This window comes from Cylas formicarius, unplaced genomic scaffold (assembly GCF_029955315.1).
Source record: "Cylas formicarius isolate icCylForm1 unplaced genomic scaffold, icCylForm1.1 PGA_scaffold_8__14_contigs__length_24414737, whole genome shotgun sequence".
Classification (NCBI taxonomy): Eukaryota; Metazoa; Arthropoda; class Insecta; order Coleoptera; family Brentidae; genus Cylas; species Cylas formicarius.
In genome coordinates this window covers 20246198-21399630 of record NW_026844361.1, presented here as the reverse complement: position 1 = coordinate 21399630, position 1153433 = coordinate 20246198, and the positions used below count along the sequence as shown (strand labels likewise).

The window sequence follows — 1153433 nt, the reverse complement described above, 5'->3', positions numbered from 1 at the left end:
ATACCAACACATGGATGATAACAATCTTTTGGCTGAAGAGCAGAAGGGGTGCAGGAGGCATGCACAGGGCTGTAAGGAACAACTTGCAATTGACAACGTTGTCACCCGCAACGCAATAGCTTCCAAGAAGAATCTCTTTACTGCATATATTGATTATCGGAAGGCATTTGATAGTGCTCCGCACACTTGGCTGCTACAGTGCCTCTCTGTCTATAAAGTCGACCCCAAAATCATTAACTTTCTCACGCATGTTATGGGCCAGTGGGAGACGCAAATAATTCAGAGAGACCAGAGGACGCAAGAGAAGCCGATCAGCATAAAAATCCAACGAGGTATTTTCCAGGGCGATGCTCTGAGTGCCCTCTGGTTCTGAATAGCGTTAAACCCACTCTCCTCCGCTCTCAATAATCTCAAACAAGGATATCCACTTAATAAAGAACTTAAGCTCTCCCACTTAATGTACATGGACGACCTCAAGATATTTTCGGACACCGAGAAGGGACTAAAACGGCAGCTCAGATGCATCGAGAACTTTTCAAATGATATTCGAATGAGTTTCGGTCTGGAGAAATGTAAAGTTAGCAGACTTCATAGAGGACAGTGGCGTCAGATGGATGGCCATCAGCTTACACAACATAGTGGTGGTGGAAAAATAACGACGCTGGATAAATTTGAAACCTATGAATACCTAGGTCTTGCCCAGGCGCGAGGGATAGACTCTAAAAGTGTCAAGACGCTGCTCACGGAGAGATTTAAAGAGAGAGTCAAGCACATCTTAAAAACAGGATTGGCAGGCCGTAACATGGCGACTGCAATCAATTCCTACGCCGTCCCTGCAGTGGCGTACAGCTTCGGCATCGTCGATTGGACGCCGACAGAGCTTGATGATCTGAATAGAACCTTAAGGACAAATCTAACTAAATTCCGCGCTCACCACCCACGAGCTGGCAGAGAGAGGGTACATCTACCTCGAAACATCGGAGGCAGGGGTTTCTCGGATCTGCGAATATGCCACAAAACCCAGGTGGAGCGGCTGCAGAAATACTTCCATCAAAAAAGTGAGAGCTCAGCGCTCCACCGAGCAGTGACAGGTCTAGATAGATCACTTACACCCCTCATGTTGCAGGCCACACACTATCAGTGCGACCCTAAGTATTCAATTTTCGAGCTTGAGACCCAGTGGCGGGGAAAGGAACTACACGGCAGATACCCAAACTTGCTTGACAGTGCTGACCTTGACAAGCCCGCATCAGTTGGCTGGCTAACGAACGGCAACCTTTTCCCCGAGACTGAGGGTTTCATGTGTGCAATTCAGGATCAGGTCATACCCACTCGGTCTTATCTTAAACACATAATCAAGGACCCGACAGTAACAACAACGAACTGTCGCATATGTGGAGAGGGCCATGAGAATGTTGAGCACCTCATCAGTGGTTGTCGGATGCTGGCCCCGAAGGAGTACACCACAAGACACGACAACGTATCCAAGATAGTCCATCAGGAAATAGCCTTCAACCTTAAACTTCTAAAAGAGAAGTGTCCATACTACCGATACTCACCAGAATCCGTGCTTGAAAATGAGGGATTTAGGATATATTGGGACAGGACTGTTCAGACCGATCGCACTGTCCAGCATAACAGGCCAGATATTCTTATTTATGACAAGGCAAATAAGATGGTGACCCTCGTCGACGTTGCAATTCCCGCACCTAACAACTTGCAGAAGAAAGAACGTGAAAAAAGAGAAAAATACATACCGTTAGCGGATGACATAAAACAGACATGGCATGTCGATAGGGTTAACATTGTTCCTATAGTGATCGGTGCAATGGGAGAAATACCAAAGTCCCTCAGAACCAACCTGACAACACTCACCGTAAAACCAGGCGCCTACTTTGAAATGCAGAAGTCTGTGGTACTAGCTACCTGCAACATAATTAGAAGAGTTCTTAATCAACCTCAACTTCAATAGCGCACATTTCATGTTTTGCTACTCACCTAGCCGACATGAGAGGACTCCATCTTCCGATGAGAAAGGAAAAAATAATAATAATAATAATAATAATAATAATAATAATAATAATAATAATAATAATAATAAAAATAATAACAATAATAATAATAATAATAATGATAATAATAATAGTAATATCTAATAATAATAAAATCTTTACTCAAAATGTAATATAGAAAATAAATCGACAAGACTGCAAGTTAAGCGGATGCTTGAGATGATTTCTACAGTAATCTGTAAAAAAATGTAGTATATATTTATTCCAAAATTGAATTACCTTTCCAAACACAAAAACAAGGATAGAAATCTAGGATTATAAAAGAAATGTTGAACTATAAAAAAAGGAATATAATACATACTAGTAAAGTTAGCAAATAAGAATCTTCTTTCAGATTTTGGAAAAGGAGGAGACTGAGCTTTCCCAGAGTTACTGTATAATTTAGCTAACTCAATATATAAACGCACGCTCGAAAAGTCCTCTTCTATGACGTGGAATAGAATTTTAGCATCTTTACATAGTTAGTGGTATTATAGTAGTAGATATAGCTAATTTCTGCATCCCCTAGCATATCCGGGGGACTAAAACCTTACGATAACCTTGTACTTAGGCCTGAATAGCGGATAACCCTGTATATTTTTTTACCCTCAGCATTACGTGGCATGTTTAATATATTTATTATATCGACACGGACAGGCAGTGCAAATCGTGTTCTATTTTCCGACAATGGCCGATTCGATTGCTTTCTACTACGTCGACCGTTCTATCCATGATATATTTTTATAGCCGAAACGCCTCTATACCTGGAGTCGTAAAGCGGATTTTTATCCGACAGCCCGTTGCCGCTAGCTCCGTGGGACCTTATTGCTTTTTCATTTAGCGAAAGAACGCTAGAAGCGTTACTATAACGGGGACGCGGCGACCGAGAACCGACTATTAACGCCGGCATTATCGTTTGGGAAACGTCACGTTTTGAATTCAGAGTGTACATAAAGCGAAAGAAATTGCTGTCGGTGCAGTCAAAGGGCCGCACAGCACCCTTTGATCGTCGACGAAAAATAATGGACTCGGTCGTGGCCGACTCCCGGAAGATATCCGCGTTCCGGGCTTCCAAAGGGTTGTTGATCGTTTGAATCGGAGTTAATTTCCTGACTACATAAGCAGATTGGTGTCCACGACCAAACAGAACAGTATTCTGCTTATTTAAAATATTCTCCTTCTGGTAGCAAGTATATAGCTTTGAAATAGTTGCAACGAAACAATAGTAACTAGTTTATCTTTCAAAACCTGCTTTCATTTGAAAAAAATATTAGCTTTTTGGTCGCAAGTTATTAAGTTTTGACTCTTAGCAAGTTTGCTATTTCAAATGCGGTCTTGCTTAATTTTACAAGTTTGTATTCTACATCGAATTGTGTTTTCAAAGATGTGTCGTTTGCATTCAAAATGACTGCTCGATTGTCAATTTTGTAATAAATCAAGTCGCCTAGAAATCCCACAACAATACCAAAACAGATGTTTAAAACGGATTTTGGCAACTGGTTTCAAGTTCTTCGTTTTGATAACTTACATTTTTGATCTTATTAATTATTGGTTATTATTAATAACATATTAAAAATTGACAATTGCTCCGAGTATACGTTACTAAAACTATTCAATTCGATCATTGCTTATGCTACAAACAGGATATTGATTGATTGATTGATATTCTTTCGTTATGTTGTGTTAATTTGATTTATTAGAAAACTGTTAATAGTTAATAGATTTTTTTTAGATAAGTTCTCTAGCCATCTCTGAAAAGCTACCTTGTGGCGAAAAGAAGTCGCCAAGAAAAAGCTATGGCTAGAAAAATTCCTAGCTATTAAAATTTTATTTGTTTCGAGGATGTTAATTATTTAATATTAATTAACTAAAATAAGAAGTCGACAGTCGGGAATATTCCAACCTAAACCCATTAAAATAGACTTAATTTTACAAATTTACTATTTAAATAAATTCGAGAATTGTTTTTTAATTTGATCTATAACTAAAAACTTATTCCGGTCAAATCGAAATTATCTAATAACGATGGCCAAAAAACTACTACGCTCACCTTTAACGGGACGCCGGCGAATATGCAACGTTGCTTACGCGCACATACCACCAACAATACACCAACGCGTAGTCGACCACGTTGTCTATAATAATAAATAAATAAGAAAGCGATTATAGTTACGCCCGTCTTTTTTCTCCACCGCGATGAAATTCTCCAAAGGGGGGAGGCGAACGCGCGATCGTGGGGGGATGATTCCGACGCGACGTCCTGGAATGCACTGAAAGGGGAGACGTGCGCGAAAATTCCCATTCGGCAAGAGTTGAATCAAGGCCGTCGAAGATCGCCGGGCTTTCACCCCCGGCTTTCTAGATTAACGCTAGGATCTTTTTGACGAAGTGGAAGAAAATGGTCAAATTTTTATATAGTCGGCTCCGGAATTACAAGAGAGGATTAAAATGTTATACTAGAAATTCCAGCCATTGTCACGAACATTCCATCTTAAACGATTATTAGGGTATTATTATGGTCTTGAATAATTCGGATTCTATAATGCTTTTCTATCATCCTCTTATAATGTTGAGACGACTGCACCATCAACGTTTCAAGTGCGTTCCGTCGGCGACCATTGGGGTGCCGGCCTCCGGTAACTGGCAGTCCCCGGAAATTGTCTGGAGTAGAGTCCCGCTTCAACCCAATTTATCCCGGTTTTATTTGTTGTGTTTTGCATAACGGCAAACAACGATAATTGTTTTATATGGCGATTTACTTTGATTTTTACGAACGCTTTGTAACTTGTTGCGCTCCTATATTGTCCTCTTGACCCGGACATTTAGCTCGTTGAAGCGTCGACAAAAGTGTTACCTCAAGTATGATAATAATAATAATAATAATAATAATAATAATAATTATAATAATAATAATAAATAGCTTTTATTAAAGTAAAACAAAAAGAATATACTACAATCGAGTTGAACAGGTGGCGAGGTCTAGCAGCGCTACTCCACCTAACCACCGATACGATGTAGTAATATATTGCGAATTGACAAGAAAAAAAACTAACAAATATAAATAAATCTCTCAACACCCAAGATTCACAATTTGACAATTTTAAACAAATCAAAAGAGGATAAAAAAAAAGAAAAAAAATAGACAACGGAAAAAAGCAAATGCAATATTCAAAAATGACTAAAAGAAAAACAATAAGCAAAAAAAAACAAATATAAAAAAAGCGGTTCAGACTCTCCTTAATCTCACCAGCTCTTTTAATTTATTTTTAAATTATAAGTTTTAATAACGTTATATGTGAAAGAGCTCTGAAACGCAACCGTACTATGCTTGGGAACACAGAACAGGTTACGGTGACGAGTCGGCCTGTTATGTATATATGCACACCCCCGACCAGCCTATCATAGAGATACCGGCTCTTTTCGTAGCTAGTAATACCTTTCAGACAGATTGCCGGCGTTATTTGATCAAATTTACGCAAACCATAACTCAAGCAGGCATTTTGCAATTTTTGTAAGCTGTATTGGTCTATCCGTCTTAGAGCCGGCCAGTATACAACGTCCGCATATCCCAATGGAGAGAGTATAAGAGGCTCACACAATTTAAGTCTAATCTCAGTAGATAAGTAGTCTTTATACATGTAAAGTACTTTCAGTTTCCCGTAGGACTTCTGCAGTAGACATGAGAGAATCAAAAAGCAGCTTACTATCAAGAAAGACACCTAAGTTTTTACATTTGTCGACAAATTCAAGCGGAGTATCATTCATAGCTTCAGATCTTTGTACTCGATCATTTCTTCTTTTTTATTACTAAAAAGAACAACCTGGGTCTTGGAATCATTTAATTTTAGACCATGGGTTTTGGTGATTCTAGAAATTACTTCAAGATCCTCATTTATGCCATTGTAAGACAAACCTACATCTTCGATCACAATGATGAGTATATTTGCATATCATCTGCATACTTATGAGAACAGCATTTATTTAAATGCCTAGAAAAGTCAGAGGTGTAAATAAAGAACAATAAAGGTCCGAAAATGCTGCTCTGCGAAACTCCCCTTAGAATTGGCAGAAAGTCGGCAGACACCGCTAATCCCAACGTTACCCTCTGCCGGCGACCTTCCAAGTAACTTTTCATAAAAGCAATAGCGGTGTCGGTTAAACCGAAGAACTTTGACTTCAAAATAAGAAGACTATGATTTAAGGTATCGAAGGCTTTGCTATAGTCACACATCCTGAGCCCTAAAAAGGTCATCAGTGACATTAAGCAGTGCTGTGGTCGTACTGGGCCCGGGCCTAAACTCAGATTGGCAAGCAGGCAAAATATTCGAATCAGTAACATGATTATTAAGTTGATAATATATCCTTCTCCAATATTTTAGACATTACATAGAGTAAGCTAATTTATTAGGTAATTATATTAGTTTCCTTCCACAATGAGGGAAATTTGCTGGTAATAATACATTGGTTAATGATTAACGTCACCAAAGGTAAGAAAGTATTTTCACATCGAGGCCGTCCACACCCTTCGCCTCTGTTAGGGTTGCAAATTTAAGCTGACTAGTAATTCCATCATAAACACGACCTAAATACAACTCCGAAATCATATCTTTATTAGCCTGGTCTTCACCAGCAGGAGGCGGAACACTGTCAGTAAAAAAATGATTAAATGTGGAGAACTATCTGCATTAATGTTCAAATAGTTCGGTTTCTAACAGAAGCCTTTGGGATCTGCGGAAAATTTATAACTTAGATAAGCTTTTTTTCATTTCTGAAAGAGCAAGTATTTATATTCATTTTTTGCTGCCTCAGCCATTAATTTTTTGTACTTAGACAAGGTCTTATTTATCAGTGGTTTCACGAGTCTCAAATTATCAGTAAACCAAGGAGCTGGCGCTTTGGTTATCTTTGATGTTTTCAGGGGAGCATAAATATTGGTATGAGCAAAAGAAAGCATCTCATCAACATCAGTCATACTATAAACAATATTCCAAGGAACAACGAGCAAATCATAATTAAAGTTAATAATTAATCATGATCATAAATCGTAATTAAGGTTAGTATAGTAGCGATAAGTTCGATATGACGTTTGAAGCTTGCTCCTAACCAGGCTCAAACTGCGGCATCAAAACGGTCAGAGCATCCTCAACATCATCCAAGCAGGCAACCAAATTAGCGCTTGGGAGGCGATAGAGGGTGCCGAAACAAATACTTCTGCCGTTCACCTTACCACGAATCCAAAGCTGCTCCAATTCGTTATTACTGTACAGGTATTATTCTAAACTTGAATAAAATTCGGCTATTAGATCAAAGAAAAAAGCTTATTTAAGAACTAAGTTTTGTCATAGTAATGCCAAAGAGAAATGGAACGAACTAAGGAAACTTAATGTTGTAAAATGTAACAGGGGTACTTTGCCAAATCACTTAGATAATGTCGATCAAATTAATAATTTCTTTATAAACAGTGTGGAGAATCAAACCCCAATCAAGAACTGCTGAATTTTTATTATAATAATATGTCCACGGAAAATGAGATTCTCAACATTCTGAGTAATATAAAATCTAAAGCTGCGGGCCATGATGATATAAATATACCATTAATACTTCTTTGTTGTCTATATATTGCCCCATACATTACGCATATAATAAATGAGTCTATCTTAAAGTCGTCCTTTCCGTCAACATGGAAGCGGGCACAAGTCATCCCCTTACCACAAATAAACAATCCAAGCGAATTTAGTCACCTGTGGTCAATCAGCATATTGCCTGTTCTATCAAAGTACTTGAAAGAATTATGAACGATCAAATGGTAAACTTTTTAAATTCTAATCATATTCTACCACAGAAACAGTCCGGTTTTAGACCTAATCACAGTTGTGAGAGTAGAATGCTGCATTACTGACGACATTTTTAGAGCGACTGACGATGGAAAGATAACGGCTTTAATATTGTTGGATTTCAGTAAGGCATTGGATATGATAAATCATTCAATTCTCTTGGCCATTCTGCATTACGTTAGTTTCTCCGAAGGTGCTCGAAAAATTCTGTGCTCCTTTTTGTCAGGTCGGACACAACGGGTTGTCTACAATCATCAACAGTCAACGTTCCTAGGTGTTCGCATGGGTGTTCCACAGGGCAGCATTCTTGGTCCCTTGTTGTACACTATTTTTACTTTTAACTTCATTGGAGCCCTCCACCAATACAACTATCAATTTTTTGCGGATGACACTCAAATTTACTGCTCATTTTTTCCTCAAGAAATAGCTACCGCGGAGGATGTCATCAATACTGATTTATAAAATTTGCAACAGATCACCTCCTAAAGCTTAACCCTAATAAATCTTCAGTAATACTCTTTGGAAATGATAATCATTTTACCCATGCAAAGTATAACATAACAATTAAACTTAATTACATAAAATTGCCACTCTCACTCTTGATTCGCAGTTGGGGTTCAGAGAACATATTATTAATAAACTAAGGGTTGCCTATGCTAATTTAAAATTAATGTATGGCAATAGACATGTACTTTGTCAGGGAACTCGTAAGTTGCTGTGTGAATCACTTGTTCTGTTACAATTTAATCACTGCAGTGCTGTGTACGGACCGTGCCTGGATGCGTCCGATCGTTACCGTGTCCAGAAGGTTCAAAACTCCTGTCTAAGGCTAATTTATGGGGTAAGGAGGAGAGATCATATCTCCCCGTACCTTGCTGCGTCTGGTTGGCTTACTATGCACCTTCGAAGCAAATTACGAATGAGTTTTCTTTATTTCAACATTCTTAAAACAAAATTACCTTTTTATCTTTACAGAAAAATTACTCTTAACATATCAACACACAATTTGAATCTGTGTGGAAGATACCGACTAGTTATGCCCCGTCACCGCAAAGAATTATTTAAAAGATCATATTCCTTTAATATAGGCATTTGCATTAACTCTATTACTGATTTTAATATTAATCAGTCCAATTCAACGTTTAGGGAAAATTTCAAAAAGCAGTTGTTACGTACGCACTAATATTAAGCTCTTCTACAAAACATGTGCCCCTTTCCTTTCCTTTCCTTCCCCCTCCATTTCTCCTCTTTTATTTTCTTTAGAATTATGTGTATCTACGCTTGGCGCTTTCAAATAAATTCTATGAAATTTTTTATTATTATATTTTCGTTGTTAAATGGAGGCCTGAACAGTATCTAGAACTAGCCACGTCTCAGATAGCCCAAGCACATGAATAAAAAGAGGAATTGGTATTATTAAGTAATAGAAAATAACAGAAAAAGGAAGGAAAAAAACCGTGGCATAGTATCTTATCAGGTCTCCGATATCGAACTAAATATTTGCTCCAAGACTCTAAACCATAGTCATTTTCTCGTGACCCAGAGGCATGGAACATGGCTTTAAACATGAAGTAACTCCGATGGCGCCTTTTACTGTGGACAAAGAAAATTGCTGTTTCAAAAATGTAAAGCCATTGGAAAAAAGTCTCCGACTGGTCTAGACATCCAATTGTCCAAATACTAAATTAACATTAGGTCGATGCCGATAAATAGACGAAAGTTTAGTAGACATTTTTCACCAATCATCCTGTTGACTTCTTCAGAGCTTGATTGAAACTGTTTCAGTAAAAATATCTGCTATTAAAGTAACAACGTCGTACTTAAAGAATGTTTGACTCATAGCTTTTTAAAGTATACTCAACTATGTTGCATCTATCATTTTAAGTCACTGACCTACGTAGTGGCGCATTTGAGTGACTGCAATAGACCACGGACTAATCCCGACTTGCCAACATTGAAATCGACGAATCGGAGGTCGGTCCGGCTTCCGAATTGTCGAACCGGCAAATTTGACAGATCAGAGGCCTAATAGTGTCGCGGAAATATAGCTAAGCTGGGGAAAAATCGTCTCTACGTATCGGTCACAACTCACCCCATTACTAGAAACAGGAGGAAAAAACGCCAACGCAGAGTTTCAAAAAATTGTGAATCGAACGAGTGCAATTCCCTCTCCATATGGCTTCGAAAACATTCTTTGTAGCGGCGTAATATCAGCACGCGTCGCGGCGCTTTTGTTATTTACAAACAGTGGATATTGCGGAAAATACATACTAGGTTCGGAAAGCATATTCCCAGACGCGTAAATATTTTCATATGTATGCAAATCTTGACACATACGACTCGCAGATTGAATATCTCGCGAAACATCGTGACGCGCTATCGTCTGTCGTCGCCGTCCGATGATGAAGCGGCGACCGAATTTCATTTATTCCGCGGCGCTAAATTAAACGGCGGACAATCCGTTTTTATCGCCCGCCCGAAATCTCCATTACTCTATTAAAATACTATAAAATATTACGACGAGGCGGCGGTGCCGCCCCCCCTAAAGCCACCCCAACCCCGCCACCGTCCTCGAGCGCGGAAATTAAACGACATAACGCGAAGGGCGAGCGTTTATTTTTCCAAAACTACAGCGTCATGAATTTTATTGAATCCATTGTGGCGTTTTCCTGTCGTGCGCCATTGTGCCGTCGGGGTTGCTTTTTGCACCGCCCAGCGTCACGGCGAATCTGAAACGAAAACAAGGGTTTTTTTTTTAATCTATTTTAATATTTCATTTTTGCTTTGCAAGCCGATCGACACCTAAGGTTCTTCGCAAAAGCAAAAAACTCTCCTGCATCTATCTTGAAGCAAGACATTAATAAATGAAGGTTGCAAATGATAAAAAACCATCTTGTAGCATATACAAGTAGCACTAGACAACCGCCGCCCACTACGTGGTCATTTAAACACCTTGAGGCAAGGCTATACATCGTTAGAATCCGTGATATGTAATTCGCAAGAAGTAATAGTAGACACCGGAGACCTCCACATAGACATCGTCTTGGGTAATTGGCATGGATAACAATGAGAGGCAAGAAACTGCCTTTGCAACATGGTCCCGTAGTCACCCAGACATCTCGAAGTTATGCTTTGATATAAAATAAATGCCGCTAAAAAAAACATTGTTGTCATTTCTAGAGGTATGGTGTCCCCGACAACTTGAAACTAGAAGCTGATTAAAAATAGAGGTTACTAATGAATCAAAAACACTTTCCTAATTTGACAGATATCCCTGAAATCAACTTGTACTATATAATCCATCGACGCACCTTAGATGATGTTTTTGTCACTTTAATAGGTAGTCCTAGCCTTCTGTAGTGCTCCATCCGGGCATCTCGAGGCGAGGCTAGACATCCTAGCGAGTAGCGGCAATTTGTACGCAATAAAAGCAAAGAGCAGCAAAAAATCCGCCGCGTTGAAGCGAAAAAAGGCGAAATAAAACGCGGTTGAAATTTCCGTGAATTAATTCGTAGTCGACCCAATTCAAATCTCCTTATCAAGCGGACTCGATTTGCCAGAGCCGGCAAATATTAGTAATGGGTGTACTTAATTTTATTGGCGAGGGTTTGCTCGTCTGCAAGGGTCGTAAAACGCCTCTTTTTTTTCTCTTCATCCGTAACTTTATTATTTTAATTTAACCGTGCCGATGAAATGCCGAATGCGCAGATTTGCTGCAAATTTTATGGAAATGATAGTTTTCCTAAGGCTAAAAAATTACGGAATGGAGAGTGGGAAGTCTAAAGATAATGCTGATAATACATGCTCAGTTCAAATTCATAAATGGAGACTTTTGCTAAAACACCTCGGAACCTGACGGTGACTAGTTTTTTATATTCTGTTATACATAGAATTATTACGTCTGTTTCCATAAGCGTAATTTATTGCTCATATACCACAAAAAAACTAAACGCAATAAAAAGAGCTAGCGGATGACATCGCAGCGGAAGAATCAAAAAAGTTAGTAGACAATTATTGTTCCAGTGGATTCCATCAGAGAGGTTCTGCGCACCATGCGCTATGTAGCCGCCCCTTTAGACTTCTCAAACACCCCGCTAGGGCCACAACCAAAATGGTGTGAGTAAATAATTAAGATCGTCGTTGATAAAGACAGGACAATTGACATCTGAATAATCAACTCCAGCTTATTGCCGCTGGCGCGGTGTGTGAGACCATCAAACAAATGAAGGCTGGAAAAGCTTCAGGGCCAGATGACGTCCGTGCAAATTCCTGAAACTTCTGGACAGAGATGGGATGATGTGGCCAACAAAAATATTTAACCATATATACGATACCAGTGCAAAACAATGCAAGGATTATAGACTAATAAGTATCATGAGCCACCTTCTCAAGTTATTTCTGAAAATAATTCATAAGCCAACATATAATAAAAACGAAGAAAAATTTGTCTGACCCACACTTTGGATTCATAAAAGCTATGGGGACTAGACAGGCTTGACATTGACGCAAGGATCCACAAAGAAACTTAAAGCCTATGAGATGTAGCTCTACAGACGAATCCTTAGAATTTCCTAGATTGATCACGTTTCCAACAAGACAGTTTTCGAAAATGCTTCAGAAAGACACCGAAATAGTGGACATCATTAACACACGCAAATTAGAATATCTGGAGGAACCAAAAGAGATATGGTCTGCTTCAGTTGATACTTCAAGGAACGATGTTGAACAGGAGAGGACCTGAAAGATGTAGAATCTTCGGGTGGAAAAACTTTAGAAATTGGTTTTCCCTGTCAACACGCTTACTTACCGCCAACATCCAGAACGGATAGGCACACCAAGAGGAGAAGAAGATCTGTTAATGTTCGTAGCAGAGGGTCAATAATTTTTCAAAACACCTTAACTGAAGAATGGGGAACGGACAGAGAACTAATTAATGACACCATTATTTATACAGGGTATATCGTAAACAACTCACAGCAAATAGCAAATGCGCCCAATTTTGATGATAAATAAATAAAATGCGCAACAAAAGTAACCATTATGACCATTTACTTACCGCGAGGCATACCGTCCGCTTCCGCAAACATCCTCAACGCCCGTAATTATCGTTAACCGCAAAAAAATTAATTGCGGTGCGAGGTTTCCCGCCGCCATAAAAAAATGAAAAATAAAAGCGACGAAAATAATTATACGTACCGTAATATCCAGTACATAAAAGCCCCGAAAGGGTAAACCAAAACGAAACACGATTTTTCAGTCTTAATTTTTTCCTCCTTGTTTGTTCCTCCTGTTCGCGTCCGGGGGTGAGGCGGGAAAGTGGCGGGTCGGACAATTCGTCATTTTCTGGGGGGGCCGGCGATTCGTTACTTTTACGTGACGGCTCGGGGTCATCTGCACCGAAAAACGTACTTGATTCGTCTAATTGTGGCCCTAATTTTATGGATCACCTCCTCCTGAAACAAAGACGATGACCGATAGCGAGGGCAATACGAAAAGAGGCCAATTCACACGTTATGGAATTTTGATTTTTAATTAATTTTAACGTGCTACATTACATTCAAAATTTGTGGGTAATAAAAAAGGTGGCATTATTCGTAACCACTATTGAGTCAGTAGATATTTTAACATTTCTACCAAGTAATCTCGAGAGCGCTAAAATGACAATAAACCGTGTTTTTGGAATCCATCGCCGCTTTCAACATTTACCATTATTAATCTTCTTACGATGGTCCTTTAAGAGCTTGACGCGCAGTAGTAATATTCTTATCACATTACACTCATTAATCCACATCTCATGGAGTATTTTTTCGCCGGCAAACAACTTTATTACTCTCAAGTAAAAGGACTTTGTGGTTATGCTTTTTCCAAGCAAAATTTATATTAATAAAGGTTTTCCATAATTTCTCTAATCGTTAAAGGAATTTTCAAGCTAGGCAATTTTTAATATTGCGTATCTCCCGCCTTCATCGAGGGTTTTCGTTGGCCTTAATAAACTTTATTGTCGGATTTCCCTTGAAGCTCTGACTTTTCTTCCCGCAATATTTTAAATTATGTTTTCGATTCCAGTCATTCTGCAACATTAAAAAAAAGTTAATTTGAAAGAACTTTTCCATTTACTAATGAGCAAGAATTATTTGCAACTCCTTTTCGTTAGAATGAATATCGGTTACATATTTTAATACCAATACCAATATTAATAGCAAATACTAAAATGTTTAACAAGTTATTCTTCTTGCCTCTTCCCTCCTCAACTTTCCTTTCTGCCTTGAAATAATATTAATGTTGGTATAGCATATCCATTACCTCTCAAAATATGAGCACAATTTGATATATTTTCAACCTGAGCAGAAACGTCCAAAATGGTCATCGCTATTGCAGGCCTCCGTTATAATCTTGGAGTGTTACTCGATATTAAATTGACTTACACATTGTGTCTAAATCACTTCAGATTTTGGGCTTTATTAAGCGTTGTACAGCGGACTTCCAGAGTATTCTGTCTCTCACATTACTGTTCTGCTCCCTCGTGCGTCCACACCTGGATTATTGTTCACGTCTGTGGTCACCTTCGTATAACGTCCACATAGAGAAAGTGCAGCATCTAAGGGGCACCAAGGACTTGAGGACTTCAGGACTTGACTCTCCAGATTCGTCGTATGCATAGGGATCTCACCATTTTGTATAATCTACTGCACTCAAATTCCCATGGATTCTCCGCCAGACCAGAATAAACCACTCTTCCACTTAAAGTTCCATCGTAGTAACTATGGACAAAGTTCTTTTCTCACTAGATCAGCCGCACTGGAAAATCGCTTTTCGGACCAACTTGACTGCTTCCAGAGTGCAAAAATATTTAAAAAAGAACTAAAAGACTTCTAAGTAATATTGTATAACAATGTGCTCATGCCTCGCTACTGTTGTATGTGTTCTTAGTGTCGTATCGACTCCTATATTAATATTAATATTTTGGAAAACCAATGTTTGTCATACTAGGGTTGGGTCTTTATCTATCTATGTCATTCCATTTTATTTTCGTTGTCTTTTATTTTATTTTGTTTTTTGGTATTTTGTTTATGTAAATCTTATTTTATATTGGGCGGATGGCCCGTTGATAAATAAATAAATACATTTTATATATTTTGTAAAAGCTGTCCTGGTCCAATCTTCCCAGAGTGAAATTTTCCACTATGGGCTGAAGTGCACTGGCCAGATGTTTTTTCCAGCTTGCATACTGGCGAGTTAAAGGCGCTTGGGGAACCCCGTCCTCGTGTATCTTTGGGAGCCCTAGGGATTTTGGACAACGACTCGATTTTTCCGTCGGAATAAGTTTCTTCTTTGTATCCTCGTTTATTGATGATTCGAGAATTTTGGACTTAGTTGTTTTTTCCAAATATGTTGTAGCATTTCCTTTGTCTGTTGGCATTATTATAATATTTTCGTTTTTGTTTAGATTTGTTTAGGCTTAGTTTTTCATAAAACTTGGTGGCTGTAAAGGTCTCCTCCCCGTAAAGTTGTATGATATTTTCACGTATGATGCATTTCGGGATATCATCAGTTCAAAATATTACTAGTAGACAAGTTAAGCCGGTTCAAAATCAGCAATAACCTAAAAGCTTATGCTGCTTTGCTTATTGTCGAATTTATATATGTAATATTTCTTAAGGAAACTAATTATTTAGGTAAGTGCGTGCATGTGAGTGTTCTTGGATTTATGAGGTCACTGATTTGAAAAATTAAGACGGCACCAGACTTTGTTGACACTGTTTTGACCGTTCACACACTTTGAAAACCTAAAGTAATATGACGTCTTCTTTCATCTTTTCCGGGTTTCGTCGGATTTCATCACCTCCCAGCCACGGCATCCTTCCTCGATCCCTAGATAATAATTTATTTTGATTACCCCTCCCCTCCAACAGCTACCCTCGGAAACAAGCGGTTAACGTATATTTATCAGGCCGGTTTTTATTTATTTTTCATATTATTAGGTGATAATTATCTCATCGCCAGCATCTTTTTCGCCACCGTCATCGCCACTACCACCGCCACCGCTTATAATTAAGATTAATCGTTAACCCTCCGGGTCGAATTTTATGTCTGAAGGGGTACGCCGTCGCGTTTTAATGACGCCGAATTAGGGCGTCAAATTATTTTTAATTAAAACTCATTTTTTGCGTTTTTTGCGACGCGCGCGTGGGGACGTCGACGCAAGCGTCGCACATTTTTTTACCCCATATCATTTCGAGTGGTGATCTGATACGGTCGGGTTTTAATTAAGTCGATCGGGATAAGGGTGTACTGAAGAGGCCGCTGTGTTTCTTAAGAACGCGCTGATAACCCGAGCTCTAAGATGAATGAAAACGACACCTAACCCTTGGGGCGGTAACTGGAGTTAGTAAGTAAGGTTTAGCCGACGATAAGAAAATGAAAATTAAAATAAGAATGTAAAAAAAATTCAGCAAGATTATTGAGACAAGCGAAGACAAGAAAAATTGCTTTGGATAAAATCGTTTTTAGGTAAACCTATTGGGATTAGAAATTATTAAAAAAAGCTAAGTAAATCGGCCAAAAGGAAATACTGGAAATTCTTTTGGAGTCTCAAATATCCAACAAGGGGCGCAATTACCCATTTCCCAATAAAATTTAAAAAGTTGAAAATATTTTCCCTGATGATGATTTAGTTTTTTTTTGCCAAATTTATAGTACTGTCCGTTTTCCTAATACTGTACTTTTTAGGTACCACGGAAAAACTTTAATTGAATTTAATTTTTTCATTATTAATTATCGATAAATATCCATTCCAAATAATTTTGTAAGATTATCGAAGCAATGTTGGAAATATTGGTAACATATAAAATTTATATTAATTATTAAATTTGGTACCTTGTGTGCAGGATATATCAGCGACTTTTTAAAATGGGCTTTCCGTATGTTCTGCATTCACCGATTTTTTTCAAGTATTTGATAATATACTTGCAAAATTTTGGTGTGCACGGAATACTTTTGGATATTTCAATGACCTATCTCGATGATAGCCAGCAATGATTGTAATTCCAAAATGTCTTAGAAGTGAAGTCCCTCAAGGCTGCCGTTTAGAACCTTTATTTTTGGTATATTTCAGAGATATTTCAATTTAAAAATGTCAAATGAACATAACATATGTTCATTTGACATTTTTAACTAACATATGTTCATTTGACATTTTTAACTTCAAGTCACCTCAGCACCACAGTCCCAAGCTGTGTCAGTCATGTCGTGGGACACCCTATATATGTAGACGATTTCAAAAAAGAAAAAAAAAGGAAATTTGGTCATCTGAAGATTTTCATGGAATACAGGAATATATATATGTATGTAATTATTTCGACTCAACTTAAACCCTAATGAATAAGTGTTAAAGGGTTTTATTTAGGTATCTAAAAGAAGTGAGGAAGGATAGAAAGAGCGTAATGAAAATCCGTAACGATAATCTAGAGACGAAAGAATAAAACAAATTGTAATTTTGGATGGTGCTGTAATAGGATGGTGGTATAAGACCGTGAGACCATTGAATATCCTATATATTACATAAATAAGATAAACCAACATATATAAAAATCGGGCTCGGTTGTTTTACGTTATATTTTTTGAAAATGTACTTTTTCCTATTTCTCTAAATTTGATAATGTTATTAAGTTATTTTGAAAAAATTCAATGGGAATAACAATTATTATGATTAGTTTTAATTTTTTTTAATTAATTAAATTTAACTAGTAGATTGAGAGAATCGATAATATATTGTGATTGTTTATTGTTGAAATTACTGCAAAGGAAACTTTTACAAAAGAATTCTAGTAGTATAGTAATGACGATTTTGAGACACTTTTGGCTGAAAATTTTGAATTGCTTCCGCTACTTCCGTTTGTTCCTGCATTTTATGTCGATGTCGATAGTCTGTTTAAAATAGAATAATTATGTACAACAACAGCTTGATTTATAATAAAACCTTTAATTAACTAATCAATAAATCGATTATGAAAAATTTTAGTCAGTGTTTCAACACCATGATACATTCGTTATTTTAGAGCAAGCATGTTAACCAATAAAGACGAGTAAATACTATCGTAAGTACCAATATCGCAAAATACACACTCCAATATCTGTCGACATCCAAGCACCAGTTTTGTCACAAGAATGGACGAAAGTAACTGAAGATATCGAATATACGACAACTTTTTATTTACTCTCCGCTCGATATCATCTTATAACCCTTCTCTAGGTATCGCAAATAATAAACGAAAATATCCGGACCTTTGTGTAACTAAAAATAGTCCCGAGCAAGGTCAAATCGCCCCCGTCCATCGTGGGTGGAATAAAAGGACTCTAATGCAGACTCAATCAACGAATGTTCGTACGTAAGCAAAGTAAAAAACAAAAAGTCCCTCCATCTTTATCGTTAAGTGCGCCATTGCAACAAATTGTCGTAACTAAACAAAACGGCCGTTTAGCGACGTTAACGACGAAAATGTTAATTGGATTATTTAATTTATCATTTGAAAGCTTCGGAACGGGTGTGTCGCAGAATTAGCTGTAACACATTTAATGGCATATTAATCCTAATGCGTCGTTGTCGCCTAAACTCAAGCGTAATGGTTCACTTAGCCGACTTCAGATGAATGAACTAATTTAGATTGTTTATGAGCCGATTCCGCGTCATCGTATTACGCTATAACATTGTTTCGAGACAGCTACAAGGACGGTGAAATATCACATTAAAGATTCGTCTCCGATTAAACAACGGTAATTACTTAAACTCAACTTGAATGAACAGAAAAGTCGGCGCCCCGAACGTATTTAATTTATCATACCGTGTCTCTCCTGTAGGGAAATTCGTTGTGCCTGGCTCTGCTCTGAAATTTTACGCAAGAATTAGCATATTATCTCGCGACAGACACCGAAACGTTTCGCGAAATATGGCCGGAGAACGGCGGTATTCTAAATCACCCGCCGCTGCTAGCTGAGTGAAAACGAAATATTATAAATAAACGTGTATTTTTGCGGCACGCCTAGATAAGTGGGAATTTCATTAGACGCGACAACCCGTGTATTTCCGAGCCTGTTTCTTATTAAAATTTATATATAAAGGCGGTCGGGACCGAAAAATTTATCTCCCCAAGTAATATGGTGAGAGTTCCATCAGGAGGCTGCTCTGGTACAATATTGATCCTATCAAAATTTAAGCTTTCGTTATTTTGAAAGACAACTACGGCTTTGATAGTGAGTTGGAACTTGGAACACAGACGAACAAATGGTAGTCTGGACACAAACATAAATGTGGCTCACTTCTTTAGGCTTTCAAGGCCGGTATCGTAATGAGTTTTTGTTTTTTTTTGTGCTACCAAAGCTTTCAACTGCTCTTATGGCAGTGGACGGTAGTTTGTAGATTGTAGTCGTACGTACTTGTGTTGTAACGCTCGGACGGACGGCGGACTGCGCGGGTGTTGCCAAGGCCCGCCTCCTTGCCGCTCAGTCCTCCGTCCGTCCAACACAGGTACTGCTGAGTATGACTGCCGCAGTAGCAGTTGAAAGCTTTGTTAGCAAAACCAACAGCCCGAAAAAACTCATTAATTATAAATTTGACTCGTCAATAAAATCCATCAAATTTCACTAATTATTCCAGTTCTCCCGTTGTTGCTAACATGCTGGGCGTCCCGTATGCGCATCGGTTAATGGCAACAGCAACCGAGGACAGTATGGCTGAAGTTCTAATTTTTAAGTACATCGATAAATCCATATCTACCGACCAGAAACTAGCTTCCGTTTCAGGAGTCCTTTCAACACCCCAATAGAAATACAATTAAATAGTTTTGGTTAGTTTCTTACTCGTGAATAATTAATCAAAATATGGAATCGGAAGTACTGTAGCTTAGCTTTAATTAGAAAATGGTCGGTATTCCAATTTCCGACGAAAACGACGGGTATATAATTCGACGAATACAAGTTAACATTGTAGCGCAACCAGTCTCTCCAAGAACTCGAGACATTCTTGACCGAAGTTTCTTCGAGGAAGTCCAACAGCAAACGCGAATTTCTAGAACAAAGTTTGAGAGCGCAATTCGCAATCAAACGAGCCAATTTTAGGTTTAACAGTAAGGGCGGACGTGGCGCGTATAGTTACACTGTTCGAAACCAAAACGCCTCTACTTACTTGCATTAAACTGAAACACATCGCGATCAGCGCCATGCCCAGCATAAGATACATCGAGCAAAATACGAAGCTCAGCTCGAGAATGTTGCTCTGCTGTCCGTAAATTTTGTCTCCTGGCACCAGGTCTCCGAATCCTATCGTGCTTAACGATATGAAACAGAAATACGACGCGTCGAGGAATGACCAAGATTCCCATTTGCAGAACAAAATGGCGCCGCCGCAAATGTACCTAAAAATGTAATGTTATTGGAGGTATTTCTTTGGGTTGCTGCCGTTCAGCACTTTATTTATTTAACAACACGCCTTTAATGTTCTTTCGAAACAATTTTAAAGATGCTTAGGCAAAGAAATGTATATGGTGATTAAAAGTTTTTTTCTACTTGTGAGCAATAGGATGTTCGAATATATTTCCCACACTTTGACTTTTAACGTTTGTCAATTCTGAAGGTCATGTCAGTGAATGTATTCGTGTTGTTTTACGATAATGTACTCAAAAACTAACGGTTGTATATTGTGCAACAAGTGCGGTAAACGGCATTTGACTCACGAATTTATTTGACACGAGCGAAGCGCAGCGGAGCGAGTTTTTAATAAACGAGTGAGTTAAAAAGTTTACCGAACGTGTTGCATACTTTTCCTACCACCATTAGTTTTTGGGTACATTTTCGCAAAACACGAATGCATTCACTGACATGACCGTCAGAATTGACAAACGTCAAAATTCAAAGCGTCGGAAATATCTACGAAAACATCCGATTGCTCCCAAATCCGTGCGGTAAAATCCGCGGAAATGTCCGAAGTGGCTCGGAATCATGGGAAACGAAACTGACGTGGTAAAGTGACGCTTCCCGCACGCTAGATCGATGGGTAATTAGATATTTTACAGACGGGAGTAGAAAAACTTTTTCACTCACTCGTTTATTAAACACTCGCTCCGCTCGCGTCAACTAAACTCGTGAGTCAAATGCCGTTTACCGCACTTGTTGTATAATACACTACTGCCGCTTTATACTTAAACCCCAGCTCGTAAAGGGCAGATCTGTGTTGAGGCACAGTTAGCATATTCTCCCTAATATTTACATTGTGACTCTAAAATAAATTGTCTATTTTCAACCAAAGCAACAATTTAATTTTAGGGGGCACGTATATTTCCATAAGCCATAATAGTTGTTTTCTATTTTTTGAAGGAGTTGACGACCAAGGAGCGTTAAATATGGGTTAAACAATACGAGGCAAGTGACAATGCAGACATAATATGAGACTCACATGCTTATTACCATATAGAGTCTTACATAAAAGGTAAGTTCTTTAATTTAAATTTGAAATGTTACTATTGAGATTTGACCTTGGTAGTAAACTACAAGTGCTCCCTATTTATCTCAAGGTGCAAGTAGCTTTTCAGGAAGAGACGTCAGCAAAGACGTCAGTTTTAGCTGCTGGGTATGGTCAGCATATGACTGAGATTGGAAAAACTGCAGAGCTTTACCCAAACCAAATATATACACTTCAGCAGCTTTCGACACACCAGCTGTCGTCCTAATAACTTGTCTTTTATTTTGCAAGTAGTTGCAAAAGAAGGCTAGTGTACCGTCAGAGAGTCCAAAGTATTGCGCATACGTTACGTTACGTTAATTCACATTCGTCGCTCAGATTGTAATTTGCGTAAGCTGGAACAGACGCTGGTGACAACACGTGGAGCAAAAACGAAATTTGGACCTTTCGAAAGAACAGATTTTTCGTTTTTTTTCGATGTTCCATGAGGCGTATCCAAAAGGCGTATACTCACATTTATTTTAACAAATTTATAATGATATTTTTGATTTTTTTTTTGTATTTTCCGTCATTCGCTTCGTCATGTTACGATCGCACTAATTGACGTCGAAACGCGGAAAAAAAAGGAGTCTATCAAACTCGAAATTGCGAGCATACGGCTGACAAAGTGGAGACAATAGGACGGACGGTGGAGCGAAATCCAACAATAACCTCGGAAAATCGCGCGATAATTATGTCTAATTGTGTGAAACCATTCCGGCGTAACTTGGAAACGCTCGCCGCCGAGCGCAAATAAATGAAAAGTGAGCAAGTGGAAAATACAGGGGAATTTGTCAAAACGCTTTGTGCGATGAAACCGGGTATACTGTAATTTACCCGCCGTGACGGAGTCCGGTTGAATTTTGACGATTGTTTTGATTTGCCGATCCGCCTAATTGTATCATTTAAATTTTGTACCACAAGCAAGTATTGAAGATGTTAAATTGTCACATTAATTCGCATTAGTGTGTTTTTTATAAATCTTCCTAAAACAGTCCCTACTTGAGGTGTCCAGCGACAAAGAAGAATTATAATTTTAAATGTGTTTCTGTTTCTAAAATCGATATCTGGTTAAAGTGGATCCATAAAATTGACATTCGACCGTAAATTATTTAACTACGTGACATAGTTGCGAATGGTGTCGAAGAAAGAAAAACGCAGAAATATCGTGGGGTCCCAAAAAGTCTACTTGACATGCCCCATGCAAGAACAAGATATTTGAAAGAAATCCAAGAAATTCCTGCTCAAAACGTCCCCATCATACATTTAGATGAGACCTGGATTGATAGGCATGATACTGTCAAGAAGGGATGTGCCAGTTTCGCGAGGCATCTTTGTTACTTAGTGCAAAAGATGTCAAACAAGCAACTACCACGAGAACATGACAGCAGACATCGCCAGCTACCATTCTAGCGGAAGAATACGCTCAAAATTTGTTCATAAATGTGCCATAGAGCAAGGATGTAAAGTTGACCGTCTTCCGCCATATCACTGCAATTTTAATTCGATATGGGGCACCTGAAACCCAGTTTAAGAAGAAACAACATCATCATCGTCCGCCGAAATTTAGTTCTAAGCAATAGAATTAATTAGTAGTGAAGTAAAATAAATACATGCTTGTAGTTGGAAAAAAATTATAGAACTTGCCATCGAATGTGCGGGACGAATCCAGTGACCACAATAATAATTTTGATGTGGAATAACTTTTTTTATAAACATTATTTTAAGGCTTATTTTACTCCTTCATTTATATTTATAATAAATATTTTCACTGCGCGGACCAATAATAATCGAGGAATCTCACCGATAAAACTCTATACAAATCTGCCAGCTCTTAGCATTTGTATGCACGAAGGATCGAAGTACGGTTGGGGAACGTCATTGTGGAATTGCGAATCTATTTATTGAGTGCAATTATGATGTGAAAACGGTATATCGTTGGGCAAATTATTCGAAAAATTCGGGAGTATCAAAATCATCCATTCGGCCGTCCGTTATGCAATTAAACCGCCCTTGCCTGCGGCAGATATTTTAGCAATCGGTGCTCAGTTTTAAAAGAAAGCGGAACGTGAGCAAGATCTACAAGTAACACTTTATTTCGCTCAACAGGCATTTTTCTAAATACCATTGGAGATAGTAAGTAAATTATTTAACGTCGAATATAAGCTTTTTAACGTCGGAACATTAATTACTAAAGGGTGATTCAATAAATGTTTTCACATTAAAATAATACAAAAAAACTCAGAAGAATATGAAAATATACAAACATTTTTATTTGCCATTTTAGATTAGTGTATTACAATTAGGTATGAAAGATGATGTCATTCAAATCACTTTTTGACACAATTCAGGTTCTATGCCGACTATTTCGCGTCTAATCTCCTGTTTCAGCTCTGGAATAGTGTTTGGTTTATTTCTATACACTGTGCTTCTTAGATCCCCAAAAAAAAATATATATAGAGGAGTAAGATCACATGAACGCCGCGGCCAATTGATATCGCCGTTAGGTGAGATAATCCGACCAGGAAACTTGCCCCGCAGCAATTGCATCGTTCCTCTGGATGTGTGACAAGTGGCTAAATCCTGTTGGAGCCACAAATCTTCAATGTCCATACCTTCCAACTGCTCCCAGAAAAAATCAGATATCATGTTTCGATAGCGAACACCATTAACCGTAACAGCGTTCTCCGCATTATCCTCAAAAAAAAGGGCCAATTATTCCTCCGCACCAAACAGTCACTTTTTGAGGATGCATTGCTTTTTGCTCAATCTCTCTTGGATTTTCTAATCCCCAAATACGAGCATTGTGTTTGTTTACAAAACTACCATCGTGAAAATGTGCCTCATCGCTAAAGATGATTTTCATATTCATTCTGCAAACACGCGGCGCTGTTGATGATCTCGAGGTTTCAACTCCTGAGTTATTTGGACTTTATATGGGTGTAGATGCAAGTCTTTTGTTCAAATTCGCTGTGTGGTTGAATACGTAAGGCCCACTTGCTGCGATCGATGACGAATCGATATGTTCGATATATCGATATATCGATATATATCGATAATTTTGTTTATGTTTCGAGGTTACAAATCTCATATGATAATAAACAAATACAGTGGCGTTTCAAAAATATTTCAGATTGTAATGTGGAAACTCTTATTGAATCACCCGTTATATCCATCCTTCGCAGAATGCAATAATGCAATTTAATATCTTTAACAAACAAACAGCAAAGGATGTAATAAAAGTTACAATAGTTGATGTCGGTTTAGTAATCTGTGTACAAAAACTTATTTGGTTAGTTGTAGTTAACTTATTATTAGTTGGTTAATTTATTTTTTTTTATGAAATTTACTGAATCTGAAACTAGACAAAGCAACAGTTTCGTAAAGTCTTACCCAACTACGATCATTATGCAAATGGTGACTGGTACGGTGACGGTCTGCACGTCATACGACTCTTCCGTGTACACGGTAAAACCTTCGCTGACCACCGATCCCCTGGGCTCCATACCTTCGAGTTGCAAATTTTCCTGGAACAAGTCGTTTTTACGCCAACCTAATATCAGTCCCGACGCAATCGGGCAACGTGGCGTTTCAAAAAGATAATCTTCGTTACGTTCGTGTTCGAAAATTGTCGAATATCCCCCCGGCTCAGCACTAATTTGGTCTTTCAATAAACTCGGCAGTATCTGTGATTTTCCGCGTGTCGGGAAATCATTCGTCGTCCGGATTTTATTGAGTGAAGCGGAACGTTGTTACGCGGTGTGGAGTTTAGATTTCCCGCTTTCGGTTTACCGGTTGTGTTCCCCCTCCGGTGACGTCTATCCGGGGAGATTTTATGCACCACGTACTTAACAGTTAACGGTCTGACGAACAATGCCGGACGATAGACACGACGTCAGCTCGGCAAGTGTTACGCTTGCAACAGCTCCCCTTCCATGCTTAACTTTTACTTTTTTTAGTCACTTTTTTTTAAAATTATGTTGAGGAAATGAGATATCTAACTACACTTTCATTTTCATGATCTTATAATTATAATATAATTATTAATAATATAATTAATTAACATTTTGTTCCAGACCAGCGTCTGCACCTAAAGAAAAAGAAAGGAGACTTACTCTATTCCGTGCTACCAAAATTGAAATTGAACCTGCCCGGAAATGCCATCCATTGCAGTATTAATCTCAGTGGAAGTAAACTACGTATTCACTACTACACCTACGGACAGAATGCACTTTGATCAGTCAGTCTGGGTACCCGCTTTATAGATAATCTGAGCATTTGAGGATAAGAAGAATTTCTGTCTTCTATCCCGAGATATGGCGGTCATCATCATCCTCCAATCTCTTGCATCCACTGTTTTATGCCTTCTGCTTCCAGTTGCCCGCTATTTTTCTCAGGTCGTCTTCCCATCTTGTTGGGGGTCTGCCCCCTATTTCTTTTATTTTATCTGGGTCTCCATTCTATCAATTTTTTTGCCTTGAGTATTTTTTTGGATTGGCGGAGGTCCGCGGGTCTACTTTTGGAAGCGAATGATATAAAACATTATCGGGAAGAGTACGTCGTAGAGGTACTTCAGGACAATAGTACAGACAGAACAAACGCTCAAAAAAATTGTATGATAACATCATTGAACGATAAAAATATAATCACACTCACCAACATACCTAACAATATATATACATCAAAAAACATCCCACCAGAATGATTAACATCGACACATACCTCTACCTAAAAAGAACAATCCTAAATCAGGAAACCACTACAGATTCATAAGACTCATGAGCCACCCCTTAAAAGTCCTACTGAAAATAATCCAAAATAGATATATCCTGAGAATGCGAAGAACAATTGGATAATTCACACTGTGCTTTATAGACGATCAAAAAGTATCTGATAGAGTCCAGCAGACGTAACTCATAGATGAACTGAAGAACATTCAACTTGGTGACAATGATATAACGCTCATCAAAAAAATATACTGGAATCAAACAGCCACTGTAAAAATAGACGGAACGGAAACAAAAAGAGTACCAATCCAGCAAGGTGGTAGGCAAGGGTGCGTACTTTCACCTGCCCTCTTCGATTTATATTTACACATAATATTTCATAGCGCCCTTTGGGAAAAAGAAGATGGTATTAATATAGGAGATATAGCAATCATGCCTGAATCCCTGGAAGACCTATAATTACGGGTGAACATGCCCATAACGAAAGCATTAAAATGGTAATCGCAATGAATACCGTAAAAACTAAATCAACGTCAGCTGATGATACAAAGAAAACCCATTGAGTGTGTGGAAAAATATAAATATCTACGAACTTACGTAACTTCAGACATAGACCAAGACGAAGAAATTGCGAGGTAGTTTTTCTTAAGATTTAAAACACGATTGAGCGACAAAAATCTATGCCTTAAAAGTAAGATTAATGTTTATTGAGTGCTACGTGTGGTTGCAACTACTGTATGGAGTAGAAACTTGAATTCTCAATGTGTCTGTGTCACAGAACCTTAAAAACACCCTAGAGTGCCAGAATTACTAATGAGGAAGTGTTAAGAAGAATAGGACAAGAAGGGAAATTAATGATTACGATCAATCGAAGAAAAACAACTTATCTTGGCCATATTCTAAGAAATAATAAGTACGAACTATCATGCGGGGACGAGTAGATTAAGAAAATGGTATAGGAAGAAAGACGCTGGAAGAAGAAGAAGAAGAATTTTTTGTATGACATATATTATTTTAGTTATTGGTCTCACTAACTGTTTGGTACCAGGTTACTTCTTGTAGTTCCCAGCATTGGTTTTCCATTTTTATTTGATTTACTCTCAACTTATTTCCGGACTTTTTAGACAATGTAAGCGTTTCCGAGTCGTATGTGATCACTGGAAAAATGCATTGGTTCCAGACCTTTTTCTTTAAGGTCCATATCAGAATATAATTTGCCAAATACAGCCCAACTCAAACCTATACGGAGTTGAATTTCGCAAGGCTGACTATTTTTAATCTCACCTCCCAGATAAGTATAGCTATAAACCTGACGTATCTCGTACCAGTCTATTTTCATATTTTTACTTGGAACTATTGGTCATGTATTCAATTTTTCGAAAATTAATCTTTAGACCTACTTTTCGAGAGCACTATTTCATCGTTTTCCTTTCCTTTGTCGGTCTAGTTCTTTCGTTCTTTAAGTTTAACTTTACTGTGGCTCTCACTGCTCTATGATCACTCCCAATGCCAAATTGATTTAACACCGCCACATCTGTTACATATCTTTAGTTTTTTGTTAAGAAGAAGTATACTTCATTTTTCGGGTTCCAATTTGGGCTTGCCCATGTCCATCGTCTATGTAATGTCGACAAAAATCTTGAACTGGATCCTTCCTGAGGTAGTCAAGGCACAATTTGGTTGTGAGATCCAGAAAGCCCCAGAAGCAAAAGTGGATTCTCGGTCACGCTTATAGGAATACTGATAGGACACTCCTATCTGAGAAGACACCTCGATATCACATATGTTTAGAAGAAGAGGAAACTGCAGCTCATCTCCTAACCTAGGAAGCAGCCGATTAAGAGTGTTAGGAGCACTTTCTCGACGTTCCTATCCTGGCGACCCTGCATAGGAATGCAGCGCATATAGAATTAGAATAGAACAGAACTAATACTATTTCCAGGGCCAGTGAAAAATACATTAAACCATCCATTTCTAAAATCACCCTTAACGCGCGATAAAACTTTCCCCGGAGGAAACAACGGATCCGTAACTTTCTAAAAAAGAGTCCTTTATCATTTTACCATTATCGTCACACGTGAATTACGCGGTAACGGACTTCTAAAGCCCCGTCGCCCAATAAAACCGGCAGCCATTTAATCGCCACCGTCATTTTTCACCCGCTCTCGCATACTAAACACGATATTAATTCAATAAAAAAACGTCAAGCGTGTAATTCCGGGATAACGGGCGAATTGATGAATGGGGAGAGAGACCTGGGGCGGCCGCCGCCGCCGCCAGCCGTTGCGGTGACGGCGGTAAATAAATATCGAGAGGTATTGAGGGCCAGCAATTACTTTTTTTTTTCGTAGATGATAGCCCGGTTGACGCCGAACCGAGATAAGCTCTTTGTTACGGCTTCGTTTGGGTGATAGGGTTGGGGCGTTAATAACCTATCAAACGGCGAACGCTTTCCCTTAGATCCCCGCTAAAAAATACTTTCGTGGTGTGGGTGCTACGAGGTCTGAGGAATCAGCGATAATATGAAAACTATATATAAAATCCTAACATACTTTTATGTAAGTTAAGTGTTTAAAGTCAATTTATACATTGATGATGGACGAGCTTTACGACGATGTGAGATCGACGTTTGACCGCAAATAACACTGATTTACAAAATTAAACTTTATTTTGAAAACTGATTTTATATCACTTTAGTAGGCTGATTTCAAAAATTCTATGCAGTTATTTGCATCGCGTAAGGTTTCTTGCAAATATAATTTATTTCTTTAATCAGTAAAAAAGTGGAATCCTATTTTGAAAAAAGTGAAAAAAAAACTTTGTTCAGCGAGTGAAATCCACGTTTTTTTGCCAGAAAGTTTGTTTTTAAGTTCAAATCCCATTTTAACATCCAGCAGTAGTCCGCCATCAACTTTTTGCCCCATCTGATTTGGTATCGCCGTTCCATTTCTATAATTTCCTGGTCAAATCCCTCCCTCTGTTCCTCGCAAACTGCTCCATGATTTTCAGGTAAATAGTATGAAAACAGGAAATGCACTTTTAAACCCATTACTTCTTACAACATGAAACCCAGGCGTTTTCTCGACATTGGTTATTGGGTTTCGAAAATCCTTATCTTTGCATAATGCTCTTATCTGCGGCCCGACAAAAATACCTTTTTGCCTTTGCCTTTGCTTAACTACGACATAACTACCACAGATATCACAAAAGTTGTTTGGATTGTTCATACGCGACAAAGAAATCGCAGCAGCACGAAGACCAATACAACCAAACTGCGCATAAGCAGATTACAACGCTGTATCGACGCTTCTGCGCCAACTCTGTTGCTTTACAGAGAAATCTGCCGGTGTTGCCAAATCACATTTAATTTCATAGAAATCAATTCATTCAAAAATCGTGCCTAATATAGAACAAAGAAATGACGTGATAGAATAAAAATAAGGAGCTTTTTTTGGAAAACCTGCCCCAAAAATATGCAAAGAAGCAAACAGCTTCCAAACATCAAAATCACTGTGGACCTGTGTAATTCATCTTCTTCCAGACATATGGATAATTATTTTACTCGCTACGCTGCTTTTGAAAAAAAAAATATTAATAGCTTTCTTTTCCATCGATCGTGCTATAATTTTCTAACCATGATGTTAGGTTAACGTTGAAGGAACAGATCTACTGGTCCGGAATACAAACATGTACAATATGAATTGCTTTGTTTTCACCCTTATCCAAATAAAGCTCGTGTAATTCAATATTTGTGTGTGCAGAGAAAAAATAGACCAAAGAAATGTCCGGAAGACAAGCTATTATCTTCATTCGGGTTTAAAGGCCGTCGTCGATTGGAATTACTTCCTAACGTTTCGCTAGCACGAGTGGCGAGCTTCTTCAGAGGTCCTTCCATCTCCGATGTTGGACGTAGACTGACGATTTCTCCTGCGCAGGTTGTATTTATGCCGATTGGTGGAGGGCGGGGCTTGTTCCGCTTCGGTTGGTCTCGGGATATCGATCGGTACTGCTCGGGCGTTCCTAAGGATCGGGTTCCAGATTTGGTTGAGTCTAAGGGTCTCCTCCTTTCGGTTGAAATTGTGTGGGTGTTTTTGAATCTCAATGGCTTCCCTGACTAGTCTGTTGTGATAGCCGTTGACCGATGCTAGTAACTTACAGCTCTCAAAGTGTATCCTGTGTTCCCCGCTGCCCAGTGCGTGTTCAGCCACTGCGGACTTCTCTGTATGTCCTAGCCTGCAGCTTGCTTTATGCTCCTTAAGTCTCGTTCCCATTGATCTCTTGGTAGTTCCGATGTAGACCTTTCCGCATGAACACGGAATGCGGTAGACTCCCGCAGCTGAAAGTGAGCCCCTCTTGTCCTTCGCTGACCTGATGGTCTGCTGGATCTTCTTTGTAGGCTTAAAGATTGTTTTGATGTCGTGTCTTTTCAATACTCTGCCAATCCTGTCGGTGACACTCGGAATATACGGCAGATATGCGTGGGAGGTGGAGGGTCGTTGTTCGGTATCCCGTGATCTTGATGATCTTGAGTTCATTGATCTCTCGATCTCCCTCTTACTGTAGCCATTTGCCTCGAACGCAGTTTTTAGGTGTTCAAGTTCCATCTGGAGGTTCTCCGGTTCGCAAATCCTTCGGGCTCGTTCTGTCAGGGTTCTGATAACCCCATACTTTTGACTTGGGTGATGGTTGGATAGAGCATGCAGGTATCTGTCCGTATGGGTCGGTTTTCTGTAAACTGTGTGGCCCAGCTTGTTACCTCGCTTCCTCACTAGTACGTCCAAGAATGCAAGTTGTTGGTCATTTTCAGTCTCCATAGTAAACTGGATGCTGGGATGCTGACTGTTGAGATGCTGCAGAAAGTTGTTGAGCTTGTCCATACCATGTTTCCAAATCACGAAGGTGTCATCCACGTACCGGAACCATGTTGCTGGCTTGTACTCTGAGGACTCGATCACTTTTTCCTCAAAGTGTTCCATAAATAAGTTGGCTATAACCGGGCTTAGTGGGCTTCCCATTGCCACTCCGTCCACCTGTTGGTAGAAGTTTCCCTTCCACACGAAATAGCTACCGGTCAGACAGACTTCAAAAAGTTTGCAAATATCGACAGGAAATATCCTGTTCACCAGGTCCAAGCAACTCTTCAGAGGTACTTTGGTAAACAGTGAGACAACGTCGAAGCTCACAAGGATGTCGTTTTGTTCAATATTGATATCTTGAATCTTGCGCACGAAGTCGGTGGAGTCCTTGATGTAACTGGTGCCGTGTCCTACGTGTGGTTGAAGCAGCGATGCCAAGTGTTTAGCCAAGTAATACGTTGGTGATCCGGGTGCGCTAACTATTGGTCTTAACGGGACATCTACTTTGTGTATCTTAGGTAGTCCATAGAGCCTTGGTGGAACAGTCTCCGTCTTCACAATGCGCCTCTTGATTTCTTCTGATAGTGATGATGACTTGATGAGCCGGTTGGTAAGACGTAGTCTAACTTGCGTCGGATCCTTTTTCAGGGGTTTGTAGCTTCCCGGGTCCAAGAGTTCCTCAATCTTCCCTTCGTACTCCTCGGTCTTCAGAAGAACGGTTGCGTTTCCTTTGTCCGCTGGGAGTATGATGATACCCTCATCAGTGTTCAGGCTACGCAGTGCCAGTCCTTCACTTCTCGTCAGGTTAGTCTTGGGTGGTTCTGCCTTCCTGAGGATGTTGGCTGTCTCGATTCGTATTTCTTCGGCATCTTGGTCCGGTAGGTTCTTGATGGCTGCTTCCGTGCTGGAGATGATCTCTTCAATCGGAATGTGAATGTGAAATACAACCTGCGCAGGAGAAATCGTCAGTCTACGTCCAACATCGGAGATGGAAGGACCTCCGAAGAAGCTCGCCACTCGTGCTAGCGAAACGTTAGGAAGTAATTCCAATCGACGACGGCCTTTAAACCCGAATGAAGATAATAGCTTATCAACGGGCCGCGAAAGCCTTAACCAATTTGTCCGGAAGAAAGTTTTACTTTAGATTCTTTTGAAGGCACAATGGAAAAAAGTCGTTGGAAATATCAGTAGCCTTCCACAAAACATTTCCACATCACAATCGAATTAATTCAAATGACTCGAGGTTGTCCATTTGGTCGACATTGGAATTCCATAAACTGCTGACCTGCAGAGGTCTTAATATTTCGATTATCCGACAGCCTGTACTGGTGAAAATTAGGTACATTTAGTACGCCATCAGTATTTTGGATGCACTTTCTGAGGTGACGCGTCCGACGATGTGTTTTTTTGTTATAATTATTTGAAATCAGACAGTAACTTCTCAAGAAATTATTACAGATTAAGTCGACTTGCTGACTATTGCTGGGTGTATCAAGATACTATTTTATTTTTACGTCGGTCTTACATCTAAATTGAAGTAAAGTTAAGTTGAGTGAGAGAGAGACCCAAATCAGTTCGAGGATATCTCAAATGGTCGATCTGAGAATGACTGACTCTCAGTTTATGGTAATAATTCGTTATATTTATGTTTATTATATATTAGTTGACTTTTTATTTGGAAAACCTAGACTTTTACTAATGTAATTTTTTATTTAATTTATTAGATATATTGCATTCTCCTTAAATTTAGTAAAAAAGGCTCCATTGGAGTGGAAATCCCTTCAAATAAATTAACATTTAAAACATTTTAATGGAGGTGGCCTTTGTCGCCGATTTCTTAGGATTAAAGGAAAACCGCATTGCCGAGTGCCACGGTAAATATTTCGCATTAATTCTATTCTTACCGCAGACGACTTTGTGCTCGAGCTGTCCGCCTCGCTGTCGTAATCCTCGCTCATCTGTTGAGCCCTCCTCATTCTTCTTTCGGCTCGCCTTTTGGCAACCTGAGAAAAACCAACTATTATTATTATCCACCCAGCGTTATAACATCGATATCAGTCACAACCACCTCTTTCAAAATTACCAGCAAGCTTATCCACATCGTCGTCTTTACAGATTAACATTTTCGCTTTCGCTGGGATTAGAACGCTTACTCGGTTATTCAGACTAAGGGAAATAATGAACTATAATTTTTGTTAACAAAATACGTTTTGCAGTTCTGTGGAATACGATTTTTTCCCAAATCCTATTTATTTGCATCTCAGAAACCCTCATTTCGGCTTGAGTGATAACGGCATACATTTGTTTCAAAACTTCTTCAAAAGACTCAGAGTATACAGTGTGTCCAAGATAAGGATGCAGAGCATGGGGATCTCGGAAACTATAAGAGATACAGTGTCGGTTAAATTAGACAAAAGTTGCGCATTTTGATACCGAACAAGATCCCGTTTTACAAATTTGAAAATTCCAAGCCGTTCCGGAAATATCCGAGAAAAACCGAAATATTGCGATTTCGTTTTTATTATTTTTTTAAAGCTATTTGAAAAGATATGATAAAACGGAAAACACTTTTCCATTGGCACTTTTTAATCTCTCCAAATTGACGTTAAAAAATTTTCATTACAGCGTTTCGATTCCATGGAACCACCATCAACTTTGATTTTTCTTATGGGACGGAAAAAAAGTACACACAGTATTAGGTTGTGCTTTTCATTGCGAATTCAACGATGTACGATACAATACGGTTACTTATGTTTTTATCCAGAAAAATGGCTTTTTAATACATTTCAGCATTTAAACTCTAACTGTTCATTTAACATAACAACTAAATCCAACAAGTTAATGAAAAACAAATTCTATAACAAATGTTCGAATAAATGACCTCCATTTTCTAGGCATAAGTACGCCCGTCTCACGGTAGACTCCAAAACACGGCTTAACATTTCAGGAGTAATTTTATTAAACGCTGCTCGTACTGATTGACGTAATTGTTCCTCGTTGTCAAAACATTCTTTGAATACCTCATTTTTTATGTAGCCCCATAAGAAAAAGTCCAAGGGAGTTAAGTCCGGGGACCTTGGAGGCCAAGGTGTTTCACTGTAAGTCCCAATGTATTTTCCATCAAACCGTTCAGTTAAATATTGGCGAACTTCTCTGGAGTTATGGGCTGGGGCACCATCTTGTTGGAACCAGCAGCGTTGCACAGCGCCTAGCGGTAAATCATCTAAGGCATCTTCTAAATCGTGCCTCAAGATGTCAAGGTACCGCTCGGAAGTTAAGGAATTATTATAGAAAATAGGGCCTATAATCTTGCTACCAAAAATCCCACACCAAATATTAAACCCAAAGCGAACTTGATGTCTGGATAGTCTATTAACACGTGGATTTTGTTGCGACCAATAGTGTGTATTGCGCCTGTTATAAATACCGTTATTGGTCACCATACTTTCATCAGACCAAATCACTTTATATGGAAAATTAAAACTCTCATCACACATCCTGGTATACCACTCACAAAAATGTCTACGTCGTTCGTCGTCACCCGGTTTTAATCCTTGACATATTCTGAATTTGTAAGGCTTAAATTCATTTTTCCTTAAAATAAACTGAGCTGTAGATTTAGCTACCCCATTCTGGTCTTCAATTTCTCTGGTAGAAGTTTGTGGATTTTCGATAACAGATTGTAGAACAATGTATTGGTTTTCTTCATTGGAAGGTTTTTGTCGGGATAATGCAGGCTTCTTAAATGATCCATATTCTTTCAGATTAAAGAACAAACGCCGAAAAATACTCTTGTCAGGTTGTCTCCGCTCTGGGTATTTGTTACAATACATACGCTCGGCTTCCACACAATTTCTTTGGCATCAGATGTAGCAAGACAGCATATCACATTTTTCTTCGTTTGTAAAATTACCTCCCTCCATTGTAGAACAAAATAAATTAGAAAAAGACAACAACAATAAAAATACAAAAACAATAACTAAAGGAATAAACTTATGATCGACTGATAACAAAGACAAATAACATTAATGTGTCATTGAAATTGACTGGATGTCATTTTGTCATGGCTTACTCCATTTAAATGCTGAAATGTATTAAAAGGCCATTTTTCTGGATAAAAACATAAGTAACCATATTGTATCGTACATCGTTGAATTCGCAATGAAAAGCACAACCTAATACTGTGTGTACTTTTTTTCCGTCCCATAAGAAAAATCAAAGTTGATGGTGGTTCCATGGAATCGAAACGCTGTAATGAAAATTTGTTAACGTCAATTTGGAGAGATTAAAAAGTACCAATGGAAAAGTGTTTTCCGTTTTTTCATATCTTTTCAAATAGCTTTAAAAAATAATAAAAACGAAATCGCAATATTTCGGTTTTTCTCGGATATTTCCGGAACGGCTTGGAATTTTCAAATTTGTAAAACGGGATCTTGTTCAGTATCAAAATGCGCAACTTTTGTCTAATTTAACCGACACTGTATCTCTTATAGTTTCCGAGATCCCCATGCTGTGCATCCTTATCTTGGACACACTGTATTTTACCAATACCTACTCATGCTATATCGTCAACAAAGGTGTCGCTCAAGGTAGTATATTGGTAGTACATTCTAGCTAATGACCTCCTTTTTCCTTATTAATTCCTCATTAATAAATCCCGTTGTAAAACTTTAGTGTAAAAGAGACATATTGACCACTCTCGTTGAACTGAAGCTAGCCCACTCACGTATCTAACTTATTCTCTGCTTCCGGTGTTTATTGGCTTGCTCTTAGGCAGAAGGACTATACTTTACTTCAATTTAGGAAAATTTGATCACATATCAGATACGTTCTGTCAGTCACGTTGGCGAAGAGAGTTTTCAGTCGCAGCTCTTACTCATAGTTCACAAAACGGTTACCCTTAAGGAGCCGAAATATTTATACGCTGGACTCGTTCACTCTTCAAATATTCACACCAGGAAAACATGTTACAGAGATTATAATAATAATATAAACTTAAATCGTATATAATGCAAGTTTTCCCACGTGATTTCCCTTTCCTTTAAGTTATATTCACTCACATTAACTCCCTGCAATTTTATTTTGTTTGTTATTAAAAGAAACAGTAGTTTTTTTATAGTATTTGTAGCTTGTGAGATGTTTTCTTTTCTTAATAATGTTTAACACTGTTGAGGCTGTATTACAGCAACTTAGTTCATTTACTTAAGTGTAATCTTTTTATTATTATTATTATGTACGAATAAAAAACTTTGTCTAAAACGTCCGATAAATGTAAACAATTTCCTTTATAAAAGGTATCAAGTTGAGCAAAGTACCAATAATAATGGGAAACGTCTCATGAAGGACTATTGCTTGAAAGATATTTATAAACTTATCCTTTGAGACTATCTGCACAAATAGTTGTTAAAGCAGGTTTAATCAAACAAGAGCTTGATGAAATTTCCCTTCAAAAGCATTACGGACTTACCCCCGGACACCACCGGCACAAACAAAGGTTGGCGTAGATCCATTTGAAAGATCTCGCCATCACGTCGCCGATGTTCGATAGATAGAGAAGAAACAGTGGCATCCCGATGATCGCGTAGACTATTGAAGTAATTTTCCCTTGAGGCGTGTGTGGCCATATGTTGCCGTAACCTGCGGAAAAATCAAGATCGATTCCATAGGATAACGTTCTCCGCCATCATCGAACACCTCCAGGGGTTTCGAATTCTGTTTACGGCGGAGTCTAAAAGCATAACGGTCGATTTCGATATCGGGTTTCGGTTTTTTTTTTCGCCAACGTCGCCGGCCGTCGTCGCGTGTCTTCCAGAGCAGAGAAGGCGCTTTTTTCGGCCCCCGCTAGTAATTAAAATTAAAGTGCACTTAACGCCGCTACGCTGACATCGCGACGTTCGAGAAATCAGGTGCGGGATCAAGGTTGCGCATTTTCGTCTTGTTGCTAAAAAGCTTTGAAACATATTTATTCGCTTATTTTTGAATTTTTTTCAGTTTTCATAGTTTTTTTGTTACTTAATTTCTAAGATTTTTTTTTTGTTTCTTTTACATACCCGATGTATATTTTTTGTATATTACGATATATTTGGTTATGTCCGATTGAGATTTGTGAGAATGTAAAAAAATATTCTAAAACTTCCATTAATACGTATATCAATTTTTTACCAGCACATTTATTATTAAACCTATATTATCATTTTTTACCAGTATATTTTTTCCTGCCTCCTTTTCGTTGCTTGTTGATGTAAATATTTCTCACAACACATTTGATAATTTATTTGTAAATAATTTCTCGTATCTTTCGACCTGCTACCTAGCTAAACAATAATGCGAATACTAATTTGCATTGACAGTTAAATTTCGTTACGCGGGTAACCTAAATACCGACAAGCCCCGGCGGTGCATCTGGTCCAAAATTACCCGCTGACCCGAACAAGCTTTGTTAATCGAGAGAAACGGATAACGAAGACCACTAAGCCAGAGCTACATAGGCGATTTATTTGCGTCACTTCGGTGCAACCTCACGCTACCCCGTGACGTCACCTGGCCCGTTCCAAACAAGTTTCATGCGTTATTTGTTACGTGTTACACAGTGCTAGTTCCCGGGCTAGCCAGTATACAATAGCTATACTTCGCGGGTGGGAAGAAATATAGGCAACTGGTCACTTCCTTACACGAAGAAAGCATAAAATGGCGGCAATCTTTTTTTTGTGTGCTGAGCTTTTGAAGAAATTGAAAGTGACTTGAAAAGAAAAACCACTTCCACTCTTGGCGAGGATAGTAATCCGATAGTTATGTCTAAACGATAACAGTTACTTTCTCAACTGACCTGCTAACTCACACCATGTAAATTTCACTTTAGTTTTGGTTAGTAGTTCTATATCCCCAGGCCCCTACTGGAAATCTACAGCTTTTCATACAATAAATTCTATTACTAAAGAATAGAACTATTTTATGAAAGGAAAAAGAGGAAAGTATAAAACAACACAATATTAAAATAACGGAGTTTGTTCCTTTGGTCCGCTTAGGCAAACTCCGCACTGCTCTTTTAATGTGCGAATCTCTCGCCAAAGCTAAAATTCTACCACGCTGTAACCGACACTTATCAGCATTTGACCTATTTCGACTTACTGTTTGAGGTTAACGCGTTCCATTCAATTGGCCTCTCCCGCTCCCATCGAAGGCGTATTTTTCACCCCTTACTCGCCGATCTTACATATTTCGTATGTATTAAGAGTAGCCGCCGAAAAACAAGCCCCCCCGCTTCCATGTATCAATGTCGCGTGTTAATAAAACTGATGTCTCTTGAAAATAAATCACCCCCGTGGGTGTTTGGGGGGGCCGAGGAGGACGGCCCCCCAATCCGGCGGCACCGCGACTCACTTGTGCGAGTATCTCGCATAATTTACGGCCTGTGTGTGTCGGTTACGTGACCCAGATTGTTAATGCCCCTGTGAAGTTGAGCAATTAAAAGAGGGAACATGTTACACGGGCGTAGATACGGGCAGGGACCTTTTTACTATTTTTTTTTTCACGTCTCGTCGTCGTATCGTCCTTTTGTCATTTCGCGAGAGTCTATATTTGCATGGAACACGATCCGGCCCTTCAAAAGGGCCGGACTTTCGTTTTTTTGTTCGCTTGAACGTCGCGCGTAGCTTAAAGAAATGCGCTGTTTGGTGACGAAAAACTAGTCTCTCAAGATATCGATAAAAGAAATATTTGGAGCTCAGGTATTCACACTAGAGGAACCAACAACATTGAATGAATATTATATATTATAGTTTTATATAAAGATTAATAGTTTTGTTCAGAAAAGTAAAGAGCTCCAGGACACAATTGTATCGAATGTCCTTGAAAAGTCCAAAAGCCATTAGACGGAATATATTTTCTATCGCAAGCTTTGAAAATATCGTCCAATACATCTATTAAAGCAATTGATATACTAAGCCCTCTAGGAATCTACACTGAGTGTAGCCTCCTTTATACAAAAGAAGTTTGTTCTCCATGTGTCATTTTAAAGGAAAAACTTAGATCATTTTTATACAAATGGTTTTTTCTTTTTCTTCAAATGTCATGTCAATATTGAAGGTTGACTACTCCCATGTTCACGATGTCACTATATATTTCCCGAACTTGTGTAACATTGAATAATTCATCTACGTTAAAGCCTGTTCATTGTCTCAGATTTCTTAACTATGAAAGCCGCTTACGTCCTATCCACTTTTTTCCTGCTATTTTTTCGTTAAGGATAACTCGAAGAAAATCAAATCGAGTTCCTAGTTATTCAAGTTTTCTTTCACGTTATTCATTTCAGGTTCTTGTGGTCCAAGATATTTTACAAACTTTCTCTTGTTTTGATGTTTAGTGTATTATTTAAAACCAGCGACCTGAACTTCTGAAATGCATTTCTTGCTTGTTCTATGCGGCATATTATTTCATATGAATAAATTTTGAAACTCCCACCAACAGTTCTCCATTTAAAAGTAATAGGGTCTAGTCAACAGCTACTTTACTCACAGTCATATATTTAGTTTTATTTATGTTAATAGATAGACCCCAGTTTTAACAAGCGTCATTCACTCTGTTTTCTAAGTTTTACAGGTCTACGAGATTTGAACTGAGGTGGCTTTTACTTGATGAAAATCTATTTATCAAAATAAATAAGAACTAAAAGTTCAGATCTTCACGAAATTATATATTTTGACATGACAATTGTTTCGACAACACCGTGTCTTAATCAAACGTAATATTTACAAACTACCTGCTATTATATATACCGAAAAATGACCATAAAACCTTAATTACAACTTTTACATGTCTATATGTTTTTAAAAAAAGTATATTTTGAAGCAGTTGTTTCATATTTGAAAGTTCTTTGTGTACTGGTGTCGGTTATCGAAGTCGTAGCTGTGTTGTATCGCTCGGACGGAGGGCGGACTGAGCGCGTGTGAGTACGGCCCGCCCCCTTGGCGAGTAGTTCGTATACGGTTTCGTGGGTATTTTCTTTAAGACGTTGTGCCATATTTTATTCACTCTTAACCCTCCATCTCTCTTGTTAGAATTGTTTTATATTTGTGTATTTCGATGACCTCTCGATGTAGTCTTGCATAATGATGCTTGTCCGTGGACTATACTTCCGTGTTTTCAAATCTGATGTTGTGATGCCAACACCAGTACCGCAGTTGGATACTTTGGTGGCAAAACCACGGCTTAACAGCCTCCAAAATTAATTTATTTATTATTTAATTTTTTTGTTGGCAAGTCTAAATGCATTCTTATCTTTAAAAATAGTTATATAAAATGCAGGAAGTCCAAAATTATTTCATTAATAGTAATGTTGGATGGTTGACTAGATGTTTTACTTTTTAAAAAATATTTCATTTGCAATTTAATGTATTCGAAAGCAGACTATTGCCGGGATCGATTTACATTCGGCTTGCATACGTCAATCATGTCAATCACGTTAACGTAAGGCGTTTCGCAAAAGCCACTGGAGCTCGAAACATGACAAACACACTAATCTGTACCGCGCAGATATTGTAAAAGTTTCGGCATCAGCTTACGACTCCGGGTAACGATAATGCCTGGAGCAAACGGTCTAACTTTATCCCGGGGATTTATACCCACGAAATAATGTACACTATGGTTAAATATTAAAATAATTCCAACGTTGTTGCTTAACGTCCAAACGAACGGATCGCCAGCGTCACTATTTAAAAATGAACGATTTTCAAACGGCTAACAAACAAATTTCACGAAACTGTAACAGCTTGGTGTTCGAAAATCGTCGAAGTTCGACGGGGGTCCGTTTTGCAAAACCGAATAGGCCAATTTCGTGCAATTAGCGTTTGTTTATTTTTCATTGCACAACCAATAGACCGACGGGCATTTGGACAATACGTGCGAAAGACCAATAACCGATTTATACAGTAAATGAAGAGATCCTTGTATTTGTATTCATCGTTTGGATTTATTTTATTCCACCACTCCATTCAGAAAATGCAAACGTAAAGCTAAAGCTGGATTTGCTTACTTTATAAAAAATGAATTTAAGATTCAGGTTTTAAAAAATTTGTAATCAAGTTTTGTTAAAGTTGTTAAGTGGTATATGACGCTAAAGTTGATATTTAGTAATTTAATACTTTACTGAAAATTTCGAAGGAACATCCTCATTATACATATGTTATATTATAATTGTATATATTTTGATATTTACATATTTTATCATACCTACCCAACTAACATTGTTTAATAATGGTGACAGTTACTGTTATAAAAAAAATTGGTCTCATATAAAAGTTTTATTCCCCATTGATTTGCAACTAAGAGATTGTCGGTACCTTTATAAAGCAGAAATAAGTTTTACCGTAGCAAGCAATACATATTCCGTAAAGTCACTATAAATACTAAAAAGAACGTCCGTTTTTTCTCCTAACCTATTTCTATATCATTTATTTACAATATATTTTATTTCGTGTCTTTATGGTTGTATTTTGCTATTACTTTAAAGCATGTCGATTTCTACTTCGCCAATTATTATAAAAATGTAATATTAAATGATATTTTTGTTATTATTATTATTAATTCAAAAACACGGAAACTGTATGTAACAATTTGATATCTTACCCTTCCTAAAACCGAAACGCCCTCGTTTTGAGCACTTTAAAAAGTAAATTTTGGTAAAAGTCTGAGAGTTGTTTCATAATTTTTGTCTTCAATTAAAACACAAAAAATTCTTTAATAGTTTTTTCTTAAATATATGTTCAAGTTTCAAGAATATTGCTTAAAATGCGAATTTCTTCATTCTTTATGAAGATACTTGTGAGAATTAGGAAAAACAACAATGGCCGTCGTTTATAACAACGCCAAATATTTTAAAAATGTATAACATAGTAATATTGCCATTCAAATAAATCCTATAGTCCTATAGTCCTACCAGCTAATTATAAAAACCTTCATAATTGGTATAAAACTTAAAGTAACCGGAAAATCAACATTTCTCAGTTGTTATTTATTGTTAAACATAGTAACCTCAAATACAATACACAAATACACATGAAAAAGTATGTTTTGCAAATGTATCTGAACATATTGCCTATATAGATTAAATATGGTTGTTGTAGCTATGTTTTTTGGATTCTGTGTTCTACGGAGCTCGCTAATATAGACCGTCGTTTAACATGAAGATAATTTTTTATTTATTACTACCACTTGTAATCGCCTCTTGATGATGTGCCTGTTAAACATACAAAATACCCAACCACGTACCATATAACATCCACTTTTTTAAGATTTATAGGAATTTTTACGGAATAAGCTATAAAATCCCAGGTTTCATAAAATAATCCTGGTTTTAGGTTCAACGGAGCTACGAGCAATCTATCAACTGTGTTCCTTTCTCATTATGTTGCTCATATTTGGCGCATATTGGTCAGTTTTCGATATATCGTTTTGTTCGTAAACAATTATAAGGGCAACCGCACTAATAATAAACAAATACGTACAAGCTGTTTTTTTTTGCGAGCTAATTAACATTAATAATTATACCATTTTTGTGTAAAAAGAAATTTAATTTTAGTACGAAAGAGATTAGTGAATCAATGTGCTTTGCACTCAGGTTTAAGCACACAATTGAAGTCAATAGAACCTGGAGTTTCATGTATCCCTGCAAATGAAGGGATACGTTATTGATAATACTACTAGTTGTTCTGCAACTACTTGTAAAATATTGTAAAAAACCTGAACTTTGGGAGTACCTGAAGCAATACAATAAGAACATTCAATTTTATGAAATGATCATGACGTTTCCAGAACATACGTGGCATCCTAATATTCATTACAATATTTACATGTTGTAAAAAATCTCGTTGTCTGTTATATCTTCGTTAAATTCGTACATTTTCATGTTTTTGAATAAATAAAAATATAATGATATCAACCGGAGAGCGCTAATCAAAAATTGTGAGGTTAGAACGTTGATCAATTCAATAAATGAATTGAAATTAAGATCTATATAAAATACTGCTTATTTCACAACTTTTTGATATTGAACTGTAGTTTAACTGATCCTAAAAGTTTTATAATACGCTTGTTAAGAATGGTATAAAACCCATTAAAATAACGGAAACGCTTTGGATGCAATATTATGAAACCTTAAGTACTTTGGTATTTATTGGATGTCTTACAAAGATTGTAACACCAATGGTTTCCTAATACCACAATAAAAACTGAAACAAAAATCAAAGTTTCATATAATAAAATTGCAAAAAATGTTGGTAACATTAGGTCGAAATATGTCTTTTGGAGCCTGCTCATTTTTCATTTTAGTATAGTACGGCACAGAACCCACTTATGCATACTACTTGTAACCTAAAATCACATCTCGTCACATTGTAGCTCTTTAGACGCTCCCGCATTTTTGAAAGCCTCCATTTTAAATACGACCTCGGGAGACCGAGCAGATACTCAGGCATTGGCAAAAAAAAATTCTACGGAAGCAACAGGAGCATCTGGCCTGACCGACGAAGAAAATTAGATTCGTTCGATATGTCTGGGCTAAAAGCTTTTTTGCGAGGGAAAAGTCTAGACGGGAATTATTTCGAATTTCATAAAACGCGATTTCGCCATTTTCGCTCGAATCAAATTATCGATTACTTAAAAAAAAATGGGTGAATTTTCAGCGGACACCTCGATTATTTCGCCAAATGACCCCCCACGAGAGACGGGAAAAACAGAAAGTATATAGAGATAAAACCTTTTTCATTTGCGGCCGAAACTTGTCATAATATGGTGACAAATTGTCTTGGCGGGTCTCGACCCCCACCCCCCACAAAAAAGACAAACCTAACGCGACAGCGCCTGACGAATTACCAGCTTCGCCATCAATAATCCCTATTTGCCAAATTCGTTTATCCCTACGACCAGGGGGTTAGAGAGAGTTCAGGCGGACGATATTTCGCGGCCAAAAATCAATCTTGTCAAAATTATTTCCCGGCTCTTCACGACGCGAATTTACCAAAGCAAATACTGAACTATTTATAAACACAGCTACGAAATTTTTAAGTTCTTTGTTTGTTGCTACCAGTGGCACAATGATAGTATTGGCATCACCAGAATATTGGTATCAAGCGGAAATTAAGAACTAATTTATTTATACGCGACCTAACCATATAGTTGACGTGACTGAAGTTAGCTTGCGATTGGGATTGAAATCTGTGTCAAATTACAGCCGACCAAACAAATACTGGTCAATATTTCAAAAATCCGTATGAACCTTATTTTTGAGGCAAAATTAACAGAATTTGGTACACACGGTACAAGAAATTCTCCACCGGATGTCCTAGCACCCCCACCCCCCTGGTATGGCATCTAATCTGTTAAGTTTTAATGATACTAAAATCCATGGGTGTTTTTTTAAATGCAACTCACAAATGCAGGCAGACCGTGGCTTGTGGGACATGAATTAAAAGGTAATTAAGAATAGATTATAAAAACATATGTTTAGAGATGCCATCTGTCAAATTTACATTTTTGTTAGGTATATATTGCAAAAATGTTAATTGTTAATTGTTAAATGTTATTCCCGAATTTTGCTTGGTACAGCATGCATTAGTAAAAGTGTTTAAATAGACCAAACCACTGAGCAAACTACACAAAATTAATAAAGCTGCTTTTATTGAATTTAATTAGCGTGGCCAGTTTGTTAATTGTGCAACCCTTATCCAAATAAATGAACGTTCCACTCTGTAGACAATTGTGGGCTGCGTCAAAAATATGTGGAATAGGAAGATAATTTTGCTCTTTTTAATAAGACTAGGCAGTTTGTAATTTTTGTGCCGTCGAAGGTGTCGAAAAACACACTTTTATCAAAAAATTGATTGTTTCACCCTGTAGGCGATTTTGTGTCGCTTCGAATATATGTGGAACAAGCCGTTACTTTGCGAAAAAAATGCGAATTAACCAAAATTATAAATGTGCAATAGTATATTATGCAACAAGTGCGGTAAACGGCATTTGACTCACTAGTTTATTTGACATGAGCGGAGCGCAGCGGAGCAACTGCTTAATAAACGAGTGACTTAAAGAAGTTTACCAAACATGTTGCATACTACACTACGACCGTTACTTTTTGGGTACATTCTCGCAAAACAACACGAATACGTTCACTGACATGAGCGTCAGAATTGAGAAACTTCAAGCGGTGAGAAATATCTCCGAAAACATTCGATTGCTAGCAAACCCGTGCGGTAAAATCCCGGAAATATCCGAAGCGGATCGCATCCGTGGGAAACGAAACTGACGTGGAAAAGTGACGCTTCTCGCATGCTAGATCGGTGTGTAATTAGGCATTTTACAGATTGGAGTATAAAAAAAACGTTACTTTACCACGTGTGCTTCTTGTTTTCGTAGATTTTACCGAATTTACGAAAGGAGGCTTTGAAATGACCTATACGAGTCGTATGAGTATTAATAATTAACAACAGTAATTTTTATTAGGGGTCAAATACAATAATGATAAGCGGAAAACCTCCAAGATCCAAGAGGGAGAACGATGGGTTGAATTTTCATTTAATTGAAAATAACCACAACTATTGTGTTTAATGTAATTAATAAATATGGTGAATCTTTCAAAATTGATGTTAATTTGAATGTGTACAACTTTCGAGACCATATATTTTCACAATTTCATATAACAAAGAAATTTGATGTATGGCTGCCAGACTGTCGCAAACGAGTGATCGGAGAACGAAAAACAGAAAACATTGAACTTCGTAAAGGCAGCCAAATGTGAAAACGTCCTTGAACATGCACTTTTTCTAAGTGCATTAAAGTTATATCCATCTGGAGATTGAGAAAATTTTTATTGTAATTTGTTAAAAACCACAATATCAAGTTGTCCGTATTTTTTAAACTTTGAATGAATATCTATTAAATTGATCATTCTTTTAATACCTATTTTGTTTTGCGGGACATATATTTAGAGTTAGTTGTCGCAAATTCTCCACTTCTTTTCTATGTAAATGCCCGGTCCAATTTAACTAAGTATCTAATTTTACAGACCAGCTTCGTTATTAATTTCAATTTGTATCGATTCAATAATTTTTTTGTTTGAAAATTATATATTTAGTTTTTTTTTTGTCCAAAGTAACTTCCACAGGCTCCTATAACACAAAAACCTTCTGGATTCCTCCTGCTGGTCGTTTATAAATCGTTTTCTGACGTTTCGCCAATCATCCTATTGGCTTCTTCGGAGCTTAACTGAAGTTTCGGTTTTTGTTTTAAGTATTTCATATATTAACGTGTAATGTATTACTCTATAACAAGTCACTGTAAATCTCGAAATATCTATTTGCCACGAGTTCGAGCTCCCTTCCACATTTCACAATGTAAACCAGCACTAAATCATCAGCAAATGCAAAACACTGTACCGTCAAACCTGGATCTGTCAAATTAACAGCATACAGGGAATACACTGATCCTTAGGCAAACTATTACTTACTGAACTTACCGGGATTGGGATTATTAAATTCTCTAAGTTAAGGATACTCTGAATAGTTATTAGGTGATGCTGAATTTAGAATTTATATATTAACTCATTCGTTGACTCCATATACCAATTGTTTTCACAAAGAATATTATCAAATTTGAATCTGCCTTGCTAATTGGATGTGAATCTTTGGAATTCGGCATTCACCGTCGTCACTATTTTTTGTATTAAGCATATATTAATTTTTCACAGAGTTTAACGAGGAACTAATTTAGAAGCCGTGACTGTCATGAACCAGCAGGTTGTGAATGAATGTAACAAAGTAATGAAATCGATACCTGGTGGGCGGCTTGGAATCTGAACTGGGAATGACAATTCTACAAAATCGTCTTAATTATCAATTTTTTTTCGATTTAGACAAAAAAAAAATAAATCCAGACGCGGTAACAAATGTATCCATTCGTTGCCTTGAAAAGAAAACCCATAAATCCTCTCGAGTTTGAATGCCGCTCACTTAAATATCGCTTCATATTTATGTTTGAAAGTTAGACGGCGGGTCGAGCAACAACATCGAAAACTTAATAAGAAAAGCGTATTTTTTTTGCCCCCTCTCGGACGTCAGCGGAAAACTGAAAAGTCGCAAGCTGTCGTGGAAACTTTTGCCCACGTTAACAAAATGTTAAGGAAACGTATCGATTCCATTTGTAAATCGAACCGGTTTAAAGCAAACAAAACCGTTAATTTTATCGACTTGCCGTCGCAGTTTAATCTGCAATTCCAACAACATCGAAACAACCGGGCATTTTGTATTAAAAGGAGAAATAATCACTCGAGTTTGCATATTAATTAAATATAAATACGGTAGCGATCGGTACCCGCGTTATTCCATTTTCCGCGAAAACACTCACCTATAGTCGTTATAACTGTCAAAGAGTACAAAAACGCGCCTGCGAAACTCCACTGTCTCGTGCCGTCTTCGTCTTCGGTACCGTCGTAACCCTTTGTCGTCAAGTTCACTAATAACTGAAACGATAAATAAATAAATCATCCCTCTCATCAGGCATCTTCCTTTGAGTTAATTATAAACCTTGTCTAAATTCTCCTTATATTTTTTTTTTCAGAAACATATAGCGAGTATTTAGGGATAAAAGTTGTTTGGGTTTCTGACATATGCTGTCAAAAGTGACATTTATTTTCCAGGTTACTCTTTAATAAACGAGCCAAACGGCATATGAGGCTGCTATTCATCATCTGATCTGTATGTGGTGAGACAGCGATAGACAAACAAACTATTTTTAAAATTTGTTTTTACTTCGTTATGACATTCTTACCTATTAACCATTAAACATTATACATACCCAATTTTTTTATGTTTTCAATATTTCAATTTTTAAAAAAATATTAGTTTTCATATTTGCAAAAAAATTGGATTAGCGCCATTAGTTTTGAAGATCGCTCAAATTTGATATTAGGGTTATTCGAAGATGACATAATAGATATATGCAACTGAATTTGAGTTAGATGCTACAGGGTATTCAAAAAAAACCATACATATTTTTTTTTTTGAAAGATCTTAGAAAAACCTACAACTTTTATATTCCTATTTTTATTACTTTGCCATTCATTTTAACTTTTCTAATATTTACTCTTTTCTGTCTGAGGCTATTGCCATAATTTATATACTGGGTGAGGCGGAAAATAAAAAAACTCTATTATTCGGGATTCGGACCCTTTATGCTAAGGAACGTCCAAGTAAAGATACGAAAAAGACTAAGCATGTGTATTCATGAAAAACTGCATATTTTGACAATTTATTGCACTATAACAATAATTAAAAATAAAATAAATTCATTTCTAGTAATAGGTATTCAACATTATTTATTTTCTATGAATTTAAAACTTATCCACGGCCATGGAGGGATAAATATTGAAAAAGTTAAAATAAACAAAATAAAATAAAGAGATTTCGAAGATATTTCAGAAAAAATAATAATCTCCACGTCATCTTGGAATAATAATGATCTACAAAACTAATTTACTGCAAGTGTTAAAACTAGCATTTTTTAGAAAAATGAAAATATTGGAAAAACTATTAGGTGTGTATTTATAATTATAAGCACAATTTAAAAATAGCATTTTCCTTATTCCTCACACTTTTTTGAGCCGCCCTGTATACTATAAAATAATTTTAAATTCAGCATCCCAAGAATCGTTATAACTTTTTTATTTACCATTTTCTCTTAACCTTTGAAACCAATGAGATAATGAACTTCAATATATCTTTGACTCACCCTGTACAGTAATAATTAAACATCATCAAACTCTGGCAACAAAGTGGTTGATCTCTCAAGAACCCCAGAAAATCTAGTATTCGATCTAGCACGACCATAACAATCTTAAGCTTTGCGATACTTGACAAAACTAACGTTAGAAAATATAGTCAATTCTTGTAATGATTTTCGACCTTCAAAGCCAGGTTGGTAATTAGACATCAATCCCAAACATGTTTTGTACTCGCTTCTACGTTTTTCCTACATTATCAGCTGGAAATAACGACAGTACGCACTCACCAATTGCAACTTCGCAAGCTCTTCCATAACCGGGCCCTTGTAGTCCTCAAAATCGCTCAGCTTCGCATTGTAGTTCAGTTCCATGGTCAAGTTCCACAATCGGCTGGCGAACAACTTCCGGTTATTTTTCGCGTCGACCTTGACCTGAATTATATGACCTCGCTCGATAGCCATGAATATGAACGAACCAGCAATGGTGTACCCAACCTGAAATGCATCCACTCGCCATCAAATCGAACCAAGAGCTATCGCTTTCGATCTACCACAAGACCGATGATTCCGACATTGCTGAACATGAAGGCGACAAAGTTCCGGACATATTCTTTGCATTTCTTCAACCACGGTCTTCTGTAACGCCTGCCGGATCTTCGAATGGAACGACGACGATCCATCGTCAACCGGTGTACGATTTCATTGCCCTATACCTGAAAACAACAAACGAGAATCAAAATGGCGTTGATTACTAATTTGGCGGGAAAAAAACAAGAAATCAAACAGCAATTAGAAATGTGAAAGTTACTCTAACCTGTAAGAAATTTGGATAAACGTTTTAAGATCTTTTTATAGTGCATAATAATAATAGTAATATAATTTTGTTTTAAATTACATATATTTTGTAGTCACAAAATAAAGTTGTTTCAATAGTCTCCAACACTACTTCAAGATTAACTAAACTAACTTCAAGGTATTTTACAGAAGGGAGTACAAAACATGTTTGAGATTGATGTCCAATTACCAATCTGGCTTTGAAGGTCGAAAATCATTACAAGCATTGACTATATTTTCTGACGTTAGTTTTTTCAAATATCGCAAAGCTTAAGTTTGTTATGGTCGTGCTAGATCGAATACTAGATTTTCTGGGGTTCGTGAGAGATCGACCACTTTGTTTTATTGCCCTCTTAAGCATTCTTTAAAATTGGTAATTATTAAACAGTTCAACACACATGTAATATGGGTTAGTGGGTAAATAATATTGTAATTTCTAGTGTTGTACCTATGCAATATCAAACGTTTCTTTTTTATATTAAAGTAGTATGCAAAAATATACAATACCTAGACAGGCGCTCATAATTTTAATTACCATTCCTACCAAAAGCACCGACTCGAAATTGGCACTCCAGAAACACACACGAAAATTAGTATTCTAGAAACAAACCATAACAGATTTTACATAATTTAACACGGAGACCGACAGTGTGTTGATTATAGGATAGGCATTAATCAATAATATGACCTACAAACTTAGTTTCATATTTGTGTTCCCTAGGTTTCTATTTTCACGTCTTACAACCTGACTTCGGTGTCCGGAAAAAAAACATTTTCATTTATTATTAACTGATTCATTTTGAACCATTCATTTGTTTTCGCATTCCACACTCGCTACTGAGGAAAACGTTATCGATAGATGAACCTGCACATAATTTCTAATTGAAAAATGATTATGAACATGACTAAGACCATTAAAGAAGGTATAATAAAACTAACGAAGAACCTATATTATTTATTTTTATCTCTTGTAATTATCAAAAACTACCGTTTGCCTCTTAAAGGTAAGTTTTATTTTCTCAAAGGTGTAGAATGACAGTTGTTGAGGTGAGGTGGCTTTTACTTGATGATAGATTCTAATTATGCTACACACTTAAACACAGAAAAACACATTTTTGACGACAATTTTGATATTTTACGTACAGCCACAAAAAGTAGAAAATTAAATTTATTGGAAGCCATGGAGATTAACAAAATGAGGCATTCAAATGTATTGCTTAAGGATCAATTAGATTTAAATACATCTCCTTTACTGAACTTAAATTCTCGCAACAACATTAATTAAGGTTTTATGGTCATTTTTCGGTATATATAGTAGCAGGTAGTTTGTAGATATTACATTTGATAAAGACACGGTGTTGTCTAAACAATTGTCATGTCAAAATATATAATTTCGTGAAAAACTGAACTTTTAGTTCTTATTTATTTTGATATTTGAGAATAGCTGACATTTTTGATAAATCCTGTGAGCCTCTATAACCACTGTAAGCCTTTAAACATTTTTTAAAAGCTTGGTAAGTTCATCAGCAAAACTTGTATTTTTAAGTTTCTGAGATATATTAAAAAGTTCATTGGGCGTTATTATGAGTGATTATTATTATGTGTCATTGATAATTCACCTTTATATAGTTAATTATATTTCGTTTGAACACCCTTGGCATTATTAGCAATATAGATAACATATTATGTAACATTTTATATACAGGGTTTTTCACTTAAAACTCAGCACGCCAATAAGTCCAAAACGAAAAGAAATATTTAATTTATGTAAAAAGCAGTCAAAGTGTGGGATCAAATAGATATTTCCTAAAGTTTAAAAAATTCGACGCCTGCAAAGAGCTGGGCGTCGCGACGCGTCGAAAAATTATTCGATTGCAGAGACTTTGGAAATACGCGCATACAAAAGTACATATTATTTAAAAACTTTTTTGTTATTTACTCAAACTTATTTACTTTACCCGTTTCTAAGTTATACCGATTTAAAGTAAACATTTCTTGATTAATAAAAAATGTGATTAACGCTTATTTTTACAAGTATGCCATGAATGTTAGTTACTATGGCGACCATTGTTATCGCAGTTGTTTTAAGTGCAATTACAAACGTAAGTTGTTATTGCTGTATCAAAAAATTGTCACATTTTGTCACAAGAAATATCCAAATTTGTTCGGTTAAAAAAAACTAAGAATTATTATGTGAAAATGGTGCAATTTAGCAATGAGGAAAAAGTAGACATGTTTCTGGTGTTTGGAGAATGCAGATGCAATTGTAGAGAAGCAAAAAGAGTTTACGCACGGCGTTATCCGCATAGAAGAGTCCCCGATGCAAAAACCTTTTCAAGTTTATGTAAAAACTTAAGAGAATATGGCAGCTTCATAAAACCTAAAAGAGATAGGAACAGGACGGCTACAAATGATGAAAATACTGCTGCTGTAATTCAGTAGGTTGATAATAACCCCAAGATATCCCTATCAGAGATAAAAGAAAATACCGGTGTTACCATAAGTTCTTCGTGGAAAATTCTACATAGAAACTCTTTTCACCCGTATAAAAGTAAACTAGTTCATAAACTAGAACCAGGCGATTATGCTAGAGGAATGTATTTCTTAGCGACATTGTCCGATTTGTATAGCCAAGATGCAAATTTTCTCTCGAAAATTTCATGGAGCGACGAAAGTCGATTTCAAAATAATGGAATCGTTAATAGACACAACTGTTGTTTTTGGTCCGAAAACCATCCTCGTTGGATTACAGAAAGAGGTAACCGACGAATTTTTAGTATCAATGTTTGGTGTGGCATATTAAATGGATTCCTTATTGGACCTTACTTTTACGAAGGAACTTTAAATGCAGATCGCTATTTAAGATTTCTTCAAACTACACTTCCGGAACTATTAGAAGAAGTGCCTCTTGACACTAGAATGTGGCTACAGCAGGATGGAGCGCCTGCACATAATGCCCAAATATTAACGAGGTATTTGAACCGAGAATATCCCAATAGATGGTTTGGTACTAATGGACCGGTAAGGTGGCCGGCGAGGTCCCCGGACATTACACCACCAGATTATTTTCTTTGGAACTACCTAAAAAACGTTATCTATGAAGAACCTATCGAAGATATGGCTGATCTCATTAACAAAATTAGTGCAGCGTGTGCCGCTATCACAAGAAGGACTCTCCTACAAATGACCCAAGCTCATCTGTTAAAAGTTTTTGATAGTTGTGTTCGAGCAGATGGACATAATTTTGAACAAAATTTTTGAAATGTCTTATTATGTAGTTAATTGCAATAATAATTTTGGTTATTAACTTCAGAACTAAATCGATAAAAAATAATAAATAAAATCATACTAAAATAGTTGAAATCTATTGTTTGTAATTGCACTTAAAACAACTGCGATAACAATGGTTGCCATAGTAACAAACATTCATGGCATACTTGTAAAAATAAGCGTTAATCACATTTTTTATTAATCAAGAAATGTTTACTTTTAATCGGTATAACTTAGAAACGGGTAAAGTAAATAAGTTTGAGTAAATAACAAAAAAGTTTTTAAATAATATGTACTTTTGTATGCGCGTCTCTGCAATCGAATAATTTTTCGACGCGTCGCGACGCCCAGCTCTTTGCAGGCGTCGAATTTTTTGAACTTTAGGAAATATCTACTTGACCCCACACTTTGACTACTTTTTACATAAATTAAATATTTCTTTTCGTTTTGGACTTATTGGCGCGCGGAGTTTTAAGTGAAAAACTCTGTATAAATAAAATATTATTCATTCAAAAAATTTAAACAACTTATATCATATCTTATAGCATATCTTTATCTCTATAATTAACAAACAAAATTATGATTTTTTTGTAATTTTGGAACTATTATTAATGTATGATCATTAAATTCATTTGCCATGTTTTTAGAATCAGCAAGTTGCTTGTTGTTCGCTTTCAGTGTGCTATTGATTTCGTTGCAGATCGCGTTAGCATTACTCATGCGGATGTAAATAGATAATTTGGAATAATATGCAGGATACAACAATCGAGACTAAAGAAATAATTTCGGAAATATTTTGTCAAGTTTCAGCCTGATTATGAGGTTTGACCAGCGTAGGGTAACCGGGTCGTAAAACTCTACGTCTCGACGAGCAAAAGTCGTTGAATAATACATGAGGATCCCTCCGAGAAATTTGAAAATTGTCGTCGTCAGCTTTGACACGATTCCGGGTTTGATTTTTCCGAACTGTCTCCGGAACTCCTCACATTTCGAAACCTGGAAATTTCGCACGTCTTTTCGCGAAGGAAGAATGCCGAAGCTGGATTTATTTCCCCAACGCCAACCTATACTATTGTTTTAGTAAAAGTACCAGCTAGAATTTTTAAATTACGGTCGAAGGGTATTTCCCTCGGGGAAAAATCCAAAATTGTCTCCGCACCCAACAATTGCGTAACGCTGCGAGAGAAAAAAAATGCCGCCCTCGTTTCATATCCGACGGCGTGTTCGGCAAAGTGCAGCTCGGCACCGTTAACGCAAATATATTCTCTGGGTCTTATTTGTTTTCCTTGGCATTCCGATGTTATCCCCGCCACTTTATTGGTTGTCGTATTGGCCGGGTGAAAATGAAAAAGAAAACGCTGCAACATAAACTATTTCTACGACACGTTTTCGTCTGAATTTATGATTTAGGGTCGATATGCCGCGCGTGCCCCGGCACAGTATGGTAACGAACTGCATCGTTTATGTATTTGTTTCCCTTCGAGATAAATTTATACACTCCACCAAAAACGTGCCGAAATACTATGAAAAACTTAATTTTGATTAAATTTATCATTTTAAAGAATATCTTGCAGATTATTTTTATTTTATTTATTTTATCAAAACTCAAAACCTAATATTTACGTTGCAAGAAATAATTCCAGTTGTAACACCCGGCTATTCCTTTTAAACGGCACTAAACGCGCGCGGATGATCGTGACGTCATACCGCTGTTTTTCGATCCATACGTTACACTCAGGTTATAGTGCGAGAATTATATTATTTACCCTTATTTTTAGCTAGTATTTAATTTAACCAGTTTGTATTTGCGGAAGCATCACAAAAACAATATTACAAATCTGGCCATCGTGTTTGAGTACAACCCGCAAAATGTCAGATAAAATTTTTATTCGTCAACCCAAAAATAAAAGCCGTCGTTTTTTTAAGCATTTTTAACTCTTCGAAGTTGCACCCTTCCTATTGCAGTCTCCACATGAATGGCTCGCTGATCAACGTAAAATAAAGAACACTTTAAGTTATCAATGCCAATATACTTTAAAATCAGTATTTAGATTTCCACCACTTTTTTTTGTAGAATAATTTACACTTTGTTTGATATACCATTCGAATTTATAAGACTTGAAAACTTTAAGTTTTAAAAAAATCGACTTGGGTCACTTTCAAAACTTTCTTTCTGATACCTTACACAACATAACTAAATTTTCTATGAACATGTCTTTTAACTTTAATACCGCGAACCTCGGCAAAAGAAAAATGTTCGGTGTTTTGTGTGTAAGACGTCACCAAAAACATATCTACTAAAGGTGAAACTTTCTACTTTTTAGTTTCTACTAAACACAAGATAAAATTAAATTAATAATAATAATATATTAATAATAATTAAAAATAAAAAATTAAACTTAAAAGAAAACTAACGTGGTGTAGCTAGCTAGGTCGGTGTGTAATTAGGCATTTTACAGACGGGAATAAAAAAAAATCTTTATTATAAATATTCCTTAATTTAAATGTTGGTCTATCTGTCAAGCCCTTTATTCATGGAGGAATAAAGTGTACAGCCGAATAACTATTATTGAAGTATCCTTTCCTGTATTGCCTTCTACACGTTTTGTTTATTTTTATATTCAAATCTTCTTGTTTTATTAATTTTCTGTGTCTTACTTAGAATTAACATGAATAACACTATTTACAAAACTTCTAGATCCCTCCCGGGTCGTTTGTTCTTGAAATGAACTTGCTGACGTTTCGCCAATCATTCTGTTGACGTCAGACTTTCAGACTAACTGAAACTGTCTCACATTGTAACTGCTTACATATTGCTTGAGGGGAGCAGATGATAAGATTGTTTGGTTGCTTTTAAATTTGCATAGATTTTCGGATTTTTCGTTCTTTCAGCCTAGTTGATATTTTTCGTCTGGTCTTCTCCTGGTATCTCAAATGGAATTTTGTCTTTGACGGATCGATGATGTTGAGTGGTTTTTGGACAAGTGAGATATCTGGTTTCGACGTTATATTCTTTAAGAGCTGTTGATATGTGGTCAGTGATGTTTTGAAAGTAAGAAAGGACAACAGTGGGAAGTATGCTTTTGACATCGTTGTCTTCAGAAGTGTATTTTGTGAAAGCACGCTAATAATTGTTGGGCCGTATGGTGATGTGACAATGCATTAAGGTATCGGTCTGTGTGCGTAGGTTTTCTGTAAACAGAATGACCTAATGTTAGTTTTTCTATTGATAAGAATAGCTCTGAATGGGAGATTACTATTAATTTTTTCTTCAACAATAAAACGTATGTTAGGATGTATAGAGTTTAAATGGCTAAGAAAATCTGGTAGAGATCCTTGACCACGACAAAAGTATCATCAACGTAGCGCTTCCATAATTTTGGTTTTAGGCGAAAGTGGTGGAGGGCTTCTCGAAGGCTTCCATAAATATATTCGCGATGACTGGTTCGTTCAAAAATTTGACCGTTATATGAAAAATATGTTCCAGATAAGCATTTTTCTTTTCAATTAAGATAAAAAGATTTGGTTCCAGATTCTCGAATTTTAATATATCTGAAATAATGTTAGTTTTAGCAGAGAGCGATGCTACGTCGAAACCAACCAGAATTTCCTGTGGATCTAATGTAATGGTTTTTAAATATTCAATGGAATAAAGAGAATTAAGTAGGAAACAATCAGTTTTTCCTGTAAGGGGTTTTAATATTGAAGCTAGATATTTTATTAGAGAATATGAATAAGGTTATAATCGGTTAATTAATGTTATCCCTTCAACGTTGTCTAACGCAACAATAATAAATGAATAAGATGAACAAATTAAAAGCTTTGAACCTGTTGCTATTGCCTAATTCACTAACAGCAACAATATCTATACCTACAGATTGATATAATGGGGTATTCGATCTTGGAAAATATAATGAGCACTGTCTTGTTTCTGAAGCACTGACAAATGTCAATTTAAAAAGAAATAGTAAAGAAAAAAAAAACACAAACAATATCTTCTGAGATCATACGCGACAGTTTTTAACAGTTTTTCAGATACTGACGATAGCCGCAGAATGTGAAGGTTTTGGTTTTTGACCAACCATTTCATTGTGCTAACAACTACACTTACAGAATACCAATAGACAAGTTTACTGGTTAGTTCGGGTATCTGAAAAACAGTGGGAAGGATCTGAAATCTAGATAGATCATGAAAAAAAGCAGACAGGTTCCTATAATTTTATTTCTAGTGGTCTTCCCTATTAAGAAATAGGTTGTCCCTGGAAATTGCTTTTTTTATTGAAACAAAGTAATATTTTTTAGTTCTTTGTTACATCTGGTGTTAAAAAATAACGCCTTTAGGTGTACAAAATAAGGTGGGCAAAATTTAGAAAGAAATTATATAGAAGATAAACGAAAACTAATTTCAGTGCACAAATTTCATAAAAAACATAATATTAATTTTGCATTTTAGAGTTACAGAGCGTTAAAAAAAAACTTGAATATTGCCTTCCCAAACTTGATACTTTACTCGAACCTTCTTGAAAGAAATAGAAGTTTTGAACTTTGAACAAGTAAATAAATATACGGGTTGTCCCCTATAAAAAAAATAGCTTTATCAACCGCTACTGTCAATTTATTGAATTTGTTATCCACACAATGAGAGATAAAAGAAATGAAACGACTTGCGCACCAAATCAAACAACTTGCAGATCTGTATTTGTTCTTCAAATTTTAGCATTATTTTCAGAATATAGGCTATTTCACAAAAGTTTAGAGTAATAAATTTGGACATTCCGACCAGCTTTGCTCAATTTCGGTGTTTAATAAAATTAGGTCTTTTCAAACAATGAAATGTAAGATGCATATTTTTTTAAACTAAAATATAAAATTTTTTATGTACAACGCAATAAGCAACCATTTCATTTCATTTTCATTTTTTATTTATAAAATACCAAAGGGATTTAGTTAAATAGTAGTGTGTTCTCCCGTTCAACTATTTTAAACATTGTTACTTTGTTGATTAAAGTCGGCGTTACTGTAGGGCTTCTCTGTCCTTCAGTATATTATGGCCTCACTTGTTAATTGCGCTGTCGCCTGTTGCTGCCCTTCAGTGCGGGTGTGGTTATTTGCGACAGGATATTTAGTGTGTCTCTGCCCTTAGTATCCATTGCGCAATCAAAAGAATCAGCACTAGTGATTTTCTGGTGATATTAATTAATATTAAGTTTGTTTTGTTATTTTTAATAATCTTTGGTACTCAGGATATTTTTTTTGCTTCAGATGCGAACCGTGTCACCTCGCGGGCGGACCGATCAGCTTTCGTTTTGCCCAAAATACATTATACATTTCCAAATTAAAATTTAATTGTCATGTTTACCCTCTCTTACAGAAATTTAGTTCAATATTCATTGGGTCCACTCCCTCTCTATACCTACTATCACTCTACAGCTTTCCGATATAAACTATAACGCAAGCTGAAGCTTTAACTTCGATCTGGTGGAATACTGCACCACGCAGGACTCGGTTGCAACGCACACTATGTTAATATCACGTATATATCAAATTTATAATTTGAACTAAACTGTACCCTACGAAGCGGCCGTACAACCATATTTTCCATGTATAGCGCAAAAAAACGCGCACGTAGCGACTTAATTCGAAACTTTCCGGGCAAAAACAATAATTGGACAACGTCTGGGCGAACTAACGTCTATTACGAACATCCCCCCACCCCCCGGATGTCCCGCTTATACGGCGACCCGAATTAGGATGCCAGGCGAAACACTTCCTTTGCGGGAGGCGACACTGAGGCGATGCAAATGGAATTCTTAATTGGGGGAGAGTGCCGAGTTTCGGCGGCTTCCTAGTAGTTTGGGGATTTTTTTTGGACGGGGACAGCGATTGGATGACCCGAATTTGAAGAGAGCTGGATCGGGTTTGCAAGAAAGGCGATCGCTTTCGGCTAATGAAAATCCAGTTTATTTAAAGTCTGCACGGGACATATTAAGCTTGACTAATCGGGCGCCACCAGCCTTTCGCTAGCTAAGCAGTGACCCGACACAACTAGCTTGCCTTTTTTCCTTCTACCTTTTTTCTTAATTAGCCTATTAGTTTGTTTTCCTTTGTTTGCCATCCTCAGAAAAGATGTTACAAAAAACATTTTAATTTATAAGTTTGAGGCATGTGTCACATTCTCTTCATCTTCTTCTTCAGCTGCCTATCCACTACTATTGGATGTTGGCGATCACATTTCCGTATGCTACCCTGTCCATTGCTGTATGTACAAGGTCCCCGATATTTTTCAAGCCAGTCCATTCCCTCAGGTTTCTAAGCCATGACATTTGTTTCCTTCCTACGCCACGCTTGCCCTCTATCTTACCCTCGACGATTATCTGGAGAAGCCGATATTTTGGGTTCCTCATTATGTGTCCGAAATAGGCCGTTTTTCGTTTTTTTATGTGTAATAGAATTTCTCTGTCTCTGCCCATTTTTCTCAAAATTTCCTCGTTTGTAACCCTTTCGACCCATGATACTCTCAGCATACGGCGGTAAGTCCACATCTCAAACGCTTCTAATCTATTAATTGATGTTGTTTTGAGCGTCCATGTTTCCATATCATATAATAGAACGGACCATATATAGCACTCGACGTATCGTCCTCTTAGGTTCAGGCTTGTGTCTCTGTTGGTAAGTATATGTTTAAATTTGAGAAAATAGCTCCGGGCTATTTCTATTCTGGCTTTGATTTCTTTGTCGTTGTCCCAATCGTCATACAGCCAACTACCCAAGTATCTATATTTCTTGACTCGTTCCAAAGCCATTCCATCGACGACGAGTTGCGCATTCACATAAGGCACCCTGTCCCTACTGATTATCATAAACTTTGTTTTATTACTATTTATGTTTCGTCCATAGTTTTTACTGGCGTCGTTTAGTAGAGTAATCAGTTGTTGTAAGTCTTGGATATTATCCGCTATCAAGACAGAATCATCCGCGTACCTAATGTTATTCACATATACTCCATTTACTTTGATTCCGATGTCCTTATCTTCGAATGCTTCGCCAAAAATGGCTTCTGAGTACACGTTAAACAAAAGTGGGGACATGATGCATCCTTGTCTCACTCCTCTACGTATTTCTATATCTTGTGTTTTCAGTTCGTTTGTTGTTATATGTACAGTTTGATGCCAATATAGATTTTGAATGCAGCGAACATCTTTACCATCTACATCCATTTTTTGTAATATCTCGATTAGTTTTGTGTGCTGCACTCTATCAAAGGCCTTTTCGTAATCAATAAAACAAAGAAAGACGTCCTTTTTTACATCGCAACAATTCTGAACCAGTACGCGAATACTGAAAAGAGCCTCCCGCGTCCCCATTCCACTCCTAAACCCGAATTGTGTGTCTTTAATACTGTCCTCACATTTTCTATATAACCTGTAGTGTAAGACTTTAAGAAATATTTTTAGTGTATGGCTCATCAGACTTATTAATCGATGTTCTTTGCAGCTTTTTGCATTTCTTTTTTTAGGTAATGGAACGAAGGTAGACCTTAACCAGTCTGTGGGGTACCTGCCATTGCTATATATCGTATTGAAAACAACTTCCAATAAAGACAGGTTATCATCGTCTATTAGCTTAATGATCTCGGCTGGCACTTCATCTGGTCCGACTGCCTTGTTATTTTTTGAAAGTTGTATCGCTTTACGAATTTCCTCTTTTGTTATCGGTGGTCCACTCAACGATTCACCCACGGGGTTAATTTGGAGGTCCGTTCTCTCACTGTCTTGGAATAGTTTTCTTATGTAGTGCTCCCACATTGTTCTTCTTTCATATCATGCTCTAATTGGCTCCCACTTACTTCATGGCCTGATAAGCTGGGGCCAGGCTCCCAATGCAGCAAGAGTCTTTGGCCTGCAACGTAGATGTTAGATCTAGATGTTCGCAGCTTAAAATTCTTTTACTGTCAAGCGCTTATACACTGAAGTGATTTTTTACATGTGAATAAAGTTCACCCCTACAAAACACGGAATAGAGACCTCAGACACTTTGTAATAAAGCGGTCCTTTTACCGCTTGGAGGAGATTTTCTTTTTTCAAGATATCAATAACTATATCTAGTCAGATGATTGCACCTCTTCGACTCCCCGCTTTCGGTGAGAAGTTTCTGTGATAATCTTCGTTCAGCTTTAATGTATGTCCTCTTTTTTATGTATTCTGCTTTATTTTTTATGAATATTGTATGTTTTCAATATTATGTTGAAAAATTGTTCCATGTTATATTTTATTGCCATATACATTTTCTATGTATGACATTCTTCGGGAATCTTGTCAATTCTTTAAGGTATCTATTTTTTTTAATAAGTGAGATAAAAACAAATAATAAAAAAAAGAAAATATAGAAAAACCCAATAAATACGCTACGCACTGACTTAGACGACCAATAGTGTTGACGTAAATTTTCACAGAAAATGAAAAACATTAGTGTAAAACCCTGTGTACATGCCTAAAACTTAAATAAAAATGAAAAAATTATTTATCCACATCGAGCAAGCAGTTTATTTTGTTGCTAAGTTATAATATACGAATTTAATATTTGTATAATTATCAGTCTAGTCTCTGTTTTCTTCCATCTTGTCTTATTTTTATTCTTACTATTTGTGGTTATTATGCATTGGTACAATAAGTGTTACATAAGTTCATAGCAGATGATGCACTTAATAGAAATTGGATCACCCAATAAATATCTTTAGGAAGTAGAATAACCATTGATGACAATTTCTTAAAAATTCCATAGCGATTCTTAACATTCCGAGCTCTTGGCGATATACTGCGAATCAATCGATATCCCCTGGTGGTACATCCAGCCAGGATAACCTTCCCTTATGACCTATTGTGCATCTAGTTTAACTGACTCAACCCTCAACCAAAAAGTGAAATGAACTTTTTCGAAGAATTTTCTGGATCGGTTTAGCAATGTTGCTGGAAGTAGGCAACGCTGCAGGTTGTAACACGTTTCAGTGTAAGAGTGAGCATTGATATTTCGGTAATGCCATGTCAAGGTATGATATTTTTCTTACATTTACATGTTGTAAGGTGTAAGAATATATGAGCATACAGCGATAACACCACATTACAAAAGTTGTCTCGGTCAAAGTCGGTCCACTCCATATAAAACAGTGGACAAAACTATTTACACATCTTCTGGATTTCCACTGGGTCGGTTGATGATAAATCGAACTCGCTGACGTTCAATCAATCATCCTGTTGGTGTTTTCAGAGCTTAACGACAACTGGCTCGCATTCTATTCAGTACCTGGTTATATACTGTTTGAGGTGGACGGAGCTACAAGAGCGGTCTTAGCTTTGTTTCGAATGACTGATTCCCACATTAATGGAAGGTCTGATGATTTTATTTGTGGTAGTCTAAAGGCTCTTTTCTATAGCCTAATTAAAATGTTTCGTCCTATTATTTGGCGCATATGCATGGAATGCCGAAAACTACTGATATCTCAAACAGAATTTTGTCTTTGACGGATCAAAGATGTTGAGATATTTGGTTTGGATTTTTTGTATGTAAGTAGGATAGTAGTGGCAAGTGTGGGGTTGCTTTAGGACGCATTTTCGTTCGAAGGTCGTGGTGAAGTGTATTTTGTGATGTGTAATGTGCAAATTATTAGAGAGAAAAGCAGATATAAAGTATTTTAATTCTGGATTCAATGACTCGAGTGGAAATAGTTTTACAGCTCTGTAAACACGAGAGTCGATAACCGATGATTTTTAGTAGGGTGACAATGCATTAAGCTCTCTTTCTGTGAGCGTAGGTTTTCTGTAAACAGAATGACAATGTTAGATCTGATTTTCTATTAATATGTAAGAACGGGAGACTATTATTAGTTTCTAATTCAATGGAAAACGTATGTTAGGGTGAGGTTATGAGAAAATCTCTAAGGGATTCTTGATCATGAGGCCAAATAATAAAAGTATCATCAACGTAGCGTTTCCACAATTTTGGAAATGTGATCCGAGTGCTTTCTTGGGCCTTCTGTAGAAAACACATACCGTCTCAAAGCTCAGCGTGTTCCAATTTCTCACATAGTAAATATTCTGATTAAAACTTTACATGTTTACATAGTCAAACCTTATACAACACCAGCATGAAATTTAAATGGACTTTAAACTTGACATAAAAAGCAACCATATTAGTTAGTATGGGCTTTTTTATACCAATGTTGTTACAATCATATTTTATTGTTGATTTAACATGCTCTTCTAAAGTTTCCTCAAACAATGTATTATTATCGATAATAAAATTTCTAGTTTTGTACTATTAGAACAAGAGAAACGAGTAAAACGATGCAATATCTTGTTTTAATAGATAAAAATGTCCATTAAAATGTGGCAGTATATTTACGATTCCAAGCCGAAATATCAGCGGTATAATTTGAACCAAACTATACCGATTTATGTTGCTAAAGATCTGCAATGCAAAACTCTTTTTCTCAAACAAATTCCCGTTTAAATTTGTGATCTGGAGACGTGCACCCTGCGCTCCCCAGGCGCACTATGGTAATGAGCCGTATCGTTTATGCAAAAGCTAGACTTGTATCATTTGGAGTCGATCAATTTATTCACCGGTTTGATGTAAGCCGTTTTGCGACGGAAATAAGCAATTTTCGTTATGGAAAAAAATCTAGACACGATCATGTGGGAATGTGTCCACTTCCAAAAGTGGGCGTGTTTCCCTAAAATATGTTATGTTAGCATTCTTAAAAAAAATCTATTAAAAAAACAGGAATATTTTTATTCCCCAAGGAGAGATCGATTCTGTTGTTCATGAATAATAGAAAGATATTCTCACAGAAAATTTATTTAGACTAACAAAACCTCTTGTTTAACAAGTTATGGGTGTGGCCACTAATATTTGAAGCTAAATACTAGGTCTCTTGTTACCGGTGCGATATTGGAATGTAATAATCACACTAGCCATATAGTACAGGTTAAAACATACACATATACATCAATTCCGCAATTTCAAAAATACTGGGGGGTAAATTTTCTCCTTTTTTTAGTAACAGCTGCCCTAAATGAACTCTGTTTTTTAGTTCCGAGAGGTGGCATTTCTAGTATCGTTTTCGAACTTTGATTTTAGGCGAAATCAAGCCCATTAATTATATGAAACCCATATTCGCCCGTCTTTAACCCGAAACCGCACCTAAGAGCGCTCAAAGTTTGAATGTGTCTAGTTTTAATATGTCGCAAAGGCCTAACTCCGAAGAAACTTGTTACTTTAACCCCTTTAGGAGGCACCGGCGAATTGAAATGCAAAAGGGATGTTCCTCGTTGTAGTAAAACGCCCCGATGTGTGATATTTTGACGCAATCGCTGCCGTAGGCAGGGGCAATAAGGGGGCTCGCTAGTCTGATTTAAAGTTATCTTGTAAATTTATCTTAACACGTGACAGCGGTGGGACTAGTCGAACGCGACTCCAAGACGTGCCAGTCAAGTCGAAATAGAGTACAGGGTGTCCAATTTTCGACACTTTCACAACTGAATGCCAGCAGCAAAATTTTCGTGTCCCCCACCCGCCGTATCTCGTAAAAGACGCATTTATATAAAGCTTTTGCGTGACATCAGTGACGTAGCTATATGTTTCTTAAGTGAACAAAAAGAAGTCCAGCATATACTACAGAAGAATATTGTTGATGAAGAAGTTATGTTAAAGAAACTTTCCTGCGCAACTTCTTAAAAACTGATTGCCCTCGAAATGTAAATTATGTACGACAGTTCCAATATCTTTTATGTATCACAACGTAGGATTAAATGAACAATGTATGTGATCCTTAAATAACGCTGAATCTATATATCTTTGGTTCTATGACTCTCTTCCTAAATAATGCAATTTGCCACATGACAATTTTTTCTTTTCATTATACCTATATAGATTTAGTTCTATCAGAAAAAAAGTTTCTCTATCAATGGGATTTATTTTAATCATTCAGGACATGTAGAGAATGGTCAATTTACTGTTTGAATAAACTGATGACGTTCAGTAGTCTTGTTCGCTATAGTTGTGGTGATATCCGATTTTTTCATTTTTTTCTTCCTGAATCAAGTCTTCAGATGGTTTCCAATAGATGTTATCGATTTGTCGAAGCCACGCCGACAAATTGAGAGGAGGGGGCTGAAATGCAAATCGACGTTCACTTTTTCGAATATGAAGTTGTAAATGCCCCTCCACAAACTTTCCTCTCTCTTCTGCATATGCGAGTTAGTCCAAACATAGCCGAATACGATTTATACTGCGAATGCGGACGCCGAAGATTTTCCGCGAAAACCCGAATGAGAACACATGCGCCGACCCGAACATACCCGAAGATTCAAAATTTTCCCGCCCCAACTCGAACACACCCGAATATACCCGAGCACACCCGAACAAACGCGATTGCATCCGAATATACCCGAACACACCCGAATATACCCGAACATACCGGTACACACTCGAACAAACCCGAAGATTCAAAACCAGAACGAAAATTCAAATTTTCCCGCCAAAAGTGGCTTAGAACCGGCACTACTATACTACTGAAACCCTGTCTATTTGTAACTAGTTAAATTAGGCATCTTGTGCGCTTTCTAAGAAAGTATAATAGTATACACTCACCGGCAAAAAAAATGTCCGCTAAAACGTGATCTCAATTTCAAAATTAGTGATATATTTTTTAAATTGTCGATAACGATGCTACGTCAAAAAAATTTGTTCAGATTTGAATTTGAGCATATCGTCGCTTTCCTTTGCTTACCGGCAAAGTCGATGAATAATAATTTTTTTTCTTGTCTTTTACTTATATTAATAAACATTACGCGTTTTTCTTTTGTTTTATTAAACACCCTGGGCTGTTATTTACATCGATGTTCTTAAAAATAAATATTTATTCTAACATATTCAACTATTATTCAACTAGTTAGCAACATTGATTGACAATACATTAAAAAGCATTAAATTTCTTCATAACTGAAAAATTCATTAGGACAAAACTAGCTACGCCACTGGGTTTTACGAAAAAAAGTTCAATAAGAATGTGCTTTCGCATAATTAAAAAATTAAAAGGCAATGTAGAAATGGTAGTTTAATATTATTGTTTTTTCTTTTCTTGTTTTGAGAAATTCGAAAATAAAAAAAATAAAAAAAAAGGGGTACATTACAGGTAAGATTGATATGATGGAGCCATTCATGACTGTTTCAACCGAACCGAGTTTATTGAATTACTTTATCAAAAAGCGCTTTACAAGTATAACATGGCGCCCTGGTCTTGGTCACTTTTTTTACTGCAAGTTTCTACGATTGGGCCACTCTGTACGTAATTTTTCGACGCTTTTAAGAGCGTGACATTGCCGAACTATTTTAGTCTCAAAGCTGCTTAAAAGTTGCGGTCCGCCTTGTTGATAACTAAAAATAACGACGCCTCAGACCGCCGCCAAAGCATCGAGCACATGTTACAACTTTATTTCTGACAACGCCTGTAGTGTTGTTTTAACTGCGGATGATTAACGGATATCGAATCCGAAAACGCGAGAATCATTGGAATATTTTGTTTCATTTTACCGGAACTCTGGAAAAAAGCCACTTTATGTGGCAGATTTTAAACTGGTAAAAATATGGAATTTAGCTCTAATTACTAGGTACACTAGTTTACCAAACTGTCTATGTTATTTTAAGAAAGAAACTTTATTAATGCACATCCATGCAAATTTTAGAGAAATATGGCTCCATCGAAATACACGAACGAGCAGAATACAGAAAAAAAATTAGGTACCTTCACTTGTGGACGGGACCGATCAAAACACTATGAGAAGTGACAGAAGCTTCCATCAATATCAATAGCAAACTGACTAATCAAAATTCGTAAGTCGTTGTTTGAGCCGAAAGACGTGATACGCGAGACGAGTAGAGCATTTATCGAATGTTGTTAAAAATCTCGGGGATAGAACTTGTAAGGAACACGCATAGTAGGCCCACCTGGACGTACCATCGTAGGCCCAGACCGCTGTGTCAACGAGTTGGTACAGAGATTTTACCGCGTATAACCGTTTAAATTCTGTTTTCATCCCAACAAACTGTTCCTACCCACTTTTATAATAATAAATACCGTTTGCTTGAGTGCGGGTTGTTACTCTAACTAAGCAAGTATAACATTGGCGACCAACGGTTCTCAAACGCACCCTGGACATTTTGTGAAAGCACCGTGTACGGACCACGAAAATTCAGTATTGTGGCAAGAACTCAGAACTCTTTGTTACGAGATTTCTGGTATCTGTCGCCTGGTAACCAAGGATCGAAGTTAGTAAAGAAAAAAAAACTCGCTTATTAATCACTAGAGTTTGTCAGTGAGTGAGTTTTTTGAATCAATTGTCGTTAAAAGTGCGCTGTGTCGTCGAAAGAGGATCATTCTCATTGGCTCAGAAGCTCTTCGCGGGAAGCCCTGATCATGGCAGAGGGCAGCGTAACACTATCCAAAGAACCGTTTGAAATTTTGATTTCAAGGTTAGGAAACGCTAATCTACAATCCGGGGGCAGCTTCGCGTCGTGTCTGTCGCGATTCGATGGCAGTAAAGACAGTAGTGTTGAGGCATTTATAGATGCCGTAGAGACTTATAAACAATATGCAAACGTATCCGACGCCAATGCGTTACGCGGGTTTTCTATGTTGTTAGATGGTTTCCAAGCTACCTGATGGCAAGGTGAGAAGGACCGTATCCATACTTGGGACGAAGTTATCCTTCGGTCCAAAGAAATCTCCATATATTGGGTTGTTCGGAAAGTCATTTCGTTTTTTTTTTGGGAAACATGAAAGACAGTTTTCGTATAATGAATAAATATTTTATTAAATTATATATTGGCCATTCTGGTGCAACACCTTTTGCCATCTTTCTGGCAGTAACATAATTCCCCTCTCATAAAAGTTTTGGTCCTTGCTGGCAAAAAACTGGTTCAGGTGGTTTTTGACATCTTCATTTGAGGTAAAGGTTTTGCCATCCAAAAAATTTTGCAGGGACCGGAACAAATAGTAGTCGGAAGGCGCCAGATCTGGAGAATATGGTGGATGTTGCAGTACGTCCCATTCAAGCTGTAAAAGTTTTTGGTGAGTAACCAAACTTGTGTGAGGTCTCGCATTATCCTGGTGGAACACTACACCCTTCCTGTTGATTAATTCGGGCCTCTTCTCTTTAAGTGAATCATTCAATTTGTCCAGTTGATGACAATAGACTTCTGAATTAATCGTTGTATTGTCCCGCAAAAGCTCAAAAAAAAACGATTCCTTTGACATCCCACCAAACGGAGAGCATCACCTTTTTTTGGTGAATGTTGGCTTTTGACACGCTTTGAGCCGGTTCATCTTTTCTGCTCCATGACCTCTTGCGTTTAACATTGTTGTATACAACCCATTTTTCGTCCCCAGTAATAATCCGCTTCAAAAATAGATCATTTTCTTGACGTTTGAGGAGCCAATCACACACGTCAACGCGACGACACAAATTTCGCTCCGTAAGGACATGGGGCACCCACACATCGAGCTTCGAGGTTAAGCCCATGCCTTTCAAATGGCCATAAACAGTCGAATTCGACAAATTTAATCTCTCACCGATCTCTCGTGTGGTTATTCGCCGATTTGCATCAACTAATGCCTTTATCGCATCTTTGTCAGCTTCGACCGGCCTTCCAGACCGTGGTGCATCTTCGACATCAAAATTGCCGGATCGAAATTTTGCAAACCAGTTCTGGCACTGGCGTACTGTTAACACGCCTTCTCCATACACATCCGTCAATTTTTTTCTCGCTTGGACAGCATTTTTACCTTTTCTGAAGTAAAAAAGTAAAATATGACGAAAATGCTGCTTATTGCTCTCCATATTTAAAAGGGCACCAACCAAAAACTACTGCGTAGAATTAATAGAACTTTTTCACACACAAGCCTTGCAATATCAGCTCTCAAGACATATAATGGTTATGCGGCTTAAGTGTGAAGTTGTTTTCGAAAAAACGTAATTAAGTCTTCTGACGGGAAAAAACGAAATGACTTTCCGAACAACCTTATAAAATACACAGCTTCGTTGTCAGAACATTATCTCAACAATGAGCTTTGGAATGATTGAAATAGATGGATAATTAGAATGTCATAAACGTATTAACTTTTGAGATGAAAAATTGTAAAACCCTTTTGTATATTACCTCAAAAACGATCCTAGGTAACTGTGCCCAACAAGATTTTTCAATTGTATGAGTGGCATTTGTCCGAATACGTATCGCATATATCCCAAGAGAAATATGGTACGCCACTGAGAGCTTTTTTAAACAGAATATTTTCTTTTAATCTTCTTTCGTGTCTGCGTATTGATTGAAATAATTAAATTAAAATTGCAGGACATGCATGGAGTTTTTTTCGAAAAGTTCCAAAATTACCTCATTCAATACTGACACACCACGTGTGTTTCTAAATGTAAAACCCCATTTTAAACTCCTTTCTTTTGTTATCAGGATTTCAAAATTTTGGTTCTATATCACTTTTTTATATGTAAGATACGTATATTCAGCGTTTCGTTTTCAATTTTCTACGGGTTCTATAATAGTAAATTAATATTTTCCTAACTTTCCGTACTGTGCCTTACGCTTAAACATCCTGTATTGATAACAGGCAACCGAATAAGTAAAACGGCGAGGATGCGCGTTAAACTATAATACGGGCGCATCCCGAAACAGATTTACATTCTGATAAGGTTTTAATATTTGAAAAATCCCCAGGCGGAGTGTGTCGATTTTTCGTTCTAGCTTGAGGCGTCACCTTTGCAGCGGGGGAGCTTGAATTTTTTATTATTTAAATCTCGCTCCGCGTTTAAATATTTGCCTTTAGAAGAACGTCACTCGCAAAAAAAAATTACATTGTTTGGTCGATCCTGCGCCGAAAGGCAGTAATCGAGAATGCTCTTTTGCGCAAACGAGTTTGGTAATTTGGGTAGATCAGTGGTCAAAAAAGAAGCCGCTAATTGTACTGAAAAATAAAATTATATAATAGACATAGCGATTATTAAAGGCAATGAAGGAAAATTTAAACAAAACGGCAGAGAAAGTTTCAAACGAAAGCCAATAATAAATTTTTGTGGTTACAGATGCCGCTTGTCGAGGAGACGACTTGAATATTCAACCTCCATGGCGAGAATACGCTGCGTGTTCTACAAAATCGAGCACCTCCTCACTAACTGACCCGGTTTTCAGTAAAAAGTACCGCAACATGTAAATATCTCCAAAACTACCAGATCTGGAATGATAAAATTCAATACTTGGAGTTTTTTGAACGTGCAGAATTAAAAAATGCTAACGGCAATGTTTAGTTACCACTTTTATTTTGTTATTTTAAATAGAATGCCCTATTTATTTTTATTGCAATTTAGTAAAGTCTCATCATTTCAAAATCTTGATTCCATTAATTGCATTTTCAGTAAAAAGTACGGCCCTTAAATAATATCTTCAAAACTGTCAAAGCTAGAACGACAACATTCAATATCTAGGGGTGTTTGTACACGCAGAAATAAAAAACGTTAAAAACAGTGGGATCCAGAAAAGAATTGAAAACCATTTACCCGAAGGGCAAAACTTTTGAACCAGGGAACGCGGAAGGTCCTTTTATAAAAAATGAAATGTCCCTGGAATTTTCCTTTTTGAAGGTAAATTATTAGCGGTAAATGGAAAAACAGAAAAAATGGATCAACTTGATTTAAACAGTGATATAGGCGATATCGGGAGCGACGATTTTTTTATTTGAAGTTAGCCAAGTGCATGTTTGAAAGGCACTTTACACTTTGCGGATGCACAAAATAATTTCAGTGATTTTGCAAAAGTATCATGGTGGACCACAGTAGCACGATAGAAAAAACATGCGAAGAGGCTACTTTGAAAAAAATTGAAACGTATGGTGTCTTTACCTTGGTCTAATTTATTTTCATTCCTTTTGATGAACCTGCGCGAGTTATTAATTGAAATTGTTTAAAAATTTGGTTAGTTTGATTGAATTACAATTGAATTGAATTTAATAATGTGAAATTAAATTCTATCAGGTCACCTTCATTGCTTGGTATTGTCCATTTTCATCAACACTACAAATGGTGGGGTGGTAGGATAGAATAGGATTAGGATATTAGTAATAGATGTAAAAAAAAATTTCTAGAAGGAATTGTTTTTATGAATTTGAAGTCTTACTTCGAATTTTTATACTTTAATGCCATTTCCATGGCTGCGACTATTCAACATATTAATTCCCGTCCGCTACACGTGTCTACCATCCGAAACCGAATCCTCCCTCCCATCGGCCTACGCCCCACTCTCCTGTAATTTCATCGCTCAAAATCAAACTCCTCGCCCGCCGCAAAACTCCTTACGTTACGCGCTTACGCGGGATTCCTAAGACGTAAGGATTAAATTCCTAAATCCCCACCACCACTGCAGCCACCGGGCTAAATTACACTATAGCCCTCCGCCTTCTGGCGAGAAGAGTCGGATTTCCGAGCGGGCCTGGAAAAAAAAACGTCTCGTCATAGCGCGGATAGTTTTCCGGGGGCGAGGGGAGCACGATCGGGGACTTCATTTTCCGGCGAAAGACCCGCGAAAATCGAGCGTCTCATTTGTCACATCTCTCGCCCTCCTAGACGACGTCGTGTCTTGTTTTTACGTATATTGCGACACAATTTTTCCGGGAACGACTCTTGTATTATATACGTGACGTAATATCGCGTCCAGTGGGGGGAAAGCAGGAAACACGCCGTATATGCTCTGTCGCGTTGCCAAAAATCACTCCATCACGTTTAATGGAGTAACCTCTATGGCTGAGAATAAATTTACGAGAGAAAAACTGGCCGTCGCCATCGCACTTCCGTTTTCTTTTTGCACCATCGTAGACCAAACATCAAAAAGAGATACGCAAACATTTTGAAATAACAAGCATGAATTTTTTTTTTATATTGATGAGAATCCATCGGCCCTGATGATTTGCAGTCTCCATTTTAAATCAATTTTCAGTATTTACCAACGTAAATTAGTTGTTATCAGTTGTTTAAAATATCTGAAAATTTGTAAAGCCGCAGATCAAATCAAATTGTTTCTTTTTTTTTTCTTATTATTTTAAGTTTTGCTTTTTATGCTTTTTTTGTAATATTTTTCAATAATGGATAGAGCTAACTTGTGGAACAGTTCCACTTCAAACTAAACCAAGAAAATGTGCGATAGGGGCTTGTCAAACTTATATCAGAACTGCTAACTTTAGAGATTCTGAAAAATAAATCAGTTTTTTTGAAAAAAAGTCAGAATTTAAGTAACAATAACCAAAATTACAATGCAAGTTTGGTATGAATCAAAGGTAAGTATGACAGTTGTGGAACACCCTGTATATTGATGTTTCCATTGTCACTCTGTTATGAAAAGATTTTAGGAAATTACATACACAGCAATTCTGGCTTTCTGTCCAACACAACTTCATTAAAATGCTTCGAAATGAAGAAAAAAACAGACAGTAGTGGAATAAAAATTATAATAAAAATAATTTTACAAAATCACCCCAAAAATCTTTCCAACTCGTGGTGAATTTCAATAATTGTCACAAAAGCTTAAAAATAAAATTTAAAATTTTTCTTTGCTATAATTCTAAAAAACACAAATGTTTTAGATCAATTTGTATGCCATGTTTTCGAAATAAATAAGAACTGAAAATTCAGATTTTTACGAAATTATATATTTTATTTATTTTGATAAAGAAATGTATTTAGCTGTTTCTTTTTTAGTGATCGATAGTGCGAGTTGGAACTAGAATGTAATTTAGTCTGTAATAACGCTTCATGGTAGATATGTGTTGGTCTGTGACCGAAATTAAAAATTTCCTCGATGTCGGTAATGGGCGAGTGACCTTAGTTGACGTGCCCAACGCTGTTAAAAAGCAAAGAAGAAATAAGTGGCGCACAAAACTAAAATAATCACATCACTATTATGTGCCTATAGCGCAACTCGTCCTACATTTTAATGAAATTAAGATTTGACTTATGTAAGAGTGCCGTCTTTATCTGATTAGCTGGAATAGATGAAAAACGCTGATTATTTATTGTTTAGAATGCGTTTGCGATTGACACAGAAAACAGACAAACGAAATACTCATTTCATTTATTATTTTTTGTTTTATACTGTGTTGTTATATGTGCATTTCTTCAGTTTGTGTCATATAGAGTGAAAATGAACCAAAACTATTGCAAACACTGTGATTTATGAAATTTTGGAGCAGTATTCCACCGTTTACTTACGTATTCACGATATTTCAAGCTAACTACCAAATTAAACTGTTTGACAGATGTTTTTATTTTGAAAACTGATCTTATATAATTTTGATAGGCTGATTTCAAAAATTCTATGCGTATATTTGTATCATGCAAATATTAAAGGAAAAAAAGACGATATTCTACAATTACGTATTTTTTATTCACCCAAAAAAGTGAAATCCTAGTTTTAAAAATGTAAAAAAGAAACTTTACTCAGACTTTTTTGAGTGAAATTTTCGTCTTTTTGCCAGAAGGCTGCGTTGCACTTTGAAACTCATATTACAACCTAGACGATGAAAGTGTAACATATTTTGAACAATTCTTTCGTAATTTTGATTCTTAGGGTTCCCAAGAAACTTATCACTTACTTGTTTAAATGAAACCCAGGCGTTTTTCTCGACATTGGCCATTGTGTTTTTTGAAGATCCTTGCTTGCCTTGCTTGCCTTCTTTTATCTTGGCATCATATATGGCTGTTTAGGGCTTTAATAAACTGCTTCATCAAGTCAAGTTTGATGTGAAAACGAGGCAGACGAGCGTCAATTAAGCTATCTCTTACTACATTTTTGCTATCAGGTATAAGATTTGTTTTGGAAATTTTGTATTACCCCCTGTTATCCTAGGAGCGTGCACACCACTTCAAGGTCACCACCATTCGCTAATGTTCTTGATAGTTTATTTTTTTCAAATGTATCGAATGTGTTACAATACACTAGCGGTCCTTCCTGAGTAAAATATTGCCACAACTCTACGGTAAAAGCTTCATGTGAAGTCAAGTGCCAGAAAGTGATTGTCGCGAAGTCAGGACGCTAACAATTCGGATGCATCTTCGGAAGGTATCATTTAATTCGTTCTAATTAAACACTTCGGGCGCTCTGAAATCTGGTGTAAAATCCGGGTCGGAATTAGATTTCTCTGATTCTGACGCTAAGAGGTTTTCTAGTTCTTTTGGGACGGTAGGTACGGTACATCCATGAGAAACTGGTGGAATAGCAGAGTCCAGATTGAGATACACAATTTGTTTCTTAAATTTTCTGTCGAATCCTTGAACATTACACGAACAAAAATAACAATCATCACTGGGATTCCTAGGCTCTCGCCCATACTATACTATATACCATAGGAACACCACATTTAATTTCATAGAAATCAATTCATTTAAAAATCATCCATATATAGAGATATAGAGCGCTATTAAAAAAATGACGTGATAGAGCAAAAACATGGCGTTTTTTAGTAAAAGAGCCCCCAAAAATATAAAAATAATCAAACAACTTTAAAACATCAAAATCACTGTAGACCTGTTTTATCGTCGTATTGAAAGGGTGAAAATGTTCTCAAACTTAAACTTAAACTCAAATTCAAAATTAATTTTTTTATAGTATAAATGTTGTGACGTACGCCGCTGGCGCAGTTAATTATCGCGCCGGGTCTGCGTGCGCGGTTTAAAATTTTCACGCGATAACGGGGTAGGGGGAATCGCCAAACAAAACCGAAAAAAAAAGGCGTAAAAAAAGGGGGGGATCGGGCGCGATACACACACAACGTTTACCCGACGTTCTGGACGGCCGTCGAAAAAAAAAGGGCGCCTAATTTTTAATTAATGGCCGGCGGTCGGGCAAAAAACAAACGCCGAGATAAAGACGTAATTAATTTCACCGCGATGGGTTTTTCTAGTCGTCGATTTTTCCGGCGGTAAATAAACTTTTCCGGGGGAGCCGGAAGTTGTCGCGCGGATTTCCCATCTTGTTTTAATCGAAATTTGAGAAAGTTCGCATCGGAATTGAGGGTTTGTGGTGGGGCATTTATAGTTTTCAGCGGCGAATCGAATTAACAAAAAAAAAGAAATTTGGTTTTCATATATTTTTCTGCTTATTTCACAAATTAGTTTGGTATTTCCAATATATCAATGACTTTTAGGGGAGGGTGGGCCCCCTGTGGCAAGAAAAAATGAACCAACATTTTTTTTGTTAATATAATGATAAATTCTGGTTATTTGTACATTTTTAGCCCTTTGTATAATACCAGGGGTAAAATGGACGGCTTAAAAATTCCAAAAAAAGCGTTTCCATATTATTATAACCGAATCATAATTAATTTATTGAAATTGTTATTTTTTGGATAATTCTATGTCTATGTCAGTAACTTTTCTTTAATATGTTTTTTTAATAAATATTTATAATTATTATATATAACATTATAAATAGGGAAGAGTGGGGAACGACGGCTAGAAGCCTCCCCAAAATTTGGTTTAATTTAGTTAAAGTTAGTCAAAAATAAATCGACTTGATGGTAAAAAGCCAAATAATAAACAGCTTACGTGCCCCACCCTCCCCTAGTTTATTTACTAATACAAAAATAAAATATTGAGTAAACAAGTTCATATCAGTCTTCATATCAAGTTTCGTTAATGCTGTCAAATAATTAGAAACAAAGATAGAAAAGGAAGACAGTACAGTTTGCGCCAATTCCAATTTCAAGTGACAACCCCGTATATTCCAAAATGATAAAAATCAACGAATTAATATAGGACTATGGAAAATGTATGTTTATAAAGAAACACTTTACTAGTTTAATAGTTCTCTTTAATAGTTATCTTGGACGCTGCGACAATAACCTAAAGAAGGAATGCATACTGATGGTTGCCAAATTGTGGTTTTGGCTCTAAAGAAATTAGATTTTACTTCAAATAAATGTCAAAAAAAATCACAGGGGATCGTGTTTCATACTCGCAGGAACCACTAAGCGACATTTTTTGATTGTACTGTTTATGTATGTTAAAAGCAAAGTTTTACGAAATTAAGGAATAAAACCAGGCTGTGTCGAAATCTTCGAAGTACGACTTTAAGAGGTTGTTTTCGCTCAGGACAATATCGCGCTATAAATTCCTTGCTGGATTTTTGTGTAATGGCCGCGGTCCAGGGCCTACTTGTTGTTAAGTAGGTAAATGGTAAAAACTATGTATGTGCTATATTTTTCGAAACCTAATTTTAAATTCTATATGACATCTATGTGAGGTTTTTCGAAATTTGTATTTAATTTAATGTTAAGACCATTCGCAGCCGTTTTAGGCAAAAAAAAATAGAATTGAAATTAACATGAGAAACTTTGAAAATAATTTCTAGTTCTTCGCTTCTTTTTGGCTTTCTTTTTAAGAAGAAAGCGCTAATACCAAAATATGTGCCAAACATTTGTGTGTTTTAAAAAGAACCGAATATTATTTTTATTTTCGTACGGACTTACAATATTACGCTATGCCCTTTTGCCGCCCGTAACGCTCCGCCATCTTTTCCAAAACCACTACCGAGCGCGCGTCATACGAATAACGTCCGAGACATTCAAAGTGGAACTAAAAGTCTGCTTTTTCTCGAACCAGACGTGCCGAGTTAAAAATAAAACGCGAAAGTAAGAATGCGCCACCACAACCCACGGGCCTAAGTAAGCTAAGTTCATTTGCCGCTTAGCTGTAAAAAAAAAAAATGAAACGGGACTAAAAATATAATCGAGGCAAATTTTCCGCCCAATTTCCGTGTCTAATCGTCTATTTGACGCGGCCATAAGCGAAAACGACCGAATCGGATTCGAAGACGAATATTCTATGGGCTACTAGACGTTCATCCATATATTTTCTTTCTGTGGCGTGTAGATAATCGGGTATTTAACTTACCTACATATAGATATATAAAGTTCTCCAAAAGATATACCATTTTTACAACCTTTTATGATATTGACTTTTTTTTTTAACTTTGACACTGTTTTCGACAGGAAAGTAAATTCTTTCTGAATATTGATAATAGTAGTTCTTCTCCCGAGAGGTTTTTTGGCTCTCAGTGGTTAGATCAAACCTTCATGATGATATGATGAACAATTAATACGTAAAGTTTAACAATAGGTATACCGTTCTTACAGCCTTTTATGGTCGTTACTCTTACTGTCATTCAACTGTTTTTCAAGACTCAGTGTGAGGTACATTTTGTTACAACTTATTTATTACCAAATACTAACATTATTCAGTTCAGAAGTTGAGATTGTGGACGATGTCAAATTCAAATGGATCAAAGACTCGGACACATTTGCCGGTTGCTACCAAAATTATAATTTCTGAAATCGACAACTTGGGAGAACTGATATGAAGACAGCTGAACACAGTTTAGGAAGAAACAACACCTCGCGGAAATTTAGTTCTGGGGCAATAGATTTAATTAGAATTGAAGTAGAAAAAACATCTGCTTCTGTCTGGAAAAAACGTGTAGAATATGTTATCGAAGCAGCAAATGTTTGCAAAAGTCGACAAGTTCAGTGACGTAGAATATTTTTTTTTATAAATGTTGTTACATTGTTTTATAGCTAAATTTACTCGTTGATTTATATTTATAATAAACATTTCAAAGTAAGAATGGATTTTCATTGCATCGACTAATCATAATCGAGGAATCTCACCGATAAAACTCTACACAAATCCGTCAGGTCTCAGCATTTGTATGCACGAAGTGCCGAAGTACGGTTCTGGAACGTCATTGTGGAGTTACGAATCTAATTATTGAAGATTACAAAGAGCGACTAGGTCTGCGGTTAGACTTTCATAAAAATTTACCAAAGCTAAATACCGGACCATACCGTAAAAACGGTATATAGTTGGAAGAACTGTACCTATGAAAGGGAGCTCCAACCTAACAAGAGGTGAAAGTGATCTTGCTTTTTATACCAGTTAGAGATTGACATAAATTTGTTTGAAGGGTTACAGACTAGGAGAAATTGCTTTTCAAGAAAATACCTTCATAAGCACTTCTTTTGTCATTGTTATTTTATTTATTCATTTTAATATAACGATTATGCGCATAAAAAACTCGATAGATTAGAACTCTCTGATCTAAACTGGACAGAGCTCGGCGTGATAAAAAAATGACGCAAATTTTACAATGTTAAATGTGGATTCTTATTTTTCTCTTGCTTATTTATATAATTGGGAGAGTAGGATGTTCTTATTATTGAATTACATTGTAAAAATTAAAATTTGCAGTATTTATAACTCCACAATAATAAATCGGTATATAATAAAAGATTTATTACCAATAAATTCTTTAATTTATATCGCGAGGCGGAGTGGGATAACCGATGTTCCACTCCACAACAAGACAAGATCCGCAAGATCCGCCATATAGTATTAAATCTATAATTTACCAATTATTGACGACCAATATCCATGAAAAACATTCACCTATAGTGAAACTTGTCAGGAGTCTATACAGGATGACTTTTAAGTGAGATAGGCGAAAACTGATGCCGACTTCTGGAGCTCAATTTACATTTTAAAAAATGTAATGATAAGTATTGTTGTGAGTAGATGGATAAAGGGACTTTTAGGCGATTCTAACCTCACTTTTTATTAAACAAAGCGTTGGGACACGCGGTCGAATAACAAAATCACGCCGTGTTTTGCACTTCGAAACTCGACGGCTGGGTAACATCATCGCTTCCTCCCTGTCACCTCGACTTTGCGTCCCCGCAACGCGCCATCTGGGGGGGAGGGATATCTAACGCGGCGGTAATGTGTGTGCGACCCCCTCTCCCCCCACCAGATGGCGCGTTGCGGGGCGCGGTGTCGAGGTGACAGGGAGGAAGCGATGATGTTACCCAGCCATCGAGTTTCGAAGTGCAAAACACGGCGTGATTTTGTTATTCGACCGCGTGTCCCAACGCTTTGTTTAATAAAAAGTGAGGTTAGAATCGCCTAAAAGTCCCTTTATCCATCTACTGTTGTGTTGTTGATTATTTCCACATCCCGTATACACTGGATTCGTTAAAAAAACTAAATGTCGCCTTTCCAAAAATTTAGCATATTTGACATTTTTATAGCCGAAATACCGAGTTTTTATCAGGCTTTGCGTGGATGACCCTGCCATAATACAATAATACATAATATAATTGTATTTTGTGCAACAAGTTTGATAAACGACACTTTAGTCAAGAGTTTATGTGTGTGTTATACTATACCTTTTTCATCTAAATCGTTTTTTTAAATTTGAATGTGTTTGCGGATAATTCAAAGATTCATAATTAATCTTTAATTTAATCAATATAAATAAGAACTAAAAGTTCAGATTTTCATGTATATATATATATATATATATATATATATATATATATATATATATATATATATATATATATATATATATATATATTGACATGACAATTTTTCATCAAGTAAATGCCACGTCAGTTCAATTAATTATTCAATAAATAATTGATAATAAAACAATTAAGTAATCACCTAAATTTTTTATTTAATTAAATATTGAGAAAACAATTAAACTGCAATTAAATAAGTAATGAACATTAAATTAATCAAATTATATTTTAATTAATTATCAGTTAGATTTGTAGTCAGTAATTGGAGAATTACCAGTATTATATCCAGCAACCCGTAAGTACGTAAGCACTGTCTACTTTACACAGCACGAGTGAAAAGTTTGGGAAAACACATATAAGACAACTTATATACAGAGTAGTTCCTAACTTGGCGAGAAAAATAAAATTTAAAAAATCATATTGTTTTTTTTTAAGTGAAGCCCAGTGAGATCCAAGAGATTTCTTAATTTTTAAGGCATAAAATTTGCAAAAAAACACTATTGTGTTGCAAATGGCGGTCTGCAAGGCAATGAAAACCACAAATATTGTCAATACTATTCTTATTATGTTATTAACACAACAGCGAAACTTGGTCAGTCTTCGTCTTCGGACTCGTCTGACTCCGACTTGATAATGCCCAGCGTCTTAGCAACACTCTTCACGTTAGAGATGACCTCTTCCTGCACCAGATTGAAGCTCATCGCCAGCAGAGATATGCCAAAAAGAAGATAAAGCGAGCAGAGGGCGATACTGATAGTCGCATCGTACCCGTCTTGGCTGACCCCTTTGGCAGGTACCAGGTCCCCAAACCCTATTGTCGTCAATGTGATAAAGCAAAAATAGGCAGCGTCCAGATAATCCCATTGCTCGGATGTTTTGAAGAGGTAAGCCCCCGCCAAGATGTAACTGATCACCAAGAGCACGCACAACCAAATAGGTACGTGTTTCTTCTTCGGTTTGCCTCGCGCCTCGTAGTACTCGTAGTCATCGTAGTCGTCCGAATCGGGGTCGTCGAGGTACTTGTTCCGATGACCGTATCCCAATGGAGTCATCATTTTCGGGCTCGAGATGGCTGCGAGTGAAATTGGTCTTTTTAACAGACGCGAATGCAGTTAACTAATGTTACGAAATGTTACGAGTAAAATTGACCTATTTTTCAAATGAAGCACTTACGCATGGGGCTTCTGGAACGTGACCTAGAATTTGGTTTGATTCTGGGTCGGCTCTTCAGCGAATGTTCGTCTTCTCTGTCCGAGACGTCGTAATCTGGTGTCTCGATGCTGGGGATCTCCAAATATTTTGATGTCTTCGGCACGGACACCGCCCGCCGACCTGACGACAGAAATTACGTTTACGTGACGTGAAAATAACGTTGTTTGGAACGAAAGCAAGTCGAAAATACGCCCGATCGACGTGGTTAATCGATAAGTAACGCCCAAAATGACGTTCCGAACGGGTTAGTTGCGTGCAAACGTGATTTGCACTTTTTTGTTGTAAAATGGTATCTTTACTAGTAAAAATAATTTAAAAAATTCATAAAGGAACAAACACCCTATTTACCTTGAGGATGTCTTTTGCCTTGACCCTCTTCGGCCCTTAAGGTGATACCTACGGACAAAGGATTGCCTGACCGGCGAAAATATTTAGATGATTCTGTTTGATATGGAACCGGCTACATGAAAATAAAATTTATTGGATTCTACCAATGACCGAAATGGGACCCGCGTATTATTAATGCACCCATTTTTAAAATGCAAAGGATATCAGCAATGTTCTTATAAGGGTAGTAAAGGTATCTCAAATAAAACATTTTTTCCATAAAAAGTTTCTCTTTACACCCCATTCTGCAGCCAAAGAAATTCATGGATTTTAGTTCATAATTTTTACCGGAGGCTTAGTCCAGACATTGTGGTCTAGAAGTAACGCCATATTGGATTCTCCCATCTCGGGTGAAGCATGAATTCAACTCTTTGTGTGTGCAAAAAGTATCAAACATTTTCTTTAGGCTTCAGAACCACTTTACAAGCTCAAACAATGACGGGAATCATTAAAAACTAAGAAACGAGCATTTACCTGGCACGTTGTTGGCGATGACATCATTGCCTACGACGTATTTGTTGCACAGCACCGGCGTGTTGTCCAACAGGGCGGGATCCAGGTCGATAGCAGCGTCCCGCGGCGCCTTGCCCGACTTTTTATTATCCAACGAGCCGCCCCTGGCGCTCCGAAAGTCGCCCGGGAGAGGAACCTCGTGGTTTGCCGTCTGCGATCGTCTATTGGTCGAGAACCTATTGGGTCGAGACGGCAAACTCGAACCTCTCTTGTGCAGGGCTTTATTTTCACGCGTGTCGTTGCCGTACCTGAAATGTACAGTATCTGGTCCTTCGAGCCGGATGAGGCGCATTACTAAACGCGAAATCCGGATCTGTTTTTCGCTGCATTTCGACAGAGTGGAAATACAAACGATTTATCAAGCGGTTATGAACGGATTAGTGATGTATGAATATAAATTACGGATAAATTATTGCGATTTTCGATGTTTCGAGTCGGATTAAATATAATTGGGTTGCCAATTAAGGCGAAAACTGAATATTCAACACGGGATGATGGTGCAAATAAAAGAGCTAAAATTATAAGCTGAAAAGTGAAGTAGGCAACGAATTTTAGCTGAACTGCTCCCACGCTTGAGGGAATGGTGTGACCACAGAAGTGTGTAAGCGATCAAGTCTAGCAGATTTTTGGTCGACTGTGGCAACCCAGTATAACCATTAGTTTTTAAATTCCGGTTTATAGTAAGCTTTTAGACCACTCTGGTTATGTTAGTCTTAATTTTTACAAGATTTCCAAGGCAATGATAATTTCCTCAATAGTCAGTTTCAAAGCCATCTATCTGTCTTCGCCCGAAAGAGGCCAAGAGGCCAGTTTTTTTTTGTTAGTTGGTTTAAGACTGTTATTTTTAATTAGTTAATCAGTTCAGGATTGCCTTTTTAGAGAACTCACCTCAAGTCAGTATCAGAATGATAGCCTGGCCCCGTCTCCGAGATCCCGTACCCGCTGTCTGTAGACTTACCGGACGTCCTCATCGACCTTCGTATGGACGCGGACTTGGACCGCACGAATCTGTTACTGAAACACAGCAGCAATAAGGTCCAAAATTATATCACATTTCTGAAGTCAGTTTTCATTTCTGCCACGGACTTGAGACATACTCGCTTCTGTTGGGCTGCACCCTAATAGATCTGGCACGTTTCATCTTCTTCGGCTTCTTCTGGCATACGTAGCAGCACACGCGCCAGTACAGGAAACGGAAAGAAGTCGCCATAACGTCCCCTATGTTGGACAGACAGAGTAACATCAAAGGGATGCCGAGGATGGCGTAGAAAATGGTCACCACTTTGCCCCATGTCGTTTTCGGGGTCAGATGACCGTAGCCTAGAAAAAAACCAGACCTTATTATTTAGCTTTTTTCTACGTCCTCCACCCCAATCGCAGCAACGAAGAATTTGGAATCAACGATCATATCTGAGCTACAAACTTAAGAACTGTACACCCTTGTGAAATCTTTGTGTATGGATCGATTTGGATACATTCTTTCTTTGGATAGATGTTTTGCTTATTGCTTCAAGTTAAAGTTCAAATTAAGCAAAACCAAAACTTAGATCCCAACTACAGCAATTTCTGTACTGCACTAAAACGTTATGTTTCTTTTGGCATCAACCTAAAATCATGATGTCGAATATCGAGAAGGGCTATGAGAGATTTCTTTAAGAATAAAGCGCCAACGAATTGTTATTCAGGACCACATAAAACCCAAACTATACTATTTTCCATGAAGTTCGCTTAAGCATCGCTCCTGTAGAATGATTTTTATGGCTCAATTTTGGTAATTCTTTTTTGCTGGATACATCTTACTAAAGAGGAATGAAACGGTTTTTTCGTATAGCATAGATAGTATTCAGGACTATGTTTTACAATAATTAAATATTACAACCCTTGAAAAAAACGATTATTTTGCATCTGATTTCAAGATCTTACAAATTTTAATTATACAAATTTTAAAAATAATGATAAAGAGTTCTTAAGGAACACTTATTATTCAGTATCATCTTATTTATTATTTTCAGTATTAGGTGAGAATTAACAATGCTTTTTAATTAAAATAATACAGCCTTGTAAATTCTGTTTAGTTCATATCTAATCCTAGTTAATTTTACGAAAGTCGCTAGTGTCTTTCAGTGAAATCTATTCAACAAAAAAGAATTATCAATGTTGAGTCATAAACAAACATTTTAGGATGCGCCAGGGATAATTCGAGCACCCTGTATAAGAATTCGTAGACAATTTTTCCTTAAATAAATCCCTAACAGCCCTTCTTGATATTTGATATCAAAAATAGTCCCAGCCATGACTTCAGGTTAATGTAATAAGAAACATAAGGTTTTGATGGAATTATCAAAATTAAACCGCAATCAAAGAGTTTACTACGATGTACAGCGTAAACGATATTTCAAACATCCTGTATTGAAACTATAAAAATTGGTATAGTTCTAAGTGTTCCTGAATAAGAATTTATTATTTTTTTAATTCCGTAATAGTACTTCTCTCTTTTTTATTAAATATTCTCAGTGGGATATGACTTTAAGTTGAAGCAATAGACAAAACAAGGTTTTAGTGCATCTTCCAGAGACCCATCCAACAAAAAAAAAAGTTACAAAGATTTTACAAAGGTTCTTATGCGGGACCCACTGCATATTTGTAAGTGTAAGACATTTTGGTAGGATTTAACTATTTGAACTGAACCAACCAAGGTTTTTGCTTCCTTTATTTAGTTGGTGGAAAAATTAGGTTTTTTTCAGACATTTTATGGCAAAAAGATTGATTGGTTGGCAATGAAATCCTCCTTTAAAAAATTTTATGATAAATATAATGATTCAAATGTTTTGAATTGAAATTTGAGTTTGATCATCGATATGATTTTTTTTTATATTTCAAAAAAAAATTTTTTTTCAATTTTTTCATTGGTCAACGTTACAAAACGTAAATATACATACAAAATGAGCTTCAGAGAGTTGTAAGAGAAAGGAGGGAAGTGCCGAAGGTGATTTTTATGGTAGTAAATACGCGCATGGGCAGTATTCATTGTGACACTACAACAGTTCATTGAAAACTTGTCGTTTAATTATTTACCTTTTATATCAAATATTTTGGTAAGTTTTGCATAAAGTCCATGGATTTAAGTATTTGATGTCAATAAATATAAAATAGAAGTTTGAAAGTTGTTTTAAAAATAATTTTATGTGATTTTAGGTTACAAAATGCCACGGACTTGTGAAAATTCCTCAGATTGTTTTTGCTACATTTGTGGGGAATACATAATAAAAACACAGCGACATGTCATGACCGATCTGGTTAAAACAGCTTATAAGCTACATTTTGGATTTGCTATCGATGAGCGAGATAAAAGTTGGTTGCCAAAAGTATGCTGCGATAGCTGCTCAAGAACGTTGACAGGTTGGCTTGAAGAAAGCCACAAATCCATGCCGTTTTCAAGTCCAATGATTTGGAGTGAGCCTCAACATCATGAGAATGATTGTTATTTCTGCATGACATCTACACGAGGATTCTCGAAAAAAAATAGAGATAAGATTGTTTATCTGAACGTCCTATCTGCAAAGAGACCAATTCCTCGTGATAAATACACTCCACCTCCAGTTCCACCAGTTAATGAGGAAGCTGAAAATAAAAATATTTCTGGTCTACAATCTCAATCGAGTTTTCTTTCTGGTAGTACATCTTCATCTTCATACACTTTATCTGGATCTTTATGTCCATCTACAGAACCTCATTTACTTGAACAAGGCGACTTAAAGGATCTTGGTTAGAAACTTCGGACTTTCAAAATCTAAGGCACTGTTACTCGGACCAAGGTTAAAACAGTGGAATCTATTTACTGTAAAACTCAAGCCGCCACATTTTTTTATTTCCTTATAAAAATTTATACTTTAATAATATTGTTTTTTGATGAAATAAATATTAAATTAAAAACCTACGTGTGGTACGTTTGGTTTTTTTTTTGTTATTAATAATTGGTTAACGAATACTTTGTGAAATCGTTTATTCTTCTTTAAACTAACGATTATTTTTAACTATGACAATTTGGTGTATGTAGAATACTGCTTAATAATTTCATATGATGGCATATGGTTATAATAATGCAAGATCCCTCAAAATAAAGTTTGCTTCTATCGCCAAGTTATTCTATAAATAAAATAAATTAACATGATTATTTAAATAATGCGTGTATTAAGTTTAATGATTTAGTAGTCAGATTTTTTTTGTTTTTAAAGAAATGAATCATTATAGTTTAGATCGGTTAAGATATAACCTAGATATAATTTCATTCTATAATAGCATTTTGCAACGCCGAGCGACGTCAATATTAAACGTCTCAATATTTACAGATTTACCCACCAACAGTAACTTTTTTTTTGTTCGACCGGTATATTAAATTTATCGTAGCGCCTGGTGCCGAAACCAACTCGATTAACATGTCAAAACAATTCATTAGCATAGAAATGCACACGGCTAATAAACAGCGGCGGAAAAAGGGCAGAACGCCGTCGGCCTTGTATATAGGACAGATAATGTAACGTCGTTACGCGCCCGAGGTGCGAACTGCCGTTTTATTGGCGATTCGACCCTGAATTTTCCATTTTTCGGTGACATTAACGGGCTTATCGTGATTAATTAAAAACGGAAAAAATATCCGATGACCTCGCCGAGACAACCGCAGTACTATCGGCCATTGCTGCCAACATTTTTAGAGACCGCCATAAAGAAAACTAACAAAAAAGAGAAAATATCGGAACCGCCTTCACCAGCACCACCGTGACCCAACCAACATCGCTTTATTTCAGAAATAAGAACACAAAACGTGATAAAAATGCAAATTTGGTGGTTGGTTCCATTTGGGAGTTTTTAAATAATCATAGGACAGACCAAACCATAAATAAATACTATAACAATGGTACAGTTAAGCTGGATTACAACAACAAAGTTTTTCCAGCTTTTCTGCGAAGCAAAAACAAATATCTAACACATGTGCAGTACATTTTTGACAGTTTGAAAGTGTAGCGACTTTTGCGGCACAATGTTACGAACAGAAACGTCATAGCTATCTTGGATTTTTTACATATTGTTTTCATTTTATACACACGTTTAAACTCAAAATTGCAAGACTATTTTTGTTTTTTCGTTTTTAGAACGAAATATCGAAAAAAACGTTGTTTCAATTCTGGAGTGTCTCTAGTAAGAAAAACCTTGTAGAAGAAATATTTAAAATATAAGCCTTTACTCGTGTGCGCGATACGTATTCCGCACAGAACCGTTATTTTTTAAATAAAATTGCACTATTTGCAAGCGTTGTTCAGGCGTGAGTCTATTCATGATGAATTGCCAAACCAAACTGAGAATAAATCACTCGACAGCTGTTAAATCGGTCGCCCTCTTGAACGGTAATGCCAACTTAAAGTTATATACATCGAAAAAAAACACCCATTGTAATCGTCCCTAAGTCACTACAGTTATTACCGAAGTGTGGATGCCGGCTTTTAGCTGCCCACAGTGCGTAGGAAAACAGTATTTTTCTAATCACTGTCCTAAAATCAATACGGAGATATTTTCAGAATTATCTCGAATTATTAAAATTATTGATTGATTGATTAATGAGTTCTTCGAATGGTTTATCAGAACGAGAAATGCGAGCCATATGAGCTTTGATGCTCAGTAATACTCAGCAATTAATTGTCAAAAAGGATGCTAGAGAGGAAAAGAATTATTTCAATTTAATTCCAATACTCCCTGCTTTGTCGAAAGCTTCTTTTCTGCATTTTTTCTTTGGCGTTTAATTGGTTAATGAGTGACTTTAATTGAATAAAAATGATAAGGATAAGTACTTCAAAAGATATGAAGAACAGCTACAACCAAAATACGAACGAAACAAAAAAAACACATTATCTGACGAACACGTACAATTTTTTTTTTAATTATAAAACTCTACTTAACTTTACAAACAGAGAATTTCCAATTTACCAAAAACAAATGAACCTCCTCAAGTTCTGACAACTGTTTAAGTTCTAACTCTTGAAGTCTGATTGGGAAAGGTACATGACGCAGAATCTTTTAAGAATATTCTCTTTTAAGAAGGTTCTCTATTGAATTTAAACAATCTAAAACAGTCCTTGAATTACACTCGTTGGGTAAAATTTTGAATCTATCTATTGATTTTTTTTTATATTTCAAAATTTTGTTTTTTTTTTTAATTTTTTCATGCGTCAACGTTACAAAAAGTAAATATACATACAAAATGAGTTTCAGAGAGTTGTAAGAGAAAGTAGGGAAGTGCCGAAGGTGATTTTTATGGTAGTAAATACGCGCATGCTCAGTATTCATTGTGATACTACAACAGTTCAATGAAAACTTGTCGTTTAATTGTTTACCTTTTACATCAAATATTTTGGTAAGTTTTGCATAAAGTTCATGTTCTCTACATTGGATTTAAGTATTTGATGTGTAGTTTGAGTAGTAGAGGCAATAAATATAAAATAGAAGTTTGAAAGTTGTTTTAAAATTAATTTAATTAAAATGCCACGGACTTGTATAAATTCCTCAGATTGTTTTTGCTACATTTGTGGGGAATACATACTAAAAACACAGCGACATGTCATGACCGATCTGGTTTAAACAGCTTATAAGCTATATTTTTACTGTAAAACTCAAGCCGCCACATTTTTTTATTTCCTGATAATAATTTATACTTTAATAATATTGTTTTTTGATGAAATAAATATTAACTTAAAAACCTACGTGTGGTACTTATTTGTATGTCACATTCCGTGTTTAGAGCATCAAATAAGAGAGAAAAAAATTTTTTTTGCAGACCAGAAAACGAAGGTATCTGCTATAAATGGTGCAAACTACATTATGGATAATTGGATAATGTTTTCGAGGATTCTGCAATAATACCTTTGGAGAGAGTACATAAAATCATAAAATCTCATGATCCAGAGTGCATGATATCTGATAACCAATGTGAAGTTTTGTAATCTTCTGAGGCAGAAATCCTCACATTTATCACATTTCCTGTTTCATAACATCTGTTATCAAAGACAGCGGCATCTCCAAAATCGTGATTTCGTTTGCGCCTCCATAAAACATGCTAGTTGCGTCTGCAAGCGAGCCGATAGAATCGGAAAGGCTCGTCGGAGAAGACCGGGACGACATTGACCCCGTTTTCGTTAAACAAAAACCGATTTTTTAATTCGCCGCGCTGCCTCGGCGTATTGTCCGCCGATCACCGTCTGACTTTTTGATTAGTTCCCCCCGAACGTTGCGAAATTTTTGCGAAAATTTAATGAACGAGGCGCGCCGGGATCTGACCTCAGCGATTTCCAGTTTCCTGCGTTTAATTGGACGTTTCGGTTTTCCGCCGTCCACGGGAATACGACCAATTGATACGTATAGTTTGATTCAACTTGGGTTCACTAACGAAGCGCGGCAAACGGTTACATGACCAGTTTATCCCATAAAAAATATTTCAAAAAGGTTAACGGCAAATTGTGCGTGGTTCAGGATGTTTGTGTTTTCCTGGACCAGAAGCGACGTTCTGATTTTAAATAGAAAAAAAAATTAAACATATATTAAGACACTTTTGAATACCTCGGAAAAGTCTCATATATCATATATCATCCATATATCCTAATTCTTACCGTTTCTGGTATATTTTGAATTTGATATCAAAATTGACGTTTGAGCTCTAAATGTATCTATCGATTTCTTCTTCGAAAACCTTTGCTATATATTTAAGGTTGATTTTCTTATAGAAGGGGATACTTCAGTAGTATAAGATGATAATGATAAATGGCTTTTATTGTATCACGTATCATTAATAACAGTATATTACAATAAATTAATTACAACTCCGGCGTAGTTAGCTTAAATGAAAGCTTGTGCATATGCATTATTAGAGAATATTCCTTGATTCCTTTGATAGATATGATCTATAAAAATGAGGAATTATAACAGTTTAACTTACTATTAAGCAAACTGAGATTAATGGTGTCAAATGCCTTTGAAAAATCTCAAAATACTAATACGCTGACCATATTTTTGTCACATTAGTTAATGCAACCGAAGCACCAAAATGTTTCCTGAAGTCACACTGTACTGTCGGAATGATATTGTTTATAAAATAATCGTACATTTCAGCATACAAAACTTTCTCAAATATTTTTGAAATTGCTGGTAGATTACTGATTGTTCATAGATCATTGAGATGGTTAGGTTCACTTATCTTCGGCAGTGGTTTTCCTATTGATATTTTCGATACTTCAGAAAAGCAACTCTTCCAAACAGCAGCCTATAACATGTGTTATATATTTATCTATGAAGGGGCTACAGTATTTTAACATTAATGGTGAAACTTCAAACTTCGTCGACCCCGGTTGCATCGGATTACATTGAATTTAAAATTCGATTTATCCCAGGCAATGAAGAAGTTTATGTGATTGTTGTATTTATGTTTTTTTAATGTTGCAAAAATAAAAATTAAAAAAAAATTAAAGAATGTGCAAAAATATATAAAATTTTTAAATTTTTATATATATTTTAAACACTTTTTTTTATATTATTTTATCTGGATATTTTTCAGGTAATTTTAAAATGTTTTTAATAAAATTTATTATATTCATCTTCTTTTTACGTTTTTATTCTAAATCTGCAACTTTTATATAAACAACCTTATACAAAGTAGCCATTTCTTTAAATGCTAAATAAGATACAATTATAAAAATGGGGCGTCTATTTGAAAAAAAAACCTTTTTTTCATTTACGCTTGTAATTAGTTTTGGTTAGTTATCATCACAGACCACTAAAGTGAATCCCATCTACAAGCAAATCAACCCCAGAAAATATATCAAAAACGATAAGATTTAAGTATATGATATCATCTATGAAACGTGTCTAGACATTTCCCAGGAATTCAAAAATATACTGTTTGTTTTATAAAAAATGGGAAAGTTGTTACTTGTCTACGAAAATACAAACATCCTGTATATATAACAATATAATATTTTTAAAGCATTGTTTTGTCTTTTTTGACTTTTTTTAATATTTTTCCAGGTATTAAACGAGACACCGCGTAATAATTAAAAGTGCTACATTAGGAAGGGCATCCATCGTTATTTTTAAATCCAGTGAGCTTCACGGTTTACATCTAGCCTTAGAACAACATACTATAATTCTATACATACATATTAATTCTGGAACACAGCCTTAAGAATTCCTTTTGAGGTAGAGACCATTAAATTGTTGGAATTGTTTTTATATACTTGTTTTGACAGCACCCGCTTTTGGTAAATTGTAAAATGTCTAAAAATAACTAATTGCAACATGATGTACAATGTGATCTTATTTGTCCGGCATTATATCAATTTATAAAATGTCCAGGAAGTTTATAAGTAGCCCCCATTTACAAAGAACGTTTGGTTTTGTTTAAGGTCATCGAAAAGAGCTTGGTAATTGTATCAAATGAGTAAAGTTGCGAAAAAACCTTTCCAAGCACCCACAAGGAACATCTAAATAATAATAAAGTATTTTTAAAAAATCTCGATGTTTCTGTGATGACACACTCGACCCGTTTCCAGTTCAGTTAAGTGTAAGGTCGCGCTGACAGCTTCGCCTTGTATATGTTTTATTTACATGCTCGCTGCGAAAGTGTTTGGTTAGTTGAATTTTTAGAGGAGGGGGTTGGAGGATATTAAATTAAAAAAAAAATTTAAGAACATTTGTTTTCGGCTTTGAGTGTATCAAATGTATATTCTATTTTACTTTAACACTTTCCTTGAATACTATTCTTTTCATAGTTGTTTTTTTTTACGTTCAATATTTATCGGGTCGTAAACCAAACGAGCCCCCCCCCCCGACCATCAATACCATCAAAAACGCGAGTTTAATTAAAACGCGCGCGACGCGAGATCCGCAATCCGTATTATTATTAAATATGCGCAATCATAATCGTGAATTATTAAATTTATTTCGGCGCTTATGGATAGGAAACGCCCGGAATATTATCTAATATATTAAATGTATTCCGGTCACGATAATTATTGTTTGGGTTTCTGTGGCGGCTCGATTTGTTCGAAATTTTGATGTTACGTCGACCGCCAATAATTATCGAGATCGAACAGGGTAGCCACCATTCGCTATATCGCATGACAATTAAAAACAAAATCCAAAAGATCTTCAAAGAGAGGAGATTGAGGTTTTTTGTTAATTTTCGCGAATTGCTCTCGGACGATTTCCAAATTTTAACAAAAATAAATAAAATAAATCATAAGTTAGCAAATGATCTAGAATTTCCGTACAGTAAAAAAAACGAAACGAAGCCGATAGGTGGAACACACCAACAGGTTGGCGATATATAATCCGCTCTTTATGAGTGATGTTTTATGTTTTTTATAACTGGATTCCTCTTAGTCTTAAAATTGTACCTCCTACAACATTCCAACACTCAAAAAGGATGCTATATTTTTCTTTTTCCTGTACTTTTGTTATAAACATTATATATATATATATATATATATATATATATATTCTCACGTATTGATTCACGGATGGAAAAATGTGATGACACTATATTCCGGGATATCATCCGTTCGCTCGTTGAACTCCGACTGGAATCCTGCAAATCCTGCATCCGACTGGAATCCTGCAGACGTTTCGCCAAAATCTCACTTGGCATCTTCAATGCTCGCGCTCCGAAAACACTTCGAACACTGGGAGGTTATCGGCGGTGCGTGCGGTATTTATACTCTGCGCCGGAGATGGTAACGGTGCTGCTTGTGCGTGGGGGGAGGTGGCTCCGCCCCCTGAATTGTCGCGTTGTTAATTTCGCCCGATCGTAGTTGCGATGTCCCCGTTGGCTGCTGCGCATCGCTCTGCTGTTTGATTATCGTTCTCCACCTGTTGGATAAATGCAGAGCGTCGTCTCTCGTATTGAGGTGTCCGGACTTTTCTATTTCGATGGCCTCTCGTATAATCCTAGTCCTAAAATCAGGAATATTAGCTATTTGTTTGCAAGTGCCGAAATCAATTTTATGGCCTGTCTGATGTTGGTGCTGAAACAAAGCAGATGTTGTTTGTTTGTTTCTTATGGCTAAACGATGTTCCTCGAGCCTGGCTGAAATCCTTCTGTTGGTCTGTCCCACATACGTCAGGCTGCACGATCCGCACGCGTCACTGTATACTCCTTGGTTTTCCAGAGTAATTTTTTGTTTTGGGTTCCTTAGTATAGCTCCGATGGTATGGTCAGGGTTGTATGCCGTTGATATGTCGTGTTTCCGTAATATTCGGCCGATTTTTTCAGTAACCCCCTTGATGTATGGCAGGACAGCGATCGATCTTCGTTGGGTCTCGTCCTGCACTCTCTGCTGCGGCTGTTGTTGTTACAGTAAACAACAACAGCCGCAGCCGCATAAACAACGAAGTAGTAATGAAATCACACAAAATACGCTCAAGACAACAGAACCACAATTTGCCTTGATGAAACATGGTGCGATACACACGATACTGTATCGAAAAGATGGGTTGATTCCACTCAAAACTGAGTGTAATTGTTATAAAGTGTAATTGTTGCACAAGCTACCACAGCCATCTGCTACGCAACGCACCAGCTTCATCAAGTTCGGAAACTGAAATCCAGGAATATTTGTTAGAAAATGATATTCATTTTGAGTTCAGTTACAAAACTTTTGAAGTCCTAAGTTCATATGCAATTAAAAGACAGTGTGTTTGCATTAATTTGGCTAAACAGGGTGGGCATACATGTTTAACCCCATAGAGCATTTGTGAATCCAAGTAAAATCAAACGTCAGAGCACAAAATGTTACTCCCACTTTAATTTCCAGTGTTGTAAATATGATAAAAAATGTAATTAACATACCAATTGACAGCTGGAAAAATTCAATACAACACATTAGAAAAATTGAAAACTCGCATTTCTATACAACACAACATAAATCCTATTATAATGAGGACTCTGATAGTGAAACAGAATTAAATTTAGACATTTAGAATTTTAAAAAAATGTAATTATGTATAGATATTCCTAGCTATGAATTTATGAATTATGAATATGAAAGAAACAAAATAGAGTAACATTTTTTTATTATTTTTCAATATAATCCCCCCTAACTTCCATACACTTATTACATGTCTTTATTAACAACTCAATGAGCTCAAAATGAGCTAAAACGTAAGTCCTTTTTCAAATATCCAAACAGATACTAGTCGCTGGGCGTCATATCTGGACTATAGGGAGGATGATCTATCTGGTGGAACCCACATTCTAAAATGGCAGCTTGTGCAACACCAGCAGTATGGACAGGTGCATTATCGTACAAAAGACGCACGCCTCTGGTCAATTTTCCTCGACATTTTACACGTATGCAGTCTCGCAATTTATGTAATAATGTTGCGTAAAATTTACCATTGACAGTGGTATTAGTTTCTTTAAAATCTATCAAAAGAATTCCTTCACAATCCCAAAAGATCGTAGCCATTATTTTTTGTTGACTGGCAGACTCTGAATTTTCTTGGAGGTGCTTCACCCTTACGACGCCACTCCATTGATTCTTTTTTCGATAGAGGGTCATAATAGAGAACCATAGTTTGATCTCATGTCACAATAGTTGCTATCACAGGCTTCGGTTCCGACCCACAGAGTTCCAAACGCGCACACTCGACACAGGTGTTGTTTTTCAATAGCCGAAAGGTTTTTAGGAACCCATCTTGCACTAACCTTATGCATACCTAAATGATCATGCAGGATTCGACAGAAAGCTTACTAATTTCTGAGATTTCCTTGACCTTTAAACGTCGATCACTCAATACCACCTCCTCCACAATCGCAACAATATCTTCCGTTATGACCTCCACTGGTCGACCAGTTCTTGAATCATCTTCAAGGGTCTCCTGCCCCATTCGAAAACGAAGGAGAACTTTGGCCGTACACACCATCCAGCCTTTCCTTAATAGCTTTAGGTGCTGACCCTCCTTTTGTCAAAAACTTTATGACTGCTCTATACTCAATTTGCGTTATTTGCGTCATTTTTTCGGACTTGTTTAAAATTCTGTCAATAAAAAACTATTTGACGCAAGACTTTAATTTTTTTTTCGCAGCCTACTAAGATATATATGTAAAAGAAGACAAAGTTTTATCGTGGAGGGCAGGAAATTTTGACGCTAACGTATATATTTAATGTCATTGTTTGTTCTTAGTTTATTTTAATAAAATTATAGCCACCTAAATAAACAAAAAAAAATATATTATTACCAAAACATTTGTGAGTCCGTCCGTAATGTTCTCCCTTAAATACCTATCGGAAAAGAGTTGTATTGGCGTCGGCATGTAACTTCCATAATTGCGGGCAAAAGCCAGCACGATGAAGATTGAGACAGACTATACATGTTTGACATAGGTTCCTTCCTTTTCTGTTTTTTTCTCTTCTTGTGCATTGCTTTACCTTTTAGTGTGTGTAGTGTGCAGGTTTAACTGTTAACTATTACTAAGGAATCATACCAAATAATAAATATACTGCAATTGTATTGACCTAGATCGCCATCGCGCTGATAATTATTCACGCCTTGTCCAAATCTGAAGAAATGTTGTACAGGGTCAATGAAAAAATATGAATATATTCCACGAACAGTTCGACGAGTCACCGGGGAATTCCGCGTTTTATTTCTATTGTACCGGCAAGGAATGTACTATGCGTTTATGTTTATAAAATCTTGACAGTGACTTCAACCAACTGGTGCTATTTAAATAATTAAAACTATGTAATTATGCGATAACAACAAAAATAAAAACTGACGCGCCAAGATTTAAATTTTTTGTTTTTGCCGATTTCTCTCGAAAAGATTTTAACATATACTTGCCATATAGTTAGTAGATACTACTATGGTGATCGATGGTCGATTATAGGTGAGATTTTTATGGAGAACGGGAAATTTCAGTACCTACCTTTCGAGTCTGTTCTATCGAATTAAAATATTTTGGACAATACAATGTTGCTACTAATAATAATCATTTATTACATATAATCATCATTTTGCACTTTGCGAAAGCCCCGTATAATAGACATATCTAGGTAAATGTATATACAGTATACAGTATAAATTAGTAATGCTGACGTAACACACAGAAATGATCAAAACCTTCAAATGGGCCACCCTGTATATTAGTCGAATTTCCTTTAACCCATGGAACGGCATGTTGTTTTACAGGAATTGTTCAAATGGTGCAAAATAATCACCCATACGAATTTTTGATTAAAGTCCACTTTTGAAAATGTTAAATGAAGTCTTGGCGAAATGTCGGCGACATTGCAATCGGAATGTGAAATCATTATTGTTAAGCAACCCTGTATAATATAAAATAAAAAAAAAACAAAATTTTAGACCAAGTTAAAGTTTTAGCGATAAAAAAAGAAAAATAATTAATATATTCAAAACCGCATTAGATGAGTCAGTTTTAAGCAAAAATAATCAGAATCAGTGATTCTGAAAATGTATTGCTATTGAAGATAACGATGTTGTCATATTGTTGAAAGCGGCAACCTTGCATTATCCAATATATTTCAGTTTCGTCATTATTCTGTCAAGATATACTCAGTTTGAATTAAATTTTCAGTCAAAAAACGAATGAAGCAGAGATCGCTGTTCAGAAACAAAATGGCGCAAATTGCTTTCGTCTTGGCCGCCTATTTCCCAGTCAATACTTGTGAAAAACAAAAGGACGCGTGGACCCATTCATTCGATTCATTCACCAAGGAAAGTATAAAATGGAGGGAGCGGCAGGTCCGTCGCCTATAAGAGCCGGGCTACGAATTGCCGCCAAAATATTACGCAAAATCTCGTTTCAATTTCGCGTTGTTCGTGATTTGTTCGTAATGAGATCGAGTATGATTCTGAAATTAGGTGAGTCGTTGGCGATAACTAAAAATAAGAATTTCATGTTTTTTTTTTCAAAATCGCGGTTTCGATTAACAAACAGCAATATAATTTTTTTCCCGTGGTGAACTTCGTTGGTTTGTATATATTTCTTTAATAGGTAGAAATTAGGTGCCCTCAATAACCAAATCATATTACCGCTTTCATGTTTTTTGTGCGAAGAAACATAAAACTTCCAAATTTGAATTTTATGATTTGAGATTTGTAATTAATAATAATCCAGTTAAGCCAATTAAGAATGGTATAATACAGAACCAACCATAAGAAAAACGGCATCACTATTCAAGTGGATTGTCCCAACTTTTTTTCAATTCTTTATTTATTGCACAACATACAGGATTACATAACTCTCTAAACAGTGCAATAAGCATTAAACTCGAGGATATTCTAAATCAAAATATCTAGCAAGCAAATGTATTGCTGATAAATAATACCATCAGTAACCGAACCGTAATATTGTACAGGAACAAAATAACCAAAAATCTAACACTTAACTTAGATTTAAAAAAAGATATAAACATGGTTAAAATTATTTAAATAAAGTGTGATTTCAGCATCTGAACACATCGATCATACAAAAATGCATTTTTCGTATTTTATGGTACCTCGTTAAGCTCAGAAGAAACCCGGAAAACTAGATTACAAAGACCCCTTATTAGTTTTAGCATTTACTTTAAACATACACTGTGTTCTAGTAATATAAACGTGAATGCCCCTTGCAAAGACAAGATTTGAGTTAAATTTTTGTGATTTTTTCTCTAACTAACCGTGACACACAAAACTCTCTGTATATATTCTCCGTGCATATTAGTCTGCCTTATGAAAGGAGAATTTTGAATATTTTCTTTCCCTTCAGTTTTGCTATAGACTTCAACTTTTCATTTGGCGGTAAAATAAGTTAGAAAAAGAATTTTTTGAATGAGAAAATGGAGTTTTGATTCGCTGTTGCTTCCGGTGACTTTTGGGTCGAGAAGGGGCGGATACGTAATCAATTTTCCCGGTCTTTCGAAAGAGGAAAACCCGTTCGGGCCAAACGAACCGCGAAAAACGTTACATAAACCCGACGGAGTTGCGTAACTGATTCGTCTAATTTCTTCGCAATATCCTTAATTGGGTTTAACGTACCTACAATCGAAAAAGACGACGACAATGGTATACCAGAAGGAGCCTTTTTTTGTCTGACCTGTTTTGAAGTTTGATGCGCATAAACAAATCAAGTCAAAGTAACTTTTCGAAATATTTTTGAAAGAAATATTCATGGAAATATAAACATTTAACAATTCTCGTAAGTGTATCAGTTCATATAACCCTAACAAATACAGGGTGTTGAATTTTTACACGGTAAATTTTTTTTTCTTAGATCAAGGCAAATTGCTTTGTAGTAATTGCGCTTTCCTATTCACCAAGAGAATATTTTCTTTATTTATCGCAAAAAATCTCTTAACTCTCTGTTTTATTGCAAGACAGGAATTGTTTTATTGTGTATCAATCTAAGACACCTTTTCCTCTAGAAGGAAAATATTTGCTCATTCGAAACAAAACCTTTTGATTCTTCTTCGAAGACAAAATAATTTTCTTGACCAAAAATGAAATAATGAAAATTTCTAAAATTTTCCTTCAAGACCATATACTATTTTAGAGCAAATGGAAGTGCTTTTCGAGATAAAACAAACCTATATCTGCATTATTTTGTTTCAAGACCAATCTATTCTTCAAATGAAAAATTATACTCCTTTAAATCAAAATAAACGGAAATTTATATTATTTTCTTCTAAGATATTTTTTTTCTTAAACATATGTGCAGGGTGTCCCAAAAGTCAACGATAATGCTGAAAAGGCTGACGGAAAAAGTGATAAGCATCAAGAAAATGGCCTTAGTAAAAAATCGATGGTTTTCGATATTGCCACTTTAATTGTTCGTTTTGAGTAAAAATCCAATTTTCAAGATTAGATTTTTCTTTTTTTTTTCGCGTCGTAGCTTCCATAGAAACAAATTTTTGTTTTATGGTAAATAAATTAAGAACTCTCAATGACTTGTACGAAGAAAAATTCGTTTTGTTAAAAAATGATTTGTTTCGAAACAAAACAATTAAAGAAGAAAAATAAAGTCTCATTACAAGGTGAAACTAAAAAGAAATATTTCACTTCAAGACAAATTTCTGGGTTGTAAATGATTACAATCTCAAGGACTAAAACTAAAATAAGATTGATTGTTAAAATACGAGGGGGTACCCATAAAAACCGGAATTGAATTGCCGCGCGCAGAGCTTGTATAGTACACCTTTCTGCCGCTAGGTTGTGGATAGTACAACTTATTGCGAGTTCAACGCCACCTTCGTTTTAAATTTAACTTGTTTTGTTCACTTGCAGTGCCATTCTTTGTTAACGCGGTTTTTTTGTTATTTCGTTTTTCTCGATGGCAAGTTTAAAAGAACAACGTGCAGCTGTGAAATTTTGTTTTCTGCTCGGTAAAAGTGCTGCTGAAACTGTTTCAATGTTAAAAACAGCTTATAACGACGATGCGATGGGAAAAACTCAAGTGTACCAGTGGTTTGTTTCCTTCAAAAATGGCGACAAGTCAATTGATGACCGACCTCGTTCTGGACGTCCATCAACTGTTCGAATCGACGAAAATATTTGTTAAGTAGGGAATTTATCGATAGACAGAAAGTGAAATATATTTTAAAATTACTACGGACTGTTTTGTACAACAATCTGATACGCATTATATATGGCTATTCGTTGCCGTTAATTTGGAATCGATGTTACCAAAACTAGAGATTTAATTCGGCAGTAGTCCCCTGTTGATCAAAGTGATTAATATAATCAACAATACAACTTTAATTTTTGCATCATTGTTTCAATTAGTAAGCCTTTGTTCATTACACGCATTGTGAAATAATTACACGTTATCGTTGAATTGTTATCCATTGTTATTCTTCAATCAAAACAACAACGATAATGTTCTATTAATATTTTAAACATGGTTTTATTTTTTAATGGGTGTTTGGGTTTAATGGGTGTTGGACAGCATAATTTTTCTTGTATAAAACACACAGGGGGCCTATTAATATTTAACTCTAGTTTTAAAAATGAATTTAACTTTTGTTTTAGCCATCGAGATTATATTTTTTTTTTACAAAAATTGATGATTGATTTTTAACTCCGACAACCTGCATTTGCAATGTGCAAAATGATTGAAAAATAGATAATAAATAAGTTTTTGAAATTTTGCTGAAATCTAAATTAATATGTAATAACAATTTTTAAAGGACTATCTTTATTTTTCCCCAAAATTGTATCCAAGCTCATCTTTCTTACACAATCTTTTGCAATCGGTCACACGTGAACAAAAATTTGACGGAGTATCGCGGAGGACGAACATTTCCGGAGTTATTTTCATTCTTTCCATGTCCACCGAACGAAAAGCAAGTGTAAAAAAGCGGGGCGTGAAATTTTTAAAAGTATACCGACTATCGCGTTTAAAGCGTGGAGGGCAGTGTTGGGGGGCGGGGGAGGTTATAATTATAGCTAAATTTTAATGCTAAAAGCTTCGAAACGGTGAGATTAAAGGGCAAAAGGGTGGCGAAAAGTCGTTCGTAATCCAATTTTGACCTGGCTTTTAATTAAATAGAAAAGTTGGTCGTCTGTCCCGATGATCATTATAAAAGAGCGTGGGCGGGGAGGGGGGCACCGGGGCTTTTAAAGTTTAATACGTGGCGGCCTGTAGGTGCATTATTTACCGACCGAGTGAACACAAGAGGAAGGAGAGGCCTTGTATATTTTGATTCAAGAAAAAAATCGGAAACACATAAACAATTTTTTTAAGCATTACGCCAACTCTACTTAACCCACATTCATTTAATTTTTATGGACTATTAATTATACTACTACTACAAATTTTAAAAAATGGAAATTACTAAAAAATCTTACCTGTGGGAGGATAATAAAATAATTATTGCTCTGCAAAAATGCTACACGCTATGACATTCGCAGCAGTGTGGTCCACCTCCTCCTAGGTTCAAGATTTTGGGTCATTGAAACGCGCGTAGGATGATGTTTAGCATTTTTTATAAATGAACATCGCTTAGAGAATTGGTAAAGTATGTCTCGAAGTATATCGTCTTGACAAACGCAACCACTAATAATTTATTCTTAGTTAAGGGACCAAACAGGATCGAGTGAGGTAGATAGAAAAAGCGTTTTACAGTGTGTTCACTTGTCATAAGCAAATTGTGAAAAACGTGTATGTTAATAAGTAGAGGCTTTGTTAAACGAAAAGCTTTAAAAGAAACTTAGTTACAAAAATGCCAAGGTCCTCGATAAAGGATATTATTAACTGTGAATGAATGAATGAAACCAACGCAGAGGTTTTTAATCTCACCGTCTGAACAATAGTGAACAAGATACGATAAGAAGCAAAACATATTTCCTGTATCAAAAACAGATTGTTGCTACTTTGCATAAACCAAAAAGGGCACTGATGATTCAATATAATTATTAGCCGTGCCACAGAGTTATTCGTAAAATGTCAAGAAATAAATTAAAAAATATACATCAGAAATCATCGATGAAACTTGATTCGATACACACGATACAGTATCCAAAGAATAACATTTTAATGTAATTAATCTTAATTCCGACTAAAAGAGTTCGATTTTGAATGAAAACGTACTTATTTATGTAAATAACGGGTGATTCAATAAGAGTTTCCACATTGCAATCTGAAATATTTTTGAAACGCCACTGTAAAAATTGTGCAAGCCTATTATGAAAATGGTCGATCAAGAAAAAATGCAAATCGACCTTCTGAGAGGAGAATTTAGAACGTGGTTCAAAAATTTGAGCAAACTGGATCTGTAACTAACCTCATCGATCATCGATCGCAGCAAGTGGGCCTTACGTATTCAACCACACAGCAAATCTTAACAAAAGACTTGCATCTCCACCCATATAAAGTCCAAATAACTCAGGAGTGAATATGAAAATCATCTTTAGCGATGAGGCACATTTTCAGATCTCTCTTGGATTAGAAAATCCAAGAGAGATTGTTCAAAAAGCAATGCATCCTCAAAAAGTGACTGTTTGGTGCGCATTTTGGTGCGGAAGAATAATTTTTTTTTCGAGGATAATGCGGAGAACGCTGTTACGGTTAATGGTGTTCGCTATCGAAACATGATATCTGATTTTTTCTGGGAGCAGTTGGAAGGTATGGACATTGAAGATTTGTGGTTCCAACAGGATGGAGCCACTTGTCACACATCCAGAGAAACGATGCAATTGCTGCGGGGCAAGTAGTTTCCTGGTCGGATTATCTCACGTAACGGCGATATCAATTGGCCGCCGCGATCATATGATCTTACTCCCCTAGATTTTTTTTGGGGTATCTAAAAAGCAGAGTGTATAGAAATAAACCAAACACTATTCCAGAGCTGAAACAGGAGATTAGAGGCGAAATAGCCGGCATAGAACCTGAATTGTGTCAAAAAGTGATAGGAAATTTCAATAACAATAAATCATCTTTCATACCTAATTGTAATACACTAATTTAAAATGGCAAATAAAAATGTTTGCATATTTTTATATTCTTCCGAGTTTTTTTTATTATTTTAATGTGGAAACCCTTATTGAATCACCCTCTATAAGTAATTATAATATAAATACTTGCTCTTTTTTTATTTAAGATTAAAACATAATATATTTTACACCCAGAAGGACTAGCCTTATTGGCTATCTATTTATATATCTGATGATGGCGTTTGAAGCAAAACATTTAACCGGGCTCAACCCAGATATATGTGTTGGAGACGCGGACTTAGATTTCGAACATTGTTTTTGTACCTCCCTTATTTACAGTTTTACTGGGGGCGACCCTGTGCGCGGCCGGCAAGGACGACAAAAAATGGGTTTGGGACGAAAGCGGCCGAAACGCCAGGAGCTACGCAGACGATTCCTCTAGAAACCCGTCAGTTTATCCAGTTTGCCTCGAAATTCATAAAAATTGATTTCTTAATTACAACAATAATTACCAATCTAATGAGCAATATAATTAAGATATTAATTAATTTAATTGCTTTGATATTTTGTTCACTTAATTCAATAATTAACACATTGTATTAATCAATTTAATTTATGTAAATGATTTAATTAAAGAACAATTCATTTAATTCACCAATCAATTAATTAATTAAAAAATAATTCTCGATTCATTGTCTTAATTTAATTTTAATTAACCTTATTAAAATTAAGACTCAAATAAACCGGTGCTTTCCTCCAGAGGTTCTAGGTACAACGTCTACGAAGAACTGCAGGAAACTCGTCCGTCAGGAAACCTCTACTACCCAGGCGGAGCGACTCAGACTGCCTTCCAGCAAAATCCCTACCCAACTGTCCCCGTTTACCAATCGAGCGGACCACCATCACCAATGACGACGTTCCTACCACAACAAGGGTACGTACCGCATCGCTCTTTGTACCACAATCTCTAAACTCTTCGCAAAGCTACAGACCTGGTGGAGTTTACGCTACTGGCAATCCCCAGCCGCATTATGGGGGCGTCTACTACCCGCAGCAGCCAAATAACCCGGGAGTACTAACCGGACCGGTACCGTCGTGGGTCAAAGAGGGGCCCATCAAAAATTTTGACAAGTGCAAGTGCACCGAAAGATTCAACTGCAACTCCCCCGGGATATCATACGTAAGCGAAGTGCAGTTGCAGATGGGACACCCTGGAAACCAGCAATTTTTTAGGGTCACTGCGACGTCGGTAAGCAGTACTGCTGTTACTCCACGAAAAAAGACTTCGGAGGTCCGTTGCCGAGCAAACCGGTACACTCGATAGAGAATGGCATATTGGTGGGACCTGGGGGACCGATCGACACCGTTCCACCCATCACGGCGTATCCGAGGCCACCAAAACAGATCGGGGACTTTGCTAGACCTAGTACCGTTTTCCCGCAGCGTCCGTTGGGCGGGAACCACTACGGGAGACCTGCTGGGGTCGGCTTTGGAGGTAAACTTGAAATCCGGATGTTAGCTGGATGTAAAGTGAGAATGGAATTTAGTTTCAGGGCAAAACGAATATTCGGCTCAGAACGGTGTGTTGGTAGGCCCTGGCGGACCATTCGACAGGCCCAACGGAAACCTGGATAATTTTGGATTGGCCAGAGCCACGCAGGCCAAAAAAGTTTAACATTTTTGATTATCGCATCAAGTTATCAGGGACCAAAAACATTTTTATACAAGACTGTTTTCGTTTGGCTTCTTCTAAGCAAGAGCGAAATATTTTAGGTTAGATTTTAAGTCACAAGTGTTACGAGGTGTTATTAGTATCTGAGAATTGAAATTGGAAACAGAGAGCCATCATAAGATTTTTTCTTTATAAAAAAGTGTTTCCTATGTACCCTTACCTACAAATATAAAATTTCAAATAAAGGCCGCTTCTGTTATGTTCTCTAAATATTATTACTACTGAGGGTCATTTTTATGGTTATTGCTTTAGATGCCCTTTAAATTGGGACAACATAAAATGAACGAGTTGGGGAAGGCTCCAAGATTCGTAGAATCTACATATACGGGCGACTATAAATTTGACTTTTGCTTTGACTAATACGATGCGAATTTTCCTATGATTTGTTGACTATGTTTTGCATCAATTTTTGATCACTTTTTTTTTCATTTAGGTGCATTGCATTTGAACCGTTGCAATGTATGGCAAGTTGAAGCAATACTGACAGATACACAGAATATATTATCGAGAGACGACAATAGTATATTATGCAACAAGTGCGGTAAACGGCATTTGACTCACGAGTTTATTTGACACGAGCGGAGCGAGTGAGTTTAGAAGTTCACCGAACGTGTTGCATACTATACTTTTTCTACGACCGTTAGTTTTTGCGTACATTTTCGCAAAACACGGATACTGACATGACTGCCAGAATTGACAAACGTCAAAATTCAAAGCGTGGGAAATATCTCCGAAGACACCCGGTTGCTCCCAAACCCGTGCGGTAAAACCCCGGTAATTTCCAAAGTGGCTGGGATTCGTAGGAAACGAATCTGACGTGGTAAAGTGACGCTTTCCGCACGCTAGATCGGTGTATAATTAGGTATTTTACAGACGGGAGTAGAAAAAAAAACACGCCGCTTTCTCAGACAACACATGTCACGTGCAAACTGCCGCCATTTTGAACATTCAAATTTGAGCTCGAACGATTATAACATGCATAGGAAACATAGGAAACTACCTAAGTAGTGGGTCAAAAACTGAAGATAAAAAGTTTACTATCATATAATTAATAAAAACTAACTAACCACTAAACTAAACTCTAAAAACACTGAACTAACCAAAACTAACTTAACAAAAATGTCATTATTCTGCTCACGCGTTCATGCCGCTTGTCAAATTTCAAAACGAACAACAACAAACGACCTACCTATTGTAGTTATTACTACTATTGAATAGAACAAGGCCCCGGTGCTGGTCCACTGTACCTTCTCCTGTTCTTCGACCCCATCCCAACCGTCCTTGGTGATGGCCTTGAGGAGCGCTCCCTCGAACTCCTTGAGGTACACCAAAGCTTTCGGCGTAAAATTATCCTCCTTCAAAGCTCGCAGCTCGTACTTCGTAAAGTTCCACAGGTAGAAAGTAGTGTTTTCTCTGATTTTCCGTATGCCTTTCTTCACCTAAGGCGATTTTTCGAGACTTTTTGTCGCCGCAAATGAACAATTACCTCTCTCTCGTGATCCGCTTCGAGGGCTTCGAACGTAAACGCCCCCAGGACGCAATAAGAAACCACCATGGTGATAAGGGTTGCGTGGGAGAAGAGGCAGGTCACCGTTTTCCAACTGTAGTGGAGAAAATTGGTACAAGGGCTCGGTTTTTCCGCGTCTAGAGATTCCGGATCAGAACGATAACGCGACATAATAATGTTGACAACAAAACACGCGTAGCACTAAGCGAAACGTTTTCGAGACATGTCTAAACTGTTTTTCCCGAATACAATACGAGCAGACCGCGGAAACTAACGAATTTTCGGCAGACTATTTTCGCCGGGAATTACGAAAATAGATCATTATAAAAAAGGCGGAAGCTTTCTCGCTCTCTCTCTCTCTCTCGTTTCTGCCTCTCTCCCGAAAAACCTATTAATCGCGATTGATTTACGAGGACGGATAAAAATTTTACGACCCAATCAAACTTAAAGAGGCGGAGATTTACGCGTTTGCCTGTTTGTTTGCGCGTTTATTACGACCGTTTGTTTCCTGCGCTAACGGCAATAAGCTAATGGACCATTAACGGCACCTTAGGCTTTTTTAAAGCGACGCCTGGATGTTTCGGAATGTATGCGTGTTTAGCCGTGACGTAACTTCTGATTTGTATTCTGTCGGTCGCTTTGGGCGAGTGTCCCGCGAAAACTTGCCCGATTCCAGAGAAGTAGAAATCTTGTATAATACCCAAACTAACTTTTCGAATGTTGCTGGAAGCTAATAAATGGAAATGAATAACAAAAGAATCCTCAGTTTTGTTTAAAGAAAAAATAAAATAAAAAATGACTAAACATTGCGTGCGTGGTAAGAAAACCAACTACATTAACACTTAAAGAGCGCAACTACAACATAACTGGATATTGCTGAATGAAAACTGGATGAATTTTAGTTTATATATCAACTAGAGGACAAATTAGATTTAAAATAATTTAAAAAAATGAAATAATCAACCTTTTCTGAAGATCCAGTACAAAGCGATGCTATTTGCTGCGGTAGAAAACCCAAACTCTCATTGTTCAACATTTTTATTAATTAAATGAGGTTCCTAAAAATCACACACGATGGCGCGGTAGAGTATTGTGTTTTCGGCACGGACGACGCAAATTGAGATTGATTACGAAGAATTTTCTACAGCAACGAGGCGCGTTATTGTTATAAACAATCGCTGGTCGTTTCCGCGCGGGGGGAATTATGCGGAAAACCGATCTCTCGCGTCTTTGTTGAATAACAGATATTAAAGCTTGAAGCTTGAAAGAGAAGATAATTGGTTTTCGCTCACAGACGACGTTACGGTATAGGTGGCGATGAAAGTATTTCGCGATTGATACGGTTTTGCGTGGTTCCACGACAGATCACTTTTTTTCGCCTAAAATCATGAGGTTCAGTGTGCTCGCTGTACTGTGGTTCGGCTTTTTTGGTGTCGCACTTCCTGATGCAGTTGGCGACGCCGGCGCTATGATTTCGGAAACTCATGGTAAGTCAGATTTATTTATTTAGATCTGTTAATTGTCGGTTACCCAATTGTCTGCTTCTTTATGGTGTCTTCAAAGAGGTATAAAATTATGGGAGATAAATTTTAAAGTGCTTCAATACTTTTCGTTTAAGCAAAAATAACCAAAATATTATTCTATGATTCTAACCTTCAAATCTTTTCATGTATGTTTTTAGACGTGTTACAATCATTCAATGTAATTAGTAGTATAATTGCGAAACAGAATCGCTATTTCAGAAAGTCTCAACAATATCTATGCAAAAAAAGTGAAGGGATATAGTGCTTCATTAAGGAAAAAATCGTTGTTTATTTAAATGTCACGTGCAACACCTGCTTTACATTTTTGCGCGTGAATGGTTATTGTTCTCCCATACTTAATTAAAATTTAATTAATTCCAGCACTGAACGCGTTGGACTCGCCCATCGGCAAAACTGAAGCTCCGTATTTGGAAAAACCCTCACCGAGTGCCGTAAACGACACGTCGAGCCCCGACACGAAAGATTTTGTCAGCGGGTTGCATAACGGAGTGGATTTGAAGCATCTGCCCCAAACACTCTCCGACCTAGCGCTCCAACCCACCGACAGCGAAATCGAGACTAATGCATCAAAATTCCAACCCGAACCACCTCCATCCATCCACAAACCTCCAAAAAATGCCTCCGATTTAAACGTTATGGAGGATCTAACTTTTAAAGATCAGATTTTACCAGAAATGACGACCCAACTGGCGGTGGACAACGAAAAATACCCACATTTTAAACACTATCCAGGTATAACCGAAAATATTCCGAAATTAACAATCCCGGTTGGCTTTAGCCCGACAACGCTCAACGATTTCATTAGGCAGTTAATTCAAAACGTAACCCAAAAGAATCCCATTCGAGCGCCATCTGTACCTGACGGTCCGTACCTACTCACGGTTCCTCACACCATTCGCAACGCGCCATCACAAGAGGGCGCATTCGATTCGACCAATATTAGCAGGATCGTTGAGCCAGAATTAGTGTCACTAAACGACACAGTTACTGTGGCCGAAAATAAATTATCTGTAATTGCCTCTAGCACTCAAGCTACTAATCAGTCGAACTCAACTAACATATCGCACGAGACGCAATCTATCGGATCCAGAGGCTATTTAAGTCCCATTCTCCCATTAAATGTCACCTTGAGAGACAGGAACGAGGAAAACATACCACGGCAAGTTACCCACAAAAGAGACGTAAAGACTCCGGAAAATTCTACTGCGGTCGAAGCCCAATCCAAACCATCGAGGCCTGAAACTGTGAAGTTAGACCTTCAAGTGGAAGATGAATCTTCAAAATCGGAAAGTCAAGGTACCCAGAACTTCCCGCCTATTCCTTCGATCAGTATGTTCGCCCCTGCAAAGCTGTTTATGAATGGTTTAAAAAGTATCAAAGATTTCGCCGACAGCCAGTTCCAAACCGCGCAAAGTGCAGTTCAGGAGACAGCTCAAAATTTCGGGGATTTCGCCTCCAACGGTTTCAACGTTGCACAGAAAACCGCAGAGGACACCGCGAGAGTGGCCACTGAAGGAATGAACATTGCCAGGGATGATGTTAATAAACAAGGCGGTAACTTGGGGAGTTTGACGTATAGACAGATCGAGACTACCGGCAAGGCGTTAGGCCAAACTGTGGGTAATTTCGGCAAGTTGGTTAGCGGCGCTTTTGGTACGGCGTCGAATGATAACTCGCCTGTGGGAATGAGGTGGGAACAAGGCGGACCGATAATGAGAAGCCTAGGCGGTCTTTTTGGGGGCATCGCGGGTGGCAGAGGCGGCGGATTTTTGTTTCCGGGACCATCTTAATAGTGTATCATAGTAAAATGCAATAAAATGGACAATAAATTGAATTATAAAATTGATTGTTTAAGCTTCCTTGTGAAGCCAGGCGTGAACCAATATTTATCATATCTGTGCTTTCCGCAATATTATGATCTTGTTACGGGCAGAGAAAAATAAGCACATTTTCTTCGGTCAGGGTACGGTTGGAATGTCACCTTTTATTTCAAAAATAAACCAGAAATCAATTATTATTATTATTATTATTATTATTATTATTATTATTCATTGATAAAAACAATATTTTAATTTGAAAATTTCAACACACCTGTTTTTTTAATTACGCTTTATTTGGGTACAGCTTCATAAGGCAATTCGTCCAGCTTACAACCACGTTATAACTTATAACGATTACAACACCTCGTTGTCTTTACTGGGACATCTGGATAAAACAAAAATTATTATAATACACTATCATCACCGTCAAAAAACTTATTTAAGCTATAAAAGTCATGACGCACTAAATTATCTCTTACCAGATATCTAAATCAAACCCACAATCTCCGGCAAGTCGAGTTCGCAAGTCAAACGCGTTACTTCGGTCAAATCTATGGTTTTAATCTTCGCCAGAGCTACCAACAGTTGAAATTTTAAAACCCCGCACGTGTGCAATTGAAAAAGGTAGTTGTCTCTGCAATTGTCATTTAGTGTGTTCGTTTTGCGAAATGGCTGCTGTTTCGGACTTTTTTTCGATAGGTAGTATTGTTTGGTGCAGGACGTGTTACAATTCCGAATTCGAAGGTGAAGTACTGGCATTCGATCCCCAAACAAAAGTACTTATATTGAGTATCCTTTTTTAATGCCGTCGAGGGGTTTGGGCTTCAATGCCGTCAGGACAATAGCTTAAATTTTTACATTGTTTTCAAGTTTATTGCCGTTTCGGCCTACAAATTCTAGTTTTTTTAACGCGGTAGCGTTTACTTTACGCACGGGGAGGGGTTTTCGCGTTATTTAATTGCACTAAATACAGTTGGCATAAAGGTTTTGTGTGCTTGTTTCGTTTTCCTTAATTTGGTGTCAGAATGCGGCTCATCGAACGGCGATCCAAAACTGAACGACGTAGAATTTATAAATCTATCCCTTGTTAGCGAATTACAGGTAAAAAAAGAAGTCACTTCGGTACCAGAAGTTCCGCAATCGCTGAATTTGCAAAGGGTAACTCACCAAAATTCGCGTTTGGCCGATTAAATACCACCCGCTTTGTAGCTAAACACGCGAGTACGAAACCAAGTGGAGGAGAAACGCCGCATGTTGCAGGCGATAGCGGCGAACGTCTCATCCGAAGGTCAAAGTCTGTTCATAGCTATATCGAAAGTAATACAAGAAGTAAGGTGGAGGAATTCAGATATCATTGTTTGGAATCAGGAGGTGATTATAAGCCCCCCATATCAACCTGACAACATCAGAGGCAACACAAGTAGTAAAGGTTACAGTTTTATAAAAAAATTCGTAAGTACTCTGCTGTGGAAAAATCGTCTCTCTTGAGGTAATGTTATGGTCTCTTTCAGGTTGAAAAACACATGAACGATTTAGCGTTAAATTCCCAACATTCTGGCGTGTGTCAGAACAATCGACCTTCGCAATAATAAAACAAAAAGACACCCAGAGAGTATAAATTAAGGCGCAAGCCCCGTTAGTTTTTATCTGTTATAATATACCTCCTTATAAGATTCTGAACTGAAATATATTGTTGTCATTGTGAGTATTCGACCTGCCCGCGGGGTTCTGTTGATTTTAGTTCAAAATCCTCACCACTGGCCTTTTTTTTTTTAATTAAATCAACCCCGTTTTTTTCCTGTGGGTTTGGAACATCTGGGCCCACCAGGTTATCATCTATTTATTTTATATGAATAAAAATATTAAATTAAGCACTCGTTTTTCTTGTGTCCCACATTGAACTTTATGTTGGCAAGTTATGTCCATCATATGGTTACTAATTGTTAAGCCAATTATCTCATACAATTTAAAATATGACCTTGAGAGTTCCTAACTGGCTAATGCAAATTAAAGACAATGTGCAAGTGCACAAGCAGGTTTGTCAAAGATTTGGCAAGGATTTCGATTGTTTCCTGTTTGCTTCTAGGCTAACGCCCTTTTTAAAAAACGGGTTAATCCAAGTATCCACACCCTCACAAAATGAAAACGCAAAATTTATTAACAACATTTTTATAACTACAAATTAACGTCAGCCCCAAACCATTTGTTCCCGCAAAATTTTCGGCATGCGCGAGTCGAAGGCTGAAAGATTTTCCCGTTCGTCGCACAGCGTCACGTAAGCACCACATAACCTCACAAATTCTTCGTTAGTCAACTGAAAGGGGCGCCTGGTTGCTTCAACGTCTGCCATATCGAGCATCCGCGCGCTCAACTCGCCTCGTAACTCTTCCGGAAACAACCTCTCCACCCCTTTCACGCAATACTTCTGCCGCATGTTAAAAACTGATCGTACGACTTTTTCCACCGTCTTGAATGGAATATTCAGTAACGGCTGCCGTCTAGGTATTAACGTGACCACACCCACGTCTACGTCTGGTTTCGGGATGAACGCTTTGCCCGGTATCGTGAATTTCAGTTGCGCTTTCGCCCATATCTGGCACATTACCGACAAACGGCAACGTGACTCACTATCGGGTCGCGCCACAATTCTTTCGGCCACTTCCTGCTGGAACGTAAGCGTCATAGAAGTTCGGCCGTAGGACCACGCCGAAGTCCTTTCTGAAACCGACTTTAACCATCGTATTATCAAATTTGTTGACACGCTAAATGGAAGATTGCCTATGAGATGGATTGGGGGCTCTGCATCCTCCCACTCGTGCTTCGGCGCCCCATCAAAACCTTTCTCCATGTTATACTCGCGGATATCGTTGATCTCAATATGCATATCAGTTACGTCCCTGCTAGCCTCACGAAGCAGTTCCAGTGCAGGCAGGAACCTTGGATCCTTTTCTACCACAATAAGACGCCGCGGAGCACGTTTAATAATGGACCGCGTAATACTGCCTGGACCGGGACCCACCTCGCAGACGTAATGATCGCTGATGTTGCCCGCGTTTTTAACGATTTTGTCGGTGATGCGCTCATCCATTAAAAAATTTTGAGACAATTGTTTCAGGGCTTTTATTCTGTACAACTTAACTAAATCCCTGACGGTGGGCAAAGGTGGTAATCTTACGTGTCTAGGTAACGCTATGGCCATCGCTATTTTTCGATTATTTTGGCGGGTTCCTCGAAATCGTCCAGGAAAGTCTCCTGTTTGATGGAGAGTATGGTGTAACTGTAAATGCCCAGAACGGTCGCTCCTAGTACCCCTAGTGTTATCCAGTTATTGCGCTTGACGCGTTTGAGTCTTTCGACACGTTTAAGGTTGTCTTCTTGTGCCCGGCGTATATATTCCCTTTCAGCGGCACTAACTTTGGTAATATCGGCCTTCGGCATAGAGTCCGCCATTTTAATTAAACTGGAAAACCACAGACTACAGACCACTAACAACTCGGTCTTCTTCCTTACAAACGCGGGCCAAAAAAAAAAAAAAGGCAGTTACATTATTACATCATGAAGTTTTAATATGTTTTTATTACAATAACTATAGCAATACAATTGGTAAATCAAACTTTTACAGCTGCAATAAAATATCCTATCCTTACTGCAGATGGAACGAATTCTTTTCACCCGGGGGTCAAATTCTAAATTTTCAAAATAGTTAACAACCTCCCTGTCCTCCTTTAACTTTATTATTTCCTTGCAGGAGCGAATTAATATTTTTTCAGTTAGAAAAGGGAAGTTTTCGATTACATAGTCTGAGTATTTTGCCAAATAACCTAAAATGAAAAGGGCTATTACTCAACACTGTATACTGTTTTTAACATCACAATCACCTTCCTGTATAAACAGAAAAGTTAAAAAATTGATTTCAAAAGGTTCAAGAGTTTCATATCTGGACAGTTTTGGCAAAATAATCCCCAGCGATTCCAAATCCTCCAGGTCCCCTATATTTGTGAGTGCGTAACAAAATTTTATCTGCTTTTCTCTATATTCCCTACCTTTCTCTTCATTTACTGAGTTTTGTACAGGCTCACCTTCTTTTGTTCTTAGCAATTCATTTATTAAATCACGTTTTGTTTCATAGGGCAAAAAGTTCTTGAACACCTGCATCCCAAGGTTTAAAGAATCTAACCTGCACTGATCTTTCCCCTTAATAAATTCCAGTGATCTAACTTTGTTTCGCTGTTTTTCATTTTTCCTTTGATAAAATTCGCATAATCTGGCCGAAAAACTCGAAGGAATCAGTGTGTTAAATTCATCTGCGGCTTCCCTCGCAAATTCCTCTAAATCCACATTTTCATGGTAACTTTGCTTTTCTCTAAAGACTTCCAAAAATAGTTTATAGTCCTTTTGGCCAAAATGAACCTCCCTCGTTTCGCAAACAATATTAACAAATTTCTAAAAATTAAGACACGTTCAAAATCAAATCACAAGCACCTTTTAAAAAATACCAAGAGGTTCGTCCGCTTTGAGGTGCTACCAACAGATTTTTGCTTTAAACTATCGTAAATTGCATCGGTTAAGTTAGCGGAAATACTATCCACAGCATCCCGTTGTAACTGAGGATAATCGAAACTGTCCCGACTGTTTAATAACAGATTAAAAATAAGGTGTTCGATGTCAGATAAATTTAAATTTTGATTGTCCACCATTTTGTTAGGTTACAAATTTAAACAGTCAGAAATAACTTAAACGTAACGTCAACAGATGCCGCTGACTAAATATAACAATTAGTAAGATTAGAAATAGAATCGTTAAATAAAAGAAAAAAATGAGAAAAATTACCAGACAGACACTCTACACTTGATTCGCATGTGTTGATTGATTAATGTCAAGGGAGTAAGTGTAATAATTTACTCCTAACCCTTTGCGTACCCCATCGGTAATCGCCATTTTGGTTTGTACCGACAGGGTCAAGTCGATCATTTTCAAGTAGGTATGTCTATTTACCGATTGATATTTTCAAAATTTCGAATTTCGTGATCAAAGTGTTCAGGTTTCGACCACCGAAACTGAAATTATAATGCCCGATTTTTTAAGATCCTCTGCCCGAACGAGGAACAAACGATGGCGGAAGCGATAAGAGTGGTCAACGAAGATGTCCAATATATTTGTGGGGAGTTTGAGTCTTCCGATCAATTCGGAGACGTAAGTTTAAACTAACGGCACTGACTTGTAAACTATCGTACCGTTTTAGTTAATATTGGAAGACGGAACGCGAGCCGTCATAGTGAACGGAAACTTGTTTACATTAGATGGCCAAACTCTAGTGCTCCAAGATGACGACAGCTTGACGCAATATTGTATCGATGATTTCAAGCAACTGAGCGACGTAAACGATGAAGTTCACTGCACAGACGCGGACGACAATTCGCGGGACGTCGTTTATATACAGAACGATGACATGCAAAGGGACGAAACTTTGCAGTACCATCTGGCTGACTGTAATACCAGTGTGGATGGTCCTGTCGAGTTGAAAATGCTCAAATTAGAAGGGGATCAGGCTTTCGGCGAGATTGTCGACTTGGACGAGTTCTTAAAGTCGCAGGGGATGGAATCAGAGGCCACAGGGTATGTTTGCCATTCAAGATGCGTTTTTTGATTAACCGTTAGATATTTTCTGCTGAATTAGTGTTGAGTACACCATCGTGAGCGATTCCGAATTGGAATTCCAGCAGGGCGCTACCAAACCCAGAACAGACGAAATGTTACAATTTGACGGGGCTTGCAAAATAAATGATGGATACTTTTCTAACATCCGCGGGCGTAATCTCTTGACTGGCCAGCCTATTACGTTATCGAGGTACATGTACAAGCTGCGAGAGAGGATTACGAACGAGAAGCTGATGGTCGGGAAAAAAAAGCCTCCGCCTTCCATGGTTAACCATTCCCTTAATACCCTATTGCATAGAAAATTTACCTTGGGTCGATCGACTGATGGCAAGAAGATAGTCGGCAAAATTATTAATATAAAACGACGAGAGGAAGAGAGAAAACATCCAAAGGCGGATGAAAAAAAGGAGCGGGTGCCTATTAGCGACAAGGTTGCCAATGATTTCGCGACGACATCTGGTAAGAATAGCGCGTTTCTGCGAAAGTGTTGACGGGAAGCGGCACGCGTCGCGAGTAGTTCAAATGTACCATCGCTTTTGTATCGCCGCCGTCTTGAGTAGTTTAAATTTATCATAACGTTTGCGCCCGTGTGTGGTTGTTTTTGACCTTATCCTTTAACATATTTAAAGTGCGTTCATGCATTTTTATTGCATATTACTTTGCTATTTTTTTGACAAAGGTTTCGCAAGATATTTCACAGTTTTTACTCGTTTTACAAGACGTATAATCAATCATATGCTGTACAATTTACTTACATATTACATACAGATTAGAGAATTATCTTGTATTAGCAAATTATAACAAATGAAATTCACAATTTTGGTGCTTTAACAAGTTACCAGTTGTGGATTGTGAAAGCTGTACTAATAGAATCGAAATGCGTCGTTGTTAATTGTGAGTAGTTCAAGTATGCCTCAGCGATGCTGTGAAGTGCACGAAGCCGAGCTGTTGGTACATTCGAACTACTCGCGGACGTACCGCACAAGCCAGGCTCGATGGACGGGTTTTTTAGACCACCAATACAATAGTTGTCAGCCGGGGGATGGTATTGAGGAAATAGACGATACTCTGTCGGATACAGCGACGAGCTCAATTGCGGCACCAGGCAATATCCTGGTTCACGAGCGGGTGGTGGGGCGGGAGAGTTTTGAGACCATATCGAAGATCATGTCGGGTCTGATGAACATGGACAGCGTCAAACGGAAGCTGCTCAACAAGAACATTGTCATCAAGCTGGTGGAGAAAATTGCGAATCGAGAGAGCAAGATTTTCTACAGCAGTGGTTGTATGATGCAGGAGTACCGCTTGAGCGACATCGACGACAGATTGGCCGTCGAGACGAGCAGGTTCGTGCCGGACGCGAATACCAAGAAGGCCATCTTCGAACCCAGCACTGAACCGTGAGTCGGTCCATGCGCTGGGAGTAGCCGGATGACTATCTTGCGCTCGTCGTTTCAGCACGGCCAACGTGACCATCACGGTCACGGAGGACGAGACCGGCGCAAAGGTCACCAAGGTCAGTCTGGACCCGTCCACGGAGCATCGGTGCACCGTATGCGGGAAAAGCTTTCTCGGCGCAGTCTTCCTCAAGTTACACACCAAATCTCACTCATTCAAGTAAAAAAAAACTTTATATCTAGTTTCTTAATGCGAGAGTGCAGTAAAATGTAAATTTGAAGCGACGGGAATCAGATTAGAGTAGACAACTTAAAGGTTAATTACAATATAACTTCATTTGTAAATATTAGTCATCATATTCTGAGTAGTCAGAAGAACTATAGTCGTTGGAATCGGCAGAAATAATAAGGGGCTCCACTGTGTTTTGTAGCATGTTATTGGTTTCCCACATTATTTCTTCTATTTCATTTTATTTTTTTGTTTTTTCCTTCAATGGTTACACAATTTTACAACCTTATGTTTACTTAAACTAGGATACAATAACAAAAAGAAAACAACAAACCATGGACAGGAAAAAAACTACATATCATTCAGGTGGCAGTACTACAAATCAGTTTAGCAAAATTTATCTTAATTTAATTTTAAAGCTATTTAAAACAACACCGGTATAGTCTGAGGATGTCGAGTATTACTCAGTGCAGGGGACAAAAGGTGACGACTTCCTCCCAATTCTCTAGAAGGGACATGAAAATTAGAACTTGACAGAATACAAGGAGAATCAATAGCACCATTAATCACTCGAAAGACAGAACATAAACCACAAATTTTCTACAGTCAGTCCATGAAGCCCCCCACTTTAATTTGGCTATTTCGTAAAAAGAAGATCAGATTGTTGAACTGTAAAGCATGACAATACATCTCTAATTCTCAAAACCTCCAGACATTTTCCGCACCAGACCCAACATAAGGTTAGTCCGGCTAAAGACATCCCCAAAACGTATTGATTCATCCATAAGCACACCTAAATCCTACTTGGACTCTCTTCAACATACACTCATCCATTCTATATGAGCAATTAGCCGGATTTTTACGTCGAGAGAAAACCATACACACACACATTTTAAATTGTTCATCCTACACCACACCACTCCATTAGCGAATTAGTATCCCTTTGTAGCATTTGAATTTTTAAATCATCTGCAAAAAGTGAATAATCTGACTCCAAATGATGGGCTATATCATTCACCAGAAAAAGAAACAATTTTGTTCCCAGATGACCTTGACCTTTTAGGCACGGCCCTGGAGATACACCACTCCACTAGCGAATTAATATCGCTTTTTAGCATTTCACAATCATCAACTGACCGTATACGCCGGTGAATTTTTAAATCATCTGCAAAAAGTTAATAATTTGACTCCAAATGATATCATTCACCAGAAAAAGAAACAATTTTGCTCCCAGATGGGCTTCCTGAGGCACGCCGAATATTAAATCTGTGTTGGTCCTTGGTCCAGCAAATCAAAGGCCTTGCTGAAGTCAGTATATATGCAATGCACCTCACAGCCGTTATCCAGAGCCCCAACGACGAAGTTGGTATAAGTGAAAAAGTTCGTCACAGTAGAACGACTATTTACGAGACCATGCTGCTGCTCAACAATCCATTTCCAATACCTTAGGTATTGCTAATTGTACGCAAATAGGCCTGTAGTTGATCATATCGCAGTTATTACCATTTAAAAGTGGTTTTACAGCTTGCCACCAACCCTTTTACTTGCACGCATATCAATTCTATGGGGTTTAATTAACAGTGATATGACGGCAGGCAAAGTACCGTTATATAACTTCGTTTTGTAACGATTTCGTCGAAAATTTGCAATTTCCAGCGACTGCTTTTTCAGTATATCTTTCTAAAATTGCTATTTAAAGTAAGCCAATAATTTTTTTGGAATTCTGCCGGAAAGGAAGTATAATTCTATCACTAAGGTACAGGTAGGACTCTTGACAATCATCAGTACAGTACTACGCCTATGAAATACGGCTGTGATTTACAACTCTCTCGTATTAAGAGACAGAGCATAGTTGTTATTGCGATGCAGCCTAGTAAAAAAAAATCTTCGTTATTATTTCGAACGAAATAAATATATGGACCTCCCGAATCGACGATTTTTTTTTTAGGTTAGAAAGCGAGGCACTGTCGGCGGCTCGCAGCAGCCCACCGCACCGTCACGTCGAGGGCATGTTTGAGTGCGCGGAGTGCAACAGAAAGTTCCCGACGTCGGTAGCGCTCCGGAGACACATCAGCGCGCACTTTAACCGCGCATCAGCCTGCAAGTATTGCGACCGGTCGTGAGTATAATGTCACAGTTGCTTTGGATGCATAGTCTGATAATAAATCAGTCGGACGTATGAGATCGGTGAATTTTGGTTTGGGTAGAAAGAAACATAATAAAATATTTATGGTACCTCGATAAAAATGACAAAACAATTGAAAAACAGTAAGTTGGTAATTACTAATTACTGGGAAAACATCCATTATAAATCAATTATCTATATAAGATTTTGTATTGCTTTTCTGGCAAAATATTTTAGAATCATTATGTTAAACCTTAAATTGAAAATCGGTTTAAGATTTCTCCAGCTACCTCAAGTAAGTACTGTTAGAAGGTTTATAAAAAGTACATTAACATGAATTGAAAAGTACATTAATACGATTAATCAAAGAAACTCAGTGAGTGCACGGTACAGCTCTTGTCGGCTAACATCTTATGTAAGGCCCGGGCGTGCCGGAAAGAATGGTTTCTTCCACTTTAGAGTAGGCAGGTCTTAAACTCATTTCGAAGTCAAAACCACAACACAACAGGTTGTAAAAGCGGTATGTCGTTGGTAAAACTCCATAATCTTTATATGTTTGTTCCCATAGAGCTCTTATTTCAAAAACATCCAAAATCGATTTTTCTATATCATGTAATTCAAAAAATATGTATAATCGGTGTTTAATCCTACAACGCCAGTAAAAAAAAAACAAACAAAAATGAGTATGTGCGACTCAGCGGTCGTCAGAGAGTGCATTCAATATACGCGTAGCCGGTAGTTCAAATGTACTACGACTATTTCCGGTTTTAGGTTCGCTACTGCGCAGCAACTAAAATCGCACGTCGAGAGTCACGGCGACTATGGTCCTGAAGAAGGTGGAGCCGGACAGAGGCGCAGGTGTTTCGGTTGTTCGACGTGCGGTCGCAAATTTTCCAGACAATCGAATCTGCAGCGCCACCTCGAAATACATAGGGGCGACGGAGCGCGGTTCACGTGCAACGTGTGCGGCTGCGCGTACCACTACGCGTCGTCGCTCACGCGCCACGTCGTACAGAATCACGTGCAGGGGGTGGACGCCGCGGCCGGCGACGAATCGGAAGTCATGCACGTGGTTAATTTGGAGGAGTTTTTGCAAATACAAAACTAAATGTAAAGAAAAACGAGAAATTTGGAGTCTTTTTTTCCCCGAAAATCGCGAGTAGTTCAAATGTACCGTTGTGATATATGATGAAATGATTTTGATTAATAATGGGCGAGACCCTTGTAGTTAAGTAAAACTACCACTACCACAGAGTAAATACCCACCACCTGATTTATATTGGTTCCAACCATATAGCCACTATGGATATAGATATATACAAGAACTTATGAAGCAACTATGAAATTTTTTATGACAAGGTCCAGAAAATCTAGTTTTTAACCAATGACCTTGCGACATTTAACAACCAACTTGGCAAGTGGTAGAGTAAGTTTGAATGCGGCCTTTTTACGGTACTATGTTCTCAGAATATGCCTAGATCTCTTTAAATGTTCTACGAAAACGAGTTAAAGCAGGGCAGTGCAGGTAAATGGGTGAATATTAGAGACATGCGCGGAAAATCATTGCCCTCTCTACGAAAATATAGCTATTACATAACATACTTGTCAACGATCTGTAAGTGGCCATACTGGTTGTTGAATTTCGCAAGGCATATGCCCATGTTGAAAGGACCTTCTCTACTTTTTTTCTCATAGATGCTTCATAAGTTCCTGTATTATCAGCAGCAGGGCCCCATATCTCTAGTAGCTATATGGCTTTTATAAAGGATGCCAATTATGGACGACTAACCCTGCCAGTACTGCCTTACAAGTAGTAACAATGATTACACTCCACCGCCGGCACCTCATAAGCAAAATCGTTAGTAGTTCAAATAAACCATCACGATCTTTGAATATCAATATTTCGCTCACGCGTGAATAAAAATACTGTTTCCTTGACCACGTTATGCAGGAAGCGATCCCAAAAGAGTTATTTATTATTTTATTCCTAAGTTTAATACACATGACTGATACCAGGATGGAAATTATTTGCTAGGCGGCACCCACGCCTCGATTTTGGGCCTCGTCGTCGAATACGGCATATAGGCGCCAGAGGTAAAGGTCGGGTTCTCTGTGTGTTCCGCCATCCACTTATATTTTGGTCTGTGGGGGTCCTTGTCGGGGGTGAAATCGGTTTTATAATGCAACCACCCGAACCATTCGGCCGGCACTTGACTGCCGTCGTAATCAGTACCTGGAACCAAGCTTTAAGCAATATCTGAGCCACCTATGGGCAGGAATTTACCGTATTTAGGAGAGTATTCTACCCAGCGGTTCCTGCCGTAAAAGTATGACAAGTTTTCGTAATACTTGTTGCCGTCTTTGTCGACGCCAACTAAAGTCCCGGGACGCAAAGATTCCATTCTGAAACATGGCGCGATCGATACGCGAGCTCTATTATGAATTATGTAACCTTTACCTGTAGAGTTTGTACAGAGACATTCTGATGCCACCATGCTGCTTGATGGTCTGGATCAGTTTGTTTATCTTATCGAGTCCAAAATAGCTCATCTCCGAGCGGCACGACGCAAATAAACACTAAAAGATTATTAAATTCAAACGAATATTTTTAACATAACCTTAACTTTTCCTTGCTTCTTCCTTTTGAGCAGTTTAATGTTTACTTTATTCCGCTTCTTTGAGAAATATGAAATAAAGTAAAAGAAGAAGACTTTGGTTTTTAATCGTTAGTTTGCTAAACTTCTTGAGTTGCAGTCGTGTTTGACGAGCATTTCAAGTTCCTTTTTTCCATTCAACTTTCACAAAATATTGGAGAAAACTATTCTGTGAAATCTTACCTGAGTGCAGATAATCTTTTGTTAACCTAGTATCTGAACTTTCGATCGCACATGTAGAAATTGCAATCGCAATTGTAGAAATCGGTTGAAATTAGAGTCGTTTAAAGAAAATTTTATTTGTACATTTGTTTTCTGGAGTGATAGAGGCGTAGTGACTATAATTTCGAGAAATTGTGTTCGTTTTACGCGGATGTACACGGATTTGTGATGTGTTATTCCATGACGTATATGTTAGCACGGTTTCCGGATGTCCTGTACTCACGCTGCTAACTAGACCGGATGGGATCGGATATCCCGTATAAGAAAATTGCGAGAGTCCTATGAAGAATCGGTCATCATTTTATGACAATATTTAGAAGTTGTTCCCGTTTTTGTATATGTTAACTAACCTGGAGGATGATGGATTGGTCCAGACCCTTCTTTAAAGAAGGCATTCTTCAGGATTTTTGTATTTGTTACACTCATCGCAAGCTGGCCGAGTGACCTATTGCAGTCGTGACCAACCTAGTATCTCTTTATGCCGTGTAACTGTCATTAATTATTTGGAATTTAAATGTTGTAAGTGACTTGTCAAGTGGTTTTCAACGAATTTGCAAAAAATCGTCGGTTTTCCAAAGGTAACACATTTTAATAATTCTATAAAAATACGAAAACAATAATGTTGACTTATTACCCAAACTAGCCAACAAATTCAAGTGAAACTACGGTGCTAAGGAAAAATGAAAATACATTCTGTTTATATCACACTTTTATTTCACAGTATAGCGCGCATAGAAATAGGTAACACTTTTACGTATATGTATAAAAAGTCAGCAAGCGTCGCAGAATTAGAATCCTCGAATCTTGCCCTCAAATACTCGTAACAGGTGACATTAATTTGCTTTAGTGTCTTTGTGGTAAAATTTTATGACTAGGCAGCGTTCCTAGGCTCATATTTGCAGTAAATAAAGTCCCGAAGGTTTCTGACTTTTTTGGTGGCAGAAAAAGTTATACAAAAAACGTAATTTTTGATTTGGGTGCACCACAATCTGAGACGGATGGTGTCGACATATTAACCGGTGAATATCAAAATTACAGCGTGCAATGAATAACACAATACCGTTTTAATGAAATTTCTTAGTTATGCACGAGTGGAAATATGAGCGATCTTATTCTAGCGAATTGGGTTTTTAACCTAACTCGGACAATACGGAATCTAGATCTTCTTGTAGGCTGGCAGTCATTTCTTTTTGTTTGTTCAAATCGTCTTGCAGCCTGACAACAAAAACAATTAGTCCTGATTACGCAAGTAAATAGTTTCTCATCTTACCTCTCGGCGTTGGTCTTCAGCAGGAAATTGCCCTTCTTCAAAGCGTTCACCCTTCCCTCGTGCTTCTTAACCCTGGCTGACAAATTAGCCTTTTTCTTATCCAACGGGGCGTCTTCAGGTTCGCTCAGGCTCTTCTCGCTATCGCTGTCGCTCTCCTCACTTTCAGATTCCGACTCGTCTTCGCTGCTCTCCTCCTCCTCCGCCTCTTCTTCAACCTCTTCCTCCTTTTCCTCGTCATCCTCGTCGCCCTCCTCATCCTCGCTCACGTCTTTGAGCAGGTTCGCCATTTTGTCCACTTCTTTCTTCAGGCGGTTGTATTTCTTTTTCTCCTCCTTCATCGCCGCCTGGTTCTTCTTGATGATGTCTTTGAGCGCGATCCGTTCCTTCTTCGCGTTGTCCTCTTTATTCTTGAAACTCCTCAACTTGTTCGCCATGTGTTTGACCTCCTTCTGAAGTCGCTTCTCGCGTTTTTCCGGCGTATCTTCGCCGTCGCTTTCCTCTTCCGATTCTTCCTCGTCGAGTTCCTCCTCGTCGCCCTGGGCCACGCTGTTCTGGCGGGAGGTCGACACCTTTTTGCCTGCGTGTCACATAGAGTTCTATGCTATATATTGACGTCTACTGTGTTTTCTTAGGCTTAGAATTTAAATAAATCGAACGGTTCTCTCAAAAACGACAACCAGCTAATTTTTTAACAGTCTAAGCCTAATCGACTCCTCGCTATTTAGGCATATCGAATATACGAGCCCTAAAAACTAAATGTTCGGACGATGTAAAAAATGATAAAAAAGACATTTTTATATCTATTTAAATTTTTTTTTGACATAGCAAAATAACGGAAACATACCAAATTTGCTGACAAATAAATATTCGGACGCGAATGTTTATTGACCAAGAAATCACTGCTACTCATGCATTGATGGTAAAATGTAGTGTGCTTGGATAAATGACATGTCAGTTCTGGTTGTATCTTTCAAGTTTGTATAATAGTTGATAAGAAAATGACTCCTGGTGTCGCAACAAACAAAAAAGTGCGAGAACTTATCATATCTCAGTACTACAGAGGTAAATCAATGCAAAAAATTTCAAATGACTTGAGTATTGGAAAATCAACAGTCGGGGATATTATAAAAAAGGATGGAGTAACAGCTAGTGTTAGCGTTCGTGGTAAAAGTTCAGGCCGACCCCGTAAAATCACTGAAAGAGATCGTCGTATTCTGGTCAAGATTTGTGAAACTAGCAGACGAAGCGTCTTACGATAAATTCAAGCCCAATGGAATGGTGAGGCAAACTTAAGTGTCTCCAGAGAATGTTGTAGACAATGAATGCCTAAGTCTGGTTTGAGTTTTTGTAAGGTAAGTTTACAATTTTTCCTGTGTGTGTAGGCGATTTTCGAAAAAGGGCGATTCGTACAAAATCAAAAGCCTTTCACAAAGATTGATATGATATGGGGGTGTATGAGTGGTAAATGGGTTGGCAACTACGAGTTCATTGATGGTACTGTAAATGCAGAAGTTTGATTCCATCAATAGAACGAACTTTTGGAAATGAAAATTTTATATTTCAATAAGACGGTGCGTCCTGTCATACTGCGAAAACAACAAAAAAGTTGTTTGGGGACCACAATATGAAAGTTTTATCGTGGCCATCAAGTAGACTTGAATATTATTGAAACTTTATGGCATCGGATGAAAAAGACTTTGCTTAACAATCCTCAGCGTACAGTTCCAGCAGAATATTGCAAGACTTTGGTAGATTCCATGCCAAAACGCGTAAAAGCTGTTATTGCCGCGAAAGCTGATGTTACTTCTTATTAATGTTCGATTTAAAGTAAAAGATTTACATGCGTCCGAAGATTTATTTGTCAGCAAATTCTTTATGTTTTTGATATTTTGTTATGTAATTTATGTGAAATAAAAAAAAATTCATTACGATAGCACTTTTTGGTATAAAAGTAAGTGGGTAATTTCATTTTTTCAATCGAAAAGGCAAAAAATCAATTTAATATTTATTATTTCGTACATCGTCCGAACAATTAGTTGTTAGGGCTCGTATTCAACAATAGAATTCTATGCAACACCTTGGGTTAGTTGCTAGATTAGACGTTCGCATTGAAAAATTAGCGTTGAGGAAGGGGGGAGAGTTAGCGTCGCAAAGCATTAGAGATACCGTAGCTAGCATCTTCCGGATCAGCCTTAAGCGAAGCCCTACTGGTGGTTATGTTGATCCACGCGTAAGTCTTGGGAACTGCGCATGCGTCGCGAGCTGCAACGCGCATTATGCGTAATAGGTCAAGCGTCCGCGTCGACGATTCGTATAGCTACCGCAGAGCGCGTCGAGTAGTTTGCGTTCCAGTTCCACGTTTTTCCGCTTGTAGTCTTCGAGCTGGAGCTTGGCGGTGTCCAGCTCCTTGACCGCTTCGGTGTACTTTTTCTCCACCTGTTGCGAGTTTTTCCGCGTCTGTTCCGCCTCCCGCTTCAGTGAGTCGATCACCTTTTGGTCTGCCGAAGCTCCGCCCGCCGCCGTCTTGGCCCCACCTCCTTGCGATCTGGCCTTCTCCAATTCCGCTTCAAGATTCGCTATCCGAGCCAGGAGCCTCTTGTTTTCCATCTCGACCGCCTCCTTGTTCCTTAGCTCCAGCGCGAGCATCTGCTTGGTACTCTGCAAGTCGTCGCGCACCTTGTCGATGTCGTCCATCTCGTCGACCTCTTCGGGCGCGATCTCCTCCTACGCGTGCGCAGACGTGCGGTTGAGGGTTTGACACGAGGAACTTACTTACCGGCGGCATGCTCGCCATCGACATCGACTTTTGGATCTGCTCCTCGATCGTCATCTGCCTGCGGAACTTGCGCAAACCCTCGAGGATCGGTTTACTTCGGTCGTTGGTCGATACTTTCTTCAATTTTATGCCACCCTCGATCTGAAAACGGAGGCGGCAGATATATGGTGATGGTCTGGAGTCGATCTCGCGTCACTCACCTGTTTGAGCAGCTCGTTGTGTACGTTCGGTTTCTCGCTAGCGTAGAGGAAATGTTCCTGAGCTTTGGCCTCGGGAAGCAGCGGCTGCGACCTGTCGTTGCACTCCACGTGTCTGAGTTTCTTGCCGCCCTCGATTTCTTTGAGAGTCGCGGACCAATCGGGCCGCACCTTAGGCCTCGCCCTGGAAAAAATCCCACATTTTCATCGATTCTCCGTTTAAAATTACTCACAGTGGCTTACTTAAGCTTGTCCAGCTTCCGGCGCTGTTTGTCGGTGAGCGGCTTCTGGTTAGGATCGCCAGGCATGCCTGGTGGCGGAGGCGGCATCGGGGGCGGCGCCGGCGTCTGCGACAGTCTCCGCATCGATTCCGCGCGCACCACCGAATTCCGTTTGGCCGGCAGCTCCTGTGGGCGGTCGCACGCGGTTTCAGTTTCGCGCACGCACAGTACTACTTAACGCCCTGTATATGAGGCCTTCGTTTTTCCCCTTACCGTTTACGGCTTTAAGCAAATTTTATTTTTAATTCGGCCAATACCTTTTGCGTTTTGTGAAAAATCACGGTTTCATGGTCGATTTACGGGGTATAGAAAAAAGCCCGTCTCGTCTCGCAATACGCGCAAATATCGAACTGATCGACGTCGCTGCGCCGTCCGAAACCGATCGGGCATTCTGTACTTATAAATAGCGATGGATTCGCTCGCTAAACTTCTTGAGCCGGCGTCGCGATTCACGAGCATTTCAAGGTTCGTTTTTCCATTCAGACAACGATTTATCGAGGATTCGCGTGTAGCCGTTTCAAACTTCTATAAGTTCATTAAAACGACCAGCAACTTACCAAGAGTAATTTCGACACGTCGCTCGATTCGCATCGCGGATGTACTGTACATTAGCCGCTTAGAACGAAAGTACGGAGTAAAGTCTGTTCATAGATATAAGAAAGTGACTAACTGATACGAATTAAGGAAAGACCCGGGCAAGCTGTAAGAATGAAATATGGCCGAACAGGTCCGTACTTTGCTTAGACTTTAATTATTTGGAGTTTTGTTAGGAAATATACTAAACAGTATTATTTATTTATGTATGTATTTATGTTTAAATCTAAAATAAAATTACAAATTATTTTTATTACCTACTTAAATTAATTAAAATTATTCACATAATATATCAGTATCACTATCGCTATCATCGCCTGTTCTAATTATTATTTGTTCTATATTATTTACAATATGGATATACGATTGTTCTGCTTTTTCTATAGGTTTAACAGAATGTGCCCGACTTTGTGGAGGGATGTTAAAAACTTCTGTTTCTATAAGTTTGAGGACAGTGGAGTTAACACGGGGAAAAACATTGTTACGACGAATGGCAGATTTCAGTTAGTGCCAAACGTGTTCAATGAGATTAAATATACAGTCGTGTAAATTGAACTGAGGTGGCTTTTACTTGATGAAAATCCTTTTATCAAAATAAATAAGAACTAAAAGTTCAGATTTTCACGAAATTATATGTTATGACATGACAATTGTGTCGACAACACCGAGTCTTTATCAAAGTAGTTTTGAATTGTTGCTTTTGTGTCACATGAGGAAGGGGTTTTAGTCAACTGACTACTGTGATAACTTGAAATTTGGAATTAAACCATCTTTAGAGCCAGCATGCAAAATATTTATTCTTTTACCTCTTTTTGATGGCGCGTTTATTTTACACTTATCAGTTGAGTCAACCCAAATCTTTTCCTGGGTATCATAAGTGTCGAACCAGGTTTCATCCAAGTGAATAATTTGCCTTTGTTCTCTGTAAATCCTAATTTTTTCTAGATATTCCAGTGACCATTTCCGATTTCTAAAAGATTCCATTACAACTTGCCTTTTGTCAATTTTTTTAAATCTAAAACCCATGTGTTGAATACACTTCCATAAGGTAGTTCTGCCACATTTAACACCGGTTTCATCTTTTTCAAGCCTCCTAATTAAGATATCTAATGTAGGCACGCTTTGTTCCTCGTATAACTGGTAAATTTTACCCCGTATTATATCTTGATCACTTTCATCTACACTCGAGAAGAGGTCAGCATCGCTTCTTTTTTTCCTCGCTAAAATGGGATTATTCACAATTTTCCATACAGTTGATGTTGGAATTTTCGTCAATGTGGCCTTTTCTTCTAAAGATGCTTGCTTGCTGGCACCACGTTCAATGAGAGTCAAATAAACATTGTTTAAAACTTCCTTAGTCTCAATAAAATCGTGTTTTCTACATTTGGGCGGGAGCATCTCCCGAGATACACTAGACTCGCACATATTTTGCATAATTCGCACACGATTCAACACACGCTGTATTACACACGAAATAAGAATGATTACTAATAAACTTGAACTAAGTAGTATACCAAACCACAATTTTACCTGAATTTAAATTCCGAAACTCTAGGTAATAATCTTGTTGCATTGTATGTAAATGACCACCCTTGGATAGTCCCATCCAAAAGCAATCAGTCACTTTCTTATATCTATGAACAGACCATACCCCGCAAACTATACACTCGCAGCTTAGGACGAATGTAAAAGGGCGCTAATCGACTCTCAGGGTTAGCTATTGTAAAAACTTGCAAATGGTAGAACATATGCTGTATACTCTAAGCATAGTACGAAATTGATTGGTGATATAATCATTGTGGGTCCAATGGGCGAATTTAAGCGGCTAATAGTGATATAGTACTATAATCTGACTGCTTATCAGTACGAATGCAAAACACTCATAGCGCAGTTCGAAACTTCCAATATAAAAGGGTATAAGTGATCAATTATATATTGCATATATACTCTACATAGTATCAAGTGATATTATACCGTACACTCGCAGGAAAAAACGAATGCAAAAGCGTGCGAGTGATTGGTGGTATAATGTACTGGGCTATTCAGTATATTTTGACACCCACCTACAGAGTCAATTTTGAAAGATTGGAAAAAAGTGTAAATACAAAAGTTTGGAGATTTTTGCTCTGTTGTCTTATGCAAATGGCCGAAAAAACAAACGACGAACCCAAACCGTTTTTGACATATTTCGGTTTAAAAATAATTATCATTCGATTTCTGGACAATAGCCATATTGTTTAAAAATGGTCTGCTGTGAACAACCCAGTACATCACTCGCACGCTTTTGCGTTCTATCAGTGTACGGTATAATATCACTATTGTCCTTTTAAATTCGTTCATTGGTACTATGTAGGGTGTGCAATATATCATCTATCACTTATACCCTTTTATATTGTTTCGTATTGCGAGTGTACAGAATCAGTCGCATCTTTTTGCATTCGCACTCATAAGGAGCCAGTGTATAGTACTGTTACCGGTTTAAATTCGCACATCGGAAGTACATTGGTTATATAACCAATACCACAAGTTTTTTGCCATAGCTTTTCGTATGACCATGAGAGTCTACACTATATGATCGATTAGTTCCCTTTTACATTCGTCGTAAGCTGCGAGTGTACAGTTTGTAAAGTACTTCGTACTTTAGTTCTAACAAGCGTTTGCAGTCAATATTCAGACCAAAATTTTACAAAGCGGAAACACTTGTTGAGTGACAGTCACTAGAAAATGGTAAGCTCTATCCGTCATGATTAAATGTTCGTTTGGTCGGAGATTGTCGCGTTTATTTTTCGATTTTTCTATGGATTTACCTTATCAATTTCCATATCTTCTATCGTGCTTTCACGCCTCAGCAACGACGGTTTCCTTTCCGGGAGTTTCCTCTCGGACACGCTGTTCAGTTTGGGCAGGTCGTGGATTTTATGGTCCTGTAAAAATGAGTTGTGCGCGTTCGAGGAAGGGGGGAGAGATGAAACGCTTATTGTTTTACCTTTTTCGGTGGGGATTTCTCCCGTTGCGGCACCGGTTTGAGCTGCGGTTTTTTGAAAAAACTTTCCTTTTCCTCGCCATTCTTCTGCGGCTCCTTCGTTTGCACCGACGTTTTTCTCAGCTGAACGCCAGCTACAGGGGAAAAATATTTATCCTTGATTAAAAAAAAACAACGATAGTTTAATTAGTTAATTCCATATGTTATTTTATTTTGCCGAAATGGACAAAATGAAACGCAAAATTGTGAAAATGACAAGTGTTAGGTTTGTAGTGATGCGGTTTAGTGACAAGATAGATACGACGCGAAGCCAAAAACATTATTTACCAATTACCTAATGGATTGTTTTCTTTTTCTTTTCGAAAACTTTCCCTGTCATACGGCTCTCTCTTTCTCACCTTTCTTAATTGTATCGTTTCTGAAAAAATCAAACTTTCATTAAATGGATTCGGACGATTCGAGATGTCCGTTGCTGTTAGTTTGGCGTTTATCTCGAGACGTTAGTTACACAATTGAAGCGGTCGTTTTCTTTTTCCGTGTCTTTAATTTAGAAAAATGTTTTCTTTTAATTGGAAACTTTCGATGACGTTACCTAGGGGGTTCTCTTTGTCTTGTGAGAGATTTTCGTTTTCTTGCGGTTCTTTGGTTTGCACCTTTCGTAGCTGAACGTTGGCTGTAAATGTACAAGGCGTGTCACATTGTATGAGATGTCGGTGAAAATACAAAACGGGCGTTTTTTTTTTTTTTGTGAATGCCACTCGAGTTTCGGGATTAGAAACATAATTCTTGCAAGCATTAAGAAATAAACAAATAGATAAAGTCTAGATAAGTATTTAGAGAACCGAGAAAGATGTTATCAAATTTTTGGTACAGGAGACGATGGTTGTCATTTGAAAACCCTGTTCTCACTTTTGCAGTGTTGCCTCATCTACCTGAAATTCATAACAAATTTGGATTTTTTTATTCATGTATTCTGTTTTCAGTGATATATTTTTTTAAGTGGCATTAAATATGGCTTCAGTAACTTCAGGTTAGCAGCATACATACATCATTATAACTCGATACTTTTTGAACTGCGATATATTAATTGTTCGAATGATTAGTTATAAAAAACTGAGTCAAATTACAGTTTGGATATGTGTATACCTAAATTGAGTAGATTTCGCCGATATAGTCCTTTGGCATTTTAAAACCCTGTTGTCACTGTTGCAGTGTTGCCTCATCTACCCGAAAGTCATAACAAATTTGGATTTTTTTATTCTTGTTTCTGTTTTCAGTGATTTTTTTTTTAAAGTGTCGGTAAATATGGTTTACAAGTAAATTGAATTTGTGTTAAACAAAAACTGCTATTGAAAAAGTAACTTCAGTTTAGTGGCATATATATTTCACTATAACTCAATACTTTTTCAACTACCATATATTAATTATTTATTTTGATAAATGGATTTTCATCAAGTAAAAGCTACATCAGTTCGGTTATTAGTTGTATTTGTAGTTGTCTGTGGTACCTTTTTTTTTCACGACAACCTACTTATTTTTTTCAGAATTAGTTGTTTTTTACAATATCCGCAGAATTTGTAAGCCATGTTTATCAACAATTTTCCTTGAAATGAATTGATCACTTATAAACAGTTAGGTATTATATGTCGTACCAGTGATATATTTTATTTGAATAATTTTTATCAATATAAGAATATTAATATCATTTTATCATATTATATTATTATTATCATAAAAAAATTAAATAAAAAAAAATTAGAAATGCTGTTGTTATTTATTCGGAGGCTTTTTCTACAACTCTCAACTACTCTCAGGTACAACTCTACAACTACAACTCTGCCTAATAACATTTTTTGTTCTATTGGTTTGAGTGTATTATTGCATCGTTTTATGAATGTATTTGTGCAGTCATTATAGTTACATTTATTTCCTAGGTTTGATGGCTATTCTTATAGTACTTACGGATAGATTTTAATATTTTTTCGCTTTTACTTTGTTATTGTTATTTTAGTACTTACAATTTTTTAATACATTTTCCTGCGAGGGCGTGGCAAATAACGCGATTTATTTTAATTTTTGATTGCTTTAAATTTTAGTGAAAAATTTCTGAATTTGATATCCAGAAGTGTTCTTTCCGCGAACCCTCGAGTGATATTCAATTTGTCCGGCTTCCGCACCCAGCCAACATTCCTTATACCTATGGGGTTAGAACCGCCGTCGCCCGACGAGTCCGAGGAAGACGTGCTGTCCCGTTTTTTCGCGTTTTTCGAATTCCAGCTGTTGTTACCGGCCCCGGAAACAGTTTCCGGACCATCTTTGACCCACGGGGGTCGGAACGTCGTTCGTTGCGCGGCATTCGCTGTGCCCTTCTCTCCGGTCGGCATCTCTCATGGGAACCTGCCGGAAAAATGTACTAGAAGTGGCGGGAGAATTGAAAATACTTTTTTCGAGTGTTTTTCTATGTAGCGTAAAAGCGCGATTTTTCTAATTCCCACGTTAGTATTGACGCTGTCACGTTGCCAGATACTTAATACTACGTTTTTCTCGTGTTGGCAATCGATGACGTTGTGTCCCAAACCGTAATAGTTGTGCAACCTAACGCATTAGCGCATCAGAAATTCATCTCATTTAAGTACTTTATTGGTTTACTGGTTTGGTTAATGAGTTTAATATTCTTCAAATGCACTAAAAATAGTTAAAAAAAAACGCCGAAATTTCAAAATCCCAACAGGACAGCACCAAACTGCCGAAAAGTATTTTTCCTACTCCCGTCTGTAAAATAAATAATTACACACCGGGAAGCGTCGTTTCCCACGGATTCTAGCAACTTCGGACGTTTCCGAGATTTTACCGCACGGGTTCGGGAGCAATCGGACGTTTTCGGACATATTTCCTACGCCTTGAATTGTGACGGTCATGTCAGTGAATGTATTCGTGTTGTTATGCGAACATGTACCCAAAAACTAACGGTCGTAGATAGCATAATATACTATCTTTATCTTGTAGAGAGACAATTTTACTTTAGTATTTTTCTTGTGGTGGCCTGGAAGGACACGAGTTAATTTACCTCACTACCCTTGATTCTTTTAGTTTTCATTCATAGAAGCCTCGACGGTGACCTCTATGGTATTCTAGAACTTTGGCATATAAAAATTTGAATCGACATTTTTTTATAGGTATAGTAGTAGTAAGAGTTTCGACTTTTGTTTTGGTTTTTGTATGGAATATTTTTTGATTTGGTGCCAATGGCGACCGACGGTTTATGTTCCCGACGAAAATAGATTTTGCGATATGTTGTGTTCGGAAAAAAGTTGCGAGGGTTGAGTTTGATATTTCGGGATTGGAAATCCGAAGCCGCCTTCATATCAGAATTGTTTATCAAAATATTGCCGTCGTAATTTGTCGTTTCGCTTTGAGAGCATACAGGAAATTAAGCTCGAGGTCTTCTCTACAGGGTGTTGGTTGTTTTATTACAGTCTTATTTAATTAATCAATTATATATACCCAGATTCAAGTCGGTTCATTAAACACTGCTACTTTAGTCAAGTTGGTATTTTGACGTTCGTACTGTTTTTTTTTTTGCAAAAACCGACTCAGGAGGAATCTAGAAGTTTTATGAAAAGTAGTCGTGGATAATTTTTCAAATCGCCATCTCACGTACTAAGCAATTTGTCCGTCTTGAGGGATGATTTTTTAGGTAAAATGTGCAATTTTTGAGACGAGCGTGTTTTATAATTCGATGAGAGAAAAGATTATATTTAAAAATATTATTTTATGATATTCTTCATATGCCGTCGCTGTTCCGGGTATTCATTTTGAAAAGCGCTTGTAGTTTCTCAGCCACGAGAGACAATCGAAAAATTGGCTATTTTAAAATAGCATATTATGCAACAAGTGCGGCAAACGACTTTCGAGTTACGAGCTTATTTGGCACAAACGGAGCGAGTGTTTAATAAACGAGCGACTTAAAGAGTATAGTATGCAACACTTTTGAGTAGAAAAAATTCTGAATATACAAATAAAATGGCGTGTTTAAAGTTTAAATTCAAAGTTTGTTTTGTGTCTTCAGGATTGTCAGAACTATTTTTTTTTCGTAATTTGTATCCGTTTTAAGTTGTAATTTAAATTTTATTTTCCGAAAAATATTATCTTTCAGATATTTGGTAATACGATCCTCTTATTGTTATTATTTGTTTTTTGGTATTTTTATAATAAAATGGTTGTTTGAATATTTTAAAAATTAACGTCCTGGTTTGAACACCCAAATTGGGATTCTAAATTGTGATTTATAGTTATAAAATTTGTAGAAAATTGTAGAAAATGGGATGTTTGTGACAACATATCAATATAATAAAAAAATTTACAATTTTGGCAGCTTAAAAATATCTTAAATTTTAAATTGAACCATCATAGGAAAACAGATATACATTAAGCCCCAAAATGCCAGGTCCGTATTCAAGATTCTGATCTTTGATTTCAAATTCTACAGGCGTTATTTTATTCACCACTTTTTTAAATCGCCAATTTTTCAATTTTCCCTTGTAGGTTAGAATCTATGAGTGCTATTCAAAATGCCCTAAGCGTTTTCAGGTGCGGTTAAAGGTCAGCGGTATAGTTTGAACCAAATTATATCGGCGTTATTTTCGAGTGATCGCGTCCGTATGTGCAACGGAATTCGCCTCTAGCCCGGCAGTTATTTAAAGATTTTTATGTAAACTCAAAGGCGAACGCGCAAAGCCAAAATCCGGATTTCGACTCACGAAGAAATCCGCTACGTCTAAAATGATTTTTATCCATTGCTATGGCATATCGAAAATGGCCGCGTACCTTCTCGTTTTTGCGTCCACCTAACTAGAAAATGACCGCGAGATTCGGTTTCCTCTCGTGGACTTTCTATTTTGGTTTCTGTCGCATACATAACGCGTGCCAAAATTTATCAAAGTTTTGAATACGATATAGTCCTCTGTTCTGCTGTTATCGAAAAATGTGATGTTTTACTACATTTTGAGGCTAATTTTTAGCGACAGAGCGAGGAAATTGTTGAAAAAGTTGAGAGTAATGTTCGAAAGCTTCAAATTGCTGTGTCTTTTAATTTTTGATACCTTTCGCAGTTAAATGCGTTTCCTTCTCCTCATTAAGTGTAAATATGGAGTTGTGATTGAACTAAAACGCTATATTAAAAGCTATCTTCATGAACGTGCCAATTGGCAACATTTTTTTAACTTGTTTAAAAGGTCTATAAACCCATAAGCTTAAAACCTACCTAGACGTTCAAATTTCTGACACTATTTTGCGATATCTTATAACCCTGCTTTTGTGCATCTTTAATTGTGTAGTGGCGTTTTGATTGCAGCATTAAGTGCGTGTTTATGAAACTGTTTAAGTGTCTCAATAGCTAGATTAAAAGCTATTCACAAGTTTAAATGGATAGCCCTGCTTTTGTGCATCCTTAATTGTGTAGTGTCTCAATAGCTAGATTAAAAGCTATTCACAAGTTTAAATAGATAACCCTGCTTTTGTGCATCTTTAATTGTGTAGTGGCGTTTTGATTGCAGCATTAAGTGCGTGTTTATAAAACGATGAAACTGTTTGAGTGTGTCAATAGCTAGATTAATAGCTATTCACAAGTTTAAATGGATAACCCTGCTTTTGTGCATCCTTAATTGTGTAGTGTCTCAATAGCTAGATTAAAAGCTATTCACAAGTTTAAATGGATAACCCTGCTTTTGTGCATATTTAATTGTGTAGTGGCGTTTTGATTGCAGCATTAAGTGCGTGTTTATAAAACGATGAAACTGTTTGAGTGTGTCAATAGCTAGATTAATAGCTATTCACAAGTTTAAATGGATAACCCTGCTTTTGTGCATCTTTAATTGTGTAGTGGCGTTTTGATTGCAGCATTAAGTGGGTGTTTATAAAACGATGAAATTGTTTAAGTGTCTCAATAGCTAGATTAAAAGCTATCTTCATAAACGTGTTTATGCCCAAATTAGCTACACTTTTTAAAAGTGTTTAAACATGTTTAAAATTTTTATTTTAATGTGTGTTCACAAAACCTTTATACGCGGTTTGGCGGTGTCTTTCATGGTTTAATGGCGCTAAAACAGATTAAAGGTGTTGTTGAATTCAGAAGCTAAAGTAATTTTGATAAAGGACATTGTAGTCGCCATTTTTTAAAAAGTCATAATCTAGATTAAAAGCTATTCAGAAGTTTAAATGAATAATCCTGCTCTTTCATGGTGTAACGGTTTTGATTGCGTTTTGAGTGCCTGTTTATAAAACGATGAATCTGTTTAAGTGTCTCAATAGCTAGATTAAAAGTCTGAAAATTTATCATTTTTTGCAGTATCTTTGATGTGATGTGATAAAAAATATTTCAAAGGTATTAAAACTCGAATCGTTGTCACGCATTCTTTTAAGAATCCAGCATCTTTAGTGCTGAAGTCAGGTAGGAAGTATCCTGGTGTATGTTGTCGATAGTTTAGAGTCCTATGTACCGCATTAATGCTCTGAATTTTTGTTTCTATGGGCAAGGGCTCTCTTACAATGGGAATTTACACTGCCCCGTTATCGCTTACAATCGCAAGTCCACAAGGCAGCGTTTTGATATTTTCTTTGTATATAAGATTGTAAATAGCCTCATCGACCATGAGTTTTGTGTCAACTAAACTCTTTTTAACGCTAGCCCTTATACCCTGCGCAATCTTTCACCGGGATGGCTCGTACTTCGTTTTGTTATTTACCCTTGACGTTATTTGTTGATTATATTATGTTGTACTGCTAAATTTTATAAATTTTCTTCTTTTTTGTAACTGTATAATTGGTCTGTTGAGTATTGTAGCTCTCGCTCACTCTGATGGACGATTTTGTGTGTCGCATGTTTTGTTTTTTCTGTGGGATATGGTAAAGAATGGCAAAAAACATATACATTACTCACCTTGAACGGTACGTATTTTCCGAAAAAAAAACTTTCAATTTTGCACTAGACGCGCACTTTCTTGTTGGACGTTCACGCACCACACCTTCGGAAAAAGACGCCTTTCGTTCGCGTCGAAAACTTAAAAGAAAAAAAACCGTCGTTTTTGTATTTTCGAAAATTAGAAGCGACAACTTCAATCTGACAATTCCTCAGGTATTTTCATGCGGCTGTCGAGCGGACATTTTCTGAATGCTGCCGACTTACTGAAATAGCTGGCGTCTATTTCGGGAAACGCGCGTCGCGACGCCGTGCGTGACGCGTCGCTATTTTTTTTTTCACGGATCTTACGGATTTCTGAGATTTCGTCCGGATTAATTTTAATTTAATTAATCGACCGATTGATCAAGTAATGCATTAATTTAATTTACGTATTTATTGGTTAATTAATGTTGCATTTTTGTAGATAATATTGAAATAATAGAAATAGAATAGAAAGTAACCAATTATCCATTTGGCTAAAATAATGGAAATTTGGTGCATATCACGCCTTTATCTAAACACAGTTTGTGTATCAGAAAGACAAAGAAATAATAAAAAATATGTGGCCCCTAATTTTTCGGACGAACGTCTATGGACTGGAAGTTGACTTTTCGCAGTTAGGATGATGGTACGTCTAATTTTTGTCTCTTGTAAATTTTTTATTTAAAATAAACAACAATTTTTGTTTTATTCAATTAAATGATACCTGCACACAACTGATGCTTGAATAATGTAGGTCAATTAAACTAATTAATCGAGATCTTGGTAAATATACATTTTAATAACCTGTCCATTGAAAATAAAGCGTTCAATAAGGAAAATCCCATTCTTCAATCAGGATTCATGGATTATTGTTATATTGAATTTATATTATACAGGGTATGCGACGTACCAACAAAAATCATATTTAGTTTGCTAAAAATTATACCGAGAAAAAGGTTTTTACTTTCAAACTGTAAACTGTCATATTTTGGCGACTTCTTTATTCTTTCGACTCAAAAACATTGCCCTTTTTTGTTATTTTACCTATAATTTTGGGCATTTGAAAAAATTTTTTTTTCAGGTATAAAGGAAAAGCCGAAAGAAAAGCTAAAATTTGCAAAAGTAATTTTATTTATTATTTATTTATTTATTTATTTTAGTAATACTTTGATGTTTTGCCAAAAGCTACCTTCAGATTTCGCGCGAGCAAATGTCGGAAAATGTCTTTCTACACGCCTGTCCGTTTCGACGCAGCTCAAGAGCTCCGTTTCTTCAGTTTATTGTCTTCGTCCCACAACGGTGGTTCTTGTTCTTCTCTCACATCTGGCTTGGTCGATTCCATTCCAGTTGGATCGCTAGTAAAATGGGGCCAATTGTGGATATCGTTAAAGAGACGATCTCCTGGACACTCTGTCCCTACAATGCAGTTTAGTATAGTTTTGGTTACTTTTTAATCAAATGTTTTTATTTAATGATTATTATGCTTTGTTGCGTAATGCCACAGAGATTTTAAAACAATTGATTGATTGGTTGAAATACTTATTAATATCGTGACTATATTTTTTCGACCTTGGGTTTTTTAGATGGATGAGAAAAATATAAAAAAAGCGGTTTACCCTCTCGCACTTGCCGGTGCCCGACGAGTTTATAGTCGCGCGCTATTTTACCCTCTTTGACCCCTCTAGCGATGAGCCGCTTGACGGTGGCAAGTTGGCCCGCGGGGGGCAGCTCGTCTGCAAAAAAAAACGTCCAAAATAAGATATTTTCGGAGTTTGCGTCGGATATAATAATAATAATTTACGTCGATGATTTTCTAGATAATTTTAGATATCTGCGGCGATGAAAATTTGGCCGAATTTTCGAAAACATATGTCGCGCGCAAGGAAAATGAAAATGGCCGGATTTATATATGCAACGCCGTGGTGGCGCTGTCAGATTTTTCGGAAAAAAAATTATCCGTAGTGGATTACTAAATTATTTGCGTTTTATATATATATATATATATATATATATATATATATATATATATATATATATATATATATATATATATATATATATATATATATATATATATATATATATATATATATATATATATATATATATATATATATATATATATATAATGTTTATATATTCCAGGATGTGGTAGGCGGAGAAAAAAAATATTGTCATATTAAATTCGCGTTGTTGTTGACGATTAGATAAATAAATACGTGACAAATTTTATTTGTGGTGTGGTAATAAAAATCATTTTAGAAATTTGAATGTCTTGCTGCGATAAAACGAAAAATGAACAATTAAATTAATTAAAAGTCGAAAATAACTAAGTTTTGATGTTTACTATTTATAATTAATTTTTTACTTGACGAAAAAGAACAATGAACAATTAAATTAGCAAAATATAAAAATTCACATCATTTTGATTTATTTTTTTTTAAATAAATTGTTTTTTTGTGCAGTGTGTGCATTTTTCGTTGTTATTACGAGGTATTTCCGCGATACAAAATATGGCGTCTTCAAAACAGTCCTTGTTGGCGTTGTTTTTTAGATACAGGGGAAAGCAGAATTGATCATATTTTTTGTAAAAGATATTATTTTTAAGGCACGAGCTAAAGTTTTTTTTTAATTGAAAACACTGTATATCGTCCGGATGAGTCTTTTAAATAACCTTATATTTTGGTATTTTATATTCTATTCATGTAATACAAAACATAGTATACAAAAACTACTCAAACTGATTTCCACCCTTGCAAGATATTTTTCGAAAATGCTATCTATATTTTTGGAAAATTCGATTGAGGTTTTTATTCCCTTAAGCAACTTATGTGTTCTTCCCTGAAATTCTACAATATTTAAAAAAAAAAGGTTTTTTAAATTTAAGTTTTATTCTATAATTGATTTTTTAAAAATAATTAATTTTATAAATTTATTTAATTTATAATTTTGGTTTAGGTTTATACTTTTGCCTCCTGGTTGCCTAAAAACGATGAAAACTAAAAATTCAACCATTATATGACGACCGCCGAGGAGAACGTTGAAATTTTAAAAATAAATTAAGTTTGGACGAACTTTTTGATGATTTCCGTTTTTTTTTTCTAGGCGATCGATTAGCCTCCAGGGAAGAGGTTCACATTAAAGTCGTGCAAATAAACGCCAAGGTAAGTGAGTCTGTATAAATAAGTCTGTTGACAGAGACCTATTTTAATATTGCGCATCAATTTGGAAATTTATCTCGACCTGTTTCGCTTCCCGCTAATCGATATCTCGATCTAAATTTCATTTTTTTGAAAATCTTATCACAGTTGGTTGTGAAAAATTTGGTTGCGTTTCGAATTTCCAAAAAACTTACCACTCCAATCGCCGATGATGCACACGCCGATGCTTTTGTCATTGTAGGAGGGGGCGTGGGCCCCTACCGCGGACCACCCCCTTCCCTCGTACACCCTGTCGTCCCCGCCGACTGCAAAACTGTACCCGATATCGTTCCACGAGTTGTTGATCTGCGTTAATTATTTTTTTAAATTAATTAAATAAACTTACAATTTTTTTTTGTCGATAATTGGAATTAATGAAAAGAAAGTAAGGAAACGGTACCTGATGTAAGTCCTGCATCCATTTCATGGCCGCGATGCATTCCGAACCCGTGCTGCAAGCGGGCGGCAGGTAACTGTGATGTATGACGACGTACGGCACTGGGTTGGTCATGTTTTCCACCAGGGTTGGAGGCCTGGCGCCCCACTCGTCCCTCGTCACTATCTCGAGGCCGATCCGGCAGTTCGCTCCTAAAACGTCCGAAGAACCATTTTCGAGTAATTTTTATTTCAAAAATTTTCGGGGTGATTTATCCCAGTGGCATGGTAATATTTCGATCAGTTGAAATTAACTTGGTTTGTCTTAAAATTTTCTAATGTAGCTGCGCTGGCCCTGTGTTTAAAGAACTTATTTTCCTGTATGCGTATTTTGTCGAAAACATGTGTGTTTGTTATAAAATTCCATAACCTTTTGCAGTTCAATTATATTGATTCGTTATTGTAAATTAATAAATTTGATTTTTATGTGCGTTCAATTTTCTCTGAAGTTAATTTCCCATACAGGGTGCTTCCGTCAAGTGTCCGTCAATGTGTTTTCCACATTTTCATTGAAACTACTTTAGATATTTTATTGAATTGTTTGGTTCATCGAAATTGTTTGTTTCTAGGTTATTACGTAAGTTTTGAATTTAGTAAAAAATGATAGGGGCAGTCTAATTCAAACCCTTCACTCATTTATAGAAAATACAAAATAGACAGAAAGTGTGTTGTTAACATAAAAAATAAAATCATAATTTTTTCGCCATATTTGTAATAACATAGCTCTCCGCTTTTGACCCAAAGTTTAGGTAACAAACTACCCTTTATCTTTATCTTCATATTTCCTGGAAGCTGTTTTGTTAAATGGCTTTAAAATTAAATTAATCCTCAATCGAAAGTAGCCCATATACACTTCTAACATATATTATTAGAAAGCAGTGTGGTAAAAATTTTAATTAAATTAATTAAATCAAAAATTGCATTAACCCACTGCTTCGAAATTTATAGCCATGCTTTTGTATTTGAAAATCATCAAAATCCCAAAAATAAAAGCTGTATACCATCCACCCAAAATTAACAGCATAAAAAACGCGTAGTATTTGATAATTTTTGGCATTTGATTACCAGTTTCGAAAGATTTCAATTTTATAGCTATTTTTTTTAGAGGAAACATTTGAAAATCATGAAAGTCCCTAAATAAAAGCTTACCCAAAATCAACGGCACAAAAAACGCGTAGTATTTGATCATTTTTGGCATTTCATTACCAGTTTCGAAGCATTTCAATTTTATAGCCATTTTTTTAGAGAAAATATTTGAAAATCATGAAAGTCCCTAAATAAAAGTTTATCCAAAATTAATGGCACAAAAAACGCGTAGTATTTGATTATTGCATAAAAAAAGCTGCACATCACTTACTCAAAATTAACAGCACAAAAAACGCGTAGTATTTGATAATTTTTGGCATTTGATTACCAGTTTCGAAAGATTTCAATTTTATAGCCATTTTTTTAGAGAAAACATTTGAAAATCATGAAAGTCCCTAAATAAAAGTTTATCCAAAATTAATGGCACAAAAAACGCGTAGTATTTGATCATTTTTGGCATTTCATTACCAGTTTCGAAGCATTTCAATTTTATAGCCATTTTTTTAGAGAAAACATTTGAAAATCATGGAAGTCCCTAAATAAAAGTTTATCCAAAATTAATGGCACAAAAAACGCGTAGTATTTGATCATTTTTGGCATTTCATTACCAGTTTCGAAGCATTTCAATTTTATAGCCATTTTTTTAGAGAAAACATTTGAAAATCATGAAAGTCCCTAAATAAAAGTTTATCCAAAATTGATGGCACAAAAAACGCGTAGTATTTGATTATTGCACAAAAAAAAAGCTGCACACCACTTACCCAAAGTTAACAGCACAAAAAGCGCGTAGTATTTGATCATTTTTGGCTTGGCTTTCCGGCTACGATTTTAATGCGCCCGAATTCGTCGTTTTTCTTTATATTAATCAAAAATTCGATATCTATGTGGGGAATACCCGTGAAACCTCGTTGAGTTTGTTGTTATTTCGACGAGTTTTCGCGCGAGAGAGTACCAATATGTCATCGACACGGTGCCGTTTGTTTAAAAGTGAAAAACGGTACTTTTTGGTTAAAATTAATTGCGTGATGTCGGACTCTTGTTTAAATAAAATATCGAATAATAGCAATAATAAAAAAAACGTGGTGGGGATTTGCGTACGACATTGAGATACATCGGAAGCAATGGCGTCTCGTGTTAAGTGACGATTAGACTAAACTAACCAACTAACGTTTTTCGCGGCTTAAGGGTTAATTATAAATTAAGGGTTTTATAAGAAACCTTAGCTCTTATAAGAGTTTTTATAGTTTAGCTGTTACAAGTTTTGTAGGAAATCCAGTGAATAGTAAAGCACCTGTAACTTTTATAATATTGCCTCCAAATGGTCTCCGCCTCCTTATAAACTTATAAATCTAATAAATATTCTACAGTTACTATCAAACTCTTCTTTAGTTTGCACAATTTATTTACTTTTTATTTATTAAAAACTAAGTGCACTTCTTTCAATAACAAGTAAGTAAACTTGACACTGGCGCACTAATATTTTTCAAGTGGGTTTCCAATTACTTTCAGTTTTATAACGGATGCGAAGGTTTTATTAAATAATACCTTCTTTTTAGAATTTATTTATTGATAAGTTGATTTCCATAAGTAGTAGTAGTAGTAGGTAGTGTTAAAAATTTCCAAAAAAATTCCGGATTGGTAAAGGCGAGCACCGAGGAATATTTAAAAGTCGACGGTATACGCGCTGAGTTTGGGGTCTGTTAAAAAAAAAGATACAGGGCCACGCCAATCAGCGTAGATCCTGTTCTTCGAAAGTGAACGCGTTTTCGAAACATCTGCGGCCGTGTGAAGTACCATTCGGTGATTCCCCTGCAGCGGTCAGACCTCTCGTTGGAATCGTTACGTTTTTTTTTTTTTAACCATTGAATTATTATTGTTGGTACGTTTGGTCCCGTTACTTCCCGTTTTTTCCGAACATTTTATTTTTACCACTTTCTCAGTAAATCCCAGTGCCAGAATTACACGTACGGCAATGAATTTGATTTGCTTATGTGCGTTTATTAGCTAGGGTGTGATAAGCGGGCACGTTCAGTGATACTACACACTAGCGTAGATAAACAATATCGTAATACGCGTACAACAAAAAACTTATTAAGCAGGATAAGTCCTAAGCAAAGATGTCAATTCTGCAAGTTAACCGGAAAACATGTAATTTAAAAAATGTCCAAAATCTCCATAAAAATCAATAATTGATAAGATTATTTCATAAATATACATGTTATAAATTAGAAGTCTTTGACAATGGTATATTTTGAACTTTGCGTCTGTAGTTGTATATTCCGTCATAGAGTGTTGTTATAAATTAGTAATATCTAAAATGGAAATAAAAGATTATTGTTGATAAGTTTTTTAAATTGGTGTACTCTTATCAAGCAATAAAATTTGAGTGAATAATGAGTATTTTATGAATTAATAATTCTTACGCACAGTGATGTCCTTTTAAATTTTAAACAAAAAGTTCGCATTTATAAATTTGCCACTTTTTTATGATTTTATGATTAAATAAATACTTATAATACTAGATATTTGGTCATGACTATGAACCAGGAGGCTTACTTATAAACCCATTTTAAGTATTAAGCAAAATAACGTTAGAAACCAATATAGAATTCATCTCTTATTAATATTTTACTAATATCCCTGATTTACGAACTTATTTACTGAATATCCTTATGTGCAAGTATACAAGAAAGCTTTGGACAATATTTTATTTTTTATTCTTATTTGCATACCTAGTTATTTGTTTTACTATTAAATTAATAATACTTGATCTTTCAATACTTTGGTTACTATTTTTGCAGGTGCAAATAAAATAAAAAATGAATTTTATTTCGATTTTTATTTTGTTAACATCCTGTATAATATTCAACGTTATTATTTTAGTTATATAATCATAATTCTGAAATTCCTAACAGATGAAATTACGCATAATTGCCGGTAATAGATACGTAATTTTGAGAAATATTTTTTCCGGTCGGTTTTAAAGAGTTCACCAACACTGGCGTCGGTGTTAATCACAAACGTGACGCAAACGAGTCGTTCATGGTGTGGTGGGGTGTTATAAGGTGAAACTATGCGCCTATAAAAAGAAAAAATAATTTTCTTTGTGTTTCAGTTTTCGATGTACGGGGAGTCAAAGTTAAAAAGAATATTTTTCGTATTGTTCTGTCAAAAAGAAGGCGCAAGCTTAGTTGTAAAAACATTAAAATATATTTTGGATAAAATTATGGCAACGTTTCGATATTCGGTTCGCACCCAAAACTAGTTACGCCTCTTCTGATTCGGAGACAAATATTTCTGTTTCGTAATAAAGAATCTGTGACCTAACCTGTAAAGGAAATCGCCTGGAACCCGTGTGTTGTTTCCAGATGATGGTGGTACCGGACGAGCCGCCGAAAGCGAAGGGGCGGCATCGCGTGGACGTAGAAAACGAGATCATCCGGAGGCGGGAAAGGGAGTCCAGGCGTCACCAGACGTGGAGTACCGCGGAGCGGTACTTCAAGCACTTTGACAAGGTCAACACCAAGTACGACGCGTGGACGTCCCCCAGGTATTACGAGGACAACAATAAGATGCTCGCGACTATCGAGTCGAAACGAGCCAAAGAGGAGGCGCTTGCTCGTAGGAGGGACAAGTTGAGGAAGTTATTGGAGGAAGAGCAGAGCTCGTACGAAATCGAGGCGATGGTCAAGAAGAACCTCAGCTTGACGCGACCGACGAAACGGGACGAAGTACCCGTCGAAATCCTAAAGGACGTGACGTCGGAAACGAGACGACGGGAGGAGGAGAGGAGGAGGAAAGAGGCGGAGCTGAAACTGTACCATCAGTGGCGCATCAATAACCCCATCGTCAGACAGTACGAGAGCAAGTATCGATTCAAAGACCTGAAGCTCTCGTGGCTCGACCAGCAGATCGAGAAGAGAATGCAGGACGAGAATGAGGCGAGGGAGAACGAGAAATCGATCAGGGAGCAGGAGGAGCGACTCGCCAGGGCTAAGGAAGTCGAGCAAGAACTGCGCGAAGAAATAGAGCATAAAAAGTTGAGCTTAAAGAAGGATTTAGAGGCTCAAATGCGCGAGCTTGAAGACAGACAAAAGGTCAGCGAGGAACTAAGGCAAAGGGAGGAGCGCGACATGAAACGTAAACTGGATCTGGAAGAATTGGAGGCGAAGCAGCGGGAGGAGCACAAACGCAGATTGGATAGAGAGTGCGTCTTATACAACGTGAAGCAATACAAGAGCAGGTTAAAGTTAAAAGCGGAAGAAGTTAGAGAAAACTTGGTCAAAGATAGGGAGTTTAGCGCGAAGCTCCAGGAGCTCGAGCTCCAAGAGCTCGTGCGAAACGATATCGAGCGTAAAAAGATCAAAGACGAAATCGCGCGCTTCTTGAAGTTAGTAAAGGAACAGCAGGAGCTAGAGAAGCAACGCCAAAAGCACATGGAGTTTATATTCGATTCGGAAGCGAAGGCGATCTACGAGAAACAGTCGGAGGCGTGGCGACTGGAGGAGGCGTGCAGGAAGAAGTTGCTCGATGAGGTTTTGGATACCGTTAAGCGGCAAGTGAAGGAAAATCTGGAAAAAGATCGGGAGAGGCAGCGTCAGGTTTTGAGGGAACGCGAGGAAATGTTGACTAAGGTGGAGGAGTACGACAGAGAACTAGAGGCGTTGAAGGAGGAGGAGAAAAAACGGAAGCTGGCGAGAAAGCAAGTGCTGGACGAAGGTGCAAAGCTGAAGAAGGAGATGAAGAAGCGGGAGGAAAACGCACGGCTAAAGGAGATCGACGAGGAGCTCGAGAGAGTGAGGAAGGAGGAGGAGAGGTTACGGAAGGAAATATTGGAGATCCAAAGGAGACACGGACCGTCGAGACCGAGTGGTCGCGCGAGGCCGTTTTATTAAGTAATTTTTGAGGTGTTAAAGCTACAGTGAGGTTATTATTTGTTCGGAATTAATTATAATAATTGTAACATATTTTGTAATAAAAACATTGATTTAAGTATTTATGAGGGAATACGTTAGTTCTGAAATTTTGACCATCTGAAGTCCGGATTGAAAAACTGAATGAAAAGGCTTTAACTCATTTTAGATTTGTATTGAGTTTTTATTTGGTTTGAAAACTCCTCTTGAGTCTTGAGTCAGTTGGTCGTTTCAATGGATTCTAGTTCTTGACTTGATAAAAATGGTTATCAAGAGTTACAGAGTAAAGAAGAAAAAGTTTTCCTGGGACGAGGTCTATTTTTAAAATTACTGGTAAGTTTTTAAAAACCAACTGCTGTACCCAAGCCAAATTGTTTAATTTCATAGTTCCCGCTCATAACCTCAAATATCGCTAGTTATTTCAATAGCGCTGGTCAACTATCACAGGAAATAAAACTATAAATATAAATTTACAATTAAGAATTCGAATGTTTCGATTGTGTGATTGCTATATGGAGCAGAAGCTTGGACACTCAAACACACAAAAAGTTAGAAACACGAATTAGAAACAAGGTCACTGGTAACATGGTTAATGAAAGCTACAAACTGCAAAGCACAAAGAATCGAGCCCTTTCAAAACCACAGCACTCAACATACATTATTTGAAGGAAAACGATTCGTTTGACAAAAACTTGAAACTATGGACTTACCGTTCATGCTATTCTACAGTCGGCGTCGATGTCGCAGTAGTTAACATGGATCAATGAACGAACGCGTAATGCGAATCGGAATGTGTATTTTTTTAAAGTGTCGAATCATTCATTCATGAGGGTCCACGAAAAATCGTTTTTCCCCGCGTCTCTGTTTTCGCGTTAAACGGAATTGATTCACGTATTCTAGCATCTCGGTTTTTTTTTAATCTCACGGCGTCAATTCGAGAAGTAATAACAAAAATATTATCGGTCGCGACGGCCTTGATCGAGATCGACAGCGCGACGTTGCCGGATTGTGGAGGATATCAGCAGATCGTTTGATAGTTGTCTGTTGCGCTTGGCAATAATAACATGGAAAATGGACATGAAAGAGCTTGATTAATTCGTCAATTAATTTTATAGGGGAACAGAAAAACACAATCCCGTCGAAATGTTTATATTTTATTAAGCGCATAATTCACCGATACATACGGGGTGTCCTCCACTTACCGTGAAAAAATAACTAACCAAAACGTTCTTTTTAACGGAACTTTTATATTACAATAAAACAATAACCAACTGTTAACAACTTAAAAAGTTATAAACAATTTTTATATACACATATAATTTTAATGATTATATTTCCTATGTATAATATATAATTAGTGAAATAAATACTAAATGAACATATAGTTACAGAAGTTGGTTGGTTGGTAATGTAAAAAAACCCTTAAAAATTATTTTCGGAAAAGGGGATAGAGAATCGTATATGTGGAACACTCCGTACATTTGTTGGTTTAAAAATAAAACAAAATGTACAACGGAATACAATAGGTAAAGTCAAAAACGAACGAACTAAACTGGAACTGGACGTTTGAGAGGGAAAGGGTCAATACTGCTTCGATATCACATAACGAGGTGGGGGCTGCGTGTGAAGAAACTGCCGAAAAAATATACGGGGCGTTTCGAAACAAGGACACGTCACATGTGCGCCTGCTGGCTGACCTCGTCCAGGTGTTTTTTCATCTCTTCGAGTTTTTTCATGTCCGTTATGGATGCGTTGCACTTGTCGACCACCAGGGAGTGGTAAAAGTGCGCGGCGAACAAGACAAAAGTGATAAGCACCGGCACCACTATTACAGTTGCGGCAACGGCCGCCGTGAAGGAATAGTCCCAGAATTTTACCCAGCAGAGTATCGCCACCTCGACCATGAACAGGAACAGACCTGCAAAATGTGGTTTTTAAGTATATAGCGGATCCACCAAAACCACCAACAACTTCCAAAAGGTCGAAAATGCAGATGACATTCTTTAATGAAAGTTATATTCGAGATTGTTTTATTTTTAGATCAAATGTTATAGCTGGTTATCAAACTGTCACAGAAATACTACTAATAATAAATTATCAGTTAACATAAGAATTAAATAATACGGTGTTATTTACGGCGAATCCACCAAAGCATCAAGAATTCGCACGAGGTTTTATGACGCAGATAATTTTTTTTTAATGGAAATTACATTTGAGATTGTTTGATTTTTCGATAAAATTTTATAGCTGGTGGTGGAACTGCTTCACAAATATTAGTTATATAAATAAATCTGTTAAAATAATAATTGATACTGTGTTAGTTTCTAGAGGATCCACCGAAATTTTGGCGCTGCCCTCGTATTTATATTTTATTTTCGAACGTTTTTTTATTCTTCAATTTTTCAGTTCTTTAGAAAAGTTTCAATGGTTTTTGATGTATAATTGTAAACATTATTTTGAGAGGTCTAACTAATAAGAGTAAACTACAGTTTTGAAACTTTCTTGACACCAGCATATAGGTTGAAATAGTTCATTAGAAAATACCCTGTATATACTACATACGTCGAACTACATACTTATATACATTAGTATTTTCAATAATATCACGATTTCTTTTTTTTTAAATACCCTTATTCAGTTTCTTGAAAATTTTGAATAGCTTAAGTATTTTATTTTTTTCGCAAATATTTCGATTTGTTTTAACTTTACCCGCTTACCCAAAATGGTGGAAAACGCCCAGGCGAGCTCTATGAACCCGCGCATCCGCTCGTGGGGACTTTCGGTGATCAGCTCGCAAATCTCCAGCTTCGCTATTGACTCGATATTGGGTAAAATGTACGTCGATATCATCAACGCGAAAATGTGGACCGCGACGAGAACCGTGGTGCACACCGCGAACATCACAAACAACCACTCGGGCACGTTGGTCGGCGTGTTGATCTGAAGCTCCACCTAAAAGGGAGGGGAAATTTCCAAACTCACAAAAAAGTGTTGATATAGACGGTCGTAGGTTTTTAAGTTGCTAAATACGTTTTGTGTATGTGTGTGTCTGTCACTGGCGGAAATCAAAATGGCGCAAGATATTGCACAGTATATACCTTTTATATCTCTTTTGTTACTATTTTGAAAGAGAATTCAGAAAACTCCGTTTAAAGTAACTGTTTGAAGTCCAGTATTACTATTATAAAGGCAGCAGATTGAAAGACATTACTAGATTATTGGAAAAAATATTGTTTTAAATATTAACTATTTTGTCCCAACAACTTGGCAATGTCGCCTTAAAATTGACAAGTGACGACGGAGTAATGTACAAAAATATATAGTACATTTTAATTTTTAATTTATTTTTAAAATGTTCTTTTTTTTTCTGTAACATCTATATGTAGTTGAAGCTTATATCAAACTTCATGAAAATATATATTACTCAAAATCGGGTTGTAATTCATGCCTTTTCTTTTTAAATGGACTTTACCATACCATCGCTATCATCGCGAACCCGGACAGTAACTCTGACGTGGTCGCGGTCGCTTTCAACTTCGCCCGCGACTTGTGCAACCTCCTCCACGACAGACCCTCCCTTGTGTTGGAAACAGTTTTCCTACCGTGGCAACCCATTTCGACGTCGTAACACCTACAACAGCAACGCGCCGTACTGGCCGTGCTCTCATCGTCCTGCAGCGACTTGAACTGCAAAATCGAGTTTTTTAAGCGGCGCAGTCGGTAGGATCCGGTGCGCTCACCTTAGGTGACGGCACGTATACCGGTGGGGGAGTCGACAGTTTGAAGTTCAACGCGCCGTTCGAGACGGTGCTCGAGTTGCAGGAAAATGGCGGCGTGCGCTCACGCGATATCGAACTCAGGGGCGTATCCATGCCGGGGGTGGACAGCAGTGACAGCGGTGCGTCGTGCGCGATAAATTTCGGTTTGTTGAACGCCTCCACGATGTTGAGGGACCTCGGCCGGCTCGACAGGGGTTTCAATTGGGCCTGAAACGGGAATCTTGGAATATGCAGAACAACAACTTATCGCTTTCGAGACATTGATGGTTCGTTTTTGAAGACGCATTACCGGATTTACAATCGTCATAAATAGAAGCAGCCAACAAAGACGCAAATTTCAATACTATACTGTGCATGAACAACGAAGGTATAATACTACTTTTGGAAACGTATTTTAAATCAATTTTTTAATTACGTTTTGGAAACAAATGAAAAAAAAACGGCAAGGCAACATTCCGTGTAGTTCGTACGTGTTCAAATATATTTTTTTTAGTTTTCGAGATACGGACCTACGAAAATGGAAGAAAATAAAGAAAAAACGTACCAGATGGTGGATAAAAAATGGTTCACCAATTGTTCAAATTCGCCTTGTTAAACGGTCGCGAGAAATTTTGGCCACCGCGATTGCCAGATTTATCGACGCGCGATTTTTCTAGCCGAAACCCGAAGTTTTCGATACAGTAAGCGCAACTGCCGCGACCGCACTGAAACCGGCGAGGCGGGGTGGCGCACGAAACGCTTAATGATTGGAAATCGGCCATCAAACGTCATTTTCGGTTTTAATTGTTTATTATTATATGGAAGTCGATAGTTATTGCGGACCAGCGTTCGTGATCTAAACTGATCGTTAATTTTTTCTGCATTACATTTTTTAAATTTTTGATTGAGTTGGTATAATTTGATTCGAATTATGCGGAAATTTTTCCCTATGGGCCCACCCAGTCTGGATCTATCCCAAAAGGTAATAAATTCGGGTTATTTTATAGTCAAAGGGTTTTATGGCAACTAAAATGTAACTTAACCTATGGGTAATAGGGCCCATGAACCCATTTGACCCATAGGTATTATGGCGCAATCTATGTGTTGGTCTGTTACCTAAATTAAATACGCAAACCGGCATACTCGATTAAGTTCGATAGTTTTCCACTGATGGCATTCAGTGTTTTGCCGTGTGTATTATTAGGTCGAAATTATAAAAATTTATGGTTGAACGGCCGCGTTTTTTAGAAAAAAGGGAAGCTTAATCTCTTCATTGTTAAAGACTATTTTGAAAAACTTGAAAATGTTTTCGAAAAATATGGCTTCAAACATCAAAAAGAAAATCGAAGAAAAGAGTTGCATTGCATTGCCAAAAAAGCGAACGCATTAGGAAGTGATATTGTTTAAAGGGCAGAGGCTGAAACCAACTTTTAGTGACGGATAACCATCGGGATCTCAACCGAAGATGGTTACCATTCAAATGAAATGGTCCCAGTTCGTCCTCCAAGCAATGAAAGCAATTTGAAATGAAAACCAAGCCCGTACGCCTAATGCAGACCACCCTAAGCTGTCGTTCAACAGGAAATTTAAAGCCCAAAGCCTCCAGCTCCTTCTTGTCAGTGAATTTACCTATTAGCAGCTTGGCAAATACCGTTTAAGATGAGGACTGGTCTTGCGTTATCTGCGGTGAAAACAGAGTAGCAGATTGAGGCAATGTGGACACTGTAAATCTTGGAAGGAAAATGTTCCGAAAGCTGTTATATGTCTGGAGTGCTCCTCGGACCAGGGAGCTGCTTAGACTGACCAGGAGGGAGTGTAGAGCACTAACAGGGGCCTACACAGGACATTGCAGGCTTAGGAGGCATCTCTGCTTGCTAGGCATTGGAGACGACCCCGAGTGTAGGTGGTGCATGGAAGGGGAGGAGACCCCGTATCATCTGCTCACCGAGTGCCCTGCCTTGACATGGGCAAGATTGGGAGTCTTCGGAACGGCCCTGATCGATCCGGACTCAGTGCACGGTATTGGGCTAAAGGATTTGCTGACCTTCTACAGGAGGGGCGGCATTCTGGACGCCCTCTAGAGCGGCCTGGGGGCACAACGGGCCCATCTGCTGGCCTAAGTGCTTGGACGCCCGCGAGGGCGCCCCCCTTTAATACCAATACCAATACCAATATGTCTGGAGTGCAATGCAATGCATTGAAAACTGTTTCATATTTTGTTACATTTTATTTTTCTATGCGTTCCTACTAGAACTGTTTTAAATGAAAATATCAGTTTGATATCTATAGTCAAAATTAAAGATCATTTATTAATTTCCGCGTGAAGTTTCAGCCGCAAGGTTACTGGAAGCCACGATTCATTAACGCGACTTCGTTTAAGGTTGTCATTGACACGGTAACGGCGCGTATTCGAGTTCATACAGGGGGCCAATCAAAAGTATCCCGGGAAATTTATTATTTACGGTTTTTTCACGTATTTCAGAGGACGATTGTATCTTTGCACAATTGCACCGTGGTTCAATATTTTTCGAAAAAACTTACAAACGAGTTGCTCAGCGTGCGGAGGTGCTGAGAGTACAACAGGTCGCTTGACGTATTGTGTCTCTTCATTTTCCTGTGCTGGTTTTTACCGGCCGTAGAAAAATTGACCTGGGTCGATTCGTCGACCATTGTGTCTCCCTCGAGTATTGCTACAAGAAAAAAATGCGTTGATTATTATTTTAAATAGATCAATATTTTGGACGGCGTGGCACAGGGCAGTATTTTGGGACCGCCGTTAATTAATATTAATTAATAATTAATAAGTGACTTGGGTGTGATATTTCTAGTAAGTAAAAATAATATCATTTAATGGTAAATCATTTTTAATTTAAACCCCGGATTCTCTATTCTTTTAAGAATTTAATTTTAATTTTTTTAATTTAGATCAATCATCGTACTAACTGCATTTTACCAAATGCGTAAGCTGCATGCTTTTCATAATAAGTATCCAATACCACATACATTCTCGCAATTTGACTATGGACTTGTCGTCTGCGGTGTTGCGTCGAGATATTATTTACTGTCCTGTTAATATGTCGTCGTAAAACAAAACCGTGTCATTAAAAATGCAGGAAATAGTATTCATAGATGGAATCGGTAATTATAATAAGCGCGATGCACCATGTGACGTATATTGACGTATGCAGTAGGCGCTTAGTCATCCTGTATAGTATCTGCAGAGTCGAAGAAAATAACATCAATCAAAATAATGTTTCCTTTACAATGTTGTAAAAAAAAATATAAAGCCTTTTTTATCTTGTGGATGGATAACAATAGGGAAAACCTATAAAATGACTCAAAATCTGCACGAGAAGTTTTATTACTCTACCCTCCCGGAAACACACTTTAACCTACTAGTTTAATCTCCCTCTGCAACCCTATATTCTTGAAATACACTTTTTTTTTGTTTTCTTTTTAATTCAAAGCGGAACAACATTTTAAGCAAAGCATAAAAATGTTGTGATAAATTAAATGCTTTTACCAAGTTTTTTTTAATCTGTTAAGTAATGGATTTAAATTAATTAAGTTTTTTAATTATTAATAACAGTAAATAATTGGTGTGGCAATATAACCGTTTAATAACTATTTGTAAATTAACCGGAAATCAGTCGGGTGAAACTTATGGATACAAAACGCATAAAAAAAGATCGAGAAATGAACCGCAGTATTTATTTGTTCGTTTTATTTGGAATTAATTAATACGTAATCTCCGCGGCCCCAGGAGTTGCAAAAATAAACATGGAACTTTATCCCGGACAAGAGACGTACTGTTTCCCATACATACCGGGTGTCACACAGAACATTGGGCATTTTGGGAAAACCGGACCTTGGAGTCTTGCCATTCAAGCTATTGACTCCGCTTTAATGATTCTAGCGACCCAGCGTTGCCGCTTGTATCAAAAATTGGCAACAATTTCTGCGCAAAGGCGATGTACCCTGCTTTCATAACATTTTTATTGGCTGTAACTGTTTTGATTATAAAGATATCGAGTAACATGTAATGCACTAACAGTTTTCGTGGATCTCAATCAATTTTATATTTTTTTTTAATGAAACGAATTGTCTATTTTCTCTATATTCAATAGGACACGTTATTCTGTTTACACATTTTATATTTTATTCCATTTGTTTTCGAGATATTGGCAAAAATACATATTTTACAACTTACAAATGATTGATAATAAGACTTTCATTTTCAAATTTGCAACAATAAAAATACATTAAATGCTTTTAGTATTTTAAATGTTTGTATTTGACCACCATTTTGTTCAACACATTCAATTGCCATTGTATTTTCCGAAATTTCACGACACTATGACAAGGAGTTCTGTGCTCTTGATCTTTTATGTATGGCTGGTCAACCACGCGTTATAGATATTCTATATATAGAAGGAAAGTTTTTGAACCAGATGACATTGTCAGAAGACTTGCTGCCATATATTTTGCGTTAATATATATCGTGCCATAGTATATTGAAAGAAATGCAAATAATGATCTCTAGTTAGCGGGTTGAAAACATGTGTGTCCGTAACACCACACCACCCCGGCTGCTACCCTTGGGTTTTTATTTCATTTATTTGTTTTCGATTATTTGTTTTCTTATAGCGACGCAACTTTCATCGATTTGTTTTATTTTTTTTAATTCTGAATACGTTTGCAAATCCTGCGATTATGCTGGCGACGCGACGCTTAGCAGTTATACTTCGACCAGAAATATAGTGCTTTTACAACCGCACCTCGTTATTAACTTTGCCTACTGTTTATTACTCCAAAACCCCAGCTCCTTAGAGAACATTATAATTATAATAATAATAACTGTGCCAATAACTTATCGATAATAATCAATATCGCTTAGCTATGTCAAATATAGGAATGACTAACTGTCAGTCACAGTGCTCTATGAAATTATACGAAAATTTCTTATTTTTAATAGAATAACGCGTTTTATTGAATACCAATGAAATTCCTGAAAATACTGAGATGTCAAAAATTATTTTGTGTTCTTATTTTCCTTGATGTCTTTAAAAACAAAAAAATGTACGGTACAAAATGTTTCAAAGTACGCGATTATACTGCCTTGTGCAAAATTGTTTAAAAGTATTTGATCTGATGACCATGTATACAACTATGTAATTATATTTCCATTAGACGGATTCTGCGAAAAAATATAAAAAAATGAAAATTTCGAACGGAAACTCATTTGCCCGCGACAAAAAAAATGGTTCCTTTATCCGGGTCCCGAAAAGCGCGAGCCGGCAATTTGAATAATTATTTGAGAATAATATGCCGAAAAATTTGCGACAACGTGCTCCCCCCCCCCGCCGGGCGATTTTTCCTGCGATTAAAATTAACGACCGTAGTCGAAATAAATCGACATATTTCACGTCCTTGTACGTACACACACACACACAATCCAGATTGTACGTAATTATTATTAAATGTGTAATTTTATAAACAATTTGTAATAAATGCGGTTCGCCTGACAACAGTACAAAAAAAAAGATGAATCGTCCATCGGTATTCCGGTGATCTGCCTTCAAATATTTCGTAGCGGTGTTTGATTCGTTTAATTTTCAATTTATTTATTATTAACTGATTTTACTTATCTTCGCACCGGTTGCCTCTAAAAAAAATTTGAAAAATATGGCTTTTCTTTGCTCTAGGATGACAGAGCAAAATTGAACCGCACTTCCCCACTTTGTGTTGATTGTTTTGATTGGTTTAAAATCAAAATTTATGTACTTTGCGGGAGCGAGCGATTTTCAACATCAAAAATTAGCATTTTTTAATGGCATCGTAAAAAAACATTTTTTTTTTGAAAAATAATAAAATTATTAAAATAAATAAATAATAAAGAGACCAACATGCAAAATTTTATAATATTTATTATTAACCTTCTGAAGTTAATCATAGTCTCACGTAGAGGTCAATACTTTGATGTTTTTTTTTTGCAGTCATTCACTTTTTTTAGCATTTCAAATATATATAATAACCATTTGTATTATTTTTATTTTCTTTATTATTTCTATTTTTAGAATATTTTTCTTTTTTTTATAAGTTGAGACTATTATACTTAGCGTAAAAATCAACTTAAGTAATTAGGTTTGGGTAGTCTCTGTTTTTTTCATATTTTTCGCCAATATATTAATTGGAAAATTACAGAAAAGTTTGTTAATATTTAAAATGCATTAAAGCAAACACGAAATACAAAAACATATACTCTCAAACCCAAGGTACTGAAAAATAGATGATAATAAGATGAATACGCAGATGGAAGATGCATATATTATACCTATTACCCTATTGAAGGTAATCCCTTTTATATATCACTACGTATATAAAATATATATAGCTAAAGATATTAAATATCCCAAAACTAGCTAGGGCGTTGCATAAAAAAAATGTAATATATCTAAAACTACAAGTATGATTTACATTTGAATTCCTCAAGAACAATATTATATAACCCATTTTAGTCACGAGTTCGATTTGGACTAACGGGGCGAGTGTTTAATAAACGAGTAACGCTAGAAGTTGATCGACGTGTAATCTATTTATTTTTTCCGAATTTAATTAATTTAGTTAATTACTTTTTCGATCAGTGTATAATTATTAATTATTAATTTGAGTCACTTTATGCCAATATCGCACACATCATACAAATTTGAAAAATAGGATAATAAACTTTGTTAAACAAAAATTAAAAAAACATTACATATGAATGTTTCGAACAAATAACCCACTAAAAATAAAACTACTTACCAAGAAACAGCAAATATTTACAGTTTGAGAAAAAACATGGACATCAATCCAAATAGTCAAAAAAGTTAATTAGAGTTTATAGCAACTGTTGGTTCCTTGTATTAGCACCAGTTAGCCCCGTAAATCGTTGAGGAGGTGAAGGTATCTTCAAGCTTTAAGCTTCAGACCTTGTTGTTTGCGCATTACCTCATTGATCCTGTCATATTTTTTACTAATGCAAGAAAATGCGATTTCGTAAAAATACCACACAGTCACCTCTAAGAAACGTTCGTTGTCTAATCGTCTCCTAGGAGTAATTTCAACCGCAACAACATTAAAATCACTTGTCCATTGTATCACACATTTTTAATGCATTTTTTTATTTATTTATATCCAGATTATGTAAACATTTTTCCGCGAACCAAAGTCAGCGAAATTAATGGACTCACGACGTTGGTTCTTCATTTTTATTGCCGTTCTATTGTATCGTATTTAGTTGGTGCATTTCATTTCGCTTTTGGTTTGATGCCACTGGGTTTTTTGTGTCGTTAATTTAGGTGATTTTGTTTTTGTTTACCGGGCAATTAATTTTTATTGCCATTTTTGCAAAGGGAAATACCGAAAAAGCCTTAACAATGCCTTGAAAACTTAGGATAGAATAATTACAAGTGTCTGTCACCACAAGTCCATATCCGCATACCTAAAGAAGATATTCGGAGATTTTGTTGAGAAATCGTTCAGTGCCCTTCCGGGAGGCATTTACAGTAACAGCACGCCGGCTAGAAAATATGTTTTTCCGAAGCCGTGGCTAGTAACAACACTGGCGCTAACAGCAGTTACCAGTAATAACACGGGGGCTAGAAACAAAACTAAAACACATACCAATACAAATAGAAGCAGTGTTATATTTGAAAAAAAAATGCACAGCAGAAAGAATACATTCTTATCAAGGTAGCATAAAACATACTTACAAAAATGTAACTGAAATTGATTTTTTAAGATAGAAGAATTACATTTTTGTTACTTACCGTAAAAAAAAACAAATGAAGTGTATTTTAAACATTATCGCGACCTATGTCTATCTTATTAAAAAAAAGGTGTTAATTACTTTTTAAATTTATTTCCTCCCAGTCCCTTATTTTCTCTAACACATTTGGCAAGCGAATGCGGATTTTTTGTTTTGCTATTTGAAAGCCTTTTAGTACTTCTCCCTGCTGTTTGAGCTCTTCTTCCACACAACAATGACTTTCTTCTTGAAATGGTAGAGGGCTGCACGGGTATTTTTTTGCCATGACGCAAATTATCCGAATTTGTTATCCGAATTCTCTACAGTAATTGGATCCATCTCCATCTCCTGCTCACTGACAGTACGCTATGGCACTTTTTTGGGACACCCTGTATAATCCCTTGGGCGATTAACTATTTAAAAGCATTGGCAACCCTGAATATACCAGACAACCAAGAACCAAAAGACTTTATCCAGCAACTGATCCGTTATTTTAAGGTTAGGAAACAAATTTATTATAAAGTACTTACCTCAACATCGGCTTTGTCTTTTAATTGAAGCCTTAGAATCTTATCACTAATTATTTTAGTATTAAACGACTTAGGAAGTTTTTCCTCGTCCATATTTATATTTTTACAACAATAGTATGTATATAAAACTCACAAACAAACACCACAAAACACTCTTAACCAAAGAAAGAAGGAAGTTTCTAGAAGGCGTTCTGTTGCGCATTTTTCTCGCTAGCACGAGTGCTGTTACTGATAACAATTTCGCGGATCCGAACTTAAACGAAGTTTCTAGCCCGCGTGCCGTTACCGTAAATGCTTCCGGGAGGTATCTTAGCGAATGGTAGGTATTGTCAAAGTGGTGTAGGCCACTGGATGTGAGGTGACATGGTGACCATGCGTCGATATCGTTGGTCACCACGTTACGTCAAAACATCGTTGATAAGTGGTCATTGTTGAACCATCTGAAAAAATATTACATAAAATACTCTTTAAAATGTAATTGGTACTTAGCAGACAGCTCAGAGGAAGTGCTAAATAGAAATTTATGTTGCCAAACTTCACTTTTTTACGTGAGTTTCTCATTAGTTATCTCATATTTAGCTTTCGATATATATATATATATATATATATATATATATATATATATATATATATATATATATATATATATATATATATATATATATATATATATATATATATATATATATATATATATATATATATATATATATATATATATATATATATATATATATATATATATATATATATATATATATATATATATATATATATATATATATATATATATATATATATATATATATATATATATATATATATATATATATATATATATATATATATATATATATATATATATATATATATATATATATATATATATATATATATATATATATATATATATATATATATATATATATATATATATATATATATATATATATATATATATATATATATATATATATATATATATATATATATATATATATATATATATATATATATATATATATATATATATATATATATATATATATATATATATATATATATACAGATCTCACAACAAAGGCCAAAATATTTTTTCTTTATCGGTTATTCCATATTTGGAAATGTTACAACAGTTAAGTTGTCGGTACCAAGTATTCTGTGTCTGTTTTGCCGGCCGGTGTCGGCCATTTTATCTTTGTCGAACCCGGTGTTGGTTTTCGTTTTTACATTTATTTGTGTTCTACATAAGTTCTGTGATAGCATAATTTGTTTGGTGGTTTGACAAGAAATCCTTTTTTTAATTTACAATTCGGCATTTATTCTTCAAACCGTTTTTTTAAATATTTAACACCCCGTAATTTGGAAACTGAGCATTCACCTGGCCAAGTTTTTTGAAACACCCCGCATATGAAGTATTATCCGATTGAATAATAAAAATTATGCAACTTAAAATTTTTTTTTTCGCTTTTCCAGCAATTTTATATTTAGATTTATGAAAAAGCGAAGCAATTTTCTCGAATTTCCCGCTAATCGCGGCCCCGCATACTGACCTGCGCAAGTCATTGGAATTAATTTTGTTTTTATTTTAATTGCAGCGACGGCAAAAAAAAAATGAAAAGCATGTTAACCGTAAGTCGTTACTTTCTCAAAGCGGACTCTGATTCTGATAGTGGGGAATGCCCGTCGAAAAAGGAAGAAAAACCGATCGCACAATGCGAAAAACAATTAAAGAAAAGGCGAAAACGGAAAAAAAAAATAATCGCCGATCTCGACGTGGAAGAGACGGAAAGAAAACCGGCAAAAAGCGACAAAAATGAGAGCGAAGAAGACAAGGGGGGAAACGAAACAGAAGAAGAGGAGAAAAAAATTAAAATCGAGCAATTGGATGACCGACGAACTCGCATAGAAAAGCCGATGGATTTCGGGTCGCCCACCGATCGTTTTTGGGCCGTCAAGAAGGAGTTTTTGGTGCCCATTTGGGTACCTCCAAAGTCCCCCCACAATTTACTCGAAGAAGATCTGTACTACGACCCGTGGGCCTTGTTGGTGGCTACGATTTTTTTAAACAAGACCTCGTGCAAATCGGCAAGGCCGTACGTGTTCTGGTTCTTGGAGGAGAACCAGGACGCGTTGGCGGTTTTGGAGAAAAAACCAGGAGATTTGGAGAAGTATTTCGCGAAGTTGGGACTGCAGAAGACGAGATCCGTACAGGTAAAAATTGTATCGTCGATCATCCGATTGGTTGCCACGGGATGGTTTGCAGGTGTGGAGGATGTCTTACGATTTCGTTTATAAGCAGTGGCGGAGGGTGAAGGATTTGTACGGGGTAGGGCGGTACGGGGAAGACGCGTTCCGGATGTTTTGTTTGGGGGACTTTAGCGTCGAACCCAAGGATAGGTTTTTGAAGATATACAAGGCGTGGTACGAATTGAAGGAGAGGGAAGACGTGGCGAAAGAGATGGCCGGTCGCTGAGGCGAGGAAGTCTGTGATACGAGTTTATTTGAATCGCGCATTTTTCATTATTATTTAATTTAATTATATTATATTTTTTATACTTGAAATCGTTTTGTTTTTGACCGTTTCTCAATTTAAGTTGTCCCTTTTCGTAAAGTTCAGTGGCGCGTTCGCTATTATACAATTACGGATAAAAATAAACACCAAAAAAAATAATTCGTACCCCATACGGACAATGTTAATTCCGTTTCGAGCAGAACCTAATTTTTTTTTTCTAATTTAGCAATTATAAATATCAGCAACTATCTTAAACAAGTCGCCACAATCGTAGCGTAATTTGCGGTTTTTGTTTTAATGAGGCGTAAATGATCCGTCGACTGAAGTGCAACATGGCGACGCTTCCAAACGGGCGCCCATAAGAAAATTTGAAAAACACGGCCCGTCGCACGTGCGTCCCACGTAATTGAATCTTCATTTTGCGATGGGATAAACCGCGTTATTAAAAAAAAATCTTGCTGGTAGCCCGCGTGCCAATCAAATTGGACGAATTAATTGCACTTATGACCGCTTTTATGAGTACTTAATGTTAATAATTTTCGTTATTTGCCCGACGTTCAAATAACATCTGTAAATAATTATGAAACGATTCTACGAACGTTGGATTCGCGGTAATTTTTAAGTGCGGGATTACCGTTTTTTTTTTTTCCTTTTCGTTTGTTGTGTGCTTAATTCTGCGTATGCGGATTTAAAGCTCCTAACATCGTCGCTCAAATGGAAAACTTTAAATAATGATATGTATATAACACCGTCAATACGGTTCGTGTATTTTTGGTTACATAATCACATCGGGCACGGAACAGATAAAGAAAGGCTAACCGAAGAAAGCGTGATTCTGCAAACGTCACGTGACCCACGCGAAATAAGTTTTACGATAAAAGAAATATCGGACAAGAAATAAAAGGCATCGTACATCCAACAGAGCTGACAGCGTTGCGGGGAAGGATGTAGATAGCTCCGGGCGTGGACGCCAATGCTGTAACTGAAATTTTATTGTGAAAATTTTGCCAATACCAAAACCTTGTGTTGACTTGAGAAGTACCTATTGCCTTTTAATTGTCACTTCCGACCACAGCTACTTGCGTGCTTCCCACGGATAACCAATTCTTACAAATTATTGAAAAGTGGGGCGTAATTGCATAATGGTTTTAACCACCGGTTTTGTTCTGCGTTTATAAACATAAATCCTATTCGCATATTTTTTTCGTACAATGTAGCTATATTGCCCGGGGTTAGAGACGCGGGTATTTTGATGTGCGATGATGATTAACGAGTTCGAAAAACAAGATTCCAAACGGACGACTCGGTCTTTTGTTACGGTACCCACGCCTTCCGAACAAAAAAAACTGGTCAGACACGAATTTGGAGAGCCCGTCGTGTGCTTTAGGATGTTTGCTATATGAAGTCATGTTTATTAGTTAGAATGGAAAACAATCGAGAGCTATGTCGTCACAAATGAATGAAAAAGAATCCCCGATGCAAACCTGCTGCATCTCATTCAACACAAATGAAACGGCAATGCACGGACCACTCGTTTATACTGTGGTTTGACGTGTAATTTTTTTCGGCGTGTTCCATGAATTGACACCTACAAATCGTAATAAAATCACAAGGTTAAGTAAATATCATAATAGCTTAACAGATATTGAGAATATTTGAAGACGGGAGGGTCGAACGAATTACTTAGAAACTGCGATTTAATAATGGTACGTTTGCAAATATAGAATTTCAAATCTCGCGAGCGCAACAAACTCAAACGTCAACGTTTTGTTTTTTGTCTCTTGGAGATGGCAGAAACGAGCGCGGCCCTGCAAGAAATCATCAAGAAAGTGAGGAAACAGTTGGTTCGAGATCTGCTCTCGGTCAAACGCGGGTGTTTGTCATTGCAATTTTTTTGGCAAAGCTTGACGCGTTCGAAAAGCAAATGAGTGTCGACGCGGGCGAGCTCGATGCTCGATTGGCAAAAATTCGGGAATGCCAACAAATGTTATCGAAGGATATCGACAGGCTGCGTGCTAAGAGGGTTTTTCTCATAAAAGCGCCTAGGTAAGGACCGCGATGGAATATTTCGCGTTGATTTGCATAAATCCATTTCGTTTTTATTAAATGTCGCACAAAACAAACACCGTTCGTTGAAAATATCGCATTGACCGCCAGAAATATCAAAACCGTGCGGTTATTGTCACTTTCATTAGCATAGGCTCGCGTAAATATGCAGATGAGTAAAATTCTTTGAACATTTCTTGGTGGAAAATTTCGAAAAATGTATTTTTGCCTGGAAGGTATTTCGATGGGCGCTATCGTTTTAATGTACAGGGCCTCTCGAAACTTTTGTTCTTTCTCCTCGTAGCCCCTCTTTGGAGGTTTTGATGTTTTCCTCTTTTATCCGAACGTGTTTTTGGATTATTATTATGTGGGAAATGATACATTTGCAAACACTTGGGTCAATCACTTATCACGCTGATAATAGGAAATTCTAATCAATGAATACATTTATTTATTGGTCCTATTCTAATTAAATTGTTTTCTTTGACAATTTTTTTTATTATTTTGAGTTTTATTGGGTTTGCTTTTATGCGTTTTTCTTATAAAATTAGTTTTTTCAATAATCTATACAGCTAGCCTTTACAACTTGATGAGAGTTCCAATTAATGAACTTAATTAGACCGAATTTAAAAAGAGACTTAGAAGATCCAAAAATACTACACAGGAACTTGCTTTATTTTGCTTCGTATTTTCTTTATCATTTTCTCTAGGCAGTTTTTAAAACCGCGTTGCGATTGTCGTCCTGGTTGTTTGGATAGCATTATATTCTTTTGCCACTCTCTCCCCAGTACCACTTTTTTGTTTGTGGTAAACTGCATTCGTTTTTGAATTAATAATAATAATTAATTAATTAATAATAAACACATGAAAATATTTGCTCACCAAAGATAATAATAATAATAATAAGAGTCCAAAAATGCATTATTGATAAAATACTAATTTGTTTAGGACAGAGACTTTTGTAATTCCAATAAATGGACCTTAGTTTTTTTCCTAAATACTAGAACCGAGCTGCATTGAAAATATTTATTATAGTTATTATAAAGCTTAATGGAACTATAGCTAAAGCAGCATTAGGCATTAGAAGAGCATCGTGAATTTCATACTGACACACTTCAGGTACGTTGGTACGGCATTTAAAAAGTTAAAAAGTTTACCGAACATTTTCGTAAAACACGAATACATTCACCGATATGACTGTCAGAATTGACAAACGTCAAAATTCAAAGCGTGGAAAATATCTCCGAAAACATCCGATTGCTCCCGAACCCGTGCGGTAAAATCGCGGAAATGTCCGAAGTGGCTCGGATTCGCGGGAAACGAAACTGACGTGGTAAAGCGACGCTTCCCGCACGCTAGATCGGTGGGTAGGTCGCTAGGTATTTTGCAGACGGGAGTAGAAAAAGAATATTTCATAACCTTAAATACCACAATCGCGAGTAAAAGTTGAAACAGTTATTTAATTTTGAGCCATTTCGTCTCAAATATTTTTTCTGATATAGGATCAAACTTTCTCAGGAATAACATTACTGAGCACCTCGCTAAAACTTTTGACTAAGATCATTGCGGATAAAATCTCCTCAACAGTGCCAATAAGCGAGGAACAACAAGGATTTCGAAGAAACCGCTCCACTACCGATGCATTATTCATACTCAGGCAACTGGCTGAAAAATCTTCAGAATATAACCCTCCAGCCATCTATGCTTTATAGATTTAACAAAGGCCTTTGATAGAGTCCAACTAAAAGACATTATCACCATCTTGAAGAGCAGTAATGTCTCGAAAGAAATCACAGAACTTATCAAGGACTTAAACACAAACACAACAACCCAAATAAGAACAAACATTACCTTAATCCAACGTCCCCGAACTACAACTGGTATTCGCCAGGGCGACAGTCTCAGCCCTCCGCTATTCAACACAATCATGGACCAATTAATAAAAACCGTTAAGAATACTGGATTAGGATATCGAATGGGAATACATAAAGTAAACATATTATGCTATGTCGATGACGCAGTACTTATTGCAGAGTCAGAGGAGAAATAAAATAAATAAATAAACAAACAAAACTATTCGGCTTGGATTCCTGGAAGAAGAAGTAAGGAAACAAACCAATAAGGCTGCCTTAATATCAGGCCATCTTAAATATCCCATATGGAAAAACAAACATTTGAGTGCAGAATGTAAGTCAAGAATATACAAAACCTGCGTACGACCAGTGATGAAATATGGTGCGGAAACCAGAGCTGAAACATCAGTAACAAAGAGAATCCTACGAACTACGGAAATGAAGACCTTAAGAATGATAACTGGATACACATTGAGGGACAGACAGAGAAATGTAGACATAAGAGAAAAGTGCCAAACAAATGACGTTGTCAGATGGATAAGGCAGAGAAGAAGAGAATGGAACCAGCATGTCAGTAGAATGGGCCCCGACAGAATGGCCATAATAGTTCTGCCATAACGTACTCCATGGCAGAAGACCTACTGGACGACCACCTAAACGTTGGCGAGATAGTTGGCAGTCAACCTCGCAAGAGAGAGAAGTTTTTTGCTTCACTTGTAAATTTAAAATTCTCATTTTTCAATTGAATTTTGATATGATCACGCAAAAAATTATAGCTTCCAGGGGGAGCAAATAACATAATTTGTGTTTTTTTAGAATTTAACTTAGGATTGTGTTTTTTACTATACCGGGAAAGACTTTCAAGATCCAAACTAAGATTAGCTTCGACGTGATCATACTTAACATTTCTTTTTCTCGTTGTGATCAGTTACAGGCTCTTCTTTTCACATTATCCAGTTTTGTAATATTTTCAACGACAACGACTTCTTGCAAAGTTTCAAACTGAAGTCCGCCAACACAAAATCGCAAACCAGTAGTGCCATTATTTTTAATAGTGAATAAGAAATCGTTTTAACCGCTTGCTAATAAATTATATCAAGCCGTTAAGTTTTTATGGTAGATCGTATGACTGTCGTTAGCATAGACATGGAAAATATTCGCTTTTAGATGCAGTATATGCCGAAAATTAGTGGTCTCATTGAATTCTTGTGCGAACGTAAAGCATTAAACGAGTTTAAAAGAATAATTCAGCTTCTAAAGTCGAGTGAAAAATGTTGTCACAACGTCATAGACCACTTTCTGATGTACAGGATGTCCCGAAGGTTGTTCTCTTTTGGAAATGTTTCTTTCTAGACGCAACGGCACCTGCGTTTGCCACGGGTACCGTTATAACCGTTTGACCGATATAAACAAACGGCGTGTCCTTGAACTAGCCCGAAGATGGTTAGCAAACGCGATGGAATGTGGCCATTTCGTAACCTACGATTTACGATATTTGTCGTAAAACTTTCTCCTGCGACTACCGAATTAAGAAATAATACGTAGTGCCGCCCGGACGGGTTATTTTTAATGCGCCTTTTAGATCGCATTTAAATTATTTACTTGCCAGACTCGCACAGAAGGCCGCGGCAATTTTCGCGCAGCATGTAGACCACAGATTACCCTTAAGTGAGATGCGACGCTTCTCGCGTTAACCCGCAATTATTGAAAAATAACGTTTTCCCTTGCCAAGTGGGATATAATTCAGGAACATGGTTATGTCTAAATAATTTCCTATACGATCGCAATTGGTATTGCGAGAAACACATTTTTTGGTGGAATAATCCATCCCTAATCCATATTCGTAAGCAGGCCAGAATGCCCGAGTTGCAGGGTAAAATAAACCAGTAAATAAAAAAAAACTGAAATTGAACTGAGGAGGCTTTTACTCGATGAAAATCCATTTATCGAAATAAATAAGAACTAAAAGTTCAGATTTTCACGAAATTAAATATTATGACATGACCATTGTTTCGACAACACCGTGTCTTTATCAAATGTTAAAGTGTTAGTTCTTATTTAAAAAAAAAAACCTTTTAACATAATGTCAACAAAAAAGAACATATAAAAACTAAAAATGTAAAAAATAGCGTCACAATGACATAAGAGTGAAAGAAGTACAAAAAGTCCGTATTAAAAAGAGGTCCAGAGCGTTTGATGCACCTCGAGACGCGATTTTAATTGTGAAAAGAAAAACCCAGTAAAACTGAGGTTACAATTCAGTTTGCTGGTTGCTTCAAAATGTACGATACTGGAAAACGCAAACTACGAGGAGCTCCATTAAGTTTTTCGTGAAAAACGCTAATACACTCCGAATTGCTCTTTTGTCATTAAAAGATGCGGCAAAAATTAAAAAAAAATAGGATAATATTAAATTCATGAAAGAAAAAATTCTTAGAACGAATCAATTTTGGAGATACGTTTTAACTTTGGAATTATTATTTATTATTATAATTATATCGTTCCGCTCCATTAACCACGCCACTACCGCGGCAACTGCCGGACGTTTATTGAAATCACTCTTAAATTTTGCACTTTACACGCACTCACCTATAAAATCAGGAAATGCCGAATGATATATGTTCAAAGTCCGCGCACCAAAATCACACATCGCCAATCCAAAATCCGGGACGATGACGTATAAGTTATTTTATTTTCCGCATAATTTTTTCGCCGAAAGAGATATATACAGCGTGTGCGCGAAATCAATAGTCTACAGAAATTACAATATAGGGTTTCAAGAATTATTCTGTTTATATTCAAACTGCAGGGCTCTGTGCTCAACGTTTGTTAAACAACTGCAGGTTTACACGTTATAAATATATACACGTTCCAAAAATAATTTTTATTTAGATAACGCTAGTACTTGTTTTAATCAATATAATATTTTTTATATTATTATGTAATTGCAATTACTTTTCAAGTTTTTTTTTTAATTTGAAAACTATACAGGGTTTTCACTTAAAACTCCGCACGCCAATAAGTCCAAAACGAAAAGAAATATTTAATTTATGTAAAAAGTAGTCAAAGTGTGGGGTCAAGTAGATATTTCCTAAAGTTTAAAAAATTCGACGCCTGCAAAGAGCTGGGCGTCGCGACGCGTCGAAAAATTATTCGATTGCAGAGACTTTGGAAATACGCGCATACAAAAGTACATATTATTTAAAAACTTTTTTGTTATTTACTCAAACTTATTTACTTTACCCGTTTCTAAGTTATACCGATTTAAAGTAAACATTTCTTGATTAATAAAAAATGTGATTAACGCTTATTTTTACAAGTATGCCATGAATGTTAGTTATTATGGCAACCATTGTTATCGCAGTTGTTTTAAGTGCAATTACAAACGTAAGTTGTTATTGCTGTATCAAAAAATTGTCACATTTTGTCACAAGAAATATCCAAATTTGTTCGGTTTAAAAAAAACTAAGAATTATTATGTGAAAATGGTGCAAGTTAGCAATGAGGAAAAAGTAGACATGTTACTGGTGTTTGGAGAATGCAGATGCAATTGTAGAGAAGCAAAAAGAGTTTAGGCACGGCGTTATCCGCATAGAAGAGTCCCCGATGCAAAAACCTTTTCAAGTTTATGTAAAAACTTAAGAGAATATGGCAGCTTCATAAAACCTAAAAGAGATAAGAACAGGACGGTTACAAATGATGAAAATACTGCTGCTGTAATTCAGCAGGTTGATAATAACCCCAAGATATCCCTATCAGAGATAAAAGAAAATACCGGTGTTACCATAAGTTCTTCGTGGAGAATTCTACATAGAAACTCTTTTTACCCGTACAAAAGTAAACTAGTTCATAAACTAGAACCAGGCGATTATGCTAGAAGAATGTATTTCTTAGCAACATTGTCCGATTTGTATAGCCAAGATGCAAATATTCTCTCGAAAATTTTATGGAGCGACGAAAGTCGATTTCAAAATAATGGAATCGTTAATAGACACAACTGTCGTTTTTGGTCCAAAAACCATCCTCGTTGGATTACAGAAAGAGGTAACCAACGAATTTTTAGTATCAATGTTTGGTGCGGCATATTAAATGGATTCCTTATTGGACCTTACTTTTACGAAGGAACTTTAAATGCAGATCGCTATTTAAGATTTCTTCAAACTACACTTCCGGAACTATTAGAAGAAGTGCCTCTTGACACTAGAATGAATATGTGGCTACAGCAGGATGGAACGCCTGCACATAATGCCCAAATAGTAACGAGATATTTGAACCGAGAATATCCCAATAGATGGTTTGGTACTAATGGACCAGTAAGGTCCATTAGTACCAAAAACGTTATCTATGAAGAACCTATCACAACTGCAATAACAATGGTTGCCATAGTAACTAACATTCATGGCATACTTGTAAAAATAAGCGTTAATCACATTTTTTATTAATCAAGAAATGTTTACTTTAAATCGGTATAACTTAGAAACGGGTAAAGTAAATAAGTTTGAGTAAATAACAAAAAAGTTTTTAAATAATATGTACTTTTGTATGCGCGTATTTCCAAAATCTCTCCAATCAAATAATTTTTCGACGCGTCGCGACGCCCAGCTCTTTGCAGGCGTCGAATTTTTTAAACTTTAGGAAATATCTACTTGACCCCACACTTTGACTACTTTTTACATAAATTAAATATTTCTTTTCGTTTTGGAGTTATTGGCGTGCGGAGTTTTAAGTGAAAAACCCTGTATAAAACAAACTATTGTAATTTAATAATACATAATTATTATATTTTGTTATTTGCTGGTATTGTTTTCTTTACCTTGTGTTGAAAAAAAAAAGGCTAGCGAAGTGCTAAATAAAATGATTATAATTGTTACTTTATTTTTACACTTTGCATATGTTTTGATCGCGAGAAACTGTTTTCCTTAGTAATTTTGTGTTATTCTCGTTTTTTTTTGACAGATTGAGACTTGTTAACATAAGCCAAAAGTGGGTATAAATAAATAATATAATAATTATTTATAAAAAGGTTTTCTCACCGAACTCTCGCGGCTGATAAATAACCCTTGCATTTTCATCGATAATGTCAGCAAGTAACTGTTGTTATTGTTACAACGAAGCAGGCCTTGATTATAATAGAAAACTTTACAGGAAGACCTGAAGGCATTCGCCTAGTTGTTTAATAATAATTATATTATAAGTAATGTGTTCTTGAAAACTGCAGCGACTCTGAACCGCAAAAAATGATTTTGCGCGTTATCCACTGTCTTATGTTAATTCCAGTATTAATTAATAGTTTTTATGTTAAAGCGTATTCGCTCTCAATGGCCAAAAAAGCTTAACCTACGTATACAAAGTTTTCGCACCTTACTTTCGGCGTCAGCGTTGTTTGGCCATTTCTGCAAAATTTTCTTAACAAATGCGAAATTTACAAAATGTAATACCCGATTTCGTGAGGATAATATCCAAATGTATCTTGAAAACAAGTTATAAATAAATGTAGTCAATTGTTGATTCTTTGCCATAACATGGTTAAATTTAATCTGGATTAATTTTTAAAAAATTTGGACAGACATGTTTTTGTGAAATTCACAAATATTTACTTGAAAGAAAGATCAAAAATATTTGAATTTAAGTACGGGATGTTTCATTACAAAAAAAATAAGCCTGTAAACTTTCTTCAAATTTTCGTCCAAAAAAATATTAAGGTTCATAAATTAACACAATACCATATATATTTAGATACACTTTTTCTAGCACACCCTCTAACTGTGCTCAACTATGGTACGAAGTGAGTTGAAGCAAAAAATGTGTAGGGGTGAGTTTTTTAGGTTTTTGAGAACTCGAAATTGAAAAATAATCACCGCGTCCAATATTTTGTTTTTTTTTAATAAATACTTTTTTATCCCAGGTACCTGTGTCGGTTGCGGAATTTTTAATCTAGTTGTCGCTCTTCCAAATGTTTTTGTCACGGGTACCCACACTTCGATAAAGGTCACGCACCGCACACGTCTGTGGTGCCGCATATACCGCCGACGTATGGGAAGGTATCGATCCAACTGACTAGCTCGATGGTACCTGTGTCGGATTTTCGCCGGTACCAACAACACCGGTTTGACCGACTCTGGTACCGTCGTGGGTTGATGCGTGTGTGTACGGGCCGCGGCTCAAGACACGATTTTTCAGGAAAGCGAAGTGGTCCTCGTTTCCCAAGTCAGTTTCGCAATACTTAATTGCCGTTATTTTCTTACCTCGCCTCACTATCATATATACTATACGCGAAAAACTCGTAAACTTTGTTTACGCGCCATGGCTATTTCTTTAATTACGTTCTTTTAACACACGCATTACCCGCCGATAACGCTCGAATTATTTGCGCTTGCCGGCAAATTTGTTTGCGTTTCCAAACAATTTTTCCGTTGAAACATATGCAACCGAGCTTGCATTGATTCGATCGTTCGCCCATGGAGCGCAGCGCGTTTTAACAGTAATCTGCTTGTTCTAACTTTTGCAACCGTCCGTCAGATGGCTCGCCAACTTGTGCACTTTAGCGTCTCAAGAAGAACCGTTTGCTTTTTTTCTCATTCCGCATTATCAAGAAGGGCATTTTAGGATGTTTTTGGCCGATACTCGGCCAGGGAGATGTTTCCAATTTTGCGCAATGTTGTACCGCCGCCGCTTAAGTTTCGTGAACGTGATATCGGGAACGTATTTCTTTGATTGCGTCGGTATAATCCCAGAAACCGTCACGTATAAAACGAAGAGAGGTGACAAGGAACGGGTGTTTTCTTAACGGGACGTATTTTTTGACTGCTACGTCCTTTGAACGACCTTTGATAAATCAGTCAGGCCTGGAGTGTCAGTGCGGGTGATTTTAGTGTGTAATTTTTCGATAAAAAAAAGTAAGTACACCGCTTGTTTTGAATATAGCTGGTCGGAATAAAGAATTGACTATATGCCAGTGCAATTTTGGTAGAAAAACGGTTAACTAACGGGAATTTATTTGTCCCAATTTTTTGGACGTCATATAATCGAAAATGTTAAATAGGGGTTGCGATTCGCGCGTTTAAATTGCAGTAAGATTTAACACTTGAAAAATGCAGAATTTAACGAAATTATAAGTTTTTTATGAATTCATTTTTGCGCACAAAATCTTGATTTAATTCCGTATTTGAAATATTTAGGCATTTAATGAAAACTCATTTTTTGTTATATGTTAAATTGTTTTTTTTGTTCTCACGTTGATCGTTGTCATTTTATCTAAGAACTTTCTCCAACTATATTTTAACCTACGATTGGCAATATTCCAACCAGATTAAAATTTTCAATGTCGAAATAGATTTTTATAAAGTGCCAATCTTGTAATTAATTGCATGTCGGTGCGATTAATATTAATAGGTGAATATCATTAACCCTGAGTAAAATTTTTCGTTCTGTCTTGAGAAGAATGTGCAATTTATAGTGCGCGCCCCTAGATTTATTGCCGTCGCTCCTTTAAAAAAATGGTTATAATACATTTAGTCAGTGAATTAATGTCGATGGAGTTTCTTGCGGTTTCGCACTTTGAACCGAAACCCGATAACAAGCAGAATTAACGAGAAAATAATAGAATACTGCGGAATGGTATTTTCGATAAGATAAGTCGATTGTTTTTCAAGAAAGTTTATTTTTTATTTTTGCTGACGTAATAAAACAACCACAGAAATAACAACAAACTATTTATCAGGAAGCCCCGCGCTTATGAACGATGTTTTCTATTTCTTACTTGAAAAAACAGTGATTTAGTGCGCCCTAACCTAAACAAGGTATTCCTTGCAGCCTCGCCGTCGTTCAACCCCCCAAAATGACAACCCACTGGAACTACCCCGACGCGGCGCTCCAAGACGAGCTGCGCAAAATCGCAAACGCAATCGTAGCGCCCGGCAAGGGTATATTGGCAGCTGACGAGTCCGTCGCTACGATGGGGAAGCGGCTCGCGGACATCGGCGTCGAAAACACAGAGGAGAACAGGCGCAAGTACCGGCAACTGCTGTTCACCACATGCAACACCGTGGGCGACTACATCTCGGGCGTCATTTTGTTCCACGAGACGCTCTATCAGAAAGCGGACGACGGTACTCCGTTCCCCGAGCTGCTTAAGCAAAAGGGCATCATTCCCGGCATCAAGGTCGATACCGGCGTCGTCCCGCTGTTTGGCAGCAACGACGAGTGCACCACACAAGGTTCGTAGTGGTCTGTGACTTTTCGCATCACCGTTTTGGGTTCTGGGGTTATGTCACAAGTCGCAGCCCCTTACCGGTTGAGCTTTTGTATATCAACACCCCCTACATCTGTATAGTTCCCAAAACTATGTAGTGTCACTACCGACATTTCGGTAACCATTGCAAATTGCAAATTTAACGATAGCTTCTCTGCTTCTTCCCATCCTTCTGGCCCCAGCGAGATCTATGGGAGGTAAACTTTTTATGCTGTCGCCATCAAGGTGTATATTGACTGCATCATATAATTATAGACGACCGACAGTACCAGCAACTACAAAAAGCTAACACTCTTACAGGAGGCGCCTATATTCTTTTACCAGTATTTCTCTTTCTTTGCCATGTTCTATTTAATATAGCTTTAAGCCAACGATGCTGAAAGCATCACGTACATATACATTACGTACATATAGACACTACTACAGCCTATAAAAAGCTATCAATTTTAAAGAAGGCACCTATATTTTTTTACGAATATTTCTCTTTCTCTGCTTGTGTTCTGCTTAATACAGCAACGTCATAAGGCTATTAAAGTTGTTCTCAACGGTTTTTGGAGTTTTCCTTATGGGGATTACTAAAAGAAATAAAAAATAAAAATAAACTGTGTCTGTATATATATATATATATATATATATATATATATATATATATATATATATATATATATATATATATATATATATATATATATATATATATATATATATATATACAAAAACGTAACCTCAACTCACTGAACACCGCGCATAGGGATCTTCCGATACCATTAAAGTATCGATACCTACTCATTTCGATAGTAGTCAAATCTTTTTTCGATACTACTCAAATAAATACTCCTAAAATGTCAATACTTACTCATATCGATACTTTTAGCACCTTATTATTTTTTTTATTTATTTTAAGGAAACTAACAATGAACGTTGAAAGACAATAATTAAAACAAAATTAAGAAGGAAAAGAAAACTTTTATTATGAAGGTTTGCGTCACGTTAAGCACGTACTTTAAACAAAAAACTCCATGATAACATTGGAATAATAAGCCGATGATTACAATAAATAAAATTATTCGTAAGCAATCTCTTGTATGTTTGACAATGAAAAAAAGTAAAGCGCCGACGTCTGTCTCGCTTTTGGCTCGGGCTCGGTCGAGTGAAGTCGGATGAGTTCGGCTTGGCTGGCGCGAGACAACGCGTCACCATAGATCAGATAGAGATTGTTTGTCTGATGCCTTCGGTTTTTTTTTTTTTAAATGGTGAGGCTGATACGATTTGATTCCAAGTATTTTTTTTTCGATACCGAGTAAGTATCGCAAGATTGATTTGATGTTATAAATACTAGTATCGGAATATCCCAAGCCGCGCACAACTGTCAATTGGTGTTTCTGCTTCATGTGGGGCACTGTGTTGGGGGAGTCTCGATTTGCAACACTACGTAGTTCTGGGGGCCACGCTTTAAGTGCCATTTTCGATTAGGTCTCGACGATTTGGGCAAACGTTGCGCTCAATACAAAAAGGACGGGTGCCATTTCGCCAAATGGCGCTGCGTGTTGAAAATCAACGAGCACACGCCAAGCTACCAGTCACTGATCGAGAACGCGAACGTTTTGGCGCGGTACGCGTCCATTTGCCAGGCGAACCGCATCGTGCCGATCGTGGAACCCGAGGTGCTTCCTGACGGCGCCCACAATCTGGAACGCGCGCAAAAAGTCACCGAAACAGTGCTCGCTTTTGTCTACAAGGCGCTGCAAGACCACAATGTGTTCCTCGAGGGCACTTTGCTGAAACCGAACATGGTGACTAGCGGTCAGTCGCACGCTGTGAAATTCAGCCCGGAGGACGTCGCCAAAGCGACTGTGACCGCGTTGCAGCGAACGGTACCAGCCGCCGTGCCCGGGGTTACGTTTTTGTCCGGAGGTCAGTCCGAGGAAGAGGCTTCAGTCAATTTGGACGCAATTAATAAGTGAGAGTGGGGGATAGTTGGGGTGTTTGAGGTTAACTCGATACATTTTCCTAGGTTTCCGGGTAAGAAACCATGGGCCCTGACCTTCAGCTACGGACGCGCTTTACAAGCATCGGTGCTTCGTGCCTGGCAGGGAAAAGACGCAAATGTCAAGGCTGGGCAGGACGAGTTGTTGAAGCGGGCCAAGGTAGGTTCTGCTTTTTGGTCTTCTGAACGCTGGTATTTTATCAAATGCTTTCTTTTAGGCGAATAGCGAAGCTTCTCTCGGCAAATATGCTGCCGGAAGCGTGGTTGGGGCCGCCGCTGGGGCGGGTTTGTTTATCAAAGATCACGCCTATTAGGCAATAATTTTATCCATTTTATGCATGTAAATTTAGACGTGTAATGTAGACGCAAAAATTATTCAGTGTTAAACGCGATTTTTACTTTGGATTCCATGGAAATTATATAAAATATTTTTATTTATAAGGCGACGTGCCGAATTTGTTGTCGTTTTCAAAAAACTTATTTAAATTGAATATATAATAAATGTGTATTTAAAAATCTTTATTTTGTACCCCCCTCAAATAACCCTGTTAGACTGATATATATAGCACATAACCTATAATGACCAAAGTTGAAAAGTATCACTTGGTCCACCTATGCGCACAGTGGGGGTTTGTACAGACGTAATAGAGTCTCATTTCTTCTTCTGCTCTCCTCGTTTGCGCTTGGAAAAACACAGCCTCCCTATGATTACATTCCGGGCAGTGGTGGTCCTCAGTCCTCGGTAGGGTAGGATCCGATATCACGTCGGGTACGATATGAGTCAATTCACTTAAAAAATGAAACACGTGCAAAGAAAACCAGAGCTGGAACCATAAAACGCGTTCTTACTCGATTTCGTGCATAATTTTGTTGACGTAGATGCACTTGGAATCGGCGTGTTGTTTGTAGTCGCAATTTCGGCACGCGTACAGGAGAATTTTGTTTTCTTTGTCTTCTTTAGGATACAACATGTTGTTGCTAAAAAAACCCTATCCAAGACGGTTTAAAGAGTTCTGGGTTGCTTACCATTCCTGACAGAATCTAATGCCTACGAATCCCGGACCCTCGCTGTGGGAATCGTAACCGGTCGGTCGCGACATTTCCAGACTCGATAATCGAAAAATGTAGCTTAAAACGCAACCGAAACGCATTCAAGCAATCACTCTACCTAACATCGTTTGTTTTTATTATGTTCGCAACCACGGACCACACAAAATGATGAAATGTTCTTCTTTATGTTCGCTGTTACGGAAGCTCACTATAACCATGCGCTGTGATTCTGTGGTGAGCATTGCACATGGCGCTCCTGACAGAATCCGTTGTAATCGTCCCCAAAAAATTTGAAATCAGTTTCCACTGAGTGGATTTAGTGTTTTTAGTGTTCGTGAACGTTTTAACGTTAAAATAACCGTTGGCCCTTTCGTTTTTTTTCTGTTCTCTCCGGTATGGTGGCCGGATGGACCCGGATGGTCAGCGGGGGAGGCCTTTTTTTGCATTCGGTTAAAGACTTTTGAAATTGTTCCATTTGTTGTTTCTGTTTCCCTCGGAGGGTGATGGATCTGCCCAGGTCCTTTTAATTAATTCACCCTCCATGTTTAAAGTAAATGTTGAACAATATTCCTAAGTGGCTGAGTGATCATAGTACTCTTGGCCAATAGAAGTACTGGATGGGAGGAGGGAAGGAACCATGCTCTGTCAGCTAGGGATGAATAGAAAAACAAGAGGTATAACCTTAAATCTCGTGAATATAATATGAACCTTCTTCCCAAATCGAAAGAGCAGTTCAGCCACAAAGAATACTGGGACGACTTCTTCAGGAACCTCGCCGATAAGACATTCGAATGGTACGGAGAATACCCCGAGCTCTCGGGTCATTTGCACAAATACATTAAACCTCGCGACGACATCCTCGTTGTAGGATGCGGTAACTCGACTCTCGGCAAAGATTTGTACGACGTCGGCCACCATAGTGTGACTAATATCGATATTTCCAAAGTGGCTATAAGGCAGATGCAGTCGCAGGTCGAGAAAAACAGGCCTGGCCTTCGTTACATCCATATGGATGCGTTGCAGATGGACTTTGTCGACGAGCAGTTTAGTGTCGTGTTAGACAAGGGTACTCTCGACGCGTTAATGCCAGACGAGGGGGTCGAAACAGACGAAAAAATTGAACGGTACTTTGGGGAAATTTTAAGAGTATTACGAGTCGGCGGGCGATATGTGTGTGTGTCATTGTTACAGAGACACATTTTGAAAAAACTATTGGCGTATTTTCCGTCGCATAACTGCATGTTCCGGGCTGTCAGGTGCTTCGAACCTGAGCAAAAATCCGCAGAAAACGGCGAGAACGCTATGCCCGTCTTTCTAGTTGTGTGTTCGAAATTTAAAACGCTACCGCGTCACATTTTGGAAGTGAATCTCGGCGACGCCCAGCGAAGTTTAACGAAACTCGAAAGCGCCAGTAAAGTGATTGATCAAATAACGGATGTTCAAAGAGCTTCTTTCTTGTGTTCGCGCTTGAAAAACACCTCTCTGGCGGTAGAAGAGGAAATATCGTTCGAACTGCATCAACCCGGGTGCGACGAGACGCGATACACGATCTACGTCGTGGATATCCCGTGGCAACCTAAAAATGCCTCTTACGCGGCTTTCATTGCACCAGTTGGACGCGAGGCGGAGTGGTTGTTTTCGACCAAGACCGGCCGAAAACAATTGGCTACCGCAACCAACCACAACCGTCTCGCCGTCGTAACCACTCATCGCGGTCAAGAATACACGTCACTAGAGGGCGTCCAGGTCGAGTTGGCGGAAGTGATACGCAACTTGGCCCCGTCGACGTTCAAAGGGCGCACAATACCTTTCCTATCTCTGGGATCCGACGTAGGTAAACGCGAAATCAAATACCGGAACAGTTCAAAATGTTCAGGCGATTACGTCATAGAAGATGTCGTCACCGAAACGGGCGACCAGTATCGACGACTTTATTACCTCAACAATCAGCTGGTAATTCAGTCGGAAGCGAAATTAAAGCAGGTGAAAAATCGGAAAGGAAAACCGGCGCAAGTCGTCGACTTGTGCCGCCTGACGTGCAGACATCACGTTTACATGAGTGTGGCGGCTTACGCGGCGTGCCATGCGCAACCCAACCCCAAAATCGCAGTGTTGGGTTTGGGCGGCGGAGGATTATGTTCATTCCTGCGTAAATTCCTGCCGCGGGCTTCTATAGCAGGGGTAGAAATTGACGATGACATGGTGAAGATTGCGTCGCGTTGGTTCGGGTTCGCGCAGGATGACAAGTTGCGCGCGCACGTCCGAGACGCCCTCGAGTATATACGGGAACTGTCCGAGACTAAAGTACGTCTCGACGCCATTTTGTGCGACGTCGACTGCAAGGACGCCAGCGTAGGGATGAGTTGTCCGCCTGCGGAGTTTCTCGTTCCGCGAGTACTAAAGATGGCGGCCGAGATCGTTTCGGACGGCGGCTTGTTCATAATTAACGTAGTGTTGCGCGATCTGACGCTGAGGCCGGGGATTCTGCGCAGTTTAAAGGCTTGTTTCGCCAACACGGCTGCTTACAAATTAGATGAGGATCTTAACGAAATTTTCGTTTGCTTTAATGGAGATGTAGATGAGGAGTTCACGGGGAAACTGAAGCAAGGTTGCGAGGAGCTGCGAAAATTTTTCATTAGGAATAAGGTCGAAGAATGCGATGTCGATATCGCGGAATACTTGAATAATTTAAGAATAAACGTCTAACCTGACAAACTGTTCGTTTTTCTTTGAATTAATACGCTATTTATGTAATCGATAACTTGACGTAACGTGAGACTAGGTTCAAGACATTTAAAGCAACTAAAAGAGACCTGGGTGATGGCCGTACGTTATAGAAAACCGATTTGATTGAAATGACGACGCAGCAATCGTAATGTTGACGAAATATCTTTATTTTCAAATTCGACGAACAGAATAAAAAAATCTAGACATAATAATATCTCCCTTACGTTCTATATATTAATATCTTTACAATAATCATTCTCTCTTAATATCTCTGTTGATTGTTCACAGTTGATTTTATTAATTAAATTACGTTTGGTTAAAATTATATTTCATATAGTATATATATAATTTTAATATGACTATCTAATGGAAATAAAGGATTTTGTTCGATTTCGACCGGGGCAAAGGTGACGCGCAGTTTGCTTCTGCGACCTCGCACCCGCCAATAATCGAACAAAACTTTCGGAAACCTTTTTTACCCGTATGTGCGCGCTTGAAAGTGCAATTCATCATCTAGACTTTGCTGGAATATAGTTAACTATGTCGTATAGTTTAAATATGACAGTTCTTATTTCTCTTTCAAACTAATATTATATTACGATCGATATAGGTTTCGGCTCTGTTAACCTAAAACGACAACGGACCGAACGGGGCCTACTTTTTTTCGAGATTATGCAACGATAGCGAGTATAACCTATAATTACACCTTTCGCAGTGACACCATCAAATGACAAGCACGTCAAAAGCGCAACATTTCAACTGTCCCGAAAATCGATAATTTGATAAGGTCTGGGCAATGTATTCATTGCTTCCACTTTGATTATCACGAATTGGAATTTTGATTTGAAAGTTGGTTCCTCTTCAAAAATTATGTGACTCGTTAGCAAGACAGATCAAAAACATAATTAAATAGCATCTAAATGTACGCTACAAAATTTTCTCTCTGATTTTTCTACATTTGACATAAATATGATCTATAAACGCGTATCAAATAACCGCCTCCAGATATGAAACCAACTTTTTCTTCTCCGTTGGCTTCTTTTCAATAACTGTCACAATGTAAAACACAACCAGAGACCATAGAAATATAACCTACAAAATTTTCTCCTGATTTAAATACTAAGCTTATAGCTTTTAGTTAAATGTAAAATATATAAAAATTAAATATGTAACAAATAACCAACTTAAAATATATTATCAATTTTTCAAAACCGTGCGCTTTTCGATTGTTTTCTGTGGGCGACCGATCCTTGCGTATACGTAAACAGAGGAAGAGAATGTAGAATGAAGCGCTGTTGACTGTTTAAAGTTGTAACCAAAATGTATCGTATAATTTGCAACAAATTCAAGTTGCACTTATCCGCGTGCCTTCGCTTTACTACTACTTTCCCGGGTTTATTCTTGCGTCTTACGTAGCCTACCTCAAAACGTTACCCGCTACCCTCGACGATAGTAACAGATAAAAATTTATGCCTACATATAACGGTTACGCTATCTACCGTAAAAATGTATCCTAACATTGTCGAAAAAAACTATCGCGCGTATGAGAAACTAAATGGAAACGACTTTCCAAATGGCATAAAATCATTTAAACGGAACTAGTCGCATGATGCGAAGTGCAATGGCTATCCGACGAACAAATCGACAAAGGTACCGGACTGTACTGCATCGCATTGTAATCGTTACAGTTTAAGTACAGACGGGAACTCGTCCTATCGCATTCCGGACAGGAACGTTTCTTCTTCTTGTTACGTCGGAACAAGTCGTACGCGCATCTGTGACGAAAAAAATTATTACCGACCACAGAAATAGAAACGGTGATGGATGGAGAAAAGCTCATAATTATTTATTTGTTAATCTCCTGTCTCAAAACCAAACCGCTCTCAAACCAATAGGAACGTAAATGGTCACCTGTAAAAATGTCAATGCCGTGTTTATATAGTATATTCAAACATGTGATAGCATTTTTTAATTGTTTCACAGTCTTGACATATTATAAACATGCTTTCGAAACATCATGGCTGTGCGCATCATCTGCTCCGTACCATGCACTTCGTAGCCTACAATGTCATTACTCTGCTTCGTATTTTTTATTTTATTCTAAAATGGCGAATTGTTTCTCTATCGTGCTCCTGCCACTACGGAACTTTCGCAAAATTGATGTAATTTTATTGTGCATGCACCATGTATAATGTGTCTTTCACTTCTCACCGAACTTGAAAGTTACTGCAAACTTTGATAAATTGAAAAATTTGTACTGGTAATTGCGATTTAAGATGATATTTTTTCAAATATCTCGCGCACCCTGTATGATAAACGAAAACTGCAACTCTCCCTCTCGACGCAGCTTACGATACTGTTCAAATCAAATTATCCGATCTATGGCAGTTTTTCATTTATCGTCAATAATTTACCCACAAGAACGGAAAATTTTAGGATCTTTTAGATTGTTTGCCCATAGACGACACACCCTGTACATAGAAGTTATAGCCCTGAATCTGCCACGCTTTCGGGTATATAAATTTTTTCAATAGGGTAAATGGATATCGGAAAAATACTTATTGTTGTAATAGTAAATGACGTCATCGCGTCTAGATTGAGGACAAGAAATGGTGATTTTCATTTGGTTTTTTTCAAATATGCCGAACATCGTATGTGATAGACGAAAACCGTAAATTCAAAAATTCAAGCTCTTGATGCGGTCTATACTTCTGTTTCAAATAATTAACCATTTTTTAAAAGAGTTTTGATTTACAGTTAATAATTTATTATGAAAATGAACAATTTTCAGGATCTTTTCTATTTTTGTCCATAATTGACAAACCCTGGATATAATCGAAAAACTGCCTAAAATAGGGTTACCGTCCCGGATCGCCTGCGTCTTTTGGTTCAAGAATTTTGCCGATCGGGTTAACAGGTTTCGCGAATGAAAGCCCAAAATGACGATAAATTTTTTTTCGATTTTTTAAAAAAAATATTCACCGATGTTCGATTGCCCCTAGCTCTTACAACCTGAATGAGTGATGGACTTCTAACATCCTGCCAAATTTAAAGTTAATAGCTGCAAATTTCGGGCACTTGCTGCATTTTTCAGCATAACGCGATATATCGCGAACACCCTGTATAATATGCGAAAATCTTAAATATGAGAGCTTTAGATCTCTCTACGGCCTAAGCGCCCGCGTAAAAGAAATTGGAATTTTCAGTTTTTTGCAAATACCGACACACTCGGTATTTTTTTTTGAAAATGATCAGAAATAGAGATTTATGGCCATTGACATTTCGCATCCTCTGATTCAAGAATTTTTTTGATCCGATAAACCGTTTTCGAAAAACATTTTTTTTTTATTTTTGAAAAAATTCGATTTTTTCATTTTGAAAAATACTTTTTCACAATTTCAATACGTCCCGTCAGTGGCCCAGACTCGATACGTTTGCAAAATTTCATATCGATAGCTTCAAATTTCGGACGGTTATCGTATATCATAGCGACTTCCGAAAAACTGACGAAAATCTCGAAAACAGATGGACGCCAATTTCCGATAGCGGTCATTTCATACAAGCTTATGTGTTTCGTTGCCTGTTTAAAATGAGAATATTTTCAGCGTCCTAGCACCGACGGTTTCGAAGTTATTCAAGTTTTTATGGAGCGTCGACAGAGAACGCAGAACAGACAAAATCAAAACAGGACCTACCGTTTACGAGATAGTAGTTCCGTTGCCAAGCGGAAAATTCGATTGCGTCGACTTTCAAGTTAAATTTATCTTGATAGGAAAATTATATATAAAAAAAAATATTGATGAACCTTTAAAAATTTATGCAATAACGTTCCTTTTGCCGTAACCACTGTTTGCAGTTACTAAGCATTGTAAAAAAATATTTTAAGTAAAGTCAAATCTAACCTCAGGTTAAGTTTTTCATCTTCTTATTCGTACCAGCTTGCGGGCCAGGCGAATTCAATACAAATGCTTATTCACCGAGGCCCAAAGGTAGAGGAGGAGATGTGATCAGGTGACGAGGTGCAGTATACTTACCTCGCGTGTAATATGTGAGCGCATGGGAGCGCCTCGAGTGAGTCGGCGTCCAAACCGTAAGGGGACCCGCATCCCGCGCACTGCATGTCAAGGTCCTGCTGCAACCTCAAAGCGACCCGTTCGTGGTGTAGTTTTTGGTCCTCGTCGCCGAGGGCGTGGTAGATTTTCGAGAGGCGTAACCTGACCGCTCGGACGAGGAGCTTCGCACCCACCGAACCGGCCACTTCGAGTAATCGCGTGTTAAACTCCAGCGGTCTGCAGTTGCATATTTTGTGCTGCAGTCTCAGCGCTTCGAGGCATCTCGCGGCCCCGTCCATCGACTCCATTTGTATGACCCTGTCGCCCATGGCCGCAGCCGAGCCCATCGCCGTTTCGTACTGACGGAACGCTTTCTGAAATAAACGACGTCCTGCCCTGCCTATGCCAATAGTACATGAAGTCGTAAAGCAACTGCTCAACAAAATTTTAAAAAGGACCGTTCAATATGCGCATGCGCGAGATTCAAAAATTTGGTTTTTAACCAATGGCAGCTCTGATTGTAAATTCTGACGTCAGACCCATAAGGCCTTGCGGCTTCCAACAATCAACATGGCCGCTGACAGGTCGTCAATGTTTGGATGCTGCAATTTTGGGGCAGTATTTTCTCAAAATATGTCGAAAAAAAAAATTAAACTTTGCCGCAAGGAGGTAATCCCAGTCGAATACCATGGTCGGTACTTTAACATACCGAGTGACAATTCGTTGACAGACAACTGTCCAGAACCCTCAGACAATGAAGACTGTGATGTACACATATGAAGTTGCAATTAGTTACTACTATTTGTTTAATTATAGTCTTTTTTAAGCTTAAATACATATTCTAGAATCTGCATTGTTCATAAAAACCATTACGAACCTATGAAGTTGAAATTAATTACTAGTTTAGTATTTGTTTAAGTTAGGTATAGGCTTTTTTAATTTAAAATACGTATTCTAAAAACCACATTGTTTATAAAAATCATTATAAACTAATCTGACGCAGAATAATTGATTCTATAATCAGTACAAAAGTACTATCTGTGGACTTGGTCACTTTCTCTTGTATACTGACGGTATATTAGTTGATAAAAAAATGACGCGTGGTGTTGCGCAACAAACAAAAAAGTGCGAGAAATTATCATATCTCAGTACCGCAGAGGTAAATCAATGCAAAAAAAGTCAAATGACTTGAGTATTGCATAATCAACAGTCGGGGATATTATAAAAAAGTATGGAGAGACAGCTAGTGTTAGCGTTCGTGGTAAAAGTTCATGCCGACCCCGTAAAATCACTGAAAGAGATCGTCGTATTCTGGTCAAGATTTGTGAAACTAGCAGACGAAGCGTCTTACGACAAATTCAAGCCCGATGGAATCACGAGGCAATGTCTCCAGGGAATGTTGTGGACAATGGATGCATAAGTCTGGTTTGAGTTTTTATAAGGTAAGTTTACAATATTCTATGATCTACTTTTGTTAAAGGCAAAGAAGAAACCATTGTTAACGTCTATTCAAAAGAAAAAACGTTTGGATTGGGCAAAATCTAAAATATCCTGGACTACGGAGACGTGGAGTAACGTTAGCTTCAGCGACGAATCAAAATTTGACGTGTGTAGGCGATTTTCAAAAAAGGGTGATTCATACAAAATCAGAAGCCTTTCACAAAGACTGTCTAAAGCGCACTGTAAAATTTCCCCAGGGTGTTATGATATGGGGGTGTATGAGTGGTAAAGGGGTTGGCAACTACGAGTTCATTGATGGTACTGTAAATGCAGAAAAATACCAACAAATTTTATCAAGAAGTTCCATCAATGAACTTTTGGAAATGAAAATTTTATATTTCGACAAGTCCTGCCATACAGCGAACAAAACAAAAAAGTGGTTTGGGGACCATAATATGAAAGTTTTATCGTGACCATCAAGAAACTTTGTGGCATCGGATGAAAAAGACTTTGCGTAACAATTTATTTGTCAGCAAATTCGGTATGTTTTTGATATTTTGTTATTCAATTTATGTGAAATAAAAAGTAATTCATTACGATAGCACTTTTGGTATAAAAACAAGTGCGTGATTTAGTTTTTCAATCGAAAAGGCAAAAATATCTCATAACAATATGTGTAAAACGATACGTACGTTGATGTCTAGTTTTTTCCTGTAGATGTCGCCCATGATCCTGATGCTTCGCGCGTACGTCGCTTGGTCCCCCGACACCAGCGCCAGCCTGGTCGCTTCCTGCCCAAACAAGATGCGCTTATAAAGGCGAACATTTCTGCGTAAATCTTACCGAGCAGTAGTCGTGCGCGTCGCCCAGCTCGCCCTGTTTGCGCAACGCGGACGCCATTTGCAGGAGCGCGGCCCTGAAACTCGCCGCGAGGTCACGGACGTAAAGAAAGAAACGTAAAATCGTCGTACCTGTGGTGCCTCGAGTTTAAATCTCCCAACTGCAACGACCTCGACAGATCGTACGCTTTCGACGCGTACTTGGCGCTTTTGTCGGCGTCCTGCAACCTGCTGAACAATTCCGACAAACCAACGTACACCTGCAACGAACAACGCACAGTGTATTAACGCTAGATAAGCATTTTTTTCGGTTATATAAATTAAGGTATATACTAATTAACTCTCAAAATCTACATAAAAGTTGTTGCAAAAGTTAATCTATATATTTATTTTTTTGTAATAATTATAATTACAATATGACAAACCAGTGTCCCATTTTTTACCACTACTGTACCAATTAAGACACTTTTTTATGTAGTTTTTTTTGTAAAGTTATCAATAATTTTGAGAACCAAATTCTTATCTTGGGCTAAAAGATTCTCACCCCAATGATATGTATAGTATAATCAAAAAGTTTTCTAGAGTATAAAGGGATTTTAAAATTTCGAATTAGTCGATACGCCTAATCGTAGCGGATTTTTCTGTAAAAATACAAATTGATGTAGAACGGGAAGGGGCGCGTGGTGGCAAAAGTTTTTTGATTTTTTGAAGGAAAATAAACTAGACAAGAACATGGTGTTAATATCTAGCAGTGACAAATAGTCGCAAAAAAGTTCTACTCTGCTATACAGCAATGCTGCCGCATTTAGACTTTAATTTTCAATGTACACTTAACTGAGCGGCATAAAAACTCTTTTTCACTAAATATCATAAATATATGTAAAACGTACACTACATACCTCCAGAAATATGCGGCATTTTTTGAATGTTCTAAAACTCACAACACATTATTTCACAGAGCAATTAATACTGCAAACAAAACTCCGTGCTATTGTTAATTAGGTATCTCTAAAGGATGCTAAATGGTTAAAAAATAAATTTGAGTCATTAAGAAATTTGAATTTTGGAACTTCAGATTTGCAGTTTCCTATCGCAGTGCGACGGCGTTATTGTCCGCGCCAATTAGATGGCGGCACGGCCTTTGTGGTGTTGGCCAGCTCTCGAAAGAAAATATTTTTTTGACAGACCACAACTGGACGAAAAATAGCAAGCGGGCTAAATGTGGCAACCTGTAACTCCAATGCAGGATCGTGCACGGCTTGTGCAATTCTGTGCGCGTGCTGAAAACTGTCCAACGCCTTGTTGAAACCCGCCAGTTCTAGATAGACGGAACCCACGGTGAGGTGCACGTGACCAGCAGTTGCGCACAATTCGCACTCGTTGTAAAGCGAGTGACGGGCGTATGCCAGCGCTCTGCAACACGTGATGCGATGCGAAATCGTCTACGACATCCGAGGAATTTCGGTGCCCCAGCTTCGCACTGGCGTATAATGGTCCACCGTTAATCTTTTTTCAATAGCGAAATAATACTCGAACCGCGTTTGCGCGAAGCTTGGGCATCGCCAGTACTTCGACGTCATCGTTACCTTTCGAGTCCGCCGAGCCTTTGGTGCGCGCGCGCCAAATTCAAATACGATTCGGCCCGCATATTCGGGCTGTCTAGCTCTTCCGATATGAACAACTGACGGTGGGCGTATTCCAGCGCGTCTCTGGAAAATGCGTCGTGATAAAATAGAACGGAATAGAAATTTGCGTCAATTCGACGACAATCATCGTGAAAGGTCAAAGGTCAACCTTTTAATAACGGTTAAGATCGTGCGATTTGGTCACTTGTGTTATACGAAAACATTACCCGTTCATCCCACATCCCGGGTACTGCTAAACAGCGGACAATATGACTACAACACTCTCTCACTCTTTGACTCCAAGAGTATCTGCGTATCTTTAATTGTTACACTCGATGTTTCCTACCATAAAGAGTAGAGAGGAGAATTTTCGCCTCTACAATGGGCGGAGAGTGAATGAAGGCCTCCAGTTGGGTAGGCTTAAAAAAAAACCTTTGGACGTGGTTTGCCGGGACACGACGGCCTAATATGGACGGAGCTAGCGCACACCGCCTTATGGGCTTTTAGTATTTTTGCTCTACTTGCTTCGTTCTAGCATTCTGCATTTATCTGAAAATCATTGTTGTTTTTGTAATACATTTGACCCATTGACTTTGTTTTGATAATCGACGATCCTTCTTGGTTATATTTTAAATTCTAATTATAAGTCATTGATACGAGGTTTTAAAGGGAACACCGACCGTTGTTGATTATGGAATGTTCTGGGTACAATTATATTGGGGTGTTCATGTGGTGTGAGAGTATAGTTAATCAGTTGATAAGACAAGTCTTGATGTTTGAAAGCTCTTTGCTTATTTGTATACTTTTGGGTTCCCTTTTTCCAGAACACGCCATATTTTTGCTGTGTTTGTTTGTTACATGAATTTACATTCAGGTAAAATTGTGGTCCTTAATAGAAAATAATTTTATACCTACCTGTGTTTAATACTCTTTGTTTTGGTATACTACTTAGTTTAAGTTTATTATTTCCTGTGTAATACAGCGTGTGTTGAATCGTGTGCGAATTATGCAAAATATGTGCGAGTCTAGCGTATCTCAGGAGATGCCCGCGCCCAAATGTGGAAAACATTATTTTATTGCGATTAAGCAAGTTATAAACAATGTTTATTTGACTCTCATTGAACGTGATGCCAGCAAGCAAGCATCTTCAGAAGAAACGGCCACATTGACGAAAATTCCAACATCAACTGTATGGAAAATTGTGAGCGAGGAAAAAAAGAAGCGATGCTGACGTTTTCTCGAGTGTAGACGAAAGTGATCAAGATACGAGGAACAAAGCGTGTCTACATTAGATATCTTAATTAGGAGGCTTGAAAAAGATGAAACCGGTGTTAAATGTGGCAGAACTACCTCATGGGTTTCAGATTTAAAAAAATTGACAAAAGGCAAGTTTTAATGGAATCTTTTAGAATTCCAAAATGGCGACTGGAATATCTAGAAAAAAATAGAATTTACAGAGAACAACAAAGGCCAATTACTTGGATGAAACCTGGTTCGAAACTTATGATACCCCGGAAAAGGGTTGGGTTGCCTCTGATAAGTGTAAAACAAACGCGCCATCAAAAAGAGGTAAAAGAATAACTATTTTGCATGCTAGCTCTAGCTAGCTAGGTTGGATTGATATATTATGTGAATAATTTTAAGTAAGTTAAGTAGGTAATAAAAATAATTTATAATTTTATTTTAGACTTAAACATAAATAATTAAATTCTAAGCGAAGTACGGACCTGTTCGGCCATATTTCATTCTTACAGCTTGCCCGGGTCTTTCCTTAATTCGTATCAGTTAGTCCTACCTATTACATCTAGGCATATTTATTAGACTACAATATTAATTTCATTTTACTCTAGACTAATAAGAAGAAGATAATAAGAATCCTTCAAAACTTTTAAAATATAAACATTTGATATCAAAACCATTGCGTATATAGACAAAATTCTCTCCTCAATTTCATCTTATTTTAAGAAAAAGCAAGTGAGGATTTGTTCTAACTTTTTGTATTGTACCTACATTCTAGTCATTTAAAATGCTTAGAGAACTTCAGATAATGACAATGGCAAAGCAAGGAACCATTGTTATCAGTGCCCACAACGCAAAATTAGCTGCTGCTCTCAACGTCCTCTGGTCTTCAGAGCGCACACATTTTTTTCAGCTTTTGTTAGGATTCGAACACGTGACCCGTTCGTTCGTATCGAAGCCCGTGGACCGCGACGTTCGTTTGTTCGGCTTTAAAAATAACTTATTCGGTTTTGGAGCTCTCGTCGCGAATTGATTGGACGAGCGAGCAGTTTTCGGGAAAACGAGATATGTATCGTTAGGTTTCGTCTTTCTGCCCTTCTTCCCACGGGAACTGTAAATATGATTACGGGGGCACGTAAGGGGTAATTTGGGGGTAAATTTACAAGGAAGTTCGTCGAGTCGTAATCAGCAGTCTCGTGACGCGCGACCTCGACGCCTTTTACGGGAATTAGATTCTCCTCGGCTAAAGGTAGCGCAAGACGTCGCGATCTAAATTGAATTCGCGTCTCCGTCGGAGTTTACGAAAAAAAAAAAATAAGAACGGCTAACATCTGACCCGTAGCTTTTAGGCAGAACTGGTTAATACCAGGTCTGTGGTTGTTGTGATTTGCTTTGCCATTGCTAACCGCGATTAGATTAACTGCATTCGGTATTTTCTTGCGACCGCTTGGATTGATCATTTATTACATCTAGATGTAGGGGAAGTAAAACTGTACCATTCGGCAATTAAAATCGGGGCGATCAATTTGTGAGGTTAGATACGAAACAAACGCTTTGATTGGTCGCATTCCGCGGACGTAGCAAAGCGCTCCCGATAGGTAGCGGTAGTGATTGGGAACATGTATGTAAAGGTATCTTACTTTTGTTTGGGTGTTGTTGATTTTGAGATTTAGACTTTTTCCAAGGTATATCTTATTCAGTGTTTGTGTGTAGGGCTGCTGATTTAACATGTGTTAATAAAGGGGAACGCATCTTTGGACTCTAGTACGTACTACTAGAAATTAGTAGAAACGGAAGTTATGGATGATTTGGTTGAATATTTGAGGTTAATGAAGGTGACAGGTGTACAATACCAAAAAATCCGAAGTATTCCGAAGACTGTAAGGAGTTATGAAGGGAATTTATCCTTAGAATATTATCGAGGCCTACATTTGTAAACTTATATTAGAATTGACCATATCTAGCACGTTTTGGAGCAGCGAGACGTGTGATATGTTTGGAAGAAGTGTTAGAAGAAGAGCTACCACACCTGGCAGTAGATATTGCAGATGGTATGGAAATGAGGAGGAAACAAATTGCAGATATGCTTCTATAACAAATAAAAATATTTTTTCGAATTTTTGCTCATTTTTTTTTGTAATTCACATAATAACTGTATTTCTTTCTTCCTGGATTTTCTTGCTCCTTTCAATGGCGTATCGGAAGAGGTTAATTTCTTGTATTCGAGCTTCTACTCTTTGACTTTTTTTCTTATAACAAGAACTGCTGTTGATGTTATTAGGTTCGGGAGTTTAACTGTTTTGTCCTCCCTATGTATTTCATCAACCTTGTGATAATATTCCTAGTAAATTCTAACCCCTTGCAGTTTTCCCTATATTGTGTTTGATGTTTGATGTAAATTTTTTTTAGGTTTCTCGATTTCCTATCCAATATTTCTTCGGTTTAGTGAAAATACATTCTGCAAATAACTTAAAATTGCATCTCTATTTCATGTGAGTGTGTTCAATACACCCTAACCAAATTCCTCTTTCAAAACCAAATTCTGCCAATATCGAACACTTCGCTACCGCTACGTAGCACAAAATAAATTCGCTACTAAAAATGGCGCTCACCACACAACAGGTTAGATTTGTAGCGCATGTGCCACCGGCCGTTTCCGCTACGGCTTTGTAAATTCAAATATCGAACACGCCCAAAATCGCAATCGCTACCGCTACGTATCGGGAACCCTTTGCTACGTCCGCTGAATGCGAGCATTGTAAGGTGTTATTTTTATTTTCTCCTTTTTTTAGTAACTTTTAAACCAAAGTGAACGAGGTGGTCAATGGTAAATTAGAATATAAATCTGAAATAACAAACACGAACATTGTCTTCCATAAGACTTGATAAAATATAGGGTGTTCCCTTTAAAACAAAATGAAATTCCAATTACTTTTCTGCCGACCACTATAACAGATAAACTATTTCAATCCCTTCCACTCATTTACATATATAAAATATAAATATATGCAGAAAGTGCGTTTTTATAATAGCAATACTTTCGTAATATTTTATTGTTACCTTTATTTTCGTATTTAAGATAAAAAACTTGAAACATTATATTTCCGGCATGATTGTAGCGTGATTAGTGTTGGAACTGGACAATTGATCGTGGTCGATTGACCGTCAGTTGTCCACTTCTGAATTGACTATTTAAAAAAAAATGTTTTGAAATAACATAACAATTGTAGAGTATTATCTATCATCATTTAATAATAATATATATTTTATAACAAATTATTATGCCCAATTTACCTATAATTTGGTTTCCAGAACGACGCGACACCGACATAATGCACAATATAAATAAATATAAATAAATAAGTTCAAGCCCAATATTTTTGAAGATAATTTGCAACTGTGGGCATCGTGCATCGTATATTTTTTAACTTTGTACGGACCTGCAGTTTTGGCACTATTTCAACGAGGAATGCGACCTTGCCAAGTTAAGGAATTTATAAGTTTGAGTTTAAAGTTTACGATTAGGAAGTGGTATTTACGAACCGGGCCTCCCATTGCCTTACGAACTTGTAGTTATTCGCGAAAATCAACCCGTTTACCTACGCCTTTCGATCGCTAGCTACGTTTGCGCTACGCAGCGCTGTTCAACGTGGCGTGAATTGTTTTGCGAATGTTCCGAACTTGCCTCGGCGTCGTCGTAGCGGCTTTCCACCCCGATAACCACGGTTTATAGAAATAGTTGACGCCTAATTGTGGCTTTTTTGTCCTCTCGTTCCTCGCCTATACTGATAGGCAGAAAGGAGATTAACGATTTTTTAAGGGCAAACGCCCTAGAAACTTTCCTTTTTGATTTTTTCATGACGAACGGTAAAGAAAAAGGCCCCCCCACGAGGTTAAGCTCGAAACTGCACACAATCGGTCTGGATACCATACCCATTTATTTTTTGTAGCTTTTTTACAGACGCACAGACCTGTATTTTCCCCAGTCCATGTACGCTTGGTACAGGTAACCCAAGAGTCTGAGTTTGTCTTCCCTTTTCCTGATTGATTTCAACGCGCTCTTCCATTTCCTCACCGCCTGCGTCTGCTTGTGCTGGTTGTACAATTTCAAACCTTGTTCCACCTAGAAGCGTTCCCTTTACAGGCTACTCACTACCCGGCCACCTACCAAACGCTAACCTACCTTTCTTTTGGCAATACTGTGGTGGATTTTGGTGCGGCAGGCCTGGAAACAGCCGAAGGTAAACACGGGCGGTCTAGGAGTTCTCACCTCTGTGTAGGTGTCGCGGTGGAGACTCGAATAAGAATCGTGCCATGGCCAGGCGTGGTCTATGCCGTCCAGGGGATGTCTGGATCCGTCGGGCGAGGATAGGAGTCTTGTGGCAGATAGCTGGTGACTCACTCCGCCGCCACCGGCGAAATTGTAATTGCTAACGGGCAAAGAGGTGGTTTTTGGTTTTTGGGTTAAAAGTGGTCCCAATCGTATGTTCCATGAAGTCGTTTTAAGTAAAAATTATTTCTTGGAGACGCGTGCCCCAGTGGATTTTCAGAGACGAATAAAAAATCTTTACGTACTTTGAGTGCGGCACAGTGTTGGTAGGTAGGATTCCTTTTTAGCTCATGCATCGCGAGTCGCCCTGTACATTGACGCAAATTTACCCGACGGCGGTATCAAAGCCACACCCCCACCACAACCTCGCCGTCATCATACATGAGAGTCACATCTTTGATGAAACTTGTTGCATTAAATACGAATAATTCGACTCACCTAAACTCTCGGGAATTAAGGGACTCCCACGACATCCTATATACCCGCATGGGCCTAAACCCAATCCATTTCGAATGTCACTCTAGCCACGAACGCCGACGACATAGTTTTAACTACCGCTAAACCGCCGTACCGTCTCGGTCATTTTTTTACACATGGACAATGTCGTCGATCTCAGGGCTTTTAAAACCGCCCCGGCGGAAACGACGTCGGGCGGCGCCCCCCCGCGAACGACATACCCGCATCGTGTAACCCGGTCACTGCCTAAACACACCCCTTTTTAGCGAATTATGTCTCGTTCTCAACCCTGTTCTTCTCATCTGGACCAGAGGGTAACGAGAGCAGCGCTTCGGACGAGATCGGCTGCGGTCGGGCGTGCGCGCTCGTTCCATGCCAGATCTCGCGACGATAAAGTTGGAGGCCCGTGCCTACCGCCCGACGAAGCTACCTCCACGGTTGGAAAAGATCGGTCATGTAGGGATATCTGCGGAAAAAAAAAAGAAATCGGCAAGTGTGATACTTTAAAACAAGTTGGTAAATAAATTTTACGAGTCAATCAGAAAGCACTATCATCAATCTGAATCGAAGGGTGCTTGGTTTGACATCGGATAGAATCGTGTTTTTCTTTGATATTTTTACGTTATGATGTTATTTTTACCTTTCACACAGACTTAATTAAACATTAACATACTTTTCATAACTTATCTCTAAAGGAATTTACTTATTACTTATTTTATGATTTTTTAAGGAAGAAAATATCCACACGAAGGTTCCATATATTGTAATAATTATTACATCGTATTATTTTTTTTAATTTACCAGCCCACATAGCAATCTTAGTATGGAACATGTCCTTCGAGATTTAACCTTAAGCCTTCAGCAGACTAAATATTTTTTCAATAGGTGATGTAAATATTGCGGAATAACTTTAGATTTCGGTAGATCTTTTTAGGAAATTTAAAACTGACAGAGAACAACGAAGCGCCGAAGAAAGTTCTAAAAAAAGGAAAATTATTATTATTTACATATCTTCTGGATCCCTCCTGCTGAAACAACTAAGAAATAGTATTACAGTAGTCAGTGGGAGTTTATTTGCTTGAAGAATTATTATTTTTAGTTTTTATAACATTTTGTTAGCTTTTAAACAACTGTATACTTTCATTAACGTACATTTAATTTATTAATTTTATATTTATAAGGCACAATAGCAATAAAACCTAATTTTAAACATATATATGATTCGTAATATTACTCATTAATTCGCCCAAAAACACAAAGAAAAGTGCTATAAACACATTGTCACATTTATTTTAAATCCTCTAAATATAATAAATTAAGGTTTATTCATCAAAAATAAGAAACTAAGCGATCACAATCATTCTCCAATGGCGCAGAGACAATGCTGAAATACGTATCTGGTGACCGGTCCAGTCGGGTGCGGGCCTCGAAACGTGGTTGTTGTTCAGGTGCAGCGCGTTCGATGGCGCTTCCGCGAAATCACCCGTTAAATAAATTTTAAAAAGGCGCCAATTGGGGTCAATCCTGACTAACTGGAAAGGTCTCGTTTGAGATCGCTTGTTCTATCATCGGCTAGCGAAATTTGGTCGTGGATGTGACAACGCCGTTTGACGCGCTTGCAATTGGTTTTCTAAACGAGGAATCGTGTATAAAGGCCGAATTAACTATATGTAGATGGAAAAATTAACTTTAGGATGCAGAAACACACTTTACGGACTGTTTAAGCATGTCGGGACCCATTTCCACAACACTCTTTATTGACACTTCCTAGTATGTACATACTAAATTGTGCCACGTATGTAAAAAGTAACTCTAATCTTTATATGCCCTCAAGAAACTCAGATAGTCAGTACAGTTTAAGACCGAATCTTAACATAAAAATACCTACACATCCACTGTCTCTTACAGCAGGATTTTCTTTCTTGTGATACCTTTTAATATGTATTCGTTGTTTGTTATTGTTTATATATTTGTTATTTATCTATCAGTATTACTTGTTATTATTATTATTATATATATATATATATATATATATATATATATATATATATATATATATATATATATATATATATATATATATATATGTCGGTCTAGAACGTTCTACGCCGTTTTCCGACACCTAACCTCCACTCTTCTCTATTTAACCATAGCTGGTCTGGTAATTCTCTTTCTATTAGTTCCTTTTCTATTCCCTCCTTCCAACTTTTTCTAGGCCTTCCCCTTTTATTTTTCCCTTGCGGTGTCCACAATAGTATTTGTTTCGGGATTCGGTTTTCGGGCATGCGCTGTACGTGTCCAAACCATATAAGTTGCTTTGTTTTTATGTCGTCTACTATTGTATGTTTTATTCCCATAATCTCTCTTATCTTTTTATTTGTTAATTTTTCTTTTTTTGATCTTCCAGCCGATCTCCTCCAGAAGTCCATCTCGGTTGCTAGTAACATATTTTCTGTTTTGTTCTTTAGCTGCCATACCTCACTTCCGTATGTGATGATACTTTTTATTATTGTATTATATATGGTTTTTTTATTAGTTTTGGATATACTTTGGTCCCACAAGATCCCATTCAGCATGGCTATTGCTTTTCTTCCTTGTATTATTCTTTCTTTTATTCCCTCATCTAATCTTCCGTCCTGCGTTATTTTTAGTCCTAGATATTTATACTCCTGGCAGTCTTTTATTAGGCGTCCGTCTTCCAATGTTATATTTCCAGATGTTCCTCCTACAGTCATACTTTCAGTTTTTGTGATGTTAACTTCTAATCCCCATTTTCCATACTCTTCTACTAACTTTCGTGCCATATATTCTAGATCATCATGATCTTGTGCTAAGAGTATTTGATCATCCGCAAAGAAAAGGGTATATAATGTTGTTTCATTTAATAGTGGGATTCCCATTCCTCTGCATTTGTGCATCCATTTTTGTAAGGCTTGTTGTAGGTATATTTTGAATAATACAGGAGACAGGCAGCATCCTTGTTTGAGGCCCTTTGTAATTGGTATGGGCTCAGAAAAAGTGTCCTGTATTTTGACTTTAGCTGTTATATCTTTATATAGATTTTTGACCGCTTTTATCGCATTTGAATTAATGTTCGTTTTTTCTAAAGCCTCCCATAGTTTCTCTAGAGGTATGCTGTCATAAGCCTTTTGAAGGTCTATGTAGAGGAGATGTACCTCCTGATCTTTGGCTGTTTTTTTCTCTAAAACCTGTGTTACTGTATACAAATGGTCTACTGTTGATCTCCCAGCTCTAAATCCCGCTTGTTCCTCTATTTCTATCTCCTTATATTCAGCTTCAATTTTCTTTTTCAATATTTTACCATATACTCTACTTAGTGTGCTCATTACTGCTAGTCCTCTATAGTTTGAGCATTATTATTAATTTACTAATTATACTAAGATAATTGTTTACTTTTACATTCGTATTATGCTGACAATATCCAACACTTGAAGTCTAATCGAAATAAAGTTATCTTTATCTTTATTTTAACGTTAGGAGCTCGCAAGTAATCATCGTGCGGTACCATTGGAAGAACCACCACGCCGGAGGCGTGGCGAATGCCGAAATATCGGCGTATCGTCAATATCGAGAGGAAAAAAACTCGGTCGTCCGTACGCCGGCGGTAGCGGACTCGTAAAAAAACTCAGTTTTTCATGTGGGACGTCGGCAATTGATTGGCCCGTGTTGTTCGGAATAGGCGGGTCCGGACCGTCGGTATTTTTAGGTTTTCAATTCGTATGGTACGATCCAATCGAGAAGGCTGTGGAAATTGAAACGACATAACATTAATCGACTACGTTGGTCTGTGATAGCGCGATCATTGAAACGGTACGGAATTTGGCACTTTCATATTCTGTTGCTCGTCCTTGTTTTTCACCGCTAATTATACTTGCCCATTTCCGTGTAAGGCGAGTTGATGTACTTAAATAATATTTTACAGTTTCAAAAGAAGAGAATCCTTTCTTTGAGGAATAACATAGAAGAAGAATCACAAATAAGAGGAGTCTGTTTTTATTAATTATGAAACTATAGTTGTTGTTTATGTAATAAATTTTAATCAGAAACAAAAACATATATGTCCGCAATTACCCTTAGCTCTACCGGATAGATATTCATCATTTTCTTCATCACATTTAAAATTTCTGAAATCTTTTTGTCGTTTTTCTTTAGTGTTTTTTGGTTTCTTATTTGTAGTTTGTATGATGGTGAAATTAATAGAATCTTTTTTTTCCTAATTGTTTTGTACGAGTAGGTTTTAGAGTTGGTACTTGCCCTACGTCACTAAGTGCTACTAAGGGAGATGGACAAGTTTGACTTGACAGACGTAGGTATTGTTTCATTTAAATCGTCAAAGTTAGCTTCATTATTGGGAAGTTGCAATATTTGCTGAGACAACCTGAGATTCATTTTGTTGCTTACTTTGGCTTGAATTATTGGTATCTGATTGTATCCGTTGTTGAAGAGGAGACATTGATGCAGAAATATTACTTTTAAAGCTGTTTTAAATATATCTTGATCCATTAGACAAATTCCAGCAGTATTTACGCAAAGTTCGTAATTCCCCTATTTATAGTACCCAGTAAGGGCAATGAGGTATACTGTGCGAGATAATTGGGTCAAGAGCGAATATTGGAAATTTTTTGTTTTTTGTTTAACATTGTTTGCTCTATACCTGAAAGGAGAACGCCCTGAGGTCTTCAAATATTTCGAGAAGTAAATAATTTTCTAAAAAATTAATAAATGATAAGGCTTTGTTTACGTGCGTTACGTGGTCATAAAAATCGCCATCACAATACCTTTATCCTAACCTTAATTTTTTTTTAGAAAGCAAATCCGCTGTGCGGTTATGTCTAAATATAATTTTCTTACCCCGTATTTACTGACTTTTTCGTCCTTTAGGACAGCACTTCGCCTCGTTTTATTCCAATCAATCATATCAGACTCGTTGTGATCAATCGGTCTGTCCGTCACAACCGTGATGTCCCAGTATAGCTTAAAGTTGTCGTTGTCGAACTGGTGACGGGGTGAAGACTCTCAAGAGCTCTGCGTGGCTGCAAATCAACTGGTGTTAGGTGTTTCCTAAGTGCTGCCCGTATCTGCCGGTTTAGTCTTTCAAGGTCCGTTTTTGACCCTGTCAGAATGCGTATGTTAGCAGAGGGATGGCCTAGATGTTTAAGGCGTTGATCAAATTCCTCGCCGTCAGCTGTGTCCTCAGAATCTTGGTCATTGTTATCATAAGCTCATTTTCAGACAGTTGCTTCTTTTCTCTTTATCGGATATCATACGTTTGCTATAAACCCTTTTCATCTCACCCTCGGTAACTCGGAAGTAAGCATTTCTAAGGGTAGTGTTCATATCTACTAGGGTAGCACCGGGACAAGCCTGATCCAGTCGTAGAGGATCAGAGTAAATACTTGTTTACACACCGATTGTTAGTCAGCGTCTTTATCAGCTTAAAGAACTTTCTTCATCATCTTCCTTTTCTGATTAATCGGTTCATCAGAAAGATTTTCTTTCTCGAGTCTCGGTTTTTTTCTTCTATATGAGGCGCCAAACGGTCAACGTCTAACAAAATTACCAAGTTAAAATTTTATATTTAAATGCAGTCGTTTGCAAACAAACTGTAATTAAAAAAGAAAAAAAAATCAAAATTCAACCGAGATTTGTGATCGAAGTTTCCGATGCAGAGCCATATTACAACTATTTTGATCGAAACTTTAAGGAAGGTAAGGAATGCAATCCAATCTAGAATGAATTGGAAGTTCTCGTAGCTGGTGTATAGAAATTCGAGAGCAAACATTAAACTGGAGGTATTATTTGATACTACTGCGGATTAACTGAAAGTAAGAACCTTTCACGGTGCTGAAAGAGTAATTGCACTGATGTGTCACTTTCTTTTGTAATTTAGATTGATTAACCTAATGCCTAATCAATCAATCAATAAATAATAACTAGAAGTTCAGATTTTCACGAAATTATATATTTTGACATGACATTGATGACATTTGATAAAGACACGGTGTTGTCGAAGCAATTGTCTTGTCAAAATATATAATTTCATGAAAATTTGAACTTTTAGTTCTTATTTATTTCGAGAATCCTTTGTAGTGTTAGTAGACAAAATAATAAGAACTGTGAAACAGTTCAAAACAAACATTTTATACCAAATCATTACTTACAGATTATATTTGACACACATAGAGATTAATTCATTAAATTAAACGATGGTATTTCAATAACATATAGCATAACACGCAATATATTATTTTCTTTTAGCGACCTGCTTGTGTAACTAATATCTTTTACGCCGTTTAGTAACTACTATTTTGTCTTAACCTCTCAATTCTTTTTTTTAATTTACTTTTCAATAATAATAATAATAATAATGAAGTTTATCTATCAATTCAGTTTACATAATAAAAAGTTTAAAAGAAGAATCATACAAAGTAAACTTAAATAACTTCGAGAAAAATCTACAAATTATCATCGATGTTCAATAAAACTAAAGAAACACCTTAACTTAAGAACTCATTGTTTTTATACGCTTGGAATCCTTTTTGCAAAATTAGCTGCAACGAAAAGTCACATTTTTAAATCTCTTCCTTCCTACATAGATACTTAAGTCGAAGCGGCTGATCCACATCGTGATCCCGCCCACCGCTCACATAAAGCCCGCCCCTGCTGCGCGAGGCAACAAAGACAGAAAGTAGAGCGACCGGGAGGGTCCCCTCCAAATTAAGAATTATTTTAAATTTTAGTCCGTGTCGAACTAGGTCGGGAAGTCAGCAGATCCTGCGGGATCCTGCGATTCTTTGTCGGCGACCCGAATTTTTTCGGCCTTCGCGGCGTCCGTGATGGATGGCTTTTACCGCGATCTCTACGAAAGTTACCCCCAAAAGTGCGCCTTTAAGCGAGAAACCGGAACGCGCGCGAACTACGTTACGAACAATGACGTTTTGAAGAAGGAACGGGAAAGTGACAGCGAAGATTCGACCAAAAATTCCAGGTTAATCAGATATAATTACAAAATTGAAATTAAAAAACTTAAAAAAATACACGGTAGCAATATGGGTCTAAATATCAACGAATTAATATTATACAATACGAGGTGTGTTCAAAAAGTAAGGTGACTTTTGCAATTGGGCTACGTACATTCGATCCTCGATATTTTTTTTGTTATGTTGGTACATATGTTAACAGTTTCAGCCAGTTTGCACGTTTACTTTTTTTTGTGAGAGAAGTGTCAAACGTGTTTTGTGTTCTTGGCGATTTACTGCTTTAAAAAAAATGACACGAATGAAACAAAGAATTGGCATACATTTTTCTGTAAAAAATTTTGAGCAAAAAAAATGTTCGTAAGTTTTATAAGCGTTTCTAAAATGGTCGAGAAGATGCCGATGACTAACCTCGCTCTGGACGCCCCAACACGTCAATAACCGTTAATTTTGAACAAACGGACCGTGGTCCTGATATGCTCAAAAAGATCATAACAGGTTACGGATCGTGGGTATTTGGATATGACCAGTCGTTGCAATGGAAGAACCCAGAATCGCCAAGACCGAAAAAAGCACGTGAAATTCGATCAAATGTCAAAGTTTTGCTTACTGTTTTCTTTCTCAAGAGTTCGTACCATAAGGTAGAATTTATTCACGAACTATCTGGCCAAAAACTAAATCACAATCATACCTCAGCCACCATATTCACCGGATGTGACTCCCTGAGATTTTTTCCTGTTCCCAAAATTCAAGAAACCCACGGCAGGACGGAGGTTCGAAACGATTGAGGAGAGTGCTTATCAGTAGTGCTTCGTGGATTGGAAAAAACGTTGACACAAGTGTATTTGGGGGGGGGGGGGGAGGATTTTTTTTGAAGAAGACAACATTAATTTTGATTAAAAAATAAAAAAAACTTAAAATTCGCCTTACTTCTTGAACACACCTCGTATAAAAATACCTAAATATAACGTATTTTTAAGTAAGTTAATAAAATATGTTTTTTGTTTAATTATAGCAACATTAATTTGCGAAAATTTTGTGTATGATGTGATGGATGGATGTGATGGAACGATGTGATGTATGCAACTTTAAATTAAAAGAAAAGCATTATGAAAAGTATAGTGACTTTTATATACATAAAACAATGGTTTCACTTCTACAAAATGCTTCTTAACATAGAAAAAACTATATATATAAATTTTACTTTTAGAAACGCATCGAACTTCACTCAGTGTATATCATCAATTCGCAAACTTAAATACAATACTTCTTACTGACTTTCAAATTATACAGGAAAAACAGATGGTAAGTACTTAGAAGTATATTTTGACCATAACTTGAATTAAATTAAAACAGGTTTCTGAAGTTTACAAAACGAAGAAGTTCTAAGAAGACTATTCAGAGAGTTTTTGTATCGCAGTGAAGAACTCTTTTATTCTAACAACATACTAAAAATTTCAGGCTGTGTATCTTTAAGCAACCCTGGAACTATCCTATCCCCAAATTATGAAAATAACATCAACAATTTTTTATCAACTTTTAGAAAATTTTACCTTTATGCGAATGTGCGGGTGTCCCAGCATTGGGTAAGGGCGTATTACGTGTAGAGAAACAAATAATCGGAGAAAATTGTTTTTCTTTTTAACTCGCTCTCTCAAAAGAAATAGGTGGAAATTATTTTTTTCTGCTCCCTTCTGTATATTATGCGACAAGTGCGGTAATTAGGCATGAATCATTTCCGTTTTCGTCTCCAACAATAAATGCCTATAGAGTTTTTATTTTTAGTAAAGTTAGCAAGCTAAATAATTACTTTAATTAATAATTAATAGCCCCACTTCAAAAATTCTCTAGCCATGCGTGATAAAACGACAATTTCTGAAACGTTCTTTAAAATTGCAAATCAAAAAATAAAGCTTTTCAAACGGTTATTTTTAAATTTTTATCGCAATTTCTTAAAAAATTGCCTTACTAAACTAGAACACATATTTTATTTTTGGTTGCCTGAGGACTGAACTTTTGGGTCTGTTCCAGATCGAAAATTGACACCGGCTACGTCAGCGCCGAAAGTTCCATCGACAGCGACGACGAAAAAGAACCAAGCCACGTCCTCGAACCCCAACATACAGGTCGGTATAGCTGAACACGTGCAAACTACTGCAAAAATGCTTTAATTTAGAAGCGCCGCATGCTTGCGAAGCCCGAACGAACCTACACCGGACAATAAATTTGCAGGATGTGCGTTGAACGGGCCGCGTAAATGTCTGGCGTGGGCCTGCAAGGCGTGCAAGAAGAAGACCGTCGCGATAGACAGGCGGAAAGCGGCCACTTTGAGGGAAAGAAGAAGACTCAGGAAAGTGAGTAGGCCTTGCATCGTTTCAACGCCTACCTTGGCGAGTTCTTCTAATTTTAATCATAGGAACATAACAGCTATATTAAAGCTTAAAAGATTTCTGGGAGTTGAGAAGTTTTGAAATTATTTTGACAGCGACTTTATAGTATTGCGTCATGCTCGAATATCTGTTTCCAGGTAAACGAGGCATTCGAACTTCTGAAGCGAAGAACTTGCAACAATCCGGGTCAAAGGTTGCCCAAAGTGGAGATACTGCGGAGCGCGATAGAATATATCGAGTACTTGGAGGAGATATTGCAAGGCTCGAAGGCGACGTACCACAGCGGCACTACGGCGAGGTTGAACTCTGGGACCAGCGACTGTGGGGTGAGTAATAAGTGACTAATCACAACTATGTATCATCTTAAAAGGCTGTTTTGTCACGAGAAATATGGCAGGTCCTAAGTTAACTTTATTATATAATATAGTTGCGCAATAGATATGTTGGTGGTGACATTTTTGCGTCACTTTTTCGTAACTGGAGATAAAAAGGCCCTTGCTACGCCTAATATCAATACCGCATCAATTTTTAACGTAGTAGGCCCAATGTATGATCTAATAGCTATATGGGTGCAAGTAACATAACTATAGGGACAAATAAATAACGTCATATGTGTCACTGTATCAACATGAACCCTTTTGTGGGACGGGCCACTTGGTATCCTTAAATTCGACGACGAATCTCGCAAATAACACGCAAAGTATTTGCTGCTATGCGTCTGCTGACACACGAAACTTCTTGATGTGTCATTTGGCGTTTTTTTCTTTCTGTTTTTTAGGAGGGAACGAAAAACGGGTATTAATTTTACCGGGACACACGGTCTCGGGTTTTTAACTGGAAACATGTGGACCACATATGTAGACACGCTCTTCATGGCATTCGTTTCTTTATCAAATGCGTCGGAAAAATTACGGGTTAATTGATGATCGCAGTGATCGGGGTATTTAAAACATCTTTGCCGCCGAACGCTTTGTATAAGGGCGGTGGGGGGTGAAGAAAGAGTATCTAATTTGGTGTGGTGATTTTTAGGGATCCGTTGCACCGTAAATTTCGTAATGTGTGGGTATTAATAATTGAAAGGTGGGGGGGGGGGGAATGACAAAAGATGTAGATTAAAATTACTAAATTCACTGACCTTTCATTTTTTGTATGTTTATAAGATTAAAATAATAAGTAAAATTATGGTTGTTTGGGCCCTATTTGTCAGTCATTGTTGTCTGAAATCTTGATCCTAACGTATATATACTTATTGCTTGGTAATTTCCTCCACTTATTATACTTTTCCTACTCCTGTCTGTAAAATACCTAATTAACCACCGGTCTAGCCTGTGGGAAGCGTCACTTTACCACTTCAGTTTCGTTTCCCATAAATCCGAGTCACTTCGGACATTTCCGGGATTTTACCTCACGGATTCGGGAACAATCGGATGTTTTCGGAGATATTTCCCACGCTTTGAATTTTGACGTTTGTCAATGTATTCGTGTTTTGCGAAAATGTACCCAAAAACTAACTGTCGTAGAAAAAGTCGCTCCGCTCGTGTCAAATAAACTCGTGAGTCTACCGCATAATCCTGCATATTAATTCGGAAAAAAGGCGAAAATAAAACAGATACAGAGTGATCCATTTGAAAATGTGAGAGAGATTTGGTTTAAAGTTTGTCAACTTGGCAAGATTTTAGAAAACCCGCAGTGTGAGATATTATTTTTGTAATCGTAGGAAAACATGTTTTTTGATATTTTCGTTTTTTGTCTAACCGTTTGGCAACATCGCATTGAAATCATATATTTTTTGGAGGAACAGTAATAAGAAAATATACACGATGTTATTTCACTGACGTATAATCTAATTAACATTTGGATGTGTTAAACCAGTGGCTCTAAAATATTAACACTGAAACAAATTATTTTTTGAAGTTTGAATTTGAAACATTTTTTGGCAAGCACGACCTATTGCAGACCTTACTGCTTCAGCCGATCGCTGTTATTATTTCGTAACGCCGAAAAATCCAGTAGGACGACAAGTATTTTGCGCAATCTTTCTCTAATATCTGGCTGAAATTATAATAACCAGTATTTTTGCCATTTGTCCCTCGACCTTGAGATTCATTCCTTAAATTATAGAATGTCATTTCAAAAGCACCCTGTATATAAGACGTTACATTTGAAGATATATGTTTTATTGCCACGTATTTATGTATTTATTTATTTATTCTAGCAAAGTACCGTAACATGACGAATTAACGTCACAAACTACAAAATACATTTGTCTTAATTCAAAAGAGTAAGCAAAACTATTTCTAAACCCAAAAAAAAGAAAAACAAAAATGAAGGTAGCAATAAATTTAATTTAGTCCGAGAGAAACGCTCTTATGGCTTGATTCCTACATGAATTCAGTGACAAAGCAAAAATATCTATGTGCAAATAATAACTGTTATAATTTATTTGCAAAAGAGATAAGTTGCTTAGTCATGGATAATTTGAAAAAAATAAACTTTATTTTTGAATGCTTTCAATTCTGTTTACATACTTATAGGGTACGACCATCGACTTTAGATCTTTAAATTCTCTGCTAACCCTTGGAATAAAACCAAACCCAAGGTTCTGTAAGTCTTTGTCATTATGTTCTCAATACGAATTTCTCCGAACTCTGTTTTGTCTCTATAGTTACCCCAAGATAGAGCTATATGATTTTTTTAATTTACTGAACTTGTCAATATTTAAAAACAGTCGATTTCCTAAGCGGTTGTCATAAAATCTATCAAAATGATGTCAATCCGATCTAAGATTGTGTACACCTATAATGTGTTAATTAAGTTTTTCTACTCCCGTCGGTAAAATACTTAATTACCCACCGATCTAGCATGCGGGAAGCGTCACTTTACCGCATCAGTTTCGTTTCCCATGAATCCGTGCCATTTCGGATATTTCCGGGATTTGACCGCAGGGAGATATTTCCCACGCTTTGAATTTTGACGTTTGTCAATTCTGACGGTCATGTCAGCGAATGTATTCGTGTTGTTTTGCGAAAAAATTTAAAATATCCTAAAAATTTCCGTTTTTGTGTGTAAATTATTGGCGATAAATGAAAAACCGTTCAAGGTGGGATAATTTTATTTGAACAGTATCGTAGACCGTGCCGTGAGAGAGTTTCAGATTTCGTCAATTATACAGGGCGCTTGTCAAATAAACTCGTGAGTGACACATATCTATTAAAAAAGATTACTCTCAGTGTATAAGAATATACAGAAATGGTCAATGGTCGAAGCGAATAGAAAATTACAGGGCAGTTGACGTATGTACGATTGTTTTTATTTATGTTATGATTATTATTATCTGTGGTTTTAAGTATTTTATCGCTGCAAAGTCAATGGTTTTTTTTTTCATTGCATGGGAGTGCAACGGTATTTATTACCGTATACACTTCAAAACTAAACCGAGTCGTTTTTTCTCTTGTGCGTACATCTCGCGAAGTGCTTCGTCCGTTCGCCGAAAGAGCGGCCGACGTTTTGGCCCCGTTCCAATCGCCGTCTTCAGATCGGCCGGATTAATCGAGCAGACGACACGACCTGGTCTCCCTGTTTAAATTAAATTCCACCAGGCGAGAAGATTTATCGCAATATTAATAGCACCGAAATTTATGTTCCAGTCTCGGGGACGTATATTATAACCGCGCGGATAATTACAAGTTTAGTTCAATTCCGCGTCCGCGAGCCGAAAATAGCAAAAAAAAAAACTCTCCGGATTGTAGATATTTGGAAAGTATTAACCAGATGGCCTGCGGGAAAAAATACCACAATGAGAAATAGACTTTAAATAATGTTGAATTCAGAGCACGGCCGCTAGATGGCGCAACTATAATGCGACTAAGAAAATGGGTTTTTAAGAAAACTTTGAATGAGGAAGAGGTATTAGAATCACCATAATAAAAGATATTGGTAAAAACATTAATAAATAGCAAAAAATTAGCCCTCAACTACCTTATTTGTAACCCTTTATCCGGCTTTGGAAGCAAATGACTCTCGAACGACCAATTTAAACGTCAAAATCTGATCGGGTCAATATTTTTACGGTCCCGTCGGCGTTTTTTTTCTCATTTGATTGACTTCAAATGCCTTTATTAGTTGATGAAAGTGCCATTGCGCTTTGCTTTGCTTTGGCCATGCGGCAAGTCCTACAAGGGTTTTTGCAGAACGCAGAACCAACACGTATCGTAGCTGCGCCTTACATTAACTGTTGCATACCTCAAAAGTCGTTTTTTTCAAACGTCTAACTGTTTAAGTAAATTAATCATGTATATGCATATAACTATTATTGCAAATACCATAGATTAAAAAAAAAATGAACTTGCAGTTTTCGCAGTCTTCCGCCACCACTTTAATTTATCAGATAAGGCGAAATGATTCAAACAAAAAAAAACTAAATTTGCTGAGGATCATGACGCCATTATTTCGAATACCTTAACCTGTTCAAAGTTTTGTCAAAATAGCATTTTCTGATTCACACTAGAAGTTTGGTGATATTTAAAGCTACTTTTCTATCTCACAGAAACGCTGTCAGCAAAATACGTGTATTATTCGCCGGTTTCTTTTCTTCCTTTTAGTGGATTCTTATTTGCAGAACTTGTCCGCCAGCCAGTATATCTGTGATCGACTGCATGAAATCGGCGAGTCCAAATATTCACCCCATCACGGTAAGCGATTTTTTACCCTATTTTTGTTTATTTTTTTACTCCTCTATTTGTTCGTTTTTTTTGTGTTATTGGCCACAAGCGTCTGGATCATTCTACCATTTTAAGTTATTAAAATTTACCACCGATACTAAAGGAAGATATGAGAACATAACCTTCAATCAAAATTATTGTTATTATATTATTGTATAAATTCAGAACTCGATCTAAACTGAAATTTAAAGTAAAAAGTTTAATGGCTCTTTGGCGCCTTCAGATGACATGCAACTCCACTAAACCATCAACATTAACACTAAAAAGTTAGCCGACTTTTAACTCTTCATTAATTTCTTATAGGTGAAATCAAATCATGTGCGTCACAAATGTCAGTTTTATCTGTTGGTTTTTAAAGCCCAAGCGTATAACTGAATAATAATTTTTTGATTATTTGCTATTTTCTGTAAGAGGCCAAAAATGGAATTAGTTAGTATAAAGAAGAATAACTTGGCAAGCTGTCATTTTAATTTTAATGGTTATTGCTTACGTAAATGTAATAGGAGGTTGCTTTTTTTATTATTTCTCAGTTTTTCTGGTTGTGAAAAATGTGTATGAAACTTAAATCAGTAGAGGAGTTATTAAACAACAAGCTTTAAAAGAAACCTGCCTCGTTACAATAATAATAGTATTATTATTATAACGAGTATTATATTGTTACCAAAACCTTTGGGAAGTCCAGTCCAGTACCAGATCCGAATTTTATTGCCGCCGACAGGCAACTTCCATAATTGCGGGCAGAAGCCAGCATGATGAAGATTGAGACAGACTATAATACTTCTAAAAAGGTACATACCGTACCAATATATGTTTTTGAAACGTTAAAAAAAAAGCCAATGCGGAAAAGGTAAGTTTTCCAAGTGCATGGACTAAACAATCATCATCAACGTAGACAATTTGCATTTGAAATGACTTCTGCAGAGCGATGGTACTACTATATAAAACTCAACATCAATATGTTCAATGAATGAAAATGAAAAACAAACTATTACTGTGTAGCAGATTATCTTGTGATGACTTATGTACCTAAGGACAGATATAATTTCGATAATTATACTCTACTTGTCTACCTAGTATTAAAAATGGTGCAGGAGCTTTAGCAAAAACTGTTGCAATTTCGCGATGAATATATCCGTCGCCGTTTCCCGTTAGGTTCGGGCATAAATTAAAAGCGGCGGTGGCTTAACATATGGACCGGTCGTTGTCTTAATAGCAATGACGTGTTCCAAAATGCACTTTCGGCACGTCCGATATCAAAACAGGCGGTTAGTTTGACAAATTGGGTCGGCCGGTATTTCTGTGAGAAATTGAGGATTTAAGATCCGGTCTTGGGAATTTAAGCACCGATGGATCATCGATGGCGGATGGTGGTACTCTGGCGACGTTAATAACCAATACGTGGTGTACGAAATGTGGCAGATATTTTACGATTTCGTCCGAGATTGCTTATAGTCTAAGAGCCAGTGGGCGGCTACCTGCATGTATTTGACCAGACCTGGGCTTTTGTACATCGAGGCTACTATACCTACTATACAATTTTAAATATATTTGACCACGGCTGCCGTTTTGAAATCTTAAAATATATTGTTATTATTATCGAAAAATAATAATGGCCGACCATTAGCAAGCGGTTAACATTACGGCAGACAGTTTTGAAAATGCTCAAAAAATTAAAATTTTGGAAGAATTTGACCAGATCTGCCATTGAGATATATTATTCGTTATAGTCTTAAAAACTTACATTAATAACGGCAGACGTTTTCATTGAGTACACTCCTCAGTAGGTAACAAAATCCTTACTACTACCCGGACATACACTGCATATAGCTATCTTTTTTCTTTCTCCTATGTATTACTATTCTACTCATTCGAGCTTATAATATTTTATTTTATAGCTACTACCACTTAAAAAAATTAGGGTTTATACCTGAGATGGCTCTGTTATAATCCCAACCTAACGGTTTTTGTCAGACGTTTTCAGTATGTTTGTGAATCTCTATCCAGATGCCTCGTGTTTAGTGAATTTAATAAAATACACAATGGTGCTTTATGTTATTTTTCTTTAATTAAATTATTATTCGTTAAATATCTCTGACATTATGTCGAGTGAAAAAGAACTAGTGAAGTATGGTTTTTGTACCACAGCAGAGGCTGTTGACAAATTTGGAGGTTATAAAAACATATAAATTAAAATACAATGAAATAATTCTACCAGACGAAATTTTTGATTCTGTATATCACAGTAGTTGTTACAAAGCGTTTACGGCTTAAAAAAAAATGCAACCGATCTCAACAAAGAAGCTGTATTACAACCCACTACGTCGTCGTCTGCAACTGAGCAACCATAACCATTAGCTCAATAACTGATCATGCATTAGCACTTGATAATCTTGTAAAAGACGTAAACGTTTCTGAGACCGATGAAGTCGTAGAAAAAGATATTGGCGCTGAATTAGATCAGTTGTTGGAGAAAGGACCCTCTGTAGTACCGTGAGTAGTTACAAAGCTTCGGATGTGAACGAAAATTTTACTAAAAAATACACAATTTTGACGCAACCTCAATACTACCATGCAAGAATGAACTCTACTAACAGCTTCTGAGAGCCCATTACATTTCAACTATTTGGAAAAACGCTTACAAAAAGCAACCTTCAACCTTGGACCCATTGTAGTATGGTTGGCTTGAGCAGGACAACACATTTGTCTTTAAATGGTTCGATGGAGATATCAACTTCCATCTTTTATTAGCGACTTAATTACTAATATCCCTGGTAAGTTGATAAAAATTAATTCTTGATCAAATATATTCGGTTCAATTTACTAATTATTTATACTTTACAATTTACGGTTTATTTTTACATAGTCCGATTCAATGGACTATGAAGAAGAGTGAACCTACGACAAACATAACTACGACACCTTTCAAATTTTGTCTTAAATAAATAAAAAAAAATGAAATACAGAATTGAATTGTTTTTTGTTACTTGCATTATACCACAAAATTTCAGATTATTTCGTAATATATCTACTTCATTTATCAATCTTATAAAGTTTAGTATATAAAGTACAAAAAAAGTATTACTTTCTATACATATAGTGATAAAATTAATTATAAGTGAACTAAATTTATGTAAAACAGCGATCGTAATAGATACATAATAATACATCTGATCGGATAATAGTAAATATTTTGTTATCTAGTGAGGAGTGTACTCAATAAAAACGTTTTTAAGACCATAACGAATAATATATCTCAATGGCAGATCTGGTCAAATACTTTCAAAATTTTATTTTTTTGAGCATTTACTATTTTTGGATAATAATAGTAATATATTTTAAGATTTCAGAACGGCAGCCGTGATCAAATATATTTCAAATTCGCCAAAAATCAATAACTGTCTCACCTGCGCAGTACCTGGGTCCGCCGCTTTGGGCTTAGTGGGTCCCCACATCATGTATAGTAGGTATGGGGGCCTCAGTGTACAAAAACCCAGGTCTGGTCGAATACACGCAGGTCGCCGCCCACTGGCTCTTAGACTATTAGTTGGGCTTGCTTCGGTGATGTCCATGTTATATAGAAAATAAATTAAGAAATGGTTGAAATAGTTTACTTGAAATGTTTGATTCGACTTTACTTAAATTACCATTTATTTGTTAATATTCTTCAGTAATTAATTAAAAGTGAAATAAAAAAATATCTGCTTCTAATTAGAAAAAATGTGTAGAACACGTCATCTAAGAAGAAAATGTTTACAGAAGTCGAGTAGTGCCAAAATTAATTATTAGTGTGAGATACGAGTCCAATGACCATGTGAAAACACTAGCATTCATTTATCTTTATAATAAACATTTTAAAGTAAGAATGGATTTTTCACCGTTCACCATTATTAGTACATAATAATATTCGAGAAATTTCACCGATGCTTTCAACATTTGCATTCACAAAGTACCGAACTGCGGTTCTGTAACGCCATTGTGGAATTGCAAATATATTTCTTGAGGGTCACGAAAAGAAACCCAAGTGAGGTAGGCTTGCGGTTAGACTTTCATAAAAATTTACGAAAGTTAAATACCGGATTATGTCGTAAAATCGGTATATCGCTCGGCGAACTATATCTTACCTTATTTTCATCCACAAGTGAACGAAATTTTAATAGCATTAGTAAAGAATAAAACATTAATAAAACTAAAACAAAGTTGTAAATTTTATTCCCATAGTATGGATGGACGAAGCCAGAACGTTATAGACGACGTCAAGATCTGGACCCGGCCTGTTCGAAACATAGCGGGCCGGTCGGCTATGGCTTTCACGGGCCGCATCGTCGTCCCCCGTGTTTTGAAAATGGCCCGTCACTTAAGGAACGATATTTATGGTGTTTATGAAAACCGATTACTCGGGATATTTTGACAGCGATATGCCCGAAATAAAATTTTTGTCGCCCGCTCTCAGCCTTTTTTCTTTTATTTTCCGAATTATTTTCGGATTAACCGTTTATTTATAATCCATTTAGTTTCGTTCGATCCGTCGACGTGACGGAATGGACGCCTAATAGACCCGACGACGGATCAGTCGGGATTTTCGACGACTGAGTATTAAATTAGTTTTTACGTAATTTTTTCGAAATGTCGCGGCGTTGCCGTTTGTTCAATTTATTGTAATATAAAAAGTTGAGACTTATATTTGTCGACAATTAAAAATTGAAATATTTTAGCAAAGGCAATGTAATCAAGGTGTTTTTAAAATAGAATACTCGTTTGAACGCTTGGGATTTATTAAAATGTAAAATACAAAATATAAAACTATCGAGTTTTTAGACTAACGGAAAAAGAAATGTCTGCAGAGAGTGTTAAATGCCAACTGCCGCATCTTTCCTCTTGGGTCCTTAGCGCGCCCGACGTAACTCGACACCCACTTGATAAAACCTCCATATAGGTTTTTTTTTCCCAGGTCGATTTCGTCGAGTCTTACGAATATTGTCGATAACAGCAATAAAATGTTTATGCGCAATTATATGAAAATTGATTAAAAATGTGGTATAAAGAAAGACAGACTGAACTGATAAAAATATAGGTAATTACTCACAGATTCAACATCATTTTCAAATACTTAGTACATTATGAAACAAGATTGCTTTCGAAAAATCGTCACTGGGCGGGAAAAGGAAAGGCCATTATGTAACTTTCACAAAATCGATGTAATTTAATTGTCCTTCACATCTCGGCAAACGTCAAAGTTACAGCAAACATCGGTAAAATTATCCCATCTTTAACGGTTTTTCATTCATCGCCAATAATTTACCCACAAAAACGGAAATTTTTAGGATATTTTAAATTTTTTGCTCATAAACGACACACTCTGTATATGATACACTCATTGTTCGAAGTAGAGGTGGATTTTCCACGCGTCCTGGTTTAAGTATTTTTTGAAAATAGTAAATGCTTTTTGAGAAAATAAGTTTTTTGCTGAAACCATGGAGTGATTTCAATATGGATTTTTTTAAATATTCCGAGCAGCGTAGACGAAAACCGCAAATACAAAAATTGTAGCTCTTGATGCGGCCTATGACACCGTTTGAACCAATTAGCCATATTTTTTTACGATTTTTGGATATGCGGCTAATAATTTACTCTGTAAAAGAACAATTTTCTAGGTCTTTTTGAAATCCCTGTATATAATCGAAAAAATTCCCGCAATAAATGTTATTACACTGGAGCTTCTGAGTCTTCCGGTTATAGAATATTATGCCACAAGTGCGGTAAACGTCATTTGACTCACGTGTTTATTTGACGCGAGCGGAGCGCAGCGGAGCGAGTTTTCAATAAACGAGTGAGTTAAAAAGTATACCGAACGTGTTGCATGCTGTAGTTTTTCTACAACCGTTAGTTTTTGGGTACATTTTCGCAAAACAACACGAATACATTCGCAGTCATGACTGTCAGAATTGACAAACGTTAAAATTCAAAGTGCTTTAAAATCCCGGAAATGTCCGAAGTGACTCGGATTCGTGGGAAACGAAACTGACGTGGTAAAGTGACGCTTCCCGCACGCTAGATCGGTGGGTAATTAGATATTTTACAGACGGGACTAGAAAAAAGTTTTCTTCTACTCCCGTCTGTAAAATACCTAATTACCCACCGATCTAGTGTGCGGGAAGCGTCACTCATATTAACCATTGTTAACATGAATTCTGTTTTAAAGCGAGTGACTGAATTAGTTATTACATGTAATATTTAAACCGGGTAAGAATGAAGAAGGTATTGCAAAAAGATGTAATTAGTGATAATATCAAAGTAATAAAATAAATAACAACATTTTATTGTGATGTTAAATATCAACTGTTTTTTAGTTGTACGTTCTTTTATTCATATTTTAATTTAGGATAAATATATTGAGATACGGTTTACACAGGGTTGCTGGGCCATTATTTGGACATCTAAAATCATACATTGCATTTACTTTCTTGTCAATTTTTTTTTGCGATTATATCACGATTGATAGTCGACTACTTTATTAAAATACCAGTTTATTAAAGAACTTTAAGCATTTTGGAGTCCTGTCAGTACTTTCCTTGCAGATATAGATCAATCAACATTAAACAAAAAAGTCTAAATTTATCTCAGTCACTCTAACTATGGTTAATATTAGAATTTTTTCTAGCAAGCGAGGTTTAAAATTCAAGATAGCAATTACGCCCTCTGGTGGCAGTTTCAGCACCTAGTCATGACCGATTCATTTTTTTTTTAATTTATTGGAACATTGCCCTTACTGAGACACTCGGTATATAAAGAGGATCCGTTTTAAAGCATCTGGCAGAGATACGAACGTTACGTCTTTCCCATACCAAAACGATACCGCGAGGAGTTATATTTTGAGAGGTAGTCCGTGATTTTTTCCCAAACCTCTGGATCAGGCGTTTCCCGGGTCTCGCGCCACGCCCTTCCCCGAGAGTGTTCTATTGACATTTCTTACTGATTTCTGGGATTAGAATATTATATTTAACGCGACTAGTTTACGGGCGTCGCCGATGGAATTCTATAACCTTTTTTTTAGACAAATAAAATGCGCAACTGAAATTAGTCACGCAGCATCTTCAACTAAAAAAATAAAATAAAGCAAACATTTTCGGATTGATAAAAGCGATGTTATTAAGCTCCTTTTGTCCGAATACTACATTGTTAAATTTTCTGCTCGCATAGTTATTTGATATGAACCACATTCACGAAAATTATACGGGGTGGTTCACACACGCGCATTTCCAGTAAATTTTTCAGTTGCTCGGCAAAATAAATGTTTCATATTTCAATACTGAAGAATAAAATAGCGGGTATTTTACTAGAATCTGGTCTAGACAATTATTTAAAAAATCTACAGAAAGTTATAATTGGTAAATTATTATTGCATTTACTGGGTGTTTCGTAAAACTATCCGTTAATTTCTAGGGTCAATAAAATATTGAAAGATGAAAAAGACCACAATATTTTATTTTTCATGATTTTTGAAAGGGTTTAAAGTACCTAAATGAAATTTAGTTAATCTTTGGGTGTGCTGACATTTTGTACGGGAACGGCGTTGAAGGGGGTGGGGTGCCAATTATTTTACCACCGAAAAAAATGGCTCCTTCTTGAGCTATTTGATCGTCTGGCAAATAATACTGACCGAACTAATAAATTATTTTAAATAGTTTTCACAACGAAGTAATTGTGAACCTAACTTTTGGCAGCAGTAACTTTTACGATCCAGTCAAGGGTAGTCGCGGTCTCAATTTCATTGAGGTATCTTGAAACGTTTCAGAAATATTTTATATTTTTTGGGGCCCCTTTTATAGAACCGCATCTTCTGAATCCGGTATTGCCTGACACATGATTGTTTAACCAAATTATAAACTTTTTTTGAAACACCGTTAATGACAAGTCTCAAGTTAAATTAATTAGTGAAGAGCGATTGGTGCGAGAAAGGGTATAATTGAAAGCGAGACAAAATGATTAGCAGTGGCCCTCGTGGCATCTTCTTAGATGGTTCCTACTCCCAATGTCGACAGTGAACGCGGTGTTGCCAAATTAGTGATTTTGACTTTCCCTGAAACCTTAGAATCGATCAATTTGTTGGTATATTATCGGCGATCACTAGATTTAACGTGATCAGTAGGTAGGTAGGTATAATCTTTCTAGTTTCCTTTTTATTTTTTAATGTATTTATAAGATTTTTTTATGTTAGCAAAATAGAAATTAGAAAACACGGAGAAGACAGAAGAAACAACAACGGAAATAGAATATTGGATTGCATAATTTAATTATCGCAAATGGCTTTTATAAACATAAAGATATCCATGTTTTGAAAAACTGCTCAATTCAGAAAATAAAACGAACGACAAAAAGACAGAATACGAAGGTATAACAAACGAACAGACAGAACAAAATGAACCGCTTATAACGAGAGAAGAATTAGTTGAAACTGTTTGAGAAAACAGTTGCAAAGAGACTACGATCAAAAGTAGAACCAACTCTAACCGAAACGCAAAGTGGATTCCGGAAAGGCGGAAGCACCCAGGATCACATGTTTTCGAGAGAATTGGCAAGATCTAAAACAGTATACGTAACATTCTTAGATATGGAAAAAGCGGATAAAAGTCTGAAAAAGCCTAGAAGCCGGAAAGGCTGACAATAAGCTATTAAGAGTTATCAAATTTTTATAGGGGGTGTGTTTTTTCGATGTATAGAACTTTAAGTTGCAATAAAACAACGATGGATTATTCGATTGACATGAATTTGACTGAATGAATCTGGACGTCCAATTTTCGATTACTTTTTCCAACATTTTTGGCCGTATATCGGCAATAACACGGCAAATGTTGTCTTCCAAATGGTCAAGCGTGTGTGGATTATCCGCGTAGACCAATGACTTTACATAGCCCCACAGAAAGTATTCTAGCGGTGTTAACTCACAAGATCCTGGATGCCAATTCACAGGTCCAAAACGTGAAATTAGGTGGTCACCAAACGTGTCTTTCAATAAATCGATTGTGGCACGAGCTGTGTGACATGTTCCGCCGTCTTGTTGAAACGACATCTTCTGGACATCATGGTTATTCAATTCAGGAATGAAAGAGTTAGTCATCATAGCTCTATACCGATCACCATTGACTGTAACGTTCTGGCCATCATCGTTTTTGATTCCACCAGCCAATAAAGCGCACCAAACAGTCAGTTTTTCTGGATGTAACGGTGTTTCGACACACCCTTGAGGATTAGCTTCGCTCCAAATGCGGCAGTTTTGTTTGTTGACGTAGCCATTCAACCAGAAGTGCGCTTCATCGCTAAACAAAATTCGCTTATGAAAATCGGGAACAACGGCAATCTCGTTTTGGGAACATTCGACGAATCTACGCCTCACTTGATGATCGTTTGGCTTCAATTCTTGCACGAGTTGGATTTTGTAAGCACGTAAACCAAGATCCTTCCGCAAAATCTTCCATAAAGTGGATGGACACAGATCCAATTCCTGTGCTTGATGACGGATGGACTCATTCGAGTCTTCCTCAATGCTACGCTCTACAGCAGCAATAGCTTCCTCTGTACGCACCGGACGGCGTCTCTGGGGATGCGAGTTATCAATAAGAATAAACGTGGTGCGAAAACGTTCCATGGTTAATCGAATTAACCGCTCTGATGGACGATTTTGTCGACGATAAAATGGACGTAGTGCGCGATACCATTATTTTCGAAATAAAATTGCACTATTTGCAAGCGTTGTTCAGGCGTGAGTCTGTTCATGATGAATTGCCAAACCAAACTGAGAATAAATCACTTTACAGCTGTTAAGTCGGTCGCCATCTTGAACAGTAATGCCAACTTAAAGTTCCATACATCGAAAAAAAAAAACACCCATTACAACGAAACAAGAAATTGCGTAATAAGTAAGAACGTGAAATCAACGGGATTTATTACACAAGGAGGAGTAAGACAGGGGGTAGTCTGAGGCCTTTAGCATTCATTAATTATATGGACGATCGAATTAGAATAGCAGAACATGGATCAAAAGACACACAATAAAGCGTTTTACCACAAACCGAAACTCAATTTTACGTACTCAACGCGCGTTTCGCCAACCAAGTTGGCATCTTCAGGAGAAGATTAAAACTAAACTTAATAGAACAAATGTTCTCTATATATATACACATCGGGAAGTGGGAGGGGGGATTACGCACTGTTCACGCAACCAATCAGCGCGTATAATGGGCTAAGTGGGATTGGAGCTCTGTCCTTGTTCAGTGCCTTATTCCGTCTCTTAACAATTTGTAAGCTTTCGTAGGCATCTAATTTTCTACTATTATTTACATGTTTAACTAATTTTAAATCATTAATATCTACCTAATGTAGCAAATTTTATAAATAGTTACACCCTTACACCCTACCGTTAGAAAGGGATTAGATTATGTTATATATATTATTAATTATACATTTTTATTGATGTTTAGTATTAAGAGAATCTTTTGTGTTTTTATCATGTTTGTGTCCCAAAGAGGAAATAAATTTTGGTTAGTTTTGGTTAGAAAAATTGTCGATACTTTGGAGTTATCGAATCGTTAGCATCCCTACCCATAGGGCCTCTTTTGTTTAGTTCAAACCGGCAGACTTGCACGTCGTATTCCGGTCATACGTTATTTATATCACTCGGTATATCAAAAACAACTCGCGATTTCGCTGATGTTTTTGATAATCGTTTATTTTTGTCCGTGCGCGCTGTACGCGACATTTATTTCAAGAGTCCCGCGCGTACACGGAAAAGAAGGAAAAATCGTCTAATAAATAAACCGTCTGGGTATAACCGGGGAATATAGTAGCGGGCTTGTTAAGTGTCGGTACCTGGTGCCAAAAACAACTTCTTTGTGGTTAAGAGAAGCGGCGCTGCGTTTTTCGCTAGGATTTCCACGCTATTAAATTTGCTCGTGTGTCGCGGCCAATTTTGAGCGTCGGACTAAATTTATACCCGTCTTGGTCCTATATACAGGGCGAATCTCGACGTCCCGGCTCAGTTTTAGAAAAGGTAAAAAAAGGATGGAACATTTTTGACGAAAGTTTCTCATGTGGGCTCCAGCGAGGTCCGTTTTTCGGTGAACCTTCCGTATTTTTCCGAAATTTGGAAACCTACGTAACAACTTTACAAATTTTTCAGAAGCTGGAACCAACTAAGAAGATGGCGTCATTTATCTCGCTTTAAAATATATCCGCTCCCGACTAAAAATCGATGTGCCATTGGTGTGGTGGGCCTTTTAAGCACAGCTCTTTATAGTCTACTAGTGGTAATAGAACCAAACTTGTTTTCGTGGTTAATGATAATTTCTGTGGTAACTAGATTATACAGGTCTACAAAATTAAACTTTTAACCAGAAGCTCTAATTTTGAAAGGTGATTTTATATGATCTTTGGTAGGCTGATTTCAAAAATTCTATGTATGTATTTGTGTCACGTAAGGTTTTTTCCGCAAATATTTCGATGATCAAACGAACTTACCTGGTAAGTGAAGTTCGATCGTAATTATATGTTACACCTCTTCGTAGAAATCAATATACGCAGTCCCCCTTCTAGTCGCTAGGTGGCACCACAGCTTTAAAGCAGAGCCAAAAAACTGTGGAATAACTTACCATGGACGGTATATTCGCCATCTATGGTCTTAACCTCATTCTATTTTAAAGCCGGTTTATAATAAATTTGCCAAAGGGCATTTTAGTACTGTTCAGAACAGTAAATTGGGCGGGAATGGGTGATTTCTACGAAGAGGTGTAACATATAATTACGATCGAACTTCACTTACCAGGTAAGTTCGTTTGATCATCGAATTATATGTTACACCTCTTCTATGAAATCAATATACGTAGAATTTCAAAGGCAACTCAGCAAATTTGTTATAAAACGATTTTATTCGGCTATATAAGGAAATCCAAACCTTATGAAGTTTATGAAAGCCTCGAGTACAAATACCAAATAAATGGCTGTCCGAGAAAACAAACCTTCTGAAAAATTCTATGTCCCAAATGTGGCATTAACAAAAAAGCCTGCACCTACTGTACAAATAGGTCTATTATAAAAAAAGGGCAAAACATTTAGAGCATTCTCACCAATCTGCCGTTTTTCCAATCATATCAATTGAAACACCTTTACAAAACGCAGACGATGTCGAGGCATGTCGAGTTCTGTGAGCAGTAAAAATAGAAGTGTAGACACCACTATCTTCTAAAGTTATCTTTATTCATCTGCTTTTGTTGGGTATAGTTGCTGCCCTACAAGGCTTTTTAAATGTAATGAGTAAACGAGATTCACTGCCTCTTAAAGCACTGGTCCTCTCAATAATATATTTGAAAATACACAAAGATTTACATCTTCATATTTATGCAAAATTAAAAACGGGTCGAGTCTTATTTATAGCTGAAATCTTAATTTGATTCGTTATTCTAATTTCTAATCCATCTGGAAATGATTTTATGTTGACCAATTCTATAAGAGAGAGCGTTTGGACTCTATGTACAATCGTTAACTTCAGTAGGAAAACTAATTTAATTGTTTTAATGACAGTTAATTTCTTTAATGACAAGTCATTAGAACGTAATCCTTTTACAAAATCATGGACATAACTAGGGCCCCAAGTGCTGTTATATCTTGGTTTACTTGGCCTTAGATTACAAACACCTTAAAAAACCTAGTTAGATTTGCATTGTTAAATAATTCTGATCCAAAAATAAGGCTGTACTGCTCTGAAAGAACTCAATGAGCCATAGGACTTGCCTTGTCCAAAATGAATAGTAAGGAAATCTAATACAGCCTAGGTGAGAAGTAATAACACTCCACTCCCCTCCTTTCGTAGAAGCTCCACCAAAGTTTAGATGCATGCAGGTATTAAATGCCTCAAGGTAGCGCTCTGAACAGATGATAGAAAAATATCCAGCAAATCTTCTGGAATGCTTGCCTAACAAAATCCCTGCAGCCAGGGTAAGGAATTTCCACAAAGGGTGACTTCTCCTGTCAAAAGGAGAAGGTAATTTGTCTGGAATTAAAAACAATAAATAACTGCAAGGCCTCCCATCAAAAATAGGAAACCAATGCTGGCTGTGCCCGTAAGGGATTACTGCGATCCCTGTAGTTCAATCAGCCTTGATTTTTCGTAAAACCCGTGGCAACAAGCAAAACGGGGGGAAAACATAGAAGAAAATGTCGCTCCAAAAAACAGTAAACGCGTCCACATTAGATGCCTCCGGATCTAGAAATTAGGAAATAAACTTTCTGCATTTCTTACTTAGGCGAGAAGCAAACAGTTCGATTTATGGGAATCCCAATTTGCTTGTTATTTTAGCAAAAGCATTGTCCGAAAGGTACCATTCACCATCAAAATTCAAATTCGTAGGTTCCTTATCCCCTTCAAAATCAGAAGATCGAATGTAAGATGCTTTAACCCATAACCTCCTTTCTTCGCACCATTTAACTTCCAAAAACGCTGAAAAAAGCTGAAAACACCGACGCCGAATAAAAATGAACATGTGCCACCAAAGCACAAAAAGAGGAATGAGGTTAAGACCATAGATGGCGAATATACCGTCCATGGTAAGTTATTCCACAGTTTTTGGCTCTGCTTTAAAGCTGTGGTGCCACCTAGCGACTAGAAGGGGGACTACGTATATTGATTTCATAGAAGAGGTGTAACATATAATAAAATATATATATATATATATATATATATATATATATATATATATATATATATATATAAAAGTATATATATAAAATAATTTACTTTTTTATTCCGTAAAAAAGTGAAATCCTAGGGTAAAGAAGTGAAAAAAAAATTGCTCAGACTTTTTTGAGTGAAATCTTCGTCTTTTCGCCAGAAAACTGCGTTGTCCGAACATCCAGCTATCATCGTTATGCTCTATGTGCCTGGATATCGCCGTTGCATTTCCTTAATGTCCTGGTGAAACCTCTCTCCCTGTTCTTCACTTACAATAAAACAGATATGGCTGGAAATTCCATCAAGCCAAGTTTGATAAGAGGAGGCAGTAAAACTCTTTTGGGGTCAACTAAGCTACTTTTTAATACATTTTTGCTACCAGGTGTAAGGCTTGTTCTAAAGGGCAATTCTATCCTACTATCCTACTCACAAATAAAGCATGGACATTTTGTATAAAACCCTATTGTTCGAGGAGCAAGCACAGCACTTTAAGGTCATCAGCATCCACTGATGGTCTTGGTAGTTTATTTCAAAAGGAGTAGGACTTCTTTCTTTTAAATGTAACGGGGACTACGCTTACTTTATATACGGCTCATTTCCTAATTTTCAAACTAAGTCATGAATATTGTTGCAAGCTGTCCTTCGTATGTAAAATATTGACATAACTCTTTTTCGCGATCCCAGTAAAAGCTTGATGTGCCGTCAGGTGCCAATAAATGTTGGTCACGAAGTCTTCGGAAGGTGCAAATCTCTAATTAAATCATTTAATTCGCTATGGTTAAACACTTCTCTGAAATCTGGTGTCTGGGTCGGAATTAGATTCATCTGATTCTGAAGATATGACGTTTTCTAGTTCTTTTGGCGCGGTAGGTATTGGTACATTGGTACATCTGGTCCATGAGGGACTGGTCGAATAGCAGAATACCAAATTCATAAAAGTCAATTCATTTCAAAATCGTGCCTAACAAAAACAGACATTTTCACGTCATAGTATATTAATAAAATAATATTTTTAAGACATATACCGCTATAAAAAATGGACAAATGACCTTCAAAAATATATAAATAAGCAAGTGTTATTTAAAACTAACCTTAGTGGGGTAAATTTGCCGGATTCAGAAAAGGCCCTAAACATCGTTTCTTTTTTAAATAATTCCTATTAGTCACCCACATGAGTTTCACAGAATAAAATGTTATCGGCGGAGAGAAGGCGCTAGAAATTATTTTCCTGTTGTCAGATACGGGCGTAAGTTATGTTGACGTTTAGTTTTGGTCGTTATTTTTTCAAGTAGCTTTCTAAAAGACGTTTAAACTGCATCATGTATATGTACAGGACGGGCAAATTTGGATGATTCTTTAGAGGATCCTGACAACTAAAATAACTATGGCAAAATGGATTGTATCATTTACATCGCATTTTTTTCAATAATGAGACTAGATCTCGCTGTAGCCTTTTTTTGGGTTATGCAGGGTGACTTAAAAATATGAATTAATGACGGATTCTTTGCGAAAAATATTACGACGTAATTAATCATTTTCACGACCAGTTTCGAAAATACTGGGTATTGAACTTTAGCTAATAAATAACATTTTTATTTATAAATGTCCCAGTTTTTTACTTTAAATATTTTTTTCTCTCTTGTATATTTTTGTATTAATTAACACATTAAAACATGATCATAAGTAAACAATACTCTTTTATTTTAATTGGAAATAACAAAAAATTCTTAAGTATTTGTGTTTTAATGATAATTTTACAAATTTAATTTAAATGTTCTTCGCACTCTTATTATTAAAACACCTAATTTATATATATATATATATATATATATATATATATATATATATATATATATATATATATATATATATATATATATATATATATACCATGGTATATATATATATATATATATATATACCATTACGTACCAAAAAAAATTTCTTCTAGTAACGAAGTTACCTATTAGGTTTTGCTGTGTCCACATACTAAGTTTCAACGTTTCAAATTCTCATCTTCCCAACATAAAAAAATGGCGTCAAAGAGAAATAAAATTATAAAAATATGTTCGAAACTTTTACTTAGGACGTTGTCGGTCTCTTTTCAGGGTCCAAATTTTAGCAAATAGGACAAGACTTAAAATAGTGTCCTCACACAGTAAATTTAAAATTTTTTCAAAATAAATGTTTTTCTGGCAGAAAAAATGATGTTGCGCTGCATTTATTAAACTGGACACATTCAGAATTACAGTTTTTACACCTTTGGTTATTATAAAAACATTTGTCCGCGCCTGTCAATAAATTATTTCGACGAAACTAACGGATCAATCCAAAACTGTTCCGCAAAATTTCGCCGCTTGTCGGCCGGGGCACGGCGGTAGTAGGCGCACCGGTTGACACTCCTACCTACCGGATGTCGTAAAATCGAACCCAGCGTTTTACGCGCACTTTAATCCCCACGGGGGCACTCGCCACCCGACGTACCGTATATTATTCCCGTCCGATTCGTTTTGTTGCCAGTTTGTAGGTATTTTGAGCCCGCGCCCCATTTTCCGCCGGGCGACCCTTTGAAGTGCCCCGCAAAGGAGTCTCGAGCACTTTCGGAAGTAGAAACGCTTAACACAAATTCGGTGTCGGCACATCGCTATATGTCACGGAGCCGGAATGGCGGAGGGTGGAACGTAAACAGCGTCGCAAATTTCGCGTCGCACGGTATATAATAATAACAAATCTTGAATCTAAAATATGTCTAAAAGGGCAACATTTTACTGATCTTAAAATCCTCTTTTCGTTTTAACATATGTCGATATTGAAAAGAAAGATATATTTGTTTTTTTGTTTCATATTTATTAACCAATGCAGGTTCATTGTATTGATTCATAAAGAATCGGAAAATGTCCCCTTAGAGGGCGCTCGTTTCGGCATATTATGTGTAATGTATAAGTGTATAAGTGCTATTCTTGGTAATTGTTTGAGCATCTATGCATTAAAAATAGCAGTTTAGATAATGTTAAATAATATTGAGGTAATCCGATCGTAGTTTTCTTATTGCCGATTGTAGCGTAACTTCTTATGTTAAATTCGCTAGATAGTTTATGTTCGATTCGCATAGAGCCTTATTTATAAATGACTATGATATTAACAACAAATAAAGCCCAAATATAAATTTTTATGGCATTTATTTCTTTTCAAACGATCTACATTCTAAGGTACTCGGTCCCGTTATCGAAGTTCTCCCATGACCTGAAACAACGACGCACCTTAAAACAATCACCCTCCGCGTTCATCACCCAGAACCGAATACCTTTTCATTGCGGCCCAAATCCAAAAGCCCTCGGCCCTTGCTGTCCCTTCCAAAACCAGTTTGACAGTTGACGCTGACCCTGCGAGGTCTGTTGCAGCTGCCGCTCCTGGTTCTGAAGCTGCTGCTGCAACTGCTGAATCTGCAATTGGTTAGCCAGTTGTTGCTTTATGAGTTGGCCCTGTTGGATGCTGAGTCCCTGCTGCGCTTGCTGGTTCGGCTGGGGATCGGCCAGACCCAACTGCTCTTGGGTCACCAACTGTCTTAGTTCCTGATTGATCAGTTCTTGTTGGAAAGCGAGCTGTTGGTTTTGTCTCTGCTGCTGGCTGATTTGCCTGTAAAACGAAACCGTTAATCCGATACGATACGAATTCTCTATGTTACTCACTGCAGGGTGTTCTGGATGCCGCTTAGAATCTGTTGAGTGTTGGGGTTAGGTTGTCCCAGAGCGAAGTTGCCTGCCGCGAAGTTCTGCCGAATTTGTGCTTGCTGTAACTGAGCTACGGTCTGCTGAGCGATCTGAGCCAATTGTTGAGCTTGCTGTTGCGCGATAGGGTTCTGTTGCTGCTGGGATTGCTGGATAGCTTGATTGGCTACCTGACTGAGCTGTAACGCGAGCTGGATCTCTTGAGCGATGATCTGGGAAGCCGCGAGGTTCGAACCCGACTGCTGAGCCGTTTGCCTAGCTAGCTGTTGGAGTTCTTGAGCGGTGCGCGTCTGCAGAGCTAAGTTTTGAACCTGTCCTCCGCGGTTAACGCTCTGTTGCAATTGCTGTTGCACCTGTTGCGCCAACTGCTCGAGCTGACTCGCTTGGCCGATCTGCTGCTGAGCCTGAGCTCCCAAGAACGGACCGCCGATGTTCGATTGTTGCTGCAGGCTCGCGATAGTCTGGGCCACTTGCTGTTGCAACTGTTCGATTTGTTCGATTTGCTGGGCTTGCTCGGCTTGCTGCGGACCACCTTGGAACGCGAACGGGTTCGGTTGTTGCTGTTGTGCTTCTTGCGCTTGTCGAATGGTTTGCTGAGCCAACTGTTGCAATTGCTGGGCGATCTCTAGCCGTTGAACGTTCTGAGCTGTTTGCTGAGCCGGGGACTGACTCCACGGGTTCTGTTCCGCATTAAGTTGTCCGACGGTTTGCTGGATGAGTTGCTGCAGTTGTTGCGCTTGCTGGATTTGTCGCCACGCATTCGGATTCCCAGCTGCTGCGGTGCCTTGCAATTGCTGAACGTTCTGCTGTACCAACTGTTGTAGTTGCTGAGCGCGTTGAATCTGCTGAGCGTTCTGAATAGCCTGCGGTTTCTGAGATTCCGGGTTGGCACCGTTCAACTGCTGCTGCAGCTGTGCGAGAGTCTGTCGTTGCTGTTGTTGCAGCTGACGCGCCTCTTGAATCTGTCCTTCCGTATTGATACCGCGAGCGATTCCAACGGTCTGTTGAAGACGCAATTGCTGTTCGGCCTGTTGAGCTAGCTGTTGCAACTGCTGAGCTTGCTGGATTTGCTCGATGGCATTCAACACGAGCTTATTTTGGGGTCCGTTCTCGAGAGCCTGCTGGACCTGCTGTTGCTGGATTCTTTCATTGATGCTTTGCAATTTCTGGACTCCTTCGCCTTGTTCGAGGTTGTTGATCTGTTCCAAAGCGTCGAGGATCTGTTGGGTCTGTTGCTGAACCTGTTGTACACTTTCGAGCTGTTGCTGCTGTTGTCCTACAGCTCCTCCAATCGATCGCTGCGAGTTTTGAGCGTTCCTCAACACTTCCGCAACCACCTGGTTGACTTGACCGTTCAAAGCTGCCTGGTTGACTTCGTTCACCAACTGAGCGAACGTACCCTGGTCTATCACTCCCTGGTACTCCCTGAAGATGTTGACGAGTGTCTGGAATTGAGCGTTGGCGGAAGCTTCGTCTGAAGGCGCGACTTCTTCAACTGCTGCCCATTGTACTTGGACGTCTTTGACGATCTTCTGCTGGCCATCGACGTGGACGACCCTGGTCGATCCGGAATTGGACTTGGCAACAACGCGAACGCCGTTAGGTGAAGCACGGGTGATGACAACCCTTCCGGAAGGATTGCTGACGACTATGGTGGGTCCGGATCCGATCCTGACGTCGATTTGACCGTGGAACAAGGGCACTGCTGCAGCTAAGGCCACCAGGGCTAGGAAGATCGCAGACTTCATCTCGAATGTCGAAGTGGTCGGTCGATTGTGATTGTCGGTAGGCTCGGGGGGTCCTTTTATATACCGACGAAGTATATGCAACAGCCGATTTTTGTTGCATGTAATGCCGATTAATTTTTTATCTGCTCGACGCGCGAAAATATATTTTTTTAATTGGGACTGCACTATTAATAAGTTATCGCGGTGACCGCATGGGTCGTTGGTCGCCGCGGTGTTATCGCCAGCGCAGGGATAATTAAAGACCGTTTACCTATCGTCGGAGACGTTTCATTTGGCACGTATATGAAGATTTCTTTGCCTATAGAGGGAGCGTTTCCTTTTGAGCCCCCAAAATCGCTACGTTGTTTGCCTGATCGGGGGAATTTTCTTCGAATCTATGAACCTGGCACGTTTTTATATGAAGCTCTACAAAAAGTGATTGCTTTGAACTTTTCTTTATATAGCAATATAGCAAATGAAGTGGTATTTTTCTAAAATTCCGCAAATTAGTATATTATGCAACAAGTGCGGTAAACGGCATTTGAGTCACGAGTTTATTTGTCAAAACGTCAAAATTCAAAGGTTGGGAAATATCTCCGAAAACATCCGATTGCTTTCAAATCCGTGCTGTAAAATCCCGGGAAACGAAACTGACGTGGTAAAGTGACGCTTCCCGCACGCTAGATCGATGAGTAATTTGGTATTTTACAGACGGGAGTGGAAAAACTTAATTAACACATTATAGGTGTATACAAATTCTCAGATCGGATCGACATTATTTTGATAGGTTTTATGACAACTGCTTAGGAAATCGACTGTTTTTAAATATTGACAAGTTCAGTAAATTAAAAAATGTATTTGTTTATTGGACACGAGCGGGGTGCGGCGGAGCGGTACAATCCCGGAAATGTCTGAAGTGGCCCGGATTCGTGGGAACTGAAACGGACGCGGTAAAGTGAAGGTTCCCGCACGGATCGGTGTGTAATTAGGTATTTTACAGAAGGGAGTAGAACAAATCTATTTCCTATTTTTAAAGTATGGACATCTGTTCGAAAATAGTATATTATGCAACAAGTGCGGTAAGCGGCATTTGACTCACGAGTTTATTTGACACGAGCGAAGCGCAGAGGAGCGATTGTGACTTAAAAAGTTTACCGCACGAGTTGCATACTTGAATACTTTTTCTACTCCCGTCTGTAAAATACCTAATTACACACCGATCTAGCATGCGGGAAGCGTCACTTCGTTTTTTTTTACCACAATCGGATGTTTTCGGAGATATTTACAACGCTTTGAATTTTAAAGTTTGTCAATTCTGACGGTCATGTCGGTAAATGTATTCGTGTTATTTTGCGAAAATGTACCCAAAAACTAACGGTCGTAGAAAAAGTATAGTATGCAACACGTTTGGTAAACTTTTTAAGTCACAAATAAACTCGTGAGTCAAATACCGTTTACCACACTTGTTGCATAATATACTGTTTTTTAAACTAAATACTAGTACTAACCAATAGTACTAATACGAATTGCGGAACAAATAATAACGGAAATTTAATTAATATAAAGAAGTAATAAGAGAAATAATATCTTCCTTAGCATACAAAGCAGCAGTATTGAAAATATATAACAAATTATCTTAATCTGACTGATATAATGAAAGGTAATGTTGCAATTTGTGAGTCGTTTGATTCTAATAAATAGCTGCTGGAGTAAATTGATCGAATCGAATGTAATAATACTGGATGTGAATATTCGCTGTTCGAGAGAGTTTAAGAATTTCCAGTAATAAATTCCGACGTAATAAGACAGTAAATAAATCGCGCAAGTTGGGGGAGCATTTTATTCTTAATAAATATCATTGTTAGTTGTGATTTGCTAAAAATGTCGATAATATTTGATGAAATATTAACAATGTATCATGTATCTCCTTCTGCCATGAAAGTTGTTGAAGAAAATTATTAATCCAGTTTTTCACCCAACCGACACACATAGGCGAATTTGATCAAAATGCTGGCCAATATTATTTATCTTAAAAAAATATCTAAAAATGAACAATATGTATTATTGAAGAAATCATAAAACAGTTCTAATTTTAACCTTGAATCCATGATAATGTATATGTAATTACAAAAACAATATTACAAAAAGATAATCGTAAATATTTTAGAGAAAAGGGGTAAAAACGAAAATGAGATATTGATATTTCAGTACTTTGAGTATTAAGAATTTCGCAAGTATAATCTTATTATTTAAGGCATTAAACAAGCAGAACTTTTTATGACAAGTCTTTTTATAGACTATTGAAATTTGTACCGTTGCGTCTATGGAAATCTAGTACAAAAATATATCTCATAATTCCTGGTCTATTATATAAAAAAATCTGATTAGATACCAAATAACTTTCTGTGTCACAAAATGACACAGGGCAAACACAGGTTTTAGACTGTCATGTACGCTCAAGTACAGAAACCCTTAATTATCTCCAAAACTGCCAATATGTTTCGGGACTTTTACGCGTCAAAAGCGGTGTTGCGAAGCTTAATAATTAAAACAAAAAATTACGAGACCTTACTAAATTGGACATGCGCAATTCATGCAACAATAATGTCAAAAATGATGACGTGTCAGGTAAAAGCTGTAAATCTGGCAACATCGCGATTAGCATTTTTTAAGTTTGCATGTTCAAAAACCCTACAATAGTAAATTTTACCACAGACAGCACTTCTTGAAAAATAGATACCCATTAAGATCGCAAATTATCGCATAAATAAGAAAATATGTCTTTTTAAGGACATATTAAATAAGAGTTCTATGCTAATTTGAAGATGAGGAAAAGCGGGGAAATGTACTTTTTGTCCAAAGAAAACGAAACATTTATGTATTTTAAGAAGTGATGCCATTGTAACAATAAAACAATTAATAGATGATAATAATTGCGTAGATAATAATAATTATACGCTTGTACTTGTACCAAGGAAACTGAAACAACCCCAAAAAGCTCTTATTTCAATCAACGGGTCAATTTTTTGTTCAAGTTTTGATTTTGTTTTCGATTCTTTTTTTTTTCTCTCAATTTCAAGGCAATTGGTGTTAAGAATCTAGCGAATTCCTTTGCATGAATCCGTTTTATTCATTCTGTTTTTAAGGTTGGCATCTTTTGGATCCTACAAATTTCTGTGTTCGCGGTAGGACTAAAATACTAATTTCTTCCATACTGCAACTGCTTTCTCCACACTTTACCATCTTCAGACATAATCTTGAAAAACTTGATACTTGATATAATTGGAAATAATTTTAGAAAAAAAAATGTTTAAATTAAATTTCTTCAGCATGCTCTATCTCGCTTTATCTATAATTTAATAATAATAATTTATTATACTATACTTCTACCTACCAGTCTAACAAATTCATATCTTAATGAACAAACCCAAATGTAAGGTGAAAATAAAAAGCAAGAACCGTTTCCACTTAATTTATGTTATTATTTTTACCATCCAGGATGTCTTATCAGCAAACAAAGCACGCAAGAGCAAAATTACCTCCCGTCCTGATGGCATACCAAGTTTTACTATGAGAGACCCAAGCATTGTCTGCTTCTTTATGTCACATTTTTAACGTGATACTTGAAACGGGTTGGAAAATTGTCAAATTGTCGGTAGTTGACAACTACCGACCTACTTCGATCTTGGGCAATTTTTCCAAAATATTCGAGATTATATTAAACAAATTTATTTTTCCTAAAATTAGAAATAAACTATCTACTCAAAAAAATGGTTTTTATGCGAAAAGGTCATGCATCACCAAGCTATGCTCCCTGTCTTATGTCTGTGACTCCCTGAACAAGCAAGGTCAAGTGGACGTTATATACACTGACTTCCACAAAGCGATTGACCAGATAGATCATGACTAACTGATTGAAAAAGCATCTCAAAAATTTGGTTTCTCCGATTCTCCGAATACAGTGTTGAGGTCCTATCTGGCGAACCGTCGACAGTTCGTAGAGATTGAGGGCTTTAGTTCAGTTCCTTTTGTTCCAACTTCTGGTTTGCCTCAAGGTTCTAATCTTGGACCACTTTTGTTCAATATATCTATAGGCGATATCATATCTTTGGTCAAATGCGACAAGCTTGTCTATGTGGATGACCTAAAACTCAATGAATGCATTGAAAGCACGGACTACATCAATATTATCAGTCAGTGGTGTACTAAAAATAAATTGAATCTTAACATCAGCAAGTGTAATGTATAATGTGTGTAACACTCCTATATATGGCACTATCCTGACTAGACTTGCAACTGTGAAGGATCTGGGGATTTTATTTGACCAAACGTTCTCTTTTGTACCTCACATTACTAAAATGGTTTCCAGTGCAATGCAAATTTTAGGATTCGTAATAAGAAATTGTAGCTCAGCTTACTATGGCTCACTGGTATGGTAACCAACTGCCCCACTCAGTCCATTGAGAGTGCAGAGAAGATTACTAAATTATCTAATCTTCAGCGAGGATGCTTCCTATCCTGAGAGGGGAGTTGATCATGATCTTCTGCTGAGAAGGTTCGCTGTACTGCCTCTGAGCTTGCCCAGAGACTTGCAATCTGTTTCATTTCTCTATGAGTTAGTTCTTCTGGAACAATTACGTTTTTGTGTGCCGCGGCTGGAATCGACTTTCTTACCGCAGTTACCCAGGTCCAATATCCATTTTTAAATCCCTATTTACAATATGTGTGTTACCTTCATCAAACTATCATCGCATACTTCGGCAACTTCGATTGGAGTCGGTTTATCCGTACCGATAAGTCTTATCTTTTTCTTTCTCCTTCTTCGTGTTTTCGTGAGTTCGTGTTTGTTTTTAAAGAAAAAAATATATGACAGGATAGTGAAAAATAGTTTTTTTTTTTGAATAATGAAACTTCAATTAGACTTATTTTAAATATGTTAACGACTTTCTTCAACGTTTTCCCTCATCGATTAAGATAATCTTTCAGCAGAAACTCTCCCTGACAAAGAAATGTCTAATGCGCATTGGTATGTTTAGTCCGAAGATGCAATTGCTAATTTCTGGCTACTACTTCTGCTTCTTTAGATCAGATTGCCACTGATGTTTGGCATTGACTAAGGCAAGACATCGCACCTAAGCCGTACATACATAGTGACCATCATGATCTGAATCATTATAGTAGCTGGTCTTGCATCCCAGATAAATAAAATAAATAAATAAAATCAAACACAAAAGTTACTTTTAAATAACGAAAAATTCCTTTCACCTGTGCAACATCCAGATTCGTGGTGGCTCTTTCAATTTTTCCTGTTACCACACTGACTGCATAGGCAATATCAAGTCGGATTCAATTCCGCATTTTTCAAAAAACAAAGTAAAACATGTGTGATGATCAAATGAATCATTTAATGTCGTTCGACTTATTTAACAGGTTTAATTTTAGAATTCGAACTTTGCAACTCTATCCAAGATGGATTGATTTGGTTAATTTCATGACGTCATTCGTTTATTATCATATAGCTGTTAGATAATAAGTAACTCCACTACGCTAAATGTCATTCACTAACTGCACTTTGACGATCTGTCAGTGGCCATATTGGTTGTTGAATTCTGGCAGAATATTGGTTAAAAATGATATATTAAATCTCGCACGTGGGCCTGTTGAATGACCGTCTCAGAATTAGACAGGGCCTCTATATCTCTAGTAACTATATGGGTCTAACCAAACTGAAGTTTTCCGCTGCGCAACGACAGCTAAAGCTAAAATTATTTGAGTCTTTTGCAAACATAATTTGTTATTACGCAAGCTGAGTTCTGGTTTTTCCGACAACGTCCTGGAAAATCTACTCATCCTGGATTAATTTAATATAGTTATATTTTATCTCCCAGAAAATTTATAAACATTGGCAACGCCGCTATTCCACATTACTTTGAAATTCAACCCTATTTTATTGTAAATGAATTTGACGAAATATCTTTAATTTAGGAATTTATAACCAATGAAATGATGATATCAATGTTTGTGTCCGATGGCTTGAAGTTTTTGGTAATAGTACAAACAAGATTGTTTTCGAAAAATCGTCACTGAGCGGGACAAGTTCATCGCAAGAAGCGCGAATCAGCATCTAAAAGAAATCGCGTCGCTTTTCCTTGTCCTAGAGGGACGCATTGTTTTTCTATCGTGCTCCGGCGGACCACTATGGGACTTTCGCAAAATCGATGTAATTATATTGTGTACACACCCTATATAGACCGTCTTTTCCTTATCGCCGAATTTCAAAGTCACGACAAACTTTGATAAATATAAAAAATTGTGCAAGTAATAACGATTTCAAATTATATTATTCCAAGTATCTCGCGCACCCTGTATGAGAGACGAAACCTGAAACTCTCTCTCCCGACGCAATATTCGAGACAGTTTAAACCAAATTATTTTTTACCCATAATTGACACACCCTGTACACAATTGAAAAAATCCGCAAACGGAAGTTATAGCCCTGGATCTTCCACGATTCCTGGTCCGAGAATTTTTCCAAAATAGTAATTGGTTTTCCTGGGCTCATCTCTCTCGAAGTTGATCACTTTGTATGATGTAGTCAGTATATATATAAAACTTATGGAGGGTATCAAGAAACTTGACCTTATTTACATACTATATTACCAGTTACAGACTTATAATAGAGATGTCGAGTAGTTTTGGTTAGTTTCTTTACATTCTATTCGCCATAGGTACGTACTTAAACAATTTAAAGTAATTGAAAACACCTAATTGCGCCATAACACAACGAAATTGCTATTTGCAGTGGAAAATTGAGGTTAACTAATAATTATCCCAAAAAATAAAAAAATACATTTGTTCGTTAGACAAATTTATAATTTTTTTATTAACATATCAATTTTTATAAAAACATTTTTGTAAATATTGTTTCTAGAATACCATTGATTAATTTTGATTAAATAATGCTTTCACAGTTTTCTGACTTTTGAAAAATTATCAAACACGATTTAACCCTAATAAAAGCATAAAAACGCGGCCGTTATTGTGGCGATTAACAGAAATAGTATTCATTTTTTTTAAAATGACTTATGAAGTAAGAAAAAGCATACAAAGCGGAAAAAAAAGAATAATCGGGTGTCTATAAACTCATTAAAAATACTAAAACTCTATTTATTGTCATTTAACCATTAACCATTATCATCAAGTCTAACAAATCTCAAATTTTTTAAGACAGTTCATCAAAATCACATTTTTAGGTATACCAAACCTTCTTAATAATACCTTCACCATGAATTAAGGTTTTGCGAACTGTAGCTAACATACAGAACCAACCATATCATTTAATTTTTTTTTCAAGTTCAATACAATAACTAACAAAACTAGTTCTATTTATTTACTTTTTCCTGATGAGATAGCTGTCAGATGAACACCGGAACGAGCAATAAGATTTTCGTTGAACCCATAAATTTTAGCAGCAAATTGGTGAAACATACATATTTAGAGTTTTCGTGTATCACGCAGAATGCGCGCGATATCTGAAAAAATCGAGCTGGAAATCGCCATTACTGCCACAAATTTTCATGTTTACCATGACTTTGAAGTTTGGTCGAGTGCTTATTTGGGAGGCATTTTTTTTAAACAGCCAATGGGGAAACTTAAAAAACCTACTGAAACTTGAGCAACAACAATACTCAAGTTTTGGTAATATTTTTAATACAGTTAAATTTAAACCTCTCTAAAAACCACAAAAGATTTTTTTGTTTTCTAACAACAGTTTTCAAGGGAAGCATGACATATTCAGTTTTCCATTATCATAAAAATATATTAGCCCCATGTTCCATTGTCGTGCCCATTTGCATTGCATTTTTGCTAACATTTAATGGGCAAAATGATGCAAGCGTACCCGGTTCTAACGAGATGTTTTTCTTGGTTCTTATCGTTCAGAAAACGTCTGATGTATTATTGCATCAGCCGTAAATCGCGCCAAACTCTCGCCGTAGCGTGGATAACGTTTACCACAAAACAAAACCAACCCTACCCGAACGAAACTTTCAAGTTGAAATAACAGCCTCGATTCATTTAATTTTGGCGATTTGTTCTGCATGTCATGCCGCTTAAATAATAAATTGACACACTTATATCTGATTCAAATCTCGCGCATCTCGCAACAAAATTTACGCGTTTCGTTTTTCCTTAGCATAGCAGATCGTTAAAACGAAACAGCGCGCCTCCGAAGATATTTCTGTTCGACAGCACGTCACAAACAACGTAAAATAAACATTAAATTGCGTTATAAAACCGTTTATTAACGGCATTAAGTGCTGGGAAACGATTATGTGCGGAAAATTAACTGCCTACGCGACGTCTCAACTTGAGAGCGTTTTCTGGTCGATTTTTAATCGATATCGTTTCGATTTATTTTCAGAATACGACGCTACGAAGTCCTCGGCTTCTAGTTTGGACTGTCTGAACTTGATCGTCCAAAGCATCAACTCGAAAAAACGTACGATTAACAAATCCTGATTCCTACCTTTTTTTGTCAAGTTGTTAAGTTCATAATCTATTTATTATTAATTAAAACGATTGAATTGATTCGTGGTTTTTACTTAGCGCCCGTCCTTAGAGGAATTTTTGAATCATGAAAAGCAACTAAAAAAGTTGGTTCTCCATTATAAGGTATTCGGCATATAAAACGTATTATCATCGCAAGGCGCCGTGGCTTAGTTGGTTAAAGCGCCTGTCTAGTAAACAGGAGATCGCGAGTTCGAATCTCGCCGGGGCCTGCGGTATTGACTTTTTTTATAAAAATTTTTTCAAAAATTATGCCACAGTGAATACTTCCTTCACAACAGTACTTAACTTTTAACTGCCATTCAATTTTTTTGACAAAAAAAATGAAAAAAAAACAAAAAGCTACCTTAAACTGAAGGTCGGTAAAGTAGGAACCAACTTTTGACAACTTACTGAAAACATTGTCTTTCAAACCGCTTTGGCAATTAGAAATACGATTTCAGTATTTTGCAGGGCCTTCCTACGAGTAAATTGCAAGGCGAGAAATGACAAACAATTAGCAAATCACAATTTTTATTTACAACCACAATAAAATAAATTTTGCAGGTATAAAATGGACAAAAAATCAGTGCAGTTTCCCCAGCTCCATCTTTTTCTGTATAATTTTAATAGAATGATATAAAAAGGTATCAACTAGACCCGCCACCGTGTAAACTCCGCCGATTATTGCGCACACATTGGTGAGAAAATGTCCAAAGGAACGCTCCCGCTCGGTGTACTTTACCATCAGGGGCGAGAGCTCGTACTGGAAGAAAATCCCGGGCATTCCCGATTCGCCGCTCAATATGGACACGACTTTTTGATGTTTAGTCACCGAAAACTGATTGCTCTGTATAATTGAACCATCCCTTCTGACATAAGATGTCGGAACAATTTTTATGTGATACTGAAACATCGTGGCGCCTAAAATTTAGAAAGTTTGAAGCTTTTTATCTAAACTACTACTTTATTGTACAATTGTACCTAAGGTATGGTATGTGCACTTTTTTTGCGAATGATTTTACCTTTAAGGAAGGTATGACAGAAGACTAGGGACAATACAAAAGAAAAGGAAAAATCACACTCATACATTTATATGCAGAAATATCAAATTAACAGGTCCAAAATTCTAGAAACTCTTAGTAAGAATTATTAATATCTTCAAATTCTGAAACTGATTGTGAAGTTAATTCGATTATTTTATTTCTTTTCTACATCGGGTTAGTTTTGGTTAGGAAATATGGGTTTTTTTCTAATATTCCAAAATAATAAATATGGATTTGACATATTGAATGTCTGGGGTCTTGAAGATCAAAACTGTTTATTGCTGCATTTCCTGTATTTTGTCCATGATAAATAGTATGTTTGAACCCTATACCTACCTTCATCCGCCAAACCCACGAAATCCTTTAGTGGGTTGTGAGTGTCACTGTCTAAACTCATGCCAAAGGTAAGTCTTTTGATCCGATGAGTCATGTTAAATTCGCTGGAGGAGAAAGGTTGGACGTCGTGTACATGGACATGATTAATACCGAAACTTTTGCCCGGCGCTATGTGAAAACTCCCGCTCACCCTGTTAACGACGAGGTCGCCAAAAATTTGACAGCCCTGAGTGAAAGCGGACTTGAGTTTCTCATTAAATTTTTCGTTTTTGCACTGCTCGATATTTTCCACATTGTCCAACGCCCAACGTTTTTCTCTAAAACATAATGGCCGTTTCACGTCTGGCAAAATGCGTTAAGTTCAAAAAATACCGGTAGGCTTCTCTGACGTCCTCACAGGTATTGCAACACCTCTGTGCAGCGCCATAACAACTCCCACACTCAGTTTTATTAGCTACCATTTGTGTATCGTTTTTCGCCTTTATCGTGATGTCTTCTTTCTTTGCCTCTTCAATTTGATTGCCGTTTAAATCTAATTTTCTCTTAAAAATACTGTGTTGTATTTGCAAGTGTTGCTCGCCAGACGAGTCCATGGCGTCGAGAGCTAGAAAATCGCATGACACTCTCGCCACGGTTATGTCCAATTGAATTTCAATAGTTGGACTACGAGAAGTGTCTACGAACAGTTCTTCAGTGACGTTCGGGGTCATATAATCGTGGAATTCGATCCAGAACAAAATGCTCATTATTACCATGCTTATGACCGTAATAGCACTCCCGCCTAATGTCTGAATACGCACGTCTTCCAACGTTTTCGGATAGGCGTCGAACCGGCGGAGTTTCTTTAAATAATCCAACATTATAACCGGGCTACGTTCGATACGTTTTTGTTAAGTTGTTTAACGGTTCATTTGCTTCTGCGCCTGGTTATTTATGATAAGTGCACAACATTTCAGCGTTATTGGTAATTATTTGGAGATTCCTTCCACATCAACATGCAAACATAACCTAGAATTAAGTTATCACAGAATACTAAGGGTGCAAGTTACCATGGACAACTGACTTTCAGGCCATATTGATATTAGATAATATAGTAGAATTAATTCGCCTCAAGCGGCTATGCTTGTAATAATCCTCCGCGCATTCTTCTAAATTTCACCATCATTTTTTCTTACAACAGCGATCTCCATTTGGTCAGAACTTTTCCCAATAATTGTGTCTATTTTGAGAACATACTGCCGTAAAAATGCTACATCTAAACAGACAACCGTCGGCGTCTACATATGTCGGTTGTTGAAAGTCACTAATTCTTATCGCTTGAAAAACAAGATTTCAAATGACCGCGGATGCGCATATTAAGTAGCAAACTCGAAATTTATTTCATCTTCGCTTCAAAAATTTCTGTAAATTTATGTCCAACAAATATACGCTAGAAATTAACAGGCAACATCGGGTAAGGATAATGCAGGAAGAATAGGATTTTTTGATTTTCGCAATGAGTACAAAGACATAAGTTAAAGGAAGTTTAAAACATTTTTTTCCATCACTAAATCTTAATTGTTGTCATGTCATTGAATATCCAGAAATAACCCGAGTAGTGGGGATTAAAGACACAATAAATAAATAAAAATATTTTATTTAATACATTTAACAAAAATGGTACACAAAATTTCATACGTCTTCAGGATCCTCTTCCTCAAAATCTTTTGTTTTTACATCCAAGTCCTCCCCAAATTGTATAGCATTGTCTATGGTGATAAGGACGTCGCCTATATTTTCGTGGTTTTTTAAATTCAAAGGAATAAACCTCACCAATGAATAATCTTCAACTATCCGGCCAATGGTTTCTGTTAACCGTTTGTATTTTTCATTAAATGCAGACATCCCGGACAATTCAATGTCCCCTAGTAATGCAAAAAAATGTCATGTTTAAATTTCACGCAGTCAATAGATAAATTTTATGTATGTGACTCACCTAAAATAGCATGGCTATCTGGCTCTAAAAACCGTTCCAACCTTTTGCGAGCTGTTTTACCTAACAAGTCCATTTTTGAAAGGATGTTCACATGAGGAAGCTCCAAATTGACCATAACGCTTAGTGCAGCCATGGTTCCTGATAAAAACTTTGCCCCATCTGTCATAAACTGCACATCAACCAAAAACACGGAGCAAACGTTAAAATTCCAATCCTGCAGCTGTTTGACAAGCTTTTTCATGGCTGACAAGTGAGTATATAACTCAATTTGGCCCGGACAATCAAACAGAATATAATCTTCTTCCTGATCACCAATTTTTTCATGCAACCAATCGGAATTCTCCAACAAGTACTCAATACAAAATATCAAACCCCCTAAAAATATTGAGATCAAAATGAGAAACTAAGGAGAGGTTTAGGTCTACCATTTGGCCCAAAGTGCAATTCCTCATCTTCCATTGTGTCTTGCACTTGGATAAGTTCTCTTATGTCCACTATAGGCTGATAATCGAAATGTTCAGCAGCTGGATCCAAATTAACTACTTCTATGTTACGCTGCGAGTCCGCACCGTATTGTGCCAAAGCACTACAGTAGGTAGACTATAAATGGTTTCAATCAGTATATTCTCATTGATATTCTACCAAATTACCTTTCCGCTTCCCGCGGGACCAACAACTAACTGAGCGTAACGCATTTTTTTTATTTATGGTGTAAGAAACATTTCAAAACATATAGAACTTAGGAGAAATGGATTCTAACCTCCATTGCTTATAGCAATTTATCATCCAAAAAAAACAACTTTTTCTTTTCTATGGTTCTTCTCTTCTTCTTTCTTTTCTTCCATGGCCACGAAATCTACCCTAGTGCTAGAGTTTCTATAAAGCAATTTTCCAATATATATGTGGGAACGTCCCAAATTGGAGACTTCCGCCACTGAGGATTCGTACTTCCTGTCATGTAAGTTTAAACTTGGACTTGCAATATGGTGGGTAGGAAAAGTGAATCTGTTATTGTGGAATAAACTGTCAACGTTAAGAAGAAGAAGTCTGGTTTGACACGTCACTTTAAGGTTAATTACTGATCGTTGGGAGTGTAATGTTTATTTTTTCTAAATTGACCAACAAAACGTAAATCATGTTCAAAAAACTCAAAGATAAAATCACGGAAGAGGTCAAAAGCTCGCCGCAACGTTTCCAACAGCTTACGCAATCTGTAACAGATGCGTTGCAACAAAACAGCCAGCAGCCCGACGACAATTTTTTCTCGATCGGGGACGACGGTTCGTAGTTTGTTATCGACTCCCTCTAAATTCGACTCACGGATATATTTTAGACCCGGCATCGCCGGTGGCAAGCCCTGATAAAAACGATCGGGGGTTTTCTAGCGTCAATCTCGTATCACCTTCGGCAGAGGGTACAATGAGACGAAATTCGGTATCGTCCGTAGCCAGCGACGTTTCCTTTTTACCGAGATACGAATCGTCCAACATGTACCATTTGCAGTCCGATCTCGACATATCGGCCAGCGAGTTGGAGGACAACGCTTCCACAAGTTCCTCTCAGCTCGGCCATTTAACTAAACAGCAAATTTATTCAGCGTTTCAGAAATCCCAGATGCGGTACCACAAATACAGGGGCCGTTTCACGGATTTGGCTAGACATTACAAGGAGTTGGAGCGGGAAAATGGCAAAATGAAGGTAGAATATTGGATATGGTTTCATAACCCTTTGATTATCTAATTTTCTGGTTTGGCTTGTATACGAATAAAAAATATATGGCCCAAGACGTTAATTAAAATTTTTGTTGTCCATTGTAGCTCTCCCATCAAGCAAATGTTGTTTTCTTTGCCTCTATGGCAAGCAGGTCGATCCTAATCCTCTCCCTACAGAATCTGCAATAATGGGTTCTAAATCTTCCTTATAGGTCCGTTTTATGTTGTACTAGTTAGGTTGTATCCATCCAAAAGTCAAGTTAAATTCCTAGTACATGAAGTACATTGCTTAGTTACTGAAAAAGAATATTTTCTTTATGAATTAGGAAATGAGGGAGTGTACATAGATTACTTTTCTAATTTTATATGTAAATTTACAGTTATCTGTTTTTTGCCTGAAATTTACAAAATCAGTGATGGGACCTGGTGACCCAAAAAAATGAAAAGAGAAAAACGATTTTCTGTAATTACTGGGTTTACCCAATAATTTTTTTTTATTTAGAAATAAGCGGTTGCCTACTCTTCGAGTTTCATTTTTCAGTCGATATTGGTCGAGACGCAAGACAAAGCGATTAGACGCGTCGAGGAGCTGAAGGAACAGTGCTCCCTGGAGCAAAGGGCCAAAGCTCACCTGGAGGGGGCGCTGCGCGACGAACTCGACGAGAAACAAATCAAAATAAATACGCTCCAGACGAAAATCGACTTGCTCCAAATGAGAGACAGTGCGGAGCCGATCGGCTCCAACGTGGAGCAGTTAGAAACGTTGACCCGGTACCTGAACGAGGCGCGTGGCGAGATCGAAGCTCTAAACGCAAAAATCCAAGAGTACAAGGCAGGCGTGATCGTGTTCCAGAGCAAGGAGCTTGAGTACAAGCAGAAAATCGCTAGCCTGGAGCGCGACGCGACCGATTCTGCACAACGCGTGAAGGAGAACAACCTCAAACTTGCCGAAAACAAGATGGAGCTGCACAACGAGCTGCTGAGCAAGGATGCGGAAATTGCGCAGTTAAAACGCGACCTGGAGGCGCTTAAAGCAAACGTGGACGCGTACGAGAGCGACGCCTCCATGGGTACGTCAACAAAGCTCGAGAACTTGCAGAGCCAAAACAATAAACTGATTGAAAAAGTCGAGAGCTTAACCTCGAAGTGTAACGGACTCGAAAACGAACTGCTCAAGGTGGAGAAGTATAAGATGGAGGTCGCGGACCTTACCACGAGGTTAACTGAATCACGAACGCTCGTCGGAGGTCTAAAGGAAGGCCTGACTCGCTGTCATGACAACATAAAACAGTTGGCGGCTGAGAAACAACGTCTGACCGACGCCATTGTCGAGGAGAAGGCGCAGTACGAGCTCCAAGTGGACGCGCTCAGGGAGAGCGCGCGTAAGGGCCTGTTCACGCTCGAAAAGCAAATTTCCGATAAGCTACGAGCCAGCTACGAGCAGCGCGAGCGCCAGCTAAGGGTGGAGCTCGCGCGGCTGGCGGGCGACGGTAGGGACGTCCACGAGCTCCGCCTGGAGCTAACCGATAAGGCAAGTCTCGTCAAAGACTTGACGGAAGAGGTGCATCGCTTGCAGCGCGACCTCGAAGCAAAAGAGGAGCGCTATAGACGGCTAGAGACCGATCACCTGGAGTTGATCGAGGAGTGCGCGGCTCACAGGACGTCGGTCGCCCGTCTGGAGCAGCGCGTCGCTAGTCTCGAACAGGAGGACAACAAAACGTACCAAGAAAATGTCGCCGGTCTACAAAATCTCGTTCGAACGCTGCAAGAACAGGTGGACGCGTCGCAGAGGAATTACCATGAGAAGGAGAAGGAGAACGTGGAATTGGCCCGTAAAATTTTTGAGCTGGAGGAAGTGGGAAGGAACGTCGAGGCGAAACTTAATGTCCTGGAACGTAAGGACGAAGCACTCGCGCTAGAGAGCACCGAGTGCGACCTCCTGGAGCTCAAGGTGGAGAAATTGGAGCGCGAACGCGTCGCCTTGCTGGACAGTTTCGAGGCGGAGCGAGAAACGTTCAACCGAATGATGCGGGAAAACCGCGATCTGAAAGTCAACGAAGAGAAGGTGGATGACCTAGACAAAAGGTGCCAGACGCTCACCGCGAAGGTGCTCAAGCTCAAGAGCTTCCTGCGAGAGCGGGAGGAACGTGTGGTTGCGCTCAACGAAGAAAAATTAATGCTTGAACGGGAGATGACGAAACTAAAGGAAGACCTGCGCATCTTGGAGGAGCGGGACGAAGCCGTGGTGATGGACAAAACCGAGTGCGACCTCCTCCTGCTCAAAGTGCGGCAGCTGGAAGAGGAAAAGGCCGAATTTACGAAGTCGTTCGCGGTCGAAAGTCGGCCGGGAGATCAGCGATCCCGCCCCTTGACCCAACCGGGAGACCTGGACGTCGCGAAAGAGAACCTGGAGCTGAAAAAAACCAACTGCGAGCTTTTGGAGAAGGTCCGCGTGTTTGAAGAGCACGACCAAGCAGTCGACCTCGACCGTACAGAGACTGGTCTGTTAAAGCTAAAGCTTCAAGCGGCGGAGAACGAGCGCAAAGAGCTACTGGATAAGTTCGAGCTGGAGCGCGCCATGTTTGACAAGTTGTTGAGTGAGCACGCGGAGCTGGAGCTGTACAAGGAGAAGATTGAAGGGTTGGAGGGCAGCAACCGAGGTTTCGCGGAGAAAGTGGCACGTCTAAAACGATACCTTGACGACAGGGAGGAGAGAGTCGTGGAGTTGCAAAAGTCAAAGTTGGAGCTGGAACGCGAGGTCCACAAACTCGAGGAAAGCTTGAGAGTGGTGGAAGCTAGGATGGAAACGTTGGAGCTCGACAAATCAGAGTGCGGTTTGTTGCAGCTCAAACTGCAGGCGGCGGAAGAGGAGAAAAAGACTCTCGTGGAATCCTTCGAGGCAGAAAGGACGACGTTCGAGGACGCGTTTAGTAGGCAGGAAAACAGGGAGGAGCAGTTGGAGCATCGAATTGCGGACCTGGAGCTGGAAAAGGATCAGCTGCGAGAACGATTAGAGAAATTAGTCGAAGAAAACGCGAGGTTGGAGGGAAGGCTGAGTAAGCTGAATGAGAATGTGAAGAAATTGAGCGAGGAGAAAGTTCAGATAGAATCTCAGGCAAAAGAAGACATCAGGGCTAAGGAGAAAAAGATAGAGGGACTAACTGACTCCATGTCGAAATTGGTAGAGGAAAGGGAAGTCGCACTTGTTGAACTGAATATAGAATTGGCTAGGAGAGAAGAAAATAATGGTAAATTGAAAGAGGAAAGAGACAAGCTGCGAGAACGATTAGATAAGGCTGATGAAGAAAACGCTATGTTGAAGGAAAGATTGAGCAAGCTGGATGAAACTGTGAGAAAATTAAATCAGGACAGGGATCAAATAGAATCTCAGGCAAAGGGAGATATCGAAGGACAAAGAAAAGTTTACGAAGAGAAGATCACTAGTCTAACTGAGGCTATGTCAAAAGTTATAGAAGAAAAGGAAGCTAGAAAGATGGAACTCAAGAAACTGAATGAAGATATGGCCCGGATGAATGAAGAAAATCTTAAACTGAGTCAGGAAATCGCGGATAAAGAAGCGCGAGTTCAGGAATTATCTACAAGCACCAATGAGCTGGGTGCCAGTTTGGCGAGACAAAGGGAGGAGTTTGAGGAGTTGCTTAGTCGGAGCAAACACTTTGAGGGGGTAATGGAGCAGTTACAGTTGGAGAGAGCCGAGTGCCTCGAAAAGCATTCGACTCTGTCGTCGAAATTGATAGAGATCGAAGCCGAATTGGAAAAGAAGAATTCCCAGATCGAGGAGATGAAGAAAAGTCTCGTGAGCGTCGAAGCGGTGTGCAAAGACGAGGAGCAAAAGTTCAAGGAGGAATTGCAGAAGTCGGCAGAATTAGAGAAGGTCTTGAAGAAGAAAATCGTCGACTTAAAAGGGCAATTGAAAGAATCGAAAGACGCGGGAGACCAACGAGAAACCCTGACGCGGGAAAAGATGCAGCTAGGCGCTGAAATGAACACTCTGCTGGAGAAGGTCCAAGAACTCACCCAAGAAAACGACCGGTTGCAGTTTTTGACACCCAAAGCCAAAGAGTGTGACTATTTGAAAATGCAAAATGACGCGCTACAAAAGAAAAGTGACAAACTACAGCAAGAGGTATCTGAGCTCAAGGTGCGCGTGAATCAGCTGCTTTCAGACAATAAGAACTTGAGCGATGAGCAGGAGAGGTCGCTTAACGAGTTGGGCGAATTCAAAGCCCGTTTGGAATTTATGACAATGGAAAACGACCAGAAAACGCGACTAGAAGGCGAGAAAGGCGACTTGGAGCAGATCCAACGTGATTTTTATGAGATAAAGGGCAAGTGCGACGCCCTTTTCGAAGAAAACCGTAACCTAAAAGAGGAGTACCGGAAACTAGAGGAGCAGTGTAATAATTTCGGCAAAATCAAGACGGAAATGGAACGCCAGTACAGCGAGATGTTGCACGAGAAACAATTGCTCAAGGACGAGCTCCAGGAGTTGAAAATTTTGCCCGTTAACTCTTCAAATGCCAAACTTGATAACTTAGCAATAGTCAAACAGCACGAGGGTTTGCTGAACGGGCCTGCGGATTTATCACGCGAAATCGAAATTCTCCGCGACAAACTCACTCAGTACAAGTCGCTCGATATCACCAACAAGAGTTCAATCGAGTTCTACGAGGGCGAGCTGCACAAGATGAAGGTGAAGAATGAGAAACTGAACAGGAAACTGGACGAGACTCTGGTTACATTGAACCACTGTAGCGAGCTTTCCAATTCGACGGAGATCGAGTATTTGAAGAACGTTTTGTATAATTACATGCTGGGCAAGGAGAGTTTGGTACTCGCCAGGGTCATCGCGGCGGTTTGCAAGTTTGACGCCGGTCAGACGGAAGCAGTCTTGCAGAAGGAACAGCAGAAACAGACCTTGGTAAGTTACGCACGTTTTTACTTTCGAATTAATAATATATGAACTTGTTAATTGTTTATTCGATGGTATTGACTAGAAAACCCGCATATTTTTTCAATTTTAATGCTGGGTTTAGACGTATTTCATGTCGATTTTTATTTGTTTTTTTTTTTTCAAGCTTGGACAGTTAGGACTGCTTTAGCAGTTGGAAGTTTAGCGTAGTTCAACGCATCGCATACTACATGAATTTAACGACAACTAACTTGGAAGTCAAGCAGAATGACGCACATTTAGCGAGCGAGGAAGTCTCGTCACAAAGTGTTCACATATATTTAGCACTGGTAGCTGCCAGTAGTTTTCATACAACTTGGTATATGCAAGCCTTTTGGCACCATCAACGGGAAAACAGAGTTTTGCCTAGTTGCCTATTAGACAATTTTTGTATATATGTTTTAATTTGTAGTCAGTATTTTTGTATTATTTATTCCATGTCAACAAAACGCGACCAGTAATAATTTTGTACATAATCTTTTTTGTTAATACCTTTTAACTTTTATGTATATCGTTGCGAATAAAATATATTTTCCACATACCTGTTTTATATTTTTATACAATTTTAATCCAATAATGCCGATAAAAAATCATATACAAAAAGTAACAGCACAAATATGTACAGTATATTTAATATCTAAAAAAAGGGACTAACTTAATATGTAGTCCAATCAGCCTATCGAAAACTAATGACAGTCCTAGAATCGCTTCAGAAATTCTTCAGAAACGATCCTTGCCCGTGCATTGACCGCCAGTTTCATTTCCGATACCTCTTTGTCAATTTCCTCCATAAAGTGAATAACGAAATCCACGAGCTTGTGCTTGTACATTTGCTCCGTGTGAAAATTCGTAATCAAGAAGCTTATGTCGTACCCTTCAATAGGTTTCCGTCGGAGTACGATGAAGTTTTCCGCTCGCATCATCATGAAACGCATGAATTTCTTGCATAGAATCTTCTCGATCTCGTCCGCCTGCTTTACCGCAATACTTATCCTCACGGAATTTACCGACGTTTCTATAAAGACCTTTTCCTTCTCGTTTCGCGATATTACCACGGGAGTTAGTAACAGCTCTTTCGACGACCTAACCTCCACTTCGGGCTTGTTATGTCTTTCCACCACTTGAGAGGAGAAATTCTCCAAACACATTGCTGCTGTCAAAGTGTGTCTTACTGCCGTAAGATACGGCTTTAGCGTTGCTGACATTTTAATTCAAAATTCTTCAGCATAAACGGCCATCAAAACTAAATTACCACACCTAAAGAAGCCTTGTTGACGTTTGAGTCATGATAAATGATAAATCTTCTTCTTTTTATTTTCACAAACATTTAAGCCAAACTGCATAATAATTCCCCCATCCCGACAACCGACGAGGTATTTTTTTCTTTTTTTCACAAATCAACACGAACAGAAAGTCTAAAATTAAGAACAATTCAACTCTGGTTGCAAGAAAAGGACTGTTACCGATAGAAAAAAGCGCCATCCCCCGTTTCAAAATGGACTAACCGGGCCCGTGGAGCCGACGTGTATGACAACAACAGAGGAATCGACTCAAACAATCGCTCTCGTGAACGATTTCACGCTGGACAGACGTAACTCGTAGTAGTACTACGCGTTTAAACAGAGAGTTGCGACATAAAAATATGTTTAAATTCGATTTTGAGAATTGTATGAATAAGATGGTAGGAAAATCTGTGGAAAATATATTTATTATTGTTTCGATTAAATGGTATGTGAGCTTTTAATGTATATGCAGATTATAACACACAGTTAAAAATAAGAATACAGAACAATGTATATTTGCAATGTAAAAAAAGGCAAACAATTATTATTGGCTGGTTGATTCGCATTAAAGCCAGTTATTTTGGTGAAAAACGTCTATGTGCTGTATGCTGAGATCTCCAAGAGTATTCAAACAGGGATCTTTTAATTTATGACATATGAATCCCACCATAAGCTAACCGCTTAAAATGATGCTTATTCTACTCGACGGGTGACGTCAATCGACACCGAAGAAGCTCCGCCCACTGTGCACCATCCTATCTATTGTCAACACTGAACTCCGACACCTTAAAGATATTTAATGTTTAAATATACTTTAGAACAAAACAACGGATAACAAAATAACGGCTTACCTCCACTTCGACCGCGGACTATCCTCTATACCGGCGTGAATGGCAAAAACAGGGGAGCCGGCAATACATACAACGTTCAGTAAACTCACAATAAACCGATAAATAAAACAACACAATCTGAAAAACTGGTTGTTTAATTTTAATTACGCTTTAGGTGGCGTAATTAAAAGTAAGGCAATTCGGCCAGCCTACATCAATTTTTTTGGTGGGAATCGAACGAATGGGCTAGTTCTACCGTGAATCGGTATTAGGACGCGGAAGATAAAAAAAGAGGCAGTTATCTTAAAATAAATTTATTCTCTATAAAAATTTGCGGCGATGACACTAAACTAAACGAGAGACCAACGGGAAGAAAAAAAAAACGTTCACAACCAGGGATGCCAGGCGGGGTCCATGCGGCACAAATTATCGGGACTGCTGGCTGCGGCCACCAACGGCGCCACCTTGCCGTCGACCCCGTCGAATTGCGCCAAACTGTTGAGCCGCCCCGATATCGAATTGACCGCGCGCCCCACCATGTTAATAATTTGTTCCGCGTCGGATTTGGGATCCGACGCTTTGTCTTGCGCAGACGCGCCGTCCTCAGACTTTTTTGCACGCGATAGCAACATCTCGTCCCGCAAAATCGGTTTCAAGATGTTGAGCACCTAAATCGAACAGCTATTACTTATAAACTTACGTTAAGCATAAACAACACACACACAAATTGTTAAAAATTATTAATTACACAGAGTGGGCCAAATTGAACATTTTTTAAAGGAAACTCGCCTCCATATCAGCGCACGTGACGTCATTAATTTTCATTTCTAATCGTCGTTACCTATTTGATTTAATATGCTCGTTAGCTCGATGTTAAAATCGGCGTTCAACGTGTCAGTCGTCACGGTTTTTGAGGTTATGTTCGTCCGAAATTCCTACAACGGACCCCACAAGCAAGTGGCCACGGGACGCCGCAGCTGACCCTAAAAAGCATCGAGGCTCCCCCCTCGTGACCCCACGCGCGGTGGGGGGAGAATTGTGATTTGAAGTTCTTCATGTATCTACTAAGACGAAAATTAATGTCGGTGTCTGGAGCTCAATTTTCATAAAACACTTTCATAAAACACTCATAAAACATTTCCAAAACAACTTTTTACGCAGAATTTATTGCTTTCAATAAAAAAAATATAAAACTAATAGTTTAGCAATTATTAACTAAAAAATTATTTTCATATAGGATATCTGTATATTTTTCCAAAAATATATTTTTACGTTAGATGTGGATCCTAGAGTACGAATTTTGTTTTGATTATTTGGCTTTACAATCAAAATCACAATTTGACAACTACCTGAAAGGTAAATTATTTTTAATGATCCAATCCATATAGCGATTTTTTTAAAACACCCCGTAACTGTAACGAAATTCGAACTCCAGATGCCTACATTACTTTTCGTATATCTCTTTCAGAAAGGGCCGTCTCCTTTTAAAAGTATCCGTTTCGGCCCACCCTGTACAGTATCGCTGTTTTGTTTTCGTTTTCGATATTAAGAAAAAAACTGAAAAGCAATGTTTTGAACATGCAAGGTTGTGTAAGTGGTGCTTTTTTTCTTTTCAAATGCCATTAGGAAGTCTCAATACCTTAAAATTAGGATAGACGAAGCACCTGGCCGTGGCTATCATGCACGCCGTCAGAGGTCCGCTTACCCCCACCACCGACAAGTATTCGATTATGTTCGGGGTGAGTCTAAACGGCACCGCCCTAGTCTGGTTAAGCTCGCCGGTGCCGTCGTCCACGTCAAACTTGAAGTACGACACGCTCATCAGGCCGGAGTCCTGATGCAGGTACATCATATCGGGATTGAGCCTCGTCAAATGGAACACGTATTCGGCGAAGCAGGCGAGCGAAAGTTGCAGCGTGAACATTTTCCGAAAGTGCCAGTAGTCTGTGGCGGACGGGAATGTCCGTACCGCCCACTGTTTGAATACCGTACGCGGCACCATCTTGTCTTGCACGCTCTTGAAAATGTCGCGATAGATTTGGTGGGTCGCTGTGACGCCCCTGCTCTGCACCGCAGCAAGACGCTCGTAGTAATACTGGATAGGGTCGTCGTGGTTGATACCTGAAATGAATTACGTGCTAAATTGGAAGGAATAAGTTCCGATTTACGAATGTTTGTGTGAGGTTAAGTGAGGTTGCTTATTCCTTCCTGCAGTCCCTACGTTTCAGTCTACAAAAATAATTAAGGAACATTTTGACCTGAAAATAGTTAAAAATAGTTTTAATAAATTAAACCATTTAGCAACAGGCCTTATCAACTATGAAAAAAAAATTGAAAAACAAGTTTGAATGCGCCATTTTTACGGCAAAATATGCCCAGATCTTGTTAAATTAAATTTAGAAAAAAAAAATGGCGCAAAGCGGGTAAAATATAGAGCCATGTGCGAAATATCAATGCTATCTACGGCGCATTAATTTTTACCATCGTAGAGCAGCTATATTATCTAATAGCACAATTAAATTAGAACAATTAACGTTCAGATTTTCACAGTTATATATTAATTTATGACGGCCGTTTCGACATCACCCTGCCTTTATCAAATACAAAATAGTAGTAATAAATTTTTGAATTACCAGTGTAGGGTTATAAACTTCAATTTAACAACGGACGCACATTTAAATCCAATTGGTCATACATATTATTAACCTCCATAGCTTTTTTGCTTTTTAATTTTTTATGTAAAGTATCAAAATTATTGTCAAACGCCCTTTTATGTTCGTTAATGCGTTGCTTTAATAAATTTAGTGACATGATCCACATTTCAACTTGTAGACTTCGGATTTTTGAGTTTTTCGTAATTTAGTTTTATTGTTTATTAAAAAATGTCCTATGGTATTTTAATTTTTAAAAAACAATCTTACGACCAAATTTGGATAGATGTTTCGAAATTTTCTTACTAGGTTCTCCTACGTATTTTATTTTTTTTTATAAATTTTGGGTTCGGTGTTTAATATAGGATAGCTAGAGTTCAGAATTATTTGAAACTGCTTTTTATTAATAATCTTATCTATCAAACAAGGCTTGTAACCATTGTTAAAAGCTATTGGTTTAATAATATTTAATTCTTTTTCAAAATTTTGGTATATTAAGCAGTCTGTGGATTAAAGCATAAAAGGCAGCCATTTTGTGTGTGCCAGGTTGATTTGAGTTGAGCATTATTGTGCCCGTGTGTGAGGGTTTATGGTAAATGGCGAAATCTAATTTGTTCTGTAGTTTAGTTATAGCTTAAGTCCAGAAAGTTTATCTAGTTCCAGCTCTATGGTAAAGTTTATTCAGTGAAACAAGCAAAAACATCATCTACGTATCTATACCACCAGAGAAATCCTTTACTCAGAGAATGTTTATGTATGGCATTTTCTAAATTGCCCCGGAAAATTTCTGCAAGTAGTGGACAAAGTTTTTATTTGTTTTATTTTGTGTAATATATTCGAGAGAATCGATAGCAATGATTGTCTTTCCTTTATCTGCTCCTACTATTATATTATTTTGGGAAGCCTTATTTGTAATTGATTTTACAATAGACATATGTGAAAGATCCTGGAATTTACTGCTAGTCGTTAGTTGAGATTTTATTAAATTAGCTAATACGTGTTTGTTTACGATAATGTCGTTATGACCATTAAATGTGGATCACAAAATTTATATCGAACAATCAGGTAGAAAATTTAAGAAAAGTATGAAAAGTATAAGTTTGGTTTCCAACTTTGCCGTTCATTTAAATTCGGAAATGCACAAGTTTGATGATAATATTGATATTTTACATAATCAATCAAAAAGCAAAAAACTTAATTTATTGGAAGCTATGGAGATTAACAAAATGAGATATTATAACTTATAACCCTACACTCGTAATTAAAAATCTATTACTACCTGTATATGTATAGGTGTCGGAATATTGTCATAGTTTGCATTTGATAAAGGCAGAGTGATGCCGAAACATAAACTAATAAATAACTGTGAAAATCTGAACAACTTTCTAATTCTAATTTAATTGTGTTAAATGCATTTTCATCAAATAAAAACCAGTTACCTAATAACTATATGGATTAAACATTATTTTCAACACCTAACTTGAAAACTAATACGGGATATTAACGTTAGAAAATTGAAGGGAGTTAACGGTAGGGGAATAATAAGTCTTCGATAACGAGAAACATTGTAACTTATTAAAAGTTAGGATTAAGCCTCCGATCTTTGCGATTTAATTCGGCGATCTCAATCGATACAACTATACCTTGCTTTCCCAACTTAGCGCATCCCTTCTTAAACACGTCCAGGTACGATATGGACGCGGGATTGTCCTCGACGAGGCGGATCTGCTGCGAAACCGCCATCACCCTCGGCACGGTGAAGTGCAGAAATCTTCTCGCCGTTTCCTGTACCGAAATCGTCGGTTCATTTGAACTAATTGGGAAAAAATGGCGCGCTCACCTTCTGTTTGCCGAGGAACATGTTGAGCATGCGCAGCATCTGCAGTACGCGCTCCTCGCGTCTCGCGTCCGCCACGCCCAAATCGTTAACCACTAAGTAGGCGTACACCTTGCCGTTGTGGCCTCGGATATACAGTCGTCTCGCGACAGCGTTGTGTTTCTGCACCAGGTCCACCCTCGGCATGAACCGGGCTATCTTGACGAAGTAGTGGTTGTGTTTGGGCAACAAGAATTCACCGGGCAGCTCCACCTCCGCCGTTTTCAGGATGAAATTCGACAGGAACCGGCACTTTTCTTCGATAAGGAACGACCTACGGAACCGTGATGATTGAATACTAGCTCCGCCCCGTCAGACCTTTCGCAACGGTCTTACTGTAGCAACATCTTCGAGCGATTGTCCAATATCTTGATCCATTTCTTCAGCTTGAATATCAGCGTGTGCAGGCGCATCGAGTTCGACTGTGAAAAGTCAAAGTCCTTCTTGAACTCCTGCTCCATCTCGATAAAGACGGGATCCTGGTACGTATCCTCGGCGCGTCGCGCCAAACTCTCCGACGCGGCCGAATTGAACGTGACGTTCTCTGAGCTGGACACGCCCTTCTCGATGCCGATGCCGAACGTAGATATCAGTTTCGTGACGAACTTTAATATGTGCGGAGTGATTTTCGCTTCGTTCACCGACTCCCTGTTCTCGAACGCGATCGCGTAACACTTGGTCAGTCCTTGGCGCAGCTGACGTAGCACCTGAGGGAATGCGTATGTGTGAACTACCTCGATAGGCTGCACGGACGATATCTCTAGCACGAGAAACGCAACGAGTTCGCGTTTGGACCGTTTTAGGCATAAATTTACAAAGCTCCAAACATGATGATGCGGAAAGAACATTTTTTCAATATCATTTACTGACGAAAACATTTTTTTTGCCAGAAAGATCCAGTGCGGCCGACAAGCATTTCATACAAAAACTTATTCACTTATAAAGCATCCTTCTTAAACCTGATATAGCAAATAATAAATACAAGGTCGTTCGCGCAAGTTTTTCAAAAAGTTTTACTTGTGGGATGCTATTTTATACTATACAGTTTGTCCCAAAAGTCTCAAAAGTGTCAACGTTTTATTTTGTATATGATAGCATCATAATTATAAAAAACTTCTCATCCTAGATAGGGTGGCCAAAAATTTATTCTAATCTAACAACAACTTCAAGTGGCTATAACTTCATGAATTGTTTCATTGCATCTAGTTAGTATTTAGTAGTTTCAGTCAAGCTCTGAAGAAGACAACAGGATGATTGGCGAAACGTTAGCAAGTTCGATGAAAAAAAATTGTACAAGGGCCGTTCAATAAGTCCTGCCACCAATATGTGAATCAGTTATCCGAGACGGTGTTTATGTCCCATATTTAGCTCCGCCTCCCTTAAACAATATAAAAGCAGGTACAGAAGTTTTATCAAAAATATCAGTAGTCTGCGGATTTTTTTTTTTGAAAAATTGGGATACATTTTTGGCCACCCTACATAAGATCTGAAGTTTTTTATAATTAGAATATAAAATACGCTCTATTATTACACTCTACTTTAAATTTCGCTGACATAATTTAAATACTCCGTATTTGTAAAATAAACTAAAACTCAAATTATTTTAAAAAATCTTAAGAATCTTATAGAATCCAAAAATTCTATAATATTAAAGGGGTTCCATTAAAATAAAATACAAGTTTGATTTGTTTAACACTTGGGAACCTGCATAATATGAAAGTAATTTTAAAAAGTAACCACACCAAATTATCGCAGAAGTGAAACTTTTTGAAAACAATTTTGGTCATGATAATCCTTGGCTGCTAAGCAATGTCATTTCTACGAGACTCTGTTGCAACTGAGCTACTTTGCTGTATTTTTTTTTCGGACTCTCATGATGTAAAAACTCACCTCCTCGTACCAATTCTCCTTGAACCACTCCATCTGGTTCGCTATACCTTCCAACCCGGTCAGCACGCTCGTGTGTATATCCCTTTGCATCCACATGATCTTCGAGCAGCGCATCATCGCCGACGTCGCCTTGGCTATGATCGTCGGCACCTCGCCAGAGGGCGCTGCACTCGTCGATGCCGCGCCTTCCTGTCCCGGCCCCTCGCATCCGTTCTGAGAGTCCTGAGTCGCTTGCTGCTGCTGTATGGTGTTGGTTTTGCGCGCAGTCGCCGTCCTCAGGGTCAGGTACAGGATCCTGATCGGGAAATAGACAGCCTGAGGGAACAACCTGCCCACCTGACACAGTAGGTTCAGTATGACGTTGCCCTCGTAGTGGACGAACCAGTTGAGCAGCTGCGGCGTCCACGGCAGCCACAGGAAGGGAGGGACGCCGGCGGCGTACTGGTCGAGCGCCTCCATCAGGCTGTTGTTCTCGTCGTCGTAGTTGAGCAACCACAAGACCTTGGCCAGGTACTTGCGCGCCTTGGGCTCGTTCTGATGGCGGCACGCGTGCAAGAAACAGGCCATCGCGTTCACGCCGAAACTTATCTGTCGGAAATGGGGCCAATTAGGGTGTGAGGCTGTCGCGACCCACCAAGTGCGAACCTGTCGCGGATCCTTGATGAACACCTGTTCGAGGTAGTCGCCGTACAGAGCCCACGCTTTGATCGAGTAGTCGTGCATTTGGACTGCTGCCGAGAACGCTTTGTTAGCCTCGTCCGATTTGCCGCTCAGGTGGTACATCATGCCTTTGAGCGCGTAAAACTCGGCGGTCATTTCTTTGCCAAAGTACTGCATTTTGGTGTGGTTAATCACTTCGAGGCCTACAATAACGCGAAAAGCATTTAAGGTCGAAATGGATAGCAAAGATCATCTTCCAGCATAAATCCTCATTTCGCGCAAAATGCAAAACTAAACGCGAAAAAACAACTGTTAATAGTATCAATTGCATGAACTAATCCTTTGTACGAGGGTAGTTCAATAAGTCCTTAGAAAAACAAGGGTAGTATGGAAAATAAATTTTTGCTGTTAATATTTTAAAGAAACTTCCACAGTAATACTGTACACCAGCGGTCGCCAAACTGCCTATGGCGAGCTACCGGCAGCTCGCGAAGGCAATTCTGATAGCTCTCACAACGATTTTAATTTTAAAACTGAAGAAAAGAGAAGCTCCAAAATTCCACGAAAAAATCTAATTGCCATAATATTAAACATAAACAATTGCACAAAAAAATAATTGTCATAATATCAATAATCAAGGAATATGTTTTTACATAAGTTAAAGATAAAAATGTGTGTTCGTTATGTAATACTTCGGTCTCCGCTGCTAAACAGGGAAATATTAAAAAAATTAGTAGTCGGCAAATATAAGGCTGCAACTGAAGCATCGTACCGCGTGTCCCAGATAATTGTACAAAAAAAGAAACCTTATGAAAACGGGAAAATGATAAGACAGGCGTTTTTACAAACGAAACAGTTTCAGCTATAAAATCTATGCAACTTTCTGCTAATACAATGATGAGACGTGTAGAAGTAATGAGCAATGATATTTTTTACAGTTAAGAACTGACTTTAGATAACTGTGTTTATTTTTCACTTCAACCGGATGAATCAACAGATGTGGTTGACACTGCCCAGATGGTCGCGTTCGTCAGGATGGTTTTTAGTGATTTTACGATTAAAGATCTTTTAAAGTTTACTCCACTGAAAGGACGCACTACGGGACAGAAGTTGTCTCCTCATTTAAAAAATATTATTCCTTTCGTGAAAATGCCAATATCAAAAATGGTTGTTAGCCTGACAACCAATGACGCTCCAACGATGGTGGGTTGTGATAAGGGTCTGGGGGCGTTATGTCGTAAAGATGAAAGTTTTCCACAATTTTTCTGTTACCACTGAATTATCCATCAGCAAGTATTATGTGGAAATTTCCTGAAACCAAACAACGTTATGAAACTCGTGGTAAAAATTGTGAACAAGATTAGAGCTCATGCGTTACAAAGAGGATTATTCAAAACCTTGGCCGATGAAGTTGAGTATCAATACGGGGACTTACTCCTTCACTCTGAAGACCGATGATTAAGTAGAGAACGAGCAACGCGATGAACCGACTCCGGAACTAGAAAATTCAATCTGGCTTAGAGATTTTGGTTTTCTCGTGGACATTACAGAGAAATTAAGCGAACTCAATTTACAGCTTCAGGAGAGAGACAAAGAAATAAATGAAATGATTTCTGATATAGAAGCATTTAACACAACCTAATTAACAACGATCATAAGCATTTTCCTATTCTTTCAGAAAAGATATCTCAAAATCCATTAGAAGCCTGTGACAGCATATATCATGTATAAATAGTTCTACCCTGAAGGATAACTTCAAAAATCGTTTTATGGAAATTGATATCCAACAGTTTGCAACTTGTGTTATGCAGAACTTTGGCGAAGACATCGCTCCAAGGGAAATGGAAGTAATTGAGTTTCAAAATCATTTAGCCTTAAAATCGTTAGTCTCAACTACCAAATGTATCTGGCCTATTGTAAGTAAACACAAATATTCAGTTCTATACCGTGTTGCCTTGAAAGTAAAAGCATTATTCCGATCAACCTATTTGTGTGAATCTTCTTTTTCCAATATGAAGAACAAATATCGCGACTTACAGATAAACATTTGGATAATTGTATTCGAATGGCTGTATCAAATTATACTGCAAACATTAAAAAAATTATCGATGAGTCTGACTGTCAGCCTTCTCATTGAACTAGCTTTTTTAATTCTCAATGTTTATGTTCATGATAGTGCGTTACTTTTTTGTTGTTATTATTAACTATTTTTAAATCTTACGTGACATGCCGTTGTGGCTGGATAAAAGTTTGTGTTTATTTTTCAAACACCTTCGTTTGATAGGCAGGAATGTAGCTATGAACAAGTATGTTCTAGTAATATCAGTTTATTATTAGTACTCATGTATTATGTTAAAGTTAAATAGTAAAATAAATACATATAATAAATTAACTGAGGATTATTTAATTTACGTTGGGTTACGTGGCTTCCGTGTGGGTAGCTCCAGAAGTTTTGTTAATAGTAATTTTTGCCGTGTGAGCATTTAAGCTGTTAGCCGTATCGATCACAGTTTACTGTTGTGGTCGATTGAAAAAAACAATTTTAGTTTGTAATTTGTTTCGTGTAATTTTGTGTGTTAAATCAACGCTCAGGTGGACGGACTTCTGTGTTTGCAAGTGTTTACAATTGTGTGGTAATCCACGATATGATTTTAAATAATCAAAGTGCGCGAAATAGTTGGCGCCCCAGACTTATCGCAGGGTACAGTGGCTTCAATTTTGCATGAAAAGTTGGGTGTGAAAAAAATGTCGACAAGATGGGTGCCGCGTGACTCTCATGCCGGTTTGACGCTTTCGTCGATATTGTGATAAGTTTCTGCGTCGATATATCTGTTCTCTCTCCATTCATTACTCGTAAAAGGAAACAACGATAACAGAAAACTGTTATGCGTCATTTTTCCAACGACTGAGCAAAGAAATAGAGGAAAAATTACCTCATCTGAAAAAGAAAAATATCCTGTTTCATCAATACAATGCACGGATTTATTCTTGCGCAGATGCCACGGCCAAAATTATGGAATTAAAGTTGTAAATAATACAACATCCACTATATTCACCGCATTTGCCTATTTCTGGTTTCCACAGTGGTTTGATGGACAAAGGTTTAGGTCTAAAACCTTTGTCAACCAAACAATTTTTTCAAGTCTGGAAACCAGAAATAGGCAAATCCGGTGAATACTGGAAATACAAGATTGCTTTCGAAAAATCGTCACTGGGCGGGGCAAGTTCGCAGCGCGTAGCTCGAAGCAGCTGGTAAATATTAAAATTTACAGAAATAATAGCGTAGTCGAATGATATTTGTTCAAATATTTAGCGCCCTGTATAATTGACGGAATCTGAAACTCTCTCACGGTACGGTTTAAGATACTGTTCAAATAAAATTATCCCATCTTTAACGGTTTTTCATTTATCGAGAATAATTTACCCACAAAAACGGAAATTTTTAGAACATTTTAGATTTTTTGTCCATAAACGACACACCCTGTACATGATACAAACATTGTTCGAAGTAGGGGTTATAGCCCTGGATTTTCCACGCGTCCTGGTTCAAGAATTTTTTGAAAATAGTAAACGGTTTTCGAGAAAATAAGTTTTTTCTGAAACCATGCAGTGCGCCGTAATAATCAATGACGTCATCGCGTCTTGATAGCCCCCGAAATAACGATTCTAATATGGAGTTTTTCAAATATCTCGAGCATCGTATGTGATAAATAAAAACCGCAAAAACTTAATTAGCCATCTTGTTTACAATTTTCCATTTGCGGCTAATAAGTTACTCTGTAAAAGAACAATTTTCTAGGTCTTTTAGATTTTTGCCTATAATTTGAAAACCCTGTATATAATTGAAAAAATGCCCGAAATAAATGTCATTGCACTGGATCTTCTGCGTCTGCCGGTTAAAGAATTTTGCCAATCGGATGAACGATCATGAAGGAAAACATAATTTTCTGGAAGTTAAAATTACCAAAAAAAAATTTCAAACATTTTAAAAAAATACTTGGTAACATTTGATTGCCCCGATTTCTAACGTTTAAATGTGGACACGGACTTTTACTTCTCTGCTAAATTTGAAGTTGATATCTGCAAGTTTAGGACAAATAACACATTTCTCATTTGGCACGGAATATCGTGAACACCCTGTACATTAGGTGAAAAACTTAAATACAAAAGTTTTTGCTGTCTATGCGGGCTACATCGCCATATAAAAGAAAGTGAGATCTGAGTCATTGTCTTTCAGTTATAACCAATTTTCAGTTTTTTTGAATTTGCGGCGTACCCTGTATATTTGTGAAAAATGGTCAAGAATAAAAGTTTATAGAGCCGTATCTTCTGCTACTTCTGGTTCAAGAATTTTTTTTCTTCTCGTAAACAGTTTTTGAAAGATGATGTTTTTCGTGGACGCTTGTATCCGCGATTTTTTTATTTTTTTAGAATACTTCCCGACCCCCCAGTCCAATCTTTTAGACGATTTAAAAAATATTTTCCCACCTTTTTGCGATTATTATTATTATTACCTTCGGCCAATTCGTTTTTGTTGTTCATCGACGCCATCTGCAGGTAACACTTGACCTGTTGGCGCACCTTTTGGAAGCAGTCGACCACCGGCACGCTCGAGATGCTGTAAATCTTGTTCAGCGAGTCGAGACAGACGCCGGTCAGTTTGTGCTTACGCGCGATCTTCCCGAAGTGGATAATCGACTGCGCGGAAGCGTGCATGCCTAGCTTCGCGTTCGATGACGACGTCTTCTCGTAATGCTGCACGATGACCTGGTAATGGTGCTGACGCCACGTAAAAATTTCGCTCCAGTGTACCAGCTCATCGGCAATTACGGGCAGGCGGTTACGCCACGTTTTCACGATTGCTTTCATGTCGTGCAAAGAGTTCTGGTGAACTGTAACGAAGAAAATGAAGAGGGGACGTTTGAACTACCCGTTTCGACGCTCGTCGTACCTTGCATCAGACCCTTGTGGATCTGGTACGCCTCCTGCAGCTCCATAATCTGCTGCGCGGCCTGCAGGTACTGTAGATGGATGTGGCTTACGACGTGGGGCAGCCGTCGCCACTCGTTTAGGCAGAAAGTGCTCGCGGTTTCGACGTACCTGCAAAAATGTATGTTTGACTAGCCAAGTACAACAGCAGTGACCGACGTACCTCTCGACATATTTCAGCGGTTTGCCCTCTTCCGGCTGACAAATCAATAAGTACCCGCCGTACATGGTCACCTTCCACGCGTTCTCCCTAGGCGACGTGAACTCGATCTTGGACAGCGCCTCCTTCATGTAGTCCCAATTGGGGATGCGCCATGCGCTCTCCAGCAGCAAGTCGAAGTCGCAGTACTTCTTCGCGTACTCTACCAAAAGGTCCCACTGTTGCAGTTCCTTGCAGCACCGGATGTAACGCTGGTTCCATAGTTTCACTTCCTGATTGTAGGCGGCCGGTATGGGCCCGGAATCGGCGTCGGTTTTGTATTTGGCTATCGCGGCGTCGTACGCGCTCTGCGCTTGCTCGAAGAACCCGTGCTGCTCGTATGCAATTGCGACGCCGGTTTCCTTGTAGTGGGCGTTTTTCTGCCAGATGCCCGCCCACAGATCTTCCTCGCATAAAGTCTGATAGAGTTCGGCCAGGGAACCGAGAAGCTCCGAGCGACCCTGATCGGACTCGAGCTCGTAGGTCGGGTTGTTCGTTTTGTTCGCCATATCGCACGCGGTTTGTTCCATAGTGAGCGCCATACGGTGCCACAGGTTGTGAGTCTTCGCGAGGTACTTCATTGTGGGCGCGGACATCGGAACCGGCGGGTTGCACCTGCAATTAGACGCGAATTGTCCAATCTGCGTGAGGGTAATTTGAACTACCGCGCCTATAAGCCTCCAAAATAAAAAGTGAGTCAAGTCGAATGTTCTATTAGAAGTTCTGAAGAACTAAACAGTTTTTTTTTATCAAATTTGGAATTTGAAATATTTAGCCACGTGCAATGTTGCCGGCGGGTTGCACCTGCAATTAGACGAGAATTGTCTGATCTGGTTGAGGGCAATTTGAACTACCGCGCCGATAAGCCTCCAAAACAAAGGGGGAGGTAAGTTGAAGTCCCGAAGAACTAAATATTTGTTTTATCAAATTTGGTATTTCAAATGTTTTTACAAGTGCAACGTTGCCAATTCCAATCAAAACAGACCACCACATGGAAATTCAAGATTCAATTCAACTCACGTATATTACGTGCATTTTCTGATTTAATTTTGTTAAGATTGTCGAGGGTACAGCTGCGTGGAATTTTATGCAAGGCGACGAGATTTATTTTGGTCTTCGATTCTTAGGTAACCATTATTGCCAATCTCGTTGCTGTGATTATTGTAGTTGTGACCCCTTTTTAAATACATGCACTTATCTTTTTGCTTCTAAGTTGTGGGCAGAAACATCTCTTTGCTCTGGTGCGGTTTTCGATGAATTATCTTAGCTGTTTTCATCTATTACATGCCGTAATCACTTTTTACTGTCCGTCCAATTTTTACATTGCAAGTACGGGGATTATTTGTCTATATCACGTCACCGTGGTGTAATTAATGCCCTGTAAAAGCACCAATTGTTTTTGACCTTTGAAATTTCATCTTTTACTCTTATTACCTTGGTTATTTTTTTTTCTTCTTCCCTCTTGCTTGAATTGATAATACCTTCGGATATCTTTGATCAGATTCAAATATTGGGTTAATGATAGTTTCCTTTAATTTTATTAAATCAGTTTTCTATTGATAATTTTTGCATTGGGCCAAACATAAAATTGAGGATAGCACTGTAAATCTTGTTAGCTTTTAATATTGCAATTTGTAAGCACGAATAGGTGCACAGTTTTTTTATATTGTTAATCCAAAGTCTCCTGACACAATATAATCAGTCATCGCCTAGTCCAGTGACAAGGTCCACCAGATCAACAGCCCCAGCTACCAAGAGTATTTAGGGCAACGTCCCGTGGGAAACAAGTAAACAACGCTTTGCTTGGAAGGGTTGAGCAATTGCGGGTGGTTTTATCAAAAATTTGTTATTAAATCTTGTTAAATTAATTTTCTTGCTTTTTCTCTAGTCCCTAATTTGCCTTCGTTAGCCACCGCGGTAAAAAAACAAGAACAAGGATTTGACCTGTTTTCCAATTTCCACTATTCCACTAACAAAATTAAAATCCCTAGTCGGGAAAATCCGAAGCACGCCCTTCCCGCATTCAACTGAGCCCAAAGGTAAGAATTTTAGCGCCCAACTTTGGTCGTTTCTCATATTTGAATGAATAAAAATTGTTCTTTAAAAATCCACATAAAAAAGATTTTTCTCATAAATTATTTACTTAAATCAAATGATATCGGCAAATAGTTTAAATAAAGCACTTAGAAATAACACAAAAAATGATCCTGATATTTTAAACTTGTTCTACATTTAGGTTGGGTCCCACAAACTGACACGGAGAACCTGCAGTTGATTTAATGAATTATAGCGCTGAAAACTATGTTACATCGGCAAATAGTTTTAAGTAAATCATGACAACATAACCCAAAAAATGGAAAATTCAATTGGTCGTTCAATCAAATAAATTACCAAAGTAATGTTGACCCAAGTTACTCAAAATTTCGAGGCAAATCCGAAATCGTGCTAAATATTTCAAAAGGCACGGCACATAATTTTTTTGAAAAAAATTAATTCTCTAAAACTTGTTATAGGATACTCAGCAGTGAACATTTGAACTACTCCGGGTTACCTGAACAGCGCCTCGACGAAGGTGTTTAACGCGCTAGGCTGTCCGTCTTTCTGGATGATGTGACAGCCGGACGTGATGAAAGTAACCATCGGTTTTCTAAGCGCAGCCCTCTCATCTTCGTCGAAGATGGTCCAAAACTTCGGGAACAGACTGAGCCAAACCTGTTCCGCTAAACTGGTGTCCATGTGACACAACTGCGCGGTGGCGAGCAGGAACTGATCGGTGGTGATGTTGCGCGATACCTCGATGAACTCGTAGTGCTTGTTGATCATTTTAGTGATGGTCTCGGCCCGGGCCATCGGCTTCTGTTCCGGCGTCGTCTGCGGCAGTTTAAGATCCATGTCGAGCACTTCGTCCTTGACTTCGACCGATTCATACAGTTTCGGGTTGAGCGGTTGCGTTTTGCGCAGCTCCTCCCTCTTTTCCTCGGTATTGACGACCGACGTGATGCTGGGCAGGATGCTACTCTCGTGCGACATCTTGATACTGACGTTGGCGGTCGCGGTGACGAGCAATAGCTCGATACACTGCTTGATCCAGTAGTGCTGACCGATAGCTTCCCAATTTTGCGAGCATACGATGTAGAGGAGCCTGTCGTGGAGGCGTTTGCGCATCGACTCGTCGAACACCTTGTAGAATTTCGCGCGGATGTGAGGCTGGGGACACCGGAGTCCCGCCAAGAAGGCCGGCTCCAATTTCGACGTCAACTCGGACGTTTTCAATTGCTTATCGGTGTAGACGTAATTGACCAGCTCCAGGAACTGCGCCTGGAGCTCGTTATCGTCCGGGAACCGTTTCTCCACGTATTGCATCAGTTTCACAAGCAGGATCGACTTTTCGCGCGAACTAGGCGCCTGATTAAGAGTCACCTGCGAAAAATCGAACGTTTGAACTACCGACCCATTCGTCGGCCACTTTAGTAACACTCACCGGGTTCTTGCACTTCATCCACTCCTCGAGCATCTTGGTGACGGCCTTTATCACTTTGATGTCCGACGTCTTCTCCATCAAACCGACGAGGATGCTACCGATGAAGGTCTTCCGCATCTCCACCCCCATCACGACGATCCTAGTCTTCACGAGGTCGAGGCTGAGGATGAGCAGTTCGCTGGTGAGGGCGGCGAAGTTGGCCGCCGTGGTCTGAAGGTGTTCCTTCTGAAGGCGGTGCAGTACCCGCATAAAAGGCGTGATGATGTGATCGACATAAGAGGGATTGTTCGCACACGCCGCTTTTAGTATCATGACGGTACCAAAGAGGGCGGGAGCTTTGCATTCGTCGTACGACTCGAGACCGGCGAGGATGATACCGTTCACTTTGCCGTAGAACTGATCCAGATCGGCGAACTTGTTGACGCGTTCGAGCGGAAACGCGGCGAACAGCTTGAGCAGAAGCCCGTGCATCAGTTTGACGATTTTGTTGTTGGTCGAAGTAACGCAAGCGCCCAAACCGGTCTGAAGCTGCTTGAAATTGAGCAGGATCTGATCCTTTTTTAGTACTGTCAGCAGGAATGTGAGCAGCTCGAGGGCGGTACAGATGTTCGCGACGTTCGCGTTCGGCGTCTCGACGAGTTGCAGGATTTTATCTAGGAAGCCGAGCTTGAGGTCGACCGGTTCGGGCCACAGTTCCGGTTTGAGCGCGTTCTTCAACAGGATAACGCATCGGCGCGAAAGCGTCTCGCCCGGACTACTCGCGCCCGGATTTGCCGGATTCTGTGGCGCCATCTCATTAACCTAAAAGCAGATGAGCGCAACATTGTAACTACCGTCTGAAAATCGGCTGAATTTTTAAATTTTTCATAATAATAATAGTTTATTTCCAAATAGCACATTCAAGAGAACATTAAATAAGTAGAGATATTAATCGTCAATAAACATGGGAGAATATTAGCAAATGAATATTTCTTTGTCCGCTGATAGATAAAATCAAAAAATAAAAACATAAACATTTTAAATTTTAAGTGTGTCGTGAATAACAGACTTTCAAAAATCAGAACAAACTAACCAAAAACTTATTGAGTAGTAATAATAGAATAACTATTTTTTAAATCTACTTGTTGGTGCATGTAAGGTCTCGGCGGCTTTTTTATCTTCTTTTTATATTCATTGTAGGGTCTAAAATTTTGAATCACTTCAAGTATCAAGGCAATAATGTTTGTTACTAAATAAGAAAAGCATTTTTTCTCGCCTTATTACTCGCAGTTTTTGCTTTTAGGGTGGTCTCGAATAATCGTGCTTGAATAAATGTAAGCAGTTCCTGCGATTGCAATAATAAATGTAAATAAAATAATTGTCTAACATCTAAGATCTTTACCATTTGATAGAGTTCTTTTGTAAGATAAATCAGCATTTTATTATATATAAATTTAAGACTCTACTTTTGGGTTATTTAAATTTTCCTGTAGTAGTTATTAGTCAAACCACCCCACCCCAAGAGACCGTATGTGAGATGTGATTCAACCAATATACTATACAACACTTTTAGGTGTTTTATATCATAAAATTCACTGGCATTCTTGAATATTGGGAGAAGAGATCTCATTTTTTTAATAAGTTTATCAGTGTTATATTTCCAAGTCAAGTCCATGTACATACTAAGGTATTTAACATAATCGGGGGAAACTATATCGAAAAACTTATTCAGTTTACTCTCGATTCGAAGTTTTGTGAAATTTGGCAAGGTACGCGAATCACAGGAAAATGGGAGGAAAACAGTATAGAATCTGCAAAACTTAAAATATTCCCATTTGTTAATATTGTTAATGTACGAAACAAAGAGAAATGGGTCCTGTGGAACTCCATATTCAACCTTTCTTTCACAACTAAGCACACCCACCTGGATGTCATATTGCTTTCGGTCACTGAGATAAATTGACATTAATTTTAAGGCTACTCCCCTTAACCCCATACCCCAAAACATCAATCAACTTGCTTTCTTAATATCTAAACAAATACAAAGTGATTTCAGATTTCTGTCTAATGACAGACAGAACATGATAGACTTGTTGTCGTGTAGTAATGGCATCTTGGGTGGATTTACAGTTCTGGAACTCAAGTTGATAGTGGTGTACGATTTTAAATTTTTCGAGATAGCTAACAATTCCGTTTTATAAATATTTTTTCAAAAATGATTGCGAAGTTTGAGAGCAAGGAGATTTTCCCATAATTTGAAGGGTTTGTTTTGTTACCAACATTATACAGTGGTCGAACTATAACCTTGGGAATATCCCTTTATTAATACAGTTATTTAGAATATGAGTTAAACTTTTTGAGTGTTTCCGCCCATACGCCGTGAAGTCCAGGAGAATTTTTGGATTAGAGATTTAGCACTATGCGTCCGATTTCGCTGTCATCAATGTCATGGAGGTATATAGGGTTCGGCAGATATTCTTTTGCAAAGGTTTTCCTATTTCATCCTTGCGTTGTATTTGCTTGATCGAGAATTCCTTCTTTTTACCATTAATCTCTTGTACAGTTTTTCATAAACCAGAATTATTATTCCTATCGCTCCTAAATGCATAAAAAAACATTTTTTTGCTTTATTAATGAGTTTAGGCAGTTTGTTTTTATATGCTGTATAACGGGTTTTAAAATCATGATCATTAGGTTTTTCTAAAGCTTCATGGTACAATTTATTTCTAATATAAATCAATTTTAAAAGTCTGTTTGTGGTCCATTTTTTTCTAGCAATATCACAGGAAAAAAACATTGATTCATACATTATAATATTGTCTGTTAAGTCGGAAATAAACAGGTGGGTAGAATTTTCGGGATCTTGCTTGATATATATGTTTGTCCACATTTCTTTAGTTAGCTTTTGTGCATTGTAGTTCCACATTTCTTACTGCTTTACTTGTTCAATGTTGCAATAGAACAGGATAGTGATCTGTTACTTCTTGCTGTAAAACACATACCTGAAACCTGCTCTTTTGTTTTAACAAATAAAGGATCCATACATCACTTGGAACTTTCGCTCACACGAGTGTAATGATTTATTGCAACATGAAAGTTATGAATTTGAAGTGACGGCGAAGTATAAACACGCAGGATATGAAACAACTTACCTCCATCGGCACTCATCACAAGCTCTACGCATTTAATAGTGAAGAATAGTGAAGTTTATTTTTGTTGCAAACTATGACTTATTCAGTTGACCGTGAATATTAAAAATTACTTTGTTTAAATGTTTCTGTGAGGACAATAACATCAAAGCCTAGTTTGGTTTCGATAAAAGTACATTCATTTCATTTATTGTGAAATATTTTAAAATTTTGTTTATTATTTTTACTATTTATAGTCTTCAGAATTGTTTGATATAAATGTGATTTGAGTGGGAGAACAATTCTTCACATACGGGTCCATACTAAGAAAAGGATGCAGACTATTTTTCTTGGATTTATTTACTATATGTGTATATTAATTTGTTAAAAGGAACATATTTACTTTTAAGGGAGGTTTTACTTTTGACTTGTAGATACGGATCTGGTTTTAACTAGAATTCGGCAGTTTTTCTAATAATTTGTTCTTTTGTTGTTTGATGTTATTTTTTTTTGCTCGATTGATCTGTGAACTCCACCTGTTTTTTCAGATCGATATTTTCCTTTTTTGAAGAGATCTTATTTCTTGGGTTAGTTCTTCTACGTGCAGTAAAATTCTTACCTCACTTGCTTCTATCGCATTACGCAATTCTCTCTTCGCATAAATAATTAATGTTTACGTTTCTTGTCCTTGCGTTCTGACTCAAAAAACGATACTTCCACGACCCAGACTGTCTTTATCAGATTAAAAAGACGTTATTATAAACGTTTTTATTCCCACTTTCTATGTTAGAGAAAATACGCATACCTCAATTGGTGGTACACTACGAGAAATTCAATTTTCTTTGTATATAATTGCTACAAATTTCTGAATTACTATCGAACCATGTTTACATGACGTTTATAGCATAAAACTGGCACACCCTCAAATCGCGTTCAATGACTTTTGAAATACTATTTGGGAGTTTATCGATAACGAAACCAATCGAACGTCAAGAAAACTTCCCTCCCACCATTGAAGAGCAATAGAAAAACGAAGAATTTATCTAAAATCGTGGGACACCCTGTATAGAGTGTGTGTCTTACTTGACAGGCGAGTCGGAGCAGAAAGTTCAGCACGTTATCGGTGTGTCTCTTGTCGATGTGGTCGCCGGACGCGGTCTCTGCCTTGATCGCCACTTGCGACGAGCCGGAAGTGCCCGGCTGAACGCCCGCCATCTTTTTTCTAATAGCCTCGACGTTTTCGTCCCCGCTCGATTTCTTAACTGCGCCGCTTTCAGCACCAGACTGAGGGGAAAAACGTTCTTTTTATACATACTATTACTTGGTCGGCTAACATTTGAACTACTTCGCAAAAACCGCGTTCCCACCATTCGGAGTTCCCGCTATGGTGAAGCAATTTACAGCTCCACTTAACTTATTAACTTCCAACAACCAAATATTGCGCCAGTCTAACTTGTAGCTCCGAAACCGAGGAACCAAGTGTATTTGAACTACTGCGAACTAACGCGTTTTACCTCTGCGTTCGCCGTCTCGTCCTTGATACCATACAGCTCCCACTTAATGATAACCTCCGCCAGTTCGACGGCGAGCTTTCGATGCTCTAGCGTCGCCGTCGGGCTAAAGCCCAACCGTTGTATCGAACTGACCATGTGCTGAACTAAATCGTGGCGCACGGGATAGTAGACCTACAAAAATCGGGGGTTATAGCCGGACCGCTACACTCCCCGGGAATACTCACCTTGTAATGTTTGACTACTAGCTGCAAGATGTGAAAAAGCTGCTGCATCGAATGCCCTTCATCCATCAGGATCTTCTTGGTCCAATGGGTGAGCATCACGTAGCCCTTTTCCACTCTGAACGGCATGGAGGGCGTCAAAATTTCCAACGCTTGTCGCACCACGTTTCGAGCCTCCACCGCGTGCGCCCTCAACAAACCGTGAAATACCTGCAGGACTATCTTCGAGTGGATCGCGAACTTGTCGATGACGTGCGACAGCAGCAAGTGGCCGTGGTACCTGGTCGCCGGGTCGATGCAATGCTCGACCAGCAGGCTGGGCCATGCGAACGTCATCAGCCGTCTAACCTTGAACCCCTGCGTTTTTTTGTTGGTGTCCTGGTCGTGGATGTGAGGACTGGCCTGCTCGACGAGCAAGCAGGAGAACTGCAGGAGCGATATGCGCACGCAGTCGGCGATGGAACTCTCCGGATTAATCAGGGTGTTGATGAACACCGAGACGACGTTCTCACTGTTGTCTTGGTACGGCATGGGAGGCCCGCCGATCAGTTTGTTGGTCTCGCCGCGCTGGAAGCTCACCGCGAAGCAAGGGATGAGGATCAGCTGGAGCACCTTGGCTTTGAGCTCCTGCGACATGTCATTCTTCGAAAACAGCTCGACGAAACGGAAGAAGGCGGAGCGTTTCCATTCGACGGTGTAGTTTTGGGCGACCGTGTGTTCCAAAAAGTCTCGCAAGAACTGAAACGATCCACAGGTCCAGTACGGTCTCGCGCAAAAGTTATATATATGACACGAAAAATATTATTCAGTTATAGGATTATAAAAGCAAGACGTTAAAAGCATCCAAGTGAGATGCAAATATTTTGCTATGTTGCCAAACGTCCCCCCAGTTCCAATAATATAAGTCTCCTCCTACTGTAGTCAATTCTTCGAATCAGTCAGGGATATGTTTTTAGTATAATTTAATTCTCACGAGGAGTTGCGTCGTTCTTGGTACAGATTTCGCGCGTTTGGAATTACATTTTTTTAAACCTTTGACATATTTCTCTACAACGCTTCAAAAAATATACCTATTTATTGTTCTTTGTTTTCATATACGTTTTCGTTTGGACCAAAATAAAAACGTTGATTTTAATTTGAAAAAAAAATCATAACATATTTAACAAAATCATAGCTGTCCGCGCGACATAAAAAATAAAAAAGAAGTTCTAAAAATAAAACTAAAACTAAAAAATAACCATTTTCAGATGAGTAATATCTATTATAAAATTCTTGTCGCATTTTGGCAAGTGGTTCAGCAGTAACATTTTTGATAGCATTTGTAATTTTATTACGAAATTCCTCTAAATAATTTGCACGATCATATGTAAATAATGCTTGTGACGTAACCTCAAAGAAAAAAAATCATTTGGTGCTAGATGCCATTTGATTGTTTGATTGTTCCCTGTCCACTTATTATGAAATTGGGAAACGTGGCGTTCAGAAAATTCTTGATGGTACCAAATTTTATGGTTTTATGAACAGAGGTGTTAAAGTCTGAACAGCTGAAATTATTTGATGACGCAATGGGATGCGTTTCTCTGCTGGTAGAATTTCCTGCGTGGTCTGTAATTTGTAACACACAAATCTCTCTTTAAGTTCCCGGAAAGTTTAAATTTGTTAAAGCACAATATTCGAACTCTCGACGTTCCCTTTGGTTATTTAAGGGATTTAAATTTGTTTTATGTACAGGAATTAGCCTATTAGCCTAATTAGCCACCTATGGAGGTGGAAAGAGGGACCCAAACAGGTTCTTATTTAATCTCAAGTACATTTCTTGTGACTCTCTAACATTCGAAGAGTCTCGGTGTAACTCTGACACGTATATAAGGCTGTCCAAAATCATTTCTGATCTCACCTGAAATTCGGGAATGAATCTGTCGGTGGTGGCCCTCAGCAGCTGAAAGAGCAAATCGATGTCTGTCGGGTGGTGCCCAAAATAGTGCAGCAGGATCTTGACCAGCAACTTCGGCTCTTTCCAGTGCGTGTACTCCAGCTGATCGATGTTCTTGTGCCGCTCCTGATACGAGTCGTCGGTCCAGATTTTGCGCAGGGCCGCGATCAACTCCTGCTGGGTGGACAACCACTGCTCGTCGAACTTGATCAACAACGAGACGATCCTGATGCTCTGGTACTGCGACTCGTTGCGCTCCGCCGGCGTCATGTGGACGTCAGAGTAGTTCGAAGATACCATCGCGATCAACCGGTCGACCAGGTGGTTTTGGATGTAGTCCCTGAACGGTTTGCCCTCCTTGTGCTTGATCAGGTACTCCAGGTACCTGCTGTACTGCTTGTCTTTAATGTATGCGTCGTTCAGGAACAAGGCCAACGTTTCGGCCGGGTACCGAAGTAAAAACTTCATCAGGATGCCGCGAAATGGACTGGCCGCCTCGATCATCATCGCCCGTTCCGCTTGGAGGATCTGCTGCGTCAGCTGGGAAATAAATTTGCTCGACGCCGCCGGCGTCTGATGAAATATACTGATTATCGTCACGATCTTCTGCTCCTCTTCGGTCTTTTTCGGCAAACACGTACCACCGTTGCCGAGCACCGCGTCTGAAAGAAACGCGCCAGTTCATTAAACAGACGCCGCGCAGCAAGTATCCGCGCTTACCCGCACCCGTCGTGTGGGCGCCGGTCAAAGTCGTCAGATGTTGCTTGAGGATCTCGAGCAGCTGTTCGCAGAGGAGCATGTTAAACACGTGCGGAAACAGCTGCGTCAGGTACGACAAAACCTTCAAACCGTTCAGGGTTATGCTATTTATATTTTTCACGTTCCCCAGGGTCGTCAGTAGCGGCCGTATGGTCGTGTGCACGAGTTCCTGAAATTTAACCCGAGGTCACGCCCGGTCCTCCCACCCCAAAGAGTTGGCACCACCAACCTTGCCGACGCGGTACCCGGCTATGAACTTCTTAATGCATTCGAACGCGGTCTCCTGCAGCTCCGGTATCGGCTTCTCGAGGGCATTGTACAACACCTTGAATATTTTGTCGCGAACCTTCTCTAAGTAGTAGCAAGCGGCCAACACGCGCAGCGCGCTTTGCCGGAGCGGCGTAAAGTTCGTGATCGACTTGTAGCAGGAGAACGTATTCAGTTTCGCGTCTTCCGTGTTGCACAGCGACAACAGGTCCTCGATGAAGAGGTTGTGCTCCTTTATGTCTGTGTTGATCGTAAAGAGTCGCGGCGTGAGCGACGTGCAGAACATGTTGCCGTCGAGGAGGCCCATTTGAGCGATCGCGGGCTGATGTTTCAGCACGTGCTTTTTCGGCGGCACCATGTCTTGGAGCACCTCCTGGAACGGCTCCATAACTGCGGTCACCGTTTTGTTTTGTTCTTTGGCCAGTAGGTGGAGCGACGCCATCGACTACGGACAATCGCAAACCTATTAGGACGCTAAGTTCGAGCGTTCCGGCAGCCTATTAATGACGCTTGACGATATTTTTGAACAAATCATCTACTGCGTCGTGAAAAACGTCGCTTTAAAACCGAAGGAAAGATTTGGTTGAATTGAACCAAGGACTTGCGAGCGCACCGTGAAGAGTGTATGTAAGTATCGCCAATGCCCACCTGTTCCCTGACCATGGTATGCGGGCTGGTAACTTGGTGGACAAGTTCGCGGGTGACCGTGTTCAATGCCTTCTGCTGTAATCCGACGGTTTCGTCGTCGCTACCGTCCGGCGGCGGAGTGACCAACACCACCAACATCTTCTGAAGGTTCTCCTTGGCCATATCTAACGACCCGCTCGACACTTCGCCAGTTAAGTCGGTCATGACAAATAGCAACGCCTTAAGGAACGTGAACATGTGCTTGTAGACCCACTTGAGGGCGCACTGCTCGAACATGAACTTAATGGCCAAGCAACCGCCCAGTTTGGCGTACCACGCGCGCTCGTAGCATAACGAGCACATCTTCTCCGACAGGTACTCGATAAGAGGCAGACGGCAAGCGATCTCTTTACTACCGAGCAGTGTGCTGGCCGTGTCGACGATCAGCATCAGACCCAAGTGACCGGGTTTGCACAGTTCCCGTTCCTCGTGACCCATTATGACAGCTAGGGCATCCACCAGTACGAGCGGATCTAAATCTATTTGCTTGTTGGGTCTGGGCGAGTAGGCGAACGCGCCAGACTGCTGAGCGACCGCCACCATCGTGTAGTGACGCACGAGGGAGACGAAGGCGGGCACGGCGTGCTGTCGGAGCTCCTTGATGGCCGCGCCGATAAACATACCCGTCAGCGCCATCTGGTGAGTCTCGCGTGATACTTTGTACACCGATTTGTAGTGGCAACCCTTCGCGTTCGGTATGGACGAGGGATCCTGGAACTTCGGGTGCAGGAACAACGTGATCAGCGAGTTCTTACTGTCTTTGAGATCGCGGGACGCTGCCAGGTAACAATTGATCACTTCCCACGCCTGTTTCCGATAGAACGGGTCCGTGTTGCTCTGTTTCAACGCGTTGAACGCGGTCTCTATCACCTGGGGGTAGGAAGGATATGTTTACGAACAAAGGATACGTTTGAACTACCGCGAAGTGTCCTATGACTAATGTCTTATAATTTGATGAGTGCATCTGTACACCACCCAGATGCCGAATTGACGGTTTGTTCGCTCAAATCCGGATTTTTTCCTAGTCTTATCTGACTCAACAGGGATGAGGGTTGAGATGCACTCATGAAATTATACCTTGGTGACTGGAAACTCGATAGACTGCTCGTAACTGTCGAACTTGGCCCAGATGGCGGGCGGATCGTGCTCCGACGCGATGTAATCCAAACGCTGAGGCTCGATCATCATCTTCCTGTTGCCGCCGCCGAACTTCCCGAGAACCTTGAATGCGACCTGCGCCACCTGGTCGTTGTTGCGCAACGTCCGCCAGAGGGCTTGCATCAGTTCCGCCCTGACGGGCTGCATATGGTCGTAGAGGAAATCGTGCTGGAGGTTGTCGACGCACAACTCGAGAGTGCGCAGGCCTTGGCTGATGAGCACATGAGAGCCGTTCAATGCAGACACCAAAGGGTCCATCAGCATCGGCAGGTACGGCAGTAGAGAGCTGAGACGCACGGGCACGGTGAGACACAGCTCGACGAACAGGTCTTTCATATGCTGCTTGTGCAGACCGCTCTGGAGTCGGTTAAGACCCTCGAGCAAATTCGGTAACAGCGGCAGGAATTCCTGGTAGAGAAGATCGTGGCTGCCTCCGCCTATCGAACGGAAGAGGGCGCGCAGCAGTAGGAAATAGTTGTAGGGCTCGACGGCGCTCATCGCCAGCTCCATGGATCTAGGGTGAAAGGGGGGGGTAAAGTTTGAAAGCTACATGGTTTCGCCCCGTCTTACTTGTTGACGATGCAGTGCAGATGCGGTTTGAGCATGTTCTCGTTCTCCTGCGGGAACAGGGACACGCTGCCGAACACTAATTTGAAAAGTCTCAGGTACAAGTTGCTTCTTTCAACGTTGGAACCCATCTCCTCCATGCGCTCGAGAAGGTACTCGACGAGGACGGTGGCGAAAATGGAGCTCGTCGCGGGATTCGAGAGCAGAGTGTTCGGTATTGTCTGCAAGGTAGGGTTCTTGTAAACCCTCTCGACCAGGTACTCGATAGTCGTAGAGAATATCTCGTGGAACGTCTGCGAGTTCATCATCGAGAAAACGCCGCTACAGTGCTCGAGCACCTCCTTCTCTTCTTTGGTGCGCACGTTTTGATTCAGTCTTTGATTCGAAGGCGTCGCCTGGTGCGCGTTGCCGTTGAGGGTGTAAATGTCGAGCGCTTTCAGCGCCCACTTGACAAATCTGACGAACACGAGCGTCTCGTGGGGCTGAAAATGTTTGGTCTGATCCAGGGATTGACCGGCGACCGTCTTGCAAGCCGAACATCCCCACGTGATCGTCTTCACGCCGCAGACGAGCGTCTTCACCAGGCTGCGATAGTCCGCGACGTTGTAGTTGTTGTTCTGTGGGAAACCGAACCTCGATTTGGGTTCCTTGTCGGCCGACGCAGTCTGCCCGGCGTTAAGCACGTTTTCCAGCTGCTCCGGACTCTCGACCTTCGGTTCCACCCCGCCGCCGGTGAGCTCCTGTTTTTTTTGCTCGCCGCGGCTGACGAGTACCGGCAGCTGGATCTTGACGAACGTCTTGAACTTCAACACGAACACCTCGAGCATGCGCATCAGGAGTTCCCTGCCTTCGTTGCTGCCATATTGGAAATATTTTATTCCAGTTACGGGGATAGCGGGGCATTCTCACCTATTTTCCGCTTCCGACCTGACCCGTATGCAGTCCACCAAATTTAACAGCACTTTGCAGGACATCGTCTGTATGGTGGTCGCCAGACTGTCGTCGTGGACGTTCTTGCTGAACAGGTGAACGGCGCGGGTGAGGTCGGACAGGGGGAGCTGATGTCTGATGTGGTGAACCAAATCGGCGAGGGTAGAGTAAGCGAGAGGACGTAAGGATTCGTGGGTGGTCCAGCCGCGGCCCAGCAATACATCTTGGTCGAAAAGGCGTTCCATGTGAGGAACGAATTCTAAAATAGAAATGGCATAACGGTGACGCGTTTACATTGCGGTAGTCGTACTCACTGTTGCGCAGCTCCGTGGCGAGGATATGCCTGGCGGCGATCAGCAGCTCCCTGCGCAGGTGCGCTACCTCCTGCGGGCACAACGTCAGCAATCCCAACATGCCTTGGACCATCATTTCAGAATGATTTTGTACCTGGCGGGAAAAGCGAACGATAAGTCGGTACTATCTGAGTTAAACCAAAGACCCGCTCACCACTTCCTGATATATTTTGATGATGTACGCCAAGAACGACAAGGTCTTGATTTGAGCGCCCATAAAATCGACGAATATCACCTTGTTAAAGGTCTCCATTTGTCTCTGCTCCAACGTCGGCCGGAGCGTTATCGTGTTCATAATTAGGGGAATGAAATCGCTGACATCCTGGTGGACATTCTGTTTGTGCAGCTGGTACATTAATACTACTATGATGGGTAGCTCTTGCAGCACTTTGAGCGACAGCACGGCTTTCGGAATTAAATAGTACTGAAAACGGACGCGACGGTGAGAGGATGGGCGCTAGCAGCGACGATACGCTACTTACGGTCACCAAAGCCCCGTCCTTGTTGCTGTTTTCGGTTAAGATCTTGGTGATGGTGAAGGTTTCCTCAAGGAGGGCGTCGATGTCGAGCTCGGAGAGGTCACGAATTTTGAATTGGGGTTTGGCTTCGAAAATTTTCGCCATGTGATTCGGGAGGTTCGAGTAAATGGACTTGACGAACTGCAGGAACCGTTGTATCTCGACACTGAACTGCGGCTTGTACTGTTTGTGCAGTTCGATTATGATTTTCAGGCAGATCAGTACGTTCTCCTCGTTGTCGATTTCCAGCAATTTAAACATAAGAAGAAGGATCGGACGAAAGTAAGGCCGTAGGTGATCGTTTGTCGGCAGGCGGTAGAGCATCTCGAGTATTAGTTTTCTGATCTGTGCGAGCAATCATAAACGTTTGTCTTTTTTGTTGCAAACTGGACTCCCACCATTGAGATATCGGGAATATTGGGTTTATGTGGCGGAAAAGATTTAAATTTTCGGTTTTCGATTATATTTTTTTATTGGTTTGTTTAAAATTTTAAAAACAAACCTGTAAACATATTTTTCTTAAACTATCATTCCCACCGTCTAGGAGATCCCAATGGTGACAGCGGAATTTAAAATACCTATGTGTAAAAAATTTGAATCGGCAATTAATTAACAACCTCGTAGTTTTTTTGTTGTTAAGAATTATTGCTTCAATCAAAACTCGTTGGTATGAGTGGATGAGAAGCAATAAACCTATTATGTATTGTCTATATTTAATATAGACATAACGAAGAAACACTATTACCTGCTGCAAATTGTATTCGGCGATGAAATGGGGTCTGCCTTCTTCGAGAACTTTCAAAAATATCTTGACCGAGTGGTCCAAGAACGTCGGATAGTGGGCGGAGCTGAGAATCATCTAGAAAAAGGGTGAAGGTAGAGGATGGGGGACAGGGGCGATTAAGCGCCGAATCCTAGGCGACCCACCTCGAAATTTTTACTTATCTCCTGAATGGCCTTGAGTTTCAGCACGTTCTTGCAATTCGGATCGCCCAGCGTCCTTATGTAACTCATAAACTGATTCATCTGAGTCGTGTGGGGGTCGACGGCGACCCCCATGAGGGATGATGACGGTTGCGCTTGCATATGGCCGATGGTGTGACGCTGGGTTACTGAAAATAATTTAATAATAATTGGATAGGTACACCCTCTCTCTCACACGCACGACCACTCTTCTAACTATCCCCCCCACCCCACCCTGTCATTTATATATTATTCGGTAGGTTAGTGTTCCACGCGCGCTCGAGGTTTTCAAACCAATCGAGGAGCGCGAAAGATACAATATGGACGACAGGACAATAGATTTTATTTTTGCCGGTTCACTGGAAAGTTTGCCCCCTGTCAGTTCGAAGATAGTGAGAATTTTTACAAGCTCCACGTTCACTGGTAAGTTTTGAGTATTAAAACTTGAAGAACGCTAGTAAAGTACCTTTCTAGTACTAGTCTGAAGTTTCCGTAACACCAAAATAATTTTAAAAATATTTTATACAATCGGATAAAAATAAAATAACATTAAGAACTAATTGCATAGAAATAAATTAACAAGAAGTTATTGTGTGGTAGGGTCATTTCTTTTGAAGTAAGTAGAATATCTTTATACTTCTCAGAACCAATAATCAGAACCAAGCAAATATTTATTAACTAAAAATAATTTAAGCATGCAAGAAGAGAGCAGTGGTTACTTAACTTTTATTGACAAAAACTGAATAGACAATAGACAAAAAAAACGTCGTCTTTTTACTTAGTCTAGCATAAAATCTAGAAAATAAGGATTTACACAATAAACATATCAAAAATGGACTTTTTCGAAATTGGTTGATTGGTAACACTAATAAAAGGCAAGACAATTAGAATTATTATTTTTCCATTTGATTTCATATTAATTTAAAAGAAATACAAAAAAATATAAAATACGAAAATAAAAGAAATACGAATAAAGTCTTTTGTTCCACAAGTGAGCAATTATTGTTGACAAGATAAATCTTTTTAATGATAACCACAAAAAATATTTAAAAAATCATTTTTCAGATACCACAATGGAACGAAACACCCTAATGGCCAAATGTTATCCCAAGATCAAAGACTATTGTCGGGAAAAACACGGTCTTGAATTTCAGGTACGATATAGTTTCCAACGACAAAAAAAAACAAAAAATACACACACCACGTGAGTATCAATTTTTATTTTGCGCGTTTGTTTATTAAGAGGTTTCGAGCAGCGTCGAGAACTTTGCAAAACCCATTAAACTGAATTAAATTCTATTATCGGGAAAATAGGGAGAAAATATTGCCCTTGAACCCGGCTTGGGTCGCGGCACAGAGCGGTACAAATATTCGACCCACATTTTGGCTGCGCTCGATCGATATTGCGTCAGATACACCAAGACGATGTATTCAAAATGCATATAAACGAAAAAATTGACACTGCTTAAAAAAAGAAAAGAAAACGTAAATAAATAAATAAAATTGAAGAAAAGGAATAAATGTTTCAAAAAAAATTATCTTAGCAACAAAACACTAAAGAAAAAGAGAAACTAACATAATGAGGAAAATAACTCGAAAAGATAACTTTGAGAATAAAAAGTTAAAAAAAAAACGGCAATCAAATTGTGGCAAAAAGCATTATTTTTATTTTATTTTATTAAAATGAGAAACGTGGCATTGTTCAAAAAACACTTTAAATTTGTATTCCAACTAAATAAAAATAAAAAATGGACTTTCATTTGCGTATTTTTTTCTAAGGTGGTGGACATGAGGTGGGGGGTGCGTGACGAAGCCACCGACGACCACATGACCACCGAACTGTGCATGAAAGAAATACAGAACTGCCAACGTCTGTCAATGGGACCCAACTTTGTCGTACGAGCCGCGCTCCATCTCCTACCAACCGCCTCTGTAGCGAGGTCATACTTTCAGGTATTCCTGGGACAAAAATACGGGTACCGGCCGATCCCCACCTACGTGCTATCGTCAGAACTGCAAATGATCAGGGACGAGCTGGCAGCCACCGGCCATGATGCCGCCCTTATAGACACTTGGTACCGTAAGGACAGCAACGCGGTACCACCGATATCTGTGCTGCAGCCTATTTCGTCGATCCTGATCAATTTCAACAACAAGGTACGAAGCGTAGCGCCATCTGGTCGAAAGGCATTTAATTTTGCATAGTCCTTAACGAATTTTAATTATTGATCGACTAATGCCAATAAGGAAAGGAATGAACTGTGATGTTGATATGGCAACATTGGATTAATAAAAAAGTCTAGTGGCAATACATATTAAATATGTATTTTTAATTACTAATATAAAGAAATATACTTTAAATGGATGGTGCCAAAGGGCTCAGTGTTGGGTTATGTGCTCTATCCTAAATAAAACCCAAATGCCCGCGTCTTTTTTATATCTAAATTTAAGCAATCAATTTAAACAAACAGTCGCATTTTAAATCCCCTTGTTCCAGAGAATACCGAAACTACAGGCCGAAGACCAGGCCAAGTGGTGGGACACTCTTGGCAAGTTTCAGAAACTGTTCAGGAAGGCCGCTGCCTCGCTGAACCAGCAGGGCAAAATGGACAATGACGCGACCCATAACTACTTCATGTCAGTAACGGAACGCGAGGTCATCAACGGCGTACTGAACGTGAAAAACACGAAGAACCACTGCCTCGCGTACATCAGATACATCAACAACATCAACCTGCAGAACCTGAAGAAGGCTTCGTTGTTCGTCGATATCATTAACCGTAGCTTGGATACGGAGTCAGCCAAGTTGCTAGGCAATCTCAGAGACGAGAGGCTGCCCAACAAAATCGAGACCAGCAACATTCAGAAGTAAGAAACGTAGCGTACAGTTTAGTACAAATGTGAAAGGTTTATTTTAAAGCATTATTTTTGATTAATCATGATGGTGAGCAGGTACACGGTCGAGTGGATCGGGAGGGAAGGTCTGGACCCGGAGACCCACGAGGAGTACCTAAAACACTTCATCACGCACTTCTACAAGAACATCGTAAAGCTGGTAGACAGGGCGATGCGCAAAGAAGATTCAAGCGCGCAAGGTCAGATAGTCACTGAGATATTGCAACATTTACACGCCTGCAACAATTCAGTCAGGGTGAGATCTTTATTAGAACCTACCAAAAACAAACCACAAAAAACTGGACAAGCATTTAATGACCTCTCTCGCCAGTTTCCTCTTTTCTGTCCACGCTCCCATTCTCTCACCCTTCTACCACAGCTCAACTATCGTTATCATCTGCTCTCTCATCTATCTCTTGACTCTCTTTCCACACTTTCTCGTCATAGCTTCGCCTCCTTTTTCTCGTCTTTCCTGTTTCCGTTTACTCTTCATACCGTTTCTTATATGCATTCTTCTTTTGCGTCCCTCTGCCTCGTCCTCGGCATCTCCTCTTTCTTCTGACATCGCTTTTCCAGCAATCATACCAAACTAGCACTACACAGCGAGAAAAATAGTGTTGGGAGCTAAACTCTTGTTCAGTTTCACTTAAACGCGCCTTGATCCAAGCCAATACCAGTCAAAGCGAACCACAGCTTAACCTAAACAAGACCAAACTCGGAAAAATTCTTCGCATAGGTATTCTACGGCAGAGAAGAAAGCCTCGAACACATCCACCGGTATATGCTGGACGATTCGGACAAGCTCCTGGTCCTCTACGGGGAAGGAGGTTGCGGCAAGACTTCGTTGCTGGCAAAAGCGGCCGGCATGTCGACAAGCAACGAGTGGTTCGTAGGCGCCAAACCGATCAGCATCATCAGGTTTTTAGGCACCACGCCCGATTCGTCTGCGTTGACCCCGACCCTCATATCCATATGTCAGCAGATTTCGTACAATTTTATGCTGCCGTTCGACGGCATACCGGACGATCTCGTACCGCTGACCGCCCATTTCAAACAGCTTCTGATGCTCTCCACCAAAGAACAGCCTCTGCTCCTGTTCCTCGACTCAGTCGATCAACTAACAGCCACTGCTGATGCTAACAAGGTAAGCGGAGAGACTGAGTGGGTGGGGATTTTTGAAGCTTTGAACGGATGTTTTGTCTTTGTCACTCTTGGGTGACAGAAAAATGGGTCACGCATGAAACTGGTTCAGAAGAAAGAGAATAAGAGAGGAGTGCGAGATACAACGAGAAAAAGTACGGGGAAGAGAGAGGTGATGCAAAAACGTTAGACCACCTCAAATGTTCCACAGGTGTCCTGGTTGCCAACGCGTCTCCCGAAACACTGCAAGATAGTCGTGTCGTGTGCCTGCGAGGAGTCCAACCCAGAAGTGTCCAAAGAGTACCACATCCTACGCCGGATGATCGACGTGCCAGAGAACTTCGTTGAAGTACGAGCTCTCGGCGAAGAGCTCGCCATGCAAGTGATCAAGTAAGAGCGACAATACCGTACACCTCCCCCACTTCAATCTTCGTCACGCAGGATGTGGATGAAAACTGCGTGCCGCGACCTGACCAACTACCAGTGGCGGCTCGTGTCGAATGCAATCGACAAGTGCAGTTTGCCGATTTTCGTCAAGCTCGTGTTCGCAGAGATCTGCAGATGGCGCAGCTACACCAAGTCTCAGGATACCCATCTGGCGTCCACCGTCATGGATTCCATCATGATGCTGTTCGAACGGATCGAGAAACAACACGGGCGCATACTGGTATTCCACGCTCTAGCATACATTACGGCGGCAAAGAGCGGTCTGTCGGAGAGCGAGCTCGAAGATTTGATATCGCTCGATGACAAGGTACTCGATGATGTCTACCAATATCATTTGCCGCCGGTGAGGAGGATTCCGCCGCTGCTGTGGACGAGGATCAGGAACGACCTGCCGAACTATTTGTCGGAACGAGAGGCGGACGGAGTGAGCGTGATGAACTGGTACCACCGGCAGTTCAGGGATACGGCAAGGGAAAGGTACTTCAAAAACATGAACATGGCGACGTACTTTCACTCGATGATCGCTGATTATTTCCTTGGTATATGGGGAGGCGGTAAGCCAAAACCATTCAAATATACCGAGATCCAACGGCACCGGTTTAATTTGACGGACAAGGAGGGCATAGCGGACAGAAAAGTACCGGTTCAGCCGCTGGTATTTTATTCGAAAGACGGCAAGGTGTCGCGCTATAACCTGAGGAAGGTAGGTGGTCCACGACTCAATGATGCGAAGTATTGCAAAGAGTTTTGCAGTTCGGAGAGCTACCGTTCCATCTGGTCAGGTCGAGAAGGTTCAGAGATCTCTACGAGAACGTGTTATTCAACTACGAGTGGCTCCATGCGAAACTGTCGAGCTGCCCCCTGCAAGCAGTTCTGGCAGATTACGAGGACGCCACGCTTAATATCGATGACAATGATTCGAAAAGGTGGGGGAATAGGGGGCATCTGAAGCCAAAATTAATTCAATCAAATAACCAAAAGTGTAACTGTTTAGAGCTTTTTTAATCATCAAAATTGGTGGATGCGCAGGGAACTAATGCTGGTGGCGGATGCGCTCAGACTAGGTGGCGCTATCCTCGGCCAATATCCGAACATGCTCGCCCCCCAGCTAGTGGGCAGGCTGCTGCCTGAGATGGGCCCAAACCCGAACGTCAAAATGCTCCTGAACGACTGCGACGCTAAAGGACCGACTCACTGCGCACTCCTGCCCCTCTACCACTGTCTACACACACCTGGGGGTCCGCTGAAGTATTCCTTAGAAGGGCACCAGTTCGCCGTGTTCTCCATCTGTCTCACCTCGGATTACCGATACATCGTCTCGGTGTCCAACAGGTTCATCACGTGGGACTTGTCGACTAGCGACCTTACCCGTGACGTCAACCCCAATATCGAAGGAATAATGCAACACCTGGTGTTAAGTCCGGACAATAAATGGGCCGCTGCGTACACCAACAACAACCAGACGGTGTTGCTGAACATGCTGTCCAGCGAGTACGTCGCGGTCGAAAACCCACTACGAGAGGGCGACGCGGTAGCGGGTATTTACCTGCTTAACTACAACCTATTCATCTACGGTAGGGAGAGGTGGGTCATGTTTGACATGAGAGGAAACCGTGCGGGAGAGTTCGATGGACCGATGGTTTTGGGCGAGTGGCCCATTTTGAGTGAGTTCTAAACGTAGACCAGGGGCGCGCATGGGAACAACGGTTTGTTCCAGGTATGGAATTCGACAACGAGTCGGTGTACAGAATGGTGTTTTGGACCGGCGACCTCGACGACGGCCGCATGAAATTTTACGAGCGCGACGCGTCGGGCGGGGAGTACGCGATGTTGGATTACCACAGGTACGATGTGCCAATTTATAAATCTTGACAAGGACATGTCAGGGTTGGGGCACGATAACCGTATTAAATCGTGTCTTTCCATAGCGATTCAACGAGCTTCCTAGTGCGTTTTAGTTTGCCTAATTTGCACTTATCATCAAATAATAATCATCTACAACTAAATAATTAAAAACAAAGGTTCTAATTGTCCGCCCCTCCTAAGCGCGATGGTCTTGACATCGAAAAAAAACGCGTTGTACGCATGCACCACGGAAAGCTTCTACTGCGTCTCGAAGTACGTAAAAAACGAAGAGAAAATGATGTGGGTTAAAATGTGGGACCTGCCCAGGACTACCAACGACAACGTCGAAACAATGTTGCAACTGAAACTCGATAAGACCGAAAAATATTTATACGGTGAGCGCGTTATTATGTAATATTAATTTTAGTTGTGCGACGGTTTATTCGTGGTTTATTCATCGTGAGAATAATGTACGTTGTACTTATAAACAAGAGACTTTTATTGTCTCCAATAATTATGGGTTTTTTACACCCTTATACATTACTGGTTGCTAATTTAGATTTTTCTAAGTATTTATTTTTATATCCTTATTAGTAAAATTTACATACGTCAGTTTAAATTCAAAATGTTTCCAGGCACCACTGGCAACGGATTCGTGATATGGGACTTGGGAGAAGAGGAAAAAATCAGCAACGAAGCAATCGTACTGCCGCTGCCCTACGGCACCCGAAACATAACCACAAAAATGCTGCAATCTAATTCGATAATGCTGAGCGGGCACAAAAACTATGCCATCGCTGGCGTAAGGTAAACCAACTGTAGATCGAAGCTTAAAATTAAGCTTAAAACACCCTCGACCAACCACCACCACCATTTTATTTATATACCGGCTGATTGATGGCCGGTGGTAAATGAAAAGTTTACGCAGTTTTAAAAGTTTTATTTAATTATATACATTCAAATATATACAAACAACTAACAACTAACCAATTGGAGTTTAGATAATATAGGAAGGTTCAAAAACTAAAAATTCCAATTCGACCATTGATCACCAGGTATATAATTGTTCAAGGATTGTTTTCAGAAAAAATTTGTATGTTTGGAGCATCGAGACCAAAAAACTGGTCAAAATACTGGATGCTCACTTCGGACGGATCATCCAACTCGAGCCGCTCACGATAGGAAACTGGAACAGCATAGTGACGTCATCTATCGACCGAACCGTCAAGGTGTGGAACATCAACAACATTTTTGAACAGGTGCACGTGATCGACAGACACGAGTTACAGGTCGACTCCATAAGGTGCGCAATATGGCTTAAATGGCAAACTTTTCTCCTCCAAATTTAAGGGTACAATCTGGAGTCATCTTGCCAAATAACCCACTTACGTCACCATTTCTTGCTTTTTACAAAACTTCTGGATTCCTCCTGCGTCGGTTTTTGCTGAATCGAAATTGCTGAGAAGTTTGTAAAAAACATTACAGTAGCCTGTGGAACTTTCTTTGAAAAGTCACCATTTCTTCTTTGTTTCTTTCTGGGGCTTCTGATTTCAGAACTGGACCACTTATTGCAATTTTTTCGGATCTTCCAACTTGAAAACGTCGTAAAAGAGCTTCATCTACACCTGAACGTACAAGATTTCTATTTTTTTTAATCCTGTGCGATTTATAGTCACTTGTTGTTTCTGCCAATTTCTTTTGTCTAGCAATTTCCGCCTCACCGATGCCACTCTCAATACTTCTGATAATCTCTACCTTTTCTTTTACAGTTATGTACGTACGTCGATCCGCCATTTTAACCAAAAACTCAAAAAATCGTGCTAGCGGACAGCGCACGTTTCCGAGAAAACCTCGCAAATTCTTACTGAAAAATCCCCGATTTTTCTCGTACTTTATAATCAGAACAATAATGTACTTTATAACCGTAGTAGAATATGTACGTGATAAACGGAGTTTACTGTATATGCGTGAGAATGTTCTTGTTCTTTTTAAACATCTGTCAATAAAAATGAAACATAGGCTTGGTATACATCATTTGAAAGAAAAAAAAAGCCATTTCTTTTTACGAAACGAGATAACAGATCATTTTAGCCTCTCGGACAACTTGAGCCTCGCGGTTACGGTCACGCGGAACTGCGTGGGCGTGTGGGACCTGACCGTCGGCAAACTGGTAGCCAAATTAGCCGACAGCCCCTTGGGGGCGATAGTAACGCACGCGATCATCACACCGGACGGCAAGTAAGTGGGAGATCCATGAGGCGTTCGAAAACCGCTCCCGGTATAACCGCCTCATTCTAGATATATAATATCAGCTGAGACCGGCAACGTGCTGATATGGCTACGGCTTACCCAGAGGGTCATATTCAAGGAGGAGCAGCCCGGCGTTAAGCAACTGTCCTTGATGGAAGGGGGCGGAAAAATCTTGTCGATTTCAAAACCCAGCAACCCTCCCGGTACAGATTTCGTTCGTACTGTTGCGACGGCGTGCGTCAGAGAAGTTCCGGGAGGGGATACAGTCTACACGTTCGAGTACCCCGTCAGGAGTATCACCGGCGTTCCGTTCAGACCGGCTGTGGTGACGTGCGACAACCAGCACCTGGTCGTCTCGGGTGCCGACAAAACCAATAGGGACTGCGTCCTCGTTTACAATGCCCAAACCGGTAATCTCGTTAACAGGTACGGGATGAAATCGTACTTGTGCATTTCGAATAGGCGATCTAATAAAAATGTAACTCCCTCTGTTTATTTGCAAAGCAGACGATTTCCAGGTGAATTAAATAATTCGCACAACCCGTATGTACAGGGTGGGCCGTTTGTTATGAGATGATTCCTTATACAACCCGTAAAAAATATCAAAAAAGAGTGGTGGGAAATTATATTACAATTTTTTTTCTTTTAAATTATTATCACACCGTTTCACGCCGTATTTCAGTCACTTTGTTGGTCTAACCGATAACTTTCGATTTTTTTTTCACAACCGGCACACGCTGTACATTTTTTGAAAAAATCACCGAGAGCTGAAATTTGTTGGTCCACGTTTTGCGCATCTCCCAGCTCTTAAGTTTACTCGTATTCTACCCGTAGGATTCCGTTGAAAATGTGCGGCATCAAAGACGTCGCCGGTATCGTGGCGATGCCCCACAAGGGGCACCTTATAGCAGTGCTCGCCGCCGACAAAGCGTGCGTGATCGACATAAGAACGAAAAAATTCATGCGTTCGGTACCAAAGTGGGGCGGCAGCGTAACTAAAGACGGCAAGTACGGTCTCTACGCGCCTTCGAGGGGCGGTCTTGAGCTCATTGAACTTAAAAAAGGCCAAACCGTACGCACTTTCATCCCCAAAGTGGCCGAAGGGGTGTTTACGATCATATGCCAGTTCAACAAGACCGACGAGTACGTTCTCTACTATCACAGCGGCAAGAAAACATTGAGGGTATTCAGGTACGGATTTTTTTATACGTCAGGGGCCCACGCATGACTCGGTTCTCGTTTTAGGACAGCAGACGCTGAGATGGTGGCCAATTTTCGGGTTCAGGCTGAGCTGACGGCGGTAGAAAGCACCCCAGATGGAAACGCGCTCGTTTTGGGCACTGTTGACGGTTGCGTGTCGGTACTGGCTATTTTGGATCCGGCTAAGAGCGATGCCAACGACTACCTGGCCGCGATGCCGTCGCGAGACGAAGGGGTATAGTTTGTTTTAATATAACCTCAAAGCGCAATTCGAATTTTAAACCGTACTGCCGCCCTAAGCCACTACACTCTGTTAAATAAATTAAAAACCAGTTTCGTGCTGAACTAGAAGCCCTTTAACGGTCGTTGTACGAAAATTAGGGGATCCATTTGAATATGCCTTACAGGCCGCGGCGTAACGCGACTATTATGCAGCGTAATAAAGCATAAGTAAAATAACGTGCAAATTGGTACTTACTTAGATTTTTAAACCATTATCTTCGCAAATAAACGGCAAAAACCCCTCAAATTCACATATTCATAGTTGTTTTTAAAAACCGTGAATGCTACATTCACTGTGACTACAAACTTCAACCCCGTGTTCCTTTTGGTTGGTTGAGATACCACAGAGCAATTTCTCGTACGCATAACGCGTCAATCCTGTATATGAGTAATCCAAATCTTAAATTACTGTCAGTTTGGTTTCGAAGTTTTTCGCAGTTCGTCCGTAATTTAAATAAAATTCAACGTCGATTGAACATAAAAGTATAAAAAGAATCGTAAAACCACAAAATCAGCTTCCTTTTGGTTATTCTCTGCTGGTATAACCATAGATATAACTATGGCGTATCTTGGGACCGCGTAAATTTTTGATGTTCAATTTGTATGTTAGGTCAATGGTTCTAATTAATTTTTCAGTGGAAGAAAAAAGTGGAAAAAATGCGGGCGCAGACAAGATTCAGAGCCGTGGGAACTATTGTAAAATTGTCGACGATGTTCGCCACTGAGAAAGCCTCGCCCATGGTGAAAAACGACACAGAGTTCGCAGTTTCGCAAGAAAATTAAGGTTAAAAATAAAACGAGCAACACAGTTAAATATATTTATTTTGTACACACAATACAAGATTCGAAATTACGTTTTCAGATTTTGAAGATCGCGTTTACAAAATTATTTCGCGGGGTTTTCTTCGCTCAACAAGATTTTTCCATCGCATTTATCTACAATATTTACACGCCTAACGAGACTCTTTGCTATTTGAATGTATAGATTAAAAAGTTTTGTAGTTAATACATTTATAAGAATAAATGTTCTATTCCCCCGAAATCCTTTTGTTACTTGGATAATGTTAATAAATATAGACAGATATTTTACTAATCTCATTTTTTTGCCTTAAGGCTATGTACCTAAGATTCAACCACTCAGTCTTTTCTACTCATTCTGAAACCGACAAATATCGCCTATAAAAAAGCACACCGAGCTATTTATTTTTAACTCTAATATATTGTGGGGGTAAAGTTTCCAAAAATATAATGGGGTGTTATTTGATTGAAACATCGAATGAAACAGTCATCGTGGCTCACAGTTGTAAGCTTTTGGGAGTGACAGGTGACTTTTGAGTCGACAAATTTATTTTAAAAAAAGCACAGTTACTAAAATATTTAGCGCAAATCCACGTATTATATAGCTTACAGTTAATGGATATTTTCATTGGTAACATCGATTTTACACTTAATTATTATACCTGAGGCGGTCCATACAATCTCGCTTATCTAATAAGATCTTGATTTTGCGCAAATTAGAAACGCGAGATTACCGCGATTTTTTCCTTAAATTGTTGTTATTGGAACTACTGGCCGAGTTTTTCTTCATCAGTATCTGAGTCGCCCCTTTCACCATCAACAAAAACCAATACACCTGCGGGATCATCAGAATGCCGATGCTCACTAGGCAGTTCCTTGGTAATTTTTTCACAGCCTAAACGGACATACAATTGCAACATACATACAGGGTGGTCCTAATTATAATGGAGAACAGCGTAATCGACAGATAAAAATAAATCAAAAAAGTTCACATAAACATGTAATAAAATGTTTTATTTCGTAGAAGGAGGGTGTTAAAATATTGGGAAAAAAAACGTCTTCTAGATTTTGTTATGTAAATAAAAGCGAAATTATATTGGGCAAATTATCTTTATTTAATTTGCAAAACTCGCATATGCAAAAAATTTTTTTTGCGAAAAAACTGAGGAGAGCATTTTTGTTACGAGAAACCATTGGCATATCATTATTTTTAAATTTAAATTAATTAAAATTGTCTCTCGAACGCCACTGGTCAAACAAAGACAAGTTTATCTATTTATATGGATTCCTCCTGCGTGGGTTATTGTTGTCTCAAAAGTTCTTAAGAAATATAACGTCACAACCAAAAATCTCTCAATATCTTCGATCTGTCAAAGACAAAATTCCATTTGAGATGCCAGGGGGTTTACAGCATTCCATGCATATGCGGCAAAGAATACATTGGACAGACGAACGAAAAATATCAACTAGGCTCAAAGAACATGAAGCGGCCTTAATACTAAGACAAATAACCTCATCAAAAGTTGCCGAACACAATCATGAAGCCGGACATAAGCTCCGCCCCCTCAAAGAATATATAGTATAATTGGCAAATCGTCATCAAGAAGTTTCGTAAATAGTAGGTTTTATCTATACTATAAATTTGTTCTTAAGTGGCAATAATATCTACCAAGTCCCAAAGCAAAATCTAGGAAAGTTTTTTAACAAAAAAAATTTTTTTGCAATCCTTTAAACCAAACTCAAAACCCTTTCAAGTACGATTATTCAAACTTAAAATGCATATAGTACAAAGTTTTTTTTTCAAGATCATTCGAGGGTTCACATCTTTCACAATGGAGGCAACAAAATTCAAATTGGTACATATAAAAATTAAAAGAGACTCACCGTCAAAAAATCCGCCTGTATCGACTTGGCGTACAGACTGATGACGTAAGGGAACATGGCCACCCGAAAAACGAAAAACGTCGCGAGCATGACCAGTCCGTTGGCGACATACCAACGAGATTCTTTCAGTCCGATTTTCGATATGATGCCCCGCAACGAGACGAACGGGGTGCTCGCCTCCATCAGGTAAATGTAACCGAAAAAACAGTCCCCGAGGCCGCCTCTCAGATACTAAACAAAAGCACGGCGCCATAGGAAAATATTTACAATACAGAATAAAAAATCCTGCATCAAAATGATAATAAATTACTAAAACAGTGTTGTAAATGAGCGGAACAGTTTTTCAGACGATATTGTGACTGCACCTACCCTGAAGAGCTTGATAATTTCTGTAGATAGATAGTGAATGCTGTGTCAATATGTCACTTCTGTAAATAGTGTATATACGCACATTAAGGTGCAGTTTTACCGGCTTTGCCGCCTACTGCCTAAGAGTATAATAATAAGCCTACTTACCGTAATGACGAGAAACCCGAAAGCGCCGATAAAGATGTGATGCGCGACAATCATAAAGTTGTTTGCGATGTAGGCAGTCAGGCGGCAAGTTTTCAATATGAGTTTGTTACTGACGCCGGTCATGTCGGGTTGGGTAACCTACAAACACATAACCTGAAAAACCGTTTGAAGACACGCAAAAATATGTGGCTACTTTCGAACTCCACACTTTGTACATTGACCAGATATCGTAAGCGAAGTATGCTGCGCCGAACCAAGCGTACGCTTCCGAGATGTAGTGGGAAGTTTGGAGCATGTCGCGTGAACACGAGTATGTCGTGGAAGTTAGGCCGGTGAGGCAACAAAACAAAGCCTGAACAGCTGACACGCACCTAAAACGACGACTCTGTCAACGTTAATAGTGAAGCGACAAGCGGCTACCTACTTGTTACTTATATCGTAGACGCAACTGTTGGACAGTTTACAGGCGCGCATCATCTTCCTGCCGCTGTGCGTGTGAATGAGAGCGTTGTTTATCACCAAATACAACGAGGTGAAGAACAGCAGACCGCTCGAGAACAGCCAGAAACCTCTCTGAATAGAAACATGCTCCTCCCATTCGAGATCGCGCAGCGTGAAATATGAGACTGCCAACGAGCTAAGTATAAGGAATACGAGAGGGTAGATGATGGCCGCTTTTTTCGCCTGCAAAAGTTACAAGAGCGTAGAGCGCGGAATACGGGAATCAGTCTCTTACCTTCATGCTATAATAAAAACTAACGTAACATCATTGTTTAAACAAGGAGCCTAAATTGCGACAATTAGTTTTATCTAACAATAAACAATCGTAAAGGGATCCCGGGCATTTCATGAAACGTCGAATATGGCCATTTTTAAAGGACGCTGGGGTCCTGCAGTGTTAGGCAAAATTAAATTAAATTAAAATTCTCGATAGCGAAAAACATTAAAAACCCACTGCGGCGCCTAAATTAAGAAGTTACGTAATCAATCAAGCAATAATTGTCTCGTCACTGTTCATAATTGCGATGCACTTAAGATTGCATAAAGTTTATCACCTAATTAGATTAGAAGGTTTTGCGACATAATCGCCCCCGTTACGATCTGGGCGAATTGAAAAACGAACGTGATACCGCGCGGGGAGATCTTCGTTTTTTTCATTACATTTAAATGCACATCGTGGGATAAAAACAATTCATTCCAAGACGTACCTCATTTCTGAAATAGTTGTTGGTTACCAGTCGGGCTTTTTTATGCATCGCTATTTTGCACTGAATCGTGGTGGTGGAATTCAAATCGTTGCTCAAAAAAGGTGAACATGTTGTATTTCTTGCGACATCGCTGCTTCGCCACCCGTTTTCGATTTACTTTTCTACTGGCAGTTAGGTTAGACGTTCGGCCAGGGCGCAGTGGTTGCTGCATTTAGAGATAGGTGGCACCAGTAATTATTTTGGCAGTTTTCTTCTTTATCGAGTGTGCGGGATTGACGCATTCAATGGATAGATGTCGCAGTATTGGATAATATAGAGAAGGCGTTACATGTTTCTCTACTCCATTGTAGCCAAGTTGTGTGGTCTCTGCCGTGTACGTATTTTAAAATATTAATATTTATACGTATATCACTCTGCCTGCAATAATGGCACATATCAAACTTCTTTTAATTCTCATTGGGACAGTTCAGACATGTTTTCGAAGGAGAAAAAGATACTCCTGACACATTTTTCTATAAAACATCTATGAAACTGACTACAGAAGCAGAAGCATGAGGCAAAGAAAAATGCGTGAATTTTACATCTTTTGGAAATGTGAATTTAGACCGTGCTCATCGAGATATTATACAATTCCAAAGAAAAAGGTTGGTTAATAACTAAAAAGTAATGCCGTTAAAAAATATCACTGTTGCTATTCTAACAGCCTGAAAGGTACCAAAGACTCAAATGTCACGGTTTTTAGTTACTTTTAAAATAGTACTTTTCGTTTACTTTCCAAAAACCAAGTCAGTTGGTTGTTGCTTATAGCTTAGCTTTTTAATATTTCAAAGAAACATCCACAGGCCACTGTAATGCTTTTTACAAAACTTCTGGATTCCTCCTGCGTCGGTTTTTGCTTAGTCGAAATTGCTTCGTCAGTTTCAATCAAGCTCTGATGAAGCGAACAGGATGATTGGCGAAACGTCAGCAATTTCGACTAAGCAAAAACCGACGCAGGAGGAATCCAGAAGTTTTGTAACAGGCAGCTTAGCTTTTCTTTACGTGCCATGATAATTCTTGTTTTTTATAATTTTAACAACAGTAGCTGTCTAACAAAAACTATAGGACTACTTATCTGATAGTTGTATATTTCATTTTAGAAATAATACCTACTTCGAAATGCATCGAAAACTAAAGGTCGGTTGTTTCTTGGTTATAGCTTTTCGATGTTTTTTGTAGTTTTTGTTTACGTGCATCATCATTAACGGCGCAAAATTTAAAAACATTCAAAAAAGAACCTCAAAAAATATTTTTTGTTTTATAATATAAATTAATATAAATTGTACTGAAGTGGCTTTTACTTGATGAAAATCCATTTAAAATAGTTAAACAAGAACAAACGTTGTTCAGATTTTCACGTAAATATATTTAAAAGACAGCTGTTTCGGCAACACCGTGCCTTTATCAAATGCATTGCATTGCATGGTAGAAGAATTGATTGCATGCAATAATTTCAGTTTGTTGGAATAAGACTTGTCGTAATCTTAAGGCTCTGTCATTTTCTCTTAGCCTTGTTTTCCTACTGTTTGTCCAATAGTATTACAGTGGCCTGTGGAAATTTCTTTTAAAAATTCATTCATAATATAGCGGCAGCTAATACTCAGGGGGCTGTGACATTTTCGTAACACATTCTAAACAACGAACTTCGCACACTTAACTAGTCTTTTTCCTGAAAACTTACTGGGATCGGGATATATACTCACGAAATTCTGCCGAAAAATTGTCACATTCAAATTAAAAAATGTCGAATTGATAAACTGTCTTCAGTGTGGTTGATTGTTGAACGTCGCAAAGTCTTATTGATTCGTTTGAAATGGCATATCTAATCGGTTAAAAACGATATTTGAAATAACCGCGCATGCGCACACTGAATAAACCTAAATATTACCGTATTACCAACCTAGGCAGGATCTAGTAACATTCGAGTTCAAAATATTATTCCAATTTATTTGACACTAATATGTAGCTCTGATTTTTGGCGACACGATAATCTTTAACAAATATTTTATCTATTTTCTAAACTATTTTAGAGAAAATACTATGAATCGTGTCAATTCGCAGGAAGACAGGTTTGCAAACAATGGTTAATTCTGCTTAATACGGGGGAAAGTACCTTATCAATAAAAAAACACGGTTTCACCTGACGAGTATTTATAAACTTGTTTACGAAGATCGTCGCTATATAAAAGCCGACCCAGGATGAATTTAGAGCAACTCACAATTTCGATTCTTTTGTGCCCCAAACGTTAAAATCTGTGATCACAATGAACGCCAAAATGGCCAACAGTTTTGCAATCGCTGTATTTTTGTTTGTTCTAATCGCCAGCTCACAATCAATGCCGATGGAAGAAACAGCCATCCAAGGTATCTAGTAGGTTCCTATTATTGTACAATTTGTCTTTATATGTGGTTTTGTTAAAGTGTTTTTTTCAGTGTGATATACTTTGTGTGTTTGTACGCATCTGTTTTTAAAGTTGGTATTTTAGCGTTGTAATGTATTTTTTTTTACTTGTTGACATTATCCGATACTTTTGTTAAAAGTCAATGGAAATAAACATTATTATTATTATTAATTAATTAATTGAAATGCGTGTTTTAGGTGGTGTTTCTCTTAGGATTACTTGCACCGTGAGTTCGAGTAGTAACTATTGTGAGAAGCAGTGCAAAGCGAACGGCAAAAAAGGAGGCTACTGCAACTTCTACGGCTATTGTACGTGCATAATTTTTTAATTCTCAAATGGACTAGCACGTTATTTTATAACTGTAGTTTATAATTTTGTTTTTTTTTTATTAGGACGCGCGCCTTTATATAGCTTGTGGTTAAGTTGTTTGCGCTGTGTATACCCACTTTTTTTTTTAATAAATAACGGTTCACTAAAACGAAAAGACGATGTTTGTTTTACGGTGTCGAAATCCTAAAAATTCTTCGGAAACGAAGAGAAACTCATCTGCAAAGGGAGGGGCTCGGGTAGACAGGTACCGCACCATTCGTATTGCGTACGTTCAAAATGAAGTTATCGGGATTTTTTTGGATCTGCGTGTTCGCCATGCCGTTAATTTTTTCGCAAGTCTGCGTTGCTGGCTCGGCACCTACAGACGATACACCAACGCAAGGTATGTTGGCAATGTGAAAATACTTGGGCAGAAATTTTATACCTGTATGTGCGGTAATGATCGATGATAGTTTGGTGAATGCGCTCGCAATTACGAGGTTAGCGCCAAAATTTCCCGACGTGACATAGATGACTTTGTCTTCTTTTAGATATATATCTTAGCAGGTTGCGAAAAAAAATTGAAGTCTTGCGTCAAATAGTTTTTGATTGACAGCATTTTAAACAAGACGTGTCCGCAAAAATGTCGCAAATAACGCAAATTGAGTATAGAGCAGTAATAAAGTTTTCAACAAAAGAAGGGTTAGCACCTAAAATTATTAAATAAAGGCTGGTTGGTGTGTACGGCCAAAGTTCTCCTTCGTATTCTGTAGTGAAAGCATGGGCAAAACGTTTTCGTCAGGAGTCCCTTGAAGATGATTCAAGAACTGGTCGACCAGTGGAGGTCACAACGGAAGATATTGTTGCGATTGTGGAAGAGGTGGTGTTGAGTGATCGACATTTAAATTACTAAGCTTTCTGATGCAAGTGTTCGTCGAATACTGCATGATCATTTAGGTATGCATAAGGTTAGTGCTAAAAACCTTTCGGCTATTCAAAAACAACGCCGTGTCGAGTGTGCGCGGTCGTTTTTGGAACTCTGTGGGTCGGAACCGAAGCCTGTGATAGAAAGTATTGTGACGGGGGATGAAACTATGGTTCTCTATTATGACCCTCTATCGAAAAAAGAATCAATGGAGTGGCGTCGTAAGGGTGAAGCACCTCCAATAAAATTCAGAGTCTGCCAGTGATGGCCACGATCTTTTGGGATTGTGAAGGAATTCTTTGAATTGATATTAAAGAAACTAATACCACTGTCAATGGTAAATATTACGCAACATTATTACATATATTGCGTACATGTAAGACGTCGAGGAAAACTGACCAGAGGCGTGCGTCATATTCAGGACGGGAAATTTTGGCGCTGCCCTCGTAAAACTATTATCAGCACATTTAAATTTTTGAGAAATTCAAACTGGTTTTGATTTCAGTGGAAACCGGAGAGCCGACATCTTCGAGATTCATTTGCATCGACTTTGCTTGCAATTTGTATTGCGTCACTTTCGATAGCGGAAAAGGCCGCGGAAAGTGCAAACGCGGAAAATGCGTGTGTCGCAAACATTAAATTTTTTCGTTTTTTGTAAATAAATACTTTGTTTTTCGTTAAGTATTTTTGTCTGGATCCATATTAGCTTTTGGTTTATGAATTAATTCAAAGAGATAAGCTAGGAGGACGTGATCATAAATTCGACAAAAAATTATTATTTAGAAACTAATATAAACGTGCCCGCGACATATTCAATATGTGGAACAATTATATAAATTAGTCTTTTATCTTGATTGACATTTTTTGTACATATTATTTGTTATATTCGCAGAATATATGGATGCTTAGGATCAGTTTAATAAGTGAGGTTACCTTTTGTATTTAACTAATGGGGGACTAACGATACGTTTAAGTTTTGGTCTATAGCTACTAGAGATATAGAGGCCCGACCTGCCTATGCTGATATAGTGGCCCCACTACCTTAAAAATTAATGAGCTGCAGGCCGCATCGATATTTTCGTAGAGAAAATAACAATTTTCAACTACTGCTTTGCTTTTTTTCTCTATACAGCGATTCCCACACACTCGTTTTCTAATAATATTAAACGAGATCTATGCATATAACGAGAAAATACTGCTCTAATAACGCGGCATCCAAACTTTCAGTCAGCGGCCATATTGGTTATTGATTGCCGCAAGGTCATTGGTTAAAAACCACATTTTTAAATCTCGCGCATGCGCATGTTGAATGGACTTTCTCATTTTTTTAATAGTTGCTTCATAAGTTCCTGTATTATGGGCATAGGCAGAGCCTTTACATCTCTAGTAGCTATATGGAATCAACTACGAAAAAAATGTTGAGACGGTCCATCCAACATTGGTTAAAATCTCGTTTTTAACCAATGACCTTTAACCGACAATCAACAGGGCCGCTGACATATCAACAAATTTGGATGCGACATTTTAATTAATTTAATTAGTTAAGTGTAATCGCAGTTTAGAAAGAAAATCGCGCAAAGTGTTGGTTAGTGGATGTTCGGAAGATCATTTCCATTTCTACGAACAAACCATGGCCACAGGAGGCGCATCAAATCCCAGCGCAGTAGGGCCACTATATTATTTTATAGTTATATGAGTTATGGTTAACTTAGGGATAACCTACAGTAGACAAACCAGTCCGTAGATCAATTCAGTAACATGACAGAGTAATAACATGCCTGAAAATTCGCCGGCAATTAGTAATTCATTTCAGTAGCACAGTATGTGGCAGTTTGTAGGTAATGCCCAAATAAAAATGAATTGCGGCTTCTTGATGCTCGGGATGATGTTTTTATATTTGTGCGTCAAATCGATGGCCGTTGTCGTAAATACGCCAAAGCCAAAAAGTAAATATATAGTACAGGTATTAGTGTATAATATAGTATAATTTATATAATAATAAATAAAAATAAAATAATAATGTAGTATAATTTTTTGTAAATCCAGTTTAAAGACTTCCGAAATTAAATACCGGTATTTTCCAGTGGACGTATGCGACGGTCCCATTGGTACAGGAGACCATCTTTGCAGTGTAACGTGCCATACGGCTATGGGTTTTTGCGTAAACAATAGATGTCATTGTGTGTTTTAAATGCTGACGAAACTATATTAAACTTGTTCTAATCGATTACAGTTTTGCTTTTTATTACAACTTATTATAACTACAATAAATATGATTTTGAGCGTCCCGTCATATCTTAAGGATGACGGCGGCGTAATGTTGGTTGCCAGCACGCGAGGCGCGGAAATAATTACAAAATACCAGACACAAAAATCGGCCATTGTTTACAAACATTTCCCGTCAAATTTAACTCGTTGGGAGATTGAACCCCTGGCCGCTTTTAAACTCGAGAGACCGCTTAATTGTACTCGATTCGGAAGAGAATTCGTTCCGTTTTTTTTTTCCCTAGCCGAATTAGAAAGTTACCGTTTTTTTCGCCGTCTTCGGGAAGTCAACATGGCGCTGTCAAAATTAACGTGAAGTAAATTCCGATCGGATTCGAACGTTAACCGTAACATGGGTCATTGCAAAACGAAGTGATGTTGCAAAATAGGACTCGCCTCGTTTCTCGAGAAGAACTTTTGCGCAAAAGGTGATGCTAGGAGACGCTTGTGACTCCAACGCGGGAGTCGCGAGGAACGAAAATGATCTAGTTTCGGTTTCAGATAGCACAGACATCGAGCGGAAACAAAAACGCAGTCACGATGGCGGATAGTCAGGGGCAAACGGTGGAGTACCAGTGGGCGTACTCGATTATGGACTCGAGCCGGGTGTCAACGTTCCTCATATCCATGCTGTTGATCGTTTATGGCTCGTTTCGAAGCCTGAACATGGAGCAGGAGGCACGAGATCGGGCGCATGGTTCTACGAACTGCTTACTCAACCCGCCGCAAACCACCCCACAGGAAAACAATGTACAGACGTTGGACACAATGCACGCACTGTGTTTGCCGTTGGGCGCCAGTATATCTTTGTTGGTTATGTTTTTCTTCTTTGATTCCATGCAAATGCTGTTCGCCATTTGCACCGCAAGTGAGTAGTAATGCAGAATGACGCGTTGGTACCTGCTGTTTTCGCATCAACAATTTTGACATTCTATACTCGGTTTCTTAGTGGGAGCGAGGTATAATTCATTATTGAACTGTAAAATTCAGTGGTTTTAGCCATTTGATAGGCATAATATTGTACCTATGATGACTGTCAAAGGTCACGAGAGTGGTAGGTAGTTAGTCATAGATATATAATCAACTGAGATAGTATTGATTTTATTTTATTGTATTGCAAATATCTTTGTACTGGACATAGTCGGGGTTTTACACCATACACAGAATAATATTTTTATGTATTCAAAGCAGGGGTAAATTTGAAATTTACCTCAATATGAGGAAGTATAGGGGAGTTTTTAACCTCAATTTCACGTCTTGTACTCGGTCTTCTTTTGCTTATTTTTTGTTTTGTACTTAGTATTGTAGCTTTCAAAAAAAAAAAACACAAATCCATCAGAAGTGGTTTACACTATCTCCAATAGTATATCAAATTTTTTCAATTTTTTATATTGTTACAAAGAGGTCGCCAAAGAGAAGCGCAGGAAGAAAAAAAACTGCAATAAATGAGGTGGCTGCCATCAGAAGAATAATACTGTCAGTTTACTTTTAAAAAAATACCTATCTTGGACAAAATAATGTATAAACTTTTCGTTTGACTTCACTTTTAAACTGAAATACGAAATTTTTAAAAAGTATTGTTGCAATTTATTTGAACTTAACAATATAACTTTTTAGTTGTTGCAAATTTACTTTTTTTTTATTCTTTCATATTATAGTATAGTGTAGTATAGAAGTATAGCGATTTTATTTTGTATATATTAACTGTGTTCCAACCGCAGTAATAAACCGATTTGGAACTGTAAATTCCCGTCAGTCAACTGATTTTTCCGTAAGGCAAAAAACATTCATCATATTAAAAAATTAGTGATAGGAATTTTGCAGTCCAAACCTGTTATATCAAAGCCAATGTTAGCTTAACTGATTGTAATTGGGCGATTTCAGTAATCGCCACCGTGGCGCTGGCGTTCCTTCTGTTGCCGATGTGTCAATATATAATCAGACCATGCTCGGATGGTAACAAAATATCTTTTGGAGTGTGCGGCCGGTTCACCACCGCAGAACTGCTCTCCTTCTCGTTATCCGTCTTCATTGTATGCATTTGGGTGTTAACAGGTAAGGAAATGGGAAACGAATGTGGGTCTTTTGTAAATTTTGCGTTTTAACTAGGCCACTGGCTGCTTATGGACGCGATGGGAATGGGATTGTGTGTGGCGTTTATCGCTTTCGTCCGCCTGCCCAGTTTGAAAGTGTCGACGTTACTTTTAACCGGCTTGCTTATATACGACGTGTTTTGGGTATTTTTCTCGTCGTACATTTTCAGTGCGAACGTCATGGTAAAGGTGGCGACCAGGCCGGCCGAAAACCCGGTCGGTTTGGTCGCGCGCAAACTACACATCGGGGGCGTCGCGAAGGAAGCGCCGAAACTGAGTTTACCCGGAAAACTGGTGTTTCCCAGTATTCACAACACCGGCCATTTCAGTATGCTCGGTTTGGGCGATATCGTGATGCCCGGCCTCCTGTTATGTTTTGTCTTGCGCTACGACGCCTACAAAAAGTCGCAGGGCCTGGCCCCGGCCGGTTCCAAACTAACTTACTTCCATTGCTCGCTGTTGGGTTATTTTTTGGGTCTGCTGACGGCGACGGTAAGTTCGGAGGTGTTCAAGGCCGCGCAACCGGCCCTACTCTACCTGGTACCATTCACGTTGTTGCCGCTGCTGACCATGGCTTACCTGAAAGGTGACCTCAGACGTATGTGGTCCGAACCGTTCAAGTCGCTGAGTGTCGCGAAGCACTTGCAAGATGTGTGATACGAGAACGTTTTCGTGACTCGTTTTAGGAAAAATTTGTTAAAAAGTGTTAAATAACTTTTTTGGGGTTAAACCCCCCTATGACGAGGTAAGTGACGTTTGTCGACCGAACAAATATTCTCTGGGTTCCAAACTGCGCGTCAATTGTTTTAATTTTTAAGACTGCTAAGAAGGCAAAATATCTTTGGTCTCGATTCGCCAAAGCATTTTTACTTATTTATTACGCCGGTTTTTTTTTTACGATGACATTTATTACGAATATTAAGACTGAAGCATCCACATGACAACAAGGCTCTCATGGGCAATCTCGAAACGCGGTAAGATATTTTGCCTTTGACTGACAAGTAGGAGGCCCCGGGACACAATACAGATTGGTTAGTTTTGCGGACGTTTTTGGAGACCTCCCAACAATTTTTTAGTGGTCTGTGGCCGTTTTGCGGCGGTTAACAAGTTTAACCGTGGGGTCTTTATTTTTTAGTTTAATTTTACTTAATTAACTTAATCTCATGACCCCGTCTCAAGTCATAAGAAAGTTGTCGACTTGCGTATCCACAGTTTGATATATAAAGTCCCCCAGTCCACGCGCCGATTGCGTTCTTTGTTCAGGTTTGCGGTCTCGGCCTCTGCACTTGGAGTTTGCTGTTGTACTTGATTTAAGTGTCATATCAGGAAAACCTATTTTCTTAATTATTAGCCGATTAAATGCCTTTCATCACGTTTTATTTTTCTGTGATAGTGGAAAAATGTTCTTGTCATTAAACGAACAAATAATAATTCACCCCAACCGGCCGATAATGAAAAATGTCTGATCTGTCAAAACGGAAACAATCAAATTATGAGAATTGGTATGCGGGCGGCAGCACTGACGATTGCATGACCCACTTGAGTCGCTAAATTGAAATCGAAGGAGGGGGGGGGGGGGTGGCGATAAATATTAGTATATATAAAAAAAAACTTAAACGTAATACATTTTTTAGATTTTTTTTTGTAGGTAGTTTTCTCGATAACGCGAACAGACAAGCAATCTGAAAGTTGGTTGTTTTTTTTTGGCGTTAGTGGTTAGATCAAAAGCACTACTCACAATCTGTAAGTGTTCACTTTTATTCGTTACGGAATTTTTGTTGAAAGTTACTAATTAATTTCGTCGATAGCTCATCTTTTATCCCCTCATTGCCCGAAGACAAAAACTGTTACACCATTCACAATCATCCTATTTATGAACTCCTCATGTTCTAAGTTAAGGTTCTTCGCTTCGATTAAAATAAAAAAAAGAACAACGTGACCCTAACTATAAGTTGTGTTATTGTTTTTATATATATGAAGATAATTTAAATAAAACATGTACAAAGTCATAGTGCATTTTATTTCTTAATACAAAATAACGGCAAATCTGCAACGGTAGTGCATCGTGAAACGATCGGTAATAAAAACAAATCACTAAATACTGGAATGAAATTGAAGCCTGTGTCTAACCTAACCCGTGATCGTCGAAGAAACCTTGCGGCGTTTCTTCCTCCTGCAAAAGGTCCTGAGCAGCTATAGCTTTTAGAACATTCTTTTTGCTAGTTTCCTGAATCTCGCCGCCGAGCATTAACTCATCGAGAATAAAGTAGGCCTTTTCGAAGTTAAATATGATGTCTAATTCGCAAACGCTGCCGAAATACTTATCCAACAATTCCACATATCTGTGGATCACTTCTAGAGTGAGGAGCTCATTGTCATCTTGCTCGATTGCACAGCAAAAGTATAGGCTAGCATACCTGCAATCAAACAGGCTTTCAGGTTAAAGAATGTTCGAATATTCTACGTCGTACCTTTTGTATACGATCTTCAAATCTCTCCATTCTAAAAAGCTGCACATTTTGGGTTTCCTCGCAAGTATCGTCGTTATTAGTTCGCGAGTTATTTTCTTTTTTAACTTATCCGGATGCGCAACGTACCATTTTTGTAGCCTTAGCTTGCCTTGACGACTAAAGAGCAGCATAAACTGCATCATGTTTTTATGGGAAATTACGACCAATTTACATTTGATGACATGTTAGAGCCTTAACATAACCCAAAACATTTTTCTCTTCGTCTAAAAGTATCGTGGCCCTTTGGTGAAACTGACCACAGAATGCTTTTTTTTTCTTTACGCTTAATTGGTCTCATCTCAATTCGGATATGCACCCATTTTCCGGCACCGCCCAGGAAAATTTGACCGATATCAATTTTTTCAGTAACACAACACCCAAGGCTCCCGGTGGGAATCGAACCCACAACTTCCGGCAAGTTCGTGTTGGCAGAATGTAAGTAAGAACATGAATGGCAGTAATCTTTTTTGCTAGAAAATCCGTTACAGTAATAACCAAAAAAATTAACGAAAAATGTACTTTTAATTTGAATATCAAACTGAATAATTGGGCCCATAGATAAAAAGAAGAAAAGCAGGGTTTTTTGGAGTTGTTTAAAGTGACACGTTACGCGCAAGCGTGGCTGGTCGTCCTTTCGACATTAGATTTGGGAAGGTGAGTGTTGGCAAGAAGTTTTCGGTATAATCTGAAAATTTCTTGATCATCATTAAGTGTAATGGAGCTTAGTATGGGAACGTGAATTAACGTGGCGAAATAGAATCCGGTTTGGTTAATATTTTTATTGCGATCTTTTAGGAATAATATACCATAAATATTGATTTTTTGCCATGACCAAGTTCATTTAAAAAAAGTACTTGTTTTGCTTTTGGGTGAAATTTAGGCGATTTTTGTGATTAATTCTTTACCTTAGGATAACTTAGGATTAGTTTTTGTCCATAAGTAAAACGCTGATATAACTAAAAAGTTATAACCTTGCTTTGTTGACATTGCTCCATAAAAAATGTTTGGTTTTAGATGGCCCCTCCGGCTGCACAGAAGAAGCCCGCAGAGGGCAAAAAGGATGCGAAAAAAGTGGGAAAGCCGCGAAATTACGATTTGGGCAATGGAGTTGTACGGTTCTCCAAGACGCGGATGTTTCACAAAAAAGCTTTGTACAAATTTATAGGGAAAAAAACGGCCGCCGCCAAAAAACCAGCCAAACCCCGCGTTATTGAGAAACCGATAGGCGGAGAGAAAAATGGGGGCAAACGTTACGTTTTGGTGGAAAAACGTAGGGCTGTGTATCCCACTCAAGATAGGTTAGTTTTTGAAACTTGTTGAACATTGTTGTCATGACATTTCCTAACTTTCATGATGAGTATACTTAGGACACCTTACGATTTTCCATGATATAATAATAAAACTGAATAATCCATATTTTCGAGCAAATGTAAATAATGGAAAGAATGGAGCACTAATACAGGGATCTTTTTAAATGTAGGATCAAGAAGAGACCCGCGAAACAACTTTTCAGAGACCACAAACGTAGTTTGAGGGACACACTTACCCCTGGAACTGTCTTAATCCTTTTGGCAGGTTCACATAAGGGCAAAAGGGTCGTTCTGCTCAAGCAGCTCAAGTCAGGGCTTTTGCTTGTTACGGGTAAGGGATATTTAGACTTTACGAGCATATTTTGTTCTCTGATATGATGAGTATACTTAGGACACCTTAAGATGGACCCTGATATAACACAAATACCACTGAAATTTAACAACACTAAGCTATATTTAAGCACGTTTGAAAGTTGCGTAACACTTTTTTGTTTTGTCCCTTAAAGGTCCCTTTGAAATCAACGCGTGCCCCTTGAGGCGCATCAGTCAACGTTACGTGATCGGTACTCAAACTAAGATTGACATTAGTGGCTTGAAGCTGCCCAAAAATATTAATGATGAGTACTTCAGGAGAATCCGGCAGAAGAGACCAAAAAAAGAGGAAGGGGACATTTTCAAGGAGAAAAAAGAAGTAAGTACTTATTTGCTTTTAAAATTAGACATTTATCCTTTATAGCACATGATGAGTATACTTAAGACACCTTACGATTTACCATGATATAAATCCAATGATAGTGGGACTGAATGTAATCTAACCTGATGTGAACCCCTTGGTTGTTTCCATTATAGTATGCCTCAAGGTTCTTTTTCCGTTTAGGCATATAAAGTAAGCGATCAGAGGAAAGCCGATCAGAAGGAGGTCGACAAACAAGTTTTTGCCGCCATTAGGAAACATACTGACAGCAAAATACTGTTGGCGTACCTGTCGGCGATGTGGGGTCTGAGGTCGAGTCAGTATCCGCATCGGATGAAATTCTAACAACGTGTAAGAGAGCCACAGTTTGTCGATTTGTTGTAAATTAATTCAATAAATTGTGGATTTATTTATTGTTTTTCCTGTTATGAAAAATAATTACCCGAAATGTTGCCATCCCAACTTTTAATCTCTGGTTAAGTGGAATATAAGATCTAAGTGAAGAACAAATTACTTCTAAGCTACGAACTTTCGGCCTGCCTTAACTGGGAAAATTGCTAATTTGTAATTGATCGTGTTACTTCAGAACTGTGAAACTATGGTTACGTGAAATAAACAACGTTTATAACAATATACAAGCTTTATTCATTTATAGATAATGGCACCATAATAACGTAACTAAGCAACACAATTATTTTATTACTCTACAAGTGGAATTTCTCTTTCGACACGTGTTAAAAAAAACAGACACCTTAAAACATCACTAAAGAATATCAGACTAGTTGGAATATTTCGTATTACATAATTATACCGCTCAGGATAATATTTCGACTGCATCACAACAAAAGAAAAAAAAACTACGACCCCTCCCTGCCCCCAGTTCGCGATCGACGCGACCCGTTCGATAAAATATCTTTGGTTGGCCTAAATTAAAAAAACAGTAAAACAAGAAAATAGCTCTTACGCAACTAAGTCTCCGACAAAACTCCTAAAAAATATTGCTTCGTTCAATATATTATATTACATTATTTGTTTCGGGCTAAATTTGTGTGTGGGTGCGTGTGTATAGTTCAAAAAAACAAAAACATGACGACAAATACGTCAGACGCGGCGCGGATTGTTTGAACTACTAGCGTCCGACCAGGTACCTGCTGCCGACTTCGTAACCGGCTACGGCACGCAACATGATTTAAATAATACTTAAACACAACTATAAATAAATATTAACTACATCTTTATATAATAATCTATATATAATATATCTCTAAGAACCCGGTCGTTCCACCTGTTTTTGCGGAGTAAACTAAAATTCAACAACAATTAAAACGCGTAAATACAGGGTGTTTGGAAACGTTGGTGCAAAAGGAAGCGAATGCTACAATATAAAAATTATTGATATGCAAACGCCCTTACATTCCGCACCAACTTTCTCGAGCACCTTGCGCACCAGGCACATTCAACAACGAAAGGAAACTAACCAACAAAGTGAAAGAGAACTCAAAGTGAAAGTCCAAAATTTCAACAGTCTATAGGGTTTTTTTTGCTATATAATATACATATGGCATTACGTGGTGAATTTCTCTTTGAACCATTTTAATATGGGCGACTTTTCGGGCACCAATCGCGCACCGTTGGTTTCTGCAAAAGGAAAACCACGTGAGGGGCGGGCGAGACTGTGGGAACGTGGTGGTATGTCCGACCTACTGCGCATTCGTTCGCGATGGCCGCGCATTGCCCGTCCTCTCCCGACGACTTTTCAGATAAGGGGGTACTTTTGTCTCCGATGAACTTTTATCCAAAAAAGTGATGACAGGAGGGTAGGAGTTACCGAAGTGTATAAAAATAAGCACGTTATTTGAGCGAGTTCATACTGTTGAGAGACTAACATGGGAACGCGTGAGAAGTTTGGAGAGCGATTATTAAAAAAGTTACGAAGCGAAATATAAAAGTAGGAAAAAAACAGATCAAGGACGGCAGGAGTAAACCGCAATTGGACATTTGAACTACCGCACGCACGGAGGCGAATTCCGGGGAAATTTCGGCCAAAAATTATGATTTTTTTTTAGAAATATGTCAGTTCAAATTTCAATTTAATTGTTAGTTATGCAGGCAATTTTATTTTAATACAGTTGCAGAAATTTTCATAAAAGGTTTTTCTTCAATTCCGCGCGTGTCCGATTTCAAACTGTATGGATACTTTTATTTAACGATTCCCAAGAAAGGTTGAATTAAAAAATGATGCGGTAATTTGCGGTCGTGAATATACAAATAAAATCGATATATTTTCTTCGTCGTTTTTTTTGTGTTTATTTGTGTTTTATAATGCATCAATAATTATTTCATTTTGTCTTATTAATGAAATAAAATCATTGACTTTAATGGTGTGTAATCATTTGAAGATTTTTTAAATTTTTCATTGCAGAGTGTGCCACAGAAAAAGCCGTGAACTGCTTAGACAACTGTCAAAGAAATAAAAAAAACCGCGTGACCATTTGGCGGCAAAACTAAAATCTTTAATGAAATCTGGGATTTTGTCAAGTTTTTTTTTTTATTTACGTGTGGTGAGTTTTGAGGTCTAATTGGAATTGTGATATAGATAAATTGTAGCCATTTAATACAATCATTGCAGTATCTTTTTTTAGTTGGAAACAAAGGTCTTCACGATTCGAGGGAAATAAAATTGAAAACGTGAAAAAGTCTATGAATATTCGTTATACACATTTTATCTTTTTTTAATTCAAAAAATTGGGGCCGGTTTATAGCCGAGATTCCGAAAAAACAAGGAGAAATCCCCACGCGTCCGGGAGAGTGGCGGAGCGCGGAGGCGGGAATGAGAGAGACCGCCGCGTACGAACCACTACTGTACGGTACAAAGTTGCTTACGTAGGTCGCCGTCGCATTCGTCAAGATCTTCGCGCCGCCCCGCCCTCTCGCCGCCTTCCGTCACCGCCGTCACCTTGGGCAAGTAGGGCCGGTAGTCGAGGCCGGACCGTTCGTAAAACAAGATGTAGGCGGAGCTAGTGTCGATCTTCGGGATCTTGGCGCTGTTATACGGGCAGCGGAACCCGTTGGCGACCTCGCCGCAACCTGCCGGTGGGGGTTGAAATGCTTCGCATTCCCGCGGTGGTGATGGGCGGGTGCCTGCCGATCGACGTCTCGTTGGTACCGGTGAGAAGACGCACCGCTCCTCCCCGCCTTGCTGTTCCGTCTCCTGCGTAGCGAGAGGAGCGGCTTGGTCTGACTCGGTCGAGCCCGTACTAGGTCTGCGCGCAGGCGGCTGCTGGGTGTTCTTTCGACGCGATAGCGGCGTGCAGCCCGAAGATCCGCCTCTCGAACTGTCCAGCGACAGATTCGAACGGGACAGTTCGGGATCGGGTACCACCTCCCGGCAGGAGCTGTCGTTGTAACAGTACCAGTTGCCGTTAGGATTGCACGCGTACGAGATGTAATGGCCGCCGTTGAGCATGCCCGAGTGGCTCTACGGGATAGGAGGGGCCTTTACGAACGTTCCCCTCGAAAATCTCACGATACTCACCACGACCGCGTAGAGTTGGTACTTCAGATCGAACGGGTCTTGCCCCGGCAACAGCTTGTGCTCGTGGTAGTCCTTCAGGTGCTCGTCAATGATGGGAGTCTTCAGTAGGCTGGTCGAGATCAGACGCGACCTAGTCTGCTTGGAGCACTTCTGAGGCCGCGGCGACGTCGATGTCCTGTCGTCGCCGGCCCCGTTGTTTCGTGCCGGCGCCGCGACGCTCTCGTCGCCCTCGAGCAGTTTGGTGCTCTCCTGGACGCTGTTGCGGCCGCTCGAGTTAGGCGTCTCGCACGTGTCCTCCGGTATCGCGTCGTCGGCTAGAACCGCGATCGGACATGTGAACTACCGCAGACTTTCGCCCGTTTTACGGTACACCAAAATTTGAAGGTTTACATCAATATAGTACCCGAAACATAGGCAGGCCCGGTTATGGTGTATATGTCTTCACCCTTAATTCGTCATTTCAAGAAAAGATTTATTTCTATTTAATTTAAAATAAAACAAAACTGAGACATTAGTCATTTAATAAAACTATATAATATATCAATACTTACTTAACTTACTAATGCTTACTAAAAAGAAAATACATTGAGTACAAATTTGCACTCTATGGGGCATTCGTAGATTATGAAAAAGAATTCGACACAGTGGAACATGGAGCGGTACTGACAGCCCTGCAGAATTGCAGGATTGATAGTAGTCTAATACAAGGTACCATGTAGCTACATAGTATCTCAACCAGAATGAACAAACAATATCAGTAAATATAGAAAGAGGTGTTAAATAAGGCGACACTCAGTTGCCGTTGCAGAGTTGCACATCGAGCCCGGCAAAGTTAGTTTGAAGATGAACATTGAAAAAATCATGTAGACCGAAGGAAATGTCATAAATGTGACGTGCTTTTGAGCAATAAAATGGTTTTTTTATGAAAAAGCCTAAGCTCTTCTTGAAATGACAGATTTTTGCTAAAAGATTATGACATATTATGTTACATGGCAAACAGTAGTCATGGAAGAAACTTCCGTATTCAGTTCCGCGAAACCGGCAGTCATCGCTTACCTTGCGTTTCGCCGGTTCGTCTCTTCTCCTCCAACAGCTGCTTGTGCCTGATGATGGTCTCCTGCGGCACGGAGGCGAGATACGCGGTCGGATCGAAATCCTTGAACGGGAAATTGACCACCTTCTGCGTCTTGACCCACTTGTCGTTGACGTAATCGAACCGCTTGAGGTGGACGATCTGAAACGAAGCGGGAAGAGTCTCAAATTAAAGTTTGTTAGGGACGTCGACGACGGCTTACCAGTATTGGCGGAAGCCGCCATATCTGCAGCTTCTTTGTGGCCGGCTGCAGGTTGTTGCAGCTGCTACAGTGGTACTTCGCCTCCAGGCGCTCCTCCGAAGTGAACGCCCTCAGGCAGTAGTCCAAATCGATCGGTTCGGTATGGAGTTTGCGGCAAATAGCGACCGACTCGTGCTCTGTCCACAACTGCAACGAAAATTTTCTTATCTTTATTCGGCCCACAGGACGTCATAAAGTCAATGCGCTAAATCGTATTTTAATATAGCGACGTAACAAACATTCGAGGGTATTTTGTACAGTAAAATGGGCCATACACGCGCCTTAACAATTGTACCATTGGATAAGTGGTAAATCTGGTTTTGACGTTATACTTCTTTAGAACTTTTGATATGTGATCAGATATATTTTCAAGGTAAGTGTATTTTTTGAGATGCCAGGAGTTAACAGCATTCCAGTTTCAGTCAAGCTCTGAAGAAGCCAACGCGATGATTGGCGAAACGTCAGCAAGTTCGACTCAGCAAAAACCGACCCAGGAGGAATCCAGAAGTTTTGTAAAAAGTATTACAGCAGCCTGTGGAAGTTTCTTTGAAAAATTGACCTACCTTTTCCCTGCTGCTCTGGTAGCGCAGATGGAGCGCCGTGGGGTCCCAGTCGATCGCGATGTACGTCGTCTGGGAAGTTCCGTTGTTCCTGCCGCACCGATCAAACAGCGGCTCGTCGCTGCATGGAAGCGGGCAGCCGCGACAGAAACGCGTCCAGTTACAGACGGCACAGATCTGACCGCCGGCCAGCACCGCCTTAAGTTGGAAGGGAAACTCGTAACCTAGGGAATCATCACTGAAACCGAAAGCACAGATGTTAAAGACTGTCTCTGTGACTCGTGAAACAGTTTTGTCTCGAAATTTCAACCATAAGGAAAACTCAGGTTGGTACCTGTTTCCTGTGCCTGTCGTGAGAGTTCTCACCCTTAAAAAACACGAAATACTCACTGCAAAATGTACCTATTTGCTTAATATTTTAAAACAGTTTGTAAAAACAAATCGAAATTTTAAGTCAACAGATAGTATATAAAATATATTACTAGGAATACAAACATTATCATGGATTTTTTAAAAACTCACCAATTTTGGCTGGTTTACGCCTCTACGATCTTTTTCAAGAGTTAACATGTCTATTAAAAATTACGAAAATATCTCAAGACGTTTTAATCTAACAACACATGTTATTCTGGCCCAGAATTTCTGGATACCATGTGTTAAAATTTAGCAAGCGTTTGGTGCATCTTTTTTTTATAATCTTCTTCTTTTTTTCTTCTTTACACAGTATCCACTATTGCAACTATGCTTATTTGGGATATATTAAAATTTTAGCCAATTTTACTATACGCAGAAAAATAGATTGCTTTTGTGATTTATTTCTATTTTTCATTTGGGATAAATTTATCATATTCGGGCTATACTTAAGTGCATCAATGCGTCATTGTGCGCCAGGAAGAACTCAACCTTTTTTCTGACGATAACTCATTGGGCAATACAAAGTGGATCTGCTTGCCTAAAATACTTCCCCGCTTTTCTCACAACATGAAGTTTTTGAAGAAACATCTCATGTTCAATAAGATCACCAACACCGTTAAATAAAATCGTTTCCTTCTGCCACAAATAACATTTGTTTGTTTGTTCGAATGAATTTGTTGACCCGCGTTTACGTTTTATTTTTTTCTCAGAGCGATTTTCGGAAGAATTGTCAATAATATTGAAAACGAATTTCTGAGGATTCCAAGTAGTTCAAATGTACCCAGGCAATCGAACGCGTAAGATGATCTATGATAGGTTGCAGTAAACGGTTAGTAGTTCATTTGTACCGGTACAGGAAATAAAATGTGTATATTTAAGCTCACCAGTCTTGGGCGTGGTTAGTCTGGTCGCTCTGGGGCAACGGGCTGAGCAGCCGCGTTACCTGACCCCAAACCATATCGTAGGCGTCGCGGCAGGTGGCGCGCGGCGAGCAACCGAGTAGCAACGGCATCCCGAACAGGCTCGGCTTACTCTTCTGCTGCGAAAGGAAGTAGGTCTCCTGCAGTACGCATTTGCGGTGCACCGCGACGAGGTAAGACGGAGGCTTGAAGGCACCTGCATAGACGAGGTGGTTACGTCATTCGCTGCATGATCAAGAGGTCCGAGGGGACGCGACTCGCCCGATAAAATCACACAAAACCAAAAATTTAAAAAATAATATATGCTTTACCTGACACGGTCGAAGAGTTGACGGAATGTACGGGGGGAACGGGGCGCTTCAACGGAATGTTTTTCGACTGTGCCTGCGCATCCGACTTGCTTTTCTGCAAACGAAGAGAGAACGTCGACCGTTCTTGAGCTCGTCGTTACCATTGGGATTTATTTATTTTTAACCTTTTTAACGTTACGGAACACGTGTCGGGCTGCTGTGCAATTTAACACACCCAAAATTCTATCCGCGCGGAGCGGCGTCTCAAAACCGAATTAGTTCAAACGCATCGACAAAAACAAAATTGAACTACTCTACTACGTTACTAACCAAAACTAACCCCTCCCTACATAAGTCGATGCAAAAAAGTAAACTTCTCAGGAGAAAGATAACACAATTAAATTCAATGCATTTAAAAAAAAAAATAGAGATATAAATAATTTGTGGCGGCCCCTCCGGACTTCAAACTATGTTCGGTCGTTTTCGTCAATATGGCCATGCCGTACAGGGTCAGCTAAATAGCACAAGACGCAACGCTAACGAAAAAAAAAAATAGATCAAAACGCGGACAAAATTCTACGAAAGTAGTTCTAACGTCCCTTGTATGTTTCAGACAAATTTCACACAAAAATCACTAATTTTTGGAGCAGGAGATGTAAAAAAATACGCCAAATAAAATCAAAACGGGCGCAAAATGTGGCTACGGTAGGGCAGCCGTGCATACCTTAAAGCATAGAATGTTGGGCATGCAAATGGCCGAACCACTCCTTACCTCTGGGCTTCGGGCCAGGGGACTGTCGCTCGCTCCAGCGTCCACGTCTAAAAAATGAAAAGAAAAAAACAAACAACAAAATCAGAACACAAAAAAAAGTATAGTATATGTATAGTATTACTTAATCTCTTGGAGGAGTTCAAATTACTTCAATCCCAAAACGCATTTCCGAAAGCATTAATCTCGGTAAACAGGTAATCATTATATAGGGAAAAGTTCTGTGAGACAGAATTTATGGTTCAAAAGCCCTAAGGCTCATCAATTGATATCTTTTGAGCAGCAATTTCAAAAATTACAGCGGATTAAAATGAAGAAGGAAAATACATTATTTTAAATTCAATTTGTGTCAGCACTAACTTTTATGACTTCATATAAAAAGAATCTATCGCGGTAACCAGTAGATACGATCACTGACGTCAAATCTGACTCAATAAATACTAATTGTGCAACTATTTAGAATAGAACACCGTCTTTGGAGGTATTCAACAAACAACGATCCTCGCACCATGCCGCCATTACCTGTATCGTTATCGGCGTCGTTTTCAACGACGTCGGACGTCCTTTCGACGTCCGACGCTTCGTCGCACTCAACCGGCAACTCGTAGGCGTACAGCTCGGTCGCCGTCGCCGCGTTGATCTTCGCGTCGTCAGGCAACAGTTCTTTAACCTGCAAAGACGCGCGCGATGGATGACAGGTACACTGGCTGGAAAAGTAAACCTTTGCTTACCTGACAACTGGCCACTTCCACCAGAAGCAACCTGCTGGGATCGACGTCGCACAGTTCGCTGAGCCGTTCCTTCAGCTCGCCGTATTTAGCGTCCGAGTTCAGTCGCAGGCCGTACTTTATTGGTCCGCCCCCGTCAAGTCGGACCACTGAAAAACGCGCGGTCGCGATTTTTATTATTGTCGTCGTTATTTGCGGATCGTTTTACCCAGCACTTCGCAAAGGTTGTAGTTCTCCATCGGCAACGGCAGGCTGAGGTGGTTGAAAGGGTCGAATTTGACCGATTCGTGGCCGCACGTGCGGCAGGTTACCTGGAAAATGCGCCTTAGGAATAATTCATGATACATTTTAGAAATTTTCCCCAACAATAGCGCACAGAGTCCTAGCAACCTGCTCCAATACATTTTAAAAATTTCCAGTTATTAAAAAGTTCTTAGCCTATGCTAGGAGTGTTTCTCATCACCAATAAGAAATGTTAAAAGTAGTTAAAATGTTCCAAACAGGAATTTAACGTACAAACGAGAGGCTACAGTTTATCTCTTCAATTGACATTTATACGTTTATTATGGGCCGATAAACATGTTTACAAACTAAGAGAAATTTCTTTTAAAGAAAATACCTATATAGGCAAGTTATTTATTCATTTTAATATAACGAAATCGACTGTTTAAAATAAATTGGGGATATTTTATCATCTAAATATTGTCGATTAATCGAAACATTTTTATATTTTTTAAGTTTTCACTGAAAAAGATAAACTCAATATTTATTTTATTATTATTAAAATAGAAATAGTGTGGATTGAGGTGTAGATAAAAAGATCATAGAATACAGAGTTGCTTTTCCTGATAATACTTTATAGGTATTATTCTCATCTTCGTGCCAATTGCAACATTTTGCACGCAAGTAAGTATTTAATTTACGTGCAATGTATATTTAATTTTGTTTAATTATTAAAATGAAAAATATTGACATTGTGTAATTTAATTTTTTCACAGAAACTTCCACAAGTTACTGTAAGTATGCTGAATTTTTATCAGGTGGTATTTTGGTTTTTCCGTGCGCTTGTAGGAAAAATAAATGAATGCTTTTACCAGGACATTTAGATATTTTAAATAAACCATATTGATAGTCTGAAAATGATCCGCGATAAGTACATAAAGTTTCCGGTATAATTGAAACAATGTCCCATAGAAATAAAAAAAGAGATCACAAAAAAACTAAGAAGGATTTTCTGACTAATCACACTTCAACAACGTGACATAAACCTTCTTAATAATAAAGAAACGAGCGGATCCAAGACTTTTGACATATATGCGTTAAACGTCCTCTATCTATAATATTTTAAAAAAATCGATATATATGTTCGATATATAGCAAAGTATATCGAAAATAATATAGATATTTTTTTAACATGAACATCCCTAGGACGTTTTAACATCGGTTATGGGAATCGAGTGAGTGCGTTAAGACATAGAAACCACACATCCCTTTGCGGGCCCGATATCCCAATATCTGACATTTAGCATATTTAGCATTTAGATTTATCTTGCGTTAATAAAAAAAAAAATCGTTTCAAAATAACCTCCCGCCCACCACTGAATTGAAAAAATAAACAACGGGAGAAAATTGCCACCGATAGCTCACCTTGCTCTTGAGCTGGCCGTGAAACAAATCGGTAATGATGGAGTGCTCGCGCTTAAGGTGCTGCTGCCACGCCTCCTCCGCCACGATCTCGTCCGGTCTGCCGTCGCTGTCCCTTAACTGCGTATACTGCTTGCTCGCGACGCGGTTCAGGTCCTCGTGGAGCGCGTCGAGGAGCCACGCGAGCAATTCCTGCGAGTCGTGTTGACCGCCCCCGCTCAGTTGCGGCGCATATTTCGACACGCAGTGCCGCAGCTTGAGGGGAGCGAGGCTCCTCGTACTACCGGTCCACAGTTCGCGGCACAGTTCCGCGTAGCGTTTCGCGACGAAGCCCTTGGTGCCCTGCGGGTTCTCCGAGTTGAGTTCGAGCAGCTGCACGTCCTGCTGGAAGTACATGGTCAGCGGTCGGGTGTTGGACACCGCTTGGAGGGCGGCGTTCATGAAACAAGTGTTGCCCAAGTTCTGGAGGCCGGTAGCGCCGGGCGGCAAGCTGAGCGTCATGCGGCGCTCGATGAGCGCGTGGTCCCCACCGGCGCCAGCGGCCAGCTGGTCCAACTCCTCGGGCCACGTCAGATCCTTGTTGCGAACCTCGAGCAGAAGTTGATCGGCGTCGCGCACGCCCATATCTTGCAGCATGGCGCGGTCGTCGTCGAGCAGCGACGGCGGCTGGTGATCCCTGAGGAGCCAGAGCCGCGCGTCTTCCGGTTTGAGGTTGAGGCGCTCGCACAGGAAGTCGGTCACCTGCTGGACGGTAGCTAGGCGAGAGAACGCGGCCACGTGGACTAGGCTGCGGCGAATCTGGGAGGGCGAGGAGGCGGGCGCCAGACCAGCGGTGCTCAGCGCCGCCCCGTAGCTACACCCAGCCGGTTTCGGAAATTATTTCTCACAATTGGTTCGTCACCGGTGGTACATTACTCACCCGCCGACGACACTGCTCCACGGCGTCGATCCGTTGGTGGTCTGTGCCACCTGGTGCCTTAGAATTCGCAAGTTCAAAGGGAACAGCTCGAGTTCGACTTCCGAGCGGCCGGGCGGTTTGATCACCTGCCGTGGCAGGGGCAACGGACCCCCGTACCACAGCGACAGCGCCTTCCACAGCGAGTCCGGAACGAGTTCGAAATCGCGACGTTGCACCAGCGGCGTATCACGCTTGAGACGGCCCCCCTCCCCCGTCAACGTGGCAACTTTGAATGCGGGCTCGGCGACCAGGCAGCTGTTGTCGATCGGGCCGGGGGGAGTGACCGCCCGTTTCGACGCGGTCCCCGAGCTGCTCGACACGCCCGAGCTCGACGCTATGCTGCAACTGTGACGGAAGGGGCCGATACATTTAAAAAATCATAATATAAGTAGTAGTCTTTGACACAAATATTCAACAATTTCAACGGTAGGTGGTTGAATTATTCAGTTTTAATTTCAAATTTTGAAAAATTACGAAAACAAACCAAATAACCAATTAAAAAAATTGTAATACACTGAGCTAGAAATAAAAACAATGAGTGATATGCATAAAATTGAGTGAGAGCGTACTCCATTTTAACGTGCATAAAATTTATAACAAAAAACGGAGGACATGCTCAGCTAAAATGAAATTCTGGAGTCTGCACTTTGATTTGCGGGATTTCACGTGTCTTGATATCTCTCCAAAGTAGCACACACCCCACTTGTTTAAAGAGGATTTTTCTGAAAGTCGAACAAGAAAAAAATAAACAACGTAACGGGGTTGAATAAATAAAAGAACAGTTAGAAGGTCAATTAGAAGTGAAATATAATGAAGGGCAGATTTGAAAGGATTTAAATAGTATATTAAGCAACAAGTGTGGTAAACGGTATTCGGGTCACTAGTTTATTTGGCACGAGTTGAGCGAGTGTTTAATAAACGAGTGACTTAAAAAGTTTACCGAACGTCTTGCGAAATATACTTTTTCTGCAATCGTTAGTTTTTGGCAACATTGTTGCAAAACAACATAATAGTATATTATGTAACAAGTGAGGTAAACGGTATTTGACTCACGAGTGTGACACGAGCGGAGCGAGTTTTTAATAAACGAGTGAGTTAAAAAGTTCACCGAATGTGTTGCATACTATACTTTTTCTATGACCGTTAGTTTTTCGGTACATTTTCGCAAAACAACACAAAACATCCGATTGCTCCCAAAGCCGTGCGGTAAAATTTCGGAAATGTCCGAAGTGGCTCGGATTCGTGGGAAACGAAACTGACGTGGTAAAGTGACACTTCCCGCAGACTAGATCGGTGGGTAATTAGGTATTTTACAGACGGGGGTAGAAAAATACATTTACTGACCTGATTGTCAGAATTGACAAACTTCAAAATTCAAGTCGTGCGATAAATCTCCGAAAAAGTCCGAAGGGGCTCGGAACCGTGGAACAAGAGGTATAAAGTGACGCTTTTCGCATGCTAAATCGGTATATAATTAAGTAGTTTACAGAAGGGAGTAGAAAACCAAAAAAGCCAGTCTAAAAGCAAAGACCGACAGAAATCAATAATCCAATAAAATTGAAAGGATGGGAGCAAGAGTTGTTTAATTTCCCGGCAAGGAGGACCAAATCCCACTGTTGCCTAATAGCAAGGTTAGTTATGTATTTATTAGAATTTGATATACAGTGTGTCCGAAATGGTGATGTATGTGTTGCGATCTAGGAAACTGTTTGGGATAGAAAAACGGTTAAATAAACAAAGTTCTGTTTGTCGTTGGATGCCGCTTAGTTTGTGATTTTATCTGTTATCGTTCTTGAGATATCTTGAAAAAACTAAAATGACGCATTTTCAAAAAAAATCCTGTTTTTTCTTTATTTATAAATATCCCCGTAATCTGTAAAAACCTACTTAGAGCAACTTTTTATGTAGAAAACGCGTGTGCAATCAGATTTTGCTTGCAAGATTTCGTTGTTTTTTCATATGATGGATTTTTTCAGTTTCAAAAAGGCTCTTTTATACATTTCTATACTTGCATCACCAATTTCGATCACACTGTGTATGGGTTATAACAATTTTGTGATTTTCTTATGATTTCACATATATTTTTTATATTCATATATATATAATATATACTAATAATTGAATGTATTACATGTCAGTATGCAAAACGAGCATATTTTAAATTTTGAGTTGCTGTTTTGGCAGATTCTCCAACAAAAAACATCGAAGATGATATTTCTATAACCCGCGCATCTGTTTCTTCTGCAGCAGAAGAAACAGATATGTGCTACGACGTTGGTAACGGTTCGGGATGTCGTCCATTGATGGGCACCCACGTCGTGTGTTACGCCAATTTGGAATCGTGAGTCACCAACATAACGTAAAAAAACCCTCATCCTTTCTTCATTACTCAATGCTCCGCCCCTATATTCTTCAGTATCTCCAATGGTTGGTTAACTACTGAACATTAATTCTGATAACACCGATATTAGGCACGACAGTCTACTTCACTTGATTCCCTTAACCTTAACCTTAAACACCTATAAATAGGTCTAAATTCAGACAACACTTATGCATATCACTAATTCTTATGACGCCGAGTCTGTTACTAAGGAGCCTCGCATTTTCGAAAGCAGAAACTCAGTGGACGGAGTAGACTCTCCCATTTATGCATATAAGAATAAAAGGCGGTACTTAGTGAGCGGGTACATCCTCAAGCAAAGAGCAGGCACCCACAAGTTGGAGCTTATACCCACATTTTTTGCATATCATAAAAATGTCAGTAAAAGGTAGGCACTTAAATTTATACATATCAACAAATCTTTAAAAGACAAATGAGAATGAGGATGTATTAAAATACCTAAACGTATTATTTCCTTTATTTTCGATTATTTGAACACTTCACTATTAAAAAGATGGAAAGGTTATAAGAGAAATCATACTTGGCATCTTTAAAATAAAATTTTTCGCTTCGATCAAAAGTTGGACGTTTGCCGTTAATTCATAGTAGTATGTAGTTGTCGAGCTATCTAATTTACCTATCCAACCGGCTAAACAGCTCTCCCATCGACTCCATGCTGTTCGAGTTGCAGTCGTTGTTCGTCGACGCGTAGTCGGTCGTATTGCTAATCAAACTCTCGTCGCATATAATGCCTTCCTCGACGGTTCCGCGCCCGTCCGCCCGACACTGGCAATGATCGACGCTGGTGCGGGGCGCCGTCGTGTAGTTCACCCAGTGCTGCCACCACTCGGACGACACGAGGTACCAGAACTGGCCGACGTGGAAGCCCCGACGCTCCTCGCGTTCCAACCACCCCATCACTGTGGGCAAAAGACCAGACATTGAGTTAAGGGGTGTTCGAGCTCTCTGGCGTCGACAGCGAAAACTGACCGATCTCGTACTCGTTGTGCCGGCAGTGGGGTTTCAGCCCGAGTGACACGTGGCACACTTGGAAAAGTAGCTCGAGAAGGGGAGCGATCAGACTGTTATCCTGTACCGCCCACACGAGAAAATCCTCTTGACTGAGGCCGCCGTCGCCATCCACCTGAGCAGTTGGTCAAATTATTACCGAATCGGTATCGTCAGACCCAACTTTTTTGCTTCAAAATGGTAACGTTTCCGTTACCTCTTACATAGGAGCCATCAATTGTCCGCGAAAGCTTGTGGTTACTTTTATATCACTTAAGTGGAATGGAATAAAACTTTTACTCCCCATTTACTTATAATTAATAGGTTGTTCATAAACCATAAATAAGTTGGATAAGCGCTGATGACCTAAATTTTATTTGGCACATAAAATTTATCGAATTTTATATTTTTCCCTTCATAAAACTGAAGCGCCCTCGTTTCAAGCACCTTAAAACTTCATTTTGTTAAAAACGTGAAACTGAAAATACAGATCATTTTTAAATTTATGTCGTTGAAAAACATGTCTTCAAGTTTCAGGAATCTTTGAAAATCTTTTAAAAAGCGTCCGATCACAATATTGTTCTTGTAATAAAACCTAAAGTGATTTTGTAACACTTATAGTTTCACAAGTTACGAAAAAGGTATTTATAAAAACTTTTGTGGTCGGTATAAAACTAAAAGTAGCTGAAAAACTATTACTCTCATGCAAATAAAATGCAGATTTTTTTTAATCATATATTTTTAAAGAAATATGTCTTGAGTTTCAGTTCAGTTCATATCATTTTGCAAAAATACAACAATAGCCGTGACATCACCAGGTTCGCGATTTGAAATTCTACTTTTATATCAGCTCAAACATGTAAGCAATATAACAATATTGCTCTTGCCATAAAATCTTAAGTTAAGTTTTATAAGTTAACAAAAAAGTTTTGTAAAAGTGTAAACTATTATTGACCAAATATCAAATATCATTTATGCAACTTTTTAGTTATTTATTTTTTCTAGAAACTAAAAACGTCCATGCGACCACGCATAGAAGTTCTGCTTTTATGGTAACTGTAGAATATTTATTAGGTACTTTAAGATTTATAAGAGTTTACGCAGTAAGTTATAAAATCCCAATATTATAATAAGGTTTTTAAGAACGCTATAAATATTTTTTTTTAATTAGTAACCAACACCAGAGGTTATATAGATAAAGTAACGGAAATGTTTTGGATGCAATATTATAAAACTTATAGTATTTTGGTATTTATTGGATGTTTTACAATGCAGTTCTTACCTTAAAAACTGTTATAAAAGCTAATGATTCTTATACACCACTTATAAATATCCGTTACCTTATAATCAAACCTTAAGTTGCGAAAAATATTAATTTAGAAGATAGGCAAGCATATGGTCGAATCAAGAAATCAGAGCAAATTTTATTTGCAAATCCCTCTGCACCATCTTTTATCAACCAACGTTAGCCGCAAGCAGAAGACGCCAAACTCGAGCCCGGTACGTTTGAACTACCGTTGCGCGCCGCCGCGCTAGCGGCGTCGCGTCAAACGGATTTCACAGCCACAAAAGCAAAAAGTTAAGGACAGGACCCAACTCTATGGTTCACAACGAAAAACGCGTCACTGAATGGTACATTTAAAAGCTCACCAACTACCAAAGTTATAAGTAAGGTTCGGACCGCTACCTTATCATTCAAGACGTCCAAGGTCTTATCAAGAATGTTGTCCTTGGCGCCAGCGTCGCGATCGATGGCTGTGTGGGGCGGTTCATGGCAGTACTGTGGGGCGTAAGTTAATTTATTCTCGTTGGCTATAAATTTCAGCGTCTGTTTCATATCCTCGAGCTCCGAGGAGTTCAGGTAAAGGTCCCGATCCATGTCGAATATCTTGAAACAGACTAAAGAAACGCTCAGTAAGAATAAAACCGCAATTTATTTACAAGTTTAGTAGTTGCTCACATCGCTTTAAAAAAATGTTATTACTAAAGCCTCGAAATAAGGCACAATTTCTTAGATTTTATCAATTTTTAAAAATTAATAACTGCAGTAGCATTTTTTATAAAAACATTTTAACCATCTTTAAAAGGCTAACTAAATTTAAAAGAACTGTCTGCCTGCGAGAAGAGTTACAAAAATTTGGGAAACCGGCGTTAAAAAAATAACGGCTTAAAAAAAGCAAAATGTGAATAATTTGTTTAATCGATTTTTATTTTTAATTAAATCATTCCGACAGTTATAACTCATAAAAAGAAATCAAACAATTTAAAAAAATAAATAAAAGTCAAATTTTCGAAAATACATGAGACAAAAAAACAGACATAAAACAATATACATAATCAAGGAAGAAAAAGCAAAGAACGACTAAAATTACTTACACTTCATCCGTTCGGCCATCGGGCCTCTGCAAGCGGCCGATATCCCGCAGCACAGCTCCTTAAAGTCGACATGATCGTCCTGGTTGACGTCTAGAGCTAAAAACAGGCCCTTGCACGCCTTAATGGGCACCGGGGGACACACCAGCGACGTCAAACAGTGAAAGTCCAAATTTCCCGTCACCGATGCGCCCTGTATAGTCCAAAAGCACTTTTCCAACTCGCAGATGTCTTGCTCCTCCAGGTGGGTGACGCCAGCGAGCGTCTGGTAAAACGTCGGTGTCTCCACCTCCGAGCTCAAGGTCACGCAAGGATTTGAAAGCAGCCATTTCGATAGCACGGTCGCCTCCCTATTGTACTTGATCCACACTTTGAAATCTTCGAAGCCGACCTTGTCCTGACCGATACCGAACAAGGATTTCAGCGTGTGATCCCACGTAGGGGCGGGTCTGCCTTCAGCCTGAAGCGCGGCCTGGAACTCTGCTCGAGTTACCTGCGTACTCGAGTCGTTGCAGTAGAGCGTCCAAAGAAACCTGCGCAAATGCTCAACGGTGAGAACTGTCGTGGAATGACATCGAAAAAAATTGCCGTTCAACGAACTAACGGGCACGGTTGTGGCATCAAAACTACTACCAAAAATTCTTTTGATATGTATTATGAACTAAACTAAATTTAGAACATGGATCTAAATTCCAGTGGCATCTCCAAAAACAACCTAGGTGATATTTTTGAATCTGTATTTTTTCATATTTCTTATGCCTTTTTGTTTCTTGATTTTTTTTCTGTATTTTGTGTGTGTGAAAAAAACACTATTGAATTGAACAAATCTTCACGAGTTTCACCAAAACGGCAAAGTCTTTTAAATTACTTTGACGTACTCTTGTGGAACATAAAAAGTAATCTACACTTTTTCAATTGCTTGTATTATTTTATTTATTATTTATATAAAATTACAATTAGTATTATACAATTACAATTATTTAAAAAAGCGACGAAACCCTTTTTCGAAATAAATAAGAACTAAAAGTTCAGATTTTCACGAAATTATATACTTTGACATGAAAATTGTTTCGACAACAAAAAATGTTTATATATTATTATTTGTTTATTGCCATTTAAGGTAGTCATCCACCTTCACGAAATGTGCAATTCGCTAAGGCACAGTTAACAGCGGACAAGCTTACTTGATTTTTTCGTCTTGCGTTCCCTTGGTGAGCAGCACCAAGCCGCAAATGAGGTCGCGGAGACCGATACCCCTCTGCGTCCCGCCGCACGCGACATAGAGCCGCTGGACGATCGGGGGCGGCACCCCGTCGCCCAGCACGTGCTGAGCGAAGCACTGCTGACTAAGGAGCTGACCGCCGTTCGTCAGGCGTTTGAACGCCTCGCAGACGCGTTTGAACTCAACATCCGACACTGCAAAAACCACACATGTAGGTGATAACGCACCGTTGCCAGATCTACCCCGAAAGCAAAAGGCAACATTGGAATCTTCTAGATTATCAATTACATGCAATGACGTTATTTGAAATTTCGAAACGCTCATCTTATTTCTTTAAATATGAGGGTCACTAGAGGTAGAAATGGTTTCCATCCTATTGGGAAATGCACATGCGCAGATACGGCCAAAGTTCACTATTATTCGAAGGCCCAACTCGTCACACTTACGTCTAAACCAATTCGCCCAAAAAAATATAACAGAACAAACCGATTAACTGATCTCTGCCTCTAGGCAGGCAGTCAACGCACACAGAGCTTATCTTTGGGCATTTTAAACGGCAGTTAAATGCTTTAGAATTTTGATCCATTTTCTTTGTTTTCTATATAAGTTTGTACTCTGTTTACGTTGTTATATACTGTGCTACCTTGTAATATACTCTTGTAACATATTCTATAACGAATATCTGTTAGGTAGCCTGTCTTATAAATAAATGTGTCCGAAAAGTTATTGATTAATTATTTAAACAGAGCGTGGCTAATTTGTTCGTGATTCAAAATATGTTCGACTATTTTGGTGGATTTCAGTTTCTGTTTCTGTGATCCACTAAAGACGTTTGGACGTGTTGATTTTGATTAAATAATACCAACAATGTATTTATAACGCAATATATCTCGTTGAGAGGAAAATCGGTTTTTGATAAAAAATCTTTTTTGTTTCGTTTTTGAAACCAACTTCTCTCAACTAATTGGTTATTGTCATTTTTTATTATCACAATATTACATTTTAGTGGTGAAATTTAAATACCCACGTTTATTTTAAAAAAATTGTCCATTAATGGTCCATATCAAAAAATAGCTATTTGTAGTTAAAAAGAGAATACCAGAAATCAATATATAATTATAATGACGTATCACTAGAAATTTTGTAATAAGTAGGAGAGTTGATATGCGTTATCTGAATATTTCAATTTTTATTTTAATAAATTCTAAATATTCTCAGAACTATTATTTTGTGGATGTGCCACTGCACCCAGTGAAGTGTTCCGAAATTGACTTTCTCAGTTCTTTCAGCGATGTTAGGTTTTGGTTTTAGTAGGAAGAATATATTTGACGATGAAAAGGGGGCAGTGAATAAAACGAGATGTTTTTTCCAGCAGGAAAACACTAAAACTATTTTCCAGCGACTACACAGATGAGTTTAACCTTTTTTAGTGACCCAAAATCTGTATTCGGATCGAACAATAGGAACTAGTATTTGATTTGACGAGGACGTGTTTATTTTGATACCTAACTCGGTGTGTTTACTTTCGGCTTATCAATCACGATATCTTTGACCTTGGGAGGCGGCATTGAAATTTCCTCAAGTACGTCAGTACTTCCGTGGCGCCGACAATTTGGGACTTTTCGCGCCCAAAAAGGTTTTAATGCGCACGGTCCTTCGAACTCGTCCAGCATTTAATTGGTCGCTAGAAATGAGATAATATAGTGGCCCTACTAGGGTAAAAATTAATGCTCTCAGGTTTAATCGGATATGAACATATTTTGAGAAAATACGCATGTTGAATGGACTTTTTAAATTATTTTTTGTGGTTCCTTCCTTAAATTATCAGTATTAGCAGGGCCTCTATATCTAGTAGCGGTTTCGACAATTGGGAAATTTTTCGAGCAAACGCTGACGGAATATCAGAACGTGGCAACGCCGCTTCCGTTTCAACCGCCCGTGAAAAATGTGCACTTCCCCAAACAGGCGGCCGTTTTTCCTTGACAAACGCGACGCCATTAAAAATAACTTTGAACTTGAGACCGCGCGCCGGTAGTCTGATGCTACAGTTCGATGCTAATAATTACATTTGTTGCGATGGCAAAAACAAAGTAACGACGACGACGTTTTTACTCGTTGCACCGCCACCTGTAGAGGGAGGAAAACAAACAATAGTAAGCACGAGAAGACTTGCGTGACCTTGAAATCGAGAAAAGTCTTCGCTGCAAAAGACAGGTGCGCATAATTTGCGTCACGTTCACCATTCCCGACGGATTTCGCAAGAGTGCGATTATGCCTCGCCGTTAATTTTCGAAGCATTTAAGACCACACGGACCACAAATTCTAGGGCTAGGGCCACAGAGCATTAAAAACCGACGAGAAAAAATTCCAAATGTCAAAATTTTAAACATAAGCTTGTAAGTTATTTTCGCGTCCAATAACAATAATTGCAAAACACACAAATAATGTTCGGTGATTATTCAGCAGTATTGGTGGTTACTGAATTAATTAGCAGCGTTCGACAATTTTTTTGCGCCTTTCGACCGTAGATTTGTCGCGACTTCTGCTGGAGACCCGTTTAGACAATGGGGAGGAATAATACCAGAACAAACACGCGAGAGATTTGCGAATTAAAATCTTATCTCCCGTTGCTGGCTTGAGTACGTATGTGCAATTAATTAAAAATTAATGTCCTCTGAATGTTCAAGTGTCTATTTATCCTTCTACTGTGATTTGCACAGCTCTTGATAGCGCTTATTTGTTGAAAAAAAAAGAGAACAAATATCAATTATGCAACTTAAAATCGTCAACATTAACAATAAATAGAGTCGTGGTGATAAATTCGAACAACCAACTAGGGAATTTCCCCGTAAACTCGTTGCCGGAACAATTGAAATAAACATTTAACCATTCTATTAACAGTAAACGTTATCAATTAACTTAATAATGGAGCATTAGCAATTTGAGGCATTATAATCGGTCGATTTTACAATGTTTTATGCCGTCACCGAACTGTCCAAACGAGAAAAAAACCCACACCGGCGGGTCTTTTATCTTCCCATCACTCTCGGAGTTCTTTCGCGCTAATAATATGCATTTCGTGCATAATTGGCATAACCACATTTGCGTTTTAACATATTTATCACATGATACGTACAGCGGAAGTGGCAATTATCCGCAGAAAACTAACGATCTCGATACTCACTGCGCTTAACTGCATCCTCGTAGATCAGGCAACTCCTTTTCGAGTCTTTCGCACCCATATTTGTTAAATTTTCACGAAATCTCTGGCCATTTTTCGTATAAACAAGCGGGGATCGCACTCATTACACAACTCGGCACTATTATGACAGCAAACTATTTATTTACATTGACGTGAGGTTGTCGTTGGTCGCGGCGGCGCTGAGGTTGCGGTCGGTTGCCTACTTTCGGAAAGATGTTTTTCCCAAGAACTCAAAACTTAACGCTAACTTTCTAACTTCAATTTTCGGAAGTACCAGGTGCCTATCTGGACACGATATGCTATAGTGTTTATAATCTTTCAAGGTGAATACATTTTATCGCAATTCTCGGTAGCAAACGTCCGTCGTAGTTTAAACATTTCGGAACAGAGGGCGGATATTTCATTTTTTGCGGTCCGTGATTTGCGATAAGAAATGCTTTTTTTCATTCCACTGATAAGGTGATTTATGCACTGCTCTGCCGAAGTAAACTGATATATGAACGCTTACTGTTAGGCCCTTTTTGTGTAATACCTACAATTGTAAATAATTTCCCGTGTTTTGTTATTTACAATCGTTACCAATTGCCACAGACTACAATCACTGCGGTTTGTTTTTATGACACGCTACATAAATCTAACCTTAGTATTCTGTGACATAAATATTTAGTTAGGACGTCAAAGTCAAATCCAAGGAAAGTAACAGGAGGTTCCTGGGGGCGTTTTTTGCATTTCGCATAAATGCGAAGAAATTTCGCGTGTATTACAATATATTCGTGTCGGTCTATCTAAACCGCGTGCTTTTTTGCCGTACGATTCTCATTTTGCATAAATTTGTACTGAATCATAACAATGACCGATTCTAAGTACTTCACGACCACGAAAAAAGGCGAAATATTCGAACTAAAATCCGAACTGAATAACGATAAGAAAGAGAAGAAAAAAGAGGCCGTCAAAAAGGTACTTGCTATTTTCAGCGCACCTTACCCTTTCATGAGACCGATTTTAGGTAATCGCTTCGATGACTGTTGGCAAAGACGTGTCGGCGCTTTTCCCTGATGTCGTAAATTGTATGCAGACCGATAACCTCGAGCTAAAAAAATTGGTCTACTTGTACTTAATGAATTATGCCAAATCTCAACCTGACATGGCAATAATGGCAGTCAACACTTTTGTTAAGGTGAAATATCACTCGCGTCGCATAATTCGCGGTTTAAAAACCTCACTTTTAGGATTGCGAGGACGCTAACCCGTTGATACGGGCCCTGGCCGTCCGCACGATGGGTTGTATTCGGGTAGATAAAATAACCGAGTACTTATGTGAGCCTCTGAGAAAGTGCCTCAAAGACGAAGATCCGTACGTCAGGAAAACCGCTGCCGTGTGCGTCGCGAAACTTTACGACATTTCGTCAGGTCTAGTTGAGGATCAGGGCTTTTTAGACCAGCTTAAAGAACTGCTGAGCGATTCAAACCCAATGGTTGTTGCAAACGCCGTAGCCGCTTTATCTGAAATTAATGACAGCAGCCCTACGGGTCAACCTCTCGTTGAGCTCAGCACTTCCACCATCAACAAGCTACTGACTGCCTTGAATGAGTGCACCGAATGGGGACAAGTGTTTATTCTCGACTCGTTATCCAACTACACCCCCCGAGATGAACGGGAAGCTCAGAGTATCTGCGAGAGGATCACTCCCCGATTAGCGCACGCTAACGCGGCCGTGGTGTTGTCTGCGGTCAAGGTACTGATAAAAATGATGGAGATACTGCAAGGCGACGTCGAGTTCTGCAACACGCTGAGCAAAAAGTTGGCCCCGCCCCTTGTGACATTGCTCAGTTCTGAGCCGGAGGTGCAGTATGTCGCGTTGCGTAACATCAACCTGATAGTGCAAAAAAAACCCGACATTTTGAAACACGAGATGAAAGTGAGATCCACCCTTTGTGGTGTTTGTTGAATTTATTTTTGAATTTTCCTCGCGATAGGTGTTCTTTGTGAAGTACAACGATCCAATTTACGTCAAGCTCGAGAAGTTGGACATTATGATAAGGCTGGCATCTCAGGCGAACATCGCGCAAGTGCTCAGCGAGCTGAAGGAGTACGCCACCGAAGTTGATGTCGATTTCGTGAGGAAGGCGGTGCGAGCGATCGGCCGTTGCGCCATCAAAGTCGAGCCGTCTGCCGAACGATGTGTCTCCACGCTGCTCGATTTGATTCAGACAAAAGTGAATTACGTCGTCCAGGAAGCTATCGTCGTCATCAAGGATATTTTCAGGTGAGTTAGGCGAAAATCACAAACCTCTGGTATTTATAACTTAATCGTTGGAGAGGTATTTTTACGGGTACCCTACCTATTGAGTTGAAATAAGTGAAACAGGTTAGCTTAAGTGATCAGAGGCAGAGTTGTTGGTTGTCTGTTGAATGTGGTGCTTTTTTTGTTGCTCCATTGTGAAATTTTTGTGTTCTTGAGGGAATTGGATAGCGAGTATAGTCCTGTGTTTGGTAACGTGAAAAATATATCTCGACTATTTCGCAATGCCAATGCCAATACCAATGATGTCAGGAGGATCAAAGCTTTTTAGTTTAATGATAGACCCAGAGAAAACAATGGGCGTTAGATGATCTGTTGGCCATGACGCCAATAGTATTTGTAAAATACATAAATAAAATGAATATGAGCCTGCAGCGATGGCATTGTAGTACGCGCGTGCGTGAGGCTATATATATATATATATATATATATATATATATATATATATATATATATATATATATATATATATATATATATATATATATATATATATATATATATATATATATATTTAAATTTATAGGTTCCAAGGCTCCAAAATTATAATTTTTCACTGTTTTTAGGTAAAGATTTCTGCTTTGTTTTATGTATGTTAAATATATTTTTCAGTGGTTGACAACCACACTCGTAGACTAGTAGTAAACTAGTAGAGCCGAATCTGATTAATATTGATTTATTCGTAAATATTCACCAATTATTTGTAAACATCACCCAGTTTAATCATTTATGCCTTGTGTGGAACAGATAGAACTTTCTTTTTCGTCTAGTAAGGTTTTTTTCTAGGGAAGAAAAAGTTCGCTACTTAGTTTTATGATGTTTATTTTTGAATACGCCTTATTCAATAAGCGCTAATAAAGCAAAAATACTGTTGTGGTCTAGCGAGCAGGTTTAGTAGCTGCTGACAGCTTTACATCAATCAACTTAATTAAATATATTTTAAGCTTTCTATTACTTTACATATTCGCTCACGCTTGCTCAATAGCTTCTCTTAATACACTTTTAACAGTCTGGAACCTTATGGGATCATCTGACAATGCTACCGTCAAGTTCATAACCATAAAATCCCCCTTCAGAATAAAATGGACCCCCTTGCTTTTACAATACTCGTGCACAGTCTTGTTCCGGCCTTCCGTTCCTGCCGCAAACACTTTAAAAGGACACAAGGGGTCGCTGCGAACTTCATATCCACACTCCACTAGAAAGTCGTGTCCTTTCCGGGCCAATGTCACGAGTTGTTTTGGTTTGTCGCCAAGCATTTCGATTGATCTTATGCAAGCATATGCCAGATAGGTGGGCAAAGACGCGGAGAAAATGTACCCGCTTCCCGATAATCGTTGGTGTTCGATCGCCATGTGGGAGCCCGTGCAGAATCCCCCGATAGAACCAATAGCTGCTTCCAGGGTACAGATAATCATGTCAAGTCGACTACGCTCTATTCCATAGTGTTCGGTCAGCCCTTTACCTGTCTCGCCTAAAATACCGATTGAATAGGACTCTTCCAAAAACACCCTTATTTTGTATTCTTCGGTAACCGCAAGGAATTCGGGTAGGGGCAGGATTTTTCCCGTTTCCCACGACACTGCTTCTGCAATCAAAAATTTCCTTGCCGGTTTTTTTTCTTTCTCTTTCTTGGCGATTTTTCGCACTTCGTCGCGGAAATTAGCGGGATTGTTGTGTTTGAAGCGGACGATTTTGCTTCGCGCCGCCATCAAGCCCTGCAAGATCGACTCGTTCGCGAGTTCGTCGACGAAAACTATGTCGCTACGTTTGCAATAAGCCGCGATGGAGCTGGATACCGCCACGAAGCCGTAAGAGTATACGATAGACTCGTCCGTCCCTAGCCATTCGGCGATACGCCGCTCTAAATCGAGGTGAATGTCGGTGGTACCGTAAAATGCTCTAGGCCCGCACGTTCCCACTCCATACTCTCGAATTTTCTTTTCGCACTCCCTCTTTATCTCTTCGTTGTGTAAAACGTCGAGAAAATTGGTCTTCGCAAGATCGACGTTGTGATCGTCCTCGCGGATTGCTGAAGACTCGATTTGACTCTTGGTTTTCGTTACTTTACGCTTGACCAGCGGCTCTGGTTCGAATTGTTCAAGTCTTCTTTGTAATAATGCACCATCCATCTTCATGACGCCGTAAAGTCGGTTAATTTCCTTTCAACGATTTTCTGTTTTTTCCGTGTCACGCCCCAATTTTTCACTGCAGGGAGCTTATGTTTACCATTTACAATGACAAATTTGATAACGAAGTCTTCTTCTTTACGCCCAGGGGCCTTTCGCAAAACGCGTTTAATCACGGACCACGAATAGGAGAATCAGCGTGTGACGTATTCTGTGGTTTCAGCACCGTTTTTTTTGTTGCCTGAACATTTGAATGGTGCTATGAAATTTTTCTCGGCTTTCAGGAAATACCCGAACAAATACGAAAGTATCATCAGTACGTTGTGCGAGAATTTGGACACGCTGGACGAGCCGGAGGCACGTGCGTCGATGGTGTGGATTATCGGCGAATACGCGGAGCGTATCGATAACGCGGACGAATTGCTGGACAGCTTTTTGGAAGGTGAGGCCACAAACTGGTGACCGCACCGCTCGATTGTTAGGTTTGTTCTCGACGTTAAAGGTTTCGCGGACGAGAATGCGCAGGTGCAGCTGCAGCTACTCACCGCGGTGGTGAAGCTGTTCCTGAAACGGCCGCAGCACACACAGGGCCTCGTTCAGCACGTGCTGAGCCTCGCTACCCAGGATTCCGATAATCCAGACCTGAGGGACCGCGGGTTTATCTATTGGAGGTACCGTATTAAACCCCCTTAAATATTGAACATTAACAGATTGGTGTTTGTTTTAATGAACACCGAATTTCTTGGTAATGATATAAATCGAAAACTCCTTCTTACTTCAGCTTGCTATAGAGGGGAGCAAAATGAATAATTAGTGGCGTTGTAAAATTATGACAAAATTTGCTCATTTTAAAACAAAAAAGATTATTATAAAGAAAAAAAGTTTTTTTCATAATTTTTATAGTTTTACCTTTAGCTGCAACTTTGGTCAGAAAATTTGGCATTAAAAGACTCGTAGGTTTTGTAATTATCATTCGTTTTTAAAACTTACTGGCGTCGATGGATAAACGCGATAGGCGTGGCTAAAACTTTCAAGCACGCGCGTTCCAGATTATTAAGCACCGATCCCGCTGCCGCCAAAGAGGTCGTCCTCGCCGACAAGCCCCTGATATCCGAGGAGACGGACCTGCTCGAGCCGACGCTGCTCGACGAGCTGATCTGTCACATCTCCTCGCTGGCCAGCGTGTACCACAAACCGCCCACCGCTTTCGTGGAGGGGCGGACCGCGGGCATAAGGAAAACGTTGCCCGCACGCCAAGGTTCGGAGGAGGCGCCGCCTCCGGAAGCGACGGTCATCCCTAACCAGGAAAGTCTCATCGGCGACCTCCTGTCGATGGATCTGGGCACGACGGTGCCGGCCGCCCAGCCTGCTGCCCCGCCCCCTAGCAATGTCGACCTTTTGGGCGGCGGTCTCGATATATTGCTCGGAGGCGGAGCGCCGGAAGTGCCGGCCGTCGCCGCCCCCACGACGACTACCGGCCTGCTGGGCGACATTTTCGGTATAACTACAGCCCCGACGATGTACACGCCCCCGAAGGCAGTGTGGCTGCCCGCCGACAAGGGCAAAGGATTGGAAATTTTCGGCACTTTCTCGCGCCGATCCGGTCAGATTTTCATGGAGCTGACGCTGACCAACAAGGCAATGCAGGCGATGACAGGTTTCGCGATCCAGTTCAACAAGAATAGCTTCGGACTGACGCCCGCGGCGCCCATGTCGGTGACGGCACTGCAACCCGGTCAGAGTTTCGAGTACAGTTTGCCGCTCGCGACCAATGGGCCCGTGCAGAAGATGGAGCCACTTACCACGTTGCAGGTGGGGTTTGGGGTTTCAACCAAGTCAGGTTTCTCTAGTTTAAAAGAAAACGGCCTAGGTTCTCGGTCCATTTGAACTACTGCTTGCTCCCTGCGCTGATTTTTTTATAGCAGGTGATTTCCGAATTCAAGAGTCAACTTTCGGAGAGTTAGCAATTGGCTGGTCTGTCACTGCGATCTGAAGGATTCTTTGTGACTCTCTCCATAGGTATAGAGCCTTATCTAGGTTCGTCTCCCTCCGATTAGACTTCGACTTGGCTTCCTCGGTCAATAGTTCCTTGCCTCTAGCACACTAAACCGTACTCGCGATAGCATGTGTGTGACTGTTTCCTCCTTCGTTCAGTCTTTTCTCCCACTTAGGCACTGCCGGGATTCTCTCTCTGCATTTTATGATTCGAATTTCTTAGATTTAAGCCTGTGAGTGTCAGAAATTTTAGTCGGGATTACTCATCATAAATGATCGAGTTTGACATATTTCGGGTCGCAACATTAACGATGGCAATTTTATTTTTTAACTCCCGGGGTCATTCCAACTACTGTTGTCTCCCATAAATTACATTTTTTCAAAACTGCTCATATATGCACGATTTACGCAAGAAAATAAAACCAAGCGTGTCGGACGTTTGAACTACAGGTCGTCCAGTACCTTTTTATTCTGTTCTTTTTTTTTACAGGTTGCAATTAAAAACAACGTGGATGTGTTCTACTACGCGAGTCAGATTCCGATACAGGTGCTCTTCACCGAAGACGGTACTCTGGACAAGAGGGTGTTTTTGACCACCTGGCGAGATATACCCTCAGCGAATGAAGTAATATTTCGCACAGTAGATAATCCGACAGGTGGTGTCAAAACCATTTTTTTTCCGATAGGTTCAATATACGCTGAACGAGGTCAAAGGATCTACGGACGCGATCTCGAACAAGATGACACTGAGCAACATATTCACAATTGCGAAACGCAACGTGGAGGGTCAGGACATGCTTTATCAGTCGTTGAAGTTGACGAACAACATTTGGGTTCTGCTCGAATTGAAGCTGCAGCCGGGGGTGACGTACGCGACATTGAGTTTGAAATCGCGGTCGGTCGAGGTCGCTCCTTATATTTTTCAGGCTTACGAGGCGATTTCGAAGAATTAATATAGCGTTTTAAATGTTTCCTCGTAATTTTAGGGTACTAGAGGTCCGTTATATTATCAAACAATGTACTATGTTCGTGTCATTCCAGAATAATTGATATTTAACCAAGTAAAATGTTGAGCTTTTTAGACTTTTTATTTCATAAACGTCCTTAGTTCAATCACAGAGACCTTGCCAAAACAACTTCCCACACTCTGGTGACCTGAACTTTGACAAAAGCTTTGTGTCCACCGTTCTCGACAAACTGAAAATTGCAAGTGCCCAGTAGAATAAAATTAAACCTAGATTATTAAACGATAAAATATTTACCACAAATTTCAAGTTGTATAAATAAATTGCGCAACAATCATTTATAATATTGCTCAAATCAGAATTCGGGGTATTTAAACTTGTAAGACATGTCGCCATTCTGGACACAAATTTTTGAAGCATTGAAAATGAATTTGTAAGTCACCACTTATTTTCAGTTGTTAACAAACATTAACATTGAAATGGATAATCGATCGGGAAAAACATTTCGACTTGTAACAAATTGCGCAACACTAACGAAAATTGTAGAATGACGGTAATGAAAAAAATCTACTTACTTGTTTCGAATTTATTTAAACAAAGCTTAAATTACATCGTCATTGATTTTACGAAATATAGTTTTTAATGCTGTTTGCGTCTGAAACTGCAACCTTCCGTTAATCTAGCTTTGCCACCCGTGGACGTGCACAAAATAGTGGAGCATCCCTTGCAAGGGACGGCGCTCTGCGCGTGCGAAAAAATCGTTGAGATAGCGTAGCATCCAGGGCACTTGACGTCCATGAAATAGCTGTTTGGATGTTGCACCAACCGCTTCTTTTTGTGGGACCTCCTCTGTTTCTCGGGACTCGGGTGCAACAGATCGACCGCTAAAGGCATCTGGAAACAATAATTCGATATTAACCAACACGTCGCGCGACGGATTATTAAACAAACGATTACACGCGTTTGAAACTTACGTTGAATTTGCGATATTAGTCTCACAATTTAACAACTTTGTTTTAATCGCACGTGGTATACTCCTCTATCAACCATGTAAAGAGCGTTGACAGTTTTCCGACGTACCGGCTAGTAATAGCATGGTGACCAACATTCCGAAATTAATGGTTCCAAGAAAATTGTCGTTCTGTGAAATTCTGGTTTTGCATCGTTAGTTGTTAAGAAGAAAAGTAATCAATCTATCATTTCGTAAAATATAATTTTTGATCTAAGGTGAAACCATTGGGTTAAATTGATTAAATCGACGATGTCGCTCGCAAATTCCATTTATAACACCCTATTCAAAAGAACTTCAACGTTTGCTCTAACGTGCGTCTTCAGCGCTTTTTTCTTCGAACGAACCTTTGATTTAGCCGCCGACAAATTATTTGAAAAATACAATGAGGGGGTAGGTGTTATGTAATATTTGGCCCAAGGTAATGTTTTAATTGATTTTGTTTTCAATTCCAGAAACTGTGGAAGGATATCAAAGATAAATACCAATGAAAAAAACCTTCCTAGAAATTAGTTTAATGTAACTTTATTATTAAATTATAAAATACATGCTATGTAAAGCGGAACTGTCTCATTCTTCCACTATCTCCCAAGGCTTTTCAGGCCGTTGGCAATCCCAAGGATAAGCAGCCTTGAATTGGGGAGGTTCTGACAAACTCACACCATTTGCTTCAAGTACCTTCAAAAATTGTGCAACTTTACCATTATTAGTGCGAGGTATTATGTCGGAAGTAACGTGTATCAAACCGCACTGCAGGCACCTATGCGCTAAAACCTGAGAAACCTTTATAACCCGCTCATGATATCAGGCTTCACCTACCCTCGCCAAATTAATATATGCTGACGTATCTTTGCAACGATAAAGTTGTTTCTTTATACCCCATTCGGAAGTGCTTGCGCTTATTACTTCCCCATTTTGAAAGTGGTGTATACTTGCCTTTGCGTAGCGACCTGAGGATGTCAAAACTAACCTAAAAATATTAAGGTTTAAAATAGACTATACTAATCCAAGTTGAAACGGTCGAAATTACTTGTGCCAATACGTCTTTCCAGGACGTTCTAAGTGGTACCCGTCTGGTTTGTATCCGATACGCATTTTCTCCAAATTCCTGGGGTTTCGGTTTGTGAACATTGGGGAAATTTCGTCATTTTTTGGAAAAGTGCTGGCCGGTCGTATTTGATTCCCGGTTTTGGATAGTTTGCCAATATTTTGTAGTTTTAGCATAATATAGCAACTTGAATTCGGATTAAAAATATAGGTTATGTTCACAGAATATTTCCCTGAAATAATTGAAAGTATGAATAGGTTATTTATCCCTGAAGGGAAGTTTTTCATAAAATCATCATTATGAAAGACTCATTTTGTATAAGAAAACTGATCATAAACAAGAATTTTATTCATATACTTGGTAATGAAAACACAATAAGTATATAATTGTTTATTTAATAAAGCTAAATACAAAAAATCATGTCCCTTATGCAAAAAATGAGTTCGGCAATAAAATTCATCTCGCTTCCTCAGAACAATAAAATTGGTTTGCATCATCCATGTTCATTTGCATGTCCACATCAGCACAGCCTTTAAATTTCCTAACAAAATCACCCCACAAATATTGATTATCACATTTGGGGCACTTCCCTTCAACTGGCACATATTCTCCCTTTGCCAGAAAATATCTGGACAGGCAAATGATGTGACATGCCATAGAACACTGAGCATTAAGGCATGTCATTTTTTTATCATTTTCAATTGGTTTGGAACACCCATAACATGTCATTGCTGATCCGTTATTGGAATGAGAGGCATGGTGTGGCAATTTCTTGCTTACTACCGGTCCATAACAAATTGGCATATGCATGGGAGGAATTTTATTTATCTAATACAAAATGCACACAATGTTGAACAAGAATTGATGTATTAGTCACTTACATCAAACTCTCTAACAAATTCTTGGTTCAACCAACGAATTGTCAGCGGAAGTTTGTTCCAAGGGCCCACTTGCAACATTTCCCACAACACCCTCAAGCAAAAGTCATACAATTTTTCGCGAGCTTTCTTTTTGGGTACGTGAATAAGCCTGCGCGATGAATGAGGATGTTGCCAGGCCCACTCAAACTAAAACAGGGTACCAATTATCTGGCTACTTACAAACATATTCTTACCCGTAACGCCGATATGTCGTTTGGGAAACCATGAATTATAAGAACCATCGTCCTGGAATTAATAGACAGATTATGCGACTACTTCAACGTGTGTTAAAGTGATTACCATGGCCCTCTATTGCTTGTTCTCCACGCTCCTCCGAATTTTTTTCCTTTATTATGCTGTTTGATCCTCCTATTTGGATCAACGGTGTACCCGATGTAAGTCTTACCAGTAAATTTAGGATTCAAACAATAGAGCAAATACACACCGTAGAAATTCTGGACCGTGTGGACATCTTCCATTTATGTTTAAAAAAATAAAATAAAATAAAATAATGTGAGGTTAGTATTGAAATGACAACAGACGAATGCAAACAAACAAAAAAATATTCTTCTTATGCTTAGGTGGCCAATTGTGAATTTATCGAGTAACCAACCAATCCGATTGCAACGGTGTCTGTCAAGTCGTGTTAAATTTTCCTTTATATGAAGCCAAGATCGAAAGTGATAAATTGAAGAAAATTCGAAGTGTTTGCGACGGATATTTATTATGATACATTAGCAAATACAGATTACCTTTTTGGTGTCAGCGGAAGTGAACGCGACATTGGAGACGAGCGGTGGGCCAAAAATATCGACAAAATGGCAGCCACTAGAAGGTTACAAAAAGTGAGTATTTTTAATTGGGATTTCCTAACGTGCGTCGTCATTTTGCAAGTTTAATTGGGTCGCAGTGTCGCAGTTTTTGGGCGCAAACAGAACTTTCTGAAAATAATTCTCATTCCATAGTATCTCATCATTGTGAGTCATTGTCCAACACAAGCGTTATAAAAAACGATATTTCAGGAACTAGGTGACTTAAGGAATTCGGGTTTAAAGTCATTCCGTGATATTCAGGTGGATGAAACTAACATTCTCACTTGGCAGGGTCTCATTGTTCCAGTAAGTTTTTGGTAGCTGAGTTCGGCAGCGGGCTAGTAAAATTGTCCATTACAGGATAGTCCGCCATATAATAAGGGGGCGTTCAAAATAGAAATAAATTTTCCTGCCGAGTACCCGTTTAAACCTCCGAAAATCAATTTCAAAACTAAAATTTATCATCCCAATATTGACGAGAAGGGGCAAGTGTGTTTACCGATTATTAGCGCAGAAAATTGGAAACCTGCCACGAAAACAGATCAGGGTAAATTAATTCTAGTTGTTTTTTTTTACTATTAGTTGTAACCGTTTGACGCAATTTTCAGTTATTCAAGCATTAGTTGCTCTCGTGAACGAGCCCGAGCCGGAGCATCCCTTAAGAGCAGATTTAGCGGAAGAATATTTGAAAGATAAAAAAAAGTTTACGAAAAACGCTGAGGAATATACGAAAAAGCACAGCGAGAAGAGACCGGCAGATTAGGATTTTGTAAATTTTGGGAGAACCTAAAAATTCTGATAAATTCGCCTTATAGATGTATATTTCTACCTTTTTAGTTGAGCATTTATTTTTTTCTCTCTAAAAAAAAAAATGTTATTTTGTACCAGATTTACCGACCTTGTCTCTTGGACATACGTCTCCATGTTTTTGTATAGAACTTTTCCGTTTTTAAGGATGACACTGTTTTCCTTCAATTATTAGTTCACCATTTGCAAATTGTTGTACATTCTAATTGTTTAATAAAATCTATATGAATTTGAATATTTGCTTTTTAATACTATTTCTAAATAAACAAACGTAAGTTGTATATTATGTTTGATTTTATTAATAAAATGAGTAGAGCTTTATAAAAGTGGATATTGCACAGAGAGTTGTAGGAAACGCATAATACCGGAGATCTAAGTTACTATGTTACAGGAGGCATTAAATGGGAGGCACTGCAGAATCACAGTTAATTACATATTCCTTTGGTTCGGAGAGGCACAAATGCTTTACATCAGAGAACCAACTGTTTAAAAATTACATCTACATTTTTTGCAATTTCGGCTGACTGTAAGTCACTTCATATTGAGATCAGAAAATGAGTGTATGCAAGAAACATTTATCCCTAAGGCCAGATTATTTTGATCGCGTTAAGTTCTTACAAATATGATATATATATAACATTTTAAAAATAATTTTTGTCTTATAAATGGTTATTGCGCCCCCATTTCTTTGAGCAGATTGCCGGCAATAACCAATCGTTGTATCTCGGATGTACCTTCATATATCTCAGTGATCCTAGCATCGCGGTAATGCCTCTCCGCTGGCATATCCGAAACGTAACTGAAAAAATACAAAGTATTAGGTGTCGCTGCGATTTGAAAAAAAAAAATGGTCAACAAAGCCCTAGGATGTGACAGACATTCCTCTGGCAGAAGAACATTGTTCTGGTCACCGCAAAACTAGACCATTCTCTACAAAGTTTAAGTCGGGAAAGTCAAAAAGGTATAGTAACAAAAAACCAATCCCGTCCAAATAAACTCACCCCATGCCTCCCAATATCTGAATACACTGATGACTCAAAAACGTGGCTGCCTCGCTGGCGGCCAATTTCCCCATCGCGGCCTCTTTCGTGTAGGGCTTCTGGTTATCCTTAAGCCAAGCGGCCCTCCAAGTGAGCAATCGAGCCGCCTCCAATTGCAGCGCCATGTCGGCAAGTTTGTTTTGAATAGTTTGCAGTTTTATAAGTGGTTTGCCGAATGCCAACCTCTTGGAGGCATAATCGACAGCCACTTCCAAAGAGGCCTGCGCTATGCCCAACGCTTGGGCCGCTATCCCTATTCGGCCAGCGTCGAGCGTCATCATGGCAATCTTAAACCCCGAACCGGGTTCACCTAGTAAATTCTCTTTAGGTATTTTGCAATTGTCAAATATTAGATTGCAAGTAGAGGAGCCCCTGATCCCCAACTTGTCCTCTTTCTTCCCCAATTCTAAACCGTCAATCGGTTTGGGTACGATAAACGACGAGATGCCTTTGTGCTTTAAACTTTTATCAGTCGTGGCCATAACGACGGAGGCTTCGCTCTCGTAACCGTTGGTGATCCAAGACTTTGTTCCATTCAAAAAGTAATTGTTCGAGTCAAATTTGGCTGTCGTTGAAGCGGCCCCCGCGTCCGAACCGTTTCCGGGCTCCGAAAGCGCGAAACTGCCGACCCTATCCCCGCCGGTAAAAGGTATTATATACTTTTGTTTTTGTTCTTCATTGCCCCAGTACATTATGGGTCCCAAGTAAAGAGAGTTATTTACAGACATAATTACACCAGTGCTCGCGCATCTGCAATTTATATGCAAACCTCTCGCGTCTTTTAAACGTAGGATAAAACCAAATATACATACCCTCTTGATACCTCCTCCAAAGCGATAGCGTAGGCCAAGTAATCCAGCCCAGTGCCGCCGTATTTTTCTGGAGTAGCGATAGCCATTAGGCCCAGTTCTCCCATTTTCTTAATTTGATCCTTTGGGTATAAGTGCACGCGATCGATTTTGGCCGCGACCGGCTTCAATTCACCTTCTGCGAAGTCCCGGCATGTCTTTTGTAGCATCTGGTGAGTCTCAGGCAAGGCGGCCAAGGACGCAATGCCACGACCGTTTATCGCAGCGCTCACTACGATAAAATTACGATAATAATCGTCAGGACTAATTTGTTACGTTAATTTACCTATTTTAATTGTTCCTTTCAACATATTGCGGAGACGAAAAAAATACAGATTGAACTTTGTTCGGTAGCTGGTATTTATAAACCTCGGTAAATAATAGTAATTAAAGTATTCAAATTTATCCGCTGTTGAAGGTTCAAAGGTTGCGTGTTTTTTATTTTTGCAAAGGCAACAAAGTGTTTCACCGACATGAGTTTTGTCACGCACATTTTCGGTAAATTTTTTAAAACATGTAGCGGTATGCTGATTGACATTTAGCCAGGAAGTAAAAAGAAGATGGAAACTTTAAGATCCGCCAAAAATATCAAATTGTATAAATTTTTAACATTACAAAATTTGACTTTTTACGAACTTTCAACTAAATCTTTCAATATTTCTTTTAAAATATGTAGCGTATGTAAATTTCAACCCTGGTTTCACAGCCGTGTATATCTGGCTGCCTAAATATGAATAACTCCTAAAAGTATTTATTTCCTATTTCCAACTTGGTCTGGCAAACCACGAATTTTAAAAGCACAAATAATTATTCAGTAGACCGACATCGGAACGGCGTTCGAAACACCCAACTAAATAAGCAAGACAGGGTAACCCACATACATAAACAAATTATAAACCAATAAAGCATCTTCCTGTAACGGTACTGCGTGTTTAAAATTCCACAAACGACTCGTCTTATTTATTTTCAGCTTCGTTAGACCAAAACGCGAGATATGGACTCGAAAGACTTTTTATTACACGTCCGGGTTAATAAGTGTTTTGAACTGACATGGTTCTCTTTCACTTTGTATTAAATTTAACAGTGGACTTCTTTAATATTTCTTATTGTCTAATCAAAAGTTGTCGCTGCAGAACGTTGCTCGAAAATGTGTAGGACAGGCTTAAAATGGTTTTGTTTGATCGTGATAGTTTTAGCCATTTTGTTTAACCAGTGTGAATGCACAAAAAGAAAAACAAAAAAAAGCTCTAAAGGCATGGCGTTGAGGCAAAAGGAGACCAACATTGTCAATTTTATTCGGTGAGTTCGGATCACGGAATATTGATCCCATTTGACCGTTTTTTTTTTTAGATTGGCTGTGATGAGATTAATTTATGGTGTCGCGACTAGAGTGGGTTTGGGGGAGCAAATTTCAGAAGTCTTAAACGGGGCCTTCATCCCGCCAGGCGCTGAGGATTATGACGATTATGGAGGCGGATTGTTTAGAGAGGACGACGACGATTATGACTATTAAAATAGAGAACATCCATATATTTGTATATAATTATTGCCATATTTATTTATTTATTTCACGAAATAAAATTGCCAAGGAGTTGTATATTTGCTTGCATATAATTATCAATGGTCAGGAATCGCTGTTTACAGTTTTGACATTAAAATCTTAACAAAAAATTTCTAGAGAAAGAACAAAAAAATACACATAACACATAACAGTTTCACATAAAATCACAACACTTATGACATTTTTGAGTTCACATGTCCATTTGCTTGAGCTCCATGAGGCATGTTTACATTCTGATCAGAGTTAGAACCATTTGTTGAAGAAGTAGTCAATAGTCGACTTCTACGTCGCGTATAATGTTGCCACAACAAAATCTGTTGGTCATCTATGAATTTCGTGCATTGTGCATTGACTAATTCTCGACGAAAATGTTCATATTGCAACAGGTCCAGAAAGTATAAACACATTGGATACTTCAAGTACTTAGCGTAGTCAGGCTCCTTCCAATACAATAAATATTTTAAATAGTTGATAAACGTGGTGTCTTTAAAGTAACCTCGCTGGGCCAGAACTACAATTAAAATGTTTCCATAAGGGGACAAATCAAATTAAAGGTTATGTTAGTTACAGTTCAAGTAGTTTGGATTTCCGAGACACTGAACAAATTCCAGCTCAACTTGGAATCTAAGCCTCTGTTGGTCTTCTGTCTCGGGAACGCCTGAAACGTAATTCCAACCTATTTAGGCCACAATTCGTGGAGTTCTCTCGGCAAATTCGGAACAAACCTTTGCTTCCCAGAACAGCCATAGTGAATAAAACAACTTTTCTCTATTGAAAATTTGGAAAAAAGTATTAAAACAACATTATTTCATTGAAAAATAACCAAATTCGGAAAACGTAACCCCACGGCAGCGCGAACAAAAAACAAAACCACAGAATATTCTTCATCCTATTACCAGAGATAAAGACGTTCCGTTTTTACTATGTTGAGCTAGGTGGCTTAGGATTTTCGGCCATCCATAACTATTGATGTCATCAATTGAGAATTTAAATTATGTGCTGCTAATTTTCCGAATATGTTGAGTGAAATTATTCATTTTTGATATGAGAAATTACATATTAAGAAAATTGCGTATTTCTGAAACTCATAATCAAAAATATTTAGTTGAATTTTTTTAAGATTTATGTTTGTTAGGCGATTGCATAAATACCAACTCAGTAATGTGAATAAAATTCCATTGCAATTCTTATTTTAAATGACTTTTATTTATGTTCTGTATAAAGAATGAAAATAATAGTTAATCAGAAGCCCCTGTGGCCTAATGGATAAGGCATCTGCCTCCTAAGCAGGGGACTGTGGGTTCGAGTCCCACCAGGGGTATTTGAACTTTTTTCTATTTTTATGCAAATTATTTTTTAAATTCGCTTTTTGCAACAGTCAATTACACTTAGTTTAATGGGAATAGTTATTACAAATTCAAAAACTTCCGTGAAATGGAGGAAAAATATCGACAATAATAATTATCTCCTATATGAGTATCTAATAGTATACTATACAATAAGTTTGGAGAACCGAATTTTAGTCACGAGTTTATCTAAAAGTTGCATTCTATACTTTTTCTCCAACGATTAGTTTTTGGGGACATTTTTTGCAGAAGGGCACTAATGTATTCACTGAGTGATGGGAAACATCCGAAGTGGTTCACGAAGAATAGGAAGTACAAAACAAATCGAACTTTGGTAATACTGAAATTTAGTCGTAATTTATGCAAACCGGTTGAATAATGATAATTTTTTTTCTTATGTTAATATTTGGTAAAAATAGTGTTGGTCTCTAAAATAAATTTTCTAAAAGTCAGTAATAGTAATCTCCTATGCAAGGAAATACTTAAGGATTGGGATTTGATCCTTTGAATGATTGTAAGGCATAGTGACACCGATATAACTCTGGAAATGGTTTTAAAAGGGAGTTGTCAGAATTTAAGAATTTAATTTTTAATTCATTACGAGTATCTTACTGATTTACTGGAAGGCCGAAACATTTCAATTTTCAGTTGCTTAGTTGGAAAAAAACTAAAAAACTGAAAGTTGTCGATTTTTTCATTAACATGATGCACTCTTATAGTCCCGAAATGCTGAACGTTACCGAGGCACTTCGATAAAATCGCAGTGACTTAACAAAAACCGGCGAAGAAATGAAGCAATTACCAGTGAATTTACCCAATGCGTTATTGGTATACTACCCCACCTCGCAATAATCGACCAGGACTATGTATAGCAGTAGCCGTTTGGGTTGAAATGGTACATTGGCAGAGTTCGTCTCGAGTTGTGGTGTGTGATTTTGAGCGCACGTGTGCCTCCATCGCGAAGAGAAATACCACTTTTACTTTCCGTCGAATATACAGGTATTCCGACACGAGCGTTTGGGCACCAGGTATGTGGGGCACTTGTTATACGCGCAGCCTTTTATTAAACCGATGCAGGTGTATATTTGAAGAAAAAAAAAAAGAAAAATTCTTACTAGTTTTGTGAGGACCGAGTACTTATTTTTTAGCTTTTGCTTTTGTCTTGGTGACGTTGTATTCGAATCCCCTTTTTTTAATTTTTTCTTGGCATTTGCATTAAAAAAATTAAAGGTCTATTTTTCATTTTTTTGTTAGTTTGCTTCTCGGTATATAGTGGGACCATCATTTGCAATATGCCTATTTGAAATTCTATTTGAAAAATATTTTTTAATTCCTCATTTTTATCCCTTTTTTTGGTGATTTGTAGCCCTTTTTTCTTGTTCTAAATTACAACACCTTTATGACATTTATGGAACATTTGTAATGTTTTTAAATTTTATCTTGCATGGTATAGGTATAGTATAAATGTATTCCGAGTTTTAACAAACAACATTTTACATTGTTTTTGTATGCAATATTTCTTAGTCCTGGCGAATCTTACCCCTTGTGATCCAACCAATTTTTTTATTGATTTGAAGCTTTTTGTTTCTTGAACACTTGGGCATATGGTATAGGACAGTAGGAATTTGAACTAAAAATCATCAAGGTTTTGCAAAACCTGATTACCCACTTTTTCAAAACTTTCTTTCTTCTGGTGGTTTTAGTGTTTATGGTCCGTGCTAATTCTTTTCCTTTTAGACGAATATATAAACTATCTTTTATTTGAAATTACCTATTTTGATACTTTCGTCGTGGCAAGTATTTGAACTAAAGAAACAGAAAATTCTTCTAATTTTTACAAAAGGTATTTCTGATAGGGTTTACTCATCAACGTGATAATGTGATTCTTGGGATGGTTTTTTATATAGAGGGTGTTGAAAATATAAAAAAGGAACGCTTTAAAAAATGACTTATTTAAAAAAAAAGCCGCCGCCGCGTCCCTCTCACAAAAAACTAAAACGAATATTAAGCTTCCTTCTAAAAATAGACGTCAGCTCAAATATTAGCATTCATTTAAAAAATGCCCTGTGTGTATTAGGGTAACGACTGAGAACGTTCTCAAGTACTGGCAAATAATCGTGTAAATCGTAGTACGCCTTACGGACGTTTCACACGATCCTTCGGTAAACATCGCGAAAGAACCAGTTTTGCAATTAACAAGGAACCGAAAAAATTAAACAATATAATATCAAGAGCGTTTCTTGACTCGTTGCCGTGAACTGCAAAGTCAGACGTACAGAATGACTTGCTAATAGCTATAGATAATAAACCAATGCGACTCATCCCCTTAATCGTCTTAGCAATTTACGTCGGTCGTGATATTCGTAATTTCTGAAATAAAGAATAAAAAATGTATGAAAATGTCGCGGAAATGTAGGAAAGCCATTCGGGATACGTTGCGGTTTGCCTCTGTCGAACAACTTTAGTAGAAACATTAAAATTCGTATCTCTAAATTTTTGTTAGTTTCGGTTCCCATCCGCGTAACTTCAGAAACTTGGAAACAACTTGTATTTAAAGCTATGAAGAAAAATATAATCGCTTAAAGTATGTGATTAAAATTACAGCGATAAAAATAAATCAAACAATAACCCGTCGTACCTTACGTAAGTTTAACATTTAAATTTCCAAATAGTCGCTCGAACTAGACCCAAATCTTCTTGGTTAAGCATGTAACTAACTACGCTGTGACAAGTATGCGGGAATTATTAATATACGTTCGACGCTGACGTCTTGAAAACGGTTAATTTCGACTATTTTTACTATGGTTACGGATGAATTTATAGTCACTCTATACACAAGGAATCCTCAACTTCTTGTTAAATATATAAATTCTGGTATTGAGGCTTCATCAAGTACAAATATGAAATAGTATAGACGAACAATCTCGTACAGGATGCCGAGGAAAGGTGGCAACCAAGCCAAAATATTTGACCGTGGTCCAATGTTGCTGTCAGCTTTCTGCATTTTCATTGTGTAGAATTAAACAAATGTTTGGTTATTTTCTGTAATTCTGTTGTCGTTCGTGTTGAGCCTATACGTATTTATACTATTACTTAAGAAGTTAGTACATGGCAGTACAACTCGACAACGACGGACTCCAGTCAAACATTTAACGTCTTCTGCAATCTCAGGCGGTCGTAAGAGAATCGCGCGCAACCTTGCGGCGGCAGTACGTGTCTTCTGCCGCCATTCGGACCGAACCTGTAATTACTGACTGTTTCCTTGACACCTTACGCCTTTCTTTGTTCGCGATGGCGCGTTCTTCTTTTTTTTTCTTCGACGGCTGCTGCTGCCGAAATGGTGTTTCCGTCGTATATAAATGAATATATAAAAAAATCCTGTATTATCAACATAGGCATAGCTAATATTTAGTATTCGATTAGTAACGATAAAACAAATGAAGTTTTCAATTATTTCATTCAATTGACATATGCGGTTAAAAACAAATTCTCAAATCTCAAGTACGGGATGCTAATTTTGCAGTTATTTCCTTTAATTTTTTTCCCATTGCGTTCAAGGTAGCCTTAATCTTAATTCGTATAATTTATCTCGTCTTTAAAAAATAAAAAAACAATAATTTCGACTAATCGCTGATAAAAAGTTTTAGTAATTTGCCAGGATGTCTCAATTATTGCTGCGACAAACTCAAGGTCGACATTTTCGATCGATGGTATCTAATACTTGTATGTTCAATACCAATTGTAATCAAGGCGTGTCCTAAAAGTTTTCCGTCACTGTATTTTGGTCGAAGTTTCTTAATCCAGTATAAAACACCTTGCTCTTATGATGGGCACCGTTGCTAAAATCATTCGCCCAATCTTGCCGCCTTCAAAATTCGCAGAACATAGAAGCGCACTTGCCAGTTTTATTAATTCCTCCTTAATTCAGAAAGTCGAATTTTAAGGTTAAACGAAGAGGGATTTGCGTTGACGCTTTGTAATAACGACTATTCCAAGGACTTCCGATTTTGTTTCACCCGCAGTTTCGCAAGTTGCAAGTTTGAAGACTTCGTCGAGAGAAAATTGTATTTGAATTGCAGTACGAGGCTGGCGATACAACCCACGCGTATTTACTATCTATCTATTTCCGCGGCAGTACCGTAACGCACTAATTTTTCCTACTATTATGTTAGATTATGAATAGATGTTTATTCGAAACAAGCACTCGTGCCAACCGTGCGATATTATGTAATATTGTACTATATTTCAGCTCAGCATACTATATAGTCTAGATATATTAGGAACCATAAGAGACACGTAGATCGTTAAATTAGAAAAAAATTGCAAAATATAAAAGATAATAACGTGCTCTTGAGAAAATTTAAAAAATCCCTTCGCTTCCGAAGGTCCGCCAAAAAAAAAAACGAAATTTGTGGAATTCGATTTTATTTTTCTTAATGTTATTTAAAGAAATATATAAAATAAAGGTCATTTTCTCATTTTATCTTGATAACATTTTAATTGGCTGTAACTTTTTTGTTTTTAGAGATCGCAAGGTAAACAAAAAAACAACATGTAGGATTAGTAGGCAGGTTATTTCCAAGTGACGTATGAATTTGTCAAAAACGGGTGGACTAAAACATAAAGTGTGTTACATCATTGTAATCAGAATAAGGTATTCTATTAAACAAATGTATAATATACAGGGTCTTCCATTAAAAAAAAATATGATGTAGGCTTATATGTCAGAAAATTGATAGTGTTTTGTTTTATACGTCACTTGGAAAAGAACTAACCCTACTTTTTTTTTGTTTACATTGATATCTCTAAAAACAAAAATGTCACAGCCGATTAAAATGTTATCAAGATAAATTGAACGCACGGTACTTGTAAAACATTAATGGCTTGCTGAAACTTCTTTTGTGTAATGATGCTTATATTATTGATAGTATGTGTTTAGAGGAAAGGGAATATGGAATTTTCGAGAAAATGCTTTGCCTGAATTGCTCAAATTCTTTGCATTTTTGCTCTCTAGTCCTGCTACATCACAATGAACCTAAAATGGCGAGATCAAAGAAACAGTTCAAGTTTACAATTAATAAAAAAGGAACTTTTAATAACTATCAATTTACCAAACTCCAAAATGTTATTATATAAATATTAATTGTTATTATTATTATATTTTTATATAAATATTAAATATTTCTACAATAAGTTATATTTTTTACCATGTTATTGAGATCTAGTGCTATATTTTTTTTTGCCAATGTGCTACATTGATTTAGCCTAAAAAGTCTAAAAATGCTAGTGTGTAGTTGATAGTCGACATACCGAAATGAATAGAACCAACAATCTGGCCCGGACCTGTGGATTCGACGCTCGATAATTACTTAACGGCGTATAATTATCTTACGAAAAATTGAAAGTGGTGTGTTAAGAGATGAAGATTGCCAAACGCCGAGATTTAACGCGACTTATCTCGAAACGGTACGTGCCGGGGTGTGTAGTCGCCGCATCGTAACTAGTCGGGCGTGTCTCATTTGTACGATCGTCACACAATACCTAGACGTCTATTAAAATATATTAAACAATTTCAGGATTAATCGAATTGATTGACAGCGCGAAATTGAAAAATCCTGGCGAAAGTGATATCGACGCTTGTGCGATTGCATTTTTTGCGTGATAATTGAGCGGTAAATTTATTTACAGAGCGTTTCCACACACAGAGAGACCGACAAAAACGCTAAAACCGACGCATTTCTCTTCGCATCGCCTTTTCGCAATGTCTTAATGAATTTGGTTAAAGGAAAAAACGCGTAAAATGTTTTAGCTCTCTTAAAGTTGCGACAGCGCTTTTGTAAGCAGCGCTCGCGCTTCAGCGATTCTCTGGCAAGGCTGGGGACAATTAAAATCCTTTTCTATTCGCGAAATTTAATATGCGATTTAAAAGGTCTTAAAATTAACATTGCTTTCGAAAAATCGTTGCTGTAATGTAATGTAATTTAATTGTGCATGCACCTTGTATAAAGTGTCTTTCACATCTCGTCGAACTTCAAAGTTACAGCAAACATCGGTAAGTATTTAAATCTGCGCAAATAATAGCTTTGTGGAATGATATTTTTTCAAATATCTCGCGCCCTCTAAAATGGACGAAACCTGACACTTTCTCTCGACATAGTTTACGATACCGTTCAAATTTTTTGTAAATAGTAAATGCTTTTTGAGAAAACAAGTATTTTCTGAAACCATGTAGTGTGAAACAATGACGTCAGCGCGTCTTGACAGCCCCCGAAATAACGATTTCAATGTGGATTTTTTCAAATATCCCGGCAGCGTATGTGATAGACGAAAACCGTAAATAAAAAAATTGTAGTTCTCGATGCGACACCGTTTGAACCAATTAGCCATATTTTTTACGATTTTTCATTTGCGGCAGAGTACTAAAAAACAAGCAAGTGCGACGCTGAGATTGCAACACCCAGTGAATATAAATATGTTTTATTAGTATTTTGGAAAGTAATTGAGATAAATATAAATAATAATCGAGAACATTTTCCAATTGTTGAATTATAGTGGAGATTGAGGGTCCATGTTTGTCCAATAGAAATAAAGTGAAATGCTTCTAACTGTTATGGATTTCCAGTGTGATCATTATTGAGATCAAAACATATGTAACCGTCTATGTTTACTGGTTAATGGCCGAGGTCTTTGCGAATACTGGTTCTTTTTAAAGTCCAAGTTGCAAAGGCCGTTGAGACGTACAGGAGCCATTGCTACACAATGTAGTTGTAGTAGCGTTTCGTCATTGGTAAGCCGACTGAGATAATATTGCTATGGTTTACTATCCTATGCGCCAGAACAATATAAATATAGCCAGGCAAATACCGTGTGTTGCAATTTCTATGACGGGCTGTAATATATCTATCTATATAATTTCAATTTTTACAAAACCATTTTTTTACAAGTCGGTTAACATAATAATTAAACTTACATCCAATAAGTGACAACTAAAAGCAAGCAATCGTCAGCAAGTTCGACGCGGCAGTAATCCAGAAGATTTTGGAACGGTATTGCAGTAGTCCGTTAAAGATTTTTTCAAAAATTGCCCCATTTACAGAGGAGAAATCAAAAAGAGGAAGAGGAGCACTCTTTTGTCAAATATCACGTCAATCTAACAAACTCCTCAGCATTATTAACAATAAAACTCCTTCTGTGTTTGTTAAATACACTTAAACTAGGCGCATCTCTAATTGATTTTTTCAATTTATTTAGTACTTTTGGAACCAAATTATTTGTAAATTTTATATTGTTTTTTTTTTTAATTTAAGGCTATAATGAAAGGTCCTCTGGAGTTAACCCTAATTGCAGATGGCCTACTAATATTTTCAAATTTTTGTTTTTGTATGTGAGCAAACTGAGTGAATGTGTAGAGAATTCAACTAGCATAAATTCAGTATTAAAATATATTCTAAATGACGCATAATGGCCTGATCTACGAGGGCAGCGCCAAAATTTCCCGGCCTGAATATGAAAGAAACAAAGTAGAGTAACAATTTTTTATTATTTTTCAATATAATCTCCCTTAACTTCAATACACTTGTTACATCTCTTTATTAACAACTCAATTCCTTTAAAAAAATATTCTTTTGGTTCATCTGCACAATGAGCTAAAACAGTCTCTTTTAACTCAATTTCGTCGTTAAACCGCCGTCCACAGTCCTTTTTCAAATATCCAAACAAATAATAGTCGCTGGGGGCCATATCTGGACTATAGGGAGGATGATCTATCTGTTGGACCAGCAGTATGGACAGGTGCATTTTCGTGCAAAACAGGTCTGTTTTCCGTGACATTTTACACGTATGCAGTCTCGCAATTTATGTAATAATGTTGCGTAATATTTACCATTGACAGTGGTATTAGTTTCTTTAAAATCTATCAAAAGAATTCCTTCACAATCCCAAAAGATCGTGGCCATTATTTTTTGTTGACTGGCAGACTCTGAATTTTTTTGGAGGTGCTTCACCCTTACGACGCCACTCCATTGATTCTTTTTTCGATAAAGGGGCATAATAGAGACCCATAGTTTCATCTCCCGTCACAATAGTTTCTATCACAGTCTTCGGTTCCGACCCACAGAGTTCCAAAAAAGACCGCGCACACTCGACACAGCGTTGTTTTTGAATGGCCGAAAGGTTTTTAGGAACGTATCTTGCCCACCTTATGCATACCTAAATGATCATGCAGGATTTGTACACTTGTATCAGAAAGCTTAGTAATTTCTGAGATTTCCTTGACCTTTAAACGTCGATCACTCAATACCACCTCTTCCACAATCGCAACAATATCTTCCCTTATGACCTCTACTGGTCGACGAGTTCTTGAATCAACTTCAAGGGACTCCTGCCCTATTCGGAAACGTTTTACCCATTGTTTCACTGCAGATTACGAAGGAAAACTTTGGCCGTACACACCATCCAGCCTTTCTTTAATAATTTTGTATGCTAACCGTTCTTTTGTCAAAAACTTTCTGACTGCTCTATACTCAATTTGCGACATTTTTTCGGACACGTCTTGTTTAAAATGCTGTCAATAAAAAACTGAATTTTAGATTTTGGATATATTTTTTTTACAATTACCTAATACTAGTTAATATTTTGCAAATTATTAATTAAATTAAATAAAAAAAACTATTAAATAAAATTCACATTTGTGTTAATTTAAAACAGGCATTCAGTGTATTATTAAATATTTCTTCTTCAAAAATATGTTTGTTTTTTGTTCAATCGATGGTTCCATTATTTATGCTTCCCCAGCATGCGATCGGACATAAAGAAATGGTACGCCGGACAGAGCGTGTTCGTGACGGGCGCCACTGGCTTCATGGGCAAAGTCCTCGTCGAGAAACTGCTTAGGTCGTGTCCCGACATTTCGACCATCTACGTCCTCATCAGGCACAAGCGGGGGCGAGATTCTGCGGAGCGACTCGAAGATTTCCTCAACTGCCCGGTGAGTGAAATTCTAACTGCGCCATGTTGTTTTTTACCTAAATTTCACCGAAGGTGTTTGACGGGATCAGGGATCAGCCGCAGGGTGAACGGATCTTGAGCAAGCTGCAGTGCTGCAGCGGTGACGTCACGTACCCGAACTGTAACTTGTCAGATCAGGACCTGGTGCTGCTCCGCGATAACGTCACCACAGTTTTTCATATGGCCGCCAACGTCAGGTTCGATCAGCCTCTAAAGAGTGCCGTGTTATTAAACGTTGGTGAGTTTATTTCAGTTTTCGAAATGATCAATTTTGAGTAAAGCGTATCGTTCCAGGTGGTACTTTAAACGTCCTGGATCTGTCCTGCACATTCAAGAACTTACGAGCGTTCGTCCACGTCTCAACTTCGTACTGCCACTGCGACGAAACCGACCTCGAAGAGAAACTCTACCCTGCTCCGCACAATCCTAGGCACATCCTCGAAATGGCCAAATGGATGGACAACGAGTTGCTGAAAATGCTCACCCCTAAACTGATCCGGAACTATCCCAACACGTACGCTTTTACCAAGTGCCTGACGGAACAGTTGGTATCTGAATACAGCATCAAACTGCCCATCGCCGTGACCAGACCGTCGATAGGTAAGCTCTTGGTGCTGTGGCCGAGGATCCGGTATAACTAATCGGTTTCCAGTCATTGCCTCGTGGAAGGAACCGTTTCCAGGTTGGGTGGACAATCTCAACGGGCCTACCGGTATTCTGATAGGTGCTGGCAAGGGCGTGATTCGATCCATGCACTGTAACGGAAACTTCATTGCGGATGTTGTACCGGTGGATGTAGGGGTCAACTCTTTGATAATCGCAGGCTGGAAGACTGGGCTGGAACCCAGGAAAAACGTGGCAGAAGTCTACCACATCACAGCGGACACGGTAGGTGATAGCTGCCTGTGCATAGAGGTAAAAATAAGAAGTCGATTGTAGAACTGCGCGTTGAGTTGGTCGGAAGCTTTGGAATTGGGTAGGAAGCATTTCTACGACTACCCCTTCAGCGTATGCTTGTGGTACCCCGGAGGTAATATCAAGTCGACTTACTTCGCACACGCTGTCGCGGCCTTTTTCTTGCACATTGTCCCCGCCTACCTGGTCGATTTTCTCATGTATCTGACCAATAACAAGACATTGTAAGTATTGGGATCACTTGTTAGTAGGTGTCAAGCTTACTAGCCTCTGTGGTGTTTTCTGAATTGTTACTAAACTCGGTTTTTTAGCATGGTACGCACCCAGAAAAGAATCGAGAACGGTTTGAGCGTGTTGCAGTACTATACGACCAGACCGTGGCACTTTCATAACGAAAAACTCGCTAAAATCGCCGAGGAACTCGACGAAACAGATCGCGAAATATTTTTCACGGATCAGACGAAAATCGATTACAACGAATATATGAAGAACTACATATTGGGCGCTAGGAAATATTGCGTCCACGAGGAACCGGACACTCTGCCCCACGCCAGAAAATTACTGAAAAGGTAGACGTCAAAGTTTAAAGCTCTCGACGTTTCGGAAATTCAAAAGAAAAGAGCGAGCTGTAGGTAGTATAGTATTGTTCGAATTATGTCTAGTTGGAAGCCAATTTAACCACACCTAAACGGCGTTGCAAGTTTGCGGGGTCGTCTTGGAAACATTTATATTGATATGTTGATAATAAAAAGCCTTTTGGGTATGGTCTGTTCATAGATATAAGAAAGTGAACAGTTGCTTTTGAATGGGATTATCCAAGATTATTACCTAAAGTTTCGGAATTTAAATACAGGTAAAATTGTGGTCCGTAATAGAAAATAATATTATACCTACCTGTGTTTAATTTATCTTTGGTTTGGTATACTACTTAGTTTAAGTTTATTGGTAATCATTCTTATTTCGTGTGTAATACAACATGTGTTGAATCGTGTGCGAATTATGCAAAATATGTTTATCTCAGGAGATGCTCCCGCCAAAACGTAGAAAACACTATTCTATTGAGACTAAGGAAGTTATAAACAATGTTTATTAGACTCTCATTGGACGTGGTGCCAGCAAGCAAGCAACTTTAGAAGAAACGGTCATATTGACGAAAATTAAAACATCAACTGTATGGAAAATTGTGAATTTTCTCTAATGTAGATAAAAGTGATCAAGATATAATACGAGGAACAAAGATATCTTAATTAGGAGACTTCAAAAAGATGAAACCGGTGTTAAATGTGGCAGGAAGTGTATTCGACACATGGGTTTTAGATTTTAAAAAATTGACACAAGGCAAGTTTTAATGGAATCTTTTAGAATTCTGAAATTGGCACTGGATTATCTAGAAAAAATTAGGATTTACAGAGAGAAAAAAAAGGCCAATTATTTACTTGGATGAAACCTGGTTCGACACTTATGACACCCCGGAAAAGGGTTGGGTTGACTCAACTGATAAGTGTAAAACAAACGCGCCATCAAAAAGAGGTAAAAGAATAACTATTTTGCATGCTGGCTCTAAAGATGGTTGGATTCCGAATGGACTTTCTCTGTCTGCGAAAAATATTAAAGATTCTTCTCTGGATTACCATGAAGACACCACCGCTGATTTATTTGAAAGTTGGTTTAAAAACAAACTAGTTCCAAACATTCCTCCTAATAGCGTCATTGTAATGGACAATGCAAGTTATCACAGTAGACAGTTGACTAAAACCCCTTCCTCGTGTGACACAAAAGCAACAATCCAAAACTACATGTATAATAACGACATTTATTTTCACGAAGATTATACCAAAAAGGAATTAATTGAGGTTCTACAAAGCTTGAATCTACAAAAGGAATACTTCTGTGATAATTATGCAAAAAATCTAGGGCATACAGTTTTAAGGCTTCCACCTTACTACTGTATATTTAATCCCATTGAACATGTTTGGCACCAACTGAAATCTGCCATTCATCCTCGTTAACTCCAATGTCCTCAAACTTATAGAAACCGAAGTCTTTAACATCCCCCCACAAAGTTGGGCAAATTCTGTTAAACATATAGAAAAAGCAGAACAATCGTATATCCATATTGCAAATAATATAGAACAAATAATAATTAGAACAGGCGATGATAGCGATAGTGATACTGATATATTATGTGAATCATTTTAAATAATTTAAGTAGGTAATAGAAATAATTTGTAATTTTATTTTAGATTTAAACATAAATACATAAATAAATAAATAAATATTCGGCCATATTTCATTCTTACAGCTTGCCCGGGTCTTTCCTTAATTCGTATCAGTTAGTCACTTTCTTATATCTATGAACAGACTTCACAAAGAAGATCAATGTTCTCATATTATATATTTAGACGAACCGACGGGGTTGAAGATTGTTCTCCATTTTTCTTTTTATTAATCGTCAATTCTTCTAAATGGAGACGAAACTGCCAACTTCTTTGTTTTGAAGACACAAGATGTTAAAAGCGACGTCACCGTGCGTCTTGTCGGCAGGTTGTACTATCTGGACGTTTTCAAGAACATCCTTCTGATCGGGCTGGTTCTATGGGTGCTCTATTTTTTGGTGACGAGCTTTTACGACCAAACCGACGGTATCCAGAGGTCGTTCAATGCCACTGTCAGTCAGCAACACGTCAAACCTGTCAAAAATTATGTGATGTGGGAGGCTTGAGCTGCCCCCTTGCGTATTTGCCCGTATTTATTTAATGTATAAGTATGTTTTCTTTTTTTAAATCTAGCTTTGTATTTTGAATGTAAATAAACGCTTCGAACGGTGGCGTATTTTGCTTATCCTTGACGGAGAGTGGGAGGGGCTCAAAAGGGGAACATTTTTGGTTTTAAATAAAAAATACAAATAATGCAACAATTTTATCGTGGCATTTAGCTGTAAATAACCCTAGGAGTAGATATTTTTAAAATGCTTTGTGTTATGTCACGGCGTGCTAACGGGATTAAAATTTAAAACCTTTATTTTTCACGGTACGTCATGAACCTGGGAGGGACTGAGCAAATATAGCAAATATAAATTTCTACGTTGTTTGGTACACAGAATGAAAACGCTAATATTTTTAACGATGGTAAAAGAGGGTGCCAGTTTTTATGTTAAAAAATGAGAAAATAAATGTGATCGTTTTCTTTCAAGCATATGGTATTTCCACAAATCGACTTTTGTCTGATATCACATCGTTCTAGTAGAACTAGATCTTGGCCTATCTTTTCTCATAATAAATGCTCAAGAGCTTTCCGAGGTCAAACCTAACCAAGGCCTCAAAAGTAATAAGTCCTTTTTTACCCTTCGGGGGAAAACGTTCATACCATCTGAACCCGAAAACTAGTAAAACACACCAGGTAGAAGGAACTTGCCTTTAACCGCCCTCAAGATAATGCATACGTTTCTTTTAACAGCGGTAAACAAAATAAAATAATAAATACATTGATAAAGAACATAAGGACTTGCCTTAACAAACAAGCGGTACGGATACAAAAGCATTTACACTAATTTGAGTACAACCAACAAAATAGTTGGGAATAAAAAATAATTGATACCAAAATTGGAAGTACCTTCGGGTTCCTGAAAGTAGAATTTGTAGTCAAATTAGCACATTGCAAAATAAGGAGTTTGATTCTGAAAGTGTAAAGAGCCTACCGACGATCGAAATGATATCCGATGGGCTGTTAATTTTAGCACTGAGAAAAAGCGTGTTTTGCACAACCTGCAGTTACCGATCCTCGTACTGGACCCACTTCTCCTCATCTTAAAATAAACAAGTAAGTTAAACTATCCGTAGAGTGCCTTCGAGGAACAGAAAGTTCGATTAATTTTTTTGTTAATTGTTTTGTTAAACTCTGGCAAGAAAATGGCTACTCTTTTTGCCATTTGCATTGAAAAGCCGATTACTTCAAAAGAGTAAATATTCCTTCTCCCTAATAAATGTAAAAGCCAGTTTCAGAGGCTGCTATTACAGATTTATGTAACATAATTGTGTTTATAGCTTATTTCTTTTGACAAGAATCCAGAAAAAAGTGAGAAGGCTGTCTGGGTTAATAAATACATCATCTGATATTTGTTTGAATCATTGAAAATCACATCGTTTTTATGGAAGGATAAGTATCTTTATCCCCCCTAAAGGAGCCTCTCTGCAAGAGCCCAAGGAAGATAATACCAACAGTTCATAGATAATTTTTTTAGCTTGTCCAATCTTAAATTGGCTTCAATCTCTACTAATTCAAATATCAGGTTGTTATGGTTATAAGACCTCCCTCTCTCTCTCACAAATCTGTGTGCCATTGGGGTCAAAAGTCTTCACCAAGTAGTAAGGGCGAACCTGATTTTGTTCAAGAGCTGCGAATCTCCTTCAGCACAAAATTTCCATTTTCTCCAACCTGTCGGCTGATATTTATTCCTTACACTACGAAACATGCCGTCATTCAGAATATGCCGGAGTCTTCTGCGCCAATTTTCCGAACATTTTCCTTCATCACATATCATCTGATATGAGCAAGTGACCATTTCCAGTCAGCATCGGCTCTGTTTTCGCAATTTCGTAAACCGAGTTTCGTTCAATTGACGGTGGACATTTTAAGGCTTCTCGCATACGGATTGGTGAGGGAATAGAGAAGCCAGACGCATTAGTATTCAATGTCCTCGGGTAAAGCTTGAACGTCCGAAGTTATGTTTGTCAACACGCATATGTTGGCCATAACGGATATAATGTATTTCAAGTACGTGTTGCTGATCATAATTTTGGTTTTCCTCTATTGACGTGAGAACAAACTACTGATATAGCGAAGGTAATTTTAACTAACTCTAACTCATTGTATTACGTCCGGGACTAGTCAAAATCTGAATATTGTCGAGAAATATGATCCTGATAGGCCTGAGTCAAATGACATTAGTTTCGTAGAGCACTTAAAAGGATAATAACAGTAGAACAATGTCTATTTTCACTCGGGAAAGGTTCAAAGCTAGGTAACTTTGTGCTTGCTTGCTGTGTGTATTTATGCTTTTAATAAAACCTGCAACAAAAATGAGAAAATCAAAGAAAGGAAATTGCTTCGATGCAGCAATGGTAGTTTTATATTTTATGAACGAAAGGCTCTGAAAAGTTTCAGGATATAATATTTTTATAAACCATTAACAATTACTTAGTAAATATTTCCATCGTTTAATTATTTTATTTAAGTAATTATTTAATATTTCAGTATATCGTTTTTGCATGTGATCGCATTTTATTTTAAATTCGAAAATGGTTTAGATTAGCCAAACATTTATTACGATGAGCTAGATTTTGATTAGTTTTAGCGGAGACCTTGTGTAGACTAGTGGTAATAAAATGACAAGTAATGATCGATCCAAAAGTTAAAAATGGTTCGTATGCTGTGTTCACAATTCTAAAAGTAGCATTTCCATATCACTAGTCCACTTAATTTATTTATGTATATTTATTTATATATATTGATTTCAAAATTGATTAAAAAGCTTAAAAAACTGTTGCTGTTAGTGGTGGGATAAAAACTTTGATCGGTGAGAAAGAGGTGATGAGTCTGTTGATTATGCAGGTCTACAAAATTAAACTTTTTGACAGTTGTTTTTATTTTAAAAACTGATTTCATATAATTTTGGTAGGTTTTTCTTGCAAATGTTAAAGAAAAAAAAAAGATATTTCTAGAATAATTTTTTTTTATTCAGCAAAAAAGTGGCATCCTAGTTGAAAAAAAGCTTTACTCAGACTTTTTAAAGTGAAATCTTCGTCTTTTGCACATCTCGTTTTAACATCCAGCAGTAGTCCTCCATCATCGTTATGCTCGATCTGCCTTGGTATGGCCCTTCCATTTCCTTAATGTCCTGGTGTAACCTCTCTCCCTGTTCTTCACTAACTGCTCCAACATTTTCAGGAAAATAGTTGAAGTGTGAAAACAGGAAATTCATTGTCTGTGCGTAATGTTTTTATCTGAGAGCCAACAAAAATACCTGCAAATATTTGAAACACTGTCCATTTTTATTTAAGGTTTCAAGAAACTGCTTTATCACCGCAAGTTTGATATGAAGAGGAGGCAGTTAAACTGTTTTGTGGTTAACTAAGCTATCCGCTCAGAAATAAAACATGCCAATTTTGTATAACCCCCCTGTTGTATAAACAGGTATAAAAAAAGTTATTTGGATTGTTCACAAAATGTCTTCTAACCAACCAAACTGCGCATAGGTTACAATGCTGTATTGACGCTTCTCCGCCAACTCTGACTTTGCAGCGAAATCTAATTTAACTCAGTGTTGCCAAGTCACGTTTAATTTCGTAAAAATCAATTTATTTAAAAATCATGCCTAACATAGAACAAACATATTCATGTCATAGGTATAACGTGAGCAAAATCAAGCAAACAGTTTTCAAACATCAAACCACTGTAGACCTGTGTTATCTGTATCAATTCAAAGAAGACATAATATAAGAAAATTACCTCAACATGACTTTAAAATCATCGCAAGTGAAAATCTCGTGAAAAGTCGTAGAAATATGATTTGATAAAACCTCCGTTTTCCCCAAAAATCTAAAAAGCAAAAGCTTTGATCTTGGATACTTTTACTTTTTACTTTTACGACTTTATTTCTATTAGTGTACTGAGGGTCTCTAGCAAAAATTCAGCTCGGACGGAAATTCTGGTATTTGAAAATACCATTTTGAATAAATTATAAATTTTGTTTCTTTTAGTTTTATAAAATTTTTATTATTTTGTTATTAATCAGAACTTTGGTTACTTAAACTAATTAACTATAACAATTTTCCACAAGAAAAAAACACACGCACTCAAAATCCAAAAACGAGTGACGTTTTCAGTTTCGGCGTTCCGCTGCCGCTGCCGCCCTCGCGTCTCGCAAACCCAGCGAGGGGATGCTGGATGCTGGCCGTATCGATCACTGAAACTGTTTTCGGAGCCCGTCTGGACCGGCAGTTGTAATCGGGAAAGCGGCGGTGGCCATTTTCACCGTCGTCGCCCCCGGAAAAATGTAGTGGCAATGCGGTGGTCGGGTCAGTAGTTATGGGGTTGTTTTTGGGCTTGATTTACGGTTACCTTTGGTTCGCCAGCATTTTCGCAGGTAAACAAAACTTCTGCTCTATTGTTAAGTTTAACAAGGGCGTAGATCAGCGGCATAAGAAACTTCGTCGTGGTATACTTTAGTTCAAATTGGACAATCAATGGACACATAAAGACGATAATTATCCCTATTATCCCTAATTATTTTACAAAGGCCCTAAAGTAAAGCCTTACCAATTAAAGATCACACGAGATTACAGATATTACGGTTCACCCAATTGCGTTCAAATATTCCTTTTCCAATTACGCAGAGTTGTTCTTAAAATTCCTGTGATACTATTTACAAATCTTCTGGATTCGACCTTCATCGGTTAGGGTGAATCGAACTTGCTGACGTTTCGCCAATCATCCTGTTGGCTTCTTTAGAGCTTAACGGAAACTGGATTTTTCGTTCTAGTTGATAAATTCAGTGTCAGATACTAGAAGTTTACACCATATATATATATATATATATATATATATATATATATATATATATATATATATATATATATATATATATATATATATATGATGACACTATATTCCGGGATATCATCCGTTCGCTCGTTGAACTCCGACTGGAATCCTGCAAATCTTGCATCCGACTGGAATCCTGCAGACGTTTCGCCTGCAGGATTCCAGTCGGATGCAAGATTTGCAGGATTCCAGTCGGATGCAGGACTCCAGTCGGAGTTCAACGAGCGAACGGATGATATCCCGGAATATAGTGTCATCACATTTTTCCATCCGTGAATCAATACGTGAGAATATATATATATATATATATATATATATATATATATATATATATATATATATATATATATATATATATATATATATATATATATCTGTGTGTGTGTATATATATATTCTTCAATTTCTCTTGGGTATTCGGTCTCTCGAAAACAATTAATGTGATTCTTCTAAATCTTTATTAACGTTTCGATCGTAATTTCGATCTTTTTCAAAATATTCTTATTTTGCCCCTCATTTAGCTCTGTTACTCTCAATTGTAATATATAAATAAATAAAAATCTATTATTATTATTAATAGTACTTATGGCTTAGTTCATTTAATGCTGTGGAGGTAGACGATATAGTCATTTGCACCTGACTGTAATATATCTGGTAAAATAATTTAATGTAGTCGTTTCTAGGATACGCAGCTTTTTATTGCCCTCTGTTCCCTGTCGTTTTCCTGTCTAGTCGACTCTACAGGTGCATTTTCGATTTCGTTTTGACGTTTTGGCAGTACTATCCGACGGTAAGTATCAATTTCGGGGTGTTAACCAAATGAATCGAAAATAAGGTATTACTCCGTCCTTTTCCAGGCGCTGCTGGAATTCCTATGCCACTGCGACGTTCAGGTGACCGGGGACGCGATCCGAACCGACGAAACGTCGCTACTAGTATCCAACCACCGTACCAGGACCGACTGGAACTTCCTCTGGCCGGCGATGTACTACGCTATCGAGGGCAAACGCAAAATATGTCATTCCACCAAGTTCATTCTAAAAGACGTAATCAGGTTCATCCCCGGACCAGGATGGACGATGCAGCTGAGTGGATACCTTTTCGTCAAGAGAAATTGGAGCATCGACAAAGAAACAGTTGAAAAATATATCAATTTCGTCTCCAACATCTGTTACAAGCACGTGCTGGTCCTCTTCCCCGAAGGTACTGATTTGACGGAGAAAACGAAACGAGGCAGCGATCGTTACGCAGAGAAGAACCACCTGAAGGTGTGCCAGGTGAGAGAAGGTGGACGGTTTCACACTGAAGTTATTTTCCGTAGAAATACCAGAACGTGCTGCATCCGAGGACCACCGGGTTTGGATATATCGCAAGCAGAATGATGGCCGATGGTTGTCTGGATGCCCTGTACGATGTCACTATTGTGTACCCGGACGTAGTGCCTCAAAACGAGAAGGTTTTGTTCTCCGGAGGCTTCCCGAAGCGGGTGAAGGTTCATCTGGTGAGGTGAGGTGATATATTTTTTTATTTAAACGAGATCAAACGAACGGCAAATTTTTTTGACAGGTATCCTTCGTCATCGCTGCCCGCGACGGAGGCATCTCTCAAACTGTTTCTGGAGAACCGGTGGTCGGAAAAAGAGAAAACCATCGAGGAGTTCAAATGCACCGGTCGGTTTTTGCACGGAAAAGTTCTTAGCGATAAAAGCAACAAGTTGGAGCTTTATATCGCGCTGGTATTTTGGTCCGTTCTTCCGTACGTGGTACTGTACGTTTTGTATGTTTTCACGTTGTTCCGTCACCTCATCTTGATCGATAGTTTGCTTTTGGTGGGCTTGAATTGCGTCGGTCGAGGTTTTCCCGCCTTTGAGATCGGTCTTCATAACCTCAAAACGAGCGTATTGGATCTATTCCGAGATCGAGGTTAAAGAAGCCGGTTTATCGATGCAGACGATTAAGTTGAAGTATTTTAATAAAAGACCACAAAAAAAATTAATTAATGTTGGTTTGAAGTATTCTTTTAAGCTGGTCAGGCATTACATTATATACTGAAAGCGCTAAAGATTCACGAAGCTCGAGATTGATTATATCATAGTTTCGAATTTTAATATAATTAAGTTGTTTTTATTTTTTCCCGGATTTAATTGACAATTATGGAAAATCTATCGAGGTTAGGAAATTTTGAAATGTAATGTATTTTCCATCAGCGGATAAAAGATATTTAATTCTGAGAGTTGATAAATCGGCTTCGGTCTCGATTTGCTTGTGTGTTAAAATGAAGAAAACAATACGAGAATAGCGTAAAATCAAAATTTTTTATATATAATAATTACACGGTTTTAGAGAACGTCGCGTGATAAGTAAAAAAAACCTATTTTACTGCAACATTTTTGCATATTTTAGTAATTTTTAACATTTTTAAAGTTATCAAACACGTACATTTTTTTGATTTAAATAACCGAAACTGTTTTTTCATACGTAATGAAAACTTTAGAAATAGTAAGTATTTAATAGTTTTGTTGTAGATAAGCACGGCACTGAGCTCATTGGTATTTTTAACCGGTGCGAAACAAGAACCCCTGTAAGTGCTATATGTATAGAAACTTACAATCGGTGTTTCCAGAGATTCGAATTGGAAATAATTGCCGTCAACTTATCACTCAAATAAATCTCGAAAATATGTATCCACAAAATTTTTGAAAAAAAAAATCTTGTCGCGCGACAAGTAGTTTGTAATTATTTCCTTGTCGTTGAGTGTTTATTAGAATGTAAGAGACTTCACTTATTTTTAATTAAATTTGAGTTTTTTGTATATTTTTGGACCACTATCGGTTCTATGCGTAGAATCTATGGATACTGTGGTCCGTGAAGTGATGACGGCAGCTCTCCCGTAGACCTAAGACGTATGCGGTTAACGTGTTTCCGTATGCAACAGGGCGGCCTAAATAGCCTACTTGAGAAAACCGTTTTCGGAGAAAAATGGGAAACATGTTTAGATTTAGACGTTAGGTTAACTTTTTTTCGTATAATTTTCGATCAGTTCTTCGTTTCCGTCAAGATGGAAGACTTCTTGGCAGTTAAACAAACCAAAGATTCATAAATAGTACTATAACCGTTAGGTTTTAAGTGGAGGACGCGTGGCCGAAATATTCCTGTAAATATGCCGATATATAGAAGCTGTGCGTCCGATTTAAGATAACTTTTGTCTTGTCTGGTGTATAAAAAATTAAATTTTTGTTTGGGTTCCTATTGAGTTGTAGCGTTTTCGAGAAAGAATTGAACGTGCCAAATGAATAAGTCTCTCAAAAGAGAACGATAGCGTAGTATTGTTTTAAGTCACTATATTAAAAACTAGATTGTATTTGTTTCTGTTTACGTAAGTGTACGTTGATGTTTTAGTGTGTAATATGGATGGTGTTTATTGTCACGGCGTTTTATTTTATTCTAAACCACGACACGTAAACCTTCCGGGCACAACAGGACCAAATAAAAATGGCGATTGGATTAACGACGGTTACAAGTTTATTAAGTAAAAAAAGTATGACAAATAGAATATCACATGTATTAAGGTCAGCGCGCTATATTACACAATAACTAAGATAACAATAAGTTGAGCAATATTGATGACATAAGGTACTTAGCTGGAACAGAGCATTCGATTCGAAATGACCTGCTCCATTAAACAAATAACTAATTTTAAATTATATATATGTAAACCCCATAGAACCCCCCTTCCCACCCTAACTAACTTTGTAAACTCAGAAATCATTTGACATAAATCATTTTCCGATATTTCTATAAATTTTGAACCAAAACGCGTAAATTATAAAAAATCGTCGATGATGCTTAAACGCATTTAAAGTTTGCAGGTTCTGTACGTTTTTTGAAATTGACAATTATCCCCATTAATTTTTTTTATCCGGCTATCGGAAATTTATTTCTATTTTTTGAGTTTTACGTAGATCCAAAGACTATCCTATAAAAGTAATAAAAAAGAATCACGAAGAAACCAATTTTGACTATCCGGTCCAAGATGAAATATCTGAAACAGATGGAAAATTCCAGCTGAATTAAAAAGAAAACTATATCCATAAATTACACGGCGTGATTAATTAGATTGTATTTCTGAAAGTGTATTGGCCATTTGGTCACACGCGCTCGAAGTTCTTATTTATATTTTTATTATATTTTAATATTCATCTGCAAAGTTATAACAATATTTTTTAAGTTCGCGAAATTAAAAGTAAAACAGAGCAGGTAAAAAACTGAGAACTCTTTTGAAAACGGCCGATACATTCGGCGAAAAACGCGTCAACGCAACTACTTACATTTTCATATTCCTCTTCGCTGCTGGCAGCATATCATCTGTTTCGTGGAAAATATGCCTACGGGAATACATAACGCAGTCCCGCAAATACGCCTTCAAGTCCACACCATCCGCTTCGACCTTGTAAACTGCTTTCTCCTCTGCAGTCAGCTTCTTCCTCAAACTCAAAAAGTATTCGAGGTTAAAGTCCCACGCCTTGGTGGTGTAGTACTCGAACATTTCCTGGCCCTTGAACAACCTCTTGTTGATGTCGTACAATCTGAAACGAGACCCCGAAGTCACAAGTCATGTTGCACCTATCTAGAAGGTTTGCACGTACAAGGGTTTGTATCCCAGCACGAGAAGTAACGCGTCTATGAATACTGCCGGCATCAGTTGAAAAAGGAACACGTTGATGAGATGCCACGGTCGATTTTTAGTCATGGTACCCCCAGGGTACCACATTATATTGTTAAACGGCACCTGAGTGTTGATAACTTCTTTGCCTAGCTCGATGATCTCCTCCCAATTGACCTTGATGTCTGTCTCGGGCACGCAAGCATTGAAGACGTTCTTTTTGCCGGTGTTTAAATAGTCCCAAACGGCGACAAGCATGATGTTGATCGTGCAGTCTGCTGGGATCAGGTTGGCGTACGATTTGCTGTCCATGTACATCGAACGTATGACTCCTTTGCCAGCGCCGATGAATATACCCATAGGGCTTTGGAGGTTGTTGAAGAAGCCGGGGAGTGGGTCTTGGAAGATCGGTATCACTGAAATTATTAAAATGCCAATTACTTCCGTTCATTTTAGAACTTTTAAATTATTTTTAATTTTTCCGAAAACAGGCAACTGATTTTTTTGGCAACCAAAATGTTTTTAATCTTTTTCGGGAAAACGTAAAGAGAGAGAAAAAAGAGGAAACGGACTAAAATCCCTTTGTTTTGAAATGGTAGAATACGCTGGTCAGATTTTTTTTTTTTTAAGAGAAACATGTTTGATATCAAAATAAATAAGAACTAAAAGTTCAGATTTTCACGAAATTATATATTTTTACATGACAATTGGTTCGACAACACCGTGTCTATTTAAATGACCATAAAACCTTAATTAATGTTGTTGCGAGAATTTAAGTTCAGTAAATGAGGGGTATTTAAATCTAATTGATCGTTAACCAATACATTTGAATGTCTCATTTTGTTAATCTCCATTGCTTCCGATAAATTTAATTTTCTACTTTTTGTGGCTGTATGTAAAATATCAAAATTGTCGTCAAAAATGTGTCTTTCTGTGTTTAAGTGTGTAGCATAATTAGAATGCAGACTATTGTTTTTAATAAATGGATTTTCATCAAGTAAAAGCCACCTCGGTTCAAGACTTGATATAATTATTTTTGATTTGTTGACCTAAGAGTGTATCAACTGTTTCTACATTGATTCGCCCTGTATATTTACCGACTGCGGGTCTAACGATGATAACCGGCAACTTGCCGACTTCCTTGTTAACGAGACCTTCGGCGAGGGCCTTGGAGAACGTGTAGCTGTTGGGGATGTCGCCCAGAATTCTGTAAAAAATATATTGATTCGAAACCGGCTGGTTTTAAGCTCGAATCGCTCACTGTTTCGTCAGGTCGGCCATACTGTCTTCTCGAATCCAGTTGACACTGTTGAGGACCTCGTCTGGGTCGGCCGGAGGATCATAGGCCTTTTCGTAGAGGACATCCTCTTTGGGGAAGGCGTAGGCGGTGGAGACATGTACGAAACACTGTAAATCAGGGAGAAATTACGGTGAAACCAGATAAAGCAAGCGGGTCCTTTTTTTCGTAAGGTTTTTTACGTATATACTGTGTGTGTCCTTTCACCGCATTCTACAGGCAGCGGCGTCGCACATATATATGCTTGATTTCATTCGTTATGAATTACATGACAAACAAAATTGAAACAGGCTGAGTTAAAAATATGGAACGATTATGCAATGTCAAAAGAAAAGTTTGAAAAAATGTTGAAAACGCTTTAGCTTTTTGGCTATCGAATTAAAGGATCCGAGAATCGAAATACTCAATAAATGAAACGTTTGGACCAGCTTTTGATGCGCGTTAATTATTCTTCCAGATATATTTTTCCGGTCGCTACGCCCCTGTCCCGCCGATCTAAATTTCCGTCTCGGTTAGTTCGATACAGGTTTCGCGAAATCTAGGACAAAATTGCAGCAACTATATGCATCCTCCGTGTCAATAACAAATTTTTTTTTTGTGCAACAATGCGCGAATTATTAAAATTACTAGTTTAGTTGAACAGTGATAGAAAATTGCTTGTTTTTGTTCACTTCGCGGGGAAATTTTTATTGCCATAGTTAACGAGGTAAAAGATGAGATTTATTTGCAAGGAAAACAATCAAATGGTAATATTTTTTATAATTTTTACTACTAAATAAAATAACATAAAAAATATATATTTTCGAAGGTTTTAATAATGTATTAATGTATTAATAATTGGTAAATTATTAACTAAACCTGGTAAAGAAGCCTTTCTCCAAAGAAAATTATTTTATTGCAATTACAATTGAGAAAATTTCATGCTATTGTAAATGCATGTCCATTTGCGAAGTCTTTTGATAATAAAAAAGTGTACTGTTAATGCAAAAAGATTGATTAAATACAAAGCTTTACAGGAGACCTACCTTGTCCTGGCAATTAACTGATGTTATTTATTGTATATACTTTTTAATTGTTGAATTTTGATTCTATTAATGTGTGATGTCTTTATTTACTCCGTGATATGTCCCACAAATTGCCAATAAGGATATTTTGAATTGAATTGAATATCCTTCGGTCAGCGGCTGTTTTTGAGAAAAAATATTAAATACGTCAAAAAGAAAATAAAATAAATAGAAATAAATATATATTTAATACATTTAAAATGGGCAAATTGACAATCATTTTTGATATGATGGCTCTTGTGGGTCGATCACAACCGAGATCTATAGGAGTCATTCCAAAAAAATGTCACAGTGTACTAAACACATCCACGTGACTTCGGTTCTCTACCTTAAGCTTTTCGCACTGCTTCGCCAGGTCCAGCATGAACTTGGTGCCCCTGGTGTTCATCTGTACCGCATACTTAATTGTATCGTCAAACCTGGTGGTAGCTGCCGAGTGAAATATAAAATCCACCTCTTTGCACAACAATTGCCTATCTTCTTCCACGATACCAAGGTTAGTTTCGAGGACGTCACCGGGCACCACATGGCACTTTTTGATTGCGTCTGGACGCAGCTCGTTCAGCATCGCGAATAGCTAGAAATGAAGTTATTATGATTTTTATGTTTATTTGGTAGCCTATTTCGGTAGTGTGTGGAAAAATAGCAGGTAAAAACATTTTTTTTTAATGAGGGACGTCAGGACGTTGGCTTAGCGCTTACCGGGTGGTTAAACATGTCTTGGAGCCTGTTCTCGGGAGTTTTGCCCTTCTTCGTTCTAATTAGAAGGTGGAGCTTCTTAACGTCAGTGGTTCGCAGCAGTTTTTCGATGAGTACTTTCCCTAGGAAACCGCTAGCGCCCGATATGAACGCTATCTTGTCCCTAAACACTTCGCTTATCCTGTTGCCCTCGTCGCCCATTTTGTTGTGCACGTGTAAAATTTTACTTGAGTCTCTGGTTTATTTGCGAAAATAAAAAATCCTAAATGGTAAAGCAATTTATTTTTCAGAACTACATGGAACAGAGTATATTATGCTAATGTAATAATATTTAATCTTCAATGAAAAATAGTATATTTCGGTATTTAATTTTGATTTTTTATTTTGTCAATTCTAGACTATAAATGTTTTATTACTTGTAAAAAGACGCCAGCAGTCCCTTTCAATTAACTTAAACCATCTTGACGCCCGATATCCTTGGGTAAAGGGTTTCCATATTTTATATATAATATATTACATATTATATTTGTTATATAATATCCTATACCTAAATTTGGCCGGTTTTGGTAATGAAACTCTTTTTTTTATTTACATTTGCAGTTAGTTTTTTTATAGAAGGGAAACTATTTTAGCAATATGCGTTGATATTTAAAAAGAAAGAAATACAGGGTGATCAAAACTCACATTATAAATTTAAATAAAAAAAATGTTAAATCTTAAATATTCTAAAATACTCGATTTTTATAAATTTATGGTATTTCGACTTAAAAAAAAAGTATACAAGGTTGACCATTTAAAAAGGTTGTAGGTTGGAAAATATTAGCAAATTAAAAAGACAGTTTATTCTTTGCAACATTTAAAAAAATATATAAAAATGAGATTTCTTTAGAAAAATGTATATTATTTATATTATAATTTCTGGCCATTTGGATATTTTTCAGCAAATGTTTAAATGTTTTTGATAATTGCTTTATTTTTGGACGTTAAACAAATTTAAAAATATTTGTGTTAACTAAATTAAATTAAAATTAATTAAAGGCATAATTTATAAGAGTTACAAAAAAATGTTTTTTCTGCTGTTTCGCCGTTATCAATGCTATCTGTGACTTAGATATATGCTGTTACACACACAAATATGTATAGAAATTCAAAAATACAATATTTTAAAAGTGTAAGTGAATCCAAACAAGTTTGCTCTTTAAGTTTTTTTATATTTTTTACATATTCCATGAGGTGTCATCCCACAATAAACGGGATACTCAAATTTTCCCTCAGAAATCTAACGGAGCCATAATGGAAGGCTCTGTGATTACACAGTGGACATTGAAACGATTCATAGCCCGCGATTAGTGAGCGAACGGCCTTAATAATGGTACCCAGCGATATAATTTAAAAAAATATGCGCGAACCAAATTTTTAAGACCCATCTGACGCTGTCAGTCGACATGAAACTTCTTTTCGTTTATACGATCGTTCTCACGGTGTTGATAGTGATCAATTTCGCGTTGCACACCTACGTGTTGTCGCACAATGGAGTGCAGTACATCAAACGTCACTGCGTAAAAGAAGACGAAGACCGAAACGTACCTCCAACTCCGGAAGAGAATTAAAACCGTAGAACCACCTTGTTATATTTTGTTGCAGTGTTTTGCACGTTTTGGTCGCTTTGTGTTAAATGAGTTAAATCAATAAAATAATTACGTAAAAGGGAGAATAGGGTGAATAATTTAAAAGGAAATTATTGGCAGGACCTCTTGCATAAAACAATCCGTAAAATATTAATTTCTAACATTGCAAAATTAAATGCTCTGTTGGGGTTTTTGAATACGTATTTCATACATAATATGCGCCTATTAATCTTTATCAAAAATTAGAGGATAGGCAAAAATAAATTTTTCTTCGGTTCTCGTCGACAGGCTCAGAACATAATATGCTGACATGTTCATAGTATATATATGAGGAAAATACTCTTCGCACCTTAGCCGGACTCGATAGCATTCATGGTTATTAGTTTTTAAAATCAGTATATACAATAAAAGCGCCTGGAATTGTTTAGTCATTTAACATTGGGTCTAATGTTCTTGATATCATTACATGTGATTTTCTTATCACAGTGGCAAGTGCTCACGATCAAAACTTACCTTCAGTTATTCCATGGGGTGTGTCGGTAATAAATGAGCATCAAACGCAAATTGGAAGAAGAAGAAGTGTTTTTTTGCGATCAATACAATTGGACAATATTACACAAGAAAGTGCAACCACTCTATAACTTTTAAACGGCTTCAGATAGCCAAGAATCGTAAACCTAATAGGATTGCGAAAACTGTTTTTCTGAGTTCTCGCCACTCAAGCACATACAATTTTAAAGTATTTGTTAAAGCTAAAAAACAGTGTTTTGTTTAATTTTTTTTTACAGAAATACAGTTAACACAAGCATGGGCGTACTACTCACTAGTTTAAATTATTTTAATTGTTCAAAGAACACAAAATACGCCTTCAAATGCATTGACACAATACACAATAACCGTTAGAGGACTTCGCTTACGTCACAAGCGATCACGGGATTGGCCAATCCTATTAGGTTTACGATTCATGGAGATAGCGATTTGAAATTTGAGTGGGTAAATATAGGCCGAATGTCCGATTTTTTGACAATATGTCAATGGTTTGAGCGGACACGACAGTAACTTTAGAATTTTAAATGACATGAGCTATATTTTTGTGCATTTTTGGATTCAGGAGATCATTGTACGTAATAAAGGAAGGTTTTCCTCTTTTTTTGTTTTCGTTTTAAATTTTTATTAAATTTAGAAAATTGTGTCTAGGAGGCTGTGACCATCATAAATACTACTGACCGGGTCACTTGATCATGTGAAAAATTGTAAATGAAACTTTACTTGTCTAATGGCAAATAGCATTTAATGTAATGAAGTATTACTTTCTTATGTTAACCCAGTTTTTTTTCTTCCCGTGAGCTTATTTTTTAACGGAATTTGTAAATTTTTGGTGCCAAAAATTTACAAATTCCGTTAAAAAATAAGCTCATTGTTAATTGTCAAGTCGGTAAGATTAAAAATGCAGAAGAAACTCTCGACAAGCTCACGCAGTGGAAAGAAAGAAACAGGTTGGTATTAAAAACAAAAATAAAGGAGAGTTCCTTCTGAGATTCAACGACCAGAATTTTTTGTTGAAAGTATTTTATTATTGATGCGCTTTTGGAATACGAGGATACAGTAAAAACTAACATCAGTATTGTATGTATACGTACGTATATTTTTATAAAAGTTACTTACTGTTTACTTATCTGTTTTTTTTTAAATCAATAAAAAAGTAAAAAAAATATCCTGTCCTACGTAGAATAATCTCCTGACTCTAAAAATGCAAAAAAATATAAGTTTCCGCTCAAACTGGAAGCGCAACCAATGACTACATATTGTCAGAAAATCAAAAAATTGGACCTTCAGCCTATATTAACTCTATCAAATTTAAAAGCGCTATCTCAAGCCGTTTAAAAGTTATAGAGTGTTCCCGCTTTCTCGGGCCACCCGGTATATGTCAATCATAAAAGATTTTGACAGGTGTCAGGTCTTTTCTTCATAAGGTCAATGATAGCCTTCTTATTATATTTTTTTATGACAAACTCAAGACAAGTCACGAGTCACAAGTCTGATCAGGCTAACGGAGGCTTTAAAAAATAAATGTCAGCCGTTTAGTACCTTAATTTGACCTTAAACGAGCCAACGATTATAATAACTGCTTTTCTCGAACTCCGAACTGCGAACTAAAAAATGCGAACTCTGGAACGTTGCTTTGCGCAATTTTTTTGCTTTTTTTAATTCAAAAAGCATTTAGTAAATGGAGCGCATGGGATACGGTTCATTTAAGGAAAACCCATGCGAAAAAACTCGAATGCGACACAAACAAAAACACGAATTTCCGAATAATCTGCATTTTTTATAAATATCGAACTGCCTCGAAATGTGGCGGAATTTTTTAATTTATGCAAATTTCGAGACTGCACGACGCGTCACCGAAGAAAGATCCGTTTAACGACACCTGATCCGCAGATCAGGATTTAAATTTATCTCTCGTCAACGATTTAATGAGCCTATTAAAAAAAATTAACTCTACCAATGGTTTAACTATATCTTGTTGGCTTTGAAATTATTGCGTTTTTAATGGCCGTGCATAATGTTTTAACGACGTTTCAATTTGTCGATTGTTGCTGTGTGCAAAAAAATGCGAACATTCGTCGAATGCGCGATCAGAACGAATCGGGCCTTCCCGAATATTCGAAACCTGCCAGACGCTTCGCATGGTCAAAAATAGGGGAGAAACTCGTCTGGCAATTGAACTTTTTGAAACTGCCGATATGGGTGCCGCGTTTTAACTGGAATTAAGAACTTTTATGTCAATAATTAATTCAAAATAATAAACGACGGCTATTGTCGCGAAATAGGCACGTCCATAGGCGCTGGACATGGAAATTTGCGTTACCGATCTTTGTTTCTAGTAATTAGTTATTGAAATAACGAATTAATCTACACCACAAAAAAAGAACCAAAATTCAATTACAATTTTCAAATTTTTAAAAAAGTGGAATAAAAATGACCAAACTGAAATGTTAAAATCTTTGAAAAATAAAAGAAATTAAAATATATATATATATAAATTAGTACATTTTTTTAAGAAAGTAAATGTGTATGAAACTATATTCAATGTTCCATATTTAATGGCGTGAAATTTAATTTGCAGCATGGCGTCACAAGTGCGCATAAGTGTACAAATCGATTTTTATTTATTTGGATTTCGATAGAAGGTAATTACTATTTGCCCAGCAGTTCGGAGTAATTTTACGACCATTGGAAAATAATTGGCAAATAATGACAGCTGATGTGCATGCGTTAAGAATATGTTTGAGAACAAAAAAGGCATAACATTTTAAGTAACCAAATCGGATTCCTGTAAAATCATCGGAAAAGTCTTAAAAAATAAAGTCCTAGGTTTGATTTAAAAAAAAACTTAAAAAAATAAAAATAAATTAAAATATCTCAAAACACCTTCACTGTTTTGTATTAAATTTAAAAATTACAGACACAGAAATATACAGGGTGTACTCATGGTGCATCGAGTGTTAATATCCTGAAAATTATTGGCGGCATAAAAAAATAATTATGAAACACGCTATGTATTTCTTTACATTTGGATTATACGTTTCATTTAAAACATATTTTTAATAAGGTTTTTGGAAAATGTGGGCGTTATCGCCTTACTGCTTACGTTAATACAATCAGCGGTTCTAAAATATGATCGATAACTGAAGAAATTTCAAGTTTTTAAGATAGAATGACTTTAATTAACATTAACAACCTCAAATACAATAAATTTCAAGATATTATCAATTCGTTATATTAAGAATCGTTCAATTTCAGCGAAATCCATTTAAATCTGAATGTAACGTCCACAGTTCAGTGAGAATCAGGATTGTCAACGGAAAAAATGCTCAAGAAACTGTAAAAATAAATTTATAAAATCGAATAATAGGAAAAATACAAATAAGCGGCCTAATTTTTTTGATTTTAAAATATTACTGATCACTAGCAAAAACCAGAAAAAAATCATCAACAATCAGTACGCGGAATATTAATATAAAAATTCTACGGACAAAAAAAAAATCGCGACAAATGATTTCGGCGAATATATTGAAACGAATGACCTTTTGACACGCAACCCACGCATTTAGAAAAAAACGACTTACAGAGTTTTTGGTTCTTGGGTTTCTTTTGGTATTTAGAGATGAAAAATAACAACATGTATACTAATATAAATATATAATAAAAATACAAAAAATGAACAATTTTTTTTCACAAATGTTGGTTAGTTAACAATTAGACGCTTCGATTTAAAAATCAATACCGATGTTTGTGTAAACTGTGCGTAAAATGTGAATATGGATTCGATATATTTTTTTCCAAAATATGAATTGATAACGTGGAAAACCGCAGGATACGCATTCAAAAAATATATAAGAAGCCGTCGGTGAAACTGAGTCGAGATCCGTGACAAGAAAAATCGGCGAAATTTTTCACCCGGAAACGACAAAGAAAACTCACCCACGCAAAAAAAAAACACTGGAAGCTCCGTACTCGCGAGCGATGTGACGACACGGCTTTAGGCAGGTAGACGGTATTATCAGATCGGTTTGTGGCACTGCAATGCCAATTACCATCTGAGGCGTTTGCAACTTTCGTTGAAAACTAGTCCCCGTGCCACTGGCTCCTCCACTGCAGTCCAATTGACCAAAAGTCGTAATGATGGTCGTTTGAAGACGCCACAATTTTCTCTTGCAGTAATTATTATCGCTTTTTAATTTCGACGGTCTGGACGGGAACGGTCCAAATCGATTACCTTTCCCGGCCTTGGTAAATGAAAAATTAGGTAAATTGATCGATTAACAATAACGAACTATTTAGTTAAGACGGGTCGTCGCCCAAAATTGTCGGGGTTTTTGCGATTTTAAAACCATGGATCGATTTCGGGTAAGATTAATTACTTTCTGAGAGTTACACGTTTATTTAGATCGCACAGTAAAGTGTAACATTACTTGGGATGGAACTTGATTTTTGTAAATATTTATAATAACTTTAATAAATATTTTGAATATTTGGAAAAAAAATTAAGGTTCATTTATTGGAATTACAAAGTCTCTGTCCTAAACAAATTAGTATTTTACCCATAATGAATTTTTTAGATTCTTATTATTATTGTAGCTTATTGTTTCATTAATATTGTAATATTCGGCTAATGTTGAGTAGCTCAAGATCTTAAGCTAGACTTCTCCGTTTAAGATGTGCAATAATTTAAAATATCTCAATAAAGACTTCCGAAATAGATAAAATAATTTTATGAACTTATATAATAATCAAAATTAAACCCCTTTCTTTTCGACTATTTTTACAAGTATCTGTAGCTTTTTACAGACAGTACGTCTTTTATTTCAGTGTGTATGCTGAAGCATTGCCTATTGAAGTAGGTATACTCGAAGAAAATGCTATTGCTCTTTTCGGGAATAATTATATGTTTCATTCGTAGGTATATTTTGAAATGTCAGGGATTGATTTTATCAAAACCCAGTCAAATTCCCATTGATTTCCTTAATGAAGCTGTTAAAATATGTTTTTTTATAAATTCCAACATATTACATTGCATAATTTGAGATTCTGGTGAGTGAATAACTTTCTATGTCATTTAAGTTCAGAAGAACAGGCGAAACTTCAGCATCTGTAGCAAAAATACGATTTAAGGCTGTAAAAGCGCATGCGCTCTTTTTCGCTGTTTACGCTTTGACATTCGGTATCATATTAACGGTTGGTTTCTAGCGACGCCTACTTGCCGTGCAAACTTTTTTTCTGTTTTCCACGCAAAACCTCTTCGCGTCGACTATTGGGGTCAGGCCGTCCGCTTCATGCGCCTTAATCGGTGGTCGATTGCGCAAAACCTGACTTAAAAAGAAAATGGCGATGCCAGCGCGCTTCACGAAACGTCACGGAAAATTTTCGTCTACGAGATTTATGCGGTCTTTTCCAATGTTAGATTTAAATTTGCAGCGTTGTTTGATGGTGTTTATTCTCTTTAACTGTCAGGAACTTGAACTGAAAAGCAGACGCGACTGACCGAAGCCGGCAACGTTGTCGCGAATGATTCTCTGCTACGTTCAAACCAAAACCGTCACTGTCGCCGGCGATTCTGCGCACTGTCGATGGAACGTTGCTAACGTCAGAGAAGCAGTTTTAAATTAATCGGTTTGTGTGCTTCGGAAAAGTTTAAGTTAAGAAAAAAAAGATCAATTATCGTAATGACATCTTTGCGGAGTGTAAAAACATCTTTTTTTTTTAATGATTTAATTGTACTCGCGCTAATTGACCTATTGCATATTCATTGAACCGTTGGGCAAAATTGAACTGAGGTCGCCGTCGCCATTAATATTAATTGATTCTGATGCGCTCGTTATGGAGGCAATTTGCTCGAATTTTCTTCGATAGTTTTGCATTAAACTTACTCTTCAGCAATTTTTATAAATAGTAAATATGAATAATCGGGGCGCGAAAACACTTTATTTTAATACAGGGCGTTTAAAGAAACGTAGGCCAACAGTCAAAATTAAAAAAAAAGGTTCATTTTGCCGTAGGTTTGAAAATTATTGTTTTAAGATAAGTTAAATCATTTTTGCTCGATTTTGTTGACATTTGGCAACGTCTTTTATAATGTTAACAATTGTGAAGTCCAGTGCCGTCCCGGAAGGAATATTAACTGATAGTGTATACAAATACAAGTGGTAAATGTAAAGATTGTTTAACTCTTGAGTTGTTTTCGTATCTTGCTTCCTTTTTGTGCCAAAAATTAACAATCATGAAAATTATTTTTTTTGGATCCTACACACACACCGCGCTAATTGGAAAATAAGCATTTCCGGGCCATTTTTTTCAAAATGGTGTTGGTTTTAATGAACTTGTTTATTTTTCTTGGATGACGAATCTCCAGCGTTGAGTTTTTTGAAACACCCTATAGAAGCAAATAACCACTCTTGCCTATTAAAACTTGCCAAGACTGGGGGACATTTATTCCGCCCATTTTTCGTTATTTATAAGGTAGTAATAGTACGATAAAAAGCAGCCAATTCTTCTACATGGAAAAACAATTTCTGTCACTTAAACTTGTGGATAGGTGTGGAAAAATCCAAGAACTACTTTTTCAATTATTGTTTAATTTAACTTAATTCCCAACGAACCTTTTGGGGTTTTTATAAACGAATCAGTACACAACATCATCACAGTAGCGACCACCCTTGGGAATCCGTTTTATGAGAGTGGCCACAAACAGAGGTTTTATTGTACCACTATAATAGTCATTAAATTACTTACAAAGATTTGGAATTTTAACGTTTTCAACTTGCCGTAAATAAAACCCGTGTATGGTTTGGCCAAGGCCAGCGATACGCCTTGTTTTTTTTATTTTAAGTTTTATTTTTTAAGGAAAAGTATAAAAATAGTATATCTGACTAAAAGTAAAAGACAACATTATCGACCCCATCATCTCGACTCGTATTGCACTGGTAAAACAACAACCACTACTACAACTACAACTAAAAGAACTTGACGCTACAAGTACGCTTGCAGCACGGGACTCAGCACCTTTTTGTAGAGCAAATACAGCATGCCGACAGCGAAGAGGATTTTGCACACCTTGTCCACCAGCCACATCCTAAAACGGGGATACACGTTAATGACGTCATCGATCAAGCAACTCAGGTTATACCGAATTTTGAGATTTGACGACATATTTTTTGAATGTTCTTTTTTTTAATCAAACCAATGAACAATAATTAAACAGGCGTCGTAAACTACAAGGTGACATAGTTTCATGAACACCTTATATATTCCTCCAGGGACTGTTTTGATGACACACGACATATGATCTCTCGATCTGCTAATATCATTATTAAGACTTAAGTAAAGCGTAAGTAAAATAAAGATACTCCTTAATACAGAAGGTTTTCCAAAGTCTTTAACGAATTTTTACTTAAATTTTCTGTGATATTTGTAAATTGGACACCCTATATCTAACTACTTTTGTTAAGCGTTCCTTATACCGCTTAATACCCTGCTCTCCAAAAACTACTTTTTTGCGACTACTACATTATTTAAATTATTTACATTTAAAAATCTATCAATTTTATTTTATATTCAGGGCTCACTACTCATTTTTTTTTATTGCGAATGGGCGGCTTAGAATATATGTTTTAAAACATGTAGCAGTTTTATTTTAAACTCTACGCACAAAATTCAAACGCCTGCCTGCCTTTGTGTCAAATCTGCCATCCGAAGATGACAACATAACCTATCACAAATGACAAGAAATCCAAAAACTGAGTTAGAACGAAAAATTGATTATTTCGCCTCTGTGGATGCTATTTTAGCACAGTTAAGAAAGACTTTATTAGTGCCTTTTTAATTTTTTTTCCATGAGAGGGGCCTTGAGAGAGCTAATGTTATAACGTCCAATAGACGGCTCTGGCGTAGCATAATTTGCCTGAAATGCATTGAAAAATATTTGTTCTGCCTGCGTCCTAATTTACCGACACCCCGTCAACATTACGCCTCTCGTGGATAGGGGACACTAGTTAGTAAGTCGTTAGAGGGGGTAATAAAATTCATATTATTAAGTAATGAGGTTTAACGAGGTGTAGGACAATTTCAGATATATTTGGCTAACTAGATCCCAGTTTTGAGTATCAAATTTCTGTTTTGAATTTTAAATAGATGTTGATTTATTTATTTTAGCTTTTTATTAGAACTAAATTCAATTGGTCTCTATCTCAAAAACTAGAACTGCTAGTTTTAGAATCAGCACATTCGGTACATCTAAATTCAGTTATTAGATCTCAGGCACGATTTTTTTTTTAATATTTTGTTGGCCTGTTATTTTTTAGTTTACCTCGAAAAGCTGAATTGCGAAAACAGTGGCCAAAACAAAAACAAACAAACATGTTCATTTTCCCTTTTAAATTGTAATGAGTCACTACACTGTCACAGGGTGTTTCTTGAGTATTCTAAAATATTCAAGGAGGCGATTCTTGACAAATTTTTAAGAAAAAATTTCAATGCGCATCCCGTACGGACGCCACTAGAAGCGAAAGTAAAAAAAGCCCTTTGCATGAATACGTGAATACCAAATTTCATGAGGATAGCTTAAGCGGTATTACGAATATAATGGCAACATCTTTTTCTCTCTCTTTCTGTATCTCAAAAGTTAAGACATTTAGGACATAGGTTCATATAAAGTTTTTTTCTTAAAAATGCCCCAAGAATCGCCTCATTGAATATTTTAGATTACTTGAGAAACACCTAAAATTTACCAATTTTTAATTATTTTATATTTTATGGTGGTTCAAAAAAGAATACCTAAATAATAAGAAAAAATAAACTAACCAAATTTACCATTCCGAGTGAGTGAAGAGGTAAGAGTTGGAATGTTTGAATTTAAAAATTAAAATAAAATCAAAATAATACAATTAAAAATAAATTAAAAAAAAATAAAAACATAAATTCTCTCAGGCAAACGAAAAATGTTTATAATAATTATTTCCTTTCATATCAATTTGAAAAATAAAAAGTAACACATTTTTTATAAAAATAAAACAACGAATCTAATAATCTCACCGAGAGAAAAAATGCCAATTAATATAGTGTAATACTTTTATGACGTTGATATTCTGGTTTGACGTCATAAAATATAAAATCGAAATTTTGAGGCCATATTGTGTTTGGCATCTTGGTGTTTTGTTTGTTTTAAGTGATAATTGGCACCGTACGCCGACAAACCAGTTTTTAGTTTTAATTTCATTTTTTATTTTCAATTCATGTGAGAGTGTGTTGTCTGTTATGATGAGCATAAAATGTTCTTAATCGCATGGTTCCTCACACTGTCATATGTCTTCTGGCTGCTGGCAAGGTATCGTCAGTTTCTTTCAGTATGTACAGTCTGGCAGCGTGCACGCACTTGGTGAAATATTCGAAATAGTCTATGCCGTCCCCGTCGCACTTGTACACCAGTCTCTCTTTGGGATTAAGGGTTTCCCTGGTTCTCATCGAGTCCTCGTTATTGAAATCCCACTGGTTGTTCGCGTAGTACTCGAATACCTCGAATCCCTTCCAGATACGCTTCTGCACCCTCATCAAACTAAAAATTGTGATTGAAAATGCTGGTGACCTTATAAAGGGTTCAATGTCGCGCCTCTCCAAATACTCACACTGGTTTATATCCGAGGACTAACAATAAACAGTCAACCAGGACGGCGGGAACCAGGTGGAAGAGGAAAAAGCAGATGTAGTGCACTATTTTCGACCTCTTCATCGATCCTCCTGGGTACCACGCTACTCCGTTGAGTGGGATCCGCGTGTTGATGACCTAAAATGGCAACGCCGCATTATACGAGCTGTCTTGGGGAAAGTTGGCGCAAACGCGTACCCTACGACCGATGTTGATTATTTCCTCCATCGTTATTTTGTATTCGGCCGAGCTGGTGAGGTTGTACACCCATCTGCCGCCTCTGAAAGAGAAAAATTATCCTAAAGAGTTCGAGGGTTTATTTAGTATGTAGTTTTATGTACATAAAACAAGAAAGAAGCAAAGAGGAAGTTGTTGGGATCGAAGGGACTTTCAAAATAAAATTTTTAATTGCTTTATTAATATAGAACCTCCTTAAAAACTCAATATTGCTATCAAAAAAATGAACTTACTTCAACTCAACGTAGTCAAACACACACAGCAACATGGCGTTGACGGTGATGTCGACGGGCACATAATCTGCGTAGCTGTCCTGCTTGCAGTACATGGTCCTTATGACCCCTTTGCCGGCCCCGATGAGGAGCCCCGTAGGACCGTTGATATTGTCCGTCCACCCGGGCAGTGGCTCCTTCCATATGGGTATCACTTGAATCGAAAAAATACACGTACCATGTGTCAGACTTTAAAATTGGGAGGCGCAATACAATGCCTTTTGTTTCTCAAAATTTTTGAGTTTCTGAAGAAAAATGATCACGTTAATGGATTCTTTGTTTCCACCTCTTCGATAAAATTGCGCATAACAGAGCTACAAAATCACCCTGTATCCAGTTAAGCTCTCAAGAAGATAACAGGACGATTAGTGAAACGTCAGTAATCCAAAAGATTTGTAAATAGCATTGCGGTAGCCTCTGGAAATTTATTTAAAAAATTTACACTGTACATTGTTGACTTTTCACAGATATAGCTGCTGAGCATTTTTTTGAGAAATCTATAGGAATTAGCCTACCATAGTAAGTCCAAAATAATACATTTTAACTAACTACCAAATAATTACTTGTTAAAAAAAATCGTTAAAGTCCAAAACCATTAAAGTAAATTTTGCAGTTGACTGGACAACGGTGGCCTTTTATTCGAATATGGCGACTTATTTTTATAATAATTTCAGTAATTACGAATCAAAATAAATTACGACATTAATTTTTTTTGTTTGTTTTTAATTTAAGAAAATCCCAGGTTCATTATCTATGAATCTCTCTAGCATACCTACAGAGGGCCTCAGAATAACTACGGGCAGTCGATCTTTCTCTTCACCCACCAGGGCTTCCCCCAAAGCCTTGGTGAAGGCGTACGTGTTGGGGATGTCGCCCAGAATGCTAAAATCAATTATTGGATGATCGAATTTCGGTGCACATAACCAACTCACGTGGGGGTGATGGTATTAATCACCTCCTCGTCGAGCCATTCTACCGTTTGGATCACTTTGTGGGGATCGGCGGGGGGCGGGTAGGGCTTTTCGTAAAGTATGCGTTCATGCAGGTGGCAATAAGCGGTTGACAAGTGGGCAAAACACTGAAATTAACACCAGAATTATTTAGAGAATGTAGCGTATTGTAATAATTTAGGTGGGACTGAACTCAGCGAAAGTGTTTTCAAAACTTCAAAAATTAGAGATTGATTTCACGCATAGCCTACTACATCTACATCCGGATCTACTCAGACTTTGAATCAAAGATCATCCTCAGCATCTAACAATAACTAAAATCAACAAACCTCCAGTAGTTCAACTGGATCTAACCAATCCTCCAATTACGGTTCAAGTCAACAAAGTTCTGGACCAAATAACTCGAATCAACAAAATAATCAGCAAAGTTCAACCATATTTAATATTTTTTTCCCAAATTGCGTTTTGTAATTATTGTTGAGATACATATTTGGACAGTTAAACATATTCAATGTGTATTTTACAAAAGAATCAAGAATACAATTTTATATGAAATTTTTTTTTTAGAAAAAGCTTTCCTTTCAATCTGCCTATATTTGTTATAATATTGAATTTTAAGTAAGGATTATAAAATTTAAAATAAAAATTTAATAATATAATGCGCTTAATTGATTAACTGTAAATAGATTAATGTATGTTCTGCAAAGTTTGCACGAAACTTAAAATATTTTGCAAAAAAGAGAAATACAATATACAAGAATTTTCTGAGGCATTGAATATTTGAAAATTGTGTATACTTATTACTTGTTTTGCACATTTGTTTGACCAACTAGTCAACGCTGTAAATAGCCGGCGATATTTTATTTGTTCATGCCGGGTAAACTTACCAGCAATTTTTTACATTCCTTGGCCAGGTCCAGCATGTATTTGGTGCCTCGGGCGTTCAAAAACACCGCCTTGCTCAATGTCTCGTCGAATCTGATCGTCGCAGCGCAATGGAAGATAAATTCCACTTCCTCAGCCAGCATTTCTCTGTCTTCCTTGCAGATCCCCAAGTTGGGGAGCATCACGTCCCCTACTACGGGCGATACCTTGTTGATGATGTCCTCGCCGCGTTGTTCCTTGACCATGTCGTACAACTGGATAGAAATTATTATTACTATTTACCGGAGCTACTCAGAAACGTGTCAGAAAGAAGAGAATAAATATAGAATAAACATAAAGAGAGTTTTCGGCGTAGACTATAAATTAGTATTGAACAGAATGAACGGCATTTGACAGGTCCAAATTTCAGAAAGCCACGGCCATTTTATAACCGAAAAACCTGGCAAAAGCATTATTTATCTTTTGATAGTGTGAACATTTTTTGCTAAATAAAAATAAAATCTTAATTCTTCCCGAATTCTCCTTTAGATATCTTTCGTGACTGCTTCGCAAATTCGATAGAAAGTCGATATCCTGTGTTATGACTCAATGACTTCTGAGCCTGAGGCTTCGTTTAAAGGGATATAGAAACAAGTTATTTTGTGTTTCCAAAGTATCATAAAATCAAATCAATCAAATGATGAAGTTAAGAATTTTATTATTTTTAATTATTCATGTTTTTTGTAGGTTTGCCGGCTGACTGTATCAGAGCATATTGGCCAGAAATGTCGATGTGTGCACAATATTTTGAAGAAAAGTACATATCTAAACGCGCTCTTAACCGAGCCGTTCCTACTATTTTTCCCATGTAGGAAGAAAAAAAAAGTGAGTGTTTTTAGCAACAGGTATACTCTCTATATATTTTTTTTCTATTTGAAATATGTAAATATACAAGCCGGCATTTGCTTTATTTAAGTTGCATTGAATTTATACCACCTTGATATTCACTGATATATTAAAAATGAAAAAATACAGACTTTTGTAATATGAACTTTATATCCTAGTTCTTGTTTTTTTTAGCCCATCAGCATGGAAATAGACACATCCTTATATTCGGCTATTGCTCCTGTTCCTCCCTTACAGTTACTAATATAATTCAAAGCCAGTTATTGCAATGTAAATACATATGGCTGATTACGAATGCCAAGTGAACAATTTATAAATCATTGTCTCAAAGTTTTATGAAATCTTCATTTTTCATTTCATTCTTGAAATTTTCATTTTTTTTCCTAGATTTTAAAATTATTTATTAAGCTAATAATTTTTAATTCAATTAAATAGGCAAACAGAGATTGAAAGCAAAAAAAAAAACTGTTTCACGTGCAATTTTTTGTTTTATTTCTCATGATATCTATATTTCTGAATATTGTTTTCTGTTGACTTGCATTCGGCATTTAATTGTTTTAATTAATTATTGTGTATACAATACGGTGGGTCAAAAACGATTTTTTTTTGGATTGGACACACAAAAACTAGTTGCTAGTTACACCAGAAAACACCTACCACGTATGAACTTTTAATTTTAATGGGAAGATTATCCTCATTACAGTTTTCAATTTTTGATTTAGTATCATATACAAATAATCATATCTTATCATCAATAGATCATTACGCCAATTTTACTAATGAATTTTATAGAAAATTGAACGCTCTACACAAATGGTCTCTTATACTTTTTCGGTAAATAGAACCATTTCAAAGATATTAGGAGTCAAAGATTGAAGAATTTAATGAAAAAATACTTTTTGTTCTGAATTTTGTTATTGACTTAAAATTAATAATCATGAAATATTCTCAATTATTCTTATAAGAAATTTAATGTAGGTACTTATATTCATAGTTTTTAATAAATATTTTCAATATATTCATTGAATTAGGAAATTTTCAGATTATTTATTATCCATTGAACTGAGGTGGCTTTTACTTGATGAAAATCCATTTATCAAAATAAATAAGAACTAGAAGTTCAGATTTTCACGAAATTATATATTTTGACATGACAATTGTTTCGACAACACCGTGTCTTTATCATGTCATGTCATAATATATAATTTCGTGAAATGGCGGCGTAAATATTGCACAAGAGACATTTCCATGGTTTTGTTGATTGTTATTTGCTTGTTTACACGGTAAAATTTCTAAAGTTTTCTTTCAAGACCATATACTATTTTAGAGCAAATGGAATCTATTCTTCAAATGAAAAATTATACTCCCTTAAATCAAAATAAACGGAAATTTATATTATTTTCTTCTAAGATATTTTTTTTCTTAAACATATGTACAGGGTGTCCCAAAAGTTAACGATAATACTGAAAAGACTGACGGAAAAAGTCATAAGCATCAAGAAAAACATAAAGTGGCCTTAGTAAAAAATAGATGGTTTTCGATATTACCACTTTAATTGAATTCATTAAAATTGTAACTTGTATCAGATTTTCCTAAAAAAAAATAACTCTTTACATTCTTAGGTATTTCAGTTTAAAACCGCGGATATTTCATTGATCAAAGATCAACGTTAAAGTAAAAGTTCAAGAGAAAAATTCAAATAATCATACTTCACTTTAAAATAGATTTCTTATAAGGTTTTTAAACTTCTGCCTTAACGTTGGTCTTTGATCATTAAAATATCCGCGGTTGTAATACGGAAAAGAAGTGAAAAATGAAAAGAAATAATTTTTTTTAGGTGTGACACTCGAAAATCTGATCCATGTTTACGATTTCAATAAATTTTATTAAAGTGACAATATCGCGAAAACCATCGATTTTTTACTAAGGCCATTTTATGTTTTTCTTGATGCTTATGACTTTTTCCATCAGCCCTTTCAGTATTATCGTTGACTTTGGGGACGCCCTGTACGTATCAAAGTATTACAAATTTGTTTTCTAGAAATTGAGAACTGTCAATGACTTGTATGAAGCCAATTCGTTTTGTTAAAAAATGAATTGTTTCGAAACAAAACAATTAAAGAAGAAAAATAAAGTCCCATTACAAGGTGAAACACTGCGTTAAACTAAAAAGAAATGTTTCACTTCAAGACAAATTGTTTTAAGGCAAAACAAAATGTTCAAGAAAAAAAAAGAGTTTTCTGTGTAGGCAAAAATTTTTACCGTGTATGTTCTTCGCTACAAGCAGGTTTCTTGATATTAACATATCAAAACGAAGCAGCGCCAAAAATTCGAAAATAGTCGAAAACTAAAAGGGAATAACATAGAAAAGAACTGACGAGAGTGAAAACAACACAAAACTAAAGGAGAACAGTTGGAAGATTAAAACGCCAGTCACTTCTGAAATAAAACAACGTATCAAATAAAAAAAATAAAAATTGATAACGGAAAATTTCTAGTTCTGCCAAAAAATAGAAAAGTAATTGAAAATTATTTGGGAGATATAAACTAATTTTGAACAGAAATATATAGCAAAAAAATTTGGAATAAAAGAATGTAAGCACGGAACGATGAGGAAAGCGGCCGAAACCACAGAATACAAAAGCCAAACAAGGATCGACACCACTATTGTCGCTTGTTACACTGAAAACTAAAACTATTTGTATACTAGGGCGGGTCAAAAAAATGTTTTTTTTTGGATTTGACACACAAAAACTAGTTGCTAGTTACCTCTAGAAAGTACGTACCGCGTATGAGCTCTTATTATTAATGGGAAGACGTCACTGTCTCCCCGTCCAAAAAAATGTCGTCAGGTCAAATCAAACATCAAAACGATGCCGATTTGCTTTTTCGATATCAACGGCGTAGTTCATGCAGAGTTCGTTCCACCAGGTGAGACAGTTAATCAAGCTTTTTATCTGGAAGTTTTAAGAAGACTGCGCAACAGTATTCGACAAAAAAGACCCGATTTGTGGCGGACAGGGGACTGGTTCTTCCACCACGATAATGCCATTTCTGTTAAGCAGTTTTTGGCTAAAAATGGCATGGTTCCTCTGCCCCATGCACCTTACTCGCCTGATCTCGCTCCGTGTGACTTCTTCTTATTTCCACGTATGAAAAGAAACGTGACAACATTGAAGAGGTCAAGGAAAAAAACGAGGGATGAGCTGTCGGCCATAGCCAAAGATGAATATAAAAAATGTTTCGAACAGTGGAAGCACCGCTAGGACAAATGTATTAGTTGTAATGGAGAGTATTTTGAAGGGGAAAAATGATTCCGTTTTTTTTTTTGGTACCCTTTCGTAGTTGTCGTTTTATCAATGATACTGTTCGACTCGATATAAAAAGAAGGTAGTCGAAACTAAAAACTCGAGATGGTATAAATTCTAGGGTTAAAATTGTTTCGACAACACCGTGTCTTTATCATGTCATGTCATAATATATAATTTCGTGAAAATCTGAACTTCTAGTTCTTATTTATTTTGATTTTTATTTATCATCCATTTAAAAAAAGGGTTCTTTATATCAATCAATCGATCATTAATAGAAAAAGAATTCTGTTTCGTCATATGAAATGTTATACCTGAATACAGTGTTAACAGAAAAATATAGATCTTTTAGCAGCAAGTATTGAAACTGCTCTTCGTTTTGCGTCAAACACGGATTGTATACAACCCTATTCCACGCTCCTCTGCGTCATTCACTCTCATCTGAAGCCCACAATGCAATGTCGACATTAAGAAAATTTCAATGATTTTTGAGAAACTAAGTCACTCAAATCCTGTTCAATACTCGAATTGGTCTTCTTTTGATCGATCTCAAAATTTTAACCCTAGAATTTATACCATCTCGAGTTTTTAGTTTCGACTACCTTCTTTTTATATCGAGTCGAACAGTATCATTGATAAAACGACAACTACGAAAGGGTACCCAAAAAAAAACGGAATCATTTTTCCCCTTCAAAATACTCTCCATTGCAACTAATACATTTGTCCTAGCGGTGCTTCCACTGTTCGAAACATTTTTTATATTCATCTTTGGCTATAGCCGACAGCTCATCCCTCGTTTTTTTCCTTGACCTCTTCAATGTTGTCACGTTTCTTTTCATACGTGGAAATAAGAAGAAGTCACACGGAGCGAGATCAGGCGAGTAAGGTGCATGGGGCAGAGGAACCATGCCATTTTTAGCCAAAAACTGCTTAACAGAAATGGCATTATCGTGGTGGAAGAACCAGTCCCCTGTCCGCCACAAATCGGGTCTTTTTTGTCGAATACTGTTGCGCAATCTTAACGGTCTCACCTGGTGGAACGAACTCTGCATGAACTACGCCGTTGATATCGAAAAAGCAAATCGGCATCGTTTTGATGTTTGATTTGACCTGACGACATTTTTTTGGACGGGGAGACAGTGACGTCTTCCCATTAATAATAAGAGCTCATACGCGGTACGTACTTTCTAGAGGTAACTAGCAACTAGTTTTTGTGTGTCAAATCCAAAAAAAAACATTTTTTTGACCCGCCCTAGTATACAAATAGTTTTAGTTTTCAGTGTAACAAGCGACAATAGTGGTGTCGATCCTTGTTTGGCTTCTGTATTCTGTGGTTTCGGCCGCTTTCCTCATCGTTCCGTGCTTACATTCTTTTATTCCAAATTTTTTTGCTATATATTTCTGTTCAAAATTAGTTTATATCTCCCAAATAATTTTCAATTACTTTTCTATTTTTTGGCAGAACTAGAAATTTTCCGTTATCAATTTTTATTTTTTTTATTTGATACGTTGTTTTATTTCAGAAGTGACTGGCGTGTTAATCTTCCAACTGTTCTCCTTTAGTTTTGTGTTGTTTTCACTCTCGTCAGTTCTTTTCTATGTTATTCCCTTTTAGTTTTCGACTATTTTCGAATTTTTGGCGCTGCTTCGTTTTGATATGTTAATATCAAGAAACCTGTTTGTAGCGAAGAACATACACGGTAAAAATTTTTGCCTACACAGAAAACTCTTTTTTTTTCTTGAACATTTTGTTTTGCCTTAAAACAATTTGTCTTGAAGTGAAATATTTCTTTTTAGTTTAACGCAGTGTTTCACCTTGTAATGGGACTTTATTTTTCTTCTTTAATTGTTTTGTTTCGAAACAATTCATTTTTTAACAAAACGAATTGGCTTCATACAAGTCATTGACAGTTCTCAATTTCTAGAAAACAAATTTGTAATACTTTGATACATACAGGGCGTCCCCAAAGTCAACGATAATACTGAAAGGGCTGATGGAAAAAGTCATAACCATCAAGAAAAACATAAAATGGCCTTAGTAAAAAATCGATGGTTTTCGCGATATTGTCACTTTAATAAAATTTATTGAAATCGTAAACATGGATCAGATTTTCGAGTGTCACACCTAAAAAAAATTATTTCTTTTCATTTTTCACTTCTTTTCAGTATTACAACCGCGGATATTTTAATGATCAAAGACCAACGTTAAGGCAGAAGTTTAAAAACCTTATAAGAAATCTATTTTAAAGTGAAGTATGATTATTTGAATTTTTCTCTTGAACTTTTACTTTAACGTTGATCTTTGATCAATGAAATATCCGCGGTTTTAAACTGAAATACCTAAGAATGTAAAGAGTTATTTTTTTTTAGGAAAATCTGATACAAGTTACAATTTTAATGAATTCAATTAAAGTGGTAATATCGAAAACCATCTATTTTTTACTAAGGCCACTTTATGTTTTTCTTGATGCTTATGACTTTTTCCGTCAGTCTTTTCAGTATTATCGTTAACTTTTGGGACACCCTGTACATATGCTTAAGAAAAAAAATATCTTAGAAGAAAATAATATAAATTTCCGTTTATTTTGATTTAAGGGAGTATAATTTTTCATTTGAAGAATAGATTCCATTTGCTCTAAAATAGTATATGGTCTTGAAAGAAAACTTTAGAAATTTTACCGTGTAAACAAGCAAATAACAATCAACAAAACCATGGAAATGTCTCTTGTGCAATATTTACGCCGCCATTTCTTGCGTGACACAAACTTTTCAGAGTCGTAAACTGCAAATTTACAAATACTCAATTACTGACTACGCAACTGCCACACAACACCGATCAGGGAATTGCACTGATGCAACGCGTCAAACTTTACGACCCATCCGATTGTCTTTTTTTTTTTTTCGCTGGCGCTGGAAATCGATTTTGTAGTCACGCGGTAGTATCCCGATCGATTAATAATTAATTATGCCGACCGAACAATTATCGTTATTACTCAAGAAAGTGTACTTTGTCATTGAAAAAGGCCCCTTTCACAATCTATTGGACACCCGCGTCGCACTTGTTCGAAACGGCGGCACAATTCGGTGCTAATTGATTTATTAACATTGGCAATCGATCGAAGACTATGTGTAAGTAAGCAATTTCGATATGTAGGTACATTTAATTAAAATTTAACCATTTTATTAAATTTTGGTTAGCACAGAAGAAATTGAAAGAATATTCTTTAAAAAACAGGAGAAAAAGGACATTGACACGAAAATAAAACACAATAAATTTTGTAAAAGAGAGAAACAAATTTAGTACAAAAATGCAAATTTTATTTTTTTGATGGTTTTATGAAACTGAGTGAATTAAAATTTTAGTACCAATGTACACATATATTTTTCATTTTGTTTTAAACCCGCTTTCCATAGTTTCAGCTTCTACATCGGTGTCATACGAGGTGTACGAAAAATACTACAGAAGAGCGAATTTTAGAGTATCTTTAAATTGTCGTTCCCTCGATCTAAACTTGTGCTTTTTTTTGTAATTGAATATCTTAATATTTTGATTAGTCTCTTTGAAAGCTTGGAAAAAATGTCTTCCTAATATATTTACTTCAAGTATATTCAAGTATTTGTAATTATAATCGTAATGTCTTAAGTCCTTGTATTGGGTGGGGTAGATTTTAGGTTTTACTTAAAATTTTAGTTTTTTTTACTGTAACTCAACTCGATTACTTTTTGTTAGATGCGGAAATAAATAAAACGTGTGCGCTTCACGTTGCGCACGCACAGTTTGATTTTGACGAGCAATTGACTTTATTATCCAATAAATTATATAATTTTTGTAAAAAACTATATTTTCCATGGCGTACCCATTAAAAAAATTAAAAATTAAAAACCCTATCCAGACCAGTTTTCAATTTTTCAGTAAGTTAAAATATAAAATAGCCTTTGCGCAAGACGCTTTGTACATGGAGAATAGTAAAACCTACCGGGCTTGCGAACATATCCTTAAGGCGGTCGTTTGGGTGTTTCCATTTCTTAGTCCTGATCAGGATGTATATTTTGTTCACCTGACTGCAGGAACGCAGCAGTTTCTCGATTAGTACTTTGCCGACAAAGCCCGTACCACCGGTGATGAAGATCGTCTTATCCTTGTACATTTCCGCAACGCGGTCGGGGTAGTCGTCGACGTTGTCCGCCATTTTGATGCCCATCTGAAAAAAAAATGTCTTGGCTATTAGGGTAATCGCACCAAACGTTTAAAACTCGTATTTGGTGCGGTGCCGAGCGTGTTGGCCAATACTTGCGCTTTCTCTCATTAAGTTTTGCTTAATTAAAGCGAACATTTCGTCCGTGTGACGTCGAAATTATGAGATTTTTGGAAAAACCTGCAAAATCGTAGCGGTGCCCACATTCGCCTGTCTCCAGTCTTCGGTTTAAGGGTTTAAAGAAAAACAAAAGATTTCTTTTTCGAAATCGTCCTAGTCAAAAATACAGTGCTACTCAAAAAGTTACGGTTAATTAAATCAAGGAAGGACACTGTTGCGACGCCCTCAGAGGTTAAACAAAAAACTAAGTTAATATTTCATTTTCTCATCATAAGTACCTGAAAATTTGTCTAATTGCCAGTTTACTGTACAAAAATATAATAAAAAAACAATAAAATATTTCTTTTGGACAACCTGTACCGCAAAAATCAACCCGTTGAAGCTGCATGTTCATATGAACATTTTATCTTAAAGTTAGTCAAAGATTCACTCTTTAAAGTTAGTGAAAGTACTTAATTAATATGCAGTAGAAAAACTTATTGAATATAGTTAGTATAGTCGTTAGTATAGTTCTGTACAAATGGTTTTCATCTTGCATTGTATATTTTCAACTGCTAGCAGATATAACAGTTACTTCTTTAGCTTCCTCACGCAACCGAGATCAAAGGTCATTACATTTCTTCAAATTTAACAAAGAAATATCATGCAGAATATCAAAACGGGTTTTCTGGGTGCGTACGTGCCAAAAATCATGTAGTACCATCGACCCGTGAAGCAATGGGCATGTCCTTGTTTTTTTTTCAAGAAATTACGAAAATCGCTCTTGGCTCCAATTTAAAAAAGCTGGTAGAAATTTGAAAAAAAACAAGCTAAAGAAATCTAAAATTCTAATAACCAGTTTTCTTTATTTTTTCCTAAATTTTAACCCACACGGAAAGAAATGAGTGACTTCCATAAAATTGAAACGCTCAGTTACTTAAAAATGAAAAGAAACTGCCTTAACGAAAAAGTCAATTAATCAAAATTAATTAATCGTTAAAATCTGTTTCTATTATTTTGACATCGTTTCCGACCAAAAAGATACTAGTCTCTTAAGGTTTTATGCCAAGCATGATTTTTATAATAATTATAATCCCAGATATGTATCAGAAAAGAAGAGTAAGAAAAGCACAATTATACGAGTCAAAGATGACACTGACAATTTAAAAGCTTGTGCGGTTGGTGGGGGAGTATCATCCCCTGTACGTTACTTACTCTGTTAAACACAGCCGGAAAGAAAAACGCCACACCAAAACCCCGGTACTACCTCGAAGCTCGGTTCAGTGTTGACTCGCGGCCGGGTCTCGGGTCAGTCGCCGCGTAGCAGAAGATGGACCTCCAGAAAGCGACGACGAAGGCAAAAAAATCACCAGCAACGTCAGACCAGTTTCCCAGTACGATTCATGTTTTCGATTGCGTAGACTCGGTACGTGGTACGACCGTCGAGACTTGGACACGCGGGCACTACCAGCTTTGTGGAATTACTTTCGGTCTTGTCCGTTCAGGTGGGGGATTACCGACGGCGGCCTACTATGCTTGGTTAAGATACGACGTGCAACATTCCGACAAACGATGTCCAGAACTATGAACTTTTTTTGAACAAGTAAATTAATTATTTTTAATTAAAAAACGACAAAGCATGATATGAAAAAATGTTAAAAAAATATATTTAGAAATGGTGGTTAACGACCCCTTGGGCGCTTATTGAATAAAAAACAAGACTTAATTATCTTTTTTTTATTTTTTGATATTTTAAACAGAAACATTAAAAAGTGGTTACATTTTATGGAATTCATCAAAACATTTGTCGTGAAGTGGAATTTGACAAGTTTGATTTTACATAAAAAGCACCTTCTTCTTGGCTGTTGACAAACTATCAAGTGGTGTCCTTCCGAAGTGGTACAATATATAGAAGATCTCTTTGGCCCAGGCTTTTCGGTTTTACTCCTTATTTCTTTAAAATATACTGGGAAATTCTCTTCGAAAATGAAGATTAACTTATTAATAACCGTATGCGCGGGCTAGTTGACGCACAAATCAATCATCCAATACAGTATGGGGGTATATCATATCACTTTTTGCCCCTCAATTCGGTAGTTGGATATATTATAATCTATTTCATACACCCCCCCACCCCCATGAACGTGTTATACATTTTTATTGCACAGGGTTGGGGAACATTAACTTTCATTTTTTCTTGAACCGAAAACCTTTAAAGGCTCAATGCATTTGACAAAACACTGACAACGCTGTTGTCCTTCCATTTTATTCCCACGATACTATTGTCCTTAATTCCCCTTTTTTCCTTTTTCATTATCTTTGAGTCATTTAATTTACATTTCATCGTTCTACTTTCTCTCACTGTCCCTGTTGCCCCCAAAATCTATCTGAGTAAGTTTGTATATCATTTTAGCAGAGGTAAAAAAATTGTTCAAGTATAGTGAACAGCGCAAACCAGAATATTCTCTTTGCAGAACCTCAGCAAAGTTTAGTACAACAGATTCCCCAAGACCTTGGCTTTCACTGGCGATTTCTTTGTTTTTCCGTCCGTCGTTTGGTACTCATAACCCAAGCTTTGTATCCGAATCGGCTTGCCGCGTATAAATTGCTTGCAGCCATGTTTTCCATAGTAAGGAACCATCGACTCGTCTATTGAAATATTTGACTGCAAGGGTGCATATTGTATAAATTTTTTGTTCAAAGTGTCAATAATTTTGTCTCCTTGAGGTAAGGCGTTGTTATCAGCAGCATGAAAGAATCTACATGTTTCCGATTAAAGTTGAAAAAATTCGACAGGGTGACTATCTTTAGATAATGTTAATGGTGGTACCAGAGTACCACTCCGAGAGACATTTGCCCTATTCAAATCACCCGTCTCCTATTGAAATTTTATTTCGGGTTTACTCTTTTGCTTGCAATCGGATGTATGACCATAAACCATTGTTGTGGCAAGTGATAAAGTCTTTTAGATTCTTTAACCACTTTTATCCACTAAAACCGCTTCTTATACCAATGGTAAAGCGACGACTTGGTGGCGGTCATCGATGGCCTGGCATACGGTATAGTCGGCCCGCTAGGAGTTGGTACTCTGCGGAAGAAAATTTCGATTTCTCCGCCCAGACGTACGCGGTCTCAAAACTTACTACCGCTGGCAATGGGCCACTTTCCTTCTTAACCAATCGGAGGCACATACGCTGACCTACGAAAATACGGGCAACTATTGTTGATCCATTTTTAAGATACTAATTTGGCTACCTATGTTCTGAGCCAACAGCCTGAATATGCGCAGATCGTTGAGAAACTTGAGATAGGGCAAAAGATAGATTGATTGATTACACTTTCAATTATCCTAAGATTATAAATTCTTAAGTACAAGTCAATTCTATCATTATATATTTCCCAGTAGTTTCTTTAGAAATATTTCCTGATTTATATACTCATTGTTAATTAGGTACCTTTCCTAGTCTTCGTAAATTTATTTAATAACATTTTCTCGTGTAAATTGTTGTCAACTAATTTTCTTAATATGCATTAGGCTTAGCTGTATTCCTGATCCGTTAATTTTATTGCAAAAAACCGTTCTTTAGGAGGACTTGTTCGAAAACTGACTATCCTATGCGCCTGGAAGAGGAAAGCTGCAAGTTGTGTAGACGACAACGAAAAAAAATCTACTGTTACGAAATTTTGTACGGGCAGTGTATTTCGGGTTTATGTAGCACACGTTTGTTATATAACGGCTTGCGACATTCGTTTCGCTTATAAATGAGATAGATATGTTTAATAAGGTCCTGCAGATAACGTTGAATTTTCCCGAATTTTTTCGAAAAATCTGAAGAAAATTATTTTGGGAAACACAGAAAGGCGAAAAAATAATCGCACCGAGTTGTAACAGAGTAACTTAGATGTTTATGATAAGATATAATTTTTATATTCTATATCTTGGAAAACTTGTTATTTACTCTTTATTGCGCTCTAGATTTTGGTTAGTTTGGTCATTATTGTTATTAATTACTACTAATTATGTATTTCGGTAAACTTTGGTACTTTTTTAATGGAATCCTTGCATAATTTGTTTTACAAGGTATTCTGGAATATCCACTTAGAATGTACATTTAATTTTATATGTATATTTTAGTTTTAATGCTTCAGCCAAATTTCGAATGTTATCAGTGGAATGTTTAATTTAAATATTACATGGTTTCAGTTTAATTAAGAAACATTAACATAAACAAGCGCTTATCGAAAACTTAAAATATTCTATTTATTTTATGGCTTTTAAAATTACTGCTACGTGATTTGGCAAAAATTCAATATAGTGAAACTTGTCCGTCTTGTAAATTGCCGCCATACGCCTTCTCGGTGCCGTTTTAAGTTTAATTAAGACAAAGCGTTCTGTGTGACGATATGGTTTCATTATTGTTTTGCCGACTTAGTTTTACTTTCAAGCTTGTATCTTGCACAGGCTGCGCTGCTTTTTTTTTAAATTTATAACTGAGAACCAGAATACGTCAAACCAACGTCACAAGAGTCAAATCTTATTAATGAGGAGTAAAATTTAAACAAGCTGTTTGCTTAGGAGAAAAATGACGCATACCTAAACGCAGGTAATTCATTAAAAAAATTAAATGCGCTATAATTGATGATGAATTCAAATTAACTACATTTCACTGGAACTGTTGAGGGAAATCGCGAGTAGCAAAGTGCAATGTGCCTATAACTTCCGTCAATTAATATTATACCTGCACGTGCCCTATTCGAAAACGAGTGTTAAAAAAATTACACGTTAATCATAATTTTAATCCGTTCTTTTGCGCGATTCAGGAATGCTGTCCCCACGCGACGAGTCCACGTCAAACTTATTTGACGTCAACGCGAGTTTTATTATGACCGACACGCTCGTGCGTGACCTCACAGGCAAGCGTGAACAGTTTCGCAAAAATTTACCGGTCTGGTGCTGCATAGGTTTTCTGTTTTAAAGCGAAACAGTTCAATCCGTATTTTCCTCAAAAAAGAGGTTTGTTTTTGTATTAAAACACTTCACTTCGCTTAACCATTTCAAGTTGGAATATGAATGACGTCACGATTCCACAACAAACTTTTTTAACACCCGTAACTAAATTATGGTTGGCTGCCCTGTCTAATTTTCAATCTAGTCGCCTTTGCGCCAATGATTATTAAGTAATAACTCGACAGTTTTTGTCGTTTTTCTCATTTCGAATAAGTAAACGCGCTGAACGGGGGTTGTGTGTGTGGCTATGGGGTGCTGCAGTGAAAATTCATCGCCACAGAGCGAAGCAAATGCTTTGGGATCGAACGCGGTGAGTACTTACTACGCGCCACATTGTGAAAATGATAATTATCACGTAATCGTCCAGCTGCAAGGTGTATGCAGTTTATAATACCGCCACTTTGTCAATTTTGCTTTCAATTTACGAATTATATCTAGGCACGAACGATTTCCCAACTATCGTTGCGAATCAGTGCGTAGGTAATATAAGTACGTAACTAGCTTAGAACGGCTCGAATTACAATAATTTGCTTTGTTGTCTTTCTAACAATAGACATTTAAGACCGCTTTTGTCATTAGTATCCGTTTTATTGTCGATTAAGAACAAATAATGTCATGAAATTTTAGATAATGAAAATCGAAATTTGATGGCGTAAACACCACACCTATCGTCAGGCAACGGTACTAAATCGCGCCAGATTTCGTTTGTCACGAATAGATGGCGCGGTCCCCCGAGTGATAACGGCAATTTTAATCAAAAAGCTGTTGGCTGCACTGTAGCTGTGATCCGCGCAACTTCCTAGCCGCCTTTGCCTGGTTGACGTTTGTTGACAAGTCTTTTCCATAATATAATTTTAAGTGGCAGTTGCGACGTGTTTGGAAATACAGTGTGGCACGGTAAGGCTTTTGCGTCAGAGGGCATTAAAAGCAATCGTCTTCGTACTGAATGCTGTAAGGATGCTCGCTCCAATGCGATAAACTTAAACAATTTTACTAACGTTTTACTACAACGCGTATGCAATTCATAATACCGCGCCTTTTGGAACATGTGTTCCAAAGGAACAACGAATTAGTAGTGATTATGTCGTTATAAATTTATATTTATCTCGGGCTGGTATTTATGGAATTAAAAAAGAATAGAATTCCCGTATTACAATGCGATGTTTTTTTCTTTAGTATAATTATAGTTTTACATCGGGTTTTGTTAAAACGCTTTAATAAAGTATCGAATCTGTGGAAACGGCCATCTCTTTTTAGAAGCGGCACTGAAAATAGCGTGGAACGGGCGTTTATTTTAAAGAAATCGATATTGTTTTAAGGTTTAAAGAGAGGTTCTGTGTTATGCGGTGCCGAGGGATGGCGCTGCGATACGCATCCCACCGCCTCGATCCGATTTCGAATGTGTAAATACGGATGAAGCGCCTGGCAAAATTCGTGCCTTAAACTAAATGAGTAAGGAAAATATACGAGCCTTGGTGACGCTTGGCTTACATGCTGGCGTGAACTAGCTTTAAATTTTTGTTAGGGTACAGGTCGTCCCGTGAGTTGCCCGCATACTTTTCGCGGGTGATTTTGGTGAAGCGATCTACCCTCAAATGCTTAATTAATATAAGACTCATAAGAGGGAGGTCGACGTAGCGAATTTCTAAGTCAAGGGTGTTTTTCTTAAAATGGGTTGTAACAGTTTAGCGACTGGACTATATTTTCATATTATTTTCAGATTTTCATACAAATAATCTTTCGGATTTTAACGAAATTTGAGTTTCTTTTAGAATAATTTATATTTGGTTATTTAAATTTGTTTTCATGGCAATACTGCAATGAAAATGTAATGTTTTTACTACTTACCAATAGTATAGGTAAGTATACTACCTCACGCCAATAAGTGTCTGAAAGTATTCTGTATTCAAAATATCACTTTCGTTTAATTCTTGAAAATGGACTCGACTACAAATTTGAGGTCTTAAACAGTTTCTCAAGATTCTTCGATGCTCATTTTTGGAGTGTCTATTCCTAGAATACTTTCTAGTTCAGTTTTATTCTGATGACGTTTCGACATTAAATCTGACCAAATTTATTGTCATAATCGGTAGGTTTAAAATGCTTTCCGCTGCAGCTAAAAGCTGCTAAAATCAGTTCTTTCTCAAATGATTATCAATTGGGAAAATTAAAATAATGATTATGAATTGTTTATGGAGAACAAACTACAAGGTAACAGACCGATGGACGAATATATTTTTTAATTAGAAATATGCTAAATTATGTGATATTTTCTTTTAATTTTAGATCCAATAATTGCATTCGTTTTACAGGATATAAAAAGTTTCAGCTGATGTTTCATGGCCAAGTGTGGTTAAAAAACCGTAACCTCATTTGGAACAAATAATTTTAATTGGTACTCTAAAATTTATTTAGAAATACATCTGGAAATGCTAAGAGGAGCTTGAGAGTGGCGTTTGCATCCTTTTTCTAGTGTCAAACAACTATCATCAAGTTCAAGATTAAAAATACAATTTTGTCAAGTAAATAACTGGATTAGTGACGCATGTGGGATTAGTCTGAATTTTTGCAGATATACGCGTGTAATTTTTGCCGATAAATTTAATCTCGGAGGATTAACGTGTTTATGGGCCCTTCTAGTCCGTTTTTTAATCCAGGCTGCGTTGCTCGGCTGCAATAGTTTTGAATTAATACGTAAAGTCTACCAAACGATATACGGTTTTTACAACCTTTTATGGTCGTTTTTACTGTTATTCAATTGCCATTTTTATTGAGGTACCATATACATTTTATTACGATTTATTTATTTATTAAGAAGTTGAGTTTGTGGTCGATGTCGCCGGTTGCTGCCAAAATTATAATTTTTTATGTGTTTCTGTTTCTGAAATCGACATGTGGGGAGAACTGATATGAAGACAGCTGAAACCCAGTTTGGGAAGAAACAACACCTCGCCGAAATTTATAGGGCAATAGAATTAATTAGAATTGAAGTAGAAAAAACATCTGCTTCTGGCTGGAAAAAATGCGTAGGATATGTTCACGTTTTATAGCTAAATTTACTCGTTCATTTATATTTATAATAAACATTTTAAAGTGGGAGTGGATTTTCACTGCATCGACTAATAATAATCGAGGAATCTCACCGATGAAACTCTACACAAATCTAAAGTTAAATACCGGATTATGCGTAACGATGATATATCGCTTGGAGAACTTTAACAATCGGGATATAGCTCGTAGATGTGATGATTTACTTACCTTAATATTATTTCTAGTTTTTATACATTTACGAAAGTTCGACTGCCTTTCAAGTTTTGAGGAAATTTCCCTATAGAATGTATTGTAAGTGAAACTATTTTCTTTTTAGTGAAAATACCGGATTATGTAGTAAAAACGGTATATCGTTAGGTTACCTCTACCGATATACGTTTCTAGGAAGCTAAACTCGGTAATTTTTATTATTTACCTTTCGCGGAGTAGATGAGATCAGACTCACGTTCGCGTCCAAAAAGGATGCGCCCGATGGCAATAATTTTGGACAGACGTACGAGCGTCGGTTTCGACCCCACTCCATCAACCCTGCTACCGGTTTCTACGACATTATTATCGTTTGTTTCAACATTCAGAAAAAAAGAAAAACGTTTCGTGATGTGTATAGTAATTTCACTTTTGTAAGATTGCGCGCGTTACGTCAATATAATAATATTTTGGTCGCACTCTGGTAATCGTTATAAACAATAAGCGACGCTGACGGTGTCGTCATCGCAATACTAGAGAAAACGACTTCCTGTTGCGGCGATATTGGCGCTATTTTTAATTTTTTATGAATGCGGTTTTGAATTTCGTTCTTACGGCGTTTTGAGCAATCGACCGCGGTATTGCTGACCAGTCGGTATTGTCGGACTTTTTAAGTTTTAATAATATGAAGATTAAAAAATGTTTATATCATGTTTATTTAAGTATTATAAAATAACACTAGTACTTGTGCAAAATACGATTACACTAAATGTATACCAGTGAACAATAATGTTTCGTTCTCAGAGTGGCGATTAAGATTAATAGGGAAATTGAACATTTTTTTTTATATCTTTAATACATTTGTTTATGTGTAGGAATTACGCATACCAAATATCAAAACTCAAAATCCAATATTTAATTTGCAATAAATAATTCAAGTTGTGACACCCGAATAGGGAATAGAACGACACTAAACGCGCGAGAATGATCGTGACGTCATACCGCTGCTTTTCGATCGATACGGCGTTATTCTCGGGTTATAGGCCGAGAATTATATTATTTACATTTTTTCCTCATGTAAAGGTGTGTTTGTATTTACTCTACGCCAGTTTGTGTGCTTTACATGATAATAATGGAAGCAACACAAAAACAATATTACAAACTCTTAGTGCACTCATCCTATTGCAGTCAGAACACTATTAGTTATCAATGTCAACATACTTAAAAATAAGTATTTAGGTTTCCACTAGTGGCTAAATTTTCTATAAACATAACTTTTAGCTTTAACATCGCGATCCTGAGCAAAAGAACAATTTTCGGGGTTTTGTTTTCTGTTCAGTTAAACTATCTCATACTTACTGTTTTTTTAATAACATCTAAATGATTCTTGATGTCTTGTGCTTTTTGTAGCACCGGCTGTGATACTGTTAATATGCACCTCACGCTAAAGAAACAGAAAAGAGTTTGCATTGTTTGTAGATTTTAGGTGCCCAATAGAATCCCTAAACTACTCGCCACTATGGAATTTGCACTCTTTAGACATTAGTGTAGTATTCTGATGACTTCTTTTCGCTGACTGAGCAATAAACCTGATGCGTAGAATTGTGCTTACTACTAAAACCAAATTCCTTCCATTCTCAAGGGGAGATTTCTGCAACTTCGACTTTTTCTAATAGGGAGAGGTCACGAACAAGTGAAAAAATGTGTTTACATTGTGATCACGTTTACAATTTCGGAAGTGCTTCACGAAATGGCTGTCAAATAGCTCGTCAAGCTTTTGAACGTAATTGAGCTCACACAAAGTAATTTCTTCGAAACATTTTTATTAAATAATATATATTATGTATATTAAGCGTTGTATTGTTTATTACTTTTCATTTATTTAGCGATTCATCTCAACATATGTGGTATTTTATCTAAATGCCTTTTATTTTCCCGAAAGTTTAAACGCAGCTTTAATTGTTGGAACGGGAAAGTCGCCGACAATAAGTTAATTAATTAAACAAATAAATCTTTCCGTTCCGTCCGGAAAAAATCGTTGAATAATTAAATGCGCGGGAACGCAGTAAATCAAGTTTCGAAATAATCGGCCAGATCGATTTTTCGCAGCCACCACAATACGAAACGCCGCGATTATCGGGGTCACATTATTAATGAATTTCAATATTATTGCCGTTGTCATCTGAACTTCCGATTTAATCGTCGTGATGTCACGCGCATGCGCTTCGTTTGTATACCCGAAAGTTTTCCAAATAGTTAATGTAATACCTACAAAAAATTATTTGGAGCCATTTGCACTTTCTGGATATTTTATTTATGAAGTAAGTGTTAATTTTTTTTCGCATATTTCCCTAATAAATATTTACTTGGAACTTTTTTATTTCCTGTGAACAACATTTGTTTCAACAAAATAATTTTTGCTTCTATCAAATAAATGTATGTGCGAGGGCAGCGACAAAATTTCCCGGCCTGAATGTGAAATAAACAAAGTATAGTAACAATTTTTTATTATTTTTCAATATAATCCCCCTTAACTTCAATACACTTATTACATCTCTTCATTAACAACTCAATCCTTTTAAAAATATATTCTTTTGGTTTGTCTGCAAAATGAGCTAAAACAGCCTCTTTTAAGTCCTTTTTCAAATATCGAAACAAATAATAGTCGCTGGGGGCCATATCTGGACTACAGGGAGGATGATCTATCTGTTGGAACCCACACTCTAAAATGGCAGCTTATGCAACACCAGCAGTGTGGACAGGTGCATTATCGTGCAGAAGACGCACGCCTCTGGTCAGTTTTTCTCAATTTATGTAATAATGTTGCGTAATATTTACCATTGACATTGATATTAGTTTCTTTAAAATGTATCAAAAGAATTCCTTCACAATCCCACAAGATCGTGGCCATCACTTTTTTGTTGACTGGCAGACTCTTTTCTTGGAGGTGGTTCACCGTTACGACGCCACTCCATTGATTCTTTTTTCAGGCTTCGGTTTCGACCCACAGAGTTCCAAAAAATAGCCGAAAGGTTTTTAGAAACCCATCTTGCACCAACCTTATGCATACCTAAATGATCATTCAGGAGTAAAAGATAAAAGGATAGAGCAAATAAAATGAGTTTAAATATAAATAACGCGCCACCTGTGTAATTGTGCATTTGTTAGCGGTGTGTTGACCAAGAGGTTCTAAGTATTTTAGGTTTTTGGTGGCAAATCCGTGACAGTTATTATAGGAATGGATATATTTTTCATTAAATCTGGCGTGGGTCATTTGTGGCCTATATTTCAGGTAAAATATTTCAGTAAAACTTAAAACATTTAAATATAATATGAATTATGTAGTATTGTATGTACAGAAGCCAGCACGATGACCATTGAGACAGCTTATAATGCCTAAATTTACAGCAATTTCGTGAATGACTTATGCGGTCCCTCCGTGATGGAAAAGCAAAGTTTCGGTTACGCCCTCGTATATAGCGGCCGCAATCCCCTTCCGCGTGGGCTGCTTCTGCGCCCTATTCGCGACACGTCGGCGCGCACGCGTCCCCTTCGACAACAGAAGGAGAGGCTCCACGCGTCATCATCATCCCCCGCGTCGAAATGCCTCATGGCGGGCGGTGACGCCCGCACCACCGAAAGAACGAACACCCGTCGCTGGCAGCAAAAGCAGCAGCGGCCGCTCCGCCAAATTACCGACAATCAAACCGGGAGGTTAGACGACGTCGACGACGACGTCGCATTATCAAGGCGGCCTCCGCGCGCGTACGTTTGTCTGTGTGTGTGTGTGTAGGGTCGCGTCTCTCTCGTCGTGTGGTGCCCACCGACTCAAAAGCTTGCTAGATTCGTGGCCGTGCGGTCGTGAATAGACGGCTGAGACTGGCAGTTCCGTTCGTTTGTTTCCGCGTGTCGCTCGATTATCTTGTCGCACCGCGTCCCATCGATCCGACTTCGTCGCGTTTTTGTGCGCCCTTTTCGCACCGTCGCACTTGGGGTAAGCGACTACGGAGGGCCTACTGTGCGGTCGGTCCCGAACCGGAAGAGGGTTCGGACGACGCGCACGGACCGATACTTTTTTCAAAACTAACCAAAACTAAATTTTTAGTGACCCCCTTGAATTAGGGTGAACTTGGAAAAGTCAAAAGCCATGTTTCTTAAAAAATAAAAAAATCACAATCGACAAAAAAAAAACAAAAATTTTCAAAGTTAATGAATGATATCTTTAAGTTGCCCAACTAATAGTTTTTCATCTCTCTATGCGTTTGACGTGTTTTATTGCGTTTTTGAACTTTTTTAAAGAGAAATTAAAAAGTGCGTGTATTGTTTGTTAATATTTTTGTGATTAAAAATAGTTTAATTTAATTAGCCGGTTTTTGTTTCCAGTTATGGAAAAATGAAGTAACTGTTTGCAAATAGTTTTTTTTTTTAATTTTTCTTTGGTGTAACTCGTATTCTATTGGAAAAATTCCTCTCTTACGCCGTTTTTATTAAAGTGCGTCGAAAAATAAATATAAAATTGCGAAAATAAATATAAAATTGCGAAAATGCAAGATGGGTCATAATGTGTAAAATAAGCGACGAAAACAATGAATTAAGATAGAATAACATTATAAATCGATCGAACTTGAATAGCTTGAATTAGGGGCTGTTTATTTTGAGAATTGAAAAAAATTTTTTTTTTCGCAGATACCCGCCTCCAAGGATGAACGCCTTTCGGAATTTCCAGGTTCCGTTCTAGTGGAAACTAGGAAAAAAAACTGTACTTACTCGGGTAGCATTATTGGGTCTCAGAAAAAAAAACAGAAAAAAAATCGCGACAATGAGTTCGGTGCTGTTAGAATCCAGGCCGTTCAGGCCGTTCAAGTCGAGCGAGGAGTACCTCTACGCGATGAAAGAGGATCTCGCAGAATGGCTGCAAACCATGTACCCCTTCCTGAACATAGCGGTGGACAATTTCATGGAAAAACTAGAGACGGGGGTGGCCCTGTGCGAGGTGAGTCAAATTTTTTTCATTCGAAATTTGAAAAATTACGCATCAAACCTTTAATAATTGTGTACGTGATAGATTTCACGGAAAATTCGTGAATAAGATAAGGGTTTCATTCCGTTATTGCTCCAAAAAAAATCTCCGAAATACCTATTATAGTTATCAGTTGATTATTTTTTGATACCTTTAATCGACCATTGGCGTAGCAACAAATTTTTAGACACCTTTTAGACAAAAGAAAGAAATCGAAAATAAACAAAAATAAATGTCGACGCCATCAGGTAGAAAGAACACTTTGTTTTTTAGGCGTTATGTGCGGTTTTTCATTTCAAAAGAATAATCAAAATAACTGGTGCATGCGCCTTTTATTTGGCGTCGTGGTTCGGTATGTTTCGGGGTGCGGAACACGATTCGCATGGTTTTTCGCACGTTTAATACGGGCGACCTTTCTAAGCGAATTTAGACGAGAAAAGAGAAGAAAACGGAACCACGGCCGTCGTACTATATCAGGTGTTGCGGCGGTTCTGACTCATTCCGTAATGCCGAACGATGTCCTTACGCGTATATAAACGTCTATTGGAACAATGCAAAGTTTCACGGTCCATCTCGACGCCGTCAATAATACAATCGATAAAAATGTTTCTCAGCTAAAGAAATCCGTATATGCCCCAGAAAAAAAATGCAAATTCGTGTTGAATTTGTTGGTTTAATTCCAACGGTTCGTTTCTGAGAAAATATCATCGTCAAATGACAAAAATACACATAATATAATTATACTGTGATCTATGACATCAGCGGATGATTGCACTTGGATTTAGTGGACGAGGGCGTTAATAAGATATAACTTTTTTTCCCTCTTTCATTTTAGTCACAACTGAACAAGGTTAATTATTAGAGAAAACATATTTTTAAAATAAATTGAGTGGCGGATGAACTGGCACTTGTCAAGTGTGTCGGATATACATATTTCAATCTCTTGCGATTTTTTCCATATTTTGACGAGGAATTTGGAAATGATGGGGAGTCCTAAGTTACCTCGAAACATATTTGCCGTTTGTTTGAGACATTGGGTTGCTATCGAAATAAGCCATCTTAGGAATTACGTAATACTTAATACATAATAATCATAATACTTGGTAAAAAAATGGTAATATATATATATATATATATATATATATATATATATATATATATATATATATATATATATATATATATATATACACAAAACGGTAGTCGTGACCGGCTAGTTGAACAACAAATTTTAGTTAATTGGGGTATCGGTCCTGATGAGGGCTCAAATAAAAGGCTTTTGTGCTACACCAAGCTTTCGAAAATGTTTATTTTCTTCTTCAGGGGCTACAATATGAAAGCGGCTCTTAGTTATTTAATACTAAAGTCTTCTAGTTAAAGTACTTACTGCTACAGTGCCATTATAGGCCAACACCAAACTCATCCGGATAACAGAAAGAATCAAATACGACCGTTAATTATTATAACCGAGGGCAGCCATCTAGACGAAATTGTTGTTACATTTTATTTAAACGAATTTTACTTCAAACGCAAAACGCAAATGATGGAAAGGTTTTATTAATATGACTACCGCCAGCCGTCCAGTTTTTTTCCCTTCTTTTTTTTCCTTTTGTTACCTCCTTTTTGTTTACAAGGCACCTAATGTATAGAGGCTTGGGACTATTTTTCTAAATTATAATTACATTGTGACGACACTATTATCAGCAAACGCAATTCGATTGACGGTTGGTTGTAAAGTTAAGACATTAGAGTAGACCACACTGAGGCCATCAATGTCAGATCTTTTATTGACCGATTTCGGTTCCAAGAAGATCTCCACCATTTCCAAAATTGCTCTTTTGTTGTAGTTGCTTTCTTTATGGAGAATTTTTGTTTCAACAAAGTTAACATCGTGATCCATTTGGTTAGAGTGTGTTGCTAATGAACAGGTGTTCTTATTGAGTCTGCAATCACTCTTGTGTGACGTAATTCTATCCTTAAGTACTCGCGATGTCTGTCCTATGTATACCTGATCACACTGATTACAGGGGATGCTATAAATTACTTCTGAATTCTTTTGTACCTCATCCTTATCTTTTAGTTTGCTAAAGACACTCCCCAATGTTTTTGTTTGTTTATATGCTATCTTAATATTTGTTTGTGCTCTCAGAATTTTTGTGAGTGTGGTCGTTAATTCTTTAATGTATGGCAATGAAAAATAAAAACATCTCAGATCGTCCATTTCTGGGCTATCTGAGTGGACGACCGTGTTCCGCGGGTTTGGAGCTCTCAGTGGGGTCGTGCTATATAACAATTTTTTAGTTAACCTACTTGGGTATGAGTTGTTAATCAGCATGTCGTAAAGCTTATTAAGATTTTTTTGTCTTAGTGATGGGTGAGAAATCCTCTCTATTCGTGTCTTTAATGCTATGACCAAATTTATTTTTGTTTTCGTTGTATGGTAAGAGTGGAAATTCATATATCTCCCCGAACTGGTCGGTTTTATGTACCAATCTAATATAATTTTGTTATCGTTGTTCCGGATCACTTTAGTGTCCAGAAATGGTACGCTTTTATCAATTTCCTCCTCTACTGTAAATTGTATGTGTGCATCATAGCTGTTAAACACTGTGAGAGTTTCCCTCACGCAACTTTCAGGTATGGAAGTAATTATATCATCCACATATTTTTTCAGAAATGGTAACTGAAACGACAGCTTATCTACGCACACCTCAAGTAGGTCATCCATAACGTATTGAGCTAATATTGGAGAAATGATGGCACCCATCGGTGTACCTAATTTTTGTTTGTAAAATTCATTGTTAAATCTAAAATACGTTGTATCAAATACAAACTGAAGTATCTTTAGGAAACTAATTTGTGACAAATCAGTGTGGTTTCTAATTCTGTTCCAATGTTTTTTTATACTTTTTTCTACCAAATTATATGGAATATTACTAAATAAAGAGACGACATCCAAGCTCACAAGAACATACTTATTAGGTAATTGTTTGTCATTGATAAATGAAGAAAACTCAAATGAATCACCTGTGAAATAATCATTATTCTTATTATATGCTTTGGTTAAAACCTGAGTCAACAATGAAGCCAGTTTACTGTTCGGAGCATTAATTGATGAAATTATCGGTCTTAAGGACAATTGGGGTTTATGTATTTTGGGTAAGCCATAAAATTTAGGACAAGTTTGATTATATATATTTAAAGTTTTGGCTACCTCATTTGTTAATTGTTTTTGATCTTTTAATGATTTGACAAGTTTGTTAGCTTTTTGTTGGTAAGTAGATGTAGGATCACATCTGAGACGCTCGTAATAGGTCCGATCCATCAGAATTTCGTTTGATTTTTGAATGTATGTATCTTTAGACATAATAACTGTCACATTCCCTTTATCGGCCCTAGAAACGACCAACTCAGCGTGATCCTTAAAAAATTTTTTTGTCTTTTTTAACAAAATGTCTATATAGCTACGCTTTGCCGGTTGTTTTAAAAAATTAGTCAATACATTAGTAAACTTAGCTCTTACAGTATTTTTTGCGTTCTCTGGTACAACTTTAATTATAGTTTCTACATCAGCAATTAAACGTTTGACTGAGATTTCATTGCATCTTGGTGGCACGGAAAATTTCGAACCTAAAGAGAGAAACCTCAAGACATCATCCGGGACCTCAACCTCTGAAATATTCTTAACCCAATTATCTTGTGTTTTGATTGTTAAGTGATGCTGTTGCGACTTCAAGTTTTGAAATTTGTTTATGTTCTTTTTTTTGATGGTTTTGAATTTTTTATCACATGACCCTTGTTGTCTTTTACCAAATTCGTCAACAACATCCCCCGGAATCAATGTCAAAACTTTCTCTCTTACTTGTTTCAGTGATTTTTCTATACGATTGATAGTTGAAATAGTGAGTGATATTTCTAAATTAATTAATTTGTTATTCAACCTGGTATTGAAATCCCGAATGCGGTCCCCCATATGTCCATCGGTCAAATCCAAAAGCATGCCCAAATTTCTGGTCCCGTCTGTAATGTGTCTCGGTATGATCCCTGTCTGTCTGCATTTGAGTAAGAATATCTTCCTGTTTCCAAACGATGATAGTTTGCTGCCGAGCCTGGCCCATTGTTTGAGTAGTGAAACTGCTTCGTTTCCATATCGAGCTTTTATTGATTGGAAAAACCCCATTCCTGTAAAATACACAACATTTTGTGCTCAACAACATTGGTTATAATAATTAACGGTCGTATTTGATTCTTTCTGTTATCCGGATGAGTTTGGTGTTGGCCTATAATGGCACTGTAGCAGTAAGTACTTTAACTAGAAGACTTTAGTATTAAATAACTAAGAGCCGCTTTCATATTGTAGCCCCTGAAGAAGAAAATAAACATTTTCGAAAGCTTGGTGTAGCACAAAAGCCTTTTATTTGAGCCCTCATCAGGACCGATACCCCAATTAACTATATATATATATATATATAAATTTATATTTTTTTTATTTACTTAGTGTGTAGTTTCTATGCCATAGAACGGAATTTCAATGTACAAACTAGCGATGCACTCAACGTCATAAAAAACTTTAGAGAACATTTTATATTTTTCAAACTTTTTGCGAAAAGGCGGGATTTTTTCAGTGCTTTACATTCATAACCTGTGTATTTAAAAAAATAAAACCCTACGCCAGTGACCCATAGAACAACGATAACGTTTGGTACCACTAACCAAAATTAAGCAACTTCTTGTATGTTCCACTTCATCTGCCGTTCAGTTTATTAAAATTCCTCATTGTTAGTGGAATAGGTGAAGGTTTGGTCTGGAAGAGTCTAAAAGATATGTATTGCCGGTAGGGTACAAACAGTCGTAGCAATAATTGAGTTACAAATTAAATGGTAATAACGAATCGTATAATGAAATTAAAAAATAAATAAATAAGAACTAAAAGTTCAGATTTTTACGAAATTATATGGTTTCATATGACAATTGTTTGGACAACACCGTGTCTTTATCAAATGTAATATTTATTTACAAACTACCTGCTAATATATATACCGAAAAATGACCATAAAACCTTAATTAATGTTGTTGCGAGAATTTAAGTTCACTAAAGGAGAGGTATTTAAATCTAATTGATCGTTAAGCAATACATTTGCATGTCTCATTTTGTTAATCTCCATTGCTTCCGATAAATTTAATTTTCTACTTTTTGTGGCTGTATGTAAAATATCAAAATTGCCGTCAAAAATGTGTTTTTCTGTGTTTAAGTGTGTAGCATAATTAGAATCTAGACTATTGTTTTTAAACGCTCTTTTATGTTGGTCAATGCGTTTCCTGAAGGATCTACCCGTTTGTCCAATATAAAGTTTAGGACAAGATCCGCATTTTAACCTGATTTTTGAGATTTTGGACATTTCAATTTATTGTTTTTTAAATATTTTCTCATTGTGTTGTTAGTTCTGAAAGCTATTCTTAAACCACATTTTGACAAATGTTTTGAAACTTTTTCACTGGGTTCTCCTATGTTGTTTTAAATTGTTGGTGTTGTGTTTGGATAAATAGAGTTTACTGTTGTCTGAATTTGTTTTTTATTTATAATTTCATCGATAATGGACGGATTGTAGCCGTTGTTCAGTGCAATTTGTTTAATGATATCGAGTTCTTTGTTGTAATTATCTTTTGAGAGTGGCGTATTAAGAAGTCTGTATGTATAACAGGATGAAATGCAGCCATTTTGTGTGTACAAGGGCGATTTGAGCTGTTGTGGATGACTGTGTCCTTGTGTGAAGAATAAATAAATTAGAATCTTTTTTTATCTCTCGTTTAGTCTTCGTACGCGGGTGTTCTAATAAACAAAATTGCTAATGCAAAAATGTGTTACAAGGCCGTACGCTTTATACCACTAGAGATCTAACATTTGCAAAAATGTGTTATTATTCCGTCCGTTGCCAAAATCGGTCCTCGCGGAATAAGGTTAAGTGGTTCCTTGTGGTTCTCGACTGGGTCGAGGTCGTCGTCGCGAACGCGGGGCGAAGACGAATGGGGACGAATATTATTCGACCCGCGCCCGTCGTCGCAGGAATTTTCGCCGCTGCAGGGTTCGCTCTATTGTTAATTACCGCTATAGGTGTATCTTCTGTGTCTATATCCTCGGTCACTTTCACCGCAAACGGCCAAACGGCCGGTCGTCGTCGATTAGGCTCGACGACCTTGCCTCTTCGTAACACCTTGACGGTAATAAATTAACTATTATACAATGTGGTGTGATGCTAAAGATTTTTTTACTCCATTCGCCGGAAATAGTATATTTCCTATATGTTCCTCAAGACTTGGAATCGTTCTTTCTTCTAGAAGCGTACGGGAAAGACAAGTTAAATGACAAAGATTCAATGTTCTAGATTTGGGACAGTTATGAGATAGCTGTAGAACTTTATCCATGATTAGACTCCACAGCTTGGTCTGACCGTTGTCACTTGTTGTTATTCGCCTTAGATGCCTCCTAAGTGACTCATCATTATCTTTACCATTATTCTTATGATCTTTCTTTTGTAGCTTGTTGAGATTCCCTTTTCATGAATTTCTTCATGACTGATTCTGCAATGGGCTTAGCCACCCCACAAAAGTGTTCTGGTCAAATGATGCGTCTTGACGAATGTTCGCTGACTACTTCGTCTGCGTTTTCGTCACCTTTGTGGCCTTCGTGCTGTTACTTTTTCATTTTTATATCTCTTACACAGTATTCTAGTGCGGTAATCTCTGCTTAGAACACTGTTGTTACCTTGTTGGGTTTATATATTGCAGCTTCTACTCCCTCTTGAGTTTTTGAGCCATTTCTCTAACACATTATTTATATGTGAAAAAAAAAACGTTCATTAATTTGATGACAGCAACTATCCTACTCCATAATGTTGCAAATTGCTGATGCCAAAAGATCCTTTAAGGCAGCAGTATAGGTGACTCTTGATTTGCTGCTATGGCCCGAAATAGATCCTACCTCTTGATTTTCGGGAACGGTGACGGCAAATTTCTCGTTTGAATAAGTGGATGGAAGGGCTTTTTGGGACCCTTTTTCAAAAAACTCGTTAGCTTCATAGTAGTGTAAACGCGCACTTATTTAATTTTGCGCATAGTTTTTCGGCGATAGCAAGGATGTCTTGTTTTTTTTATTATAATAGTATAACGAATATAAAATGGAGGATGGTGTGGTACGAAAGATTATCGTAACGTTTTTAATTTGATAAGCATTGTTCGGGTTCTCCAAACGCCACGGCGAAATTAAAGCAGAAGATTGCGCGTTCTGGCTTTTCTTTTCGACTGACTGACTATTGAGCTCGGCGCTCCGCGTTTATAGAACGCAGCGTGTGTTTAGGATAGGGGTCAAAAATTCGAGTTTTGTTCCAGAGAAACGACGTCCGAGTTCTTGGAATGTAGAGAGCGTTCAATCAGAGCCGGGCTCATCCCATTTCGCTCAATCGTCACATTATTATCAAAAATATCTTGCTTTGAAAACGAAGCGGGGACTTTAGGAAGCAACGATATTATCGAAAATTAAAATAGTCACTCTTGCGCAGTAAATAATAAAAAAAAGTGCTCCGGAACGGCAAGGCAATTAACGAATGAATTCCATTTCGCCCACGTCCGAAAAACGTATCGTTCGTTATTAAGAGGGTAATCAACGTTTTCGATAGACCCGAATGCGTTTGAATATTAAAATCGATCCGGTCAATCACAATAAAAATGTTCATGTAAATCGCCGATCGTTTTGTATGAATAATTTAGTTTAAATACCTCGCGCGTAAATAAGACTCAAAATTAATCGATGCGATTAAATCCTAATCCTACGACACTTTTGCTAGAGGAAATTATTTCAAAAAATGGCTTATTAAGGTACAAGCGGGCTTTAAAACGCACGCCGTTGCATATTATACTTTTCGACACAATTTTGCAAAACAATACTAATACATTTACAGCCTAGTCCGAAGTTTCTCGCAGCCATAGGTAACGAAACTGACGTCATAAAATGACCTCTAATTAATTAATATTAATCATGAGTTTGATTTGACTACAAATGAAAGTGAAAAAATTCTAAGTAGTTCCGCATATAACAAACGAAAACCGAATTTTGGAAAAAGAAGTACAAAACAATATCAAATAATAATAATAAAAAACTAAGTTAATAAAAGATGAAAAAAAAAACAATAAAAATTCTTCCAGCCGGAAGAGTCTGACTGATAGAAAAACAATAGAAAAATGACACGTGATTATTTAAGTGGGCGTCGAAAACGCCACCCTGTAGACACCAGCAGAAGTAATCGTTGCTCGTACCAAATGGACTAGAGACACGCGAGATTTTTTTGTTTCTTTTGCAAAAAACAAAGAGTTTTACAACAACACAATCTTTGCGTGTGTGTGTTTGAATACATATTCTGCGTCTAGGCAGAAACAGTTAGGCATTAAATGCGATCGCGTACCATAACAGATCGTTGTGACTCAACGCGGACGCGCTTCAGCACCGGAGGGATTCCTTTTTCGTCGATTCCGGTGGAACTAATATTAGTCCGCGTTCTGTGTCGCGAAATTTTTAGTCCAAAGTTTCGCGATGCGGAGCCAGGATAATCTGCAGCGAATGCAAGTTATTGTATGGACGGGCGAAGTTCCGCAAGGACCTGTTTTCGGGCCTCGACTTCGTAAAATGTTGCACACGGAGATTAGAAAATTAACTCTACAATGTTCCTTGATGATCGGTAGTTTTCTTAAACGTTTTCGGTAAATTTGAACGTATTTGTGCCAATTAAAATGCATTTGTTAAGAAGCTAATAGAATTTTTATCAACAAGGTTATTATTAAAAAGCCTTCGGTTTATTTAAAAAAAAATCGCCTTTAAAGTCTGTGAAAATGTAATTAGGAATTTTAGTGGTTTTAAAATAAACAGTTTCATTTGCAATAAAATTTGGCCTTGCGTTTTCTCGAAAATGGAGCGAGGTGTGAAAAAATTACCTTATATGTGCGACACAAGGCCATATTTTCAAATTTTGTAGCGAAAATTGAGGCCCAAGCCCCTCTCTTTCTTTCCTTCGGTAATTAAACACGTTTTGAGTAGCGTTATGTTTACTCTAGGATCGTAAAAAATCGCCGAACTAATCAATATTCAAATTCTGATCGTTAAGTAATTAGAGGGCAATTAAAATCTCGACGGTCTGTTAGATTTTCCGAATAAATATCAATTTCTTAGAGAGCAAAATGTCCATCACGTAATCGATCAGATTTTCGTTACTTTCACGTCGGGCCGTTGTTGTCGCGAAGAATAAAAGTAGGAGAAGCGATCATCCGCCTTTGGCAACAGTCAAAAGGAGTCAGATCACTCCAGAAGTCAAATAATTACCAAACCGGACTATGCTGCTTCATTATGATGGCACGGAAGCCCGTAAAGAAGAACCACAATTTTATAAGGTTGTTCGGAAAGTCATTTCGTTTTTTCCCGTCAGAGGACTTAATTACGTTTTTTCGAAACCAACTTCACACTTAAGCCGCATAACCATTATATGTCTCGAGAGCTGATATTGCAAGGCTTGTGTGTGAAAAAGTTCTATTAATTCTACGCAGTAGTTTTTGGTTGGTGCCCTTTTAAATATGGAGAGCAATAAGCAACATTTTCGTCATGTTTTACTTTTTTACTTCAGAAAAGGTAAAAATGCTGTCCAAGCGAGAAAAAAATTGACGGATGTGTATGGAGAAGGCGTGTTAACAGTACGCCAGTGCCAGAACTGGTTTGCAAAATTTCGATCCGGCAATTTTGATGTCGAAGATGCACCACGGTCTGGAAGGCCGATCGCAGCTGACAAGGATGAGATAAAGGCATTAGTTGATGCAAATCGGCGAATAACCACACGAGAGATCGGTGAGAGATTAAATTTGTCGAATTCGACTGTTTATGGCCATTTGAAAGGCATGGGCTTAACCTCGAAGCTCGATGTGTGGGTGCCCCATGTCCTTACGGAGCGAAATTTGTGTCGTCGGGTTGACGTGTGTGATTCGCTCCTCAAACGTCAAGAAAATGATCCATTTTTGAAGCGGATTATTACTGGGGACGAAAAATGGGTTGTATACAACAATGTTAAACGCAAGAGGTCATGGAGCGGAAAAGATGAACCGGCTCAAAGCGTGTCAAAAGCCAACATTCACCAAAAAAAGGTGATGCTCTCCGTTTGGTGGGATGTCAAAGGAATCGTTTTTTTTGAGCTTTTGCCGGACAATACAACGATTAATTCAGAAGTCTATTGTCATCAACTGGACAAATTGAATGATTCACTTAAAGAGAAGAGGCCGGAATTAATCAACAGGAAGGGTGTAGTGTTCCACCAGGATAATGCGAGACCTCACATAAGTTTGGCCACTCGCCAAAATCTTTTACAGCTTGAATGGGACGTACTGCAACATCCACCATATTCTCCAGATCTGGCGCCTTCCGACTACTATTTGTTCCGGTCCCTGCAAAATTTTTTGGATGGCAAAACCTTTACCTCAAATGAAGATGTCAAAAACCACCTGAACCAGTTTTTTGCCAGCAAGGACCAAAACTTTTATGAGAGGGGAATTATGTTACTGCCAGAAAGATGGCAAAAGGTGTTGGACCAGAATGGCCAATATATAATTTAATAAAATATTTATTCATTATGCGAAAACTGTCTTTCATGTTCCCCAAAAAAAACGAAATGACTTTCCGAACAACCCAATAGTTAAAACGGAACAAAAACGTTGTTCGGATTTTCACAAAAATATATTTAAATGACAGCTGTTTCGGCAACACCGTGCCTTTATTAAATGCGAATATCAAACGGTAGCGATGTTTATAAATACAAAACAGGTAGGAATTACTTAATGTGAGGTATTAAATTGAGATTTAACAAGGGGGATCCATTCAAATCCAGTTGGTCATTAAGTAATATATTTGAACCTCTCATCTTATTAATCTCCATAGCTTCTAGTAAATTTAATTTTCTACTTTTTGAAACAGTGCGTAAAATATCGAAATTGTCGTCAAAATTGTGTTTTTCTAAATTTAGCAATTAGAATCTGAACTATTGTTTTTAAATGATTAAAATTTTCATTAATATGTGGCAAAGAGCTTTCCATAGCATTTGCTCACCCGGTATGTTGATGGTCGGTATTTTCGATTCAATGGGCGTACTTACAGGGCGATGGGTTATCGCCATTGCTAAGGAAAAAAAGTCATGTAATATTAATGCCATTAGAGGAGTGTGATAGTTTATTGATTGCATTAAATCTTATCTCACGACTATCAATTAGTTGGGAGGGACCTATTTGCATTTTTGGGCCAAGTTTGCCGACATATTTGCCAGCTTCCGAAGAAATTTTTGTAATAAAGAAAGGACTACTAATAAATAAATAATTCAACTTTTTATTACAAAGTCACTTGCCCATAGTTTACGTTGTCGTTCTGCATTGAGACGAACTTTTATTAAGTTATAGTCGAGGAATTTTGTATAAATATTCCGATTTCCGTTTCGATTCAAAAACATTTTTTTCGGTTAGAGAAAACAACTAGCCGAATAGTTTTCAATTTTTAACTGTAGAAAATTAGTTTATAAAGTAGTCTCGTGAGAGAGCCGCCGAATATTCGCGGATCCTGCACACGTACGCAAATATCATTGGAAGATGTGTGTGACAGTTTGGAAAAAATACGGCCGTGCCCTCTCCTGAATTTAAAAAAGCGTTTCGCCATGTGAACGACACGACGTGTATTTTTTAGCGATTACTCAACGTATGAAGAAGTCGCGAATTTTTTAATTGATGAATTTCGATGTGGGATGGGCCACAAAGGTCGTGGGTTTTGGCAATTTAAAATTGGAAATTTTTGAATATCAATAGTGTTCCTTACCGGTATTTTTTCCAGCGAATTGTTAGGATTCGATTACGCCTTTGCAATACACAAAAAGAAATATTTATTGGTTTTATTTGACAGTTTTGTGACTATTTCCAAAATTGTTTGTCACGTTTTTAATTTTATAGCAGGGACGAAAATAAACAACCCTAAAACCTCCTTGGTGACTTCTAAAAATTGTTTTTATTTTTTTATTTTATTTATAAGTAACTAATTGTGACTGCGAAACTGTAGAATCAAAAACTGTACGGATAATACATCTGTGCTGAGACAACTTTTAGAAAAACGTATGGCTAGAAGTCTCTAGACTTTGACAAGTAATCTAAATCGCAAATACGATGTTTTAAATTTTCTTAAATTGGAAACTTACTTTAACGTAGTGAACCAAAATATCCCATTATCAGTCAAAACCAATTATCAATCAATCTTGTTTCTTTAAGCACCTCCTTGGAATTTGTTTTATGCTAATAGCTAATTATCAGACCTGCTAGAGCAATATTAATTTTAGTTGTTACTTTTATACCTTGGTATTATTATTATTACCGCCTTGTAGATAATTTTTCAATTATTTTCTTTCGAGGAAAAATATCCAGCAAATTTTGGTCACCGTGGATGTTTTATATTGGCTCTGACGCCCCAACTGTCAGCGCGGTCGGATAAAGCGAAATGCAAAGGAGTGATTCACACTGCTATTTCGAACCGCGTAAATCAAAATTAAAGAATGGGCAACTGTTTGGCCGAGGGGCCACTTAACCGATAGTAAACCCAACCAATTTGCTTCAATAAACGCGTTTATTTGCTCCGTAATTAATTGTTCATAAGATTTCGGGTCCATAGGCGCGCGTGCCTCCGCCATCGTTGGAATTACAAGCAGAGAATTCCGCTCCTATGTGCAAATGTTGCGACATTGATTTTTGTTTGCCGTTGTCTTGTGTTTTGATTAGTTTTAATCGGTGCCACAGAAGCTGTGGCTTTGTTTTTTATGGTTTCTATCTGAATTAGTATTTTTTAATTGCCCCGGTCGAGTTATAAAGAAAATTTCCTACGCCCCTGGTGCGTCAGCTGTTCGCGTCTTAAACACCAAAGGTTGGCCAAAGCGCGAAAGTAACCTTGATGACTCACGGATTACCTAAAATTGTTATTACGAAATTGTTAATAAAAATCAATTGCGCATTTCGGGACGAGAATCGAATTCCGCCCAAATAACGAGACAGTGTGCCTTAAGATATGCATTAATATCCTCAGAGATTACTGGTTTTACAAGCGTTAATCTGATTATAAACGCCGTATCTAAAAATCTCTGAAAAAGTCCAATCTGTTAAACCTACGATTTCGTCATACTAATCAATTAAAAAAACATACACACTTGTAATGGCAAATATATTGTAGTTCGTAAAATGTACATTAACACAAGAAAACTCATGATTTATAGGTCTAGGTATGTTTAGGTCTGACGTTTGACTCAGAAAACGCAGAAGATAGCGTTTTCCTCACTTCTAGAAAGTTTGAAAGCAGATCCCGAACGACTTCGTGGTTGTTGAACCTCGCGAAATTTCCTCGGAAACCGTGGAAAATTTACATTCCAATAACGCGGCTTACCGAAAGACGGAGTCGTGTCCCACAGATAACACTCGCAGCTTTGGTCTTTTCCTTTAAAATGACACGAGCGATTACCATAGGTCGGACGGGTCGACGTCGACATATGTTTTACGCGTGATATCTCGATTTCCGCCTCAAGCGGCGTGGATGGCTGCACAGAGGCTGGAGATTGCATTGTCGGTAAACAATCCATTCTCGTGGCGCATGGCTAAAGAACGTATTTTCCATGATATGGTTCTATTGTCTGGTTGTGCGATGTCACCCTAAGTGTAGCTTGGCTATGAAAACTGAAGAATGATCTTACTCGTTATTCCACATAGTAAACCGCATAATACCATTTTTTTTCTCCCTTCTGTAAAAGATCTAATTATACACCGACCTAGCGTGCGGAAAATGTGACTTTACCACGTCAGTTTCGTTTTCCACGAATCCGAGCTTCTTCGGACATTTCCGGGATATTGCCGCACGGGTTTCGGAGATATTACCGCACGACTTGAATTTTGACGTTTGTCAATTCTGACGGTCATGTCGGGGAATGTATTCGTGTTGTTTTGCAAAAAATGTACCCAAAAACTAACAGTCGTAGAAAAAGTATAGTAAACTTGGTAAACTTTTAAATCACTCGTGATTTAAATGCGGTTGCATAATGTACTGTTATGGCACTTCTCAAGCCGTTAAAGTAGCACAATTGCCAATAGCGGTCAACATCTGATGGTGGGTAAAATTTTTACGGGGAGAGAATTTTCCACAGGCTTGAAGAATCGGGATGGCTTCCTATAGTTCAGCTGGATGCTCTGCATTGGCAAGTCTATTTATATGAGATTTAAATGACAATATCAACCAATCATCACGATAAACTATCATAACGTACGTAACAAAAAAGAGATTTTCTAAAAGTGTTTCTCCTGCCGGGCAGCTTTTACAATAAATAAATATAAAATAAATGACAATATAACATATGTCCATCCATTTATTTGGATCGTCACAAAACATGTTGCTCTTTCCTTCCTTTTCTTAACATTTCTCGTTTCTTTCTTTTCTCCATACTTATAATCACACAGGGATTGATTGTTGAGACTGTTGCGTCAATAATGGCATTTTTTAAACATAGTGTCCTTTGAAAGGAAGCTGCATAGTTATTCTTTCTGCACATTTGTCGTATTTCGTTGTTATTAATCATTTGGGTGGAATAGAAATAGTTCTACTTAATTCATATTTCTTTTAAATCCCAAGTTCTAACATTAATAACAGCTTCTATATTGCTGTGTTATGGGGATTTTTTTTCTCCCATCTCCAATCCTCCGATCGCCTATCTGCCAGTTGTTTTTATGTCAACCATAAGCGTAGATTACGTACGATCTTATATGCACTATTTTTTAAATTACACCTGTTTGTTTATGACGCGTTGGAATCCTGGAAAAATCTGGAACGTTTTGGTGTCTGCATTGGTACGTTAACTTTGGTTCTCACCTTACCCCAAATAACCAACTTTTTAAATATCAAAACGTATTTAGGAACCTTCCCCTTAGCGTTTCAAGTTACTTTGAGATGGATCAAGAGATTTCGAAGTTATTATTTTTTTTTTAAATATTTATTTTTATTATAACTCCGTTTTATAACTCTGTAAGTCTCTAGATAAAATATTTTTCTGAAAATTTCCGAAAATCTGGTGTAAATATATTAGAATATAAATTGTCAAAAAGAAAGTTGTCTCTATGCAATTTGTTTCCGATCTAAGTTTTGTTTAAGCGACATTACTTAACAGGAAACGCAGTAAATATAGTCTTTTATTGCCTATAATAGGGATTTTTTTTTAAATTTTAATTAGTTTCCGCCCTCCGCTCAAAAAAGTTGATATTAAAATAAAGAAAATGTTACGACCTAACTTATTGAAAGTCTATGCGTGAAAGTGCACCGGACAGTTGCAAACGGGAATTCGGCGTGGCGTGCGAATTGCAAAATGAAAAAACGGATCAAATCATTGGGGACAACCTCGGGCTGTCGTACGTATATATAGTCCATAAACAAAAACAGTATGCAGACACGCAAACAGCCGCGGATTAAGCATCGCCTTTTACGGCGAACACCTTGACAGAGCGCGGAGAGCTGCTGCTCTCCTGCACTTGTTTGCCGTTTAATTTGTTTTCGACGCCCACTAGACTTTGCGCGGTCTTCCTTTTCTTTTTCGATTCGGATGAACATTTGATCGGTATTCGATTCGTATCAGCACGCACTATATTTTTCCCGTGTTCTAAATATAAAGGACCCCGTACAATTGAAATCGTTTTAGCGTTTAACATTTAAATCCCTCGCCAAGTGGACGCGTCACACGATGATTCATTCCGGGGTACGAGGAGGCCAAAGTGCTTTGTCCTCTATCTCTACGGTGGTGCTTTGTCCCGGCTCGATCAAATCCTTTTCGGCACCTTCTTCTTGTTCGGGTATCGTGCCATCATGGTCTATGGTCTGTCAGATCTTTCCATTTCCGCCTGTCTTAAGCGGCTCTAAAACATTCTGACTGGAGATCTTCGTCTGCTAGTGAGTTTTTCCACTCCGTTTCGTTCGTTCTTTATTCTGTCCATGATATGCGCGGCATCTTTTGACATCAACACATTTTTGAAAGCATCGATAGCGCGTTTGTCTGTTTCCTTGAGTGTACAGCACTCCGATGCATAAAGGAAAACTGATACCAATGAATACCAAGGTTTTGTTTGTGGACTATGTCTCGACTCTTGCAGAACCTGGTCAACATAGCCATGGCTTCTTTGGCAACCGTTGACCGCCTTTTATTTCCAGCCGTGCACCCTCTTCAATTCGTTATGAGAGAGCCAAGATACACGAACTGTTTAACGACATCTATACCATTTAGTTTCTTGATGTTTGGCCTGTTTTTTCTTGGTCGGTCAATAATCATTATCTTCGTCTTTAATCTGTTAACGGTCAGTCCTGCCTCGCGACCAGCCGTCTCAACTCGTTGCAACAGTTCCATTAGTTCTTGCTCGTTGCTGGCAAATAAAGAGATACCTCCTTCCCAACCTTCTGTGGCTTTACGACTTATACACTCGCCATAGAGGTTAAACAAAAGCGGACTTGCCAACGCGGAAGGATTCGGCAATTTCCCATTGGCTTTGACTTTCGCTGTCAAAAGCTTTACTATAGTCTATAAAACAGATATAGGTAGCGACATTAAAATCTTGTGATTTTTTAATTATTTTCTGTGTGCGGTGCGTCCCCGTCCTTTATGGCCAGGACATTCGGACCTTTCGATTCACTATGCCAGCACGTCTGTACTGCCTCCCCTAGAACAAGTACAGTACGTCTTTTATAGAGAGACAATTCCTTGGGCTCAATGAATTCAGCTCCTAGTATTCTTAATCGGTTGCCCTCTGGTGATACGCAGCTGGTTAGGAGATGAATTGGAGTTTCCTCCTCCTCTTCTAAACACAGCCTGCATGCGCTGCCGTCGCCCACCATTTTTGAAATGTTGTTTTTAGGAAATTCGCTAAAGTAGTAATGGTCAGGAAAAAAACTTCTCTAAGAGTATGTTATGCCACGAGTTCGATGAACTGGACTCAACAATTTTAATTTATTAATTAGCTATTACACACCAAAAAAGACAATTTAACAACCTGTGCCTGAATACTGTTGTAAATCTTTTCACTACGCATTTCGTCGATTTTTTTTAATTTCAAATTTAGAGATATTAGAGGTGGGAAGTTTGAAATTGAACTCCCGTTAGGATATTTAACGTTATGTTATTCTGTTGTTGCCAACTACTTTACAGCAAACAGAGCAAGGTGATTTTAAGGGTTTTTCGCAGTCTGTTATATAATTTTTATTTTTTGTTTTGATAAAACCACGCTATGGATTTTTTTATATTGTGCGGGGAGGAGCCCCTAAACGGAAAAAAATAAGAAAAATTAACAATACCGCCGGTGGCTTTCTATTGCAAAACACCCCGTACAGCGGGACTCTGGTCGCGCAACGTTATTAATAATTACCACATCGGTTCGAAAATGACTATATTAAATCGCGGCAGGGGCGTAGGCGGTTAGATATAAAAGATTGTAAACGTTACGGCGGCAATATTCACGGACTTTGAAATATCGTTTGTCATTGTTTTCGCCGTAACTATCGAATTGAAAAAAAATCTACGGTTAAATTGGATATAATAATCGCCGCTTTTTCGTTTAGTTTATTTGAGAGGGGGCAAGTCGTGTCCCCCTCCCCTCCGACCCGTGTCGTGAGTGCAAATTTCGCGCGACCTTAAGAATTATCTGCGGCCTTGAGATATGCAAATGATGGTCGATTCGATTTTTTAACGCTTACCTATTAGCGTATGTGTGGCGCAGCAGCGAAAACCGAAATTCTGATAAATATTTATTTAGTTACATACTCGACACTGAAACGATTGCGATAAAGGATTCTTATCGATTTTATCGGATGTATCTATTAACCTGACAAACCCGAAATGTCGACGTTTTAAAATTAATCCAGAATAATGGTGTTCAAAATCTTCAAATATAGGTTCCAGTCGCGGTAGGTTCTCTTGGATACACACTGCATAAACTGGCAATTGGATTCCTTTTATCTGCCTCAGAAGGAAAGGGACAAATGAACGGAAGTACGGTACAAAAAACGCATCTGAATCTTCAGATCCAAGTAGTATCTTTTGTACATTTGCTTACATGTTTTTATTGACACTGTTGTGTCGAAGAAGCTTATTGAGTTTACCATGTGCACAATGTCGTACGTTGTTGTCGTGGCACTCCGAATTTGTAGTTTTGTCTTAGATTTAATGTGTGTACCTCCGACCGAAACGTAATTTTACCGAAAAGATACTCAGGGGATTTGTACTTATCTATTTTAAAGTAAAATGTAGCGCGATGTAGTCTAAACCTATTAAAAATGTTGAAACTTTTTCTACGACTGTTAGTTCTTTTCACTTTTCGCTGATAAATGTCAAAATTCAAGGCCTGCGGTAATATCTCCGAAAACATCCGATCGCTCCCAAATCCGTGCGGTAAATTCCTGGAAATATCCGAAATGGCTCGGATCGTGGTAAAGTGACGCCTCCCGCACGCTAGATCGGTGTATAATTGGGCATTTTACATAAGGGAGTAGAAAAAGTATTTTTTTTTTTCGTATATATAAATGTCTGTTGCTCTAGATCAGTGTTCTTAGTTTTGTTGGGGCGTGATTGCTAACACGCAACTTAGAATCGAATATCAAACATAACTTTTGCGTGTAAATATGTATGTCGTGCAGTTTTATAAGCATAATATTTTTTCCTTCAAATGTCTGGGTCTGGTCTTTAGTTTTACTAACAGGAAATGAATAATAGATCTGAGTATCACCCGAATAGAGGTGATCCCAAAAAAGGGTGCCAAAATGCTAGTACCCTGTGGTGCCCCCAGTCGAACAAAGAGCGGTTCAGAATAGCCCAAATGATTATACTGTTCGTCAAACAAAACTGGAAATATTTTATTTATTATTTTTTATTTGCTTTAATTAGTTATCTGATATCTACGTCTTTTAATAATAAACTTCGTTTCAGATTCAGTAGCTTAACATTTGCACACTATCTAAATTACTTATTACTCCCTTATTTCCAATTTCGAACTGCAGAGTCGACTTGAAAATATTTATGGTCTACTTAAGTTTAAAGTGACTTCATTAATAGTAATTTTCAGTCTAATGTTAATTCGGATTCATTTTCGAACCAATTAAATATTTACGTTTTGCCTTTTTTCACAATCTAAGTAAAAGCACTTTCACTACTTCACACAAATATATATTTTGGAGTTTTGATTGCCCAATAATTCTTTAAACAAGCAAGGAGTTTACACCTAATCTTTTTTGACACAAATTAACCTAAAGAAATTGCTGTGGTTATCATTTGTAGGGAGCTGCGATTGCATCGAATGAATAAGTAATAAGTAATTCAGGTTTTTTGCTTTTTTTTATTGTCAGTACAATAATTTATGCATTCCAAATATTAAAAAAAGAATGTACTACCAAGAAGATGAAAAACTGCAACTGGCAACTAAAATTAAGAAGTAATACTAGAGCTTCATATTGACAGAAACGTTATCAGTTAATCAGAAGCCAAAATTTTATAATCTGCTTCATATGTATATAATAACAATTAAAGCAATTAACTATGTTTTTTAAATTTAATTTGTGTTTTTAATTTTCCAATTCCAAATGTAATACAAATTTGACACGTGCAGAATTTTTAGACTTAGGTGTAAGTCAAATTGATATTGTATTTAATTGAATTGTAATATTGTAATAATAATATATTATTTGTTATTTTTGCCTTGTCGATTTTAAAATAACTGAACTGAGGGTATTGGTATTGGTATTGGTATTAAAGGGGGGCGCCCTCGCGGGCGTCCAAGCACTTAGGCCACCAGATGGGCCCGTTGTGCCCCCAGGCCGCTCTAGAGGGCGTCCAGAATGCCGCCCCTCCTGTAGAAGGTCAGCAACTCCTTTAGCCCAATACCGTGCACTGAGTCCGGATCGATCAGGGCCGTTCCGAAGACTCCTAATCTTGCCCATGTCAAGGCAGGGCACTCGGTGCGCAAATGATACGGGGTCTCCTCCCCTTCCATGCACCACCTACACTCCGGGTCGTCTCCAATGCCTAGCAAGCAGAGATGCCTCCTAAGCCTGCAATGTCCTGTGTAGGCCCCTGTTAGTGCTCTACATTCCCTCCTGGTCAGTCTAAGCAGCTCCTTGGTCCGAGGAAGGGCGGGCCCATCCATCATAAGCCTCGCCTGCCTCATTCCCGGAGCAACTCTCCAGCCCCCCGCCGCCCGGTCTCTCGCCAAGGCTTCGAGAGCTCCCCGCCTCACACACGGGGCGATCCCCAAGCGGGGCTCTGGCCCTATATGCCTATGCGAGGAGCCCTCCCTGGTTAAGGCGTCCGCTGCCTTATTGCCCCGGACACCGGTGTGACCCGGGACCCAGACCAACGTGACCTTTCTCTCCTCAGCCACCCTCCTCAGTACCCCTTTGCACTCCTTTATCAACAAGGAGCGCGTACGCACTGACTTCAGCGCCATGAGTGCAGCCCTACTATCCGAGCAGAAGAAGACTCTCCTGCTTCCGTAGTTGAGCCGAAGCACCTCTCTGGCCGCCATCAATAAAGCGAAAATTTCCGCCTGAAACACAGTGCAGTACTGACCCAGAGGGACCGACAAGCTCGATCCCGTTGTCTCGCAGTACGCTCCAGCTCCGGCCAGATCTCCCATTCCGGACCCGTCCGTGTACCAGACAAGTCCATCCCAGGAGCCGACTCTGCCCTCTCTCCAATCTTCCCTTGATGGAAAGAGAAAGGTTAATTTATCAAAGAAGGTCATCTCGGGGATCATGACGTCACTCGGCATGCCCATGACTCCGCGATCCCCGCGACAGCCCTCTAAAATGTCTGAACTGAGGGTATACGTATACGAAATCAGAATTTTAACGACAACATTCAATAACGTTGGCTAAGAAGTTAGGGCACAAATTACGTAAATACCTTCTAGTATCTAACACCGTTGATATTAAGCTTGTCCTAAGCGTATACAATGTCCTACTTTATAATTAAAATGAAGTAGACAAAACTGAGTTATCCAACCCAAATTTCTTCTATTTTTTAAGATCTATCAGTTCGATTTTGCAATATAAGTCCAAAACCCAATGTGTACGCTTTATGGGGCAAAGGAAATGGAGCAAAATAGCCAGGAGCGCGGATCAAAGTCGCGTATCGCGTTGAATAAATTGCCGACAACAAATGGCGCGTCAAAAAGAAATTTTATTGCGTTATAGTACGCTTAGCCGTGGCATTAATGTCACGTCAAGTGTCGGTTAAATGTCAGGTATCGCGTATCGGTAGTGCGATTTAAGGATTAAAAGGCGAGCAACCCATATTCTACCATTTGGTCGACGTATCGTGAGGTCCGTGGGCAATCGCGCGGCCGTTTTTTAATTAAATGAAAAATTTACCTCGAAGGGTTTTTTTTTATATAATTTTTTGAAAAGCGAAAATGGGTTGTGTCCTTGGCGTATTCAGAAATGAATTGTCATAAAGAATATAACCAAAATTGTAAATAAATCAAAGTTTATTGAAACAAATTAATTCCTATAAGCAATATGTAAAAAAAATGAGTAGAAATATATCTTATGCCTAATTTGGTTTAATGTGCTGTCTGAAAATTTCGTTTTTTTTTTTTAAATTAAAATCTGATTTTATTGTTTTTTGCGAATATTTACTTTACTCTACTTTACTTTACTTTATTTTAATTCACTTGAGTATCTAATTTTAATATTACTCTATTTTGTATTTTTTTAGATGAAATGCTATTTTATTCGAGGAGTTTATGTATAAATTTATGTATAAATAAACATCCTGCATATATGCCAGGATTCCAGTCGGAGTTCAACAAACGAATCTAATCCAGATAGGAAAACTTTTTTATTTTAACTTTGTCTTTTGCGTTTTTAGCAATTTCCTCTGTCCTTTGCGTTTTTAATAATTTCCTTTTCACTTTGCGTTTTTAATAATTTCCTGTCTTTTGCGTTTTTAATATTTTCGTTTGTCTTTTTCGTTTTTAATAATTTCCTGTCCTTTGCGTTTTTAAAAATTTCCTTTGTCTTTTGGGTTTTTAATAATTTCCTCTTTATTTTGCGTTTTTAATATTTTCGCCCGTCTTTTTCGTTTTTAATAATTTCCTGTCCTTTGCGTTTTTAATAATTTGCTCCTTATTTTGTGTTTTTAATAATTTCCACTGTCTTTTGCGTTTTTGCATTTTACTCTATATTTGCTTATATATTGTTTGAGGGGGCGTATTCCCATATCGGTGACAGGCAAAGACCAGAGTCGCTGTTAAGATAGTTAGGTTGCTTACATATTTCTATAAATTCTCGGATTTTTCGTTGGTGGAAGAATTGATGGACATGTAAGAATTTTACTTTTATCGAATCTATAAGCTACCTAACAATCTTAACCGCGTCTCAGGTCTTTACCTGTCACCACTATGGGAATCAGTCATCCGAGACGACATTTATGCCCCTCATTTAGCTGCGCCCCCTCAAACAATATATAAGCAGGTAGAAAGTAAAATGCGAGACAGTTTCAGTTAATCTCTGAAGAAGCCAACAAGATGATTGACGAAACGTCAGCAAGTTCGACTCAAAATCAATCAATCAATCTAGAAGTTTTCGAAATAGTATTACATGTATATGGCATTGAATTATTAGTCTTACGAATTACTTTTCGGAATCACCTTTTTGCCACGCTCCTAAGAAAAATGAAAAAATACTTTTGGTCGATAAAAATTCGACCCAGAATGGGCGATTTGCTATTCAGTAAATGAGCCGTCGCCGTTTTAACCGGGCGCCATGATTAATTTGCGTAACGTTAGCGTTACCGTGTCCACGTGGGCGCAAGCGCACATAGAAAAAATCAACTCGCCATAAAATATCGAATTAATTTACGATACTGCATTATAATGCATCAGCTAAAAGTAATGGCGTGTATTACGCGACGGCGAATTTATAAGTCGCTCGGGCAAAACGCGCACGCGTGGGTTTGGATTTTTCAAATGAAAATTAAAATTTATTATTGTATATGGAAAAAAAAAGAAAAAAAAATCTTGTTCAAATTCGAGATAAACAACTACGTTAAGCCCCAGTGTTAGTTATAACATAGTCATAAATAGTTCTTCAACTTAGTAATACAGTAAGTCCCCCATTATCCGTGCGCGGTTTATCCCTGCTATGATATGGGAAGCGTCACTTTACCACGTCAGTTTCCTTTCCCACGAATCCGAGCTACTTCGGACATTTCCGGGATTTTACCGCACGGATTTGGGAGTTGCATAATATACTATTTAATATAGTTAAGTACAAATCCACTGGGTATCTTTTCGATAAAATTGCGTGTCGGTCGGAGATGTATACATTAAATCTAAGACAAAACTATCCGCGACTATATTTGAAGAATTTTTGTTATATTGGTTATATAGGTAAAACCATGTTTGAATAGTATCTGGCTCTTTCAAATGTCTGAAAGTTTACTGTTTAAAAGAAGGCCTTTTGTTGGCCATGTACTATACAAGTTATTGTAATGTAAATGTATTCTTGGGTCAACAATAAATGTATTATCATTGTTATTATTATTATTATTATTATTAAACAACGAAATTGTCTTTTTGAAATTTTATGGATCACTTATAACCAGCAAGCTGCTGGATAACTTGTGATATCTTTCAAAACTAGTTCTATAAAAAGTTCTTTCCTAAAGTAAAGTCTCATTTGGAGAAAGAAATGCCTTTTCTTCTTCTGGATAATGCTCGTTTTCATCCCAATGACACACTGCCTTAGGATACAATGATAACACGAGTATAACATAACTAAGTAGTCAGGTTATCAACTCCTTAATGTCGATATTGTAGCATGTTTAGATGTATTTGATTTATTATTAGAGCGAAAACGAGGAAAATTATATGGAGGGTATCAGTTAAACCAACACCGACAAGGAACTGCGGACCTTATCAATATTTTGAACTTGCGCAAAAATGATTAAAAAAAACCGAAAATTTTTCTTTTTAGTATATACATATATAATATATGTACATACGAATGTAATAGATTATCCGAGCTTTTCAATTATCCATGCATTGTCCGTTACTGTGGACCACAGAAAATGGGGGTCCTACTGTAATTTATTAACATGTCTTCAAAAGTCTTGTTAGGCACTTAAGTCTAAAATATTCAAGAATTATTAAAATAAAATTATGTCTACTTCATACCGATAAGGAAAAATTTTAACGCAACCTTTGTTATATTTGGGAAATATGTTCGGGTAATAATCATAACACCAGGCACAAAGTCCAAAGATTCTTTTTGTACTTAAGCCCAAATATCCGTAGTGAGCTACCGATTGAAAGAGAGATCGATAATTCATTCACTACCAATGAAAAAATATGGCTTGCTTAAAAAGTACGAAAAAAAATGAATTCTCAAATGTGTCAAAGTATCCCCAACAATGATAAAAACACATAACTAAGAAAACGTATCCAGAACTAGACTAAACTGTACCTGATCATGACAAACCAATGGCTAATAAATTTAATACAATAACATTCCGAAACAAGCTTGTTATTACAATATAATTTTATCACGCCTTCGCCAATTTGTTACCGTTCTATTTTTCATTACCCCTTTGACTTTTCTAATTTCTATTGATTTTTCCATATTTAATTACGTGTATAATTTAGGTAGGTATTCGTTATCTTTCATTAAAACTCTTTACTTTCCATAATTATATAAGACCTATAAGTTTAATTAGGAAGTATTTCTTTGGTGTTATTTTAGTCTATTTACCAAATAATCGTAATTATTTTACTCCCGCTTTTACTAAATAATCTTTTGTTTTATTTTATTTTTTTAACGTTTATTTTTTTGGTTATGTATTTACGGGAATTAGTATGAATAGCGTTATATTGTAGTCGTGATATTGTGGCTTGTATTGATTGATAAATAAACTTACTATTACTTTGTCCATTTTTCCATTGTTTGTATATAAAGTGTATGTTGCTATAAAATCTGAAAATAATTTGTGTTCTGGGTCTTTACTTCACATCGTTATTATTAGTTGCGATAAAAATTTATTAGCTTTTATTGCGAAATTATTGCATCGTACGAAGGTATAGATGCCATTAGCCAAATTGGACGCTGCGTAATCGCCGTTTGAACGTCTGTTTACACAAAACGAGGTACAAATTAGTTAACTAAATACGACGTTCCGAAAGATCACTGGCAGTCCCGCCAGTTTAACACTTGTATATATGATGGGAGCGTGAGTTTTGTCATTGAAAATGTTTAATAAGTGTGTGTTAACAAACAACAAACATTTCCCTGGTTAAAATCAAGCTCACTTTTTTAAGAAATTCCTATTCCAATTTTGCATAATTTGGACAGAAATGGAGGTCATGTGTTTTTTTTTCTTCATATTTTGATTGCCCCTTTAAAAATTCTATTGTGACGCCATTGATTCAGATATTGCAACCAAAAATTAAATCACAGACTAAGGAGACTACTCAGTTTGACAGATCCGCCTCAGCGTATATAGGGTGTCTCAAATAGGTGGTGCCGTTTTGGCGAATTCCATTAACAAAATCTCAAGATTTTCAAATGGAACACCTTATATTTTTATTCATATAATTATTCTAGGATAACAAGACAAGTTTGTAATTTATCTTATATTCAAATTTTACTTACTTTTTGGAATATAGGAGGTTTAAGATAACGCCCATATAAATTCTTGTCGAATTCAAAGCTATTGGTAATAATACAGGGTGTCCATTAATACGTGGAAATTTTGAAAAAAATCGACTCTATACTACACACTACATATTTAATGAAACTTCAGAATTCATATTTAAAGAAACATTTAATAATTTAGCTTGATTGAAAATACCTAATAACAAAAGTAAATAATTAAAAATTTATATGCTTACTAAGCAAGGTTACAAATTTGAATAAATAAATCTATAAAACAAAAAAAAAAAGAAACGAATAACTAAAAAAAAAAACTTAAATATGGTGATGCTGTAATATATTTTCAATATACTGTCCATCCTCTGCAACATACATTGCATAGGGCGTTATAATGCTGGGGTCCGCATTTCTAACCGCACTCTTAGTATTTAGGGCAAGAATCTCTTGTATAATTATTTTTTTAAGGTCATCAACTGTATAGTTATTCCGCGATTTATACACGCGAACCTTTAAAGTGCTCCACGAAAAAAAAGTTCAAGACTTTTTTTCAAATTTGTTACCTCGTTTAGTTAGCCTATAAACTTTAATTTTTTTTTTTATTAGGTATTTTCTTTTCTTTTTCTTTCTTTAAATATGAATTCTGAAGTTTTATTAAATCTGTTAAAGTGTGTAGTATAGAGTCGATTTTTTTCAAAATTTGCACGTATTAATGGACACCCTGTATGTTAGCAGTAAGTTTTATTCGTATATCTAGAGTATCATATCTTTAAAAGAAGTAGTATCATGTATTTGCTATTTAAAAAATACCTAATATTGCCAACAAGTGACCTAATTTGGGCAGTTTTAAATTCACCGTCATTTTAACCAAGGATTCCAAAAATTTCGAAATATACATGGTGTTTCGTTTAAAATAACAAAGTTGATGTCTGGGGGAACACTTTTGGGACACCCTGTATCAACAAAATTATAATATTTTAAAACTTCGGGAGAGTCTAAGAAACTTTTGTTTCAAAATCGTATAGTAGATCGTTTGATTTGGCACACGATGTACGCACATAATAATGGTTGAAAGCTTCATTGTGGATATCAAAAAAGTATGCTTGCTCGCCTTCAGAGTTCTTCTGAAAACTTAAATTGGCTCAGCGTCTTTCGCGCACAAAACACGTTACAGTTCAATTTTCTATATTTCATTAGTCTCTTGTGATATGTAGTGTTGTCGAGGATGCGCGTGGGTTATAGGTATATATCGCAATCGACATTTAAATCGTAATTCGCAACAAAGACAGGAGAATCGATTTAAATAATAAATTTAACACCTGTTGAATACGTTAAAGGCGTCGACTTTTCCCGACGCTCGCTATCTTCGCACGTGCAGCGGGCAACTGACTACGTCGTGGGGGATCAGCGGGAAAAGTCGTGTTCTTGGGAAAATAAGGCGAGCGTGAATCAGAGAAAATACTCGAGCCGTGATGCACGGATATCAAATGCGCTTTTGTTCGACAACGGGCTTTTGTTTTGCAGGTGGTGTGGTTTGCGTCGGGTGCAAAAGTACAACAAAAGAGCCCGGATTCGTTTTCTAGGTTATCTCTAGAATTTCGAGGTCACGCGCCTATATATAACACACACTAGTCCCTGCTGTAAAATATCTAATCATACGGGGTGTCCAAGTAGTGCTTTAGAAAAAAAATGTTAAATACAAAAATACAATACAAATACAAAAAAAATACAAAATACAAAAGTTAAAGAAACATATTTTCAAATATAAAGGTTGCGTGGCAAACCAAACTTATATTTGTATTAGTGGATACTCAATCGCCCAATATAGAATTGTTATGGTCTATGCCGACTGTTTTCGGATGTATGGCCATTTTTTCGTCAGAAATGCCCGGTTCTTAACACTCTATATTTTTGACGCCATTTATCCTATACTTGCTTTTAAGCTAGTTTGAATCGTTTATACACAGTCAAAAAGAAAAATATTAATTTATGTGAACAAATGAAATGGAACACCCTATATATTATACTTCTATTAATTACTCCCATTAATGCTCTTATAATTTTATTAGGCATTCCCTTATTGTTTTTTGAGGTATACACGTTTTTACGAACAAAACTCCGAAAATATAAAAATAAAAATAAATGGTAAATTTTTATTTTTGTAAAAAAAAAATGCTTCGTTTTTTTCCAGTAATTCAGAAATTCTGCCTTTTTTAAAGCCCAAAATATTATGGGCGTACAAATATGTTTTGATGTGTGTCTTTTAGTGCAAATGTGAAAGTTGGCCATGCAAATCTAAGTTTGCCGTGCAAATGTAGGTTGGTCTTAAAAATGTAAGTTGCCCAGTCGTGTTAAAAAAATAAATATCATTTTTCATTTTGACTTATCTTTTATGAACGATTCGAAATAACTTCAAGACAAGTATAGGATAAACGACTCTACCACTTCATAAAATCGTATATAAAACTGTTGTTTGTTATTTTTACACATATCAATCGGAAGAACACGCTCTGGGAGAAAGACAAACAAAGAAACATTAAAAAGTGGTTCTAAAACTATGCTTTCTGATGGAACCTTCCAGTTCCGCCATTCTGGGCGCAACCTTGGTGTCTTGCTGGGTTCCAAGTTTATTAAATATTTTATTTATTTATTTTATTAAACACTTAGTGCAAAAGTCGTATATTTCTATGAAACAATAGGAACATATTAAATTTTACACAAAAAAACAATTGTGTGATTCTTTGGCCCTTTCTACTTAGAACTCCGTCGATTTTCTTTACGGTTTCTGCCTTAAATTGAACAGCACAGAGTACAAAAGATATAAAATACATCGCCTTATTTTTGAACATAGAATTAATGAACTCCAATGGATCTTTACCTTATTTATAAGTTTAAAATTAGCCTAAAAATCCGCTTATTTGAAAAAAGGACCAATCTTTCTCTTGCTATCTCTCGCAGTGTGAAACTTTATTTGTAGTGCAAGTATTTTATTAATTTCTATCTGCTTAACTAATTGACTAATTTTAATTGCTTAAATATTTTTTATGGTGTATTTATTTCAAATAAAAGTCGATTTGTCAATGTTATGTTTAAGTCAAGAATGATTAAAAATTTACTAATGATTACCTGGCGGCAATTTAGTTAAAATTTTAATTAGTTGTTTGGCCGTTAATATAAACTTTTTTATTATTTACCGGATCCGTAGAGAACATAGCTTAATAGAGAACTTAATTTGAAAAAAATATTGATTATGAAAGTAAGTTCAATAAAAAAAAATCGTAGTTCTATGTAATAAATATAAGCGATTAAAAATTGTCAAATTTATATCCTCTTTGGATCGCGCTGTCATTAGCTGTGACCTGTTGTGACGTCAATTCGCTCGTTAGACTACGCGGCAACCGGACGGTAGCATAGAGAAGCCAGCAGAGAATGACGTCTTGGTTGTTTTAATTTTAATTTTAGTCTTCATCATGCCGCTGGCTTTTGTTATCTTGTTGTTAGTATCAAAAAGAAAGTTTTTAAAATCACCGAGGCCGATTTTTTAAAAGGCCAATATAATAATTTACGTTTAGTGGATGTGTTTATGGTGGCATCTTACATGCTAAACACCGAAAGTTTTTCTTTTGCTGAGGTTTGCTGTGTTAAAGCTAAGAGCTAACATGTTCATAGAAGATTTAGCCTCTAACCAATGTAATATCGTGATCGGCTTAAAATTTTCTCATTTTTAAAATTCGATTGGTATATTAAATAAAATGTTAATTATTCAAGAAAAAAAACAAAGATTTTTTTTTAAACTGGTGGAAACCTATATACTGATTTTAATGTATATTGGTATTGATAACTTAAAGTATTCTTTATTTCATATAGATCAGGTAGCCATTAGTTATTTAATAGTTAAAAATGTTTGCAGGGTTAAGGCTAAGGTGACACGCGAACATAATGAGGGCTTTTATTCTCTGGTAGACGAATAAAATATTTCTCTGGCGACGGAACGATTTGTAATATTGTTCTTGTGTTGCTTCCATTATTATCATGTAAAGCACACTAAGCACAAATACAAACTGACGTAGATCATTACACGAACCCAAAAAAAAAACGTAAATTTTCGGCATGTCGCCGTATCGATGAAAAAGCAGCGGTATGACGTCACGATCATTCCCGCGCAATTTAGTGTCGTTGAAAAGGAATAGCCGGGTGTCACGACTTGAATTATTTTTGCAACTTAAATATTGAGCTTTGATATTTGATATGCTTTATTTCTATACACAAACAAATGCTTTAAAGAAATAAAAAAATGTTGAAGTTCCCTATTATTAGATTAGTCTGGTGTACACAGAGTTACAAAGTTGAAGGTTACCAAGTATGCAGTAAAAAAGTGAACGACAAACTTCAATATCTGTTTGGTTGATGAACATTCAGAATTCAAAAATACCGCAGCAGCGTTGTCAGATTTACCTCTTTTACGTTACACGTCATAATGTTGATATTTTAAATGAAATGCCCTATTTATTTTTACTGCAATGAATAGCGCCTTAATAAGGTCTCATAATTTCGAAATTTTTGTTTCTATTAAGTACTAAGCAACGGCAACACAATGTTGTCAGATTTCGCGATGATGGTAACATTTTACTGAAATATTGCGACAAAAATAAATGTTCAAAAACCCCGAGGTATTGAGTTTTAACGCTTCATCTTTGGTTAGTTTTGGAGATATTTAAGCATTCCCGTACTTTTTACTAACCTGTTATACGTAGTTTTAAGTGGTTATTGAGAAGGTAATCTTAAGCAATATTACATGCGGCAGCTACAAGTTAAAAGATAGAGTTGTTCTACTCTATGACCGTAGAAACGAGGCTTAAGCTATGCGGTTACTATCGAACGCTTTGCTTTATAGGACACTTAGATTATTAATTATCGCGCAATGCGTGTTTAACTCGTGTTAACTAAAGTAACTACTTAAGCGCTCGTCTGATTCCTAACAGCGTACACAGATCGGTACATGTGTAGAAAAATCTGCCGACCCAATTGCCACGCTATCATCGTCCGCTATTTGTTCGACCCAATTTTTCTGTTCGATTTTTTTTCAATGCGGCCGCTGTCGTCCGAATATGTTTTGGGCTCGTTTGAGCACTAGCGTCTTTAGAATCACAATAGAAAGTGTGGGCTCGTATATATTGTGCGCTATAGCGCCCTCAAGTCATAACGATTTCCGAGCCGATTAAATCATATCGAACACCGTTGGCTTTGAAGTTTATCGTCGGCCTGGATCGTTTTTGCTTTTTTTGTATTTGGTTAATTGAATTATTATATGGGGTAACTAAGAGTTTTTTTCTCAACTTTGAAGCAAGCAATGAACTCGTTAGTGGTATCGCGTATTCGGCGAAACTGATCACGATGCTTCGGAGAAGGTTTTGCGAAACGTATGCTATCATCGTCTCAGATTTCAGCGTTTAGATTGCCGCTTTCTCGAAATGTAATTTGATTTATATAATAATATAAAACGAATATTAAGAACTTGGACTGGAGTTACGCGTTAAGTTCCAGAGTTATAAGGGGTGTTTTTCGAAAACGTGCATTTTTAAATAAGCGCCGTAACTATTTTATTATGGAAAGTTTTCGGTTTCTATGACAACGCCTTGTATTTTTGGATCGTTGAAAGGAACCTAAAATTACCTTTCGAAAAATATGTCAAAAATATTTTGCTAAAGTTTTCTTTGAAAAAAGAACTTTGAGGATTTGGATTGTGCTCCCGTAAAAATTGTAATAATCATTGTAACGGCGCTAGGTTTTAGTTTTACCTAAATGCGTATTCGGTTACATTTTTCTAGGAACCATTTCTTGTAACTAATGTATATCTTTTTGGCCACTTCTTCTCAAACTGATTATATGAAAATATCTTTCAGGATATCCTATATTATCCCATTTATTTGACAGCTAACCAAAACTAAGTACGCAATTGCTGCCCGTATTGCGGCCGCTGCGTTTTAGTACGCTATATATGGAACGGTAATTTCAAGTACTTTCTAATAATTAAAATAATAAATAAAATATAAATGGTAAATATAAAAAATCAATTTTACGGTTCACAAAAAAATTACAGTGATTTGCTGAAAATGCACAATTTCCGAAAACATCCTATAACTCAGAATCTAAAATCATAAAAAAATAAATTTTCGAAACATATTTTTGTATTAATTTTCCTTAAAATGTCTAATTATATAAATAGAACATATATATTTTTTTGTTTTTCTTTATTGGTACCGCATGTAAGTGTTTAATATGCAATTTTTGTCGAAATTATAATTGTACATAATAATAAAATTAAAATTTGTGCCATTTAAAAAAACCTTATTTATTTAGACGTTCATTGTTTATTAACGAACGAATGCTCGCTTATCCGTATGGACAGAAACCATTTTTTTAACAATTTTATTAGCGTTGAAAATCAATAAATTTTTATAAGTTTGTTTTCGAACGAACGAACGAAAGCGATTAGTAAGACAAAGGTAAATACGTACACGTGATCGTCAATTTTAGAGTAATTTTCAGATTATTCACCGAGTGTCATCTAACGTGAATAACAGGGAATATCGCGCGTTCCCGGGAATTACTAAAAGCGTCGCGCAAATAAATAACGCGAACCGTTATCTTAAAAAATGACGTTACGTAAGCGCGCGGTACAGTTACGACCTGTGAAATTTGTCGCGGTGTGCTTCAGGGTACCTCGCCTGTAGCGCTCGATAAGCAATAAAACAATACGTAATTGTTATTAATAAGCAATGCGCTGCCAAGTGCTCATCGTGCGTCAAAACGGTGTCCATTACGATGGTTTTGTTATTATTTATTCGCCGCTTCCTTTCCGAAAGCAGCGGCGTCACATAAATTGGCGACATGTGGTGCGAAAAATTGTCATTAAAAAATCGCACGATTTTGTCTAGTTAGTGACGATTTTCCGCGTTTTGGCGTTTAGTTTGGTTGGTTTTTTTTCGCATTCTTGCAAAATTGGGTGCAAGGCGGGAAGAGAGAGAGAGAGAGAGAGAGAGAGAGAGAGAGAGAGAGTGCGGATATCGTGCGTAGCGACGAGTCGCCACTGTTATTTATTCCCGTTTAACTTCCTTCGGACGATTGCGAAGGAAAAAGCCTGCATCCGGTCGTCGTGGTTGTGCATATTATTATGCGCTTTATTAGATTATACGGCCGTTATACAGAGTGGCTCGATAATATTTAGAGAATTTTGTTTTATGTAAAACGTCGAGTAATGCAATAGAATTGATAAGTAACAAATTGTTGCAGCACAACAAATATTTGTTATGTTTTCAGTATTTAAATGTCAAATTACGATAAGTTTTTTTAAAAGAAAAAAATGGGTCCGATATAAACTCCTATAAATATATGCGAGGAACGTATGGAAATTATGTACAGTGCATTCCATTGTCATTTGACAATTGATATTTTCGAGAAGCACAAAAATATCGAAAGTTCTTTAAATTTTTAATTATTAATTTAATTTTACATTAATTTTACATGTTCCTTCGGCCTTTTAATATTTTAGCGCAGGGTGTTGTATGGAGTTAAAACAATCTCAGATTGATAGGTAAGGGTGGGTATTTAAAAAAAATCAAAATACAAAATTCGGTTTTCTCGCCATCGAAAACTCTAGTGCCTACACTGATTTTGAATTTGCCATCTTTCTTCGTTTGGATGATTTTGTAATTTTTAGAAATTTTAGTTTTGTTTCCAACCCCCTGACTTTTTTTACATTTGACGCTACGTTCATCGAACAAATATTTTATTTTGATTTATAGTGTAACCGGTATAACGATTCACGTCTTTGACCGTAAAAATGCAGTGGATGTTTTAGCGCAAAAAATTAAACTGTGCCACGGGGGCCTGCGATTTCGACCAAATATAAAAAGTACAATCGTTCGGTCGCGACGCGCGTGGTCCTTGGCTGTCCATAATCGGGTTTTCAAGATCGATTTCTTAAAATGGACAGATATCCTTCCTGCCCGAGAAAAGCGACGGTTTAACGCTTTAAATGGCGCGATTTGATTTTAATTTGAGCCGGCATACGGGACCGGCCTCTCTCTTTTTTCCGTGCTGGGGTCCAATTTCGTTTTCATTTCGGATCTTTTTTGTTTCAAGGCACAGGTAGTCTGTGTGAACAAATTTGGTTGCCGAAGTTAATCGAACAGGGTTTCGTTCTATCACCATTTCGAATCTTCGGGATTCCTACTCAGTACTGAAAGTAATACAATCGTCATGGTTCGTCCGCTAGGCTCTGGGTAAATGGCTAATTTAAAATCGAAGCATAATTAGAAGATTGGCAGTTAATATTAATTCGATTAAACTGCTGCTAGAGTAGAAGAATTCATGAACCTTTTATAATGTCCAGTGACATTTACTATCACTATGTGGTTTTGAAGCTGCTTGTATGAAATTAATTTTATATTGAAGGTTGGTTTAATTTAATAAAATATAATAAATTAATGGGAATTATTTTGTCCCGCCTTACGTCGTTACAATAGCAACCATTCATATTTAGGCAACATTCCTTTTAGTTGGGTCTGTAGATTTAGTGAAGTTGGAGAGAAAGTTGCAAAATCCGTTTTTTATTGTTTAATTTGTGTATTAATACTCTGCGACCCCTTACGTTATCGGAAGTACATAGCGACGTCGCGACTATTTCCGCGGGTACAGTCATCTTAAAAAAAATCACATTCGCGTTTACATTCATTTCCTCATAAATCCCCGATAAATCTAATAATAACGCCGATTTTTTCACGTCCTCGCCACAAAATATCGCCATTTTGCCGCTTTCGTTTCCTTACACGCCGTATACGGCGCGCCGCATATTATGATTAATTTCCCTGCAACGCGGTATAATTATCGATCGCCTCAATTTATTTATTATTTCGCTCCGGTCGGACGTTTATTATTGGCCGCGCGGCCGTGACACTGGTGGTAGTAACCGCGTGTGTGTGTGTGTGCGGTTTTTTTTTTGTGGCCGTGCGGCCCCGACCCCAAACGGACACCCGAAGGCCGCTCAAGGAAATATACCTTATAAGGAAGAGAAAAACAACTGTCCGGTCGCCGCCGTCGCCGCCGCTGGCGCCAGGCCGCACCGCGCGGCCAGAGATGTATTCAGACGCGATTTCGAAGGCGGCCCGGGACGAGAACCTCGCGGTATACCATGCGCTTGCGTAATAAGACATGCGGCAGATGACATGTGGTTCCCCCGGAGTACTAATTATTTTTATAATAATAATTATTAGGCAAGGTTTTTTTCGTCTGTTATTTTTGTTAACCTTGTTAAAGTATGTTCGTAGATATAAGAAGGTGACTAACTGATACGAATTAAGGAAAGGCCCGGGCAAGCTGTAAGAATGAAATATGGCCGAAGAGGTCCGTACTTTGCTTAAAATTTAATTATTTGGTGTTTTGTTAAGAAAGATACTAAACAATATTTATTTATTTATGTATTTATGTTTAAATCTAAAATAAAATTACGAAATATTTTTATTACCTACTTAAATTACTTAAAAATTATTCACATAATATATCAGTATCACTATCGCTATCATCGCCTGTTCTAATTATTATTTGTTCTATATTATTTGCAAAATGGATATACGATTGTTCTGCTTTTTTTTATATCTTTAATAGAATTTGCCCAACCTTATGGAGGGATGTTAAAAACTTCGGTTTTTATAAGTTTGAGGACATTGGGGTTAACACGGGGAAAAACATTGTTATGACGAATGGCAGATTTCAGTACAGACGTATTCCTTTTGTAGGTTCAATCTTATTAGAACCTTAATTAATTGTTTTTTGGTATAATCATCGTGAAAATAAATGTCGTTATTATACATGTAGTTTTGGATTGTTGCTTTCGTGTCACACGAGGGAGGGGTTTTAGTCAACTGTTTATTGTGGTAACATGCATTGTTCATTACAATTACGCTATTAGGAGGAATATTTTGAACTAGTTTGTTTTAAACCAACTTTCAAATAAATCGGCGGTGATGTCTTCGTGGTAATCCAGAGAAGAATCTTTAATATTTTTCGCAGACAGAGAAAGTCCATTTGGAATCCAACCGTCTTTAGAGCCAGCATGCAAAATAGTTATTCTTTTACCTCTTTTTGATGGCGCGTTTGTTTTACACTTATCCGTTAAGTCAACCCAACCCTTTTCCGGGGTATCATAAGGCACGCTTTGTTCCTCGTATATAGTAGTATACCAAACCAAAGAATATTAAACACAGGTAGGTATAAAATTATTTTTTATTACAAACCACAATCTTACCTGAATTTAAATTCCGAAACGCTATGTAATAATCTTGATAATGACCACCTTTGGATAATCCCATTCAAAAGCAATTAGTTACTTTCTTATATCTATGAACAGACCATACCTTAAATAGCCGTGCATCGCGATTTCCTCGTATTTTTATTTAATTTTTTCAACCCTCTAGTTTACTGCACTTTATATTACTACACTTATTTTTTAATTTTTCTTTATTTTTTTATCTACCATTATGTGAAACTAATGAGTTAAATTTTCATTGCTGAGAAGTACATCTTTAACTGTAATAATTTTGTAAATATTTTTACTAAAGCATATTTTAGTCTAATGTTGTTACAAATGTTTCTTTTTTATTCGTTTTGCAGCGGTTGGTAGGAATGACGTTATATTTTAAATGAGATTGATAACAAATAATTACTTATTATTGTATTGTACTTTTTCTGAGACCATTAGTGTTTGGGATGATTTTTGCAAAACAGCACAAACACATTTAATGTGCCAAACATGAAAACCCATCACTCACACTACTTGGTTTTGAATGAAAGGAACACCAGTCTTTGGGAAACCCCCAACTCTAATTAACTGAATTTTGAAAATTCAAGTGATCAGTCTCTTTCACTAACTAACCAAAACTAACCAATAACGATTATTTGACATTATCAGTGGATACTAGATGGATAGCGTTTTCGCATTTGTTGAATATTCGTTAATTATTTATTAAATGGTTTTATTTATTTACTCCTATACAAAAAAGCTACAGGTAGGTCAAAAACTTTGTGGTATAATCCACACGAATCTAATTTGTTTGAGCTACTGGAACTACGTCTAATTAGCTGCGACAATGTCGACAGTAGACGTTATTTATAACCGTTATTTATTGACAACGGCGTCCCTAGACGGAACAAATTGGTCTGACAGTTTTCGCAGCCCATTGTGTTTGATACAGGCGCCGTCCATAAATCGGCGACATGCAAAAATGCCCTCAAAGAGTTATTAACGCGCCCATTATAGCCGAGAAAACGAAATATTTGTTTAACTAGATACGGCCATGTCCGTACTCGATTTTGCTCGTTAAAACTGTCCGTTAATTTACTCGATACGTACAGGGTGTCAATATCTAAATATCTTGGTCTATAATTATTTGGGAGTGTTTAAAAATACGTTTTTTTTTTTAACTCTTCACTCCACTGGTATTCAAGATTTTCTATCAATTTAATATTTATTTTTTAAATGTTCTACTATACTAATTTATTATTCTCTTGTGTTTTTGAATCGTTAATAATGGTTCACACACTAATATATTATATAATAATATCTAATAATTTATATAACGTCTCTATTTATATCAGTTGCTTATTTACGTTTAGGCGTTCCGATTTATATTTTTAACTGACTGCTATAGCGACCGCGACCGCTTTTATAGAGTGCGTCAGGGACGAAACATTCGAGTAGTCTTTCTTGGAACGCGAGCATTGACATTTTCCTTATAAATTTTAAACAGATTTGAAATAAATACTACCCTATGGCAGTTCATTCTATTTCATACCTTAATGCCTTTCAGAAACTACCTTGAGATGAACACCCTGTTTGTGTACACGCGTTTCGCAGTCGTCGATACAAATCTCTCGGTTTTATTTTTCTCTCTTCTAGTTAAATTAATAATGTCGACTTTTGCTCGACACATTTTTGTTTCGGCTTTTGTTTTGGTTAGTTAGTTAGCGCGATATACATAGTAGAACACGAATCGCGCGTTTTGCGCAAGCTTTTCCTTTTTTTTCTTCTTGTTTTGCGACCAATGGTCGTATTAATTAATTTGTTATCGACGAATGTCGTTGCGTTGGTTCGGTCGCAACGAATTTCGTATTTGTCGAAAACGAGCCTATTGCAAAATTGCGACGCTCTTACGACATTCCTAATAAATTTTCCTTTCGACATAAGTTTAATTAATTCAATTTTCAATCCTAAATATACAAAAAAAAACGTAACTGCAGGGCGATTTCCTAAAATTTATTGTATTGGATTATTTATTTACCGTTTTTATTTTATTGTTAATATTCAACCGGGTGAAGACATTACTATTATTATAGGTTTTATTTATATGATAACCCAATCGTGCGATTTTTTTATCGAAGTCCTATATAAAAATGAAAATTTTCCCATTACAATAATAATTAAATCGACAAATGTTGCTGCTTAAATGTATAATTAGTTAATTCCGTCGGCACCCCATAAAGACTACATTAATGGTACGTAAAAATATTTGGATCACAATCACTCGATGTTATACAATAACCGAAATTTTGAATACTCTTTTTTATTTACCTTTTGCTGCTGAATCTTTGTCTAATGCTTAAACTGCTTTTATTCACATTGTATCGCTAAATCGTTAACCCCAATAGTTTCACAGATATCTTGATTAATTTAAGGTTATTTTGAATGTTGCGTAACTGTTGGAATATTTACGAAACTTCATTCATGGGTTCTTTGTTGTAAGCCCCTTGGTATGTTTATGTTTATATAAAAATGATGATGATAAATATGATTGTATCGATAACTAGTTTCGTTAAAACCTTCCGATTGTGTTCTTCTTAAAAGAAAGATAAATATAATATTATTTTACGTCATACCAAATTCTAAAGTTTTTTCAACGTTCCATTGATTTTGGCATGCTTTTGGTTCGTTTTGGTCCAGACTCAGATCATGTTAATTAAACTGCACTTTTGCCGTTTTTTCTTCTTAAAACAAAATTATTTCTCAACGAAAATAATATAGGGGAAAACACAGTCGGTAGATGCAGAATTATTCCGCATCTGACTATAGATATAGACAAAGAAAAATTTCAACACGAAATTCTTGTTTTCGTGTTTCGTGTTTTTTTTTTGTTTGCAGGATAAAAATCTCGCGTAAAATTTCAAGCGAGCGGACGTTTCCATATTATTATCAATAAGTTAAACAAATTAATTTCCTTTCTTCTTTAATTTTTTTTTCTGTCTCGTTTCAGCACGCCAATGCGGTCAAGGCGCAGGCGATCGAATACGTAGAAAAGAAAAGGGCTCGACAAGCAATGACGAGGTAAGTGCCGGATGCAAATTCGGGACCACAGATTATAAGGGTCGGGCAAGTTTAATGTGAACTTTAAAAGTAGATATATAAATATTTTATTTATGTACTTAAGCAAAATCTCCCTCCTATACTCCGTCATTTCCGAGATACAGTGTGTAAAAGCTCTTAAAAAAAAGGTTCTTATCATAATTTTAATATTACATTTTTTAAAAAAATTTTGCTAAAACTTTTCGCATAAAATATTCAGTTTGCACTAATTTTGAAATTTAGTAGTATTAATTAGTATTCGGAGCACGTGTACCACCTGGGGTATCAGACTCAACATTAGCTTTGGTAGGAATGAGTTGGTATTCAACGAAAGCTGTGGTTATTTCGAAAAAAGTTTCATACAAAAGTTATTAATAAACAAAATAGTTATGGCACAAAAAAAAACGTCAAAAATGGCTGTGTTTTTAAATGTTAATCGACAATAGCAGAAAAGATTGTACTAGCGAGCGTACTTTAAATTAGTTTCTATGAAAAATATTGGAAATTTTTTTTCTTAACATTTTTTGCTATAACTTTTTAGTTTATTAACTGATGCCCTCAAATCACAGCTCAGTTTCTATGTATTTTCAAGGCGTACAAAATTTGTATCAAAACAAATAGTTGGCCAAACAAAACATTGGCTACCAATTTATTGCTACCATTGTCCTCAAACTCGGTTACACTCAAATTCGGCTGACTTACTAGAGTTATTCAAACGATATACCGTTTATAGGACACAATCCGGTGTTTAACCTATGGTAAATGTTTATTAAGGTCTAATCGCAGGCCTACCTCGCTTGGGTTTTTCTTTCTAATGACGTTCCAGAACCGTACTTCGGTACTTCGTGAATACAAATGCTGAAAGCTGACGAATTGGTGTAGTGTTTCATCGGTGAGATTCCTCGATTATTATTAGAAAATGCAGTAAAATATCCATTGTTATTTTTAAATCCTACTCTTAAAATACAATAGTCCGTACGGCACAGTTCTTGTCGGTTAACAGCTTAAATACAGCCCTACAGCTTGTGGTATACGTGCTTAAAAGAATGGTCCCTTCCGCTTTACAACAGGCGGGTCATTCCGACGTCAAAATCATAAAGGGGTTAAAAAAACGGTATGTTGTTTGGATAACTCTACTACTACTCAATAATTTTTACGAGTTTAATTTCGGATTGCCTTTTCTGTGCGTTCTTTGCGGACCACCGTGTACATACATTATCAAGGAAATTCGAGACTTTTCGTCAAAATCAAACGAGCTCATTATATTCACAAACTCGCTCGACAGCTGCGCGTATAAATAAAATCAATTAACACGTTCGTTAGCTTAGGTTTTCCCCCCGGTCGTCCCCCACACTTAATGATTCGATTATAATTTATTAAAAATACGTACGGGTTCGTTATACTTATGATTCTGCTTATTCTTTTTTTTTCTCGTGGCGAGCCCAACGCGGAGGTCCATTACTCGCTAGGCGATATGGTAGCGGATTTTTCTCCCACGTGGGAGTTAAAATTGTTTAAAAAAAACCGGATCGGAATATTTTAATCCCGAAGTTATAGAAGGCGTGAACGTAATGAGTATGCCCTCCTTGGCATTTTTTTTTTAGTTAAAGGAGGGGCATTTAGAGGTAAAATGTTTCAGAAGTTTCTTTTTGGTGGGGCGGGGATGGTAGGGGAAGAGGAAATGTTTGAACACCTACAGCATTGAAGTATCTTCTTGGTAGTACATTACAGGATATTTTTTTGCATTGTACCTTGTGTAAGTGGGCAACAATAAGTGATAAACAAAATGTAAAAACTAATGTCTAATTAAAAAACATAGGTAAACCTCATTTAAAATGAAAAGTATCTAACAGTGAACAAGTTTTAGCAAATTTTGATCCTGAAAATAATAAAGAACTTTTTAAACTTTTTTATTATTTACATGTCGAAATTTACATTTTGCATAAAAAATATTAAAAACATTGTTATTTTTGAAAATAATAAAACATGTTTTTTCAGTTTCAGTTTTTCCGGACAAACTTGATTTTTTTATGCTTTTCAGCCTTGTTTTTTTTTGGTAGATCCAACCTACATGGATGAACTAGATTGAATTTAACATAGAAATCGTCAAAACTAAGTCAATATTTTATTAAGCATTTTAAAACCCAATAAAGGTTAGCTAATTTAATTGCAATTCAAAAACTTCATTTTAATTGGTGGTGACACTGTGATGATATTTTTTATTTAATATGTTGCTAATAATAATTGAAAAGAAGACATCTCGCGATACCAAACAACAAACTGAAACAAAGCAAAAATGAAGTATGTATGAAGTAATGATAAGCTTATTACGCAATTGTTGTGAAAATTCGACATTTTGGCTAAATTTTTCTCTGCATATTTTCATAAAAAAAAAAAACAAGAAAATTTCATTGGGTGACCTGAAAAGAATATGATAACGCGCAGAAAACAAACAACCGTCCGTTTTTATTAACATTAACGATGGAAATTTTTGTTTTCAGATCAGCTACCGGTTCGTTGGCCCAAGCCCAGACTTTAATCCGTATACCTGACGTCAAATATTTTACCACCGCCAAAGCGGGCACGTTTTTCGCTAGGTAAGTATAACCCGGATGGGGTGAACCGAAATTCTCAGGTGTTCGAATGATCTTGCATTCTTGAAAATTCCCCACCTTCTATCGGCTTTAAATACAGAAAATTCAGTCGGATTCACAACCATTTTGGTTTGGGTGCAAACTTTTTATTTTAAAGCGGCAAATAGAAAAAATACGTTTAAACGAAGGTATCATGAAACTAAAGTCAGATTCATAGATTGATTCGTGTAGTTCTTGACAAATACGATAAATCGTCTTTTCTGCGAGCATAGCGCCATCTATGGATAATCGAAAAGAGAACTTCCGACAAAACCTGGCGTGGGAGTGGGACGTGGGAGTTTCCATTAAAGATTTGAAAGTTACCCCCTCTCCCAACCATTTTTCCATTTTTAAAGGCACTTTCGTATTTATTGCAAAATTGTCTAATTATCTAAATATTTCACCGTTTCCATCCTTTTTTAGACACTTTAGACCTTTTGGCGTATTTTTATCATATAATACGCACAATAGGGCGAATCTGAATTTGAGGTCCTTTTTTGTAAATGACAAAAAAAAATTAAAATTGTCTATGATCGGAAAACCGTGAGACTAACTAACTATTTCTTTTCGTCTTCCTTTCACACGTTTTCCGTAGTAACTATTTCCAATTTCATACACCTTTGAAGCAAAGGAATTCGTTTTTTGAAGAGGTTCCAAAAACTAACGAACCCACCTAATTGGAAATAATTATCGTGATGTTAAACGAAAAAATAAATGTCCCTCTTAATCTCGACGTCTTGGAACATTTTACGACAAACAGCATTTCCGAAAACACATTTGGGCGTTGATATTTTTAAACGGCCGCTAAGAAGGGACCCGATCCAGATTTAGAACGCTTTTACCGACAACGAATTTGTGCCTTTTTCACGGCACTGGAAGAATTTGTTTTCTTGTAACTCATCGGACGTAACTAATGAAGCCACGGGGTGTTGGTGCATTAAGAAATATGTGCCTTGTACGTGTCAGTGACGTATACAAAAATACCCCGGACTAGTCTCGCTGGGGTTCCTGGAAAAATTCGTGGATGTTTTTTGCGATTGCAAGCGAGTTTTATTTAATTCTTAGTGTGCGTTTACTCTGGACACTAAGTTTAGTTTAGGATTTTTATTTTCAAAAATTTCCATTGATGTTTTTTAGATGCGACAGGTGGTCGAAGTAAATCGATTTTAATATTAAAAATCGTTTTTTTTTTCTAAATAAAAACTAAGATTTTTTTTTTATTTTTTGGTAGAAAAAATATCTGAATTCTAAACTAAAAATATTGCTATACTTATTGGATGTTTAAAATTAAAATATTTTTTAAAAAATTAGAAACATGTCATAACTGAAATAATGAAACTGAAGGTTTAATTAATTTTTACTAGAAAGGAATTTGTTCCATCATGCAGTCAAATTTAAGATGGCTAACATTTAATTGTTCGTTCATTCTTTTTACTGGGGCACTACTAGAGTCCCTCAAAAAATCCTTAAAAAATCGTATCGTAGTACAAATAAATATTAGCTATGTAGTAAGTAGCAATCCTAACTAGTCAGTTGTCTTCTTCTTCAGCTGCCTATCCACTACTATTGGATGTTGGCGATCACATTTCCGTATGCTACCCTGTCCATTGCTGTATGTACAAGGTCCCCGATATTTTTCAAGCCAGTTCATTCCCTTAGGTTTCTAAGTCATGACATTTGTTTCCTTCCTACGCCACGCTTGCCCTCTATCTTACCCTCGACGATTAGCTGGAGAAGCCGATATTTTGGGTTCCTCATTATGTGTCCGAAATAGGCCGTTTTTCGTTTTTTTATGTGTAATAGAATTTCTCTGTCTCTGCCCATTTTTCTCAAAATTTCCTCGTTTGTAACCCTTTCGACCCATGATACTCTCAGCATACGGCGGTAAGTCCACATCTCAAACGCTTCTAATCTATTAATTGATGTTGTTTTGAGCGTCCATGTTTCCATATCATATAATAGAACGGACCATATATAGCACTCGACGTATCGTCCTCTTAGGTTCAGGCTTGTGTCTCTGTTGGTAAGTATATGTTTAAATTTGAGAAAATAGCTCCGGGCTATTTCTATTCTGGCTTTGATTGCTTTGTCGTTGTCCCAATCGTCATATAGCCAACTACCCAAGTATCTATATTTCTTGACTCGTTCCAAAGCCATTCCATCGACGAGTTGCGCATTTACATAAGGCACCCTGTCCCTACTGATTATCATAAACTTTGTTTTATTACTATTTATGTTTAGTCCATAGTTTTTACTGGCGTCGTTTAGTAGAGTAATCAGTTGTTGTAAGTCTTGGATATTATCCGCTATCAAGACAGAATCATCCGCGTACCTAATGTTATTCACATATACTCGATTTATTTTGATTCCGATGTCCTTATCTTCGAATGCTTCGCCAAAAATGGCTTCTGAGTACACGTTAAACAAAAGTGGGGACATGATGCATCCTTGTCTCACTCCTCTACGTATTTCTATATCTTGTGTTTTCAGTTCGATTGTTGTTATATGTGCAGTTTGATGCCAATATAGATTTTGAATGCAGCGAACATCTTTACCATCTACATCCATTTTTTGTAATATCTCGATTAGTTTTGTGTGCTGCACTCTATCAAAGGCCTTTTCGTAATCAACAAAACAAAGAAAGACGTCCTTTTTTACATCGCAACAATTCTGAACCAGTACGCGAATACTGTGAATCAGTTGTGATTAAATTAATTAAATACGAGTTTTAAACAGTGATTGAAGGATTTGTGTTTGTTTGTGTGTGTACCCTTTAGATATGTAGAGTGTTCATATTGAGCTCAGCTTGTTTTACAATAATATATCGTAGTACCGTATTCATTCTTGAAGCTTTTGATGTGAATTCATCACATGGACATCCTTCACGATACTTTGGCATCACCAAGACAATAACAGAGTGTAACCAAAACAAACCAAAATTAAAAGAAATCTCATACCTCCTAGAATAACTGTAAAAGTAAAAAACAGGAAAACATCGGTTAAAGGATTGTATTTGAAAAAGTTGCTCCTTAAGAAATCAAAGGACGCCCTGTGGAAGCGTTTACCGAAATGCGAGACTTATTGGACGAACCTCGTATTAAATTTTTTACAAAACGTTTAATTTGAGACGTACAATATAAGATGTTACTTTCGAAAAATCGATGAAATCGGATTTTTCGAAAGTAGACGCGCTCGGCAACGAAACCTATAACTCGGCAACGGTTGGTCCTAGGGGACCCCCATTGGTACACAAATGATCAGCGTCGAAAAAAAAAACTTTTTTTGTGTCTGTTTGTCCGTTCTCCATTCTACGTTCTCTGCAGACCCTTCATAAAAACGCGAATAACTTCGGAAATTTTTCTGCTTTTAAACTGGTCACCAGATACATACGTCCATAGGAAATGACCGCGATTGGTAATTGGCATTTTGCGATTTTCGGCTGTTTTTCGTACATCGCTATGAAACACGATAGGTGTACGAGATTTGCAGCTATCGATTTCAAAACGTACTCAAATATAGAGTGTAGTCCTCTAACGGAACCTATTTAAACTTGAACTCGACGCGATGACGTCATTTACTATTACGACGTGGTGCTCTATTGGAAAAATTAATATACCATGAGAAATCCCGGGATATTACCTCTATTTCGAACGTTGTTTGAATTACATGCAGGGTGTGGTTTATTATCAAAAAATCTAAAAGATCGTAAAAATTTCCGTTTTTGTGGGTAAATTGTTGACTATAATTGAAAAACCGTTAAACATGGGATAATTTTAATTTTTCAAATAAACTTCCAGAATCTACTGTAATACTTTTTACAAAGCTTCTGGATTCCTCCTGCGTCGGTTTTTGCTGAGTCGAACTTGCTGACGTTTCGCCAATCATCCTGCAGGCTTCTTCATGAAACCGAACATACAATTTTATTAGATAAAACTAAAATTCTTGCATGTAATGAGTTCTTCTACTAGCGAAAAATCCGAGAGTCTATAGAAATCTAGAAACAACCTAGCAACCTACCTGTCACCGATATGGGAATCAGTCATCCGAGACGATGTTTATGCCCGTCATTTAGCTCCGCCCCCCTCAAACAATATATAAGCAAGTTCAGAGTAAAATACGAGCCGGTTTCAGTCAAGCTCTGAAGAAGCCAACGGGATGATTGGAGAAACTTCAGCAAAAACCGACGCAGGAGGATTTCAGTTTTGTAAAAAGTGTGGGATAATTTTATTTGAACAGTATCGTAAACTGGGTCGAGAGAGAGTTTCCGGTTTTATTTAGCATACAGGGTTTGCGAAATATTTGAAAAAATGTTAATATTTACCAAACTTTGCCGTAACTTTGAAGTTCCATAGTGTTCCGCAGGAGCAATTATGACAACGGATAGGCTATTACGTCACCCAAACGTTAGCGCCCCGTCGAGTTTTTAATTTGTTTATTTCCAGGGACAACGTCAGTAACTTCATCAACTGGTGCCGTTTCTCCTTGGAGATAATCGAGTGTCTGCTATTCGAATCCGACGACCTGATCATGCGCAAAAACGAGAAACACGTCATCCTGTGCTTGTTGGAGGTGGCGCGTCGCGGCGCCAGGTTCGGTATGCTCGCGCCGATGCTCGTCCAAATGGAACGACAAATCGATCGGGAGATCGCGGCGGATCAGAGGAAACTCGGGTTCGTCGTCGAAAACGGTAACCAAAACGGGTTGGACGACGATAGCGACAGCGACTTGGAGGACGAGGAGCCTGTGATGATGTACGGCCCGGTACCCCAGATCGTCACCAATGACTTGAAGAGTCTCGACGAGATGGTGAGTGCGATTTCGAACGGATTATTCTAATTTTTTGGGCCCTCCGTTTAAACCGTAAACAAATTATCTATTCGCCGCTAGTTTGGACTCGATTACCGTAATTAAAGCCGAACCATTTGATTAAATTTGCTTAGATAAATAAAGGAGCGGAAAAGGTGCACAGAAAAAAGGAAATGCGCCGATACTATTTATATGTTAATATTTCAACGCCGGGTTTCCATATCGTCACGCCGTTGTGAAAACCGTAAGTGCGATCCTATCGTAAATATTAGAATTAGGACAAAATTAACTTGTTTGGCAACGCCGCCTTGCGCGTGGACGTACAGGGGGTTGCCCGGGTATTGTACAAGTTAACTTAACCAACATTTTTCGCATTTTTAGCTTTTATTACAGTTATTGTAGTTTTGGTGTTACAATACTTTGTTTTATAATATCGTACCCATAACGTTTCGGCTACTTTATTTGTACTGATGGTTACTTCAGGCTTTTTCTGAAAGTGATAGCGTTCTAACGTAAAACTTTTACTCTAGGGATCTAATAGCTTCAAACCGTTATAAATCTTAAACCACATAATAAATATTCTACAACTAACACGAAACTTACAGAATGTTACAAAACTTGGACTCTCATGGTTCCCGACCTGCTTTTCCTGGTTGTTTGGATGGAACAATTTGGAAAAGCACGTTTTGCGAAAAGTAAACAACTGAAAAGTGAGATTCAATTGGTTTTAGATATACTTTGGTAACTTACAAAGTTGTTACTATCCCAAAATATAAAAAAACATATAAGACACCTGGTAAGTTGTAGGCGTTTAAATAGCGAACCTTGTAAACTTTATTGTTTTTTGGAATTAACACAAATACCTTCAAAAAAAAGAAGAAAATCATATTTTAAACAATATTCGCTAAATTTGAATGCATATGTTACGAAAACTACTTTTAAAATGCAAAAAACAAGGGGGCTTCGCATTTAGTACGGGAGCCAAATAAAGTTGGCGTAGGAATTTTTCGGAGTTTTTGAGTAGTTATAATATTTAATGAAACATTTTCAAAATAATGTCAACGTAAAAATCCATTGCTGTCCGTTTTGGAGTTTGTTAGGCGTTTATAAACAACATTGCGGGTAGGTTTTATAAAGATAATGAAAGTGGTATTCTTTGTAAACTTATTTATGGTTTATAAAGGTAATGGTAATGGTCTTAGTTACAAATAAATTTACATGGGATTAAAATTTAGCCACATTTATCTTTATAAGAGAGGCTCCCGTTAGGTGTAATTGCGGTTTGATGAAATAATAATAATAATATAATCTTTATTTAGCATTATGCTACATAAAAAATACAAAATACAAATTCCAAATATAAAATATAAAATTCCAGATAAACGGAGACCAAAAGCCAGACACACGAATCAGAATTTCTTGTATTGTAAGAGTGAATATCTCTGAAATAGGTCACTTTTTCACAAACATAGTTGGGAACACACTGCCGTTTAATTTTAAAAATAAATACATAGACATTAAACATTACCTTTTGTTTTACAGACAAGAAATTAAGAACACTCAACATGCTTTGAATTGGCGTATATCTGTTACACTTTAGTATATTTCTCATGGCTCTATTTTGAACAATCTGCAATTGTTCTAATTTATAATTAGGCAATTTGGGGAGCAACTAGGCTGTTATACAATAAGATTTTGGTGTCAATTGACAAATTTTTCCCCATTCTAGATATAAAATTAATATTTTTAGAAAATTTGTTCATTATGAAATCGGCATGTGTATGAAACGTCAAATTTGAGTCAAATATAACACCCAGATATTTAGTTTCGTTTACATCGAAATGTAATTTACTATATTTTTATCCCGTTTACCAAAAATACAAAATTTTGACTTGTCCGTGTTTATACAAAGGTTATTATTGCACAGCCATTCAAAAGCTTTCTTCAGATCGGCATTCATTTTTTTTTGCATTTCATCCACATTTTCACCCACAATAAAAATCATCTAAAATATTTACAATATTGTTTATATACATAAGAAACAACAATGGTCCCAAAACTGTCCCCCGAGGAACACCATGTTCTACAGTTATGGAATTTTTATATTTCGTTTTTTGTACCCTATCTGTTAAATACGAACAAAGCCATTTATACGCTGTTCCCTCAATACCCATTTTGTACAATTTTCTTAACAGTCTAGTTCTACTTATTGCTTCGAAAACACGCTTAAAATCCAAAAAAACAGCCAACACAAATTTGCCATCCTCCAAGGCCCTCAAGAAATCATCACAGACAGTAACGACGACAGATTCGCATGAATGTTTGGAGCGAAAGCCCGACTGGTTAGGCACTAAAATATAATTTACGTCACAATAGCTTTGCAGCTGCTGTTTCACCGCAACCTCAAGAACCTTCTCATAAACTGGGACGGTATTAATTGGCCTAAACTCTTGAAATAGGAACGTTTTGTACGGAAAAATTCCACTCGTGAGGGAGGTGTTCACAATGTCCAACAATCGATTTCCAACAACTGCACAGGCCTCAATCAATTCACTCTTTGAGATACCGCACTCATCACCAGTCACATTTTTCAATTCTCTTATTATTTTTTTAGGTCCTGCTTAGTTATGGTATTAAACTGATCTCTCCATAAGTTGGTATATTGGTGATATCATTCACAGCCTGAGCTGGCGGAATGCCAGTCAAAATATTTTGAACACTGTCTATAAAATACCTATTAAATTCATTAGCTATGTCTTGTTTAAGTGGCCAAACTGCAACTCATCGGGAAGTATACCTTTTTTATTTGGAAGTAGCGTTTTTAAATTTTTCCACATTTCTTTAGAGTTTGTTTTAAATTAAAACCGATGCGTGGTGAATAATTGATAAGTTCTCAGCTTTTATATTATAGCCAATCGAAATCTAACCATTACCAGTATAAAACAAAAAATGTTTGCTAAGATTAAAAGGTATACCTCCCAGTGGAGACTTTTATTTTTTTTGTAGTACTGTAAAATGTACGTTTAGTTTGATCAAAAGCAACAAGATGAATAAAACAGGTCGCTCGATCAAATGCAATTTAACCGTAACGACAATTTAGCCTTTAAGCATCGGAACGACGTTAACCACCACGTTTCGTCATTAATAATACTCGAACGGTACAGCCGTATTATCAGCCCGACGTATCTCCATGTACCTTAATACGTCACCGCAAGAGCGCGCGCGCGAAAGCGATAAATGTCAATCCGTATCCCGACTTTAGGCGTCTCATTTTTGCCGCTTAATTGTAAAGGAATATGGTTGATACAACTTCATCTGCGTCACCCCATATACGAAAAAATTATCTACTTACGCGCCTTTTTCTATTCGCCACAAATAAATAATTAACGGGAGAAATTCCTTCGGTAATTAAACACGTTTTGAGTAGCGTTATGTTTACTCTAGGATCGTAAAAAATCGCCGAACTAATCAATATTCAAATTCTGATCGTTAAGTAATTAGAGGGCAATTAAAATCTCGACGGTCTATTAGATTTTCCGAATAAATATCAATTTCTTAGAGAGCAAAATGTCCATCACGTAATCGATCAGATTTTCGTTACTTTCACGTCGGGCCGTTGTTGTCGCGAAAAATAAAAGTAGAAGAAGCGATTATCCGCCTTTGGCAACAGTCAAAAGGAGTCGGATCACTCCAGAAGTCAAATAATTACCAAACCGGACTATGCTGCTTCATTATGATGGCACGGAAGCCCGTAAAGAAGAACCACAATTTTATAAGGTTGTTCGGAAAGTCATTTCGTTTTTTCCCGTCAGAGGACTTAATTACGTTTTTCCGAAACCAACTTCACACTTAAGCCGCATAACCATTATATGTCTTGAGAGCTGATATTGCAAGGCTTGTGTGTGAAAAAGTTCTATTAATTCTACGCAGTAGTTTTTGGTTGGTGCCCTTTTAAATATGGAGAGCAATAAGCAGCATTTTCGTCATATTTTACTTTTTTACTTCAGAAAAGGTAAAAATGCTGTCCAAGCGAGAAAAAAATTGACGGATGTGTATGGAGAAGGCGTGTTAACAGTACGCCAGTGCCAGAACTGGTTTGCAAAATTTCGATCCGGCAATTTTGATGTCGAAGATGCACCACGGTCGGGAAGGCCGGTCGAAGCTGACAAAAATGCGATAAAGGCATTAGTTGATGCAAATCGGCGAATAACCACACGAGAGATCGGTGAGAGATTAAATTTGTCGAATTCGACTGTTTATGGCCATTTGAAAGGCATGGGCTTAACCTCGAAGCTCGATGTGTGGGTGCCCCATTTCCTTACGGAGCGAAATTTCTGTCGTCGCGTTGACGTGTGTGATTCGCTCCTCAAACGTCAAGAAAATGATCCATTTTTGAAGCGGATTATTACTGGTTGTATACAACAATGTTAAACGCAAGAGGTCATTGAGCGGAAAAGATGAACCGGCTCAAAGCGTGTCAAAAGCCAACATTCACCAAAAAAAGGTGATGCTCTCCGTTTGGTGGGCTGTCAAAGGAATCGTTTTTTTTGAGCTTTTGCCGGACAATACAACGATTAATTCAGAAGTCTATTGTCATCAACTGGACAAATTGAATGATTCACTTAAAGAGAAGAGGCCCGAATTAATCAACAGGAAGGGTGTAGTGTTCCACCAGGATAATGCGAGACCTCACATAAGTTTGGTCACTCGCCAAAAACTTTTACAGCTTGAATGGGACGTACTGCAACATCCACCATATTCTCCAGATCTGGCGCCTTCCGACTATTTTTTGTTCCGGTCCCTGCAAAATTTTTTGGATGGCAAAACCTTTACCTCAAATGAAGATGTCAAAAACCACCTGAACCAGTTTTTTGCCAGCAAGGACCAAAACTTTTAGGAGAGGGGAATTATGTTACTGCCAGAAAGATGGCAAAAGGTGTTGGACCAGAATGGCCAATATATAATTTAATAAAATATTTATTCATTATACGAAAACTGTCTTTCATGTTCCCCAAAAAAAACGAAATGACTTTCCGAACAACCCAATATATAGTTTCCTGGCACTTGGTAACAAATTTCGAATTTTTCTCCAGATTTCCAGTTGTTGGCTGCTAGAAAGAGACGACTAAAACTATTTATACCCAAAGGATGAGTTTTGCAAACCTCTCTATTGAGGGCAAGTGTATTGTCAAAAGGCCAATTCCTTTCTTTCCCTCTAAGAAGGGAAGAAACTCCTATTGACCTATCAAGTGCGCACCATTAAATAAAGAAGTTGGTTCTTGAGAGATACAGAGTCCATTTAAGCCCAACCGGGAGGTTTGGTAGGGTAGAATAAGAACTACCCAATAATAAATAATTACATAAAGTAAACGGGGTTAAACGACTGCATTCTGATGGCGCCATCAGAGATGATACCTAAGATATTAAATTACATACTTCCCCTATGAAGTGAACCTGCCAAACAGGGGTGGAATGGGCTCACTGGGAGGCACACTGGCGGGTCAAAAGCACGCCAATCGGCAACAAATGCAATCAAAGACTGGAGAGCAAAGGAAACTCACACATATTGGCTGCGATTATCAACGTTAGCCCATTAGAAGACAATGATAGAGCGTCCTAAAAAGAAACGCATGACAGACACCGTATTAGCGATTAGCAAATTTGAAAACTCTCTTAAGGGCACTGCAGTCTCAAATATCACACAAGATCGGCCTGACCAAAAATCAGACTTGGGATCTCAATAAGCACTTTGTAGTGAATACTTGGGATCATTAGGTCGCAGCGGACAATCGGTGATACAACAAGTCCAAAATTCTAATGACTATTTTTGAGTAATTTTTGTTAAATGCAACAAAAATTCTTATATTTACGCGTTTTCATATTGAACCGCATCCCTGCCACGCCTCGGCTAATATCCTATTGCATATAAGGTCATCGTCGAAAAATTGATGTTCCTCAAGCACACATTTCACGATTGACCAACGTTGAACGTTTACCCACGACATCATACTCGTGGTCTATTCGGTTGACATTTTGGCGGAGAGCGGAGCAACACATCGTAGGTCGCCATCGATCGTGCATCTCTCGGCATGATTATTACATCTCCGGTACGATTTGATCTATAATAACAGTACACCTGTTGCTATTTATTAACGCGGCCGCCATAATTGGAGATCGGGTTGAAATACCAAACGCAATATCTATCAATCGCCTGGTGTTGTGCTCTCGGTGCATTACCATCGAAGGTCGACCCTTTAGGGGATGCGAATTGAATAGCCGTCCCGCGATTGCGATCGTAAACAATGGCGGTTTATTTAATAACGTCAAGTAGCTGCGCACCAGCTTCGCCCACGGCCAGTGGTATCGGATAAAGATTTTTTAAAAGTAAGACAAAGAGATCGGCTCGTGTCGATAGTTTATAGCGACCAGTCGTTTAGTGTGACTAATCATCAACTTTTGATGCATCTATTGATGCCCTTGATTGATACAAACCACGGACTGGTTCTCAACTACATCAAAGGAAGGTATCTAGTGATGACGGTGAATGGCACTCAAAAATTCGTTGGCGTATTTGATCGTGACTTATTTATTGAATGATGCAAATAAAACCATTTACTAATTCACAGTTATCGTTTGACCATTTGATCATCAAGACTTTTGATTTTTGGGTTGTTGCGAGAAGTCATCGTTCTAATTCATAACTTGTGACGGTTTCATATTTCAATGGTAAAATTTAGCATTTTTAAGTGACACCGGTTTACTGAGAGGTACTAACGCAAAAAACAGAGTATTAGTTGCGCATTAGAAGGAGTCATAACCATTACCATCTGTCACCCTATGAGACTAGGGACCACATTTGCTTTTCATTGCTTCGGTATTCCTTGGCGAGCCTAGTAAACATTGTTTTGTTCCTTAACCTATTCTTCCTCGATTTTCTGTGACTGGCCGTCCGGTCGCCACCATAGATAGCGTTCGGGTAATTCGATCTCGTTGACGCAACCTCGATTCTTTGGCACGGGCCATACGGCCATCACCACAGATATAGTTCGGTTGTTCTTTCTACTGGCGGCGTACCGTCGACTAGGTTGGCAAGAGTGGCGTTTTCCCTCTAATTTTTTTGTGCCCGTTTAGCCTTTTAATAAAACTGGTTGTCTGAATCGTCCGGCATTTTGTACGCTAGCTTTTGAAGCTTGGGGTTGTGGCAGATTTTCTTTTGTGTGACCGATTTCTTTTTGAGCTGGTAGTGCTACCCCAATAAGAGGGGGATATGTGAATTGGTCACTAATTTATGATTTCCCATAATTTTGGATCTATTTGGAGCTTGGAATGGGAATCTTCCTCAACGAGGGATTTTGAAAAAAATTGTCATTGCCCCACATTTCCAGAAAACCCTCGAATCGAGGTAAGTTACCTTTTGGAACCATTTCGCCACCTAATCAATTTATGCCGATTTTATTTTAGGGTTTTTTTTTTTTAATTAGTATTGTACGTATTGTTGCTCCGTTTTCCCGCAAACCTTCCACGTGGTTTCTTCTTTCACCGGAATACCAGACCAGGCTTGGTGTCTTGCAGTGTATGCTGTCTCTTGGGTACATGTTTAGTTGTGGAGTTTCCCCTATCGAGCAGCCGGCTTTCCGGACGGACTTTGCTGGGTTAACTGAGACTGCCCACCTGCGGCTGTCCCATTGAGCCACCATTCCACCTTGGCTTGGTTCCCGGGATAGTGACAGACAGCTGTGTAACGTTCGGGACATCTTGAGGTTTGGGTAGCTTAAGTGGCCTGTTCTCTTCAAGAACGGTTTGCGGAACTTATAGCCTTAAATTATAGTGTCTTACATTCTTTTGCACCGCCAAAACTTGAAGGTGAAATTTGACACTCACACCTACCACCAGGTTGAAGGAAATAAATTATTGTTCGTGATTCACTTGTTTATTTCCTTTACGGGTTGGAACCTCGGGTTGATAAGTCTACCTTTTTCGAATCACGTGGCGCCTACCTACCACCTTCCGGGACTGATCGAGGTGCCCTTCACCGCCTTCCAACCTGGCTTTGGTTTAGTATTTTCTTTTTTTCTTTTCTACTTTATTAATTTTTCTCGGTTGTTAATGAGCTAGCCTAGGCATTGTCTTACCTCACTATTAAATTACGAATTTAATTAATTAATGCGTTTCTTTTTCACGACCCTGAGATGGAGAGGTAAGACACTTGTTGATAGATGTCAAAGAATTGCAGTCCCGTGCAAAATTATGAAGGATGTTTTTTAATTTTTAAAAAAGTACAGAAGATCGAGCGTGTGGCGAAAGCCACTAGGAAATTGCTACTGGGGTTGTTATTAAGATTGATAACCGCTTGGAAACGCCACCGACTTCACTCTGCGACCAGACCGTTTTACTGGCGCCCTATCGATCGCCATAATGCACCCAGACGCCGACGTCGCGGCGTCTGCAACGGTCACGACCAAAAATTCGGCGGTCTTGTAGAAGAGGGGTGGGGAGGCGCTATGCGGACGATTGCGTGGAAACGGATTTAAATCGGCGTTGACGGCTCGGTCATTAACGTCGTTATTTATTAAGTTACTCTCGAAACGTTGCTTTTTGAAAGCCGACGCGTCAGGATTCGTTCGGCAGAAACGTCAGGCGACGTTGAGGGTGCGAAATGAGATTTTAAAACGCGACAGCGTTGCCAATCGCCCGTCGACATAGAATTTAAAGAATACAATCTGTGAACGATGCGATAGTTAATCAAGACTATTCTATAGTCAATTCAATTGGCTCATAACACGATAGAATAGAGGGCGTCTCAAAGGGGGCGTGTTGCGCTGTATCTACGCCCTGAATGCTGTCCTTTATTTTAACCACGTCCTAAAGGGTGTATCTTTTATTTTAACCACGCCTCCCCCTTTTTTGTACCCGATTGTCCTTGGGGTGTTTTTTGTTTTAACGGATTGTTTGATGAAACAAGACTTTCTGTCGATATCCGCATGTACGCCAATGTTCATTAACACAGCGACAGGAAGAAAAATGGCGCGCGCGGTGACATATATATATAGTTAGCCTTTTGTTTCTCGTTCTCGGTGCTCGGTCGAGCGTGTTAGGGAAAAACCGCGCGCGCCATAGACAGAGACACAAAAATACACTTAATCTTTTGACGTTCCTATCTTTTGTGCAATTTGGCCTATTGTACTCGAGAAACACGACGCTGCAAGCGCGCCGCGGCCTGGGAAATGGTCCCGTATTTTGTCTCTTAACGGACAAAGAGGTGACGAAATACCGGAGGGAGTGGACGACAAAGCTCGCGATCCACCTTTGTTCCGTTTGTATTGGAAAGTGTTAAAACCGGGTCTTTTGTTAACATTCGGAAACCGTGTTATACGTTCCTCAACTAGAACCACACAAAAAAGGAAATTTGACACCAGTTGAGCCTATATATACGAGAATTGCGATAAAATCGTGGAACTGCATTTTATCAAAATTAGAAGCCAGAACGCATTAGAAGATTCGTTTATCTGTCTGATCAGACCCCACAGATTCGACAATGAATCCAAGGTGTAGGCGGATTGGTCTGCTTTGATTACGCCTTCTTCTCGTAGGAGTCAAGGCGATCATTTGTTCGGGGAAGTCATTGGATTTGTTCTTTCTAATATCAAAGATTGTCTGGATTTTACTTCTGCTCTTCTTCAGAAGTTCATCTTTGTCACGTTGAATGATACGCAAGATTCAAATTTGGGAGAGTTAGCCATTGGCCTGTCGGTCATTGCGACATAAAGGATCTATTGTGACTCCCTCCATAGTTATCTATGTCCCTCTAGGTCATTGGACTCCGCAGCTTGGATAGTAACTCCTCGGTGTGGTCGTTGCTTCCAGTTTGGTTAGTTGGCTTCGCAATCACAGTATTCAGTGCTTTTTTCCACTCTCATTAGGTTTAGATGGGTCGTCGGTAGCCCTACCATTAATCTTACCCCCTTTGTAGCTTAGCGAGAATTCTTTGGCATGTGTCTCCATCATGCTTTCGATCCATTTCGTGGTGGCCCATTTTGCAGTGGATTTTACTACCCCACAAGGGTTCTGGTAAAGTCACCTTTGTGTCCTTCCTGCCATGAATAGCGTCACTTTATTCTGACTAGCTGTGTCGTTTAATGCCATGCTAGATTGCATAGCTTTTATTGCCGCTGCAGGTCTCAATTGTTTTAATAGTAATCTTTTTCATCTTTCACAGTGTTCTGTGTTTAGAACCTAGCTTGTCTATTGGGATTGGAATTTTTGTGCCGAAATCATACATGTATGTACCCATGTATACCATATAGGATAATGTTTTCTACTATTAAGAGCGACACCGCAAACCCCGAGTTAGTTTTTGACTCCTCGGTTCTTCGAAATCGATACTATTTGCGCTCAACCACGTAGTAGTAAATACCGCCGTTTGACACGTAAAAAAATTTCGTCCCCTAAGGTGAAAGACGTGATGTTATCTGCATACATATTTCCTAACCTTTAACGAGCCGGGCAAAAACTGTGTATTTCTCAATCGAATAACGATCGCGTTTCTTATTCATGTGTGAAGTTGGAATCGCGATCGATTACCTAAACGCTCTAAAGACGTAATTACCTGGAATTACCTCGGTACTGCATATAAATTTCCAAGGGTGGAGGAAAAATTGATCCTCGGGGCGACCATTTCGAGGACATGTTCGGAACTAAACGTTTGCTTAATCCATCGTGCATCGTGGGGCGCGGGTGAAACCGGTTTTCATTTTTCTGAACATTTTTCTTATGCTTTGCTAATTTCCGGAACGTTACGTGATTTTGGCCATTATTTTATTAAAATATATTGTAGTTTTTCAACATAATCTCCATTTAACTGAATATGATAAGCAATAAACCAATTTTTTCAAGCCGTCTTCGAAGAACTTTTGCGGCATCTCCTTAATCCACCTATTTATGGCGCGTTTCCGGTTAGTTAAAGTTCCAAATTTAACACCACGTGAGTTTTGGAAGATCCGCGATTTGAGGTGGGTGTGGAAACAATTCCAATCGTAAATCCTTTAAAACATCCTTCGTTCTTCTGGTGTGTGTCTGTAGTCCCGCATTATTCTGTTGCAATTATGGATGCTTATGCAACTGTTGCAGCGGTCCGTATAAGAAATTCTAATAATATTTGGAGCTAATTGTAGTGCATATAAATAATCACTTTCCAATCATAGAATACAATAGCAACAGACGGAACTGCACGTTCCGTTCTTCACGTTCCAGAACTGAAATAGGTTCTTGAACTTGACGATTGTTAAACTTATTGAGTTTCTGTTCTGGTATCAGTAACGCCCTAACAGTCATACAATACATCATGAATCATATTCGACGCCGGTAATGTCCCAATGCCCAATGCCCAATAAACAATACTTACGGATTCTGCAGATTCACGCACAAAGAGGTTACTAAAGGTTAGTTTCTCCAACCCGTCACGTCGAGATATTCATGTGAAGTACAGTTCCTTAACGTGGATAGGGCATCATGGCATCGTCCTAGCAATTCCTACAGGTTTGGTGATTCGGTTCGTTGAGAGGTGATGATGACAACCATACTTAACCTATTGCTAATTATTCTAATTAGCAATCATACGGATGTTACGTAATTCCCACTAGAAGAAACGATTAATTGAATCGAAAGAAGTTTTACTAATTAATTATACACCGCATGGCCCGCAAATGCCTTTTTATCTACATTGACCTACACACACCTGGTTCTCTGGTATACGGTTTCTATTGCGCGCGGGCAGATAATAGATTAAAAGCAACCGAAAATGGTATTAAGAAAGTTTTCCTCGGCGCGTTATGTCACGCGCCTGCCCCGCATATCTCGGACGATCGTGGTCTTCGTCGCCCGAAAACAAAGGAAAATCGGCGAGCGGATTTTCTGCACGCGCTCTTTCTCTTTCTGACTCTCTACATATATATATAACGGCGCATTACCACAATATATCAAAGGCGGCCTCTGATTTGCCCTACTGAATTTTTAATTTTTGCAAGTCAATTGTTTACCTAATCATATGTTTTAGGCGGAAAAAGTTTGTTCATTACGTCTTCACGTCACATCCCGGTAATTAAATCGCACTGTATTTTACCAAGTACGAGGGTCGTCCAATAAGTCCTTAGAAAATCCAACAGGTGGAGGTCGTAATATATACGAACATATTGCAATTTAGATTAAATTCTTACCTGATGCTAAAATAATTGCTTCTACTTATTACCCCACACCATCAATACTTATTCAAATTTAAATCGGTCCATTTACGTTTCAAACAAAAAAGTTTCTACAAATATTCGTTACGGTCTATCTTAGGCAAAATAAATACTGTCTTGCGAAGGTCTGCGGTTAAGGTACTGTAAAATACTTGAATGAATGCACTATATTTTTGACCGTATTATACCCCCGAAATGGTTGACAAAATCCTTGATATAATTTTTTGTAATCGATCCAGTGCGCGAAATATTGAGGCCACAGGCTTATCGCAATGTGCTATCGCTGGTTACATTTCCGCACTCCACAAAACAGTCTAAACAGTGGATTTTTGATGGTGGACAGACTCCAAAGAAAGCGAAGACAGTGAAGGCCCGTAAGGTTATAGCCATAGTCTTTTGGGATGCTCGCGGAATCATCAACTTTGCAGCGGCTGAGCAAATAAGTTAAGGAAAAATTATGGAATTAAAGCTTCAATTGTTAGAACGTCCACCATACTTACCATGCAGTTGGAAAAGTGCAAAAAAAATGTTTTTTTTTACTTTTTTCTAAATCGACCCTCGTATATAAGTAGCACCCAAAGATTCGAGAACGTGCTTGTCGGTGATTAACAGTCATAGCCGAATGGATAGAACTTGGAAGGATATTATCCCCCTTCCTAATCTCTTGTCATATTCTCCATATTATTCGATCATAGAGTGACGGACTGAAACCGTTAAGTTTATTATGAAAATATCTCGTGTCTAAAAAAAAACATTCAACGGACGGCTGTCAACGCAGCGATTAAAAGCGATTAAACTATATTCAATAAATTGTCGCAAAAAGCGGAAACATTACCTACCGTACATGCGTGCCGATATGTATATACATATTCAGTTCGCGTGCTAGTGTACCGTTTTCTTATCGATCTTTGTAACGTAAGAATCTGTTCGCATATTCCCCGTATACCAGTTTCGTGGAGTTGTTGTGGAATCTTAACAGCGCTAATAAGGCTTCGAGGTCGGAGTCGTCTACATTGTATCGAGTTGGTATAGGTTAGGGAATCGCTAACGCATTCTCATTATCTAGAAGTGATGGTGGTAAACGAAATCTGGAAAAGTGGATCATTCTCAAGTATTACAGTCAAGTTTTCGGAATTTCCAACTCATAGCGACTATCTGGAGTAGTAGCCGTCGCAATAATTTCCAAACACCAACCAAAAATGTTCTCTTTAATGTTGACATTTATTAGTTACAGTTCTTGCAAAACCGAGATATTTACTGGGGTGTGTTACGCCAAGTCGGTTAGAAAGGTAAAAGTTGCAGCTTTCTTTCGTCTCTTTTCATTACTTTGTTAAGAGCGATGTTAATCTACGGATAAGGAAAATCTTTGGACGGAGTCGAAAAATAAATCAATGTTTTAAATCGTCAACCTTTTAATCTATTGCTATACATATTTGACATGCCAGAAGTTTACAGCATTCCATGGATATGCGGCAAAGAATGCAATGGAGAGACCGGACGAAAAATATCAACTAGACTGAGAGAACACGAAAGAGCCTTACGACTAAGACAAATAAAATGTTATTGGAACAAACTAAAATTCTAATACTAACCTACACACCTACACCTGGAAATCTCCGCAAGACAACTAACAAAATATAGTCAGGAACCAAATCGACTACATCTTGATAGACCACAGATATAGGAATGTAATCAAATCAGTTAAAACCTACCCAGGGGCAGATGTCTCAACGGACCATAATCCACTAATAGCCCGGTTTTTAATAACACTTAAAAAACAACGAGTAATACCAACAACAAATGGTATAGACGTATCGGGTCTAAAAATCCCAGAAACAAGACAAAGGCTACAAAATAAGATCAATGACAACCTCAGAACCCTCAAAAACAATCAAATAACAGCGGAAGAAGACACGGACAAACAATGGAAAGATTTAAAAAATGCATTAATTGAGCCGAGCAAGACCATTCTGACAAAACAGAAAATAGGGAAAAAACAGGAATGGATGACTCCAGAAATTTTGAATTTGATGAACGAACGACGTGGTGTAAAAGACAACAACGAAGCATATAAGAATATTCAGAAAGAAATCCGATCACAGATAAGAGAAGCAAAAGAGGTATTCTACAAAAGAAAATGCGACGAAATAGAATCCCTTCAAGAAAAGCACGTCCACAAGAAAGTAAAATAACTGGCAGGGTTACAGAAAAAAAGACAACCGTCAATACTCACTGACCAGAATGGCAAAATTATTATGGAAATGGAAGAAAAACTAAGAACATGGAAGAATTACTTAACAGAATTATTCGATGATGAGAGAGATATAAACAGAATAGTAACAGAACAAGAAAATAGTGGACCGAAAATGACTAAAGAAGAGGTCATCCATGCTATAAAAATCACAAAAGATGGAAAAGCTGCAGGGCCTGATGAGTTACCCTCTGAAATTTTCAAATTGATAGAAGAGGAAAACATACACAGTCTAACAGATCTGTTCAACACCATATACAAAACAGGTATTATACCCAGGGAATGGTTGCTATCAGCGTTCTTCACTATCCCAAAAAAACATAATGCAAGGCAATGCACAGACTTTCGAACAATCAGTCTAATGAGTCATACGCTAAAAATATTTCTGAAAGTGATACATCACAGGATATACAAAACATTAGAACAAGATTCAGCGAGACTCAATTCGGTTTCCGAGGTGGCTTAGGCACAAGAGAAGCAATATTTGCCTTGAACGTTCTCGCCCAACGATGTATGAATATGAATCAGGATCTTTATATATGTTTCATTGATTACAACAAAGCCTTCGATAGGGTCCGACACGAACAACTTATCCAGCTTCTGAAAGAGAAGAACTTAGACACCAGAGATATAAAAATTATTACGAATCTTAATTTTAATCAAAAAGCAGTGGTAAAAATAGAAGGGAATAACACCGAAGAAATAGAAATCCGTCGAGGCGTTAGGCAGGGGTGCGTGCTATCACCGATGTTATTTAACAAATAATGAAACGAGCATTGGACGATGAAACGAAAGGATTAAAAATTAACGGAGTGCCTATCAACAATATAATATATGCGGATGATACGATCCTGATAGCTACCAACCTAAACGAATTACAGATTGCAGTAGACAAAGTTAATAGATCGAGTGAAGAGTTCGGACTGTCACTAAACGTAAAAAAGACAAAATTTATGATAATATCAAAAACAGCAGAAAACAATTCACAAATTCATAGAAATAACCACTCCATAGAAAAAGTTGACAGTTATAAATACTTAGGTACAATTGTAAATAAAAATAACGACTGCTCTGAAGAAATCAAAACTAGAATAGGACAGGCGAGAACAACATTTGTGAAAATGAAAAGAGTGCTCTGTGGCAGCGATCTCAGCTTGGATTTAAAAATCAGGATGGTGCGATGCTATGTTTTGTCGGTACTGTACTATGGTGTAGAGGTTTGGACTCTGAAAGAAACTGGACATAAGGAAACTGGAGGCGTTCGAAATGTAGTTGTACCGTAGAATACTATGAATAAAATGGACCGATAAAGTGACCAACATGGAAATCCTGAAAAGAATAAAAAAGGAAAAAGAAATTATCATTACGGTAAAAAAGCGTAAACTTCAGTACCTTGGACACGTCATGAGAGGAGAAAAGTACCAACTACTCCAACTGATATTACAAGGAAAAATTCAAGGAAAGAGAAATGTAGGAAGAAGGCGTCGCTCATGGATGAGAAACTTACGTGACTGGTTCGGGTGCACCACAAACCAACTATTTCGGTCGGCCGTGTCGCGAATACGAATAGCACTGATGATTGCCAACCTTCGCAACGAAGACGGCACTTAAAGAAGAAGAAGAACCTAATAATAATCCGCCTAATAATCTTAACCGCGACTCAGGTCTCTACCTGTCACCAATATGGTAATCAGTCATCCGAGACGGGGTTTATGTCCCTTATTTAGCTCCGCCCCCCTCAAACAATATATAAGCAGGTACAGAGTAAAATACAAGCCACTTTCAGTAAACCTCTGAAGAAGCCAACAGGATTATTGACGAAACGTCAGCAAATTCGACTCAACAAAAACCGACGCAGGAGGAATCCAGAAGTTTTGTAAAAAGCATTACAGTAGCCTGTGGAAGTTTTTTTAATTATTAATTTGTTAACAATAATAATATAATAATATAAAACTTTGTAAACAGCAAGAAAAAAATTGTCTCCTGTCCCCTGTATCTCCTTTTATTGGACAGTGCCTACAAAATAAAATCCCAAGAGCAATAAAATGGAGAAAACGGAGGTGTGGCGAATTTCCTTTCTTTATTTTTCTATTTCGCTAATTCTACAAAACGAAACGCGTTATAATCGACTAGTGGTAATTGAATTAAACTATAACACACGCGCGCGTAACAAAACTGAACGCGACTCCAGACGGCGCCGATGGTATCATTAAATACGGCTGCACCTCATCACTTGTTCATTTCATTTTGCCGAGAGAACGATATAATATCGACAATCGCACTTAGGCAAAGAATGTAACCTTTTTAATCGATTTCAATTATCGAACGTAATTAATTAATTAATCGGAGGTCTGGCTATATGGTCCGATGAGACGTGTATATATATACTCTTGACGCCAGGGCGTCGATATTCCGTTTCGTACGCCAGATTCCGCATTATCGTTTTCAAATGTCGATTAAGCACTCGTAGATCGCTAACGGCTTCGATTTTCGCCGGGCTAACCTAAAAAATAAATAGTATGGTCACGTTAAGATGCGCGGACGGGACTCGATGGCATAAAAAGATATTGAAACGTCAACCAAAACATAGCCGAAAGCGCAGAGATTACCAGAAGAAGGCATGGTTAAAGCAAATATTGAAGGTCATTGAAGAAAATTGATAAAGTTATACAAAAGTTCGAGTCCTGAGGATAAAACCTTCTTTCAGAGCTTGTAAAAAATATTAAGACAAAAGTTGTTAATGGATTCATTTGTAACATGATGTCGTTATAAGGGGTGTTTTTTTTTTATGTATAGAACTTGAAGCTGCAACGATTGATTATTCGATTGACATGAATTTTATTTATCCGAAAGATAATCTTGTGGCATTACATTTTAAATATGATTTCTGGCATATGACTGCCACGGCCGGCGCGGATGTAGTCCGATCAGGACGTCCAATTTTCGATGACTTTTTCCAACATTTGTGGCCGTATATCGGCAAGAACACGGCCAATGTCAAATGGTCAAGCGTTTGTGGCTTATCCGCATAGACCAATGACTTTCCATAGCCCCACAGAAAGTAGTCTAGCGGTGTTAAATCACAAGATCTTCGAGGCCAATTCACAGGTCCAAAACGTGAAATTAGGCGGTCACCAAACGTGTCTTTCAATACGGCACGAGCTGTTGCGCCGTCTTGTTAAAACCACATCTCCTGGACATCATGGTTATTCAATTCAGGAATGAAAGAGTTAGTAATCATAGCTCTATACCGATCACCATTGACTGTAACGTTCTGGCCATCATCGTTTTTGAAAAAGTACGGACCAATGATGCCACCAGCCCATAAAGCGCACCAAACAGTCAGTTTTTCTGGATGTAACGGTGTTTCGACATACACTTGAGGATTAGCTTCGCTTCAGGTACGGCAGTTTTGTTTGTTGCCGTAGACATTCAACCAGAACTGCGCTTCATCGCTAAACAAAATTCGCTTATGAAAATCGGGAACACCGGCAACCTCGTTTTGGGCCCATTCGACAGATCTACGCCTTTCTTTATTATCGTTTGGCTTCAATTCTTGCACGAATTGGATTTTGTAAGCACGTAAACCAAGATCCTTCCGCAAAATCTTCCATAAAGTGGATGAACACAGATCTAATTCCTGTGCTCGATGGCGGATGGACTTATTCGGGTCTTCCTCAATGCTACGCTCTACAGCTTCTTCTGTACGCACCGTACGGCGTCTCTGGGGATGCGAGTAAACGTGGTGCGAAAATGTTTCATGGTTAATCGAATTAACTGCTCTGATGGACGATTTTGTCGACGATAAAATGGACGTAGTGCGCGATACGTATTCCGCACAGAACCATTATTTTCGAAATAAAGTTGCACTCTTTGCAAGCGTTGTTCAGGCGTGAGTCTATTCATGATGAATTGCCAAACCAAACCGAGAATAAATCACTTGACAGCTGTTAAATCGGTTGCCATTTTGAACAGTAATGCCAACTTAAAGTTCTATACATCGAAAAAAAAAACACCCATTATATACACAATATTTATTTTTTCTTGGACAAGGAGCATGTTTTAATTCCACTGAAAGTTCTAGACATATTTCGATATGAAATCCTGTATCCGGATATATTTTGAATTTTATGAGAAAGTGACTTTTGCAGGTCTAAATACATCATTTCTCCTACTAAAAGCCTTTGTTATATATTTATATAATATTTTAAAAATAAATAAATAATAAGACTGACAAAAACTAAAAACTGAAAATTTAAATGAAGAAATTGAAGTCATTTTTTTGCGTGTTTGAGAAACTTGTCAGCTACTATTTATTGTCGCTTGATCGTTAATTAACTTACTAACAAAAAATGTATAATTTGTTAATTTTTTTACATTTATTTATTAGTATTTTCTCAATTATTTATTTAATTTATTTTTTTTTGGAAAGGTATAGACATATATTTTTTTAAATAACGAGAATATAATATTATTCAAATGTAAGTGAATTTTTTAGAAACAGGTCATCCGATACATGTATGCATTATCTATGTTTTCAGCTTCAGCTAAAAACAATAGATTGTTTCAAATCGAGTATAATTATGGGGGTTGCGGGTGGTTGAATTTCCGAAGCCTTCGTGATCGGATAGTTCCACGCCCGAGGCACGAAATCGAACGTCGTGATTCGATTGTTATTGACGAAACAATGGCCGCGACCTGTCGCCGGCTGTGTTCTATCGCCAGGTCTTTAAAATAATATGACCGTTGCGTGGTTCCATTCAATTTTTTCATAGTTTCGATAACGTCGATATCAGAAATCGATATCGCAAGACGCGTCTATTGACGCGGATACGTGCGATACTTCTTTACGATCCCGAGTGAATTTCGTGAGGGAACTGAAATCGGAATTTAGAAGGCAATTAAAAACGACGAAAATTTGGGTGTGAAAGTCTCGCTAATTATATAAGAGATGTGAAGTTGATTAGCATTGTGCCTTGTTTTTAATATCTCTTCTTTCTATAACTTCCGCTTTGATACGGTGGGAAAAGAACTCGCTCCATTTTTTTATTCGGTGTGGGAAAATTCGACGAAAGTCGTAACGATTTCGTTGTAAATTATCGATATCTTTATGTAATAGTTATTTTATTATTTCGTTTTCGAATTTAAGGAATAAAGGAATCGCGGTATGTCTTGTTCAAAAATATACTTATTTTGACCAGAAAATCAAAAATAATCAGAATGAGAATAATCAAAAATTCACAAAGATATAAATTTGATATTTTTAAAACTTTTGTAAAACCTATGATCTGTGTAAATATGATAGTAACCTAAAATAGTAACCACAATAGTTCACCAGATGCAACAACCCTGCCCGGATTTTCCTTTCTTCTAATTAACAACAACGTAATTATTATTGAAAAACAATGGATCGAAATTATTTTTTCTCATCGCGAACGGAACGAGTTGAAAACGTGGAAGCGGATCTCAAATTTCACGTCGTCCATTTGAATACAATGCGATGTCGTCGGTAAATTTGCCGAATTAGGCGATAAAAACGGACAATGGCGACCGTAGAAATAAAAGAAATTACTACGGTGGCCGGCCGACACGTATCGACCATTGAATTTCCTTTTGTTGTTGCGACATTGTTTCCGGCGTCGCGATTGACTCGTTAAGAGTGTCCGTGTGTGACGAAGGGATAGTTTCTCGGCCCCGGACCGAGCCGATAGATCCTCGTCACGTTTTCGGTATATTATCGGGAAAGTCGGAACGTTTGATGGTGGACTCAGGCGAATGAAAAACGCCGACGACGTGGATCGACGTTTTTTTAGATTCACGTAACATTATCACGTTCGTTTAGATTTATGGCAGCCGATTGTCTAATTGGGTATTAATTGCTCCGCGGGTTATATTTACCGTTCGGGTATTAATGTCAGGGATCGAACCTCCATCCGCGGACGAACGAGGAGGATTTTAGATTAAAACGGTGACATTTATCCGCCGCGTGATGAGATCATCTCCACCGACGAGGACGTTTATCGATAATTTGACATTTGTTTTCAGTTGCAATAATACCGGTACATTTAAATTATTATAGACTCCATTTTTACTTAATTTAACCATCTCCAACAAGGAAAAACCCACAAAATATTTGAAAAAAAATTGTTTAGAGGTTTAGGTATATAAAAAAACAAAATATGAAAACAAATCCTGTAAAACTGTACTGATTGCTTTTAGTTTGTTGTAGTTAGGGATGTGATTATAGTTGAATTCTTTTTTTATTATCTAGTCCGTAATTAAACTGGTGAGTTTGTTAAACTGATTCATCTGACATTTCGTCCGAAACAGTGGGTAATGAAACTGAGTGCTCTGACAATTTTTCAAGATCAGTGAACATAAATCTGAGATTTGTAAAACACGTGAACATCAATCCTGGAATATGTTACTAAAATTTTACTAAAGTTGTACTCAATCACTTGTTTGCCAAATTCCTTTGCCATATAAGTAAATTAAGAACAGGGAAGATATACTTCAGAGGGAACAATGTACAAGATGAAATAAATTCCCTTCTTTTAAATAAGACGTGGTCATTAGTATCAATATTCGGGCAAGTAAGCAAGCATTACATCTTGACGGTTTTCCAAATTCATCTTTTTCAATACCAACCACATTTCTCTGATATTAAAGATAAAGATAGCTTTAATATCAGAGCAATCCAACCTAACCCAAAAATAACTTGTGACTCAAATGCCGTTTACCGCACTTGTTGTATAATATATTATTTTCTTTGAGAACGTTACAACGAATAAACGCCTACGCGAATAGAAGCGATTTTTCCACATTAATTTCACATGCGTCTGTTTTTGTTTATTTTTTGTGACTTTTTGAAATTGAAAAACATCCGAAAAAATTTCCCTAATAAATAATTATTTGAAACTTTTTTATTTCCTGTGAACAACATTTGTTTTAACAATGTAATTTTTGCTTGTATCGTTTGTTTGAAATTTAATTCTTGTATTTTTATTTGTGGTAAAACGCTTTTATTAATCCGCTTCTTTGCTTTAAATGCATTTATTAAAAGCAAATAAAATGAGTTTAAATATAAATAACTCAAGAGCAAGGACCCCCACCAACGTAACTTCCTTACCGCTCCTTAACACCAGTTACATAATATGAGTTTTACCCCATCCTGCGGCAGTCATATTTGTTTGTTCTGTTGTGTAAATTTTTACTGCTTTTAAATAAGCGGAGCAATTCAAGGAAACGTTTTTCTCCAAACTTTACACGCTTTCATGACAATATGCGAACTAACCGTTTTTTTTTCATTTTCCCACGTTCAATCAAGTAAAAATTAATTATTAACTACCCCCCAGCGTCTTAAAAACATTTTTAACCAGTTCCACACTATTTGTTATTTTAGGCTAGGCTTATTTTTTACTTATTATTTTAGAACAATTTTAAGTTGATTTTAAGTTTGTAGAAAAAAAACTCCTGCTGAGATACTTTAGATGATTAGATTAGATACTTAGACACTAGATCCAAAAATAACTATTTAAGAACAGTGCTCGATTTTTTTCCCCTAGAGATTTTCTTTCCTATATGCGTGAGTGAAGTTAAGTCTTTCGTCCCGTCTCGCCTGTATTCGCTATCCGTGTATGTACAAACTCGAATCGAAATAATAGAAATCAAACGACGATCGCTTTTTGATACGTGCTTGGAACAATTTGCTAGATAACGTGGGCCGGACCCATTCGTTCCAGACGGTGAACTGTTACCGGAATGTGGCGGGCCCCACGCCGGGGACATTCCGAAATTCGCGATTTCGCACAACCGTACGTTAAATAAATAAAATAGCTACACGCACGCGGCCGCTGCCCGTGCGACATTTTACGAATATACATTTCGTATTAATCAAATTTCGAATAGCGAAAGAATGCACGCGTGGGCAAATAACCTGTTGCTCGCAAGGACTTCTGGCATGTAATATTGCTCCGGTGCATTGTTTTTAAAACGTTTTCACTACCGGACGCGCGTGAGGCGGTGTCCCAAAACGATTCTCTAAAGGAAAAAACGTCCTTTATTTTATAACCAAAATCTAGTCTCAAAAATTGAGAATTAGTATAAAATACGGTCCTGATTTCGGACTCGGACCTCTCTAATATATTTCTATCGCCCGATAATGATGCCGCAAACTCATTTTAAAAATTAAATTACTGACCAACCGTCGCATCAAACGCATCCCTACAAAATTAAAAAATTGAATAAAAAAATTAAAAAGTGTTGGTAAAACCTCTCGGGAGCAGAGGACCGACAACCCCTTACGGGGACTAAAATAGACCACCCCGTTTCGGAGTCGTCATTATACCGTCGCTCTTGAAACTTCAGTTCAGTTGTACCTCCTCCTCCTCATTCCATTATCCTGTCCAAAGGATGTGGTGACACCATTCATATTTGATTCAGCTTTTGCAATCCTTTCGGCATCATGCAGTCTTGTATTTATTACGGGTTTTGCTTGGTCCACCCATCTGGTTGGGCCTCTTGAGTGTTTGCCTTCTACTTTCCCTTCTAGTCGTTCCTGTTGTTGTTTATGATCTAACTATATTCCCGTTCCCTGCAGACCCCTACGATATGTTCATTTTTATCTCGCCTGGTTGCTGCTTTGATCTCCCGTGCTATCTTTAATTACTTACGTTGATCCGAGCTGCAGGCTCAATTTGGTATTTTTCTATTGACGATTCTACATCAATGTTTGGTCTAGAATTGATATTAGGTGTAGCTTATTTCTTTAGTTTGTGGTCGGTTGTGGGTTTTTAGTTACACCATCTGGACTCTTCCATGTCGAGGGGCGTCTGGGATGATGCTGACACCGAGTGCTTGCGATTGTAAGCTTTTTTCCAACAGCAAAGTTTAATAGTTTCTCTCCTCCCTCATTTCGATTTCCTAGTCCGTGTTTTCGGATACTGTACTGAGAGTTTTTGAGTTGAAGTCGCCCATAACAACCAACTGGTCTTTATTTGGTACCTTTGGGCGTTTCAGAATACTGTACATCACTTCTATTTCTTGATCTGGTAATTAGTTTGTCAAGTCTAGTTGGGGTTGCGTCAGTGTAATTCTCGGTCACTGACCGCAAATCAGTTATTTGGATCAGCTGTATTAAGAATGCGCTTTGATGATCGTAAACTTCCTCACTTAAGGAAGAAAAGTATAAATTTTTTTGGTTTTTTAATAGATTTTTTTTTAAGAATACTGCATTTTAACTATTTATGGATTTCTGTTCCCTGAAATTCGAGAATAGTGAATCAGGTGTCGAGAAGATTATTATGTATAGATTGCGTGGTCAGAATTCGAATTTTCGAAATGTATTATTTGCAAACGTCGTTCTTCAAGCGTCGCACTCCTATAAGTATAATCCGTTTGTTGACGATTAGCATATAAATAGTAGTAAGTAATTTCATTTCACAACGCCGCGTGTTTGTTAACAACGAACGCGAGATGAAACGTGTCAGTTTCGTCCAATTAATTTCCATCCCATTAAGCGTAACTGAGATATTATTATACGAGGGCGCGAGCGCGCGCGAACACTCTGTATACGTATACGTTTACACGTTTTCCGAGAGAAACCCGTTTAACGCCATTAGTTTAAATAATGAAGCGGTTTCCATAATAATTATTAATAATCTCGACGTGTTATTGGGAATGCCCCGGTGCGACCGTCGTTTATAAACAAATTCTACGCGGCAGTCGTGCGTGTGCGTCGACGAGGCGGCGGGGCGGGGGCAAATTTCTGTTCGTTTATTTTTAATGGTCAGGGGTATTATTTATATCTATAAGAGATTAAACAAGTTTATTGATAAAAAGTCGACAGCCAACATAAACATTACCGGTACAAGCTATGAACGCAAATCTACTGGTCTCCCCACCCTTTTCTGAACTACGGAAGATGTAAGTGTGGACTTTAAAAATTACGTCAAAAATACAGAAAATAATCTTTAAAAAAAAAACTAAAAGAAACAACTTTTGCAAATATTCCGTTGCATTTAAACTCCATTTCTGAAGAGCATACTAGAATCGAGTTAAAAAAAAGACAGATATAAATAAAATGTACGAAATATCGAAAAAAACGTGGTTTCAATTCTGGAGTGTCTCTAGTAAGAAAAACCTTGTAGAAGAAATATTTAAAATATTTAAGTCTTTACTCGTGGTGTTATACGCCCATAACCGTTCACAAATTGCTGTACCATTCCACAGATATTATTAAACATTGTGTTGCGCCTATTGGGCAGCTCTCTGAGGAGGCCCAAGAGGCACGTCACAAAGATTGTCGGCGATATCGTGAGCATCACACCCAAAAAAATTCGCGCATTGCCACGAATGATGCGAATGTTATTAGTGTCCTCTGACCCCGTTATAGCCAGTTACCGGCAAAAAACTGTAATAAAGGCCCCAGAGCTTCGATGCCTTACAAAAAATGACTATTTTTCGGAGACCTCCGAATATGACTATGAGTGTATGGGTAGTGAGTCTGACATGTCATGACAGCGAGAATGACTAAAATTATAATTTACCTAGTGGGTTTCAGGGTTAAAAAAATTATGTTACGTTGAAAACATCTCTACCAAAAGTTTATTTATAAGCCAATTCTAAGGCTTTTTGTTATCCTTTAAGTTTTTTGTGTTTCGTATGATCTCTTGCTTGCTGTGTTGTTTTAATAAAATAATTATATATTCAATAGTATGTTTTCTGTTTCCTTAAATACAGTTAAATTATTTCACGTGACTGCAGTAGTTTTTTGAATAAAACTGTGCAGTAATTGCAAAATGTTTCCAATTTTTTTAAAAATACTAATGTGGCAACGCTGGAAAATTGAAAAAAAATTTGTATTATTATTTACCAGCAATATATAATAATAATAAATATTTTTTTAAAGTTACTAGAAAATAATCTAATTCATGCAACCTAGTTTGGGCAATGGGCCCACAGTGTGTCAGGAGCATCGACGACTGTCGCAAGTTTCAGGAGGACCTTGATAAGTTTCATGACTACCGCTTAGAAAATCGACTGTTTTTAAGTATTGACGAATGTTACTATCTTAAGTTCAGTACATTAAAAAATGATATAGCTTTTGATTATAAATTCAATGGAGTAGGTATTCAGGGATCCCGGAGTAACTATAGACACAAAACTGAGTTTTGAAATTCATATTGAAAACATTTTTTTTACAAAGGTTAGCGAATAATAATAGACCCCAAGTCGCTGGTCGCCTACGTACGGTCCCATCTTGATATAGAGTCATATTGGGGACTCTATATCATAAGTATGTAAACAGAATTAAAAGCATTAAAAAAAGTTTATTTTTTTCATGAACTTTAGATATAACCACAATCTAAAAGGCAAGCCTCGACTTCTAAAATATGTTGAAATTATCAGTTAGGCGAATAATATATAGTGACCTTTTTTGGCTCAATATTGTTAATAACAGAGTAGGCTGTCCAAAACTGTTGAAAAAATTATCCATTAATGCGGGGGTGGCAATGACTGGAACGCCTGCTTTGTTCTATGCGCCTAAGTATAGTACAAATTTCGGAAGCAACTCACCATTATTTCTTTTGTAAAAAAAATATTATAACAGTCACTTTTTGCACATAGATATTTCTGAGTGTTTCCTTTTTCTTGGGTTTAGAAATAGACTTGCTCAATTGAATTAAGGTAAATGTACTCAGTTTTAGTGTACCGTTATAAATTGTGATGTTAGTTCGTCATGTTAGGATACCTTGTTATAATAAATAAATAAAATAAATAAATCAATCAAAACACCCGCCCAGAGTTTCAAATCTGATAAAAATTAAAAATTAAAATATTGTTTAACTTGCCATAATGCAGATGCGGATAAAAACTACTATACTTTGAGAAAAATGAACGAAACCTTGTAAATGAATGACTCGGGGGGTTAATTAAAGTATAATTTTACGTTTTGTTTTTTCTAAATATTATTTCAATAAATACTGCAACTTTGTTGTGGACTCAAATTTGATTTTATATTACGGCGGTTCTAACTGTAACGTATGTGATGTATAATGTATATTTAACAACGGTTATCAATTAATGACCAAATAAATAACGCAAAGGCCCAGATTGCCGCTCGAGTACAAACTTCCATTTGGCCGCCTACGAAAATGGCGCAAAAGCGCGTAGCTTTTTTCGCGAAAGGCAATGCGACGTGATCGTTATCCACGATGGATCTAATTAAAATTTAAATTGTTGGCAAAATTTCTTAAAAAGGACGACACCAGTGGGCGGAATGTCACCGCGTGGCCGCGCGATTGCCATTTGCGAAATTTGATCTAAATTGTTTGGTATTTGTATATATATACGCAGTAATCGGCATTCACGGTTTCCTTTTAAAAGTATACCTGGACGTACGACTTAATGAAATCCCGGCCTTGGGTGCCACGGCAACCATCTGACCAAAATGGACGTGGGTGTTGCTGAAAATCGTTCGTCCGTTTAATGGGTTCGATAAAAAGAAAATGTTATCGTGATTTTTTTATTCGGCCGAACCTGAAAGGCAAATCCTGCGGTCGTAAATGTAATCGATAAAAATTCGGTTACGAGGAGCACTCGACAAGTTATTTACAAAAATGTTTAAAACTGATAGTCGGCATAAATAAAAAGGTAACTCTTTAGAAAATCATAACAGAAGGAGTTAAAAAAATATGAGAATCTAATAGAACCCTCAATTCAAATACCAATAAATTAAAAAAAAAAAGAGTTCGCTACTAGTCACTAATACGTTCTGTAACTCACTGGGGTGCCATTTCACACTTTACTTGAATAAAAATTATCAAATTTTACGAAATTTACTCTATTAAATTAATATGAGTTAAAATTAGTTTATTGATCGTCGAGTACTCTCTTTGTCCACTATTATTGATTAATTATTATTAGAAAGTAAATCTCTGCATACCGTATGGGTCGTTATTCATTCTTTCGCCACTTGTTGATAATTAAAAATGACCACTACTTGAACCAGCGGGTCTCCTGTTCACTTAACAACGAAAACCGTCCCTATTGTTTGCAAATGCCTCGTGCAGGACCGCCATGGCGGATCCGACGGCATGGAAATCCATTAGCGTCACAAGCAGGGATACAATTTTTTTGTTTGAAATTTCCCCGTATATTTTTTAGGTCAGTAGTTTATAATATTCATTGATTCGTTCGTTCATGCGTTGTACTACAACTGAGTGACATTTGCAACAACGCTCTTAGAACAGTAGTTAATGTTATGTCTCCGTTTAAGTCTATACTAGTCTCTCTTCACTGCCGCCGTTCCCTTTTGCTTGTTATTTTCGAAAGTCGATGAAATCGAATTTTTCGAAAGTAAATGGCTTCGATCCGACGCCGGCCTCCGTCTTGTTTTCGCAATTTTCTACTGTTTTTTGGACATTGGTATGAAACACGATAAGTGTTCGAAATTTGAAGCAATCGACTTCATATTTGACGTGACGGAACCTATTGAAAAAAAATGGGGGGCTGGGGGTCGGGAAGTATTAAAAAAAAATGGTTATAACTGAAAGACCATGATTCAGATGTCACTTTCTTTTACATTGCAATATAGCCCGCATAGACAGCAAAAACTTTTGTATTTGAGGTTTTCACCTCTTGTACAGGGTGTTCCCGATATTCTGTGCTAAATAAGAAATGTATTAAGTGTTCGAAATTTGCAGATATCAACAAGTAAAGATCCGTGTCCACGATTTTTTTTTAAATTGTTGTTTTTTTTTTGGTAATTTTGACTTCCAGAAAAATATGTTTTTCTCCGTAATCGTCCATCCGGTAGGCAAAATTCTTTAACCACCAGACGCGGAAGGTCCAGTTATATACCCGATTATATACCCGATTTTCAAATTGTAGGCAAAAATCTAAAAGACGTAAAAAAATATGGCTAATCAGTTCAAACAGTGTCATAGGCCGCATCAAGATCTGCAATTTTTGTATTTGAGATTTTGGTCTATCACATTTTGGTTTCAGAAAAAGCTTATTTTCTAGAAAACCATTTACTATTTTCCAAAAATTCTTGAACCAGGACGCGTGGAAAATTCAGGGCTCTTTACTTCGAACAATGATTGCATCATATACGGGGTGTATCGTTTATGGGCAAAAAATCTAAAATATCCTAAAAATTTTCGTTTTTGTGGTTAAATTATTGGCGATAAATGAAAACCCTTTCAACATGGGATAGTTTTATTTGAACAGTATCGTAAAGCGCGTCGTAAGAGAGTTTCAGGTTTCGTCAATTTTACAGGGCGCGAGATATTTGAAAAAGCAAATGAAATAATAATAATAATAAATAATAAATTTGAGAAAAAATACTACTACATGGAGAAAATCAATACCATTCAACGCGGAAAACACGCTCCATTTAAGCTCGGCTTAATAACAAATAATTACGTTCGATCGTTATATAATTGTCGACATTTTAACCCCTACGCGTGCGGCGCGAAGGGGTGAAACATTCGTGTACCGCCCATGGCTACTCCTGAAATTTGAATTAATAAACCACACGACTTAACGATCTTCACGATTTTCAGTGAAAGCAATTTTAATTTATGGAAGGTAGCGCGCGACGATGTCGTGTTATAACTTATTGCGGTTGTTAGAGGCGACCGTATGTAAATTTTCGTCGCTGTATGCCGCAGGGATACGGTTCCGGGCCCGGGGTCGACGCCACGATAACAACTCGAACGTTTTTCCTCGTTCCAGGTTCGAGATCTGGTGGAGAAATGCACGTGCCCGACCCAGTTCCCGATGATACGCGTGTCGGAGGGCAAGTACAGGATCGGAGACACCAAAGTGCTCATTTTCGTCAGGGTAAGTTCTGGGATAAGGGATAAACGACACCGGAATTATTTTTATATTTGTAATTGTTTTGAATTATTCGCGGAATTTCTCGGAATTCCTCATTAATCAATTGAAATTCCTTCGTAGCAAAAGTTATGATAACAAATTGGAAAAATTGAACTGAGGTGGCTTTTAAAATCCATTTATCAAAATAAATAAGAACTAAAAGTTCAGATTTTCACGAAATTATATATTTTGACATGACAATTGTTTTGGGCAACACCGTGTCTTTATCAAATGTAATATTTACAAACTGACCTTAATTAATGTTGTTGCGAGAATTTAAGTTCAATAAAAGAGAGGTATTTAAATCTAATTGATCGTTAAGCAATACATTTGAATGTCTCATTTTGTTAATCTCCATGGCTTCCAATAAATTACATACATAGGGGAACCTAGGTGCTGCAGCATTCGGAGAATTATCATTATTCTTATTTGTTACTTAAGTAATTGTCTGTCTGTTTTATTAAAATGCTTCAAAAAATGAAAGTACGTAGACTCTGAGGTGTATTTTTTTTAAGTGCGCGACAATATGAGGAAAAGCGCTGACGCGTGTATAGTTTCTATGTTCTACTTTTTTCAAAAAGATTGTTATTAATTTTATAACCGACAATTTAATAATAAGAATCGTTCTTTATTTATCTGATTGCTAGGATGTTATGTTATTTCATTAAAAAAGTATAAGTAAAAAGAACAGTTTTCTAATTATTTTTTTTTTTTCTAAATGACAATAGTAAACTAAAAACTTGATATTTTGTTTTAGATAGATATTTTCTTTTTCAAAAAGTGCTTGATTTCACTAGTGCAGTGGCGACGGGATCAACCAAAATATTATTTGTTCATATACAGTCAGTGGCACGCCACTGATTTCCTTAAAAAAATAATTCATTGATGAGCAGATTTAATTTTTAATCCGTTACGCGGTTTTCACTGAAAAATAAATCTAGTTTCTCTGCATCTGTCATCTGTCAGATATGAAAAAAATATATATTTTAATTTTGAAAACTTTATCACCCTGTGTCTAAAAACTTAAGACGTTTGACACAAGTTTTCTTTTATAGTTTATAACATATACATAGAGTAATGTATTTCGTCATATCAGACGTCATAAATTAGTTGAGCAAAAAATCTTTTATGTATTTTTTTATTCAAATGTTAAATTAAAGTTGAATTTAAAAATTTGCTGGACTTATACATCATGTTCCAATAGATGTCGGCACTGAAAAAAAGAAAAGATTTATTTACCGACTTTTTCTATACGTTTATTCTATTCTATACGTTTGGGGAACTTTCATACGTTTATTCACGAAGATTGGCGAAGATTTCGCAGTTGCTTTTCAATGTCGTCCATCAGATCCGCGTATACGGTTTTCTCCTGACGCGTCAAAATCACCTGTTCAACCTTCCAACACACGTACTCGACTAGAAACTCGTCTTCTTTATTGGTCGATAGGCTCAGATAATTGCCGACGAACAAAACAACCACGATAATTATTGACTATTAAAATGCCTACGTTTGCACAGCCGTCCCGACCTTGTGTGACGAACGAGATAATATAACGCGGGACGTTTTTTTTTCTTCGTATTCTTCTTCATCGTCCAGTGTCACACGCGCGGCAGCGGACTCGAAACATCGGTAATTACCACTAATTTTCTTTTTCCAACCCCGTGTGTGGTCTTCTCCTGCCGATTGCTTCATTAAGTCCGTTAGTAGGAATAAAAAGCTGGAGGGGAAACTGTAAAAGAGCGAACGAAATATTTTTTAAAAATGCTTTCGTTAAAATTGATTTCTGATAGTAAAACAACAATTTTAAGTAATGAAAAAAGGAACTAGAAATTTTCGTAATATGTAGTAGCTTCCATATTCCGTATAACAAAATTCTATGATATTCTAGTTTATAAATTGGAATTTTCCGAATAATTATAAGAAATCGGGAATAAAATTAAACAAATTAAGATATATTTCAAGTAAAAGCAGGGCTGTCGTCTGGAATGTTAGTAAATTAAAATGATTCCAAGTACCTAACTCAATTATAACTAGAACGGTTATAAAATGGTAAATGGGTTTTGGCGCAAAATAGAATAGTTATAAAATGGCCCAAGTAGTAATGGAATGATATTTATAGGGTTGTTTCCAAAGTTTTGAGAATTGTGCTATAATTAAATTAGGGAGAACTTAGGGGCATTGACATTTTTAGGTATCCATCTGGTGTAATATTCTTCAGTCTGATTTAGTTGTTCGACTGATATAGGACGCGTTTTTATAACAATGTTTTTGTAACCATGGAAGACGAAGACGCATCAAAATCTCAAAGAACAATAATTTTCTTTTTGTGAAAAGGGACTGCAAACAGTATTTGGTGTATTGGTCATCGGCGGACCGATCGTTTTGAAACCTGTGGAATATCATATCGATCGGTGGAGTACGTGCTTGTGAAAGCACGTCGGTAAATGCAAGAAATATTACTGCCGCCGCAGAAACTGCTGAAAGAGGACAGACGCACGGTTTCAGCGGGCTAGGTATCAAAGCTGTTGGGACCAGAACAGAAATTTAACAGTTCTGATACTTATTATGGTGATGAATTTTGACAAGGAATAACAACCACCGACCGAATGTGTCAATCTTGACACCAAAAGTCAAAACAAAAAATAACTGTTGCAAAGTTAATGCTTAGGATATTTTGGAATTGCGTGTTAACGCAAAATATTCGAATTTGCAACAAGCACTTGTCAAAAAAGGATATTCGATTTGCAAGTTAAACTGACGTATAATGTGCCATGTGGATCGAGAAGGCACTGGAAAAAGTGATTTGGTTAAATTAAAAAAAAAATAGAAATGCTCAGAACTTTGGAAACATTTCCCGTAACTCTCAATATAAAAACGTTGCGGAATGTTTAGAATTAGAAAATGGTCACAGATTTTTGTCATATATACAAGTGTTCGTATGTATTTAGTATGGTCTGTTCATAGATACAAGAAAGTGACCAATTGCTTTTGAATGGGATTATCCAAGGGTGGTCATTAACATACAAGATTATTACCTAAAGTTTCGGAATTTAAATTCAGGTAAAATTGAGGTCCGCAATAGAAAATTATTTTATACCTACCTGTGTTTAATATTTTTTGGTTTGGTATACTACTTAGTTTAAGTTTATTAGTAATCATTCTTATTTCGTGTGTAATACAGCGTGTGTTGAATCGTGTCCGAATTATGCAAAATATGTGCGAGTCTAGTGTATCTCAGGAGATGCTCCCGCCCAAATGTAGAAAACACTATTCTATTGAGACTAAGGAAGTTATAAACAATGTTTATTTGACTCTCATTGAACGTGGTGCCAGCAAGCAAGCATCTTTAGAAGAAACGGCCACATTGAAAATTCCAACATCAACTGTATGGAAAAATGTGAATAATCCCATTTCAGCGAGGAAAAAAAGAAGCGATGCTGACATTTTCTCGAGTGTAGACGAAAGTGATCAAGATACGAGGAACAAAGCGTGCCTACATTAGATATCTTAATTAGGAGGCTTGAAAAAGATGAAACCGGTGTTAAATGTGGCAGAACTACCTTAGGGAAGTGTATTCAACATATGGGTTTAGATTTTAAAAAAATTGACAAAAGACAAGTTTTAATGGAATCTTTTAGAATTCGGAAATGGCGACTGAAATAACTAGAAAAAATTAGGATTTATAGAGAACAACAAACCTGGTTCGACACTTAGGATACCCCGGAAAAGGGTCAGGTTGACTCAACCGATAAGTGTAAAACAAACGCGCCATCACAAAGAGGTAAAAGAATAACTATTTTGCATGCTGGCTCTCAAGATGGTTGAATTCCAAATGGACTTTCCATGTCTGCGAAAAATATTAAAGGTTCTTCTCTGGATTACCATGAATACACCACCGCTGATTTATTTGAAAGTTGGTTTAAAAACAAACTAGTTTCAAACATTCCTCCTAATAGCGTAATTGTAATGGACAATGCAAGTTATCACAGTGGACAGTTGACTAAAACCCCTTCCTCATGTCACACAAAAGCAACAGTCCAAAACTACATGTATAATAACGACATTTATTTTCACGAAGATTATACCAAAAAGCAATTAATTGAGGTTCTACAAAGCTTGAACCTACAAAAGGAATACGTCTGTGATAATTATTCAAAAAATCTTGGGCATGCAGTTTCAAGGCTTGCTCCTTACCACTGTATATTTAATCCTATTGAACATGTTTGGCACCAACTGAAATCTGCCATTCGTCATAACAATGTTTTTCCCCGTGTTAACTCCAATGTCCTCAAACTTATAGAAACCGAAGTTTTTAACATCCCTTTACAAAGTTGGACAAATTCTGTTAAACATATAGAAAAAGCAGAACAATCGTATATCCATATTTCAAATAATATAGAACAAATAATAATTAGAACAGGCGATGATAGCGATAGTGATACTGATATATTATGTGGTAATAAAAATAATTTGTAATTTTATTTTAGATTTAAACATAAATACATACATAAATAAATAAATGAATATTGTTTAGTATTTTTCCTAACAAAACCCCAAATAATTAAATTCTAAGCAAAGTACGGACCTGTTGGGCCATATTTCAGTCTTACAGCCTGCCCAGGTCTTTCCTTAATTCGTATCAGTTAGTCACTTTCTCATACCTATGAACAGACTTTACAATACATTATTCTATTATACAGGGTTTTCTAGAAGTGTTACCTTGCTTAAATCATCAATTATTTAATTTTAGGAAAGTAAATTACAATAAAATTTGGGGATAATCAAATTAAAAAATTGCTTGCAGATCCTAAGAAAACACGTAATGGTACGGGTGGGTGGGGGCTGGGATACCCTGTCCCATTACCTGGATAAACACGACCCCTGCAGGTGCAGGGTCCAGCACCGGCCTACTCAAGGGGCCCGGCTCGTTCCGGGAAGGGCGCCCGATCTTCATGGGGCTCAGGTCTTTTACGACAGGTAAATAACTAAGTACGCGGTACTTATTTAAAATAAAGTTTTAGGCATGTGTTTTAAGAAAAAAAAGTTTTCTATTCGATGGTTGTTAAAGTTTGTGGGAAATTCCGTGTCTGTCTAAGTGTATTCATAGTGTATGCATAGTAGTCTTGTCTGAGCATCTTGTTTTTTTTTTCACGCCTTTATCTCAGTTATGAAATGAAATGCGGAACATAATGTCAAACGAATAAGTTTCGCGGGTTGCGAGAGCCATTTTATAATGTCAGACGACATAGTGGAAGAATAGTATAAAATTATTTAAATAAGATGAACTAAGACTTTGAACTGACCTCCAGATACTCCAGATCTTAACCTAATATGACATTTATGGGGTCAAGTGGATAGCACAAGCTTAGAGATTAGCAACCCTCACCTGCTTCCTTGGATGATCGTTATCACGAAAATAGGAACTAATACCAATCAATCACAAATTAAAATTATATTCAATATTGAATTCTTATTTGTTTAATGTTGATAATTGTTGCCTTTGACATTAAATTCCGTATTTCATTTAATAAGTGGGATAAAGACTTGTTTAAAAAAAGAGGTGCTAAGAAAAGATGGGACAAAAAATATACATCTAAATCGAGTCAGCAGTTCGCGAAAAAATTAACTTTCAAATTGACCCGAATTTTGATGCGAAGTATATTTAATTAAGTTTGGTCGGTGCGATAGATTACCCGGAACTATCGTGTATATCAAGTATAGTGCAAACAGACTTCTTATCTAAAATTCGTAAATATTTGAACTGCGGTATCCTGTTTAATTGGAACCGCGCGTTCGCTAAAAAAAAGTCTTCGCTCAGTTAAATCATGTTTAATGAGGCAACGGCCTAGCAAATATCGTTGTCTATTTTAACAATATTCGTAATCGTTATTTAAACACGTACAAGTAAGTTTTTTTATTCCTAAAATATTTGCCTTGTCATGCGGAAAACCTGCTAAATTAAATCTGGTATAAAATATGCGAACTGTAAATATGTAATCCATCTTGGTTTGTAAATAATTCAGAAAAAAAATTTGTTGATGATTTTATGATTATTTTTAATCTAAGCATATTAGTCGTAAAAAGACGAACTGATGTAAAATTTTATAAAAATGTGAAATTTTGGTACTGAACTCCTAAGTAGGAACCCAAACACTGACTTTCGCTCGTGTACTGGAAATTCGACGAAAAAATGTTTTAATTCTTCATTAAGTTCTACATATAATTATTATATAATGTCTTTGCGAATCTGGCACCGAACGCTCATAAATGACCTTGGGAAATAATTGGCGGGAATTAGCCGAGCGCGGTCTTTTGCGGCCATTGTCTCGAGAAATAGTAATGTGAGCAAAAAACGAACAGAATCAAAATTAAAGATCAGTATTCTTTCTACTTTGATCTCACAGGGTAATGAATCCGAATTTAAACTAAAAAAAATAAAAAAATTGTGGATATCATTTTGCTCATAGATGCGCAGTATCGCCCGCATCTTTGCCGCCCACTATTAACGGCACTGCAGGTTCCCACCACACATTGGGGCCGCCGATGAACTCCCTCAATAGGTCCCGCTCGAGGTCGCCGTCGCACACGTCCTATATCGATGCCAGCAGACGCTCCGTCAGTCCTAACTTACCCAGGAAAACGCTTGCCCTACCACCTAACAGGTAAGACGTTTTTTCGACTTACAGTTTCGTCTAATTGCTGCCGATAGAAGAAAAATGGAATGATCTCTTATTATGGAACCGAACTTTTGAAAATTTCTTTCCGTTTCGCTTTAATAGGTACATGATATGATGTGTCTCAAAGTATATCGTATATAGTATAAATTCGAAAACGGATGTATAATTTGCCTAGATGATGATTGATTCGATGCAGGGTATGGGTAAAAACTGTCAGATCAGAAGTGGAATTAACTCCAAACTACTTGCTACGTAGAACATTTGTGACACCAAGTAAACTTAAATGTAATTAATAATATACCTGTTAAGAAATTACTGACAAAAGTCAATACGATATACTTTGAGACAAAGTATACAAATGTTTAAGATATATCAATTGGATCAAAAACGTAATGGACGATCTGAACACCGGGTTTACAGGTCTCGCAGCCCCACCCCCAACTTCACTTCTACCCACGTCACCAAATTGACCACGGCCACCACCCCCAACAAAAGTCCCGCGCAGAGGGGTAGCGGTCCCCAAAGTTTACCGTTCATCCCTACATCGCCCAAATCGAAACACGTTACCAGCGTACAGATACCCGTCGTAGACAGTAAGGTTATGAAATCGGAAGCGAGCCTCCACGTGAACGACACGGACCAGAGCGACACCACGTCCGAAATGTCCGACGAGGGATACAGAAGCTTGGGCGTCGTCCAGGACAAAGTCAAGCAGCGGTCGTCGGTTTATAGTCAGAATTCGGCCGAAGATGTCGAAGAGAATGGTACATTTTTTCATTTCGTATTACACGTGTTCAATAAGTGAGGCGAATTTTTTAATTGGGCGGGTACATACATTCGATCTTCGATATATTTATTTTGGTATGTGGGTACACACGCCCCTGACATAGAGTCAGTTTGTAAGTTTACCTTTTGGTTGTGAGACCCAACTGTTAGACGTGTTTTGTGTGCTCGGCAATTTTCTCTGTCAAAAAAAAAAAAAAAATTAACAAAGAATTTTACAGATCGCTCGTGCCATACATTTTTTTCCGAAGTTTTGGGCACGAAATGTGGTAGCAACAAAATTTGTTCCGAAACTGCTTAATTTTGAACAAAACGACCGGCGAAAGAGCATCGCTCAAGAGCTGTTACAAGACGTCAATGATGATCTTGTTATGCTCAAAAAAGTCATAACTGATGACCAATTATGGGTATATGCTTATGACGTCGAAACCGAAAAGCACTTTTCTTTGATTATCGTGACCTAGTACATCAAGGGTCTCCAAGGTTCGTACGGTCAATAATAAGTATTAGTTGAAGTTATGCGCCGTGTGCGATAACAAATACGAGGACAACGTCTCGAATTGTGGAAAAACAATTTATGAACTGTGCATTACAATAATGCACCGTTGCTTGTGTCTAACTTTTTGACCAAAAACAAAACCACAATCATGTGGGATATCTGTTCCCAAAACTCAAGAAACCCATGAAAGGAGGGAGGTTTGGAACGATTGAAAAAATAATGAAAAAATCTATGAAATAATTCAAGGCTATACCAGAAAGCGCTTAAAGGATTTTTAATAAGCATTTTTCACGAATAAGTAATACTTTTTGATAAAACTTATGTCACCTTACTTTTTGGACACACCTCGTATAAAGGGGTTAGCAGATTCAGTCAGTGCATCCATTATTTCCACTGACGAAGTCAATAATAAATGTGCTGAAGAGTTACCAAAAAAATTTTTCATGGTCTTCTCATAAAAAATATCAAATTAATACTTAAACTTTGTATTTCAAATAATTCTTATGCAAGGGTGTTCCATCAAAAACAACACAAGTTTAGTTTGTATATCAAAATTTGTGGCTCTGAAAAATGTTGACTGCGACCCTGTTCATGCCACATTTCATTTTATTAAAAAGTTAGCACTGCATCACGAAAGTTTTATTAATAATGACGCACTGTACATTTTATCCGCAAAATTATTTTATTTATTTGAAAAAAAATTGGGTACGCGTATTCCAGAACATCATCAAGTGTATACCGAGGACGAACTGAACGATTTCGGTCTGCGCAAAACCAGCTTCTCGCAGCGCATCTACGAAAACGAGCCGAAATTTTTGACGAGAGCGACGCCGGAACCGAAACCGATCTGCGTCGAGACGGATGCTGTTTCATTGCTGAAACCCGTACGCCCGGTCCAAATCAAAGACGAAGACGAATCGAAACCGATCCTGCGACGTTCTCTCAGCACCGACCGTCCCGAGACGTTCAAGGGCCACGGCGTGAGGAAAACGACTCCGACGACGATGTCTGTGAAGAAACCGGAGTCGAAGATCAACACCTGGAACGGGAGGTCGAAGAGCGCGAGACCCAGTTTGAGCAGCGACACGTTCACGCCCCCTCCATTTCAGAGAAACTCAACCGGTAAGTCGTCGCTGCAACCAATTTTATACTTACCCCATCAAGTTCGTGGGGCGGCATGTCCTTTAGATTCTCAAGTTTCAGAATATCAGTCCCTAATTTTGAATATTTTTACCTCCGAACCTCGACACAATATCTCGCCCTCATCATCGTGCGTCCTTGTTCTTAATATGTGATGTATTTTGGAATTACATCACATACACGTGTCAAGGAGTCGAGTGTACAAAACAATGATGATGACAGTAAACCTTAATCTTGTATGGATGTGCCGTATGAAAGGCGGAAGCATTAGAAATGTAAGTATTGAGAAGAATATTTGGTCGAAAGAAAAGAGCTGATGAGTGGCTCAGAAGGACTAATAAAGAACTCTATGGAGAACTATCCATAACGAACGTTTCAAGAGCTCAAAGATTAAGGTGGCTTTGACATGAAGCAAGACTGGGAGATAAACCTCCTTCTAAGCAGATCCTGAGCGGGCGGATAACTGGAAGAATGGGTGGAGGTAAGCCGCCGACACAATGGATTCAAAATGACCCAAAGGAAATGAAAGTGCAGGACTGGCAGGCTTTATCGAAGGATAAAACCAAACGAAGACAAATGTGTAACCAAGTACATCATCGTGTGTATTTGAGGTTGCAGTGTCTAAGGTGTGCAGAATTTTCAACTTTGCTCTGCTCATGCCTAACACGGCCTCAATGGTGCGTTTTCTTTCTTTCTTTCTGCGTAATTATCGTAGCTTCATCTACCTTCCATTTCTTGCCGATTGGCGAGAAATAGCCAACATCGGCTATGGGATAGAGCCTCTTGGAGTCCTCTTATTTTCGACGCCTTCAATCCTGCCTGACGATGCGCACGTTTAATAATGTTTCCCTGTGCGAGTTGCTTTTCTACAAGACATTCGATGGCCATGTACTGCAGGGCTCGTATTTTTGACCGCGATAGAATAGAAAAGCCAAAAGAATTGTAAGAACGAAGTTATTTTGAGGGAAGGAATTAATTAATTGTTTAATGGCGAATTTATTTTTACCTCAACAGAAATATTTTTTACTCAACTGGCGGTCATGGATTGTTTCCTTGGTATAAGTTGGCAACAATTTTCATTTTTCTTCGGCAACGGTGAAATCAATCATAACTTGTTTTGCGTGGCGATAATGGCAAGTGCTGCGCGTTCCTGTGTGTTCTTCTGTGCACAACTTGAACATTTCAGCCTGAATTTTAGAACTTTCCAAAGTCAAAAGATTGGTTTCACGCGATGGCCCGTTGGTCTTCGTATTTATCAGATGTGGACTGAAATCTGGAATTAGGAAGGGAGGTCCCAGAGCTCGGGCTCCAAGGTCCAGGTTTCCACAAACTTTCCACAAAACTCCCATCTCGGGGCCATTATTATGTAGGCCCTTTAATTTGCTCAGATATTGAAGAACAACAAAGTTGAAGGCGTAGAGATCCGGTCTAGGCTGCAATCTCAAATCCGATAGAAATCATCCACGACATTCGCATTTTGACCGATCATAAAGATCCAGATCCGACGTACCCCCAGAAATTACGCCGATTAGTTGAGACGGATACCACTCCGGGATAGCTATCTGGAGAGAAAGCATGTAAACCCTTGGGATATAATGTGAAGTCAGGTTTATGTTAAATCGGTGGGTTATTTTAAAAGTCTGCTTTAGAAGATGGATTATCGGATTGAAGTAACTGAACTAATTCTATTTTCTTTTAGCTTCTAGCTATTGAATACATGTGTGTCTGTTACTTTTGTGCACTGTTGTCATGTGCAAATCTAACCAACTTTTCTTTTATTCATGAAATGCTTAAAGCAAACTTCTTTTTGTGGTTTGTCGATTGGCCAACATTTGAAGTCTGCGACAATGCAATCGGCTTAGGGGGGAAACAAACTCTATAAAACAAAATTCTCAGCTACGTTTTGCCATGCTTCCACCGCCACAATCAACATTTGATATTCCCAAATAGGTGGAAGCGGAAATGGTTACTTGAAAGTTGCTGAGATTGTTTAAACGCTGAAGAGCAGGAAGCTCATAAAATACAGTATACGCTCCTGTAACATACGGTCAGAAAACTTTGATGATATTAAAGAGACTTAACGGAGTGTCTATAACTATCCATTTTACTTAGTAAAGTTGTCGGCCTCCTCGGATAATCAGAGCTTTGTGCCTGTATCTCAAGAATTGGCCCTTACAATGACGAGCTTACCCGTTTTGTCTTTATCGTTTTCTTATCATTTGAGATCTCAAGCTCTTGTTCTTTACGAAGCAATTCAAATTTTTCGTCGTCATACAAATGCGATGCTGACCGTAGAATTCTTTGCAGTAACGGTGAAGCTACTGTGACATTTGCGACTAAGATCCAATACGTCAGCTCTTTTCTCGCAAACTCCGACTGAGCTTTACGTAACTTATTTTTTAACTGTCTCGGATGACAGATAATTTCCACAATACCCTTCTGAAAACATTGGCATTGTTGTTGGTTGGAAAACGAGTTGGCATTGCAAACGAGATGATGCCCTTATTTGCAATGAGAAAGATGTTCGGTTGTTCTTCAATTAAAGCCAAAACTAAATGGTCTATAAACTACAAAATGAGAGAATTTGAGACCACACGACTCTAAAATCAAGCCTCACGCCTCTGAATCTGAGCCATACGCCACCAAAGCTGGGGCTAAGAAGTCGAGCCGCACTAACCAAAACGAACCAAAATTGAGTCGCATGACTCTAAACTGATCCACCAGCATCTGACATTATGCCGAAGGAGCGAACAAACTTCCAAAAGCAGGTGTACGTGATAAACGCTGCTAAATCTGCTAAATCAAACTGATCAATGAAATATATGTTGAAAGAGAAAAAGATAACGTACCTTGGAACTATCCGTTGCCTCCAAAGAAAGCAACTTGCACAGTTATCACGAAAATTACACAGCGAGAGGCTAACGCCCTAATCTCTACGGAAAATAAAAGCGCACTGATCGATTATTTCAGAGGAACAAGAGAAAAAAAACTGATATGTATCAAAAAGTGGAAGGAAAAATCGCAAACGATTTTTTTTTTTCAGCGAGAAGAAGCGTGTCGGCGGTGAGCGATAACAGAAGGACGTCGGCGTCGGCACACACGTCGCCCACCAAAAGCAGACTCAAGCAGGAGCTGCTTGACGCGGTCAAACGTGCGGACGACGATCAGACCATAGCCATGCAGGTGAGTCAGTCACCCTCAAACTTTTTGACGAAACATAAAATCTCATCGATTCTCTCAATTTTGTAAAAATATTCAAAAACGACGGAAAAAACTATGTAGCTACAAAATATAAAAAAATTTAATTCCGTTAAATAAAATTTTCACGGGCAACAGGTCCAGGAACTGCTCCGTAAATACGGCAGCCTGAGCACCCTCGACAACGAGGACGACTACGCGCAGGCCCCGACGAAATTCGTCAGGCAAACGCCGCAACGCGTGTCCTACCGGAGTCCCAGGAAGGACTCGAGACCGGAGAATAACTTGTCGAAAATACCCGCCCCCGTCTCCTTCAAAGCCTGAAGGGCAGAGAAGACGAGAGACGGATCGACTATCGATCCTCCAGTAGTAGTCGCCGGACTGTCCGTCCGGTGGCGCCAGGTGCTATTTACCGTATAGTTCGTAGGCCAGATCGCGTATATCAGTTTTTTAAAAAAATTTCAACATTCCACCAGATGGCGTGGAGTGCGAAAACGCCTTTGTAGAGGAAGAAAGACACAGGGTGTTATTAGGAAGCAATATCATAGGCCCTAAGGTAGTTTTTTTTATATAACACTTACTGTAGTGTTAGTGTAGTCTAGTCTAACCGCACTTTTTTCAACCCTAACGAGGATACGTAAACGAGACGGTCTTGCCAATAATAGGTGGGCGTGCAAAAAAAAACATGACGTCAATAATTGATTATACTCAAAGTACAAACTTTTAATGTGGCCTCCGCCCGAGTCGAGAAACATCCCGAGAAGAAAAACGTCCAGGAAGCTCCCGACATATTTTTGACAAAAAAAAAAACGCGTAATCAAAATATATCGAAATTGCGGGGGAGGGGGTCGTTTTTACGGGGGCAAACAAAGAAAAAAATGTTTTTCCTCCGCTTCATCCTCTCCTCGCGTTACTAACCGCTTATTCGCGCGTAATTTTTTACGGTTTACCCTTACCACATAGGTGCTAACATTTATCGTTAATTTTGAATTTGAAATATAATGGCGAACAATTTATCTCTCGCGACCCCGCTCGTTTTACTTCAGAAAGGGGAACGTAGGTGGGCAGTACCTCATAAAAATGGACATATAAGAGTAAAACGAGGAGGGGTGAGCCCATATTCGTATAGTGGATCAAGTATAATATTATATTGTATTTAAGGAACAAATCAAACGCGTAGAAATCGTTCAAGTTGTTAGATATTTTTAAAAATCGGAAGAAATATTTTTGAAAAGGCTCAATGTTTCTAGCGACAGACTTAGAAATCACATTCCAACTTTCGTATTAAAAATAATTATAACCCACCAGTTTTATGATTTTTTGGACGAGAACAATTGTACAACATTTTATTATCGTGTATTATTATTACTATATACCTTAACCGGACTATACAATTTTTATTGTCTTATTTATTAATTTTACCTTTTATTGTTGCAATTTTACAATAAAAAAAAATGACTAATACATCTGGGTGAGTTTTATTTCCGTAAGTCATATGGGATGGATCTGGGACATGAAGGATTGATATGATATTACAATTATTTGAAATACTCGCAATACTTTCGAAAAACCGCATCCCAATGCCATTACAAATTAAACAAACATATTTCCGCCATTTTTTTTTTTATAAAAATGATTTTCGATAAAGAATTTCATTTTTAATTTCATACGCGAACCTCGCAATTAAAATACTTAAACTTAACGCGGGCGGGCAGTTTCAGCTCATTTTTTCTACTAAAATCAACGAAGGTTTTTTTTTTTAGAAAAAAACAGTGAAAGTAGTTGAAGAGAAAAGAAACGAAACGACGAGATTCATATTTTGAATTTTTAATCTTAATCTTATCCGTTAATTGATTTTTTTTTAAATTATTTTCAGCTTTTGTTCCGATGTGAAAGGTATAAACAAAAATTTACGAAAGCCGCTGTTGCTTTAATTGCTATTGATATTTTATATATTTATTATATTATACTATGCAGAAAACCTACGACTCCAAATTTATGTTGTAAAAAAAAAAACGGAAAAATGGCAATCAAGCACATAGTTACTGTACCCCTTAAGAAATAAAACATATATCACAGACGACTTGTTGTATTTTTTTGTCCAATTAAAAAATATATAGGTATTCAACCGTACCGGGTGTTCGAGTTTAACGTCTCCGAAAAAAAAATTCGTCAAAAATTCTGCTTCCCATCGAACGCCAAGTACCATTCGCGTCGAACTTTTAATTGAGAGGTTCGTAAGTTTTAGGCATTCTTTTCCCTGGCGTTGTCCACCTCCCTAAGTTCCATCGACGTTTTGCAACCGTCGCGGAATCTCAGCACGATATTGGTTTTCAACTGAATCTCCTCGATCGATTTGTAATCGCAGTAAATGCGCATGCGCCGTATCACGTTCGCCACTATCGTCTTCATCGCCATCATCGCGTACCTCATGCCTTTAACGAAATCGTCGCGGCACTTTTTTTTTTTTTTTTACTACTACTACTAATTTTATGTAACGCTTTTTTCCATTTCCTGCACACACGCCGTTAATAAGGCATACTTACCTGCGGCGATAAGGTGAAAATGACAAGATTAAGATGAACTATATAAACTTAATGCACTTCCACCGAGTGTAAATATAACACAATGACACACTGAAAACACAATGTTGACTGATGATGATATATGCGTTCGCTCACGCGAAAATGGAAGCAATGTTATTATCCCCATCCGAGACGAGCCGTATAATGTTTATGTGACGAACATCAAAATCACACGTATACCGATGGCACATTTAAAATTTATTTATAAAGTCTGTTCATAGATATGAGAAAGTGACTAACTGATACGAATTAAGGAAAGACCCGGGCGAGCCGTAAGAATAAAATATGGCCGAAAAGGAAACATACTATACATACATAAATACATACTTATGTATGTATTTATGTTTAAATCTAAAATAACATTACAAATTATTTTTATTACCTATTTAAATTACTTAAAATTATTCACATAATACATCAGTATCACTATCGCTATCATCGCCATCGCATATATGATTTCCAATACGGTATACGATTGTTCTGCTTTTTCTATATGTTTAACACAATTTGCCCAACTTTGTGGAGGGATGTTAAAAACTTCGGTTTCTATAAGTTTAAGGACATTGGAATTAACACGGTGAAAATAGTATATTATGCAACAAGTGCGGTAAACGGCATTTGACTCACGAGCTTTTAATAAACGAGTGAGTAAAAAAGTTTACCGAACGCTTTGCATATTATACTTTTTCTACGACCGTCAGTTTTTAGATACATTTTTGCAAAACAACACGAATACATTCACTGACATGGCCGTCAGAATTGATAAACGTCAAAATTCGTGACGTAGTAAAATGACGCTTCCCGCACGCTAGATCGGTTTACGACGAATGGCAGATTTCATTTGGTGCCAATCATGTTCAATGGGATTAAATATACAGTGGTAAGGTGGAAGCCTTAAAACTGCATGCCCTAGATTTTTTAAAATAATGATCACATACGTATTCCTTTTGTAGGTTCAAGCTTTGTAGAACCTGAATTAATTGCTTTTTGGTATAATCTTCGTGAAAAAAATGTCGTTTTTGGATCGCGTGGGGCAGGGGTTTTAGTCAACTGTCTTTTGTGATAACTTGCATTGTCCATTACAATGACGCTATTAGGAGGAATGTTTGGAACCCGCTTGTTTTTAAACCAACTTTCAAATAAATCGGCGGTGGTGTCTTCATGGTAATCCAGAGAAGAATCTTCTTTAATATTTTTCGCAGATAGAGAAAGTCCATTTGGAATTCAGCCATCTTTAGAGCCAGGCATGGAAAATAGTTATTCTTTTACCTCTTTGTGATGACGTGTTTGTTTTACACTTATCAGTTGAGTCAACCCGACCCTTTTCCGGGGTATCATAAGTGTCGAACCAGATATTCCGGTCGCCATTTCCGAATTCTAGAAGATTCCATTAAAACTTGCCTTTTATCAATTTTTTGAAATATAAAACCCATGTTTTGAATACACTTGCATAAGATAGTTCTGCCACATTTAACACCGGTTTCATCTTTTTCAAGCCTCCTAAGATATCTAATGTACGCGCGCTTTGTTTGTATTATATCTCGATCACTTTCATCTACACTCGAGAAAATGTCAGCATCGCTTTTTTTTTCCTCGCTGAAATGGGATTATTCACAATTTTCCATACAGTTGATGTTGGAATTTTAGGCAATGTGGTCTTTCTTCACGTTCAATGAGAGTCAAATAAACATTGTTTTTAACTTCCTTAGTCTCAATAGAATAGTGTTTTCTACATTTGGGCGGGAGCATCTCCTGAGATACACTAGACTCGCACATATTTAGCATAATTCGCACACCATTCAACACACACTGTGTTACACACGAAATAAGAATGATTACTAATAAACTTAAACTAAGTGGTATACCAAACCAAAGAATATTAAACACAGGTAGGTATAAAATTATTTTCTATTGCGGACCACAATTTTACCTGGCAGAGAAAGGCCATTTGAAATCCAACCATCTTTAACGCCAGCATGCAAAATAATTATTATTTTACCTTTTTTTGATTGCGCAGTCTCAATAGAATAGTGTTTTCTACATTTGGGCGGGAGCATCTCTTGAGATACACTAGACTCGCACATATTTTGCATAATTCGCACATAAGAATAATTACTAATGAACTTAAACTAAGTAGTATACCAAACTAAAGAATATTAAACACAGATAGGTATTACGGACCACAATTTTACCTGAATTTAAATTCCGAAACTTTAGGTAATAATCTTGTTGCATTGTATGTTAATGACCACCCATTGAAAAACAATTGGTCACTTTCTTATATCTATGAACAGACCATATCCTTTTAAACACAAAAGCACATAATAATTTGGTGTGACGCTAAACCTTTCCTAGATCCAATTCTTCAATTTAAAATTTCATTTAAGATTTGGAGGCTGGACTTAAATATGATATAGAATCTTAATTTTAAAACTGAAAAAAAGGTATGAGGTCATGTCGAACAAAATTTGTATCCCTATATAGAAATATTTTTACTTCAACTACTGCATTAAAATCAAGATAAATTTAAACTAACAACTCTTGACACATCTGAACTATCAACTATCTTTAATAGAAAAACTTCCAACATTAGCGTGCTTTAAGGTTTTTAATAGGTTGCCTCAGAATATAAAAAACAGTATGGTTGAATACAGAAAAAAAAACGGTTCAATTAATTTAAAAAAAAAAAAACATGATATATTTGTTTGAATGTCTTATTTACGTTGATGTGAGTTAATCTTTTCCCAATATATTTTTGATATCAACTGGTTTAACCTTAGTTTATTTACAGGTTTTAAGCTTTTCATAGAATTTTCAAAATAAGGAAATGTTATATTTTAAGAGAATTCGTTAGATCAAAACTAATTTTTTATTATTGTTTGAACAATAATAAAATAAACGAATGTATGTTTGTTCTAAAATAAATATAGTCAACCGCCACTATAAACCAAAAAAGCGTTAGTAAGTTATTGTTGTAAAGAAGGCAAAGACCTTGTCCAGCCGGGACAACAATGTACAGAGTATTTGTAAATGTCAACGAAAGGTCCCTACTTGACATTAAAATATTTCCACAACTATCGGGGAGATCTGGCTCCGTTGCATTTGGCAGCTAATTTTGGTTAAATTCGTTCCTTATTCCCACAAATGCATGAATAAAGTGCTAAAAATGCAGAGGCGTGCGCGTGACATAGATGAGACGGAAACGTCACTCACCGATGCAATTCCTGGGCCCGTACGAGAAGGGTATGTACGTGCATGGGTGCCGTTTTGCGATTTCCTCGGGTAGAAACCGGTCCGGATCAAACTTTAGCGGGTCGGGCCAGTACTTGGGATTGCGATGGATGAAAACGGTACCGAAGAATGCCGACGACCCCTTAGGCATGACTATGTCGCCTACAAAAAAAAAAAAACATAGAACATTGAGAATAAAATTTTAACGAATGTTCGTTTACAGAACACTTTTGGTTAACTCTCCGTATATTATACCGCTTGTCCTCTAAGCGCTCATATGTTTTTTTTTATAATAACTATTGAAACGTGTAGAAAAAAAATACTTATTAAAATTTTCCGGAAAGTTCCGAAAACGAAGAAAGATGCCAATTGTCGAAAAAATGATCATTTTAAAAAAGAAAACTCGCCCAAATCGAGATCCTCCGTGGCGGCCCTAAGGAAAAACGCCCCTACAGGAAACAGCCTGAGGGTTTCCTTGATAACCCTCTCCGTGTACTTCATAAGTGGTAAATCCTTGTACTCGGGCAACCTATCGTGACCCATTATCTCTATCACCTCGTTGTACACTTTGCCCTGAAATTTTTATTTAGCCACTTCGCCTTTAGGCGACTTTTTTTTTTCAAAACAAAAAAAACCGACCTGGATATCCTGAAACATGCCCAAAACGGCGAGCAAGAAACTAAGCGACGAGGCCGTTGTGTCGGTGCCCTAAAATAACAACAACGATATAAAAAAAAGATACTGCCGCCACCGTTTCGGCATCGGCAAACTCACGGCAAATAGGAAGATGTTCACCTCGTCCCGTAATTCGATTGCCGAAAAATCGGAATTCTGCATGATCAGATCCAAGAACGCCAATCTCTTGGGCGCATCTGAAATATATACGGAGTGTCTCAAAATTAATGGCCATTTTCCAAAACGAAAGCGATTTTTCTCAAAGGCTTTTTCCAGTCAACAAATTTCGTCAGCCCGTCCACGATCAGATCAGATCAAACGGCATAAGGGTTAGGCACGAAGCAAAACAAGTCTATTTGATAATTATTTTTATTAATATGCGGGACTTCAAGTCCAGAGCGAAAACGCCTTATGACGTCATGTCATGTCGGCCATTGGGAAATATTAAACTAACTTAAACTCTTTTACCAATTGATTCTATGGTATTGCTGATATTGTATTTAACAAATATTTGAATTTGAGAACTTGACTGTAGTTAATTTATATGTGTTATTATTGTTATTATCAATCTGAGTTAGTGCATTTAAAAAACATTTTGCAAGTGTGTTTCAGCTCGACTCGATTGTTTCATTTTTTTTTTAATAATTATTGCAACGTCGCCGTTTCAAATAAATAAACATTTTTGTAATCTGAAGCATAACCCCAAACCCCCATTTCCTTATTCATTTTCAACATGTTTCAAAATTATTTGGGACTTTTTTTCATTCGCCAAGCTAAAAAGAACAGAAACAAGCACAAAAACGTGAGAAGAAAAAGAAAAAAATAATAACTAAAAATAAATGCTTTTCCTTTCCTTTCCTTTGCTGTTTTTTTACTTTCCCGTTTTTTTTTAAAGTTTAATCGGCTATTTTTAATTATTATAATACCTGCGTGCATAGCAATGAAAAACAATGAGAACAAAAACCCAAACTACGATATCAATATTTATGCGGGGCACTCCGAAAAGTATTATATAAAATAATGATTTTGACACACGGTATAATGAATAATTTCGAGAGACTCCGTATATAGCTAGGAGAAAATACTCGGTACCAAATGCCGTTTTACCTTCGACTTTGGCCTCGGAATTTTTCCGCCTCTTTTTCAGTTCCATTTTCTCCTCGATCACCTATAATGCAACCGTTGAAAAACACTATATCGATCAATCGCGCAAACCGTGACTCAAGTATACTCCGTACCGGCTCAAATTGTAACAGGTCGACGTTCCTCCTACGAAATTTCGCAGGTAGGTGACATCGATAATCAAAAAATAAGAAGTCCAAACAATATTTGTTTTCATTACGTGATTAAGCACTTAATTATCTGGATTATTTGGTTGTTATATTAATTTAAAGCTAGGACTTACTGAATATCTGAAATTAATACTGAATTTTTACATATAACAATTTAAAATGGAGGAAAAACCTGCAGGTACGTATTTAAAAAAATTATATTATTTAAAAAAAAAAACAAAAAACAAAAAGTTTAGTTACCTTTTTTCCTTAATTCAGGCAAGTTTACATATACTTATTCTGTTTTTGTGCTTTGCGGTGTTTTTTTGTTGCAAAAACTGGCTGCTACTTTCTGGTGAAAATATAAAAAAATTGCAGTATTACTTAATCTTTTTCCTCTTCCCTTCTGTCTTTTTCGTATCAAAAAAGTTAATTAATTAAATCTCTAATCAAACTGCGTAAACTATAATTCATTAAACAAAGTAAATTTCTTTTAAATAAAACCGTAAATTGTATAATTGTTTTGCTGAATTTATTCATATATTTCTTTCTTAGTTTTTATTATTTATTATTATTTATATAATTATTGGATGAAACATATTTAAAAACTGCAGTGTACTAAATTTGGGTTCGGTGTAGCGCTCTACTTTGAAAAGATCAACAGAGAAATTTTATCCCCAACATTCGGGCAATGAACGTGTTGACGCGTAGTAGGAAAGAAAAAAGCGCGTCCGGAACATAGAAAGAAAGAAAACTAGAAAATGCTTAAGCCGGTACAGAGTATATCCGACGACACTACGGTTTCATTTTTTACCTTCTGTGCCAGTTGGTTGAAACGCCGCAGGTATTCTTTTAGCAAACGACCGCTTCCAAGGTTCCACACGAACTCGTTGTGATTCCAGATGTGGAAAATTTTTATGAAACACAATTCCATGATTCTGAAACAATGCGGTAACTTCACGGGGAGTCGCCTATATTGATAAACGACTTACTTGTCGAACAGTATAGCGTATTCCGCATCGGTTTTCTGGATGCTCAACTGCAGGCCCATTGCCGTCTCTGGCGGGGAAAAATAATTAAAAAAAAAAACGTTACTACTAGTAATATGTTTCGATAATTCCAAAACGGTAACTCGTTTCAAATTTAATAAATTGTATTCCGCCTATGGATGTGATAGATTTAGTAGTTTTTACCCGGAAACAGGTTAACTCACTGGTGAAACAAGATTTATTAGATTGCTTAATAGTATCTTTAGATCAAAATTATTTTGAATTTAATGGACAGATTTATATCTCTAAAGAAGGTTTGATTATTTGAAACCCACTTAGTCCCTTGTTAGCCGACATTTTTATGGATAATTTGGAAAATATCATACTAGAACATCCTTTAAGTAAATTTTTTTTATGGTGGTACAGATACGTGGATGATATCTTTGCTTGCTTTGTTGGAACGGACAGACAATTGAATTTTTTTTTAAATTACATTAATTAATTACATAATCGTATAAAATTCACTATCGAGATTGAACCAACCAAAACAAATTAGATTTTTCAATATATCTTATATATATATATATATATATATATATATATATATATATATATATATATATATATATATATATATATATATATATATATATATATATATATATATATATATATATATATATATATATATATATATATATATATATATATATATATATATATATATATATATATATATATATATATATATATATATATATATAATTTTTATAATTACATTTTTTTGTACTTAGACGTGCTGTAAACATTCACTAAAATAAAACAATCTACATATCTATGAGAAAAGTTTTGCAGAAGACGGGTTTTAAACATCGCTATCGCCGGGTATATTGCCGCGTATACTTTTTATATAACGTCATCAGTCAACGTCAACGTCAACGACCAAATGACCATGGGCATCGACTACTACGGAGTACTCCAAATACCGCGGACCAGTAACGACCTGGAGATCAAACGCGCGTACCGTAAGCTGGCGCTCGAGTTCAATCCTCAGAGGGTGCGCGGGAGCGACTCGGGGCAGGTGTTCGCCATCATCGGCGAGGCCTACGAAGTCCTCGTGGATCCCGCAACCCGGGCGATTTTCGATCGATTTGGCGAAGAGGGTTTGAAGAAAAACTACCGCTACCACGGCGACCCGATCAAGACTTACCGGTGTTTCTTCGGCACAGATTCGCCGTACGCCGACCTCTTGGTGCCTGGGCACCCGGTCGAATACCGGTAATGAATTTTATATACAGGGTGTGATTTCTTAGATAATTTCAAGTCGATTTAGGTTCGTTTCTTCTCATTTTAATTGTAACTGCTTTAGATATTTTGTTTTGGTAGAGGTCAACAACAACGACATAGTTTTTTTTTTATACTTTAGTCAACGGCATGTGGGTAAGCATGGTACTCAATATTTTTATCGAAACTAATACTGAATACTGAAAATCAAGATGAAAATGTTTGGACAATCAGTAACAATACATGGAGCATATGAAATGAGCAACAATGCAACTCGAGTACAGAAAGAACTCTTTAATACGTTAAACGATATACTGGACACTATAAAGGACAAGATATCGCGTTAATTGGAGATTTTAATGGTCATGTAAGAAAGGAAGACGAAGACATAGCGGGACGATTCGGAGAAGATGAAGATAAAAATGACAATGGAAATAGAATATTGGAAATATGTCGAGAACATGACTTGTTAATAACCGATACCAAATTCCAGCATAAGAATATACATGAGCAGTGGACTCCCCCCCCCATTTAACACTTGATCATAAAAACTTGATCTATATATATTTTTTATAAGTACTTATGATGGAAATTTGATCCCCCCAAACGGTGTTTTTAAATTTGATTTTAACAACATTTTTTTTATAATGAAAATTTTAAGCACTTTTAATTAAAAAATGGATTAAAAATCAACCGTCAGACAGAAATTTATGAAATTTTCAACATCCATGTCTATATTTTAAGAATATATACATAAGTTACATATATCATAAGTTAACAAATGAAAATTTAACTAATTTCCTGATAAAAAAAATCATGTTTTTTTTATCGGTCATTTTCTTTATCCATTTAAGTTTAAGCTTCCGGAAGAAAATTTCACTGCTCGCCATTAGTTTAAACAAAATTAATTTATTTATGACAGCGCGCCGAGCGCTGCGAAAGCGAAGCGCTGCCGAGCGTCTCGAACTGCGTTGAAGGTTTTATCAGTGATAATTTAAAATAATAGTACAAAATATTATAAAACAAATTTTATTATTATTTATGTTATTTTATTGTGATTATTATTAATAAAATTTTATTTTTTTAACAATGTTATAAAGAATACTATCAATTTTTTTTATTATTTTTAACAAACAGCGTAAATTTAGAAAAAAATAATCAGCTTTAAATTTTTAAAACTGTTAAGATCTATATTTATTTTTTCCAGGTAATTTAGCAAAATATTATTTTTAAATTTACTTGTCAACACTCCATCTTTAGTTAACAAAAGAAACACCTCTCCGTTACGATTTTCATTTGTTTTTCGCGTATCCAAGTAAATAACAAAATCGTATATATAATATCATTATATTTTTTATTTATATGTATAAGAAGTGCAGAAGGATGGTCATACCGATACAAGGAAATACTTTTCGCGGATGATCAAGTTATTTTTAGCACAAGAAAAAGAGGACATGGTACATACATGATAAGAAAGCTAAAGGAAGAATACGAACTGTGGGGACTGAACATGGAACTGATATGGAACAATACACTCACTAAAGAAAACAAAAAAAGAATTTTCCAAAGCATAATACAAAATATCAAATTATAATTATAAAAATAGAACGGTCGGATTGGAATTTATGAGAAGATGTCTACAAGTCACAAGAACTGACAAAATAAGAACTGCAGAAATTTGCCAACGAATGGGAATAGAATGCTCGGTAATAAGGAAATTAGAAATCAATGGTATGGTCACGTACAAAGAATGGCAGAACACAGGTGGCCAAAACGATTACTGGAATGGGAACCTTCAGGGAGAAGATGAATAGGACGGCCGGCACCAAGATGGGAGACATACATTGGACATGCGATGATTGAGAGAGATCTAAGAGTAGGGGACCGGAATGTAAGAGAACTGTAGAGGATAAAAACGGCGAACTCGTAAAGGAAAATGCCGATGGTACGCCGTTGCTTTTTTCAAAAATAATTTACATTTTAAAAATCGCGATTTATTACTTAGTAAAAATAACCTCTTGACTTTTTGCGGTCCGACAAAAGGTTAAAAAAACTTTTATGTGCATATTGCTAACCACCAACTTACCATGTTTCCACTCTGCCAATCGATTCTAAACTGACACCAAGTAAACCCAAATAACCAAAAAAAATTATCAAGGGATAACTAACAACCAAATGAAAGTTTTAAAATGAAATCTGAAAAAAATACATAAACATGCTTCGTATAACCCAATTAGTAGGAAGGAGTGACGACTTTTGCAGCCTCCGACCCTCGAGGAAACCTTAAGATAACGAAATCACATCATCGACAGATCGCGGAACAGGTTCTAACCAAAGATTTGCCGAATCCAAACTAATGAGAGAAATTTCGCCACTCACCTACAGATGGCGATACAAAGCCAAACTAACCATCACTCACCTGTTTCAAAAAAAGGAGGGTGCAGTATTCAGCTGAATGTTTTTTACAAATAAGTATTTACGTAACGAAACAAGAAACAGATTAGCTTTAAAAGATAGACACCCGGTATAAAAAAGTAACACGCTTGATGCAAAGGTCACTTGATTAGCTTCCCGTTGATTTCCTGCTTTATTTACCAACGTACCGGAACACCGTGATCGGATTTCGTATAAAATTTTGCACTAAAACACTGACATAAAAAAAATTTACGAACGTTATACAGGGTAAATCGAAAATATGAAATCTTACATTAAATGAAGTAATAATTTTTACAAGTTCTTGAGAATTTATGTTATTAATGATAATTATTAACTTCATATAATATAAAATAATAATATAAAACATAAAAATATGCTATCACATTAAATAATTAATAATATCCTAATTTAATGAAAACATTTTCTTAGCTTTCACGTATCTGCGTCATCGCAATATAAAAATTGCACTTTTTTGCAAATTGTTTTTACAAAATCCGACCGCGGTGCGCCAAATAATAAAACAACGAAACTCCTTGTCGATCCGTTACTTCGAAATTTTTTGAATAACCGTTTAAACCACGAAACAGCTACGCGGCAAAATTACCGAAACAGCCACCCGTCACGCACCCGTTGGCGTTGACGTTGCGCGAGGTGTTCTTCGGCGGCGTGAAGAAAATGAAGATACGTCGACTGACGTACGTCGACGCGCGTCGCGACAGAACCGAACCGAGAGAGAAAATTTTAACGATACCGATCCAGCCGGGCCTGAGGGCGGGTACCGAAATAGTGTTCGCCGACGAAGGGGACGACGACCCCGCCTTTTTACCGGCCGACGTCATATTCGTAACTGAAGACAAGCCGGACGATACGTTCGCGAGACGCGGCGACGATTTGGTGATGACGGTGAAGGTGTCACTCGAAGACGCCCTAATCGGATCCGTTGTCACTATCACCACGATCGATCGTAGGGTGATCAGGGTGCCATTAACGGACGTGGTGACACCCACTTATAAGAAAATCGTGGTTGGCGAAGGATTGCCGATATTGGAACGGTATCCCGAGAGCGGAAACCTGATTCTCGAGTTTGAGGTCGAGTTCCCTGAATATTTGACTGCTGCGTCGAAGCAGATGCTCAAAGAAGCATTCGGGGCGATAAAGACAGGAACAACACTACAAAATCAAGTCAACCGAGTGGTTTTGGCGGATAAAATGAAGAGGGTGAAGGAGAGCGAACAATTACCGAGCGTAGTTTAATCCACTCATCGATGTCGTTGTTTTGGCGTCATTAAAAGTTATATATCCCAAACGCGGCATTTCATTTTATTAGTTTACCCCAAGTAGCAGACGCTCGTCAAAGTGACCTCATTTTCGAGTCATAAGTGGTAGTTACTCGTGAATGGTCCGAAAAACACGTCAAATTGACGTCAAAAAAAGGATATATTACAAAAATGACCTCAGAATGTCGCCATAAAATGAATTGATCAATTCCAGATATGGACTTTAAACTAAATAATTAACTTAAACTATTACCAAATTTTTCTATTTAAAACTATGACGTAGGAGAATGTCCAAATAGTGTGTCAAAATAATGTATCTCGTTTATTATTATTTTCAGACAAATGTTGAATACAAAAGGTATAGATGAGATTAAAAGAAACAATTTATAATTATTTTCAAATATACAGGGTGATTAATAAATGTATGGAAAATCACACTTATATATTTTCAATTGAACACCTTGTATATTATGGCACTACCTTTTATACTCAATCGCCAAATATGGGGTTCTTATGGTCTATACCGAGTGTTTTCGGATTTACACCCTGTGTTTAATAACCTATATTTTTGACGCGGTTTCCAACAACTGTAATTTTATTTTACCTATAATTTTATAAAATACTACCGTCTATATTCGTCTTGAAGTTAGTCCAAATCATTTATACAGGGTAAGTCAAAATGAAAAATACTAATTTTCGTGAAAAAATCAAATAGAAGTCCCTGATAATTATACTTCCATTACTATTTTTTTAAAAGAAAAGCTCAGCTTTATTTAATTTAATTTAATTCACTTCACTTACTTTAATTTACTCTTTTTTCCCGCGCCAAAAAGGAAAAAAAAACAATTTAAAAATCGTTACATTCTTCGGCAGTAATGACCAAAATCTCACTTTAAGTTGACGTAAAAAAGATGTCACTTAACTGACAAAAATTGAACACATTAATTGATGTAAAAAACACATCACTTAGATGATCATTAGTCAGAGACATTAGTAGGTCCATTTCACGTCCTGCTTACGTAATATATAACGTCATTTTCGTCATTTGGTGAATATTTAATGACGTCATTTTGACGTCCCTCTGTTACCTGGGAAGGGAATGGAAACTTAAAATCATAGTATCATTACAAATGCACAGGTGTTCGTATTCATTGTTTTTTAGGCGAGACCTGTACAAAATTCCGGGCATAATTTCAAAGATTTAGTCTTACCCATCTCTGTACTCACAACGTAACTTCAATATTAAAAAGGAAATTGGAAAAAGTTTGGGAGGTATAAAAACTTCTGAACCAAACAGTGAAAAAAATAAATTTATATCTTTGCGTGCGTGAACCAAAGTTTTTGGAAATAATATTTCATAGTTATTTATAAATTTTAAGAAGCCTTACGAAACTGCCTTCTCTCAAACCATTAGTACTTGGATTTATTTAATTCTAATACTGCGTGGGAGAACATTTGACAATTCAATTCTTACAGTATTCGAGACGCGTCTATATCTAAGGCTCTACGCACTGGAGTTTCTATTGACATAATAAATAAGTAGAAAATAAATGCTCTGTGATATTTAAGGTTACAGATTTTTAATTTTGTTGTCCCCTTCATATATAAATATAACATTAAAACCAAAGCATATTTGCAGAAATATTACTTTTAACATCTAATATTGATCTCGTAGGGAAGGTGCGAATATAATCAAGAAATTAAACGATCTTCTAAGTGAAGTTCAGTAGAGATAAGTAACACCCTAATAAAATTATCATCTTTTAGAAGATTAATTTCCTCCATATTTTTTTGTAAATTTGCATCTTGTGTTGGAGATCATCCAAAATTTCCTCAACGAAATCGAGAAGTTTTTGTTTGTGTGTTTTTTGGTGACTATAAATATGAAGGGATCGAATCGATACCGAAGATTTTCGATTCGAATCTTATAAAAAAAAATTGTACACTCATGTAAAATCATGGTTCAATTTTGATTTTTTTTTGTTGGATAGGTCTCTGAAACATGCACTAAAACCTTGTTTTGCTTATTGTTTCAAGTTAAAGTCATGGCCAACTGAGATTATTTAACAAAAGAGAGAGGAGAGAGTGCTATTGCGGATTAAAAAAAAATGAATAAATTCGCAGGAGTACCTAGAACTAAACTGAACCAATGTTTCAATAGAGGGTATTTGAAATATCGTTTACGTTTTTGATTACGGTTTGATTTTTTTTTTGTTGGATAGATCTCTCAAAAAAGCAATAAAACCTTATGCTTCTTGTTACATCTACCTGAAGTCAAGGCTATTAAGGATTTCTTTAAGATTAAAGTGTAAACGAATTCTTATTTAGGACTACATAAAACTTATGTTCGAATACAGGATGCTCGAAATATAGAGGGCGCCTCGCTTAAGCATTACTCCTGAAGAATGTTTGTTTATGGCTCAATTTTGATAATTCTTTTTTTTTTTAATTCTCATCTAATAACAAAAATAACAGAAACGTCAAAATTGATTGACGTCGGCATACTGTATCCTTTGTAAAACCACCACAAATTTGTAATATCTTAAATCACATACAAAATAATCGTTATTTGCAAGGGTTACAATATTTATTTTTTAAAACATTAAAAACTTTGGTCTAGTTACTTTTAGGTAGTCCTGAATACGAATCTGTTGAAATTTTCAATTTGAGAAAATCTCTAAAAGTACTTCTCGAATTTTCGCTTCAAATAACTGTATCAGTTTGACTTTAATCGATGCTCTATAAAAATCCAGCAAAAAATAATTATAAGATAGTTGGTTTTATGTGGTCCTGAATAAAAATTCGTTGACACTTTTCGATATTTGACATCAAAAATTAGGTTGATGTAAAAAGAAACATAAGGTTTTGGTGCGTTTTTGAGAGATGTTTCCAACAAAAAAAGTTATCAAAATGAAACCGCAATCAAAGATTTTACAACGATGTGCAGCCTTAAGCGGGGCGTAAATGCGTAAATGTACCCCTGAATAAGAATTCGTTGCCAATTTATTTATTTTTTTAATTTTTAAGAGGTCTATCCAACAAAAGAAATTATCGAAATTGATCCATAAACAAAAACGTCACAAGTGTGTGCAGTTCTTAAGTGGAAAACAATGTATAAAAAGACATTCTTAGAAAGATAGCTAATGATGACGTCACTAACGCGCGTCGTATTTCCAAAACCGCGTACCATATCTACTTCGAACGGGCTCCATGTACCAAGAATTCATTTATGTATTTTAAATGTTGATCGATAAAATAAAATATCCGTCCAGCCACCTCATAGTGTTTTAATTTTTGATCGACATCTTACGCAACATGCATCGGTGAGCTAAGAGAAAATTAAATAACATAATGGTCCTAGGTTTTATTGGTTTAAGGGCCTACTTCACTTACCTGCAGCACTGCAATTATATACCGTTATACCACAGAACTGTGAAAAGGACATCAACAACTGACCATAAAAGCAATTATTACATTGTAATGGATAATTTAATTGCTCCGATGGTCCAAACATTTACGGCGGGCGCAAAAGTTTTTGAAATGTATTTTCAAGACCCATAAAATATTTTATTGAAAGTTTTGAAGCGAGAGTGTGCTTACCGCAGACAATGTCGAGCGTGCATCTGGCGACCAACGTCAGAGTGTCCATTTTCTTGCCACGATGCTGCTCCAAAATGTCGGTCAACACGCGACTCTGTTCGGCGAACACCTCGACGAACGAGTCGAGGATTTTTTGATTAAAAGACGGCATTATTGCCTTACGATGCTTGCGCCACATGGGACCTGAAATATGAAGAACTTTTTTTTTCTCCACCCACCTAGTAGCGTAAAAATAAATTAGGGCATTCCTCAATTACAGATATTTATTGTTTTATAACTATGTTTCAACGTTTTTGAGATATATTTAATATTGTCTACAGGCGAGTGAAATTGGATAACTTTCTTTCTCGAAAAATGCCTTTGTAACAAATTTTAATGTAGTGGTTGAGATAAAAGTAAATGAAATTTAAAAATATACACAGAGTGATTGAAATCTTTCTTCTTTCTTCTTCAGCCTCTAGACATCCACTCCTGGACCTAGGTCTCTTCCAGTGATTTCCATGCCAACCTTTGCTGTGCGGTTTGCATCCAGTTTTTTCCAGCATGTCATCGATCCATCTCGCTTGAGGACCCGCCACACTTCTTTTCGTTCTCCTTGGACGCCACTGCATTAGTGTTTTGGTCCATTTCAGATTGTTTCTAGCAACGTGTCCTGCCCAACGCCACCTGAGACTCACTATCGACTCCACAACGTCACAGACCCCTGTTCTTCTCCTTATTTTTTCGTTTCTGATCCTCTCTCTTAGGCTTACGCCCAGCATTGCTCTCTCTATTGCTCTTTGACAGACTCGGAGTCGATTTACACTGCCCCCTGTAAGTGTCACAGTCTCGAGTCCGTATATTGTTACTGGGAGGATACACAAATTGTGACCTTCTTTTTCAAATTCACTGGTATAGTCGGGTTGCGGAAGATATAGCTAAGTTTCCCGAATGCTATCCAGGTGAGATTGATTCTTCGGGTGATCTCTGCTGTCTGATTTTCTTTCTCAAGCTGGATGTTGTGTCCTAGATATATATATCCCTTGACATTTTCTAGCTCGTGATTTTCAATGGAGAGCTTTATATTGTCAGGGCTCAGAAGTTTAGTTTTTTGGAGGTTAATTTTGGGGCCTACAGCTTGGGAAGCAGTTCTTGAATCATTGTTGTCAACTCATTTGTGTTGTTGCTGAAGAGAACGATGTCATCCGCAAATCGTAAGTGGTTGAGGCGTTTCCCGTCTATATCGATACCCTAGGATTATGAGTGCTTTTTTGAGTGTCTCTCCTCCCATTTTAAGCATCTCGCTTGTGATTTGATCCTCTCCTGGTGCCTTACAATTTTTGAGCTGTTTCAGAGCTTAAATTTCAAAGCCGCTTGTTCGCCAATAGTTTAATCAATCAAAATGATAAAAGAAAATATCTCAACTTCTTGCTTTTAACTCGGTCGTGACTTCACTACATTTTTCAATAAGTCACATTTTCATGCTATGTTATCCGCTGCGGTCGCAGTGAAATTTAGATCGAACAAACTCTACCTGATTCACAAACACTTTAATTTTCTAAATTAATAAAAAATAATTTTCTAAACAAACAAATTTTTTCACAAACTTTTTTTAACATAATTTTCATAAATAGGGCAGAAAAAGTTACGCAATTCAACAAACCTACGTATATGTGTTTTTAGACCCAGCTAGAGCCTTTGACCGTGTCAGACTGAGAGAACTGATAAAAAACAAACAAACTCACCCCACGTAGTATATAGAGACATGGAGACGGCCTAAGCGCTCTACTATCAATAATAATAGATCAAATTGTACAGAATATAAAAGATGCAGGACAAGGATACAGGCTTTTAACGAAACTGATAAAAATTTGTGTGTTGTGCAACTTTGATCTCGGACAATGAAGACCAACGGTAAAAGAGTAAAATATACACACAAAAAAACACACACAAAAAATACATTTGTAATAAATGACGAAATAATTAAGCAAGTACCAAAGTTCGAATATCTTGGGGTGGAATTTTCTAGTCACGGGTTGTCATTTGGAATAATAAAGGCTTGTGTTGTGACCTATTAGAACATATCCTTTCGGGACAATAGCCGATACAGCGGGATGGCTACAGAAATGAGATCAATAGCAAGAAAAACATCGCTTGACAGACTGCCGAGTGCTCACATAAGAGAGCCGTGCAGTGGGTAAAACAGAGAAGAAGGCAGCCAGCTGACAGAACTAAGCAAAATTGCAACTAATCAAAACTGCACTTCTTCGCTGGCACCTTAACAATAGTTTGACCCTTATTTATGAGTACGAATGCCATCTTGTTATTAACAAAGATATTTTTGTTCGTTTAATTTTATATGTCAGAACGGTTTAAAATAACCAAAAGTAAAGTAAGTCAACTGTCGTCCAATGTACCACAAAAGTATTTGTAATTTTGATAATTTAGAATATTCTCTTATTTGATAGTTTCCTTATTGTTGAATAAAAAAACTGTAATGTTTTATAAATGTAAAGTGAGAAACTACCGACGTCTTTAAGCGATGTTTGAGATGGGTACATTATAAAAAGAAATGGTCGAGTTGTCAAACATGCAATATATCAGTTTTGATCAGATAAATCTCCCAAATAGGTTTTACAGTGTATTTATGTCAATTAACGTATGTTTGCCGCAGATATGTTCCGAACATTTGGCAACGTGCGTTACTTGTTAGCCATAGATGATATGATAGGATAAGATGACCTTTTTCATTCAGCATCGGGGTGGGGCTCAAGATTTACTAATTAGATTCTATATTAGTTAAAAAGCACCGTGTATATAAAAATAGGAGAAAATTTTCTCTTATTTTCTTAACTATGTACAGTGCTGTCAAGTTAAAGTTTTAACCTGGAGCGGTCATCAATCCGTGGCCTATGCAATCGACAAGGTGTTTGTACAGGTAGTCCTTTTCGACCATTTTCGGATTATTTAGCATCTTCTCGATGTAGCTGGGCTCCTGGAGGCAATAAAGAAGACGACTACCGAACCATAGTTTGGTGACCTTAGGAAATCGGGCCTGCAACTTTGTCAATCTGCTGTAGATCTCTGAAACAATCGGAAATGTTACAGTTCTTGATTGTCCGAGAGCAGGAAACCAGAGAGGATTGTTCGTTACATTCAGGACGTGCTACCACGGTGACGTCATCCAATTTTCCATTACAGGGCATTGTATCGTGTGTCTCAAAGTATCGTACGACCGAAAATATTGTGGATTTATTGCTTTGAAGTTTCAACTACTTTACAGTACCTTAACCGCAGACCTTCGCAGGACCGTGGTAAAACCCATCCCAACAGATGTTTGCTGCGGGGTATTTTCGAATAAGTAGAAGCGTTTATTTTAACCTCAGGTGATTTGTATCGTTCTTAGGAGTTTAATCTAAATTGCAATATGTTCGTATATATTACGGAGTAATATTTATATACGTATTTATGTACCTGATTCTCGAGCTTTAACCCTGCGAGGCTGTTTCCACAGGATAGTTCAAAGGGTAAGGGTCTTACAAGTAAGTTTGGAAATAATCATTTTTGTCTTGTGTGTCTATCGATTAACAACAATTCTTCTGTATTTTTGTGTCTTATACATAGTTCATCGATTTGTATATAGACCATATTTGCTATTCGGTAGCACAACAAAAGTGACATGGAATCTTGAGATTACCCCCGTATCATTGTATATTTAAACCAATTGAGATGATTTGGAAGAAATTACACTGCACCAAAATTTAGTGAGGTAGCTAAAATATCAGTACAAAGCTGGTACAAAACTAGGCGACAACAGTAGCGATAGTGACGATTTTTTAAGTCACTGATAAATTACTATTACTATATTAATTATTTTGTATATTAATAATGAAACTATGTAGAAACGTAATAAATTGTACTAGGCGAAAAAGATTCAAAACATACTTATATCCCGCTTGCTAGTGTAGGTAGAAAAATTCCTAGGATGGTCCTGGTATGGTTACGGTTAAGGATCTGCTTGACAGGGTGCTATATAAGGGGCTGCGGTTTTGGAGTAATAACCAATAGGCAAAGTTAATCACGAGTTCGGTTGTAAAAACACAATATTTCTGGTCATGGTATATATCCGTCCGTTTCGGCTTTTGACACACCCTCCCCGAAAACTAATTACGAGATTCATATCTATTGTTACTGGGTAAGCCCAACAGCCAACAATTTGTTCTTGGGTAAGGGAGAAGACGACTGATATCAGTGGAAGTGTTGGACATCCTTTATCAAAACCAGATTGTTTCTACTTTTGATAAACTGAAGAGGAAGTTCCGTTTCTGATACTCTGTTCTACAATACCGACGCACTGTGGGCCGATTGCCCAAACTAGGTTGCATTAATTCGATTATTTTCTAGTAACTTAAATACCTTAAAAAAATTTATTATTTGGGGCTATACATTGCCGGTAAATAATAATGCAATTTTTTTCAACTTTCCAGCGTTGCCACATTAGTATTTTTCGGAGTATATTTTAAAGATATACCAAAACAAGAATAAAAAAAATTGGAAACATTTTGCAATTACTGCACAGTTCTATTCAAAAAGCTTCTACAGTCACGTGAAATAATTTAACTGTATTTATGGAAACAGAAAACGTACTAGTTAACAACTTCCAAATATATGAACTATTTATCTAAATTAAATTAACTCATTGAAAATATAACTATTTTATTAAAACAACACAGCAAGCAAGATATCATACTAAACACAAAAAACTTAAAGGATAAGACAAAGCCTTAGAATTGGCTTATAAATAAACTTTTGGTAGATATGTTTTCTACTTCACATACCTTTTTTAAACCTAAAACCCACTAGGTAAAATATAATTTTAGTCATTCTCGCTGTCATGACATGTCAGACTCACTACCCATATACTCAAAGTTATATTCGGAGGTCTCCGAAAAATAGTCATTTTTTGTAAGGCATCGAAGCTCTGGGCCTTTAAGTAGAGCCAATATATCAAATGATAGTGGTTTTTTTGATCTTACAGTTTTTTGCCGGTAACTGGCTATAACGGGGTCAGAGGACACTAATAACATTCGCATCATTCGTGGCAATGCGCGAATTTTTTTGGGTGTGATGCTCGCGATATCGCCGGCAATGTTTATGACGTGCCTCTTGGGCCTCTTCAGAGAGCTGCCCAATAGGCCCAACACAATGTTTAATAATATCTGTGGAATGGTACAGCAGTTTGTGGACGGTTATGGGCGTATAATACCACGAGTAAAGACTTAAATATTTTAAATATTTCTTCTACAAGGTTTTTCTTACTAGAGACACTTCAGAATTGAATCAATGTTTTTTTCGATATTTCGAACATTTCTAAAAACGAAAAAACAAAAGTAGTCTTGCAATTTTGAGTTTAAACGTGTGTATAAGATGAAAACAATATGCATAAAAATGATGCAATATAATTGGCTCATTGTGCATCATGCGATAAACAACTTTAAGAGCATATTAATTGTTAATATTTTTATCACTCAGAGGTTGACATTTTTAACTGGCATAAGTTTTGCTATTATTTGCGACATTTTTGGCTAAGAGCTTTTAGTAGTTTACACCCTTGCCTAATAAAAAATGTATATTTTTGCTTGGCACTCGTTGGCCTTCATATTTTTTTTCTCTATAGAATTTGAAAAATTTAATATTAACGGTACTTACCCCGTCACTTCTTGTCAAATCGCAGAAAAAATACAAACATTCTAATTGCATGTACAGGTCTAAACTAATTAACAGGACTGACATCAGTTGTCAAATACTTAAAGCGGCATTTGTTTTCAACGCCTACTAAGCCATTTAAAAAGTACGAAAACTTCGATATTTTATTGAAGCGATCGCAATGAAAATAGACTTTCTTTTAAACATCTGATATTTATAAAAAATTCTCGGTAAAATATTTTTAGAAAGCAATACTGTTTTTATATGTTTCAGTATATTCTTAATTTAACAACATTGACAAATTTTGCATTTTTAATAATGATTTATTGCAACCTAGTTTATGCATGGGGGCCACAGTGCGACGAGTCACTTGTTTTATTGCCTTTTATTTCGATATTTGCCGTCAGAAGCCGACACAGACAGATAAACCGTAACTAATATCAAATATCTGGATTGAGTGGGCCGTGGTACGTCACACTATCGTCAATAGTTTGCCTTCGCCGGGCGTATAGTGCTCTCTTACTATCCGGTCGACACATAAACAGGTAAGCGGCACCGATGATCGGCAAATTAATAGGTCCGGGCACGTTCCACGACTGGATGAACATTTTCCGTTTTCTCCACAGAAAGTTCACGTAGAAGGCAGTCAGGGTGACGAAAAAAGCGAGGAATATAATCAACTGGACGTCGCTCGCCAGCAATTTGGGATTTGGGAGCACCTTTGGTTTCGCCATTCTGTAACGTAATCATCACCGATTAAATAACTTTAATTGACCGAAAAAGAAAAGCTACGCATAAACAAAAAACAAAGAAAACGGAAATAATAAGCACGGGAATTAATATAACAAATATAATTATAAAAAGTTTTTGAACAATAATTGTTAAATTAAGATTTTCGAAAAAACGTAATATTGTTTACAACAAGATGGCGGAAAAAATAACAAAGAAAGGCGAGGGAATGTTGAATTTTGATTTTAAGTTTGTGGAAAAAATAAATAAGAAATAAGAGCTAACACTTCAGATTTTCAGGAAATTATATATTTTGACATGACAATTGTTTCGACAACACATTTGATAAAGACATTGTGTTGTCGAAACAATTGTCATGTTAAAATATATATTTTATTTTATTATTATTATTTATATTATATATTTTGACATGACAATTGTTCCGACAACACATTTGATAAAGACATTGTGCTGTCGAAACAATTGTCATGTTAAAATATATATTTTATTTTATTATTATTATTTATATTATATATTTTGACATGACAATTGTTTCGACAACACATTTGATAAAGACATTGTGTTGTCGAAACAATTGTCATGTTAAAATATATATTTTATTTTATTATTATTATTATTTATATTATATATTTTGACATGACAATTGTTTCGACAACACATTTGATAAAGACATTGTGTTGTCGAAACAATTGTCATGTTAAAATATATAATTTCGTGAAATTCTGAACTTTCAGTTCTTATTTATTTTGAAAAATGGATTTTCATCAAGTAAAAGCCACCTCAGTTCAAATTTTATACTAACTATATGGCTATATTCAAATAAATTAACGAAGACATACTAGAAATCCTGAAAATACTAAACAGTGTTAAATGCTGATTGTCTTGGGCAATACTTATGTGGCAAAATTTTCGAATAAATAATAGAAAACAACAAAACTTGAGAACGCTTAAAAAGGGTTGCGGTTATCAAACACACAATTACCAAAACTTCGGTCGAAATATAACGCGCAAATAAGAAAAAGGAAAGCAAAAAATGTCTTTCGGAGAAACCTAGTAGGATTATTTTCTTAACACAAAATTAAAATAAATGCATAAGACACAGAGCCGCTCATTTATCCACAATCTGTTCCAATTTTCTTACCGTCTATTTGTTAAAAAGAAAACCAAAAGCAAACAATAAATACATGCTACAGAAACAAATAAATATCCTTCAAAAACGTTACATTTCTTAGTTCGTTAATCATTTTACCCGTCCACCTATCACGAGATCGCGATCCCTGATGGGAGCTTAGTCGCCCCTAAAAGCGCCTCGCTCGAACGGGGTTTATAGCTTTCGTTCCGTAAATTAATTACACCTTTGACCCACATTACAATAATGCTGCTATTGTTTCGACACGAAAATCTATTGCTCGTGCTGAAATGATGCTGCTCAATGCCTATCCGGCGTTTTTATTTCAACGAACAATGTGGAATTATGTTAAGCCCTCGTAAATATATGCGTTGTCGAGACGACAATAAAATTCGAAAAATATTCATAAATTTCATCCAATTTACAACCAAGTCGTCTCGAATACAAAACTACCGAATTTTCGAGTCGAAGCTAGTTTCCGATTCAGCGAACGTTCCAAAGTTCCCACTTATTAAAAGTAGCGAAATTATCAATATTGCACACCAACGTTTAAAACAACTCGGAAAAGTTGTTCTAGAAAAAGGCGCGCCTAATTTAATTTGCGAAATCAAAAAATCCTAAAGTTTTGACTATTAGTTTTTATTAGCATTTTCTTAAATATTGTCACGCCACTGGATACCTAAATCGTTAAAAAAATAATGCAAAATTTCATAATTTTAGTGTCAATTGTAGTTTTTTGCATTGTGTCATAAATTAATTATTAATTAAATTAATTTAATTAATTTTGAGCCCAACCTCATACGAACTTCGTCAATTTTGCAACGAACGTACCAAAACTTCCAAGCATGAATTTTAATTTTTTGGTAATTTGGTAAAGATGTAAAGAACCAAATCAAACATTACTCATGAATAGACTTCTCACTCCTGCGAGTCTATGCATTTTTATGACCCAACGGCCTTTGTGTCAGAATGTGAATTAACTGTTTTTCGTTCCACGTTCGAATTCACTTGATAAATTGAAACAAACATGAAAATGTACGAAATTCGGGTTTAGTACGGTACCTGTAAAACTATATAGAAAATGCTCCACCGTAGGAAAAAAAATGGGAAACTAGGAGTCGCGATTTGTTGGTCGAATCACTACTGCCCGTCACCGCGTTCAACTGAGGTTCATATTTCACCACTGAACGTGTCAAGGTGGAGGATACCACTAGCTACAGACCCATTATATAGTTGCACCTTGTCTCCTCGCTAACACGCCCAATTACGCAAAATGGACACCCCGCCGCCCCCCTGTCCTTTGGTGTTTTCCGTAAGAAAATTGCTAAATATCGTTCGCCTAATTGTCGACGCTGGTACAGTTGTTGTTTTGTTATACGCGGCGCACACAATTAAATGAAAATTCCTGCGGCGAATACGTAAAATGTAAAGCCGGCTTCTGGGAAAACTGCGCCGTCCTGCAACGGGGCGACAAATGAAAATCGACAGGTTCGCGAAAAAAAACCCCGCGGTCTGCCAGCGAGGTATATACTTCGGTTCGAATTCTATATACCGTTCGTATGCATTGTAGCTGCCGTCAAGTGCGTTTTTTTTTTCATTTGCAAATTTCCTGGCTGGATACAAATGTGTTTTTAATCTCTCCTTTTAAAAACTTACCGAAAACTTCTTGGTTTCGGTGGAACCTTTCAAGATTCAAAATTAGCAAGTCTAATGTACATTTGGCCGACGGACTTCTCAGGAATTCTTTGGCTTGTCTTTGTCCTGGCGTATCTCGAAAAAGAATAGCGTAAGTACTCTTTTTCGTCTATAAGCAAAAACATTGGGTCTCAGAAATTCCAGACGTGCGCAAGAACTTGTGTGTCTCTTTTGCAAGAATCAATATTGGAGAGAACTCGAAGTTGGCTTCCTTTAAGAGGGATAGGGAAAAACAGGACATGTGCAAAAAAGCAACACATTTAAATTTACGAGTTTGATTTAGCACAAGCGGAGCGAGTTCTTAATAAACGAGTGACTGAAGCAGTCATCTCGGTAGATTTAATTAATGGTATCTTGAAGAATGATAAACTCCTCCAGGCTCCTTTGTTATGAAGTCTAGAACATATACGTTTAAAAACCTGCTTCTTGGAAGAGCTTTCGTCTTGGGTTATAGTTTATTGAAAAAATGGATGTAGAAATAATTTCAAAAAATCAGATTTGAAGTTGAAAATTATTGAAATGTAAGAAATCGATTCTGTTCTTGTGACCGTACGCGTAAGTATGTAAGTGCTTGGCAATATAAGAATTTTATGTTTAGAAAATTTTGACGTAACATCCCCTCTATAATTCAGTTTTGTAATTATTTTAAACCTTATTTTGTAGACCAAATGAGAGCCAGAAAAGTGCTGCCAAGATGTGGTGTTTATAACCTTAAGGCTACGCAGCAAAACAAAATATTTTTTGAGATTTTTATCTATTCTCGTCCACTTCGTCCACTATTTACTGTGTTTATATGAATAAATAGTATTTAATTTAAGCAAAAAAAATGTTTAATGCTATCTGTAGCGCATAATTTCGAGTTATATTCAAATTTACATCGACGAAATGTTGAAAAGTCACCTGCGCCACTATGAGAATCCTGGGAATACTTTGTTCTGATAACTATGAAACACCTTCCATCTGTGATACCTAACCACGAAGTTTTAAACCATCAAAAAAAAAAGGAAGGATAAAGGAACTTTTGAAGGCATTAAAGGCCATGAAGAAAATGTTGAGAAGATTCATTCATTCGTCGCATGCACGCTCATTTCAACTCTTTAACCGACAAGACTAAATCTCGCTTTCAACCGATAAGGCCGAAGACAGTTCGTATCGATCTTTCCGCCCTTATGACCTCTGTATTATATGGCAAAATGGTTGTTCGTAAAATATCTCACACCTATTGAAGTTTAAGGTTAAAACGAACCTACGATCCGCTTTTTCCGTATGGGAGAGAACGTTAGTCGAAACCTCGCACTTTGTCAAACAACGATAGGCTGAAAACATGTCAGAAAACGGGTAATGTTATTTCGTTGTTTCCATTAGGGCGTAATTTTTGAATATCTATGTCGGAATTCATCTAATTGGACCATTAACGACAACGTCGGATAGTTAACACCCGAGCAACGTTAACTGCGTGCCGGTATAGTCTCGATAACACTATTTACACTTCCGAGAAAAGTTACATCAGAAAAATCCTCGCGAAAATTCCATTAAAGACCCAAAGACTCGTTTTTTTTTCTCCTATCTTCGCGATCTTGCCGTTTTCGCTTGCTCTCATAATTTTCCCATTCTAATTATACGAGTCTAATTGCGTTACAGCTTATTTAACTTTTCGCGACGACCGACGATGCAAAATCGAAAACAGACTTTTAAAAAATTTCGCCCCTTCAACACTTCACGCCTCCCACCGTTTTATTTTGGTCGGGACTTTTTTATTTTTTAATATCCTGCGCCTCCACCGAATGACAAGAAAGGCTTGTTTGAGTACGGTGAAACTTATTTCTTTGTACACTCCCAACAGTTCAGAATAATACGATAGAAAATTAATTAATTATATATAAAAAGAAACAGTTAAATTAAAATTACAATGCATTATAAACGTTTATTATTTTGTTTTTTTTTTTCGAAAATTTCAATAAACTCATTGGTGTTGCTATAGTAACAACTTATTGCCTTTTCAAAAATATACCGGGTGTGCCAACGAAGTAAGGTACATTTTTTGCGTAAATAGATAACCAAACAAGAGCCCCACAACCCACTTAAAACCGTAGCTCAATATCTTCATATGTATAAAGATATGTTTGATAAACAATATCTTTTATTCTATCCCAAAGGTTAAAAAGTCCAGTTCAGTAAGGTCCGGAGATGTAGTAGGCCATAGAATTTAGCCCTTTACAGTGGTCTATCAAAATAGATTTCTAAAAGAACCTAATGTAATATATAATATGATAGGTAGATAGCGATCTTTTAGAATTCGGTGTATAGATGTTTTACTAATATCCAATTCTAAACTTATTCTTATTAAGCTTAAACACAGACGTGGACATAGACAAGAAAACGTTTTCTTCGTTCCGAACGCGTTGATTTCTTCTAGACACTGGATTAGGATCAACTCGGCCTGTTGCCATTCTAGTAAAACGTCTTCGATTGTGATAATTTGCTGCTTAGATTCGCTCAGCCACGCACAACATGACGTATGCTTCAGCAGTCGAATATTGTAATATGATAAGAAAACTGAAAGTTTGATAGATAAATTTGACTATTTAAAAGAGATTAGATAATTAAGAGATTTTAACAAGCATCAAATAACGACAGAAAAGATGCGGTAAGGTATATTTTCCGATTTGTCAAATTTCACAGCCTACTATGACGTATGACAATCTCGGTAATTAGGAATGAATAATTTCTTTCGTGGTTTTCTACTTACTACTTAAGACGTTATTAATTAATAAACTTAGTCTTTAACAATATTGATAAGTGACTAAAAGTATTTTTTATTAAAAAAAATATATTGAAAACATATAAAAATGTCACAACGTAGGAATAATATGTCCATATTTTTATTTTTTATTTTTTCATTTTATTTTTCAATAAAAACCTGTAGGGTGAAGATGCTTACCAAAAGTCAACTTCTGAAACAAAAATTACTAAGTAAATCGACCAAAAGAGTTCTGCAATGGCTACCAGGGGACGCGCCCGCCATCTTAACGCCCTGATGCAAGTTCAAATCTTGCCTGAAAGAAAAGTGGAGGTAACCAATTTTGGGAATCTATATAGCTTCAAAAAAGCGCATTTTCATAAACTTCAAGTCGTTTTTTGGATACTACGATTTTAATTGTGGTATGATATAATATCAGAGACTTATTAATTCTTGAAAGACAGGATATGACTATTTTTAATACATTTCTTAATAAATAAAAAACTCCACGAACCCATTGAAAACCGCAACATAACCTAACCTAACATACAAATAATATAACCTAAAACTAAAACTAAAAATAAAGTTTCTTCGCTAACATCTTTGAAGTGCACAAAATTATCTAATAGATGAAGCAAGTTCGACGGTGACGGACTTGGCTTAGGTTAAGTTAGTATTTAATTAAGTTAATTGGCATTAAATAAATATGTTCAAACAATAAAGATTATTAAAGTGTGATATAAATTATTAGATTAAATTATAATATCAATACACAAATAATTAAAATAAAAGAAAATAATAATAAATATATACAAAAAATTGTAAATATATTAAATAGCACTAAGCAATAAAAACCTAATTTAGCTATTCTTCTTTCGTATTATTCTTTTCCTTTCAATTTATTTAAAACGTTTAGAAATAATCTAAAAAAAAATGGAAATATGACATATTTAAAGACAACTTCAAAATAAAAAAATTCCGCGGTGTCGAAACTTTTAAAATGTTAACCAAACCAATAAATAGAAAAAAATTAAAAGAAAAAGCCGAAACAATAACAATAATAATGATATCCCTTCCAGTTTTTAATTAATTAATAGGTTATCACTTTAGGCACCATCCGTCTCCGAATGTAAGTTCCCGGTTGGCTTTATTTGAACACCCGGTACAATGTAGGTCCTTATTTCAGGGTATATATTAACTCATCCATTATCTGCGACGCTCATTTTTTTGTAAATTCACCTACGACCAAGGAAAACGCACAAACACAACTTTTATCCGCTGGGAAATCTGCTTATGGGGTCGCGCCCCGCCCACGCGCCCCACGACTGCCAAGTTTTGATTTCGATCGGTCAAAATCCGTACGACATGCGACATAAATAAAAGTGGATTTCAACACGAGAGCTACCTTAGATTCTCATATAAGATCGGAATCTAAAATAACATATGCGTATGCTATGTGAGTATAATATGTCCAAAATTATCGTGTAAGCAAAAAAGATGCTCAACCAGTTAGTGATAGATTCTTTGAGTGTTGGCAATTTCATTGTGCCAACTAATTACATTTAAAACACCGGGCGTTGATCCTTGTTTAAAAAATCACCTTTTTATTTATAAATGTTACCGTTTTTCGCATATTTTGAATTGCTATTAATCGAAAAACGGATTTTTCCACAAATATTGCTATCTTTTAATTCCTCGGCAGCCTTCAAAATTCCACAAGTCACTAGTAACGGCAACCGCCAGGCCAATCTAGAGATTAGGAAAAATATCGTTAAAAATGGCCATCATTCGTTTCTTCTTCAGTTGACTTATCAGAAAAAAAACATTCATTCAATATTGACACGAAATGGTTTTTCAAATATCCATTATCCTTAGTGTTGGGACCGGTCAATTGACCGTCAGTTCGCCATTTCTTAATTGACCACTTTTTAATTGGCTAGTGAAAAATGTTATAAATAATATATTGTAATTGTAGTGCGTTATCTATCATGGTTTAGTAATAATATGTGTTTTATAATAAATTATTATGCGTTTGTGATGCATGCCCAATTTACCTATAGCCCTCGAGGAATATCCGAACGCGATACTTAGCGATTCTGGGAATCCAAATAATAATATCGACTCCATTCCTTTATATTTTTTTTCCTTTGTATTTTTAAAATTATTTCGGTCAATTGACCGGCCAACATTCTGGTCAATTGACACAAAAAAAAATGACCAGTCAATTCCACAATCCTCATGTAAACGATGATCACAATTTTCATTCCATTGTCATTCGGTGACTATTTCCTTGTTGTCTCTATCTTTGTGACATTTTCTTCCGTATACATTACCATGTTCATCTTCGAACCAACCTTGTCAGACTGGGCAACTCTGTTAGCATTTCTTGCCTCACGTTATTAGCAATAAGAACTATATCGTCGGTGAATCGTAGGTTATTGAGGCGTACGCCATTGTTCGACCAGTTCAGTTCTTTGAATATATCTTCTAGGACCAGGGTGAAGAGTTTAGGTGACGGAGTGTCGACCCTTTTCCACCCTCAAGGATCATATCCGTAGTGATTCCGTCAACTCCAACTGCATTGTTTCTTTTCATGTCCTTAATTGCCTTAGCAAGTTCTTCTGGCATCACTTCTGATCCCACATTTCTTATTGATATTGGTGCTACTTTTATGTTGACCTCTTGTTCTTTTGTTCTATATAATCCTGTATAGAATTCCGCGAGCCTTTCTAGAATCTTTTCTCGATTCCATTTTTATCATTTAGTGACATCATTAGCTGGGTTTTTCTTTTGTTTTCTCTGAACTTTCTTCTAATAAGTTTATTTAGTTTTGTCTCATTATCTAGTTCTGTTCGAGTTCTGGTGATCAGTTGGAAATTGTACTATACTTTTTTTGACGTTTCCTTTTTCTGTCCAGTTCCCTGTTTATACATAGATTTTGTTCTTATAAGTCTGTGATCAGTACCCAGATCGAATTGATCCGGAACGGTTACGTCTAGGACTGTATGTTTATTATCAAATAAATTTTGAGGTCAACGTTATTCTTACCACCCGGTTTAAACACTAACAGGATTTTAATTTTCTCTTAACGCGCCTTTTCATATATGGTGATGACGTTATTGCCTTGATGAATGGAATACAAGATTTTAGTTAGCATGATTTGAAACGGCGAATTTTGGACAATATAAACAAAAACCCATAATTATTTAAAAAATTCGTTTTTCACTTATCAAAAGGTCGGGACTGTCTATTAACTTATCCAATTTGAATTTGTTGTTACTTAAAATTAAAAAAAAATGCGTTATTTATTAATGTACAATATCTAAAAAACTACAATTGTCATCAAAAATGCGCACAGCAAAATATTGTGAAACGGGAGAGGTTTATTAAACGAAATATGTCTCAAGATCATAGGCGTAGATGAAGAGAATTTGGGAGGGTGATAGGGTACAGGAAATCACTTTTTTCTGCTGGTATGCCGTTTTTGTTACAAAAGTAACCTAGCAGGACAATTATACATACCAAATTTCAGAAAACGTGGAAATTTATAAATAAAAATGTCAATTTTTAAAAAGATTGACCTATCTTTTTGAGTCACAGAATACTCAACGCGATCCGCCCTGTATACAACACCTTCCTTCGTTCCCGATCCATTTTGATACCGCAGAGTGGTTCCAGCGATCCCGTATGTCGAATCTACAGGATTTAATCCCGATGCATATACGAGATACGTTAGTTTATAATTAAATATTCTTGTAACTAATGTGGCTTTATCTATACGCTCGAACAAACAGTGCCCAATTTCGTCGTACGACCCTAAATAGCGACGATTTTTTAATTCTATGCCCGGTCTTTATATCATTAACAATTTCATTTTGCGGTTGCGTTTTCTTTTTTTTCTTTTTGTTAATTAGTGAACGCCGTATTAAACCTACGAAAACCAATATACCGACAAACTACATTCCCCGATGGATTCTATTTATTATTTGCCAACTTCCAATCCGCAAAAACAATATTTACCAAATAACGATCCCGATACGTTTCCAGGCTAGGCTAAGAACGAAGACGCAATATACAAAGGTGACTCAACAAGCCTTTAACGTTTCCAAACTGTTATTATGAAAGGTGTATCAAAAAACATACCCCAAGACTTGGCCGGAGATTCGCCATCCAAAAAATGTGTAGTCGAGTTTCCAAAAACAGCTTGTGCGTTACGTTACGACTTACAGCTTACATTATAGATTATACGCCTGCAATTATGCTCAAGCTGGACATTTAATTAATATTGTAAAAATAAGTTTATTCTGACCTAAGGGTCCAATAAATAAATGTTCATAAAAATAAGGGGCAAAATATGAAAACAATTCAAAAGTAAAATACTATTCGTTAGGATACCTCCCGGAACGCCCAAAAGCCGTTTTATAAAAATATATTTAACACCTCCGATCTTCAAAAATCATTTTCATAAAAATTGAGAACTTGAACAAAGTACACGTTTTGCTTTTTAGGTAAAAGGCTGGATAAAAGTGTTGATAATCTAAATAACTTGACCATGAATGTAAATTTCTCACCTTAAAACAACCTTTATTCAGAAATAATTGACAGAAATCGATAATAAAAGTAAATTTTCGTATTTGACGCAATTTTGCAATTTGTTTTTAACTTATTATATTTATAATGACAGAAATATAATGTCACGATCAAAAAATTAAAAAATCATTAATCATGCTAATGTTCACTGTGAGGCTTCGATCTCCGCTATAGGTGTGCCTCTGTTTAATTATGAATGGTATTTTTATTTCCCAATTAAGTTTAAAGCTTTAAATTCCAAAAATTTGGGCAAAATAATGAATGAAAGTAACATTCCCATGTCACACTTTGCTTTTGAATCGGCAAGGACAAATTGGTGGGTGAGATAAAAGAACGTTGATCTTTTCTCTCTGGATAGAATAAAGAACAGAAAACTATCAAAGCGATAGGAAAAACGTAATACCTACTACTGGAAAATATAAAGGAAGAATCAAACGTAACCAGAATCGAGGGTCTCCTAAACAGATCAAACTGCTTATATATACGGGACGTCCAGATAAGGCCGGACATATTTCGTAAACTAAATGTTTCAAGAAAAAATATCTTATGCCGAAACGAATTAAATTTGTTATAAATCATTTTTCACGCAGAAATCCACCGATCGAACATGCGAGAAGCATCTTTTTTATTCAAGAAAATTTCCAAATGTCGTCATGGGTCGCGACATGCGAGACGCTTGACCCGACGTGACGTTCGTCATCGTCCAGTGGCGGCGGATGCCCCCGCGTCAACCAAAAATTGGCAACAAAGAAACCATGCGTTGTGGAAAAATCGTCAAAAATTTTGAAAATTCGGGGCGAACAAAAAATCAGTACATACAAGGTGGGGAATTAAAGTAGCTCATTAAATAGCACATTAATGTGAATTGGAAAGTTCCCTATATATTTGAATTCTACCTTGAGTAGTGTCAATATTGTCAAAAAATATATTAATTAAACTTTGAAAAATGATGCGCGATTTGCTTTTTCATGCAGAATTGCTTGTCTTCAGTCTGTGCTTGGCTAGATTAGAAGCACAATATTAAACATTTGTAGATGATACGGTCTCAAAAAAAAATGTTACAACTGGCTGTTAAATAACAAATTAAAAATAAGCACCGAAAAAATTAAATAAATTTTATTTAAACAAGAAAAAACTTTAACGTAAATGATTTTTCTTTGAAAAGAGTTGGTAAAATAAAATATTTAGTATTTATGCTTGACGAGCGTTCATATAAAGAACAAAATAGTTCCCTTCAAAATAAATAAGAAGTAAAAGTTCAGATTTTCACGAAATTGTTTCGACAACACCGTGTCTCTATCAAATGTAATATTTACAAACTACCTGCTACTATATATACCGAAAAACGACAAAAAAACCATAAATAATGTTGTTGTACGAATTTAAGTTTTATAATGGCGAGGTATTTAAATCTAATTGGTCGTTGAAAGTCTCATTTTGTTAATCTCCATGGCTTCCAATAAATTTAATTTTCTACTTTTTGTGGCTGTATCTAATATATCAAAATTGTCGTCAAAAATGTGTTTTTCTGTATTTAAGGGTGTAGCATGATTAGAATCTAGACTATTGTTTTTAAACGCTCTTATATGTTCGTTAATGCGTTTCTTGAAGGATCTACCTGTTTGTCCAATATAAATTTTAGGTCAAGATCCACATTTCAACCTGTAGACACCTGATTTTTGGGATTTTGGACATTTCGATTTATTGTTTTTTTAAATATTTTCTCATTGTGTTGTTAGTTCTGAAAGCTATTTTTAAACCACATTTTGACAAATGTTTTGAAACTTTTTCACTAGGTTCTCCAATGGATGTAATTGTTTTAAATTGTTCGTGTTCTGTATTAGGTTTCGGATAAATAGAGTTTACTGTTGTCTGTATTTGTTTTTTATTTATAATTTTATTTATAATGGACGGATTGTAGCCGTTGTTCAGTGCAATTTGTATAATGAAATTAAGTTCGATGTAATTTTCTGTTGAGAGTGGCGTATTAAGAAGTCTGTGTATAAAAGAGTTAAATGCAGCCATTTTGTGTGTATAAGGGTGATTTGAGCTGTTATGTATGACTGTGTCCGTGCGTGAAGGTTTATGATGCAGATTAACAAAATGAGACATTCAAATGTATTGCTTAACGATCAATTATATTTAAATACCTCTCCTTTATTGAACTTCAATTCTCGTTATGGTCATTTTTCGGTATATATAGTAGCAGGGAGTTTGTAAATATTACATTTGATAAAGACACGGTGTTGTCGAAACAATTGTCATGTCAAAATATATAATTTCGTGAAAACTGTATTTGATTTAGATTACACTGAAACGAAAATTAATCCGTTTGAAATTATATTAAAATTTAAACAATCTTAAGTTATCTTTACAAATAATAAACAACAAAACTAAAAGCAACACTAAAATAACCCATACGAATGAAATACACTCGCACAACTTAATTAAGTGCGGTCTCAATCTACAACCTACTGCCTAATATCGTGAAACACGAGACTTCTTACAATATTTTTGTTAGAAAGTTAAGAAACATTTATGCAATGAAATAATACATTTAATTAGATTCTTGCAAGACTCGAACCTATTACATTAGAATATTATCAGATAATTCAGCTAAAAATGGTTTCTCGGTACCAATGCGCTGTTTAGAAAGCTATCTTAATTCATGTCCAGATGGTATTAAAAAAAAAAAAATTACAATTTTTAGCTTACTGCTTACACAATCGGTAGGCGCCGTATAGAGTTTCTCAAATATGGGAGAGTTAATACTGAAGAAAGCAGTTATGTAGTCTTTTTTCTCAGCCTGTTAGAAAAAAATGGATTTAAACATTTTAAAAATATTTCGCCCCTATATTTAAGACGTTCTGCATAGATCTGTCCGATCTATGCTAACATAAGCAGTCATTATACTTTTACTGTATTGTACTACTGTCCACAATCATGTCTAAAAGAGTTTTCAATCTTCTTTCCTTTTTTTTTTTTCAATTAATTCCACAATCCTCATCGACGAGCCGCCGCTGCGAGCGCCCGAACGATTTCTGTCCACGATAGCGAAAAGTTTCAAACGCGTAAAAGCGTATTTCAAAAACGGCATAAATTTATCGCGTTTTTTTTTTCTTCTGTTAATTTTAATCGATTACTTTTTGCCAATTAATTAGACAAATCCACGCGACCGACTCGTGCCGTATATATATATCCGCAATCGATTCTACGCAGCTTCATTGCGAAACGCCGCTATTAAATTCCTCTCATTTTTTATTTTAATTCTTTATTTCTATTTAAATTAGTATAATTCTTTTTCGCTCAAATGGATATCTTCTTCGACTATGCTTCACTACAAGCCAGTTCCAGGCGTTACAACCATTACTTAATAGTAACGGTGAATCAATGTGTTATGGCAAATTGCAATATATAGATAGGCTGTCTTTAGAGATACTAATATAAAAATTGCTAATTATAACTTAAGAACTCTCAAATCTTTTATTCCAATCTTAAAGATGCTAAACCTTCCCTACAAAAGTCGGATGTTGTTTACTGCGTGAAGTGCTCTTGTGGTTTGGTTTACATAGGTCACACCCTACAAAAGTTACAAAAAATGTTAACACTTCACAAAAGTGATTGTAAGTTGAAAACGTCCGATTGCTCCCAAACCCTTGCGGTAAAATCCCGGAAATGTCCAAAGTGGCTCGGATTCGTGGGAAACGAAACTGACGTGGTAAAGCGACGGTTCCCGCTTGCTAGATCGGTGTGTAATTAGGTATTTTACAGACGGGAGTAGAAAAATACTATTTAATGTAATCATTTTTTCTTTTGTAAATCTTAACTTTATTGAGTTATTCATAATCCATCGTGATTTTACCGTTTTTTGCTTTCTCTGGTAGGTTACATATTTGAATTCTTTTCTAGAGGACGGATCTTGCTGTGTTTTTAGTATTTCAGGTTGGCTGTGAAATTGGCGACAATGACCATTTAGTAACTAACATCTAACAATTTGTTTGACGTTTCCACACGACAATATGGCGCGCCGTTTGTAAATAGTTGTGTTTTACCTTTGAATATTGAATATGACATCGAATGTCATGTTTACATTCATAACAGACAAACGATGTTTTTGAAACAACCATTGTCGTCCCTCATAATTTTAGTGTCCTGATGAAGCCAAAAGATGAAAACAAAAGAACGCTAGAAATTCAGAATCAAAAAGGTGCCGCTACGGAATATATAATATCGTCGCAGTTATTAATTACAATCGAAATTGTAGTTGAAATAAGACACGACAATGCTGTCTCGTACTTGTTATTTCACTTTGTTTCCAATTTCCTTTAATGCCTCATTATCTCACGATACAACTTAGTAATTACAGTGTAGTCCCAGGCAATAATATAATAATACCGGAATACTATTTATGACATCGACGACCCCTCCAAATATATAGACCTATAGAACCTTGCCATTCCCCATATTTATTATTATTAAACTGTTCAAATATTAGTTATACAGACCAAAATATCGCATATTTAATTTTAAGTCATCATCTACTTTTAGTTTTTTTCCCTTAACACTTTGGTAGTTTTTAATTGTTAAATCTAGGGTTGTGGAATTGACTGGTCAATTTTTTTTTGTGTCAATTGATTCGTCAATTGATTTAAATAATTTTAAAAATACAATTGAAAAATGAAATTGATATTTATTTATTTTTCGCAAATTTGATTTTCGTCATACAGGGTGCCAAATATATGAAAAAACATTATTGGAAATCGCTATTTCTGGTACATTTTTAACAAAGTTTTCATACGTGGTTTAAGTTAGATCGGATGCTAATATGAAAAGAACTTTCCAATATAATCTATACATTGAATCTTTATACTATACGAGTAAATGCGTATGGTATACGGTACGCAAAAAAAAAACGACCAGGAAACAACAAAAAATAATTATGAATAAGTTTCAAACAAAAATTACTCATGCTTTAATGGAATGAAACATATAACGAAGGAAACGCGTGCAAAAATTCTAACGCGATAGTCATAGACCGATATTTATTTATACTAAACGCAGACGGATACGTTGACTAAAATACCGACCGCTCACGCTGCACTGACGTCAATTTCATTCATAAAAATTACCGCCGAAACGTTAGACTCGAAAAAACCAGATCGGGGCCAATTTTAAAGTCACCATATTCCGGGAACGAAATCGGTGTGTGCCGATCGACATCGTTTCGATTGAAAATCGATAACGTTTTGTATGTCGGGAACGAGTTAAAAACTTCGCACCAAAATTTGGGTCAACTTCGAAGTTAATTTTCTTTCTCTCGAACTGCTGCCTCGATTTGGATATACGTTTTTGTTTACATTTCAGTTATAGGCATATGCGGAGTGTTTTAATGAAAACCAGTTTTATATTGAATGTTAGTCAATTTTCAGTATGCATTTCCGTCAACACTTATGTGTCTATCTAAGTCAATGCAGAGCGTCATCTATTTTCAGCATCTTGTTTTCATATTCACGTCTTTATCTCAGTTAAGAAATTTAATACGGAATTTAATGTCAATCGAATAAGTTTGCAATATTATAAGAGAGGAGAATAGCATAGTAATAAATGGAGTTAATGCTGAGACTGATCTCCATGCAGTGCAGACCTTAACAAAAATTAAACTAACTGAAAACCTTCTAGCTTTCTATGTAGAAAATATATAGACATATTATTTTCGGCGTTGTTACTAGAGATATAGAGGCCATATATATGCCGATAATACAAAAATATGAAGCAATTATGGAAAAATTTTTGAGAAGGTTCAAAATGCGCATGCGCGGAGTTTACAACCTCGATTTTAACGTCAATAAGTTTGAATGCGTCTATTGTACGGCAGTATTTTCTCAAAATACGTTTACATCTCGTTAACTGTTCTTGGAAAACGAACCAACTAATCAAAACCATTTGACAACCTTTGACAATAGATATGATTGTAAAATTTACGATACGTTTAATAAATGGGATGAAAAATGAAAAACAAAGTAAATACATATTTACTCATTTATTAGTTCAACTTACAAACTGATTACCAAATAAAAATTGCAATTACCTTAAATAATTATCTGTAAAATAACTTAAACTGATTAAAATGCTTACAATATCCCTAAAAGGACAATAATAAATTAGAATAAATAAATAAAAACAATGCTTTTTCTTTTGTATTACTAAATATGTCCATTTTATTGATTATAAGTATGTCTGTTGTATTGATTATCAGTAAGAATTGTCATGACTCGGGATTTTAAGTGGTAAGGTGAACTTTTGATGTTAAAGGTGCCATACCATTTTAAAGGTGTTTTAACAAAATCGGAAGTATATTTTTAAAATTCGATCCCGAGAATAGGGAAAACAAAAGATTGAATCGAAACACAAAATAGAATTGCCACGTGGTCGAATCCATGTTCCCCTAACTACGATCACATTGCGATCGGTTCCACTCTCTTTCCCGGTATTATATCGAACTCTACAAATATTTGACTGGCGGATTATTGAGGCGCCCGCCGCAAAGATAACGACCACGGTGTTAATTATTATCAACGAAGCGACGACATAATCGCCAGGTATAGATTAGTACATTAAAGTACAAGTGGATCATCAATAAGGTTTTTGAAATAACCACGAATAGTCAATAGACAAAAACTGTAAGGGAGAATTAATAATAATATAAAATGTTGAATGACATGTAACATATATGACGCTGGTGTACGGGTGTTTCTTCGTTCCAGTTGACAATATTTAGTAAAATTTATTATTTTGAATTTTGACATTCTGTCAGGTTTGCTACTTTTGACTTTATTTTTTATCTGAAATTCAATTTGTTCGCTCTCCAAGCCGACAAATAACAAATTCATCACATGTCCTCGTTCATAATCTAGTATAATTAAACAACAGTTTCAAAATTTTATTGCGAAGCACTTGAGTAGTGTTTTAATTAGCTTTTTCTACTCCCGTCCGTGAAATACCTAATTACCCACCGATCTAGCGTGCGGGAAGCGTCACTTTACCACGTCAGTTTCGTTTCCCACGAATCCGAGCCACTTCGGACATTTTCGGGATTTTACCGCACGGCTTTGGGAGCAATCGGGTGTTTTCGTAGATATTTCGCACGCTTTGAATTTTGATGTTTGTCAATTCTGACAGTCATGTCAGTGGATGTATTCGTGTTGTTTTGCGAAAATGTAGCCAAAAACCAATGGTCGTAGAAAAAGTATAGTATGCAACACGTTTAAGTCACTCGTTTATTAATAAATAAACTCGTGAGTCAAATGCCGTTTACCGCACTTGTTGCATAATATACTATTACCACATGCTGCTCACAATGACAACAAATTTCTGAAAGATGAAAGGACAAAGGCATTATAGACAGTATTTTTCGTTTTATCAGTGAGGGAATTTATTCAACACGCTCGGACCAGTTCAATGTATTACCAATTAGAACCCCTACTTTTTATAAAACTTCTGGATTCCTCCTGTGTCAGTTTTTGTTGAGTCGAACTAGTTAACGTTTCGCCAAACATCCTGTTGACTTCTTCAGAGCTTGTCTGAAACTGCTTCGCATTTTACTCTGTACCTGCTTTTATATTGTTTGAGGGGGCGGAGCTTGGATGACTGATTGCCATATTGGAGACCTGAGTCGCGGTTAAGATTGTTAGGTACTTTGAATTTTGCTTAAATATTATAAAATTCGTTTAATCGATATTAATTTTGAGTTTGTATCAAAAATTTCTTGAAACAAAAACTAAGGTACCGTTTTTTGGAAAAAACGCCAGCTCGTTCAGGAATATTGGTTGTCGTTGTCGATTTTTGCAAGAATTTGGGTATGTCCTTTAACAGGAATTTTCGTTTCGAATCGCACCTGTTTTACTTGCTTCAGAAAAGTTATGGGAAATTAAGAACTCGCTCTCTATATTCAAAGATATTTTAAATCAAGTTAAGGTTATGCGACTCACTTGTTCTTTCCTCTCTTCAACAAAGATCAGATAAGACTACAGGAGCTGCAAAACAGTTTCGTTATAATATCACATGCATCACATTTCACCGTATTATCGCGAAGACCAAAGATTCTTTCTCCGTTTATGTACATTAATCTTTCAAATTGCGCAGTCCGAACAGCCAAAATGTCTTTTTGAAAATGATATTCATCATTCGTCTTAATTCTCTGTACATTGTCCGGCGGTACCGTAGCGCGCCCTCTACCTGTGTTCTTTCAGCTATGAGGTCACCGAATGTTTGAACTCCATTCCAGACGATGTGAAGTGCTGCTCGACGATTTGCGACTTTGGAAAACGTCCTTGCACCACCTTTGATTAACTATAAAAATGAATTTGAGTTTTTTTTGTTTGTTAAAATGGGTATAAATGTATTTTTATAACCTCTCTTTCACAGGGATACAATCAAGCTAATGCAATCAAATTAATTCATAAAATCTCGTGAGCTGAGGTGGTTAGTTTTGCTAGATCCCGCCACCCTCCTATCTTATTATTATATAAAATTAATCTTAATATACATCGGTGACTGCACTTCGCCTATGTATGTATGTTTATATTAAATAGCACGAAGGCATTTCGTGGTAGGCTTGAACGAAACTATTATAAGAATTTATTGACCGCCTGTGTGGCTTAAATGTTTTCTTAAGCGTCTTAATACTTTAAGATTTTCAGAAGAGTCAGTCGTTGAATAGAAACCTTCCGAGTGTGTTCTTTTAATTGCAGTAAATAAATACTTTTCAAGTCGCATCTGCTGTGTATACTTTTATCCCATAAACCCTTCTATAATATGTAAATTCACATCACTTTTTAGGGTGCTTATGAAACAACTCTTGTCCATAATTTTTTTCGACAAACTCTCTTGACTTCGCTATATTGCACCCAGCTAAACAAAAATAAAAATCGCTGCGCGAGAGGGGTAGGGGGCAAGCGGCCGTGGCTATTTTTATATTCGGTTTATTCAACTCCGCACGCGATACTTATCGCGTAACCAAACCAAGAACCAGGCCACGGTAAAGTCGAGGACCCTGTGTACGAAACGGTCGATTGTCTAGGGTCAGTTATGAGCTGGTTAGATCATCGCTCACGGCCGCGACACATCGTGTATACCCAGAATGTGCGGTAAACATGTTTTGAGTTGCAGGCGTTCGCCTATACGTATATACGCAGACGCACACACACGCACGCACGCATTTTGTTTACTGATGATTAACCCTGCCTTTAATATTACGATGCAATCCATTTTTATATTATTTTTAAAGTATGCATTGTACTCAAAACCTATTTCATCCAAAGGCGTTATATTTTTTTTATTCTTAATTTTATCGGAAACAAATGCACCAATGGCTCCGCTACCACGTCCTCGGAGTAAGAAAAATAAATTCGACTTGTGCACATTTTCGGTAACAGAATTAGATTATCGCAATGACAAAATTGCCTGACTAAAGAAATACAAAAGCAATACGTAGAAAAAAACTACAAAAAAAACCTTCATTAAATATCCACCCGACTGAATCTTTTTCACAGCTTCACCATTGGTGTTGGTAGTGGTATACTGCTAGAAAACCTATATCTCAGTAAAAAACATGTAGAAGGCGCTATTCTTTAAAGGTTTCGATGTTTAATAATTGCTTTTTTTCAAGATTTCTGAAGCTGAAAATATAAATATAGAAGCAGTTTGAGAACTTATAAAATCTTTGTTCGATTTTGATTTTTTTTGTTAGATAGGTCTGTGAAAAATGCAATAAAACCTTGTTTTGGTTAGTTAGTTAACAAAAGAGAGAGAAGAGAGAAGTACTATTAGGGATTTTTAAAAAAAACCCAACCCAACTATACCAATTTTTATAATGTTTCAAACAGAGGGCGTACATTGTTGTATAATCTTTGATTACGGTGTCGACAAATTCTTATTCAGGACTACAAAAACCAAACTATACTAATTTATATGAATTTCGCTTAAACATTTCTCCTGTAAAAGGTTTGTTTGTGGCTCAATTTTGATAATTCTTTTTTGCTGGATAGTTTTCACTGAAAGGCACTAACGATTTTCTTAAAATTAAATGTGATTAGCGAGGATTAGATGTGAACTTAGCAGACTTGACGACGCTATTTTTTTTTTGTTTTAAGATGATACTAAAAAATAAATGTCCCTTAAAAAGTCGTTGTTATTATTATCTTTGAAATTTTTAAAATATTATTTACAAGGTTTACGATTTTTATTTTTTTAAAACATTAAAAACTTTGGTCATACTTTTTCGTAGTCCTGAATACGAATCTGGAATACGAATCTGTCATTTTCAATTTTAAAAAATGTAGTCCTAAATAAGATTTCGTTGTACACTGTATTCTTAAAGAAATCTCTCTCGATATTTGACATCAAATTACACTCAGTTGGCCAGATTGAAAAAGAAATTGAAAAAAAAAATTATCAAAATCAAACCGTGGTCAAAGATTTTACAACAATGTAAACGATATTTCGAACACCCTGTATTGGAACATTTTAGAAATTGGTATAGTTGGCTTTTAAGTACTCCTAAATAAACAATTGAAATTGAAGCAATAAACAAAGGAAGGTTTTAGTGCATCATAACAAAATCGATCCATGAACAAAGATTTCGCAAATGACATATAGTTCTTCAGTGAGACACACTGTAGAATGTGCGCTGACCCGCGATAATAATCCAGTACTGAATTTTGACAAACTGGTTTCCATTTTTAAGTCTTTTAGGAGGCCAAAGCAGCACGTCAAAGACGGTGAAGATTATTACTGAAGTTATACTGATTTTTTTTTCGATTGAACCAAGCTAACGACTTAATACTTTATACATAAACGGGCTGGTAGTCTAAAAAACAGTTAATTAAGCCATTAAAAAACAATATCAAAATTTCCCGCTAGCGTTATACAATACGCAAATATAAGCAAATTAATTTATTTCGATGACTGCCACAGAACAATTGGTTTAATGTCCAATGTCGCGTGCGACTAATTTAATTTGCTAGCGTTATAATGTTTTTAATTATTTTATTGTGGCGACCTGATTTCGTCGAGAAAACGGCGAACGTGTGTGAAATTTCGCCCAGGTGCCGGCATATTCGGCAACCGAATAAATACAGCCGATCGAAATCAACTATACGTTTTAAACTAAACTACCGAAAAGCGAACAACCAAATAAACATTTCTCTATGTAAATAGAAGAGCATATAATTATTTCTTGTACGAAGTAAATTTGGTGTTTGTGTTTAATATTCGCGTTCGTTGGATTTCTACAAAGGTCGTCAAACTTATTGGGGCATCCGAAAATATCGCAACACATTGAGATTAAACAAACATCGAAATGACATTTTAACAAATTCGGTCGTTACAATCGAAATGATTAAACGACTGATTGCACGTATATATGTGTGTATATATATATACGTAATCGGGCGATTTTGTAGTAAACTGACCGGCAAGACAGGGCGGGATTAAGCGCCGTAGTATTATTAATGTACGTAAAATGTGACGTCTACATTTTTTATTGCGGAATAATAATAATAATAATTATTATAATAATAATAAATGCCTTTTATTGTGTCATGTATCATCAACAAGAATATACGAGCCCTAACAACTAAAAAGACTAAAAAAAGACTATAGCACAGAAAGTGCTATAGTAATGAATTATTTTTTATTTCGCATGAATCACATAGAAAAATAACGGAAATATACCTAATTTGCTGACAAATAACTATTCGGACGCGAATGTTTGTTTATTGCTTAGATAAATGAGATGTCAGTTCGGGTTGTATCTTTCAAGTTTGTATAATAGTTGATAAGAAGATGGCACGTGGTGTTGCAAGAAACAAAAAAGTGCGAGAAATTATCATATCTCTGTACTGCAGGGGTAAATCAATGCAAAAAACTGACTTGAGTATTGCAAAATCAACAGTCGGGGATATTATAAAAAAGTATGGAGAGACAGCTAGTGTTAGCGTTCGTGGTAAAAGTTCATGCCGATCCCGTAAAATCACTGAAAGAGATCGTCGTATTCTGGTCAAGATTTGTGAAACTAGCAGACGAAGCGTCTTAAGACAAATTCAAGCCCAATGGAATCACGAGGCAATGTCCCCAGGGAATGTTGTGGACAATGGATGCATAAGTCTGGTTTGAGTTTTTATAAGGTAAGTTTACAATTTTTCCTGTTTCAATATAAAAATTATTAATATTCTATGATCTACTTTTGTTAAAGGCATTATTAACGTCTATTCAGAAGAAAAAACGTTTGGATTGGGCAAAATCTAAAATATCCTGGACAACGGAGACGTGGAGTAACGTTATCTTCAGCGACGAATCAAAACTTGATGTGGGTGTAGGCGATTTTCGAAAAAGGGTGATTCGTACAAAATCAGAAACCTTTCACAAAGATTGTCTAAAGCGCACGGTAAAATTTCCCCAGCGTGTTATGATATGGGGGTGAATGAGTGGTAAAGGGGTCGGCAACTACGAGTTCATTGATGGTACTGTAAATGCAGAAAAATACCAACAAATTTAGACCGAACTTTTGGAAATGAAAATTTTATATTTCAACAAGACGGTGCATCCTGCCGTACTGCGAAAACAACAAAAAAGTGGTATAAACATGTTTTCTTATTATTTCGTACATCGTCTGAACAATTAGTTGTTACAATATTTTACAATAACTATATTACAATAACACATACAATAACACATAATCATTATTACAATTACAATTATTACGTAACATTACAATAACTTTATCACGATAACTCTGACGCAGGCTGGCTTAAAAGCAACTCTAATGAACCGGACGTTGGCAAGACATTTAACTTTAGACATTACGCAATCGAGCAATTCATAACAATAAAAATTTAACAGCTTTTTAGGGTCGGTACCTATATAAAAAAATAATACTATAAAAACCATACACAGTTTTGCAATATGAAAATATTATTGTTAGCTTGAACCGAATTTAACATAATTTTTTTATATGTGTATTTGAAAGTTTTAATATTGAGACTTAAAAAAAAAAGACGAAACATGGCGGTCCGATGGTGGGGTATTGTCAGTTTAATAGTACTTCTAATAATTAAATTATATACGTTATAACCAAATATTTTTCGCATCCATTCTAAGCCAATTTATATCGCTATAAAGATGAGAGACCTGAGTTTTGAACTCTTTGAATTCGGGTTCAACACTCATGATAATTAAAGTTAGACAAGAGAAGTGACTCACTTAAGTTTCGTCTCAAGCTTTCGCCTAGTTTTTTGAAAATAGATTTTAAATGTTCCTTTTCAACCGAAGCTGAGTATCCAATACAACCCCCAAATGCTTTGCAGTAGTTACAAATTGTAATTTAGTATCATTAACTTTAATGTTAACTCTACCTACTAAAGGCATAGTTATGTTTGTGATATAATACTTCAAAATTCTCGCAAATTCGAATATTTCAGAAAATATATAAATAAAAATGTGGTTCGACATTATTCTTAGAAATCACAGAAAGAATTGAAAATTTTTAAAAACTTCCTGAGAGAAACACAACGCGTTAGCAAACCACAAAAAAAAATAGAAAAAAGCGAGATTGAAAGTCTTAACAACATGAAAACAACAACGGTATAGGCAAAAGGTTCTACAAAGTAATGTTAGTAAGTACTTTACTGTGTAGTGGCGCTTTTGTTTATGGAAATAACATTGTGCAATCGCATACGAATTTCGCAACATCCTAAAGAAGTTGTTAAATTACACGGCTTTATTTAATCGCGATTGTTTGTGCAAGTTATATTTAACCGATAACAATGATTGTTATTGCACTTTTTCTTTTTTCGTTTCTATAATAAGTGGTTCGCAACTGGGCACGAGTTGAATTAAAATTTTAGACACGCCAATAATAAACTCGATATTTTTGCCAAATTGGCCATTTTTGCGCTACTATGTTTTAGATCGAACGCACACCTTAGACTGTCAGCCAGCCACTTCATTGTTGAGAGCGTATTAGGTTAGATATATATATATATAATGACGTTTTCCTGTTTTCTAACCCGCAGTTTGGGCAGTTTTCTTTCTAAACAGTGATCTCTACATACTTGATTCATTTTTCCCCGAACATTGAACGGGATCCGATATTTTTTAAAAAGTAAATTGGAAGTCAGAAAAGATTAGAAATTAAACGAAGAGTGTCAATTCAAAAGTCCAAGTGTCTTTTCTAGGGAACCACAAAAATTGTGAACAAATCCAGGTCCGAGAAGTATCGGTTTGTAGCGTACGAAGTAAGGGAGAATTTTAAGAATTATTGGTATTGCTGGAGAGAATACTGAATGGTTGGAACTTGTAGATATAAGAAAGTGAGTAACTGATACGAATTTAGGGAAGATCCGGGCAGCTGTAAGAATAAAATATGACCGAACAGGTCCGTACTTTGCTTAGTTTTGTTAGGAAAGATACTAAATAATATTTATTTATTTGTGTATGTATTTAAGTTTAAATCTAAAATAAAATTACAAATTATTTTTATTACCTACTTAAATTACTTAAAATTATTCATATAATATATCAGTATCACTATCGCTATCATCGCCTGTTCTAATCATTATTTGTTCTGTATTATTTGCAATATGGATATGCGATTGTTCTGCTTTTTCTATATGTTTAACAGAATTTACCCAACATTGTGGAGGGATGTTAAAAACTTTACCTTAAAACTGCATGCCCTAGATTTTTTTAAATAATGATCACATACGTATTCCTTTTGTAGGTTCAAGCTTTGTAGAACCTGAATTAATTGCTTTTTGGTATAATCTTCGTGAGAATAAATGTCGTTTCTGGGTCACATGGGGGCGGGGGTTTTAGTCAACTGTCTTCTGTGATAACTTGCATTGTCCATTACAATGACGCTATTAAGAGGAATGTTTGGAACTAGTTTGTTTTTAAACCAACTTTCAAATAAATCAGCGGTGGTGTCTTCATGGTAATCCAGAGAAGAACCTTTAATATTTTTCGCAGACATGGAAAGTCCATTTGGAATTCAACCATCTTGAGAGCCAGCATGCAAAATAGTTATTCTTTTACCTCTCTTTGATGGAGCGTTTGTTTTACACTTTTCAGTTGAGTCAACGCAACCCTTTTCCGGGGTATCATAAGTGTCGAACCAGGTTTCATCCAAGTAAAGGCCTTTGTTGTTCTCTGTAAATCCCAATTTTTTCTAGATATTCCAGTCGCCATTTCGCTTCTTTTTTCCTAGCTGAAATGGGATTATTCAAAATATAGTTGATGTTGGAATTTTCGTCAATGTGGCCGTTTCTACTAGAAATGCTTGCTTGCTGGCACCACGTTCAATGAGAGCCAAATAAACATTGTTTATAACTTGCTTAGTCTCAATAGAATAGTGTTTTCTACATTTGGGCGGGAGCATCTCCTGAGATACACTAGACTCGCACATATTTAGCATAATTCGCACACCATTCAACACACACTGTGTTACACACGAAATAAGAATGATTACTAATAAACTTAAACTAAGTAGTATATCAAACCAAAGAATATTAAACACAGGTACATATAAAATTATTTTCTATTAGGGACCACAATTTTACCTGAATTTAAATTCCGAAATTTTTATGTAATAATCTTGTTCACCTTCTTATACAGTTTAAAATAATGCCTTTAGCGTATATATAAATATTAGAAGTTAGTTTACGGGGGTATCAAACCAAAAATAACTTACAAAGAACGGAGATTTTCACGATTATAATACACGTAACAAAGACAATAAAAAAAAAGAATAGAATTTTCAAAAAAATATTTTACGAACACCAACGTTAGAGTCTACTAAAATACTAAAATACTAAAATATTTTACTTGTTAATGTTTGTTATCATCATTGTTGCTCTCTGTTATATTTTTATTATATAAATTTTTAACGTAGTTTTCTGCCTCATTTGGGACTATTAGGTTAATATTTCCTTCGTAAGAGAGAAACCTATTCCGGTGTTCGTAAAATACTAAAGAAAAAAAAGGAAACTGAGCATTTTACATCCACGAACGGTAATTTCAAATTTTTTAAACCTCCTCAGACGGTACGCAGGTGAACAGATATCGATGTTTTTTATATTTTTAATTAATTAATCGTCGCTAGCGTACATCCCCTCTCGCCCCGACATCCATAATTATTATTATTAGAAAAAATGGCTAATTATTTCTGTAGATGCATCTAATTCGAGATATACAAGAAATGCTATTTTGCTGCGTCCTAGATTATTGTGGCCGTGGTACACTGAGAGAAATAAACGACCCAATCAAAAAAAATTTCGTCGAAACTCGCCCGAGCAATGATGACGTGGGGTTCGCCCCCGTTCGGCTCCTCCGCCCGACGATGCGAACGGCCAAAAATATCGCGGATTGGGCCTTTATCTTCACGCGACCGCCAGCAAGAATTTCGCCAAATATCGCGAGACGGTCACGTGCGACGAACGCCTGTCGCCTCTGAGTCAGTCGCGCCGATAATATAATATCAATAACCATATCACAATCATATATTGAAATTAACGAAGATAGTAGTAATACGCATATGTAACGCAATATAGGTTGCGATAATTGGATATTATTCCAGATCTGGGGGATTCCTGCGGGGGTGTACCAACGTATATGCATACCTGCGCCGCATATTGTACCGACCTTTAAACAAGAGTCTGTACGTACACGTATTAATCCGATCAATTTAGATAAGCGATAAACGTCATTGTCATTAGTCAACGATCTGACAGCAGCGTAACGGGGCACAGGGAGGTATGAAACGGAGGTATGCAACAAGATTATTACCTAAAGTTTGGGAATTTAATTCAGATAAAATTATGCTCCGTAATAGAAAATAATTTTATACCTACCTGTGTTTAATATTATTTGGTTTGGTATACTACTTAGTTTAAGTTTATTAGTAATCAATTAGAAATCGTGTGCGAATTATGCAAAATATGTGCGAGTCTAGTGTATCTCAGGGGATGCGCCCGTCCAAACGTAGAAAACACTATTGTTTTGAGACTAAGGAAGTTATAAACAATGTTTATTTGACTCTCATTGAACGTGGTGCCAGCAAGCAAGCATATTTAGAAGAAACGACCACATTGACGAAAATTCCAACATCAACTGTAAGGAAAATTATGAATAATCCCATAAAAAAGAAGCGAAATGGCGACTGGAATATCTAGAAAAAATTGGGATTTACAGAGAACAACAAAGGCCAATTATTTACTTGGATGAAACCTGGTTCGACACTTATGATACCCCGGAAAAGGGTTGCGTTGACTCAACTGAAAAGTGTAAAACAAACGCTCCATCAAAGAGAGGTAAAAGAATAACTATTTTGCATGCTGGCTCTCAAGATGGTTGAATTCCAAATGGACTTTCCATGTCTGCGAAAAATATTAAAGGTTCTTCTCTGGATTACCATGAAGACACCACCGCTGATTTATTTGAAAGTTGGTTTAAAAACAAACTAGTTCCAAACATGCCTCCTAATAGCGTCATTGAAATGGAGAATGTACCTAAGCTATCACAGTAGACAGTTGACTAAAACTCCTTCCTCATGTTACACAAAAGCAACAATCCAAATCTGCATGTATAATAATGACATTTATTTCACGAAGATTATACCAAAAAGCAATTAATTGAGGTTCTACAAAAGGAATACGTCTGTGATAATTATGCAAAAAATCTAGGGCATACTGAAATCTGTGTTTTTCGCCGTGTTAACTCCAATGTCCTCAAACTTATAGAAACCGAAGTTTTTAACATCCCTCCACAAAATTGGGCAAATTCTGTTAAACATATAGAAAAAGCAGAACAATCGTATATCCATATTGCAAATAATACAGAACAAATAATAATTAGAACAGGCGATGATAGCGATAGTGATACTGATGTATTATCTGAATAATTTTAACTAATTTAAGTAGGTAATAAAAATAATTTGTTAAAATAATTTGTTATTTAGTATCTTTCCTAACAAAACCCCAAATAATTAAATTCTAAGCAAAGTACGGACCTGTTCGGCCATATTTCATTCTTACGGCTTGCCCGGGTCTTTCCTTAATTCGTATCAGTTAGTCACTTTCTTATATCTATGCACAGACCTTAAACCTTTCCATTTACCTAAATGCGGGAGGCACCCAAAATCCACCAGCCAATTGCTTGCTTTTGATCACAAAGGGGCCAAAGTTCACGAACTAGGACGTTGTTTTTAATGAAACATTACATTACGTAAGCCTCAACATGTACAGGTACAGGTAGTAATCTAAGTTTGCCATGGAACGAACAGAGGAGATCCATAACATTTCACAATACATCAAGAACCATTAATTTAATAAAAAAATCACAAAATTGCGGCAGCAATTTCGGAAAAATAAAACAAATAAAAAAGGGAAATTGGATACAAAGGAGGAAGAAATGAAAGTGTTGAAAGGTTAGACAAAAAGGCAAAATTTCCCTTGTAGTTATATGCCTTAAATAAACCTAAGCGTTTCTTAATGGGAGAGAGTTATAACCCATCATCGGACCGTCAAACTGTACCTCTCGTGATTGTAAAAGGTCACCAAGAGTGGCAAATAGACGGACAGGTAGTTGACCTATCTATGGTTTAGTTTTAACATTATAATATTTCAAGTTATTCATAGCTCTTCGCCGCGTACACTGAACATTCGGATTTGCAAAAATATTACAGTGTGTTCGAAGATAAACGCGGCCCCATCAGCACTCCAAAGAGAAGTACAGGATAAAAAGAAACTGTAATAAATGAGGATGAAAAAACTGAAAAAAAGGCTATCAGAAGAATAATTAGTGCACTCGTTCTACAAAGCCCACAAGATCATATCAAAGAGACTTGAAGTTATTGAAAAACAAAATTTGGCACCAAAATAGAAACGTTGGTGGGCGGTGAAAGATCGTCGCGCATAGCGAGGACCAAATTTTTACTTAAAAAAAAACGCTTCGGGGTTTCTTGTCCTAGAGGACCACACTATAAAAGTTTCGCAAAATCGATGTAATTTAATATTGCATGCACCCTGTATAAAATATCTTTCAGATCTCGACTAACCTCAAAGTTACGGCCCACTATTCTCAATATCAAAATTTTTTCAAATGTCTCACGCACCCTGTATTATTGACAAAAAACGAAACTCTCTATCGACACAGTTTACGATCCTGTTCAATTATCGCCAATAATTTACCCACATAAACAAAAACTAGATTTTTTGCCCTTAAACGACGGACCCTGTATATAATTTAAACAGTGTTCGAAATAGAGGTTATAGCACTGATTTTTGAGAAAATACTTGTTTTCTGAAGCCACGCAGTACGCGTCTAGAGTAGTCCGAGGAATAGCAATTTTCATATGGATAGATGTGATAGACGAAAACCGTAAATTCAAAATTTGTTTGAACCAATTCGCTATTTTTTACGAATTTCAATTTACGGCTAATTATTTATTATTATTATTTATTATATACTAGAATTTAATAAACTGACTTAATTTCATTAACGTGCTGCATAATAACTGTTTAAATGACTAAATTCGAATTTAGAAAAATCTCAAACTTTTTTTTCAAAATTGACTGCGCAATTTTGAAAAAAATTATTTCACAACATATCATCTCACAGAGTGACGAAATCCGTTTTATTTACTAATTTTTGATAAAAGGCAACGTGTTCCACATTATCTTCAATTGCGTGGTGATCGGACGGGTTTGGACAATGTTTGAAGAGAAAGAGACCGCGGCGTACGATTTGAAAATTCTCGGAACCCCAATCGAACGGTCCTCGAGGTTATTGCTTGGAGAGTCTATGACTTTTACCGGAGGTTCGACGAGGACGCTTTCTAAATGATGAACGACGACGACGTCTATTTTTGGGTACACTGTCATGGCGGGAAAAAGGACCGCGAAGAATGACGAACAAGTTGTGCAACGTCTAAGAAGAAGCGCCCCTTCCATTGTCTCGATAAAAAAAGTCGACGAATTGGTATTCTTCATTTGTTTCGCACGACAACAGTTTCTGATGGTTTAACAATATATGTTTTTTTTTATCTATTTTTTAAATATTTTTTGATATCTTATAATGGGTCTTGTCACACTGTTTACGTTCATCACTGTTAAATAATTTTTCTCCAACAATTTTCCCGTGACAGCACCTGCGTCATATTTGCCGTTTGCAGGAAACTGCAATCACGGCCTTTTAACTCACCGTTGTTTAATTTATCCGATTCAACTTTATTTTATTAGATCAATATACGTTTAATCATTGTTATTATAACTAATTATTGAATAACCATTGTAAACATTCATGCACAATTATATATACACGCTAGACTGAGTTTCCAGTGACGTAGGCATTCTAAGGAGTAATTTTTTTTCGATGTGTAGAATTTTAAGTTGCAATAAAACAACGATGGATTATTCGATTGACATGAATTTTATTTATCCGAAAGATAATCTTGTGGCATTACATTTTAACCGCCACGGCTGGCGCGGATGTAGTCCAATCTGGACATCCAATTTTGGATGACTTTTTCCAACATTTGTGGCCGTATATCGGCAATAACACGGCGAATGTTGTCTTCCAAATGGCCAAGCGTTTGTGGCTTATCCGCATAGACCACAGAAAGTAGTCTAGCGGTGTTAAATCACAAGATCTTGGAGGCCAATTCACACATCCAAAACGTGAAATTAGGCGGTCACCAAACTTGTCTTTCAATAAATCGATTGTGGCACGAGCTGTGTGACATGTTGCGCCGTCTTGTTGAAACCACATCTCCTGGACATCGTGGTTTATTCAATTCAGGAATGAAAGAGTTAGTAATCATAGCTCTATACCCATCACCATTGACTGTAACGTTCTGGCCATCATCGTTTTTGAAGAAGTACGGACCAATGATTCCACCAGCCCATAAAGCGCACCAAACAGTCAGTTTTTCTGGATGTAACGGTGTTTCGACATACACTTGAGGATTAGCTTCGCTCCAAATGTGGCAGTTTTATTTGTTGACGTAGCCATTCGACCAGAAGTGCGCTTCATCGCTAAACAAAATTCGCTTATGAAAATCGGGAACAACGGCAATCTCATTTTGGGCCCATTCGACGAATCCACGCCTTACTTGATGATCGTTTGGCTTTAATTCTTACACGAGTTGGATTTTGTAAACATGTAAACCAAGATGCTTCCGCAAAATCTTCCATAAAGTGGACTCATTCGGGTCTTCCTCAATGCTACGCTCTACAGCAGCAATAGCTTCTTCTGTACGCACCGTACGGCGTCTCTGGAGATGCGAGTTATCAATAAGAGGAAACGTGGTGCGAAAACGTTCCATGGTTAATCGAATTAACCGCTCTGATGGACGATTTTGTCGACGAAAAAATCGACGTAGTGCGCGATACGTATTCCGCACAGAACCATTATTTTCGAAATAAAATTGCACTATTTGCAAGCGTTGTTCAAGCGTGAGTCTAGTCATAATGAATTGCCAAACCAAACCGAGAATAAATCACTTGACAGCCGTTAAATCGGTCGCCATCTTGAACAGTAATGGCAACATAAAGTTCTATACAACGAAAAAAAAAACACCCATTAGAAGTGGTCGATAGAAAATCATTTGAATCATAGCATAGCATTCTCTACTAGCCTATCCATCTTCAGTATTTTCTAACATAGGGAACAAACAGGGAATGCGTATTTTCGGTAAATTACTTTACCTCTAAAACGAATTTCACATTCACATTTTACAAAATTTTATCAAAAAAAATTAGGAAAGTCTTAAAATTATGATAAAAAAATTAGAAGAGTAAATGCTGTGCTATCGACTGTTAAAAGTTTATCACGAGAAACCTAGAAATAGAAACCGCGACGCAAAAATGTGGCACAACCCGCGACTGGATTCTATTAAGTCCGAGATAAATAAATCAATTACTGACTCGACCGAGTGGGGCGCAGATTTTCCGGTCGGCGGTTTTCCGGGCGATCTTCTTTTCCGGCAGGCCGAACAGAGGCCATCAATTATTTATCATCTCTGAGCTCGTCATTACTCGCGCCACTCTATAACGTTATTGATAGCAAAATTGAGACGAAAACAAACGCCGTACGCCCGATGCACCCGCGAAAGCCTTTAAATTTTTTTTACGGAAAAATCCGACCATCATCTTTTCTTTTGTTTAACTTGTAACCGAAATCAAAGTAGAAAATTCATCGATTTTTCAATAGCGCTATCGCAGAAATATCTCGTTAGACAAAAGGTGAATTTTGAATACCAAAAAGAAAAAATGAATAGGAAAGGCCGTCTAACGCGGATTTTGTTTTATTTGGATTTAAAAAGTTCAAAATATTTAATCTGACTTTTTTCATGAATACTCAAAAGATAAAAAGGACGAGGAGCAGTAAAAACCAATATTTAACGATATACATGTCATATATCAAATATGTCACAAAGGAAATAGGAAACAGATATTCGGCTACCTCCAGAAAAATCCAAATTGTTGACTTCGATAATCCAAATGGGATGGTGTACCACCACAGTTAAATTTTTTAAACAAATTGACCTAGTACGTCGATTCCGCTGTTCACTAAACAAAATTTTAAAATTAATGTTCCGAAACTACACTCGGAAACACCAAAAGGTCGACGTTTTTTCGATTCCGGTCCGTCGAAGACCGCCAGATTTCACAAGCGCGTTCCGTGGCTGATTTAAGACTTGTTTGGGATTGAATCACCGCGCGCGGCATTTTTAATCTCGAAATAGTTCCCAACTACGTATTACGGAAACGCGTTGCAGTTCTTTCTCTGGGACTTTATATCTTAAGAAATAATTAATACCCCATGGTCTGAACGGATCTGATTTAGTGGTGGACAGAACCCAGCTCACAGAATTTACAGAATGAATTAAAATTACAGCAACCCCAAACGAGTTAATTCTTGCGAACCCGCTTCTGAAATTGATGCGAAAACTTTCCTGTTTCGGTCATTGTGGTATTCACACGATTTGAACCCTAAAAAGGTCCATTATAGTATTATAAGGACGTAAAATGTCACTCGGTTGATGATTTGTCGGCGCACAAGAAGTCGTCTTTCAAATAAACTACTGACATATTTTCAACATACAATTTGGATAACCTTAATAATCACAATTAATTACACTGGTCTGCAAAAAAAAAATTTGTTTCTCTCCTTCTTGTTTTCATTCATGAATTCATCCTATTTTATGCTCTAAGCACGGAATCTGATATACAAATAAGTACCACACGTAGGTTTTTAATTTAATATTTATTTCATCAAAAAACAATATTATTAAAGTATAAATTATAATTTATTTTTTTCGAGAATCCTCGAGTAGATGTCGTGCAGAAATAACAATCATTCTCATGATTTTGAGGCTCACTCCAAATCATTGGCACTGAAAACGGCATGGATTTGTGACTTTCTTCAAGCCAACCTCTCAACGTTCTTGAGCAGCTATCGCAGCATACTTTTGGCAACCAACTTTTATCTCGCTCATCGATAGAAAATCCAAAATATAGCTTATAAGCTGTTTTAACCAGATCGGTCATGACATGTCGCTGTGTTTTTATTATGTATTCCCCACAAATGTAGCAAAAACAATCTGAGGAATTTTCACAAGTCCGTGGCATTTTGTAACCTAAAATCACATAAAATTATTTTTAAAACAACTTTCAAACTTCTATTTTATATTTATTCACATCAAATACTTAAATCCAATGTAGAGAACATGAACTTTATGCAAAACTTACCAAAATATTTGATATAAAAGGTAAACAATTAAACGACAAGTTTTCGCTGAGCTGTTGTAGTGTCACAATGAATACTGCGCATGCGCATATTTACTACCATAAAAATCACGTTCGGCACTTCCCTCCTTTCTCTTACAACTCTCTGAAACTCATTTTGTATGTATATTTACTTTTTGTAAAGTTGACCAATGAAAAAATTGAAAAAAATTTTTTTTTTAAATATAAAAAAAAAATCATATCAATGATAGAAAAAATCGGCCAACGGGGATAAATTCAAAACATTTGAATCATTATGTTTATCATAAAATTTTTTAAAGGAGGATTTCATTGCCAACCAGTGTTATAAATATGATGGTGGAAAATATATATTTTAACAACAAAATACATAACAATGGTGTACCAAATTTAGATCTTCTAAACAAAGTAAAAATAAAACCCTTAGGAAAACAATTAATCAATGCACAACAAACAAAGCTACCAAAAAGATAAACAAAATTTTTTGACATTTCGGAATTATTATAAACTTGGCATCCTGGAAAAATAGGATTACACACAATCCTTTGTTAGTTCTAATATTGCCCTGATAAAATATTAAACATAATATTTGTATTCGAAACTTGCGTAACTGGTACTAAATATAGATAGGTAGATATATGATTAATATGATGATTCGAATTAATTTTCTCATCAATCCAAGGTATTTTATCGTTATTATCTCTTTGTTATATCAAAACAATTAATTTTAATTCAAAGAAAACTATTAAAACTGCGTAACTGGTAGTAGTATACCTAGATATATAATTCATATGATAATTGCAATTAATATTCTCATCAAAATATGTTTTTATTTTATATTATTTTATTTTAATTTTTATTCTTTATTATTTTTATATGTTTATATTTGTTTTTTTTTTAGTCACATTATAACCAGTCGTGTACAAATTCAAATCGGAATTTACTTCTAACCCTCATCATTACCGCTGTATACTAATAAAATACCATTTAAGACGTATAACAAATAAAAGTGTAGGCCACGCACCTGCATACACCATTACTCACTTGTCTCATTTCCAACGTTAAATTCCCTTATTTTAACATACTGTTGTGTGTATAATAAAAACGATCTAATAAGAGTGTATATTACCATTAAAGTAGTTTAAAAAATGTCGCAGTTAAAAAAATATTCAAAGTTTTTTGAATTTTTTAAGAAAACATAATAATAAAATAAAATATACAATTTCAAAAAGAAAAAATCAGCAAAGAGGCTGTCCCGACAACCAAGCGTTGTTGTGGAAAAAATAGCCCGACGTCACTGACAGACCGTACGCTGCAATTTCACGCACGTCCGGGTATCCCCGAATCGTCGTTTTCCGCAGACAACAAACCGAAATTACAAGTGCATTTTTTTTTCTACAAAAAGCATGCTAACCAAAGCTCTCGTCTCGCCAGATTTTGTCGTATCAGTCCCGTATCGGGGTTAAAAGGCCGTCCAAATATCTAACCGCCAGATAACGCCGTTTCTTATCGTCCGGTGGGATCCAGAGGCTATCGAGCCCGATTCCTACCAATTAAGTCAATGAAAATGCCTGCTGTGTGTTTATTTTGCTCCGTCTGGCACGTTTGGTCGCACACTTTTTACCAAATGAAACAATGCGATCCAGATGCGAGAACGTCGCTGACCATATACAGAGCGTCTCAAAATTAGAAGTCAACCTTTTAACTCCACATCTCTAACTTCAAAGTTAATTTTCTCAATTTGAATATTTGAATAAATATATTTTTTATTTGTGGCTTAAATCTTTATAATCAATATATTCAATATAAAGGGTGTTTTCTTGAATGTCAATAATTAAGCGGACTTTATATGAACATATGTCCTAAACGTCCTAACTTTCGAGATATGGGTGGTAAAGTCTTCAAAAATCATATTTTTTAATATCTGTAATACCACTTTAGATATTTTAATGAAACTTGGCACATACGTACTATGCCACAATTTTTTTTCAAATTCACCAGTGGCACGCGTACAGAATTTCACATGTCTATTTTGGCAGACACGATGGTACGCCAATGATTTTTCTTAAAATAAAAATTATTCTTACATAATTTCTAAAGACATTTTATTTCTTCATTTTCTTTTTCAAACCGACGTAACGGTTTTTCGCTTAAAAAATAAAAACCTCTTCCCTGCATCGTCATAACAATAACATTAATATGACAACATGCAAAAATTTATTATTATTATTATTTCTTACTTAAGTAATTGTCGATGTGTTTTATTAAAATACTCTAAAAAATTGAATCGTATTCAAATGAAATGTGTTATCATATGTTATTATTCTGTTGTTATTACATTAAAACTGTAAAAGTAAAAAGAACGGTCTTTTATTTTTTTTTAAGCACACTAGTTGGCAACTAAAAACTAGATATTTTGTTTTGGATAGATATTTTATTTTTCACAAAAAAAGGTTCCCGGTTTAACCAGTGCAGTGCAGTGCAGATTTATTTTAAAAAAATAATGACATTTGCATTCATATATGAGCAGATTTCATCTTTTTTTTAGTCTGTCGCACGGTTTTCACTTATAAGTAAATTTCTTTGCATGCTGTCATATTAACGATATTGTTATGACAATGCAGCAATAACCGCACATCGGATTGAAAAAATCAAGAAAATAAATTTCTTTAGAAATGATTGAAGATTGTGAGAATAATTTTTATTTTAATAGAAATCAGTGGCGTGCCACCAATGTCGTCAAAAAAAAATGAAGAGAGAGAGAATAAGTATTAGTGAAAACAAGAGAGTGTGAGGAATTGAAATAAATAGAGGATATAGGAGTTATGGAAGTTCTAAGGAAATAGATAATAGAAATGTTCGAGAGAAGAAAAGAAAAACAGAGCTTGAACAGAGAAGAGGAAGAAAAAGGGAAAAAATAAAGATATTTTTAATTTTTATATGAGTATTATCAGTTCAATATTTCGTAATGCAATTTATTAGTTTTCTTTGTAAGTAGGTATAACTATAATTTTATTTTAATTTCAATTGCTCAATTTCTTTGGCTCTATGTTCACATTATCAATAAAACTTTTTTTATATTTTTACCACTATTTTACAGGTTTTCAAAAAAAGTTGGGAATCCTCATTCGGAAAAAACTTTTATCTTTGTCGTTTAATTTCGACAACACCCTTTATACAGGGTTCTCTTTAAGTATACCGAGCAGAACATAAAATGATAAATCCCAATTCGATCAAAATTCCGATGGCGTCCCGAAATTATAGAATATCACAAAAACGGCAACGTGAAATGTGACAAACTTGACCAAAATGTTTGTAAGGAATAATAAAAAAAAATTGAAAAATCAAACCATCGATCACCCGGCATGGGTTTTATTTAAAAAAATATATTCACGTTCATCTTTTCTATTATCCCAGTGAAAAAAATGTTTAAAATATCCCATAAATGTTTGATCGATTTTCGCGTTTAGACATTTGGGTTCCCCCTTTGTCCCCACTGAAATATTTACTTGCTAAAAAAAGTTTGCAGGCACCTTAGCCGACAAAGTTTTCTAAAATCTGGGAAATGTTTCGATATAATATTACGCATCGTTTGATTTTTGAGAGTAGAAGTCAGTCAGAGTCCTCTCTCAATCGAAATGAAAGGTGATAGAAACAGAAATGTCACACCTATCTTGTATTTTTGGATATATTGTGATTTTAAAAATAGACATGTTTTGCAATTCGGTTATGAGTTAACTTATCGGAAAGATAAAAATTGGTCTAGGTAAGATCTTTTACAGTGAGGAGTCAGTTTTCTTTTGAAACGTACAAATTTTGGTATACAAACTTTTTATTAGCTTTTTAAATTATATATTGAATGTTTTATATGAACAGCCCATGGGAGCAAAGGTGTTCGTCCTAATACATTTTAGTTGTAGCAGTTTAGTTTTTCTGCCTCCTCCTCCTTCTGCTGTGGCTCATATTCATTAATTTGCGCACACACAACCGCGCGCGTTTATTTTATCTTTTTGTAATAAATTATATAATGTATGTAAAAAAAATCTGTATTTTCCTTAGCTTATTCATAAAGAAAGATATGTATATGGTTTGCATTTGAAATAGCTTTTACGTGTTATACAGGGTTATTCAACCTACATTGTTGGTTACTTATGTAAGTGAATATGAGAATATTTTTGTCCATGCGGTGTTGCCAAATATACTCTTAACGTATATCACCTGTCGTTTTTTATTTTTTTTATATTATTACATTTTTAGAATGTACGAAACTTCCTGGTGCTTTTTACGAAATTTGGCAAGAAACACGTACAGCTAAACACTAGAATTTTTGGTTGCGGTTCCCTATTAAATTGTCATAATATAGTATGAGAATTAACTTATCGCGTACAATGTATAAGTATAAGAAAATTTTCGAAACCTAAGAAGAAGGGAACGAGAAAAGCGATTTCAAAATACATTTAGTTACGACGTGTTTGATGGTGGATAATAAAATAGAATTTTTTATCTACATGGAGAATTCGAACGAGGAAAAATATCTGGATATTTTACGAACAGCAGTTAGAGATTTTTTATACAACTTGCCATTAGTGTTACATTGCGGATGTTGGTACTAACTTGATGGAGTTCCGGCTCATTGCACAAATAGAGTAAGTCAAGAAGAATTGGCCACCGGGTTCGCCAGATATTACACCGATTGAAGCCTACCTTTGGGGCGCTTTTATAGGAAGAAGATTCGGAACGCCGTGTCAGACAGGCTTTTCAACAACTTCATCCAAATGAAATTCAAAGGGCAACAGTTTCCAATGTTATGCAGCAAATCCATCGATTTCTTAAAGCAAATGGAGGTCATTTCAAGCATAATATCTAGTGGCATGTAATTAAAAATAATTCAAAACCGCTTATTAGTCTTTAACAATAGTTTTGTATATAACACTTTCCAGGAATATTAAATTTTGTGCTGTAAATTTAAATTGTACGTCCGTCCAGTTTTACTGTTACAATTACACGCTAATAACGGTATAGTAATAGTCGATCGTGATGGCCATATAGTGAGAAATCAAATAGATTTCGTCGTCATCAAGAGTCATCTAATGAAGTTTATTAAATCAGCAACAACATACCCTGGTGCAGACGTAAACAGTGACCATAACCCCGTGGTGATAAATCTACAGCTTCGTTACTTCACTAGAGTCCAACGTCCAAATAAACGTAAGCGAATCGATGTCAAAAAACTCGTTGATCCCGATATACGAGCTAAAGCAACCGAGAGTCTCGAAGCGCGTTTACAAACAATAAACAATTATAATGACGAAGACGTGGAGCCTCGGTGGACTGTTCTAAAAAAGGCTCTTTTAGACACCCAGGAGATCGACATCGGGTATGTGCAAGCCTCTAAAAAACAACAGTGGATGACGGACAAGATCCTTAAACTCATGGATGAGAGAAGAAAATACAAAACCACAGACATTAACCGATACAGGGAGCTGAATAGGGCGGTCAGATCGGAATGCCGGAAAGCAAAGGAGGGTTGGCTAGCTGAAAAGTGCAGTGAAATGGAGGCACTACAAAATAAGCACGACTCGTTTAATCTCCACAAAAAGATCAAGGAATTCACAAACACACAACGCAAACAGATCCGCGGTATTCTGAAGGACACTAACAACAAGATTTTAGTGAGCGTTGAGGAAAAGATAAAAAGATGGAAGGAATATGTTGAGACTCTCTTCAATGACGCACGACCCTATCAAGCACCTCTAGACCATGATCTCAACGAACCCAGTCCTGTTATCACGATAGAGGAAGTGAGACGTGCTATAAAAATTCAAAAAAATGACAAGGCTGTGGGACCAGACCAGATTCACGCGGAAACCTTGAGATTGATCGTCGATGCAGATGATACAGGCCTGAAACTTCTTACATCTTTATTCAACTCAATATACGAAGCTGGGAACTTACCAACGGACTGGTTGAGATCAACGTTCATCACCTTACCAAAAAAACCTAACGCTTCCCAATGCGACGACCACCGAATGATAAGCCTGATGTCTCACGTTCTCAAGGTCTTTCTCCGTATCGTCCACACTCGTATATACGCCAAGTGTGAGAGGCAGGTTGGCGGAACGCAATTTGGATTTAGGAACGGTGTGGGCACACGTGAGGCTCTCTTCTCTCTCAACGTGCTCACATAGCGATGCAGGGACATGAATGTCGATGTGTATGCCTGCTTTATTGACTATCGAAAAGCTTTCGACTGTGTCTCGCACCAGAAGCTCATCGAGATTCTCAAACACACCGGTATTGATGCCGAAGATCTGAAGATCATTACGCAGCTGTACTGGAATCAAACTGCAGAGATTAGGGTAGAGGGTGCAACATCCGAAGAAGTGGAAATTAGAAGGGGTGTTAGACAGGGGTGTGTCCTGTCCCCCCTCCTCTTTAATATATACTCGGAGGCAGTGTTCCGAGAAGCACTGGTGGACGTGAAGGAAGGCATTAAGATCAACGGCATCCTCATTAATAACATACGTTTCGCCGACGATACGGTCGTGCTCGCCGGCAGCCTACCACATCTCCAGAACATGATGGATCTCATCGTGGAACACAGCACACAGTATGGTCTGCATATGAACGTTGCCAAGACCAAGGTGGTTGTGTTCTCCAAGACACCAAAACAGGCGGTCCTCCGGATTAACAACCAGGTCGTGGAACAAGTGTCGTCCGTTAAATATCTTGGAGCCCTTGTCAACGAGACCAGTGACTCCAAAATGGAAATCAGATCAAGGATAGAACAGGCCAGAAGGACTTTCATCTCAATGAGGACCCTCTTCAGCAGTCGAGATTTGAACCTACAGCTCCGCATGCGCATACTGCGTTGCTGCATCTTCCCAGCGCTACTCTATGGCGCCGAGAGCTGGACATTCAGCCAATCAATGGAGAGTCGCATTGACGCCTTCGAAATGTATTTGTATCGCCGTATGCTGCGCATACCCTGGGTAGACGGGATAACCAACGAGGAGAATGGGTAAAGGTAGAGAACTGCTGACAACCATCAAAGAACGGAAGCTTCAATACATCGGACACGTTGTGAGGGGAGAACGTTATGACATCCTCCGAATCGTCATCGAGGGAAAAATCGACGGTAAACGATCTGTGGGTAGACGACAGAACTCGTGGCTAAAGGATCTGCGTCGATGGTTTGGACGGACATCTATAGAGATTTTCCGAGGTGCAGTTTCACGCACCATTATAGCCAGTTGGATCGCCAACCTCCGAAGGGAGACGGCGTCCTAAGAAGAAGAAGAACGGTATATTAAGCTTATTATGTCAAAGACCAATTTGTTTACAAACACCATAGCTTGGTACATTTAGATGACAATGTAACATGGATTTTTATATCTTGCCAATTGGGCCTTATCTTATGAACATCCTGTACGCGATAAGTTAGTTCTCATACTACATTATGATAGACCAACTTAATAGAAAACCAACCAAAAATTCAAGTGTTTGGCTGCACCGGCTGCGTAAAAAATTATCATTTTATATCGTTTTGTTCGTTGGAAAATTTCATTAAAAAGAATTTTTTGTCTCCGAAAATGTTCATAAAAAAAATTCAGAATGTTTCGCAGAATATAAAATTGTAATAATATAGCTGGCGATCCATTCAAAAAACGACAGTTGAAAAACGTCACGAGTATTTCTGGCAACAACGCATGGCCAAAAATATTTTACATAGGCATCTCATAAACATGTAATAGAACAATTACCGTGAATAAACCCGTATACTTTTGAAAAGCTAACAACAAACCCAACGAAATTATTAAAATATATACAGGGTGTCCCATTTAAAAAACACAAGTTTAGTCTATATGTATATCAAAATTTTTGTCAATGTCAGAATACAACTGTATACTACGCAAAAACTCTTCATCTTTTCAATAAGTCTACGCATAACGGAGTGACAAAGGGTGTGTAAAAACGCAAAATAACTTTCGAATCCACGACGTTGTTAAACAAATAAGCAATCGATTTATTTTAAGGATAAACTAACAAATTTTAAATGCGTTTTGGAAAATGATACATTCCCGGATACGTAGTTCGAGAGAAACCAGACAAACATGTCCGCCCCCAAGGGCGTTTATCCGCGAAGGTGCAACGCGCGTGACGATTTATCAAATTATTCTCCCGACCGAACTTCGGAGCGGCAACAACATTGCGAAGTTTATTTTTCCAAATGTTTCCCCAGCTCAAACGTATTACTCATCTTGGGGTTAACTTTACCATCCGTGCGGACCGTACTAAGTGGGTTTGGGAAAGACCGTTTCTGTATATGTAATATTGCAATTCTGGTAGCAATTAGGAGGAAATAAATACACAAAAACCAATCAGTGAGCAAATTTATAAATTTGTGAATTCAGTCTTTCTTTCCCAGAGCGTAACTAACATAGATTTTAAATAATAAAAAAAATAGCCAAATTTAGTCTTGTAATTTAATTTAATAAAATTGTTGCAAAATATTTGCATAAAAAAACTGAAACCCCCCATTTATTTATTTATTAAATTTAATAACCGCTTAATAAGCAAATGACTGGTGAAGAAGTTTATCGACGTGTAATAGTAATAGTAATATTTCAGCCCTTCCGATTGTCTTTTGTTTTTCTGCTCGGTATATTAGTGTATCGAAGAAAACGCTTGCGACAGTGAAATTCGTAGAAAAATTATTACTATATCCGTAAAAATGCATTTTTACGTCGTAAATTGACAGCCGTCTTGTAAAGGGAACATTCGTTTAAACCCCTTTGATATGGTAATAACGATGTACGAAAGCGCATCTGCTTCGGATTGGATAAGCCTGCAGTCCTGAATAGTTTATATTTACCTAAAAAATGGGATTTTCCACACAAAAAGTCCGAAAATGATTTTGGTGCATTGTTAAGGAATATACGTAGTTTCGTGATCAATGTCGCAGCTAATTTAATTTATTTTTTATTTACGGTTTAACCAAACAACAAACAAAACTTTTACATTCATTAAAAGCAAATATATATATATATATATATATATATATATATATATATATATATATATATATATAGGACACTATATTCCGGGATATCATCCGTTCGCTCGTTGAACTCCGGCTGGAATCCTGCAAATCCTGCATCCGACACACACACACACACACACACACACACACACACACACACACACACACACACACACACACACACAGAGAGATTTATTAACGTTTCGATTGTAATTTCGATCTTTTTCAAAATACTCTTATTTTGTATAGGTGACATATATAACAATTAATGACATTTGACGTTGTGTTAATATATTAAAAATAAAAATAATTTGTCAGCGAATATTTTATACGGATTGAAACGGCATGCAAAACAGGTACGGATGTTTTTTATTATTTTTTATTATAATGGATAATTTAATTTTGTTAGTTTAAGATTGAATGATATATTTTGTTAATTTTTTAGAATCTGTTTTGTAATTAATTAAATTTTTGTTTTTTTGGATTTCTATACTTTCATAAAGCTCTCTTTTTTTGATGTTAGGTTCTGTTAGTAGGACTTTAACTTTTTGAAAATTAACTCTGTGTTTGGTGTTTTCGCAATGGGTATGAAGAGCTGTTTTGCTTTTTGTCTTACTTATGTCCGTTGATTCTATTTTTTAAATATTGTCTTGTTTGTCCTATATATACATTGTCGCAATTAGATCATGGAATTTCATATACTATATTTCTTCTTTTTTCAAATGGAATTTTCGCTTTGAGTTTAGTGAAGAGATATGTTTTTTCTAAATTATAACTTTTGTATTCTTTGAGGATTTTGAACCCTCATACTTCTCATAAGTAGAAGCAACGTGCTTTGCAACCAAGCCAACAATATCCCGACCACAGTCGGCAACCTCGGCACCCAAATATTATTGGGATATGCACTTGACCTCCGCAAACTATTTACATGTTGCCAAAAAGATTTGGGGTCATACGCGACATCCTGATTAATCTAATCTAATGCACAAACTAAACTGTTATCTTTTCCTTTCCGCAAAATAATTTTTCGATCTCACCGATTTTACATAGTTTTTTTTTTGTGGTTTTTATAGTTTTATAATCCTAAAAATATTGGAAATTGATTGAAATTTTTGCAAAATGTTCTGTAACAATAATTAAAATTCACATCTTATATTAGGGTTTCTAGTGACTTAAGTATCGTAAATTGAAATCGTTCCGTTTTCTGAACTACAAGGGGATTAAAAGAGAAGAATTGTTTTTATTTAAAAGCAGATAAGGGTAATAAAGTTGTCATCTTAGACAAAGAAGATTATTTTCTACGAGTTGATAAACTCCTTGAAGAAACTAAATAGAAATCCATTATCGAGGATGGTACAGCAGGTAAAAAGCACATTAAATAGTTATAAAAACCTTACTACCCAAAATCTGAAAAAGAAAGTTTTTCTGTAAAAAACTTGCAAGAGTTTATTGGTAAAATCAAAGACGTAAGGCTAAATTTACATGAACTTTTAGTATCTATTGATGTCTCCTCATTATTTCCAGAAACTTTGGAATACCTCAGGAAATTAGTCGAATACAATAACTACAGTAAAGATATAATTGAAGAGCTGATCACTCCGACAAAGGTTTGCATGAGTCAAAATATTTTTCTATATAATAACATGCAGTTGCCTTTTTTGAACTTTCTCGTTATCAAAAACAGTAGTAGTACTTTAAGATACATAACCAATGATTCTAACCATGGTTTTCAACACAAAATGGCAAGTTTTAATTTTCTAGTTCATAGACTCGTCACATTTCCTTTAAATCAAGGAAGGTTTGAGGTGGAAAGAAGCATTATAAAAAAGGTGGCTAGAATCAATGGCTATGAAGATAGTTTTATCGATAAGTTAATTAGGAAATTTAGATTTAAAAATCAACGACTTTTCAAGCTGATAAGGAAAATTTAGAAGTAATCTCAAGTCCTTTCTCTCCCCAATATACAAGTGGACTTAATAGAGTCTTCAGGGCCGCAGTTCTTCGGAGTGTCTATCAGTCCGGATCAAAATTAAAAAATCTCTTGGGTAATCCCAAGGATGAACGAGATACCCTTGAAAAGTCGGGAATATATGAAATATGTTGTAACGATTGTGACAAGTCATATGTAGGGCAAACCAAAAGATCAATTAATGTTAGATTTAAGGAACATTTAGCTCATTTAAAATTTGCTAGATTATAAAAATCAAGTGTAGCCGAACATATGGGCAACAATAATGATAAGGTAGATATTAGTAATTTAAAATTAGTTAAACATGTAAATAATAGTAGAAAATTAGATGCCTACGAAAGCTTAGAAATTGTTAAGGCACTGAACAACGACAGAGGTCCAACCCCATTTAGCCCATTATACGCGCTGATTGGTTGCGTGAACTCCCACTTCCCAATCTGTATATATATATAGAGAGCATTTGTTATTAAGTTTAGTTTTAATCTTCTCCCGAAGATGCCAACTTGCTTGGCGAAACGCGCGTTGAGTACGTAACATAGTCAATTTATATTTATTTATTTATTTATTTATATTGTGAGTTACGTTGCCGTCGCATCCTTCTGGGAGCCAAATGGAGTCGATATTACTATTGGGATTCCCCGAATCTAGGTGAATTGGACATCACAAATGCATAATAATTTATTATAAAATCCATGTTATTTAGAATATTTTTTAACTAGTTAATTAGAAATGGTCAATTGACCAGTCCCAACACTAAACCTGTGGAAGTTTGTTTTAAACATCTATTTTCGTTTTCTTTTTCGTTTTTATTTGAAAACGATTAAAATTATTCTAGGACATTTTTAAAATATCGGTTGCAGTTACTAATGCGACTTGTTCTTTTATTTTATTTATCTTTTTTCTTTATTATTTTTCATTTTCCTATGGAATAATACATTTAAAAAAAAAAGAAATATATTAAGTTCTAGGAATTAAGCTACATTTTTTATTATTTTGTTAATTTTCGTCAGTATTCAATTCAACATAATATCCATAAATTTGTCTCAACCATAAACTAATTTATTCAGACCTTTTCCAAAGAACTTTTTCCGTGTCTCCTAAACCGACCAATTCATGCGACGCTTTAAGTGAGTAAAAGTGTCAAATCGAAAACCCCGTAACGGTTTTCTCAAAACTAAGAACGGGTTATAATGACTGGTTGCACTGGTGAGGAAGCAATTCGTTTTTCTTGTGGCATTTTATCTTGCATTACATTACAGTGTTCCAGATAATAAATTCCAATTATATTCCGCGTTGATTATTTGCAGATAATCCATAACAGAACATAATAACCATTGCCTTTCTAACAGAGAACATTGCAGGCGCCTGAAGTGCTTCAAGTGTTGACTTTTCGTCTCTGGATTGAAATAAAGAATCCAGGTTTCGTCAGTGGTCCATTCGTTTTCGTTGCCAACAACTCTTGAAGTTGACGACATCTATCAAATCTATTGAGTTTCTTTTCTGGTCCCGGCGCGTGGATCGTCTTCAAGTGATGTTCTACCGGTTTTAGCACTAACAAAACGGAACATATTCACCAAATACTCGAAAACGCTGAATCATTGTTGATGTGTTCACATCATCTTTCCACAAGAAGAAAATTATTGCTTTTAAAGCGCGTCTATCGTCAACCATTTAAATCAGACAGAACAAGATAGCACTAGATAGTTGTATAAAAATATAAAGATTTGCTTGCATCAATAGCCAGAACTTTTGAATCATCCATAAATAAACCGCCAAGAGTTAAATATCTTACTTTCCGTGTGCCTTTAGGTAGTCGAGAACTGAGGTGGCGGAGGCGGCGGGCGAATTTGCTCACAATTAGCCAAAATGGCCGTAACTCTAATCTAATTGCGAGAGCGTATAGCGGGAAAATCTGCGAAATTGTCGCCGACGTGAGCCCATTAATCTTGCAGGTTTAACTCATTGAAATTGCACACTTAAGACCGGCCGGCCCCCACCCCCCGCCGCCACACGGAGGCGTCATCTTCGTTTAACGGTTCTGCCAATTACGGGCACCGCGTCAAGCGATATTCGAACAAATCCTACTTTTAATCGGACTTTGATTTTCAAATTGTTATTTGTTCGGAAACATTAGACGCAAAAAAAACCATTAACAAAGTATAAAATATCTAATTCCTGTGCCATTATTGACGTTAATTAAAATCGGAAATTTCCAAGCTAAAACAAAGCACTAGAGCAAGAGGTGAATAAAATTGGCGGGAAACCTGGTGAGTAAAACATCCGTGAATCGACAGTGGGTCCGTTTTCGCGGAAATTCCAGGGATTTGATTCAGTTCGGCACGGAGGCGACTGTCGAATATCCAATTGTCACAGCTTTTTTTCATTAAAAAATAATATACTTTTAACGCTCTATATAGTAACATAGTAACAAAGCTTAGAAAACCTCGTAAAGATATTTCGACGGTATTTATTTATTTCAACCACAAACACCCCAAAAATATAGAAGTCGTGAATAAATAATCATATAAACAAACGAACTCAAGGACTGTAAGGGCATCCCTTATGTTTTACCTAGTAACCCCAGGAAACAGTTTCTAATCAAATAATTAAATGATTTAATGACTCCTGTAGCGATATTGACGGGTTCTCTCTTAGTCGCTCACAGTCGATCACATTAAATAAACATAACATAATGAATATATTGTATACTATGCTTTTACTATTATTTTGATGAAGAGAAAACAGATGCCACAATGAGGAATGAGGAGAAGAAGTTATTGAAAGCATTTCTTCCAAATTTGATCGATATTAATTTTGGACATATAAAATTTTATTAATAAAAATGATCGGTTTCGACAAGCTTTTTCCACGTGTTTTTCCACACAACGAAAATAACGGTAAACATATAAATTTAAAATTGGAAAAATTGCTAACGCCACTGCAAATATTCTGCGAAAATATCTTTCAGTGTTGACCTGGCGATTATATATGGCAATGGGCCATTATCAATCTCAATAAACGTCATACTTTGAATTAGGGGCGACGATATATTACATAATTCTTAAGATTCGGCAGGTTACTGCGGTGGAAAATCTATTGCCGGCCTCAAAACTGCAGCGTCAAAAGGGAAGATTGATTGTAATTGGTCAAGATGCGGAACCCCATACAACGATGATACTGTCTTAATAAGTCCTTTCTTAGTAAGGCAGCGTTATTTTTAAATCTCGAAGTATATTTAGGTCTTTACAGAAAAATACTAACTTGGGTTTTTATACATCTATCCTTTACCAATGTTGGCGTCGGACCTATACTACTACTCTACTACTCTAGTTCGAACCCTTATTAAAAGGGACACTCGAGGAATCCGCATACTGCGCATTGCTGTATAGTCTGGAGGGACCGTTAAGGCTAAGAGGTTATCCAAAGTCTCGTGGACGGAGCGTGCAACTAACGTAGAAATACTAAGACGTATCAATTGCCAATTCCTGAAACTCACCATTGAAGGAAAAATTGAGGGGAGACGAGGCATCGGAAAGAATAAATACTCAAAGTTCGAACACATGAGGTCTCGATGCCCATACACCGAGATGCTAAAATTGTACGGTACGTTAACAAGAAGAAATCCGGATTGTTCTATCAACCGAAAATTCTCGAAACACAATTCTTTTCGTCTCTCCTTTTTCCTATCTTAATAAGTTTGACGCGACATAAAGAATATCGCATTTTTTAAATTTTATCAGATCAGAAAAAGCCTAGAATTCTGAAGTTGAGGCTGACTTATACAACCAGTTTCTACAATAACGACTTGCCCACCCGGTTCTTCAGATCTTGGATGAATAAAAAGGGAGCATTTTTGAATTTTTATAATATTGTAGTGTATATTGTAGTATTGTACTTTTTTATACAGTATGTCTCAGTAAATTGGAACCATATTATTATTAATTTAAGGAAATAAACTTATTCTTCCAAAAAGTTCTAAATTCTAAAATAACGACAGATATCAATTTTTCCCAGTAGCGTACGAGGTTAGTCAAAAAATATTAATTTTGCTCAATTTAAAAATACCGAAAAATACTATTTAAAAGATTTGTTTAAAACTAAAAACTACTATTTGCATTGAAAAAATAGGTTTTTGCTTCACGATCAAGACGATTTCTATTTTCTCTTCACTACTTAATAATGCTACCATGTTTATGGATAAAATTCTAACGCGTTTTGACAGTTACTGTGATACCTTTGTTGCTATCAAACATCCATTAGTTTGTCAGCAGATTACACGTAACTACAGTCAAATATGGAAAATAGTACCTAGAAAAACATTTTCAAAATAAATAATTTTTTTCATTGGAAATGCAAAGTAGTTTAATATGTAATTTTAACATTACTATTTTTCGATATTGTCAAGTTTACATAAAATTCATATTTTTTGACAAACCTCTCATACTATTGCAAAATGCGTAACTTTTGATGAAAAATGCGTTTTCTCTTATTTGAATAAAGTTAATAAAAAATTTCCCATATGTTTGCAACATACTGTTGTATGTATAGAAATAGTTTTAGAAAATAAAGATACCCATTTGTCATAGATGTAATTTTAGTCAAAAAATAAATATTCAGTTCCAGTGATCCGGATACCTCGATAATCCTGCATTGGCCGGAACGATATGTATCTGAATTACTAAAGTTGGACTGTAGGAAATTATTGGTATGTTCTGTCTCAACATTAAGGACGGACTCTCAAATTTTGGTGATAATATATATATTTTTTTGTTTATTTTGGTGGATATAATCTTATTAAATTACACTTACACTTACACAACTAATTACAATAAATTCATAGCTAAAAATAGCTAGACATAATTACGTTTTTATTATAAATGTCTAAATATAATTCTGAAATATAAGAGTCCTCATTTTTTATGATGTGCTGTACTGAATTTTTCTCAATTTGCATGTCATTAATTTCATTTTTTATAAAATTTACAACGCTGGGACTTAAAGCGGGAGTAAAATTTTCTGCTCTGACCTTGCTACTTGGTTCTGCAAATGCTCCATGGAGTTAAAGCTGCAATGATATGGAGGAATGCTCTTCAGAAAAAATATCGCATACCCGTTATTGTAACTGAATCCGAAAGAAATACTATTTTCTAACAAATATTCCGGGATTTTCGTTTTCGAACTTGATAAGGCCGTTATTAGGAATATTTTTTCAACACTTGCATCCTGATCATTCATAATCTAAGCTGGACTCCTTAATATTCTTTGCAGAAAACAGTTTGGGACAAATCCATCTTCTGTGTATTATCCATTCGTGTATTATGGTGATGCGTTTTTTTTTAAGGTGCTTTCGTCTGAGTTTTGAGTGGAATCAAATCATCTTTTCGACAGTGTTGTGTGTATCGAACCATGTTTTTTTTTTTAAGGTAATTAAATCCCCGTGCGTAATCTGTGTGATTCCATTACCGCCATGAGGGGTGGCACGGCTTATATTTATATTGCTTTTATCTTCTTCTAGCTTCTTTTCAGTTTATCCAAGGTAGGAACAACTTCGCTTTGACAAAGGCAACACATTCGCCTTCCCATTAGATCCTGATCACTATTGTCTATAAGGTTAATTTGAAATTGATATTGACATTTTTGTAATTACACAGATTTTCTTTTAAAGCTTCTTGTTTAATAATGCCCCTAATTATTATTCAACACTATATATACAGCAGAAAGAAAGAAATACATCCGGTCCACCCCTGCCTCGTCACTCAAATAAGAATAAATTTTTTGTTAATGTTTGTAAATAGGCAATAACAGCGTCAAAGTTTTATTGGGGACTGTCCCGCGAAAGGCAACACGAAGAAGAAGATTGAGACAGACTATATCAGAAAAACAGCGGCGAATTGAAACAAGTAAATATATCACTAACAAATACAAAAAACTGAGTTTTATTGTCACTCTTTATCTAGAAACCGGAACCGGACCTGTGCTGTTTATATACATGGTCAGTCACAAAGTACCTCAAAGGAACACCTCTTGAAGTTCGGTGACGTACTTGAGAAGCTCTACATTTTCGAGAAATAAAATTTACATAAGATTTTGCAGATTCTAGGTTCCATCGATTATTATACCACGCAACACAATTAAAACGTATACCTAAGCAATATGCAAACATTACATAAACCATTCGGGTGACGTAGCAGATTCCGCGATTAAAATTTCATCAATGAATTCTAAGAATAGCTTGCGTGCGAAATGTAGTTACGTATTATTGCGCGATGTAAAAAAAATCCGAACCGAAATCTGGGTAACGGTACTTCTACTCGCGTTCGCGAAATACCCGAGTATCGAATTATCGAATTTCATCCCAATTATGCGTACTTGCTTAATACAAATTGGATGGAAAGGTCATCTAGGACTCGATATTAGTTATAGATATGCTTACGACAGACAATTGTGGAAAAGTATTCGCAAGAATTCTAAAAATAAATCCGCCGCTACGTTTTGTGGGCCAGTTTACATCGGCCAATTGTTCTATCCCCACAGTTTCGGAATATATAAACCTCGGAATAATTTTTGATAGTCACCTTAGATTCAAGAGCCAAACCTCGAAAATAGGTCAAAAACTCATTTACGACCCTCAGAAATTAATATAAAAACAAGGATATAGTCGGTCAGTTAATAAAAAGCAGCTATGTGAATATTTGGTTCTCCCACACTGTGATTACGCTGATATTGCGTATGGCCCATCCCTATCTCGCAGTTCAATCCAAACGTAGAGAATACGCAACCCATGCATACGTTTTATTTTTAATCTTAAAATGAGAGATCATCTATCCTGTAAGCTGAGTATTTTGACTGAAATCGTATTTAAGTTGTTTTTGCAAAATGCGTTTGAGAGTGGCACTAAAATGTGCTTATAATTACTTAAAATATTTTACATTCAGTCACCCAGTGACAAGAAACAGTGCTTTTAGGACCCGGCAAAAATAATTACGTCAACCAGAAAGTTAAAAGCACCCACAAGCCTAGCAAAAACTCATACAGGACAGTATCAGAAAAATTTAGGGTGTAAGTGCTTCCTGAAAAGTCGTGCTAAAATCTAGCATCTACGCAGCCCACATAACAATTTGGCTACTCCTGGTACGCGTTTGCTTTCTGTATTACGGTCGCACGGCGCAAAGACTACTTCCTCAAACTTCAAAACTTCTATTTTTTCAAGAAGACTTGAGCAAAATGTCAAGTTATTTTAAGTTCATCTCAAGACCCAAGAAATCTACTAAGATGTGCTATGTAAAAAACTTTTTTTTTTCTAGAAACACAAAATTTTCCATAATGTTTTCCACAAAGTTCACCGATTAGTATTCAGTTTGGACGTGGCAGCTTTTTTGATAATATTAGTTCAAAATATGCGCAGATCCAGCCGGAGTGTCTGGTGATGGCGCAAAAATGCAGATTAGCGTGCAATTTAGTGAGAAAATGTCAACTGTAGCATCTTGGTTAAGTAAAATTTCTACTGTGGACTCAAAAAAACACTGCCACCTTAACGAGGTGTATCGTTAGCCAAAGTTAGCTTAAAACAAAAGGTAGCAAAAATATTTGAATTTGAAAACCGAATCCAATTTATTTCGGAAACATTTCGGAGTCATTTCTGTCTCAAAATCTTAGAATAGTAAAGAAGTAAAGTGGGCTCTTTTTTTTTGAGACACCGGGATCGAAAACTGTTTGCTCCATTAAGCAACTTACCAAATTATTTCCATTTTACTCCCTATTTTTGGTCAGATGGGAGAGAGACGAGTCTTTTATATATAAAGTTTTTATTTAGGAAACATTTAACACCCTCTAGACCTTATCTAAAGTTCACCAAAGATTACAATGTTTTAGGTTTGGTCACCACCTATATGTAATTTTATTCGATACCCATCCCTGCCGAAGGGAATATAGATTACGCCCAAATTTCTCTTGACATATTTTTTATTGCTACCTATCATTAGAAAACCAGCTAAATCGGAAAACCGTTCGATCCCCTCTCTCCTCGTTGTATCAAAAGCCAATCAAACTGCCATTTTCCGCAGATTTCATTTTTCGCAGCAAAGCCCCCGTAGACTCGAAAAAAAATTCGCCGTTTTGCACGACACGGCGCGACCAGTGGCGTAGATACGTTCGCCGGAGATAAAGGAGTTCAGAATAAACGACCAGATAAATCATACATCAAACATGCCAAAGTTTATTTGTTAAATATGTTCGTGACTCGATTACCCAGATTACCGACGTAAATATATAACGCACATGGACCGATTTATCACGATGCCCGATTTAATATCGTGTTGGCAGAAATGAAGATACCCGATTGCAGTTCTTTTCCAAAACCCTTCGGCGCAGGACCGTAAAAGCATTATTTTGTTTTCTCCTTTATGTGATTGTTGTGCGTGTTGAATTATGAAAATAAAAAACGGCGAGCATTTAGTGAAAAATCTTTAAATTAATAATAATATTACCACGGTCAAATTTTTAATTAAAATTCATATTAACAATTATTAAAATGAATAATAAAAAGAAATAAATTTGAATTGACTTGCACGTCGTAACTCTTTCATTCAAACGCTTGTTGGCCAATAGAAATTTACGACTGGGAATTTTCTTATCAAAATTCGGTATTAATTATTGACGTAGGTTAAAATTTTAAAGTGGCTCACATTTATTTGGATCAGTTGTAACATTAAGTACACATTTAAAAATAAATAGCCTTGAGAATGTCAATATTCTCATGCGACGAAATGCCAGCTTAAATACCTCGTGAGAGCATAATGAATTGCCCCAACAAATTCAGGCTTTAATGAACATTAAAATAATAAATCAATTAATCTATAGTTTTTCTTTTTTTTTTTTAATTGAATTATAACGTTTTTTCTAAAACTTTAATTTTTCTGTTCCCTTCGAGAAAAAGAAGGGTTTGTGTCAAAAATCGTCAGTCGCCGTCTCGCTATATAAGCCTAATGAAAATGTCGATGCTGGGCCGTACCCAAAGAACGTAAATTTTAAATTATATAAGGAAGCGCTTCCCCTCATAGTGGGCGACTACATTTGCGAGTCGCTTAATTTTGTCTGTCGCTTTTTTTTACAGGCCGAAGCGAGAATGTCGAGTTAATTACATGAGCGGAAGGGTTGAGAAATTGGAAAAGCAAAGGAGTGGTTCAGTCAATATATAAAAAAAAAAGATATTTCATACCAATTGAACGTACGGAACGGTATGGGTCGAGCGAAAAATGAATTAGATGAATCGGTAGAGAATTTATTTTTCATTATCCATAAAGGATATATGGCGTGAAGCAATTTTCAAGTAGACGATCGATCTTATAATAATGATAAAAGTTGCCCAAATAGCAGATACCATCCAGCTAAAATTTTTAATAAAGAGAAAAATTGAAACAAATATTGAACTTGAGTTAATTAATAGAATATTTTTAATTTAAGACGAAAACATATAGATGTTCAATTTAAGTTACTGAGAAGAAAAGTTGATACCATTTTTCTTTATTTAAAAAGCAAAAATTCTGGACCAAAAAAAAATTATTATAATTGGGATATTTTAACTTGCCACTAAAAAGCTACATTTTCATTGAACGTTACCAAAAAAAAAGGCATTAATTTAGCTAATTATTATTCAATTTACTAAGAAAAAAAGGCACTGGGCCAAAATAATTAATGCGATATTTTAATTTGCGACAAAAATGCTTATAGACTGCCAATAAACGTTGCTGAGAAAAACAGGGCATTAGTTCAGCAATTTTTTTAATCCAAAAAGTTTAAAACTTTAGATGGAAAGAAATTATAAAACTTGTGATTATTATTGGTATATTTTAATTTGCTACGAAAAGCATTATCCAGCCAATACAATTGAAAAGGAGCTTGCAAACTTTCACAAAATGAAAACAATAATTTCCAGGAACACAAAAAAAGCTCCGTTAAATATTACAAAAAAAAATGCAGAAACGCGACGACGACCAAAATCTCTTATATCGTTACTATCGATTTCTCTCGATTGGCGAAAATCGATTGATTCACCGTAGTTTACAGGGTCGCTAGTCGCTAGTTTCGCATTGGCGGAATTGGCATCTAAGCGTAGTCCGCTTTCGCGTTTCTGCAGTGGGGGCTTAAAGAATTAAGTGAACCTTTTTTTTGCTATGGGAGAAATTTTTTATTTTCAGAAACTTTGATTTGGCTTTTCAGTAACGTTAAGTGACAATCCCAATAAAAATCTCAAATTTTAGCATTTCGACTGAAAACAATTGTCTCAATTAATGCCTTTCTTCTCATTAATTAAAAACCAATTTTCGTGGCAAATTAAAAAATTTTGACAATTAACTTAAGTTCTTTTTTTCAGTCGAGAGTTCTCCAATCGGATTAATACCATTTTTTCTCTCAGTAACATTAATTGAAAAACTACAGTTCGTCGCCATATTTTTAGTTTTTTGATTGAAACTACTTCAACGAAGTCCGTAATTTTTTTTTCGACGAGTTTGATTGTGAAACGGCAGCCGAGTTACGTGGGCTGAGTGGTAACTGCCATTTTGGGCAACATTTTTTATTCTTTCTTATCAAAACAACGAAAAAAAAATGACGTATCTACATTTTGTCGAACCCCCCCCCTCACACCTAGATATAAAAATACTTAAAATATATAAATATAAAAAATTAGAGGTTGAAGTAGTCAATCTATTCGGCAAACACCGAGACAGGTATCCCCCGACCTGATAATAATTTGCACGTAATTTCAGATAAACATAACTAAGGTTGCACAGTATTAAGTAAAAAATGCCAATAAATATAATATATTTTAAACTCAATAGCAAAAAGAAATAATACATTTATGAAAAATGCTAGATTTTTATTTAACGTTACCATTTGAAAAGGTACTTGCGGACTTTCAAAAAAAAGGTCCGCGACATTTTTAAAAATTTTCAAAAACAAGTCACGAAAACGCATACATTTTTAATTTCAGTTACTGAGAAGGCATTAATCGAGCCAATTGTTTTTCAATTGAAAAAAAAAGGCATTAGGCAAAGGCATTAGCTACGACATTAAATTCAAATTTTAAAATTTGATATTATAATTAGGATTTCTATTTGCTACTGAAACGGAAAATTTTCATTTAACGTTACAGAAAAAAAAGGTAAATAAAAAAAATCCCCTGTAGCAAGAAAAGGTAAATTAAAGTTTTAAAAAGTTTCAAAAACAAGCCACGAGAAAGCATCGATTTTTAATTTTAAGTTACTGAAAAGAAAGGCATAAGCTAAGACAATTTTTTTCCATTGAAAAGCTGAAATTTGATATTATAATGCGGATTTCATTTTAATTTTGATTTGACGTTACTGAAACGAAAGACATTGAATTTAGCCAAATCAATTGAAAAAGTACTTGGAAACTTTCAAAAAATTAAAAAAAAAATCCCCTCTAGCAAAAAAAAAGGTACGTTGAATTTTTAAAAATTTCCAAAAACAAAACAAAAATCGGCAACGAAAACTCCCGGAGAGGAGAGAGTCGCCCCGAGACGCGCCCCCACTGCGGAAACGCGACGTCGGACGACGCGTAGACGCCGACGCGAAATATAATTGCGCCGGCAACGCGAATTACCGCCATTCGAAAAACGACACTAGCAACGAACGAACACGCCGTATATTGAAACCGACGACGACTACGACTACCAAAATCTCTGATATCGTTACTATCGATTTCTCCGTTCCGTACTATCGACGGCACGTTTCCGCGAAGAACTATAAGGAAAAGTGATCCTGTGCGCGTATCAGCGCCGCGAGTGATTGAAAAAAATAAATAACGAGCCTGTGAATCGGGGTGAATCGATTTAAGAAAATCGACATGAAGATGAACGTTTCGAGACTGTTCGCGGTACTCGTCACCATCCTCGGAGTTCAGCAGATGGTAATCGCTAAGCCGTATTTCATCAGCCGGTATGTTTATTAAAAATATTTCGAAAAATGTTGCGCTGCTCCCTTTTGCGTATTTTTATTTATTTTTATTTTTTATTTAATGCGAGTTACGTTATCAATTTCGATAAATTTGCAAAATTAGTTAAAACAAAATAAACTGCGTATACGCAAAAACACAATTTATTCCGGATTTATTATTATACAGCGCGTCCCAGCGGAAACGAGACAAAGCAATTGAATGCAATTTTTTGCAATTTTAATCAATGTGACGCAATATGTGCAAAATTTTCTCTGAACATTTTCTAGTTTTGAATCTGCAAATCTACGATAAACCTTGTATATAATAGGCACACGTATATATAGGCTTTAGCTGTTAGATCATTTAAAATCAATCGAGTAGGATCCCTAAATGTTCATCAGTTTTTTTCATGGACACGGAATTTAATTTAACGACATCAAAAGCTTTGAAACATGTCAATGGGATGCATAAATACATCGAAGAGGACAACAAATGAACCCTAGAGGGACATCTTTCTTTGGCAAAGACCCTTGAAATTGCGTCATTTTTGTTTATTTTAAGAAAAACGTTTTCGAGATCAACGTAAACACTTTCTTTTCGCTTCAAACGAAAGTACTTAAATTCTCCTCCTCCGGGCCACAGCCATTCAAAGTTGCTCGAAAACAATTAATTATTTCGAACCGTTTCTAAGCTCAAAAGTATAATAATTGAAAATATATTTTTCTACTCCCTTCTGTAAAATTCTTAATTACATACCGATCTAGAATGCGGAAAGCGTCACTTTGCTACGTGACTTACTTGACCCACGAATCTGAGCCCCTTTGAAAATTTCCGGAATATTACCGCACGGGTAAGGGAGCAATCGGATATTTTCGAAGATTTTACCGCAGGGCTTGAATTTTGAAGTTTGTCAATTCTGACGGTCATGTCATTGAATGATGTATAGTATACAACAAGTGCGGTAAACTTTTTCACTCACTGGTTTTTAAACTTGTGAGTCAAATGCCGTTTACCGCACTTGTTGCATAAAATACTATTAGCGAGCCGCTCCGCTCGTGCCAAATCAAAATCGGGACTAAAATGGCGTTTATCAAACTTGTTGCATAGTATACTATTAGATACCCTAGTAAAAGTTCCGCCCAAAATCAGGGGAGGGAGGATGAAGTGATCTGATGGTTGAAGAGTTGTTAAAAAGACATTTTCTAGAAAAAGGATAACGATAATTTTTATTGAGAGGTTTAACTATAATTCGCATCCGATCGCTTCCAAACCCGTGACTAAAATACCAGAAACACCCGAACCCGTTTAGTGCTTAATGAAGTCGACTTTCTAAAGCGATATCGCCTGATTAGTGCATAATTGTGTGTTTTAGAGGAGGGAGTAAAAAATTTCCAAGATTTCGTGGTTTTTATATGTCTTTAAGCGTTTATTTTGGCGCCAAATTTCTAGGCATTTTATCGTTGCCTTGCTTTTAACTATAACGTTGTCCGGCCAATACGTCACTACCGGCAATATATGGAAAATTAACAAAAACTAATTTTAAACAATAAAACGACCACGCGCTAACGATGCGTCGGACGTATCAGCGGCGTCCCGACGAGGTTAAGCCACGCGCGCCGAAAAAACAACAAAAACAAAACCGAAGATGATCGCCAAAGTTAAATGGAAAACGCAAATTTAAATTCGCGAACGATTCGCCGTTGCGGTACGAAACCGGAACGCGTCGGGAAAACGTGCGTGAAAACTGTTCGCCAAATGCCCGCCTCACCCGGTCGGAACGGAAACGTCCTCCCCGATCTCCTCCGGCACGCCAACTCACGCTCCCCTCCGTGCGAATTACCTGCCGGTAATTTTCCCGGCAGATAGAATCCGCGTCCACTAATCGGACAATGAAAATGTACAAGGGACAGACTAAATTAAAAAAAAAAAACACACACACACACACGCACATATTTTAAAAACTGAAAGGAAAAATATTAATTTGAAAATACGGTAACACCACTAAAGTCCGCATCGTACGGAAACATCGAATATAGTAAACAAATCGATTTACGAAAGCTTTTTTTAAACAATTGCCGGTGAAAATGTTTTTTAAAGTATTTTATTGGCACAAGTTTCGATTTTCGATTTTTTTCACGTTTTTTAATAAAACGATCCACTATACGATCTGGAAATTCAATTTTCTTACAAAAGATTCTTAGACTGTCCCGAAGATTTACAATATTATAATTTTGTTGATACAGGGTGGCCCAAAAGTGTCCCCCCGACATCGACTGTCAACATCAACAACATATATCGACATTTTTGGAATCCTTGGTTGAAGTAAAGGTCACTTACTTAAGAAATTCCTACTCGAATTTTGCATAGATTGATTTTTTTGATTGTTCCATATAAAATTGTGTTGCTACGCTACTGATCCAGGAATTGCAACCAAAATTTAACCACAGACTAAGGAGATGATGCACTACTCAATCAGTTTGACAGCTTATACAGGGTGTCCCAAATCTCAAGATTTCAAATGGATTACACTATATTTTTATTCAGATATAAATTCTATCAATTTTTCTTATATTTAAATTTTACTAACTTTTTGGAATACTCGAGGTTTAAGATAACACCCATATAACTTCTTGTTGAATTTAAAGCTGCCCACATTAGGTCACTTGTTGGCAATATTAGGTATTTTTCAAATAGCAAAGACGTATTTTAAAGATATACGAATAAAACCTATTGGTAACAATACAGGATGTCCATTAATACGTGGAAATTTAGAAAAAATCGACTCTATATTACAAACTTTAACAGATTTAATAAAACTTCAGAATTCATATATAAAGAAACATTTAATAGGTAATCATCTAAGTTGACTTAAAATACGCAATAACAAAAATAAATAATCAAAATTTATAGGCTAACTAAGCGTGGTAGCAACTTTGAATAAATAAATCTATAAAACAAAAAAGAAACCAGAAACAAACAACTAAAAAAAAAACTTAAATATGGTGATACCGTAATATAATTTCAATTTATTCTCCATCCTCTGCAATACACGCGTCACTATTACTTAATGCAAGAATCTCTTGTCTAATTTTTTAAACCTCGAATATTTCAAAAAGTAAATAAAATTTAAATATAAGATAAATTACAAACTTACTTTATTTTTTGCCCTTGAATTGATATCTGAAATAAAAATATAATGTGTTCCATTTGAAAATATTGAAATTTTGTTAACTGTATTCGCCAAAACGCATCTGTCAAACTGATTGACTAGTGCATCATCTCCTTAGTGTATGGTTAAATTTTCCCTGCAATTCCTATATCAGTGGCGTCACAATACAATTTTACGTGGGGCAATCAAAATGTGAAAAAAAAAAAAAACAAATAACATCAATTTTGGCTAAACATTGCAAAATTCGAATAGGAAGAAAGTGATCTTTATTTTAACCAAGGATTCAAAAAATGTCTAAATATGTAGGGTGTTCTATTTAAAATAACAAAGTTAATGTCAGGGGGACAAAATTATAATATTATAAACCTTTAGGAGGGTGCAAGAAACTTTTGGATCGTTTTATTTGGCAAAGTGTTGCTTATATATGAATCGTCAAGTTAAAGTTAAAGATTTAAATTTATAAATGGATGTTTAAATTTAAACATCCATTTATTAAACTAACATTATATATTAAAATAAAATAAAATAAAATAAATAAAAAATAAGGAAATAAAATACCAGCATAAAATATTTAAAATTTAAAGGCAAAAATATACTTTTTTAAACCATAAAATATTTTAAAAAATATATTTTTCAAAAACTGGCCCATAATTGCTGCGAATTTAACAATAAACGTAAAGAAAATAATAAAAAAACATTTAGGAAGAGGGTACATTAAAAAATACATTTCAAATTTAGAAGCAAAATAAGTCACTTTAATGTTAAGATAATAAAAAATCTGACGAAAATTTTGCCTTTGCCAAGGTCGGTATCATTTCCGGACGTATAAGTAAGTCTTCGTAGGCGTATCGATTTTTGGCTAATAATTTTTTTTTGCGCCAGGGCGGGACGCGGGGTAACAAAGAAGGGCTTCTATCGTTCGAATGGTTAATTGTATTTTATTTAATTCTTGATTGCTTGAATTACATTTTTAATAACCGCTTCCGGTTTATTTTGCTAACAAAAAAAAAAACACCGAATCGAACTGTCAACGGTTCGGAATCCGGTTTTCCGGACGGTAAAATAGCGCCCGCATCGGCCCCAACGCCGATTAACTACCGCATCGCCATCGGGCAAACCTGCTTAGTTATTATTATTCCGTTTTGGCCGAATTGTTCACACTAGACACTCGACAAATTTCATTCACGCCGCATACGACAAAGGCCATTTTGAAAAATCAACCTGCTACTACTGTAAAAAAAATAATTTAAATGTTATTTTTATTTGATTTCATTGCGGATGAAACCAAATCCTTCTCTAATTGAAAAAGCCCCAGAAGTAAAAAAACGTTTTACCGGATCCTGACGTCTTTTTCAAAATACGATTTTCCGAACTAATTGAAGCCAAAACATGTCATCAACGGGACCGTTGTCGGACAGACTATAAAAAAAATTGAAAAAAGATCCCGGTCGCACTGATTGAATGGTACGTTTGTGGTCCACGCCCGAGAGGCAATTACAACGTCCCGACGCTCTATTAAAACACGTCAAAGAGGCGTGCGAGACCTGTTGCGCGTCCGAACAAGCTGCCGCTTCGCGACGGGACAAATTTCGAAGCCCCCCCCCCATTGTCCGTTTGACAGCGATTGCACCGGCGGATAATGAAAAATGCACTCGGATCCGGCTCTAGAGACCCTATTGAGATGGCCCGGGAACTCCGGAGCGTTAATTGCTCGCTTATAAAAGGGGGTTGGCTCGCGGAGATCCGACAGTCGACACTAATTTTCGAAAAAAAATTAAATCGATCGGGAATAACGCCGGGAATAAACCGTAAAATAGTGTAGTAAAATAAAACGATCAACTATATGATCGGGAAACCCATAAGAGATGCGAAAAAAAAGTTTCGTACAAAAGTTTGTTGATACAGGGTGTACCAAAAGTGTCCGCCCCGACATCAACTTAGTTATTGTAAATTGGTTAAAATAAAGGTCACTTTCTTAAGACATTCCTACAATTCCCAATTTAAATATCTTATATTTAAATTGGGAATTACAAACTTACCTTATTTATTGTCCTAAAATTGATAACTGAATAAAAACATGGGATGTTCCATTCGAAAATCTTGAGAATTCTGTTAATTGAATTTGCCAAAACGGTATCACCCTGTATAAGCCGAGGCGCATCTGTCAAACTGATTGAGTAGTTTAGTCTGTGGTTAAATTTGCGTTGCAATACTTGTATCAGTAGCGTCATAACACAATTTTATATGGGCCAATCAAAATATGAAAAAAAAACACACATAACCTCAATTTCTATCTAAACTATGCAAAATTCGAGTAGGAATTTCTTAAGAAAGTGACCTTTATTTTAAACAAGGATTCCAAAAATGTCGAAATACACAGGGTACCCCATTTAAAATAACAAAATTAATGTCGGGTTGGAGGACACTTTTGGGACACCCTGTACCAACAAAATTTTAATATTTTAAATATTCAAGAGAATCCGGGAAACTTTTGTACGAAACTTTTTTCGTATCTCCTATGAGCTCCCAGATCGTATAGTGAATCGTTTTATTCGACACACGGTGTACGCTAGTAAGAGACCAGTAGAAAACGTAGTTTCCCCTCGTTAAATGTAATCCACAGCGTGGTTGATGTAAAACCCCGGCAAATCAAGAATTTTGACCCGCAACACCACGTTGCGAATGAAAATGTTGCGAGTGAACATCAGTAAAAGAGTGTACATTGCATCGGTTACACAATTCCTATTTATTTTTTGCAGAGTTAAGCGAGTATCGGACCCTCACCTCGCCGATTTGGAAACCAAGTTGGCGCTCGGCAGCAAGATCAAGGGGTTCGCATTCACGCTGCCAGTGGCGGCGGGCAAGGACCTCGACAAAATGTAAGCGTGCTTTTCTCAAAACATACGCATGTGGGTGTGCAGTATTATTAAATTAACAAAATTTTCATTGTCAGTCATTTTTTTTTAAGGAGTGCCCCGTATATTTTGCGCAAAAAACGCATACAATTTTCACACCAATTAAAAAGATCGTCAACACTTTCGATTTCAAATAGAGTAACGTAGCAAAATTCACGTTCTTCAAATAAATATGCTTCGTTGATCCAGTATACCAGAAGACATTTTGCGAGTTAATTAATTTGAGACGCCCTGTATAACGTTTAACAATTCGACCAAAACTTTTAATCTTCGACCTTGCATTTTTAAAGCTTAAACAACCAAACAATAAATGTCAATTAAATAAATTAACGTACGACGCCCATGGGACCACGTACGCTCCCGATCCGCACCCGCGTGATTTTCTAATTCCGTCCACTTCGACGAACAATCTTACGAGCATTCCGAAATCGATGCCAATTAAAAAGAGGTCGCTCGACGTTGACCCCCTCACCTAAAAGCGATGCTGTTTTCTTTGCGGCGACAGACGACGACGATAACGCGGCGCGTGGGCGTGTCCCGAGGATATTAAAACAAAGGGCCAATGGGAACGGGCCGAGCCCACGCCCGCGCCTCTCTCTTACGGGTTGGGTTAAAAGAGTGGGCGTGTCACGGCGTGACGCCGACTCGCGATTGGTCGAACTTTATACGATCATTAGAGACACATATCGCAGCATGGGCCCGCGCAATCGAAAGATACGCCGCGCTTAATTCGCCACTTTTATCGCGCATCTCTCGTAGTAGCAAGAGGTCACAGGCGGCGGCGGCGCTTCTTATCGGGTTAGCGTTAAAATGTTGCCCGGCCGCCGCCATTTAAGCAAGTTCACTAACCCGTTGTAACATCGTAATCGTAACATAGTACGATTTATTTACTATGGAACGTTTTCAATTGCGTCGCAGGATCAATGGAGGTTTCTGGCGCGGAATAGAGCACACGCCATTTTGAAAACGCCTCCGTCGGTACCAAGGCGTGTGTGGGGGGGAGGGGAAACAATTGACGCGTAATATACGTATCGGATCGAAATGTATCGGTACTATTCTGCAAGTGATAATAATTCAGTCGATTGTTAATTTATTACCAAAAATAATTTAGGGAAGTCGAAATAGCAGAATAATATATCAATTTGTAGTTAATTAAAAAAACCTTGTAGTGGTTCGCTTTTCTCGAAATCAAAAACCGATTTCCCTAGAGCTTGAATTACTAATTTCTTGAATTTCTTGACAGTAGATGTTTAGTAGCAATAGGAAACATTTTGGAATTACCGAATTTATGATCTAGAAGATTTTATGGAAAAACACCTAAATATAAAACTCTATATAACAAAAAGAATATTGCAATATTATTTATATAAATATTCTATGGTCGAATTGCTTTAACATAGACCTTCCAGTTCAAGCACAAAACTAGAAACTAACCAAAACTAGAAAATTTCGGTATAAAATTTTATCATAGAATGATTGTTATTATTCTTATATTTTTGTTATATAAAAATTTTTCTAAAAATGTTCAGTAAAAGTGAAGCGAATTGCTTTCGAGATTGCAAATATAGGGTGTTTCAAAAACTTACACCAAGGCTCGGCCGAAAATTTGTTATCGGAAAAACGCGAAAATTCTTAATTTGCCATATACGAGGTGTCGAATCCTTTTTTTAAAAAACGGATCAAAATATTTGTCAATTATATTAATGTAGCCTCTTGAACAAACAAATCAGTGGCGTACGTGTGACAAATTAGTCCTTTGTCATTAAAAGATTAATTTTGTTCTTTAACTAGATATAAACTGCCAAACGTTCGCTACTGATTTGTTCGCAATTTTAATTATTTACTTTGAATAAGTCACCTTTTTACTCTGGAGTTGTTTTTTGTACAGTACCTCGTTTTCAAGCAAAAACATATAAAAACATGGAAGTTGACAGAACATATTTTTATGAACACTTATTTTTTAGACCCTTTGATCAGAACAAACAATCAAACAAGAAAAAACAATACTAATTAAAATACAAATGATGATCAGTGATGATTTATATTATGTTATATTACATATGCTCGTCAAACAATTTTAATAGCTGGGTGGCAAAAAAAAATTAAAGCAAAAAATTTTAATTGTGAACTCCGAAGGTCCTTTTGATTACTAATAATTATTTTGTTTCAGTGGGCGCAAACGTCGCTCGCAATCCCGACTGCTCGACGTCCTTTTCAACCAATCGGAAGAGGACACCGGGGAACCGTTAATGGACTACCAGGATACCCCGATCTACGCCTACAGCATTGGACTGAAGTAAAAAAAAAATCAAAAAAACCGGGGCCGGACCGACAATTTTCCCACCGGAAAATTCCCAAACCAAACGAGCCGCCAATGGAAAAAATCGTCTTGCTGTACCATAATTTTGCACGTATACCATTTTTTGTGTGTTTACGGCCCAAGTGGCGTTTGTTTTACATTTGAAAAAAAAACTAAACTAAAATGTACTTATAACCACCGATGTTTTCTTTTGTGTCGAGTCAGTTTGGAAAGGATGGTGACCCTTAGTCACATTCGTCGTTTAAACTATCAGTATTATTAGGATTGGGTTGAGTCATAATGTCTAGTCTATACATACATGAATGTATATTTTTTACTATTTATTATTTACCAGCTAGGCGGTAGGACGTGCGAATTCGTCCGCGGTCCCGACCGGGCTGGAAGTCTGCGGACGAATCTGCACGTATACGAACCCCTTTATTTTTTTCGACACGCGCAATCTACACACGTAGCATTAAAAATCACCCCCGTCAAAGAAATGTCCTTTACATGGTCGTATTTTAAACAAGCAGATCGAGGTTGTGCCAAAAAAAAATAAATGGGTTTATTTATTTGCTTATTACAATATTCAGGGTGTTTCCCAAACACCTGACCAAACATAAGGAGTGTCAAAACTCAAAATGTAGCGAAAATGACCATTTTCGGGTTAAAAGCTTTTCATTTCAATTGCTTAACGCTAAAAAAATCATATAGAAATTAAATTAGTGCCGCAAAAATATTGGATAGACCGTCTTCATGGCCGCCACTGGAATTAATAATTACTCATGTACTTACAGAAATGATCATCTCCCAAATGTTGGTCATGTAAGAAACACCCCGTATATCGATAAAATCTCGAATCGAACGATTTTTGTTGTAATTTTTGTACACACCCGTCAAGTCAAAGTTGCGTTTTGTATACCGAGCCGCTTATTATTTATTCCTATTTTTGTTATGTAAATATAATCTTGGAATTATGTGGTTGCGTTTCAGTTGCGCTGTTTACACGCAGAAATACGTATAAAAAATCGTCCAACGTGTATCTCGCGATTAGGCAATACGTTTTTAGAAAAAAAAAGTCATAACAAAAACAAAACTGACCTCAACTACGAACGCACCAACCTTTCCGACGATACACTGTCAAATGTAGATAATAAAAGCGCAAAAACAAACCATATGTGCCACCGCAAAACAATTGGGCAACGTTGTGCGTTATTTTTGTTATTATAACCAATTAATGGGTCCTCTCTATTTGCGAATGTGCAGTTGCGAAATGTTTAAACCACATGTTTACTCCAACGAGATAGTGAAATACGAGAACTCGACTAATTATTCCATGAGGTTTTGCATTTACCTCTAATCCACTCTAGAGTGATCACAGTTGGCTGTTAAACGTCAAAGTCGGCCTCAACCTCAAATCCACAATGAATCAACCGGAACCACGGTTTTCCAATCTCCAATGGTTCAAAAAATAAGACAAGCAGTGTCTAGAACATACAGCTGCTTTTTGTCGAAATCGTATGGTTACATTTAAATTTAAATTCGACCAAACGCCGCGCCATCTATTCGCCGACGGCCGAGTTCTACGTACGCGCCACCTGTCGGTTAATAGCGTGAACAAAAAAATAGCCCAAAACCGGAAAAAATAAACAAACCGGCAACGCCGCTGAGCGCCAGGAACAAAACCGATCGATCGACGATCCCGCCATACGTCACGGAGGGCAATCGCGCACGACCGCCATCGAAAGAGTGAGTGAGAGGGCCAGATGGAAAGCCGCCAGAGGGCGCGCGAGCTCGTATTCCGAGAATTCCGTGAAACGAAACGCGGCGAGCGACGTTGCCACTCGCTCCCCGTTTTCTACAGATTCCGCACAGCTCCGATAAATCGGTCGATTTTAAATTTAAAAAAAAAATCAGATAGTAATTATTTCAAACACTTAATCGTCCTGACGAACAACACCGTCGTTCTCGGCGAAAGATATACTGTGGACTAACTACGTCGCCTACGTACAGCCGAGTATTAGATAATTCTTATTTCTTATTATTTCCACTACGTCCTCTATATCTTGCAGTTACTCTCAACATACTATCTTTGATATGGTTTGCTTTCTTTGCCTGAACAATCTCCTTCCTCTCCTTTTGTTCTTACCGATACTTATTTCCTCTATTTTCATTTTTACACCTAAAACCAGCAAGAAACTACAGTTTTGTGTCGATCTCCATTACTACGTTATATTGCGGTCATTTTAATTACGCTTAGCCCCGTTTTATACGGAATGTATCGACGCAAGTTGTGAATTATTGGAAATAATAATAATTATATCTTTATTTGGACGGTACATTTTAGATCAGCTTAAAAAAACAACAATTTTACTAATGCAATTTAATGACCGTCCTGACATGGTCAAGTTTATCTCTATCTTTTGGAGAAAAAGAAAAAACGTCAAAATTCAAGCCGTGCGGTAAAATCTCCGACAACATCCGATCGCTCCTAAACCGGTGGGTAATATCCCGGAAATGTCCGAACTGGCTTGAATCCGTGGGACAAGCAACTCACTTGACAAAGTGACGCTTTCTGCCAATTTATTTGTATGTATGTATATTTATAAATAAATACACATAATTATTGATTGTTGATATTACATTAATTACATTTCATTTTCATTCAAAGCAATCGGTTTTTTGTACAAACTACGTTTTGACGCCACCTATTGAAATTTTTCTGTTATGTTCATTTGGGACACCATTATAAAAACACATTTCATTAAAGGAAAAGCCCTTTTTCTTAAATTGTTGTTCTGTGAAAGGAAGGGTTATAGTTCCTTTATACATTATATTCAACACCCTGGACGCTTTGGACACCTTGATTGCGAAATTCTATGCATTTATAAAATATATATATATATATATATATATATATATATATATATATATATATATATATTATAGGCGAGGCCATATATGCCTTCTCCCAATCTTCCCATCACTTGAATATTCATGTTACCTTTCCACTCCTCTCTAACAATATATCCTGGAGTTTTTCATTGTTTATTATGCACCCATTCTATTTCTCCTTGCTCCTTCCATTCTTTAAAATGCTCACCATCACACTGTCAGTTTTCTTTGAAATCACTTTCTCTCCCCTATTTCAATTTCTTTCATTCGTCTGTTCACTAAAAGTGTACCCTGAATAGGTACTTAAATTCCTTCACCAGCACAATTTATAAAAGTATTTTATTTTATAAATTATTACTTAATGCGAAATACTAAAAAGCTTTTTATGCATTTTCGAATAGCGCGCTTGCGCGAAATTAAGTGTGCGTATAAAAACGCTTCGTAAAGGAACCAGCAGCGGCAACGTCGCGTACAAACATGGCGCACTGACAAGCGGCGGTCCTCTGTGTATGTGTGTGTTGTCGTCGTGAGAAAAATACGTGGTGCGCCCCAAGTAAAAAAAACCTGTTTTTGCGACGACTTTTCGTCCGCCCGGGCGTCTCAGAATGTAACGCCGTGCAACCTCCATCGGCGTCGACTCCGTTTTTATTTTGCGTGTGTTCCCGTGGTCCAGGCGCGCGTCCATGTTTCTTCCCAGCGCGGCCTTCTCGATCGCGAGTGCGTGTCCCGGACAATGATGACGGAGACCGACCACGGTGGTAGTTTTTATGATGGCTTCCGGAACGGCCGTTGACGGGTGTCAAATATGAATACGGGCATCGGGTCCTGCGACACCGCTTACGATTTCGAGTCCGAAGAAAACTCGGCCAAATGGAAGGGTCTGCTTACGTCCGCTCTCAAAAAAGTAAGAGGGATATAAATCCGCATACGAAAGAACTAAAAAATGAATTAAATAAAACCCGGTGTTGACGAAAATGAAGAAGGACAATGTCACCCTCCGCGAAATATGTTTTCGAAATTTAATAGACAAACTAACCTAACATTTGCGAAACTCATTTGGCCTGCGGTCTGGCTTTCGTATTAGTTATTTGCATCTACACAGAACAAATGTTTGAATGTAACTTAACGAGGATTGCCAAATGGTGATCGCTCCTTTGTGGTACTCATTTCTACCAGTGATAAAAATATGATTAACTCTTTTGTTCTACAATGTTTGAAGATAATAATTTGGTTTTTGTTTTATTTAATCATTAATGTCAGTAAAATCGAACATCAATAAAACACAAATTAAATAAATGTAATATTCAACATTAGTACGAATACAAAACAAACAACAAACAAAACTGGAAGGTTGGGAATACTCATGTCACCCGCAGCACTGAAAAAATGGTGCTTTGAACTCGTAATTGATAAGAAGCATATAAAGAAGAAATTCTTCGGTTTTGAGTTATTTTTCAAGTTGTTAAGGTCAAATTTTCAACTAAACAACAAAGACAGTAAAAATTGTTCAAGCAAAAAATCTATGTATGTATTTAATGCCGCATAACCCCAATAACAAAATAAGTAACTTTGTTGGTAATTTCGACTGGTAATAACAGACAAAATAACCTTAAATTTGCATTTTAATTGTGATACCAATAATCTCCTTAAATAAATCTTGTGAATCGTACACAAAATAAAATAATCAACCAATCTAAACTGATCAATTTTGAAATAAAATTAACCAACTCTGATGTTCATTCCCAAAGGAAAAGGGTTGAGTTTTATACTTCTATATTCCCAAGAAATTAAATAGTACTTAGAAGTATAATTGAATAAAATCCTGTATAGAACCACATCATACCACAATGGATTTGAACCAAATTATATATGCTTAATCACACAGGTGTTGGAGCAAGTGCACCCCTCTCTGGGGGCACGAGACGAAGCCTTAGAATATGTGGAGCACTTGTGTCTCCGTCTGCTGGCTATGCTCTGCGCAAAACCCAGCCCCCACACAGTTCAGGTATAAAAAAATAACCCTTTTTGGCTCGCAGATTTTCACGTTTACTAAATTTAATCTGCAGGATGTCGAATCTAGGGTTCAAAACACATTTCCCACCCCCATCGACCGGTGGGCCCTCAAAGAAGCGCAGGAGGCGCTAGAACGCGGCAAGAAGAAATCAGTTCTACTGCTGCCCGTCGATAAAATCCATTATTTGTTACAAAAGGTACAAAATAAAAATGCGACCCCCTGGCTTTCGGGCCAGATTTGAGGTTTTCATACCGCATTTGTTTTAGGAATTGTTATCGTACAAAGTCGACTCCACGGTATCATTGTTTCTTGTCGCGGTGCTGGAGTATATATCGGCGGACATATTGAAATTGGTCGGCAATTACGCGAAAAATATAAAACACGTCGAGATTACTTACCAGGATGTGCAGATTTCTATGAAAGTTGACAAGGTAGGAATGGCGGTTTTAGTTGTTTGAAAATGTAACGGAAAGTGTGGTTAATAGATAAATATATATTGTCGATTCTATAAATCAGTTAGCAGATGAATAAATTCAACTGAAATTTTGCGGGTCTCTTGGATTTTGTCTTTTGTTTTTCAAACCGAGACACTGACTTTTTCCAGTAAAGCAGTAAAATCCTTATCTATATACGCGGTGGCGCCACGATCACGTGAATGGCTGTGTATAACTTTTTCTACACTTTATATCTTCTGCTGGAGGCGCGACATTCACAGAATCGCCACTCACTGTCAATTCAGCATAAATTGGCCCATAAAATGAAATTATACATGAGAACAGTCCCGCGATAACCGCTAATTTTCCATTTCCAAGCTTGGAAAACTGGAAAGGGTCAGAATTTGGATGGAATTCTGTTGATTTGTTATTACAACTAGGCAGCTTTTTGTTATAAATTGCTTTTTGCTTTTTCACGCTGCGTCGCAAAGCCCACATCCATGGTAGGTAGCCGTTGTATTTATTTTTTTTTTAATATCGGATAGCAAACTCGGAACACGGGAAAATTTTTAGGGACACCCTTTAGACTAGTTTCCGAATTTTCACGTAGTCGACGGTAATTTTTTTCACGCTCGACGCTTCATATTTTCACCTTAGTCTGGCTGCGACTGACGCATTTTTTTTTGCCCGAACTATCAAATACGAGAATGAAACCCTCGCGAATAGGTACTCGAATTTAGACGCCACCATTATCGTTCCCAGCTTACCTCTTTGGTTGCTTGCTCTAGACTGCATTCTTTATGATTTGTTTCGCCTCCACCACCCACTCGTGTCACACAAACACCAAGTAAAAAACGCACAAAACTTTCCGAATATGATGCACGGCATGTCCAACGTATTTTAGTGGCTTTAAGTATAACATTTTAACGACAGAACGGCCGACGCCTGTTGCCGCAAAATTAACGCAGTAAGCCGCGACGTTAAAATCACGGCGGCTCTGGAATCACGGATGATAGAAAGGCGCGTTCGCTTATTCGCCTTCGGGCGGAATTCGTTATCGATAAAGCGAATTTAAGAACACACCTGACGAAACGCAGCGTTTTCTCCGTGGTCTGCGGGACGATTTAATCGCTCGGTTTTTAGGCGTTAATGGATATGTTCTACCAAGACGAAGGAGGGGGCGGCACGTTAAGCGATCGTATGACGGAAATGCTGGTGTCCGCTGCTCCGCCTCGCACTAGCTTGACCTACGAGGAGACTGTGCGCGAACTGATTGCCTCGGAAAAGGCCTACTTGAAGGAACTGCACATGATCATCAAAGTGTTTCGGGAAGAGATAAAGAAACTGACTTCCGATCCGCGAGAAATTGAACTGATATTTTCGAACATAATGGACATCTACGAGCTGACGTACACATTGTCAGGCAGTCTCGAGGACGTTATGGAGATGGCACAGGAACAAATGCCGTACATCGGGAGTTGTTTTGAAGGTAGGTGGCGCAGCAAGTGGAGTGTTGCCTAAAAATGAATTTTTAATAAACTAGTGAGTTAAAAAGTTTACCAAACGTGTTGCATACTATACTTTTTGAGTACATTTTCGCAAAACACAAATACATTCACTGTCAGAATTGACAAACGTCAAAATTGAAAGCGTGGGAAATATCTCCGAAAACATCCGATTGCAGCCCAAATCCCTGCGGTAAAATCCCTCGGATTCTAGATCGGTAGGTAATTAGGTATTTTACAGACGGGAGTAGAAAAAAATAATTTCCTAAAAGAGCAACAAATCACTGGCGTGTGAGATTATAATGTAACCGTAGTTAAATTAAACAAGTTTGACGCATTTTTAGAAATAATGCAAACCACAGCCGATGCCCTTGATACTTTTTTGCAAACCTGCAATAGATAATACTAAGCCCAAATATGCAAAACAATAAAATAAGTGCCTCCACCCATGAAACACCTTTTCATTTCTAAAAAGTAACTTTTCTCACAAAAAATAAGCGAGTATTAACAAAACACAACTGAAATTGAGTTTTAATAACTCCTGCATTCCGGTACATACTGTCACATTAAAAAATATATCTCTTACAAACCATATTGCTATTGTTAATTAATGAATAAAAAGAAATATTTGTTATTTTGGGAATAATGTTTAACCAAATATTACCAAGACATTTTGTTAATGTATAAGTTAAATTTCTTTTTTTACCTATGCTTGTGAGTACGTAAAAATATTATGCTGTATCTAATGTATGGCCAGCACTGCCAACATTGTCTCAGTCGGTCAAGATTATATATCTATGTTCGGCGTGTTTCGCGCAGAGCTGGCCGAGGCCGCAGAGTTCGACGTCTACGTCAAGTACGCGCGTGAAGTGACGGCACCCACATGTAGGGAAACGCTGAACAATCTTCTAGCGAGGCCCGAGATGCAGGGCGCACTCCACACTGCCGGCCAAGGTATGCCGCTGGCATTAAAGTATTACTTGCCCGCCCTCCTCGTCGGTCCGATTTGGCATTTTTTCTCCTACATGGAATACATCCGGCTACTGATCGGGCTGAGCCCCGCCCTCGAAGACAAAGAGACGTTGACGCAGGTGGAGGGGCTGCTAAAGCCTTTACAGATCGAGTTGAGTAAGTGTTTGCGGCGTTGTTGCCGTGTGGGATTTTAATATCGCGTTTTGAAGATCGCTGCGTGCCGAGTCAGTCGATACCGCGGAGCTGCGCAACGCTAAACCAGGTAAAGACTAGACGGTCGACTGCCATCGTAAAAATTCAAGAGCTGGAGAGGATCGTCGAGAACTGGGACTCCAAGGACCTGGGTCAGTGTTGCAACGAATTTATCAGAGGTAAGTGGCGCGAACCATCAAAAAAGCAGATTTTGAGCGGAACTTTTGAAATGCTCAATATTCTGTGCTCTACTACCGAAGACGAGACGTGGTTTGTATCTTGCAGAAGACGTCCTGACGAAAGTCAGCCAGAAACGGTTAACCGAGAGACGAGTGTTTCTTTTCGACGGTCTGATGATACTGTGCAAGCCCATCACGTCGTCTCGTAGGCAAAGCTCAATACACCACCAGACCCACCCGGAGTGCCGTCTGAAAGAGCGGTTCTTCATGAGAAAGGTGGAAATCAAAGATCACGAAGACACTGAAGAGATGAAGCACGCATTCGAGATACTGCCGAGACAGATGCCGAGCGTCGTGCTGTGTGCCAAAAGCGTCGAGGAGAAGAACTCGTGGATGGCCGATCTAGTCATGTTAAATAACAGGTGAGTGCGAAAAAACGCTCGGTAGTTCAAATGTACTATACGGGAGCGGTCGTTTTCGCACGTGTTTCAGGTCCATGTTGGAGCGCGTGCTCGATAGCATACTATCTCGCATCGAGCAGCAACACCCCCTCAAACTACCCCCACCCGAGTTGTACAAATTCGCCGAACCCGACTCCTCAGACAACATCGTCTTGGAACAGAGGGAAAACGGCGGCGTACCACTTATAAAGGTCAGTTTTATGTTTTAAAAAAATGCATCTATTAAGCAGACGGATTAATTGTAATATTCTTCGTAAGTATTATGATTGTAAGTTGATTTTTATACGCGTCGTGTAGGGAGCGACGCTGTACAAGCTGGTCGAACGCTTGACCTACCACATCTACGCCGACCCGAAATTCGTGCGAACGTTTCTAACCACCTACCGTAGTTTTTGTTCGCCTACCGAATTATTGGAATTGCTCATAGAGAGATTTCATATTCCGGACGCCTCGCTGGTGTATGAACAAGACCCAGGGGACACTGACAAAATACAGAAAAGTAGTCAGCGGGAGGACTGGAAGAAGTACCGGAAGGAGTATGTGCAGCCAGTGCAGTTCAGGTATGTTGTATGTGTGAAGGACTACCTTCAAGTAAAAATTAAAATATTTATCATTGCTGTAGAAGCAATTATTAATAAACACCGGCTTGATTCCCCTTTCGAAAGCTTTTTCGCTGAATATTTGTTGTAAGAGATTTTTCGTTTTATTTAAACGATAACAAGGTACTCGCAGAAGATGAGAATTTCTTGTATAAAAGTATTTTATTAAGGCTACAATATATGAAGATTAAAGGTACTGGCATTATTCGAAGACTATAAAAATAAGGTCGACATGATTCTCGATAGTTGAGGTTTAACAGAATTCTAATTACTTTTTTTTGGAGTCTAAACACCCTTAAATGTGTGTTTAGAATTTCCCTATAGTGAAACTGCAGAGTGGAACAATGCAAGTGTGTTTTTCGACCTTCTAACCACGAAACGTGTAGATGCTAATTTTGGTACATAAAACATCAATATGAGCACTCTAATTAAGATTATCCTCCAAGATGACATCAAGGAGAGTGACGCTATCACCCTTAGTAAGAGATGCATTGATTAAAATTAAAAGTTTTTGTGTTTTATGATTTTTTAAAAATAAATTGTTACACGAAAACCAAGACTGAGCCTTCAGCTGAACCCCCTAAGTCGTAGTATCGTCAGAGAATAGTGAACATTCGATGAGACTGATGCATAAGGGGAAATAATGAATAAAAGTGGCCCTAGGACAGATCCTTGAGGGGCTCCATGTTTTAGATTTAAAGTAGATGAATCATACCATACAATAGTTGATAATTTCCTCATCAAAATTTAATGACTAATGCAATCAAACGCTTTCGAAATATCGTAAAGAGACAGTGACAAATGGTCGCCATCTTCCAGACCATTAACGATCACTGACACTACTTTTCGAACTGCATGTGTAGTAAATTTTCCGGGCAGTAATCCCCCCACTGTGCCTCGTAAAAAAAGGGATATAAGTCAGTAAGGGATCAGAGGTTAGTCATTCTGAAGACGTTCTTGAAACTTGTTGCATTAACACCCTACTAGCGTGGGATCCTGTTCTCGTAGGTTGTTTTTCTCGTTTATATTGACTTTAAACGAGGTATAGTATTTTGTTAGTAGATGGGAAGACCAATTTCTGTTTGAGAAACGCTGGCACTGGCGAAAAAGCTAACCAAATCTTGATTTGAAAACTTCCTATCTCTGGTTTGAGAGTAAAAGATGATGTCAAAAGTTAATGTTTTCTTCCCGTTTTTATAGTGCGTAGCTCGATTTAAAACCTGAAATTATTTTCACACACAAACGACGAACCTGAAACGTTCAAGTTGCCATGGATGAACCGCAAGAAGCAGTAGTTCAAATATACCATACTCGAGACAAACATCAAAATAGAACGTTCATTTCTCACTCGAATGGTTTTTGTAGTATTTACCGTGAATGATTGAGAATTACATTCACGTACAACTCAACTCTGAATAAGTGGCTATTTCAAATATACCGGCAGTTCAAAAATGTTTAATCGGTCGTCCAAAGAGTTTTATGGCGCGTCACCGCTGTCTTATCCCCTTCAGGGTGTTGAACGTGTTGCGGCACTGGGTGGACCAGCATTTCTACGATTTCGAACGTGACCCCGCCCTGCTCAAGAAACTTCAGTCGTTCCTTGACTCGATCAACGGCAAGAGCATGCGCAAGTGGGTGAACAGCGTGATCAAGATCGTGCAGCGAAAATTGTCGCCACAGCTCGAGACCGACAACCAGAGGCACAAGAACTTCGCGTTCGGTGAACGACCTCCACCCGTCGAATGGCATATCCACTGCAACGAAGAAGAATACGGAGTGTTGACGCTACATCCTTTGGAGGTCGCGCGTCAATTGACCGTCATCGAGTTCGACCTCTATAGGATGATCAAACCGTCCGAGTTGGTAGGCTCCGTGTGGATGAAAAAGGAAAAAGAGAAAACCAGCCCGAATCTGTTGAAAATGATCAAGCACACGACGAACGTGAGTTTCGGGAAAAAAGTTGATCCCAATTTTAATTAAATTAATTATCTTGATTAAATTTCGTCCACTAAACCATAACACTCACACACAGGGTTCCACCCACTTTTCCGGCTCTTCATTAGGAGATGAAAATAAATTTTATTTAAATAAAATTTATTGCCTTTTGATCTTCTATGTTACTGCCAGTTATTAACTCCCAATTTTCAGACACGGTTGCCACAAAACTAGAAATCCCGCAAGCCATAATCATTTAGCGCCACAGCCCTGGGTGGGTCTTTAATGACTGTACAACTTGAACTGATCACCCGGTCTTCCATCAACTGATAATAAGAAAAGTGTTCATTTTTTGTATGTCTAATTTAAATGAAACCAGCCATTACTCACATACGGTTAACGGCTAATGATATCCTCAAAGTGCTACTCAAAACTTAATGATTCATCCATAATGATACCTAAATCCTATATTACTTGCACTCTTTTCAACACACACTAATCTATTCTATGTGAGCAATTTTTGCAGGCACATTTTAAAGTATTTAATTTTAAATTGATCATCCTACACCACTCCACTAGCCCTTTGTAGCACTTCATAATCATCAACTGACCATATGCAGCGGTAAAATCATAAAGCAGCTGATCTTGACCTGTTGAACGTGGCCCTGGAGATAACTTGATAGTCACGTTAGAAACGGACCTCTAATAACAAACTTTTGAAGTTTGTTCAGTAATACTCCTTGATTCAGCAAATCAAAGGCCTTGCTGAAGTCAGTATATATGGAATGCACCTCTTACCATTTACAAACCCGTGCTGCTGCTCAACACGGAAGACTAAGGCCGGCACTGGCAAAACCATCCTTTCCAATACATTAGGTATTGCCGATTGTATGCAAATGGGCCTGTACAATTTTTGAATATACAGGCTATAAATGCCTGTTTACATCTCTCTGGACTTATTAATTAAAAACAATAATGGCTCATACAACAATACAGCTCCTTCCCTCATTTGGTGTGGTATCATATTAGGCCCAGCCCCCCTTTTTAACATTCAACGACAACAAGACATTTTACACACTGTCAAAGGTTAGATCGATCACATTTATTAGTTCAGTCAAATCATACTGTATATTCCCTTTACTAAACACTTGATCACATATCACACTCTTGGATATTTCCGTAGCTCACACAGCGTGCTTATCACCAACAAACTTCCAGAATTTCCCCACATTCTCCTATCTGTTCGACATCAGACACATATTGAGAATAACAGGCATTACTCGGCTCTTTACATTCCCTACGTAAGGAACAAACTCGGTGTAATGGCAATTAAGATCAATGTCCTCAATATCGCCTGTGCTCAATCTTTTTAGCAATAACCTCCTTAACTCTGGTGAAAACCAAAAAGGAAAGGAAAACTTTTTAGCTACATATTTTAGTACAAAGATATCCACGATATCCACAGCCTCAAATAATATATCTTCCCTTCTTTCTTTTATTCTTTTCCCAGCCTGTGAAATTTTAACATTCGTTTCCTTCTTCATACTCGACCCTGTCGACGGGCGCACGCTCCTTATCTGACTTTTTTTCCGTTTCTGTAGTTCACGAGGTGGCTCGAGAAGAACATTGTGGAGGCGGAGAATTTCGAAGAACGCGTCGCCATAGTGAACCGTATCTGCGAAATAATGATCGCACTGAATGAAATGAACAACTTCAACGGGGTGCTGGCGATCAGTTCGGCCGCTCAGTCCGCGGCAGTTCACCGGCTCAAGTTCACGTTCCAGGCGATCTCGCAACAATATCGGAAAATCTTCGACCGCGCCGACGATCACCTGAAAAAGTACCAGGAGAAACTGCGTTCGATAAACCCGCCGTGCGTTCCGTTCCTCGGCATGTACATGACCAATATTTTGCACATTGAAGAGGGCAACCCCGATTTCTTGCCCAACACGCAGCTGATCAACTTTTTCAAGCGACGAAAAGTCGCCGAGATCACTGGCGAAATACAACAGTACCAGAACCAGCCCTACTGTTTCAAGGTCGAGCCCCAGATCAGGGTAAGTCGAATCAATAGCAATACATTTTTGGAGAAGCTTTTTTTTTTTTTTTTTTTAATTCAAAATTCATAATTTTGTTTATATACTAATTGCAAAGATTCCGTTAAAGTACGGTCTAAAATCTTCACTTTCTGATGATGACCGAAGGCTAATACTTAAATCTATTATATTTATCACAAACGGCCTACAGAAGCGACCAAGCAAAGAGGATGATACGAGAATTAAAAATATCCGCCGAAAAATAATTCTAAAACAGTACTTGCTCTGAACAGTTCAAACTTCTAATAAGCAAATTGTACTAGATCAGTCCTAAAAAAATTGCGCATGCCTGACACTTCTGGGACGCTAGAGCCTCAGTACATCTTTATTCTTCTGACTGACTGCTTCTATGGTGTTCGCTTTAATAGATTGCCTTCTCGCGATGGGTGTCGAATATTCCAGTCGTCTTCCACCAGGCGACGTCTATTATCACGTTTCTAAATAAGTTTCTTTGAACGCAGACAGTGCTGGGCCCAGCTTTTTGAATAAAAAAAAAACGAATAGGCATATAGGCCTCAAAACGTACCGCGAAATTAACATAAATTAAGTAATTGTTTTTCTTTTTAATATTAGAACAAATAACAATAAAATAATGGCTAGATTAAATTAATTAAACTATCAAAAGGACATGCGAGCGTAACAAATATTCATAATTGACCAGGAACTCGCATTAACAGCCTCCGTTAATTAAAAATCACACAAAACTAAAGTAATCATATAAAAAAAAGGTGTCTTACGTAAAACTGATATAGTGTATTGCAATGGAAAATTTGGCACACCTGTTTGTCATTCCATCTACGTAATTGTTTCGCGACGTTGCCAATTTTTTTTTTCGTTGATTCAGAATTTCCTCGAGCACCTTAGCCCGTTCGGCGACCTAACAGACACGGACATCTCCAACTACCTATACCAGAAGTCGATGGAGATCGAACCGCGTGGTTGCCGCCAATTGCCGAAATTCCCCAGACGATGGCCGAACCTGACGTTGAAAAGTCCGGGAATAAAGGTGAGTTTACATACGCAGCGCGTACGTGTGGGGGCTTGGTCACGTGACGCGCGCTTATTGTAGCCGAAACGGAGCGCGACCAGCGTCGTCGCGAACGCCGTGAACACGATGAGCTCGACGATCAAAAGCGACGACAGCAAAAGCGAAGACTCGTCGTCAAAGAGCGATAACGATTTCAGCGTGTTCGCTCCAGTAAGTTTCGTTTTTTTTTTCTGTGTGCCGATTTTTCGTCGCTTCTTCCTCTAATCTGGGCTTTTTCTTTGGCATTTTTGTGTATTCACTTTTCTGCGGTATCGACATTTTTTACTCCAATTGACTTTTATTTTGTTCTTCGTTAATCGGCGCTTTTGCTTAACTTTCGTGCCTGTGTCGCTTTTTATACAATTTCCTTCGCTGTCGACAATGTTTCTTGTTTTTCGCCATCTCTTTTTACTTTTAGTTTTATCTTTATCTAAGTTATCTTTTTATCATTTGATTGCTTTCGTCGCAATGAAAGACAGATTTTCAGCTAACTAGTTGGTCCTTTTCTTTTATTATTTCCTCTACATAGTTAACTTTATCGACCAGTTATTTTCGCAAAAATCGATGAAATCGAATTTTTCGAAAGTGTACTCGCTTAGAAACGAAACTCATATCCCGGTAGGTCTATTGATCAGGATCGAAAAAAAACTTTTTTTTTCAATGTCTGTCCGTTCTCTGTTCTCTGTTGACGCTCTATAAAAATGTGAATAGTGAATAACTTCCGAGCGGTTCATACTTAGGTGTTGAAATTTAACTCCTTTTAAAAGTCCACGTGATCCTATAGGCAAGGGCTGCGATCGAACAATGACGTCCATGTTTTTTTCGCGATTTTCCTCTGTTTTTCGTACATCGCTGTGAAGTACGATAGATGTCCGAATATCGACTTCAAATTTGGCAAATTTGAAACGGGGGGGGGGGCTATTTTTAGAGGGTTCAAGAATTTTTTTTTTTCAAAAATGGTTACTAACTTAAAAAAAACCTGAACAAGAAGAATTTTTTGAAAGTGTACAGGGTACGACGGCAATTTGCAGAAAACTAAAAAATTGGTTATTTTAATGAAAATTTGTCATAACTAGAAGTCGATCAATCAGTTGTCAGTTTCTCTATTTAACGTTTTCACGTATTTTGCGGGGTGTTCGGGATATTTTATGCTATATTATAAGATTTAATAGGTGCCTTAAAGATACTAAAAATTGTTCCTTTCGGTAGTAAATTATTGACTAACTGAAAAAGTCCGTGGGAAAGTCGCTATATGTCACGCTCAATCTATACGGGAAGACGTCGTTTACCTTAACGACGTACTGCAGGGCTTCGGAAATCAAGTATTTTCTCGAAAACTATTTACGCTATTCTATAAATTTATGAGCCAGGGAACATGGGATATCCACCTTTATCTTTAGCATTTTTTGGATAATGTACAGGGTTTGTCTGTATTGGACAAGAAGAAAGAAAGGTCCTGAAAATTAGCCTTTTCGTAGATAAATTATTAGTAATAATTGAAAAACTATAAAACACAAAAAGAGAGTTTCAGGTTGCGTCTATCATACAGGTTGCGCGAAATATTTGAAAAAATATCATTGGGTACAAATTTTTATACTTAAGAAACGTTTTCGTAACTTTGAAGTTCGGCGATACGTGCAGGACACTTTATACGCGGTGTATTTAGAATAAAATTACATCGATTTTGCGATAGTCCGATAGTGGTCCGCAGAAACACGATAGAAAAACAATGCGTCCCCTTAGGACGAAAAGCCGCGAAGCGGCTTTTTTGAAAAACAAAGCCGCGCAGCGACGAGATTGCGAAAGCAATCTTGCTGTGTCCGTACTTTGCGAATGTAATTTTCTCAAATTTTAATATTTTTTCTGTTAACGTTGCATGTTGATACAATTGTGCTCAATTTTTTTTTCTATCTATCTCGCTTTTGCTTTTTTGCTTGCTTGCGTCATTTCATCGTTTATCATAACTGCGAAATATGTAGATGTTAAAAAGTGCAATATGAAAATCCGGATGTCACCACTGGTTTTGCATACAACGAAACCGGATTTTTTTATTTTATTTTGAATATTAAATGTCCTCAACTATCTTTGTTTAGTTTTTGCGTGTATTTTCGTTCGAATACCCCGTTAATCTCTCTCTTAACCGACACGCTCAGGTCCAGCTTGGCACCGGTCAGAACAGTCCCACGCTCAGCCCCAATTCGCCAGCGGCACCCTCGAACTCCATCATAAACTGGTTCAACCACACGCGGAGCCCCAGCGTCAGTTCCGTCATTTCGACAGCGTCATACCGACCCTCTCGATCGGACAATGTTGCCGCTTCTCAACACCCGTAAGTATACACTCGAACACTCTTTCGAAATACACCACCCTCGGCATTTCAGTCCCCAGCGGTACACACACTCTAGTCAAAGCTCGACGGGGGCACCGGGTAGTCCCGGACCCCACAGCCCGGCCTCTCCCGGTCCGCACTTCCCCCCGGAGCCAATAAGCCCGCGACTCCCTCCGACGCCGCCGCCGCCTCCACCGCCGCTGCCCCCGCGAAAACGGAGGGACAGTCCCGAGATCAGCAGTCCCCAACAGGTATATATGTGGGCAACCGTAGCTTTAAGTGGTCGATACTCTTTTGTTTGTTATAATTCTATCTATCTATATATATTCTATCATTCATAATAAGATTGTGGACCCAAAACATTTCGAATACTGTTCCAAGTATTTTCTCATATCTGTCTTACTGTATTCTTTCATATCCTGTCTCTTCTAGATTTTTCAGCCGCCCTTCTTCCATCTTCGTCTCTCTTAGCGTTTTCTGTGTTTTTTCTTTCAGAGGCCATACTTCAGAGTTACATGATGCTTTTAACGATTGAATTGTAAATTTTTTTTTTGTGATTTACATTTATATTTTTGTCCCATAGTTTAGCATGGAAATTGCTCTTCTTCCTGCTATTGCTTCGTCCAGAGTCCCGCCTTTGTCGAGTTTCTTCATTCCCAGATGTTTGTATTCGCCGTAGACCTGTCGTCCAAGGCACGTGTATTGATCGTCCGCGAAAGATAGAGTGTAAACTGTAAACTGGTATTCCCATATTCCTGCACTTTTGCTTCCAAAACTTCAGTACGTTTTCCAAATAAATTTTAAATCGCGTTGAAGTCATGCAACAACCTTGTTTAAGGCCTTTGGTAACCTTAAATCCTGTTAAAGCTTAAGTAGTTTTATTTAAGCACTGGGTTATGGGCATTCTTTTAATATGTCCGAGTCTAACCCTATGTCGGCATCACAACTCTCCACTCCGGGTTTCTATTTCTATTTTATCATTTTTATTATATTATCTATTATTTCTTACGATCTCTGACATATACATTAGGGGATATAATATATACGTTTTATAGGTTAAACAGGCGCCGGATGCTCCTATGCTACCGCCGCGGGACAACACGAGCCCTCCGCCACTACCCCCGCGTCGCGAGCCCGCTCCCTCGCCCGGATCCAGCGTCCATCACCATCTCGGCTTCCACTCAAACACTCTGCCGCACCCGGGAGCGTCGCACCACCACTACATCGCGCCCGCCCCTAGGTTGAACCCCACCCACACGTCGCAGCTGCACATGAGGCGCCACGCTGCCCTCCATCCGCACCATTCGGTGAGGACGAGCGGCGACGAACGCCGAGAGTCTCAGAACGGCGGGACGGGGTGAGTTTAACCGAAAAAGTCCGTTCTCAGCCTTCAAATCTCGAAATTTCTTCGTGGTTCGAGTTCAAATTTCCCTTACTGCCCTTCAAATACAGTTTTGCTACCAGAAATCTTCTCGATTGTCTAGGTTTTAATGTTGCGTAAACAATACGATTTTTTCCATGCCTTTGGGCCATGGTCTATTGGTTTGGATATTACAGCTTTTAGCTTGTACCGCCTCGGCCATATTCATTTTCCCTTATTTGACGGTGCTCGCGCCTGACAGTTTTTACTTGTATCAACCCATCCTTTGGATAGTGTATCTTGTGTTTACATTTCGTACGTGCCTCGCGGCTTGTCCTGAGAAAAGGAATACGCAATTATAACTATTGTTGTAAATTTAATCAGTTTTCCGTGATTATCTCAAAAAAGTAATTTTGACACATCCCCCTCTGGCATTTTCACTCTTCAATTATATTGGGTTAGTTTTGGTTAGTTCAGTTAGCTGCCTTGCCAGATATGTGTGCAATCTGTGCGATCCCAATTCTTTTTTTTTTTTTTCAGTATTTAGTCACATTGCAAATAACTCCATGAAAGGTAGTCCAGCTAATAATTAATAATCTTATAATTAAATATTGTTCTTATTGTCACAAAGTTTTTTGTCTTTCCTTCGATTATTATTTACATATTAATATTAATATTTCTTTTAAAGCTTCTTGTTTAATGAGTCCCTACTTATTAAATATTCATACACATTTTTCAGATATACTCGAATCAAGATTTATCTGCGTAACTTCTGTTTTGGGATCTATACTTTTTAATTCCCTGAAAGAGATTTAATGTCTAATTATTTTGCACTATTTAAATACTTATTAAACATTGATATACATTTTTCGTTTTGCGACCATTGACAAGTGATTTCGATACGACATGGCATACTCGTAAGAAGGTTTTTCGAAACGCACTGTAAAACGTCGCAATAATTGTTTAGGGGAAGATCCGTTAAAAGCCAGGACTTTAAGACACACTTCGCTGATAATTTACACCCTACTGAAGATAGCTTTGGTATAAAAAGCAACGGACCCGGCCTAACATCCCGAAAATTGTATTCATTCCCTCTTTCCACTCGAGAAACTCTTCTCTTCTCATATTCTTCAAAATATCCCTTTTAAATATCATCTGGTTGGTGTAATTTCCCAAATCCTCTTTGCTGTCCTCATCAAAAAAAAATCTCTACAAGTATCTGTTATTCTCTGATTTGTTTTGTTTGTTTATTTAGATCTGTTCATTTTGTAGAGCCTACTACGAATAATCTTCTCTTCTAACCATAAATATGAGTGAAAAAGCACTCATATTTTGAAAAGTATTCACTTTCCCGTGCAAATAAATTTTACTTGCTCATTTTAGAAAAGATTTTTTTATTTGGCTGGTACCTTTCGGGTCATAAGTTTTGATTTTGTTGTCAGTGTCCATCTGGTCGGTTCCCCGGCGAAGCCGCCGACAATATCACCGCGTTACGGGAGCAGCAGCGAGTCGAACTCGGGCCAGATAACGCCTCAGTTGCCGCCACGGCCGGCGGTTAGGTCGGCCGGCCTCACTTACGGTACCAAGTTCCATTATCCCGACACCACCACCACATAGAATTAAAAATACGCGCCTGCGCGGGAGGGCGGAGCCGTGACGCGCAAACATAGTAAACCACTGTTATTAGACCGAGGGTGAGAGGGTGGGGGAGTAGTAGTTCGAATGAACCGAGAGGCGAATTTTTTGTATTAGGAATATTTCTAAAAGAACACATGGGGAATTGTTTGATGTTTTTTAAACTGGCCATTTTTTTTATACAAAAGTAATGGAAAATAAGCGTTTTCAAGCAGATGGTGCGGTGCAATGTTCCAAGGCGGATGAAAAAGAAAAGGTATTTTAGAAAAGGAAGATTCTAGATTTCATGAAAAATATTTCCAGTAATTTAAGTCTTCAAAACAAAAAATGACAAAGAGAAAAACGCGAGTTTTGGCTAATTGTAATTGCGAAAAAAGTTTTATGCCAATCAATTTATGCCACACACAAAAATCCTTCCTATGGCGGTCTAAAATCAGTAATTTATTCGTTGTTATTAATTAAACACATAAAAATCGTAACTATTCCGAAATTCGTGTCAATTAGTTTATCGTACGCCGAAAATTCGCTCCTCGCGGTAACCATTGCGGGTGAAATCCAGAAAATAAAAGATTTCATTAGGATAACAGTTACAAGTTACTAACCATAGGTGGCGCAATCGAAAGACATTCGTTACTCTTATTGGGTAGAAAATTTCGAAGGTAGTACGTTTGCTGATCTATTATAAGTCTTTCAAAAACATTTTTGTTTCTGTTTTCGGTTAAGGCCCCAAGTAGCGCCTCGCTGGCTTTCATTTTATTTCGGGTCAGCTTTTCCAAAAAGAAATATACGCAAAAATTCGGTATTACTGTCTTTTTCCAATCTTTCTGTGTAATCCGTACGTGTGTGTATATTTATGTAACAAACAAAAAAATGCAAGAAAAAAATTGTGTGACACATTGATTCTAAATGTTTTTATTCTAAATACTGTCGAATGCGAAGCGTATAAAAAAATATGTACATAGAATAGAACAAGTGATTGGGTCGTAATATTTTCTTATCTAAGTGTTTAAAAAAAAAAACTACTAAATGTCCAAAAACACGGAAATCGATCGAATTTTTCCTCAAAAAAAAAAAAGAACATGATTTACGAACGAGAGGACAGGCCTAAACGATCATTTCCTGAAGAGCAAACAAAAGAGCGAGTGCCTAAAACCCGCAGAGCAAAAAAAAGTCCCGAACGCTAAAAACACCCTGTATATAGTGTACCATACTGTATATGTAATAATAGTTGCCAAAACGAGATGAAATTGTGTAATTAAAAAGTGTTTCTGTTGTTGAAAAAAAGAACTTCTAATAACCGTTAAGGAAGTAGGGTTAGGTCGTTTGGAGCGCCCCATTCGATCGTTAACAAAAAAAAAACAAACGAAGGAATTGTTACATGAAAAAATCTAAAATATATTTCCTTTTTTTTTTATTTTTCGAAAGGGGTCCGACGATTCCCCCCTTGGGGGCGAACCGATGGCTCCCCGCTGGGAGTTTGAGTTTTTACGGTCCCAGGGGATCCGTCGCACCTCGCGCGTTTCAAATTAATGATTTTTTAATCTGTGATAGTAGCAAAAGGACCACAAAATAATGTTTGTAAAAAGAATTAAAAGAGTATATTATATGAACTAGTTAAGAACCTACAATAAATGTATCGATGTATTAGTCTTTAATTTTCTTTGCCCCAACCAAAACATGTTACACTCTTCAATCTAAAGTTTACCAGACACTAAATGAAATCCTTCCTATAACGAAAAAGACACTTATCCAGTCAACAAATCATATTTTCACTCCCTCATAATGCAACATTTTAAGCTTCCTGCGAACTCCTCCGCCGAATCCGCCCAGCTCGCCGTTTTTCCTAATAACTCGATGACAAGGTACCAAATAAGAGATATTGTTCCGACCGACGGCGTTTGCTACCGCTCTGACGGCCTTCGGTCGTCCTATAGCACGCGCAATACTCTCGTAACTGACGGTGGTCCCTTTATCAATTTTTAACAACTCGCGCCATACCAACACGTCGAGTTCGGTTCCTTTCAAAATCGCTCTCAACTCGCGCTGGGCCGGTTCAAAATTTTCGTCCGGCTCTGCACGGGGAAACACTTGTTTGAGTTGCCTTAAACACTCGTCATCGTCGTCGTCGTAAAATTGCAAAAAACAGATTTCGCAATTGTGAAAACCGGCTATGTAGTTTCCAAACGCCGATTGTCGACGTACGTAAATCACTTTCGCGCGTTTCGCTTCCTCGCCGTTTAATATTAACGTCGACGTTATTATTCGTTCTAATAAATTCATTTTTTTTTTCAAAATATCAACAAAATTAAACGCATCCGCCATTGATCATAACAGAGGTTAGTTTTCAACATCCAACGCTCCGAATATAAAGTTAGCGGAATGGGTGGTGCGGGCAGAAGTAACTCGTCAATGTTGAGTTTTCGGTGCAATAATAAGCATACCACGAAAAACATCAAAGCGCGTAACCGGAATACAAATTATGTCTTTAAAAAGACATCTAACGTCATGACCGATCCACCGGGCCTCATTTCCGTCAAGAAGAAGCGCTAACGGTTAACGTTCTCACCGCAAAACAAAAGTCACTAGATTTGAAGACATTTAAACGAAATGACAGTTTTTCTCGTTTTTTTTTCCAGTCGATTTTTAGAATTGGGCTGCGGGGTTTACCGTGCGCGACTCGCTTTTAGTATATAGTGTTGCAACTTTAACGAAACATGGGCAAACACAAACGAAGGCGGCATCGCAAGAAGCAACAAACGCAACGGCAAGCTAGCCGAGACGTCGAGGATCCAATTAACTCCAACGTGGACGAATTGACCACACCGGTTTCGCGTTTGAATGAAGCCGATCGATTCGGCGATGTAGCTTCCCCTTTAAAAACGACCCCGGTAAACAAGAGGCGCAGTTTCGCCCGTAAGAAAGACTCCGTGAACTGGAACGTGACGAACCTAAACAGGCTCTTCGACGACGATGATATAAACTCGTCGAGGAACGAGACTTTAAAAGTTAACGCGACACCTACTTTGATCCACAAAAGTACGCAGACGAATCGGGAAGACGTCGTGATGCCGTGCGAACTGAACAACCGCAAAACCGGCGTCAAATTGACGAAATTTACGATAAACGAAGTGAACGTCAATCCGTATTTGAAGAATAAGGACTACAGGTGGCCGAGAGAAAGCAGCGCGGACGAGACGTCCTTTTTTTCACCGCAGCTGTTCGAAATGAAGTCCTCGTCGACTCCTATAGGACACAAAGTGCAAGAAAATAAACGCCTCAGCACACTCAAAGAGTCGATTTTGCGCGAAGACAATAATTCAAGCGTGGAAAAGGTGGAAAACAAGGATCGCAATGTCTTCGAAACGAGCGAAACCAAGTGCGACAGGGTGAACGTGAACGTTAACACTCCGGGCTCGGAAAAAGTGATGGATAAAAAGCGACTGTTTAATCGATCGCCGAGGACCAGAAAATTTACGGTTTATCCGAAAATGTCGCCCGTTAGTATCTCGTACTCCAGACTCAACGAGAGCAGGAGATTTTCCATGGATTCCGACAACCTCCGTTCTGTATCCTTAAGATTGGGTGTTCACCCAATATTAAAGAGGCTGGTGTCGAAGATCAAATGCTACAGCAGGACGTCGGTGAGGTGGTCGATCAAAATGGTGGAAGCGTGCGCTCAACTCGGTATCCACATAAAAAACGTCGGTGGTTTCCGAGTAAAATAACTTGGATATAGTTAATAGGGGTGTTTTCAGGGCTTGACAGCGCTGTGCAATGCGTACAATTCGCCGCAATCGGGAGGCGAAAGTGGGGACGCGAAACACGAGAGCCTCGCGAGGAGAATTGAGGCCCTCGCTTCCGATTTCGTTAATGTTAAGGGCGAAGTAAACGATTGCATCGCCAAGCAGCTGCGCGACGACGACATCGTCGCGAGGCTAAAGGAAGAGTTGACTCAGGTAAATCCCACATTTTTTCTGTGCGAAAAAATAAAAATACATGTTCCTATCACCTTTTTCTCCGCCTTCAGGGAAATTTAAGCATTGGAAATCGCCTTTTATTAAATAATTTTTAAAGTTCGTATAATATAATAATAATAATAATAATAATCTATAACATCTATTTCATTTTACGAACTGTAAACTATAACTGTAATAAGTATTCAACTATATTCACTCCAGCAAGGTAATAGTGAACCATACAATCCATCATAGTATTTCAAATTTACTGTAATTAATGTGGTAAACAGTGAACGTCTAAGACAAAGAACGCCAATATCATTGCGGAAGTCATTCAATAATTTCATCAACTGATAGAAAGGACCATTCATAAAAAAATTGGTTCTAGGAGTTACTAGGTGAAATACAGGTGATGTCCTTACAGTCCTTGAAGGACGTGAAAGTTCAGCTGACTCAGCAACTCAGGGCAATCCACTAATGAATTGCAAAATTTGTATAAAAACTGAATTGAAAGGTAGATAGAAACCATTTACATGAAAGTGAAGAAATTTCAGCAACTTTCCCTGTACGGTTTCAATTTAAGTGCCAAATATTGGTCATAACTATAGTATAATATAACATCACTATGGTATAACAGTTTTAAAATATGTTCCCTTGCAAAATCTCTCGAATTTATGACTATAAATCCCAGCATTTTGAGTGCACCTCTACAGGCTTTATCGACGTAATTTCTGAAGGAGTTTTGTGTCAAAGGTTACAGATCTTTAACATTTTCTTAATAATACGTTATCCAGATGGTAATTAAAAGTTATAGTTTTGTTTGAAAATGTCATTGCGAAACATTTAACTGTATTCAGGAATAGGTTATTAGAAGCACACCAGGAACCAATAATCTCCAAATCATTCTGCGGACACACACAATCGACCACACTATCTATCATCAGCAAACAGCAAAATTTGACTATCAATGTTAGCTACTATATCATTAATGAAAAGCAAGAATATCAATAAAATGCTACGCTGGGGAACGCCGCTACTCGCCATGACCGCAGCTCCACATACTGTATTCCGTTATGCAGATATAACTATATGAATGCCACAAGATCATCACCAAATCCAAGCGTCCTCTTTTTAGAGGGGAGTACGGCACCTTGTCAAAGGCTTTTGAAAAGTCCGTGTATAGCACATCTACCCGTCTCCCGTCGTCCAACTAACCAAAACTAACCAAAAAACATAGGAAAAGCATTAACAATCTCTTCAGGGCTGGTGTTAACTCTATTCCCTGTAGGTGAAAATCTCTGGCAATTCCAAAATAACATACAATGTTTGGTAAAACTTGTCACAAACCTCATTAACATTTTTATTACTTAGTAAATTGGAAAAATCTGGATGAAGTATGTTGTTGTAAAGTTTGTGGAAATCTGCCCTCCTGAAATTATATTCGAATTGTTGTAAGTTGGCTTGAAGGCTTCTATTTTGACAGTTGAGAGTCATACTGCATGCTAGAGGACGTTTAGTATTTTGTTTATTAGAAGTTTCTAATTCTTAAAAACCCAACATCTTTAGACAAGGGAGTTTTTTTTATCGAATTCTCGCAAAATTTAGGCTTTCGACGTCAATTTCGACAACTGCTGATCAAAATTTTAGGTTAGAAGGGAGCTCGGTTCCCTCAAGGATGAAGTCCGTGACCTAAAATGTCGCCCGCCGCTCACCCCTGCGAACCCAGTTCGCGCGCCGCCCCCGCCCCCGCCTCCTCCGCCGCCGCCGCCATCGCTATTGGTGGCACACCCGACGCCCTTACTTAAACCAACCAGGAAACCACAAGGAAAAGAAAACAGCGGCGGCGAAGGAACCAGACCCGTCATATCCCTAGATGACATTTTGAAGGTTAGACTGCGAAAACCTTCAGTGAGTGAGAATCGGTCGATTAAAAACCGAGTCCGAGGGACGAATAATAAACGATTTGCAGGATCGTAACGTGACTCCGCTGTCGCGGCGGTTGTCTCAACCGGCGGTATCGATGGAGATGTTGCGTCAAGTCAAGCTGCGTCCCCCGCATGCGCGCAGGGAAGTAACTACGACTCATAGCGAGAACGCGTCGCCCTTGTCGACGAGCCCTCATTCGAGCCTTCGCAGGTTATTAAATGGCGACAACGGCACGTGGAGGGTGAAGCGGTTGAGAAAGGTCGGGGGTTACAGTTTAGACTCTGTTCACAGGCACGAAGGAGATTACCGATCACCCACTTCCGCGTGTAAACGCGAACGACAGTGTAGCTGAAGGCGAAAGAGGTTAGGTCCATTTGTTTATCGATATTATTTATAATGATATAGTTTATTTGGAGCTATTTATTTATGAAAATTAGGCGTGACTACGTTCTTTGCAATATTGTTTTTTTGTTTACCTTTGTGAAAGACTGCGCCTCTAATATATACTCGTGTTTTGTTCTTTTTTTTAGTTTCTCTTTTATATAAAAGATATTATAGGAGTAACGATGAATGTTAGAGGTGAATTTATGTATTTTATAATCTATTTTTCGATATATATGTATATTTTTTCTAATAAATTTTTTATTTGATATTTGCTAAGTTTTTTTCACGATGCCCCCTGTATAATAATAAAATACATATCAAATTTCAATATCGGAATACATAAAGACTTATATATGTATTTGTGTGTGTTACTAATAGAAATAAAATATAAATAAATAAAAAAATCTTAGTGCAGCTTATTAAAATGAGTGAAAAATATAATACGTTAAAATAAATGCAGATCAACGGAAAAACGCAGTTGCTTCGTTGAAAGAACTCCCTGCAAACGGTCCTAAAAAGTGCATCATAGACCCATATGGTATATTATTCAAAAGAACCATTAAATCAAGAAAGGCATAAAAATAGCAAAACGTCTAAAAGATACGACCAATTTATGAGTCTTCATAAATCTCAACAAATATACGCTTTTAGGTAAATATGTATTTGTTGTGGACTAGGGTTAGTTGATCGGTATTCTTTGATGATTTAATAGTCATTTTATTAAATTTCTTTTCACAATCATCAGTGAGGTCAAAAAAGGTCACACCACCATTTCACCTTAACGTTCGAGGCCCAGACAAGGGAGAAGGAATTGAAGCTTTGTAGCTCGCTAATATTATTTACACAAGGTTACGAATTTACTATAGGGTTGCAAACTAGTATCGCTAACCTAACAGTATTTCATATGCGTTTTAAGTCTTCAAATAAAAAATACATCGAACCAATACAATTTTTTGAAACGTTAAAAATACTTAGATATTTTATATTTCCGAGTATATTTTCAATCAAATATCGTTCGATCAAAAATCCCATTACCGGTCGTTTTTGTCTATTGTAAAGTTCGCCTTGCTAATTTAAATCGAGTACACTAAAAAAACAACCGCATAATCAATTTATAAGCGTTTTCGTAACTTCATGACTTATCATGAACGTCATCACAATTCCTTAATTCTTAAAATATTTCAAATATAAACTTCAACAAAAAGTAAACACAACAATAAACGGGTTGACGTGACCATCAAATGTCAATTGTTAACAATTAAGGAAGGAAATACGTTTTAAGAATTGCGAATTGAAACTACGAAGTTGGCTAATCCCAACCATCGTCCACTATTCCTAATTGTTTGGTTAAGCAAAAGTTGATTGCACGTAACATCATTGACGCCCGATATTAAATATACCCCAAATATCGAAATATAATCGCAATTTCGTAAAATAATACATGAACGTACTTACCCGCGCAAGAAACAACTCCTTCGCACTCCTTCAACCTACACCGCCTTACCGACACTCGCGTCGCTCATTCGTCAAACAAAACACTCGAATTTCGCACCAATTCACCTCAAACCGCCATTTTATACGAAAAACAGCGCTACCAAAACAAAATATAATTTCAAGGCCCACTGCCGCAGACGACGCGAACAAACATTTTTAGGAGTGGGAGAGATCTCAAAAACGCGTTTCGTACAAAATTTTTATTATATATAATCGCTATATAAACCTTATAAAACAAAAAAAAAAGTATCTACAACTAATAATACTCCTTTTTACACGGACAAAACCAAAAAGACCGCTCAAATCATTGCACACCGATAAAGGAAATTCGACATTTTTTCGGACGAATTCGAAAACAAGGAAATAATAATTAATGGACGTTTCCGTTGAACCGAACAAATTTTTTTTTTTTGGGAGGGGGCGGTGTCACGTTTAATACACACGAAGAGAACACGCACGGAAACGAAAACTTTTTCACCCTCTGCAAGTCGCCTAATAATCACAATTTATATACACCTAATTAAAAATATACACTTTGGTTTAAGTTTAATATGAAACGAAAAGAAACGGTAATACACCTTCTGCGTAAATAATAGAAACAAAAATTAATATGTATAAAAGTATAGAGATAATTGAAAGGGTTCTTCTAACCGGGGAACTCGTAAAATTTTGATTTCTCAAAATGCACAGCGTCTAAAGGCATTTTGGTGAAAACAACGCAAAATAATATACGTTCTGTGCCGCCGTCTAGGCCGAAAAAGAAAAAAGGAAACACCCACAGTCGATCGACCGAGAAGGAAATGATTTAAACAAAACGGCGATTCGCAACATTTGGAATCACACTACACTAGGCCGGCAATTTTCGACCGTAGAGTGTCAAATACACGCTGCGGCGCCAGCGAAAAAATCGTACCATCTGCGCATAGATACCTTCGCGAGCGAAGGCGAATTCACACGATCGGAAACCCAGCAAACGCCTTTTACCGCGGAATACGCTTTACCTCTTCGGGACCAAACAAACCGATTTGACAATCAGTTTATACGGTACATTTTCATTTTCACTCCTTTTTTCATTTCCAGTTTTGATGCTTGCCGAGTAGTAATTGACAGTAGTTGCACACTATTGATTAATAATTAGAAGTCCGTTAAATCGTCTATAATTAAAAAAACCCACGAAAACTTATGTCGGTATTCTTGGATTCCAAACATTGGCAGTCACCACAATGGCCGACGGCGGTGATAAAAAGATTGGGCCAAAATACGCACTCTTTAAAAGCCGTTTGCTTGTTTTCCTCACGTATAGCCGAAGGTCTGATTTTTTCACGGTCCCGTTGCAAGGATAGCACGTAATTTAGAAACTTCACTGGGGTTTAAGGTTCTGGCGTCCTATGAGAAAGGAATTTCCCTTGAGTAAGTAATAAAAACGCCGCATTTTTTTAACGATATAACGGACCGAAGAAAGCTGCCATTCGATACAAGGTTGCCCGATAATTGGTCGGAGGGTAAACAAGAAATTGCGGGTTATTTTCGAGTTGTTGCCAGTTGTTTGGGGGCTCTAATGCAAATAGATTTATTTATTTGTCGGTACTCGGTACCCCTGAAATCACCACCATCTAGATAATAGATAGATAATAATAGGGACGCAAAAAATCTTCAATTATTTCGTTCGATCATTTAAAAAAAATATATGTAAGAAGTCAAATAAGATTTAATATCGAAGACAAAATCCGTTTTTGACGTGTCCTGTTATTTCAAAAAAACTTAATTGACTTTTTTCATTTTTTTTGCAACTAGAACGCGATTTTGGTAGAAAAGCAACTTTCAATTGTTTTTCCTTTAAAAAATCTTATTGTTTTTTACACAGATTTTCTTTCCCCCGTTTTATGCATTTAGATTTTTTCCCAACCTAAAACTGATGCGGGTTTTGTCCAGTGTGTTTTTTTTACGTTTATATTATTATTGCGTTAAATTGTAGGAGAAACCAAAAAAACTTAAGATACTGTCCGGTTCTCCTTTCTAATGGCGGAACGATCCCATAAAATAAAAAATGGTGTTAAGTTATTTAGGAAAAACAAATTATTAACCGTTATATACGGTTGCAACCGCAAGAAAAAATGCATTTTTTGAGATACTCAGACACGGGGTAACACCGCTCTAAAATTAAAACATTCATTTTATTTAAGTACGCCACTGGATAAGAAATAATAATATATAATATAATAATCTCAATCCAGTTAAAGTAGATCGATTCCGACATTAAACAAAAACATTCGAAACGAGATCCGGACTGCTATCTCATTTTTTATAACATCAACGAAGAAAAAAAAACATTGTATTGTATTTCCTTGTATTTTTTTTTTCCAATATTTTTATCCCTTTGTTTGGCCCTCTCGCGAACAATCCGCAATTTCTCACCGTCCCCGAAAAAAAAACCTTTCCCGACGCTTCATCCCCGCCGGTCTTCAAACCTCGACCTCCTCCCGATCTCCTACTTCTGCCTCACGTCTACCAACTTGATATCCCTAACCTGAAGGTCGTGTTTGCTCTTCGCGGCAAACTTGATCAGCGCCTGCGTCGATATGCTTAGGGCGTGGCGACAATCGAGCCTCACCAATCGCTCGCACTTGGCCAGGTGCTCCAGACTCGTCTCGGTCACGAGCTTCGTGTGGCTGAGATCGAGACTGACCAGCATCGCGACTGTGTTGGCCGGTTTCGTGGTCAATTGGGCGACGCCTGCGTCGGATATGCGCGGGCACATACTCAGTCCCAAGTGCTGCACTCCCGGCAGGTACTGCGTGACGTAACGCATCGCAATGTCAGTTACGTCCGTGCCCGCCATCTTCAACGTCCTCAGATTACGGAAACGTATTTTGTCGGCTGCGTGACCTGCGCGCGCGTCGTTATTCGCGCCGATGATCTCGCGCAGAGCCAGATCATTGAAGTCGGATATGAAGCTGAGGTCGAGGGTATGGAGGACGGCCGAATGGTTCGTGCGTAACGAAATGGCGGTCTTCACGTCGATACTCTGCAGGTAAAGGTGTTTCAGGTTGTTTAAACGTTGGATCAGCCAGGGAAGTTGGAAGTGATTGACGCGGCACCAGTTCAGGCTGAGCACTTCCGGCTGACGGCGAACGGTACCTTTCAGCATGTCGCTCGAGATGCGTTTGCGGTCGAACGCCATCACCTTCCAGAGTGACGGGTCGATGGAGTACGTGGCCCATGTTTTGCAGACGAGCGCGCAGTTGAGCAGGTCCGCCGGACTGAGGAACCGGAACACCTGCGCAGTGTCGTCGTTCAGGTAGGGTGTACATGCGCAGCGCGCAAAAAAGGAGAATCATAAAAGTGAAAGGACAGGAAGTGAACTAGAAACTGGTACAAAAATCTCTAGATAGTAGATAGATTCGTAATAACCAGGAAAGCAGACTAGCGAAAGTAATTAAAAATCCTGATAATCTTGAAAGCGCCTGAAAATGAATCCCACGAAAATGTTTTTTAAATCTGAGCTAGCCACTTGATCTTGAAAATATAATGGCGGCTATTGCAGAATTGTGAAGAATGAAATTCGATTTCGGTCATGGTTGGTTTGAAATGAAGGAAGTAAACGCTTGGCATTTTACTGCCTTGTTCTAACTTAGTTATAAAAAACGAATAATTACTGCATTACTAACATTTATTCTGTGTGACTGATATTTCGACTTTTCGCTGAGATGTGATGATATACTGAGGCATTAAGATACCAAAGAAGAAGATGATCCAAGTAAACCTCAAAAGACATTAAAAAAATCAGATAATTGATAGAAAACGTTTCTTTTTAAACGAGCTTCCTAAAAGGGGAAGGACTATTAAAAATGCCTATTTCAAAAAAAAGAGAGCAGAAGTGAACCAAAACACGATTGACAAAAACAAAACAAAAAACAAATTATACGCAAGTAATACCACATGCCGTTTAAACAGATTAAAAGTCGCAAATATAAATTATTAAAACCAATAAGACTCGAATATATTTGTGTGAAAACCACTTTGAAAAAATACACGAGCGGAAACCACATTTCCACTATAAACAAATATATGGGTAAAAGCGGCATTTCTCCATGCTACCAGAACCAATTATAAAGTTCGCCGACAAATATACCGTTTTTACAACCTTTTATGGTTTTCGACTTCGGAATGAGTTTTAAAACCCGCCTGTCGTAAACCATTCTTTTCAGCACGTGTACCACAAACCAGGGCCGTATTTTTACAAATCTTCCTAAAACATTCCCTACTTGAGTAACCTCGATTTCAAGTTGAATTCGGCCATTACATAAATTGATGTCCTATATTAAAAACACATTAGAAAGCTTAAACTGATTTTCAATTTAAGGATTTAAGATAATGTCTCTAAAATGTTTTCCTAGAAAAGCAATACAAAATCTTATGTAGATAATTGTTTTTTAATGAACATTTTCTTAGTTTGCTATTGGTTGATTTGTGGGGGTTGTAATTAGTATTTATCAACCTACTGTGACGCAGTTTGCCATTTTTATCGAGGTAAAGTCTGTTCATAGATATAAGAAAGTGACTAACTGATACGAATTAAGGAAAGACCCGGGCAAGCTGTAAGAATGAAATAGGGCCGAACAGGTCCGTACTTTGCTTAGAATTTAATTATTTGGGGTTTTATTAGGAAAGATACTAGAAAATATTTATTTATTTATGTATATATTTAAGTTTAAATCTAAAATAAAATTACAAATTATTTTTATTACCTACTTAAATTAGTTAAAATTAGTCACATAATATATCAATATCACTATTGCTATCATCGCCTGTTCTAATTATTAATTGTCCCTTATTATTTGCAATATGGATATACGATTGTTCTGCTTTTTCTATATGTTTAACAGAATTTGCCCAACTTTGTGGAGGGATGTTAAAAACTTTTTTCTATAAGTTTGAAGACATTGGAGTTAACACGAGGAAGAATATTATTATAACTTGCTTAGTCTCAATAGAATAGTGTTGTCTAAATTTGGGCGGGAGCATCTCCTGAGATACACCAGACTCGCACATATTTTGCATAATTCGCACACGATTCAACACACCCTGTATTACATACGAAATAAGAATGATTACTAATAAACTTCAACTAAGTAGTATGCCAAACCAAAGAATATTAAAAACACAGGTAGGTATAAAATTATTTTCTATTACGGACCACAATTTTACCTGAATTTAAATTCCGAAACTTTAGGTAATAATCTTGTATGTTAATGACCACCCTTGGATAATCCCATTCAAAATCAATAGGTCACTTTCTTATATCTATGAACAGACCATACCATATATATTTTATTACAATGTATTTCTTATCAAATACTAACATTATTCAATTTTGTTAGTCACTTGCAATTTCCAGCGTCGAAAAAGTTGATGATGAACATCCGTCAAATTCAAATAGATCAAAGACATATTTGCCGGTTGCCGCCAAAATTATAATTTTAAACGCGTGCCTGTTTCTGAAATCGACATCTGGGGAGGTGGAGCCATAAAATGAACGTCGGAGATCACTGACGTACGTACACGGCATAGTTGTGAATGATGTCCAAGAAAGAAAAACGCGGAAAGATCGTGGGCTCCCAAAAAGTCTATTTGACACGCACCATGCCGGAATAGTGAGACGGTTGATATATGAAAATGTTCACAGAAGTCCACTAGTGCCAGAATCAATTATTAATGTGGGGGACGAGTGGAATAATAATAAAATAAATAAGAACTAAAAGTTCAGATTTTCACGAAATTATATATTAGGACGTGACAATTGTTTCGACAACACCGTGTCTTTACAAATGTAATAATAAAGTAAAAGCCACCTCAGTTCAATTTACTCCTTCATTTGAATTTTGCACTGCATGGACTAATAATAATCGAGGAATCCTACCGATCAAACTATACGCAAATCTTTCAGCATTTGTACGCAAGGAGTACCGAAGTACGGTTCTGGACGTCGTTGTGGTAGCGCAAGATCTATTTATTGACGGTTGCAAAGAGGTGGAGGGAGTTAAATAACGGATTATGTCGTAAAAACGGTATATCATTGGGCGAACTTTACCGGAATATATACGAGTAAAAACCACGTCTAAACGAATGTACGCGTTTATTGATATCAATACCCACCTTTAAAACCACCCGCTTGTCGAGGGCGAGGTTGTTGGTCGGCACCACGGGGCCGGGGACGATCAACGGCGCTGGCCTCACCACCATCATCGGTTTCTTCAGCGCTTTAGCGCTGTTGCCGGCAATCTGCTGCGCGAGCTGCGTCCGCAGCGCCGTCTTCCGGATGTCGTTGCAACTCGGCGGCGGCGTCACTTTCGTCTCGATCTCCGAGTTCTCGCTCGAGCGTCGTTTCTTGATCGGCAGCAGTTCCTTGAAGTCTTTGCGGTCGTTCTCGCCCTCCGAGTCGCTACGGTCCGGCTGCAGCTTATTGTCGAACGCGCTCGAAGCGTCCGAACTGATGCTCGTACGCCGCAAAATGTCGGACGATTTTTGACGCGCGCGGAAATGTCGCGGCCTGTAGTCCGTGTTCTTGCCGAGCTTGCAGCAGAGCGGGCACTCCCACGAGTTGGGCATGTCCTCGTTTATGTAACCGGTAAAATCCGGACAAAGGCGCTGCACGCACGCCGGGTGGGCTATCTCGTAGCACACCTGAGAGGTTCCACTTATAAACGAGCAGATAGTATAGTAGCCCTACTACGGTAAAAATTGATGCGCCGCAGGAAGCTACGATATTTTCGAAAATTGAACTTGGCTTTTATTTGATGAAAATCAATTTATCAACATAAATAAGAACTAAAAGTTCAGATTTTCACGAACAACACCGTGTCTTTATTACCAATTTACCAAGTTGTCACATTGCCGTGATTTTTCTAGAAAATTGATTAATTTTTATAACGCAACATCAATGATTGAAATACGAACATAATTGGCAACGCAGAGCTAAGTAATTTCGTTTTTTAAATTGCGATGCAATAAACAATATGGCTAAACTTTCTACAAAAACGTTTTTACCCTGCACATGTTTTGTGGGTATATAAAAAACATCCCAATACTAGAAACGAAAAAAAAAAAAAAAAGAAACTATATTCATTATTGATTCTCCAAAACTAATTTGTTTTATATTAGTCTTTAATTTTCTTCGTTATGTTTTACAATACCTACAATTTTTTATACAAATTTCTATTGGCACTTGTCATTATTATGTCTTTACTAGACTTGCAGCGTATTTCGGAAACATCTAGGGATAAAACGTTTAAATTTAAATTAATTAACATGTTTCCCGAAAAATTATTTTAGTGCTAAATCTGAACTTGCTAAAAACTAACATTTTTTACATTAAACAAGAACAGTTTTTATGACAAATTAGTGAAAAAAAAATTTTTCCCCAAAAAATTAAAAACATGGCCACGAAAAAATGTTGGCGGCACAGCAAGTTGGATTTGTTTTTGCAATTAAAATACAGACCATATTTTTGTACTTTCAAGAAATAGTTGTGAAGGTTAACTCACTCATGTCAACTACGAGCGTATTAAAAGTTGAGGAAGGCTACTTCAAAGATTCCTTGGTTTTTTTCTTTTTTTTGGGGGGGGGGGGATTGATGACTTTACTGCCCAAATGGAAACCATTATAAAAATGTCTCCGGAGATTAATAACTTAAAAGAGGAACTTCTATCAGTTAAGGCTGAATGTAACTCTCTGAAATCAGAACTGGAGTAGCTGAAGCAACAGGATAGATATGTTAACTTGGGTTCCAGAGGTAAAAGGTGAAAACGTTGGAGATATTGTTACAAAAAATTGGAGAGACCCTACAAATTGAACTGCATTATGGTTAAATACCAGTCAATTTCGAAGAAAAGTGAGGTCGCACGTGCAGCAAAGAAGAGCGATTTGCAACCGATACTTAATAGCTCAACATCTGTTTACCCACAAAAACCAACATTAACGAACATCTTTCTCTGTTCCTGGAAAGTGGCCCAGATAGACCCTTTTTAAAGTCTGGTGATTCTACAGACGCCCCTAATTAATAATAATAATAGTCTATTGAGAATTGAGACACATGATATACAACACTAAATTCTCAACGAGAGAAGTCTAGCCGACTAAGTCAGCTACTCAACATTGACAACAACACAATTAATTTTGACAATAAAATTCGTAACAAGATAACCCGTAGTACATAAAAATAAAGTAAAAACAAAAGAAAATGAAAGTAAATAATAATAGGAAAAACTCTGTAATTATTTATCTAATAATGTTGGAGGCGGTCTATATATAAGAGGCCATCTGTATACGAAGGCGGTCTGTATATGGGGGCGGTCTATATATGGAGCCGGTCTGTATATGGAGGTTTAATGTTCTTCCCCAATAGTTTTAAAGATGATAAAGCAAAGAAGTGTCTTTGCCGCATTATAGGTAAACCTCCGCTCGTAAACAGCAGATCTGTGTTGGGGCACATTTAGCGTATTCTCCCTAATATTTACATCAATAGGGAGGGCTAGAAGTATATTAAAACAGCGAATAGTTTTACTCGAATGAATCGTCTATTCTCGACCGCCGAAACAATTTAATTTTAGGGGACACGCGGTCATATTTCCTTAATCCATACACGAACCTACAACAGTTGTTTTGTATTTTTTTGAAGGCGTCGACGATCAACGAGTGTTAAATAATACGAGGCAACATGGCAATAAAATATGACTCACACAGTTTTTTCATAACTTCAAAGTTTAATATATGGGTATTGGCAAAAGGTAAAGCTCTTTTACTTATGCAGGATGCAAATATCCTTTTAGGAAGTGCGAGCAAAGAGTGGCACCTGCTGCAGATCGAACTCATTATAATGGAACGGGTCAAATCCCTAACCTATCTTGTCACTTTGCCAAGGTTTTTCAGGCTGCAATTTATTCACAGTTGTTTTTTCTGGTAAAAAAATGGCATACATCCAAATCAACATGGTTTTCACAAAAAACGGTATATAGGTAACCAGTAGAACCGCTTATATTTAAACACTACATAAAAAAATAGGCACGCGTGACAGATGAGTACCGAACCGGACTCACCGAACACTCCATAAGGGAGCTGGCACCCTCGCAGCGCATCGAACCTTTCTGAAGGAGGGCCACCGGCGTTTGCATCCAGCCGTCGAGACCGCAGCGCGCGCACGCGGCCGTGACGGGCAACATCGGCTGCAGGCACTGCCGCATGTTGCACGTCTGCTTCGCCCGCCCGGGACCGCCGAACTTGACCATGTCGAGGCAGAACGAACATTCGCCGCAGTCGCTGCGCATGCACGCCGAACATTTCTTACACCTGGAACCGAAATTCGAACCAAAAAATAAATACTAGCGACCACCGGTGGTTTTAGATTAAAGTAATTTTAATTGCAAGCAGTTGGTTTGGTTTGGAACGGAACGATCAGTTCTGATCGTCCGGAAAAGATCGGAGGGTCGGAACGAGATTTTCGATTGGTGTTTTCATTTTACTTTTGGGCACCGTCCATTCTTTTGAAACAAAATTATGAACTATTTATTATAACTTCAGGTGTTTAGTAATGCTCAAAAAGACAATTTGTGCGAAAGTTATGGGGAAAATAGTCGTCGGAGCCTCAAACTTATGAATTCTCAGTAAACGTACAGAACATCCGTGACAATGTTCATGCCCCTCCTTTAGCTCCGCCAAACAAAATGTAAGCATGTACAGAGTAGAATGTGAGCCAGTTTCAGTTAAGTTCTGAAGAAGCCAACGGGGTGATTGGCGAAACGTTTGATTTATAACTCCAGAAGATTTAAATCAAACAATTATAGATTTCTATAGACTCTCGGATTTTTCATTAAATGCTGTAAACTTCTGACACCTCTATAAACAACCTAACAATCTTAATATGGGAATCAGTCATCCGAGGCGGTGTTTATATCTTTCAGTTTCAATCAAGCCCTGAATTTCATAAGATAATTTAATATATAAGAGACTTCAAATTACCTTTTTCTACTCGCGTCTGTAAAATACCTAATTATACACCCCTCAAGCGTGCTGGAAGCGTCACTTTACCACGTCTGTTTTATTTCCCACGGATCCGAGTCACTTCGGACATTTCCGGGATTTTAACCGCACGGGTTTGGGAGCAATCGGAAGATTTCGGAGATATTTCCCACGCCCTGAATTTGACGTTTGTCAATTCCATCGGCCATGTCAAATAAACTCACTTGTTGCATATATACAATTTGATCTCTTACGTTTTACCTTATATTATGGAAGTAAGTATTAAAGAAATCATTGTCAGATTTCGTGAATTTTTGTTAACTAACGAAAACTGAGGAAAAAAATGCGTCCGCTCAGGATCGAACGAGCAAGTAACGAACGCTTTATCCGTAACCCCAAATCCGCCACCAAATTGTTTGACCCCGGGAATGTCGATTATTGATATGGGCAAAATGTGGGCAGATAAAGGTGACACAACAAACCAAAACTGGCTGGATACCGTTTTGCTACGCAGGAATCCAGTGGAGTAGTAAGTAATTTTTTGAAATTCACGATTTTTTTACATGTAAACTAACTAAATTTGCATTTTTTAGATGGAACACTCTATGCATTTTAATAATTTATATTCATAATATAACACAACGCGGTAGATCTGAATATTTTATTTTATTTTTTTACGAGAAGACCATGGAAAATACAGACTATTTTAACATGTCACAAGCTACATAATTTAATATAATAAGTTATCTGCCAAGTCAAAAGAAACTTATGTGTTGGCAATAATAAATGCGCACTGATAATATAAAATAATAAAATACCAATTTCTCATAATTGTCATATTTTGGGTTGACCTGAGCCATGGCGGAAGGGGGAGGCAGAAATTATAATAATTATTATTATTAAATGTCATGACTGGCAACTAAAGTTTATTAAGAAAAAGAACACACAGATAACTGACTCCGTCACTGGATCCGATGGAAAAACCTTATTATATAACTGATTGTATACTGAACTAAAAAGGGTGTCTAAAAATGCAAAATTTTCAAAATAACCAGCTCTCTAAACTTTTATGTTAATGGAGAAATAGCCTTATTCCACGAAAGCCGGTAATTTTATTTTAACGAAACTTTAAACACTTTTACTGCTTTCTTTACACTTTTTCGCTTAAAAATTATTATGAAAGGGAAACTGTACAAGGCGTTCATTTTTTTTCTGATCCATGGATCCGTTTTAACCAAAATGTATATTATAAAAATTTCAATCAAGAAAGATCGCCTTAAAAACTGAGTTAAAATTATTTTTAATTTTCATTACGAAAATTCTACTTTTTGAGAACAATTTTCACTTAAAAAAAAACCCGAAGACCTGTTCAAAATTAGAAATACGACCCCCTCCACGCCTTGACTTGCCTAAATTAAATGTGAATTTAAAATTAAGATTTATTTAATTAATATTAATTAAAAAATATAACAATGACGAGCAAAAAACGACAGAAAAAAAAAACGAAAAATAAAATTAAAAAACGCTCTGACCTTGTCCTTCTTCTCCGAGGGCCGCCCTTGTCGCCCGGCGCCGATCCAGGCGAATTCTTCGGGCCCCTGAACGACGACGGAGGTTTCAGGGGCCTGTTGGGGTTGGTCGTTTTGTTGTACGGGCCGCGGATGTGGCCCAGCCTCTTGTGTTCCAGATCCTCGGGCACTGAGAAAACAAATTTCTATTTAAAAAGGTATTTTTCATGGCAGCGGACATACGCGAAAGTATTGGTTTTCCGGTGATCGCCAATTCCCGGTTGTCCTGCCTGTGCAGTCCGATCAATGTTCGGACGTCCTGTATTAAAGCTATCGGGTCCTTGATGAGGTCCGGCAAATTTTTTCTATTCGGCGGCAGCATGTGTAAATACTTCACTATTTCCTGGAGTAAAAACGATTTTTTTATACATATATATCTACAAATTTATCAGTCCTCGTTTGGCAATCGTATATATTATATTTTAAGGTGTTACGTAATATTTGTCCGATTTTATCCGAGGAATTAGAAGAGCAAATGCGATTTATACAGGGTGTTTCCTATCTTTTGTGACAAAAGAAAGGAAGAGAATTGTTATCTAATTTTAAAACCCCACTTAAAGCAATAAAAATGATTGCTTACTTTTAGTTAGACTATTATTTATTTTTGGCGAAATTATGGTACTCGGATCTATGGATCTCCACTAGTGAACGAAATTACAATAAAAAAACCTATCAAGTTTTATTTTTTCAACACCCACGACCTTTCGAAAATCAAGCGACATTGCAAAAAAAATTTATACCACCATTTCGTCTTGACATTAGGTTCAAATTCTTGTCTTTCCTTTGGTGTGCCATTTCTTATTTTACTTTTTTTGTTTATATTAAGAAAGATTTTTTCTTAAATTTTTACCGGTTTCTTGACTAGCTTAGGTTTTTGCAGAAAACTCATTACTCAGCATTGCTATTGTTATTCCATTTCATGGTTCGTGTAAGTATTATCAAAATTTTTAAAAAATAATTAAATTCTCGCCTACTATCTGAAGATTTTTCTTGGCGACTTCGTTTATAAAATACGATATAAAAAATATGCTGCTAAACTTTTGCATTATATTGAAATCTTGTGAATTTTTTTCCAAATTTGTAAGAGGTTGTAGTCCGTAGTTAATACGAACTTTTATTTCTATTTTAAGAGAGAGAATAAGCGGTTAAAATATTGTCGTTTAATTTCGGGACACTGTATATTCGAAATACACAATAGAATTCCAAAATAGTAAATAAGTAATGAAGAATGTCCACAGCACTGCATTCTGCGGGAAAAAATCTTGTTATGAATGTTATTTTACCTTTTTGATAAGTTTTAGGATGACGGAGACACAAGGGTCCCAAAGTTATTTTTAAAAATGACCTACATCTTAAAAACTAAAAGAGCTACGATAATGACATATTTAGTTTTGCAAAAAAGTAACAAGGGGTAAACAAGTGTAAAAAATGCGACGCCCTGTATATACATGTGTTCAAAATAAGCAAGCCATTCCAACATACGTTTTCGGTATAACCAGAAGTGCCCTGAAAATTAATGTAACCTTATTTGACTTGGAACATTTTTTTTTATTTCCTTCATACATCTGTTTATGTATAAAAATAACGCATAGTAAACATCAAAACTCAAAACCCAATACGTAAGTTGCAATAAATAATTCTAGTTGTGACACCCGACTATTCCTTTTAAACGGCGCGGGAATGATCGTGACGTCATACCGCTGCTTCTCGATCGATACGGCGATATGTTATAGGTCAGGTTACAGGCCGGGAATTATATTATTTACGTTTTGGATCGTGTTTGTATTTAATCTACGCCAGTTTGTATTTGTGCCTAGAATGCTTTACATAATAATAATGGAAGCAACACAAAAGCCCGTCTTTTTTGTTAACATTATGTTCAGGTGTCACTTAGCCTTAACCGTGAAAACACATTTAACTCTTCGAACTATTGCAGTCTCCTTGGAATGGCTTCCTGATCTATTTAAATGCAGAACACTTTACGATACCGATATATTTTAAAATCAGTATTTAGGTTTCCACTAGTTAAAAAAAATTTTTTGTTGAATAATTTACATCTTATTTAATTCCATTTGTTTTAAACTAGTAGCTAAATTTTCTATGAACCTATCTTTTAGCTTTGACACCGCGAACTTCAGCAAAAGAAAAATTTGTCAGATTAAAAAGTCGGTTTCGGTTATTTTCAAAACTTTTTGGCACTAAACACAAGATAACAAAGGCAAACGACAGGACCACGACTAAAATTAAAATCAAAACCACCAAGACGAACGCGTTGTCATTCTCTAATGAGTTCTCAACGCCACCGTCCGGCTGGGGCGTTGTCTAACGAGCGAATTGACGTCACAACCGGCCACAGCCAATAACAACGCGTTTTAAAGAGGATTTAAATTTTACAATCTTTAATTGCTTATATTTGTTACATAGAACTACGAAATTAATTTATTGGTGAACTGTGTTTTTTTTAATAGTATAAATTTAATTTTATAAGCAATATTTTTCAAATTAACATATAGAGGCGGCCCAAAACAATCGCGGTTAACCCCACCCCGCCAACCCCAAATTACCTTTAGACCGTGGAGTTCCGCCTGAGTCAAGTGTATGTGCGCCCTGTCCGGTGGTATTGGAGCGTCTTGACCTGTGGTCAGATGCGAATTGCCCAATAGGCAGTGGACGTAGCGTTCCAGCACGTACCACAGCATCTCCGTGAAGAACGGGTACCGAAATTTCTGCGGCACTTTCGTGTTGTCCTCGACCTGGGCGATTTTCAACTGTTTCTCGATACCGAACGAGTGCAGAAAGTTGCCGCCGAACACCAACGAGTCGACGGGGGTGTAGACCGCGTGGATCCACCCGGTCGGTATGAAAAACGTTTGAGCTTCGTGAAGGACGATGCGCGCGCACTTTTCTACCGTGTCGCCGAAGAAAATGTCCGACTGTTTTCCCGACAAACACCAACGTTCGTAGAGGTCGATGTTGTGCTCGGTGGGGGGGATGAGCCAGAACACTTTGCACCCTTTGAGGATGTGGTACCACACGGAGGTGCCGCCGAAATCGACGTGGAAATCGGTGTAGCAACCTTTTACGGACATCAGACAATACTTTTGCACTTTCGGGTACTTCATCTCCTCGAGAACGTTGGTCGCTTCCGTTTGGCTTTCTTTCAGGTGCCGCGGCCACACGCAATCGACCCAGTCGATTTGCCTAAAGACGGTAGGAGAAATAAATTTTTGCTGAGCTCACGGGAAAAGAACCAACTGCAACTATTTACACCCATATATAAAAAATTTAAAATTATTCTTTTTTTTTTGTAATTCTATTGGTTTTGCCCGAAATTATCGAAAAATAAATTAATGACATATTTATAATAGATACGAAGATGGTTAAATTAGATTTTTTTTTCCTGCTGATTTTTAAAATAATACAGGGTGCGGCAAAAAGGTAGGCAGGTTTTCAAATATTGGTTGTTCGGTTTGTAAAACCGGCAACACTGTGTACGCACTCGCGTTAGTATGCAATTTTCAGTTATCGACATGGCTTGGAGCGGGGTGCTTTCGTTGTCGAGGAGTTTATTAGAAATGGGGAATCTGTAATAGCGAAGCGGCGCGCCTTTCGTAATCAGTTCGATGTTGGTCGGCATGGCGCGGTTCCGGATAGAAGAACAATTCGTCGGTGGGTTTTACACTTCAGGGAAACAGGTTCTGCGCTTAACCGAAAATCTACTGGCCGACCAAGGACAGTAAGAACACCGGAAAATGTGAATGCAGCAAGAGTTTACGTACAACAGTCTCCAAGGCGTTCAGCTCGTAAGCATGCAGCTGCTTTGGGAATTCCCGAAGAATTTTACACAACTCACTCCAAACGCATCCGTACAAAATGACGGTAGTGCAGGAATTAAGCGCAAGAGATTTTGAAACGCGTACAAATTTATGCCGGGATATTCTTCAAAACATTCCCAGAGGCGCTGTATTCATGTCTAGCGATGAAGCTCACTTTCACCTCTCGGGTACCGTAAATAGGCAAAATTTCCGTTATTGGTCAGCAAATAGGCCACAGGAACTTCATGAGCGACCTCTCCACAGTCCAAAAGTCACCGTCTGGTGTGCAATCTCTGAGTTCGGCGTGTGGGGTCCTTACTTTTTCGAAGAAGATGGAATCACGGTAACAGTCAACGGAGATCGATATTTTGATATGCGTGACAATTTCCTGCGTCCAAAAGTGAACCAGTTGAACAACGATCAAAGAAAACATCTTTGGTTCCAGCAGGACGGAAATGTTCCTAAACAAAGTGGTGTCTTTACGGGGTGATCTTGGCTGGCCGCCACAATCGCCTGATTTGTCGCCTTGCGACTTTTTCTTTGAGGCTACCTGAAAGCGAGAGTTTGGAAGAATCAAAGGCAATTCCCCAAGAAATGATCCATCGGGTAATGATGCGCTTCCGCGAGAACCTACATCGACAATAATGGCCGTCATTTAAAAGACACCATTTTAAAAAAATAACGTTCCTAAATGGCATGTACATTTCAAAAATAATTTTTAAAAAATGTTTGCTTTATGTAGCTTAGTTTTTATTAACATCCCAAATAGTACCTATCATTTTGCCGCACCCTGTATATACATCGCTTTCTCGTTGCCACTATTTGAGCTCTAAAAGATATAGTTGAAAAATATTTAAGAACACTTTATTTTCTCATATTTTCCATGAATAAACTACACCACGCATTACATTACATATTTTATTACGAATACACCGATGTAGACATACATTTTTTAAATCACAAAAAAGGGTCTTTACTACAAAAAACAATTTATAAAGAATGTTCAAACAAGTGAGCATTATTTTCTAAACACAGACAACACCTTGTAACTATCAAATCTAAAACATTTCTTAATTGTAATTGTAATGTTTTGAAAGGCGTCAGTTGACCCTTATTCCGAAAACTCGCTGGTAAACATAAATTTTGCAATATCCCCATATAAAAAAATCGAGTTTAGTGAGGTCCGCCGGACGAGGGGGCCAAGAAACTGCTGAATCCATTTTTCAGGAAATATGTCCCTCATGTTGAAACCAATCGTTTCTCAATTTTGTAAGCGATAAGTAACTTATTCCGACACTTTCTGGTATATAATTCGCAAAACGTTTTTCGCCTTTACTTTCTTTATTTTTTATTAGCTTATGAATTTATTTAAACAGTTAGGTAAAAATTTGGCAGTCATTTTATACTGACCACCTAATATATGCTTATGTATGCATGTGCATCCCAACAGAATTTACAATTTTTTTTATTAACCATTTTCTCAAAACTTTTGAAAGCAGTGACATAAGGAACTCTATTCTATCGCTCACTCACGCTGTTGTACAAAGAGTTTAAAGAAAACCCTGTTTTACAATTACTTTTCACATTACGTGGGAATTTCCGTCAACACTAATAGACATCTTTTTCTATTTTTTTTTTTCAGAACTTATTAAATGAAATACGGAATGTAAAACCTAACAATTACAATTTATTACAAAAAATAAATAAATAAAACAAAATCATAAACAGGTGGGGGGTTATCTCTATCTCTGGGTTAAGGTCTGGACTGCCATGACGGTCAGTAAAAGGTCTCGTTTAAATAATTGTGTACCGACCTTGCATCTTATTTCGTTTGACATTAAATTAAAAACAAGATAGAGCTATGTATTCATTAAACATTATGTAAGGGGTGTTTTTATTTTCCGATGTATAGAACTTTAAGATGCAATAAAACAACGATGGATTATTCGATTGACATGAATTTTATTTACCCGAAAGATAATCTTGTGGCATTAAATTTTAAATATGATTTCTGGCATATGACCGCCACGGCTGGACGTCCAATTTTCGATGATTTTTTCCAACATTTGTGGCCGTATATCGGCAGTAACACGCCGAATGTTGTCTTCAAAATGGTCAAGCGTTTGTGCCTTATCCACTTTACATAGCCCCACAGAAAGTAGTCTAGCGGTGTTAAATCACAAGATCTTGGAGGCCAATTCGCAGGTCCAAAACGTGAAATTGCGCCGTCTTGTTGAAACCACATCTCCTGGACATCATGGTTATTCAATTCCGGAATGAAAGAGTTAGTAATCATAGCTCTATACCGATCACCATTGACTGTAACGTTCTGGCCATCATCGTTTTTGAAGAAGTACGGACCAATGATTCCACCAGCCCGTAAAGCGCACCAAACAGTTAATTTTTCTGGATGTAACGGTGTTTCGACATACACTTGAGGATTAGCTTCGCTTCAAATGCGACAATCTCGTTTTGGGCCCATTCGGCGGATGGACTCATTCGGGTCTTCCTCAATGCTACGCTCTACAGCAGCAATAGCTTCTTCTGTACGCCCCGTACGGCGTCTCTGAGGATGCGAGTTATCAATAAGAGTAAACCTGGTGCGAAAACGTTCCATGGTTAATCGAATTAACCGCTCCGATGGACGATTTTGTCGACGATAAAATGGACGTAGTGCGCGATACGTATTCCGCACAGAACCAATATTTTCGAAATAAAATTGCATTAATTGGAAAACGTTGTTCAGGCGTGAGTCTATTCATGATGAATTGCCAAACCAAAATGAGACTAAATCACTTGACAGCTGTTAAATCGGTCGCCATCTTGAACAGTAATGCCAACTTAAAGTTCTATACATCGAAAAAAAAAAACAGCCATTATATACCTAAAACTTAAATATACATAAAAATGTGTTTTATAACATCGTTTATTCAAATCGGATTAGTAGTTCCCAGTTCTACAGTGTTCCCTGTATTACCACCGATCACTGCACAAAATTTTATTAAACGAGCGTACTCACCTAACCAGCGTCGGCCTCTGGATATAGTTCTCCAATTTCGTGTGCGAAAACTCCAACGATATGACGTTGAGGAGTTTCTCCTTGTTCGGGTCCTCGTAATACTTCTGCCAGTCTTTCATCGTCATCTCGCTGTTCTTTTGCGTGCTGACGTCCATCACGTCGAGCACGCGACGCGACCCGACGCTCAATCGCACGTCGTTTATGGAGAAATTCGGAGGCGGCACCCGCAACCCTGCAACAGCAACGGATCCAAAAGACGGTAAAGGAGCAAGGGGAGAATCGCTCTCCCGCAACAAATTGGCAGGCTAATAGAATATGTAGAAAAAAGAGTCTAACGGAAATAAAAATATATTAACCATTTAAATTTGAAAAAAAAAATTAATATATTTATTACATCATTAATTAAAACGAATCTAAAATTTTAATTATTTTAATTAAATTAATTAAAAGGAGGTTTATAACGAATTTTAAAATTTTAATTTTTAAGAAGTTGCTTTTCAATGGGGTCGAAACAAATCAATTTACTTGATTTAATATAAATTTGTATTTATTATTATTTGAAACAAAAACGACAAAGTTGCTTTCCAGCAAGGTTTTAAGGGTTTTAAACGGCGATTAATAAAACCCGATTGAATTTAAAAACTTTAATTTATTTTAAAATAACACCACCATAAGATTGCCGCATATATTCGGTATGAAATTAATAGAGAAAAGGACGCGACTTTCTCCTGGGTAGGATTCGAAAGATTCACAACCTGATTTAATTGTAAATCTATTTTATAAATTTCAGTCAACGGAAAAAAAAAATAGAAGATGCAATTGGAAAGATTACACAGGTCTATAGTGATTTTGATGTTTATAAGCTGTTTGCTTATTTGTATATTTTTACGTATTTCTAGTGTTCTGTAAACAATGCAAATAACTTTCATGTCTGTGGTAGTAAAGCAAAGGCAAAGGTAACTTGTGAAAAATGTATACTACGCTTATTTTAGTGTAAAAATTGGCCCTGCGCTCCTCATACTGTTTGTTCCGTTTGCGTTGAAGCATTTGGTGTTCGTATGGTAGAGAACATCGGTTGATCCTTTGTGGTAGGACAACATGGGATTATACATTGGACTCAAATAGAATGGACCTCTAGAACAAGCCTTACACCTAGTAAAAGGATTTTTAAAACACAATGACCAATTTCGAGAAAAACGACTGTATTTCATTTAAAAAAGTAATTCATAAGTTTCTTTTGAACACTAAGGACGAAAACTACGAAAATATTGTTCAAAATATGTTACAACATTTTCATCGTCTAGGTTGTAATATAAGTGTGAAAGAACATTTCCTGTTGTCATACTTGAACTATTTTCCTGAAAATCTTGGAGCAGTTCGCGAGGAACAGGGAGAGGGGATTCATCAGGACATTGAAGAAATGGAACCAAGGCAGATGGAGCATAGCGATGATGGCGGACTATTACTGGATGTAAAAACGCATAGCCGAATGCCTGGACAACGCAGCTTTCTGGCAAAAATACGAAGATTTCACTCAAAAGTTCTTTTTTTTTCACTAGGATTCCATTTTTTTTACTGAATAAAAAAAATTAGAAATATCGTTTTTCCTTTTTTTAATATTTCAAAAAAAAAACTTAAGTGATACAAACAAATGCATAGAATTTTTAAAATCAGCATAACAAAAATTTTCAGTTTGTAGACCTGTGTTACCTTTTAAATTAAAGCTTAATATTTTAATTAATACAGAAAAATAGAACCAGCATGTCAAAAAAAATATTCATTTTAATACAGGATGCAGATTTTTTCTGTTGTCAGAACCGTGAGTGTTTCGACAAGAACTTCCCCATTAAAATTAAAAAAAAAGAATCATAAAAAACGTGTTGAAATAAGTCTCTTTGCACTAAAATGACAAAAAGGAAAATCATCCAAAACGTATTGAAATAGTTTTTTTTGCAGTAAGAAAATCGATAAAAGCACATTGACTTTTATGCAGGGAGACAAAAAAAAAAACTGAAACTAATACACGCATGTAGGACGAGAGCTGGCAACGCCGCACTTACACGTCACGCCCGCGCCGAAAACAAAAGCGCATCGCTCCCGACGCGGACGACATAACGGGCGGCAATCGCCGCCTAACCGCCGCACAGGACGCTATCGGAGACTAAGAAATAAATTCTATCGTCACGAATGATTCCGCGAGAGTTTTGCGGGAAAAATATGGCAACTTTGATAGTAGTGGAAGTGTTTATGAACAGCTTTAGTTGTCACGTGTCACAGGTTAGGCGTTAGTGTTGGTGAGAAAGTATACAGAAAAATTCCACATCTGTATGGAAAAACTGTTGACATCTTCTTAATAGGTGATGTTCCGTGAATGCACTTAAATTTTACACAGTAGTAGTTGTCATATTCTTCGCGTTTTTTCTTATTATCTTGACGTATTAAGTACTTGTACACAAACCTACAAGAGTCAGCTGAACTCCAACTGGGTTTGCAGCGTCTTTCAGAGAATCGTACAGTGAAATTAGTGTAAGTAAAATATCAGTTTAAGGCTTGGTTTCCAGGTAGGTTTGCATTTATTTTTATTTAACTCGCCTTTATAATTATTACAAGATATGATTCATATTGACACTGCGAATATCCGCTCCACTTTATCGCTGTTATCATGTATTTTATTATAGCGTATTACATTTAAATGATATTTGTATGACAAGCTGAGCACTACTGTCATTTTTAAGGCACATTAATTAAAATGGACACTCGCTTTCAACTTCCGGTTAGTAGGTGCTAGTCTTATAATATCCCAATCCGTTAACAAAAAGCCTAAACCAAAAAAAAAAACGAAAACCAAAAAACCCCATCGAAATGTTACGAGCGTTACGATACCAAAATAACCCAGGCGACTCGAGTGCAAATTATTGGCCTAGAGGACTTTTTCTTTTTGTGTAAGATTTTTCATATACTTTTTTTGTTGGATATAACAACTTTGGTCAACACTTGGTCAATCCTCCCTTCCAACAACTTTAACAAATATGGAAAAAACATAAACCTTGATTTTTTCCCGATGCCGCCATTTTTTAAATAATAAACAAACGTTCCGGATCCACGAGCACTCACCCAATCCGGACTTGTCCTTAAAAAGTAGCGGCGTGTTGAAGCCGTGCCTCTGGAAATACGAAACCGTCAGCTCGTCTCCCCGCATCTCGCGGACCACCCCGGCCGCGTTAAACGCGGGATCTTCCAGTTTCTCCTGTAGATTGAATGTCCTCCGCGGGTCCTCGATGTCGTCGTCGTCGCCTAGAGCCCAATCCTCCGAGTACAGTTTCTTCTGCTTCCGTTCGCGCTGAAAAGCGCGCGACTTAAATTAAATAAATAACCGCACGCCAATGGTGGTAGTAGTTAACCCCCGTCCGGATCGATTCATTACTTTTTATTTAGGTGTTAACCGACTAAATCAAATATTTAACCGATTTTTCCAGGTTTCCAGAAACACGTAAGCCGATCACAAATATTACTATTTTTTGTGCATATGTAAATAAGCTGCCTAATAACTTAATTTAATATTTAACCGATTTAATGAAACGATTTTTTCAGGTCGTTATTTAGACTATTTCATATTTTAGCGCAAGTGACACGTGACACTAAATCCATTCAATTAAGCCGTTCACAGTTATTACTATTTTTCGACTCAAAGAAACCCATAACCGATTTAATTGAATATTTAAGTGGTTTAATTAAATTTCCAGTCGTTAATACTTTAGCGACATTTTCTCCTACATTTCTTAATGAACTTTAGAGGTAGCTTGTTACATTTCATTACTCCCTATTTTTTATGGGCACATAAAATAAAAATCAACTAATGCCAAACCAAAATAAGTTAACAATACTAAGCTAATACTAAAAAAACTTCGTTCAGGTCAGATTATCCTTTTAATTAAATAACTTCTCCGATTTTTGTGGAGGAGTGTTTAATTATGCATTAACCGATTTAATTAAATCGCCATTCGGATTCGAAGAGCGGTTATTTTAATAATTAATTAAATCGGTTAAATATCTATTCAATTAAATAGATCAGAATTTTGTCCGCAGGTACGCTCAACGAAAATCCGGTTAAATTAACGACCCCCGTAAAGATGTTCCGCGCGTTTGTCTCTGCATCGATTCTACCCAGTCGAAATTTCGGCGCGGGAGGGGGCTGGGGGCGAGGGGCGGTCCGTCGTCGCGCCTGGGAAGTTGCGTAATCAACAAGTGGCCCCCCCGGTTGATATATCGTCGAAATTAACATTTTTGTCGCGAGCTCTCCGCGGGAAATTGAAACGTTCGAATGTCGGGGTTTCCCGGTACGTTTTTTTTTTTAACGGACTAGTGAATTTTCCAATTTTCCATTATCTAATTATTATTATAACCATGCTGGTAAATATAGGTAAGTAACCAATAAAAAGAGGTTTATCACAATCACACCGTTTTTTTAAATCTGTATGGGTGTGGGTTTCAAATTATGCGTGTGATTGGATTTTAAAGGGAATTTGCACATTTAGCAACATCAAGGATACCCATGGAAAACATTCCTTTTCGTATGTTTGGGGCGATATTGACTTTAGTAAAAGTGTCACTTTCAGACGACGGCTTTGTTAAATATATTTTAGTCACGGGTTCGGTTGACTGCAAATAATATTCGTGTTGTTTTTGATCAGCTTCTGCAGCCACCCGTGATTAAAGTGGCGTTTATAAAACTTGTTGCATAATAGACTATAAAAAAACAATGACACCTTTGAAAAGTTAATTGTCTTAATTGTTATGAATTAACCCTAAATATTAATTAAGTAATTTCCTTTATGTACCTTTATCATTTTTGCCTTTTTTTCTTCTTTTTTTATACGAAGCTGTTATTAAAACGATTTTTAATTGTTTTTTGCATAATAAGGTTTAATTAACTTTTCGCATCTTAATTAATAATTAAGTAATCTAATACACTGGCTTTTACTTTTTATAAAACTTCTGGATTCCTCATGCGTCGGTTTTTGTTGAGTCGAACTAGCTAACGTTTCGCCCAACTTTTTCAGAGCTTGACTGCAACTGGCTGGCATTTTACTCTGTACCTGCTTTTATATTGTTTGAGGGGGGCGGAGCTAAATAAGGGGCGATTGTTAGGTTGCTTATATATTTCTATAGACTCTCGGATTTTTCGTTGGTAGAACAGATTACATGCAAGAATTTTAGTTTCATGGAATAAAATTTTATGTCCGGTATCCTGATTGTGTTTGGCAACTGCTGATGAGTTCATTTGTCTTAGTCTTAAGGCTCTGTTTTAGCCTAGTTAATATTTTTCGTCCGATCTCTCCAGTGTATTCTTTGTCGCATATGCATGGAATGCTCCTGGCATCTCAAATGAAATTTTGTCCTCGACGAATAGAAGATCTTGAGAGATTTTTGGACAAGTGGTTAATCTGGTTTTGACGTTATATTTCTTTAGAACTGTTGATGTGTGGTCAATGATGTTTTGAATATAAGGAAGGACAACAGTGGCAAGTATGGGATTGCTTTCGGCTTCATTGCTATTGGAAGACTATGGTGAAGTGTATTTTGGGATTAAACGCTTACTTTGCCTATCACTAATATGGGAATCAGTCATCCGAGACGGTGCCCCTCATTTAGCTCCGTCCCCCTCAAAAAATATAAAAGCAGGTACAGAGTAAAATTCGAGCCAGTTTCAGTCAAGGTCTGAAAAAGCCAACAGGATGATTGGAGAAACATTAGCTGGTTCGACTTATTTATTAAAAGTATTACAGTAGCTTGTCGAAGTTTCTTTGAAAAATTACACTGCCTTTTATTTCTCAAACTGTTTCTAAACGCGAACCTTACACTGGTCCTGGTCCTTTGTTTTTATTTGACAATAATATAATAATCTTTATTGTGCTTTAATGCCATTCACACAATACAATTAACATTCCACTTAAACATTAAAATTGGCCCGCAAAGGGTGGCCACGTTTTAAAAATTTGAAAAAATTAAGAAATAACCCATCAGAAATTTCAAGTCGCTTTGTCTTCGGAACTTTGTACTACCCCAAGAAGATTTCGTGCGATTGATCGCGTAAAAAACGCAGGCAAACAATGTTATTTTTTTAGGAAATCGTAATTAACCAAAAAAACGAAAGAAGTCGACTCGATTGCAACGAAATTAATCGAATTTATGTCAGCCTGCATCGGGAATATTTGAAAAGGCAAATCGATATACAAGTTCTCCACGTATCATCGCGCATAGGTGGGCAAACGAGCGTAGACGGCGGGCGGCGATGCCGGCAGCCGTCGCAACGCGTTTTTTTTTTTTCAAAAAAAAAATCGAAAAAATTAAAAAATAACGAACGCGCACATACTAAATCGATAAGCCGGCCGACTTTACGACTCCACCACAACGCTGGGAGCCGCCCCCCCTTCCACGCAGCCAAAGTTGCCCCCTACCCCCCGGGGGGACGAAAAAAAAATGAACGACATACCATACGTGAGATGTAACTGTAACGATCTTGCATAGGGGCGAGCTTTTTCGTGTCGTGCGCCATATTGGCCATACTGAAACTGAAGCGCACCGCCGGCCCCGATAGCTGAAAGCTCGCCTGAAGAGCGGCGCCTCGATGCGCACGCAAAACCCCCCCACCACCACGACGCTGCGACGTCAAACAAATTTGTTTTCGCGGAGCGGGCAGCAATAGGAGCTCTATCGCATACCATAAAAAAAATTCGTCGAAAAAGTAAGACCAAAAGGTTTAATCCGATAGATTGTGGTCCCGAAGTAAGAAAATTTCATAAAAAATCTTTTAACTGGTCTACATCCACCTAAAAAAACGCCACACTGCTTCAACAAGCACGATTTCCTATTTAAATAACTATTTTTTGAAACACGAATTATTTTGTTTGCAGATATTATAAGACTTAAGACTTGTTCAAACTACTGGATATTAAAAATGGCACACTACAGAGTACCAATGGAAATATTTTGCTGTTGAAGTTCACTCTACTGAATTTATTAATAAAAAAAAAACCGGCATTATTTGATAAAGGAAACAAACTTTTTGCAAACCAAACAAAGGAAAACGTGCTCATTACTTCCGGAAAACGTGGGGACAGACATTTTTGCACAAACAAAACCAGAAAATTCTTTCTTTGACGAAAACATTCAAAATGAAATATTTCTTGCAAGTTATTTCTTTTTTGCGATTATGTTTGATTAAAAAAGCTCGCTATAACATTATGAAAGAAAAAAAAAAGGAAAACAAAATACAAGAAACTCTTCCACTTTTGTTTTAAAAAAAAAGTTGCATTTGTACATCTCCACACATTATAAAGTTTCATTAACAGTGTTTCCTGTGAAAGGGGGTCTTGCGTATTCCGATTTTTACTATTCGTTCGCTTTTCATACAGGGCCGTTCAAACACAATGATTGTTTCTCTCTAATTAGGTATGGCTTAGGGTATATATATATCTTTTCCTCGATCACTCAATTCTTCTGTGCAGTAAAAGAATTTTTATGATCACATCGAGTTTTTACAGAAGTCAAAAAGTTGCCAATAACTTTCCCGGAATCCACCTAAAAAGCGGCGCAAGTAACGTATTAACAACAGTGTTATCACATCGTAAAATTTCATAACAAAAAACAATTTTCATTGAAATACGTCGCAACCCTACCTAGATACTATATACTCCTATATACTCGACGTGCAATAACGAATACATCAAAAAGGCTCGGCTTGAAAAAAAACGTCCAGGGGCATCATGGCGGTCGCCAATTAAAAAAAATGCCCCCATCGCGAACCAAATGTATATAGTAGGGGACGTCCCTTGTGTGGCACCACGGCGATCGAGAACTCGGCGATCCGACGATAGTTAAATGGAAGTACCGCGAGGCGATCCGAGCACACGTCGCGGCCAGAATAAAAACCACAGACGCACACGCACTTACAAAAAAAAACTCGACGAAAACTACCCAAGGTATGGCAAATTATCGATTGCTTCGCGCCGAAAAACAACCATATACACCAGAAACGTCAAAAACTAAGCGCCCGCAGAGCCTGCTACGAAAAAGAAACACACAAGAAGGCATGGCGACTCCGAGAGTTCCACAACACCGAAATAATAGTTTACGTGATACCGGATCCGGACGCAATGGCTGCCCCTCATCGGACGCTTTTCCACACCGAAAATCGACTTACCAGTTGCCGGGCATTTTGCCTCTTCATCGCTGACGCGTTTTGCGACATTTTTCGACACCGATCCACGTAAATTTCGGCGATTTTTGCGGAAATTCGTGCGAAACGCGTGTGGCTCCAACGCCCATACAAGCGCGACTAAAACGAAATCGGGCGGACCGTCGAGCATCGACACGTACGCGTTGGTCCCGTCTCTTTCTGCGACGCGGCGGTCGGATACGACGTTTTCTTTGTCGGTCGGCGTGCGGTGTATGCGGGCTCGGTCGCACTTGCCCATTAATTTATGTGCCGTAAGCGACGTTGCCGTTATTTAGCGACGATCGCTAACGCGTGGGATTTTTGAAGACGGTCGCAGCCGAGTGACGTGTTGACGTGAAAATCGAACCTTCGTTGAAATAGGTTATATTTACGTGTCGCCCTTTGCGATACCACGAAACGTCAAACCGTAATTTCCGTGATAACGATGGCGAGTCGTTTAGCGTTTCCGAACGCGGCAACGTCGCGCGTGAGCTTTTCTTGCCACACGGAGTAGAGCAAGGTGTAAGTTTTATCCGAATAATTGGGACATCTTTTATGCTTCTGAGTCGTCCGGATTAACAAGTTTATATATATTTTTTTAATTTAATACTTCAAGACAAAAAACATTTTACGAGGAGAAGAAACTATTTGTGCAATTGGGGTGCTACAAACGACATTGAAATAGGTTTTTAAAAGCTTATGTATTTATTTAACCTAAATATACAACAGTATTGTAGTCAATATTGCAGTCTTATCTTCTACTATTCTCGTTAAAACGATGACTCACGGTAACCATTCCGCGTCAGGGTTGATCCTGTCTTTCGCCTCTTGAATTTTGTTCCTAACGGTATGAGACTCTTCCTCTGCTTTATCCGATATCTTGTGGTACACGTCTTTGGTCTTGCCAGCGATATATTCCACACCGTCGCCTAAAAAAAAACGCAAATCGTACGACAGCAGCAAGCGGCAACGTCGTACTGACAACACCACAGAACAACCCTCTTGCAAATTTGACCACGACAAGCGTTTCTAAGCTCATATTTTTGTTTCAACCTATTTCTCAGATACCATTGTAAAATGAATTACTGTCACGCGTCAATCGGCCATTTTTACCTATTTTTTCACCCGCTTTCCGGATGACTCCAGCAGCCGCTTTGGCAGAGATCGTTTCGTCGTTGATGTCGATGTTATAGCCTGCTGTTAGATTCCTGGGGCAGTCCTTTTGACTGATTATCGATAGTTCGAACGGATCGATACCGGCTGAGGCGAGCTTGTTACGGATCTGAAACACACGCACGCGGAGTTAAGCATGTTTAGCAGCCACCACTGAATAAAGCGCAAATTACTTTGTCCTGGTACATTTTGTCCAACGTTCTAGATCGGGAAAGTATGGTGGCGGATTGACGATGCGCGAACGTTAGTTTCTGACACGTGAATATGCCGAGATAGTTGCTATAATCGGTCGCGAATACGGTGAACGACGAGGAACCCGCGACGCTCAATGGAAATTTGACGGTCATTTTGGCGGGTACCGCGCCGTCCGGCACTTTGAGGGTACCTGTGTAGTGGTAACCGTGTTTGAGAGGCGTTAAAGCCAACAGGAAGTGCTGGCTGATTTCTTCAACCTTATATTCCCCAGGTTCGTCCGTTGCGGTGATGTTATACACGATACACGAACTAGCGGTGCTAGTTTTCTCGATTACGTACCAAATCCCAAGAATCTGGAAATTACGGAATATCTGAGAGAAATATTTTTTATATGGATATTGTTCATTATCCTTAGTCTTTGTTTACTGTTAGTTGGTATTAGGAAAGGCTATTTAGGCCTCCGGACGATAGGTGGCGCGTTTGAATTCTTCAAATCGTCGATAAATTAAAACGAAATGAAAAACCGGAACCCTGTTCCTTAAAAAAATATATTAGCTATTAGCCTTTCGTTACCTACCGCTCTCATGTTGAAATCTTGCTGCGGTTCGATGTTCGGACAAGCTCCGAGATGATAGGAGTGCATTTCCACGCTTTTGATCGCCAAAAGCAGGGAAAGTACCAGCAACATTTTCATATTGCGAACGTGCGTCGAGAATAGACAAAAAATCAACTAGCGCACACACACTGTCAATACACGTATTCTAATACAGCGGGCTCTCAACGAGGACGGTGGAAGTCGGGTAACTGCGTTAATTTAATAATGATAATTCCTTTTTATGTGAGCAAGCGTCAATGAAAACGAGCTGACCCATGCCGTTTATTCTAATCGGTCAGTCAGTTCTTGGAATTGTCTGTTAATACTGTTATTATTGTTGTCCGGCTTTGATAGCGGCAGCCAGTGACTCGGCCGAAGGGAACCAGTGGCAGCGCGGTAAAGGTTGTGTTTCTATTTTGTTGGTTTCGCAGTTTTACTTACGTTTCTTTATTCGTGTTGATTCTCTCTCTCGAAGTAACGTAACATAATGAAAGATAGGCAACTAGTTTAGGGAGATTAGGTTAAGCATATTTTTGGTTACTTTTCTGTCAGATTTATTTATTTCTTATTCCTAATTCATCTATGAAAGTGTAACTCCGCCTCTGGTTACTTACTTAAACAAATTCAAATTATGACTCAGTGGCTAAGAAGAGTGAATGTTGGGCCGATATATATCATTTTTGGAAATAATTTTCGCGTCATTTCGCAGTTCCCAGTTATTTTTTTTTTCAGTACTGTTCAAAATACACTAAAGGAGTCTGATAAGCGTTTTCGTGACTGGTAACAATCGATCGAATTGCAACTGTAAACATTCTAAATCTTAACTGAAACTCATATAGAGGTCGTGCCTGCTTAATAAGAAGAATCAGTGTACATTTCATGTTACGTGTCTTTTGGTTTATGTTTTGGTAAATAATAAATTCAACAAGCGAAATGATATTCGTTCAGTAATACTCATGAATGTGGTGACCGTTTTTTCACTTGCGTTTAGTAGGTTTTTGGTTAGTCTTTTGTTGGTGTTGTTGGTTCGCGCCTGGTACAGCGTTTTGTATCTCTTAGCCTTTATGTCATATGCCAGAAACATCCCTACTTATTATAAACTGAGATTTACTATCAATCACAAAATTGCCCAAATATAATCCAAACAACATATAAAGTTTATATCTGGATAGTTAGTTACCTAAAGTGGGATGTTCAAGTCAAAAGATTAAGGCCCTTTTAGGCAGATTCAAGTTTATGTCTTCGATGTTAAACGAGGCACAATTAAAACTGCTCTGACATGCACTTGTTGAAACCCATATTAGATATGGTATAACAGCCTGAGGAAGTGCATTCCTTTATCTAATGGATATTTTAGAAATATATGTATATATATATATATATATATATATATATATATATATATATATATATATATAGGTTCTCGATCCGCGTCAAATATCCTACCACAATCTGTTAATACGTCAACACAATAATAAACACACCCTTGAAAAATCCACCATAAATACAATCCAATTAACAAACTCAACAAATATAAATTGCCAGTTCTTGAGTAGACCATGGTATTGAAATGCCATATATACCTACCTTGCTTCAACTGCCTACCTGAAGATATTAAAAAATTAAATTCTTTAAATTTATTAAAAAAAAAAAGTTTGGATAACCTAAAAACCTATGCACGATTTCGCAGATTCTCTAAATATGTATTTATTAGTCAGTATATAAAAAAAATTAATAAAATAAAAGTATAAAACAATTAATTTATTCTTTAAATATCTACTATAACTTAAAACAAACTTTGTTAGTTAAGTAATAATTTTAATTCAAGTTCAAGTTCTTGAAAAATATAGTATATTAATTAACGCTGCCCACGGTGAAGAGATTTCTTTAGTGGGTTTGTTTGTATTAATATTTGCCGCATTATAAAGTAGAATAACTGTATATTATTTAATAATGTTCTGGTAAATATTATTATTATATTTTCAAGTTTAACGTAATCTAAGGATTGTTGACCCTAATATATCATATATTTTGTATTTGTATTGACCTATTTTTTGTAAGTCTTTATTAAAACGAAAGATTACAGTGAATTTAATTAGTTTAATAAAAATACAGACAAATATACGTAAAATGCAGTCTCCGCAGCCCCTATTATATCAAATCGATACAGTTTAATAATTTTATTTGCAAAAACAGCCCCATCGTCTTCCTCTTTTACGTTCTTCTTCCTTTTTTATTTCTGGTCTTAATGAAAGCAGCAATTTTGAATATGACACGGCGAGAGGAAAAAGATATTATTTCATTGGTTAAAAACGAGCCTGTGAGAGACGGAAAAAGTAGGGATAGGCAATTTATGAACACGCAACATGTTGTATATAATACTTGTATATTACGACCGAATACTGTATACATCAGTGTCTAAGTCACAAGACATAAGCTGTTTCTCTATCGAACTAGAAAAATATATTGTAGATGGCACTTTTACACATAATATACTTTACAGAGGGAGGGCGGGGCGAGGAGGTAGGGGCGGGGATTTTCAAAAACGCAAGAACCGACAAAAAAACGACACTCGGGCGCGGGACGGGTAGGATCGGAGGGTATGTGGGGTAGGGGTTGAAAAAAAAATAAGTCAGTGGCGCGCCGCGCGCCGACGCCCTGAGAACAACGGATTCCCGAGCGGAAGACTATTTATTCAGACGGGCGAGGGGGCGTCAGCGGCGCGCGCGCCTCGCTAAAACTAAAAAAATGTATATATAGGTAGAAAAAAATCACGCTAACCTAACGTTGTACACGAACGAAAAAAAAAAAAAAAAAAAAGATCGGGCTTTTGTATAAGTATAAATATAACACAGAAAATCAGACAAAAACTTTCACTAAGTCTCTTAAACGCCTAAACTCTTATGCTGAGAATATTATAAATACGAGGGGACGGGCTACCCCCGGAAGGGGACCCCATTTTTATCTCTAGACAATACGATTGTATCTGCTTTTTTTTAATATCTTTACAGGTAAAATATCTTTTCACTTCTACGGGCACCTACGCAACACGCGGTGTCTCTCTATTTAATTTAATTTTTATTTTACGCGGGCGGGGGCGGGGGGAGAACGTCTCCCCCCAAGACGCCATAAATAAAAAAATCTGTTTACTCTGTCCTGTTCGCTTTGAGGTGGGTGCGGTATATGTGTGTCTGAGTGTTTGTGAAAAAATAACTATGGCCTCCTACAAAAATAATCCGCTCTGCTATTGTTTAATGTTATCATGTTATCACTGCGGGTATGTTGGGTTCTGTGAGAGGGAGGGGGGGGGGGGGAGAGAGAAATATTTTCTCTCGCTTCGGTTTAAGTACGGGTTGAAAGTAAAAAACTGGCAAGAACACGATTGAGGGGCCACGGTCTTCCGCGCGCGGTAGTTCAAATGAACCGGAGCGAGCAAGCGGGCTAAGCGCTTAGGAAGCCTCCGTTTCCGCGAAAAACTTAAAATTACAAAAAAAAAACCAAAGACTAGTACGCGTTCTGGTACTGAGATTACGCTCGAGGGGTTTTTTCGGGTACCGCGTTACCCGTAAAAATGTACCGCTTTTCCGAGAACAGTGAGTTGTCACAACATTTGTAAATTTCTAGACTTTCCCAGGTTTTCCCTACATTTACAGACTACTTCTGATTCTGTCACAAAACAGGTTTTCTCGTGTGCAAATTTTTAAGAATATATAAAAAAAGTTCTCGCAAAATGGTTCAATAGGCTACACCTAAACCGGTACTTTTTGGATGGCCACTTTTTTTGTTAACGACCGAATCAAAAATATTCAAAGACATTGACCAAAATAAAAATTCAGGATGGCTCCTGAAATGGTAAGAAAGAGAGTTTAAAAAGGACCTTGAACAGTTAAGCAGTTTTTTCAAAAAAAATTTACGGTTAAATACTGGGACTGCACTAATGCCTTAATCCTACTAACGATTTGTTTTCTTATTGGTATATGGTAAGAAATTGGTTAGATGCGCGTGTTTATATAAGAACATTACCTTACTTTTTGATTTTTTTTAACAATTAGTAAGATTTATGAAGAATTTTTGAATTTGTTTCAGGAGTATTTGATATAAAATAGTCAAATTCATGTAGAAATTGTATTAGAAGGCCAAAAGAATTTGCAAGAAAAAATGAATTTGCTTGGTTTTTAGAATTTTTAGTTTTTGTTTTAAGTTATAGTAAAACGTTTTGTTTAATTTTGACTTGTTTATCATTTTTTATATTTTTATACAAAAATATGCTATTTTTAACATACTAGTTTTTGTTTTTAGGTTATGGTCAAATTTATGAAGAAACTTTGAATTTTTGACGAGTATTTGATATCAACATATAGCTATTACATAATATAGTGACTCTACTACCGCAAAAATTGTTTGCGCCACAGGCGGTATTGACATTTTCGTAGAGAAGGTTATGATTTTCCGCGCATGCACTTTGCGCCATTTTCAAAGCGTATTTTGAGAAAATGCTGCCATAAAAATGCTGAATCCAAACTCATTGACCGGCTATCAGCGGCCATGTCGGTTGTTGAAGGCCGCAAGGTAATGGACGTTCTCAAAAAAAAAAAGTTATTGTTGCTATATTGTGGGCATCTATGAGGAGGGCTTCTATATTCTAGTAGCTGTAAGCATATAAAAGTGGAGCATTATTCTAGTTGAATTGTTTCGTTATCCAACTTCATTAATTAGGTCATGGAGAAATTATTAGAAAATATTACGGGGCCACAGTAATTTGCAATTGCAAGAACTTCAATTTCCTGACCTTCTCGGGTAAGTTTCCCAATAACCTAGTTACGGGTCACATTTTTTTTTGCATTTTACTTATTTTAACGATAGTCTGTTAAATCTAAAAAATGTTTTTTTGTCAACCTGGAAAAATCGACGAATTTTTCAAATTAAATTTGATGGGAGCACTGCTCCCGAGAGCAGTTTTTTTTTATCTAAATTACAACCCTTCGCTCGCTGCGCTCCTGGTCGCAGTGGCGTGCGGAAGAATTCGCCCTGACGGCAGCGAAAAAAAAAAAAAAAAGGCGCAACAAAACAAAATACTGTGGGTGGCACCGAATCGCGCGGAGATCTTCGAAATAATTACGTAAAACGTAATGGTGTATAAAAAAAATGGCAAATAAATACGACGGCTAATAAGTAGTTCGCTTGGACTAAAAAAAAATAAAAAAACGTCAAAAACGCAACAAAAACCGAACGCGTTCCTCACGTCCGATCGCGGGGCCCGCACGGGGGCCCCTATTTGAGTTTGGAGACGCCGAGCGCTGGCAACTTGTAATGCACGATGTGGTAAGGGGGCCCAATGGGACTGCCGGGTGATGTATACGTGCCCGCCATCGGGAGACCGCCCATGCCCATCGTCGGGGCGCATGATCTGCCCCGTTTACGTCTTGGGAGGATACCCTGCGAAGCAGACAGTATATCTTAAGCAAACCCGACCATGATACAAAATGCAAGGTTTACAAAAACTTTGCACTTTCAAAATTACTTTCATACTATACAGGTTGACCCAAAAGTGTTAAAAATATCAAATTATATTATAGCATTTTTAAATTGTCTTAACAAAATAGCTGTGTATTTCGATAAGGTGATTAATACCGGAATCTTAAGGTTTCTTAAATAATTTGAGTTTTGTTCAAATTTAACCTAATTTTAATGTCTTAAATACAGAAGAATTATTTAAACAACTGAATTTTATATCTCCATTTTACACGGTGGCCATTTTTTAAATTATCACGGAATGTACTTTCGATCAATTCGATCGATTGAATTTGATGTTTTTCGAAGTGTTTAAAATAAAAACAAATAAAATACGAAGCATCAAAGAAAGCGATCAATGCAGTCAAAACAATTTTAAATTCACAGACCCTCCCCCCTTTACAGCAAATGCAGACCAAACTGACTACTTCAATGATTTGTCAATCATTTCTACGTTTTGACAAAATACAAACTATTTAAATAACCTTAAGGTTATTATTGCCTAAAGTAATTTTGGTCATTGAGTCCAAAAATGCTATAATGTACAGCGGATTCCACTTCACACACATTAAAAGTTTGATACTTTTAACATTTTTTTTTAAGTTAATAAAATAGGACTTTACAGATAGCGGAAGCGAATCTTTTTTCAAACTTTGTATTTAGACATTCCTTGCCGTATGGTCATGGTCTTACGTTGAGATTTATGACAATTGAAAGCAGCATTTACTTTTTTTTTACTTGTTGACGACTGCGATTTGACGCAGTGAACTCCCAACTATATAACGTGTTTGTCTAGGGATATCCGCCATTGTAGGTATTAAGCACAACGATAATGACAGTGTTGGGGGTAGATTGTTTTAACAGGAAAAAAATGGTGGAAAAAAACACATTTTTATTGGATTTCGTGTTCTGTAACACAAAGTTTTAGTGGCCAAACAAGATATAAATTTATCTAGCAATTTAACATATATCAAGATGGACGAAAAGCATGGTTGAGGCATCCAGCAAACTTTATGTCAATGAATATAAAAATTTAGTCTTATTCTAATATTAAAATAACTGTAATTTTGCCAATACTTGTAATCTAGTGAAATTAATATATTCATCCATTAGTCTGTCGCGTTTCTGAATTAAGCTTCGCTTTTTTCAACTTCCGCGGTTAATTTAATTATTTTTTAACTATCTCTGTTATTTCTTTAATTGCCTTGACCGCTAGATGCGCACCCTACTTATGTATGACTAAAAGATGCCTCATATATCCGCCATTTTGCATGACACGCACTATACGTGAATGGAAAGAAATAAAGAAGAATATTTGTGTTAAAGATCAAAGATCAAAAAAAGCTATAATATTTCGCAAATAAAAACGATTCTCAAAATGGCCGCCCTATTTTTGCTAGAAGTGACGATATCCTGTACTGAATAAATGGTTCCAAAAGCACCTCCATTAGGATGTAGTTGATATTTAGACTCTTTTGTTAAGAGGAGATACTAGACGATACTAAGTTTCTAAGCATTTATCAAATGATCAATGATGTGTGCTTACCTTGCGCGCCATGTAGAACCTTATCGTGGATATGGGTATGTTGAATTGGTCGGAGACCGTCTGGAAGGTCTGTCCTCGTGTTATGCATTCGGCGGCTCGTCTCAATTCTTCGTCCGACCTCCTGATCCTCTTGTTGGCCGAACCTAACGAGAAATCTATTGAAAACCGGTTAATTATAACGCAGGTGAAAACAAGCGCCGTAGACGCATGCGCAGTAAAAAGTTATTTAAATTATAGTAAAAAAAAACCCTTGAAATTTGAGTGGCACAATACGAAAACTATTAGCTTTGATTACCGCCATTTATCAAACACGCATTTTTTAAAAGTTCGACATACGTTATCACTAACATAAAGCATTTTCCGGCGTGTCACAAAGCCCTTTTCGACTTATTCCAAATAATCACCTTCTAAAATTTGGCGACGTACTTAAAAACATTACATTCCAATATCAGACTTACTCAAATTTCCTGGCGAGCCGTCGTACTGGCAAGAAACGTTGGCGATAGCAAATTCCGGGGTTCTGGTGCTGTCTACGCCGGTCATGACCGGACCCTCCTCCTCCATCAGCTCCTGGTCCATGAAAGACTCGCCGTCGCCCTCGAAGAACGAATCGTCCTCGCCTTCGTCGGCGTCTTCTGCGAGACGCGTGTTACTTAGTTAGACAACCGGCAATACCGTACTTGTCTTGTTGCGTCATTTATTTGACATAAATCACAATCCCCCTCGGAAGGCGGGGTGGTGTTGGATAAATATAATACGACTCTTTTATTACCCGTAAAAAATAATGGGTCCAATAAGTACGAATAAACTTAAATAAATAAATAAATTCAAGAATATATAAAAATATATAAATGATAATGATAAAAAAATATCATTTTTTTGTAACACTAATACATAGGAAGAATTATTTTATTTTAGAAATAAAATAATTTTTAGTAGGTAACTGATTAAATTTAAGAAAATAAATAAAAAAATGTTGCACCGAGGTGGCTTTTACTTGATGAAAATCTATTTATCAAAATAAATAAGAACTAACAGTTCGGATTTTCACGAAATTATATATTTTTACATGACAATTGTTTCAGCAACACCGTGTCTTTATCAAAAAAAAAAAATTATAAAGACGGTGTTGTCGAAACAATTGTCATGTAAAAATATATAATTTCTGAACTTCACATCAAGAGGAAGATTTTCTATAGCATTCCCCAATGAAAAATTGAACTAAACGACCAGCATTTAAAGATTCATCGAAGATAAAAAAGGACTCTATTATTTGGCCTAATAAGACCATAAAATTGTCTTGTAATACTCATTCTGATTGATTTTAATAACACTGTGAGCATCATTGAAAAGGGCATTTATAGAGGCTGCAAGTAGTGGATGTCTCCTGTTAACTCTGCAGCAACTTTTTCTGCTACTTTACTCAAAATTACCAAACAATCAAATTATTTCGATTATTTCGTTTAAAGTCAACGACATTTTAATCCACTGATCACTAAATAGAACTAACACAATGTAATGAAATGAAAGTTTGGTCTGATTATTACTTTGCATGGCGAATATTATCAAAATATTGAAAAAAGTAAAAATCAATTTCTGTCAGAAAATTTGGTATGTATGGTTAGAATAATAAAGCAAAATATCGAAAATTGTATGGATTTTCCGTAGGCCGCGTTTAAAATCTATTGGTCGGCAAAGATTTCCAATAGAACATACATGACAAATAACGATAACGATGGCCCCAATCTGGAGCCGTGAGGTACACCGCAATCTAGACGACCGTTTCCTGACAACGATTTATTACAGAGCCGTACCTTTGATCTGAAGCATGCCGTCGTTGGAGTCGCATTCCGATGATGAAGGGGCGTTCCCGCTCTCGGACCCCACCTCCGTGTTCACTTCCTTCTTGACCAAACCCTCGTTTTTCGGCATCACCACTTGACTCGGTTGAGGTTTGTTGTCTTGTTGGGCGGGAGACGTTTCCAGGGGTTTGGACTGCGGATGAGCCGTCGCTTTAGCGACGTTGCCAAAGTACGCGGGGTTCAGCAACTGATCGGAGCCGCACAGGCCTCTGATCTGGAGCGCTTCGGCCGACTTAAGTAGAGACGGGAGGTCGTCCTGGGTCACGTTTACCTCGCCCTTGTACATGAAGTCGACCAGCGACTGCATCTCTTGAAACTTCATGTCCTTCATGAATATGATCGGGTGCTGGCACGGATTGTCCAGCAGCAGTTTCTCGAAATAGGTCGAGCACGCGGACAGGACCACCTTGTGACACTTGAGCATCTCGTTTTCGCACGCTAGGGTGACGTCAACGAAGTGCTCCGACGTGAGGAGTTTAGGGAACGCGTTCTGCAAGTTCGATTGATAACTGTTCCACCTGAAATAGTTCACGTGCTTAAATAAACTGCAGAATTCCTGCTAAAATCTACAATTGCCTCACTTTTCCCTAACCTTTAAAATAAAATTAATTTCTACCGCAAATGACAAAAATAATCGGTTGCTTGGTGTTTCGAAAAAATTGCTACAAAAATTTCGTATGAAATACTTTACCATAAAAAACTATTTCAGTGGACTACTAACTAAAAATAACTAAAATATGCAAAATATCAGTGTCTGGGCAAGCCCTTGAGCTTTTTGTAATGCTCTCTAGATGTCGGCGTTTTGGAAATACTTATTGATAATTCACTATTTGGAACATAGATGGCGCGGCAAGTACCGTAAAACTGTACTCACCGTAACCAAAGAGTATGAGATAGAGGGGAAGGTTCAAGAATCGTAAACCTAATAGGATTGCCGAATCCCATAAGACATACGTTCGCCAAAATTAACGATAGCACGTGATCTCTTGTGACGTAAGCGAAGTCCTCTAACGGATTTTGTGTATTCTGTCAATGCATTTGAAGGCGTATTAAACCGTTGCATTTTGTGTTCTTTGAACAATAAAAATAATTTAAACTAGTGAGTAGTGCGCTTATGTTTGTGTTAATTGTATTTCTTAAAAAAAAAAAACTTAGACAAAACAGTGTTTTTAAGCCTTTTCTACTCCCGTCTGTAAAATACCTAATTACACATCGATCTAGCGTGCGGGAAGCGTCACTTTACCTGTCAGTTTCGTTTCCCACGGATGCGATCCGCTTCGGATATTTCCGGGTTGTTTTGCGAAAATGTACTCAAAAACTAACGGCCACAGAAAAAGTATAGTATGCAACACGTTCGGTAAACTTTTTAACTCACTCGTTGATTAAATACTCGCTCCGCTCGTGTCAAATAAACTCGTGAGTCAAATGCTGTTTACCGCACTTGTTGCATAATATACTATTAACAAATACTTTAAAATTGTATGTGCTTGAGTGGCGAGAACTGAGAAAAACAGTATTTTTAACCTTAAACAAAGACTTAAGCTTTTGTGTTCGTGCTGCTTATTAGCGGTGGTATTAGTTAGGAGGTAAGCACAAAACATTACACATAATAATATAGGTAAAGGTAAAAAATACATTTAATGGTAAGAAAAACATTTCTTTTACCTTTTTCAGTGGAAAAGTTACATCAACAAATAGTTAGGTATTCCTGGAACGAGATGTGCCATGTATGGGTGCAATAACAACTATTTTGATGAAAAAGCACGTTCTCGAAAATGTAGTTTTCATCGCTTTCCCAAAGGGAAAGATCTAGTATCCCGAACTATTCAGAACGAGTGGATAGTTCGATGTAGAAGAGAGGACAAACTTAATCCAGATAAAAACTATGTCTGCTCAATTAATTTTACTGAAAATGATTACGAAAGAGACTTACAAAATGAGTTATTAGTTTTTTTTATCTTAAGTAAAAAAAGATTATAAAAAAAACTGCTGTTCCCACCCTATTATTATTTAACCAGAAGCCATCAACAGAAGCAGGATTATCTAGATGACAAAGACTTTGAAAAATGCTAAAAAAGCAGCTCAGCAGGTATTGTCTGAGCTTTTAGCAACAACATCGAATGCCACAAGTGAAATTCTAGAGAAAATCCATCTCCAGAACCCATGCCAGGATCCAAACTTAGCAAAAAAATATTTAAAACAGAAAAAGAATTGAAGTTTATGTAATTTCATTTAATGCGTACCGGCATTAAATTAAATTTAAAAAATTAAATGAATATTGGAAACGATTGCCAACGATGCAGATATCAATTAATAAATTCAAGGTGACTTGTTATTGTTTTAATTGTTGTCGCGTTGACGAAACATTCGCGATCAAGGGCAGCGATTGATGAAATACAAAAAAAAACAGCTGTTTCTTATTCGCATTTTACCGCACATTAGGTGCGGACTTGGTACTAGCCTCTTATCTTAATAACAAAATACGCGAGATAATAACAGACAATGGGCGGGATCTATTACTTGGTTGATTGCGGGTAAATAAAACAAAAAAGCATTATTTCGCAAATGTAGTAGGTATAACAAGTCTTTAGATAATCAGTCCTTCCACATAAGAAATTACATAAAAATAGATAATTTAACTTAATACTACGTCCAGAATCGGTACAGTTAAATATACCAGAAGATCGATGACATTTCCAAGTTTTCTATAATATTTCATACCTTATTTCTGCACAACAAAACCCTAAATTTAGAAAACCGTTCTAACCAAAGCCTTAAGTAATATTGAAAATATAAAATAAGTAAAACCCCATCAGTTTTTTCTGGCATTATTAGCTTCTCCAAAAAAAAAAAGCAATAACTTTTAGAAGTATTAACGTCAATATAAGAATATTAAAATTCCCTTAAAAACCGGGGATAACAATTTCAACATGGATTCGGAAATTTTCTAAAATTCATACCTATTATTTTTAGAATTTTTTAGTTACATTACCATAGATTTTCTACCTATTCCGTAAAAAAATAATTCTCTGTTACACTTCCACATACTGAACAAGAATCGAAACGTCTTAAATAAAAAAATCAAATGTCTTCAAAACAGCCACTCAATTTGTCGGTCTGTTCCGGCGAAAATAGTTCGCAAAGGCACAATTCCCTTCAGGAACCTCACAGCGCCTCCACCAAAATGGCGATACCCTGGCCGCCCCCTATGCAGGCCGAGCCGATCCCGTACTTCGCCTTCCTTCTTCTCAACTCGTGAACCAAGTGAGCAGTGATTCGGCTCCCGGAAGCAGCGAGCGGGTGACCCAAGGCGATGGCACCGCCATCGACATTTAGTTTTTCGAGGTCCAACCCCAGGTCCTTGGCGCACGCCAATGTTTGGGCGCCGAAGGCCTCGTTAATTTCCACCAAATCGATGTCGTTGAGGGTTTTGCCGGAAGCGTTGAGCAAGGCCTTAATGGCGGGCGCGGGTCCGATCCCCATTATGGACGGCTCCACCCCTACTATCGAATATCCTACGATCCGCGCCAACGGTTTGAGGTTATGCGCTGTTACGGCTTCCTCGGTAGCGACGATGACGGCGCCGGCGCCGTCGCATATTCCCGACGCCGAACCGGCCGTCACCAGGCCGTCCTTTTTAAAAAGCGTCGGCAACGACTTCAACCCTTCGGCCGTTGTCTGAGGTCGCGGATGTTCGTCCGCGCTCAAACTCTGAGGCCCCTTTTTCGACTTTAGGGTCACGGGGACGAGTTCTTCCGCGAATCTGCCCGCGTCCTGCGCCTCTTTCCACTTCTTCTGCGACCTCAGGGCGAACGCGTCCACTTCGTCGCGCGTGATGCCGTATTGTTCGCCTAACTTTTCCGCAGTCAACGCCATCGGCAGTTTGCAATACGTGTCCGTCAGGCCGAGCCACAGCGAATCTTCCAGGACGGGGCTCTGACCCAAAGGCACGCCGAATCTTATATTTCTAGCGACGTGAGGGCAAGCGGACATGTTTTCGACGCCGCCGGTCAAGGAAATACGACTAAAACCGGTCAATAGGTCTTGGACTCCGTTGACGATAGACTGGAATCCGGAACCGCACAACCTGTTAACGCCCAGAGCGGGTTTTTCGAGTGGCACGCCACTGTTGAGCGCCACGTGCCTAGGCACGAATATGCCGTCGGTCGCGCTGATCGGCATCACGTTACCGATGACAACCGAGTCGATCGTCGCGGGATCGACTTTACCGGCAGCGATGGCGGCTTTCGCCGCGATCGTTTGCAATTCGGTTACGGAGACGTCTTTGAGTTTGCCACCGTAGGTACCGAACGCGGTTCTCTTGGCGCCGACTATGAATACTCCTTTGACGAGAGACATTGCCGTGTTTCTTCCGCGGGATTTCGAAACGAACTGACGAAACTGGTGGTAAACAGATGATCGAGTGTGCTGGACGGTCGCGCAGGACCGGACGAACACAGAGGCCGTAAAAGCCATTCATAAATTTGTTGTTGTCAATTTAGACAATGGGTGAGTGGGATGAAAATTGTTGCCCAAGTATGAATGATAGCTATAGTAGTCACGTAAAATGGGAGAAAATAATTCCCGAGAGGAGCATCAGATTATAATTTAATAATATTAAAATTTTCATAATTATATTATTCTTATTATTCTTTAAAAATCTACAATAGGTTGTACTAAACACCAACACACACACGTCTTTGATTTGTTTGTACACATGAAATGACATGAAGTTCTTTCCAGACCTCACATTTTTCGGCATATTCGCTGTCTTTGTAACAGTAATATCTCCAAGACCACCTTCTTTCTCACTTTCACTACTTCAGTGTGACGTTAGCACATTAAATAATAATATTTCATAGAAACCATATCGCTAATTGAAAAGTTATTTTGTTAACATATTGAGTTAAATTTTTTAATACATAAAAGTATTACAGCATATCTTTAAAAAACCACGGCTATGTCCAGCTCTGGCAACATTGTTTCAGTCCGTTAAATTATTAGGCAGTGTTTTCTACAAATCTACAAGTTTTTGTGAGGGTCTGCTAATTTTAATCATAGTTACAGCTCCGCCTCTGTTCGTTCGTTCTACAATTGCGGCACACGTCTTAAATTTCAAACCAGAAAAAGGATCTCTATCTACTTTTTTTTGACTTACCTCTTATAGCGACACAAACGTTTTGATTTTCTTGAAAAATGTGTGTTTGCTGTCAACAGGATAAAAAAACAATTGTAAAAATTCCCGAAGCCGGCTCTGTCGAGCGCTCAAAGTTCGACCTGTTCAACGAAAGTCATCAAAACAGCGGGTGCAAAGTACGATGCTTTGGTTCACAACAATGTTACGAGGCGCAATCAACAAATATTTATCTACGATCTAAAAGAGATAAACGTCATTTTACCCACTCATAACCACGTCGATAACGAGAGAAATGTTAAAAGTTAACCCTAAAATGTTTTAAAATAAAATCTCACCCAAGTGCCTTATGTAGTTGGGCACAGCGAGAGATTTGCTGAGATTTTTGCTCCACTCAAATTTATTTTATTGGCCACGAATATGTGTGTTTTTATTAGTAAAAAACTAAACCTTAACCTAACCTAACTTCTGTACTGGTATAATTTTGAGGGAGCTCTCGGGAGAATAGAAGCGATAGTTGCACACTGCAGCGTTGCCAAACTTACGTTTCACTTGAAACGGCAGGGTAGAATTCAAAGTGACAAAAGCATCTTACAATTGCTTAAAATAAAAAAAAAAATGGTAGCAGGTTAAAAATTCATGAGTTTTTTTTTAATTACGACCGCGCTTTTTCCCCACGCGTGCCTCTCGGCCACCCATAAAAATCGCAATCGCGCACCTTTCACCCGCACAGTGCGCTAAAACACGATGTCCCTCGTTAAAGGCGTGGTAATAGTCGCCGCGAAACGTACGGCGTTCGGTAAAAACGGTGGCAAACTGAAAAACGTTCCGATGGCGGACCTGCAGACGATGGCAGCTCGAGCCGCCCTCGCCTCCGCCACCATCAGCCCAGATCTCGTGGACACCGTCGTCATAGGCAACGTGCATTCGAGCAACGCCCCCGACGGTATCTTCCTCGGGCGTCACGTCCTTCTGCGGACCGGCGTGCCTACGGAGAAGACGGCGATGACGGTCAACCGTCTGTGTGGTTCAGGGTTTCAGGCGATTGTGTGCGGGGTGCAGGATTTACTGACCGGAGCGGCTCGAGTGTCACTGACCGGGGGCGTGGAAAACATGTCGGCCACTCCTTACATGGTGCGCGGTATTCGTCACGGGATCCCTCTGGGTACGAGCCCGGTCATGGACGACACCTTGTGGGTGACCTTGACCGACACGTATTGCGGCCTATCTATGGCGATGACTGGCGAAGTTCTAGGGGAGCGGTACGGCATCACACGCGACGAGGTGGACGAGTACGCTCTGACGTCGCAAAAACGTTGGAAGGCGGCGCAAGATGGCGGCAGGTTCGCGGAGGAAATGGTACCGGTGCGGGTAAACGCGGAAATGGAGCTGACGGTGGACGAACACCCGCGACCCGAAAGTACCATCGAAGGACTCAAGAAGCTGCCATCGGTGTTTAAAAAGGACGGTTTAGTAACGGCCGGTTCGGCGTCGGGGATATGCGACGGCGCCGGCGCCGTCGTCATCGCCACCGACGAAGCCGCAGTGGCGCATAACCTCAAACCGCTGGCGCGGATCGTAGGGTATTCGATAGTGGGGGTTGAGCCGTCGATAATGGGGATCGGGCCGGCGCCCGCCATCAGGACTTTGCTCAAGGCAGCCGGCAAGACGTTAGACGACATCGACCTGGTGGAAATTAACGAAGCCTTCGGCGCACAAACACTGGCGTGCGCCAAAGATTTGGGGTTGGACTTGGAGAAATTAAACGTCGACGGCGGTGCCATCGCCTTGGGGCATCCCCTCGCCGCTTCGGGGAGCCGGATCATGGCTCACTTGGTGCACGAGTTGAGGAGGAGGAAGGCCAAGTACGGGATCGGGTCGGCATGCATAGGCGGCGGGCAAGGTATCGCCCTGATGGTGGAGGCATTAAAATGAAATACTTTTAAAAAAATAAACTATGCTATTTAAAGGTCATCGAAGTGCTTCCTAATTTAAAATTCCATTTCGAAAAATTATAATGGATCACAATTTCGATTGTGCCGCGTATGCATTCCTCAAAACAACACTGTCTCGCTTCTTAATTACTTTAAGTGTGCTTCTTTTTATCGTGTAATAAATTAAAATTATTTGAAAAATTGAAACTTATTATGGTTACTCGATTATTATTGATTGCCACGCACCTCCTGATATTAACTATATATAAAAGCAACGCGAAATGCGTTTTAGAAAATGAAACAAAAATTAAATAAAATAATTATGATAAGAAAAGGGGGGAAAAGGCAAAAAAAATAAATAGATAGATAAAAATGAACTTAAAAGAAATTAATTACCCGTAGTGCTCAGAGTTCTGGAGCGATGGGAAGGTTCCACAAACAATAAACAAATATAACACTATTTAACCTTAGGGCGCCAGAAAGTAGTAGACCTTCCAGTCTCTCAGATGACCCGAAGAACCCGATGTTTATTAAATTTCAATTGGAACAATGGTTGTGTAAGTTAAGGGGAGTAAAAAAAGAAAATAATTGGTCGGTGGTGAGGGAATGGTTCAAGCTCCAATATCACGATAACACAGGAACTTCGAAGTTTGATCCTCCCAGAATATACTGCCACGGTGCTTCCAAACCACGGGCCAAAACAGTGCTCCAAGGAGAGTATGGGCGCTCCAAAGAGAGTGCAGGCGTTCCAAGGAGAATACGGGTGCTCTAAAGATCCTCGGTGGATTTTCTTGAGGTTGAAAACTTGGTGGGCAGAAGGTAAACGTCCAATTCTCTTACATAATAAGTGTGGGAAGTTCTCAAAAAAAAAAAAAAAAACGAACAGCACCAAATCGCTGCCCATCTAAGTGAATTTAATCCTAAATCCGCAAAATGATGGCTGAAGACAACGCCGGTATGTCGCTCAGGGCCAGGTGTGAGAAAGGTAAAAAGAGTACTTCCTCAGATATTTGCCCCATACTTCCAATGATACTAGCGGTCCGAATTTATTTTGCGAACGAATTATTTATTTAAAGAAAATATGTACATAATTTAGCCGCTGTCGGATTGAATTCAATTAATTGCTTATTGATAAAAGGTATATTTTTAAAAGGACCATTTATTATGAAGCGATTATTTGAAAGATTCGTAACAACTAAATAAATTAAATTAAATTAAATTACGACTTTCCTTGGCAGCACTACCGTGGACGTCCAAGCAAATCAGGTGTTTGCCAGTGAGGCAGGAAAAAAAGAAATTGTTTACTATTTAAAATGAATATACACGGAAGTACCAGATCATATTTCACTATAAAACTCTGGTCAAGTGGACATGGAATGGAATGGTTAAAATATAAGCAGTAAACCTACCAAGAAAATGTTCCAAGGAAAAATATGGGTAAGCCATAGAAATTAGTCGGTTTATCCACCGAAATGTAAGCAATATTTAAGGAAGTATTTCCCTATGATTCATCAAGTAACTAACTAATCAACCATGTAAACAATATATGTAGAATATATATGGAGGAGGCGTAATTATAACTATATGCCAAAGTTGTTAACTAAATTTCTTGAATAAAATAGATTAACTATAATACATATTATAAAAATCAGTGAATAATCAATAATTAACATTCCTTTATAATTTTAGCATGATCAAGTAATTTGATAGAATTCTGATATGTTTATGTACTTTTTGATAACATTTGGTTTATTGTTATTAGAATTAAGTATAGAAGAAATGACTCTTAATAACTGAATGAGCCCCAATTGTACTTATTATTAATTACTTAATTACGTTTTTTTTGTTTGTCCACATTTTAATTTTAATTAAATAAAGGCCAATTTGAAACACAACAACTGTTTTAGATAAAGAAATATATTGACTAAAACCCCCGATCCGCATGCCATGAGAGTGGAGAGAATTAAACCTTTTTTCTCGTGAAAGCACTATATCCCGTGACTTACCTAACACAGAACTGTTGAGGTGGCGGGGTGACCATTTTGACCGATTCCCAAGATTCCTGTCGAGTTCAGGGTCGGGGCATCGAATTCGGGTCGGTAGGCTCCAGCGAGGGCAACAGATCCGGTCGAACTTAACAAAACGATCGTTTTCGCCGAAATCTATAAACGAAATTTTCAAAAATCCCGTTCACATGCCTACAAAAATTATAACGACACTGCCCGGCGCGTCCACCATTTCACGGAACCCGGTCTAACCTGCGCGTTCACCAATTTATCGGCAAGAAACAAATCGAAACTTAAAAAAAAAACAATTTTAAGGCTATCGCGGTGAAATCGAAAAGCTACCCACGCAGAAATAATTCACTTATACAAGCACGGCATCAACGATAAAACAATATTCGGACACGCGTCTGCATACTACGACTAAAAATATTTTGCGCAAATCGCGCGCACACACACATACATATCGGCGGGCTATATAAATAAATCAAAAACAATTTAAAAATAAAATAAACCAACTGCCAAAAAAATCCACTTACGCAATATGTTGCTAACAATTTTTTAACACACACATCGACAACGGACAACGCTTCGGGCGCAACGGACCACAAAATTAAAAATAACCGATCCGTGGGTATTACAAGAATTTCCGCCAAATTATAATAAACAAAAATCAATAAGGCCGTGTACGTCTTACGTCCTTAACGCGATGCAGAACAAAAATTGCAACGCACATCTCAACCGACCAAATCGATAAAAAATTGACTCGGCGCGATTTAAAAAAAAAGACGACCATTTATTTACAACAAAATAATAACCGACGCAACAAAACTAAAAAAAGAAACAAATCTCCGCGGGAGAGCAGGTGGCGCCGTCTCTCTCTCTCCCGCTGGCGGACCGAGATAAACTCTTATCGCGTGCATAAGATTTCGTCAAAACAACCTCAAGACCGGCAAAAGAAAAAAAATCCTTCAAAACATAACCTTAACGTGGAAATCTTGAGGAAAACGGTTTCCAGGGGGCCCGTAATATTCGCGGGCGACGAACGACGTACGTTATAATTAGCCCGACGAGATTGTCGTTTGTTGAACAAATTTATCACGACGAAAATCGAAATATCCACGAAAATTATTTTTCGAGGGCACACTTTTCGCGCGACTAACGACGGAGGGTATTGGATTTCACTTAAAAATAACAATTGTTAAAATAAACATTATATAAAAAGCAAGCTTCGCCATATTGGTTAACCCCTAAATAATGGCATGGATATTTTTTCAACAAAAACAACATTCCCGGCGCCGTTAGCGTAAAATTGTTACAGAAAATCACTGCGAAACGTCATAAATACCTTCGAGAGGTGGCAAACGCCTACCGACCGCACTCACTCAACAAAAATCACACGAAAATGATCAATAAAAACTTTAATGCAAAAAGGTTCACTTAAATAATTATATTGCCTCGCCGAACCTATCCAAGACACAAGTTTGCGACAAAACACTGCCTAAGAACGTACGTTAGAAACATGTAAGACGGCTGACGTAGGTCCTCGATTGCTTCAGCTCCCCGTAATATTTACTCACGGATTCGTAAGGGATGCATCGAAATGCTGGGCGAAATATAAACAACACGGACTTTTCTCCGTTTGGTAACTTAAACGGGTTTGAAAACTTACCAGATTTTGAGTAAATCGTTTAACAAACACTTAAAAACGCCGAGAAATAGAAAATTTTGCGGTAAACTAAAAATATTGCAACAAATCTAAATATAATATTTATATATAGATCCCCGCCATTTGCAATTTGCCGGTTTGGTACAGTCGGGGAATAAACATTTACGCTATTCGTCAAATAACAAAAATCGAGCGAAAAGAAGACGAGACGGGCAGACAAAGAGATTCGGGGACGAAGTTAAATAAAATAGAATAAAAAGAAATCAAAACGGGCGAAAATTATCGCAAAGGATAGTAGGCGCGGTGAAATTAACGATCAAGGATGTTTCATGTCCGTTAATAGATGTCAGTGTTGTATATTTTTAATAATTTTGATTTAAAAACTTGATATAAATTATTTCATATTCCACAGTTCGTAGATTACAAAAATATTGCTCTGTCCTGTGCTTCCCAATTCTTATTTTATGAATGAGTGGATAATATTTGTAAAAGATAGGTTTTTTATCTATTAAATATAATTTAAACCGCATGTCTTGATACAAAACAATTGTTGCACAGATAAATACCAAAAAAAAACTATTATTTATTTTTTGTGAGATTGATTTTATTCTTTGGTTGGACCAAATTTTTTCTTTGGTTGGCGTTTACGCCACCTCCACCCCGCCAGGTTATGGCCATTGTTGACGTTAACCTAATGGATATTGGGAGTTTGTTTTTATTCCAAATATTAGGAAATTTTCGATAAACTTTGTTGTCGCGTATGTGGAGAAATACTTTTTCACATTTTCGGTTAGATATATCTCAGGTACGTATTAAAATAGGTGTTAAGTGTTAACTTCATTGTTTGGTGGGTACCCGTGTCGTTTTTATTTAGTAAATAGCAGAGTAAGGAGTGAATCTATAGAAACAGACGTACAAATCAAATCAAATTAGCAAAAAAAGTATGTAGTGTTGTGGGTTATCTCCACTATTTTTTATCGATTCAGAAAACTTTGTTGCTACTTATCAGCGCCTGCATTTTTTTAAAATGAAGATTGGTTAAAATTGAGTTTTAGTAATCGCCTAATTCGAAATTAGTTAATTTAGTCATTCAGTAACGATATAGACGGTGTGATATAAAATAGTTTATTTAATAAATATTTACATCCACTAATAGGCACTAACGCCACCCGAAAACTAACTGAAGTATCCTCCGACACGCCTGCTCTTCTTCCTAAAAAAAAAATTCTGTGATCAATGATTTTAACCCCCAACCACAACTTACCATGTGCTCGGGTTGATCTTTGATCGAAGCTACGCGTTTTTGTAAGGCGTCGTTCAAGTTATAACGTAGATTTTTGCATTCGTTGACTGCAGTGGCGCTATCTTCCAACAACGAAGTTAACAATGACAAAACATGTTCGTCACTAGGCCGCCTATCTCCGATGACGAGCGATATTAAAGCCGGCACGTACTCCAAAAACACCAAACGACCTTAAAATTTTTTGTAGGTTAGGGTTTGATCGGACTATCACTATCAACAAAAATGACGAACATGGTACATTGCCAGCTGTGGATGGGGAGCCTGGAACCCTACATGACGGAGAGTTTTATCATAAACTCGTTCCGCAAAATGGGCGAAAATCCGTTAAACGTCAAAGTGATGCGCAACAAATTCACGGGCGAACCTGCCGGTTATTGTTTCGTTCACTTCGCCAACGACGAAGAAGCTATAGACGCTATGCACAAGTTAAATTCGAAACCGATACCTGGTACCAATCCCGTGGTACGGTTCCGCCTAAATAACGCGAGCAATAACGCGGGTCGGACCCTCCTCGATCGCGAGTTTTCAGTGTGGGTGGGCGACTTGAGTCCTGACGTTGATGATTACAATTTATACCGCGTATTTAGTTCCAAATACAACACCATCAAAACGGCGAAAGTAATTTTAGACAGTAGCGGGTTTAGCAAAGGTTACGGATTTGTTAGGTTCGGTTCTGAAGATGAGATGAAAGACAGCCTCGTTACAATGAACGGGTACCTTGGTTTGGGCACGAAAGCTTTAAAAATATCAAATGCTGTGCCTAAACCGAAGGGAGCACTAGGCGACGCGCCTACTGCGCAAAGTCCAACGTTGACCACCGCGACGTCTAGCGATTATAGTCAATACTATGATCCATCTTCTTATTGGCAAAACTACGCGTCCTGGCAGACCCAAGGGTACTACGACCAAGGTCAAGGTCAAGGACAGGATCAAGTGTACGGGGTGCAGCAGGACGGCAGCAAGAAAGAGGACGAACTGGAACTGATTGATCACTCGTTACCATTGGACATCGACAAAATGAATCGCGAGAAGATCGACCAAGACTGTAACCTGTGGGATGCCATCGAGAGTTCCAAGTGGTTCCCATATGAGGTTATGGAGAGCATCGCGTAAAAATGTATTTTTGTTTGCTCTTTATCATTATAAACTTGTTAGATATTAGAAAATTAAAGTCAATTGTGAAGTAAGGTTAGGTCTTAATAGTACACAAGTTGTCCCAGAAAGTATCGGAAGTTTATTTCCCTTAAAAATAGTGGCGGACAACCTGTATAATATGAAACTACATAGTTTCAATAACCCCTTTAAGTGAGTCATTATCAAGTACTTACTTTTAAAGTCAGGCTGGGAATCGCATAAACTTTTCAACAAAAATGTGGCCTTGGTTATAAATTTGTGGCTCTCGGCCCTGCCGAGCGTTTTTAATAAAATAGCGGGGCCGTTATAGTGAATGAATTGATTGAAACCCTCCTGACAATGTCTTACAATTGCTGAAAATGATTACCACAAATAAGCCACACTCCATGATGCTCCACAAAGTAACATACCGCTTAATGCATACAAGGCTTTCAACCCCACCAGCGGATCCTCATCTTTCTCTAACATATTCAACAATTTTGGTATGAATTCATTATCAAGAACAACCTGCTGACAATAAGGGTTGTTCTGACACAGTACAGCCAGTAGTTCACATCCTCCCGCTCTAATTTTCGCATTTTTCGACTTGAGGCAGGGATATAGTACCATAAAACCTCCGATTTTGTGAAAATCTAAAATCTGATGGATGAAATGAATTTTGAGTAGAACCTTGGCCACACAAACCACAAGCAATATCTAAGTGATCAACGTGATCTAGGATAATGGCAATCGCTTCTTCGTACTTCGTGACGTCGTCTTCCGCTTCAACGTTGTCCATATCCTGCAGAATTTTAATTTGTTTTTGAAGTAGTTCGATAACGTCCACAGTCATTGACTTCAATGCCTCTTCGAGCCACTTGCGTCTGTCCTCGTCCATCGGTTGAAATTGGGAACCACTGGGGGCGTCCTCTGATTTCGTCGCTTCAACGCAAAACCGCAACAATCCCTGCAAACTTGTGGGTTGTCTTGGTTGAACTGCTCTATCATCGTTCGACTGACTTGCTGGGACCGCGCATATGGCCCCGGCTATTTCCGGCTGTTTCTCTATTCCCGGCATTGGTATGAAATCAACAGGAATACTTGGATGAACTCAAAACAATTAACGCCGTCTAAAAGCTTTCGAGTCAAACTATCCGGATCACTCTGGAAACTTCAATACAAATCTGACGCTGACAGTAAAGTGAACCAGGTCTTCTTCCTTTTTAAACTTGTCAATTGTCAAGAAAGGTGTTTATTATTTGTATATAAGCCACCTATGTTTATATTGTAACTATCATGGGTATTGACTTCGATATTTTGGAGCATTGTAAAAAAGTCAGAGCAGATCACGGTCCTCCGTACGCTTGTCCGGTCGAAAAATGCGGACGGAGCTACAAGACCGTATGCGGACTTCAGTATCACCTGAAGGTAATCGACCGCCCCAAAGCTTTTATACCGGCGGTTACTAAATAATTCACTCATAAGCGGAGGGAAATACATCGATTTAAAAATCGCATGTGCGGTTTCCGCGCATTTATTATTAAACAAAATGATTCAACTTTTGTATTTGCGGAGCAGTGCCAGTTACTGTTTCACAGGTTTAGATTTTTTTAGAGTTACAATCACGACAGTCCGACGCCGCTGTCGCCGACGACACCGGCGACCCCGAAAAACAAAAAGGGCAGGAACCGACCGAAACAGGCTAACATAATACCCGTCACAATTGCGACGCCGGAGCCTCTTACCTTCGAAGAGGCGCAGAAAATGGTACAGTTTGAGTTAAATGGGGTGACGTGTCGATGGAATATTAACGACAGTCTGCCTGTAATGGCGAAGGAGGAACCACCGCCCGAGGAGAAGCCCGAAATTAAGGAAGAGAAACCCGAAATCCCAGAACCCGTTGTCCAACTGCCGGAAGCGAGTTTTAAAGAACTTGAAGATTATAATATATGCGACGCCCCACCGAGGCCTAACGCTTATATAAGGTTTATCGAAAAGAGCACGGAAGAGTTGGATGGTGAGGTCGAGTACGATGTCGATGAGGAAGATACCGCTTGGTTGGCACTGATGAACGATAAGAGGTATAGATTTTAGGGTTGTTTAGCTTTTTTTGTTTCTTTACTAAAACACATTTTTCATATAAAATATCAGTCCCAACCTTCTCATTTAATCCTAATAGTGAAAAAACACAACTGAAGAGTAGTTCAAATGTACAGTCAATAAAATAATGTTTGTTTGGTCCTGGAAATTTTCGAAAAGATTATATTCTGTTATATATACTATAGTATAATATTCACAGATTTTAGGTTTCGCAAGTTTAATATTTATCCAACAGTCTATGAAAAAACAATTTTTTTTAATCAAAAACAAGCTTCTTCAATAAGCAAAAGGATATTGACTTCTAAGAAATTGTGTCACTTTGTAAAGTGTAATGTAATGTGTAATGTTATGTATGAAGGGAAGCGATGGGAGTTGCGCCCGTCAGCGTTGACGTTCTGGAACTGCTCATGGACAGGTTGGAAAAAGAATCATACTTTCAGGTAATTACATATGTTCCGCATAAAGCCAAATTCCGAGAATATGAGTTTCATGATTGTGTTGCATGGTTTTTATTAATATTAATAAAAAAATATTTCGTTTAGTATCATTAGTATCGCGCGTCATTGACATTAAAGGAAAAGCTTAGCGTTTTCAAATCCAGCAACAACACAAATTGATGGATGTCACGCACGAATGTAATTTTTTTTAAAACCCATCTGGGCACACTGTAGAAGGGCTGTAGCAATATATTTCCAACGTCCCTACAAACCAGCTTTACAAGTAAAGTGTATACTTGACCGTCGACAAAATTTAATTAGCCCTAAATTTCAGAATTAGTGCTTTTATTTTAATTTTTTTTTTCAGCCGCTTTCCACATTACAATTTAAATATGATAAACTTGATTTCATTGCTATTGTTGTTTTGCAAAAGTCATACACTACAGAAACTGTTATCAGAACCCAAATTCCATTCAATTCAAGTCAAAATGTCGTTTTGGTACCGTAGGGATACATTATACAATAAATAAAGACACTTAGTGGTGGGATCCAGCATAGCTGTTCATCTAACCACCCTTAAGAAAACGTAAGAATTATAATTAAACAATCGTACATCATTAAAAAAAAAAAAGAAACTTAATTGATTATTTCTATTTATAAACGACTTAGCAGGCATATCATTATAAACTTTAATAGCGTTATAAGAGAAAAATCTCTTAGATGTTGTTGTCTATTGTTGTGCCGTGTAGCACTCTGGTGGATGTTCAACGACTTAGACTGTTTTAGATAGTCAGTAATATAATACTTTAGTGTTGCTTATGAAGGAAATAATACTTTCATAGGGCCACTTTTGTTTACTTTCAGCAGCGCCACCATCGGAAAAAAAGAACACAAAAGCTGTTAATGGTCACTGGTCAGATTCGCTATTGATCCGCTATACAGTGATAACAAAAATTGTGGCTAAAGTATGTGGCTTCCACACAGTTTTTAAAAGTTTTGGTTTATGTGCTAATCTGTTTAGTAATTTTGGAATATTTGAAAAATGTAAAATGTCTGCATTAATAAGGCTTATTTTGTGTAACCCTTAAGATGTTTTTTAAATAATTTGAATTTTGTAACTGTAATACTAAATTTATAGTGAAGTTTTTTAGAACCATAGACTAAATTTTAAAAAATATGTTTTTTGGTACCATTTGCTGTTTTTTAAACAAATATTTTATTGCACCTGCAATGACATTTAGGCATGTGAGTGTTCTGAATTGCTTCTAAAACTTTACTTGGAGGCGGAAGACCTCATTTTCTGCTATTTTTAAAATGTTCCCATTTCGACTGCAGATGGCGCCGGAAGAAACTTCAGTTTCGAATAACAAACATTTAATTTCATCTGTAAGTCGGTTGCGATATTTGTTTTTAATAAACTTCATATTGGAAAAAGAAGATTCACACAAATAGAGTGAACTGAATAATGCTTTCACTTTCAAGGCAACACGGCATAGAACTGAATATTTGTCTTTACTTACAATGGGCCAGATACATTTGGTAGTTGAGACTAACGATTTTAAGGCTAAATCATTTTGAAACTCAATTACTTCCATTTCTGTTGCAGCGATGTCTTCGCAAAAGTTTTGCATAACACAAGTCTCAAACTCATTCAATTTTCATAAAGAGTGAAACAACAAACTGCGCTACTAAAGCCATTTCGTTGAAATCCTTAAAACGATTTTTGAAGTTATCCTTCAGAGTAGATACTATTTCTACATATTTGCTGTCATAGGGCTCTAATGGATTTTGGGATATCTTTTCTGAAAGAATAGGAAAATGCTTGGTATCGCTGTTAATTAGGTTTGGCTCCCAAAACTCCAGCTTTTTGATATTTCATCATTTCCGTTAGTTCTTTGTCTCTCCCCTGGAGCTGCAAATTAAGTTCGTTTAATTTCTCTGTAATGTCCACAAGAAAACCAAAATCTCTAAGCCAGATTGAATTTTCTAGTTCCGGAGTCGGTTCATCGTGTTGTTTAAATTGAACTATACCATCATTACATCATTAAAAGGTCCTCTACTTAAACATCGGACTTTAGAGTGAAGGAGTAGATCCTCGTGTTGACACTCAACTTTATCGGCCAAGGTTTTGAATAATGTCCTTTGTAATGCTTGAGCTCTAATGTTCTTCACCATTTTTACCACCACTTTCGTAACGTTGTTTAGTTTCAGAAAATTTCCACATAATGCTTGCCGATGGATAATGTAGTGGTAATAGAGAAATTGCGGAAAACCTACATTTTTACGACCAAACGCCACCAGACCCTTATCACAACCCACCATCGCTGGAGCGCCATCGGTTGTCAAGCCTACCATTTTCGGTATTGGAATTTTCCCGGAAGAAATAATATTTTTTAAATGAGAAAACAACTGCTGTCCAGTAGTGTGTCCTTTCAGTAGAATAAACTTCAAAAGATCTTCTTTAATCGTAAAATCACTAAAAACCATCCTGATTTGGACAGTGTCGACCACACCTGTTGGCTCATCTTGATGAGGTGAAAAATAAACACAGTTATCTAAGTCATTTATTAACTGTAAAAAAATATCATTGCTCATTACTTCTACACGTCTCATCATTAGCAGTCTTTATTTCTAAAGTTGGCAAATAACGAATCAGCAGCTTCTAAAAACGCCTGTTTTATCATTTCCCCGTCTTAATAAGGTTTATTTTTTGTGCAATTAACTGGGACACGACTTACATGATGTCTCTCAATATTTCCCTTTTTAGCAACAGAGGCCGATGTATTACATAACATAACCTTTAGGTTAGGTTAGGTTAGGTTAGGTTATCTTCTTACTACTGCTTGCCATAATATTATTTTTTGTTGTCCTCTACTAGCCCAACCGCTGGACGTTGATTATGCGTTCAGTTTTAAACTAAGCGCAATGTCGCCGCGCCGTGCGTATTTATCCCGTTCAAAACAATCCAGAACGCTATCGAACACTAACGCGCTGGTCCGGCTGGTCGGTTCTAGCTAATTCCTTGCGGCAGATCGCTCACCGCAACGTTGCCGCTCTTTATCTTTAATATTATGACAATTTGATTCTTTTGTGGAATTTTGAAGCTTCTCTGATTTCTGCAGTTTGTATTTTTAAAATTAACATCGTTGTGAGAGCTATCAGAAGTGGTTGGCGACCGCTGGTCTAAAGTATTTGTGGCGGACATTAGTTCGCAGCTTTTATTATCCTTGCTCCCCCTAGGCGTCGGTCAACGGACACTCCAGCGGCGCTGTCGTCGACGACGATGCCGTTTGCTGCATCTGCATGGACGGTGAGTGCCAAAACACGAACGTCATCCTCTTCTGTGACATGTGCAACCTGGCGGTACACCAGGACTGCTACGGTGTGCCCTACATCCCGGAAGGTCAGTGGCTGTGTCGGCGCTGCTTGCAATCGCCAAGCCGTGCGGTCGACTGCGATCTGTGCCCGAACCAGGGCGGAGCATTCAAACAAACCGATCGCGGCACCTGGGCTCACGTAGTCTGCGCCCTGTGGATCCCCGAGGTCCGATTCGCCAATACCGTGTTCCTCGAACCGATAGACTCGATAGAAACGATACCGGCCGCTAGATGGCGTCTCACGTGCTACGTCTGCAAGCAGAAAGGGGTGGGCGCGTGCATCCAATGTCACCGGAACAGCTGCTACTCGGCGTTCCACGTGACCTGCGCGCAACAGGCCGGCCTTTACATGAAAATGGACGCGGTTAAAGGCGCCGAAGTCGCCGGTCAACCGGTATTGGTGCAAAAGATCGCTTACTGTGACACGCACGCGCCTACCGAATCTGCCGACCTAAAGAAAGACGATCCGAGAAAGAAAATGATCCAGGCGCGGAAAGTTTTGGCGAAGAAACGTACTTCCGCGCCGGTGATACTGATGCCGATGATACCGCCCGAAAGGATCCAGGAGATCGCGTCGCTGGTGACGATTCCCAAGAGGTCGCACTTTATCCAACGCCTGATAGCGTACTGGACGCTCAAACGGCAGTACCGTAACGGGGTGCCGCTTCTCCGACGGTTGCAGAGCGCTCAGGGTGGCGCCAGAGACTCGAACACGGGCAACGTCGACATCAGGGAATTGTGCAGGCAGCTCAAATACTGGCAGTGTCTGAGGCAGGACCTGGAACGCGCGAGGTTACTCTGCGAGCTCGTGAGGAAACGGGAGAAGATGAAGCTCGAGTATACGAGAGTCAGTGAGAAAGTGCTGCGGGTAAAGTTGAAACCACTCGAGGCTAGCCTAGGGAAGGTGCTAGACGCTATCGAAGCCAAAGACACGAACGAGATCTTTACCGAGCCGGTGGACGTCGAGGAGGTGCCGGATTACACGACCGTCGTCTCGGAACCGATGGATCTCAGCACGATGAGGAGGAAGTTGCGCGACGGCCTCTACTCCGACCTAGCCGCCATGGAGAAGGATTTCGATTTGATGATTGCCAATTGTCTGGCGTACAACAACAAGGATACCGTGTTTTATCGGGCGGCGATTAAGGTGAGGACGTTTGAACTACTCGCGTTTTTTGCACATATTAATTTTTAACGAAGACATGCTGGAAAGATATAGGGAACTAGGTGTTCGGGATTGCCTAATTGTTAGGTAGGATTTTATTTGAATAAAACGCAAACAGCAAAATGATTTTTTTAAATTTTAGTTAATTGAATACTCGATGGTATATCCACTCACAGGTTTTTTTTTTAATAAGTCAGTTGATTTTGAACAGAGGCACGAGGTGCATTTGAACTACTCGCCATAGACCAACTGATTTTGGCCTGAAATTTTGGAAATCTATGCACTTACTCATTTTCAATGAAACATGTTTAAAAATTTTGCAATTAATCTCGTCATCCCTAGATGAGGGATCAGTGTGGGGTGATATTTCGCCACGCGAAAAAGGAGTTGGAAAGCGTAGGACTGCTACCTACTGATAAAAACCCGACGCCTAACGGTAACGGTATCGGCGAAGAGTCTCTCGCCTCGGACATCGACAAAGAATTAGAAGTGCTGCGCGGCAAATCAGGCGCAGACGTCGTGTCTAAGCTGGAAGAGCTACTCGCGAAGAGCCAGGCCCTCAAGCACGGTCTCGCGCGTGCCAAACGGGTCAAGTGCGTGCGCAGCGAGCTAAACAAAGCGAGGAAAAGTCTAGCCGCGGCATCGCAGAGCGAAGAAACCGACCTGACGTCACAGTCGGACGGCGAGAACGACGCGCGGAACGATTCGACCAACTCAGCAAGTAGGGGGCGTGGTCGCCGATCTCACGGGTCTGATCGGGGCGTGTTTCAGGTGTCTCCCCGAGCGGGGTTAACCGCCGCACGGCGGTTTTGTTCACGAAGAAGGCGCAAGCAGCGCTGAAAAAGGACGAGGGTAAGGAGAAGACGGAGACTGACACGCCCCCTTCGACGCCCACTAAACAGTGAGTAGTCGCACTTATGTAGAGGAGTGGGGTTTTTTGTTTTGGTCGATTACTACTTCCACTCAAGTTTTAATTTTGGTTGATTTTCACCAAAATGTCAACAGTAGTATTCATGACGCAACTTTTGAGCGCCGCATATTTTCGAAGTAGGTTTTAATTGAGAAGCGGGACTCCTTTTAGGAAAAAGGGTCGCGGGAGGCGGTCCCAGCCACGCGAGGACGCAACCACCGCCCCGGACGGAGCCAGCGCCGCTGCCAAGGACAATTCGGACATTCCGGACAGTTTCAAGGTACGTGCGCGTAAAATGTCACCGGATTAATTACCAATGTCATTCCCGTCAACCGTTACGGCCGAAAGCCACCTAAACGTCGCATTGTGTATACATAGTGTTATAAAATTGGTCTCAAATATTTTGTTGGACGATTCCTGGGCTAATGTCCGCTTTCAAAATGGCGCCCGGCTAACCCTGCCAAATCGAGTGATCCGTATTGCGTCTCGTTGTATATATAAGGTGTATCAAAAATATCACCTGCCTCAAGAGTTTGAGACTTGAGATGCCGTCTTTTTTTTTACTTGAAAAAATATGTTCACTTCTTGAAGGTTTACCGCGCCGGTAGACAGACGCTCTCTGACGACGAGAAGAGCGATGACAGCGACGCGAGCCTGTCGACTTGCTATTCGCACGATCCCAGCGAAATCGAGAGTGACGAAGAGGACGAGGACAGCGAGGTCGTGGCGCAATCGACGGACGAGGGGGCGCTACGTCCATTGCGTCTCGTTTGGGCCAAGTGCCGCGGATACCCATGGTACCCGGCGCTCATCATCGATCCCGACATGCCCAAAGGTTTCATCCATAAGGGGGTGCCGCTGCCGTCTCCGCCCCAGGAGGTGTTGGATTTGGAGTCCAAGTTTACCGAGCATGTCTACTTGGTGTTGTTCTTCGACGCGAAAAGGACCTGGCAGTGGTTGCCAGCCGAGAAGTTGGAGATTATGGGCCAGGATACCGAAAAGGACGAGCTTAAGGTGAGTTAAAGCGTGTGCGGAGGATGTTCCGTCGAAGTAACCGTCTCGTGTGGTAGGCAAACGAGCCGAGGAAACAGTCGGACAGGAAGGCAGTGAAGAAGGCGTACGAGAATGCTTTAAACTACATCCAACAAATCAGCGAGGAAGGGGCCAACGCTCAGGACGATAGCAAAGGTTGAGGAGGTTTTTTTTTTTTGATTTTGCGGCTCATTAGAAATTTACACAATTTTTTTTGTGAATTATTTGTGCCGTATTCCATGTTCTACACTAACCGCTTTTTTTTCTTTATTTAAATAAAAATGAAACAGTGTTTCCCTTGGCTTTTATTAACCCTTATTGGAAACGTCCGCGTACGTCCTATCAATTGTGGCCAATAGAAAGAGTGAAGAAGAAAAAAGAAAATAATACAGTTTGAGCCCGGTAGACACGATGCAATTTCTACATGAATTTTTTAGCAGATACGAATTTTTAAAAATTTATATATTTTTAACTGGCAATTTTTTGATGGTAGATACCGTGCAATTTTTTCGAGCAAACAGGGCTTGATTATTTTGGTGGAATTTTGTTTACCTAGTTTTGGCTAAATTTTTTGCAAGAAAGTTTTTATCGACCATATTATAGCAGAAATGAGAGAAAAGAGGATGTTTGAAGTTCTGAATAAAATTTAATATATATATTTATAATATAATATATTTAATATAAATTATATTAATTTATGTATTTTCTAAAAATAATTTCTGTGCAGTTCTCTTACATTTAGGGATAATTTAGGTTACACATACAGTAAACAAATTGTTTATTGACTTGAGTTTCAATTTTCTTGGTTTTTTCTTTTACTGGTTTATTTGGCCCTGCATATTTTTCTATTCCCGTCGGTAAAATACTTTCACATGCGGAAAGTGTCACTTTACAATCTCAGTTTCGTTTTTCATGGATTCGAGCCACTTCGGACATTTCCGGGATTTTACCGCAATCGGATGTTTTCGGAGATATTTCCCACGCTTTGAATTTTGACGTTTGTCAATTCTGACGGTCATGTCAGTGAATGTATTTGTGTTGTTTTGCCAAAATGTACCCAAAAACTAACCGTATATAGTATAGTATGCAACATGTTCGGTAAACTTTTTAATTCACTCGCTTATTAAACACTCGCTCCGCTCGTGTCAAATAAACTCGTGAGTCAAATGCCGTTTACCGCACTTGGTGCATAATATATTATTATTCCGTTGTTTATATGACATATGCAATAATACATCTCTCTCTGTCTAACGTAGACAGTTAAAAAGAGCAGAACCGATCGGAACGATAAACGAATAGGTTTAATGGCCACTAGTAAATTTGTTGTTAGAATGATATGAAATTTAGTAGTCCGATAATCTATTATTATTTTTAATTTGTTAAATTGTCATTTTTTCGTAATGGTTGTAGAAAAAAGTATAGTATGCAACACGTATGGTAAACTCTTTATCTCACTCGTTTATTAAGCACTCATACAAATTGTCCATTGGCACTTTTTATGTTCATATATTTGAGAAAAAATAGCTGGTAAATTTATCTGCCAAATTTATATTAGGTAGGTATATTAGTAAAATTAGTAGGTACATTTTATTTATATGAGTACTATGCAATACATATTGCGTTTACATTTATCTTGGCCTCATATCATTGTAAAAATTTGTGTCGCACTTTTTATGTCGTCACTACTCGCGTTAACTGACGGTTAAATCAAAAATCGTTTATTATCTTCTGGTAAAACTGCCCCCTCTCTTTGCAATATAAAATAGTGATAATAAATATAAAATATTGGAAGCGGTTGTATGGTCAGTGGTGAATTTCAATTGGCTCGCCGTGCGACTTCCCTTGTTTGGACGTGTGTACTTTGTTTCTATTTCTTTTCTCTAAAAGCGAAAATAGAGAAAATCACCTCGAGCCGATCGACCTTAGATCTACGTACCTTGAAAAATAGGCGGAATAAAATCTAAAAACGGGGGCTGAGGGAAAGGATTGGGGATGAAGGGGATAGGATTGGGTAAGCCGAAGAAGTCGCCGGGTGGCCTCTGCGGCGGCGGCGGAGGCGGCTGTTGTAGGACGGGCGGTATGTAGATAATATCTATTGGCGAGTCGCCCCCTTCTATGTAGTGGATATCAGGATCATTTGAACCGGGATTGACAACCGAACCCTGAGGCACGCCCGGATTACCATATGGTGCCTCCGAACAAATGACGTAACATCCGTCCAATCTCACTCTCTCGCTGGGGAATATTTTCTCTTTAATGTGTTTCTTGATTAATACCCTTTCTCGACGTAGCACGTGTTTTCGTTCGTTTGTCTTCGTCGGATCTATTTTTTTCGTTTTCTTGTGCGAATCCGAATTTCCTGCGGAATTTGGCTAAGCAACATTGCAGCCAACGGAAAAAAATCAGAGAACAACAAACGGTCACTTACGATAACCGTGCCGGTTCCTTTTGGTTTCTCCGCTTTCCTCGCTGCCTTCTTCATTGCTTTCGGTACTTTCCCCGCCCTCTGTGACATTTTTACTCGCTGAGGTAGTAGTTGGTGCTCTCTTGGTCGTCGTTGTGGGCTTTGGCGGCGTAGTCGCGGGTCTGCAGTTGTGGATAAAGTCTGGCGGAAGCGGATATGGCGGTTGACCGGGACATATCAGGTCGCACTTTTGGGGCGAAAGCTGCCTCTGATTTGGCGGGTGTTTGTGTCTGATGCGGGAAGCGTGATCTGCGGTGCAAACGTGAAGTCTTCGAGATAAAACGATATTTTTTTTAAAGCTTACCCGTAGTCTCTGTTTCTATCGAAACTGCGCAAAGAATGAGTAATATATTTATCATTATGTGCATTTTGCGTATAGTAAGTATATTGATAGTCAGTGTTCCGTCTCGCTGCTTTAAATATAAATTCCTTTTGCCTCGTTGAGGGCATGACGAAAGGTTCAGTTGAATATATTTTAATAATATTTAGATAAAATTCTTAAAAAAATTTCGATAAGTGGGCGGAATGCCGTACATATTTTTAACGTGTGTAACATGCACATAGCTAGTCTAATATATGGTGCCTTTTCTGACGCGTGGTGCAGTATGGTGGCTTAAATGGCATGGTGGCACTATATATGGTTGATCTATCAGAAAACAGATGCCGCTGGCAATCAATTTGTGGCGACTTACTTATGTAACGCCGTGCCAAAGTTTACAGAATTAAAATATAAGTTGCCGTACGCGCGGTAGATTGGCAGTAGGCGAGTTTTGATCAATGACCGAAGTAGGCGAGCAGAAAGTCTGTGACGTATTGTGCAGTGGGAGGTTGTGGCAATAAATTAAAACACGGACTGTCTTCTTTTCGTTATTCATTAAAGTAGCAGGGCTGTGCCCTTGGCCCAGTTCTACGCATTATGACGTAATATAATATTACTAGTTGAGAAAATTATTCACTAATGCTATAAGATAATATGTTAATTGATCTATGTATTTCCACTATTTAACTAATTACTGTTCATAATAGAAAGTATCGAATATTTAAATTTATTTTCATAAGACTTAATACAAAGCTTAATAACTCCTTTGAAAAAGATGTTTCATGCTCAATTAAGTTTAATTAAACCATTAAAAAAGAACGAGGCTTGAAGAGGGTGTTTGTAACCGACCCGCCTGTTAAGTGGTTTATGAATTTTTGTTGTCGATGCATCTTATGGCTTTGTGCTCGTGCGGTAGTATGGGCAAGGACAGGGGATGTAAGTTAGGTTAAGTTAGGCGACATGAGACCGCAGGTTAAGTGTGTGCAGCGGAAATTGATGGGGCCCCTGGTCAGTAACTGTTAGTTGGTGGTGTTTTCGTGAGTGAAGGACCGAACGATTAGCACCAAGGCTGCCGAGAGGTTAAGGTACTTTTACGTCAAGGCAATAAAGATCCCACTAGTTTGAATTCTAGTTGTTTAATGTTCCCCGAGAGAGAGGTTACACGTTTTAAATTTTCAAATCAATAGTGTTCCTATAATAAACATGGAAAAAAATCTGTTTGCAATTTACTGAGAAGGATAGAAATTTTTGATTGTCAAACCCTCCAAGCCTTGGTCTTTTTTAACGGTTTAGTTTGTCGTTCAGCTTGATAGCTTCCTTGCGGTAGAGCATGATTACATTAAATCTTATGAAAATAAATTTAAATGTTCAATATTTTTGCCCTAGAAGCGCATATATTTGTTTAATTTTTTTTTAATTTTTACAACAATTAGAGATCCCTCCTAAGTCGGTAGAATAACGAAAGACTGCACGCGTAGGGGAAGTGGCCGCGGGGAGAGAGAGAGAGAGAGTGCGACAACTTATATTTTAATTCTGCAAGTTTTGCTTTCGCTTGCATGTAATAATTTTACTAAGAAATTTTAATAGCCGTAAATTTGCACATTTTACACTGGCTCGTATAATAATATGTCTTGTGTTAGAATATTTATATTATTACGTCATATCCCACAAGAACTCGTAACACAGAGGCGCCGCTTTGTTCTTTTGCCGATTGTAAAATGTATCGGCGTCTCAGGCAAAAAAGACAGAGAGGGCAAGTTGCGGTGAGCAGATATAATTAGGGTCTTATTATGCGATGTTTTTTGGGTTTACGATAAGTTAGTCAAGACGTAGTTGTCGAACCGAGAGGATCAAATTCGATTCTGGTTCATTATGTTGTTCTATTTGATTATACTTACACTTGTTAAAATAAAAAAAATCAGCTGACTACGAATTTAAAAATTTCAGTAATGGATGTTTTATCAGTAGGACAGGAATTTTCACCAAAAAAACAAAGAAAATAATTATTTTCCCGAAAAATGTATAATATGTAATTTTCAGAAAGTGATCTAGGAACGGAAAATCCAGAGCTTTCCATTTCAAATTTCAAAGACTGTGCTACATTTTTAAGGAATCTTGAATCACTGATTTACTTCCCTTATGCCATGGTATATTCCTTGGATATGTTATTTAGGTAGAAGACACTCAAGCGGTGTAAATCCTACTTTGCAATGAACACGACAGATGGGGCCGTCTATTATTTATTATTATTTATAATTTTTTATCGCGTTAAATCAGGACCACAGGGGACTGTAAAAAAGCATGAATTTTCCAAGACATGTTTTTATTTAGCACACACTATTGGCAAGAAAAAAAAATGGTATGCACATTCTACGCTGCCTTCGCATTCAAAAATTTCGGTGGTGGTTAATCGTCGCGGCCTGGTCGAATTTACTGGTCGTGGTGGTGGTGGCTTCTGCTCTGGTGGTGCTGCTTCTCGTGTTCGCCGTGGTGACTCCTGCTTTGATGGTGTTCCTTGTCGTGGGTTCCGTGCGCACGACTCTGATGGTGGGCGCGTTTCTCTTCAACCCCCCTCAATCCACCCCAATGGACGTTGCCGTCATCGTCGACGCACTTGCACGGGCAATGCTGGATATCTAAAAAAAAGTCGCAATTACTTTCAATTTTCACTGACTATTTTCTATAAATAACACGAGTTATAGACCTATCCTATAAGTCATGATTTAAATCCTCTTTTAAACCCATTATAATAAATAAAGCGTACTTGGATCGGTGGTTCCTGTCTGGCCGCCAGTCTGGGTGGTGGGGGTACTCTCGGTTTCCGAGGTTTGGGGATCGCTTGCGGTGGATCCTTCGGTGGTGCCCGTAGTCTCGCTTGGCTCGGTGGTACCCGTAGTCACGGCGGGTTCGTCGGACGTGGTACCCGTACTTCCCGACGTTTCTGTTATGCCGCCGGTGCCGGTGGTACCGGTGTTCGAAGTGGGAGTAGCGGAGGTGTGGCCGGTACCACGGGGCGTTTCCCGGGTACCGACGGGGGTGACGGAGGGTCCTAAGGCGCAAAGGGTTTTAGGCTGTTCCGATTAATTTATTAAGGATTACTCACGTGGGGTAACGACGGTTACGGTGCCGTTGCCTCCCGTACCTATACAGTGTTGATAAAATTAAAACTTTTTTTACACTCGACAGTTGAACGTCAATTTATATAAATTAAATAACGTTATAATATATAGTCGAATATTTTGCGACAGGTAAATAGACAAAAATAAAAAAAAATACATGTTTAAACTTGGCAAAAACGCCAGTATCTGTGACTTACATTTCAAATAGCAGTGTTTGTCCAGTGCCCTAGTCTTCAACGAGTGGTGATGGTTGCCGCCTGAAAAAATCCGGCAATGATTTTCGTATTTATGAGCGCAGTGCGGTGCGGACAAAATGTTACAGGCCCGCTCAAAAAGTTACAGTTACAGTCGTCGTGTTTGAAGACGTTTTAAGATACAGATGAGCAGTTGGCGTGAATCACAACGTTATGAGAAATATTATTTTGCTAAGCTAATTAAACAAATAAATATTGCAAATCTGCTATTTACCATAAAAAAATAAGGTAAGTAATTTGTAGTAATAATTTATAGTAAGTAGTCTTCAAATTTTATATTGGTGACAAAAAGTATATCATCGACCTTAACCTTACAAATTTTGGAATTAGGATTTAACGCTGCCACTGAACGCGTTTTTTCTACAGTAAATCAAGTGTGGACATCACAAAAATTTAAAAAATGACGACAAACTACTGAAACAAATTAACTCAAATAAAAAATATGTCAAGGAATAAAATAGTATACATTTTGTTATATTTATAAATTGTAATTATGTTAAATGTCTGCTACAAAAAATTACCCTCATACCACTGTTTTTTTTTATCGGTTAACAAGGGAAAAGTCCCCAATAATAATAATTTCAATTTTTTCCTATCGAACATTATGCACAGGGACGCTATTCTCGGTTCGTATACTCACATGCTGCAGCAACCAACGCCATACAGATCGCCAATTTGAACACCATGTTTGCGCGAGAGCGATTTTCAAAGCTAACAGTCGAACGTCAGCTATATGGGAGGACCAACAGTGGCCTAGTGTACTTCCGACGGTCAATTTATACCGGCTGCAACGTTATCTAAAGAATTCTATCGTCTACGAACAGTATTATGCGTGTATGCTAAAGGAATCCGTCGATGATAACATTTCTAGCGCGCGAGGACAATCGGCGAAATTTTTCGCGTTTTGCAATGTGCATTTTTATATGCATGCGTCACACGTGCAAAATGTGGAAATTCGGTGCATCTATGGGCTTTCTACCGTCTGAAGTAGTCTGTCATCGCTCTTATCAAAAGATAGTATAGCAATTCGACGAAACTCAGTAGGCTGGCGCCTAAAAACAACGCTGCGGCGCTCCCCATTGATACTGCAAGTAAAAAAAAATGAGGTACACCACATCGGGCAGCCCTTAGTGGGAACTGTTACTCCTAAGGAGGGTCATTGGGCCCGTGGAAACCTACAAGAGTTGTACCACAGGTGCCAGCGTCCTGGGGCCGCTTTTTTGCAACTTCAGACAGGAGTTTTATTCGGCAGACTAAAGTAGTAAAATTCCTGGGCTTAAAATTTTGCACACCTTAGCTCCACACTACCATATGGTATTGCCACTTGGGATGACAGTGAGTGTGCACATATGATTGCCCAAAAAATAATCCTAATAAGCTTTTCCTGTTGAGACCTTTTCAAAAAGCTAAAGATAACTTATTGTGATATGTTTTGCATTGTCCTACTTATGTAAGAAATTTTTTTTTAACATCACTTCACAGTTAATATTACCAGATCACCTAATAAATTGCTTGTTCTACAGCATGGAGTGCCCATTAAAATTTATAACCACTTACGAGACCTACTACCAATGGAAGAAAATTTAAAAAGTTAGTAAAAAAATTATTATTGAGTAAAGCAATATACTCCTTCGAGGAGTTTTTTTTTTAGATTAACTGAGAGGGAAGTAAATTTCAAAATAGGTTTTATTGTATATTGCTTCTGTTTTGTATTTGTTTGTAGTTTTTTTTTGACAAAATATTTTTTTTTATCAATTTCATCGTCACCTTTTTTGCTTCACTGTAAATAACGGACTATGGGAGTATCCCATAACACTATACGGTCTCTATACATGTTATACACAGCTCATGTGGTTTGTATAACTGCTCTTTGTTGCACTCCATTCAAAATAATAAACGATATAGAAAAAAAGGTAGCAAGCAGTGTTGCCAAACATCTTTTGATCTTTGCTAAATATGGAAAATATGTCCTTGCGGACCCTCCTTAAGGTGCAACCTGCCTATCCAGCCGAAGCGATGACAAAAACGTCAAGTAAAAAGCGATGAATTTCAATTATTATTATGATTGTTATTAATATGGTTTGTCGTACCCACTAGATCAAGAAGGCCCATCACAACGTTGCGCTTGTAGCGTTCGGTTGGCAACCTTTCGAGAGCCAATTCGACCACCGCGTAGTCTTCGGCAATGCTGAAAGTCAAGTTAGGCTTGTTGTAATAGAAAAATTTATAAATTAAACCATATAGCTATTAGCTTAGATTGGTAAGCGGCCTTACTTGGATAAAAATTGATGCGCCACAGGCGGCATTGATATTTTCGTAGAGAATGTGATTAGTGATTTTCCGCCCATGCATCTACAATTCAGCACTACCTTGCACTGTACATCATTTTCTTTGCAAACAGCTATTTCCACACACTTAATTCGTCTTTCGAAAACATTTAACGAGATCTGGGGATATTTTGACAAAACACTGCCGCATCCAAAATAATTGACGATTTGTCAGTGGCCATATGTAGTGTAGTGGCTATATGTATAAAACACGTTAGTGACTTGTTTTCAATAACTTCGATAACTTGTAATAATGTCAAGACTACGCGAGGTCCCGCTCTATTTACTCTCTTGGATATAATTCGTCACAGTGAATTTAAAAAATGCAAAAAGAATAAAAAAGTGAGGTTATAAAGATTTTACTTTGCATTGTGCGCATAGATAAAGAACATGTTAAATTAGAGAACAAATTTAGAGTAGTTTGTACTACAACCGCTTGTCGCAATAAATGACTTAAAACTGTCTTGCGTCACCATCACGTCATTTCATTTTGAACGTTACCCACTCTTAACGTTTTTTTTTGCATTTTGGTCTTTTTTAAAGTGTCATCTGATAAGCTGACTTAAATGTTTAGATTCCACTGTTACAGTTTATGTATGTAATTAGATATTTTTGGAAATATTTATTAAATATTTATTTTTAAAAAACATGGAATTGTTTGGTGCATTGCTCGGTTTTTCTGAAGTACAGAATCCCATAGTTATTGATGGGTGCTGATATTATCAGAAATATGTTGTGAACATTGCGTCACTATTTTTATGATTTAATATCAAATTATAAAATTTTACAGGAGAGAACACAAGAGAGTTTTTTGAAATTTACCAGCAGTTTTATATCAAGCAATATGTAAAATGTCGCTTCCATTTCTTAAATGTCTACTGGTTGTCGTTAATATACACCACTCCCTGAAAATATGGAAGATTTTTTTGAAGCTTTGCAGGAATTTAACATTTGGATTGAACAAATTGGAAATTCTAAGTTAAACGTGTTACCCCCGAAAAAATTAAAACAATTAGCGCGCAGAAATAAAATAAAAATAAGGGTTGATCATTTTTTCGTTTCAGTTAAATGTCAACTCAATGTTCCCTAGAAATTAACATTTGATATTCTAAATTTTTTTTAATAAATGTGTTATGATTCTATACAATATATGTTATAACATAATAAAACGTAAAACTGCTCAACTCATATGTTATAGGTTATATAAAAAATAATTACCCAAGAATAGGAGCAATTTGTACACATAGACAAACAAACTTATAAAAGATTACACATGCTTTTCAGATGGGGCCATCTATTACGATAATAAGGACTTATTACAACTTTACTTTGATTATGACATAATAGATTACGTCACAGTTGATTTATTTAAGCCTTCGAACCTTTCTTTGTAATCACGGACCACATTTAGTTGGATTTCGGTACAGCTGGGCAAACACTCGCATACGAGTCCGACCCTGTCGGACCACGCGGGTTTCAGCACCGTTACTTCCCTGTAATGCTCGTTCAAGCAACTCAAGCCCGTGATGTTGCACCGTTTCTCGATAGCTACAACATAGAGAATTCAATACACAGTCGTGACGTCAGACTTCGGCACGTCATACGTGTGTTCGGCACGAGATGGTGCGCGCAGCCGCATTTCTCCATCTGGGCGGTTTTCTTGCACTGCAACAGGCACCCGCTGTAACTATAGTACGGTACCACTTCGAGGTAATTTTCGTCGGGGAACCGGCACTTCCTCTGGCGTATGCTCAAATCTTTTACCTGTCATAGACAATTTTTTTGAACTATTTACTTAAATACCTGTTGTTGCTCTTTGTTCCGTTTTTTTTCACCATATTAAATTGTATTTGTAGGTGATACCGCAATAGAAGAAATAATTGAATGTAAGGTTATAGTTTGTGCATACCATTCGGCCAATAACTACTTTTCAGCTTTTTGTTCTGTCTCTTTCAGCATTGTATGTGTAAGTGGCACCCTATTAGGAAACACCATCTCAAAGTGCCACAGTAAAATAAAAAAAGAAAAATTGATTGTGAGGTTGTAGTTTGTACACAGTGATATTGTAGGATTTTGTGGTTTGTGTTGTATTTGTAATTTGAAAGTTGAATTTTATTTATTAATTTATCAATGGGCCAACCGCCTAATATAAAATAAGATTCACATAAACAAACTAGTAAAAAACAAAATAAAACCGAATGAAATAGATATATAAAAATCTAACCCTAATGTGACAAAATTTGGTTGGAAGCCCAATCTTACATAACAGCTCAGGTCTATGAGAATTTGAGTGCAGTAGATTATAAAAAAAGGTGAGATCCCTATGCAGGCGACGAATCTGAAGAGTTGTAACTTGGGGCGAGATTTCCAGTTCCGAGTAATCGACGTTCTCAAGTCCTTGGTGCTCCTTAAATGCTATATACCGCAGGGATCTATGCTGCTTCTATGGACGTTATACGAAGGTGACCACACACAGGAACAATAATCCAGGTGTGGGCGCATGAGGGAGCAGAACAGTAATCTGAGAGACGGAACACTCTGAAGTCCACTGTACAACGCTTAATAAAGCCCAAAATCTGAAGTGATTTGGACACAATAAATGAAACATGGTTTGTGTAAGTCAATTTAATATCGAGTAACACTCCAAGATCCCTTATTCCGGAGGCCTGCAATAACGGTGACCCTTTTATGTTATACGTATAATACGTATAAGATCATTAGTTGGCATTTATTAATATTTACTTCAATTTCATTCAAATCGCACCATAGCGATAGGTGATCTAAATCGGATTTGAGTTTTATACAGTCATCAGTATTCTGGATTCTCATATAGAATGTTAGGTCGTCAGCAAACAATAAAAAAAATGCGCGATGAAAACATGAGACAATATTATTCACATAGACATTGAAGAGTAGTGGTCGCAGGTGTGATCCTTGCGGAACACCAGAAGGCACTTTAATTTCGGTGGATTGGGACGCTCACAATCTGCGCTCTTTCAGTAAGGTACGACGTTAACCAATCCAAAAGTTTTCCTGATTTACAAGATCAAATGCCTTTGAAAAGTCTGTGTGAATAGCATGAAAGTTAGACCCCTAATCCAATGATTCCAGCAGAAAATTGTAAATGAAAGCAAGTTTAGCTCAGTGGAGCGAGCAACCTTTCAGGTCAGCAGATAAATAGTAGCAGACTAAACTTTAGGAATACAGCTCAGGATACTGATGGGCCTATAATTGTTGACTTGCGAGTTATCGCCGGATTTTAGGATAGAGGCAATGAAGCTTGATTTCCAATAAGTTGGAAAAGTTCCCGTTTTTAAAAATTGTGAAGCTGAATGGGAGGCCATCGGGACATACATGAGACGTAGTCCCCGTCACTATACAAAATAAATGGATAATATCCTCACCCACAGAACAGGTCACGTCGCCAAAGTGCACAACCGATGGAATAAAGTTTCTCTCCTTTTTACTGTTAACAAACTTCCAAAAATTCTTAACGTTTTCTCTTAAGAAGAGATATATTTCTGGTAACACTGCACTTTAAAGAAAAGAGTAACAATAAGAGACAAAGTTTTTCAAAGCAAAACATTTTAAAAAGGTTAACTTTATGCATAATAAGCTTTTAAGTTGATCAAAACTAACAATCTGTGATGGTAAATTGAAATCTTTTTTACCTAGGGGAAGAAAAAAATCTGTTTGAGCGCTTCTACTCACTTCCGGTTGATTTTCGATATCTTTTACAGTGAAATAACGGCGAAGACGTGTATTCGGAGAAGCTTGAATCGTGTCGACGGGAGACGTCAGCAGAGACGGAATTTCTTGCTCTCCCAAAACATAGACCTAAACAAATAAGATCTTCTATTTTTAGGAAAAACCCAAAAAAAGTTAAAACATAAACGATTAATACGATTTTAAAGCTCGCGTCGTCTATGTAATCAAATAAAAACTACAATGACTCTCTCTTTCGAGTATATCCTCGCAGATGGCTCGCCAGTAAAAGAGTGAAGAATAAAGGCTTTTTTTTCTAAAACCTTACGTTGGTGGAGCCATTGATCTCCAACCGGAGCGTTCCAGGGCCTGACTTTTTATTGGACACCATTCTGTAGCCGTTGCGGTCTCTAAAATAACTAGCAAGTGACGCAAAACCGCAAAAAAAACGTTAAATCGCATTACTTCGTCTGCAAATTGTTAATCACGTAACAGTAGCCCAGATCCGTTCGCAATTCCTTAAAATAGAGGCAGCAGTCGAATTCGACGTCGTTCCACGCGCACCTGTTGAACAATTCATTGCAGGAACTCTTCAACTGAAATTTTGCGGTATTGGAAACTATCGCGCTTCGATTAAGCAAAGACCGATAATACCTCATTCGCATAGTCGCTTAAGGTCCTCTTAAAACAGTTCGGATCGGGTGGGGAATTGGGCCCGCATATTTCCAACGTAAAGAAAAACAAGCCTTTAAAAAACGCCGCCTCCTTGACGACTTCGTCGAGGTTGTAGTCGTGGGGATCACCGAATAATCTATAGATAGTCCATAATATACTGTGCTCTCGATGCCATACAAGCTGTTATTGAATCTGAGCACCCCAAATAGAATAAAAAAAAGACGATTTTATGTAATCTTATTCGAACCAAGATGAGGACTATGACCGTAACCGCAGAGTGCTAATAAGTGAGTTAAGAAATACAGTTTAATGTTATTATTTTGGAGTGCTACTTGCAGCGCAGTCTACATGCTAAAAGGAAATGCCTATTTTAGTTATTTTTTCATTACAAATATGAGTTTGTGAGAGATTTTGTTTTTGGAGACGCAACTAATAAACCTGTGAGACAATTAGAGTTTATTTGGGATTATCATGCGGTAACCACTGAACCTATATCTTGAGCCATTTTTTCCAGTCATTTCCGCACACTTAATTCGTTTTCCCAGAACATTTAAGGAGATTTAGGCATAATTTATTGGAGATCTGTCAGCGGCCATGTTGGTTGTTGAATGCAGCCATAGACAAAAATATTGGTCAGTTTAATGCCGCAGTTTCATTGGTTAAAAGCGAGATATTAAATTTGATGAAGTTAATTATATAGCGTGGTCAAAATTATGGCAAAAGTGGAGGATATTTGTTGTCCTAGATAAGACAACATTATGCTATACCTACTTGTCGGTAAACTCGGTCATACGTTTCTGATTGTCGGTTTCGCAGACCGATACCGAAGGGAACTCCGTGTCCCAGTCGAGATAGTTCGTCTCGACGACGAAACTGATCGCGTTGTTTTGAAACGAGTACCACGCAGAATTCATAAGTACGACGGAAGCGAACCAACTAAACGCGCAGCACACGACCCAGAATAATCTTTCGGTCCAGTGCAAGCGCTCTGCGCACAGAAACTTGAAACCGTGGAACGTAGTCGTCGAAAAGAAGGACCGAATTAAGGAATCCGATTTTAAAGCCATACTCAAAAAGATTGATCGCGAATCGCGTAAAACGACCCAGTCTCGCCCAAATCGAAACTGCAATTACCGTCGTAAATCTCTAATAATTAATAATGAATAATTTATTTATTACCTATTGTTGTGACGGTTCATAATGTCGAGAGACGATATATCGTTGTGTAAAATGTATACCACAAATCATCACAAACTGATTATAATCTTGCTCATGCCGTATGCGTGCAGAGAATAAAAAACTACGTCAGTTTCAATCAACATTTTTTAGGTTAGTTTTTATTTGGTGGTAAAAAAATTTGTTTTCATTACGACTTTAACCCAGTACGTCCTGTGGTGCCTACACGTTGTAATCGTTTGCGCTCAAATTGAAATGCGCTTTTGAAGTGTATGGTTGCATGAAAAGGCAAACGTTCAGTTTTGTGCCGTCTATCTTCTATGACCATCTCTTGAACAGCGGACATCGCGAGGCAATATAGAAAATTAAATGGCGTTAGTTCGAGGTAGGGATATTCCGATACTACTAAATACGAGTAGGTACTCGATACTTTTGATTCGATACCAAGTATTTATAGCATCGAATCAATCTTGCGGTATCGAAACAAAAGTACTTGGTATCAAATCGAATCAGCCTCACCGTTAAAAAAAACCGAACGCATCAGACAATCTCTTTCTGATCTATGGTGACGCGTTGTCTCGCGCCAGCCAAGCCGGACTCATCCGACTTCACTCGACCGAGCCCGAGCCAAAAGCGTGAAAGACGTCCGCCCTTCATTTTTTTTCATTGTCAACCAACATAAATTGTCAAACATAAAGAGATTGCTTACGAATAATTTTATTAATTGTAATCATCGGCTTCTTATTCCAATGTTATCATGGAGTTTATTGTTTACAGTACGTGCTTAACGTCACGCAAACCTTTATAATAAAAGTTTTCTTTTCCTTCTTAATTTTGTTTTAATTATTGTCCTTCAACGTTCATTTTTAGTTTCCTTAAAAAAAATAAAATAAAGTTCTAAAAGTATCGATATGAGTAAGTATCGATACTTTAAGAGTATTTATTTGAGTAGTATCGAAAAAAGATTTGAGTACTATCCAAATGAGTAGGTATCGATACTTTAGTGGTATCGGAACATCCCTAGTTCGAGGTCGCTGTAACAGATCGCGCCTGTGATACAATTAAAATTTCGTTGGGCAGTAGTCTTATCAATAAACATCAAAAATAAATATCAAAACAAAGCTGCTCTCAACATTTCTTTATTTCGGAACACTACTGACATACTAATTTTCAAACTTTTTCTTCGCCATCTGCATTTCCAGCGAACACATAGCTCTGATGTTAACGACTGCGTCGTCATTATCGACTTCGTCACTCTCCTCGGTTTTATTTGCGTCAGTGGTTTCCATGTCTAACCAATCGTAATCTTCATCGTCAGAAAGGTACATTCCCATGTCTTCGAAGTTCTTCTTCAAGTATTCATCGGTAATCTCTTTTACCACTTTGCCGTCGACCCTCCTCTCCGTGTTCTCGCCGACTCGCTCGCTAAACTCGTCGAACTGCTTTTGAAATTCGGCCATGCCGGCCCTTATTTTCGAAATCGCGTCGCGCACCTTCAAAGCGTTGTCCACGCCCTCGTGTTCCCCGATTAAATCAACCTTTTCGGTTTCATTCGTGTCAACAACGCCAAACTTAACCTCAAACTCGACCTCTTCTTCTTTTTCGATGGGGCGAAACGACGAATCTTCTTCTTTTCCGTCAGGAGCCGCTCGCCTTTCGATAGGTTTCAAAATTATCAAGTTTTCCTTGGGGGCCTTTATATCCCACGTCAAAAGCTCCCTGTAACTTCTGTCCTCGACGGCTTCTTCGAGCGTCAAATCGTCTGGTCTCGGCAGTTCCCTTTCAACGTCCTCCCTAGTTTTCGCATCCACCGCGAAATCCCCTTCGCCCATTTCGTCGACGGCTTCGCAGTAGGGCGCCTCCAGGGCGTCAAGCGTCTCGTAGAGGGCGCACTCTTCTTCGCACTCGTCACTGTAGTCGCTCTCCGTGTCGGTGAGGTTGCGTTGGATAGTCAACGAAGTCCGGGGGCGGCGAAAGCGGTTTCGCATTTTCGAAGACGCCGCTTTTAAGTATCGTACAATTTCTTCTTCTTCGTTTCGACTTTCTTCATTACTTATTCCTTTAATGTGCCTTATTGTCTCTTCATTAGCTTCAACGACTTTTTCTTGTAGGTTATCCATTTTCTTCACCGTTAGAGAGTCCGTCAATGCTATATCTTCATGCAGGTTGTCGGTTTTCTTCTCTACACGTTGAGGATTAATGTCTTGCTCCTCCATATGAGCGAACTCAATATATTCAACGAAATTCTTCTCTAAATGATAATTCATTTCTTCAGTCCCTTTACCTACAGGTTCTTCAATATCTTCAAGGAGGTTGTCGATTTTACTTCCTAAGTCGTGAGGATTCATTTCTTCGACATATTTAAGCGAATTTTGTTCGGTACCTTCAACATCTTGAGCTAGAATATTATTCTTTAAATGTTGACAAACACATTCATTATTAAGTTCTTCTGCCGCTATACACGACGTAGCTTCTTCATCGACGTTCTTCTTCACTAAATTCTGGGGATTCTTGTCTGCCACTAATGGTCCATTTCTCGTTTCTTCCAAGACGCCTACAGTTGGTTGCTCAGCTTCAACGGCTTCAACCAAGCCATCTTTTCCGTTTCGCGTCGGTAATAGTTCTTCAACCGAATCAATTTCTTCGATTAATATTTTCGATCTACCAAAATTCTTCACATCCCGAACATTTGTCTGCGCCTGACAAACATTCAGGCCGCTACTGCAAGGCTGCTGATCGAAGTCGTCCTCGAGCAGTCGTACTAACTGATTTGTCGAATCACCATCTGAAAATACCGGTAAGAAGTACTCATATCCGTTTAATTCTTCCGCAACATCACTGTTTTCTTCGAAGGATTGTGACGAAACGTCGCTGTTTTCTTCGCAGGAATCTATGACTTCCTCGTCGCTCTCCGAGTCCGCCATCGAGGTGCAAAAGCCACTATCCGATTTCGACGAGTCTTGTCGCCTGGCTGCCAAATTCGCGTTCCTAATCCTCGTTAAACCTAACAATAAAAAATTTTGGGCGACATCATTTTGGCAACCAACTGTCGTCTGTCAAAAATACCGCGCACGCTCTCCATAATTTTTGCACGCTCCCTGTCCACCCAACGTTGCCGCTCCGCCCTTTCTTCTGTCAATCCGCCGCGTTCCCTGCTCGACATTTTTCCAATTAAAATAAAACTTAAGGCGACATCTCTCTCAAATTCTCAGGAATCACTTAATATGAGATTTAGAAGTTAGCAAATATGGACATATTTTTGTCAATGATAGAAAAGTCGCCTTTATTATCTAACGCATTAATTTGCATATTTTAAATATTAATTAACAACTTTCATTCCTGGCGTGACTTAAAACTGTTATATGCAACACTATGCTGTGAGTCCCCATTGTTTTACTGTATAGTGTAATAGACTGATAATGTATTAAATTGATACGTTTTCTCAACAGACTGCGCGACATGTCAACACTGCGCGCATGTGTTTAAAAACGAACAAATCTTACCAAGCTTCTGCGCAGGCGCGTTCCTTGGGAAAAACTGGCCGGTCGTCTAAATATTGTAGGTTTTTCTGCAAAAAAAACTCATTGGCATTTGAGTATTGAAAATGTTGGTAAAGTATATATCGTGTTATATGTGTGTTATGGTATACATATTACGCAAGCAAGTATCGTCGTTTTCCTGTAAGCCGGAATTTTCCTGATAACCGGATTGCCCATTAGGTTGACAACCCTCAAATCGGCCATCCTGCCCAACACTTGAACTATCAAAGGGTCAGCTATGTGATTATTGGCAAGATCCAGTACAGATAGTTCTGACAACTTCTCGAGATGGACGAAATCGTCATACGATTCGACATAGTTGTGCGACAAATTCAGGGTGTGCAAAGTTTTGATGCAATCTGCAAATGACCTCGTACGGTTACCGTGCAACGACCGCATTTAATAAAAGCACCTAAATTTTCAATTTTCCTCACTTGATTGTAGGACAGATTTAATGTGTCCAACAGGCTACATTTTTCTAAATTCTCGATCCGTTTAATTAAATTATAGTGAAGAAATAGGCTTCGCAGTTCCGTTTGCTGGTCCAAACCGCTTATTTCTCTTATGCCGTTATTTTCGAGCCATAGGCATTTTAAACCTGTGTACTCTTCCAAGTTTTCGATATACGAGAACCCCTTAAAATGCAAGTATAGCACGTCGTTCAAGTGGGGCGTTTGGTACAACTTCTGCTCCTTGCATTGTTTCCTTATAAATTCTTTCGTCATACTGTAAAATGAAAGACGCGTCATTTCGCGCATTTCGAGTTAATTGTTATTACCGTGGTCCCTTGCAGATTTCGTCCAGTGCATTATACTCTTTCTTGTCGCGATTTTCTCTCACACTCGACGACATTTTCGCGGGTTATTGACAAAACAATCGGCGACAGTTGCTATAACTTCAGATTGAAATACGCGCTGCACCAGTAGTTCATTAGTCCGGTAGGTGCAATTAAACTCGTGATGGCGATTAGTTCGTTTGTCCGGTAGGTCACATGAACACCGTGCGTCCAATTAGGACCAATGAGATCACCGCTGCGCAGTTTAAATCGCCCACAACTGTCAGCGGTTTCAAATAAATTCGTTTATCTTAGTAAATCCTTTAAATTGTAGTATATGTGACTGTTCTTGAGCTTTAAACGCAGTTAACATGCCGTGCGAAATGATTACGTTGCAGTTAGGTCAATGCGGCAATCAAAGTAAGCGGTAATTGACGCGTTTTAGGTTAGGCTTTGATGTGCTTTGTTTTTAGTCGGCTTTGAGTTTTGGAAGCGGCTTTGCACCGAGCACGGTATCAATCCCGAGGGAATTCTTGAAGATTTTGCCACCGAAGGTATCGACAGGAAGGATGTCTTTTTTTACCAGGCCGACGACGAACACTATATTCCGCGGGCAGTTTTGTTGGATCTCGAGCCCAGGGTGATTAACACGATTCTCAACTCCCCTTATTCCAAGTTGTATAATCAGGAGAACGTGTTTTTGTCAAAAAACGGAGGTGGTGCGGGCAATAATTGGGCCTCGGGCTACTCGCAGGGCGAAAGGTTGAACGAGGAGATTTTCGACATTATAGATCGCGAGGCCGACGGTAGCGACAGTTTGGAAGGTTTCGTACTCTGCCATTCGATAGCCGGAGGCACGGGGTCCGGTATGGGCTCAAATATATTAGAGAAACTATCTGATAGGTTTCCAAAAAAGTTAGTGCAGACTTATAGCGTGTTTCCCAACTTAGACGAGATAAGGTAAGCATGGTGACTTACTTTGGTGTCTTCTATGCGTAAGTTTTGCAGTGATGTGGTCGTGCAGCCTTACAACTCGTTGTTGACGCTTAAACGGCTAACGAAATCGGCCGATTCTGTGGTGGTGCTCGATAACACGGCCCTGAATCGCATCGCCGCCGATCGTCTCAAAATACAAAACCCCACGTTCACCCAAATCAATAGCCTCGTCAGTACAATAATGTCCGTGTCAACGACGACGCTCCGTTACCCGTCATACATGAACAACGACCTCATGGGTCTTTTGGCCCCATTAATTCCCACACCACGTCTTCACTTTCTCATGACGGGCTACACTCCCCTTTCGACCGATACTGACGAGGTTAGCGTGAGGAAAACTACGGTGCTGGACGTGATGAGGAGACTCTTGCAGCCAAAGAACATGATGGTGTCGACAGCGCAGGACCGCAGCTCCCAGCATTGTTTCATATCGATTTTGAACATTATACAGGGAGAAGTGGACCCCACGCAGGTCCACAAGTCACTTCAGCGTATCCGGGAACGTAAACTTGCCCAGTTTATACCTTGGGGGCCGGCGAGTATTCAAGTGGCCCTGTCGAGGAAATCACCGTACGTGTCGACTGCTCACAGGGTGTCGGGTCTCATGTTGGCCAATCACACAAACATATGTTCGGTAAGAGACACTCCAATGATAAAACATAAGCAAAGACACAGCTTGGCGTTCAAATTGACATTCATTATTCTCTTTTCTTTTGTTGATGGCATAAGGTGATTGCAGCTTAAGCTGCCAGATTTAATAATTTAAAACAGAAATCTGGTCTTTAAGAAGGAAAATGCATAATGTATATCTGTCTAAACATGTGGTTGTATTTGGCCACTTATAGTCATACATTTAGGCCTTCATTGCATTCTTTAAATGACGTGTTTCAGCTATTTGAGCGCGCCTTGACACAGTATGACAAGCTGAGGAAACGGGAGGCCTTCTTGGACCAGTTCCGCAAAGAAGAGATGTTTAAGGAAAATCTAGACGAGTTGGATTCAAGTAGGGAGGTGGTGCAGGACTTGGTGGACGAGTATGTAGCCGCTACTCGAGAAGATTACTGTAACTGAATTTGTGTCGATTGGTTAAGCGTTAAATGACCTAATTTAATTTCTTTCATCGTTTATACTAGCACAATTGTCACGTTACCATGCCCGAGTAGTTCGTTTGTCCCCTCTCGATATCTCCTTTACGTCGACTTTAAAACAAATTTTAGGATGAATAAAACCTGTTGCAACTTTACTCAAACTTCGTTAGTATTATTCGTTTTTGGCTTACAGGGCCCCCTCGAGAAGACTGCATAAGTGTTCTTTTTTTTATAACCTATTAAAGTGCCATTTTTTTCGCAGATAACTCGAATAATGTAAGCCATTGTTATGTAATGAAATGTTTTGCTAATAAAAATGTTGTTTAAAAAAATTGGTTTTGATTATTCAAGGGTAAAATTGGGAAATAATAGTGCGCCAGACGAAAAGACTTGATCATACGCAAAACATACCTACCAACTCCGTTAACAACTAATAATTTCTGTATGCATAACTCTATTTTCATAACTAACCAATTTATTATCTATGGATATTTCCAGGGAGTCCCTGAGATAAGAAATTTACCGACTGGAATTTTGTATATGCATAATGCATATTTGGTAATCTACTATGCCAAAATAATCAACAGCTCCAAACTTTTAGTTTTTTAGTTTTAGTAATCCTGCAGTTTACGTACACAGCATACTAGCAAATAATTGGTATTGCATTTTCCAAGTTTCTGAAGATTAAAGTAAGGTAATTTATTTTGTAGCACAAAATGAGTCATTTTAATTCTCGCAGTTTTTAAAGGGCTATTAATTTTATTCTTAATTACATTGGTAAAGATATTAGAACCAGCTATTTCCGTTTACTATGTTGTGCAGTAAAAACCGTATATGTATGTATGTATTACATAGAAGCGATGATGAAAATTAGTATGTTATGCAACAAGTGCGGTAAACGGCATTTGACTCACGAGTTTATTGACACGAGCGGAGAGAGTTTTTAATAAACGAGTGAGTTAAAAAGTTTACCAAACGTGTTGCATACTATAATTTTTCTACGACCGTTAGTTTTTGGGTACATTTTCGCAAAACAACACGAATACATTCACTGACATAACCGTCAGAATTGACAAACGTCAAAATTCAAAGCGTGGGAAATATCTCCGAAAACATCCGATTGTCCGAAGTGTCTCGGATTTACGGGAAACGAAACTGACGTGGTAAAGTGCCCCTTCCCGCACGCTAGATCGGTGGGCAATTTAAGTATTTTACAGACGGGAGTAGAAAAAAATATTGATAGGACAGTTAATATGCGCATGCGCGATTATTTTAAATCTTGTTTTCAACGATCAACATGGCCGTGGACAGTTTGTCAGAGCGACAGGTTCCAGTTTAGATGTGCCGCTTTATGTGTACATTTTCGCAAAATAAGGCCATATCACGATTAATGTTTTGGGGAAAAGAGTTCAGTGAGGAAGATCGCTGCTTAGTGGTGCAAAGTGCGGCTAGTTTCATTATATTGTCGAATAGCTGTATGATACAAACAATAAAACAGTAACTACTTAGGGTCAATGAAGGTTGACTAAAAATTTGCGGACTGGTCTTTTTTGTATTCCATCTAGAGATTTCATTAAATTTTTGTTGATCTACACAATTAGAATGGCGGCCAAGAGGAATTAATTACACAGTACTTCTCATGCACCACTACAAATCTGTGATTTACGCCACATACGCTGAATACAGCTTTAAAATTCATATGAAGATTTTGAAGACTTAGTATTTTTTACGTTGCGCATCTAGTAGTGACTCATCAGCATTAATTCTAGGCAACTCCAATAGTGATTTTCCATAAGATCACTTCACGTTGGTTAATTTTGATGACAGAACAATTTGGTTGCGTACTTTTGTTCCTAGCGTATTTTATTTTGTTACTTAACGCTTAAATACCCTCGCCATCAAATTGCTTATTTGCTAAATATAGTCATTAAAACAAATCTTGAGTTTGTTAAGCATTATTTCCACTTGCAGCATAAGCCAAGTGCATATGTCTACCGGTAGACCTAATGTCTCAATTTGACTAGCTGTGGTTAGGGTAAACAAAAAGACGCAATTTTTTCACCTTTTATTTTTCATAGTCAAAATATAATAATCGTAACCCTTATATATCGAGAAGCAAAATGGTTGGACACACTATTATTCTGAGAGTTTTGCGAAAAATATTTAGAGGGAAAAATCACCACGACAAAGCTCGAGACGTTATAGCTGCAAAAACCGGGTAATAATAAATAAACGGAACGAAACGCGGGACCGCCGCCCCGACAGGAACGTCAAATCAACCTAACCTTAAACTAAATATTGCGAAACGAAAAATGACAAAGTGGCCGCGTTTTTTTTAGGTTTTCGCCACAACTATAGACTAACGATAAAAAAAATTAAAGTTAAACGTTTCGCTCACAGTCTTTTATACATTTATATGTTACAAAAAAACGGAAAAGTTCTTATATAATCGGAAACATTTATATATAACACATATATACAGGTAATATACAAAAAAAGAAATGTGTGGGGGGAGGGGAACTAAACTCTAACATATCGATCGGGTATTCTAAGTGCGCAGACCTTGGTCTCTGAAGAAGTCCCCCCGGGTGCTGCCCGGGGTTCCCCCGTCGATAGTGTCAATATACAAACACCTCCTGTCAAAAGGGCTAAGAATTATAAACATTATAGTACATACGGTACATTGCCTGTGAAAAACTCATCGTTCCTTCCAGTTTAAATACATAAAAAAATATCGCGGTAACACTAAGATAAAGAACAATATATTATATCCGGCCCTCTCTCCAAATTCTCATCGTCGTCCGTCAACATTATTATAGTGACTAATCTGGCTACCATTTTGTTTTCTTTTTATTTACAAAAAAAGTCTACACGGCCTTTTTGTTTCGCACTAATTTACCCATATTTAGTTCAATAATTGTTTGCGTTTGGTATACTCGGCGACTCGGTGGATGGCTTTTGCGTCGCCATGAACCGACTAATACTTTCGCCATAGCCGACTCGAAAGCATCACCAAGCCTTTGTACGTAGTGTCGTTTAACTCAGACGCGAATTTCTACAAATATAGTATCTTTCAGCGACCGTCTCTTTCTACGTTGTGACTACTCGAAATCACAGTACCTGTTCCTAGTTATTCCATCGAAAACGGGCGGGGAGGTTTAAATCCCTTTGAGGTTAGGTCGGCGCGAGATGGCTACCGTTTGTGACATTCCTGGCATCGTCTCGTCCCGAGCCAACCGCGGGAACCGCCACAAATGAAAAATAATTCACGAAAATACTTTAAACGCACTCGGCCATCGGGAAGGGCATCTTATAAAACACAGACAATTTGCATTCGGCAAGAATCGATAGACAGGTCGTTTTTCGTTGTATAGTAAAGCTCGGCGTTTGCATTAATTATTGTACGCGTCGACGGGAGTGCTTTTAAACTACTTACGTTTTTACGCGACATCTCTGGGACGCTGACCAATAATTACGCAACCAAATGAGGTTAGGATCCTTGGTCACCGATAACCTCAATTAACGGCACAACTATTTGCCCAATTTCCACCGAAGTTCGCGGCGTCACGTTTTACACTTAACCGACTAAACGTATATATACCCATTTCAAAATAAATTATATATAATTTTTTTTTATTATTAAAATTACGATAATATTAAAAAGCCAACAATTGTATCGATCACAAATAGCTCAAAATGTCCGCCGACCGCGCCCGCCGTCCCAATGATAAAATTACCTTTATTAAACATTTAAAAAATTGACTAATATTAGTGTCTAAAAAACGCGGATATATTGCACGACATTCTGCCAGAGACCGCGTTTTAGGCCAATTCGTTACATTCTAACTATATCTGCCCGCGTAAAATGGAGTAGCGACATATTTATAACTTTGCGTCAATTTCAGACCACGGAACATTTCTTATATTTAACCAGGTTATATAAACGAGGCTATGTTGATTGGTAGAGCTCTGCAGACTGGTTTTACGGTCCTTTATATGGTTTTCACTTCGGAATACCTTTATAACAATTTAGCAATGTTAAATACCGGATTTATTAATTAATTTTAATTATTGGAAACTATTTAATTTATCAATATTGCACTATGCAATTATAACTTTATAGGTATTGGGAGTATTTTATGGAAAACGAAAATATAACCTATAAACTTAAAAAAATTTGCATGTTTCCCTCTGAAATTCAGGATACCGATATTCGGACATTTAATTAATTAATTGTTACATTTTGGTATTCATTAAAGTACTCTTAACTCGTTTCATTTACAATTTTAATATGTCCGCAGCAATAGCTGAATAGTACGCCACTGATAAATAATCACGAACTCCGTTAAATAGTATCCGATAATTAGATATTACAAAAAAACTGAAACAATCTTATATACAGTGTGTCCCACTTAAGAATTATACACCCTTGTTATCTTTGTTTATGGTTCGATTTTAATATGTTTTTTTGTTGGATAGGTCTATGAAATATACACGAAAATCTTGTTTTGTAATTGCTTCAACTCACGACCAACTGAGACTATTTAACAAAAAAGAGAGAAGAGAGAAGTACTATTATGGATTTGTAAAGGAATAAATAGGCAACGAATTCTTATTCAGGGGTACTTAGAACCCAACTATACCAATTTTTATAATGTTTCAATACAGGGGGTTTGAAATATCGTTGTAAAATCGTTGATTACGGTTTCATATTGATAATTCTTTTTTTCAAAAACGCATGCTGAACTCATGGCTAACTGGGACTAATTTTTGATAACAAATATCGAGAAGGGCTATTAAGGCTACCTAAGTATACTAATTTTGGATAATTCTTTTTTGTTAGATATATTTCACTGAAAGACACTAACGATTTCCTTAAAATTAAATATGATTAGAGAGGATTAGATATAAATTAAACAGACTTAAAAAAAACCAAGTGTGCCATGGAGAACGGAATATTCGACAGTAAAATTCACTGGCTAATTTATATTTGAATATTGTTTTTTTAAAACATTAAAAACTTTGGCCATTGGTCTAGTTACTTTTAGGTATTCCTGAACACGAATCTGTTGTCATTTTCAATTTGAAAAAATCTATAAAAGTACTTCTAGATTTTGCGCTCCAAAAAACTGTGTGAGTTTTTAGTCGATGCTATACGAAACAACAGTTTCATTTCTCTTTGGTAAGATATATTTAGTAAAAAAGCAAAAACAAGCGTTCTACACGAGTAATGCTTAAGCGAACTTTATGGAAATTGGTATAGTTAAGTTTTATGTAGCCCTGAATAAGAATTCGTTGACACTTAAAAAAATCTCCAATAGCCCTTCTCGGTATTTGACATCAAAAATTGGTCGCAGTTATCCATGGCTTCGGGTTGATGTAAAAGGAAAGATAAGAAAGTTATCAACATCAAACCGTTATCAAAGACTTAAGTTGAAGCAATAAGCAAAACAACAACAACAAAAATATCAAAATCGAACCATAAACAACGATTTCACCAGTATGTACGGTTCTTAAGTGGGATATACATACTGTATGGCAAATCCGTTTTGAATCCCAAACTTGGACTGTTGACGCGTATCTGCGCGCCGGAAATTGACGGAAAACAACGATCTGGTCGTTCATATGCCGCTAATAACGAAAAATATGAGGCAATCCTTACGCATATATAGAGTTTGGTTGATGGTTGATTATACTCGAATTTACGTAATCGCAATATCTACGGTCTCGTCAGCCTTTGGAATGTTTTGCAGTATCCCGAATGCCGATATAATAATAATTAAATGGTGTCTTTCTCCATATCTTCTTCGGTACACCACCTTTCCGCTATAAAAAAAAACACGCTTAATACTCGCTCAGGGTGTGCAGGGCGGCCTTTTTTCATCATCTCACGACCAACGCGGTGCCGATTGAGAGCGCGACCATTAGAGCGGCAGGCAAGAGCACGTGGCCGGCGTTGACGTTGTCGCTTTGATCGCACGTACCTGGAAACGAATAAAACGGCAACGTCGCTTGCACTGAAGAAGGAAACTTTATCGCCATACCGTTGCTCGTAAAATTGAAGGCCCAGCTGCCCGTGATACCGGGCTTGACGTGCCTGTGACAGCTCTCTGTGACCTTGGATAGTCGCAACAGGGGTGGACCCTCGCCCTTGCCGAGCCCGCCCTCTATCACCGACTGCTGCGGCTGATTTGACAGCGTATAGATGAAGCAGAAGCGCAGAGACTCGGGCTGTTTCCTAGACACCGGCGTCGTTATAACGTAAGACACGCCATCTTCCTCCCAGCTACCGTGACACGCGTACGCTGCCGCGGGAAATAATACATAGAGGACATTTGGTATATTCGGCTTCTGTTACGTCAATAAATGTAGGGTGACATAAACAGAAATGACACAGCTACATAATGAATTTTTTGATAGATGGGATGATTGTAGTTCGGTTATGCGAAATTAGCGTGGTATATCTCCAAATAATGACAGTTTAAAAGCAAGTTCAACCGTTTTTACATGTAAATTTCCATAAGAAAATATCATATTAGCGGAAACTGAAACTGGTCCCCGTTCAAGGCCATTCGATTCCACCTTCTTAGCACCAACCACCCACCTACTCATCCGCTCTCTCAACCCTCAACCCCTGCCACAACTCTTACCCCCTCCCTTAACCTTCCCTCCACCTCAATCCTCTCGCAACCACTCAACCCATCACGTGACACATATTTTTTTTCGCGTCCACCGAGGACCGAACCTGGGAACCGCTTCAACCAAGGGGTAAATTGAGAATAATGACTCATCTTTTTTTTTGCTACAGAGGATTGAACCCGGGACCCGTCCGTTGTTGAGCGCCGACGTGAGCGCTGAGCCAATTCTTATTTCAACTTAGCTTTATGGATTACAAAAAACTTACAGCTGGACGGCTGTTCCGGACAAGCCGACCGGAACTCCATCTCGTGGGAGCCGCTGCACCCTACGGAGAGGGCGTCGTAGTCGCTCGATTCGCAGTCTGGCGCTTCGTCGACGACGAGCTTCGAGTCTCCTGAGCAAAAAACGCAGCGTGCCAAAAATAAGCGTACAAAATGGGTGGAAGTTGGGGGAGATGGGGCTCGAATTATTTACCTGGTTGTTCCCTGCGTTTTCGTTTCTCCACCATGGCGGTCGTCGTCGCGGAGATCGTGTACCGGCCGAGATGCGGACATTTCTTCGAGTGCAGCGTCGTGGCTGCGAAAGGAAAAAGGTGATCGGAGTAATAAAATGGTCCTGCGAGCCGGATCGCGCTACTTACTGACTAGCGTGACGAACGGCGTCACTGTGACATCGAAGGTCGAGCAAGCATCGTCCGGGTTCTCGACGTAGTCTTCTGAAATGTAGAAAAAGGAAAATTACATCATTCAAAATAGTCGCGGTCTCGCCGCAGGGGCTCACCGGATTGCTGCATCTCGATGACGTTCGAGTCCCTCTTATAGAACACCATGCAGACGTAGCCGCTGTCGCTGAAACATAAAAATTACCTCTATAAACATTGAACCCGATAGCAAAAGACTAGTACTACTCAAAGGTGCTTATTAAAAGTGTCGGAAGAATGGACCACGCATTTCGAAACACTTATTTTTTGCGTTCATCATTCAACGTTTTTCTTTTTTCCTTTTAGAAGTATTAACTAGCAAGAGAGAAGATAAAAAACAAATGTACTATTATACTCACCATCCGGCCGTGATGTGTGCGACGATCTGCACCTTCTTGTTTTCCTGCTGCTGCAGGATGCCGTGGCATACGAGCCGCATCTCCGAGTTCTGGCGTTTCTGATCCTGCGACTCCATGCCCAGGTCCTGAAACGCAAACTGCGGCTGCTCGAAATTCTGATGGATCCTGGTCGGCTTCAAAGTGTCGTCGTCCAGGATTTTCAAGGTCGCATTTCTTTGCGAAAACTTGAACGTCTTGTGGTGGTCGAGGCTCAGCCAGGTATGGTGATCGGTTATCCAGACTGGGAACTTGCAACGCTTGTGCTGGTCATCCACTGCGGAAATGCAAGTTTTAATACCGATGAATATGTCATACATATCTCTTAGAAGAACGAGAAACTTTATTGAAATATTAATGCAAAAAGTATGCGACGGTTTTGTTAAACTAAGCTAGTTAGTAGCGGATACTTTTTATGGACAATTAAAAAAATATAAAATTGTTTTCGTAGAAAAAAAATCGGGATCCTTCCCTTACCGATAGTCAATTTCATGGTCCTACTCCCTTCGGTAGCGCTCTGCACCCCCGAGCAGGTCGCATCACCCGACTGGGCGACGTAGTAGACCGTCTTCCCGTGTTCCGTGCCCCTCTGGTATATAAAACATCTGTACTGATCCTCGTCGGTCGTCAAACTCCTTCGGTTACCCTGCGAAATCTTCCCTATCAGATACTTGGTCGATCCTTCCTTCCAAGTCGCCAAGCACACGAGTTCCTCCACTGAAAGAGCAACATAAAATCCTCCCAATCCAAAACAATAAATTAATATAACTGTTGCCGCCAGCTGTGGTTCGACCAGCTGACGATAGCCATTTTGGAGTGCTTGCCAAACCAAAATGGCCGCCCACAAGTCCCGATAAGCGCGCAGGCGTCAAATATCTAATGATTGTAAAGGCGTACCGTTGCTTTCTGTCGAAGGTACGTCCGGGCAAGCCTGATACTTAAGCACCAGCCGCGAGTCGTCGGTACAACTTTCAGCCCTGCTAGGCGGGTTATTGCAGTCGCCGGTGCCTCGATTGTAGCTGAACGTGAACGGGGCACTTTTAAAAGGACACGGGATGGGCTTGACCTCCGGATATTTCCGGAACATGCTGTACAAAGCAGCGTCGCCCACTATCCTTGAGCAAATCTCGGAAAGCGAGTCTTTGGGCTCGCAGTAAGCTGCGAAACACGTCACAATCGACAAATTAGAATAATACACGATAACTAAGCAATGGCGCAAGCCCTTACTTTCTTTGTATTGAAGCACGCTGGGGTGTTTGACGTGGAGTACCATGCATCGGTAGCAGTCTTCGGTCCTGCAAGTCGTAGAGTGAGTTTATTTAAATGTTGACACCTTCCTTCAGAGTTAGTCGAAGCGCAAAGCTATTTAAATAAAAGTTGTAGGGCTGTTTTCTATTATGAACGTAACAAAAGAAGGAAATGAAGCGCCGCAAATTAAAAACAATCAACAACTTCTCTTTTTCTATAACTTAACATAATAAAAGTATAATTTAATAATCAACATTAACTTTTCCTTCGAAAAAGGAAAGTGTCAAGTATATCTTTAATTCCAACAACAACAATTTTGAAAAAATATATGTCTTTCTATTAAAAAAATGTGAAGTTGTTAATTTTTCAGGTCTTGACTACGGTCCCGTTTTTTAATTTGATTTCATAAATAAATTGGCCTTTAATTTAATAAATGCCAAGAAAAAAAAAACGGTTTTAGTCACTCATCATTTCTTCAGATAATTCACCCAAGAATATACAGCATGTGCAAAGAAAGAGTAGCGGAAACGCAGTTTGCTTTATGAAAGGAGTTGGTACAAGAGAAGCTTTGTTTAGTCTGCAAGTGCTAACGTATGTGTTTGCTTTATCGATTATGAGAAACCGTATGATAAGGTACAACACGAGAGGATGACGCAAGTATTGAAGAATACTAGAATGGATGACAAGGATATTAGAATCATAAGAAACTTAAACTGGAATCAAACAGCTATCATAAAGTCTGATACAGATAAACAAGTCAATGCGGTTGCTATACAACATGGCGTTAGACAGGGATGTATTCTTTCTACTTTGATACTCGGAGGAAATATTCGCTATAGCCTTGAAAAATATCGACAATGGAATTCTACTGAACGGAGGACATATTAATATATGCAGACGACACTGCTGTATTCAAAGATAGCTTGAACGGCTTGCAAGATTTAATGAACATTATAAAAGTTTATAATAATAACCAAACAAAATATAAAACAATCTAGACCTGAACATCAAAATCAGACTATTAAGATCCTACATTTTCTCGATACTCCTTTACGGGGTGGAATCGTTTACACCGACCGAGGCAACACAAAAAAAGTTGGAAGAATTTGAAGTGATAAGCACTATAAAGAGAAGAAAACTTGAGTACCTAGGCCATATAATGCGAAACGAAAGCAAATACCATCTTCTCAAACTAATACTCCAACGAAAGTTTACGGTAAGAGAGGACCTGGAAGACGAAGAGTATCATGGTTGAAGAGTTTAGTAACATGGTTTTCCAAAACAACCACTGAATTATTCAGGCAACTGAAGAAGAAAGATCAGCGCCGAAAGAAAAGTCAAATAAAAACAGTGTGGAAATGCTTTCCGCGCCATCTGTAGGCCGTCGTGTGGACCGATCGGTTCCGAGACACCGCAACAGATGACGCCACGGGATGGGAGTCGGGCGACTTTGAACACAAAAAAAAAACCCTCTACAAAAATTTGAAACTGTAACGGGGGCTGAATCCGTTACTGACGATTGAAAACGAACCCCTCGCGCCGCCGGGAAGCGTTACAATTATTAGCTACCCCACCGCCGAAGGGGGCGGCGATAACATCTTTCGCGAAATTCATACGCGTATATAGCAATAATAATAGGGAAAATTGTAAAAATCTGGTTATACCGGAGATACGAGGGTCGGGCTGCAGGGGGGCGGGCGACGAAACAGCTCTGCATGGAAATATTTCAATTTCCTTGAGCACGCGAGCCGCCCGAATACGAAGTTTCCATTTCGAGTTTAATGGAGTTGATGGAACGGAGTTTCCTCGAAGACCGACATGAATACCTCTGCGTGTAGGTATATATAACGGTTATTGGTTACGATATTATTAAAATTTGCATCGAAAATTGACTGGAAAATACATCGAGATCGACGCAAAAAGCCGACGGTTGGGTTTTTCGCGTCTCCGTACCCCGACGGAAATTATCCGGAATACTACGCGACGACGTTGTCGCAGAAGGCGGGTTAATATCAATACGGAGCGCCATCTGAAGGGAAAATAGATAAGAGGTTATTTCGCAAATGGCAAATAAACAAAAACTAAGTAAATTACGCTTCCTAAATTTAAATTACTTGTAAGTACTATTTACAAAGCTTCTGGGTTCCTCTGCGTGGGTTGTTGCTGAAACGAACTTGCTGATGTTTTTTCAATCTTTCTGTTGGCTTCTGCCCAGAATTAAAACATCTTACACCTGCTCTTCTCTCTAATAATTCCCACATTCAATAAGCAATCTTAATTGTCACTAAAACAACAACAACAACATCAACAATCGCCTGTCAACAACATGGGAGTCAGTCATCCAAGACGATGTTTATGCCCCTCATTTAGCTCCACCCCCCTCAAACAATATATAAGCAAGTACAGGTAAAGGTTAAGCTCTGAAGCAGCCAACAGGATGATAATAATGACGATGTTAACCGACGCAGGAGGAATTCAGAAGTTTTATAAATAGTATTACAGTAGTATTACAGTAGCTTGTGGAATATTCTTTAAAAAAAATTAATTACCACATTTTTACATGTTTTGACGTTTTTAAATCAACAAAAATAAGCATTTAGTTCATAGCTGTTAACTAGTTACACACTATTATTCACTACATAGATAATTTCCGTGCTGTAGGGTTTCACTTTTCGACTGACTTTCTCTGGGAGCGGTGCTTGTTTTTAAAGAACGCAGCGCTTTTCGACTTCCGACTTCTAGTCAGCATATTTAAAGATGTAGGAGATTATAGAAAAGCGAGTTTTGGCAACGTTGCATTGAAATTCAAAAACCAATTAAAGAGTTATGTGAATATATACTGGAGGAATTCTAATATGAAAAAATATGTACCCCTTAATATATTTTTAAAATTTAAAATAGCACCTACATTTTGATGGGATAAAATGAGAATGAATTTATTATTGATTTTCTTTTCCCAGCGTTAATTTTCTTTTATCATCGGGATTTCAGGAAGAAGAATAAAATTTTGTAATAGGATAAAATATCTAGTTAACAAGAATAGAATTATACGTTGTTTAAATATTTCTGAGTCGAGAAACGTGTTTCTGCTATTCTATAAATTCAGCATGTATTTCATTTAAAATAACTTTTTACCATATTTATCGATATCCTCAAAAATCAAATAAACGACGGAATTATCAATAAGGGTGGCTCACTTGTCGTAAACTAAATATTTGTCCCCCTGTTCCTCGTAGCATTCGCCTTTCGTCTCCATATGGGTATTGTTGATCAACAGGGAGTTTGGCACTCCGCTTTGAAACCAACGACCTTGCCACGACTTTTTGAACTCGCATCCGGCTGAAAAGAAATGCTTGAATTACTATCACACCCACAACAAATGGTCCTACCTAAACTAAAATGCCATTAAAAAATGGTGAGAGTGTAAAAGACAAATTTCACAAAAAGTCACGACGCTCCTTTTTAACGAAAGGACTTGGGTGATTCAGTTGTCAGTTTCTTTCATACAGCCCATATTTAAGGTTTTCAGAGCATATTGTACAGGGTGTTCGTGTGCTGTGCTATATTCAAAAATGTTCTAGATGTTTCAAATTTGTAGGTACGGACTTTAATTGCAGCAGATAAGTAATAGTCCATATCCATATTTTTTTAAAATTATTTTCGCTTTCAGAAAAAAATTGTGCTATAACTTTTATTTTAAACATTTTTCGGTTATATACAGGGTTTCTCAATTATGGACAAAATTCAAAAATTGTTCTTTTCTGGAGTAAATTAATGGCCACGAATCAAAATTCGTAAAAAAATATGGCTTTTTGGTTCAAACAGTATTATGGGTCGTATCGAGACCTACAATTTTTTTATTTACGGTTTTCGTCTATCATACACGCTTCCCGAGATATTTGAAAAAGTCCATGTGACAGTCGCTGTGTCTCGCACTAAATCTAGATGCGATGACGTCACTTACTATTACGGCGTACTGTATGATTTCAGTTTTTCTCGAAAAGTATTTACCCTATTGAAAAAAATCATATACCGGGATATGAGGGAGATCTAGGGCTATAACTTTTACTTCAGGCATTTTTTGGATTATGTACAGGGTGTGTCGATTATGGGCAAAAAAATCTAAAAGGCAAATTAGTAGCCATAAATAAAAAAGATAGAAAAACAATGCGGTCCCTCTAGGCAAGAAGCCTCAAAGCTGCTCCTTTTTAAAATACACTACGCGCTATGAACTCGCCCCGCCCAGCGACGATTTTTCGAAAGTAATCTTGTCAAATGAGTTTTCCGTCATTTAACATTTTGGTGATACCGATGGGTGAAAGAAACACCAAAATAAAAAATCCTAAAGGAATCCACGCAATTTTGACATTTACGCAACGTAAAACTTTATCTATTAGCCAAAGTTTACAGAATGAAATATTAGAACCTCTAATTAAATAGAAATTCAAATCAAAATTTACGGAATAAAATATCACAGACGACTTTCTGTAATCTTTGCTGCAATACACTGCCCGATAAAAATTTAGACGCTCCAATCATGAATGTTTGTGTCCTCATTATCGTCTCGACGATGTGATAACTTTTAGATGAAGCCAATCCGACGGATATATACGAAATATGCTATAGACAGATAATCCTGTTGTCATTGATTTTAATAGACATCTGCATAATCGGCCGGGGATTCAATTCCCACCCCAGTTTCCACTATTGTGCGTGCGTGTTTGTATTCCGAAGGTGATGTGTGTAGGGGAAATTGAAGCCGTGGGCGGCCAATTCGACCATTCCCGCGTAAACATGGATTATCTGGTGACGTACGTCGATGCGTCGTCATCCTCCAAGGGACGACCTTCCGTATTTAAACATGCAAAAAATCTGTTAAACTATTGACACGGACGTCTTATTTTAGTACGGAAAAGTGGAAGCTAGAACGGCACAAATGAAAGGAGGGACTTTCTGTACGGCTAATTTTGACTTATTTAAATGGGTGCGAATATGAAGAAATAACGTTTTCTCTTATTAATTGATAAAATTTAATGATATAATGTTTTCCCAGATGATGGTTTTCAAAGCGGTGCTACCAACAGCTAATAAAAATTTAGTTAAGTAAAAATGCATCCTTTTTATAATAGAAGATTTCCATTTTTTAAAATTTAGTCTTAATATTTCATGTAAAGTGACAAATATTGATTTTAAAAACATCGTTATGTTAGTTAGTTCTAGGGAACACATATCTACTGCCACGCGCAGCGTGTCACTAAAGAAAAAGCATTAATTTCTGGATGCCAAGTAAACAAAATTATTTACTTAATAGACGACTTAATTCTGTGAAAGGCGGAATAAGGATTGCGTTAATAAAGTTGAAAGTAAGCGGTGTTGCTCAGTACTAAGACGGAAAGTTTGCTTTCATTTCACTGCACTAAAACCGTCACCTCTTACGAGGTGTGTTCAAAAAGTAACGTGACTACATTCGATCAGTTGCCAATTTGCTCGTTAAGAGAGAAAACTTTCACAATAAGATCAGGAGGGAACCAATTACAATTGATAATTAAATTATGGCTATCATCGCAAAATATAGTGTTTCTTATAAGGCTGTGGTTAATCCCGAAATGCAATCTACTAGCACAGTAGTAGATACTCGTTACTTCTCCATCCCCCGGGAGATTTTGAGATAACGAAATTACAAATTCCTAACTAGCCAAGGAAATTAGATTTCTTACCAGAACTATATAAACATTCGCCACTCATCGACAGATGGCAGCACATTTTAACAGTTATTTATTGATTTATGACAGCTATTTCAGTCGTCCTTTATCAAATATTTATAATGTTCTAATTTAACGCTTACCTGCAGAGGCAAAACGAAACTGCAAACTCCCTATGATTCCTTTGTTCGTGGAGTTTTGGAGAAGTAAGTTATATATCTACTTATATGTTTAATAACCATAAAGCATGGAAGAAAGTGTTACTACTTTTTTCCACGGTGCAATTGGAGTTGCAATAAAAGCTGTAAGGGGTCAGTGTCAATAAGTTCCTTTTCCGAATCAGGTCTCTATTAATATTTCGAAAATAGTGCCCTTGGGGCATCCTCACCTTTATGATATTGAAAGTAACAGACTACGCAACTACGTAATTTTTAAGGCATTCAAATATACTATGCTGTATACTAGGTCAATGACCCAAACGACTATCTAACTTCGCTATTTTCATCGATCATTCTTCGAATTTAAGAGGCTCGCAATCGGCCGCGTTTCACGAGACTTCGCGGGATTTTCCTGACGAGGATAAAGATTATCCAGTTTTATCTAATACGAAAGCGGCCACGGATCCTTTTACAGCCGCGCCGCGTCGGTAACCATTTTGTTAAACGGAGTTTTCGGTTTAAAAGAAACAAGTCGGCAAAGCTGGAATCTCTCCGAACGCGATTGTTTCGATCCAGTTCGTCCCCAAAATGATTACGATTTTTTTTCGGTACTGTAACCGTTGATAATTTAATTTTTAGGTTTTCTGTACAGCGTGTTTGTTAATTGAGTTATGTCGTGAACTCTTAATTTGAACTGAGGTGGTTTTTTGTCGATGAAAATCCATTTAACAAAATATATAAGAACTAAAAGTTCAGATTTTCACGAAATTATATATTTTCACATTTGATAAAGACACGATGTTGTCGAAACAGTTGTCGTGTGAAAATATATAATTTCGTGAAAATCTGAACTTTTAGTTCTTATTTTTTTTAACTCTTAATTTTTGAGCTAGAGGGTTAAAATTTTAAGAATTAAAAAAACTTTAGGTCATACATTTTTATCACTCTACGAGCATTTTTTTATTGAATATAATAAAATAAATATTTATCTTTGTAAAACAAGATACTAAATATTTAGTACACTTGTATGTGTATATTTGTATATCTATAAACTGATCTTCCATCGAGAGTAAAAAAAGAAACATTTTTACCTGATGTAAGGAGACGATTCATGTAATATCACGAGCACTGACATAACCGAGCAATATGTTGTCCTTTGTGGCACCTCCACCCGCCTTAAGTCGCTATAAAAGTTTACAAGCTTATAAAATATATCAATTTAAAATTTGTATATATATTATTATTATATTATATTATTTATATTTTGGGTGACAAACCTCTGCCGATCATCTGCAAAAATGACCTAACTTCAGTCTTAAACTTTCAAAGGGACTGCAAGTCTTGGATGGATTTTGGATGCATATTTAAAGCTCTTATTGTATAATCATTTTCGTTATTTGTTAAATGTTCTTCCTGTAAACGTTTTGGTTGTTAGCTGCTCAAAGAATAGTTGCTTCAAATCCAAAATTTGCGTTTCAAAATACAACAAACTGCTTGAATATGTGTAGGGTTTTCTGTATAGCATTTCAGATGCTTTTGAGGAGAAAATTTAATTTTCCGTTTTCCAAAGTGACGTCCGAGTAGGAACGACTGGACAGAAATAATTATGGCACAAGTTACCTATTTTTTTCTTAAAAGTTTACCTTGTACCTCCAATATTTTCAACATACCAAGGATATATTATTTTAAATAAATAATTATTTTATAAAAAATTTTGACTCACCAATATAAGACTTAAGGAGAAATACTACACTTTTTTTTATTCGAAAAAAAAAAACAATTATATTTTGAAAAATATATGTGGTGTCCAATTAAAAGGAAAAAAAATACTGATCAATATTCAAAAAACAGGAATGTTTAGACAAAATCTGACTGCGCTATTGGGTAGCAAGTAATAAAATGATTCAGTTTTACGGCAAATTTGATAACCTAAGGCAATTGAGATATAAGGAAAACGTGGAAATTCATTAAAATATCGCCTTATAGCTCGGGAATCAAGGAGTACAGAGAAAAGGTTACACGCAGAAAAAAAAATTAAAAGAAAAGAACAAAAACGGTGAATCGAAATGCAAGACGTATTTTTTAAGTTATACACCCGGACATTGGTTTGAGGTTAAATAGAAAACTTCGTTTTGGATTTGGGGCACTTATCTCTGATAGTTCACGATATCGGTGGGGTGAAAAATTTCGGGTCAGACCGCTGGAAACTTGGACATCCCGTATACGCGGGGCGCTCTAATTTATTGATAAATCGACACCCAAAAAGCCACGTATGCTCGCCGCGCATAATACTTATTAGCGAAAAATTAATATCGGGTTATTTGCGATAGAATTTTAAAACAGGACGTACGTTTTCTTAGCCACGCCTACCGTGATCGATTTCCTATGGAGATAGTGAAATTGTTGCATCCGCATTACAAAATTTGCGTTAATATTTCAAGGCGGGGGAAGAGCGCGTGGGTAAATTGATTATTTTCAATACGTGCATATATTATACACTGCGAACCTAGAATGGCAAAAGTACTTCACATTTCGATATTGATGTAAGGTATTTAAATTCAAATACATTTTTTGCGTGTCCAACATTTTTTCGGTGTGAGACATACAATGAAGCAATTTCTAAATAGTCGTAGGAAATCGTGTTTTATGCAACAAGTGCGGAAAACGGGATTTGACTCACGAGTTCATTTGACACGAGCGGAGAGCAGCGGAGCGAGTTTTTAATAAACGACCGTTAGTTTTTGGGTATATTTTCGCAAAACAAGAATATATTTACTGACATGACCGTCAGAATTGACAAACTTCAAAATTCAAAGCGTGCGGGAAGCGTCACTTTACCACGTCAGTTTTGTTTCCCGCGAATCCGAGCCACTTCGGACATTTCCGGGATTTTACTTCCCACGCTTTGATTTTTGACGTTTGTCATTTCTGACAGTCATGTCAGTGAATGTATTCGTGTTGTTTTGCGAAAATGTACCCAAAAACTAACGGTCTTAGAAAAATTATAGTATGCAATACGTTGGGTAAACTTTTTAACTCACTCGTTTATTAAACACTCGCTCCGCTCGTGTCAAGTAAACTCGTGAGTCAAATGCCGTTTACCGCACTTGTTGCATAATATACTATTGTTCACCTACCAATTTTGGAAAAAATTGACTAACATTTTTTTAAAATATAGCAAACCATAGATATCAATTATCTGGATTATTGAGCGATTAGTAAACTAGTGTAAACCTCAAAAAGCAGCGACCAAAGGCTTGAGAATCGTGAACTTTTTGATACGTTTTCCAACTCACTAGCTTCTGTATACAAATTTATAATAAATATAACAATTTAAAATATGCATTACTACGCAAACACGACAATTATTACTCAGATACGTAGAGGTATAACACTTCCCTATGGTAATTTTTTATCACGCATTAACCAAGTGGGTTTTGTACTTTGGGGTATTGTCTTAATGGATCTTGGCCTCTATCTCAATATTAATAACATTATTAAAATAATTTGTAAACAAATTCTATTCGTGTCACAACAGTCCTAAGCGGGAAACTGATTCCACAACGCGTCGGGCTACGATCTTCATCTGTTTATTTCCCCCCGAGAGAAACGAAACGTCGAGAAAAACGAAAAGAAAAAAAGGAAGGCCACGTCCCGATATTCCGTTTTCATACACCTCAAAGCGTTCAATAAGGGCCACCGCATTCCGACGCGGAGCATCTAAAACAAACAAATGGACCATTATTAACCAGGGGTCCCCGAACCAAACATCCCTTCCAATATAGTCGACAATTTTTTTCAATACCCCGACCCTTTCGCGATATTTACAGTGGCGACACGTCCGACAAGGAAATATCGACCGCACCTAAGGCGACGCGAGCGCCACCACGTCGCGTGTTTCTCCTCCGCATACATACGTACAAATAAAAGAAAGATTTACCCCCTCCGAACGGCGTATGTAATTGTTTAAAATCCCCAAGTATACGAAGCAGTCGCAGTCGTTTCAGTTCTTTACGCCGCTTTCCTTCCGTCCGTAAAAGAGATAGGCCAGAAATATATATAATATATGGTTTTAAGATGAGGGAGGGAAGACCTTTTCAAAACTTATTTTTAATGCGATTTGCTCGTACTTCTGTCGTTCTAGAGGCTTATTTTATCGGGCCTGACGTTTAGTAACGTCAAGTTTTAAGATAGGTTTTACGTTCGGTTAGCTCTTTATGGATCGTTTGGAGGCTGGGTCGCACACTATTCTTATTCGCTTCCTTTCACTTTCACTGATATCTTCTAAATATATACCAATTAGCTGTGGCGTGTCTCAAGTTTCCGTTGCGGTTTTCTTCACAAAATTTTTATCCACCATATTAAAAGCTAAACTCATTATAATCATCTTTCTTTATTTCCATCGACGATCTCAGGTATCAATCAGGTCTCTTCATCTTACTCCTTATTAATAACTACTGTAATGTTAGGACCGTTCAATATGAAGAAAATCCAAGGTAGTATCGAAAAAAAAAATTTTCATTAAGTAGCACTCCTAGCTACTCATCTCTTGAAGTTGCAGCTGTATCCATCACATAGTTTATTTGAAGCTTTAGATTTAAGGAATAAAAGTGGGCTTTAGAGCAGTAATTAAGCAGTTTTTGTACGATAAGGTTAACGCCGAAAGTAATCAAAGAGTTGGATGAGGGTCATAGTAAAGTCCATGCTGCTACTAACCAGATTTTGTCGTCGAGGTAGCTGCAAATAGTCGCTGGGTCGAACAGTATTTTGTAGTCCAGGGAATGACAGGCTGCCAACTTCTCGAAAGGAAAAATAACAAAAAATGCACCCACTTAAACTTTCTTTTTTACTTTTTTCAAAGAATTTATGTATTTTTCCAGAACTAAGTTCTATACGTCATTTTCTAAAGGACCAGGACCTGGAAGTAACCTTAAATCTGGAAGCCTGTCGTAAACCTTGTCTGGTTTTGTTGAGCAAAATTGAAATACATGTTCCAAGTCATTGTCACTGCTCGGACAACAAATTATGTTCATAATAAGTTCCTGCTTAAATCGGCTCGATAGACTTAACGATTCTTTAGCCAAATCCTACATAACCGCGTATCTGAATACTTACCTTTTAATCGTTTTCCTTATATTCTTATGACACTTTTAAAAGAAAACTATCAACGCTTCCATTTCAATTAAATTTTTATTTATCTAAAAATGCTCCGACTATTTGCTCAATACGTATGAAATCCCCATCGAAGATTAAACGCTGTAACACGAAATGTAGCCAAAGTGCAGCTTTCGTGGAAAATCCTCAGGCCATTAGGTCAGTCCACGGAATGTCCATTAAAATGCCCTTTCAGTTGGAGGAACACAAACATATTTAAATATTAAAACCCTCCTCGACAAACAGGCCGACCGAGCGGCATGCAGTGGATTTCCTATTTCCCTGCCTTTCCCCGGTTTCACGCTCATTCGGACGGGTGGTTTCCAGAATATTCCGCGAAAGTGCTATATTAGTTAGGGGGCGACAGATGAACTTGATCCGCTCGTGATGGCGTCAACTTTGGCCATCTTGATGCTAACCCTTCACTACTAATTTTCTAACTAACTAACGAAATCCATAAAATACAAGAGAAGAGAAATCACAACATTTTAAATTTAAAATAACAAAAACAATAACTATAAGTAAACAAATAATGATTTAACTTGAGTATGGAACACATTTCTAGTAACAAAACTGTCCAAGTCATCACTGTATTGATTGATAACCCTGGCCGATTTGAGTCACAATTCATAATGACCATAATTTGTTCTCTGAGCAGTAAGAGATGAGAGTGTTTCTGCTTTGAACATGTAACCAAATTTTGCCCAGCAAGACCAGACAAGAGTAACCTAAGTGCAGAATGTTATAGAATGCTTATAGGGGTTCCAGGGCCGCCATATTTAAGATGGCTTCCAGGTCCCGAAGAAAGCCTTGAAAAATGCGGTCTACAACAACGTCTACAGATAAAACTCTCAAATAATTTGCGCATAACACTCATACTAACCGTAGTTGGTCACATGTATATTTTTTAATATTGTAGAACCATTCGCACCTAAAATTTCTACTACGCAAGTCCCACCCAACATTGGTAGTTTTTCAAGCTTGATTAAAACATCTGCAAGTGACAAAAAGAGATATATATATATATCGGTAGCGGCCGATCGTTTTTCTCCCCCGATCGCGCCCCCCCCCCAAGTCGTCGTCGTCCCACTTGGGAAATAAAAATGCCACCCTCAAGTAACTTGAAAGTGAAGCACGTTCGAGAACCTATAGCGTTTGGTCTCTACCTATTTTCTATTCTATTCTATATTTCTATGATACACCATTTTTACAGGGTTTGCAATGGGAGTATAAAAAGAAATTTATTTGGACATATGCCAAATGCTGTTCATAACGGCCAGCTAATCACTAGGTTTTATTCATTTGTTTATGTATCTACTTGCACTTCAATATAATGCAAACGTACAGAAAAACAGAACAAAGTTTCAAGTGGAGAACGAAAAGAAACAATTTATATACTCGAAACGGAAACTACACAGCTCAAGGGATACTAGACGTTATCTGCTAGATTTAACGAACATGTCCGACAAACATTTTTTTAAATATGAATAATTAAAAAATGCATTTATTTTTCGTTACTGAATATTTTACAAATATTTCGGTGGTAACATCTTGGCCGGTTCTCGAACGTTTCCCGCGGAGGCGGCGGCGGCGGCGGCAGAGCAAATGACAAAGCAATGGCAAAGGGAATCAAACAATTGAAGATCGAGTCGCGCCGATCGGGACACACTTTATTTGTGTTTTTTTTTCGGCTCCTCGGTTTTTTCTTTCCCTATTTCGCGTTTTATCGAGGACTTTTCAATGTTTACCGTTGTCATTTGTCTGTGTGCGTTTTCTATAGCGAGGGCGAATTCCAGCTTTCTTTTTATTGATAAACGATTTCTGTTTGCTTGAAATATTTTTATTTTAATATATTTTAGGCTTCTTCGAAAATGTCCTTGCGCCGTCCAGCTGCTAAGACTCGTGACCAGACTAAACAGAGGCTGTTTTGTAATAGAACCGTAAAACTTGGTTTAAAATTTGGCACGACTTTCCATAAAATCACCAATTGGGAGGAAGGCTTACTGAATATGTGACCAGCATTATTTACCCCAGACAATTGATGTTCTAATTTATAAAAGTAATATACGAGGTTGCTTCAAATTACAATAAAAAAATTTTCCACAATCCGACGAGTTACGACAGCCTCTCTGTGATTGGCCTTGCACCGTTCTTCATTTCCCCGAAGAACATCTCCCTCTCCCCACTCCTCGCGTCGCGTGATCATAACCTTGGGGAAATCCCAATAGAGTCCCCGCATTAGAGCAATTAAGGACTATTGTAGAGTCGTTTGCGGTAGTGGTGGGAGTGGGGGATCGGGTCCTTTAAGGGGGTTAAATTATAACGCACGTGTTGATGATACGATACGGGCGACCAAATTACAGGGTGGGGATACGGGGGATGCGATTTTTCCGTGTTTCGAATAACGCGGCCATTTTCGTTTTACGCGGTATTAGAATGTGGCCGGTAAACAGTAAAAATGTTTATTGCGAATTTTGACTCGAAAGCCGGTGTTCGCTTTATGGAGGCCCGTTTAAGTTGCCACGTCGCCGACGTTAAAAGCTTTCGTAAATGACCGCACGGCTATATACCGAGATGAGTGTTTTATCGTTATCGTTATCTCTTGGATGTAATTTCAAGGCAGGGCACTCGGTGAGCAGATGATACGGGGTCTCCTCCCCTTCCATGCACCACCTACACTCCGGGTCGTCTCCAATACCTAGCAAGCAAAGATGCCTCCTAAGCCTGCAATGTCCTATGTAGGCCCCTGTTAGTGCTCTACACTCCCTTCTGGTCAGTCTAAGCAGCTCCCTGGTCCGAGGGAGGGCGGGCCCATCCATCATAAGGATCGCCTGCCTCATTCCCGGAGCAACTCTCCAGCCCCCCGCGGCCCGGTCTCTCGCCCAGGTTTCGAGAGCTCCCCGCCTCACACATGGGGCGGGGCTCTGGCCCTATATATATGCCTATGCGAGGAGCCCTCTCTGGCTAAGGCGTCCGCTGCCTCATTGCCCCGGATACCGGTGTGACTCGGGACCCAGACAAACATTACCTTTCTCTCCCCAGCCACTCTCCTCAGTATCCCTTTGCACTCCTTTATCAACAAGGAGCGCGTACGCACTGACTTTAGCACCATAAGTGCAGCCCTATTATCGGAGCAGAAGAAGACCCTCCTGCTTCCGTGGTTGAGCTGCAGCACCTCTCTGGCCGCCATCAATAAAGCGAAAATTTCCGCCTGAAACACAGTGCAGTACTGACCCAGAGGGACCGACAAGCTCGATCCCGTTGTCTCGCAGTACGCTCCAGCTAAGGCCAGATCTCCCATTCCAGACCCGTCCGTGTACCAGACAACTCTATCCGAGGAGCCGACTCTGCCCTGTCTCCACTCTTCCCTTGATGGGAAGAGAAAGGTCAATTTGTCAAAGAAGGTCATCTCGGGGATCATGACGTCACTCGGCATGCCCATAACTAACAAATAATAGTCAATATTTCTCATTTTGCCAGAAAAAAATGTTGTTTTGCCACATTGTGGGTGCGTCTACGTAGAAATAATAAATAAACCTACGCCGTAACAAAACCCGAAACCTCGAGCGAAACTGTTTTTCGGCGACACCGTCGCACAAAGATGCCACGATGTCGCCTAATGGCCTAGTTTTTCGTGCCTCCTTTAGTTACTTTTTCCCTTCCGTTTCCCTTTTCGCCGTTAAAAACTTCAAAAACGACGCACATAATGAAGCAGTTTGCCATATAATCACCCCCATGGCGGCGCCGCTTCAAAGGCACTCGAGGTCGCCTCGAAAAAGTTTCGGAGCGCAAAAATTTCGTACAGGGCCGAATCCGGCCCCCGCGATTTTCGTCGATGCAGGTGCGAAACTCAATGGAATAGTTTTCTGGTACTTTTCTTATAAAATACAACATTAAAGAAGTTGCTGTTAAGTGTTGTTAAGATACTTTCTAACCTTTATGATTAATTGATGACAGATACGACTTGTTTGCTACTTCTGCTTGATACTATATTCTACTTTACTAAACTACAGTATATCCTTAAAAATTTGTTGCAAACCTTATTCGACAATAAAATTCTCACAAATATTGTGGAATTATATTATTATTAATTCCGTTTTGAGAAAAACATTTTATGGATACCAAACAAACAACAAATCTGTATTAAGTACTGGGGCATGCAGCATTAAAATGATAAATTTAAAGGACATAAACCATAAAAATCATAACGAGCAACAATCCCTTTAAAGCAAATTTTAACAAAGGCTCTAAGGGCGATTGTTATTGACAAAAAGAAAACGCTCGATTGGAGTCCAGAGCACATTTCAAATACATTAACCATGTTATCAACCATAAGGTATTTTAGTAAGACAATGCTATGTGTATCATCAGAGGTCTAAAATCTGTCTTTTACGAAGCACATCTAGAGTGTGGTTATTTTGTATTTGTATTGTTCCATTGTTTTGTAAATAAAATATTTATATATAACGTGTGTATTTTATTTAAACAAGGTTAGAAAATACTTAGAAAATACTATGAACTACCCACATACCACATTTCACATTTAAGGTTTATTATTTTATACAGCAAAATTTAGTATTTGGTGGGAACCAAAGACGAACAAAAAATAGTGACGTCACCTCCTACTAGTTATAAGGAATGAGGTGAGGGGAATCACTGTCGTCGCTGAAGCTTTTAAGAGGAGCAGAAGAGGGACTTGTTTTATGGTAAAATCAATTTAATTGCCTTGTTCAGGAAATCAGAATCCCTTACCACAAGGTGTTCAAATTTCGTTGTGAGATAAATATTAAACCAAACAGCAAATAGGGAAAAGAAAATCAATATTCAGAGACGATGTTCCGCAATATCTTAAAAAAAAACGTCTAAGGTGCAGATAAAAAAAATGTCCTCAGGTAAATTTAGTAACGTCAAAAAAATATTTTACAAATGTTAAAATAAAATTTAAAAGTCCGTATATGCCGATCCGGTCCTGCTCAAATCTCGGCGCACCGACGGACATAAGCGAGAGTCATTAGCCCTTAAGGATGTCCCTTTGTTTAGCACTTTTCTGCACATTTCCATAGAAATGACTCGCTCGCCGCTGAAGAAGGGTCTTTTATTATCGCGCTAACATTAAAAACCGAGTTTTGGACGAGCGGTACACAAATTCGTCGCACGCTGACATAATTGTACGGAGTGGCCGTCGAAAGCGGTGTTATCCCTAACCGTCAGTACGCCCTGATTAAATGAGGGCGTCAGTTAACCCATATTCTATAAAAATAAGCATTTCAAATGAAACCCTGCATATTTTGAAATTACTACGGATATAATCATCATATATATATATATATATATATATATATATATATATATATATATATATATATATATATATATATATATATATATATATATATATATATATATATATATATATATATATATATATTGGAAAATATTAATCATTTGATTTTATCAAAAAATAGCGGGGATATAATTATATGGTGGTATATAAGATAGAGAAAAGTTCTATTTATTTCTCAAGAATACTCTGTATACCCTGTTCACGCTAATATTAAGTGACTAATTCACAATTTTCCGATTTTTGCCTATCCGCGAAAATAACTCCGAGATATTTTCCGCAGAGGCGCCGCGGTGCGGCGGGAATGAGGGGCGGGGGGGCAGCCGAGACAATCAAATATTAAATCAAACAAAGTCAAACAAGGAAATCTAATTCGCGATACCGCAGATTCGTGTGCCCGAGGAAATTAAAAATTCTCTTCGGTGCTCTGAGAGAGAGAGAGAGAGAGAAAGAGAGAGATCTCTTTAAATGGAAACTTGCGAGAAGTAAGTTTGGAATTATCCAGATTCTGGGGGTAATAGACGAGAAAATGCGATTCCGCAGGTCTTACCGATCAATACCGTACCTGTATAAAGGCCGCTAGTTGTTGATAACTATACATAATACTAGGCATTAGATTTTGGTTTATGTATAAAGTACCAAAAACGTGTTCTAGCGAAAATTTTGGACGATTTAATTTTCTCCTTAAACAAATTGACTACATCACTGGATTGTTTATGTTACAGTGTTACGTGCTACTTTCTCTATGGGAACTACAATTACTGCAACTATTTGGAAACCATAATTACTGTCAATTATTATTTGTCATTGACAAATATTTAAAAGCAACACAGCACAAAATCTGATTTTAATAATAATATCCCAGATAACAATATCAATTATTGTAAACCTCCATTTCCAGTGGAACATGTTTAGTAATGAAAATAAAAAAAGACACTGTAATAAATTAATAAAAAATAATTTATATATATAAAAAATAGAGATAAACAATTAAATCTCTCTTAGCCTCTGAGTTCTAGAATTTTTTTCATCTTTTTCTTATTCAAATCTTTCAATCAACATTAGGCGTTTACTAGATTTAATGCAGTTTAAAAAATTGAATTAACCGCCATTTAGGTGGCCCATGAGCTCCAACAAACTCTGAAAATTTCACCGCGAGACTGCAGTTCACTGTGCCGAACGAACACCCCGTGTATACCAATTACTTTGCGCATATTTCAAGCAGGATTACAATCCTCCCACCCGGTGACGTTTAAAAAATAACATCCTAAGCTCCTTAAAACAGTAGAGGGAGAACGGATTTGCTTTTTTTTTTCAATTTAATGCAGCCGGAAATTAGAACTAGGGATCGGGGGGGTTACGGTCTCGATTTTTATTTGTTTGGGAGCGAGGGGGGCCATAATCGATCGCTCGGTAAACCGTCGACGTGCAGGGAGAAAGGAGTACTTCCAATTTATATAGTTATTTATTATAAAGGACAACTTCCAATATATTGCCAACCTTATACACTTGTCTACAAATATCAAAAAGCATTTATAATTATATATATATATATATATATTATATATATATATATATATATATATATATATATATATATATATATATATATATATATATATATATATATATATATATATATATATATATATATATATATATATATATATATATATATATATATATATATATATATATATATATATATATATATATATATGATGACACTATATTCCGGGATATCATCCGTTCGCTCGTTGAACTCCGACTGGAATCCTGCACATCCTGCATCCGACTGGAATCCTGCAGACGTTTCGCCAAAATCTCACTTGGCATCTTCAATGCTCGCGCTCCGAAAACACTTCGAACACACTTCGAAGTGTTTTCGGAGCGCGAGCATTGAAGATGCCAAGTGAGATTTTGGCGAAACGTCTGCAGGATTCCAGTCGGATGCAGGATTTGCAGGATTTCAGTCGGATGCAGGATATGCAGGATTCCAGTCGGATGCAGGATTCCAGTCGGAGTTCAACGAGCGAACGGATGATATATATACCATATAAGTAGAGTGGCCAATAAAGTTATGGTTCTGTAAAGCGAGTTTTTATCGAGAACTCTACCTCTGGGAACTACGCACCCTCTCAATTGAAATAAATTTAAAATTGGGTTTACTTGTATCCGCGTCAATTTTTCCTCCCTTCGTGACGGATGACCCCACTATTCGAAGATTTACACTTAGGCTACTGACGTTTAAGAAAAAAAACTGCATTATTTTCCACAGTCAAAGAGAGAGAGAGAGTGTGTGTAATGAAGGCACAGCGGTTCAATGCATCTTCGAAAGCTTCTTGCAATAGTATCTAGAGGAAGATCGTGGGGAAGCTGACATGTTTCATCAACGCAACCCCCTTACCATAAGAGCGTTGTTTCGATTACAGTAATTCAAAATTAGAGTTTGAAATTCTTGAACAATCGCTGAATATCTATACCTAGCGACTACCGAATTGAAAGGCAACGGAAAACATTTTTTCTCATCATCATCGTTATATCAAAAGTGGCAACGACCACCTCTGATGAAGACTATTTAATCGACGTATCAACAACATTAGGTACACCGATGATCAAACTGTGGCCTTAACCTCAACACAGCCAAGACCAAATGGCCAAATCATCATCAGCAAGAAACAAATACCTCCAACGGAAATCATACTACAGAACCGAATCATACGAATCTCATTCAACAATGGGAAAAAACGGTTTGCAAGTAAAATCTCAATATAATTGAAGTTGTGTCTTCTCTGTTGTATATAGTAGAGAAGTGGACAACAACACAGGGCATCCTAAACAAATATAGATATAGCTATAGATATCGTCGTATTTTTAGGATATGCTACACCGAAAGAAGTAGTTTTTATGGCAAATAAAGCGAAACACATTATACAAGTACCACATACTGCAACCTGCAATCGTCCAGGGAAAAGTCAGGAAGACACTTGCACATTCCATGCTACTGGTTTGGGCTAACTATTAAGGGACGCCGCACCATATTATGCGACTTTCGAGTCGTGGCTTTATAGCCCTAAACTGAAAACCGCTAACTAATTAATAAAATCTCCCCATGAATAAATAAATAAATTCCTGCTAACAATATATACATGAAATGAATAAATGACATATTATAAAATGAGGATTTTTATACACTGGATAATATATTTGCACATGAGTACAGAGGTAATCTTTATTGTCTGTGTGTCCGGTTCTATAGCGTCCTACGCCTTCGGTTTCCAGTTTCCATCCCTTTCGGTCTTCCCAGTCTCCCGGTTGTAAATTCCTTTCTGACATGGCTCGGCGTATTCTATTTAGCCACGTGAGCTTAGGTCTTCCCTTTTTACCTTCTCTTCCACATTATCTCTACGTGGCCATACTATATAAATTGTCGTTGCTCTATTTCGTCAAGGATGGTCTTCTGCAAGTCCATGATTGCCCTTATTCGTTGGTTGGTTACCAGATTCGTCCTTGATTTACCGGCCCCTCTGGGCCAGAATTCCATTTTTAAGGAAAACAGTCTTCTCTCCAAGGTTTTGTCTAGTTGCCATTTTCCGCATCCATAAAGGACTATGCTTCTAAATATAGTATCGTATATAAGTTTTTTCCAAAACTTCTGGATTCTTCCTGCGTCGGTTTTTGCTGAGTCGAACTTACTGACGTTTCGTCAATCATCCTGTTGGCTTCTTCAGAGCTTGACTGAAACTGGCTCGTATTTTACTCTGTATTTGCTTATATATTATTTCATTGTTTGTTATTGTTTATATGGAGGGTGTAAACATAGACTCTCGGATTTTTCATTGGTAGAAGAACCGATTACACGTAAGAATTTTAGTTTTATTGAACAAAATTTTATGTCTGGTTTCATGAGTGTGTTTGGCAACAGCTGATGAGTTTATTTGTCTCAGTTGTAAGGCTCTTTCGTGTTTTTTGAGTCTAGTTGATATTTTTCGTTCGGTCTCTCCAATGTATTCTTTGCCGCATATGCATGGAATGTTGTAAACTCCTGGCATCTCAAATGTTATTTTGTCTTTGGCGGAATAAAGATGTTGAGAGATTTTTGGACAAGTGGTAAATCTCGTTTCGACGTTATACTTCTTTAGAATTTTTGATATGTGGTGGAATTATTATTAGAGAGAAGAGCAGAGGTGTTTAATATTGGGTTCAGTGTGTTCTGTAAACAAGAGAGTTGATAACCGATGATTTTTGGGCAGGATGGTGTTGTGACCATGCATTAAGGTATCGGTCTGTGTGCGTAGGTTTTCTGTAAACACAATGACCCAATGTTAGGTCTGATTTTCTATTGATAAGAATATTTAAGAATGGAAATTTATTAGTTTCCAACTCAATAGTAAAACTTATGTTAGATTGTATAGAGTTTAAATGTCGAAGAAAATCTACTAGGGTTTCTCGACCATGAGACCAAATAACAAAAGTATCATCGACGTCGCGTTCCCATAATTTTGGTTTTAGATGAAAGGTGTCGAGAGCTTTCTTCACAAAGGCTTCCATAAAATATTCGCGATGACTCGTGAAAGTGGAGTAAAATACAAGCCAGTTTCAGTCAAGCTCTGAAGAAGCCAACAGGATGAAGAAGAAGATGTTTTGTAAAAAGTATTACAGTAGCTTGTGGAAGTTTCTTTGAAAAAAAAAGTGTTTTCTCCTTCACTATTCGGTCTTCTATTTCCTTTCTTGTTCGGCCACTCTTATCCATCTTGGTTCCCAGATAGTTGTATTCCTCACATTACGTCACCGTAACTCTCTTCCCAACTTCCAGATCCTGTTCCTCTCGGCCCACACACATGTATTTTGTTTTATTACACATTACTGTCAGCCCCCATCGTGTATATTCATCAAATAGCCTCCTTGTCATAAACTCTGGGTCTTCTTTATCCAAGGCCACTACATCTTAATCATCCGCAAAATGGAGGGTGTAAATATTCGTGTTATTTGTTAATTCTATTCCCATTCCGCTACATGCATTTCTCCATTTTTTTTTTCTTGTCTATTTCTTAAGAGATTATTATTAATATATAAATTTATTTATTTTTTATTAATGATTTATTTATATTTACGTTTTCATTGTGCCGGTTTTTTACGTTCATATTTTACACTAACAGCCTTTATTGTTGAAAACTTGAAATAAATCCAACTGTGAGTGATTCAATTTCTTCCTCAACAGCTAGCGATTCAAATCGCTGTCGGTCGTTTTTTAAAATCTACATACATAAAGCAACGGCGGAAGATCAGCAAAAGTTCAAACAAAAATCCCGCTACCTCTCCTCCCCTCCTGTCGCGCAAAAAGTTCCGCGCCGAGTCGTCGAATTTTAAAATATTCGAGAGCTCATGCATATTCAAGCGGACGTAATTTTTTAAAAGCAGCCCCCCTCCCACTTATTAGAAAAATGTCGTCGCGTCGCGGTCCGGTTATTTTTTTTTTTTGAATGTTTTCGCTGAGCGACTGAAAATTGGCGCGCCCTTTGAAAAAACACCGGGAAAGGTAACGATTTTCCCTACGGGATAGTTTTTTTTGCCGACGCTCTTTATGAATAACCAATGGAATATTCTAATTTATTCTTTAAAATGCCCAGAGTTTTATTATATGGAGTGAGTCGTGTCGAGTAGAGAAAACTCCTTCTAGTGTGATGGGAAAATCAATATCCTCAACCCTAACCCTAAATAAACCCTACTTCAAAGTCCTCAAACTAACAGCACGCGAAAGGGCGATACGGTAGATCTCGGCGTACACCAGGGTGCAGCCCTGCTTCCAATACCATTTTCTGTTTATATCAATGAGTTTCCTGACCTGTTACTGCAGATTAGGGACTGCCGATGATACTACCGTAATCGTCAAAGGTGACGATTTACCATATATGTCAAAACCGAATTGCGAATCAAAAATCACAAAACACATCAGGTCAGTCGTTAGGTTGTTATCCAAGAATCAGTTCAGGAAAATGTTCATGGTGGAAATTACCTGCAAACTAAAAATTATTTCTACAAAATTTCGGAGTAGTATGTAAACAGTAACATTTTTAATGCGTTTGCAAATAATCCTTTCAATAAAATGGAATAGTTACTTAACATGAATTGTTTAGGAGAGCATGTTCGCCATTGCGACCTAAATGTGTCGTACCTCGTTACCATAGGGCGCTTCCATCTCTTCAGCATTTTCTTCCACTCCTATTAGGCTTTTGAAGTCTCTTAAGTCGGCTGACGAGTATTGACATCCTTGACACTCTTTGTCCTAATATATACTGAGTTTGACCGACGTTTTGTGATTTCTTATGACGAATTTTCAGTTTGCTTGGCTTGACGTATTTGGAATTATTAACCTTGTTGCCTCGTTTACCTCGTAACATCTATCTAAGACACGAGTAAGGTTTAAGAGAAAACTCAAATAATTTTTTGGCAATTGTTTTTCGAGGCTGAAATGACGGAACAGAATTAGAAAAGCGCGCGGGACAACAGCCCGGCCCTGACTAAACGATCGTAGACACCGACAACGTTATACCTGGGCTTTAGGCGCGACAGCTTTGGGGTTTTACCACGGGAAAAATATTAATAATACCGACGCGCTCGGGTCGCCTCAAAATAAATTGCGTTTTAAACGGCGCAGTCGGCTAGGACCAGCTTTCCGTTTGTTTCGGGATTATCGAAATATGGTCGTTACCCCCACCGCCGACGCGAACACATTGTTGAATTTAAATGCGACGTTGCCAATTTGTTGGGAAATTTCAGGAAAAAAAATTCCTATGATCTCTTGCATCCTTCAAGATGCCGCCGTTATAATAACAAAAATAAGACTTTAGGAAATTAAATATTCAGTTTAAAGTTTAGTGAAACATTTAAGTTTTTATTTTACCTCGTGGCTTCATCATGTCGAATTAGCCCTCAATGATATTTTTTAAGGTTTCACTATATTTAATTGGTTCAAATAATAGTGGTTTGGTGAATGACGATTAAAATTCTTTTGTTTATTTGCTAAAAAAAGGCTGGCAATCCAAAAAAATTAATTAGAGATACCTTCGAAAATAGTAAATAGACTAAATATACGTCGTTAAAAATAACAATTAAATGAAATTTAAAATAAATCCAAATAAACCTCTGACCAATGCTCCAAATCTATCGCAAAGAAGCGCTGCTTTGTATAAAAGCGGAGGGCCGCTCGTTCGTCAGTCAGTCGAAATGAGAAGCCGGAGCGCGCAAATATAAATAATCGACAGAGATAGCTAGAGACGCTATATAAATTATTAGTACTATATATAGTGTAGTCCGTGAATATTAAGTGATTTTGTGATTTGGAAACAAATTTTAAGTTACGCGGAGAAATTTTTTGCCGAAAAAATATCTGACACATATTATTATTATTTATTTCAAATAATTTTATTAATATGTATCAATAATGCCAACCTAAAGGATCGTCAATAAGTTGATGTTTTTAATAATCGCCAGGATATGAAAACTACTTGACCACAAATTGCCATGTAGAACTCTATGAAGATGTAAAAAAAAAACGTATTAAAAGACCGAATTTAAGAGAGTAAAATCTTTTTTCTACTCAGGTCTGTAAAATGTCTAATTACACACCGATCTAGCGTGCGGGAAGCGTCACCTTATCGTTTCAGTTTCGTTTCCTGAGTCACTTCGGACATTTCCGGGATTTTACCGCACGGGTTTGGGAGCAATCGGATGTTTTCGGAGATATTTCCCACGCTTTGAATTTTGACGTTGACAGTGAATGTATTCGTGTTGTTTTGCGAAAATGTACCGAAAAAAAAGTATAGTATATATAATATATATTTTAGTCACGAGTGTTTGAAGTTTATCAACATTAATTGTGACGATACCATCAGAATTGACAAACGTGAAATTGGCATCAATGACTAAAGTGGCTCAGAACAGTGTTTAATGCGGTTGGCGTATTAAAGTGACATTTTGCGTACGCCTCGTGCATACTCGTCTAGTAGGCAAAATTTTGTAATAAGTGAGTAATTAATTTTCTTGGTTGCTTTTTACAAAATTTCTGGATTCCTCCTGCGTCGGTTTTTGCTTAGTCGAAATTGCTGACGTTTCGCCAATCATCCTGTTGGATTCTTCAGAGTTTGACTGAAACTGACCGACGCAGGAGGAATCCAGAAGTTTGTGGAAGTTTCTTTGAAAAATTAATTTTCTTTGTTGTCTATATATTAAATTTTTCATGGAAAAATTTTACCAATAACTTTGGGTCATCACTTTCTTACTTTTTTTTTTCATTTCAACTATTTTTTATATTATTATAAATTTTCTTTTGGGGCCAATCCACCTCTGGCGCTCGACTTCCGCAAATAAACAACGGACGGGCAAACGCAAAACAATTAAGAAACAATCCCCCCAAAACCATTACGCGAGGATAAAAACGTCAAGTTTATCCTCTGAGAGGGTGTTCCCGCGGGGACGACTATAAATGCGATTCGCTGAACTTTTTAACGTTCCGGCATGCACCTGCAGTCGTTTACTCGAGCCGCGTTAAGAATTTGACGGAGCAAACGTCTTTATCACTAGCGGCATCAACTTAATGTGTATCAGCTGTACTACCAATGCAAGGATAAAACTGTTAAGAGTTAAAAAAAACCAGCTGTTTTGTTTTTCAATTTGTACCCCAAAATATGTACATAAACGAAAGAAAGTAGGTGGGTTTAGCTGAAAGCAATGCACTAAAAAAACGAAAATATTGGAGTAAAAGAAAAGTTGCAATTCAAAGAAACTCTTTTCATACAGGATGGAGTCCCTGATGCAACCATCAATGTCCTAAAGAAAAAGTAAAAAAGCAAAACACAATAAGAGAAGAAAAGAGCAGATTTTTTTTCCATTTTGTGTCACATTTTTTTTAAACCCCACGTTAAAATGTCAACTAGCAGTAACACAATAAGTAAAGGAAATAAAATAAAAAAAAAGACTGAAGCGAAAGAAGCTGAATTTGACTAATTTTTACCAAACTGCGAGATTGCATCGTATGACGTCACATCGTTTGCCGAGACTAGTCACAAGATCTGGTCTTGGACAAACCGAAAAATGCCTCTTGATGAATTCTAACGAGAGACTGGAATACTCACAGCAAGGCAATTTTTAGTACAAGTAGATATAATACCTGCGTTCAACAGCAATTTCGGCCGTTTTTACACGTAAATTCCCATAAGAAAATTTAAGGTTCATTGTAGTTGAAATTGGTCCCGGTCAAGGTCATTCGATCCATACCCTCTTAGCACCAACTAACCGTCTCCCTCAACCCCAACCCCCTCCCGCAACCCCTCTCAAACCCTCCCACAACCGTCACCCCCCCCCCCCACCACCCCCTCAACCCTCACACCCCCATTTCACAACCCTCTCACAACCACTCAACAGATGTGTTAGTCAGGTGACTCACCTTTTTTTCGCGTCTACCGAGGATCGAACCCGGGATCCGTCGCTTGTCGACCGCAGACTTTAACGCCGAGCTAACGAGCATATTAAAACCAATGTGTAATTATGTGTTTGATCTCGAGAATGATGACTCATCTTATTCCTGCCGAAGATCGAACCCGAAATTCGTCCGTCGTTGAACGGTCACTTTAATGCCGAGCGAATTATGTACCGCCGGTTCCGTCTCGTTGCTGCTAGATGTCGTGCGTGCGCGCTCTTGACAGTATTCCTATCAGCGGCTGCGTCACCCCGGCAGGTGACGGAGACGCTAGGACGGGATGACGCGGTGATCGGGAGTATAGGATCGACGGTAAACAAGTCGAGTGAGTTATACATAGTGCCTTAATAATCAGGTACACCCGGTGTGTTCAAGTTTAATTAAAGAAAACTATATACAATAACAAATATTTATCCAGAAGGGTCTTCTTCTTCTTCTTTTGCGTCCACTTTGTCGTCCATAAACGATGTTCCTGCTGATGACGTTCTTGTTCCCGTTCTCTCAAGAAATCTATATAGGAAATACACTCCTCACCGTCTCCCTCTGTCGACCACCCACCCTGCTGGATGCGCCAACATAATGTGTGTGAAAGTTGCACACACATACCAACATTCACATTTCTACTTCTTGTCATTTAAAAGACATTAAAAACACTATATACTTCAATTTAATTTGATTATTTTTACAAGTAAAAACGCGGATTATTGTCAAACGGAGAAATCGTGTTTTTTCTAGAACAAACAAGAAACAAAATATGTATATGTCGCGTTGCCTATAAAACAGATTTTTTAAACAAAACTTTTAGTAAGTGACGTAAGTAAAGTCACATTTCTATTCCCTGTCATTTAAAGGATATTTAAAAAACACTATATATTTCAATTTAATTCGATTATTATGCAACGTAAAAAGTGGATTATTATATTGTAAAAACAGGTAGGAACTGACCAAAAAAGTGATCATTGTTTTTTTTTGTTATTCAAAAATCACTGAGAAAATTAACGAAAACTGAAACCCACAAAAACAAAACAAAAAAAAAGACTCGCACTGTATTAGGGTAAATTAAAATCATAAAACTTATCAGTTGTAGAGTCATAGGGAAATAGATACCGCACTTGACATTGCACTGAATATAGTCTACAATACACATTAAATATATTTATTCACATGTTCTCCCGTCCATGGTTAAATTAAAAATTAAAAATTGACTTAAAAATCGAAAGGCACACAAACGCATATTTGAATAAACACGCTGAACGTATGTTGTCACCAGAGAGCCATGCAGGTGGGAGTCTCAAGGTCCACGTGCTCAGACGGGAACGACTTGACGCACAACCGCCTCGGACGTGCAGTCTCCCGCATGCAATTTTAAAGCGTGTCGACTTTCACTTGACGTAATTTGGCAAAAAAAATTAACACCCAACAAAATTACTGATAGCACACGCAAATATATTTTGCGCCTTAAAAGCAAAGGCGATCCATCCGCCCACTAGGATATCACCGCACCGTAGTCTCTTATCTGCGGTTGCGAGGCATTGACATCGCAAATTGGTTCGAGATAAAGTTGAATATATTGAAAAATTGAATCCAATAGCACATTTAATCTTTAAATAAATGTCTTCTAGATTGATAAACACTTTTTCAAACTAGGCATTTTGCAAATCGGTCGTCTGTTTGCTGTTAACGGTAGACACGTACTATAGGTACTGGTTAGTTGCAAAATTAAAAACCAAATTTACAGGAGTCAAACTGTTTATTGACAGTGGAAAATATAATAAAAGTAGTTGGAGGTAATAAGCGAAAAATATTAAGGACTTCCGGTCATTTTTATTCTAAATATGCCCAAAATATAATGAAAAAGATCAAAATATTTAATGCATTTTTAAAATAAAAATTTAACGAGGCTGCCAGACGCGAACTGAGCCCTTAAGCGCACCTCATTCGATTTTTTTAGGAAAAAAACGAAATTTCAAAGCAAAACCGAAAACACATTTATAATCAAGCGGAGACAGTTTCTTCTTCCATAATCGAATAGTGACCCCACGGTAACGTTTCTACTGACGACTTTGATATGCGACGTTTATCATCGCAAGGACTTAACCCGATCTTCTTTTGGGATACTGTGTGCAACTCCAGTTTGCTCGCTCTTATTAAATTCTGCGATATGTTTTTTTCAGCGAAATTTTGCAAACAATCGACGAAATCTTCAAAAGTTATCTTAGTTTTGATGAAGGATTTTTTAACTCCTTTGATCCTCTTCGTTACACCCAAGTTTTTAAATTCACGTTCAAATGCTTCTCGATCTGTTTCTGCAGCCATCAATTCTTGTTTTGCGGACTCCTCTTCCTCCGGTGTCTTGTATAGCTTTGTGGCGTACATTTTAGCTCTAAGTCCGATAAAATGAGACATAATTCGTCCATTGTTCTCATCCTTCATCATACCCAGAACCTTTTTATTGACTGTGGGTATACCGTACGGATTATCCTCCGCATAGTCCGATGTATCAAAATACCGGAAACAATCCTTTTTTAAAATCTCGTACGGGTCGATGGATAATATCTCGTAAACAAGAGAATCCGTGTCGGTATATAAAACTCGGGAATTGGAAAATCTTTCTTGAATGTAGTTGTAGTGAAAGTCATAAATTGTTGTCTTGGCTATCTCCATAATTGACATCCCAACGTAGATAGGTTTGTTAAAATATATTTCAGATTTTTTTAATTCAATAAGAACGAGATTTTTACTAATTATAGTTGCACTTTTAAATTCGGGTCGGGCAATCAGAGCTTCCGCACCGTAGCGACCTTGCCAGTTTTTCACAAGCTTAACTTTGGAATGGTTCCGTATGTTTTCCATTGTTTTTCCAAACACAGCATTGATCATCAATTTAAACAAGTTCTTTTCAAACTCGTTTTTGGCAGCCTGACGTAGTGCAATGTTTAGGTCGATATAGGCTTTTAACCAAGGCGACTGGCTGAACGAGACGGCTCGATGTACCTTTCTTAACTTAGCTCCCAGTTGTAGCGCCTGTTTCAGATTACGATAGTGAATGACATACTCCTGTTTGTCGTATAAGGTGGTCAGTAATTTTTGATTTTCGGATCCTGGAGGGCAGCGATGTTCGGGACATGGAGGTAAATCTGCAAATTTGTCGTGCAACTCCTTGGGTATTTCCAAATCGACCTCCAAGATGTAGCCGACGTCCGACTCGTTGGATATATTTAAAATGTCAAGATTTTCGATTTGCTGTTCATCCAACCAATTAAAACCTCCGTACGGTAGGTATTGAGACATTGCCCACCCGTATTGGTTATTGACGTCGAAATACATCAAGTATTTATCAACTTTGGAGGGATCGTAGCTGTGCATATATTTGTTGTTGGCTTCCGCATATCGTTTGGAGCACTGACTAAGGCCTCCTCGCATTCCTTTCTCGATAAACAAAATCATGTCGACGTCAGTGAGTAGATCGAGTTTTTGCTTCAATTTATACAACATACAGCTCCACGCGTATCCCGGCAGTGTGTACGCATGTGCAGGATCAAGTCCATAGGTCTTATGTGACGTTTCTCGAAACCTCTCAAAAACGTCTGCCAAGAGCAGGATGTCCGTCTTCATATAAAGTTCAGAATAATCCTGCAAATTTCGACATCCAAATTTCTCCCAGACTTCCTGAGCACGTTTGTAATCTTTTTTGGTCAACGGTTTGTCATCCAATATGTTATAAAATGCCGAAATAGGAGGCAAAACAGTTTCTTTCAACGTATTCCATCCATTCATATAATCGTAGGGGAAAACGCCTTTTTGTTTCAATATATTGGCTTGCTCCTCCGACAATTCACTAAATTCGAGCTCCAGTATTGGATATTCCGTTAAATTAGCCGCCAGCTTATCCAGGCCACTCGACATAAATCGAAAACTGTCGATGAATCGGAATTTCACCAGGTTGTCATTTAGGTGCCACGTAAAGGAAATATACTTTTCCTTGTTTACAGGTAGCAAGTCGATCGACCCATCACATTTGGCTAGAGCTTTTATTATTATATTTCCGTCATACGACGAAAGATTATGAAATACTACGGGAACGGTGTGACCATCCCTAAATTGGAGATTACAATTTTCGTGTGCGGGTCCCCTGTATTTCCCAGTCAGGTGACAATGGTCTCGAACTTTTTTGTCGTCTTTTTCAAACACCTTCTCGCATATGTGACACAATTTAGACTTGTAAAATTCCATTTTTTGTCCAGCTGTTAGTTCATCCATTGATATATCACACAAGAATACCGTCTCAATGTTCTCAGCTAATTGTTCCATCTCATTGCAGAACCATTCCGCACAATCCTCTCCCGTGTACGACCGATAATATGAAAGGGAGTCGTCATATGAACATTTAAAATAATAGCCCAGAGAGTACGGAACATGGCGCTGATACTTCTCGGTGTCGGATGCTGATTTATCACATTCGGGAACCAAAAAACATTCCGTGTCGGCATAAACAATAAAAGGAACCTTCTCTTTGTACTTAAAGTCCTTGAATTGAACAAAATTCTTGCCTTCTTCGGGAACCCTCGGAATTTCCAAATTTTTGTTTCTCTTCTCACAATCATTGGCGTGCTTCGCTAGCTTGTCCTCGGAATGAAAATAATGCAAGCAACGCTCACAAAAATATTTTCTATAATGATCTTTCGAAAGTTGGGATGATAAAAGCCGAGACATACTTTTGATCCATACATAATGGTACGTAACGGACGTAAAATCGAAGGGGTCTTTTTCGGTAAAATAATGACTTTGTATCTGTAGTAGGTTAACGTGTTTGACCTTTTTATCTTTGGTCAGATAAGCAGGAACAACTTGAAACATATTTGATGATTTTTTCAGCAGCCTATAAACATTCACTGAAACATTATTTTGACCTTCGAATCTTGGAATTTGCCGCAATGTCATTGGAAACTGGACACCTTTAAGATTTAAAACAGACTGGAGAGGGGGGTAAGACGAAATCCTTTTAGCGAATTCTGATGGAGCAGGAAACAGAGCAGAAACCACGGCCCAGGCAAAGCACATTTCATCAGAATTTTGCACGTTAATACAAGCGTGTTTTCTTGCTATCGACTCCGGTAACTTCAGGTAACTTCCGGCGTGAAGTGGATTAAACTTGTTGATATTGACCATTAAATTTAGGATTTTCTTCAACGCCCATCCGGAATCTCGTTCTTGGAACTCCTCTAATTGGGTTTTAATTGGTAATACAACATTTCTGTCAAACCATCGTTGTAAATTAGTATCTTTATAGATTGCTGCGTTCGAAGTTGTAAAATATTTAATTTCCGTCTGGATTTGATCAGCCTTTTGAATTTGAAATTCTCCCCCGAAGACAGCGTTTATCTTAACGGACTGGTCCGTTTTCAGCGCGTTGTTGACACGTCGTCGAAATAGTGCGAAACAGTCTTGGAGGAAACTCTGCACGTCCTTATGTTGAAGGTTAGTTATGACGCCAGTCCTGATGCGCGATTCAAATGTTGAATTAACATCATCCCAGTGAACGCGATCTCTCGCAGTTACGGGTTTACTTCCGGAACCTCTCTTCAGCATTCCTTTAAATTGACTCCGAAACGATTTAACTTGAACCATTTGAGCTACCAGACGTTGTTTTTCTCCCACCGTTTTCGTAGTCCGCATTTCCTTTTGGATTCTTCTTATCGCTTGAGTACATTCTTTCATACCCTGAGCGACATCATCATTTTTAGGAGAAGCCAGTAAAAGAGCCAACAAAGCTCTAATGGCTCCAATAAGCGCTTCGACCACAGACATTTTTTTCACTGTGCCACACACGTACTACAACTCTAAAAGCTAGAGCACAACTGAAAATCCCAATTTGAGTGTCCTGTAAGGTAAACTTTGGACGGACGTAGCACTGAACGCTATTGTGTGGTCCGGGCCTTTGATAGAAGATTTTTTGTGAACTGTTGAGTAGTAACACGGATTCTTTAAAATAAATCGGCCCAACGACACTTGCATAAAATTTATTTACGCCAAATCGTTTATTTAAAGTATCACAAAATTTAATTTTGACAAACTAAACAAAAGTAAAAGTTTCGTTGACATCAAACGTTAATATAGCAGCATCCTATAAAGAAACCACAATAATTTTTATAGATCATTATTGCTAAACTCAAAAATGGTAAATGAATCTTGTTTTTTTACATCAGAATCCTTAATACCCAAAATAAGTCAAAACTTAAGATCAAAAGGTCAAATTAAAATTTGTAGAATATAATTTAACGTTCATAATTCCAACGAAATGTTGTATTCTAAATTTAGTGACTGGGTCAGAATGGTGATGCTTTATTTAATGTGAAATCGCATATCGGATAATTCTACGCATAAGAAAGTCCTCGATATTTTGAAAATATTTAATATTCTCAGTATTCATACCTGGGTTATTTTTTATTTAATCGTTGTGAAAGTATGAAACCATAATGAAACTGTAGGTACTTACCACTTGCTATAATAACACCAGACTTACAGTAGAAAAACGGAGATTGAAATTACTTGCGACTTGATACACACGTCCAATAACAACAGTGGCAATACGAAGACTCTGATAACGCATCCATGCCTGTCCGCGCACGGAAAATTTCTTCATGGTGGGGACGCACGTGCACGCCTTAACACATCGCGTTGGCCGTAACGAGATTGAGGTGCGACTTGCATTCTAGATGATATCGACATGGCGGCAATGAGAATTGGATCCAAGAACAGCAAAAGAAAAAACAAACATGAATATGATATTACAGGATAAGAACGAAAATGTTTACAGTTTTTTGAAATATTTCGGTTATTCATTTCCAAAAATAGTCGGTTTCTTAGTTAACAAATTAAGAGCGGAATGAATGTGGGCTTGTATGGAATGGGCAGCTACTTAGTCGAAAAAATTCTTACCCACAGAAACCATAGTGACCGCCGTCTGACGTACGAGTAAACACGCCTGTTTTCCGAAAAATAAAATGGATTTCATTTGAATATAAGCAGTTAAAAATATAATTCGCATCAATTCGTCAAGACTACTGAACCAACAAAAATACGAAAAATATATCGAAAGCTGATTTGCGTGGCAGTTTATATTCAATTTTTGTTGACGGGACTTTTCGTTGACCACATCTTGTAGATTGCAAGAGCCACGCACCCAACTGTAAATTAGCAAATAACTTACAAACAATTCCTGTTCATAAAAAGAAAACATTCATATATTTAGTAATTAATATGTCAACCCGTTCAAGAAATATAAATCGGCATACTAATAGATGTTTCTCAATATGGAGTCATTGTTAGGCATAACATAAAATGTAAACGAATGAGTTCAATGGATCCAGTGACTCCGCTCGATGGTCTCGGCATTTTTATTTTATGAAAATGATGATATGTACATATAATGTAACCAAAAGAGATCTATATTTACTAATTAAGAGTTCCACCGCACATAACCTCAAACTTTACAATCGCCCGCTTGCGTACGTAACGTACGTACGTCACGGACGACGCCCATTTAAAACACGTACATGACAACGTACTGCATCATAGGCGCCGTTGAAATAAAAATACGTACGTCATAGACGACGCTGATTTTAAAATACAAGCACCTTTTAAATCTGTGGTCGACACAGTGGGCGGGCGACTTTTCTTTTTTTTTGAGAGTACTAAGGCCACGGCAACAGGAATATCGAGGTTGCCGACCAAATAGACTGAGAAGGTAGAACAAGGAGAGGGGAGCCTATTGGATCAAAAAAAGAAAGTATATTAAGGTTCAAGTTTATTCCATTATCCGCCCGTCCCTGTCACCTCGACACCGCGCCCCACAACGCGCCATCTGGTGGGGGAGAGGGGTCGCACACACATTACCGCCGCGTTAGATACCCCCCCTCACTCCCCCTCCCAGCCAGAGGGCGCGTTGCGGTGACGCGAAGTCGAGGTGACAGGGAGGAAGCGATGATGTTACCCAGCCGTCGAGTTTCGAAGTGCAAAACACGGCGTGATTTTGTTATTCGACCGCATGTCCCAATGCTTTGTTTAAACGAGCCCAAGGAAACGGATTACTCATCGCGTTGATAATTTAATTTTTAACGCCGCTGCCGCACACCGACGACGCGGCGATCTCACCCGCTGTCACATTTGCGGTGGGCGATGATGTCACCCAGCCAGTTCAACGCGCCTCGTCGACTGAGTCATCGCGTGTCCCAACGCTTTGTTTAAAACGAGACGAAGGCGTGACTCATCGCGCTGCAATTTATATTCTTTCACATTTTACTGCTGACGCTAACAAAGGACGGACGATGCGCTCTCCCCAGACCAATGCTTCGTTGCCGGGCTACTCGTCCGCGGAGAATTTTTTTTTAATTCGGCACCGCCGGCTAACAAAGGACGGACGACGAGCTCCTCCTCCTCCACCACCGCTCAGTACGATCCAGACCACGGACGACGACGGACGGTGAGCCATTTTTAGGTTAGATCGGCGGGGCGGCCCGTGGTGGCAGGGGGCCGCCAACCACCTCCTCTCGCAGGCGAGATGGGGAGGCAATTCGCCTGCGTGGGTTTCCCGCGAGATTCCAAAAGTGAGGTTATGTCGTCTCCAACTCCTTTGTTTATGGGAGGAGGCGAATCGCCTCCCCATCTCGCCTGCGAGAGGAGGTGGTTGGCGGCCCCCTGCCACCACGGGCCGCCCCGCCGATCTAACCTAAAAATGGCTCACCGTCCGTCGTCGTCCGTGGTCTGGATCGTACTGAGCGGTGGTGGAGGAGGAGGAGCTCGTCGTCCGTCCTTTGTTAGCCGGCGGTGCCGAATTAAAAAAAAATTCTCCGCGGACGAGTAGCCCGGCAACGAAGCATTGGTCTGGGGAGAGCGCATCGTCCGTCCTTTGTTAGCGTCAGCAGTAAAATGTGAAAGAATATAAATTGCAGCGCGATGAGTCACGCCTTCGTCTCGTTTTAAACAAAGCGTTGGGACACGCGATGACTCAGTCGACGAGGCGCGTTGAACTGGCTGGGTGACATCATCGCCCACCGCAAATGTGACAGCGGGTGAGATCGCCGCGTCGTCGGTGTGCGGCAGCGGCGTTAAAAATTAAATTATCAACGCGATGAGTAATCCGTTTCCTTGGGCTCGTTTAAACAAAGCATTGGGACATGCGGTCGAATAACAAAATCACGCCGTGTTTTGCACTTCGAAACTCGACGGCTGGGTAACATCATCGCTTCCTCCCTGTCACCTCGACTTCGCGTCACCGCAACGCGCCCTCTGGCTGGGAGGGGGAGTGAGGGGGGGTATCTAACGCGGCGGTAATGTGTGTGCGACCCCTCTCCCCCACCAGATGGCGCGTTGTGGGGCGCGGTGTCGAGGTGACAGGGACGGGCGGATAATGGAATAAACTTGAACCTTAATATACTTTCTTTTTTTGATCCAATAGGCTCCCCTCTCCTTGTTCTACCTTCTCAGTCTATTTGGTCGGCAACCTCGATATTCCTGTTGCCGTGGCCTTAGTACTCTCAAAAAAAAAGAAAAGTCGCCCGCCCACTGTGTCGACCACAGATTTAAAAGGTGCTTGTATTTTAAAATCAGCGTCGTCTATGACGTACGTATTTTTATTTCAACGGCGCCTATGATGCAGTACGTTGTCATGTACGTGTTTTAAATGGGCGTCGTCCGTGACGTACGTACGTTACGTACGCAAGCGGGCGATTGTAAAGTTTGAGGTTATGTGCGGTGGAACTCTTAATTAGTAAATATAGATCTCTTTTGGTTACATTATATGTACATATCATCATTTTCATAAAATAAAAATGCCGAGACCATCGAGCGGAGTCACTGGATCCATTGAACTCATTCGTTTACATTTTATGTTATGCCTAACAATGACTCCATATTGAGAAACATCTATTAGTATGCCGATTTATATTTCTTGAACGGGTTGACATATTAATTACTAAATATATGAATGTTTTCTTTTTATGAACAGGAATTGTTTGTAAGTTATTTGCTAATTTACAGTTGGGTGCGTGGCTCTTGCAATCTACAAGATGTGGTCAACGAAAAGTCCCGTCAACAAAAATTGAATATAAACTGCCACGCAAATCAGCTTTCGATATATTTTTCGTATTTTTGTTGGTTCAGTAGTCTTGACGAATTGATGCGAATTATATTTTTAACTGCTTATATTCAAATGAAATCCATTTTATTTTTCGGAAAACAGGCGTGTTTACTCGTACGTCAGACGGCGGTCACTATGGTTTCTGTGGGTAAGAATTTTTTCGACTAAGTAGCTGCCCATTCCATACAAGCCCACATTCATTCCGCTCTTAATTTGTTAACTAAGAAACCGACTATTTTTGGAAATGAATAACCGAAATATTTCAAAAAACTGTAAACATTTTCGTTCTTATCCTGTAATATCATATTCATGTTTGTTTTTTCTTTTGCTGTTCTTGGATCCAATTCTCATTGCCGCCATGTCGATATCATCTAGAATGCAAGTCGCACCTCAATCTCGTTACGGCCAACGCGATGTGTTAAGGCGTGCACGTGCGTCCCCACCATGAAGAAATTTTCCGTGCGCGGACAGGCATGGATGCGTTATCAGAGTCTTCGTATTGCCACTGTTGTTATTGGACGTGTGTATCAAGTCGCAAGTAATTTCAATCTCCGTTTTTCTACTGTAAGTCTGGTGTTATTATAGCAAGTGGTAAGTACCTACAGTTTCATTATGGTTTCATACTTTCACAACGATTAAATAAAAAATAACCCAGGTATGAATACTGAGAATATTAAATATTTTCAAAATATCGAGGACTTTCTTATGCGTAGAATTATCCGATATGCGATTTCACATTAAATAAAGCATCACCATTCTGACCCAGTCACTAAATTTAGAATACAACATTTCGTTGGAATTATGAACGTTAAATTATATTCTACAAATTTTAATTTGACCTTTTGATCTTAAGTTTTGACTTATTTTGGGTATTAAGGATTCTGATGTAAAAAAACAAGATTCATTTACCATTTTTGAGTTTAGCAATAATGATCTATAAAAATTATTGTGGTTTCTTTATAGGATGCTGCTATATTAACGTTTGATGTCAACGAAACTTTTACTTTTGTTTAGTTTGTCAAAATTAAATTTTGTGATACTTTAAATAAACGATTTGGCGTAAATAAATTTTATGCAAGTGTCGTTGGGCCGATTTATTTTAAAGAATCCGTGTTACTACTCAACAGTTCACAAAAAATCTTCTATCAAAGGCCCGGACCACACAATAGCGTTCAGTGCTACGTCCGTCCAAAGTTTACCTTACAGGACACTCAAATTGGGATTTTCAGTTGTGCTCTAGCTTTTAGAGTTGTAGTACGTGTGTGGCACAGTGAAAAAAATGTCTGTGGTCGAAGCGCTTATTGGAGCCATTAGAGCTTTGTTGGCTCTTTTACTGGCTTCTCCTAAAAATGATGATGTCGCTCAGGGTATGAAAGAATGTACTCAAGCGATAAGAAGAATCCAAAAGGAAATGCGGACTACGAAAACGGTGGGAGAAAAACAACGTCTGGTAGCTCAAATGGTTCAAGTTAAATCGTTTCGGAGTCAATTTAAAGGAATGCTGAAGAGAGGTTCCGGAAGTAAACCCGTAACTGCGAGAGATCGCGTTCACTGGGATGATGTTAATTCAACATTTGAATCGCGCATCAGGACTGGCGTCATAACTAACCTTCAACATAAGGACGTGCAGAGTTTCCTCCAAGACTGTTTCGCACTATTTCGACGACGTGTCAACAACGCGCTGAAAACGGACCAGTCCGTTAAGATAAACGCTGTCTTCGGGGGAGAATTTCAAATTCAAAAGGCTGATCAAATCCAGACGGAAATTAAATATTTTACAACTTCGAACGCAGCAATCTATAAAGATACTAATTTACAACGATGGTTTGACAGAAATGTTGTATTACCAATTAAAACCCAATTAGAGGAGTTCCAAGAACGAGATTCCGGATGGGCGTTGAAGAAAATCCTAAATTTAATGGTCAATATCAACAAGTTTAATCCACTTCACGCCGGAAGTTACCTGAAGTTACCGGAGTCGATAGCAAGAAAACACGCTTGTATTAACGTGCAAAATTCTGATGAAATGTGCTTTGCCTGGGCCGTGGTTTCTGCTCTGTTTCCTGCTCCATCAGAATTCGCTAAAAGGATTTCGTCTTACCCCCCTCTCCAGTCTGTTTTAAATCTTAAAGGTGTCCAGTTTCCAATGACATTGCGGCAAATTCCAAGATTCGAAGGTCAAAATAATGTTTCAGTGAATGTTTATAGGCTGCTGAAAAAATCATCAAATATGTTTCAAGTTGTTCCTGCTTATCTGACCAAAGATAAAAAGGTCAAACACGTTAACCTACTACAGATACAAAGTCATTATTTTACCGAAAAAGACCCCTTCGATTTTACGTCCGTTACGTACCATTATGTATGGATCAAAAGTATGTCTCGGCTTTTATCATCCCAACTTTCGAAAGATCATTATAGAAAATATTTTTGTGAGCGTTGCTTGCATTATTTTCATTCCGAGGACAAGCTAGCGAAGCACGCCAATGATTGTGAGAAGAGAAACAAAAATTTGGAAATTCCGAGGGTTCCCGAAGAAGGCAAGAATTTTGTTCAATTCAAGGACTTTAAGTACAAAGAGAAGGTTCCTTTTATTGTTTATGCCGACACGGAATGTTTTTTGGTTCCCGAATGTGATAAATCAGCATCCGACACCGAGAAGTATCAGCGCCATGTTCCGTACTCTCTGGGCTATTATTTTAAATGTTCATATGACGACTCCCTTTCATATTATCGGTCGTACACGGGAGAGGATTGTGCGGAATGGTTCTGCAATGAGATGGAACAATTAGCTGAGAACATTGAGACGGTATTCTTGTGTGATATATCAATGGATGAACTAACAGCTGGACAAAAAATGGAATTTTACAAGTCTAAATTGTGTCACATATGCGAGAAGGTGTTTGAAAAAGACGACAAAAAAGTTCGAGACCATTGTCACCTGACTGGGAAATACAGGGGACCCGCACACGAAAATTGTAATCTCCAATTTAGGGATGGTCACACCGTTCCCGTAGTATTTCATAATCTTTCGTCGTATGACGGAAATATAATAATAAAAGCTCTAGCCAAATGTGATGGGTCGATCGACTTGCTACCTGTAAACAAGGAAAAGTATATTTCCTTTACGTGGCACCTAAATGACAACCTGGTGAAATTCCGATTCATCGACAGTTTTCGATTTATGTCGAGTGGCCTGGATAAGCTGGCGGCTAATTTAACGGAATATCCAATACTGGAGCTCGAATTTAGTGAATTGTCGGAGGAGCAAGCCAATATATTGAAACAAAAAGGCGTTTTCCCCTACGATTATATGAATGGATGGAATACGTTGAAAGAAACTGTTTTGCCTCCTATTTCGGCATTTTATAACATATTGGATGACAAACCGTTGACCAAAAAAGATTACAAACGTGCTCAGGAAGTCTGGGAGAAATTTGGATGTCGAAATTTGCAGGATTATTCTGAACTTTATATGAAGACGGACATCCTGCTCTTGGCAGACGTTTTTGAGAGGTTTCGAGAAACGTCACATAAGACCTATGGACTTGATCCTGCACATGCGTACACACTGCCGGGATACGCGTGGAGCTGTATGTTGTATAAATTGAAGCAAAAACTCGATCTACTCACTGACGTCGACATGATTTTGTTTATCGAGAAAGGAATGCGAGGAGGCCTTAGTCAGTGCTCCAAACGATATGCGGAAGCCAACAACAAATATATGCACAGCTACGATCCCTCCAAAGTTGATAAATACTTGATGTATTTCGACGTCAATAACCAATACGGGTGGGCAATGTCTCAATACCTACCGTACGGAGGTTTTAATTGGTTGGATGAACAGCAAATCGAAAATCTTGACATTTTAAATATATCCAACGAGTCGGACGTCGGCTACATCTTGGAGGTCGATTTGGAAATACCCAAGGAGTTGCACGACAAATTTGCAGATTTACCTCCATGTCCCGAACATCGCTGCCCTCCAGGATCCGAAAATCAAAAATTACTGACCACCTTATACGACAAACAGGAGTATGTCATTCACTATCGTAATCTGAAACAGGCGCTACAACTGGGAGCTAAGTTAAGAAAGGTACATCGAGCCGTCTCGTTCAGCCAGTCGCCTTGGTTAAAAGCCTATATCGACCTAAACATTGCACTACGTCAGGCTGCCAAAAACGAGTTTGAAAAGAACTTGTTTAAATTGATGATCAATGCTGTGTTTGGAAAAACAATGGAAAACATACGGAACCATTCCAAAGTTAAGCTTGTGAAAAACTGGCAAGGTCGCTACGGTGCGGAAGCTCTGATTGCCCGACCCGAATTTAAAAGTGCAACTATAATTAGTAAAAATCTCGTTCTTATTGAATTAAAAAAATCTGAAATATATTTTAACAAACCTATCTACGTTGGGATGTCAATTATGGAGATAGCCAAGACAACAATTTATGACTTTCACTACAACTACATTCAAGAAAGATTTTCCAATTCCCGAGTTTTATATACCGACACGGATTCTCTTGTTTACGAGATATTATCCATCGACCCGTACGAGATTTTAAAAAAGGATTGTTTCCGGTATTTTGATACATCGGACTATGCGGAGGATAATCCGTACGGTATACCCACAGTCAATAAAAAGGTTCTGGGTATGATGAAGGATGAGAACAATGGACGAATTATGTCTCATTTTATCGGACTTAGAGCTAAAATGTACGCCACAAAGCTATACAAGACACCGGAGGAAGAGGAGTCCGCAAAACAAGAATTGATGGCTGCAGAAACAGATCGAGAAGCATTTGAACGTGAATTTAAAAACTTGGGTGTAACGAAGAGGATCAAAGGAGTTAAAAAATCCTTCATCAAAACTAAGATAACTTTTGAAGATTTCGTCGATTGTTTGCAAAATTTCGCTGAAAAAAACATATCGCAGAATTTAATAAGAGCGAGCAAACTGGAGTTGCACACAGTATCCCAAAAGAAGATCGGGTTAAGTCCTTGCGATGATAAACGTCGCATATCAAAGTCGTCAGTAGAAACGTTACCGTGGGGTCACTATTCGATTATGGAAGAAGAAACTGTCTCCGCTTGATTATAAATGTGTTTTCGGTTTTGCTTTGAAATTTCGTTTTTTTCCTAAAAAAATCGAATGAGGTGCGCTTAAGGGCTCAGTTCGCGTCTGGCAGCCTCGTTAAATTTTTATTTTAAAAATGCATTAAATATTTTGATCTTTTTCATTATATTTTGGGCATATTTAGAATAAAAATGACCGGAAGTCCTTAATATTTTTCGCTTATTACCTCCAACTACTTTTATTATATTTTCCACTGTCAATAAACAGTTTGACTCCTGTAAATTTGGTTTTTAATTTTGCAACTAACCAGTACCTATAGTACGTGTCTACCGTTAACAGCAAACAGACGACCGATTTGCAAAATGCCTAGTTTGAAAAAGTGTTTATCAATCTAGAAGACATTTATTTAAAGATTAAATGTGCTATTGGATTCAATTTTTCAATATATTCAACTTTATCTCGAACCAATTTGCGATGTCAATGCCTCGCAACCGCAGATAAGAGACTACGGTGCGGTGATATCCTAGTGGGCGGATGGATCGCCTTTGCTTTTAAGGCGCAAAATATATTTGCGTGTGCTATCAGTAATTTTGTTGGGTGTTAATTTTTTTTGCCAAATTACGTCAAGTGAAAGTCGACACGCTTTAAAATTGCATGCGGGAGACTGCACGTCCGAGGCGGTTGTGCGTCAAGTCGTTCCCGTCTGAGCACGTGGACCTTGAGACTCCCACCTGCATGGCTCTCTGGTGACAACATACGTTCAGCGTGTTTATTCAAATATGCGTTTGTGTGCCTTTCGATTTTTAAGTCAATTTTTAATTTTTAATTTAACCATGGACGGGAGAACATGTGAATAAATATATTTAATGTGTATTGTAGACTATATTCAGTGCAATGTCAAGTGCGGTATCTATTTCCCTATGACTCTACAACTGATAAGTTTTATGATTTTAATTTACCCTAATACAGTGCGAGTCTTTTTTTTTGTTTTGTTTTTGTGGGTTTCAGTTTTCGTTAATTTTCTCAGTGATTTTTGAATAACAAAAAAAAACAATGATCACTTTTTTGGTCAGTTCCTACCTGTTTTTACAATATAATAATCCACTTTTTACGTTGCATAATAATCGAATTAAATTGAAATATATAGTGTTTTTTAAATATCCTTTAAATGACAGGGAATAGAAATGTGACTTTACTTACGTCACTTACTAAAAGTTTTGTTTAAAAAATCTGTTTTATAGGCAACGCGACATATACATATTTTGTTTCTTGTTTGTTCTAGAAAAAACACGATTTCTCCGTTTGACAATAATCCGCGTTTTACTTGTAAAAATAATCAAATTAAATTGAAGTATATAGTGTTTTTAATGTCTTTTAAATGACAAGAAGTAGAAATGTGAATGTTGGTATGTGTGTGCAACTTTCACACACATTATGTTGGCGCATCCAGCAGGGTGGGTGGTCGACAGAGGGAGACGGTGAGGAGTGTATTTCCTATATAGATTTCTTGAGAGAACGGGAACAAGAACGTCATCAGCAGGAACATCGTTTATGGACGACAAAGTGGACGCAAAAGAAGAAGAAGAAGACCCTTCTGGATAAATATTTGTTATTGTATATAGTTTTCTTTAATTAAACTTGAACACACCGGGTGTACCTGATTATTAAGGCACTATGTATAACTCACTCGACTTGTTTACCGTCGATCCTATACTCCCGATCACCGCGTCATCCCGTCCTAGCGTCTCCGTCACCTGCCGGGGTGACGCAGCCGCTGATAGGAATACTGTCAAGAGCGCGCACGCACGACATCTAGCAGCAACGAGACGGAACCGGCGGTACATAATTCGCTCGGCATTAAAGTGACCGTTCAACGACGGACGAATTTCGGGTTCGATCTTCGGCAGGAATAAGATGAGTCATCATTCTCGAGATCAAACACATAATTACACATTGGTTTTAATATGCTCGTTAGCTCGGCGTTAAAGTCTGCGGTCGACAAGCGACGGATCCCGGGTTCGATCCTCGGTAGACGCGAAAAAAAGGTGAGTCACCTGACTAACACATCTGTTGAGTGGTTGTGAGAGGGTTGTGAAATGGGGGTGTGAGGGTTGAGGGGGTGGTGGGGGGGGGGGGTGACGGTTGTGGGAGGGTTTGAGAGGGGTTGCGGGAGGGGGTTGGGGTTGAGGGAGACGGTTAGTTGGTGCTAAGAGGGTATGGATCGAATGACCTTGACCGGGACCAATTTCAACTACAATGAACCTTAAATTTTCTTATGGGAATTTACGTGTAAAAACGGCCGAAATTGCTGTTGAACGCAGGTATTATATCTACTAGTACAGATAGGTAAGCATAGGTAATTAAAAAAAATACAATTTCACAGGTACTGAACACTCAAAAGACGCAAGGTCAAAAAATCGAATGGGATTATTGTGAAAAGTGCACAATGCTACTTTAAGGGCTTCAGCTTAATTTTTATCACGATTACTTTGTTTTTATTAAGCTTTTGCCATGGTCTCGTCAAATTATTGAATGATTTTCCTTATAAACCTAACTTTCTTGTTTTCCCTTTTAATTGCAGATTCTTAAATATTTGTCCGATGTAATAATTTAATTAATAAATCAACTATTCTATTATTTACAAATCTTTTGGCTTTCCCCTGATTCCGCTATTTCGCCAGTTATTCTGTTGACTTCTTCAGAGCTTAACAGAAACTATATATCTGTATATAGATAAAAATAATAAAAATTAGCTTCAGAACTTTACTGAAAATGTTTCAGTTAAACTTCGAAGAAGCCAACAGGATCGGGGCGTAGGGTAGGGGGAATAATAAAAGTTTGTAAATAGTATCATAGTAAGCGTGTGGAAGTTTCTTGGAAAAATTAAAAAATCCCATTGTTTAAAAAAGTGAAAAACGAAATTAAAAAAATAAACAAAGACACTCTATTTTGTACTAACTTGGTTAATCACCTTGTGTATTTTTTCCTTAAAATAATTACTAAAAAATCGCAATAGTCCAAAGCCAAAAGCAGCCGCTGGACGGACACTTCCAGGGATAATAACTTTTTCGTCTTAATCAATCTTTTTTCCCAGCCCGATCCGTGCCTTTGTCGTAAAAGCGTCCCCAGACTATTCCCCAAGGCAAACTGGTCGCCGTTACGAAGACCGTATCCCGGAGATTTCGTCCCGGTTCCCGCGGGAAAACCCATTCCCAATCTATACACATATCAGTCATACTCTCTCCACTCGGGAAGCCCATATTTCGTCGTTATTGGATGTTTGGATTTATTATATATACACAAATTCGGTTCGTTTCATATTTATTGGCTCGCGCGGGCGACTTATTAGCATGTTTTTTTTTCGCCGGCCCTTTTGGGACGTCGGAAACTAGGCGGCGGTTGCGTCCGCGTCGTCCTTTTTGATCTGCACCTGGATTACCATTAATCTCTTGCCCGTGCTCCAACTGGTCATCAATATTCATCAAATTATTATCCGAACGTACGAGCGCATATATTCGCTACAACCTAGAACCGGAGCAAATTTAATAAGGATCGCTGCCTCCCCAAACTCTCCCACCAGCACTGACGTAGTCAGTTTATAAAAATCCATCGATCAAAAAATCGATTTAGCTATTTCTAGAAAGCGTAGGGGATCCCCCACTCTTTCCAATTCCAATTCAAACTTGCTATCCTTTCTTCTTCTCCTCATCACTTTTTGACACAATTCAGGTTCTATGCCGGCTATTTCGCATCTAATCTCCTGTTTCAGCTCTGGAATAGTGTTGGTTATTTCTATACACTCTGCTTTTTAGATACCTCCAAAAAAAATCTAGGGGAGGAAAATCACATGATCGCGGCGGCCAATTGATATCGCCTTTACGTGAGATAATCTGACCAAGAAACTTGCCCTGCAGCAATTGCATCGTTTCTCTGGACGTGTGACAAGTGGCTCCATCCTGTTGGAACCACAAATCCTCAATGTCCATACCTTCCAACAGCTCCCAGAAAAAATCAGATATCATGTTTCGAGAGCGAACACCATTAACCGTAACAGCGTTCTCCGCATTATCCTCGAAAAAAAAAAGGGCCAATTATTCTTCCGCACCAAACAATCCCTCTTGGATTTTCTAATCCCCAAATACGAGCATTGTGTTTGTTTACAAAGCCACCAACGTGAAACTGTGCCTCATCGCTAAAGATGATTTCCGTTAAAAAATTAACCCCTTGTTCTCGTATCCATTCTGCAAACACGCGGTGCTGTTGATGATCTCGAGGTTTCAACTCCTGAGTTATTTGGACTTTATATGGGTGTAGATGCAAGTCTTTTGTTAAAATTCGTTGTGTGGTTGAATACGTAAGGCCCACTTGCTGCGATCGATGACGAATCGATGTGTTTGGATCTTCGGCTACACTTTCGCGAACAATGGCAATATTTTGATCTGACCGACCTGCACGAACACGTTGAGGGACTTTGAGGTTAGTTACAGATCCAGTTTGCTCAAATTTTTGAACTATAATAGGCTTGCACAATTTTTACACGTTGGTCAGTCGTATATTGCTCCATGACTAATTTTGTTTATGTTTTGAGGTTAGAAATCTCATATGATAATAAACAAATACAGTGGCGTTTCAAAAATATTCCAGATTGTAATGTGGAAACTCTTATTGAATCACCTGTTAAAATAAAAAGACATTATATGGTAATTTATAAGACCAACTAACATAACGGACAAATATACGTTAAAAAAACAAACAAACATACACTTAAAGTAAAAAAAAAACATCACATAAATTTTGCTTGAGTTTTAATTTAGTTTTATTATTCCACGTCGATTCTGCAAAGCTAGAGCCGACTAGATACAATTGGTTTAAAGATTTAATACCAATGTAGTCCGGGTTTTGTTGACAAATTAATAGCCGCATTTATTAAGGTTTAGAAAAAGGGTAGTTATTAAAAATAGATATTTCAGCAGAATAAATTAATCTGTTTCAAGACTAATATGTATGAAAGTGTCACTTTTCAAATTATTCTTAAATGTCAAAAAATAACGAATTCTATAATTTTATTTGTACAATTTTTTTCAATATTAGCTAACTTGCTTTCAATGAAACAATTACATAATATAGAAAAACGGTTTTTATTATTACGGTCGCCAAAACCAAAATATATTGAAATATTACCTAGAAACGCAATTAGAAATCAAGCCCCGGGTGCCCAGTCCAACCATCGATGCGACCAATTCCAACCCTTTAATTCATTTCCCCGGTTAAACAACCCTCATACGTCGACACTAGCCCGGGGCGCAGATATCAGTGCTGACGACTGGTTTTCCGAATTACCCTGCTGTCACCCAGGCAGGGGGCGGGGTGGAACTTTGAGGTCGTCGGTTGCCTCGAAGGTACGCGCACCCCTTTGGTTTTAAATCGGCCGCCCCTGGGGGGCAGTTACGGAGAGATCCGGTTAAAAAAAATTCCTACGCTCGCGTCGCGTCTAATTATTTTTATTGGACAATTAACGGTGCAAGTTGATACCGCAAAGGGTATCGCGACCCCCTCCACCCCCTCCCGAGGGACGCTAATTTATTCGCCAAAAACACCGGCGGCATTAAAGGTGGCCTTAATTAAGACCGAAGGGGGTTTTTCCGGGGGGTGGGGGGGCGACAACTTTTAACGCCCTACGCCGCTGTGTGCCCGAACGAAGTTTTCGCTTAATAAGGACCCACAGGTACTCCAATTTATTACCCCACGGAAAGGCGTAAACCGCACTTTATTTGATTACGAAAGCGTTGAGAAAGTCGGAGACCTTGAAAGAATAGGCGAGGGGGGTTTTTGTCCGAACAACGGGGGCGTGGTCGTAATTGGTAAATTAAAATAAATCGGCTTAACTGGCTTATTCTTGACCCAGCTGTAGCGCCTAACTTATTTTAAGGAAGAGAGACTGTTTCCTATCTTCTCGGGCGGGACCCCTAGCATTGACGCCCATAAACAGTTATATTGCATGTTCTTCCCACTGACACCTAAGTGTGCAGCTCAAATTTAAATTAATGCGTGAATTCGGCGCCTATGAATCCCCCCACCCGGCTTACGGATGGAGGAAACTTGGTTAATTTTTGTGTGCACCTTGTGCAAGGGATTATAGTCATTAAATACTGTGGTAGTAAGTGATTTTGTGAACAAAGAATTTGCATAAAATTTCGTGTGCAAAATGGAATACAGTGCTGCAAAACACTTGAAATGTTGGCAACGGCATATGGGGAGCAAAAAAAAAGTTTATATGTGGTACAAGCTATTCCAAGATGGCCGAGAAGACGTCGATCAGGAACCTCGCTCTGGACGCTCCAGCACGTGAATAACTGATGAAAGCGTTAAAAAAGTGAAACAAATGAAAAAAGTGAAACGTGTAACAGCGAAATTTGTTCCGAAACTGCTTGGTTTTGAACAACAGGACCGTCGAAGGAGCATCGCTCAAGAGCTGTTAAATGATGATCCTGATATGCTAAAGAAGGTCATAACTGGTGACGAATCATGGGTATATGGTTATGACGTCGAAACCAAAGCCCAGTCGCCCGATTCAAAGGTTTTGCTTACTGGTTTCTTTGAATATCGTGGCGTAGTACCACAAGGTCGTACGGTCAATAAATAGTTATTACCTTGAAGTTATGAGCCATTTGCGAGAAGCAATATGAAAAAAACGTCCGGAATGTAGGAAAACTTGGATAATGCACTCATCGTTGCTTGCATCTAACTTTTTGGCATGATTGTGCCTCAGCCACCATATGCACCGGATGTGCCCCCTGTGACTTTTTTTTGTTCCCAAAACCCAAGAAACCCATGAACGCAAGGACGTTTACAACGATTGAGGAAATCAAGAAGAGGACGATATTAATTTTGGTAAATAAATGAATATTTATTGATAAAACTTAAAAGTGAACTTTCTTTTTGAACACACCCTGTAAGCAGCAAAGGACTTTCGCATGGAAACTACCCCCGTTAGTACCAAGCAAGCCAGACATACCTGTGCGTAAGTACTCATCATTTTCACATTTCCTATCGTTTAGTGCAAATATATAAATATAAATAATAATAATAATAAATAGTTAGATCTTATTAATAGATAACAAATAACATTCGTTTTATTCGTATGTTTTTTTGTCGGTATGCACAATTAGTCAACATGAAAATAAAGATAAATAATAAATAAATTTCTTCCGAATCATTAAATATTAGAAAATAATTACTAAAAATATAAATTAATATTAATTAATTTTAATTTAAGTTAATTTTTACTGTGCATTCTGGTAGTTTTTTATTACTGCCAAACTTTTGGTTCCTTACAATTATGTAATAATATAATAATAATAAGTTATAGTCATTTCCTTGAAACTCTCCTGCTGGAGATTTATTTTCCTGTGGGTCGTGTCAATCAATTGGTCTTTCTACTGTTTCCTACATTCGGTAATAGGAGGTAGAATTAAAATTCGGCAGATCGATACTGGGACGCCCTGTATAAGCCGCCAAACGAAGGAAAACAAATTTCGGTCAATCCATATTTCAACGACGCAGTCATTTAATATTAAGCAGCGCGTCTTCGGAGTCGGCGTATACAAAAGGAATCCCTAATAGGCGCGTCGCCTCCAAACAAAATCAGTTAGGACATTGTTAAAGGAGGGAAATCCACTAAAAGTTTAGATTTCGCTAAAACCGGCTTTGCTATTCTCTCTGTTGTGACGACGGCTTTGTGAGGGGAAATCTCCCTGATCCGTTTTATACGGTGCTTACGTGTTTTACCTGTCAATATTTAATAAGGTTTGATATGTCAGGAGCGTCCGAGATTCGACAGGAAAGGTTATTAGGATTTCTTATTCCCACATGCCCATTACTAATACAAAACATTAGACTAGTATACAACTATTATGTTTATTAACGACATGTTAACTGGAACTAACCTTAAATCGCTCTCTAATTTAACACGAACAACTGTATATTATACGAGGATACAGGGATCTCCAAAAAATGTCTATCCGATTAGCTTCAGATGGTTCAGCACGTTTTTGGGTTCGCTCATCTGATCCATGTCTCAGAACAAACTCTGAAGTCGTCAAGAACTTAGTTGGCATCCGGAGTAATTAAAATCTCACACTGGATAATCGACTAAAAAGAGAGGCAGTTGGTACTACCGGTTTGTCAGTTGTCACCCAGCCAAACATTTTGGACCAAATCTTCCCGCAAAGGCACACCCCTAACTGCTTTAAGTTCTCGTTCTTGGTACTGCATTGGTTCATTCCCATCCATCCCTAGAAGAGCCCTTCACTCTCAATAAATTGTTACTCTCGTGAATAGGAACACAGCTGTCGTCAAGCTTTGTCAGTGTGCTACCAGCGTTCGCCCCACTTCTGGTTCTACAATTAGTACCTCAGTTCCGACAGAGCTATTTCTTCAGAGAGCTCTGCAATAGTCAGCAACATCCCAAACAACTTTCACTAGCGGCCAACGAAATCGAACTGGCAGCAGATAAACAGCAACAAATTTGGGAAACATATCTAGACCAGCTATGTAGTGACAATGAAGTGAAATAAACTCATAACAGAAGTACAACGAGCTATTAGAGAGGCTATAGATAACAACAGGTGAAGGCGGCAAGATGGTTGAACACTTCAAGTACCTTAGTGAAAGTGGTAAGATCCCAGAAGACTGGCTTAAATCAAGTTACGTAGCCCTGCCCAACAAAAACAAAGCTTGTAATTGCGAAGATCGTCGCACTATATTTCTAATGAGCCACGCTGCAAAATTTTAATAGTATTTAAAATAAATGTGAAGAATAATTAAACATATCTCAGTACAGGTTCAGAGGAGGGACTGGTACTAGGGAAGCTATCCTAGCTCTCTCGATAAACACCGAGAGGTAACTAGAGGTCCAAAGAAAATTGTACGTATGATTTGTAAACTATAAAAAAGCGTTTGACAGTATTAAACACCAAAAATTAATGAACACTTTACATGAGATCGGGCTGGACAAACGGGATACTATGATTATCCAGAATGTTTACTGGAAGCACCAAGGTTGTGTTGTGAAAAAGGGTAACTCCAACTACATTAATATAGAGAGAAGAGTTCGCCAATGCTTTTGCTAGATGCTAGAAGGCGCAAAGGTTAACAGCATAATTGTCAATAAAATTAGGTACGCGGATGACACTGGCATTATGGCCGAATCGGAAGAACACCTACAAATTTTGATGAACAGATAATTCTCAATGGCGAAATTCTTCAAAATGTTAATATATGTATATTTGGGCCATCTAGTCCACTCAAAAGAGATCAGAAGAAGAATTGAGCCGGATTCCTGAACATGCGTAACTTGTTATGCCTCCACAACCTGTCCACACCAGTTCGACTGAGAACCCTGAAATGCGACATATGAAAAAACTTAACGCAGTTGAACTTTGGATGTACAGAAGAATGCTTCGAATCAGCTGAACCTCTAGTACAACCAAAGAAGAAGTTCAAACAGGAGTGAACACCCGAGCGCTTTTGACTGAAGTCATTAAAATGAGGAAAACTTCCTACCTTGGATACATAATGCCGCACGAACAATTCCAGCTAATCCTGGAAGACAAAATTGAGAGTAAGAGAAGTATAGGCAGAAAGAAGAAATCGTGGCTCAGAAGCATTAGAGATTCGAGACATACCAATGGTAACACACTACTTCATCAAGCCTTCAATAGGGAAGACTTGGCCATATTGGTTGGCAACCTCGCGAGAGAAGGCACATAGGAGGAGGTTCTTTTGATACCACTGTCTGTTGTTCCAACAGAGGTTGAAGTTCGTTGCCTGCAATACATGGACAGAGATGAAAGATTTTGAGGTATTTCCTGACACTGCTAGAATTGCAGTACATTCTCACGAGGAGATTGTGTAGTTCCTTGGGCATAATAAATTGTTATCCTAGACTTTTTAAGAGATGTCTTCTTCGCTTCTAAACACATTTGTAGCCGATGATATGACAGTGGTACCGTCTAAGGTGTTATGTTCTCACTCGCGATAAGACTGAGAGCCCACTTTTGGCTCTGCAGCGGTGAGAGTCCTACAAGGGATTCAAGTTTTTTCGTCGCTTCTAAATGATATTACACTCCCGTCATAGCTATGTTTAACAATTTGGAGGGTTAGCCCGGTCGTATTTTAGGCGTGTAGTGGTAGTTGTTACGCCGGACTTCTTATTGAATGCCCTTACTCAAAAACAGGGTGGCAGAGAATATCAAACCGAACGGGCCGACAACCTGTTGCCATTCGCAGCGTAAAAATAGGGAACAAAGCGTTCCTTTGCAAACAACACACACACACACACACGGGACGAAAGAGGGAGAGAGAGGGAAAGCGGTGAGGCAGAACCAGCAAACTGAAACTGAATTACTTACCGTGGGTTCCCGTGTTTGTAATGGAATCATCTCGAAATTGCATTCCGTTCGCGCTTTGTTTGTGTTTGTCGGCCTGCCTGCCTGGCTGTTTGTCTAATGAAATGTACTATACGGAGTAGTTTTTCTTTGTTTGGGAGGAGGGAAGGTGAAAATTTGTACAGATTTTGCCCGGTTTTACGAACGTAGTCGGTTCTGTGTTACTGGTTTACGAAACTGCTTCGCGGGACAAACGTGTAATTAAAAGGCGAATAGAAGCATGTAGGGTTAGAGAATTATGCCCGGAGTTCAGATTCGCAACGAGGGTAGTTCAAAGCTACGAATTATAATGCAACGAGCTTATAATAAATCACAGAGGTTGCAAAACAAATTAACAGCTATTTTCGAGATGATTAAAAGTGAATGAATTGAAAAGCTTTGAACCAACAAAATCTGCAACTAACCAAAGCAATGGACAGGATATGCTGACCATATCTGTTGCATGATTTTGCAAAGACAAACTTTTAAAATTCCTGGGATGTATCTATCCAAAACTATTTCTCTTACATTGGTCGAATTGTACACACGCACAAAATGGTATGGAAAATGTAACAATCATCCTGTTAGTTTTTCCAGAGCTTAGCTGCAATCTTTTTTTTTTCTAGCGCTCTATATCTTAAAAATCTTATTTTATGTTACACATTATTTTAAAATGAATTGATTTTTATAAAATTGGCAACGCTGTATAACATTAGATTTCTCTGCAAAGCAACAGAGTTGGCGCATATGGAAAGGAGAGATTGTGTTAACAATGCAAATAACTTGTTATATCAGTGGTAGTTATAAATAAAAAACCAACTTTTGTGAAATATGTATACCACGCTTATATTGGCGTAGAAATTGGCGAAATTTGAACGGCGTTTTATTGCACAATGGTAACGAACTGGCCTCGGTTCCCGTTGCACATTCGGTACATTTGAAAGAAACGTATGAAAATTTAGGACTTCTTTTGAAGAAAATAAACTATCAATGACATCAGTGTAAGCTTTGTAGTGACCTTAAAGTGCTGTGCACGCTCCTAGGGCAACAGAGGGATTATACAAAATTTCCATGCTTTATTGGGATAGTCGAGCAAGAGGTAGAGATTGGATTGAAATAGAAAGGTCCTCTAGAACAAGCCTTAGACCTGGTAGCAATAATGTATTAAGAGATAGCTTAGTTGAGCCCAAAAAAGTTTTAATGATGTAGCAGTTTGTTAAAACCCTTGTGGGAGTAATTTCCAGCCATATCCAATGCCAAGATAAAAGAACGTATTTTTGTTGGGCCACGATATCGAGAAAATCGCCTGGGTTTCATTTAAAGAAGTAATTGATAAGTTTCTTGGGAACTCTAAGGGTGAAAACTACGAAACAATTGTTCAAAATATGTTACAACAGTTTCATTGTCCAAGTTGTAATATGAGTTTCAAAGTGCATTTCTTGTTTTCACACTTAATAGGATATGGCATTTAAAACACATAGCCGAATGTCCGGACAACACAGCTTTCTGGCAAAAAGACGAAGATTTCACTCAAAAAAGTATGAAAAATGTTTTCTTTTTAACTTTTTTAAAAGCAGAATTCCACTTTTTTACCGAATAAAAAAATAAATTATTACATTTTCATTGTCCAAGTTGTAACATGAGTTGGAAAGTGCATTTCTTATTTTCACACTTGGACTATTTTCTGGAAAATCTTGGAGCACATTAAAGAAATGCATAACGATGATGGCAATGATTGCAAAAAAACCTTACGTGATACAAATAAATGCATAAAATTTAGAAAATAAGCCTTCCGAAATTATATAAAATCGGTTTTCAAAATAAAAACGTCTGTCAAAAAGTCTAATTTTGTGATTATTAATAGTAGCTGCAGCTTTAGAAAAACAGTCCTTGAACTGAGGTGGCTTTTACTTGATGAAAATCCATTTATCAAAATAAATAAGAACTAAAAGTTCAGATTTTCACGAAATTATATAACTATGGTGTGGTGGATGTCGTACCTCGCTGGATTGTGAAAAATTTATGATTAGCAAAATAAACCCACACTTGATTAGAACTTCAATATCAAAACCGCACGATGTTGCCTAAAAGTTCACGGACTAAAAATACCTTGTTCATGGTAAAGGTGAATCCGGCCGCGTACGCCACTGTGGTGCAGCGAGACGAAATAAAACTTGCATAATTAAACCACTACAGTCGCATAAAAGCGGAAACTCCGGAGTCCTCTCACCTAAATTACGTAGTTCGAGGGCCCTCATCTTCATCCGCGCCGGCGGAACTCCAAAACGGTCGGAATTTGTTGATTTTATCACCGCGAAAAAAGACATACTACACCGTTTGCGATGTCAAACTTTCCGGAGACGCCATATTTCAAACGCCGATGGATTTTACTCCGTGCACCGATACCGTGCAAAAATATGTTTGGCACGTTCAGATACGGATACCGGACTGTTAACTCTGGCATCCGGACTTTTGGACCGAGTGTCCTGTCAACGGAAATGTCCTTTCGGATTGGGTCGCACCGCCGTCTGGAAATTGGACAAACTTGTTTCATCCGGGTCAGAAGTCCTGCTCCTCAATGCCGGGTCCCATTAGATGTGGAGGATCTATTAATATGTATACTTGTTGACGTAAATTTTGCGAGATCAAGTATATTGTTTATGGATATGGATAAAAAGGTTTAAGTATTTTGTGTATACATGACTAAGGAAAAATGGAACTCTGGTCAGGTCAAAAGTTATTTGGAAAAAGAATATTTGAATTTTAGATTTGATTAAACGATCTGGCCGGTTCGTTCTGTTGAACCTTGTAAAATTGAATTCTCTGAGATGTGGTGGATGTGACAGAGAAACGATTTCACTTTCAGGAAGAAGAAAAAAATATTTAGAAAAAAATTATCCTGGTCATGAGATATTCTCCAAGACTGGATTTCATAATAGATACCATACTGAAACTTTTGGGGCAATTAACTATGTCACAAGACTCGAGAGGACTGTGGTTCTAGTTCTTTGAAGTAGTAAGGCAAATCTGTGGCAGAGCCGTGACTGTTTCCATTAGCCAAAGGTTGGAGGGTTAATGTTGTGTGAACTTCATGATGATCTTTATTATATGCAGTCAGCAGGTTACCTGCTGACCTTCCAGTCGCAATTCTCAGGTTTCCACGTTTTACGCCGACCAAAGCGAAGCTAGAAGAGCTTTCCAATCATTTAACTAGTTTCCTTTCGGCGATTACCGCATAGAACCCCCCAATATTGGGGTACATGCGACGATGTAACGATCGACCGAAATGAGGGAGAGATTGCGTTTGCTGGGTAGAGCCTCGGCGCTTTGAAAATATATTGGCCGGGGGATACTTGTTAACAGGGCGTCGTCGACGGTTCCATCGGTTCCGATTGATATCTGACTTATTTTACCTTTTTGAGGAAGGGGGGGAGGGGTGGATGTTTATGCAGAGAGACACATACAGACATCGCGACCGTAACGGCGTGTTATACGCGTGCGGTAACATTAATCTGGTCGAACAAATCCCTTTACCGAAGGAAAACGACCATTGTAAATAAGGAAAATAAATATGCAAAACTAACCCCTCGGAGTCGAGGTATCGGGAGGACAAACACCGCTGCAGATTGCGGGTAGAATTTACGGCTCTTATTTTAAAGGAAAATGTTTGAGATAATGATAACAAAGACTTTATTATGAATTGGGCGTTACATGAGAAGATTAATTGTATTATATTAACTTTTTGGTAAATAATTATCTCTCTTATCACCTCTTAGAGTTTGAATCACAAATTGTGAGGCACACGTGTGGAGCCAATTCTTAAGACTACGTAAAAAATTGTTGGCAAGAGTTTTATTTTTAATTTTTGTGAAAATACATAACAATACGTAGACTTTCTCCAAATTATACACACTCTTTAAGAAACAAGTTGTCATTAATGTTTTTTTAGAAAAAGGACATCGTTATAACTCTGTTGCTACTGTTGAAACTAGAAATTAACTATTTAACACAAACACCCACATAATTATAGATTTTTTTAATATTTGTAGGGGAGAGAAAAAAATCGCAGAACGAAACACCACGAAATAACATGAACAGTTTTGCATATGCCGCCTACGCTAATTGGAATCGAAGATTGATACTGCGTATGCGGCCCCCGAAGATTTTCCCGCGAAAACCCGAAAGAGAACGCATTCGCCAACCCGAGTATATCCGAAGTTTCAAAAATTTCCCGCGCCAACCCGAACACACCCGAACATAACCGAACACACCATTCACGAAAATTCAAATTTTCCCGCCAAAAGTGGCTTGGAACCGGCACTACTATAGTACTTAATTAAATTACACCAGAATTTTTGATTATTTTTCGCGAAGTTATGCGAAATATGCGTAGTTTTAGGAATGGAAGTTTATATATCGATTTGTTCTGTAGGGCCTAATTTGAAGGTTATTTCTAGGTGAAACTTGTTTTTTCGTTGAATTTCAGACCGAACGTTATTGTGGTTCGGATAAGACGACCAAATGGTGTCAATTTTAGCCATTTGCATGGTTGCGTTATTAGTTAATGTTAAGATTCAAGGATTTTGTTTTGTTATATTACAGAGAAATTACCAGGCTTTTTACTTTAAACAAAAAAATATACACATTTTTCAAGACTTTAAAAACTACCTCGAAAAATTAATAAATTAAAATTGTAGGTCCTCCTTTGACCAAGTTTTTAAAGGTCCTATCTATCATGGTGATCAAAATAATTATATAAGCCGCCAGTGCCGCAGATATTTTTTCTTACAATCAACTTAAACGAAACCTTGGACATCAAAATTCGTAGAGAACTTAACTCGGCTTATCGATCTTATGTTGTTTAATTCAAACTTATATTTTCTCGTTCAACTTTAATCCTACCCCCCACCCTCTCTGCTCTTGCACCGCGAGCAAAATCAATTAAAATTTCATTTTCTAAGGAAACGCAACGATAACAAGAAAGAAAAAAAAAAGGGCGAAACAAAAACTGGCCGAAGCAATCACGCCCCAGGATCGGATTTCTTGATCCCCCCAACCCCTTCTCGCAGTCATCCCGGCAACGTTCCCTCGGGGGATAGAGATTATAGCCTTCCTGAAATATTAATGGTTTTTTGATTTAAACCCGGCGAGATGTTATACATTCTAATTAGCATCGGCAACACCGCCGCTAGAGAGGAACGTGATAGATGCTCGGGACCGGGTAAGGGGAACGTTTTAATTAGCTGATGGTTTCACGGGAGATCGTGACGACGACGAGGACGAGTCCAGGTGTTTGGAATTTAGAGTAGAACATGGAGCCTTGAATTGGAGTACACCCGAGTGACAAAAACCCCGGCTAAAGACAATCTAGAGTGTACCCTTGTGAAGATCTATATCCACAGAGTCTGCCAGTGAAACGGGAAGATTTGAAGAAAGTCAGTATGAATCGTTGGGCAGGGGAGCAACGTGAATACCATTCCAAGCCTACCATAAATGAGTTTAGTGGTGACTTCAACGTCATTTTAATATACCGCGTAATCAACCTGTTCCGTCAGATAAAGCGATTGCAAAGCGAGTAAACTATCTCGAGCAAACTGCATCGACGTCTAAAAAACAGGTGGTAGTGCCAAAACAGTTCGAACAAGCAAGTCCAAGTCGATCAGCCATCCGTCGTGTTACACGCCATGGATAAGGATCTTGGATATCATCTTTACAAAATACATATTCTGGTGATTAGCAACAACGACTTTGTGAGGTCATGCTTGCCCGACTAGAAGAAAATGATGACCAAGTAAACAATATATGGATGAGTGATGAAGCGCATTGTTTTTAATAAGCAAAACTTTAGATACTGGGCCGGGCAAAACCTTTGTTTGCTCCATGAAACACCTCTTCATGCTCAGAAAGTAACAGTATGGTATGCGATTTCGGCAAATGGCCTATAGTTCTTTGAGGATGAGCCTGAAAATATGGTTACCGGTAATTCTGAGCGATACGTTGCAACTAATCGAAACTAACCGTTTGCGACTTCTTTTTGTGAGGATACCTAAAGATAAATGCTCCTGAATTGTTACCAGTATACCAGCGATGATTTGCTAATCTGTAAAAAGATGTCTTAACTATGAGCAGGGTCTGATTGAGATCGATGGATAGAGAATCTTGCAGGATAATCTAGATAGTCTAGGTAGAATAAGATTGAAACAATTAAAATTGACGAATTCAAAATAGAAGCGTAACTAGCCCTCATGATTCCTTATCCTTTGCATATCCTGGTTATCTTCTGGATGACAGATATTCCCCCGACCCCAAATTGCGTAGTTTTTCGTCCTGCGAGACGATGCCGGCTAAGAGCTCAATAAAAAATACTATTAATAATTGATCGGTCGCCCGGGGGTAATCCTTAAGGGTTGCTCTAACGGTGCCGAAACTGCTGGCCGTGTATTTTAGTTTTATGGGTAACAAAGGGCCCATCCGTCAGGAAAATGCGACCGCCTCGTGTATTTGGCGCTCAAAAAAACGTTGCTTTAAAAATTTACCGAACAGCAGCGTGGCAGAAGCGGTCGACGATATTGGGTTCGTCGTGTGTGTGGGTTAAGTCGACGAACTAAAGCTCGTATAGCTTGAAAAAAGGTAGTTTCTATTGAACCCGAAATTTTCAAACGCAAATTTATTTTTTGTCGCCGTCCATATCTTTATTTAATCTTGTGTAGTGCAACACTACAGCCAAATGAAAGAGTGAGAAATACGAAGTTAAATTTATAGGTTCTCTATTTTTCTTTTTTTTTTTAAATTTATATAATGGGTGTTTTTTTTTTCGATGTATTGAACTTTAAGTTGGCCTTACTGTTCAAGATGGCGACCGATTTAACAGCTGTTTACTCTCAGTTTGGTTTGGCAATTCATCATGAATAGACTCACGCCTGAACAACGCTTGCAAGTACTGCAATTTTATTTCGAAAAGAATTAGCGATGAAGCGCACTTCTGGTCGAATGACTACGTCAACAAACAAAACTGCCGCATTTGAAGCGAAGCTAATCCTCAAGTGTATGTCGAAACACCGTTACATCCAGAAAAACTGACTGTTTGGTGCGCTTTATGGGTCCGTACTTCTTCAAAAACGATGATGGCCCGAACTTTACAGTCAATGGTGATCGGTGTAGAGCTATGACTACTAACTCTTTCATTCCTGAATTGAATAACCATGATGTCCAGGAGATGTGGTTTCAACAAGACGACGCAACATGCCACACAGTTCGTGCCACAATCGATTTCTTGAACGATACGTTTGGTGACCGCCTAATTTCACGTTTTGGACCTGTGAATTGGCCTCCAAGATCTTGTGACTTAACACCGCTAGACTACTTTCTGTGAGGCTATGTAAAGTCATTGGTCTATGCGGATAAGCCACAAACGCTTGACCATTTGGAAGACAACATTCGCCGTGTTATTGTCGATATACGGCCACAAATGTTGGAAAATGTCATCGAAAATTTGACGTCCAGCAGTGGCGGTCATATCCCAAAAATCATATTTAAAATGTAATACCACAAGATTATCTTTCGGATAAATAAAATTCATGTCAATCGAATAATCCATCGTTGTTTTATTGCAACTTAAAGTTCTATATATCGAAAAAAAACACCCCTTACATTTATAATATGTATAATAATTATGGATTAGGGTCATAATTAAATTTGTATACATAATATGGCTCCCTTAATTCATAAATGCAGCTGTAGGCGAATCAATCATGAAATTTCAGCAAAGGTTAAAACTCATATTTTGCAGTAATCAGAATTAGATTTTTCTAATCACAACACGTTTATTAACATTAAAAACAGTATCGCCCGACAAATGTTTAAAGAAAGTGTTCTCGTGATATTGCTCATGAAAAAAACTACAGTCCAATAATTTTATTCCTTCACTTACTTTTAAATTTACATTAAATAATGTTTATTTTTCCTTATTCGCCTAAATAAAATTAGTTCCGAAAATGACAAATTATCGACGAAGGCTACTCTTTCTTTGATTATCAAATACGGTACAATATATTTTTGTTGAATAAACTGTAGGTTTTGTGGAAAATTCTAAACAGAGTTTCACCCTTTTTACAAACATCCCGTTTTATTTATTTAGCACTTGGCTATTTACATAAGCAAGTAAAATTTACATAAACAAAACTATAAACTTCGCAAATACCCCGTAAGTCTCTTCTTGAACACTCTTGGGCAAAGCGCGCCCTTAATATTATCCGGCAGTTCATTAAAATTACAAACACCATCGTAGAATAGAGTTTTCTGTAAATTTGTTGTTTTTACCATAGAAACATTGAAGTGCTGATTGGAAAGTATAACATATGAAAAATGAGGCAAAATTATACTATTATACACTAATATCCTAGTCCACTGCGATAAAAACCGCGGTTCAAAAACCCTATTTTCTTACCAATTTTTTTGCATAGATATTCAACATGATTACTAAAGGATAATTGTGGATCCAAGATCATCCCTAAATATTTAATTTCGGAAACAAACTCAATTTTATTACCCTGTATATCCACAGAATACCCCGACTTCTAAAATTTTTGACAGTTAAGCTTAGAACCGATAACCATGCACTTGGTTTTCGAGCTAATTAATTTCAGTTTATTATGACACAGCCATTCGTAGAAATACTGCATTTCGGTGTTCAGTTTGGTAGCTATTTCTTTGCAATCGTTTCGAGAGACTGAAATAAGCGTGTCATCAGCAAATAAGTTAACAAAGGAGTTTATCATTTATATAAATAATAAATAAAAGCGGGCCCAACACGTTTCCCTGCGGTACCCCCCATCTGCTAACCCTATGACTAGAAACATTATTATTAATTTTAGTCTGGTGAGATCTATCAGATAAAAAGTTCTTTATCCATCATCAGGTGTTTTCAGTTTTGACACCAAATATAACAACGGATAACCTATTACACAAAATAAATCCTTGACGAGCTTAATATTTAGAACAGAGTCACTTGTACTTCTATTTAATAATTTATTTACAGTTTTTTCAAGCTCCGATATAGTCATTTTTTTAAAGCAAGACAAGCTACAGCTGACCATGTCGAACACAGAGTGCCATTGCTTCTTTTTTATACTCTCTGCTATTTCATTTAAGCTATCGGCACAAAAGTTATTCATGTTTTCTTCTTCTTTGTCACTGTAATGTCCAAAATCAATTGCTAACTTGCTTGCGTGTCACAATTGCCCAGAAACTTTCCTCAAATCAAATTTTGAGGTGGGCGTTTTCTGTTGTAAAAGTTGGAGACGTTTATCACAATTAAAGCCTTTTGTACTTCTTACAACATCCTTCACAAAAGTCCCATACATTAGAAGAGATGAAAATGTTTGTTATATTTTCCTCAAAATTTACCACAAATTGTTGGTATTCTACAGTTTCCTCTGTTAATTGTTCCTGCCTTGGCGTTAAATTAAATGTGTGTATATACACCTGTTATAACACATATGTTAATCAGAAATCCTAAGAATCGATTTTTCGCCCTGAATGAATCGCTAAGACTTTTAAAGAGTATTTGAGGATTTCTGCATAGTGTCCAAATATTAAAACAATAATAATATGTAGCCTACGAAATTGACTTTTTAAACTTGTATTTTGCCATAATATTGTGGGAATTAAAAATATCATAAAAATTATTAAATGTGAGTATAAATTTCGATGTTGCTTGGGAAATTCATCCAATTTTAATCCTCCCTGAGACAATGAAGCTACAGATACACTTCTGATTTTGAGATTTTGAGCCATATATTCCATTCATTGATATTGGAAATCTAAAAATTATAAAGCAAGACTACCACACTATAAAAACACTTCCTTCCACTTTCATAAAAATTATTTGTTTTTGGATCTTGTTAATGGAGCCAGTTCGTCTGACCTGTTAAATAAATAATTTCTAAATAAAAATATTCACATAACAGTGATGTTCAAATAATAAATAAAACCCTCAAATGGTTTTTTGCAAATAGCACTAAGTATAGTCTAAACACTCAAAAAGTACTCCAAATCACTCAAAACTTTTACAAAATACTAGCGGCTAGTATTGCGACACCGCACAAAACAATGAATGAAAACCACTATCGATTTTACAACTTGGGCACAGTTAAACAGATAAACAAATTGGAATGAAAATTTACATTTTAAAGTAAAATATAATAAAAGTTAAAGAATTTGTTAATTTTCGTCTTCCAAACTTAAATAATGGGAATGGGAAGAAAATCTTTGATTCTGATTGTTGTAGACATTGGTCTCTACTTTGTTTTAATGTCTTTCGGTAAGTTAGTGTTTTATACGAGTGAAAATTGAATACTTTGAAAGAAACTATTCACCCGATCGACACGGGCAGAACAAAATCATACGACGTTAAATTTATAGGATCTCTCGTTTACCGACCATGGGTTTTTCCATATTTACAAAAAAATGTATTACTTCTTATTGTAATAATAATAAAATTTTATACGTACTTCGCCTCTCTGGCAAGAGTTTTATATGAGCCAAAACGGAATACTTTGAACCAAGCTATAACCCCAGCCGACAGCAAAAAAAACAACACTCCCTATTTGAACCGTAAACAGATCTTAGCAGCGAAGCACCAATTTCAATATTTATCTTGGCCTCGGCCCGTTTTTCGCAATTTCCCGGGGATTTTCCAAATTCAACGGAACTAATTTGACTTTTAAATAAGTAAACACAATAATAACTAGATGGCCTTAGTTATAATGAACGATACACGCCGGGGAATATAAGACAAGATTTTTCCGGAAAACTCAATTAAAAAGGTATCAGCGGATCGGCGATCTTCAATTTTTCCCGGAGTTTCGCGGAACAAGATTACGGATAAATTTGTTCGAGATACGCCGGGCTTTACTTCAGCGAGTGACTGGGGAATCGCGTAGTGACACATGCCCTGTCGTAAACCTAATGGGCGCGACGTTGCCTAATTTACTTTCTCCCCTAAATTTAGAGAATGTGTGCATAATCTGACAACGTCGCAATGCTAAACATATAAGAAACGCCGATAATAAGAGGGCAAATTGAAAAATTGACAATTTCAAAAATTTGCACACATCTTTAATATGAAAAATATTTAAATTCTCATTGCTCAGTCATCAAATTCAGCATCTTATGATATTTTTTCCATTATTTATATCCGTTTTAGAGATTAATATTTAAATTTACATTTTACTTTCGAGAAAATATCTTTATTTTATGTTTTCCGATATATTTAAAGAATAATGTTTCCAAATACACCATTTTTTAGTTTAAGTTTTTTTTTTTAATTTCTTTTTTACTATTTATTGTTTTTTCATTTTTTCTTTAAGCAATTTTAGAGTTTTCCATAATAAGTAAGTAAAGATGATTTCTAATTGCACTTTAATGATATTTAAATTCACATAAAATCACATTTTTTTCTTTATTTGAAACTAATACCTGATTGGTCATTTAAAATGAACTTAATATATCCAGACATAATAGGGAATTTTTTGATTTTTGATAGTGTTTTACTTCTTTTTTTTATCTTGAACCGATTTTACAAAAAAAAAACTAACACTCACCAAAAAAAAACCAAAAGGAAAAGAAATCGGCACAAATGTAAACAGTATAAGTCAACCTTTTATATTGGGACATACATATACATATTGGTGCATACGACACTTTCAATAGGTTTTACAGGATCAATCAGTATTAACATTAGATTAACCTGTTTGTTGCTGGCAAGGTAAGAACAGGATACTATTTGACATAAAAAAAATAATTTGAAATAGAACTGGGGAAGTTTCGTAAAAAGGTAAACTTAATATTCATTGGCTATCAGGTCCACAACTATAAATCACTCTTCGGTATTCAAATTGACGACCGTTACTATGAAACATCCAAACAATAATTATATGTTATAAGGATATCAGAAAACATAAAATAATAAAAACATAACAGGGTCGTATTCCCCAAAAACCTAAAAGACAATATTTTTAAAAGTAAGAATATCTCACAAATAAAATAATATTAAACCATTGTAAAAAGCTATTAAAACTGATTCAAAATTCCGCAAAAAAATGTTTCCACCAATTTTTCAAAATCGGCAATTTTTCGATAGATCCTGGTAGATAAGAAACCCCACGTGTCATTCAAAATCTTACACATTTTTTAAGTCTCAATAATCGTCAGTAACATCCGAGTTTCGATATACACATCGACACCCGGTACATTTTTTAACACGTAACTGTGTTTTGTTTTACGTCCGTCGTACACGTTTGCCGCGACACAATCAAATCCCACCTAATTGTCCTAAAATCCCCATAAGCGCGACTGCGGGCCCCCATAAATTTGCCACACGTAAGATTCACGTATTAAACCGAGACAGGCCCGACAACGACGACGCACCTGATGCGGGGGACGACGCGACGGCGACGGTGCCCCATCTGGCTGATGGTTTCAATTTACCAATTCCCGGATATTTATATTTAATGGTCTCTGCACTCTCTTTGCCAACCGAACGACCTAATATCCAAAACGAAGTGTTTTACTCTTCCGCTCACAGTTTAATTGTATAGCCGCTCCGGAATTACACGAGAGTGATAAAATATTGTCAATAAAACAGACAAATTTCAAGATGCCGATTTCGATTGTTTAATTATTATATTATCACGAACGCCATTGAGAATTCAGCATGTAATTCTGGGGCGACTACAACTTTCAAATTTGAACTTCTACCCGCCCATCGGATTTACCAAAAAATGGGTTTGTGAGCGTTTATGAGTACGCTGATGCGAAAGATTCAATAGGCTCTAAAAGAGCCCTGAATCTATAGATTTCTATTATTCCAAGAGAGAACCACTATAGACTTTGTGAGTAGAATCTGGAAGAATCATTCACCACCTCAAAAAATGACTCCAGAACTGCCACTTAAATTGAGGATAGGATAGGATAGTGAAGCGTGAAGTTCGAACGCAATACTTTTGCAAGATGCGTCTATTCTGCGGCAAAGTCGCACAAGTATATTTGAAGCGACGACAGTTTTGCGACGAGGAAGGCATGAAAGTGGTGCTTTCTTCACTTCTATACGATCAACAACTTGCAAATATGACGTTCGAACTATGGCAGTCAATCGAGACGTTTTCTTATGTGGTTTGGGACGTGAGGATTAACTTCGTTCCTTTCACTCTCTTTGCTTTTGTTTGATCGCCAAGGGGGGGAGTCAATCATCATGACATTCTTCAAGACCAGCTGATTGTTACCAACTCAATTAATCTTTTTTCATGACAATGTACGTGTTCAAATCTGTAAGATATATATTGAAGCGACGAAGTGGGGATGAGCGTGGTCCTTACCACTTTCTTCAAAATGAGAGACCTAGGGCGTCAATTGTGGCGTTTTTCAGAGCTAGCTAACTCCAACTCAATTAATGCATTGGTAACATGAATACAATCATGATAATTTGGTCGCATCTGTAAGGTGTTTATTCTATGGCGAAGTCGTACAAATTCGCTTGAATCGACGACGATAGTTCGACCGAAAGGGCCAATAAAAGTCGCGGTCGAACGTTAAAATTCGATTTGTTCATTTTCCGTTCAAATTCGGACTCAACGGCTAGTTAGGAGACGGGGCGGGGGAAGGTTGGCCCGATTCCGATTTATTTCGCTTTTAAGGCGCTTTGAAGTTTTCCGCTCTTTTACGGTTTCAGTTCCGCGATTCCGCGCGGTTAAGCAGGTATTAACGATTTTAATGGCCGTTCCGAATGTTTTTGATCTTTCGAATTGCACCAATTATATCGTATTTATGGTGGAAGTTGCCGGGGTAGACCATTCGAGGTTAATCGCGGTTGTTAGTTTGGCAAATCGACAAACGCGTACCCGAAGTATGGACTATTTGCCAGTGGGAAAAATAAAATTATATTAATTCATTATTAAGTATCTGAAACACGCCGTTGTTGGTGTTTTTTGGCAGCGCATAGAATGGATCAAGATGCTAATAGGCATTTGTTTGAATGTTTACACTTAGGATCCGGCTCGAAGGACCTAAAATTCGCCTCTCCCTCTCACATCAAATCGAACCCGTAATAGGATTACAATGCACTACATATAACTTAAGATACAAACCGTGACAGTACAGCACGCACAATATATCCACGTCATGTTTCAATATTAATAGACCTCGTTTTGTCTCCCGATAGAGAAATAGAGGGAGACAAGGCACTGTGGTAACGCGTGTCTGTGTACCTTGCCTAATGACTAGACGGTAATATGTCAGTTTCCACGTAATAGCTCCTCGTGATCTGGTTAATTAAGATGACGATTTATTGTTTTGGGAACTGTGGGAGCACGAACGACAAACGAATCGTTCGGGGTAGATAAACATATCTGTATCTTAGAGGTCAACGGAAATTTTTTTGAGGAAACAGATTACCTACACGTAAGTTCAAACTCGTGACCGAAATCTCAAATCTAATGACAAAAATAATACTTTTTACAAAACTTCTGGATTCCTCCTGCGTCGGTTTTTGCTGAGTCGAAATTGCTGACGTTTCGCCACTCATCCCGTTGGTTTCTTCAGAGCTTGACTGAAACTGGCTCGTATTCTACTCTATACCTGCTTATACATTACTTGAGGGGGTCAATGTATTCTTTGCCGCATATGCATGGAATGCTGTAAACTCCTGGCATCTCAAATGGAATTTTGTCTTTGGAGGACCCAAGTCCGGATAAAAGAGGAGGCAACCTCAGGTAATGCTAGCGACCTGCCTGAGGGTACAAAAGTGTTCAAAGTAAATATGCTACTGCTTCGGACAGGATTGGAAAGGAGCCGACTTTGGAAACCGCTCAGACTTGGCTGCTGGAACGTTAAATCATGAACAACAAGGATCAAGAGGTGCTACTGGAAATAAAAAAAACACAACATTGAAATATGTACACTTTCAGAAATCAAAAAGAAAGGCAAAGGCAACACAAAATATGGCGAACATAACTCTATCTATAGTGGCAAGGATAAGAACGAAAGAGCATTGTCTGGAGTCGGACTAGTTTTACAAGAAAGATTTCAAAATAACATCTCTGACACAAAACATATCTTTGATAGAATACTGCAAGTGACCATGCTTTACACAAGTCAAAATTCACACATCTGATAAGTGTCTACGCTCATCAACATCTGCAAATGCTGGAACCAACCACAACCTAGTGTTGGTTAAAATAGTTATAGGAATTAAATATTCCAAAAAACATTCCCATCAATAAAACAACTATATCAACAAAGACTAAAAGTAATCATATCACAGAAACTGACAATGTCGAAACAGATGAGGTAAACAACTGGCAAATGAAAAACAAAAAGCATACGTGAAATGTAGATCACAAAATCCAATACTTGATGAATACAAGGTCGTAAGAAACACAGTAAACACCGAAAGTCTACAGAATACAATTAAACTGTGTATATGTGTCTTATAGATCTCACAAAAGCATTTGACCGCGTAAAACTCCCTGATGTTCTGAGAAGTCTCCAGAAAAAGAGCCTGCACCCAGACTTAATAAAGATCGTAGTTAAGTTAAGTACCGACAGTATGACGCAAATACAAGTGGAGGGCAGAAAAACACGCAAAATACCCATGCAGACAGGAATAAGACAAGGCGACAGCCTGAGCTCGATGGTTTCCAATCTAATTATGAGTTAATATCTAAAGTATAGAAGATTGGAAAGGGATACCGACTAGAGGACAAAGAAATAAAGATAATTTGCTATGCGGATGATACCGTGTTGATATCGGAAGATGAAGACAACCTACAGTTAAGTTAGAGAACATCGCCTCCAAGTACAACATGGAGATGTCGGTAGCAAAATCAAAATCAGCTTTACGAGCAGCAGAGATCTCCAAAAAGATGTAAAATGCCAAACAGCCAAGGCAGCCTTAATAGCAGGGTGCCTGCGACATCTAATATGGCGAAACAAAAATATGACTATCGAAGTTAAAACTCGCATATATAAGACCTGTGTGAGACCCGTTATGACATACGCTGTAGAAACAAGAGGGAAACTCGACAACAAAAAGAATCATTTGAACAGCAGAGATGAGACTTTAAGATGTATAACAGGCTATACACTGAAGGACCACAAAAGAAGAGCCTTGGAGTGTTCTTGATATTGTACGATGGTCCCGAAACAGAAGGCGCTAATGGAGAGATCATGTTGAACCGATGGATTGCAAGAGATGGTTTCCCAAGATCGAGCAGACCTCCTGGACGTCCCCCCATACGATGGCATGAGAGCTGGAGCTCATCTTCCTAGCTACGTCTCTGACTAGAGAGTACAAGGCAAAAGACATATAAAAAGAATAAGAAGAAGAAGAAGACTTGTGACGCAACACGGATGTACTCATCTGCAGTACATAAATAGAAATTGTTTTATTAATTTACAGAATTTAGGGTGTTTGTTTCTTGACAACAGTGGGTAGAACATTGTAATAATTAATGTACAATTTATTTAACTCGGGTGAGCGCAGCCTAGAATGGCTCTCGACAATTAATTCAGATCCCGTGGTGTAGTGATTGTGGCGATCACAGTGCTTAGGCATATCGTTCTTTAGGTGATCTATGAGAGTGACTGTGTGGTAAGCGATGGTAAAGTCAAAATATGAAGTTTTGAGAAGAGCGGACGACAGTGATCACGATCAGAGCTTGAGAACAATGGGATGAGACCCTTTTATTTAGGAACGCGTAATTGCTTCACGATATTTATCAAAATCTAAACTTTTAAGGACAGAAATTTTAGAGATTTTAACGTTAGTTGCGAGTGATGTAGAGACCTATTACCCAATCCTCCGCATCCGATCCTACTCTACATCGCGAACTGATAAACACTCGACGCTCTTTCAGCGAAACCAGAGGAGCAAAGGTGCTAAAGTTTCTAATGGACGTTTGATGGCGGGGAGAGACGCGGGTTTACTTTGCGAGCACCCCCACGTTCTAATACAACCGGGGGATATTCCTGCCTCACTTTTTATTATTACGGCAGTGTCATTTGCGTTTTGTGTCTTTGGAGGATCAGGAACCGGATATAGGTCCCCCGTTTTTACATTCCACGCTCGCGGAATTACGGTTATTAGACGACGTATATTGTGGTTCAAATTGTACTTTAGACATTTTGCTTTCCTTAAAATATCAAGAAATTTACTTTCAGAAGAAAGTCCGCGCCCACGTAGAGTGGGACTTGAAGATATTCTCGCCTGGTGCTGGAATATTGGATACATCATGTAAATAAAGAAATATACACCCTTTGAAAACATTTTATTACATCATGGTGGTGCCTAAAATTAGAAGTGTCTAAAGTTAATTTGACTTTATCAATTCGATCTTGATTAGCTTTTGCTTGGTAATAGATATAATTTTCTGGTTGATGGCGTGCAAGGTATTTTGTTTTTGATGAAGCCTGTTTTCAAAATACTCCTTTACCAGAGATGATCAAACTGACGGTAATCAATAATCAAACAGTATTGACGATTTTAAATTTACGAGTTAATTTTACTTATATCTATCATTTTCTATTATATAACAATAATAATAGTATCTTTTCTTTTTCTTACCAAAACTAAACAGTTTTAAGCAATGTTAATACTAATCACCCCTGTAAAAATCAATATTTTAAAAGTATGAAGTACACTACGTAGGTATTATGTCCAAATATACGGTTAAGCGATTTAATACTGGTCTTACTTGAGCTGGTAAACCGGTAAAAAGCAAAAACCCGACTCACGTTACCTTTCTAGTTCGAATAGCGGGCAGGCGCTGAGTTCTATAAAAGCGGAGCGACGTGTTCGTTAGTCAGTCAGTCGAAAAGAGGTGCCGGACCGCGCAAATGTAAGTTACCGACGAATATTCAGCTGCGTAGCGTTTAACGTACCCGAACAATCTTTAAGAATTTAATAACGTGCATTTTCAAGTCGGGTCTGTGCACATTTGAGATAGTTTTATCGTCCAATTTATTAGAATCTAGTACTACCGCGACGTTATCTAAGCAAAACCTGATAACTTGTCCTGTTCAAGCCTTTGCTTTCACTATATGCCTTAAAATCTGAACAAAACATTAGACATCCGAGTAGTGAAGTGATATAAGGTTTATACCTCCGAATCCAGGGCCAGTCAATAAATCTTTTTATATACTTCGGTAATGTGTTTTTAATAACATATAGAAAAATGTTTAAAAAAATATTTTGTGCGATCTTAATTTTTTAATAATTTTGCGTAGTTTTCCTTAAGTTATATTAGTGTAAAATTAGATTTTAAAAAGAAGAACTATTACAAACTTCATCTTGGGTCTCAGATATAACGACGAAGGGTGGGGACAGCAGCCATTGGGTGTTGTTAACGCGGGCCCTAACAGAATAGTACACGTGGCAACTTGCTAGGCTTGATACGTAGTTGTTGTTTGCTCCGAAAAAAAAATTAAAATAATTAAAAAATAAATATATTATTGTGCAGTGAGTGTGATAAAAGTTAATTACTGAGTTTTACAAACTTTGAAAATTTACTCTACAAACATAATTTATTACATATAAAATTAAGATCTTTACTGTAAACATTTTCCCCCCCCTTGCGCCTTTCATTTTTCAGTAAATTGTTTATAAAAATTGTTGTAATCGAGATCGGCCATTTTTTTTTTAACATTTTTATTTGAGGTTTTAGAGAGAGAAAAACATATAACTCTTGGGCGGGTATACTCGATAGCATTTAAGTATTTGATTTATCGCGGTAGCGGTCTAGGGCATAATTCGAACGAAACTATACTTAAAGCCGTCTAAAATGACCGCCATCCAAGTTTTAATAAGAGAGACGACGGTATAAGATCATTGTTGTCGGAGTTACGGTCGACTTTTATTGTCGCCAACATAAAACTTCGAATCGCGAATTAACCATTCAGCTCTCGATGTCCTTGTTTATCGGCGTTTTTTTGTTCCCCCCGCCAGCACGGTCCGATTGCTCGTAAAAATCCCGAATCAATTTGAAATTACGGCGCGCCAAGGATGCCGAGAAGGCTTCACGTTAAAAAATTATTATTATTGGCCTCTTTGTTTCGGATTCGTCCGTTATACACTATATATTTATCGTTCTGATCGTAAAAATCATTACGGTTAGTAAAATATAACTCGGAACGGCGGGCCGTAAACATTTATTCGCGAATTTCGCGGGATTGCGTCGTAACTTTAGATTAAACGCACTAAAAGGCGTCGCTTTTCGTTATATTATATGTACATACAGGGCTGTTCGCCCCAACCTCCATTAAGAGTTCATTTTGATAAGACTTTCATTTTTTCAGCGGAACTAGACGTCACAAATTTCAAATTTTTACATTTAAATCTTTTTTTTCAAGGTACGCCCTGTATATTTCATCATTGCCAATTTCTATTAGGGAAATTTATGTTTCACAAACAAAACGTGACAAATATGCGTTACTTATATCGAAAACGAGTTAATTGTGTTCAAATGATGATTGCATAAAATGAAAATTCATTCGATACTTTGGAAAATATAAATATGTACATTATCGAAAAAACCACCATGTAAAAAAATTGGCATTTTAAGCATAGTTGTAGACTTATGCTCGATTCTCATTTCAAGTAGGGCTACTACTACTAACCGGCACACTGTGTGCAATATTGAAAAATACGCCTCGGATCTCAGTATACAGTAAAAAGCTCCGAACTTCAGGCGTCAGATTTTAGAACTTCTTCAGACAAACGGTTTCAGGAAAGAGTAATTGATTGGGATTCGAAAAAAAATGGGTCCTGATTTTTTGGTCCCCATCCTCTCTATTCCCCCAATAGGAACCTAATGAAACTCTAACTCAAACGATTGCCCAGTTAAATGAGTTTTAGTCCATACAGAGAACAAAGAATAGAAGAGAGAAACAAAATAAAAATACATTTTTTCTTCGACACCGATCATTCCTGTACCAATAGAAGAAGCAGAAAGAAAGAAAATTTACTAGCGCTTATATATTAGCAAACGATAAGTGTCATTCGTTTTTCTACTCCCGTCCGCAAAATGCCTAATTACACACCGATCTAGCGTGCGGGAAGCGTCACTTTACCACGTCAGTTTCGTTTCCCACGAATCCGAGCCACTTAGGACATTTTCGGAGATATTTCCCATGCCTTGAATTTTGACGTTTGTCAATTGTCAATTCAATTGTTTTGCGAAAATGTACCCAAAAACTAATGGTCGTAGAAAATGTATAGTATGCAACACGTTGTATAAATTAATAATTCTTCAACTTCTTCAAGCTTGCTGACGATTCTCCAATCGTTATGTTGGCTTCTTCAGAGAGTAAATGAAACTGGCTCGCATTTTACGCTGTTCCTGGCTTTACATTGTTTGAGGAGTATGAAAATTGTCCCGGATGACTGATTTCCATATGGGTGAAAGGCAAAGACCAGAGTCGCGGTTAAGAATGTTAGGTTGCTTATAGATACATTAGAGAGACAGGGCGAAAAATATCAATTAGGCTAAAAAAATATAAAAGCCTTGAGACTGCGATAAATAAACTCTTCAGCAGTTGCCGAACACAATCATGACCATTAACATCAAATCTCAATCGATAAAACCAAAATGCTTGAACATAGTCGATTCTTCTACCAAAGAAAAATCGGAGAATCCATAGAAATCCTTTAACTCCACCCCCCTCAACCAATATATAAGGCCATACAGAGTACAATGCAGCAAGTTTGACTTAATCAATAATCGACCCAGAAGGAACCATCAGCTTACTTACTTAGCTTAGCTTAGCCTAAATAGCTTAAATAGCTTACTCATTGATTTTTGAAACCTTTTTTGCGATTTTGAATGAAATTTTGTATCCTGAAGTATTTTCAAAATTAAATTTAGATCACATTAGATTCTCCCTTCGAACTTTCTCGAAAAATTGTTCTTCCGGAAGTTGGAATTTCGTTAATTGTCCATCCTGTATATTAAGTAACAGTTTTCTTCGTAATAATTCGAGACTATACGACACGAATACGTCTTCGTCTCCAACTCAAACCGTTCAAACTTTGTCGAGCGACTTATTATTAGTTGACACTGAGCGGATCGTGTTTGGATTGCGTTAGAGGTAATAGAATATTAGATTAATTAGGGGGGCCCCCTCTTAATTAGCACAGTACACAAAGTAATATTTGCGTTTGCAACGAGACGATGAAACTGCACCGGAATCCTCGTCGCTACTCGAGATGATCTCGGAAATATTTCCCTTTTTAAGCGCATCAACGAATTTTTACAGTCACTTGCTGGTTATTTTCTTTGCTTCGGATATTTATTGTAGCTAATTAACTAATATAATTAGCGATTTTCAATAAAGCATACGTATTTTTTTATAATTTATAATTATCAGCCTTGCAATCTATGTTGTGGAGGTTGTGATTTTATTATATTAATGAGTGTTTTTTTTCGATGTATAGAACTTTAAGTTGGCATTACCGTTCAAGATGGCGACCGATTTAACAGCTGTCAAGTGATTTATTCTCAGTTTGGATTGGCAATTCATCGTGAATAGACTCACGCCTGAACAACGATTGCAAATAGTGCAATTTTATTTCGAAAATAATGGTACTGTGCGGAATACGTATCGCGCACTACGTCCATTTTATCGTCGACAAAATCGTCCATCGGAGCAGTTAATCCGATTAATCATGGAACGTTTTCGCACCACGTTTACTCTTATTGATAACTCGCATCCCCAGAGACGCCGTACGATGCATACAGAAGAAACTACTGCTGCTGTAGAGCGTAGCATTGAGGAAGACCCGAATGAGTCCATCCGTCATCGAGCACAGGAATTGGATTTGTGTCCATCCACTTTTTGGAAGATTTTGTGGAAGGATCTTGGTTTACGCGCTTACAAAATCCAACTCGTGTAAGAATTGAGGCCAAACGATCATCAAGTAAGGCGTAGATTCGTCGAATGGGTCCAAACCGAGATTGCCGTTGTTGCCGATTTTCATAAGCGAATTTTGTTTAGCGATGAAGCGCACTTCTGGTGGAATGGCTACGTCAACAAACAAAACTGCCGCATTTGGAGCGACGCTAATCCTCAAGTGTATGTCGAAACACCGTTACATCCAGAAAAACTGACTGTTTGGTGCGCTTTATGGCCTGGTGGAATCATTGGTTCGTACTTCTTCAAAAACGATGATGGCCAGAACGTTACAGTCAATGGTGATCGGTATAGAACTATGATTACTAACTCTTTCATTCCTGAATTGAATAACCACGATGTCCAGGAGATGTGGCTTCAACAAGACGGCGCAACACATGTCACACAGCTCGTGCCACAATCGATATATTGAAAGACACGTTTGGTGACCGCCTAATTTCACGTTTTGGACCTGTGCATTGGCCTCCAAGATCTTGTGAGTTAACACCGCTAGACTACTTTCTGTGGGGCTATGTAAAGTCATTGGTCTATGCGGATAAGCCACAAACGCTTGGCCATTTGGAAGACAACATTCGTCGTGTTATTGCAGATATACGGCCACAAATGTGGGAAAAAGTCATCGAAAATTGGACGTCCAGATTGGACTACATCCGCGCCAGCCGTGGCGGTCATATGCCAGAAATCATATTTAAAATGTAATGCCACAAGATTATTTCGGATAAATAAAATTCATGTCAATCGAATAATCCATCGTTGTTTTATTGCAACTTAAAGTTCTATACATCGAAAAAAAAAAAAAACACCCCTTATAAGACAATTTGTATTTGTGGGGAATTTGTAATACAACTTATTGATAGAAGATAATCGTCTTTAATTCCTAATTAAATACTTACTTTGAAAACGGAACGTTAAAAAGGCAACATAAAACCCAGAAGAGATTGGGACATTTCTTTTATAGGTCTGATGATTTGCGTGTGGACAAAATATAACGATTTGAGGATAATAATTTTTGATAATTTGTTTGAGAGGTCTCTTAGAATATGGGCGTGAACGTGTATGAATAGTGAATCCTACAAAGCGCGCTAAAATTAATTAATTATTATATAAATACGATAACGTGCTTTGGTCAGAGTCCCAATTGAAAGTAGTATGTATAGGAGGGTTTCGCAACACGACGCGTTGACTTCCGAAGGTCATCGACGTAACGCGCCACAAACTGGATGAAAACTATCGGCTGACTTATGAAAAGTAAAACGCACGCAAAGAAAAACTCACATAAATCACTGGCGCCATTAGAAGCCGAGGATCCGGCAAAAATTAGCCCTCCCCCTCAACCCGCCGCGACGGTTCGACGGCCGACTTGCCTTTATGCCTTCGGGCGGGCGCGGGAGGGGCCCGGGAAGGGCACGAGGCAAAAAAAAACGGAAAACGTATATATAATATTTTTTTGATTAATGGCGGCGAGCTCAGCTGGGAATAATCGGCGCGTATTTTTTACCCCCACGGAGAAGCGACGTTCGACAAACTACTGCCGGTTTAAAGGTCGAACTGCTTTTCTTATTTATAATCGGGAAAAACGGCAGCGTTAAAGAGGTCGTCCGTCTCGCGCCATTTTAGCGTCATATTTTAGCAGCCATTTCGTAGCGTAAAGTGTGCGCAATTTATATCAAAATAACCACACAGATTCTTTTCCTAATTTTTAAACGTTATATATAAAAATCTGTTCCTTGTTGACAATAATGCTTGCGAATCAGCTCTTAAGCAATAGTGCCATTGTTTGAAATCTCCTATTCTTATTAATCCTCGCTTATGCGAAACTTATTGACAGGGCAACTCATGGAAATGAAAATGAATGCTGCGTCATCATTGTTGAGCTTATCGAAAATATAACGAATTTGTCGACAATACGATCTCCTCATTTCTCTAGGAGTTTACTTACGATTCAAATATAAAAATGAATTACATAAAAACTTGTGCCTCCATAAACACAATGCTAATTTCTAGTAGCTTTTCAAATAACTTTATTAGAGACAAGAGAGTTAAACGGATTATATATCATTTGCTACAGAGACAAATACATAATCACAAAGTAAGAGTTTAACTTTATACAAAATTTGGTGGTACATTTTACAGCGATGAAATTCTGTCCTACGTAAATTCAAACACTGACAGGTCGACAATCCGCTGGCAACACCAGATAGCCTGTAACGGTCGGTTAGTTTGCAAATCGCCTTTTCTCCTTCGGGCAACTTAAAAGTATTGAGCAATCGTAGAAAAAGCGTTCGATTCGAGCCGGGTCTCGCGAGAATTTAACTATAAAGGGGCGATTCAAAATAAGATGGACGCTTGATAGATTAAATGTCACCCGTTGGGTTTTATTTATTGCCGTTCGACCATTCCGCTCAATAAATTACGCAGCACTTCAGGAGTAACCAAATGGAAATAAAACTACGACGTATAGATTGTATATCTGTTTCGTTAATCTGTTACTGATTGAGCGAGTAAATTAAAGCTTCGATGCTCGGCATGTGAAGGTTTGCAATAAATTAAGATTTAGCATAAAAAAACTGCAAAAATTATATGTGTATCCTCTCGGACTGAGTGTCACAAATAATTCAAAAATTCGAATAAAAATTCATTGCACAATAAACGGGGATTTGTATGAAGCGAAATGAAATTATAATTGTTAAAATTGTTGGTTCACATGATGTAATTAGAAATGTAATTAGAGAACGTTAATAAAAATGGTATTTGCTTTTACAGTTTTAACCATATGAAATGGTAAATTAACAAACACATTGCTAACATTTATACCACGTTTGTTGACTAGCATGGTTGGTCGTTCCGTCTTATTTGAATAAAAAAATGTTGCGTGTAGTGCAAAGATATTAATGCTGTAGCTGCAAATATGGAACAATCACTAAATACAGTTTTGAGTTCTAGAAAAATAATAATATCGGGAAAACAAAGACATAAGGGCACTTCAACGAGCTAACAAAAAAAAAAGCTTAAAAATGGCTGAAAGATAATGGGGAGGTAGACTCTTATTGAAGCCTCAAATTAAGGGTGCTCAGACTATAATTCTATGAAAGATGCAAAGTGCATCAATCCAATACAGCATGAAAACATCGGTAAGTTGCTCTCCTTTACTTTACACGAGAGTGCTTCGACTTTCAAAGTTCTAACCTTAATTGCGTTTGTTTACATTGTAGCCGTGATTGGTAAGAATTAAATTGGGATTCCGATCGCTACCCTATTTTGAAAGTACGACTAGTGGTTCCGGGACAAGGTAACGCAAGTAGTATTTTAAATTTGCTTCCAAGCGCAGTTAATGTTAAATATGTCAGCAATTTGGATTGGAAACCTCGATGTCGCTGGTGACATTGAACAAAACCAATTATTATGAACACCTAACTGAATTTAAGGTAAGCGGCAGGTGCAAAAATTGCACAGTAGTGGAGTACCGATAAATGTTCCTAAAACTGATTTATAAACATGCTTTCTATTCTTTTTTTAGTGTTTTACTGGCGCATGTACCATTTGTGTTTAAAAATATAATAAATATAAAGGAAATGAAACTAATCCTTGCATATAATATAATATAATATTAAGTCGAAATAACAAACATTTCATTGGTTATTGTAAAAGGATCACTGTGATCCCATTGTTACAGGCTAGATTTACCCCAAAGGGATCATAGTAATCCTTTTACGATAACCAATGAAATGTTTGTTATTTCAACTTAACAAACTTGACGATGAAGATACAAAGTTCCTCCTTTATCCGAAATTGGAGCAACGAAAAAACACAATCGGTCTGATTAAATTAGTTTATTAGTAGCAGTAGTAGCCACAAACAAACATTTTATTGGCGCTTCAGTGGATTAATGCATGTTTATTTTGTTTAGTTCCACTATTTTATTTATTATTGTTACTGTATGGTGGGTCATATTTTTGTTTCTTCAAAAAAAAAAGTGGATAAAAGCGAAAGCCAACGAGATGATCCTTCACAACCCGCTAATTTTCTTTGGCTGAATCGTGGAACGCGAAAGGAAATGAAAAGCGATTAACCAAATCGTCCCTCGACAATCCAAATACAGATATAGTGTCTGACCGATAAAGTGGCGTCAGCAGAAGAAAAGGTAACCCGGAGTAATTGGCAATTCGACTCTCCCCCAGTTTTTAACGGCGGGGAGGGAGGCCGCGCCCCGAATTGATTTCCTGCTTTCGGGCTCCTTTTTCGAATATTCATCGTAGCACGGTACTTTTTTCTTGGATCGCAATTCTTTATAAACCGACTGATTAGGCAAGTGACAAATCGACAGATGATTTTGAGAATTGTAATCGCTATAGTTTAAATGAAAACCTCAAAGGTGTTTGACAAATTTAAAATTTCCCTCTTTTTATATAACCGACCTCAATTTTGAGTGCGTCAGTGATGGGAATATGGAATTTGGAAACGTAGAAATTTTAGGATTTAACCGACCTTACGTTTTATTACATATTATTATAAGGTATATTAAGCAACTATTCAGATTAATATTAAATAAATATAAGAAGCAAATACATGTCGGCGCTCTTAGCTTTAAGTGGTCGATATATTCCTATACTTCGTGTTGGGTCTTTGGAATGTTTATTTCTGACTCGCGTTATTTATCTAACCTAACCTAAACATAATTCTGTCCTTCGTAATATTGTGGAACCATTATATTTTTAAATTTGTTCCTAAATCGTATTAATAATGTTATATATTATTTGAATCGTAATTGGTAAATAGGGTGTTTTATTTCTATATAAGTTAAAAATAAAATTTAATATTTTTAATATCTACAAAAAAAAACGCAATATTAACTAGGTAACAATTGCCTAAATTAACTAAAAAAACATATTCTATTGTACACTTCAGAATTTTCGGAATGCCTAATGTTTTCCATGTTATGATGCTATGCTCAGTTCGCACCAGACAGCATACCGTTTTTAATTATTGACATCGTCTCTAAAGAAATAACATAGGTCCTACATTGATGTTGATGTTTGAAAGCTGTTTGCTTATTTGAATATTTCTGAGTGCCCTTTTTCCAAATATTTTTTTACAGCGCTCTATATCTTTAAAATGTTATTGGATAATATTAGATTTCTCTGCAAAGCAACAGAGTCGTCGTGCTGCTGTGTTCTCGGTTGTTGCATTCTTAGTTGCGTATTTCCAGTGTTCTATAACGTATAAGGAAAGAATATATTGTGTGAACAATCCAAATAACTAAGCAAAGGCAAAATATAACTTCTTTTGTGAAAAAATTATACCAAGATAAGTTCTGAGCTCCTCATACTCTTTGTTTGCGTTAAAGCATTACCAAACTGGCAAAAAGGTATTCCTATGGCGTTCCTATGGTATGGCGAGAGCTTAGGGATCACAGTGACGATTGTTTTTTTTTTTGTATAATGTTCAACGATTCAACAGAAAAAATAAGAGAAAAATTGACTTTGACCTGACTTTGCTATTCGGCCAGTTTCTCATAGACCAGATGTACTGATACCAACTGCACCAAAAGAACTGGAAAACGAATTAAATGATTTAATTATAGATTTATAACTTCCAAAGGATGCACGTTGCGGCCAGACTTCCTAACAAGCATTTATTGGCAATTGGCGTGACATCAAGCTTTTACTGGGATCGATAGCAATATTCTTGATGAGGATCTTAAGTAGCATTTTTGTTTTAAATATTTTTTTTTAAAATAGTTTTCAAAATAAAAACATCTGTCAAAAGTTCAATTTTGCAGAACTGTGTAATGTTTTACAGAACCTGGTATTTGTTGGTACCCAACCAAAAAACAATTTTCAGTTTTTCGAAATTATTGCAATTTTAAAAAATGGTAAAAAATTGGTACACTTACTTCTAATTGGTTTTATGTAATATACGTATTTGTTTATCGTTATGTCAAATATCGAACTCTCTACCTTACTCTGTAAGGCCACAAAATCCAAATTTAAAACAATAGAAGCGAATATCAAAAAAAATAAACTCCAGGATGTTACTAATATTTCCAATATTTCCATGGCTCGTATGCCCAAGAAAAGGACGCTCAAAAAAATTTTATTCCTTGGAATACTTTTCTATTTATCAATTCATAAAAAAAAATAAAATGACTTCTTTGTGTCAGTGCAAACGCTGCTGAACTACACAAGGTGGAACCACAGTTCAGCGGCCCTTAGTTATGCAACCACCACAAAGCTTAGGAACCCACTAAAGGTTTCTGGTGGCTGTAGGATTTTATTTGATTTGATCTAATGGCAGCTTGCTTCAGTCTTACCTAATTTCCAACTTTCTCCTAGACGTACCTGAAACAAAGAGAAAACTCCATTGATAATACGGAAAATGAAATCGGATGTTACTGCAAACAAAAATAAAGTACGGGTCCAGGGATCTGTCCCTGGGGAGCACAGTCGGCGGTGATTTCCGCTAGAAAATATTAAAATAAATCACGTGCAATAAATTCTCATCGTTGCCGCGATTAAAAACCTCCGCCACCTCTCGGACCCCGGCTCCCTCAGGCGCGAACCACTTCCGCAGTTAATTTCAATTAGTTTCCAGTGCTGTTTACGTGATACAACTAACAAAAGTTAGCCCCCCCACTCGAAAAATAACGCTCACTAATGACCGGTTCGAGTGTTTGGATTTCAATTTCGAATACACGCTCCCCCGTCACCCCCCAAACTTTTAGCATAATTGGGCCGCCTTTGTTCTGTTAACGCCGATTTTGCTAATTTGTTCGGCACGAGTAGTACGCGTACGGAGGATCAGTTTCAATTTTATCTCGACGCGACGCCATTGGTCCGCATTTAAATTTAAATATATTTATAGTTAACTCGGGGTTAGTGGTCGATTCAGGGTTAATTGTATCACTTAAGGGAGTCGTTTTCAAAAAAATTTGATCGATACATTTTATTTACCACCTGACTAAGGTCTCATGTTGAAGATGTGATACTTCTAAACTTTTGACGCGAGATTGTCAGATTTTTGCACTTTGAAATAGTTATATTACAAAAAAAAAAAAACAATAACAATAACAATAAAATAACATTCTAGTTAAATAAGAATATTTTCACATTAAAGTTGTTTCGACAACACCGTGTCTTTATCAAATGTTAAATGTTAATGATAAAGAGACGGTGTTATCGAAACAATTGTCATGTGAAAATATGTAATTTCGTGAAAATCTGAACTTTTAGTTCTTATTGATTTTGAATATTCACGTTCTTTCGAGAACTGCGTGGGCATCCACCTGTGATTCACATAGTTATCGCAAATAAAACAATTTTCCATCAAATATCCTCTCTACCAGTTGATGAAATTATTTTAGTTATTTTATATATTTATTTTACAGTTTACGACATTAAACATAATTTTCTGTTACAGTGAACATATGGTCTATCGTGTGCTTTTATGGCTACTTAACTGGAGAGAACATGGCAAAATAGGTATAGTATGTAAATATTAGGATTAAATTGTTTCCAAATGGATGTTAATCGGTTATTATCATATTATATTTTTTCAATGGTTTTATATCCTGAAGTTACTGTTACAGAAATTTACGTAGCTCATTTTGAGCAGCAGAGAGAGACGAGCGGCAAATTTAAATTCGAAAAGAAGCCCCGCCAAATAATGAAACGGAGGGGTACGAGGAGAAACGAATTGCAATTCAATGCTACGTGCCCGGAGATGCATTGTTGTTGTGTTGGCGTCAAATTCGCGCGAAGCGACTTGCCGACCCAGTTTTCAAATTGGAAAAATCGAAATAGGTGCGACGGAGCTGGCTGTTCTATGTGTTTCGGCACAATTTTCTTTTTACGGGTGTCGGTTTTAGACTAAAACGATTGTCTTCGCGGATACGGAACGCGTACGACGACCGTAAGTGAAGATTCAATACCGGGATAGCAGGTAACGTCGTAGACTTCAAAACCTAGGACTGGATTAAATTAAATTTAATAAATAATAAATTAGATTGGAAATGACGTTCATCTTGACAATTCCAATACAAATTTTAAAGATTTTTTATTTGAAGAAATGAACCTGTCTGGATACTGGACAAACTTCGAACCGCATGCCATATGACATGTGCTTTGTTAAGAATTATAAATTTGTCAAATTATTCCAAACCGACCGTAATTATCGCTAGTTCAGTGGTTCTGCATCATTCGAAAGATAATTTTATAAGACCCCCGAATCGTTGACTCGACGATATGGACGCAGAAACAAGTATTTGCTGCCATTCACGGCAGCTTATGAAAAACTAGACACAGTCAGGTATTAACAAAATTATCGACTCATAAATTTGGCTCGTAACATTGCGAACTGTGGCAAATCTAAACAAGCTCTTGGTTCGATAAACCAAGATTTTTCCATTCATTCATTACTTGGTTCGCAATCGTGAGAAATAGAAATACTTAAAATTGCATAAAAAACAAATTTATGACAACATTAATCTTGCAAAATGCAAATTTAATTTTCCATATGTAAAAAACAAATTTCGTCGTTGATGAATATTTTATTTATGAAATTTTATAGGCAGTTATATTTATAACTAACGCCAATCCAGTGGCGTAGTCACCAAAATTGCCTTTTTGACAACTTATAAAAAGGCGTGGCGGATCAGGTTTATCGACGTCATATTAAAGTACAATTTTGGCAAATCATAAATGCAATGCTTAAAACACATATGTAAATCAAGGATGTATAATACAAGAGATATAGAATGCATAGCATAGAGGATATTTTTGGAAGAAACGCAAACAAAGCAACGTGAATATTGAAAGTCACTGCAAAGTGAAATTTTCAATTTACTATTATATTTTTTCCATATCGAAGACCATTCCCCCTGTAGTTTGTACAGAACTTGCCTTGGGCATCTAGTTACTACCTAATAATAATTTGCCAACGTTGGCATAACCTAAGTTATATAAAGGCGATTTGGAAGTTGGCCATACCTTAGTCTGTCGCATTTGTGACCAATTAAAAGTGTCCGATGTCGTTAAAAATACAACCACTCCCAATGAGGCCGTTACAAATGAGGCCATAAATATACGTTTTTAATATGGGCCAATCGAGTAGAAGCAGTGCCTTTTAAAAAGATATTTTTTTTAAATTTAGAGGTTTTAAATTAGATGGTAGTTTATTGTTCTAAATTCATAGAACTTTTAGGACTTTTAGTATATTTGAATCTCGAAACATGAAGTATAGACCATGGTAAGAAGAGTTCTGGCAACCAGACAATGTTCTTGTGTATTTCCCAGAGTTTGTCCCCTTCTAAAAATTGCTTGACAATGTTCCAGAAAACCTGTACCATATATTGGCCATCACACGAGCACCCACACGAGACCCAGTTTGAACTGTCTTCTTATCTAGCGTTTTACATGACGAGTTCTTCGTTCTCGTCCTCCCCAGCTCTTTTATATTCCTGTCCCCTACTCTCAGGTCTGCATCTATACATGTCTAATGTATATTTCCGATTTGGTGCTCGTTATCCTCTATGCGTTCTTAACGGAAGCTCTCGTTCGAGTATTGGTTTTGCCCACCTGTGTTCTGACATTGTTGCAGTGTTCTGTTTTCTAGTTTTTATTCTTCGTTCAGCTTTCTCAAATATACTCCACGTCTTCTTTTTCTTACGCAAACATAGTGTAGTATGGTCTGTTCATAGATATAAGAAAGTGACCAATTGCTTTTGAATCCAAGGTGGTCATTAACATACAACGCAACAAGATTATTACCTAAAGTTTCGGAATTTAAATTCAGGTAAAATTGTGGTCCGTAATAGAAAATAATTTTATACCTACCTGTGTTTAATATTCTTTGGTTTGGTATACTACTTAGTTTAAGTTTATTAGTAATCATTCTTATTTCGTGTGTAATACAGCGTGTGTTGAATCGTGTGCGAATTATGCAAAATATGTGCGAGTCTAGTGTATCTCAGGAGATGCTCCCGCCCAAATGCAGAAAACACTATTCTGTTGAGACTAAGGAAGTTATAAACAATGAAGAAACGGCCACATTGACGAAAATTCCAACATCAACTGTATGGAAAATTGTGAATAATCCCATTTCAGCAAGGAAAAAAGAAGCGATGCTGACATTTTCTCGAGTGTAGATGAAAGTGATCAAGATATAATACGCGATATGGCGACTGGAATATCTACAAAAAATTAGGATTTACAGAGAACAACAAAGGCCAATTATTTACTTGGATGAAACCTGGTTCGACACTTATGATACCCCGGAAAAGGGTTGGGTTGACTCAACTCAACAAACGCGCCATTAAAAAGAGGTAAAAGAATAACTATTTCGCATGCTGGCTCTAAAGATGGTTGAATTCCAAATGGACTTTCTCTGTCTGCGAAAAATATTAAAGATTCTTCTCTGGATTACCATGAAGACGCCGCCGCTGATTTATTTAAAAGCTGGTTTAAAAACAAACTAGTTCTAAACATTCCTCCCTAATTCTAATGGACAATGCAAGTTATCACAGTAGACAGTTGACTAAAACCCCTTCCTCATGTGACACAACAGCAACAATCCAAAACTACATGTATAATAACGACATTTATTTTCACGAAAATTATACCAAAAAGCATTTAATTGAGGTTCTACAAAGCTTGAACCTACAAAAGGAATAATTATACAAAAAATCTAGGGCATACAGTTTTAAGGCTTCCACCTTACCACTGTATATTTAATCCCATTGAACATGTTTGGCACCAACTGAAATCTGCCATTCGTCATAACAATGTTTTCCCCGTGTTAACTCCAATGTCCTCAAACTTATAGAAACCGAAGATTTTAACACCCCTCCACAAAGTTGGGCAAATTCTGTTAAACATATAGAAAAATCAGAACAATCGCATATCCATATTGCGATAGTGATACTGATATATTTATGTGAATAATTTTAAATAATTTAAGTAGGTAATAAAAATAATTTGTAATTTTATTTTAGATTTAAACATAAATACATACATAAATAAATAAATATTGTTTACTATCTTTCCTAACAAAACCCCAAATATTTAAATTCTAAGCAAAATACGGACCTGTTCGGCCATATTTCATTCTTACAGCATGCCCGGGTCTTTCCTTAATTCGTATCAGTTAGTCACTTTCTTGTATCTATAAACAGACTTTACCTGTAGTACCCTGTCGAGTCTGTTGTATATATATTAAAAAGTGTGGGTTATTGGTTTCGTAAATTCATTGCCAATTTTTATTTGGGGTTGTTTCCTGGACATACTGTCATATCCTTTTCCTAAGTTTGAGCTGTCATCAAGTAGCATACTAGTGAAAAAGTATCAGGGTAAAAATGGGTCCCTCCAACACGGCGTAAATAAATTATGCACTTTTAGATACTCGCTGCTTATGTAAAAGTCGTCGAAATCTCGAGGGACTTTCGAATTTGATAAATTCAATAAGGGGGCGGCTTCTTCGAATTTTCAAGCGATCGCTTGGAATTTCGCCCCCACTCCCCCCCCCCCCCCCCCCCCCGCCCTACCCAGCGATTCGACAAAAAGGGACCACCGCCACGGCTAATTTAGTGCGGCGGTTAATATTATTTAGGGCTTCCGCTCGCGATTCCAATTAAATCGGACAAAGGTAAACAGTGCCCGTAAAGGAAAAATTCCTCGCCGTTCGCCATTTTTATCGACAAAGTTGCCCCCGAGATTTATCGTTATTCTGCGGAGCATCTTTTTTTATTATCGTTTTTTTTTAAGGAAACCTGGCAAAAACGCCGGTCGCCATATTACCGCGTCAAGTTTTCGTCAAAAACAAAAGATCGGGCGGTGGGCGGCGGAGGGGGGTTCCGAGCGAGTCCCGGAAAACAATCAAACTTCATTATTCAATCTTGGGGGGTGGTATAGTCGTTTTATTGTTTTCGCGTCCGGGGTAGAGGGACAAAAACGCGAAAAGAAATCCTCGAGAGGGGAGCGGTGGGGACGGGCGGGGATATAAGAATGCGACCGCGGCTACCGACGATCCTGGGGCTAAAAACAAGTGGGGTGACTGATATGCCGTTTGTTTCGGTGGCTCGTCGAAAAAGGAATCGGCGAAATAATAAGCGGAGTCCCCGTCTATTTATCGATCCCGTCAGTCCTCGCTCCTCAAAGCGGGAATGATTTTTTTCTTTCAACGAATTCGTAAATCGTTATAAGACAACCCAAAATTTCAAAAATATTTTTTAGGGTTAGGGTTATAAAAGCAACTCAACTCAAACAGACACATATTGGAACAATGACATTTTTATTCGTCCTTGTACCTTTTTATCAAACTGAACTCTGGCGAAGATCTTCCTGCTAGACAATTCTCACAGTTCAAAGAATATACTCCTGTGATCTAAAAAAATAATATATTGGATTCTTAACTTTTATTAAAAATTGTTTTAATGTATTGTCTGTTTTAAACGCTATAGATAAATTCATGCTTCTGAACAATTAAGCTAGGTGTAAGGAAATATTATCGAAATAAATCACGCATTGGAACTTGCGTTCTGTTGGCAAATTTGTAAAATAATTTGTCTAATCATCGTCAATTCCTGATTAAATGCTTCCTTTGAAAATGTAATGTTAAAAAGCCTGTAGAATAAAAAGAAAAAATTGTACCACATTGTCAGCAGATGTGGTCTTGTTGAAAATCTCGAATTCAATTCTTTTACTTTTCCTAACTAATAGAAGATCAAGAGACGGTAAGGTATCCCCGACTTCCTTTTCCAAAGTAAAATAAATTCTCTCATATAAGGAATTAGTAAGCGCTAGGAATTTGGTAAGCGTTTGTTGGCTGGCTGTGAAAAATTGACTATCCATAAACTTTCTCTGAAAATTTCCCTTACAAAAGGTGACTAGCAAGAACCTGTGGCTGTCTAAAAAATTTATAATCGAATTTGAAGAAATTTTGTCCTAACGCAGTCGCCAACTAGATCATCGATGACAACTTCTGATAGAGTGGTGCCATTCAATAAAGAGCTTACTAAATTAATGCACCCAAATGGTGAAACACTTGGGAATAAATTTTTGACTTAAAAAAAATCAACATAACACTGTCTGGAAATTTTGAGCCGACATTAATTTTTAATAATATAAACTGCAGGTCTCCGGTTTAACCCGATTAGGTGTTTTTTGTTTTTTTTTTATTTTTATATTTTTTACTTGTTAAACTCGACATTTCTTATCTCGTTTTTTAGTTCTCGGTAAAATGAAACGGATTCGATGTCATTCCAATTTGTGTCTGTGTGCGTTTGAGTTGACGCCTTTGTATGTGCGTATTCTTAATTTATGTTATTTTCTTATTTCACAAAATTGCTTTTATAGGTCTGATGTAACATTTTAGAAATAATTGTTTTTGAGACATCGACTTCGGAATATAATTGAATCCGTATAGTTTTGTGAAACCATATCTCTTTGTGGATGAGCAATTTGTTTTATTTATAGGTATCATAGGTTGTCAAAAAATACTCTAACAAAAGTTGTTTTGGCTACAGTTGATTACAAAATCGCTACGAAAAAGGTTAAAATTTCTTGTTTATGTATTTTAGTTTGATTTATTTATTTATTAGCTACCTAGCTACCTGTTTAGATTATTGATTCATTTATTTTCATTCAAATAGCATTTGCATAAAATTTGCAAGCATTTGACAGAAATTAGATGTACAAGGTGTCCCCTCTTCTATATGTTCTTATAGGAAACTCTATACTAGGAAAGATATTTTGATTTTGTAAACATATTCTTTACAACTTCATAAGAAAATAAAAGTTTAAAATGTTTGCATATTTAGTTACTTACCTCGCTTGCATATTCTTAATCACATATCCCTGACTGGAAGTTAGAAGCGAACTACGTAAAGCTTAACTTATATTCAAGAAAAATTCAGCAAAAATTTTGAAGGATTTAGATGCATAGGGTGTTCTATTTTCGTAGTGAAAACTCCACGTTACGAGTTTTATTGTTTTATGTTTTCTGGTATCCCTACAATAAAATCCTACAGAAAAATCTAAAACGTAACTTTAACTTACCATATTTTTATAAATTAAAATCACACTTCCTAATTTAGTCATTCAAACAGACGGCCGTACGTTTTGAAACTCTCTAACAATGATTTTATTACAAATATATCAGAAAACATAAAATAGTAAAAACAGGGCGCTCTTACAACTAACCAAAAATCTAAAAAATAATATTTTTGTTAAAAATTTACAATAAAAAAGTATTTGCAAAATCAAAGTATCATTCATATTAAGGAAGATATATCTTAAAATACTCAATTTTTCAATTTTTCCTCGTAGTTCTGAAAAACTGCAGGTGCTAGTCATGCATGGCGGTAATGTGCTGCTACCTTTCATCTTCAATTGTAAAGGAGTTTGTTCAAGGACAAATCGAAAACGGGGACAAGCCATTAGTAGATACATCAAGATCGTTCTGAGACATCCGCCCGGACAAGCTAATTACGAGCGTCCTGCGACGTCCTGCGAACGTCAGTCATCGAAACAATAGAAAACGCCGCCATCATAATACAATTTCGTTAGTCAGCAGAAAAACCGCGTACACAAAAACTATTAGGGTAATCGAATTCTTTTCTGTTTGCGCCCGCCTTTATTCGTCTCCATCGCATTTTTCAGTTAATCACGATTTCTCATTTCCGTCACGGCTCAACGACAGCCCACAATACCCTTTCATCGATCGACCACCGAAACCGCCCCATCCGCCCCACCTCCCGTCGCTTTTCCATTTTAGTTATTGAACCGCTGGTTAGAAATTCAAACCCGAATTTACGGTTGGCGCTTATAAACAAATGAGCGTAGTGTGTGTGTCGGGGGACCAGGAGGGGGGAATCGGATCTCGTCGCCCCGGACACCCCGTCGAGTTTCCCGATAATTCCCCTAAACAATTCACAGGCCGCACTAGCGACTGCTGAGAGTGAGAAGAAGACGAAATCTCTTGGTTTAGAATAACGACTCGACCATGTGCCCCCCTTCGCGAAGACGTAATTTTCGAAAATGCGGAAATATTTCAACCCCCCCGCCTCTGCCGTGAGGGGGGAGAACGTCTTGTATCTAAAGCACCTCGAGACATGACGTATACGTTATCCAGTTCCTTCCCCCCTTTTAAGGCGATTATATTAACATATCGGAATATGTAAGTTACGAGTTTTGGGGAAGCAGGGGCGCGGGGGGTAAAAAAATAAGACTTCGCGCGAGCGCGAAAGCGAAACCGCTTCGGTGTATTGGAGGACGACAGCCTTAACGCGATTATGCGGGACTTTGACTCGATTTTTGAGCGTCGACGAATTTAGTTAACTAATGCAGGCAGCAACTGGGGCCCTTCTGTTATTTCAACGTCCGCCACGCTGCATGTTAATGTTTTGTTTCGGGCTTATACTAAAATTTAACCGGCCACGGATGCAGCGGTCGGAACAATTCGATTATTGTACCAAAATATTTGCACGCTGACACACTAGAAGTAAGCCTGCAGGAATTACAACGGTCAAGATTAATTTAACAATTAGGCGAGACCGGAGCTCGCTCGCGCGCTCGGAGGATCGTTATATTTAATATCACCGCGGTAATTTATAGTCTTCCCTCGAGGCTCCGTTGCAACGTCTCTTGTCGTACAGCGCTAGGCGGTAATTCATTCCTGTCTGACTAGGCCGCCACACATGCTCAAAAGTCTTCCATTTGGTTTGGTGAAATGTGCAACGCCCACCTAAGTCAAAACAATACCACAATTACATTCAAATGCTTGCAGAATATCATTTAAAAACCTCATTTTTATTTCCCTCAAGGTGGCTTTAATGATTTCTTGAAACAAAAATGTAATATTTGTGCCTTAGAAAACAAGGCAAGTAAATAGGGATGTTTGATCCACACGTACTGTAGGCTTAACAATCGTGATCTCTGTGAAATACTATTTTAAAAGCCGCCTTATTGACAAACTACCCATCATTCTGATGTTCTATGATCTATCAACTCACATGTTCATACCCTATTAAATGGTGACATATTCCTCTGAAAAGGTCACTTCACCTAAAGTTTTAATTGTGTACACTACCAAAACTGCTCGGGAAATTTCTGTCAACATCGCAATGGACCCACCTTATTATGCTTTACAAATGTGGCGTATTAATTATATAATCCTGTCCGTCAACATAGCAATGGCTGTGATCCACCTAACCATATTCTTACGCTTTTACAAATGGTGTCATATTTTTCTGCAAAGCTCACGTCAACTACTATCTGACGATTTAATTGTATAATTGTTTCGTAATTAATGTTAGTTGTAGTGAGTCAGACTAGAGTTTGCCGGCCTGTATATATAGCTTCAGTCATTCACCATACAGTGCCACACCGCCTTCCTTAATGGTACATAATTAATAGCTCTAAATGTACCCCACTTATTTCGCTACAATTATTTTCATTATATCAAAACGACGAGGCTTGACAGCGATTTAATGGACGACGGACGCAAAAAGTTAACTATCAGTCTATCGCTTCGGATTGATGGGCGCATTAACCGATAAAATTTAAATTGTATTATTTCAGAATGTGTGAATGCCTACATCCGCTTTAAATAAGCGAACTATCAATACTTTTTACAAGACTTCTGGATTCCTCCTGCGTCGGTTTTTGCTGAGTCGAAATTGCTGACGTTTCGCCAATCATCCTGTTGGCTTCTTCTTGACTGAAACTGGCTCTTATTTTACTCTGGACCTGCTTATATATTGTTTGAGGGCGGCGCTAATAGCTGTTCCCGACGTGTGTTGGGGGTTCTCCACTATCTCCACTATCACCAGTCATCGCGAATATATTTATGGAGGCCTGATCAGACCTGATATTGGGTCGTTGTGTTTGCAGAAAACCTACGCACACAGACCGATACCTTAATGCATGGTCACATCACCATCCGGCCCAAAAATCATCGGTTATCTCAGTCCGAGTCACTGAAAACAGAATTAAAACCCCTTACCTCTGCTCTTCTCTCTAATAATTTCCACATTAAAGATATTAAGGGTTCTATCAAAAAGTACACTTCACCACAACCTTCCAATAGCAATGAGGCCGAAAGCAATATCAAAAGATCTAAAGAAGTATAACGTCAAAACCAGATTTACAACTTGTCCAAAAATCTCTCAACATCTTCAGTGCGAAAGAGCTTTACGACTAAGACAAATCAGTCATCCGAGACGGTGTTTACGCCCCTCATTAGCGCCCCCCTCAAACAATATATAAGCAGGTACAGAGCAAAATACGAGCCAGTTTCAGTCAAGCTCTGAAGAAGCCAACAGGATGATTGGCGAAACGTCAGCAATTTCGACATGGCAAAAACCGACCGCGAAAGCGAACTATCAATCATTACAGTTGATAATGTCGTAATTTTTGGAATATTTAGAAGTTGAATGAAAACTGTTCTTTAAAGTACTGCTGTAGTAGTTGTTTGCCATAAAAGTTAACGGTAAACAATGAGCAACAAATATCTACCTCTGGACCGAATTCGATCAATTTATAGTGATTAAAATCCGCCTTTGAGGAGGAGAAATAATCGTTCATTTCAACCGATGACTCTCTCCGAGCACCGGTAACTTCATCCGGACTAATTTTGTATTCCTTCAAGCGAACGCCGAAGGCTGTCGCCAGACAGGTAATATATTCACCGCCATCCGGGCCTACATGTTGATTTACAAAATGGAATTACTCTTTCCCGGTTCCTTAGACACCGTGTATCTGATGATGTATTTGAGCGGGGATAATATAATCACTTTTAAAAGGGGAGAACTAAGAGACACACGGGGGGATACGGAAAGAGATAACGCCCAAAAGTCAGAACTTTCCCCTTGCAGAGCATTCGTCATTATTTCGTTCGAATGGGATTAGTTCAATTTCGCTCTTAGGGTAGTTAGTTTACTTTCCACAATTTCGTTAGGGTGGCGTGTGCGTATAGCGAGCGAAAGGAGCTACTTAGTGGTTCTTTTGGGGGTCGGAGTATCAAACCTTGCACGGCGGTGCAAAAAATACTATTACTAACAGGATTGAGCGGAGACTTTTGTGGTGAAGTGTACTTTGTGATGGAACGTTCTGAATGTACTGTAAACAATAGAGATGGTAACGGATGATTTTTGGACCGGATGGTGATGTGACAATGCATTAAGGTATCGGTCTGTATGCGTAGGTTTCCTGTAAACCTAATGATAGCTTTAAGGAGTTTATTTCAAAAATGAAGATGCATAAAAAACTATGGAAGTGGCAAAAACCCCACAGCCTCGGCAAAGAGAAGAAAAAGACGCTTTGGAAGTACTAGATTTGTTGGCGCCCTGAAGGAAGGACCAACTGTATGGAGATGCAAGAGGATGAGACTCAACAGTTCACTGTGATTGCAATGATTGCAAATTGTCAATTCTTCGTAGGTCGTTCCTTCGTACGTTGGGAGAAAAAGTTCAGAGGAGAGAGAAAACCTGAAGCTTCCACAAACAGAAGGGAGCTGTATATAGATGCACAAGCGGTTTACGTATCAAACATCAAAGCGGTGCGGAACATGTCTAACGGCACTTGAACGTTGCCGGTCAGCGCCCAATTAGAAAATTGTTAAAATTTTCCCGATCTCGAACCCGAAGCGCTGCAGTTAAACAAAAGGGGGTGATCGCGAAATCCTCTCGAGATTATTACGATACACACACATAGAGAGGGAGAACTCCCGACTAAACATTCCAAACGGAACTTATCCCATATCGATGCCCTCTCTCCCGTTTAACTACAATCCTCGAAACTAGCCAAACAAAGCGAAATTCGACGATTTATTCCGCCATATCGGCGCGGAGTGGCCCGACGATATCACTCGCCATCACTTCGCCCTTTGCCAGCGATCCAAACCAAAACCCCGGGCTTTGTGTAACTGTACATCGCAGAGCCGGCCGCACAATTGAATTCTCTGTGCAATTGAACGTACGTAACCCACTTTGCTGTCACCAGATGTCGATACAGTAGCGGACGGTGAAGATAGCGCTGCGTCCTTTGAAGATGACGGTCGAGTTGACCGCTGATTGCTTGGATATCGGTCTCTCTCCGGACTCGGACCCATCAAATTTGGGAAGCTTCTGTCCGTTTGCGGGGACAAATGACATATAACTGACCCTCATATTGCGCATTCCTTGGCTTTTGGATCAATGTTACGTAATGAGCAAACTAACCAATTTCTAAAAATAAAGAATAGGCTGGGCCGTTAACTACTTAATTTACAAACTCTTCACTGGAACCTTCGGCACTGTACTAACACACAATAACGTGTTTTACCACATACCGAAAATCAATTTTATGTACTCGACGCGCGTTTCGCCAACCAAGTTGGCGTCTTCAGGAGAAGATTAAAACTAAACTTAATCGAACAAATGTTTTCTATATATATACACATCGGGAAGTGGGAGGGGGAACCACGCACTGTTCACGCAACCAATCAGCGCGTATAATGGACTAAATGGGATTGGACCTCTGTCCTTGTTCAGTGCCTTATTCCCTCTCTTAACAATTTCTAAGCTTTCGTAGGCATCTAATTTTCTACTATTACAATACAATACAACGTGTTGCATACTATACAACAGGTTCGGTAAACTTTTGAACTCACTCGTTTATTAAACACTCGCTCGGCTCGTGTCAAATAAACTCGTGAGTCAAATGCCGTTTACCGCATTTGTTTCATAATATACTATTACAGTCCTATTGTTAGAAGATAAACAATGACGATTTATGTACCAGTCAAGAAGGTGTGAAACAGAAAATTCCCCATAAGGTTTTCACGTGGTCTGATCAACTTAAAGTTCGATGCCATTACTCATAAGTTATTTTCTAATCTGCGCTACCAATGTAAAACTATGTTACCGCAATTAAGTCCATAATATTGAGATGTCTTCAATTGGCGATACAAAGCACTTTTGGAATTTTATCAATTCTGCTTCTTGTAATCAGACGGGCTCGTGATGACCTTTTTGTGCTCTTCCAATTAACTAATTCTGATTGTTCGATTTTAACCTTGAACATTGGTTCGCCCGCTTTCGTTTCATTACATTCCAGCTCGGTTGGCCTGTTTTAATTATGCTCTCTTGTTGGAATTAGTATTCGTTTAACCTTGTCTTTTCTGGTAGATTATATATGGAGATATATATGGAGATTTTTGGACAATAAATGATATTGTATAGAACAAACAAAGCGAATAATGCAACATCGCCGCCACTGATCGAACTCCGTCGAGGCCGCATCATGCGCGATCCATTGATGTCGTGGGATTTGCCCTCTCCATGTCATCCGTAAAGTTTCAAGTGCCTGCGGATCTGGTGACGTGCGTTCTTCCCTGACGTAAAAATATACACTTCCCCAGTTTCACGAACGTCCCTGGTTGAACGTACATTTCAAAAAAATTAATTTTTAAATTTTTTAAATTATGAAAAATGTATTTCGATTAGAAGTTTAACACTTCAAAATAAATTTGACGTGTGAAAAATATAAATAGTATTCTGTATTACTCTTTTGCAGTTAAAATTGGTCGACGCTGGCCTTTTCTGCACCGCACACAGAAATAGATTAGAAGCCACTGATTAATGTGAACCAAAAAAAATGTTTTAAAGGGTCTGTTAAAAAATGGAGAGTTTCTGTGCATTTTCTGCGGTTGTGGTTGACGAGTAATAAGGACAATAAGCGACCTCTTCCCACAGAAGTAATTAGTTAGAACTAAGCCCTACTCGTCATCCCCTTGGCTTTGGTAAACACCGGTGTAATCAAAACGCGTATGCCGATATACTACCCGAGGCGGAAAAGATCACCCATACGCACACTTAAACGTCGAACCCCTTAAAGTGCCAGGGGGGATTAAAATGGGATCGGAATTCCCCCCGAAGGCCTCCTCGCGTTCGCGGAGCCCGGGGGTCGATTTTGTCGCAACCCACCGTTGTCGTCGGTGCGTTTGTCGCCATCGCCACAGACGTTTGCTCTGGTTCCTTTAATTAATCCGCTATCGCCCCAAGATCATGGAGAGGTGGGGGAAGAAGAACTAATCGAACACTCGGCGAACTCGAAAAATGATGAAATTAGAAAAAGTCAAAGTCGACGATGAAATATGAAGAAGAAATTTTGAAAAATCTCGTACTTTTTATCATCGTTACATGGTTATTTATGTTCGATGTCGGGGACTTTTTTAAAAAGTTTTTTCGATTGTAGGGCGTAATGGTGCTTTTTTGTTACTTCCAAAAAAGACCAGACACAGCACACTGGGTCTCTGTTCGAAAACAATCGGAACGAACAGAGGTGGTTAAATGCATTTAGTCGGCGAGTGCGCCGGATTTTAATCCCATTGAAAATATTCGGTGAAGCCAATCCTTGGCAGCGCGAAGAAACATTAGAACGAGTGCATTGTGTTGTTTTTAGACTCTCGCGCGAACTGTTACTTACTGTTTCGTTACACATATTTCGTGATATTTGGATTCCGGCTAATTATTTTAAACTTAAACCTAAAAGCTCTTTGATATTAGCCGTTTACAAAAAAAAAATACATGTATGAATTACGAAGACTATTTAAAAATCCTTTGATGAAGTAAAAAAACAAAAAAGAAGAATCAAAGCATATTTTTCTTTTCCACGCATGCATTGTTCATGCATGGGCTCATTATAAAAAGTCCTTCAACTATATACCTGTTATAGTTGTCAATGTATTTACATTTTAGTTTTTTTCAGTATTCCGTTTCCCAAAAAGTAAAATTCCACAAAAATGGCAACTCTTTTAATCAGTTAATCAGTTTGTTGCATACAAATCATTATCAACAGATTTGGGCACAGGAAGCAAGTGTTTTTAGAATGGGTGCGCGGCATTACATTCCCTTCCTTTCCTCAAAGCAATTTAATTTCAGTCAGAACAATGATACGCATGTTTGTGTATCACTGTTATTTTAGAAGTCGGTAAGCACCATAGAGCTATAAGAAAATATAGTGGTCCTACAACCGTAAAAGGTGTGGTGCGCCCAATACCTTGTCCCAGTTGTGTTTGTGATAAAGTGTATTGTCCGAAGTTAAGAAGAAGACGAGTTAGAACGGCGAAATGGGTAACTGTGGGGCGTGACAAGACGGTAGCGGGATACGCTACGAGTATTATTTTGTTAATTTTTCTTGTAAAATTACCAAATGTGTAAGCGTGTAATTCAGTTTCAAAAGGAAAATATACAGTACGACATCAGTTGTTCTTTATTTCCGATTGGCTAGCCGAGGCAACACAGGGGGCTATGACATTTCCGTAGAGAACTACTGACTGCCACAGTGCCGTAATTTTTCTGAAAAAAATTGACTAATTTTTATAAGAATACAAAATTAGTCTTTGACATCTGAATATAACTGGCAACGCCGACCTAGATAATTGCAATTGTCAGAGAATACTAATAGTCTGTGGCATTGTTGATTACGTTTTTGGTGGTTATGATTTTCTCCATACCTTTTTCTTATTTTTGTGAAAAACTTGTGTTTGTGGTGAAAACTCTAAGTAAAAGAATGTGCCTATATACGCGTTGCCTCATGTACAAGTTAAATTAAAAGATTTTTTCTAATCCCGTCTGTAAAATACATAATTACGCGTGCGGGAAGCGTCACTTTACCACGTCGGTTTCGTTTCCCACGAATCCGAGCCACTTCGGACATTTCCGGGATTTTACCGCACGGATTTGGGAGCGATCGGATGTTTTCGGAGATATTGCCAATTCTGACGGTCATGTCAGTGAATGCATCCGCGTTGTTTTGCGAAAATGTACCCGAAAACTAACGGTCGTAGAAAAAGTATAATATGCAACACGCTCGGTAAACTTTTGCATAATATACTATAAAAGTGGTTAATGTAGGGCTCCCACTCACAAACTTGTATAATTTGTGCTTTCAATACTTGCTCCTTCACGAAGTTACAAGTGTGGCAAATAGGAGGACCTAATAGGATCTTATACAAATCCGACTGATTTAACAAACTGCAAGGTACACATAGGAAAGATGGTTAAATAATTAAATTGCAAGTTTTTCTAGAACAATCACCAGAAATACCTTACAAATCCTTGTAAAACTCAATGTGGGCAAGTTTTCGTTTGTCATCACCGATAGTGAAAACGAAATTGCCTTTCGGTTGGTTAATAGTATATTATGCAACAAGTACGGTAAACGGCATTGGACTTACGAGTTTATTTGGAACGAGCAGAGCTAATAAACGAGTGAGTTAAAAAGTTTACCGAACGTGTTGCATACTATACTTTTTCTACGACCGTTAGTTTTTGGCTACATTTTCGCAAAACAACACTAATACATTCACTGACATGACCGTCAGAATTGACAAACGTCAAAATTCAAAGCGTGAGAAATATCAGATTGCTCCCAAATTCGTGCGGTAAAATCCCGGAAATGTCCGAAGTGGCTCGGATTCGTGGGATATTTTTGGGAAGTCTGAAGGAATTACAGGAAATTTTTGAGAACCACCAAGAATTCTAGGCAACTACTGACGACCTGCCAGCGGCCATGTTGGTTGTTGGAAGTCGCAAGGACTTATGGGCCGAACGTCAAAATTTGCCATTAGCGCTGACATTGATTAAAAACGAACTTTCAAATCTCGCGCATACGCATATTGAACAGACTTTCTCATAATTTTGTTAAGTAGTTGCTTCGTGCACTACTAGCATAGGCAGGGCCTCTATGTCTCTAGTAGCCATATGGTAGGCACGGTACAACGTGAATTCCGTCGTATATTCTATACTATTCGAAATAACTGTTCCCACCCGGGACAGAATCTTACGTTGGGTTGACAACGAAAAGGAAGGTCAATATTGAAAAAAAAAGCGTATCCTTTCACAGAGTAGTGAAAGGAAAAGACCGGCTATACTGCAAAGCCTGTGCTCATCGTTATTCAGCTGCACTTCAAATTAATAGTCGTACTATAAGATACATTTTGCACAACGACTTACATTTTCATCCATATAGAACTGAAGTTGTAGAACAGAACTAAATGTAAGATTTTTCTCCTAACATCTGAACTTTGCACAACAAATGCTTGAACTTTATGGGCAAAATGAAAAAATGGTGTTGCCAATAAGTGATGAAGCCCGTTTTCATCTTAATGGAGCTGTTAAAATTGTCGCTAAAACCACTGCGTAGCCCTCATGTAATAGTGTAGTGCGCATTGAGAAAATTAGGCCTCGCCATATAATTTTTGAAGAAACCATAGTTACAGTGACCGTAACATCTGAACGTTACATTAATACGGAGACCAACTTTTTCATATCCGATTTACAACATTCAAGATTTGTGGATCCAGCAAGATGGGGCCGCAGCATCCGGGCCGAAATGCTAATTTCCAGATTTGGGGATGTTTTTGATTTTTTTTGTGAGTATACGTCAAGTGTTTACGAGGCCAAGCCTAGATTCAGACTTGCTGGAAAGAATCGAAACCAATTTTCGTGAAAGACTATAACCATGCACTTATTTTCCATTCATGAGCATCTTTAAAATATTTGGTTGGTATGCCCCACCAGTTATTAATAATAACGGTTTCTAATATATCCTTTGACATAAGGGTTTCTGACAATTTCAAACAAATTACAGAGTTTGATTAAAATAACTTTTATATTGTGCCAAATTTGCAAAATTATGTGAAGAATCGATAACTTAAAGCTCATATCATAATATCGTATTGGCACGACCAAAATATAAGAATTAAAAAAAAAGCTATTTCATTATTTTCATAATAGATGAATTTCGTCAAATAATTTGCAATTTCGAGTGGGGGAACCCTGTATAGAAACTAAATCCTTTTTAATATCTACGTGAGGCTCATTAAGACTCACTATTTATCGTCGATGGTTATTTAATTATGAAGTTTGAACGCGAAGCAGCTCCCGCTCCCTTTCATATAACGTTTTCTTGCAGTCGACAAAAGCGGTCGGTGGGGGAAAATTTACGAGCGAGTCGACCAGCCAGCCAGCCAGCCAGCATCAATTTGAATTCTTCCGTTGTCCAATCGGAATCGGATGTTATTTACGAGCAGATCGATCCGAACTCGTATATAATAACATAATCTAAGTACGATAAATTACAATTCGAACTTAAAATATTGTTCGACGTTTTGATTTACTCCGGGCGAAGCGTTAAGCCTTCCGGTTGTGTTCCGAACGGTCATTTGTTGCGACCGAAGGATTACAATCACGCCGTCTAATTACCTAACATAGAAAAATGCGTCCGACTGCAGCCATAACGGAAACGACAAAGATATCGCAATCGAAACGGGTGTGTCGTCTAGACCATACGACGATGGAAAATACCGGCAATTTCGTATCGTTTTGTATTTACGTGGGTAATGTTTATCCGCACGATAGACATGAAAGTCGGTGTGGATGTTAGTCTGGGTTTAGATGTCTTTACGAGGAAAAAAGTTTATTCTATTATACACTGTCCGACAAAAGCGATCGAATTTTATTGAAGGGAATAAAATTTATATAGAGAAATTGTTACGGGCTAGCTTTGCAAGTTGTCTTACAGGGGATTTCATAAACCGTTGGTACCAATTTGTTAATTTAGTCAAATCGGGAGATCATAACAGAAAAGGGGAACAAATCAGAAGAAAGTCAAATAAAAAACAACACGACGTCGTTTGGGGTTTTCGAGGTTCTGTCAACTTAAATCCGACTAAAACGTCGATTACCAAAAATAATCAGCTAGATGGGTCTTCCACATTGAAAAATTTAAGATTTCCAACAGCGCCTTCTTGACAGAACTTCTCCTGTTATCGTCAGGCCAAAGATAAAATCAAAGTCGAAAAGTGAGTGATTTCTGGGATAAGCTAGATTAAAATGCTTTGCAAATCCGGCGAAATGTCAAACAACATAACCAAAGATGTGGGCTTTCGATGGAACCATTGCACATGGCGGACGTTGCTCCTGCCCGGTTAACAAAAATTCGTAGAAATCGGTTGAAATTGGTGTCGTTTAAAGAAAATTTTGTTAGTTAGTTAGAGGCGTAAAGCCTATAATTTTGAGAAATAGTGTTCGTTTTACGCGGATGTACAAGGATTTGTGATGTGTTATTCCATGATGTGTATGTTAATACGGTTTGCGGATGTCTTGTACTCACGCTGGTAACCAGGTCGGATGGGATCGGATATCCCGTATAATATAATTGCGGGAGCCGTGTGAAGAATCGGTCATCATTTTTTGACAATTTATTTAGAAGTTGTTGCCGTTTTTGTATATGTTTATCAACCTGGAGGATGATGGATTGGTCCAGACCCTTCTTTAAATAAGGCATTCTTCAGGATTTTTGTATATGTTACACTTGTCGTAAGCTGGCCGAGTGACTGCTGCCGTGGCCATTAGCAGTAAAATCCAATCCAATCCAACCAAATATGTTTTCGGGAGATTATGAAATGAATCGTCTTACAAAAATACACTCGGCTCCAAGAGGAGAGTTGAAACTCGACTCCGCATAAGACTTGACTAGACTTGTATTTTGTTTACTTCTGATTTTAGATTTACAACTGGAAGAAATTACGAATATAGTTGTACCATTACCTGCTTGAAACTAATCCATTGCGGTATGATTAATATTTCGATGGATAACCAAGTAGCATTATTCGAATTTTTTAAAAGAAATAAACTTTCAATATTGATTTTGCAGGAAGTAAAAATAAAACGATCTGACCAGGATATTCAACTGTGTTTACACGTTTTCAATAGGGTTAGGAGTAAACCTGCAAACCGGGAAGAGAGAGTAGATAACAAGACTGGCGAAAAGAAAGCGTTGGTTATCAGACGGTTCCACAACCAATGTAGGTGTTAGGACCGAGAACTATGGGGAATATCCAAACACATAGGCAAGGCAAAGGCAAGCTGACAAAGGGTTCTATCCATGTTAAGGAGCTACCTGGGCACAGTGACCTAGAGGAAAACCAAAAAGTAAACCTTCTGGAGCGGAAGTTTAGGTATAGGCACACCGGCTACTATTACCAGGACTAGTAAACTCAAATACATTAATAGAATGTCCTACGAAGAAATTCACAACTGACCATTATTACGCATTGGCAGGGCAAACCTCAAATTCCTGATGGGGATGTACACACTGCAACCTCTAAAACTACATGCACAAACCCCAGAGCCGTATCGATGTCGAGCTAGGGCAGACATCCTGGAACTTGAGAATCTGATGGACATACCGCTCCACAAAATAATTTCATACGACTGCTGAAGTTGGAGAGGAAAATATAAGAATGGGAGTGTGCGGCAACAGAACGTTTGGTTGAAGGAGAACACTGATAATATGGCCACACACAATAACCTAAACACAAATTAGTGAAGAAAAGTGCAGTGCCATCTGAACGTTATGGGGTATGTCTCTATCTACCAATGGCTTCATAATCTCGAAAGTGACATGGGTGAAATGGAACTCCAAGTCGAAGATGTGAAATGAGATTTATACAAAATTTAGAAACAGATTTTAGGTCCTCGTCAAGTTGTCGATTTCTTAAAAAATGGCCATTATCGCAAACCCCATAATTACATCGGCGTGCGGACTAGGGGTTGGCAAAAGGCTTACTCCCGTGCCATTAAATCGTTTACACGATGTTCATTTCGAAATGCGGTCGGATCGAGCGCGTTTTAACCAAAATGGCGGTTAATTAAATCTAGTTTAATTAACGTTCGCGCAGTGCCCGTCAGAGGGTGCTGTCAGCCGTGTGTATACACGGTGTATAAATCCGAGCCCGCCGTTTTTTCAGCGATAAAGTGCGTTTGATGTGGCACGATCATTATTTTGCTGGGCCGGGATTTTCTACGTTAAAACTACGTTGACGTTGATAACAGAAAATATAAAGGTTTTCGTCCTCATAATGTATGATTCATTTTTGTCGAATTTTTACCATAAAGTGCTAAATTAGAAACGCATTTAACTTTTGCCAAACAATTAATTACACATAAATTTCTGCGAAACTAAGCGACAACTCACAACTCATCCGCCTCTGACACTCAAATGTTCATTTTTCCGGGGTTTATTTACTTTCACGGAAATGAACAGACCCCGAGCAGAGACATCTAACCAAAACGAACCGTTTCAATTTTTTTGTCGTGATGCGCTGGAAAATAAATAAAAATATGAAAATATAAACCATTCCCGATATATCCGGCTGTGTAAATACGAATACGTATTTATATGGATCTTCTTTTTTTATTTAGCACAGCGCCCTTCCCATTTCTTTTATGTTTTTTAATTTTCTTTCGGTCCCTCGGTCGAAGGCCGCATGTCAGAGCATAGCCGGCACAGACCGGGCGCGGCGACGTTTTTTAATATAAAACAATTTTTAACGTGTAATTGGACAAATCTTAAAACTACCATGGGAGGTTCGTTTCGAGATATCGTTAACCCCGCCGCAAATATCGAGATAGCGGCTCGTCTCTTTTATCTCGTTCGACCTTAAAATTGAAACTCTCTTAAGGAAGTAGCCTGAAAGATAAATCCGAGCAGTGTAACCGTGGCGCTCAACAAACTAGATAGATATTTAAGCTACGATTAATATTCTTATTAAAAGTTTTAAGCCCTAACGCAGTTGTTGAGACTACGGGGAAATTTTGTAATTAGGAGAGGGTACGATTTCGGAATATAAAGCTCGCTTACAATAGAGATTAAGCCCGAACTTTAATGTTTGTTTAATGAACGGTGGCTGCGGCGCCGGCAAAACATGAGATCGGGATCATCGAGGATGGGAAAAATGATAATCCGGCATAGGCATGCACGTGAAGTGATCTTCAACTATTTAAATCTCAGCTAGACTCGGGCGTTACTACACTGTGTGATAAAGCGTGCGTTACAAAATATTTATGGAATTTTATTTTTATCTGTGATATACTGGATGTTGTTTGTTCTTATCTTTTGATGTCAAATAATAATATTTAGCACCGCCGTAGCTCTCTTTCCTTGCTTATTTCTTCTATCTTTAATAGCCAGGGTTTTGTCGTTGGTAATATTTACGTTGGAGTTGATTTTGTACTTTCCTCTGATTTTCTTCGACATTTAGATATTCTGTTGTTGCAATGTTAAATTTCTAGCCCTCACATCTCGTTACTCTTCAATGAGTTTCCAAGTAATATACTCAATTAATATAAAGTACTCTCACGATCGGGTCGTCAGCGAATCCGGGTGTAGATAATGTTGAAAAGTTAAATGAGGCACTCAAGTTTGGACATTTCTGGAACCAGTTCATCAACACCCTCTCGAGATTTTAAAATGCCAAAGACTGTAGTCCCTTTTTCGGAGAAAGTACAATATTTGAGTTTGAATTTAATTTGACAATTGTCGTAGACACTTCTTAGATCCACGAGTACGAAATGCACCTTCCTGCCGACTCCTTAGACCGATGGTCTTTAATTTCACTCAATGTTGGCAATTTATCAGAACAATGCCTATATACTTGACAAATATTCGAACAGCACATCCATATTTACACCGTCAGTGGGATCTGAACCCAACATCTTAGGTGTGTCTTAGTTTGGTTGAACTTGGAGTTTAAGTCCAAACTGCAGCTGCGTTCGACAGAAATTATACAAAAAAGAATGAATGATCCTACTAGAGTGAAACCTATTGACCCTCGCATATTGTACCAGAAAAAAATTAGTGCGAATTAGGACGAAAAAAAAAAGGATTTTTTGCATTGCTTCTGATAAAGTGTGTAGATGAAAAAATAGTGTGCTGTGGTTATAATGGATGTTGAAATATTGATCAATCTGATTTATGAAAAAAAAAAAGTTGTTGGATTTAAGTGACAAATCATATTACATGAGCATAACATGAACTTTATAACTTCTAACTTCAATCAATAGAAACACTCCAATATTAACATAACTTCCACAATTAGTATTTTAGTATTGTACCCTCACCTCAGTATCATTTATATCATAATGATGAAGTTATTTTCCTTTTGCTAGAATATTATCTTACCTCTCCATCTCAGGGTCGTGAAAAAGAAACGCATTAATTAATTAAATTCGTAATTTAATAGTGAGGTAAGACAATGCCTAGGCTAGCTCATTAACAACCGAGAAAAATTAATAAAGTAGGAAAAAAAAAATACTAAACCAAAGCCAAGTTGGAAGGCGGTGAAGGGCACCTCGGTCAGTCCCGGAAGGTGGTAGGTAGGCGCCACGTGATTCGAAAAAGGTAGACTTATCAACCCGAGGTTCCAACCCGTAAAGGAAATAAACAAGTGAATCACGAACAATAATTTATTTCCTTCAACCTGGTGGTAGGTGTGAGTGTCAAATCTCACCTTCAAGTTTTGGCGGTGCAAAAGAATGTAAGACACTATAATTTAAGGCTATAAGTTCCGCAAACGGTTCTTGAAGAGAACAGGCCACTTAAGCTACCCAAACCTTAAGATGTCCCGAACGTTACACAGCTGTCTGTCACTATCCCGGGAACCAAGCCAAGATGGAATGGTGGCTCAATGGGACAGCCGCAGGTGGGCAGTCCCAGTTAACCCAGCAAAGTCCGTCCGGAAAGCCGGCTGCTCGATAGGGGAAACTCCACAACTAAACATGTACCCAAGAGACAGCATACACTGCAAGACACCAAGTCTGGTCTGGTATTCCGGTGAAAGAAGAAACCACGTGGAAGGTTTGCGGGAAACGGAGCAACAATACGTACAATACTAATTAAAAAAAAAACCCTAAAATAAAATCGGCATAAATTGAGGAACACTGATTAGGTGGCGAAATGGTTCCAAAAGGTAACTTACCTCGATTCGAGGGTTTTCTGGAAATGTGGGGCAATGACAATTCTTTTCAAAATCCCTCGTTGAGGAAGATTCCCATTCCAAACTCCAAATAGATCCAAAAGTATGGGAAATTATAAATTAGTGACCAATTTACATATCCCCCTCTTATTGGGGTAGCACTACCGGCTCAAAAAGAAATCGGTCACACAAAAGAAAACCTGCCACAACCCCAAGCTTCAAAAGCTAGCGTACAAAATGCCGGACGATTCAGACAACCAGTTTTATTAAAAGGCTAAACGGGCACAAAAAAATTAGAGGGAAAACGCCACTCTTGCCAACCTAGTCGACGGTACGCCGCCAGTAGAAAGAACAACCGAACTATATCTGTGGTGATGGCCGTATGGCCCGTGTCAAAGAATCGAGATTGCGTCAACGAGATCGAACTACCCGAACGCTATGTATGGTGGCGACCGGACGGCCAGTCACAGAAAATCGAGGAAGAATAGGTTAAGAAACAAAACAATGTTTACTAGGTTCTCCGAGGAATACCGAAGCAATGAAAAGCAAATGTGGTCCCTAGTCTCACAGGGTGACAGATGGTAATGGTTATGACTCCTTCTAATGCACAACTAATACTCTGTTTTTTTGCATTAGTATCTCTCAGTAAACCGGTGTCACTTAAGAGAAAACCAAGCGAACAAGGGGCCACGCACACAGCCGTTGCAGTACAAGTCCGAAACTAAAGGAACCGAGTCTACAAAAGAACATGTGTTCAAATCGCAAAATCGATATGAACCTAATAAACAAGAATTTTAATTGTTAAGAAGCACTCGCCAAACAGCAAAAGGTGAAGGAAATGGACAGTACAATTAATTCTACAAGGTACTAATAAAATAAACCCGTTACTTCGCAAATGTGCCAGCACTGGTACTTTAAAAATGCTAAATTTTACCATTGAAATATGAAACCGTCACAATTATTTATTAACCCAGTACTATTTTCTTTGTAACAATAGCCGTCTACTAAGGTAATTATTCTAAAAAAGTTATTACTCCATCACCACAACATTGACTTCTGTGATTAAGCTTATCCCGCTTATGCGAAATATGGCGAAATTACGCAAATTCGGACGAAAACGCGTCCCAAGAACTTTAACCGCTTCCTACTGAGGTCCCTATGGCCAATTTTTGATATACCCGCTAGAAATCCAGCTTGTTATTTGGCTTCGTGGTCGGGGTACTTATTTTGGCCAAAATGTCTGAAAGTCTATTCTGGAAAGCGAAATTATGGCTGGTACCATAATGGCAACAAAATTTAGGGGAATTCCAAACTACGAAAGTTTAGTTGAGAATGTTTTTCGACTGCCATATAAATATAAAAAAAAATGCGTTTACGAACTTTTGTTAGGGCTATACAGAAACTGATTAAAAGTGATAACTCTGAGGTTAATGTTTTTTGGTACTCTTATATATTGATTTTCTGCCTGCCTGGTTATGGAAAGGGGGGCTGAACCTAAAACTGAATCGGCAATCCAGCGTGAAGAAGTGTCAGTGGGGCGTCCAAAGTTACCTTTTTCTGAAAAAAGGGCCCGAGAAGAGATGCACTAGAGTTATCTCGGGAAATAAATCACGATACTCAGTTAATAGTAAATGCGGCAGTGGTTGCTGAAAAAGTGAGTGGAGACAAAGATTTGGCGTGTGTTTTGAAACAGATCACACTGAGTCCGACATGCGCATCAAAAATCAAAAAAGTATTATTTGTTACCAAAGAACAGATCAAGTACAGCTCTCGAGAAGCGTTTGCTTTTATACATGATAACAGATTCACGAAACAACAATACTTGGCTATCCGATTGGATATCCAGCCTATAATCATATTTTTGGGACCAAAAAAGACTGTCAACCATCGAATATCATTGTTAGTGAGACAACGGGCAAAGTCCCCATGCAAGATGTTCTTAACCACACCACACAAAGAATTTTACTTATGTCAGAAGAGATTTTTCTCAGCGTTTCTAGAAGCCAGATGTCAGCTACGTTAGTTGTGAGTTATGGTTTTGATGGAAGCTCATTGACAGGCTTAGTACAAACAAAAAATGTCTCCTGGAGATACACAAGATGCGAATATTTTCGCTACCACCATGATTCCCTTGAGGTTAACTACCTCAGATGGCATTATCCTCTGGAATAGCGAAGTGCCACAATCTCTGAGGTTTTGCAGCTGCGTTGAAACTGGAATATGGCAAAAAAACGTTGTGAAAGAGAAAGAAAGTCTAGATAATGAAATTAGAGGTTTTCAAGGATACCAAACCTGGATCAACAAGTTTCACGTTATAGTACATAGTACTAAAACTTGACTTTGATTGATGGAAAAATATTAAGTATTCTCACCAACACTCGTTCAAGTCAGGCACGCCCAATTTGTGAAGCAACCTGCAAAATTTTGAACTACTAATAATTTTGAAGACTCTGCAACAAAGGAAATGCATCTCATTAGGGCGTAAGCCCCCTGCATTGCTGGATAAGAATTTTTGAGTGCATCGTACATTTCTTACAGAATTGAGTTACAAATCTGGCAAAGTTCAGAAAATCTATTTCGGTCTCGTTGATAAGCCAAAATCCAATGGTTATGGATCTACCAACGACGGCAACACAGTCAGCAAAGTTTTTTCCAATACTCAAGAATTTGCAGAGACAACAGGTGTTTCTTACAGTTTGATATATCGTTTCTGGATTATTCTCACCGCACTCAATTATCAGCTTCCAATAAACTTACCTAAGTTACAGGCGCACTGTTTCGACACTGGTATCCAATGCCTGTCACAATTCACAAAATTATTGTACATAGTAACCAAATCATTGAAACCCAAGTGTTGCCGATAGGTGCCTTTGGCGAGTAAACTTCGGAGTCTAGAAATAAAATATACAAGTAGGATAGAGAGTTTCATGACAGAAAAAGCACCAGAATTAATAAGTTGACCGATATATTTAATAGGGCAATGGATACCTCAGACCCCTGACGGTCCCTCTGGGTCAGTACTGCACTGTGTTTCAGGCGGAAATTTTCGTTTTATTGATGGCGGCCAGAAAGGTGCTTCGGCTCAACCACGGATGCAGGAGGGTCTTCTTCTGCTCGGATAGTAGGGCTGCACTTATGGCGCTGAAGCCAGTGCGTACGCGCTCCTTGTTGAGAAAGGAGTGCAAAGTGGTACTGAGGAGAGTGGCTGAGGAGAGGAAGGTCACGTTGGTCTGGATCTGGACACCGGTATCCGGAGCAATGAGGCAGTGGACGCCTTAGCCAGGGAGGGCTCTTCGCATAGGCATATGGGACGAGAGCCCCGCTTGGGGATCGCCCCGTGTGTGAGGCGGGGAGCTCTCGAAGGCTAGAGAATTGCTCCGGGAATGAGGCAGGCGAGGCTTATGATGGATGGGCCCGCCCTCCCTCGAACCAGAGAGCTGCTTAGACTGACCAGAAGGGAGTGTAGAGCACTAATAGGGGCCTACACAAGACATTGCAGGCTTAGGAGGCATCTTGGCTTGCTAGGCATTGGAGACGATTTGGAGTGCAGGTTGGGGAGGAGACCCCGTATCATCTGCTCACCGAGTGCCCTACTTTGATATGGGCAAGATTGGGAGTCTTCGGAATTGGGCTAAAGGAGTTTCTGACCTTCTATAGAGCGGTCTGGGGGTACAAAGGACCCATCTGGTGGCCTAAATGCTTGGACGCCCGCGAGGGCGCCCCCCGTTAATACCAATAACAATACCAATATCTCAGACCCCTTCATATCTTCGTTGTCCCTTAAAAGCAAAAAAATCAAAATTGAAAATAGAACAGCTGCCGCCTGAAGTTCAAGATTTTTTGAATCCCTATGAATATAGTCTTGATGAGGAGATTTAGATGGGGGAGATTTAGATGGGGAGTCGTCGAAAATATACAATTTGTTGGATTCCATAGAGTTGGGTAACTTAAAGTTTGACAGTGAACATTTGTGAAGTACCTAAAATTGTAAATACACATATATATCTAGTTTTTATTTCATAGTTAGTGTTTTTGTGGTCAAATGATTTTTCAAATTTCAATTTCATAAAAGTGTTAGTGTAGTCGTGTAGTATAGTCGTCTTTAACCTTCTTTATTGATTCTAATAGACGATGCAGATATTTCTATGATATTATCATTATTTTCTCAGTAGCCAGGACGGTTTTCAGTTACAAGTTCTTTAAAAGAATTTCCTAATTTTTTTTTTGAGTAGTAGTAAAATCATATTTCGTCGTGGAAATATAAAGCAAAGCAAAAGTATTTGCTAAGGGTCGCCATAGAATTTTAATTAGTTTTTAACTGGACTATTCTTATCGATCACTTTGAAAATAAATTTGTGTCGCTTCTAGAATCGTCGTATCGTCGCCGACTGAAAAATATAATTAGCTACTAAAAAAAATCATATCGCTTCGATGACGCAAACATTTTCATTATGTCGTAGTTTATTTGATCGCCGGAATTGCCGGGGCATATTCGATTTGCCGCTAATTGACAAAAATCAAATATTTACAATGCCGTTCCGAAGGCTTCTTCCATTCATTGTCGGCTGTATATAAAAGAGCCGGACCGATTCGATCTCGCTATTGACATCTATTTGCGCCGAGCTGACGGCTTTTTATGGGAGCTCCCTCGACCTCTATACAGAACTCTATTTCTTCTATTTTTTATTGATGGCCCACTCAGCTCGTCGCAACGCCTCGATCTCTACGAGTAATCCCTTTTCGTGTTTACACACTGACGGGGAACACGAGCCTATTCAATCGCAATTTTCGATATAAACGAGTTTTCCGTAATTCCCGAATTTCGATTTATACTTGGCACTTTAATATCTTGACAATTCATAAATATTGAGGATTTTCTACAACTGACGACATCGTCCGAATCCCAGTATCTTACCCAGTAGTCTAAGAGCCAGTGGACGGCTACCTGCATGTATTTGACCAGACCTGGGTTTTTGTACATTGAGGCCCCTATACCTACTATAGATGATGTGGGGACCCACTAAGCCCAAAGCGGTGGACCCAGTGGTACTGCGCAGGTGAGACAGGTATTGATTTTTGGAGAATTTTAAATATATTAGCATGCGGTTAATATTATGGCAGACAATTTTGAAAATGCTCAAAAAATTAAAATTCTGAAAGTATTTCACCAGATCTGCCATTGAGATGATTATTCGCTATAGTCTTAAAAACTTATATTAATAACGGCAGACGTTTTTATTGAGTACACTCCTCAGTAGATAACAAAATCTTTACTACTACCCGGACAGATGTATACACAAACTGCATAAAGCTATCTTTTTTCTTTCTCCTATGTATTACTATTGTACTCATTCCAGCTTATAGTATTTTCTTTTACAGCTACTACCACTTAAATAATTTAGGGTTTGTACCTGAGATGGCTCTGTTATAATCCCAACCTAACGGTTTTTGTCAGATGTTTCAGTATGTTTGTGAATCTCGATACAGATGAATCGTGTTTCGTGAATTTAATAAAATACACAGTGTTGCTTTATGTTATTTTCCGATAATTTAACTGGGAAAAAGAACTAGTGAAGTGTGTTTTTTGTGCCACAGCAAAGACTGAGAAATTATTGACATTTTCAAGAGAGACGATGGAAAAATGTCGACAAATTTTGAGCTTAATAAAACATTATAAATTGAAATACAATGAAATAATTATACCCGACGAAATTTTTGATTGTGTATATCACAGTAGTTATTATAAAGCATTTACGGCTTAAAAAAAAAATTTAAACCGATCTCAACAAAGAAGATGTATTACAACCCACTACGTCGTCAACCATCACCATTAGCTGATAGCTCAATAACTGATCATGCATTAGAACTTGATAATCTTGTAAAAGACGTAAACGTTTCTGAGACAGATGAAGTCGTAGAAAAAGATGGTTGATGCTTTTTTCATTCTCCATTCTATGAAAGAAGTTCCCAAAACATTCGGGAGTATTTCACAGAAATTTCTGCAAATGGTGTCCAAATAATCTACCCGAAGAATTGATGTAATCTTTGACCAATATTTTTATCCATCAATAAAAGATAGTGAAAGGTGTCTACGACATGAAGCATCGTTAATTGATTACACTATTTCTGGGCTTGAACAAGTGCGACCGTTGGATTTTGCGAAAGAATTAAAAAATACAAATTTTAAGGGGACTCTTGTAGACTTTTTTACAAGACATTGGTGTAGTGAGGAAATGAAATCATTTTTAGTTAACCGACAGATTTATTTACATTTTAGAAATTGCCATTCTTATGAAGTTGTTGAGAACAGTATACAATCAAGAGTTGTTGAAGATATTTGTTATATTTCACATGAAGAAGCAGATACTAAAATATTATATCACGCTTGGAATATCGCTGAGGAAGCAAATATTGCTATTCGAGCATCTGATACCGACATTTTAATTATAATGATTGGTAATATGGTTTAATTAAAGAATTCTCATTCTAATATTTGGATGCTCAACGGAACAGGAAATAACGAAAGATATATTAACATCACAAAAATTTATAATGAGCTTGGTGAGTTGTTAGCAAAAATTTTAATCGGTTTTCATGCGTTCACCGGATGTGATTTTAATCCAGCTTTCTTCAATAAAGGAAAGAAAAGGCCTTTTGCGTTGCTTAGAAAAAGTGTGGAATATCAACAAGCATTTGCTACTCTCGGTGAAGAAAATTTGACAGAGGACCAGTTACAAGAGGTCTTTACTATTATTCAACAGTTCACTTGCCAGCTTTACAATGCCAAAAAATCAAAGGACGCAGATGACGGAAGATTTCAGTTATTCGTGAGTAGTTACACAGCTTCGGATGAGAATGACAATTTTAGTAAAAAAATACAAAACAACTTCTAGAAAAACGCTTACAAAAAGCAACCTTCAACCTTGGACCCATTGGGGTATCGTTAGATTGAGCAGGACAACACATTTGTCTTTAAATGGTTCGATGGAGATCAACTTCCATCTTTTGTTAGCGACTTAATTACCAATGTCCCTGGTAAGTTGGATCAATTTACTAATTATTTATATTTTACAATTTACGGTTTATTTTTACAGAGTCCGATTGAATGGATGATGAAGAAGAGTTAACCTACGACAAACATGACTCCGACACCTTTTAAATTTGGTCTTAAATAAATAGAAAAAAATTGAAATACAGATTTGAATTGATTTTTGTTACTTGCATTATACCCCAAGATTTCAGATTATTTCGTAATATATCTACTTCATTTACCATCAATCATAAAGTACAGAAAAATATTAATTTCTATACATATAGTGATAAAATTAATTATAAGTGAGTTAAATTTATGTAAAACAGCGATCGTAATACATATACATCTGACCGGGTAATAGTAAAGATTTTGTTATGTACTGAGGAGTGTACTCAATAAAAACGTCTGAAGTTATTAATATACGTTTTTAAGACTATAACGAATAATATATCTCAATGGCAGATCTGGTCAAATATTTTCAGAATTTTAATTTTTTGAGCATTTTCAAAATTGCCCGCCATAATGTTAACCGCATAGTAATGGTCTGCCATTATTATTTTTCGATAATAATAACAATATATTTTAAGATTTCAAAACGGCAGCCGCGGTCAAATATATTTGAAAATCGCCAAAAATCAATACCTGTCTCACCTGCGCAGTACCTGCGTCCATCGCTTTTTTCAATTTATAAGATATATTTTATATATCTTATAAATTGATATATTTTGAACTCTGAACATTATGAACTCTTCCGATAAACGTCTTCCTATTTTTATGACATTCTTCATGTTGTTATATAAATTTTATACGACTTTGAGTCTAGTACTTCGGTATTTATACTGTTTGTCTTCGGAGCATTCCACAGCTCATTGAGAAGTACACTAGTACGTACGAGTACGTTTTTCAATCAATTGCACCATTGTGCATCGGCGCACGCCAATTCGTAAGAGCACAAAGCACAGCAATTATCGACTGAAATAGAACACCGCTGTTCGCGTATTATCTTCCGGCAAAAAAAGAAACGAAACCCGAAAAAATTATCAAGGGGTTGCTAATTGTTATGCTCGTTATGCGGTGTTTGCTAATGATCGCGTTTTTTCTTCGCAAACGAACGAAATTCATATCAATCCGCCGCGTCCAGGTATGGAATCGCGTTGTTTTTGGACTTTGATTTTTTATAGTTGATTAAACATTTATTTTACACATGAAAATTTCAGATAAGAATAACACATTATTGGCGCACTTGCAGTGGCGTACTATCACTATGTCACTATGTTTTGCCTCATACCAATTTAAAACTCATGCCACGGGCCTATTGAAGGCCTCACAGACAGAGTCCAACATTAACTGGCAGTGGAAGTTTATCTTTAATATTATTATTGCTTAACTTTAATATTTTAGATTACTTAAGAAACAATTAATAAACGACACACCATACCTATTACTATACAACAAAATTTGCAATATACCGGGTGACATAAGAAAACGACAGTAATTTTCGAATTTGACGGACAGGACGAGGTTTTTTTCTTTTTTTGTTTTTTTTATATTTTAATTTAATTTTTCAAAATTGTGTCTAGCAGGCTGTGACCATCATAAATACTATTTAAAAATTGTAAATAAAATTTTTCATTACTGGCAAATAGCATTTAATCTTGTAATGTAACTTTTTTTAGGATAACTTAGTTTTTTGAAATAGCACCCTAGCGGGAACAAAAACTTTTTAAAACCGGTACTGTTTTTGCAACATTTTGACATTAACATTTTCAAAATTCGTTAAAAAATAAGGTCATCAGAAGAAAAAAGCAGATAAGTAAATACATTTTTATAAAAACAAAATATTACTTGGGTGGTTTTGCTCCTATTCGTTATTAATTTTCAAGTCGGTAAGATTAAAAATGCAAAAGAAACCCTCGACAAGCAGAATTTTTTGTTGGAAGTGTGGTATGGTATGGCATGTGTACGTACGTCATAAGCTACAAGCACCTTTTACTGGAAACTGAAAATAACAAAAGAATAGAGGGATAATTCAACAATATTTTGAAAATCAGTTAGAAAATAAAACCTCGATAATGTCGGTAGAATCGATTTGAAAGTGGAATATCAACGTGTGTCACTGTAAGACAAGTTTTACATTGACGCAAAACATCGCATTTATTTTGGAACCGGAGTTTTGTATATATTTGAATTAAATAACAGCGATAGATATTTACTTAATAACCAATCTTGCGCTGTAATTCTTGTAGGTCGAACACTGGAGTTACATAAATACGGTCTTTCACGTACCCCCAAACAAAAAAATCTAACGGTGTCAAGTCCGGTGAACGTGGGGGCCAATTGACTCGACCGTGTGTTGATATTAGTCTATGCCCATAAACATCACGTAGGTGTTCAGTGACGTCCTTTATATTATGGGGAGGCGCGTCATTCTGCTAAAAATACAATTTAATGTCACGGCAAGAGGTAAATCATCTAAGGAGTCTTTAGTTCCATCTCTTAGGAATTATAAATATCGTGCACTAGTTAAGGCACCATGAAAAAAAAAAAATAGGTCCAATAATTCGCTTTCCTATCACTCCTGCCCAAACATTGATTCCTTTGATTACTTAAGGACCAGTATTTGTTGTTCCATCGGTTAAATGTTTGAAAATTGTGACCCATCAGTGAACAAAATTAAGTTAACGAAATTATGATTCTCGTCATGTTTATCTAAAAGACAATTACAATATCGAAGTCTTCTTACAAAGTCAGCTTCATAAAGATGTTGATAAAGGTTACACTTAAAAGACTGATAGTTTAAAATTCTCCTTACAAATTCTCTTGAGATGTCTGATTCTAATGCCACTTGTCTTAGCGACGCAACAGTTAAATAAAATTATCATGTCGATTTTTTTGTCGATTTCTCATTTTTAATTCCAGCTTTCCAAAGAAAGAATGTCCATGCCGACTTTTTTGTATTTACTTATCTGTTTTTTTCCTAACTGTGAGCTTATTTTATAAATTGTGAAAATTTTGGTGTCAAAATGTTGCAAAAAAAGTATCGGTTTTAAGAAAAATTTGTTCCCACCAGGGTGCTATTTGAAAAAAATAGGTTATCCTAAAAAATTAATAGTTCATGATATTAAATGCTATTCGCCATTAGACTAGTAAAGAAGTTTCATTTAAAAAAGCCTCCTAGACACCAATTTCAAAATTAAATGAAAATTTAAAAAAAAAATTAGAAAAACCATGCTATCCTACGTAGAATGATCTCCGAGGGCGTTTATTCGGTTTCGAGGGAGATATTTTGCAAAAATATATAACTGTGGGGGCGGCATCCAACATCTCACGCAACCCCCTAAAACGAGTATATGACACAATTCATAAAATAAAATATAGCACATAAATTACATAGACATTTATTCAAAATGGTAGACACTGCTAGAGTGAAAGAAATACGTATATACAATTTGTTAGTTATTAGTTTTATGATCGGTCTCTATTATGACAAATGTATTGCTTAAGTTTTTGTTTGAATGCCTTGATAGCATTGTACGTGAAACCGAATGAATATCTGATCCACGAGTAAGTTTGTCAAAAAGATACGTCGGACGTTGGAGAGATACTACTTTTTTAATTAAGACTAAAAGCTGCGACCTAAAAGGTTCGTCTAATGTTAGCCACCGAGAATCCTCTAGGCTAGTAGATATATGATCAAATTTACGAATATTGTATGAGAATCTGAGACAGACATTCTGAAGACGCTGAAGACTAACCTTGTCCTTTTGAAGTAGGGCAGGCCAGTAAACTACCATACAGCATGAAATTGTGGATAGAATTAAGGAATCGGTAAGTTTTAACTTAAATGCTGTGTCCAGAATATTTTTGTTACAGTAGAGAATCCGAAGCTTGTAAAACGATTTCTGGATCAATGAAGCTACATGACCTCCAAAACGCAGATTATTATCCAAATGCAGACCCAGATTTTTGCATTCGGCAACCGGCCGTAAGAGAAGGTCATTTAAGTAAATTTTGGCATCGTGTAGACCAATTATTTTTCCTTTATATTTACCAAAAATTATGAGTTGCGTCTTATTTTCGTTAAGTAACAGTAAAAGTAAAAGTCGCAGGTATAAACGGAAAACAGAATCGGAGCTAAAATACTACCCTGCGCTACACCCTTGGGAATATTTACATAATTGGAATAGCTGTTATTGAAGAATATTCTTTGACACCGATCAGAAAAGTAACTTTTGAAAAACTGCAACACGCCAGCCCCCACACCAAAGTATTTCAGTTTAGCAAAGAGCAGGCGGTGGTCCTGTGTGTCAAATGTCTTGCTATAATCAAGCAATATTAAGCAGGTATTCAAGCCCGATTGCGTTAGGGGTAGAATATACCCATACATTAACCATACCAAATTTCAAATCGCTATCTCAAGCCGATTAAAAATTATAGAGTGTTCCCAATTTCTTGTGTCACCCCGTGTAACACTTAATTATATCATAGTTTTCAATATTTTAACACAATTGAAACCGCGAGAAGGATTTGAAGATTAAGTCGTCTAAACGGATCGAACTACGTTTCCCACAGCCCCCGTACGTCGACGAAGTTGACTCGAAAGCTATGCACTGTTTAATTCAAACAAGCGAAATGCTACGAATGCTTGTATAATGGCCGAAATTGCGGACCGAAATTCTGCAAATTATAATTTCAACATAACCCCGGCCTAGAATTGCTTCTGCTTATATACATACGAAGTATGTGTGTGTGTGTGTGTAGATTTGCTTTAGCGCCGTTATTACGAACCGGCGTGTTTCGGGACTCCGACTACCTTATAGGCACAGAGCAAGGTAGAGTAAACGGGAGCATAGACGTTTTTTTCTCCATTGGAGTATTCGTGGAGAAAGCAACTCTCCATAGAATCAAATTAAACGCGAGTTAGACCAACTAATTAGCGTGGGATTTGTATCCGTCCATTCCAGCTTCATCCTGCGGTGTCGGCAAAAGTTCGATCATCCAAATATCAATAATTAGCGGCCAAACAATTTCGAAAATGTGAATGTGTCTTTATCCGATGCGAATTTAGGCGCGGTGGCTAATTGCTGTTTGTTTTGCCCGTTGCCATTGGCCGGGAAATGTTTTATTTGTTTCATAACAAACGCGGCAGAGGGACGAATAGTGTATAAAATCTGCCTAGTTTGTTCGCGTATCGACCACCGATCCACGCCTTTAAAAACCGAATCAACATTTTATTAATAAATGCTTGAATGGACATCCCGTTCCCAAGGAATGGACGGTGGCTCTTATCTCCTCTATTCACAAAAAAGGAAATAAACCGGACTGCAATAACTATCGGGGCATTTCGGTTACAAGCACAATGAGCAGACTGTACGGCAGAATTTTACGTGATCTCATTGAGGAAGACTATAAAGAGAAAGAGGAAGAAGAACAATGTGGTTTCATAGCAGGAAGATCATGTACTGATAACGTGTTTACCCTAAAACAAGTTATAGAAAAGAGAAGTGCCTGGAACTTGGAAACGCAACTAACATCTGTTGGCCTACAAAAAGCATATGACACAGTCCCAGTAATAAAGCTATGGAGGGTCTTAATCACACCTACATAGCAGCCCTTAAAGAACTATATAGGGAATCAAAATCAAGAACAAGGGTCGGCCAATGCATTACGGAGGAGTTCATGGTGAACAAAGGACTACGTAATGGATGCCGTGTCTCCCCCACTCTTTTTAAAATATATGTGGCAATGGCACTAAAAAAATGGAAAAGAAAGGTCCAGGGCATGGGAATAGAAATTGATGGTGGATGCTTGTTTACTCTTCAGTTCGCAGACGACCAAGTCATAGTAGCCAATTATAAAGATGATATGCAATATATGATTCGAAAACTAATAGACGAGTATAAAGGGCTTGATAGTCAACATAGCAAAGACAAAAGACAGAAATTTGGAATTAGGCAATGGCCAAGAAATCCTTCAATGTGAGGAATATGAATATATGGGCATCACATTCGACAACACTGGAACAGATGCAAAGGAAATAGAAAAATGAATAGTCAAAGCCAAAAAAGTAATAGGAGCTCTGAATGGTATCCAAAGAAATATCCAAGAAACGGAAATTTAATATCTGTGAAGCAATGGTAAAAAGCACCCTTCTATATGGATCAGAGACATGGAGAATTTCCGATAGACATAAGAAAAGGGTTGAGGCTGTCGAGATGGATGCAATTAGAAGATCAATGGCCGAAAAGGATACTCCACTGGCAACGAACAGGTAGAAGAAAACGAGGCAGACCAAAACTAGAGTGGCAAAAAGCTATGCCAAAATGCATGAGTGAAAAAATCTGACTTCTGCAGATTCCAACCTCATCGGAGTTTAGGTGTCGGACAACGTCGAAGGACGTTCTAAACCGATATATATATATATATATATATATATATATATATATATATATATATATATATATATATATATATATATATATATATATATATATATATATATATATATATATATATATATATATATATATATATATATATATATATATATATATATATATATAATATATTAATCGAGCATCGAGCGGGATGACCAATAACCTCGTATAACCCGTCTTGGTCCTAAGCAAACTCCCGACCTGGCTTATAAATCAGGTCAAACAAAATAAGCCACCGTACATCATCCCTACCTTCTTTTTATGAGCCCGTCGGTGTACAAAAACCCGACCTTTTCGCATATATGTGTTTGTATATTGCGCGTCCTTAAATATTGGGGATTTATGCTACGCAAACATGAAGCGTTTATTTGGACTCTAGATATTGGAAGTATCTAGATTAACTCATAACTGGCCGTTAAAAATTCTTATTCGAGCCGCCGCAGAACAGGACCATGCCGACCAAGAGCCGCTAAAATTTATACCATGTAAGGGGTGTTTTTTTTTTTTTTTGATGTATAGAACTTTAAGTTGCAATAAGACAACCGTGGATTATTCGATTGACATGAATTTTATTTATCCGAAAGATAATCTTGTGGCATTATATTTTAAATATAATTTCTGGCATATGACCGCCACGGCTGGAAGTCCAATTTTCGATGACTTTTTCCAACATTTGTGGCAGTATATCGACAATAACACGGCGAATGTTGTCTTCCAAATGGTTAAGCGTTTGTGGCTTATCCGCATAGACCAATGACTTTACATAGCCCCACAGAAAGTAGTCTAGCGGTTTTAAATTTAAAAGATCTTGTAGGCCAATTCACAGGTCCAAAACGTGAAATTAGGCGGTCACCAAACGTGTCTTTCAATAAATCGATTGTGGCACGAGCTGTGTGACATGTTGTGCCGTTATTCAATTCAGGAATGAAAGAGTTAGTAATCATAGCTCTATACTGGCCATCATCGTTTTTGAACAAGTACCAATGATTTCATCAGCCTATAAAGCGCACCAAACAGTCAGTTTTTCTGGATGTAACGGTGTTTCGACATACACTTGAGGATTAGCTTCGCTTTAAATGCGGCAGTTTTGTTTGTTGACGTAGCCATTCAACCAGAAGTGCGCTTCATCGCACATCGCATACTTGATGATCGTTTGGCTTCAATTCTTGCACGAGTTGGATTTTGTAAGCACGTAAACCAAGATCCTTCCGCAAAATCTTCCATAAAGTGGTGGATGGACACAGATCCAATTCCTGTGCTCGATGGCGGATGGACTCATTCGGGTCTTCCTCAATGCTACGCTCTACAGCAGCAATAGCTTCTTCTATGCGCAACGTACGGCGTCTCCGGGGATGCGAGTTATCAATAAGAGTAAACGTGGTGCGAAAACGTTCCATGGTTAATCGAATTAACTGCTCTGACGGACGATTTTGTCGACGATAAAATGGAGGTAGTGCGCGATACGTATTCCGCACAGAACCATTATTTTCGAAATAAAATTGCACTATTTGCAAGCGTTGTTCAGGCGTGAGTCTATTCATGATGAATTGCCTAACCAAACTGAGAATAAATCACTTGACAGCTGTTAAATCGGTCGCCATCTTGAACAGTAATGCCAACTTAAAGTTCTATACATCGAAAAAAAAACACCCATTATTATGTTTAAAGGTTAAACAAGAGTAAAGCTATAAACAAAATAATAATATACGTTTATTCATATAAAACTATAGTAACTAAATAAAACAAACAAACAAAAAAGTACCTCATTTGAAAATTACATTTCTATTTTTTTTAATGTGGTGGTAGTCTTAAAACATTTTCCAACACAAAGGATTTTCACAATATCTGCGCATAAAGCAAGTTTCTCTCCTTATGCCATGAATTTTCCAAACTTCGCCCCGTTTTTGTGTAATTTTTTTTCCCTGAACTTTTAAGGTTTACAAGCCTATGTGTTTTTATATATCCTGAAAACCTACTTGGTGGATCTTCACGAGAAGCTCTTTTTGATGGGCCTTCAGAAACTTCTGCTTCTAAACCCACAGTTTCTTGATTTTCGACCCAACTTCTAGTAAATAAGAGGTAAATTTTATTTTCTTTGCCGGGTTTGATTTCCTGTATATCACAAATGAATTAAATAATGTGCAGTTCAATATAAACATAAAAGCCTTTTTTGTTCATTTGAGACTTTTTCTTATAATAGGATTATAAGAAAGGTATTAATACTTATTATAATGTATAATACTTTCTGCGTTTTTAATAATTTCATCAGTTTTAAGATTTATTTTATGGGTTTCTAAAAGCCGAGCTTGATGTATTCTTGAGATCATTCTGGCATATCTCTTGTCTTTCCATACATGAATTAAAATTTCTTTTTTTCTACGGAAACCATGATGGCCTCTTTTTAACTTATTTTTTTTTATATCTCGAGGTATCCCACGATTTCGAATCATCGCTCTCATCTGCATCATTTTTATCCCCAGGTAATATATCAGCATAAAACTCACTGGTCTCATTGCAAATATTATTCTATTCAAAATCGTATTCTTCCATTACAAAGCGCGTTAAATAATAAATTAATCTATATTTATTTTAAAACGGATAAAAAACCACTTAAAATAAATCGACTGTTTGATGGCACACACAAAGTTATTCTGTCAAAAAAAGTACTACTACGTCAGCGTATTATTACGTCAGCGGCTACTGGATTTGGAACGAAAAATAACGTATTATTACGTGAACGGCTTCTGAATTACGCACAAAAATGCCCTATTACTACGTAGCGGCCAGTAATGAGTTAATTGGATCTAATCGACACACAATACTTGATATTTTACGATCCTTCCGACCCTTTGTCACCACAATGTTCGTAAATGTAGTCCAAGATATTTTCTTATCGATATTCCATCCAAAGACAAAGGTGGATTGGGTTTATCTATGGTGATGTGACTGATGAAGCGGAAACCATTTGCGCAGAACAACCGCTGACTAACAAACAACGAGTGTAATCGAAGCCGCTGACTGCTTATTAACAATTTAAACGGTTGGTAGGTGCTGACACGGAATAACGACTAAGGGTTTAGGCAGCAAGTCTTCCCAGTCAGCCGCTAGGAAATTGTTCGTGAAACTTGCGCTCTCTCCGCACGCCTTATCAACTATATCGAAGTTAGGGCGCTAATGCATTGGGTAACTATTTTACGGTTTGGTGGCTGCGCCAGGAGCGAATTTAGGAGCAAATAGTGGCGTCTCGTTCTGGTGTTTACACGGCAGCCATCACGTTTCTTTCACTAATAATTTCTCAAAAGATCAAAGTCGTTATCATTTAGTTCATCAATACCTTATAAGGGTGGAACTGATACTATTTACAAAACTTCTGGATTCCTCCTCCGTTGAAAGATGTTGAGTCGAATTTTCCAGTGTTTCACCAATCATCCTGTTGGCTTATTCAGAGGTTAACTGAAACTGGCTAGCTTGAGGGGGGTGGATGGCGTATTTTGTGATTGAACTCTTAATATCTTTAATGCGGAAATTATTAGAGAAAAGAGCAGACAACATATCAAAAATAATCTTAAAGCTACAATCTTAACCTCGACTCAGGTCTTTATGCACCTCATTTAGCTCCGCTCGCCTCAAACCATATATAAGCAGGTACAGAATAAAATGCGAGCCAGTTTCAGATAAGCTCTGAAGAAGCCAACAGGATGATTGGCGAAACTTTAGCAAGTTCGACTCGACAACAACAGACGCTGTGGAACTTATATTTTTTAGTATCGATTTTTAGTATCGATTGGATTCTGGCATAAGTCGCAACGGTCACAACGGCCTGTTGTACGTACCGTGCTATGTAATACTGTGCTTGCCTCAATGCCCTGCCCATTCCATAAGTATATTTGCTACCGGATATTCAACAATTTTTGCAGAAGCATGTTGGTCAAGATGTCGTTGGTTTAGGAGCCCCATTTCAACAATCATTGTTTTTGTAAAGAAGAAACAGGTACTTTATTAGTCCAATATTATCTAGCCCTTGTGCTTCGCAAAAAAAACTTTTTTGAAATTTTACAGGTTTTTTGAAGTAGGGACAAGCCTCCGTAGTCTATAAGTCATTTCTACATCCAAATTGTTTTTGACTCGAATCACTTTGACATAACAGGAATGTTAGTTTTTGTGTGGCTCATTAGACTGATAATCCTGCATTTCTCTGCAATTATCTTTACTTACTTAAGGTTAGGGTTAGGGCGTACTTAATCACAGTGCACGACCGTTAACAAAATATTATCCGAAGACGTTTTTACCGTTCGAAGACACAAACCCGACCGATAGTTTCGAAAGCAAACAATGTCGCCGGATCATTAATAATTTTTCTGTTTACGTTTTCGATCAACGCCAACTTTAGAACGGTTTCCGAGCACGAAAGCCATTACAGCAAATTGCTGTTGACATTAAATTCCAGACAATATCGCGGAGGCGTCCGGACAAATAAAACCCCTTGTGGTGGAAACGTTAAAACCGCGAAGATTTTTCGTAATCGCGAAGAAACGCGTCGGGCCATTTCATTTTTCGGACGGAACGCAAAAATATCAAATTCGACATCGGCAAAGTTCGGACTCCGGGGCGGCGCCCCGGAAGTCGTAAATTTCGACTTTTTTGGGCAACGGGAATTGAAAAGTTTTACATTCGACAGGCCAGATTGAAAAGCGCCCTACGTGAGACTTAACTGACGTTTTAATACCGACTCGGTATTTATTTACAATGGGCGTGCGTGTATGCGAGCCGGGTTTCCACCTAAAGAAGGCAAAAAATACTTTGGAATTAGTTTCCCGAGTCGAGAGTTATTTAGGAGTCGCGCCAACTTGAAATGGAGGTTGGGGAGCGACGATCATTTTTTTTTAACGCTTCAGGTCAACTTTTTGGTACTTGTTTTAAGTGAAACGAAACTATTGAGCACAAAAAACAATTATTACTGTCTCAAGGTCTCATTAGACAAGTTACGTCAGAGACGGGTTCGGCCATCACTAAGCGAGCGAGACCTTCAACGTTCTTTGAACTTTATGTTTATTTGCAAAATTATGACGTTAAAAGAATTAACCTTAATATTAATTTAATAAAAATGTAAAATCGTAGTTTAAATCCCGTTTTTGTGGGTGTCACAGAACAAGTCTGCTGCCATAATTCGCAGGAAATTAACTTCTCGCAATGTAAAGAAAATATCGACACGAGCATTCATTCCGATAGGGTTAATTAGCAATTAAAGTCTCATTTCCGTTAACGTCATTTGCATCGGGTAGAGCCAAATACTTTGGGATTCAATGTTGGCATTACGAGAGACCTCCAGCGAAGATAAATTGTTTAACAAAACCTTCTCCTCAACTTCTACGTCTCAACAAAAACACATTCGAATTTCGTTACGATGTTCTCGAAAAACATAATGCCTTGAAAGTTCCTTGAGGGACTGGATGCAACCATGTATCCCCTATAGTGAGAAAACAATTCCGGGGATTCATTTTAGTGACGATAATGAAGGAACCAATGGTTTCGGTTCATTTTTTCATTCCTTTAAATTCATTTTTTTTATTGAACTCGTACTGGATCATTATTATAATTTAAAAAATGTTTTAAATAGATAAGGATAACCACAATCAACATAAGAGTTATACTGACTAAACTGGCGATATTCTTTACCGTTCAATAATTCACCAAAGTCGCCAAATATGCAATAATTATATATAGCTATCTCTATTTACATCTATCCTTAACAAAAATTTAAACCGAATTAGAGACAAAATAATTTCCAGCGACTTTAAAAGAAAGTATGGATTTAGGGCAATGTGACGTACCACGACGTTGAAAATATTGTATTACATTAAAAGCATTAAATCCAATGCCGATTACATTTCTAAAAAAATTACGTCCTTTAATTTAGTTTACGACGAAAGACCTTTTTCGAAAAGTGACGAAAAACGTTTTAACAATACAGTTTCTGCGGTTTATGTAGTAAACCAATCTTGATGAGAAATGCATTCCAAGTCCGGCTAGAAACATCCAGACGACAATTGGGCGTTCGGACCAAATTCACGCCTTAAAATTGAAAGACGACAATTCCCCGAATGGATTTATAGCTAACGGACAAGTTTCTGGTTTTAAACCGGCCGGATTATCCCGGAGACTATTAAATCCCTTAAGGAACTTTCAAAGCATTGTCTTCTTCCACGACATGGTAATGAAATTCGAATGTTTTTCTTGGGATGGAGAGGCGGGAGGTTTTGTTAGAAAACTTATAGCCGCCCGAGGTCTGTCGAAGGACCAACTTCGGAGCTCATAGTGTTTTGCGTTGCTCGATGCAAACGACGTCAACGGAAATGAGACTTTAACTGCTCATTAACCGAGTCGGCTTTAATGCTCCTATCGACGTTATCTTTGTATCGCGACCAATTAATTTCCGAAGAATTATTTCAGTAGATGGCATTGACGTATTCTGAGACAAATGGTCAAAGTTTGTGACGTCACAGCGGAAAATCGCGCTCTTACAGGGGAATTCCACAACAAATGAAAGAAAACAGGTAATAATTTTTGCAAATCTGACAAGGCACTTATGGGATGTGTATCCTACAACTTTCTTTTCAGATTTGCAAAAGGTATAATTTTGTGTTTACAAATACATGTGTCTTATTTGATGTTTATAGAGAACGACTCAAATTCGGAATTGTTGGTTACTTATGTAAGCGTACCTATTTAAAATATTTTTAGCCATGCGGTGTTGCCAGATCAACTTTCGTTTTTTAAATGGCACACCTTGTATATTATTACATTCTTCAACATTTTCGGAGATAAAAAATACTTTTTAACAAATTTGACAACAAACAACCCGATAAAAAATAATAATTTTTGCGCAACCCTTTCAGCTAAGCAGTCGAATTTTTGGTTGTGGCTCACTATTAAAATGCTTTATTATAATGATATGAGAATTAACTTGTCGCGTACAGGGCGTTTATAAAATAAGGCCTAATTGGCAAGACATGAAAATCCATGCTACGTGGGAATTTTAAATAAAACACTTCATATGTCACATTGGCACATTAATAAGCCATCTAAAAATACTAAAATATTTTCACTAGTTTTCGAGTTATAAGCAAAAAACGAAAATATTACAATTATAGCGACTCAAAGTTATCGCATTCCATCTGCGTACCATGCTATGGCCGTGACGTTTTTTGTAAACAAATTTGCTTTTAACATAAATAAGCTTAATATCACGTGATTAGCGTGTTCAAATAAGTAACTGTAACAGTAAAACTGTAAGGAAATATATTTGTCAACAAAAGTTTAATATTGATAGAAACTGTTACACACAATGACCTCCAAAGACATTCAAGGATTGACTTCTTAACATTGGAAACTGTTGCCCTTTGAATTTCGTTTGGATCGAGTGGTTGAAAACCCTGTCTGACACGGCGTTCCAAATCTTCTATTGTTCCAACTGAAGTTTTATACAATCTTTCTTTAACAGCGCCCCAAAGGTAGGCATCAATCGGTGCAAGATCTGGCGAACGCGGTAGTCAATTCCATGAACTTAGACGCCTTATCCATCGGTTTTCAAACATGATTGTAAAACCTTGACTTACTCTATTTGCCAAATGAATCGGAGCTCCATCAAGTTGGTACCAACATCTGCGTGAGAATCTGGACTTATCGATCCAAATAATTCTTTTCAAAAAATCTCGATCTTGTATTCTAACCAATATCATTTCATAAAACTCTACGGGTAATGGTGCATCACGAGGGAGAATAGATTTTACTGTCATTATTTTGTAATTATTCATATTATGTTTCTTCAGTATCCGTTGAATCTTTAGCGCTCGGAATGAACGCGTTGGTTTCATTTTCTTCTAATTTTGCAACAGATTTTTGAAAGTTCCCTTCTTCGTAGGTTTCGAAAATTTGCTTCGATTCTTTTAAAGTTTTCCCCATACATTGGTGGCAAATGCGGATAAACTATCTGCGCGTTTGTTGAAACAATTCACTGACACTCACGATAAATGTAAAACAAATTCTTAATTGCGCTTGCATAATTATGTGCCATCTTGCTTTCTCAAATATATTCGAAGACATATAGACATGTCATTTTTTTACACCTCACCACACGCAGATCCGCTATAATAGCAATATTTTGTTTTTTTGCTTATAACTCGAAAACTAGTGAAAATAGATATACTATAGTTTAGTACTTATGGGGTGTTTAAAATTCCGACGTAAAATGGAATTTTGTATATTGCCAATTGGGCATTATCTGCAGGTGATAACTTAATTCTCGTACCATATTATGATAAAGCAATTAGCTGTATAATATACAGGGTGTTCCGTTTAAGAATCGAAAGTTGATATACGTTAAAAGGTTAACTAAAACTACCCTAACCTGTTTTTGTTTTAAAAAAACAAAATAAAGATTTGAACTCCGATAGGCCTGTATTCGAAAAAATCGTGTAAAATAAAATTCTCCTCAGGATTTTTCCATCCAGCATCGAATAAAACTATTAACCGCGAAGTTTGAGCCGAACGTAATTCACCAATAGCGTCCGCTCGCACACAATCATCCGTTTTGGTAACCGGACAAAACGAAAACGCATCAATTAACCCAAGAGGTATATAACATGGTTTTAATTAGCGCTTAGGGAGAACAACGGGTAACGGGAAACAAAAGGGCCGCGAGCTCGCTTTGTCTGCATTTCTGCGGTCGCTGGAAGATTATTCGCAGAACGGGAACTATTTACTACAGGTAGTAGTCGTCTCGTAACTCGTAGCGGCTTAATTTTCAGATAAACGACTAGCGACTATGATGAACGATCCCCGAATTAAGTGTCACTCGAAACGGGATTTCGCCTGGGAGAGACATCAGAAGTGGGAATTTGCCACGCAAAAAGGGCCATTATTACACCCGGGTAATGTTTTTGGAGGGGTTGGCGACCGCCCTAAAGAATCCCTCGATTACCTGCACATAGTGGCACCAGAAATGTAAGAGTAATATAGTATATTATACAACAAGTGCGATAAACGCTATTTGACTCACGAGTTTATTTGACGCGAGCGGAGCAAGTGCTTAATAAGCGAATGAGATATAGTATATTATGCAACAAGCGGAGCGAGTTTTTAATAAACGACTGTGTTAAAAAGTTTACCGAACGTGTTGCATACTATACTTTTTCTACGACCGTTAGTTTTTGGGTACATTTTCGCAAAACAACACAGAACAACAGAATCGACAAACGTCAAGATTCGCAGCTTGGGAAATATCTCCGAAAACATCCGATTGCTCCCAAACCCGTGCGGTAAAATCCCGGAAATGTCCGAAGTGGCTCGGATCCGTGGAAAACAGACCAGTTTTTAGATACGGTATATCACCATGACCACGTACGTTCGGAGTGGGAAATTGCGGTTCACAAATCCGTTTTTATTACTCTCCTACTATTCCGGGGCGACTATACATATTACCGACTTATATTTTGCCGATAAAAGAAAACGTTTGGTCGCGTAATAGATTGATATAAATCTTTTAAAGTCGGCAAGGAGATAAGTTCCCGGGGGAACATAACCTTCTGACCCAAATATTCTTATGGGGGAAATAACGGCGTAGGAAATTTAGAGGCTTAGGTCCAGATCTCCAGTTCATCGCGAGGACGTAAACGCCGGGCTTTTCTCGGAAACCGTTTCCGAACGGGATTGTTTTTATTGATTGATGCGGTCAGTTTTCCTTGTTACGTCGCTGTTTTTATGCGGCGGAGCTCTTTTTTAGCTTCCGTCGACCTTTCTTAATGCGGAGCCCGGGTCTACGGCGGCACACGCATTTGTAACCACTTAAATCGAACCCTAGCGAGGATGTCCGTCGTATTGACATCTTCCTAGTTAGGGTTTATGTAATGAGTGTTGGAGTAGTTTGTCGTTTTCTATAGCAATGGTGAGCAGCTTCATTCAACAATGTACGAAACTATGGTTAGTGTTTTCAATAAATGAAGAATGAAGAAAAAATGACATTTGATAAAGACACGGTGTTGTCATGTCATAATATATAATTTCGTGAAAATCTGAACTTTTAGAAACCTTTTGAGAACAGAATCTTTTAGATGATGTAGGTCTTGAACTTTAGCTTTCAATATAGGTATTGTCCCATCATAAGCTGAAGTCGGAAGCACAGAACACTTATCAGGTAGGGAAAGTCTTTTTTTTATATAATAACATTTTCAAGTTGTCGACCATTATAACTGTTACTACTATGCTCTTTTTCATTCAATTTTGTCATATGCTGTTACACTGCACTAAATTCAATGCAGGAAATAGAGACCATTGTCAAGCGCTGTTTCAGAATCTTGGGGATACGCCATTGCCATCGGTATATACGTATCACAAGGTATTAGAAATTCATATAACTCAAAAAATTTGTTTTCAGAGTTTACACTTCCCCCGAAAATTTGCTTCGAACTAGGAAGTTTAAATACACTAAAAGCATGACAAATTCTTTATACCTAAATTTATACAACTAAATGAAGTCACAAAGTTGTGATTTAAAATTTTCAAAAACCAAAATAAATTCTTTTTTTTGAGCATTGTTTTTACTCTGTAGAGGAATACAAATAGGAAGATATTACCTGATTGTTGACAATATTAGTTGAATAGCAAAAACATAACCCTACTTCTTCTAAAGACATAGTACTCCAGATATACGACTAAACCTATTGCTAACAATACAGGGTCTCTATTAATACGTGGAAAATTTGAAAAAAATCGACTCCATACTTTAACAGATTTAATAAAATTAGAGTTAATATTTAAAGAAACATTTAGTAGTTGATTATATAGCTTGATAAAAAAATAAATAATAAAACTTCTCAATATATTGTCCATCTTTTGCAATACACATTGTATAGCGCGTCACACTGCTGGAGATCGCATTTCTTACCGCATCACTATTATTTAAGTTAAGAATCTCCTGCAGAATTTTTTAACCTCGAAATTTTTTAATTTTTCGTTTTAGAATTGATATCCGAATGAAAATATCGTCTGTTCCAGTTAAAAATCTTGAGATTTTGTTAATTGAATTCGCCAAAACGCCACCACCTATTTGAGACACCCCGTATAAGCTGAGTCGCATCTGTCAAATTGATTGAGTAGTGCGTCATCTCCTCACTCCGTGGTCAAATTTTCGTTGCAATACCTACATTAGTAGCGTCACAACACAATTTTTATATGGGGCAATCAAAATATGAGAAAAAAAAACACATAACCTCAATTCCTGCCTAAATTATGCAAAATTTGAATAGGAACTGCTTAAGAAAGTGACCTTTATTTTAATCAAGGATTCCAAAAATGTCGAAATATATAGGGTGTTCTATTTAAAATAACAAAGCTGTTGTCGTATCTTTAATGGGTTCCCAGATCGTATAGTGCAAGGCTTCTTAAACTTTTTTATATAACGACCCTCTTCAAGCCTAGTAAATTTTAAACGACCCCGTCCTTCATATAATGAAATATATATTAACCGTAGATGTAGATGTAATATCGCTCTATATTACAATGTAAATAAAATAAGGATTAAAGAATACGTACCCATTCATTTCACATATACATAATTGGAAGTGTTGACGGGATATCGGTCGTAATAAAACACAATTATATATATATATATATATATATATATATATATATATATATATATATATATATATATATATATATATATATATATATATATATATATATATATATATATATATATATATATATATATATATATATATATGTATATATACAGGGTTTTTCACTTAAAACTCCGCACGCTAATAAGTCCAAAACGAAAAGAAATATTTAATTTATGTAAAAAGTAGTCAAAGTGCGGAGTCAAGTAGATATTTCCCAAAGTTTAAAAAATTCGACGCCTGCAAAGAGCTGGGCGTCGCGATGCGTCGAAAAATTATTCGATTGCAGAGACTTTGGAAATACGCGCATACAAAAGTACATATTATTTAAAAACTTTTTTGTTATTTACTCAAACTTATTTACTTTACCCGTTTCTAAGTTATACCGATTTAAAGTAAACATTTCTTGATTAATAAAAAATGTGATTAACGCTTATTTTTACAAGTATGCCATGAATGTTAGTTACAATGGCAACCATTGTTATCGCAGTTGTCTTAAGTGCAATTACAAACAATTATTTTTTATCGATTTAGTTCTGATAACATGATAAATAAATGAAAAAACAGTAAAATACCTACCAGTTAATAACCAAAATTATTATTGCAATTAACTACATAATAAGACATTTCAAAAATTTTGTTCAAAATTATGTCCATCTGCTCGAACACAACTATCAAAAACTTTTAACAGATGAGCTTGGGTCACTTGTAGGAGAGTGATAACGGCACACGCTGCACTAATTTTGTTAATGAGATCAGCCATATCTTCGATAGGTTCTTCATAGGTAACGTTTTTTAGGTAGCCCCAAAGAAAATAATCTGGTGGTGTAATGTCCGGGGACCTCGCCGGCCACCTTACCGGTCCATTAGTACCAAACCATCTATTGGGATATTCTCGGTTCAAATACCTCGTTACTATTTGGGCATTATGTGCAGGCGCTCCATCCTGCTGTAGCCACATATTCATTCTAGTGTCAAGAGGCACTTCTTCTAATAGTTCCGGAAGTGTAGTTTGAAGAAATCTTAAATAGCTATCTGCAATTAAAGTTCCTTCGTAAAAGTAAGGTCCAATAAGGAATCCATTTAATATGCCGCACCAAACATTGATACTAAAAATTCGTTGGTTACCTCTTTCTGTATTCCAACGAGGATGGTTTTCGGACTAAAAACGACAGTTGTGTCTATTAACGATTCCATTATTTTGAAGTCGACTTTCGTCGCTACATAAAATTTTCGAGAAAAAATTTGTATCTTGGCTATACAAATCGGACAATGTCGCTAAGAAATACATTCTTCTAGCATAATCGCCTGGTTCTAGTTTATGAACTAATTTACTTTTGTACTGGTGAAAAGAGTTTCTATGTAGAATTCTCCACGAAGAACTTATGGTAACACCGGTATTTTCTTTTATCTCTGATAGGGATATCTTGGGGTTATTATCAACCTGCTGAATTACAGCAGCAGTATTTTCATCATTTGTAGCCGTCCTGTTCCTATCTCTTTTAGGTTTTATGAAGCTGCCATATTCTCTTAAGTTTTTACATAAACTTGAAAAGGTTTTTGCATCGAGGACTCTTCTATGCGGATAACGCCGTGCGTAAACTCTTTTTGCTTCTCTACAATTGCATCTGCATTCTCCAAACACCAGTAACATGTCTACTTTTTCCTCATTGCTAAATTGCACCATTTTCACATAATAATTCTTAGTTTTTTTTAAACCGAACAAATTTGGATATTTCTTGTGACAAAATGTGACAATTTTTTGATACAGCAATAACAACTTACGTTTGTAATTGCACTTAAAACAACATTCATGGCATACTTGTAAAAATAAGCGTTAATCACATTTTTTAGTAATCAAGAAATGTTTACTTTAAATCGGTATAACTTAGAAACGGGTAAAGTAAATAAGTTTGAGTAAATAACAAAAAAGTTTTTAAATAATATGTACTTTTGTGTGCGCGTATTTCCAAAGTCTCTGCAATCGAATAATTTTTCGACGCGTCGCGACGTACAGCTCTTTGCAGGCGTCGAATTTTTTAAACTTTAGGAAATATCTACTTGACCCCACACTTTGACTACTTTTTACATAAATTAAATATTTCTTTTCGTTTTGGACTTATTGGCGTGCGGAGTTTTAAGTGAAAAACCCTGTATATATATATATATATATATATATATATATATATATATATATATATATATATATATATATATATATATATATATATATATATATATATATATATATATATATATATATATATATATATATATATATATATATATATATATATATTCAATAGAAAAAATAAACTTTTGTAACATTTTTTTTTAATAAAAACATATTATTAACATCAAACAATATTAATGTGACGGATGTTTATTTTTACACAAATAATTAAATCTAGGCTCAATTTGAGTTAGTGCAGATCGTAATAAATTTTCGACGTTTATTAAAGTTGAACGGTATTTTGATTTTATGTAAATTAATGTGGGAAAGGCTGATTCACATAAATATGTTGTACAAAATGGCGGTAATTTGTTCATTGCCATTTCCGATAGTAGGGGATATTCTGATTTGATTTCTATCCAAAATTCATGCACAGGCACTTGAGAAAATCTGAGTCGCAAGGTGGTATCACTTGTTAATTCGGCAAATTCTTCTTGTGCTTTTAAGTTTAAAAAATTAATTTCTTCCATTTCAATTGAAAATGGATTGCAAATCCATTGTTGTGCATCGATATCATTGGGAAAATACCTGAAAAGCATGTAAACTTCCATGTCCTTCAAATAATTAACTATAATTTTTGTTATAGGAGTATCTGTTTTTGAAATATTGTTACTAATTATATACTCGTCAGTAAATGGGAACTTTCCACTCTGTTCTTCCATATAAGAATTTTTTTAACAAAGGCCTCAAGTTTATTTTTTAACATAAACATATTAACGCAGACTCATCAAAAAACACAGTGTTTAATTCTGGTGCAATTTTTTTAACAACAAGTGCCTCTCGGTGAATCATACAATGTGTAAATGTAATATGATCATTTCCAGCTTAAAAAAATGCTGTAAAACCAAGATCTTGTCCGGGTCATTGCTGCAGCACCGTCCGTGCACATACCAACACAATACTTCCAATTTAATCCTTCTTTTTCAAAAAACTCATTTACTTTTTTATATATAATTTTTCCACGAGTATGACCTTCTAGAGGACGACAAAACAGTATATCTTCATGAATGCTTCCCTCATATATATATCTTACAAAAAGTAACAACTGTGCCATTTTTGAAATGTCTGTCGACTCGTCCAGTTGTATTGCAAAATTTGAGCTGTCTTTAAGCCTCATAAGAAGCTGTTGAAATTGATCATTGCTAATGTCTGAAATTCTTTTGGACACAGTGTCATTTGATAATGGAATTTTACTAATTTCAGCAGCATACTGTTTTCCATGAACAATTTCAGACATTCTTATAGCTGCAGGTAGTAAAAGTTGCTCTCCAATAGTAAACTTCATACGATGCCAATAGATATTTATCATTCAAAGTAACATACTTCTCCAAAGTGTTCTTTTCTTTATTTGATATTTGCAAAAGACGCTCAAAATATTCTATTGACTTTTGTGATAACGTTGCATGTTTAGTATTCAAATGTCGTTGCAGTTTGCAACTTCTTTGCAAATTAAGCACACTGGTTGTTCTTCATTGTTGTGAGAAGAGCATGTGAAGCCATACTGCAAATATGATTCGTCATATTTTCTGCCGTTTTAACCATGACGGTCAAATAATAATAAATAATTAAACAAAAAGCTGTAAGGCGACGCGGCGTCTGGGTACTTATAATCACTAAGTTATCTTGCAAACACTGACGCGCCGGCGGCATCAATGTCGAACGTTCAGTTGAAAATCGAGGAGCGCGTTGTATTTATTATTTTAAATGCTACTTCCATATTTTCATTTATAGGCCCTACATAACAGTTTTGCATTGCCACTTTTTTCAAAAAATAGTTACAATAAAACTACAATAGTATTTTGTATGATTTTTATTTGTATTTATATTTGTACGTAGTGTGTATACTAATTTTAAAATTTTATTTATAATGATTGAAAAGTATCAGATCTTTGCGATCCCCTTTCAGTAGTCTCGCGACCCACAGTTTAAGGAGCCCTGGTATAGTGGATCGATTTATTTGGCACACGGTGTATATGATTATATATATTTTTTCTCTTTTGTACTTAGACGTGTTGTAAACATACTTCCAGTAATACAGTATTTCTTAGTATTTCTTTAGTCCCGTTTCTAACTTCAATTAACCCAATCCCAGCCCATTCCTGGGTGTATTGGGTTTTTCTTTGAGGTAGAAACAAAGATACCACATCATAGATAATATTTAATCGTAAATTTCGAATAAAGACTGGGCTCCGAGCTGCAGGCATCTGCAGCTGACGTGAGTAGCTGCTCAAGTTAGAAAACCAGCTAAACCGAAGAAAAAAATAGGGTTATAATAAAGATCACCGATAGGAAAACATTCTCTTAGTTTAACAGGTAAAATTGAAATTCGAGAGAACTAATACCCAATTTATATGTCGGATAATAATACAAGTCTGAGCAATAACGTTTATTGTCGGGAGAAACCCAGATACCGGCAACAATAAATTCATTTCATCTCTCTGTACCTAGTCGTTCGACGTATAATAGATTCCCGGTAGTGATGAGCCGAATAATGGGGTAGTCGACTACACGTATACCCCTGCCTCGTCGTATAATGTTTGTTGTTCGTTTTGCACTCAAAAGGGGAAATTTCATCTAATAATAATTGCTAAAGAGATATAGCCTTTCCTTTGTCGTGCCTTGTAAATGACAGCCGACTAAAATAAACCGAATGCACGTTTCCGTATTATACGTTTCGAGATCGAACCGCAATTTTGATTGAGACGCGTTCTGTCGTCGGCAACACTCTGGCCATTTAAAATTCCCTCTGGGAGCTGCAGTTCGCAAAGGGGCACTTCAAAGACTTCGTTCTTTCTTCGTAAACGGGCGACGAGATGAACGCGCGAACGGGAGCGTTACATAAATTAAATCCGGATGCCTTTCGCTGGGAATCTATTAGTTTATCATCTGTCGTTAATTGAGCGTCTAATCGGCTACTCGAGGAACTTCGACCTTATAAGAACTTTTCTCCAGTATACCCGAGATATTTAGGCAACCAGTGGAATGATTTAGAGTTTCTCCATACGGCAGGTAACATTTTCCCCATCAAAACTGCATAAGGAACAAACCACAAACTTATTCGGATTGAAATCTTGCAACCACTTGAACCGGCGTAAAACGTAAAGCCAAAAAAAGGACCGATGAAATTTCACAAAGTTCCAAAAAAAAGACCGATGGTCCTGGCAATACGATGTTCAGTTCCGACATCACTATAGAACTTTAAGTTGGCATTACTGTTCAAGATGGCGACCGATTTAACAGCTGTCAAGTGTTTTATTCTCAGTTTGGTTTGGCAATTCGTCATGAATAGACTCACGCCTGAACAACGCTTGCAAATAGTGCAATTTTATTTCGAAAATAATGGTTCTGTGCGGAATAAGTATCGCGCACTACGTCCATTTTATCGTCGACAAAATCGTCCATCAGAGCAGTTAATTCGATTAACCATGGAACGTTTTCGCACCACGTTTACTCTTATTGATAACTCGCATCCCCGGAGACGCCGTACGGTGCGTACAGAAGAAGCTATTGCTGCTGTAGAGCGTAGCATTGAGGAAGACCCGAATGAGTCCATCCGCCATCGAGCACAGGAATTGGATCTGTGTCCATCCACTTTATGGAAGATTTTGCGGAAGGATCTTGGTTTACGTGCTTACAAAGTCCAACTCGTGCAAGAATTGAAGCCAAACAAACGATCATCAAATAAGGCGTAGATTCGTCGAATGGGCCCAAAACGAGATTGCCGTTGTTCCCGATTTTCATAAGCGAATTTTGTTTAGCGATGAAGCGCACTTCTGGTTGAATGGCTACGTCAACAAACAAAACTGCCGCATTTGGAGCGAAGCTAATCCTCAAGTGTATGTCGAAACACCGTTACATCTAGAAAAACTGACGCGCTTTATGGGCTGGTGGAATCATTGGTCCGTACTTCTTCAAAAACGATGATGGTCAGAACCTTACAGTCAATGGTGATCAGTACTAATTCTTTCATTTCTGAATTGAATAACAGACGGTACAACATGTCACACAGCTCGTGCCACAATCGATTTATTGAAAGACACGTTTGGTGACCGCGTAATTTCACGTTTTGGACCTGTGAATTGGCCTCCAAGATCTTGTGATTTAACACCGCTAGACTACTTTCTGTGGGGCTATGTAAAGTCATTGGTCTATGCGGATAAGCCAGAAACGCTTGGCCATTTGGAAGACAACATTCGCCCTATTATTGCCGATATGTTGGAAAAAGTCATCGAAAATTGGACGTCCAGATTGGACTACATCCGCGCCAGCCGTGGCGATCATATGCCAGAAATCATATTTAAAATGTAATGCCGCAAGATTATTTTTCCGATAAATAAAATTCATGTCAATCGAATAATCCATCGTTGCTTTATTGCAACTTAAAGTTCTATACATCGAAAAAAAAACACCCGTTATAAGTCGAAGTAGCCAATGACAAATTGAAAACGTTAGAGCAGCTTCTTTTTTGAAATTATATTCATATATGGGATGGCCAGCAAAGAGGGTGTGTATGCACTGTGGCCTACTGCTTACAGTTATATGCTGCACATTCTGATTGATCTTTTGCAAAGTATTTTAATTATTCCAGGTTTAGTTGCGCTCGAATGGCCGGGCTCGAATTTTAGTTACCGCGGGGTGTGTGTAGGTTTCATATATACAGCAGTACTGATAGAGACGTCGTACTTACTGGAATGTCTACCTAGTATATCAGCTCCGTAGGCTTAGAACTTGAGTTGGTCTACACTTGATAACAACTGCTCTTAGTTTAATTATTAGTATTTGGAACATAAGTTTCTCTTCTGAATTCGGCATCGTCTAAATCCGCTCCCTATGTTTAATAAACTCTTCGCGTTCGAGGCCCTAATGCAGAACCTCGCGGAACACCATCGCATTTCATATTCGAGACAACGCACCGATGCAATCTCTGGTGGAAATTGGCCGACGCGCGAAGCACCCTCACCCCGCGCCCCTTAATTAGTTTGCAAGATGCAAACACAATACACCTAACTTCCCCATTGTCTGTGTGCATGTTCTGCGGGGCAACGAACATCGAAAACCATTAGGGCCAGTTTTACAAGGAGCAAGACTGTACGGTTTACGAGCCTGTTTCGATGCTCCTTTGTTGTTCCTTACGTGCCGTGCAAGGGATACGCGCAATAATAGTTTCGCAAGTTATGCCCCAGCCAAATTGGGTGGATGTTTCGGTTACCGCTTCGATTACCGTTGTCACGAATTTTAGCGGCTGTCAGGTCATGGACAAATTTTTCTAATGCTATTATCTTCCAGTCCACATATAATTTGTTCGAAACTAAGAAGGTGTGATCAAAGTTTACTACGATCCCACTTCTGATGTCGGAGTTGGTAGCTGGTTAATTTGAATGTTGATGTTGACGCCTGGATACTTGATCCAATTGTTACGAGAAGATTGGGTGTTAACGTTTTCTGTGAATGTGACTTCTTTGTTGTTTCGTCAACTCAGCAATTTGTTGTTGCTGGGCAGCGATTAAATGAATTAACGTTTCTTACCACCTTATATCCGTTCAAATCCATTGTAAGATTGAACCCGGTAGTACCGTTTGTGAAATTGTCTTCCGCCATTTTCAGGTGACACTATATTTTCGCAAATAATTCGCAACATAGCACACGGAACTATCCCACTTCTGATGTTAATTAAAGGGGATTCGTGAGGGTTTCAACCCCGAATAAAACTCTCACCAAAAACCAAAACACTTTTTTATTTGAACACCTATTATATTATTGGTTGCTTGACCTAATGGTATTACATTGCACTTTGCAAGGAGCAATGAAAAAATCATAGAATGACCATTTTTCTAACTAAATATTCGCCGTCCTCTAAATATAGGCTCGTCGCTAAAAAGAATCTTAGAAAGATATTTCAGTGCAAATTATAAGCAAGCGGCAGAATCTTAGGGCAATTGCTTCTGAACTGATGTATACAGATGAAGTTTTTAAAATGCTGTAAATGACTGATTGACTGGCGCCATACTTAACTGACGGGAACTGAAGCATGGATTATTAAACACTTAAAGATTAGGTTGCCTTCGATTAGTATAAAGATCTTGTCCACCAAAAATTTGCTTCAAATCATATAACGCATCTTATTTTGTGATTACCAGTAGTAAATAACGAACCAAAATTAAATGACCTATTTTACAAGTACGAACCGCACACTTACTTAGAACAAAATAGCAACATCATAAATGAGAGTGTATTGTAAGATATATTATTGAGATAGACGAGGGACGATTTATACATTTGATTTGAAGTTCTTTTTTTATTACCATTACCAAAATTGTTAGTGTTAAATATTGTTGTATACATGCTAGATCGGTGATCAATTAGGTATTTTTTCTATTCCCGTCTGTAAAATACCTAATTATCCACCGATCTAGAGTGCGGGAAGCGTCACTTTACCCCGTCAGTTTCGTTTCAAACGAATCCGAGCCACTTCGGACATTTCCGGGATTTAATCGGATGTTTTCGGATGTGACGGTCATGTCAGTGAATGTATTCGTGTTTTGCGAAAATGTACCCAAAAACTAACGGTCGTAGAAAAAGTATAGTGTGCAACACGTTCGGTAAACCTTTTACCTCACTCGTTTATTAAAAACTCGTGAGTCAAATGCTGTTTACCTCACTTGTCGCATAGTATACTATTACAGACGGGAGTAGAAAAATACCGTTTGCCACACCTGTTGCATAATATAAGTACTATTAATAGTAACGTGTATTACAGTGTAACTAGCGTCATCTAGAAGCTACATCCAAAAAAATAATCAAACATTTAAAAGTATGCTTTATTTTTTGGCTCGATGAAGGCTAATGGACAGTCGGGTATGAGTTTCAGAAGCACAGGAACAGAGATCACGGTTCATTCAGTTACAACAATTTTTAAATATACCTGGATTGACCTGGAAGGAAAACGGAGTACTTAGTAACGCCCTCTTTGTTTAAGGCAACAAACACTCCGGATTCATACCAAAGGACTAAAATATTTTCTAATAAGAATTTAATGGATTATAATATATATTAAATACCAATAGGGACTGGAATTTCAAGCACGGAGAAATGTGGAAATTAAATTCTGTATTTCGGGACAAAGCAAGTTTTTTTGCATGTTTCGTATATAAAAGACGCGATGATTTTAGGGTGGAATAGTCCAGCCTATTATGTAAAATCCGGTCCGTACTAGTCTCCGAAGGGTTCCAAAGTTAATTTATTACTTCGCATTTAAGTCACCGTGCCGGCGACTGAAGATTTTATTATTGTTCAGTTCGGTTTATTTTTTATTGTCTCCGAGAAACAAGGTGGTTTTACAACATTTAGAATTTCGTATACACAAGAAGATAATAGAGACAAACTATTGATCCGAAACTAACTTTATTTATAAAATTTATATTGCACAAACGCATTAACGAACATAAAACAGCGTTTAAAAACAATAGTCTAGATTCCAATTATGCTACACCCTTAAACACAGAAAATCACATTTTTGACGACAATTTTGATATTTTACATACAACTACAAAAAGTAGAAAATTAAATTTATTGGAAGACATGGAGATTAACAAAATGAGACGTTCAAATGTATTGCTTAACGATCAATTAGATTTAAATACCTCTCCTTTATTAAACTTAAATTCTCGCAACAACATTAATTAAGCTTTTATGGTGATTTTTTTTATATAATTTCGTGAAAATTTGAACTTTTAGTTCTTATTTATTTTGAAAAATGGATTTTCGTCAAGTAAAAGCCACCTCAGTTCAAGTTTTGTTAAGAATACGTCTTATAAATTTCGTTATTTTCGTACAATTTTGAAGGAGAATAAGGCGTGGAATTTGATATGCGAACCAATTGCACCATAAAAAACAGATCACACTTGGGAAGGCCGGCCTTTGTTGAACAAATTTTACGAAAATACATTATATGTATAAACTATACGTCAAAGTTGCTATGGTTATTTGGAATTTTTGCGACTTTCCACCGCTTCCACCGAAACCAATCACAACTATTTTTTTTAATTCTTCTTCGTATTTAGAGCAAACTTAGTATTACTTTCGTACCTGTTTCGCGTAAATACATAACTACCAAAAAATTTCTACCGCTTTTAGCAGTGAAGGGGCAATGACATTGAATTTATGGACGGAAAAAAACTAAAAAATGGTTTTTCTTAAAACTAACTCAAAAATCATAAGCTTGTGCTAACATTAACTTTTCTTTTTAAAATATATCATAGTACAAAATTTGTATAGGACTTTTTAAATAAAAGACAGGCATTCTAAAAAAATTGATTCGGACTATAAAGTTTGATCCCTCAATTCCAAGAGCAAATGATGATCAGGTTAAATAGAAGTTATCAACAACCAACTCTGGGATACACATAGCTTCACAGTCTTCAATATTTTTTTTATACCGAGCAAACAGCAAAACCCTACAAAAAAAAAATTATGTCAGAAATACTCACCTAATATACCAACACCGCTCACAACTTAGCCAACAATTTTGAGATAGCTCAAACGCAGTAGAACCATACTGTTTTTGTTAATTATGGAATCTTATAGTTTGGGCTTTTGCCATCAATTTATCATTAGATAAATCCAATGACACATCACAAAAAATACGTCAGGTACAATATAAAGAGTACATGGCCCGGAATTGAAACCTGTTGAACACCCATCTCCATAGGCTTACTAGATTAATTTATGTTTACCGTTAGTTTACCATTTTAGCATTTAAGCAATAATACCTCGTGTACCTGAAACATCTCGGGTAGCTCTAAGCTCTACTCAGATCGAAAAAAAACCCAACTCGCCTCGATATATGATATAATTAGATATTTTGCTTATTCGTCTGCCGTTGACTATTGTTAATATATATCGAAACGGCCATTTTTCCGCAAACAATATCGACCCGCGTGCAGAAACTCGACCCCGGACATTAATGAACGATTCGTTACCAGAACAGCAATGGTCGACCAGACGAATAGTCGGCAGCAAATATTAACAAAACGTAATGGGGTAGACGGTTACGTTTACACAATGTTCCCACCTAACCAAACTGGGTTAATAAAACAAATGGTAGCAGCAGTGCGCAGGCAATGATGTAGTTGAAACGACACCCCAACCAACAGTTTTCTTTAATTTAAACAGTCCTATAATTAAAACGTTTTTTTTCCATTTCTGAGTAGAGAATGGGAGGGCATATTTGCTGTAACGAGTGTCAATAAGTGGGGAGACTTTTTATTGTCAGATGTGGCGACAGTATATTTTTCTAATACAAGGTGCATAAAATAATTCTGATCCGAGTGTTCTATCAATCAATCAATCAATCAAGCAATCAAAACTGCTATTAAGTTATGTTGGTAAAACTCTTCTCAGTGGAATTACCGAAAATATTTGCATCAGGTGCAGATTCTGGCCGTCGACGGACAACGTCCCAAATTTTGCTTGCGCATTGAATGAAAAACATGCTTTTCGATTTCTGAAATTTCTTTTCTTTTCTACCAAGAGATCGAATTCTCTCATGGGTGCAATCCAGAGCACCAGTGCGTGTTGAAAATCTGATCCTGTTACAAAATTCATATCGAACAATACGAATCCTCTCCATGGACCAGAAACATCTCCGACTCCTTTCTGCTGGAAGAAATCTCAACCTTGAAGTACTTAATAATATATGCTTTATTTTTGAAGAGATAAAGGGTACATTAAGGGCTCATTTTGCCATAACTAGATTAAAATTATGAAGTCCGGTGGCGCCCCAGGGATAGCACTTTCAAATAGATATATACGCCACTAACTCCTTGCATTTTTAATTATTTAATTTTAACAATTCACTAAAAGTACATGGTGCTTGACTGTGGAATTAATTTCGTATCAGGCATCTCGCAAATTCCTGTATCGATTTTAATTGAAATTTAGGAATTTAGTCGCACCAATTTGTTACTCGAACCTCCCTCGAACTTAACGAAATAATTAAGGGGGAGCCTTTACGGCCTTAAGGAGCGAAAAGATGCAAGTAACTTATTGAAACCTAATCCGAATTTATAGCACGTAAAATTTTAAAAGGGCTCCGCGCGTCAAGTTGCGAAGCCCTCGAGATCGGGCACGAGTCACGTACAGAAAGGTCTTTTTGTATTAGAAAGGGGGGAGGGGCGTTTTTTATTTCGAGGTTATTAGTTGCAAAATACTGGTGGGATGGAATAGAAAAAATTTTACCCTACTAGGGCGCTTACCAAGTATTTCTACAAATTTGCAACGGTCATCTTATTAGAGGTAACCCAACGATATACCGTATAATAAATGTATATGGTACCTCAGTAAAATGACACACTGAGTCTTCAAAAACAATTTAATAACATTAAGTGGTAATATAGTAATTGTTTTGTTGGATTTTGAGTTTAAGGCATTTTTCTTATAACATTTAGGGATTCGTTGTTTTACAACTTGTTGAACAGTTCCAGTTTTGATTCAAGCAGTGACGCAAATAAACGAATAAAATGACGTCATATTTAAAAAACGATAACCAATGTCCAAAAATACTACAGAGCAACTTATATGTTGAGCAACATTTTGTCTATTCTGCAAAATAAATCAAATTTTGACAGCGCTTGGATTGAATGCAACTGTAATTATTTCAGTTACAGTTTGATGAACATTTTAGTATATCTCGGACAACAGTTCCTTCAGTGATATGCCTTGAAATGTAGGACACGTTATGAAAAATAATTAAAAAAATTAAATTGCACGTGCCCCCACACCTGCCACCATACAATCCGCCGTGCCCACACAAAATCGGTTGGGTTTGCAAATTTCACTTTACAGACTCCGAAGTCATACCGCGTTGTTTGCATCCCCAAAAAACAAACGGTTCGTCGTTTATTGTTTCGAACGAAGTACAAGGCGCCACGGAAGGCGGGGGACCGCAGGAGGGATGATTAATGGCGTCGACGTGACGGCCGGATCGGTGTGTTCCCGGTTACATTCGCCGTTCCCTCGTCCGGTGCCGTGTTTAATTTCAATCGGTGACTCGACTCCGGGTATATTAAAGCGGTTTTTCTACCGAATCTGATCCCGCACCTGACACCAGACGAAACGTCCGCGTCGCTTTCGGTCCCGATTGGCTCTTTCCTACACGAATTCGCACACCGATCGAGTATTTCGCGAACGTGCCGACTTTCTTCGCCCCTGAAAATATTCCGTGGTGATTAATACGCGGCAATATCATTCACTATTTTGTTAAATCAATTTGGATACATTTGAATGTGAATTTGGTGAACACGAGTTTTCACATTACAATAATATCAAAATGATTTGCAGTTTCAAGTTAAGTAACTGAAGGGTGCCAACTGTTTTGTAGAAATCTGAGGTATGGTCTGTTCATAGATATAAGAAAGCGACCAATTGCTTTTGAACCTTAATTACTAATTGATTAATTATTAATGACCTTAATTAACAATAATAATCTTGTTGCATTGAATGTTAATGACCACCCTTCGATAATCCGTTCAAAAGCAATTGCTCACTTTCTTATATCTATGAACAGACCATATTTATCTTCCACCACACAGGTCTTCGTATTCGTTCAGTTTCCCCAGTCCGCCCTCGGTGAGAACAACACATTCGGGCGCGTGCTTCGTTGTAAGTATCAGATACCGCATCCCCCCACATTTATACAGGGCCGCGTGTCTCTCGGGGGTGTTACACGGGGACACATTTGCAAGTGGCAAACTTTCGCAGTGATAAATTTCTCGAATAGATTTTTCGGCGTGCGTTGCCGTACAGCACGCCCCTGCCACCCCAGTGAAAAATGGAGCACATTTGTCCGGGACGTCGCGTTTTGACGCCGCCGGTGACGTCTATCGCTAGACCGAACCGACCAGGAAAAAAAACAAAATTGGATTTTTTTCAAACCCGGAAGGGGGACATAATTCGTAATTATTAATAACTTTATTGCAATGTAAAATAACAAAAGATGAAATTGAAGTTTAGCTTCCTAGGTTAACTTATTTTCCTAATCTTTCCTAACCTTGCATCAATCTTATAAGGCAGATTAGCAAATAGGTTTATAAAAAACAGTTAGCGGAAGAAGAAAAACGATCTTACTCGTACAAATTCTCTTATTAAATTTAAAGCAACTTTTTAGACATATTTTTCATATTGCGCCATTCTATGGAACGTTGACGATATTTATTGTGAATCATGCTTAAATTCTATTTTTTTATATAAAAAGCCTGGACGTATTTCTAAAAATTACTTTGATCTGATATGTATACAACATAAGATACCTAACCTAACACATAATAAATAAAAACTTTGCTTGAGTATAAATTTCCATTGCCTTCATTACTTTGTTATCAAGTGCAGTCTCGGTCTCTTAGAATTTCTAATAAAAATTTACGCAACAAACAATACAACATAGATTATTCAAAAACCACACAGCAAAAAAGAACATGTACTACCGGATTACAGGATTTAAGTCACTCGCTCCGCTCGTGTCAAATAAACTCGTGAGTCAAACGCCGTTTACCGCACTTGTTGCATAATATACTATAACCTGACAAGGCGCGCATTTGTCCTAATTTTATTCGCAATATTATTTCCGGTCAGTTAGAATCTACCAGAAACCAACAACACAGAAAATTAAACGAAGCCGCTTGCATATTTAAAAAGGTTTAAAAGAAGCGAAAATCAGAAGAGAGCTGTAAATATTACAGAAGAAGTATCACGTATTTTCTGGATTTTTTTTGTCAAGACAGCAAATAAAAGTGAATGTGCGTATGGAAGACAAGCAAAGAAACAGTGAGCAACCAATTATTTTAACATTACTTCTGATGAAACCCTTCAGTTCGGTGATTTCTAGCGCAAACTTGGCGTGTCACTGGATTCTGAGTTTAATTTAATTGATCATGATAAAAACCTGGTGCAAATGCAATTATATATTTATTTCAAACAAATTTATTCTAACGGTCCCTTACACATTACACGTGATAAGTATGAGACGATATCAAGGGTAGTTTACATGGGTAATTAAAAATAAATCTAAGAAATAAATTTCAACTTAACAGTGATATTCATTGTCTAAATATCAGAAATAAAAATAAATTTTCTGTTTTTAAATATAAAATGGCTACGTTCAAAAAAGTTTAAAGTTGCCTAAAAACCCATTTATTTGGAAAATAGACCAACTTTTATGGTTGGTGTAATTGTTGTATTACTATGTCAAGTCATGATATTAAAATTTGTTAATTGCTATCTACTTAACGTATTTTCAAAATAAATAAGAACTAAAAGTTCAGATTTTCATGAAATTTTATATTTTGACCTGACAACTGTTTCGACAACACCGTCTTTATCAAATGTGATATCGAATTTGATAAAGACACGGTGTTGTCGAAACAATTGTCATGTCAAAATATATAATTTCGTGAAAATCTGAACTTTTAGTTCTTATTTATTTTGATAAATGGATTTTCATCAAGTAAAAGCCTCCTCAGTTCAATTAACGTATTTTATTTGGATATTTGGATTGACACAGATTTTGATTTGCGATGGCCCCGATAGGGTTGAGTATGAATAGCCACTTGGTAGAATTTCCCCGGGCATTAATTTAAAATAAAAGTCGATTATTATTAATAATATTCGACAAAGAATACCCAGGTTTGCACGACACGTAGTACTGCACGTTAATATAAATAACTATAATACTTGAAACTTAAATATTTTGTTAGGTTCAAATTCGATTATGAAGTTTTTTAATTTTTTGAACGTTGTATGTGTGATGGTGTGTCATCTTTTTAGACAACAAACGAAAATAAATAAATAAAAATCAGACATTTATTCGTAAAAAAATGTGTTTAATAGGGAACTTGAACAAAATTTTAGTTTGAGAAATATTGCTTTTAAAAGTAAGTGACTACTATTAAAAGAACCACAGTTAAAAAAAAACAATTTCATTGGCTGTAACCGGTTGTGACGTCAATTCGCTCGCTAGACTATGCGCCAGACGGTAGCGTAGAGAAAACCTTAGAGAACGCGTTCGTTTTGGTGGTTTTAATTTCAATTTTAGTCTTAATCTTGTCGCTTGCTTTTGATATCTTGTGTTTAGTATCAAAGCTGAAGTTTTTAAAATGACCGAGGCCGATTTTTCAAAAGTTTTCTAGTTTTTAAAATTCAAGTGCTATATCAAATAAAATGTAAATTATTCAACAAAATGAAACCAAAAATGATGCTTTTTAAACTAGTGCAAACCTAAATAATGATTTTAAAGTGAATTGGCACTGATAACTTAAAGCGTTTTTTATTTTAAATAGATCAAAAGGCCATTCCTATGGAGACTGCAATAGAATGGGTGCAAGTTTGAAGAGCTAAAAATGTTTGCATGGTTAAGGCTAAAGTGACACCTCAACATAATGTTAACAAAACGCGATGGCACGATTTGTAACATTCTAAGTCATGTAAATTACACTAAGCACAAATACAAACTGGCGTAGATTAAATACATAATTATGGCACCTTACATGAGCCAAAAATAAACGTAAATCATATAATTTTCGGCCTATAACCTGAGAGTAACAATCTAACATATCGCCGTATCAATTGAAAAGCAGCGGTATGACGTCACGATCATTCTCACGCGTTTAGTGTGGTTTAAAACTAATAGCCCAGTTTGATACCTTCAATTATTTATTGCAACTTCAATATTCGGTATTGACTTTTGATATTTGCATAATAAATAACAAATGTATTAAAGAAATAAAAAAATGTAAATTTTAAAGTAAACGTAAATTTTTTACGGTACGCCGCTGGGCAACGCGGCGCGCCGCGAAAATTTCCGTACATTTAAATGACGTAAGGCCGCTATTGTGAACTCAATCTGGAAAGTAAACTTACTTATCGAGGACGATTTGCTCCGACGGAATCGACGAGTACGCGAGAAGAGGCGGCGGCGGCGATAACAAAGGGGCGGTTTATCTACACACCTCGAATTTAAGTAACCCGCGTGCGATAAAGATCTCACCTGTCTTTGCCGACGAAGGGGAGGCGGTCGGAATGATGTATATATACGGAGCGTTTTAAAAAGGTCGCGCGCGAATTAGACGATGAGCTTAAGTCGATTGAAAACCGGTTTTCGGGATGTCGCCTTCCGGGACGGGGGGGGGGGGGAGGTGATTTGTGGCCGGAAAAAGACGACGTTCAGTTAGTCGAGTTGGATTCAGTGAGGAGAACGGCCACAAGAAAAAGAAAAAGTTACAAGTAAAATAATTTATTAAAATTAATGAAAATGTTATTTCAAACTATACCAAAATTATAATTATCGCACACACTCTCTGTATTAGAGCCAAAATGAAATAATTTAGTCTCACCACTATCAAATCTGTATTTATATGAGTTGCATCATCTACGTACTCTTTATAAAATGGATAATAAATCTGCATGTCATCAGCATATTGATGAGACATGCAATATTTGAGGCAATACGAAAAGTCTGCTGCATAGACGGAAAAGAATAACGGCCCCAACACATTTCCCTGTGGTACTCCTTTCTTAGTAGCAACAAAACCCAGTCCAAAATACTCAAAGTTTTTGAGAAGTACACTGTGATCTAGCGTATCGAACGCCTTGCTGAAATCCAAGAGCACTAAATACGTCTTCCTGCCAATGTCCTGTTGCCTCATGGGGTGTGAGGTGGTGAAGGACGAGAGAAACAAGTTTAATATCATATCCGCCAACACCCTTTGGATTAGTTTTTATGTGACTAACGACCTTCTCCGCTGTGTGTTCATTTATTTCAGAAAAAAATATATCTTTAAATTGTTTAAATTTTCTGTTATCAGAACATTTATTGATAATATCGTTATCACTATCGTGTACTTCAGGAATTCTGTCGATCAAAAGTTATTAAATGGAGCTGGGCTTAGAATTAACATTAAGTGGTTTAAACAAGCTCTCTTCATTAAGAATAGACCTCTGTTCTAGTTCGTTTATATCTTGCTAAAGTTTTTTTTTTTTAGTTTAATTATTAGTTTAGGTTGCGAGATAACTACGGCACAGGAGCTTTTGAAAAGCGAGAAGTCTTTAAGGGAATGTGTTTATTGAACATTGTATCCAGATTAGTATTAAGAAAATGTAGTATATCATCTACATCCACGTAATAGTAAAATAAGGTCAATCAGGGTGTTACTAATAAGTTTCATGGGTCCTGTTAATACTTGTCATAATCCAAATATATCAAAAAACTTTGAAAACAGAGTATCAGCATTATTTTTATTAAGAAGATTGACATTCAAATCCTCATCAAAAATTACATGATCGAACTGAGGGACAACCTTAATTGAGGTACTCCCTAAGTAATCCAACGAGCTATTTGAGTAGGCGGTCTGTAAATAGATCCCATTTTTATCTTTTAGTCTGATAGTCACCCATATCTGTTGAACACCAAGTTGAACCGTTGGTGTATCCAACAACTTAGGCTTAAAAATCTCTTTAACATAAAATGCGACGCGACCACCACGATCATTTCTAAACAAAATGACATGATTAGGCATGTCTCAGAGAGTATCAGAATCTTCAACTGCTCCTTGGACACAAAATCTTCCTTCAGCAGTTACAAAACTTCTTTAGGACTGAACAATTTCTAGTTGCATCGTTGTGTTTATTTAGCCATCTTGAAATGCACCTTGCCATTTATAATAAATAAATATCTTTATGTCAGTTTAATTGTAGACCAAAACCAAAAATCACCTGATCATATTTTGGGGCGATAAAATGGCTTTCGAAATAATCGAAAAAAAAAAAAACACCAAATCGAATGGGCGATAAAAATATAAAAGTTCATTTTTTCGAGTTGTCATCGGGTCGGTTTATTTCTCCATTTAAAACTGCCACGGTAACTTCCGGTTTTGTTTTGTTGTGGCTCTTTTTGTACGCTCGTTTTATACGGTTTCGAAAGGGCACTCGATTTTAATAGCAATTTATGCAATAATTTATGGATGCGGTTAGCAACAAACAGGGATGCCTAATATTTCCAAGACCAAACTTACCTGTAAGTGACGTTCGAACTAGATTATATGGTACGCCTCTTTGGAGAAAGCGATATAACGTAGTTCTCCTACTGGCACCACTGCTATAGCACCAAAGCCAAAAGCTGCGAAATATCTCACCACGTATCCACCATCTTAACATCATTCTATTTAAAAGCATGTTCTCAAACATTTGCATAAGCGCGATTAGTGTTAACAAGCATAACATACTTTTTGGCGGAAATGGGTGAGTTCTGCGAAGAGGCGTCCCATATAATCCAGATAGAACGTCACGTACTTTGTTAAATCAATATACGTAGATTTTCTTAGTTAACTCCTCAAATTTGTTAGAGAAAACGTTCCTATTCAATTTGGACATGAAATGATCGTGAGTATATCATATGTGGTTAATTATATCGCAGTTTATAACTTTAGAGGTGTGGTGCTAACTAGCGACCACATCAATTTCATAGGATACCATATAATGAAACAAAAAATGACAAACATGCCGGTTTTAAATCCGGTTAAAATCGAATTCTAAGAAAGTTGTTGATACTTGCTTCTATTGCCTCCATTGACTTTCGAAGCTTCACAAACATCCGGATCTTCGGCTAAAGATTGATTGTATTGTTACACATCTTAAAAAACACTTTATCGCCTTACATGCAGTAAGCGCACTTTCTATGGATCCAAGATATTCATATATCTACAATGAGTCTTAATTGTCTTTTGACTTGTATTGACTTTTGACTGGTATTTGTAGTGCAAATTTAAAATTATGTCGATATTTAGATGAGAATAAAAAGGAAATATGCCAATTTCCCTTAGTGACATGCAAAAGAAGATGGAAACGTTTTATCCACCCAACTCGAAATCATCGTCTACGAAATATCTCCGAAAGAAAATTGTGGAGAATTATAAAGAAGAATTAGTTTGTCACTGATATTCCTGGATATCGCGCTGTCTTGTGCTTTAAAGAAAATAGCGATGATCTGATAAAAGAGGCCTGACTGGACAACTAATCTGATCAGGATAGACGCCAATATATAATTGAGAGCTGTGCAAGAATTTTAAGTGCGGAAATAAGGTTCAGTAGATTTAATCTTAAGGAGTGTCCGAGTACTGAACCTACCTACCTAAAGAACTTTTTCTTTTCCTTTCCATTTTATCCGGGGAAGAAACTAACACCAATTTTTTTTAAACCAGTTTTACCACCGACAACGACTTCAGATTTGGAACTGGATAAGAAATCATGGGTCTGGACGAAAAAAAAAATGTTGTTGTGCGGCGTTTGTGTTGGAAATATTTTGTTCATGCAAGGCAGGATATAATAAGCTCTGCAGCTGCATGAAGTCTAACATACCTGTGCCACCTGTAATGGTATATCATATACCAACTCAGGAATTGATCCAGGCAGGTGGTTTTTTTTGTATGGAAATCGGAGCTGGTTATTTTAGCTAAGTATTTTCCAAAGATGTGACATGTCAGTTATAACATTCCATATCTAAAATCATTCTCATTTGTGCATTTTATTTTGTATCTATACTTTGTATGTTGTAGCTTTCTGATGATGATACAGTACTACATACAAACATGCAATACCTGCAGAATATGTTAAATAATGTCGTCAAGACTAGTCGAGAATATGGTCTGACACTCAATGTTAAGAAGACCTAGTACATGATTGTCACCAAAACCAAAGTGCTCCTGGGTACGAGTGTCGAGTGCAATGTGGATTATTCTTCGGAAATAAAGATCCGCATTGAAAAAGCCCGTGCAGCCTTTGTTAAGATAAAGAAGCTGCTCTGTAGTCGCGATTTGAGCCTAGATCTGGGAACTCGAATGCTCAAGTGTTATGTATTCCCGGTCCTTTTCTATGGTGTGGAAGCGTGGACCCTCAACCTATTTTGTGAGCGGAAACTGGAAGCCTTCGAGATGTGGGCATACCGTAGGATGCTGAGAATACCATGGACGGAACATGTGCCCAACGTGGAGGTTCTGAGAAGAATGAAGAAATGTGTAGAGATCCTACAGGAAGTTAAAGAAAGAACATTGCAATATCTCGGCCACATCATGAGAGGACCAAAGTATGAAATTTTACAACTCATAATCCAGGGAAAAATTGTGGAAGAAGATCTATTGGAAGAAGAAGGATATCCTGGCTTAGAAACCTACGAAAATAGTTTAATGTTACATCATCTGACCTATTTAAAGCCGCAGCTTCCAAAATCAAAATAGCAATAATGATAGCCAACCTTCGAAGTGGGGACGGTACATGATGAAGAACTTTCTGCAAATTTTCACTATTTTAAAAAAATTGTAGCTATTCTATGTTCAATACGATTTACGTAAAAGCTGTAATACATATTTGCCACGTATTTTTTTATGCTCTTAAATTTTGCTCTCTTGATATTTTTGCTATATGTTATAGTTTTGGTTAGTTTTGTCTATATGCAAAAGTACCGATTTTCACGATGGCGGACCTTTTTTGAGGCCTTAGAAGGAAGCATAGTAACACCTCTTCCAGACAGTCCCAGCTTTATAAAGATTTGTTCCATTTCCATCATTTTTGAAAGTATTTTTGACCACACTAAAGTAATTTTTTAATATTCTATTTACTTTCAAAATTGGCGACATATCTTTGAGATTATATTTAGATCTCCGTAAATTTTACCAAACGGTTGACACCTCGATCGTCACAGCTGCCGCCAAACGTTAACGGGAAGGTACTGATAAGCGATATCACCTCGACGCGTCTCGTATATCGTTTTCGGAACGCGTTAGGGCGATATCGACGGTACATACGAAAAGGCGAACGACGTAAAAATATTCCGGAGCGTTCCCCAGAAAATTATGCAACTTTAATTACGCGATTCGGGCGCGGGCAGGGGGGTAGGTTGTTTGCTCGTTTGCATAATGACTCACGACACGAATTTCCCGTCGGATTCGTCCCCGTTATTTATTTATAACTAACTTCGGCTACGACATCGTCGTCGAGTTGACGTTTCCGCGCATATTAATGAGGCGCGAACTTTAATTCCTGTAATCGCGTTTGTTCGATTCGCGGGGATTTTCCAATTAGGGAGTGGGACGACGACACGGGGATTACTTTACGCGGCGGAACGGAGGGGAAAGGGGTGTATTTTAGGGTATCTCTGTCCTTTTTCTTTACTACTTTTTTTTACTGCAATACTTTTTACAAAACTTCGGTTTTTGCCGAGTCGCAATTGCTGACGTTTGGTCAGTTTCAGTCAAGCTCTGAAGAGACTAACAGGATGATGGGCGAAACGTCAGCAATTTCGACTAAGCAAAAACCGACGCAGGGGGAATCCGGAAGTTTTGTAAAAAGTAAATATTTCCTTAATTATTTTCTGTTATAATTTGGTGGACATTGTTTTAACATAAAAAGCAAAAGTAAATTGAATGTAGGATTTAGGATTTATTGTGTTTTGTCGTATCCCGACCTCCTGCTGCAACCTGGTGATTCACTCCTTCATCAGATTGTACAAAGTCCACTATGCTAGACTGTTTAAACTAGATTTACGGAGCTGATTCTTCCCACTGCAGGCCAACTGCATAATATGTGCTCTGCCGTTTCCTCATCCTCCATGCACAACCGGCACTCGTCATAGTTGACGAGGCAAAATTCGTGCATATGGTGTGTGAGGCTGCAGCGCCCGGTGTACATCCCTAAGGGAATATGCAGATTTGATCTGCTCATTGCTGGTAGGGTGCCGGTTATACGTTTCTTCGTGGGACATTGTCCTTGAATTAATTAACTCTGGTAATCGCCACTGTTTGAGTTTCCTCTGCGATCCAGGCCTTCATACCTATTGGTTGTGCCTTCGCTCCCCTCCTTGCTAGGAGCTTGTCTTTTTCGTTACAGTGTTTCCTTATTACCGCACTCTAACATGGATAGGGTCTCCTGGCAGTTTCTTACAGTCGGCGCTATGATGTGTTTTCAGCGTCAGTGCCGCACTGTGGGCCCATTGCCCAAACTAGGTTGCATTAATTCGATTATTTTCTAGTTACTTAAATACCTTAAAATTTTTTATTATTTATTATTATTATACATTGCCGGTAAATAAAAATACTTTTTTTTTTCAATTTTCCAGCGTTGCCACATTAGTATTTTTCGTAGTATATTTTAAAGATATACCAAAACTAGGATAAAAAAAATTGGAAACATTTCGCAATTACTGCACAGTTTTATTCAAAAAGCTTCTGCAGTCACTTACTGGTACTTATCCCGTCACTTCTTGTCAAATCGCAGAAAAAACACAAACTAATTAACAGTACTGACATCAGTTGTCAAAAACTTAAAGCGGCATTCGATTTCAAGGCCTACTAAGCCATTTAAAAAGTACGAAAACTTCGTTATTTTATTGAAGCGATTGCAATAAAAATAGACTTTCTTTTAAACATCTGATATTGTGATTTCATAAAAAATTCTTGGTAAAGTATTTTTAGAAAGCAATACTGTTTTTACGTGTTTCAGTATGATCTTAATTTGAAAACATTGACAAATTTTGCATTTTTAATAATGATTTATCGCAACCTAGTTTATGCATGGGGCCGACAGTGCGCCGTCCGGATGTCCAAAAATATATTAATTCTTTTCCACTCAAGTTGTTTATTTTCCAAAAAAATATATGCAACTAACTGCGGTGCGAATTTTAAACATGGCGGTTTGTGCGGTGCGGTAGTGACATGCGCGGCGCCCTCTGTTGACAATTGTAGGAGGTACGGTCGGCGGAGAAGCGCCGAGCAGGCAGTTCCTTTTTGGGGGAGGAACTTAGTAGATCGGATGGACTAGAATCCTTAACAACGCTCAATGCAACATGTTTTATTATTATGTTCCACGTATTGCCACTCAGTACAGTTCAAACTGCAGAAAGCTTTTCACTTCGGACTATATTCGGACTGGATTATAGAAGATGATAAAATTAAAGAGGCGCCATCTGGAATGCCGCTCATGCCGCAACTGGAGGAAGCATTGAGGTTACCATTGGTTTAGAGGTATATTTGAAAGGTCTGGGACAAGAGTAATTGTGGTGTTCGTAGTAGGACCTGAATCTATTGTCATTAAAAAGCCGATAAAGCAAACCTCCTGGAAACAATTTCTAACACAATGCTAGGAAATAGGCAACTAGCTAGCTAGGAATCGCATTGCCACAGGTATTTTTACGGCACTGCTAACTTAAGAAGCACCAATTCAGATTGGGTTTGAGTAGCACTCCCACGCGCAAGGTGAGCGACCAGGAAGACAAGACAGTAGAACACATTCTGCGCCAATGTTTCAACTTCTTGGAGCTGCCATCACCTACGAGCGACGTCTAGGTACTAAGCTTGGTGTAAAGTCTAGTGCTCCGACTATTGAACCTGCTGCATACTTGCAGACCCTTCAGAAGCAGAAGCTTCTAAACCCATTGCGTTTCTGGCCAAAACACATCCATTACACGTACTCAACAAAAGTTCGGTTCTTTAATTATATTGCAGAGTTTGGATTGACGAGAATCCGTCGGTTTGATTTGGACGACGCCTTGTCCTAGGAGACTAGACTCTATCTAAAAGCTGATTTGTATTATGCAGGCTCCAAGCACAAAACTTGAACAGTCGGCTTGTTCCTGGGACTCCCGATTTCGTCTTGCCATGTCTAAGTAGTGAGGACGGGGGGTAGGTTTGAGAAGTCTTTGTAAAGAGTGTTTTGATTACTTATCATAGAGAGCTCTACTTTTGAAAGGTTAAACGTCCAGCCATTGCCAATAAGGTGTAGTGAGGCGAATTTGATAATATTGTTTTTAGTTGGTTGTGACTTTCGTCAAAACTAGAAGAGTGCCTGCTGCTAATATAATAACATAATTTACACCAAAGTCGGAATATGAACATGTGCACAGCTTAAGACTTAAGGTAAATTTGGTCTATTTTTTAAATAAAAATGGACGCGGCTGTGGTATGGGTACACGTTAAGATGTATGGAGGCTAGATTAGAATTAGTAAATGCAAATAACAAGAAATATTTTATGGAACGCTTGTACCGGCCTTCCAAGCAATTTTAAGCTCTTCGAGCAGTGCCGGTTCTAAGCCAATGTTGGCGGAAAATTTTGAAACCACTTCTGCGCATGCGCTATCTGGGCCATTGTTTTTCCGCCATAACTCGAATACGAACAATCCAGCGCGTCCGTCACCCGGAACATACCACAAGGTTGGTGGATCATTCTTTTTATATCTCACCAAATGTCATTATTGATGGAAAAAAATTGCGGTAAAATTTTACCAAAATTTCCGCGCAAACTGCGAGATCGACGGTTTGCCGCGGACTCGCAAAAACCATCCGAACAAAAAGGTCTCTCGGCAACTTTTTATACATTCCCGACACTTGTCCGTATAATATTAAATTTCCCGAGCTTCGGGATATCCCGAAGGAATTTGACTGATCTTTTTTCGACGGCGTCAGACACCGAGTATAGATTTTATTTAACAAATTTGCAATATTACATTTCCGGGGGCGGCGGCGGCTTCTGGCAGACGAGCCAGCGGCGGCTCGCGATCGCGTCGACCCGAATACCAGCATTTTTTGGCCGTCGGGTATCCCGGCGCGCCACTGGAATGGAACAATCCGATAAAATGAATTTTGTCAGTAGTGGAACGCTGGTGTATACATCGCCCGAGGAAGCAATTAGAATTTTTAATTTACCAGAGAGATTTTCCGGTTGTTTTGGCAACGTCGGCCTTTCGTCCGAATCGGATTTTGTTTTCGGTAAATATTTGAAAATGCATTGCGATTTTTGCCTTATTTAAGGATTCGTAATTTGTTTCGAGCGACATAAAGAACATTATTACGAAATACTGAGCTTTGACAGAGGAGGCTGTCGGGTCATTTTAAATATTCTGATAACAAACCGCGATATATTATCATTTAAAAAACATTGATTTATGAAATATAGATCCTCTGTCTCCAATTTGATCACCATCACTGAATTTATTTCGTATTCTGACGTCATTTATAGTTCCTGCCGAGTGAACTTATCAATTTCTTTACATCATATTTACCAAAAGAATGGAACATTAATGTAACTTCAGGAGTTCCGCAAGACTTAATTTTGGGTCCTTGGTTTGTTAATCTATTTATTAATGACGTTACAGTTTGGGATTAGTCGACACTTCAAAGTATCCTAAACGTAATTAACCACTGGTGCAAACATAACAACTCAATGTAGGTAGCTTTAATATATCACTTTTCTATTTAAAACTCAATTTGGGGAATTATTAGTATATTTTGAATGGTACGATAGTGCCCAGGTCAACGGATTTTAACATAGTGCGTTATCATTTGTTCTCCATATATTGGACATTGTGAAAAAAAGTCACAAACTGCTAGGCATTCTAATTTAACAGTGCACACACACATGACGTACTATGAGGCCGACAAAAATTAATAATATGATAATAATAATAAATACATTTATTGCTATGCCAAATTTACACACTCTTACACTACAAAATATTAAATGGTACTAATTTTAAGGCAAACAAAAGGCCTAATAAAACGCAAATATCCAACCAAATTACCCGAAGAACAAGAAAAAAAGTATCAAATAAACCAAATTACACAGAGTTTATAATATATTAATTAATATCATTAAATACAGTTTTCAATAAAATCGAACAACAAAGAAGAAAGGAGGGGGCAAGGGTAAACAGCAGAGTGGCTTTCCGATAGAGAAATTATTGAGTTAAAAGAAAAAAAATTTTATACCTGTTTTAAAAAGAAAAGACTTAAATTATTTATTGTGTGTTTAATGCTATAATAAAATGATCTTTTAAACATTTCTTTTTGATATTGTGCTATTCTGATAATAAAACTTTTTCTTGGATTCAAGTCATGAATATTTGCACGAAAAGTGATTTTGTTGAAAATATATTCAAGAGATTTATACTTAATTAATATAAAATAGAATGTAGCACGGTGTATCCTCGCTACACCTTACTGGATGATCGTTTGGCTTCAATTCTTGCATTTTGTAAGCACGTAAACCAAGATCCTTCCGCAAAATCTTCCATAAAGTGGATGGACACAGATCCAATTCCTGTGCTCGATGGCGGTCGGGTCTTCCTCAATGCTGCGCTCTACAGCAGCAATAGCTTTTTCTGTACGCACCGTACGGCGTCTCTGGGGATGCGAGTTATCAATAAGAGTAAACGTGGTGCGAAAACGTTCCATGGTAAATCGAATTAACTGCTCTGACGGACGATTTTGTCGACGATAAAATGGACGTAGTGCGCGATACGTATTCCGCACAGAACCATTATTTTCGAAATAAAATTGCACTATTTGCAAGCGTTGTTCAGGCGTGAGTCTATTCATGACGAATTTCCAAACCAAACTGAGAATAAATCACTTGACAGCTGTTAAATCGGTCGCCATCTTGAACAGTAATGCCAACTTAAAGTTCTATACATCGAAAAAAAAAAAACACCCATTAGTATATCTTGGTCTGCCGACTTTATTCTTCTATTTTGAGCTTAAATATTTAACATGATAAATATATAATAGGTCGCTCAGAAATCTTGAAATCATACAATAACCAAGGATATTCCATTGAAATTACCGACCAACAAATTTAGTTTCATTGTACATTCTCTTCTGTAATTTCATAGGCAATCTTATTATTTCGTTTCATTTTAAATAACGGAACAAGACGACTTAAAAGAACTCATGCATAGCAAAACCTTATTTGTTTTTTTATTATTAACGAACAATATCAACCGTATAATTGTAAAATGTGGTGCGCTGTTTGCGTCGGTATCGTTGTTTTCTAATATATCAACCAAAAGGTTTAACTCGACGTTCCAGTTTCTCATTGGTCGACGGGGGACAGGCGCCACGCTCCCCGGGCCGTCTCCAAAACTCCCCCCAAAAAAAGTCAAAATGAATGCGTGTGTGCAGCTCAAAGGGTCGTAAGTAAAAGCGACAGTGTATATATTCTCGCGTCTCCTGCACTCGCGTTAAATATTAACACTGCGAGTGTCTCCTACGTCCCACGCAGGACCGTATTCGTGCCAATTTAAGGCTGAAAAGGAACCATTCTAAAACGATCTAGTACACAAAAACCGACTTAAAAAAGACGGTGACGTGATAAGACAGTAAACAAATAGCAAACGTTGGCTTACCACTTTGCTATTACTTACTGTGATTTACAAGACAAGGGGAGTTATAAAATGGAGTATCAGCTTCCACAAATTTTCGATACTCCGGCCCTGCCCAATATCGTGATATATGGCACATCGCCCGGTAATAATTTTTACATTGGACGTCAAGGCCGATATATTGCGTCTGAGTCGTGCCAAAAATGGCGGCGCATTTACATAAAAGCAAGGGTGGTCGTCCTTTTATTCGAGTTTAAGATGACATTTTTTGGTGTATATATGTGTGTATGTGTCGCGTTCTGCAAAACATGCAAAAATGCGATGGAGTCAGTGGATGTGCCTCGCGCGCATTTAAATAAATTGAATGTAGAACTGTCTAGGGGAGGGGTTGGCGCGGGGCAGAGTAAACCAAACTAAATACAAAACAATTTAAGGAGTTTCATAAAAATTTCATAAAACAAAAGTTATAAAGTTTAAAAAAAAAACACCCACCGCATCCCGAAAAAATTACAATCAAAAAATACCATCAAAGGAGAATTTCAATTTTGCGACGAATTTATATTCTCCCGTCGAGAAACTCCGCTCTCTAATTAATAAAACCAGGCAGCGCCATAAAAATTATCATTATTAATTTAAAAAACGGCGTCCTAATGGGCACAGGAGGGGGCGGTGCGCGATCGAACCCGCCGATAACGAGTCCCCCTGGAAATTTATGTATCGTTTCTTTTATGATTTTTTTTTCCGCGGCACTGAAACATCACTCGACCCCGTTCTACTTTTATAGGGGTTTCGCCGGTATCGATTTCGCGGAGGTAAGCTCTAAGAAGAAGTATCCTTTAGCTCTTTGCCTGTAATCCCCCTTTTAACGCCAAAAATCTAAACTTTAAAATAAAAATGAAATATTCAACCGTTTTCCATTTCTTTTTTGCTTACTCCTCAGAAAGAGAATACCTTTTTCACATGGGTGTTCTAATTTAGTTATAGTCTTAATATCAAAATATCCAGTCACCGCACAATAACGTCCTCGTTGCTATGAAATTTTTATCCACCAAACCAATTCTTAAGGTTAGAGAACAGAGCGTAGTCCAGGGGATTCAAGTCGCGCGAATAATGTGGATGAAGAAGCAATTTTAACTTTAATTCGTGACTTTTAGCTGACGCAATGGATTTTTTTTCGGCAAACGTAAGTCGTTGGCTCTTTATTTCTTTGCTTAATCGATCCTATAAATGTGCATATTACTCGCCATTGATGCATTTACCATTTTCAACGTAATCAACAAAAATAATTCCCCTTACATGTTAAAAAACCCTCGCTAAAGTCTGTCGGCTGACAAAATTGCCTGTGTCTTCTTTGGAGCTCATTATCCTGTTGCTGTGCATAGTTTTCACTACTCCCGCTAACCACCAATACAATGTAGTAGATAGATAGATAGCTAGATAGATTTATTTAGTCATTTTTTACATAAAAATCTTGGCGCGTCTCTAGTACAAAAGAAAAAATAATGATTTACGCTGACAACTTGTGGTTGTGGATAAATAAATCGTATAAAGTGATAAATTGTCATCCGAAACACATTTACTTTGCAGTTTTTGCTAAGACGTTGTCAAGCGCCGCACCCGCACTGCGCAGAGTTTCCTCATGTGTCAAATATTATTTAAAATATTGCCAACGCGCTGTTTTGTAGCTTTTTCCTACCACTTCGGGTGTTATCTCTTTCACGGTACATCTGGATTGAATATGATGGCGACAAGTTTTCCCTGTGATATTTTACATGAAAGTATTTTATCTTCTTTTCTTCTTTAAGTGCCTTCTTCGTTGCGAAGGTTGGCAATCATCAGTGCTATTCGTATTCGTGACACAGCTGACTGAAATAGTTGGTTTGTGGTGCACCCGAACCAGTCACGTAAGTTTCTCATCCATCAGTGACGCCTTCTTCCTACACTTCTCTTTCCTTGAATTTTTCCTTGTAATATCAGTTGGAGTAGTTGGTACTTTTCTCCTCTCATGACGTGTCCAAGGTACTGAAGTTTACGCTTTTTTACCGTAATGATAATTTCTTTTTCCTTTTTTTATTCTTTTCACGATTTCCATGTTGGTCACTTAATCGGTCCATTTTACCTTAAGTATTCTACGGTACAACCACATTTCGAACGCCTCCAGTTTCCTTATGTCCAGTTTCTTCAGAGTCCAAGCCTCTACACCATAGTACAGTACCGACAAAACATAGCATCGCACCATTCTGATTTTTAAATCCAAGCTGAGATCGCTGCCACAGAGCACTCTTGTCTTGTCTTTTTTACGTTTAGTGACAGTCCGAACTCTTCACTCGATGTATTAACTTTGTCTACTGCAATCTGTAATTCGTTTAGCTTGGTAGCTATCAGGATCGTATCATCCGCATTGTTGATAGGCACTCCGTTAATTTTTAGTCCTTTCGTTTCATCGTCCAATGCCCGTTTCCTTATTTCCTCTGAGTAAAGGTTAAATAACATCGGTGATAGCACGCCTGCCTAACGCCTCGACGGATTTCTATTTCTTCGGTGTTATTCCCTTCTATTTTTACTACTGCTTTTTGATTAAAATATTTTTATGTCTCTGGTGTCTAAGTTCTTCTCTTTCATAAGCTGGATAAGTTGCTCGTGTCGGACCCTATCGAAGGCTTTGTTGTAATCAATGAAACATATATAAAGATCCTGATTCATATCCATACAACGTTGGACGAGAACGTTCAAGGCAAATATTGCTTCTCTTCTGCCTAAGCCACCTCGGAAACCGAATTAAGTCTCGCTGATATCTTGTTCTAATGTTTTGTATATCCTGTGATGTACCACTTTCAGAAATATTTTTAGCGTATGACTCATTAGACTGATTGTTCGAAAGTCTGTGCATTGCCTTGCATTATGTTTTTTTGGGATAGTGACGAACGCTGATAGCAACCATTCCCTGGTTATAATACCTGTTTTGTATATGGTGTTGAACAGATCTGTTAGACTGTGTATGTTTTCCTCTTCTATCAATTTGAAAATTTCAGAGTGTAACTCATCAGGCCCTGCAGCTTTTCCATCTTTTGTGATTTTTATAGCATGGATGACCTCTTCTTTAGTTATTTCCGGTCCACTGTTTTCTTGTTCTGTCACTATTCTGTTTATATCTCTCTCACCATCGAATAATTCTGTTATGTAATTCCTCCATGTTCTTAGTTTTTCCTCCATTTCCATAATAATTTTGCCATTCTGGTCAGTGAGTATTGACGGTTGTCTTTTTTTCTGTAACCCTGCCAGTTCTTTTACTTTCTTGTGGACATTGAAGCTGTCGTGCTTTTCTTGAAGGGCTTCTATTTCGTCGCATTTTCTTTTGTAGAATACCTCTTTTGCTTCTCTTATCTGCGATCGGATTTCTTTCTGAATATTCTTATATGCTTCGTTGTTGTCTTTTACACCACGTCGTTCGTTCATCAAATTCAAAATTTCTGGAGCCATCCATTCCTGTTTTTTCCCTATTTTCTGTTTTGTCAGAATGGTCTTGCTCGGCTCAATTAATGCATTTTTTAAATCTTTCCATTGTTTGTCCGTGAAGACACGGACAAGTATTTTATAACTGCACGTTTTTCAAAAAAAATCTCCCGTTTTTGTAAAAATGTCAATAGTGTTTTGATGAAGAGGCTGTCAAATGAAGAGTTTATATCTAACGTAGGTAGGGATAATACTATAGATGCTGATAAAACATTTTTATATGGAGAGAGCCATCTCTGTTCGGCATCTGCACCTGACTTATCAGGCCGTCCTTGTAAAACAGAAACTTTATATTTATTTACATGGTTTCTAAGGGTAATGGATATATTCTAGATTCTTATACAGTAGTTTAATAATCCACTATATACTGGTGCGTCTCGGAACCGCCACAAACCATCTACTTAAATATCCGTGCGGCGCAATCGCATTAAATTCAGCCCTTCCCCCGAACCCCCCACAGTGGGGCATTTATACGGCGTCTATTAGAAATAATGACCGCTTCTGGTTGTCCTTTTATATATATATCTATATGTATTATACGCGAGGGAAACAGAAGCGGTTAGCTTTTCCATTTATCAAAAAGCTGACAGGTGGAAGGAATGTCAGGCGGGAGGGTCCTCTACCTGCGTTTATTAATATTTAATACGCGCGGGTGCGGGTTCAGGGGAAAGGAGGGTTGACGGGAAGACGCCCTGAACAGGGGATATTTTTAGACCGCCCTTTTACTGGAGCTATTTCGAAGTTTCAATTTCCCCACCGTAATCGTTTAGTTCCCAGCACGCTTTGTTGGAGACAAACTTATCGACAAATTCAAGGAACTACCGAAGCAGTGGTGGCGGACTGACAGTGGTCTCAATCCAATACCAATGGATAAACCATTGATGTTTTTTTTCGACTAAAGCTTTGCTTGCATCAACAAAAGAGGAGAAACGTAGTGGTTTACTTCGAAATTTTGTGTTGCTAAAAATACTGTAAGGTGAGTTTCGCAAGGCAGCAAACTAACCAAACTAACCAAAATGGCATAAATGAGGATCTTGAAGTCATTTCTAGAATCTCCAAAGACCATGGTCTGAAATTAAATGATTCCAAGACCCAGGTTGCTCTTTTTGGCAATAAAAAAGAGGAAATTATCCATTATAATGATCTGAAACTTTCCTTGAATGGTCCTCCGCTTGAATTTGCCGACAGATGTAAAAACTTAGGAGTCATTCTTGATAGTAAGCTGCTTTTTGATTCTCACTTGGCTTATTTACTGCAGGTCCTACGGGCAACTGTCCTACATGTATAAAGACTACTTATCTACTGAGATTGGATTTAAATTGTGTGACTCTCTTATAGGTACTGTCTCTATTGGGATATGCGAAAGTTGTATACTGGCCGGTCCTAAGACGGAAAGACCAATACAGCTTACAAAAATTGCAAATTGCCTGAGATACAGAGACGCCGTACGGTGCGTACAAAAGAAGCTATTGCTGCTGTAGAGCGTAGCATTGAGGAAGATTTTGCGGAAGGATCTTGGTTTACGTGGTTACAAAATCTAACTCGTGCAAGAATTGAAGCCAAAACGCGATTGCCGTTGTTCCCGATTTTCGTAAGCGAATTTTGTTTAGCGATGAAGCGCACTTTTGGTTGAATGGCTACGTCAACAAACAAAACTGCCGCATTTGGAGCGAAGCTAATCCTCAAGTGTATGTCGAAACCCCGTTACATCCAGAAAAACTGACTGCTTGGTGCGATTTACGGGCTGGTGGAATCATTGGTCCGTACATCTTCAAAAACGATGATAGCCAGAACGTTACAGTCAATGGTGATCGGTATAGAGCTATCATTACTAACTTTTTCATTCCTGAATTGAATAACCATGATGTCCAGGAGATGTGGTTTCAACAAGACGGCGCAACATGTCACACAGCTCGTGCCACAATCGATTTATTGAAAGACAAGTTTGGTGACCGCCTAATTTCACGTTTTGGACCTGTGAATTGGCCTCCAAGATCTTGTGATTTAACACCGCTAGACTACTTTCTGTGGGGCTATGTGGATAAGCCACAAACGCTTGACCATTTGGAAGACAACATTCGCCGTGTTATTGTGGATATACTGCCACAAATGTTGGAAAAATTCATCGAAAATTCATATGCCAGAAATCATATTTAAAATGTAACGCCACAAGATTATCTTTCGGATAAATAAAATTCATGTCAATCGAATAATCCATCGTTGTTTTATTCATGTTCTTTACATCGCAAAAAAGCACCCCTTATTTAGAAAAATTGCTTGTCTCACTTCGCGTTTGACCTAGTCTAAACTGCCCATGGCTAATTAATGGAAATGGAAAACAGAAGAAATGACTGAGGAATGTGGCTTCAATAATTAGTTGTTGCTAAATTAAGTTTAAATAACTCTTAACGACAATACAAGCAAATCCATCCGGTCAAGAATCTAGTTTCCTTTTGCTGGCAAATCATGCATGCAAACTGTGTGGCGAGGAAGTCAGCTATAAGTGAGACGGAATATATCCAAATTTAACCAATTTACGCGGTCATCAGCGAAAGAGTTGATATCGCAAGAATACGCGCTCGGGTAAATTGGCCAAATTTCGCCCATGATGGGTTCAAATGTGAGGCTGGCGATTCGGCAAAAAACGAAGAATCTGTAAGTAGTAACATTAAATATAACGCCGCAAACGACGTTAATTGTGATGAAGGCCAATGAAGTGTGAAATGCCACTTGGTTTGTATTCATATGTTCATAAATAAATAAAAAATAAAAATGGCACTAAAGTAATAAAATAAATAATAATAAATTCATTCAATAAGCATTAACAGCAGATACGAGGGCAGCGCCAAAATTTTCCGGCCTGAATATGAAAGAAACAAAGTAGAGTAACAATTTTTTAATATTTTTCAATATAATCCCCCTTAACTTCAATACACTTATTACATCTCTTCATTAACAACTCAATCCCTTTAAAAATATATTCTTTTGGTTTGTCTGCAAAATGAGATAAAACAGCCTGTTTCAACTCAACTTCGTCGTTAAACTGCCGTCCACGTAAGTCCTTTTTCAAATATCCAAACAAATAATAGTCGCTGGGAGCCATATCTGGACTATAGGTAGGATGATCTATCTGTTGGAACCCGCACTCCAAAATGGCAGCTTGTGCAACACCAGCAGTATGGACAGGTGCATTATCGTGGAAAAGAAGCACGCCTCTGGTCAGTTTACACATATGCAGTCTCACAATTTATGTAATAATGTTGCGTAATATTTACCATTGACAGTGGTATTAGTTTCTTTAAAATCTATCAAAAGAATTCCTTCACAATCCCGAAAGATCGTGGCCATCACTTTTTTGTTGACTGGCAGGCTTTGAATTTTCTTGGAGGTGCTTCACCCTTACGACGCCACTACATCGATTCTTTTTTCGATAGAGGGTCATAATAGAGAACCATAGTTTCATCTCAGAGTTCCAAAAAAGAGCGCGCACGTCGACACGGCGTTGTTTTTGAATAGCCGAAAGGTTTTAGGAACCCATCTTGCACTAACCTTATGCATACCTAAATTACCATGCAGGATTCGACAAACACTTGTATCAAAAAGCTTAGTAATTTCTGAGATTTCCTTGACCTCTAAACGTCGATCACTCAATACCTTTTCCACAATCGCAACAATATCTTCCGCTATGACCTCCACTGGTCGACCAGTTTTTGAATCATCTTTCCCATTCGAAAACGTTGTGAACATTCTTTCACTACAGATTACGAAGGAGAACTTTGGCCGTACACACCATCCAGCCTTTCTTCAATAATTTTAGGTGCTAACCCTCCTTTTGTCAAAAATTTTATGACTGCTCTATACTCAATTTGCGTTACCTGCGACATTTTTTCGGACTTGTTTAAAATGCTGTCAATAAAAAGCTCTTTGACGCCAGACTTTATTTTTTTTCGCAGCCTCCTAAGATATATATTTAAAAGAAGACACATTATTATCGTGATACTGGAGCTGCATCTATGTCAAGCCGGGAAATTTTGGCGCTAACCTCGTATATACTTCGTTTTTATAATATTATTAATAATGAGAAAGATTTCCAGCATTGTTGTTAACATTTATGTCGACAGTTCATATTTAATATTAGTAAAAGTAAATAATTGTGACGGACAGATTTTGATGATAATAATAATAATGATAACACAGGTCTACAGTGATTTTGATGTTTGAAAGCTGTACGCATGTTTGTATTTTTTGGGGACCTTTCTTCCAAAAAACGCCAAATTTTCGTTCTATCGCGTCATTTTTTTAAAGTGATAAGATGAAGAAGTAATAAGATGATATCTTAAAAATATGATCTTATTAATATGCATACTTCCGACATGAATATTCCTGTTCCATGTTAGGCATGATTTTTAAATGAATCGATTTTTATAAAATTAAATGTGATTTGTAACACTGGATAATATTAGAGTTCTCTGCAAAGCAACAGAGTTGGCGCAGAGGCGTTGTAACCTGTGTATGCTCAGTTTGGCTTTATTGGTCATCGTGTTCTCGGCTCTTGTCTTCGTTGCTGCGTATTTTTAGTGTTCTAAAACGTATAAGGAAACTCAGTGTGTGAACAGCAAAGGCAAACTATAACTTCAATAAACAATATTTAGAAGAATCACATTGTTTTCGAGAGACCGAATACTTAAGAGAAATTGAATATATATATATATATATATATATATATATATATATATATATATATATATATATATATATATATATATATATATATATATATATATATATATATATATATATATTCTACGAGAGCAAAAACGAAGAAAATGAATGAAAAACATATGCAACAATGGACAAGCAAATCATATAAATAAATAAAAAGGATAGATTGCATGAACTTGAAAGCTTTAGCAACATAACAAGTGTGTACAATGAAGAATACACGAAAACGTGTCAGTAATCGATTTTATTTGATGTGAAAACGTGAAACCTTATTTTCGATGCTTATTTTGCCGACAACAAACAGTATTATTTCTTTGACGTCGTGGGGGCACACAAAGGCAAGGACGGATGATATTAAAAATACCGTTTTATGTTTCAAACGACGAAAGGGGTCCAGAGGATTACGTCCCGCACAAGCTTTAATTAAAAATTTAGATTTGTTTAATTAAGAAACCAATATTCCCGGCACCCTCCGATCCAATTGCACGAAAATTATTTATAGTTCGGGTTCCTGTATAGATTTTCTTTTTTTTTATTCTCTTCATAATTGATGTTGTATATAACAGACGGAGTGAGTATTTTTTGGAATAAATTTAAAATATGTCTATCAGAGAGAAACTTGTCAAAATGTCACTTTTTGGTGAAGCGAAAATATTGGCACACATAAAAAGGAGTAGCAGTTGTAATATATGAATCCCAGGATGGAAATTTTCATTTCTAATCCAATGGGCCAGATAGCAATAATAATGAAATAAGTGAGATCTACACCGACAGTCAACCAATAATAAAAGCTACGCAATCCAGCAAAATAACATCCCAGGTAGTTTCGAATTGTCCTAAGGCATTAAAAGAGCTAGCAAGTCAGGATAACCAGAACACGAAGGTCACAAACCCCATTGTAAAATCAGTCATCAAAAAATGGATTTAAAAGGTATCCCGCAATGATGGAGCGGCATGACGGTACAAAGAAAGGCTAAGAAATTCCTCAGAAGTCCATCCGCCAAACCTACAGCAAACCTGCGAAGCCACAAGAGAAAATCTGTAAAAATACTAGTAGATCTACTGCTTAAGACGCATCTAAACCTAATGGAAGTGGACGAAAACATGCAGATTCTACTAAGAAGGCGAGGAAACAGGCACACCAAGGAGTCACTATCGGAAGTGTGGGGTCTAATCAGATTTTTCGACTGTTTGGGGGGGCTGAGTTGTCGGGAAGTATTTTAAAAAAATTAAAAATCTCGTTTGCAAGGGTCCAAGAGAAAGATCATTAATCGAAAACCATTTACGCTACCGAAAAAATTCTTGAACGGGAAGACGCAGAAGAATCAGCTCCATAAACTTCTAATCTTGTCAATTTTTTGAAAATGTACGGGGTATCAAAAAAACTGAAAAATGGGTCCCCCCATTATTGAAAAGTGGCGGTAACTAAAAGACCGTGTTTCGCATAAAAAAGAACTTACTCAAATCTCTCAAAGTATTTTTTAAAAGTTTTTGAATTTTTTTTCAAAATCGCAATATCTCGAACTCAACCTAGACACGCTGACGTCATTTACTATTACGGTGTAAACAAGTATTTTGCCGAAAACTATCCTATTAAAAAAATTCATATACCGGGAAATGTGGGAGATCTAGGGCTTAACATATTTTTTGGATTATGTACAGGGTATGTCGCTTATGGCTAAAAAAAATATCCTAAAAATTGCCGTTTTCGTGGCAAAATTATTTGCCGTAAATTTGGTTTAAATAGTCTCGAAAATTGTGTAGAGAGAGATTCAGGCTTCGTCTATCGTATGCACGACAGAAAAAACAATACGCTCCCCTCAGACAAGAAACGGCGAAGCGGCTTCTTTTTGAAATACAAAGCTGCTACGCGCTACGCGCTACGAACTTGCCCCGCCCATCGACGATTGTTCGAAAGCAAACTTGTTCCTCCTTTAGTCGGGGTCGATGTTCCACGATTTTGACACCTGGTTATTGTCAACTACAATTGCGCTTTTGGAGTAGCCATGACTTCTCAAGTAGTTGCATATAGGCAATTCTCAGACGGATAGCATTTTAACGTGGACAGGGTTCAGTACCTCGGAGTTTCGAGTGACATAGTAAAATTTTCTTTTGACTTAATTAACATATTGATACTATCCGTTAATAAAATCCATTGTAAGACAACTTGCAAGTTGGAGTAGAAACTTGTTTTTAACTATTTGAAGTACCTGATTTGGCTTACTTATCTGTGATAATTAGAATAATAAATAATACCATCTATTCGAGTAATAACAAAAGAAGAAAAAAACATTTTGAAGTTACCAAAGAGACGAAAAGGCACATTTCGACAATAAAATAGACTCGAAACGAGTGCATCGCGGGAGCCGTATAGATCTATCCGACGAAACAAAAGGCGTTCCCCGGGAGAATAATAATTAAAATAAATAATTGTATGACTTTATAAACTATTAACAATCGGAATCCTTAATGAATGAAGTCGGGAAAGACGGGGGACCCGAAAACTTTCCACGCCCGTCTTTGAAATATTCGATTGTTAATTATTAAAACACCGGAAACTTCTTTATGGACGTAAATGTGCAAGTTTCGTTCGTTTTCAGTTAAATATTGCATTAATCTTCAGAGCGGCGGAAAGTTCTCGTTGACGTCACGGCACGGTTTCTTTTTTTTTTTTTTCGGTGACTTTTTGATGTCTTGCCGTTGTAGCGCCGTGTGGAGGCGGCATATGAAAGTACGTGAAAAAGTATAAAATAAATAAGTGACATTTATATTAACATAATATACTGGACGGGAATAATTTCTGCGATATTGTTTATTGACTTTTCTAATAATTCTTTCTGAACTTTCTTTTCTCACATATGAAAATAAAATAAAATAAATCTGTATTTTTTTGACATGAAACCACAGTAACTTTTATATTTACTATACCAATTGAAAAAACTTATTTGACTTTACAACTTTTATTTCTAGTCTTATTATTTATGGTTCGGAAATATTTTTTAAAAATATTTTTTGCTTCGGGAGGCCTTTTCTAACCAAACTAAAGTTATTTTTTAAATATAGCGGAGCGTTTTTTAAAACACCATGTAAAATATAAACATAAATAAAGCTAAACAAAGCTAATAAAACTAAATAAAATAAATTAATGAGAAAGATTAAAAACTAAGTAAGTGAAAGAATTAATTAAAATATTTTTTTGCGATTTATTTCCACAGAATGCGGAGAAATCACCAGAAATGTCATATTAAAAGTAGCGATAGCAATTTCACGATGTATACAATTGGTACTAAAACATACACTGTACCCAAAAGTGTTAAAATTGCGATACTCTGTGCAAAACCGTTTCTTGACGGTAATCCTGACATATTATAATGATTAATAAATAATAACCAAAATTTCTCCTGCGTCGTGAGAGCTTAACCAAACCTGAAGAAGCCAACAGGATGATTGGCGAAACGTCAGCAAGTTCGATTCAACAAGAACCGACGCAAAAAGAATCCAAAAATTTTGTAAATAGTATTACATTAGCCTCCAGAAGTTTCTATCAAAAATTAATAACGGTCCAAGGTTGGAACCGCGAGGGACACCGGGCGTTGCGACAACCTGCGCCGTTTTGATTAGGAAAAATAAAGAGTTTGGTGGGACTGAGGCGAGCACATACCACCTTTTCTAAAGTTTTCACAAAGATCGATATGATGGTTAACTAATTTTTAACATCATTAGGAGAGCAAATCACTTGTGAATGTATTGGAAGCTGGTGACATTCGTATTCACAACGGATGCACAACATTTTAAAAATTTTATTAGGATATCTACGAACACTATTGCGCATGTTTTGTGATGCAATATTGTACGTAAAAAATATGTAACAATATATTTCTCACCTCACATATAACATCGTTAAAGACAACTAATTCGCAATATCACATAACTTAGTTGTCTTTTTAGTTGCCATGCTGCTGATGTACTAAGATCCAGTTTGGTGCAAAACCCGAATTCCTAAAATAATTAAGATATAGATGATTAAGATTATAGATAAGATATAGATTAGATAGATATAGATGAAGAATTTCTGAACTTTAATTAGTTTCAGTTGTCTGTATCAGCACTGGCAACCTCCTACAAGACTACTAGAGTGTCCAGCCTACATCTTTGTTTCGGCTAAATAATTTTAAATGGATTCCCTACGTGGTATCAACAAGGATGTTACATTGCGGACTCGTATGTTGTTCTGGTTGGGCCGTAATATCATTCATGTTAGCGCATACACTTAAAAAGGGACCTCAAACAATCGTTCACGGTATAGGTTTTATTTATAATGTTTATGCGCTCGTTGTAGACTTACGTCCCGGCTAGCGTGTCGGCCACACAATGGTCTGTGCTTCTTTGGCGTAGAACAGGGGAAAGAGAAAAAAGGTGAATGGTTGGGAGGCAAGTGAGAGGTTCTTTCTGGAACTCTAATTTTTCCCGCAAGCGTGGATTAGGGGCGACTTGTTATTTGACCGACTTCTTCATTAGTCTTTTTAGTTAGTTATGTCCGACAAATTAATTCGACAATTAAATTCTAATATTGTTAAAACGATTGGTTTGTCATTTAACGGCCCTTGTAGCCCGAGAACAACCGAGAGCCTGGGTAAATTGAACCAACCCCCCCCCCCCGCCTCTTCTTCCAATTCCGTTCTAGTGGTTGGACGATTTCGAAATATAAAGTCTTTGATTCTCCCCCACAAAAAGGAGTCGCAAGGGGTCAGGTCTGGAGACCTGGGAGGTCAATATATAGAAACTTTATTTTCGATTCAGTTTTCGGCAAATACATTATTTAGCAAATTAGTTATGTCTCGTGCTTTGTGACGCTCATTATTATGCTGAAATGGCAAATTTTAGATAAGCGGAATTACCTGCTCTTCTAGAATTTGTTGGTATCTTTCGGCATTTAAATCTCCATCAAAAATATATGGCGCCGGTGAATATTCCATCACTAGAAAACGTTCTCATCCGTACAAATAACTTCCCTGGCAAAATCGGAGTCTTCTTGGCATTTATTTAGGTACCACCTGTAAAGTGCACGTCCTGCAGCAAAATTTCGTTGCCGTAATTGATAGCCTTGGTGGAAGTATTCGGGTTAATTTCTTTTTCTCCCAGAACCGTTAGTTCTTCCAACTCTCCATCTCCTATTCTTGTAGACGACGTTTTTGACCTCAAAAACATTTTTCAGCTTTTTTATATCTTAACGAAGACACCACTGTATTATGAGTTTGCAATTGTTTTTATCCGATCATAGCTAGCTAAGAAGACATTTGCAATTTTTAATAATTACCGTAGTAGGCTGCAGGTTTACGGTATTCACCTGCATAGGTCAGAATTAAGCACAGCCTACTATGGTAATTATAGTAATTTTAATAGAAAACTAATTTTTTTTTAAGAATTGGGGTATTCCATTTGAAAAAAACTAATAGTTTTGGGTTAACTATGCCGCAAATGCTTAAAGCCATAGAGGCCCCTCCAATTTGGACCACCTTGTACAGTACAGTTTGCTTACTAAAACCACATTATGATATAATTTTACCATCATAAATCGTAAATTGGCCGAAGTCTGCAAATTTTTATATCTCCAACTCCCCCGCGGGGGGCGACGGGGGAGCGTTGGGTGTGGGGGAGGCGCGTCGACAACACGCGGCGTGAAAAATAAACGACCGGTATATATATCCAATAATCAACTCGAAACTTTTCCACCGGGAAGTTTTAGCCCCGAGTTAGGGAACAAGAAATCAAACTTTCAAGATGCCCTGGTCCGAAATACTAACTAAAACATAAAAACGCGATATAATTTTTTGTTTGTCTCAGGTATACACGGGGCAAAAGTTTATTTTTCCAAATCGACTTCGGAGCGGTGGTGAGGGGTGGGTTGAGTTTTTTTAACGTCGAGAAAAACGCGCCGCTCCGATATTTTGTTTAGGCTCTTGGGGAACAATTGGGGCGCTTCTTCTTGTTGAAGAATTTTTCGAAGTTTCGGCTAGCGTCATAGGCGGGGAAAAGGAATTTTTTACACGCGGCGCTGAGCAGAAAACATTACCGTTGAACAAAATCCTTCGCATTTTTTAAAAATTTTAAGGGAACGACAATTCTCCCGCCTAGTGATTGTTGAGTGTTTTCACGTTGCTATTCTACGTTCCTCGAGAGTTCTACTGGACTATATGACACAGTGATACAATTTGACGCTGGAGAGTATCTTACGTTAGCAATCTTTTGAATATCTCTTGATGTATTTGCGATCGCGATGTTAACTTTTCCAAATTCAAATTCAAAAAACAAAAATTATAATAACAAAGTCACACAATCAAAAAACTCATTTAAACCATGGTATAAAACTATCTTTTTTCAGAGATTTAAATTTATTTGCATAGTTTTATTGAAGTCTTAATTGTCGTATATTGGAATTTCAAAGTGATTCATATGTATTCTCCTTAGTTTCTATAAGGTTGTTCGGAAAGTCATTTCGTTTTTTCCCGTCAGAGGACTTAATTACGTTTTTTCGAAACCAACTTCACACTTAAGCCGCATAACCATTATATGTCTTGAGAGCTGATATTGCAAGGCTTGTGTGTGAAAAAGTTCTATTAATTCTACGCAGTAGTTTTTGGTTGGTGCCCTTTTAAATATTGGGAGCAATAAGCAGCATTTTCGTCATATTTTACTTTTTTACTTCAGAAAAGGTAAAAATGCTGTCCAAGCGAGAAAAAACTTGACGGACGTGTATGGAGAAGGCGTGTTAACAGTACGCCAGTGCCAGAACTGGTTTGCAAAATTTCGATCCGGCAATTTTGATGTCGAAGATGCACCACGGTCTGGAAGGCCGGTCGAAGCTGACAAAGATGCGATAAAGGCATTAGTTGATGCAAATCGGCGAATAACCACACGAGAGATCGGTGAGAGATTAAATTTGCCGAATTCGACTGTTTATGGCCATTTGAAAGGCATGGGCTTAACCTCGAAACTCGATGTGTGGGTGCCCCATGTCCTTACGGAGCGAAATTTGTGTCGTCGCCTTGACGTGTGTGATTCGCTCCTCAAACGTCAAGAAAATGATCCATTTTTGAAGCGGATTATTACTCTGGACGAAAAATGGGTTGTATACAACAATGTTAAACGCAAGAGGTCATGGAGCAGAAAAGATGAACCGGCTCAAAGCGTGTCAAAAGCCCACATTCACCAAAAAAAGGTGATGCTCTCCGTTTGGTGGGATGTCAAAGCAATCGTTTTTTTTGAGCTTTTGCCGGACAATACAACGATTAATTCAGAAGTCTATTGTCATCAACTGGACAAATTGAATGATTCACTTAAAGAGAAGAGGCCCGAATTAATCAACAGGAAGGGTGTAGTGTTCCACCAGGATAATGCGAGACCTCACACAAGTTTGGTCACTCGCCAAAAACTTTTACAGCTTGAATGGGACGTACTGCAACATCCACCATATTCTCCAGATCTGGCGCCTTCCGACTACTATTTGTTCCGGTCCCTGCAAAATTTTTTGGATGGCAAAACCTTTACCTCAAATGAAGATGTCAAAAACCACCTGAACCAGTTTTTTGCCAGCAAGGACCAAAACTTTTATGAGAGGGGAATTATGTTACTGCCAGAAAGATGGCAAAAGGTGTTGGACCAGAATGGCCAATATATAATTTAATAAAATATTTATTCATTATACGAAAACTGTCTTTCATGTTCCCCAAAAAAAACGAAATAACTTTCCGAACAACCCAATACATAAACTATACGGATGGAAATAAAAAGGCCTAAAAGAGTCGTGGCTACGAAAAATAACGAGGTTTAAAAAATATTATTCTAAGGATTTGATTTTTCATTTTAAATACTTCATCGAAGTATGATGATACTTCATCAGTTCCATAGTTCAGGCATCAATGAAAAATATATACAAAATAACATAGGAGGAAACGATGTATGGGAATCTCCATAACACGTAACAGTGGGTGGAATTTTTTAAAAGTTATGATCTCCTCTGACTAAAAGGTTTTAATCTAAGTCCTCACAAAAAAACTAGTAACTTTGTTCTGTTTAATTTGTTATACTGCCAGTAACTTCTCATTCCAGCAATGATGGTGTTGAAACTACTACTTAACACTTCAAATTTCAAACTTCAACAGGTAACTGCCAGCAAAAAAGGGCAAAATATCACTAATAAATGCGATAAACACAATCAACTACCGCCTTCAGACTAGATTGGTAAAAATACCACAGGCCATGGATCCAGAATATTACGAGTGGCAGAACTGCTTAGCTTAGGGCATAGATGAATAAGTAATATGCATCGAAAACAAAGATATGCCGCAATACTCAAAGTGAAACATGGGGGAATGGGGTTGATACATTTATTTATTCGTAAAACAAAATCAACATTTTACCACCACCATGAAATTATTACTAGGTATTCTACATGTATACTGTCAAAAATAGTGAAAATATATCAGAACCACTTAATTTTTCGAAGAAACTTTCACAGGCTACTGTAATACTATTTACAAAACATCAGGATTCCTCCTGCGTCGGTTTTTGTGGAGTCGAACTTGCTGACGTTTCGCCAATCATCCTGGTGGCTTCTTCGGTGCTTGGCTGAAACTGGCTAGCATTTTACTCTGTACCCGCTTATATGTTGTTTGAGGGGGGCGGAGCTAAATGACGGGCATAAACATCGTCTCGGATGACTGATTCCTATATTGGTAACAGATAAAGACCTGAATTGATTACATGCAGGAATTTATTTTGAATAATTTTTTTTTATGGTGATTGTGTTTTAGTCTTTTGTCTTAGTCTTAGTCTTTTGTATTGGAACACTAAATTTCTTTAATGTGGAAATTATTAGAGAGAACAGCACTTGTGAGGGTTTAGTCACTCGAGCTGCGATAGTTTTACGGCTCTGTATACAAGAGAGTTGATAACCTATGATTTTTGTGCCGGATGGTGATGTGACAATGAATTAAGCTATAGATCTCTGTGTGCGTAGGTTTTCTGTAAACAGAATGATAAGAATATTTAAGAATGGGCGGTTATTATTAGTTTATAATTCAATGGTAAAACGAATGTTAGATTGTATAGATATTAAATGTCTAAGAAAATCGACCAAAGTTCCTTCACCATGAGCCCAAATAACAAAAGTATCATCGACGTAGCATTTCCATAAATTTGGTTTTAAATGGAAGGTGTCGAAAGCTTTCTTCTCAAAAGCTTCCATAAATATATTCGCGATGACTGGTGATAGTGGAGAACCCCAGTTTCACCGTTTCAATTAACGTGAGAAGGTTTGCTTCCAGATTCTCGGATTTTAATATATCTGAAAAGATGTCGAGAGTTTCAGGAATAGGAACTTAAGTACAGAGGGATTCTACGTCGAAACTAACCAGAATTTCTTGTGTATCTAATGTAATGATTTTTAATTGTTCAATGAAGTGAAAGGAACTAAGTACGAAATTATCAGTTTTTCCTGTAAAGGGTTTCAATAAAGAAGCCAGAAATTTTGCTAGAGAATATGTTGCGAAAACCAATGGTGCTGATAATAGGACGAAGAATCAGTCCTGGTTTGTGAATCTTAAGGAGTCCGACAAAGAAGAAATCCAGAAGATTTGTAAATCGCAGAACCGTTTAGTTCATAGAGAGATAAGCAATAGTAATAATCCATTAAATACCCGTTAATCAAACAGGCAAAAAGATTCAGACAGAAATATAAAATTATCTCTTATTACACTTTGTGAATCTCGGGGAGTCCGACACAGAGGAATCCAGAAGATTTGTAAATAGCAGAACCATTTAGTTCAAATAGAGATAAGCTATTGCTTATGCTGGATTATTACTATTGTAATAATTCATAAAATACCCGTTAATCAAACAGGCAAAAAGATTCAGACATAAATATTAAATTATCTCTTATTACACTTTGTGAATCTCGGGGAGTCCGACACAGAGGAATCCAGAAGATTTGTAAATAGCAGAACCATTTAGTTCAAATAGAGATAAGCTATTGCTTATGCTGGATTATTACTATTGTAATAATTCATAAAATACCCGTTAATCAAACAGGCAAAAAGATTCAGACATAAATATTAAATTATCTCTTATTACACTTTGTGAATCTCGGGGAGTCCGACACAGAGGAATCCAGAAGATTTGTAAATAGCAGAACCATTTAGTTCAAATAGAGATAAGCTATTGCTTATGCTGGATTATTACTATTGTAATAATTCATAAAATACCCGTTAATCAAACAGGCAAAAAGATTCAGACAGAAATATAAAATTATCTCTTATTACACTTTGTGAATCTCGGGGAGGCCGACACAGAGGAATCCAGAAGATTTGTAAATAGCAGAACCATTTAGTTCAAATAGAGATAAGCTATTGCTTATGCTGGATTATTACTATTGTAATAATTCATAAAATACCCGTTAATCAAACAGGCAAAAAGATTCAGACAGAAATATAAAATTGTCTCTTATTACAATTATCTGCTATTAGTATTAACGTTTATGAAAAAGAAAACAATCTCCATTACCACCTGCTGCATTGCGATTCGATAGATGGAGTTCACTAGTTGCGACAAGCCCCCTGCACAAAATGATATTTTAATACGCCGATGAATGCGATTCGGTTGATGGCAACGGATGCGTGTTTCCTATTGTAATCGGCGTTTTACTACTAATGCCGTTATAATAACGTCGCATGATTACCATCTGTAAGGTTTCCGACATGCGAGGTTTAAACTACACCGACGGGAAGAAAAAGCGTTCGTGTAACGAGCAAAACGTCCATCGGAGCTTTAGTTAAAGGAAATACGTAAACCGGAAACCAGAAATTCGTTTGTTCCGGTTACCGACTGACCGACTATACGTCCAGACCTGACCCTAACTAACCAAAACTTGCGGGCGCTCGATCTTTAATGTGAAAAATGGTTTACCGAAACACTGCTCCAAATTTAATATTAGGTTAGCTACATGCCCTGTATAAACAGCCGAAAAGCCAATTTCTCTCAACGTTTCGGCAGTTACACGCTCGTCAGTCGCAAATTACTAGCCTCGATTCGAAATTGCAGCGCATTTCCATGATTGACCGTCTCGCCAGCCAACCCCAAAGTCACCCTTCCCCCTACAACCGAAATCGCAAAAAAACAGGCGAGTTAATTTTTTTCTTCGCGGCTCATTTTCTTGTCATTTCAACTTTTTTCGGCACCCCCGACAACTCCGCAAGCACCCCTCGGGAAATTATTTTTACATACTTGCAAAGGAATCGGCTGCCAGGGCAACTTCAAGTCGAAGAGGTTCTCAACTTTCACCCTCGCTCGTCCCACGGTAAGGACGGTTAGATGTTTAGTCTCGTACCTGTTTTTCATTAACTTGTTGGATTTAGTTGTTATGTTAAATGAACAGTTAGAGTTAGTAAATAAATAAACACATTAACTCGAACTTGTCAACCATTTTCTTTTGCCTTTCATCGTTCGGATCTCATGGCCTACTACAATAAAATACTAGAAATGTATTAAAAAGCCATTTTTCTGGACAAAAACATAAGTAACCGTATTGTATCGTACATCGTTGAATTCGCAATGAAAAGCACAACCTAATACTGTGTGTACTTTTTTTCCGTCCCATAAGAAAAATCAAAGTTGATGGTGGTTCCATGGAATCGAAACTCTGTAATGAAAATTTGTTAACGTCAATTTGGAGAGATTAAAAAGTGCCAATGGAAAAGTGTTTTCCGTTTTTTCATATCTTTTCAAATAGCTTTAAAAAATAATAAAAACGAAATCGCAATATTTCGGTTTTTCTCGGATATTTCCGGAACGGCTTGGAATTTTCAAATTTGTAAAACGGGATCTTGTTCGGTATCAAAATGCGCAACTTTTGTCTAATTTAACCGACACTGTATCTCTTATAGTTTCCGAGATCCCCATGCTGTGCATCCTTATCTTGGACACGCTGTATACTTCGTAGTGTTTTACGTTCCCACAGCAACGATTTATTTATTTCTGTTTGATTTAGCGTCCAGGCTTCACTGTCACATTGGTCGAATTAATGATGTATATAATTTTACTTTTGTTTTTCCAGAGATGAGAGTCCTAGACTTAAATAGATGTTATACCGAAGGCTCTGTGTCTTGCTAGGATCCTTGCTGCTACATCCATCTCTACTTTGTTGTCATCTGTTATAACCAGACCTAAGTCTTTGAATTCTTTAACGACTTCGAAATTGTGATCTTTGGTAGTGATGTTTTGTCTGATTCTTTGACCCTATCATATATTTGGTGTCAATTTTTGCAAACATATTTTACATCTCTCGTTGTTTGTGCTATAGTGTCGACGTCATCTCCAAATACTAATATTGTTTTTTCACCTCTTGCTGATATATCAATAACAAGGGCAGGGGACACACCCTCCTCACTGTGTACTCCAACACTAAGTGAAGGAGCACCTTGTACAAGACGAGATTTAATATGAAACCCTTCAGAGCGCTGTGTTCCTATACATACATGTGCGGAGCTGTGTACACTCGGGTAACTGCCACCAATTTTCTAGGGATTCGGTCATCGTTCTCCATAATAAACTTAGGTTAGAAATTGCCCTACTGACGTTAGCAATATTTATGTTTTCAAAGACTCTTGGAATAAAATTGTATTTCATTATAAACAATGAAGTAGCAGTCCAACTAAACTGACAATTAAGATAGTTGTCCTTTTTATATGGAATACTCCATTTCAATGTCGTATGTCTGCTATTGTCATGGTTATTGAATTGCCCGACACAAGCTCCTATATTATCGAATAATCGTCATCATTTTCAGTTTTCGTGTTTTTAAGACTAGACAACAGCTGTGGTCCTCAGGATGTATGTGGTTTTTAGAAATTAGATTATTTATGTATTAGTTTCTGGCCCTTTTCACTAATACCGAACGAGTGATCAAATCGTTTCTTTTTTAAACCGTAACAGGGGATCGCATTAAAAACCGAGTTTATTCATAGAACAACCAGCGATGTTCCATAGTCGCGAAGAACGTTTGTTTACTCATGCGGCGGGACGGTTCATCAGTCAAGAGTCGAATTTTTTTGCTCGGCCGCCCCCAACCGTCACGCTCGACAGCGTCATTTTTCTTCGACCCCCCCGAAAGTCGAGAGACATTAATTGTTCGCGAAGTTTGCAAATTTGTATCCCTCGCCAACCTCCAACGAAACGCGTGACATTCTCGACGAAAAATATGTGCACCGAATTGAATATCTACGAAATCAACGTGCGATTAACACCATCCGGCTCGAAGGACCAAAATGTAGAACGTGCAGGATATAGTGTTAACATGATCATTTTCGGAACGTTTGTTCCCAAAGTTTTCAAATAATCCAGTGTATTTGTGTTTCCTTACTGTAACATATCAGCAGGTTGCCAATCTATAAGGAAGGTGAAATGTCTGATCCTAATAATTACCGGACCCACTATTACGTATAGTCGCTGGCATATTCGAGGGCTTTCAGGAGGGCGAGCGTAGCACTTTTACGCTGTGTGACCTCTCCAAGGCCTTTGACTGTGTCAGTCATTCAATTTTAATGAAAAAACTGGAATTTTACTTTTTACTTATCTCCCTAATATAAAGCAAGCAGTTTTTTGTAGTAATAAAATGTCAAGCTTACAAAATGTAATGCATGGAGTTCCACAGGGTTCCATTATGGGTCTATGATTGTTTTGGATTTATATTAATGATCCCTTTGGCCATATGGACCCTGTGGCTGCGGTTAATTATACAGATGACTTTACATTTAAAACATCAAACATAAATGTAGAATCTCATAATCACACAGTTCACAGTTGGCGAAAGACCATGCCAATATGTTGCTTAAAGAAAATCGCTTAAAATTAAATGAAGATAAACTCACTCATTAGATCTCTGAGGTTGTTGGGTGTGGACCTGGGTAATAGGCTCTCTTGGAAGCACGATATTGCTTATTTAGTAAAGCGCCTCTCAAGTGTCAACTTTTGGTTACGACGATGAAAAGTTTAATCGGAAAGAAAAGGATTCCATAAAAATTTTCCGTATGTAAAAAAGAGCAATCAGAATTATACCCACCGCAGGATATAGAGACCATTGTCAACCGCTGTTTTAAAATCTTGGGGTTATGCCACTGCCATCGGTATACATGTATCACACGTTATTAGATGTTCAGAACTGAGAAAATATGTTTTCAGTTCACTTCCTCCTCAAATTTGCTTCGAACTAGGAAGTTTAAATACACTAAAAGCATGAACACTTCTCTTGACCTAAGTTTATACAACGTAATTCCAAATCAAGTTACAAACTTATTTAAAAATTTTAAAACCAAAGTAAAATCTTTTTTGAAGCATTGTCTTTACACTGTACTGGAATACAAACAGAAGATAAAAGATTGATTACCCGATTCTTGATGGTGGCCACTGTTTACTTGTGTCCGGTACTTTCCTTTTTTTTTCATTTTTATTCCTGTTTGTTTTTATATGTTATATATTACGTTGTTATACCTATTATTATTGTAGATTTTATCTAATCGTATGTCTAATTGTAATTTTTTTCTCTTTTGTAGTTAGACGTGCTGTAAACATACTACATATTGTAATTTAGTCAAATTCAAATCAATCTATCTTTCAGTCTCTGCAGCGTTATGGGGCTGTCGAATCTATTTACCAGGTTAGCGCCAAAATTTCCCGGTCTGACATAGATGCAGCTCCAGTATCACGATAAAACTATCTTGTCTTGCGCCAAATAGCTTTTTATTGACAGCATTTTAAACAAGTCCGAAAAAATGTCGCAAATAACGCAAATTGAGTATAGAGCAAACATAAAGTTTTTGACAAAAGCAGTATTAGCACCTAAAATTATTAAACAAAGGCTGGATGGTGTGTACGGCCAGAGTTCTCCTTCGTATCCTGTAGTCAAAGAATGGGCAAAACGTTTTCGAATGGGGCAGGAGTCCCTGGAAGATGATTCAAGAACTGGTGGATCAGTGGAGATCATGACGGAAGATACTGTCGCGATTGTGGAAGAGGTGGTATTGGGTGATCGACGTTTAAAGATCAAGGAAACCTCAGAAATTACTAAGCTTTCTGATACAAGTGGTCGTCGAATCCTGCATGATCATTTAGGTATGCATAAGGTTAGTGCAAGATGGCTTCCTAAAAACCTGTCGGCCATTCAAAAACAACGCCGTGTCGAGTGTGCGCGGTTTTTTTTGGAATTCTGTGGGTCGGAACCGAAGCCTGTGATAGAATCAATGGAGTGGCGTCGAATGGGTGAAGCACCTCGAAGAAAATTCAGAGTCTACCAGTCAACAAAAACGGTGATGGCCACGATCTTTTGGGATTGTGAAGGAATTCTTTTGATAGATTTTAAAGAAACTAATACCACTGTGAATGTTAAATATTACGCAACATTATTACATCAATTGCGAGACTGCATACGTGTGAAACGTAGAGGAAAACTGACCAGAGGCGTGCGTCTTTTGCACGATAATGCACCTGTCCACAGTGCTGTTGTTGCACAAGCTGCCATTTTAGAGTGTGGGTTCCCACAGATGGACCATCCTCCCTATAGTCGAGATATGGCCCCCAGCGACTATTATTTGTTTGGATATTTAAAAAAGGAATTACGTGGACGGCAGTTTAACGACGAAGTTGAGTTAAAAGAGGCTGTTTTAGCTCATTTTGCACACAAACCAAAAGAATACATTTTTAAAGGGATTGAGTGGGTTAATAAAGAGATGTAATTAGTGTATTGAAGTTAAGGGGGATTATATTGAAAAATAATAGAAAATTGTTACTCTACTTTGTTTCTTTCATATTCAGGCCGGGAAATTCTGGCGCTGCCGTCGTAGATACACACCATCTGCATTTCTTCTGCATACGGGATTGACTGGGTGTCACTGATGTTTCGAAAAACTGAATGGAAACCTGTGTAGCGACGTAAGATGCTTAAAGCTTTCAGTTGGTGGTTGGTTGTTAAAGTTCTGATACCGTTATATCCTTAAGTCCGACTGATCCCTTGCGTCTTCTCATTCTGTTTCTTTAATACCTTCTTCACCACAACTGCCAATTAACCCATGTAGAGTATTCCAGAAGACAAATTTCATGTACTCTGGAGCAGGGGGGCCAAACGAAAATCCAATAAACACCCGGTATAATGTGTCATTTTAAAAACGAAATTGTTTAGGGAAGTAAACGGAGAAATCTCGGAATACCTAAAGCTGTTTCCATAAAAGATTCAGTGTCGTCTCGAGTGGCGGACTCCGTGTAAGCCTTTTATTTTCATTATTTCGACGGGCGTACCCAGAATTTAAAGAACATTTATTATGCGGACGTCCCGGAACGACAGAGAGGGAAGAGGATGGAAAAAGATTAACGACAACGAAAGGGAAGGAGATGAGGAGCCGGAGAGAGAAAGAGAGACCCCCGGAGACGCGATGAGCTTTGTTTTACTTTGGTTTAGTGAAACTATAGAGCGGGATGATTTTAGTTTTGGAATTTTGCCGGTTAAGATTAAAATTTGCGAGACGTAGAGAGTGGGGAAACGGAGAAATTCATGAAAACCGCCGAAGTAAAATTTAATAAGAAACGACAGGTAGACGTGGCGCTCAAGGTGGGTCCAGAAGACATTAAGCAGGCGGATAAAATTGAACTAGCCATCAATTATTTATTAATTAACTGACTAGTACATAATTGTTATATCTGGGCTATGTAATAACAGTTTGAAGGTAAGGTACAAGATGTAGATGAGAAAAGGTCAATTATGAACCTGTGTGAACACATAAGGTAAAACACAAGTAAGGCAAACTAGAAGACTTCACCGGACACTGTGAGGATTGGAAAAACGTTATACGAGAACCTCATTGAAGGCAATATTGGTACTTTTGAACATTACAATCCGGATAAGGAGTGGAAGCATGCAATTGCAATAACACTATAAGTACCTTTATTTCAGTAGAAACTGAATCGCCCTGTGTTACTGTTAACGTCAGTGTGGTGGTGAGACTGCTGTACCTGGAATGAGAAAAAGCAGACGGCTGTCTGCAAGACTAATTTCAATCCTGCCCCTCAGTTCCGGACAAGTGCGAGGCTCGGTCCATTAAGTTCCTAATGGCGGAGCTTAGATAAACGCACCTCATGTTTCAAACAATTTCAAAGCCATCTGCTATATCATAACTAAACCCCGTGTAGTATGCAAATATGTGCAGGGCTTCGCGGCGGCAAACCGGCACCCCCTCCCCTATTGCTACCCCCGCCACTACCGCGTCCCGCCCGGAACATTGCTAATCATATCTCTGCAGATGCAGAATACTTGAACCTAATTAACATAGCTACAAATTCGAGGCGGGCGTCTAATCCGCCATATTTACGTCGTATAAGGTTCGGTAAATCACCTTAAATATCGCGTGACGATGAAGAAAGGAAACGGGTTTTTCTCTAGAATTCGGGGCGTCACTGGAAGACGCTAACTCACTACTACTGAAAATACGTCACCGTTAAATATATCTTGCAGGGACGGCGTTCACGTCTAAACAGTAGCAAGAGAAATATAATTTTACAAACTCGCATACTCGACAGTGGTCCTTCGAGCCGGATCCCCGCAAAACGACGCCTTACCAAAAACCGCCGGATCTGCCCTCGTGCCGCGGTTTTTTGCATCCCGTAAGAGCGAGGGTGAAATATCGCCACGCGATAAAGTTAAAATGGCGTCAAAAACAACGCGGGAGAAGACGCGAAAACGTCCGCCATATTTCTCCCGGCGCGCCGAGGAAATTTATTCAGGCGGTTTTTCTAATTTTTGTAGTTTTCGACGCACGAAGACGATTATCCCCCTCCTTCACGCGCCGAATAACAAGCTAAAATATTCGCGTCATGTAGAGTGGAGAGGGGACTATTGTTAAATTTGCGAAAGTTGAAACGAGCCGATTCATATTCTCCAAAGTAACCGGCGCATTTTTCACCCCAAAAAGCAATTTTTTCGCTGGGAGGGGAGGATGAGCGTAATCTATAAACGCCTTTTCGTCTATTAGTTAAAAATGTCACGGCGTTGAAGGACTATGAATATGGATGCGACGTTGCCGCTCCGCAAGATGTAGTAAATAAGGGGAAGCGGATTTTAACACGTGGTCCTTTGGGAACAGTTTTATTCGTGTAGGCGATTCACCCACAAATAATTTGATGAATTTGGATGGAATGAAACCATATAAACCATAAAAAATATAACGAGAAATATTGTTCCTATTTGCCTATTTTTTTTTCCCCGTGGCCGTATCACCATCCGGGTAACATTTGAGAGGTATGCGCCGCTCAGCTACAGCCGGAGCGGGAGTGGGTAAATTCACGATTTAAGTACCAACTTATAAAGAGTATTTTTTTTTATAGGGCGCCAGGTGATTTCTTTACTTATATACCCCTAAAAACACTGACATCACCAAACCTAATTCGCACTGGTGACATTAGCTACGGTTATTACAAAAAAAAAAAGGAACAAAAACACTCCATGACATTCAGTTATTCGATTTAATGTCGAAATGGGGGGAAGAGTTATCCGCCGCACTGGGATCGGTATACAAGATCGCAATATGTAATTACATTAAACAACTTTACACGTTTTATTTTCCTACAGCGTAAATAATCTCTCGAGAGTATAGACGAGTATAAAAAGAGGGTAACCCCTTAACGACAAAAAAAAGGAACCATCAATAACCTCTTTTCAACTCATCGTTCAGGTAATATCTTAGATGTACAAACAAAATTATAGAATTCGCAATAAAACTTAAGTTGGGCACTACACCAGTCCTTTTTGTCGAATCGTTTTATTTCCTTTTACGTGTATGCGAAAATAAAAAAACAAATTCCACTACGTGGTACTTATCTGGAGTACGGACGTCGGTGTAGAACTCTCAGGTTAATTCCGAAGATTCCCGAAACTAAGGCGTTTGCTCTTCCCAATTTTCCGGATATTCTAGGCGTACTATTATAATATCAACCAATACATGGCCTTTTCCGGATAAATAGCAACCTTCTGTTTCTCGTATCCGTCCGGGACCACAAAAAGCAAATTGCCAAAAAAAAGAAAAACGCCTGAGAATGGAAAAGAAAAAAAAATCAAGAAGTGATACGAATTGATAAAGATTCTACAACTACAATTTTATTTTTTATTGGTTTTTGATTTCAAGTAATTTATCTTATTTATCTTAAGAGTTTAAATTTTGAAAGTAAATCATTATGCTTTTACTGTAAAGGAAATTGACCTTTTTTTTTCCTTTATAAATGAGTTAAAATAAATTGTCCAAAAAAAACGATCAGAACAACTACCGAGAACTACGCACACAATAAAAAGAGAACTTACCTCGTATCAGCACAAAAAACAAACCCAAAACACGAGACGTTTCTCTACAAAACCCAATATCTATTCAAGATAAGCTTTGGAACTTCTTAAAACAACCAGAGTACCACAAAAGTCGCCAAAGCGGGATGCAAAGTGAAAAATCCGTAAAACGCCAGAATAACTTTTCTGTTCACTAAGCAACCTAGTTATGACTCGTGCAAAATTTAAGAGCGATCACCGCGGTCACGGCTTATCGCGCTGCCTTTTTTTCTCTCGGTGCGTCGTTACTTTTTTTCCACGCTTTCGTATTTTGCCATCAACATGAGTTTACCGGGTGTCTCAAATTTCAAACGTAACAACATTAATGTCGAACGTAAAAAGTGCAATGATGAAATTCCTCCCCCACGTCATGGTCGTCAAATTGGGTCTCTTTCTTCTGCTTTGTATGACATCTCGTATAAAATATAAACCAGATCCGACTAAAAATAAAACAACGCTTCATAATCCTACTTATATATCAAAATATACACATTTAATCACAATCACAAATTGGATTTACGTTTTAAATAACTTCAAAATTAAATCTCAGTCAGGGATGACGATTGAATTGAACCGGGATAATAATAATAAACGGATGTGTGTCGTCGTTTTCATAGAAACTTTTTCTGTTGGTAACATGATGCAACAAGGAAAGGGATAACGGACGTCAGTTTAGAATAGAAATGGATAAATTTCATTGGCAAAATATAAATTCCTCGCTCCTTTAGTTGTTCTGGCAGTTTATTCATTAATTTTGTGCGAAAGAAATTTAGGAAAATAGAATTGATTTGTTAGTAGGTGCTATACAGCTTGGCGCTAAAAGCACATTTTCAGTGAAAAATGTGATATATTTTTTGGTATACCCTTATGAAAGTATAAGGATTCAATTAAACTCCGAAGGCGACGTCTCAAAAATCATTATTTCTAAATTGTTATAAGTGCTTCGCCCACACTCGAGGATGGGGGATTTGTTTTACACCATTCTGATCGACGGTCCTGTGAATAAAACGCCTATCATAACACAACGAGTTTTGAACAAATTTTGTCGTCACTCTATCAAGATGGATTGCTCTCGTTAAAGGATGAAACCGTGGCAAATCTAACTAACTCGCACGCTTCCATCACAAAAACAAAGAAACGTGTTTATTCGTTTTTTCAATATCAATTCAACCCCTGTCGTGCGTGTCCCATGAGCCAAATTAATTTTATTTATTTTTAACGTCGGCCGGGCGGGAAACGGAAACACTTGACGATGATTCAATTAAAAATCGAATCCGGTAAATATCGAAATGAAGAGCAACCCCAACGCAACAACAGTCTCCCTCCCCCCCAGTTGTCCGAACGAAAAACGCGTTGACGTTTTCCAATTAGCTTCAAAATCCGGGGGGGGGGGGCAAAGTTGATTTTTGCCCCGCCGAATGCCTGACTGCCGAGTACTATTGTTTCCCGCGAGGTTAATTCGATATGCATAATGTTTGCGACGAAATAACGCGCGGAACGCGAACTCCCTCTGCCCAACTCTTTCCCCACCGCCGTAACCCGGATTACCAATAATTTTAACCGTTGCATTTCGTTCTGCTGCTGGTAATTTCAGCTCGGGGTGGCAGATACGCCCCTGCGCGCTTGCCGGGTGCAAATCACGTAGGGTGTAGAATCATCGCGTTTCCGTTTCAATTGCCATTTTTCGATGTCCACTCACAATCGAATCGCAAAAACAACAAACCAATGAACCCCCGACGGATAGCGCTGTCTGATACTATTGGTATTAAAGGGTGCGATGAGTTGTCGTCACAAAGCCAATTAATTAACATCAACCATAAATGTGAAACTCTTCATCACAGACTTGGAAGGTTATATACACATCTTACTTTCAGACTTCCAAGCGATCACAAAGGACTGCCAGGAAATCGAGGCCAGCATCATTAACCTGCTGGCGACGTGCACTAAATTTTTCAAAACAGTATGCTACAAATTCAAAAAGGGAAAGAATGACATAAGCCAATGCAATCACATGTTTAATTTAAGTAACATAAATACGAGGGCAGCGCCAAAATTTCAAGGTCTGAATATGAAAGAAACAAAGTAGAGTAACAATTTTTTATTATTTTTCAATATAATCCCCCTTAACTTCAATACACTTATTACCTCTCTTTATTAACAACTCAATCCCTTCAAAAAAATATTCTTTTGGTTTGTGTGCAAAATGAGATAAAACAGCCTCTTTTAACTCAACTTCGTCGTTAAACTGCCGTCCACGTAAGTCCTTTTTCAAATATCCAAACAAATAATAGTCGCTGAGGGCCATATCTGGACTATAGGCAGGATGATCTACCTGTTGGAACCCGCACTCCAAAATGGCAGCTTGTGCAACCCCAGCAGTATGGACAGGTGCATTATCGTGCAAAAGACGCACGCGTCTGGTCAGTTTTCCTCGACGTTTTACACGTATTCAGTCTCGCAATTTATGTAATAACGTTGCGTAATATTTACCATTGACAGTGGTATTAGTTTCTCTAAAATCTATCAAAAGAATTCCTTCACAATCCCAAAAGATCGTGGCCATCACCTTTTTTGTTGACTGGCAGACTCTGAATTATCTTGGAGGTGCTTCACCTTTCCGACGCAACTCCATTGATTCTTTTTTCGATAGAGGGTCATAATAGAGAACCATAGTTTCATCTCCCGTCACAATAGTTTCTATCACATGCTTCAGTTCCGACCCACAGAGTTCCAAAAAAGACCGAAATAGCCGAAAGGTTTTTAGGAACCCATCTTGCACTAACCTTATGCATACCTAAATGATCATGCAGGATTCGACGTCCACTTGTATCAGAAAGCTTAGTAATTTCTGAGGTTTCCCTGACCTTTAAACGTCGATGACTCAATACCACCTCTTCCACAATCGCAACAATATCTTCCGTTATGACCTCGAAAATGTTTTGCCCATTCTTTCACTACAGAATACGAAGGAGAACTTTGGCCGTACACACCATCCAGCCTTTCTTTAATAATTTTAGGTGCTAACCCTTCTTTTGTCAAAAACTGTATGACTGCTTTATACTCAATTTGCGTTATTTGCGACATTTTTTCGGACACGTCTTGTTTAAAATGCTGTCAATAAAAAACTATTTTACGCAAAACTTCAATTTTTTTTTCGCAGCCTACTAAGATATATATTTAAAAGAAGACAAAGTTTGAATGTGATACTGGAGCTGCATCTATGACAGGTCGGGAAATTTTGGCGCTAACCTCGTACATTTAATATTTTCGAAAATACAAAATTATTAATAATAAGTGGTAGTTCCTCTTAAGGTTCTATAAGATTATCTCCTATAATCCCTGCCCACGACTGAATGCAGCCTCATCAGTGAACAAAATCTGATTGCATAAAATTACCCTTAATTGCTTACCACCCCACAGTGCGTGAATCCTTTGAACATGAAAGGGCCGAAAATCATTTTCATGCAAAAATTCCCCATCTGTAGAGCAAGCAATTCTTTCCTGAGGAGCAAGTTTCCTCGTACTAGTTGATTGGTCAGCTTTCTCATTTTTTAAGTATTATTTCTTCTCTTGCAGCAGTTTTTTTTGTACCTTGGTCACAATAGCAGTTTTTATAATAAGCTCTTTTAATAGAAACTAATTTATAACGGATTGTGACAATAACTTTTTCAAATTTCATTGAGTACTGTTAGGTAAAATCACATTTACAGGTGAAATTCGAGCCGAGAATAAAAAATCAATTTGTGACAAACCGATTACTTATCGACTTAAAAGAACAGAAACAATTTTTGAGTATTTATGATTCTTCTTAAGGCAATCTGTTCTATTTTGCAATATCAGTGTAAATAAATAAAATAGAGGAAAAATAAGAAAATGTTCTAGGTAAAGTGCCCTCTAGTGACAGATTTCTGAAAGACTATTATTATATAACTCGGAAAATGTTGCAATTTCGAATTTTTCAAATATGACTTACTACGATTATTTCACGACGTTGAATCTTTGCTCTAAGTTTCCGAACCACCCTGTACATTCTGGAAAAGCCGCTTAAAATGTCTAACCCTTCGCACTCGCATTTGATGGTTTTAATTTTCATTTTAAATCAATTTCGACAGCGTTAGTTTTGGAGCTGGGGGGCGGCAACGGGGCCGAACAATAATTTAACCCCGCTAATGAAACGCGCGCCAGTCTAGTTACATTTACAATTTCATCAAACACGTCGATTTTTAAAGTGCGATCGCGAATAAACATATGAAATTTTAATCCCTCCTGTCCGTTGATGGCCAGTAATTACCTGTCAAAATAATTATTGATGTCCGTCGTATATACGAAACCGCACCCCGTGTTTCGTGGGCGGTGCACATGCCGCCCCGATGCCAGGCGTTTGATTTATACAAGCGTACAACTCGTGCATTTCGTATTTATCCTCGATTTAAGTGAGTAAAATATGTTAAGTTTGGAGTTATATGCGAATGATAGGCAGGGGTCATGATGATTGCAATTTTAATTTATTAACTTAACTGCGTACATTGTAAATACTACCAACGTAGACAGAATGTAGTATATGAGGCTTCATCAGAATCTTAATTAGTTAAGAACAATACTGCTTGCTTTTAAGAGCTCTAATTCACTTACCCGAAAACAAAAATATACAATGGATTAATCGTTTGTGACTTATCTGCATAGACCAATAATATAGCCCCACAGAAAGTGGTCTAGCGGTGTTAAATCACATAATCTTGGAGGCCAATTCACAGGTCCAAAACGTGAAATTAGGCGGTCACCAAACCTGTCTTTCAATAAATCGATTGTGGCACGAGCTGTGCATAAAGCGCATCAAAGAGTCAGTTTTTCTGGATGTAACGGTGTTTCGACATACACTTGAGGATTAGCTTCGCTCCAAATGCGGCAGTTTTGTTTGTTGATGTAGCCATTCAACCAGAAGTGCGCTTCATCGCTAAACAAAATTCGCTTATGAAAATCGGGAACAACGGCAATCTCGTTTTGGGCCCATTCGACGAATCTACGGCTTACTTGATGATCGTTTGGCTTCAATTCTTGCACGAGTTGGATTTTGTAAGCACGTAAACCAAGATCCTAAACCTAACAATCTTAACTCCGATTATGGGAATCAGTCATCCGAGACGGCGTTGACGCCTTGAATAATATATAAGCAGGTACAGAGTAAAATGCGAGCCAGTTTTAGTCAAGCTCTGAAGAAACTAACAGGATGATTGGCGAAACGTTAGCCAGCAAAAACCAACGCAGGAAGACACAAGAAGTTTTGTAAAAAGTATATACCTCAATGTTATTGCTTGCAGAATATATTTTTTAACACAAGTGAATCTGTCTAGAAAAATGATAGGGCGACAAAACACCAAACCGTACGTGACGGGTACACGATTCCGATGAAAAATCATCCCGACACGCCCATCAAGGCCGGGTAACTTTTTTTCCTCCACGTCCATTAAGAAGGCATCTCATATTTGAATATAACGGTCGTTCCGAATTAGTTTCCTCCAAGCCACTTCGTGACGGCGCGAATACAACGAAAATTTGTCACCGTTAATTTCTTGGGCAATTTTACTCCCGTCAGTCGGGAAACGCGTCAACGCGCACTCACCCCCCCAGCACCGTCCCACCGTTCCCGAGAGCCGCCACTTTTAAAATAATTAAATTGCGTCAAATTGCCTCCCTGTCGGCTGCCGAGAGGGCCTGTTTTCTTCACGTCGCGACGCGGTCCGTCCTCTTCCAATAATTCTTGCGGTAATTGAATTCGTCGGCACGCCAATGGTCGGTCGGCCTCCCCGCGATTCATTAAAGAATTAAAAACAAGGGAAAGGTTGCAGTCCCCGCTTTATTACCATTGTGCGAAACGGTTTTTGTTTTTGTCCGTCGATTTTTTTTCTATATATATATATAAAGAGTACGAAATGAAACGGGGGAAACGAACAAAAGGGGAAACGAATCCGGGCACGACGGACAAAAGAAACAACAAGTTGGAATTGAGAAATGGAAATACGAATTCGCTTTGTTGGCCACGGCTGTTGTTCAGGGGAGGGACGTATGGACGGGGGTCAGGGAGGGGACTAAATATTAAAAACTGAATAAACAGGGATTTTCTTTGAAGATGGTAGTGCGCCGTCCAGGTTCCTACTCAATACGACCGAAACATATACGTGGGGTTGAAGAAATTATATTTCTCTTTAAATTCGATAAAAATGATTTAAGCTTACTCTGTAGACGACCGAAGCCCAACAGATTCTTGTTGTGTTAGCAAAGTTTACAGAAGATAAATTCTTACTTGAGAGGTGGAATTCGTACCGCATGGATTTTATTTTTAGTCGCAATTGTAATTCTAAATACTTCCTTTGAATTGTCCTTTTCAAACTCTTCATATTGATTATCTTATAATTATATACGAGATTTAAAAAATTGATGACCAAATAAATAAATCAATTTAAATGAACACGTTACAACACTTGCCAGGTTTAATGTTACGTTTTAAATAAACCAAGTCAAGTAAAAGTACTTTAGTAACTTTGAGCAATCCTGTAGTTTTCGAACACATCATAGGTACACTTTTGAAACATTCACAACACACAAATATAACTTAATTTTGTTCAAGGAAAGAACGATATAGTTCTTGCAGTTACAAAATCCGAAAAAGCTCAAGTTTGTAGCGGTATGGTCTGTTCATAAATATAAGAAAGTGATCAATTGCTTTTGAATGGGATTATCCAAGTATGGTCATTAACATACAATGCAACAAGATTAATATCTAAAGTTAAATTCAGGTAAAATTGTGGTCAGTAATAGAAAATAATTTTATACCTACCTGTGTTTAATATTCTTCGGTTTAGTATACTACTTAGTTAAAGTATATTAGTAGTTATTCTTATTTCCAACAACGACATTTACTTTCACGAAGATTATACTAAAAAGCAATTAATTAAGGCTCTACTAGTGCATACAGTTATAACCACTGTCATTGAACATGTTTGGCACCAACTGAAATCTGCCATTCGTCGTAACAATATTTTCCCCGTGTTAACTCCAACGTCCTCAAACTTGTAGAAACCGAAGTTTTTAACAATTTCTGTTAAACATATAGAAAAAGCAGAACAATCGTATAATAGAACAAATAATAATGCGATGATAGCGATAGTGATACTGTTATATTATGTGAATAATTTTAAGTAATTTAAGAAGGTAATAAAAATAATTTGTAATTTTATTTGAAATTTAAAAATAAATAAATAAATAAACAATTAAATTCAAAGCAAAGTACGAACCCGTTGGACCATAATTCGTATCAGTCACTTTCTTATATCTATGAACAGACTTTACACATCTTCATCCCTAGCCAGTCTAGCTTTAACGCGTTTTGCACCTTTAATAATAATACTTCTAAATAAATATGTTTCGAACGCGAACACTTGTGGCACAATATTCCTACAATTCATAACTGGTAGGGTTACGACAGGCATTTATTCACAAAAACAGTAAAACACAATGCAACGGCGAAAAACTAGGAGAACCAAGGAGTCGGAAATTTATCACGAACACTACGTTCACACTCGCAGTAATTTTAGCAAATATAATTTGTTATGTTGTTGTGAAACAAAGCGAGTCTATAAAAGTCTCGACCCTGTAACCGGCAAAATTAAAAAGAATAATAAAACGGATACGAAATATAAAATTACCTGACGCGGGGAAAACGCCCTTAGCCGTGCATTTATGAGATGTAATTTTTTTTTTGCGTGAAGCTAAAAAACGCCTGGCTCGCGTAGATTCGGAAAGTTTCACTTAACTTCAAGGGACGACGATACAACTTTTTATTTTTGGGAAAATTTCGATAAATTTTTCCGAGTTTTAAACAACGTCGATTAATCGGAGAGAGACCCAGCGGTTCCGTTTTAATAATTTAATATCCCCATATTTCGCCGTTTAAAAATTATTTATCCGAATAAAAATTTCGCAATTAAAACAACGATAGGACGTTTATCACTTTTAATGAAACCGCCGACCCTGGACGCGGAGAGGGGGCGATTTTAATTGTTATTAATTTGACGAAGAGGAAAAGCTTATGGCAACTTGCGACCCCGACTAATAAACTCCCGGGGATTTTTTAAAACGGACGTTGGGAATTTGCCGGACAGGGATAACGTTTCAGGGAAGTATTAACGTAACATGGAAACGGTATTAACGTCGAAATTGTGGCGAAATTAAACGGAATACGTCGTAACGATTCGACGCTATACGAAAAAACGTTATTAAAAAGGACAAGAAGAAGAAAGAATACGTCGACGACGATACGAGCTTAAAAATAAAAGAACAAACGGACCAGGACAAATATATCGACAACAGTCGAGAAAGAAGAAACCAAAACGCAAAACGAAAAATCGAAACATCATCTAGTAGAAAAAAAACACCATCTCACTAATGTACAGATTTATTTAAAGGAAAATTTTAACACACCACTGGCGGGAGTAACACGTAACGCCGATAAAAAAGACGATTTTCCGTAGCTGCACAAGTGCCGAGCGATCGAGTGGGTCTCGAAATCAACGCCCGTCACTCCTTGGAAGCCGTAACGATAAAGCGTGGTCAAATTTAGTTCGGTAATAACCGTAAACACACGTACTATATATGTTTGGGACACGTTGTAAACATTTTCTCGAAGATCGATACGAGATAAAGTAACACCGACGGAACTAGACCCGTCGAAAGCGACAGGGCCGGACCAAGCAACTAATACCAACTGATAGAAAATACGGAAAATATTCTTCTAGAAACCGCAAAAGGCAACCGATGATGCGACTAGTTGTTCTGATTGCCCATAAAAATTATTTAGTGTGTGAAAGTGAAAACGATAAAATCATTTGCCACTGCATATTCCAAGCGAAAGTGGAAAGGAAGCAATATGTATGTATTTACGGACAGTCAGGCAAATGCGTTAAAGACTGTAAGAAACTGTCAACAGGACCTATCGATGTTAAAATGCCGTAATAAATAAAGTAACACTGTAATGGATACCAGGGCATAATAGAGTGGATGGTAATTAAGACAGCAACCTCTTAGGGAGTAAAGGATCAGAGGCGTCACCAATAGTTCAAGAGCCGATGTTGGTTATACCATGCCAGTTGGCGACGAATGAAATCTGAGCTGAGGAATCTCGCACGTTCCACCCATTCGAAGACATTATCTTAAGCGATATGTCTGTTAGTACTCACGGAGATGACCAGAGAAAACGTTACCATGTGATGAAGCCACCGAAGCGATTAATTCGCTGAGCAATCCAGATGAGTTTACGCCGTTAAAAAACTAATGGATGAATTGTTTGGCAGTGGTACTATTGGACTATGGAAAATAATAGTCATCTGGTGGTAGGAGGAATAGATTCCTGAAACGAAAGTGAGAACCTTCAAGCTTTAATGAACAAACTAACAGAGAAGAGTAACTTTGACTTTAATCTGAACATTAATAAAACATAGTATATGATCGTTGCGCTCTCTCGATAAGAAATCGGCGGAGCACATATTGGACAGTGAGGCAATAAATACCAACCATAAATACGTAACCTTTTTAATATTTTGAAAGTAAACTCTTTATCTCTTCTAAATTACAACTCATAAACTGGTTCTACAAGTCATTAAATTCTTCACAAATTTCAGAAAACCTAAAAAATTCCAAGCCGCCATCGTAACGCTACAGAAAATCTTTAATTATTATTCATCAACAACATCATCAATTTTATGTGCTAGTCGTAGACAATCAATGAACAGATAAATGTTTTACCTGCTGTTAAATACAAAACGATAACCAAAAAATCCGCCTCCGACAAAGGGAACGAAAAGGATTCCGCTACGACGAGGGCACTGAAACAGAGGACATAATCGATACGTTATTGTGTAAGAGTTGGGTCTTTAGAACGTTCGCGAATATCGAACGGCCACGGCTGTTTACGTCTTAAGTTACGGTCGAAGTTTGATAAGTCTGAGGAGGGAATTTATCTGAGTTAAGCAGCTTTCGAAGTTATCGATGTTTCAGGCTACAGATTGAATGAGCACGTCGAAATCTTACGGATGAAAACCGATTTTATTTCCGCTCCGCTTTCGCCCGTAGTTCTACAAGTAGTTTTATGAATTCTGGAAACTGAAAACATAATCGCGTTAAAAGTTGCTGCTTCCCTATGGTATATCGGAACATCCACAAACACGATGATTTACAGTGATAACAAGACTCAACGTTTTCTCGGCTACATCAAACGGTTAGTCTGGAATCACCGTCCCATATAATTCATAAAAGTTGATGTAAAATATCTTTTTTTGATCCTATATGTACAGTATGCAACACGTTATTCGGATATTGAGTTCAAACACTTGGAGAAAAGTTTCAACGTGGTAAAAGTAATGGTAATCATGTAACAAAAATTCGAAATCGTAAGTCACCGTTACAAATGCATGGAACGGGAGGAGACCCCGTAACATCTGCGCACCGAGTGCCCTGCTTTGGCATGGACAAGGTTTGTAGTCTGTAGTCTCCGGACTCAGTACACGGTACTGGGCTAAAGAAGTTGCTGACCTTCTATAGGAGGGGCGACATCCTGGACGCCCTCTAGCGCGGTCTGGGGGCACAACGGGCTCATCTGGTGGCCCGCGGGGGAGCCCCCTTTAATACCAATACCAATACCACCGTTACAAAATAAAAGAGTTTCAGAAATCTGTCACTAGAGTACATTTTTTTTATTTTCCATGTATTTCGTTAATTTAGATTAATATTGCAAAATAAAACAGATTGCCTTAAGCAAATTCACAAATCCTCAAAAATTGTTACTCTTGTTTAAGTCGATGTGTTATCGCCCAGCCACAAATCGAATTTTTATTTAACCTGTAAATGTGATTTTACCTAACAGGAATTAGTTTCTATTAAAAGAGCTTATTATCCAACTGCTCCTGTGATGGCTCATCAGGAATATTCAAATACCGATTATCGCGATATGCATTTTTGCTACGGAAGAGCAAATGGAAATGCAGATCAACATACACAGAAGACTTTGTGAAAGAGCATCATGATAATATGAATAAAGGGAGACCAAGGTATAAAAGAACCGCTGCTCAGGAAAGAATTGCTTGGGAATTCTTGTATGAAAATGATATTCGACCCTTTCATGTTCAAATGGTTGTATGTGGGCGGTGAGTAATTGAGTAATCAAATATTAGGAAAAATTCAAAATTACCAGCAATTCTTAAATGTCACTTTGTTCGCTGACGAGGCTGTGGAACATTCAAAATCCACATGCAAAAATTGAAGGAAAACATCAGCGCCGGTTTTCTTTAAATGTTGGAGATAATCTTATAGGACCTTGCATAGTATTTGCGATTTCCCCAAGAGAAACTACCACTTTTGCTGGAAGAAGTAACCTTGCAGAAGAGACAAAACATGGGGTTAATACAAGATTTTACATTGGCTGTACGAGGGTATTTAAATCAGCCATTTGAACATCGATGGACAGGTCGGAGCGAACCTCTAGCTTGGCCGCCTCGCTTACCAGACCTTAATCCGATTGAGTTCTTTTTTTGAGGGCACTTAAAGTCTTTAGTGTATGAAAAACCTACAACAGACATCAATGATCTAACACAAAAAATAATAAAACAGTTGCGAAATCATTAGAAATAGGTTCGATAGAATTTGTTAAAATGCATAAGAAAATGTTTAGAAATGAACGGTGGGCATTTTGAAAATGAATTGTAATTAGCGTTGTATCCTGATTAAGTCCTGATTATTATCAATAATTTTTTATTTTGGAAAATGTTAAATGTATTTATGTTACTAAAATTAAACATGTTATTTCACTGATTTATGCCATTATTTCACTTTTTTTATTTGTAGCATACTGTTTTGCTAAATTTAGTTCACGTCACCTGCAGGTTTATAATGCTAATACCAAAAACTAACCAAAACTCTTCTCTCAATTTTTGTTTGGCGTTGCACCATGTGTATGAGGAGTGCTAATAAGTGTTCTTGAAGAGTGGGAAAGAGTAGGGAGGGAGATCAACGGTGTTTCGATCGCTGACTTACCGTCGTTTACGCTCGGAGCCCAGACCGAGCATAAAGCATTTATATTCCGAGGAACAACCGAGACGGGGCGCTCTATTAAAAAGCCCACATTGTAACTAACATTTCGAACGGGTGCAAGATAAAATTTACGAGCCATACCGCGACGGAGGCATAATCGTAAATTTTTTGGGCGGGCAGTTAAAGTCGCGATCGATATACCGGTACGATATTTAATGTTATTTACTTACCGCCTGTTAAATGCGAATTTTGAATGCGACGAAGCGTCACGGGGGACGAACTATATTCAACGTATGCCGGTTAAAACCAAAAAGCATCGATACGTCGCGATATTGAGATCGTTTTTTTCTACTGTGAATAAATGGCGTATTCCGCACTAATTCAGTTTTCGCATCCCGGGGGATTTCATAATATTTCGGATTACTATTCACAGATATCCTTTAGTAAGTTGTCATAAATAAGTATTCATGGAATTTTCACGTTAAGGTGTATTTCATAATTCAGAGGGTCACGACAGTCATTTAGTTATATTATCGACGATACGAGCTATTCAATAGGAGATATTTGTTTATACCTTTAATGAATACATATACAGCAAAGCTAATTGTATTATTAAAAGTTTACAAGATAAATGGAATTTTAACATAATTTTTAAGTTACCCGTTAACAGTGCTATCGACTTCTTACAATAGAGAAAAGAGTAAGTAAAGCAAATTTAGCTTCCATACTTTTGTGCTACAGCTCTTTAAGGGAATCGCCCAGCTCATACATATATACTACATAACCCTTAATGTTAGGTTAAAAGTAGATTTTATGCTTCAATGGTTTAAAGCCGACGCCAAACTGACAATCTAGCTTCGGCATGTTGGTGATACATTCTGTCTGACCGTTCTCAGTTCTCGTCTTTTGATTTTTCCTGAATAACCTTCGAACCGTTGGAGCTACAAAATTAAAATTTTCCTCCTTTTTAAACCTCCACGAGGCACATAAGCTTATAAGAAATGGCCCTGATCCGACGCCGGTATCCATTTTTTTTCGCGATTCTCGACTGTTTTTTGGACTTTGCTACGAAACACGATAAGTGTCCGAAATTTGAAGCAATCGACTTCATATTTGGCACAAAAGTGCAGCTTTGCGCAGTGACGGAACCTATCGAAAATGGAGGGGCTGCGGGGTCGAGAAAATAAAAAATCGAGTGTGCAAGGGTCTAGAAAAAATATCATTTTTCAAAAACCATTTTAGAGACCAAAAAAAAACTTGAACCAGAAGACGCAGAAGAATCAGCTGCATAAACTTTTATTCTTGATATTTTTTCAAAAATATACAGGGTACGCCGCAAATTCAAAAAAACCGAAAAATGGGTCCCCCTATTATTGATAATTGGTTATAACTGAAAGACTATGATTCAGGTCTCACTTTCTTTTATATAGCGATATATCCCGCATAGACAGCAAAAACTTTTGTATTTAAGGTTTTCACCTAATGTATAGGATGTTCCCGATATTCCGTGCTAAATGAAAAATGTGTTAAATGTCCTAAATTTGCAGATATCAATCAAATTTTAATAAGTATTTTTCAAAATGTTTGAAATTTTTTTTGATCGTTCATCCGATTGGTAAAATTCTTTAACCGGCAGACGCAGGAGATGATCCAGTGCAAAAACATTTATTTTGGGCATTTTTTCGATTTTATACAGGGTTTTCAAATTGTAGGCAAAAAACTAAAAGACCTCGTAAAAAATATCACTAGTTGGTTCGAACGGTGTCATGGGTCGCATCAAGAGCTACAATTTAATATTTGATATTTGGAAAAAATCCATATTAAAATCGTTATTTCGGGGGCTCTCAAGACGAGATGATTGTTACGGCACGCTGCATGGTTTCAGAAAAAAAACTTATTTGGACAACTTATGCCTGACGGCAATAGTCTTCGGAATAGCAGTTCTTTTGTTTTCAATAAATTTCGCCCGATCTGTCGCCTCTCTCCCTCCGGCGTGCTACACACATTTAACAACCAAGCTGAAACCAGGGGACGTTACCTCTCAACGCGCGCTTGTAACATTAACTAGAATCTCCGTACGAGTCATTAAACCCTCAACGATTTTCGGGGAAAATTAAAAAATTTTCCAAGCCGGCGCCGCGACTCGATCGGCGTTCGAAATGAATTCCCGAATACCCCGAACGTTTTACGGGAATGTTTATAAATTCATGTGCGGTCGAACAAAAACAGTGTGGGTTTTAATTAATTTTAATGCCCGGCCGGGTGGAAATCGAAAAATCGCCCGCGCTGAAAGGGTTTTTTGTTCGCGCCGCCGTGTCGGCCGCCATTATTTTATATCCGAACGGTTACATCGATTATTTATTTATTTACCGGTTGTTGTGCTCCGAGTACATCTAATGATTGTAAATTAAATGGCCCTGGTACGATCGGCAGGGGCGTATTCGAAAAAAAATATACCTGTGGGTCTGTGCCACTTTCCTTTATTCATTCATTCACTTATCTTATTCACTGCTCCACAGAATAATTGAACACTGGTCATTCCATCTTCAACCTGGACGATATTAACTGCCAATTATCTCTGCATGATCAAATGAAGAAGTTCGTATTTTGCTGGCTTCCCATTATGTAACCAACGATTTTTGATTGTCTTGACTTCTTCGAATTCCTTATTGTCTCGGAGGAGTACGACACTGACTCTTACATTTTCCACCCACCTGATCTTCGGCGGCCTTCGATACAGCCACACTTCAAACGACTGTATCATTTTAAGCGAGATTTCTGTCGGTACTCACGGAGATCACCAGGAAAAACGTTACCATCTGATGAAGCTACAAAAGGATTTAATTCACAGACCGCTGCGCCAACCAGATTATGATTATTTTGATTAACTGGTTCCCTATAACCGAGATGAGTCGTACTATTGAACTAAGCAAAATAGTAGTTATCTGGTGGTACGGGGAATAGATTCCTGAAATTCTTAGAATAACCGTTGGATATGCTGACAAACGATAGTGAGAAACTTGAAGCATTAATGATAAAAGTAACACTTAAAACTGCACATAGTATATGATCATCAATAAAGAGATACGGATATAGAAGACGGCAGCGTAGCTGTTAATGATACGGCTATAGAAAAAGTAAATAAACTGATAGATTAAAGAACCACGTGTGTTGTGGTGTGGAAACATCTTGTTGTTCCATGGTCATTAATGTCTAAGGCTTAGACATTAATGAACACTCGTTCAAGTGCTCTCTTTGACGGAGCTTCAGCCACTAATTGTACACCTTCTTTATCATTTTAAGCAAGTAAGCAAGTAATTTTTTTTAAAAATATTTGAACGATATCCTGTGCTGTATAATATTTAGGACTAAGGAATATAGGACTATTGCAATGTGAAACTAGAAGATCAAGAAATGTGGAAGAAGCGACAAGAAAATTGTTATATCCATGCAACAGTAAATCTCGCTCTCGAAAAGTATTTTTCCGTTTTGTTCCGCTTCTTCTTTTCTCTTTATTTTATAAGCAAGTTGCGTCTAATACACCTAATATGCTTTATTAGTATGACGTCAGCTGCCTTAAGTTTGGGATCTAAACATATCGAAATCAGCAACTGTTTGACCCGGAAAGGGTCGATATCGATATCGATATCTAATGGTTTATTAAGGTTTTCGTTACAATAAAAGCCAAAGATGCCAAATTTTTACTGGTACATGAAAAGATAACTATTTGGATAAAAAAATTAAAGTTTAAGCTGATATCTGCTGTTTTGGTGCGGATTTAGATAAGGTATGTGTCGGCAGAGCCGATTTTGACTGGAATCTGTTTGAAATGAGGAAGAAAAACCTACTATCAATCCAACAAAAATAGTTTTTAAGTAGTCATCTGCGGTTTTGATATATATTTCAGTCTGATAAGTTATGAAAATGCAGGTTTTGACTATAATCTGCCCGAAATCAACAACGAAAGTCCATTCTTTGTGTTAACACAGTTAATTTTGATTTGTTTAAAGTTTTCATGAAAGGCAAAACGTTGTGGATAACGGATATAGCGCAACATTTCGGCTTATTGCGAAATATGATTAACCGAAAGACAAAGGAACGATTTGAATGATCCGTTCGAATTATCGACTTTCCTTTATGATCGTTCGCTTACGTAAGCGTAGTCACGAACGCAATAAAGGTGACTAATTATTTCGGTGGAAGCGAAACCTAAAATTGAACGCCATTTGCGTCTTTTCATCCCGATACAGAAGGACCGACTGAGGTCCGACGGAAAGGGGAACGCCTTCCACCAACAGCCCGAGCACGAAATTAGATTTAAATTTCAATCGAGACAGGAACTTTATTGGGTGCATGTACGGGCGAGAACTTTGGTTCTTTTTTTTCCGACGGTAAATACACTCCGCCGACCACTTTTGAGTGGTTAATCGAATGTCTGCCGATCTAATTTGGGTTTTTTCCCTTTGTTTATTCCCCGTAACCCAATAAAAGGCGAATCTGCTCGAATCGCAATGCCGTGTTTTTCCTCGAAAGAAAGAATCGAATTTTCTCAAGCGTCGATAGAATGAGTACGGCAACGTTTTTTCCGTGAATATTGATTGCTCGGAGGTCTAACGCCAAAAAGATAACGACAGCAGGCATAGCCTACCCGGACTCAACTCCTGTGATAAAAATACCTCCATAGTGCACGGGGAACAGACTTGCGAAGTCCAGTTTGTCAGAAATTTTACTTTTTTCTAATCGAGATTACATGAAATCATAAACGCCGAATCCCATAAAATAAGATAAAGATAAAAGTTAAGTATGAAAAAATTAGTGAAATCTTTATTTGAGAGAAAACTATAATGATCCAAAGTTAGGATGGTTACTTATCATTTTGGAATAGTACTGAAAGGATAGAGAAACGGTAATGAAGGAAGTGAAGAAGACGTTTTTATCTTTTATTTTTTAGATTATTATGCGCAAAGATCTTCTTGTGGCATAATCAAACGCTCCTGAGGTGTAGGTATAGGATATATAAGGTTGTTCGGAAAGTCATTTCGTTTTTTCCCGTCAGAGGACTTAATTACGTTTTTTCGAAACCAACTTCACGCTTAAGCCGCATAACCATTATATGTCTTGAGAGCTGATATTGAAAGGCTTGTGTGTGAAAAAGTTCTATTAATTCTACGCAGTAGTTTTTGGTTGGTGCCCTTTTAAATCTGGAGAGCAATAAGCAGCATTTTCGTCATATTTTACTTTTTTACTTCAGAAAAGGTAAAAATGCTGTCCAAGCGAGAAAAAAATTGACGGATGTGAATGATGTGAATGGAGAAGGCGTGTTAACAGTACGCCAGTGCCAGAACTGGTTTGCAAAATTTCGATCCGGCAATTTTGATGTCGAAGATGCACCACGGTCTGGAAGGCCGGTCGAACCTGACAAAGATGCGATAAAGGCATTAGTTGATGTAAATCGGCGAATAACCACACGAGAGATCGGTGAGAGATTAAATTTGTCGAATTCGACTATTTATGGCCATTTGAAAGGCATGGGCTTAACCTCGAAGCTCGATGTGTGTGTGCTCCATGTCCTTACGGAGCGAAATTTGTGTCGTCGCGTTGACGTGTGTGATTCGCTCCTCAAACGTCAAGAAAATGATCCATTTTTGAAGCGGATTATTACTGGGGACGAAAAATGGGTTGTATACAACAATGTTAAACGCAAGAGGTCATGGAGCAGAAAAGATGAACCGGCTCAAAGCGTGTCAAAAGCCAACATTCACCAAAAAAAGGTGATGCTCTCCGTTTGGTGGGATGTCAAAGGAATCGTTTTTTTCGAGCTTTTGCCGGACAATACAACGATTAATTCAGAAGTCTATTGTCATCAACTGGACAAATTGAATGATTCACTTAAAGAGAAGAGGCCCGAATTAATCAACAGGAAGGGTGTAGTGTTCCACCAGGATAATGCGAGACCTCACACAAGTTTGGTCACTCTCCAAAAACTTTTAGAGCTTGAATGGGACGTACTGCAACATCCACCATATTCTCCAGATCTGGCGCTTCCGACTACTATTTGTTCCGGTCCCTGCAAAATTTTTTGGATGGCAAAACCTTTACCTCAAATGAAGATGTCAAAAACCACCTGAACCAGTTTTTTGCCAGCAAGGACCAAAACTTTTATGAGAGGGGAATTATGTTACTGCCAGAAAGATGGCAAAAGGTGTTGGACCAGAATGGCCAATATATAATTTAATAAAATATTTATTCATTATACGAAAACTGTCTTTCATGTTCCCCAAAAAAAACGAAATGACTTTCCGAACAACCCAATAGGTATTGGTTCAGAACATTTTTAATAGATAAAATATATATTATGCAATAAGTGCGGTAAACGGCAATTAACTCACGAGCGGAGCGAGTGTTTAATAAACGAGTGAGTTAAAAAGTTTACCGAATTTTTCTACGACTGTCAGTTTTTGGGTACATTTTCGCAAAACAACACGAATACATTCACTGACTGTCAGAATTGACAAACGTCAAAATTCAAAGCGTGGGAAATAAATCCGAAAACGTCCGATTGCTTCCAAACCCGTTCGGTAAAATCCCGGAAATATCCGAAGTGGCCCGGATTCATGGGAAACGAAACTGACGTGTAAAGTGACGCTTCCCGCACAAACGGGAGTAGAAACAAATATTTTTTTACTACAAACCGCTGCTTAGTACATAAGGCCTTTCGTAAACACCAGTTTTCCGCCATTTTGAATATTTTTAATACAAAAGTATATTATCTATTGTAACGAAACAACATGAAAAAGAATGAGAGCAAGCCGGACCCTACACTGACCCAACCCCTGATTCTTAAAACCTGTTAAAAAACACATCGTTACCCAAAATGTAAAGACGTATATAATATAAGAATATATAACAGATACAAACTGTCCCCACATAGTACATATTAATATGTACAAATGCATTTGGTAATAAAATTGGTGTAATAAAATCCACACGAATGAATCGCAATGAACTAATATGTGCTGAACAAGCGCGTTGTCCAGCAACTGTTAGCTTTTGATATTCTCTGGTTGCCCTAGAACTCTCGTCCCTTAAATTTAACTCGTTTTCGAGCTCTCCGCGCGCTCTTGCTTGTCTTTTAGACTATCGACTACTCTTTTAGCGTTGTGTAGGTTTGAGAAGCCCAAAACTTTAAAAATTCTTGTAAAGCGAGTATTGAGATATTTTCTTTTCTAAAAGAAGCAACCCTGCCATGTTTCTATATAGTTTTGGTTAGTCGCGGAGATAATACCACATAGAAAAAAATATTACCGAATGGAACAAATTAGCTGGCTTTATATAAAAGAACGCAAAAGATTTCTTTAAGCCCAAAACTCTTATAAATCCCTATAACGCATTTGTACTCCGTTGCATGGAATCTTAGAAGAGGCCCGAATTAATCAACAGGAAGGGTGTAGTGTTCCACCAGGATAATGCGAGACCTCACACAAGTTTGGTCACTCTCCAAAAACTTTTAGAGCTTGAATGGGACGTACTGCAACATCCACCATATTCTCCAGATCTGGCGCCTTCCGACTACTATTTGTTCCGGTCCCTGCAAAATTTTTTGGATGGCAAAACCTTTACCTCAAATGAAGATGTCAAAAACCACCTGAACCAGTTTTTTGCCAGCAAGGACCAAAACTTTTATGAGAGGGGAATTATGTTACTGCCAGAAAGATGGCAAAAGGTGTTGGACCAGAATGGCCAATATATAATTTAATAAAATATTTATTCATTATACGAAAACTGTCTTTCATGTTCCCCAAAAAAAACGAAATGACTTTCCGAACAACCCAATAGGTATTGGTTCAGAACATTTTTAATAGATAAAATATATATTATGCAATAAGTGCGGTAAACGGCAATTAACTCACGAGCGGAGCGAGTGTTTAATAAACGAGTGAGTTAAAAAGTTTACCGAATTTTTCTACGACTGTCAGTTTTTGGGTACATTTTCGCAAAACAACACGAATACATTCACTGACTGTCAGAATTGACAAACGTCAAAATTCAAAGCGTGGGAAATAAATCCGAAAACGTCCGATTGCTTCCAAACCCGTTCGGTAAAATCCCGGAAATATCCGAAGTGGCCCGGATTCATGGGAAACGAAACTGACGTGTAAAGTGACGCTTCCCGCACAAACGGGAGTAGAAACAAATATTTTTTTACTACAAACCGCTGCTTAGTACATAAGGCCTTTCGTAAACACCAGTTTTCCGCCATTTTGAATATTTTTAATACAAAAGTATATTATCTATTGTAACGAAACAACATGAAAAAGAATGAGAGCAAGCCGGACCCTACACTGACCCAACCCCTGATTCTTAAAACCTGTTAAAAAACACATCGTTACCCAAAATGTAAAGACGTATATAATATAAGAATATATAACAGATACAAACTGTCCCCACATAGTACATATTAATATGTACAAATGCATTTGGTAATAAAATTGGTGTAATAAAATCCACACGAATGAATCGCAATGAACTAATATGTGCTGAACAAGCGCGTTGTCCAGCAACTGTTAGCTTTTGATATTCTCTGGTTGCCCTAGAACTCTCGTCCCTTAAATTTAACTCGTTTTCGAGCTCTCCGCGCGCTCTTGCTTGTCTTTTAGACTATCGACTACTCTTTTAGCGTTGTGTAGGTTTGAGAAGCCCAAAACTTTAAAAATTCTTGTAAAGCGAGTATTGAGATATTTTCTTTTCTAAAAGAAGCAACCCTGCCATGTTTCTATATAGTTTTGGTTAGTCGCGGAGATAATACCACATAGAAAAAAATATTACCGAATGGAACAAATTAGCTGGCTTTATATAAAAGAACGCAAAAGATTTCTTTAAGCCCAAAACTCTTATAAATCCCTATAACGCATTTGTACTCCGTTGCATGGAATCTTAGCTATAATTAGATGTTTTTAAAACGTTCGAAACAAATTTCGGGAATAACTTGCTTAAGTCCAACCAATCTGTTTTTAATCATGCCTAACCTTGTTATAACTCAAAATAAGATAATAAAATAAATATTGAATCCAGACGATTTTTGTTCTAGGGCATAATTTCTCTAAGATAAGATTACAAAATGATTGAGGTTGTTTTAAATTGAACTGAGGTGGCTTTTACTTGATGAAAATCCATTTATCAAAATAAATAAGAACTAAAAAAGTTCAGATTTTCACGAAATTATATATTATGACATGACAATTGTTGACGGTGTTGTTGTTGTTTGAAATGCAACTAAAAATAGATAAAATGTAAATATTAATATTGATCTATATTTGAAAAATATAAATAATAACAATAATAATAATACGAGTTGAAAAATGGAAAACGTGGACAAACGGAGGCGTCAAACACATCGAGACCATTATATTATTTCCATTTTTACGCGGTATAAAAATTCTACCGTTGAAATTGAATGACAATTTCGAAAATAATAATAATAATAATATATTTTTTCTTTAAAATATGTTCAGTCAAAACTCAGTAATGGGTAATGAAAATGTTTGGAAACATAAAAAACCCTTTTGACGCTCAAATTTCCTCGAATTATACTGAAATTCTTAGGAAGTCCTTAGCTTCGAGCCTCCCTAAATACTAATCACTCATTTATAAGGCCTCCGCTCCTGTCGTGTCAAATCAAACGCGTGACTAAAATGGCTTTTATCAACCTTGTAGCATATTACTACAAAATTTTCAAATCGTACCAAATTCGATACCATAGGCCAATAAAGATTAAGTAATGGTATTTTTCATATTTTTGGAGTTATAGGGACGAACCTAGTAGAAAAATAATATTCTTTTCATTCATTCATTTTTGAATTAATTTTTGAGATGTCATATTAATTGTCTTAAGAATAGGAACGTTGCATAACATTCCAAAAAGTGAAATTGCTACGCCACTGGCATACATTTTTCATAAATTAACATAACATTAGAGGAATCATTGAAAGTAAAATATAACTCCTATGATTCCCAAACATGTAGTTAAAATATTGCACCGTCTTTAAGAAAGCCCTTTTATTGTGTAATTGCGTTTGTTGTAGGCCGTCGTTTCGTGAGGTTAGTGAACGTGTGCAGTTAAATTTCTTCTTAAAATATTCCAGATACGTTTCTCCATGTGTGTGGCTCTTTTGTCGTCAAAAAATTTAGACGTAAAATTACACTCCTGTTTAAGAAACAAAATACTACGCTTATTTTAAAGTAAACATTGGTGATCAAGATACATATTTTTTGTTAGGTATGTAAGCTTTAAATAAAAATGGAGCATGTTTTAAGTACCTATGAGGAAATTTCCCGGTCTCTCAGATGCAAAATTAAATTAAGCAAGTTTTGGATGACCAGATTTCTTCTGTTATACTCATATCTGTACTAATTTCCGGAAAATCTTTGTGCCGTGAATGAGGAGCAAGGTGAGAGATACCTGAAAAGTTCTGTTCCTTGGCCATTCTTGGTTCTTCGGACACATTGACTATAGGAGAACTATACTTTCAGATATCAAGATCGATGGAACGTTGCAATGATGACAGAGGGCTGCTGGTCATTAAAAAGAGACCGGCCATGGAAAATACAAGAAAATCCACTAAACGAAGCTTTTTGGCCAATAAACGGATTTAACTATTGTTTGGAGACTTTGTTATTTAATTCAAATTTTTTAATTCGGTTTTCGTTTTTCTACTAACCAAAAATAATGTTTAAATCAATCGAAATTTTCATTTATTAATTAATTTTTATAAAAAAAAAACTCTACGTTGTAGAGGAAAATGCTTATCAGATTTTATTTTAAATAATACAGAATCAAATGTCAGATCGAGATCAACTTTGAGAAGTTTAAAAATTAAAAACATAATTTGATTTGAAAATGTAGACGGGAAAGGTTCGACATGACCGTCCACAAAATTTCTATGTTCCATCGTAACGTAACGGAAATTGAAAAAAGAATACTTCCGGCACATCGAAAAGGGCACTATTTATACAGAATCAAATGTCAGATCAAAATCAACTTTCAAAATTTTACAAAATGTTTACCTCTGATAATTGTCAAGTAATAGGTTTAAATATCACGCTGCTTCTTTTTTTCTGTTCTATTTATTATACCTGTGTTAATTGTTAGCTTCATTGTTTATAGTGGATGATATTTTGGAATATCACACCGTTTGCAAGCCCTGATTTGTAATTAAAAATAATTATATTTGAAAAATAACATGTTAATATAATTAATAATTATTAATATATTAATAAAATTTACTTACTTAAAAAAAAATGTTGACGGGAAAGGTTCGACATGAAATTGAAAAAAGAATACTTTCTGCACTATTTATACAGAATCAAATGTCAGATCAAAATCAACTTTCAAAATTTTACAAAATGTTTACCTCTGATAATTGTCAAGTAATAGGTTTAAATATCACGCTGCTTCTTTTTTTCTGTTCTATTTATTATACCTGTGTTAATTGTTAGCTTCATTGTTTATAGTGGATGCTATTTTGGAATATCACACCGTTTGCAAGCCCTGATTTGTAATTAAAAATAATTTGATTTGAAAAATAACATGTTAATATTATTAATAATTATTAATATATTAATAAAATTTACTTACTTAAAAAAAATGTTGATGGGAAAGGTTCGACATGACCGCACATCGAAAACAATCAAATGTCAGATCGAAATCAATTTGCAAAATTTTAAAAATTGTTTGCCTCTGATAATTGTCAAGTAATAGGTTTAAATATCACGCTGCTTCTTTTTTTCTGTTCTATTTATTATACCTGTGTTAATTGTTAGCTTCATTGTTTATAGTGGATGCTATTTTGGAATATTACACCGTTTGCCAGCCCAGATTTGTAATTAAAAATAATTTGATTTGAAAAATAACATATTAATATTAATAATAATTATTAATATATTAATTAAATTTACTTAATTACTTAAAAAAAAAGGAAAATGTTCCCTTGTAACATAACGGAAACTAAAAAAAGAATACTTCCCGCACATCGAAAAGGGCACAAAATTGGAACCCTCCCAAAGTCGCCCGTCAGATATCAATTACGAATGGCCGCCTAATTGAATAATTATAACTTCGGAAGTCATCGAAGGAAACTTTTTCTCGCGCGGCGCCTCGAGACGGGGGACCGGCGACGGGAGTAGCCCCCGACCCCGCCGGGAGGACGGATAATTACCCTTTTTTACAATTCCGAGTGTCGCCTCGTTCCTAATGCCCTTAATTCTTAGTCGCTTTAACTTTTCAACACTGAAAATAAACGGTTCAAAGTGATTTTTCAGTTTATTAACGGGGTTCATTGTTATCCGACTTTCGGGCGGAATGACTTACCGGCTTCGGCGGCATCGAATTTTATTTACTGTCAGACGTTCCGCGCTGTCGGCGGCTGGAAGTGTTACGGAAGGCTTTGCGATTGATTTTGGCATGGATTTGTGCAAAATTATAAATTTCCCTATTAAAACATTTTATTTATCAAAGAAACTGCTAGGTATGGTCTGTTCATAGATATAAGAAAGTCATTAACATACAATGCAACACGATTATTACCTAGAGTTTCGGAATTTAAATTCAGGTAAAATTGTGGTCCGTAATAGAACATAATTTTATACTTAGTTGAAGTTTATTAGTAACCATTCTTATTTCGCGTGTAATACAGGGTGTGTTGAATCGTGTGCGAATTATGCAAAATATGTGCGAGTCACAGTTATGAACAATGTTTATCTGACAAAATTGACGAAAATTCCGACATCAACTGTATGGAACATTGTGAATAATCCCATTTCAGCGAGGAAAAAAAGAAGCGATGCTGACATTTTCTCGAGTGTAGATGAAAGTGATCAAGATATAATACGGCGTAAAATTTTCGAGTTATACGAGGAACAATTAGGAGGATTGAAAAAGATGAAACCGGTGTTAAATGGGGAAGTGTATTCAACACAAGGGTTTTAGAATTTAAAGAATTGACGAAAGGCAAGTTTTAATATAATCTTTTAGAATTCGGAAATGGCGACTGGAATATCTAGAAAAAATTAGGATTTACAGAGAACAACAAAGGCCAATTATTTGCTTGCATGAAACCTGGTTCGACACTTATGATATCATGATTCCTAGTATACGAGACAAATTCTTTCAATAAAAGAAATTTTTTTCCTTATGTTTTGCGTTGGTCCAGCCACTTCTACTATACGGCATTATCCGCCGGGGGCGGCGCATATGAAAATAATCTCAAACCATTAAAGGTTATTCAGAAAAGAGTAATGAAATTTATATTTCAACTTGACCGACAATATCCCTCAGATCAGCTTTATAAATATTGCAAGCTATTAATTATACTATAAAGTAACTATGATTCATATTTGCGGAAAAACTTACATATCCACATATCTCATGATCACTTTAGTAGAGAAAAAACGAAAAAAAAAACTTAACACAACGATTTGCAAAGAAAAGGATAAGGCAGCAAGCATTTCTATATGTTGGAAATACATTAAACAACATAATTCCTGCTGAAATTGTTACTTATTAACAAAATTTGCGAGCAGCTGCTCGGCTGTCTCAGTTGTCGGTGAGGCGTGGGCCGAGTAGGCGAGTGAAACTCAATTTCCGAACAAATACTTTATTCAAAACCAAGAGGGAGGAGGGCCTGAGACTTAAAAACAGTAGCCTTCGCTCAGGCATCAAATATTACGCTTGCCGCAGAGTTCTCGACATTACATGCTTTAAAATTCCAATTAAATAAAAACTATCCGTGGAACTAGGGGCGTTGGGCGCGTAGGTACTTATCTGTGAACCGTCTGATCGGGGCCAATACAACCATATACAATTTGTTCCACCAGGCTCAAGCTCCGGTTGGTGCGATCTGTGGCCGCGGCCGGGCGTGGACGTAATCCGAGGATAGTGAGTAGGAAGACCCAGGAGTGAAGTGGTTAAAACAATCCTTGACGTGATCCAACGAGCAGTGCAAATAGTATACGGGAAGTCAAATTAAAAAGGAAAAAAAGAAGAAGGCCTTAAAGAGAATAAACGAAAAATTAGTAAGTGGATACCTCTCTCCGCTAAATCCGACCAAGTCGGGGGTACAAACGACCACGTCTGTTTACCCACTTATTCCGGAGATCAGGGTTATCAGTATCCATCTAAATCCGCAATATGCGTGAGCTTTAAGCGACTCCTTACAAAAACAGCCTGGACAAGGGAAAACTTACGGGAAGCACGCTGCTTACCGGCGGGAAAAAGAACACCAGAACCGCCAAAAAAAGAAAAGGGCCCAGAGAACGATCGCCGCTACCACCATTACAACGCTATCCCACAGACAACAGCTAGCAATTCGCTGGTCAATGCTTTAATTTCGCCAGGGAAATATAACGTTATTCGCAACCAATTGAGTTATTGCAGGTCTGTGACCACCACCCGTTCCGCGCATAGGGTACGCAGTACTATGCATCAGCTGTTTTCGTTTACTTCAAAACAAATAATAAATTTCCAAATGAGCACCGAAACGAAGGAAATGCGGCTTTTAAACGGAGTTTTAGAAACGGGGAGAGTTTACAACCCTCGGCGCGCCCACCGTCCGTTACTAGTTGGTCGTAATTCGAGCCATTTCAGGTATTAGCAGCGCTACAAAAATTATTTATGCTACACACATACAAAGCAAGATATCATATCCTATATTTTAACAAACCAAGCAGCCTTCAGGTACCACGATAAAAATTGTTATTATCTGCTCAAGGCTTGTTGCATTTAAAGATTCATTTTAGATTGGGCCGGAACCTATCAAAATGATGCACTTTATAACATGGAATTTGACTGAGCGTAGCGGTTGTTACAGTTTAATAAGCCCCATCGATCTATAACTTACCTCCCCCAAGGGTAAAAATGAAAAGAGAAATGGCATACGAACAAAAACAAAAAGAAAATCGTAACAAAATGGAAAATATTATAATATCCAAAGGGTTCGGCAATAAATTGTCTAATTGATTAGTGGTATCCTGTCTCGTGACGATGTTCAGAAACCTGTTATTAATCTATTCTTAATCACTAATTAGTAACAAAAACAAAAAAAGAAGCCCTCAATCCAAATCTCTTCCAAACTTGTCTTCACGACGTACTCGCAGGAAATAGGTCAATTTCAATGATATAACTGAAAATATTGTAATTAATAATATAAAAAATTTAAAGTCTCATAACACTTTAAAAACGGCACAAACAACATACAAGGGTGACGACAAAAATGAGAACTTCGGACTTAATCAATTATATTCTATCAAGAATATTTGAACAATACTAGGTGAAGATTCAAAGCTCTGCGTTCGTCCACAAATCTGCCAATATTATCAGAAGCTGCAGTTGTAGCAATGTTAACTAAAAACCTCAGCGTTTTCAACACTTACCGTGAAAAATATATTCGAGAAGACCATAACGGAGAAGAGATAATTTTTGCAAATCGTACGTTTCAGAAAGAGTAGTACAGTGGCAATCCACTGTGCTATGTCTGGGAACTAGAAACCCCTTATCGCAACCTCGGCACCCCTCGCGAAGGTAATTCAGGCCCTTTATGTTTTATTAATACGCTTCCAGATTGCCTGTCGAACTCCACATGGTGACGTTTGGCCAGACGACTTTAAATTTTGCAAACTGACAAAACCACAAAGAGATTGTCATTTGCTTCGACTAGATTCCATAAAGTAAAAACGAGTTATAGAGCTCAAGAGTTCTCTTTTCAGTCTAACTTGAAATTTAATAATTATTTTTTCGTATGTGACCAAAAAAATTTAAGTAAATATGCAAAGTTGGGATATGTACTATTGTTAAAATGATCTGGACGCCATACATATTCATCGTGCTGAAAGGTTTTAATAACAAACAACTTACGAGGTCTGTCAATTATATTCCCGGAAAAGTGTCCGGACGGTCCGGAATATACATAAATTCTTAAAATTAAGTTATAATCCTTCGCAGTAGTCTCCCTCTAGCTCGATGCACCGGCGCCACCGTTGGATCCACCATTGGAAGCACCCCCTGAAGCCCCCTGAAGATAGGTCCCTCGGCACCCGTGTCGTGACACGTTGCACCTCCTCGACGCCGTCGTATCGGTTGCCCTTGAGGTAGGACTTCAATTGTGGAAAGAGATGAAAGTCGCAGGGGGCCAGGTCCGGACTGTAAGGAGGGTGCGGAAGCGTTGGAATGCCGTTTTTGGTCAAAAAATCGCGAACTGCGAATGAGGAGTGGGCTGGAGAATTGTCGTGATGCAGCACCCATCCATGTTCGGCCAATTCCGGCCGTGCACGAAACACACGGGCCTTCAGACGTTTCAAAACTTCAATGTAGAACTTCCTATTGACTGTCTGACCTGCTGGAACGTATTCGTGGTGTACAACTCCATTAATATCGAAGAATGCGATGAGCAAAGATTTCACTTTTGATTTCGACATTCTGGCTTTTGTGGGGCGCTTCCCCCCCTTTTCCACCCACTGCATGCTCTGTCGTTTGGTCTCAGGGTCATACTGGAACACCCAAGACTCGTCTCCGGTAATAACATTTGACATCCAGTCTTCTCCTTCCTCCTCAATTCGAGAAATCATGTCTTCACAGATGGATAAACGAAGCTCTTTCTGCTCAACTGTGAGGACTTTGGGAACCATTTTCGCGCACAACTTGCGCATCCCTAAATCATCGTGTAGCATCTGTCGAATGGTTTCCTTGTTGATACCCAACTCGTCTTCCAACATTCTGAGGCTTACCCGACGGTCTCCGAGCACACGCACGCGCAGGCGATCGACGTTTTGTGCCGTTCGAGAGGTGGAGGGAGCTCCCTCACGTGAATCGTCCTCCACCGACTCCCTGCCTTCCCTGAACCGCTTAGCCCACTCGTAGACAGCTATTTTTTTCAGGCAATCATCCTTGTACACGTCGGTTAACTGTTTCATAATTTCCGCGGAACTTACACCACGTTTGACCAAAAATTTGATCACTACTCTTTGTTCAGTTTTTTTAGCACACATTTTCGCGACAAGGGGTCCAAACACGCCGATGATCAAAGTACTGTAACACACGAACTGAACAACCGATCGAGACGAAACTTGCACAGACTGACGCAGAAATGAATCCTCTTTCGAATGTCACAACGCGAACGCCGTAGCATAACGAGAGTCGCAGTGTTGCCACTTTTCCGGGAATCTAATTGACAGACCTCGTATAAGGTTCATAAAAATCAGCGCTTGGTAGTCTTAAATTTAAATCTCTTTTACAAAGCAAAAAATAGCAGACTATGATACATAGAACAGAACAAAAAGAAAAAGGAGTGGATGACACAGAAGATGAAAGAAGGCAGTTGAAGGAGAAAGCAAAGGAACATAAGAAAATGAAACCGTAATCCGCTGATAGTGCAGAGAGGCAAAGGAGTTGTGGCTGATGAAGAAGTGCCAAGAACAAGAGACATTACAGCAAAGGCATGATACATACAACATATACAAGAAAGTAAAGGAAACTGACAGGTAGAACACGCAAACATTAAGTGCCCGTCTGTCGTCATGATGAAAGACCAAGTGAAATACAAACCAATGAAGAGGGAGCAGATATTGGGTAAGAACGAAGTCTCACATACTATAATGCCACACAAAGATGGAAAAGCAACTGGTTCAGATGGTATCCACGGAGAAAAATGCATCTCTGATGATGTCGTGGCGCCACAGAATATATGCTTGCTCAGATTTCTCAGGACTGGCTAAGGTCACCTTACCAAACAAAGCAAATTCAACTAAGTGTGAGGAACAGACTAACGAAGCTCATTTCGGCTTTCGTAGGGGGATGGACACTAGAGAGGCTCTTTTCTCCTTAAACGTTCTAGTGTAGCGATGTTTTATAGACTATCACAAAGGATTTGACTGGGCTAAGCATAAAAAAAATGATAAATATTCTTCATGGCATTGATAGAAGAGAAGCGCACTTTATAACCCAGCTATACTGGAACCCAGCCTGAAGTCAGATTGGAGGAAGAAGTATTAGAGAGCATAATAAGGAATAACAGTGAATTTCGATAAGTAATATAATACGCTGATTTTACTGCTACCCTGGCAAGCAATATCCGGGACCTCCCAACATATTATGACAGAGTTGTCCAGGTTAGCGAAAAGTTTGGCCTGGCAATGAATGTTGGTAAAACCAAATTAATGGTGGTGGCAGAGTCAAACATGGAGCCGGAAATTTCGAGAATCAATGGAGATGCCGTAGAACAAGTGTTTAGCCTTAGATATCTCGGAACACTTTTGAAGGACGAATGGAACCCAAAAAACCCAACATTCTCGAATAGAACAAGGACCTTCTGTCGCAATGAAAAATTTCTTTTGCAGGAACGAGGCCCTTCGAATGGTTCGATGCAACATATGCAACTTATTCTATGATTGTGACTGCTGAACCTTTGACCCCGCTAAGGAGAAGAGAATTGAGGTCTTTACTGAGACGTAGGAATAAACAGAAGGAATTACTGACTACTTTGAAGTCCAGAAAAACACTCGACCTTGAAACGAAATGTTGCGCCTGATACTGGAGGGCAAAATCCAAGGCAGAAGATCTAAGAGGAGACGCTAGAACCCGTGACATAAGGACATGCGTCATTTCCACTTGCATATTAATTTTTGTTATTTATTTACTGCAAATTCACAGTTTTCATTTGGATGTCATATTGATGTTAACAAGTAATATATACTGAAAATAAATATTTTTTTGTTCTTGGTCTTCGTACTGTCTTGTGCTGTACATTTAATAAACGGTTCGCTATTTATATTTACAATTTTTTCTATATTACTTCATTTTAGCTCTGCCAGATGGCAGAAAACATTTTGCAGGACCGGCCAATAATTTTACGTGTTTCTCAAAAACTTTCTATGGCGTTATTAAACCTCCGTGGATGTTACGGTGGTTTGTATTCATAAAATCATACCTCTCTCGATCCAGCAACCTCGCTCACCCCGAAAACTAATTTGAATTATAGAAATAAACATTTCGGGGTCGGTTTTTGAATGTTTGCGAAATCGATCGAAATTAATAACGCCGAGGATTAAAATGCAAGCCCCCGCGTGTCGTTTGATGAGATTTCGGGATTTGGCTAATATCGACGGAGAGGTTTACTGTGGGCCCGCGGCCGCCATTGAATCTGTATTAGCCGGGTCGACGGTGATTTACTCGATTTTAATTTGACGTCAAACGCACGGAACATCGCGATATTTTGAGTTTTTCTCTAAACAAAAGACGAGTAAGGTACTTAACTTTCATTATTGGAAATTTAAATTTTTGGAAACAGCGTCAAATTTCTAGTTCAGTGATGAGTCGCAAGTGCACAAAAGATTTTATCGAGTTACGTCTTTTCCCCATCTTCTTCATGTACCGTCTCCATTTCGCAGGTTGACTATTATCACCGCCCTTTAAATAAGTCAGATGACGCGGCATTAAACCATTTTCTCGGATTTCTGAGCCAATATATTTTTCTCCTTCCAACAGATCTTTTAACTAAAAATTTTAACTAAAAAAAAGTGTCAATAAAAAGTGTTGTGGAAATAGGTCTCGGAAAAATTCCAGGGCTTAAACAGTATAGTCCCTATAATGCGTTTCTGCATTCTCCGCATGTGGGGAACCACGCCAATAAACCAATGCGTAGTTGAGACAGGAATACCAGGAGAGTCTCGAGTTTACATAAACCCCGAGGAATTTTAGAACACTTTTCTGTTGGATTGTGCTTTCATTAAAGCATACTAATATACTCTTATTTAAATTCCGTGTTGAAAAGGCGATCATCTTAGTTTTACTTTCATTCAATATCAATTTGTTAATTTCTGCATAACGTTTCATTTGCTCAACAGTTGTCTCGGTTGCAATGCTAAGTTGCTCCGACGATGCTGCAAAAGGGTAGAAACTGCATCATCCGCAAAAAGGGAAAAGTAAGTATGGGGGAAACATGAAAACACATCATTTATAATAACTATAAAAAATAAAGGACCGAGTAAACTTCTCTGAGGTACACCACAATTCACTGACCTGAAATCAGAGACGTATTCAAATCCTGAATTCTGACAGTCATGTCAGTGAATGTATTCGTGTTTTGCGAAAATGTACCCAAAAACTAACGGTCGTAGAAAAAGTATAGTATGCAACACGCTCGATAAACTTTTTAACTCACTCGCTTTACCGCACTTATTGTTAATTTTGCGTAATCTACAACTTTTCACTTATTCTTTAAATTGTTTTTCCATTTGAAAATTATCATGTACGTTTTTAATCACCCTATACTTATTTTACTTATCAGTCCAGAGCACTAACGCAGATCCTCTTCTAAAGGGTGTTAAGTTGGCATTACTGTTCAAGATGGCGACCGATTGAACAGCTGTCAAGTGATGAACAACAACGCCTGAACAACGCTTGCAAAGAGTGCAACTTTATTTCGAAAATAATGGTTCTGTGCGGAATACGTATCCCGCACTACGTCCATTTTATCGTCGACAAAATCGTCCATCAGAGCAGTTAATTCGATTAACCATGGAACATTTTCGCACCACGTTTACTCTTATTGATAACTCGCATCCCCAGAGACGCCGTACGGCGCGTACAGAAGAAGCTATTGCTGTTGTCGAGCGTAGCATTGAGGAAGGCCCGAACTAGTCCATCCGCCATTGAGAAAAGGAATTGGATCTGTGTCCATCCACTTTATGGAAGATTTTGCGGAACGATCTTGGTTTACGTGCTTACAAAATCCAACTCGTGCAAGAATTGAAGCCAAACGATCATCAAGTAAGGCGTAGATTCGTCGAATGGGCCCAAAACGAGATTGCAGTTGTTCCCGATTTTCATAAGCGAATTTTGTTTAACGATGAAGAGCACTTCTGGTGGAATGGCTACATAAACAAACAAAACTGCCGCATTTGGAGCGAAGCTAATCCTCAAGTGTATGTCGAAACACCGTTACATCCAGAAAAACTGACTGTTTGGTGCGCTTTATGAGCTGGTGGAATCATTGGCCCGTACTTCTTCAAAAACGACGATGGCCAAAACAGTCAATGGTGATCGGTATAGAGCTATGATTGCTAACTCTTCCATTCCTGAATTGAATAACCATGACGTCCAGGAGATGTGGTTTCAACAAGACGGCGCAACATGTCACACAGCTCGTGCCACAGTCGATTTATTGAAAGACAAGTTTGAATTGGCCTCTAAGATCTTGTGATTTAACACCGCTAGACTACTTTCTGTGAGGCTATGTAAAGTCATTGGTCTATGCGGATAAGCCACAAACGCTCGACAACATTCGAGGTGTTATTCCCGATATACGGCCACAAATGTTGGAAAATTGGACGTCCAGCCGTGGCGGTCATATGCCAGAAATCATATTTAAAATGTAATGCCACAATCGAATAATCCATCGTTGTTTAATTGCAACTTAAAGTTCTATACATCGAAAAAAAACACCCCTTATAAGGAAGCCCGATTGCAACTGCAAACTTTACGGGATATTTTGAATTCAACAACTTTTGTCAGTGTAAAAGTCTGATATTGAACGTTAGTTTCGCATTTTTTCATAGTCCAAGTTTTTATCCACCTCTAAAAATTAACTTTAATAGTTTGCCATATTAATTCCCGGAATAGCTCTTGCCCGTGGGGAGTTCGTAATCTAAAATCTAAATGGTGGTCAAAGGCTTGGACGCTGAATTCTCACGACCGGCCGGGTATTAAATACGTGAGTTCGCAAAACTACACGGCGCAGTGGCGTGCACTCCACGAGATTTGAAAAAAATAGTTTTTTTAATAAAACTTTAAAAAAAGAAATCGACGTTTAAAAAAAAACCTGCCTGTAGTATTTAACTATTTTTCACTCTTTCAAAATTAAAATTTTTACCGCGCATTGCGCCGCGTAGAGGCTACCTCCCCCCGCCGCCGCTTTATAAATGTTTAAAATCGCCCGAGACTCTATGCAGCTCGCGGAAACTTTCCGCAGCGACGATATTAATTTATTTTCGTTCCGCCAGAGGGCGAAAATTTTAAATTTATAACGCTGCAAAGTATACGTTTCGGTCAGGAACTTTTCCATTTTCAAGGATGAAAAAAGCCTCCGGGTCGGCCCACAAGTCATTTTCATTATGAATTTTCGCGTCAGTATGTCTGGCACGTCCGTAATTAACGTTCCGAAGTTGCTTTTTGATGGAATCCGAGTGTTTGGCAGCGGGAAACTTTAAAAAGCGCGCCACTGATTTTTGTTTCTCGGGAAAATCCCTTTTCCTAGGGCTCCTATAAGTACCGGTCGGACGCGTTTTCAAGAGCCGTGTTCGAAAATTGAAAATATCTCGAAATCGATCCCCGTTACGGCTTTCCTTTCTTAATTCGTTAAGCGAAAACACTCCCGGATGTTTTAAGATAAATCCCAGGGCAAAACGACGAAACCCTAATTGGTCATATTTCTCCATTACCGCGACATTAACGTGAAAAGTCGCGAGAATTTATTAAGTCGGAATTCTTGATATCCGTTCGGCCGGACTAAATTGCGCCCCCAATAAGCCAGGTAAAGCGATCCTATTAAATCTTGTTTTGCGAAGATTGCATCATTGTGACTTAAGATTAAGATTTGGGAGTCAGCAAAGGATCTATTGTGACTCCCTCCATCGCTATAGAGCTTTAACTGGATTCGTTTCAATGATTAGGCGCCACAGCCACAGTCATTTCTTGATGTAGCTCGTGGGCTCTGATGAGCGGCACCAGATGAGAACGCACTTCATATTGGCATAGTGCGTATGTGACTGTTTCCTCTTCTTGGTAGAATCTGCATTCAGTGGTTTCTTAGACTTCCGGCAGTGGATTAACTTCTATTTTCAATAGAAGTTAATCCGATAAGTTTATGTTTGCTCCGATTACGGGCACCAGTTCGGGAAAAATTAGCTAAAACACTTACAGAATTATACTAAGGACGTCGACGCGTGTACTCTAATTCAGCATTTTGCCTGAAAATTTAACCGGATTTCGACATTTTGAGAAATTACTGCATCCGAACATTGACGACTTGTCAGCGGCCATGTGGTTTGTTGGAAGCCGCAAGGCCTTATGGGTAGAACGTCAGAAAATGCAATTGGTTAAAGACGAAATTTCAAATCTCGCGCACGCGCACATTGACCACACCTTCTCAGTTACATAGTTGCTTCGCAAGTTCCTGTACTATTAGCATAGGCATATGTCTAGTAGCTATATGGTGATGGTGGCAGCACTTTAGCACTTGTTTTATTCAAATTCCATCATAGCCGCCTGCGATTAACTGAACTTATATTATTTGTGATGGACAAATGTTTAAAATTAAATATATCGAAAAGTAAAAATATTAGGCATATACAACCTTATCTAAAATTCTCTTAATTTTTAATGCTAAATATGACAAGGTTATAAAAATAGCTAGTTTCCATTAAAAAAAAAAGGTTTTGGCAATTTTTCAAATTTAATTTTTAATTTACTTTTCGCGTACCCTGTATTAATATGTAGCGAAATTATTTACGAAACTTACTCAAGCGAAAGAATAAATGTTTCTGAATTAAGAAATAGGCAGATATTTTACGTCTTGCAATCGTCATTTTTCGCATAAAAAAACACCCTGTATATATAAAATTAAAGTAAATTAAACGTTTGTAATGTCTCAATTAACTTTTGTATTTAACTTTTGGCCCAAGATAAACGGCCCATCCTATAAAAAGTCTACTTCTTAAGGTAGGATGATCCTAGGAGAATCAACCACAGGCTGATATCGATCACGTGATTCGCAGCATGCCACGAGGAATTACAGAATGTCAAATCTTACGTTATTTTCACCGCCCACTTTTTAAAAGGAATTTCATTTAAAATTCCACCTTGATGCGTCTAGAAAACCGTTGTCGTTTGTCGTTTTATACTCACAGTTCCAGGACACGCAATTCGAAAAGTCGACCGATTCATGGAAAACGGCGACCGTGTCGTGCTTACCTGCAACAAAAATAGAGAAAAAACACAGTGAGAAAATTAATCGGCAAACAGTCCTTATCTCGACACATAATAAAGTTGTTTTTAAACAATGCATACCGCACGAATCGCTACGGAACGAGGACTTCTATTGTTTTCTCGAGTCCTCAAGAAGCACATACTTTGTGTGAGTCAGCGTCATAGACGCAGCCCCCTCCAAGTCGCCCATCATATTATGCATTCCAATAAAAAATGTACCGTAAAAATTGTTTATTTAATTCTTCTTTTACAATCGCTACTGGTACTGGTTGCTAATTACTAATTATTTCGTCCTGCGGGTTTGCTTTCAGCGGGGGATATTTCGCTGACCTTTAAAATTAACGAGACAAACGAAGCAACTGTTGGTTGTTAGTCGTTCATTAAATTTGCTCCGACGTTGGTTTTTTGGCAGGGGAATTCATCAAACCGGAATTTTCTATTAATCATCCGTACGCTGGCTAAAGCGCAGATAGTTTTATTTAGTTTTCCCTCAGCTCGCGGTCGGAGAGTCCAAAAGTCCCGATTAATTTCGCAAATAAGCCCTCGGTACGATTTTTAGTCAATCTCAGCTCTCGGTTAATTGTTAATCAACTCTCCTAAATCAGTTATTAACCCAGTTCCTTAATTAATATTAATCGAGTTCAGTTTGTGGAGTAGGTATCCATCCATAACAAATTAACCAATTTTTTAATTAAATCTAAAATGGCATTTCGATCGTAGGTTAGGCGTTGGTCTTGGCCACTTTTTTCCTTTCCGCTATCAGTGCGGGAAAAAGGATTTTGTGTACAAATTCCATATATTCAATAATTACGAATATTATGACACAAGTTTGATAAACTGCAGTTTCACTCGCAAGTTCGATTTGGCACGAGCAGAGTAGTTCAGCCTACGAGTTACTGAATTAAAACAATTTCATTAAATTATGGCGTTTAATTAACAATTTTCTACACATTTCAAATAATTATCATTCAAAGTAGTTCATTTGAGTAATTAGAATTAATAAAATTTTGAATAATAAAATTAATATAAATCAATTAATTGAATTAATAATTACGATATTCTGGCGAGGTTCGACAAAAATCCCGAGTCCCGAAACTTTCAACACTATTTCAGATATTTTAAAATCCGAGAATCTGCAATGAAACCTTCTCATTTTAATTGAAAAATGCTTATCTGCAACATGTTTTTCTTATAACGGTCAAATTTTTGAAGAAATATCGGGAACAGCTATTCTCCACTATCACCAGTCATCGCGAATATATTTATGAGACTTTTCATCCAAAACCCAAATTATGCAAGCACTACGTTGATGACACATTTGCTATTTGAGCAAAAGGGCAAAAACTGGCTTGTTTCCGATGTTCAATACGCATGGGGATTGCGAAAGCACGGCATAGTTTTCAGCAAGAGGTGTCAGAAAAATGACTACCAGATGTTCTTAGCGATTTAACTAAAAGTCCAAGAATTTATAGAAATCTATAGCAAACAAACAACATGTATATTAGAATCGGTCATCCGAGGGAATGTTTATTCACCTCCTTTAGCTCCGCCCCCTTAGAGAATATGTAAACAGGTACAGAGCAGAATCCAGTTTCAGTTAATCTCTGAAGAAGGCATCAGGATTAAATATTATTTTAAATATCACCCATATGGCTACGACAACATTTTTGAAAATTTACGCCCTAACATAACGTTATAGTACTTGCCGCATTGACTCTGTAGACTGGTATGACTAGCAGCAGTTAGACTTTGGTGTCGAAACATATGGATCTATGTCATTTATAAACCTTTAAAGATTGTTTTAAAAACATTAAATTAGCGTCTAAGATTGTTTACGTAATTTGACTTTATTGACTTTTCTACAAGAATAGTTTTTGGTCCATGGCTAGACAATGTACCTAACCCTGCTAGATGAGCGATGGTGCCGCAGAAACACCCTATAATTACTACTCGAGACCCGCTGTTTTCCAGTATTTAATTATTTACAACGGCTTTATTTATTTACTTGTCGATGAATTGCCTTTCCACAGATTCGTCCACAGGATGATTGGCGAATGGTGAATTATTGATTAACTAATTAATACAATAGATCCTTTCTCATTTAAATAAAATTAATAAAAATTTCAATTTTTTTAAAAAGACTTATTATTATTATTATTACTACGGAGCATTTCATATACACAAAAAGGCGATTAATAAATCTAATTGATAGATCAACAAACTATGAGGTAAAACTCATTTTGACTTCGCATCTACCAGGTCTCAACCCTGGGAAAAAATTGAAAAAGGTTCTTTATAAGAGAGACAGAGTATCGTCTATCACGCTGACAAGTTTGCCAGTTGGATCTGGCGGGCAACAAATCGATCAGGACTTGGAGTCGCCTGTAATTATCACGTACGATAATTACAATCCGGGGCGCAGACAACGCAAAACCTGCGCAAGCGATCCCACTTCTGAAATTCACACAAATTGCCTGTTCTTTCGTCGTCGTCGTCGTAGTCGCCCCCCCTCCCCCGCGGCGATACAGTTAATTAAAGTAATGTCGACGCTAGACCTAACTCTGACAGGCAGCAGTGGAAAGTGGTGTTCATTAAGCCAATTATTAGTTTTGAAGCAGCCAACTTCGCATTAATTAAATAAGTTAGATTAGTATAACACAGCGCCTAGCTGCTATGATATGGGGAATTTCGTTATTGTTCAGGTAGAGCGTATGGACCGAAGCGGGTGGGGGCTCCGGGGGGGCGTGGATGGGGGGTATTAATAAGTGCAATTTTAGGAGTGCATAACTTGAAACTGGACTGACAAATTGGGGCCTTTCGGGACTCCGGATTAACAATTTAAACTGACGTCCGGTAGCCGAGAGGAACGATTTAACTAGCGGCAGTTGTTTCATTTCGTACGGACTATTGGATTAGGGAGCATTTATTATGTCTGAGCGCGTTTAACGTTAGACCCCCCGAACCCCGATGGTCAATTTATGACTCTGGATATTTTATGACTTGTAAAATGTCTACCGATGTGGTTAAAATGTGTGCAAAGGGCAGAATTAAACAGTAGGTACTGCTTTTTATTACACTTGAGGGTAAGCAATGAAAAATGTACTAGGCTGCCTTTTCGTCAATAAATTTTTACATTTACTGATTTTTATTTTTTTTTATTAGGCGGATTTCATACGGTGTCGACACTAACAAATACAATTTTCATCTTGGTACGATAACAGAGCAATCTAGTGCAGTCGTAATCATTTACTCGAATTGCTGAATTTCTTTTAGTTTGACTAAGACGAACATTCCACAGGGATAGATGTTTCGGCAACATAGAGTTCCTCAAAGTTTCAGGTCTCTTCTGTAAATATTAAAACGTTCCACCTACTCCGCCGTGAACTAAATAATTCACTTTTATTTAAACCCACCTTCGAAATCGGTAATCAGCTTAGTTTACTACAAAGACTTTCTTCCGTTAATTCTTTGATCAATATTTTTGAGTATTCCATAGTATTCGTGTTGGTTTGTTCGAATTATTGTGGGTAGGTGATTTCATAAACTATGGTCATGTCCCAAAGGCTTAGCGGAACTTTTAGTTGCCGAAGTTCATGCAACTAACCATTATTGGTGTTGTGGTATTGTCACGCGACGGTTATATTTTCAAATTTACTTCCGGTGAAGAAGCCGTTGCGTTGATTTGATGTCCGAATAATCATCTCACCGAATTCACCGCATCCTCCAATGGTTATTTTGAGTTTGGTACGATTTTTTTGTGGTAAGTTAGATTGGGTAAACCGGCACATGGCGTGCTTAGGAAATCTACTTTTATTTAAGGAATTATGGCTTGTAATTCAACCAGTATTATTTTGTGGCGTAGCCGGTTGAATTAGCCCGTGGCACGCTGAATATATTTTTTTTATATTTCAATATAGTCGTCGTTTGCGATTCCCATTTGGAAAGTCGACCTTGGTGGTTAGGTCGTATATTAAGGATTTTTCTTTCTCTCTTTTATAGCAATTTTTATGGAACCCTAGTTGGATTGATAATTTAGTTTTTGTTTGGTTGTTTTGGATTTTTGAGCTCCAATACCTCTTACGTAAGTTAGCAAAACCGAAGCAGCTTCCCATAAAGGTACATAATCGCCCAGGAACACTGAGTCCAGGTGTTCCTCCCTTTCCCTTTGGGCTATTCACAGTATAGGATTCCTGTCAAGACAAAATCATTGGCTTCGAATTTAAATTAAAATTAAAAAAAAAACCATTTTAAAAGACTAGCATTGCTAAACATGTAAAGCAATCTTGGCAAACCGATAATTTTATTTTTTTTTTAACACACATATGAGACACATTCATTACAAAGTTTTAAATTAAACTCTTGTACCATACTAGTCAATACACTTTAACTTTAAGTTTTTAACAAAAGAAGGGTTAGCACCTACAATTATTAAAGAAAGGCTTGATGGTGTGTACGGCCAAAGTTCTCCTTCGTATTCTGTAGTGAAAGAATCGGCAAAACGTTTTCGAATGGGGCAGGAGTCCTTTGAAGATGATTCAAGAACTGGTCGACCAGTGGAGGTCACAACGGAAGATATTGTTGCGATTGTGGAAGAGGTGGTATTGAGTGATCGACGTTTAAAGGTCAAGGAAACCTCAGAAATCACTAAGCTTTCTGATACAAGTGTTCGTCGAATCCTGCATGATCATTTAGGTATGCAATAAGGTTAGTGCAAGATGGGTTCCTAAAAACCTGTCGGCCATTATTTTGGAACTCTGTGGGTCGGAACCGAAGCCTGTGATAGAAACTATTGAGACGGGAGATGAAACTATGGTTCTCTATTATGACCCTCTATCGAAAAAAGAATCGATGGAGTGGCGTCGTAAGGGTGAAGCACCTCCAAGAAAATTCAGAGTCTGCCAGTCGACAAAAAAGGTGATGGTCACGAACTTTTGGGATTGTGAAGGAACCAGAGGCGTGCGTCATTTGCACGACAATGCACCTGTCCATACTGCTGGTGTTGCACAAGTTGCCATTTTAGAGTGTCGGTTCCAGCAGATAGATCATCCTCCCTATAGTCCAGATATGGCCCTCAGCGGCTATTATTTGTTTGGATATTTGAAAAAGAATATTTTTTCAAGGGATTAAGTTTTTAATAAAGAGATATAATAAGTGTATTCAAATTAAGGGGGATTATATTGAAAAATTATACAAAATTGTTACTCTACTTTGTTTCTTAAGGCAGGGAAATTTTAGCGCTACCCTCGTATATTTATAACAAACGAACCGAAAAATCCTTCAAGGGATACGTGGAATAGTCTGAGTGGTACCATGGAAAAAGTTCATTACATACGCGCACCACAGCGTATATTCCTTTTACCGCACGGATGCAAATTTCCCGGTACAAAAACCGAGAGGAAGTAATAACATACCCAATTTAATAAACCCCACCGGCCGCCCCCCCCCCAGTCCCTTCCCTACAAAAAAAACACGTCCCAGAGATCCAGGCCGCCGACTAATTCCCGCTTATTAAAGCCCTTAATAAAAGCCCCCGTATCTTCATATTTGTACGTTATTTGATGCGATACTAGAGTTAATCAGAACGGGGCGGTTTTGGGGCGGCAGCGGCGGGGTTCCAGTCCAACTTCCTACCCGCCCCCGTATGCGTCGCGCCCGCTTCTGCTTGCAATGCTCGATGTGGAATTTCAAGTTAATTCCGGTCTGGGGCGTGGGGGGGATGAGGTCAATTTTGGGGGGACGCAAAGCTCCAAACGCAATACAGGCGCTAAAAACCAATTATGTCCGACAGTTTCCTGTAAAATTTCGCATTGAAAATTAATAGAAGCATTCACCGCAATGTCGCTTTTCAGTTTAACACGCCATGGTTTATAAGTTCATTTTTTCTAAGAAATAATAAAAAAAAACGTTTATCAGATGTAATACGACTATACCGAAGTAACAGGGGCGTATAAAACAAAAACTAGACGGGGTAGTCCGATTATTGTTAGGACCCGTCCTCTGAGAGTAACTCAAATTAAAGACCTGTCCCCTTGGTCTAAATACTTTCACCGCCTTACTTAAAGCCTGCTACTTATTGGTTCACGCACACCTCAGCTCATGTTTACTTCGCGCTTCTTGGTTAATTTTCGTAGATCTGTTACATCATTGTAAAACTGTGCTGCATCTTGGTCTGCTGCGTCCGCTGTTGGTGCATATACCTGGATTATATTTACGTCAACCGGTATTGGCTTCAATAGGGACCTTGAATAAAATTTTAATTTGAGAAAGATTGATTATAAAAGTAAGTTTATACTATTAAGAACCATAGTTCGCAAAAAAATAATAATTTCTTAGGTCTGTGTAACAAATATAAGCAATTAAAAATTGTTAAATTTAAATCCTCTTTGAAACTTGCTGCCATTGGCTGTGACCGGTTGGCATATCAAATAAAATGTAAATTATTCAACAACAAAAAAAAAGAAGAAATATAAAAGTGTTGAGGAGACCACAATAGGATGGATACAAAATCGAAGAGTTACACTTGTTTGAGAGTTTAAGGCTAAAGTGAAACCTGAACATAATGTTTAAAAAAAACGACGACTTTTATTATAAAACCTTTATCTGGAGATTTACGTTTATTATCATGTAAAACACACTAAGAACAAATACAAACCGGGGTAAATTAAATACAAACACACATTACACGAGCCAAAAATAAATATAAATAATATAATTCTCGGCGTATAACTTGAGAACAACGCTATAGCATGCCGCCGTATCGATCGAAAAGCAGCGGTATGACGTCACGATCATTCCTGCGCGTTTGGTGTCGTTTAAAAAGAATAGCCGAGTGTCACAACTTGAATTTGAGTATTGATATTTGGTACGCCTTATTTCTATACACAAACAAATGTATTAAATAAATAAGAAAAATGTTCAAGTTCAATATTCTTGTAGCGATGCGATCGGTGAAAGGGACAAAGTACACAATGGGTTTCATGACGTTCTTTGAGATTATCAATCCCATACTATTTCTGTGATTTTTGGCTATATTGCCTGAGCAGTAAAAGATGCCGTTTTCAACAGTACATGTTCCATAATAGGGCCTTCTGGTTTAACTCTCAGAATGTCCAGCTTGTCTGCTCATTTCTTGGGCAATATTTGCAAATTTTCCAGCATGGAAGGTGCCCAATGCTTTGCATAGGTTGGGTGTTTTTTTTTTCTGTGATATTCCCCCCTATTAAATCACTTGCGTCTCGTAAGGGTTGATGGTTGCTAGTGGACGAGGCGGTGATATGATGAGGACGAAACTTCAGTTGAAAAATTGGGAATTTGTCTTCGCAAATCGAGTACGAAGAAAGCAACCCTTTATATTTAATTTTTATCGAAGATTGTTGTTTACTATTCAGGAAGTTGTGTAAATTGTAAATTTTATGTAAATTTTAATGAACCAGAAAAATTATATGTATCGACTTTGCAGCGGACGAGCACAACGTTTCCCGCGACCTTGAAATGTCCGACGCAGGCCTAAAGCCGACAACGTGGCGTTGCGCGGCATGGCGGGTGAAGGGCGCGAGGGGTGGGAGATGTGGTGGGTGGGGATGCGTTCAGCATTCAGCTCGCGTACAAACTAATTCGGAACACGGTGGAATTAGCAGTGCGTCGTCGTAACCGTAATTAAAGAACCTCTCTTCGGAATGGATATCTCATTAGAAATAATGTGTTTACTAATTTGTTTGGTTTCGTACGGGCCGCGGCGAATTCGAAACGCGTTCGTCTCTGTCGGGGACGCGGGCGCCATTTTCCCCGACACGTAATTAAATTCGAAAGTTGGACGTTTGACGGTTTTCTGGCGAAAGCGTCCCGGCGAGAAAGACGTTTTGAAACCATATTGAAAAACGCATCCATTTTTCTTCATTTCATTTTTCTTCAACGCCACAGTCATTCGGAGTCTACGCTTTTAATAATTGCAGTTATAATCACCTGAAGCACTACAAACAAGGATCTTTTTCTTTAGAGATACTAGTCTGAAATATTTACTAGTTGCCAACCTATTCGTTTATCGTTCCGATCGATTCTGCTATTGTTGTCTCTTTTTAACTATGTACGTTAGAGGGATGTATTATTGGATATGCCATATCTTCTTCTTCTTCTTGTGGCCTACTCTTGTTGTATTGAACTATGTACGCAAGTTCTTCAACCACGATATCCTTCGTCTATCAAGCCTCCTCCAAGCCTCCCACCTGCGCCAGATATTCAAGCTTGCGTGTTTTTATTAAGAGAAGCAGCTCCTTGTCTTTACCCATTCTATCTAAGACCCTAAGATTGGTTATATGGTTGATCCATGGGATTCTTAAAATGCGTTTATATAACCACATCTCAAATGACTCGATTCTTGTACAGGCAGACTCAGGATTCCACCCCGTAGAGTAGCACTGGAAAGACATAGCACCTCAGTAGTTTGATCTTAGTTAGCAGTGATAGATCATGGCATTTAAATAGTTTTGCCATTTCCGCATTTGATTTCCAGAGAGTGATCCCACGTTTCCCTTATCTTGGTTCCGAGATAAACGCAAGTCTGAACTCGTTCTATATACTGGTTATTTATAGAGAGTTGGCCAACATGGTTGTTGGTTTTTGACACAACCATATATTTTGTTTTCTTAAAGTTCAGAGAAAGCCCGTATCCTTCACTGACCTCGACCACCCGAACCATCATCTCTTGGAGACTCTCTAGGCTATTAGCAAACACTACCGTGTCATCTGCCTATCGTATGTGGTTTATATACTCGTCGTCGATCTTAATCCCACTGTTTCTTAAAGTTCAGAGAAAGCCCGTATCCTTCACTGACCTCGACCACCCGAACCATCATCTCTTGGAGACTCTCTAGGCTATTAGCAAACACTACCGTGTCATCTGCCTATCGTATGTTGTTTATATACTCGTCGTCCATCTTAATCCCACTGTTCGTGTCTTCCAGAACCTCCTGAAAAATTCGTTCCTAGTATACGTTAAAAAGTAGAGACGACAGCACACACCCCTGAATGACCCCTCTTTCTATCAAAGTATCCTCCGACTCCTCTCCTTCGATGCGTACAGATGCGGTTTGTTGCCAGTACAAGTTGGCAATTATTCGTAGGTCTTGTTCACCTAATTCGATCTGCTTTAGAATTTAAATTATATTGTGTATTTAACTTTTCTTTTAATGTGGAAAATTTAAATTATAAATTTGCCGAATAGTCCACTAGATTCTAATTGTAGCTTATAGCACGAAGTGTTTAAATTGTCTGATATATTGCATAATATTTTTCAGTGTATTAGTTTTTGGATACATTTTTGCAAAACAACACGAATACATTCACTGACAAGACCGTCAGAATTGACAAAGTCAAAATTCAAATCGTGCAGTAAAATCTCCGGAAATGGCCGAAGTGGCTCGGAACCGTGGGAAACGAAACTGATGTCGTAAAGTGACGCTTCCTGCACACTAGATCGGAGGGTAATTTACAGGCGGGAGTAGAAAAAACTATTTTTTCTTAAAAATCACAAAATTGCTACAGCACTTTGGTTTTTGGGATGTTCAATAGCTAAGTAGACAAAACTCCTTTGCCGCCATATACTGCTACGATATTGCCTCACCTTAGAATGCAAGACGTGGGGATTGACAGCAGAAGCTCTTGCGGATTTTTGCAATATCTATAGAAATGGAACTAAAAAAGAACTTTATGGATGGAGCACGTATGACATGAGCCAATAAAACAGCAAATTGGTATAACTGGCTGCATTCTGGATACCATCGAAACTCACTTAGTATAGACATCATCAGAGAATGGCCAAAGAAAACATGGAATTGAGTTCCTTTAAAAATGTTAGAAGGGAAAACGACACGAACAAAAGCTTGCATAAATCTCAAAGTTGCAAAAACCTTATTTTTACTAAATAATATTTTAATCAAATTTTAATTAAATAAATATGGTGCCAAATAGGCATCATCATTTGAACTACTTATCAAACCACACAAAATCAAAACAAAAGAATAAGAAAATATGTCGACGTCGCGGTAAAAAGTATTTTAATCTTATTTTCAATAAAATTATCGAATATTGCGGGAAAAATTGGGAAAAACTGTATCTTTTATTTACTTTATAATCACGGCAATAGGGATCGTTAAAGAAAAACGATTTATCGAAATCAAATCGCCTCCGACTCTATAAATCTAAATTTTATGATCGTGTGCTAGCGTCACTCTCCGATTTATGAGACCGCATATCAATTTTGACGTTGCGAGGTATTTAATTGTCGAATATTTTCTACTTTGTCGATACGAAGCTAACGCGTACAAATAAAAAGGGCGTTATTTTCGATAACGCAATTTCATCTCGGCGGCATTTACACACGTAAGAAGCAAAAAGGATTTCAGAAACCAGTGTGGTAAGGAAGACAAAAACCGCATAAAACTGGTCGAGACGTTTTTAAAGTCGTTTTTGATTTAATCTTGTTCGTTTCATGTCTTCAAGCGATCGTGCTCAACTGGCCGCCATAACAAATATTAATATTGATTCTAAATACAGCTCAAATCACGGACTAATCATTCTCCGATCTCATCCCTGCTCTGAACGAGCTAGATCTGTTCACATGTTGACATTTGACATTTTGCTTTGTTTTCTGAGTGTCAATCAGTTACGATCATCCAAACTTTAGTTTTCATTGGTCAGCTACCCCTATATGTTGACATGAAATATCATTTCTAAGTCAAAATCCAATCCATCCAAATCATGAAATGTGTGTATGTTGGCTGCCGATTTCCAATCATTTTATGAAGAAATTGTACTGTTACCTATCTCACCAAAACTAACCCAGTCAGAACTAAATTTCTCAAGTTCCTTATAGGGGCTTGCTACGGTGCTCTTTACTTAGGGGGTCCCCTATATCCAATCGGTTCGGTGCAACCCATCTAAAATTTCCCCTTCCACTACCACTGAACGTGTGATAGTTCGCACGGTCCAATTAACCAAATATCCAGAGACAGTGTCCAGGACGCACTGCCAAAAGTAAAAATCCCCCTCGAACCGTACCGCAGGCGCCACGGTTGAGGGGTCGTTTTGACATGCGACTCCCGCCAATTGTCCCCCGTTAAGGGGCCCCGGGGGCGTTAATAGAGTAGACGAGTGACCTTGCAATCGAAATGACACGCACGTTACGGTTTGCTCGAGTGCCCGTATATATATGGACGGACGAGGGTGTTTGAGAAAATTTATTGCACCGCCGTAGAACCGGAAATGTCTCCTCGTAGCCGTAAAAGTACATCCGGTTGGACTACGGGCGTCGTAAAATTTGTCTAAATTTTTTTTTCGAACTCCTGATGAATTGGTCCCGTTGTTCTTTACCGATCATAAAATGAAATTCGGCTTTACAAAAACTGAACGAATTACCACAAAACTCCTACTAAACCGGAAGAAAGATCGGATATATAAAAATAGATAACAGAAGACTACTAACTTCTAAATTGTAAGGACAAGCTAGTATTTTATTGAAGTGAAATTAATAATTACAAATCAAAAAAATCTTGGCTATGAAAGTTGAACTATTCTGATTCTGATTTGTGAGGTGGTGGGCAACAGTTCATAATAGTTATTAAATGACCGAAGATTCTCCCAAAAAAACACAATTCTCCACAACCTCTTAAATATGGATACGGAATCTAAGTTTCTTTTCAGTGGGAGACAAACGGCAACAGACTTTCAAAAAACAATATTATCATCTCAGCGCTAAAATTATACAATATAATGTGTTGATCTCACGTTTTATTTTAATAGATTGACTCGCACGGATGTTGATAGGCTCGTTAAATTCAGTAAGTTGAGTTTTGGCCAAATTCTCACTAGGAATTTCTGGTACATAGGTATCACTGTTACTCATCAGAGAACAAGCAATTTGTTTATTTTTTCCATCACCTTTTAAAGCCGATTTTTGTTTTAGGTTTTTGTCTACCTGTATATCATTTCCAGGATTAGCGTTCAACTTTAGAATTGGGGAAATCGACGGTGATAGTGAAGGAGGCGGTAACTGCAAATTGGGAAGAGTTACGACCAATTTATATGTCAATTTTCTACATGGGATAGAGTGCCTAGTGTGCACTAGTCAACAAGATGGAAGAACGAGCAAATCAATGGGCCTGAATATCAACACCAAAAAAAAACAAAGTTTATGATTATCTCTACAAACCCAAATATATTTGAAAACTCCCCCATATCATTTAGCTCAAGGCCCATAGAAAGAGTAGATGAGTTTGGGTACCTGGGCATCTGGCTTTGCGAAGAAAAAAAGATATCAGACAAGAAAATAAAAGATCACATTGAACAGGCTGGACAAGCATTTTAAAGGTTTCGAGAGGTGCTTACCTGTTAAGTATTTGACCTTCACCTAAGACTCAGATCCATTAAATGCTACGTTTGGTCTTTACGATTTAGAAGGTTGGACACTAGAAACAAATACAATGAATAAATTGAAGGCAGAATCCTAAAAATACCTGGGAGGGCCAAGATAACAAACGAAAAAAGTCCTTATAGGACGTGAAGAAGAGTAAAACGGCATATCTGGGACATAGAATGCGAAACGCGAAATACCAATTCTTGCATCTGCTGATTGAAGGCCGGCGGAGGGAAGAAAATATCTTGGCTATGAAATATCAGACAGTGGACAGGGCTACATGATGTAGAGTACAGTTAATACACACCGCAAGGAATAGAGAAGCAATGGGTAATGTTATCGTAAACATCGATTAGTGGATAAGCACTGGAAGAAGAAGATAAGAGTCTCTTCATTGTAAACATGTGAGAATAACGTGCCCAGGCTCAATGTATTTTAAAAATAAATATTTTTTAGGCCAGGTTTACAGCACGACTGCAGAATATTTTAAATTAGGAAAAAACAAAATAATACAATATAATTTTAATTCGTGTTTTCTTCTTGTGTGGTATCATACCGATCGCTCGCGCTGTTGCCAAGCCGCTGGATTTAATCTTTCTCACACGTTTTCGTGATCGATTCACATCTAGGCGGTTTCGAATAAATCGAATGGAACGAAACAACGAAAATCCCATTTGGAACAACAATGCGACAAATATACCCCCACCACTCCGGACCCGCCCGGAAACGAAATATTATTTCGGGTTTTTATTTAAACAAAAACAAGGGTAATTATAGCCGACGCATTTTCGATTTACATTTAAAATTTCGGAGCAATATTGTTAAAATTATATACGTATGCGCATTATGTTTTATTAATAATTTTAACGTTGAATAAAATATTAACGAGGTTTAGTTGAAATTCTAGCCTAGCGGTTTTAAATATTCACAATGGCGCATTCCACGGGACAGTGGTGCCGTCCCCGTAAAAACAAGCACATATCGACGATGTTGATAAAAAAACACGGACAAATTAAATTCGCTATTAAAAAAATACATTAATTTTACAAGGGCGTCTGCATTCGTATCTGTATTTTTTAATTTCTAGAGAGAGAATAAATGTATTTGTTAATTTCTCTTAGCGTCAACAAGATCACCTCGTTGGCATATAAACAAACTTATAAAATAAGTACGAAAGTAAATGGCTGTGAAATAAAAAACCAACAAAATTTTTTTAAAAAAATTTTTTACTTTTAAAAAACAAACGGCCTCCACCAAAAAGTCAAAAAATATTAAAATGATAATTAAAATTAAAAATATTTTTTTTACAATTTATTATTTTTTGTACACCGCCGTTTGTCAGACAGCGGCAACATATATCATCCACACCATTTTTCATTATTTTATGGAAGCAGAGAGAGATAGTTATCTAAGGGTCATATATATACTCCCAGGTTAGTTTTCCAAACTGTAGCAGGAAATCGCTCATCAATTTCATATTTGGTGTAGTTTCGACTATTGACTAAAATATCGATAGATTCAGTTTCACTGTCGACGATTCGACAGCTCAATGCAAAGTTAAAATTTGTTATAAACAAAAGGTCACCAAAACCTATTGAAATTGTAGAATCTGTTAAGCAACGGGGTCTATATATTGATGAGAATCATGGATCATGTTGCGCATGTCTCCAAACGCTGTTATATGAGTTTGATATTGCTGTATTCCAATAAAGATGTATTCTCGTATGATATGAAAATAGAGTCACGTAAGAGATTCTCTATCGTTTGACTTATTGCAATATTATTACCCCTGCTTAGACTCTGTGACCTCTTCTGAGCTACAGATAATTTCAGAATACTTGTCCCCCTTTATTTCTAACTTACGCAAATTTGACCATATATCCGGAGCATTGAAGAAATTAATTTGGTTAAAAATAAAAAATGTTTTCAAGCACAACTCTCTATGCTCGCTGTTGCGTGTGATAGATTCCAGCATTCTTAAGCATTTGGATACCAAGTTAGTTTTTAAGAAATCAATTCATAACCTGAATCTGAGACACCGAGCCGTGCTCACTATGCCGTTACATAGAACTGCAAAATTTTGAAAAAGCCATTTACTTCTTCCCGAGCGAAATAACTGAATTGTAAAGACAAAGTGTAAATTTATATGTTATAATAAGGTTCTTCTTTGATGTGTAGTTTAAATGTGTAGATTGTATTTAGGTATGGGTTAGGTATGAGTGACTTTAAGCGCAAACTTCGCCCATGAAATCTTAATAAAGATTATTATTATTATTATTTATTTTTTTTTTCTCATCGGAAGATGGAGTCCTCTCATGTCGGCTAGGTGAGTAGCAAAACATGAAGTGTGCGCTATTGAAGTTGAGGTTGATTAAGAACTCTTCTAATTATGTTGCAGGTAGCTAGTACCACAGACTTCTGCATTTCAAAGTAGGCGCCTGGTTTTACGGTGAGTGTTGTCAGGTTGGTTCTGAGGGACTTTGGTATTTCTCCCATTGCACCGATCACTATAGGAACAATGTTAACCCTATCGACATGCCATGTCTGTTTTATGTCATCCGCTAACGGTATGTATTTTTTATTATTTATTTTATTATTATTATTATTATTATTATTATTATTATTATTATTATTATTATTATTATTATTATTACCATCATCATCATCATCATCATCATCATCATTATCATTATCATTATCATCATCATTATCATTATTATTATTATTATTATTATTATTATTATTATTATTATTATTATCCTTCGGTGACGATGTGTTGAGCACCCTTCTATAATATGGTTATAGATATGATAATTAAGAATAAGAAGAAAAAGGGACAAATCGAATGAATGAATCGGAGGAGGTATTAACTTGCCATCCAGAAGTTTTTTAATTAATTACTATAATTACTATGAATTACTATAATTTTTAATCGCATTATAGCTTGAAAAGCGGTCATAAACGGATCTTATATACCTGTTCTACATTTTTTGTAATCTGGTTTTATGAGCAACGGCTACAAGAGAAGACAATATGTAACGTTAAAAAGGAGATCTTATTCCGTACTTAGAAAAATTCAATATATGTTTTTTTGCATATATAAGGGATATACTCAAATTACATACAAAAAATAGAAAAATGTGGCCACTATATCTCAGCAGGATACAGCAAATTTATGCAAATTTTGGTTAACCTGTTTTAAGTAGCAACGGCATAAAGGCAAAAATTCTCATCTACAGACTCTTCTAACCTCAAACCCACCGCTAAATTTTATTTCAAGTGCAAAAACGTGCTGGAAAAAAAACAAGAGCCCGGTCGAACGAACGCCACTGGCGAGGGTCGCCACGCCCCTTTCTTAAAATTCCGCCCGGGTAACAATTTCTCCGCTGTCGGAAAATTCGAGCAATGCGAGAATTCAATATTAGAATGATTGACATGCCCTTTTTGATGTTTTAAAGTGAGATGAAGTCCCGCGGGACCGGAGGGTGGGGCGGAGACGGGAGGCACGGGGCGGGAGGGCTCTACGGAAAATATGAGACGCGCCGTGAATTCGTTATTTTTACCGGAGTAAGGATTATTTATTAAAGGAACGGTTTAAGGTGAAAGGAACAAAAGAGGGACCCGCTGTTTTAGCAGATTTTCGGTTCTTTGTTGTGGCAAAATGTTTGTTTTGGGTGGAATTCGGGTTACGCCGGGCTATACGTGCGCAAAATAATAAGTGTAATTTCGTCAAACGTCTGCCGAGATTGCAACTAAAAGCGAGGCTTCATCATCAGTCGGAAACGAAGCCATTCGGTAGAAGTGTCGACTCCAACACCGGGGCACCTTCGGAGAAATTTTATTGTCTCTACAAATATTTAACATATCTTGCTTGACATCACAGGGACAATTAACTGAGATAGAGCGGCCGTGGCAAGCTAAACTCTCGGTGAGGGACAGCTTACACTATATTTCAACATAGACAGAAAGCTTAATTTGCATCTAATTTATGTTTAATATTTCTGTCGCCTTCATAAATGATATTTTGATATAACTTTGACAATGAACTTACTTTATAAAAGATACAAAACATCTGGATTTATCCTGCGTTGTGAGATGAATCAACCTAGTTAATATTTCTGTCCAGTTTCTCCAAAGTATTTTTTGCCGCATGTGCATGGAATGCTGTAAACTGAATTTTATCTTCGACGGATCGAAGGTGTTGACAGGTTTTTAGAAAAGTGGTAAGAACTTTTGGTAAGTGATGTTTCGAATGTAAGGAAGGACAACAGTGGCAGGTGTAGGGTTGCTTTGGGACTCATTTTATTTCGACGGTTTGTGGTGAAATATATTTTGTGACGGAACGCGTTATATCTCTAATGTGACAATAATTAGTAACAAGGGCAGACGTAAGGTGTTTTAATTCTGGATTCGGTGACTAGGTTTGAGATAGTTCTGCGGCTCTGTGTTGTTGTTGTTGTTGTCACCGCTGTTAGACGCGTACTGGATAATAATATTAGTTTGGTCGGCTACTAGTCCCTTTTCATAATCATTTTAAACATTTGACATTCTGGCCCAGCTTGAAATGATAGTTCTGTTTCTCTTTATGAGTTTGTAAAAAAATATAGAAGGTTTTATTTAAAATTCCAAATTTGCCATCTGCTTCGCGTAAATGTAACAATTTCGAAGGCAATGTAGACGTGACGACAATAATCCTACAATAACAAAGACTGTGACTAAAATCGAAAAATGTTCGGGCCGTTGCAGCCTTGCCAGATCTACTTCAAAATCGAAACAACTTTGGAATTTTAATGGGAACATCCTGTAGATTATTCAATTTTTGCATGCTGCGAAACATACATATAACTTCAACTGTTTCAAGTTATAAATTAATTTCAATCAAAATTTCTGGAAAATATGGCCAAATTTGTGTCAAGTAGACCCGAGGACATCAGAAACGATCACATACTCACACACAGTGATTATTATAGAAAAAAATTGAATTACGCTGAAAAACGTATGCTGCTAAATCGAAGCTTTACCCTTAAGCTTAAAGCTGTGATTGAAAAATTTTATGTAGTTGACAAATTTGGCTTAAAGAGGTTTTGTTCGTATGAAACTTTTTATTCTCAAAGAAACCTCCGCAGGCTCCTGTAATACTATTTACAAATCTTCTGAACTCTCCTTACGTCAATTGTTTATAAATTAAACTTGCTGACGTTTCGCCAACTTCGGAGCTTAAATGAACCTGATGATTAGTGAATCTTCAGCAAATTTGATTTATAAACAACCGACGCAATTAATTAATTCATAATTTATAAACAGATAAGTGCCGTATTATTAAAAATTAGCTTTCGCGCGGACGTTCACAATTTAAATTTAAGATTTAAAGGCCTGCACCCCTCCACGTCACTCCTCTGGAATTTTTGAAAGATCCTTTACATATGACATGGCTAAAACATATAATGCATTGGATCAGTCTCTTAAATTGCTAAACAATAGCTTTTCCACACATCTGCGTGAAGTATTATCATTAAATATTTAAGTAATGTCTACTGTAAACTATTTCCAAAGTGTAAGTCCCCCTGTTTGCACAGATTGTACTAGGTATATTTTTTTTCTTTTTATGTGTATTTTTCCTGCCGAGCGCTGCTACCTTCTTCTTAGGATAGGTTTAAAAACATCTTATTTTGTTCATCTGTTTCATTGTGTATTAATACGTGAATAAAATTGCTTAGAATTTGATGTATATCTGACAACATTGCCACAGTGAGAATATTTTCAAAATATAACCTCATATGGTCACAAATTAGCAATTATTACAGCCTCATGCACCCTGTATAACGAGCAAAACGTCGGTTTGCGCGACTTTTTCGTGAAAAATTGTCGTTTTTAAACAATAATCCGGACCCGAACGACCATATTTCATCCAGCGATTTAAGCGGGCAACAATGCAGTCGTGGGGTGCAGCCAAGTATTATATTTTTAGAGAGGGTGAATTTACATAATGAATAACGGGGGGTTTCTGGTTAATATGTTGGTGTTAAGCCTCGCGTTTCCAGGAGGTGGGGGTCCCGTTTAATACACATAACGAGCGGATCTGAATGGTTATTGAGCGTAAGTTGTATTTATTAAATTTGACGTGATTTATGGTCTTGAACAACGTAATTATTTTTCGCCTTGTGGCCGACGGCGCTGGCTTTTTGTCGTTCGGAGACAATTTCCGAAAAATTGATTGATTCCCGCCGTTGCCGTTTCTTGGCGGTGCTACGCAGAAACGTAGAGCAAAAAAGCTTCATTCTTGACATATGTATTGCATGTGACAACGCCGCATATTATGGCGATATGTTGTAAAACTCCCCTAGTTATAGTTCTCTAGAACTGCCTACGGGCCATGTGAATGACCCCGCATATATCGAAGAAGAATATTTCTTTAAAAACTGTGAGCTCACAGAATTTTTTCCACCTTGGGATATTTTTTATATATATTGAAAAATTCCATAGAATTTGACGATACTTTTTCAATTAGTCGAAAAATATTTAATAACTCATTGAAATCATTATTGTTAAAAAAAGGATATTTTGGGAATTTTTCAATGTTTTTTATTTTGAGTTTCCCCGAATTTTAGATAACTTGAGAGATGTCAGTGTAAAAGCATTTGGGGTGCTAGGTGAAGGAAAACTGGGCTCAAATCAATCAATCAAGTAATAAAAAACAGAATAGAGCAAGGAAGAACTCACAATGTGTTAACCAACAGAGCCTTAAGAATTCCCTTTCCTGATATTTTACGTTCATCTGTCTTTAGCATGGTATGGAATTGCGAACCCTCACTGAATCAATGTGTACGAGGATTGAGGCTTTCGAAATGTGGGCGTACCAGATAATGTTGAAGCTGGACAGGGTGACGAATCAACCGGTTCTGCAAAATATGAATAAAGAAAGAGATGTACCATTAAAATAAGAAAGCTGGAATATTTTGCCCATGTAATGAGAAAAAAAATATATGAATTGCTCAATATAATCATGCAAGGAAAAATAAGGGGAAACGTGGTCCTGCCGAAGAACGTCTTGGCTCAAAAATCTTCACCACTAAATTGCTTAGATCTGCTGGGAACAAAGTGAAGATCATGCGAAAGAAGTGCTAATAAAATGTTGAAAACGTCATTGCCCCGGACATGGAACCCCCTAAAGACGCACCTCATACTTATTGCATAAATACCTCAGAATATTTTAATGGTTCTGAATTTTCAAATAATTTTTTTGGTTAATGCAGCCCCCCAGACGTGTCGTAACATTGTAGTTCCGAACGGCAACCCACTGCAGGCGCAAATGTTGGGACGGCGAAAGCTTGATAAGCCGGGACTTGTCTCCGATCATTCAAAGTTGGCGACGCGGACCGCGGAGCGAACTTTAGTGCCCGGACTTTCGGGGCCAAATCAATATATCGCCAAATTGCTGCCGATCGTTGCATTGAAATTTAATTCAATGTGACAAATATGCAAATGCGGGGGAGCTAAAACTTTGAAGTGCGGGCGACGACGGTGGGCAGGGGGGCGACAGGAACACCGCTATTTGAATCAATACGGGCCTGAGCCAGACCGCTGCCGGACAGAAAGAGCGATCATGTTAGAGTTCACCAAATGATATACCATTTTTACAAACTTTTGTAAAGCGGAAGGAATCATTCTTTGCAGCACGTGTACCACACGCCTGGGCGGTATTTAAGATGTTAATCGCAAAAAAAACTGTGCTGTACGGACTGCTTCTTTGATCACATTTATATTAGTGTGGTTTTGATACTAAAACAGTCCTTACTTGAGTTAGCTCGATTTCAAGTTGAATTTGACCATTACATAGATTGATGTCCTATATTAAAAACACATTAGAAAGCTTAAATTGATTTCCAACATAATGACTTTAAAATATTTTCCTAGGAGCGCAATACAAAATCTTATGTAAATAATTGATTATTAATGGATGTTTTCCCAGTTTGCTAGTGGTTGATTTGTGTAGGTTGATGAAATCGTGAAAATTAACGCCCGGGATGACTAAAATATTGTATGGCACAGTATGTGACATGTGTTTTTCGTCCTGATTATGCCTTCTAGGTGGTCACCACGCCCTCTGGTTTAGGTTCTTCGTCTAGCTACGCCCGTTTCTGTGAGAACTGTTAAATACGAGTTTTAAGGATCATTTTTAGAGCTTCGAGTGTGTCTTTCGCTCTAGCCACGCCTCCAAAGCGGCGCCCGTATGATAATTAAAATCGGTTTTAGGCAAAACGGGTACATATCGACATGACAATCGCTGGATTGGACGATCGAACGAAATTTTCCACTTTTGCGCGTCCGTACTAATACCGTCCCCATAAATCTTTGGGATTCATCCCGAGCGGCGCGCAATAAGCGAAAATTACAAAAGTAATCACCGGGTTCCCGTCACGCAGTCAAAGATATTAAACAAACGGGGAAAAAGCGTTTTGCACAAATTCGATTAAAAACGGCACACGGTTTTCTTTCCGCGCGCAATCAATCACGGGGGACGCCGGCAACGTGGCGTCGTCGCGGGGGCGACGTTGCCGCGCGTGACGTCACGCGTACGCAAAAACGATTTGTACGAATTATGGACGGACGGGTGTGCGCGGTGGTGGAGGGGGAATTTCGGGTGCGAAACGGGAAATTTTATTCGGGAAGGTCGGAAATTTGGATATACAGCGTGTTTCGCAGTCTTATTTTTAATTTTTTTTATGGTGGTATAGATACGTGGATGATATCTTTGCTTGCTTTGTTCGAACGGAGAGATAATTGAATTATTTTTTAAATTACATTAATTCAATACATAATCGTATAAAATTCACTATCGAGATTGAACAGGATAACTCTATCAATTTTCAGACTTAAAGCGCAAAACAAATTAGATTTTTCAATATATCATAAACCTTCACACACGGACACAGTCGTACATAACAGCTCAAATCACCCTTATACACATAAAATGGCTGCATTTGACTCTTTTATACACAGACTTCTTAATACGCCACTCTCGACAAAAAATTACAACAAAGAACTTAATATCATTAAACAAATTGCACTGAACAACGGCTACAATCCGTCCATTATAGATAAAATTATAAATAAAAAACAAATACAAACAATAGTAAACTCTATTTATCCGAAACCTACTGCAGAACCCGAACAATTTAAAACAATTACATACATAGGAGAACCTAGTGAACAAGTTTCAAAACATTTATCAAAATGTGGTTTAAAAATAGCTTTCAGAACTAACAACACAATAGGGAAATTTTTAAAAAACAATAAATCGAAATGTCCAAAGTCCCAAAAATCAGGTGTCTACAGGTTGAAATGTGGATCTTGCCCTAAAATTTATATTGGACAAACAGGTAGACAAAAAGATAGAAAATTAAATTTATTGGAAGCCATTGGGATTAACAAAATGAGACATTCAAATGTATTGCTTAACGATCAATTAAATTTAAATACCTCTCCTTTGATGAACTTAAATTCTCGCAACAACATTAATTAAGGTTTTTTGGTCATTTTCGGTATACATAGTAGCAGGTAGTTTGTCAATATTACATTTGATAAAGACGCGGTGTTGTCGAAGCAATTGTCATGTCAAAATATATAATTTCGTGAAAATCTGAACTTTTAGTTCTTATTTATTTTGATAAATAGATTTTCGTCAAGTGAAAGCCTCCTCAGTTCGAAATTAATGAACTTCAATAACGGATAGTATCTCCTGGAGCTGTTATAAAAGCAGCATAAATTCGAAGGGAACAACACACTCTAACTCTTGCTGACTAATTTTTATCGAACATCCCAAACGTGCTCTACTCTATAACAGTCATTATATTGTGGGGCATTGCATTATATACCATGAAAAAGAAAGTGTTTTTAATACTGTTTCCTGGATAGAATTCTGCATTCATAGACATCGGCGAATAGGAACCAGATCTGTGCGTATCTAACAACATATTCATCCAGAATATTTGAACCATCACGAAAAGTACTATCTATCGTACTATCATAAAACCTTTCTCCAGATCTGCACTATACTCTATCACGACCATCTGGAATTTAATCTGCAGACAAGACTCTCTTCCGGTAACCCCAATACTGTGTAGTGCAGTAGGAGGCTTTCTGCTAGTCAATGTGAGTTCCTGCAGTTATGGCAGGAAATCTGACATTTCGAGTTGATTACATAGCCCATTACTAGTACATTTTCTGTATCGTAATGCCTATCGGAGAAAGCGTTAATCAAATGAGCTAAATCGAAGTTCCTATGCATTCATCATTTCTTAAATTAATGAAAAAATTACCCAAAAGAAGTACTCAACTTTTTAACTTATTTAAACGATATACAGTAATAAAAACATTACCAAACTGACAAAAACATAAGGATAACTAAGATTTATAAAAGGAAATGGTAATTTTGAATAAGAGTTTAAATTCTATGCAGAGCAAAATGTTCTGCAGGCTATATGACCTCTGTTTTAACACAATGTGTTGCTTGATTTTTGTACCTTTTAGAATTTTCGAAAAATTAAATTTATATTGGAGCTTCTATGATCGACGATGACTAAAGTCTCAGGTAAAATTTTAGAACGCTCCCTTAACATCGAAGGGGGCCAAATTACAATAGTTGAAATGCGCGTTTTCTCACCCCCGAAGCAAAAGGGTGGTGCCCCTTCCCCGTCGCCACGGATTACCGCCAATCTGTCATATATTTCGCATTTTGACCCTATGGGTGAGTTTAAATTTTATTGTGTTAGAAAATCGAGGGGATGGGATTTTTAAATTCCCCTTTTGGATAGGGATTTGTTACGAGGACGATCAAATTGAATACAAAATTTGTATTCAATAGACAACATTAGATCGTTTTGGAAATGGAGGGTAAATATTGCAATATCGATGATGTATTGGGGGTTGACGACCCACTGGGAGATATATTTTTGTTAACGGCTATGGAAAACCGATAAGGGAACTGGTGTACGTTTTTGCAGCAGTTTTAATTGTCTTGTGTACAGGCCTAATTAATTTTAATTTATTAGATGGCTGCCGCAGTTAAATGTCACGGCGAAACAGAGAGAATTTCTCTCTGGCTTGATATTCGATGGAATTTATCTCGAAGTGACAAATTCCATACTGCTTGGTAATAAGCGCAATATCTCAGTTCACTTAATGCGCTTGCCAATTAGGTCAAGTACATGGGCGTACAAATTTATTTCACACCGTCACGGTGGGAGTACACCCCTGTATATCTTTGCAATCAATATTTCTTGATTTCGGCAAGATTTCTTTTTAGGAAATCCAGTGATACGGGTGTTGGTTTAACGGAAAAGCAAACAGAAATAAAAGAAATATATTAAAGGCAAATAAATATTAAAAAACAATATATAAAGATCAGAAACGATGTTATGAATGATAACAAAAAATATTTGTACGTAAGGAAAAAAACGCAGAGAAGGAAAATTGATCTGATTTCAAGGTAATTACAAATTCCTTACAGAATTTGAAATTTTTCAAAATTTAAAAAAAAAACAAAAATCTAACATAAAGGAAAACAAAGCAGTTACAGCATACGTATAAGAACCACTTATATCCTTTATGATAAAAAAAAAAATAAAAAAACTTTGCACCTTTCAAAAGTATAAAGGTATATGCCAGTGGTATTCAGAAAAACATGAGAATATTTACAGGGGAATTCTACTAGTATTTAAAAAAAACTTGAGAGCTTTTACATGTGTACTCTACTAGCATAAATAAACATTTGAGAACTTTTACAGCTATATTCTACTGGTCATAACAAAAACTTGAGAACTTTTACGGGTGTATTCAATTCAATATTTACAAGTGTTTCTAAAGAGTATTAATAAAAACTTGAGAACTTTTACATGTGTATTCTACTAGTATAAATAAGCATTTGAGAACTTTTACAGGTGTATTTTACTAGTCTCAACAAGAGTTTGAGAACATTTATTTACGGGTGTATTCTATTAGTACTGAAAAAAACTGGAGAACTTTTAAAGGCGTATTCCACTATATTACCAAAAACCTGAGGATACTTACAGATGTTTTTTACAAAATTTTGACAACTGTTACATGTCTATTCCATTAGTATTAACAAAGACATTTTTTTTACTCTTGCAACTAATTAATGTAGCTCTGTTCGAGACTCGGTTCCTATGATCGTGGCTATACGCGTTACGTTAACGTTAACGTAAAACGCCATTGTGTGCGGTTGATATACGACCCCGTCTCGAATCGTTAGTCGTAATGTAATACAGCGTTTTGCGATATTTAGCAAACGTCTCTCGGATACATCTGCATTTCAACGTTCGAAATAAAGCCCCCCCTACCACCATCTTTCGTTACGTATAACGCGAGACAAGTCTCCCAGATACTCCGTCCGTTCCGAAACTTTACGGTCGATTTAACCGTACGTCTGTGGGAGATAAAGTGAATCCCTCAGTTGTTATCAAAATGGGCGGCAGTAAAATAGTGCGGCATCAGATTATGCACCTTCGAACAGTGTTCAGCCCTTAAGCCGGCAACGTTTCGGAATATTGATAGAGTATTACGGTCCAAGCTCGGTCGAGCACCCCGCCCACCGGACAGTAGTCCGGGGAAAATTCGGAAAAATATGTGAGTTGTCTTGTTTAGTTTGAGGGAACTTGGAGAACTAGGACTAGCTTGATATTAAAAATTGAAAGGGTACGCACTCAACACGAACTCAGAGAAAAAGGCGAAATCCAGATAAGGATAACATCAGTAAATTAACCACCCTGATCTATTTAACCCAACGGATTGAGAAACTTTTTTTATGGCGACAGCGATAGCACAATAACAGAAAAAAATATTTACTTCTCCTCACACTTATTAATGTATCCTATTTTGCTCACGTTTGTTAATATATATATATATATATATATATATATATATATATATATATATATATATATATATATATATATATATATATATATATATATATATATATATATATATATATATATATATATATATATATATATATATATATATATATATATATATATATATATATATAACTTTAAATAAACTTTACTTTTCGAAAAAATATCTGAAAGCATAAAATTTAAATCTTCTTGTAGTCAGGGCTTTGAAGTTATTAGGAAGACTATTATACAATTTAGCTATATTAAAGAAAAAAACACGTTCAAATAGGTTAATATTTAAATTATGAACATGAGATCTGAACACAATCCCTCTGTACAAATATTGAGGATTTTTGTAGTATAGAACTTTCTAATAAAAACAGGCTTCATGTAGTTGTCTTCTGCTCGGCATTTTCAATCATTTAGTCTCTACTAGTTTATGTGATGTTCTTTCTCTCGGCGTCTAATGCCGTATATTAGTGGCAAACATGAATTCTGCAAATACTGTATTCTTCGTTTTTGCAAAGCTGTTAAACAGTTTTTATAAGCTGTTAAGCAGACTTTATAAGCTTTTTTTTTGTTAAGTTGTGAGACGCGGCCCCAAAAAAAATCTGACATTCACTGATTACGATGAAATTATTCATAATATTTCTGACCTAAAAATAAAATGTAAAAATTATATTTCCTTATTCGTCCTAAAAGTTGCGCCATCTACCGGTCATTCTAGGAACTTGGAACTAATTTTCAGCAATTTCTCATGACTCTTTTGATAATACACTTTTTTTACAGAGACATTCTTAGTGGGACACCCAGCGCATGTAATGGGTATTTGATAATTGTTTAATTTGTATTGAACAGGAGAAGATAGATAGGAACCAAACCCATTCACCTGAATTGAAAAATGCTTGTCTGGAACATATTTTTCTTATAAAGGTCAACCTTTTGAACAAACGACGGGAACAGCTATCGATTCTCCACTATCACCAGTCATACTTTTGTTATTTGGCCTCATGTTCAAGAATCTCTAGTAGATTTTCTTATACATTTGAGCTCTACACAGCCTGTCATACTTTTTACCATTGAATTAGAAACTAATAATATCCTCCCATTCTTAGATATTTTTATTAATAGAAAATCAGACCTAACATTGGGTCATTGTGTTTACAGAAAACCTACGCACACAGACCGATGCATTGTCATATCACCATAGAGCCCAAAAACCATAGGCTATCAACTCTCTTCTTTACAGAGCCGTAAAACTATCTCACCCAGAACTAAAACGCCTTACCTCTACCTACCTCTCTATAATATCCAGATTAAAGATACTAAACGTTCCATCACGAAATGCACTTCACCACAACCTTCCAATGGCAATGAGACCGAAGGCCATCCTGCCCCACACCTGCCACTGTTGTCCTTCCTTACAAATATCAAAAGTTCTCAAACTCTTGATTAGAACCCTCGGCACTGTACTAACACGCAATAACGCGTTTTAGTGATTGGTTGCAGAACTTGGAAATTTAAAACATCAAAAAGAAAGTTTTTCTGTAAAAAACTCGCAAGAGTTTATTGGTAAAATCAAAGACGTATGGCTAAGTGAACATGAACTTTTAGTATCTTTTGATGTCTCCTCATTATTTCCAAGCGTTCCTATACCAGAAACTATGGAATACCTCAGGAAATTACTCGAATATAATAACTACAGTAAAGATATAATTGAAGAGCTAATGACTCTGACAAAGCTTTGCATGAGTCAAAATATTTTTCTATATAATAGCAACTATTATGAACAACAAAATGGCAAGATAGGTTTATCGATAAGTTAATTATCAAAGTTAGATTTAAGAACAAACTTCAAAAATCAACGACTTTTCAAGCTGATAAGAAAATTTAAAAGTAGTTTCAATCCCCTTCTCTCCCCAATATACAAGTGGACTTGATAGAGTCTTCAGGGCGGCAGGTCTTCGAAGTGTCTATCAGTCCGGATCAAAATTAAAAAAATCTTTTGGGTAATCCCAAGGATAAACTAGATACCCTTGAAAAGTCGGGAATTTATGAAATATGCTGTAACGATTGGGACAAGTCATATGTAGGGCAAACGGACAACCACGGACCACGGTTTGGTTAGGTTAGGGCGAGCGGCCAATGGGCGAGCGGCCAAACAACCTTGGGCGAGTTGCCCACCCTGGATCAATGGGCGAGCAGCCTATGGGCGAACGGCTCATGGGCGGACGGCCCGGATGCTAAAAAAGAAGACACATGGCCTGTGGTCGAGTGGCCCGTGGGCGGGAGGGGGGGGGGGGGGCAAAAAGTGAGGTTAGGTTCGGCTGAAAGTCCCTTTATCCATCTACTCAAAAGATCAATTAATGTTAGATTTAAGGAACATTTAGCTCATTTAAAATTTGCTAGATTAGAAAAATCAAGTGTAGCCGAACATATGTACAACAATAATCATAAGGTAGATATTAGTAATTTAAAATTAGTTAAACATGTAAATAATAGTAGAAAATTAAATGCCTATGAAAGCTTAGAAATTGTTAAGAGAGGGAATAAGGCACTGAACAAGGACAGAGGTCCAATCCCATTTAGCCCATTATACGCCCTGATTGGTTGTGTGAACTTCCCGATGTGATATATAGAGAATTTGTTATTAAGTTTAAATTGAGTTTCGGTTTGTGGTAAAACGCGTTATTGTGTATCAAAAGTTCTAAAGAAATATAACGTCAAAATCAGATTTACAACTTTTCCAAAAATCTATCAACATCTTCGATCCGTCAAAGACAAAATTCCATTTACAGCAGCAGTTTACAGCATTCCATGCATCTGCGGCAAAGAATACATTGGGGAGACCGGACGAATCAGCTAGGCTCAAAGAGCATAAAAGAGCCTTAAGACTATAAAACAATTTTAACCGCGACTCAGGGCTTTACTTGTCACCAATATGGGAATCAACAACAAACAATATATAATCAGGTACAGAGTAAAATGTGAGCCAGTTTCAATTAAGTTCTGAAGAAGCCAACAGGATAAAAAGTATTGAAGAGCTTAACTGCATCATCAATGTTTCAGTTATGGTACTGTTCGTTCCTACGTCAATGGCAAATTCGTTGTCCAATTTTTTGCTATTATTTTCTTTTGTCTTTATATTTTCCTTTTCTCTATAATGTTAAGAAAACTTAACGCCATAAAAATTAGTTAGCCCTCTAGTTCATGGTAGGTCTGGTAAATAATATAAATAAATCTCTATTACCGTTTTTTATGGGTACCCTTGAAGTTCTGTCCCCGACGCAAATGTTCAGAATGGTCGTCTAATGAAACGTTTAACCGGCCGTCTACCGTATATTCGTAGAGTCTTCATTAATTCGACCGGTCCATTACGGTCCGGGTTGTTTCGAGCTAGATCGCCGGGAAGTTTTAAATTTACGTTTGCTAAACTTACGGACCAGTCACGGACGATAAACTCTTGTCTATCACAGCAGTTGTTTTCTGGAAGCGCGGCCGCCTGTTTTTGCGTTTTCCGGTTTCCGGGTTTTGTCCTCTCGCCGACGGAGAAGAATGCGGCGTGCTGGAAGTCGGCAAAAATCCTCCCGCACGGCGTACAAAAACTATCGGTTTTTCCCAGACCCGGTGGGGCGAGGGGAGGCTAAATAAATGAATATTCCGTCAGGAGAGGGGGTCCTTTAAGGATAATGCTGTCCTCGCCGGAACCTGAGCCGACGGGACAAAATGATCAATTGCTGTGCGAACCTTCCGGGGGAAATTGCTGGAAATATTTTGCCATCGTTGTATACTAATGAGGGCCTCTTAATGAGCTGCATTAGAAATGGGTAAACCAAATTGGCAGGATGGTTTTTCTCGACAAAGATAACATTTTTTTCCAAAAATCTATAGTATAATCAAGATCTAAGAAAGAGACCTGGTCTGTATTACTATAAAAGATGCAATAAAAACATTATACAGTTAGTAGACTCTACACGAGAACTGTTACGATGTTATTATCTATTGTTATTGACCAGTGTTTAATAATCATTTAATAAAAATATAACAATATCGCGTCGAAATCGCTGTAATCGAAATCGATGCAAATCAGGATCAGGATGTGAAAAGCTTTAAAAGAAAAGTGTCTACTTCAAAAACGCCAATACCGTCAAATCAGAGATATTATAGCAGAGTAGTGATTTTCAAACATACCGTATAGACAATAATCGCCAGACTCGAATAAGAAGAAAATATATCTTGTCTTTATCAAAGCGAAATTGCTCCTACTTTGGATAAACCGAAAGCTAGAAGATGAAACCAATATAAATATAAGCCGTGTCACCCTCCACAGAGTTGTTTGTAACATGCGATTTAAGTACCGCAAAAGAGACAAAAGGCAAGTAGTAATGGAATCGCACCTTCTAGAAATCGAAATATATATATTAGACAACAGATCCATAATTGATACACACGACACTGTATCCAAAGGATAGATTGATTTGTAACGGGTTCAATTTGTCATTGGCTACTTCGACTTGTGTTTCTCACATGTAGGTTAATAATGCTCGGAGACTACCTATTAAATGTTTTATTCTCACAATTACACACTGTCTTAATCCTCAAAGCTATCGGTATTGCTAATTATTCTTCACTATAACTGTTTAATTGCTTGGTGTGGTTTGCCTGTCCTAAAATAAATGTAAATAAGTGTAAGTCGTTGCATTTTTGCTGCAATTTAAGATGTTACGGCGGAATGCGGTTGGATTGCACGAGACGATCGTCCTGTATTCCTTCTTATTTCCGATCTAACGTTAATTTCTATTCTTGTCCCTCGCTTTCATTTATTTACACTTGTTGCTTTTTGGAGAGGTTATATTTCAATCCTCTGTCAACGCGAATACACTCGGCCATTAGTACAGTTAAGCACTCGACCTTTGGCCCACGTTCGTCTTCAATTTCCTAAGACGTTACTGTGTAATCTCATTCATGTGTGTGTAATAATTGATTACTATTGGTAATAGCGGGTAGTAGTTAGGTAATATTTAGTCTCCTTGCGTTGATTAACTTCTGTCATTATTGGCCCATTGACCCTAGTGGTGTCGGAACCGAACATCGTATTGCCAGCACCATCGGTCTCTTTTTTTGGAACTTTGTGAAACTTCATCGATCTTTCTTTCTTTGGCCTTACGACTTCCGCCGGTGCAAGTGGTTGCAAGATTTCAATCCGAATAAGTTTGTGGCATTTCGTAGTTTTCGAGGATTAAACCGGATTGAAATTGTATAGAAGTTGCGGATCGTCGTCTTGTTGGTAGTATTTTGCTTGGACGCCACCCACGATCATCAGGCGTAAGTTTCACAATTTATTTCACACTTTGCAAGTAATTATGAACTCCGCAACTCATTATTTTGTTTTGTAGGGTTTTTTTGGTTCTGGTTTTTGGTTTTGATTTTGGTTTTGGATTTGGTTTTCCTTTTGGAACCAGTTTTTGATTGTTGGGCTGGTTTTGGCTTCCCATTTGGTACTCACTTCCCCAGTTCCGGTTCAATTGGATTTGGTGCCTCCTTACATCGTGGACGGTACGTGTTATGAATTCTGCAACCCAAGAATTCTTCAAGTCTTCAAGTTAGCTCGGTTCAGGACGTTGCAGTGCATATCTCCTCGTCCAAGAGTGATAAGCATTCGTGCCTATCCCACTGACTGGTGAACCCGTAGGCAGTATACAGGACAGCCATCTTAGAGCTTGCCCGACTCGTTCGTTGCTGGTAACTGGAGGATCACAGATAAGCCTCTATTTACGTTTCGGTTAATTTTATTCCTATTAAATACAAATTTCAATTTTTAAATGATAATATAAATTAAAGAGCTCAGTTATGGTAAAGATAAAGTACCCAATTATAGAAACATTTGTTTGTAAGAGTTATTTGTAAACGATCGATCGTAACCAAGCTTCCTGTGCTTAGTGTGTACTTGAGCCAATATATTGAGATTTAAACTGACGTGCCGGTTTATTTATTAATTATTTATTTGGTTTTTGGTTATTTGGGTTCGAACTTTGTTAACTTTGTGAGTTGGTTGGGTGGCTAGTGAGCAAGGACACTAGTCACTATCACTAACTTATAGTATAGGTTGGGGTTTTGTCCTAGCTGGCGCCCCGGTTTCCAACCTTTGATTTATTTACTTTCTTTTTTATACCCTGCCCATATTTTGAGAAACTGAGCTGCTTGGGCCCTATACTTACTGCTATAGTATAGTAGGATTGCTTCGGTCTCCCCTCCACCTTCGGTGGAAAAGAAACGTGGCAGATTCCACACAAAACTGTCAGACGAAAGCATCTTCAAATAAAATAGTCCGGGAGCCCTGGACCTTTTTTCAAAATGATAAGCAACAAGCTAATTCTTTGGAAATCGTTTCATTTCATCAAGACGCCCAACCTTTTCCTCTACGAAAATTGTTGTAGCAGGTAGCTAACTATACAGGCAGGTATAAATACAAAAATGATCAGCAACAGTTTAGTTTTTAGTTAAATCTATAGATATTGAAATATATAATTTGAAATTAAATTTGGCCTACAAACAAATAGGTTTGGTATAGAGTGACCACCTCCTCAAAGTTGTATCTATTATTTATTTATGAAAAGTGAACAGGTATCAAATCATGTGAAATTGATTATTATGTAAAAGTGATCAGCAACAGCTTATTTTTTAACTAAGTTTGGAGATAATCAGGTAAATAATCTAAAACAACATTTGTCCTACAAATAAAATGGTAGGTTTTTTCAGTCCTGCTCTGGAAAATTTCGAAAATTGCCCCTAACTTAAACGTGGTTACATGTACATACGTGTATATTCGAATATACGTGTATATGTATACATACACATACTTATATCAAATCGGCGGTATGTATACGCATCAGACGCGCATGCGCGTAACATACCAACGTAGTATCCAGCACACGCATGCAACATACATTGTGTATTAAAAAGTTTTAATTTACTTGTCTTGTCAACACGTGTTAATTAATTTTCTTTTATAACATTTAATTGTGAAAGTGATCATGGAGTGTTTTCTTTATAATATACTCCGTGATAAACCTAATTTTCGTGAAAAAAGAGAGACGATAAAAAAATTTACTAAAAACATTTATCTCGCGTGTCAAAATATAATGATGCTGAATTGCCTGACCATTGGGATGACCATGTTGTTACAAGGAATTCAGAGTAAAAGCTAAATATTTATGTTATGAAAGGTAAGTTTATGCTTTATTTTTTAAGTAAATGTAAAATGAAAAAGTTGAATTTTTTTATTTTCATTTAAGTGAAAAGAAAAAAAAATAGTAAAAAATGAATGATTGTTTCATGAATAACGACATATTTTTTTCATAATTTTCATGGATTATAATACTTCTATTATAATGAATGGGTGTACCGCATTATTCGTAATCGATTAAAGTCAACAAAACAAAATTTTGATTTATTTACCCTCTCCTCTTTCGCTTCACCCATATAATCATCTACTTACTTTTTCAAAAGTTTATCGATCAAATACTGTCATGATACTGATATGAGTTAAAAACAAGTAAAAAAAAAATCCGGCGTGACAAAAAATATGAAAAAAAAATGTTGATTTATTACATTATAAATAATAATGAAACAACTTAATTAAACTCATTTGTAAAAAACAGCATCATAGATAATGGCTGTAGGAATATTTTAAGAACAAAAAAAAAGTTAAACGCTCAACTAAATTTGTAGGTCAGACCGTAATTCAGAGGTTAAGCAGGGATAATGTTCAAGAGTCGAACTTTCAGCCTATTTTTTGTCGAACTAGCGAAATCTACCTATTTTTATGTAGGACATTAATTGATTTAGATAGAAAATGTCATAAAGTTTCATTTAATTTTGGTGTCCTGCAGTTGCTGATGAATTACGTATTATCGTGAGGTCAACAACTTTAAAGTGTAGGATTGAAAAATCCCACCAGTTTATTTGTAGGACAATGTGATCATTTGTTAATAAAAATTATTAGCAAGCTACAGTAAAAAATTTAGCATGCTGCTCATCACTTTTTATAAATAAATAACAGATACAACTTTGAGGGGGTGGCCACTCTATACCAAACCTATTTGTTTGTAGGCCAAATTTAATTTAAAATTATATATTTCAATATCTATTGATTTAACTAAAAACTAAACTGTTGCTGATCATTTTGGTATGGTAACCTGCGCGTATAGCGCAGGTTACCATACCGCGCGTATGCTTATCATTTTGAAAAAAGGTCCAGAGCTCCCGGACTAAATGCAAACGCATCACCGTAATACATGTTGGGTCAGAAGATGGACGTGTCCCAAACTGCTCGTTGTTATATATGATGAAGATACAAGTGTCGAACTTCCTCCAAATCATTCCATGTTTAACCTCATGGAGCGCGCTTTAGGTCTACGAAATTATATATGGGTTTGGAAATCAAAGTCAGTTTTGAGATCGTAAGAAATACAATACATCCGGCAGGTGCTAATGTGATACTTTATAAATGTTCGCTGGTTGTAACCCTTTTGGACTTTAAATCTCATCAGGAAGGCTCAAAATATGAATTTTCGGCAGAAAGGTAGTGTCAGAGATCGTTAATGGCCTGGAAGGTACCCACCATGCGTCTCTTTGCGATATTTCCAAAGCATTTGGTTGCGTCAGTATGATGAGAAAATTATCAACTATTGGCTTGTCTCAATCTACACTATTATTATTTTAATTGTATTTTAAAAATCGAACACAATACGTTACCCTAAAAGGGAATGATTCCATCCACTAAGCGCCACTTTTCTTCGTTATTTACATAAACGACTTGCCTTCATGCATTAGTCCCATGAAATGTACTCTTTTCGCTGATAATGCGACAATAACCTGCAGGAGTTCATGTTCAGCTAGATTAGAAGAACTAACTTTTGGAGTTGAACTGCAGGCAAAGTCTAATCATCAGTAAAACACACTGAGTATGGATGGACGTTTTAAGAAACGGATATTTTGCATTGCGTTTAGAATAAAAAAAAAAATCAGTTGGAATTCTATGAAATCTCAATTACCGAGAATCATTTCGACCTATTTGAGTGAGTGAAAAAACATTTGAGAGGATAATCAATTAATAATTTCTTCAATAATTTCTTCAATAATACATGCTATATATCCTTGTTGTTTTTATACATATACATACTGCATATACGTCATCTTGTACTAGGTGGCCAAATAAACTAACCAAACTAAACTTTTTCAATCAAGTGAAAAGTATAAGGAAAGGTTACACACCAAAGACCAACATTTTAAGAAATGAAAACAACGAGCTCATAACGGATATAAAAGAAGTAATGCAAGCATGGAAACAATTCTTTGAAAATCTGTTAAACATAGATACAGTAACTGGGAACACGAAGAAGGTATACCAAAGTGCGGAGGAGCATGTGCCAGAACCCACGCTAGAGGAGATTAAAAGGGCAATAAACCAATTAAAGAATAACAAGGCCCCGGGTGAGGACTCCATTACGGCGGAATGCATAAAATATGGAGGGGAACATCTAGATACTGGCATACTAGAGCTGTTGAAAAACATATGGAAAACAGAAGCCCTACCAAAGGAGTGGAATGAGGGTACCATCGTCCCCATTCATAAGAAAGGAGACCGGATGGCCTGTAAAAACTATAGAGGAATAACCCTGCTAAATATAACATACAAGGTTCTGTCAAATGTACTAAGAGGACGCATATCCCCATACGCAGAAGACAACTTAGGGGACTACCAATGCGGGTTTCGACCCAAGAGATCAACAACAGATCAAATATTCACCATAAGACAGCTCCTAGAGAAAAGCTGGGAGTTTAACAGAGAGGTTCACCAAATGTTCGTAGATTTCCGCCAAGCATATGTTAGCATCACCAGGGAAAGTGTCTGGCAAGCGTTGGAAGGCATAGGGGTACCAAAAAAGATCATAAGGCTAACCAAGATATGCATAGAAAACTCTAAAGCCAAAGTTAGGGTAGGAAAGAACAACACCGAGGCTTTCTCCATTAACAATGGCCTAAAACAGGGCGATGGACTTTCACCATTGCTTTTCAACATAGTGCTGGACATGGCCATCAAAGAAGCGAATATTGGCTTGGAAATATTTACAAATAAGGGCCCAGAAATGATTTTGGCATATGCCGATGATATTGATACGGTAGGAAGCAGTACGATTAAAACAAAAGAAATGTTCATGAACATAGAGAAGGAGACCAAGAAGGTAGGACTCATGATCAACGAGGACAAGACCAAATATATGTGGGCCGGAGAGCAGGAAGGGGCAGAATAGGACAGAACATAACCATGGACACCCACAATTTTGAATGCGTAAACCAATTTCAGTACCTAGGAGCAGTTATAACTTCGGATAACGATATCACCAGCGAAATAAAAGCAAGAATACAAAAGGGCAATAAATGTTTTTTCGCCTTGCAGAACCTGTTTAAGTCCCGACTGATATCTAGGAACTCAAAACTACGGATATATTCGGCAGTAATCAAGCCAATCGTAATGTATGGCTCGGAAACATGGACAATGACAAAGCAGAACGAACTAGTGTTAAGACGCTTTGAACGAAGGATGTTGCGGAAAATCTTTGGACCAACAATAGATGAGAGAACGGGTCAATATCGAATAAGAACGAATGCGGAGCTTAACGACATGTACAAAAGACCGAGTTTAGTAAACGAAATAAAAGCACAAAGGCTCAGGTGGGCTGGACACGTGCAGAGATCGCCGAATGAACGTCTTGTAAAGAGGATATGGGAAGAAAACCCAGCAGGAAAGAGACCCTTAGGAAGACCAAGGCTCAGATGGAGGGACAATATCGAAGAGGATGCAAAAATCTTGGGAGTACGGAACTGGAAGGAGGTTGTGTTGGACAGGGACAGATGGAGACGAGTCGTAGATGCAGCTAAGACCCACGAAGGGTTGTGACGCTACGAAAAAAAAAAAAAAAAACTAAACTAATGCATTACTTTTATTGTAGAAATATACAATTATGTAGTTTAATATAAAATTTCGTGAAAGGCGTTATTTATTTATCTTATTTAATTAGTTCTAAATTTTTATTATCTTATTTATTTCGAAAATTAAGTTTCCTTCCCTGTAACTTCTTAAAAACCATTTGCTACTACATTTATCGAACTAATCTTCATATAAGATGACTTTCTGCGACTTGATTAGGAAGAGCGATCATCAATTAATAATGAAAACCAGTGACGGCGTTGCTGATCGTTTTTTTTCCCGTGCCTCCGCTTAGCACATTTTTTAAAAATCAAATGGCACAAGTCGCGCTAAGCTCCCGTATTAAAACCTAACATTTATCTTGCCGACTTTGGCGTATAACTCGCCGCCCACCGTTTACCGAATAGATCAAACTTTTAAGAACGCTCAGCGAAGTACGGGAATTTTAACGGGGATTTGCAATTTGAGCGGCTGCCCTTCGCACATTGGGGGGCGCATAAAACTTTACCCGAGACGCGGAGGGGCTCGATAACAGGGGACCGGCCCGCCCGCGGTGCCAAAATGGCCGGGTACATTTGTCAAAAGGGGCGAAAGTCGCCGCGACGTCCAGACGCATCTGATATGTAAAAGTTTTTTTGTTTATACGGGTCGGCCTTTAGTCGCCTAGCGTAGCTGTTAAGTGATTTTTTTTTATTGATGGCGATCGGCGTAGGAACCGACGCAGGCGCCGACATTGCAGGTTATGTTGCCTATTGGAGGATATAATACATTTATTTACGATTCAAGAAAAATAAAATCGGATTCTCTGTTAATCTGTAACGCTTTTTAAATCTCCGGCAATCGTTAACAGAGATGGGGCTCAAATTTTCGTGCTTTTTGAATACAGGAAACATTATCCCAAAGAAATAGAAATCCTTTCTGTTATGAAAAAAAAAAAGGTGCTTCAATGTGAACTGCGGTACTAGATGTTCACCTAATAAGAATTTACAAAATTTTTACAATCAAAATTACGCACCGATCTAGCGTGCGGGAAGCGTCACTGTACCACGTCAGTTTCGTTCGAATCCGAGCCACTTCGGACATTTCCGGAATATTTCGATATTTAACACGCTTTGAATTTTGACGTTTGTCAATTCTGACGGTCATGTCAGTGAATGTATTCGTGTTGTTTTGCGAAAATGTACCCAAAAACTAACGATCGTAGAAAAAGTATAGTATGCAACAGGTTCGGTAACAGAAAACGACGTTAAGAGACATATTCTAGAAATTAAATCTCTTGCGTTGGGTGTGGATAAATTGAACATTATCGAATCCGAATTTCCTGACTCGGAAAAAACCAACAAATTAAAGATCATTTAGATATTAATCGGTTACTTCCCTACTCGCAGTCAGCACTATTAAACTTACCAGACGACTTTCTTCGGGAGAGCGATATGACGGAAACACTGCGCTTATTTTGTTGGATAATGTAAAAGCTTGGGACAAAATCAATCATCAAGTTCTATTGTCAATACTGCACTATTCAGTTTGTTGCAACATCTAAAGGAGAGTCAACTAATATTACTATTCGGGTGAAGTACCCATGTTGATGATACCCAAATACATTTTTTCCCGAAAATTTCCAGCAGGCTATGGAAATTATAGACAAGGATATCAAACTGTTTGAAGAGTTTTCAGGCTCGTATCAACTCGAAATAAATGCTACAAAATCTTACCTTATGTTATGTCTATCGAATACGTGAGAAACTAAGGAAAGACCCGGACAAGCTGTAAGAATGAAATATGGCCGAACAGATCCACACTTTGCTTAAAATTTAATTATTTGGGGTTTTGTTAGGAAAGATACAAACCATATTTATTTATTTATGTATGTATTTAGGTTTAAATCTAAAATAAAATTACAAATTATTTTTATTACCTACTTAAATTACTTAAAATTATTCACATAATATATCAGCATCAATATCGCTATCATCGCCTGTTCTAATTATTATTTGTTCTATATTATTTGCAATATGGATATACGATTGTTCTGCTTTTTGTATATGTTTAACGGAATTTGCCCAACTTTGTGGAGGGATGTTAAAAACTTGGAGTTAAGAAGGGGAAAAACATTGTTACGACAAATGGCAGATTTCAGTTGATGAAAAACATGTTCAATGGGATTAAATATACAGTGGTAAAGTGGAAGCCTTAAAGCTGTATGCCCTAGATTTTTTGCATAATTATCACAGACGTATTCCTTTTGTAGGTTCAAGCTTTCTAGAAGCTCAATTAATTACTTTTTGGTATAATCTTCGTGAAAATAAATATCGTTATTATACGTATAGTTTTGGATTGTTGCTTTTGTGTCACATGACGAAGGGGTTTTAGTCAACTGTCTAGTGTGATAACTTGCATTGTCGATTACAACGACGCTATTGGGGGGAATGTTTGGAACTAGTTTGTTTTTAAACCAACTTTCAAATAAATCAGAGGTGGTGTCTTCATGGTACTCCAGAGAAGAATTTTTAATATTTTTCGCAGACAGAGAAAGTCCATTTGCAATCCAACCATCTTTAGATGGCGCGTTTGTTTTACACTTATCAGTTGAGTCAACCCAACCCTTTTCCAGGGTATCATAAGTGTCGAAAAAGGTTTCATCCAAGTAAATAATTGGCCTTTGTTGTTCTATGTAAATCCTATTTTTTTCTAGATATTCCAGTCGCCATTTCCGGATTCTAAAAGATTCCATTGAAACTTGCATAAGGTAGTTCTGCCACATTTAACACCGGTTTCATCTTCTTCAAGCCTCCTAATTAAGATATCTAATGTAGGCACGCTTTGTTCCTCGTATAACTGCTAAATTTTTATTTACATTATTCATATTATATAGTATTATATTTTGATCACTTTCATCAACGCTTGAGAAAATTTTCGTCAATGGGGCCGTTTCTTCTAGGGATGATGCTTGCTTGCTGGCACCCCGAAACTTTAGGTAATAATCTTGTTGCATTGTATGTTAATGACCACCCTTGGATAATCCCATTCAAAAGCAATTGGCCACTTTTTTATATCTATGAACAGACCATACCCTTCTGAGATTCGACAGAGTATTTTAACGAGTTCGAAAAGAAAATGATTCATCAAATATGCGAAAATTGGGGAGCGACAGAAAAATACACCGGGGTCGGCTCAGATAGTTTTCCTCGAGCTATTTGGAGGAAACGAAATATATTGAAATCCACCATACATGCCTTTCGCGTTTCATCGCTCCCGAAAAGGTTCGTCTCATGGAAAGGCACGTGCTGCTCTCTCTCCACGAATATACGCCGCGGTCAATAACTATACGGGGTCCGCATATATATCGGGAGCTGATTGGATTATTATGTTCGGAAAGGGACCCAGCTCGGTAATTGAGAACAGTAGTTGTTCCGGTTTGCCAGTTCCGGATTTATTCGACTGTAAGCATTGTCTATTATTGTTGAAAGTTTATCGATTCTACACCGACGATGCCGTCTGGGGAATTGCAGTGCGCGGATCGCCGCCGCCGAGAGAATCGCTGCCCTTTTTGTATTCCGTAATTGGTTTAAAAACAAGGGAAAATAACGAACTTTCGCTGTTTAACGTTCCCCCACTGGTTTTGTTTCTTGAATGCCGTCTAGAACGACGCTACGTAGTATATTTCGCGACCGTTGCGCCTTTCTTTTGTTTTTTGGATTCCCACTAGCAAAGGGTTCACCAAACTGAAGAATATCAATAGTAGCTTAGAAACTTTTGCAAACCGAATTCTCTTGCAAGGCACGAGAAGTGAGATGATCGAATCCCAAATGGACTAGTGTCTTGGTTTATATTACAAGGATGTTTGATGATTGCTATAGGCTTTCGAATTTCTCTACCTAATAATATTTTTTTCTTAAGTGCTGCTTTCTCCATATTATTTTTCCTTAATACTTTCCTATGCCTGCCGAAATATTAAGAGTGCACGGGGTCGTTTATAATGAATGATTTATGTTTAAATTTATAGTATCAATAATTTGATGGAGAAAAGTGTTTAACAGAAATTTCTTGTCTGTTTGTTGTTTTAAAATAAGTGCCAAGGCTTTATACTTAAACCATTTACATCGATCTAAAAATACTTTCTTTAATTACTCCTCATCTGACCCCATTGGTGACGTTTATTATTAGGCAATATATTATTACCATTATTCCTAATATAGCTTCACCATATGAAATCTCACATTTTTACATTCACATTCGCTTACTCTGTGTAATGTCTACAATATTGCTTTAAATATTGGAGAAGATTATATATGATTAACTTAGTAATCATGATTAATCATGTTGCCGATTCGAATATTTTACCTGTCTCTGAATCTGGGTTTGGGCCCGGTCACAGTACGACCACAGCACTGCTTAATGTCACTGATGACCTTTTTAGGGCTCACGATGTGTCAAGAAACATTTGTTTGATTTTGTTGGCAAGCCGACACCTTAAATCTTCCCATTTTTAAGTTAAAGTTCTTTTTATTAATTATACAGTATAATGATCTGAAACTTTCCTTGGATGGTACTCCGCTTAAATGTGAAGACATAGAGACATAGGAGTATTTCTTGATAGTAAGCCGCTTTTTGATTCTCACATTTACAACAGAAGTGCTACGGTAAACTGAAAGTGTTTAACATCTATAAACAGTGGTTCAATCTGTCTGAAAAGTGTTTTGTGCATCTGTTTCGTTAGTGTATAAAATTACTATAAAAAAACTCCTCTTCTTCTTCTTCTACTTCTTGGAGATCTGTCGATCTGTTAATTCTGAAGTTGCCTCTGCATCTTTTCCTGTGATGTGGATTGCCAACTATCTTTCCACCTTTTAGGGGGTCTCCCGGGAGGTCTTGGGCCGGCCGGGTTGTTTTCCAGGACTATTCTGAGAAGTCTGTTCTCGTCCATATGTTTTACATGGTTGTACCACTGCCTCTTACGTTGTCTTCCCCATCTTACAATATCTTGTATCCCGCACTGGTCTCTGACATCTGTGTTTCTTACTCTGTCTCTTCTTGTTTTCCCCACTATTGTGCTCAGTGTTTTCATCTCTGCTACCCTTAGCATTTGTTTCGTCTTGTTGGTGTCTTCGCGGACATCCGGGCCGTATGTTATGATGGGTCTGGGTCTTGTAGATTCTAATTTTGCTATCCCCGCGCATGTACGGGTTGGACCAGACTATATCTCGTAGACATCCTGATAGTGCGGATGCTTTGTTAATCTGGCTCCTTATGTCTTTAACTGGGTCGTGGGTGCTTGATATATCTATGCCCAGATATCTGAATTGCATCACTTGTTCTATGGGTTTGTCCTCCACCACCAGCTTATATCTGAGCGGATCCTTCGCGATTGAGATACATTTGGTCTTGCTGATAGAAATATTCATATTGAGTTGGCGGCTTTCTAGGAAGAACTGGAATAGTTGTCTCTGTAGGTCGTTTTCCGATTCGGCGATGATTGCTGCATCATCGGCGTAGCACAACATTCCATCTCTTTATAAAAAAACTATATTTAATAAATTCGAAAAACCACGGTATCTCTATGAGGGGTAGGGCGACTCGACACCGTAATGAATTCTATGCTCCCAAGCATAGTACGGCTGCGTTTCAGAGCTCTTTCACATATAAAAGTTACAATTAACTTCCACTAGATATTATTACTTGTTTATCTACTTCTACATTTAAAAAGAAATTAAAATAGCTGGGCTTTTTTTGTTTTAGTCGTTTTTGAATATTGTCCTTGCTTTTTTACAGTGTCTATTTTTTTTCCTTCTTTTTTTTACATTTAAGCCCCTTTGATTTATTTAAACTTGTCAGATTGAGGATTTAGGTGGACTTAAGGGACTTATTTATATTTGTTAGTTTCTTTCTTGTTAAATTCTGAAGATTCTACTATATTGGTTAGGTGAAGTAGCAGCGCTATTGTGGTATATTCTTTTTGTTGTATTTTAGTAAAGGCTAATTATTATTATTATTATTATTATTATTATTATTATTATTATTATTATCATTATCATATCATTATCATTATTATTATTATTATTATTATTATTACTATATCACTGAAATTCGAAGTTGCCTTAAACTTCGAACCCGCAATTGCATCTAGTGTTTCTACTTTAGCAAAAACCTCCTTTCAAATTATTTGCAAATGGAGAGACATTTGTTTCACTTTCCCGCTCGTTCTTGTTACAATCTTATGAAACTGACAACATAGATAATAAAAATATTTTATTTTTTTACGTGAATATTATGAATTACATCATAAATGAAAGTTTTTAAGCTTTGGCATTTGCCTTAAAACAATAATCGAGCAATTAATGCTAGACAACATGGCGTTTAATAGCTAAGTAATAAAAATAGGTCAAGATAATCTGTTTTTTAAGAATCACGGCTCAGGTATCAGAATTTCAGCTTGCTGTAGATTCATATAGAAGCAAAATAAAAGTTTAATTGGTGTCATATTTAAAAAAAGCGAGAACCCTAGATAGATATAGGAAAGTATTAAGCAAATATTATTAGAGGACAATGAGTCTAAAAACCCGATACAATATAAGTTATACGAGGGGATATCCATAAAAAACCGGAATTGAATTGCCGCGCGCAGAGCTTGTATAGTACACCTTTCTGCCGCTAGGTTGTGGATAGTACAACTTATTGCGAGTTCAACGCCACCTTCGTTTTAAATTTAACTTGTTTTGTTCACACACATGTCGTGCTTTGAATCAACAGCTCGAAACAGATCCAGATTTTCTTTCAAAGATCATTACTCATCATCAACAGTCCAGCCAATGGAAGACGTCACTGTCTCCCCGTCCAAAAAAATGTCGTCAAGTCAAATCAAACATCAAAACGATGCTGATTTGCATTTTCGACATCAACGGCGTAGTTCATGCAGAGTTCGTTCCACCAGGTGAGACCGTTAATCACGTTTTTTATCTGGAATTTTTAAGAAGATTGCGCAACAGAATTCGACAAAAAAGACCCGATTTGTGGCGGACAGGGGACTGGTTCTTTCACCACGATAATGCACCTGCACACACAGCCATTCCTGTTAAGCAGTTTTTGACTAAAAATGGCATGGTTCCTCTGCCCCATGCACCTTACTCGCCCGATCTCGCTCCGTGTGACTTCTTTTTATTTCCACGTATGAAAAAGAACGTGAAAGGACAGCGATTTGACAACATTGAAGAGGTCAAGAAGAAAACGAGGGATGAGCTCTCGACTATAGCAAAAGAAGAATATAAAAAATGTTTCGAAAAGTGGAAGCCCCACTTGACAAATGTATCAGATGTAATGGAGAATATTTTGAAGGGGATAAGGTCGTTCTGTGATTTTCAAAACAATATATATTTTATAAAAAATGATTCCGGTTTTTTTTGGGTTTAAGTTAACGATATTGCCATATGTTACTGTTTAGAAGCGACGTCAAAAAAATTTTCGAGTAGACTCGAGAGTCTAAAATTTATTTTTGGTTCTCCATAACAGTCTCCATACCGCGATTTACGCACGCTGTATATTAATAAAAAAAAATAAAACCGTCACAAAAGCCGTATCACGTGTGTCGGCCGCCTATATCCGTAATATCCGGACTGCTCAAATGTGACACGGGCGAATTGGCCGTGCAAATCCCCCGATCCCAGGTCCAGGGATTTAAGGCGGGTAATTGGAGATTAACCGGAATCCCGGAGACGATTATATTCGCAAAATTAAGGACTTAGCCGCGACGCATCCAGGGCCGGGAAATTAATATTTACTTACGTTTTTACACCCCCGTCTAGATCACTAACTTATTAGAGGGGATGTGTGTCAACTTTGAACGAGGGAGGGATTTAGGGCTTCTGGCTCAAAATAATAATAGAATACAGTCAGTTATAGCGATCGGATTAGAACGTAATTGGGACTCGCTTTTGGGCGAAAATCGGAAGCTTCATTTTAAATCTTCTCACGTTACTTAACAGCTACTACTTCACATGACAATGCTAAACGTAAATATCTAACTTAATATGACGGTAGAATGAGTGGCTTGGAAGCCATATCTCTCATAACGAATATAAATGAATATCTAGAATGGGACCCTGCTATATAAGAACAAAATAAACCCTTAATCATTGTGTTTTGTGCTTATTTTGAATCTATTGTACGATATGACATTTTGGGGTAATCCTTCTGACATGAATTGAGTTTATATAATGCAAAAGAAGGTCATAAGATCAATGAAAAAAATTGAGAACAAGAACTCTTGTAGAGAAATCTATAAGCAATTACAAATGGTGATTGTGTATCGAATCCATATTTACAAATGTCTTATTTTTATTCGAAAATAGAAATGATTTCACCAACCAAAACTGTTGTGAAAAGCTTTGAACAAATTAATTTAGCTTAGGAAAAACACAACCGCCAAGGGTCGATAACCAATTAAATTACTGCATTGTAGAAATATGTCAAGTTAATGTGGAAGTTAAGGCAATTGTTGGCGAAGAAAATGGAAAGAAAAATGGATAGAATGTAACCTTTATTATCTGTAATGAAATGTATATATCAGGGAATATTTTGATACCAATTATCATGGTTTATGTGAAAACATGTTAAATGCAAAAGTTGTAGCGTGTATTCTGTTACCCCTTTCCACACATTACGAAGTTTAATCACTCCGAACCATTAATAAAGAGAATGTAACAACCTAGCGATAATCGGTATTTAATTTCAAATATATAAAACGTAGAGCGACTATAAATTCCATTACCCTTACAAGTTGTATTAAAAGTACCCCCCTTTCGATCCGATATATGGATGCGCGAGAAAAGGGCGAGGAGCTTATCTTGTTTCGCCACCCCGCAAAAGAAAGAAATATTACCGATTAATCCAAGTTTATTGGGGCGGTTAAGTTTCGATTTCGCAAGGTCCCCCTTTCGGAGAGGGACGAGAAGCTCGACGTGGGTGACAAAAATTGCAAAGCATCCCGACCAGATTTGATTTTATACACGGATATTATTAGTTGTTAATTAGCAAGGAAAGCGTCTTTCTGGTCTCCTGGGCTAGACAAAACATAGATTCCACCGCTGTACAAAATTAAACTTTTTGACAGGTGTTTTTATTTTGAAAACTGATTTTATATAATTTTGGCAGGCTGATTTCAAAAATTCTGTACATTTATTTGTATAACGTAATGTTTTTTGCAAATATTAAGGGGGGAAAAAAATCTAAAGTAATTTATTTTTGGATTCAGTAAAAAAGTGGAATCTTAGATAAAATAAAAGTGAAAAAAACTTTACTAAGACTTTTTTTTAGTGAAATCTTCATCTTTTTCACAGAAAGCTGCGTCGTTCGGACATTTGCCTGCGTATTTTTAGGAGCATATCCGCTTTTAACATTCTGCAGTGGTCCGTTATGCTAAATCTGCCTTGGTATAGCCGGTCCATTTCCTTGATGTCCCTGTTCTTCACTAATTGCTCCACGATTTTCATGATAACAGTTCATGTATTACAACCTAATGTAACATATTGCGAACAACACTTTCGTAGTTTTGGTCCTTAGAGTTCCCAAGAAACTTATCAATTATATAAAACGCGTTTTTCTCGCGTTCTGAAAATCCTTGTCTTTGCATAATGTTCTTAATTGCGTCCCAACAGAAATACGCTCTATTGACGCAACTCTGCTGCTCTGCAGAGAAATCTAATATTATCCAGCATTGCCAAATCGCATTTAATTTCATAAAAATCAATTCATTTAAAAATAATGCCTAACATAGGTACGTATATTATTAAAATAACATTTTGAAGATATATAAATGACGCGATAGAGGAAAAAGATATAAAAATAACAACAAGTGAAATTTTATGTTCGAAGTGTTTTCGGAGCGCGAGCATTGAAGATGCCAAGTGAGATTTTGGCGAAACGTCTGCAGGATTCCAGTCGGATGCAAGATTTGCAGGATTCCAGTCGGATGCAGGATAACGAGCGAACGGATGATATCCCGGAATATAGTGTCATCGTATATATATATATATATATATATATATATATATATATATATATATATATATATATATATATATATATATATATATATATATATATATATATATATATATATATATATATATATATATATATATATATATATATATATATATATATATATATATATATATATATATATATATATATATATATATATATATATATATATATATATATATAAGAAAATTTTAGAAGTCTAGTTTTAAAATCTTAGAAAATTTAAGTAAGAAACTAACAGTTAGAACAGTTAAACCCATATAGTGAAAGCAGAAATAAAATATATATATATATATATATATATATATATATATATATATATATATATATATATATATATATACAGCGTTTTTCACTTAAAACTCTGCACGCCAATAAGTCCAAAACGAAAAGAAATATTTAATTTATGTAAAAAGTAGTCAAAGTGTGGGGTCAAGTAGATATTTCCTAAAGTTTAAAAAATTCGACGCCTGCAAAGAGCTGGGCGTCGCGACGCGTCGAAAAATTATTCGATTGCAGAGACTTTGGAAATACGCGCATACAAAAGTACATATTATTTAAAAACTTTTTTGTTATTTACTCAAACTTATTTACTTTACCCGTTTCTAAGTTATACCGATTTAAAGTAAACATTTCTTGATTAATAAAAAATGTGATTAACGCTTATTTTTACAAGTATGCCATGAATGTTAGTTACTATGGCAACCATTGTTATCGCAGTTGTTTTAAGTGCAATTACAAACGTAAGTTGTCATTGCTGTATCAAAAAATTGTCACATTTTGTCACAAGAAATATCCAAATTTGTTCGGTTCAAAAAAAACTAAGAATTATTATGTGAAAATGGTGCAATTTAGCAACGAGGAAAAAGTAGACATCTTACTGGTGTTTGGGGAATGCAGATGCAATTGTAGAGAAAAAAAAGAGTTTACGCACGGCTTTATCCGCATAGAAGGATCCCCGATGCAAAAACCTTTTCAAATTTATGTAAAAACTTAAGAGAATTTGGCAGTTTCATAAAACCTAAAAGAGATAGGAACAGGACGGCTACAAATGATGAAAATACTGCTGCTGTAATTCAGCAGGTTGATAATAACCCCAAGATATCCCTATCAGAGATAAAAGAAAATACCGGTGTTACCATAAGTTCTTCGTGGAGAATTCTACATAGAAACTCTTTTCACCCGTACAAAAGTAAACTAGTTCATAAACTAGAACCAGGCGATTATGCTAGAAGAATGTATTTCTTAGCGACATTGTCCGATTTGTATACCCAAGATGCAAATTTTCTATCGAAAATTTTATGGAGCGACGAAAGTCGATTTCAAAATAATGGAATCGTTAATAGACACAACTGTCGTTTTTGGTCCGAAAACCATCCTCGTTGGATTACAGAAAGAGGTAACCAACGAATTTTTAGTATCAATGTTTAGTGCGGCATATTAAATGGATTCCTTATTGGACCTTACTTTTACGAAGGAACTTTAAATGCAGATCGCTATTTAAGATTTCTGCAAACTACACTTCCGGGACTATTAGAAGAAGTGCCTCTTGACACTAGAATGAATATGTGGCTACAGCAGGATGGAGCGCCCGCACATAATGCCCAAATAGTAACGAGGTATTTGAACCGAGAATATCCCAATAGATGGTTTGGTACTAATGGACCGGTAAGGTGGCCGGCGAGGTCCCCGGACATTACACCACCAGATTATTTTCTTTGGGGCTACCTAAAAAACGTTATCTATGAAGAACCTATCGAAGATATGGCTGATCTCATTAGCAAAATTAGTGCAGCGTGTGCCGCTATCACAAGAAGGACTCTCCTATAAGTGACCCAAGCTCATCTGTTAAAAGTTTTTGATAGTTGTGTTCGAGCAGATGGACATAATTTTGAACAAAATTTTTGAAATGTCTTATTATGTAGTTAATTGCAGTAATAATTTTGGTTATTAACTTGTAGGTATTTTACTGTTTTTTCATTTATTTATCATGTTATTAGAACTAAATCGATAAAAAATAATAAATAAAATCATACTAAAATAGTTTAAATCTATTGTTTGTAATTGCACTTAAAACAACTGCGATAACAATGGTTGCCATAGTAACTAACATTCATGGCATACTTGTAAAAATAAGCGTTAATCACATTTTTTATTAATCAAGAAACGGGTAAAGTAAATAAGTTTGAGTAAATAACAAAAAAGTTTTCAAATAATATGTACTTTTGTATTCGCGTATTTCCAAAGTCTCTGCAATCGAATAATTTTTCGACGCGTCGCGACGCCCAGCTCTTTGCAGGCGTCGAATTTTTTAAACTTTAGGAAATATCTACTGGACCCCACACTTTGACTACTTTTTACATAAATTAAATATTTCTTTTCGTTTTGGAGTTATTGGCGTGCGGAGTTTTAAGTGAAAAACCCTGTATATATATATATATATATATATATATATATATATATATATATATATATATATATATATATATTATATATATATATATATTATATATTCAGACTTTCCTTTTTACAGTAAAATAGATTAATAAATTTTAGAAGTCTAGTTTTAAAATCTTAGAAATTTTAAGTAAGAAACAAACAGTTAGAACAGTTAAACCCATATAGTGAAAGCAGAAATAAAATAAATATATGAAATTTTATGTTCGATTGTGAATTTCTTTATAATTACATTTGCTTCAATGATTCCATATAATTTATAGGAACAGAGCCCGTTTAGGTATTGTTTCATGAAAGAAAAGGATATTATCATTACCAGGTCTCATGAATATTACATGAATGACTAACAATTTCTTTTCTGCTTTGGGAACTATTATTTCCAAAATTCGTTCTCTTTCTTCCTCAAAATCAAATTTTCAACAAACATACAAGGTCAAATTATCATGTTGACTGGCAATGTTCGAAAATTAGAACAAATAAATCAAAAAATTATAGTGTAAATATATAGTAGCAAAACGCTTGATTCAAACAATACTAAATTAAAAGTCGTATGAAAAAACGAAATGAAATTTACAAACATTTGAAAATTGAAAATCTTTTGATGCACATTAAAGAAAACAAAAAAGACATCTTACATTTATTTGGCAATTACAAAATCGTTTTATAAGTACAAGCTTAATAAATAAAAAAATATTAACACATATTTTTTGAACTGGAGAAGGGCGATTGCGTGCTTATAATCTAAGTGTAGAAACTATCCCAATTTTTTAATGTTTTTTTTACAACCCAAGGAGAAAGTTTCATCCACAGCACTAAGAAGGACCACAAAGTGGCACACGGCAAACTCCGCCGGTACCCTGACCTATCCTCCCCAAGAGTTCAATCAACTCTTCTGTTCTCGTTCGACCCCGTGTTCTCTCCGTCCACCCTCGCAACCCCCCAAGCCCCCGAAACTTGGCCCGATAGCGTCGGCAGGCAACAAATCATTAGGGTGACTGATAACGACAATCTACGGTTCGCGTAACTGAAAGTATCCGAAACGTATATCGATAAAAACCGTACGAGAGGGGGACGGGGGCGCGATTATTCAAAAGGTAGTTTTACAAAACAACCTCCCTCAATCCGATGAAGGAGTCGCCGAAATTGGGCCGCTTTCTTCCCCCCGAAACATCAATCCCGTGTTAAATAACGTCATCACTGACCTGTCAAGACCACCCCTTAAAATTTGAACGCTTTAAAACGAACAACCCCGTGGGACTCTGTAAATCAATATGCCAGACGGGGGTCGATGTGAGAAATAAAATTTTCAGTATTTCGACGAGAAGCTTCTTCGTAGACAATGTCGATGCCCTTTCACATTCGACCATCGAGTTTCTCGAACTTGTGGACGTTCACCATTTCGGTTACCTTCAGACTGAGGAAACGTTTCGAAAATGATCAGCAGATCTAATCTTGTAGTAAGAAATTTTATGTGTATTATAATATTGAAAACACTCGCGCCCATGCGCGAGTGTTTTCAAAAATTCGTTTTCGAGCACTTTGCGGCGTTCAACATGGCCGCTGACAATTCATCAGTCTGACAGTTTTCAATTTTTTAATTCATTTTTCACTTCACATTTGATGACCAATTAGGGCGGTAGGGGTTAGATATACAGGGTTTTTCACTTAAAACTCCGCACGCCAATAAGTCCAAAACGAAAAGAAATATTTAATTTATGTAAAAAGTAGTCAAAGTGTGGGGTCAAGTAGATATTTCCTAAAGTTTAAAAAATTCGACGCCTGCAAAGAGCTAAAAAAAAAAAAGAACTAAATCGATAAAAAATAATTGTTTGTAATTGCACTTAAGACAACTACGATAAGAAATGTTTACTTTAAATCGGTATAACTTAGAAACGGGTAAAGTAAATAAGTTTGAGTAAATAACAAAAAGTTTTTAAATAATATGTACTTTTGTATGCGCGTATTTCCAAAGTCTCTGCAATCGAATAATTTTTCGGCGCGTCGCGACGCCCAGCTCTTTGCAGGCGTCGAATTTTTTAAACTTTAGGAAATATCTACTTGACCCCACACTTTGACTACTTTTTACATAAATTAAATATTTCTTTTCGTTTTGGACTTATTGGCGTGCGGAGTTTTAAGTGAAAAACCCTGTATACTAAAGTTTTTCAGTTATTTTTTACTTTATTTTCAAAGCCGCTGTAAAGAAAATTACATATACAGGGTTTTCACCCAACCCATTCATTAAAAATTTATTGAGATATAATTTTCCATTTTTGGGGTTAGTGTAAGGGCCAAGTGTACTTCTTTTCAAAAATATTTTTCCTGTCAACTTTCTTATTTCAAATGGAACAACCCATATATTATTACATTTTGAGATTCTGTGTGAAATTGTAAACACATTTTATGTATAATATAATATACCTTGAATAACCGATTTTGAAATATGTGAGCTTGAAATAAAATGGCTTAACCAACTTAACAGGCCTATTTTTTTTTAATTCTACAAACTTGATCCTGATATTTGGCGAGATGTTAAAAAAGACGGTTAAGTTCCCATTTAAAGAAGTCTACCTAACAGGCATGAAGAGCAACTAACAGGTAGGTTGTAGTACAAAGTATTAAATAGATACAGAGGCATTGCAAGTAATGATAGTATGACGCAACTTAACTTAATAATAATATAGTAATAATAATAATAATAATAATAATAATAATAATAATAATAATAATAATAATAATAATAATAATAATAACGTTAATAGTAATAGATTGCAAAAAAAAACAAATAGGTGAAAATTCAAAAATATTTATTCTTGGAGTAGGCTGAAAGAATGTGTTACTATGGCTAGAATTAATTTAAATTTATAATATGAAATAAATTAAAACCGATAAAAGTGATATAATTGCTTGTGAATTGAAATAGTCAATAATGATGAAATTGGAACTATAATTAAAATACTTGAAAAGTAACAATTACACTTTTAGGTACTTTTATGTACCTGCCAACTTTTATTTTAGATTGATAACTCTGTCTAATACAAAAAAACGAGATTTTTTTAAGCATAGATATTCGAGATATCGCTTATACGGGAAGAGCCAATTAAAAAAGTGCGAGATACTCGCTACTGAGCTACGCAACCACCTAATTGCGTGTACCGCATATTCTATGCAAAATTTTGAATTAGGAACTGTACTTTCGTATTAGTTTAAAAATTAGAATCGGTTCTGTACAATTATTGAACTGAGTAGAACCGCATTCGGATAAAAAATAATTCCAGAACTGTTCCAAGTAGTTCCGATACGGATGAGTCGCCCCAGAACGGTTCTAAAATTTTATTTTTAAATTTTTAAAAATTAAAATGTTTGAAAAACTTTCGACTGGGCACGACGAATTAGGCAAATTATCGATGACGTCACCTTTTAATGCCTTACCCCCTTCCTTTCATAAATTGTTTAATCAATCCATAAATCTGCCGCAATGTTTAATAATACTTAAACAAGTTGTTATTTTTAATACTTGTTAGTGTTTAAATTTTTTCTTTTAAGAATACCTCGCTTTAATCTTAAACATAAAATCTTAAACATAAAATCGACCCCCTCCGACCCCCGCGGCGAGCACATTTCTCGAGATCGATATTTCCCGGGGCGGCGCGGGACCAAACGAACCGCCCCCCCCCGGAGGCTCCGCGTCGATCGCTCATTTCGCTTTTTCCCACCGCCAATATTTCATATATTTATCCGCGCAGCAAGAAACACTTTTTGCTCGAAAACATCAACTACACTGCCGAATTCAATCAGTCGACTTCTTCGTCGTACGGGTTTTAAGCGAGTTCTTCCGCATCCCTCTATTCTGTCCAATTCTTTTTTTTTTTCAGTCTCCTCGCTTGCCTTTGCGTTATTCTTTATGCCGATTTTACCGTCGCGGGGCCCCTTGAGGACAATGCTCGTATTTTAAAACAAAATACTACAGTTCTCATATAAATAATAAAAACAAGAAGCGGTGTAATTTCTGGGGAGTTTTTTAAACAATAAAACACAGCGGCAACCTTTTCCAAGAAAGCGTAAATATCTAAGAAAAAAATAAATATCTATAGGACGTGCCTACTGCTGTCAAATTGCTTGAATTTGACCGATATTACGTCGAGTTTTGATTTCGTCTGTAAAATAAATATGATAAATGATATTTACGGAAGCCCAGAAGAATACAGACCAAGTAACTTGAATTACGACCGAGATCAAAACAGAAAACAATCTTTTAAACGCATTTTAGAAAGATTGCGATACAACGTAATTGATTTTGAGAAGAAACGGCCAAAAAAAGATACATTAACTCCCTACGAGTTAAAATAAATTGAGCTAATGTTGCAACGTCAACATGAAAGTTAGGCAGTACCACTGTGAGGCATGTGTGCCGCATTTGTTTAAAAAATCAAACTGAAACCTAAACCTGGAGGCACAATCCGAATCATTGATATCGAACTGGAAATTTTTCGTCTCATTCTTTTCAATGACCCAAAAATATAGCACAGGAATTGGATCTGTGTCCATCCACTTTATGGAAGATTTTGCGGAAGGATCTTGGTTTACGTGCTTACAAAATCCAACTCGTGCAAGAATTGAAGCCAAACGATCATCAAGTAAGGCGTAGATTCGTCGAATGGGCCCAAAACGAGATCGTCGTTGTTCCCGATTTTCATAAGCGAATTTTGTTTAGCGATGAAGCGCACTTCTGGTCAACAAATAAAACTGCCGCATTTGGAGCGAAGCTAATCCTCAAGTGTGTGTCGAAACACCGTTACATCCAGAAAAACTGAGTGTTTGGTGCGCTTTATGGGCTGGTGGAATCATTCGTCCGTACTTCTTCAAAAACGATGATGGCCAGAACGTTACAGTCAATGGTGATCGGTATAGAGCTATGATTACTAACTCTTTCATTCCTGAATTGAATAATCATGTTGTCCAGGAGATGTGGTTTCAACAAGACGGCGCAACATGTCACACAGCTCGTGCCACAATCGATTTATTGAAAGACATGTTTGGTGCCCGCCTAATTTCACGTTTTGGACCTGTGAATTGGCCTCCAAGATCTTGTGATTTAACACCGCTAGATTACTTTCTGTGGGGCTATGTAAACTCATTGGTCTATGCGGAAAAGCCACAAACGCTTGACCATTTGGAAGACAACATTCGCCGTGTTATTGCCGATATACGGCCACAAATATTGGAAAGTCATCGAAAATTGGACGTCCAGCCGTGGCGGTCATATGCCAGAAATCATATTTAAAATGTAATGCCACAAGATTATCTTTCGGATAAATAAAATTCATATCAATCGAATAATCCATCGTTGTTTTATTGCAATTTAAAGTTCTATACATCGAAAAAAAAACACCCCTTACAAGTACTTCTTTAAGATCTATGGTTTGGTTTTTGTTCTTTCATTTCCTCCTTTTCTTTCAACACATATGTTGCCTATTAATTAGTATTTTGATTTATATGTTACCACTAATTGTATATTGTCTTGTAATTGGTGGATCCTTTTGCGCAATGAAATCTAATATCATTTTAGACGATCAGCTAAAATAAAGAAACAGAAAAAAATATAATAAGTGAATCAATGGATGAAAAAATCAAAAGAAGTTTAAAACCCCCTAGATATGCTACTGTTACGGTCAATGTTGTAAGAAAAAAGTAATAAACTAAACCAAACTAATTAATTAGATTAATGACTGGGTAAATGAATGACCGAGGGGACGACCCCAAGAATTTAGAAAATTTCCCCCTCCTTTACATTTTTCTCCAACTTCTTATGTGCCAATAAATATGTTCGCTTATTTATTAAAATCTTAATGGAATATTTATTTTACATGCGCAGTTATTGCGAAAATATAAATATCACACCGTCTTAATGATGAAAACAAATTTGACGTAAATTATTGGTAACATTAAAAAGCAAGAATTAGAAAAATTTTGCTTAATAATCCTTTAATTTAATTTTTAAAAAATGTGCTTAAAATTAACAAAATATATATCAGTTAGTAGAGAAGCAAAGCTGGTTCCAGAACAGAATTCCTTACATAACCTCAAATTTTGAAACCGCGCGGTGGAGGCCCCTAATTAATGTAAATCCAGTTGTTTCCTACGCATATAATCGGTTTTACTGCGCAGAACATGGCGACACCGAAATGGGAAAACAATCCGTTAGTCGCGCAATTTCACTTCCAATTAGCAATACAGTACGGACGATTAATTCGCAAAATTAAATTTAACGTTTAACGTTTCCCCCTCGCTCTGCGTGGGCTCGTTAAACGACGAGCCGAATGACATCTATCATACATACGACCTTCGAAGAGGCGCGGGTATCGAATTTAGAGATGCGACTCACCCCCCGGCCGCCCTCCTAAGGAGGGGTCGAGTTTTACGGGTCGGCCATAAAATTTCTAATTTCTCGGCCCATTAATTTTATAACAAGTCAAACATCATTTATGCGTAATTTTAACATTATTAACGTTATTTAACCCACGATAATGGCGCCTGAATGCCTGCGTTCCGTCCGCGGCCATAATTGCTTTGCTCTGACTTGCACAATTCGGTTATTTCATTAGTTTATCGTTTTGCGTTATCGATCGTAGGCGTGTGGCAGGGTTGGACTTTTGGTTACACCTCGCCAAGTTCGCCCGATTCGAGTCCGTGTATATGCTTTCAATGTGAGACCGCGAACACTACTACGACTAAAGTACTGTTTTATTAGGCCAAAAGTCTAGGTCAATATCCTCACTATCACTATGAATGTATGTATGTATTTACTGTAATTTAGTTCGCGAAGTTTTGAGTTGCGATATTTTTTTGATCTAAGATTTATGTGCGGTTATGGGATGTTTGTGCTGGTCAATTGATCACCTCGTAACTGACTAATCAAAAAATGTTTTAAATGACATCTTGCAATTGTAGAGTATTATCTTATGATTATAGTAATGTATGTATGTATAACATGTATGCATGATATCCTATTTACCTATAACATCTTCAACGAATATCAGGATACGATACGTAGCGATTCGGGGTAAAATTCCAATAATAATATCAACCCCATTTGGTTCCCTGAACGATGAGACGGGACGTAACGCGCAATTTAAATAAATACATATAAATTTCATGGCATTTTTAAAATTATTTGGGTCAATTGACTGACAAAAAGCTCACCAATAGAAAGAGAGATAGAACTGAAAAAAAGGGACGTCATGAAAAAAGACACATATAATATGTGTTTTTAATAACAATTAAAATTTCCATGAAGTTTTGTGATTGAGGTTGTAAGCATTGAGATGGCGTTAGCATATCGGGAAAGTATAATATAATAAGTGGATGTTGAAAGAAGAGGCCGAGGCTTTACTCGACTTGGCGAAATCTTTAGAAGTTGCAATATCTAAGCAGTAATATCGAGACGCAGGAGAAAAGAAAGGATTCCGTTAAAAATGTACGTGACATATCAGTAAAAATGAACGAATGAAATTAAAAACCTAAGGGTGTTTTTAATAATAACACATTTGCATGTAATTTTGTGTATGGAGTTGCGAGCACTGAGTTGGCGTTGGCACTAAGCAAGTCTAATAAGGGATAAAAGAAGTATATCTAAAACAAACTATAGTTAACACTAAAGGAAGTGCCGCTATAGATGTAACTTCAAGTAGTAAGCTTTTTTTTTTCGGAATTTCAAAAAAAAATATCCTTCGATCTATTTGATACCCGGTATATATTCAAGAAACTATTGAACTTTGGTCCATTGATGGGTATTTTAATTAAAAATTAATATCAAAATTTTTTGAGAAGGTCCTTAAAGATCGATTAAGTCCAGTTCCTAGAACAAAACAAAATAATAAATAAAAGTCAATATGTTTTTCGACAAGGTAAGTATACAGACACCATAATAGCCTCTTTAACTTCACAAATTTACAGCTCATTGGAAAACAATAAAAAGTAGTTGCAGTGTTTATCGATCCTTCCAAGGCCTTTAACACAGTTGATTATAAACTTATATTGGAGGTCTTGCAGGACTTGCGGAATATTTCGGAAACTATTTAAAAGTTATCTTACGGGAAGAATACAGAAGCCAAAAATTAATAATACTCATTCTTTACATAAATAATTTGCACCAAGTAAACACGTCAGATATCATTCTTGGTTTTGCGGACGACCAAGATTTTCTATACGAAAATCTTAAAATCAAAGTGCAAAATGACTTCAGTAAACACTGGGACAGCTGTTTTAAACAGATGTCACTTTGATATATAAACGGTAAACAATGAACACTATTCAATAAAGTAGGCACAACTCAAATGAAAGGCCATCGATTTACACAACCAAATATTTTATAAACATTTTAAATAAACACCAATGCGAATGCGAAGAAACGCATTAATTAATTAAATTCGTAATTTAATAATGAGGTAAGACAATGCCTAGGCTAGCTCATTAACAATCAAGAAAAATTAATAAAGTAGAAAAAAAAATACTAAATCAAAGCCAAGTTAGAAGGCGGTGAAGGGCACCTCGGTCAGTCCCGGAAGGTGGTAGGTAGGCGCCACGTGATTCGAAAAAGGTAAACTTATCAACCCGAGGTTCCAAACCGTAAAGGAAATAAACAAGTGAATCACGAACAATAATTTATTTCCTTCAACCTGGTGGTAGGAGTGAGTGTCAAATCTCACCTTCAAGTTTTGGCGGTGCAAAAGAATGTAAGACACTATAATTTAAGACTATACGTTCCGCAAACCGTTCTTGAAGAGAAGAGGCCACTTAAGCTACCCAAACCTCAAGCTGTCCCGAACGTTACACAGCTGTCTGTCACCATCCCGGGAACCAAGCCAAGGTGGGCAGTCCCAGATAACCCAGCAAAGTCCCTCCGGAAAGCCGGCTGCTCGATAGGGGAAACTCCACAACTAAACATAGACAAGAGACAGCATACACTGCAAGACACCAAGTCTGGTCTGGTATTCCGGTGAAAGAAGAAACCACGTGGAAGGTTTGCGGAAAACGGAGCAACAATATGTACAATACTCGATTCGAGGGTTTTCTGGAAATGTGGGGCAATGACAATTCTTTTCAAAATCCCTCGTTGAGGAAGATTCCCATTCCAAACTCCAAATAGATCCAAAAGTATGGGAAATCATAAATTAGTGACCAATTTACATATCCCCCTCTTATTGGGGTAGCACTACCGGCTCAAAAAGAAATCGGTCACACAAAAGAACACCTGCCACAACCCCAAGCTTCAAAAGCTAGCGTACAAAATGCCGGACGATTCAGACAACCAGTTTTATTAAAAGGCTAAACGGGCACAAAAAAATTAGAGGGAAAGCGCCACTCTTGCCAACCTAGTCGACGGTACGCCGCCAGTAGCACGAACAACCGAACTATATCTGTGGTGATGGCCGTATGGCCCGTGCCAAAGAATCGAGGTTGCGTCAACGAGATCGAACTACCCGAACGCTATCTATGGTGGCGACCGGACGGCCAGTCACAGAAAATCGAGGAAGAATAGGTTAAGAAACAAAACAATGTTTACTAGGCTCGCCAAGGAATACAAAAGCAAATGTGGTCCCTAGTCTCATAGAGTGACAGATGGTAATGGTTATGACTCCTTCTAATGCGCAACTAATACTCTGTTTTTTGCATTAGTATCTCTCAGTAAACCGGTATCACTTAAGAGAAAACCAAGGGAACAAGGGGCCACGCACACAACCGTTGCAGCATAAAATATTTATGGTTCGGCAACACAATCGGCCGGGGAGTACAAGTCCGAAACTAAAGAAACCGAGTCTACAAAAGAACGTGGGTTCAAATCGCAAAATCGATATGAACCTAATAAACAAGAATTTTAATTGTTGAGAAGCACTCGCCAAACAGCAAAAGGTGAAGCAAATGGACAGTACAATTAATTCTACAAGGTACTAATAAAATAAACCCGTTACTTCGAAAATGTGCCAGCACTGGTACTTTAAAAATGCTAATTTTTACCATTGAAATATGAAACCGTCACAATCTTTAAAAACAAAACGAAACTACAAAATACAATACAAGAAATAGAGAAGAGAGAAATGTGATAACAAATGCGTGTAAAAAATGAAAAATCAAATTCATAAATTCATTAAAAAACATCTCAAAAAACTTATTCTATCCCTAAGCCTCGAAGCAATAAACAACTTAATAAATATGAATGCATAAAGAACAAAAAGTAAACGAAAAGGATTATATTCTTGTGAGACGCCGATGCATGCGGAACATTTGATAGGCTTTATTTAATATTAAAAAAGGAAACGATACGAATAAAAATTCTAGCCGTGAAACCCTGCGCCGCCTAATAAGCGAATATAAGGGAAAGAAAAATGGTAAACGGGTAAACTACGTCACGTAAAATGGTGTATAAAACTAATAAATTCCAACTTTAAACAAGTAAAATTATATATCGGCGCTCGTGGGTTAAAGTTCGGAGTACGTGACAAGGACGTAGTGGCGTTTTCTTTCCGCTCCGGCGGCGGCGGCGGCGGCCGATTGACAGTCCCGGGTAGATTTATTGAACTCCCGGTTTTTGCGGTTTTAAGTTCTTAGATAGTTTTTCTATTAGCGACGTTGAAAAGTTCGCGCCCCTTTTGTCAAGCAACCGAGAATACTTCGCCGGGTATTATATGCAACCCGATAATCACTTAATACTTCTTTTGAAGTTTCGACGCGAATTCTTTATAAAGATATCCATCGAGGAGACGGTGACATTCTAAAATAGCAAAACCGCCGACTCGCCCACCACCATCTCTCGAAAATTTTGCTCAATTAAGCAATTTTCGCTGTCAATTCGCTTTTTTTAAATGGAGTGATGTATTATTCTGATCGTCGATATCTGTGAAAATCTAAAAATGAAAAAAACTAACAAAAATAACCTGTTTCAAATAGTAATCTTCATTAAAAACCAAAAACAAATTAAATAAATAAAATATTATGACGTGAACATGATCAAGAAAGCTGCTCTTCCACGTAGAAAGTCCACTGGATATATTAATTAATAATATTGAAAAAAGGATAAAATTAGTGAACGAGATGCTCTGGTCTCAATTGGTACTTTTAGGTACTTAGGGTAATACAATCCGGTATTTGAATAAACAGCTTTGAATTTATGTAATTGTTAAGACTAAAATACAACAAATTTTTATTGAAAGTTTCCTTAGTAATCTAAAAGTCCTTCTTAACTCTTTTCACTAACTCTCTATACACTAGCCCATAAGTCTATTGACACCTGAGGCATTCTAAGTAATACAATGCGATGCACTTCCGCATATACATTCAATTAGATAATAGCACGACTAACAGACGAGGCAGACATCTGATCGATTGAATTTATGTGAATCCAATTAATTACTCTATTATTATCCTTTGTATACACGTACTCCTTTTTTCAGAGGCAACGAAGTCGATTGGTTGAATAACAAACGTTATTTTGAACTATGCTGACTCACTCTAATATCACCGTTATCATAGTTATTTGAAAGCTCGCCTTCGTCTAGTCAGTTTTAAATTTTATTCACACAATAATTTTAAATCACACCAAAGCTCTGTCTGCTGAATATTATGCGCCAGTGCGTCGCCATTATGAGAGTATATAGATTTTTAGCAACCACACCCTACGAATACACGAACCATCCCTTCAAACTGTAACTACGGCCCCAAAAAAGGAATTCAACCTATTTAGTGCCTGGCAACATGCGAAATAACTAAATAACCAAATACATATAATCCAAAAATCCACGAATTGTATTGTATTATTGTTAATGTTATTGTATTGAACCATTTTTTGATTGTTTGTCCAGATTCCATTAAATTTTCAGAGAACGAACATCTCAAGAGGTACGTGGTATATCTTCTGGTTGTTTTTTTGTTTATCCAAGCAGGTGACGACGTCTTACGACAACTTCCAGAAGTTCAGGTGACCGCGAGTCACCAAGCGCGTAACCCCTTCTTCCAAAAAGCGCCAAAGCGGCGGCAATCTGGTAGAAAACAGCCCGCACTCCCCCGTGCCGCTTTAACATGATTATTCGGGCCGTATAACATGATTCCCCTCACCCCTCGGGATGTCGCCGTTTGGCCCCCCGTACCCTCGACGTATCACGTATGCCCGACCAGATCCGGCGAAAATAAAAGGCAATAATAGGAAATATTTCGAAACAGTTTTCTAGTCGGTTTGTCGGGAAAATTGCATGCATTTATAGTTCGCCAAAAGAAAGACGGAATTCAATCCACTTTTACTTGGTTGGGCTCCGGTTTCCCCCCCGCCGTTGTCACGTTTACTATTTTGGAGAAACTGTCGGTCTTTCAGAACTGAATTAATAAAATTTGTTGAATGAAAAATTTCTCGTGGCCTTTTTACAACTCCAATTTTGAAACCGTATAATTTTATAGCGAAATGCGATGAGATGTTGTTAACTAGAAGTTAATTAACATAACATCTTTCAATAAGCCGCCACTATATAAGTATAAGTATATATATATATATATATATATATATATATATATATATATATATATATATATATATATATATATATATATATATATATATATATATATATATATATATATATATATATATATATATATATATATATATATATATATATATATATATATATATATATATATATATATATATATATATATATATATATATATATATATATATATATATATATATATATATATATATATATATATATATATATATATATATATATATATACATATATATATATATATATATATATATATATATATATATATATATATATATATATATATATATATATATAAGTACACTTCTAAGAGGTACCAAATATAAAATTAGTTTAAAGACAGTTGGCAACTAACTACAAATTCACTTTAAAAAATTTTAGACCACAATACTATGCAATTGTAAACGTATATACTAGAAAATTGTATACGTATATACTGCGTTAGGGATGACAAAAAATTTGGAAATGCATTTTACTAATAAGCAAAACAAATTTTGCTTTTTAGCTTGGTTTTGAATCGTTTCTACAGCAGAGGTTTCACTTAAATTAAAAACGTTAATTTCTACCCCTGAACTAGTAAAAAAAGTCACTTACGTACGAAGGTACGCTGTTGTCATCGATTTTCGGGTTGCGACGTACTAATACACAATATTTTCCACCTTACCAAGGTGTAAGGTGTAACCTAACCCTTTTGTTACCTGTATAATCGTTAAACCATTATTTAAATCCAAAATTAAATTAGCGTATTTGCAATATTTTAAATTTTTTTCCAAAAAAAAAAAAGATCAAACGCAAAGCTCGCGAAGTCACATCGGCAACGCCGCCTCCGCCCGCTATATAAACTCACGCACACACTCAAAGCAGCCCGCGTCGTTTCCCTGGGAGAACGGTATTGTTTTCCTATTGAATTGCAAAAACAACATGTGCTTTTCTCATACGTATTTGTCCTCGATCCCCGGGAAACGTGTCTTTGGGGTTTCTTTGCGTCGTCGGCAACGGCGCAGGTGCGGGGGTGATTTCAACCCCATTTTCATTTCGGCGGTTCGGTTGTCGCCTCGAATACGTAAAACGGAATCTCCAATTTCGATTATCCTAGATACGTCGAAACATATGTAGCTATTAGCTTGTAGCTATTAGCTAGTTTGAAACGCTTACCGAAGAAAACAGTTTTAAACCATTAATTCATTAAATCACTAAAAATTTAGAACCAAAATTTTCTTACCAAAAACTCTTGCAAAGTACTTCTTACAAAACTGCTGTTCGACTCAGCAAAAACCGACGCAGGAGGAATCCAGAAGTTTTGCAAAAAGAATGCGAAGTTATTATACTACGACCAAAAATATAGTGCATTTATTGCTTTGACGTTTTAAGCATTTTACGGTACCTTAACCGCAGACCTTCGCAGGACCTAAGTCTTGCCTGAGATGGACCGAAACGAATATTTGTAGAAAACTGAAATTTTTGTTTGAAACGTAAATGGACCGTTTTAAATGTGGTTCAGCATTGATGCTGCTGGGGTATTTTCAATTAAGCAGAAATGCTTGTTTTAACATCAGGTGATACGTACTGTTCTTAAAAGAGTTTAATCTAAATTGCAATTTGTTCGTATATATAACAAAGGCATTTGACTCTGATCCTTAAAGTAAGTACGTATTTATGTACCTGATTCTCGAGCTTTGACCCTGCGATGCCGTTTTCACTGAATAGTTCAAAGGGTAAGGGGAAGTAAAGTCTGTTCATAGATATAAGAAAGTGACTAACGATACGAATTAATGAAAGACCCGGGCCAGCTGTAGGAATGAGATATGGTCCGTACTTTGCTTAGAATTTAATTATTTGGGGTTTTGTTAGAAAAGATACTAAACAATATTTATTTATTTATGTTTAAATCTAAAATAAAATTCCAAATTATTTTTACCTACTTAAATTACTTAAAATTATTCACATAATATATCACTATCACTATCGCTATCATCGCCTGTTCTAATTATTATTTGTTCTATATTATTTGCAATGTCCAACTATGTGGAGGGATGTTAAAAACTTTTTTTTTAAGTTTGAGGACATTGGAGTTAACATTAACCACTGTTGCGACGAATGGCAGATTTCAGTTGGTGCCAAACATATTCAATGGGATTAAATATACAGTGCCTTAAAGCTATATGCCCTAGATTTTTTGCATAATCAAGCTTCGTAGAACCTCAATTAATTGCTTTTTGGTATAATCTTCGTGAAAATAAATGTCGTTATTATACATGTAGTTTTGGATTGTTGCTTTCGTGAATTTTCCTCAATGTGGCCGTTTCTTCTAAAGATGCTTGCTTGCTGGCACCACATTCAATGAGAGTCAAATAAACATTGTTTATAACTCCTTAGTCTCAATAGAACAGCATTTTTTACATTTTTCTACATAGATACGCTAGACTCGCACATATTTTGCATAATTCCCACACGATTCAACACACGCACATGCGAAGAATACAGATAAATATTTATTAGAATATTATAATTAAACATTTTTTGAAGGTTCCTGTTTTTTAACACTTTGTGGAGACCATGGATTGAAGCAGATGTTCCCCAGTTAGAAGAGGACGTGGAGGACGTGCAGAATTTGAATTCGAATTGGAGATGGTAGCCGAACCTAATGACAATTTAAAAGGCGAACTACCTCAGTAAATAAAAAAAACGGATCCGTGTGTCTATTTGTTTGAAATTGTTTTGAATATTTACAATTTTATAAGAAATTCTGAAGGGGAAGTAGGAGCAAGCTATAACAACAAGTGACATGACTAAAATTCCGAAGTCAACCGTAAGAAAACCCTAGAAGAACTACATAAAAAAGTACTGAGAGACTTAAACATTGGTTATGCCAAAGAGTCGTCACCTACGTTAAGTGCTAATGGACTTTCAAAGAATTTCGCAATGCAAAATAGGCCAAAGTATGTTGTGATAACAGTAAAAAGTGTGTACTAGACGTGCCGCCTTCACATGGAAAGCGCAACATTCTTCATGCTGGTTTCAAAAATGGTTGCGTGGAAGATGCCTTATTTTTGTCTGCCAAAAACACAAAAGATTCCAGTGTGGATTACCATGCAAACATGGCCGCGGAAATATTTGAGGACTGGTTTGAAAATAAATTGTTGCTAAAACTATTGCCAAAAACTGTTATTGTTTTGAATAATGCCTCGTATCATTCAGAACGAAATAGAAAAATTCCAAACACTTCTTCCAACAAGGAAGAAATTAAAGAATTTCTGTACAAAAATTATTTATATTTTGAAGAGAGCTACACGAAAACACTTAATGATAGTACCAATTCGGTAAGAGGTAGCTAAAATATCAGTACTGGAACTGGGAAGAACGAGGAATAAAAGAAGAAAATATTTATCGAGAACGATTAGTGGGGGAGTTGATCATTGAACTAGATGACGACAGTAGCGATAGTGACGATTTTTTTAAATGACTGATCCTTTATTATTATTATATTTAATATTAGAACGTAATAAATTGTTACTTTGTACTAATTTTTTTTATGTACATGTTTCAAGAATTGCTTGGCGAAAAAGATTGAAAACATACTTATATCCCGCTTTTTAGTGTAGAGAGATAAATTCCTAGGACGGTTCTGGAATGGTTACGGGTAAGGGTCTGCTCAGCAGGGGTTGTGGTAAACAAAGCTAATCTCGGGGTCGGTTGTAAAAGCACTATATTTCTGGTCGAAGTATACAACAATTAAAAAACATAAATTTTAATACCTCGGCGATGTTATGAGGAACGAACAACGATATAGCGTCCACCAATTAATTTTACGAGGAAAAGTGTATTGCAAGAGGGGTCCAGGACGAAGACGAATCTCCTGGCCTCAAAACCAATGGTTCAAAATGACCACGGCTGGACTGTTCGGCACAGCCGCCAACAAAATAAGAATCGCCATGTTAGTCGCCAACATTCAGAACGAATAGGTGACGCGAGAAGAAGTAGAACAGGATTAGTAACCAACACTGACGAAGAGGTGGTAAAGCGCCAACCCGGCGATGTCCCCACATCAAAGGTCCCGCCCGTCTAAAGACGGTTATAAATAGAAAACGGGGGGAATCGATACGCAAGGTACGTCTCTCCGGTCGACGTACGCCGCTGGAACGCCCGAAACGCTGCGTCACTGACGGGCGGGCGCGCGTTTCATTTTATTTTTTTAATTTTATTTAAATCCTCTTAACAGTCTACGACTCGACGGCGGCGGGGTGGTGAGGGCACCGTTTTGTTTCCAATCTCCCGTCACTTTCAGCGACCGCGGTCCGTATAAATAATACACAACACTTTAACAAGTCGCCGGACGAATAATTAAGCCGTAGTTTAAATCGTGTGTGTGTAGCGCTGCGGCTGTAGCGCACGTCACTTGCCTTTCGTTCGTTCCGGCTTCGGTGCATGCAATTAAAGTTGGCGGGACGCGAACGGTAACTCCACCTGGTGCAAGGAACTCTAGAGACATTAAAAAATGGTGTAAAGAAAACTAACCAATATCAAAATTTGTACAGGTAATTGCGGTTTAATATGATATTTTTTCGATTATCCCGCGCGCCCTGTATGATAGGCGAAACCTTAAACTCTCTCTCGACACAGTTTACGATACTGTTCAAAGGAAATTATCTCATCTTTAACAGTTTTTTATTCAAGCGTGTAGCTCAAACTATGCGGAAGTTACCCTGGAACAGAGAACGGAGAACGGACAGACAATTTTTTTTTTACGCTAATCATTTCTGTACCATGGGGGTTCCGTTGCCAAGATCTCGAGTTTAGTGAGGGGCGCGTATATTTTCGAAAAGAATCAATTTCATCGATTTTTCGAAAGTAACATGGTTGCGTTCGCCATCTCGTCGCTGCGCGTCTTGTCCTAGGGAAACGCATTGTTTTTTCGATCGCACTCCTGCTGACCACTATGGAACTTTCGCAAAATGAATGTTATTTTATTATGCGCACACCCCGTATGAAGGGCCTTTCATGGCCGCCGAAATTCAAAATCATGGTAAACTTTGAAATACTTCGCGCACCCTGTATAATTGACAAGAACTGTAAATCAGAAAATTGTAGCTCTCGGCACAGCTTATGATACTAGTTACACCAAATTATCTTATCTTTTTACGTTTTTCATTTACAGTCAATAATTTACCCACAAAGATAGAAATTTTCAAGCTTTTTTAGATTTTTTGCACACACACCCTGTATATAATTTGAAAAAAACATCGAAGTTGAGGTGATAGCCCTAAATCTCCCACGTTTCCTGATTCACAATTTTTTTCAATATAGTAAATGGTTTTCGAGAAAATAATTCTTTTCTGGAACTATGCACTACGCCGTAATAATGAATGACGTATAGATTGAGTGCGAAAAATAGATTTTTTTCAAATATCTCGAACAGCGTATGTCATAGACGGGGTCTTTTAGATTTTTATCTATGATTGAAAGACGCTGTTTGAATTCGAAAAAATGCCTGTAATAAAGGTAATAGTAGCTCATCTGCCGCTTCTTTTGCTTCAAGAATATTGCCGATAATTGTTGAAAATCTAATTACACAAAAAAAACTCTTTTTCAGTTTTTTTTTGCGATTATATCCGAAAACTCCACCTGGTACCTAGGAAAATCCCTTTCTGACGACTCTCCAAGTGTATTAAAATACGTTAAGCCTTTCTGGAGATATAGATACTCATTTGAGAAAATGTTCGAACACCCCCACCATTTTCCTTGCGTAAATAAAGCAAACAGCATTACAAAAAAAAAGGTTTGAATTTTTTTTATATCCAAGAAGATGATTAACATTACAAATTTTTGTAGAAACCGTCTGTTCCCTAAGATGGCACCTCATTGGCCTTACTGGGACCCTGTATATTATTACAAAAAAAGTTTATTGAAAATAAATTTGAAATTATTCGATATATAATATTATTATAATAATAGATATTATAATAACTATTGACAATACGAATTTTATTCCTTTTATGGGATATTTAACAAATAAAATTTTACCGATCGACCCCCTCCCCCACCCTACCGCGGTCGTCTCGGTTTTGTGTTTCCGGCAATATTCCGGGACAGACATTCTTAAGTGGGCTTCGAAGCAGTTGGAAAAGTTTTCAAGTGTTGTTGCAGTTTATCGCCACTTTTTCTGTTCTATTCGTCGACGATGAGGCTTATTGGACGAAACATATCGGTATTCTTGTAGTGCTCGAAAAATGGTTCGATTAATACTTGTTCCGTTCCGATATCGGCGTATCTTATATTGCAATTTAATTTGACGTATCTTGACCTCCGAGAAAAAGAAACTTTTTAATTGCGATAAAATTCGAATGAAATAGATTAAACGAGAGAGACGAATGACGAAATCTATCGAAAGTTGTAACACGTTATTAAAGCAGGATTGAGCATTCATGTTCCTGTCTAAAAGAACTAGTGGCGACCTGTTTCCAATTGTTGGTGCGTTTCTCCAAACAGGGTTGGACTGATTTTAAAAAATTGATTTAAATCATGATTTTATTAATCATTTCATTTTTTAAATTTAAAATAATGATTTAAATCAAACCCCTATTTTTTTCTTTTATTGATACACAAAAAGCACAAAGTAAACAAATTATCGCAAATAAAAAGTAAAACACTCTTTAGGCAAATATAACAAATAAGATAATATACACTGTATGCTTCCTCCTTTGTCAATCTCTATCATATTCCCTATATCTGAGTGTACAAAACCCAAAGTCCTGAAAGTTCACTCTAGTGACGCTAAGGAACCAGCTGCACACAGGAACTGTTTTATTATTGGTAGCTGTTTCGCAAATTCTGACTCATCCTTTTATGATGTCCACCACTGTGTTCGATTTACGCCCTTCATTATTTCATCCGAAAACATAATTTTAAATTTATTACTAATGGCAAAGGTCTAGTTTTTCCATATAAATTAATAATTGTTTCGAAATCCGGATTCTGTTCTTTGGGTGTTAACCCATATTTTTGCTTCTGAGGGTTCAACATATAGGCAATAAAATGATATGGCGTGAGTGTCTCCTTATATCAATTCTGTTTTCTTTTGTATTTTGGGTAAAGGTAATTCTACAACATTCTCGAAGATAAATTGTAAATGTTTCCACATACTTAGTAGCCTTTTTTTTTCCTGCAAAATATCAAGAGCACCTGATACTGGTTTTAAAATGCTTAAATATTTTTGTGCTGCATGTTTAAACCCAATATTTGACACCCTTTGGTAAACGGTCGAACCAATTTGGTTTTTGTTTTATTGACAGATTTTTAATAATATATCCCAGTAAGTAAGCAACGCTATCCAATCGTTCATCACTGGGAAGGACTCCTGCTTGACTGAATTTCGCTCTAGCTAGAATATACCTAACAATTTGGTTTACATGGTATTTGTAAATCTTGGCACAGTAAATTCAAAATATATCGAAAGCAGCCATAAGTTATAACTTTTTAGTACGTCTTTTCCTCCAAAGTTTTTCTCATCTGTCACAAAAGATTTTACCTCCCAGTCATATTGTGAGTTACATGAGTTACAGTCACAAAATATTTGAGTCAAATTTCGTAAAGAAATGCTCGTAGATCTTCTGCGCTCATAACCGCCTCATTGTGGACGTTTAACCACCCGCCCATGAACAGAGAAGAAAAACATTTTGCCTTTTCCTACTCACAGATATTATCTAAAAGGCTTGTCAACGGTTGGTGCTAGGGAACCCCCATTTTTTTTTAAATTTTCTGTTCTCTGTTCTCCGTTTCTCTGTAGAACTGGCATTAATTGACTATAACTTTGCAACGGTTTGTCACACGATCTTCAAATTTGGCTCCTTTTACGCAGTACACGAGTTACATAAACCAGTGAAAAATGAGTCCGATAAAACCACGGTGTCCATCTTTTTATTTAGATATTCGACTGTTTTCCGATGTATTTTTCAAAATTTAAAAATCGAGAAATAAAATCATTTCTCAAACAAGGTATACACGATTGAAAAAATTCGTAAACCAGTAAATGCGCGAGATCCGGACCAAAATATTTATTCTTGATAATTGTTTAAAAACATACGTGGTGCGTCGGTAATTTGCAAAAAATTGGGTTCCTCTTATAAGGATAACTGACCATAACTAGAAAGCTGTGATCCAGTTGTCAGTTTCTTTTACATGGTCATCTAGACTATATAAACAGCTGAAATTTTTTGTATTTAAGGTTTTTGCATAATGTATATCTTGAACGATAGTAAGTGCCACAATAATAAATGTAACAGGTGACTTGAATTAGCAGCTTCAAACTTCGAGTTTTGCAGAGAGGTAGTAGTCCACACCGGCATTCACATGGTTGAAACTGGGCGTCATCAACTGTCGCGAAGTATTTTTAAAAAATGTTTAAAAAAATTCTTTTTATTATTTTGACTCCTAGAAAAAAAACATTTTCATGAAAACTGTTTACTTGATGGGCAAAATTCTTCCACCGAACGACCCAGGAGATCCTTTGCAATAAATATTTTTTCATGTATTTTTTGGACTAAATACAGAGTTCTCCAATTATAGACAAAAATATAATGGACTCCGAAAATTGTTCTTTTCCAGAATATATTATTAGTCGTAAATCAAAATTGGTAAAACATTTTATGGCCAATCCGTTCAAACAGTGCTGTAGGCCGTACTAAGAACGACAATTTTTGTATTGTTTGATTCAATCACTTCATAGGATGGAACGACCGAATCCCGCTTGTTCGTAACGATTCGATCACGTTGTTCGCTATCGCTGCCGCCCTGGCCGGTCTGAAGTGACCGAATAGATCGCACCAAAACAAATCGAATTCGCCTTGCGGAATACGATTCATTTGAATGGTTTAAGATTTAAATGCATGACGAAAAAGGAATGGGAGTATTGTTATAATTATTCTATAGTATTGAGTTGCAACATCGATCGGTAGATTTGAATGAAATATCTATACACAGGTATTTGATTTAAACAACTTAATGTATTACTGGTACAACCCAATACGTAGCACCTATTTTGATAAAATCATGATTCAATAAAAAGCAGAACACAGCTAAATATTATACTAACTAACAGAAAACATAATATATAGACACAACAATAATTGAAATTCCAATGAATCTGAATCGGTCGTTCGGACTGTTCAGATTCAGTGACTATTGCCGCTCATGTTGGCAACAAAAAGTATTGAAATGAACGATTGATTGAAATGATTCGGTCCTTTTCGAAATCGGTCCTCGTAAAATGAACGACTGACACAACACTACTCTGCCCAACATCGCATCACTGTTCCAGTATCCAAACGGTCAATCCTGTTGCCAATTGCCCGAAAGGACATCCGAGCCTGGTCCTATTGTCGAGGTGTGGCAACGTCGCGATTTTTCCCGAAAAAGCCAAACCGCCGGCACGCCGCGATTGAGGAGAATTTTAAAGAAAAGCCACGCGGGCGTCCCGGAATCTTTTGTTTTGACGGTCGACGCATTCGTTTGGTCGATTAATCAAAGGTGCTTTGAAATCCAATTCCGGCATCGGCGATCTTTGATGTTCGCTTCCCCCACCCTATATTTTTTGGCCTCCTAAATAACGGTTCTAAATGGGCTGCGTACGGGAGTTTAAACGATCAGCAGGCGTCGGGAGGAAGAGGCCGCGGGAGCCTTTTTGTCGAAAATTTATTTTCCTACGAATCTCGAAATAATTTTAGTTACTTTTTTTATTGTCTGCCACCCTTTACGCTTTTCATTTTTTTAAAATTTCTCTCTAATACATCTATACAGGATGGTTCCTCTCTCTCTGAAAGTGGTATATTTTTTTGGAATGTGACCTCGTTTTCGAAATGCAGGCTGTTCCATTTTATTATTGATTAGTGGCAAACTTTTGTCCATCTGAAACTTTTCAACTAGTTGTATGATAATTATATGATTGCTGTAACTAAATTAAAGCGACATGAGCAAATAATCTGTTTGCTTACTCTAAAACCGTAAGAGACACGAAAAAAATGAAAGAGATAATATCCGCTTAAAATTCATTTATGCCTATTCTTTATCGAAATTATTGTACTGGTTGCCTGGAGCTCCGCCAGTGAACTAATAGAAAAATTTGAAATGCACACAAATTAGAGTACTAAAACTCCTTATTATATGCATCAAATATCAACTTAGCATAAAATCTGTTAGGTTTTCATATTGAATGTAGAATCAAATCTATTTAAAAGAAAATTCCTTGAAAATGTGTAATAATATATAATTAATAATGCTATCAATATGTAAAAGGATATAATACGAGGTATAATTGCCAGTAACAGTGTCCCTACTAACCGATCGACGGAATTCCCTGTACATATACGAAGTGTGTTCAAAACGTAAGGTGTACAATTGGGCGGGCTACGTACGTTCAATCTTCGATATACCGGGTGACACAAAAGAGTGGCTTTTAAACGGCTTGAGATGGCGCTTTGAAATTTGAAATAAGCTGAACGTACAATTTGTTGATACTATGTAGTCAATAGTTGTATTTCCGGTTTTTTGTTTTTTTAAATGTTTATTGAAATTTTAAAAATTGTGTGAAGGAATCTGCGACCATCATATTTACCGGGTCACCTGATCATGAGAAAAATTGTAAATGCAACTTTTCTTTACTTATCTAATGGCAAATAGCATTTAATGTATTTAACTATAAATTTTTTAGGATAACCTAGTTTTTCCAAATAGAACCCTAGTGAGAACAAAAACTTTTCAAAAGCGATACTTTTTTTGCAATATTTTGACACCAAAATTTTCAAAATCCGTTTAAATATAAGCTCACAGGAAGCAAAAAACGAGATAAGTAAATACATTTTTATAAAAATAAAATATTACTTAGGTGGCTTTTCTTCTATTCGTTATTAATTTTCAAGTCGGTAAGATTAAAAATGCGGAAGAAAGTCCCGACAAGCTCATGCAGTGGAAAGAAAAAAACAGATAAGTATTTAAAGAAAAAAATCGAAAGAGAGTTTCTCCTGAGATTCAACGAATGTTATTTTTTGTTGAAAGTGTTTTTATTATGATAAACAGTTGATATGCTTTTGGAATACGGGGATACATGAGCTTGTCGAGTGGAAAGAAAAAAAAAGTGGAAAGAAAAAACAGATAAGTATTTAAAAAAACAAAAACGATTGTCCTGAGATTCAACGAATGTTATTTTTTGTTGAAATTGTTTTTATTATGGTAAACAGTTGATATGCTTTTGGAATACGGGGATACATGGGCTTGTCGAGTGGAAAGAAAAAAAAAGTGGAAAGAAAAAAACAGATAAGTATTTAAAAAAAAAAAACGAAAGAGATTTTCTCCTGAGATTCAACGAATGTTATTTTTTGTTGAAAGTGTTTTTATTATGGTAAACAGTTGATATGCTTTTGGAATACGGGGATACATGGGCTTGTCGAGTGGAAAGAAAAAAAAAGTGGAAAGAAAAAAACAGATAAGTATTTAAAAAAAAAACGAAAGAGAGTTTCTCCTGAGATTCAACGAATGTTATTTTTTGTTGAAAGTGTTTTTATTATGGTAAACAGTTGATATGCTTTTGGAATACGGGTATACATGGGCTTGTCGAGTGGAAAAAAAAAGTGGAAAGAAAAAAACAGATAAGTATTTAAAAAAAAAAGGAAAGAGAGTTTCTCCTGAGATTCAACGAATGTTATTTTTTGTTGAAAGTGTTTTTATTATGGCAAACAGTTGATATGCTTTTGGAATACGGGTATACATGGGCTTGTCGAGTGGAAAAAAAAAGTGGAAAGAAAAAAACAGATAAGTATTTAAAAAAAAAAGGAAAGAGAGTTTCTCCTGAGATTCAACGAATGTTATTTTTTGTTCAAAGTGTTTTTATTATGGTAAACAGTTGATATGCTTTCGGAATACGGGGATACATGAGCTTGTCGAGTGGAAAGAAAAAAAAAGTGGAAAGAAAAAAACAGATAAGTATTTAAAAAAAAAATCGAAAGAGAGTTTCTCCTGAGATTCAACGAATATTATTTTTTGTTGAAAGTGTTTTTATTATGGCAAACAGTTGATATGCTTTTGGAATACGGGGATACATGGGCTTGTCGAGTGGAAAAAAAAGTGGAAAGAAAAAAACAGATAAGTATTTAAAAAAAAAACGAAAGAGAGTTTCTCCTGAGATTCAACGAATGTTATTTTTTGTTGAAAGTGTTTTTATTATGGTAAACAGTTGATATGCTTTTGGAATACGGGGATACATGGGCTTGTCGAGTGGAAAAACAAAGTGGAAAGAAAAAAACAGATAAGTATTTAAAAAAAAAAGGAAAGAGAGTTTCTCCTGAGATTCAACGAATGTTATTTTTTGTTGAAAGTGTTTTTATTATGGCAAACAGTTGATATGCTTTTGGAATACGGGTATACATGGGCTTGTCGAGTGGAAAAAAAAGTGGAAAGAAAAAAACAGATAAGTATTTAAAAAAAAAACGAAAGAGAGTTTCTCCTGAGATTCAACGAATGTTATTTTTTGTTGAAAGTGTTTTTATTATGGTAAACAGTTGATATGCTTTTGGAATACGGGGATACATGGGCTTGTCGAGTGGAAAAACAAAGTGGAAAGAAAAAAACAGATAAGTATTTAAAAAAAAAACGAAAGAGAGTTTGTCCTGAGATTCGACGAATATTATTTTTTGTTGAAAGTGTTTTTATTATGGCAAACAGTTGATATGCTTTTGGAATACGGGTATACATGGGCTTGTCGAGTGGAAAAAAAAGTGGAAGGAAAAAAACATATAAGTATTTTAAAAAAAAATCGAAAGAGAGTTTCTCCTGAGATTCGACGAATATTATTTTTTGTTGAAAGTGTTTTTATTATGGTAAACAGTTGATATGCTTTTGGAATACGGGTATACATGGGCTTGTCGAGTGGAAAAAAAAGTGGAAAGAAAAAAACAGATAAGTATTTAAAAAAAAAAACGAAAGAGAGTTTCTCCTGAGATTCAACGAATGTTATTTTTTGTTGAAAGTGTTTTTATTATGGTAAACAGTTGATATGCTTTTGGAATACGGGGATACATGGGCTTGTTGAGTGGAAAGAAAAAAAAAAGTGGAAGGAAAAAAAACATATAAGTATTTTTAAAAAAAATCGAAAGAGAGTTTCTCCTGAGATTCGACGAATATTATTTTTTGTTGAAAGTGTTTTTATTATGGTAAACAGTTGATATGCTTTTGGAATACGGGTATACATGGGCTTGTCGAGTGGAAAAAAAAGTGGAAAGAAAAAAACAGATAAGTATTTAAAAAAAAAACGAAAGAGAGTTTCTCCTGAGATTCAACGAATGTTATTTTTTGTTGAAAGTGTTTTTATTATGGTAAACAGTTGATATGCTTTTGGAATACGGGTATACATGGGCTTGTCGAGTGGAAAAAAAAGTGGAAGGAAAAAAACATATAAGTATTTTAAAAAAAAATCGAAAGAGAGTTTCTCCTGAGATTCGACGAATATTATTTTTTGTTGAAAGTGTTTTTATTATGGTAAACAGTTGATATGCTTTTGGAATACGGGTATACATGGGCTTGTCGAGTGGAAAAAAAAGTGGAAAGAAAAAAACAGATAAGTATTTAAAAAAAAAAACGAAAGAGAGTTTCTCCTGAGATTCAACGAATGTTATTTTTTGTTGAAAGTGTTTTTATTATGGTAAACAGTTGATATGCTTTTGGAATACGGGGATACATGGGCTTGTTGAGTGGAAAGAAAAAAAAAAGTGGAAGGAAAAAAAACATATAAGTATTTTTAAAAAAAATCGAAAGAGAGTTTCTCCTGAGATTCGACGAATATTATTTTTTGTTGAAAGTGTTTTTATTATGGTAAACAGTTGATATGCTTTTGGAATACGGGTATACATGGGCTTGTCGAGTGGAAAAAAAAGTGGAAAGAAAAAAACAGATAAGTATTTAAAAAAAAAACGAAAGAGAGTTTCTCCTGAGATTCAACGAATGTTATTTTTTGTTGAAAGTGTTTTTATTATGGTAAACAGTTGATATGCTTTTGGAATACGGGTATACATGGGCTTGTCGAGTGGAAAAAAAAGTGGAAGGAAAAAAACATATAAGTATTTTAAAAAAAAATCGAAAGAGAGTTTCTCCTGAGATTCGACGAATATTATTTTTTGTTGAAAGTGTTTTTATTATGGTAAACAGTTGATATGCTTTTGGAATACGGGTATACATGGGCTTGTCGAGTGGAAAAAAAAGTGGAAAGAAAAAAACAGATAAGTATTTAAAAAAAAAAACGAAAGAGAGTTTCTCCTGAGATTCAACGAATGTTATTTTTTGTTGAAAGTGTTTTTATTATGGTAAACAGTTGATATGCTTTTGGAATACGGGGATACATGGGCTTGTTGAGTGGAAAGAAAAAAAAAAGTGGAAGGAAAAAAAACATATAAGTATTTTTAAAAAAAATCGAAAGAGAGTTTCTCCTGAGATTCGACGAATATTATTTTTTGTTGAAAGTGTTTTTATTATGGTAAACAGTTGATATGCTTTTGGAATACGGGTATACATGGGCTTGTCGAGTGGAAAAAAAAGTGGAAAGAAAAAAACAGATAAGTATTTAAAAAAAAAACGAAAGAGAGTTTCTCCTGAGATTCAACGAATGTTATTTTTTGTTGAAAGTGTTTTTATTATGGTAAACAGTTGATATGCTTTTGGAATACGGGTATACATGGGCTTGTCGAGTGGAAAAAAAAGTGGAAGGAAAAAAACATATAAGTATTTTAAAAAAAAATCGAAAGAGAGTTTCTCCTGAGATTCGACGAATATTATTTTTTGTTGAAAGTGTTTTTATTATGGTAAACAGTTGATATGCTTTTGGAATACGGGTATACATGGGCTTGTCGAGTGGAAAAAAAAGTGGAAAGAAAAAAACAGATAAGTATTTAAAAAAAAAAACGAAAGAGAGTTTCTCCTGAGATTCAACGAATGTTATTTTTTGTTGAAAGTGTTTTTATTATGGTAAACAGTTGATATGCTTTTGGAATACGGGGATACATGGGCTTGTTGAGTGGAAAGAAAAAAAAAAGTGGAAGGAAAAAAAACATATAAGTATTTTTAAAAAAAATCGAAAGAGAGTTTCTCCTGAGATTCGACGAATATTATTTTTTGTTGAAAGTGTTTTTATTATGGTAAACAGTTGATATGCTTTTGGAATACGGGTATACATGGGCTTGTCGAGTGGAAAAAAAAGTGGAAAGAAAAAAACAGATAAGTATTTAAAAAAAAAACGAAAGAGAGTTTCTCCTGAGATTCAACGAATGTTATTTTTTGTTGAAAGTGTTTTTATTATGGTAAACAGTTGATATGCTTTTGGAATACGGGTATACATGGGCTTGTCGAGTGGAAAAAAAAGTGGAAGGAAAAAAACATATAAGTATTTTAAAAAAAAATCGAAAGAGAGTTTCTCCTGAGATTCGACGAATATTATTTTTTGTTGAAAGTGTTTTTATTATGGTAAACAGTTGATATGCTTTTGGAATACGGGTATACATGGGCTTGTCGAGTGGAAAAAAAAGTGGAAAGAAAAAAACAGATAAGTATTTAAAAAAAAAAACGAAAGAGAGTTTCTCCTGAGATTCAACGAATGTTATTTTTTGTTGAAAGTGTTTTTATTATGGTAAACAGTTGATATGCTTTTGGAATACGGGGATACATGGGCTTGTTGAGTGGAAAGAAAAAAAAAAGTGGAAGGAAAAAAAACATATAAGTATTTTTAAAAAAAATCGAAAGAGAGTTTCTCCTGAGATTCGACGAATATTATTTTTTGTTGAAAGTGTTTTTATTATGGTAAACAGTTGATATGCTTTTGGAATACGGGTATACATGGGCTTGTCGAGTGGAAAAAAAAGTGGAAAGAAAAAAACAGATAAGTATTTAAAAAAAAAACGAAAGAGAGTTTCTCCTGAGATTCAACGAATGTTATTTTTTGTTGAAAGTGTTTTTATTATGGTAAACAGTTGATATGCTTTTGGAATACGGGTATACATGGGCTTGTCGAGTGGAAAAAAAAGTGGAAGGAAAAAAACATATAAGTATTTTAAAAAAAAATCGAAAGAGAGTTTCTCCTGAGATTCGACGAATATTATTTTTTGTTGAAAGTGTTTTTATTATGGTAAACAGTTGATATGCTTTTGGAATACGGGTATACATGGGCTTGTCGAGTGGAAAAAAAAGTGGAAAGAAAAAAACAGATAAGTATTTAAAAAAAAAAACGAAAGAGAGTTTCTCCTGAGATTCAACGAATGTTATTTTTTGTTGAAAGTGTTTTTATTATGGTAAACAGTTGATATGCTTTTGGAATACGGGGATACATGGGCTTGTTGAGTGGAAAGAAAAAAAAAAGTGGAAGGAAAAAAAACATATAAGTATTTTTAAAAAAAATCGAAAGAGAGTTTCTCCTGAGATTCGACGAATATTATTTTTTGTTGAAAGTGTTTTTATTATGGTAAACAGTTGATATGCTTTTGGAATACGGGTATACATGGGCTTGTCGAGTGGAAAAAAAAGTGGAAAGAAAAAAACAGATAAGTATTTAAAAAAAAAACGAAAGAGAGTTTCTCCTGAGATTCAACGAATGTTATTTTTTGTTGAAAGTGTTTTTATTATGGTAAACAGTTGATATGCTTTTGGAATACGGGGATACATGGGCTTGTCGAGTGGAAAGAAAAAAAAAGTGGAAAGAAAAAAACAGATAAGTATTTAAAAAAAAAACGAAAGAGAGTTTCTCCTGAGATTCAACGAATGTTATTTTTTGTTGAAAGTGTTTTTATTATGGTAAACAGTTGATATGCTTTTGGAATACGGGTATACATGGGCTTGTCGAGTGGAAAAAAAAAGTGGAAAGAAAAAAACAGATAAGTATTTAAAAAAAAAAGGAAAGAGAGTTTCTCCTGAGATTCAACGAATGTTATTTTTTGTTGAAAGTGTTTTTATTATGGCAAACAGTTGATATGCTTTTGGAATACGGGTATACATGGGCTTGTCGAGTGGAAAAAAAAAGTGGAAAGAAAAAAACAGATAAGTATTTAAAAAAAAAAGGAAAGAGAGTTTCTCCTGAGATTCAACGAATGTTATTTTTTGTTCAAAGTGTTTTTATTATGGTAAACAGTTGATATGCTTTCGGAATACGGGGATACATGAGCTTGTCGAGTGGAAAGAAAAAAAAAGTGGAAAGAAAAAAACAGATAAGTATTTAAAAAAAAAATCGAAAGAGAGTTTCTCCTGAGATTCAACGAATATTATTTTTTGTTGAAAGTGTTTTTATTATGGCAAACAGTTGATATGCTTTTGGAATACGGGGATACATGGGCTTGTCGAGTGGAAAAAAAAGTGGAAAGAAAAAAACAGATAAGTATTTAAAAAAAAAACGAAAGAGAGTTTCTCCTGAGATTCAACGAATGTTATTTTTTGTTGAAAGTGTTTTTATTATGGTAAACAGTTGATATGCTTTTGGAATACGGGGATACATGGGCTTGTCGAGTGGAAAAACAAAGTGGAAAGAAAAAAACAGATAAGTATTTAAAAAAAAAAGGAAAGAGAGTTTCTCCTGAGATTCAACGAATGTTATTTTTTGTTGAAAGTGTTTTTATTATGGCAAACAGTTGATATGCTTTTGGAATACGGGTATACATGGGCTTGTCGAGTGGAAAAAAAAGTGGAAAGAAAAAAACAGATAAGTATTTAAAAAAAAAACGAAAGAGAGTTTCTCCTGAGATTCAACGAATGTTATTTTTTGTTGAAAGTGTTTTTATTATGGTAAACAGTTGATATGCTTTTGGAATACGGGGATACATGGGCTTGTCGAGTGGAAAAACAAAGTGGAAAGAAAAAAACAGATAAGTATTTAAAAAAAAAACGAAAGAGAGTTTGTCCTGAGATTCGACGAATATTATTTTTTGTTGAAAGTGTTTTTATTATGGCAAACAGTTGATATGCTTTTGGAATACGGGTATACATGGGCTTGTCGAGTGGAAAAAAAAGTGGAAGGAAAAAAACATATAAGTATTTTAAAAAAAAATCGAAAGAGAGTTTCTCCTGAGATTCGACGAATATTATTTTTTGTTGAAAGTGTTTTTATTATGGTAAACAGTTGATATGCTTTTGGAATACGGGTATACATGGGCTTGTCGAGTGGAAAAAAAAGTGGAAAGAAAAAAACAGATAAGTATTTAAAAAAAAAAACGAAAGAGAGTTTCTCCTGAGATTCAACGAATGTTATTTTTTGTTGAAAGTGTTTTTATTATGGTAAACAGTTGATATGCTTTTGGAATACGGGGATACATGGGCTTGTTGAGTGGAAAGAAAAAAAAAAGTGGAAGGAAAAAAAACATATAAGTATTTTTAAAAAAAATCGAAAGAGAGTTTCTCCTGAGATTCGACGAATATTATTTTTTGTTGAAAGTGTTTTTATTATGGTAAACAGTTGATATGCTTTTGGAATACGGGTATACATGGGCTTGTCGAGTGGAAAAAAAAGTGGAAAGAAAAAAACAGATAAGTATTTAAAAAAAAAACGAAAGAGAGTTTCTCCTGAGATTCAACGAATGTTATTTTTTGTTGAAAGTGTTTTTATTATGGTAAACAGTTGATATGCTTTTGGAATACGGGTATACATGGGCTTGTCGAGTGGAAAAAAAAGTGGAAGGAAAAAAACATATAAGTATTTTAAAAAAAAATCGAAAGAGAGTTTCTCCTGAGATTCGACGAATATTATTTTTTGTTGAAAGTGTTTTTATTATGGTAAACAGTTGATATGCTTTTGGAATACGGGTATACATGGGCTTGTCGAGTGGAAAAAAAAGTGGAAAGAAAAAAACAGATAAGTATTTAAAAAAAAAAACGAAAGAGAGTTTCTCCTGAGATTCAACGAATGTTATTTTTTGTTGAAAGTGTTTTTATTATGGTAAACAGTTGATATGCTTTTGGAATACGGGGATACATGGGCTTGTTGAGTGGAAAGAAAAAAAAAAGTGGAAGGAAAAAAAACATATAAGTATTTTTAAAAAAAATCGAAAGAGAGTTTCTCCTGAGATTCGACGAATATTATTTTTTGTTGAAAGTGTTTTTATTATGGTAAACAGTTGATATGCTTTTGGAATACGGGTATACATGGGCTTGTCGAGTGGAAAAAAAAGTGGAAAGAAAAAAACAGATAAGTATTTAAAAAAAAAACGAAAGAGAGTTTCTCCTGAGATTCAACGAATGTTATTTTTTGTTGAAAGTGTTTTTATTATGGTAAACAGTTGATATGCTTTTGGAATACGGGTATACATGGGCTTGTCGAGTGGAAAAAAAAGTGGAAGGAAAAAAACATATAAGTATTTTAAAAAAAAATCGAAAGAGAGTTTCTCCTGAGATTCGACGAATATTATTTTTTGTTGAAAGTGTTTTTATTATGGTAAACAGTTGATATGCTTTTGGAATACGGGTATACATGGGCTTGTCGAGTGGAAAAAAAAGTGGAAAGAAAAAAACAGATAAGTATTTAAAAAAAAAAACGAAAGAGAGTTTCTCCTGAGATTCAACGAATGTTATTTTTTGTTGAAAGTGTTTTTATTATGGTAAACAGTTGATATGCTTTTGGAATACGGGGATACATGGGCTTGTTGAGTGGAAAGAAAAAAAAAAGTGGAAGGAAAAAAAACATATAAGTATTTTTAAAAAAAATCGAAAGAGAGTTTCTCCTGAGATTCGACGAATATTATTTTTTGTTGAAAGTGTTTTTATTATGGTAAACAGTTGATATGCTTTTGGAATACGGGTATACATGGGCTTGTCGAGTGGAAAAAAAAGTGGAAAGAAAAAAACAGATAAGTATTTAAAAAAAAAACGAAAGAGAGTTTCTCCTGAGATTCAACGAATGTTATTTTTTGTTGAAAGTGTTTTTATTATGGTAAACAGTTGATATGCTTTTGGAATACGGGTATACATGGGCTTGTCGAGTGGAAAAAAAAGTGGAAGGAAAAAAACATATAAGTATTTTAAAAAAAAATCGAAAGAGAGTTTCTCCTGAGATTCGACGAATATTATTTTTTGTTGAAAGTGTTTTTATTATGGTAAACAGTTGATATGCTTTTGGAATACGGGTATACATGGGCTTGTCGAGTGGAAAAAAAAGTGGAAAGAAAAAAACAGATAAGTATTTAAAAAAAAAAACGAAAGAGAGTTTCTCCTGAGATTCAACGAATGTTATTTTTTGTTGAAAGTGTTTTTATTATGGTAAACAGTTGATATGCTTTTGGAATACGGGGATACATGGGCTTGTTGAGTGGAAAGAAAAAAAAAAGTGGAAGGAAAAAAAACATATAAGTATTTTTAAAAAAAATCGAAAGAGAGTTTCTCCTGAGATTCGACGAATATTATTTTTTGTTGAAAGTGTTTTTATTATGGTAAACAGTTGATATGCTTTTGGAATACGGGTATACATGGGCTTGTCGAGTGGAAAAAAAAGTGGAAAGAAAAAAACAGATAAGTATTTAAAAAAAAAACGAAAGAGAGTTTCTCCTGAGATTCAACGAATGTTATTTTTTGTTGAAAGTGTTTTTATTATGGTAAACAGTTGATATGCTTTTGGAATACGGGTATACATGGGCTTGTCGAGTGGAAAAAAAAGTGGAAGGAAAAAAACATATAAGTATTTTAAAAAAAAATCGAAAGAGAGTTTCTCCTGAGATTCGACGAATATTATTTTTTGTTGAAAGTGTTTTTATTATGGTAAACAGTTGATATGCTTTTGGAATACGGGTATACATGGGCTTGTCGAGTGGAAAAAAAAGTGGAAAGAAAAAAACAGATAAGTATTTAAAAAAAAAAACGAAAGAGAGTTTCTCCTGAGATTCAACGAATGTTATTTTTTGTTGAAAGTGTTTTTATTATGGTAAACAGTTGATATGCTTTTGGAATACGGGGATACATGGGCTTGTTGAGTGGAAAGAAAAAAAAAAGTGGAAGGAAAAAAAACATATAAGTATTTTTAAAAAAAATCGAAAGAGAGTTTCTCCTGAGATTCGACGAATATTATTTTTTGTTGAAAGTGTTTTTATTATGGTAAACAGTTGATATGCTTTTGGAATACGGGTATACATGGGCTTGTCGAGTGGAAAAAAAAGTGGAAAGAAAAAAACAGATAAGTATTTAAAAAAAAAACGAAAGAGAGTTTCTCCTGAGATTCAACGAATGTTATTTTTTGTTGAAAGTGTTTTTATTATGGTAAACAGTTGATATGCTTTTGGAATACGGGTATACATGGGCTTGTCGAGTGGAAAAAAAAGTGGAAGGAAAAAAACATATAAGTATTTTAAAAAAAAATCGAAAGAGAGTTTCTCCTGAGATTCGACGAATATTATTTTTTGTTGAAAGTGTTTTTATTATGGTAAACAGTTGATATGCTTTTGGAATACGGGTATACATGGGCTTGTCGAGTGGAAAAAAAAGTGGAAAGAAAAAAACAGATAAGTATTTAAAAAAAAAAACGAAAGAGAGTTTCTCCTGAGATTCAACGAATGTTATTTTTTGTTGAAAGTGTTTTTATTATGGTAAACAGTTGATATGCTTTTGGAATACGGGGATACATGGGCTTGTTGAGTGGAAAGAAAAAAAAAAGTGGAAGGAAAAAAAACATATAAGTATTTTTAAAAAAAATCGAAAGAGAGTTTCTCCTGAGATTCGACGAATATTATTTTTTGTTGAAAGTGTTTTTATTATGGTAAACAGTTGATATGCTTTTGGAATACGGGTATACATGGGCTTGTCGAGTGGAAAAAAAAGTGGAAAGAAAAAAACAGATAAGTATTTAAAAAAAAAACGAAAGAGAGTTTCTCCTGAGATTCAACGAATGTTATTTTTTGTTGAAAGTGTTTTTATTATGGTAAACAGTTGATATGCTTTTGGAATACGGGGATACATGGGCTTGTTGAGTGGAAAGAAAAAAAAAAGTGGAAGGAAAAAAAACATATAAGTATTTTTAAAAAAAATCGAAAGAGAGTTTCTCCTGAGATTCGACGAATATTATTTTTTGTTGAAAGTGTTTTTATTATGGTAAACAGTTGATATGCTTTTGGAATACGGGTATACATGGGCTTGTCGAGTGGAAAAAAAAGTGGAAAGAAAAAAACAGATAAGTATTTAAAAAAAAAACGAAAGAGAGTTTCTCCTGAGATTCAACGAATGTTATTTTTTGTTGAAAGTGTTTTTATTATGGTAAACAGTTGATATGCTTTTGGAATACGGGTATACATGGGCTTGTCGAGTGGAAAAAAAAGTGGAAGGAAAAAAACATATAAGTATTTTAAAAAAAAATCGAAAGAGAGTTTCTCCTGAGATTCGACGAATATTATTTTTTGTTGAAAGTGTTTTTATTATGGTAAACAGTTGATATGCTTTTGGAATACGGGTATACATGGGCTTGTCGAGTGGAAAAAAAAGTGGAAAGAAAAAAACAGATAAGTATTTAAAAAAAAAAACGAAAGAGAGTTTCTCCTGAGATTCAACGAATGTTATTTTTTGTTGAAAGTGTTTTTATTATGGTAAACAGTTGATATGCTTTTGGAATACGGGGATACATGGGCTTGTTGAGTGGAAAGAAAAAAAAAAGTGGAAGGAAAAAAAACATATAAGTATTTTTAAAAAAAATCGAAAGAGAGTTTCTCCTGAGATTCGACGAATATTATTTTTTGTTGAAAGTGTTTTTATTATGGTAAACAGTTGATATGCTTTTGGAATACGGGTATACATGGGCTTGTCGAGTGGAAAAAAAAGTGGAAAGAAAAAAACAGATAAGTATTTAAAAAAAAAACGAAAGAGAGTTTCTCCTGAGATTCAACGAATGTTATTTTTTGTTGAAAGTGTTTTTATTATGGTAAACAGTTGATATGCTTTTGGAATACGGGGATACATGGGCTTGTCGAGAGTTTCTTCGGCATTTTTAATCTTACCGACTTGACAATTAATGCTGAAGAGAAGCAAAGCCACCTAAAGTAATATTTTGTTTTTGTGAAGCTTATGCGAGCTTATATTTTAACGGATTTTGAAAATTTTGGTGTCAAAATATTGCAAAAAGTATCGGTTTTAAAAAGTTTTTGTTCCCACTAGGGTGCCATTAAAAAGTTTTAAAAGTTTAGCGTTAGCACAAGTGAATTATATCTTGGGGGGTTACTTGAACATTATTTTTGATGCATAAATAAATACTCTTGGATAAAATTTAAAAGTCACCTTACTTTTTGAACACACCTCGTAGAGGGTTTTTACTAAAAAAAAAGTAAATTACCAAAATGTTATCATCCTCAATTTAAGTGGTTTTATTGCTTTCCTTGTTTATATCATTAATTTAATACGGTCACTTTAATAACGTTGTTTTTTGGTTGGAATGGTTGGTGATACAGCATTTATTGCCACTATCACTCCCACCATCAAAATGGCTGCCACTTAGTTTTTGTTCATGCGTTCAAGCCCGTTTTGTAGTTTAATAATTAACGGTTATAACCTATATGTTTTTAATAAATTGATAAAATTGTTATCCACGCTTTTAAATGTTAATTTTTTTATTTTAACCGAGAAACTGCCACCCATAAGAAAATACCTCCTCTATTAAGTGGTTTTTCATCATTTAAAATAGAAACTATGTAAGAAGCACAAAAATAAAAAATTATAAAATAACGTTATCTTTGGTGGAATTATTTTCAGACATAGTATGCTTCCAATATGACTGTTTCGGTTGTAGAACGTGATCGAATGCAACACTTCTTCCTATAGTTTAGTATCCCTACAATCTTGGGCTAAAGCTCACAGTAACGAAAAATATATGACATTTTTTCAAGAAGCACATATATAAAGTGTACAAATAAAGGTGTATCTCAGTATTATTGAACTTGCATACAAGTGGAAACAACGGAATTTTTTTTTGCTCTGAGGTTCAGATGTATAGACTCCGTCGATATTAAGTGTTACCTCTACGTCCCGTTTCTTTCCTATAAAATAATATTTATTGCTTCTCATATTATTGGTTTCTCTTTTTCTTTTCCGCTGAAAAAAAATCTGAAAAATACGATCCGGCCGCCATTACCGTTGCCGCAAACCGTCGTTTTTATTATGACGTCTCATATTTGACTTAGACAAATGTAGGCCGACGCCCATATTTTATTCAGGCGCTTCGCGTTCAACCTTCGACATATTTCCACATCAGATTAGAGCCAACGTTACGAAAAAAACATGATAATGGACTACTAACTGCGTGCCCCCCATCAATTTTTCACGGCAACCCGATGCTTATAATTTCAGGCCGAAATACAACGTTAATAATAAACGAAACATTTTCGATTTATTATTTACCCCCCGAAGCCGCCCACTACCCCCCCCCCCCAAACCCTCGATCGCCCCCCGCGCTGTTGAGTGCATATTTTATTAACGGGCGGGACGGAGCCAAAGAAATTTTAATGATTTCGTTTATTTTATAAGGCCGATAAAGATTTTTTTCAATAGGAAAATGCGGCGGCAAAAAAAAGAGATAAAAAAATTAAAATTTTGACAGAGGTTTTCGTTTTGAAACTGATGTGATATAATTTTGGTAGGCTGATTTCAAAAATTATATGCATTTTTTTTTTTGGAATATTAAAGGAAAAAAAACGATATTTCTAAAATAATTTATATTTTTATTCAGTAAAAAAGTGGACTCCTAGTTAAAAAAAAGTGAAAAACTTGACTCAGACTTTTTTAAGTGAAATCGTTTTAACATCCAACAATAATCCATCATCGTTATGCTCTATCTACCTTGGTATCGTCGTTCCATTTCCTTAGCGTCCTGGGGTCATCTAACCTATCTCTTAATACATTTTTGCTACCGGGTGTAACGTTTGTTCTAGAGGGCCATTCTATTTGAGTCCAATGTGCAACAGAAACGCACATTTACTAATTTTGAAACTGAGTCCACCATTGCAAGGTGCAAATCTCCAATGAAATCATTTAATACGCTCTAGTCAAACACTGGTGTTAAATCTAATTCACCTAGGTCGCAATTAGATTCCTCTGATTCTGATGATATGGCGTTTTCTAGTTCGTTTGAGGCGGTAGGTATCGATATATCTGGTCCATGAGAAATTGGTCGAATAGAAGAGTCAAGATTGAGATACACATTTGTTTCTTATTTTTTTCATTACACGACCAAAAATAACACTCATCACTGTAATCCCTAGGCTCTGGCCATACCATAGACACCCCAAAGCTTAAACATTTCTTCCTACCTTCTTGCCAGTTTCTTAATGCTTCAACGCAAACGGAAAACACACTGTGTGGACCCAGGACTTGTCTTTGTCGCCGATTTTTACACCGAAATGAGCATGGTATTCATTTTCCACACTACAACATAAATACCACAGATATAACAGAAGCTATTTGGGTTGCTCATCGATGTCTTCTTTGCATATTTGTACGTTCTAGAACACTAGAAATGCGCAACAACGAAGACAACAACCGCGAACACAGTTATTCGACGGCCAATACGACAAAAGTGCGCATAAGCTGTGTTGACGCCTTCTGGGCCAACTTTGTTGCTTTGCAAAAAAATCTAATATTAACCAATGTTGCCAAATCACATTTAATTTCAAAAAATCCAGTTATTTAAAAGTCATGCCTAACATGGAATAAACATATTCATGTCATTGTCATATTAAAGATATATAGCACAACAAAAAAAATGACATGACGCAAAAATATGACTTTTTTTAGAAAAAGGACCCCCAAAAATATACAAATAAGCAAACAGCTTTCAAACATCAAAATCCTGTGTAATTAAATTAAATTAAAGAAATATTAACAGAGGGAATCTGAATTTACAATATTCATTATCTTTGCGGTAGGTGTATACTAGGTTTGGTTTAAAAACCATTTTTACTGACGTTCCAAAAACTGTTTAAAATATAAATTTTTTTAGTTAAATCATACGAAATATATTCTCAATCTTAAAATCAGAAATTTATTTTTTTTAAGTTACATTTAAAAACAAATTTTATAGATTGTACAAAAGAGAACTAAAATCATGGGTAACTAACTAATTATGTTATAGTGTTCCCAAATCAGTCTTTTACTACAAATCTTGTATAGTCTTTTGTAGGTATACTACATTTACTACATACTGTTTTTACATTAAATTAAGACTAATTCCAGAAGTATTTCGGGAACGGGTGACGACATAAAACCACGTCAAGTTTACTTTCACACAAGCTTAGGAATGCAAAAATTTCCACCATAAAATGATTGTTAATGAGCTTCAAGGAACTTTTTTTCACAGCAAAAGTAAATACAAGAAACGAAAAACATAAAAGTTAATAAATTAATCCCAACCTCAGCCAACGACATAGGGACGATTAAAATGCATCGGAAGCGGTTTGCCCCACATTTCCCCCACTCAAAAATTTTTGACCGCACCTTTGTTCTGGACGTGTTAATATTTGGGCTACTAATTTACTAGACACCGAAAGTCTTATATTTACTTAGTTCTTTTATAGATAATCTTATCGTGCGTTTCATCCGCTGGCTGTCTTGGATTTTTACGTTATAAGGTAAGTTTTTAAAAAAATCCTTGTGATATATAAAAGCATTTTTTAATAAATGTTGTATGTGTATGTGTTTTATTTCGTCATCTTTTTTGGTATATCGAGTGACTAGTGTCTAGTAACGGCGTCATAGGCGGTTGTTGTTCATAAGCGCCATGGCGACCGAATAACACCTTACTAAAAGAATGGTCTCTGCCAGATTTTAAAAAAAATCGCCACGGACATCTATCTCAAAAGAGAGACTGGCGCAACTCAAAGGTCGCCGTGGACGCAAGAAAGTTTAGTGGACGTTCTAAGAAGTATAAAATCTGGAAGAAGAGGCCAAATTATTCTTATTATTATTCCTCGGCGAATGGTAGGCACTAAAAATGAAAGTTTTTAAGTTAATCTGTTACCTTTTTTGATTTTACGGGAAAAATTATGCTATTTTGCTATAATTCAACATAATAATAATAATCTGCCTTCAATTTAAAATATAAATACATTTTGTTAGTTTTACAGTTTTAATTAAATCCACTTTTGATATTGTGTCATTCAAATTTGTTAATTTTTTATGGTACACATAACCTTGCTACCATAATTACTCACCCTTTTAACATTTTTCAAATAACGGTTTTAAACATTACTTAACTATAAAGATTTTCCACTAACCACTTTAACTAATTACGTTTGATATATTTTTAAGTCATCTTACACTGTGATAACATTCTAAAGCATAGTGGACTACATTTTCTCATTAAATAAAAATCTTGTGTCAAGATGTGCCACACTTGTCTGTTTTCGCTTCCTATCTAATAATTTTAGCTAAAACTTTAATATATAAATAAATAATAAAATATATAAATAAATAATAAAATTGCTTTTAAATTAAGCGAAAATGGAAAAGTTTAAAAGCGCTAATAAGTACCATTGAATAGTGTGAACAGAGACAGACAGAGTAGCCCTCCTCGTAAACTTTTGATCAATGCGAAATAATATTCGAACGGCCCTCGTAAGTACATCACGTGACGGTCTTCGTGGACGACCGATAAATTCGAGGAAGAACTCAACACGTCATTAAAAGTCGCCGCAGTAAATGTCTGAAAGGCGGATAAATTATTTGTGTAACATCTGGCCCCGCGCGTCCCCCGCTACCCCCCCAAGAACAATAAATGACGTACCGAAAATTTATATCGCGACATAAATTTTAAAAAAAGGGGCGACGCTGCGACGACGTCCCACGTCTTCCCAGTGAGCTTTTTACGACGGTTACGTTTCAATTAGAGGGCGCCATCTTCCGCAGTGGTCACTATTAAATCGCCGTATGATGATTATAATTTTTTGACCAGCATAGGGCACGGCAAATTTACACAAGTTTTAAGTTGGCTTGTAAATTCGCACCAATTTTTTTAAATTATAATTAGCAGTACTTATTTGCTTTGTTTTTATGTCGCCATTATCCTAATTTTGATATATTTCTTCGTGGGCGTGATTTCCACCATATTGGTGCAAGAAATACTTGTATATAAGCTTGAAGAGCCACTACTACATCATTTTAGTTCTAATATAGCTGTTGGTTATGGTATCTAGGTATTACCTTTATTTATTAAATTAATTTATTACCTGTAACTGCACCTGTACTAACCGTGTGACAGACTAAAAATCTGCGCATAAATAACCGCATTGACGACAGAATCAAAAATTCTTACAGTCACAGCCTGCTACAACGCTAAGAAATACTTACAAAAATATCACAAACACGTACTTCGTATTCGTAATTCGATTTTTTTTTTTAAATATTTTAATAAAACAGACAGACAATTATTTAAGTAAGACATAGTAATGATAATAATTCTCTGTGTGATGTATGATAGAGAAGAGTTTTTTATTTTTTAATTAAAAACCGTACATCGGATTGAAAAAAAGCATTACATTAAATTTCTTTAGAACTGATCGGAGATTGCGAAAATAATTTTCCTTTTAACGTCTGCCAAAATAGACACGTGAAATTTCGTACACCCGCCACTGGTGTATTTAAAATAAATGTAGTATACCAAATAATGCATCTTGATACATAGTACATGTGTGACAAATATAATTATTAATTTTAATTAACTAATTTAATAAATTATTAATTTTAATTAATTATTATTAATTAAAATATCTAAAGTGGTATTACAGATATTAAAAAATATATATATTTTACTTTTGAACAATTTAAGACCCAGTATCTCAAAACATTTCTTTTTAATAATCAAATTAAGGTTTAATTTACACTCATGCTTATCATTAACAAGGTTAATTAAACAGAGATTTCACAAAAACAAAGTGATATTTAAGTGCATGTTACTGTACAAAAGTAAGTAAAACCGCGATACTCTAGCCCTTCGAGTTTTTTTTTTTAGAGAAATCAGTGGTGTAGGGGTGAAGGACGGGCGGGAGGATTTCATCCCAGATTTCGGTCGCGTTTGAGCCGTTTTTTTTTTCTTAGGCATTAAGCGCGCGTATTCCGAACACAACCGGGAGGAGGGGGAAGGGTGGGGAAAAAGCGACGTCCCGCATAAATCAACGCGCGCGTTTGTGACTTTTGTCGTCTTACTCCAAATTGGGGGGACGCGCGAGAAAAGGGGTGGCGTGAGCATTCAAAACTTCATCCCAGAGGGATTTGTCCATTTCCCAGTTTCTTTGTAAATAATATGTATCCCGTTATAACATTTAAAAAAATAAATAAAAAGTTATTTAGCATAAGCAAGCTGTAAAAATATTTTTCATGATATAATAATGTTACTTTCCTTTTTAGGAATCAATTTGCCAGCTAAGAATATGCACATATTGTGTATAAATATAAATTTAAAAAAATATATATCAAACGAACCATATAAGGTAATAAGAACTTTTTTTATAAAACTTCTGGATTCCTCATGCGTCGGTTTTTGTTCAGTCGAACTAGCTAACGTTTCGCCAATCATCCTGTTGGTTTCTTCAGAGCTTGACTGAAACTGGCTCGCATTTGATCTGTACCTGCTTTTATATTGTTCGAGAGGGGTGGACCTAAATGAGGGGCATACACACCGTCTCGGATGACATATTGGTGACAGGCAAAGACCTGTCACCAATATGTCAGAGTGTATAGAAATCTATAAGCAACCTAACAGATGTTGAGACATTTTTGGACAAGTGGTGAATCTGGTTTTGACGTTATATTCCTTTAGAACTTTTTGTTATGTGGTCAGTGATGTTTTGAATGTCAGGAAGGACAACAGTGGCAAATGTGGGATTGTTTTCGGCTTCATTGCCATTGGAAGGTTGTGGTGAAGTGTATTTTGTGATGGAACGCTTAATATCTTTAATATGGAAATTATTAGAAAGAAGAGCACAGGAAAGGAGTTTTAATTCTGGGTTCAGTGACTCGGCCTGAGATAGTTTTAGAGCTCTGTAAACAAGAGAGTTGATAAGCGAGGATTTTTCAACACATAAGGTCCTAAATTCTCACCTTTCACAGTCTTAAAGTTCTGTAGACTTTTAGGACACCCTATATATAATAATAACGTCAACATTTCGGTTCTCGACTCGTATTTCGGACTGCTTTAGTGCGCATTCGCCACTAAATCTGTCAGTGATTATTTTTAAACATTTAACGATGTGTCATCTATTTAGTTGGTCGTTAAGATTTCGGCTGCTTCACGCCCAATTAATATTTCCTCCGTGTATCCAGGCTCGTAGTGTGAAACGCCATCGTTCTGGCGGTTTCGTTTTCCTAGGACGACATGAAAAATGTGTAAAAGCAATCGCGTTGCCAAATGCTCTCCCAACGGCGGCTTAAAAACTCTGTGAAAATTTTAAAAAAATGTATTTACATACGCTTTTTTGGAATAAAAGTAATTATTACAAAATTAACCAAAAAGTCTAACCCGGAAAAAATAAAAGGATCTTTGGATTTCAAAAATTTGAAAAACCCCAAAGGTTCGGATTTTCCATTTTCTCTAGCGGCGAAAGACAAACAAATAAAAAAGTCCCGTGTTCAAATTGAAAATTTTGGTCAAATTACTACAAATTGCAATTTAGAAAAAGCACTACTAATTTTTTATAAAAGTTTTTTTTTAATTAAATGAACAATTAACCAAATTGAAATTTTTATTTTAATTTGTCCGGTATTTTATGTTAGATGCGGCAACGCAACGGGGGTCCCGTATTTATTACGACTAATTTTGACATCTGGCACGTATTCGATTAGCTTGTTTTGGAAACGCTTCTTTATTTTGTTAGTTTTTTTTTCGGGCGGGCGAACATAAGCTCTGACAAGATGATTAAGAGCCCCATCTTGCATGATTTAGGGATACCGCTTTTTTAAAATCCCAATTATGAAAGTGCCACGAGTATATTAGGTTTTTAAAACTCGTACTGATGACGGAACTGGTTTCACGAGACGTAAATTGACCGATTTAGAATCTAGCTGAAGCAGATTTCAAAAATTTAAGTGAGTGAAATGCGGCGTTGTACGTGTTATGATAAAATATAATTAATCCAGTAACAGGAGTTGCTTTTAAACTCGATCAAATAAGAATAATAAAAAGAAATTCTACAGCTGCGGAGACATTTTGGAAGTAAATATTATTCTATCGAAATCAATCAATAAGACTTTTTTTGCAATTATTTTTCAATTATCTTATAACTATTCTTATTTTCTCACTTTTGACGAGAAAATGTATTTGTTTTTCTAGTTTGCCGTGGAGGAATAACGTCACATAACCTTTTAAATGTGAGCTTGCTATAAAATTTATCTTGAATTTATCTGTGAAAAGTTTCACAGTTAATTATTAAAACATTAAAACAATTGAAATAGAATAACCGTGTATTCCAAAAATGTTTTTGTTTTGTTCGCGATTTTATGTGACTCTATTCACATTCATTTGTTTGTTTCATTTTAAAAATAAAAAAAATTCTTTTTCAAGTGCCGTCTTCGTTGCGAAGGTTTGCAATCATCAAGGCAATGCGTATTCGCGACACCGCCGACCGAAATGGCTGATTTGTATTGCATCCGTACCAGTCGCGTGACGCTTCTTCTCACACTCCTTTTTCCATGAAGTTTCCCTTGAAGTACCAATTGTAGCAGATGGCATTCCTCTCCCCTCATGACATCTCCTAGGCATTGCAGGTTGCGTTTTTCTTTATTGCAATAATAATTTGTTTCTCTTTTATTATTAATAGTAATAATAATAATAAATAGTCTTTATTAGCATTACATGGGCGCAGTCCACTTAACTCACACTTAACCCATTTCTAACTACAACTATATATAAATTACAAATATGTATGAAACTACAAAATAGAATGAATGATATACATGCATTCTAACGGATCATTTTACATGAAGTTTAGTAACGGTTTTTTAAATGTAACCTAAAATTTTTACATGAACCAAATAACTTTGACTTGAGACCGCTATTTAAGGAGTTGAACAAGCTTACAGCATTATATGTAAAAGAACATTGAATTTTTTTTGTTATGTGCAATGGCGCATAGTGAGTGATGATTGGTGTCTTAGATTCAAGACATGAATGGATTTCCTAAATACTAATTTGTCATTCAAATATTTTGGAATGTTGTAATTTATTACACGTTTCAAACAGCAAAAAAAGTTGTATTTGAAAACATCTTTGATTTTTAACCAATTCAATTTTTTGAGAGCTTCGGATATGTGGTCAAACTTGCGCAGGTTAAAAATAAAGCGATAACAAGTATTTTGGATTCTTTGTAGACGATGAGATGTCCAAACAGGGGTAATACAGAACGTTACAATAAGACAAGCGAGAGAGGATAAGACTTTGACACAACTGTAGTTTAATATCGTAGGACAATATATAGACCCAAATTTTTAAAAAATTCTACAACTTGAATAAGATTGTTGTCAACGTATAATTTCATTTTGGACTTCAAACTGTTTCTTTTCCTCTTAGGGGCAAAAATAATGACACTACACTTTGATGGAATTAAACGTAAATTACGGCCCTCCGCAAAGGTCGAAACTATGGAACAATTGCGTATCATCGGCAAAAAATTGTACTTGGAACTGTGCAACTACATCAGCCAAATCTGCTGTATAAATCAAAAACAATAATGGACCTAACACTGAACCCTGTGGTACCCCTGATGGAATATCTAGAGTAGATGATAGCCGGTCCTGCAACAGAACTTTTGACGCCTGTTATACAGACGCGACTCAAAAAAGCTTAACGTTTTGTCATTAAATCCCATATGCCGACAATTGGCAATCGACAGTCTATGATGGCTTTTGTAAAATCCAGTAGCCGTCGCCATAGATCTGTCACCCGCTCTCGGGATTTCATCACACAAGTTTAATAGCGAAGTAACCGTGCTATGTCCTTTCCTAAAAATAGATTGGTGGGTTGGAGTATGTCCTTTACAGGAATATATTCATTTATCTGTCTGTACACCACTTTTTCTAGAATTTTAGACAAAACTGGCAACAAGCTTATAGGCCTTGAATCTCCAAGTATTCTTGGGAATAGGAACGACCAATGCCTCTTTCCACGTAGTTGGAAAGTATTATTCTTCTCGTGATTTCCTCGTTCGTCACTCTCACATTAGTTTTCTCGTGTCCCATTTCTTCAAAGTCATAGAATCCTTATTTTTAAATCCAAGCTGAAGTCGCTACAACAAAACAGTCTTTTCATTTTCATTAACATTGTTCTCGCCACTCCTATTCTGGTTTTGACTTCTACAGAACAATCATTATTATTAAGTATTTATAACTGTCAACTTTTGTTGGGTATGGCAACTTTTAAAACCATTAGGCATATGAGCTACCTTCTCGCGCTTTGTGCAAAATTATCGTCCGGGATTTGGAAACGCCCGGAATGTCAACGCCGTCGCAACATCCTGTAGATTCCGGCATAAATTATTGTTAAATTCGGTACAACGTTTCAATTAATTCAGGATTTAATTACGAGATTCGGAATCGCGCGAGTGGTAATCCGATACCTCCCACCCCAACCGTAGGGAAAGGGGAACACCCGCCGGGGATGTTTATTAGTCCAATCCGACTAATTAGTTTTGTAATAACCGTAATTTTGTAGTTTGTTTACATGCGGACGTGTATGGAATCCGTCCGGGCGGGCATCTTGTCCATTTACGCGGGCAAAATTCCAACCAACCAGCGTAATTTGCAGGACCATTGCGTAGTACGGTTTTAAAAAATAAAAATAAACGGCGGAATATTCAAAATGCGTGGCACACCACTTTTTTCAAAGTATAATTTTTATTATACGGGGTGGCAAACTTTATAAATACACATTTTTCCTATATACAAGAAAATAAAAACTAACAAATAACTCCAGCTTGCTTACTGACAATCAGTATTGCATAACTGCATAATAAAAAAAGTTTTTAATAAGGTTGCTTGCTTGCTTGGTATAAGTATGGATGGTATAAGAGGCAATGTATTAAAACAGACCACACAAGATAGTTGTTGATAATTGTAAAAACAATCTTAGGGCAGTATTCCGAATCCTTTGTTATTTTTAATATATCTTAATAATCTTCGTCGTGTTGAAAATAAGTTTTTCATTACAAATTATGCAAATAACAAAAACTTGTTGATTTCAGTCACTATTTTTGAATTTTGAGGAGGGGAAATGTTGTGGGTGGCAAATTTTTACTCCCCAGAGAAAATCTATTCTATTGGTCAAAAATGATATAAATGATCATAACCTATATAATTTTTTGTCTTTTGTGTTTATTCACGCTGACAACTTAACCCACTTCAATACCAATATGATATTGTAAATGCCGATTTGCGAAGATTCTGAAGAATAGCGCACATACTAGGCATCTTGGCACAAATACGATAATGGCCCACTATTCTTTGCTCTAATTGAATAGAAGTAGAATATAAAACCATATGGGTGGTCTGTTTTAACTGTGATTTTTATGCCTTGTATTGTTTGTTCTCGCTAATGCTTTCTTAATAAACTAGTAATAAAATCTTTGTATTAATGGTCATGAATAATGACATGAATACAATTCGTCATTCAGAGAGAACCTATAATATATCAGCAGATGTCATTTCCATTTCTAAAATTTATCTATAAATTCTAATGTTTTTTTGTCGCAATAAATGATGTAAAGTATTTACCTCATAAATTGTTGTTTCTATTATCAAACTAAAAAACATGACACTTTTGTCTTTAAACATGGAATTGATGAAATAGTGTAAGGAGCTTATACGATCTTAGAACTGAAATTTATTTTATGTCAGTAGTGTGGAACGGAAAATTTTAAACTTGCTGCTCGCTTTGAAATTGTCGTAAAATCCTTTCAGGCTTTTATTTTTAGTCAATGAATAATATGCATAATTTTTTTTAAGTCTAGTTCATTCATATATCTCGATTTCAAGAATACCGTTTTAGGGTTTCAGAGATATTTATCAGGAATAAAAATTCTAAAAACTCCCTGGGGAGGAAAACTTTTCTTATTTTCAAGAATAACTGCACAGGTATTAAGAATCGTGAGTATGCAATGTAGAAAACCACAGTATGGTTTAAAATAATTCTATTACAAATAAAACAAATAAGTTACATTCAGGATCGAAGATAATCAAGTTATTAGGCAAGAAAATAAAAATCTAGAAAAAAAATTAATAAAATTAGTGCTTAGATATGGGATAATTATTTGGTGGCTGCACAGATTTTGATTTTAAATTAAAAATTATCCACTGTATATTTTTGAATGCATATTATTTTTGTATGCGGCAAATCGAAAATATTTTTGTACATAGTACAGGGTGCGGCAGCATAACTTCCTTTTTTTAAATGCGCGCCATTCAGTTAGTTGATGTCATAGTGGGGCGCTAGTGGTCTCGTTCAAGAGGGGGTACTGTAAAGTTTTGTCCCGACACGGTTCAGTCGCCATCATGCGTTGGAATAGTGAGGAGCGTGCCTTTGCCGTTGAGGCCTACTTTTCAAGCGGTTGTTCGGTTGTTGCAACACAGCGTGCATTTCGGAATCGCTTTAATTTAGCCCCGTTGGCTCCCGTCCCAGACCGCAAATCAATTGTTACATGGGTCACTACATTCAGACAAACTGCAAGTGCGACAAAACGAAGAACTGGAGTCCCTCGGCCCGTTAGATCACCTGAGAACATTGAAGCAGTGAGAGCTTCAATGTTGCGATCACCACGGCGTTCTGCGCGCAAACACGCATCTGCCCTTGGACTATCCGATCGTTCTGTGAGAAGAATTCTTCGTGATGATCTTCATTTTCATCCCTATAAGATGGCGATAGTGCAGGAACTTACAGAACGTGCTATTGTTTTTTTTAGCGATGAAGCCCATTTTCATTTATGTGGGTCGGTTAACAAACAAAACATGCGCTACTGGGCTAACACCAACCCTCGACAATTGCATCAAAGGCCTTTGCATTCACCCAAAGTCACAGTGTGGTGTGCAATTTCCTCAGCTGGAATTATTGGTCCCTGGTTTTTTGAGGAAAATGAGGTTACAGTGACAGTGAATTCGGACCGGTATGTAAACATGCTACAGAATTTTTTTTCCCACGGCTAGAAGAGTTGGATTTGGGGGACACTTGGTTCCAACAAGACGGTGCAACAGCACACACTTCAAGAGCATCGATGGCTGTTTTGAGGGAACACTTTCCAGAGCGCCTTATCTCAATTAGAGGCGATTTGGAATGGCCGGCACGCTCTCCCGATCTGTCCCCTTGTGATTTTTTTCTATGGGGTTTTTTGAAATCCCTGGTTTATGTGAACCGTCCAAGAACCCTACAAGATTTGAAGACCAACATCGAAGAAGAAATTGCCAACATAACACCAGCTATGCTAACAAGAGTCATGACAAACGCCAGATATCGGTTTACGCAATGTATGGAGAATGAGGGACGTCACCTAACAGATTTGATCTTCAAAACAATGTAAATAAAAACTTTAGACATGTACCTACATTATAAAAAATAAATAAAGATTTTCCGATGCACACAATAGTTTTTATTGAGTTTTGAAAAAAGGAAGTTATGCTGCCGCACCCTGTACATACTTACAACACTAGAACCTAAAACATCCTACTATTCAATCAATCATTTTTTTTTCTAAAATTCTTAATAACGAAGATTTTGCAGTTGGAAAATTGGCATCAACTAAGCTTGAAAACTGAAAATCTTTTTCTTTTTAACGAACTCGTACATTCCCAGTACCTTCCAACATCCAAACAAATTCCACTCTGTATATTAGAATCAAATTAGAACGGAATTTGACTAATTTTATGTTTAAAAATAAAAAGTATATTAGTAGACAACCTATGCCTAAAAATTAGGCCTGCAAAGTTTGGATTTTTCAAATATCGCGTCACCATCCTTCCGTCAGGCGACGGCGGCGACGTCTCAACAGACGTAGACGCGAGGCGTCTGCTTCCGCCATAACGATCCCGTGTTCGCGCGTTGTTTAATTTCAAACCAAACACATGTCCGCCAGTCAGACAGGGAGCCGAAGAAAAAAAAAGGAAAATCGGACGCGCAGTCAAAATTAACCTGTTTCGAAAGTCTCGTTTTCTTATTTTCTGCCTCGCGTCAGACGAAAAGAAACGCTAAACGGATGAAATATGAGAGACAACAGGAAATGGCGGACGCGGCAGATGCGACTCCAAAATGAGACGTTCTGGCGGTGTTTAAAGCCGTTAACACGTCAGGACGAGATTTTTTTCGTTAGGTTGGCATTAGGTAGTCGAGGGCACAGAATAAACGCCGCACAGATGCGACGAAAAGAGTCGGTGCAAAATATTTGGGATTTTAATTTTAATTTAAGTTTAATTCAAGAGTCTCTTGTATTTACTTAAACTATGCTTAAGTGTATGGTTTTTAAGTATACTAAGTGTTTATTTTTTAACACAAGGTACGAATTTATTTTAAATAGAACGGCCCCGTAAAGTGCTACACAAGGAGAGTTCAACCGTATAATGGTGGGGATCTGTGATGCGACTTTTTGTCTCCATAGGCATTTATCTTCATTTTTTGACATAACTGAAAACTGTCACAGCATGAGTGTATTAAATATTTTTAAAATTTTACGTATGTCAAATAAAAGACTGAAGTTCGTGGTGCCTAGGATTGATCAATTTTTGTTTGTGTCAATTGACCGAAATGATTTTAAAAATAAAATGAAATTAATATTTATATAGTAAAGACAATTTTTAGGAAAGCAAAATGCTACAATTTGCTGGATTTTCTTAAGTGGAACCTCGCTATATATTGCTTTATAGAAGTCTTAAATTCTAGTAATTTGTGCTTTTGGACTTTGTTTATTATTATTTCTGTAACAAGCCAGATGAAGCTAAACTTATAAATGAAATATTTCGAATATATTTATAATGATGACATTGTTTTAATTATCAGGTGATATACAGGGGGCCCCAATAATCAACAAAAGGAGAAACGTAACGACAGTGTGACATTTACATCTATTAAACCTTTGATTTGCTAGCATATGAAACATAAACCTTAATCCTTTACTTGGTATAAATAAAAATCCAAAGGATTTGGTAAAAATGCCCATAACAGTTTCCCTTTATGTAAAAAAATATAGAAAAATGCATCTGGATACGAAACTGCGGCTTACATGCCCCCACTATCACACCCTCTGAATGTGAAACAGCATATTTAAATCAAGAAAGTATGGGGGGCGGGGGTCCTAAGTACTTTAAAAAATTGAAAAATCACACTTGCAGGTTTAAAAAAAACACTTCTGAAAACCGTCAGATTTTAAAAGATATCTTTCGGAACTGTATATCTCTGTAATCTCTGAAAATTGGGAAAATTGGGCGATTTGCTTTGCTTTATTTAGATAGTTAAAAGTCCGTAAAAAGCACCTGACCAAGAGCTATATTTTTGTATCTATGGTTATCTTCTATCACATAGGGTGTGCCACATATTTGAATAAATCCCGTTGGAAATCTGTGATGCAAATTTTTATATTTTTCGCAATGAAAAGCCGGTCTTAAGATATATTTTTGCAAAACGTAGGCAAAGAAAATACGTTTGTTTTTTTTTGATTTTTTAACCCCTCCCAAAATCGAGTATACGACTCACCGCGCACCACTGTCCAGAGCGCCTCTGCCATCCACGCTCGTCCCGCACCTGTTTGTTTTAATTTAACTAAACAAATAGAAAATAACGCAACGCAAATATTAATATTAATAACCCCCCCGCGGGGCAGACGCATACGGCATTATTGTGTAAAATGTTTTTTCCGGCCTCCGGGCAGTTTCGGGTCCGGTTTTTCGTGCTCCGGATTTTTGCCCGCGCGCGTTTTGTTGTTTCGGAACGGCCAATTTTATTTTTATAATAATATATGTGTATATAGATATATACGCGGTAACTTTTATTTGCGTGACCTTTATCGCGATCAAATATATATTGGAAATGCTAGCCAAACAGCCCGCGGGTGCGGGGGATGTTTTAATTTGACTTTTATGCGCGGAACGGCAGTCAGTCCTAATTGCTCTTTTTGCCCCGAAAAAGGCCAATAAATAATGCAATAAAAATATATTCTCCGCCCTGTAAAAAAACTCAAACACTAAAAAGCGGACAGCTCTAACTCTAACTAAGACATATCACATCATGTTTAAATTATTTTTTTTTACTTTATAGGAAAATATAGAAGTTGTTAAATTTCTAGATAAATGTTAGAACCCGTTTTGTTTATTTCCGAAAACTCTTATTAATTTATTAATAGTCTAAACCTCACGTCAGACCCAATTTGATGCTTTCTGGCTATGTAAAGTTTTAGCTTGGGTTCATCCGAGACCATCTGGCTACGTAAAGCTTTAGCTTGGGCTCACGTGACGCATTCTGGCTACGTAAAGTTGTAGCTAGGGCTCATGTGACGAATTCTGTCTAAGTAAAGCTTTATCTGTGGTAATTTAGTCAGAAAAAAATCATAAATTTATTAATAATCTTATCTAATCTAATTTATTAATAATTTAAATATAACAACAAATAAAATTTAGTATTCGTTGGTTTTTGGAATTGCTATCAATCAAAAGAGGGATTTTTTAAAAAAGGAACGTTTTAGTGCAAGCAATGGTATATTATGAAGCAAGTTTGATAAACGTCATTTTTGTCACGAGTGTGTTTTGTGACTGATGAGTGCTTGTAGAAGTTCATGAACATGTTGGCATACTATACTTTTTATACTTTTTCTAGGACCATTACTTTTTGGGAGCATTTTTGCAAAACAGTAGTGTTAAAATTATTTAAAGTAAATTTCTAAATGCAGGGCGATTTTCGATATTTTGCATTTTTAGACATTGTGGCAAAAGGAAGAGGCGGAAATATAGATAAAATTTCTAACTAACTAAATTATGTTAGGACACATTATTTCCTTTCCTCATTCATTGAAAAAATGAATTCACACTATTACAATATTCGCATATTTTTGAAAAGCTTATAACAACTGACTACGCCAATGATGTTAGTTTATAGAATACTGGATAGAAGCAATTAGAAGAGCCCAATGTTAGGTTTGGCCGCATTTCCAATATTCGCTTTTAACTTTTAAGTGGAAATACTAAGACGTAACTAAAATCTGCATAATCATCGATTTCGTTAATATAAATTAATAATTGAAGAAAAAAATTTTTTGGGTCGAAAATAAATGAATATTAATTTCACCTAAAATTTAAACCTGAATATTGGAAAAATGCATAAAGATAACATAAGCAAACTTTATAATCTTGACATCGGAAAGAAAATTTCTTTTCAAATAAATTGAAATATATTGTATATTGTTATTATATATAAAAATTTTCCGACTCACTTTCGTTTTCTTTTCTATATAGGTACCAAAAGACGATATAGAAAAACCCAACATCTTTTGTAATTAAATTCTTTTTCTAATATTTTCTTCTATTTTTTCCATAAACGAACAAAAATGGTGGAACTGTGAATGTCCATTTAAGTTTTACAAGATGTAGCGATTTTCAGGACTATCCTGACTGATCGGAGATGAACCAAAGACGAAAATAAATAAATATCCGGTTGGGTGAACGTCCTGTGCGCGACGCCTTTGGTTCAAATTTCATCTAATCATTTCCATCGCCGTAACATGGCAGCCACGCCAGCCGCATGTATATTAAATTCATCCCCATTCTTCGGATGTTTTGCCGTCGACGGGTTGGCGGGTTCGTGAAACGAGCGAAGAGTCGAGGGGGGCAGGGGGGATCCGAGACCGAGAACTTCGCCGATCTGATATGGGAAAGCTATAACTGGCAAAAATTTAAAAATTTGGGATTATAATAAAGTCGATGGGACCATGCGGCACAAATATTCTTTTTTACTTTACTTGTTTTAAAGGGAACACCATATACATACGAGGGCAGCGTCAAAATGTCCCGGCCTGAATATGAAAGAAACGAAGTAGAGTAAGAATTTTTTATTATTTTTCAATACAATCCCCCTTAACTTCAATACACTTATTACATCTCTTTATTAACAACTCAAAAAATATTCAAAAAATATTCTTTTGGTTTGTTTGCAAAATGAGCTAAAACAGCCTCTTTTAACTTAACTTCGCCGTTAAACCGCCGTCCACGTATGTCCTTTTTCAAATATCCAAACAAATAATAGTCGCTGGGGGCCATATCTGGACTATAGGGAGGACGATCTATCTGTTGGAACCCACACTCTAAAATGGCAGCTTGTGCAACACCAGCAGTATGCACAGGTGTATTATCGTGCAAAACTGACAGTGACAGTGGTATTAATTTCATTAAAATCTATAAAAAGAATTCCTTCACAATCCCAAAAGATTGTGGGCATCACCTTTTTTTTTGGCTGGCAGACTCTGAATTTTCTTCACCCTTGATTCTTTTTTCGACAGAGGGTCATAATAGAGAACCAAAGAGAACAAAGAACAAAGTTTTATCGTGATACTGGAGCTGCATCTATGTCAGACCGGGAAATTTTGGCGCTAACCTCGTATACAGCTCCATTTTTAAGTTTGGATATAATGTAATCGGACAACCTGTAAACAATAAAGTAATTGCCAAGTTGCTCATTGTCATTAAACGTTTTCAACGGTTCCCTTATTTCACTTTGACAATCAAAAATCAAATTTATTTCTAGTTAACGTGACTTTGACAAAGTTTGACGTGTCTTCGGTTTTATTAACGTCAAGGAGTTAAGGGAGGGAACTGACCACCGACATTACATGATTTGACGCCATTATTTTCACCTCTGGAGATGCAAGGAAATGGAAATTGACACACGGTGTCCAATAACATTATTGTTAAGATTAAATAAATACCAAATGAAAATTAAGTAAATCGTTGCAAAACCTTCAATGTGCGCCTTCAGTTAGATTAGCAAAATAATCGTCAACTCAAATTCAATAATTACTGGCATCTGTGGAAATGGCGTAATTGGTTTATAAATTTTTGGCGGCCTAAACGATAAATCAATTCTCAATTTCAATTACAAAAAACGCTTATTGATAATCAAGACATTTTAAAGAAGATCCGCAAGAACTTTATTTTCGGGACAAATCATTTATAAATTATTTCTGATAAAACATCGACATTACCACCGTAAATATTTTATCCGAATGGCCTCAGCAGCTTCCAGTATAATTGCCGGTAATAGTTTCCCTGCTAACCGATCGACGAAATACGAATTGTGTTCAAGAGGTAAGGTAACTTTTGTAATTGGGCGGACTACATACATGTGATCTTCCATTTTTTTTTTGTAATATTCAAAGTTTCAGTCATTTCGTACGTTTACTTTTTTTTGTGAGGCAAAAAAAATTGAACAAAGAATTTGCATAAAATTTTGTGTAAAAATGGAATACAGTGCTGCAAAACACTTGAAATGTTGACAACAGCATATGGCGAATCTACTTCGAGCCAAAAAAAAAATGTTTAAAAGTGGTGGTTAAAAGCTGTTCCAAAATGGTCGAGATAACTGATAAAAGCGTTGAACAAGTGAAACAAATGGTGCTGAGAAATCGTCGAGTCACTATTAGAGAAGTGGCTGAAGACGTCAGCATCTTTATCGGCTCGTGCCATGCAATTTTTACCGAAGGTTTTGATTACTGTTTTCTTTGATTATCGTGGCGCAGTACATCAAGAGTTCTTTCCTAAGATCCTAAGATCAATAAAGAGTATTTGCGTAGTTTGCACCTGCTAACTCATCGTTGCTTGTATCTCACTTATTGGGCAAAAATAAAACCACAATCATGCCTTAGCCTCCATATTCACCGGATATGGCCTCCTGCGAATTAATCCTGTTCCCAAAATACAAGAAACCCATGAAAGGAAGGATGTTTGGAATGACTGAGAAGGTAAATAAAAACTCGCTTGAAGAACTCAAGGCTATACCAGAAGTGCTTCGAAGATTAAAAAGGACGTTGGCACATTGAAGGGGACAACATTAATGTTGAAGGATATATAAATCCTTTTTGCAAAAACAAAAAAGTGGGCCTAATTTTTGAACACACCTCGTACACTGTGGCGATGGACGACTGGGGGATGAAGAAAATATGCCTCGTTTATCGATAATTACAGGACGTTCACGGCAATTCCGCGCCAGCCATACTCGCCTAATCCGAACCTCCTTTATCTTATCGGCGAGAGTCGAACGTTACACCCAACATTCGATACACGTCATTTCCGGTCGGAATGCGCCGCCGAACCCGTCCATTTCCGTTTCCGATTTCGGTCCCCCACCCCCGCGCGCCGCCCCCGGCGATGGTGCGAATCGCGGCGGTATTTATCGGCAAACTTATATTAATTTCGATTCGAACGGGCCTGCGATGATTTTTTGATTTGAGTGGCCCGCCTGTATCGCTCTCTCTCTCTCACCCTTTCTCCCTCCTGGTTTCGAGATTGCGGGGGCCTGATGTGGTGTGAGGAAAAAGGCAGGCAATTATCGACCACCGTTCGTTCGGTTGGTTTTGTTTGTGGAGTTTGGTGAACGGTTCAATTAAATCTTTCGAAATTTGACACTGCTGGATATCTAACGATAAAATGTGATTGGCAAATTTCGCCTCAAAACTTCTAAAAAAAAAACATCACAGGTTACATTTCCTGTACTTCAAAGTTTCTTTTTGAACTTTATTTAACTAACAAAAATTCGAGATTCTATGCAAATTTCTCGTCCATTTGGGATTCGTTAGTCCGTAAAGCAATTAAACGATTCTTCCCACTCTACTGGCACGCAGAAGGTGCTCTGAGGAAGCCAGCAGCATGTTTGGTAAAACATCCGAAAGACAAAGTCTATACGCAGGTGACATGCAAGTTTATAACTACAGTTATAGTTTTATAAATGTCTGTGCCAGTGACTAAAGTACGAGAAACATTCGAAATCGTTCGGCACAGTGGTTAATGAAGCTGATACTTCATAGTGCATACATCTGTACCTAAGTGGGTATTTTAATTGCAATTTCTCCGTTTGGTCATCCGAGTTGTACCTTGTCTCAGACCCTCCGTTGATGTACTACTATAAAATAGAGTTTTCGCAACGACTAGGCTTTAGGGGTGCGGGAGTAGTATCGGAAACAAATGCACAATGGTAGTTATCAAATTGTGAATTTGGTCGTTAGTAGAGTTTCGATTTTCAGTCTTTCAAATAAATGGGATTATACAGTTTGTTTTACGAAAGTCCCGAAGAATGCAGACATAGCAAGCAATATGCACTACGACCAATATAATGATTGCAACACAACCACCTAATAGTCAATATGAGAAGAACTGGCCCAAAAACTCAAAATCAATTCACCACGTTTTGCCAGAAATAGCGCCCTACAGTACCAAAAAAGTACATGGTGCAAGAAGAATCAAGCAAAGAATCAAGTGTGCTATATTTTTGTAAAGCTAATATCTTTTTTTTTTTAATTTTTAATTATCTAAAAACATAATAGGTGTCCCATATAGAAATCGATTTTTCTGTTGATCAACTTATAATATATTAGTTTTACAAGTAGTATTTTTATCCTATCAAATTCTGAAATACAAAATCATCACGAAAATACAAAATTTTTCATAATAATATATTAGTTTCACAAGTATAATTTTGACACTATCAAATTCTGAAATGTTTTCATGAAAATACAATATTTTTCTTATTAATATATTAGTTTTACAAGTACAATTTTGATACTATCAAATTCTGAAATGTTTTCATGAAAATACAAAACATTTCATAATAATACATACATACATACATACATACAAAATTTTTCATAATAATATATTAGGTTTATAAGTATAATTTTGATACGATCAAATTCTGAAATGTTTTCATGAAAATACAAAACATTTCATAATAATATATTAGTTTTACAAGTATAATTTTGATACTATCAAATTCTGAAATGTTTTGATGAAAATACAAAACATTTCATAATAATATATTAGTTTTGCAAGTATAATTTTGATACTATCAAATTCTGAAAAGTTTTCATGAAAATACATAATTTTTCATAATAATATATTAGGTTTATAAGTATAATTTTGATACTATTAAATTCTGAAAAATGTTTTCACGAAAATACAAAATTTTTCATAATAATATATTAGTTTTACAAGTACAATTTTGATACTATCAAATTCTGAAATGTTTTCATGAAAATACAAAACATTTCATAATAATACATACATACATACATACATACATACAAAATTTTTCATAATAATATATTAGGTTTATAAGTATAATTTTGATACGATCAAATTCTGAAAAGTTTTCATGAAAATACAAAACATTTCATAATAATATATTAGTTTTACAAGTATAATTTTGATACTATCAAATTCTGAAATATTTTCATGAAAATACAAAACATTTCATAATAATATATTAGTTTTACAAGTATAATTTTGATACGATCAAATTCTGAAATGTTTTCATGAAAATACAAAACATTTCATAATAATATATTAGTTGTACAAGTATAATTTTGATACTATCAAATTCTGAAATGTTTTCATGAAAATACAAAACATTTCATAATAATATATTAGTTTTACAAGTATAATTTTGATACGATCAAATTCTGTAATGTTTTCATGAAAATACAAAACATTTCATAATAATATATTAGTTGTACAAGTATAATTTTGATACTATCAAATTCTGAAATGTTTTCATGAAAATACAAAACATTTCATAATAATATATTAGTTTTACAAGTATAATTTTGATACTATCAAATTCTGAAATGTTTTCATGAAAATACAAAACATTTCATAATAATATATTAGTTTTACAAGTATAATTTTGATACTATCAAATTCTGAAATGTTTTCATGAAAATACAAAATTTTTCATAATAATATATTAGGTTTATAAGTATAATTTTGATACTATCAAATTCTGAAAAATATTTTCATAAAAATAAAAAAAATTCATAATAATATATTAGTTTTACAAGTATAATTTTGATACTATCAAATTCTGAAATGTTTTCACGAAAATAAAAAATATTTCATAATAGCATATTAGTTTTGATGAAAATACAAAATATTTCATAATAATATATTAGTATTACAAGTATAATAATTATACTATCAAATTCTGAAATATTTTCATGTAAACAAATCTTTTTGAACAACGGTTTATAAACTGAAATGGTACTAGATATCCATGTGCGGTTTTTGCAATTAAGTTTTTTGTGAAAATGGTGCTCTAGACACCGGAAACACTATTCGACCACTTACTATTGCCCAATTTGGTGCACCCCCGCTCTGTAATGCAGATCCGCTTATTTTTTAGGGAAAGTTTTAATGTCTTCTAAACCCTATCTCCCGATAGCTAATCGCTATGCCGCGAACGCGTCCCCCGGACGTCAACGCCCGTGCCCAATTTCGAACCGTGACTCCAAAACAAACTCCCGTCCTACCCTTTGTTTCCCGTTCCGGCACCCCTTCGGCGCATCCACCAACCCCTCCGCACACCCCGCCTGATAATCTCTTACGTGCCTCCCGAGGCGTCCGTAGCGATTAGCGACGCGTACCGTCGGGACGTCGGCGTCGTCAAACAGGATTAATCAGTTTGCGCGCGACTGAGAGACGACAACAAAGGGATAAATAAAACCCCCGAAATTCCCGGTTTTTGTAGCCGTGTATAATAAATCGATCATTCGGAACTATGCAAATGGAAACAGCTGGAAGTGACGATATACGGACCGACGCCACTGGGAGACAGCCATTCTCCCTTTCGTAGTTTAATGAACGTGAGTTCGACGCATCTCGCTTGCCCAAAAATTGATCCGGTTGGTCACACCGCATCGTATTTGGAAACGAAATTAAATTACAACATAATTAGAAAGAATTTTTTAACATTTAAAGATCGTTACTGAACGTCAGTTAGACAAGCCTCGTTTGTCCGAAACGTTTACAAAAGTTCCAGAAAAATCCACCGAAATAAATCTTATATTACAACAACATTAATATTTTATGCCCATAAAGTTAGTTAAATTAAGAAATTAAGAAAGAACACTAACGAAAAATTAAAAATTTGTTTTTAGGAAGAACAATAAACCATTGTTTTTGAAATTGAAATTTTTGTAACAAGCGAGTGACAATAATTAATATACTGTTCTAAATACCTAAAAAAAAATGGCTAAAAATGAAGACAAAGCCCATCTATTATAGGTATCAAAAATAATTTGATTGCGCCGCCTATGGCCGACGCCGAGGTTGAGCGGAACTGAACGGAATTTCTCATTCTTCACACTGTTCTGAAATAGCTTGTAACAACATGGAAACAAAGAAAATAAAACATTGGTTTGGTGCGACATTGATTTCTTTTTACTTAGTTTTAGAATTAATTAATTAAAAAACAATGTTGCCAGAGCATGTCAGTGAATTTTCGAACATTGCCTCCAGCATATTACGCCGGTATTAGTCCGAATGGAGGGAACCCCTTATGCTCTCGCTTATACTCGTAATAATGTAAGGAGAGCTAATAAAGGTTAATTGCGCCGGTCGTATTTCAAACAAATTCCGTATATACAAGCTGAGAGAGGATCAGTGTCATCCGGGGTAAAATATTAACCGACTCGGAAGCGACCTTATTAATACGGTCGATTTGTACAACGTTAAAAGGAATTTTTAATTGGACACCCCCTTATATACGTGCGTTTTTCACTTCACTACCTTCGTTTTTTTTTTAAATTCTCGACCATGACTTCAATTGTTTCATTTTGAAGAAAGAGCAATGGTTTAAAAAAATTTTTCAAAAATTTTCAAAATTCTAACAACGAAAAGATCGGAAATCGATGTTTTTTTTATCACTTCCCCCTAATTTTTCGAAGAAAGTTGTGCAGAGGTTACAGTGCTTCTGGATTCTTCCTGCATCGGGTTTAGACTCTTGACGCTACCCAAACACCCTGTTGGTTCTTCCGAACGCTGTCTCTGTACACACCTTAAACACCTGTGGCGAGCGGGTCAAGGCGGGGGGAGGGGAAGCTTTCATACTTTGATGGATGGCGAGATGTAAAAGCCTGTGTAGCGGTTTATATTGTGTGGCCGCTTAAATTGGTAGGAGAACTTCAGTTCTATTAAATAATGCTGTTCTAGGGCTGAAGTACACTGTATGAAGTTTTTGGTCAAGTAGAGTAGTCTTTGGAGAATATTTGGTCGTGGACATAGTGGTGAAGTATATTTATCAATGACCCTTTTGTTTTACTTCTTGGCCCAGAAATTCAGGTTGAGACAGTGATGGGCACGGTGAAGATGTAACTACTCGATCAATATGAATGTAGTGTCTAAACAAGCAAGATTGTTGTTTTCTGGTAAAAAAAGTGAACAACGAGTGGTAAGAAGGCGACTTCTTTTCGCTAGTGTTTTGTTACTAGTTGTATGGAATATTTCATTATAACAATAAGACACAAAAAGTAACATTCTACACCCAATTAACCCAATTATATATATATATATATATATATATATATATATATATATATATATATATATATATATATATATATATATATATATATATATATATATATATATATATATATATATATATATATATATATATATATATATATATATATATATATATATATATATATATATCGCTCCGCTCGTGTCAAATAAACTCGTGAGTCAAATGCCGTTTACCGCACTTGTTGCATAATATATTATAAATTGTTCAAAGAACACAAAATACAACGGTTTAATACGCCATCAAACTCATTGACAGAATGCACAAAAACCGTTAGAGGACTTCGCTTTACGTCACCAGCGACCACGTGCGATCGATAATTTTGGCGAACGTAGGGAGAAAACCCGTGAGAAATCCAGGGGTGGCATACTATCAACTTATTCGTACCCGATTCGAATATGAAAAACGCGGTGAAAGCAGAAATAAAAAAAAGAACGGGCGGTAGGGGTTTTCTTTGCCCGGAACTTTCCCGGAAAATTAGAAACGATTGTTAGTCGCCGCCGCGTTATTGCCGCGAGATAACCGGTTTTATTTTCTTTTATTGCTACCATTAAATCCCCTGTTCTTTGTCGTTAACCCATTTTGTAACGCCGGTACAAAAATAGCATATAATCCGTTAAAGCAAAGCAAATAATCAAATCCCGGTAAACACGTATTAAGGACCGAAAGGAAAAAAAGCGCGGGGAGATTTACGACGCCATTTTATGGGACCGTAAAAATCCCGAACGATATGTACGGGAAAAGTCGAAACTATGTTATTTTTATAACGGCGCTGTATACTACGCAAGGGCAAAATAAAACAACTTTTATTTTTCACTTATTCCACTGTCAGCAGTTGGTAAGTAGTATATCAACAGAGGTTCTAAGACAGTGGACAACCCACGTGACCAAATGGAAAGCCTAATATCACATTTTATAAGTTCGTTCTTCTTCCTTTGATGATTTTGTGACAGAAGTGAATCCATTAATCTTTAGTGTGCAGTAAAATGACTGTTAAAATTTAAAGTGTAGTTTCTCTGGTTTTTGTGCTATTTATACTGTTCAATAGTATATTATGCAACAAGTTCGGTAAGCGGCATTCGACTCACGAGTTTATTTGACACGAGCGGAGCGAGTGTTTAATAAACGAGTGACTTAAAATGTTTACCGAACGTGTTGCATGCAATACATTCACTGACATGACCGTCAGTTTTAATCTTCTCCTGAAGATGCCAAATTGTTTCGGTTTGCGGTAAAACGCGTTATTGTGTGTTAGTGCAGTGCCGAAGGTTCCAGTCAAGAGTTTCATAACGACTATGTTAGAAAATGTTAAGTAACCAATTTTTTTCTGGTTTATACCTCCAGCATCCTTCTCCAGAAGAGTTAAAACATATCTCTGTTGAAAAGTTCGAAAAACAGTTCAAGATGCACATTCTATTCTGTGTCAGAATTTCTGGAAGTCGTCAAAGAAAAATCATTGCCTTCCCTCACAAATAAAATAACAGTAATAGAATACTTTAAATATATTTGCTTCCACAGCGGAGAAATTTCACTAGTCCGCAGACTATTTTTGTTTACCGCAGAAATATAAATATTGTTATAAGTAAATAATAATAAAAAATGTTATAATTAATAATTTTGTCGCGGATCAAAAAAAGGTTGAGAAACGTTTTCATTATATTTATTTTTCGTCTGTTTTTTCGTAACTGGTTCCTTTCTATTTTTTTTGTAGTGATCGGAACTAAATAAATATCTATTTATCTATCTAGGTTTCACATTATTCGCTAATTATCGCATTGGCTATAAAATTTTCCAAATTTATCACCTTTACGACTAAGACAGACATAAATATTCTGCTCTGCATATTGGAAAATGCAAAATTCACAAACCATCACATCTCAATTATCGGTTGTGTCTAATCGAAATAGTAGCAGAACAATAGCCAGACAAATATTTCTAAGCCGAGCCTGCACCCATTTACAGCGGTTTGAAGATGTTAGGACTTACACAATGGGGTTTAATCGGCCGTATGATTTATCGCCCTAAAGGCCAACGCTACAATGTATACCATGCCATACATAATACAGAAAAATCCGTAAATACGAAGAGAATGCATTCGTACGGTGCCTCTGGAATTCACGGATCCGCATCTCTTTTATTCACTCATATTTGAAAACGACATCGGGCTTGATGGCTAAACTTCGCTTCCGGTTTGTAACAATATTATGTCCACACCTGATTGTTTGAAGCGTTGAAAGTTAACAACTTTTAAATGGCTGACATCAATAGTGAACGCAAATTCTCGTCCTAGTCTTTGTCTTTTTGACAATCATTTGTGTAGGATAGTACATGCAATTATAACTTTTGGAATACTAATAAATTTTACTCTGCGTCCATACCTACTTGAGAATAGGAAATCTGTGTTGCAGTGATCCATCCATGCCAAAGGCTAGCAGCTACTACTCGTACAAGTTGCTATAGAATCATGAAATAAGGCATGTACCATAGAAGCATAGTGTCACGTGTCAATAGTTATCTAAATTTCATGTCATGAAATATTCTGGATAATTGATAATTCTCCTCCTCAAACCTAAATAACGTTCATCTTGATTTATAGTATTTTCACAGCACAACTCCGGAACTATTCAATCAAAATCTCTTATATAAGCACTTCTAGTTAGGTTTTAACTGTGCTAGTCGTGTTACAACTGGCCAGCTACTTGAAAGAGTCAGAAAAGTTGGTGGGATAATAGATTCCTTTTTTAGAAGCAAACCTTTCAATCACTTTTTATATGCGTATATTTACCTTGGAGGATTTATTTTAAATACAGCCTAACATCCCGAAAACAAGTGGAATAAAATATAAAGTGTGTTGTATAACTGTAATAATCAAAATAACGTGAGAATACCGATTAAGTATAGATTTTAATTTAAAAAAATATCAAATATACTGATATCTCAGTCAGTGTTTTATTTTACACTTGTCTGAAATGGAAGCCGAAGCTCAAAGCATTTTCGTTTTTCCGTTACGTAATCGGCTTACGACATTCTATCGCTAATTTATTCTCCTGAAACGTCGTGCTTTAAACATCCAGGCCACTCGCCCAAAACAATGTCAAGGGCCACTCGCGACGCGAAGCAACTCGTCTCTCCCCCTGCTTCCGTAGAGCGGCGCAAAAAAAAAGCGGAGCGAGAATTAAGAACCTGTAAAATTAAAACCCCGCGGAGAAAGTATTTTGCCGTGCAAAGGGAAAAAGAAGTATACTCGAGACGGGCTAAAACGGAGGGGGATGAAGTTCGTTACCCTTTCGTGTGGCCACGTCGATGGTACTTCGTTCGACGAGGGAGCCTTTTCTGTCATACTGCTGGCCTACTTCTTGCGCCCTTTTGATTCCGGCACTTGGCTTGGTTTACTGTTACACAGCGGACAAAATGTGACGCCCGGATCGATGAGTATGCGCCGTTTTAGTGGTGTCTTGCTTCGTTTTATATTCTGGCATAGAAGCCACCAAAAAACGATACAAAAAAAAGAATAAAACATACGAAATTAAATTAAGTTTGACTTTTCATATTGTACAGGTGGTCGACAAAAACAAAACAAAAACAAAAGGTTGGTCCACATTACGATTTTTTTTTTGACGAAACACCCGTATTAGTGGCCACAATTTTTTTTTGGGAGCATCGTCCAGGGTGTTTGTGTTTATATTTTGCACCGTCCCTGCAGCCTAATGTCGGAGAGGTAATAAAAAACTAAAATAAAAAAGGTGCACAAGGTTTTTTATATATTATCTTTTGATAATTTGGAATATTCAAATTTGCTTATATTACCTTTAGCGGGTTTTCAAATATTTGCGTTTAAATTTTATACAACATATCACCTCTTCAGGTAAGTTTCGTCAGGCTAATACAGAAAGAAGAATACCATAGAAAAATGCAATGGGGTAATATTATTAGAAAATTTGAGGCACTTTATAAAGAATTGTGTAAAAAATGAAAGTGAGTATATAGATATTTTATTACACTTTTAAGGTAAACAAGTAAAGTATTAAGTCCAGTCATTTTAAATATTTTGTATTTATTCACTAACTTTACTAGTAAATCAACACGTACCATTTAAAAAATACTCAAAAGATATAGTTTGCCATTACAGGTCTTTGCTATTTAAAGTTTAAGTAAGGAACATCAAGTTATTAAAATCCGAAGGCGATCGTCTTTTCATGTTTGTTGTGGCATGATAAGGTCCTGTTATTTTTGAGGGAAATTCAGTTGAATTAGATACTAAAATTTTATTTCAAAAAAAATCGAACTGCTTTCGAAAAGATGGCCAGCTAATAGCCCCGTGAAACATTCAAATAAATGAATGAAATAGTTAAAGTAACTAATACAAATAAAAATCACATCCGTGTCACATAAATTTGCAAATAAATTAAAATTTACGAAATCCATGGCTATACTTTTGAAACATGCACAATGGAAAAACCGCAAATGATAGGCAAACTTATATTCTTGAAAGCAGGAAAAAAAATATTTTGAAATAAATTAAATATAATATTTAAAATAATGCAAATCATATCATTTTGCTTGATCAGCAGATTGGTTTCTATTCTATAATTACAAAAAGATAATAGTTAAAAAAACCTCTATTTTTTTTATTTAAAGTTGTTTTCTAACTCTTCAGATTTGGCTGTAGGTATAGTGCAAAATATAAACAAACACCCCGTATATTTGGTATCGTATGCAGACCACGCTAACCCTGTATATGAAGAAGGGCAAAATACCTGTGCCTGACGAAATTCAATCACCCGGTCCCCGTTGCAGAACCCCCCCTCCGCACCCGAAAACGGGCATTCCATGACGTCGTCTTCGCGCGACACCCGGTGGCGCGTAGGGGCGGATTTAACCCCCCCGGGGGACATTCCTTTACTTTACCCCAACAGAAATCTTGGAGTTATAAACTCCCGGCAATTATGTTGGTAATTACGACGTTACGTCGAAAGGGTGGTAAATAGCAACCAAGTGCCTGGGGGGACGAAATCTCGTTCCCGCCCCCCGACGGGGGAGGCGGCGGTGGCGACGGCGGCGGATATTCGCGTGCGTGTGGGCTGGCTTCCTGATTACTTTATTAGTTTAAGAATGTATTGGATTTTTACCTGGAGGCAGTGGAAAATTATTTCCCAATTTGCGTGAGGGGCGCCATCGTGGGGCTGCGAGCAACAGGGATGCGTAGTGAAATCCAAATTATGCAGACCTCTTTGGGGATATTTTCATCTACTTCAACTTACCGGGGCGTATTATTAAAATTTTTAGAAATTATAATAATATTTATTATTATAATACTTATATATTATCCGTTCACGAATAAACAAGATTGCTTTCGAAAAATGACCGCTGGGCAAGGCAAGTTTATAGCGCATATTTCAAAAGTAGCCGCTTCGGAACTTTCGCAAAATCGATGTAATTTTATTGTGCGTACACCCAGTACAAAGCGTCTTTCACGTATCGCTAAACTTCAAAGTCAAAAATTTGTCTAAATGATAGCTATTTCCAATGATATTTTTTCAAGTATCTCGAGCACCCTGTATAATAGACGAAACCTGACCCTCTCTCTCGACATAATTCACGATACTGAATGGATAGAGAGGTTATAGCCCTGGGTCTCCCACGTTTTCTGGTCCAAGAATTTTCCCGATAGAGTAAATGGTTTTCGAGAAAATAAGTTTGACCGAATTCGAAGAATAGTGATTTTCATATGGATTTTTTTAAATATCTGGCGCAGCGCGTCTGATACACGAAAACCGCAAATACAAAAAATGTACCTCTTGATGCGGCCTATGACACTGTTTGTACCGATTTGCCATATTTATTAATATTTTTAATTTACGTTTAATAATTTACAATGGAAAAGAACAATTTTCTGTGTCTTTTACATTTTTGTCTAAATTTGGAAAACTCTGTATATAATCGAAAAAATGCCTGAAATAAATATTTTAGCACTGGATCTTTCGCGTCTGCTCGTTAAAGAATTTTGCCGATGGCGTGTATAGTTATGGAGAAAAGCATGGTTTTTTATTAAAAAAAAATCAAAATTAAAAAAAAAGTACTTGGTGAAATTTGATTGCACCAAATTTCTACTGTTTAAATGCGGGCAAGGACCTTTCCTTAACCTTAAATATAAAAGTGTTTTAGTTTTAGTCAATTTTCACTAGTAAGGGGACCCATTTTTCAGTTTTTTTTATGAATATTACATTCTTGACAAATTATCAAGAATAAAAGTTTCCAGAGGCAAATCTTGTGCGTCTTCTCGTCGAAGAATTTTCTCGGTTGCGGAAACGGTTTTCGAGAAATGCATTTTTTGTTAGACCCTTGGAAGTTATCGTCGAAAACCCTGGAGAACGGGCAGACAAAAACAAAAAATGGCGGTTCTCTATAGTTAATGAGGAGCGCGTATACTTTCGAAAAGAATCGATTTCATCGATTTTTCGAAAGTAATAACAATATATTTTTTAAATTTGCAAAAACTGACATAACGCAAAAGTGGAGGCGACATTTTTTATAAAAAAACGAAAACTCACTAACGTACACAAGTTAATCTAAAATTTATTAAATAAATTTCAAACAATAATCGTTCTTAGGAGCGATATTTTCAAAGTTCTGGGAATTCTGCTGTAGTTAAATTACACAGAACTTATAGGCAATATTCCTAGTGCAAAACAAGTCTTGACTACAGCTATCTAGTACAATATTGTTCAGTGTGAAAATAATTCTAATCCACTTATTTGCTTTTTTATTTGTTTCTCCTAAAGCACCAAAAGAACCGTGTGACATCGTGTGCATCAAGCAATACATCGCTTTTTTACGACCAAAAACGAGCAACGACCCCTTATCTGGACCGTCCCATCGCTCCTGTCCACATTTCCCATGCAATTAGTTGTTTTCGCTCTGTCGAATCGTGTGCTTTTCTGTTTAATACATCTGCACGCTTTTGTTCGGCCAGGACATACGGCCGTCTAATGGATTTCCGTACGTACGTACCAAAACGATGAAGGACTCTTTTCCCAGTTCTGGTTGTAAAGCGTTTTCAATCTCGGAAAAATTCGAAAAAACTGAAAAACTATACAGTCCACTGTTACCATACAATTTACATTTGGTAAAGTTTCAATTACGTAGTAAATAGTATTATAAACGATTACTTAATACGACACCGACAACTATATGTTAAAACAACCAGTAACTCTATGAATAAAATGCCACTTTAGCAATTTCTCACGTTTCTTGAGTTTTATCGGCCTGACGAGACGCTTTGAAATACGAGTAGTGTGTCGTCAGCAGGAATTGTCACGCGTCATTTAAGCATTAATAATTAACAACCGTCGGTTATATTACGAGAAATATACAATAATGGGATCATTATTTATCAGTATCAGCAACGGAAAGCAATGCATGAAATTTCTATGCGTGTGTTTAACATAATTAATAATATGGTGAAACTGAATTCGCGGTTAAACCTGAGATGGTCCAAAGACTGTTTCTCAAAGGAGTATAAGGCATTTAATTAGAATATATAAGTCACACACCGCAAGATGGAATATAGAAACTGGGATGAATGTTTCCAGAGAATGCTGTCGAAAATATGTTCACAAGAGCGGTCTTAAATTTTATATGTTTAGATACTTGCTTGCAGTATAAATTTTCTATTTTTTGACTTGAGTAGACCAAGAAAAAAACAATGTTGAAGGAAATTCAATAAAGAATCGTTACATTTGGGCCAAACCAACACTTTCGTGGAGCCAACACAACTGATCACCAACAGCGTGTGAATCGCGAAAAAACAGAAATATCCCAAAAGTTTCCACACTGCATGGCATGGGGGTTGTATACTGGTAAAATTGTTAGGAACTTTATCGAAGACACAGTAAACGCAGCAAAACATCCTTCAACATTCGCCTTCACCAAGGACAGCAAAGTCATATCATCTGGAGATTTTAAAGAATAAAAAATTCAGCGTTCCTATAGTATCACACTCCTCAATTCTATGAAGGCCTAGTCGGTACAATGCCTAATGGAGTTGACACTGTTCCAACATTTAGTGGTCAGCATTATTATTATTAAAAAGTAAATAAAAATAAAGTAGTTGTTAGGACCCCTATGCTTCAAAAGCAACAACCAAATCGAGCAATTTTGCTAGTTGTCCAAGTAAGAAAAGTCTTTCCCCAAGCGACTTTGTTAGGTCTCAATCTGCATTTGCATTTTCATTGCACTTGCGCGAGGCTACTGCTCCCCAAAAACGCTCGTGTTATTATTAGCGTCGCTTGAAAAGGAATTTAATAAAAACGTACAGCCCGGTCGTTCGCAGGTACCGAGGAAAATGACTTCCTCCGAGAGTTGACTTTATCTAAATCTCAGATACGAGTGTGCGTTCATTAATAAACCCTTTTTCTAAACAGTCGACGTTGCTTCGACACGAGATCTTAATATAAAACTTTGCGCGGCCCAGAAATGATTGATTACAGTACACGATTTAGATATCTCGACGTATGTTCTTATCTGGCCATCTGGTCCCGATTTAACCTGACCAATAGGCAGAGCTTATCGAAATTGTATACGCCCGCCGCTGTGTCGTAAAATTTTATTTTAGACTAGGCACTTGTCATTAACCTGTTCTAAAAACGCGAACCCAAAAATTAGAGGTTTTGGTTTCACTTCTCTCACGCTTCTCATGACACAACTTCCAATTTTATATATATTTTTAGGGTAATTTTTGAATAAAATGAATAATAAGGCAAGCTATTCAAAAAGAAAACTTTGTACATCCTCTAAAGGTTATGCTATGAAGAAGGAAAATATTTCTTATAAAGTTTTCGATATACAGGGAATCAAACTTTCAAAACGAAAGAAAATAGGTGAATTCCACAAAATTATTGGTGAACATGACATCATAATAAGAAAAAAATGTGCTTTTGCAAAATAATCAATTAAATCAAGTGCTCAGTTTCCATAATTTTCTATCGCAAAAGGTTTCCGGATTAATGTTTCTTGCTGCCATTGCTTCCTCCACCTCTGCGGGGGAGTCCATTTTAAAATTCGTTTTGGCCATGTATCATCTGTCATTCTGTTTACATGTCCAAACCATACCAGTTGTCGCCTTTCTATTTCCTCTGTAATGTCTTTTTCTATTTCCATTTCTCTTCTTACATCGATGTTTCTTTTTCTTTCTAATCGTGTTGCGCCCAAGCTTCTCCGCCAAAAATCCATTTTTGTAGATAATAATCTATTTTTATTGTTTCTATTCAGATTCCAGATCTCCGCTCCGAATAATGTCACACTTTCCACAAAGGAAGAGTACATTCGTTTTTTTGTTGTCTTCCGTATGTTCTTCTCCCATAGTACTGAGTTAAGTGATCGGATTATCTTTTTTCCTTTTGCTACTCTTTCCCAAATTTCTTCCCTGCTATCTCGGCTATTCCCATACCTTTACATTGTCTTATCCACATTTTAAGTTTTTCATTTATATATATATATACAGGGTTTTTCACTTAAAACTCCGCACGCCAATAAGTCCAAAACGAAAAGATATATTTAATTTATGTAAAAAGTAGTCAAAGTGTGGGGTCAAGTAGATATTTCCTAAAGTTTAAAAAATTCGACGCCTGCAAAGAGCTAAGCGTCGCGACGCGTCGAAAAATTATTCGATTGCAGAGACTTTGGAAATACGCGCATACAAAAGTACATATTATTTAAAAACTTTTTTGTTATTTACTCAAACTTATTTATTTTACCCGTTTCTAAGTTATACCGATTTAAAGTAAACATTTCTTGATTAATAAAAAATGTGATTAACGCTTATTTTTACAAGTATGCCATGAATGTTAGTTACTATGGCAACCATTGTTCTCGCAGTTGTTTTAAGTGCAATTACAAACGTAAGTTGTTATTGCTGTATCAAAAAATTGTCACATTTTGGCACAAGAAATATCCAAATTTGTTCGGTTAAAAAACAACTAAGAATTATTATGTGAAAATGGTGCAATTTAGCAATGCGGAAAAAGTAGACATGTGTAGAGAAGCAAAAAGAGTTTACGCACGGCGTTATCCGCATAGAAGAGTCCCCGATGCAAAAACCTTTTCAAGTTTATGTAAAAACTTAAGAGAATATGGCAGCTTCATGAAACCTAAAAGAGATAGGAACAGGGCGGCTACAAATGATGAAAATACTGCTGCTGTAATTCAGCAGGTTGATAATAACCCCAAGATATCCCTATCAGAGATAAAAGAAAATACCGGTGTTACCATAAGTTCTTCGTGGAGAATTCTACATAGAAACTCTTTTCACCCGTACAAAAGTAAACTAGTTCATAAACTAGAATCAGGCGATTATGCTAGAAGAATGTATTTCTTAGCGACATTGTCCGATTTGTATAGCCAAGATACAAATTTTTTCTCGAAAATTTTATGTAGCGACGAAAGTCGACTTCAAAATAATGGAATCGTTAATAGACACAACTGTCGTTTTTAGTCCGAAAACCATCCTCGTTGGAATACAGAAAGAGGTAACCAACGAATTTTTAGTATCAATGTTTGGTGCGGCATATTAAATGGATTCCTTATTGGACCTTACTTTTACGAAGGAACTTTAAATGCAGATTGCTATTTAAGATTTCTGCAAACTACACTTCCGGAACTATTAGAAGAAGTGCCTCTTGACACTAGAATGAATATGTGGCTACAGCAGGATGGAGCGCCGGCACATAATGCCCAAATAGTAACGAGGTATTTGAACCGAGAATATCCTAATAGATGGTTTGATACTAATGGATCGGTAAGGTGGCCGGCGAGGTCCCCGGACATTACACCACCAGATTATTTTCTTTGGGGCTACCTAAAAAACGTTATCTATGAAGAACCTATCGAAGATATGGCTGATCTCATTAACAAAATTAGTGCAGCGTGTGCCGCTATCACAAGAAGGACTCTCCTACAAGTGACCCAAGCTCATCTGTTAAAAGTTTGTGATAGTTGTGTTCGAGCAGATGGACATAATTTTGACGAAAATTTTTGAAATGTCTTATTATGTAGTTAATTGCAATAATAATTTTGGTTATTAACTTGTAGGTATTTTACTGTTTTTTCATTTATTTATCATGTTATCAGAACTAAATCGATAAAAAATAATAAATAAAATCATACTAAAATAGTTGAAATCTATTGTTTGTAATTGCACTTAAAACAACTGCGAGAACAATGGTTGCCATAGTAACTAACATTCATGGCATACTTGTAAAAATAAGCGTTAATCACATTTTTATTAAGCAAGAAATGTTTAATTTAAATCGGTATAACTTAGAAACGGGTAAAATAAATAAGTTTGAGTAAATAACAAAAAAGTTTTTAAATAATATGTACTTTTGTATGCGCGTATTTCCAAAGTCTCTGCAATCGAATAATTTTTCGACGCGTCGCGACGCCCAGCTCTTTGCAGGCGTCGAATTTTTTAAACTTTACTACTTTTTACATAAATTAAATATCTCTTTTCGTTTTGGACTTATTGGCGTGCGGAGTTTTAAGTGAAAAACCCTGTATATATATATATATATATATATATATATATATATATATATATATATATATATATATATATATATATATATATATATATATATATATATATATATATATATATATATATATATATATATATATATATATAATCTTAAACAATGTTGGCGATAAGCAACAGCCTTGTCGCAGTCCTTTATCAGTGATGAAAGGTTCTGTTACACAGCTTGGGTATAGGGCCGGTGTCATATGCCTTTACAAAAAAATGATAACCTAAAACAAGTTTGCCAACGTATTGTTCACTGCATTTTGCATGAATGTACCTGCTCTGCTCGTGACAAAAAAAACTCGTTGCTAAAGCGCCATTTATCAAACGTATACCATTTTCGGAAAACGAAAAACAGTTCATCGAATATTCCGGAAACAAAAAAATTTAAAATAAAACCTAGACAAACAAAACGATCCAATTCGTGACAACTTATTGGCACGCCACGCCCATGAACGAAACACAGAAGTTCGACTTTAAATGCATTCGATTGGTCGTCAATTAATCCAGCTGTTGGGAAGCCCTTTCAGTTCCATTTACGTTTCAAGAACCCTTGACCGGTCGCAGACGGTATGGGCAAAGTTAGTTCCACAACAACATAATTACTATTGTTGGTAGACCGGGATGTTGTATTAGAAATTTTATAGTCACTTAAAATAACGACCCCACCAGCAAATTGTGCCTAGAAAAAATATCCGTCGGAAACAGTACTTTGTTTAGCTGATTATAAGAAATAACGTGGGAACATTTGACAATTTTTATTTTGAGCTAGTAAATGCAGATAGACGCCCGCATATGCTTATGGCCCTAAAAATGTAAAATGATAGGGAATTAAAGTTTGGGAGGGTACATTTTGTTTTTTTGGACAAATTTACCGTTTCTTCAAAATTTTCCGACAGACAATAACATTTAACCAGTAAAGTTCGCCCAAGCATATACCGATTTTATTTATTTTTATAGTTTTGACTTCGGAATGACTTGTTGTGAGGTGGAAGGGACCATTCTTTTCAGAACGAGAACCAGGGACGTATTTAATATGTTAGCCGACAAGAACTGTACCGTGCGTTATATTTTAATACTAGGGATTTTTTTTTATTACACTGTTATATTAATTCATATTAGCGTGCCTTTTATAAAACTTCCTAAAACAGTCCCTACTTGAGGTAGCCGATTTTCGATCCAGAAACGTCGCTGCAAGGAACAGAAGACATCTGTATCAATTAATTTCGGTCGTCGGCAAATTTGCGAGGTTGCCGCTTCGGTCAGCGACGCTGCCCGGGACACTGACTGATAATTGCGCTCATAGGGATTTTTTTTCCGGAAGGCTCGGCACGTGTCGACGACAAGCTTTTACCAGGTTCGAGCTTTTATCAATTTCGGCAACACCGCAAAGGTCGTGACGGGATCGAGCGTCGACCATTATCCAATTAACAGGGCCTTATATTTTTCCCATCGGTCGGAAGAATAGACCTCTGAAGTATCATTCACGTCCAATTACGGCCAACGATGCGTATTAAGTACGTGGACCGATCAATACGGGAATGTACAGCGTGCGAGAAACCATCTACGTCCCATTTCTTTTATAGGATAGAAAAATTCTGGTATAATATTCTTGAATTTTACAAAAATTTTTTTGGAAAGTCGTGCTTATTTAAGAGCTAATTTAAAAAAAAAATACCTGTTTACCTCACCGAGTCTCTCACTCTCTGGCTGGCGCGTGGGCACATCAAAGGGTCAATTTTTTTTTGGTAATCTACGGTGCCCGTTCGTAATCCCCTAAACTGCAATTTCCGACACCGCGTCGCCATTTAATGGACAAATGGACCAAAAAGCAAAAAAAGAGGCGAAATCCATGAATAATTCAGGCCGGCATCCTCGGCAGTCTTCCATAAGAATTAAACAAATACAAACACAATTCCTTTCCAATTTCCATAGTAAACGGGCCCTAAACCTTAAACAAACAGCGTCGTCGGAAAAGCCAATGAATTTTTAGGGATATTTGACGGTGACCGGGATAGCCTGGCGACCGGCGCTCACCTTCTCCCCAATCTCCCCAACACCCTCCCGGCACACACCTTGCGCGTTGATTGATTGCCGATTTTTTTCCCGGGCGATACGAAGACTTTTTTTTTACTACCGGAGTTGAGGAAAACGAGTGCGAGAGCGAGCACTAAGATCAATGATATATACGTTAGTTGACCGGAAGAGAAGTGGAGAAATAAGAGTAGGGTGTGAGACTAGACAGAATACCAAATGATCATCTAGATAAGATTGCAAAACAAGAAAAACCAAATACCACCACCACCTGGACGACCACCTAAAACATGGTATCACAATGGTGGTCTTCAGCATCTCAACTGCTCTTGGGAAACCAATGACGGAAGCACACGAGAATTGATACAAACGAGAGAAGACTGCTTTAAAAATATCAATTGATGAGCCTGAGGTCTTTGAGATATGAATTCTGTTCCCTATAATGAGGCTTTTACATTGTATTTTATGACCTAAATATAGGATATTTCATTGTATAAAATGCAGCACATCAATTATTTTGTTTTATGCACGTGCCTATTAATTATTCTTGCTACTCATAATGTCCTACTGACATTTTAAATGCTTTTGCTGATTTATTCGCTAAATCTTACTCTGCTAACTATTCTTCAGATTTTACATTTAATAATAACGATAATATCCAAGGTCTTCTCAAGAATGTGAGGTGCTAGTGACTCTTAAGCAAAACAAAAAATAAGATAACGTCGGGACCTGATTGCATTCCGGCAATTGTTTCAAGGGACTGTGCGAATGTCCTTGCTCTACCACTTACAGTTCTAATGACTACGATATCTGGAAGTTATGCAGAGTTAGACTCATTTACAAACAAGGTGACAATTTAGATATCAGTAATTTTCGTCCCATTTCATTACTTAGATAATACAATCATCTAAGAAACAGTATAACATCAAAGCAACATGGTTTGATGAAAGGGCGGTCTACCATCACTAATCTGGCAAGTATCACCCAAGTTATAGCTGGGAATCTAGACTTGCGATCTCAATCTGATGTTGTCTATACCGATTTTTCGAAGGCGTTTGACGAAATTGATCATGGGATACATATTTCTAAGTTAAATGATTACGGGTTATCATCTAATCATCTATTTGGTGGATATCCGGTGTTCCTCCAGGCAGCAATTTAGACCCCCTTCTATCGAATGTTTTTATTAATGACTTTGCCGAATGTGTTGATGTTAATTGCTTGTTACACGCTGACGACCTAAAGTTCTTCTGAAAAATTGATAGTATTCAGGACTGCCAAAACCTGTCATTGAATGCAAAGGGTACAAACAAAACTAGTAAACAAATGTGACATTTGATAAAGACACGGTGTTGTCGAAACGTCATGTCATAATATATAATTTCGTGAAAATCTGAATTTTTAGTTCTTATTTATTTTGATAAATGGATTTTTCATCAAGTAAAAGCCACCTCAGTTCAATTTTATAAAATTTTATGTTACTTTGGACAAGTGGTAAATCCGGTTTTGACATTATGGTTCTTAAGAACTTTTGTAAGGAAGGACAACAGTGACAAGTGTGGGATTGCTTTCGAACTCATTGCTATTGCAAGAGTGTGGTGAAGTTTGTTTTGTGACGGAACGCTAATATCTTTAATGTGGAAATTATTAGACTCATTTAGCTCCGCCCTCCTCAAACAATATGTAAGCAAGTACAGAGAAAATTGCGAGCCAGTTTCAGTTGAAGCTCTGAAGAAGCCAACAGGGATGATTGGTGGAACTTTAGCAAGTTCGACTCAACAACAACCGATGCAGGAAGAATCCAGAAGATTTGTAAAATAGTATTGCAGGAGCCTGCGCAAATGTCTTTGAAAAAAAAATTATCGTCTGCATATTTAATATTGTCAATTAGTGCCCTGTTTATCTTTATTACACGTGCGATGTCATATAGAGCTTTTTTAAATATCGCCTCAGAATAAAATTTAAAAAAGAGCGGAGATAATATAGCATCTGACTCCTTGTGTTATAGCTGTATTCCGAAGCTGTGATTTCAAATCCGACTTTTGCCGATTGGTTCCAGTAGAGATCAGAAACAATTCTATCTCTCCTTTATCTCACCCAATTCCTTTTAAAACTTCAATTCGTTTTTCATGTTTTACACAGTCGAATGCTACGAGGCAGGAAACTAGTTACTACAATTTTTCGTAAATTTCATAAACACGAAATTATCTACATTTCGTATTGAAAGTTATTAAGTAACATTTTTTTCATCAAATACCTTATTTCTTAACATAAGTCATCTCTTAAATTCTTATTGAAATGTCAAACATTTGCGTATACCACCAGCAATACGCGAAAGCGTCGACCTGGTTGCGTTCCTACTCCGGCGCGTCCGCCAAACTTTTAATTTTAATTGATCGTGTCGTGCTGATAAGCGAAAACCCTAGATCAACTATCCAGACCAATTTATTATTATCAAAAATCGGCGGAATGACGCCGCCTTCGATGCGAATCTACAGCAAACACGCAAGAGTCCGGCAAATACGTCTGTCAAACGAAATATCGGTTTTGTAGGTCCCCTTCCCGCATCCCCCACAAACCCCCGCCAGTCTGTTAGTCCAGTCTCCGGGCGAAACCACCATCACCCTAGCCGAATCGGCCAGTCATCGAGTTCCATGTTTTGTTTGCGAAACATCATATATTCAATATTTATTAGCGAATGTATAGCTGTACGTGTTTACTTGTGTGTGCGCATATGGTCATTGGCGTACTCGATCTGTCAGAAGCGTTGGTCTAGTATAAAGGCGTTTGAACCGTAAGGGAAGAGACTCTGCGAAAAAGATTACTGCAGAAATTAAAAACCTTATTGCGAAGAGAGATTAAACATGAATAAATACAATTTCCAAAAACACCAAAGCAGAAGAATAAAAGAGGAATACGAAATGAAATGTTAGATTGCATCAATCACTACGTATGGGCCAAAAATTCTTCGTGGTAACAAACAACTCATTTCTCTTTTCCCCGTGATTCATTGAATCGTATATAATGAAAGGTAGAGCAAAAACAGGTTAGTTTTAGGAGAACCAGACAATTTAATTTTAAAAATACCCAACACCAAGATGACACAACAAGATTTTGATCAGGCCCCCTTGTTCTTTGAGCGTGGCCAGCACAAACAAGAACTGCGGGTACGAATTTTTAGCAAAGATTGAGCACTAACTAACCAAAACATAGTAATGTTCAAATCTGTTGTGTTTAATGCTTTTCATGCTTTCAAAATATATTTATCTATCTGATCATGGCCTCACAATGTAGGTCAGAAAAAAAATACATTCGAAAAAAAAAACAATATAAAGGAATTATTATGAAATTAGGTAGGTATTAGATACTTTATACCGATACGCCGCCCTTGTCAAGGCAATAAGAAAGTGAGAAAGGAAAAACAGGAGAAACAGGAAAGGTTTTAATGAAGGGAATCAGGACACTTCATCCCAAAATATCATGACAGCAGGATCCAGACGAGTGGCTATGACATGGATCGCATATGGAGTCCTAAAATGGAGGCTCAGTGCTAGCTCTTGAATCAAAAACTCTAAAGAAGAACAAGAAAGGCTTAAAACGTAGGAGTTCAGGCATTTTATTTTTCTGATACCAAAATCTCAACGAAACTACTTAGAGACACATTGGATGATATTATTACTATGAATCATAACGGCTCGTATGGCGACTTAAACTGCAGACAATGACACTTCACCACGATGACTCCCAGCTTATCTGTCCCCTTAGTCCGTGTAAGACCCCTGAAGTGAAAATGTAAGACCGTTTAAGGCGAGACAAGTAACGAAGTTTTAAAAGCGTTTGAATAGTAGACCGCACGCCGCTGGCGGGAAGCGCGCCGGGGCTAAAATGTAATTTTCCGAAGTTTGAATAAACTAAATGCGGTTGCCGGTTATTTGAGAATTATAAACTAACATCGGGTCCGAGCCCGGCACCCCCCAGACGAGCCGCGGCTAGTTAAATTAGTTTGTTTAATACATGTTTCATACTTGCGAACGTGTAGGTTGGGGCGGGGGGCTTCAACTTTCACCGCTTTCGGTGCACCACCCGCGAGCAGTAACCTGTCTTTCCTTTTTTTTTTTGGCGAAAAAGTCATCAATTTCTTTTGGTTTGCTGGCACTGTAGGAGATGGAGAGAAAATGTTTTCTTCCTGTCTGGTGAAGGAAATAACGCTTGTTAAAATTAATTGGCATTTGTTAAATTCTTAAAAGGTATTCGACAAGGAATCCTGTGTTACCATGTTTTTTGCCCCTAGCCGACTATTGTCTAATATAATTTTCAAAAATAATTATTTTAAAGTAGGTCTTCCTCGTCAGTTATTGATGAGAAAAACCCCCGTTCAGGTCTTCCTAGCATCAAATTTGAAATTCTTCTTGAGGACGTCGGTCTTATCCTCAACAGGCCTACCCTGCTTGCAATAGACGACGACTTTCTGCATATAATGGGGGTTTTTTTTCGATATATAGAACTTTAAGTTGGCATTACTGTTCAAGATGGCGACCGATTTCACAGCTGTCAAGTGATTTATTCTCAGTTTGGTTTGGCAATTCATCATGAATAGACTCACGCCTGAACAACGCTTGCAAATAGTGCAACTTTATTTCGAAAATAATGGTATCGCGCACTACGTCCATTTTATTGTCGACAAAATGGTCCATCAGAGCAGTTAATTCGATTAACGATGGTTTTCGCACCACGTTTACTCTTATTGATAACTCGCATCCCCAGAGACGCCGTACGGTGCGTACAGAAGAAGTTATTGCTGCTGTAGAGCGTAGCATTGAGGAAGACCCGAATGAGTCCATCCGCCACCGAGCATGGGTCCAAAACGAGATTGCCGTTGTTGCCGATTTTCATAAGCGAATTTTGTTTAGCGATGAAGCGCACTTCAGGTTGAATGGCTACGTCAACAAACAAAAGTGCCGCATTTGGAGCGAAGCTAATCCTCAAGTGTATGTCGAAACACCGTTACATCCAGAAAAACTGACTGTTTGGTGCGCTTTATGGGCTGGTGGAATCATTGGTTCCGTACTTCTTCGAAAACGATGATGGCCAGAAAGTTACAGTCAATGGTGATCGGTATAGAGCTATGATTACTAACTCTTTCATTCCTGAATTGAATAATCATGATGTCCGGGAAATGTGGTTTCAACAAGACGGCGCAACATGTCACACAGCTCGTGTCACAATCGATTTGTTGAAAGATACGTTTGGTGACCGCGCTTAATTGCACGTTTTGGACCTGTGAATTGGCCTCCAAGATCTTGTGATTTAACACCGCTAGACTACTTGCTGTGGGGCTATAAAAGTCATTGGTCTATTGGTCTACAAACGCTTGACCATTTGGAAGACAACATTCGCCGTGTTATTGCCGATATACGGCCACAAATGTTGGAAAAAGCAATCTCTGGTCAATCGAATAATCCATCGTTGTTTTATTGCAACTTAAAGTTCTATACATAGAAAAAAAACACCCCTTATCTGTACTTATAAATATCTTAGTTGTCAATCAACTTTGCTGTTGAAATGTTATTATTTTACAGTAGAATACTTCATTCATTTGTTTGTTGCCAACAGAAGAATCACAATTTTGTGATATTTCGCAACTTAGTTTAATAATTGACAAATAAATGTAGTCTTCATCATCAAACCAGCAGCATTTTGAGCTTCAGCGATAAGTTGAATCCCGACTTGTTGTTTACAGACCAAAAGCTTTCAAAAGGTGTTATCTTGGAATCTCATCGGCATTTGCTGATGTATCCACTGTGGTGGTTTCGTCATCGTCACTCTCTTCGAGAGAAATGTGTTTTTATTTATTTACATTTATACCTCATTTAAGCAACTAAGATAATAAAAATAAAGAGTAAAATGATTTATCACCGAAGTAATCTCATAAAAGTCATTATCCAAATATACTTTTAAAAGCACAATATGCAATATTGAATAAGTGTTTTTTTACATCAGAATTGCCCGAAAATCTGTATCAGTTGTGGGGGAATTTTCCTACGAGTTCGATTTTTCGCAGATGACCTCCCCAAACCGCTGCCCCCACGAACCGCCGAAGTCGCCTGGTGAAAAATAAAAAAAAAACCTTCTCCCCCGATATTTTATGGCCGGGGTCAGCCCTCGAACGGCTACGGGCTCTTCCATCGACGCGGACGACTAAGAATTCCCCCAGGTGAGAGAGCCGGAAAGTGCTTCGATAAGCATCCCCGGGTCCGTCGAGGGGCGACGGCGGCGATGGCGCGGTGCTCCCCTTTTTTTGGCGGGAATTATTTATGGGCCGGGGCCAGCGACAGGGTCGAATCGCTAACCGAGCGACGGACACGCTGGACCGGCCTGTTTTTCAAAGGTCCGATTGTGGGCGAAGAGGGGACGAAGACGAGGGTTGAAACGTTGCGTGATTCGAGGTGACGCCGCGATCGGGAAATAGAGAAAGGAAATATCGATTTATAATGGACGGTCTTTTGTCGCCGCCGTCTTCAGTAAGATTATTTTAATGCGTGGAGGTTTCATTCGGTCGTCTGACTTTGTTGTTCAAGAATCCGAGGTCTCTTTAGTCGTGTAAGTGAAAAATCAGAGTTCTTACACTTGACAATCACATTCACAATCATTATGCTTTTTTGCTTAAAATAATGGACTACGCATATCCGGTAACAACGGCTGATCCTAGATCACAGCTCACTGATGCATCTCCAACAGCAATAATAATTAAACATAAATTAAATACCTAAATACGTAAATAAATATCAGCGCACGAAAAAAAAAAACTTAGAAATTTTACAAGATACAGGAGAAGTTCCAACGTTCCCATTTTCAAATTCTAGTAACTTCCAAAGATTTATACCGAAACAATATATGGTTTAAACCATAAAAGGAAAAAAATAGAATGTTTACAATATAGAAGTTCCAACTTTCGAATTTGGATAACTTGTATTATATTTATAAATTAAACTTGTCTTATTTTATGCCAGACTAAGTAGTAGAGAAACGCCCAAAGGCCAAAGAATTGCCTCACCCCAAACCACCGGCGGATATTAAATGACGCGTGTCAATTTAACTTCTCACCGAGGGGCGTTAAAGTAAGACAATGCACCGCGACAATAACACATTTCAAACGAAATTTAAATGTCCCCGGTAAACTTTTCGAAATTCATCTTCTCCGCGCGCGCGTCACACAAACAGGACGTTTTACGTTATTTACTTTAAACAGACACCCGGAAAACTTTGCCCGAACTTCGAATACCTCCGGGGGCAGGAGGAGACCGCATAGCTGTCGAGATGCGAAACGTCTGACTTACCTTGGGTCGACGAGAGGGTAGCCGAAACGAGGAAACAAAGGGTGGCCGCAAATTTTAAGCCCTCGGACATTGCGGCGGTCTCTTTTCCTTTTCAGACGGCCCCTGCGATTTTGTAGAAGTTCGGCTATAGCGTTTGTCCTGAAACGAAACGTGCTCATTATTATAAAGTGCACAGAACGAAGAAAACCAAATAACAATATTTTTCTGAGAAAAACACCATTTAAGGTCTGAACAAAACCATCATACAACTGGACGAAAAATAAGTATCCGACAAACGAAATTATTGCTTTAAATCAGAGACATCTAAAAAGCAAAAAATAGTTTTAGCCTCAAAATATAAACGGGTTTGGTTAAATAGCTGTTTCTATGTTATAGATACAAAATGTGGGGTGTTTATTGGTATTTAAGCCACTTAAGCCACCAGATGGGCTCGTTGTGCCCCCAGACCGCGCTAGAGGGCGTCCAGAATGCCGCAACTCCTTTAGCCCAATACCGTGCAGAATCCAGATCGATCATGGCTGTTCCGAAGACTCCAAATCTTGCCCATGTCAAAGCAGGGCACTCGGTGAGCAAATGATACGAGGTCTCCTCCCCTTCCATGCACCACCTGCACTCCGGGTCGTCTCCAATGTCTAGCAAGTAAAGATGCCCCCTAAGCATGGAGTGTCCTGTTTTAGCCTTTTAACAGCTTTAAACAATCAGAACACGACTATATTTCAGGAGCAAAATAATACACGTTATCGTAACTCAGAAGGTGTAAATCAGAATATCATTTTTCAAGTCTCAAAAACGTAGGACAGTAATGTTCGAACGGTATCTTTGTACCTTCGCTAATGCAGGAGCTGCTCAAAAGGAATAGTCGAAAAAGACACACTCAGTACATCAGAGATATTGATAAATCGTCTTTTTTTTAATACTCTGTGAAACTACAACGAAAAATATAATATGACCGGTTGCCTTACAGCTTACGCAACGAAAAGTGATTTTCTACCTCACGTCATCTGCCACCACAAAATGTCCACTAGAACGCGAAAAAGCAACGGCAACGGTTCGCTGATCGATCTTGGGGACCAATAAAACCGGAATTTACCCATTCCGTGATAAATCACAACGTTTCCGGCGAAGTCTTTGTCGCGGCCACATTACGATTGTCGGCCATGATTCATATTTACAGAGACCGCGGCGGGAGGCTGCGAAAGGGTTCGCAGTTGGGGAAGGGGGGGGTAGGTTATGATGGATCGTCCGAGATTAACGAAATAAACAAGGCAGGGGCATTCTTTCGAAATCCTTTGAAGTCCGTCCCGACCGCGCCACGTGACCGGGGTCCGTTCGAATTATGAGTCGGCGACGTTGCCGTTTTTCTAGTTTACTTCAACCACAAAAAATGTAACGATTTGCTGAATTCATTTTTTAATTCGTAGTAGTACAAAAGGCACAGTCCATTTTAAGTTTATGTTAACGAACTCTGTGGGTCGGAACCGAAGCCTGTGATAGAAATTATTGTGACGGGAGATGAAACTATGGTTCTCTATTACGACTCTCTATCGAAAAATGAATCAATGGAGTGGCGTCGTAAGGGTAAAGCACTTCCAAAAGAATTTAGAGCCTGGCAGTCAACAAAAAAGGTGATGGCCACGATCTTTTATCTCATTATCACATAAATTGCGAGACTGCGTACATGTAAAACATCGAGGAAAACTGACCAGAGGCGTGCGTCTTTTGCACGATAATGCACCTGTCCATACTGCGGGTGTTGCCCAAGCTGCCATTTCAGAATGTGGGTTCCAACAAATAGATCATCCTCCCTATAGTCCAGATATGGCCCCCAGCGACTATTATTTGTTTGGATATTTGAAAAAGGACTTACGTAGACGGCGGTTTAACGATGAAGTTTAGTTAAAAGAGGCTGTTTTAGCTCGTTTTGCAGACAAACCAAAAGAATACTTTTTAAAGGTATTGAGTTGTTAATAAGGAGATGTAATAAGTGTATCGAAGTTAAGGGGGATATATATATATTTCAATATAATCCCCCTTAACTTCAATACACTTATTACATCTTCTTCTCACTCTCTCACATATGTTGCCGACCTTTGTGCTTAACTTAAAGTAAACGTACAGCCGAAACAGTTTGGTACCTCAAAAAACAAACTGCACCGAGGGCGCGTCTGGTTCTCCGTCGCCGTCGTTTTGTTTATTTTTAGCGGACGACTATTTAAATTGCTTCGGCGTTCGTATCGCCGAGGGCACTGACGGGAACGCCCCCCACCCCACCCCCCTCCCGCGACCGTGCTTTCATTCAATTAAAGGTTGTCTTTACCTAGGAATCGTCTCGATTGTTCCGCCGCTTTTTATATTAATAGCCTGCCGGTTTAAAAAACCGCCGAAAGGAAAACTTAAGCAAACGAGCCGGGATGAAAAGACAATAATTCCGGTCCGCCCCACCTCTACCGACCAACCGCGGAGGGGCGGGGGCAGACGGTCTTCCTCTAACCCGGTTTAAACTCGTCGCCGAATGGGTTTTTCCACGCGAAGTTAATTACGCGAAAGAAGAATTGCGACAGTTATTTTAATAGGGCCGGATATCATTGCCGTCATAAAGGGAGGCGTCCATTTGAAATTTAAATTAATACTGCGCGCCTGTTCGCCAAACTTGCGCGATTTTTAGTGTTTAAACTCTATTTCAGAAAGGTGTAGAGTAATAAAACCTCATTAGGTATGCAAAAGGTGCTACAGAGTGGTCCAACCCAGTGTCATTGTGGGTTACAAATGGATTACCGAATAGAATAAAAATTAAAATATGAATAGAACTGAAAACTCAACAAAAAGTTGAATTTATTCCTCTAGGGGTAGACGTTATGATGTCTATTTATCCCTAAATTACCTCCTATGCAACGATAAGGTCAGAGGAGTTGCGAAGTTACGTCAGTTATATCTTAATTGCTACCATTTTTAGATGCGGATTTCAAAGCTGACAAACAAACTTCCTCTGACTGGACTTTCCTTACACAGGATGTTTCAATTCTCACCATTAAGATCTCGGTAACGGCAAGAGATACAGGGCGACTTAAATTAGGGCAAATTTGCACACCGGTGAGTTATTCTTATTACTTCCGGAAATATGGCGCGAAAATCTGTAAATACATTGAAGATTTGAACTTTGGAGGCTTGATCTTATGACCAGGTAAAAAAACCATCTCAAACCATCATCCATTTTTTCTTATAGTCGCCATATTGAATTTTTGCAGTGAACAAAAACTTACCATAGTAAGCAATGAATTTTCAAATTTTTCGATTAGAGGAAGGACAACAGTGGCAGAAGTGTGTTTTGTGATGGAACGCTTAATATCTTTAATGTGGAAATCATTAGAGAGAAGAGCAGAGGTAAGGTGTGACTCGGGCTGAGATTCTACGTCGAGACTAACCAGAATATCTTGTGTACCTAATGTAATTCTTTTTAATTTTTGAATGAAGTGAAGGGAATTAAGTACGAAGTTATTACTTTTTCCTGTAAAGGGTTTTAAAAAAGAAGCTAGATATTTTGCTATATTGAAGAAACAATGGTGCCGACAAGGGGGTCGAAGTGGTAATCCTGTTTTGTGAATCTTAGGGATTCCGTAGAGACGAGGAATTTTAGACTCACGAGGGGCGACAGACTTTTTCACGGAGTCTGATAGAGAAGAAGCCTTAATAACAGATTGACGGTTGAGTTCTATAGATGACGTAGGATCTTTTTTAAGTTGACGATGTGATCCGCCTGTATGATCGCGAATCTTTTCCTGATATTCATTTAGGTTCATGATAACCGTAGCATTTTCTCTATCTGCTTTTTGGATTAAGATGTCGGGATTAGATTTAAGGTTTGGAGCTCTTCGATATTTTTATATTCACCCTGCCCATAAATTCTATGTACCTCTTATAAATGTGTCAAGGACACTGAGATCTGGAGACCTGGCTCGCCATCTCACTGGTCCATTTCCCCGATCTATCTGTCACTGATAATACGAAAAAAATATACATATTACGACTAAATCGAACTTGCGGTTGAATTTTTCGAAATTGCCTAGATATGCTTATTGTTTCGATTAAATATTCCACCATTTGTAAAAGTGCTTTCATCTGTTCAAATCACATTTTCTAGGAAAGCTGGAAAATCGCCTTTGTAGCCAATTACAAAATTTTAATCGACTTTCGAGATCACCTGGATGTAATTTTCTATCTATAGGGCGAATCATAAAATTCAAGATTTCTCCGAAAATTCGCAAATTGGGTTATAACAATAAAGTCAGAGCCTCATATCGTATAATTAGCGTAAAATCAGAAAGAAACTCGACTTTGTTGAAGAAATTTAAGCGTTTTCAAAGACGGTATCCATGGGTCCCCGACAGTTTCAAATAAAACTGGATTTCGTCAAAAAAATTTTAAATTTACAAGTCAGGTTGTAAAGTAAAAAAGGTGGTTAGAGTAAAGGTTTGAGTTCGTGAGAGTCATTTAAAAAGAGTATATTGAGGGGGAAAATGAGAATAGGCGGCGTCCTCGGGGCAGACTTGTGAGAATTTTGTTTGTCCTGCATTAGTCGTAATTCATTTTTACTGCGCTCTCGGTAGGTGGAGCGTTCGGAAACACGGTCTATTACACGGTGACGCATGTGGCGGTGCTCAATGCATAGGAAACGGTTTATCTTTGCTTAGAGCAGACGACGCTCTATAACCCCGAACTCGAGCTCTGCCCTCTGGCAATAAACACTTCGAAGATAGGGGCCGGCCTAGTTTTATAGACCAAAAAAAAACAACCAAAGTTTATGTAAATTTATTTCGAGATATAGGGTGTTCCAGTTAAAAGGGAAGTTTTAGTATATAATAATATAAATAATAATAATAATAATAATATCTTTATTCATGTTGACAGAATATTTACAAAAACTTTATATCTTTTTATCAAATTTTTATACACATCAGAGCGCAATTGATTTTAATAGTGCTTACTAATTTTTTCTCATTAATAAAATAAATAAAAGAAATAAATAATATGCACAAAATCCTTTATTAAAAGAATAACATATTAGATATTGTTATTATTCTTTATACGTCGGTGCACAGCTTACGTTATTTTGTATATTGTATTAAAATAAATATATTTAATACTGTCTAAACCCCAAACATTGGTCACAGCATTAATTAAAAATTAACATTGGTAAAATTATAACATTAAAACTTTGAAAGGAAACTAAGAAAAATAAAAAATGATGCTTTAATTGTGGTATTATGAAAACATTTTTTTAAAAACACAAAACACAAAACAAGGAAATTGTAAAAGAAACTGCAATACTTTAATGAAATTGTAATTAACTAAAGTTTAAGGGAGCACAAAATTAAGCAATTCCGACCGCCGGGAAATGGTCCACCATCTCCCTCGAACGAGACGAAAAGCTTAAGTAACTCTTTTCGTCCCTGCGTCCCCCCTTTACCTTTAAATGCACGACATCCATAACCATTACTTCTCCCTTTTTAAGATTACGTTCGCTCATTAGCAGCCATCCGCGCTGATTACCCTCGGTAAACTCTAAAAATACGACGATTAGGATAAAAATATCGCCCGCCTCCGCCCCCTTTCTCACCCACTTAAAAACGCCGCTGCAATTTTAACCGCGACTGCCGCTTTAATTACAAAAAAAATCACAAATACCGGTCCCAGATAATTGTTACTCAAAAATTATGCGAAAATATTTAATAATTATTATAATAATAACACTATAATACAATAAACAATATTTATTTATATTATATTCCATTTACAAAAAAAACTTTGGATAACTATTAAAAATAGTAATTACAAAAAAAATCACAAATACAGGTCCAGGTAATTAATCAAAAATTATGCTAAAATATTTAATAAAAATAATAATATTAATATAATAAACAATATTTATTTATATTACATTTTATTTACAGAAAAAAACTTTGGATAATTATTAAAAATAATAATTACAAAAAAATCACAAATACAGGTCCCAGATAATTGTTAATCAAGAATTATGCCAAATATTTAATAATAATAATAATAATAATAATAATAACACCATAAACAATGTTTATTATATAATTATTAAAATTTATTATTAAAAAATTATTAAACTAGCAATTTGCAAAATAAAACAAAAACGATGGCGAGTAACAAGTAGTTAGGGAAATAAGGAAGGAATAACAATATTACTAATACTTTTAAGGAGTGCCAAGAAATTCAACATATGAAGAATAGTATCGCCTAAAATTATTATAATCTTGATTCAAGAAAATTCTAAACGATGTAAAAGATTCAATCAACTCTTGGTTAGCTAAGCTAGCAGACCTAGAAATGAATTTTTACGGTGAATTGAATAGTGAAAACTATAAGCTGCTCTAATTGCTCTGGAAGGTATATGAATATTAATTTTATCGGGAATTCCAAGGCTCGACCAACTGACTACGAAAAGTGAGGCCGGACAGAAGAGGCCTATTCCAGATGTGGACGCACCAGAGAACAATACAGCTGTTTATCGTATTTGGACCTTTAAAGTATTGAACTGAGGTGGCTTTTACTTGATGAAAATCCATTTATCAACATAAATAACAACTAAAAGTTCAGATTTTCACGAAATTATATATTTTGACATGACAATTGTTTCGACAACACCGTGTCTTGTGATTAAGATTAAGAAAAAGTTTTGCAGGAACAATGGAGGACCTCATGTCCAGGACCCTTGCTAATAACAGGGATAAAAAGTTTAGTAAATACCTAAAATGTGTATGTGTGCTCAAGAGAATTTCGACATAGGGACTCTTAGCCCTGTCAAGGTGAGCTTGGGGTGAACTCTTGACTGCCGAGAAACACTGACAAGACTAGCGGCGGGTAATTCTGCGGGTAATTGAGAGAGCAACGAGATGACTGATAGATTGGTCCGAGAAGGTAATTTGTACACGACTATTCAGTTGGAATAGCAAATAGTGCGCTTAAGTGCTGAATAAATGGCTCGGGAGGCACTGGGAGAATTTACAGAACCAAACCAACAGGACAGCACCACCTAAGAACTTCATATCAAACTCCATTTCATCTCCTAACCAACTGCGCATGGCAGAAGCTGAACTCCTCGAGCCCCCAAAGTTCCCATTGAGCAACTGTACTTCCTCGAGAACTCTGGGCGATTCTAGGGAAGGGAGCGAAGATGTGCGGGCATTGTGGATCAGAAAGTCTCAATAGGAAGGTAGAAAATGTGATGATTACAAATATGGTCTACAGGAGTCGGAATTTCGTTGGTAGAAATATGAGTTGGTATGCGAAAAAACGGTGGTAATACACAAACACAGACCAGAACAACCACGCTCAAAATGGAAGATTGTTTTATACAAAAAATGCTAGGTTACTGCTAAACAAATTATTTAACCTACATTAAATCGGAACAGAGTGGAGGTCGAGAAGAAAACCGGGTCCCGAGATTTTTCCACTTTTCCCACACGTCCCCCGGGAAACGTACGCCGCAAAACATAAAACAAGGCGCGAGGGGTGTCCCCTTCTCCCCCCCCCCGTCGTTTTTTACGCCGCCATTTACCGACAAACAGACGACAACGGTCGTCCAAATCGGGCGTTATTATCCTCGAGATGTATGACGGATAGAGAGGAAGCAGCGACGCGTCACCGTGAAAATATGGGGTGCTGGATGTTTTTCCTGCATGGTTTGTTTCGCCACTCGAGCCGCGCCGCGACCCCTCTCTTTTTTACAAAGCGCGTGCCGCGGCCTTGCTGTCCCATTACGCGCACCCCCCCGCACGAACGTATACCCTTGATGGGATCGTAAGATTAGCAGTGGGGGAGTCGGAAAAATTACCCCTCGAACTTGTCACTCGGTAGTGGAATTTTAAATATCTTTTCTTTTGCTAGATGCTTGCTTCTTCGTTTAAAAAAATCGGAACAGCCTTATGAAAAGAAAAACGGCGACCTCAACAGATACACCCACAAAAAAGGGTAATAGGGTAACATAGAAGAACAATAACAAAACCATCGCAACAAACAAACTCACCAAAATGATAAATCCTGAAGATGAGGAACGAGCAGCATAGCTGAGAAAGCCTTGGAGTATAATAACACCCGCATTCTTCTGCATTATTAATATTAAAAATGCTTACAATAAGATAAAGCTGAAGCATGTCCGGAAAATGCGAGAGACCCATGGGATACACTACGAATTTCGCAAATCAGACTTTAAACCATTAAGGCGTCCGCCATGTCTGGAAGTCTCGACTATAAGGTGTGGTCGAACAAGTGGCAACAGAAAGAAAAACTGACCTGGATGTTTGAGAAATGAAAACATTGATGAGAATCGTGGGTAGGACAAAGATGGTTAAAATTAAAAGTGAAGATATCAGGGGTGAGTACAAGATTCAGAAAGTTAGCTTTGGGTCCAAAGAAGATTCATGACAACGTCCCTTTAGGAGAGAGAATCAGTGGTCGATCAAGTAATAGGTAGAAAGGCGCTATAATAATAAGAAGAATTTACACGATGCTTTTTAAACTTATTTTTACATTAGTTTATGTAAAACCATTCCCTGCCTATTTAACTTTGCACTAAAATTGAACGTTACTTTGTAGAATATGAAATACGTAGAAGAACTTAGAAAATTTTAACAGTCATATTTACGAATCGCCGAAAGAAACCGGCTAATTGTCCTGTGAGGAAATGCTATGTGTCTATCCTGCGAACTGAATTATTTATTTTGTTTAAGAAGTAGGGCAGGTACGTAATAAAAATATGCTTCTATAAAGTTTTATCATCATATGGTATCAAATATCACATCATATAGTTTTGGTTAGTTTAATTTTCTCAATAAGGACTAATAAAAATTAACACGAATCAGGTTTGAGTGTTAATTTTACCGAAAAAAATCAAACGCCACAGACCGCAAACCCGTAACTTAATTGAGACAAGACCAGACCACTGTTTTATGTTTTCTCGAGTGTTTCCAAATTTATTTATCAATTCGCAAAATCTTAATTTTTTGATTATTCAATATGGTTATTGAATCGAAATCTCTACCCGCCACGTTTTCATTATAATGGGAGGTCCTAACATGGACCCTTGTACGTTTGAAAATGAAGAGGTACTGCTTGATGTGGATACTATAAACTTGAAGAAAAAAATAGTAATATGAAAGGATTAGTATTGTCAGCTTATCACCTGTGGCCCTAAATGTGTGATTGATGATATGTAGTAGAGGTGTACTTTGAGTAACGGGGATAAACTCAGTTGTCGAAGTTCCGTTTTAATATTACCCTTTATTGGTGTATTTAAGATATTAATTTATTAAAGATTAGGACTGTCGTATTATTTGGGCGAGAGTCCTTAGTGAACGTGGCTAACGCCGATTAGCCGCGTAGCGCGGCATCTGTGGGTTGGTGAAATACTGGTTGCATAGTTCCCGAAAACTACATATTCGGATTTGATTCCTAATGGGTTTTAATTTTCAACATTATACGAAGCTGCTTTACAGCGAAGTCCGTAGTAGTTCTGTTCCGGATTTCCGAAGTATTGGTTTGGAAGTGTTAGGTTGGTATTGTGCCTAGGGTTATTTTGTTTTGCTAGTTTTCGATGGGTTCCTATTCTCAGGCGTCGATTCTCTCCAATTTTTTGTGGCGGAGGACTTATATTTAAGGTGGTGAACGGGGTTTTGGGACTCCTTTTTCCTCGATGGATTTGATGGTGGCAGAAGCCTTGTGAAGGTCATTGGAATATCGGTTGGGGATCGAGCCTTCCGCTGTGGCTACGGCGACTTGTTGCTTGAGTGCACCAGTTTCCCGAGAGGGGATTTATCTGCCGTCCAATTCCCGATAGGGACTCCTAGGGGCACCCGACATCGTTGGTCCCCCCGTTAAGAAAACCCTCGTGGCCGAGGTAGGTTAACCTTGTTCTAATCTGGTACTGTTTTCTAATTTTACGCCGTTAGGGGAGTAGTGTTTCTAGAGACGCTTGTTTCTAGGGTTTTTTTTCTTCCCTCCTTCAAGGTTTTTCCGCGTGTCCCGCTTGTCCGGGCTTGGTTTTGTTGGATTGTGAGCTGCGACCCACTTATTGGCCAAGCCCCGTGCACTGTGTACGTATTCCGCCTACGAACACTTGGGCTAGGACGTGGCGAGCGGTGGAAGTCAAGGACGGTAGTGCAATGGGACATGAAACTATGAAGCTTATAAGGTACCGTTAGTTATATGGGATTTTGTTAATGCAATAAGTGACGCCCCCTGTTGTGACGCACCCGAATGAGTGGCACTGGAATTGGGTACTTAGTAATTTAGTTATATTATTTCCAGCTTTAATTAAATTCATTCGCTTAAATTTAGAGTTTCATTTTCTTGCCCCATTTGTTGAGCCCACTGCGGAGGTGCCGAGGTGCAGAACAGAGGCAGAGCTTTTTCGGGATTTGGGGACTCACCTTGTGCCGTTCGGTCTTGTTCAGCTGCGGTAACCAAGCCGGACCGAAGATTCACGATTCACGTGGCGCCCAGAATTCAACATTTTGTTAGGCCTTGGCGATAGCAGCAAAACTACCCTGAATATCTACGGGTAACCTAGCCGGGTATTGTGGTGCCATTTACCATACGCCCCTGAGATTTTGGCGAGTCACAAAGTCTATCTAAATAATACTTCATATATTGCAATATGTGAAAAAGTGCGGTTAGCAAAGGGTCAAAATATCCACCTGATTGGGGGTTGTATATCAACAAATCGACAAATGTCGATAATGAATCGATCTAAAACAACATTTCTTTTTTTTTTCGCATTAAGCCTCGATTATTCAACAACCTTAATTCTCTCTTAATCCCAGTTCTTACGGACCGCAATTCATACGCGCGCGCCTGCGACACCTGACCATCGGGCCCATTGTGACAGACTTGTCAACAAAAATCACCGTTTCGCTCCTGAGGGGGATGAATCACAATGCGTAATGGCAAAGCACACAGGGAGAGAAATATGATCTATAATACGAGATATTGGTCCAAATCCCCCATATAACATCCCTCTTAAGCAATATAAAAACTGTCACACGCTCTTTTAATCTGATTTCACGCTCCTGTATCCGAAGACAAACAAAAGGACAGTTCATATATAGAGGCGGTGTGTGTTTTTCTGTGTGGGGGCGACTGTATTGTATCCGAGTGACGTATAGGTCGATACCCTGACCGTATATTCGGAAATTACAGTGCGATCCCGTAACCGTATATCGATTTAACGAAAAATTGTGCTTTTATGATATGCATTTTTTTTATGCATTAAACTCACAATCGCTTAAAAAGTAAGGAAAAAAAATACACAACGAAAAAGAATTAAACTCGAAGATTTACGAATTTACCAGATGATACCAGATAGAAGACAAACGAAGCAATAATTAATTAATTAATTAGAAATTTTAAATGTAATTTAATTCCATTACTGAAATCATAATAAAAAAAATAGATTACACATATTAATTGAATTGAAAAACGCTCTATTGCATTATTTTTCAATTTTTTCTATAGCTATATATCTTAAAAATTTTAAAAATGTTATTATTTGATATATATATATATATATATATATATATATATATATATATATATATATATATATATATATACTGAGTGTTCGAAGTGTTTTCGGAGCGCGAGCATTGAAGATGCCAAGTGAGATTTTGGCGAAACGTCTGCAGGATTCCAGTCGGATGCAAGATTTGCAGGATTCCAGTCGGATGCAGGATTCCAGTCGGAGTTCAACGAGCGAACGGATGATATCCCGGAATATAGTGTCATCATATATATATATATATATATATATATATATATATATATATATATTCTTTAATTGCTCTGTCCTTCATTATATTTCTTATACCATCGTTCCATGAGGTCATAGGTCTTCCTTTTTTTCTTCTGTTTTTGGGGGTATATTTTAGTGCTCTTTTTATCCATCTCTCATAGTTCATTCTTTGTACGTGCCCATACCATAAAAGTTGTCTAATTTCTATTCGGTCAGTGCTGGTATGTATTCTCCCTGTTCTTCTTCGTATTTCTTCATTCCTGACGTGTTCTACTCTCGAAACTTGGAATGCTCTTCCCAAGAAATCCATTTCTACTATGTCGATAACTTTCTTGTCGTTCTTCGTTATTTGCCAGCATTGTGCGCCCTACATTAAGATGGGTTCCACAACTGCTTCATATATTCTAATTTTCGTACATATTTTAATAATCTGCGTCGTATTCATCGCAAGCTATAATCACTTGATCGTCTGCAAAAAAGAGGCTCGTCAAATATTTGTCATCTAAATTTACCCCCATACTTGATATTTTTTCATTAATATACATATACATAAATAAATATACATATACATCAATATACCAATGACTTGGACATGTTTGTTCCATGTTTGGCATGATTTTTAAATGAATTGATTTTTATGAAATTAAAAGTGATTTGGCAACACTGAAAAATATTAGATTTCTCTGCAAAGCAACAGAGTTGGCACAGAAGCATTGTAACCTAATACCCAGTTTGATTGTATTGGTCGTCGTGATGTTGTCTTCTTCATTGGGTATTCCTAGTCTTCTCGAACGTATAAATATGGAGAGAAGACATTGTGTGAACAATCCAAATAACTTTTGTTACATTTGTCGTAGTTATGTCGTGGAAACGCAAACGCAAACTCTAACTTCTTTTGTGAAAATTTTTGTAAAAATTGGCGACCAGGGCAAGCCCTCATACTGTTGGTTCTGTTTGCGTTGAAGTATTAAGAAAGTGGCAAAAAGATAAGAAGAAATATTTCAGCTTCGATGTTCCTATGGTTGTTAGCGTAATGTTCAAGGATTCAACACAAAAAATATGAAACAAATTGTGTATCCAAATCTTGACTCAGGCATTCGACCAAATGTACCGATACCTACCACCCCAAAAGAACTAGAAAACGTCATATCGTCAGAATCAGGAGAATGTAGTTCCCACCAAGATGACACAGATTTCACACCAGATTGCGTCTTCCAAAAGATTCACCAGAATTGTTAGCGTTCAGACTTCCTGACAAGTATTTACTGGCTCCTGGCGTCACATCAAGCTTTTACCGTGTATTGCAACAATATTCCTGACTAGGATCCTAACTTTTTTACTGAATAAAAAATAAATTATTTTAGAAATACCGTTTTTTATAATAAAAACATCTGTCAAAAAGTTTAATTTCCTAGACCTGTGTAATTAATAACTTTAATTCAATTAAGGCAATTAACAAGTACACTAAAATGACTCTTATTAGGTTCCTGGTTTCTTTTAACGTTGAAAAATGTAATGAACAATAAATTTTTATCGACATGGTTTGCATTTTTCCAAATAATTAGAGAGTAATGAATTGTTGGTTTCATATTAACTTACGAGATTAAATTATTAAAAAGATAATTAAATTTTTCTCGACCCTAGCGCCTTAATTTAATTTAAAATGTCCAAAATAATATATACATATATATATTTATATATATATATATATATATATATATATATATATATATATATATATATATATATATATATATATATATATATATATATATATATATATATATATATATATAATTCAACAATTAATTATAACTGAGAAAGAGACATTTTTCGATTTGGATCGGAAACGGCAACGTCGCGGCCTCAAAAAATCGTGAAACAACGTAAAGTAATACCGCCCGCATTAATCCCTTAAGGTCCTTTGTCGGGGCGGGATCGGGCGGAGGGAACTTGGTAAAATCGATAAGGGAGTTAGAAGGCGACCGGCGGCCATTAAGAGGGACATATGCCGCAGGAAGCGGGAGACACTGGCCGCAATTAGATTACGTAAAAGAAGACCGTGATAAACCGCGCGATCGCCTGGTCCTGCGAAGCGGATGCGGCGTCGCGAACTTTAAATCGTTCCGTTTGTCGAATCGAAAAAAGAAACGACAAAATGCTCGCGATTTTTCTAAACGAACACATATTCGCGGACGCCTCCACAAAACCGAAAACCTGGAGGCAGAAACAGCCATTTTTCCAAACAAAAATCCGCCGTACAAAGGGTAAAACCTTCGCATATTTTCTCTATATTGAACAAAATGCACCGCGAGACTTTTCTTTCCTTAAGGCGAACCGATTTATTTAAAAGGCGAGAGATGAAATTCCGCCTCTCCACCTCTCTCTCCCTCCCATTACCATCGCGAGGTGTCTTGGTGTTTGTTTGGCGAATTTGATTTTCGAATCGAAGCCCCAAAAGCAAAATTCCCGTGCGATATTTTTCGAATGCGCATCAAAAGGGGTTATCGGATAAAGGGATCCGTAGAAGGTGTTTCGTTTTGATGGGCCTCGGGTTTTCCAATCCTGGGCAGCCTTCTTGAGAACGTGCGTCTCTTTGGAGAGAACTCTAACGCACTTATCGAATGAGAATTGGATGAAGTTTGCGACCGAATTGTCAAAAACATCATTCAAAAAAGTTCTCAACCGATTTTAGTCGTTATTATGAATGTATAATTTTAAAGCTTACAGCCATAATAAACATATAGAGCGCTCGGTATAAATATAAGTAAATGAGTGCAGAAGTGGAAATCGGAGTGGTACAAGCGAGTGCTCAAGTGCTACCCTGGGAGTTCGTAAAACTGGAATATAAGTTCTCATGGGGGCCTTATAAATTGACATTTATGAGTTCTTAGTATTAGTCGTGCTCTTGGAGTTTGTATCAGTGCCAAATTCTTTTTCGATGTCAGTGAATGCATTCGTGTTGTTTTGCGTAAATATACCCAAAAACTAACGGTCGTAGAAAAAGTATAATATGCAACACATTTGTTGCATAATATACTATTAATTGACATTTATGTTTTCTAAGGTGCTATAAGTAACGAAATGAATGTAAGTGAGTGCTCAGTATACTCGTACATACTCATATAAGTGCTTCTGAGGGTCTAAGATATTTTTGTTGTTCGGTTCATGGAGAGAAAATATATTAGTAAAAATAAGTACAACGAATTGAATTAGATGCTTTGATAAATTGCGCTACAATTGTGATAAAGGGATAATAATAAAACTAACCAGAAAATAGATTAACTGACATTAAATTCGATATAAATGTTTCTTTAAGAGATTAGAGATTATCAATTTTTTATAAATAGGATGAGATATAACTCTTTCGAGTCGTGTCTCCGATATCCGGATACGACACGGCAACATGCCACACCCGTATCCCAAGCTCGTGCAGTATCAAAAATTCAATTTGTTCCAGCAGGAGCGTTATTATAAGGAAAACGGAGGCTGCTTCCTTTGTATACTTGCTTGTCTGCTTTGTAGCGCGCTTTGTCGTAATGGCCGCGCCGGCCATATGGGAAATGGGATAACGAATGGTTATCTTCGGACAATCCGAATATCTCTCTCTCTCTCGAAAAATCTGCAACGGAGCCGTGCGTCACACAGGAAATACGATGAATACTTATCGATCAAGAGCCAGCTGATTTAAGCCGGTGGATTATTTTTGATTTTTAAAGATATGGTTCTGAATTTATACAATTTGTTGCTGACAGATTTGCAATTTACAGATGTAATATGCTGCGAAACAAAACTAAAATCTATTTTTTTTTCAAAGTAACGTAACAACTTTGTAAAGTTGGGAGCAAAAATCGATGGATATTTTTTAACATATTGCTTTAAAAATTGGTCGAGTGCTTTCACTGTTTTGGCTTAATGAATGCAATAAAATACCTGTAGCGGTCCCACCGTGACAGAGAAGAGCTCGTCAATAAACATGCTGTAAATGAACCATTAAAAAAAAATAGCGCTACGTCGGACTGCGAAAAGAAAGTATAATAAAAAATTTTACAATAATAATATGGTTTACCGAATTTTTCCAAATATCCAGGAGGGTCCCATTAACACCTTCTTTGTTAGAATGGGAGAAGAAGTTTGCACATGTGCTCTATAACAATGAAGACACAATAATGAGGTTGATGACTGTATTAGCTCGCTATGTGCTAAGACAGAAGACAATCGTGGAGAACCGTTTTCTGAACACCCATATAAACTTGTTACCCTTCTCAGAGTTCTCAGGTACGAACTGTACGCTAAGTTCTTATCTCTGTTATATATACGCCGCCATTTTTCTGATCGTTGGGATTGCAGAAGTCTTGACGATTTTGTAATACGAAACCCACGGTCGAGAAAACTTCCCAAAGACTAGTGGTTCCGCAATTTATTTGCTTTCCGTCATTAATAAGCCTTCAGGCTTCCTAGTTTCATAACTTTTTTCCCAGTGAAATTTTTTAGTTTCTTTAAGAAATGTTTAACTTAATTTATCTACAGTAAACGAAAAAGAAGATATAGTAAAATAATAAATAACTTAATTTGGTGTGTTACGAAACCAGAGCCAGCCGCCCCCGTTTTATACAACGTTTTTTTCACCCCGTGCGTAATTTTCTTCTTTATTAACAGTATAAATATGTAAAGTAAAAAGAAAATGGGAATAACACTGATAATGCCCCTCTCGCTTGGCGCAAAACTCGTAAAATTCTAGGGGTCTCGGCGGCGACGGTGCCGCTTTTCATCCCCCACCCCCTTCGCCTTTATTTCCACTCGCCCGTTCACAGCGGTCGGACCGAAATGGCGGAGGGGGAGGAAAGGTATGTTTTCAATTTTCTAGCTGATTATCCGTAATACGGGTGCGCGCATTGTATATTTCGTTACGCTAAGTAATATACCGGGAAATGTTCCGTTTTTCCATAGATGTGCAGTCACGAAAAATCATTTATGAACCAGCAAATATTCACCAACTCTGTGGAGTATAATATCAAAAAAAAAAAAAAAATTAATAAAATTTTCGAAAAAATTTGTGAAATAAAATTATAAATTTAATGCTTTTTTGCATACATTTTAAAAAAAAAAAAATTTGACGAGTCTTCTACCGTTTACACACATTCTCAATGATAGATGGGTAACAATTGGCAAAACCCATCAACTCAGCCAAAATTGGACGGTGCTACCTGCAGCCGACAACAAAAATGTTGCAATGAAATTAATGGCAGTGAGATTGGCTTAACTACTCCCTTTGCATACCTAATAAATTTTTATTGATATGTATGATAATTAGCACAAAATTAAACGGCAATCTTCACGGGAGCTTCTTAGGACCTATTTCATTTATTGCATATATTTTAAAGAAACTTCCTCAGGACACTGTAATACTATTTCGACTCTGGCTCACATTTTACTCAATACTTGCATGTATACGCGGCATGTTCATAAAGCAAGATAACTTTTAAGTTTTATCAAAAAGTATTTATTTATACAGCAACATTAACGTTGTCCCCTTCAAAGAAAAAAGAAATGAAAGAGTTATATCAAAGACAAGTCAAGGAAGTAATTACTAACTCCACACTATTTAGTGACAAAGACAATTTATTGACAATTATGAATCCACAACCGCCGAAATTATATTATTTAGGTAAATTACATGAACAAGATATGCCAATTAGACCAGTCGTGTCTTATGTAACGGCTCCGGCAGTTAAACTCTCAAGAAAATTAGTTGATATTTAAAAAAAAAAACTTATTTCCGAGTAATCCACCTATGGAAACAGGTTAACCCATTGGTGAAACAAGATTTATTAGATTGCTTAATAGTATCTTTAGGCCAAAATTATTTTGAATTTAATGGACAGATTTACATCTGTAAGGAAAGTTTGATTATGGGAAACCCACTTAGCCGAGATTTTTATGGATAATTTAGAAAATATCATACAAGAACATCTTTTAAGTAAGTTTTCTATGGCGGTTCGATACGTGGATGATGTATTTGCTTGCTTTGTTGGAACGGACAGACAATTGTATTATTTTTTAAATTACATTAACTCATTACATAATCCTATAAAAATCGCTATCGAGATTAAACAGGATAACTCTATTGATTTTTTAGACTTAAATATTACGAAAACGTAAAATAAATTCAATTTTTTCCATTTACCATAAACCTTCACACACGGACGCACGGACGCAGCTCAAATCACCCTTAGAGACACATTTCACTCTTTTATACACATACTAAAATTATAAATAAAAAACAAATCCAGACAACAGTAAACTCCATTTACACGAGACCTAATACAGAATACGAACAATTTAAAACAATTACATACATAATAGAACCTAGTGAAAAAATTTCAAAACATTTGTCAAAATGTGGTTTAAAAATGGCTTTCAGAACTAACAACACAATAGAATTTTTAAAAAACCATAAAACGAAGTGTCCAAAATCTCAAAAATCAGGTGTGTACAGGTTGAAATGCGGATCATGTCCTAAAATTTATATTGGACAAACAGGTAGATCCTTCAAGAAACGCATTAACGAACATAAAAGAGCGTTTAAAACCAATAGTCTAGATTCTAATGATGCTGCACACTTCAACACAGAAAAACCCATTTTTGACGACAATTTTGATATTTTACATACATTGTACATGTCATTTTCGGAATATATAGTAGCAGGTAGTTTGTAAATATTACATTTGATAAAGACAGGATGTTGTCGAAACAATTGCCATGTCAAAATATATAATTTCGTGAAAATCTGAACTTTTAGCTCTTATTTATCTTGTTATGGATTTTCCTCAAGTAAGAGTCACCTCAGTTCAAGTTCTATGGCTTCTTTATTTTTTTTTCGGTAGAAGAATTGGTTACGTGCAAACACTGCTGATGAGTGTCGAGGACATATTTTTTTTTTAACGGTCATATTTATGAACAGCTGTGGGTTCTCCATTCTCCAAATTTTGTATTAATTATAGTAGCTTCAACACCAACATTATAAGCATGGCCTATAACTTTGAATGCCCATGAAACACAGTTATTGCGGTTTTCTTATAAGGGTTTAAATAACAGGCTTTTACTGATAAGTGCATTCGTTAAGGGAGTTACTCGGTACGTGGCTTGGAGGTTAAAAACATTGATTTCCAGAGCATTTTCTGTTTATATCATTACTAAGAACCACAATACTGTAAGTTGACACCCTGACAAAGCATTTATATTGCAAAAGCAATTACTTAGAATAACGTTGTCGTCAATTGTTTCGTGACATTGGAATAATGACTCTCTTAAGTCTCTCTTATAGTCAAACTGTAATTTAAGTGGAATTATTTTTATAAAATTTATTGTTAAGGAAATAATTTAAGTATAATTATTTTTATGCAATTTATTATTAAGCGAATAATTTAAGAACAATTATGTTTATATCATTTATTATCGGGGAAATAATTTAAGTATAATTGTTTTATATAATTTATTATGATAAAATTGTTGCATTATATAAAATATGTATAATTATTTTATTTTGAATAATTTATAAAGAAAGTGTAGAAATCAGTTAGTTATTTAATATTTATGACATTGTTTAAAGTAAGGCGTGTTTTTTTTCGATGTATAGAACTTTAAGTTGCAATGAAACAACGATGATGAAAGATAATCTTGTGGCATTACATTTTAAATATGATTTCTGGCATATGACCGCCACGGCTGGCGCGGATGTAGTCCAATCTGGACGTCCAATTTTCGATGACTTTTTCCCACATTTGTGGCCGTATATCTGCAATAACACGACGAATGTTGTCTTCCAAATGGCCAAGCGTTTGTGGCTTATCCGCATAGACCAATGACTTTACATAGCCCCACAGAAAGTAGTCTAGCGGTGTTAACTCACAAGATCTTGGAGGCCAATGCACAGGTCCAAAACGTGAAATTAGGCGGTCACCAAACGTGTCTTTCAATATATCGATTGTGGCACGAGCTGTGTGACATGTGTTGCGCCGTCTTGTTGAAGCCACATCTCCTGGACATCGTGGTTATTCAATTCAGGAATGAAAGAGTTAGTAATCATAGCTCTATACCGATCACCATTGACTGTAACGTTCCGGCCATCATCGTTTTTGAAGAAGTATGGACCAATGATTCCACCAGCCCATAAAGCGCACCAAACATTCAGTTTTTCTGGATGTAACGGTGTTTCGACATACACTTGAGGATTAGCTTCGCTCCAAATGAGGCAGTTTTGTTTGTTGACGTAGCCATTCAACCAGAAGTGCGCTTCATCGCTAAAAAAAATTCGCTTATGAAAATCGGGAACAACGGCAATCTCGTTTTGGGCCCATTCGACGAATCTACGCCTTACTTGATGAATCCATGATGAATTGCCAAACCAAACTGAGAATAAATCACTTGACAGTTGTTAAATCGGTCGCCATCTTGAACAGTAATGCCAACTTAAAGCTCCATACATCGAAAAAAAAACACCCATTATAAAGATTAATTTTTTAAGATTTAGGTTTAAGTAAATATTGTAGAGTGAGATTTAATTTAACAATTCTTTCTAGGGAAACATATTAAGTATCTTATTAATTAAAGCTTAGTTTACTTGTGGATAAGTTATTAATTATTAATGATATTTTATAAATCTATTCGTACTGAAAACGTTTCCCTAGAATTTGTACAATGTTCTAACCTACGTAAACAATTGACACCTAAGAAAATTACTATGATAGTTTGGTGGTTATTATACAATTTTTTTTGTCTAAATGGAAATCAATTGCTTTTGAAAATTATCTTACTTTAATTATTAAGGAACACCCTGCATACGATTTTCTTGCGAATTTGCTGATATCCAGATGAAGCCCGGCAATAAAATAGTAAATAGTACTCCCATGGACCGCCGCAGTCCACACCATCCCTGAGCGGGTCACTATAAAGACACGCAAACTACAGTCGTGGTTGGGTAGGGAGGGGGGGGAGGTCGTCGTTTCCTCGCAACCCCTTAAACTATTTAAAACTTTCGCGGAAAAACCAAATAAAAAGTTTCCAGTGTCCGGCTTCGGTCCTGGGCTGCATTCAAAACGGATCTCGCCCGGTTCCGGAACGAACAAGTCCGGAATTTGTCCGGAAAGAGTTTAACTCGCCGACGTGCGAGGACCTCCGCCGCCCCTACGCCGTCGCCCTGAATTCGAAATTTCGACGTCGTCGCCGCGACGCCGACCGTCGCCCACCCCCGGCAAAGCACGCGAATTCTTGGCCAACAGTGTCGATGCGTGAGGCGGCTCCTAAGCGCCCCGTATGCGGAAATTAATAACGGATTTTACGAATGGACGTTTTTTAAAGTTTATACAGAGTGTGTCAAAAAAGTGCAGCCAATTTCTACGGCAAAGACTGATTAATAAAAATATGTCAGAAAACGCCTCCTTCAGACAATACGGCTCTTTTTTAAGCGCAAACAGCATGAATTATGAATCATGAATTATTCGCTATACAGGGTGTAAAAAAAAAACGGTTGAGGCAAGATTATAAATATTAAGCTGTATCTTCTGTAGTTCCGCAGGAACGTCCCCTATGCCCGAAAAGGCATTATTGGAAAAATATAGCGAAAACTTTAAGACATAAGGAGGCGAAGAAAAATGAAGACGAGAAGATGTATTGCGAAATGTCAAGAAATATGTAAAATTTTGGAATGTAGTTTTGTTCTGGTTTAGCAGCTTTTAATAATGTTATGGTATAAGTTGAACGGGGTATATATACCCCAGAAGACTTTCGCATTAGATAGGTTATACGAGGGCAGCGCCAAAATTTCCCGGCCTGAATATGAAAGAAACAAAGTAGAGTAACATTTTTTTGTTATTTTTCAATATAATCCCCCTTAACTTATTACATCTCTTCATTAACAACTCAATCCCTTTAAAAAAATATTCTTTTGGTTTGTCTACAAAATGAGCTAAAACAGCCTGTTTTAACTCAACTTCGTCGTTAAACCGCCGTCCACGTAAGTTCTTTTTCAAATATCCAAACAAATAATAGCCGCTGGGGGCCATGTGTGGACTATAGGGAGGATGATCTATCTGTTGGAACCCACACTCTAAAATGGCACCTTGTGCAACACCAGCGGTATGGGCAGGTGCATTTTCGTGCAAAAGACGCACGCCTCTGGTCAGTTTTCCTCGACGTTTTACACATATGCAGTCTCGCAATTTATGTAATAATGTTGAGTAATATTTACCACTGACAGTGGTATTAGTTTCTTTAAAATCTATTAAAAGAATTCCTTCACAATCCCGAAAGATCGTGGCCATCATCTTTTTTGTTGACTGGCAGACTCTGAATTTTCTTGGAGGTGCTTCACCCTCACGACGCTATTCGATTGAATCTTTTTTCGATAGAGGGTCATAATAGAGAACCATAGTTTCATCTCCCTATCACAGGCTTCGGTTCCGACCCACAGAGTTCCAAAAAAGACCGCGCACACCCGACACGGAGTTGTTTTTGAATAGCCGAAAGGTTTTCAGGAACCCATCTTGCACTAACCTTACGCATACCTAAATGATCATGCAGGATTCGACGAACCCTTGAATCAGAAAACTTAGTAATTTCTGAGAGTTCCTTTATCTTTGAACGTAGATCACTCAATACCACCTCTTCCACAATCGCAACAATATCTTCCGTTATGACCTCCACTGGTCGACCAGTTCTTGAATCATCTTCAAGAGACTCCTGCCCCATTCGAAAACGTTTTGCTCATTCTTTCCCTCCAGAATGCGAAGGAGTACTTTTGCCGTACACACCATTCAGCCTTTCCTTAATAATTTTAGGTGCTAGTAAAAAACTTTATGACTGCTCTATACTCAATTTGCGTTATGTGCGGCATTTTTTCGGACACGTCTTGTTGAAAATGCTGTCAATAAAAACTATTTGACGTAAGACTTCAATTTTTTTTGCAGCCTACTAAGATATAAGTTTTAACGTGATACTGGATCTGCATCTATGTCAGGCAGGTAAATTTTGGCGCTAACCTCGTATGTCTCTTAGTGATTGCTATGATTGCCATTATATGCGTTTCCCAGGCAGGCGATAGGGCGCGATTCCGAAAGCGATTTCCACCCCCACCTTAAAAATCGGTCGTTACCGTAACGGATTCCGGTCGCGCAAACGGTGCGTGTCCGCGGGAGGTTGCGTCCCACCCCCGAACGTATTAATTAGCGGTATTTCGAATCCCCCGGACGCACCGAAACATAAAACAGGGTTGGGGGGGGCGGTCAGCGAGCAGCGCTTCGGTGGTCAATGACATTCTCGAATGACCGGACCGCCGCATCCGGAAGATTATGGTCAACTAGTTCTAACCGGAGCGCATTGTTGAAAACCGACCGGGGCGGGACGCGTGGGGTAGTGGACCGGCGTTCGCTAGCCCGATGTATGTGTTTTACGATCAGAACTATTTAGATAATTAAATTTGCCTTTACGCGAGTTACGGTCAACCCGGACCACGGAAAAGGCAGCGTCATGGCGGACGCGTGTAGATCCCGTGATGAATTCGCTCTGCTACAAACTGGAAGAAGTATTTTTTTTAAGAAACTTCCCCAGGCTAATGTAATACTTTCTATAAAACGTCTAGATTCCTCCTGCGTTCGTTTTTGTTGTGTCGAACTAGCTGACGTTGCGCCCATCATCCTGTTGGCTTCTTCAGAGCTTATATTGTTTGAGGGGGCGGAGCTAAATGAGGTGCATAAACACCGTCTCGGATGACTGATTCGCATATGGGTGACAGATAGAGACCTGAGTCGCGGTCAAGATTGTTAGGTTGCTTACAGATTTGATTGAATTGATTACATGCAAGAATTTTAGTTTTATCAAATAAAATTTTAAAAAGCCTACAGGATGATTGGCGAAACGTTAGCTAGTTCGACTCAACAAAAACCGACGCAGGAGGAACATCCACGCAACTATTCCGAATTGCGGCAGACAAAGTCCGAATCGCTATGATGATCGCCAACATTCGCAACGGATAGGCACCCTAAGAAGAAGAAGGTATGCAAAGGACCACCAAACGAGTACAATGCAATTGTTTGGCATTGAATGAACTCATGTCAGGAACTCTATCTCCCCTTCATTTATAATTAATATGATATCTTTAATGACCCTGCTGGACTGCTTTTCGCCAGTTCACTGGTGTCACTTCTTCAATAGTTTATTGCTTTCCCTTGCTTCCAGATAAGTTCTACAAGATTTAGTTCGTAGTGATACGGCATATATATAAATTACTATTATCAATTAACCAGCTGATAATTTATAATTTCCTCCAAGATGAAGGAGCAGTCTATATTCTATGCGTTGTGAATGACAGCTCGCGATATCCATAACTACTATTAAATCGGCCGAAAGATATGTTGTCATTTCACAAAAATAGTCTCCAGAAGCGTCCGAATCCATCTCCATGGTAACCTTCCAAAGAACACGCCTGTTGATGGGGCTTCCAGTTTGGCGAGCGCTAGTTATATTTGCGTTTTGCCACAATTTTAGTAATATGTACCCTTTATTAATGCATGCCTCATCAAGATAAAATATTTTCTACCGCTCTTTTCGGTAATGCTTTATACTTCTCAAGTATTTTCGTCGCCATAGAACAATTTTTTCTACGACCCTTAGTTTTTGGGTAAATTTTGCAAAACGACACGAATACATTCACCGACATGACGGTCAGAATTGACAAAAGTCAAAATTCAAGTCGTGCGATAAAATGTCCGAAAACATCCGATTGCTCCCAAACCCGTGCGGTTTATCCGAAAAATGTCCATTTGGTAAAGAGTATATTTTACAGAAGGGAATAGAAAATAGTTTACAGATACGCTTTTCCAAAAGAATACTTTTTTAAGTAGTCCTTAAAAAGTTTCTACTTATTCTAGTGAACTTTTCTGCGAATTATACTTCTGGTGTTTTCAAAAACACTTTTAGTAGTCTCCACTCCACCTACTGTCTTCCCGTACAGCAAAACTTTCCAATTCTAGTCATTCCGAAACATCATAACATAAATTGCACCTGCAGACACATTTTAGGAATCTATCTTCGCTTCCAAGCGCATGTGTATAAGTGTATTTGTTAGGATTATTCCTTTTTCCAATTTTAGTTTACGTCCCGTCCACCAGCCATGAAGGTTGATGAGCACAAGAAACCTTATCATATTTTTGGTACCGCACACTCCTCATTCCTCCACACGTCATCGAGATAAAAAAAATCTTCTGTTCGACGCGGTAGTTCAACAAATAATTTCATCGCTTCCAAATAAAAAGTCTTTGCGGCTATGTTTATCCCCATTCACATCATCAAGGATATTTTCTCGTTTTCCTGGACTTATTTGAAAGATTCCACTTATTTTACTGCTTCTTCATGCTGGAGTAATATAAATGTCACTATATTCAGTCATTCTGCGACATCTTTTAACAATTTCTTGTTTCCTAAACCTGGGGTTATCATGTTCGATAAGGGAGAATTATTAGAGCTTTTTATTGAAAGGAATGTCTACTTTACTAATAAGGGGTGTTTTTTTTCGATGCATAGAACTTTAAGTTGCAATAAAGCAACGATGGATTATTTAAAATGTAATGCTACAAGACAATCTTGTAGCATTACATTTTAAATATGGTTTCTGGCATATGACCGCCACGGCTGGACGTCCAATTTCCGATGAGTTTTTCCAACATTTGTGGCCGTATATCGGCAATAACACGGCGAAGTTTGCCTTCCAAATGGTCAAGCGTTTGTGGCTTATCCGCATAGGCCAATGACTTTACATAGCCCCACAGAAAGTAGTCTAGCGGTGTTAAATCACAAGATCTTGGAGGCCAATTTACAGGTCCAAAACGGGAAATTAAGCCGTCACCAAACGTGTCTTTCAATAAATCGATTGTGGCACGAGCTGTGTGACATGTTGCGCCGTCTTGTTGAAATTACATCTCCTGGACATCATGGTTATTCAATTCAAAAATGAAAGAGTTAGTAATCATAGCTCTATACCGATCACCATTGACTGTAACGTTCTGGCCATCATGGTTTTTGAAGAAGTACGGACCAATGATTCCACCAGCCCATAAAGCGCATCAAACAGTCAGTTTTTCTGGATGTAACGGTGTTTCGACATACACTTGAGGATTAGCTTCGCTCCAAATGCGGCAGTTTTGTTTGTTGACGTAGCCATTCAACCAGAAGTGCCCTTCATCGCTAAACAAAATTCGCTTATGAAAATGGGGAACAACGGCAATTTGGTTTTGGGCCCATTCGACGAATCGACGCCTTACTTGATGATCGTTTGGCTTCAATTCTTGCACGAGTTGGATTTTGTAAGCACGTAAACCAAGATCCTTCCACAAAATCTTCCATAAAGTGGACGGACACAGATCCAATTCCTGTGCTCGATGGCGGATGGACTCATTGGGGTCTTCCTCAATGCTACGCTCTACAGCAGCAATAGCTTCTTCTGTACGCACCGTACGGCGTCTCTGGGGATGCGAGTTATCAATAAAAGTAAAGGTGGTGCGAAAACGTTCCATGGTTAATCGAATTAACTGCTCTGATGGACGATTTTGTGGACGATAAAATGGACGTAGTGCGCGATACGTATTCCGCACAGAACCATTATTTTCGAAATAAAATTGCATTATTTGCAAGCGTTGTTCAGGCGTGAGTCTATTTATGATGAATTGCCAAACCAAACTGAGAATAAATCACTTGACAGCTGTTAAATCGGTAGCCATCTTGAACAGTAATGCCAACTTAAAGTTCTAAACATCGAAAAAAAAACACCCATTATTATTTATTCGCTGCCTACATGAAATATTTTCCAATGTATGTGTTTATATTTAGAAAGACACTTTTTTATTTTAACGAAATCACATAGTTTTGAAGACAGCATGATAACTTACCACGTGTTAAGAAGTCTACAAGATACTAGAAAACTTTGATTTTACCAGAGAATGCGGAGGGTGGGGAAGTGGGGGGGGGGGGTTTGTCAGTTCATTGCATCTTCTGCTTTTAATCAAATTCGTCTCGTAAATGGCAAGTCGAATATACTTTTGTTACAGCGTCAAAATTCCTGGTTTTAAAATTAGCTATGAATATCAGGGTGCCAGCAGCTTACTCCCCCATATTTGCACCACCTGAGTTTCACTACGTCAAAGCTCAGGAGAAATGGCGACGATTAAAACGCGACAGTTAATTAAAAACAATCGGGAGACTGATAGAGGGGGTCGTAAAAAAGACGAGCGTTAACTGTCCAGTTTTTATGTACGGCGGAATAAAAGCCGAGAAAATTAAGTCTCGCTTTATTAGAGATAAAGTTATAAAGTCGAGGCGTTCGCGTTTGGAAAAATGAGGTAATATAATGGTGTCGTCTGCAATAAAAAATTAACTACATAGACTATTTTCTGTTAATAGGCATCATACCATTTGATGAGTGAATGTTTGTGACTTTTTCCGGTCTAACAGGACGCCTATAGTCGCTCGATAGAACCCTTTCATTTAAAGATCAAATAAATTAAACAGCAGCTGATGAATATCGTGCGCAGGTGCGCCATCAGGATGATTCCAGGAGTTATCAAATCCAGCCCTACGAAAAGGATTCCTAAAGTGAGTCACATAAGCCCTGCGAACTTACCAATCTCTACCAATTACTCGAGGTTACCGATCACCGACTAATCACAACTGCATGCGTTCCTGCAAGCCAGCCTGGCTCAAAATTGTAATCACGGTTGCACCATGACACCGGGCAGTAAAAATGAACCAACAAGCGAAATAGCTAAACACCATACCCCAAAAACCATCGGAATTTGACCTGCCTCCTAAACAACACTGGTGGTCCACAACGAATAGCATACGAAGCCAGCATGGAAGATGTGTCTACCATAATTCGGGAAAAATGGCGACGCACGTCTGCCAATGTGGTGAAATCTAAACTGTAAAACACATTATAGAAGTCTCCTTATGGTGGGACACCCGAAGACTGCAATAGTATACATAAAAAGTACTACCGTATTTTATCATTTGGAGTTTATCATGATGAATAAAATAAAAAATAAAATAATAAAATTTTACAGTTCACAATGATAGTTTATTCAAGAAACATGCAAATCGAGCAAAAAGTATTTGGTTAGTTTCAATGAAGGTTTAAACAACACAGACAATCGTAGGATGCAAGTGATGTTCGATATATTTAGGAATTACTATTATCAATTTAGCTATTTTTGTAATAAATAATGTTCGACCATTAACAGAATCATTAAACAATTTTAGCAACAGCGATGACGAATAACAATATAAATGGAGTCCTACAGATGTTGCAGTCCCTTTCCGCGACTTAATCGTGATAACTATCGCTACTAGTATATCACACCAGTCGTCTTCTTTATCATGCCGCTCACTTTTTGTCTACGCTGCCCCCCTTTTCTTTTCTCTGTTTGGTGGCGTATGATCCATTGCTCTCTTGTCATTAGAGTTTTGATTACCCAACCGAGGAATCATATGAAATTTGGTGTAAAACATGGACCAATTAAATGGAGTTAATGAAATTTTTATGGATTTTATGAAATCATTTAAATCATTTAAAAAACAGCTAGATTTACACATGATACTCATCAAATTGGTTTTACAGCTACCAAAGTAGTATAGTGCGATCTGTAATTAATTTTTGAACCTAGTTTAGTTATGAACAAAATCATAAAATTTATCGCAACTTTTTTTTAATTGAGTTAAAAAAAGAAGCATATAGCCGAATAGGCCTGAGTCGAGTTTAAGTACTCGCGACGTTTCGACAACGCTACCGTCTTCAGGTTACGAGGATCGCCGAGGATTAGTGCAGGTAGTAGTTTGATATTCAATATGGTAACGACCGAGATCGATTGTGGCGACGATAGAGTTTTATGTTGACCGGAATAAAAAAAAAGATTTTGCATCCGCTTGTCCGGTACAACAATAAACCTGAAATTGATTCCATTGAAATCGTTGTTATCGCCCTTTCATAATTCCGGATTGATGACAACAAAGGAGATTTTGCGACAGATGGGAACTCTGCGATTTTATGTGTTGTCAAGCGGACTCTTTTTTTTCGAGTGTGTTTGCCCGGTGGATTTTAAAAATTTCAGTTTGCGTTTGTAATTTTCGACGCCAGCGGCGCGCCCCGCCCGTTTCGAGAGCGTTCGAGAGTTTTCCAATGTCAACATTGAAGATAAATAATTCGCATTTATCAATAAATTTATTAGAAATAATAATTTCAGCAGTTTTTGTTGTTGACAGTTTTTCATTTTTTTCACACTTTGTACTACTTTGACCGTTGATATACGTTGCGAATTGGAAAAATGTTACCACTTACCACTTCTGTGTCCAATTAGAACGTGATTCTTGATATACTATTTACAAATCTTCTGGAAAATAGGTTTTAGTTAAGCCCTGAAGAAACCAACGGAATGATTGGCGAAACGTCAGTAAAAAGTAACAAATAGCCTGTGCAAGTTTCTTTGAAAAATTAATTCTTCATATATATTTTCAATAGCGTAGGTGAGAGACAGCACCTTTGCTTTAGACCTCTATGACTTTGAAGGGCTTTGAGACAGTATTTCTTAACCGTATTTCCATGATTTTTGTGCATATCATATAATGCCCGTACACTTTTTCGAGGTTTATAAAAACTAGGTACGTAGACAGGTTTAGAGCCGTCCGCTTTACATAGGGCATAGAATCTTCCTTTAGTATTAGGCCATACAACCTTCCCAGCGAGTTAGTTGCACTGATGCCTCTATAATGTCCACACAATTTTCTGTCTGCCGGTCCTTAGGCTTTTCCCTTCTTCATGTCTTTCAGTTCTTTCCTTATTTCTTCTCTCTTTACTTTTTGTTGCTCTTCTCCCACCGTGAAATCTTCCAGACCTTAATTTCTTGGAATCTCCGTTTTAGTCTTCTTGGTCGTTCGTCACCAGCCATGCGCTTTTTCCAATTCTGCAGTCCACCAATCCTAATTTTCATTTGTGTTTATTCTCTTTTCTCCTAGAGTTTCCTGAGATTTATATTTATAAACCTCAGGAAACTGTTTTTTTTTCTTTCTACGCATTCGAGTTTTGAACCTAACCTTAGTTTGTATAAAAATTTTACTAATAGATACTTAAAAAATATCTTTACTTTTACTTCCTTCTACGAAGTATACCACAGCGCACCATAATGTATACGATAGATAATACGCGCTGTAATATCATGGTCGCCGTCCTCACAACGCACCGGTTCAAACGTTTAAAAATAAACAAACCGCTTGCACCTGGCGAAAACGTACGTACACGCACATTCTAGCCGTTCGTTTTCCTCCTCTTCTGGGTACCCACCGGTTCCGATTACCGCGTGGCATTCATGGACGTCGGTTCCTCAATTACGTAGCTTCGGCAACGCCGCTTCGCGAGAGCAAGACGACCTGGCCCACCTTTAACCGAAAATTTGCATTTTAAGTGGGGCGCCTCGGGGCCCACTCATGCACCTTGCGTAATCGCTGGTCCTTTTTCGCCATGTTTCTTTGGGCACTTTTTTGTTTTGCCTTAAACTTTTCGAAAAATTTGGTTTCTTGGTCGACGTGGTAGTTTTAATATAATGGCCTTATTCTATGTTATATGTAAATATTTAAGAATGCTGGAATTTTCAATACGTTTCAAAGAAAGTTGTGCTTGAAAACATTTTTAATTTTTAAGCAATTTAATTTCTCCAATGCTCCAGATTTATTGTCAAATTTGCGCAAGTTAGAAAGAAATTTTGAATTTGCACAGTGTCTAAGAGGTAATACACATATTGCAACAGGACAAACGATACAATACATAACTGTATTTTCATGTCATACGACAATACATCTTTATTTGAATACAGCAACCTCAAACTCATATAACGCTGTTTGGAGACATGCGCGAGACAGGTTTACTGTCCACATATCGTTCCATTCTGAACTTGATGTTGATTTTCTTTCTCTTGGCAGCAAAAATAATGACATTACACTTTGATGGATTTAAGCCTAAATTATGCCTCTCCACATAGCTGCTGTTTCCTGCATATTCACAACTATGATAGATATACCCTCAAAACTATGATACAATTGTGTATCATCAGCAAAAAACTGAGCGTGTGACATGCAACCACATCACCCAGATCCGTCATATAAATCAAAAGTAATAATGGTCATAATACTTAGCCCTGCGGCACCCCCGATAAAATATCTAGAGATGACGAGAGCTGAAATGCAGAAAATTTTACGTTCTTTGTTATCCGAGCCTCGCGCTTATTAAACATTTCACCAATATTTTGCGTTACTAAGTTGACCTTATGATTTATATCGGGGCTATAAAGATTTTTATGCCACGGAACCTTGTACAGGTCAATATTGAACTCCTCAATATTTATATTTTTTAGGTCCCTATAAGTAACCATACGAGGCTTAGGTTTGTGAGATTTAGATTGTAGATTTGTAAGGAATGTATTGAATATTCCTATTCAGTACATTTTTCAATATAACCCAACGTTGTAGCTTCGACTTAACGGAACGAAGTAAAAATACATTCCAAATTATGTTTAAAGAGTTCTAAAACTACCCACATCTTATTGTAGTGACTTGGGCGAATGACCCTGGCCTTTTCGACTTTGCGTAAAACAAAAGAAGACTGTGGTGGCGTCGTGTTCCAGTGAACTCGATCTAAATGCCGTGATGGAAAAATAAGGCAGCTTTTACAATAGAAAAAAACGTAGTAGTAATGGGGATTCTTATCATTCTCTTGCTCTTTAATAAAAAGAGGAGAATGGATCATTATCGCTCTCTAAATACTTTATTCACCCACAGGATGCTTTTTTTTTTAAATATTTATAAAAAAATATATAACTATAACAATCAAGCTTTTTAAAAACCATTAGCAAAATCCGCATATATTCAAAATTTCTAAATCTTCTGCAGCGCTTGAAAAAAATTAATTATCAGGACATAGCTGACGAATATGACGTAAAATAAATACGAATTTACCTAAACACGTACGTTTCAGTAAACTGTGATCTGTGATTATTTGAAGTTTGAGAAATTTCAATTTTTTTTACAACAAAATCAAAGGCAAAAACGCGAGTAAAAAATAAGTGCAGATAATATATTTTTTATTTCTAAATTATTCTAATGTTTGTTTATGGTTCGATTTCGATTTTGATTTTTTTTTTTGGCGGATAGGTCTGAAAAATGCACTGAACCTTCTCTTTAGTAATATCTATCCAGCAAAAAAGAATTATCAAAATTGCAAAAGCAATAAGCAAAACAAGGTTTTGGTCCAGTTTCAGAGGCATATATATATATATATATATATATATATATATATATATATATATATATATATATATATATATTTCTAGTTTGTGAGTTTTTTTGGTCCTTTTTTAGTGAAATTAAAATAAGTTTCCGTTACTTGTGAAACATTATATTTTTTGCGACGTTTCGGCCTTCAAGACCTTCTTCGGACATTTAATTTTAACCTTAAGCCAAAAATCAACGGTTCACTATATAGTTGTTTGGTAATTTACAGTTTTACAACATTCACAACAGACATATTGAATATGTAAATCGACAAGCCACATTGATAAGACGACGAACCAAAACAATAATGCCATTATTGAAGCAGCATTTTTGAATTTTTTCAATACGTTGCGACGAATTAGCTGTCAAACAAGGCCCATATATGACATCACAGTGATTAAAGACGGAGAGAACAAGAGCATGGCATAAGGTTTTTTTAAGATTTCGAGTTAGAATATGCCTTGAGCTATACAACCCTTTTAAACGGCCAATAGCACTTTGCGTACAAGTCGAAATATGCTTTTCAAAGCGAAGCTAATAAAAAAATATTTTTTTCAAATCCTCATTCTAAAATACCTAATTATGCATTGAATAGACGCGCAAAAAGTAGCACTTAAGCTTCCCTCCCGACGGTCGCGAGCGATTTCCAATATTTCCTGTACTTAGACGCGGGTTCAGGAACCACTGAAGTGAATGTTATTCGTTTTACCAAAACAATAAGTCCTTTATAATACCTGTTGCATAACATTTTGCCGAATGACACAACTATCCAAACTGCAGAGCATTATGAAACCAATCTGGCATTAACATCAACGTGTTTGACACAGAAAAGAATATCCATTACTACCCATTTCCCTCTAAATAAAAATTGACTCACAAAATCTATATCGGCTACATTACTGATGCAACTATTGTAGTAACATAGACAAATTTCACTACCCATTTTTACTTTTTCTCGAGATAGATATATAGATTGTCACTTCGCATTGCAAAGTCATTTTGTATCACGAGAAAAAATGTCAAAAACCACACAAAGTGTGTCCTGACTTAATTTTCTTATCGTACATGTAATCTGCGGTCCAAATTGGCAACCCCGCGGGTGCGGAGACGGGAGAGAGAGAGAGACGGAAAAGCGTTAGCACGAAAACAAAAGACAGTGACGGAAGAAGCAAAAACGGAACATTGCCACCGAAGGTAGCTGAGCTCAATTTGCCGATGAAATTTAACAGGTCCTTTAACGTGCTCAACTCGGGGATTCTTCGTTAACAGAGTTTTTCGAATTTGCATTCCAATCCCGTGCCGGCTCCGGCAATTCGGTTTTTGTTTGTTTGTCCCGGAACGAGGGAAAATTGAATGGAAAATTATTGAAATTACTTTCGCAGCGCCGAACGTTGTTTTTCGGAAGGCGACCTGTACATAAACGCGTTCCTTCGCGGACGCCGGTTCCGATGCGTCAGCATTTCTTTGTTATTGCGTTCCGAGCGATTCCGTGTCGCAATAGGTCGTTACCGTGGTATTTAGTATTGGGAAAACTAAATAAAAAGTCCACGTATCAATCGTCACTCTTTATATTTACAAAACGCGCGAACCAAACCGGTGACTAAACAATATCCGAGCGCATTTGTTTACAAATTGACACATCGCGTCGCTTAACCTGAAACAAAACAGGTTGTTCGCGATAATCGATAGCACAGATCGCGAAAAAGAAACAATTCTTGCTTACCTAATCGCCAGGTCACGCGAACATCCTCGGACAAACGAAACGCACAAAAGCGAAAACCACCACGCAATCACAAAAATCACAAAATGTTTGTTTATCGAATCGGACGAAAAAAATCACAAAGGCCGTGACCGCAAACTTGAACGACCCATCGCGGGCAGAAACAATGATCAGAGATAACCGATCGGTCGCGGATAGCACGTCGACGTTTTTATTCCGCGAGTTTTTCTGTGAGAAACAGCATCATTTTCACCCGGCAAATCGCAATGGCAGGGACCGCCACGAATATACTCTTTCCGCTGCCGTGATCGAACTGAGAATTGTTGTGGCACAGTTGTGCGAGTTTGGCCGCGACGTACGGTATTCCGGCGACTGCTGGGGCGGTTTGTACGACACGCGCGAGTCGAGTTACGACGCACGGCGCCGATCAGACTCGACGGGTTGTTAGATAGGGTCGTGTGCATGAAAAATTACAGCGAACGAATCGCTATGGACCGTCCGAGTTTGGTGTTTGCCTTGTCGACGGTTTAATAATTCTAGCTGGTCGTTTAAAGTACAGCTTGCATGTGAGTGAAATTAAACTCTGCTATCTATAATTGCACCAGTTAACTATGAGGTTTAACCGGTTGACTAGAGATGGCGCCGCAATTGATTGCATAGATACATTTTTAACATATATGCATTTTGATCGTTTAGTTTGCTTATTTCTGATGAATACAGATTAATTTATTATAAAATCCATTTATTATTCATGTTTTTGTAGCTCTGTAAATACATAATATTATATATATTATGTTTTATGTTTTATTTCTATAGTGCTCTATAAATATCAAAAGTTAGTAAAATATACAGTTACTTTTATAAAAATTTATAAAGGTAAGAAACCAAAAAGTAATAACATGTTCTGTTTTTTATTTGGAAAATACGCTTGTTATTAGAATTTTCTTCATTGTTCTGTAGCTGTTTTAAAATTCCTAAAAAGATCTACATACTTACTAAATGATTCGTTCATCCAAATGGCTAGCGAAGCTTTTGATTTCTTGCAACATAATCTGTAACAAATCCAAAATTAAAATTACCTCTGTGTAACACTTTTCACTGGGCTTTTCATTAAATGCAACGGAACCATCTGCATCTTTCCTTTCAATTTTAAATGCCCTAATGAGAGATGCTAAGTGTCTCTTCTCATTACGACGTTTCTTCTCTCCAATTGATCAGTTTGAATTTTCGGTGAATCTCCTAAAAACATTAAATGTATATTCTGTAATAGCATTATCTATTGAAAAAATATTTACCCTCTAGTGAAGTGTTAAAAACCACCTTATTCACGAAAAACATGTCCCATGATATCAATACAACCTCCAGTTTTTACACTGCCTTTTCTAACTGAGTTCATAAGTAATAAGATATAATAATAATAAAACATAACACATACATGTTAACTATACTTACTTACGCTGACACTCATATACTTTTTTTCGTCACCATATGGGTGTTTCCTTCCTGTTGAAAACTCTTCAAAAAACTTAAATACAGTTAAGCAATATTTAGTTTTATTAAGTCTGTATGTAAGAGAAAAGAAACCATATTGGGCAAATGAAGAAACTAGATGTTGGTGTGAGTGTTTTATTTTTATATGACCGTGTTTAACTCAGGTACTTGAAAATTTCGGTTATACAGCTCTATTGGCTATTGAATAATGGCCCTATGACAACCAATGATTTTCCGCGCATGCACCTAAATTGAGATTTCAACACACTAAACTCATCGATGATCTGTCAGCGGCCATGTTGGTCGTTGAATGCAGTCATTGGTTAAAAGCATGGTTTTAAATCTCGCCCATTTGCATGTTAAATGCACTTTCTCAATTTTTTTATAGTTTCTTCATAAATTCCTGTATTATCGGCATCTCTAGTATCTATATGGTCCCGATACGACCGGACTAGGCGTATAAAAATGAGGCGTGCGTCGCGACGGCGCGAGACGTAGGTCGGTGATCGAGCAGCGCGCGTCTCTTCGTGGCCGCCCTGTCACGTGACGGCGCCCCGAGACGCCCACGCGAAACGGGCCTCCACACTCGGACGACACGAAGAAAAGAGAATTCTGAAGCAAAGACGCCGCCGAGAAGAGTTCGGAGTGCTTTTTTTATGCGAATTTGGGCAATCGGGACTCCCGAGATGCAGTTTTTGTTTGGGTTTTTTGGAGTGATGTTATTTTTCTGAGGTTTTATTCTTTTATGCACTATGTCAACCAACTAGTGTTATATTTGTAGAATAGTCTCGATCAAATTAATAAAAAACAGAGTTATGCTAAAAATGTGTTTTATCTATATCTTAAAATTATATAAATATACAATGAAACTTTTACAGGTGGTTGGTTCTCGTTTGTTGTTTATAAACAGTTATAGTAAAATATAATAATTTTAAATAAAAATTCCCAATTCCGTTTTAATATTCGAAATCTACTTAAAATTTTCGTTTCTTCGTTCATTTCTAAGTATATCAAATATTTCATAGAGAGTGGGGGGGTTTCCTATTCAGAATAACTCCAAAAACCGTATTTTACTTTTGGAATTGAATTGTCTATAGTCTATAGTATAAGAATAGTCTGTTTTTGTGGAACACAAGGGACATTTTTCATTTTACTGCTTCCATAGCCATTGAAAATTATTTAGTAGCGAATTAAGGGTTAGTCATTTGGCGACCATTTTGCAGTTAACATCATTTTACACAGATTTCGAATATAATAAAATATAACAGAATTGGGGGCTTCTATAAAATTACAACTTTTAAATCACTTCCGGTTAAACTGCAAACGGTTTCAACTACTATAACTCCTTACTATATAAAAAATCAAATCAACATTGTTAAAGATGTAGAAGATAGAAAGGGGTAACTATATATTTTGTCATCCAGTACACACACCGAATGGACTTGTGGGGAAAGAAATCCTAAAACCACCTCAAGCATTTTATTTTACTATAAAACTTACCTTAATTTAATGTATAAAACAAGAAAATAATAAAGAAAATGCAAATATGGAACATCGTACATCGTACATTCCAAGCATCGTATAAATGGATTACCATTGTAAGAGATCTTCTGCGAGTGATCACGTTTAAGAAAACTCTTTTTGGTCCAATTATCTCTTATTAAGGTGGCTTTACTTTGGACACGATGTATATTAATCGACTCTTAGATTTCGTGGTTATCGATCTAGTTGATGGCTTTCATATAAAATGATCGGAGGCCTAACATGCTACACGGATATGCTTCTTGCCTCTAATACGAATATTATTAATAATGGCATTATACATTTCCCCCGGGAATGCCTCAGCATTTGGCTTATTGATTGTCTTTTGTCTTGATACTCAGTATCATCAATTATACGTATTGTCCTAATTAATGAAGTAATTAGTTTATATTTGGTTTAAGGTAGAAGACGAAAGGCATGAATTTGTTGTGACATGTAATTAGAAATAATGTAGTAGCGAAATAATAAATAAATAAGGAAATTTGCTTTAGCTAAAGTAACGACGCCAAAAAAATATTTTGGATTTTTTTTGCTATTTGAAAATTCTTAGTAGATAGATTCATGGGCGGCGCAAGAGTATCGGAAGCATGGAAATAATAAAGGAAAAGTACAAATGAGACTAGTAAATTAAACGTAATTGGGGTAGAAACATGGCGAAAATACTACTAACTGAAAATAGGCCAGAATTCCAAATACACGGTATAGACATAAACATAGACGATCATGTACACAAAATCACAATAACAGAAATTAAAAGAGCCCTAAAGGAATCAAAAAATAAAAAGCCGCTGGACCCGGAGACATGCCCATAGGGCTAATAAAGAATGCACCAGATATATTACGCTATCATCGCCTGTTCTAACTATTATTTGTTCTATATCATTCGCAATATGGATATACGATTGTTCTGCTTTTTCTATATGTTTAGCAGAATTTGCCCAACTTTGTGCAGGGATGTTAAGAAACTTCGGTTTCTATAAGTTTGAGGACATTGCAGTTAACACGGGGAAAAACATGGTTACGACGAATGGCAGATTTCAGCTGGTGCCAAACATGTTCAATGGGATTAAATATACAGTGGTGGCGTAAGGTGGAAGCCTTAAAACTGTATTCCTTTTGTAGGTTCAAGCTTTTTAGAACCTCAATTAATTGCTTTTTGGTATAATCTTCATGAAAATAAATGTCGTTATTACACATGTAGTTTTGGATTGTTGCTTTTGTGTCACATGAGGAAGGGGTTTTACTCAACTGTTATTAGGAGGAATGTTTGTAACTAGTTTGTTTTTAAACTAACTTTCAAATAAATCAGCGGTGGTGTCTTCATGGTAATGCAGAGAAGAATCTTTAATATTTTTCGCAGACAGAGAAAGTCCATTTTGTCCATGTGTTGAATACACGTCCATACGGTAGTTTTGCCACATTTAACACCGGTTTCATCTTTTTCAAGCCTCCTAATTGTTCCTCGTATAACTCGTAAATTTTATGCCGTATTATATCTTGATCACTTTCATCTACACTCGAGAAATGTCAGCATTGCTTCTTTTTTTCCTCGCTAAAAATGGGATTATTCACAATTGATCATGGAATTTTCGTCAATGTGGTCGTTTCTTCTTGCTTGCTGGCACCACGTTCAATGAGAGTCAAATAAACATTGTTTATAACTTCTTTAGTCTCAATAGAATAGTGTTTTCTACATTTAGGCGGGAGCATCTCCTGAGATACACTAGACTCGCACATATTTTGCATAATTCGCACACGATTCAACACACGCTGTATTACACACGAAATCTTGTTGCATTGTATGTTAATCACAACCCTTGGACAATCCTATTCAAAAGCAATTGGTCACTTTCTTATATCTATGAACAGGCCATACCATTTTAATATTACACTGTTTCCTAAAATCTGTATAAAATAGTGTTCCTTGTAGTTCGAAACTAAAACAATTTGAAGAATATGTAGCTAAAACGTTTGAATCAAGTAAAAAAATTTACGCTATAATACAGGTATAATTTAATATCTGCCTGACCCGTCCGGTCAAATACAACAGTTCGCGTCGAAAGAGTTCGATCAAAATTATCCGGTAAAAGTTTACGTTAAAACCGTACAAACACTCAGGTGTTCGCCGTTACATATTTTTAATATCCAGTGTCAACAAACCGGGGTACAGTACTCAACAATTTCCGGCCTCGTTCAGCCATAACGCGTCGCTGTTTATTTTTCTAGCGAAATAGACAAATATTATCGGTCCATATATACGAAGACCAGTTTTTATTACGCCGGCGCCATATTTTTATTATCGACCACCCTCGCGCTGAACAGGTTTTCGATAATTCGTCGGTTTAATTAACATTTGTATCGTTCTTCTCCCGGAATGTCATCGTCACCCATCCCCGACGACGCGGCTAGGCAACCAGATATATCGACCAATTGTAAAATTGCGACGCCTGTATGGCAACACAAGCCGTTGCGCGATGATTGTATCAAGAAGATTGTTTGGAAAACACTAGTTACGTTCATAGGTAATCTATTAAGCTCTCTAAAATATTAAAGACAGAAGACGTATTTGGGAGATAAACATTAATAACCACACAATTCAGAAAGTTCACTCAATAAATTCTCGGACAGCTTGTCCCATGACTACGGAAAGACTGTATTTACAGTGCGTTTTTTTCCCTTGATATTACAGGACATAAGCTTAAGGTAAAAGTTACAAAAAAAAACTGAGATATATCTCCCGTTCTTTATTTTAGCGGAACATGCCAGTTTATATTATTTCTTATCACTCGGGTATTTCTAGATATAAAAAAAACTTTAAGGGCAAACTTTTTATGAATACGTAGAATCCAGTGCAAGCAAGGCAACAGTTTTAACAAAAGTATAAACGCAATATTATAAGAAAGATTCGCAACTTACATCCTGGGTAATTTGTAAGTCATATTTACGACAAATTAATCGGAATCCCATTTTTTTCAAAATCTAGTATGGACTGACGAAGCGTATTCATCTTGCGAAGGAATTTTTAATCGGCAGAGCAATCGATATTGGTCTAACATAAATCGTCATCTGACAGTCGCCAGAGCGATATGTTACATTAGAACCCTCGTACTTATTTTTTTGTTTGAATACAGTTTATGTGCTAATTAATGTTGAAATATGATAATTAATTAACTAGGTCTTTAATATACTAATTATTCAATAAGTATTTAAGCAATTTAGCAAGAAGCAAAATATTAAGTATTATATATTGTTACTACCGCACAAAAAAATGCAATGTTTTGAGATGATAAGGTACAGGGTGTCTAATTTAAGAAAATATTAGTTTTAATACCACACGAAAACTAAAACATTGAATTTTTTTAGTACGCCATTGGATTCCACGTAAAAGATCGCGTATTTAAATTTTTGTTTCTATAAATAACTAAATAAACAGGTAACAATAGATAACCGAGTGATAGTTAATAAAAACTGGCATGTTTTAAGAAGTACCCAATCTAGACACTTATTTCATTTCTTTTCATACCTACCCTATAATATCATTAAAGAAAACACACACCGTACAAGTCGATGAGCATTAAGTAATTGCAAAGGAAGGATTAGACAAAATTAAATTGCGATAGAGGTTAGGTGCGGTAAATAAAAAACAAGCGTTTCAGTGTTTATTCAGTATCTTGAACATGTCAAAAGAAACGTAGATGAAACAATAGTTTAACTGGGACACTATATCGATAGTGGTGCCAACTAATGCGAAACGAATTTTGGAGAGCGGTGGTGTATCGCTGGTTGCGCACAATTTCGATCAGGCGTAGTAATCGTTAATTATTCTATAAATACTAAATAACTCGGAAAATATTAATTACTACACATTATACATGACATTTCATTAACAACGATATATTCGTTTATCGTAGATCCCGGATAAGATATCGATCATTGACCCAAATATGTTATCCGATATTTTTTGTTAATTCATATCCTAGTGACAATTATGTTTTACGTTTTTTTTTTATTTATACGACATTTGAAAGGGAAAGTAATAGTATGGTAAGTAGTATTAGTATCAGTATAAGCATCTCTTATGAATAGCCCAACTAACATTCTTTCTTTTATAAAGTTCTTTTATGAAATTAAAAAGCAGAATATTTTTCAATAAGAAGTAATTAGTTGACGGACCGCAATTAACATTAGTCGATTGTTTGGACAGTATACACAAGTACAGTCTGCAGCTCTTGTTCTACAAGCAATGTTACGAACCTTGAACCATTTAATAAGTATCCATTCGTTTTATTATTATCTGCAAAATAATATTTGAAAATAAATAAGAGTAAAAAGCTCAGATTTTCACGAAATTATATATTTTGACATGACAATTGTTTCGACAACACCGTGTGTTTATCACAGCCACAAGGGGCACGCAAACCTATACATTTGAATGAGATTACCCCGCAGCCGACGCTGGCTTAATGTTGGCAGACGGTATTTTGAGACGGTCATTGTAAGGTGACCAGTGCGTAGCGGCTCCTTGCACTCTTTCCAGAACATCACAGTCACGCAATAGGCATGGGTTCCAGACTGAAAAAGAGTGAAAAGTCTGCAAGCGATGCGAGGACTAGGATTTTTAAAAGTCTTTTTTTTTAAATAACCCGCAGTTTGCTTTCTTTGCGATATTTGATACATGTACAGACCACGCAAGATCTTAAGTTACTGTAACACCTAGAGAATCTGAGAATCGACACTTGACACAAAGTTTCCATTGATATAACAGAGCACTTTTGAGCATTCAGCGGCAATAGCCAAGTTGAACACCAACAAATAGTATTAAAGAAATATAGCTTCAAGTTTCAGGAATAAGTTAATAAGTTATTTAACTTAACAATACTTTATAAGGTTTGCAAGTAATACTAAACTCCCTCGCAACTTAAGAAAGTAGCCTTAGTTGTTTTTAAAAGAAGTTTGGTTGTTTGGTTAGAATGTTTTGGTAAATATCATTATTATTTGCAACTATAAAAAATGCTATAAAAGCTAAGATCTCATAATAAAAATTCCTTATCTAATAATGAACCTTTTAGTTGCGAGGTCAATCAATTTTTTTCTAGACCGAAGAGTCACGACTAGAAGTCAAAAACATATTTCTTTTAACGTTTCTTCCAGAGTTTTGAAACAAAGAAGGAAAAATGAATAAATACGTTCGCTTTTGTACACTCTGTGAAACCACAAATTTCCAATTTGTTTCGAGTCTGTCGCCGCCTGCGACAGTATTTTCGCCTCATGATTTAGCAGTTACTTTAAAGCCAAAGCGCACAGAAAAAAATATAAAACCACCAATTTTGTTCGCTAATGGAATTTTAATATTTTCGATTTAGATTTTTCTATGAGCTAGAAATATTCAATGGCAAATTGCTTCGCTATTAACGCTGAAAAAACACCGAGTGCCGTTCCTTTCATCGGCGGGCGAAAAAGAAATAATCAAAATTGAAATATAGTTCAAGGGCATCGGATCAACTTTTAGAATACTTTATTAATAAATAATTTATCAAAATAGTCACGAAAATGGTTAAAAATAACAATAAATAAACAGAAGGAAAGCGGCAAGGTGGAGCGCACTGGGTCCGAAACCCCCCGACGAGTTGCACAGGTCCCGCTCGCACTGGAAACACGTGGTCGCCACGTTGCCCGCCATTTTGTTTTTTGCCTCGATGTTGGCGCACGTGTCGTTCGAGTTGCTGATGCTGCATCGTCTTGTAAACGTTTTCAAATTCGAGGTTATGTCTGCAACGGAAAATAAGCTGTCGGTGCACCCAATTTTTCGAAAATTTTTGGTCAATAACATAAAATATAATTTCAGAATTATTGTCTATTTGCACATAGTTTATTTATTATATGTTGCTAACAATTTAACTTCTGTTATAATGAACTAATTTATAAATTAATGTAGTAATTAATCAACTGAATTTTAACTAACGCACTCACACAGTTTTATAAGGTCCAAGAGAATTTATTTTTAAAAACAATTGAATAAAATTTTAAAATCTTAATTATTATGTAATAACCTGCCCAAATTATCAACTAATTAGTTGAAAAATTATTTATTGGAATACAAAATTTAAAAAAAATCAGATTTTAAAATACTTCCAACCTAATTTATTTTTGATAACAACTACTTATGTGCCGAAGTGTTGCCTGTTAGTCTCAATAACAAAAATGCCATTTCCAAGTAAAATGTAAGATACGTATCAGTTGCAATAGGCAAATCAAATATTAACATCGACCTTACTTCACACAGGACGTCAACAATTACAAATAATACGTACGTAACTAATAAAGGTGTGAAACGACTTGTATAAATATGTGAATCTTGGAATCAATCATATACACTTATTTTACTTATTTGAATAAATATTTTAATTTTAATTATTTTAACCTTTTGATATGATGATTGGTTTGATAAAAATTTCGTGCTGTCAGTTTGGTTTGTTAGTAAGATAATCAATTTTTTGCTAAAACCAACTAGATTTTTGATCGTTTTACATAATAATAATATTCATATAAAATATATACTATTCATTCAAACAGCTATTTAATTTTTTATATAAACATTACACAGGTCTACAGTGATTTTGATGTTTTAAAGCTGTTTGTTTGCTTATTTGTATATTTTTGTTCCACGTTAAGCATGATTTTTGAATAAATTGATTTTTGTGAAATTAAATGTGATTTGGCAACACTGGATAATATTAGATTTCTCTGCAAAGCAACAGAGGCGCAGAAGCGTCAATACAGCGTTGTAACCGCAGTTTGGTTGTATTGGTCATCGTGCTATTATGTTCGCGGCTGTTGTCTTCGTCGTTGCGTATTTCTAGTGTTCTAGAACGTACAAATATGGAACGAAAATATTTTTTTAACAATCCAAGTAACTTTTGTTATATCTGTGGTCGTTATGTTGTAGTAAAACAAAGGCAAACTATATCTTCTTTGGTGAAAAATGTATACCACCCTTATATTGGCGTAATTTAATGATTTAATTAGGGATTTGCACCTGACAAGCATTTACTCGCACCTGGCGTCACATCAAGCTTTAACCGGGATCGAAGAGTTATGTTAGTATTTTCCTCAGAGAGGTCCGCTAGTGTATTGCAACAATATTCCTCGCTTAGAAAATTATGTAAAATCAAAATAAAATATCTATCAAGTGTTTACTTTTGTTTAAACATATATGAGCACAAATACATTTTAAAATTAAAAGCCATATGCATATTAAAGGCTTTTTAGCTCTAGGAATTTTAATATATCGCTTCCCTTATTAGGTTGCTGTATTTGTAGATTCCATCGTAAGGTTCCCAAGTAGTTAACGGAGCCATACGATGTACTTCAAAATTTTCATTAATTTTAAAAGCATTTAAATCCGGTAGACTTGAATTATATGAAGAAAATTATATGAAATAATTTCAATGGGGAAATAATCTTATCGATTGATTTCTTAAAAAACATTTAAAATAAAGATTTTCATCTTTGAATTATAGTTTCCCATAGACATATTATTATTAATTATATATATATTATTAAGAAAATTGTTTCGAAAATATAAAAGTTAACTTTTCAAATAGGAATTTTAAAAAATGTGTCACATTGGTTTGACTTTGATTAAACTTATAAAACGCATTATAAATTATAAATAGGTCGTATAAGATGTATACAAAATAAATACAAAAAATTGCTTTGGCATTGAATTCTAAAAGACGTTTATTAATAGCATTTGGTAATTTTTTTTGTGAAATGCTGTTGAACCATACCTTCAACATGAATAATTCGACCGGACTTACGAATTCTTTATGCAAATCGCGTGCAGATACAAGTTCGCGGGATTCACACAGCTCGAGTGAGTCACCACCTAGTTGAAAAGCGTTTCTTCTGGTGATTCACTCGCTCGTGCAACCGGTGAAATACCAAAATTCACCAAAGTAACGGGTCGGATTCTTACCGCTTTCGACGAGTAAAAGGCATGCGAAATGCTTGGTCGTCATCCGCATTTGGTCCACCGTGTATATGGACCTGTCGCAGTCGGTGACTGTCACCCGAGATGCCTCGAATGGATCTTTACAATGCTGCCCGTCCGATTCTGTGCATTCGTAGCACGATAGAGACGTTGCTAAGAAAAAAAATATGGTTAGGTACACTCGCAATATATTTAGGGGAGTTTGAACGCATCACACGGGTAAAATAGTATTTTTTTTGTATAAATAAGAAAATAATCCAATCGGGATACTGAAATCACCTAAGAATCGATTATTCTCAATATGTCTACTTTTTTTTATGAAAGGTAAGGGGAACTTGTATAAAATATCCTGTACCCATCCTTTAAATAATATTCGCTGTAATAAACATTTTTAAAATTGTTGTATTTATAGAACAACATCCTGTATAATTTTGTAGGGGAACTAAATAATTGAATATGCTATAAAACCACTTTATATTTAACTTTTTTCAGTAAATCGGATATCATTGAGATACACTCTGTACGCGAAGAATCCCAATTGTACCTCTACAGAAATAAAAAAGGAGAAAAAAGCTAGGTTAGCAAAATCTGAGATCAAAGTCTCTTTCGAAGTACCAAAAAAAAAATGCAAATAGTGAAATTCTTGTTAACTCAAAAAATGAGCATAGAGCATAGTGGTGAACCTATGCAAACGTATAAAAAATAAAGTATTGATCGTAGTTTTTGTTTTGTCACCCAGTCCGTTACGTTTTACGTAAGTAGTGGTGGTCATAGTGGCAATTCAAGTAGATTACTTTAATTATTTCGTTTGAATAGATACAATCAAATAATTATACTCTGTCGTTGATTATTCTCAATACAAGAATAAATTTGCGAAAATACGTATGTATACAGTCTGTCCTATTTTCGATGGTTTTACCGCGAATCTCCCGTATTAATAAAGCTAGCTAGGCTTTCGTAACTCAAGGCACATTTTTCATGAAATGAAAGGTGGCACAAAGAGAAATGTCAGCATTCTTTGATTTTTAGATATAGTGTAATTTTGAAAATTTTACATTTTTAAACACACTTTGTAGGTCGGTTATATAATCGATATGGTTGTTTACGTAGGATTCGATAGCATAAGCACGCATTATATCTTTAATTTTTTTGATGAATAGAAAATTAGTTACTTGTCAAAATAAATATTTTAAACATTTAAAGTAATTAGAAAAACGACACCTCTTTTCCATGACCTACTCATGAAAAACGTCAAAATGATATACGTGCACTTAATAAAAAAGCAGCGCAAGCTTTATTAATTAATAAAGGAGATACGCCGTAAAACAACAAAAAATGGGATACACTGTAAGGAATGTGGTTCATATAAATCATTATTCCCAATTTAGAAGAAGTTTCGTAGATGGAAACCAGAACGATGTGTTCCTGGCCGTGGTGGTCAATAATAAAAAAGAAACTGTAAAAAATAACCCTTTTTTGTATAATCTATATCAACAACCCATGCAATCATCAAGTTTGACGTTTGAGTAATTAGATAAATTGTCAACAGATACCCACATATCACGTTATATGAATATTTCGTTTGGAATGCCCCAGATTTAGTTTATCTCCGATTCAGATCTTACGGAAATTCCTGCGGATGTTTTCTTTTATTATCGACTAGCCGTGTTTTAAAATCCCTAATTTTCTTAAGAAAAAGGCGGCAAGCAGTCAATTATAAATTTCGCAATTTTCCAACAACAATAATATCGGTAAATAAATTTGCAATCGAACATCACTCAAAATCAACAACAAACGTTAAATGATGTGGTCTGAATCAAAATAAAGCCGAGTTTGTGAAAATGGAAAAGAGGTTTGCGTCAAATAATAACATTTCGAGCTTGGGCGATATCTATTTAGTCTATAATAAGATGAAAGTCAAGTTTTCTTTCATTCGCGTATATCAGCGGTTATCCTTGCGAAAATTCCAAGATGCTTGAGGCGAAGGTAAGATTAAAAAAAAATACGCAGTGCATTTGAGTCGTCGGACAATTAGTAGCATCTTTTTTCGATTTAATGAAAATTTAAAACTTATGATACCCAAATGATTTCTAGTATCAACTCGTTTCGAAAATATTTCGTGTTATAAATGCAAAAATAAAATTATTTGCTTTTATTCCAGCGTACTTGGGGCTCCACCTTTTAAATACACGTTTATTTTACTTTTGTATTAAAAAAACGTCCAAACCAAATAAATCGTTTCTATGGTCGTTATTTGATTTAAGTTCGGTGTAAATTTCTTTCCAAAGTCATTAGTGCCGCTGTGATCGCGAAATGTTGAGGTCGTTGTGTCAAAACACACATCACTCAAGTAAAAGCTAAAAATAAGAGTATTATTTATAGTTTTCAACGTAAGAAATGATATTATTATTAATAACCGACTCTAGCCTTTAAAAGCGACAAAATAATTGAATTATGAATTTTTTATCTTTGACGACGTATGTCGCGATATGTGAATCGTAATTGAGGAATATGTTAGCTTCATAGTATTGAAAACTTTTAAATTATGATCCCAAACGGGTCATTTTGAACTGATAATTAAATTACGTCTTAAAAGAAAATTGTTTCCTAAATTAAAAGGCTAGGTGGTTGATAATTTAAAAAGTATATCACAAAGTAATATAAGGGTGTGATTCATACCAAGAGCCTCTTAAAATTATATAAAATTCCACTTCTATTGGGATAAACGGAATTTTTGATAAAGATAAGCAAAAAGTTAACCTAAAATACCAGTTTCATATATCGCCATTTATATTTGCAAAAAATTTGACAGATAAAATTATCAGTTTTTTTTTAATTTGTTCGTGTTCACGAAAGATCATTAAAAATATAAAAAATATAGGACAATAAATATCGTGTCCAAGAGACAGCTGAATCTTGCGAGCCTCTTAGACGGGATGCTCATTTTTCCATCGCAAGTCTAGCGATTGCAGATGAAAATTTCCTCTCCCAAATTTATTATAAAAAACTGTGAGTATACAATTTAACTTGCAAAATTACATATGTTTCAAAAAAATGCAATGTTACTTAAATTAACCCTAAATACACTACAATTGTACAAAAAATTACTTTTAGAAAATACAAAAAATAATATAATTAGTATATTGTATTTTATTAAGTACTTCAGACATCTCCATTTCTCACGCTTACACCCATAAGTTATTATAAGTATATTATTAGCTATTTAATTAACACAAATGATAACAAAAATAAACAATGTTTATATTAATTGTTAATTTTTATGTGAAAAAAAGACATTTTAAAATTGAGGTGCAAGAAGCCGCTTACCTTCCGGTACAAATAAATAAACACTTAAAACTATAGTTGCCGCAGCGGTATTGCAAGACGCGAACATGGTTACTTTAACTTAACTAATAACAACAACAACCTTAAAGACTACGACTTGTACTGATTCGACCGTCGCGACTGCATCGCCAACCGGAGGCTCGCGATCACGCATTTTTATAAAAATTACCGCAAATTCCGCCACCATTGTTTATACACGGTGGTTCGATAACAATTTGTCCTTTAACGCAGACGGAAAAATGGTTCTTTTCGGGGTCACTGTGTATGCTTCGCAGGAAACCCGAGAAGCTGCCACACGACTTTTCTCGGAAATTACCCGTCGCACTCACGTGCCGCCCCCACGTAGTAATTATACAGCGTGTCCGCCGGCTACCTTACCAAAGGTCAGTTTGTAATCAACAAAGCCTGTTTGTTGCCAGCGAATAGCAATTTAATGTAGTTTGGGAATATTGCTTATTGTTATATGGACAAAATGTATACAGGCTATGCCCTAAAATATAGAGACTGCACATGAGCAAAATATCCTTAACTAAGAACAGTTTTTAGAATTAAAAGTTATTCCCAAATACCAAAGTATGACTTTGTAAACGAATTTTCTTTAATAAACAAAGCTATCATCATCAAATCAAATCAATCGCGCCCATTTTTCCTCATTTTCGAGAAATGTTTGAAAAAGTAACTTGGATCTTAGGCAATCACAAAGTTCATGTTTTGTGCAAAAATGTTACAAACTCAAAGTGCAGAATTATCATACTGCATATCACACTGTATATACAGGGTGTTATGGAATCGATGGAATATAATTGAACGTGTGACATCCAGGGTTGAGGGACATGGCAAAAATGCAGAAAGTGCTAACTATGAAGCACGGGCCAGTTGATTTTAAAGTTTCATCCAGTCAGTGATTTTGGTGGTAATAAAGAATATATATTTTTTTAAATTTTTATTTAATAAAGATCAATTAATTACATTAATACATTACAGATAGTAATGTATTTCAGACAAAACTAAGACTTTTTCGCTATAAACATATATTTGAATTACGTTAGTTGAAATTTGATGAAAATAAAAATTCATAATAATATGCACAATTAAATTAGAACGAAAAATGTTCAGATTTTCACAGTTATTTATTACTTTTTCTACTCCCGTCTATAAAACCCCTAGTTACACACCGATTTAGCGTGCAGGAAGCGTCACTTTACCACTCCAGTTTCGTTTCCCACGGATCTGAGCCACTTCGGACATTTCCGGGATTTTACCGCACCGGTTTGGGAGCAATCGGATGTTTTCGGAGATATTTTCCACGCCTTCAATTGTGACGTTTGTCAATCCTGACGGTCATGTCAGTGAAAAAGTCGTAGAAAAAGTATATATGCAACACGTTCGGTAAACTTTGTAAGTCACTGTTTTATTAAACACTCGCTCCGCTCGTGTCAAATAAACTTGTGATTCAAATGCCGTTTACCGCACTTGTTGCTTAATATACTATTATCACAGCTGTTTCGACAACACCGTGCCTTTATAAAATACAAAATAATTTTAAAAACATTTAAATTTATAACCCTACGCCTGTAATTAAGAATCTATTACTACCTGATTGTATAGGTATATAGATGTCGTTATATTGTCATATTTTGTATTTGCTAAAAGCAGGGTGTTGTCCAAACAGCTGCGGTAAAGTATTAAATAACTCTGAAAATCAGAGAATTTTTTTGTTCTAATTTAATTGTGTTAAATGGATTTTCATCAAGTTCAATAATAATATGGCTTATTATATTCCGCATTATTCCTTCCAATTCTTTTTGCTTTTCATTTATATTGTACTTTTTCTGTTCTCTTATTTACGTGTTGTTTATTAGAACATGCATAATGCAATAGGAGTCAATGAAATAATGTATTTTTTATTTTCCACCTGCTGCGACGCTCACATTAACTTCAAATTTATCTAGCAATAATTTTTGCAATGCTGTGCTGAAAGAACGGTCAACAGGCAAATAAAAGATTATATTGTATGTTTTGTTTGTTTGTTTAAATTATTGTTTTTATTGTTATTAAATGATTAACTAACTAAATTATGTTAAATGCGATTTAAACAAACACTCTCTAAGAAACTGCTCCTCAAATATCCATATTTTTTTTTAAGAAAGAATATTACATTCGCAAATGCAGAAATAAAATCTCAATTTGACGATTTAAACGTATTTTATCTTATTCGTTTTTAAATATAAATGTATTTCATTTAGAATTTCTTGGATTTTTGCATTAACTGCCTTGTTTTTTGCCGGTCCTCTCCCTAAAATATCGAATTTCACATCTGCATTGATGCGGCCTGTGCTCTTTTACACTTTAGATGTTCGTGGCGCCATCTGACGGCCGACGCCTTCGCGTGCGGATCATGGCTACCGGTGATTTTTAAAAGACGATACGTTCCACACGCGTTAATCACGACCTACTATCGCGGACGATAGGAAAACCGGAAAGCGGATTTCGTCGGGACGAAAACGCGGTTTTTTGCCGCGTCACGGTATTCCCAGAATATCCGTACCTATGCCTCACGACTCAGCCCGCGCTGATTTTTATTCTCTGTGCATAAATATGAGGCAACCGCGTGTCCACCTTTCGTGTTTTATTTCGCGTCGACTCTCGGACAGACGAAAAAGCTTTAATAAGTACACCGGTAGATACAGTTGTCATTTTATGGTGGCTTAGGAGCGCTGTTGACCACCACCGTGATCCTGAGTCAAAATTTCCGTCTTTACTTTTGTAGTAGTTTCAGTTTTTGATGTCAGTGGGTTTTGGTGTTTTCAATTTGAAAAATTCTATAAACCTGGAAATTTTAAGATAATAAATAAATAAAATAATAATTTAAGTGTGTATTTAAATAGATGATTTTTGTTGAAAGCATTATTTCATTCGAAAAAAAAGAGCTTTTGGAAACTTGAACGTAATATTTCTTCTTCTTCTTCTTTTCTGTCAATGTTTATAAAAATTCCTGAAAAAAAGTCAGCAATTCAGATTGTAAAGTTTTTTTTTTTTAGTCTCGATATTACAATCCTGTGCGATATCATTTTGTTGTTCTGTAAGTTCTAGGGAAATGTCTCTTGTAGCATGCAAAACTCTTTAGATTCCTGTCTAAGTCTGACAGAATTTTCATTTCCAAAATTAAAATAAAATAATTAAAGTAAAATAAAATAAAAAAAATTAAAGTAAAATAAATTTATATATTAATTATAAATTCGTTTCTTCATTCAAAATAGGTACGTCTCTTCTTTGCAGATGATTTTCAAGAGAATAAGTTTTTTATTTAAATCTCCTATAATTTGTTTTTAACAATTAATAACAAAACAAATGAAAAAAAATGACAATACTACTTTCTTTCCAATTTTGTAATAATAAACGCTTTTATGAAAGCAATGAGAAAAAAATCGATAATTAAACAAGCAAAGATCGGTTAAAATGCAAGTATTCATTTTTTATACCGAAAATTTGATTTTTTTCCTATTTTAAATAGCACTACAGGAAAGCAAAATAACCGAAAATTCCCTGAAACACTGCGAAACCGCTTTTCAATGAGTTATTGTTTTCGTTAAAATTAAAACCGTGTACGGCCCCAAGCAAAATGGCCGCTTTGGTTTTCACCTTTTCGAGTAACGTTTCATGTACTGCTCCCACACGAATGTCATTTAATTTTAATACCGCTTTCCTTTTTTTGTAACGTTAAACGCTGGAAGTAAGAGAGGGGTAGGGTGGTGACAGTTCTGCTCCACACGGTACCTTGCATTAGTACCTTTGTATTTTGTTGCAAAATAATATACCAATAAAAAAAGTGAATAAATACATTAGATATCTTAATTAGGAGGCTTCAAAAAGTTGAAACCGGCGTTAAATGTGGCAGAACTACCTTATGAAAGTGTATTCAACACATGGGTTTTAGATTTTAAAAAAATGACAAAAGGCAAGGCGATGATAGCGATAGTGATAATGATATATTATGTGAATAATTTTAAGTAATTTAAGTAAGTAATAAAAATAATTTGTAATTTTATTTTTGATTTAAACTTAAATAAATTAAATAACAAAAGCCCAAATAATTAAATTCTAAGCAAAGTACAGACCTGCTCAGCCATATTTCAATCTTACAGCTTGCCCGGGTCTTTCCTTAATTCGTATCAGTTAGTCACATTCTTATATCTATGAACAGACTTTAACATAGATGCTACTTAGCTTGACTCGTCTAGCGATGATAGAGCGACCACAACCCAAACCATTAGAAATCTACGGGACAAACAAATGCGACATTATATTGCTAGAATATTAACAATATAATTTTCTATCGCCTACAAGTTTTTATTCAATTAGAATACATTTTTGGACACTCTGTATAAAAGAAGGGGAAGTTTATTATAACTGTGATATATAGTTACATTTCAAGTTACAAGTGTTCAATCAATTAGAATACATTTTTGGACACCCTGTATAAAAGGAGAAGTTTATTATAACCGGGATATAAAATAATTGTTCATTGTTACATTTCAACGTAAATTTCGTTTTTCTAAAATTGTGTACCGATCAAATGTGGACAAACTTTCGTGAGGAGACACTTTGAAAGTTCTTATACTTTGGCCACGAGTTTGGGAGCGATCGAAACTTTGCGGTCGATTTTAGTCACTGACAGTTTGACATTTTTGACGGTCGCGTCACAACACCGACAACATTGTTGTCCTTCCATTTTATTCTTACGATACCTTTGTCCTTAATTCCAGTTTTGTTCCTTTTTCATTATCTTTCATGACCATCTTTAGATAATGTTAATGGCGGTACCAGAGTACCACTGCGAGAGACATTAGCCCTATTCAAATCACCCTTCTCCCATTGAAATTTCATTTCGGGTTTACTCTTTTTTTAGGAGGTTGATGCTTTTAGTAACTGACTATGATTGATTGTATATTGTCCTCCATATTTAATAAAGTGCGCCTATTCTCTTTGCTATACACAAACTCGGTTTGGATCGTTATCTTCCTCATCCCCTGAGTCGCAGTCGGTATTTTCGCCATCATTTTCTGGTTGGGGGGGGGGGGTAATATAACCTTCTGGCAATATTTGAACTTTATCAGCTTCTTCTAGCAGTTCAGTAACGGAAAGTGGCTTTTTCTTTAAAAAATACCATAATTATTATTAGTCTCATAAGTGCGCAAGGGGTCGTTAACGACCCAGCAACAAAAAATGGCTTGTCCGTTTTATATATTACTAAAAACACTAAAATCTCTAACAAATATGTAAAAATGATTATAAAAACAAAATATTAAAATTTAAGATAATTACCAATAATAATCCGCTTTTTTCTTACACTCGTAAATCTCAACACTTACAAACTACGTGTTGCTAATTAAAGAGGACAAACTCCTAGCGCCATCTCTACATTGCAGCAGACAACACACACAAAACCTTGGGCATTAATGGGTTAAGTATTTGAAACATGAATATCAGGTTTCACATTGACAAAACTCAAATTATTTAAAAAATCTGTCAAACCTTATATTAACTTACGCATTTATTTATTGTTCAAGAAAAAAATCAACAAGAAGAGGATATCTTCGAATAACGACGTGCTATTCTCCAACTTAACCTCCGAAAAAAAAAACAGGTAATACAGATATAACAATAATTAACAGAACTGATTGATATCGTGCAAATATTTAACTGGACTGACTGAATAAGATTTAAGTTTGCATTTAAAAGTGGCGGTGGTTCATTAAATTATTTAAAAAGCCGGGCAAGATATGTTTTAGCATTAGAATAGTCTAACTTTTTCAACATTGGAGATTGGCGCGTATATATACGAAATGGAAAATCGACTAGACCGCGTGCTCCTAGAATAGACATCGGATAAAGTAATGAACCTGTTAAATCGACAACATGAATTTTGTAAATTTTTTATGTTTTCTTTTCCGATTTGCATATGTGACAACCATATAGCTACTAGACATATAGTATGCTAGTAGTACAGGAGCTCGTCAAGCAACTATGTAACAAAATTTTGAGAAGGTTTGGTCCATATGCGCATGCGCGAGATATGAAAGTAACGCCTTGCGACTTCCAACAACCAAGATGGCCGCTGGCAGGTCGTCAATGTTCGGATGCTGCATTTTTACTGCAGTATTTTCTCAAAATATATCGAAATCCCATTAAATGTTCAGGCAAAAAAGGGATTAAGGTGTGAAAAGTGTTTTTTAAAAAATTAGCCACGAGTGCAGAGTACGATCGGTGACCTACAAATGAGGTACTCCAGAATTTTGAGTGGTTGCCTAGAATTCCTGGCAATTCTCAAAAATTCATTCCGGTAATTCCCCACTTTCTCCGGTAATACTTTTGACCAACCGAAAGGCAAACGAAAACTTTTCCATATTGAGTTTTACAAGGATTTGTCAAGGAAAACTTGCAGCTTAATTATTTTCTATAATTCGTCTATATTTCTATATTTACCTTGCAGTTTTTTAAATTATTGCATTTGTCTAAGATCCCATTAGGTCCTCATATTTGCCACAGTTGTAATTTCGTGAAGGAGCAAGTATTGAAAGTACAAAGTATACAGTTTGTGAATGGGAGTCTTATAGAAACCACTTTTAAATCTTTTAAATTAACTCGTACATCAGGCAACACTTATTCGTACATAGGCACATTATTTTCCTTACAGTTCACACCACAAACACAAGTTTTTCACAAAAATACGAAAAAAACGTAAACAACAATGGGGGATTTTTGTGACAACAAAAATATAAAATTCTTTAATTTCATACACTGCTGATCTAGTGAAGCGAAAGTTAAGATGCATATATAATAGTGAAAATTATGAGTTCACCGGGGAATCTAGAAATATTATAGTGCCGAAACATAACATTTTAAAAATATCTCTTTATTATTTTTATTTCTTATATTTTGTACGAAAGTGATGTGAAAAAGTAAGGTGAAGCCATAGTGCTATAATTTTTGGTGTTAGGGTTGGGGGGTGGAGGACGTCACGAAGTACGGTACTTTATAAGCGTATGGTTCAAGGGGGATTTGAATGTTTTTCTTTCGTTTTTCATATTATACGTAAATAAATATGTACAATCCAAAAACGAACCAAATGTTGGCTTTTATATAACCGACGGCATTAAAATTGCGGTTAGTTAATTAATTATGACCAATATTAATGGCAAAAATGAAATACGCAATGAAAAGCTCAAATTTTGTGGCAAATTCGTTGTGAATCTACGAAGGTTCTGTTAAAAATAATGTTTAATAAAATAAAATTTACAGTTTAAAGTGAGATTTTTCCCAAAAATTAGGATTTTTTTTATTGGACCCCCTTCTACCGTTTAAATTAACCGATCAAATTTTAAATCTCATCGATAATGGAAATATATAAAAAAATATTTTTCCGTTTTCCAGTATATCACTTGACTTTTTTTTAGGTAAAAATGGAAAAACACTTAAATGGCTTGCAACGAGATATGAAAAACACTCAAGAGACAAAAATAGAATATTATGCAAGTGTGGTAAACTGCATTTGAGTTACGAGTTTATTTCGCACGAACAGAGCACAGCGGAGTGACTTATAGTATATTATGCAACAAGTGCGGTAAACGGCACTTGACTCACGAGTTTATTTGACTCGAGCAGAGCGAATGTTTAATAAACGAGTGACTTAAAAAGTTTACCGAACGCGTTCCATACTATACTTTTTCTACGACCGTCAGTTTTTTAAAGAAAACAAAGGAGTAACATTCTTTAAATTAATTACATAGCCCGGCGGATGAAGGCTGACTCTAGCTCTTTTTCGCTACTTCTTGCCAGAGAGACTCATCGAACTGTTTCGACCGGTCTGGATCGGCATTCGATCAAAGCATTTCAGGAGCCGGCGGCCTATGATGGACTCGCGAAGCCGGGTCACTATGTTGCATTGTACTACAGAACAAATACATTTTAGCGACCAGACGAGAAATATCAACTAGGCTCAGAGAACATGAAAGAGCCTTAAGCCTTAACTAAAATTCTTTCCTGCAATCTATTCTTCTACCCACGAAAAATCCGAGAGTCTATGGAAATCTATAAGCAACCCAACGATCTTAACCGCGACTCAGATTTTTACGTGTCACCAATATGGGAATCAGTCATCCGAGACGGTGTTGATGTCCCTCATTTAGCTCCGCCCCCCTCAAACAATATATAAGCAGATACAGAAAAAATATACTTTTGTTGCTTAATCCCGAAAACATTGAAAAAGACAAATAAAATAGTCAGTGGCGCGCATTATTGTTAGAGCGCCGTCATCGACGCCACTGCAATTAATATATTTAAAAAGATTGCTCTTAATCTCCCCTCGCTTCTACCGGCTGGCCCGCGGCGTATTTTTTACCTTTGATATGACAGCGGCTGCAACCGGAGTATTGAAAAATCGAAAAAAAATCCGGATAATGCCTGCGCGATCCATTTCCGTTGTGCCCCTGCCCCCCCGCCCCAGTGCCCACGGGGGAAACCCACGCGTTTACGATACGGTTAAATTCTAATTCGAAAATTCGCCGGTCTGGCGGTCAGCGCGATGATGCTTTTGTGGGAAAACGAACAACAGGCCTCTCCCGTTGGCCTTGGGCTTGGGAGCGATGGCGGATGTCAGGCACAGAATATTACGCGTCCGAGGTCGGCGGCAAAGTAATGCTTTGCGTTGTTTTTCGGCGTATCGGGGGCGGTTTTGGGCAGACTTGCTTCGGGGTATGCGGATGTGTATCTCCAACGGTGGGCTATGGTTCAAACGGAGCATCTTAGAGTAGGAGCGAGCATTGTTTACTTTTAGCTCAGTATGATGTGTTGACAAGACGAACCCGAAGATTGTAATGGGTGTTTTTTTTTCGATGTATAGAACTTTAAGTTGGCATTACTGTTCAAGATGACCGTTTTAACAGCTGTCAAGTGATTTATTCTCAGTTTGGTATGGCAATTCATCATGAATATACTCACGCCTGAACAACGCTTGCAAATAGTGCAATTTTATTACGTATATTTATACGTATCGCGCACTACGTCCATCGATAAAATCGTCCATCAGAGCAGTTAATTCGATTAACCATGGAACGTTTTCGCACCACTTTTACTCTTATTGATAACTCGCATCCCCAGAGACGCCGTACGGTGCGTACAGAATGAGCTATTGCTGCTGTAGAGCGTAGCATTGAGGAAGACTCGAATGAGTCCATACGCCATCGAATGGGCCCAAAACGAGATTGCCGTTGTTCCCGATTTTCATAAGCGAATTTTGTTTAGCGATGAAGCGCACTTCTGGTTGAATGGCTACGTCAACAAACAAAACTGCCGCATTTGGAGCGAAGCTAATCCTCAAGTGTATGTCGAAACACCGTTACATCCAAAAAAACTCACTGGTCCGCTTTATGGACTGAACGTTACAGTCAATGGTGATCGGTATAGAGCTATTATTACTAACTCTTTCATTCCTGAATTGAATAACCATGATGTCCAGGAGATGTGATTTCAACAAGACGGCGCAACATGTCACACAGCTCGTGCCACAATCGATTTATTAAAAGACACGTTTGGTGACCGCCTAATTTCACGTTTTGGACCTGTGAATTGGCCTCCAAGATCTTGTGATTTAACACCGCTAGACTACTTTCTGTGGGGCTATGTAAAGTCATTGGTCTATGCGGATAAGCCACAAACGCTTGACCATTTGGAAGACGACATTCGCCGTGTTATTGCCGATATACGTATATATTGGAAAAAGTCGTCTAAAATTGGACGTCCCGATTGGACTACATCCGCGCCAGCCGTGGCGGTCATTTGCCAGAAATAATATTTAAAATGTAATGCCACAAGATTATCTTTCGGATAAATAAAATTCATGTCAATCGAATAATCCATCGTTGTTTTATTGCAACTTAAAGTTCTAAATATAAAAAAAAAACACCCCTTATAAGAACTAACCTAAAAATATTGGCAATGAGAAGTAGGCAAAAACTAATTTTAAAATCTTGAACTCAATAAAATGTTATGCATCGGAGGCTATACAAACACTAAGCTGAAAATGGAAGGTTATACAAAAACTAATCTAAAAATCAAAAGTTACGCAAAAATGAAAGTGAAAATCTTGTCTCAAATGGGAGTTATTTTAAAGACTAATCTAAAACTCAGAGGCAACAGAAAAACTAATTTGAGGATTATACTTTGACCAATTTAAAAATCGGAGGTTATTCGAAGGCTAACCTGAAAATCTTGCATCAAATGCTCTGTAACTTCATTGCTTACGTTTAGCTCAGTACGACGTGTTACTAAGTGCACAAAGACCAACCCGAAAATTGTATAAGAACTATCCTAAAAACGTTGCCAAAAAAGGTTACATAAGGACAAAACTGAAGCTAATTTGCACAGAATAAGAAGTTATTAAAAGACTAACCTAAAAATTATGTGACCGAGGATGTCTCGGTCGGTAAGGCGTTAGACCTGCGAACTCGACTTGCCGGAAGTTGTGGGTTCGATTCCCACGAGCCGCCTTGGGTGTTGTAATCGTTACAAATTTTTTTATAAGTTATAACTTGGTTGTAAGCTGGCCGAAACTTCTTTAACTCATTGGAAGGTTTTACATAGGTAAATCGGAGGCATACAAAAACTAAGTTGAAAATTTTGAAGGTTATACAATAAAAGGCCAAATGAAAATCTTGTCTCAAATCGGAGTTTATTAAAAGACTAATCTAAAAATCGGAGGTAACAGAAAAACTAATTTGAGAATTGTACTTCGACCAATTGAAAAATCGGAGGTTATTCAGAAGCTAACCTGAAAATCTTGCACCAAACCCAATACCTGCAAAAATAAAAAATGCCAACAGCAATACTGTCAGCTTGATCACTTTTACGTTACATGATTTAATTTTGTTATTGTAATGAAATTCCCTATTGATTTTTGTTTCATAATTTTAAAATTTCGTTTCTGTTTATTACTGAACTACGCCAATACCGCTTTTTCAGTTAAAAGTAAATATCTATAAAACTGCCAAAGCTAGAACGATAAAATTCAATACGCTGCTAACAGCAGTGTCGTGGGAGTTACCACTGTAAATAAAAAATTTCTTGACATCTTAGAATTTTAGACGTTTGTGGACATAAAAAAATTTAGAAGTGTATCAGTGAAACGTTCTGGTGAAACTATAAATATTATCGCGAAATCTGACAACATTCTTAACTCGCTGTATACCTTGGTATTGAAGAAATTGTAAACAACACTTATTTATCCCTTAAGGAAAGTCTACAATCAAAATGAAAGTTTTGGTGAGCGTTCGTTATTAAAGTTCCTTTATCGACGATAAAATATATCGTGACCCAACCCATTAGGCCAACAAAATAACAAGTTGCCATCGGAAAATGTAGAAGCATTCACTACTAAATATACTTAAAGTAGGTAGCCGAAACTACGTAGCAGAATGAGGCTTTGATGAGTTTTTAAAGTTCATTAAGCAATTTAAGCAAAAGCAAGTGTTAATGGCAGTGCCATATAAAAAGCCACCAATTTTAAAATCTAGCAGTTTACCACACAATAACGCGTTTTACCACATACCGAAAATCAATTTTATGTACTCGACGCGCGTTTCGCCAACCAAGTTGGCACCTTCAGGGGAAGATCAAAACTAAACTTAACAGAACAGATGCTCTCTATATATATACACATCGTGAAGTGGGAGGGGGAATTACGCACTGTTCACGCAACCAATCAGCGCGTATAATGGGCTAAATGGGATTGGACCTCTGTCCTTGTTCAGTGCCTTATTCCTAATTTTCTGCTATTAATTACCTGTTTAACTAATTTTAAATTACTTATATCTACCTTATGGTTATTGTTGAACATATGTTCGGCTACACTTGATTTTTATAATCTAGCAAATTTTAAATGAGCTAACTGTTCCTTAAATCTAACATTAATCAATCTTTTGATTTGCCCTACATATGACTTGTCACAATCGTTGCAACATATTTCATAAATTCCCGACTTTTCAAGGGTATCTAGTTTTTCCTTGGGATTACCCAAGAATTTTTTTAATTTTGATCCTGACTGATACGCACTTCGAAGACCTGCGGCGCTGAAGACTCTATCAAGTCCACTTGTATATTGGGGAGAGAAAGAAATTGAGACTACTCTTAAATTTTCCTTATCGGCTTGAAATGTCGTTGATTTTTGAAGTTTGTTTTTAAATCTAAATTTCCTAATTAACTTATCGATGAAACTATCTTCATAGCATAAAACTTCCATTTTATGTTGAAAAGCATGGTTAGAATCATTGGTTATGTATCTTAAAGTACTAGTGTCTTTCCTATAAATGTCAAAAACTATATGATTTTCACTGTTTTTGATAACGAGAACGTCCAAAAAAAGGCAACTGCATGTTACTTTCTATTTCATATGTGAATTTAATAGATGAGAAGTAATTATTCAAGTTTGAAATAAAGTCATTTAAATCCATGCGAGTTGTATCAAAAACCGCGAAAACATCGTCGACGTATCTATACCATATCATAGGAAAGTTCTCGAAATTTTCTTTAGCATTATGTTCAAAATGATGCTTGAAAGGTTCAGCCAGGAAAGGAGATAAACAATTTCCCATGGCCGTGCCATTTTGTTGTTCATAATAGTTATTATATAGAAAAATATTATCTCTTCAATTATATCTTTGCTGTAGTTATTATATCCGAGTAATTTCCTGAGGTATTCCAAAGTTTCTGGTAAAGGAACGCTTGAAAATAATGAGGAAACATTAAAAGATACTAAAAGTTCATGTTCATTCAGCCTTAAGTCTTTGATTTTACCAATAAACTCTTGCGAGGTTTTTACAGAAAAACTTGCTAGCAGTTTATAAAAATTTTGACATTATTTCTTACATTAACTGTATTTTAACAATTATAAACAATTTTACTGAAAAAGAGCAATAGAATCCCAAATTTCATTTACCTGACTCCGTATACTTATTCCAAGAACGGTTCTAAATGTTACGCAAAAAGTTATATGAGGAACATTACCACAAGACCTTGTTGTCATTGGCATGGCATTGTTGTCTTTCAAGTTAAGTGAGATATCCGGCAAAGGTGTCAAACATGACAAAAACAACGAAGTGGATTATTTCAAAGTACATTCAGCAAAATCGACTTACCTGGGCCCCATTGCTGAGAAATATTTAATGGTCAGAAGCGCATGGCTATAAATAAAAACATCAGTTTGAGTCAAGAGCACGATTTTTGATATAACTTTCTAAGTGCTTTTAGAAGTATTTTCTGTGCAACGATACAAAATGGCTAAAGTATTATGCATTTTTAAGTCACTAAATTATGAAATTGATTCTCCGAACTTGAAATCGATATTACAGATAAAAAATTCTCGGCCAGGCCATTTCATATTTGAAGTTCTAGAACAAACATAGGTAAATTTCCACATATCAACAGGCTGCAAACCGAAAATGTTTCCGCCATTTTACATGACAGATTGCGACAACCACACGTTATTGAACGTTCAACACGGCCATGTGTTTAGACCATATCCAACTTGGTGGGAATACGGAAAATTATATATTATCTATTAAAGAATGCCTAAAATGAAAAGGAAGGAGCATAAGATGAATTTTATCTGAAGATTTTACTGCCGCAATTGTAATTTTTATTGCATATAGGAACCAATCAAATTTTCCGAAACGCACTTTACGACACGCGTTAGGAATACTTCCCATTATCTTCCGAAATTAAAATTCCTATAGGACTATACCGTCGATAATTAGCAGGGGCCCTGGTAATCGTAAATAACCCTGCGAGGGAATGGCGGGGGCACTCTTACACAATACTTTATTGAGACGAGGTCCATTCCAGCTGACCCTCTCGCCTCATCCTGCCGTTTTGGGGTCAGTTATTGCGGTTGTCGCAGGATTAGCGGGCACGTGACCAGATATACAGAGTACGTAGTTTAAATTCCTGTGAAGGGGGGTGGGGGTCAGTTTTTACGGTTTTGGCGGTTTAATGCGAAATAATTAGGCGTGAACTACTCTGCAAGAATTTATAAAGTTTTTGGCCCCAGGACGTTCTAGGATATGTACATTGCACAAATATTCGAAATACTGCTATGGAGGGGATCGTGATGGAAGAGGACAATAGCAATGTATTTACGTATTCTTATGTATTGTAGCATTCTATCCCTTGTAAATTTATGCTAAAAATAACGTGAAAAAATATTTACAGAACGTATTGACGCGCATACCTTGACTGACGAAGAAGATATGAACGATAACATAAATCTACAAGAGTTTGGGGAACCAACTGATATAGTTGGAACTTTTACATACACCGAATGATACAGCTGCCCTTCAACAGTCCTGTAATTCATCAACTACTGTACCTGAATGGGACTCATCAGACGATGAAACCCTGGAATTCAAAACTTCAAACGACAGGAACTAAAAATAGGCTTTCTGGAAAAACTCCGCTTGAAATATTTTTTATGTTTTTTGATGACGAAGTGATGGATTTGATTTTAAATCTTACTTTGTTTTGCGGCTTTTAAAAACTGATAAAACAATTACCCAAAGAAATCTTGCAACTGCCATAGATGAAGTGCGTTATGAGAATCAAGGTCACCTCATGATTGTTCATGCTAATAAACCCGAAGGAGATGTAGATTTTTTTATATGCTTGGGATAATATGGGTCAACAGCACAACCGTCAAATGTCGAGGCTGATGAATCAAAACTGCTTAGTCTCCTTCACCAATGTTGTCAAGCTTCAATATCGTGGCAACTTGTCTCGTTTGCTGTTGTCTTCTATTCTTTGTTGTACCTTTCCCAATTGTTTAGATTTTATAGTTTACATGTAATTAATGTATTCATGTAATTAATGTAATGCATTACTCTACGTATTATATTGGAAATAGATGTTCTGTCTAATGTCACATTTTTTTTATAAATCCACCCCTAGGGGGGCATAAAGTTCACTGGGAATTAGCCCATAGAATCTGTAGCAAGCATTTCACAACAGATTGTTACCTAGTTTCATTAGTTACAGGCTTCGGAGGAATGTAATTCCAATTGGCATTAAAAATATACCATAGGTAGGTTTAGTTTTGCTGGTGATTTGTGTGAACAGTAAAGTTATAGATATAGATATGAATTCATGTTGAATAGCGAATTGGAGTGAGTATATGAATAATTCGTACACAGTTAATGGAAGAGTAATTCGAGTATAAAGTAATGTTTGTAAATCTGCAGAAATAGATATATTTGTAAGATATAATCTTACAATTATACAGTTTTGTAAATTGATTTGTTTATTCTTTCCAAACTGCGTGTTTGAGCCTATATTATTTGGCCTATATATTTTCACGTTATTCATTGCTTATTCCCATATTTACATATAATCTTCAACTAACCAACTTGTAATCATTCAACTGATTCATAAAATGTTGTTTCTCAAAAACGAAGTACCATGATTTAGGCATAACATTTTTTCAACCTTCAATAATATTTGTTTTTGTTGGTCGTGTAACACGAACGAGCCGCCACTGTGCGCGTCGGGCGCCGAAAAAAAAACGTTGCCCGGGAAATTGACAAGGAAATAAAAAAAAAGCACGCAAAACGAAAACAATATCCGGACCGACTATATACGTCCTCAATTTTTTTTTTATTTTTTATTTTTTTTTCTGTTATTTCTCTACACCATTTCCCGATATTGTGCTGTCTCCCCCCGTCGCGGCGGCGTATGCTTTTAGGGCTAATCGATCTACATATTTTAGTATTTTGTAACAAGGTTGGGGGGCGCGATAGTCCCGGGGGGCGGCGCGCGCGCGCCCCCCATCCATCAAAATCGTTTTAAAAATGTAAGGTAATGTTGGGTTCGAAGGACCAAATTTTGATCGAAATTACCAAAAGCTGTCACTGCCTGGACACGCGTTTAAATAAATAGCCTAAAAGAACAACGATCTGAGCGGTTTTGTAGAATAAAATTGACGCCTTTTTCTCTCCATAGTCGGGGACGATGCGACGCGATGGGTTTTCCTATTAATTTCTTAATTAAAATATGATGCCCATACGAAGCGTTTGTTGTATTATTTTAAAAAATAAAAAGGCTTTGAGGAAAATAATTTCGTATGAAGGAGGGAGTTTCATTGATTATGGGTGACTTCAATACCAAGGTGGGCACAGGGGCAGGCATAGTAGACATTGTAGAAAACTTCGGCCTGGGATTTAGGAACAAAAGAAGCGACTTATTAATCGAGTTTTTTCAGGAAAGGGAACTCGTATCTAAATCATGATTCCAGCTCCCTCCTCGACGCTTATACACTTGGAGAGCATCTGGAGATAACCTAAGTCGAATAATTAGGAATCAGATTGACTTTGTTTTCAACTATATAAAAAGGGTCGCTGCTTATCATAATCCATTGCTAACGTAAAACGAATATTCAACATAAGATCAATCAATTAACAATTGTACACGTAAAGAGAGATATTGCACCAAAGATCAGAAGGCATAAGAAGCAGGAGTGGACGACTAGCGAGATCTTGGATTTGATAGAAGTCCGGAGGCAATACAAGATCCGATCAGATCAACCTATGTATACCCAAATCACTTTTAAGACTAAAAGAGCAAAAGCACAGTGGATGGAAGAATGCTGAATCCCTTCACGATGGTTGCAGTCAACATTTACTGCTGACACTGCTACTTCGAGTCCTCCACACCAGAATAAACAAAAAAGTTGGAAGATTTGAGTGGGGAGACACAGTTCGGGTTTAGAAGTCGCCTTGGTACAAGATTACGTAGGAACACCTTAGTACAGAATTGCTTGGATCAACGTAAGGATGTGCACCTACTATTTGTCGATTATGAAAAGATATTCGACAATGTCAGACATGATGTACTCCAGAAATTGCTCCGTAATGCTACCATCGGTGATAAAGATATATGGATAATCGAAAATCTGTATTGGAATCAAACAACTCGAATCAGACTGGAGAGGGAGGCTGTTACAGAGGAGTTTGAAATATTCAATAATGCATCTTGTCACCCATATTGTTTAACTTGTATGTGGCAAGCATATTAACCGATGTTTTGGATGAAATTCACTGTGGAATTAAAGTAGGTTCCCAAGTAACAATCTGCGCTATGCCGATGATGCTGTCGTAGCTGCTGATAACAGCGAATATTTACAAATGATGCTGACTAAATGGACAATGTTGGAAAAAGTAGACGCTTGAACATAAACATCTCGAAAACTAAACATACATATATCACACTGGAAAACACCAGTAACTCTGATTCAAGCAATGCATGCATTCAAGATTAGGTGGTTATACTGACAGTAAGCTTCCATCTTAACAATATTGACGTCGGAACTAGAACTTAATACTTCAAAGTTATCCCTGTTACTTTATACAAGTCCACACATCTCATAACTTATCTGTTTTTAATTGTTGATAATGAATTACTGGTTTACAAATGACATAGACATTAGTGGCCCGTCTTGTCTTACATTTTAACTTCCCCCTTTGAAAACGCATTAAATTTAATTAAGTTTTGTAATTCTCATCAATACGCTGATGATACTCAGCTTTTGTGGCCAGTGAAGCTCTAAATGCTGCTACTAAAATAGCATCTAAAAATAATTTCGGAGGTGTCTGCGGCTCATAACCTCTTATTGAACGTAGCAAAATGATTAGATTATCTCTCGAAGTGCCTGTCTGATTCGGGTTGACTGTTGAGATTCGTAACTTTCCGGAGATTTTTTAGCTATAACTCAGCTAAAATATTTAATGAAATACCTTATGCTATGCTTCAAAAATTTTATTAGGCCTTCCAGTATCTAGCAAAATCGTATGAGTTTATGATGTGTGTTTCCTTGTACTTACGATGTATATACGGGTGTGTATTTTATTGGCCATTAATGTTGCTGCTGCTGTTATTTTGGTTCTTACGGGTACATGGAAGATTGCAATTTGCGAATGTCGCCACTTTTGTATTATAACTTATACATATTGTTCCCTCAAAGGATTTTTTGTTCACCCTGAGAAATGTCACTGTATTTTTTTTACAAAAAAAATACCACAATTGCAAATTAAAAATGAAAGGTAACTACAAACTGAACGTTTCGTACTCTGTAAAGGATTACGTTGGATTCGGGGTGTCTTTTTGAGATGCACGTAGAAAACATTGTTCAAACGGAATTTATTTTACGTTTGACTAATGGGTTTAATAATAAAAAATCTTTAATAATACTTTTTTGCGGTCTTCTCAGACCCGTGTTGGAATATGCTACGCCAGTCTGGAATCCAATGTATTTTAAATATACCGAACGGCTTATTATATATTTAAAAGAAAAAGACATTTTTTTAGTTAAAGCGCTAACCTTTGGAAAATCATAGAAAAAATCTTTTGATTTATCCGAGGTATACAAAGTGCAATTTTAATGGTATATTATGCAACAAGTGCGGTAAACGGCATTTGACTCAGGAGTTTATTGGACACGAGCGGAGCGAGTGTTTAATAAACGAGTGACTACGACCGTTAGTTTTTGGATACGTTTTCGCAAAACAACACGAATACATTCACTGACATGACCGTCATAATTGATAAACGTCACAATTCAAAGCGTGGGAAATATCTCCGAAAACATCCGATTGCTCCCGAAACTGACGTCATAAACTGACGCTTCCCGCACGCTAGATCGGTGGGTAATTAGGTATTTTACAGACCGGAGTAGAAAAACAATTAAATTGAATGTCCTTTGGTTTTGGAAAAAATATACTTTAACTGCAATGCCTACAAACGTTCGTTGTATCTAGATATCACTCAAACTACTCTTCTAACTCCTCAACTGTCAGATGTACCCCTACTTACAACAGGGTAGAGATAACATACTGTAATAAAAAGCTGTAATTAGTTCTTCATTAGATTTAGCTTGTAAAAAATATTTTAAAAGAGTCCTCTAAAAAAGTGTGACATTTTGTGCGTTCCTTTTATTGGACAGCTGCGTCTATCTATAGGTAAGACTATAAATATTGAAATAAATATATATTGTAATATTTTGATTGTTAATAAAGACCTTTTTTCATTATTATTGTTTTTATGATGTTAAAATTTTAAATACAGAAAACCCGAAATAATAAAAACAACACACTTTATTAATTACAGAAAAACTAAAATTTTAATTAGACTGCTAGTACATTAATAATGAATATTGTATTGTTATCGTAAAGCTACTAAATACCTGCATCAACTTCTTTAGCTTTGGAAGAGACTGCAAATTAACTTGTGAATAAAAGTCAGAAACTAATTTAAAAAATGAAAATAATGCTATTTAATAGATAAATAAGTTGTTTGTGAAAAGTTGTAATAATTATACGTGTTGACCAAGAAGGAACGTCGGACCTGCGTATGAGTGTGTGATATACAAGGCGACCCATTCGAAGTAAGCCTGTCACCTGCATCGCAACAGAAATGTTATTTTGTCGCTATGTTAAGAAAAAAAATTAGGTTTGATAGGCGAAAATTTGAATCGCATATAAAAGTAAATGAAACATCGGATTTTCGACTCAATAAGAAATTGTAGGGGTTTTTAAGACAATCCGCCGCTGCGGGTTGCGAACTAACGCAAGAGAGCGCTGTTAACGGCCATTTTGCCGTACGCATTGCAAAATATTTGAGTCAACATTTCATCTGGCCAATATTTGTATTCCGGAACGAAACGAGAGTTGCGGTTTCGTTATTGACGTTTCGCTTTTTGGCTAGCTGGTCGACATCAGGGACGTAATCGAGACGATTTCGGTATGGGTTATAAAGGATATAGTTTACTTTCAAAAAATATACTCGATATTTTACTAATTGAACTGAGGGAGCTTTTATTTGATGAAAATTAATTTATCAAAATAAATCTTTATCAAATGTAATATTTACAAACCACCTGCTGCTGTATATACCGAAAAAGGACCATAAAACCTTAATTAATGTTGTTGTGAGAATTTAAGTTCAATAAAGGAGACGGCTTCCAATAAATGTAATTTTCTAGTTTTTGTGGCTGTATGTAAAATATCAAAATTGTCGTCAAAAATGTGTTTTTCTGTGTTTAAGTGTAATAATTAGAATCTAGTCTATTGTTTTAAAACGCTCTTATATGTTCGTTAATGCGTTTCTTGAAGGATCTACCTGTTTGTCCAATATAAATTTCAGGACAAGATCCACATTTCAACCTGTAGACACCTGATTTTTGGGATTTTGGACATTTCGATTTATTGGTTTTTAAATATTTTCCTATTGTGTTGTTAGTTCTGAAAGCTATTTTTAAACCACATTTTGACAAATGTTTTGAAACTTTTTCACTAGCTTCCCCTATGTATGTAATTGTTTTAAATTGTTCGTGTTTTGTATTAGGTTTCGGATAAATAGAGTTTACTGTTGTCTGTATCTGTTTTTATTTATAATTTATCCATAATGGACGGATTGTAGCCGTTGTTCAGTGCAATTTGTTTAATGTTCTTTGTTGTAATTTTCTGTGAGAGTGTATTAAAAAGTTAAATGCAGCCATTTTGTGTGTATAAGGGTGATTTGAGCTGTTATGTATCACTGTGTCCGTGTGTGAAGGTTTATGATGTATATTTTTTAGAATTTTTCGGAAACACTCTTGAAAGTATTAGAGAAATTTGAAAGCTGAGAGGAGTAACAGATAAGAGAGACAAAAATACTATGAAAAAAATGCTTGGAGATGGAAAGATTGAGAGACAAAGACACTTGGATAATTAAGAAATTAAAAGAAGGGGGTTATGAATAAAGGCGGAGAGAACAATTGACGTATCTTCAAATTCTTTAGTAAAAATAGTGTGGAAGCGCAACTGAACAGAGGAAGAGGATCGAAAGTGTAGATTATGCGGTGAAGGGAAGGAAGCATAGAACATATGCTTAGGGAGTCATGAAACTGTTAAACGGAAGTGGGACGGGGATAGGACGCGTAAAAAAGTGTGCAATAGAAAGACAAAGCATCTGAATGGGAGTGAAGAGAATAAAAAATATAAATAATTAATATTACAAATTATTTCAATGCTTTGTAAGAAATTGTATGACTTTTCTTTTTTATATAATAAACACAAACTCGTATCTGAGTGAAGTTAACTTGATAAGTGTTACTTACGTTAGCAATAAATATTACAAAATCTTATCTTTAATAATTAATATTATTATTAATTAATAATTAATAAATACACTATTTTTTCCTCTGAAAAATGGTCTAGTTTAGAGTACACCTTAGCCCGCCACCCGATTTGGGTCAAATGAGCTTTGCAACTTCCAGCTGTTTTCAGAATTGGCCAAAAATGACGTCGAAAACTCGCTCGATTGACTTTTGACTGACTTTAAGAAGCCAAAGCGGAATTGCTGCTGCCCTCCTAACTTAAATGCCTATTTAAATCAACTAACCCTCGAAGGTATGTTAAAACCATGCCTAGCATAAATCAGGCTCGACTATAGCGTGGCGAGGTAACAATAACAAACAATTAATTCGCCCCCGATACTTGTCGAAATTTATATAATTCATTGAAGCACTGGTTTACTATCCAGTTTCTATTTTTGTAGCCTATAATATTTAGAATTATATTTTGCACCCGTAACGTTTCGAGCTGTCAGTCTATGTGAGGGGCTGTTTTTGCTGTATAATTTGGATTTGGATTGACGGCCGAGCCCGACCCCCTCGTGAATACTTAAAATCGTAAGGAATCGATCCCGGGCTTGGTGTAAGCTACGTTTAAATTCGGTCACGTTATAAAATAAATATAGTGATTGTATTATATTGTATAAACTTCCTGTGTTTACATATAATTTTTACCTTAAAATCGAAGTAGTTTAGCTGCTAATTTAATTTTTCATTTCAAACAAAAGAGAGTGACATGATTCTAACTTTAACGCATTGAGAAAAGTGTAAAATTTATTATGACTACTTTTTGTTCTTGTTTTATTTGCAGGTTGATAGTCCGTAGCGAAATGTCAACACCACAGGAGTGGTTTTTTGTGTTCTACAATTGGTAAGACGTAAAAAATTGGGAAAACTAAAAATCCTACCGAAATTATTGAACGCGGAAGAGAATCACCAAAGGTTTTCTTCGAGATACTTGGTACCAAAGTGGCCCTGAGACCCTTCTGCTTCATAGAGAAAATTGTGTCAGGAATAACTTTCTAGATACACCTCAAAACTGGTTATTTCTCTAAATTGAAAATGATTCAGATGATTTCATCTTCGTGCAAAATGCAAAACGTTTGACTTGAATAACACCATTCCAGGACGCGGGATATAAAGAGAAGGAGCAGAAGATCAACTCCAGGTCTCCAGACCTCTCTTCTTGCGATTTTTATCTATGAGGTTACGTAAAAAGGAGAGTTTTTACCCCTCTTATGCCTGACAACCTTGAAGATCTGCGGCATCCGATTAAAGAAGCAGTGAATTCGTAGTGTAAGACACAATTAGTAAAATGTAAAAAATTGGGACAATCCTACTGCAATTATTGAACACGGAAGAGAATCACCAAAGGTTTTCTTCTCGATATTTGTTACCAAAATGGCCCCGAGACCCTTCTGCTTCATAGAGAAAACTGTATCAAGAATAATTATCTAGATATACCCCAAAACTGGTTATTTCTCTAAATTGAAAATGATTCAGATGATTTCATCTTCGTGCAAAATGCAAAACGTTTGACTTGAATAACACCATTCCAGGACGCCGGATATAAAGAGAAGGAGCAGAAGATCAACTCCAGGTCTCCAGACCTCTCTCCTAGCGATTTTTATCTATGAGGTTACGTAAAAAGGAGTGTTTTTACCCCTCTTATGCCTGACAACCTTGAAGATCTACGGCATCCAATTAAAGAAGCAGTGAATTCGTAGTGTAAGATACAATTAGTAAAATGTAAAAAATTGGGACAATCCTACTGCAATTATTGAACACGGAAGAAAATCACCAAAGGTTTTCTTCGCGATATTTGGTACCAAAGTGGCCTCGAGATCCTTCTGCTTCATAGAGAAAATTGTGTCAGGAATAACTATCTAGATACACCTCAAAACTGGTTATTTCTCTAAATTGAAAATGATTCAGATGATTTCATCTTTGTGCAAAATGCAAAACGTTTGACTTGAATAACACCATTCCAGGACGCTGGATATAAAGAGAAGGAGCAGAAGATCAACTCCAGACCTCTCTCCTTGCGATTTTTATCTATGAGGTTACGTAAAAAGGAGTGTTTTTACCCCTCTTATGCCTGACAACCTTGAAGATCTACGGCATCCGATTAAAGAAGCAGTGAATTCGTAGTGTAAGATACAATTGGTAAAATGTAAAAAATTGGGAAAACTAAAAATCCTACTGCAATTATTGAACACGGAAGAGAATCCAAAAAGGTTTTCTTCGCGATATTTGTTACCAAAATGGCCCCGAGATCCTTCTGCTTCATAGAGAAAACTGTCTCAGGAATAACTATCTCACCTCAAAACTGGTTATTTCTCTAAATTGAAAATGATTCAGATGATGATTTCATCTTCGTGCAAAATGCAAAACGTTTGACTTGAATAACACCATTCCAGGACGCGGGATATAAAGAGAAGGAGCAGAAGATCAACTCCAGGTCTCCAGACCTCTCTCCTTGCGATTTTTATCTATGAGGTTACGTAAAAAGGAGTGTTTTTACCCCTCTTATGCCTGACAACCTTGAAGATCTACGGCATCCAATTAAAGAAGCAGTGAATTCATAGCGTAAACTAAAAATCCTACTGCAATTATTGAACACGGAAGAGAATCACCAAAGGTTTTCTTCGCGATATTTGTTACCAAAATGGCCCCGAGATTTCATCCTCGTGCAAAATGCTAGACGTTTGACTTGAATAACACCATTCCAGGACGCTGGATATAAAGAGCAGAAGATCAATTCCAGGACTCGAGACCTCTCTCCTTGCGATTTTTATCTATGGGGTTACGTAAAAAGGCGTGTTTTTACCCCTCTTATGCCTGAAAACCTTGAAGATCTACGGTATCCAATTAATGAAGCAGTGAATTCGTCGTGTAAGATACGGTGCTCACGTTGAATGCATACCATAACTGTACACTTTTCCTTATCCACTAACGTTTCTATCTTTTGTAATTTGGAAGAAATAAATGTTTGCAATCTTTCTTTTGAATAACCCTGTATAACTTCTTTGAATTTAAAGTTATGATCCTCTTCACATTTTACCACACGAAATTGTAAAAAGTTACCAGAAATTACCAAAATTTTAAAAAAGCAACCAATATAAACAAAACTATTCAGGCCCAACCGAATTGACTTTTCCTATAACCTTTGGTTGACTAATTATTATTATCAACTTTTTTTCTTTGGAACAAGCGAAACAAATAAATCAAAGAGCAACACATTTAGAAGGCAATAATACAAAAATATTCATTAATGATTAAATATGTTCCAAAGTAAAAACGCTTTTCGCTTAGTGAATTCGTGTCTTATTTTAAATGCCTCACTACTCACACAATCCATTGTCACTTTTGAAATGTTGCTCCCGTTAAGGGAGTGCCACGAGGCTCTCTACTGGACCTCCTATTCTGCATGATTTATACGCACGGCCTATGAAATATTGCAAATGGCGTATCCAAACACCACCCGCCGCTAGATCTGAGAGCCGCTTCATATAGGGATGCGGATGCGCCGCCCCTGGCGTCACCCTGTACCAAAGTAACCGCGGGTATTTACATTTATGAATAATAAATATCTCATTTCAAAGCGAGATTGTGCTTTTTGAGTGGCACGAGTCTTCGTCTTCGTTACCGCAACCTGCAACTCCAACCCCTGCGAGGTCAACATTGAAGCATTCCCGCTGCAACAATTTAAATTCGATCCGGGTCCTTAAAAAAAGAAACGTTTTTGAGAATTAGGGCTGTCAGCGACCCGAGCGGCCCCTCGTTTCCCATTAATAATGCACGTTGCGTTCTGTTTATACGATCAAATGGACTCTAGGATAGTTAACATGGCGTCGTCAATAATTGATCGAAAGGGTCGAAATTGCGGTAATGTGTTTCCCTCAAGGTTAACGTGCCCAATCCGTTTGCCATCGGAAAATAATTCGATTTACATTAGCGTGTTGCTATGGGTTTTGAATCGGACCCGATTTTCCGCTAACATATACAGAGGGTTAAAACATAAAAAGTGTGTAGTTTTCTACATTCAGTAGTGTTTATGTTATTATTTAGTTGCAATTATATTCAAATTAATTATTTCATTAATTATTATTAAAACAACTGAGAAGACATTCATAGCACATTTGTCCCAATATTTTGTGGTTAATGACTTTTTAACCATCTGACTTTTGTTAATAGATTAATGTGAAATTATTCGCAGCCGCAACTGCTACTGGATAAAGTTGAAGTGACCGCGAGTGCTCTTCAGAAACGGTTTTCCTTAACAACTTAGTTTTAAACAATAAAAAAACTATGAAAATGGCGCTATCCCGCAGAAAGATATCACACTCTTGGAATTTGTTATTGATCCTACTCTTTCCTGCACGTCAGATTGATGAGCTTTGGTGAAAGACGTCGTATTGGAACCTTTTTCTAATAAAAGAGAACTCCACTACAAAACATAAGCGCGCGAGATACGTGACTGAGAGCTCGACATTCTAACCTCTCAAGACTAACCACAGACCACCGAACAAAACCATTATGCAACAAAAGACTCAGTTCAAAAATGCACAAATTCTAAGACGTGTCAATAAACAACGTGAATTGTTTAAACCAAGAAAAGGAAAATGATGGGGCATATCATGAGAACCAGAAATATCAGTTTCCACATCTGCTGATCGACGGAAAGTTCGAAGACAAGAGAGGAGTCGGAAGAAAGAAAATGTTTTGGCTGCGAAACATCGGGCAGTGGACACAGATCTACACGATCTGCAGTCGTTAATAGACACCGCAAGGAACAGCAGATGCAATTCAGAACGTTATAGCAAACATCCATTTGTGAATATGCTGTAGCAATTTTATTTATTTATTAGTAATAAAATTGACAATTTACTGACAACAAATAACATTAGTTGGGTAAATCGGTACGATAACGGTAGGTTTCAGTCGTATTCATTTACTCGTTTTTTTTTTTTAATTCACCTTTACGAAGTAACATACAAATGAGACACAATCACTTTTTTTAAACTATGTTTAAATACTCCGACCGTTTTCTCTTTAATTCATTAACATTCAATACAAAATCTTAAGTTAAACTCTTGTTCCATACTAGTCAATGCATTTTTTTTTATATTTAAATAGTTGTTTTACTGGAACATTAGTCTAAAACTCTCTAATAATTTCTTAGTCAAAAACCTGGCCAAATGGTGCCCTCACAAAGCGTGTACAATAATAAAAATGATACCACGATCTATAGCTCTCCGGAAATCAGCTGCCGTGCGCTGCTCTACACAGTAAGTTTGTTTTTTGTGCATTGGAAGAAAAAGAAGAAGAAGAAATAAACAAAAAAAAACGATTCTTGTGATTCTTAGTCAACACAGTTTCAAGTTTTTGGCATTGATATGGAAAAATGGTCCTGCGGTGGGTATTTTGTTAGGGGCTCGTTAAATGTTTTAATATCTACCAAAATACAACTCCTGTTAAGTGGCTCGCGACGTCAACGAATTATCAATATACGTGCATAATTCGATATTAATGAAATACCGCGTACAACAACGCAAATATTGGAATATCTCTGCCTATATTAGCAACTATAACCGGGGTCCAAAATATCCGTCCTAATGTAAATATTCGAATCTAATCACGCTCCGCCGTTGAATAAGCTTCCGTTTATTATCCCTTTGGCTAGAATCTGGAGGGGGGCGTCCTTCTGCCATATCAAGAAAAGAATTTACCACCCCAAACAACACGATCACTTCCATTATAACACAAACATTATTCAAGCACGAACGAGACAAATGCTTACAGCCACAATAGCTGCGAAGGCGTAAAGAAGTTTGAGAATTGCGTTTTCTTTTTTGTAACATTTAGAGTATTAATCGAAATAATATTCAACGTTTCTGATAGAAGGAAAACGCATCAGGGTCGTTCGGTGGTCTGTGTTGTTCATATTCTATGGTCTAGAGAGGTTAGAATGTGGGACTCTCGGCCTGGTATCTCCCGCCTGAACCTCATGACGCAGATTAAATAAAGGACTTGTAGTGGAGTTCCCTTTTATTATAAAAATCCTCCAATATGACATGGTGGCAGCTGTAAATGTGAAAAAAGTCTGTACAGTTGTGAAGGGGACGTAAGCAGATGCTGGACCAGGAAAACGCCAACGTTTTTCGACCAGGCACACACACAACAGGCGGTCAAATACCAGGTGCTGGTGATCAAACAGGCGCAGGAGGTGGTCAAGCTGGTAGCAGTAGCCAAGGAGGTAACATTGTACAAAGGAGTGGCGCCAACCGCGGTGCAGGTACTTCGACAATGTCAAACCAAGGTGTGCACGTGCAAGCTCCAGACAAATTCAATTTCCGGGAACCGGGAGATTGGACAACATGGAAAAGAAGGTTTGAAAGGTATCTAGCGGTAACTGGGCTTAATACCAAGCCAGACAAGGATAAAAACGACATATTGATTTATATCATGGGACCCGAAAGCGAAAGCACTATTTTGCAGTTCCCAAATCAAGAAAATACATTTCAAGAAACACTGGTTGGGTTCGATCATTACTTTTATCCCAAGAAGAATGTAATTTTTGAAAGGGCTCGTTTCAACAGGAGAAGGCAGCAGCCCGGGGAACCAGCGGAATCTTTCATTACAGATTTGCATGTTTTATCGGAACACTGAATTTGTTTGTTGGCTCTACAACCATGAAAAACGATTTTATAAGAGATCGAATTGTTGACGGTATTCTAGATCACAATCTCAGCGACAGATTGCAACTAAAATCAGATTTAAAATCAGAAGACGCAATTTTAAAGGTCAAGCAGGCGGAAATGCTTTCACGACAAAGTAACATTCCAAGGAATGGCGAAGGCATGGGGAAAGAGGTCTGTGCCTTGAACAAGAGAAAATATCGAGAAAGAAGAAAGCAACAACAAAGATGGATTTAAAGGATTAATGGTAAGATCTAATCAAAATTCAGACTCAATGTCACAGTGGTTTTGTAGGCTAGAAAATAGTGGGTTTTCAAATAAAATTAAGTTTTTGGTAGACTCGGGAGCCGATGTGACTTGCATGCCAGTAAATCTTTTTAAAAAATTAAAAACTCCTGAGGATGTCATATCGGGTCCAGATGGCCGATCTTTACATGTAATCGGTACCTTAAAGTTGGAAATCACATATCGAGACAAAAAATCTCAACTTCAAGTATATGTTTTAAAAAAATTGCAAACTCCTATTTTAGGCAGATCAGGAATAGTCGATCTAGAGATCTTAAAATTTACAGATCAGGTGAGTCTTCAAGAGATATTACCAGATGAGAAAACAAAAGTAGATGGCACCTCGTTTTGGCGCCATATGTACAGTTTCAAAACTTTAATAAAAAACCGGTCCAGGTACCAATCCCAGAAAAATCTAAAAGTGATGCGGAAGTTTGTGTTTCATCGCAGCCCGAAAATGAAGCTAGTGCGGTGTCGGAAAGTAAAACAGAACAAAGTGCGCCCATAGAACAGTCGGTAGCAAATAGACATTCATTGCGCCAACATGGCATGGCTAAAAGACTTTCTAATGTAATGTTATTTCATTTAAAAGGGGAAAGATGTTGCATCAGGGTTGTTCGGTGGTCTGTGGTGTTCATATTCTATGGTCCAGAGAGGTTAGAATGTAGAACTCTCGGCCTGGTATCTCGCGCGCTTATGTCTGAACCTCATGACGCAGATTAAATAAAGGACTTGTAGTGGAGTTCTCTTTTATTATAAGAAGCCTCCAATACGACAAAAACTATCTATTACAGAAGTAAATAACTGCGACATAAAAAAACTCATGGGGATACCCGCGAGTCATACACAGAAAATTCACATCTAGTCCTTACCAAGTGGTGCCATCTTAAGGAACATATTATTCACAATGGGACATATACACCAACAGTGATGGTCATTGTTCATCACTTTATTTTATTTCTTTCATGATTATTGTAATTAAATTTTAGAGTTCTAATTTTTTGTCATAATGAAAATGTAATATTTGGATATTACCCACCGTGTTCGGTAAAGCAATGGCGAACAATCTTTTGAATCGTCCAAGGAAAAAAACTCACAAGTTTATAATTAAATGCTCGTGACATCTGCTTAATAATAACGAAAAAAAAAACAATTATTACATTCAAAACTCTGTATTTTATAAATCAACAATATATTTGGGTCAACGATCGTACCACATCCGCAGTTTCATCTACGTTCCAATGTATCGCATTGTATTTTAAACACAAAGCGGATCCACCAGACCGTCGATAAACCAAACCTAACCAAAAAAATGCCAGAAAAAATATTAACATCGTCCAGAAATTAGTAAGATTAGTGATGGCAGCCACTCGAATCATAGAATAGAAATATTTCTACATCAACCATCTCAAGACCACACCGACAGCTAACGCCAATGCTGACTGGCCCAAAGAGGTGGCGGAGTTGCACAAGTCTTTCGTGCAGGTTTCGCATCCGTAGATTCGAGATGATTCCACCCCGATGACACTTGCGATCGCGTCACAGGGAGCCACCCCTTTATGATTGTTCGGTACGCAACCCCTGTAAGTCCTATTTAGCCCATTCTCAACTGAAACGAAAAATCTGGAATTTACTTACTTGCTAAACAACGTAAAGATCTAAACTGGTATAGCAAGCAATGTATTACAAAATAAAATTGAAAAAAACAACGAATTTTTGTATTTATATTCGATGTTAAATATTTATCAACATCGGGCAAAATGAACTGCTATATACAGGATGTTCCAGTAACATTACGAGGCGGAAGTATGACGATAATGGTAACACTTAGAGCTACAGGACAGACACTGGATAAAGTAAATAGAATAGGCAGAAAAGTATTTTGAAGTTCCTAAATAAGATATTTGAAGATATTTGCAAAAAAGCGCCTCTTTTAAGATTACACTAAATGATGAGATTATCTCTCCTTCTTCAGATGGGTGTAAATATTTTGGATTATGGTTTGATGGTGACTTGCGGTTTCCTAAGCATGTTGACTTGGTGTTACAAAAATCCTTCTATAAGTTGCGTTCCTAGACACACTTCGGTAACCTTCCAGAAATCTTTTAGCTATAACGCAGTTAAATTATTTAATGAAATACCTTATGCTATAAGGTCCCTCATTAGGCAAGCCCGTAACGTCAAAAATAAACCCCAGTTGGGACGCCTTGTACTGTGAGTCCCATTTTTGATTTTTTTTACAGCGTACCTCCGTTAATTGTAGTAAAACTACCGTGTTCTGACTACTTTTGTATCGCGAACACTACCATTAGTAAGAGGGCAATTTAATTTGTGAGTTTCGGAAGAAACTGACTACGCCACTGGATCCAACGTAAAAAGCCGTGTCAATTTCAGTTTTCACCTCATCGATACTTTAACGGATAACCGAGTTACAAAAGCATTATTCGTGCAGCGTACATCGATCTGTGAACGCACTATACGTCATTGGACACGAATACTCACAGCTGTATATCGTCTTCACGCACACGAACGGCGTGTGTTCATCGATACCGAGCCGGTAAAAGAAGTCCCACAATTTCCTCTTGAGATCAAAGATTTCCTCGTGCGTTTCCATTAACGCGCTTTCCCTGTCCGAAACATTCGATATATTTTCCCCCGGGAAACGCAATTTTTCGTTTCGGCTCGAATAGATTCCCGTTTTGTTAAACAACTCCCAGATTTTCCTTTTGATGTCGACGAACGACTCGTGGGTCGAGTTCGACGCATCGCCGTAATTGAACAGTTCGGATAGTTTCCGCCTGATGGCGGTCGCGTCGTCCTCTAACAACTCGACATCGTCCGGCTTGCCGTTTAGATGCGCAGTAGCTTCGAAATCTACGCCGTAGTCAAGTTCTGAAGCGGAAGACAGTCTTCCGAGTTGAAAGTCCCTGATACAATGGGAGACCGTACCGAGTGTCGCTTCGTAGGGGTCGGCACAATAGTTGTTGTTGCAGAGATAACATCTGGACACTGTCGAATCGGCTGAAAATGCGCAAACGCGCAAGTTTTTATTGTTTTATTTTTATTTGTAAATGAGTAATGATATCCTGGTCAGGATATTCTTCGTTTTTTAAATATATTTTTTGAGAAATAAATAGCAATTAATTTATGGGGAGCCAAATGTAAAAAAGAAGAAATATATAAGCTTGCATTTGTAGAAATTAGTAAGAAATGAGTGGTAATTACGTGTAATTAGTATTAGTATCATTATATTAGTATAGTATAATATACTAACATATTAAATAATTGCTGTGTCACTAGTGTTATTAGTAATTCTTTAGGTAATTAGGGGATTTAATGTGGTAATCAGTAGTACCAAACAGGTCTGACTCTAAAGATATAAGTAGAGAATTATATGGAACTTAGGTTTTGTAGAAATAGAAAAATTTTCTGTACTAGTGAGATTGAGGGATAATATATATATTCGAAAAGCCTACAAGGAAAATAAAAATTAAACAAAAATTTTGGGACTTATTTATGTAAAAATAAATTAACTTCTATTTATAATTATTAATTATTTATATAATTTAGTTTAATAAGTTACATTTTGGCAGACTTTTTGACTGTTATATTTGTGTTATATTTGACTGTTATATTTGTGATTTGAGTTTTGTTTCGATTGCACTTTTTTTTAATGTGTTTCAACTTTCATATTATTTTCTCTCTTGATGGTGTTATTTTTGTTATTGTCCTCGAAATGTGCGTTAATAAATAGAATATTCACTTACTTGTCCTTATTTATTTAATACAAGCAAATTCATTGCAATGGTAATATCAGTGGTACTTATAATAAATTAGTTGCAATTTAAGTGGTAATTTTTGAGAAAATATGTTCTGATTTTTAATAGAAGCAATACTAGAGTGTACCCAAATCCACTACTGAAATAATATAAGTTTAGTAGATAGCAAAATTAGATCATAGTAAAAAAAATTGCAATTAAGGAATATATAGAAACATTAAAAAACAATGTAATGCCAGATAGGAATTTGTTTATTAATAATAAGTTGTTTAACAAGTAAAAAATTTTTATAGTGATACGGTTTCAAGCAGAAAACAAAGGTAAACTCTAATATTTTTTTGCTAATTTTTGATTTATTTAGTATTAGCTACACATATATAAATGACCGTTCGTGTACGCATTTGTATCAGCAATCTAAAAGCTTATAAGTTATTGATCACACAAGCACACAAACTTTAACAAAAATAATATCCCATTCTACTCTTTTCGTATTAATTCTTAGAGCATTTTTCCTCCCCAATGGAAACATTTGTTCTTCTCTCAACTTACCAATATTTTTAATATTTTGAAACTTGTCTGGGTTATGTTTATGAAAAAATGTCTTTGGCTTTACTATCACTAGATTATATGAACTTGTTTTGGGTTTTTTCAAACTGAACTACTAAAAATAATAAACAACAAAATAATTGCTGCAAATAAAATAATACAATAAAACAAAATAATTACATCTAATTTGTAGTGAACATGAATGTTGGCAGAAATATTTTCAAAGCAAAAAATACTCTTCGCTCACCCTGCGTTGCTATGGATGCGGCCAAGAACACCAACACTGCCTGGTGGTTGATATTCCCCATTTCCTTCCCAAAAAATTAAACCTCTTCTGGGTGGAAGTCACGGAGTAACTACCATTTCGGGATTCGGACACCTTCACTTTTATCTCGTGGGCGTCGCCGTCATAGCGAACATCGGAAGTTACACTCGTATCTCGAAAATCAACAGCGCACCCCTCTAAGATTTTACGATCAACAGATACGTAAAACCCAACAATTACTCACTGCAACTTAAACAACTTGACATGAAAATGGAGATAAACAAACATTAACTGGTCCAGTTAACGGATCAAGGTCGGGCAGGCGCCGTTTTTGAGAGAAATTGGCGGCTTTTCAAGGAAAATCACCAACCAAATAATTAATTTTTTTTTTTAATTGAATACCTATATTTTATTATGCTATACCTAAAAAAATTATTATGAATTATTATTACTATTTAATAAATGCTGTTCTATCGTATTTCTTACTTAACATAACAAGTAAACTTCAAAATATCTCGTTTGTTGGTTGTAAATTAGAATGCATACTATTAAACTTGCAACATGTTTTTGTTATTATTTGACCGCACTGTTCGTGAAAAGCAAACAAATTCATCAAAATTTTTTTTGAGTAGTTCTGCCTTTCACGCATTATGGCTTTCCGGAAGCTTCTACAATATTAATATGACAATTTTTAAACTTGCTTTATATATGATATATTATTTGACTTTGTTTTTAATTATTATTTCGCAATAGCTGATAAAATATAGGGCATATTCCATTTCAAAAAATTTGATTTTGATTTTTTTTGTTTCCATTAGTATAATAGCACATTTTATGCGCCCCTGTGTATTACAGAGTACAAAATTTCTGCAATTGTTTTGAACTGAAAATAGAGAAAATAATTAATTTTTCGAAAACCGCTAAACATAGGTATTACACAATTTGTCCCTTTTAAAATATCAAACGTGAGCCGCCCGTGAGACACTGAATACTTGCACCAAATTCATTTAACATCAAAGATCGGCGTGAGTAAAAGTAAAAGAGATAACGGTAACCCCTTAGGTGGTCGAAAAATGTACAGGGTGGCCAGAAAAGAATGTATCTATTGGTCGTCCAGATTTAATAAAAAAATGGCCAAAAGAAGAAGGTGGAAATTTTTTTCAGATTTGCAAAACGGTGAAGGTCATGGTGCAAAGACACCTTTGATATTGGTTACTATTCACCTACATATTTTGTTGATTTTTAATAACTGGTTATGAATTATAAATATATGAAATGATTTATGTATCAGTTCAATTTTGGTAAAATTTTAACACTTTGGTTTATCTCTGTTTAGCTCTTTTTTATCTTTTTTTCGCATGCCCCAGACAGTGAAGATTCAGGCAAGTTTCTATAAATTATTACCGTATCTTCCGCGAAGTACCACGGAGCTCTTATCACACATGAGACCAAAGTCTTTTTTGTCTTAAGCGTACTTTATTGCACTTTAAATTCAACAATTCTAAAACCCTTAGACTTCAAGAAACTAATATCTGAAAATCCAAATATAAGGTTGTTCGGAAAGTCATTTCGTTTTTTCTCGTCAGAGGACTTAATTACGTTTTTTCGAAACCAACTTCACACTTAAGCCGCATAACCATTATATGTCTTGAGAGCTGATATTGCAAGGCTTGTGTGTGAAAAAGTTCTATTAATTCTACGCAGTAGTTTTTGGTTGGTGCCCTTTTAAATATGGAGAGCAATAAGCAGCATTTTCGTCATATTTTACTTTTTTACTTCAGAAAAGATAAAAATGCTGTCCAAGCGAGAAAAAAAATTGACTGGGTTGTTCGGAAATGACTTTCCGAACAACCCAATATCTCATATCTGATAAATCAGGATGACTGGGACAACCCCGGACAACTTGGCCATTCTGTTAGATTAGGCAAGCTTCAGGGAAACAGTTAGCAGCTTTCTTTCTCTTTTTAAAGTAGTAGCTCTGTTTATTTTGCTTATTTTGATAGGTACTAACATAGCTCCAATAGTTGTGCCAACAGAATTTCCTATAAACATATTTTTCTTAAACAATAAAATGAGTTGAATTGCATTGAATTGACTATGCATTATTATCAGGCTACTGATGTGTTAAGGGCAAAAATAGTCCAATTTTTAGTAAATAGAAAAATTAAAATAACACCCAGATGTTAATAATGATCCAAATATGAAATTTCCCTGGCAACTGCTTCCCTAACTCGATTTTATCCCTCTTTCATAAATATGGGCGGCTATTGCCCTTTGACGTGGCAGAACTTGGTACTGATTTCCTCCGCGGGGGGAGTTGGAGATTTTACCAAGAATTTTCCGGGCTTGAACCCACACATTTCCGACGAATTTCATCGCCCACGGCAGCAACCTCGTTCGGGAAACCTATTAAAACCGCATTAAAATATCGTAAACCGTTATCGGGAAATTTACTTTCAAAGGCTCGTTCTTCAAACAGCAAATTCCCGCCGGCAACAAAATGGTACACACGAGTTTCGCAACATCAGGGAGATTAGAAGCGATGCCACGCAGCAGGGTGCCGGGAATATTAGCAGAATATTTTACGGTCCAACTCGCTGTTAACACGGGTCCCGAGTGGGATCCTCGTGGAACAGAAACGTTGCTCTACTCTAAACGAACAGCAAGAGATATTTGGAGCTTTGCTAGGAAACACCGCAACCTATTACAAGTCGACGTATATTTATAATGGGTTTATAAGAGATCTTAGCCCTTATAACAATTTTTATAAATTTATACGAAAACTAATCGGTGTAACAAGTATTATAATTATTCCTCGAAAACCTTTGGCGTACTTTTTACAAAACTTCTGAATTTCTCCTGTTAGCTTCTTTAGAGCTAGTTTCAGTCAAGCTTTGAAGAAGCTAACAGGATGTTAGTAAACGTTAGCAATTTCGACTCAGCAAAAACCGACGCAAGAGGAATCCAGAAATTTTGTATTACAGTATCCTGCAGAAGTTTCTTTAAAAAATTAACCATTGGTGTACTTAAAAACCTTATTACGACACTTCCTGAAGTTTTTTAGCTTTCTTCGTAAAGCCCTTATAAGTCTTGAAGCCCCCAGTCTACAACTACCATAAAGTTCGAACTCCCATGCTCTTACTGGTGCTTGTACTGTTTTCCCAACTTGTTCTGTTTGCAAAGTTTTACTTAATCCTAAACTATCTACACTTATTTCAAGAACAAATAAATAAACAACTGAAAAGTGAGGTTACAATGGCATAATTGGGACTTAAAATTTGGACAGTAACAGTTGTCTATTGGTTTTTCTAATTATAGTCTGCCCCCATCTTCATCGTGTTAGCTTTCGACGGCCCCCCCTTTAACGATTGTTGTTGTGTAAATCCATTACAAAAAAATTATCCTTACAAGCCATTGCAAAAAAAATAATTGTTACTTGAGTGACAAGGCAGGGGTGAGCCAGGTATATTTCTTGAGTGCTGGTCATTTGTAGCGTTTGTACATTTCGAAAAAGTTATTTTACGAGAATATAAAAATATCGCTTGATGCAAAATGGGTTGTGAAAAATATGTATGAAACTTTAAATCAGTAGAGGATTTATTCAACAAGAAGTTTTAAAAGAAACCTGTCTACTAAAAACGCCAATATAGGAATAAACGTAGTGATTTTCTCACCGTACACCACACAATAGTGTTCAGGATCTAATAAGAAGGAAAATGTATTGTCTCTATCAAAGCGAAATTGTTCCTACCTTGGCTAGACTGAAAAAGAAGCTAGAAGAAGATGAAACCATGGTTTCGATACACCCGACACTGTATCCAAAAGATGGGTTGATTTCACTCAAAATAGGACGAAAGCACCTTCAAATAAAGAAAAACGCATCACCATAATACACGCTGGGTCAGAAGACGGATTTTTTTTCCCAAACTGCTTGCTGTTGTCTGCAAAGAACATTAAGGATTCCAGCTTGGGTTATTATGAACATACAAGTGCCGAACTTTTTGAAAATTGGTTTCAAAACAACCTTTTAATTATTATTCCAAATAACACTGTTATTGCCGTGGATAACGCAAGCTGAGAAAATAATATTTATTTTGAATTCAACGCAAGTTTTGGAAGTCCTAAATTTGGCTGAAAATGTTATTTCTACTTTAAGTCCCAGTGTTGAGAACAAATGTAGTTAATAACGTACCAAATGAGAGATGGAAAATTTCAGAACAGCGCATTATAAAAATTGAGGACTCTAGCATCTCTATACGAAACAGCATAAATCCTATAATAATTCATTTGAATGACTACTCTGATAGTTAGAAAGAAAACATAATTATTAATAGCTATGAATTTATTATACGTATTTAATGTCATTGTTTTTTCTTAGTGTAATTTAATAAGATTATACCTACCTAAATAAACAAAAAATATATATATTCTTACCAAAACTTTTGAGAGTCCGTCCTTAATGTCCTTCAATACCTACCAGACCCGAGATTTATTGTCGTCCGCAGATAACTTTAAAAACAGTAACAGAAATATATATATATATATATATATATATATATATATATATATATATATATATATATATATATATATATATATACAAACAAACTGTTAATTCTTGGGATCACCCCAACTTTGATGGATCGCCGTAACGGGAGCAATAAAAGATGTTGAAGCTCAAAGCAAAGTGGCAACAATTTATTGTAATATCTAGCTTTCGCCCATGGATACAGGCTTCATCAGGACACTAAGTCATATAGAGAACAAAAAACACTTCATCAGAGTTAACAATCTAACCAAAAAAAATAAAAATAAAAAACTTACACAACACGCCTCTTTGAACCTCTACATATAGAGATATGACATTGGTGTATAAAATAAAGTGTTTGGCCTGTTACAATTATCGACATAACACTCGATGGATGAAATTTATGGAAAAAAAAACTTTTACAATTGTAAACAATATTAACCTCGACCATAACGTTACAAAACAATCACACTAACACAAAACGTTAAGGTCAATAAAATATCCGGAATGATAAAATATTTAAAGATGAAATAAAACAACCAATTTGTTACAAACGACACTCCGTATTGTCGAGAAGGAAACTAAATGTGCGGGAACTTATTGACAATTCGCAATAACCTAAAACAGTCATTCCTAAAACCGGTCAATGATATGAACTCCACAGCCAACTATAACATATGTAAAACCCCAAACAAGGGAAGGAATTTTAAACAAAATTCATTCAAATATGCAACGCATTAACACTATTTCAATAACTATGTCTACATTATTGAAGCTAACGTTAACGGCAATTAGAAACAATCAAATAGGTCGGGCAGAAAGAACAAAGAAAGGAAACTAATTTTAAACATTAATAGTAATAATTTAGCACCCACTACAACCTACCGCATCAAAAAACTCTGGTAGCTTATGTTTCGCAGTACGGTTCTGATTAAGAAGATAGATGTAGATGCTACTAAGACCCTCAACATCCTTCTTTCTGTTAAGACTATTACTACAACAGTTAATATAACACATCTCTAAAACCTTACGTTTGAAGGGGTTCTTTTCACTCTGTGCTCTTTTCACATGAGCACTTAAACTAGTAATATTTGGTTTCAACTTACAATCGCTTTTATGAAGTGTTAACCGTTTTTTTAACTTCTGTGAAGTATATATTTATATTCAAACACTCTTTCGAGTGCCGCTTCATTTATTTTTATATTTAGGTCAGTTGGTTAGGTTAGGTGCTCTTCCTGTCTATTTAAATATCATATAAAATGTTCTTTGGGTGTTCAAAGAAAGTCTGTTATAGCACAGCCACTCGAAATACAAATCTTTATTAACAAGTTCTTCCGCACTATCACCCGAGTAAACTAATGCAGCGTCATCAGCAAATTTGAAGTACCTTGCTTTTAATTTTGCATATTTTAGGCTTTGTACACACATACATACTGCTATCACTATTTATTATTGTACAGTGCTCTATGGCTGTATAATAAGATTTAATCAAGTTGTCGCACACCCCACGAAGTCCCATTTTATTTAATTTATTCATCGTTAGCTCTATATTGACAATATCGAACCCTTTTTGGAAATCGACAAACAATGTTATTACATATTTGGTCTTATCCAATTCATTGGTCATAAATTCCAGTATATCAATAACCGCTCCTTGTCTACTACTTTCACTTTGGAATTTGATTAATCTTGCCTTAATAATTTTTTCCAGTACCTTGGACAAAGTAGGGAGATTAGCCTGTAATTTCATCATTTTAGCCACTTTCAGCTCTTCAGGGTAGTTACCAATTTGCAGGACGTAAGTTCTACCATTTTTTGTCCAATGATATTGATTGATTGATATTGATATTGATAGTGCCTGCAGCTCTTTTTTAGTCACACCTCAGGAACAAATACTTTTTTTCTAGGATCTTTGTTGGTTCCAAAAATATGCTAACCACAAATTCTTCTTCTTCAAAATTGGTATTGGAATGGTGTTTTATTTTGTTGGCAAAAGTTTCTCCAATTTTTGAAAAATCTATATTAAATTCTTCTATTTCTTTAGTGGTCAGTTGTCCAGTTGCATTAAATATTTTATGTATTTTTTTGGTGTTGTTTTCCTTGGTGTTCGCTATTTTCTATATATTTTTGCTTCATTAAACTTCAGCGTATTGTTTCTGGAGGTTTGTTCTTAAGTTATTTAATTCATTTCTTGCTTTTTTATATCCGTCTTTACAGTATTCGTTGTTATTTTTTTTCATCTAACGTATAGCTTGTCTTTTTCCTTAAGTTTGGTTAGGTATTGTTTAGTTATCCAGTAGTTATTTCGTTTTATTTTCGCTGTGTATATTTTTGTACAAGTTTTCTTGGTGGCTGTTATTATTTCAGCCAGTTGTTGAAAGGTTTTTGGTTCATTTTACTGTATTTCTTCTTGTACACTCGTGGGCCACTTATCTTCATTTAGGTAACATTTTCTATTTACTAATTTCTTCCTTCTTTTTTATAATTATCGCTTTTTTTAATCCTACGTACATTAATTTGTGATCCGATATGTCGCTGTCCTCCAGTTTGATGGTGCATGTCAAGTCTTTATTTGTTATTATGCGATCTAGGATAGATGCTGTAGTGTTAGTTTTTCTAGTCGCATTTTGTGTCCGTATTATATTTTGGCATTTAAAATCATTCATTTTTATTACGTTCTTATAATTATTCATAGCTTGCGATTGCTTCAATAGGTCTAAGTTCATATCTCCTACAATAATACATCCATTTTTTTGTGGTTCCAGTGGTTTTCAAGTTCATTGACAAAAAATTCACAATTACTTTGCGATGGTCTATAAATACCTATAAGTAAGTAAGCTTCTGCTTGCTGCTTCTGCAGTTCAACATTGCAGCCCTGAATTTGCACTTTATGCTTAGCGTTTTGCAGATAGTTTAGTTCCTTTCTTATATATACACTGCATCCTCCTCGTCGCGTATTCCTACAACGCTACGTAGTTGTTTATGTTAAAACCATTTTTTTCATTTGGGTATATCCAGGTTAATGTCACAACTATTATATGTATGATTTTTTGAACTTTTTTCATATTTTCGGGTATAGACTTTACCTTAAACATTCTGTAAGACCCCGTCGAGTGACGGAGTGATGTCTGGAGACGCCCTACACCAAATAGAGAATGCAATATTGCAATTAGAACGTCGGGCAGTTTATTCGCCAATAAGAGACATTTGGAGGATTTATGGGACGGATTCCCTAGCTTTTGTTTGTAATATCGTCCCCTAAAGGACTCCCGGAATCAAATAAAACGGACCGCACACACCCACACGCACTCTCGCTTCGTCAGATGCGAGGCAAAAATATTCCGGTAATTCAAAATTTTCGAAAAAAAAAAAAACGACTATCGCGTCGCGCTCGTATGGCGTCCCGTGGCGACGTATGGAATTAATACATTTTGATTGCCTTATTAGGGCCCCCGATATTGCTTTCCGATAACGTCGGTGCTTTGGGGACCGCGGTAATCCGATACCGGGAACCGCGACGGCAGCGTCGCGACATTTCGGATAACTACTTTAAAGGCCTTTTGACCACGCCAGTTTTTCAGAAATATTACCGACGAATCGGGCAGTTATAGGCAGAAATATGTAAAAATAAACTTGTTACTTTCCAAAATCGATGAAATCGGAGTTTTCGAAAGTATCTAGGCTTTATATCTAGGAAACGGTAGGTCCTAGGGGACCGTCGTTGGTAGAGAAATTATCAGTGCCAAAAAAAAAATTCTTTTGTCTGTCCGTTCTCCGTTCTCTGTTCTAGGGATTTTGCTCAATTTCAACAGTCCACGATGTGCATAAGATATTTAAATTTAATCCTCTCCTGAAGATGCCAACTTTTTGGTAAAACGCTTTATTGTGTGTTAGCACAGTGCCGAAGGTTTCAGTCAAGAGTTTGATTTAATTCTTGATGATTTTCAAAAACAGGAAGTGTATGGTATTCGCAAAGAATTGAATTCCTCTTTTAATAAAAATTAGTTACAGCACATTATAGCCCGTATTAACAGTTAAAACTATTGTATTTAAGGATATTCCGTGCTTTATACGAAGTGGATTAAGTGTCCTAAATTTAGCAGAATAGTAAAAGTCCGTACCCAGATATAAACAGTACAAATCGCCAAGTATTTTTTTAAATTTTTTTAAAAAATTCATTGGTTATTTTAGCTTCCAGAAAAACATGATTTTCTCAAAAACTGTTCAACCGATCGGAAAATTTTTAGAACCAGGACACGCGAAATATCCGGAGCTATAACTTTTATTTTTTTCGATTATGTAACGGGTTTTTCAATTATGGACCAAAATCTAAAAGACCGTGTGGTATGTACTTTTCCAGAATATATTATTAGGCCTAAATCGAAATTCGTAAAAATATTTCGAATTGGTTTAAGCAGTATTATAGGCAGCATAAAGAGCTACAATTTTTGTATTTACGGTTTTAGTCTATCACGATCTATTACGATAATATAATAATAATATAATATTTTCTTGAAAACCATTAGGCTATTGCGCTATAAGCAATCTTGTTATACATAGTGTTTTTTAAGTACGCTGCCAAATGTACGGAGACGTTGTTCAGCAATTTTAACTCAAAAGGGCGAATAGAATATACTACAAAATAAATATATTAATATAAATAGACATCAATATACTAAAAATGCATCTTTACACAAATACGAAAATTGGACAAATTATCAGTTGTCAAAAATTGGCAACAAAACATTTCATATTTAAAAGGAAGTAAATTTAATTTAAATCAATTGCACCACAACTAAGCACAAATATAAATTTGATTCGATTTATATAAATAATATACATTATATAATATATACAAGCAAGACAACAAGACAACGAAAAACATATAGTCCGGAATCAAATCGATTATATTCTCCTCAATCAGAGATATAGAAATTCAGTGAAAAGTGCCAAAACATACCCAGGAGCAGATGTAGGCTCGGATCATAATCTTCTTGTGGCGGAGATTATGGTGAAGCTCAAAAATCTGAAAATATCATCGAATCAAAGACCTATTGATACTAGCCTACTAAAAAGGAATGACGTGAAAGTGAAGCTGTACCAAGACCAAGAAAAATACCTGTTCGGCAACTCGGAACCAACCTGAAGAAATGTGGCAAAGTTTAAAATCGAATATCATAGAACCTTGCGGAAAGCATCTGAAACCGGAGAAAAGAACAAATCGAAAGGATTGGATGACTGAGGATATATTAGTTTCGACTGCAATGTTGATTATTCTTCGGAAATAAACATCCTCATTGAGAAAGCCCGTGCAGCCTTTGTGAAGATAAAGAAGCTGCTCTGTAGTCGCGATTTGAGCCTAGATCTGAGAACTCGAATGCTCAAGTGTTATGTATTCCCGGTCCTTTTGTATGGTGTGGAAGCTTGGACCCCTAACCTGTTTTGTGAGCGGAAACTGGAAGCCTTCGAGATGTGGGCATACCGTGGGATGCTGAGAATACCATGGACGGAACATGTGACCAACGTGGAGGTTCTGAGAAGAATGAAGAAAGGTGTAGAGATCCTACAGGAAGTGAAAGAAAGGAAATTGCAATATCTCGGGCACATCATGAGAGGACCAAAATATGAAATTTTACAACTCATAATCCAGGGAAAAATTGTGGGAAGAAGATCTATTGGAAGAAGAAGAATATCCTGGCTTAGAAACCTACGAAAATGGTTTAATGTTACATCATCTGACCTATTTAAAGCCGCAGCTTCCAAAATCAAAATAGCAATGATGATAGCCAACCTCCGAAGTGGAGACGGTACATGAAGAAGAAGTCTTGTAAAAATCGTTACTATTAACAACGTAGATCGTAAGATGTATTTACATTCTACATTTTAATAGTCAACTAGAAAAAAGGTGAAATGGGCTCTGGTGTTTTTTTTTGGTTTTCAGAGAAAAAAATGGGTCCCATGAAAAAACGTGCCTTGCAATAAGGAAAGCGCTGTGGAATTTACTCGTATTTTACCAGCTCCTAGCCTGAGTTCTTCTAAATACTGCAAAAAAAAACTTTGGTCGCATCGCAACGATAAAAATATTACCAAAAGTCGATTCAATTTTAATTAAAATAAAAATGCTTATTTGTTGGTTAATGGTATACTCGTTAATTTTGTTTCAATTTGAATCTTGAACTTCAAAGCTCTGTAGATCCGGCGTGAAGCGAACACACGTTTACAGGAAAAAAATCTTACTGGGTAATACATTTTGGGCCACCCTATATATTTTCCATTTGAAAAACTGTCAGTAATTATTGTCAAACAACGCGCATGGGAGAGTGTGCGACTCCTAGGCAGAGTATATTTACCTAGCTTCATAAGGGACCCATATGCGACGAGTCATTGGATCTAATTGAAACTATTCCCGAAATCACGAGCGCTTGTGCGTACCTGTTTTAATTCGATCGATACGTCAACCCCCTCCAAACAGCTTTAAAATATAATTAATTTTACACGCGAACCATTTTCCACTCAAAATTATAATCTTTCGGGCTAGTGTTCGAGTTTAATAGTTTTGTTTCCGCGCGTTTAAATATGGCGATAAATTTCGTAGCTACGTATTTTCCGCGATTTCCGAATCCATTTTGGGTAATTGCTAATGCACGGCAGTGCTCGTTCGTTTCGGGTTTTGAGGGAAAACTCTTTCTTTAACCGATTTCGATCAATTTCCTGTTAAAGTTACCATTTTCATCTAAAGTGCCTGAAATATTTATTTCGCTATCAAAAATCGTTCTTTTCATGTTAAACAAGATTTGAAAAATTGTGCTCCATATTATGCAGTACGCAGTGTACAAAGCTACTACGCAGCTTTGTATTTTAAAGGCTTTTTGTCCTAGAAGGAAGCATTGTTTTTCTATCGTCCTAATGACCAATCCTGTGACTACTATGATGCAACTTCCACAAAATCGATGTAATTTTACAAAGTGACTTTGAAGTCCCGCCAAACTTCAAAATTACGGCAAACTTTGGTAGATATAAAAGGTTTTTACAAATAATAGCGATTTCCATTGATATTTTTTCAAATATCCCGCACACGCTCTATGGTAAACGAAACCAGAAACTATCTCTCCGCACAGTTTAAATCAAATTACCCCATGTTTTATAGTTTTCCATTAACGGCTAATAATTTACGCGACAGCGATATTTTTCGGGATCTTTTTGTGTTTTTTACCCATAATCGACGCACCCTGTACATAATCCAAAAAATGCCCGATATAAAAGTTATAGCCCTAAATCTCCCACGTTTCCTAGTATATAAATTTTTTCGATAGCATAAATGGTTTTCGAGAAAATACTTGTTTTGTAAAACCATGCCTTAATAGTAAATGACGTCATCGCGTCTAGATTGAGTGGGAGATATAGCGACTCTCGCATGGCCTTTTTCAAATATCTCAAACTCAAAATAAAAAAAATACTTGCCGAAAGTTTATGGACTTTTACTTCCTTGAAAAAATTGAAGTCGATAGCTACATATTTGAGACACCTATGACGTTTTTGAATATCCCGAACACCCTGTACAATATGTGAAAACTATAAATACAGACGTTTTAGCTGCCCATATGGGCTATATAGTCATGTGAAAGAAACTGACAACTGAATCACAGCCTTCTAGTTATGGTGAATTATCAATATAAAGGGAGCCCAATTTTCAGTTTTTTGCAAATTACCGACGCACATTTTAAAAAAAATCATATAATTTTTTGTTGGGCCGGATATTGGTTCATGAACTTTTTCGATCGTTTTGAAAAAATGATTTATTTTTCGATACTCTTCAAATACGGTTTTTAAATTTTTAAAAATACCTCCCGACGCTCCAGCCCCCCCCCCCCCCTCCACTGACAAAAAAAAAGATAGACGCCGGAGTCTGATCCGGATTATTCATTATATACTTATGTATCTTGTGGACTGCTTAAAAGGAGCCAAATTTGATGGTCGCGTTAATGCCAGTTGTACAGAGAAACGAACAACAGAGAACAGAGAACAGAAAAAAAAAATTTCATGAATTTCATCGTAGTATTTTTGAGAAAATTCTTGTAAATTATAATTTTATAGCAGTGAACTCCACCTTTTCTAGTCTCTGTCAACTTCCTGTTATTAAACGCATCTACTTCCGACCTGCAACCACTATCAACATCCAAATAAGGTTAATTAAATTACCATTTTCAATATATGCAAGCCCTCTTTTTCTAATCGATTTTGATCAACTTAAACTTCTTTGGTTAAACAAACTACACTATCAAAAATTTCGTTTTGGTTACCCACTTTAGACAAAATATGTGATCACTTAAACTCTATTGGTTGGACTCCATTTTCCTAGTCGATTTCGATTAACATTCGTAAAATTACCTACTCTCACTTGTATTGGTTTTTAATACAATTACCACTTCAAATAAAAATTTCACCTTCGGAATTAACAATTTTCAATAAACACTAAATTATCACTTAAATTTTGCTGAGGCCCGCCATTTTTTCTGGTCCATTTCGATTAACGGCCATCAATCAACACTTACACCAAATGTTAACAACGCCATTTTCTGAATGAAACCGTAGCACTGAAACTGTACTTTACCACTAAAATTACCACTTAAACTTTGTTCTGGAACTTCACTTTTTCTGAAAGATTTCGATCAAATTCCCCTTAGTCAATTTTACCGTCGTCTTCTTTTCAAAAGCAATAGGACAAAAAAAATCTACTTAATTGCATGAAATTGTTTATTACTAGTTTGCGACTCGTTAGTTACACATATTCCCAAATTAAATTAAATAAATATTCACAATTATTCGGGGTACTTATTAGCAACTGTGTCAACTATTTTTGGTAGGTTAATGCTCATAATTTATGATCTATATTAAACTTTTTTTCCTTTTTCTCTAATATAAAAACGATTCCTTTTTTCTTTTGTGCGACATTACATAAAAAACATGAGTGAAATTGATGTTAAAAGTTGTATAAAAATGTCTGGTAAATTTACAATAACGAGATATTTTTTAGTCAGGTAACTTTGGTTCCATTAGTAGGCGATTAACATTTAAACGCTAACATCCCGTTTTCTAGTCTCTGATATCGCCCAGATTTTTCTTCGTCACGTGTTTTGCCATTTTCTTGTCCTGCGAAGTCGCTTTCTTGTTGCCGCTTGCTGAAACAAATAGACCCTTATTTTCCCTCCAATTATTACGTCGAAAACCCGCATTCCAATTTTGTTTATTTAATTTCAATTATATTTGGCATTATATAAGCACATAAAGTATGCATTTTATTTCAAGAAAACTGGCTTTAGCACTAATCGTACTTATTTCAACGTTAGTCAAAAACAGAAGAAAAAAAGCTGCATAGAACAATAGTAAAATGACCGCCCTGTATTCTAAATAACGTTAAAACTTTACAACCAACGTGCGATGGTATTACCAGTCAGTAGCGTGACAGGTCCTTCCGGTTTCTTCAGCTTGTCGCCTTTAGTGACGGATGGAACACCGTCAACGACCGAGCTTACCTTGTAGATGGGCAGGGGGATCACCGTCGACGATACCGGGACCAAGTCTGCGAAAATCCCGGAGGAATTAAACCCGGAACCCACTCGCTGCACTAATTACGTCGCACCAACCGAAACCCGCACGAACGGCGCACCTACCTTTCTCCAGTATACGATTTTCGTTGTATTTGTACATCGTAGGCAGGCAGTGGACGTAAGCCACTGCGAACGCCAACAAAAAACACCCCGTCGGAACCATTTTCTATGAGTACCGCGTCATTAATAAGAAAAAAATTCGTCTAGATCCTCGGCTTCGGTCCCGATATGGATTTGCGACATTGGCCAGTCGGCCAAACGAGTTTCGTTCGGTTTAAAGATCAAGAGACGCGGATGTAAGTGAGCTGGACGACGTCATTCCTTCTCCGCGGAGTGAAAGTCTTTTTGTAGTCAGAGCGCCGATGTACCGCGACAGAAATTCGGCGGACATAAAATGAAAATAGTAAAACGAACGAAGAAAGAAGGAAAATGAAAAAAACGGCCTGGAGATTTTTCAAAAATTTTGACCCAACAAATATACTTCTCAAATTTCCTATCTATTTACCAGGTTCCACAAGGACACTCCTTTTTTTTGTCGCCTCCTCTTAAAACATTGGCTACCAGCATTGCAATTCTTGCTTTTGATTTTTGATACTGAATAGTTTTCTCTCAGAATTTCTATGGGTCTGTCATTCCTCGCATGATCGAATGGTACATTTAAGCTGAATAATGCTATCCGTGTCCCTATTGGATTTCTGGATTGTCTATCACAGAATCCATATTTCAAAATCTAATCAAAAGATGAACCAGAAAACTTGCCTTGTTGCCAAGCTGTGGCGGAAATCTACAAATATTTTTTATTGAAATATATTTGGAGAAGCCTACAAATTTTCCAATTTTCCCTGATGTCATGGTTGTTGCTGTTTGGACGTAAGGTTTGTTTATAAAGGATTATTCATTGCTATTAATTAAATGAAAGCAACTAAGGTCGTAAAATAAAATGTTATTTCCACAAATTATATTTATTTATCAACTCACTAAGAATGAGAATGACGTTACGATTAGCAGCAATATCCAGTCTAACCGGTATTGGTTACTCCCTTTGCCAGATGGCGCTTTTTTGCAGGAGATCTTAGGACTAGTTTGAATCGCTACTTTCACAAGATTTCTAGACTTTCAAAGATTCAAATGCTTCAAAAATACCCACCGACGCAATAAATAGCAGAAACCTAAGAAATAATCAATTTATAGATAACCAACCAAAATAATATAATAAAATATTTTAAAAATCGTTCATTTACAAAATATAAAAATTCCCAAGCGACTTTTTAATTTTATATAGTTTTTTTGCAGTATTACGCTTCGAAAAAAAGGCAGTAACGTCGTTCAGAAAACAAGAAAGTACTCCTTAATAATTGGGACGGCGTATCGACATTTAACCCCGTACTAACTATCGGTCCACTTGCAATTCGAAACCACAAGAATAACCAACAATTACTCTTGTGACGAAACCTTGTCGATTAAAATACGCGGCATTCTCCCTCTTTATTCTGCGCCGGGCGACTGGCAATTTGCGGGACAGAGATGCCGAACAAAAACCAGTACCGAACAAAATGGAGCTTATACAAGTGATACATTGTTAAACGACACCTGTTAACTACAAAGCGACTAATGAGGCGTAAACCGCCGAGTATACGGCACGATCGCAATGGGTTTTAAAGGTAAATGTCAAGGTCCCGCGCTGAGCAAAGGGGTCGGGGCTTAAGTTACGGCGTTCACGGAGAAAATTTGGCACCCAACGTGACCCATAGTCAAACTGACGAGTGACAACCAATAATATGAAACAAAGCTTAGCAAACACAACAATTGATAAAGCTTACTACGCCAGTGCACAAAAAAAAATACTTTGGTCTTTTAAAACAATTATTTCTTATAAATAAATAACGCGATATGGTCATAAGCTATTAGCTATGTAAATATAAATCTTTGATAAAAATAAATTACTTGAGGACTATATTAGTGTTATTTGAAAAATATCCTCCAAATAGAAAAACAACAGTCTATTTTAAAAAGATTCGGGTACGTATGACGTTTTTATCTAGTAATTTAATTTGCAAACTTACTAAACAGTCGTTTACCTATAAATCCGAAGTACAACCTACAACCCTAGATAAATTTACAAATCAAAACTAAAATTTCGGTACATGCAACATAAATCCTCTGAACTCACTTTATTCTCATTAGAGTCCAAGATAAATCCTGTAAATCCGAAACAACTCCGGTAAATCCAACAAATTGCAACTTCAATCCCGGTACATTCAAGAAACATTTTAAAAAAAGCATATTCCGTGCATTCCTGGTAAATCCTGTAAATGCGAACTACATCTTCGGTATTATCTCCTATAAATCCCACAAATCCGAACCATGTCCTTTTATATCGCCGAACTATATCTTCGGTACATTGCTTGTAAAACCAGATTAAATTATACCCATCCGCGTACATTCTTGTTTGTGTACCGGGCCGCTGTTTTTCACATGAAGCGCCCCCTGCCGACTCGTAAAAGAATTAATCTCGTGATATTGACATGCCAGTCGAAGCTGCAATAAATATACTCTTTAAAACCAAACTAAGTTCGTCTAAATCGGTTTAGCCAAAAAAAGTTATTCAACTTTTTGTAAACCAATATTTGACCCTTCCCCCACCCTCAATTTAACGAGATAGAAAAAAATAGTTCAAATAAAAAAGTTTCCTTATCTATGGTGGATTATGTTAAAATTAATTTTGATATAAGTTAATTTGGAATATTTTTGAGAAAACACGTTTTTTCAATTTTACAGTAGAGGTTACGCCCTCTAGCAGCCATTTTATGAACCTGAAAAGAATTTCAAGCTTTTTCTCTTGGTCGATTACCTAAAAACATCTCTTTTTTTAAGTTGTAGGATTAAAGGTTCCTGAGATATGGCCGGCGTCCTTTATTAATGGCCCACCCGGTACACTATCCATTCTCGTACGTAATTTCATGGTTTTACCCTTATTTTAATGTCATTTGCATTCTGATAAACATCTTTCCTCGGCAGAATCTACTTGCGAGGGTTATTGGCGCTAAACCGTCTCGTATATCTTCCGGTCGCCATTAGAAATAATCAGGACAGAAATATTTCGTGTCCTGTTGCGATCGTGGCAAAGTGGACAACGGCCGCTAGCCGTAATGGTTCCATTCTAATTATTGTATTCTGTCTCTCCGGGTTTTACTACCGCTCGACATGCGACCTCGCCAGGGAGTGATCGAGGACAATCTGCCAAGAAATCGCTGCTCTCGATAACGTCCCCCTCCGCAAAAAAGATAGCCTGCGACCTTAAAGCAAAAATCTACAGGTGACAAATAAAGAACTTTTACAACAGTGGTTACCTTCAGGTGAATAGTAAAGAAAATTTTGGTGTGAAGTCTCTCCAGTCGTCTTCAAACTGATACTACTAGTATCGTCAGTCAATTCTAATCGATGGAATTATAGTTATTCGTTCTCCAGTTAATGCTGGAACAGCATTCTAAGCAGCAACGACTAAAAAATATCGCTGGGTGAATACTAAGTTCTTCTGAAGTATCTGAAGCAGATGACTGAGAAGTATTATCAATCACATTCAAATTAATACTGAATACGTATCAAGTATTCCCCAATCGCCCTCAAATTAATACTTCTCAAAAGTATAAAATTGGTATAAAAGCTTTCTGCTGAAAAGTATCTGCAGTGGTTTTCAGATTCTTGAACGATGACAGTGCCCGCCCCTGGACGCGTTTTAATACAATATCTCGTGTGGCCCCCATTAAATCGTCATTTTTATCCGCCGAAAATATACGAACACGGAAATGCGATTATGTATTTCTCGTGCTGTAGTTATTGTTAGAGGTCCCGCCGGTGGGTGGGTCGGGGGGCCCTCGTCCATTCACAGCCGAAAGAACGAGAAAATAAAAGCCGGGAATTATCCTATGTCCCGCGCGCGCTAAGTGAAAATATTTTAAAATGGCCACTCGTCACGCGACCCCTTTCTTCTCTAACGGGAGAGACTTCCCCCCGTACCAACACTTTTTTGGAGAACCGAGCTGAAATTTGAAGAATATGATAGACAAAATATTTACTGCTTTTTTTGAGTCCTTCATAACATCCAAGTGGTCGCTAAAGCAATTTAATTTTTTTATAGCTTGTTCATTGGCATTTTTTATAGTATGTAGTTTAATGGTCGTCTAAGTGTAATAGTTTCCCTCGACGGTAAAAATAAAGTTATTGTTTTAAATGTGTCTTAAATAGTCTTAGAGATGTTGGCAGTTTGTTCCAAAACAACTGCATTTAGAGAAATAACCGTGTTTAGATTAATTATTGCATTACATATGCAGTTCAAGTGAAAATCGGTTATATTCTGCTAATTTGAACTATAGAATTAAAGACGCGTAACTCACACTCAAGAAATTTAAATGTTATACAGAAAATACAAAAATCTGAATGAGGCAACAATTCTTTTAGCAGCCAACGAAAATGCATATTCTACAAGAAATATAAAACAAACATATCAAAACTGAGAAGCGTCTCGAAACTTATGCCAAGGGAGTTAAATATACTACCAAAATCCATACAAGATTTGCAGTCTCTAAAAAACTTTTAAGTGTAATTTTTATTGGTGGCAGGCAGAAATATCCTTAATCATCATCATGAGCGCTGTTGTTGTGAAGAACTCATGGCGAATTGAACATCCGTCGTGGTGGCCAAAACAGACAACAAGAAATAAATATAATTTTTCAATTCGTTATAAATATATAAGGTTGTTCGGAAAGTCATTTCGTTTTTTCCCGTCAGAGGACTTAATTACGTTTTTTCGATACCAACTTCACACTTAAGCCGCATAACCATTATATGTCTTGAGAGCTGATATTGCCAGGCTTGTGTGTGAAAAAGTTCTATTAATTCTACGCAGTAGTTTTTGGTTGGTGCCCTTTTAAATATGGAGAGCAATAAGCAGCATTTTCGTCATATTTTACTTTTTTACTTCAGAAAAGGTAAAAATGCTGTCCAAGCGAGAAAAAAATTGACGGATGTGTATGGAGAAGGCGTGTTAACAGTACGCCAGTGCCAGAACTGGTTTGCAAAATTTCGATCCGGCAATTTTGATGTCGAAGATGCACCACGGTCTGGAAGGCCGGTCGAAGCTGACAAAGATGCGATAAAGGCATTAGTTGATGCAAATCGGCGAATAACCACACGAGAGATCGGTGAGACATTAAATTTGTCGAATTCGACTGTTTATGGCCATTTGAAAGGCATGGGCTTAACCTCGAAGCTCGATGTGTGGGTGCCCCATGTCCTTACGGAGCGAAATTTGTGTCGTCGCGTTGACGTGTGTGATTCGCTCCTCAAACGTCAAGAAAATGATCCATTTTTGAAGCGGATTATTACTGGGGACGAAAAATGCGTTGTATACAAGAATGTTAAACGCAAGAGGTCATGGAGCAGAAAAGATGAACCGGCTCAAAGCGTGTCAAAAGCCAACATTCACCAAAAAAAGGTGATGCTCTCCGTTTGGTGGGATGTCAAAGGAATCGTTTTTTTTTTTGAGCTTTTGCCGGACAATACAACGATTAATTCAGAAGTCTATTGTCATCAACTGGACAAATTGAATGAATCACTTAAAGAGAAGAGGCCCGAATTAATCAACAGGAAGGGTGTAGTGTTCCACCAGGATAATGCGAGACCTCACACAAGTTTGGTCACTCGCCAAAAACTTTTACAGCTTGAATGGGACGTACTGCAACATCCACCATATTCTCCAGATCTGGCGCCTTCCGACTACTATTTGTTCCGGTCCCTGCAAAATTTTTTGGATGGCAAAATCTTTACCTCAAATGAAGATGTCAAAAACCACCTGAACCAGTTTTTTGCCAGCAAGGACCAAAACTTTTATGAGAGGGTAATTATGTTACTGCCAGAAAGATGGCAAAAGGTGTTGGACCAGAATGGCCAATATATAATTTAATAAAATATTTATTCATTATACGAAAACTGTCTTTCATGTTCCCCAAAAAAAACGAAATGACTTTCCGAACAACCCAATACTTTTTTCTATTTCGTTACCAATTTGAAATTTCTTTTTCTGCTGTTGTTTGCTTTGATCTTTAGGAAGTTTAGAAACTTGGGATTTGTTGCACATAATATTATACTTTTGAGATTGGCTGAAGAATTTTCTGGATCCGGAAACTGTTTGGATACCTGAATGTGCGTTTGCAGATGATGTGGTTGTCTTTGCAAGAAATGAAAAAGAAGAACCTGGAAATCTGGAACAACAGGCTAAATGAGAAAAACCTTAAATTCAACGAAGAAAAAACGAAAATTATTACGTCCAAAACAAATGGAAAGTAGCAAAAAGTGTCACCAAGCAGAACTAAATGCGAGAATCGAGAGTGCCTCAAGACTATTTCACACTTCATAGGAAAGAGGAAAATATCAACTAAAACCAAAATAACAATACACAAAACAATATTCATCCCAATTTTAACATTTTGATGTGGAAGCTGGGTACTAACCCAAAAGGCAAAAAATAATATTCAAAGAATGGAGTCGAAGTACCTACGAAAGGTCCTAGGTATCACAGACAGAGACAGAATCCGAAATGACTCGATTAGAGAGAGATTGAAAGTACAACCAGTTCTTAAACATATTGAGAGATGCCAACTACGGACACCTAAAAAGAATGGACAAAAAGAGACCAAGAAAACTGATCTGTGAAGCGAGAAGATTCGGCCGAAGAAATAGAAGAAGACCGCATCTGACATAGCGAACATACTAAGAGAAAGAGGACTGGGGATAATGGAAGCAGCTGAAGTGGCACTAGAAAAAAAAAGATGGAGGGAATTCGTATACGAGTTGTAAACATTATTCAACACCTTAGGGTAGATAGGTTTAGGATTATGTATGTATGTATGAAGATTTTTCAGGAACCTCCTCGTGTCTGTCTGAATCGCCTTTTATTGACGCTTGGAAGCTATTATTGACTTCTCGCAAATGTTTTTATGCATTTCGTAAAATTCTAGTTAAAACAATATAAATTTTGGCCTCAATCTTACATTTTTTCGCCACACAATTTTTAGAATGCTGCGGATAATTCTTTGTAGTTATAAGTTTATTATCATTTATATTTTTTCATCTATTAAACTAAACTAAAATTAAAACCTTAGTGGCTTATATTTGGTTGCCTAACATTTTGGCCACGTTTTTTTTAAGTCGGTGGTGTTCATTTACGATATGCTACGTCAATGCACGTAATATAAATACGCCCCGCGGCATGCGCGCTTTGAAAACTAATTTTAAAAATGGCCGCGTACAAAGACAGCGCGATAGAACAAAATAACGCCGCACGAAAACTTATTACTCCGTTTATTATTATTAAAAAGGCATTATTTCTGTTCTGTTAAACAAAGTGTATTCGGCGGAGATGACAGACTGGAGAGGCAAAAAGGCGTCGGCCCGCCGGGCAAGTAACGTTTTTAAATTAAATTTTTTTCGTTGCCACCCGCCACCCCCGTTCGTTCTTGGTTTAACCTGTCCGCGAGGGGGCGCTCCTGTGTGTGCCTCGTCGTGCACTCGGTTATGGTTAGAGGTTCTTTTTTTTTATAAAAATTTTTTTTATAAAAACGAAGTTCGTGTGGTAAAGGGACGCATTGTTTTTCTATCGTGCTCTTGCGGACCACTATGGAACTTTCGCAAAATCGATGTATAAGGTTGTTCGGAAAGTCATTTCGTGTTTTCCCGTCAGAGGACTTAATTACGTTTTTTCGAAACCAACTTCACACTTAAGCCGCATAACCATTATATGTCTTGAGAGCTGATATTGCAAGGCTTGTGTGTGAAAAAGTTCTATTAATTCTACGCTGTAGTTTTTGGTTGGTGCCCTTTTAAATATGGAGAGCAATAAGCAGCATTTTCGTCATATTTTACTTTTTTACTTCAGAAAAGGTAAAAATGCTGTCCAAGCGAGAAAAAAATCGACGGATGTGTATGGAGAAGGCGTGTTAACAGTACGCCAGTGCCAGAACTGGTTTGCAAAATTTCGATCCGGCAATTTTGATGTCGAAGATGCACCACGGTCTGGAAGGCCGGTCGAAGCTGACAAAGATGCGATAAAGGCATTAGTTGATGCAAATCGGCGAATAACCACACGAGAGATCGGTGAGAGATTAAATTTGTCGAATTCGACTGTTTATGGCCATTTGAAAGGCATGGGCTTAACCTCGAAGCTCGATGTGTGGGTGCCCCATGTCCTTACCGAGCGAAATTTGTGTCGTCGCGTTGACGTGTGTGATTCGCTCCTCAAACGTCAAGAAAATGATCCATTTTTGAAGCGGATTATTACTGGGGACGAAAAATGGGTTGTATACAACAATGTTAAACGCAAGAGGTCATGGAGCAGAAAAGATGAACCGGCTCAAAGCGTGTCAAAAGCCAACATTCACCAAAAAAAGGTGATGCTCTCCGTTTGGTGGGATGTCAAAGGAATCGTTTTTTTTGAGCTTTTGCCGGACAATACAACGATTAATTCAGAAGTCTATTGTCATCAACTGGACAAATTGAATGATTCACTTAAAGAGAAGAGGCCCAAATTAATCAACAGGAAGGGTGTAGTGTTCCACCAGGATAATGCGAGACCTCACACAAGTTTGGTCACTCGCCAAAAACTTTTACAGCTTGAATGGGACGTACTGCAACATCCACCATATTCTCCAGATCTGCGGCCTTCCGACTACTATTTGTTCCGGTTCCTGCAAAATTTTTTGGATGGCAAAACCTTTACCTCAAATGAAGATGTCAAAAACCACCTGAACCAGTTTTTTGCCAGCAAGGACCAAAACTTATATGAGAGGGGAATTATGTTACTGCCAGAAAGATGGCAAAAGGTGTTGGACCAGAATGGCCAATATATAATTTAATAAAATATTTATTCATTATATGTTCCCCAAAAAAACGAAATGACTTTCCGAACAACCCAATAATTAAGTTGTGTATGCACCCTGTATAAAATGTCCTTCGCATCTCGTCGAACTTTAAAATTACAGCAAACATCGGTAAATATTAAAATTTGGACAAGCAATAGCGTTGTCGAATGGTATTTTTTCAAATATCTCACGCCCTGTATAAATGACGAAACCTGAGACTCTCTAACGACACGCTTTACGATACTGTTCAAATAAAATTATCCCATCTTTAACGGGTTTTCATTTATCGTAAATAATTTACCAACAAAAACGGATTTTTTTTGGATATTTTAGTTTTTTTGCCCATAAACGATACACCCTGTATATGATACAATCAGTGTTCGAAGTAGATGTTATAGCGTTATAGCCCTGGATTTTCCACGCGTCCTGGTTCAAGAATTTTTTGAAAATAGTAAATGGTTTTCGAGAAAATAAGTTTTTTCTGAAACCATGCAGGGCGCCGTAATAATCAATGACGTCATCACGTCTTGTCAGCCCCCGAAATATGGATTTTTTCTAGGTATATTAGGTTTTTGCCTATAATTTGAAAACGCTGTATATAATCGAAAAAATGTACGAAATAAATGTTTTTCTGGAAGCTGGAAGCTAAAATTACCAAAACAAAATTTCAAACATTTTTAAATAATGCTTGGTAAAATTTGATTGCACCCAATTTTTACCGTTTAAACGCGGAAACGGGCTTTTGCTTCTCTGCTACATTTGAAGTTGATATCTGCAAACTTAGGACACTTAACACATTTCTTATTAAGCACGGAATATCGAGAACATCCTGTACAATAGGTGAAAACCTTAATTACAAAAGTTTTTGTTGTCTATGCGGGCTATATCGCAATATAAAAGAAAGTGAGATTTTCAATAATATCGATTTAATCGATTTTCCAAGTGTCCAAAATTTAGTTGTCTGGACTCCAGAGCTTAAAGTTTAGCTTAGAGATATTTGTTAAAACACCAACATTGTATATTGTATATACATTGTATCTTTTGTTAAATGAAGATTTGGGAAATTATAATGTTCATTATGAAATGTCAGTTCTTTCTTTGAATAGCTGGTGAGTAAAACTTTTATAATTTTAGTCAAGGTAATTTATTTGTCTTCCAAATCCAAATTACAACACCTTTCAAGTACGCAAAATTGTTCAAGAGCCGCCAATATTGCCTCATGTTGCCACCAATATTTTCATCTCGATCCACGTCGAGTATTACCGAAACGGAAACAATCCTCCCCGATTAATTCATCCCCCCCTGCCCCTCATCACTATAACCAATACTTCCTGGCGTCCATCGCTAATCGACGCGTTTAAAGTGCATCGACGTGCTGTATTTGCATATTCCTATCTGGTTATTCATGGGTACATAAATTCGCTAATGATATAATTGATAACATGTGCATAACATTTCTCGCCTAAGTGGCCGAAAGCAGGAGCATAGCGCCCTCCGGCGGCGGCCCGGCGAAACCTAATCGGATTATGCGCGGGGATTTGGGCGGGCAAGCGATGATTTCGGTGATAGCGGACGCTGATATTTAAAAATGGCTCTTTCAAAATGCCGCCTAGAGATGTCAAACAATTCAGACAGGAGTCACGATGCAACATTAAAAAATTGGTCTCAATTACTGACCTCCCTGTGTGCTTAATTACTCAAAATAACCAACCCAGTGAAATAGGATTCGGTTTTTTTTTCTGGCGAAGGAGGTCAATTTGTCCCCTTTAATACTTCGAAAAGAGGAAGCCTCGGCGAGGTTATTATTGCCATAAGTCGAAGAAAGAAATTAACAGAAATATCCTTTGCTCAATAGATCAAAGGCGATTCGGTTTAATTTATTTAATATTATACATCCGGTGCGCAACTAATGACCTCTTTAAGGTTGGCTCCCAATTTTTCCATTAGTCATTGGGACCCAAATTCGGGTGTCAGGTATGGGGTTAGGGAGTCAAATACTTCTTCACCATTCAGAAGACGTCACGAGTCCGACACCATGACGTCACCATGGATGAAAAATATTGACAAAAACGTTCCTCGGCAAGATCCTTTCGTTTCCTTTCAATATTA

The 1153433-nt window shown here is 37.3% G+C and overlaps 73 protein-coding genes, 2 long non-coding RNA genes and 3 other non-coding genes across 128 annotated transcripts in view; 35 read left to right on the top strand and 43 right to left on the bottom strand.

Annotated features, from left to right (window-relative positions):
* LOC132706499 (uncharacterized) overlaps positions 1 to 1972 on the top strand; it is a 2610-nt gene extending 638 nt beyond the window's left edge. The window contains exons 2-3 of the mRNA XM_060677852.1: positions 1 to 332; positions 378 to 1972. The exon at positions 1 to 332 is cut by the window's left edge and continues 529 nt beyond it. Coding sequence (XP_060533835.1) covers positions 1 to 332; positions 378 to 1972 — 1927 coding nt within the window. The remainder of the gene's footprint in view (positions 333 to 377) is intronic.
* LOC132706636 (potassium channel subfamily K member 18-like) overlaps positions 1 to 4213 on the bottom strand; it is a 203826-nt gene extending 199613 nt beyond the window's left edge. The window contains exon 1 of one of the 2 annotated variants that reach the window (XM_060678094.1): positions 4102 to 4213. The gene's annotated coding sequence lies outside the window, so the exon portion shown is untranslated. The remainder of the gene's footprint in view (positions 1 to 4101) is intronic. The other variant, XM_060678099.1, reaches the window with a different exon arrangement.
* A 6269-nt stretch (positions 4214 to 10482) lies between these two features.
* Positions 10483 to 76503, bottom strand: LOC132706444 (TWiK family of potassium channels protein 7). Of its 2 annotated transcripts, none has more exons than XM_060677789.1 (10): positions 76409 to 76503; positions 49278 to 49439; positions 49015 to 49221; positions 47353 to 47467; positions 36428 to 36597; positions 32865 to 32963; positions 24771 to 24904; positions 20067 to 20295; positions 13082 to 13338; positions 10483 to 10614 (listed from the first exon to the last, which is right to left on the bottom strand). In XM_060677789.1, the coding sequence occupies exons 2-9, from the start codon at positions 49404 to 49406 to the stop codon at positions 13273 to 13275; spliced, it is 1149 nt and encodes a 382-aa protein (XP_060533772.1). In that variant the 5' UTR covers positions 49407 to 49439; positions 76409 to 76503; the 3' UTR covers positions 10483 to 10614; positions 13082 to 13272. The 2 variants fall into 2 exon arrangements, with proteins under 2 accessions (XP_060533772.1, XP_060533773.1); XM_060677790.1 differs by lacking the exon at positions 76409 to 76503 and adding an exon at positions 50068 to 50195.
* Positions 76504 to 79468: 2965 nt separating this feature from the next.
* Positions 79469 to 105397, bottom strand: LOC132706131 (uncharacterized). Of its 4 annotated transcripts, none has more exons than XM_060677271.1 (8): positions 105103 to 105397; positions 104806 to 105055; positions 82507 to 82729; positions 82298 to 82423; positions 81371 to 81657; positions 80858 to 80923; positions 80471 to 80629; positions 79470 to 80369 (listed from the first exon to the last, which is right to left on the bottom strand). In XM_060677271.1, exons 1-8 carry the CDS (start codon positions 105292 to 105294, stop codon positions 79891 to 79893), a joined length of 1782 nt encoding a protein of 593 aa, XP_060533254.1. In that variant the 5' UTR covers positions 105295 to 105397; the 3' UTR covers positions 79470 to 79890. The 4 variants fall into 4 exon arrangements, with proteins under 4 accessions (XP_060533258.1, XP_060533254.1, XP_060533255.1 ...); XM_060677272.1 differs by having other exon boundaries at positions 80858 to 80905; positions 105103 to 105396; XM_060677275.1 differs by lacking the exons at positions 104806 to 105055; positions 105103 to 105397 and adding an exon at positions 91955 to 92194 and having other exon boundaries at positions 79469 to 80369.
* Positions 96245 to 103802, top strand: LOC132706192 (uncharacterized). Of its 3 annotated transcripts, none has more exons than XM_060677374.1 (6): positions 96245 to 96334; positions 102224 to 102332; positions 102645 to 102818; positions 102875 to 103064; positions 103118 to 103379; positions 103432 to 103802. In XM_060677374.1, the coding sequence occupies exons 1-6, from the start codon at positions 96307 to 96309 to the stop codon at positions 103557 to 103559; spliced, it is 891 nt and encodes a 296-aa protein (XP_060533357.1). In that variant the 5' UTR covers positions 96245 to 96306; the 3' UTR covers positions 103560 to 103802. The 3 variants fall into 3 exon arrangements, with proteins under 3 accessions (XP_060533357.1, XP_060533358.1, XP_060533356.1); XM_060677375.1 differs by having other exon boundaries at positions 102869 to 103064; positions 103438 to 103802; XM_060677373.1 differs by having other exon boundaries at positions 102869 to 103064.
* A 948-nt stretch (positions 105398 to 106345) lies between the features above and the next one.
* Positions 106346 to 108666, top strand: LOC132706098 (uncharacterized). The gene is made up of 2 exons (XM_060677195.1): positions 106346 to 106610; positions 107028 to 108666. The coding sequence occupies exons 1-2, from the start codon at positions 106511 to 106513 to the stop codon at positions 108455 to 108457; spliced, it is 1530 nt and encodes a 509-aa protein (XP_060533178.1). The 5' UTR covers positions 106346 to 106510; the 3' UTR covers positions 108458 to 108666.
* A 464-nt stretch (positions 108667 to 109130) lies between these two features.
* On the top strand, positions 109131 to 110298 carry LOC132706311 (protein LSM12-like). The gene is made up of 4 exons (XM_060677580.1): positions 109131 to 109276; positions 109512 to 109645; positions 109697 to 109939; positions 109999 to 110298. The coding sequence occupies exons 1-4, from the start codon at positions 109156 to 109158 to the stop codon at positions 110074 to 110076; spliced, it is 576 nt and encodes a 191-aa protein (XP_060533563.1). The 5' UTR covers positions 109131 to 109155; the 3' UTR covers positions 110077 to 110298.
* Positions 110299 to 110625: 327 nt separating this feature from the next.
* LOC132706154 (dimethyladenosine transferase 1, mitochondrial) lies at positions 110626 to 111686 on the bottom strand. Its single transcript, XM_060677324.1, has one exon. The coding sequence runs from the start codon at positions 111684 to 111686 to the stop codon at positions 110676 to 110678; it is 1011 nt and encodes a 336-aa protein (XP_060533307.1). The 3' UTR covers positions 110626 to 110675.
* A 2-nt stretch (positions 111687 to 111688) lies between these two features.
* On the bottom strand, positions 111689 to 113184 carry LOC132706498 (uncharacterized). Its single transcript, XM_060677851.1, has 5 exons — positions 112984 to 113184; positions 112531 to 112930; positions 112366 to 112476; positions 112040 to 112308; positions 111689 to 111988 (listed from the first exon to the last, which is right to left on the bottom strand). Exons 1-5 carry the CDS (start codon positions 113182 to 113184, stop codon positions 111689 to 111691), a joined length of 1281 nt encoding a protein of 426 aa, XP_060533834.1.
* Positions 113185 to 113259: 75 nt separating this feature from the next.
* Positions 113260 to 119726, top strand: LOC132706331 (uncharacterized). 4 transcript variants are annotated; one of them, XM_060677611.1, is made up of 8 exons: positions 113260 to 113371; positions 113573 to 113680; positions 113730 to 114103; positions 114165 to 114604; positions 115158 to 115545; positions 115604 to 115762; positions 117720 to 117890; positions 118668 to 119726. In XM_060677611.1, the coding sequence occupies exons 2-8, from the start codon at positions 113600 to 113602 to the stop codon at positions 119002 to 119004; spliced, it is 1950 nt and encodes a 649-aa protein (XP_060533594.1). In that variant the 5' UTR covers positions 113260 to 113371; positions 113573 to 113599; the 3' UTR covers positions 119005 to 119726. The 4 variants fall into 4 exon arrangements, with proteins under 4 accessions (XP_060533594.1, XP_060533591.1, XP_060533593.1 ...); XM_060677608.1 differs by having other exon boundaries at positions 113327 to 113468; positions 118668 to 119725; XM_060677610.1 differs by having other exon boundaries at positions 113335 to 113464.
* Positions 119727 to 119771: 45 nt separating this feature from the next.
* Positions 119772 to 120535, bottom strand: LOC132706332 (probable NADH dehydrogenase [ubiquinone] 1 alpha subcomplex subunit 12). The gene is made up of 3 exons (XM_060677612.1): positions 120355 to 120535; positions 120181 to 120299; positions 119772 to 120129 (listed from the first exon to the last, which is right to left on the bottom strand). The coding sequence occupies exons 1-3, from the start codon at positions 120444 to 120446 to the stop codon at positions 119921 to 119923; spliced, it is 420 nt and encodes a 139-aa protein (XP_060533595.1). The 5' UTR covers positions 120447 to 120535; the 3' UTR covers positions 119772 to 119920.
* Positions 120536 to 121266: 731 nt separating this feature from the next.
* On the top strand, positions 121267 to 146138 carry LOC132706733 (trichoplein keratin filament-binding protein-like). Of its 3 annotated transcripts, XR_009619635.1 has the most exons (4): positions 121267 to 121350; positions 138919 to 138977; positions 143903 to 145780; positions 145835 to 146137. XR_009619635.1 is itself a non-coding variant. In XM_060678225.1 (3 exons), the coding sequence occupies exon 3, from the start codon at positions 143903 to 143905 to the stop codon at positions 145427 to 145429; it is 1527 nt and encodes a 508-aa protein (XP_060534208.1). In that variant the 5' UTR covers positions 121267 to 121350; positions 138919 to 138977; the 3' UTR covers positions 145430 to 146137. The 3 variants fall into 3 exon arrangements, 2 of the variants coding, with proteins under 2 accessions (XP_060534208.1, XP_060534209.1); XM_060678225.1 differs by having other exon boundaries at positions 143903 to 146137; XM_060678226.1 differs by lacking the exons at positions 121267 to 121350; positions 138919 to 138977 and adding an exon at positions 143528 to 143599 and having other exon boundaries at positions 143903 to 146138.
* On the bottom strand, positions 121472 to 136042 carry LOC132706299 (glutamic acid-rich protein-like). Of its 3 annotated transcripts, XM_060677559.1 has the most exons (12): positions 135811 to 136042; positions 131071 to 131270; positions 129466 to 129546; positions 129208 to 129291; positions 128877 to 129007; positions 128698 to 128814; positions 125259 to 125422; positions 125019 to 125199; positions 124819 to 124959; positions 124364 to 124766; positions 122043 to 122619; positions 121472 to 121987 (listed from the first exon to the last, which is right to left on the bottom strand). In XM_060677559.1, exons 2-12 carry the CDS (start codon positions 131255 to 131257, stop codon positions 121903 to 121905), a joined length of 2151 nt encoding a protein of 716 aa, XP_060533542.1. In that variant the 5' UTR covers positions 131258 to 131270; positions 135811 to 136042; the 3' UTR covers positions 121472 to 121902. The 3 variants fall into 3 exon arrangements, with proteins under 3 accessions (XP_060533542.1, XP_060533543.1, XP_060533544.1); XM_060677560.1 differs by lacking the exon at positions 129466 to 129546; XM_060677561.1 differs by lacking the exons at positions 129208 to 129291; positions 129466 to 129546.
* On the bottom strand, positions 136929 to 146299 carry LOC132706741 (peptidoglycan-recognition protein LB-like). 2 transcript variants are annotated; one of them, XM_060678241.1, is made up of 5 exons: positions 146158 to 146299; positions 139414 to 139601; positions 139169 to 139319; positions 137430 to 137546; positions 136929 to 137229 (listed from the first exon to the last, which is right to left on the bottom strand). In XM_060678241.1, exons 1-5 carry the CDS (start codon positions 146162 to 146164, stop codon positions 137069 to 137071), a joined length of 624 nt encoding a protein of 207 aa, XP_060534224.1. In that variant the 5' UTR covers positions 146165 to 146299; the 3' UTR covers positions 136929 to 137068. The 2 variants fall into 2 exon arrangements, with proteins under 2 accessions (XP_060534224.1, XP_060534223.1); XM_060678240.1 differs by lacking the exon at positions 146158 to 146299 and adding an exon at positions 141296 to 141433 and having other exon boundaries at positions 136933 to 137229.
* Positions 146300 to 146590: 291 nt separating this feature from the next.
* On the bottom strand, positions 146591 to 170075 carry LOC132706736 (calcium release-activated calcium channel protein 1-like). Of its 3 annotated transcripts, none has more exons than XM_060678234.1 (6): positions 157525 to 157832; positions 151747 to 151895; positions 149188 to 149433; positions 148925 to 149134; positions 148165 to 148399; positions 146591 to 147365 (listed from the first exon to the last, which is right to left on the bottom strand). In XM_060678234.1, the coding sequence occupies exons 2-6, from the start codon at positions 151873 to 151875 to the stop codon at positions 147121 to 147123; spliced, it is 1065 nt and encodes a 354-aa protein (XP_060534217.1). In that variant the 5' UTR covers positions 151876 to 151895; positions 157525 to 157832; the 3' UTR covers positions 146591 to 147120. The 3 variants fall into 3 exon arrangements, with proteins under 3 accessions (XP_060534217.1, XP_060534216.1, XP_060534215.1); XM_060678233.1 differs by lacking the exon at positions 157525 to 157832 and adding an exon at positions 156689 to 157004; XM_060678232.1 differs by lacking the exon at positions 157525 to 157832 and adding an exon at positions 169848 to 170075 and having other exon boundaries at positions 146592 to 147365.
* On the top strand, positions 149775 to 160032 carry LOC132706738 (methyl-CpG-binding domain protein 4-like). Its single transcript, XM_060678236.1, has 3 exons — positions 149775 to 150187; positions 159123 to 159738; positions 159791 to 160032. The coding sequence occupies exons 2-3, from the start codon at positions 159139 to 159141 to the stop codon at positions 159998 to 160000; spliced, it is 810 nt and encodes a 269-aa protein (XP_060534219.1). The 5' UTR covers positions 149775 to 150187; positions 159123 to 159138; the 3' UTR covers positions 160001 to 160032.
* Positions 170076 to 170673: 598 nt separating the features above from the next.
* LOC132706735 (fructose-bisphosphate aldolase) lies at positions 170674 to 174692 on the top strand. Of its 2 annotated transcripts, none has more exons than XM_060678229.1 (5): positions 170674 to 170834; positions 171751 to 172154; positions 173663 to 174149; positions 174204 to 174336; positions 174395 to 174692. In XM_060678229.1, exons 2-5 carry the CDS (start codon positions 171776 to 171778, stop codon positions 174488 to 174490), a joined length of 1095 nt encoding a protein of 364 aa, XP_060534212.1. In that variant the 5' UTR covers positions 170674 to 170834; positions 171751 to 171775; the 3' UTR covers positions 174491 to 174692. The 2 variants fall into 2 exon arrangements, with proteins under 2 accessions (XP_060534212.1, XP_060534213.1); XM_060678230.1 differs by having other exon boundaries at positions 170690 to 170834; positions 171738 to 172154.
* LOC132706743 (DNA-directed RNA polymerase II subunit RPB9) lies at positions 174688 to 175378 on the bottom strand. The gene is made up of 3 exons (XM_060678244.1): positions 175203 to 175378; positions 175026 to 175154; positions 174688 to 174965 (listed from the first exon to the last, which is right to left on the bottom strand). The coding sequence occupies exons 1-3, from the start codon at positions 175325 to 175327 to the stop codon at positions 174776 to 174778; spliced, it is 444 nt and encodes a 147-aa protein (XP_060534227.1). The 5' UTR covers positions 175328 to 175378; the 3' UTR covers positions 174688 to 174775.
* Positions 175379 to 175862: 484 nt separating this feature from the next.
* LOC132706731 (eEF1A lysine and N-terminal methyltransferase homolog) lies at positions 175863 to 177932 on the top strand. 2 transcript variants are annotated; one of them, XM_060678223.1, is made up of 2 exons: positions 175889 to 176020; positions 176095 to 177932. In XM_060678223.1, the coding sequence occupies exon 2, from the start codon at positions 176187 to 176189 to the stop codon at positions 177930 to 177932; it is 1746 nt and encodes a 581-aa protein (XP_060534206.1). In that variant the 5' UTR covers positions 175889 to 176020; positions 176095 to 176186. The 2 variants fall into 2 exon arrangements, with proteins under 2 accessions (XP_060534204.1, XP_060534206.1); XM_060678221.1 differs by having other exon boundaries at positions 175863 to 177932.
* Positions 177933 to 178112: 180 nt separating this feature from the next.
* Positions 178113 to 192192, bottom strand: LOC132706732 (43 kDa receptor-associated protein of the synapse homolog). Its single transcript, XM_060678224.1, has 10 exons — positions 191917 to 192192; positions 191332 to 191578; positions 191120 to 191271; positions 185871 to 185993; positions 185514 to 185697; positions 184417 to 184544; positions 184289 to 184361; positions 184138 to 184236; positions 181988 to 182379; positions 178113 to 179728 (listed from the first exon to the last, which is right to left on the bottom strand). Exons 1-10 carry the CDS (start codon positions 191964 to 191966, stop codon positions 179542 to 179544), a joined length of 1635 nt encoding a protein of 544 aa, XP_060534207.1. The 5' UTR covers positions 191967 to 192192; the 3' UTR covers positions 178113 to 179541.
* A 6509-nt stretch (positions 192193 to 198701) lies between these two features.
* On the top strand, positions 198702 to 233794 carry LOC132706739 (transcription factor SUM-1). Of its 3 annotated transcripts, none has more exons than XM_060678237.1 (6): positions 198702 to 198943; positions 200964 to 201058; positions 201165 to 201286; positions 201460 to 201648; positions 205941 to 206013; positions 233638 to 233794. In XM_060678237.1, exons 1-6 carry the CDS (start codon positions 198792 to 198794, stop codon positions 233733 to 233735), a joined length of 729 nt encoding a protein of 242 aa, XP_060534220.1. In that variant the 5' UTR covers positions 198702 to 198791; the 3' UTR covers positions 233736 to 233794. The 3 variants fall into 3 exon arrangements, with proteins under 3 accessions (XP_060534220.1, XP_060534221.1, XP_060534222.1); XM_060678238.1 differs by lacking the exon at positions 233638 to 233794 and adding an exon at positions 210262 to 210463; XM_060678239.1 differs by lacking the exon at positions 205941 to 206013.
* LOC132706730 (putative uncharacterized protein DDB_G0271606) lies at positions 222923 to 225270 on the bottom strand. The gene is made up of 3 exons (XM_060678220.1): positions 223450 to 225270; positions 223065 to 223396; positions 222923 to 223003 (listed from the first exon to the last, which is right to left on the bottom strand). Exons 1-2 carry the CDS (start codon positions 225234 to 225236, stop codon positions 223069 to 223071), a joined length of 2115 nt encoding a protein of 704 aa, XP_060534203.1. The 5' UTR covers positions 225237 to 225270; the 3' UTR covers positions 222923 to 223003; positions 223065 to 223068.
* A 127-nt stretch (positions 233795 to 233921) lies between the features above and the next one.
* Trnat-agu (transfer RNA threonine (anticodon AGU)) lies at positions 233922 to 233995 on the top strand. Its single transcript has one exon. It is a non-coding gene; the product is annotated as a tRNA-Thr (tRNA).
* A 276-nt stretch (positions 233996 to 234271) lies between these two features.
* LOC132706734 (endoplasmic reticulum-Golgi intermediate compartment protein 3) lies at positions 234272 to 236367 on the bottom strand. 2 transcript variants are annotated; one of them, XM_060678227.1, is made up of 4 exons: positions 236208 to 236367; positions 235517 to 236152; positions 235145 to 235461; positions 234272 to 234686 (listed from the first exon to the last, which is right to left on the bottom strand). In XM_060678227.1, exons 2-4 carry the CDS (start codon positions 236002 to 236004, stop codon positions 234349 to 234351), a joined length of 1143 nt encoding a protein of 380 aa, XP_060534210.1. In that variant the 5' UTR covers positions 236005 to 236152; positions 236208 to 236367; the 3' UTR covers positions 234272 to 234348. The 2 variants fall into 2 exon arrangements, with proteins under 2 accessions (XP_060534210.1, XP_060534211.1); XM_060678228.1 differs by lacking the exon at positions 236208 to 236367 and having other exon boundaries at positions 235517 to 236180.
* A 440-nt stretch (positions 236368 to 236807) lies between these two features.
* Positions 236808 to 237934, bottom strand: LOC132706737 (GPN-loop GTPase 3). Its single transcript, XM_060678235.1, has 4 exons — positions 237770 to 237934; positions 237545 to 237719; positions 237120 to 237494; positions 236808 to 237048 (listed from the first exon to the last, which is right to left on the bottom strand). Exons 1-4 carry the CDS (start codon positions 237812 to 237814, stop codon positions 236816 to 236818), a joined length of 828 nt encoding a protein of 275 aa, XP_060534218.1. The 5' UTR covers positions 237815 to 237934; the 3' UTR covers positions 236808 to 236815.
* A 221-nt stretch (positions 237935 to 238155) lies between these two features.
* LOC132706729 (girdin) lies at positions 238156 to 244071 on the top strand. Its single transcript, XM_060678219.1, has 4 exons — positions 238156 to 238399; positions 238453 to 238817; positions 239373 to 243773; positions 243931 to 244071. Exons 1-4 carry the CDS (start codon positions 238255 to 238257, stop codon positions 243952 to 243954), a joined length of 4935 nt encoding a protein of 1644 aa, XP_060534202.1. The 5' UTR covers positions 238156 to 238254; the 3' UTR covers positions 243955 to 244071.
* A 428-nt stretch (positions 244072 to 244499) lies between these two features.
* LOC132706742 (actin-related protein 2/3 complex subunit 4) lies at positions 244500 to 245080 on the bottom strand. Its single transcript, XM_060678242.1, has one exon. The coding sequence runs from the start codon at positions 245006 to 245008 to the stop codon at positions 244502 to 244504; it is 507 nt and encodes a 168-aa protein (XP_060534225.1). The 5' UTR covers positions 245009 to 245080; the 3' UTR covers positions 244500 to 244501.
* A 1161-nt stretch (positions 245081 to 246241) lies between these two features.
* LOC132706793 (transcription-associated protein 1) lies at positions 246242 to 284993 on the bottom strand. Its single transcript, XM_060678336.1, has 28 exons — positions 284895 to 284993; positions 274604 to 274788; positions 274422 to 274535; positions 273641 to 274021; positions 273313 to 273582; positions 273120 to 273252; positions 272785 to 273064; positions 271879 to 272730; positions 271228 to 271822; positions 270112 to 271020; positions 269426 to 269908; positions 269158 to 269365; positions 268402 to 269099; positions 266508 to 267242; positions 266284 to 266454; positions 265853 to 266053; positions 261663 to 262463; positions 260733 to 261601; positions 258146 to 258796; positions 257945 to 258093; positions 257508 to 257885; positions 252979 to 253196; positions 252334 to 252921; positions 250780 to 251150; positions 250408 to 250717; positions 250211 to 250352; positions 247556 to 248037; positions 246242 to 246584 (listed from the first exon to the last, which is right to left on the bottom strand). Exons 2-28 carry the CDS (start codon positions 274760 to 274762, stop codon positions 246303 to 246305), a joined length of 11430 nt encoding a protein of 3809 aa, XP_060534319.1. The 5' UTR covers positions 274763 to 274788; positions 284895 to 284993; the 3' UTR covers positions 246242 to 246302.
* On the top strand, positions 274937 to 285483 carry LOC132706794 (NACHT and WD repeat domain-containing protein 2). Its single transcript, XM_060678337.1, has 20 exons — positions 274937 to 275062; positions 275705 to 275793; positions 276419 to 276535; positions 276593 to 276796; positions 277137 to 277507; positions 277592 to 277790; positions 278271 to 278678; positions 278886 to 279064; positions 279116 to 279824; positions 279875 to 280047; positions 280151 to 280785; positions 280839 to 280965; positions 281168 to 281361; positions 281602 to 281773; positions 282051 to 282269; positions 283058 to 283204; positions 283265 to 283642; positions 284051 to 284407; positions 284462 to 284651; positions 285335 to 285483. Exons 1-20 carry the CDS (start codon positions 274960 to 274962, stop codon positions 285479 to 285481), a joined length of 5118 nt encoding a protein of 1705 aa, XP_060534320.1. The 5' UTR covers positions 274937 to 274959; the 3' UTR covers positions 285482 to 285483.
* A 20-nt stretch (positions 285484 to 285503) lies between these two features.
* On the bottom strand, positions 285504 to 289318 carry LOC132706795 (TLC domain-containing protein 3A). 2 transcript variants are annotated; one of them, XM_060678338.1, is made up of 6 exons: positions 289105 to 289318; positions 288321 to 288580; positions 288090 to 288267; positions 287897 to 288034; positions 287381 to 287611; positions 285504 to 286391 (listed from the first exon to the last, which is right to left on the bottom strand). In XM_060678338.1, the coding sequence occupies exons 1-6, from the start codon at positions 289150 to 289152 to the stop codon at positions 286227 to 286229; spliced, it is 1020 nt and encodes a 339-aa protein (XP_060534321.1). In that variant the 5' UTR covers positions 289153 to 289318; the 3' UTR covers positions 285504 to 286226. The 2 variants fall into 2 exon arrangements, with proteins under 2 accessions (XP_060534321.1, XP_060534322.1); XM_060678339.1 differs by lacking the exon at positions 289105 to 289318 and adding an exon at positions 288633 to 289062.
* A 1993-nt stretch (positions 289319 to 291311) lies between these two features.
* LOC132706796 (uncharacterized) lies at positions 291312 to 293299 on the top strand. Its single transcript, XR_009619645.1, has 3 exons — positions 291312 to 291507; positions 291743 to 292257; positions 293285 to 293299. It is a non-coding gene; the product is annotated as an uncharacterized LOC132706796 (long non-coding RNA).
* Positions 293300 to 295147: 1848 nt separating this feature from the next.
* On the top strand, positions 295148 to 298595 carry LOC132706591 (signal peptide peptidase-like 3). 2 transcript variants are annotated; one of them, XM_060678004.1, is made up of 4 exons: positions 295148 to 295472; positions 295546 to 295912; positions 296929 to 297099; positions 297154 to 298595. In XM_060678004.1, exons 2-4 carry the CDS (start codon positions 295585 to 295587, stop codon positions 297792 to 297794), a joined length of 1140 nt encoding a protein of 379 aa, XP_060533987.1. In that variant the 5' UTR covers positions 295148 to 295472; positions 295546 to 295584; the 3' UTR covers positions 297795 to 298595. The 2 variants fall into 2 exon arrangements, with proteins under 2 accessions (XP_060533987.1, XP_060533988.1); XM_060678005.1 differs by having other exon boundaries at positions 295534 to 295912.
* Positions 298596 to 299144: 549 nt separating this feature from the next.
* LOC132706593 (AP-1 complex subunit sigma-2) lies at positions 299145 to 299869 on the bottom strand. Its single transcript, XM_060678009.1, has 2 exons — positions 299609 to 299869; positions 299145 to 299554 (listed from the first exon to the last, which is right to left on the bottom strand). Exons 1-2 carry the CDS (start codon positions 299788 to 299790, stop codon positions 299263 to 299265), a joined length of 474 nt encoding a protein of 157 aa, XP_060533992.1. The 5' UTR covers positions 299791 to 299869; the 3' UTR covers positions 299145 to 299262.
* A 335-nt stretch (positions 299870 to 300204) lies between these two features.
* LOC132706592 (large ribosomal subunit protein eL6) lies at positions 300205 to 302061 on the top strand. 2 transcript variants are annotated; one of them, XM_060678007.1, is made up of 5 exons: positions 300205 to 300301; positions 300662 to 300945; positions 301128 to 301288; positions 301464 to 301648; positions 301835 to 302061. In XM_060678007.1, exons 2-5 carry the CDS (start codon positions 300662 to 300664, stop codon positions 301994 to 301996), a joined length of 792 nt encoding a protein of 263 aa, XP_060533990.1. In that variant the 5' UTR covers positions 300205 to 300301; the 3' UTR covers positions 301997 to 302061. The 2 variants fall into 2 exon arrangements, with proteins under 2 accessions (XP_060533990.1, XP_060533991.1); XM_060678008.1 differs by lacking the exon at positions 300205 to 300301 and adding an exon at positions 300393 to 300415.
* A 211-nt stretch (positions 302062 to 302272) lies between these two features.
* Positions 302273 to 323230, bottom strand: LOC132706589 (ubiquitin carboxyl-terminal hydrolase 32). 6 transcript variants are annotated; one of them, XM_060677999.1, is made up of 21 exons: positions 322971 to 323230; positions 319749 to 319980; positions 318568 to 319097; positions 317879 to 318090; positions 316174 to 316327; positions 315821 to 316103; positions 312765 to 313148; positions 311849 to 312698; positions 310410 to 310512; positions 310205 to 310350; positions 310061 to 310143; positions 309996 to 310030; positions 309429 to 309523; positions 308726 to 308819; positions 308379 to 308610; positions 307084 to 307318; positions 306482 to 306667; positions 306243 to 306420; positions 305187 to 305500; positions 304535 to 305129; positions 302273 to 303289 (listed from the first exon to the last, which is right to left on the bottom strand). In XM_060677999.1, the coding sequence occupies exons 1-21, from the start codon at positions 323026 to 323028 to the stop codon at positions 303216 to 303218; spliced, it is 5073 nt and encodes a 1690-aa protein (XP_060533982.1). In that variant the 5' UTR covers positions 323029 to 323230; the 3' UTR covers positions 302273 to 303215. The 6 variants fall into 6 exon arrangements, with proteins under 6 accessions (XP_060533982.1, XP_060533985.1, XP_060533984.1 ...); XM_060678002.1 differs by having other exon boundaries at positions 309477 to 309523; XM_060678001.1 differs by having other exon boundaries at positions 309477 to 309523; positions 309996 to 310033; positions 310064 to 310143.
* Positions 323231 to 323645: 415 nt separating this feature from the next.
* On the top strand, positions 323646 to 330515 carry LOC132706590 (AP-1 complex subunit beta-1). The gene is made up of 9 exons (XM_060678003.1): positions 323646 to 323945; positions 323995 to 324165; positions 324218 to 324907; positions 324966 to 325255; positions 327705 to 327862; positions 327923 to 328091; positions 328470 to 329232; positions 329906 to 330040; positions 330102 to 330515. The coding sequence occupies exons 1-9, from the start codon at positions 323838 to 323840 to the stop codon at positions 330366 to 330368; spliced, it is 2751 nt and encodes a 916-aa protein (XP_060533986.1). The 5' UTR covers positions 323646 to 323837; the 3' UTR covers positions 330369 to 330515.
* On the bottom strand, positions 326112 to 327561 carry LOC132706181 (serine palmitoyltransferase 1-like). The gene has a single exon (XM_060677356.1). It carries the CDS (start codon positions 327427 to 327429, stop codon positions 326260 to 326262), a length of 1170 nt encoding a protein of 389 aa, XP_060533339.1. The 5' UTR covers positions 327430 to 327561; the 3' UTR covers positions 326112 to 326259.
* Positions 330516 to 330951: 436 nt separating the features above from the next.
* LOC132706018 (small ribosomal subunit protein eS27) lies at positions 330952 to 331492 on the bottom strand. Its single transcript, XM_060677060.1, has 2 exons — positions 331355 to 331492; positions 330952 to 331274 (listed from the first exon to the last, which is right to left on the bottom strand). The coding sequence occupies exon 2, from the start codon at positions 331272 to 331274 to the stop codon at positions 331020 to 331022; it is 255 nt and encodes an 84-aa protein (XP_060533043.1). The 5' UTR covers positions 331355 to 331492; the 3' UTR covers positions 330952 to 331019.
* A 72-nt stretch (positions 331493 to 331564) lies between these two features.
* LOC132706019 (cytochrome b-c1 complex subunit 9) lies at positions 331565 to 331954 on the top strand. Its single transcript, XM_060677061.1, has 2 exons — positions 331565 to 331782; positions 331845 to 331954. The coding sequence occupies exons 1-2, from the start codon at positions 331642 to 331644 to the stop codon at positions 331878 to 331880; spliced, it is 177 nt and encodes a 58-aa protein (XP_060533044.1). The 5' UTR covers positions 331565 to 331641; the 3' UTR covers positions 331881 to 331954.
* Positions 331955 to 331959: 5 nt separating this feature from the next.
* Positions 331960 to 332662, bottom strand: LOC132706017 (large ribosomal subunit protein uL18m). The gene is made up of 3 exons (XM_060677059.1): positions 332420 to 332662; positions 332209 to 332359; positions 331960 to 332163 (listed from the first exon to the last, which is right to left on the bottom strand). The coding sequence occupies exons 1-3, from the start codon at positions 332611 to 332613 to the stop codon at positions 331960 to 331962; spliced, it is 549 nt and encodes a 182-aa protein (XP_060533042.1). The 5' UTR covers positions 332614 to 332662.
* A 180-nt stretch (positions 332663 to 332842) lies between these two features.
* Positions 332843 to 333919, bottom strand: LOC132705993 (structure-specific endonuclease subunit slx1). Its single transcript, XM_060677021.1, has 4 exons — positions 333658 to 333919; positions 333552 to 333603; positions 333319 to 333504; positions 332843 to 333265 (listed from the first exon to the last, which is right to left on the bottom strand). Exons 1-4 carry the CDS (start codon positions 333834 to 333836, stop codon positions 332894 to 332896), a joined length of 789 nt encoding a protein of 262 aa, XP_060533004.1. The 5' UTR covers positions 333837 to 333919; the 3' UTR covers positions 332843 to 332893.
* An 88-nt stretch (positions 333920 to 334007) lies between these two features.
* LOC132705994 (ubiquitin-conjugating enzyme E2 L3) lies at positions 334008 to 335211 on the top strand. Its single transcript, XM_060677022.1, has 4 exons — positions 334008 to 334202; positions 334380 to 334475; positions 334530 to 334716; positions 334778 to 335211. The coding sequence occupies exons 1-4, from the start codon at positions 334176 to 334178 to the stop codon at positions 334930 to 334932; spliced, it is 465 nt and encodes a 154-aa protein (XP_060533005.1). The 5' UTR covers positions 334008 to 334175; the 3' UTR covers positions 334933 to 335211.
* Positions 335212 to 335258: 47 nt separating this feature from the next.
* LOC132705927 (short-chain specific acyl-CoA dehydrogenase, mitochondrial) lies at positions 335259 to 337326 on the bottom strand. Its single transcript, XM_060676903.1, has 4 exons — positions 337151 to 337326; positions 336829 to 337096; positions 335978 to 336766; positions 335259 to 335775 (listed from the first exon to the last, which is right to left on the bottom strand). Exons 1-4 carry the CDS (start codon positions 337173 to 337175, stop codon positions 335646 to 335648), a joined length of 1212 nt encoding a protein of 403 aa, XP_060532886.1. The 5' UTR covers positions 337176 to 337326; the 3' UTR covers positions 335259 to 335645.
* A 237-nt stretch (positions 337327 to 337563) lies between these two features.
* On the top strand, positions 337564 to 338393 carry LOC132705929 (uncharacterized). The gene is made up of 2 exons (XM_060676906.1): positions 337564 to 338163; positions 338215 to 338393. The coding sequence occupies exons 1-2, from the start codon at positions 338012 to 338014 to the stop codon at positions 338375 to 338377; spliced, it is 315 nt and encodes a 104-aa protein (XP_060532889.1). The 5' UTR covers positions 337564 to 338011; the 3' UTR covers positions 338378 to 338393.
* Positions 338394 to 338450: 57 nt separating this feature from the next.
* LOC132705928 (mediator of RNA polymerase II transcription subunit 31) lies at positions 338451 to 339308 on the bottom strand. 2 transcript variants are annotated; one of them, XM_060676904.1, is made up of 3 exons: positions 339151 to 339308; positions 338994 to 339101; positions 338451 to 338936 (listed from the first exon to the last, which is right to left on the bottom strand). In XM_060676904.1, exons 1-3 carry the CDS (start codon positions 339170 to 339172, stop codon positions 338599 to 338601), a joined length of 468 nt encoding a protein of 155 aa, XP_060532887.1. In that variant the 5' UTR covers positions 339173 to 339308; the 3' UTR covers positions 338451 to 338598. The 2 variants fall into 2 exon arrangements, with proteins under 2 accessions (XP_060532887.1, XP_060532888.1); XM_060676905.1 differs by having other exon boundaries at positions 338994 to 339083; positions 339151 to 339302.
* Positions 339309 to 339673: 365 nt separating this feature from the next.
* Trnar-ccu (transfer RNA arginine (anticodon CCU)) lies at positions 339674 to 339746 on the top strand. Its single transcript has one exon. It is a non-coding gene; the product is annotated as a tRNA-Arg (tRNA).
* Positions 339747 to 340657: 911 nt separating this feature from the next.
* On the top strand, positions 340658 to 352513 carry LOC132705926 (putative fatty acyl-CoA reductase CG5065). Of its 4 annotated transcripts, XM_060676900.1 has the most exons (9): positions 344672 to 345292; positions 345348 to 345823; positions 348565 to 348757; positions 348811 to 349015; positions 349072 to 349377; positions 349430 to 349665; positions 349717 to 349916; positions 350004 to 350261; positions 352237 to 352513. In XM_060676900.1, the coding sequence occupies exons 3-9, from the start codon at positions 348566 to 348568 to the stop codon at positions 352412 to 352414; spliced, it is 1575 nt and encodes a 524-aa protein (XP_060532883.1). In that variant the 5' UTR covers positions 344672 to 345292; positions 345348 to 345823; position 348565; the 3' UTR covers positions 352415 to 352513. The 4 variants fall into 4 exon arrangements, with proteins under 4 accessions (XP_060532882.1, XP_060532885.1, XP_060532883.1 ...); XM_060676899.1 differs by lacking the exons at positions 344672 to 345292; positions 345348 to 345823 and adding an exon at positions 340658 to 340799; XM_060676902.1 differs by lacking the exons at positions 344672 to 345292; positions 345348 to 345823 and adding an exon at positions 340679 to 340770.
* A 1866-nt stretch (positions 352514 to 354379) lies between these two features.
* LOC132706693 (lysocardiolipin acyltransferase 1-like) lies at positions 354380 to 360720 on the top strand. The gene is made up of 6 exons (XM_060678171.1): positions 354380 to 354534; positions 356577 to 356836; positions 357978 to 358084; positions 358152 to 358562; positions 358616 to 358800; positions 358861 to 360720. The coding sequence occupies exons 2-6, from the start codon at positions 356779 to 356781 to the stop codon at positions 359219 to 359221; spliced, it is 1122 nt and encodes a 373-aa protein (XP_060534154.1). The 5' UTR covers positions 354380 to 354534; positions 356577 to 356778; the 3' UTR covers positions 359222 to 360720.
* A 77-nt stretch (positions 360721 to 360797) lies between these two features.
* Positions 360798 to 371262, bottom strand: LOC132705814 (putative fatty acyl-CoA reductase CG5065). 2 transcript variants are annotated; one of them, XM_060676712.1, is made up of 8 exons: positions 371130 to 371262; positions 365020 to 365251; positions 364646 to 364894; positions 363218 to 363363; positions 363054 to 363163; positions 361940 to 362372; positions 361622 to 361879; positions 360798 to 361335 (listed from the first exon to the last, which is right to left on the bottom strand). In XM_060676712.1, exons 1-8 carry the CDS (start codon positions 371243 to 371245, stop codon positions 361248 to 361250), a joined length of 1632 nt encoding a protein of 543 aa, XP_060532695.1. In that variant the 5' UTR covers positions 371246 to 371262; the 3' UTR covers positions 360798 to 361247. The 2 variants fall into 2 exon arrangements, with proteins under 2 accessions (XP_060532695.1, XP_060532694.1); XM_060676711.1 differs by having other exon boundaries at positions 365020 to 365278; positions 371130 to 371250.
* A 39-nt stretch (positions 371263 to 371301) lies between these two features.
* LOC132705815 (uncharacterized) lies at positions 371302 to 372983 on the top strand. Its single transcript, XR_009619516.1, has 3 exons — positions 371302 to 371438; positions 371495 to 371555; positions 372660 to 372983. It is a non-coding gene; the product is annotated as an uncharacterized LOC132705815 (long non-coding RNA).
* An 820-nt stretch (positions 372984 to 373803) lies between these two features.
* Positions 373804 to 390407, bottom strand: LOC132705813 (fatty acyl-CoA reductase 1). Its single transcript, XM_060676710.1, has 10 exons — positions 388893 to 390407; positions 387360 to 387584; positions 379192 to 379443; positions 378287 to 378432; positions 378127 to 378236; positions 377316 to 377508; positions 377044 to 377125; positions 376826 to 376983; positions 376498 to 376755; positions 373804 to 374277 (listed from the first exon to the last, which is right to left on the bottom strand). The coding sequence occupies exons 2-10, from the start codon at positions 387582 to 387584 to the stop codon at positions 374175 to 374177; spliced, it is 1527 nt and encodes a 508-aa protein (XP_060532693.1). The 5' UTR covers positions 388893 to 390407; the 3' UTR covers positions 373804 to 374174.
* Positions 390408 to 392801: 2394 nt separating this feature from the next.
* Positions 392802 to 490829, top strand: LOC132706539 (GAS2-like protein pickled eggs). Of its 5 annotated transcripts, none has more exons than XM_060677917.1 (12): positions 392802 to 392995; positions 400609 to 400915; positions 440006 to 440076; positions 442596 to 442691; positions 447170 to 447533; positions 476763 to 476870; positions 481712 to 481884; positions 483375 to 483569; positions 484005 to 484348; positions 485587 to 485988; positions 489050 to 489189; positions 489343 to 490829. In XM_060677917.1, exons 2-12 carry the CDS (start codon positions 400742 to 400744, stop codon positions 489526 to 489528), a joined length of 2253 nt encoding a protein of 750 aa, XP_060533900.1. In that variant the 5' UTR covers positions 392802 to 392995; positions 400609 to 400741; the 3' UTR covers positions 489529 to 490829. The 5 variants fall into 5 exon arrangements, with proteins under 5 accessions (XP_060533900.1, XP_060533899.1, XP_060533901.1 ...); XM_060677916.1 differs by lacking the exon at positions 392802 to 392995 and adding an exon at positions 399526 to 399916; XM_060677918.1 differs by lacking the exon at positions 392802 to 392995 and adding an exon at positions 399982 to 400233.
* LOC132706878 (U12 minor spliceosomal RNA) lies at positions 394120 to 394277 on the top strand. Its single transcript, XR_009619657.1, has one exon. It is a non-coding gene; the product is annotated as a U12 minor spliceosomal RNA (small nuclear RNA).
* LOC132706538 (uncharacterized) lies at positions 402167 to 447189 on the bottom strand. Its single transcript, XM_060677915.1, has 2 exons — positions 447049 to 447189; positions 402167 to 405124 (listed from the first exon to the last, which is right to left on the bottom strand). Exon 2 carries the CDS (start codon positions 405120 to 405122, stop codon positions 402621 to 402623), a length of 2502 nt encoding a protein of 833 aa, XP_060533898.1. The 5' UTR covers positions 405123 to 405124; positions 447049 to 447189; the 3' UTR covers positions 402167 to 402620.
* Positions 490830 to 491277: 448 nt separating the features above from the next.
* On the bottom strand, positions 491278 to 515318 carry LOC132706541 (cytochrome P450 4C1-like). Its single transcript, XM_060677921.1, has 12 exons — positions 515179 to 515318; positions 512761 to 512972; positions 509418 to 509615; positions 506553 to 506735; positions 497959 to 498025; positions 497781 to 497904; positions 496803 to 496863; positions 495795 to 495892; positions 495660 to 495728; positions 495428 to 495593; positions 495003 to 495182; positions 491278 to 491639 (listed from the first exon to the last, which is right to left on the bottom strand). Exons 2-12 carry the CDS (start codon positions 512969 to 512971, stop codon positions 491449 to 491451), a joined length of 1548 nt encoding a protein of 515 aa, XP_060533904.1. The 5' UTR covers position 512972; positions 515179 to 515318; the 3' UTR covers positions 491278 to 491448.
* Positions 498753 to 506536, top strand: LOC132706542 (dnaJ homolog subfamily B member 13-like). Its single transcript, XM_060677922.1, has 2 exons — positions 498753 to 499233; positions 502263 to 506536. Exons 1-2 carry the CDS (start codon positions 498902 to 498904, stop codon positions 502927 to 502929), a joined length of 999 nt encoding a protein of 332 aa, XP_060533905.1. The 5' UTR covers positions 498753 to 498901; the 3' UTR covers positions 502930 to 506536.
* A 36735-nt stretch (positions 515319 to 552053) lies between the features above and the next one.
* Positions 552054 to 553151, top strand: LOC132706497 (uncharacterized). The gene has a single exon (XM_060677850.1). The coding sequence runs from the start codon at positions 552054 to 552056 to the stop codon at positions 553149 to 553151; it is 1098 nt and encodes a 365-aa protein (XP_060533833.1).
* A 16466-nt stretch (positions 553152 to 569617) lies between these two features.
* On the top strand, positions 569618 to 579622 carry LOC132705922 (uncharacterized). Its single transcript, XM_060676889.1, has 3 exons — positions 569618 to 569932; positions 575859 to 575978; positions 578185 to 579622. Exons 1-3 carry the CDS (start codon positions 569841 to 569843, stop codon positions 578312 to 578314), a joined length of 342 nt encoding a protein of 113 aa, XP_060532872.1. The 5' UTR covers positions 569618 to 569840; the 3' UTR covers positions 578315 to 579622.
* Positions 579623 to 581682: 2060 nt separating this feature from the next.
* LOC132705920 (protein son of sevenless) lies at positions 581683 to 599592 on the top strand. 2 transcript variants are annotated; one of them, XM_060676885.1, is made up of 18 exons: positions 581684 to 582112; positions 583094 to 583213; positions 583275 to 583418; positions 583489 to 583653; positions 584800 to 585145; positions 585981 to 586289; positions 586343 to 586504; positions 586611 to 586926; positions 586997 to 587156; positions 587263 to 587525; positions 589076 to 589505; positions 591101 to 591556; positions 592440 to 592601; positions 592665 to 592793; positions 594776 to 594951; positions 595004 to 595202; positions 596007 to 596308; positions 597754 to 599590. In XM_060676885.1, exons 1-18 carry the CDS (start codon positions 582014 to 582016, stop codon positions 597926 to 597928), a joined length of 4113 nt encoding a protein of 1370 aa, XP_060532868.1. In that variant the 5' UTR covers positions 581684 to 582013; the 3' UTR covers positions 597929 to 599590. The 2 variants fall into 2 exon arrangements, with proteins under 2 accessions (XP_060532869.1, XP_060532868.1); XM_060676886.1 differs by lacking the exon at positions 592665 to 592793 and having other exon boundaries at positions 581683 to 582112; positions 597754 to 599592.
* Positions 599318 to 600388, bottom strand: LOC132705921 (regulatory protein ada). The gene has a single exon (XM_060676888.1). The coding sequence runs from the start codon at positions 600266 to 600268 to the stop codon at positions 599708 to 599710; it is 561 nt and encodes a 186-aa protein (XP_060532871.1). The 5' UTR covers positions 600269 to 600388; the 3' UTR covers positions 599318 to 599707.
* A 167-nt stretch (positions 600389 to 600555) lies between these two features.
* Positions 600556 to 604401, top strand: LOC132706221 (uncharacterized). 3 transcript variants are annotated; one of them, XM_060677428.1, is made up of 5 exons: positions 600556 to 601647; positions 601702 to 601902; positions 603550 to 603810; positions 603872 to 604058; positions 604120 to 604401. In XM_060677428.1, the coding sequence occupies exons 1-5, from the start codon at positions 600661 to 600663 to the stop codon at positions 604194 to 604196; spliced, it is 1713 nt and encodes a 570-aa protein (XP_060533411.1). In that variant the 5' UTR covers positions 600556 to 600660; the 3' UTR covers positions 604197 to 604401. The 3 variants fall into 3 exon arrangements, with proteins under 3 accessions (XP_060533411.1, XP_060533410.1, XP_060533409.1); XM_060677427.1 differs by having other exon boundaries at positions 603550 to 603789; positions 603872 to 604401; XM_060677426.1 differs by having other exon boundaries at positions 603872 to 604401.
* Positions 604402 to 605891: 1490 nt separating this feature from the next.
* Positions 605892 to 632497, bottom strand: LOC132706025 (jmjC domain-containing histone demethylation protein 1-like). Of its 3 annotated transcripts, none has more exons than XM_060677072.1 (9): positions 632326 to 632497; positions 627237 to 627462; positions 624123 to 624354; positions 619853 to 620489; positions 617472 to 617631; positions 617253 to 617418; positions 614802 to 615051; positions 611863 to 612390; positions 605892 to 608983 (listed from the first exon to the last, which is right to left on the bottom strand). In XM_060677072.1, the coding sequence occupies exons 1-9, from the start codon at positions 632371 to 632373 to the stop codon at positions 608195 to 608197; spliced, it is 3036 nt and encodes a 1011-aa protein (XP_060533055.1). In that variant the 5' UTR covers positions 632374 to 632497; the 3' UTR covers positions 605892 to 608194. The 3 variants fall into 3 exon arrangements, with proteins under 3 accessions (XP_060533055.1, XP_060533056.1, XP_060533054.1); XM_060677073.1 differs by having other exon boundaries at positions 627237 to 627450; XM_060677071.1 differs by lacking the exon at positions 632326 to 632497 and adding an exon at positions 630616 to 630721.
* A 517-nt stretch (positions 632498 to 633014) lies between these two features.
* LOC132706172 (apolipoprotein D-like) lies at positions 633015 to 634542 on the bottom strand. The gene is made up of 4 exons (XM_060677341.1): positions 634286 to 634542; positions 633687 to 634061; positions 633454 to 633622; positions 633015 to 633269 (listed from the first exon to the last, which is right to left on the bottom strand). The coding sequence occupies exons 1-4, from the start codon at positions 634400 to 634402 to the stop codon at positions 633124 to 633126; spliced, it is 807 nt and encodes a 268-aa protein (XP_060533324.1). The 5' UTR covers positions 634403 to 634542; the 3' UTR covers positions 633015 to 633123.
* A 2148-nt stretch (positions 634543 to 636690) lies between these two features.
* On the bottom strand, positions 636691 to 654151 carry LOC132706388 (zinc finger protein 131-like). Of its 4 annotated transcripts, none has more exons than XM_060677697.1 (6): positions 653966 to 654151; positions 652297 to 652452; positions 643175 to 643740; positions 641819 to 641995; positions 641361 to 641515; positions 636691 to 639739 (listed from the first exon to the last, which is right to left on the bottom strand). In XM_060677697.1, exons 2-6 carry the CDS (start codon positions 652329 to 652331, stop codon positions 639575 to 639577), a joined length of 1098 nt encoding a protein of 365 aa, XP_060533680.1. In that variant the 5' UTR covers positions 652332 to 652452; positions 653966 to 654151; the 3' UTR covers positions 636691 to 639574. The 4 variants fall into 4 exon arrangements, with proteins under 4 accessions (XP_060533680.1, XP_060533684.1, XP_060533682.1 ...); XM_060677701.1 differs by having other exon boundaries at positions 641361 to 641503; positions 653966 to 654147; XM_060677699.1 differs by lacking the exon at positions 653966 to 654151 and adding an exon at positions 653642 to 653744.
* Positions 645777 to 647826, bottom strand: LOC132706080 (3-ketoacyl-CoA thiolase, mitochondrial). Its single transcript, XM_060677164.1, has one exon. The coding sequence runs from the start codon at positions 647696 to 647698 to the stop codon at positions 646388 to 646390; it is 1311 nt and encodes a 436-aa protein (XP_060533147.1). The 5' UTR covers positions 647699 to 647826; the 3' UTR covers positions 645777 to 646387.
* LOC132706081 (3-ketoacyl-CoA thiolase, mitochondrial-like) lies at positions 648851 to 652175 on the top strand. Of its 2 annotated transcripts, XM_060677166.1 has the most exons (2): positions 648851 to 649521; positions 649612 to 652175. In XM_060677166.1, exons 1-2 carry the CDS (start codon positions 649104 to 649106, stop codon positions 650289 to 650291), a joined length of 1098 nt encoding a protein of 365 aa, XP_060533149.1. In that variant the 5' UTR covers positions 648851 to 649103; the 3' UTR covers positions 650292 to 652175. The 2 variants fall into 2 exon arrangements, with proteins under 2 accessions (XP_060533149.1, XP_060533148.1); XM_060677165.1 differs by having other exon boundaries at positions 648854 to 652175.
* Positions 654152 to 654610: 459 nt separating the features above from the next.
* On the top strand, positions 654611 to 656581 carry LOC132705945 (tRNA selenocysteine 1-associated protein 1). Its single transcript, XM_060676927.1, has 2 exons — positions 654611 to 654767; positions 655453 to 656581. Exon 2 carries the CDS (start codon positions 655488 to 655490, stop codon positions 656376 to 656378), a length of 891 nt encoding a protein of 296 aa, XP_060532910.1. The 5' UTR covers positions 654611 to 654767; positions 655453 to 655487; the 3' UTR covers positions 656379 to 656581.
* On the bottom strand, positions 655067 to 657533 carry LOC132705944 (hsp70-binding protein 1-like). 2 transcript variants are annotated; one of them, XM_060676926.1, is made up of 6 exons: positions 657399 to 657533; positions 657084 to 657345; positions 656810 to 657031; positions 656594 to 656752; positions 655227 to 655435; positions 655067 to 655175 (listed from the first exon to the last, which is right to left on the bottom strand). In XM_060676926.1, the coding sequence occupies exons 2-6, from the start codon at positions 657274 to 657276 to the stop codon at positions 655122 to 655124; spliced, it is 837 nt and encodes a 278-aa protein (XP_060532909.1). In that variant the 5' UTR covers positions 657277 to 657345; positions 657399 to 657533; the 3' UTR covers positions 655067 to 655121. The 2 variants fall into 2 exon arrangements, with proteins under 2 accessions (XP_060532909.1, XP_060532908.1); XM_060676925.1 differs by having other exon boundaries at positions 657084 to 657460.
* A 126-nt stretch (positions 657534 to 657659) lies between these two features.
* On the top strand, positions 657660 to 665685 carry LOC132705943 (bromodomain-containing protein homolog). The gene is made up of 9 exons (XM_060676924.1): positions 657660 to 657806; positions 657993 to 658459; positions 658837 to 658918; positions 662156 to 663439; positions 663800 to 664178; positions 664229 to 664358; positions 664539 to 664647; positions 664959 to 665381; positions 665438 to 665685. Exons 1-9 carry the CDS (start codon positions 657675 to 657677, stop codon positions 665558 to 665560), a joined length of 3129 nt encoding a protein of 1042 aa, XP_060532907.1. The 5' UTR covers positions 657660 to 657674; the 3' UTR covers positions 665561 to 665685.
* A 1240-nt stretch (positions 665686 to 666925) lies between these two features.
* On the bottom strand, positions 666926 to 668446 carry LOC132706345 (uncharacterized). The gene is made up of 4 exons (XM_060677628.1): positions 668168 to 668446; positions 667828 to 668112; positions 667336 to 667758; positions 666926 to 667279 (listed from the first exon to the last, which is right to left on the bottom strand). The coding sequence occupies exons 1-4, from the start codon at positions 668229 to 668231 to the stop codon at positions 667203 to 667205; spliced, it is 849 nt and encodes a 282-aa protein (XP_060533611.1). The 5' UTR covers positions 668232 to 668446; the 3' UTR covers positions 666926 to 667202.
* A 2042-nt stretch (positions 668447 to 670488) lies between these two features.
* LOC132706557 (uncharacterized) lies at positions 670489 to 672348 on the bottom strand. The gene is made up of 5 exons (XM_060677939.1): positions 672196 to 672348; positions 671499 to 671558; positions 671286 to 671324; positions 670947 to 671231; positions 670489 to 670818 (listed from the first exon to the last, which is right to left on the bottom strand). The coding sequence occupies exons 1-5, from the start codon at positions 672239 to 672241 to the stop codon at positions 670613 to 670615; spliced, it is 636 nt and encodes a 211-aa protein (XP_060533922.1). The 5' UTR covers positions 672242 to 672348; the 3' UTR covers positions 670489 to 670612.
* A 134-nt stretch (positions 672349 to 672482) lies between these two features.
* On the bottom strand, positions 672483 to 680226 carry LOC132706558 (sodium channel protein Nach-like). Its single transcript, XM_060677940.1, has 9 exons — positions 679034 to 680226; positions 678242 to 678398; positions 678053 to 678183; positions 677916 to 677997; positions 677594 to 677719; positions 675487 to 675646; positions 675265 to 675430; positions 673646 to 673743; positions 672483 to 672640 (listed from the first exon to the last, which is right to left on the bottom strand). The coding sequence occupies exons 1-9, from the start codon at positions 679327 to 679329 to the stop codon at positions 672531 to 672533; spliced, it is 1326 nt and encodes a 441-aa protein (XP_060533923.1). The 5' UTR covers positions 679330 to 680226; the 3' UTR covers positions 672483 to 672530.
* A 302-nt stretch (positions 680227 to 680528) lies between these two features.
* LOC132706353 (dynein axonemal assembly factor 1 homolog) lies at positions 680529 to 683979 on the bottom strand. The gene is made up of 7 exons (XM_060677638.1): positions 683756 to 683979; positions 683390 to 683703; positions 683095 to 683336; positions 682942 to 683006; positions 682505 to 682590; positions 682278 to 682442; positions 680529 to 682223 (listed from the first exon to the last, which is right to left on the bottom strand). The coding sequence occupies exons 1-7, from the start codon at positions 683827 to 683829 to the stop codon at positions 680602 to 680604; spliced, it is 2568 nt and encodes an 855-aa protein (XP_060533621.1). The 5' UTR covers positions 683830 to 683979; the 3' UTR covers positions 680529 to 680601.
* Positions 683980 to 683989: 10 nt separating this feature from the next.
* LOC132706355 (tubulin gamma-1 chain-like) lies at positions 683990 to 686128 on the top strand. The gene is made up of 4 exons (XM_060677639.1): positions 683990 to 684172; positions 684226 to 684712; positions 684761 to 685382; positions 685640 to 686128. Exons 1-4 carry the CDS (start codon positions 684124 to 684126, stop codon positions 685817 to 685819), a joined length of 1338 nt encoding a protein of 445 aa, XP_060533622.1. The 5' UTR covers positions 683990 to 684123; the 3' UTR covers positions 685820 to 686128.
* A 1748-nt stretch (positions 686129 to 687876) lies between these two features.
* LOC132706308 (uncharacterized) lies at positions 687877 to 1081470 on the bottom strand. Of its 2 annotated transcripts, XM_060677575.1 has the most exons (13): positions 1081125 to 1081470; positions 1047229 to 1047366; positions 698016 to 698157; positions 694798 to 694865; positions 694468 to 694728; positions 694048 to 694287; positions 693535 to 693847; positions 693256 to 693323; positions 693116 to 693190; positions 692950 to 693051; positions 692741 to 692869; positions 691881 to 692141; positions 687877 to 691820 (listed from the first exon to the last, which is right to left on the bottom strand). In XM_060677575.1, exons 2-13 carry the CDS (start codon positions 1047296 to 1047298, stop codon positions 691720 to 691722), a joined length of 1830 nt encoding a protein of 609 aa, XP_060533558.1. In that variant the 5' UTR covers positions 1047299 to 1047366; positions 1081125 to 1081470; the 3' UTR covers positions 687877 to 691719. The 2 variants fall into 2 exon arrangements, with proteins under 2 accessions (XP_060533558.1, XP_060533557.1); XM_060677574.1 differs by having other exon boundaries at positions 687877 to 692141.
* Positions 1081471 to 1089641: 8171 nt separating this feature from the next.
* Positions 1089642 to 1095616, bottom strand: LOC132706327 (uncharacterized). The gene is made up of 3 exons (XM_060677601.1): positions 1095475 to 1095616; positions 1092133 to 1092300; positions 1089642 to 1089923 (listed from the first exon to the last, which is right to left on the bottom strand). The coding sequence occupies exons 1-3, from the start codon at positions 1095539 to 1095541 to the stop codon at positions 1089709 to 1089711; spliced, it is 450 nt and encodes a 149-aa protein (XP_060533584.1). The 5' UTR covers positions 1095542 to 1095616; the 3' UTR covers positions 1089642 to 1089708.
* A 29270-nt stretch (positions 1095617 to 1124886) lies between these two features.
* Positions 1124887 to 1128469, bottom strand: LOC132706536 (uncharacterized). Its single transcript, XM_060677914.1, has 3 exons — positions 1128256 to 1128469; positions 1126186 to 1126704; positions 1124887 to 1125292 (listed from the first exon to the last, which is right to left on the bottom strand). Exons 1-3 carry the CDS (start codon positions 1128314 to 1128316, stop codon positions 1125078 to 1125080), a joined length of 795 nt encoding a protein of 264 aa, XP_060533897.1. The 5' UTR covers positions 1128317 to 1128469; the 3' UTR covers positions 1124887 to 1125077.
* A 13079-nt stretch (positions 1128470 to 1141548) lies between these two features.
* On the bottom strand, positions 1141549 to 1142633 carry LOC132706359 (uncharacterized). Its single transcript, XM_060677643.1, has 3 exons — positions 1142473 to 1142633; positions 1142250 to 1142381; positions 1141549 to 1141980 (listed from the first exon to the last, which is right to left on the bottom strand). Exons 1-3 carry the CDS (start codon positions 1142570 to 1142572, stop codon positions 1141895 to 1141897), a joined length of 318 nt encoding a protein of 105 aa, XP_060533626.1. The 5' UTR covers positions 1142573 to 1142633; the 3' UTR covers positions 1141549 to 1141894.
* Between the last annotated feature and the right edge of the window lie 10800 nt (positions 1142634 to 1153433).

What these genes read in the sequence shown, in the direction of transcription:
- LOC132706444 (XM_060677789.1), bottom strand. Translation starts at nt 49,406, where the DNA reads ATGGATCGTCGTCGTTCCATTCGAAGATCCGGCAGGCGTTACAGAAGA. An exon ending in CGAGCACAAAGTCGTCTGCG is followed by an intron (nt 24,905 to 32,864) that starts GTAAGAATAGAA and finishes GACTTGTTCCAG; the next exon opens with GAAAATTTGCAACTCGAAGG. An exon ending in TGCATAATGATCGTAGTTGG is followed by an intron (nt 20,296 to 24,770) that starts GTAAGACTTTAC and finishes TTACATTTTTAG; the next exon opens with GTACATTTGCGGCGGCGCCA.
- LOC132706192 (XM_060677373.1), top strand. Translation starts at nt 96,307, where the DNA reads ATGAGATCGAGTATGATTCTGAAATTAG. An exon ending in GAGTATGATTCTGAAATTAG is followed by an intron (nt 96,335 to 102,223) that starts GTGAGTCGTTGG and finishes CCTTATTTACAG; the next exon opens with TTTTACTGGGGGCGACCCTG. An exon ending in GACGATTCCTCTAGAAACCC is followed by an intron (nt 102,333 to 102,644) that starts GTCAGTTTATCC and finishes GCTTTCCTCCAG; the next exon opens with AGGTTCTAGGTACAACGTCT.
- LOC132706131 (XM_060677271.1), bottom strand. Translation starts at nt 105,294, where the DNA reads ATGTCGCGTTATCGTTCTGATCCGGAATCTCTAGACGCGGAAAAACCG. An exon ending in AGTAGTAATAACTACAATAG is followed by an intron (nt 82,730 to 104,805) that starts GTAGGTCGTTTG and finishes GTTTTTTTCTAG; the next exon opens with GCTACGGTCATCTGACCCCG. An exon ending in ACGTTCCAGAAGCCCCATGC is followed by an intron (nt 80,370 to 80,470) that starts GTAAGTGCTTCA and finishes TTTCACTCGCAG; the next exon opens with CCATCTCGAGCCCGAAAATG.
- LOC132706098 (XM_060677195.1), top strand. Translation starts at nt 106,511, where the DNA reads ATGAGGTTCAGTGTGCTCGCTGTACTGTGGTTCGGCTTTTTTGGTGTC. An exon ending in TATGATTTCGGAAACTCATG is followed by an intron (nt 106,611 to 107,027) that starts GTAAGTCAGATT and finishes AATTAATTCCAG; the next exon opens with CACTGAACGCGTTGGACTCG.
- LOC132706311 (XM_060677580.1), top strand. Translation starts at nt 109,156, where the DNA reads ATGGCTGCTGTTTCGGACTTTTTTTCGATAGGTAGTATTGTTTGGTGC. An exon ending in AACAAAAGTACTTATATTGA is followed by an intron (nt 109,277 to 109,511) that starts GTATCCTTTTTT and finishes ATTTGGTGTCAG; the next exon opens with AATGCGGCTCATCGAACGGC. An exon ending in AATCGCTGAATTTGCAAAGG is followed by an intron (nt 109,646 to 109,696) that starts GTAACTCACCAA and finishes CCCGCTTTGTAG; the next exon opens with CTAAACACGCGAGTACGAAA.
- LOC132706154 (XM_060677324.1), bottom strand. Translation starts at nt 111,686, where the DNA reads ATGGCCATAGCGTTACCTAGACACGTAAGATTACCACCTTTGCCCACC.
- LOC132706498 (XM_060677851.1), bottom strand. Translation starts at nt 113,184, where the DNA reads ATGGTGGACAATCAAAATTTAAATTTATCTGACATCGAACACCTTATT. An exon ending in CTCAGTAAATGAAGAGAAAG is followed by an intron (nt 112,477 to 112,530) that starts GTAGGGAATATA and finishes TCACAAATATAG; the next exon opens with GGGACCTGGAGGATTTGGAA. An exon ending in TTTTCTGTTTATACAGGAAG is followed by an intron (nt 112,309 to 112,365) that starts GTGATTGTGATG and finishes TTTTCATTTTAG; the next exon opens with GTTATTTGGCAAAATACTCA.
- LOC132706331 (XM_060677611.1), top strand. Translation starts at nt 113,600, where the DNA reads ATGGCGGAAGCGATAAGAGTGGTCAACGAAGATGTCCAATATATTTGT. An exon ending in TGATTTCGCGACGACATCTG is followed by an intron (nt 114,605 to 115,157) that starts GTAAGAATAGCG and finishes CGGGTTTTTTAG; the next exon opens with ACCACCAATACAATAGTTGT. An exon ending in ACCAAATCTCACTCATTCAA is followed by an intron (nt 115,763 to 117,719) that starts GTAAAAAAAAAC and finishes TTTTTTTTTTAG; the next exon opens with GTTAGAAAGCGAGGCACTGT.
- LOC132706332 (XM_060677612.1), bottom strand. Translation starts at nt 120,446, where the DNA reads ATGAGCTATTTTGGACTCGATAAGATAAACAAACTGATCCAGACCATC. An exon ending in TCTCTGTACAAACTCTACAG is followed by an intron (nt 120,300 to 120,354) that starts GTAAAGGTTACA and finishes GCCATGTTTCAG; the next exon opens with AATGGAATCTTTGCGTCCCG. An exon ending in AGAATACTCTCCTAAATACG is followed by an intron (nt 120,130 to 120,180) that starts GTAAATTCCTGC and finishes GCTTGGTTCCAG; the next exon opens with GTACTGATTACGACGGCAGT.
- LOC132706299 (XM_060677559.1), bottom strand. Translation starts at nt 131,257, where the DNA reads ATGCCGACCGGAGAGAAGGGCACAGCGAATGCCGCGCAACGAACGACG. An exon ending in AGAAATCCCCACCGAAAAAG is followed by an intron (nt 128,815 to 128,876) that starts GTAAAACAATAA and finishes TCATTTTTACAG; the next exon opens with GACCATAAAATCCACGACCT. An exon ending in CGGAAGCTGGACAAGCTTAA is followed by an intron (nt 125,200 to 125,258) that starts GTAAGCCACTGT and finishes GATTTTTTCCAG; the next exon opens with GGCGAGGCCTAAGGTGCGGC.
- LOC132706741 (XM_060678240.1), bottom strand. Translation starts at nt 141,335, where the DNA reads ATGATCAAATACTACGCGCTTTTTGTGCTGTTAACTTTGG. An exon ending in TTTTGTGCTGTTAACTTTGG is followed by an intron (nt 139,602 to 141,295) that starts GTAAGTGGTGTG and finishes CGGACGTTTTAG; the next exon opens with GAGCGAACTGCCGGATCGGC. An exon ending in GGATGCAGGACTTACATCAG is followed by an intron (nt 139,320 to 139,413) that starts GTACCGTTTCCT and finishes TAATTAACGCAG; the next exon opens with ATCAACAACTCGTGGAACGA.
- LOC132706733 (XM_060678226.1), top strand. Translation starts at nt 143,903, where the DNA reads ATGATGGTGGTACCGGACGAGCCGCCGAAAGCGAAGGGGCGGCATCGC.
- LOC132706736 (XM_060678232.1), bottom strand. Translation starts at nt 151,875, where the DNA reads ATGGTCGACGAATCGACCCAGGTCAATTTTTCTACGGCCGGTAAAAAC. An exon ending in GCACGCTGAGCAACTCGTTT is followed by an intron (nt 149,434 to 151,746) that starts GTAAGTTTTTTC and finishes TTCCCGTTTCAG; the next exon opens with GCCCAATTGAAACCCCTGTC. An exon ending in TATACGTGCCGTCACCTAAG is followed by an intron (nt 149,135 to 149,187) that starts GTGAGCGCACCG and finishes TCGATTTTGCAG; the next exon opens with TTCAAGTCGCTGCAGGACGA.
- LOC132706738 (XM_060678236.1), top strand. Translation starts at nt 159,139, where the DNA reads ATGAAAAGCATGTTAACCGTAAGTCGTTACTTTCTCAAAGCGGACTCT. An exon ending in AGAAGACGAGATCCGTACAG is followed by an intron (nt 159,739 to 159,790) that starts GTAAAAATTGTA and finishes GATGGTTTGCAG; the next exon opens with GTGTGGAGGATGTCTTACGA.
- LOC132706735 (XM_060678229.1), top strand. Translation starts at nt 171,776, where the DNA reads ATGACAACCCACTGGAACTACCCCGACGCGGCGCTCCAAGACGAGCTG. An exon ending in AATTTGGACGCAATTAATAA is followed by an intron (nt 174,150 to 174,203) that starts GTGAGAGTGGGG and finishes ACATTTTCCTAG; the next exon opens with GTTTCCGGGTAAGAAACCAT. An exon ending in AGTTGTTGAAGCGGGCCAAG is followed by an intron (nt 174,337 to 174,394) that starts GTAGGTTCTGCT and finishes GCTTTCTTTTAG; the next exon opens with GCGAATAGCGAAGCTTCTCT.
- LOC132706743 (XM_060678244.1), bottom strand. Translation starts at nt 175,327, where the DNA reads ATGCGTTTCGGTTGCGTTTTAAGCTACATTTTTCGATTATCGAGTCTG. An exon ending in ATTAGATTCTGTCAGGAATG is followed by an intron (nt 175,155 to 175,202) that starts GTAAGCAACCCA and finishes GGGTTTTTTTAG; the next exon opens with CAACAACATGTTGTATCCTA. An exon ending in AAAATTATGCACGAAATCGA is followed by an intron (nt 174,966 to 175,025) that starts GTAAGAACGCGT and finishes TCATTTTTTAAG; the next exon opens with TGAATTGACTCATATCGTAC.
- LOC132706731 (XM_060678221.1), top strand. Translation starts at nt 175,929, where the DNA reads ATGAACCTTCTTCCCAAATCGAAAGAGCAGTTCAGCCACAAAGAATAC.
- LOC132706732 (XM_060678224.1), bottom strand. Translation starts at nt 191,966, where the DNA reads ATGCGGGTATATAGGATGTCGTGGGAGTCCCTTAATTCCCGAGAGTTT. An exon ending in ACAGTATTGCCAAAAGAAAG is followed by an intron (nt 191,272 to 191,331) that starts GTAGGTTAGCGT and finishes GAACGCTTCTAG; the next exon opens with GTGGAACAAGGTTTGAAATT. An exon ending in AGGCTCGGCGGACTCGAAAG is followed by an intron (nt 185,698 to 185,870) that starts GTAACGATGACG and finishes CACGTGTTGCAG; the next exon opens with AGCGCTGGCATACGCCCGTC.
- LOC132706739 (XM_060678237.1), top strand. Translation starts at nt 198,792, where the DNA reads ATGGATGGCTTTTACCGCGATCTCTACGAAAGTTACCCCCAAAAGTGC. An exon ending in CTGGGACCAGCGACTGTGGG is followed by an intron (nt 201,649 to 205,940) that starts GTGAGTAATAAG and finishes TCTTATTTGCAG; the next exon opens with AACTTGTCCGCCAGCCAGTA. An exon ending in CAAATATTCACCCCATCACG is followed by an intron (nt 206,014 to 233,637) that starts GTAAGCGATTTT and finishes ATTTATTTTCAG; the next exon opens with AATACGACGCTACGAAGTCC.
- LOC132706730 (XM_060678220.1), bottom strand. Translation starts at nt 225,236, where the DNA reads ATGAAGTCTGCGATCTTCCTAGCCCTGGTGGCCTTAGCTGCAGCAGTG. An exon ending in GGCATCCAGAACACCCTGCA is followed by an intron (nt 223,397 to 223,449) that starts GTGAGTAACATA and finishes TTCGTTTTACAG; the next exon opens with GCAAATCAGCCAGCAGCAGA.
- LOC132706734 (XM_060678227.1), bottom strand. Translation starts at nt 236,004, where the DNA reads ATGTTGGATTATTTAAAGAAACTCCGCCGGTTCGACGCCTATCCGAAA. An exon ending in GACGTCAGAGAAGCCTACCG is followed by an intron (nt 235,462 to 235,516) that starts GTATTTTTTGAA and finishes ATTATGTTTTAG; the next exon opens with AGAAAAACGTTGGGCGTTGG. An exon ending in CGTGGGTTTGGCGGATGAAG is followed by an intron (nt 234,687 to 235,144) that starts GTAGGTATAGGG and finishes TCTAAATTTTAG; the next exon opens with GCGCCACGATGTTTCAGTAT.
- LOC132706737 (XM_060678235.1), bottom strand. Translation starts at nt 237,814, where the DNA reads ATGCGTTACGCTCAGTTAGTTGTTGGTCCCGCGGGAAGCGGAAAG. An exon ending in GTCCCGCGGGAAGCGGAAAG is followed by an intron (nt 237,720 to 237,769) that starts GTAATTTGGTAG and finishes AACCATTTATAG; the next exon opens with TCTACCTACTGTAGTGCTTT. An exon ending in ATTGCACTTTGGGCCAAATG is followed by an intron (nt 237,495 to 237,544) that starts GTAGACCTAAAC and finishes CAATATTTTTAG; the next exon opens with GGGGTTTGATATTTTGTATT.
- LOC132706729 (XM_060678219.1), top strand. Translation starts at nt 238,255, where the DNA reads ATGTTCAAAAAACTCAAAGATAAAATCACGGAAGAGGTCAAAAGCTCG. An exon ending in TTTCTCGATCGGGGACGACG is followed by an intron (nt 238,400 to 238,452) that starts GTTCGTAGTTTG and finishes GATATATTTTAG; the next exon opens with ACCCGGCATCGCCGGTGGCA. An exon ending in AACAGCAGAAACAGACCTTG is followed by an intron (nt 243,774 to 243,930) that starts GTAAGTTACGCA and finishes TTTTTTTTCAAG; the next exon opens with CTTGGACAGTTAGGACTGCT.
- LOC132706742 (XM_060678242.1), bottom strand. Translation starts at nt 245,008, where the DNA reads ATGTCAGCAACGCTAAAGCCGTATCTTACGGCAGTAAGACACACTTTG.
- LOC132706793 (XM_060678336.1), bottom strand. Translation starts at nt 274,762, where the DNA reads ATGCAAGCGCAACCGTCATCATCCCTCATGGGGGTCGCCGTCGACCCC. An exon ending in CCGAATACAATTTGCAGCAG is followed by an intron (nt 274,022 to 274,421) that starts GTAATAGTGTTT and finishes TTGCTCGCACAG; the next exon opens with ATCAGAAAACTAATACTCGA. An exon ending in CGCCACGGAGCTGCGCAACA is followed by an intron (nt 273,065 to 273,119) that starts GTGAGTACGACT and finishes TTTCTATTTTAG; the next exon opens with AATTCGTTCCTCACATGGAA.
- LOC132706794 (XM_060678337.1), top strand. Translation starts at nt 274,960, where the DNA reads ATGGACGACAGGACAATAGATTTTATTTTTGCCGGTTCACTGGAAAGT. An exon ending in GATGACAATGATTCGAAAAG is followed by an intron (nt 280,048 to 280,150) that starts GTGGGGGAATAG and finishes GTGGATGCGCAG; the next exon opens with GGAACTAATGCTGGTGGCGG. An exon ending in TATGCCATCGCTGGCGTAAG is followed by an intron (nt 281,774 to 282,050) that starts GTAAACCAACTG and finishes GATTGTTTTCAG; the next exon opens with AAAAAATTTGTATGTTTGGA.
- LOC132706795 (XM_060678338.1), bottom strand. Translation starts at nt 289,152, where the DNA reads ATGCATAAAAAAGCCCGACTGGTAACCAACAACTATTTCAGAAATGAG. An exon ending in GTCTACGATATAAGTAACAA is followed by an intron (nt 288,268 to 288,320) that starts GTAGGTAGCCGC and finishes TCGTCGTTTTAG; the next exon opens with GTGCGTGTCAGCTGTTCAGG. An exon ending in ACAAAGTGTGGAGTTCGAAA is followed by an intron (nt 288,035 to 288,089) that starts GTAGCCACATAT and finishes ATGTGTTTGTAG; the next exon opens with GTTACCCAACCCGACATGAC.
- LOC132706591 (XM_060678004.1), top strand. Translation starts at nt 295,585, where the DNA reads ATGGCGGATAGTCAGGGGCAAACGGTGGAGTACCAGTGGGCGTACTCG. An exon ending in GTTCGCCATTTGCACCGCAA is followed by an intron (nt 295,913 to 296,928) that starts GTGAGTAGTAAT and finishes GGGCGATTTCAG; the next exon opens with TAATCGCCACCGTGGCGCTG. An exon ending in ATGCATTTGGGTGTTAACAG is followed by an intron (nt 297,100 to 297,153) that starts GTAAGGAAATGG and finishes CGTTTTAACTAG; the next exon opens with GCCACTGGCTGCTTATGGAC.
- LOC132706593 (XM_060678009.1), bottom strand. Translation starts at nt 299,790, where the DNA reads ATGATGCAGTTTATGCTGCTCTTTAGTCGTCAAGGCAAGCTAAGGCTA. An exon ending in TTGAAGATCGTATACAAAAG is followed by an intron (nt 299,555 to 299,608) that starts GTACGACGTAGA and finishes GTTTGATTGCAG; the next exon opens with GTATGCTAGCCTATACTTTT.
- LOC132706592 (XM_060678007.1), top strand. Translation starts at nt 300,662, where the DNA reads ATGGCCCCTCCGGCTGCACAGAAGAAGCCCGCAGAGGGCAAAAAGGAT. An exon ending in GTGTATCCCACTCAAGATAG is followed by an intron (nt 300,946 to 301,127) that starts GTTAGTTTTTGA and finishes TTTTAAATGTAG; the next exon opens with GATCAAGAAGAGACCCGCGA. An exon ending in TTTTCAAGGAGAAAAAAGAA is followed by an intron (nt 301,649 to 301,834) that starts GTAAGTACTTAT and finishes TTTTCCGTTTAG; the next exon opens with GCATATAAAGTAAGCGATCA.
- LOC132706589 (XM_060677997.1), bottom strand. Translation starts at nt 323,028, where the DNA reads ATGGGTGCGAAAGACTCGAAAAGGAGTTGCCTGATCTACGAGGATGCA. An exon ending in ACTAACCACGCCCAAGACTG is followed by an intron (nt 307,319 to 308,378) that starts GTGAGCTTAAAT and finishes TTTCGGTTTCAG; the next exon opens with TGATGATTCCCTAGGTTACG. An exon ending in ACCAACTCTACGCGGTCGTG is followed by an intron (nt 305,130 to 305,186) that starts GTGAGTATCGTG and finishes CCTATCCCGTAG; the next exon opens with AGCCACTCGGGCATGCTCAA.
- LOC132706590 (XM_060678003.1), top strand. Translation starts at nt 323,838, where the DNA reads ATGACCGATTCTAAGTACTTCACGACCACGAAAAAAGGCGAAATATTC. An exon ending in TTTTGAAACACGAGATGAAA is followed by an intron (nt 324,908 to 324,965) that starts GTGAGATCCACC and finishes TCCTCGCGATAG; the next exon opens with GTGTTCTTTGTGAAGTACAA. An exon ending in CGCGGGTTTATCTATTGGAG is followed by an intron (nt 328,092 to 328,469) that starts GTACCGTATTAA and finishes CGCGCGTTCCAG; the next exon opens with ATTATTAAGCACCGATCCCG.
- LOC132706181 (XM_060677356.1), bottom strand. Translation starts at nt 327,429, where the DNA reads ATGAAGATGGATGGTGCATTATTACAAAGAAGACTTGAACAATTCGAA.
- LOC132706018 (XM_060677060.1), bottom strand. Translation starts at nt 331,274, where the DNA reads ATGCCTTTAGCGGTCGATCTGTTGCACCCGAGTCCCGAGAAACAGAGG.
- LOC132706019 (XM_060677061.1), top strand. Translation starts at nt 331,642, where the DNA reads ATGTCGCTCGCAAATTCCATTTATAACACCCTATTCAAAAGAACTTCA. An exon ending in TTGAAAAATACAATGAGGGG is followed by an intron (nt 331,783 to 331,844) that starts GTAGGTGTTATG and finishes TTTCAATTCCAG; the next exon opens with AAACTGTGGAAGGATATCAA.
- LOC132706017 (XM_060677059.1), bottom strand. Translation starts at nt 332,613, where the DNA reads ATGCTAAAACTACAAAATATTGGCAAACTATCCAAAACCGGGAATCAA. An exon ending in GGAAAGACGTATTGGCACAA is followed by an intron (nt 332,360 to 332,419) that starts GTAATTTCGACC and finishes TAATATTTTTAG; the next exon opens with GTTAGTTTTGACATCCTCAG. An exon ending in CATATATTAATTTGGCGAGG is followed by an intron (nt 332,164 to 332,208) that starts GTAGGTGAAGCC and finishes AAGGTTTCTCAG; the next exon opens with GTTTTAGCGCATAGGTGCCT.
- LOC132705993 (XM_060677021.1), bottom strand. Translation starts at nt 333,836, where the DNA reads ATGGAAGATGTCCACACGGTCCAGAATTTCTACGGTGTGTATTTGCTC. An exon ending in ACAAGCAATAGAGGGCCATG is followed by an intron (nt 333,604 to 333,657) that starts GTAATCACTTTA and finishes TATTAATTCCAG; the next exon opens with GACGATGGTTCTTATAATTC. An exon ending in ACGACATATCGGCGTTACGG is followed by an intron (nt 333,505 to 333,551) that starts GTAAGAATATGT and finishes ACCCTGTTTTAG; the next exon opens with TTTGAGTGGGCCTGGCAACA.
- LOC132705994 (XM_060677022.1), top strand. Translation starts at nt 334,176, where the DNA reads ATGGCAGCCACTAGAAGGTTACAAAAA. An exon ending in CCACTAGAAGGTTACAAAAA is followed by an intron (nt 334,203 to 334,379) that starts GTGAGTATTTTT and finishes ACGATATTTCAG; the next exon opens with GAACTAGGTGACTTAAGGAA. An exon ending in GGCAGGGTCTCATTGTTCCA is followed by an intron (nt 334,476 to 334,529) that starts GTAAGTTTTTGG and finishes TGTCCATTACAG; the next exon opens with GATAGTCCGCCATATAATAA.
- LOC132705927 (XM_060676903.1), bottom strand. Translation starts at nt 337,175, where the DNA reads ATGTTGAAAGGAACAATTAAAATAG. An exon ending in TTGGAGGAGGTATCAAGAGG is followed by an intron (nt 336,767 to 336,828) that starts GTATGTATATTT and finishes TATAAATTGCAG; the next exon opens with ATGCGCGAGCACTGGTGTAA. An exon ending in CAGATATTGGGAGGCATGGG is followed by an intron (nt 335,776 to 335,977) that starts GTGAGTTTATTT and finishes GTATTTTTTCAG; the next exon opens with TTACGTTTCGGATATGCCAG.
- LOC132705929 (XM_060676906.1), top strand. Translation starts at nt 338,012, where the DNA reads ATGTGTAGGACAGGCTTAAAATGGTTTTGTTTGATCGTGATAGTTTTA. An exon ending in AACATTGTCAATTTTATTCG is followed by an intron (nt 338,164 to 338,214) that starts GTGAGTTCGGAT and finishes TTTTTTTTTTAG; the next exon opens with ATTGGCTGTGATGAGATTAA.
- LOC132705928 (XM_060676904.1), bottom strand. Translation starts at nt 339,172, where the DNA reads ATGGCTGTTCTGGGAAGCAAAG. An exon ending in GGCTGTTCTGGGAAGCAAAG is followed by an intron (nt 339,102 to 339,150) that starts GTTTGTTCCGAA and finishes TGGCCTAAATAG; the next exon opens with GTTGGAATTACGTTTCAGGC. An exon ending in AAATCCAAACTACTTGAACT is followed by an intron (nt 338,937 to 338,993) that starts GTAACTAACATA and finishes TTTTAATTGTAG; the next exon opens with TTCTGGCCCAGCGAGGTTAC.
- LOC132705926 (XM_060676899.1), top strand. Translation starts at nt 348,566, where the DNA reads ATGCGATCGGACATAAAGAAATGGTACGCCGGACAGAGCGTGTTCGTG. An exon ending in TGCCGTGTTATTAAACGTTG is followed by an intron (nt 349,016 to 349,071) that starts GTGAGTTTATTT and finishes GTATCGTTCCAG; the next exon opens with GTGGTACTTTAAACGTCCTG. An exon ending in ACCACATCACAGCGGACACG is followed by an intron (nt 349,666 to 349,716) that starts GTAGGTGATAGC and finishes AGTCGATTGTAG; the next exon opens with AACTGCGCGTTGAGTTGGTC.
- LOC132706693 (XM_060678171.1), top strand. Translation starts at nt 356,779, where the DNA reads ATGGGGTTGTTTTTGGGCTTGATTTACGGTTACCTTTGGTTCGCCAGC. An exon ending in GTTCGCCAGCATTTTCGCAG is followed by an intron (nt 356,837 to 357,977) that starts GTAAACAAAACT and finishes AGTCGTTTCTAG; the next exon opens with GATACGCAGCTTTTTATTGC. An exon ending in CAGAGAAGAACCACCTGAAG is followed by an intron (nt 358,563 to 358,615) that starts GTGTGCCAGGTG and finishes TATTTTCCGTAG; the next exon opens with AAATACCAGAACGTGCTGCA.
- LOC132705814 (XM_060676712.1), bottom strand. Translation starts at nt 371,245, where the DNA reads ATGGTAATTGGCATTGCAGTGCCACAAACCGATCTGATAATACCGTCT. An exon ending in AGTGTTTTTTTTTTGCGTGG is followed by an intron (nt 365,252 to 371,129) that starts GTGAGTTTTCTT and finishes CAAATAAACCAG; the next exon opens with AGACTCAAGTAAAATTTTAC. An exon ending in AAGACATGTTTAACCACCCG is followed by an intron (nt 364,895 to 365,019) that starts GTAAGCGCTAAG and finishes CTTCATTTCTAG; the next exon opens with CTATTCGCGATGCTGAACGA.
- LOC132705813 (XM_060676710.1), bottom strand. Translation starts at nt 387,584, where the DNA reads ATGGGCATCAAAATGGCGGACAACGTCGACGACTACCCCGACCGCGTT. An exon ending in ATTAATACCATCACCCCCAC is followed by an intron (nt 378,237 to 378,286) that starts GTGAGTTGGTTA and finishes AATTGATTTTAG; the next exon opens with CATTCTGGGCGACATCCCCA. An exon ending in TAATCAACATCGGTCGTAGG is followed by an intron (nt 376,984 to 377,043) that starts GTACGCGTTTGC and finishes TTGCCATTTTAG; the next exon opens with GTCATCAACACGCGGATCCC.
- LOC132706539 (XM_060677917.1), top strand. Translation starts at nt 400,742, where the DNA reads ATGAGTTCGGTGCTGTTAGAATCCAGGCCGTTCAGGCCGTTCAAGTCG. An exon ending in GCGGGCACGTTTTTCGCTAG is followed by an intron (nt 442,692 to 447,169) that starts GTAAGTATAACC and finishes GTTTATTTCCAG; the next exon opens with GGACAACGTCAGTAACTTCA. An exon ending in ATTTCAGAGAAACTCAACCG is followed by an intron (nt 485,989 to 489,049) that starts GTAAGTCGTCGC and finishes TTTTTTTTTCAG; the next exon opens with CGAGAAGAAGCGTGTCGGCG.
- LOC132706538 (XM_060677915.1), bottom strand. Translation starts at nt 405,122, where the DNA reads ATGGGGTTTTTCCAATCAATAAAAGCTCGATATGGAAACGAAGCAGTT.
- LOC132706542 (XM_060677922.1), top strand. Translation starts at nt 498,902, where the DNA reads ATGACCATGGGCATCGACTACTACGGAGTACTCCAAATACCGCGGACC. An exon ending in GGGCACCCGGTCGAATACCG is followed by an intron (nt 499,234 to 502,262) that starts GTAATGAATTTT and finishes ACCACGAAACAG; the next exon opens with CTACGCGGCAAAATTACCGA.
- LOC132706541 (XM_060677921.1), bottom strand. Translation starts at nt 512,971, where the DNA reads ATGGCGAAACCAAAGGTGCTCCCAAATCCCAAATTGCTGGCGAGCGAC. An exon ending in CACGCTCGACATTGTCTGCG is followed by an intron (nt 498,026 to 506,552) that starts GTAAGCACACTC and finishes TTTCCCCGCCAG; the next exon opens with AGACGGCAATGGGCCTGCAG. An exon ending in TGAACATCTTCCTATTTGCC is followed by an intron (nt 495,729 to 495,794) that starts GTGAGTTTGCCG and finishes TTGTTATTTTAG; the next exon opens with GGCACCGACACAACGGCCTC.
- LOC132706497 (XM_060677850.1), top strand. Translation starts at nt 552,054, where the DNA reads ATGAAGTTTATTAAATCAGCAACAACATACCCTGGTGCAGACGTAAAC.
- LOC132705922 (XM_060676889.1), top strand. Translation starts at nt 569,841, where the DNA reads ATGAAGATGAACGTTTCGAGACTGTTCGCGGTACTCGTCACCATCCTC. An exon ending in AAGCCGTATTTCATCAGCCG is followed by an intron (nt 569,933 to 575,858) that starts GTATGTTTATTA and finishes TATTTTTTGCAG; the next exon opens with AGTTAAGCGAGTATCGGACC. An exon ending in GGCAAGGACCTCGACAAAAT is followed by an intron (nt 575,979 to 578,184) that starts GTAAGCGTGCTT and finishes ATTTTGTTTCAG; the next exon opens with TGGGCGCAAACGTCGCTCGC.
- LOC132705920 (XM_060676885.1), top strand. Translation starts at nt 582,014, where the DNA reads ATGAATACGGGCATCGGGTCCTGCGACACCGCTTACGATTTCGAGTCC. An exon ending in TCCATTATTTGTTACAAAAG is followed by an intron (nt 583,419 to 583,488) that starts GTACAAAATAAA and finishes CATTTGTTTTAG; the next exon opens with GAATTGTTATCGTACAAAGT. An exon ending in GTTGCCGCTTCTCAACACCC is followed by an intron (nt 594,952 to 595,003) that starts GTAAGTATACAC and finishes TCGGCATTTCAG; the next exon opens with TCCCCAGCGGTACACACACT.
- LOC132705921 (XM_060676888.1), bottom strand. Translation starts at nt 600,268, where the DNA reads ATGGCGGATGCGTTTAATTTTGTTGATATTTTGAAAAAAAAAATGAAT.
- LOC132706221 (XM_060677426.1), top strand. Translation starts at nt 600,661, where the DNA reads ATGGGCAAACACAAACGAAGGCGGCATCGCAAGAAGCAACAAACGCAA. An exon ending in TAAAGGAAGAGTTGACTCAG is followed by an intron (nt 601,903 to 603,549) that starts GTAAATCCCACA and finishes TCAAAATTTTAG; the next exon opens with GTTAGAAGGGAGCTCGGTTC. An exon ending in TTAGACTGCGAAAACCTTCA is followed by an intron (nt 603,811 to 603,871) that starts GTGAGTGAGAAT and finishes AACGATTTGCAG; the next exon opens with GATCGTAACGTGACTCCGCT.
- LOC132706025 (XM_060677071.1), bottom strand. Translation starts at nt 630,687, where the DNA reads ATGGCCAATATGGCGCACGACACGAAAAAGCTCGCCCCTATGCAAGAT. An exon ending in CAGAGGCCGACGCTGGTTAG is followed by an intron (nt 620,490 to 624,122) that starts GTGAGTACGCTC and finishes TACCGTCTTTAG; the next exon opens with GCAAATCGACTGGGTCGATT. An exon ending in CCTCGGAGAAGAAGGACAAG is followed by an intron (nt 615,052 to 617,252) that starts GTCAGAGCGTTT and finishes TTTCGGTTCCAG; the next exon opens with GTGTAAGAAATGTTCGGCGT.
- LOC132706172 (XM_060677341.1), bottom strand. Translation starts at nt 634,402, where the DNA reads ATGAAAATGTTGCTGGTACTTTCCCTGCTTTTGGCGATCAAAAGCGTG. An exon ending in ACAAAATGTACCAGGACAAA is followed by an intron (nt 633,623 to 633,686) that starts GTAATTTGCGCT and finishes CGTGTGTTTCAG; the next exon opens with ATCCGTAACAAGCTCGCCTC. An exon ending in GAAAGCGGGTGAAAAAATAG is followed by an intron (nt 633,270 to 633,453) that starts GTAAAAATGGCC and finishes GTTTTTTTTTAG; the next exon opens with GCGACGGTGTGGAATATATC.
- LOC132706080 (XM_060677164.1), bottom strand. Translation starts at nt 647,698, where the DNA reads ATGGCTTTTACGGCCTCTGTGTTCGTCCGGTCCTGCGCGACCGTCCAG.
- LOC132706081 (XM_060677165.1), top strand. Translation starts at nt 649,104, where the DNA reads ATGTCCCTCGTTAAAGGCGTGGTAATAGTCGCCGCGAAACGTACGGCG.
- LOC132706388 (XM_060677697.1), bottom strand. Translation starts at nt 652,331, where the DNA reads ATGGTCACCCCGCCACCTCAACAGTTCTGTGTTAG. An exon ending in CGGCTCGCCAGGAAATTTGA is followed by an intron (nt 641,516 to 641,818) that starts GTAAGTCTGATA and finishes GGTTTTCAATAG; the next exon opens with ATTTCTCGTTAGGTTCGGCC. An exon ending in GGTTCTACATGGCGCGCAAG is followed by an intron (nt 639,740 to 641,360) that starts GTAAGCACACAT and finishes TCTGCTTCGCAG; the next exon opens with GGTATCCTCCCAAGACGTAA.
- LOC132705945 (XM_060676927.1), top strand. Translation starts at nt 655,488, where the DNA reads ATGACGAACATGGTACATTGCCAGCTGTGGATGGGGAGCCTGGAACCC.
- LOC132705944 (XM_060676925.1), bottom strand. Translation starts at nt 657,456, where the DNA reads ATGCCGGGAATAGAGAAACAGCCGGAAATAGCCGGGGCCATATGCGCG. An exon ending in AGCCTTGTATGCATTAAGCG is followed by an intron (nt 656,753 to 656,809) that starts GTATGTTACTTT and finishes AATCATTTTCAG; the next exon opens with CAATTGTAAGACATTGTCAG. An exon ending in AAGATCAACCCGAGCACATG is followed by an intron (nt 655,176 to 655,226) that starts GTAAGTTGTGGT and finishes TTTTTTTTTTAG; the next exon opens with GAAGAAGAGCAGGCGTGTCG.
- LOC132705943 (XM_060676924.1), top strand. Translation starts at nt 657,675, where the DNA reads ATGGGTATTGACTTCGATATTTTGGAGCATTGTAAAAAAGTCAGAGCA. An exon ending in CGATTCGACCAACTCAGCAA is followed by an intron (nt 664,179 to 664,228) that starts GTAGGGGGCGTG and finishes GGCGTGTTTCAG; the next exon opens with GTGTCTCCCCGAGCGGGGTT. An exon ending in ACATTCCGGACAGTTTCAAG is followed by an intron (nt 664,648 to 664,958) that starts GTACGTGCGCGT and finishes CACTTCTTGAAG; the next exon opens with GTTTACCGCGCCGGTAGACA.
- LOC132706345 (XM_060677628.1), bottom strand. Translation starts at nt 668,231, where the DNA reads ATGCACATAATGATAAATATATTACTCATTCTTTGCGCAGTTTCGATA. An exon ending in GATAGAAACAGAGACTACGG is followed by an intron (nt 668,113 to 668,167) that starts GTAAGCTTTAAA and finishes TTTGCACCGCAG; the next exon opens with ATCACGCTTCCCGCATCAGA. An exon ending in AAGGAACCGGCACGGTTATC is followed by an intron (nt 667,759 to 667,827) that starts GTAAGTGACCGT and finishes CAAATTCCGCAG; the next exon opens with GAAATTCGGATTCGCACAAG.
- LOC132706557 (XM_060677939.1), bottom strand. Translation starts at nt 672,241, where the DNA reads ATGGTGTTCAAATTGGCGATCTGTATGGCGTTGGTTGCTGCAGCAT. An exon ending in CGTAACCGTCGTTACCCCAC is followed by an intron (nt 671,232 to 671,285) that starts GTGAGTAATCCT and finishes TTTGCGCCTTAG; the next exon opens with GACCCTCCGTCACCCCCGTC. An exon ending in GACAGGAACCACCGATCCAA is followed by an intron (nt 670,819 to 670,946) that starts GTACGCTTTATT and finishes ACTTTTTTTTAG; the next exon opens with ATATCCAGCATTGCCCGTGC.
- LOC132706558 (XM_060677940.1), bottom strand. Translation starts at nt 679,329, where the DNA reads ATGGCTTTAAAATCGGATTCCTTAATTCGGTCCTTCTTTTCGACGACT. An exon ending in TAAGCGACTATGCGAATGAG is followed by an intron (nt 678,184 to 678,241) that starts GTATTATCGGTC and finishes GCAAAATTTCAG; the next exon opens with TTGAAGAGTTCCTGCAATGA. An exon ending in ATTAACAATTTGCAGACGAA is followed by an intron (nt 677,998 to 678,052) that starts GTAATGCGATTT and finishes TAGTTATTTTAG; the next exon opens with AGACCGCAACGGCTACAGAA.
- LOC132706353 (XM_060677638.1), bottom strand. Translation starts at nt 683,829, where the DNA reads ATGTCGTCGAGTGTGAGAGAAAATCGCGACAAGAAAGAGTATAATGCA. An exon ending in GAAATCTGCAAGGGACCACG is followed by an intron (nt 683,704 to 683,755) that starts GTAATAACAATT and finishes TTCATTTTACAG; the next exon opens with TATGACGAAAGAATTTATAA. An exon ending in ACAATCCTTCGAAGAAAACA is followed by an intron (nt 682,224 to 682,277) that starts GTGATGTTGCGG and finishes CGGTATTTTCAG; the next exon opens with ATGGTGATTCGACAAATCAG.
- LOC132706355 (XM_060677639.1), top strand. Translation starts at nt 684,124, where the DNA reads ATGCCGTGCGAAATGATTACGTTGCAGTTAGGTCAATGCGGCAATCAA. An exon ending in AGGTCAATGCGGCAATCAAA is followed by an intron (nt 684,173 to 684,225) that starts GTAAGCGGTAAT and finishes CTTTGTTTTTAG; the next exon opens with TCGGCTTTGAGTTTTGGAAG. An exon ending in ATCACACAAACATATGTTCG is followed by an intron (nt 685,383 to 685,639) that starts GTAAGAGACACT and finishes GACGTGTTTCAG; the next exon opens with CTATTTGAGCGCGCCTTGAC.
- LOC132706308 (XM_060677574.1), bottom strand. Translation starts at nt 1,047,298, where the DNA reads ATGTCCGAGGGCTTAAAATTTGCGGCCACCCTTTGTTTCCTCGTTTCG. An exon ending in ACCTTCGACAGAAAGCAACG is followed by an intron (nt 694,288 to 694,467) that starts GTACGCCTTTAC and finishes TTGCTCTTTCAG; the next exon opens with TGGAGGAACTCGTGTGCTTG. An exon ending in TCCGGAACAGCCGTCCAGCT is followed by an intron (nt 692,142 to 692,740) that starts GTAAGTTTTTTG and finishes TTCCCGCGGCAG; the next exon opens with CGTACGCGTGTCACGGTAGC.
- LOC132706327 (XM_060677601.1), bottom strand. Translation starts at nt 1,095,541, where the DNA reads ATGTTCGCGTCTTGCAATACCGCTGCGGCAACTATAGTTTTAAGTGTT. An exon ending in TTATTTATTTGTACCGGAAG is followed by an intron (nt 1,092,301 to 1,095,474) that starts GTAAGCGGCTTC and finishes TTTTTTTCTTAG; the next exon opens with CAACGTCTCTATCGTGCTAC. An exon ending in CCTTTTACTCGTCGAAAGCG is followed by an intron (nt 1,089,924 to 1,092,132) that starts GTAAGAATCCGA and finishes TTTCCGTTGCAG; the next exon opens with ACATAACCTCGAATTTGAAA.
- LOC132706536 (XM_060677914.1), bottom strand. Translation starts at nt 1,128,316, where the DNA reads ATGGGGAATATCAACCACCAGGCAGTGTTGGTGTTCTTGGCCGCATCC. An exon ending in CGCATCCATAGCAACGCAGG is followed by an intron (nt 1,126,705 to 1,128,255) that starts GTGAGCGAAGAG and finishes GCGCATTTTCAG; the next exon opens with CCGATTCGACAGTGTCCAGA. An exon ending in CGTGAAGACGATATACAGCT is followed by an intron (nt 1,125,293 to 1,126,185) that starts GTGAGTATTCGT and finishes TTTTCGTTTCAG; the next exon opens with TTGAGAATGGGCTAAATAGG.
- LOC132706359 (XM_060677643.1), bottom strand. Translation starts at nt 1,142,572, where the DNA reads ATGGTTCCGACGGGGTGTTTTTTGTTGGCGTTCGCAGTGGCTTACGTC. An exon ending in AAATCGTATACTGGAGAAAG is followed by an intron (nt 1,142,382 to 1,142,472) that starts GTAGGTGCGCCG and finishes GGATTTTCGCAG; the next exon opens with ACTTGGTCCCGGTATCGTCG. An exon ending in ACCTGTCACGCTACTGACTG is followed by an intron (nt 1,141,981 to 1,142,249) that starts GTAATACCATCG and finishes TATTTGTTTCAG; the next exon opens with CAAGCGGCAACAAGAAAGCG.